General features: G+C 52.0%; 400 protein-coding genes and 3 non-coding genes across 403 annotated transcripts; 201 read left to right on the forward strand and 202 right to left on the reverse strand.

The window, feature by feature from the left end:
- Positions 1–835: 835 nt before the first annotated feature.
- On the forward strand, positions 836–2113 carry PFLUO_LOCUS2516 (uncharacterized protein; the record flags this gene model as incomplete). Its single annotated transcript, XM_073779664.1, has 1 exon — positions 836–2113. One exon carries the CDS (start codon positions 836–838, stop codon positions 2111–2113), a length of 1278 nt encoding a protein of 425 aa, XP_073636597.1.
- Positions 2114–2978: 865 nt separating this feature from the next.
- PFLUO_LOCUS2517 (uncharacterized protein) lies at positions 2979–4092 on the reverse strand (the record flags this gene model as incomplete). The annotated part of the gene is made up of 5 exons (XM_073779665.1): positions 2979–3128; positions 3179–3441; positions 3501–3521; positions 3570–4020; positions 4090–4092. The coding sequence occupies 5 exons, from the start codon at positions 4090–4092 to the stop codon at positions 2979–2981; spliced, it is 888 nt and encodes a 295-aa protein (XP_073636598.1).
- Positions 4093–4871: 779 nt separating this feature from the next.
- Positions 4872–8105, reverse strand: PFLUO_LOCUS2518 (mannose-ethanolamine phosphotransferase gpi13; the record flags this gene model as incomplete). Its single annotated transcript, XM_073779668.1, has 2 exons — positions 4872–7851; positions 7921–8105. 2 exons carry the CDS (start codon positions 8103–8105, stop codon positions 4872–4874), a joined length of 3165 nt encoding a protein of 1054 aa, XP_073636599.1.
- Positions 8106–9287: 1182 nt separating this feature from the next.
- Positions 9288–9824, reverse strand: PFLUO_LOCUS2519 (uncharacterized protein; the record flags this gene model as incomplete). Its single annotated transcript, XM_073779669.1, has 1 exon — positions 9288–9824. One exon carries the CDS (start codon positions 9822–9824, stop codon positions 9288–9290), a length of 537 nt encoding a protein of 178 aa, XP_073636600.1.
- A 4102-nt stretch (positions 9825–13926) lies between these two features.
- Positions 13927–16768, forward strand: PFLUO_LOCUS2520 (mRNA binding protein puf3; the record flags this gene model as incomplete). Its single annotated transcript, XM_073779670.1, has 4 exons — positions 13927–14065; positions 14117–15693; positions 15745–16300; positions 16350–16768. The coding sequence occupies 4 exons, from the start codon at positions 13927–13929 to the stop codon at positions 16766–16768; spliced, it is 2691 nt and encodes an 896-aa protein (XP_073636601.1).
- Positions 16769–17989: 1221 nt separating this feature from the next.
- PFLUO_LOCUS2521 (RNA-splicing factor) lies at positions 17990–18628 on the forward strand (the record flags this gene model as incomplete). The annotated part of the gene is made up of 1 exon (XM_073779671.1): positions 17990–18628. The coding sequence occupies one exon, from the start codon at positions 17990–17992 to the stop codon at positions 18626–18628; it is 639 nt and encodes a 212-aa protein (XP_073636602.1).
- A 181-nt stretch (positions 18629–18809) lies between these two features.
- Positions 18810–22436, reverse strand: PFLUO_LOCUS2522 (putative ATP-dependent RNA helicase DHR1; the record flags this gene model as incomplete). The annotated part of the gene is made up of 2 exons (XM_073779672.1): positions 18810–22181; positions 22236–22436. The coding sequence occupies 2 exons, from the start codon at positions 22434–22436 to the stop codon at positions 18810–18812; spliced, it is 3573 nt and encodes a 1190-aa protein (XP_073636603.1).
- A 247-nt stretch (positions 22437–22683) lies between these two features.
- PFLUO_LOCUS2523 (uncharacterized protein) lies at positions 22684–23204 on the forward strand (the record flags this gene model as incomplete). Its single annotated transcript, XM_073779673.1, has 2 exons — positions 22684–22857; positions 22908–23204. 2 exons carry the CDS (start codon positions 22684–22686, stop codon positions 23202–23204), a joined length of 471 nt encoding a protein of 156 aa, XP_073636604.1.
- Positions 23205–24232: 1028 nt separating this feature from the next.
- PFLUO_LOCUS2524 (uncharacterized protein) lies at positions 24233–25862 on the forward strand (the record flags this gene model as incomplete). Its single annotated transcript, XM_073779674.1, has 5 exons — positions 24233–25087; positions 25150–25338; positions 25390–25571; positions 25631–25742; positions 25794–25862. 5 exons carry the CDS (start codon positions 24233–24235, stop codon positions 25860–25862), a joined length of 1407 nt encoding a protein of 468 aa, XP_073636605.1.
- A 1731-nt stretch (positions 25863–27593) lies between these two features.
- Positions 27594–29505, forward strand: PFLUO_LOCUS2525 (uncharacterized protein; the record flags this gene model as incomplete). The annotated part of the gene is made up of 9 exons (XM_073779675.1): positions 27594–27692; positions 27743–28018; positions 28082–28188; positions 28257–28388; positions 28452–28783; positions 28844–28971; positions 29021–29130; positions 29184–29290; positions 29372–29505. 9 exons carry the CDS (start codon positions 27594–27596, stop codon positions 29503–29505), a joined length of 1425 nt encoding a protein of 474 aa, XP_073636606.1.
- Positions 29506–29949: 444 nt separating this feature from the next.
- PFLUO_LOCUS2526 (Ubiquitin-like protein) lies at positions 29950–30597 on the reverse strand (the record flags this gene model as incomplete). Its single annotated transcript, XM_073779676.1, has 3 exons — positions 29950–30009; positions 30059–30258; positions 30324–30597. 3 exons carry the CDS (start codon positions 30595–30597, stop codon positions 29950–29952), a joined length of 534 nt encoding a protein of 177 aa, XP_073636607.1.
- Positions 30598–31136: 539 nt separating this feature from the next.
- On the forward strand, positions 31137–32102 carry PFLUO_LOCUS2527 (ubiquitin-conjugating enzyme E2 H; the record flags this gene model as incomplete). The annotated part of the gene is made up of 5 exons (XM_073779677.1): positions 31137–31141; positions 31467–31504; positions 31554–31668; positions 31729–31910; positions 31966–32102. 5 exons carry the CDS (start codon positions 31137–31139, stop codon positions 32100–32102), a joined length of 477 nt encoding a protein of 158 aa, XP_073636608.1.
- Positions 32103–32853: 751 nt separating this feature from the next.
- PFLUO_LOCUS2528 (uncharacterized protein) lies at positions 32854–33465 on the reverse strand (the record flags this gene model as incomplete). Its single annotated transcript, XM_073779679.1, has 2 exons — positions 32854–33160; positions 33218–33465. 2 exons carry the CDS (start codon positions 33463–33465, stop codon positions 32854–32856), a joined length of 555 nt encoding a protein of 184 aa, XP_073636609.1.
- Positions 33466–33862: 397 nt separating this feature from the next.
- PFLUO_LOCUS2529 (uncharacterized protein) lies at positions 33863–34891 on the forward strand (the record flags this gene model as incomplete). Its single annotated transcript, XM_073779680.1, has 3 exons — positions 33863–33888; positions 33946–34483; positions 34550–34891. 3 exons carry the CDS (start codon positions 33863–33865, stop codon positions 34889–34891), a joined length of 906 nt encoding a protein of 301 aa, XP_073636610.1.
- Positions 34892–35204: 313 nt separating this feature from the next.
- PFLUO_LOCUS2530 (uncharacterized protein) lies at positions 35205–35669 on the reverse strand (the record flags this gene model as incomplete). The annotated part of the gene is made up of 3 exons (XM_073779681.1): positions 35205–35221; positions 35274–35348; positions 35438–35669. 3 exons carry the CDS (start codon positions 35667–35669, stop codon positions 35205–35207), a joined length of 324 nt encoding a protein of 107 aa, XP_073636611.1.
- Positions 35670–36270: 601 nt separating this feature from the next.
- PFLUO_LOCUS2531 (uncharacterized protein) lies at positions 36271–38041 on the forward strand (the record flags this gene model as incomplete). Its single annotated transcript, XM_073779682.1, has 2 exons — positions 36271–36454; positions 36603–38041. The coding sequence occupies 2 exons, from the start codon at positions 36271–36273 to the stop codon at positions 38039–38041; spliced, it is 1623 nt and encodes a 540-aa protein (XP_073636612.1).
- A 503-nt stretch (positions 38042–38544) lies between these two features.
- Positions 38545–40467, forward strand: PFLUO_LOCUS2532 (uncharacterized protein; the record flags this gene model as incomplete). The annotated part of the gene is made up of 1 exon (XM_073779683.1): positions 38545–40467. The coding sequence occupies one exon, from the start codon at positions 38545–38547 to the stop codon at positions 40465–40467; it is 1923 nt and encodes a 640-aa protein (XP_073636613.1).
- A 263-nt stretch (positions 40468–40730) lies between these two features.
- On the reverse strand, positions 40731–42083 carry PFLUO_LOCUS2533 (uncharacterized protein; the record flags this gene model as incomplete). The annotated part of the gene is made up of 1 exon (XM_073779684.1): positions 40731–42083. One exon carries the CDS (start codon positions 42081–42083, stop codon positions 40731–40733), a length of 1353 nt encoding a protein of 450 aa, XP_073636614.1.
- Positions 42084–42689: 606 nt separating this feature from the next.
- On the reverse strand, positions 42690–44870 carry PFLUO_LOCUS2534 (uncharacterized protein; the record flags this gene model as incomplete). The annotated part of the gene is made up of 4 exons (XM_073779685.1): positions 42690–42702; positions 42753–43769; positions 43834–43985; positions 44754–44870. The coding sequence occupies 4 exons, from the start codon at positions 44868–44870 to the stop codon at positions 42690–42692; spliced, it is 1299 nt and encodes a 432-aa protein (XP_073636615.1).
- A 24-nt stretch (positions 44871–44894) lies between these two features.
- PFLUO_LOCUS2535 lies at positions 44895–45953 on the forward strand (the record flags this gene model as incomplete). Its single annotated transcript, XM_073779686.1, has 1 exon — positions 44895–45953. The coding sequence occupies one exon, from the start codon at positions 44895–44897 to the stop codon at positions 45951–45953; it is 1059 nt and encodes a 352-aa protein (XP_073636616.1).
- Positions 45954–46216: 263 nt separating this feature from the next.
- Positions 46217–47118, reverse strand: PFLUO_LOCUS2536 (54S ribosomal protein L6 mitochondrial; the record flags this gene model as incomplete). The annotated part of the gene is made up of 3 exons (XM_073779687.1): positions 46217–46590; positions 46674–46787; positions 46851–47118. 3 exons carry the CDS (start codon positions 47116–47118, stop codon positions 46217–46219), a joined length of 756 nt encoding a protein of 251 aa, XP_073636617.1.
- Positions 47119–47670: 552 nt separating this feature from the next.
- On the forward strand, positions 47671–49436 carry PFLUO_LOCUS2537 (uncharacterized protein; the record flags this gene model as incomplete). Its single annotated transcript, XM_073779688.1, has 5 exons — positions 47671–47779; positions 47829–48640; positions 48697–48918; positions 48979–49035; positions 49086–49436. The coding sequence occupies 5 exons, from the start codon at positions 47671–47673 to the stop codon at positions 49434–49436; spliced, it is 1551 nt and encodes a 516-aa protein (XP_073636618.1).
- Positions 49437–50277: 841 nt separating this feature from the next.
- Positions 50278–51908, forward strand: PFLUO_LOCUS2538 (Probable feruloyl esterase B-2; the record flags this gene model as incomplete). Its single annotated transcript, XM_073779690.1, has 2 exons — positions 50278–50614; positions 50662–51908. 2 exons carry the CDS (start codon positions 50278–50280, stop codon positions 51906–51908), a joined length of 1584 nt encoding a protein of 527 aa, XP_073636619.1.
- Positions 51909–52411: 503 nt separating this feature from the next.
- Positions 52412–52900, forward strand: PFLUO_LOCUS2539 (uncharacterized protein; the record flags this gene model as incomplete). Its single annotated transcript, XM_073779691.1, has 1 exon — positions 52412–52900. The coding sequence occupies one exon, from the start codon at positions 52412–52414 to the stop codon at positions 52898–52900; it is 489 nt and encodes a 162-aa protein (XP_073636620.1).
- A 382-nt stretch (positions 52901–53282) lies between these two features.
- PFLUO_LOCUS2540 (uncharacterized protein) lies at positions 53283–54505 on the reverse strand (the record flags this gene model as incomplete). Its single annotated transcript, XM_073779692.1, has 2 exons — positions 53283–53918; positions 53972–54505. The coding sequence occupies 2 exons, from the start codon at positions 54503–54505 to the stop codon at positions 53283–53285; spliced, it is 1170 nt and encodes a 389-aa protein (XP_073636621.1).
- Positions 54506–56082: 1577 nt separating this feature from the next.
- PFLUO_LOCUS2541 (uncharacterized protein) lies at positions 56083–57168 on the forward strand (the record flags this gene model as incomplete). Its single annotated transcript, XM_073779693.1, has 1 exon — positions 56083–57168. One exon carries the CDS (start codon positions 56083–56085, stop codon positions 57166–57168), a length of 1086 nt encoding a protein of 361 aa, XP_073636622.1.
- A 494-nt stretch (positions 57169–57662) lies between these two features.
- PFLUO_LOCUS2542 (uncharacterized protein) lies at positions 57663–58266 on the forward strand (the record flags this gene model as incomplete). Its single annotated transcript, XM_073779694.1, has 3 exons — positions 57663–57866; positions 57957–58187; positions 58249–58266. 3 exons carry the CDS (start codon positions 57663–57665, stop codon positions 58264–58266), a joined length of 453 nt encoding a protein of 150 aa, XP_073636623.1.
- A 159-nt stretch (positions 58267–58425) lies between these two features.
- PFLUO_LOCUS2543 (Subunit of the glycosylphosphatidylinositol transamidase complex-like protein) lies at positions 58426–60328 on the reverse strand (the record flags this gene model as incomplete). The annotated part of the gene is made up of 3 exons (XM_073779695.1): positions 58426–59474; positions 59525–59919; positions 59970–60328. The coding sequence occupies 3 exons, from the start codon at positions 60326–60328 to the stop codon at positions 58426–58428; spliced, it is 1803 nt and encodes a 600-aa protein (XP_073636624.1).
- Positions 60329–60661: 333 nt separating this feature from the next.
- Positions 60662–61670, forward strand: PFLUO_LOCUS2544 (splicing factor; the record flags this gene model as incomplete). The annotated part of the gene is made up of 3 exons (XM_073779696.1): positions 60662–60704; positions 60796–61127; positions 61191–61670. 3 exons carry the CDS (start codon positions 60662–60664, stop codon positions 61668–61670), a joined length of 855 nt encoding a protein of 284 aa, XP_073636625.1.
- Positions 61671–61922: 252 nt separating this feature from the next.
- On the reverse strand, positions 61923–63811 carry PFLUO_LOCUS2545 (ribosome-binding protein; the record flags this gene model as incomplete). Its single annotated transcript, XM_073779697.1, has 6 exons — positions 61923–62746; positions 62803–62891; positions 62957–63170; positions 63244–63533; positions 63594–63692; positions 63747–63811. 6 exons carry the CDS (start codon positions 63809–63811, stop codon positions 61923–61925), a joined length of 1581 nt encoding a protein of 526 aa, XP_073636626.1.
- A 660-nt stretch (positions 63812–64471) lies between these two features.
- Positions 64472–67030, reverse strand: PFLUO_LOCUS2546 (Transcription factor bye1; the record flags this gene model as incomplete). The annotated part of the gene is made up of 3 exons (XM_073779698.1): positions 64472–66214; positions 66272–66903; positions 66955–67030. 3 exons carry the CDS (start codon positions 67028–67030, stop codon positions 64472–64474), a joined length of 2451 nt encoding a protein of 816 aa, XP_073636627.1.
- A 686-nt stretch (positions 67031–67716) lies between these two features.
- On the forward strand, positions 67717–68493 carry PFLUO_LOCUS2547 (uncharacterized protein; the record flags this gene model as incomplete). Its single annotated transcript, XM_073779699.1, has 1 exon — positions 67717–68493. The coding sequence occupies one exon, from the start codon at positions 67717–67719 to the stop codon at positions 68491–68493; it is 777 nt and encodes a 258-aa protein (XP_073636628.1).
- Positions 68494–68614: 121 nt separating this feature from the next.
- PFLUO_LOCUS2548 (uncharacterized protein) lies at positions 68615–70374 on the reverse strand (the record flags this gene model as incomplete). The annotated part of the gene is made up of 2 exons (XM_073779701.1): positions 68615–70248; positions 70305–70374. The coding sequence occupies 2 exons, from the start codon at positions 70372–70374 to the stop codon at positions 68615–68617; spliced, it is 1704 nt and encodes a 567-aa protein (XP_073636629.1).
- Positions 70375–70608: 234 nt separating this feature from the next.
- On the forward strand, positions 70609–71554 carry PFLUO_LOCUS2549 (Proteasome subunit alpha type-3; the record flags this gene model as incomplete). The annotated part of the gene is made up of 4 exons (XM_073779702.1): positions 70609–70632; positions 70691–70875; positions 70939–71357; positions 71415–71554. The coding sequence occupies 4 exons, from the start codon at positions 70609–70611 to the stop codon at positions 71552–71554; spliced, it is 768 nt and encodes a 255-aa protein (XP_073636630.1).
- Positions 71555–72448: 894 nt separating this feature from the next.
- On the reverse strand, positions 72449–72670 carry PFLUO_LOCUS2550 (uncharacterized protein; the record flags this gene model as incomplete). The annotated part of the gene is made up of 1 exon (XM_073779703.1): positions 72449–72670. One exon carries the CDS (start codon positions 72668–72670, stop codon positions 72449–72451), a length of 222 nt encoding a protein of 73 aa, XP_073636631.1.
- Positions 72671–76253: 3583 nt separating this feature from the next.
- Positions 76254–77474, reverse strand: PFLUO_LOCUS2551 (uncharacterized protein; the record flags this gene model as incomplete). The annotated part of the gene is made up of 1 exon (XM_073779704.1): positions 76254–77474. One exon carries the CDS (start codon positions 77472–77474, stop codon positions 76254–76256), a length of 1221 nt encoding a protein of 406 aa, XP_073636632.1.
- Positions 77475–78951: 1477 nt separating this feature from the next.
- On the reverse strand, positions 78952–80154 carry PFLUO_LOCUS2552 (uncharacterized protein; the record flags this gene model as incomplete). Its single annotated transcript, XM_073779705.1, has 1 exon — positions 78952–80154. One exon carries the CDS (start codon positions 80152–80154, stop codon positions 78952–78954), a length of 1203 nt encoding a protein of 400 aa, XP_073636633.1.
- A 763-nt stretch (positions 80155–80917) lies between these two features.
- On the forward strand, positions 80918–81689 carry PFLUO_LOCUS2553 (plasma membrane heat shock protein; the record flags this gene model as incomplete). The annotated part of the gene is made up of 2 exons (XM_073779706.1): positions 80918–81509; positions 81565–81689. The coding sequence occupies 2 exons, from the start codon at positions 80918–80920 to the stop codon at positions 81687–81689; spliced, it is 717 nt and encodes a 238-aa protein (XP_073636634.1).
- Positions 81690–83180: 1491 nt separating this feature from the next.
- Positions 83181–84260, forward strand: PFLUO_LOCUS2554 (uncharacterized protein; the record flags this gene model as incomplete). Its single annotated transcript, XM_073779707.1, has 2 exons — positions 83181–83681; positions 83730–84260. The coding sequence occupies 2 exons, from the start codon at positions 83181–83183 to the stop codon at positions 84258–84260; spliced, it is 1032 nt and encodes a 343-aa protein (XP_073636635.1).
- A 468-nt stretch (positions 84261–84728) lies between these two features.
- Positions 84729–84824, forward strand: PFLUO_LOCUS2555. Its single transcript has one exon. It is a non-coding gene; the product is annotated as a tRNA-Gly (tRNA).
- Positions 84825–85266: 442 nt separating this feature from the next.
- PFLUO_LOCUS2556 (rRNA accumulation- protein) lies at positions 85267–85863 on the forward strand (the record flags this gene model as incomplete). Its single annotated transcript, XM_073779708.1, has 1 exon — positions 85267–85863. One exon carries the CDS (start codon positions 85267–85269, stop codon positions 85861–85863), a length of 597 nt encoding a protein of 198 aa, XP_073636636.1.
- Positions 85864–86229: 366 nt separating this feature from the next.
- PFLUO_LOCUS2557 (translation termination factor GTPase eRF3) lies at positions 86230–88424 on the reverse strand (the record flags this gene model as incomplete). The annotated part of the gene is made up of 2 exons (XM_073779709.1): positions 86230–86292; positions 86349–88424. 2 exons carry the CDS (start codon positions 88422–88424, stop codon positions 86230–86232), a joined length of 2139 nt encoding a protein of 712 aa, XP_073636637.1.
- Positions 88425–88945: 521 nt separating this feature from the next.
- Positions 88946–91114, forward strand: PFLUO_LOCUS2558 (Ran-specific GTPase-activating protein 30; the record flags this gene model as incomplete). The annotated part of the gene is made up of 4 exons (XM_073779710.1): positions 88946–88962; positions 89014–89071; positions 89138–89238; positions 89290–91114. The coding sequence occupies 4 exons, from the start codon at positions 88946–88948 to the stop codon at positions 91112–91114; spliced, it is 2001 nt and encodes a 666-aa protein (XP_073636638.1).
- Positions 91115–91479: 365 nt separating this feature from the next.
- Positions 91480–92704, reverse strand: PFLUO_LOCUS2559 (uncharacterized protein; the record flags this gene model as incomplete). The annotated part of the gene is made up of 2 exons (XM_073779712.1): positions 91480–91742; positions 91813–92704. 2 exons carry the CDS (start codon positions 92702–92704, stop codon positions 91480–91482), a joined length of 1155 nt encoding a protein of 384 aa, XP_073636639.1.
- Positions 92705–92873: 169 nt separating this feature from the next.
- On the reverse strand, positions 92874–94769 carry PFLUO_LOCUS2560 (uncharacterized protein; the record flags this gene model as incomplete). Its single annotated transcript, XM_073779713.1, has 1 exon — positions 92874–94769. One exon carries the CDS (start codon positions 94767–94769, stop codon positions 92874–92876), a length of 1896 nt encoding a protein of 631 aa, XP_073636640.1.
- Positions 94770–95044: 275 nt separating this feature from the next.
- On the reverse strand, positions 95045–98064 carry PFLUO_LOCUS2561 (uncharacterized protein; the record flags this gene model as incomplete). Its single annotated transcript, XM_073779714.1, has 4 exons — positions 95045–96798; positions 96855–97212; positions 97262–97465; positions 97516–98064. 4 exons carry the CDS (start codon positions 98062–98064, stop codon positions 95045–95047), a joined length of 2865 nt encoding a protein of 954 aa, XP_073636641.1.
- A 1426-nt stretch (positions 98065–99490) lies between these two features.
- PFLUO_LOCUS2562 (alpha subunit of pyruvate dehydrogenase) lies at positions 99491–100343 on the forward strand (the record flags this gene model as incomplete). The annotated part of the gene is made up of 2 exons (XM_073779715.1): positions 99491–99785; positions 99844–100343. The coding sequence occupies 2 exons, from the start codon at positions 99491–99493 to the stop codon at positions 100341–100343; spliced, it is 795 nt and encodes a 264-aa protein (XP_073636642.1).
- A 4738-nt stretch (positions 100344–105081) lies between these two features.
- PFLUO_LOCUS2563 (uncharacterized protein) lies at positions 105082–106233 on the forward strand (the record flags this gene model as incomplete). Its single annotated transcript, XM_073779716.1, has 4 exons — positions 105082–105104; positions 105160–105239; positions 105294–105455; positions 105518–106233. 4 exons carry the CDS (start codon positions 105082–105084, stop codon positions 106231–106233), a joined length of 981 nt encoding a protein of 326 aa, XP_073636643.1.
- Positions 106234–106576: 343 nt separating this feature from the next.
- On the forward strand, positions 106577–108987 carry PFLUO_LOCUS2564 (uncharacterized protein; the record flags this gene model as incomplete). The annotated part of the gene is made up of 2 exons (XM_073779717.1): positions 106577–106889; positions 106937–108987. 2 exons carry the CDS (start codon positions 106577–106579, stop codon positions 108985–108987), a joined length of 2364 nt encoding a protein of 787 aa, XP_073636644.1.
- A 211-nt stretch (positions 108988–109198) lies between these two features.
- On the reverse strand, positions 109199–110167 carry PFLUO_LOCUS2565 (proteasome core particle subunit beta 2; the record flags this gene model as incomplete). The annotated part of the gene is made up of 3 exons (XM_073779718.1): positions 109199–109858; positions 109928–109975; positions 110042–110167. The coding sequence occupies 3 exons, from the start codon at positions 110165–110167 to the stop codon at positions 109199–109201; spliced, it is 834 nt and encodes a 277-aa protein (XP_073636645.1).
- A 549-nt stretch (positions 110168–110716) lies between these two features.
- Positions 110717–115330, forward strand: PFLUO_LOCUS2566 (uncharacterized protein; the record flags this gene model as incomplete). Its single annotated transcript, XM_073779719.1, has 3 exons — positions 110717–110803; positions 110863–111544; positions 111603–115330. 3 exons carry the CDS (start codon positions 110717–110719, stop codon positions 115328–115330), a joined length of 4497 nt encoding a protein of 1498 aa, XP_073636646.1.
- A 284-nt stretch (positions 115331–115614) lies between these two features.
- On the forward strand, positions 115615–116473 carry PFLUO_LOCUS2567 (uncharacterized protein; the record flags this gene model as incomplete). The annotated part of the gene is made up of 2 exons (XM_073779720.1): positions 115615–115801; positions 115977–116473. 2 exons carry the CDS (start codon positions 115615–115617, stop codon positions 116471–116473), a joined length of 684 nt encoding a protein of 227 aa, XP_073636647.1.
- A 299-nt stretch (positions 116474–116772) lies between these two features.
- On the reverse strand, positions 116773–118289 carry PFLUO_LOCUS2568 (PAB1 binding protein; the record flags this gene model as incomplete). Its single annotated transcript, XM_073779721.1, has 3 exons — positions 116773–116795; positions 116849–117746; positions 117789–118289. 3 exons carry the CDS (start codon positions 118287–118289, stop codon positions 116773–116775), a joined length of 1422 nt encoding a protein of 473 aa, XP_073636648.1.
- A 669-nt stretch (positions 118290–118958) lies between these two features.
- On the forward strand, positions 118959–120068 carry PFLUO_LOCUS2569 (uncharacterized protein; the record flags this gene model as incomplete). Its single annotated transcript, XM_073779723.1, has 2 exons — positions 118959–119144; positions 119202–120068. The coding sequence occupies 2 exons, from the start codon at positions 118959–118961 to the stop codon at positions 120066–120068; spliced, it is 1053 nt and encodes a 350-aa protein (XP_073636649.1).
- Positions 120069–125416: 5348 nt separating this feature from the next.
- Positions 125417–127503, forward strand: PFLUO_LOCUS2570 (Kelch repeat-containing protein 3; the record flags this gene model as incomplete). The annotated part of the gene is made up of 2 exons (XM_073779724.1): positions 125417–125861; positions 125918–127503. 2 exons carry the CDS (start codon positions 125417–125419, stop codon positions 127501–127503), a joined length of 2031 nt encoding a protein of 676 aa, XP_073636650.1.
- A 106-nt stretch (positions 127504–127609) lies between these two features.
- On the reverse strand, positions 127610–129118 carry PFLUO_LOCUS2571 (uncharacterized protein; the record flags this gene model as incomplete). Its single annotated transcript, XM_073779725.1, has 1 exon — positions 127610–129118. The coding sequence occupies one exon, from the start codon at positions 129116–129118 to the stop codon at positions 127610–127612; it is 1509 nt and encodes a 502-aa protein (XP_073636651.1).
- A 336-nt stretch (positions 129119–129454) lies between these two features.
- Positions 129455–131265, forward strand: PFLUO_LOCUS2572 (uncharacterized protein; the record flags this gene model as incomplete). Its single annotated transcript, XM_073779726.1, has 8 exons — positions 129455–129497; positions 129550–129785; positions 129866–130110; positions 130175–130260; positions 130317–130481; positions 130608–130746; positions 130800–130896; positions 130954–131265. The coding sequence occupies 8 exons, from the start codon at positions 129455–129457 to the stop codon at positions 131263–131265; spliced, it is 1323 nt and encodes a 440-aa protein (XP_073636652.1).
- Positions 131266–131473: 208 nt separating this feature from the next.
- Positions 131474–133537, reverse strand: PFLUO_LOCUS2573 (Vacuolar fusion protein mon1; the record flags this gene model as incomplete). Its single annotated transcript, XM_073779727.1, has 5 exons — positions 131474–131482; positions 131535–131769; positions 131833–132014; positions 132076–132938; positions 132991–133537. 5 exons carry the CDS (start codon positions 133535–133537, stop codon positions 131474–131476), a joined length of 1836 nt encoding a protein of 611 aa, XP_073636653.1.
- Positions 133538–133846: 309 nt separating this feature from the next.
- Positions 133847–139710, forward strand: PFLUO_LOCUS2574 (Endosome to Golgi transport protein; the record flags this gene model as incomplete). Its single annotated transcript, XM_073779728.1, has 6 exons — positions 133847–133925; positions 133980–134104; positions 134168–134317; positions 134381–136614; positions 136694–138386; positions 138439–139710. 6 exons carry the CDS (start codon positions 133847–133849, stop codon positions 139708–139710), a joined length of 5553 nt encoding a protein of 1850 aa, XP_073636654.1.
- A 290-nt stretch (positions 139711–140000) lies between these two features.
- PFLUO_LOCUS2575 (uncharacterized protein) lies at positions 140001–140540 on the forward strand (the record flags this gene model as incomplete). Its single annotated transcript, XM_073779729.1, has 3 exons — positions 140001–140128; positions 140249–140354; positions 140460–140540. 3 exons carry the CDS (start codon positions 140001–140003, stop codon positions 140538–140540), a joined length of 315 nt encoding a protein of 104 aa, XP_073636655.1.
- A 336-nt stretch (positions 140541–140876) lies between these two features.
- Positions 140877–141763, forward strand: PFLUO_LOCUS2576 (uncharacterized protein; the record flags this gene model as incomplete). Its single annotated transcript, XM_073779730.1, has 2 exons — positions 140877–141699; positions 141756–141763. 2 exons carry the CDS (start codon positions 140877–140879, stop codon positions 141761–141763), a joined length of 831 nt encoding a protein of 276 aa, XP_073636656.1.
- Positions 141764–142052: 289 nt separating this feature from the next.
- On the reverse strand, positions 142053–144147 carry PFLUO_LOCUS2577 (glycerol transporter; the record flags this gene model as incomplete). Its single annotated transcript, XM_073779731.1, has 4 exons — positions 142053–143069; positions 143122–143694; positions 143764–143831; positions 143892–144147. 4 exons carry the CDS (start codon positions 144145–144147, stop codon positions 142053–142055), a joined length of 1914 nt encoding a protein of 637 aa, XP_073636657.1.
- A 693-nt stretch (positions 144148–144840) lies between these two features.
- On the forward strand, positions 144841–145474 carry PFLUO_LOCUS2578 (uncharacterized protein; the record flags this gene model as incomplete). The annotated part of the gene is made up of 5 exons (XM_073779732.1): positions 144841–144855; positions 144953–144983; positions 145086–145098; positions 145160–145205; positions 145295–145474. The coding sequence occupies 5 exons, from the start codon at positions 144841–144843 to the stop codon at positions 145472–145474; spliced, it is 285 nt and encodes a 94-aa protein (XP_073636658.1).
- A 737-nt stretch (positions 145475–146211) lies between these two features.
- On the forward strand, positions 146212–147326 carry PFLUO_LOCUS2579 (uncharacterized protein; the record flags this gene model as incomplete). The annotated part of the gene is made up of 2 exons (XM_073779734.1): positions 146212–146568; positions 146619–147326. The coding sequence occupies 2 exons, from the start codon at positions 146212–146214 to the stop codon at positions 147324–147326; spliced, it is 1065 nt and encodes a 354-aa protein (XP_073636659.1).
- Positions 147327–148025: 699 nt separating this feature from the next.
- Positions 148026–149643, reverse strand: PFLUO_LOCUS2580 (uncharacterized protein; the record flags this gene model as incomplete). The annotated part of the gene is made up of 4 exons (XM_073779735.1): positions 148026–148109; positions 148169–148880; positions 149101–149267; positions 149332–149643. 4 exons carry the CDS (start codon positions 149641–149643, stop codon positions 148026–148028), a joined length of 1275 nt encoding a protein of 424 aa, XP_073636660.1.
- Positions 149644–151248: 1605 nt separating this feature from the next.
- Positions 151249–152079, reverse strand: PFLUO_LOCUS2581 (uncharacterized protein; the record flags this gene model as incomplete). Its single annotated transcript, XM_073779736.1, has 1 exon — positions 151249–152079. The coding sequence occupies one exon, from the start codon at positions 152077–152079 to the stop codon at positions 151249–151251; it is 831 nt and encodes a 276-aa protein (XP_073636661.1).
- A 925-nt stretch (positions 152080–153004) lies between these two features.
- PFLUO_LOCUS2582 (uncharacterized protein) lies at positions 153005–153436 on the reverse strand (the record flags this gene model as incomplete). Its single annotated transcript, XM_073779737.1, has 1 exon — positions 153005–153436. One exon carries the CDS (start codon positions 153434–153436, stop codon positions 153005–153007), a length of 432 nt encoding a protein of 143 aa, XP_073636662.1.
- A 684-nt stretch (positions 153437–154120) lies between these two features.
- On the reverse strand, positions 154121–156009 carry PFLUO_LOCUS2583 (uncharacterized protein; the record flags this gene model as incomplete). Its single annotated transcript, XM_073779738.1, has 3 exons — positions 154121–155151; positions 155216–155640; positions 155690–156009. 3 exons carry the CDS (start codon positions 156007–156009, stop codon positions 154121–154123), a joined length of 1776 nt encoding a protein of 591 aa, XP_073636663.1.
- A 967-nt stretch (positions 156010–156976) lies between these two features.
- Positions 156977–158167, forward strand: PFLUO_LOCUS2584 (uncharacterized protein; the record flags this gene model as incomplete). The annotated part of the gene is made up of 3 exons (XM_073779739.1): positions 156977–157054; positions 157114–157622; positions 157693–158167. The coding sequence occupies 3 exons, from the start codon at positions 156977–156979 to the stop codon at positions 158165–158167; spliced, it is 1062 nt and encodes a 353-aa protein (XP_073636664.1).
- A 458-nt stretch (positions 158168–158625) lies between these two features.
- On the forward strand, positions 158626–159661 carry PFLUO_LOCUS2585 (uncharacterized protein; the record flags this gene model as incomplete). Its single annotated transcript, XM_073779740.1, has 3 exons — positions 158626–158934; positions 158997–159091; positions 159139–159661. 3 exons carry the CDS (start codon positions 158626–158628, stop codon positions 159659–159661), a joined length of 927 nt encoding a protein of 308 aa, XP_073636665.1.
- A 600-nt stretch (positions 159662–160261) lies between these two features.
- On the forward strand, positions 160262–161222 carry PFLUO_LOCUS2586 (subunit B; the record flags this gene model as incomplete). Its single annotated transcript, XM_073779741.1, has 3 exons — positions 160262–160622; positions 160691–160842; positions 160899–161222. The coding sequence occupies 3 exons, from the start codon at positions 160262–160264 to the stop codon at positions 161220–161222; spliced, it is 837 nt and encodes a 278-aa protein (XP_073636666.1).
- A 735-nt stretch (positions 161223–161957) lies between these two features.
- Positions 161958–163781, forward strand: PFLUO_LOCUS2587 (uncharacterized protein; the record flags this gene model as incomplete). Its single annotated transcript, XM_073779742.1, has 5 exons — positions 161958–162168; positions 162221–163095; positions 163155–163265; positions 163331–163497; positions 163607–163781. The coding sequence occupies 5 exons, from the start codon at positions 161958–161960 to the stop codon at positions 163779–163781; spliced, it is 1539 nt and encodes a 512-aa protein (XP_073636667.1).
- Positions 163782–165409: 1628 nt separating this feature from the next.
- PFLUO_LOCUS2588 (uncharacterized protein) lies at positions 165410–166198 on the forward strand (the record flags this gene model as incomplete). Its single annotated transcript, XM_073779743.1, has 1 exon — positions 165410–166198. The coding sequence occupies one exon, from the start codon at positions 165410–165412 to the stop codon at positions 166196–166198; it is 789 nt and encodes a 262-aa protein (XP_073636668.1).
- A 265-nt stretch (positions 166199–166463) lies between these two features.
- PFLUO_LOCUS2589 (uncharacterized protein) lies at positions 166464–167324 on the reverse strand (the record flags this gene model as incomplete). The annotated part of the gene is made up of 1 exon (XM_073779745.1): positions 166464–167324. The coding sequence occupies one exon, from the start codon at positions 167322–167324 to the stop codon at positions 166464–166466; it is 861 nt and encodes a 286-aa protein (XP_073636669.1).
- A 196-nt stretch (positions 167325–167520) lies between these two features.
- PFLUO_LOCUS2590 (uncharacterized protein) lies at positions 167521–168936 on the reverse strand (the record flags this gene model as incomplete). Its single annotated transcript, XM_073779746.1, has 3 exons — positions 167521–168072; positions 168126–168619; positions 168681–168936. The coding sequence occupies 3 exons, from the start codon at positions 168934–168936 to the stop codon at positions 167521–167523; spliced, it is 1302 nt and encodes a 433-aa protein (XP_073636670.1).
- A 2736-nt stretch (positions 168937–171672) lies between these two features.
- On the reverse strand, positions 171673–172875 carry PFLUO_LOCUS2591 (uncharacterized protein; the record flags this gene model as incomplete). The annotated part of the gene is made up of 1 exon (XM_073779747.1): positions 171673–172875. The coding sequence occupies one exon, from the start codon at positions 172873–172875 to the stop codon at positions 171673–171675; it is 1203 nt and encodes a 400-aa protein (XP_073636671.1).
- A 453-nt stretch (positions 172876–173328) lies between these two features.
- Positions 173329–174012, reverse strand: PFLUO_LOCUS2592 (uncharacterized protein; the record flags this gene model as incomplete). The annotated part of the gene is made up of 1 exon (XM_073779748.1): positions 173329–174012. One exon carries the CDS (start codon positions 174010–174012, stop codon positions 173329–173331), a length of 684 nt encoding a protein of 227 aa, XP_073636672.1.
- A 468-nt stretch (positions 174013–174480) lies between these two features.
- PFLUO_LOCUS2593 (uncharacterized protein) lies at positions 174481–176906 on the forward strand (the record flags this gene model as incomplete). Its single annotated transcript, XM_073779749.1, has 4 exons — positions 174481–175165; positions 175230–175254; positions 175303–175866; positions 175916–176906. The coding sequence occupies 4 exons, from the start codon at positions 174481–174483 to the stop codon at positions 176904–176906; spliced, it is 2265 nt and encodes a 754-aa protein (XP_073636673.1).
- Positions 176907–177920: 1014 nt separating this feature from the next.
- Positions 177921–178127, forward strand: PFLUO_LOCUS2594 (uncharacterized protein; the record flags this gene model as incomplete). The annotated part of the gene is made up of 1 exon (XM_073779750.1): positions 177921–178127. The coding sequence occupies one exon, from the start codon at positions 177921–177923 to the stop codon at positions 178125–178127; it is 207 nt and encodes a 68-aa protein (XP_073636674.1).
- A 3683-nt stretch (positions 178128–181810) lies between these two features.
- PFLUO_LOCUS2595 (uncharacterized protein) lies at positions 181811–183352 on the reverse strand (the record flags this gene model as incomplete). Its single annotated transcript, XM_073779751.1, has 2 exons — positions 181811–182217; positions 182279–183352. Coding segments are annotated over 2 exons (1481 nt in total), but the record flags the coding sequence as incomplete, so codon positions are not given.
- Positions 183353–183928: 576 nt separating this feature from the next.
- On the reverse strand, positions 183929–184540 carry PFLUO_LOCUS2596 (uncharacterized protein; the record flags this gene model as incomplete). The annotated part of the gene is made up of 1 exon (XM_073779752.1): positions 183929–184540. The coding sequence occupies one exon, from the start codon at positions 184538–184540 to the stop codon at positions 183929–183931; it is 612 nt and encodes a 203-aa protein (XP_073636676.1).
- Positions 184541–186405: 1865 nt separating this feature from the next.
- Positions 186406–188121, forward strand: PFLUO_LOCUS2597 (uncharacterized protein; the record flags this gene model as incomplete). Its single annotated transcript, XM_073779753.1, has 5 exons — positions 186406–186603; positions 186656–186703; positions 186757–187057; positions 187122–187432; positions 187486–188121. The coding sequence occupies 5 exons, from the start codon at positions 186406–186408 to the stop codon at positions 188119–188121; spliced, it is 1494 nt and encodes a 497-aa protein (XP_073636677.1).
- Positions 188122–190168: 2047 nt separating this feature from the next.
- PFLUO_LOCUS2598 (uncharacterized protein) lies at positions 190169–190801 on the forward strand (the record flags this gene model as incomplete). The annotated part of the gene is made up of 1 exon (XM_073779754.1): positions 190169–190801. One exon carries the CDS (start codon positions 190169–190171, stop codon positions 190799–190801), a length of 633 nt encoding a protein of 210 aa, XP_073636678.1.
- Positions 190802–190856: 55 nt separating this feature from the next.
- On the forward strand, positions 190857–193287 carry PFLUO_LOCUS2599 (uncharacterized protein; the record flags this gene model as incomplete). Its single annotated transcript, XM_073779756.1, has 5 exons — positions 190857–190865; positions 190916–190989; positions 191044–191152; positions 191209–193009; positions 193070–193287. The coding sequence occupies 5 exons, from the start codon at positions 190857–190859 to the stop codon at positions 193285–193287; spliced, it is 2211 nt and encodes a 736-aa protein (XP_073636679.1).
- A 162-nt stretch (positions 193288–193449) lies between these two features.
- PFLUO_LOCUS2600 (uncharacterized protein) lies at positions 193450–194727 on the reverse strand (the record flags this gene model as incomplete). Its single annotated transcript, XM_073779757.1, has 3 exons — positions 193450–193852; positions 193910–194166; positions 194245–194727. The coding sequence occupies 3 exons, from the start codon at positions 194725–194727 to the stop codon at positions 193450–193452; spliced, it is 1143 nt and encodes a 380-aa protein (XP_073636680.1).
- Positions 194728–196729: 2002 nt separating this feature from the next.
- On the forward strand, positions 196730–197377 carry PFLUO_LOCUS2601 (uncharacterized protein; the record flags this gene model as incomplete). Its single annotated transcript, XM_073779758.1, has 1 exon — positions 196730–197377. One exon carries the CDS (start codon positions 196730–196732, stop codon positions 197375–197377), a length of 648 nt encoding a protein of 215 aa, XP_073636681.1.
- A 394-nt stretch (positions 197378–197771) lies between these two features.
- PFLUO_LOCUS2602 (uncharacterized protein) lies at positions 197772–199297 on the reverse strand (the record flags this gene model as incomplete). Its single annotated transcript, XM_073779759.1, has 3 exons — positions 197772–198647; positions 198700–199139; positions 199285–199297. The coding sequence occupies 3 exons, from the start codon at positions 199295–199297 to the stop codon at positions 197772–197774; spliced, it is 1329 nt and encodes a 442-aa protein (XP_073636682.1).
- A 647-nt stretch (positions 199298–199944) lies between these two features.
- Positions 199945–201183, reverse strand: PFLUO_LOCUS2603 (uncharacterized protein; the record flags this gene model as incomplete). The annotated part of the gene is made up of 1 exon (XM_073779760.1): positions 199945–201183. One exon carries the CDS (start codon positions 201181–201183, stop codon positions 199945–199947), a length of 1239 nt encoding a protein of 412 aa, XP_073636683.1.
- A 2289-nt stretch (positions 201184–203472) lies between these two features.
- On the reverse strand, positions 203473–204905 carry PFLUO_LOCUS2604 (uncharacterized protein; the record flags this gene model as incomplete). Its single annotated transcript, XM_073779761.1, has 2 exons — positions 203473–204153; positions 204222–204905. The coding sequence occupies 2 exons, from the start codon at positions 204903–204905 to the stop codon at positions 203473–203475; spliced, it is 1365 nt and encodes a 454-aa protein (XP_073636684.1).
- A 643-nt stretch (positions 204906–205548) lies between these two features.
- PFLUO_LOCUS2605 (uncharacterized protein) lies at positions 205549–207930 on the reverse strand (the record flags this gene model as incomplete). Its single annotated transcript, XM_073779762.1, has 1 exon — positions 205549–207930. One exon carries the CDS (start codon positions 207928–207930, stop codon positions 205549–205551), a length of 2382 nt encoding a protein of 793 aa, XP_073636685.1.
- Positions 207931–208733: 803 nt separating this feature from the next.
- Positions 208734–209786, reverse strand: PFLUO_LOCUS2606 (uncharacterized protein; the record flags this gene model as incomplete). Its single annotated transcript, XM_073779763.1, has 1 exon — positions 208734–209786. One exon carries the CDS (start codon positions 209784–209786, stop codon positions 208734–208736), a length of 1053 nt encoding a protein of 350 aa, XP_073636686.1.
- Positions 209787–209899: 113 nt separating this feature from the next.
- PFLUO_LOCUS2607 (uncharacterized protein) lies at positions 209900–211696 on the reverse strand (the record flags this gene model as incomplete). The annotated part of the gene is made up of 1 exon (XM_073779764.1): positions 209900–211696. The coding sequence occupies one exon, from the start codon at positions 211694–211696 to the stop codon at positions 209900–209902; it is 1797 nt and encodes a 598-aa protein (XP_073636687.1).
- A 2200-nt stretch (positions 211697–213896) lies between these two features.
- On the reverse strand, positions 213897–215878 carry PFLUO_LOCUS2608 (uncharacterized protein; the record flags this gene model as incomplete). Its single annotated transcript, XM_073779765.1, has 8 exons — positions 213897–214302; positions 214373–214499; positions 214558–214701; positions 214763–215026; positions 215077–215241; positions 215291–215371; positions 215426–215771; positions 215819–215878. 8 exons carry the CDS (start codon positions 215876–215878, stop codon positions 213897–213899), a joined length of 1593 nt encoding a protein of 530 aa, XP_073636688.1.
- Positions 215879–217126: 1248 nt separating this feature from the next.
- On the reverse strand, positions 217127–218490 carry PFLUO_LOCUS2609 (uncharacterized protein; the record flags this gene model as incomplete). Its single annotated transcript, XM_073779767.1, has 7 exons — positions 217127–217167; positions 217227–217299; positions 217363–217489; positions 217551–217878; positions 217949–218157; positions 218218–218303; positions 218371–218490. The coding sequence occupies 7 exons, from the start codon at positions 218488–218490 to the stop codon at positions 217127–217129; spliced, it is 984 nt and encodes a 327-aa protein (XP_073636689.1).
- A 1055-nt stretch (positions 218491–219545) lies between these two features.
- On the reverse strand, positions 219546–220103 carry PFLUO_LOCUS2610 (uncharacterized protein; the record flags this gene model as incomplete). The annotated part of the gene is made up of 2 exons (XM_073779768.1): positions 219546–219857; positions 219924–220103. 2 exons carry the CDS (start codon positions 220101–220103, stop codon positions 219546–219548), a joined length of 492 nt encoding a protein of 163 aa, XP_073636690.1.
- A 445-nt stretch (positions 220104–220548) lies between these two features.
- Positions 220549–221192, forward strand: PFLUO_LOCUS2611 (putative secondary metabolism biosynthetic enzyme; the record flags this gene model as incomplete). Its single annotated transcript, XM_073779769.1, has 2 exons — positions 220549–220902; positions 220956–221192. The coding sequence occupies 2 exons, from the start codon at positions 220549–220551 to the stop codon at positions 221190–221192; spliced, it is 591 nt and encodes a 196-aa protein (XP_073636691.1).
- A 756-nt stretch (positions 221193–221948) lies between these two features.
- On the reverse strand, positions 221949–222959 carry PFLUO_LOCUS2612 (uncharacterized protein; the record flags this gene model as incomplete). The annotated part of the gene is made up of 3 exons (XM_073779770.1): positions 221949–222557; positions 222617–222764; positions 222838–222959. 3 exons carry the CDS (start codon positions 222957–222959, stop codon positions 221949–221951), a joined length of 879 nt encoding a protein of 292 aa, XP_073636692.1.
- Positions 222960–224817: 1858 nt separating this feature from the next.
- On the forward strand, positions 224818–225609 carry PFLUO_LOCUS2613 (uncharacterized protein; the record flags this gene model as incomplete). Its single annotated transcript, XM_073779771.1, has 1 exon — positions 224818–225609. One exon carries the CDS (start codon positions 224818–224820, stop codon positions 225607–225609), a length of 792 nt encoding a protein of 263 aa, XP_073636693.1.
- Positions 225610–227730: 2121 nt separating this feature from the next.
- On the forward strand, positions 227731–229182 carry PFLUO_LOCUS2614 (uncharacterized protein; the record flags this gene model as incomplete). The annotated part of the gene is made up of 3 exons (XM_073779772.1): positions 227731–228069; positions 228134–229078; positions 229132–229182. The coding sequence occupies 3 exons, from the start codon at positions 227731–227733 to the stop codon at positions 229180–229182; spliced, it is 1335 nt and encodes a 444-aa protein (XP_073636694.1).
- Positions 229183–229374: 192 nt separating this feature from the next.
- PFLUO_LOCUS2615 (uncharacterized protein) lies at positions 229375–231464 on the reverse strand (the record flags this gene model as incomplete). The annotated part of the gene is made up of 7 exons (XM_073779773.1): positions 229375–229823; positions 229877–230010; positions 230071–230231; positions 230286–230868; positions 230921–231080; positions 231139–231172; positions 231228–231464. 7 exons carry the CDS (start codon positions 231462–231464, stop codon positions 229375–229377), a joined length of 1758 nt encoding a protein of 585 aa, XP_073636695.1.
- Positions 231465–234179: 2715 nt separating this feature from the next.
- Positions 234180–236271, forward strand: PFLUO_LOCUS2616 (uncharacterized protein; the record flags this gene model as incomplete). The annotated part of the gene is made up of 4 exons (XM_073779774.1): positions 234180–234353; positions 234880–235226; positions 235303–235631; positions 235682–236271. 4 exons carry the CDS (start codon positions 234180–234182, stop codon positions 236269–236271), a joined length of 1440 nt encoding a protein of 479 aa, XP_073636696.1.
- Positions 236272–238109: 1838 nt separating this feature from the next.
- PFLUO_LOCUS2617 (uncharacterized protein) lies at positions 238110–239576 on the forward strand (the record flags this gene model as incomplete). The annotated part of the gene is made up of 1 exon (XM_073779775.1): positions 238110–239576. The coding sequence occupies one exon, from the start codon at positions 238110–238112 to the stop codon at positions 239574–239576; it is 1467 nt and encodes a 488-aa protein (XP_073636697.1).
- A 293-nt stretch (positions 239577–239869) lies between these two features.
- Positions 239870–241788, reverse strand: PFLUO_LOCUS2618 (uncharacterized protein; the record flags this gene model as incomplete). The annotated part of the gene is made up of 6 exons (XM_073779776.1): positions 239870–240124; positions 240179–240754; positions 240813–240874; positions 240960–241354; positions 241410–241686; positions 241773–241788. 6 exons carry the CDS (start codon positions 241786–241788, stop codon positions 239870–239872), a joined length of 1581 nt encoding a protein of 526 aa, XP_073636698.1.
- A 975-nt stretch (positions 241789–242763) lies between these two features.
- Positions 242764–244005, reverse strand: PFLUO_LOCUS2619 (uncharacterized protein; the record flags this gene model as incomplete). Its single annotated transcript, XM_073779779.1, has 1 exon — positions 242764–244005. One exon carries the CDS (start codon positions 244003–244005, stop codon positions 242764–242766), a length of 1242 nt encoding a protein of 413 aa, XP_073636699.1.
- Positions 244006–244310: 305 nt separating this feature from the next.
- Positions 244311–247270, forward strand: PFLUO_LOCUS2620 (uncharacterized protein; the record flags this gene model as incomplete). The annotated part of the gene is made up of 11 exons (XM_073779780.1): positions 244311–244381; positions 245243–245378; positions 245435–245552; positions 245603–245757; positions 245826–245948; positions 246013–246185; positions 246247–246334; positions 246394–246490; positions 246549–246708; positions 246765–246962; positions 247033–247270. 11 exons carry the CDS (start codon positions 244311–244313, stop codon positions 247268–247270), a joined length of 1557 nt encoding a protein of 518 aa, XP_073636700.1.
- A 3023-nt stretch (positions 247271–250293) lies between these two features.
- Positions 250294–252245, forward strand: PFLUO_LOCUS2621 (uncharacterized protein; the record flags this gene model as incomplete). The annotated part of the gene is made up of 3 exons (XM_073779781.1): positions 250294–250583; positions 250643–251256; positions 251371–252245. The coding sequence occupies 3 exons, from the start codon at positions 250294–250296 to the stop codon at positions 252243–252245; spliced, it is 1779 nt and encodes a 592-aa protein (XP_073636701.1).
- A 443-nt stretch (positions 252246–252688) lies between these two features.
- On the forward strand, positions 252689–255120 carry PFLUO_LOCUS2622 (uncharacterized protein; the record flags this gene model as incomplete). Its single annotated transcript, XM_073779782.1, has 2 exons — positions 252689–254463; positions 254517–255120. 2 exons carry the CDS (start codon positions 252689–252691, stop codon positions 255118–255120), a joined length of 2379 nt encoding a protein of 792 aa, XP_073636702.1.
- A 579-nt stretch (positions 255121–255699) lies between these two features.
- PFLUO_LOCUS2623 (uncharacterized protein) lies at positions 255700–256572 on the forward strand (the record flags this gene model as incomplete). The annotated part of the gene is made up of 3 exons (XM_073779783.1): positions 255700–255914; positions 255992–256120; positions 256284–256572. The coding sequence occupies 3 exons, from the start codon at positions 255700–255702 to the stop codon at positions 256570–256572; spliced, it is 633 nt and encodes a 210-aa protein (XP_073636703.1).
- A 1003-nt stretch (positions 256573–257575) lies between these two features.
- PFLUO_LOCUS2624 (uncharacterized protein) lies at positions 257576–259361 on the forward strand (the record flags this gene model as incomplete). The annotated part of the gene is made up of 3 exons (XM_073779784.1): positions 257576–257596; positions 257652–257774; positions 257841–259361. The coding sequence occupies 3 exons, from the start codon at positions 257576–257578 to the stop codon at positions 259359–259361; spliced, it is 1665 nt and encodes a 554-aa protein (XP_073636704.1).
- A 2958-nt stretch (positions 259362–262319) lies between these two features.
- PFLUO_LOCUS2625 (FKBP12-associated protein) lies at positions 262320–263387 on the forward strand (the record flags this gene model as incomplete). The annotated part of the gene is made up of 1 exon (XM_073779785.1): positions 262320–263387. The coding sequence occupies one exon, from the start codon at positions 262320–262322 to the stop codon at positions 263385–263387; it is 1068 nt and encodes a 355-aa protein (XP_073636705.1).
- A 679-nt stretch (positions 263388–264066) lies between these two features.
- On the reverse strand, positions 264067–265072 carry PFLUO_LOCUS2626 (uncharacterized protein; the record flags this gene model as incomplete). The annotated part of the gene is made up of 2 exons (XM_073779786.1): positions 264067–264975; positions 265040–265072. The coding sequence occupies 2 exons, from the start codon at positions 265070–265072 to the stop codon at positions 264067–264069; spliced, it is 942 nt and encodes a 313-aa protein (XP_073636706.1).
- Positions 265073–265581: 509 nt separating this feature from the next.
- Positions 265582–266997, reverse strand: PFLUO_LOCUS2627 (uncharacterized protein; the record flags this gene model as incomplete). Its single annotated transcript, XM_073779787.1, has 6 exons — positions 265582–265948; positions 266003–266033; positions 266085–266152; positions 266203–266320; positions 266373–266769; positions 266827–266997. The coding sequence occupies 6 exons, from the start codon at positions 266995–266997 to the stop codon at positions 265582–265584; spliced, it is 1152 nt and encodes a 383-aa protein (XP_073636707.1).
- A 1349-nt stretch (positions 266998–268346) lies between these two features.
- Positions 268347–269830, forward strand: PFLUO_LOCUS2628 (uncharacterized protein; the record flags this gene model as incomplete). The annotated part of the gene is made up of 5 exons (XM_073779788.1): positions 268347–268580; positions 268638–268764; positions 268821–268944; positions 269002–269459; positions 269520–269830. 5 exons carry the CDS (start codon positions 268347–268349, stop codon positions 269828–269830), a joined length of 1254 nt encoding a protein of 417 aa, XP_073636708.1.
- Positions 269831–270505: 675 nt separating this feature from the next.
- Positions 270506–272506, reverse strand: PFLUO_LOCUS2629 (uncharacterized protein; the record flags this gene model as incomplete). The annotated part of the gene is made up of 8 exons (XM_073779790.1): positions 270506–271177; positions 271234–271353; positions 271406–271443; positions 271500–271785; positions 271839–271994; positions 272050–272146; positions 272208–272310; positions 272365–272506. 8 exons carry the CDS (start codon positions 272504–272506, stop codon positions 270506–270508), a joined length of 1614 nt encoding a protein of 537 aa, XP_073636709.1.
- Positions 272507–273076: 570 nt separating this feature from the next.
- PFLUO_LOCUS2630 (uncharacterized protein) lies at positions 273077–274669 on the forward strand (the record flags this gene model as incomplete). Its single annotated transcript, XM_073779791.1, has 1 exon — positions 273077–274669. The coding sequence occupies one exon, from the start codon at positions 273077–273079 to the stop codon at positions 274667–274669; it is 1593 nt and encodes a 530-aa protein (XP_073636710.1).
- Positions 274670–275395: 726 nt separating this feature from the next.
- Positions 275396–276349, forward strand: PFLUO_LOCUS2631 (uncharacterized protein; the record flags this gene model as incomplete). The annotated part of the gene is made up of 1 exon (XM_073779792.1): positions 275396–276349. The coding sequence occupies one exon, from the start codon at positions 275396–275398 to the stop codon at positions 276347–276349; it is 954 nt and encodes a 317-aa protein (XP_073636711.1).
- A 225-nt stretch (positions 276350–276574) lies between these two features.
- On the reverse strand, positions 276575–277522 carry PFLUO_LOCUS2632 (uncharacterized protein; the record flags this gene model as incomplete). Its single annotated transcript, XM_073779793.1, has 1 exon — positions 276575–277522. One exon carries the CDS (start codon positions 277520–277522, stop codon positions 276575–276577), a length of 948 nt encoding a protein of 315 aa, XP_073636712.1.
- A 1538-nt stretch (positions 277523–279060) lies between these two features.
- On the forward strand, positions 279061–280179 carry PFLUO_LOCUS2633 (uncharacterized protein; the record flags this gene model as incomplete). Its single annotated transcript, XM_073779794.1, has 2 exons — positions 279061–279236; positions 279306–280179. 2 exons carry the CDS (start codon positions 279061–279063, stop codon positions 280177–280179), a joined length of 1050 nt encoding a protein of 349 aa, XP_073636713.1.
- Positions 280180–280662: 483 nt separating this feature from the next.
- Positions 280663–281769, reverse strand: PFLUO_LOCUS2634 (variant; the record flags this gene model as incomplete). Its single annotated transcript, XM_073779795.1, has 4 exons — positions 280663–280822; positions 280879–281004; positions 281061–281573; positions 281630–281769. 4 exons carry the CDS (start codon positions 281767–281769, stop codon positions 280663–280665), a joined length of 939 nt encoding a protein of 312 aa, XP_073636714.1.
- Positions 281770–282109: 340 nt separating this feature from the next.
- PFLUO_LOCUS2635 (Proteasome subunit beta type-1) lies at positions 282110–283048 on the forward strand (the record flags this gene model as incomplete). The annotated part of the gene is made up of 4 exons (XM_073779796.1): positions 282110–282146; positions 282198–282243; positions 282310–282657; positions 282724–283048. 4 exons carry the CDS (start codon positions 282110–282112, stop codon positions 283046–283048), a joined length of 756 nt encoding a protein of 251 aa, XP_073636715.1.
- Positions 283049–283995: 947 nt separating this feature from the next.
- PFLUO_LOCUS2636 (cyclin-like protein interacting with PHO85) lies at positions 283996–285598 on the forward strand (the record flags this gene model as incomplete). Its single annotated transcript, XM_073779797.1, has 2 exons — positions 283996–285255; positions 285308–285598. The coding sequence occupies 2 exons, from the start codon at positions 283996–283998 to the stop codon at positions 285596–285598; spliced, it is 1551 nt and encodes a 516-aa protein (XP_073636716.1).
- Positions 285599–287623: 2025 nt separating this feature from the next.
- PFLUO_LOCUS2637 (uncharacterized protein) lies at positions 287624–288723 on the forward strand (the record flags this gene model as incomplete). The annotated part of the gene is made up of 2 exons (XM_073779798.1): positions 287624–287910; positions 287967–288723. The coding sequence occupies 2 exons, from the start codon at positions 287624–287626 to the stop codon at positions 288721–288723; spliced, it is 1044 nt and encodes a 347-aa protein (XP_073636717.1).
- Positions 288724–291526: 2803 nt separating this feature from the next.
- PFLUO_LOCUS2638 (uncharacterized protein) lies at positions 291527–292129 on the reverse strand (the record flags this gene model as incomplete). Its single annotated transcript, XM_073779799.1, has 2 exons — positions 291527–291581; positions 291642–292129. The coding sequence occupies 2 exons, from the start codon at positions 292127–292129 to the stop codon at positions 291527–291529; spliced, it is 543 nt and encodes a 180-aa protein (XP_073636718.1).
- A 1592-nt stretch (positions 292130–293721) lies between these two features.
- PFLUO_LOCUS2639 (uncharacterized protein) lies at positions 293722–299397 on the reverse strand (the record flags this gene model as incomplete). The annotated part of the gene is made up of 2 exons (XM_073779801.1): positions 293722–294891; positions 294943–299397. The coding sequence occupies 2 exons, from the start codon at positions 299395–299397 to the stop codon at positions 293722–293724; spliced, it is 5625 nt and encodes a 1874-aa protein (XP_073636719.1).
- A 939-nt stretch (positions 299398–300336) lies between these two features.
- Positions 300337–304096, forward strand: PFLUO_LOCUS2640 (Telomerase reverse transcriptase; the record flags this gene model as incomplete). The annotated part of the gene is made up of 5 exons (XM_073779802.1): positions 300337–300997; positions 301051–301290; positions 301348–301691; positions 301738–302139; positions 302192–304096. 5 exons carry the CDS (start codon positions 300337–300339, stop codon positions 304094–304096), a joined length of 3552 nt encoding a protein of 1183 aa, XP_073636720.1.
- A 910-nt stretch (positions 304097–305006) lies between these two features.
- On the forward strand, positions 305007–307331 carry PFLUO_LOCUS2641 (uncharacterized protein; the record flags this gene model as incomplete). The annotated part of the gene is made up of 2 exons (XM_073779803.1): positions 305007–306210; positions 306265–307331. 2 exons carry the CDS (start codon positions 305007–305009, stop codon positions 307329–307331), a joined length of 2271 nt encoding a protein of 756 aa, XP_073636721.1.
- Positions 307332–308008: 677 nt separating this feature from the next.
- PFLUO_LOCUS2642 (uncharacterized protein) lies at positions 308009–308708 on the reverse strand (the record flags this gene model as incomplete). Its single annotated transcript, XM_073779804.1, has 2 exons — positions 308009–308331; positions 308429–308708. 2 exons carry the CDS (start codon positions 308706–308708, stop codon positions 308009–308011), a joined length of 603 nt encoding a protein of 200 aa, XP_073636722.1.
- A 1732-nt stretch (positions 308709–310440) lies between these two features.
- Positions 310441–311124, forward strand: PFLUO_LOCUS2643 (uncharacterized protein; the record flags this gene model as incomplete). Its single annotated transcript, XM_073779805.1, has 1 exon — positions 310441–311124. The coding sequence occupies one exon, from the start codon at positions 310441–310443 to the stop codon at positions 311122–311124; it is 684 nt and encodes a 227-aa protein (XP_073636723.1).
- A 314-nt stretch (positions 311125–311438) lies between these two features.
- PFLUO_LOCUS2644 (uncharacterized protein) lies at positions 311439–312529 on the reverse strand (the record flags this gene model as incomplete). Its single annotated transcript, XM_073779806.1, has 3 exons — positions 311439–311924; positions 312027–312311; positions 312365–312529. The coding sequence occupies 3 exons, from the start codon at positions 312527–312529 to the stop codon at positions 311439–311441; spliced, it is 936 nt and encodes a 311-aa protein (XP_073636724.1).
- Positions 312530–316466: 3937 nt separating this feature from the next.
- On the forward strand, positions 316467–318049 carry PFLUO_LOCUS2645 (uncharacterized protein; the record flags this gene model as incomplete). The annotated part of the gene is made up of 3 exons (XM_073779807.1): positions 316467–316649; positions 316712–316856; positions 316938–318049. 3 exons carry the CDS (start codon positions 316467–316469, stop codon positions 318047–318049), a joined length of 1440 nt encoding a protein of 479 aa, XP_073636725.1.
- Positions 318050–320414: 2365 nt separating this feature from the next.
- Positions 320415–321620, forward strand: PFLUO_LOCUS2646 (uncharacterized protein; the record flags this gene model as incomplete). Its single annotated transcript, XM_073779808.1, has 1 exon — positions 320415–321620. The coding sequence occupies one exon, from the start codon at positions 320415–320417 to the stop codon at positions 321618–321620; it is 1206 nt and encodes a 401-aa protein (XP_073636726.1).
- An 8268-nt stretch (positions 321621–329888) lies between these two features.
- Positions 329889–332553, forward strand: PFLUO_LOCUS2647 (uncharacterized protein; the record flags this gene model as incomplete). The annotated part of the gene is made up of 2 exons (XM_073779809.1): positions 329889–329895; positions 330548–332553. 2 exons carry the CDS (start codon positions 329889–329891, stop codon positions 332551–332553), a joined length of 2013 nt encoding a protein of 670 aa, XP_073636727.1.
- A 536-nt stretch (positions 332554–333089) lies between these two features.
- On the reverse strand, positions 333090–334555 carry PFLUO_LOCUS2648 (uncharacterized protein; the record flags this gene model as incomplete). Its single annotated transcript, XM_073779810.1, has 2 exons — positions 333090–333218; positions 333290–334555. The coding sequence occupies 2 exons, from the start codon at positions 334553–334555 to the stop codon at positions 333090–333092; spliced, it is 1395 nt and encodes a 464-aa protein (XP_073636728.1).
- Positions 334556–335740: 1185 nt separating this feature from the next.
- On the forward strand, positions 335741–339088 carry PFLUO_LOCUS2649 (uncharacterized protein; the record flags this gene model as incomplete). Its single annotated transcript, XM_073779812.1, has 1 exon — positions 335741–339088. The coding sequence occupies one exon, from the start codon at positions 335741–335743 to the stop codon at positions 339086–339088; it is 3348 nt and encodes a 1115-aa protein (XP_073636729.1).
- A 1322-nt stretch (positions 339089–340410) lies between these two features.
- Positions 340411–340809, forward strand: PFLUO_LOCUS2650 (uncharacterized protein; the record flags this gene model as incomplete). Its single annotated transcript, XM_073779813.1, has 1 exon — positions 340411–340809. One exon carries the CDS (start codon positions 340411–340413, stop codon positions 340807–340809), a length of 399 nt encoding a protein of 132 aa, XP_073636730.1.
- Positions 340810–346989: 6180 nt separating this feature from the next.
- On the forward strand, positions 346990–347553 carry PFLUO_LOCUS2651 (uncharacterized protein; the record flags this gene model as incomplete). Its single annotated transcript, XM_073779814.1, has 1 exon — positions 346990–347553. One exon carries the CDS (start codon positions 346990–346992, stop codon positions 347551–347553), a length of 564 nt encoding a protein of 187 aa, XP_073636731.1.
- A 252-nt stretch (positions 347554–347805) lies between these two features.
- On the reverse strand, positions 347806–348251 carry PFLUO_LOCUS2652 (uncharacterized protein; the record flags this gene model as incomplete). Its single annotated transcript, XM_073779815.1, has 4 exons — positions 347806–347845; positions 347911–348126; positions 348175–348211; positions 348245–348251. The coding sequence occupies 4 exons, from the start codon at positions 348249–348251 to the stop codon at positions 347806–347808; spliced, it is 300 nt and encodes a 99-aa protein (XP_073636732.1).
- A 3115-nt stretch (positions 348252–351366) lies between these two features.
- PFLUO_LOCUS2653 (uncharacterized protein) lies at positions 351367–352269 on the reverse strand (the record flags this gene model as incomplete). The annotated part of the gene is made up of 1 exon (XM_073779816.1): positions 351367–352269. The coding sequence occupies one exon, from the start codon at positions 352267–352269 to the stop codon at positions 351367–351369; it is 903 nt and encodes a 300-aa protein (XP_073636733.1).
- A 3147-nt stretch (positions 352270–355416) lies between these two features.
- On the reverse strand, positions 355417–356532 carry PFLUO_LOCUS2654 (uncharacterized protein; the record flags this gene model as incomplete). The annotated part of the gene is made up of 2 exons (XM_073779817.1): positions 355417–355656; positions 355714–356532. The coding sequence occupies 2 exons, from the start codon at positions 356530–356532 to the stop codon at positions 355417–355419; spliced, it is 1059 nt and encodes a 352-aa protein (XP_073636734.1).
- Positions 356533–356873: 341 nt separating this feature from the next.
- Positions 356874–357510, forward strand: PFLUO_LOCUS2655 (uncharacterized protein; the record flags this gene model as incomplete). The annotated part of the gene is made up of 2 exons (XM_073779818.1): positions 356874–357284; positions 357343–357510. 2 exons carry the CDS (start codon positions 356874–356876, stop codon positions 357508–357510), a joined length of 579 nt encoding a protein of 192 aa, XP_073636735.1.
- A 672-nt stretch (positions 357511–358182) lies between these two features.
- On the forward strand, positions 358183–360909 carry PFLUO_LOCUS2656 (uncharacterized protein; the record flags this gene model as incomplete). Its single annotated transcript, XM_073779819.1, has 1 exon — positions 358183–360909. The coding sequence occupies one exon, from the start codon at positions 358183–358185 to the stop codon at positions 360907–360909; it is 2727 nt and encodes a 908-aa protein (XP_073636736.1).
- Positions 360910–361213: 304 nt separating this feature from the next.
- Positions 361214–362349, reverse strand: PFLUO_LOCUS2657 (uncharacterized protein; the record flags this gene model as incomplete). Its single annotated transcript, XM_073779820.1, has 4 exons — positions 361214–361282; positions 361333–361451; positions 361508–362179; positions 362244–362349. 4 exons carry the CDS (start codon positions 362347–362349, stop codon positions 361214–361216), a joined length of 966 nt encoding a protein of 321 aa, XP_073636737.1.
- Positions 362350–363802: 1453 nt separating this feature from the next.
- On the reverse strand, positions 363803–365096 carry PFLUO_LOCUS2658 (uncharacterized protein; the record flags this gene model as incomplete). Its single annotated transcript, XM_073779821.1, is given in 5 exon segments — positions 363803–363875; positions 363894–364044; positions 364098–364237; positions 364293–364634; positions 364681–365096. The coding sequence occupies 5 exon segments, from the start codon at positions 365094–365096 to the stop codon at positions 363803–363805; spliced, it is 1122 nt and encodes a 373-aa protein (XP_073636738.1).
- A 339-nt stretch (positions 365097–365435) lies between these two features.
- PFLUO_LOCUS2659 (uncharacterized protein) lies at positions 365436–367160 on the reverse strand (the record flags this gene model as incomplete). The annotated part of the gene is made up of 1 exon (XM_073779823.1): positions 365436–367160. One exon carries the CDS (start codon positions 367158–367160, stop codon positions 365436–365438), a length of 1725 nt encoding a protein of 574 aa, XP_073636739.1.
- Positions 367161–367658: 498 nt separating this feature from the next.
- On the forward strand, positions 367659–369315 carry PFLUO_LOCUS2660 (uncharacterized protein; the record flags this gene model as incomplete). The annotated part of the gene is made up of 5 exons (XM_073779824.1): positions 367659–368001; positions 368051–368208; positions 368260–368586; positions 368645–369143; positions 369200–369315. The coding sequence occupies 5 exons, from the start codon at positions 367659–367661 to the stop codon at positions 369313–369315; spliced, it is 1443 nt and encodes a 480-aa protein (XP_073636740.1).
- Positions 369316–369934: 619 nt separating this feature from the next.
- PFLUO_LOCUS2661 (uncharacterized protein) lies at positions 369935–371458 on the reverse strand (the record flags this gene model as incomplete). Its single annotated transcript, XM_073779825.1, has 1 exon — positions 369935–371458. The coding sequence occupies one exon, from the start codon at positions 371456–371458 to the stop codon at positions 369935–369937; it is 1524 nt and encodes a 507-aa protein (XP_073636741.1).
- A 402-nt stretch (positions 371459–371860) lies between these two features.
- On the reverse strand, positions 371861–372998 carry PFLUO_LOCUS2662 (ATP phosphoribosyltransferase (ATP-PRTase) (ATP-PRT); the record flags this gene model as incomplete). Its single annotated transcript, XM_073779826.1, has 4 exons — positions 371861–372234; positions 372288–372779; positions 372859–372911; positions 372982–372998. The coding sequence occupies 4 exons, from the start codon at positions 372996–372998 to the stop codon at positions 371861–371863; spliced, it is 936 nt and encodes a 311-aa protein (XP_073636742.1).
- A 671-nt stretch (positions 372999–373669) lies between these two features.
- On the forward strand, positions 373670–374201 carry PFLUO_LOCUS2663 (40S ribosomal protein S28; the record flags this gene model as incomplete). The annotated part of the gene is made up of 3 exons (XM_073779827.1): positions 373670–373730; positions 373892–373975; positions 374140–374201. 3 exons carry the CDS (start codon positions 373670–373672, stop codon positions 374199–374201), a joined length of 207 nt encoding a protein of 68 aa, XP_073636743.1.
- Positions 374202–375163: 962 nt separating this feature from the next.
- PFLUO_LOCUS2664 (Mismatch repair protein msh3) lies at positions 375164–378591 on the reverse strand (the record flags this gene model as incomplete). Its single annotated transcript, XM_073779828.1, has 2 exons — positions 375164–376660; positions 376711–378591. 2 exons carry the CDS (start codon positions 378589–378591, stop codon positions 375164–375166), a joined length of 3378 nt encoding a protein of 1125 aa, XP_073636744.1.
- A 467-nt stretch (positions 378592–379058) lies between these two features.
- Positions 379059–380744, reverse strand: PFLUO_LOCUS2665 (uncharacterized protein; the record flags this gene model as incomplete). Its single annotated transcript, XM_073779829.1, has 1 exon — positions 379059–380744. The coding sequence occupies one exon, from the start codon at positions 380742–380744 to the stop codon at positions 379059–379061; it is 1686 nt and encodes a 561-aa protein (XP_073636745.1).
- A 598-nt stretch (positions 380745–381342) lies between these two features.
- PFLUO_LOCUS2666 (Rab geranylgeranyltransferase) lies at positions 381343–382468 on the reverse strand (the record flags this gene model as incomplete). The annotated part of the gene is made up of 4 exons (XM_073779830.1): positions 381343–381468; positions 381516–381967; positions 382018–382303; positions 382370–382468. The coding sequence occupies 4 exons, from the start codon at positions 382466–382468 to the stop codon at positions 381343–381345; spliced, it is 963 nt and encodes a 320-aa protein (XP_073636746.1).
- A 2163-nt stretch (positions 382469–384631) lies between these two features.
- Positions 384632–386569, forward strand: PFLUO_LOCUS2667 (uncharacterized protein; the record flags this gene model as incomplete). Its single annotated transcript, XM_073779831.1, has 1 exon — positions 384632–386569. The coding sequence occupies one exon, from the start codon at positions 384632–384634 to the stop codon at positions 386567–386569; it is 1938 nt and encodes a 645-aa protein (XP_073636747.1).
- A 709-nt stretch (positions 386570–387278) lies between these two features.
- Positions 387279–388009, reverse strand: PFLUO_LOCUS2668 (Rhodanese- sulfurtransferase; the record flags this gene model as incomplete). The annotated part of the gene is made up of 2 exons (XM_073779832.1): positions 387279–387876; positions 387951–388009. 2 exons carry the CDS (start codon positions 388007–388009, stop codon positions 387279–387281), a joined length of 657 nt encoding a protein of 218 aa, XP_073636748.1.
- Positions 388010–388248: 239 nt separating this feature from the next.
- Positions 388249–389824, forward strand: PFLUO_LOCUS2669 (uncharacterized protein; the record flags this gene model as incomplete). Its single annotated transcript, XM_073779834.1, has 2 exons — positions 388249–388897; positions 388950–389824. The coding sequence occupies 2 exons, from the start codon at positions 388249–388251 to the stop codon at positions 389822–389824; spliced, it is 1524 nt and encodes a 507-aa protein (XP_073636749.1).
- A 1940-nt stretch (positions 389825–391764) lies between these two features.
- On the reverse strand, positions 391765–393121 carry PFLUO_LOCUS2670 (uncharacterized protein; the record flags this gene model as incomplete). The annotated part of the gene is made up of 5 exons (XM_073779835.1): positions 391765–392345; positions 392400–392538; positions 392589–392811; positions 392859–392945; positions 393003–393121. The coding sequence occupies 5 exons, from the start codon at positions 393119–393121 to the stop codon at positions 391765–391767; spliced, it is 1149 nt and encodes a 382-aa protein (XP_073636750.1).
- A 672-nt stretch (positions 393122–393793) lies between these two features.
- PFLUO_LOCUS2671 (uncharacterized protein) lies at positions 393794–395308 on the reverse strand (the record flags this gene model as incomplete). The annotated part of the gene is made up of 1 exon (XM_073779836.1): positions 393794–395308. The coding sequence occupies one exon, from the start codon at positions 395306–395308 to the stop codon at positions 393794–393796; it is 1515 nt and encodes a 504-aa protein (XP_073636751.1).
- A 567-nt stretch (positions 395309–395875) lies between these two features.
- PFLUO_LOCUS2672 (uncharacterized protein) lies at positions 395876–398479 on the reverse strand (the record flags this gene model as incomplete). The annotated part of the gene is made up of 1 exon (XM_073779837.1): positions 395876–398479. One exon carries the CDS (start codon positions 398477–398479, stop codon positions 395876–395878), a length of 2604 nt encoding a protein of 867 aa, XP_073636752.1.
- A 1088-nt stretch (positions 398480–399567) lies between these two features.
- On the forward strand, positions 399568–402883 carry PFLUO_LOCUS2673 (uncharacterized protein; the record flags this gene model as incomplete). The annotated part of the gene is made up of 2 exons (XM_073779838.1): positions 399568–399714; positions 399764–402883. The coding sequence occupies 2 exons, from the start codon at positions 399568–399570 to the stop codon at positions 402881–402883; spliced, it is 3267 nt and encodes a 1088-aa protein (XP_073636753.1).
- A 2789-nt stretch (positions 402884–405672) lies between these two features.
- On the forward strand, positions 405673–407198 carry PFLUO_LOCUS2674 (uncharacterized protein; the record flags this gene model as incomplete). Its single annotated transcript, XM_073779839.1, has 2 exons — positions 405673–406125; positions 406182–407198. 2 exons carry the CDS (start codon positions 405673–405675, stop codon positions 407196–407198), a joined length of 1470 nt encoding a protein of 489 aa, XP_073636754.1.
- A 1373-nt stretch (positions 407199–408571) lies between these two features.
- On the forward strand, positions 408572–408643 carry PFLUO_LOCUS2675. The gene has a single exon. It is a non-coding gene; the product is annotated as a tRNA-Arg (tRNA).
- A 336-nt stretch (positions 408644–408979) lies between these two features.
- Positions 408980–410304, reverse strand: PFLUO_LOCUS2676 (uncharacterized protein; the record flags this gene model as incomplete). The annotated part of the gene is made up of 5 exons (XM_073779840.1): positions 408980–409224; positions 409274–409707; positions 409759–409844; positions 409904–410057; positions 410108–410304. The coding sequence occupies 5 exons, from the start codon at positions 410302–410304 to the stop codon at positions 408980–408982; spliced, it is 1116 nt and encodes a 371-aa protein (XP_073636755.1).
- A 990-nt stretch (positions 410305–411294) lies between these two features.
- Positions 411295–412559, forward strand: PFLUO_LOCUS2677 (uncharacterized protein; the record flags this gene model as incomplete). Its single annotated transcript, XM_073779841.1, has 4 exons — positions 411295–411518; positions 411569–411785; positions 411834–412127; positions 412182–412559. 4 exons carry the CDS (start codon positions 411295–411297, stop codon positions 412557–412559), a joined length of 1113 nt encoding a protein of 370 aa, XP_073636756.1.
- Positions 412560–412833: 274 nt separating this feature from the next.
- PFLUO_LOCUS2678 (uncharacterized protein) lies at positions 412834–413937 on the reverse strand (the record flags this gene model as incomplete). The annotated part of the gene is made up of 1 exon (XM_073779842.1): positions 412834–413937. The coding sequence occupies one exon, from the start codon at positions 413935–413937 to the stop codon at positions 412834–412836; it is 1104 nt and encodes a 367-aa protein (XP_073636757.1).
- A 539-nt stretch (positions 413938–414476) lies between these two features.
- PFLUO_LOCUS2679 (L-rhamnono-gamma-lactonase) lies at positions 414477–415612 on the forward strand (the record flags this gene model as incomplete). Its single annotated transcript, XM_073779843.1, has 2 exons — positions 414477–415143; positions 415194–415612. The coding sequence occupies 2 exons, from the start codon at positions 414477–414479 to the stop codon at positions 415610–415612; spliced, it is 1086 nt and encodes a 361-aa protein (XP_073636758.1).
- Positions 415613–415667: 55 nt separating this feature from the next.
- On the reverse strand, positions 415668–416654 carry PFLUO_LOCUS2680 (L-rhamnose-1-dehydrogenase; the record flags this gene model as incomplete). Its single annotated transcript, XM_073779845.1, has 4 exons — positions 415668–415718; positions 415781–416198; positions 416261–416529; positions 416586–416654. The coding sequence occupies 4 exons, from the start codon at positions 416652–416654 to the stop codon at positions 415668–415670; spliced, it is 807 nt and encodes a 268-aa protein (XP_073636759.1).
- Positions 416655–416974: 320 nt separating this feature from the next.
- Positions 416975–418360, reverse strand: PFLUO_LOCUS2681 (uncharacterized protein; the record flags this gene model as incomplete). The annotated part of the gene is made up of 3 exons (XM_073779846.1): positions 416975–417939; positions 418002–418224; positions 418274–418360. The coding sequence occupies 3 exons, from the start codon at positions 418358–418360 to the stop codon at positions 416975–416977; spliced, it is 1275 nt and encodes a 424-aa protein (XP_073636760.1).
- Positions 418361–418892: 532 nt separating this feature from the next.
- Positions 418893–421569, forward strand: PFLUO_LOCUS2682 (uncharacterized protein; the record flags this gene model as incomplete). Its single annotated transcript, XM_073779847.1, has 4 exons — positions 418893–419062; positions 419118–419269; positions 419320–420697; positions 420753–421569. 4 exons carry the CDS (start codon positions 418893–418895, stop codon positions 421567–421569), a joined length of 2517 nt encoding a protein of 838 aa, XP_073636761.1.
- Positions 421570–422244: 675 nt separating this feature from the next.
- PFLUO_LOCUS2683 (Serine/threonine-protein kinase PAK 6) lies at positions 422245–424206 on the reverse strand (the record flags this gene model as incomplete). Its single annotated transcript, XM_073779848.1, has 4 exons — positions 422245–423644; positions 423697–424013; positions 424067–424097; positions 424155–424206. The coding sequence occupies 4 exons, from the start codon at positions 424204–424206 to the stop codon at positions 422245–422247; spliced, it is 1800 nt and encodes a 599-aa protein (XP_073636762.1).
- Positions 424207–425130: 924 nt separating this feature from the next.
- PFLUO_LOCUS2684 (UBX domain protein Ubx2) lies at positions 425131–426766 on the reverse strand (the record flags this gene model as incomplete). The annotated part of the gene is made up of 2 exons (XM_073779849.1): positions 425131–426212; positions 426271–426766. The coding sequence occupies 2 exons, from the start codon at positions 426764–426766 to the stop codon at positions 425131–425133; spliced, it is 1578 nt and encodes a 525-aa protein (XP_073636763.1).
- Positions 426767–427253: 487 nt separating this feature from the next.
- Positions 427254–429304, forward strand: PFLUO_LOCUS2685 (AAA ATPase; the record flags this gene model as incomplete). Its single annotated transcript, XM_073779850.1, has 3 exons — positions 427254–427299; positions 427350–427595; positions 427656–429304. The coding sequence occupies 3 exons, from the start codon at positions 427254–427256 to the stop codon at positions 429302–429304; spliced, it is 1941 nt and encodes a 646-aa protein (XP_073636764.1).
- An 820-nt stretch (positions 429305–430124) lies between these two features.
- Positions 430125–433022, reverse strand: PFLUO_LOCUS2686 (Rho-GTPase-activating protein 8; the record flags this gene model as incomplete). Its single annotated transcript, XM_073779851.1, has 5 exons — positions 430125–431143; positions 431195–431380; positions 431431–431526; positions 431577–432723; positions 432792–433022. The coding sequence occupies 5 exons, from the start codon at positions 433020–433022 to the stop codon at positions 430125–430127; spliced, it is 2679 nt and encodes an 892-aa protein (XP_073636765.1).
- A 1287-nt stretch (positions 433023–434309) lies between these two features.
- Positions 434310–436190, reverse strand: PFLUO_LOCUS2687 (histidine permease; the record flags this gene model as incomplete). The annotated part of the gene is made up of 3 exons (XM_073779852.1): positions 434310–435372; positions 435434–435851; positions 435908–436190. 3 exons carry the CDS (start codon positions 436188–436190, stop codon positions 434310–434312), a joined length of 1764 nt encoding a protein of 587 aa, XP_073636766.1.
- Positions 436191–438772: 2582 nt separating this feature from the next.
- PFLUO_LOCUS2688 (uncharacterized protein) lies at positions 438773–439399 on the forward strand (the record flags this gene model as incomplete). The annotated part of the gene is made up of 1 exon (XM_073779853.1): positions 438773–439399. The coding sequence occupies one exon, from the start codon at positions 438773–438775 to the stop codon at positions 439397–439399; it is 627 nt and encodes a 208-aa protein (XP_073636767.1).
- Positions 439400–439961: 562 nt separating this feature from the next.
- On the reverse strand, positions 439962–440331 carry PFLUO_LOCUS2689 (uncharacterized protein; the record flags this gene model as incomplete). Its single annotated transcript, XM_073779854.1, has 2 exons — positions 439962–440047; positions 440103–440331. 2 exons carry the CDS (start codon positions 440329–440331, stop codon positions 439962–439964), a joined length of 315 nt encoding a protein of 104 aa, XP_073636768.1.
- Positions 440332–442687: 2356 nt separating this feature from the next.
- PFLUO_LOCUS2690 (uncharacterized protein) lies at positions 442688–444306 on the forward strand (the record flags this gene model as incomplete). The annotated part of the gene is made up of 2 exons (XM_073779856.1): positions 442688–444032; positions 444104–444306. The coding sequence occupies 2 exons, from the start codon at positions 442688–442690 to the stop codon at positions 444304–444306; spliced, it is 1548 nt and encodes a 515-aa protein (XP_073636769.1).
- A 320-nt stretch (positions 444307–444626) lies between these two features.
- PFLUO_LOCUS2691 (uncharacterized protein) lies at positions 444627–445883 on the reverse strand (the record flags this gene model as incomplete). Its single annotated transcript, XM_073779857.1, has 1 exon — positions 444627–445883. The coding sequence occupies one exon, from the start codon at positions 445881–445883 to the stop codon at positions 444627–444629; it is 1257 nt and encodes a 418-aa protein (XP_073636770.1).
- An 8342-nt stretch (positions 445884–454225) lies between these two features.
- Positions 454226–455227, forward strand: PFLUO_LOCUS2692 (uncharacterized protein; the record flags this gene model as incomplete). The annotated part of the gene is made up of 3 exons (XM_073779858.1): positions 454226–454247; positions 454316–454893; positions 454949–455227. 3 exons carry the CDS (start codon positions 454226–454228, stop codon positions 455225–455227), a joined length of 879 nt encoding a protein of 292 aa, XP_073636771.1.
- A 653-nt stretch (positions 455228–455880) lies between these two features.
- PFLUO_LOCUS2693 (peroxisome bioproteinsis factor 10) lies at positions 455881–456978 on the reverse strand (the record flags this gene model as incomplete). Its single annotated transcript, XM_073779859.1, has 1 exon — positions 455881–456978. The coding sequence occupies one exon, from the start codon at positions 456976–456978 to the stop codon at positions 455881–455883; it is 1098 nt and encodes a 365-aa protein (XP_073636772.1).
- Positions 456979–457533: 555 nt separating this feature from the next.
- Positions 457534–458985, forward strand: PFLUO_LOCUS2694 (protein-ER retention protein; the record flags this gene model as incomplete). The annotated part of the gene is made up of 5 exons (XM_073779860.1): positions 457534–457618; positions 457681–457730; positions 457789–458474; positions 458535–458848; positions 458912–458985. 5 exons carry the CDS (start codon positions 457534–457536, stop codon positions 458983–458985), a joined length of 1209 nt encoding a protein of 402 aa, XP_073636773.1.
- Positions 458986–460127: 1142 nt separating this feature from the next.
- On the reverse strand, positions 460128–461294 carry PFLUO_LOCUS2695 (uncharacterized protein; the record flags this gene model as incomplete). The annotated part of the gene is made up of 1 exon (XM_073779861.1): positions 460128–461294. One exon carries the CDS (start codon positions 461292–461294, stop codon positions 460128–460130), a length of 1167 nt encoding a protein of 388 aa, XP_073636774.1.
- A 605-nt stretch (positions 461295–461899) lies between these two features.
- On the reverse strand, positions 461900–463022 carry PFLUO_LOCUS2696 (uncharacterized protein; the record flags this gene model as incomplete). The annotated part of the gene is made up of 5 exons (XM_073779862.1): positions 461900–462039; positions 462100–462345; positions 462400–462504; positions 462562–462860; positions 462928–463022. The coding sequence occupies 5 exons, from the start codon at positions 463020–463022 to the stop codon at positions 461900–461902; spliced, it is 885 nt and encodes a 294-aa protein (XP_073636775.1).
- A 164-nt stretch (positions 463023–463186) lies between these two features.
- PFLUO_LOCUS2697 (uncharacterized protein) lies at positions 463187–463898 on the forward strand (the record flags this gene model as incomplete). Its single annotated transcript, XM_073779863.1, has 2 exons — positions 463187–463366; positions 463422–463898. 2 exons carry the CDS (start codon positions 463187–463189, stop codon positions 463896–463898), a joined length of 657 nt encoding a protein of 218 aa, XP_073636776.1.
- A 168-nt stretch (positions 463899–464066) lies between these two features.
- PFLUO_LOCUS2698 (tropomyosin-2) lies at positions 464067–464772 on the reverse strand (the record flags this gene model as incomplete). The annotated part of the gene is made up of 3 exons (XM_073779864.1): positions 464067–464229; positions 464301–464605; positions 464755–464772. 3 exons carry the CDS (start codon positions 464770–464772, stop codon positions 464067–464069), a joined length of 486 nt encoding a protein of 161 aa, XP_073636777.1.
- Positions 464773–465137: 365 nt separating this feature from the next.
- PFLUO_LOCUS2699 (uncharacterized protein) lies at positions 465138–466404 on the forward strand (the record flags this gene model as incomplete). The annotated part of the gene is made up of 2 exons (XM_073779865.1): positions 465138–465369; positions 465422–466404. 2 exons carry the CDS (start codon positions 465138–465140, stop codon positions 466402–466404), a joined length of 1215 nt encoding a protein of 404 aa, XP_073636778.1.
- Positions 466405–466854: 450 nt separating this feature from the next.
- PFLUO_LOCUS2700 (Sphingolipid C9-methyltransferase 2) lies at positions 466855–468529 on the forward strand (the record flags this gene model as incomplete). Its single annotated transcript, XM_073779867.1, has 3 exons — positions 466855–466962; positions 467031–467517; positions 467571–468529. The coding sequence occupies 3 exons, from the start codon at positions 466855–466857 to the stop codon at positions 468527–468529; spliced, it is 1554 nt and encodes a 517-aa protein (XP_073636779.1).
- Positions 468530–469029: 500 nt separating this feature from the next.
- Positions 469030–471528, forward strand: PFLUO_LOCUS2701 (uncharacterized protein; the record flags this gene model as incomplete). The annotated part of the gene is made up of 2 exons (XM_073779868.1): positions 469030–470675; positions 470730–471528. The coding sequence occupies 2 exons, from the start codon at positions 469030–469032 to the stop codon at positions 471526–471528; spliced, it is 2445 nt and encodes an 814-aa protein (XP_073636780.1).
- A 52-nt stretch (positions 471529–471580) lies between these two features.
- On the forward strand, positions 471581–472519 carry PFLUO_LOCUS2702 (uncharacterized protein; the record flags this gene model as incomplete). The annotated part of the gene is made up of 1 exon (XM_073779869.1): positions 471581–472519. One exon carries the CDS (start codon positions 471581–471583, stop codon positions 472517–472519), a length of 939 nt encoding a protein of 312 aa, XP_073636781.1.
- Positions 472520–472865: 346 nt separating this feature from the next.
- On the reverse strand, positions 472866–473858 carry PFLUO_LOCUS2703 (uncharacterized protein; the record flags this gene model as incomplete). Its single annotated transcript, XM_073779870.1, has 2 exons — positions 472866–473556; positions 473608–473858. 2 exons carry the CDS (start codon positions 473856–473858, stop codon positions 472866–472868), a joined length of 942 nt encoding a protein of 313 aa, XP_073636782.1.
- Positions 473859–474423: 565 nt separating this feature from the next.
- On the reverse strand, positions 474424–475625 carry PFLUO_LOCUS2704 (uncharacterized protein; the record flags this gene model as incomplete). Its single annotated transcript, XM_073779871.1, has 2 exons — positions 474424–475535; positions 475589–475625. 2 exons carry the CDS (start codon positions 475623–475625, stop codon positions 474424–474426), a joined length of 1149 nt encoding a protein of 382 aa, XP_073636783.1.
- Positions 475626–476753: 1128 nt separating this feature from the next.
- Positions 476754–478427, reverse strand: PFLUO_LOCUS2705 (uncharacterized protein; the record flags this gene model as incomplete). Its single annotated transcript, XM_073779872.1, has 1 exon — positions 476754–478427. The coding sequence occupies one exon, from the start codon at positions 478425–478427 to the stop codon at positions 476754–476756; it is 1674 nt and encodes a 557-aa protein (XP_073636784.1).
- A 1542-nt stretch (positions 478428–479969) lies between these two features.
- Positions 479970–481274, forward strand: PFLUO_LOCUS2706 (uncharacterized protein; the record flags this gene model as incomplete). Its single annotated transcript, XM_073779873.1, has 2 exons — positions 479970–480793; positions 480860–481274. 2 exons carry the CDS (start codon positions 479970–479972, stop codon positions 481272–481274), a joined length of 1239 nt encoding a protein of 412 aa, XP_073636785.1.
- A 1569-nt stretch (positions 481275–482843) lies between these two features.
- On the forward strand, positions 482844–484082 carry PFLUO_LOCUS2707 (proline dehydrogenase; the record flags this gene model as incomplete). Its single annotated transcript, XM_073779874.1, has 2 exons — positions 482844–483214; positions 483266–484082. 2 exons carry the CDS (start codon positions 482844–482846, stop codon positions 484080–484082), a joined length of 1188 nt encoding a protein of 395 aa, XP_073636786.1.
- Positions 484083–485712: 1630 nt separating this feature from the next.
- PFLUO_LOCUS2708 (uncharacterized protein) lies at positions 485713–487559 on the forward strand (the record flags this gene model as incomplete). Its single annotated transcript, XM_073779875.1, has 4 exons — positions 485713–485793; positions 485850–486322; positions 486380–487329; positions 487387–487559. The coding sequence occupies 4 exons, from the start codon at positions 485713–485715 to the stop codon at positions 487557–487559; spliced, it is 1677 nt and encodes a 558-aa protein (XP_073636787.1).
- A 735-nt stretch (positions 487560–488294) lies between these two features.
- PFLUO_LOCUS2709 (uncharacterized protein) lies at positions 488295–489687 on the forward strand (the record flags this gene model as incomplete). The annotated part of the gene is made up of 2 exons (XM_073779876.1): positions 488295–488504; positions 488590–489687. 2 exons carry the CDS (start codon positions 488295–488297, stop codon positions 489685–489687), a joined length of 1308 nt encoding a protein of 435 aa, XP_073636788.1.
- Positions 489688–489863: 176 nt separating this feature from the next.
- PFLUO_LOCUS2710 (uncharacterized protein) lies at positions 489864–491161 on the reverse strand (the record flags this gene model as incomplete). The annotated part of the gene is made up of 4 exons (XM_073779878.1): positions 489864–490351; positions 490415–490502; positions 490674–490849; positions 490900–491161. The coding sequence occupies 4 exons, from the start codon at positions 491159–491161 to the stop codon at positions 489864–489866; spliced, it is 1014 nt and encodes a 337-aa protein (XP_073636789.1).
- A 1693-nt stretch (positions 491162–492854) lies between these two features.
- On the reverse strand, positions 492855–493577 carry PFLUO_LOCUS2711 (uncharacterized protein; the record flags this gene model as incomplete). Its single annotated transcript, XM_073779879.1, has 1 exon — positions 492855–493577. One exon carries the CDS (start codon positions 493575–493577, stop codon positions 492855–492857), a length of 723 nt encoding a protein of 240 aa, XP_073636790.1.
- A 528-nt stretch (positions 493578–494105) lies between these two features.
- Positions 494106–495094, reverse strand: PFLUO_LOCUS2712 (uncharacterized protein; the record flags this gene model as incomplete). Its single annotated transcript, XM_073779880.1, has 2 exons — positions 494106–494168; positions 494222–495094. 2 exons carry the CDS (start codon positions 495092–495094, stop codon positions 494106–494108), a joined length of 936 nt encoding a protein of 311 aa, XP_073636791.1.
- Positions 495095–495703: 609 nt separating this feature from the next.
- PFLUO_LOCUS2713 (Cytochrome c oxidase subunit 1) lies at positions 495704–497899 on the reverse strand (the record flags this gene model as incomplete). Its single annotated transcript, XM_073779881.1, has 4 exons — positions 495704–495936; positions 495989–496897; positions 496952–497531; positions 497591–497899. 4 exons carry the CDS (start codon positions 497897–497899, stop codon positions 495704–495706), a joined length of 2031 nt encoding a protein of 676 aa, XP_073636792.1.
- A 484-nt stretch (positions 497900–498383) lies between these two features.
- PFLUO_LOCUS2714 (lysine requiring protein) lies at positions 498384–500259 on the forward strand (the record flags this gene model as incomplete). The annotated part of the gene is made up of 4 exons (XM_073779882.1): positions 498384–498556; positions 498607–499380; positions 499430–499639; positions 499689–500259. The coding sequence occupies 4 exons, from the start codon at positions 498384–498386 to the stop codon at positions 500257–500259; spliced, it is 1728 nt and encodes a 575-aa protein (XP_073636793.1).
- Positions 500260–500433: 174 nt separating this feature from the next.
- On the reverse strand, positions 500434–501591 carry PFLUO_LOCUS2715 (uncharacterized protein; the record flags this gene model as incomplete). The annotated part of the gene is made up of 1 exon (XM_073779883.1): positions 500434–501591. One exon carries the CDS (start codon positions 501589–501591, stop codon positions 500434–500436), a length of 1158 nt encoding a protein of 385 aa, XP_073636794.1.
- Positions 501592–501992: 401 nt separating this feature from the next.
- PFLUO_LOCUS2716 (uncharacterized protein) lies at positions 501993–503812 on the reverse strand (the record flags this gene model as incomplete). Its single annotated transcript, XM_073779884.1, has 2 exons — positions 501993–502589; positions 502637–503812. The coding sequence occupies 2 exons, from the start codon at positions 503810–503812 to the stop codon at positions 501993–501995; spliced, it is 1773 nt and encodes a 590-aa protein (XP_073636795.1).
- Positions 503813–504823: 1011 nt separating this feature from the next.
- Positions 504824–505381, reverse strand: PFLUO_LOCUS2717 (uncharacterized protein; the record flags this gene model as incomplete). Its single annotated transcript, XM_073779885.1, has 2 exons — positions 504824–504968; positions 505032–505381. 2 exons carry the CDS (start codon positions 505379–505381, stop codon positions 504824–504826), a joined length of 495 nt encoding a protein of 164 aa, XP_073636796.1.
- Positions 505382–507324: 1943 nt separating this feature from the next.
- On the forward strand, positions 507325–508497 carry PFLUO_LOCUS2718 (uncharacterized protein; the record flags this gene model as incomplete). The annotated part of the gene is made up of 1 exon (XM_073779886.1): positions 507325–508497. One exon carries the CDS (start codon positions 507325–507327, stop codon positions 508495–508497), a length of 1173 nt encoding a protein of 390 aa, XP_073636797.1.
- A 1715-nt stretch (positions 508498–510212) lies between these two features.
- Positions 510213–510686, forward strand: PFLUO_LOCUS2719 (mitochondrial import inner membrane translocase subunit TIM16; the record flags this gene model as incomplete). The annotated part of the gene is made up of 2 exons (XM_073779887.1): positions 510213–510215; positions 510273–510686. The coding sequence occupies 2 exons, from the start codon at positions 510213–510215 to the stop codon at positions 510684–510686; spliced, it is 417 nt and encodes a 138-aa protein (XP_073636798.1).
- Positions 510687–511545: 859 nt separating this feature from the next.
- Positions 511546–512973, forward strand: PFLUO_LOCUS2720 (uncharacterized protein; the record flags this gene model as incomplete). The annotated part of the gene is made up of 1 exon (XM_073779890.1): positions 511546–512973. One exon carries the CDS (start codon positions 511546–511548, stop codon positions 512971–512973), a length of 1428 nt encoding a protein of 475 aa, XP_073636799.1.
- An 828-nt stretch (positions 512974–513801) lies between these two features.
- Positions 513802–516301, reverse strand: PFLUO_LOCUS2721 (uncharacterized protein; the record flags this gene model as incomplete). Its single annotated transcript, XM_073779891.1, has 2 exons — positions 513802–515491; positions 515541–516301. The coding sequence occupies 2 exons, from the start codon at positions 516299–516301 to the stop codon at positions 513802–513804; spliced, it is 2451 nt and encodes an 816-aa protein (XP_073636800.1).
- A 452-nt stretch (positions 516302–516753) lies between these two features.
- On the reverse strand, positions 516754–517770 carry PFLUO_LOCUS2722 (uncharacterized protein; the record flags this gene model as incomplete). Its single annotated transcript, XM_073779892.1, has 1 exon — positions 516754–517770. The coding sequence occupies one exon, from the start codon at positions 517768–517770 to the stop codon at positions 516754–516756; it is 1017 nt and encodes a 338-aa protein (XP_073636801.1).
- Positions 517771–520789: 3019 nt separating this feature from the next.
- Positions 520790–522612, reverse strand: PFLUO_LOCUS2723 (uncharacterized protein; the record flags this gene model as incomplete). Its single annotated transcript, XM_073779893.1, has 3 exons — positions 520790–521442; positions 521497–522456; positions 522519–522612. 3 exons carry the CDS (start codon positions 522610–522612, stop codon positions 520790–520792), a joined length of 1707 nt encoding a protein of 568 aa, XP_073636802.1.
- Positions 522613–522764: 152 nt separating this feature from the next.
- Positions 522765–523861, forward strand: PFLUO_LOCUS2724 (Replication termination factor 2; the record flags this gene model as incomplete). Its single annotated transcript, XM_073779894.1, has 3 exons — positions 522765–522784; positions 522835–523324; positions 523382–523861. The coding sequence occupies 3 exons, from the start codon at positions 522765–522767 to the stop codon at positions 523859–523861; spliced, it is 990 nt and encodes a 329-aa protein (XP_073636803.1).
- A 321-nt stretch (positions 523862–524182) lies between these two features.
- PFLUO_LOCUS2725 (uncharacterized protein) lies at positions 524183–525467 on the reverse strand (the record flags this gene model as incomplete). Its single annotated transcript, XM_073779895.1, has 3 exons — positions 524183–524500; positions 524560–524941; positions 525007–525467. 3 exons carry the CDS (start codon positions 525465–525467, stop codon positions 524183–524185), a joined length of 1161 nt encoding a protein of 386 aa, XP_073636804.1.
- A 410-nt stretch (positions 525468–525877) lies between these two features.
- On the reverse strand, positions 525878–526969 carry PFLUO_LOCUS2726 (uncharacterized protein; the record flags this gene model as incomplete). The annotated part of the gene is made up of 1 exon (XM_073779896.1): positions 525878–526969. One exon carries the CDS (start codon positions 526967–526969, stop codon positions 525878–525880), a length of 1092 nt encoding a protein of 363 aa, XP_073636805.1.
- Positions 526970–527446: 477 nt separating this feature from the next.
- Positions 527447–530060, forward strand: PFLUO_LOCUS2727 (uncharacterized protein; the record flags this gene model as incomplete). Its single annotated transcript, XM_073779897.1, has 2 exons — positions 527447–529324; positions 529374–530060. The coding sequence occupies 2 exons, from the start codon at positions 527447–527449 to the stop codon at positions 530058–530060; spliced, it is 2565 nt and encodes an 854-aa protein (XP_073636806.1).
- Positions 530061–530498: 438 nt separating this feature from the next.
- Positions 530499–532060, forward strand: PFLUO_LOCUS2728 (uncharacterized protein; the record flags this gene model as incomplete). Its single annotated transcript, XM_073779898.1, has 2 exons — positions 530499–531125; positions 531176–532060. 2 exons carry the CDS (start codon positions 530499–530501, stop codon positions 532058–532060), a joined length of 1512 nt encoding a protein of 503 aa, XP_073636807.1.
- A 77-nt stretch (positions 532061–532137) lies between these two features.
- PFLUO_LOCUS2729 (uncharacterized protein) lies at positions 532138–533166 on the reverse strand (the record flags this gene model as incomplete). The annotated part of the gene is made up of 1 exon (XM_073779899.1): positions 532138–533166. One exon carries the CDS (start codon positions 533164–533166, stop codon positions 532138–532140), a length of 1029 nt encoding a protein of 342 aa, XP_073636808.1.
- Positions 533167–533557: 391 nt separating this feature from the next.
- On the forward strand, positions 533558–535239 carry PFLUO_LOCUS2730 (uncharacterized protein; the record flags this gene model as incomplete). Its single annotated transcript, XM_073779901.1, has 2 exons — positions 533558–534897; positions 534957–535239. The coding sequence occupies 2 exons, from the start codon at positions 533558–533560 to the stop codon at positions 535237–535239; spliced, it is 1623 nt and encodes a 540-aa protein (XP_073636809.1).
- Positions 535240–538837: 3598 nt separating this feature from the next.
- Positions 538838–540475, reverse strand: PFLUO_LOCUS2731 (uncharacterized protein; the record flags this gene model as incomplete). Its single annotated transcript, XM_073779902.1, has 3 exons — positions 538838–539470; positions 539523–540075; positions 540126–540475. 3 exons carry the CDS (start codon positions 540473–540475, stop codon positions 538838–538840), a joined length of 1536 nt encoding a protein of 511 aa, XP_073636810.1.
- Positions 540476–541792: 1317 nt separating this feature from the next.
- Positions 541793–542732, forward strand: PFLUO_LOCUS2732 (uncharacterized protein; the record flags this gene model as incomplete). Its single annotated transcript, XM_073779903.1, has 2 exons — positions 541793–542267; positions 542353–542732. 2 exons carry the CDS (start codon positions 541793–541795, stop codon positions 542730–542732), a joined length of 855 nt encoding a protein of 284 aa, XP_073636811.1.
- Positions 542733–543528: 796 nt separating this feature from the next.
- PFLUO_LOCUS2733 (uncharacterized protein) lies at positions 543529–544710 on the forward strand (the record flags this gene model as incomplete). The annotated part of the gene is made up of 4 exons (XM_073779904.1): positions 543529–544071; positions 544156–544342; positions 544394–544507; positions 544568–544710. The coding sequence occupies 4 exons, from the start codon at positions 543529–543531 to the stop codon at positions 544708–544710; spliced, it is 987 nt and encodes a 328-aa protein (XP_073636812.1).
- Positions 544711–544962: 252 nt separating this feature from the next.
- PFLUO_LOCUS2734 (uncharacterized protein) lies at positions 544963–546204 on the reverse strand (the record flags this gene model as incomplete). Its single annotated transcript, XM_073779905.1, has 1 exon — positions 544963–546204. One exon carries the CDS (start codon positions 546202–546204, stop codon positions 544963–544965), a length of 1242 nt encoding a protein of 413 aa, XP_073636813.1.
- A 628-nt stretch (positions 546205–546832) lies between these two features.
- Positions 546833–547691, reverse strand: PFLUO_LOCUS2735 (uncharacterized protein; the record flags this gene model as incomplete). Its single annotated transcript, XM_073779906.1, has 2 exons — positions 546833–547588; positions 547635–547691. 2 exons carry the CDS (start codon positions 547689–547691, stop codon positions 546833–546835), a joined length of 813 nt encoding a protein of 270 aa, XP_073636814.1.
- A 487-nt stretch (positions 547692–548178) lies between these two features.
- Positions 548179–549428, forward strand: PFLUO_LOCUS2736 (3-deoxy-7-phosphoheptulonate synthase; the record flags this gene model as incomplete). Its single annotated transcript, XM_073779907.1, has 3 exons — positions 548179–548221; positions 548281–548336; positions 548415–549428. The coding sequence occupies 3 exons, from the start codon at positions 548179–548181 to the stop codon at positions 549426–549428; spliced, it is 1113 nt and encodes a 370-aa protein (XP_073636815.1).
- Positions 549429–550100: 672 nt separating this feature from the next.
- On the reverse strand, positions 550101–551038 carry PFLUO_LOCUS2737 (uncharacterized protein; the record flags this gene model as incomplete). Its single annotated transcript, XM_073779908.1, has 2 exons — positions 550101–550615; positions 550702–551038. 2 exons carry the CDS (start codon positions 551036–551038, stop codon positions 550101–550103), a joined length of 852 nt encoding a protein of 283 aa, XP_073636816.1.
- A 246-nt stretch (positions 551039–551284) lies between these two features.
- Positions 551285–551985, forward strand: PFLUO_LOCUS2738 (uncharacterized protein; the record flags this gene model as incomplete). The annotated part of the gene is made up of 2 exons (XM_073779909.1): positions 551285–551643; positions 551715–551985. The coding sequence occupies 2 exons, from the start codon at positions 551285–551287 to the stop codon at positions 551983–551985; spliced, it is 630 nt and encodes a 209-aa protein (XP_073636817.1).
- A 1392-nt stretch (positions 551986–553377) lies between these two features.
- Positions 553378–555009, reverse strand: PFLUO_LOCUS2739 (N-acetylglucosamine kinase 1; the record flags this gene model as incomplete). The annotated part of the gene is made up of 1 exon (XM_073779910.1): positions 553378–555009. One exon carries the CDS (start codon positions 555007–555009, stop codon positions 553378–553380), a length of 1632 nt encoding a protein of 543 aa, XP_073636818.1.
- Positions 555010–557326: 2317 nt separating this feature from the next.
- PFLUO_LOCUS2740 (uncharacterized protein) lies at positions 557327–558759 on the forward strand (the record flags this gene model as incomplete). The annotated part of the gene is made up of 2 exons (XM_073779912.1): positions 557327–558590; positions 558665–558759. The coding sequence occupies 2 exons, from the start codon at positions 557327–557329 to the stop codon at positions 558757–558759; spliced, it is 1359 nt and encodes a 452-aa protein (XP_073636819.1).
- A 1699-nt stretch (positions 558760–560458) lies between these two features.
- Positions 560459–562554, forward strand: PFLUO_LOCUS2741 (uncharacterized protein; the record flags this gene model as incomplete). The annotated part of the gene is made up of 3 exons (XM_073779913.1): positions 560459–560548; positions 560608–560772; positions 560851–562554. The coding sequence occupies 3 exons, from the start codon at positions 560459–560461 to the stop codon at positions 562552–562554; spliced, it is 1959 nt and encodes a 652-aa protein (XP_073636820.1).
- A 2079-nt stretch (positions 562555–564633) lies between these two features.
- Positions 564634–565356, forward strand: PFLUO_LOCUS2742 (uncharacterized protein; the record flags this gene model as incomplete). Its single annotated transcript, XM_073779914.1, has 1 exon — positions 564634–565356. The coding sequence occupies one exon, from the start codon at positions 564634–564636 to the stop codon at positions 565354–565356; it is 723 nt and encodes a 240-aa protein (XP_073636821.1).
- Positions 565357–565596: 240 nt separating this feature from the next.
- On the reverse strand, positions 565597–566445 carry PFLUO_LOCUS2743 (uncharacterized protein; the record flags this gene model as incomplete). The annotated part of the gene is made up of 1 exon (XM_073779915.1): positions 565597–566445. One exon carries the CDS (start codon positions 566443–566445, stop codon positions 565597–565599), a length of 849 nt encoding a protein of 282 aa, XP_073636822.1.
- A 2474-nt stretch (positions 566446–568919) lies between these two features.
- PFLUO_LOCUS2744 (uncharacterized protein) lies at positions 568920–570104 on the reverse strand (the record flags this gene model as incomplete). The annotated part of the gene is made up of 1 exon (XM_073779916.1): positions 568920–570104. One exon carries the CDS (start codon positions 570102–570104, stop codon positions 568920–568922), a length of 1185 nt encoding a protein of 394 aa, XP_073636823.1.
- Positions 570105–570933: 829 nt separating this feature from the next.
- On the forward strand, positions 570934–571644 carry PFLUO_LOCUS2745 (bifunctional uridylate/adenylate kinase; the record flags this gene model as incomplete). Its single annotated transcript, XM_073779917.1, has 1 exon — positions 570934–571644. One exon carries the CDS (start codon positions 570934–570936, stop codon positions 571642–571644), a length of 711 nt encoding a protein of 236 aa, XP_073636824.1.
- Positions 571645–572054: 410 nt separating this feature from the next.
- PFLUO_LOCUS2746 (uncharacterized protein) lies at positions 572055–573546 on the reverse strand (the record flags this gene model as incomplete). Its single annotated transcript, XM_073779918.1, has 2 exons — positions 572055–573217; positions 573300–573546. The coding sequence occupies 2 exons, from the start codon at positions 573544–573546 to the stop codon at positions 572055–572057; spliced, it is 1410 nt and encodes a 469-aa protein (XP_073636825.1).
- Positions 573547–573999: 453 nt separating this feature from the next.
- PFLUO_LOCUS2747 (uncharacterized protein) lies at positions 574000–574705 on the reverse strand (the record flags this gene model as incomplete). The annotated part of the gene is made up of 3 exons (XM_073779919.1): positions 574000–574404; positions 574456–574532; positions 574588–574705. 3 exons carry the CDS (start codon positions 574703–574705, stop codon positions 574000–574002), a joined length of 600 nt encoding a protein of 199 aa, XP_073636826.1.
- A 753-nt stretch (positions 574706–575458) lies between these two features.
- Positions 575459–576187, forward strand: PFLUO_LOCUS2748 (uncharacterized protein; the record flags this gene model as incomplete). The annotated part of the gene is made up of 1 exon (XM_073779920.1): positions 575459–576187. The coding sequence occupies one exon, from the start codon at positions 575459–575461 to the stop codon at positions 576185–576187; it is 729 nt and encodes a 242-aa protein (XP_073636827.1).
- Positions 576188–576344: 157 nt separating this feature from the next.
- Positions 576345–577437, reverse strand: PFLUO_LOCUS2749 (uncharacterized protein; the record flags this gene model as incomplete). The annotated part of the gene is made up of 2 exons (XM_073779921.1): positions 576345–577264; positions 577332–577437. The coding sequence occupies 2 exons, from the start codon at positions 577435–577437 to the stop codon at positions 576345–576347; spliced, it is 1026 nt and encodes a 341-aa protein (XP_073636828.1).
- A 364-nt stretch (positions 577438–577801) lies between these two features.
- PFLUO_LOCUS2750 (Trehalose-6-P synthase/phosphatase complex subunit) lies at positions 577802–580740 on the reverse strand (the record flags this gene model as incomplete). Its single annotated transcript, XM_073779923.1, has 3 exons — positions 577802–577869; positions 577922–580647; positions 580718–580740. The coding sequence occupies 3 exons, from the start codon at positions 580738–580740 to the stop codon at positions 577802–577804; spliced, it is 2817 nt and encodes a 938-aa protein (XP_073636829.1).
- Positions 580741–581140: 400 nt separating this feature from the next.
- PFLUO_LOCUS2751 (uncharacterized protein) lies at positions 581141–582326 on the forward strand (the record flags this gene model as incomplete). The annotated part of the gene is made up of 2 exons (XM_073779924.1): positions 581141–581684; positions 581737–582326. 2 exons carry the CDS (start codon positions 581141–581143, stop codon positions 582324–582326), a joined length of 1134 nt encoding a protein of 377 aa, XP_073636830.1.
- Positions 582327–582494: 168 nt separating this feature from the next.
- Positions 582495–583543, forward strand: PFLUO_LOCUS2752 (uncharacterized protein; the record flags this gene model as incomplete). The annotated part of the gene is made up of 2 exons (XM_073779925.1): positions 582495–582993; positions 583050–583543. The coding sequence occupies 2 exons, from the start codon at positions 582495–582497 to the stop codon at positions 583541–583543; spliced, it is 993 nt and encodes a 330-aa protein (XP_073636831.1).
- A 182-nt stretch (positions 583544–583725) lies between these two features.
- PFLUO_LOCUS2753 (uncharacterized protein) lies at positions 583726–584180 on the reverse strand (the record flags this gene model as incomplete). Its single annotated transcript, XM_073779926.1, has 2 exons — positions 583726–584037; positions 584112–584180. 2 exons carry the CDS (start codon positions 584178–584180, stop codon positions 583726–583728), a joined length of 381 nt encoding a protein of 126 aa, XP_073636832.1.
- A 1306-nt stretch (positions 584181–585486) lies between these two features.
- PFLUO_LOCUS2754 (Cdc7p-Dbf4p kinase complex regulatory subunit) lies at positions 585487–587594 on the reverse strand (the record flags this gene model as incomplete). The annotated part of the gene is made up of 3 exons (XM_073779927.1): positions 585487–585606; positions 585656–586987; positions 587082–587594. The coding sequence occupies 3 exons, from the start codon at positions 587592–587594 to the stop codon at positions 585487–585489; spliced, it is 1965 nt and encodes a 654-aa protein (XP_073636833.1).
- Positions 587595–588118: 524 nt separating this feature from the next.
- Positions 588119–589921, reverse strand: PFLUO_LOCUS2755 (aminopeptidase; the record flags this gene model as incomplete). The annotated part of the gene is made up of 7 exons (XM_073779928.1): positions 588119–588148; positions 588197–588323; positions 588378–588496; positions 588545–589237; positions 589291–589451; positions 589511–589675; positions 589735–589921. 7 exons carry the CDS (start codon positions 589919–589921, stop codon positions 588119–588121), a joined length of 1482 nt encoding a protein of 493 aa, XP_073636834.1.
- Positions 589922–590304: 383 nt separating this feature from the next.
- On the forward strand, positions 590305–591158 carry PFLUO_LOCUS2756 (uncharacterized protein; the record flags this gene model as incomplete). The annotated part of the gene is made up of 2 exons (XM_073779929.1): positions 590305–590368; positions 590422–591158. The coding sequence occupies 2 exons, from the start codon at positions 590305–590307 to the stop codon at positions 591156–591158; spliced, it is 801 nt and encodes a 266-aa protein (XP_073636835.1).
- A 372-nt stretch (positions 591159–591530) lies between these two features.
- Positions 591531–593369, reverse strand: PFLUO_LOCUS2757 (uncharacterized protein; the record flags this gene model as incomplete). The annotated part of the gene is made up of 1 exon (XM_073779930.1): positions 591531–593369. One exon carries the CDS (start codon positions 593367–593369, stop codon positions 591531–591533), a length of 1839 nt encoding a protein of 612 aa, XP_073636836.1.
- A 713-nt stretch (positions 593370–594082) lies between these two features.
- Positions 594083–594883, forward strand: PFLUO_LOCUS2758 (uncharacterized protein; the record flags this gene model as incomplete). Its single annotated transcript, XM_073779931.1, has 1 exon — positions 594083–594883. One exon carries the CDS (start codon positions 594083–594085, stop codon positions 594881–594883), a length of 801 nt encoding a protein of 266 aa, XP_073636837.1.
- A 1058-nt stretch (positions 594884–595941) lies between these two features.
- Positions 595942–596843, forward strand: PFLUO_LOCUS2759 (uncharacterized protein; the record flags this gene model as incomplete). Its single annotated transcript, XM_073779932.1, has 2 exons — positions 595942–596008; positions 596299–596843. The coding sequence occupies 2 exons, from the start codon at positions 595942–595944 to the stop codon at positions 596841–596843; spliced, it is 612 nt and encodes a 203-aa protein (XP_073636838.1).
- Positions 596844–597521: 678 nt separating this feature from the next.
- Positions 597522–598566, forward strand: PFLUO_LOCUS2760 (uncharacterized protein; the record flags this gene model as incomplete). Its single annotated transcript, XM_073779934.1, has 2 exons — positions 597522–597852; positions 597932–598566. The coding sequence occupies 2 exons, from the start codon at positions 597522–597524 to the stop codon at positions 598564–598566; spliced, it is 966 nt and encodes a 321-aa protein (XP_073636839.1).
- Positions 598567–599214: 648 nt separating this feature from the next.
- Positions 599215–602628, forward strand: PFLUO_LOCUS2761 (uncharacterized protein; the record flags this gene model as incomplete). The annotated part of the gene is made up of 2 exons (XM_073779935.1): positions 599215–602154; positions 602212–602628. 2 exons carry the CDS (start codon positions 599215–599217, stop codon positions 602626–602628), a joined length of 3357 nt encoding a protein of 1118 aa, XP_073636840.1.
- A 2614-nt stretch (positions 602629–605242) lies between these two features.
- Positions 605243–607786, forward strand: PFLUO_LOCUS2762 (uncharacterized protein; the record flags this gene model as incomplete). The annotated part of the gene is made up of 2 exons (XM_073779936.1): positions 605243–605408; positions 605499–607786. 2 exons carry the CDS (start codon positions 605243–605245, stop codon positions 607784–607786), a joined length of 2454 nt encoding a protein of 817 aa, XP_073636841.1.
- Positions 607787–608347: 561 nt separating this feature from the next.
- PFLUO_LOCUS2763 (uncharacterized protein) lies at positions 608348–611139 on the reverse strand (the record flags this gene model as incomplete). Its single annotated transcript, XM_073779937.1, has 3 exons — positions 608348–608768; positions 608834–609846; positions 609901–611139. The coding sequence occupies 3 exons, from the start codon at positions 611137–611139 to the stop codon at positions 608348–608350; spliced, it is 2673 nt and encodes an 890-aa protein (XP_073636842.1).
- A 1410-nt stretch (positions 611140–612549) lies between these two features.
- Positions 612550–614542, reverse strand: PFLUO_LOCUS2764 (Serine/threonine kinase; the record flags this gene model as incomplete). The annotated part of the gene is made up of 7 exons (XM_073779938.1): positions 612550–613105; positions 613161–613615; positions 613668–613823; positions 613877–614081; positions 614131–614242; positions 614295–614417; positions 614500–614542. 7 exons carry the CDS (start codon positions 614540–614542, stop codon positions 612550–612552), a joined length of 1650 nt encoding a protein of 549 aa, XP_073636843.1.
- Positions 614543–617541: 2999 nt separating this feature from the next.
- PFLUO_LOCUS2765 (uncharacterized protein) lies at positions 617542–621152 on the forward strand (the record flags this gene model as incomplete). The annotated part of the gene is made up of 6 exons (XM_073779939.1): positions 617542–617550; positions 617583–617747; positions 617795–618801; positions 618852–619572; positions 619621–619671; positions 619725–621152. The coding sequence occupies 6 exons, from the start codon at positions 617542–617544 to the stop codon at positions 621150–621152; spliced, it is 3381 nt and encodes a 1126-aa protein (XP_073636844.1).
- A 663-nt stretch (positions 621153–621815) lies between these two features.
- Positions 621816–622182, reverse strand: PFLUO_LOCUS2766 (uncharacterized protein; the record flags this gene model as incomplete). Its single annotated transcript, XM_073779940.1, has 2 exons — positions 621816–621985; positions 622170–622182. 2 exons carry the CDS (start codon positions 622180–622182, stop codon positions 621816–621818), a joined length of 183 nt encoding a protein of 60 aa, XP_073636845.1.
- A 418-nt stretch (positions 622183–622600) lies between these two features.
- Positions 622601–623135, forward strand: PFLUO_LOCUS2767 (uncharacterized protein; the record flags this gene model as incomplete). The annotated part of the gene is made up of 2 exons (XM_073779941.1): positions 622601–622630; positions 622695–623135. The coding sequence occupies 2 exons, from the start codon at positions 622601–622603 to the stop codon at positions 623133–623135; spliced, it is 471 nt and encodes a 156-aa protein (XP_073636846.1).
- Positions 623136–623255: 120 nt separating this feature from the next.
- On the forward strand, positions 623256–623600 carry PFLUO_LOCUS2768 (uncharacterized protein; the record flags this gene model as incomplete). Its single annotated transcript, XM_073779942.1, has 1 exon — positions 623256–623600. One exon carries the CDS (start codon positions 623256–623258, stop codon positions 623598–623600), a length of 345 nt encoding a protein of 114 aa, XP_073636847.1.
- Positions 623601–626861: 3261 nt separating this feature from the next.
- On the reverse strand, positions 626862–627476 carry PFLUO_LOCUS2769 (uncharacterized protein; the record flags this gene model as incomplete). Its single annotated transcript, XM_073779943.1, has 1 exon — positions 626862–627476. The coding sequence occupies one exon, from the start codon at positions 627474–627476 to the stop codon at positions 626862–626864; it is 615 nt and encodes a 204-aa protein (XP_073636848.1).
- A 1320-nt stretch (positions 627477–628796) lies between these two features.
- PFLUO_LOCUS2770 lies at positions 628797–628869 on the forward strand. Its single transcript has one exon. It is a non-coding gene; the product is annotated as a tRNA-Lys (tRNA).
- Positions 628870–629619: 750 nt separating this feature from the next.
- Positions 629620–630943, forward strand: PFLUO_LOCUS2771 (uncharacterized protein; the record flags this gene model as incomplete). Its single annotated transcript, XM_073779945.1, has 2 exons — positions 629620–629629; positions 629682–630943. 2 exons carry the CDS (start codon positions 629620–629622, stop codon positions 630941–630943), a joined length of 1272 nt encoding a protein of 423 aa, XP_073636849.1.
- A 90-nt stretch (positions 630944–631033) lies between these two features.
- On the reverse strand, positions 631034–632059 carry PFLUO_LOCUS2772 (uncharacterized protein; the record flags this gene model as incomplete). The annotated part of the gene is made up of 1 exon (XM_073779946.1): positions 631034–632059. The coding sequence occupies one exon, from the start codon at positions 632057–632059 to the stop codon at positions 631034–631036; it is 1026 nt and encodes a 341-aa protein (XP_073636850.1).
- A 1033-nt stretch (positions 632060–633092) lies between these two features.
- Positions 633093–634139, forward strand: PFLUO_LOCUS2773 (uncharacterized protein; the record flags this gene model as incomplete). The annotated part of the gene is made up of 1 exon (XM_073779947.1): positions 633093–634139. The coding sequence occupies one exon, from the start codon at positions 633093–633095 to the stop codon at positions 634137–634139; it is 1047 nt and encodes a 348-aa protein (XP_073636851.1).
- A 395-nt stretch (positions 634140–634534) lies between these two features.
- Positions 634535–635755, reverse strand: PFLUO_LOCUS2774 (biotin synthase; the record flags this gene model as incomplete). Its single annotated transcript, XM_073779948.1, has 2 exons — positions 634535–635497; positions 635546–635755. The coding sequence occupies 2 exons, from the start codon at positions 635753–635755 to the stop codon at positions 634535–634537; spliced, it is 1173 nt and encodes a 390-aa protein (XP_073636852.1).
- A 1263-nt stretch (positions 635756–637018) lies between these two features.
- On the forward strand, positions 637019–637711 carry PFLUO_LOCUS2775 (uncharacterized protein; the record flags this gene model as incomplete). Its single annotated transcript, XM_073779949.1, has 1 exon — positions 637019–637711. The coding sequence occupies one exon, from the start codon at positions 637019–637021 to the stop codon at positions 637709–637711; it is 693 nt and encodes a 230-aa protein (XP_073636853.1).
- A 1019-nt stretch (positions 637712–638730) lies between these two features.
- On the forward strand, positions 638731–639830 carry PFLUO_LOCUS2776 (uncharacterized protein; the record flags this gene model as incomplete). Its single annotated transcript, XM_073779950.1, has 2 exons — positions 638731–639357; positions 639432–639830. The coding sequence occupies 2 exons, from the start codon at positions 638731–638733 to the stop codon at positions 639828–639830; spliced, it is 1026 nt and encodes a 341-aa protein (XP_073636854.1).
- A 588-nt stretch (positions 639831–640418) lies between these two features.
- Positions 640419–640908, reverse strand: PFLUO_LOCUS2777 (uncharacterized protein; the record flags this gene model as incomplete). Its single annotated transcript, XM_073779951.1, has 2 exons — positions 640419–640464; positions 640538–640908. 2 exons carry the CDS (start codon positions 640906–640908, stop codon positions 640419–640421), a joined length of 417 nt encoding a protein of 138 aa, XP_073636855.1.
- A 2073-nt stretch (positions 640909–642981) lies between these two features.
- PFLUO_LOCUS2778 (uncharacterized protein) lies at positions 642982–645030 on the forward strand (the record flags this gene model as incomplete). The annotated part of the gene is made up of 4 exons (XM_073779952.1): positions 642982–642991; positions 643041–643169; positions 643219–644560; positions 644613–645030. The coding sequence occupies 4 exons, from the start codon at positions 642982–642984 to the stop codon at positions 645028–645030; spliced, it is 1899 nt and encodes a 632-aa protein (XP_073636856.1).
- A 149-nt stretch (positions 645031–645179) lies between these two features.
- Positions 645180–648441, reverse strand: PFLUO_LOCUS2779 (uncharacterized protein; the record flags this gene model as incomplete). Its single annotated transcript, XM_073779953.1, has 5 exons — positions 645180–645683; positions 645735–645938; positions 645999–646075; positions 646131–648066; positions 648121–648441. 5 exons carry the CDS (start codon positions 648439–648441, stop codon positions 645180–645182), a joined length of 3042 nt encoding a protein of 1013 aa, XP_073636857.1.
- Positions 648442–649466: 1025 nt separating this feature from the next.
- Positions 649467–651403, forward strand: PFLUO_LOCUS2780 (uncharacterized protein; the record flags this gene model as incomplete). The annotated part of the gene is made up of 6 exons (XM_073779954.1): positions 649467–649599; positions 649785–649826; positions 649885–649968; positions 650032–650700; positions 650765–651054; positions 651104–651403. The coding sequence occupies 6 exons, from the start codon at positions 649467–649469 to the stop codon at positions 651401–651403; spliced, it is 1518 nt and encodes a 505-aa protein (XP_073636858.1).
- A 200-nt stretch (positions 651404–651603) lies between these two features.
- PFLUO_LOCUS2781 (citrate synthase) lies at positions 651604–653120 on the reverse strand (the record flags this gene model as incomplete). Its single annotated transcript, XM_073779956.1, has 3 exons — positions 651604–651807; positions 651860–653008; positions 653073–653120. 3 exons carry the CDS (start codon positions 653118–653120, stop codon positions 651604–651606), a joined length of 1401 nt encoding a protein of 466 aa, XP_073636859.1.
- Positions 653121–654358: 1238 nt separating this feature from the next.
- On the forward strand, positions 654359–657820 carry PFLUO_LOCUS2782 ([NU+] prion formation protein 1; the record flags this gene model as incomplete). Its single annotated transcript, XM_073779957.1, has 3 exons — positions 654359–656412; positions 656469–657035; positions 657088–657820. 3 exons carry the CDS (start codon positions 654359–654361, stop codon positions 657818–657820), a joined length of 3354 nt encoding a protein of 1117 aa, XP_073636860.1.
- A 470-nt stretch (positions 657821–658290) lies between these two features.
- Positions 658291–661695, forward strand: PFLUO_LOCUS2783 (uncharacterized protein; the record flags this gene model as incomplete). Its single annotated transcript, XM_073779958.1, has 3 exons — positions 658291–659013; positions 659070–659232; positions 659288–661695. 3 exons carry the CDS (start codon positions 658291–658293, stop codon positions 661693–661695), a joined length of 3294 nt encoding a protein of 1097 aa, XP_073636861.1.
- Positions 661696–662008: 313 nt separating this feature from the next.
- PFLUO_LOCUS2784 (uncharacterized protein) lies at positions 662009–662785 on the forward strand (the record flags this gene model as incomplete). The annotated part of the gene is made up of 1 exon (XM_073779959.1): positions 662009–662785. The coding sequence occupies one exon, from the start codon at positions 662009–662011 to the stop codon at positions 662783–662785; it is 777 nt and encodes a 258-aa protein (XP_073636862.1).
- Positions 662786–665120: 2335 nt separating this feature from the next.
- On the reverse strand, positions 665121–667546 carry PFLUO_LOCUS2785 (catalase 1; the record flags this gene model as incomplete). The annotated part of the gene is made up of 3 exons (XM_073779960.1): positions 665121–666838; positions 666894–667206; positions 667313–667546. The coding sequence occupies 3 exons, from the start codon at positions 667544–667546 to the stop codon at positions 665121–665123; spliced, it is 2265 nt and encodes a 754-aa protein (XP_073636863.1).
- Positions 667547–668157: 611 nt separating this feature from the next.
- Positions 668158–672199, reverse strand: PFLUO_LOCUS2786 (uncharacterized protein; the record flags this gene model as incomplete). The annotated part of the gene is made up of 2 exons (XM_073779961.1): positions 668158–669062; positions 669115–672199. The coding sequence occupies 2 exons, from the start codon at positions 672197–672199 to the stop codon at positions 668158–668160; spliced, it is 3990 nt and encodes a 1329-aa protein (XP_073636864.1).
- A 3588-nt stretch (positions 672200–675787) lies between these two features.
- Positions 675788–677380, reverse strand: PFLUO_LOCUS2787 (uncharacterized protein; the record flags this gene model as incomplete). The annotated part of the gene is made up of 6 exons (XM_073779962.1): positions 675788–675861; positions 675922–676047; positions 676100–676143; positions 676207–676552; positions 676614–677091; positions 677150–677380. 6 exons carry the CDS (start codon positions 677378–677380, stop codon positions 675788–675790), a joined length of 1299 nt encoding a protein of 432 aa, XP_073636865.1.
- A 303-nt stretch (positions 677381–677683) lies between these two features.
- Positions 677684–678870, reverse strand: PFLUO_LOCUS2788 (uncharacterized protein; the record flags this gene model as incomplete). Its single annotated transcript, XM_073779963.1, has 5 exons — positions 677684–677802; positions 677860–678275; positions 678329–678510; positions 678584–678736; positions 678784–678870. 5 exons carry the CDS (start codon positions 678868–678870, stop codon positions 677684–677686), a joined length of 957 nt encoding a protein of 318 aa, XP_073636866.1.
- Positions 678871–682263: 3393 nt separating this feature from the next.
- PFLUO_LOCUS2789 (GTPase activating protein) lies at positions 682264–684948 on the forward strand (the record flags this gene model as incomplete). The annotated part of the gene is made up of 5 exons (XM_073779964.1): positions 682264–682416; positions 682478–683819; positions 683871–684133; positions 684191–684509; positions 684563–684948. The coding sequence occupies 5 exons, from the start codon at positions 682264–682266 to the stop codon at positions 684946–684948; spliced, it is 2463 nt and encodes an 820-aa protein (XP_073636867.1).
- Positions 684949–685570: 622 nt separating this feature from the next.
- PFLUO_LOCUS2790 (uncharacterized protein) lies at positions 685571–689539 on the reverse strand (the record flags this gene model as incomplete). Its single annotated transcript, XM_073779965.1, has 1 exon — positions 685571–689539. The coding sequence occupies one exon, from the start codon at positions 689537–689539 to the stop codon at positions 685571–685573; it is 3969 nt and encodes a 1322-aa protein (XP_073636868.1).
- A 645-nt stretch (positions 689540–690184) lies between these two features.
- Positions 690185–691728, forward strand: PFLUO_LOCUS2791 (Hexokinase isoenzyme 2; the record flags this gene model as incomplete). The annotated part of the gene is made up of 3 exons (XM_073779967.1): positions 690185–690358; positions 690411–690821; positions 690868–691728. 3 exons carry the CDS (start codon positions 690185–690187, stop codon positions 691726–691728), a joined length of 1446 nt encoding a protein of 481 aa, XP_073636869.1.
- Positions 691729–691849: 121 nt separating this feature from the next.
- On the forward strand, positions 691850–693184 carry PFLUO_LOCUS2792 (Checkpoint protein hus1; the record flags this gene model as incomplete). The annotated part of the gene is made up of 5 exons (XM_073779968.1): positions 691850–691892; positions 691940–692058; positions 692110–692968; positions 693029–693105; positions 693158–693184. 5 exons carry the CDS (start codon positions 691850–691852, stop codon positions 693182–693184), a joined length of 1125 nt encoding a protein of 374 aa, XP_073636870.1.
- Positions 693185–693742: 558 nt separating this feature from the next.
- Positions 693743–700086, reverse strand: PFLUO_LOCUS2793 (vesicle coat component; the record flags this gene model as incomplete). Its single annotated transcript, XM_073779969.1, has 2 exons — positions 693743–694335; positions 694389–700086. 2 exons carry the CDS (start codon positions 700084–700086, stop codon positions 693743–693745), a joined length of 6291 nt encoding a protein of 2096 aa, XP_073636871.1.
- Positions 700087–700663: 577 nt separating this feature from the next.
- PFLUO_LOCUS2794 (Putative aminophospholipid-translocase) lies at positions 700664–704490 on the forward strand (the record flags this gene model as incomplete). Its single annotated transcript, XM_073779970.1, has 2 exons — positions 700664–702467; positions 702518–704490. The coding sequence occupies 2 exons, from the start codon at positions 700664–700666 to the stop codon at positions 704488–704490; spliced, it is 3777 nt and encodes a 1258-aa protein (XP_073636872.1).
- A 1398-nt stretch (positions 704491–705888) lies between these two features.
- On the reverse strand, positions 705889–707650 carry PFLUO_LOCUS2795 (uncharacterized protein; the record flags this gene model as incomplete). Its single annotated transcript, XM_073779971.1, has 2 exons — positions 705889–707003; positions 707068–707650. The coding sequence occupies 2 exons, from the start codon at positions 707648–707650 to the stop codon at positions 705889–705891; spliced, it is 1698 nt and encodes a 565-aa protein (XP_073636873.1).
- Positions 707651–708488: 838 nt separating this feature from the next.
- PFLUO_LOCUS2796 (uncharacterized protein) lies at positions 708489–709202 on the reverse strand (the record flags this gene model as incomplete). Its single annotated transcript, XM_073779972.1, has 1 exon — positions 708489–709202. The coding sequence occupies one exon, from the start codon at positions 709200–709202 to the stop codon at positions 708489–708491; it is 714 nt and encodes a 237-aa protein (XP_073636874.1).
- Positions 709203–709599: 397 nt separating this feature from the next.
- On the reverse strand, positions 709600–710652 carry PFLUO_LOCUS2797 (Protein MAK16; the record flags this gene model as incomplete). The annotated part of the gene is made up of 2 exons (XM_073779973.1): positions 709600–710518; positions 710594–710652. The coding sequence occupies 2 exons, from the start codon at positions 710650–710652 to the stop codon at positions 709600–709602; spliced, it is 978 nt and encodes a 325-aa protein (XP_073636875.1).
- A 202-nt stretch (positions 710653–710854) lies between these two features.
- PFLUO_LOCUS2798 (Factor arrest protein 11) lies at positions 710855–714233 on the reverse strand (the record flags this gene model as incomplete). The annotated part of the gene is made up of 5 exons (XM_073779974.1): positions 710855–711683; positions 711735–711864; positions 711914–712056; positions 712110–712222; positions 712272–714233. The coding sequence occupies 5 exons, from the start codon at positions 714231–714233 to the stop codon at positions 710855–710857; spliced, it is 3177 nt and encodes a 1058-aa protein (XP_073636876.1).
- Positions 714234–714547: 314 nt separating this feature from the next.
- On the reverse strand, positions 714548–715369 carry PFLUO_LOCUS2799 (uncharacterized protein; the record flags this gene model as incomplete). The annotated part of the gene is made up of 3 exons (XM_073779975.1): positions 714548–715005; positions 715073–715262; positions 715322–715369. 3 exons carry the CDS (start codon positions 715367–715369, stop codon positions 714548–714550), a joined length of 696 nt encoding a protein of 231 aa, XP_073636877.1.
- Positions 715370–716059: 690 nt separating this feature from the next.
- PFLUO_LOCUS2800 (uncharacterized protein) lies at positions 716060–717973 on the forward strand (the record flags this gene model as incomplete). The annotated part of the gene is made up of 1 exon (XM_073779976.1): positions 716060–717973. One exon carries the CDS (start codon positions 716060–716062, stop codon positions 717971–717973), a length of 1914 nt encoding a protein of 637 aa, XP_073636878.1.
- A 5941-nt stretch (positions 717974–723914) lies between these two features.
- On the forward strand, positions 723915–725024 carry PFLUO_LOCUS2801 (uncharacterized protein; the record flags this gene model as incomplete). Its single annotated transcript, XM_073779978.1, has 5 exons — positions 723915–724076; positions 724136–724318; positions 724369–724585; positions 724674–724835; positions 724897–725024. 5 exons carry the CDS (start codon positions 723915–723917, stop codon positions 725022–725024), a joined length of 852 nt encoding a protein of 283 aa, XP_073636879.1.
- A 447-nt stretch (positions 725025–725471) lies between these two features.
- On the reverse strand, positions 725472–727304 carry PFLUO_LOCUS2802 (uncharacterized protein; the record flags this gene model as incomplete). The annotated part of the gene is made up of 6 exons (XM_073779979.1): positions 725472–725537; positions 725596–725715; positions 725770–726422; positions 726479–726895; positions 726947–727099; positions 727157–727304. 6 exons carry the CDS (start codon positions 727302–727304, stop codon positions 725472–725474), a joined length of 1557 nt encoding a protein of 518 aa, XP_073636880.1.
- A 457-nt stretch (positions 727305–727761) lies between these two features.
- On the forward strand, positions 727762–729473 carry PFLUO_LOCUS2803 (uncharacterized protein; the record flags this gene model as incomplete). The annotated part of the gene is made up of 6 exons (XM_073779980.1): positions 727762–727907; positions 728184–728515; positions 728596–728739; positions 728805–729019; positions 729092–729289; positions 729441–729473. 6 exons carry the CDS (start codon positions 727762–727764, stop codon positions 729471–729473), a joined length of 1068 nt encoding a protein of 355 aa, XP_073636881.1.
- An 8501-nt stretch (positions 729474–737974) lies between these two features.
- Positions 737975–739774, reverse strand: PFLUO_LOCUS2804 (uncharacterized protein; the record flags this gene model as incomplete). Its single annotated transcript, XM_073779981.1, has 3 exons — positions 737975–738574; positions 738639–739053; positions 739110–739774. 3 exons carry the CDS (start codon positions 739772–739774, stop codon positions 737975–737977), a joined length of 1680 nt encoding a protein of 559 aa, XP_073636882.1.
- Positions 739775–740148: 374 nt separating this feature from the next.
- Positions 740149–742733, reverse strand: PFLUO_LOCUS2805 (uncharacterized protein; the record flags this gene model as incomplete). Its single annotated transcript, XM_073779982.1, has 5 exons — positions 740149–741017; positions 741081–742392; positions 742459–742507; positions 742561–742568; positions 742629–742733. 5 exons carry the CDS (start codon positions 742731–742733, stop codon positions 740149–740151), a joined length of 2343 nt encoding a protein of 780 aa, XP_073636883.1.
- Positions 742734–743050: 317 nt separating this feature from the next.
- Positions 743051–743674, forward strand: PFLUO_LOCUS2806 (uncharacterized protein; the record flags this gene model as incomplete). Its single annotated transcript, XM_073779983.1, has 3 exons — positions 743051–743088; positions 743138–743408; positions 743591–743674. The coding sequence occupies 3 exons, from the start codon at positions 743051–743053 to the stop codon at positions 743672–743674; spliced, it is 393 nt and encodes a 130-aa protein (XP_073636884.1).
- Positions 743675–743935: 261 nt separating this feature from the next.
- PFLUO_LOCUS2807 (Processing alpha glucosidase I) lies at positions 743936–746635 on the reverse strand (the record flags this gene model as incomplete). Its single annotated transcript, XM_073779984.1, has 5 exons — positions 743936–744184; positions 744236–745145; positions 745201–745789; positions 745842–746321; positions 746392–746635. The coding sequence occupies 5 exons, from the start codon at positions 746633–746635 to the stop codon at positions 743936–743938; spliced, it is 2472 nt and encodes an 823-aa protein (XP_073636885.1).
- Positions 746636–746870: 235 nt separating this feature from the next.
- On the reverse strand, positions 746871–748166 carry PFLUO_LOCUS2808 (uncharacterized protein; the record flags this gene model as incomplete). The annotated part of the gene is made up of 2 exons (XM_073779985.1): positions 746871–748048; positions 748127–748166. 2 exons carry the CDS (start codon positions 748164–748166, stop codon positions 746871–746873), a joined length of 1218 nt encoding a protein of 405 aa, XP_073636886.1.
- Positions 748167–748567: 401 nt separating this feature from the next.
- On the reverse strand, positions 748568–749377 carry PFLUO_LOCUS2809 (uncharacterized protein; the record flags this gene model as incomplete). Its single annotated transcript, XM_073779986.1, has 2 exons — positions 748568–748986; positions 749047–749377. 2 exons carry the CDS (start codon positions 749375–749377, stop codon positions 748568–748570), a joined length of 750 nt encoding a protein of 249 aa, XP_073636887.1.
- A 970-nt stretch (positions 749378–750347) lies between these two features.
- PFLUO_LOCUS2810 (phenylacrylic acid decarboxylase) lies at positions 750348–750962 on the reverse strand (the record flags this gene model as incomplete). Its single annotated transcript, XM_073779987.1, has 1 exon — positions 750348–750962. One exon carries the CDS (start codon positions 750960–750962, stop codon positions 750348–750350), a length of 615 nt encoding a protein of 204 aa, XP_073636888.1.
- A 488-nt stretch (positions 750963–751450) lies between these two features.
- On the reverse strand, positions 751451–751868 carry PFLUO_LOCUS2811 (uncharacterized protein; the record flags this gene model as incomplete). Its single annotated transcript, XM_073779989.1, has 3 exons — positions 751451–751491; positions 751541–751614; positions 751666–751868. The coding sequence occupies 3 exons, from the start codon at positions 751866–751868 to the stop codon at positions 751451–751453; spliced, it is 318 nt and encodes a 105-aa protein (XP_073636889.1).
- A 2392-nt stretch (positions 751869–754260) lies between these two features.
- On the reverse strand, positions 754261–755811 carry PFLUO_LOCUS2812 (Ferulic acid decarboxylase 1; the record flags this gene model as incomplete). Its single annotated transcript, XM_073779990.1, has 2 exons — positions 754261–754797; positions 754846–755811. 2 exons carry the CDS (start codon positions 755809–755811, stop codon positions 754261–754263), a joined length of 1503 nt encoding a protein of 500 aa, XP_073636890.1.
- Positions 755812–757531: 1720 nt separating this feature from the next.
- Positions 757532–758674, forward strand: PFLUO_LOCUS2813 (uncharacterized protein; the record flags this gene model as incomplete). Its single annotated transcript, XM_073779991.1, has 3 exons — positions 757532–757690; positions 757744–757897; positions 757956–758674. 3 exons carry the CDS (start codon positions 757532–757534, stop codon positions 758672–758674), a joined length of 1032 nt encoding a protein of 343 aa, XP_073636891.1.
- A 182-nt stretch (positions 758675–758856) lies between these two features.
- On the reverse strand, positions 758857–759747 carry PFLUO_LOCUS2814 (SNAP receptor; the record flags this gene model as incomplete). The annotated part of the gene is made up of 5 exons (XM_073779992.1): positions 758857–758919; positions 758974–759379; positions 759441–759550; positions 759615–759649; positions 759714–759747. The coding sequence occupies 5 exons, from the start codon at positions 759745–759747 to the stop codon at positions 758857–758859; spliced, it is 648 nt and encodes a 215-aa protein (XP_073636892.1).
- Positions 759748–759808: 61 nt separating this feature from the next.
- On the forward strand, positions 759809–761654 carry PFLUO_LOCUS2815 (uncharacterized protein; the record flags this gene model as incomplete). The annotated part of the gene is made up of 4 exons (XM_073779993.1): positions 759809–759852; positions 759916–760231; positions 760289–760774; positions 760833–761654. 4 exons carry the CDS (start codon positions 759809–759811, stop codon positions 761652–761654), a joined length of 1668 nt encoding a protein of 555 aa, XP_073636893.1.
- Positions 761655–763098: 1444 nt separating this feature from the next.
- Positions 763099–764362, reverse strand: PFLUO_LOCUS2816 (uncharacterized protein; the record flags this gene model as incomplete). The annotated part of the gene is made up of 3 exons (XM_073779994.1): positions 763099–763653; positions 763726–764219; positions 764356–764362. 3 exons carry the CDS (start codon positions 764360–764362, stop codon positions 763099–763101), a joined length of 1056 nt encoding a protein of 351 aa, XP_073636894.1.
- Positions 764363–765153: 791 nt separating this feature from the next.
- PFLUO_LOCUS2817 (uncharacterized protein) lies at positions 765154–766181 on the reverse strand (the record flags this gene model as incomplete). Its single annotated transcript, XM_073779995.1, has 4 exons — positions 765154–765569; positions 765621–765722; positions 765769–766081; positions 766131–766181. The coding sequence occupies 4 exons, from the start codon at positions 766179–766181 to the stop codon at positions 765154–765156; spliced, it is 882 nt and encodes a 293-aa protein (XP_073636895.1).
- Positions 766182–766588: 407 nt separating this feature from the next.
- PFLUO_LOCUS2818 (uncharacterized protein) lies at positions 766589–767821 on the reverse strand (the record flags this gene model as incomplete). The annotated part of the gene is made up of 1 exon (XM_073779996.1): positions 766589–767821. The coding sequence occupies one exon, from the start codon at positions 767819–767821 to the stop codon at positions 766589–766591; it is 1233 nt and encodes a 410-aa protein (XP_073636896.1).
- A 1979-nt stretch (positions 767822–769800) lies between these two features.
- PFLUO_LOCUS2819 (uncharacterized protein) lies at positions 769801–770243 on the forward strand (the record flags this gene model as incomplete). Its single annotated transcript, XM_073779997.1, has 2 exons — positions 769801–769859; positions 769934–770243. The coding sequence occupies 2 exons, from the start codon at positions 769801–769803 to the stop codon at positions 770241–770243; spliced, it is 369 nt and encodes a 122-aa protein (XP_073636897.1).
- A 118-nt stretch (positions 770244–770361) lies between these two features.
- PFLUO_LOCUS2820 (uncharacterized protein) lies at positions 770362–771759 on the reverse strand (the record flags this gene model as incomplete). The annotated part of the gene is made up of 5 exons (XM_073779998.1): positions 770362–770949; positions 771004–771074; positions 771125–771289; positions 771340–771425; positions 771482–771759. The coding sequence occupies 5 exons, from the start codon at positions 771757–771759 to the stop codon at positions 770362–770364; spliced, it is 1188 nt and encodes a 395-aa protein (XP_073636898.1).
- Positions 771760–772024: 265 nt separating this feature from the next.
- Positions 772025–774094, forward strand: PFLUO_LOCUS2821 (uncharacterized protein; the record flags this gene model as incomplete). The annotated part of the gene is made up of 4 exons (XM_073780001.1): positions 772025–772066; positions 772128–773198; positions 773228–773713; positions 773765–774094. The coding sequence occupies 4 exons, from the start codon at positions 772025–772027 to the stop codon at positions 774092–774094; spliced, it is 1929 nt and encodes a 642-aa protein (XP_073636899.1).
- A 403-nt stretch (positions 774095–774497) lies between these two features.
- On the forward strand, positions 774498–776832 carry PFLUO_LOCUS2822 (uncharacterized protein; the record flags this gene model as incomplete). The annotated part of the gene is made up of 4 exons (XM_073780002.1): positions 774498–774510; positions 774562–774615; positions 774669–775699; positions 775747–776832. The coding sequence occupies 4 exons, from the start codon at positions 774498–774500 to the stop codon at positions 776830–776832; spliced, it is 2184 nt and encodes a 727-aa protein (XP_073636900.1).
- Positions 776833–776958: 126 nt separating this feature from the next.
- PFLUO_LOCUS2823 (uncharacterized protein) lies at positions 776959–777837 on the reverse strand (the record flags this gene model as incomplete). Its single annotated transcript, XM_073780003.1, has 2 exons — positions 776959–777584; positions 777645–777837. The coding sequence occupies 2 exons, from the start codon at positions 777835–777837 to the stop codon at positions 776959–776961; spliced, it is 819 nt and encodes a 272-aa protein (XP_073636901.1).
- Positions 777838–778022: 185 nt separating this feature from the next.
- Positions 778023–784593, forward strand: PFLUO_LOCUS2824 (uncharacterized protein; the record flags this gene model as incomplete). The annotated part of the gene is made up of 4 exons (XM_073780004.1): positions 778023–780506; positions 780560–780916; positions 780977–782468; positions 782525–784593. 4 exons carry the CDS (start codon positions 778023–778025, stop codon positions 784591–784593), a joined length of 6402 nt encoding a protein of 2133 aa, XP_073636902.1.
- Positions 784594–784992: 399 nt separating this feature from the next.
- PFLUO_LOCUS2825 (uncharacterized protein) lies at positions 784993–786815 on the forward strand (the record flags this gene model as incomplete). Its single annotated transcript, XM_073780005.1, has 3 exons — positions 784993–785462; positions 785526–786193; positions 786244–786815. The coding sequence occupies 3 exons, from the start codon at positions 784993–784995 to the stop codon at positions 786813–786815; spliced, it is 1710 nt and encodes a 569-aa protein (XP_073636903.1).
- A 256-nt stretch (positions 786816–787071) lies between these two features.
- On the forward strand, positions 787072–788316 carry PFLUO_LOCUS2826 (uncharacterized protein; the record flags this gene model as incomplete). Its single annotated transcript, XM_073780006.1, has 2 exons — positions 787072–787600; positions 787640–788316. 2 exons carry the CDS (start codon positions 787072–787074, stop codon positions 788314–788316), a joined length of 1206 nt encoding a protein of 401 aa, XP_073636904.1.
- A 223-nt stretch (positions 788317–788539) lies between these two features.
- PFLUO_LOCUS2827 (uncharacterized protein) lies at positions 788540–789933 on the reverse strand (the record flags this gene model as incomplete). The annotated part of the gene is made up of 2 exons (XM_073780007.1): positions 788540–788718; positions 788775–789933. The coding sequence occupies 2 exons, from the start codon at positions 789931–789933 to the stop codon at positions 788540–788542; spliced, it is 1338 nt and encodes a 445-aa protein (XP_073636905.1).
- An 819-nt stretch (positions 789934–790752) lies between these two features.
- On the forward strand, positions 790753–795871 carry PFLUO_LOCUS2828 (uncharacterized protein; the record flags this gene model as incomplete). Its single annotated transcript, XM_073780008.1, has 16 exons — positions 790753–791827; positions 791877–792121; positions 792170–792374; positions 792430–792530; positions 792711–792913; positions 792966–793414; positions 793471–793545; positions 793604–793813; positions 793870–793941; positions 793994–794295; positions 794356–794376; positions 794428–794571; positions 794623–794724; positions 794776–794992; positions 795044–795212; positions 795268–795871. The coding sequence occupies 16 exons, from the start codon at positions 790753–790755 to the stop codon at positions 795869–795871; spliced, it is 4194 nt and encodes a 1397-aa protein (XP_073636906.1).
- A 1247-nt stretch (positions 795872–797118) lies between these two features.
- On the forward strand, positions 797119–798482 carry PFLUO_LOCUS2829 (uncharacterized protein; the record flags this gene model as incomplete). The annotated part of the gene is made up of 3 exons (XM_073780009.1): positions 797119–797196; positions 797247–797597; positions 797649–798482. 3 exons carry the CDS (start codon positions 797119–797121, stop codon positions 798480–798482), a joined length of 1263 nt encoding a protein of 420 aa, XP_073636907.1.
- Positions 798483–798845: 363 nt separating this feature from the next.
- On the reverse strand, positions 798846–801324 carry PFLUO_LOCUS2830 (uncharacterized protein; the record flags this gene model as incomplete). The annotated part of the gene is made up of 3 exons (XM_073780010.1): positions 798846–800905; positions 800958–801127; positions 801182–801324. 3 exons carry the CDS (start codon positions 801322–801324, stop codon positions 798846–798848), a joined length of 2373 nt encoding a protein of 790 aa, XP_073636908.1.
- Positions 801325–801503: 179 nt separating this feature from the next.
- PFLUO_LOCUS2831 (uncharacterized protein) lies at positions 801504–802811 on the forward strand (the record flags this gene model as incomplete). The annotated part of the gene is made up of 2 exons (XM_073780012.1): positions 801504–801622; positions 801680–802811. 2 exons carry the CDS (start codon positions 801504–801506, stop codon positions 802809–802811), a joined length of 1251 nt encoding a protein of 416 aa, XP_073636909.1.
- Positions 802812–803074: 263 nt separating this feature from the next.
- On the reverse strand, positions 803075–803963 carry PFLUO_LOCUS2832 (dodecenoyl-CoA isomerase; the record flags this gene model as incomplete). Its single annotated transcript, XM_073780013.1, has 2 exons — positions 803075–803711; positions 803773–803963. The coding sequence occupies 2 exons, from the start codon at positions 803961–803963 to the stop codon at positions 803075–803077; spliced, it is 828 nt and encodes a 275-aa protein (XP_073636910.1).
- Positions 803964–804196: 233 nt separating this feature from the next.
- PFLUO_LOCUS2833 (uncharacterized protein) lies at positions 804197–804569 on the forward strand (the record flags this gene model as incomplete). Its single annotated transcript, XM_073780014.1, has 2 exons — positions 804197–804247; positions 804300–804569. The coding sequence occupies 2 exons, from the start codon at positions 804197–804199 to the stop codon at positions 804567–804569; spliced, it is 321 nt and encodes a 106-aa protein (XP_073636911.1).
- Positions 804570–805092: 523 nt separating this feature from the next.
- On the reverse strand, positions 805093–805544 carry PFLUO_LOCUS2834 (uncharacterized protein; the record flags this gene model as incomplete). The annotated part of the gene is made up of 2 exons (XM_073780015.1): positions 805093–805361; positions 805427–805544. 2 exons carry the CDS (start codon positions 805542–805544, stop codon positions 805093–805095), a joined length of 387 nt encoding a protein of 128 aa, XP_073636912.1.
- Positions 805545–805892: 348 nt separating this feature from the next.
- On the reverse strand, positions 805893–807576 carry PFLUO_LOCUS2835 (uncharacterized protein; the record flags this gene model as incomplete). Its single annotated transcript, XM_073780016.1, has 6 exons — positions 805893–806494; positions 806546–806619; positions 806670–806885; positions 806934–807111; positions 807170–807482; positions 807544–807576. The coding sequence occupies 6 exons, from the start codon at positions 807574–807576 to the stop codon at positions 805893–805895; spliced, it is 1416 nt and encodes a 471-aa protein (XP_073636913.1).
- Positions 807577–808250: 674 nt separating this feature from the next.
- PFLUO_LOCUS2836 (uncharacterized protein) lies at positions 808251–808781 on the forward strand (the record flags this gene model as incomplete). The annotated part of the gene is made up of 2 exons (XM_073780017.1): positions 808251–808361; positions 808452–808781. The coding sequence occupies 2 exons, from the start codon at positions 808251–808253 to the stop codon at positions 808779–808781; spliced, it is 441 nt and encodes a 146-aa protein (XP_073636914.1).
- A 405-nt stretch (positions 808782–809186) lies between these two features.
- PFLUO_LOCUS2837 (importin-alpha export receptor) lies at positions 809187–812346 on the reverse strand (the record flags this gene model as incomplete). Its single annotated transcript, XM_073780018.1, has 6 exons — positions 809187–809631; positions 809685–809864; positions 809924–811632; positions 811685–811855; positions 811911–812221; positions 812286–812346. 6 exons carry the CDS (start codon positions 812344–812346, stop codon positions 809187–809189), a joined length of 2877 nt encoding a protein of 958 aa, XP_073636915.1.
- A 1227-nt stretch (positions 812347–813573) lies between these two features.
- On the forward strand, positions 813574–818253 carry PFLUO_LOCUS2838 (ATP-binding cassette transporter snq2; the record flags this gene model as incomplete). Its single annotated transcript, XM_073780019.1, has 1 exon — positions 813574–818253. The coding sequence occupies one exon, from the start codon at positions 813574–813576 to the stop codon at positions 818251–818253; it is 4680 nt and encodes a 1559-aa protein (XP_073636916.1).
- A 3779-nt stretch (positions 818254–822032) lies between these two features.
- PFLUO_LOCUS2839 (uncharacterized protein) lies at positions 822033–823811 on the reverse strand (the record flags this gene model as incomplete). The annotated part of the gene is made up of 1 exon (XM_073780020.1): positions 822033–823811. The coding sequence occupies one exon, from the start codon at positions 823809–823811 to the stop codon at positions 822033–822035; it is 1779 nt and encodes a 592-aa protein (XP_073636917.1).
- Positions 823812–825887: 2076 nt separating this feature from the next.
- PFLUO_LOCUS2840 (uncharacterized protein) lies at positions 825888–827343 on the forward strand (the record flags this gene model as incomplete). The annotated part of the gene is made up of 2 exons (XM_073780021.1): positions 825888–826256; positions 826315–827343. 2 exons carry the CDS (start codon positions 825888–825890, stop codon positions 827341–827343), a joined length of 1398 nt encoding a protein of 465 aa, XP_073636918.1.
- A 691-nt stretch (positions 827344–828034) lies between these two features.
- Positions 828035–830756, reverse strand: PFLUO_LOCUS2841 (uncharacterized protein; the record flags this gene model as incomplete). Its single annotated transcript, XM_073780023.1, has 3 exons — positions 828035–829996; positions 830055–830631; positions 830683–830756. 3 exons carry the CDS (start codon positions 830754–830756, stop codon positions 828035–828037), a joined length of 2613 nt encoding a protein of 870 aa, XP_073636919.1.
- Positions 830757–831299: 543 nt separating this feature from the next.
- On the forward strand, positions 831300–834474 carry PFLUO_LOCUS2842 (uncharacterized protein; the record flags this gene model as incomplete). The annotated part of the gene is made up of 2 exons (XM_073780024.1): positions 831300–831521; positions 831607–834474. The coding sequence occupies 2 exons, from the start codon at positions 831300–831302 to the stop codon at positions 834472–834474; spliced, it is 3090 nt and encodes a 1029-aa protein (XP_073636920.1).
- Positions 834475–834907: 433 nt separating this feature from the next.
- Positions 834908–835787, forward strand: PFLUO_LOCUS2843 (uncharacterized protein; the record flags this gene model as incomplete). Its single annotated transcript, XM_073780025.1, has 2 exons — positions 834908–835277; positions 835330–835787. The coding sequence occupies 2 exons, from the start codon at positions 834908–834910 to the stop codon at positions 835785–835787; spliced, it is 828 nt and encodes a 275-aa protein (XP_073636921.1).
- Positions 835788–838557: 2770 nt separating this feature from the next.
- Positions 838558–842997, reverse strand: PFLUO_LOCUS2844 (actin organization and endocytosis protein; the record flags this gene model as incomplete). Its single annotated transcript, XM_073780026.1, has 3 exons — positions 838558–839668; positions 839726–840232; positions 840281–842997. The coding sequence occupies 3 exons, from the start codon at positions 842995–842997 to the stop codon at positions 838558–838560; spliced, it is 4335 nt and encodes a 1444-aa protein (XP_073636922.1).
- Positions 842998–843528: 531 nt separating this feature from the next.
- PFLUO_LOCUS2845 (DNA-directed RNA polymerase II core subunit) lies at positions 843529–844227 on the reverse strand (the record flags this gene model as incomplete). The annotated part of the gene is made up of 4 exons (XM_073780027.1): positions 843529–843723; positions 843776–843885; positions 843938–843996; positions 844088–844227. The coding sequence occupies 4 exons, from the start codon at positions 844225–844227 to the stop codon at positions 843529–843531; spliced, it is 504 nt and encodes a 167-aa protein (XP_073636923.1).
- Positions 844228–845406: 1179 nt separating this feature from the next.
- On the forward strand, positions 845407–846510 carry PFLUO_LOCUS2846 (uncharacterized protein; the record flags this gene model as incomplete). The annotated part of the gene is made up of 1 exon (XM_073780028.1): positions 845407–846510. One exon carries the CDS (start codon positions 845407–845409, stop codon positions 846508–846510), a length of 1104 nt encoding a protein of 367 aa, XP_073636924.1.
- A 409-nt stretch (positions 846511–846919) lies between these two features.
- Positions 846920–849751, reverse strand: PFLUO_LOCUS2847 (uncharacterized protein; the record flags this gene model as incomplete). The annotated part of the gene is made up of 1 exon (XM_073780029.1): positions 846920–849751. One exon carries the CDS (start codon positions 849749–849751, stop codon positions 846920–846922), a length of 2832 nt encoding a protein of 943 aa, XP_073636925.1.
- Positions 849752–851114: 1363 nt separating this feature from the next.
- Positions 851115–853568, reverse strand: PFLUO_LOCUS2848 (Dolichyl-phosphate-mannose--protein mannosyltransferase 4; the record flags this gene model as incomplete). Its single annotated transcript, XM_073780030.1, has 3 exons — positions 851115–851572; positions 851638–853276; positions 853341–853568. The coding sequence occupies 3 exons, from the start codon at positions 853566–853568 to the stop codon at positions 851115–851117; spliced, it is 2325 nt and encodes a 774-aa protein (XP_073636926.1).
- Positions 853569–854230: 662 nt separating this feature from the next.
- On the reverse strand, positions 854231–855382 carry PFLUO_LOCUS2849 (uncharacterized protein; the record flags this gene model as incomplete). The annotated part of the gene is made up of 1 exon (XM_073780031.1): positions 854231–855382. The coding sequence occupies one exon, from the start codon at positions 855380–855382 to the stop codon at positions 854231–854233; it is 1152 nt and encodes a 383-aa protein (XP_073636927.1).
- Positions 855383–855789: 407 nt separating this feature from the next.
- Positions 855790–857424, forward strand: PFLUO_LOCUS2850 (uncharacterized protein; the record flags this gene model as incomplete). Its single annotated transcript, XM_073780032.1, has 4 exons — positions 855790–856779; positions 856833–857197; positions 857247–857346; positions 857401–857424. 4 exons carry the CDS (start codon positions 855790–855792, stop codon positions 857422–857424), a joined length of 1479 nt encoding a protein of 492 aa, XP_073636928.1.
- A 124-nt stretch (positions 857425–857548) lies between these two features.
- Positions 857549–858908, reverse strand: PFLUO_LOCUS2851 (uncharacterized protein; the record flags this gene model as incomplete). Its single annotated transcript, XM_073780034.1, has 5 exons — positions 857549–858011; positions 858084–858463; positions 858524–858603; positions 858661–858697; positions 858756–858908. 5 exons carry the CDS (start codon positions 858906–858908, stop codon positions 857549–857551), a joined length of 1113 nt encoding a protein of 370 aa, XP_073636929.1.
- Positions 858909–859983: 1075 nt separating this feature from the next.
- Positions 859984–862176, reverse strand: PFLUO_LOCUS2852 (uncharacterized protein; the record flags this gene model as incomplete). The annotated part of the gene is made up of 3 exons (XM_073780035.1): positions 859984–861108; positions 861159–861989; positions 862045–862176. The coding sequence occupies 3 exons, from the start codon at positions 862174–862176 to the stop codon at positions 859984–859986; spliced, it is 2088 nt and encodes a 695-aa protein (XP_073636930.1).
- Positions 862177–862405: 229 nt separating this feature from the next.
- Positions 862406–862835, forward strand: PFLUO_LOCUS2853 (mitochondrial; the record flags this gene model as incomplete). Its single annotated transcript, XM_073780036.1, has 3 exons — positions 862406–862426; positions 862505–862694; positions 862765–862835. 3 exons carry the CDS (start codon positions 862406–862408, stop codon positions 862833–862835), a joined length of 282 nt encoding a protein of 93 aa, XP_073636931.1.
- A 454-nt stretch (positions 862836–863289) lies between these two features.
- PFLUO_LOCUS2854 (uncharacterized protein) lies at positions 863290–864063 on the reverse strand (the record flags this gene model as incomplete). Its single annotated transcript, XM_073780037.1, has 3 exons — positions 863290–863558; positions 863624–863805; positions 863864–864063. The coding sequence occupies 3 exons, from the start codon at positions 864061–864063 to the stop codon at positions 863290–863292; spliced, it is 651 nt and encodes a 216-aa protein (XP_073636932.1).
- Positions 864064–864333: 270 nt separating this feature from the next.
- On the forward strand, positions 864334–866775 carry PFLUO_LOCUS2855 (oligosaccharyl transferase stt3 subunit; the record flags this gene model as incomplete). The annotated part of the gene is made up of 5 exons (XM_073780038.1): positions 864334–864463; positions 864519–864542; positions 864605–864685; positions 864749–866453; positions 866505–866775. 5 exons carry the CDS (start codon positions 864334–864336, stop codon positions 866773–866775), a joined length of 2211 nt encoding a protein of 736 aa, XP_073636933.1.
- A 2559-nt stretch (positions 866776–869334) lies between these two features.
- PFLUO_LOCUS2856 (uncharacterized protein) lies at positions 869335–869826 on the reverse strand (the record flags this gene model as incomplete). Its single annotated transcript, XM_073780039.1, has 1 exon — positions 869335–869826. One exon carries the CDS (start codon positions 869824–869826, stop codon positions 869335–869337), a length of 492 nt encoding a protein of 163 aa, XP_073636934.1.
- A 416-nt stretch (positions 869827–870242) lies between these two features.
- On the reverse strand, positions 870243–872162 carry PFLUO_LOCUS2857 (uncharacterized protein; the record flags this gene model as incomplete). The annotated part of the gene is made up of 3 exons (XM_073780040.1): positions 870243–870529; positions 870595–872022; positions 872084–872162. The coding sequence occupies 3 exons, from the start codon at positions 872160–872162 to the stop codon at positions 870243–870245; spliced, it is 1794 nt and encodes a 597-aa protein (XP_073636935.1).
- A 1109-nt stretch (positions 872163–873271) lies between these two features.
- On the reverse strand, positions 873272–873747 carry PFLUO_LOCUS2858 (uncharacterized protein; the record flags this gene model as incomplete). The annotated part of the gene is made up of 3 exons (XM_073780041.1): positions 873272–873363; positions 873544–873668; positions 873734–873747. 3 exons carry the CDS (start codon positions 873745–873747, stop codon positions 873272–873274), a joined length of 231 nt encoding a protein of 76 aa, XP_073636936.1.
- A 483-nt stretch (positions 873748–874230) lies between these two features.
- Positions 874231–876894, forward strand: PFLUO_LOCUS2859 (uncharacterized protein; the record flags this gene model as incomplete). The annotated part of the gene is made up of 8 exons (XM_073780042.1): positions 874231–874568; positions 874643–874808; positions 874862–874992; positions 875044–875247; positions 875297–875645; positions 875696–876555; positions 876624–876694; positions 876758–876894. 8 exons carry the CDS (start codon positions 874231–874233, stop codon positions 876892–876894), a joined length of 2256 nt encoding a protein of 751 aa, XP_073636937.1.
- A 3580-nt stretch (positions 876895–880474) lies between these two features.
- On the reverse strand, positions 880475–882121 carry PFLUO_LOCUS2860 (uncharacterized protein; the record flags this gene model as incomplete). Its single annotated transcript, XM_073780043.1, has 1 exon — positions 880475–882121. The coding sequence occupies one exon, from the start codon at positions 882119–882121 to the stop codon at positions 880475–880477; it is 1647 nt and encodes a 548-aa protein (XP_073636938.1).
- A 1587-nt stretch (positions 882122–883708) lies between these two features.
- PFLUO_LOCUS2861 (uncharacterized protein) lies at positions 883709–885975 on the reverse strand (the record flags this gene model as incomplete). Its single annotated transcript, XM_073780045.1, has 4 exons — positions 883709–884374; positions 884429–884915; positions 884969–885038; positions 885087–885975. The coding sequence occupies 4 exons, from the start codon at positions 885973–885975 to the stop codon at positions 883709–883711; spliced, it is 2112 nt and encodes a 703-aa protein (XP_073636939.1).
- A 1367-nt stretch (positions 885976–887342) lies between these two features.
- Positions 887343–888988, forward strand: PFLUO_LOCUS2862 (Nucleolar protein 12; the record flags this gene model as incomplete). The annotated part of the gene is made up of 2 exons (XM_073780046.1): positions 887343–887465; positions 887522–888988. 2 exons carry the CDS (start codon positions 887343–887345, stop codon positions 888986–888988), a joined length of 1590 nt encoding a protein of 529 aa, XP_073636940.1.
- A 776-nt stretch (positions 888989–889764) lies between these two features.
- PFLUO_LOCUS2863 (uncharacterized protein) lies at positions 889765–890217 on the forward strand (the record flags this gene model as incomplete). The annotated part of the gene is made up of 1 exon (XM_073780047.1): positions 889765–890217. The coding sequence occupies one exon, from the start codon at positions 889765–889767 to the stop codon at positions 890215–890217; it is 453 nt and encodes a 150-aa protein (XP_073636941.1).
- An 849-nt stretch (positions 890218–891066) lies between these two features.
- On the forward strand, positions 891067–891924 carry PFLUO_LOCUS2864 (uncharacterized protein; the record flags this gene model as incomplete). Its single annotated transcript, XM_073780048.1, has 1 exon — positions 891067–891924. One exon carries the CDS (start codon positions 891067–891069, stop codon positions 891922–891924), a length of 858 nt encoding a protein of 285 aa, XP_073636942.1.
- Positions 891925–892695: 771 nt separating this feature from the next.
- Positions 892696–893965, forward strand: PFLUO_LOCUS2865 (Monooxygenase AgnR1; the record flags this gene model as incomplete). Its single annotated transcript, XM_073780049.1, has 2 exons — positions 892696–892853; positions 892921–893965. The coding sequence occupies 2 exons, from the start codon at positions 892696–892698 to the stop codon at positions 893963–893965; spliced, it is 1203 nt and encodes a 400-aa protein (XP_073636943.1).
- A 331-nt stretch (positions 893966–894296) lies between these two features.
- Positions 894297–895432, reverse strand: PFLUO_LOCUS2866 (coenzyme A transporter; the record flags this gene model as incomplete). The annotated part of the gene is made up of 2 exons (XM_073780050.1): positions 894297–895232; positions 895283–895432. The coding sequence occupies 2 exons, from the start codon at positions 895430–895432 to the stop codon at positions 894297–894299; spliced, it is 1086 nt and encodes a 361-aa protein (XP_073636944.1).
- A 967-nt stretch (positions 895433–896399) lies between these two features.
- Positions 896400–897761, forward strand: PFLUO_LOCUS2867 (uncharacterized protein; the record flags this gene model as incomplete). Its single annotated transcript, XM_073780051.1, has 4 exons — positions 896400–896658; positions 896706–897192; positions 897243–897548; positions 897605–897761. 4 exons carry the CDS (start codon positions 896400–896402, stop codon positions 897759–897761), a joined length of 1209 nt encoding a protein of 402 aa, XP_073636945.1.
- Positions 897762–899944: 2183 nt separating this feature from the next.
- On the forward strand, positions 899945–900958 carry PFLUO_LOCUS2868 (uncharacterized protein; the record flags this gene model as incomplete). Its single annotated transcript, XM_073780052.1, has 1 exon — positions 899945–900958. One exon carries the CDS (start codon positions 899945–899947, stop codon positions 900956–900958), a length of 1014 nt encoding a protein of 337 aa, XP_073636946.1.
- A 5591-nt stretch (positions 900959–906549) lies between these two features.
- On the reverse strand, positions 906550–907080 carry PFLUO_LOCUS2869 (uncharacterized protein; the record flags this gene model as incomplete). The annotated part of the gene is made up of 1 exon (XM_073780053.1): positions 906550–907080. The coding sequence occupies one exon, from the start codon at positions 907078–907080 to the stop codon at positions 906550–906552; it is 531 nt and encodes a 176-aa protein (XP_073636947.1).
- Positions 907081–908785: 1705 nt separating this feature from the next.
- On the forward strand, positions 908786–909288 carry PFLUO_LOCUS2870 (uncharacterized protein; the record flags this gene model as incomplete). The annotated part of the gene is made up of 2 exons (XM_073780054.1): positions 908786–908990; positions 909038–909288. 2 exons carry the CDS (start codon positions 908786–908788, stop codon positions 909286–909288), a joined length of 456 nt encoding a protein of 151 aa, XP_073636948.1.
- Positions 909289–914206: 4918 nt separating this feature from the next.
- Positions 914207–915264, reverse strand: PFLUO_LOCUS2871 (uncharacterized protein; the record flags this gene model as incomplete). The annotated part of the gene is made up of 2 exons (XM_073780056.1): positions 914207–915014; positions 915068–915264. The coding sequence occupies 2 exons, from the start codon at positions 915262–915264 to the stop codon at positions 914207–914209; spliced, it is 1005 nt and encodes a 334-aa protein (XP_073636949.1).
- A 5827-nt stretch (positions 915265–921091) lies between these two features.
- On the reverse strand, positions 921092–923062 carry PFLUO_LOCUS2872 (uncharacterized protein; the record flags this gene model as incomplete). The annotated part of the gene is made up of 9 exons (XM_073780057.1): positions 921092–921811; positions 921862–922027; positions 922078–922144; positions 922195–922445; positions 922501–922580; positions 922629–922735; positions 922787–922820; positions 922868–922904; positions 922965–923062. 9 exons carry the CDS (start codon positions 923060–923062, stop codon positions 921092–921094), a joined length of 1560 nt encoding a protein of 519 aa, XP_073636950.1.
- Positions 923063–924275: 1213 nt separating this feature from the next.
- Positions 924276–925619, forward strand: PFLUO_LOCUS2873 (uncharacterized protein; the record flags this gene model as incomplete). Its single annotated transcript, XM_073780058.1, has 3 exons — positions 924276–924640; positions 924800–925043; positions 925101–925619. 3 exons carry the CDS (start codon positions 924276–924278, stop codon positions 925617–925619), a joined length of 1128 nt encoding a protein of 375 aa, XP_073636951.1.
- Positions 925620–933454: 7835 nt separating this feature from the next.
- On the reverse strand, positions 933455–933964 carry PFLUO_LOCUS2874 (uncharacterized protein; the record flags this gene model as incomplete). The annotated part of the gene is made up of 1 exon (XM_073780059.1): positions 933455–933964. The coding sequence occupies one exon, from the start codon at positions 933962–933964 to the stop codon at positions 933455–933457; it is 510 nt and encodes a 169-aa protein (XP_073636952.1).
- A 1175-nt stretch (positions 933965–935139) lies between these two features.
- Positions 935140–936807, forward strand: PFLUO_LOCUS2875 (uncharacterized protein; the record flags this gene model as incomplete). The annotated part of the gene is made up of 6 exons (XM_073780060.1): positions 935140–935524; positions 935584–935750; positions 935827–936204; positions 936283–936425; positions 936499–936667; positions 936733–936807. The coding sequence occupies 6 exons, from the start codon at positions 935140–935142 to the stop codon at positions 936805–936807; spliced, it is 1317 nt and encodes a 438-aa protein (XP_073636953.1).
- Positions 936808–937066: 259 nt separating this feature from the next.
- PFLUO_LOCUS2876 (uncharacterized protein) lies at positions 937067–938246 on the reverse strand (the record flags this gene model as incomplete). The annotated part of the gene is made up of 3 exons (XM_073780061.1): positions 937067–937553; positions 937619–937917; positions 937998–938246. 3 exons carry the CDS (start codon positions 938244–938246, stop codon positions 937067–937069), a joined length of 1035 nt encoding a protein of 344 aa, XP_073636954.1.
- A 1069-nt stretch (positions 938247–939315) lies between these two features.
- Positions 939316–940075, reverse strand: PFLUO_LOCUS2877 (uncharacterized protein; the record flags this gene model as incomplete). The annotated part of the gene is made up of 2 exons (XM_073780062.1): positions 939316–939800; positions 939859–940075. The coding sequence occupies 2 exons, from the start codon at positions 940073–940075 to the stop codon at positions 939316–939318; spliced, it is 702 nt and encodes a 233-aa protein (XP_073636955.1).
- Positions 940076–940609: 534 nt separating this feature from the next.
- On the reverse strand, positions 940610–942380 carry PFLUO_LOCUS2878 (uncharacterized protein; the record flags this gene model as incomplete). Its single annotated transcript, XM_073780063.1, has 2 exons — positions 940610–940720; positions 940782–942380. The coding sequence occupies 2 exons, from the start codon at positions 942378–942380 to the stop codon at positions 940610–940612; spliced, it is 1710 nt and encodes a 569-aa protein (XP_073636956.1).
- Positions 942381–942579: 199 nt separating this feature from the next.
- Positions 942580–943437, forward strand: PFLUO_LOCUS2879 (DNA-directed RNA polymerase III complex subunit Rpc25; the record flags this gene model as incomplete). Its single annotated transcript, XM_073780064.1, has 6 exons — positions 942580–942591; positions 942651–942846; positions 942904–942990; positions 943042–943105; positions 943156–943333; positions 943393–943437. 6 exons carry the CDS (start codon positions 942580–942582, stop codon positions 943435–943437), a joined length of 582 nt encoding a protein of 193 aa, XP_073636957.1.
- A 666-nt stretch (positions 943438–944103) lies between these two features.
- PFLUO_LOCUS2880 (cystathionine gamma-lyase cys3) lies at positions 944104–945507 on the forward strand (the record flags this gene model as incomplete). The annotated part of the gene is made up of 4 exons (XM_073780065.1): positions 944104–944214; positions 944275–944360; positions 944416–944863; positions 944926–945507. The coding sequence occupies 4 exons, from the start codon at positions 944104–944106 to the stop codon at positions 945505–945507; spliced, it is 1227 nt and encodes a 408-aa protein (XP_073636958.1).
- Positions 945508–945978: 471 nt separating this feature from the next.
- PFLUO_LOCUS2881 (uncharacterized protein) lies at positions 945979–947280 on the forward strand (the record flags this gene model as incomplete). The annotated part of the gene is made up of 3 exons (XM_073780067.1): positions 945979–946128; positions 946234–946524; positions 946612–947280. The coding sequence occupies 3 exons, from the start codon at positions 945979–945981 to the stop codon at positions 947278–947280; spliced, it is 1110 nt and encodes a 369-aa protein (XP_073636959.1).
- A 164-nt stretch (positions 947281–947444) lies between these two features.
- On the reverse strand, positions 947445–948163 carry PFLUO_LOCUS2882 (uncharacterized protein; the record flags this gene model as incomplete). Its single annotated transcript, XM_073780068.1, has 3 exons — positions 947445–947634; positions 947697–947941; positions 948056–948163. The coding sequence occupies 3 exons, from the start codon at positions 948161–948163 to the stop codon at positions 947445–947447; spliced, it is 543 nt and encodes a 180-aa protein (XP_073636960.1).
- Positions 948164–949087: 924 nt separating this feature from the next.
- On the forward strand, positions 949088–952149 carry PFLUO_LOCUS2883 (uncharacterized protein; the record flags this gene model as incomplete). The annotated part of the gene is made up of 2 exons (XM_073780069.1): positions 949088–951093; positions 951153–952149. 2 exons carry the CDS (start codon positions 949088–949090, stop codon positions 952147–952149), a joined length of 3003 nt encoding a protein of 1000 aa, XP_073636961.1.
- Positions 952150–953163: 1014 nt separating this feature from the next.
- Positions 953164–956631, forward strand: PFLUO_LOCUS2884 (uncharacterized protein; the record flags this gene model as incomplete). The annotated part of the gene is made up of 1 exon (XM_073780070.1): positions 953164–956631. The coding sequence occupies one exon, from the start codon at positions 953164–953166 to the stop codon at positions 956629–956631; it is 3468 nt and encodes a 1155-aa protein (XP_073636962.1).
- Positions 956632–957880: 1249 nt separating this feature from the next.
- PFLUO_LOCUS2885 (uncharacterized protein) lies at positions 957881–959116 on the forward strand (the record flags this gene model as incomplete). The annotated part of the gene is made up of 4 exons (XM_073780071.1): positions 957881–957886; positions 957943–958610; positions 958685–958948; positions 959014–959116. The coding sequence occupies 4 exons, from the start codon at positions 957881–957883 to the stop codon at positions 959114–959116; spliced, it is 1041 nt and encodes a 346-aa protein (XP_073636963.1).
- Positions 959117–959281: 165 nt separating this feature from the next.
- Positions 959282–959719, reverse strand: PFLUO_LOCUS2886 (uncharacterized protein; the record flags this gene model as incomplete). The annotated part of the gene is made up of 3 exons (XM_073780072.1): positions 959282–959337; positions 959395–959521; positions 959597–959719. 3 exons carry the CDS (start codon positions 959717–959719, stop codon positions 959282–959284), a joined length of 306 nt encoding a protein of 101 aa, XP_073636964.1.
- Positions 959720–960791: 1072 nt separating this feature from the next.
- On the forward strand, positions 960792–965788 carry PFLUO_LOCUS2887 (AAA ATPase; the record flags this gene model as incomplete). Its single annotated transcript, XM_073780073.1, has 2 exons — positions 960792–962799; positions 962856–965788. The coding sequence occupies 2 exons, from the start codon at positions 960792–960794 to the stop codon at positions 965786–965788; spliced, it is 4941 nt and encodes a 1646-aa protein (XP_073636965.1).
- A 502-nt stretch (positions 965789–966290) lies between these two features.
- PFLUO_LOCUS2888 (Translocation protein S66) lies at positions 966291–967351 on the forward strand (the record flags this gene model as incomplete). Its single annotated transcript, XM_073780074.1, has 3 exons — positions 966291–966390; positions 966553–966863; positions 966980–967351. The coding sequence occupies 3 exons, from the start codon at positions 966291–966293 to the stop codon at positions 967349–967351; spliced, it is 783 nt and encodes a 260-aa protein (XP_073636966.1).
- A 1964-nt stretch (positions 967352–969315) lies between these two features.
- On the reverse strand, positions 969316–971880 carry PFLUO_LOCUS2889 (uncharacterized protein; the record flags this gene model as incomplete). The annotated part of the gene is made up of 1 exon (XM_073780075.1): positions 969316–971880. The coding sequence occupies one exon, from the start codon at positions 971878–971880 to the stop codon at positions 969316–969318; it is 2565 nt and encodes an 854-aa protein (XP_073636967.1).
- Positions 971881–972049: 169 nt separating this feature from the next.
- On the forward strand, positions 972050–974437 carry PFLUO_LOCUS2890 (Origin recognition complex subunit 3; the record flags this gene model as incomplete). The annotated part of the gene is made up of 8 exons (XM_073780076.1): positions 972050–972085; positions 972135–972317; positions 972371–972444; positions 972500–972734; positions 972784–972923; positions 972976–973249; positions 973300–973421; positions 973471–974437. 8 exons carry the CDS (start codon positions 972050–972052, stop codon positions 974435–974437), a joined length of 2031 nt encoding a protein of 676 aa, XP_073636968.1.
- A 783-nt stretch (positions 974438–975220) lies between these two features.
- Positions 975221–975735, reverse strand: PFLUO_LOCUS2891 (uncharacterized protein; the record flags this gene model as incomplete). Its single annotated transcript, XM_073780078.1, has 3 exons — positions 975221–975398; positions 975455–975515; positions 975573–975735. 3 exons carry the CDS (start codon positions 975733–975735, stop codon positions 975221–975223), a joined length of 402 nt encoding a protein of 133 aa, XP_073636969.1.
- A 136-nt stretch (positions 975736–975871) lies between these two features.
- PFLUO_LOCUS2892 (nucleolar complex protein 14) lies at positions 975872–978654 on the forward strand (the record flags this gene model as incomplete). Its single annotated transcript, XM_073780079.1, has 2 exons — positions 975872–976159; positions 976216–978654. The coding sequence occupies 2 exons, from the start codon at positions 975872–975874 to the stop codon at positions 978652–978654; spliced, it is 2727 nt and encodes a 908-aa protein (XP_073636970.1).
- A 199-nt stretch (positions 978655–978853) lies between these two features.
- Positions 978854–979959, reverse strand: PFLUO_LOCUS2893 (uncharacterized protein; the record flags this gene model as incomplete). The annotated part of the gene is made up of 3 exons (XM_073780080.1): positions 978854–979480; positions 979509–979851; positions 979952–979959. 3 exons carry the CDS (start codon positions 979957–979959, stop codon positions 978854–978856), a joined length of 978 nt encoding a protein of 325 aa, XP_073636971.1.
- Positions 979960–980988: 1029 nt separating this feature from the next.
- PFLUO_LOCUS2894 (uncharacterized protein) lies at positions 980989–981744 on the forward strand (the record flags this gene model as incomplete). The annotated part of the gene is made up of 1 exon (XM_073780081.1): positions 980989–981744. One exon carries the CDS (start codon positions 980989–980991, stop codon positions 981742–981744), a length of 756 nt encoding a protein of 251 aa, XP_073636972.1.
- Positions 981745–982064: 320 nt separating this feature from the next.
- PFLUO_LOCUS2895 (uncharacterized protein) lies at positions 982065–983801 on the reverse strand (the record flags this gene model as incomplete). The annotated part of the gene is made up of 3 exons (XM_073780082.1): positions 982065–983105; positions 983171–983521; positions 983580–983801. The coding sequence occupies 3 exons, from the start codon at positions 983799–983801 to the stop codon at positions 982065–982067; spliced, it is 1614 nt and encodes a 537-aa protein (XP_073636973.1).
- A 472-nt stretch (positions 983802–984273) lies between these two features.
- PFLUO_LOCUS2896 (uncharacterized protein) lies at positions 984274–985517 on the forward strand (the record flags this gene model as incomplete). Its single annotated transcript, XM_073780083.1, has 2 exons — positions 984274–984381; positions 984471–985517. 2 exons carry the CDS (start codon positions 984274–984276, stop codon positions 985515–985517), a joined length of 1155 nt encoding a protein of 384 aa, XP_073636974.1.
- A 266-nt stretch (positions 985518–985783) lies between these two features.
- Positions 985784–987064, reverse strand: PFLUO_LOCUS2897 (uncharacterized protein; the record flags this gene model as incomplete). The annotated part of the gene is made up of 1 exon (XM_073780084.1): positions 985784–987064. One exon carries the CDS (start codon positions 987062–987064, stop codon positions 985784–985786), a length of 1281 nt encoding a protein of 426 aa, XP_073636975.1.
- A 609-nt stretch (positions 987065–987673) lies between these two features.
- Positions 987674–988482, reverse strand: PFLUO_LOCUS2898 (uncharacterized protein; the record flags this gene model as incomplete). The annotated part of the gene is made up of 4 exons (XM_073780085.1): positions 987674–987727; positions 987800–987906; positions 987970–988266; positions 988392–988482. 4 exons carry the CDS (start codon positions 988480–988482, stop codon positions 987674–987676), a joined length of 549 nt encoding a protein of 182 aa, XP_073636976.1.
- Positions 988483–988683: 201 nt separating this feature from the next.
- On the reverse strand, positions 988684–990243 carry PFLUO_LOCUS2899 (uncharacterized protein; the record flags this gene model as incomplete). The annotated part of the gene is made up of 1 exon (XM_073780086.1): positions 988684–990243. The coding sequence occupies one exon, from the start codon at positions 990241–990243 to the stop codon at positions 988684–988686; it is 1560 nt and encodes a 519-aa protein (XP_073636977.1).
- A 763-nt stretch (positions 990244–991006) lies between these two features.
- On the forward strand, positions 991007–993509 carry PFLUO_LOCUS2900 (SNF1-interacting protein; the record flags this gene model as incomplete). The annotated part of the gene is made up of 2 exons (XM_073780087.1): positions 991007–991390; positions 991446–993509. 2 exons carry the CDS (start codon positions 991007–991009, stop codon positions 993507–993509), a joined length of 2448 nt encoding a protein of 815 aa, XP_073636978.1.
- Positions 993510–994534: 1025 nt separating this feature from the next.
- PFLUO_LOCUS2901 (uncharacterized protein) lies at positions 994535–996364 on the forward strand (the record flags this gene model as incomplete). Its single annotated transcript, XM_073780089.1, has 4 exons — positions 994535–994610; positions 994666–995031; positions 995086–995142; positions 995199–996364. 4 exons carry the CDS (start codon positions 994535–994537, stop codon positions 996362–996364), a joined length of 1665 nt encoding a protein of 554 aa, XP_073636979.1.
- A 3890-nt stretch (positions 996365–1000254) lies between these two features.
- Positions 1000255–1000984, reverse strand: PFLUO_LOCUS2902 (uncharacterized protein; the record flags this gene model as incomplete). Its single annotated transcript, XM_073780090.1, has 3 exons — positions 1000255–1000285; positions 1000342–1000515; positions 1000566–1000984. The coding sequence occupies 3 exons, from the start codon at positions 1000982–1000984 to the stop codon at positions 1000255–1000257; spliced, it is 624 nt and encodes a 207-aa protein (XP_073636980.1).
- A 590-nt stretch (positions 1000985–1001574) lies between these two features.
- PFLUO_LOCUS2903 (sulfite reductase [NADPH] flavoprotein component) lies at positions 1001575–1004724 on the reverse strand (the record flags this gene model as incomplete). Its single annotated transcript, XM_073780091.1, has 1 exon — positions 1001575–1004724. One exon carries the CDS (start codon positions 1004722–1004724, stop codon positions 1001575–1001577), a length of 3150 nt encoding a protein of 1049 aa, XP_073636981.1.
- Positions 1004725–1005122: 398 nt separating this feature from the next.
- PFLUO_LOCUS2904 (uncharacterized protein) lies at positions 1005123–1006599 on the forward strand (the record flags this gene model as incomplete). The annotated part of the gene is made up of 4 exons (XM_073780092.1): positions 1005123–1005455; positions 1005508–1005758; positions 1005806–1006413; positions 1006466–1006599. 4 exons carry the CDS (start codon positions 1005123–1005125, stop codon positions 1006597–1006599), a joined length of 1326 nt encoding a protein of 441 aa, XP_073636982.1.
- Positions 1006600–1007267: 668 nt separating this feature from the next.
- On the forward strand, positions 1007268–1008106 carry PFLUO_LOCUS2905 (mitochondrial; the record flags this gene model as incomplete). Its single annotated transcript, XM_073780093.1, has 2 exons — positions 1007268–1007291; positions 1007438–1008106. The coding sequence occupies 2 exons, from the start codon at positions 1007268–1007270 to the stop codon at positions 1008104–1008106; spliced, it is 693 nt and encodes a 230-aa protein (XP_073636983.1).
- Positions 1008107–1009636: 1530 nt separating this feature from the next.
- On the reverse strand, positions 1009637–1010491 carry PFLUO_LOCUS2906 (uncharacterized protein; the record flags this gene model as incomplete). Its single annotated transcript, XM_073780094.1, has 2 exons — positions 1009637–1010345; positions 1010400–1010491. 2 exons carry the CDS (start codon positions 1010489–1010491, stop codon positions 1009637–1009639), a joined length of 801 nt encoding a protein of 266 aa, XP_073636984.1.
- A 1327-nt stretch (positions 1010492–1011818) lies between these two features.
- On the forward strand, positions 1011819–1017040 carry PFLUO_LOCUS2907 (ATP-binding cassette transporter snq2; the record flags this gene model as incomplete). The annotated part of the gene is made up of 15 exons (XM_073780095.1): positions 1011819–1012355; positions 1012410–1012581; positions 1012629–1013532; positions 1013588–1013710; positions 1013759–1013857; positions 1013908–1014032; positions 1014082–1014129; positions 1014180–1014831; positions 1014882–1014959; positions 1015009–1015570; positions 1015622–1015870; positions 1015932–1016221; positions 1016282–1016735; positions 1016807–1016851; positions 1016906–1017040. The coding sequence occupies 15 exons, from the start codon at positions 1011819–1011821 to the stop codon at positions 1017038–1017040; spliced, it is 4473 nt and encodes a 1490-aa protein (XP_073636985.1).
- A 192-nt stretch (positions 1017041–1017232) lies between these two features.
- Positions 1017233–1019058, reverse strand: PFLUO_LOCUS2908 (uncharacterized protein; the record flags this gene model as incomplete). Its single annotated transcript, XM_073780096.1, has 2 exons — positions 1017233–1018427; positions 1018475–1019058. The coding sequence occupies 2 exons, from the start codon at positions 1019056–1019058 to the stop codon at positions 1017233–1017235; spliced, it is 1779 nt and encodes a 592-aa protein (XP_073636986.1).
- Positions 1019059–1019282: 224 nt separating this feature from the next.
- On the reverse strand, positions 1019283–1021114 carry PFLUO_LOCUS2909 (uncharacterized protein; the record flags this gene model as incomplete). Its single annotated transcript, XM_073780097.1, has 4 exons — positions 1019283–1019401; positions 1019452–1019854; positions 1019902–1019949; positions 1020005–1021114. 4 exons carry the CDS (start codon positions 1021112–1021114, stop codon positions 1019283–1019285), a joined length of 1680 nt encoding a protein of 559 aa, XP_073636987.1.
- Positions 1021115–1021494: 380 nt separating this feature from the next.
- PFLUO_LOCUS2910 (uncharacterized protein) lies at positions 1021495–1022726 on the reverse strand (the record flags this gene model as incomplete). The annotated part of the gene is made up of 2 exons (XM_073780098.1): positions 1021495–1022369; positions 1022432–1022726. 2 exons carry the CDS (start codon positions 1022724–1022726, stop codon positions 1021495–1021497), a joined length of 1170 nt encoding a protein of 389 aa, XP_073636988.1.
- A 332-nt stretch (positions 1022727–1023058) lies between these two features.
- On the forward strand, positions 1023059–1024206 carry PFLUO_LOCUS2911 (Cyclin-dependent kinase catalytic subunit; the record flags this gene model as incomplete). The annotated part of the gene is made up of 4 exons (XM_073780100.1): positions 1023059–1023095; positions 1023167–1023675; positions 1023726–1023889; positions 1023942–1024206. The coding sequence occupies 4 exons, from the start codon at positions 1023059–1023061 to the stop codon at positions 1024204–1024206; spliced, it is 975 nt and encodes a 324-aa protein (XP_073636989.1).
- Positions 1024207–1025232: 1026 nt separating this feature from the next.
- PFLUO_LOCUS2912 (uncharacterized protein) lies at positions 1025233–1029925 on the forward strand (the record flags this gene model as incomplete). The annotated part of the gene is made up of 7 exons (XM_073780101.1): positions 1025233–1025670; positions 1025730–1025916; positions 1025973–1026498; positions 1026551–1026656; positions 1026708–1026899; positions 1026949–1027988; positions 1028503–1029925. The coding sequence occupies 7 exons, from the start codon at positions 1025233–1025235 to the stop codon at positions 1029923–1029925; spliced, it is 3912 nt and encodes a 1303-aa protein (XP_073636990.1).
- A 910-nt stretch (positions 1029926–1030835) lies between these two features.
- PFLUO_LOCUS2913 (uncharacterized protein) lies at positions 1030836–1031456 on the reverse strand (the record flags this gene model as incomplete). Its single annotated transcript, XM_073780102.1, has 2 exons — positions 1030836–1030857; positions 1030927–1031456. The coding sequence occupies 2 exons, from the start codon at positions 1031454–1031456 to the stop codon at positions 1030836–1030838; spliced, it is 552 nt and encodes a 183-aa protein (XP_073636991.1).
- A 3308-nt stretch (positions 1031457–1034764) lies between these two features.
- Positions 1034765–1035430, forward strand: PFLUO_LOCUS2914 (uncharacterized protein; the record flags this gene model as incomplete). The annotated part of the gene is made up of 1 exon (XM_073780103.1): positions 1034765–1035430. The coding sequence occupies one exon, from the start codon at positions 1034765–1034767 to the stop codon at positions 1035428–1035430; it is 666 nt and encodes a 221-aa protein (XP_073636992.1).
- Positions 1035431–1035629: 199 nt separating this feature from the next.
- PFLUO_LOCUS2915 (uncharacterized protein) lies at positions 1035630–1036123 on the forward strand (the record flags this gene model as incomplete). The annotated part of the gene is made up of 3 exons (XM_073780104.1): positions 1035630–1035655; positions 1035748–1035856; positions 1035965–1036123. The coding sequence occupies 3 exons, from the start codon at positions 1035630–1035632 to the stop codon at positions 1036121–1036123; spliced, it is 294 nt and encodes a 97-aa protein (XP_073636993.1).
- Positions 1036124–1037185: 1062 nt separating this feature from the next.
- On the forward strand, positions 1037186–1038814 carry PFLUO_LOCUS2916 (uncharacterized protein; the record flags this gene model as incomplete). The annotated part of the gene is made up of 1 exon (XM_073780105.1): positions 1037186–1038814. The coding sequence occupies one exon, from the start codon at positions 1037186–1037188 to the stop codon at positions 1038812–1038814; it is 1629 nt and encodes a 542-aa protein (XP_073636994.1).
- Positions 1038815–1039235: 421 nt separating this feature from the next.
- On the reverse strand, positions 1039236–1040207 carry PFLUO_LOCUS2917 (uncharacterized protein; the record flags this gene model as incomplete). Its single annotated transcript, XM_073780106.1, has 1 exon — positions 1039236–1040207. The coding sequence occupies one exon, from the start codon at positions 1040205–1040207 to the stop codon at positions 1039236–1039238; it is 972 nt and encodes a 323-aa protein (XP_073636995.1).
- A 4342-nt stretch (positions 1040208–1044549) lies between these two features.
- On the forward strand, positions 1044550–1045950 carry PFLUO_LOCUS2918 (uncharacterized protein; the record flags this gene model as incomplete). Its single annotated transcript, XM_073780107.1, has 3 exons — positions 1044550–1045229; positions 1045291–1045877; positions 1045934–1045950. 3 exons carry the CDS (start codon positions 1044550–1044552, stop codon positions 1045948–1045950), a joined length of 1284 nt encoding a protein of 427 aa, XP_073636996.1.
- Between the last annotated feature and the right edge of the window lie 2054 nt (positions 1045951–1048004).

The following is a 1048004-nucleotide window of genomic DNA, read 5'->3' on the forward strand; positions in this document are numbered from 1 at the left end:
CAGAGCCGGTCTCAAGCATCCAATCAAGGGGTCGGGCCCCCAGAGTGGATAGAAACGGTACCCGCTTCAAGTTTGGGGCCGACTAGTTTGATGATGACAGAACGTGTCATGGTACATGTAGATAAATAAGGAAGGAATTATGCCCCCACAGCTGGTCCTAAGTCTCCAATCAAGGTTCTGGTCCCCAGAGCTAATATGAAGGATTCAAATGACTAGCCCCGTGGGAAAGAGTGGACAAAGTATCAACGTAGATAATTACTGTAAAAAGGGGGTTGGCCCCCAAAGCAGCTGAAACGAAGGATTCAATGACCAATCCCCGTGGGGAAAGACTGGGTAATATCTGCAGCTGCTTTAAGATCGAGGCTGACTGATTTGATGATCACACAAAGTATCATAGTTAATAATTACTGAAAACCGGGGGTTGGCCCCCAGAGCAGCTGAAACGAAGGATTCAATGACTAAACCCCGGCAGAAAGACTCTGGGTGCTGTTTCAAGTTTGGAGCCGGTGATTTGATGACGACACAAATCGCTCTGGTAGACGACCAGACACGAAAGGGTCTGAAGTCTTCTCTTTCATTCATTTATCGTCTTTGATTGATAGCTAATAACACGTTGTGTTCGAGTGCCATCTCAGAACAAAGGTCTGTAGCTCTAGTGCTATAATAGACACCCTGTTAGTCTCCTTTACTAAATGCAGAAGAATCTCAGCTCACCAAAAATTCGTTTCGCGTTAGATCACAGACTGAAAAGAGGCAAGGAATACTACATTCAAATCATTTTCACTACTCTACCAATTGTCGGGCTCTCATTTAGAGCTCGTGACTCAAATCCAACATGCCTCAAGCTACCTTGCAAAGAAGCCCAGAGCTCACGATAGTTCTGGATAAAGGAACTACCTTCAGAGGCGGCGAGACAATCCGTGGCCATGTTATCCGAAAGTCCCCCTTTGTGGACCCGGATGCCTCTATTCTCATTCGTCTCTACGGGAGGACTAAGGTCAAGATTCGTTTTAACAGTGGTATGACACATAGGGAATATCGCAGTTGCTTCAACTTTTTCGGGGGCTCTAGCGAATTTCACAAGATCCACCAGGGCCCTATCCACATTCCGCCTAATAGCTCTGAGAATGACAGGTGGCCCTTTGCTATTGCACTCCCTAAGCATCCTGACCTAGCGTCTCTAAAGAGGAATAACGAGGATGAAAGAAGTTATTTGACTCTTAGTGACGCCTCGTCGCAAGGGCTTCCTCCGACCTTTTACGTGAGAGCCCACTCTGTCGGCAGAGTTGTCGAAGGGTATGTCGAGTATCACCTAGAGGCGACGTTACTTGGCAGCGGCAAGAAAAATAGCGGCAAGCAAGGGAACCAAGCCACTCAACCACTGTGTGTACGGCCGATCTCGTCGCCAAATCCAATCACCGACTTCGACACAAAGCATCATTCTGAGTTTCGGCAGAGAATAGTCTCACAACGCTTAGTCCTAGGCGTGGACTCTAAAATTCCCGTCGGCCAAAGAATAAAGAAGATGCTCGGTTCATCCCAAATTCCGGGCTACTCGTTTTCTCTCCAGTTGGATTTTGCCACTATACTGCAGATTGGAAACCCTAGTACTATTCCTCTGCGGCTGCAAGTGAAAACAATGTGGGAGGATACAAGTGAGATCCTACGGAAAAAGCCGCAAATGATTGTAGTCAAGCAGTTTACCTTGACCCTATTATCGACAACGCACTATACTTCCAAGCGGTTGAGACCGGACGAATTGAAGGATACGTCTTCGCTCATCTTGGCCGATTATACTCGGAAGCAGGTTCATAAAGAAGCATATAACGCTAGTCCGACGCCATCAGGAGTTAAAGCAGATGTACCCCCGAGCGTGGATACACTCTTTGTGCCTCAGGATAACGCATCTCCGCCCATCGATCTAGGCATTGCCCTAGGAATACAGACACCTATGAGCTGTAAAGGGGCGGAGATATACCCAACATTCACGACATATAATATTAAGAATGAGCATCATCTCGAGTGGAAGTTGGACCTTTCAATCGCGGGAGAGATTGCTAAGTATGAAGGGAAGCAACCAGTTACGGTGATAGGGCCAAGCTCCAGCGTGTGACGGCACTGCGGGCGTCAGAGCATGTGACCGGTGTTTATGTCTGAGGCATAGTAGCACTGGGCTTATCACCCATCACATAAAATGCCGGTAATATATACATCATTCTACTATGTTGTCATGACTGGCTCTGAAATAGTTCTCGCTGCTATTGCCACATTGTCGATCCGCTTGTTTTAGATTTTGGTGCAGTTTGTTTATCCTATTAACATATATTCTCCATTTTCGTCCTTTAAGATTGGCAAGCGATAAGTGAATGTGTTATGTTTTTACGTTGTTTGCTTTGTTGAATTATGAAGGAAAATGAAGACTGAACCAAACAATTTGTCGGCGCTTGAACCATAACATGAATAAGTGACAGAATAATCTCACACCGAATTTCCAGTCAGACACAATTCTTTAGGCACATATGCACGTGTGGAAGCGAGATGAACCCATAATTAGTACAAGCATTGGGTCTGAGGGCTCAATGGGCATACGGTGTCGATGCTAGTGGTTGCTTCTTAGGCCAAATAGGAAGGCCTGTCGCCTTAGGAAAGATAAACGTTCAATGTCTCGGTCCGCGGCTGTGGAGTTGAGGCGACGGACTAGCCACGCTTTGGACAGCGTGAGTCGGGCATTCATAGTCGTCATCCAATGGTTTGGGATATTCAGGTCAAATTTGCACAAAACTAAACCCTCAAGACGGTTCGCTAACTTCGATAAAAATATTATAGGGAGATGAAGGAGCGCTAGGAACTACTTTTAAAGCGCTAGAATTGCGTTATATATTGTGACATTTGTGCCAGATAATGAATTGACCAATCATCGGGCAAATGAACTATTGATTAATTGATTGAGATAGTTGCTTTTTGTTGACAATGACTATTTAGTTGCTAATTTGTGGCAGTTGATACCAGCCCATGCTTGTCATAAATTGGAACGCCTTGCGCATGAAATCAACCATGTCCTGTCCCAGCCACTGGCTCATAATGTCTGTTCTTGTAAATTCCAGTTCTCTCAAAAATCTTCCTGCAATCTGCGTTCTATTAGTCAGAGAATAATAAGCCCAATGAAGGAGTGACGTACTAAGATACAGCTTCCACTCTTTGTGTCATCTATGGCAGACTGAGCGATCACATTCCCTACCATCTCCGGTGTGTTCCCTTCAAGACCAGCTTCGTGCCACCTTTCTGCAAAGCCAGCTGTCATTCGTGTCGGTGTGAAAAATGGAGCAATTCCTTTGACAGAAATGCCGTATCTTTGTGCAGCTTGCTGGGAACCGCGTAACAGCCCAATAACTCCATGTTTCGAGGAAAAATATGCTGAAACGCCAGTTCCTCCCATATAACCTGAAGTTGTAGTATTATAGACGGTGGTATACCATCGACTCTGGAAGACGATTTCATACAGGGCATGGCAAGCCGCAGAGCTAGGATTACAGTCAGCATCCAGTATGAGTATGATTATATAGACATACTATTAAGTGTTCCTTTCAAATTCACATCAATAACTTTGAAGGCTTCGTTAGACTCCCGTAGATCTCCATCACTATCCACGTCTTCTAAGTTCAGAACCTCCGATGATTCCATAGTGCCAGCATTAGCCACGACAATATGGACCATCCCAAAGGTCTGAACGGTGCGTTTGAACAGAGTCTTCATTTGATCCCAGTTCAAGATATCCACAGGGACAAAAAGAGCCTGTGAGGGGTAAGGAAGGGACGCGATGATTTCGTTGGCCTTGTCCTCGAAGATAGGGATGTCTGCTAGGACAACATTGGCACCCAGTTGATTAAAGATCTTTGCGGTGGCTGCGCCGATTCCGCCTGCACCTCCTGTGATAATCGCTGTTCGGGAAGCAAGGCCACGAAGAATGTTAGGATCAAAGACCCCAGCTGATGGCAAGATGGTCACGCCAGTAGCCGTCCTCTAAGATCAGGAAGGAAATCGCTTGATGGTCTCGTTTGATGTTCGAAACCACAGGTCAAATGAACAGACCATGATCTATAAGCGTGGACTTTAAATACACTAGGTCGGAATAGATGTCAAACAGCCAAAGTTCATCACCACTTTGATCACGGGCAACAAAAAAACAAAGTCCTCGGCATGAACCCGGAAGCATATTCTACGTTTTTCGGAGTTGCTCTGGAGCCCCCGACGCGGAATGACCCCCCGCAAGTTTATCGACTGATCCGTCGGGGTAAGCCTGGCTGGCGTCTTTCTTTGGCATACATTCCCCATAATCAGCTCTAAGCCAGAGCGGAGAATCGGCAATGTTCTGCAAATTATACACCTGTCGCGAGAAATGAGGACTCTCTATGCTTCCCAGGTCCTTCGACTCGGGGAAGCTACGTCAACTCCGTGAGCTTAGATTGGAGAGCCACGGATGATAATAACAATTCTACACCGTAGAAATTCATCATTCCTACAATACTTTTCGGCGGGATCATGTAGTGGGCAAGATTCTAAGCATTCGTAGAACTGGCGCCACTCGATTGTGAAAGTCGCACCCATGGCCTAAAATCCAGTACATACAGGTGCATAGCTACATACACCAAGAAAAAGAATTACCAAATGCCATCCATCTTCATGACCCGAGATCCTCTCATGCGACGTTTTTAAATCATGAATTCGAAACACGTTCTCGTAGTCCTAATATATAAAAAGTTGCTCAAGGATTATCTAGATTCAATTTATCTAGCCAGGAAATAACACCAAACAACGAAGACACATTGTACAGAGATGTGGTCTTTGGTAGAGCGACTGAGAGTCCAGACCTCTCACCACCCAAAAATCTCGCCGACGCTCAGAGTGCTCCACCGCACACCAGCGATAGCGAACAAGATGATAACGACATCCACAACGGCCAAAACACCCGCACCCATCATGAAACGGGGGCAGAAGATGCGGTAGAGCATGAGATGGCGGCGGAGGTGGCCCGCCCACATGGTGGTAGCGAGATTGATAGTTGCTAGGTAGAGGATGTGGGAAGTAGCAGCCTGCACAACGTCCGAGAGCATCTTTGTCGCTGGGTTGATTAATTTGGCTGATGGGGATGATGGCTGTGAGACGCGATCGTGCGTCTGGAGGGGCCGTTTCCAAAGCACGGTCAGTGGAACAGCGATGGCGACCAGGATCTGGGCGCCGAAGGTGTTGAGGATAACCACAAGTGGCGACCAGGGATACTTGATAGTGGAGAGAGGGATGAATGCTGTTTCCCACTGTATGCTGGAGAGGACGGCCTGATGGCCGGTTTTAAAGAAGTAGAAGGATCCCAGCAGGCCTAGGACGACGGGGCCGATGGCTGAGTTGGTCAGGGTAAGGGCGTTGGTGTCGAGAATTTCCAGCAGGGACAGAATCTGCCAGACGAGGAGGGCAATGGCACCCTGGCCCATTGGCTTTTGCATAAGAATGATGGCGAGTGCAAAGTTGATCACCAGGAAGAAAAAGCGTGTGCCGTATACATTGCCGAAGCCAAGGATTGTGAGGGTTGTTCGGGGTTGTTGTTGCTGGCCGGCGATGATAGGCGCAGGAGGAGCATTGGGGTCATCTTGGGGTTTGCTCACGCTGATGCTGACACAGGGCTTGGTGTAAAGGTACGCGCCTGTGCCGGCTCCAAAGGCCAGAGCAAGCACGAGCTGTGCTAGGAATACCCGAACGGTTTTCAAGGTATCTTTGCGCAGGGGGAGCCACTCGCCGTCGTCGGCAGCTTCGAGTATCCAAAACATTGAGGTGACCAGGAGACCCAGACGGAACGCAAAGCCAATCCACAGTGTAGCAGCACCTTCGTACGACTTGGATCCGGCATAGAAGGACCGCACGACCCCGGGGAGGAACAGAGTCACCGTAAATGGAATTGCAAGTTGCCAGGGTGCGGAGATGGAGGACGTTGCGGACGAGTAGTAGGTCGAGACACAGAATGGCATCTGCTCCTCACGACAGAGGCGAGAGAACGAAGCTAGCCGGCCCAGAATGATGAACAGGATCGAGTGATACACGCCCAGGACCCGGCCTGTAGTCGCCTTCTGCCGCATGGATGAAATGCCGGCACATACGCCAAAGGTGGTGAGGAAGAACAGCAGGATATCATCTTCCCAGATCGTGTACGAGTTGGAAGCGAACCCTATCGATTGAGAAACAGTGAAGAAGACGGCGAGCCATCCCCACATGCCATTCGGAAGAGGCAAGGACAGGTTCGAGGATTCCTTGAAGATTGCGAGTGAGGCACCTAGAAGACTTCCAATCGTTCCCAGCAGGGCAGATGCTTCAACAGTGGGCATCTCCGTGAGCGCCAACAAAGCCGAAGCAGCGCCAGCCACAGCACCCACGCCAGATCCCACGCCTACAAATGCAAGAAGGCGAGGGGTGAGTTCCGTTCGGTCTCCTTTCAAGCCTCGGGCATAGAACACAAGGAGAGCGATCCCAACAAACGAAATCGCAATGCCTTGGATCATGCTAGGCACATCAAATCGGGCCCACAATCCACGACAAATTTCCAGCGTATGCCGCTGATACCTCCGGTATAAATCATAGCTGGAACGCACGGCCGCAGTTTTAGACTTCGAGGCTATCTTCCACTCGGCTTCCGCGGCAGCCCACAAAGCCATGGACTCGGCATCCTCACCCGCACCCCGAGCAATCACATACTGGTGCTGATACCTCTTAATTTGAGCCGCGGTCAACCGGTTAACTGCCAACAAGTTCGCAAAGTCATTCCCTTTGGATCCTGCGAATGCTTCCTCAATGGGAGACCCGATGTTGTTGAACGGGATCGGCATTCCAAGAAGCAGCGACAGCGTCGGAACGAGGTCAATCTGCGGCACGAAACGTTCGCGAGCATGCTTGGGCGGTAGCAAAGTGTCCTTTGTCGTACGTCCAAATATGCCCTTCTTGGAGTACATCCATAAAGCGGCCTCGACTTCATCATCTGACTCGCCTCCGTGGTCGCCCTTGATATCCATGCCGTGGTCGCCCATAACCACCAGAAGAGTCTTATCGTCCAGTGCAGCAATGATATCGCGAATAACGCGGTCCATTTCCTGCAGCTTTGCAGCCATTGCGGCGTGGTTTGGACCGTAACGGTGGCCCGCATGATCGACGCCGAGGTAATGGCCAAAGATAACATCCCATTTTGTCCTGTTTTCTGGACGAAGAAGCGGGAAGAGATGCTCTGTGACTCCATTGTCGACAGTGTGCAAATCCCAGACATTGAACGAGTCGTAGGCATGGGTGAGGTTTGCATCGAAGTAACCAGGGAACAAAGAGTGCCAGGTATCGTCACCAAGCTGGACCAGGTTCTTTCCAGCGTTGCGTAGCTGGGCAACCAAGTTGTCTTCGTCAATGGCACTTCCAGCAAAGTTGGAGCCGGCATCGAGGAATGTGGGCAAAGTGCCCGTGGTCAATCCCTTGAGTCGTTGCAGGGTCGTAGTCGGCGGGTCTGCAATGAAAGGCAAGAGAAACGCATTCGCAGGATTGTTCACTGAAGTTTCATAGAGAACGGGGATGTTATTATGAAACAGATGGACGGATTCACTTTCGTCCTTCGGGGCGAAAGGCACGGTAAAGTCATAGCGCAGGGCATCTATGATGATGACAACAGCCTTGTCGAAGGACTTGTCGTGCCAACAACCATCACGGGTCTGGCTCAGCGAGGCCGAATCGTCCAGGGGGAGCACATCGCATGATGATTTGTCTTCCAAGACCATGCGAGTAAGGAGAAACCCCTTCTTGAAGAACCAGATGCCTGCAAGATGCACAACCCTGTTTGCCAAATACCTTTGATCAGCATTTCAATTCGGACCAGACCAAAAGATAGATAATAAAACCCACAGTATCCACACCAGCACACCTAGCACACCGAGGTGCTTTCTCTTGAAGTCCTGCTCCAGCTGCCGTGTCGTCTCGGCCGGCACTTTGCCCTGGGGTCCTTTTGATCCAGAGGGAGGGCTAGAGATGCTCGAACTATTGGGATTCAAGTCCTCCCTCACCGACCTTGGGGTTTGTGATTGAACCATTTTCTCTTGTATTATATATGTGGTCCCCGGAATGCGTGGTCGTTCTCCAGGGCAGGTGTCGGGGCCCCTACTCCGATGCTGAAAAGGGTTTGGGACACGGTGGATGTTGGACTGAGGTGCGAGGGGTTACCCGACGGTAAGCACGCGGTGAACGTGTTCAATTGGCCAGACTCAACCGAGAGGGAACGCGAAAGGAGTGAATGAGCTTTAAGTGAAAGCTGGCCGCGCCGGACACGGGTCACGCAGCTGCCCCCTTCTGAGCTCTTTCTGTTGACCAGCTTTCGTACACGTAGGGCACTAGAAAAGGTACATAGCGGTAGGTACTGCTGGAGGTGAAAGGAAGAGTGGGAGCAATCAAAAAAAAGAAGAAAAAGAGCTGTTGAAGGTCAAGAAAGAAAAAAGTGGGTGACGTCGCGGAACGGGCGGGTTTGAGGAAATGGGCGGTGATTGGCCGAGGCGAAGAGCACACAACAACATTTCAACTACGGTCAACAGTCCTTCTTACTTCACTACAACTGATGGAAGAAATTTGGTAGAACGCGCAATAGATTGCAGATCTGCCTCAGAGGGCGGACTCAAAATAGGAGGACTAAGTACATACATTATCCAGCTGCCAGTACCAAGGGGCACACAAGAAGGGTAAGAAGAAGAAGTAGAGGGGCACCAGAAAGTAAGGGAAAGATTTGAAAAGGTGCACCCCATTAAGAGGCTGGTCGAAGAGAAGATAAAAAGAAAAGGAGAGGAAAGCCCATGTGCATATACTTCCAGACCCTAGGAACATGACAGGGTTGGAGATGAGCACCGAGGAAAGAATTCAAAAACGCCATGATAAAATGACACGCTCGGACAAAAAGATAATCAATTGGCAGGCCCTCGCTATTCACAATCCAGCTTCAGCTGGTATCCAGTAGTGGGAGAAGAAGCGCCATGAGTTGCACGAGACCCGTCGTCTCAAGGACTTCCAGGGATGAGGGCGACTCCAAGGGGTTACTCTGCCTATGTGCAGGCCGCGCAGGTAGGTGGGTTTGGGGACAATAAGTATAGTGAAGGAAAGAACCAGTGACATTCGCCTGGATGCTGGTCATGCTTTTGGGTTGTCGTTGAAAAAGGGTGCGAAAAAGATAGATCGGGGCTTGTCGAGGACCACTGAGGTTGCAAATGGTTTCGCTGGTAGTAGGCCCTCTAGGCATATCGCACATCCTCTTTCTCTTTCAACCCACCCATCCGTTCAATATCCAAGGAGTGGAAGCGGCCCGTATCGGTGGTTTGATATGGCGGTAGCTCCTCGTGGCACGGTTCCAGGCCCACACTGCCGGCGTCGCTGATGCGAACGACGACCATGCGGCCGGACTTGCGCTTGCCGGACTCATCTTCCTCTTCTGGGAAGGTGATGCGGATTTCAGGCACGGGGCTAGGTGGCGGGCTGTCCGAGTTCTCCATCAGGTTACGCTTCTCGTCGTACACCAGGACAGAGTCGGTCCGGGAGGCCGTTATCGTTAACCGACGCGAGTGGTGGGATTGGGTACACTGTCCGTTGTGGATGGGGAGGACCGATTGGTCCTTGCGGGCATTGCGCTTGCGGCGCAGCACGAGAAGGCCGCCGACCAGGGCGAGGGCAATCAGGATGAGAACCAGTAGGGCGATCAGGAGGTCGACTGTGGGCGTAGAGAGTCCGCCATTGCCACTGTCGGCACGACGCGTGAGCTGAGAAAAGAACATATTTGTTGTCGATTGCGGGTCGAAGAGTGAGCGTGTGTTGTGTCGAACTCCGGGTTGGGAGGTCGGTCGTTTGTCGATGTTGGCGACACGAGGTTGTTGATCGTCGAAAACAGATTCCACGAAGAGTTGCTTAGATCATTTGAGATAACCCAAAATAAAGATAGATCGATCGAAGACGCGACTGGAATGAATAGGCCAGATCTGGACGCAGATGGAGAAAGAATGGAATCGAGGAAGAATGAGCGACTCGACGAAGAGAAAGAGTGGATTGCAGAGCAGCTGAAAGAGTGAAGCTGACTCGTGCGTTGAAGGGAGGGATAGAGGGGGGGAGAGGGGTGGAGGTGTGAAGGGAAAGAAAGAATGGAGGAGTGAGATGGAGAATGAGAGAGGAAGGGGAGAAAGGGGAGAGCGAGGGCGAGGCAGGGCTAGACTAGTGAACTAGGCTGGAGTGGGCTTAGGGGTTTGTTGACGGTGCTGTTGGTGGGCGCGTTGGGGGCCAATCGGACGTCGGAGGTGCCTGGATTTTTGGCCTGGCAACGCTGTGAGTGGGTGATGGTCTGGCCCGCCCCACGGAACCGTTTTTGGCTTCCCCTGAGTGTGATGCCTCGGATACACCGGCTTGGCGGATCTTTTGTAGGCAGTGGCCATTGGGGAGAATCATATGAGACCTCTCTAGGATGAGATAGCCCTCTATCGACGAGATGAGCAGGTTGACACCCACTCCCGTCGAACCGAGCCCACGGCCGGGCTCAAAGGATTCGCGTCTGTGTGTTCGGGCTTGCTGACAGGTCCAGGAGGATGCAACGGAGAGGTTCAAGTGACTGATACCTGGAAGCGCTTAGGATTCCACATCCTGTCAGCCCTGCCAATCGTGTCGCGTAGTGTAACCAGCGCATAGTCAACTACTGCAGTTCGTTCGTCTCTCTCCCTCTGACGAACTGCTGCCACGAACCACATGTTCCCGGTGAGGACATGTTGGGCGCATGCTCGTACCCGTCTGGTCCAAAATGGTGGTCATTGGATGAGTATCATCTGCTAAAGGCATAGCAAACGGGACATAGTGGATGTTCAGTTTCCTCCCGCTTAAATTCTCTTGGACATAGCAGATTCTGATGTGGGTGGGAAGAACTGAGCAGTGGGTCCAGATATATATACAAACCCGGATCTGAGCTATCAACTTGTTGAACCCATAACAAAACCGACACTGACCACTATAGGCCTTATAATCACACTCGATTCAATAACCTTAACACCCTTAATATTCTACCGTGAGTGTCCACATCGACTCGACTCTCAAGGCCATTGTAAACCCTGCCCCACCAACCAAGGAATCCCGAATCGGCCCAAGAACAAGCCTCAATTACAATTGGTCACCGCCAACTGCTCAGTGAAAATATACACACATCACGATTACCTAGTGGAGGCAAGTACTCGTCACACGTCCGCCTGTTTCAGCCAGCCCAACACTAAAGCAGATCCGGGGAAGACGGCAGAATTTTCTGCGAGTGATGGCAACTGACACCTACCCTGTGCAACCCCGGTGCAAGGATCGCGGACGCCTAGATCCCTGTTCGCCTGCGCCTTGTATGACTTTTTTTTTGGACCTTGGTGTCTCGGTTTCTTTTGGAATAATCACGGACAACGGTACAAATGGTCCCTGATTCATGGTCCGGATTTGCGGACTCTCTCGCCAGAGGGACCCAAGGGTCAGTAGTATTAGTGAGAGAAATGCAAGGGGGCTGGCCGGGTCGATTATTTACATCTGGCAGGTTCTATTGTGGTTCTATCGGCGTGGCCGTTGGGACCATCTGCAGCTACTTGAGACAAGCACCCCCTTGTGTGTCTGCGACAATCTCGATAGTATCATGTACGAATGCACATAATCCCATGAAGTTGCCCAAGAAACCATGATTGATTGAGGTCTTGCCTGGGCGGCGCTTTTCAGTCTGCGGCCCCCGTACGTTACAAAAGTGGCGGGCGCTTGGCTGGAGAAGAAGAATGTTCCGTCCTCAACCGGGCAGGACAACCCTCGCAGCCGCCGCCTCCCGGGCGACCCGCTTTCCCTGGGATCGTTCTGGTAAAGTTCCCGCAGTTTGCTGCCCTGGGGGCTTATTTATCGCTAGTTGCGTCCCTTCCCTGGGGAGCCTTACTCGGAGGAGTAGGGCGAAGTGGGCCCTGATCGATCGGGCAATCGGTCTCCCCCATATGTATATACACACAGGACAGGCAATCAATAATGCTTCTCTGTAGATGGTGTCCTGCTGCCAGTATGTTTAGTGCTCGGTGAGCCCAGCACTGCCCATGGTATGCGCTGACCCTGCGTCGGGTCTTCCCGTGGTTGCTGTCGAACATGCCAGGAGGCCCCCAGAGTGGATCGCTAGGAACTTTTGGCCGAAGGTGGTTTGGTGTGAATGACTTCAGCTTTGCACCTCGATCCCGCAGGATGGCCCGCCTGGGTATGGCTGCCCACGGAACATTGAGGGGGAGTTACTGCATTTGTCCATGATGCCCCTACCGTACTAGGACCACCGGTGGTTCTTTTTCGGTCAGGTAGTTTGCTGTCCGGTCCTGTCCGTCAATTGAAGCTTGAACAAAGAAAGAGATGGGGCCAGGCTAAAAAGAAGCGCCGGGAGCCACTGGCTGGGGAGAGATCGTAAGATCGACGGTGACCGTATGTGACCGTGGGGGTACTTCGTAGCTGGTCAGGAAACGCGTAATGGGGGAAGTACCCGCCCAATGATCGCTGGCGGATTACCGTACCAAACCGTAACGGCAGATCTCCAAACTTCTTTGGGACTCGCCGCATCATTTTTCTTCTCGCCTTATCTATCATCTCGACGACCTTCAGCTTTTCTTTTTCCGCTCTTTCGTGCGACTCCTCTTCCCTTTCTTCTTCCCCCTCTCGTTTTTCTTCTTCCGCTTTCCTCTTCTTCCCCCGACTCCCTTCGACCAACCTAGCTACCCAAACTCCCAACTCCCTGTCGTCGGGCGTGTCATGCTCCTGTGTGACAGCTGGGCTACATTAATGCCGTGCTTTGTCTCTCGCCCACATTCCCATCCATCGACCCACTGAACCTTGCCCTTTCTTCCCCCCCTCCGTTCGCTCGCCCTCGGATTCTCCTCGGTGTGCGGCATTCCTCCTCCATCGAATCTCCGCTCACGCTATTCGACTCGACTATCCCCATCGTCCCCGCCGACACACTCACTCGCACCACCCCCTTGCCTACCGCCAATCACCCAGGGACCTGTCCTGATTTCCATTCTCGGCGATCGCCTCTCCCACATAAGGCACATGAGGACGATCGGCAGCTTGGGAGATTCCTGGAGCATGCCCGGCGCAGAGTAACGTCGCGACAAGCCTTCTCAATTCTGACTTCCCGGCTATCAACCGCCACACTTGCTGCACTGGCAAACGAAGGGCAGTTTAGATCGTGTCAATTCCGGTCGCCTTGCATCTTCCACTGCTGTGCTCTTCTTCCCCCAGCCATCTCGCTGCCCATCAGCATTTCTCAACCCGTCTGAGCTTGCGAGGCTCCCTCCCTTTCGGCTCCCTTCTTTGCGTTCCTGTCAACTCTGTACATGTTTCGGGCTTGTGGCTGCTGAGCAAAAAGGAAAAGAACAAAACAACCTCTTCTTTCTCCGTCTCTGCTTCCACCGTCCCCCTTCTCGCTCCTCCTTTGGTGAGTTACTCCCCTCGATGCCCTGGATACCCTGTATGCCTGTCGCTGCGCCTGGATGGACGACATTGCTAACAAGGATCGCTGCGACCTCTAGTCTTATATTTCTTCTTGTACGCCGTTTCTGGTGCCTGGTGCCCGTTGCAAATACAGGCCGACAAATCTTCGGTCGGTCGTATCGGCGTCGAGATTTAGTACAAACAGATTGCCATCCCATCCTACTCGCACTCCTCCTTGCAAATATTCGCTCGCCGCTCGAGTACATACCTGCTTCTTCATTTGTTGATCGGCTGTTTTTTCCTGGGATGGCTTCTACCATGGCCGCTAATGCAACCAGCGTACATAACGTGAGTTTGGATTGGGAAGAAACAGGGAAGACAAGGTTAACCGTCGGTTCACAGGTACGATCGAGCCGGGGTTCCAACATGGGTTCATCCGGGATGAACAGTGACCGCATGCGTGGATCTCAGAACAACAGTGTAGGAAAGGGTTTCGGGACTGGCAAGTCCAACTGGAACAGCAACATTTGGGGCGACGGCAACCTCGGAGGTGGGTTCGGGGATGGTATGTCGCTATCGGGATTACAGACTTGGAGGAATGCTGACCGTTTGGTAGATCAACACATCGGCGAGGCTGCTTTCGAGGGCAAGTCCGGTTCGGGTTCGTTGCTATCCTCATCTGAATCAGATGGCTGGACAGGACGTCCGAACATGCCCTGGAGTACCGTCAACTCGTCATTGTCGATGGGCCAGAACAGAGGCGGCATGGCCACTTCGCCCATTCAGACTCGCGGCAATGACCGGAGCGCAGCCGTCCTCAATGAGGCGGGTGACCCCTCATACTTTACAATGCCTCGCACGTCGGGAATCAGCAGCGGTGCTGGTACTGCGAGCCACCGGCCATATCTCAACACGGCATCAGAGGGAATCTCCCCTTCGGCAGATAACATGTCATTTGGTGGGTTCCCTAGTCTTCGCAACGGCGAGGGTCGACGGCAGATGAACTCGAGTGGTCTGGGCAACAGTCCGGTGGGGGCTACCTTCCCGGTGAAGTCTGGATTTACTCTGGATAGTGCACGCGCGGATGATATGGCCTCTCCGATGGGAATGTCATCCATGGCCCCTGGCATGTCGGACACGGTTTCCCCGCCCCAAGGTCGCAGTGGACTTTCCCACATGCCTCACAACTCTGCCTCATATGCGCCACAACGCCCTACCCACTCTGCTCACCCCTCATTCTACTCCGATAACCACAGTCTGGACAACCGTTACGGCAGTGTCGACCTGAGCGCTGGTTTCAATAAGCTGCAACTGAACGAGGCCGGGTATGGCTCGCAGCAATCAGTTCAGCGACCTCCATACGTCCCTCACGCATCCTTTGATGGGTCTTACCCTCGGGTCAAGTACCAGGCCGACGATGTCGGCTACCAGACACTCGCTGGGTATGGCGCAGAAGGCACATCAGACCTGCATCTTGCCTATCAGGCTCGGTCCCGTGCCGCAGACACTGGCTCCATCTCCCCGTCGGACTATACTCGCATGGATAGTCCCCTGTACGCCGGCGCTGATGCATCATCGGTGCAGTATCGAAACAATGGCGGCCGTCTCTCCGACACCCAGGCCGCCGCTTTCGAGCGGAGACTCCGGAATTTCCAGGAACAGGATCTAGTGCAAGGCCCTTCCGGCTCCCTCCAGCGGGGACAATTTTCTCCTTCCTACGACTATTCTGGCTACCAGTCCGCTCGTCTGAATGCTCTTTCCGGATTCTACCCCGTCACCCATCTCGGTCAACTTGGAGCCACTGCCCTAGTCTCTCGAGGCCATCGCGACCATGATCCCAACCAAGTTGTTCGCAGCCCGCTCCTGGAAGAGTTCCGGGCGAACAGCAAAGGAAACAAGCGATATGAGTTGAAGGACATCTACAACCATGTGGTCGAGTTCAGTGGTGATCAACATGGCTCGCGGTTTATCCAGCAAAAGCTGGAGACTGCTAACAGTGATGAGAAGGAGCAAGTCTTCCGTGAAATTCAGCCCAACTGCTTGCAACTGATGACGGATGTCTTCGGCAATTACGTTGTGCAAAAACTGTTTGAACATGGCAACCAGACCCAGAAGAAGATTCTGGCGAACCAGATGCGAGGCCATGTTCTTGCTCTGTCGACACAGATGTACGGGTGCCGTGTGGTTCAAAAGGTATGTGTTGCTTAGGTTTTTGTGGGAAGAAAGTTACTGACTTGACATCAGGCACTGGAGCACATTCTCACTGACCAGCAAGCTGGCATGGTCAAGGAGCTGGAGAACCACGTCCTCAAATGTGTTCGGGACCAGAATGGCAACCATGTCATTCAGAAAGCTATTGAACGAGTTCCCTCGCAATACGTGCAGTTTATCATCAATGCCTTCCGAGGTCAGGTAAACAGACTTGCTGCGCACCCGTACGGATGCCGAGTCATCCAACGCATGCTCGAACACTGCGAGGAAGTTGACCGGGAGTCTATTCTCGCCGAGCTTCACGCTTGCACGGCCAACCTGATCCCCGACCAGTTCGGCAACTACGTGATTCAACATGTGATTGAAAACGGTGACGAAAAAGATCGCGATCGCATGATCCAAATCGTCATGTCACAGCTTCTGGCTTATTCCAAGCACAAATTTGCCAGCAATGTGGTCGAGAAGAGTATCGAGTTTGGCACCGCAGAACAGCGCCACAACATCATCTCCACCCTGACTTCTCCCAACGAGCGGGGTGAGAGCCCCCTGCTCGGTCTGATGCGAGATCAGTATGGCAACTATGTCATCCGTAAGTCGACCTCCTACTGAACCTTGTTTAATTCTGACATTATCTACAGAGAAAGTTCTGGGTCAGCTCAAGGACACCGAGCGCGAGGCTCTGATTGACCAAATCAAGCCAATGCTGAGCCAGTTGAAGAAATTCAGCTATGGAAAACAGATTGTTGCAATTGAGAAGCTCATTTTCGACCCGAACTCTCCTGTGACAGGCCCTCTGGCTCACACCACCTCCACCACTCCTCCCAACTCGCACAAGTCCTCACCTCAGCCCTCTAAGCGCTTGATTCCGACCATGGAGCAGCCTCGCGCCTTTGTTGGGGCTGCGCCGCCCACACCTCCCCCGACCGACAACCAGAGCACCGTTGACGGCTCTCTTGAGTCGAAGGGGCTTGCTAAGAGCACTGTGACCCCGGTCTCGGGCCCGGAGACGGACAACACCGGTGTTTCCGTCCCCGTGGACATCACCAGTGCCCACTAATTCGTTGCACACTTTACTTGCTTGCCCACATAATCCTTCTAATCATTATTTGAGTTGAGCCATTCTTGTTCTCTCTTATCTAATCTGGGCGTATACATACAGGGGATCCCGGGGGGATATATGATTACCAACAACGTCTATGTGTTTCCTCTTTCTTTCCCCCACTTACCATGGCTTGATGGCGCAAGAATAGGGCTTCGATATTTGATTTTTCACTCTCTTCTCGGATTCGTTGACCTTGTTTACCCCTTCTGTGTTTCGACTGTTTATTTTCTACGATTGTGGTATCTTTTCCCCCTTGTGTCCTCGGGCCAAATATTCGATTGTCAATGCTTGTCGCTGCCCCCGGTTTGAGAGTTTTACCTGTGTGTCTATGAATTCGGCGTCTTCTGTGTGTCTTTTTGTGTGTTTTGCAGGAGCTGGGTATGTGGGAAATGGGAGTGTGAAATCAAAAAGGAAACATGGCTCTATTTTTATGACTTGAGAGGAAATTCGGATTCGGAAATATGGGAGACGCTACTTTGTTTCTTATTCTTGTTCTTGTTCTTTCTTTTTTCTTTGCGCCGGCCACTTGTTCAAAAGAGAAACGTTGCTGAGCATTGTTATATGGGAATTGCATCATGGGTTTTGTTTTGCTGCCTCTTTTTTCTTGTTTTTTGTTATACAGTGACCTACTTCAATTGAAATCTGTTGCTTATACCTACTACCTCACTGGGCTGCTGCTCCTGTGTCAAGCAGTGCCTCCCTGTCAGTCGTTTGTTCCATGTACTTGCTGGGGTCCTGATGTATTAATATATGCAATTTGAGCTGCTTGCAATTTCGACACACATCCTGAATTGACCATAAAATCAACCGCCCTGAGTCAATAGCATCATTAAAACAGCGGGTGAAGCAGTATAGGGCCCATATCACGTGATTTATATCATGTGACCAGATAAGATCTCTGGAGCTTTGCGACGATGAACTTCTCGCAACTACATCGCCGGAGACAGGACTCACTTGGTCAACGAATCTGAAAGCATCTCTTCATTCCTTGATTGTATTATCGAAGCCACGAAAACCCCACGTCTCTTTGATATCACCACTTCATTTCCGCCGTACACAGCTCTCTGAAATCGAACGAGAAACCATAGCACCGACACAGCAGAGGCAAACCTTTCCACCCCACCTCAGTTACACACTCATAACCATCTTTATAACATCTACCTTTTGCCTTCAAAAATGGCCGAGAACGTCGGTCTCTCTACCCCGCGCGGCAGCGGTACATCCGGCTACGTGCAACGCAATTTCGCGCTCATGAAGCCACGCAACCGCGGTTACGGCGCGCCCTACCCACCCGTGTCAGGCGCGAACAACGCCGTCGAGAAACCATTCAAGCAACGTATGCCGGATAAGCAGATCCTCGAGCATGACCGGCGGCGCGCGATCGAGGTGAAGGTGATGGAGGAGCGAGAGAGATTGGAAGAGGAGAATGAGCGGATTGAGGAGAAGCAGGCGAAATTGAAGTCTACGTCTAAGGGGAAAGGGAAGGGGGCGGAGGAGGAGGGTGAAGATGATGCTGACGAGGGAGAGAAGGTGTTATCCGACGAAGAGATTGATGAGCGGTGCGAGGCGCTACGGCAGCGCCTGATTAAGGAGCTCGCGGACGAAGAGGCCGGAGGTGCTCGACGAGACAAAAGGTCACTTCTGCCTAAGGATCGACGACAGCTTAAGTCGTATCAGGTGCATGAGCTGGCGGAGGCGAAGATCGAGGAGAGTGAGCGGTTGCGCAAGGCGTTGGGCATTCGGGAGGATCGGGAGACTGGGGAGCTTAGTGGTGGGCGTCGGCCGTATGAGGATAGGGGTCGGAGGAGGGATTAGATGGGGTATGCTCTTGTTTGGTTTGGTTGAAGGAGTTTGGGATGATTACTACCTAGGCGCATTGGTGCATGTCTTGCATACTCATCGAAAATTATTTGCCTTGACTTAAAATATCCATCACTAGGACACTAGGTAATGAATGATGCAAATGAACAACTTCATGATCTCATTAGACGGAAATCTATGCTATAAACTTCTCAATGACCCACCCCTCCTTCGGGTCTTTCTTCTGAACCACCTTCTTCGCAGGCAAGGGCCAGCCTGTACTACCCGCGTCACCCACCAAAGCCGGAACAACCCAACACGAGCGGCGCGGCGGAATGCCATCTATGAGTTCGGTCTTGCCGATGGGCTTGCCGTACTCGATAAGCGGAGTATCGTGCGCAATAGCAGAGAGCTGGAGGCCGCTCGGCGCGACTAGGGGGAACATTCTAATCTTGGGTTGCTGCTCACTACCGATATTGTGGGCAGATGATTGTTGGAGATGCGAGTAGACGAGGTACTGGGGCATTTCCTTGGGAGACAGCTTGGCCAGCAAGGAAGAAGGATGTACGAAGACAGCGCGCGAGAGGACATCATCTTGTGCTGAGCCGTCGCTACGAGAGCGGAAGAGTGTCAGGTAGGGCACATCAATGGCGCGTCGCGGAGTGCGCGGTATCTCCGGCGGAATGGGAGCCAGGTCTGCGCGAATGGCGACTTGGTCGATAAAGCCTGCTGTGATGATTTGTTTGAGGGCCTTGAGCTGTTTCAACGATGGCTCTGGCAGTCGGGCCGTGTAGTCGCCCACCAGGCCTGGGCTGTTTGAGCGCACGATATCTGTCAGCTGTCGGCGCAGCTGGGTTGCTTCTTTGAAGGCTTTGGCGCGCAGGAACATCTTTTCGCTAAAGGCGTCTCCATCGGCTGCGTAGGCGTAGGCGCAGATTGCAGAGAGATATCTCAGTGCGTCGGAGGTGTCGTCGTGTTTGCTGAAAAGACGTTGGACCCGTGCGAAGTCTTTGGTGCGCTGCTCGCGCTCTGTGTCTTCGAGACGGTCTGCGTTGGTGTAGACCTTTTTTCTCTCGTCATCCGAATCATCATCGTCATTCTTCTTCTTGGCCGGTGAGGCAGTCGGATTGAACTGGTTCTCTGTGACAAAAAGATCACCCACAGCAAGGGCAGACACCAAAGCGATGACATAGGGCATGCAGCCATGCTGGTGGCCGATATAGAGCATCTTGCCGAACCGCGGGGAGAGCGGATACGTCGATAGACGGCGACCGATCTGCGTCACTCGGCCATCGCCAGAAAGAGCGCCGAGGTTCTGTAGTAGTTTCTCTGCCTTGGCGAGACCGTGCCGACTCGGGGGCGTGGGGAACGGGAAGTTGATCACGCTGTGGAGACCCATGCTCTTCATCTGGAGGACGACACCTTCAATGGGCGTGCGCAAGATCTCTGGGTCTGTGTATTCGGCGAAGTCACCCTCGTAGACCGCTGAGGAGTACATCCGATAGCAGTGGCCAGGCCCAGTTCGTCCGGCTCGTCCAGCTCGCTGACTTGCACTGGCTTTGCTGATCCAGCCGATCTGAAAGCTTTGGACACCAGTGAACAAATCGAATTGTTTTTCCTTGGCTCGGCCGCAATCAAAGACGTACTTGATACCAGGGATCGTGAGAGAGGTCTCAGCAACGTTGGTGGCGAGGATAATCAGCCGTGAGTTCTCTGGCGGGGGCTCGAAGACTTTCATCTGCTCTTTGGTGGGTAGTTGGGAGTATAGAGGTAGGACGTGGACCTTTGTTGAGGAATCCATGGCATCTTCACCCAGATCAAAACCGTCATCCTCTTCCTCGGGGTCATCGAGGCCGGTGATCTCCATGTCACTATCATCATCTTCGTGATCCGCTGGAGACATCTCCGTGCCTCCCAGCTCCAAATCCTCCGCTTCCAAAGGCGCATCATTGGCTGAAAGCTGTACTTTTGCCTGAGTGGTGTCTCCCCGCTGTGTCGGCTTGAATGCTTGCTTCAGCCGCTTCGAGAGTTGCCGGATCTCGTTCTGCCCAGTCAAGAACACAAGCATCCCACCCGGTGGCAGTTTACGATGTCCTCTCGAAACCTTGTTGAAGGCTTCCTCGACGTAATCGCGATGCGTGCGTCGGGCGAAATGAACCGTAACTGGATACTGCCGCCCTTCTGCTTGGACCAAAGGAGGCGGGCCTTGCCGGAAGAGGCTCGTATTGTGTGTGAAGTCGGAGATGCGCAGTGTGGCAGACATGATGACGACTTTGAGCGGTTTGACTGACGGATTCTCTTCACTCATCGATTTGCGCAGGTCCACAATGCGACTGACCATTCCGATGAGAATGTCTGTGTTCACACTCCGCTCATGTGCCTCATCAATGATGATGACAGAGTACTTGCGCAGAGAAAAGTCATCCGCAATCTCTCGTAGCAGAATACCGTCCGTCATAAATTTGATGGCTGTTTTATTCGACACAGTCGTCTCGAACCTAATCTGATACGAGACTTTGTCGGAGTACTGTCCCAATTCCTGAGACACACGGTTCGCCATACTCACAGCCGCAACTCGGCGAGGCTGCGTCACACCAATCAGACCTGGGTTAGGGCTGTCGGGGTTACCGTAGCCGGCCTCGAATAGGAACTGCGGTAGTTGGGTCGTCTTTCCGCTACCTGTGGCTCCCCAGATGACCACAGTGGAGTTGTTGTGGATTGCTTCCATAATTTTCTGTTCTTCACCCACGACTGGCAGTCCAAGGCGAGCAGTTTGGATCTCTTCCGAGCGGTTGACCGGAACACTAAACGCTTTGCGGTTGGGATCTCCTTTGGTCACCTGTAGTTCTTGGGGTAGGGGTTCTTCCTCGTAGACTGTGTTTCTGGCTTCCTTCTCGGGAGCTGCAAATGCTTGATTTTGTTCAATCACCACAGGTCCGGTCGTTGGCTGGAAGCCGATTGCGTCGTTGATTTGCTGAACGGCCCAGGACTTGAAGGCCGATTGACGAACCTTGAGCTTTGAAGCCGGTTCGTCCTCTTCATCATTGTCTTCAGAGTCCTCGTCTTCATCGGATTCGGCGTCTGATGTTTGCTCCGAGAAACCCTCGGAATCTTCGTCCTCCGAATCCTTTTCAGCATCATTTTCACCGCCGCTTACTTCCTCATCATCTGACTCAAATCCTTCCCATGCAACCTCCTCTGCTACCGGCGCAGGAGTCGGCTTTGCGGCACGTTTTCGCTTCTTGATGACCGGAAAGCCATCGGGCCCAACCTCAAGCGGACGTTTCAAACCACTTCCCATAGATGCTTGTGGTACCGGTAACGGCTCGGGGTCGGTCACAGGATTGGAGATCTTGAGCCTCCGGTCTCCCTCGTCGGACTCATCTCCGGACAAATCGAAGGCGGAGGGTTCGGTGGGAGTGGTAATGGGTGCCATGGATGAGTATTCCCCTGCTGGTGTCTTGCGCGTTCCCAACTCCCTTGAGCTTTTCAAAGACGAGGTGTCGACTTGCGCCTGGGCTAGCTTCTTCAGAAGCTCGAGGTTCTCTTCTTTCTTGAGTTTGTTGTCCTGCACCGGGTGTTAGAGATCTTCTCTTGATGCAAAAGCAGCTGTCTCACATACGATATACTTGTCCAGACGCTTCTTCTTTTTTGAAGACACATTGGAATGTTGCTGCCCCAGCTCTTCTCGAAGTTTTTGCCTTTTCGCTTCTTTTTCATCTTTGGAAATGGGCTGGATCTCGGCGACATTGGTATCCACGGGTGCCGTTTGCTCCCTTTGACGGTGCTTCTGTTTCCGCTGACGCGGAGTAAATTTGGGCATCTTGTCGACCCCCAGATATTCAGTCTGAAATATCAACTGAAGGTTGTGAGTCTCGCTGCTTCTTTCGCGAGACCAAAAAATTGATTGTGCCGAAGGCGGGCTTGAGAGCGGTGAACATTGAAATCTTGACTACGGGCTTAGTCATTTTGACCCCAAGGCCGCTATCGCCTGCCGTACCGCCGTGGGGAGCTTCAAACAAACAAGGCCCGCGACACACGCAACTTATTTTAACAACCATCAATTGACCATGGCCGAGGCATTCGACATCAACCAGCTGCAAGAGTCTCTACAGCTCCCTTTTCCTGTATCCACCAAGCAGGTGGCGGGGATTGTCAATGGGATCCAGACCGATGTCATGCTCATGGGCTTCAGCGATAAGATCATGATTACCATCTCGCAAAAAGGCCGGTTGGCGCACTGGGTGAGTCCCGGATATACCATGGCATACGACTTCCACTAATGACGATTCAGCTGCATGTGCCCCTTGAGAATCGAAACCCGGGGACTGATGGCATGCACACCATATCCGAGGTTGACGGTGACGGCCTTTTGCCTCTGAGTAATTTGACGGCAACTTCATTATTGGGTGGCCATGCTCCCGGGCATGACACCGTTGGCCAATTGTACGCTCGCCAAATTGCAAGTGCCATTGCCACCAAGACACCTGATGAAAAACGCTTGCTTGTTCTTGGCCTCGGACTTGTCACAGCGGATGCAGACCGAGATGTCTTCTTTGCTATTATCGACCTGGTTTTGCAGTGTATCTGATGAAGCAATCTTTTATTCTCAACCAGAGCAAATGAGGGAGACTGTCTCTGCCCACGTCTGCAAGGCTGCGTGACCGGTCATTGGTTGACTTCCCCTCCAGTGCTCGACAACCTCATGTGACGGGTTGTATTGGGAGACCCAGACCGGGTATCTTCCTCTTGCGATATGGAGGATACTTGACACCTTTAGGAGATCTTTCCCTAAACTTCGCAGTGCAGAAAGACCTAGCAAGTTTCAGATGTGTCATGGTCCCAGTCCTCAATCCTGTTATTCTGGGCCATTCCGAGGTCTAAAGCCTCGCTGAACTCCGAAAAACGCATTATGTATGACGGATATCCCTTGTTCGCAATATTTCTCTGGCCTCTGCCATCGCCTGCTGCCGCTGTGAACTAAGCAAGCTGCCCGGCTACTCTATCGCTTCCCCTGGGTGGTTTCTTAGTGGGATGTGAACTTGAAGAACTGTTTAGCCTTTGTCATCACCTCACCATACCACTTCATCTTGATGTTCTGAACTAGATAGACCAGTCGAATGTTCTCAAGCCGGGATTCGTTTTTGCAATGTCCTGATATTCGTCGATGTCTGTATATAGGACTGTTGAGTTGGGTCATTTATCCCTCGAATCAAGGCAGAAAATGGTCTACAGAATATCGTATAAATCAATTTAAGAGCGTACCTACTTGTAGAGTGCAGTCGATAAAGCTGTTCTCTCTCACTGTCGAGTCGGTCATGGTCACGTGCACGTCCGTAAAAGGCAACGACACCATCAACAGGGGCTGTCCTCTTCACACTCCTCGAAATCACCGGTGCGGGCGAGCAGTATCGTCCTTTTTGTTCAATATCATTGTCTTCTCTTTTCTCTTTATGTCTTTCACGCTCTGCCATCGCCTTGGCGCATGATCGGACGTGGTCAACTATCGTGCTGATCCAACTTTTCTTCCACACTGGACAACTCTAGCTTTCGGGATTTGCTTGATCGACTTGTTCCAAACCATTTTACGGAGCATTTAAAATTTAGAGTTCATTCAATATGGACCAAGATGATCTTGATGATCTGAATGACCCGGAACTCAAAGCCGCCATTGAAGCCTCACTTCGAGACACCCAAAGATCTGATCCCAGTGGCGAGTCATCGTCTCGACTGACCCGTCACACTTTGGTGGATCTGACTGCTGATTCAGATGACGAGCCTGATGTGAAAGAAGTCTACCCAAAGTCCAAGTCGCTCGTTGGCTCTGAGACTGAGGATGAGGCTGAAGAAGATGAAGACGACGAAGAACTCAAGCGAGCCCTCGCAATGTCCTTAGAGGAAAACACAAAGGAAGATGTTTCTCAAGCTCCGTTGCCCTCTCCAGTAGAGAAAATATCCACCATGTCATCGAACGCATCTGCTCCTAATGTCCCAGTGGCCTCCAAGCCCCCGGGTATCCTTGGCCTGAACCGAAAGCAGATGGAGCAAGAGCGTCTCGCACGATTTAACAAACGCAAAGCCGACGATGGATCTTCTCCGTTGCCAGAATTGGAATCAAAGGTTCCCAAAACCGAGCCTGTACTGAGAAACGCGGCTATCCCATACTCAGGCCCCTCGTTGGCCTCGACACCTTCGAATATCTGCGAAAGCACAGCAGCAAATTCGCCGAAATTCGGTGTGCAGCCAACCGCTCGTCCCGTACCTCAGTGGCCCCTGGGAGCTGTCAAGAAGACACATGTGTCCGGTATCCCGCGAAAGGGGAATGATATAACAATCGAAGAGGTGTTTCAACGAGCTGACTTGGAGCTTGCCGTTCTCAGCTCATTTATGTGGGATATGGAATGGCTGTTTTCAAAGCTAGACACCCAGCGAACGAGGTTTATCTTCGTAATGCAGGCCAAGGAAGAAGAAACGGTAAGAAGGGGTTCTCCCTGTGATCCATGGTATCGTATCTGATAGAAAACCTATGCAAACAGAAAGTTCAATATCAGCAAGAAACATCAGATATGCCGAACCTCAGACTATGCTTTCCACCGATGGATGGGCAGATCAACTGCATGCACTCCAAGCTGATGCTTCTGTTTCACCGGGATTACCTTCGCATTGTAGTTCCAACAGCCAACCTCACTACTTTTGACTGGGGTGAGAACGGCCTGATGGAAAATGTATGTAAATAACCCTGAGCTATCTGCTACAGAACTGACCACAGATTACAGAGTGCCTTTTTGATTGACCTCCCCAAGAAGTCCAATGACAATTCCTCCCAAGGCCCGAAAACCGCATTTTACGAAGAGTTGATCTACTTCCTCAAGGCTATGACTCTACACGAGAACGTTATTTCCAAGCTTGACGGCTTTGATTTCAGCAAGACTGCCCGTTATGCATTTGTACATACAGTGTATGTTTCCAATTTCTTTCGTTCTGGTGCAAGTAAATGCTGATATGACTACTTCTTAGTGGGGGATCCCACACAGGCGACTCGTGGAAGCGAACTGGGCACTGCGGACTAGGGCGTGCGGTGGCCAGCTTGGGACTCCAGTCACCCAAGCCAATCAACATTGAATTTGTGGTCAGTTCTCCAGAATCAGTTAAAATTTTACCAATCTGACAAAAGCCACAGACGTCTTCCGTCGGCTCTCTGACCGATGAATTCCTTCGAGCTATTTATCTCGTCTGCCAAGGCTCGTAACCAGTCGATGTGCCCGGACTCCGCTAACCCATAACAGGCGACGATGGCCTGACTGAGTACACAATCCGCAACACAAAAGCCTCAGCTGTATCATCGCACCCCAGCGATCCTGAGAAAAAAATCACAAAAGAGACAGGCAACGAATGGCGTGATCGGTTTCGCGTCTATTTTCCATCTGACCAGACCGTGAGAAACGCGCATTCTAATCCTGCCATGACGGCAGGCACTATCTGCTTCCAGTCAAGGTGGTGGCAGGGCGCAAAGTTCCCACAGCATGTGATGAGAGATTGCGAGAGCGAGAGAGGGCGTGTGTTGATGCACAACAAGGTACGTCAACAGAATATACAACGGCTCTTTACTTAATCCTCCGTGTCTAGAAATGTCTTATGCTCTTTTGCTGACTATTATTTCAAACAGATCATCTATGCCTCGCCGATAGAGGCAATTATCCTGCCAGATGGGACACAGTCTTACGGATGGGCTTATGTTGGGAGTGCCAATTTGTCTGAAAGTGCTTGGTGAGATTTCCCCATATTCACCTGCTTCTGAATATATAATACCTTTCCATTAATTGAAGGACTCATATCTTGGGTGCAATTGACTGACCATAACAAAATAATAGGGGACGGCTAGTCAAGGACCGAGCGACAGGTCAACCAAAGCTGAATTGCCGTAACTGGGAATGCGGCGTGGTTGTGCCTATCACTAAGGCTGAGCTTACTACCCAAGAGAAGCAGGGAATGATGAACGACAAAGCAGAAACCTCCGGGTATTTCCCAGCTGGGATATTCCGTGATACCGTTCCGGTTGTGATGAAGACCCCGGCGCGGCGGTTGAAAGAGGGACTGGAACCTTGGTTTTTCATGGGTTGATCTTTACCAATGGGGCGTAGCAGGCGGGGTCGATACTTTGAAGAACATAAGATGGGGCTGGAGCTCGGGGGGTTGATTCCTTTCCTAATCCCATGTATCACCTCCTTGACATAGCTTTCTCGACAGCTGTGGCCGCGGTGTTTCGGATATTGAACTCCCTGAGCAAGTATACATACGCACCAAACATGCGATAATGCATCAAATAAACGAACCAATGGCCCCCGGTAATAATAGAGGCTGCCGAGAGTATAATCAAGGTGGTTCGGCGCTCAGTACATCCACAAAAGCAGGGCGGAAGCTATTCGCCCGAGCATTAAGCCTTGAGAAGCATTTATAAGAAACAATTGGGTTTCATTTGTGGGAGAACTTAGGTTACTTTGTGCTCGGCCTATACCCCCGCCTTTCGGGAGCAGCTACCCCATTGGCACATTCTCCTCTCAAACTTGCGGATTCCGGATTATTTGGATTAAGCCGACTAGCGATATACTTTGTAGCTCCTTATGATGTAACTCCGTTGATTGACGTGATTTATTTGCGGGATCACCCCGCACTATGCCTCCTTTGCTGACCTTGTGTAGATTTTTCGAGCTAAAGATGTCTGGTGGCCCTATAAGAAAGAGGAGTCGAAGGCCTGCTGTGAATTCTTTCAACTTTATTTATTTCAAAGCTTTTCCTGCGGTGCAAGAGGCCCATTGAAAGCCAGAATGCCTGGTCTTCCCACCACTTTGCTAGCCCTCGCCGGCACCATCACTGTAGCCCATGGGACCACCATATCTACAGTCCAGTATTCTTCAAATCGCCCACCAGTTGCTGTGCCACTCCCCCAAGACCTTTGCGGGCTCTCCATTGAACCAGATAGATGGCCAGATTGGGCGGGCAACGGCACCCACAGGAACGAGTTTACTTATACGTTGCTAAGCAATCTCAAGGAGAAGACGGGCATTGCACCAAGGATCAGGTCAGTCATAGTGACTTCTTATTGATGCTTTTGTACTCTTTCACTCACAGTCGGATAGAGTGGGTGGTGACACCCAAGACGCAATCCACTATGACCCTAGCCTAACTGGCAGCCCTGGGTACTACGACGTTTTCGCACCAATTCCAACGCCGCTACCTATCACCACGGATCTCTTTCCAGAAGCATCCTTTGTTGGTGCGGGACCTGACTTTTGGTTATCCTCTTGCAACTTGCCTGCGGGAACGGTGTTTACCTGGGGCGTCAACTTTTTAACCAATGCTAGCGAGGGAGTGGCTCAGGTGCGAGAGATTGAGAGTGCCTTTGCGGTAAGTTCTAGACTATCTCTTGCAAAAGGCTCGGAATGGAAATAACTCATTCTGTTTATCTAGAATTCTCGATGCAAAGATGTCACGCTGTACAATATCGAGCTTGGCAATGAGATGGATGTGCAAGATCTAGGCGACCACTGGGGCATTTGGGCTTACAAGGCACGACAGTATGAACCCAATTTGCCTATGATAATGATAGGATACCCTGAAAACTGCGAAACTAACTCACTTGAAGAATTGAATTTTTCAATATGATCAACAAGGAGCTTAAGAACAACGGACGACAGTATAGGATTGGAGATTTCGCCGGGGACTGGACAAGCGAGCAGCTGCTGGCAACTAATATCATGGAGTCACCGATGGGAAAGTAAGCCAAAATCCATTTCGCCTCATTTCGAATCATGACTCTCTTCTAACTGGCATTTCCCAGTTTTATCAACTCCATTTCCGAGCACCACTACCAGACCGGAAGCCAATATAACTTGACTTCCATTTCCGTGTATGCCGAAAACGCCGAGGATCTTGTCAACAAGGCCAACATCCGCAGCAACCTCGCACAATACTCCGCATCAGCCCACTATGCGCAAAGTGCCGGTATTCCTTTCGTCCTTGGCGAGACTAATAGTTTCTCCGGGCATGGCTCTCCAGGAGTCAGCAATGCCGCTTCTGAGGCTCTCTGGATGATTGACTATAGCCTTCAGGCAGCTAGCATTGGAGTCACAGGGCTCTATTTCCATCAGGGAGTTGGCTATAACTACAGCGGTATGTCTGTCTGCAATGAGGAAAGGAGAGCAGAGCTGTGAAATGCTAATTAATTCGCAGCATGGGAGCCGATTAACCATATCGGAGGTAATGTCTATGACTATGAGCCCTCGGCCAAGCGACACGTCCTGCCTCTTTACTATGGATATCTTGTTGTGGCGGATGCCGTTGGGAACGCGGGAAATACTGTGAGTTAAATAAGCTCTCAACCCTATAATTTTTGCTAATGTTATTAAGTATATCAATGAACTCTATACTGGTAATGACAACCTTACTGCGTACCAAATTTGGGAAGGAAAGGACCTCAAACGCATCATGCTACTCAATGAGCAAACATGGACTGAGCTGTAAGTGCGATCAGTACTGCATTCACTGGATTGCAGTTGACAGCCATTTTTAGGTCGGAGGGGACTCGCCCGGTTATGAGCGTCAATCTCCCTAACCTCGCTGCCTCGAATACAAAGGCAACCTACAAGCGATTGGAGTTTGAGTCACTGAGTGCACTGTGTGAGTTTCCCTTGTTCACTCCTTGTTGTGCCCCTTAGACTGTTCTGTATTCTTGAGAAAAGTCACTAATAGCCAAGCCAGCCGGACTTACATGGGGAGGCCAGAGCTGGGAAAACTACGAGGGCAAGCCTACTGGGAAAGTGAATATGGAAAAAGTTGGCTCGGATGGAACCATTCCGATGAATGCTAGCTCGGCAGTTCTGATCTACCTATAGCTAGCAAGTACATGAGTCAAAGGCTGCAAGGGCTGCAAGTCGAGATTAATGACTAAAAATTGTGTCCATTCGCCACTTTCACGATTGGCACCGGTTCATAGTCGATTCAGAATGGCCAGCAGTGAATTTCAACATGCTACCTGTCGGCACGATAGGCCACTTTTAGTCCGGTGTGCTTGTCAAGTAGTTCGCCGATGTTTGAAGCGAGGCATCACGGGGCTCCGCTCAGTACCGCGAGGTCATGAGTCGGGCGCTCCCTTCGCATGAACAAAGGCATGCTGAAGCCTGAATTCGTGCCAGCTTGTAGTTCTGATGAAGAACCATCAATTCGGAGTGATGAGTCGTGGAGGACTTTCCAATCTCCAATCATCTGTGGCAAAATGCTTGCACATATCTGTTCCTGAAGCATAGTCTGTACACAAGTTCATTCAGCGGGGAGCCCACTCAGCCGAACGCAGGAGTCATCGAGTAAGCGACAATCAGCTGGTCATCCGTTTTGAAACACTTGATGCATCATTAGCACATCTCTCGGAAAATGCATGAACTGACGTACTCTCCATAAACCACCCATACCCTCATCTAGACCCGGCGCAAAAACGCTGTTCACGTAACAAAAGACCGAGTCCGTATCCTTGCAGTCCAGCTTCTTGCGCAGGAACTTGACTACCGTCTCAAATTTCTGAGAGGCGCTGACTTTGAAGACCCGATTTTTAAGGATCGGGGCTGATGGGAGTGGCTGGAAGCGGACGGTAACTGGCGGAGTATCATATTATTAGTTTGTGTTGTGAGAGGAACAAACCACTTTGGCTGGTGCTTACTCTTCCCCCGGTCGATGGCTTCCACGTCGGCTAGAGCCTGATGCGCATCGCGTGGAAGACCCGTAAGCATCACCGACGCGGTCATGTTCATCGGCAGATCGGCGCCATGCTCGTCGTCGGGGATCGGGGCGCTGCCAGGCTGCGGCGATGGGGATTCAGAGCTCTGGCTGTGGCCCGGTGCGGGGCGATGACTGAGAGTGCTGGATGCTGTGGCGAGTGGGTTGGAAGTGGGAGAGCCTCTGGCAGAGCGCTCCGAGGGTGACGAGGGATTCATGATGGCGATGTCGACGTAGAAGTTGAGTCTGGGTGTCGAGGCATGATAGCTTCGCGGGCCCACCAGAGCTAGATAAGTTCCCGGCAGTAAACAATCCCCGGCCGACAGTTCAACTGCATAATCCGGTGGAAGCACGTGACCTGGCTTACATCACTCACATCACCACTTGGTCTTGTGCTTCTCTTCCTCCCTACCCTCCCCGTGCTTGTATTTCGACTCTCTCCCTCTCCGTCTTGCTCTTCCAATATCCAACCTATTCCAGCATAATCAACGGCCGCATCCTTCCTGCCCTCATTCCACCCATTGCTTCCCCCGCTCCGGCGAACCAAGCTTGCCCGTGCAACAACACCTCGGCCTGTGCTCGTCTGAATAGACCGATTCCTTGGAGGACTGCTCTGGACCGGACTCGACTATCTATTCCAACCGCCATCATGAGCAGCCCAAAACGGAGAATCGAGACGGATGTAAGTCACGGCTCCTCGGATAACGCCACCAGGGTACCCGGAAGCGCTGATGCTGACCTCTTGCTCATATAGGTCATGAAGTATGCCACATTAGCTGTTTGACTGTTTTGGGAATGTGATTACTGACTTCTGACCAGGATGTACGCGCACTGGACCCCCCATCCGTTCCGATTTGGCCATTTGAGTCATGCTGGACTTGTCCTGGTAGCTTTTGATACGGGGAATATGTTCTGACGAAAGATGATAGGCTGATGAGCGACTACGAGGTGACTTTGGTGAATGACAATAGTAAGGAACAACGAGTGAATCCGAGTACGCTGCGCATACTAACCAGGAGTCTAGTGTACGCGCTCATACACCCCCCAAGAACATACTCTGAATGATGGATGCGAATAATGGTTATAGGCAAGAATTCTACGTCCGCTTTAAAGGACCGGAAGAGAGTATGTGCATGTTATCACAAGAAAGTGGACCGTGCTAATTCCGACATAGCACCCTTCACCGGAGGCCACTGGAAAATCCACGTGGAACTGCCCGATCAGTACCCATACAAAAGCCCTAGTATTGGCTTCGTCAACCGGATCTTCCATCCGAACATCGATGAGCTGTATGTGACAATCAACTAGTCAATGCTGTCGGGTTCCTGGTTCTCACATTACTGAAACAGGTCCGGATCTGTCTGCCTTGATGTCATCAACCAGACATGGTCACCGATGTACGACATGATCAACATTTTCGAGGTCTTCCTTCCGCAACTTCTTCGATACCCCAACCCGTCGGACCCACTGAACGGCGAGGCCGCGGCATTGCTGATGCGGGAGCCAAAGGCCTACGAGGCAAAGGTGAAGGGTATGTATTATGTCTAAACCTTGAGTTATCCAGATATTAACGAGTCACCTTACAGAATACGTCTCCAAGTACGCCAGCAAAGAGGCTGTTGACGAAGCGGGCGAGGACACCGAGTCCGAGGACGAACTCAGTTCAGCCGGCAGCTTTGATTCTGGCGGCGAAGAACCCGCGGGAGCAATGGACGACGTCTGATCCAACCCACCCTTCTATTTCCCTTCCCTTCTCGGCTCGGACCTACACGGACATATTGCATAACCATCACAACACCCGAGTCTCTCTCCCTCTCTACTCCTATAATTTGCACCCCAGCATCAGAACGAGATCAGCGGGCGTTTCGTGCACGGTGGAGTTTTCATCATTTTCCATTTTTTCCCTCTTTCTTTTCCTATTTTCGGTGCACTTGAGCATTTGGTATGGTCGCGACAGGAGTCAAGAATAGGATCACAGCTCGTGCGCTAGTTTATTTCCTGCAGCTTCGGACACTTTGCAGCTGTTAGTTCTTTAGTCATGAATTCAGTTCTTTACTTAGACTTGATCTGTTCCTCTTTTGTTTATATGCGTATATGTACGTTCGAAGATGGACGCCTGCGTACTAGTAGAAAGAAACATTAGGATGCTTTAGGTCTACTCCATAAGCGGCAACCAATAGGTGGATAAACAGTTCATTGCAAAGGAAACTAACTAATCTAGGTATCGACTGCCGTGAGGAGTTTGGTATTGTATGTGCGAGCTGTCGACCGGCGATCCATGCGAAAAGAAACGACCAAAAGAATGCTCAGGAAAGATATTACAGGGCTCCGCTAGGCCCGTTCCCACTTATGACACCATCCATCCCATACATAAGAACCTCATGAGACCAAGCAACCGGTAAACCCATCATACTCTTCGTCGTGTGTACATCACCATCGATCATGCCATGTGCAAGGAGGAACATCACATCAATTCAATTGACCTGCAGGACCCCGAAGACATCCCGCTTCGCGGTCCCGTCCCCGTCGACTTTCATGTCCGGACGAGACTGCTTCTTGGTCGGGTTGACCACGACTTCGCCCCAGTGTTTTGGGACCGCGCCGCCCGTGCCAGTGCCAGAGGTGGGCCGGCTGGTTTGCGATGTGCGGTCCGCAGAGACGGTCAGGGTGGCATTGTCGTCGTCGGGCGTGGGAGACGCGGATGCTGACGTAGGGCCGTGGAGGGTTGCCCGGGGTTGGAGGTGCGGTTGGGGTTGGAGGGACCAGATGTCGATGACAGAACTGATCTGGGTCAGCACGGCTGGATAGCATTTACGTAGAAAGAACCGAAAGACTCACTCTGATGTTCGCTGGCAGATAGCCTCCAGAGCCTCCCGCTCACGCCTCACAGATTCCGGATCCGGCTGATTCGCATGCTGAGTTGTATTAAACGCTCCATACCCATATCCCGCGTGGTAGGGATCCTCATCTAATAGGCGAGAGGACTCAGGCTTCGTAGAAGAAGGGAGATTAGAACGTTGCTGTTGCTCCGTCTGGGCCGATTCCCAGACACGACGCATGCGCCTGAGGATATGCGGCTCGAACATGGCTGAATCTGCAGAAACTCACCTCGGAAGATTCCTGGCGGCTACCGCCCAGGCACGAGGAACAGACCCCCATTTATCGTGATGGAGAGCGGGCCCTGGTGCACGAGGTGACGGGCATGAGGCATTAATCGCCCCCCCAATGGTTGGTGCTGTGGTGGGGACCCCCTGGTGTCTGTTTCTCTCAGAGAAATGAAGACCGAGGGACATGCAAAGGAATGTGCAGGAGGGGGGAATGAATGCAAACGAGGCTGTGAAGCAAGCGTAGTTCATGCGAGAGCGTGCAGAGCTGGAACGAGAAGGAGACGGGGAGAGGCCCGTGCGCAACAGGCCGATAAGGCTCGCACCGGCTGTTTTTCTCTTGCCTGCCTACATCATCCTCCTTCACGCCCTCCGTGCCATGTTTGACCCGCCGAGTGCGAAACGGTATGTCTAGAGTACTAGGGGAAGCCTCTCGGTATACGATAAGTCTAACGATCCCAGCATCGGTCGGGATGAGATTGTCTCGCCCGGTTCCTCACGCTCGCCCTCACCAGTGCCCAATGAAACCGACCTGCAAGATGCTCATGCGCGACTAGGCAAGCTACTAGATCTGGATGGGCTCATCGGTGCAGCTGCGTCCCAGAGCAATAATGAACTGGCTCAACCCGCAGAAGTGAACAACGACTCGGACGAAGAGCAAGAATTCGAGTTCCGGCTGTTCAGTGCTCCAGTCGCCCCGAACGGTGTGGAAACAGGGAAAGGCCCAGATACAGCCACAAATGTGAAGGAGACAAAGCCATCGGCCGCTGAGGGTCAGCCCCAGAAGCTGCGGATCAGATTGCGGTCGCCGACTCCAGAGCCCACCGAAGGGCGATTTGTGAAGGCCTTTCGCGGGTGGCAGTATTACGTCTCAACGCCGTCTTTATTGGACCCAAAATCCACCGAAGACGCAGACATTACCGCAGAAAAACAGCGACAGTTTGAGGATGTCGCTGTGAGTGGACAGCATATGTTGACTTGGGCCAAGTCTCAAGCCTGGGTGGGTTGATCTCTTTTGCTGGCAATGGCAACATATATTCTGGTATATACTAACCTGTTGTGGCAGCCGGGCTGTGATTTGCCATGGCGAGTGGTTCGTCTTAAAAGACATCAAACGAAACTGCCACCAGCTTCTAAAGATGTTCCAATCTATGTGGTTGAGGGTGCACCGTCTTCCAAAAGCCCCTTGTCTCGCAAGAAGCCTGGGAAGAAGCGCCGGGTACAGCTTCGCAAGCGTGCTGCTGCTACAAAGGCGGCCCGGGAGACGGATGCGGAGAAGCGAAATCGCAAGAACCGCGAGCGCAAGATCAAGCGTCGACAGAAAGCGCGCGAGCAAAAGGCTGCTGGCGCCGCAGCTACAGGAACACAAGCCGACGAAGATGTCTCCTCCCAGGATGGCGACAGTTGATCTGCTTGCTTGTGGTATCCCTACGGAGACGAAGCAGACTTTCAATAATGACGGGCCTATGATATTGGTGCTACATAAGCGACTAAAAGGACCCCGTCGGGAATAACCATGATCACTCGAAAAAATTGGGGTATTGTGAAACGCCGATAACAAGCACAAGAATCAATCCGACGCGAGGAACATCACTGCCGGGGATATGCGCGGCAAGACTGGAATGGACGGGTCCAAACACGGCGGCCGAGCGAGTCCCATCGAAAAAACAAGTGACAAGCATGTCAGTTGCCAGCGACAGTTGGACCAAGGCCTGAATGGACTACTTGGACGACTCCTCTGCGCATGATCAGCAACCTTGACCTGGCTGCTCAAGGGAATCCAAACTTACCAGTGACCTGAGCAGCGCCAGTGTTCTCGTGGAAAGAAACGGTAGGCCGAGCAGACTGGCGCGCCGCGGCCGACTCTATCCGTCTGATTAGTTTTACATGTCCAAGAGTCAAGGGCCCTATGCGACTGGATCACACAAGAGGGGGATGAGAGAGGGAGTCATACCAGTCTGAGTCTCAAGCGCAGAAGTGGGCTCGGCAGAGCCGGCATCGGTGGCCGAAGGAGCAGTCCCCTCACCCGAATCAGCCGTGGCCGAGGGCTCGTCCGTCTCCTGATTGTTCTTGGCAGCCTTCTTCTTACGGCGGAAGAGGTTCTTCACGCTCTTCTTCAGCTGCTCGAACGAGTCGAGAGCTCGGTGGTTGTTAGCCGTGGGACCCATGGCACCCTCGCCGCGCATAACGATGCATGAGGACAGAAAAAAAACTTACAAGCGCCAGACATGATGGCGGTTTGATTGTTTTTGGGTAGATAGAAGATGTTTTCGGAAACGGGGAAGAGAATGGAGTGGTGGTGGTGGATGTGTGTGGGATAAGGAGATCGAGAGAGGTGGGAACGAGAAAGGAAGGAAGCAGCAGACGATGTTTATGGCCTGCGCCAAACACCCAATGCCTCCACGTGACGGTCCTACTCTCTTCGTTACGCTTTCCCTTCGGTTCTTCGAGTCTCAGGGAATTGACCAGCATTCAAATTCCTCGAGCTGGTCCGTTCCTCTTGGCCGGGTCAATCCCGTGGCTGTATTAGGAGCCTGTCGCATTTCCACATGAAACGGGCCATGAATTTCTCGACGGCAGAACAACGCCAGTCATGCATCATCATAGTCGCTCTTCGTACCAAGTTGATTTTGGATCGGTGCCAACACGGATCCATACAACCAACTGATAAGCCGATTCCCCACAATGGCGTGCGGAGCGGAGACACCGCTTCCGTCTTACTCCCCTGACTACTTCCCCCCCCCCCTCGTCTGACTCAACAACATTCCTTCACTGCCCACCACCATCATGTCAGACGACGAGACTCCCGCTCATGCTACAGAGCAGACACCGCTCCTTCGTGATGACCAGGTCGCCGATCAGGACCAGCCGCAGAATAATGCGCAGGTCCCTCCGCGCAAAGAGGCCACCACGAAAGAGATGGTCGTGATTCTCGGAATCATCTGGATAGGCGTGTTCCTAGCTGCCCTAGGTATGAGATGAGCCTTTATCCGCCCTTCCCTTTCCCTTCACTAAACGACCATGGCCAAAAGCTTTCTTTCTCGTCCATCGAGCACACCGAACGGATGAATGTCCCGCATTTTTCAACTAGCGCTGACGATTGATTGATTGATCGGTAGACACGACCATTGTCGCGACTCTATCAGGGCCCATCTCGTCGTCGTTCAACTCCCTCTCACTCTTTTCCTGGCTGGCGAGCTCCTACCTCATCGCCAACGCCGCTTTTCAGCCGATCAGTGGTCGGCTGACGGATATCTTCTCGCGCCGCTGGGGTCTGGTTTTCTCGAATATTTTCTTCGCAATTGGCAATTTGATTTGTGGTCTGGCGCAGTCGGAATGGGTGCTTATCTTTGGTCGTGTCGTGGCAGGTATGGGCGGCGGCGGTCTGCTGGTGATTTCCACCTTTGTCACCTCGGATTTGGTGCCTCTGCGCAAGCGGGGCGTCTGGCAGGGCGTCGGTAATATCTGCTATGGAGCTGGAAGTGGGCTCGGAGGTCTGTTTGGTGGTTGGATCAATGATACGATCGGATGGCGGTGGGCCTTTCTGATCCAGGTTCCGTTCCTGGTGGTCTCGTGCATCCTTGTCGCTTGGAAACTGGACGTCCCCGTCACGGAGTCGGAGACGGCTCGGATCAAGCGCGTTGACTTCCTCGGCGCCGTCTCGCTGGTGGCTACGCTGGTCACGCTGCTGCTCGGTCTCAATACGGGCGGCAATCAGCTGCCGTGGACGCACCCGCTCGTACTGACCGCGCTGCCTCTATCGGCGGTGTTTTTGGGGATTTTCATTTACATCGAACTCAAGGTTGCCTCGGAACCTATCATCCCCGTGCGGCTTCTGCTGGACCGGACCGTCTTGGCGGCCTGTCTGATCAATTGGTTCCTCACGATGACGGTCTTTGGCCTTCTCTTCTATCTGCCGCTGTTCTTCCAGGTCCAGGGACTGTCCGCGACTGCCGCGGGAGTGCGCCTGGCCCCCCAGGCGGTCGGTACTTCGATCGGATCCCTGGGGTCTGGGTTTCTCATGCGCGCCAGCGGCCGCTACAAGACCCTCAACTACTTCGCTCTCTCCCTGCAAGTCGCGTCCACCGCTTTGATCTGCACACTCAACCTCTCCACGCCAGCCTGGCTGCCATTCATCTATTTCTTCCTACTGGGCACCGCCTACGGGAGCATGCTGACCATCACCCTGGTGGCCCTGATCTCGGCCGTCGACCATCAGCACCACGCCGTGGTCACGTCTGCCTCATACGCATTCCGCAGCACCGGCAGCACCATCGGGATCACCATCGCTTCGGCGGTGTTTCAAAACACCCTCAAGCTGGGGCTGTGGTCCCGCTTCGCTGGGCGCGAGCATGCCGCCGAGCTGATCGCGCGGCTTCGAGACAACCTGGATGAAATCTGGAAGCTGCCGGCTGACTGGCGGCCTGGGGTGCTGGATGCTTACATGGACTCGTTGCGGGCGGTCTTCCTCACTCTGCTGGGGGTTAGTGTGCTGGGGTCGATCAGTAGCATAGCCCTCCGCGAGCATACCCTGCACAATAACCTGGCGCGGCGATAATCCCGCAGGACCTCCATAGCACCTTTCAATACTAGACTAGACTACCTATCAATAAGTACCGGTTTATGTACATGCTCGCCAGGTCTCCTTTTGTCTTATCTGAAGATTCCCCGAACCGGTTTAGTGCCGGCGTGTCCGCTGGTAGCCGCGTTGATTGGCGGGGCGCAGGCCTTCGCTCGGCGGTGTTTCTTGGTCGTGGCGAGGGTCTTTTTCTTTGCTGTCACCTCTCTTCCCTCACCGCTCACAGACAGAGTGACCATTGTACATTACATGATTCATGGCTTGACCCTGGACTGTCCTCTCTGCGACGCTCGAGGAAGAGGGAAAAAAAAGACCTTGTTCGAACCAACTCTCGGTCGTGGGGGCCCAATTTATTCGACTGGGATTACGATTCATTGCAAGTTGACCTCAAGCATTGGACCCCAAGTACTCGACTTGCCACACACGTTCCTCAAGTCTTATGAGTGACTGACCACTCCCGACATTCTCATCTTTCCTGTGACATGGCCGTTGGCGTCCGACCCGAACTGACGACACCGACCAGTCAAAGAACCGCCGCAAAGGGGACGTGGGCCCACGAGATGGAGGTGGACGACGACTGCGAAGAGACGGCGGTGATGGGGAACCGCGAAGGGGACCGGGTTCGCTCCGATAAACTGCCCCAGCTGGCTCCTCCCACGCTGTCGTCTCAACCTCGTCGCCAGCGACTGCTCCTGTCGACCGATAGCGTCTTCGCCGAGACCGTGCTTCCCAGCCTCGTCCGGAACCCATACCTCGAACTGCGTCTGATCACGGATGAGCCCTCGGCGCTGCTGGCGGGGACAAATAAGATCCCGCATTATATGGATACGGTGGATAGCCAGACGTTCGATAAGAAGACGGGCGCGAGGAAGTGGCTCAAGGCGAAGACGGCCGAGCTGTGCGAATGGGCTGATATGTTGCTCGTGGCGCCGATCGACGCTGGGGCTCTTGGGTCGATGTTGGCTGGCCTGACCAATACGTTGACATTAGCGCTGCTGCGCGGCTGGGTCTCGACCAAACCGGTGGTTCTGATTCCGGGGATGACCGTGTCTGAATGGGACCACCCGTTAAGTGCGCGGCAGCTCGAGGAGATCAAACGGTTCTACCCGTGGATTCGCATCGTGAAGCCCGTACTCTGGAGGTCGAACGGGCCAGAAGACCTGACACCGTTGCCCTGGGGTGGCCTTCAGGAGCTGCATGACACCCTCCAGACCGCACTGCAATTACCTCATTGGGGGGATATTTTGGCCGCTGGTGCTCCACTAGGTGGCCCTGCTGCGCCAGCCAACACCAGCCTCTCCACGAGGAGATCATCCAGCGGCGCCAACGCCCCGACACTTCGAGAGCTGCAAGCACAGTGGCCAAAACCGCAAGGGAACGCCCATTTTTTACCTCTGGAGCTCTGGTTGAGTATTTTTGAGGACCAGCTGGGGGATTGGGAGATTGCCAAAGCCGTGGGCATCCCATCCAATCTACCCGTCCCACAGGAATGGCAGAGCCACCTGCTCAAGATGTCCACACCAGCCTCCCTTGAATATACAATCCTACGGGGCTCCTTCGCTTCAATCAAAAAGCGGATTGAAGCTCTCCCGCGGTGGAAACCCTTGTCCGACCTCGCGTGCCACCTCATCGTCAAATTCTCCCGCACCGATATTCTTACCTATCTCACCGAAAATCACCTCGACCTTCTTTGGACGACTTCTCGTCTCACCAACATCCCCTACCGCGCATCGGCCATCTACGGCAACCCCAAAGTCCTGACCTGGTGGCGCGACGCCCCGGCTCTCCCGAACAAGGAGTACAAAGCGGACGCAATGGACGGCGCATCCCGAGCAGGGTTCCTGCATGTTCTAGACTGGTGGCTCCACTCAGGCCTCCCACTACGGTACAGCGAACGGGCCCTCGAGGCCGCCAGCGCAGAGGGCCGAGTCGAGGTACTGAGCTGGTGGAAATCCGCGTCGGCCAATACATCCGTGCAGCAGGCTCCCCTCCCTCTCAAAGTTGGCAAGTCCGTCTTGCTCGCCGCGCAGTCCGGCCGCACCCAGTCCCTCGCCTGGTGGGATGCCTCGGGCATTCCATACAGCCACGCCGAGAACGTCGCCCGCATCGCCAGCACGCACGGCCATGTCCACGTGCTGCAGTTCTGGTACTTTCTCAAAGGACCCAAAATGATCTTCGATAATCAGGTGCTTGTAGGCCCGACGAAAAACGGCCACGACCACGTCCTGCAGTGGTGGAAGACCTGCGGGCTGCGCGTCGAGTTCAAGACCTGTGATATCGAGGAGGCCCTCGAGGACGCGGACCCGGCCTCCGGCGCTGAGGGCCGTGTGCGTCGCTGGTGGGAACGGAATGGGCTGAACCTTGGTGTTGGTACCAGCGAATGGATGAAGTCAAAGGTCCTTTGAATGGTTAGGGCGTCAGGTTCTCCTTTTTCATTTCCATTTTGGTTTTGATTTGCGCTTTCTCTCACTAATGATCATGATGATGACCCACAATACCCCCATTTGGCTCTTTCGCCTCGCTGTCAATATACAGTACCGTGCGTGCTCCCCTGTTTGATATAATAGAGGAGCACGAATATATGCATTCAAAATTGTACCTAGTATACCTCGTGATATTCCAATACATCCCCGGTTACTTTCTTACCTGTTAGCTCAATCCTATGCAGCTACGCGGCCTTGCTAAAGAACCGATTCTCCGGCCTCGGCAGACCAAAGTGCTCCCGCAGCGTCGAGCCCGCATACTCCTTGCGAAACAGACCTCGTCGCTGCAGCTCCGGGACCAGTCTATCGGTCACCCCTTCCAGCCCCTGCGGCAAGAAGGGAAACGTGCACGTAAAGCCATCCGAGGCCTCCTCGCGCAACCACGTCTCCATCTCCTCCGCGATATCGCCAGGCGAGCCGAGGAACGCCAGCCCCGAGTATCCGCCAAGCCGCTGCGCAAGTTGGCGAACCGTCAAGCCCTCCTGCTGAGCCAGCCGCTCCACACTCTCCCGGCCCGTCTTGCTGGCATTCGTCTCCGGCAGGTCCGCCGGCAATGGCCCATCCGGATCAAAGCCCGCCGCATCCACCCCGAGCATGATGGACAGCGACGCAATGCCGCTGTCGTAGTGCACCAGGCTATCCAGCTGCAGCCGCTTCTCCTGCGCATCCTCCCTGCTCGCCCCGACGATGATCATCGCCGCAGGCAAGATCTTCACGTGCTCCCGGCTGCGACCAGCCCGCTCAACCCGGCTCTTGAGATCCGCATACAGCGCCTTCGCCGCCTCGATATCCTTCGGACTACAGAACACCACCTCGGCCGTCTCCGCCGCAAGCTGCCGCCCGGGCTCGCTCTGCCCCGCCTGCACAATCACCGGCCAGCCCTGCGGCGGCCGCGCAATATTCAGCGGGCCGCGCACCTTCAACTCCTCGCCGACATGGTTGAGGACGTGCATCTTCGCCGGATCGAAGAATTGGCCCGTCTCGACGTTGCGCGTAAACGCATCGTCGGCGAAACTGTCCCATAGCCCCGTGACGACGTCGTAGAACTCGCGCGCTCGCTTGTATCGATCGCCGTGGGCCATATGCTCGTCGACTCCGAAGTTGTGGCTCGACTCGGGGTTTCCCGTCGTCACTATATTCCACGCGGCGCGGCCGTTGCTCAGATGGTCGAGGCTGGCGAATCGGCGCGCGACGTGGTACGGCATGTCGTATGTCGTGCTTGCGGTGGCGGCGAGCCCGATCTTCTCGGTCACGGACGAGAGCGCGGAGAGGAGCGTGAACGGCTCGAAGGAGGTCACGGTGTGGCTGCGCTTCAGCGCTTCGACGGGCATGTTCAGCACGGCGAGGTGGTCGGCCATGAAGAAGGCGTCGAACTTGGCGGCTTCCAGCTTCTGGGCAAAGGATGTGATGTGTTTGAGGTTGAAGTTAGCGTCGGGGTAGGAGCCGGGAAAGCGCCAGGCTCCTGTGTGCAACGACACGGGCCTCATGAAGGCTGTGAGGTGCAGTTGGCGCTTCGGTTGAGTAGTAGTGTCGGCCATCTTGTTATTGGAGTTGTGTCTACCGGGTCGATGTGATGCTGGGAACGGGATTGTTTAGGCTGTTCTCTCGCCTCGCCTTCTAGATAAGAAGGGTAGTGATTATATACTTGTGTGTGTATGGATATATGCCTGGCTGGGTGTAGTTCCATCGTGATGGTGTTGCTAAGCCGATTTATAATCTTCGGCAGTTGAGGATATGGCGTGCTTGATGATGGTGCTCGCGCAAGTAGTAGCGATATCCCTGCTCACTGGATCATGGGAACTATATAGAGGAACTAGTTGTACGATAAGACGGTGATCAATCACGCAAAACCGCAACTAAAGATGGGGCTGACCCGATTGAAGAGCTAACTATGCGACACTATCAAGCCGGCCTTCAGCGCGCTTCTTCCTAAACATGAATTGAATGGTCGTTTGTTCAGATCAATTCCCGAGATTCATATTCCAGGCAATGACCGGCACATTGGGCATGCTGTCGAACCTGTGGGGGGAGCATCGAGTGAATTTTCCTCAGATGCATTTCTGGATTAATATGTACACCTCGCCCATAAAGTGAAAAAAAGCCATGGTAATTCCTCATTGTCCGCTCACAACCCGAGTCCTTCGTCAAACCTCTTTCCTGTGTAGTTGTCAGTGTGATAGTTCAACCAATCAAGATGTGTACAGTACCAGCTATAACCCGACTTCTCTATCGCCGGAGTTTTGATTGCATTCCGATCTCCGAACGGGTTATTCTCGTCGTCCTCCTCCACCTCCGATTCACTCTCGCTCTCCAGTTCTTGTGATGGATGCTGAGACGAGCTCGCCGCCGGCTGATCGGGTCGCGGTGGCTTGGGAGGATTGACGCTCAGTCCAGACAAGCTTTGGTTTACTGATTCATCCTCGTGCCCCCACTGGTGCTTCAAATAGGCGTTCATCGACTCGTCATCACTATCGCTATCGTAATCCACGCTCTTGTCCAGCACCTCGTATGCCATCAGAGCATTCACCAATTCGTCGTTGGCATGGATCAACCCGCCGAGGAACTCTTCGCTCTCGATATGTTGGATGTACCGCAAGATCTGCCGCCGGAGATGCTTGCACTTGTCGAACCGGCTGACACATTCTGCATCCTCGCTAACCCGCGTCGTCTCCCGATTCACCAGTTTGAGCGAATTCAACAGATTTGTGCTCGCGACGGCGACCGACGCCAGAGTCTGCACGATCTCGGGTCTCTCTTTGTCCAGATTGAACGTCCCGGTCTGGGTGAGTTTCCTCTCTTTCTTGTCCTTCTTGGGCTTGCTGCTGGACTTTTGCTTCGGAGTGGCTAATTCCTTGGCCGGGCCACTTCCGGTGGACACCGACACCCTGTGTCCCATAGACTGATCATTGTTCGTGTTTGCTCCTTCGCGAAGCACTTTCGCCTTGGCTTGATTGGCTGGCTGTTTCCGCTTCGGAAGCTGCTGGTACAGCGCCCCGATCTTCTCCATGCCCCTTTTATCCTTGTAGGACACAGCCCATTGTCCAAAGAGCTGCTGGCATTTCTGCTTGACGAGCGTATCGGAGACAGAATCGGTGGCTGCAATACGCAGGCGTTCGAGCAAGGGCTCATCGGCAAACTCGCGAAGGAACCGGTCTCCCGCATTCTGGATCAGAAAGTCGAGGATTGTGAGCGCGCGGAGTTGGCGGTGCAGGTTGCCGTATTTCCTGTGCGTGTGTCAGGACCGAAGGGGTGGGGTGGGGGGTTGTTTGCTTGGACAGCGACACTCACAGCTTCTTGCGCAGGGCTCGACTGGCTTCGGTAGGGCCGCTGGCTTGGATGCGAATGACTTCGATCAGATCAACGATACCGGCTGGGTCGTCTTCCTCATACTGCTCGCTCGTGAGCACCTCGACCTGCACGGTCACTGCCGAGTAGGGTTTCTAGAGCAAGGGTGGTTAGTACAAGCTCGAGAGGGAGATGGAGGTAGCTCTCAGTGTACATGTGATTGAAACATGGCGATAGAGTCGTCTGCGCAGATAGCCTTTTAGGTGTAGGTGCTTGAATGTCGGCGCGTCTCTCTCCCATCAATGTGTTCGCCGGCAGTTGGATAGTCCGGGGTTGCAGAAGAGAACCCCGCACACGCTGGGCGACACAAAGCACTGCAGGAATTGTACACACGAGAGAGGGTGAGGTTTTATCTCAGCTGGTCAGTGCGACAGAAGAGTCTGCTCCCTCACTTGGACGAAACGCTCAAGGTACAGCTAGGAGAAGAGGGTGACGTCGGAGGCCGCAGAGCGCAGGAAGCTTGGCGCTAGTGCGGGCAGATCCGTTCTTCACTCGGCAATATGAGCGGGTTAATAAAGGGGTAATATCCGGTGGACCAGTGGGTATTTCCAAACAATGTAGTTCGCAAGAGAAGAAGTACTAAGAAAGCAACGATAGAGATAGACACAGAAAGAGAGAAAAAAAAGAGAGAAAAAAAGAGAGAGAGAGTCTTATCAGGTGCCTGCACAGCCCAATCCAGTTTAGGGCGGGGTGTGTCTGCCTGAGGCGCAACATTGAAGTCCCGGCTGAACGCTGCTCATCTGCCCCGACGTTGCAACAACCCGGTTGAAAAAGGAAAAGGAGAGCCAGAATCCCCCAGCCAAGCCAATTGAAACCATTGACTGCCAACAGGCCCCCCGTGGATGACTCTGGCTGCCACATACCCCCACTGGATCCGTGTTCTGTCCCGCCTGGCTATCTGCTCCACACTCATCCTGGCCCTCAGTGTCGCTTTTAAATCCCGCGCTCGCCTGGGTCTTCTTTCCCACCACCTCGCCCATTCCTTCTCCACCACCACCACAATCATGTCTTACGAGAAAGAACGCTACATTGCCGAGCTGGCCGTCCAGCGCGCCTCCATCCTCACCCAAAAGGTCTTCTTCGAGAAGGCCAAAGGCACCGTCTCCAAGGATGACAAGTCGCCCGTCACCATCGGCGACTTCGGCGCCCAGGCCCTCATCATCCAGGCCATCCGCAAGAATTTCCCCAATGATGAGATCGTCGCTGAAGAGGAGGCGAGCTCTCTGCGCGAGGACAAGGCCCTCAGCGCCGAGATCTGGGGTCTGGTCAAAGACATCAAGCTGGACGACGCCGAGAGTGACAAGGTTCTGGGCGGCCCCCTGCCCAGCGAGGAGGAGATGCTGAAAATCATCGACGAGGGCAACAGCGCCGGTGGTGCCACCGGCCGCATCTGGGCTTTGGACCCTATCGACGGCACCAAGGGTTTCCTGCGTGGTGGCCAGTACGCCGTCTGTCTCGGCCTGATTGTCGACGGCGACGTCAAGGTCGGTGCCATTGGCACCCCCAACCTGCCAGTGGATGATTCCGCCACCATTGATGCCAGCACGGGCGCCCAGCAGACCGGCAGTGCCGTCAACGGAGTGCTCTTCTCCGCCGTGCAGGGCCAGGGCTCGACTTCGCGCCCTCTAGCGAACGGCGCCCTCGCCCCCAGCAAGGCGATCTCCATGCGTGCCGTTCCCGACATCGCCAAGGCTGTCTTCTGCGAGGGCGTCGAGGCCGGTCACTCGGCCCAGGGCGACAACGCCGCTGTCGCCGAGCGTCTGGGAATCACCGCTCCGAGCGTGCGACTGGACTCGCAGGCCAAGTACTGCTCCATTGCTCGGGGCGCCGGTGATATCTACCTCCGCCTGCCGGTCAAGAAGGACTACCAGGAGAAGATCTGGGATCACGCCGCCGGTGATATCATTGTCCGTGAGGCTGGTGGCCAGGTGACGGATATCTATGGCACCCGGTTGGATTTCAGCAAGGGCCGGACCTTGGCTGCCAACAAGGGTGTGGTTGCTGCGCCGAGAGATCTGCAGGACCAGGTGATTGATGCGGTCAAGACGGTGTTGAAGTTGTAAAGAGTCGCGCTTGAGGCGTGAGAGACGTACATAGCTAGATGTCTACCAGCGGTTGGTGCTTCGATCAATCAAAGATTTTGGCCAATCCTCTGCGACTGCTGTTTGCGTAGTATAAAATTGTAGATGGCTAGAAACTGAGTGGCCTCGAGGAGAATCCGAATTGCCAGGGAGAAGTGTGTAAGAAAGAAATATATGTCGATGATAGAGTATAGAAATACATAGAAAACAAGCCATTTCCCAAGCCCCACAAATGCGCCACAGATCTATTTGATCTTCTTCGCCTTCAACTTGATCGTCTCCCCATTCACAAAGATACCCTTGCCCTTGTACGGCTCCGGTCGCCTCCACTCGCGAATCTTAGCCGCAAATTGCGTTACAGTCCTCTTGTCCACGCTCTCCAGCAGAATCCGCGTCGGCTGGGGCGTGCTAGCCTCGACACCTTGCGGAATACCCAGCTCAATCGGGTGCGAGTATCCAACCTTGAGGGACACAAACTTTTGTCCTTCGTACTCCGGCTTGACCGTCGTGGCCGTGGTCTCGATGGTCGCCCTGTATCCGACACCCACCAGACTCAGGATGCAGATGTGGCCCTCTGATACGCCGAGGATGTGGTTTTGGAGGAGTGCGCGGGTTGTTCCTGGAATGGGGGGAATGGGGTTAGAAATGATGTACGAATTGAATTGGGTGCAAGGAAAACAAAGAAAGAAGAAAAACACATACCCCACATAGCACGCTGGTGAGCAACCGAAGAATCTAACACGGAGAGGGTGGCTTTGCGACCGGCTTCGTCGTGGTTGACGTTAAGGAAGGAAGGGACGCTCAGGGTCATGTTCCCTGGAGACCAAACGTTAGCAGGGCATTCATTCAATGTCTCCCTCCGCGAACAGGGACACTCACCCCGAGGACCCTGAATCTCCACAGCGACCTTGGGAATGTCTTTTCCTCTCGAGCGGAACAGGGACTTGGGGAGATCAACGAGGGACATGGACACTTCGGGCGGGATTGAGATGGCCGCGCCGCCGACTCGGGACTGCGCCGGGGAGGTCGTGGAGAAGCATTGTGTCCGGAGCGACGAGAATGCTGGCGTGAGGAAGAGAGGCAAGGAGCCGTGGCGACTGGGCTCGCGAAGGAGCCGGGCACTGCGTTGGGGGAGGAGAGTCGCCATGGCTGCGCGTGTTTTGCAAGTGAGGACGGTGAGAGTCCGATACTCTCGATTTTGTCCGCAGGTTGCCTGATTGGGCTAGCGCGTCACGTGATGACTATTGTATAGAGACAGGTCGATCTGATTTTATTTTTGCTTGTCGGATCTGCTTTTGGGCTCGTCTGATTGCTTACTCGATGTTTTATGGAACAATATTGAGATGGGTGATACTATGAGTTGAGCGCAACCCGGATCTCACTTGCTCCTGTTTCACGTCCTGTCCGTTAACTCTTCGACGCCAAAATTCAATCTGAATAGCCTTTCACCTGCAGCGAGTTTTCAAGAGAGAACAGATAAAAGCGAGGAGTGAGTCAAAGGTGTGTCTGAACTGGAGCTCGACTGACCTCAACCATCCTCGACCCCCAAGTCTCTTTTGACATCTTACCTCAACCCATCTCTCGTCGGATATTCTCTTCGTTGTTCTCTCCATTCAATTGAACAGTCGAAAACCAGGATTGGCCTATATTATACTTCTTTCCTGCGCAACTGACGTCTCCCACCGCGTCTTCCAGCACCATGATCCTTTCTCGGTTGACTCGCATCCTTCTCATGCTCCTTCACTTGTCGTGCCCCGTGATCGCGTCTTCACTGTTTAGCTTTGGCGCTGTGAGGAGAGTCTCAAGTGGTAAGCTGGATAATATGAAACTCATCTCCATTTACTGACACTCAGAAAGAGAACCAGACTCCTCCTGATGATCTGCGTCCTGGCATGCTTTCATACTTCGGCTCCGGCGTGCACGAGCAGGACGCGATTTTTACCGAAGCAGCGCAAATCCTGGACTCAATGGCATCTTCTCCTTCCTGTAACCGTATTGCAGCAATGCGATTACTCACATCCTGCCAAACCGTGGGCAATGACAAGGGCAGTGACGCTGACACACACGAGGTGCTAGATCTGATACGATCCGTCTACGCGGCACGACTTGCAATCTGCGAGCTCCAAGGCACGGGTACCACGATTCCCTCTGCGTGTATTCCAGTGACGGTCTCGCCTCCGACCTCTGGAAAAGGTGGGTTCGGATTCACAACCAAATCCGCACCCCCAGACACGGGCAGAGACTCAATTCCAATCGAGCTGCTGGAACCATGTCTCCAGGCATTGGAGTCGCGGCCTCAGTGGTGGACTTCCTACAGCAACAGTCGACAGAACGCCATGGTTATCTGCCAAGCTACGCGAATGGAACGAGAAAAGGAAGAACTGCTGGATTTGCACCGCTCAATAGTGAAGAGCAGCGCCATGCTCAATACTGGATTGCAGGAAGCTCTGTTGAATGCGACTGCGCAGGCTGTCCGTAACCAAGTTTTTATGGAATCTGTCGATGCCTTACAGACGCAATTTGTTTCGGAACTTGAAGAAGCGCAATTGAGCTTCAAAGGGAGCTTTGCAGATTTGCTGCAGTTAATCAAATCAGGTATCAACACTGCGGCCGGTACCGTATCAACGGCTTTGGACCATTTGCAAAGCGAATCTGCTACTCTTGAGAAGGTGGAAATAATCTTTTTGGCTGTTTGTCAAAGTTGCAACTTCTAACATTCTTATAGAGCATTCGAAGCACGTCGGATCAAGCTTATTTGCTGCAAAAGACTCTTCAAACGGTGAATGATGAGGCCCTGGTCAGGGCCAACGATGTACGCATGGCTCACGAACAAAATGCCTTGATCCACAAGGATCTTGCAAGTTCGTTGAGCCTCTCCCTGGAATCCCTTACGGAAACAGACGTGGGCAACCTCTACCGACGCATTGAAAATGTTGACGCCGCTCTGGTGAATATCCATCTCTGAAGTTTCTTGAAAAAAGGCTGCCCGAACTAATCACAAGAACAGGAATGGCTGATCACCCGGATGCACTTAATTCTTTCACAGGAGAACAAGATGCTTGAGGTATGAGCTCCAGTTTTATCTTGGCCTAGTCCCCTTTTAATATTCTAAAGCGGCTCCAAAATATGGAAACATCCATGCAGCAATCCGAGACGACAGCCAGAGAGTTGCAAAAAGCTCAACTCTTGCAATCTGAAGCCATACTTGCCCAGTCGCAGGCTCAAGATACCATCCTGTTCAACGCCAATTTATCCAAGGCTCTAATCGACCAAACTGCCATTACTGCCGCCGATTTACAATCCAAAATTCAAGAGGCAAGCCTCACATTTCGCCAAACCTCCGGTTTCTTCGGCTTTTTATGGGGAATCGGCGACTGGATCTCAGGTGTTCTTTGCATCTTTCTTATGCTGCTTCTCATCTCAGGTATGAACAATAATTTCTTCGAATTTCTATTCCAGATATGAACTGTCGCTAATTCCTGTTCCTCGGTGGGCTTAGTTATCAAGATATTCTTGCACTTTCCGTGGCCAATCTCCCGTGGACGGGCCGCTAAATAACGACACATACCTCATCTCGCGTTCTACGTGCATCCTCGCTTGCAATTTGCTTTATACCCAATCGCTATTTCGTCATATATTTCTAACCCCTCCGGAAGAGGGCAGGACAGCTTTGCACTTTGATATTTTGCTGCTTTAGCTCTACGCTATTATTCTTATACGATCTCCAATTTATTTTTATCGTCGCTTCTACTTCCTCCAATTTCCAAAACATCCCAAAACATCCCTTGTGGACGTTGAAGATCATGCTGAATAGAACCCGCTTCTAGTATGGTTATATCTTGGCACACTATGCTGGTGAACTTTCGCCGAGGTATGTTTTATGATGATCCCGCTCTATTCCAGCCAAGTGCCGTGTTTAACAGCCAGCAACCCTGCATTGTGGAGATCTTATTCCCCAGGCTAAATGCGTCTGAGCACTCGACCTGCCTACAATATCGGTTCATGATCGGCATTGTCTCCACTATTGTCTCAAAGTCCAGACCTCTGGCTGGTCAATTTGTCTTCCAGATCACCTTGGGTCCCGCGTTTCGTTGGTTGTCCCCCGTATTTTGCCCCACACAGGCACCGGGTCATCCTCGGAGTTTCCGGGTTGCTTTGTGTCTGCATCATTTGCAATGCCCATCGGGAGTTACTAGAGGCACGCTTGCCGAACTCCGGAATAGAGCTATATAGCGTTGCCTGAAGTTGCAAAGTTGACTTGCATGCAAATTGACTCAGACGCTTTACTTGGACATAAGTGCTGAAGATGACTCGTCTTTACGAGTTGCCCCTTCTGGCTCTGGGCTCTATCGCTCTCGCCAACCAGGAGGCTTTCGAATCCAAATGTACGCAATTCGCGAATGAAATCGATATACCCAATGTGAAGGTCAACTTTGCGGAATTTGTCCCTGGAGGCAAGAATTTGTCGCTGGTCGACAATCCGCCCAGCTGCGATGCAAGCTACCAATCAGTTTCCGTTGATCTGTGTCGCGTTGCTATGGCCGTGTCTACGTCCGAGAGCAGTGAAATCACGCTCGAGGCCTGGTTCCCGCGTGAATACACGGGCCGCTTCCTGAGTACCGGAAATGGTGGTCTTTCTGGATGTATGTACAATTTAGTCGCATGGTAGTTGTTGCTAAATTTGCTCCAGGCATCCAGTACTACGACCTTGCCTACACGGCGCAGTTGGGCTTTGCTACCGTCGGTGCTAACAATGGTCACAACGGAACGTCGGGGGAGCCTTTTTACCATCACCCAGAGGTGATTAAGGATTTCGCATATCGCTCCATCCACACTGGCGTCGTGGTAGGCAAGGAACTTACCAAGAAGTTCTACGACGAAGGGTTCAAGAAGAGCTACTATCTCGGCTGTTCAACTGGAGGCCGCCAGGGATGGAAGTCAGTCCAGAAATATCCAAATGACTTCGACGGCGTGGTGGCTGGATCACCGGCAATCAACTTCATCAACTTACTCTCGTGGAGCGCGCACTTCTACCCCATTACCGGGCCGCCATCTTCTGACACGTATCTCTCCCCTGCAAAGTGGAAGGTCGTTCATGAAGAGGTCCTCCGACAATGCGACACAATCGACGGCGCCAAGGATGGCATTATAGAAGATCCAACTCTCTGCCGCCCAATCCTACAAACACTGACTTGTCCAACCCACACCTCCAACAAGACCACCTGCCTCTCCAGTGCCCAGGTGCAGACCGCTCAGCAAATACTGTCTCCACTGTATGGTGTAAATGGCACCCTTCTATACCCCCAGATGCAGCCCGGCTCCGAGGTCTTGGCCGCCCCGATCATGTACAACGGCCAGCCCTTCTCCTACAGCGATGACTGGTATCGGTATGTGGTATACAACGACCCCTCCTGGAGCGGCACCACCTGGACCATCCAAGACGCCGCAGTCGCACTAGCCCAAAACCCGTACAACATCCAAACCTGGGACGGCGACCTGTCTTCCTTCCGCAGCACCGGCGGCAAAGTGCTCCATTACCACGGCATGCAAGACCAGCTGATCAGCTCCGAAGACTCCAAGCTGTACTATGCCCACGTCTCCGACACCATGAAGCTGCCTCCCCCGGACCTGGACGAGTTCTATCGCTTTTTCACCATCAGCGGCATGGGCCACTGTGGACCCGGTGATGGCGCCTACGGTATTGGCCAGGGAGTCGGGACCTATGATGGCACTGATCCTGAAGATAATGTGCTCATGGCCATGGTCAAATGGGTTGAGGAAGGCATTCCGCCTGAAACGGTGCGTGGAGCTAAGTTCGTCGATGGTCCTGGGTCTGCGGTGGAGTATAAGCGCAAGCACTGCAGGTATCCGCGTCGGAATGTTTACAAGGGACCTGGGAACTGGACGGATGAGAACGCATGGCAGTGCATTATTTAGGTCTTGAAAGAAGGCATGTCCGTGGAAGTTTCGATTCTTCATTTCAGTACCGACTTCGTTGGTCAAAATATATATCATTCTCTTGGCTGTCAGACAGGCCTGTTGTTTCTAGCCTATGTTGGTGATATAGTTCAGCACGGGCGTGGGGGCTGGTCTTGACACTTGACTTCGTCCTTTTCAGAAAGCTATTCTGCAATATTGAGTGACATGGTTAAAGGGATGCGCAAAAATCAAGTTGCATCTCCCACTTTCTGGTATTTGGTAAGCCGGTTGCCAACCGTAATCGAGTGGAATAGTGTAGCATTACTATTTACAGCAATATCCGAGATCAGATACATAACCGCCCCCAAATCGGCCCTCACCGCTCACGCTGGTGAGAGTCTGACTTGAGGTCGGGTAGCTTACGGCGTATATATTCTGCAGATTGGCCTTGTTCTTGCACTTCGTACTACCACGAACCCGTCTGACTCTCTCGCTTTACAAAATCGATCGAATAGCTTATTATGGCCAACAATCGGCTCCCAAATCCAAATCGGTATATCACCGATAGCGATGTAGATGGCAACTCCTTCTTTTCGACGGACTTGCCTGCATCCGTGGAAGCAGGTAGTGAGCTTGGTGGCGGAGTCCAGAGGCTCGTTTACCAGACCGAGCCACCACCCGTCTCGCTCAGCGGCAAGAACGATCTCGAGCGCTACAAAACCGCGTTACAGTCGAAGGCCCCACTCGTCTCGCCAGTCCCGCCAGGCGGCGGTACTAACGTGTGGTATAACGACATTCCTCCCGGCGGAGAAAGCCCGATGCACCGCACCGTGAGCCTCGACTTTATTATCGTGCTCATAGGTGAAGTCGAGCTCACCTTGTCGAACGAGACCCGCATGATCAAGTCGGGCGATATGGTGGTCCAACGATCCTCGTTGCATAAGTGGCGTAACCCGAGCGAGACACAATGGGCACGGGTGGTAGGAATCGTGTCGGAATGTCAGCCTTAAGCGACTATGAACCACCACTTGTGCTGGTGAGCTTAAGGTCTATATTGGTATATTAAATATATGGGGGTTCGTGAGGAACCACAAATTGAGTATCATTGGCGTCGACAGTAGAACTATCGTTTCCCCGACCCCCGTTACTCCCGTAATCTCACTACGGCCGAGCTTCTGGCAGACAGATTCAGGATAATATGATTATTGTATATATGCCAGTACCCATTAGTGGCACCGACGTATTATCTGAGTATTTTTGCGCCTGATCTAAGGCAGAGGATATCAAACTGGGGCGAGGACGCTTTTCGTGTCTCAATGATGCAGGGAAAGAAGAAAAAAAGACACAAAACATTATTGAACCAACCAAAAGGAAAATAATCACCGTTTCTTGTTACTCTTCGACTTGATCGGCCCAACTGCCGCGCACAGGTGACAAGGAGTCAAGCTTGTCAAGCTTGTCAAGTTTAGCCAACTCAGGTGCTGTTGTCGAAGTAGTGTCTAGCTTTTTGGGTTCCGCGGGAAGAGCAGGGAATTCAGCTTCGTTGTTCGCACCAGGCACAGCGGGCAATGGACCCTTCTTGGGAGGCCCCGTGGAAGGCGAGCGTCCTCGGCCACGACCACCTCGACCACCACCACGTCCACGCCCGCGACGACCTGGCGAGTCGCCTATCAAATCGTCTGGTGAACGAGTGTCGAAGTCCCGTCGCGCATATCCAGACACACCGCCGTGCATGCCCCGTCTGAACTGGCTCCCGCCACCGCGCGGGTTATAGTCTTCCTCTTGTTTCTGCGAATCCCACTCCCGGCCACCAACGGCCTTCAACTTGCGCTGGCGATTTTGTTCACGCTCGTTGTCCATGACTCGACGATTTGCTTGTTCCTGACGTCGCTTCTCGGCTGCGACCTGCTCCCGTTCCAGGAACGATGCCTCATCTGCTTCAGCGCGAGCATGAGCGGCTGCCTTTTTGACTGCGTTTTCCTTGGCAGCTGCAATGCGCTTTGACAATTCTTCCTCGGTGAGTTTTGGCTGGCCATTGAATTAGTTGTGACCATGGAAACGAGGGGGAGACTTCTCCATACCTTCCTTACTCCCCCAGTGGCACTGCGATCTCCCCGAACAGCCGGTACACGCTGCGCTTCAGCTCCATTAGCCGTAGCATCGGCAGTAGCTTCTTCGCTCTGGCTAGGCTGCTCCTTCAATCCCTTCTGAGGTTTTTCGGGCGTGGCCGTCTCCTCTCGCGCGCCTTCACCCTCAGATACAGCCACAGAAGCCCGCTCACTTTTGGGCTCACCCGCAGTTGTAGAGGCCTTGTGCTGTGTAGCATTCTCGACACGTCCACCGCGCCCTCCGCGTCCCCGACCTCCTCGCCCCCGACCACGGCCTCGCCCTCGTTCTGTGCCACGACTTCGTTGCGAAGCGTCTTCTCGTGCAGGCGGCTTCTCGACCGGGGCTCTTTCGACCACGGGCTCCTCTGGTGGCACAGGCTCTGCCTCCTGGACAACTACCTCCGTCTGCGCTTGCTGCTCCGCTGAGACCGGTATGATCTCATCGTCGAATAGATCGTCGGCGCCTCGGGTCTGCGCAAATTCATCCATGTCGGTTATATCCGCCATTGCTTCTTTTTCGGCGAGACGCTTATGATCCTAGACGAATTGGATACGCGGCGCGACACCACGCGCTCTTCTGGGCGAGGAAACGTGGATTGGGGACGTTCGGCGGGCAGGCAGGGCTATCTGTACAAGCGCCAGAGGAGAGTTTGAGGGAGGGGTATCAACAATAGAATATCATCAGTATAGATGAATCAATCGAGAGAGCAATAATGAGGGAGATTCATAATGGAGAGTGCCGATCACACTTCAACGCCTGTGGGGATAGTTCACGTGACCAATCAAGTCCACTAGATGCCCAGTAGGCACAACTCAACTTCTGAAAGACAACCTTAGTATTTGGGCGTCAGTGACAAAAGTTTCAAATTCTTACATACCATCTCCGAAGCACAAGTGATGACTGAGCTTGATTCAGAGTACGTGAGGGATGCAATGAGGACCACAAGCCATCATGCTCTGAGTGTTCGACTACTACCGAGAGCATCAGTTGATTCCAAAATGGCACGAACTATCTGCATGCTAAACTATCTAAATCACCTGTGATAGCAATTATCCCTTGTATTATGAATTGTTCAATATTGGCTCAGGATATCCGAAGCCTATCACGGAATTATCGCTTCTGGCATAAGCAGATTAATGACAGAGGAGCATAAGTACTGATCAGATCCACCGAGGCAGCATTAACCGGATCTAGATGTTCCTTGATCAAATTCTCCGTGTTCATTTCAGCTACGAGATTGAGCTTACTGGTTCCATGCCATTTGTTTTGAATTGGGCTATACATAAATTGTCTTGCACGCTCTCCGATCTCACTAGGTTGTGAATCCAGGTTCTGATGAGCATCGATTGGATGTTTCCTGCCTGTCAGGCTAATGTTTATCGACTTCTTTATCTCTAGTCCGGCAAGTCAAGGGCATCTCGGAATGACGATCACTGGAAAAGACCGGGCGTCACAGTATCCACCTATGGCACGTGGGGGTTAAAGGAAAGCCAAAAATGGCATAGTTATCTGATCACAGCTTCGTCGTTTTCCCACAGCGTCACATTATCCAAGATGCATAATAGTAGTCACCTTCAAGCATCGTTTCCGGCAGAGCTCGGTTAACAGTGCCGGTGGTTAACCGGATGCGACCCATGTCCGTTACTAATGGAAACCCCATGGAGAAGCAGTGTCTCCACCTCGGAGAATCGGGGTAAGTGGGATTATGATGATTATCAGACAACATAAATTGCGGTCCGCCCCGATATCCGTGCCGTGGTCGTCGCACATGCGAGCATATGGGCATGCCGGCGACAGAAAAGGATCTTGTCCCGCGTGAGGATGACTGCGCTCCCCAGCAGCTGCAATTGACCACCACTAAATCCCCTGAAAATGGAGAAGCAGCTCCTAAGAGGCTCAACGGCGGGCTCGAGGCGTGGTTGAGTGTACTCGCGTGTTTCTGTGTCTTTGTCAACTCTTGGTGTGTATACTTCCCCCCGCCCCAAATGCCGACTGGGATCCAAGTTAACACACCACCCGCAGGGGTCTGTTGACGACATATGGCGCCTTTCAGGAATACTATCAAACTGAGCTGTTGTCCAATATGTCGCCGTCTACTATTTCCTGGGTGGGCAGTATCCAGGCCACCATGATCCCCATGGTCGGACTGGTGACCGGCCCGTTAGTGGATTCAGGGAATTTGCGCCCGTTGATCCTCTCTGGCAGCTTTTTGATCGTTTTCGGAATGATGATGACCAGCCTGGCAACACAGTATTACCAAGTGCTTCTGGCCCAAGGCTTCTGTGTGGGAATCGGCGGCGGCATCTCGTACATTCCCTCGCTTGTCGTGGTTTCCTCGCATTTCACCACCAAACGCCCCTTCGCCATCGGCTGCGCCTCAATCGGGTCGAGTGTCGGCGCCGTTATCTTCCCCATCATGTTCCGCAAGCTGCAGCCCAGCATAGGGTTTCCGTGGGCCGTCCGTTGTATTGGTTTCATCAGCTTGTTCCTGGCCATCGTCACCTGTGTGATTCTCTGCCGGAAACCCGGCGAGAGAACGCGCGCCAGAAGTCTGATTGACTTTACGGCGTTCCGCGAGCCTCCATTCATGCTGCTCTCGGTCTCTCTCACCTGTGTCATGCTTGCATACTACGTGCCCATCTTCTATGTCGCCTCGTATGCGCGGACAGAACTGCACACGACCACCAACCTGTCGTTCTACATGGTCGCCATCGTCAATGGATCATCCGTCGTCGGCCGTGTCGGGCCGTACTTCCTAATCACCTGGGTAAAACCAATGTACATGTTGATTTTCGCCGCAGCTGCCTCGGCCATCGCGATGTTCACCTGGATTGCGGCCACCAACATCCCCGGGTTTATTGTCTGGGCGTGCTACTGGGGTATTTTGAGCGGTGTCCACGTCACCGCTCCAAGTTCTATCATTGCACATCCCGTGCTCACGCCAGATCCCAATTCCTTGGGGACTCGCCTAGGAATGATGTGGGGAATTTCGTCTTTCGGTGCTCTGGCGGGCACGCCTATCGCAGGAGCACTGGTGAATCTTGATCAGGCCTACTTCTTGCGCGCACAAATATTTGCAGGATGCATGATGATCGGAGCTACGCTTTTGCAGTCATGGCCGGCTCTGAAGATCACTTGGTATGACAGGGATCGCCCTCGTCCATCGTGAGCTACTTTCATGTACATGATTTCGGCGGTTCATTTCCAAGCCCTAAGATGGGTCGACCGCAACTCCTAAAGGATTGACGATCAAATGTAAATAGAATAGACATACAGGTATTATATTCAATCACACTCTCTAGTAGACCTTGATCTGACGGGGTGAACCTTGCAAGTGTGTCTGTCCTGACTCAGCTCCTCCTTCAAGCCAATAGCGCCGAAGGCCCGTCTTCATGATGACTTCATCCTGCGGTGGCGCATGTTCCCTGCTGGAGGGCAACAATGAGGTCAAGGAGGAGAACCAGTTTAAATCCCCGGCGACTTTGGGGTCCTGTCTACTTTGTATAAACCAGCACTTGTTCCATCCGGAATTCCACTTTCAGCGATTTTACCCACGCCGTAAGTACACCCGCCTCAAGTACAATATTCTCAAGTATCTTATCCTTTCTAACCATCACACTCGAGTCATAGCATCAAATACGCCCTCTGCTAAAATAAACAACCATGGGCGACGAACCCGGCCAAGACGGCTCCAACAGCAGCTCCAACCACCCCACGTCCGCCCTCTCAGGCGGTACCAGTGCTAAGCCTACACCAGCGAACAATGTCGGTGGCGGGGCCGGCATAGGAGACAAGGGATTCCTCAAGGGCGGCTCAGACAAGGGCGGCTCAGACGGCGCTCCGCACGAGGGACTGGGGCACGTAGCCGTATGTATCCACCATCCCCTACCCCACATAAAAAGGATCATGTATAGATCGGCTCACTAACACCTGCCCATTTCTTGCCGCTGGCTTTAGGCGGACAATCCTCGTTCCAGTTTCGGAAACTTCCTCGGTCTCCAGGAGCAGAAGTCCCGCGCTGAAAACAAGTTCATGAACAGGGCGGACCTGGCGGCTGACGACCTTCCGCCGACAACGGAATCCGGGCAACCTACTTGTGCCGGCGAGGATCATAGTTTCATGCAGCGTAAACCGGGATGCCCGGATACGTATCCTGGTTGGGAGAAGGCGAAGCATATATTTGGAGGCGTAAGTTTGTTTCTGATGATAGATTTGCCTGGATGATGTCGCTAATGAGGATTGCACGCAGGGTACACGGTCAGGGTAGATGAGATGGGATGCTGATCTCGATGACCTTTGAATTAGTCTTGTCTGTTTGTTTATGAAGTTTGAATGATTTACGAAGCTGCGCCGACACCAGTTGAACGAGGCAAAAGAGATATATTAGGATAACGGACATTAGCTACATACTGTACGATGCCAATCCTTACTCTACCTTGGTACCTTTGCCACCAAGTTTATCACGTATGGCCACCAGCCTCCCTAGAATCCGTGCCTTAAGGGTCTGGGCACCCAAAGCAGCGGCTTCGTCGGCAGAGACGACACGGCGAACCAAGATGTTGAAAATGGTGCCGAAGCCAAGCGCAATAACAGTGCTAGTCAGAATAATCACGTTGTACGGCATGCTGAAATCCGGGGTTGGTAGCGGCAGGAGAAGACTGGTGGAGCGAATGAAGACCGGAGCATTTTGCGCTGTATCGCGAGTATGCGGCGAATCCAGAATCCGAATGACCGCAGGCGCAACGTTGAATCCGCGGTTGGCATCAGGAGGGTACTCGGTATATCGAAGAATGGCTTTCTCGAAGTCGTAGGTGAGGGTGACGATCGAGGCGGCGGGAACGGACATCACCAGCTCAAGCTGCGTTCCGCGCTCGCGGTCAATGGCCGGACGATAAAAAGTCTCCTTGACAATTTCGGACACGGGAATCTCTCGCCGCACCCCATCACGGCCGGTAATCGTGGCCCGGAGGGTGTGGATATAAGGCCGCAGAAACCAGGGGAGGGTTTCAAAGAAAATGAAGTCCACGTCGCTGGTGTCAGACGGATTGCCGAATATGATGCGCATGCCTCCTCGCTCCGCGCCGTGCCCGACAATTGTCCGTTCGGCATTCAGAATGGGTTCCTCAAGCGGGACCTCACTGGTGACAGGCTGCTCGGGTATAACCAGGTCAAACGGTTCTGATGCTTTCAGCGTGAAGCAGCGGGTAAAGCCATCTGCCTGTTTGGTTTCCAAGGTCCCTTCTGAGGTAAACACACCCCGGTCGTGCGGGACTCGAAGGCAAACAGTTGATTCGTTGGGATCTTTCGAGTCTGTGAGGGGACAGACACCGTTCAGCTTCCGCCCAAAGACCTCACTAAGACTCCATCCCTTTTCTGTCGTCGTTTCGAGGGGGTAGCAGGTATCATCTGAGTTGTACGGCTTGGAAGTATCACAGACCAACTGGTCATTAGGAACAGGGCGAGGGATTGGGTTGTCTAAAAACGATTAGTAAAAGTGCTTCGGGATAGGATTAAATAATACGTACCACGGGGTCGCTTGGATCGTTCAATGTCCAAGACCATGTCGACCGTCTGCTCGATTTGTACCACGCACTCTCCCTCTGGAGGGCAGAGCGGTCGAACATCCACCGACATACTTTGCCACGCGGCATCAAACAGCTTGTGCCCGTCAAAGAGGGTGGATACTCCAGCTTTTCCTTTGCAGGGAAGGAGTTTCAAAAAGGGCGTCAGATTCTCAGTACAAACCACCTCGCCTGGCAAGGTTCCATGTAGGAGATGCAGGCCATCAGTAGGCGGATGATCACCGGCCGGCTCGAAAGACACAACTGGCCGAGTAGTACGGGTCGAGTCAATGAAATTGAGCGAGGCACAAAAGAGACCAGACAGGGATTGCGTCAAAGTAATCCATTTGGCAAACGCCCTGAAAAAGGTCAGTCCTGTAACCGGTATCTACGAAGAAAGCTGGCATACTCTTCATCACCCGACGCATCAATCCATGCCCACAGTTCCACTCCAGTGCCGCCTTCTTTGCTGCCGTTCCACGGCCGAGGACCCCAGCTTTCTGCATCCCATCGCCCCGTCGTGAAGCGGAGATGAAGCTCTTTTGTGTGAGCATGTTGCAAAATCTGGCCTAATGCTCGGGGGAAGTATCTGAAATGTTGATTGTCGAAGGACTGCTGAGAGGTGTTGCTGCGGAAGTTGAACGACGCTAACAGCGACGATTGGGGAAGCGGGTGGAGGAAGAGGCGTTCATGGTAGTCAGAGGACGCTGCAGCGAGCGCGCTCCATAGCGCGAGGAGCGTCAGGGAGAAGCGTGAGAAGAACGTCATCACTTCATGCTTGCCGGAGGTCGGTCTAGGTGGCTCGATTCATGCGACGCAGACCCAATTGACAGGGGAAAGTCGGGACCAGTTGCAGTTGGAACTGGAGCAGCCAAGGGCTCGGAGGCTGTGAACACCGTAAGCCCAGACAGTCGAAAGCAGCAGAGCAATTAACAACGAGACGACCACACGAATCGGCACAAGAAACATCCCCGAATCTCTGGCCTGTCAACAGTCGCGCTCACCGCCTTCCGCGGCAAAAGCTCCGGCGAAAGACTTCAACTTCTCCCACCACGCCCTTCTTTGCGCTCATTCTCTTTACGGACGCAATCCATCTTAACCATGGCGGCGGAACAGAGAAAGCTGCTGGAGCAGCTCATGGGAGGTATGTCCGCTGCGCCGCGCTCCAGATCCGAAGCGCCTCTCTATCCCAATGTGCTCGCCGAACAGAACTAACAACATTTTTTCTCCAACAGCTGAGCAGCTCATTGGCACTGGCGCTCAAGGTCGCAATTCGCAGCTGACCATCACAGACCCTAAAGTCTGCCGCTCGTACCTCGTGGGCACTTGCCCGCACGACCTCTTTACCAACACCAAGCAGGATCTCGGACCTTGCCCCAAGGTGCACAGCGAGGGCCTGAAAACGGAGTATGAGACGGCCTCGCCAGCAGAAAAAGCAAAATGGGGATTCGACTTCGACTATATGCGCGATATGCAAAAGTACATCGACGACTGTGACCGGAGGATCGAGACGGCGCAACGCCGGCTAGAGAAGACACCCGATGAGATCCGGCAGACGAACGATCTTGTACGTGTCCCCCAATTGCTCGAAGCGAGATGTCTCTACTAACTAACTTTTTTTTGCCAATAGCTCAAACAAATCGCCGATCTCACCAACACCATCAACACGGGTCTTCTCGAAGTCTCGGTTCTGGGCGAGACGGGCTCTGTCGCAATGGCCATGAATGAACTGCACAAGATCCAAACGGCGAAATTCCAGAAGGAGCAGATTGAACGCGACCTCAAGAATCTCCAGGATACCTCCGGTCCTTCAGGACACCAGAAACTGCAGGTCTGCGACGTGTGCGGCGCCTACCTCTCCCGACTTGATAATGACCGACGGCTGGCGGATCACTTCTTCGGGAAGATGCATATGGGCTATTCGGATATGCGCAAGACTTTCAAGAAGCTGAGTGCCGAGCTGAAGGGTCGGGCTCCGCCTGTGCGGCAGCATGTCGAGGAAGACGATAACCCGTACACCAATGGTGGTCGGTCTGGCGGCCGGGGTCCGCGATATGGGGGTGGTGGCGGCGGCGGCGGTGGTTTTAGGAGGCGCGGAGGCAGATGGTGATTTCTTTTATCTTGTCTCCGGTCCGGATCTTTAGCATAGCGCAGGCGTCTTTTACCCATCAAGTAGGAATCACTCGAATTTATGTTCTACACTGAAATACTAGTTGCTGGTGGATTGTGTACCAAAAGTGGCTACCTTTTGACGCCGTTTTGAAGTCTATTTCAGGACTTTTGTTGTATTGAGAACACATTGAGAACAAAAGAGTCAAAAACACGCCAGCCATGATCGTCAAGGATATCACTCGCAGAAAGTTCATTCGCCATCCTCCATGTTCAGCTCGTCGAAGTTATCAAGCAACTCATCCATGTTGATCTTGGGCACCTCGTCATCACTACCCTCGTCCTCATCCATCTCGTCGGCCTCGCCCATCGCTTGCGGCTTGTTCCGGGTCTTATATAGATCCAGGGCCTGCCTCATCTCGTGATCCTCTTCGATATCACGCAAGAACATCTCATAGTCGGCTTCGAGGCGATTCTGCTCCTGCTCCTGGCGGCGAGATGTCTGGACAGCACCGGCCGCAGCCTCTTCCTCGTACTCGCGGGCCATGCGCCTGAGGCGCCAGGCGCGGTTCTTGGGCTTCTTCTTGCGGGCATAGTGCTTCTTGACGAGGACAACGTCTGGGATGGTCGAGCTGTACTGGCCACTTGCTTCGATCGCTTCGAAGTTATCGTTGTTGAAGACAGTGCCGCTGATGAAATATCCTAGCGCGGAATCACCAACATGAAGGATGCCGCCAAGATGAGTCCGTACGAAGTACTGATTTTGGTTTGATCCGAGATCCGAGGCACGAGCCACAGTCGCTTCGGCTAGGAAGTATCGACCGTTTGACTGGCCGACGGGCTCGATGTCTAGAACAATAAACTCCTTCAACTCGGTGATATCCGCTAAATTCTTGAAGGGCGAGCGCCAGTAGATATTGGCAGGAATTTCAGCAGTTTGGAGGGAAGTTGGATCGATAAGGCTGACGGAGCTTCCTATACGGTGGCAGAGGGTCAAGGGTGAGATATTGCCTAGCTGGCGGGCCAGCTTAATCGGTAGGGCAACTAGGTCGTCTTTGCAGATCGGGATCAGCTCGACTGCGAGGGGGTTAGGAAAAGTTCTAAAGCAGAAATCCAAATAGCGGTTTCCTGACCTGAAAATGTAAACTTATAGCTTTTGACTGAAGTGTGCGTATCCATAGAAATAAGCTCCTGCGACTTCTTCATTTTGCAGGGAACCACGCTGTAAAGATAGCAAAATTAGATCCGACCGGTTTTAGAGAGAGAGAGGAGGAACAGTGCACTCACGATGCAAGAAACTCGTGCATCTTCTCCGCGTGGGATCTTGACGCAAAGTAAAAGTCTAGACCGTCCTTTGCTTCTTTGATATTAACCGTATCCTTGTGTGCACCATTCTTGAGGATGAGCTGCTCTAGGTATAGGAAAGTACGCTTGTGAGGCACTTTCTGTCGAACCTGAACGGAAGCTCTCCACGTATTATGGGTAAAGGACTTCTGGCAATCTAAACAGGAGGAGAAGGGGTTAGCCAATCTTATCATCTTAAAGCATACTCTTCGGCGGATCCGATAACATACCAGGACACTGCTGTGATGCAACCACAAATTCCACCTCGAATGTCTGTTGAATGATTGTGCCCTGGAAAGCCTCTTGCTGGATAGTGATCTTGACCTTGATCCGACGGGAGTGAGGTTCGGTCCAGATGAAACTAGCGTCAATGATTCGGACTTTCGACAAGCCACGAAGCCGACGCAGACAAACAGCGAGCAGTTCCTTCGATTCGAGCGCGGCAACGACCCAGCTAGTTGGGGGCTGCAGCCACCGCTCGCAGTCCCTACACGCATGCAGGACTCCGTCTCGTTGAATCCTAAAAAGTTGTCAACCACCAGATTTCGATTTTTTCAGCACAGAGAATAGAGATATATACCCTTGGGACACGTCGATGGTGAGTCTCACACAATCCTGACACAAGGCTCCGGCCGAGGTGGTTCCATCGATCGCAGCACCGCAGTTGCAGCAAAGAATTCTACATCCCACCAGTTAGCATGAAAAAAAAAGGATTTGGATGATAAGAACTCACGTCGCACTGACGGGCTGCTCCTGCAGTCCCGACATGGGGACGGGGGCATCCAGATCCATCGACATCTTGCGCAGGACCCAAACGGCAGAAATGAGCAAAATGAAAGAGTTGAAGACTCAAGCGACTGCTATCGGAACTTTTTGCCCCCGCTTCAATATTTTTGTGGCTGACTCAGCGTTTGTCTGGTTTGCACCCGCGATAGTTGGACTATCGATAACAGAGATAATCAGTACTACAGTACCGAAGGAACTATATTTCTCTTTCTCTCTTCTATGTTATGATACGAAGGTGTTGAAAAAAAGTATTCAACCTAACAAAGGCGGGATTTTAATTGCAAATAACTACTGCAGTGTGGAATAATACCTCTGCATGGCCCAGATTCCTCAAAACGAGGCCATCAGACACGAAAAACAAGGCATGAAAAGATCAAGGACAATAACTAATAATGTAAAAAACCTAACAGTTCCCTTTTAGAGAGAAAGAACAACAGGCCGAACAAGCAGATATGACAGCAAGATATTCGACCGCTCATGTGTGTCCGAATCCATACAAAATCCCTCCCAGGTACAAAAAAAAGCACAACATCCATAACACCAGACCGCAGTTGACGCGGCTCACAAACAACCCGCGTGGTAAAAATGAGTGAATCAAATCGTGAAAATTAATCTCAGACACAAAACAAAATGCTGTACAGTACAGGTCATGGATTTTCTTTCTTCTTCCTATCAGTTCTGAGGAACGTGGCCGTTCGCCTGGGTCTCGAACAGAGCTTGCATCAGGGCCTCGTAGTTGGCTGCAGCGGCGGGCTGCCGGGCGAGGATATCACGGACAACATTCAACTGCGCCATATCCACGTTCGGGGCGGTTTGGAGAAGTTTCTGAATAGCTGGGGCATTCACTTGCGCGCCGAGCACCTGCATTGCGGCGGCCATGCCGGTGACGCCAGACTGCTGCTGGTACGCCGGGAACTGGGCCGCGGGTTGGGCGGGGGAGCCACCAAAAGCAGAGGGGGGGGTCGGCGCGACCTGAGCAGCGGGTCCATGGCCGGGGGTCATGTAGGATTGCTGGGGCGTGGTTCCTGTTGCAGTGACGGGACTGGCGGTGGCCGGAGGCTCCTGGCTGGGGTGGTGGGAGGAAGGCTGCACGGATGGAGGGTTTGATTCGCCGGTCTTGACGACAAAGACGACGAGAAGCATGCGTTCGGCGGCAGGGCCTTCGAGCGAGTTGTTCTCCAGGAGTTCAATGAACTCGGGCTTCTTCGTAGCGCCGGCTTCGATGGGGACAATGTACGTGTCCTTCACCATTGTCACCGGGTGCTTGCCGATCACGCCGTACCGGTTACGGCCCTGGAAGTAATCGAACAGTTTGTTAAACCCGGCTTGCTCTCCAGGTAGCTCGGGGGTGCCGACGGCAAGTACCGACACATCTGTTGAGGTGCTGAAGCGCAATCCACAGAGGTAGTTGCTTGCCAGCTGGACATCGATGCGTCCGTCAATCAGCAAGGTCGGTGGAGCAAGTTGGCCCCATGAGACTCGTCCGCTCAGGTCTGCACCACCGACATGTTTCGCGGAAGACATAAATTCCGCAACAGGGGTCATCGCCATCTTGCCGCGCCAAACAATGCCTTCCTCCTGGAAGTCCTTGGGTGAATAAGGCGGAGACTCCGGCTCCTCATCGCGCAGAAGCTGATCGATCTCTGCATCCGCTTGGACCTTGCCACGGAATTCAGGCTCGCGGATGTTGGTGGCGACCTCAGGAAAGACGTGATCGTGGTGCGCGCTATCTGGCGACTGGCCACGGGCATGCTGCCCGGGCGCGCGAGACTTGGCCGACTGTTGTAGCTTCGGACTGACTGGGCTCTGCACTGAGGGGCTGCCCTCAGTCTCGGCCATGCTTCGACGCGGAGCAGCAGAGAAGACGGAGTCGGTGGCGGCACTGTGCGTCTCATCTTCCACCAACTCTTCGCCCTTGTGTGTGCGTCTGATTCGGGGCCCCTGCTCTTGAACAATGATGTGTTGGCGCTCAGATTCGCGCTTTATCTCGGCGTCCTTTTGCTGCAATTCCTCGCTGGCCATATCCTCCGGCTTCATCTTAGACAGAGCGTCCGGGGAGAGACCACCTACGAGCAAACGATCCCGTAGAGAAGGGTTCTTCTTTACGTTGAACAGGATCGTCCGTAATTGCAGTTTATATGGTTCGTTGGGCTCCCCTGTCTTCCCGCAGATATTGTCATACAAGGCATTCTCGATCAGAAGACCGAGTTGCCGTGCCGCCTCCTCTGGTGACTGCCCCTTGGGCAGGGTAAATGTCCCCTTCTTCTGAGCCCCAGCAATCTGTTCTACAAATAGCTTGACTAGGGCAGTAGCAGCGCTTCTCCGAGCAGGAATTGTAAGCTCCTCGAGGGAACCGACAATGGGAGACTCCGGAGCTGCGGAAGAAGACATTCGTTGCTGCTTGTTCTGGGGTCCCTGTTGAAAAGATACATCAGCAAGCTGGATTTCGCCACTCGTCCAGAGACCACTCACCGTTTCCGTGTCTGTGTTGTCTTCAAGCTTGCGCTTCTGCGTGCTGGAACGACGGGAGTCGCCAGCATGGCCGTTCTTCTCCGGCTCGGCTGAAGCTGACCCTGCTGCAGCAGGAGAGGCAGCCGGAACAGGTGTTGCAGAGGCAGCCGTTCGGGCTGGCGTACTCTCGCTTGCCCGACTCTTCCGGGCGCCTTTCTTGCCCTTCTTGCCCTTTTTCTTCTTCTCTTCGGCTTCCTGGCGCCGCTTTTCCTCAAGCTGTTCCCATGGTTTTTCGCCTCGCGCAATTTTGGCGAGAAGGGCCTTGTGATTCTCCGGCCGGCATTGCTCACAATAGTATTCCTCTGGCTCCTGGCCCTTGGGAAAGACCAGGCCCATGCAGTCGTTGTGTTGCCATGCAGAACATGAATCACAGCAGATCATATCCCGCTCTGTTTCCTCCTCTTCTTCGTATTGACCACAGATGCATCGAATGATCTCTTCGTCTTCTCCGTCGGCGGATTCGGGTGTAGGTTCGGCGGACGTTTTCTTGTCTTTTGGGCCTTTCCCTTTGCCTTTCTTCGGGGCATCGGCGGCCACGATATCGAGGTTCTTGTGTTGGCCCTTGGTGGCCCGGCCGGAGCGTCGTGGTTCATCTGATCTTGCAGTTAGCGTGTGCCTTCCAGCAAATAACCCCAGTCCAGCACAATGGCCAGCGGCCACCTCTGGGTGGGCTGAAGACGAATGGCCTGTGGGGTCGGTGTACAAGAGCTTACCAGCCATGGTGAAGGTCACTGGTGGATTTCTACGGCGCGTTGTAGAAAAGGACGACTCTTCCTTGGGTTCAAACTATGCACCGGCGCTGCCCAGCAGCGATCGCAACAAAGACTCTCTACGGTTGCTCAAAGGGGCTAAAGTAATACACAAGAGAAGGCGCTGCACAAGCGCGGGAGCCTGGTCCACAGTATTACTTGGTGTCGGCTCAAGCTATCCAGACGCGCGGTGGCGAGGAATGCGCCAGGCCGTGGTGTTGGCAGAGTCTGTCCCCTTGCCGCGCGTGCGCAAGCTTGAGCGGGGTCGCGTGGAGAGTATGAGACACCGGAGACGCGCCCTGCAAGAAAAAAAAGAGTGAGGAGCGACCGATGAAAACGAAAACACGACCGCTCAAGCAGATTGGTGAAGGTTGATGGTGTTGGCGAGAGTGGGTGAAGGATGAATGAAGATGGAGAGTTGAGCAGGAACGGACGGACGGGACTCGTGCGTTAGTTATGGCAGCATCACGTGATAACATGCTGTTTTGCCACCGCCTTGCCATGCCACACCAGCCACTCGCGGCTGAAACGGACCTGTGCCATCATCGAGCTTGTTATTCATATCTCCCCCACTGGCAACCGACCTGTACAGCCCACTTTCTAATCGACTATCTGCTTCTAATCAACAATACAACGTTTCCTACGATCGTGCTCACCATGGCGGACGTCCGCTCGCTCCTCCGCAATGAACTAGCTACCCGCAAAGGCACATCGCAGCCCAACACCGCAGGCAACCGAATCAGCAAGAAGCGCAAAGTCGACAGCGGCGATGGGCACATGCGCAAGAAGATGCGCAGCACAGCCCTCGATGCTGTTCATTCTACATCAAACACTCCAAATCCGCAGCCGCCCAGTGCCCAAGAAGGAGACTCAGAAGAAGAAGAGGCGGATGTTGCTGGCCGCGAGACTCCCATAGACGAAGACGAAGAAATGACCGGTCCTCTGTCGGTGGCAGAACCGCAACAAATGACTCCGATGGCGACTGCCGAGCCCGCGCAACAGCAGATTTCATCAGCGGCAGTCGACGAAGACGAATGGGCGGCCTTTGAGCGCGAGGTCGCCGCCCCGACGCGAACGGTGCCGGCTGCAATCTCAGCAGAAGCCACTATCTCAGCAGCACCGGTGATGGCGGAGGAGCTGGCTGCGCAGGAAGATCGGCAGAAAGAGATGAGTGCGACGAGAGCACGTGAAGCCGAGCTGGAGGGCGAGCGCGAGGATGCGGCGCGGATGTTGGAAGAGGAGTTTGACCAGATGGAGGAGTTGGAAGTGCGCGTGCAGAGTATGAAGCATAAGCGGGAGGAACTGCGGCAGAAGCTTGTTGAGGGCCGGAATCGCATACCCCCGCAGCAGGACCAGGATATGGCCTCTGCTGAGAGTGATAGTGACAGTGACGAGGATGTGGATGAGGACTGGGATGATTGGCGCTTCAAATGATGATGAGATGAACATTTTTCTCTCTCTTGGTCTACTGTGATACCCTCAGGAAATTGAATGAACTGTTTCCTCTCCAGATTATTTGTCCGTCTAATAAAGTAGTGTACATGTTTGGTGTTCATCACGGCTTTTCATCTCCGGCCCCCTCGTCGATCTCCATGTAGCTCCGGAGTCCGTCTTTGCCGACTCGCATCGCCTCTTCGATTTCGGCCTCGCCTTCTCGTAAGAGGTGCTTGCCCCGAAGCAGATCACCACGCTGACGCCGTTTCTCTTCGTCCACCCGCCTCTCTCGGTCCACCAGAGCCTTCTCACGCTTCTCGCGTTCGACTCGTCTCCGATCAAGCTCGGCTTGCTGCTCCGCAGTCAATTTCTCCTCGGGTGCGGGAGGGAGAGTGGATATGAAGGCCTCGATTAATGGGTTGCGCACTTTCGGCGCAAGGGCGATGTAACGAATGTCCGTGATGATTGAGGTCGGTAGGGCCTCCAGATTGGACGAGCGATTCAAGGCATGAAGCGGGACGGATTTGAGGAGAGCTGAAAGGTCCGACTTGCGGTTACTTTCGGGTTGCTTGAGCCGTGAAATGTAGTCGCGGTAGAATTTCTCGCGGTCCTTGTCGGAGAGCTGGGTGTCCTTCATCTCCGACTCCTTTCTGTACTTGCGCTTGAACTCGGGCCAGTACAGCTTGGGCGTGGCGTATTCCTGCAAGAAAGCCAGGTACTTGACGCGCGGGTCTTGTTTCTCCTGCTTCTCTTTGCGTTCTTTGACTTCTTGGATTCGGTCCCGGCTCCAATTGGAGAAAATCTCGCGCCGTGCCTTCATGTTCTGAGGCGCGGTGTATCTGCTATCATCAAATATGCGGCCTTCTTCAATGATGCTTTCCCATGGCGTGAATGGATTAATGTTATAGTCGTCGAGTAGATCCCGGAAGAGCGCCTCCGCATCAGCATCGGTCAATGCAAGACCCTCTGCGCCTTCTTCCCAATCTTCCCCGGGCTCGCCATATTCTTCTGGATCCAACCCATATTCTTCACCCATGGCAGCCAATTGGTATTCCAGGTCCGCCTCGGTGAACTCTACCGGCTGGTCTTGGGCACCTTCGCTCTCGGTCCGGGCACGTTTTGACGGTTGGTCGCCTTCCCCTTCACTGTCCGTCACCTCAACCTCCTCGTATTCGTCGCTGTCGTAAATACCCTCAGCGCCCTCAACAGCGGCATCAGGTTCCGCAGATGCAATTTCCTCCTTTTGCGGAGCAGTTGTCATCTGTTCTGTAGCTGGGATTTGTTCCTCAGGTTTCTCGCCTCGTTCGTTTCTTTCTTGCTTCTCACGCTCCAGACGGTCATATTCAACCACCCCCTTCAGCACCTCTTGGGGAATCTTCCAAAAGCTCTCGTTGGTTTCCGGGTTATGAACAAACCGCCGGCCAAGCTTGGTTTTCACCAGTAGCCATGGCGCACAGTCCGGAATGGAATGCTTCGACTTTGGCCTGTCTTCAGGGCCCCGTCGCCCCCGGTCCTGATAGCCCTTTCCGCCACGAAACCCTCCTCGACCACGGCCATGCTGCGGCACTCCAAATTGTGTGGGATCGGAGCCTGCGGGCCCGTACGGCGTTGAGGAAAAAGGTGGCAGGGTCTCGGGCGCAAAGGATGGTGCGGGCTGAGAAACATCTGGAGCGGTCACAGGAGGTTGAGGAGCCTGCACTTGTGGGCGGGTATATGTCGACTGCTTTGTGGTGGAATTATAATAGTACAAGTGCCCTGCGGCGGGGAGTTAGAGAATGCCATGTGGAGGGAAACAATGGACGTAAACTCACCTGAAGGAGCGCGATGCTCCGACCAGCCTGGGGGTAAAGGGGGAGGAGGAGTATAGGTCGACTTGAGCATGGTCAATGGGTGGTGGGAGAGTAAGTCAAGTGTCTACAATGTGAATTCGACACCAATCGACATCGTGAGAGATCACGTGACAAAGGACGCGCGAGGGCGAGCTGCCTGGTCTTGCTGCCGGAGCTTCTAGTCTTCCCAACCATCATCCCTCAACCTTCCCTCAACCTTCCCTCGACCCTCGTGTTCTAGCTATTATAATCCTTCTCTCTATCCCCTTCTTCTGTTTCATGCACCATGTCTCGGAGATATGATTCACGGGTGTGCCATTCCGTCATCCCGTCGCTCCCCAACAGCTCCAGCTAACTGATGCCACCAGACTACCATCTTCTCTCCAGAGGGGCGATTGTACCAAGTCGAATATGCGCTCGAAGCCATCTCCCACGCCGGTACAGCCCTGGGGATTCTTGCCAAGGACGGAATTGTGCTCGCGGCCGAGAGGAAGGTGACCAGCAAGCTCTTGGAGCAGGACACCTCCGCCGAGAAGCTCTACACCATCAATGAGTACGCCTGCCTCCCTTCCCCTCCCCTTTCTAATGTGTGGTATGGTTCACTAATATCTAACAGTAACATGATCTGCGCCGTCGCGGGCATGAATGCTGACGCCAATATCCTGATCAACTACGCCCGCCAAAACGCCCAGCGCTACCTCATCACTTACAACGAAGACATCCCCTGCGAGCAGCTCGTCCGGCGGCTGTGCGACCTGAAGCAAGGCTACACCCAGCACGGTGGTCTCCGTCCGTTCGGTGTGTCATTCATCTATGCCGGGTACGACCACCTCCGCCAGTTCCAGCTGTACCAGAGCAACCCGAGCGGGAATTACGGTGGATGGAAGGCGACGAGTGTGGGCGCCAACAATGCCAGTGCGCAGAGTCTCCTCAAGCAGGATTACAAGGAGGATTGCGATTTGAAGGAGGCGTGTGCCATGGCGGTCAAGGTTCTGAGCAAGACGATGGACTCGACAAAGCTGAGCAGCGAAAAGAGTGAGTGTATCTCCTTTCCCGTCTATGTTCATATACTTACTGACCATCCCCTCCCAGTCGAGTTTGCAACAGTGGGAAGGACCAAGGATGGGAAGATCTACCACCACCTATGGACCGCCGATGAGATTGACGCCCTGCTGCGGGACCAAGGACTTGCCAAGGTCGATGATGAGCCGGAGGCGGGCGACATAAAATAGACCGGGTCTTTTCTGCGCTCTTTCTTCTGTTTCAGATACTTGAAATCGAACTGGTTTTCTCCCACCATCCGTCTCCTGCACCCTCCGTGACGTGGCATGTGCCCACTTGTCCTGGTCTTCAATTCAATTGTTGTCTTGGGTAGCCCATTCGACGAGTTTAATTTCCACCGCTGCACACAGGCATGTCCACGTATCTATGGGGACCTGAATGGCTTGTGACCCCGGTCAGCCCTCGGGTGGAATCCGTAGTTTGTTGGCGATGATCGACGCAGCGACTGATATTTAATTCTCCGATTCCTAGACTTGCAATTAGGACAGACCATAGACGCTAATGTCATTGTTTGATTCTCATACACCGCTGTCTGGTCACGTGTCGGCTCCCATTATGGAGGGGCATCGTCCGTCCTCTGGTGCTCTCCCCCTTTGCCCTAACGAATATTGGGATTGCTCCCCACGAAAAATCGAATGGTTGGTAGCCCAACTCTTCTGTGTTTCAGATCTTCTCCGTTCTCTTCAATTGCGGAGACTGTGCCCCTCTACCATGCGATTGAGACCGTCTCAGCGAACCGCTCACCCAAGACCCCGGGGCGCTTAGCATAGGCGTGTTCCATCCCGCAGCCTCTCCTGTCAGCGGAATCTTACCAGTAAGGACAATTACAGCCTATCAATCAGGGAATTTCAGGAACTCGACCAATGAGACTTTTCGTCATTTCCCCTCGAAGGGGTGCTATCCTGCCCTAGTGTTGCAAAGACCCGACTCGAATAAGAAGTCACAAATCGTGGAACGGTGAAACATGGAAATCCTTGGAAATATCTCCAGAAGGAGAAACAGCAAGAAAAAGAAAAAAAGCAAACATCATAATTCCGAAAACCAAAGCAAATCCAGAGGCCGTCCTATCTCGTGAGAGTGCTCCTCCGATCCTCGCGCTCCCTCTGCAGTGAGCGGATCTCGGTATCCAGGTCTTTGATGAGCTTCAGAGATCGATCCATCGAGGCTATCAGCGTGGCCCCCTCGCGTTTCCACCGATCCAGCCGGTCAAGCTCGGCGCTACGACGGCGAAATTTGGTCTCGATCTTCTCACAGAGCCGACACTTGCTGTTGTCGTTCTCAGTCATATTGACTAGCCTCATGCCGCATGTTTCGCCCGTACGATATTCGTAATTGCACCGGTGAGCAAAGCTCGTCCAGCTCCAGTCTCCACAGGCATATCGTTTCTGGTTGTAAAAACACATGCCTATCAGATCTGTTAACGCTACTCCATCTGATACCGCCGATCCAAAAAAAAAAAACTAAAAAAACTTACTGGCTCACAGGTACGGTCGTTGTTTCAGCCTGTATCACGAGCGCTATTGGTGGTACCTGACTGTCAAACTCGAGTTGGCAATGTCGACTACCCCTCTGATCAAGATGGCCAACGAATTGGGCGTGTTCACCCAAGTTGAAACAGCTTTTGATTTCAACTTTTTTTTGGAAGAATATCTATTGACCTCAATTGATCGTCTGATGCTTGCAGTTTGAAACTGGGGTTGATTGAGAAAACGCCTTCAGCCGTTGAGGGACTCAACTCCTCTATTTATGTTTCGGACATGATTGTCATGCCACGGTCTGGCTCCCCGATTTTCGTGTCATCGGATTGTTGATCGACGCTCGCCACTGTGTGATGGCTTATCATCCATGGGTCCTCGGTCACTAGAATCCACATCTTATTTCCTTGATAGTCGATCCGGTTGGCTGTCAGCAGTTCTCCGGGTGGTGGAGACCGTGCGATGCCCAGGACATCTGGAATGGGACTATCAGGATCAAACGATTGCTTCATCAATGCATGCAGCTTCTTGCTGTGGCAATGCCTTACCTCCGCGGGATGCACCAGCAAGAGAAAATCCCGCAATGCATGGCTACCGTTCTCTCCGTCTCTGCAATCCGACCACTGCAGTCATGTCGCCGTCAATCCCCTTCCCCGCCTTGATGTGGATGCCGTTCGCATGAAGCCGGACCCTCATGGAGGGCTGTTGGCGTTTGCCAGCTGTCACTCTGATGCAATCCTCGGTGCTATCCAGCCAAGGGTTACCTGGTTTCCATGCAGAGCAGAAGGCACTATTGTTGCGAGTGCGTGGGGACTGCCTGCACGTTCCCCCTGTCTACCCGAAATGAATGTTCGATAATCCCATGTTTTCTCCAAGGCAATGGCCACTGATTGGTTCAACCACATGACCTGGCCATAGACTTCGACTCGGATTGAAGCCACACCCCTCGGTGACGGAAATTGCTATCCAATATTTTCGTATGTGTGACCGCATCTGCACACTCCTGGATACTTTGCGGCTTTTCTCACCGGGCCTACTGCCCTGACCTCCGCGTACGGTGCTGCGACCATACCTTGTTGATCCCCTCTCACCCACTTTCTCCTGTCGAGCTTTGAATTCGCAGGGGTATCAGAATTCAGCTATGATCCCCGTTCCACACCTACGGCACCCTTCCGCGTCGTGCCTGAGAGCCAATGGATTGGCACGCGAGTGGCAATAGTCGCGTCACCGAGGCCCGCATCACCGACACTTACCCTATTCGTCAACATGAGCCACCGAATTGACTCTTGTCTCGCCCGGCCGAAAAATAATCTGAGCGAGATAGATCCATTTTCATTCAGCTGATCACTTGCACCTGCAGAGGAGGAATCCTGCATCTGTTTTCGCTCATGTGTATGGTTCATCACCATCGCCTACAGAAATGATAGGGTATCGTCGCTGCGCGGCGTTCCTCGCCGGGCAAGAATCGTGACTCCTTCCACATCTTGCTGAACCGCATGCAGCTGCACCCAGAGCTCAGGACTCTGACGTGGCGCGTTGCTTTTGGTCCTCCATGTCGAGTCCTGGCACTCGGGGCTTGACTGGGGTGGATCCGAGAACGAGAGGACACCAAGCGCGAATATCAGACTGGCTCCTCCCAGAGGCCTAGATGCTATTTTCATCCCCAAGAATCAACGGACATCGATCTTTGTCCGGGATGGGTTGACAGTGCATCCATGTTTCCGATTCTCCTAGGGAGAGACTCGTCAATCGGGCACCAGATCGTCGGGTTTGCTGCCCCATTACGTCCGCGGCTTGGAATGAGACAGACGATCCATGACATGGCCAACTCAACATCCCTGGACAAGGATGGCCAGCAGCCTCAATGGGACGCAATTGCTGGGGGGATCGGTTCTTTCATGCGGCGAGCTGGTCGCATCAGCACTGGAGCCCTCGAATGAATTCTCCAAGCCCCCCTGCGTTTTTGCCTCTCGGCCCCCAGTCATTCGGCCGGAATTCCCTAGTCTGCCCTTGGTGTACCAGACTTTGACCCAGGTACCCAGGATCTGTCCGAAAACAAGAGGAGATCTCAGGCGTGGTTCGTACCCAACGGCGCAGCTGCCAAACGTGTTGTTTTGAGTCATTCCAGACAATTTGGTCCCATTTTTGGGTCATTTTGTTGCCCCATGTCCTTCGGAACCGCGTGCTTCAACGTTGAAATTGAATTTCAGACCCGCATGCACTTTCCCACAGCGCCGGGCTCACAAGGTCCCGTGATCTCCAAGTCAACGGACACTCCCGCACCGATTTACGCACATGCTGGTGCTAGGTGACAAATGGTGGGCGACACATTCGCCTTGGGGGATTCGAAAGTTGGGGGGGTCTGCGGCCCCGTATCCGGTCAGCCGCCACGGATTGGCCGGCTAGAGGAAACGTCTGAGGATGCAGCAGAGCGCGTCGTCCAATGGAACCCCGTGGCCGGGGTGCATACCATCTGCAGCTAATGCGACATCCACTTCCCTGTCCCTTCGGCCCTAGAGAGATCCGTGCATATTAGGGCTTGCTCCCCGGGACACCAAAGGCTGCACTGCATGCGCATCGGTGGGCCGTGTCCGCATCGATGCGGGCCCTCGCATCGTGCTGCTTGCTCCACTGGACATGTGCATGCCCGAATGTGGTGTTCCACCCGGGTACACGCCATGTCAACAATCCCTGAAGTATCTCGGAGTTGCCTTCTTGGTTGTATTACCTTCCATCTTATCTTTTTGGCGAACGCTCGGGGCCATCATAAGAGGCCTACTATACGTGTGTTGGTCTTACCGGCACATGGCTCCGCATGCTAATGAATTAACCTCAATGCTCGTATCTGTCCAACTCAGTACGGTTTTCTCATTTCACGAAGCAACGGAGAATTTGGCGCCGTGATCACCCAATATAGGCCATGACAACACGGACATGAACGCAACCAAATGTTGCATTTGTTCATGTGGTAGAAACGCCATGCCCTTGCTGCTGAAAACCAGAACACTCTGGCGGTCAAGATAATAACAGGTACTCTCAATTGACCAACTGGCATGCACGATGATTCCAGGCGATTCTTCCATTCCATATCAAACCCATATATCTAGGGCCGACTAACTAAACCGCATGTCTAGAGTCTATGAGTCGAGACACAATAGCATAAATATCAATGATACATCAAGATCTTTAATCATTACTTTATCAGGACAAAGAGAGGTACTCCACGGCCAACATTCGAACAATCGGTTTGATAGATAGAGGCTAGTAGGTCATCCATCATACTCGCGCACCAACCATACCATACTTAGGTAGCTATCATGCCTTGATCGGTCCTGCGTAGGCAGAAAGAAAAGCATGGAAAGCCCCTTGCGCATTCTCTCCATCAGTAATTCCATCAGCTCCCTAAACCCTGCAAGCTCCACAGATCACCTTCCATATTTGGGAATAGGTTATCCAAGGCACTCCACTGCTCGATCGAATGAGCCATCTGAAACATGTCTTGCATCGGCATCATGAAAGAAGCATCAAATCCAGGAGCCCCAGCCATGATAGCATCAAGCCATTCTGTACTAGCTGCCGACTTTGTTAAACCATCGGTGACATTTCCCTGTTCAATCTGATGATCGTGTACTGCTGTGTGCGTGTCCGAATGATACTGCAGCAGAAAGTTGATCTTGGGGCCGAGGCTCCGTAAGATACTGGCAGCGCTGGTCGCAACGGAGAAGCGCTCTCCAAATATTTCGCAGACGGTTATAGACAGGTCTACCGCTTTGATGGCTTCGGGTGTCAGCGCACCACGCGGATAAGCCAGTACAAAACCAACAATGGTCATGGATGCATTCCACTGCCATTGGAAAGCCTCATGCCAACCAGTCAGGAGAGTTGTTGTTGACAGCGTTTGATGCAGTATGTTGATGAGTGCCATGGCATGGAGAGCGCATTTTGTGGCCAACTGCTCTGCCAAACTTGAAGCTGGTCCCGGGACAAAGGAGATGAAGGGTCGATAGATGATAGTACACAGAGTGTGATACATAAGCTCCAGGTTCAGGAGTTGACGCTGGAGCCATACCGGCGCAAATGGCTCGATATCTACTTTGGTTCCATCTGTGGAGAAGGGGATGCCATTCTCTTGTCGGCTTGTTTTGAGAGCACGGGGTAGTTCATCTACCCATTGGTCTAGACTTCTGGCATGTAGCTGCAAGAACTCGGCATGAGACTCTAGAGCCTGGGGGTCATCCCAAATGGACTGTCCTTGGGGAATGTTCACTTCTCGTGCGTAGAATGCCTCGTAAATCTCCCGCGCAACAATGAACAACTTCGAGTTATAGAGGTGAAAGCTGAGCCAGGTTTTGTTTTCGCCCAAATGAGGCAAATGAGAACCGGACTGCTTTGCAGCTTCAGGTTGGTCGTCTGGGAGCCCGGGTTCGGCAGGAGAGCGGTGGAGGAGAAATGGTCGACCTAATTTTATGCCAACTTTGGCGTCAAGCCCATAAAGAGCCCACCACACACGCTTCCTCAACTCGCGTTCCGGTTCCGATACCGCGTCCGAGGGTGCAACATGAAGCCCGGCGGCATAAGCTGCTCTAGCGGCCGTGCCACACCAGGTGGCTGACATGTTTTGGAAAGATCCGTTGCATAAGTATATGGAGCACAAGATGAGAGATTGTACCGTCGAGATTGTGGGGCTTTCCAGCTGATAGGTAACTAGCTGCTGACAACGTTGGAAGTATCGATGGCCGGCGACACTGGCGTCTCCATCGATGATGGGCTTTTGTCGCTGAGGGGCTAAGTGTGAGATACCATGCTGCATGCACAAGGCAATGACGATGTCAACGAGCGCAGAAGGCCTTCTTGTGTCTCCAGATGCTGTCCACAGTGATCGGTAGTGGTCCATAAATTCGGATTCATTAATGATAGGAAATAGACATGTATGGTAAGATTTCCAAAACAAATCGAGGAAGTACTCTTCTTGAGTTGGGCTCAGGAGTTCCCCTGCCGCAAAGGGATCCCCAGCGGAAAGGGCGACTTGTTGATCTGAGTCGTCTTGCGGATTTTTATCGGTTGTGCCGTTTAGTAGAGTGGTTGCGGATCCATGAAGAACCATTTGATCAGATTTCTGGGTCTGCTGGAGGATTGTACCCAAGTAACTATTCATGCGCCCAATGAAATAAAAGAGCGATGATGGCCCGTACCATGACGCGTTTGGAGAGCGAGCAGTGCCGATCTCGATGCCCTCCCAAGGGCTATGTCGATTGTGGACCCTTTCTGTCGGCCTTTGCGACATGTGCATGTCTGGGGGCGAATGGCTGGTGCAACTAGACGACCATGCTAGGCCAGCCGAAGAGGTCTGTCCAGGCGAACTGGACGCCCTCGGCGGGCTGGTCATGGAGCTCGGCGGGTACTGGGTTCTGTACCAGAGCAATTCATCTTCGATTTGGTTAATGTGCCCCTTTAGCCTTTCTACCTCTCTATAATGATACCATTAGATGAAGGAATCACACACTGCTTCGAGCGAAATTCCATACCTCATCGCCTGTGGTAGTGTTCTGGGCTCATCCGGCCCACTCCGCAGGCACGGCTCGTTCCTTCGAATACAGGCTCTACACGGGCGTTCATTGTCACACTTGGCCCTTCTCGCGCGACACCAGTCGCAGGCGCGTGGGACTTGCTTCCGCAGGGGTTTGGTAGAAGTGCCTGCCTTCGCCTTGTCTATCCTGTTTTGCGCAAATGAATGCATGGCAGATCAATAAATGTCGATTGCGGTAGCCCACAATTCGAGGTCAATAGGCCACCCGCCAGTGAACCATGCTCAGACGAGTGGTGGTGGTGAGATGTGTAAGCCGGATGGATTCCACTCGGGCTAGAACCCGACCGATGGGCCAATGGCCAATGCTGACCGAGCAATGACAATCACGTGTTTGCTTATAGTAAATCTGGGGTTCATCAACTTACACAGTAGATCAAAAAGTAGAGCCAAAAATAATTAATTCCAAAGGCCTAAGGCGCTTATCAAGCTCTATGGAAGTCTATAAATATAACCATCAAGCCAAGGGACTCCGGGACCATCGTGACTAAACGACAGATCCTAACTCCTATGCGACAACTGCCTCTTCCTTCTGCTCAATCATTGGATGCACAGCATGTGAGTGTGCCTCCACAAATTCCTGGCTGAATGGATAGTCATTGTAGCCCAACCATTGCTTGTGGTTGTAGAAAGTTGGTCTGTTGTACTGAGCTAGAGGGATACCATTCTTAATCCTGAAGATCAAATCTGGATTGGCAATGAAATGGCGACCAAAGGCGACCATGACGTCCCACTTTTGGTAATGTTCCTCGACTGCGCGGGCTGCGGTATCTGGCTGGTAGCCACCTGCAACAATAACCGGTGAGAGGTTGTCCCATTCCTCGAGAATGAAATCCAGTGTCTTGTCCTGATGAATCTTCTTGTCGTTCCAAATCAAGGCTCCAGGGTCCCCAGTTGCCTCGACGAGAGACAGGTAGGCAAACCTCACATTCATCTTCTTGAGCTCCGTGATGAGGTACGTGTACAGCTCACGAAAGTCGGTCTTCTCAGACCCTTGGAAACCAGCGTATGGAGAAAACCGAATAGCCACCCTTTCACCACCGATAGCTCCGACGACAGCCTTGACAACTTCTAGAGTTAACCGAGCTCTGTTTTCGATAGAGCCACCCCATTTATCAGTGCGCTGATTGACACTGGCCGTGAGGAACTGGTCGAGTAGATAACCGTGAGCAGAGTGTATCTCAACGCCATCAGCACCGGCTGAAACCGCACGCTTGGCTGTGTTGACAAAATCTTGGATAGTCTCCAAGATCTCGTTTTCCGTCATAGCCTTGGGTACAATTGCGGATCCCTTCATGGCCACAGCACTGCTGGATCTGTAGGGGAACCCTCGTGCTGCCAGTAGGTCCGGATTAGACGCCCGTCCCATAGCCCAGATCTGCTGGAAAAAGAAGGACCCGTTGGCGTGGACAGCATCGATAATTTTGCGCCAGGCTTCGGTTTGCATATCGCTGACCAATCCGGGGTTATTCCAATTGCCCTCTTCGAGGTGTGAAATTGCTGTGGCTTCTGAGATAACTAGTGTCCCGGGTGAGGAGCCACGGTCGGCATAGTACTTCTGCATAAGCGGCAGAGGAACATGGCCGTCGTCGCTGCGCAGACGAGTCAAAGGAGGGAAGACGATGCGATTTTGTAGCGTGAAGGAGCCAACTCTCAACGGCTTGAAGAGTCTAGACTCTGAGGGGATGTATCTGTCTGCGTTGGAATTCATATTGACTTGACTTGTGTGTGAAATGTTTCTCGAACATGAGAAAGGACCACGACTTCTGACCAGATATATATATCGCGAAGTAGTGTTAATCCAAGGACCTCGTTCACTTGATGTCTTAAATTCCTAATGTGCTGAAAGAGCCGCAATTATATATCCAAATATGTCTCCGGTTAGTCACAAATTCTGATGGTCAATAATGTGTTTTTCAAGGAATGATGCCATTCATTTGCTTACGGAGTTCCGGAGTCAGTCCCTAGGAGGAGTGTGATAGGCTACCCGCGAGGCCTTCTGCCCTATCTCAGCCCCACCGATCCACGACTCCGAAACTCCGTCACGCTAAACCTGAACGCAATTAATTGACATGTGCCCACGGAGTCTCGGAGAGGCGGAGTACTGGGAGTTTAGGAGTGTAGGCGACGGACTCTAGGAGCTAGATCCGGACTAGCTGCCACGGGCTACGTGTCGGATCCAGTCTAGATGTCTGCAGTCCATGTTTCGGAGTCTAGGAGTCGGAGTCTAGGTGCTTATGAGCAGCCACCATGTAACTAGCATTCAGCTGGAATATCACGGTCTAGGAAGGAATGTCCTCATTATAAATTGATTACGGGTTGGGTTATAAAAAGGTGCTCCTGCCCCAGATAAAAACCCAGAACAACAACAGCAGCAAAGCAACAGCAACAGCAACAGCAAAAACAGAGACTCATCTCAACTCAACAAGCCTAAATATCATCTTCACTTTACTTTTCCAATCAACACCAGCAAAATGCCTGCCCGCCGTGCTCTCATCTCCATCACCTCAGCCAGCGCCGCGCTATTCAATGGCAAGGAAACAACCGGTCTCTTCATCAGCGAAGCCCTGCACCCCTACAAAGTCCTGGTGGCTGCCGGTTTCGAAGTAGACCTGTCATCCGAGACAGGCAGCTACACGCCGGACTGGCTGTCTCAGCAGCCAGACTTTCTTAACGGCGAAGACCTGGAGATCTGGAATGACACGAACAGCGACTTCCGGAAGAAGCTCGACAACATGACCAAAGCAGCTGACCTGGACGGATCGGAGTACGGCCTGTTCTATGCCTCCGCTGGCCACGCCGCGCTCATTGACTATCCCACTGCCAGCGCGCTGCAGAAGATCGCCGAGCAGGTTTGGGCTAATGGCGGCATTGTGGCTTCGGTTTGCCATGGTCCTGCTATCTTTGCCAATTTGCTTGACACTGCTACTGGAGAGCCTCTTATCAAGGGCAAGAAGCTCACTGGATTTACCACGGAGGCGGAGAACACCATGGGTATTATGAGTGAATTGAGGGCTCTGGGCACTGAGATGGTGGAGGAACTCGCTCAGCGCTTGGGTGCTACTTGTAAGTTGATCTATCGCTCTTCAGTCCTGGTCTATCTTTACTGATATTTGCTTAGATGAACGTTCTGCTGGCATCTGGGATGATTTTCATGTTGTTGATGGTCGCCTGGTGACTGGTCAAAATCCTGCTAGCGCAGCTTCCACCGCAAAGGCGGCCGTTGAAGTTTTTGAAAAGCTCTAGACGAATTGTTCATATTTAATAGTAGCTTAGATCTGATATTCCTTTCCTTAATTGAATGCTGTCCTGATTGAACAGAATTAATAATGCGGGTTATGGTCAGAATTTACTCTAGTACAAAAAAAGCTAGTGGCAGTGACCCATTGTACTCTTTCCTTTTGGAATCCTAGATAGTTTGGTTCATACTCTCGGTTTTCCGACTCTGGCTCAGTTCCACGCCCAAAAGGGGCCCATTCCTTTTCGGGCGCGGGACGAATGAGGGCTGACATCATATCTATTGGTTGACCTTAGGACCTCTACTCACTCCCCTCAATCACACCTCGAACACCTCCATCAGAATCGCATTTCGTTAGCCAAGATACCCTCCTTTGCAGCGAGAAGCAACTTTTGGCAACAGAATATTCAAGATGAAGGATGATTCGCGCCTACACATAGCCAAAACGTCTACCGAGATTGATCTAGAAAAGTCTGGCAATATCAATGCTCTTCAGAACTATCGGCGTGGTCAGAGCTGGAAATACCTAACTAAAGTTAATTTTCCCGCGCTGCTAGATACTGAAGATGAGCTTCGTGAATGTGCTCAACGCGAGATGGCCCTTAGAGAAAAGCTCAGTAGGCTTGTTAAGGAAAATATTAAGGAAGATAGCCGCAACCTGACTCTTATTCAAAGCTTGCAAAGCATTACTGGATGTTGGAACGGCTTTGGTGGGGGATTCGAAGTTCATTTATGGACTGCCCGACGACTCGAGGGTTCGACTTGTGGCGCTCACACCCGAAATGGTATATGCATGAAGTGCTTAGTGAGGACTGCGTTGGAAGAGGAGGATGCTGTGGAAGAGACTGTGGATGCTGTTCAAATCGCCAAACCATAATAGACCGAAAACTCGCTGCTGGCCATTGCACGGTGGAGTGTTCCTGTTGCGAGCAAGCCCGGGGCTTTAAACTCGACTCAGAACAAAAGTCAAATCTCCGAGAGGCATTCAAACATTTTCATTATCCGGAGGGTCCACGTTCTTCGTATTCCTCCCGAATTGTTCTCGCCGATACGCTGGGGTTGAAGCCCGGTAACACCGATAACCCATTTGACCTGATTAATGAACCACCGCCACCAACTTACACTTATTCCTCGATGCCTTGAGGAACGAGAACGTGGACGGAAAAATGCTTGCTTAACGGGAATGGCTGGGAACCCATGTATTTTATTGATTCTCCTATGTTGCTTTTTATAGGTCTTGTTCAGTGCCAGAGAACCCTAAAAGCATTGCACCAATGGCGTGCCCGATCGACAACACTGAACCGACCACCGTTAGTATCCGCCAATAGTCAACCGAAAACCCCAACTCCCATCCTACAGGAATGCCTTCAAAAGAAAGCCTCAATTAAGATCCATCACACAGCCGCCAAAAGCGAGAACTTTCCGAGACTCAGCCACATGAAATAGAAAGGAAAACATTCACCCCCACCCCGCCCAACAAGGGCTCCAAATCAACCAAGATGGACCCAACAATGCCTCCCTTGGACATGTCTGCGTACCAGCCCGAATCCATGAAAGCCTGGCTCTACTCCAGCACGGCGAATGGCCTCGAAAAGAACCTGCACTTGGACATGTGCGCCCGCGCGCCCCCCGCCCCACAAGGCAACGAGGTCCTGGTGCGAGTACTCTCCGCAGCCCTGAACCCCGTGGACTACAAGTTTCCCGAAGTAGGCCTGCCGGCACGAATGGTTATCGGCATGCCTGCGACGCCAGGCATGGACTTTTGTGGGCGGATCGTGGCGACGGGTCCCCACGCGAAACATTTCAAAGAGGGCCAACTGGTCTTCGGATGTCCGGCGCGGCCGACGCAGTTCGGCTCGCTGGCGGAGTATATCCGTATTCCGGCGGATAAGATTGCGCTTGTACCGGATGGCGTTGCGGTGGACCATGCAGCTGGTGTCGCTGTTGCGGGACAGACGGCATATCAGAGCCTGGAGGGGCGTGTGAAGGCTGGAGAGAAGGTATTTATTAACGGGGGTTCTGGGGGTTGTGGGGTTTTTGCAATTCAGATCGCGAAGCAGATGGGGTGCCATGTTACGACGACGTGCTCGACGCGGAATATGGAGCTGTGTTTCCGTTTGGGTGCAGACGAGGTGATTGATTACACGGCGGAGCCAGATCTGGTGGCGAAACTGGTGCAGCGGAAGGTGGTTTTTGACTGTATCCTTGATCATGTTGGCTTGCCTTCGGCGCTGTACTACCAGGGCCATCATTTTCTCAAGGAAGATGGGGCGTTTGTGCAGATTGGGATGTCGGGTTTGATGACCTTGACCGGACGAATCGGGTGGCCTTCCTTTCTTGGTGGTGGGCGGAGGAAGTATGTGGTTGTGATGGCAAAGTATAATCAGAGGCAACTTGTGCAGCTTGGGGAGTGGCTGGCGAAGGGCGCGATTCAGGTGCAGCTGGATAGCGTGTATGAGTTCCGGGATGCAGGGAAAGCCTTTGAGAAGCTTCGATCGGGTCGTGCGAGGGGGAAGATTGTGGTACATGTTAGCGATCCGGATGAGCAGAGCATGGAATCATTGGGAATTGGGCTTTGAAGATACTGGATTAAGGGGTTGTTATTTGAAGGCGACCATATAATGAAATATATTAAAATGAAGATATTCAAGCGTCACGACATCGAAAGTAAGATAAACATTGAGCACAGCTACTGACGCTGCAGGAGTTGTGATCCATATTCTTCCTCCATAGTATTTTAGTTGGCAGCTAGATGGCAGCTAGATCTTGGGTTGGTACGAGACCCTAACACACTTCAGGAAATGTCTACATCCCGCTGGTGGTGTAGGGATAATATTTGTGAGAAACCCAAGCATTAGCAATGACACCAGAACTCTTCAGTCAAATCCAAATTATCCACTCGTTCATTCTTAAATTCTTTTCCTTTCAACCTACAACAGCGAACCCCAGTTCTGTCTCTATCGTGGATTTTCTTTGGTTCAGGAGCTTTTTTAAGGACACATTCAGTTGTTCAAGAGGATGTTTTGGTTGTGAATTCATAATCACCAGCATTAGTAGTGTAGCGGTTATCATTCTTCGCTTCCATAACTACCTGTCCAAGGTGTTGAAACGATGAGACCGGGGTTCGACTCCCCGCTGATGCAGATTTCTTTTTTTTTTCTCCAACGTCACACACAGCATCTGTCCACGTTCTGTCCACGTTCTGCCTGGGTTCTTTTGATTTTCTTTTGGGTGCCCATGATAACTAACTACGACCAATGACATGAACCTGCTCTGTCGAAAGAAAGCATTGCCCGGGGTGGAGATCACCTGACCTTATCGTATCTAATCGCCAAATTTTGAGTAGGTCCATTGACCGCACTCATCGACAAGAACGTTCGCACTCTATACTCCCCCCCAAGAGACTCGCGTACCATTGATCCCGCTCCTCATACACCAACCACGCTCAACTATCCTCTCCGTCGAGTATCGCGAGGCATCTGTAATCGCAGACACCACAACCCTCCCACCTCGCCTTTCAAACAGGCCAATCGATTGGAAGAAACTTTTTTTTTTACCCAGTCTCCATACTCGCATATCCTCACAATGGCCACATCCTCCGCCCAAGCCCCTGTGGCCACAAACGCCTCCTCTTACCTCGACCTCGGAATCACACTAGCCCTGAACAGCTGGCCGGCGCTTTCGCTAGCAGTGCAATCAAACTGGGGCGGGCCAACATCAAGCGACAAGCGCGACTGGCTCTGCGGTGCGCTCTCCGATATGCTCAGCGAGCGGCCGGAGACTGATGCCGAGGACCTGGAGGATGTGCTGATCCAGGTGATGAACGACGAGTTCGACGTGGTGGTGGACGACGAGAGCGCAGGCAACGTTGCGGCGGAGATCATGGAGATGAAGATGCAGACGGCGCGCGGCGAGTTTGGGCCTATTCGGCAGATGTGGGAGAATTATCAACAGAAGAGTCAGCAGAAGGCTGGTGGTGGTGGTGGTGCGGAGATGTTTAAGAAGGTGGAGGCTAGGGACGAGGATCAGGAGACGGATGATGAGGAGGATAGTGATGATGCTGAGGGGATGGATGTTGACATGAACGATGCGCCTGCTTTGGTGAGAGCGCCGAGGGAGAAGGTCGAGCCGGAGATTGATGAAGATGGGTTTACTAAGGTCGTGGGGAAAACGAGGCGTTGAAGATGTTACCTTCGAGCTCATCTTGTCGAGGTTAGAATAGATATCCCTTCTGTGCATTACCCAATGAACTACGTGCATATAAAGAATGGAGAAGATACAGTGTCCCGGGTATTGGCCACTGCTTTCATTTGAGCGGTAGAGCAAAGATCTATGTGGGAGAAAAAAAAGAAGAATTCATCATCATCGCTTCAGACGGGCCGTGGTATATGTCCACCGACTTTGCGTGACCAGAAGCCCTTGTCTCATGGCAAAATTGACCGCACGAACGATATGACAGGAAATCAAACGCTGATATCATTGGACTTTTTTTCAGAGATTCTTTTGTTGGAAAAGTGAATGCTGGGCTATGTATGCTCCACAGGTTCCTCAAGCGGTGTCGGTTTCGCTGCTGATGAGCTTGGTGATCATGCCAATACCAATGGTTTGTCCCTGGAAAGTAAAGTTGTCAGTAGAAACACGGAAGAGATAGACAAATAGACCCATACCTGATCACGCAGAGTGAATCGTCCAAGCTGCTGGTAATCCTCGAACTTCTCAACGCAAACCGCACCGGCAGTGCTGGTGACCTCGAGGCGGGCAATGATCGTCTGGCCCCTGCTGGCGAAGGGGGGTGGGCGCTTGCTCTTGCGGCCGGTGCCAGGCTCAAGCTTATGAAGGAGGGCAGCAAATGTGACTTCTTCGATAGCAGAGTGGACGTGGAGCACGCAGTTGAAACCAGCGGAGAGAATGCTCTTCAACTCTAGGATACGAATCTTGGCCTCAAAAGCAGAGACGCAGTGAACAGGGCGCTTCGGCGAGCAAAGAACGAAGCCAGGGAAGAAATCGTCTTCTTCCACACCACGCAGCCGCAGGCGGATTTGGTCACCGCAGGTCGCGTTCGGAATCTCGTCTTCAGTTTCACCATACAGAGCGGAGACCTGGATCTCCGTGCGGTTGGGCATCATCAGATAAGTGCCGTTTTTCTTGATCACACCCGATTCGATGCGACCCTCTGCCATGGTACCCATGTCTCGGTATTTTGCGCTAATCGGCATCATGAAAGGAGCGTTGACCTTACGCTCGGGAAGTTTGAACTCCGTAAGGAATTCAAGCAGCGAGGGTCCATCATACCATGGCGCCAGATCCTTGGGCACTCGATCTTTAATTCCGATAGTGCGTTGAGCTGAGATAGGCATGCAGAAGATGTCCGCCTTCTTGTAGCCAAGAGCCTCCAGGAACTTCAGGACCTTGACCGTGCACTCGTCGTACCGAGCCTTGCTCCAATCCACGGTGGGGTCGTCCATCTTGTTCACAACCAGAACGAGCTTCTCAACACCAGTGTTCCGCGCAAGAAGTGCGTGCTCACGAGTCTGGCCACCCTTCTCAAAGCCAGTCTCATACTCACCCTTTCGGGCCGAGATAACCAGCACACCAAGATCTGCTTGAGAGGCACCACCAATCATGTGGGGCACATAGGACTTATGACCGGGAGCGTCCAGAATGGAGAACTGACGTTCAATGGGACCATCTGGTGACGGAATTTGGACTTTGAAAAAGGCACGGCCGACCTCAACGGTCTTACCCTTGGCGCGCTCCTCGTTGGTCAAATCCAATGCCCACGAGAGGTACCAGGTCTCTCGACCGGCCTCCTTGGCCTCCTTCTTGTACTTCTCCATTGTCCGGTCATCCACCATGCCAGTGCAGTAGAGCAGAGAGCCACCCAGGGTGGACTTGCCAGCGTCGACGTGGCCGATGAACACGACATTGACGTGCTCTCTCTTTTCGCCATAAATTTCCTTTAGCGTTGCCTCGTCGACATCCGCCTGTTGCGACTTGGCAACAGCATCAACATCACGAGCAGCCTTGGCCACTTCGGCTCGAGAGGGGCTGGCGCGCCCTGGGCTCGAACGGCCCGAAGATGGAGCAGGCGAGGAGTTACCAGCGGCAGCAGCCTTCGCGTCCGCCTTGTTTTCCGTCTTGTCAATGGCCTTGCTAGCAGTCACTTTGGCACCAGCCTCGGCAGCCGCTGCACCCTTGGTATCCTTTGTTGTGTTGGCTCCCGAAGCGCTGGCGGCAGGGGCGGGGGAGGGAGTGCCGATAGAGAGGACCTTCGTCTTGGGAGCCGCGCTTGATGAAGTAGCGCCAATCGACAGGACCTTGGCCTTGGGAGGGGCGGCGTTCGAAGCAGGTGGGGGAGCAGACTGAGCTGGGGCAGATTGCTGCGGTGCGGCTACAGGAAAGTTCTGAGGAGGCTGTTGATTATAGCCACCGTATTGCTGCTGCTGTTGGTTGTAGTATTGGTTGTAGCCACCGGGCTGTTGGTTGTATGCGGCTCCGTACTGGCCGTACGCTTGTTGCTGAGGATATCCACCGTACTGTTGACCATATTGAGCGTACGGGTGGCCACCGTACTGCTGGTACTGCTGGCCGGGGACAAACGAAGAGGCACCGGGCGTGAAAGAAGCGGAACCGGGCTGAAAGCTGGGCGCCTGGGCTTGAGGGCGGCCCTGTGCGTTCAGGTTGACACCCTGGGTCTGCTGGGAGAGATCATCCTCCCAGTTATCGGGAGTCTGGTTCGACATGGTGGCACACAAAAGGAATGATAAGGACGAAGAGTGAAGGAGGGGCCCAACATTCGCTTGGTTTTTGCAGCTGACTCAGCGCCCCGCGACACGGTCACGTGGGCCTTGCTTTTCTTTCAATATTGCTTTCTTTTTTTTTCTTTCTGTCTGTCTTTTTATAACCGCAGAAAGACTCTCGCTCCATATTTGAACCCAATTACTTTGGGAGCTAGTCTCACCCCTCCTCGGAGCCCGAGGCGCACAGTCTCATCAAAGGCGTCCTCACTATCAATACTTGGGCTGCCACACGCCAACCCTGACGGTTATCGATAAGCTCAGTCTCGCCCCTCCTAACGCCGGCCATTGCTCAGGGGCCGGTTGGGCAGCAGAAAAAATCCCTCTGGAAGTCTCGAAGTGCACATATTCCAGTAGCCTGTCTTCACAATGGACATCTTTCTCACTCGAGTCGGTTTCTCCCCTCAACTGGCCGTTCTAAATCGAAAAACTGACTTGTATCCGACGAGTAGCTCACACAGCAGGCAATGAACTATGCCATTCGGTAAGTACTCAACCGGCGAACCAAACGCCTATCTAATGCAATACTTTACAGCTCGGGCATTACGATTACGGCGACTTATGCCATGAGCCAGTCGTCGCGTCTGCTGAAAGTATGATCTATCCTGTGACGCAGTATGGAGGGATGATATGCTGATATATGCCCTTCGTTCGCCCAGAGTGTAGATGGCAAAGAGCGGGAAGAGCTGCTATTATTGCAGCAACGCCTGGAAAGCAAGATTCAAGTCATTTCACCTGCAATTGACATGATTGAACTGATGTGAGTTCGTCCCATTCTGATATATGCCATGAAAACTTAACCGGCCATTAGTGCTGCTCGGGGGAACACGTCACTAGAGTCTGCTGTCGCTCTCACAAAATCTCTTCGCTGGGATATCCAAGCTCTTGGACAGCGGATAGGCAAAGCAGCCGCATCCGAAGAAAAACTGAAGAAAGGATCGAAATCTCCACAAGATCGTTCCCAAATCCATGCAGAGATCAAGCACATCGTCGATGATATCAAGGCCTTGCTAGTCCGCATCGAGGATGCAGTACCGCTCATGAACCTAGCCATCACTACATCCGGCGCAAAACTGTCGACCAATTTACCAGCAACTGTGTCTCCTTCGCGACTTCTCCAGGCCAGCACATTTCTTACTTCCGGAGATACTCAATATTCGATGTCACAGTCGCAGTCCCAGGCAGTCCAAATAGGACCGACGTTCACGCTGTCCATGTACATGTTGTTTGCGGGCCACTTGCGGCCCCACGACGAAGAGTCCATGCGCGAGGCGACGTGGAAGGAAGTCATGCACAAAGCAAAATTGAAAGTGCGACGTGTGCCAATGAACTTGTATTATGATCTTGGAGGCCAAGGACAACGGTCCCAGTTCCTCGGACAAGCCGGGGTCGACGAATACGCCTATCAGGTTCTAATCATTGAGGACCTAGACGATGGCCGAGTCCATACTTTTGAAGACAATGAACCTCAGCCACAGAGTTACGAGGGGTTGATGATGGCAGGAATACGAGAGATTCTGCCAATCCATCAGATTTCTAAGATCTTTTACGCCGACACGGGTAAGATCTTGAATATCAGTACTGATGGAGAAACGAATAACCCCGTGCTCCTCTTGAAAAGAGATTTGAACGCCCTTCCACCACGGCGAATGATGGAACGCGATGGCGTGGAAGAGGAAGAGGAGCCAACAGAGCATGAGGAGCCGGAAGATGAGGAGCAGGCTCAGCTTGACGCACAACTCAATGGTGCCGGTGGTCCGACCAGCGCCAGCTTTAATTCTTTGCACGAAGACTTCATCCCTGAAGAATGGCGATTGCCGCCAGGATTAGATCCAGAATGGATTGCATTTGAAGTATACAACGAAGACTCCTCGTCTGACTCAGAATCCGAAGCCGAAATAACCCAGGCACCCACTACCGACAGTCCAGTGGAAAGGATGGCCAAGCTATCCATAAAAGACGACCGACACAACTCGTCACTGTCACCGTCCCCATCCCCATCCACCCGAAAAAATCTCTCCCGCCGACCACCCGCCGCCCCAGAAACAACAACAGTTTCCAACCCCCTCTTCGAAAACATCCGCACCTCGCTCTCCCTCCTGGAAACCCTCCTCCGGCTAACCTCCCTCCAACAATTCCAGCAACAATCCCATCTCTCCATCAGCGACGAGCTGCTGAATTTCTTCTTGGAGGAATCCTCCTCCACCGGCGCCGGCGGTGACGAGCAGCACCGCCAGCGCCTTCGCTCCGAAGCCCGCCGCCGCGTGGGCTGGGATCCGTACGATGAAAGCCCCGTCAAGCGCCGCGGTGAGGATTACCAGTATGGCTGGATGCCTGGTAGTCCCTCCGGGTACCCGGGAGAAGGAGGCGATGAGCTCTATTCGCCTGGCGGAGGATCTCCGGGCCTGAGGCTGCGCTCGCGGGAGAATACGCCCGAGACGGTGGCGCAACAGCAGCAGCGCGCTTCGACGGGTGTGAAGTCGGAGCGGAGACAGCCCAGTGGGTTGCGTGGTGTTACACCTGCGTATAATGATGACTATGATTCGGGGTTTAGAGAGGCGTCGTCGCCGTTAGCGAGGAAGTCGGGATCTGTGTCCAAGGATAAGAAGGGCGCTGGATCGGGAACGGCGGAGTAATGACAATGTGTGCCAATGAGCTAAGACTTTGTACGTGTATGTCTAATGGGAGCGCAGCGATCTAAGAACCTGGAGCGTTGCAGCGGATAATAATAGTTTTGATAAACCTGGAATTGATCTGATAAAGGGTGTGCTACACACATGTTGACGGAGGGGGAATATGTAAGAAGAGTGAGTGCTGCGCAGAAAGCAAGATAGAGGATTTGCATGTTGAAAAAAAAAAAAAAAACAAACAGAAGGGGGATATACTCCTGAGCAACGCCGACAAAACCGTGTCGAAACTTAAACTCCGGCAAATCCAGGACCGCAAAGTGCACGCAAGAAGTGAGTAGGGCTTCTCCCTTGTCGAAGGCAGCTATGTTTATTTACTCCCAATCCTCATCACTGTCGTCTCCCTTGGCATCTGGGCTCTTTTCCTTGGGGCTGCCCGGGTTGCGGCTCACGGTGCCGCTCACGACATCATAGCTAGATTCGCTATCGGGTTGGGACTGCTGGTCGTTCGACTCGGGGTTCTGGGCATCCTTGGGGGCGAGATGCTGGGATCTGGCGCGGACTTGGGGGGTAGAGGGGGAGTCCGAGTCGGAATCATCATCCCAGCCGACCTCTTCTTCTTCGTCGACGTTGGCATCTAGAGAATACACGGTGCGGTTAGCATAATTGATATGAAAGCGGACTACAGGGGAAGGGGGAAAATATACCTTTCAAAAGCTCCTTTCGCTTCTTCTCCTCGGTCTCAACGATGAGGCGGAAGAAGTAGTACCGGGTCCAGAAATCGGCGTACTCCACTTGCTCGGGGACGAGCTTCTCCATGGCGGACCGAAGCTCGGGGTATTTCTCCAGGTCGGAGGCGATCTCATCCGTCTTGCTCTCGGCATTGAACTCCTTCTTGAACTCGGGCCACTGCTCGCTGCTGGGGTCCTTGGTGAAGCTCTCCAAGTTGGAATGGATGACGTGCAGTTGGGCCTCGAACCGCGTCGCGTGAATAACTCTCTTGCCATCGGCATCCTTGCTCTCGAAAAGAATCCTGCCGGACTCGTCCGTCTCGGGCGGGACGATACTGACAGCGTCGCGGAATTTCTGGCTGATGCTCATACCAAAGCGCAAGATAGCCTCATCCGCCGCGTCTTCGGCCTTCTCGATCTCCTTGAGTCGCCGCGCAGCCTCAGCCTTGAACCGCGAGATGAAACCCTCGCTGTTGACGCTCTCCTTCCCCTTGCCGGTATTTTCAGACGATTCCGTCGGTGTAGCCGCGTCATCCTTCTGTCCTTCGCCCGCGGCCCCCGTAAGCGTCGCCGTGCTCAGGGAGAGCCCTCGTGTCCGATCAACGAGGGTATCCCGCAGACCCGAGAAGCCCTTGGCAGCTTCTTCGCTGGCGGCGGCATATTCCTGGCGGGCGCCTTCGTAGTAGCTTTCGCCCTGCTTGCGCACGTTGTCCCACAGGCCGCCGATGCGGGTGCCCCATGGGCTGGAGGAAAAGGCGCGGAATGTCTCTTGGAGCTCGGCGTTAAGGTCTGTCTTGGACTCGCCGCCCTCGCTGTGCTCCTTGGCGGAGAGAATCTCCTCCTGGATGTGGTCGTAGGCGATGTCCATGGCGGTCGGGGGGAGTTGACGGGGCCAAGTTCCGCATGGCCGCGTTCGGACAGTTTGGCCCCGCTTGTGGGCGGTGGACGAACTCATCCGCGGTTACTAACTATACAAGTGGACAAGTGCTAGTTAAGGGAGTCTATTCGTTATTCGTGAAGTTCCTAATAATCATACACTATCCCTCCGGCAGACTGTACGGTTCGCCCACGCTGTCCTGACTGCCCATCCAGAAATTCGGCAACGGAACACTCTCCATCACGCTGGACGTCAGCAGCTGGCTCCGTGACAACACCCCCGGCCGCGAGCTACCTCGATCAACAGCCTGCGAAGATTCCACCTGCACCACGGGGTCGGGCGCAGGAGGCCGCCGGAAGAGGTGTTCGGGCAAGTCCATGTTGATCTCTTGGCCCCGAATGGGAGACGATTCCGGCACGACTTCAGTTGATGTTTTCCCTGCATCCTGACTTTGCGTTTGGGTCTGGGTCTGTGGCAGTGGTCCCGGGAGGCGTTGAGGAGATGGTCGCCGCGGGCTAGCTTTCGGGTAGCGAGCACTGCCCTCGTGGGAAAATAGCTCGGAGAGCTTTTGCGTATTCAGCGCCGGAATAGGTTCGTGAGGGAACTGAGTAGCTGGATGTAGCCTCTGATAACAGACTGAGGCATCTGATGAGGGTTCGACCGTCGAACCGAAGTCCCGCTCCGTATTCGGCGGCATGGTCGGCAAAGGATACTCCTGGGAGTCGTCCTGTTGAGATGTTGAGCTGGTTTGCGTTGTAGCATCGTCCTTTGACGGCTCATTTGGCTGAGAAAGCATCCCAGCTTCATTTTTCAAGGAGCCTTCATCATCTTCGGAGTCGCCATAGTCGGTCTCGGCATCCGTTTCATAGACCACAGTCCTCTCGCTCTTCGGATGTTCAACTCGGCGTTCATCGTCTCTGGGTGTGGATGAAGCAGCCGAACTGACCCTAGTAGATGTAGGGAGTTGTGGTGGAAGAGAGCTCGACACTTTGGGAAAGTCAAACGTCAAATTTTTGGCAACTGATTCATTCCCGTCGTCCTGCAAGAGCTGGGGTGCTGGAGATTCCTCCTTGATGGGCTCGGGAGGGTGCTGTATAAGGTTCGAAGTCTTTTGTTTTAGAGGAGACCGTGTAGCGCTGCGAAATTGAGATGAGGTAATAAATGCGAGTCCAGGACTTTCTGGTGACTGTGAGGATGGAATCTCGAGTCTCCGAGGCTTCTGCGGTGTAACCGGATTCACAGATGCCGGCTCGTCATTGTGCACCTCGCTGTCATGGGTACCGCCTGATTCTGATATAGGCTCTCCTGTGGACAGATCCACTTCCACGTCATGAACCCTGCGATTGCGTTCTGGAGAAGCCTGACCAGGCCCACGGCGTTCAGTTTCTGCTTTGACAGGTGGGAGAGGTTGTGCCTCCTGACCAACATTCCTCCGGGGAAAAGGCTCGATGTATCCCATATTCACATCGTCCTCGTCATCATCGATTGTGATGTACCGCCGTACAAAGTCCATCTGCGTGAGGGTCTTGTCTCGTTTCGTACCCGGCTTCTCGATGGATTTTCGACCACCTCTGAACTTTACACTTGCTCTCGGGGTTGCACTTTTTTGTACACTGTTCCGACCGGCATCTCGGCTGTTGATCCCAAAGCTTGTTCTGCGTTTGACACTTTGTTCTTTGGCACTGCGGGCTGGTCGAGCCGGCGGCGGGCGATAGTCAAGATCATCGTCTGAGCCATCTCCTGCCGTAGAGGCCGCGATGTTTTGGATATCATCTCGAGAGACGGGTTCGTTGATGTATGCGAGTTGATCGTCATCTGGCCCAGGCTGCGTTACAAAGTCGATCTGGGTGAGCGTGGGCTGTGCCCGGGGAGTTGATAACGAGCTCCGCTTGTGGGCTCTCGAGAGCAATGATGATGCCGGAGACCGGGCTCGCTTCGAGGTATTGCTTTTCGAGGTCGTAGATATGTCGCCAGTGTGTGAGGCGGGTCTGCTGGGTGTGCGAAATTGATGGCGAGCGTTCTCTGGTGGGCGTTCGGAACTCTGTTGTGGTATCATTGCAACTGCCGTGTGCAATCCGGCGTCAACACAGGCATTTGGCGACAGGCTGGAAGTGTTGACGGATGTTGCTCCGAATCAAATGACGCTTAAGTGCTGATTGGATGCCTGAGGCTGACCGCGTCGACGCGCATCGGCAGTATCAGACCGCCCTAAGAGAGATCTATGTACTGTAGATCAATTAGGGCAGATCTATTATTGACAAGCACTACCAGGTATTCATTTGAATGGACATTCAAGACTACATTGTCTACTCGACATGGTGTAGATACGAATTACACAAGCCACTCAGGTATGGCATCTTCATCCTCGGGATCCTCTGACATCAACGATCCCTTCTCGATCTCGCTGTCGGAATCCTGTTCCATTGACACGGGGGATTGGCGTTGCGGCACTGGAGAAGCTGGTTTGGACGTAACTTCAACACTGGCAGACTTTGAATTTTCGTTTGACGAATTCACGGTGATGGGAGCCTTTTCAGACGACCCTTCGGGGTATCTAGGTTCTGTTGCTGCTGGAGTTGTGGGCAAATTGTCAAATATGATGCCGGGATTCGAATTGCTACTGTGGTTGACACTATCATTTGGAACAACGACCAATTGATAGCGTGGCGGGGGCGGGCGTCGCATTCCCTTGTTCCGTTGAAGACCAGCCGGTAGGCTTGTCGTTGAGGTAGCAGGCGCCGTAGTCGAGTCTTGGTCAACAGGTCCACCAGGGATAAACCCTGCTCCTGGAAACTCGTTGTCTTTATTCGAAGCGAAAGCCGGACCGTTTTCGGTCTCAGGAATGGGCGAAACGGCACGCTGGGCCATATTATTTCCTCCCAAGAGCACCAAAGGGCGACGGTCGATCTGCTGACCAGGTTCGGCAATAAATCCCCCACCTGATTCCTCTGCTTCAATATCAATGCTCATCTCTGACCGTGCATCATCATCTGCGTAGGATTTTACACGTTCTGCAATTCTGAGCTTTGCCAGAAATAGTCGCCAGAGACGAAGTGATTCCGCGGATCTGGCTTCGAACGCGGCATGCAGTCGTTCATCTTCCATGCTTCTCAGAACTTCGTTCAAAGCCTCCTGGTATTCAGTCGCAATGATCACACCTTGCAAAACAGCTGTCCCACGACGTCCTCTGAAATCAAACCCCGTCACCGCATCTGCATAGTCAACTCCAAGAATCCGGGCTGCCCGGGCCGCCTCCGGTCGCCTGATATGAACTGCACCGGGCGGAACCATACTTGGAACATAAATGTCGAGGTTTCCGTAGGCATTCCTGGGGATTTTTCCTTGGACAACTGGCGGCGGTTTGTAGATCTCGGTCTGGAACCCGGCATACAAAGCCGTCTCTTCGGGCTCGGTATCATCCTCATCACTGAGAATCCCCACCCTGCTTCGATTGGCAGGGACACGCTTGAGAGGCTGTTCGCCCACTTTGATATCCCGTCCGAGGCGATACCACTTGTCGGCACTGCGCACGACATGCACATCAGATCGGCGATACACGGTGTCCAAATGGTCACTGTTCGACGTTGTTTTGCTTAAACCGACATGCCCAATAACACGTTTTGGGTGAATGACTTCGTTTCGACGAAGATGTCTCTCGAGCGCATAGATTGGGTGATCTTTGAAGTCTTGAATGTTACGTGGCATAGGCTCGGCAGCTGATTTGGAAGTGAGTTCACTAATCTCGGCTTCGTCTCGATCCAGCAAAAACGGCTTCTCGTAGGCAATCAGCGCTTTCTGCCACCATCTGTCTCCGTGCCGGGTAGATTCAACCCGAAATTTGCGGGTCTTCGCATTGTAAGCCTTAGTATATCGTTGAGTGACATCTACGACAGAAGCGTCGTCATCAAAGGCAACCACGTAGCTCAAGAAGTTGTACGGATCACTGGCAGGAGGTTCGAATTTGACAGCCTTTGCAAGTGACTTGGTTACGATAGGATCGATCGGGAACCACTTTTGCACGGCTTCATTGAACGCTTCCACCCAGAACACAGGGAACGAAGACTCTCGAAGATTCGGGCGAGGACCTATCAATATTAGCTTTGCCAAAACTACAGAGTAATCGGTGACAAACGCCACAAACCGGAGCGTGCAAATGACTGAGATGGTCGTGACGGAGTGAACTGGGGCTGTCCAATTCGGCGAGCTCGAGAAGGAGTTGGAGGATTGCCTGGGCGGTTAAGCTCATCCGTGGACGTTTCGTGGTCGTCGGAAGATATCACGATGTACTTTCGGTCTGTCTTGACAGGCGTCATATCCTTGACAGTGCCGGAGAACGGCAGCGGTTGGAGGGAGCAGACAAGTCTCGACTCAACGCCTGCCGAACGTAGGAGCGCACAGAACAACTGAGCCCCGAAATCTCGAGAGCCCTCCAATGTCTTGGCCTGACTTATGAAGTCTGTTTTTGACAGAAATACCTCAGCGTCGGACATGATCGATTCCTGTTTATTGTCAGGGCAGGTTTCTGAAAAGAATGCCGGAAAGAGATACCAATTTCTGCTTTAGCTGATCTTGACTCTCGGCCCAATGAGCACGCTTCAAACCCGGCTTTGTGACTCGAAACCTTCGACTAAAGATATCGCCAGCTTGATTCAGCCCATCCATGAATGTGGTAGACCTGAGGTACTGCGCTTTGTCTTCGCTTGGGTGCAGCAAAATCTTCACATTCCTGGGAAGCATCTTGAAAAGAAATCCCTATAAATGGGTTACAGACTGAAAATGAGGTCTGAGGCGTTATGGCGTACCTGTAGTTCTCGGTCGTTACACCAGAGATTGCGCAAATGGACATGGCCTAGCAGGCAAAGAATATGAACTTTATGAATATCCAATCGAATTTTCCTTTCGGCTGCAGAGACTGGCTTTCGCCGCTGGATGGTCCTCTTTGGCTTATCAGAACCTTGATCGAAAGTAATTTGCAGCGTATCCTCGCCGTCTTGAGCTGCTGGTACTGTACTGGGCAAGCTGGCCGTATGTTGCGAGATGTCAACATCTTCCCATTCGACATCTGATTCATTCGCGGTAGAAGAGTCATAGATGGTCTGGATTGGTTGATCGTCGTCTTCTGCGCGGGTATGCTCTTGATCAACAGGTATGGCGTTTATCTCTTCAGCCCTGCGTCTTTTGACCGGCCTGTCAGAAGAAAACTGGGCAGGATCTCGCATTTCTGCCTCCTGCAGCATCTCCTGGTAGACATCGGGGAGCTCTTCATCGTCATCTCTGTCACGCTTTCGAGAAGAGCCACGGCCACGCGTTGCCCTACTCCGACCGGGGCCGGCTGGGGTATGACGCGCCATGGCAGGCTGAATTTTTGAAGAGCATGAGGCAGTCGCACCCTGTTTGCTTTCAGGCCAGTGCAGGTGTTACGCGTGGGGTGCGACGCGCTGGAAGCAGTTCTGCTGATGGAGATTGTGCTGCAATATCCTTCAAGGTTACACCATATCAAATGAAAGTGAGTAGGTCAACAAAATCAAAAGATGCAAAACTTGATCCATGAACAATAAGAAGAGACGTTGTGTAGAACAATCTGTTGATCTTGTCTCTTGGTGGGATGCGTCATCGGAGTCGGATAATCAGTTGATCCGGCCATGTCAGCCCATATAACCCGATTAGGCAGTGACTGAACAATTCATGATCGTAGATGATAGCGTGCATTATGATTGGCATTGGCATGTCTAGGATATTGGAACATAAGAGGATGAATAGTCTTCAGCTTATACTAGCTAGTATCTGCACTCCTTGCTAGTTATAAATATAAAATATTGCGTACATTCTTCGCAACATATTTGTATGCGTGACCGAATGGCCAGACCAAGAGCGAGAAGACGACGAAAGACTAAGTGATCGGTTTGAATGCTATAGACGAAAGGAGTTCCAAGTTGGAAAAGGAAAGAGAATGAATGAGAACAGAAACGATCTATATTCAACATCACGTGCCCATGCTAGTCACAATATGTAACCAGTGAGCCAAAGTTAATGCGCCTCTTTATACCAGTAGAGCAATACGGTACCACTGATTAGTACCGTGTTTCAAGGAAGTGTTCCTTAATAGCTTTGCACTTTACCATCTCAGCTAGAAAGTCCTCTTCATGAGTTCATGATTGCGTCACAAGAGATCACGAGAAACAGAGTTGCAAATCCCTCACCGTCGGAAATCGACTTAGAAGATACATCATCCCTTTGACATTAACCTGGTGCTAACATGGCCTTTAATCGAGGGAGACTGTTTCTTTCTCGGGTAGGAGAACCCATCCTCCAAGCTCTTTCACCGCACCGGCCACGTAGCTTTCGAGGACTTGCTCAAATAGCCAGCCTAGAAGACGTTCCAACGGTTAGTCAACTTTTTCTGAAGCAAATTTGACTCATATTGATCTCTCTCCAGGACAATGACAAGCCTTTCACTGTCCCTATATCAGAAAAGAGCTTCGAGACATACAATTTCGATCCGCCCCCATACTTCGTCGAAACTACCAAGAATCAATTGAAGCAGCTGTATTACGACATGGCAAAAGTCAGGTAGGTAGTAAGAAATGATATAATGAAATACAACTAAAGGGGTACAGACGCCTAGAATTGGCCGCCGACCAGTTGTATAAGGAAAAAAAGATCCGTGGATTTTGTCACCTGTCAACCGGACAAGAAGCTGTTTCAGTAGGTATAGAACATGCCATCAGCAAAGAAGACCCAGTTATTACAGCATATCGTTCCCACGGCTTTACTTTGATGCGCGGGGGAACGATCAAATCCATCATCGGAGAGCTGCTGGGTCGGCGCGATGGCATCGCACATGGCAAAGGCGGGTCGATGCACATGTACGCCAAAAGCTTCTACGGAGGAAATGGCATTGTGGGTGCCAATGTGCCCCTGGGAGCTGGCATTGCATTTGCTCAGCAATACAACGACACGACCAATATCACCATGAACTTATATGGCGACGGAGCGGCAAATCAGGGTCAAGTACATGAGGCGTTCAATATGGCGAAGCTGTGGAACTTGCCTGTGATATTCTGCTGTGAAAGTAAATTCATCCTGCCTATGTCCTTGTACCCTGTGACAGGCTAATAAGACACGAACAGACAACCAATATGGAATGGGAACTTCCGCCGAAAGAGCCTCCGCCATGACTGAGTACTACAAGCGCGGCCAATACATACCTGGTCTTCGGGTAGACGGAATGGACGTACTGGCTGTCTTGTCGGCAGTCAGACACGGTCGTGACTATGTGAAGGCGGGCAATGGGCCCATTCTATACGAATATGTCACATATCGGTACGCTGGCCACTCTATGTCTGATCCGGGCGTGGCTTATCGGGGTCGCGAAGAGCTGAAGAGGGAACGGGGCAACGACCCAATTATCAACCTGAAGACGAAATTGGTTCATTGGGGTATCTTCACGGACGACGAGGCGAAGACTATTGATAGAGATGTACGAAAAATGGTCAAACACGAGGTCGAAAAAGCGGAGCAGATGCCTGTCCCGGAGCCTAGGCTTGATGCTTTGTTTAAGGATATCTATGTACCGGGCAGTGAGCCTCTGCAGAGGCGTGGAAGGACGCTCGAAGAGAGTTGGCAGTAGTATCATAGACACCGACTGTGCTTCTTATTGCAGTACCCACCAGCAAATAAACAAAATGAACTCGTTGGGCTAAATGTATTCGGCCTCCATCGGATAGGTTTCCATCATACGAAGGTCACAATGGAGTCATCTCCACGTCAAATCTGAAAGTAGCAAACCTCGAGATAATCTCCACATCTTTGCTCAAACTTTACAATTGAACATTTGCCAACCAGTTCTACCTCTGGAGAAACATTAGTAGCATGGACATGACCTATGCGACCCCGGCTCTGGCAACACCTTCCAGATGTACAGCCGATTTCTCACTGATCCCGGTCGGTCTATCCTGTAAAACATGGAGGAATTGACCAAGAATGCTGAGAGTTCCGGCAGATTGGCTCCCAGAATGCATCGTTTTCCCAACAAATCGCCGATATCCAGCGCTTGGTCCAGCAGTCCGGCCTGAAGTTTCAGATGCATGCCACGGGGACGACGATTGGTACATTTACCCATGAGACTTGCTACATCTCAATCCCGAGATCTGACGACTCACGCACAGATGGACCTTGGGACCAGGTAGTTCAGTTAATTGGATTCGCCCACACCTTCATCCATCAGCAAGGGATCGCCAGAGTCCAGACAGACATTAGGATTCAAACCAGGTATGAGGGCCGGATCTACATCTTACCACCCCCTGACCCATGTCTTTCTCCCTGGTTTCTGATCGCTTTGACAGGACCGATAAAGTCCAACCGCTGGAGGGCAATGTCGCCTCGGTCGAGAGGATTCTGTCTGCCGCTTGAGCCTGCTGGTTTGTCCGGACTCGAGTGCTTCGGGTACACCCGTCCGGGCGCCTCATGAAGGGGAATATTAACCACACCGGGGCTTGCTGAGCTGGTGTTTTGCGCTGGTATTGATTGATGTTAGCCATGCCTGAAAAGAGAAAAAGATCATTTGAAAAGCAAGAATGACAAATAGCCGGGGATTTAACAGCATCGCCATTTCTTAGCCCCGAATATATCCGTCTGAGAAAAAAGGTTGGCTCCCAGCCCCCTCCTAGCTGCTCTCGTATCATTGGTAGTTAGAAATTAGCGATGTTCGAGATGCAGCAGTCCGATCTACAGGGCTTGCAGTTGACAGTCTGCGCCCACACAACTCTGCTTCCGATTGGTGCTGGTCACCTGCCAGCGAGGGGTTCGTATCTTACTCGGGCGAAATTCCAAATACAATCCTTTTCTGTCTTTGCGCACACACGTGTTGTTTGACTTCTACTCACCGGTTCAGCGGGTGGGCCTCCGGAGACAACCATGATGATCAAACAGCACCCCGCATTCTCTGGATTAGTTACCCGGATCGCAATGACAAATGATTCGAACCCCTTCCTCAAGCCAGATTGGGCTGCTGGTGATGTAGTTTGAATTCTTTATTGCGCTTTCAGACACGAATTCTGTTTGGTGGATGGACCAAACAGACCCCGGTCACTGGCGGCACAGAATGCCCTCAGTGGAGAATCAGAATTTGTCAATGCCTGCAAAATCGAACTTTCATCTGCAGGAGACGTTGCCTGGGCGCTTCCCAAGAGATCTTCGGTGAATGGATGTAGACCAGTTTGGGATTAGTTAAGCAGTGGAAATGCGTAGATCCGAAATTGGCAGAGCCGAACACGATGATCCCGGAAGGGCGCTGATCTGAGTTGTTGCGAATAGCGCTGGGCTAGCCAAGTGGCTTCTTGATGAGGTCCGAAACAGAACAAGTAAAAATAGAAGAGTAGCTAACTAACTAATTCATATCATGAGGTTACTAAACATGTATTGTATCGTCTATATATTTCCGTCCGATGCCTATTCAACAGGATGATACATGCGACTGTCGCACCGACCATTTCGCTGTACATCATCACGCAGTCTCTCAGCCTCCTCAGCATGCGTCCTGCAGGGCATATCAGATCGTCGAGACCCTGACGGCCGGTGTAACATGCCTCGGCATTTTTAAATCCATTCGGAGTCGGGAGGAGCCCGACGGCGGGGATTCCCCGTACGCAATTCTAAAACCACTTGCTTTTCAACTGCAGCCTGCAGATGAGTCAATTTCGGTTTGGTCCGGTTTCACTATCCCAAATCTTTCCGGGTCTACGGTCGGAGACGATACAGTAGTGCCTGGAATCCATGCCGTTCTAGGACACGCTACGCTAGCTTGGGTGGCCAGCGGTCTTTGTTCCGTGTCATGCAATTTCGAAGCGACTTGCCTATGCACGGGTTCACTCTTCATACAATTCTGGGAGCACCTCAAGTGTACGGATTTTGGCTCTCGCGCCGGCGTTCCCGACGCTTTGGGACCCGATACTTTCCCAGCAGCCGGGTCGACCCAAAGATTCTGACCCGTCCAATTGTCAATAAAACCACAGGGGAGGTTATTTTTGGCGTCATTGCCTACCAGGTTGTCTGCCAACTTCATTACTATTATTACTGTTATGTATTTATTCGATTTCGACTTTTCTGCCACGTCCTCGAGTATCCTAATTTCGGGGTACACCGAGTGTATGCGTAGGAAAAAGCCGCGGAGATGCAACGCGACATGTGGGACATGCTCCTGGCCACTACCAATCGTGGAGCGCCCCGTCAATCCGTTCGGGACAGTGCTTTGCTAGCCCGTATTGACGGTTGCAATAAATTGCGTGCACGAGACAGAGGACATACAGACGATTGTTCAAGGACGACTCAAGTGGAGTCCCGAGAGTTTTGCGAGCGCGAAGGGAATTATCAATCATTATTGTTATTTCTCTAAATCGCAGACTTTGGTGCGGATATCCGCAGTACAGACAGGAAGGGTACAACCTAGTTCCATGAATGTTCTACGATCTTGGCTCCTGATTGCACCGATTTCTATCCGGCGGTCGATTAGGCAGGTTTTGACTTTAGGGGGATTGCACAGTATCATACTACCCTAAACCGCAAACTGTTCGCAGGGCGAGGCGATTGCAGGGTCGTCGCGCCACAAGTCGGATTCCGGTGCCACGCTATTTCTGACCGATCACTCCTTTGGCGCTGGCTAGGCCTGGAAATGGCAGGAGTCTTTCCCCTTCCGTTTTCCGGAACCTAGACATTCGAAGTGCTGCCTGTTTCACCGTTGGCGACCCTTGGATGAGATAGATGCCTTGGGAACCCTGTACTGTTTACTTACCAAAATTTCCCTGGCGCCGGAGACTAACAGTCCGAGGGTGTTTTGTATTACTGTGTACGCATCTCCTCTTGCGTGAGAGTGGATTCCTGACAGCTCCGCCCACGACCTTAGCCATCTCTGCGGGGCCGATGGCTCAAACTCAGTGGTCGATCAGCCAGCACTTGTTAACTATCGCTTCGCTTGTATTCCGCTAAATATAGTACTATTACAGCCCGAAGTGGCGCCGAATACCCCAGAGCAACTGGAAGGTTAGAGTTGCTTCTCTCCCTGGGATGACCCTGCAGCTCTCTTTCTCATCGGACCAGTCTGGTCAAGAATAAATAAAAACAAGCAAGTCCCAGCAGAAAGGTTGAAGCGGCCCGCCGCCCGGTCGGGATTTCCCAACGGGATGGGTCAGACAGTCCATTGTAGATCATTATTGTGGGCGAGCGCTCTCTGAAAGGGGGCGCGGGTAAATGACGGCATGGCCCGTTGGGAGGCAGTTTCAACAGGATTCGATCCAGGTTCATTATTCCAGGGCGTAAAGGAGTCCACTGAACTGCACAAGGTTCGCCCAGCGGTTCGGCCGTTCCGCTACAATACTCCAGGCGCCCCGCCCCTGGAACGCCCGCGTCGGATTTATGGATGAAATAAATGCCAATTACGAACGTCGTTGGACGAATTGATCGACCATCAAATAAAAAAAAAACAAGGCAGGGTTTGTTCACTCAATACCTTTTTTTTTGTACAGTAATTCTGTAAAGAATTACTCCGGCTCCGCTCTGAAGACACCAAGACCCCGTGCGGATCATACTACACCTTGCCCCTCCTTCCAAGCCAAGCCTGGAAGATTAATAACTAATGCTCGCCCAGCAAGATCAGACCCCCCTTTAATCGACCCGCACATTGAAATTTGGATTATTGCGTGTCCGCCCGAACCGCTCTCATAGACTGACTTCAACCTTGTACCCCCATCCATGCACGCACATAGGGGGACTCCACCCCGACCACCACCACAGACGCCCTCCCGGCGATAGGTGTATGAAAAAGGCCACCCGGTCAGATCTCTCTTCTTGGGTAGTTTTCCGGATCGCCTTCCCGTCCTGCCAAAATCATAACTTAATCCAAGCTGTCGGGACGAACTGCAGCAAAAGGTTTCATTTCGCCACCACCTCATCCCTGTGATCTTTAACAACGACTCGATTTGAGTAAGGCATGATCGTTCGGAGTGGGCCGTGAAATGGAGTATTATTGCCAGACGCTCTGGTCCTCTCTATCAGCTAAGTAATCTTTTCTGGGCTTCCCCCATGGGCCACACCCCGTTGTTAGGATGCAGGTGCTAAACCTATCTCACAGTTCACATCTATCGCGATAGCCATCATTTGCTACAATATCCGCATCCGTTGTCTGTCTCATTGTGCTTAAAGTTGGCCCGCTGGGTGCAACTCGAGACCGTCAGGATGGTTTCAAGACCTCCGGTAAGCATTTTCTGATACTGTTGTTCCGCATGCCTTATGTGGTGAATCTGGTGTTTCATCTTCATATCCTGTGTTTCGATATTCCACATAACCTTGCCAATCAGATGTGCTAATGCCGCGATATGCAGGACTCGGGCCGTGACTGGTAATGCTGCCCCAACGGGGATCAAGTACAGCCATGACTAACTGGATGCCAATAGTGACACGCAGTCACTGACTGATAGTGTGACGGACTACCCTATTGAGAACGGAAGACGGTATCATAAGTACCATGAAGGAGGTACGTTTTGCTTTCTTTTGGTCTGCTGACTAGTGTGTCTGACTCGACATGTAGCCTATATCTACCCCAATGACGAGCAAGAGCTGGATCGTCTAGATATGCAGCACCACATGTTTAAAATGATACAAAATGGCAACTTATTTCATGCCCCGCTTGACAATCCAAAGCGCATTCTCGACGTTGGCACTGGTTCTGGAATATGGCCAATCGAGATGGGTATGTTACCATTTTCCACTCACAGTAGTACACATATATTCACACTTTTTTGTCTTTGGCAGCGGCTTTGTTCCCCGAAGCCGAAATTACAGGAACAGACCTCTCGCCGGTGCAGCCAACAGAGGTGCCCGAGAACGTCGATTTCCTCATTGACGATGCCACCGAGGAAGAGTGGCTCTGGGACAAAAACCATTTCGACTTCATCCATACTGCTCACATGATTGGTGCAATGCCCTCATTTAAGAAACTCCTCCGACAAACCTACAAATACCTCAAGCCCGGGGCTTACATCGAATGCCAGGAGGTGGACCCCAAGCCAAAATGCGACGATAACACCATGCCTCCCGAAAACCCTGACGGCTACAGCGCCTTTGCTCTACATGACTGGTTCGATCTCAACATGCGCTCATGCCAGGATGCCGATCCGCCCCGGCAATTTCGAATAGCACACCGCATCGAGAAGTGGATGAAAGAAACGGGATTTGTGGATGTCCAGCAGCATGTCTACAAAGTGCCCACCAACCCTTGGCCCACCGACGATGGCATGAAACGGATCGGGTCCTGGAGTGAAAGTAACTGGCTCGAGGCTCTTTCGGGGTGGTCATACAAGCCATTTACTGCACTGGGCTGGTCGAAACCGGAAATCGAAGTCTTCCTTGTGGATGTGAGGAAGAGTATCCAGAACCGCAATGTGCACGCCTATATGGACTACTATGTGGTCACCGGACGAAAGCCTCTTTCAAACGAAACGCCCTCTCCAGCGTCCTCATCACGCTGATCTTACCCATCGTTCAATATCGCTGAAATGATTCGCACGAGAGATACCATTGACGAACGACCATGACTTTGCATGCATTGCATAGGCGCGGGGGAATTGCATTTTCATTTCCCTTTCTTTTATGTACCTTGACCAACATAGCTTACTCTTATTTACTACCATTGTTTTCTCATTGATTATTGCCGTTGTTTACTTCCGTATAGTTCGTCCCAATGGTCATTGGGCTTATATAAGCCCGATTAGTCACCGCCAAGGCCGGCTGACCCTGAAGCTTCGGCTTTCTCCAACCACCGCTGCGACATTTCCAACCCTCAATTGGCTCGCGCATGCCAGCATTGTCCTCATGTCGTTTGGTAGACATGCCTACCGGCATGCTCTAAAGCCACCACCTGCGCAGATTCTTGACCACCTGTGGATCAGTGATGATTTGCTCGCTGCGACCTTCCGTCGCTTCGTCAATGGTCAGCGACGACATGGCAGTTATGTTCCCGGGCCCCTCGAGGCACGAAGGCGCCTTGCGAAGCGGCGGAATACTGTTCTCGCGAGCATGGGCGGAGGATCAGCGGACGATCTTGCGTGTTTGTTTGGTCGCAACGGGAGGGAACATATGAAGTGGACGGACCATCCGTGGCAGAGAGCGCAATTGGGACCTCAAGGTACGTGCGGCCCAGGAGATGGGCTTTCCTTGATCTAACAGGCCCAGAAAACCTTGCCGAATATTCACTGGGTACCCCCGAGGTTCCTTTCCCTTTTTACGGCCAAAATCCCGACACCCGCGAATCCCATGCGCCAGACCCTCAATCGTCGAATTCCGTTGGTGATGGCACAGCAACGCGCAGTGAGCTTCTGGATCAATTTTTGGGAAAAGAGAAGTGGGGGATTGAGGAAGCCAGAGATTTTGTACGTCGAATGCAAATTGATCTCCAGCGAGAGCCACGGTATAGCCGACAGATATTCGAGAAATTGCGCCAGCGTTCCGACATAACAGAGGCCATTACATTTCTGCAGGACCCATTCTTGAACACTTTTGGCTCTGGGAATTTCCTTGCGGCCATGGAGCCCTTCACTCAAACGAAAACGAAACGCTCTAAGCAAACTGCGTTTTTCGGCACGATTAACTGGGCTCTGGAGCTGGGGTTAATCCCAGCTGATGAACTCTGTCTCATCGTCAAGACTCTACCGAAAACTATCATCGAGGGGAACAACAGGCTGGGGGACTGGTATCCCAAGACGCTTCGAAAACACTACCGCGCAATGTGGACAGCAATCGGCCGATGCAATGTTCTTGGGTATCATGACCTGGACCCGAAAGTTGTGGATGCTTGGCTAGGACAACTCCTCAAGACGCGCACTTTTTACTTCGCCGAGGAAATAATCATTGCTACGCATAACCCCGCTTCAGATAGTCGCTGGGCTTCAACCTTGATCAAAAGCTGGCTGGAAGCCATGGGGCCGCTCGGTACAGATACAGGTCTACGGTATCCCAGCAACCTGCTCACCCAACTGGACTCAGACTCCGCGGCCAAGTGTCTCATTCAAGTGACCGAGTCCTTGGTGTCAACTAAGGACAAGACTCACAGGAATCAACTGCTCGAGCGGTGGAGGGATTGCTTGTTGAATGTGCCAAACGTTTCGAACATTGCGAGCTCACATGTCTGGCTGGATCTCCCCGATGCCTACACCGAAGGGCTTGGAGAGAAGCTGGCTTCCAGCACATCCGATCTACCGGCACAGCATCAAATCATCCTGCGCCTTTGGATTTTACGGACCTTATGTCAATCTATTGGGGCCATGTATAACCAAAGCACCCGAATCACAGACATGCCAATCATGTTGCTGTTCAACCTCTACGAGACCGCGACAACCCAAAGTGATGGATCTTTCCTCTCGGACTTGATGCGTGGAATTATCGATCTGGAGCTTCCTTACAATAGCCTCCTATTGCTGGCTGTCGATCTCAAGCTTGGAAAGCTGGTTAACAAAGCCAATCGCAAAACCCTCGAGCTGCTGGAAACCTCACAGATCTCTTTGAATGATGTCTGGAATAACCAGATAGCGTACAACGGGGTCCGAAACATTTTCTACGGCGCCTTTGAACAAATGGTCCGCCACATAGATCTCACCAGTTCTGCGTCCGTGGAAGAGTGCCTGCATCTGGCGAGAGCAGGAGACTCGGAGAGTGTCTGGATCCTCACCCGGCTCCTCGACATACACACCCCGTTGAAAATGTCCCTCCACAAGGCTTGGCTGCCCATCGTCGATCCGGGAGAAAAAGCTCTCGTGCGCTACCATCCAGTGCCCCGCTCCAGCCATTACCCCGATCCGCGCGCTGCAGTGGACTTCATACATCAACTGGCTATTGCGTTTTCCTGCTCGGAGCAGCTGAATCCATCGCGCTCGTTCCACCTCATCCGCTGGCTGTACGCTTATCTGCGCAAGTGTGGTGCACCAGTGTATCCGTCGTTTGTGCGGGCTATGTATCATGCTGGCGTGGTGCGATATCGTCGAGAGGGACGGTCCGTTGTGCCCACACAGTATGAGTACATCATGAAAGCCATCACGAAGTTTGAATGGCCTGAGTTCCTTGAACATCCGGATGCGCCTTCTCAAATCGGACTTGACTGTCCGGCTTCTATCAATGCGATTCTCACTGACAAGAGCAAGAAGGCTGCTCGCAAGGCCGCGAAGCCAGATACTATGTCCGACCGGCAATGGTGGCGCGCGCTTAATAAATGGGAAAGGCAGCGTAGTTAGTATATAGAGATACCCAAATTACAGTTTTTCTTGATCAAATCAATATTGTCTTGATTTCGTGTGTTTCTAGGTGTGCCCTCAATGATACTTGAAGCTCCAGCACAAACTCCACGAACAAAGCCAACCACAGCCGCCCTGGTTACCATCGTACAATATAGCAGTGAAACAGATCAACCCAGAAGCGCATTAAGACAACCCAACCCGACGCAGTCTAAGAATCCACCTCCATCTTCTCCCCAGTCGCCAGCTCGTCACTGCCCGACAAGTTTTCGATGGTGACATAATTCTTCATATCCTCCTTGCTGATGATCTTCTGGTTCAGCCACGCGGTGGTGCCCTTGGGGAAGCGGTAGTTGCGCTCCTTGTGACCGCGCTCATTGGGCCTCATGTAGTTGCGCAGCAGCTCGGTGGGCTTATCCTTCGAGATAACGCACACGTCGACATTGCTGCCGGACCCCAAGTCGTTGAAGATACCCGCCTTGATGGCCTCGGAGCAGAGCGCGACGGCCCCCTCGCGGTCCAGGTTGGGCCGCCACATCGTCTCGAACACCGACATTGCCGCCAATGAGCCCGAGCCCATGGTCACGTACGGCAGCTTGTCTGTCGAGCCGTGCGCGTGCACAGTGAATAGACTGACGCCAGTCGGGTCCGCGCCAGCAACCACCAGGTAAGCGCCGATGTGACCCTGGTACCGGAACAGGTGCTGCTTGAGCATGGTCATGCAGGTGATGACGCGCGGATCGCGGCCCGTCGATAGGGAGTGCAATTCGACGTTGGAGCTGATGAGGGCGGTGGTGAATTCGGTGTCGGCAGCTGTACCGGCGCCAGCACACCAGATCTTCGGCGAGATGTAGTGTAGTTTCTCACAGTTCTACCATCGGATCCATGTCAGCTTCAGTTCAGAAACAAGCCTCTCCAAAAAAAAGCGTGCTGTTCATACCTTGTCTGCTACTATAGGACCGCTGGTAGCTCTGGTATCTGCGGCAATCTGTCCATCCCCCCGTCCTAGTCAGCGCTGGACAGCAACACAGCTTGGAAATCATCGGAACCATACCACAACGCCATTATCGTAAATACAGCCAACAATAGTTGTACCGGTGCTGGTAGCTTTGGGGAGGGGGACGCCCCTGGCGTGAAGGGCCGCGTTGCGGTTGTAATTGGAGAAGTCGAAACCCGGCATCCTGACGGCGCAGGTGTGCACGATCTGTGTTGGGATGAAACAAGAATGCAGATGGTGCTGAAGCAAGTGGCGGATCAGCACGGAGTAGGAGCGAAGGTGGAGGTGGAAGGGGTGAGGAAGGCAGTTGGTGATGGGAGTGAGAAAGAGGAAGTCGAGCTGTTTGGAGTGACGAAGCTCCCGCAGCCTAACTCAGTTGCGGCCTCAGCCGTCAGGCGCTAAGGCAGCCAAAGCTCTCTTCGGGTGTTTTTGCTGTCCGTTAGTTATTTTCCAGTCCAACAACCTCCATCCCTCTTCGCGGTGGTGCTCTTTCTTCCACCGGGATTTCAGTCCACCATCGATCTCGACCGCTTCCTTTTCACTTTGTCACGCTCTTTCTTTTCTTCAAAAGTCGTCGCACCAGGGTCTTTGCGCGTACTTTGCACCTCGTTAGGCGGAGTCCGTAGGCAGCCCGACTATCCTTCTCTCCTACGCCGTCAAGCTCCTCGTCGCTCAATGCTTCCAAGACCAGCGCATCATTAGGCGACTCATCCCGAACTCGACCAACTCATAATGTCTTTCGGCTTTGGGGCATCCGCCCCCGCTGCTGGGAGCGCGTCAGCGGAGCTTGGGCCGGAGCTTTCAGATGTTTTCACAGATGTATGCCACCGCGCCAGTTCCACTGATCTTTGATAGTTCTTATCTGACATTTAGCACAGGAGGTTGGTTTCAAAGGTGTCTCCGGCGACGCAAACATTCGATTCCTCCCCACCCCCTGGCCCGACAACGCACTCCCATCCCCAACATCCTCCCTATTAGCTGTCGCGCAGACAAAGGGAGTGGTGGTCGGCGCTGGCCCCGACACCCTTGTTGTCGCGAGCACAAAAGCTGTGAGGGAATCTATCGTGGCACCAACTGGGGCGGAGAAGATCAAAACCAAGCCCTTCCAACCACAGGCGACGATTCCCCTTCCTGCCCGGCCGACACATGTGGCCTTCACATCAGGCGACGACGCGTTGATACTCGCAACAGAGAATGGCTCTCAGATCTCTGTTTTCCAGACAACTAGCCTTATGCAAGGAAATGGGCAACCGGCTTTTTCGATCCAGACAAATGGCGTGTCTCTGCGCACCGTTGCGCCGAATCCTGATCCCAACTCCACCTTTGTTGGACTGGTTACTGCCAACGGCGAGCTACTCATGGCTGATCTGAAGTCTGGAAATCTCGTTTCGGGACCAAATGGACCTGTTCTCAAGACTGGTGTCAGCAGCATTTCCTGGAGCAACAAGGGGAAGCAGCTTGTGGCCGGGTTGGGGGATGGAACCGGATACCAGATGACCCCAGATGGAACGAAGAAGGATGAGATCCCACGGCCATCGGATTTGGAAGGTGAATGTCATGGTAAGTCCCTTCTGCCCTTGCTTAGCTGCTCAAAAGACGTGCTCACACCTCCACGCAGTCTCATCCATCGCCTGGCTTGAAAATGATATCTTCTTCGTGGTGTATACCCCAAATGCTCTCGAGGATGATATGGGACAGAATCCACCATCTTCCTATTACATTATCACGAGGCGCAAACAGGCGCCATTCCTAATCCAAAGATTGCCCGAAATCTGCTCGACCCTTGGTTTCGCCATGAAGCGCACTCCCGCCTACCAGTTCATTGTGCGGTTGAGAGATTACAAGCCTCACTTAAAGGATGCATTGATTGTTTCATCAACTGCGTCTGCTGATGTTGGTCTCGTCACTCGGTCTGACCAGCCTCTGGCACATGATGACGCCGCCAAAAATGCCATCGGTCAATTTACTACCACTGACTTCAATGATGACACTAAACGAGCATCTATACCGCTGAAAGACTCCAGCGACGACACATCGGTCATTGGTTTCTCAGCTGATCTGTCGAGCACTGAGAGTGTGATTGAACCCGTTGCCGGTGAAGAGATACAGGAGAGTTCGACACCTCTGCCCAATTTGCTGCTTCTCAATAATGACGGCATTCTTTCCTCTTGGTGGTTTATCTACAATGAGGCTGTTCGTCAGAAAATTCCATATTCCGGCGCGGCCCCAGCGAACCCAGCACAGTCACAACCCCAGCAACCCGCCGCAACACCGACACCGGCGCAGCAGCCTTCCTTTGGCCAGTCGTCATTCGGCACCCCATCACCATTTGGCGGATCGACATTTGGAAAGCCATCCGGTCGAGCCGCTTTCGGTAATCCATCTGCCATGGGCGCATCCACTATGGGCGCCACAGCATTCGGAAAGCCATCTGCTGCTGCTTCATTCGGAAGCCCTTCGCAATTAGGCGGAGGCGCAGCCCCGGCTTTTGGAAAGCCGTCTGCCCCTGGTCCCTCGTTCGGGGCTCCCTCTCAACCTGGGCCTGCCTTTGGTGCTCCTAGTACTCCCGGACAAACTGGGGCGCAGTTTGGAAAGTCTGGGTTTGGAGCAATGGGCTCAAGCTCAACATTCGGGCAGTCGAGCACCCCCGGGAAGAGCCTTTTGGGAACCGGTGGTGCTGCTAGTGGAGGCGGCTTCAGTTCATTCTCGAGTGGAGGCGGATTTGGAGGATTTGCTGCGGCCAAGCCCGGAGACTCGCCGTTCGCGAAAACCGGCGAAAGTGCTTTCGCCAAAGGTTCGGAGTCACCATTTGGTGCTTCCGCTCAGAACAACACCGCTTTTGCTGCTCCCTCAAAACCCACGGAAGTGAAAAATCCTTTTGGCCCTACACCCGGTGGCTTTGCCCTGGGATCTACCTTTAAGGGCGATGGGACGGCTGCCAATGATGGCCCCAAACCCGACAAGCCTTCGGGAGGTGCATTCTCCTTTGGTGGTTCGTTCGATGAAATGGTCTCGTCGCCGAGCAAGGCCAGTCCTGCTGAAGCTATGGACGATATGGAAGATGCGGGTGAATCCCAGCTGGCGCAGCCTGCGAAGACCGAGACACCTTCCATCTTCGGCGCAGCGAGTAAACCTGCTTCCCAGACTACTCCGTCCATCTTCGGCGCACAGACGCAATCCAACAAAACAACGACCGAGGTCGAGACCGGCAAATCAAGCTTCTCAATGTTTGGCAATAATGCCACTCCGATCCAAGTGACTAGTCCTCTATCGGAACCCTCAGACAAGACTGCCACGCCCATGAAAGAACAGCTTCCAACTACACCTCCATTCTCAGCTCTCGAGGCACCCCTACCACCCGATCCTACAAGCAGAGCCTCCTATGCCGCCGGAGACACGTCGGCCTCATCGAATGTATCGAAGAGTTCAGTAGAAGATGCACCTCTCCCTCCAGATTTCATTGGCCGAAAGACGTCGGAGCCCAAGGTGGAGGATGATGCACCGCTTCCCCCGGATTTTATGACCAAGAAAAAGCCTACTTCGCAACCTGAGAATGCTCCTCTTCCTCCAGATTTCTTGACCAAACCCAAGAAAACAGATACCGAAGCTGTTCCTGAGGATGCACCATTGCCCCCGGACTCCTTCGCTTCAAAGGCCAGACCCAAATCTCCGGAGAAGGCAATTCCCATTCCCGATGGTTCTGATGCGGATTCGGAGCAGGAGCCGGACGAGTCTGATTTCTCCGATAGCGGCGAAGAAATTGAGAATGAGGAGAGCTCTACGGAGGAAACCGAGTCGAAGGCGCTGTCGGGCCAAAGCTCCTTCGGTGCCCCGTCCGTGCAGAGCGGTACGAGTGGTCTCTTTAGCGGCGTTTCGAAGCTCGCACAGGACGCGAAAGAGCCTCAAAAACCACGGCAGCTCTTTGGCGAAATCCCCAAGCAGCCCCTTCTTCCGCCCCCTGGACCTGTCGCTCAAGCGGGGCGTGAACCTGATCGGTCGCCCAGTCCTACCCGAGTCAGTTCGCAGAAGAGTGTCTTGTTCTCGAAGCCAGAGACACGCAAAGACATAGGAAGTGCTTTGTCTGCTCGCAAGGCGTCGTTGACTCAACTCGCGGGTCGCGATAGGCAGCTCCAACTGCCCAGCGACATTGCTCGTGAGGAACAGGACCGTGCAAGTGCTGCTGCCCGGCGGAGAGAGGAAGAAGAAGAACTTGTCCTTTCGGATGATGACGAAGATGAGCGTCTACGTGCTGACCTGGCCCGTCCTGTGGAGCCCGTTTCGACGCTTGACCCATTCCTGCCTCACCAGAACTACATGGGCGAGACGGCCAAACCCGGCATCGCAGGCCAAATCGAACGACTGTACCGAGACATCAATTCCATGGTCGATACTTTGGGAATCAACGCTCGTTCCATGGAGTCATACCTCCTGTTCCAGCAACCTGCACAAACAACCGATGCTGCCAAATTAGTGGGCATCCTGCAAGGCGACCAGCCCACTGATGTTTTGGACCAGAAGCTGTTCCTGAATAACATTGCCAGTCTTGATGAAGTAGTGGTTGCTCTAGCTCGTTCCCTCAGCGAACAGCGCGTGCAGGGTGTCGAAGACAAGTTGGAACAATGCCGAGACCTTCTGGCCAAGGAGATCGTGATGTTGCGCGGGCAGTATGCTAGCATCCGCAAGACTCTCGACGCTCACACCGACACTGGGGCTATTCTCGCGGCGCCTCTTTCCGCAGAACAAGCTACTCTTCAGCACGACCTGCGGACCGCATTTACGGGGATCCAGGCCCGGATGGCCGATCTGGAGCAGGGCGTGTCGCTTCTGCGTGCTAGGATCGCCGACATTCCACGCCCAGAAGGCGCCGATGGTGACTCTAAGAAGATGAAGCGGCCCACCGTCGAAGCCGTCACGTCTACGATTGCGACAATGATGAGCATGGCTGAAAACAAGAGCAGTGACATTGACGTTTTGGAGGCCCAGATGCGCAAGCTCGGTGTAGACATTACCACCGTCCCCGGGAGCCGCGAGGAGTCTCCCTTCACCACTCCTCGCAAGAATGCCGGCCGATTCCCTACAACGCCAGGCTCCCGCGGGTCTTTGGACGGCAGTGCCTACCACACTCCCGAGTCTGCGTCGCGTGGGGCCAACTTCCGCGCCAGCATCAACGGGTCTGCGAAGGCGAGTCGCCTGCGCAGTATGGAGGGGGCCATCGTGCCCGTTCTTGCACAGGAGGAGAGCGCCCGATGGAAGGGCAGGAGTCAGCGCCGCCACCAGCTGGTTGACAATCTGAAGAAGGCAATTGATAGCAAGAAGACGAAAGTGCGAGGTGTGGACGATCTATAGCGGTGGTGTCTTTACAGGCGTGTGTGCTCATGCATTTGGTTTCTTGGCGTGTTTTGTTCTTCCTAATCAGGCGTGTTGTGTTGTATGAACCGGAAGGCCGGGCGAAACCAGTCTGGGGAGTATGTACATAAAATTACTTTCTGCTAATTGACGCTTGACTCTCCACCAACGAAAACAATCGACTAGAGGAACCGCTGTAGACACTGACATCATCAGCGTGACATCAGTACTGTCTCACTCGCTTTCATTCCTCCCTCTCGACTATTGCCGATCCATAAGCCATCATGTCGGCGACCATCAGCGAGTTCTTGTTCTTCAAGGTCAAGCCCACCGTCAAACCGGAAGATCCTTCCAACGCGGAAGGCGAGGCCCTGCTCAATGCTCTCCGCACTGTGAATCAGCACAGCGGCTACAAGAGCTCGGTCTGGGGACGCAGCGTCGAAGACGAGAATACTTTGGTTTGGGTTGTCGGTATGTCTTACCTTGCCTATACATTCATTCTTCCTATACAAAGCCTCAAAACCCCCCATATGGCACATACTCAGATATGTATATTGCCCATCCACCTCGCAAAAACTACTCGCCCCGGGGATTACATGTATACAATTAGCACAATTGACAAACAAATCCCCCAAAAATAACACAGACTGGACCGACGCTCGCGGCTCCACAATCTCCAACAGCCTAACCCCCTTCCTGGACCCCAGCAACTCGCAACCCCCGATAGCGCTGTACGCAACGCTAACGCCGCCAATCTCCAACACGGACACCCTGACCCAGAACCCCGTGACGGAGCTGTGCATCCTGCCGTTCGCGAGCTCACTGACCACCGAAGAGACAAAGCAGTTGCACAGCGACCTGATCAGCTTCCGCACGACGCTGGTTGAGCAGCTGCCGCAAACCGTGGGCCCACGGTCCTGGGCAATGGGCCACGTTGATCGGCCGAGTACGATCAAGCATGGCAAGAGTCCCTCCGGGATGGCGGTGCTGCATTTGCTGGCGGTTGGGTGGGAGAGCGTCGAGGCGCATATGAATGCTAAGCAGACGGAGCAGTTTGGGAGGAGTATTGCGCCTATTCGGGAGAAGATGCTCGGGCCTGTTCCTGGGCTGGAGTTGAAGCATGTTAGATTTCAGAAGGTTTGATTTGATGACGGTAGTGGTGGATCGGTGGGTTTGAGAGCGTTGGTTAATGGAGAAGAGGAAAAGATGATGGATAATAAGATATGGGTAGAAGAAAGACAAAACTACTGCTTCGGGTTGAAAAGATCAGATCTCACTATTAGGACGCAAAGGGTCGGATCGCTGGCCTCAGATAAGATACAACAAGAAGGTGAAAAAAAAAGAAGACACACTCCGTGAGGAAACAATCAGAAAAGAAAAACATGGACCACCGTAAGCTTTTATGGAGGAAACGACGGCAAACCTAGACTCCCACGATCTCATCAGACTCGGTGCTTCTCGCTCTCTGGATGGAAGTTAGTATAGACTCATATCATAGGCGGGGAAGCAAAAACGAACCAAGTCGCGAGTACAGCATGTACAGAGCCATCTGGTTGCACTCCTGGGTACCGGTGATAGTGACCAGACGCTCATTGCTGCTCTCCTGGGGCTCATTGATTTTGATGACGCTGCCACTCAGATGACGGATCTCGTTGATCTTGGCGCCGCCCTTGCCAATGATGGCTCCGACCATGTCGTTGGGGATGTAGATCTGCTGGGTCAGTGGCTGGCCGGGCATGGCGCCGCCCACCGGAGCCTGGGGAGCTTGCTGTGGAGCACCGCGGCCGGGACTCGGCTGCGGTCCACCAGCGTAGGGCGCGGGCTGGTGAGGACCGGCTCCAGCATAAGGAGTGTGCGGGGCACCGCCATAGGGCATTGCCGGCTGGCCCACGGGAGTGGGAGCAGGCTGGCCATGCATGTAGGGAACACCGTAGGCGCCGGCTTGGGCGCGGTTGGGGTGGGGGTGGTGTCGCTTGAAGGTGTCCGGATGGCCGTACTGGCCGCCGGCTGGCTGAGGAACGTATGGAACCACTTGCATGCCGCCGGGAACGGCGCCCGCAGGACCGCCGCTGCGGGTGGCGTAGGCTGAAGCCGCGGGACCGCCGAAACGCTCTGTCAGCTGCTCAACCAGGGTGACTGCGACGTAGTAGGTAGCAATGTGCACAGCATCGGCCACGCCGAGAATGACGAGGGAACGCTCGGTGGAGAGTGGAAGGCAGGCGTCGGAGGCGTTGAGCCGCGCACCGGATGCCTCCTGGATCTCACGGATGCGACTACCACCTTTGCCGATGATGGAGCCGATGAGAATGTGCGGCATTAGCAAACGCAGGGGGTACGTCTTGGACTGGGCAGTGGAAGGGGCATCGAGGGGTTCAGTGTTCAGGGTACGGATGATCAGACCAAACGCCTGGGCGTCCTGTTAGATGTAATCCAGACAAAGAAGAGAAGACAGACTTACCTTGGCAACGGCATCCTGGGGGCCGCTCACGGTCAAGATACGCTCCACGGCACCCCGAGAATAATCGCTGACGGTGCACTTGGCACCCGACAGACGACGGATCTGGGACACATTCTCACCTCCCTTTCCAATGACGGTAGCTGCCTCCGGGCTGGAGATTACGGCACGAATATGCACCCAATTCGTCTCATCCTGGGGCGGACCCTGCTGATCGGACTGGGAGCCGGCGCGTTCGCCATGCGAGGCAGTCGACTGAATAGGCTGGGTCTCGGTGCTGGGTACCTTGCCATTGGGTGCATCAGGGACGACGGTGTCTTCCTGGGTATCCTTCGAACCATCGATGGTGGGGATCTTCTCGGTCTCGGCGTCACCGTCGTCCCGGACTACTTTGTCCAATGCGGGACGCTTGGCCTCGGGCTGGTCGTTGGGGCCTGAGGGCGAAGACGGGTCCTCAAGAGGACGCTTCGTCGACTGCAGGTTGTTGGTTGGGGAAGCTGACATGGTCGTTCACTGGGCTGTTTGATTCTTTACGTGAAAGGTCGAAGGTGTGTCAAAAATGACAATCTGCTTTCTTCTTGAATGATGATCGTTTTATGTACACCAGAGGTTCTGAAGAAAACTTGCTGGTGCTGGCGGTGGACGGGAGAGGGAGAATTTGGTGCTTTTGAGGTGCTGGAAGGGAGTGCCGTGACGGGACGGGGAGTGCAGGTCAGGATAAGCAGATGGAAAGCGTGTGATAGGTGACCGGTAGAGATGTGCGGAAAGGGTATGAGGCTGGGTGAGGGTGATGAAGGTCGTGATGAAAGCGACGGTAAGAGAAGAAAAAACGAGATGACCGGAATGTAGGAAATCGGGTAGGGAAGATGTTCAAGCTGTACTGAGCCTTGGGTACCACTGAAGCCTCGGGCCGGGAGGGGGAGGGGAGTGCTGGAGAAGAGGGCTGAGAAGGTCGAGAAGGGACGGGGATGGGAAAAGGAGAAGATTTAACAGGCCACGAAAACCAAAGTGAATGCCTGGACAGTCGCCGGAGAAGAAAAGAAGATGAGCGACGGATGTGACGAGAACTCAGGAGAGTCACGTGTGCCACTAGGAGGCAGTCACGTGCGGTGTACCACTCAATGCCGTGTTTGTGTTTCGTCTGTGATTGTACTGAGCAGCACCAGCAGGACAATGGATGTGGCCGAAGAGACCGTGAAGAAGGTGCAGCAGTTTGTCAATAACCGCCAGGATGCAGAGGCTGAGTATGCCAAAGAGCCACTCAGCACAACGACTCTGCAAGCCTATACTCGAAGGCTAGATGCGACGCTGCAATCATTGCAAGAGCAAGTTCGACGCCAGGAAGAAGAACTGAGAAAGGTACTTCCAACCCATCTGTCATTCCTGTAGAGCTGCGATAGCTAACACTGCGTCTAGCTGCGAGAGTCCAACTCCCTGGAAGTCTCCAATGCAGACACAGATCCCTGGGAACGCGTCTCACAAGCGCGCAGAGCCAAGGAGGCGTATGATTCACTGCTGCAGTCCGAGGACGAGCTTCCCGACGCGCAGTCACCGCTTCCCTCGCTACTGGCCATTGGAGAGACCACCCAGCTCATCAAGGACAGCAAGGTCTCGGTCCGAGTGACAGCCGAGAAACTGTCTGTTGACCGTGAGCGCCTGCGCATCGAGGACGCGAATTTGCGCGACTCTCGCTCGATAGCTAGCGGGCTGCGCGAGCGGATCGAGCGAATCCGCAACGACAATGCGCGGAAGGAAGCACAGACGCCGTCGCAGGTGGCTCGGGAGCAAGTCGCACAGCAGAAAAAGAAAAATAAGCAGTTCGACCGCGCGTCGAGCGATCTCAAGATCTCGCTGGATAAGTTCGTGGACGAAACGCTTGCGCCCATGCTCGCCGCTGAGGACCTTGGCGGACCGACAGTCGGCGATGCCCTGGAGGTATCGGATGCTACTCTGCGGGCGGGATATACGGCACACGGGAAACCAAAGAAACCAAAGCAGTCGGCCGAGGAAGAGGATGGCGGGCAGCAGCGGATCGATCAATTTGTGCGCCGCAGCACAACCAATGGAGACAATGATGCTTCTCCCATGAACAAACGGCAAGCTGCGGCCACAGAAATGCATTCTCTACTGGACGCGCTGCTGGAGAGCGGCATCTCCTATGTCGATGTCCCGCGCGACTCAGCCACCTGCAGGTTTTTGGTGAGGGCTAAAGTGGCGCAATTCCATCCACGGGACGCACGACGCCTGCGGTTGATCGATTTTGGGCGCTCCCTTGGAGATTGAATGGGCGAATTAGGCACTAATTGAGATAAATTCAACTCTGGTGGTATGGATATCTATTGTCTGCATTTCATAGCATCGAGGAAATGAACCAAATAATGAACCTCACACTAAAAGACCATGTGTACTAGTACGCAAATGAAATCGGTTCACCGGGGGAAACGCCTACAAAATGCTTCATGCTGAAAACGCCAATCAAAACATCATCCTCGACAAGAAACAGGCTCAGATAGGCATCATGCCAATGGTGGATTTTGGTGTCTTGGCTTTGGCTGTCGTCTTTCGGGACGCAGAGCCACCTCTCGGGGCACGATCACCAGTCTTGGCTCTGGATTTCGGAGCCTTTCCCTTCCAGCCACCCGACGAGCCATTCTTCCGTCGTGCCGGCCGCTTGCTGGGCTGACGTTTGCGAGACCGAGCACCACCAGAAGCCGCGGAACCAGGATTAACATCATCACCCGAATCGTAGCCTGGAGACGGCGGAGGGGCAAAATAGCGACTGGTGATGTCGCCGATGGCATCGTTCTCCACAGGATTATCCAGATCGAAAGCTGAGGCGTCATCCCCAAAAAGACCATCGTCACTGTACTCGTCGCTGCTGCTGAGATTGATGACATTGTGATGGTTCGGATCCGGAACGATGCCATTGGTCTCCTCTTCTTGCTTCAATTCGTGGTAGCGCCGTTTGGCATTCTCCACCAATCTGAGTATCTTGTGTCCATAGCGCTTCACCTTGTCTTGGTCGATACCTGGGAGGGCAGATAGCTCTGAGAGATCTATAGAATGATCAGTTTCGACCCAACGCCTATAGTGGCAGAACGCAATTTACCTGTGGGGAATGAAATGGCCATCTCGCGCAGCAAATGGTCAGGGAACGGCTGGCAGCGTAGACCCTTTTCAATAACGATCTATGAGTATGTTAGCATTTCCACAGAGCTGTTAGAACAATCGCAAAAGCCTCTTACATCTTGCAGGTACCGCTTGGCAGTCACCTCGAAGTCCTCAGCGACAGCCCGGTGAAGGTGGTCCAGCTGATCCATCTTTTGGTCTCTGGTAATGGGAGGCCCTAATTCGCGGGATTTCTGTGCACTCGGTTTCCCAGCAACTCGAAGCGGCTCGAATCCATCACTCTCGTCATCCTCTGAGTAATGATCCGCTTGGCCAGTGGGTTTCTTGAAGCGGGCGGCGCGGCGATCATTCGCCGACTGAATGGGCGAAGAAACCATTGTCGACTGCGGATAGCCTTGGGTACTTTTGGCAGTCGCCGGCTTTTGCGCTGGCCGAGCCGCTTTGGCCTTGCCATTCGGAGAGACGCGAACCTGCAATTTCATCTGACGCCGACCAGACTCGAAGTCTGCGGCCCGTCGTCCGAGCCTGACGTATTGAGTGGCAAAGCCTTTTCCGTTCATGACATTCTCTTCAGCGAGCGCGTCTTCACCGAGCAACCGGTAAAACAGCCGTTCTGTTTCACCCCGGTCCAGATCAGACCCATTCCCATACCATGGGATCTGTTTATGCGAGGCGTTTTTGGCCCTCTTCAGCTCTCCTCGAAGTAGATCGACACAGTAAAGCATTGTAACCCTCTCGGCCAATTCGTCCTGGAAGTGCCGCACAATTTTAATGGCCGAGGATGCGTGCTGGGAAAAATCTTGAACCTCAAACACCAAGTCAGACTTGCAGTTGTCACAAGAGGAGCCACAGTCTTCTCGACGGAAGTATTCGTTGAAGTAAGCCAGGACCTGGATTCGTCGACAGTCGCTGCGATTCTCACAAAACTGTACAACATTCCGAAGCATGTGTTTCTGGCGTGCCTTCTGCTCGAAACTGCCGTCTCCATCATCGATCATACGCTTGAGCGTGGCTGTGTCTCCGTAGCTATAGTAGAGGTAGCAGCCTGAGCGCTTCCCGTCTCTGCCCGCACGACCGGTCTCCTGGTAGTACCCTTCTAAACTCTTCGGAATGCTGTGGTGGACGACGAATCGAACATCCGGTTTGTCAATTCCCATCCCAAAAGCAATGGTTGCGACGATAACATGACACCTGCCCATCTGCCATTCATTCTGCACCCTTGCCTTTTCGTCGGGTTTCATCGCTGCGTGGTAATGCTTGGCCTTGATCTTGTATTTCTCATTCAGTTCTTTGGCAACCTTTTCGCAAGTCATCCGTGAGAGACAGTAAATGATGCCGCACTGATTTCGATAAGAACTCGTAATGGTTTCTGCAATGCTGGCGAGCGTCGCGTCGTTCTTCCCCTTTGGTCGCACCTCGTAGGTCAAATTCGGGCGGTTGAAGCTCTGCAAAAACACCTCGCACCCAGTCATCTGGAGGTTGTGTATAACATCCACTTTCACATTCTCCGTGGCGGTTGCCGTCAAGGCCATAACTGGAACACCTGGGAATTTGGCACGAATTTCTCCAAGCTCTTTGTAATCGGGTCGGAAGTCATGGCCCCATTGGCTGACACAGTGGGCTTCGTCGATGACAATGCGTGCGAGTTTCTGCATCCGATGAAGCTTCTCTAATGCCCTCACCAAAACCGTGCTCTTGTTGATCATCTCCGGCGTGATGTAGAGTAACTCCATACCGTCGCCCCCTTCATTGGAAAGCTGATTGATGATCCACTGGCGTTCATTCTTATCCGACTCTCCATTGATCAAGAAAGCGCTGATGTTCAATTTGTGCAAGTGGGACACTTGGTCCTGCATCAAACTGAGAAGTGGAGAGATGACAATGGTTACTCCCGTCGTGCGGCCGCTGGTAACAACAGCAGGCAATTGATAGCACAGGGACTTTCCGCCACCCGTGGGCATCAAGACGAATGTGTCTTTGCCAGCAAGAGTTGCATCTACCGCTTCGAGCTGATTTGGACGGAAACCTCGGAGGTGAAATCGGTCCTTGAGGACCGTCCGAACTTCGTGAGACCATGTGTGGTTAGACCAAAAGGCGCTGCGGCCGGGGGACTTCTTGATCGTTGGCGCCCGCGGGGTATTGCCAGACGTTTCTGCAAAGACCTTGCGGGGTTGGGATTCTCGTTCGCGGACGGGTGCGGAGTGGTCCTCGAAGCTGGCTGCTGCTTCAAGTATGTCGTCGTCACCAGCATCCCAATCGAATTCGTCGAGATCCATGTTATCGAGCGGTGGGGATCCCATATTTCGAGATATGCAGCCATTGTCATAGTCGAAAAGGCTGGTCTCCACTCTTGCCTCGTTGGCTTGCGTGAAGGATGACTGGTTCTTCCGGGGTGTTGACTGTTTGAAGGTGGGTCGTGATGAAGAGGCCGGTTGCGAGGGTCGACTGAAACTTGTGTCTGGAACACAACTCACTGGTCGTGTAGGTTCCTTGTGAGAACTTTGCAACGGCGAGTCAGAGTAGGTAACCCGCGAACTCGTTGTGGACTCGAACACATTGGCCTGGGGCAGAAGACTACAGATCCTTGTCTCGATCTGCTCGCGTTCTGTCTCAACCGCTCGACTTGATGCAAGCTGCTCCGGCATGGTTGTTGGGTCAAGGCCTTGAGAGATGGCTGTCATCAGCGTTTGCTTGAGGCCCTCCCTGCGAGCTATGCAGTCATTGAGAGCATCTCGTTCTGTTTGTAAAGATTCAATGGCCTGAATCCTGGAAATCAGCGTTTTGTTCTCGGCAATGAGTTCCGGCGCGGGTCGGCCTTCCATTGCCTGCTGGTAAACGACCTCAGCATTCTTTTGCAGAGTATTCTTCCCCTGCGCGAGGGATTGCACGAGGGAGTCTGGCGGAAGAGCCAAGAATCGCACAAGATCCTCAGGTTTCTCTTGGGAGCTTGCCTGTTTCGGCCATGGGGTTGGTTGCGGAGCGCTATAGTCTTTGGCGACCACATTTGTCTTTGCCTGGTCTGACGGCTGCGGGCGTGGTAGTGGTTTGCTGGATGTATCTCCAGGCAATGCACTTGCCGAAGGCCCGTTCGTTTTCCCATTGCCTGTTGGGCTAACCTCTGGGAGTTTTGGGTATGATATGGCATCCACCATCATCTCATCGACTTCGTCGATGCCACCAATCCAACTGTCAAATGGATCATCCTCATCGTCAGAATCCGCAATCTCCCGCTTTTTGTGTATTCGTGGAGGGGCAGGAGAGCCAGCCTGAGGCGGTTTCACTGTACTGGAAGAACCGGTTTTGCCAGCCGTACGTGAGACTGACCCGTTGGAGTGTGGCGGTCTGTCCGCTTTCGAGGGTGTCCGCACTTTCGACGCGTGCTTGGATGGTGACAAGAGATCTGACTTGTACTCGTCGCTCTTCCGTTTCTTTCCTCGTTTCTCGACGGGCGTCGCGCGTGATGCGGCCTCCTCGGTCCATAGTCGTCGCCGTTCCCCAAGCTCGATTTTGGCCGAAGACCGATCAACATCTCCCGTCAAGTCAATTGACTCGACGGGACCAAATGGCGAGTCTCCACCAAATTCAGGGTCTGACCGAAGCGGTGTGGCTTTAGAACGGCCTTGCTTGTAGGACGAGGATGGTGGGTCATGTTTGGTTCCTGTTCATCACACGCTTTTATTAGTCCGTTCATGTCTACTCGAGCTTGTCGTCGTTTGCAACTCACCTTGAACGGCACTGGTCTGTTTCGGAGACTTTTTTCTGGATGTTGATGGTGTCTTCTGGGGGAGAGAGTCGGGGCGGCTGAGCATCCGAGGTTTGCTCGCGGACTCGGGAGCAAAGAGCAGTCGCGCCATTGTTTCGTCCGTAGTTACATCGTCGACGTCGTCCAGAAAATCGTCATCAAGAAGGTCCGCCTCGTCGGCGGGCGGCGTGGGTTGCTGGGACACGCGATCTTCAACACGCGGGTGGGCGTCCGGAGCCAACGACGGGTAAAAGGACGGACCTCGATTCAGTAGCCATTTAAGATGAGTGGCCAAGTTATTCTTCGTCATAGAGGCGGGTGTCGTGCATGGCTAGTTCTTCCCCCAGGTACTCGGTCGGTGTGCTCAAGCAAGCAAGCAAGATTGCGAACAAACACACTCGGTCTCGCGACAAACACGGGTCGCGTCGAGGCACGTGGGCGGTGTGATAAGTACTATTTAGATGGGTTTGGACTCGAAACGAAACGCCTTGGACGAAAGCATTTCATATTTATTTTTCTTTCTTGTTTTTCTCTCTAGACTCCTTCGACTGGAACGTTTATGTCCCCAGGTACGTATCCATATTTCAACTGGTGCCATTTGTCGCATACAGCACCTGGACTAGCCGATATGCGATAAGAAGCGACTGTGGGGAACCAACTTTTTTTTTGCCCCGCGATAACCAGCGACTCTGAAAGACTCGGCGCACCTCCAATTCGTCTCGGACAACCCTGTAGAGCTGGACCAGCTCAGACAGCCAACATGGGCAAGAAGAACAAGAAGTCTGCCGAGCACAAGGACCGGGTTGCGGCGAAGCAATCCAAGAAGACCGCGCAGAAGGAAAAGAAGTCGAAAGCCAAGGGCCGCGATGCAGACAGCGACGCCGAGGACGCAGACCTGGACGCGATCCTCGCCCAGTACGCCGAAGAGCAGGCCAAGTTTCTGAAAGTCACCGAGGTTGTGTCAGAGCCTCCGGTGCCGCGGTCCTCTGCCACGGTGCTTGCGTCTCCGTCCAACCGGAACGAGCTGCTGCTTTTTGGAGGCGAGTACTATGACGGGACACATGCAAAGTTTTTCAACAACCTGTTCATATACAACCTTGATCGTGACGAGTGGAAGGAGGTGACGAGCCCCAACACTCCGCTTCCGCGCAGTGGACATGCGTGGTGTCGAGGAGGGAATACCGGAGGTGTATATCTGTTCGGAGGTATGAAAATAGGGTTCTGGACAGTTGAGATATACATTGATCTGACTATGAAACAGGGGAGTTTTCGTCACCCAAGCAAGGCACCTTTTACCACTACAATGACTTTTGGCATCTGGATCCGGCAACCAGAGAATGGTCTCGTCTCGAGACTAAGGGCAAGGGTCCTCCGGCTAGAAGCGGCCACCGGATGACCTACTACAAGAACTACATTATCTTGTTCGGCGGATTCCAAGATACGTCTCAGCAGACCAAGTATCTGCAGGACTTGTGGATATACGATTGCCAGAAATACTCCTGGTTCAATCCCACATTATCCCTCGCCTCGCAAAAGCCCGACCCCCGATCCTCCTTTTCTCTCTTGCCCCACGAAACTGGTGCTGTTCTGTACGGGGGGTATTCTCGCGTCAAAGCAGCAGCCGGAGGTGGTGGCGGGAAACAAGCCAAGGGACAACCTCAGCGCATGGCTCTGCGGCCCATGGTCCACCAAGACACCTGGTTTCTTCGCATCACACCCGCCGCCGCGGATGCACCTATGTCAGTCGGGCCAACTGTGCGCTGGGAGCGGAGGAAGAAGCCCGCCAATACCCCGAATCCCGCACGTGCAGGCTCTACCATGGCTTACCACAAGGGGCGTGGGATCATGTTTGGCGGTGTCCATGACGTGGAGCTTACAGAGGAAGGTATTGACAGCGAGTTCTTTGACACGCTGTTTGCCTGGAACACCGACCGGAACCGGTTCTTCCCGTTGAGTTTGCGCCGGCCGCGCGCGCCAGGCAAGAAACAGCAAGCGAACCAGGCCATGAAATCTCGTAACCGCGGCAAGGCCGATGAGGAGGAGCTCTTGAAGAATTTGAAAGCTCTAGAGGCCAAGGGGGTGTTCGCGGATAACGACGACGACGTGGATGAGGCAATGCAGCTGAATACGCCCAAGGTTGATGAATCTGTTGAGCCTGCGAAGCCTGCTGTGGTTCGTTTTGAGATGCCGCATAGGCGGTTCAATGCCCAGCTAGCTGTGCAAGAAGACACGCTCTTTATCTTCGGTGGAACCTTTGAAAAAGGTGATCGTGAATTCACATTTGATGACATGTACTCGATCGATCTGGTCAAGATGGACGGTGTCAAAGAGATTTTCTTCCGTGAGCCCGAGAACTGGGGTCTCATGGATGAAGAAGATAGCGATGAGGACATGGACGAAGACGACGAAGAAGAAGAAGACGGCATGGATGAGGACGAGGAAGACGATACTATGTCTCTTGATACATCGTCGCCCGCCCCAACAGAGGTGACGGTTCCTTCTGTTACTCAGGAAATGGAACAACTCGAGGTGGAAGAGCAAGACGCAGGCTCGGATGACAGCAGACCACTTCCTCGTCCCTTCGAAAGTCTGCGAGAGTTCTTCAATCGCACTTCGGAAGAGTGGCAGAAGTATTTGATTGAGACGATGAAGCATAAGGCAGATTCTGCTGAAAAGACAGTCAAGGAGCTCCGCAAGGCTGCGTTTGATATGGCGGAAGAGAAATGGTGGGATAGTCGTGAAGAGATCACCGCCCTCGAAGATGAGCAGGAAGCTGCGGGTATTGGTGAAGTGGTCAGCATGGCAGACCGAGCAGAGAATATGGGAGGCGCCGGTCGTCGTCGCTGATCCAGTTACATGGAGAGAAAATAGTATTGGAGTACCTGTTGGGTGCATTATATATATTAAGGGGAATATGTTCCGTCATGTTGATCTATAGATTTCACGAGTTGCATTATATGGCCACTTTATCGAGGACCGAAGTCACCAACGCAAAGTCCCGCTGCTCAGAGACTCTCCAATTCGAAATTGCAATCCGACAAGCCGGCGATCCCTGCCAGCTGGTGCCCGAGACAAATATCTGGGATGTGGCATTGATCCTCGCCGCAAGCTCACCGTTCAAAGCATCGTCTTTAGCACGGAACAAAACATTCATATATGTCTGATCCAGCAACTCAGCCTTGGACCCGGATCCCGGCAAAGCCGTGTACTGCGGATGCTCGTAAATCCAGCCATAGATCATCCTCGCGAGTCGAATCTGACGCTCTAGCATCTTGCGATATCCCTCTTTTCCGTACGCAAGCAGAGACGCATAGACAGGCAATGCCCTGAACCGGCGCGAGTTCTCGATCCCGATATTGAGCGGCGAAGGGATAGTAGGCCCGCTTGCGCTCCCAGCCGTCAAGTAGGCTGCATTTGCATTCTGGAAGATCTGGGCTCCGAGGTCGGGGTGCTTGCAGAAGAAAAACCCGCAATCGTAGGGGACATTCAGCAGCTTGTGCCCATCGCCGGTTATCGAGTCTACCAGCTCCATGCCCTCGCCTCCCTTTTTAATAGTTGCAAACTCGGGCGTGTCGTCCAACGCTCGGGAGAAGATGCCGAAGGCTCCATCTACATGCAACCAGGAGCCGTACTTATCACACAGCTGACGGATTCGACTCAGGTCCTCTAGACCAGTTGTGGCAAAACGGCCGGTGTTTATTTCTCCACAGGAGACAGCCACGATACTAGCCTTGTCGGTTCTTGCTAGTTCCGCCTCGAGTCGCTCCGTGTCAAAGCGGAGGGGATCATCTGCGCGACAGATATTGTGCACATTCGCGCGACCAATGCCTAGCACGCCCGCTGCCTTGACCAGAGACGAGTGCGGCAGTGTTGAGAGGACTTGAACCCCAGAGAGACCCAGTGCCTGCAAGACTTCGAACAAGCCGTCTTCTGCAACACTTTTCACTAGGCTCCCTTTCTTCTCTGCGGCCCTTCTAAGAACATGCTCACGGCCACAAGCTAGACCGAGGATATTGCTCGCCGTGGCACCCGTAGTAAAGGTGCCATTGTGCCATACTGGACGATCGAGCTGCAAGAGATCCAGAAGCAGACCAAGAGCATTGAACTCGACATCGGTCACGATGGAGTGATTTGCGAGATGCACCTGGACATTCTGGTCGTAGGCCGAGACGACATTATCCGCGAAGAGCGCTGCGGGCGTAACGCCGCCGATGACGAAGCCGTAGTAATTGGGGCTGATGCTGGCGGCGTTAAACGCAGGCACAATATCTTCCATGACGTGTTCTTGGATGGACTCAAACCCGACGCCGGTGTCTGGTAGCGTAGTCGGAAGAGAAGCCCTGGCGCGAGCTAATCTGTCCGCGCTGGGCAACACGCCGGACTGCCAGGGCGCCTGTGCGGTTTCCCATAAATCCCGGAGGATTCCGTCTTGGGGTGAAATGAGCTCGTTTGTGGGATTCATGGCCTGTATGATTTTTTTGTGAAAAGGGAGAAGGAAATCAAGGTCAATTTATAGGTCTTGACTCATTCGGTTGACAATGTGTAGATGGAGTTGGATCGCACACAGTCCGGCTGGACTTGCCACAAGCAGCAATTGCGGAGCGTCAGCAGCCTTGCCTCGAGCTTATCTCTGCGGGAGATTGACGGTGAAGTGGATTTGGGGAAAAGTGCAAGTGCGACTCCAGCAAAGCACCAACACGGAACGTGGACACGTACCTCTCCCGCAGTGGAGAATTGAATTTCCAACTTCTCCGACAATTCCTCCCCGGATCAACAACAGCGTCTCCCAAAAGACACTATGGCCGCGAAACTGATCGATAGACGATTCCACAATGTGCCAGGTGTGTGTATACCGGCGACAGCCCTAGACTCCTAGTCTGACCGGAACCGCAGGCAAACTTCGGGTGGCCGAGCTGCTCTTCGACGTTCCCCTAGACTACAGCAAACCCAACGAGAACGTGCTGAGGCTCTTTGCCCGTAGTGTCAGTCGGCTGAACAAGCCCGTCGAGGCGGAGAAGGAGGAAACTAAACTTCCCTGGCTGCTTTACCTGCAAGGGGGACCGGGACATGGATGCGGTGCCCCGCAGAATTACGGTTGGATTGAACCGGTGCTGAACAAGGGGTACCAAGTAAGTGAAACTGATAAACTTCCTTTCCAATAAATGCAATTCTTTGGTTACTTGAGCTATGACTGACCACGAATCACCAGATTCTCTTCCTGGACCAACGTGGAACCGGTCTTAGCTCAACCGTCACGGCGGGCACTCTCGCTCTCCAGGGCGACGCTATTAAACAGGCGGAGTATCTGAAGAACTTCCGCGCAGACAACATTGTTCGTGACTGCGAGGCGGTTCGTCACTGTCTGACGAAAGACTACCCCGCGGACCAGCGCAAATGGAGTGTCCTCGGCCAAAGCTTTGGTGGCTTCTGCATCGTGACTTATCTATCGAAATTGTATGGCGTGACTCGTGCTCTTTTTCTGCTGCTGCCAGAAACTAACATTCTTGCTCTACCGCAGCCCGGAAGGTCTGAAGGAAGCGTTTATCACTGGCGGACTCGCTCCACTGGTTCACGGGCCAGACCCAGTCTACCAGAGAACCTACGGTTTGTGTACCCCCACGACATTTAGATTATCAATATGTTTATTAACCCGATATCAGAAAAGGTGGAAGAGAGAAACGCGGCGTACTACGCCAAGTTTCCTGAAGACGTTGACCGAGTGAAGAAGATTATACAATATCTGAAGGAGAACACACCGGCTTTGCCCTCCGGAACACTCACCCCTGCTCGCTTCCAGCAGTTAGGCATCGTGTTTGGAGTGCATGGTAAGTAGAGACATCATCCTTTTGAGTTCTGGGGTATAGCTAACACAGAGTAGGTGGGATTGGTGCTTTGCATGGTAAAGAAACGCTCTTCACTCGGGGGAAACGTCGGAAAGCTGATCATCTTAGATATTGTCGTGCGCGCCACCAATGACCTAGAGATGTTTGGCTTCCTCACTTACCCGACTCTATGTGCAATTGACGGCTGTGGTGGCTATGACAAGACGATCCTCTATGCTGTCCTGCATGAAGCGATCTATTGTCAAGGGTAAGAAATATCTCTCGACGACTCTTATCGTACTACGCTAATAACCAAAATAGACAACCATCTCTTTGGTCCGCGGACAGACAACGGGCCGGCAATGCACGCTTCCAACTAGACTCGGAGCCGTCTGAGATCTTCTTTACTGGCGAGATGGTAACGGCTTTCCCCCATGCTTCTGTATTTGTCTCTGACTTCTCTTTGTTCCGCTAGATCTACAAGGACATGTTCGAGTCGTACACGGAACTCAAGCAAGTGCGGGAGGCTGCGGATATCATCGCCAAAGTTGACGACTGGCCTGCTCTCTATGACGAGGCTCAGCTTGCCAGGAACGAGGTACCGGTCTATGCTGCAACTTATTTCGATGACATGTTTGTCCACTTTGATCTGGCGACGAACACTGCTGCCCGGATCAACGGGATCAAGCAGTTTATCACCAATACCATGTACCATGATGCCCTGCGCAGCAAGTCTGGCGAGGTGATGCAGCAGCTCTTCAATCTGCGGGATGACTCGATGGACTAGTTCAAGCCTGTTGACTCCGTTGAAATCTGTCTTGAGGGTTTCACAGATCAATGAGGAACGATAAATTACTATATATGGTACATAGGAATGCTGCAGAGCAATACATCGATATATATTGGTGATCTCATAATAGGTATAATAATATGTAGAAATATATGTACATAATGATATGTGGAGAGCAACGTGTTTCTTTGAAAAAGGCACATTCCTAGAAAACCTGTTGAAAACTATCAGTTCCGAAGGCAACAAGTTATGAATGAAATACATACCGCGCCACCGATGATAAATAGCCGCTCTTCTTCCTTCTGCACCCATTGGACAATCTTGCTAGCGCTCTGTGCAAGCGCATTGCGATTTGTATTTGACTCAGCAACGCAGTAGAGCTCGAATTCCGAGGTTACCCAGCCGAAAGAGCTTGCTGACCGTGAGACACAGTGATGGACCTTGACATGGGTGTTCTTGGCGTGAATGCTTGAATGGAGGTTATTGTAGATGGACATCAATCTGGAGACAGAGTGAGCTTCGTGATCCACAAAATATAAATTGACTGAGCTGAAGAGTACCAACCTTCGCCAGCGAGAAATTGAAGAAAATTCCGGAGCGTATGATGACATAGTGAATTGCACGTTCCGACGTGATTTATATAGAAAGTGGTGCAGCACTGTTCCTGGTACAATATCGGTGGTTGCAGGTCGACCGGTGTCAATCGCGGCCTTGATGACCTCGAGGCTGCCGTTTTTCTCCATTTGCTTTATATCAGGTCAGTAACAGACAAATGCGAAAATGAATGAATGAATGCAAGAAATTTACCTCTACAAGAGAATTGCGCATTCCTTGCATTTCAAAGAAGCTTTCTTTATCGGGACTGATCAAAACAATGGCGACGGATTCGCCTTTCACAGTGGGATCTTCTTCTTTGTTGTCGGCATCGCCTCGTAGATCGAGAAAGCTGACGTACATGTAGAGATAACCACTGCTGTTAAAGCCAGGGAGACAAACGGGGATCCAGCTCTCGCCACCACCGGCTTTGACGCCCTCGGCTTCGAATATCATGTTGAAGAGCAGCTGCAGATCGCCCGGATGGAGCGAGTGTTTTCTTGGTCGAACAACGCTGACCAGTCGTCCGCCGGCCACAACCAAGCCATATAACAGGTTGGTAACCTTGTTCTTCATAAGAGCATTATTGATAGTTTGACGGTGGGTTTTGCGAATTTTTAGGCATTCCAAGGCTGATAGTAGCGTGGAAGGCGATCCCCGCGTAAAACTGTCCGCTAGCGTAGAAAGAAGGGTCTCGGTGCCTTGGAGTGGTCGTTTCAGATCCGTTGACGGGCGAACCGAGAACAGATGTTCAAGCGAAGGGAGGGTCAAGGTAGATAAGATCTGCATATACAGAGCCTCAAGCTGCAGCCGGAGCTGGTTCTCGCTCTCCATCATGCGGCTAATTGCAACTAGATGCAGGGGGCCCTTAGTCACGACGGCGAATCGAGTATCACCGGCTGTAAAGCTTCGTAGACCATCTTTAGAGTCCTCGTAAAATGAAATGATGGTTTGGACCACCCCGACATACGACGAAATTAATCCGCTGTCGCCATGGCGTGTCCAGATCGGTTTGCCCGCAGCAGAGAGAATGAGAAAGTGCTTCTGCTTAGCTTTCCAGCACCCGAGAAGTAATTCTGAAGACGTCAGCATCGCATCCGCCGAGTGATTTGTCCTTGCAGCCCATACCTTCGTTGTCGCCTGTTTCGTCTAGCTCGCCCACTGGTTCAAACTCGGCCAGGAACGTATCATCGTCCACATTATCTGCCGGACATTCAGGGAAATGTAGCAAGCTGGTCGTATCTTGCAGGTGGCCCCCAGGTGTTGTAGCGACAAAGTCCTTGAACAATGCATCCGTGTCCGCGACATCCCCGTTCTGGACCGAGCTTCGAATACTAGCTGAGTCGCCTGCCTCACTGCCGCGAGGGCTTGCCAAGTGACCTAAGCTTGCTCTCGCCTTCACAACCTGAGGAAGCCCGCGCCCGGCCAGGGTCCAGTAGGCGTTCGTTCGGCCATCTGGAGCCTGAGTCCCAACTTCCGTGTGTGACATCGCGGTTGTGGCCTCCGCCTGCAAGGTCGCTCGTGATGGCGCCTCATCATTTAACAAGCTCAGCGTGTTCGGTCTCGGAGGCAAAGGAGGGCGCTCGTTCTCTGGACTGCCGCTGCGGACATGGTGATGGGCATATTCATCATCCCGGTGGTCGCTCTGGGGGGGCGACGGTTCTTGCGCGCTCATATCGGGTGCGCGCTGGGGGCATGCGCTTCTCGCAGTCGGGATCCCATCAGTTTGTTGGCATGGTTCGAGTTTCGTTGGGTGTTTGTTGGTGTGAAGATGTGGGGGAGAAGGAGGAGGGCAGGTTGGCTGACGTCGATCGATCGGCAACTCCCAAACAACAATTCGTGGCCTTCCTTCCCCTTCACACTTCGCCCAACTTGACACCTTTTCCCAACTACCACGCCCTGACCCACTGCCCTTCTCGATGCGCTAGAGTTCTAGGCATGACGGAGGTAGTCTGTCATCTATCCTACCTCCAATATTGGCAGCATGAGCGTCGATCCTAGTGCCTTTCCGAGGTCGGACTCTCCTGCAAGCTCCGACAGCTTGACGCGCAGAAAGGAACAAGGTCGGTCCCGGGGATTTTACATCGCTAGGGGCTATCTCTGACTGTTCGGTATAGGATCCTTGAAGAAAGACAAGAACTACCGTCGATATGCGTCCAGTGTCGAGCGAGCGCTGTCCCTGTTCGACAACGCTTTGCAAGAATGGGCTGACTACATTTCCTTTCTCAGTCGCCTGCTGAAGGTGAGTGTCCAATCAATGCAGACTCGTTACAGGCATCTTTCTCACTGATTGTTACAATACTAGGCTCTCCAAGCACACCCTCCGGATCAACCAATCGTGCCCCATAAGGTGGTCGTCGCGAAACGCCTGGCCCAATGCATGAACCCATCGCTGCCTGCGGGCGTCCACCAGAAAGCTCTAGAAGTCTACACGTACATTTTCGGTCTCATTAAGGTGCGCATGACTGTTGCTGTTGAACACAAGAAGCCGAACTGATCCAGATCAACTCGCAATCAGCTCGAAGGACTCTCGCGTGACCTGCCATTGTATTTCCCCGGCCTTGCACCCACACTGACCTTTGCGTCACTCACCGTTCGTCCGCTGTTTCTGTCATTAGTGGAGGGATACGTCGTTGACCTGGAGTTATGGGCTATACGCCCGGCGCTGAAGTCTATCCTCCTAGCGCTGCTGCCTGGTCTTGAGGAGGAGACGAGCGATGAGTTCGAACCGACACTACGCATTATCAACAAGCTTCGGGATGTCGGTGGTCGCATGGAAACACAGCGAACAGCAGACGCAGGGGCATCTGGGCAGTATTTTTGGCAATGTTTGTTCCTCGCGTCGATCACGAACCCCAGTCGACGCCTCGGCACACTAGCCTATCTGAACCGCTATCTGCCGAGATTGGGTATTGCGGGCCGTCGCAAAAGTGCAACTGAGACTACCGATGAGCAAAAACTCCCGTCCGAAATGCTTGCCGCTGCGGACGCCGTCATTCTCCCAGAGCCCGGCCTGCTCGTTCGGTGCTTTGCGTCTGGCCTATCCGACGAACAGATCTTGGTCCAGCGCAACTTTCTTGATTTACTTGTCACTCATCTGCCATTAAACTCTCCAATCTTGCAATCCAAAATCCCCGGGAGCGATCTTCAAACCTTGATCATCGCCGGAGTGGGCGTGGTCGCCCGGCGAGACATGAGCCTCAACCGTCGGCTCTGGGCCTGGTTCTTGGGACCTGACCCTGTGAATGACCGCCCATCGATTGACGGCCGAAAGCCATCATCGGACGCTGTTCAGAATTCCTCTGATGGGAAGGAGCTCTCGCAATCTGAATACTTCAGTCGGGTAGGCCGAGAGCCACTGGTTACCGGCCTCTTGAATATGATCAAACAGGCATCACCCGTCCCATCAGAGCGTACCAAGCCCTTCCGAATTGCTTTGTCGCTGATGGACCGCTGGGAAATCGGTGGATACATCGTCCCTGCGGTTTTCCTGCCGACAATGCGGAACGTTCAAGCCTTTGAGAAGGAAGCACCCAGGGGCCAGTTTGAAGATGTTTTCCGAAGTGCCAGTGCCTTTTTCGATGGCGTTGAAAGCGGTGTCATATTCTCCGAGCTGCTAGACCTGATTGACTACCAGTCCAGTGATGTGGATGGTGACAACGAAAAAGTCGTGAACGACTTGAATCTGGCCCAATTTATACTGGGGAATTTCAACGTGCGAGAAGAAGACATGCTTCAAGTCCATGTTCCTATGCTGACCTTGGCTGTCCTGGTCAAGATGACCCAACTCTCATCTATGCAGTCCGCGAGTCATGCCAACAAAAAGGCTGTGTCCGGGGTATTGGCTAGTGTGTTAAACTCCCTGACTGGGCTGCTCACAGATAGAGCATTCTCAAGGAAAACCAACTCGGAGAAGAACGTTGCCACCAATGGTACCTCGAAGAACCGGAACGCCGACATTTTGCACAAGATCCATCGCTTTTACGACCTCAGCAAGAACAGCCTAGATCTCCCCCCTTTGCCGTTTGCTTCCAAGCACACTGGAGAGATGATCCTCCGCGAAGCACATGAACTGGCAGTTTCGGCGCTGGAACGTCATGACGATGTCTCCTCCCTTCACGAGAAAATTAATATCTTGGTAACTTTGCTCAAAAAAATTCCAAAATCTCGCGTGCTTCGAGACCGGCGCTTCTATGAGGCGCTATCCGGGCGAATGGATATTGGAAAGAGCAAACCATCCACCGCTTCCTTCGCCACTATATCCACAATCGCTTCGGCGATAGCCAGTTTGTACTTCATCCACACTCCCGGCTTCTATATCAGCTACGAAGACGCTTCGGATCTTATCCCCACCCTTGTCGGCTATCTGTGGCAGTATTTGTCGCCAATGAGCCCGAAGTTCCATGTTGAAGCTGTTCGATGTCTGTGGCTCTTGCATTCGCTATCCTGGGTTGATCATCTTGTTGAGGCGTCTCTCACATCTCTGATGGTCAGCATGTCACCGGCAGGATCGTATCATCTCTCTTTGGAGGAACAAGCTGAAAGGTTCTATGTGCTTTGGAACCATAGTCACAACAGCTCGCATGACCAACCACCGAAACAAGTGCTAGAAGTCGGGGGCACCTTGTTCTCTTACCAGTGTTCCATGCTTGAACGCCCTCTTTTCATTGTTCTTGATCTCCTGTCTCAAGAACCAAGTGACGTCTCCCAGAGTGTTCAGCGGTGGCTCGAGGACTTGTCATCCATCTATCGGTCAGTCCACCCCCCCCCCCCCCCCCCCCCCTCTTTTGTACCCCAGGCGTCTCAGCGTATTAAATTGACTTGACTTTAGGGTACTTCTTCTTGTTATTTCGAAACTCGAGGAGCTTTTTGAGCGCGATGGCCCTGAGAACGAAGACGAAAACCAAACCATCTCTCCTGACGATTACAAGGAATGCAACTACTTTCTTCGAACGTCATCGAATATACTTTCTGCCCTCTCGCATAACGGGTGGGCTACTATTCTTACTAAAATGTTAGCTCAGGCGGAAAAGCGTTCGGAGACCTCGAAATCAGAAGATGGCAGCGAAAGGAAAACGCTCCACAGCGCTATCTTTGAGATCTCTCTCCGAATAGTCAGCCGGCAGGCGCCCGATCCAACCGATCTGAGCCCAGAAGGAGAGAAATTGCAAAGGGAGGCTCTCCGCCTTATGCGACAGCTACTCCTTGGCCCCGGATCTGAGGAGTTGGCTGATTCTGGCATCGATGAGCTTCTTGTTGATCGTCTGCTGGTTGCCGCGGACGAGGGTGGCAGCGTTACTGTGCAGGCGGCCATTATTGATGCTCTCCTCGCTGCGTTGAAGGTGCGATTTGCGCAGGCCTACTTGCCACCACCCCCACCTCGGCCCAAACACCACAGAGCTGCTTCTCGGGATCACTTGACGAGTCCCTCTATGCTATCATTTACAAGCGATAAAGGAGACAAAAGCTCATCGCTGCCCCAGATGCCTCAGCCTCCTGAACGCCTGCTGGATTGCCTTTTGAAAGGTATCAGTTCGTTGAAGTCCCGAGAAATCGTGGACAAATGGATTGAGCTACTTTGCGAAGTGCTGCCTTTGTACTCGGGCTCGATATTCCAGGTCATGTTAATGCTGGTAGCATGCTTCTGTAGAGAAATCCGCACATCGCATGGGAGACTCCAGCTTGCCTTTCAGCAGACAGAAGACTGGCCGCAGGACCATTCAGAACATGTTACTATCGCTTTGCTCACTGGTCTTGAGACTTGCATTGCGAACGCCCACGAGCGTCTGCTATACCAAGAGGCCAATGCTGCGGCCGTGAAGAGTCCTGATCAACCGCCGGGCTTCTTCGGTAACATGGTATCTGGGGTATTCAACTCGGATGGCACTCATAATCGCTCTAATGCTGCCAACGACCGACTGACCGTCCTGCTCTGCTTCCAAGATGCCGTTCGCCTTTGCTTCGCCATCTGGGAGTGGGGAGTAGGTGATCGAAGTGGCTCCCCGGATACTGAGTCTATTGCGTCTTACCAGTATACTTCATTGCGGATGAGAAATCGGGCACGGCGAATCCTGGAGCATTTCTTTGCTGCAGAGGCTCTTGAGTGTCTTGAGACGGTCGTTGAGATGTGGACCAAGTCCGATACCGAGACTGCGACGCTGATTTTTAATCTTCTTCATACACTTGACGGATCCCAACCGAAGATCACCATTCCTGCCGTCTTCAACGCGATCTACACCCGCACCAACCCGGCCGCGCTGGATGCGAGCCGCAAATCTTCCCTGACTTCCAATCTGTCCGAATCTGAGCTCGCTAGCTTTTTGGTTGCGTACGCTCGCTCATTGGACGACGATGTTCTCGATGAGATCTGGAGCGACTGCACAACCTTCCTGCGGGATGTCCTCAGCAACCCCTTCCCGCATCGCCAGATTCTTCCTCGCTTGATCGAATTCGCTGCGATTCTGGGAGCGAAGTTGGAGAATACAACGTTTGGTGAAGATCGCCGGATGCGTAGGGAGCTCGGAGTAAGTTTTGATTTCACTGATCTTAGTTCGTGTACTGACCACTTGGCTGTAGGACGTACTGGTGCGACTACTCACAGCAGTCTTCACAAGCAAGCCCCTGGGTCTCAACCAAGATGGCGGTCTTCTGGCCAGATCGTCTTTGGACTATGATCGGACTTCGGTCTCACATACTGGGCCCGATGATATGCTGAGCATCCTGGCATTTTCCATGCCGGCTTTCATCACCACGTTGGTCGATTCGGATCGTATTAGCACTGCTATCTCGAACGTCTCGGCTAATGTGATCGGCCCCCTAATTCGGTCACGTCTGTTTCCCAACAACCTCAACCGGAATGTCATGGTCCTGTTGCAGCACATGGCCAAAGCACCATCTGCCACCAAGACATGGAAGAAGGATATTGCCGACGCATTTAATGACCCTCGCTTTTTCGGATTTTCTGTCAATCTGGCCAAGGACAGCTGGATGGACCTTCTGCGACAATGGGTTCTCGTGGACAAAGACCGCATGTCTGAAATTCTAGGCCGCCTTCCACCACCCAGCGCCGCGGGCATTATGTTTGGCGTGGGGGCCTCTGCAGCCCGGCTAGAAGCCGATCGTAAGGCGCAACTCAACCTCCGGCGAATTGCGTTGCTGATCCTCTCCGCCAACAACGACTATTTCGTCGGCGAGCTGGCGAGCCTGCTCCAGAAGTTGGAAGATCTTTTGGGTGCCAGCAGTTCCTCGTCGCCATCATCTGCTACGCGAGCAGAGGTGTTCATGGTTCTTCGTGCCCTCGCGTTAAAGACCTCATCAACGACGATGGCGCCTTTCTGGCCATTGATCAATGCCGAGCTTCAGGAAGCCATCGCGTCCGTACCTCATGGATCCCAATCAGATCGTTATAACCCATACTCCCTTTTGCAAGCATCGAAACTACTGGACACGCTCCTCGTCCTCGCACCCGATGATTTCCAGCTCCTCGAGTGGCTCTTTGTCACCGACACCATCGACGCCATCTATCCACCCTCTCGTTGGGAACCTGTCGCCCTGGCAGACGAGGTGTCACAAAGTCTCGGTCCCCGCGGCGGCGTCTCACCGACCGTTCCTAACGCTGGCGAGTCCACTGAGACCGGGTCGCGCGGCCTCAAGCGGCCATGGCTGGTTTCGGACCAGATCCGCGACACCGCCAAAGATGAGATCGTAGAACGGATTCTGCGGCCATTCTTTGACCGGCTGAGCATCTACTTCTTCGAGAGTACGTATGGACTGGAAGCACCGGACCTGGGCGTATGCCGCGACGACCTCCTGGCGGACCTATTCAACGAGAGCACGATGGCCAACTAAGGAAAATTGTCGCCCGGCTGCTGTATAGATAGACTTTTGTGTCGTCGGCGTCTAGGATATCTTTCAGCATCATGTAGTTTTATTTTGCCATCAAATATATCCTCTTGTTTCTTATATCGAATGTGCCTTCTTCTTGTGGTTGTTTGTATAGATCCCAAGTCGAGCTCCGCCGACGCCCGGACCACCCCTTCGTCATCAACCTCCCAACCGCACGCCTCGCCACCATCCAAACACATACATTGTCTTCAAATCGCAACTCAACCTCGGATGTGAGTTTGTGTGTCGTCGCCATGATCAAACCGCCGTTCTCTCCCCTGCGAAGAGGCCACATCGCCGCGCGCGCGTTCTCCATCTCCCACGCCCGACGCAACGCGGCGGCTCTACCGGCGCGGAAACCTGTTGGCGCGTTTCGGGGCGGGTAAGTAGATCTTCGTCTCCCTTTGTGTTTTACCTTTGTCTATTTGTTCAAATGATCAAATCGCGCATTTGTATCGTGCGTTTGAGGTTCTCTTAAAGCAACGCTCACAGAATCCGATAGTCTCTTCGGCTTCCTCACTGGATCCGTCGTCGCCGGCGGCTCGGTGTACTGGTATATCCTGGGCGACTACCGGATTGCAAACGAGATGCTCTCAGATGATATTACGGTATCTCCCTACTTTCCCATATCAGCTCTTCTTCTTTCTTGTGTGCGCAGCCGGCTGATCAGGATATCTCCCTCATGTTTTGGGGGAGGCTGTATGGACATATAGGCGCTTCAGTCGGCTACACTTAGTCTGCAGTCGTATATCAGAGAACTTGAGGATAAGGTGGATCGGCTGCACAAGAAGTAATGAGAAGCTGTCTTTTCCTACCTTTTGTTGGTTATATGAGTGTTGGATGTGTCTTGCATTGAGTCGGGAAGACCGGAACAAGCTGCGTTGGACACGAAACTGCGGTCTCTGACCTCGGGGTTGTGAATTTGTTCCAGTGTGCATTTAGGGATGATGTGAAAATACAAACTCATTACTAAATCCTCCGTTCCAAGCCTCGCAAAAGCAGCTCACTCAGAAACGCGGTGTACAAAAGGCGGTGCAAACAAGACAAACTGCACATTATCAGCTCCCTCCAACTCTCCGAACTTCCTCCGCTCAACCCCCGAACACAGTCAACCCGACAACCCAGCAACAATGTTCCGCGTCGAACTCCTCACAGATACAAAATCGACCGCCCAACCGGGCTGGGCCTACGTGCCAGACCGAGGCTTCGACCCCGCCAAAGCAGCGATGGCGCCGACGCTGGGCCGAAAACGCGGCATCCGCGACGCGGGCAAGGGCGGCGACATGACGTCGCGCCAAAACACAGCGATCGTGCGACACCTCGCAGAGCTGGATCGCGAGAACCAGCGCGACGTGCAGATTCCCGTTCCCGTCAAGCAGGCTAAGGAGGCTGGTGCGCGCGGGACGCGCGCGAAGACAACCTCGAATGTGCGCCGCATCTTGCAGTCGCAGAAGACGTTTCGGAATCACCTTGATGATGAGGAGGCTGCTATTTCTTTGGGTGCGGCGGGTGTATCGGGAGGAGGGGGAGGAGGAGGTGCAGCGCAGAGTACAGGCGTGGGTGGAATGAGTGGCGGAGCGGTGCAAGCGAAGAGCGGGATCGCCTCCAAGGGGAGCAAAAGCAGCAGTGTTGCACAACGGAAACGTCCTTTAGCGGCCGGAGCGACAACCTCAGCATCTGCGACACCCGCACCCTCAGTACCCGAGACAGCAGAGACAGGTACAGGCGCAGACGACGAAGCCGACGACGGCGAATCCGCGCCCAAACCCAAGCTCCTCAAAACCGAATACGACAATGACCCCCTCCTCCGTTCATATGCGCCCACCGCGCCCTCAGAACGGCTCATGCAGCGCCTCCTCGCCGAACCGCCTCTGTCATACAATGCGTCGCGGGCAGGGCCGCCTGCGTTGACAGCGCCGCCGAGGCATTTCTGTTGCATGTGTGGGTATTGGGGTAAGATCCGGTGCAAGAGTTGCTATTTGCGGACTTGTGGGCTGGATTGTTATAAGTTGCATGAGGATTCAAGGTGTGGGGCGTTTTTCTGAGCTTCATGAAAGGGAGAAGTGGTTTGGGGAGCGGAGGGAGTCAGTGCGGGACAGGACTCTGGCGGCAGGGCTCTTTGTCTGATATGGGAGAGCCTGTTTTAATGACTTATGAACATCATGTACTATACACCTTACTCGGTACTGCCCTCGATTGGCATCTATGACAAAAGAAGAACTTGCCATTTATACTATATTCATTGCAGAGTAGATAGGGCGCAGCTGAGAGCAGTTCAGTTTCTAAGAACGACAATACACAGCTGATCAGCACTTCAAGTTGATGCCCGCGCGCAACTCGCCCTCCCGGATCTCGAACATCACCTGCACTCCGACAAAGAGCACCACACAACACGAGATCAAGTATGCAAGCCCCAAGTACGAGCCAGTCAGACTGGCAAGCAAGTCGTTCAGCCCATCCAGACCGAGCGCAAAGCCGACCAGATTCGCAACCATCATCATGAGGATATTGCCTACACTTCCAACACCACAGAGCACCCGATACGCCGTCGGCCGGGAGCTCCAGCGCTTAGCCGGGAACGCCATGGTAGCCAGCACTTCCGGCAAGACGAACAGCGTAACCAGCCAACCCCACATGAGCAGGCGGAGATCGATGTCGTGCCAGAGCGCAACAAAAGTGAAAACGAGGAGGAAATTACAGATTTTCTGCAGCTTGGCGCCGAGTCCGGACGACGGAGGAGGAGAGCCGGTGGGTTTGCCGTTGGCAGGACGATGGCCACCACCGCCACCACCCAGTGGGACGTAGATGTATCGCACGATCCAGCGGTTGAAGGAACGGTGCCAGCCGCGCCAAAAGGCGAAGGCGGAGTAATTGTTGGACATGCACCGGACCATGTTTTCTGGGGGATCGATGCCGTCGACAAGGGCCCAGAGACGGAAGAATCGCCAGGGGATGAGGAGCTTCAGCCAGATGATGTGGAGGTTGAAGAAGGCGAGCATGCTGAGTTGGCCTGGGGTGAAGATCGACCAGTCCGGGGAAGATTTGGAGATTGCTACTGCGTAGATGTAGTGGAGGATCAGTTCCATGCAGAGCAGGGTGAGGAAGAATCGGATGCCGTAAAGGATGGTGCGGGTGCGAGTGATTGATAGTGGTGTATATCGTTGCTGCGAGACGTAGTCGTTGAATGTGACAATAGGGCCGGCAAGATATAAGGGGGAGTAGAGTAGGTAGGCAACGTAATTGCGCATGTTAAAAGCAGCCGGTTCTGCGGGGATCTTGACGCGATCTCTTTCAGAGAGGGCCGCCGGGTCGAGTTGTTTCTTCTTGGAGAGCCCGGTCAGTTGGGTGGACAACCAGAGAGGGTGGACGACTTACTTTAATTGGACTTGCCGATGGGTAATCGAGACTCCAGTAGTAGTCCATGTTGAAACTGATCAGGCGCAGGAGGGTAACTTTGAAGAGGACCTCCCATCGCGGCATTAACCCTCCAAATCCATCCAGTGTCCGCGCCCACTGCACCAACAGCGTGCCTTGATCTCCCGGTGTTCCGCTACCAGGAGATAGTGCCATTGCAATCGGCTCCAGAGGGTATCCGTGGCATAGCTCGTTGGCGAACAAGGTGCAGATGTTGAAGACCCAAGTGGCAATGGGGACGTAGGACCGCGGGAGATTTTTGGCAATTCGGTAATTAATGTTGAAGATGAAAAGAATCTTCAAAGCAGATAGCCCATGGATGGCCGTCAGAAACACCAACCCAAATCCAAAATCGAATTGCATGCGCTGTTCGAGTTGAGCGTCAAAGGCAGCAGCCGCGGAAGAAGTGGAGGATTGCGCTGAACGATTCGAAAACAGATTATAAACCCGGCGGAGTAGCGGGTGTGCAACGAGGAGCGCTACAAGGTAGGGAATGTTGTCATGAAAGCTCGCATATTGGGCGTCGGAGTTGTCCTAGTCGTGGACGCAGCGCAGGTCAGTCGAGGTTCAGTTGGCAGACTTCGAGGTCATGCCACCACTCACCATCAAACGGCCAGGAACCCAGCCTGGGGACAACAGATGCGAGTACTTGGCATAGACCGGATTGTTCTCTGTAGAGGCAGAGGATCAGCATCCCCATTGCAACCATCTCCGTTCCGATAAACACCCACCGTTCGAAGCATCCACGACCGTCTTGAACATCAATGGAACCATTGTGATGAAGAAGAGGTAGTAGACGAAGAACTCGGGCGTGCGCCAAAGAGGCGCACGCGCGCCCTGAGCGATGGAGTTGGCGCGGGCATCTTTGGCGGCGGGAGGTCGCGTGTCGGCGGCGGTCTGGGCAGACGCAGAGGCGGAGGAAGTGAAGCGAGTGTCAAGGGTGTCGAGCGAGTAGAGCCGCCGCAGCCAGGAAAAGAGGGAGGGCATCTTCTATTATAGACGCAGTGGCATGGCTGGCGCGGCAGGAAGGGGGTTGAAAGTGAAAAGGAAAGAAGCTGGGAGAACCGCGGTTGTTTGTCAGGGGGCTGTCAACTGACGAATCTCACCGTGCAACTAGTAAAATTGTATAGGGTCATAGATTTTTCGACCTGGCTATTTTCTGTCTTCGACCTTTTTTTATCTTTTGTTTTTCGTGTATTACATCTATTTTTTGCATCACTTTGGTTCAGGCAATCAATTGATTCATCCAGCCAGCAGCCCTCATTTTCTCATCAAGCAACCATCCTTCACAAAACAATGGTCAGATGTCATCCTGATTTCTCTCTTCCTACATCCTATTTCATACTTGCGACCCTCCAATATATTCATCTCAACCTGCTTAGAACACTGGAAGGCCACACCGGTTGGGTTTGACGCAAAACTCTCCCCCCGTTGGAGACTGGCGGTGTCTGGGACGCGAATTACCAACCGCCGTGCTGATTTAGTCACAAATAAACAGCGTTCCCAGAGATGTGGTAAATTTGACGAACATTCAATGCTATAGCCACCTTTGGGTAGGCGAGGTTGAGTGTCGTCCTGATTCAAACTTTTGTAAACAACTCCCGGTATAAATCTCTCCGACGCGGTGAAGCGCCACTCGTCATCCACTCCCTCACCTTCTCTCCTTCACTCCCATCCATCATGTCAACCAAACGAGTCAGTAGCTTCCCTCTTTTACTCTTGATACCTGTTCCACCCCCAGTGGTCTTTTAAGGCCATCCGAGATCCCTGCAAGGCTGACACTCGACCGCAGACTGCGTTCAAGGTCCACGGCACCGTGCAAGGTACTGTCCCTCCCCCCTCACAACCAACTAGCTTGATCCATACTATACACTATGCCGGTCTGTAACTGGAAATAATTTCTCTCTTACTGACATTTCCCATAGGTGTCGGATTCCGGTAGGGAACAATCCCCAGACCACCAAGCGATGACATCATCAGTCGATATTGACCATCACAGCGACTTCGTTCAGAAATCTGCCATCAATCTGGGGTTGCATGGCTATGTGAGAAACACGACATGCGGAAGAGTGCGTCGCCCTCTCTTCCCGAGCGTCGGACTGCCTTCGTGATCTGACTGACTAACCGGTTGCAGGTCGAGGGCGAGGCCCAGGGCAGCGGTGAGACCGTGCAGACGTTCCTCCAGCAGATCAACAAGGGCCCCCGGATGGCCCACGTGGACAAGCTGGAGAAGATGGAGATGGAGCCTCGCGAGGACGAGGATCGCTTCCAGGTGCTGAACACCTCCAAGTCTCTGTTTGGCTCGGAGTGTTAGCAATATCCTAAGACAGATAATGGGCCTGAATGGGTGGCCTTGTCGTCTATGGTCATGCGTGTGCGAGCACCAACGCTTTGCAGCACTCTCTCTCTCTCTCCCTCTTTTCACTGGTTCAACGAATACCAGACCCATGTATTTGGTAGCGCACGACATGTTAAAGTTTGGCGAGGCGAACCCCGGAACGATCACGATTCTTGCCCCGGAGCCTTAGCATTTGCTTAATTGAGTCGGTGGTGATGTGTCACGACCGTGGGATAGCTGAGGGTCAGCAATGATGAATGGGGCGGCCGGTCCCCAAAAATAAATGGGTCGAATCAACGATCACCAGGATAGTGTGGGGGTCAGACAGTACGCTATATTTAAATATCCCGAGGCTGAGGATAAGGCTGAGTATACAACAAGGCTAGATTAAAAAACCTTGACCGTGCGCTATACCTATGTAGGTTTCTATACACTCCAGATAGTTTCTACGTACTTCGTATCACAGTCCGGTAAGCTGACCGGCAAGGCATCCCTGCTAGTTCGCCTGTACGATTGAAGTGCCGGGACATGCTGGGAAGCTATTTAAGTCGCGCCTGCCCGTTGAGACACTGCCAGCGGTCTCTTTGTTGTCTCCTTCTTTAAATATTCCCTCTTCCCTGCTCCATCTCTTCCCATCAACATCAATACCGCTCCCCACCACTCGTTCCATCCGTTCTATTACCCCACAGCAATTACCCTTCCCCAATATCAACATGCGTTTCCACGGAGCCGCTATTCCTCTGTTGGGAATGATCTCGTTTGTCTGTGCAGCACCCACTGGAGCCACAGGAGGCCAGACTCAACTGCCGGATGGAATGCCCAGCCCTAGCCTAAAGCAGCTGGCGAAAATCGAGCAGAATGCGCGTGGGACCCTGCCAAACGCCCCTCCTCCGCCTTCTATCAGCCACAAGGGCATCACCAATCTGAAACTGATCGCGTTCAACGAGCTGTTCGAGGTCGCCTACTTCAACGAGCTGCTCCGGAACATCACCAACAACGTCCCTGGCTATACCTTCTCCGACGAACACGACCGCGACTTTGTGATCGAGGCTTTCACGGCTATCCTGGCGGTCAGTGACTATTCCTCACAGACCCTGTTCTATACTGACAAGGCCCACAGCAAGAGGAGCTTCATGCGCTCGACGCAAACGGCGCCTTGAGCCACTTTGGCGTCGACGAGATTCAGCCCTGCCGGTACCAATTCCCCGTCACGGACTTTGAGTCCGCCGTTATTCTGGCTTCCACCTTCACGGACCTGGTTCTGGGCACGCTGCAGGACGTCGTGGAGAGATTCGCCATTGGTAAAGACGTCGGTCTCGCGCGGCAGATTGCCTCGGTCATCGGGCAGGAGGGCGAGCAGCAGGGCTGGTATCGCGTTCTCCAGGGCAAGATCCCAAGCGAGCTTCCCTTCCTGACAACCAGTGATCTGAACTTCGCGTTCACTGCCATCCAAAACTTTGTCGTCCCGGGCAGCTGTCCCAACATCCAGGACATCCCACTGAAGACATTCGAGCCCTTGACCATTGCCACACCTCCTCGTGCCGAGACGCAGAAGATCACCGTTGTTTTCAAAGACCCTGGCTTCAACGACCGAAATGAGCTGTGGATCACCTACATCAACCAGCAGAACCTCCCAATCGTCGAACCCCTGGACATCCTCTCTCAGGCCAATGGCAGCGTAGCTGCCAAGGCACTTTTCCCTTATAATGAGTACGAGATGAACGGCTTTACTATTGCGGCTATCACTAAATGCGTTGGACCCTTCGCCAACGCAGACGAGGTGGCCGAGCACACGATCGCTGGACCGGGTCTCATAATCGTCAACTGATTGACTGCCATGACAGAACCCCTTGTCATTACTAAACATTAGTACGGAGTTGACGGAGCCCTTATCATTACTAAACCGTAGTATGGAGTTGACAGAGACCTGAATACACTATCCTTTTTCGATTCTATATTGCTCCTTACCTGACAGGTACCCATTCCAGTAATTATAGATTCCTCTACGGCTCTGTGAAACAAGTCATCCCAGTTTCCCCAGCCCTGAGCTGCTCATGGAGCATGACATAATCGCAATGGTCTGCGCACTGAGCCGCACCCTGCCCTTGGAGTTTTTCCGGAGTATATCAAGGCAAAAGCCCATTTAGTTCACTCGCGCTATAGGTGGCTATTTCCGTACGGCGACGACTTAGCACTGAAACTGCCTCCGGAGGGCGGCTGCCCGCCCTATCTTATAGAAGGATGCAGAAGATTGGCTATCGTTCATGTACAAAGACACCATCGTCAAAGACCTGATCCGCCATCTGCCCTATATCCAGCCGAACGAGGATCATGGCCACCAGATCTATCCCTATAGCAAAGCCATTGACTTTATGGGTGAGGTGTTAAGGGACTTTCGGTTCTACGGTGTCACTGAGCCACAGGTTGACTACGGGAATACGGCTGGGAAGAATATAACCAGTATATAACAATTTCATTCGTTACAATTCTGCAGCCGCATAATCAAATAAAATTGGGCATGGGGCGCTCAATTATTAAGATTATAAGGAATAGAGTATGGCCAGTTATCAACATTCGGAAGCTGGGACGCGACCTCGATCAGGAAGAGAGCCTGTTCATCAGGTGGTTAGTGCATGGCCCGAGTTAAAATATCGGAAGTGCAGTACTAACCTCTTCCACATAGTCATCGCCATAGGTTTCTGGAGGACTCAGTCCATCTGCATCCAGGATAGGGAGATTGATAAAGTAACCATTCGGCAAAGGATCATACTGCGACGTGAACGCCTTGACCATATCGGTAGGTGAAATATTAGGGAAGTATCCCACGGAGTCGAAGTAGTTGTCCTGAATCCACTCTGCTGCCGTAGCCATAGTGTATAGATCGAGCCCGTAATTCCCAACATCGGATACTCCTGGAACCCCATCATAGCAGCCCCAGGAATAGAAGGGTGAAAACTGTTGGCTGACCATGAAAAAGTAGGCAGTGCTCCCATCGGGTGAACATGCACGAGCACCATTGAGCTTGTCCAGGTCTATATCGCAGGGAGCAATGCCGTTGATATCGTCGGTCCGCTTTGCAATAAAGACGTCTTGCTGAACCCAGGCCGCAGTTACAGCACTCGAGTTAACATACTGTGTGAGTTGGCCGCTGAGGATATTATATTCGTAATTCCCTAACTCCTCGGCGAAGGTGCCATTTCGCATGAGGTATGGGGCACTCGTTGTATAATCATACCAATAATACCCTGAGTCCTGTCCGCTATTATCGGGAACAGCGTTGATTGCATTCTCGACGACCATGAGAGTGGCATTTTGCATTAGCGTAATGGATCGTCCAACCAAGTCTTCCACTGAGCTATAGGTGTCAAGCTCGTTTTGCAAACTATCAAATAGTTAGGATAGATTAAGAGAGGAAAGAAATAAGAGAGGAAAGAAATAAGAGAGGAAAGAAATAAGAGAGGAAAGAAATAAGAGAGGAAAGAAATAAGAGAGGAAAGAAATAAGAGAGGAAAGAAATAAGAGAGGAAAGAAATAAGAGAGGAAAGACGATAAGAGAGGAGAGAAGATAAGAGAGGAGAGAAGATAGAAAAAACCAAACTTACAGCTGGGCGTAGTTTGCTTGCATTGAGCTTTGTGCACCATTTGCAAAAGCAAGAACACCACTTGCGACTCCAGCACCAGCCGAAGCCCCTGCACTTAAAGGCCCTAGAAGACCACTAATTGCGCCTAGGAGACCACCAACCATTGTTAATGTTGCAGATGCGGAGTTCTAGTTAAATAGAAAAGTTAATATAAAATCAATACAATATTGGGTAGGTTAGGGAAGGTCGTACGCCAGACACATCATGAGGTGTAAAAGTTGTGACGATACCCATGACTTGGGTTTGAAAATCATTTGCTTGTTTCTGAAGCGCACCTTGGACGCCTGAATACCAGTCGAAGAGGTTCTCGCAAGCAGAGAGAGCAAAGAAAAGCATCGGCGTCCATTCGGGATTCTGTTTACACGCGTCTGCGTCGCTAAGCGCGCCAAGATGGCACTGCTCACTCCCTACTTCGCAATGTATGTTTGTAAGACTTCCAGTCATGTCCGCTAGGTAGTTCACCCAGTCGGTTCCAGATGAAACATTTGCGCCATCGACCGACATAGGGTAAAAAGAAGACCTAGAGACAGGTTAGGAAAACGAACACGGCGCAAATGACTCTTCACTTTCTTACCAGTATTCCAACCAGTAATCCATTTCATATTTTCGCCAGTTGTCGCGAGTGAATCCATTGTCGCACAGCGCATCCTTGTTTTTTTGTTGCGCCGGGTCGGTAGTCGTTGTCGTCGTCGTCGTCGTCGTCGTCGTCGATAGCATGGATGTTGCGGATGAAAGTGTAGAGCTAAGACAGGGTGTCTTGGTCGAGGCTAGCTTACCAACTTGCTTACCAACTTGCAGAGCGGACGCCTCAAGGGCTAGGTCTACATGTTAGGTGATGTGGTCCTATCCGTGGAGGGCAGAGAAAGTACTAACCGAAAAGGCCCAGCAACGCTGTGTATCTCATTGTAGGAGGAAAGCAGGAAAGAGACTTCTTGAGTAGCGAAATTGACTTGTAGAGTCTTGATATGGGTTCAATTGAAGGAAAATCCCACGCTTTTATATCTATTGATACCATATTAACTGTCCCTCCCGCCGCGGGTTCCAAACCCTTGGCAATCCTTGGCAAGAAAAATGTCGTTCTGCGGAGTATCTCGGTTGATGAGGCGCAGGGTTGGCCTGAATTTGCGTGGACCCTGAAGTCTAATGCAGGTAATAATAGAACTGCGAGTTTCACGTTAACCATCTCTCTACCTGCGCTGTTGGCCTTGATTCCAAGATAGTACACTTTACTTCTGCCTGGTTAGTTACAAGTTCTACTCCTCTCTAAGAGCCTTCTATGTCTTGATGCCTTGCTATAAATGCTTTGCTTAACCATTCACCCTGCAAATTTGTAGAACCTTTTCTTGGAGGCGAATGTCTGACTCGGATCTATCACACAATGCAGGGGTGCAGATGACTATATGCAGGCAGTAGTGTAAGGCGTGCAGACTAATTTCAGATCAAACTCACTGCACACGAATTTTTTTGAACGGCGAGGGTGCAAGACTGTGTTGATAGGCCGTCTATTATGCTGGCCTAGCCGGTGATCTAGCATTCAGATCCTGAGATCCGACACTAGTGATGTAACGCTGGGGCTATTTTCTCGATGAATATTGCTTCATCCAATAGTCAATAGCTCTTGAGACTAACAAGTCGACATGAGGGACGCCTAAGGGACGCCTAAGGGACGAACGTGTAAGGGAACTCAACTATGTGCGTCACTATAAGTATCGTTTCTAGGCATGATCTGTCATCTAGTGAAAATGGGGTAGCTATTGATTCGCCAGATTCGCTAGCAAGTATTAGAGGGGCGAATTGTGGGGTGTAGGCTGGTGGGTCCAGCCCCCGCGAAAACTAGTTATTTTGGAATTGGGCATGTAGCGAGTACGGCCCCAGGTGGTTACGATGTCGTGTGAGCTCGCTATTCTCTTCAGCCAACGGAAAGTGCCACATTCTGCGCCCCCGCTCAACCCGCTGCCCAACTCTAGAATATTCACCACCTAGAACGACTACTGAATCTATAGGTCGCCTAAGTGTGTTTAGAACCGAGTACTTGATGCACTCGGCTTACATTTATGTGTTTTCTTTGTCCAAAATAACAAACTTGAATTGCCTGAATAGAGACTGGATTTACGACTTGATAAAGTCAAGCAAATCTTTGTTGACTTCATCAACATTGATATTGTGAATCGCGTGCGATCCGTCCTTGTAAACTTTTAGCTTGCCTTGAGGCAGAAGCTTTGCTGATTTCAGTCCAGCTGCCTCAATGGGAACAACTTGATCATCATCCCCATGCAGGACCAGTACCGGAATATTGATCTTCTTCAGATCTTCCGTGAAATCGGTCTCCGAGAAGTCCTTGATTGAGTCGTACGCTGATTTGAAACTGGTATTCATCCCCTGCCGCCACCAGCTCCGGATCTGCCCTTCACTTTTCTGAACACCGGGTCGGTTGAAACCAAAGAATGGTCCGCTCGGGACATCCAAGAAGAACTGCGCACGGTCTTTCCGCATCGCTTCTCGGAAAGAATCAAAAACCGACTTATCAGTTCCCTCGGGGTTGGCAGTGGACTTTAACATCTGCGGCGGCACGGCGCCGACAAGGACTGCTTTCTTGAAACGGCCTGTACCGTGCTTTCCAAGGTAATGGGTGACCTCTCCACCTCCATGGGAATGGCCAACCATGACTGCGTCTTTGACTTTCAGGTGTGCAAAAAGCTCCTCGAGGTCGTCGACAAAGGTGTCCATATTGTTTCCGTGCCACGTCTGAGTAGATCGTCCATGTCCACGCCGGTCGTGCGCGATGACCCGGTAGCCGTGATCGGCTAGGTACATCATTTGGTTTTCCCAATTGTCACTGCTCAGGGGCCAACCGTGAGAGAAGGTGACTATAGCGCCTTCGGGGTTGCCCCAGTCCTTGTAGAAGAGCTCGGCTCCATCTCGAAGTTTCAGATGCGGCATGGTTGATAAATAGGTGTGCCTTGCTTGATAATCGGTACTCGATGGGGTTTCAAATTTCAAGAAAATTATTCTTAGGAAGCTGTCTAAAACTTATACTATGTAGAATGGAAAAAAATATATAATATATAAATTAGCGATGTCTTGCTTCCGCTGGCAGCCAAAGCTTCATAGATAGTCCTTTCGTCACCATCACGTCATCCATGCCGCTACGCGATTGAGACATGATCGGCCAGTTATAGTCTCGGCTCCTTCGAGAAGATCATTCGTCTGTCTCGTGAGTAGTGAAATATGTGATGTATGAACAGTAGTCTATCTGAGACGATACAGAGGTACAATGTATGTGCGACTATATACATAGGATAATGTCTGACGGTCCGGGCTGCGGTCGCTTTTGTGAGGGCGCTCAGGCTCTGGCTCACTAAGTAGATGTCAGTACGGGCTCCAGCGAATAGAGACCCTTTTAAATTTTTTTTTTTTTTTCGTTTTATATTTTCTTATCTCTTATAATTTTAATAGCTTATACGATAGGCTAACTTATTAAGTAACCCATTAGGGTATTTAGGTATACTACAACATAATCTAATAAATTTTTATATAACGTATTTCGTATAAGACTAGCATAGAGTACTATCGCCGGCGCGCCGTTAGCGATTAGAGAAATGCATTATTCAGAAACGGCATGCTATATCGACTAAAAACAACATCAGCTACATCAAGAAAAAATAGACCAGGTAGATAATTATCGCACATTGTTTTTTAACCTTGCATTAACAAAAAGCCAGGCATTGCTTTTAAAAGCTTACAAAGCTTCTAGGGATACTCCGTCAATAGGGTTGTATGCCGTGGAATATTATCTTGTCCCTAGTGAGCATAGTTGGGATAATAGATGTTCTCTCCATAGGTCTGAATTCGCGGCGGGAATTTGCTAAAATCCAGCCTTCGGCTGTTGACTATCATCACCGGCGTCCACGTCGACATCAGGGTCTATAACACATACACCACCCTTAATCGCGTCACTTGCGTCTCTCTTAAGCCGATCCGCGTCAATCCCAGCTTTCCGTAAGTCCTCCAATGATTCCTCAGCCTCTTCGTGTAGACCTTGCCTCTCGAGATTAAAATAGAGCACCATGTAGGAATCGTCCATAATAGAACAGAGACGATCAGAAGCAATAGCTACGACCTTGCCCTCCGGATACTTGAGATAGTACCCGCCATTTTCAGGGCCGACGAGTGTTCCTAAGTTGGCATTCTGGATCCGGGCGAATGCAGGCTTTGTTTTGGCGATCTCGGCGTTTGGAGGAATAGGCGATCTGTATCTTGTGGTGGTGGTTGCGGCCAAGTTATTCAGGCTCGACATTGTTCATAGGGAGGACAAAGATTGCTGGGGTATTGAGAGATGACTTGGAGGACCACGTCGATTGATTGAAGGACTCTAGTACTGTAAGACGGGGTTGAACGAAGACTGCTTGCGGCGGGAGGGAGAGAGTCGTTGAGCGATCGGGATCAAGAGTTCTGTGCCCGAGCAGTTTGCCCGTTCGGATAGAAAAGTGACCTTGGTGCCACGGACCCTTACTGTATTATAACAATGAGTCATGTGCTGTTGTCTTGCTGGTGCGACCTGTAGGGAAGGAGAGGTCATCAAGAGAGTAACCAGAATAGGGTTAGTGGATTTTAAATCAAAGCTTGGGAAACAAGCCGTGAGTAATGTAGTAAACTGATTGGAAATAATAATCTAGCGTCAGAAAATAACCCGACAGCATTACCTGAATTTCGAGGACAAATAGCAACACAGATGCCATCTAATGTGTTTCATTTTGGAACGCCTAGATTGCGCACGCTCCTCATCCATGGTCAAGCAGATACTGGAACCCAATCAGAAGTCCAACATTGTGCAGGGCCGATACAGGTGCTCAGTTTTACTGAGGGAGCGAGCAGTGAGCACTACATAGAAAGAGCAAGTCACGGGGCACCAGATATTATTCTGTGTATATGCAAGAAATGATCACGCCCTCTATACCAATGACCCACTCAACTGGCCCTCTTACATGATAACGGGGAGGTTGCGCTCCAGGTAGCCACGCCATTCCGGAAGGGTGCGCTGCCACTTCGTACCCGACGTTTTCTGAAGATCTTCAATGGCACTAGCATACTTGATCAATGTCGGTTCTGAGAAGGCCGTGTTCATGATCCCGAGACCGTACGGCATACCGGACACCTTTTCAGTACCGGCAGGCACCGTAATAACAGGATACCCAGCCTGGGCGGCGATTTGAATACTCTGGGCAACATCCGGGGGCACCAACAGGCCCTCCAGAGTGCCGTTCTTGTACTTCAACGCGGCGTCAATGCCCTCCTCGCGGGTTGTGCGTTGGCAGAACTCCAGCGCCTGGAAGTAAGTCTCGTTCATGATCCCCTTGCTATTCAGGGATGCGATTAGGCCGTCCTGGCCGGAGCCAAAAGCAGGGTGGATGCCGGGGTAGCCGCCCTCCGAGCCGTAGTTGTCGATGTTGTACTGGACCAGATCCTCGACGGATTTGATGTTGGTGTTGTTCACGTCGGCTAGGTAGTCGCGCAGATTATTGTAGAAGTCGACTTTGATGTACGAGTACTCGGACTCATTGGCGTATCCGCGAGTGGAGCCGTAGTCCCAGTTCCAGCCGTCAGGGGAGACGATTTCCTTGTAGTGCGGGAGCTCGGTGCCGTTGATGACTGTCGCTCCAGCTTCCTTGATCAGATCCACCAGTTCAATGAGTTGTGCGATCTGGTCTGCGTCACCAAGAGCCCAGAAAGATTTCCATGGCAGACCGAAGACGGCGCCCTTTAGAGCATCTTTGTTCGCGAGGAACTGCGTGTAGCCGCCTTGCGGCGTCTGGCCCTGTTGTGCAAGGGTGTAGTTATCACGAGCATCGACACCGTAGATGGCATCAAGTGCGTAGACGGCGTCACGAACAGTCTTTCCGAATGTACCAATGGTATCCTGGTGCAAGGACTCTGGGATGACGCCTGCACGGGAGGTCAAGCCGACGGTGGGCTTGATGCCCACAACAGCGTTTCGCTGGGCGGGGTTGATGACTAGAACGTTGTTAATAAGGATGGTATATCAGACAGAGTCATTATTACGGGTCAGACATGCCACTTCCGTCGGTTTCAGTTCCCAGGGCAAATGGAACCAGGTTAGCACCAACAGCAACACCGGGACCCGTGCTGCTGCCGCCAGGATTGACGTTGAAGTTGTACGCGCTACGGCACTGGCCGCCACGGCCCGAGAAGCCCTCGGAGTAGTTATTGGAGCGCATATCGGCCCACTCGCTTAACGCGCCCTTCCCAAGAAGCAGCGCGCCGGCCTTGCGGAGACTGTGGACAACGTGAGAATCCCGGGGCACGACGTTGCCCAGAAGTGCCCAGCTGCCGGCGGTAGTCTCCATGCGGTCCTTTGTGGCGATATTGTCTTTCACAATGAAGGGAATTCCATGGAGGGGACCACGAATCTTCCCCTGGACGCGCTCATCATCAAGCTTTTGAGCGATGGAGAATGCATCCGGGTTGAACTGCAGGATTGCGCTGGATGCTGTTAGGGTTGCGAACTGAAGCATCCAAGAATCCAACGTACTTGAGATAAGGCTGAGTCTGCGAAATACGGTCTAGGTAGCACGCCAGGAGATCCACGCTGGTGAAAGTCCTCTTGCCAAGCTGCTCCTGGATATCATCGATGCTGGCTTCCTCAAGCGTGAACCCATGGCAACGTGGCACGGGGAATAGCGAGGAGCCTGGGGAGCCCAGACGAGGAAAGTCAAAGGCATAGGGGTCTGTCAGAATCTGCGAGGCAACGAGACTGTCCACTTCGCCCTCGCTGTGATTTTGCGGGACCCCAACCGCAGCACCTGGCAATGCCAGGCCCACGACCAGCGCCCGAAGCAAGCAAGGGATCATGATGCAATGAACTGATGTTCAAGACGGAAACCCCCCACCCAACCACGTGGATGATGTTATTCGTCGAGGACGATCGCAGGGCAGGGAGTGTTGAGTCAGATACTCTGCCAAGAAGTTCGCGGTCGAGGCTAATGATCCATCATTCCAAGATGAGAGAGGCCCACATGATGATCTCGGGACGATCCTCCAGTTCTTTGTATCTCCAGCGACCGCGATCAATTGCGCCCACGAATCCGCAAAACAGTCGGAGAAGATTCCCTCCTGCCTAAAGACTTCGCACGTAGCTGTAAAAATGTAGTTCGTCCTGCAGAGCCAGTTACCACGGTTGAAACCGCGGAGTCTATCCGATCTACTCGCTCGATCTCAGCCGAATCTCAGATCCACCGACCCGGGATAACCGCACGGGCTCATCCGAAAAGGTTTCGCCATGAAATGACATCCGGCATACCTACCCGTTCCGTATGGTCATGACATCTGCCGCGACCTGGAGCGCCGAGATTTTCTGGCTTACTGAGCCACGAACTACGGTTCGCTAAGATCCAGGTTCAACATTGGATCATAGATTGTCTTCACCGGTACCTCCTCGGTCACCCTCCGGGGGTTCTTCGAAGTGCTATGCTGTGATATTGTTGATAACGGTGGGTCATTTCCATGAGGTTGGGGGGAAAAAAAGCCCCACTTCGACCTTTTGCTCTTTCGGCGCTTCTACTCTTGGCTTTGATCATGGATGGTTATAGATAGATGAGAGAAAGAAACGTAGAAGAAAGGTAAAGAATAGATTTTGCTGCTGGTCACTTTTTGTTATGTTGAGCATGAGTATCCTGTAATGTCCATCCCCGCCGATATTCTCGCCGCAAAAGCAGCGGGGAGGATTCCTGATAATATCTCGCTCGAGTATCTGGCACAGTCCCGCGATGGGCCAGCGATTGCGGGAATTATCTTCATGGCCTGCCTCACGGGTGTTCTAATGAGTGTGCGGCTTTATGCTCGGATATTTCTTGTTAAGAGACTGGGCCTGGACGACGCATTGGCTACGTTTACTCTGGTCTGTCGATCTAAAATTAACGCCCTAAGAAAGAGCGACGCTAATAGTGCTCCTAACAGACAATCTACCTCGCTTTCGTGGCCCTCTCCATCGTCCTCATCAACCTTGGAAGCGGCCGACATACGATGTACATCCGGCATGTCCTAACAATGGCCATAGTCCGCAAAAGTGAACTCCTCGATTACGTCGCACATATCCTGTACACGACTACACTCTTTACATGCCGACTCTCCGGTCTAGCCTTCTACCATCGGCTCAGCCCGCCATCCAGCAGACTGCGACAGGCCGTCATCGTCGCAGTACCGTTGCTTTTCGCCGCATACCTGCCCCAGTTCTTTCTTCTGCTGTTCCACTGCCTTCCCGTGACGGGTCTGTGGCCTTATGCATGGCAGCATGAGGTCACGGGCTATAAATGTCTCTCGTGGGGATTGGTATACTCGGTGAACTCGGGTGTCTCGCTAGCCAGCGATATTCTGATGTTTATCATCCCCGTTATCCTCATCAAGCAGCTTCATATGTCCAGGGAGAAAAAGATCAAACTTTCCTTTGTCATGTTCCCGGGTGTTCTGTTCGTCCACCCCCTTCCTGTTACTCCATTCCATTCCTTCGCGACGGAAACTAATCCGATCCCACCCCAGTGTCATCGCCATCTCCGCCATCCGCATCTTGCTCGTGGTTATAGGCCAATGGACCTCCGACGGTAGCTGGGTTTACTGTCCTATGCTATGCATCGAAAATGCCGAGATCGCAGGCACGCTGATTGCGCTATCAGTGCCGGCTCTCAAACCCATGTTCACGAATGTGTCCTCCCGATTAACAGAGTACACTTCTGGCAATACGCGCTCGCGGTCTACGCGGTTGAAAGACCGCTCCATACCTATGAGCGCCGTCGGGTTTAATACCCGTGACAGCAAGCAACTGCTGTACTGGTCGATGCATGGTCGTGACGATTATGAGATGATGGCCCCTGAAATCTCGGCTGCGCCCGATCAGAGGTCGTCGTCAACGTTGGATACAGAGAAGGATCCTGGCATTAGGGTTACTAATGAGGTTGATATCTCGATGGTAGAGAGGGCTTTATCCAGATCACCACGGGAGTCTGTGCTTCATTAGGTTGATTCTGATGAGTTCAACATCAGGGTACAAGTGATAGAACTTGGTTTATTTATTTGCAAAGAATATTTCCGCACAAGATCTGTGGGTTGTGTAGACGTTGATGATATCCTAGGTTCGGTACATGCAGCCTTGTCTGAAGCCCACGGCCAATTCGCCCGTTGTTGTCGGGTTTCGGGGCTCGATAAAAACCGAGGCGAGTCACAGCCATGTTAATTACCAAATAGGTAGATGAAAAGGAAGCTAATGGACTGATGACGGTTCATTTCGCTGCATTTGGACCCACTGCTGACCAACACCGTGCTTACCAACGTGGCTTTTGGATCTATTGCGTGCGACCAGTATAAACCTGGTAGGAGGAATTAAAAGAAATGGCCGCTCCGTGCTATTGGTGGAATTACCTATTGGTCGTGGTTTACTTCGCAGCGTTCCCTAAACCTAATTATATACTCGCAACCATGACACTCAAGTACCTCATCACTGGCGCCACCGGCGGACTGGGCGCAGGAGTACTCTCGTACTTGGTAGCCAATGTCCCATCCTCAGAATACGCCGCAGCATCCTCTCAGGAAACAAATCGCAAGCAATTCGAAGACCGCGGTATTGCCTTCCGGGTAGTCAACTACGATCACCCACAGAGCATGGAGACGTCCTTCCAGGACGTGGAGAACCTCTTTTTCGTCAGCACAAATACCTTTGATGTCGAGAAACGGCGCAAGCAGCACCAGAGCTTCGTCAATGCGGCGAAGAAGGCTGGTGTGAAACACGTAGGTTCTTCTTGAACCGGTGATCGATCAAGCGTCATGGTTAGCTGACATATGTTCGCTAGGTGTGGTATACATCTCTCGCGTTTGGCGGCCTCCGCTCAGACTCCAAAGCCGACGTGCAGCAGGCGCATCTGATGACGGAGCAGATGCTGAGAGAGTAAGTTGTCCTCGGCCCATCGCGCAGCAGACATTGACACCAGGCAGTTCCGGCGTTACCTTCACCTCCATCCGGGAGGGTGTATACACCGAAGCCTTCCCCGTCTTCCTGGGCTGGTATCCCAGCACATCAACCGTGTACCTCCCCTCGGACGGGCCCGTCGCATTCACCCTGCGGTCGGAACTTGGCGAAGCCAGCGCTCGCCTGATGATCCAGGGCGGTCATGAAAAGGAGATTGTGCTTCTGACGGCGCAAGAAACCATCACCTTCACCCAGATCGTGGACGTGATCAATGAGACCACGGGCCGACAGGTTCAAGTGAAGATTGTTCCACCGCAGGAGTTTGTCCGGCTGACGGCGGTCAAAGATGAGGGTGGAAAACCAGCGGCGTTCTTTGAGAAATTGGTATCGTGGTACGAGGCCATTTCCCAGGGTGATACAGGCACCATCCATCCGCTCATAGCGGATGTGCTGGGCCGGCAGCCAGTGCCGCCGAGCGAGGCTATTCGGGCACTATTGAAGGACAACCGGGATTATGAGTGGCATCAGAACTATATCAACCGGGGGTGAGTGTGTGTCAGAGAGAGTGTCGGGACTGTGGCTGGAGTGTATAGAGGTACCGTCATACTATGTGGAAGAGGTACAGGATCACAGGCAACGATTCGGCAGATCGGCTGGGTTCTGTTGGTGCCTGAGGCATAAACCGCAATTGGGACCGAGTAGGTCAACACAACCTAAATCCTCCTATTGAGAAAATCAAGATTGGGCCAATGAAGACCATCATTGAATTTTATCAATGATTTCAGCATGATAATCGAATATAACTATACGGCGTGGCTCTCCCGATCCTGCCGGCTTTTCGCACAGCCGTGTTGGCCCGAATCCGGTTGTTCGTTGTGACAATTGGATCCCCCGTGATTGGCTGGGACGGCTGAGTCAGCCCTTTTCGCCGCCAGACCCGAGGTTGTTACTGACAGCACAACGCAACTCCTTGACTTCATTATTTTCGTTGGTCGTGAGGCTCTTGTTCCCCCTGCGAACTGCACCTGCGTGCCTTCTTCCTTGGTCCATCTCCTCTCCCAGTCCCACCCTCTGCTGTCGTCCCGTGCGATCAGTTGTCCCTAACCCGGTCGCGGCCCGTGATTTGCACACCCTCCGTCCCGAATCGCCATGGCCTCCCTTCGCACCACCTCCCGCCTCTTCGCGGCTTCGCGGCCGATGTTCCGCCCCGCGGCCCTGGCTCGTACCTATGCCACCGTCGATGCCAGCACCGTGGACCCCAATGCCTCCAAGCAACCCGCGATGAAGACCTTTAAGATCTACCGCTGGAACCCCGACAAGCCGTCCGAGAAGCCGCAGATGCAGAGCTACGATCTGGACCTGAACAAGACCGGCCCCATGATGCTCGATGCGCTCATCCGGATAAAGAACGAGCTCGATCCTACCCTCACCTTCCGGAGGAGTTGCCGTGAAGGCATTTGCGGCAGCTGCGCCATGAACATCGACGGCGTCAACACTCTGGCCTGCTTGTGTATGTGTTTTTTTTTTCCGCAGTGGTCGTGCTCATCAATAGTAGCCATTACTGACAGTCATATCCAGGCCGCATCCCCACCGAGACCACACAGGAGTCGCGCATCTACCCGTTGCCTCACACCTACGTGGTCAAGGACCTGGTCCCCGATCTTACCCACTTCTACAAGCAATACAAGTCGATCAAACCATATCTGCAGAATGATACCCCCACCCCGGATGTGAGTATTAACCCCTGTGTGTATCTAAATGACACCGATGATTGACTTCGGTGCAGGGTCTGGAGAACCGCCAAAGTCCCGAGGAGCGCCGCAAGCTCGACGGTCTGTACGAGTGCATCCTGTGCGCCTGCTGCTCGACATCCTGCCCGTCCTACTGGTGGAACAGCGAGGAGTACCTGGGCCCCGCCATCCTGCTCCAGTCGTACCGCTGGCTGGCCGATTCGCGTGACGAGAAGACCGCCGAGCGCAAGCAGGCCCTCGACAACAGCATGAGCGTGTACCGCTGCCACACCATCCTGAACTGCACACGGACCTGCCCCAAGGGCCTGAACCCCGGTCACGCCATTGCTGAGGTCAAGAAGATGCTGGCCTCGCACTAGACATAACCTCAAAAAGATGGAGTGGCATGGGTTCCTCTTTCTCTCCCACCCGCTATTATGTCTTCGCCAGTCGCTATTTCGTCTGTTCTTTTTGTGTCTCTACTTTTCCCGAAGATTTGTTTTCACGGATGTTTCAATAGGTGTAAATTGAGGACCTTTCCTTTGTTCCACATGATTCCAGTATAACTTTTTCTTATCGTCTGATCCGGATTTTCGATTTTCGATTCACCTAGTATCTTTTTCCACGCCAGGAGTTCATCTGTTGGCATTTCCTTTTTCATTATGTTTAGTTTTCCTCCAGTAATTGTTGGGTGGCTGTTCCATCTGCTGTACGTGATGCCGCAGCTGTTGGCATCTCGACCACCGTCCGAGCACCTGATTGGGGCTCGTGGCCGCCACCATTCGATCGAGTGACCTGTGCCCGAGCTGATGCTTTTTCTGAATCGTCCAGTTCTCCCAGTAGTATGGTTCGCTCACTCCATTGGCGCTTAGGATGCAGTTGCGTCCGTCGTCGGTGGAGGGACACGGCTTAGGTGGCATAGTATAGGGAGGGATCGGGTGTGATATCGAGTACAGCAGAAACGAGCACACCCAGCAACAACAGGCGTTCTTGTCCTCACGCCATGGCCCTCTTCCTTTTCACTTTCTTCCTCTTCCCACCTTGAAGCTGCCTCTTTCGCCTCAAGCTGCGTCTATCTTTTCCTCTTGCTCTCCCCTCCCCTCGATATCGCCAAAATGAACTCCGCCGTGCTGTGCATAGTTCTGGTGATAGCCCTGCTGCTGTACCTGCTCGTACGCTCCATTGCCTATCGCCTGATTGCACACCCGCTGGCCAACTTCCCCGGTCCCAAACTTGCTGCAGCAACCTTTCTGTATGAATTCTACTACGACGTCCTGAAGGGGGGAATGTATCTTTGGGAAATCGAGCGTATGCATGAGACCTACGGTGAGAATGACAGTCCTCGCTCAACAAACTATTTTGAACTAATGTTCCCCAGGTCCCATTGTACGCATCAATCCCCGAGAACTGCACATCAAAGACCCATACTTCTACGAGGACATCCACGCCGGCGGTTCTCATAAACGAGCCAAAGACCCCAAGTACGCCATGGCCTACGGCTCCCCGAACTCGCTCGTTCAGACTATCCACCACGACCACCATCGGCTGCGCCGCAGCTTCCTGAACAACTACTTCTCGCGCCGCTCGGTTGCAAGTCTGACGCCGTACATCCACGACAAAGTCGACCAGCTTATCCACCGCTTTGAAAAGGCTTTTAACAACGACACCGTGCTGCACCTCCAGCTGGATTTCGCGGCTCTGACTGCCGACGTGATCACGCACTACTCCTACGGCTGGAGCTACGGATACCTGGAGAATGAGAGTAGTGCCCGCAGCAACGATCTCGTTGATGCGGTCAACGGCGTCATGTTGATGTTTCATGTTAATCGCTTCATGCCGTTCCTGATCACGGTTTTCCGTGCGGCGCCGCCGGCCCTGCTGCGCTGGTTGCAGCCGAACATGGCTGATTTGTTTGATTTGAAAGCGAGACTGCGTCAGCAGGCAATGGATACAATCCAGAAAAAGATGGTGGAGAAGCTGGATGTTGATGCTGGAGGTGGCAGTACCATATTTGACTCGCTGATTAGTTCGGATGTCCCCGCGCAGGAGAGAACGCTGGACCGGTTGGAGGATGAATCTGCTTTGCTTTTGGCTGCTGGTACGGAGACCACGGCTAGAGCTATCACGGTTGCCATGTTTCATCTGATGAGTCGTCCGGAGCTCATGCGTACGCTGCGCGAGGAGCTGAAGACAGTGCTGTCGACGCCTACCTCCAAGGCCTCGTGGGCTGATCTGGAGAAACTGCCGTACCTGGTAAGTTTTGGAACTGATCCCACGGTCACGGAGAATGCCGAACTCACTGTTTCGCATAGACTGGAGTTGTGAACGAAGGCCTGCGTCTGGCACACGGCATGACCGCTCGTCTGGCGCGCATTTCGCCGACCGACCCTCTCTTCTACAAGGACTGGGTCATACCTGCAGGTGTAAGTACCAGCCATAGCGGTGTATGCAGTGTAGGTCAAGTAGGCTGACTTGTTTATTGCCTTAGACACCCGTCAGCCAGTCCAATTACTTCGTACACATGGACTCGACCCTATTCCCTGAGCCGGACACATTTGATCCCAAGCGCTGGGTTCGCGCAGCAGAGAAAGGTGAGTATCTGAGTCGATTTATTGTCGCGTTCACCAAAGGCAGTCGGCAGTGTCTCGGAATCAAGTAAGTCCTTCCATCGCATCCCTCACTCAGATCCCCTGCTTCGGAAGAAAGACCCCCTTCCAAACCTGGAATGTTCTCGTTTCTGCATAGAGCATTAACAGAGAGAAAGTCTCGCCTACGCGGAAATCTACCTCGCTCTAGCGCACATCGTGCGCAGATTCGACTTTGCGCCGTATGACACGACCGTTGCGAATATTAGTGTTTGGCGTGAACTGGGGATTGGATACCCGAAGGAGGGTCGCTTTGGGGTTCGGGCGACTGTGTCGGCGATTGTAGAGGAGTGAGCGTCCTAGATGATTGGGTCATGTTGTTCCGGTACGGCGATTTGGACGAAATTTCGACTATTTGGATGGGTTTTTGTAGTGATCTAGTATGATGAGATTATCTATTTCGCAGTCTGTGATGTGGTGTTGGTTTATTATCTTGGGGATATGTCGAGTGAGTTGATACAGGCACGCTACATAGTAAATGCTGGTTAATTGCATCGTTTGAATATTTTTTAAAAGTACAGTCTCAAATTTGTATTGTCGGTTTGGTCATGGTTGGTGGCGATATATATGGAGTCTGTGAGGTTGAGTTAGGGTTACTGCCCAAGATATATATCGGCCTATCCTACGGTTCACAACTTCCTAATAAATAACAATCCATACAATGATGTTAAAAGAGAATCAAAAGCTAAATACGAACAATTACGTTAAAAGATTCTCTCCATAATTTCTACATGATCTGGTGTCTGGAGTGCTTGATAAAATCCTGTCTACCTCTGTAATCTGACACTGTTCAAAAGTTGGTGGGAGCAAGCGCATTTCTTGAAAATCTACTTGAACACTGATATAAGACAAAACAAGATATAATATGCATTAACCTACTTCTAATACACGATTAACTTATCAAACCCGATTTTAGAGGCTTACGGGGATGGTAGAAAGCAAACTCGACCGCAAAATGTTCAGAATGAATGGCATCATCACCACCACACAAGACGAGATCTCCATTCACCCGCAAGGCCGAATGGTAAAAGTAGAAAGTAAGCTGTAGGACTAACAGGGAGAGATTGACTGCAAGGGGCAGCGAGGCTGGCGCGGGAATGAGCGCTGCAGCCTCGAGTATGTACATATTCTCCGAGTATCCCTACATACTGAAACAGTCCTGGGGTTGAACTCCTTCAGGAAGGTTTCAACACGTCGGTGTCTCCTGAGGATTAGAGAGCAATTAGCCCCTTAATTGAGCAAAAGTCAGATCGACGGTATTTTAGTTCTGCTTTTAACGTCGAGTTAGTAGTCCTTAATAGCACCTGCAGAAAGCCGTGTTATCTGTGGATCTCGTGTCTCAATGGAAGAACTAGTACATATCAAAGTCAAAGCAAAGTGCCATGGTGAAGTACGTCCATAGCCAGCTTTCAACCGGCCGTCCCCAGGAGCCTTCAGGGTTGCACTGGCTTTAAGTCGGCATCGAGGGAGCGCGATCGTCATCATCGGACAGTTGATTTCCCGCATGTTACTGAAGTAGACAAGGCAATTTGCACGGTGATCATTCCACACAACCAAATAGGGCTTGGTCCTACTTTCCCCTGCCGCTTAATACTGCATACAGCACAATGTACGAGCACGGAGCCCCCTTCGACTATGCAACAGATGATGCTGATCCTATCCGCGCGTGTATCCGGCGGCATGGACGACGCGGTGGTTAGGAATCACAACACAGAGCGCATCAAGAATTCTTTGCCATGTTAGCCATAAAAGGTCCACACCTCTTTTTTCCGAGTGTAGCTCGGAATTTTTTCTCGTTGTATTCTTTTCAGTCCTTCCTTAAAAATTTTTTTATTTTGCCCTCGCTCAGAATCCCTCCACACCTGCCAACCCCAAACACCCACCTGACAAAGTATAGTTATCGACATAACAACAAAGCCAAGATGCACGTCTATCTCTCCCTGGCGCTCTTTGCCATCTCCGCTATTGCGGCCCCTTCAGCCCCTCACCCGCAGGGCGATCCCTTCAGCACCTTCCCTTTCAACCCGTCCGGCAGCGTTGGCAGCATGGAGATGGAAGATTCTCCCATGAACGACAAGGGGAATGACATGCCCTATGGTCTCGGCAAAGGTGCCACGGGGGCCCAGGTTGCTTCGTCGGCTCTGCACCTTAATTCTGCCCAGTCCACTCCCGCGCCTTCGGCGATGGATGTTCCTGACCAGAACTTTGACGCCCCCATGGAGATGCCCTTGCCTCCGATGCCGGATGGCACTGAGATGCCCATGTCCTCGGCTGTGATTGAGTCGCCGTCTATCCCTCAGTCATTTATGATGTCGGAATCGTCTTCCATGACCACCATGGCGAAGCCGGCGCCTAAAGCTACTCACAAGCACGAGCACGAGCCCATGACTTCCCAGGAGCATGAGATGAAGCCAACTACCACTCACGCCGCCCCAATGCATGAGACTACCGCCGCCGAGACCCAACATATGCAAGTGCCAGCGACTCATGCCACACACGCTGTAAAGACCATGGTCACACATCCTGCCAAGGCTGCCAACATCCACCATGAGCACATGAAGGTTGCGTCTTCGTCTTCGAACTCCGACAGGGCTTCGAGCTCTAGCTCGTCGGCTACCCCCGCACCATCCCCGTCTGCTGGACTCTCTGACCTTCTGAACGGTATCCCAGTCGTCGGTTCCATGCTTGGTGGTCTTCTCGGTGGCGCATAGAGTAGCCAGTAGCGTCCTCCTGTCGTATAGTGAGATTTTGTTTTGGAGCCTTACACGATGTGCAAGTGATCAATGCGCTCGTTCTTGTACTTCGATTCTTCTTGTGGGGATGCTTATATTCTGAATGGTGTTTGTTTTGCTGTTATGGTGTTCCGATATCCAAGAAATATAATTGAGAAGCATGCTTCTCTCGTCTCATTGCGTTGAACATGGGAAATATGGTAAACAAGATGCAATTGCATGCAGCACTTTCTATTTTCACACTTCAAGGATATCGTCCTCCCGACCCTAGCATGTCAACACACCGCTCAACCGCCTTCTGCATGGCATTGGTCGCTTCCTCAAGGAGAGTCGTGAGAGGCACCTTGCCGGCTTTTTCCTGCTGCACCTTCACATACTCATTATTCAAGACCTTGTTGATATTGATCTTGGACACACCACACTCGATACACTGCTGGAAGATTTCCTTGGTGAAGGGATCCGCGCCGTGCAGGACAAGCCGGACTTTATCCCCAACAGCCTTATTGATAGATTGCAGGCGGTCATACTCGAGTCGGATCCCGCGCGGCCCGTACTCGCCATGCACATTCCCAAAAGCCGGCGCTAGCCAGTCAATCCCCGTATCAACAAACTCCTGGCTCTCCTCGGGCGTTGTAAGCAGTCCCTCCAGATCCGCCGTGTCGGCAACGCCATCTTCCCCACCCTCAATGCGGCCGGGCTCCGCCTCCGTCGCGATTCCGCGCGCATGGCAGTACTCAACCAGCTCCCGCGTCAGGGCTAGGTTCTCCGCCTTCTCGTAGTGCGACATGTCGACCATGATGCTGTCGAACCCGCCGAGGTCAGCTGCGTAGCGGATGATCTCGGGCGTTTGCGCGTGGTCCATATGTACGGTAACCGGTACGGAGGCCTTGGAGGCTGCCTCCGCGGCGGCGTGCACGAGGATCCCGTCGGCGTAGTGCACCGCCCATGGGAAGAGTAGGATCATTGCCGGTGACCGCTTGGCTTCTGCGGCGCGCACCGTTGCGAGAATGCCCTCCACATTGTAGCAGCACATCGCTGGCACGCCGTACCGGTTGGTAGCGGCATGGTCAAGGATGCTGAGGGCGCGGTTGTTGGAGAGTGACATGATTGGGAGTGGGAGAGGGGGAATAGTATAGCGAAATGGGGGGATTGACCGGTCTTCATTAGGAATACGCAGTTTTATAGTTAATCCGTTGCGGTTCAGGCGTCGCCTCCCACCCGAGTGTGGGGTCGGAGACGCTCCGAGAGAGTGGAGTTACGTCAATAATAATGAGATCGGAGGGATAGCATACGACTAGATCCTATTTACCATACACTTTGATCACGCTCGTGCTCCCCTCAGCTCCAAGCCCAGCCTTCTTAGCCATAATCAGAACATTCATGGCCGCATTGCCCAGATTCAGCGGACAATGCAAATCCCGAGCCCGTTGCACCGCCTTTCCTAGACGCCGGATCGCATCGCTGACCGTCTCGGTATTCTGTCCGATCCGACCCTCAATCATTTCTAGGCCCTTGGTCATGAAAGCCCGACTGGACCCCGCCGCATCGTTGACAAGCGTGAAAAACTGCTTGAGATCGACACCCAAGTAGCGGGCAAACGCGATAGCCTCGGCTGCAGCGACGGTGTTTGTCACCTCCATCATATCAAGAACCAGCTGCAGGCTCTCGGCTGTTTCCTCGGCAGACTTGGTGCAGGCCACTTTCATGATGGGTTCGGAGAAATACTGGCGGACCATGGAGGAGTCATCAACTGGTCCGTAGCCTTGTAGGAGGGCAGAGAGATAAACCTGCTCGGCTGTTGAGCAGAGCGGAGTGGGGAATTGGTTTTCACGAGCGGAGGTGGTGATAATGCCCTAACTGCATATCAGCAAATGAATAATGAAACGAAGCAAACGTGTATACATACCACGTCTTTCAGGATGATAGTCAGCGCACTAGCACCAGGATGCCAATCCTCCTCCAACATGCGCTGTAGGCGGTTCTCATGCATCCACGACCACGCATCGGACGACTTGATCGCCTCCGCTGTCTTCGTTGCGTCCAGTCCCAATTGGGCCGCGAAACCCATCACCTCGCTACTACCGAGGATCTGAATGCCCGCCAGAACCTGATGTACCATTTTCATGTTGCTTCCGGCGCCAATCCCTCCTGGGACTAGGTACAGCTTGTTCGCATCCGACATAGCCTCGAGAAGGAACCGGCCGCTCTCGAGAGATGCACTAGGCGCGCCCGCCATGATTGACAGCGTCCCGTCGGCGGCGCGCTTGGCGCCGCCTGATACAGGGGAGTCGATGAAGTGGATGTCTCCCCGACCGCGCGACTGCAGCTCGGCGGCGACAGACTGGGCATATGATGCTGGAACGGTAGAGCAGAGAAGGAGAGTCGCATTTTGAGGAAGAGCTGTGCATAGCATCGAAATAGTTAGCAAGCGGACCCTGCGAGTGAATGGTCCAGGACTTACCAGACACTATTCCTCCGGCTCCAAAGAGCACTGTTTGTACCTGGGGCGCCGATGCCACCATGCAGACATAGTATTGCTTCCCGCTAGCAGAATCCTGCAGCGATTCTCCGGGTATCCCACCCGAAGTCTTGAAGCGCTCGACTGAGGCGGGGAACACATCAAAGCCGTGAACGGGATATCCTTCCTTGACGAGGTGGGTGGCCATGCCGAAGCCCATGGCTCCTAGACCGACAAAGCCCACAGTTGGCTTGGACATAATTGTCGCAAAACGCAGATGATTATGTACAACGGGATGCGGCGGAAAGATGATGAGAATGCGACGAACGAAGGCGTTGGTTCCAGTACCGAAGCCGCGTGGGGGTGCAGATTTTATGGTGGGGAAGAAGGGAAAGCCAGTCGGTGCAAGTCCGAGTCCCGATCTATGCAGTCAAGGCGCCGACTTTAGCCAGAATTGGGCCATACGGGTAGGTTAGCCTCGTTTCCGAATAGGTCGGATAATGTGAACGGCCCCCAGTTTCTACCGCATCGGATGGCAGAGGGCTTGGCCCAAAGGCGGGGCTGAACACTCATCGCTACCACCACACCTCGAAATCTCATCTCCAAGTTCCATCGACGACAAAACTACAGCATCAACATGTCGATCGAAGCTCTTCCAGCAGAGATCCTCGAGCCGGTGACAGCACACCTCGCGACGTACGATCCGCCGGGCCTCGTAAGCCTCGCCCTCGTCAACAAAGCATTTTTTCGTTGGTGCAAGCCCTTGGTGAACAGTCTCCTCTTTCATGACGCACATATTAGCGTCCTCCCGGGGGGTTCGGTCCAGGAATTCACTCAAAAGGTCAACAGCTACATTCGAAAGCTCGAACGGAAAGGAACTATGGCGCACGTTCGTCGACTCGTGATCGACGATTATTGCTGCGATCAATGCGAAGGTCATACTTCCTCGCATTTGCATACTATAGAGGGTTTGAGATGCGACATGCCTGGCCAGCCGTACATGCCATTCTACGAAAACTTGTCTTATCAACACGATCGCCGATACCGGCCTGTGTGGCGTGACGGAGAGCCTCTACGTCGCTATTCTAATAGGCCACGAACGGTGACCTTATCTGATTCATCGATCTGGGAGCCGGTTGTTACATTGATCCAGAAATTAACCCAGCTGAAGGATTTGGTATGGTTATGCACTGAATCGTTTCCCTGCTGCCTCCTTCAGGCGTTAGAGGAATACCAGCCCAGGTGTAGGCTCCGGCTTCATTCACTCCGAATGGACACTCTCTACTATTACCGTGTTATTCAGATGTTAACGTCTCCTTTGTTGTACAGTGTCGTGCTCATGTGGGAGGTCACTGAGTGGGTTCACCCATCGAGCCCTGATGACTTTGACATCGAAGCTCCAAGCGTCGAGTATTGTAACCTACAATTGTTACAATTGTCCCCAAATCTAAAAGAGGTATACAATGCTGGCAATACCCAACCCTGGATCACAGGAACAAGTGCGGGTCAACCCATCAGCCTTCCGTGGCCACCAAGGCCTGCATGGGACAGACATCCTACCTCAGGGTGCGAATTGACGCACATTCAAATTATCGATTTATGGTCAACACTTGGAGAGTGGAAATACTATACAGATTTTTCTGTCCTCGAAAGTCTGGCGGTAGAAGCAGGGGTAAACAAAAGAGCACTTAGCCTCTGGTCTCGAGAATATTCATTTCCATCGCTCCGCAGGCTAGTAATTTGCATGAAACAATGTGAACAACCGGTTGATTTTTACGATATTGCGAGACATTTTCTTTGTACTCTGCCACCATTGGAAGAGCTCTATATTGAAGGATGGCATTCGCTTCTTCCCGTGGAATCTATTGTGGAGCATCACGGACCACGATTGCGAAAACTAGCTCTCCTCTACGAGCATCGCCATCACCGACGCTGTCTCACAGAGCCTGAGATAAAAACCATCGCCAGAGAGTGCCCTCTCCTGGAAGAACTAGCTTGCAAAATCCAGAGATCCGAAGGAAATGCTTCGGAGGTCGCTTCTTACCGAGCGTTGGGTACTCTCAATCGAATGAAATACCTGACCTTGTACCTTGCCGCATACGATTCCTCGTTAAACGGGGGTGAAGAGACAAATATTATGAGCCGTTCCCCTTACTGGGGAGGATGGGAAGAATACACCCAGCCTCTTTCCTCGACACACAATTCTTGGGATAGATCAGACAATCAGGTCTCCTTCCAAGACCTGGGCGGATACTTTCGCAACCGCAATGGGCACATTCGTCGGTTCATGATCAACAGTGCTGTGGATGAAAGTCTCGCCTGTGCAATTTTCAGAGTCGTTTCTTCAAGCAAGAACCAAGGTCCAGATACTATACCTCTGGAAGGAATGAATATTCGCATAGACGAGCCAGAGAAAAATCGCATTTTTGCTCATTGCTGGCAAGTTGGGCGCACGCTTGGGCGCACGCGAGACGGTTGCAATGAGCTTGTCGCCCGCGAAGCTGAACTCACAGATGAAATTCGTCAGAGAAGAAGAATGGCCCTGCCGCTATGGCAGGCAGTCATCTTTCGAAAAGTATGGCCTATGAAAGATGAGACGTGGCAGAGCAGCTTGCAGTGGCAAAAAGAAAAGGCTTTATCAAAATGGTTGATTGGGAGTAGGACGGAGAAAAAAGAGAGAGAGACTCAGAACTCTGCAGGGCGAAACTGGTGGAAGGAGTGGTCCAGTTTCCCTCTCGCAACAGCATCTTGAAGTAGTAAGTAGCAACCGGCACATTACTGTGAGGGCCCGACTACCGGGTGCGGGTATACTATTTAACCTCGGAACAAATCTTTAAATATAGAAACATCTATCTCGCGATCAGAGTATCAATTGACATGGGTTTGAAAGAGAATCTCTGTGTTTCTGACATGGAAAGCAATAACGGTAAATCTTTAACGAGACACAAGAGTGGTCAAACAACCAGCCACCGCCATACACCACAACAAATGTCCCTCAACAGAATCGACCCTGAAAGGAACGATCAGAACAGCTGGCCCATTCCGGAGGAAGAAACATACCCAACCCGTCTGCCTTAGTGTCCGAAGGCATTGACTGAAACCGCTGGAAGTGAGGCAGAGGCCGCGTGTAGGGTGTCGCTTTTCGACCACCCACTGGCTTCAGGACGGGCGCTGGAGAAGGGCGCACAGAACTCTGATCCGAAGAGTCAGATTGCTCAATGGAGTCCTCGCCAAGTTCTTCCTGGTATCTTTCGAAATGTTTTGCAATCACTGGAGTTGCGTCTTCGAGAAAGGTGTAGCCAGGACTGAGAGTTGGAATCCAGTCGTAGGGGCTGTAAGACATGAAGATAGGAAGTTCGTCGCTAGGAAAATCTGGACGAAGAGAATATGACCCATTGGTTTTCAAACTGTCAAGAGAGGTAGCGGGTTTGTTGAGGGTGCCCGGTTTGCGCATGTCGTCCAAGCTGGTCCAGCAAGTGCTGCACGTCGGCTTGCAAGTGGCCGAAGCAAAGTCGATCAAGTCTTTAGCTGTATCAGCGGTTTTCCGTGATTCAAAAGTGTCAGTCCTTAGGTCATGCGGACGAGAGTCACGGTCTTTCGCTGGATTCTCACCCGCGCCATATCGGCTGTTCACGGGAGACTGTGTCAAGTAGTCGGCAGCTGATTTCTTTCGGCTTTTCTCGATATCACTCGCATCAGTCTGGGTTGAGCGGCTCACAGTTCTGGAGGAGATAGCATGCCGCCCCTTTCCCTTAGGCGGACGACAAGCCCGACAACCTCTAAGCTCTGGTTCGTGCAACGAGACGTCAGCAAAGAGATCACACTGATTGTTGTCAGTTGTGTGCGCATAGTAATTGCTGTTAGAAGAGGTCTTTCTCACATCAAGGGTCATCCGCGCATCGAATTCGATGATCGGGCTCTTCGCATCCAAGCCCTCGATGATTCGATAGGTGTCCGGTAGGAGTGGGTAGCGGTCATTGTACTGAACAGCTTCACACCACTCCATCTCGCATTGGACACAGAGACTGGGTTGTGCGGCGGGAAGGAGATCGTGCAGTATTTCGACTTGTTTGCAGGAGACTGTCTGGCCGGTGCCTGCCACTTTGCGAACACAGTTGGTGAATTCGAGACAGCTGGTCACGCTCCAGTTGGAGATGTGCCCACATACTGGATAGTGGTGATATGTGTACAGACACATGTTGAACAGAGTGTTTGGAGGGTGCCACAGTAGTTGTGAATACTGTCGTTTTGGGCTTCATCCTGAGAACTTATATAGAACCTGTGCCTGGGTGCTGTTGGATCTGACGGAGAGTCGCTTCAAAACGAGTACAAAGCCGAGTTCTGAGTAAAAGGATAACAATGGATTGTAAAAGGGAATTAATTAAAGACATCCTGGGTGGTCCGTTGAAATGTCTCGTGTTTCTCCCTTTGTTGTGAAATATCCCCAACGCCGGGCCAATCATCCTTGTTACACAGGCCTCGACATAGGTCCTGTTTTACGTTCAAAGCAGTGGGAGTTGAACTTTCCTTTCAACACATACGACAACCCAGATCCGGGCCAAAGCCTTGACAACGGGAACTTTCCATCTGATTTAATCCAATACCCAAGATTTTGATTGAAAAGAGAAGAACACGAAGAAAGATATCACCACTATGACTCCAGCTGCATCAAATATTGCACCCCTGAATCCACTAGCCACCATGAACCCAGCTCATGCATCCAGCGAGCAACAGGCTTTTCCATGGGCATGTCCCTCTTCTCATCCGCCCGCTTCCACATCATCACCTCTGTAGAAAACACGACTTCCCCATCCTCCTCACGGCAACTAACGCTCAATCGACCATCCACAAAATCCATCATTTGCATTTTCATCTCAAACTCCACTTTATTCTCTCGGCGTACCTTGACCCGATAAGCACCACAGATAAGATCCCCCTCCTGGAAGTTCAGGGAAGCAATGTGCGATGTCTTGAAGCTCTGCTTTTGTTCTGAGGTTTTACTGACAGTTCGCAGAATTAATGCAGCCGGTAGACGAGAGAATGCCGTCATATTACGACGGACGTACTTCGTGAAAAGACTCTCAAGGGACTCAGCTAGCGGCAGCGAGTCCCGTGGGACTGGCTTTGAGGCACGATCGTAGAATGCATAGTACTGGCCTGTGAACACCTTATCGGGAACTGACTCGATCGCTGTAGGCCGTGGAGATGACGCTGAGAGTGTCTCGAAGCGGGATTCGTGTTGCACGCGGGATGACAGTCTGAGGTGGAGAATGTAGAAATAGACGGCGGAGGAGCCGGTGATCAAAGCTGTAGCTGTTATAGCAAGGCGGAGCATGATTATTATCTGGCTTGACTAGGGCAGCTGTTACAAGCAACCTATATTCTTGTCTGGAGGGTTCGGATGAGTGGTGATGCTGGGTCACCCGATCCGAGCCGTTTTTTTTTTGCCTGGTCCGTGCATTGTTTCCATCCACGAATTTAGATGTGTAGGAGACGGAATTTATTCTGATTTCAATAACAATAAGCAGCGAGAGCACATCATGTAGAACGATTTGATTGGTGCCAGATAGGTAGCATGAGACGCCCACGGGAACGGAATAATCTGTTGTACATAAAACACATGCACTATGCACTAGACCAGCTTAGGACAGCCTTAAACATGACACACAAGTGACCCCGCCTCCTAAAAACTAACTCTGTCAGCCTTGCACATCGTTCTCCGGTTCTTGGAGGGTGGAAGTAGTGGCTGCTTGGACCCCCAATCCATACATAGCAGCCGGTTCGAGTGCATATCTTTCCAACAATGGCCGATCCAATATCAATTGTTGGGCTGATCGTGCAGGTCGGTTCGATCATCCGAACCACGATAGCCTACGCAAAAGCAGTGCGAGAGGCAAGGTCCGACACTCAAAAATTGAGTGAGGAGCTTTTTGCGCTCAAAGGGATACTAGAACATATTTCAGTACACATCGAGCCTGAAGATTCGGAAAAATTGCCGTCCTACTCAGAAGCTGTAGCTTTTGACCCCGAACTACTAAGAAGCACCCTGGAAACAACCCATGAGTTTCTCAAATCCCTCCTTCACGACCTCGAAGAACCAGCCAACAAATTCAGGCGACTCAAAAAAAAGCTGGAATGGCCATTCACTCAAGATCAATTCAACGCCCACCTGACCCGCTTAGAAAGAGTCAAATCATGGCTGATTCTCGTTCTCACGAGTGACAGTGCTGCCCTTCAACGGGACTTGCACAAGGAAATAACAAACCTTGCAAGTTCTCTCGAGGATGACTTGGAAATTCGAAAGCATGAACGAATCCAGACAGCCCACAAAGATCTTTTCCAGTGGTTGGCTCCCGTCAGCTCAAGCCAAATTCACATGCGAGCGTCAAAGGGACACGGAAATCAAACAGGGAAATGGTTCATTGATCGAACTTTCAGAGATTGGCTATGGAATCATGGCACGTACCGGAAGATTCTCTTCCTCCTGGGTAAATGTACATATTGGCCAGTCGAACATAGGAAGTCACTTACTGACAAACTGATTGAACAAAGCTGGAACCGGAAAGACAACGCTTTTGTAAGTGTGATCATTCTCGTTTACTATGACTCTAATAATGGCTCATAGTGCCCACGCTGTTGATGAGCTGGCTTCCATGGCTTCAAAGGGTGAAGAGTTCAACTTTGCCTACTTTTACTGCACTTTCGGCGATACTGCCTCTCAGGATCCACTGAATATTTTAGGATCATTTGTGGCCCAGCTTTCCGAGTCGATGCCCTCAATATTGGATACTATTTGGCCACTCTATGAAGAAAATGCCAAAAATAAAGCACACAGGCACCCCGTCGATATTTCTGCCCTCGAAGATGCCATCATCAAGGCCACGTTCGGCGAGAAACCAATTGTACTTCTCATTGATGCAATTAACGAAAGCTCTTATCTGGAAGACATCAATCGTTCTCTATTAAAGCTCTCGAGCCAGTCTTCAAATATTCGTATTCTGGTGACTGGTACGGCCGAAGTGATCCCCGACGGCCATGCCACTACAATCAACATGAATACCAGCATTATACGAGACGACATCTACACGTTTGTAAATTACAGGCTGGAAATTGACGACAAGTTGAGAAACCTAAGCGCTAAGCTCAAAAATGAAATTTGGCAGACCTTGGTGAAGGGCGCCGACGGATCGTTAGTACCAGATGTTTACCACGATGTGAGCAGTCTGACTTCCTCACAGGTTCCGCTGGACCCAGCTATCTCTAGAAAGCCTCAGTACGAAGCGAACTCCCAAGGCAATTCGAGAAGCATTGCAGACATTGCCAGGCACACTGCTTGAAACATACGTCAACATCCTGGAAAGAATTGAGCCCAGTGACTGGGAGCTCGCCCGAGCGGCGCTTTTCTGGCTCAGTTTCTCCAAGCGAACGCTCACCCTACGCGAACTCAACGAGGCAGTGATGCTGGAGGAGACATGCACTGTCTTTGATGACGATATGGAACTAGTGTCTCCACAGATCCTCCTCCAGATCTGCCAGGGACTTATCACGCAAGACAAGTTTGGAGCCGTGATCTTGGCTCACGCGTCTATCAAGGACTTCCTCACATCCGAGTGGATTCGTTCATCCAATGTCAAATACTTCAGTCTGGACCCTAGGACAGCCGACCGAATCATTATACGCCAGTGTCTCGCTTATCTCTGTCTGGAGAACTTTCGGTCTGGAGCTTCACCGTATCTTCATATTATCCAGGAACGGGAAGAGAATCGCCCTTTCTTGAAATATGCGGCGCAGTTTTGGGCTACACATGGCTTGTCGTGCGAATTCGAAGACCAGGAACGTGAGCTCATCAATCGTCTATTTGATTCTAAACATCTCCCTAATCGAGGCAACTTCGGGGTATGGGTGCAAACACTCGTCCGAGATGGAAGATTTGAGAGTATTCAGTCCACAGAGCCATTGTACTACGCGGCGTCATTCGGATTGGTGCCAGTTGTCAAAGCCATCCTTGCCTCTGACCCGGAAATCGATATCGATGCTCGGGGTGGACGCTTCAGATCAACACCTTTGTTCGTTGCATGCTGGCGGTCAAATTATGAAGTAGCGCAGCTTCTTCTGAAGGCAGGGGCAGATCCAAATCTTATAGACAACAGCACCGGGCTGACGGTATTTTCGCTGGCATGGTCAAACCAGTTCCACGATCTTCGAAAAGTCCTTCCCAAGGAGAGTTGAACGCAAAGCAATTCAGGGAGCTGCTTTGCGATTATCGACAAGATATAGAGGAGCCCTGTGGTTGATCACGTGATATTTTCTTCAAGCCAGTAATTGGAGCACAAATTGTACGAGAGTTGAGAAGAAGCGAAATTATTATCAGCAGCTGGAGAGGAATAGTCTCTTTCAAGTTTCCCGCCCGATATCCTTGATGTATCTTGTACCTTGCTCGGGTGCTGTCCCACATTCATACATCTGTAGATGACGTCAAGAAAGTCAATTGTCTGTCTCCCGGCTCCGTCGGCAAATTCTCATCTCGAGAAATGCAGGAACGACTTTAGCTCCTACTATAGACATATATAGTATAGCCCAAGTGACGGACGTGCAGAGTATGTGTCGATCACGCTGATCATGTGGAGCGAGCTTTGCCTACATGAATCTACTTCGAACAGACTGACGTCCATGACTACAGTGTTCCTTAGCGGTTAAGCGTGACGGAAGGTGTAACCATGGCTCGAGTTTGGCTGGATACCAATCACAGGCCGTATAGACAAGGGAAGTGTAGACACCGACCGGGGGAGTCAGGTAGCATCATCGACTAGCTTGATCTCCGCTGGCTGCCGAAGGAAGGAAACAGCTTGGATTTCACTCACTTTTCTATTTCCTTCAGCTGTGCAATACTGAGACGGTAGATGTTGTTTGGAGCAGCTGGAGCTTAGCTTTCTTTGTGTTTCTGGACCCGGTGTCACCGTATGTCCGTCCCTCTTTCTCTTTCTTCTACGACACTTCCCCTCCACACTTCCTTCCGTCTTTTATCCACCGATCATCTACCCGATCACCTGAAAGATCGTGTTAATCCGCTCTCTGTGCAGTCCAAAGCCTGCCGATCATCTTCTCTGTCGCTTCCACTGAGAAACCCCCTCCAGCTTGTGTACGCTCTCTTGCCTTCCTGACAGTAGATCTTGATCTCTAACCAAGGGCCCGACGCGTTACTTGCAGTTTATCCCCAAATTCCACGTGCATCTTTACTTCACCATGGCTGCGATCAGTCTGGCTGAACGCTCTCCATCCCCCAGTATCCATTCGTTGATCAAGCGAAAGAACTGGGCTGCGAAGAACCCCGGTGTGGTGCTGGTGTTCTGCATCGTGTTCCTGGTCGGCTGTGGCATCGTTTCGCTCTTCGCCTACCGGCGCTGGCTGAAAAGGAAAGCCGAGAAGCAATCGTATGAAACCACCGGCTAGACCCGCCATCTGCCACTATTTCGGGGCTGCCACCGACCATGGTGCAAACCATGTACAGCCCACGATCTTGCTTACTGCGGCGACCTTTGCGCTTTAATCCAGCAATGCAGGCTAGCTATCGTTGGATGTCTTGCTCAGATCTTGTGCGACGCGAGTCTTGTTTTTATGAATACCCATGTATGTGACGTTATTATGAGGGATGGATATGGTGGCTAAACGGGAAACGGGGCTCGAAATTGACCGAGCGCGGCGTTGATGGCAAGGTTATCTTTCTTACTCTTTTCTATGGCAATTCTATGGCGGACGAGATAGTAGTAATGATAATATTTCTTGCGCATGCAACATGCGCTGGCTCTTTCATGACTTTGTTTAAAAGTGGCCCACTCAATAAAGAGTCCCCGGCTGTTATTTCCATCTTTTATAGACTGGGTTTACTGCTGGAGATCCACTGTTGCCCCGTGACCGGAGAAAGGGTCCTGGCGCTGGCAATAATAATGGCTTCACACTGGTGTCAACTTCCCGTTTCCCCCTCTCCCTTTCATTCTTCTCCCTCTGACACCAACAGCCACAGCAGCAGTGGGCTGCTTGGACATATTCCTTCCCTGTTTTTGAACTGGCTCGGAAGGAACAAAATATCAATGTATGTCTCCTCGGTGGGGTTGCCCTTTCTACGCTCCTGGCGTTGCTAGACTTACCCTCAGACTCACTGGAAGATGTTTTTCAACTAGCAGCGATATCAGATCTTCGAATTTGTCCAGAGACGCAGCCATATCGATATCCGTCGTCTCGCCCCGTTTCATCCAATTAAATGGACGCAGGTCTTGCTTGCCGCGGACTCGGAGACATTTGGTCGAGTGATAGAAAAGAAATCCCCGGCTCGATGGGCCTCCCGGCACATCGGGCGGTTTGGCATGATTATATTATACCTGATCGAGGTTATTGCATGTCTTGGAGATATTGTATGTGAGGACGGGAACAACTCACGCATCCATCTGCAGGGACCGTGGTCACCGGGAATGGTGGAAAGAAAGGAGCGTCTAGCTCTCCGGACCGTTTGTCTTGGAGGAAGAGATCCTGGTCAATCGAGTTCATATACGGATGCGACCAGGTGAACCTGAAAGAAAGAAGATAGGATACAAAGTCATTGTTTTTCGTGACCTCATGGCTCTGGGCCTTTTTATCGGATTCCTGAACTCGCTGAACGTCGTTGCAAACCTCCATCACCTCTTCGGGTTTTTCAATTGCTCCACGCTCTAGCAGATCATCGACATGCGTCGTGACCTCACTCAACGGCGCTTGACTCTGTGTAAGGTTCATGATCTGGGTGGCGGAAGACGGGTCCAGTTCTCGGACAGCGGTAAATAGCCGATCTAACAGCTCTCCTTGCTCTTCAAGGGTCTCCATTTTGCTTTTGAGGTCTATGCTTCGCCGCTGGTCCTTGCTCTCGTCGATCACGCAGTCAAGTCCGATCCTATCGCAGTGTTTGCATGGCGCCTCACCGGAACACTACCAACAAATCCCTCTCTCAATGACTATTCATGTTGATGTATTTTCTTTTTGTGGGACGGACGAATAATCACCTGCAACTTTCGCCGCTGGCACGATATGCAGGCCACGCCGGCATTTTTCCTTTGAGACCATGATTCCTGAGCGGGCATGCCTACTAAATCATATGGAGAGCCCTCCGAGGTCTTGGCCTGATGACTTACCCATGGTGCATTCGCCAACGGAGAGCGTGAATGGATGCTTTTGAACCTTCTGGCCTGGACTAGTGTTTGAATCGGCTGTACTGTACAGTCTCCCCCTCTCCATTAAATTTGGTAAGTTCTACTAGTTGCGCTCACAAATGCATTAACTCTCGGATGCAGAAAGCCTATTGGTCATCCTCCCCAAAGGCAGTGTGGCTGACTGACAACCCCTGCCCTGCGCCTGTCAATCCCAGCGCCTTCACATCGCTGGGGACCAACTAACAGCCATCATAAAGGCGCTTTGCGCAGATCTGGGCCCATCTGACTCACTTGTTGACTGGTCCCCGGAAATCATTACCATCCTCAAATGGGCTGCATTCCTGACAGCCTGGCCCCCGATCGATCAGTGGATCCCGGGGGGTTTTTTTTCCAACGCTACGCAATTCAGCTTTCGAAAAATTATGTTGGTCTCGATTGGCGCCACATGCAATGAGCTTGACGTCCATTCAAACGCGGGAGGATCTCAGTGGGCGATTGCGCCAATCGCACCACTGAGACGATATTTGTTGAGCAGTGGTGGGTCTCGTCCGCGCAATTAACCAGCTCTACTCCTTCCCGACTGTCACTAGTGGCTTCCAAAACCGTTAAAGCCTCCCGCGGAATCTGCTAGCACTTCCGGCAGAAGACTTGCGTGCACAAGTTGTAACGATTTGACGAAATATGGGCAGTTTGTCTCTTGGGGGATGATGGATCCCGCGACCTTGATAGAATGCTAGGCTTTCAAGAGCCTTGGCGGCTCGCTGCGAGAGGAATGATTTAACTCCATCTCTGGTATGTTTGAACGAGACGTGGTCAGCTATCTTGGCTGGGACTCAACTAGATCACTCCACTTGAGACATCGGATATTAATTCCGGTTAGGGAGCAGGAGATAGTTGCGTGGCTAATCAATGCTCTTTGCTTCTAACTGCTGCCATACATATAAACCCATTTTACGGGACTGCGTCGCAGCTCCTCTTCTGTTGTTACACCCGTTCGCTTTCTCTTTTCATTTCTTGTGAAGCTGCGTCGAACTAATCATCACTTCAAAAATTTGAGAGGCTCCCCGCATACATTTTCTCGTACACTGCACGACCCCCGATCTGCATTCTGCCGGGTGCGCTGTTGTATGCACCCTGACATCTACCGACATTATGACTTCATTTGTGGCTGATAGTCTCTCATCTCTGTTGTGTACTACAGAAAGACTACCGAGGTCTGTGACCGTCGTTATTGTCGGGCATTAGTATTAAACGGAGTCTTCCTAGAGCTTTAGATCACCTGGGGCGCACTTCAGCCTCATGGGATACCTGATTGGACCCTAAGTATACCCAAAGTGTTGATCTTAAGCGACACCCTACGCAGGTCAAGAAAGAAAATTGTGATCCACAACTTTCTTTCGCAACCATTCAGTGTTACTGACAGACTTGAAGTGCCTTCAATAAAAATGCAACTAAGTATAGATAGCTAAATAAACATTCGCTATTGACAGAAGGCACGGTAAGCTCCTCGGCTGCAATCAGTAAGAATGCCCGTGATAATGAGCAGAAATTTACCGAATAATGTATGTAGAAGCTCTGACAAGTTTCATTTGACTGAGTGAGACAAATCCAGCAACGGGTACCTTGCATTATGTTGTAATGCTATACGGAGGCCCGCGGTTCTTTTTCCGGCTGCCTCTCTGCTGTCGATTCAAATGTAGGCGCAAACTTGGACATCTTCCTCAATGCAGGCCCCCATTTTATAAATGCTAATGGGATAGGCACCATAATAAGGGCTAAACAGCCTAAAAGAGTTCCTGCCCATTGGACTCCTAGATTTTGGAACATCTGCTTCGAAAAGAGAGGAAAGGCTGCTGCAACAGAAGACCGCATGATTGTGTTGGCGGCGAAAACAGATGCAGCACTGATTCCGAAGTTAGAATTGAGTCAACGCCAGCGTAAGGTACATTGACTTACAATGTCAAATATGAGTCGATCAAGTAGTTGAAACACTGCAGGAAGATAACATAGATCCCAAAGCCGGTTAAGACACCACTGGCCGTCGGAGCCATCCAATGGATCGATCTTGTCCATCCGGTCCATCCAAACCAGAACAATCCGATGGTAAAACAGATTCCACCAATAATGGAAGGCGGCAGTCGCCACTCGGGAATCGGAATATTGTTATTGGCGGCAAGCTTTTTGGCATATGCTCTCTGGTCGTAAAGGATGAAGGCTCCTCCTAAAAGCTCTCCGATAATCAGTCCAATAAATGGAAGACTGCCGACTCCTAGGTTCATGCCATGTACACCTTCAAACACGACGGGGTAAGCTCCTAAAAGTGCGTAAATGAGACCATAGACAAAGCTCATCCAGAGGGATACCTAGAATGAAATTAGCCTGTCTTCAACAAGACAAGGGCAAATTGAACTTGATTGTACCCACCAGAAACACGATAGGCTCAGTAAAAAGCATGCGGAATGGTCGGCTGAAGTTATTCGTGATCAACTCCTCCCAATCAAGCTCGATTTCCTCCTGTCGGGCGCGGATACCCCAATTATGTGTTTGTCTTCGCAAAACCGTAGCCTTTCCCACGAGAACTGCAGGAGCATAGGTTTCTCTGTGGAAGAGAAGAAGAAGGACAGTGGCCAGAAATCCCATGATCGACGCAATATACATGGTCCATCTCCAGCCCAGATAGGACATGGTAATAAAGCCACCAGTAAAAGGCGATGCAAATGGACCGACAAACACCGCCATGGCAAAAATGGCAACCGCAATCCCACGAGTCTCGTTATTATAAATGTCGGCAAATACCGCTGGCACAATAGAGAGGGGGCTGGCTCCGAAGAAACCGGCGAAGAATCGAGTCAACATCAGAGTCTGGACGTCTTTACTGGTCGCTGTGCCGATGGTAAATATCGAAAAACCGAATAGGCCGACGAATATTGGCCATCGCCGACCAATCAATTCGCTTGCCGGGGCCCAAAAGGTAGGGCCCGAAGCAAAACCCAAAACGTACAGGGTCACTCCAAGAATGGCCACTTCAGTACTGACGTGAAAGGCAGGCCCGATCTCTGTCACAGCAGAGGAAAAAATAGCACTGGAAAATGAGGATACAAAAGTGGAATATGCCAGCACAACCGAAATGATAATTTTTCGTCGCAACGGCCAATTCTGGGGATGTAGAGGGTCGTTGGCATCCGTGAACTCTACTATATATTGCTCAGGGTCCGGAAGGTCGGGGGGATACGGCTTGCCAGCCCCAAAGGGGAGCCATTTTTCGCGTGGCGCAGGACCTGGACCAGATCCGACAGTAGAGCGATGTTGGAGTCGGTAGGTGTTGATACGTTCTAGCTCGACTTGGTTGAGGTTGGTCGCGAGACGACTGAGAGTATCGGAGCGAACGGCCTCGTTATGGGATCCTGGCCGTGTGTAGGTGGCGGTTGTACTCAGCGCATCGCTTCCACTGGTGCTAGTCTCACGCTGACCTGGCTGAGAGGAGCTGCTTGGCTCCATGGTGCTGGATCAGAGGCGTGAACTGGGTGCGAAAGCAGGTAGTGGATATTGAAAATATTTTGACTGGAGTGTATCCAAGTCCTGGTTCCCCGGTACCTGCACCTGGAGGTCCCATTTTGTTCACCCGAGTCGGTCGTTGACAGCGTCATCAAGTTGCCCCCCGGTTGATCTGTCTTCGTGGTCGAACCATGACATTGACATGGGGTTTAAATCTCACTGAATCATTATTGCTAGCTCTACGAGACGGTTGAACGGTTGCAAAGGATACTTTCTGGAAAAGCAAAGCCTCTTGCAGAGACAATCCGTCGCAAAATAAATGATGATGTCACGGCTTGGTTGTCAGGCAATCGATAAACCGCGATAAGGAGGGTGGAAGCAGCTCCGGGGTCATTCGCAATTTCTTTAGAAGAATAAATCTTGAGTACGAGATTTGCCATGGGATACTCTTTCTTTCTATTGGTCTCGGAGACTGCAATCGCCCGATACCATGAAAAGGGTATAGATCATCGAGTGTTCATGATCAACCCAGGGTTTGTTTACCCACTTTCCAATATCTCTGTACGGCCAGTTCTTCATCTAGGAAGATTTTTTGGCCTTTGTGACTTGCTGTCTAGTGCCTCCAGTCTCGCCAAACACTAGTTCATCTCTCTCCCACATCAGTTCAACGGCTGCTCCGGCAGGACCAGCAAATACTGTCAGCAACCCGACCTTGAAGAGCAGACCTGACCAGCAGACGGTGCTCAAAATCTGCTTATGAGCGACAGTATACAGCTTCAACGCCCAGAGCAGGATGCCGGCTGATCCGATCATATAATCCCAGCGCAAGAAGAAATGGACTCCTTCTGCCACCGTATCGACCGTCTGGCCAGACCACGGGAGCGGAACTGCAAAGACGTTCGCCGGGTGCAGAGCCTCAAGGAATCGGTCATTGTACATGGCGGGGATAAGGACCGAGGATAGAGACAAAGTCCACGAAACCAGGTGCGGAACGGCCGCATTGAAAAATGCAAACGCGTACACCCATCGCAGACTGGACATAGAGGCACGGTGGTTATTGGGGAAGAGCGGAGATAAGATGAAGTAGGAAAGAGTGGCCAGGATGGAGACATAGGCCGGCCAAGGCTGCCAGATTGCGATCGCAATCTGCTTCAAATCCACCGAGATCAAGGCTGGAGCGGGCAGCACCATCGCGTGGGTTGGCACCATGAATCCAATTACAAAAATTAGAGGCAGAGAAGCCAGCACAGCACGCGGGACGCGGATGTTGTCAGCATGGGGCCGTTTTGCTGTGACGGAGCAGCCCAGCTGAAGTCCGCAAAGCAGGGGAGTTGCAAAAGCGAACGTGAAAACCTGCGCCATCAGGCCAAAAACGGCGGGACTACATAGACCGTCAGTAACTGAGCTTGCAAAGCCACTCTGAGTGTTATCATACTAAGCAGCAATTGTTCCCGCGTTCCCCTTTCTCCAGGACTCCAAGACAACAAGAGTCCAAGCAGCTCCGAAAGTTCCGGAAAATCCAACACTATGCAGCAATAGTGTGGCGTTCTGGCCGTCCAGAGCGGGATAGAAAAAGGTCGTCAATATGGTCAGCAGATGATCTATCGGCTCGACGCCAGTATACACTGTGCGCAGAGGTTGATTGACGCCCGGAAGTTTCCCGGAGGCGACAGACTTCTCGGCGAGGCCATTGAGTCCATTGACGAACGAGAAGTAGAAGATCGCGTAGAACACGAGCGCGCTAAGGGAGAACAGAACGTATCTCATGATGACGGGCGTAAGAATGTGTTCGTCAGCTCACTCAACGTCGATTATGGGGAGTCAAAGCGTTTAAATGTCCGCCGCAGGGATCATATGGCTTGTGCGACCGACCGAGGCTTGGATCGAGCCGCAGCTCCCGGGCGGTTTAATGTAACCGATCCCGCCGTCGATCCCTGACGGTTTCACATGGCAAATGTGGAGTCTTGACATACTGCATACCGAGATAGTATTAGCGGGCCATTTGGAGATTGGGAGGATAACTGATTGCGCATTTACATATGCCATGCCTTGGTCCATTCCGCAATTCCTATCGAGAAATAAATCCATATTGCAAGTCGAACCCCGGCTATTATGACGGCAGACTCCGAAGCTCGGACCACTTTAGTGGAACTGAAGATCGTATGTATAAGAATGCCGAGTGGTGTTGTAGCCAGCATGTTGCAAGTATCGCAAGAAACATTTAGACACGGGTTTACTTTTTGGCCGCCTGGATTGACGATCGGAGGAGAGATCAGAAATCAAGTGCTAATGATGTCGCCTTGCAGGCGGGATTAACGAAAAATATTTTCGACATGAAAACCTACTGAAAAAGTATATAACCAAGCTTCGCCCATTATGCCACAACAAATCCAGTCCACATCAATGTCCCATGGTCTTCCAGTATTCCCTAACGACACTAAAGGCTTAAGCTCAATTGTCACGGGTAGCAATGGCATCGCAGGCCCATATCAGCTCAAAGTCCTGTGCGAATCTCCTCGTCGGTGAAAAAGATCTATGCATTGTCTCAACGGCCTCCATATGGCTCATGGCCAGCCTAGGCCTAACATGTATCGGTTGATCTACTACAGCCAACAGAACAGGTTGCAGCGCAGTTAGAGGAAAGAAACATTCGCGCTGATTATATCTTTTTCTTTGCCTACATCCATGCTCCGCGTAATGGAGGGATTTTATGAGTTGAGAATGCTTCCGCAGCTTTCTCAGCCAGCTCTGGAACAGCATCCGGGACAGATTTTCTTTGTAGTTTCAGTGGTTCATATTACAAAGTGAATAATAACCATAGATATTTGCTATAGTTTCGGTGCACGTGATGTGGGACCATCGCTGACCGCCTTCCCTCCCTTTTCAAACACTTTATTTTTGTTTTCCCCTTCGAATGACTGCGCAAAGGGCAGGCGCTAGATCTCTTGCTTCTTTCTCCCTGCTAACCTGTTAGGTCCACTATTGATGTTCGCCGGCTCCGTTGTACCCTTCTTTGGATTCTGGGACAAGCCCGTGCCTTCCCATCCTCTGTCAACATGCTGCGGGACGCGGATATAGATTCCCTGAACAACCACGTCTCATCCCTATCTCGAGAAAACGAGCAGCACCATGCCAGCCTCCAAGGCTTGCTCACCCAGTTTCGGAGCTTGCTGGATGACTACAGTGCTTTGAAGAGCGACTACGAGGAAGTGAAGGATGGCAGGGAGAAGTACAAGAAGCAGGCCCGCGGTCAGGTAGGAGCTACCAAGCTTCTAAACAGGGTATGGAGTGCTAATGGGGCTACAGGAGCGCAATCCGTTCGTGCTAGTTCTTGTTGATGGCGATGGTTACCACGTACGCTCAGAATGGGCCTGTTTAATGCCAGGGGTACTGACAATGCCACTTAGTTCAAGGAACACTTCGTCAAGGCCGGGAGCGAGGGCGGAATTAATGCGGCTCGTGAGCTGAGTGACTCAATCAAGGAACTCATGCATTCGACAATGGGAGCTCAGGCAGATCAGTGCCGGATTATGGTTCGTGTCTATGCCAATCTGCTCGGATTGTCCAAAGCCTTCGCTCGCGCTGGGCTGTCGGGGCATGAGGCTCGATCCCTGTCTCCATTCTGCGCTGCGTTCACCCGAGCCCAAGATCTATTTGATTTTGTAGATGCTGCGGAAGAAAAGGAAGGAAGTGACTTCAAGATCCGGGGTGAGTTCCAGTGGTTTGTCCAAAGTGTTGGTCTTAAACCTTGCTAAACCCTGCCTTTCAACAGAAATGTTTCGACTCTTTGCAGATCTCAACCAATGCCGGCATATTTATTTTGCGGGATGTCACGACACTGGATACGGCTCCCTATTGACTCCCCATAGGGGCAGCGACCGTATCACTCTTATCAAAGCTGCCTCGTTCCACCGTGACTTTGAATCTCTGGGTCTTCCCATCAGGGAGTTGCCCTCTGTATTCACCTCCGCTCCTCTAGCCAATACCAACGGTAGCATCAAACCAGCTGCCTCGATTAATGGCAAGCCCAAGCCTATCCCGACTGCTCCGATGGTTAAGCCGGTCTGCAAGCACTTTCAGAAGGTAGTATTTTGGCTCCTCGTTGTGTGTAAACATTCTGACTGACACGGAATCAGGGGATCTGCAAGTTTGGCAATGGTTGCAACAAACAGCACATCATGCCTGACCAACAGTTGTCTCATCCTCACGAAGAGGAGAAAAGTGTCTCTAAGCAACTATGGTCCGCCCCATCGGTTGTCGGTCGCTCTGAAGAGTTTTTTCAAACCACACTACCTCTCCCAAGCCTCAAATCGGCGGAGTTTATTCCAGTGAATAAAGACGGAGACCGCATCGACATTTATTGTCCTCCTCCAACCCAGGAAGCGTTTGACGAATACAACCGCCGGGCCAAGCTCCACAAGGTCTGCAATAGCTATCATCTTTCAGGGGAATGCGGTGACATGAGCTGCCCTTTCGACCACAACGATGTCTCCGACGCGATCATAGAAGTCCTTAGACACATGCTCCTTCAACATCCTTGCTCTCGTGGTCGTGCTTGTCGATCGATAAAGTGCTACTTGGGCCACATGTGCCAGAAACCTGGCTGTAAGGCTGTGAAGAGCTGGCAATGCCGCTTCAACCAACGTGGCCACACTCTTGATCTGCAAGCCGCTCAGTGGGTTACGCCCATCGAACATCCTGACGTGGAGCCATTCTCCCCCAGCGACAGCTCTGCCGGAGATACCTCTCCGAGCACTATCTACTTTGGTTAATACCAACAAAGCCTAGGTGACTCTGCTGTATTGGCTATTCAAGTCCAGTCACAACTACTATTTTACTTGTATCGTTTAACAAGCAGCATTTTTGAGCATTGAAAACGGAAGTTGTTTGATTCGAAAAGAGGTAAACGCGAAAAACTTCTGAAATGGTTAGGAAGAAGCTAGGAAGCACAATTGACAGGTTCTGTTTGGGTGGCTGATACAACTGATTTTTGTGCCAGTTTCCTTACAATACTATGAGTCGTCAGATTTTATGTACGGCAAACAGCGGAAACAAATGCAGAATTTTAGATGATCTATTCTCAGTCTTTTCTTGAAGGTAGTTTGATTCTTTTCGGCATTTCCCAGATAATCGAGCGATGATCATAAATACGTAATGTCACCCAGCAGCGGCGAATGGAAGGAGGCAACATGCGAGATACATTTTGCTCATTAGTCGGGAAGGAAAGTGAAGTATATCTCACTCAAATACAACTATGAAACGTTGTCTACAAAGCAGCGGGCAATGTCCTCTGTAGTTTTCATTTGGGAACTAATCATCTTGAAAAGCACTTAGTCCTGACCATTCTTCTTCCCAGACAAAAAAGCACTGAAATAAATGCCTTAAATTGTCGTCAAATCATCACCGCTTTTCTCTCATTTAGCATTCTTGATTTTAAGATAAGCCTCCTGGACCTCCTCCCGAGTTCCCATCAAGTCCAACCATCCTTGGATCATAGGATACTTCTCCAGAGAAAGTCCCGCAAATGAATGCTGCCTCACCCATGGTTCAAAGTGGTAATCGACAGCCGTGACTCGGCCGGGGATGATGCTCTGACCCCTAGACTTTTCCAGCTGTTTTTCCAGAACATCATAACATCGATAAGTCTGAGAAGTATAGCGCTGGAGGGCGTCATCGTTCTTCTGCGGGTGATAGTGTCTAAAGTAATCAGTCTACCTGGCAAAACACGCCGCAAACAAGGAAGAGTATGCCAACCGGAACCAATTTGTCTGACCCGTCATTGGACCTAAGGTCGATAACAAGAAATACTCCCATTTCTCGAAATCAACCAGCTCCTGTGCCGAATCACCAGGAGGACCAATCGTGTTGCCCTTGTCGTACACTCGGCGTATATAATTCATACAAGCCCCAGATTCCCACGAGACAACTCCCGTATTTGGATCTTCCAGAGCGGGCACTCGGCCATTTTCGTTGATTTTTAGAAATGCAGTGCCCTTGACGCCGGTGCTTGGATCATCGCTGAAATCCCACATCTTAATTGTGTAAGGAACTTTCAGTGACTCCAAGGCCATTGCCACCTTGATAGGATTCGGACCCGTCGCATGGGCGTGTAGAATGACAAGCTTCATATGGGCGGCCATTTTTTGCAGATTGATGCTTCAAATTGCTCGTGTGTAAGGTCTAGGTTTACTGAAACGATTGGCGTGGGGGGTTATGATTACGCGATGATGCAATGGGGGACAATCGATTGCATTCCGCATAATCCGCGGAAATAAGCGTTTAGGCTAATCTTTTAGCAATGGTTGCGGCTGCCTTCCTTTCTTGCTTAGCGGCTACATACCGAGAAGGTTTTAACCGTAAAACCGGGTAGTCAAATTTGCACTAAATATATTCCTTCAATCATGTGCTTGCATTTCGAACCCGAGACCTGCTAGACAAGCCTCTTATGCGGGGTTGAATTGGAAGATTAAAAAGCTGTAAAAGAACCTCCTCGTAGTGCTTGATTATTCAATTCATATTTGTTTTAATGATACGTTAGTCCAGAATCAATTGGTGGCATTGAAATTTCAATATGCTGCTTCTGAAAATGTTATTGTTAATCCCTATATGGCTGGGGATATTCTCATTGCCTACAGCATTGGTTTGGGGTTCCATCGAGACAAGTTCTTCAAGTCAACTCGCCACAGAAGGAAATGGCCTACAAAATCTGGTCTGAAATATCTCTCCTGGTTACTGGGCCTTACAGTTTACCTAACAACTAGCCATTCCTGATAGATAACATGGGACAAGCACTCCTTGTTCATTCGTGGGGAACGAATTATGATCTACTCTGGCGAATTTCATCCATTCCGACTCCCAGTGCCAGGCCTCTGGCTCGATGTCTTTCAGAAGATTAAGAGCATGGGATTTACGGGCGTCTCATTTTATGTGGACTGGGGCCTGATTGAGGCTAATCCAGGCCACGTCGTGACCGATGGAATCTGGAGTCTCGAAGAGTTCTTTCGCGCCGCTACACAAGCAGGAATCTACCTGATTGCACGCCCGGGTCCATACATCAACGCGGAAACCTCGGGAGGAGGAATCCCGGGATGGGTTTTGCGAACTGAAGCAACGATCCGATCTTACAGTCCAGAGTATTTAAAGAAAACTGCGAGATACATGTCAACAATTGGTCATATAATCGAAAAAGCTCAAATCACGCATGGCGGACCAGTGATAATGGTACAACCGGAAAACGAGTATTCGACTTGGCCTGGAGTCACGGACTTTCCAACTGAAAAAAATCGAGAGTATATGGCCTTCGTGGAGAATCAGCTCCTCGATGCCGGAATAACAGTTCCCTTGATAGTAAATGACAACGAAGTCAAGGGGTACTGGGCTCCTGGATCAGGATTGGGGGCTGTGGATATTTATGGAATTGATGCATATCCATTGCGATACGATTGTGAGTGAATTATCTCACCTCCAATCTTCGGAGCCCTTTTGAGGTTGCCAAAGACTGAACTCAATGAATAAGGTGCAAATCCCAGTGTCTGGCCGACGTACGAGTTTCCCCATACTTGGCAGATAATCCACCAGGAAGAGAGCCCAAGCACCCCATTCACGATTGCCGAGTTTCAGGGCGGATCAGGAGAGGGATGGTATGCAAACCAGTAGGTCACGTCTTAGAAACTTCCTCGCTGATGATGTTGCAGGGGTGGAGTGGCCGAGGAAATGTGTGGTGAGTTGATCAACGAAGAGGCTGTCCGGGTCGTGTACAAAAACAATTACGGGTTTGGTGTGAAGATCTTCAACATATATATGGTAAGCTAAAACAATCCAATGATTGAGAGACTGATGAATCTCACGCGGGGAACTAGACTTATGGTGGCACCAACTGGGGCAATCTTGGATACATGAACGGCTACACATCCTACGATTACGGTGCAGCTTTGACTGAAGAAAGAGCCGTTTGGCGCGAGAAATACAGCGAGGAAAAGTTGGAAGCCAATTTTCTCAAAGTTTCTTCGGCCTATTTGACGGCAACACCTGCCCTTGGAGTCAACGGATCCTACGGCGTTCCAGACACGATCGCGGTAACTCCACTCAACGGAAATAATACGGAGACGAACTTCTATGTGATCCGACATGCTGATTTCAGCTCTGCCAACAATACCCAGTATAATATCACAGTCCCGATCAGCATCGGAAACGTGACGATTCCTCAGCTCGGAGGGAGCCTATCGCTTAACGGCCGGGATTCGAAGTTCCACGTCACCGATTACGATTTGGACGGCATCAATTTGATCTATTCCTCTGCAGAAATATTCACGTGGGCTCGCGGTTTTGGACCCGCACGTGTCCTGATTCTCTACGGTGGTGCAGATGAACTACATGAGTTTGCTCTCTCAGGTCACCTTGAGAAACCGATATTGGTCGAAGGAGACGACGTCACAATCGATAAAAGGGGGCCTGCATGGATAGTACAATGGCAGGTCACATCAGAGCGTCGTGTCATCCGACTAGCTGATCTTGAGATACTGCTCCTGTGGCGGAATGACGCCTACAACTACTGGGTTCTGGAGTTGCCAGGTCCAGCACCGATCGGGAATTTCTCATCCCCATCCAAGGGTCTAGCTGTTTTGAAGGCTGGTTATCTTCTTCGCACTGCAGAGCTGGTAGATGAGCATCTCAAGCTTTCAGGTGATGTCAATGCAACCACGGAGGTCGAAGTTATCTCAACTCCGGCAAAGAGTTTGAACGGAATTATTTTCAACGGTGAAAGGCTTGTAGTCTCAAAAACCGACATTGGAAAACTGTCAGGGAATATTCCCTTTCAACCCCCCATTATTGAAGTTCCCAAGCTCTCAAGCCTGAACTGGAAGTATATTAACTCCTTGCCTGAGATTCAGGCGTCGTACGACGATTCAGCCTGGACAGCCTGCACCAAAAATTGGACCCACAATCCACGAGAGCTGAGTACACCCATGAATTTATATGCTATGGATTATGGATATCACACAGGTTCTATGATCTACCGTGGCCATTTTATTGCCAATGGACATGAATCTGGCCTCTGGTTGAATGTGTCTGGCGGTACGGGGTTTGGGCATTCCGTTTGGCTGGACAATACGTTTCTGGGTTCATGGACTGGGTCTGCATCTTATCAAACCATTGTGCACAATTTATCCATCCCGGAGACCCTATCTGTCGATAATTCATATGTTCTGTCAATCCTGATCGACAACATGGGCCAGGACGAAGAAGCTCCGGGAACTGATGTGATAAAATTTCCCAAGGGTATCTTGAATTATGGCTTGTCTGGCCATAATCAATCTGATCTCTCTTGGAGGCTGGCGGGTAATCTTGGGGGCGAGCAATATAAAGACCTAGTCCGTGGTCCACTCAATGAAGGTGCCATGTATGCGGAAAGGCAAGGCTACCACTATCCAAAGCCCCCGGATGAAGATTGGAAATCTTCGAATCCCATAACGGCCGGCGTTTCACAGGCTGGAGTCGGATTTTACACGACAAGATTTCGCCTTGACATTCCAAACGGATGGGATGTACCTATGAGCTTCACTTTTAATGGCTCTTCCGTCGACAATGTCGACGCTTATGATATTGGTCGCAACTATCGATGTCAGCTCTTTGTCAATGGCTACCAATTTGGGAAATACAGTAGGTTCTTGGAGAAGAGATTTGCAATTCTACTATGGAAATTTACTGACTCGTACGTAGTCAATAATATTGGCCCTCAGACGTCCTTCCCTGTTCCAGAAGGGATTCTCAACTATCAGGACGACAATTATATTGCACTCACCATCTGGGCGCAAGACAAACAAGGCGCAAGGTTGGGAGGATTAGATCTGGTGCCGACTTCCATTATTCGATCTGGCTACATTCGGCCAGACCCAGCACCGCAACCAACTTGGACACCAAGAAGCGGGGCTTATTAGAGAAGTCAGGTTTTAGATAGTCATATCCATAAGGCTTTGGCTCCCGTCATGTCATAATGTAAAAAAGTATGTACATCAAGACAAATACATGTGCATGCAGATCGGAACGAGAAAACTTTGAAAATTTCAGCAAAGCAAGTAGTCATTGGCGAAATGAAAGGATTAGAAAGAGATCGCGGCAACCAGTGCATCCATGGCTGAACTGTGGGTAGACGCGTCAACCGACGTGACCGGGCCAGACCAGTCGACACCAAATTGGTTTTGCGAGTTCTGGTCGTTCTCAAAAATGCTGTTAGCACAGCTATCGATCACCTTTTTGTACAGACTGTTTGGCGACACGCTCTGTAGCATCTGCAGGTTTCGGATAAATATTCCCTTGAACTGAGTGCCGTTAGGTTCACAGTCGCTTGGCTCACATGACTCATGGATGACCATGTTGGAATCAGCGAGTGTTTTGATAGCAGCCGTCGCAATTCTGTTGGCTGAGTTGAGATAGGAGCTATTCGGGGCAGCCTTGTTCAGCTCCACGAGACCGCCGAGTACAACTCCTTGGTTATATGACCATCTGGGCAGCAATATCAGACTCCATAGAGCTGCAATGACATTCTTCAGCTAGACTTACATGGTCTGGCCATTGTTCTGGCAGCTGGTTGTAAGTCCATCGTTGATCGTTCCATTTCCGTTGATGAAGCCTTGAGCAGCAAACCAGTTCCATTGCTTTTGCGCCCAGACAACATATTGGTCTTTGTTTGCAGGCACGCGGTTGGCCAAGTGTGCTGCAATTGACAAGAAGAGCTCGTTTGTAATGGAGTTGACGTAGGTGCTGGTGGTACTCCAATAAATTCCGCCGTTGCCGCAGTTAGTGCCCCAGCTTGAGCTCTGCAATCGTTTTAGTATATTCCTTCAAGTGTGTTATATAGGAGTTGAGAGTTCCATGTAGGGAAATATCATGCGTACCAGGCTCGAGAATATTCCCTCTGCTAGCTCCAGATAGCTCGGCTCGTTTGTGACATCGTATGCGGCAATCCATGCAAGGGCCCACCACCCGTCGTCATCGTTCGCCCCGTCCAGCCATTGTGAAACATTGCTGCTAGTAGCATGGGATACGGGACGCCTCGTACGCCTGGAGATGCGTGTGTTCTGAGAACCAGGATTGGGATTTGATATCGGGGCGACTTGAAAGGTGTTTTTGAAGACGTCGGTCGCCGTGTTCATCACGGACGAATCCACAACAGCTAGGTCTGCGATGACCGTCATACAATTGGCACCGTTCCACCATCCGCAGGTATTCCAGAGGCCACTCGTGGAATTGTACCAGTTTTGGAGGGTGGTGAGAGCAGCCTCGGCTCTTTGCGTTGGATCATCAGCCAAGGTGCCGCGGGCGGCTAGTAGCAATGATCCAAGTACTGGTGCCACGAGGGCATGGGGCGAAAAGAACATGGTGAGATGAGAATTATACCGACGAAACTACCAATTCCCCGAATTCGACGAGTGCGCGGCTGCTGTTCCTTTATATGTTACATCTCTGTCCATACCGTAGCCCATCTAGTTCCTAGTCGCATAATTCACGCGCCAAAATAAATATACATTATTGCTGCATCAACCCCTTGATTGGCCACGAAGCTCAGCTCCCGCCGACAGATCCACATGCAAAGATCAGGCGAAACATGGGCGTGCGGGATCGACAACACGTATGCAGGAATCAGATCTGCAATTGGCCCATTCCGAAGAAAAGTGGTTGTCGGTCACTTCAGGAACCAGCCTTGCAGGGGCGGAACTTCTCCAATTACGGTCGGGCCACTTGCAAACTGGCTTGATTTATCAAGGGATGGCTCGTGCCGCAGTAGTATCCACGATATTCCCACAACTCCAGGTGAGAGTGAAACCCGAGCTAAGCCCCTTGCGAGGCGGACCTGCCCCATCGATCGTGAGGGGTCGGTCGTGTGCCTGGCGCTATGAGATGGATACCAAAATGGGATGCAACCTAGGCTTATTTATCCGGCCATCTTGAACCTTACCAGCTACATAGTCTGATCGCATTTTAGTGTGATATTGCTTGGAGTTACAGTGGGGCTATATAAGACGTTGGATTGCCAATTGGCCGATATTCATCAATAGTAACTTGTCTCTCTCCTCCCCGCAACTGAGACGATGCAGCATAGTAACAATGCATAGTTGCAATCGTGCATAGCATGGGGACGGTGGTGTCTGAGTCCAGTGCAGTTGAGCTCCCGCCTCAGATTAAACATGCAGCAGCCCGGGACATACAAGACACACATTGTCTCTGGTCAATACATAATATGATCCACATTTCGCTGCTTCTTGCGTTTGCTAGTAGTGGTTCGCACCAAGTCTTCCTCGTGGTACTGCGTGTCTCATTAACAGAACAAGCACATGGCTCCGATCTCATTCTTGCTGTTGCCGAAGCTCCGATCCCCGCAACAGATCCGCTCGAATGCGGCTAGGCCCACAGGTTCGTTGGAGCTTTGCTGTTGGACACCGAGCGGTCAAGAATCCTGCGACTGCAACTGTGGCTTAATATTCGGCTATTACCAGCCCGAGGCAAGTTCGGCCATGATGCAGCAGCAAGCGGATGAAACATAGGAATACCTCAGCTTCAGATCTTCCGCAATAATTCCCTGACAGGAACGGACTTTGTTCTCACTATGTACCGGCGGACATTCAATGCATTTCAGGGGGTGAGACTAGTCACATGGACACACCAAGGATAGATGCTATAATTCGAGGAACAATCTATCAATTTTGGGAGAAATTGCAAATGCAATCCACTATACACATCAATGGTTCGGGGATAACGTTTTCGCTTCACGGAACGATCCTGGATGAATTGCAGATCGAAAGCTTGGCATGCATGTGTGCCGTGCACCATCAATATGCTAATATGAGGATATAAAGCCCCCTTTGAAGGAAAATGAATGAAAAGGACATTGTGATTGGCGAGCCTGGCACATCTACCGTCGCCTTGGCGCTCTTCAACACGGAGATCACGGCGGTGATAAGATTATTTATCTCCGTTGCAAGGCAGGATTTGCCACTCATCTGAGTATCCCCGCTGTACTCCAATTTTCGTTCACTCTCGGACATAGGAAATAGTGCCAAATTTTATACTGTCTGCGATGGCTATAAAGCGCTATAAACGCTATTTCTAACTCGTCGAAATCTCGATCCTTCTATATCTGATTGCGGCACCACTCGATCATAGCAGATTGTATTAACTGTTCTCATCATTGCTAAAACGACAAATTGGCACAAACTTTGCACGATTGACGAACATGTCTAAATCGATCGTTCTCATTACAGGTCAGTCTTCATAGTGAATCGAGAGAAGTTGGTCTCATACTGAATATTTGCAGGTGCCAACTCTGGGATAGGTTATGCCACAACCCAAGTCATTGCTTCCCACGCAGACTATCATATAGTTATGGGTTGTCGGGACCTCGACAAGGGAAAGAAAGCTCTATCTGAAATCCAAGCCAGCGGCATTAAGGGAACACTTTCTCTGCTCCAACTCGATGTTACATCCGAGTCCTCAATTTCTGCAGCAGTGGACGAAGTCGACAGGAACTTTGGGCATGTTGATATCTTCATCAGCAATGCGGGAACTACATCGCCAAGTGAAAGCGGTCGCGATAAGCTGAAAACTATTTTTGATATCAATGTCTTCGGCGCTATGCTCGTATCCGAAGCATTTGTGCCCCTTCTACTGAAATCAGGCCAACCATATCTGATCCAAATTTCTAGCGGTCTGGGCTCACTGGGGATGGCAGCGGATCCAACCAATCCTTTTTACAACTCTCTTTGGGATGAGTACCGAATGAGCAAGGCTGCCCTGAATATGATGACACTTCAGATGCATAAAAGGCTGTCGACGCAGAATATTCGAGTTTTTGCTGTCTGTCCCGGGTTGGTGAGGTCGCGATTGAGAGGAGAAAGTGAAACGGCAGTCAGCGCTGGCGGTGCTGCTGGCGATCCGGTGGTCTCTGGGAATTTGATTATGGACATCATCCTGGGAAAGAGAGATGACAGTGTCGGGAAATTTGTTCACAAGGACGGCACTTATCCTTGGTAAACCCACAAACAATGCAGTGGGTCTAATAATAAATCTCAATATCTTGTTCTTCCGATTGGCAACTGGCATTTCCTGCTAGTAAATTACATCTCTAACTCACCAGCAACACCGCATAGCTGGCCAAGAAGCTGGAATCGATTTGACTCGACAAAGGTTCAAGAGCAGATTACTGGCATCTCGGAATAGATGTGGAATCTGGGGACATGGAAGCCTGAGCGTCTTGCTCTTCCTCCAGTTCTAAGAAGACAGCTTTAATGGGCTGCTTGGTAGCCTCTCATTGGATTTCCTGAAAGCTACAATGGGAATTAAAATTGCAAACCAAATGGGTTGACTGGTTTTATGGAAGTTGTGCTTCATCTCTAAATTCAAAGTCTGAATCACCTAGGCCCACATCCTATACATCCATGACCACTTCACATTTATGGGCAGAAGGTGCAATGAGAAAGTAGTGAACGGGTTTCATATAGTCTTTGTTCACACCTGGTGCGAGCCGAACGTTACCACACCGACGGAAAAATTCAGTTGCAGCAAGCCTCAGCTCTATCCAGGAGAGGTGTTTACCAAGACAGCCACGAGAACCAGTACCAAAAGGCGAGAAAGCAGTTTTGACCTCATCAGAGACTTCGTGATCCGGTTGCAGCCAGCGTGTAGCGTCAAATTCCTCAGGGTTAGGAAAGATATTTGGGTCACGGTGCATAGTATAGCTCTGCGTGGTTACAGTTGTCCCGTATGGTAGATAATATTTGGAAAAAGTAACACCTCCCTCTGGGACAGTTCGGGGAAGAGATCCGGGGGCGGCGCCATATAATCTCAGAGTCTCCATAATGATGGCATTGAGTAACGGAAGTGTCTCGAGATCCGTATCCATGTAGTCGTCACTCAAGTTGGCTAACTCGCTTTCAAGTTTTGAGCGTAGCGTTGGTTGCGATAGAACCGCCCATATTAGGTATGTGAGCGTGACTGCCGTGGTATCAGAGCCGGCCATGATCAAGTTCCCGGCTTCCAAGGCCACGTCTGCATCAGTCAAAGTTGCCTCGTTCTTTTCACTCTCACTAATCATACCCGAAAAGATGTTATTAGTAGAATCACGCTTCTGACGGCCGTTGATAACTGCTAATTTTCCATATTCGGACAGGTAATGCCCTGCCCTGAACAGCCTCTGAAATGACTTCGATGGGATAAATCGGCCAATAGTTCTCAACAGTGGAAGTTCCACGCCGAGCCCGCTCCCCTTCATAGCAGACTCCAGGGTCCGAATGTACTCATTTTTCTGTCGCTTTATTAGCCCTTAACAACTTTTGTCCACTTCATACGCCCCATACCTTTCCCACGCGCAGCATTTCAAAAGACTCGCCAAACATCAAATGTGTGCTGACATCTGTTGCCATGAGAGTAGCCCATTTCAGGATGTCGCTCACGCCGTGATCTTGGAGTTCATTTTGGATCTGAGAAACTGCCAACTCAGCCTTATCCCTCACAATAGGCTCCCAGTTGCGTCGGAGATCCGATTTGGAGAAGGGCTTGGCGAAAAGTCTCCTACGCTGGGCATGCATTTTTGCGTCTCGCATGGAGAAGATGCCCAGCCGACCATTCACGAGCTGTGCATACCATTCGCCTTTGATAAACCCCGAACCCACACTGTGAATCTCCTTAAAATCGGCCAAAGAGGACACCGCTACTTCGTCTGGACCAATGCGCACAATATGGCCATATTCTTGGTGAAGTCGATGGATGTAGTAAAGCTGCTGGCCGCTTATGGTCGCTAATTTCAAGGGTAGTCGCGTGAAGGTAGTGAAAAATGGACCAGGGATTCGACGCAGGGGTGAGGTTATGGCCCTATATAGACACTGTTTTTATTGTGGTTCGTGGTCATTTCACTTTCATTAGTTTTAGGCAGGAAGAATTACCTGCAATAGCCATATTAACGCCAGGCAGGATGCATACGTTCCAAATCCCATGTTGGTTTCCATTTTGGTAAAAACAACCGCAGTGATGAACAAGGTGTTCCGCACAGGCGATGTTTATGATAGACCTTGTATTCGGGGCCACGATGGGTGCGACTGGGGGAGATCTGGTCTGTGAATTCCACGCAATACTGGCGATCCTTGTTCAATTTTGTGGAGCAAACGATGGGATTTGACGTGTGTTCAAGAACGTTGACTCACCTAGTGTGTAGACTTCTTTCTCCCCTGTAATCTTTTGTGATGGCGATAGTTCTGAGTTCCTGTTACGGGCGCTTTTCTCGAATCTCCTCGGCTCACGGTGCCCAGGTCGGTTAATTATGTTGCACGGACCCGGGCCGCCTTAATAGCCAATAATCACTGGGCAAGAACAGCCGGTCTGCTCCCCAGCCCCCAAAGCCCCCAAAATAGAAACCTGTGCGGTAATCGCCCACAACGGGAGGTCCGACTTGGGGCGAGTATATAGCTTCAAAAAAGGACACTCGCTATCATTATTTGCAAGGAAGTCTAAAGAAATATTATGAAAGTCTACCGATTGATCGTAGCTTAGACTTTTCTCGGCATAATAAAGTCAACCGACTATGCAACTCAAACATCGTTGAGCTATTATCTCCTCCATCCGATACGCGATGGTGGATTAGGAAAGACCTTGCTCGAGTGCCCACCGTCTTCTGACGAGGATGCGACTTCGCGCGTGATCTCAATGGTGGTCTCTTGGTAAACCTTGCCGAGTTCATCCATCTCGATGGGTTGCACAATGTTGTCCGTTGAGCCATCGCGATCAAGGACGTCGTCGCCGATTCCAAACTTCCGATTCATCCTCTGGTCGGCGGTGATAGTTGTCTTGTATGTATCACCTTTGCGGCCCTTGCTGTTGTCAAATTTGTTGTAAGATCGATCATCGCTCGGCTCAGATTCGCCGATAAGATTGCGACGTGTAAGCGTGTAGAGAGTGACATCTGCCAGTCCGGAGCTGGTGATGATGGCACCAGCACAGCAAAAAAATGTCACGTTCGGAGTTTGGCCATTCTGGGTGGCCATTCGTCCAGCGGCCAAGGGCAAAGAAAGGACAATATAGACCACTGGATAGATAGTCATGTAACCAACTACTCGTCGCAGACGCTTCAGGCTCTCAAGTTGACTGTTTCCGAGAATGGATGACTGTGCGATTTGCTTCCGTAGCTGGAAGTACATCACTGCGTAGAGAAAAACAGTCCCAAACTCGGCAAGGAAGATCCAAAAGTAGTGAGTCCACAGGCGAACTGTCTCATAATCTTCATTTATCCAGCACCAGGCACCCGATGGGACGAAGACATCGACTCCATATATTGCCAACGGGATTGTGACAATAATTGCCACAAAGACCCAGACACCGATAACAAAGCAAACAAACACCTTGTAAGACATCTTTTTGCCCAAGACGACGAGCAGAAATGTGTGAAAAGCGATAGCCAGGACAAAAGCGCCACTACCGGGATCACCGATTTGAAGCCACAGCCCCTGAAGAAAGCATGCAGCGGTGCCGGATTTGATTTTGTCGGTGAGAATCCATCTCAAACAGAGCAAAAATCCCAATGCTTGCTGAAAATCTGCAAGAACCAGATTATAGATGAGGATAATGTATTGGTTGTACCCAATGTATCTGGTGTATTTTCTTCGCCAGAAGATCAGACGGTAGGTAATGAAGACGAGGAGAGTTGCCGTGGCAATAAGGGAAAGAAATGCCATGACTGAAACAGCAATGAGTCCTTGTCGTTGAGCGAGTGGTAGAGGATCGATGTCCAGCTCAACCTCGCCAGTGAGCCGCGGGACCAATGTATTCCCCTCCTCTGCGACTCCGCGCATCATGTTCAATAATAGAAATCCACGCATGGTCTGCTTCGTGCTTGCTGCTTATTAGACTATTAAACCAACTATCACCATTGCTTCAGTGAAAGAAGGAAAGAATCGAATTCCTTTTAAGAAGTGAATCTGGCTTTGGGAAAAATAATAGAGAAGACAATTTCGAGAATCAAGGCCGGTAATGTGATGGAAACAGAGTATTTCGAAATGAGTGACAACTCTCTCCTTAGAAATATCCCAGCAGAGGAAAGCAAAGAGGCGGAGATCCCAGATAAATGGCACAGCAGGCTTATTAGGCTTGTGGTCCAACTTTACAGGGTGGGAAGAATCCACTAGTGCCGGCGTGTATTGTGTGGGCCGAAAGAACTCTAAGCTCCATCTACTCAAAAGCAGACAATGCTCATTTTCATAAGAGAGCTTTATGGTATGACTCGGGCCTCCACGAGTGAAATTTTCACTTAAGCTAGCTATCCCGGGCCTATCTCTGTTAGGCTGAACACACTGCCGCCATCGAGCCATGGACTCCATAGTCCTTCATACCTTCAAATTCACTCCACCCTAAACGGCCAGGGACCCTCTCAGCTATGGGACTCATTTGAATAATGTTCGAACTTTCTGGCTAGAGTGTCGAATCAATACACAAAAGGTCCGGATGTGACCTTGACTGCCATTATCTGTCCATGGGACCAAAGAAAGAGAAACATCGGCCAGGAACCGAACAAACCCCTCCATCTTTTGGCCAGAAACTATGAACTTCTAGGGTTCGCATTTTGCTTGTGTATTGTCAAGGTAATCAATCGCATCTGTATGCGTGCTCTCCGCTTACTTCTCGTCATGGCCAGGGTGCTCGGACAAATGGAGACTGCTTTCAGCCGCAGGGGCAGACTTCTAGAACACTAGTGGAGAAAAACGGTCAATTCGTGCCGGTCAGCATGGCATGCAATTCGCGGAGTAAACCGGTATGTTTGTCTGACTTGCATCCAGAGGCAGGGAAATCTTCGTGTTTGCCACCTCAAGAATTCGTTTATCCATATTGTTTTAGTCTAGTGGTCAGCCGTAATTCCGTAGTGCGGCTTAAAGAACCAGGGACCCTGATTGACCTGGCCAATCCAAACAAGTCGTTCGTAATTAACCGGTAGCCGACATTTAACTACTTGTGTTTACGAGAAGACCAATTATTGAGAGCAAATTCTTTTCTCCAATTTAGCCAAGCCGATGGGGAGAAACAATGTCGATCTTGCCGGTTTTATGGGTCTTAACAGGATGATTTAGCAATAGCCCGGCTCGATCCCTTGAGCCGTTCCGGTGGTCCAGAATAAGATTCGCTCCACCGTAAAAAGTTCAACTTCCTCGATTACGGGAAGGTTCTGGGCGGCTATGTGTTGTGAAACCCGTGCAGGGGCCATCCGCTCCGCTGTTTTGTCGGAGTTCCTGCAGTTTGCGGCAAAAGATCGTTTTTGAGCGTATTGATTAGCCCGATGAAGAAAGAACTTGCATCATGATCCCTGGTCATCATCTATCAACAGGAGAACGCACTCCTTTCGCCCGGGCCGGCCAGGACCCCTTTTCTGCCGAACCGATGCTGGAGAAGCGGTAACCTGCACACCGTCCCGGGCATGTGCCAGCGATCTGGTACACCTTGGACACTTTACAGGCCAATAGAGCAACTCTCGATGAAAATCAGAAACAGGCAGGACCCACAAGATAACTTAAATAACCCCTTGATGACTATGCACCACGTTCTTTTTGACTAGGGGCGATCTTATGGGTTTCTGTCCGTGGAACGGATTTTGCACAACCGGGAAACAAAGCAAATGACAGCTACGAAACTCGAATTAAGCATTATTCGTTGGTTGGGTCGGGTGTATCCAAGGATCCGAAAAACCATTGTTTATCTATTCCAGGCGAACATCCGCCATGAATTTGACTTTTTGATAAACCTGATTACTGACTATCCAATTCGCTTTTCTGCCGGTGACTCCGTCTAGCGCCGCCGATCATAACTTGGCCATCGCTCGACAGAATAATCTAGATTTAACATTCAGTAGCAAAATGTATCCCACCCATCAGGTCCTGCTAAGCGCCATTATTATTATGGTCGAGGTGAATCTGGTTGCTGTCATTTAGCCATCTCTTTAAAATGGCGAGAAATACCCAAAGCACACGATTCTAAACGGTCAGTAGTCCCATTGGACTATCGTTGTCTGCCAGAATTTTTACGAGCAATTTGACCTGATCAAAAGTGGCAGCTCATAAATTTGCCATAAAAGTATACTCTGCCGAGAATGATATTCATTTCTCAATCCATATCTCAACCCCATCGAGCTCCAATTCAACGTGCCGGTTCCCTCTCCAAGCAGTAGGAGCATAGATCGGCTCATCTTCCCCGTCAAGTTTTTGAACAAGCGTTGCCTGCCGAGAGTTATTCTTCAACAACAGGGCCACTCCACTATTTGGATCTCCAAATGCAAGATCATTCCCCTCCATAGTCCACGCAGGTGAGCCAACAGTCCCGTAATATATATCGTGCACAGGACTAAGCTCAAATAGCAGACACCCCATTGCACCCTCCCACTCTGCATGCTGAATGCGCGAGCCATCTTTTGATGGACAGGGAATAAATGCTCCCAAGGTATATCGTTCTCCCGTCTTCATCTCCCTCCCGGAAAAAAGAATCAACACGCGATCGGAGTCCTCATTGGACGATATTGCAGTCGCAAATGCGGATGCATCAATTAAAGTAGCCTGAAGATTGTAGTCGTCGAACCCTACGTAGAGCAAGTGCTCAAAATCTTTGTACCAAATTTGATCTTGATCTTGGAGCAGGATGCTGAGCTGCAGAAGTGTATGGGTTTTGGTAAGATTTCCGAGTTTGGGAAGCTGTACAGCAGCTTCTTGGTTCAACAGAGGGTTTGATAATTGGCCGGCACAAAAGTAATCGGCAAGAGACCCTAGGGGCTTGAAAAGGGTTGGCTGAGATACACAATCAGCACCGTTCAGACAGCCAAATAATGGATATAGGAGGTTATGTATAAACATACTGCTTTCTTACTCGCCTCGTCAAACATCGTCCAATTAACGCCGACATCTGAATTTTGCACAAAAGCCCGGACTATACAATCAGCGACGGCATCCAGATAATGATCGCGAATCAATCTGACAGTAAGGTCAGTCCCAAGCTGCTGAATCAGAAGGTACTTGACCATTATCCGCATTGTATCTGGCGGTACAGTGAGCTGATGAAGATGCAGATCATGACCATGAAACTGCCTAGCCAGCCCGCGAAACACATCCCTGGGCACTCCCTCAATCCAGACGGGGACCTCAACCTGTGCGGTGAAAACAACGTCCAGCACATCATGATACATTTCATCGCCGTCTTCGTCACAGTTGGGATTAGCCGATTCGCGATACTGCGAATCCGACTCGGGAAATTCGAAGGCCCTTCTCAGAGCCTGTCTGCTCCAATCATCAGATTTATATGGGAGGTTCTCGCCCTCACGACCTGTCGCTATGCTCTGGAAGATTGCACGTCTTGCATCGGCGGGCGTGCGCCAGTGCGCACCCGGCCCTTGTTCGTACCAGATCCCATCTCTCCATGGGATCAACCACCCGAAGGCGCGAAGCCAGCCGTCTAATGACAGAGCTGGAGAGGGACAGAAATGTAGCGGGAAGCCGGACAGATAGTGGAAGATTTGGTAGAGAATGGGTCCGGTTTCTGGCATGGACGGCGGGATAGCTCCAAGTTGGGTGAGCAATGAAATGAAGGCCGTTTCGGTGACATGCTCTATGCCGGTGTTGTCGGACACAGCGAGAGATTGAAAAGAGTTCTCTAGCCCCTTTTGGTTTCTTATTGAATAGCATAAGATCTTCGTGATCCTTTTGAAGACCAGCTCGCGAGTCATTTGTCCCTCGGCGATCCATTCGTTCAGCCGCTCGGCCGACCTGAGGTCGTTCGACCTGGCTCGCTGTGGCATACTTGGGATTTATATGGAGGAGGCAGTTAAAAGGGGTTCGAAAATCGTCTATACTAATTATTGGAGAGGAAGACAGGAGGAAGTCACCACTTGACTGTTGGTATGAGGTGGGTTCGGGGCCGAAAAACGTCATTGCCCATTTAGTCGGGGTTGAGCCTCTCAACCCTGTTACGTGCACTGTGCAGTCCCTTAAATATAATGGATGTTTGAGGGAATGGAATAAGATCGCTTATTATGGTATCCAGTCTGTGCATGAAGAGTACAATCCCCGGAAATAACAACATAAGAGCAGATGAAGGAGGGTATCAATGCATCATCGGTGAGGAAATCAGTTCGGTACAATGCCATAACCATATTTCCATGCTATTCGCTGTTCAAATAAATCCCGAAACTACCTTCGCCGTGTATTTCGTCCATCGCGACGATTCACATACGACCGCTCTTCCTCTTCCTCCTCTTCCTCTACGGGGGCTGGGGTGCGTCGTTCAGTGCGTCTCTTAGGTCGGCGCCGACGGCTCGAGCTGATGTTACTAGCCGAGTCATCTGGGGCAAGGGAGCGGTCATCATCGAGAAAGTCATCCTCCGTTCCACTTTCCCATGTATTGCCCATCGCAGAGAAGGGGGTGCCCATACGCGCCTCGACGTATGAGCCGCGGCGGCTCTGGTTGGCCACTGACAAGCCGGCGCCACGCTCGCGAAGAGCCCGACGCACGACTTCGGCTTTGCAATGCAGAGCTTCAAATGCGTCCTCCAGTGCCTCCATTCCCAAGAAAATGTCTCGTTCGACTTCGGCTAACGCGGCGATCTCGGTTTCCTCGTCTAGGGCGATGGGGCCGCCAAAAGAAGCCGGGGAGGATGGACCGCCGTTCGGCTGGCTCGCCGGCCGGAAACTGCCATCCATGTGGTTGGGAGTTGTACCACGGGAGATTCCACCTGTACTGAAGGGGGTGTTGGAACGGTTGCTGTTCCAGCGAGAGCCGGAAGTTGTGGCAGAAGGATTGCTATCTTCAGCTCCGCTACGGAGGAATCCATCGAATCGGCCAGAGATGAGAATTTCCCACTCGTCATCGCTGATGGCGGCAAGTGTGGCCAAAACGTGGTGCAGTTTCCGATTGTTTAGCATATACATGGCTATCTCAGGGTCTCGAGGGAGGGATGAAAGTCGGTAGAGCCGTTGGATGGCTAGTCCCGAGGATACAAGTGCAGAGGACTTTAGTCGGGGCTTGTCATCTGACCGTGGAACCGGAGTAGAGGAGTTGATACCAAGCAAGGCGCAAAAAAGAGAACGCTCCTGATGCTCCAGATGCGTCAACATGGCGAATGTCAAAGTTTCATCGTCGACCTCGTTGGGCGCACTGCTGACTTGGTCCGTTTGCTCCGAAAGCCATTTATCGACAGCCACCTTGGTCTTTTGGGACTGTCGTCTGTAGTGTTCGCGATATTCCTCCGGAACGTCAATGTCCAATTTCTGCATCGGGATATGCTCGTCACCTTGCATCGCCGTCTCGACAGTCGAAGGTGCCATAACGAAAGGTGGCCATGTCGGTAGTTCTCGGCGCCCAGATACCAGTTCGAGCACCTCGCCCCAACTTACACCCTCTGGTCGTTCTTCTGTCTCTGGGTTGTCGCACATTCGGCACTGGCAGGGCTCGGAAGAGATATCGCGTGCAAAGACAGCCTCGAGACGATCGAGTAGACGCCGAGCCACTGATCGGTACCCTGTAGCCACCGCCAGCGAGCCATTCTTGCTCATAACCTTTTGGTAATCATCCAGCAGACGATTGAATGGGTTAAAGAGCTCCTGAGCTGCGACTTGAGTGTGCGGCTGCTGCTGGGAGAAAGGATCTGCCACACCAGGGTTCAAAAGCAGTGTTTTCTGTACTTTGTGGTCCAGACCACCGTGCTGGAGAAGATAATCAACCCGCGGAATAGAAACTGGCACTTCGGGCGGAGGGGGAGGTGGCGGAGGAGCTCCATATACAGGGCCTGTCATGATGGGTCGTCCATAATCAAACGAGTCATCACTCGGTGTGTGGCGATGGGACATGGAAGACCGCATCTGGGTGCGAGATGGGGGCTTTACAGGCGGGGTCATAGGTTTGCGTGGGGCTGTATACTGCTGATTGGGAGCAATGGAGGTTGCATCAGACCCTCCGTCGATAGACTCTGCGCTCGTCTCGCGGACCGTAACGTTGGATCGCGAAGGGGACATCGTGGACTGACTGGTGGACTTTCTGGGTATTTTGTTCTCGTCGGAAATTTTGGATCTGGACGTCTTGCGGGTCGTTGTCCGAGGCGACGCTCGAGGCGATGCTTCTTTCTCATCCTTGGGTGTTTTGGGTTTCGGGGGAGTCTCCGATCGCACGGTCTTGCTGGACTTGATCGCGTCCTCTTTCTTGGCCCAGAGATTTGACGACGATCTGTTGCTACCGGTCTTGATCCGGATGCTTGCTTTTTTTGTCTTTGGCTTCTCTTTCTCCGTCCCTTTCTCATACCGCTCATCAACCGGGGTGCCTTTCCGCGATGATGACTGATCGACGCCGGTCAACGGCGGGCTGGGAGGTGCATGGTTCTCGGTACGGTCATGGCTGTTGCCGTTTGTCTTTCGATTTTCTTTGCGGTCGGTCAGATCGGTCGGGTCCGGTGTTGGAATATCCGGCTGGCGGACGGCCTCCTTGCTGTGGGCCTTGGAGAATGTCGGGTATGGCAGGCTGGTCCTCGAGTCATTCAGAAATGAGGTGGTCCCAGACCGCTCGGTTTCGACGCTCGGCATCGAGGACCTGCGTTGGTGGGGAGGATCCGGATCGGAGGACGAAGTGGATGTGACAGATGAAGAGGGAGAGGAAGAAGTGGAGGAGGGAGCCGTGGGGGGTTCGCGGGCGCGATCCTTGGTTGAAGGACGGGAAGACCGACCCAGTGACGAACGCTGTTTGTTTTTGTTTTTCGAGGTTGAGGACGATTTGCGGGTGTAGCCGTTCCTGTCGCGATCTCGGTTAATTCTCAACGGCAGCATGGCTGGCGGGCTCGAGGGCGGCGAGAGCAAAGCACGGGGACCGACTCCCGTGGGTTCATCGGTCGCGATCGATTTACCTCAGAGGAGTAGCAGGTTGCACCGCCACGGAGGGATGCTATTTTGGCCCCCCAATTCCCCGAGATGCTCGTCTGCCTGGCGCTTAGGTTGGGCAGGAAGCGGGCTGTCACTGGTGGACCAGCGGGCAGCTTATCGAATCCCTGGAAGCTGGGGCAGAGATTCCGGCATTCCGCGAGAGCACGAGGACGAGCTCTTGCGATGGGATGACTCCAAATAATGGATGAAACAAAGGAATAAGCTCGTGTGCTCAGGGACCGTGTGCATGCGGCAAGTGGGCGGTGACGAAGCAAGAAAGACGATCCAGCAAGATGTGCTACTTGTCAGTAGGTTCCCCGCCCCGTGACGTGGTTGGCCCTGCTTCATCAACGACTGCTTGCGCTCTCGCCACAACACTTGATTTTAAACAGGATTCAAACGAGAATTGAAATACAATATGATCAGGGTATCATTCGACTTATTCTACTACTGTACAGCTCGTACTTCATTCACTCCATGGCATGTAGCCCATTCGCCGGCTTGGTAGGCGAGGTCTCCAACACCCAGTTCCCATGTTCTTCATGGGCCACGCCGCCTCGTTGCGCCGCCCGTAGGACCTTGTCATTGGCCGGGGTCAAGTCGCCGGAATGGCGATCCCAAAGCCAGCCTTCCTTGAGCCACATCCAAGTCAGGTAGGCGCGTAGCTCCTTGTCCTGTGGCAGCACAGTTTTCCATTCGGGGACAAAATCAGCCGCTGTAGCACCAGTCCCCTTCCAGTCCGTGGCCAGGTCGCGCAATTTGTCACGACAGAAGATTCGCCAACTATCCAGGGAATATGCGCCGACGCCGGGCAGGTGTGCAATCTCCCACGCAACGCGTGGGTCGTCATTGTCGACGCATTCATCGCGGCCAATATCGCGGCCATCCAATTTCCGCGGGTAGTGGAGCTTGCGATACCGCTTGTCGTTGACCGGAGGAGCAGAAAGCCAGGTTTGTGCCAGCATAACGCATTTCTTCGCCCGCTGGTTTTGAAATCCCAGACAGTGTATCATCGACACCAAGTCAGAAAGCTCAGCGTCAGCCATCGCCTGGATGGTTGGATAACGTTCAAAAACTTGGAAAAGAACCGGCAAGGCGACTCCGCCTCGAGTCCTATTGAGAAAGATGGTCGCAATTAGCAGTCGGAAAGGGTCGTGTGCCAGCTGTTCTTGGATAAGGCCAAAAGATGGTGCATCGGTCGGGGGAAAAGGAAGACATGATTCGGGATCACCCAACAACGAGGGGAAGTAAGGTGAGATTTTGGGCGGTTTGGCTCGCGATGGAGTTGCATTTGCGGATTGGAGAAAATATGCACTTTTGGTGGGGGATTTAATAGGTGATCTGGGCGGGGGAGTTGAATACCGAGGTGGGAATTGGTCAGGGAAGAGCATTGGAGGCGGAGGCAAGGGAGAATCGGGCTCGAAATCGCTCGGGACATCGCTCAAAGATGAATCAGACGACAGAAAATCCGACGACAGATCCAACTCTTGCAAGATCTTGCGGGTCCCTTCAGGAATAGACATATTGTACAGTGGGGGTGAGGGTGGTGGGTAGTTGTTGTTGGGAGAACAGTCGACAGAGAAATACTTTGATATCACCTCATCGCTGGAGGCCACACCTTGCGAGTCCTCGGTTATCAAAAATCCACATCCCAGAGCCCTGGGTCGGCTGGGAGTTCATCATGACTGCTTCTGCGACTGCTTCCCGGACTTTTGGGGGGCGTTTTCTTGGGAGTCGACACCTTCACTTCTTTTGCGGGGGGAGTGCTTTGGCGAAGTGCTGCTTTCGAGAGGCTTTCGCGATGTTTTTCGACCTTCTTCTTTTTCTGGCGCTCTCTCTTGCGCTTGTTTCGTTTGGCTTTGGTGGAAGAATGGTGATCGGGGGCCTCGACCTCGGGCAGACTGTCGTGGCGATCGTTCATGTCGTAATCAACGTGATCGTCTTCGGCATCTACGCCGTTCCCGTCCACGGGCATTTGGGACACAACCAATTCTGCAGCGTCATCGTTGTCACGCATTCGCTTCTTTCTCTTTGACTTCTTCCCGCCCTTATCAGGATTCCTCTTCCGCTTCTTCCGTCGCTCATCGCCAAATTCAAACCCCTCCAAAGCATCCGCAGCGGCCTTAGACAGCGAGCTATTCATACCCAAGTACAATCGGCGCACGTATTTGATCAGGAGATAGACTCCCATCTTGTCCATTCCAGCCCGCATGGCTTCCGTGCTGATGTGGTCAACAAATTCACACCTCTCGGAGCGTACCACGGGGTAACCGCCTTTTTGCATGAATGGGTGAGACACAATGAACTGCATCAGCTCGTCTCGCTTGGAAGGCTCCAGTGAACCAAAGATTGCATCCTCCTCGATTGCCTCGTCCTTGAGATTGCCATTCAAAGCATCGTCGGTATGTCCATTCGAAGATCCAGCGTTGTCCAATGTTGATGTTTCAAAGCCCACAGAATTCCTGTTGGAGCTCGCGGCCTCCTCTGCGTCGGCCACATCGATATTTTGGCATGAAGCATCGCTATCTCGCTCGTCCGGTCCGTCTGGCTGCTGATTTTCCTCGTCCTCGCTCTTAATCAGGTCATCTTGATTGAAAACCTCCGATGGAGCAGCCAACACGCTTGTCTTCTTCTGCCAAAATAACGCAGTCGCGGAAGGCTGCGCCTGAGGAACCGCTGCAGCCATGGATGCGAACGGGGAAGGAGAGGCCGGTCCGGCCAACATGGCTTCTTCCTCTACCGCGTCCTCGTCGTTGATATCGCCATTCAGGGCATCGTCGGTAGATCCATCCAAAAATCGAGCAGTTTCCATGTGGAATTCTTCGGGTTCCGCAGAATCTCTCACAGAGCTCTCACTGGGGTCGTCTTTGCCCTGCGTGAGCTCATCTGGGTTGGACGGTTCCAACGAGGCAACGCTACCATCTTTTTCTGCGTCCACCACATCGAGATCGCTACTTATATTATCGCTGGCATGATCACCTGATAATGAAGAGTTGTGAATGTCCACTAGTGGAGCTTCGGCCCTTGCAAAATTGTCGACATTACTCTCACTCGGTTTTTGAGGATTTCGAGTAACCTCATCATCGTCGTCACTCAAAGAATCGATCATTGTGATCGTCCGCTTCGCCACCCCTTTCTTTCCGTACGTATGCTTGATCTTCCCGGGTGGAGGCACATAAACATATCGCGACTTTTTGGACGCCGAGACAGCAGTGTCTGGTTCATCCGCTACGCCATCAGAGGACGTAAATGAGATGCACTCGGCCGCATCTTCCGATGTCGATGCGTCCAGGTTTGCTTGGTCTGACAGGATATCGTCACAGGCGCGGTCGAACAACTGCTCAAATGACTGGTTGAAGTTGAGTAGTTTGTAGGAATCGAGGTCGAAGTTTGGAGGCGAGATGACTACGGAAACCCCGTTTGTGGAAGCCATCTCGTGTATCTGTCGTTGGTTTGGATTGGGCTAGGTTGGGTTCGGCGAACGAGGAACGCTATGGCGCGGGACGCATATGCAGGGCAGGCAGATGGCTTGGTCGGGTGGAGGATTCAGCTGTAAACGAAAAGGGACCTTGTTAGATCGTGCGACAGACAACATCAGGGCTAGCTCACGGATGTTCAAGGTTGCTCAGACGTCTGGGGTTCCGCGAAAGCCATGGGCAACCAGCTTCCGCATGGCCCAGACGCGAGTCTCGACGTTGACGCGTGGTGTAGTTACGGGGTTGACGGATGGATGGCGCGTGAATGATACGCCGAAAGGTGGGCGCCTGGTCAGGTACCGGAAGGAAGCGCGTTGACCTGGTAAAGAGTGGTAGAGAGCAAGAAGGAAAGAGGAGATCACATAATGGGCCGGAGAAAGTCCAATGAAGAATTATGCGCACGGACCATCGCGTGGAGTATACGGAGCAATGACGATGGAAGACCAGGGGAAAGCATTGAGGGCAACGGTGCACTCTTGTAAAACTTCGTTTAGAGAATTGATCCGGGAAAACCCAACGGTTAAAATATCCCAGATGAGTTCTAAGCAGAAAAAAAAAGACTTGAATATCTCCTAAATTGAACTAATTCAATGACCTTCCACCATCCACCGGTAGTTCAACTCCGGTTATGAAAGCTGCCTCTTCACTGGCGAGGAAGCATGCTGCATTTGCAACGTCGGCAGGAGACGCAAGCCTCCCCAGCGGGATGCCAGATAGTATCTTCGAGCGATTTTCGGGTGTATCGGGTTTTCCAAGGACCAAGGGCATCCTATAAAATTAAAGATTACTCGCGTGAGTCCATATTGACTGAACAGGTCGCAAATGGAGGCTTACATTGCGGTCTCCCCTGCAACTGGACAGATGGCATTGCATCGAATGTTATCTGTCGCTAATTCCGCCGCCAGTCCTTTGGTAGCCTTAAAAAGCGTTGAGGATTAGCCAGAAAAAAAGGCAAATTTAGCGTTTGTTTTGACATACCGCACTGACAGCGCCCTTGCTGGCGGCGTACCAAACAAGATTCGGGCGAGGACGAAGTGCACTAATGCTGGAGATATTGATAAAGACACCGCCATCTCCTTGCTTTTGAATACATGGAGCAATGGCCTTTGCACTGAAATAAAGGCTTTTGATGTTCACTCTACAAAGACGATCAAATTCTTTTTCGGGGAGATCGAGAGACGACTGCTCGTAGATTAGTCTCATACTGCTTTGGGTCGCTGGGATATACGTACAATAGCATTGTTAACAATACCTGCATTGTTCACCACGACGTCGATTCTTCCAAACTGCGACAGTGTGGTATCGCGCACCTGTTGCCAATCTTCTTCTGAAGACACATCTCCCATCACGAATGTGGCTGATCCTTCAGGCTGAGATGCAGTAACCCTCTGGCCGTTTTCTTGGTTCAGGTCAACAATCACCACTCGTGCGCCTTCTTCGACAAATTTAGTCGCGATGCCTTCTCCAAATCCCATCCCTCCTCCAGTGACAATAGCCACCTTGCCGTTCAGCCTTCCCGACATTTTACTTAATGGGTGTCAACGAACAAAAGATAAAGTAAGTATTCCAAATAATTTGGGCGACAGGTCTTTCCTCGGACTCCATATTCTCTTAAATTATAGTATCTCAATAAAACGAAGCTCGCTCTCGGGTGCGGAGTATTACTTGGTAAGTCGCCGACTTCTTTAGCCGAGCCGATGTGCCAGCAACTTGGTTCGATCCACCAGGGTTGATCTACATTTGCTAGCCAAACTATCCATAACTAGGCCTGGCTATCAAATAAAAGTTTCGAAGTCCAGAGACAACTTACAGTTCCAGATTATCGGCTCTTTAACATGATTGATTGATTGATTGTAGCATCTTCCATATAGATCACCTTTTATTGCATGGCGCCATAGCCATCAAAGAAGGCCCTAAGCATACCATGCCATCGGCTATTGTTTTTTTTTTCTTTTCAATTCCGCAAATAAACAAATCAAACTCAAGTATTCCACAAAAATTCCAAGCCTACCAATACCTCATTACACGACAAAGACAAGGAGATTAAAGTTGCTATCATTTCAAAACATATTCGAAAAGCATCGGTTAATGTTGCTTCCTCTTACCAAAAGGGCTTTTCAATAGTTGAACCAGTAGTATAGACTTGTACGAGTACCCTTAGGTCTCTTCAGATCTCTCCAACCTATTCTCAAGGTGAACCGCATCCCTGTCCGTCTTCTCAGAAAGAATCTTTTGATCCAAAAGCTCTCTCTCCTCCATGGTCAACTGTGTCAACTGAACGGCAACATGGTCACCAAAGACTTCGCCGATTTCTTCAAGACTGAGTCCCTTGGTCTCAGGAAAAAACCGCCACACGACGAAAATGTTGATCGCAGTAACGATAAGGAAGACCAGATAGTACTTCCATCCAACTTGGGCAAATGCGGTTGGGGCAGCCTCCAGATACACCATGGCGGTCAGGAAAAGAACCGCAAGGGAAAAAGCAACCCCACGCGCGCGAATATGGCTCGGGAAGATTTCGCTGCAGTAGACGTAGGTTATCGCATCGACACAACAACCGTAGCTATCCACCAAGAGCAATTTGTTAGTAACCAGGTCGGAACCTAAGAAAGAGGAAGCATAGGAAGCCTTACAAAGTAATATAGAGGAAAAGAAAAAATACACCTGCTCTCAGGCCTGCTTCGTTTGTCGACCCTGTATATCTCGCAACCATGACTGTCTCAAAGATCAAACTGACTAGGCAGCCAGAAAAGCCAATGACTAAGGTCAGTTGTATTAGCTGCGCGATCTGGGAGCATATTCATGCAATCGCACTTACGGAAGAGCTTGACACGCCCCAAACGGTCAACAAGGACCGAAGAAACGTAATTGCCTGCGCAAGCCACGGACACGTAGAGAGCAGCTAAGAGAAGTGAAATCTTGTTGCTGAATCCAAGACCCTGGTATAGGAGGACAGAATAATCTGAAAGTTTTGTTAAATTAGCCAGGTGGTCAGAGCCAGAGGATTTGTCAGGAGTGCTCACTATACACAACAAGGATTCCAGTGGACTCTGAAGCAAACATTGTGAAGAATGCGCAAATCATCCTTTTTCTATACGATGGCTTGGTGAAAAGAGTGCCAAAAGTTTCGCCATCTGCTACAGACTTGTCGGCTATTGCTTGTTGCTTCATCTGATAGAATTCCTCACGAGCAAAGGATGCAGCAGCGGAGGCGACTTCGGTCTGACCAATACCGTGTAGCTTTGAGACCACTTTCCAGGCTTCATCCATGCGATCATTCATAACAACTGCAAGCTGGTCAGGGTTGCGTGGACTGGCCCTGTCTGAAGGAACTTACGCCAACGAGGAGACTCAGGAATCCATGGGATCAAAATAAGCATCAAAGCAGGCCAAAGGCATTGCTCTGCAAGAGGAAATCTCCATTGGAACTCAGGTTGTGTAGAAAAGTAGCAGGCAAATCCGGTCCAGGCTGCTAGCGAGTAGCCTAGTACAAGTACAACACCTGGAAGAAGTAAGAATGATGCTCTGTAGCATTCCCTAAAATCACTCACCATGTTGAGAAACCAGGAACCCCCGGGCTGCTGGAGGTGCAATTTCTGCCTGAAACAAGGGGACCAGCACAATAAGGATCCCTGGTTGTATTCTATTAGTACAAATGTTCGACTGACAGGACCTGTGAGACTTACCAACAGCAAAGCCTCCTACAAATCGTCCAACAAGGAACATGGCAATGTGGACGGCTCCTGCCTGAAGCGCACCGCCAACAATCGCAAGGGGAGATGCGATCCACAGGGAGTTCTTTCGTCCGACCGCATCACAAGACCAACCAATAAATATCGCGCCAAGAAAGCCGCCAGCACAGAACAAGCCATTCATGGTGCCCTCAATACGTTGAGTGTACGCATATTTAGAACTAGTCTTCTCTGATGAGAGGTCGAAGTATTGATACCATCCCGGCTGTCCAAGGGTCGTCGATGTGATACTGAAGGTGTATCCGTATGTCAAGCTTCCTAACGTAAGGGCAAGAACAACCTAACACTATCAGTATATGAGGTGAACAATACAATTGAAATACTGACAGCAAGATTAAAGAGCGAAATTTTCCGCTCAGGAGCTTCCGTGATTTCAGTATTTGCCATTGTCAATAACTGATATCTATATGCTCATGTCATCAAAGGTATAGAAGATCAGTAATAGGAGGAAATTATTTGCAGAAGATAATCCGAACAAAGAAAGATTATACTCAGATGCAGGGGTCCTTCTTAGGAGCTTTATGGCTTTATAGAACACAAGTACTCTATAATGTATTGCTGGGACTAGTCAGCTCCTAGCTTAACTTTTCCAGTGGTGGGTCGATCGAATCTGGAGTTGCGGAGAGGAGCCCTGGGGTAAGTCGGCTATTTGGAAATACAAATAGATTTTTGCAGATCATGCAGATCATGCGCATAGGATACAGCTCCTACAATATTTTCTGGCGAATAATTAGCTCCGTAAATGGTTGCATTCAACCTCGGCCTCTCATATCTGTTAAGTAACCTCGTTTATATGTGTAAGATCCCGAAGGGCGAACGCCGCTACGTCGTGGCCCCTAGTTTTGATGTTTTCCACTCACCAAGCAGGTTCGTAATGGCCACTAGGTCGAATAGTAATTTCAAAGGAGGTGGATAGCTCACATATCTGAGGCTGTGGCTAGAAATGCATGGATAGACACCGATCGGGAATATCTCATGCCCTGCTAAATGGTCTGCGTTAAGTGGACCTGAAGTACGGTAATACTCGACTGCTGAATTGTCCAGTGGACTACATGTATTACATACATACCAAATTCCTGGCCCTCGGCCTTTAAACCAATAACAAGGCCTATATAATTATCGGACAAGGTGCAGACAGTTACACCGAGTAGGCCAGTATCGAAGTCACGCTCCTACTTATTTTGTTGTCCAGTTGCCTCAAATAATTCTCATATATGTTCAATACAATTAAATACCTGCTCTTCAGGTTTCAAAGCTCCATTCCTGATTATACTGGTGAGAAATGACTACCAGGAGATACCAATGGCTCAATTAGAAAGGCAGATGTTATTAGCACGTTCATTAATGCCATTCGCGCACTTAAGGAACAGATGACCTAAGCTATAAGAGCATAATAAGAGGAAAATAGAAAGAACGTATTCGTCTGGGATACATAGAACCACTATTTTGTTTGGAGTTAGCCCTGGGACGAACCTTTTGCCAAATTTTACTGTTAGCCTCTTTGCAACAAGTTAAATAAATGTTGCTCAATGGATGTGTGCAACGATGGTTGCATTTGAGTCAATGTGAGAGAACCATAAATATCAGAAGCAAATCATCACCAGACGGAAAAAATGGCTCATAGAATAAGAGGACTCAAAAAATTGCAAGAGAATTCGCCAAGCTCGCAATGCCACCTATCAACCAAGTTAATTGACGACTCAACTCTTGTGGCTACTCCCAGTTATATTCTTACCTGGAGTATTAAAAGGCGCACTGGTGAAGAAAAAAGTCCACCGATGTCGTTCTTCGCATGCCTGGGACAAGAGCTGGGGCAGTTCAGCAGTCAGTGGATAATGGCCTAACAAGAAAAGTGAGACGGAAGTACAAACCTCGAGATCAAACATTTCGCCTATCAGACATCCCCACAGACTCAGTAAATACTCATGCAGATACCATTCTGTCTTGCGCGGCCAAACCTCAAAGGCAGGAGCATCCCCTCCGACAGCCGCAAAGTAGCTTCGTAATCCCGACGTTAAGATCCTAGAACAATGTATAGAGGGTAGGAGAGGCGGCTCACTTGTCGTGAAGAAACTTCTTCATCTCTTCACTTTGTTCGACTCCAGCATAAGCCGGATTATGCGCGAGGTCTTCCAGCTTGGCCGGATTCTCCTTTTGCATCTCGTAGTATCTAGACACATAGCCACTGCGCACCAGAAGGACATCACCCGGTTTGAATTTTACATTCTGTTCTTTTGCAACTTGCTCCAGCTCAGATAATGGGATTGCATAGCCACTGAATGGGTCATACGGATGCCCATGCTTCTTAGCCCAGGAGTAGTGATCCAGCAAAACTCCACGAGTGGCAATTCCATGCTGAGCAATGGCCTGAATACCACAGCGTGTGCCTGTGAGAAAATAACCCTCATTTAGACACAAGAACCTCACTGTCGTGATTGATGGGACAGGAAGACTGACTGGATACAACCTCTTTCGGATCCAGGTTGTTGTATAACTTTTGGATTCCCAAATGTCCAAAATGCCTGAACCCGTCCCATTGACTGCCAGATTGTGTGTTCATATCGTAGAAATCATCAAAAATGCAAGGGTTGATCGGATGAGGGGCAATTTTGTGTTTGAAAGCCGTGCGGTGGAATGATGGGTGTTCGGGGTAGCGGAGAGACCAGCTAAAGATATATCTCTAAGCTTCTCATTCAAAAATAGGATTGGGTTCGTATCTGTCTTACTTGAGAGGTACAACTTGGCCATCCTTAATTTCACTTTCTTTCGCAGCTGCAGTAACCTCCGCAGTCAAGAGATTGATGCGGCCCAGCTAGCAACAACGGGTTTGATTAGCATCTTCCAGAATTGGTGAATGATAACATATCGTAGATTGATACCTCGTCATCAATGCCCCAAATCCAAGCCGTCTCAGGAGGTACATCCTTGCCAGCGTTGAAGTTCTTCAATTCAGCCAACGTGGGAAGGCCACGAGGAAAGGTCTTCTGAGCATGCTCCATATTGGGGATGTTAAAAAAGTTGAGAATTAAGGTCTGGGTAGTTGGGTACAAGGCACCTATTATTCGAAGTAAAAGGATATGTGTTGAATTCTACCATAGATCTTAAATACCTCCGTTGAAGCTATGCACGGGCCTTGTCGCAATAGCCGGAGAAAATGGGCGGCATCTGGGTTTTGAGCTAACATGACCCTGAAATCAAAAGAGATTGAGCTACATTCTCACTAATTTTCCTTCGTTTCTGTGGTGTTTCGGCTCTTGATTTTGGGTTGGCACCGAGAAACGCAGTTCGACCGCGGAGTGGCAAGTCGGCGTTTTCAAATCGTTCCAGTCTAGTTGCCGATGCCAATTGTATTGAGATCTTCACTTCTTGAAGAGATTCTATTTGGCCAAAGTATCTATATTTTTTATTTCGTTCTTCGGACTTCGTCAAATTATCACGAACATGGAAATTGGCAGCAAATGAAACACATCAAGTTGCCTTGATCGGTCGGCCAGACTGAGCGAAGTGTTGCGTATTCAGTCATCCACACCTTACGAGCATTGATACAGAAACTTAGACTGTAGAGCGGCTAAAAACCCAGGAATCTATGGTTTTAAATGTTGTTAACCATGTAAGGAGTCTGATCGGGCGTGCTTTCACGAACGTGTGGCATGCACATATGGGATACTTGAAGCCGAATATGTGCAACGTGTCTTCTGCCTGCGTTCGTTTTCTTGTGGAGATCTTTCGTTTACTGTCGGCTCTCTTATCTTCTGTCCTCTTCTTCCTGCGTATCAATTTCAAGTCCATTACCAAGTTTCCGTGCTATCTCGGTCAGGACCTGGATGGCAAAGCTCTTGATTGATCGAGAATTCATTTATATCTGAAGTTAACCTTTAATGAAAGTAAAGTCTCTACTGATATGAATGAAGAAACTAGCCAAGGGCCTACAGTACGCTCGCTATCTGCTCAAACAAATAAATACCCGCCCCCTAGTAGTCGGGCCCTCACCAACGGAGTGCGGTGAGGGCCCGACTAATTAGGTGGCGGGTACCGGGATTCCAGCTACACGGACTCAGTTGACAACCTTGTAGATCTGATATTCCACGGCCTCGTCTTTCCCCTCAACCACAAAATGACCTTGCCCGACAAACAATGAAATCTCCATCCACTTAAGCTTTGGGTCATTTGTCTCAAATATGGGACCAGAAAACCACTCGTGGTCTCCATAATTGGTTGTCTTGGCGTCAGGTGCCCATGACAAAACCTTGCCGGCTGCTTCGTCCACTTTCAGGACTCCATTGTAGTGGACATACAAACTGTGGCCGTCGGCCGTTCGTGCTTGAATTCGGACGTTAAGGTGTGAGACATTCGTCGACGGATCAAGCTTCGCAGGGGGAGTTAATAAGAACGATTCCGGGAGAGGAGATATCGCTGAACTCTGGCAACATACCAAAATCCAGTCACCGCTCCCTGGTAAAACTTCAGCTTCCACTCCTGGCCCCGTGATGAAGCCGTGGGTAATGGGGACGATAACCCGAGAAGGGCCACTCTTGATGCCATCGAGGGTCACACTGTTCTCTTTCGACATGTAACCCCTGACGGTACAGCATGGCTCAAGCTTTGGGCTCATTGTGATATCTTAAGATTTAATATCGAAAAGTAATGGGGGATGTATGAGTAACGGGTGAATTTAAAATGATTCAAGATGTGCTTGATTACATTGAATTGAATTCAGCTTCTGCATGGCCTATATACTAGACACAAGCTTGCATCAACCACACATGAGACATATTTGCTCGGCTTTTCCTTTCGGTAATATGCTAGCTGCGCCTTGACGGCTCTTGGATTCGCGGACGCGAAGACCCCAGAAAGCTAGGTATCTCCGTTGCGGGGTAAGACTGCCCAAACGGCGAGGTTTCTCACACGAAAGCTACCAAATATTGAAGGAATCAAACAACTTACATTTTGGCGTTCCCAATTTTACGTACTTTACAGTTATCGTGCGCTCATAGTCGTGGGCAAATCTAGATCTCCCTTCGCTCATGTCACCATCTTGGCTATCAAATTAGATCACCATGGCTCCTAACTACATCGAAGAAATGTTCTCCCTGAATGGCAAGACAGTCATTACGACTGGCGCCACAGGCGGCCTGGGATCTGCGATGACGATGGCCCTGGCAAAGGCGGGAGCTTCGATTGTCTCAATTGAACTGCCGAACGATCCGAACTCCGCCAGTCTTGCCCAGGCCATTGCCGACGTCGGTAGCAAGTTCCAAGCTTTTCATTGTGACATTGGGAACATTGAGGCGCTGCGCAGATGTTTTGCGGAGATATGGGCCGCCGAAATTGTGCCAGATATCTTGGTTAATAGCGCCGGGGTCATGCGGCGCAACCAGTGCGAAAACGCAACCGATGCCGAACTCAACCTGGTAGGATCTTGTTCATTTTTTTTTCAGTGCTACTAAATACTTACAGGGCACAGCTGCTCGATGTCAATGTGAAATCTTTCTACATTTCATGCCAGGAGTTTGGTCGTAAACTCTTGTCTCAGAACCGACCCGGGAAAATCATCAACATCGCATCGGTAACCGCATTCCAGGCGAACAAGAACACTAGCATCTACTCCACAACGAAAGGAGCAGTGGTGCAAATGACCAAAGCTTTCAGCAATGAATGGGCAAGCAAGGGCATTCAGGTCAACTGCATTTCTCCGGGGTAAGAGACCCTGCCACACGGATCCCTCCCAGATGAATTGCATGATTGACCAAACCGAATTAGTTTTATGAGAACGCCAATGACAGATGCGTATGCAAATGACACTGCTGTCACATCTTATTTGATGGAAAGGGTCCCCATGGCTCGATGGGGAATTCCAATCGAATTGAACCCCGCTCTTCTTTTCCTGGCATCCCCAGCAAATACATTCACTACTGGAATATCTGTTGCAGTTGACGGTGGATTCTGTGGAAAGTGAACGGGATCCATGTCATATACTGTAGCTTTCTATGATAAAAGACATGTACAGGCTTATGCGAACAGATGTTTTAATCTTCAAAACATCGATTGGCTTTGGTTTTAGTTAGGCCAGTGTGGAGCTCCAAACAGATACGTCTTATGTTCCTTGGTGACTATTGGAAATCTTTACTTTGAGGTCGGTTATAACCAGGTGAGATAATATTAGTTTTGGCTCCTATCACGGTAGATAAATTTCTCCCCTTAAATATCTCTGGACAGAACTATTATTCCATTCGAAGCTGCCCTTCTTTACTTGACCATGCATTCAAATTGGGCTATTATACTCGCTCCTGGGGTCCAGGCGGTCTGAGGGAGAGTATGAGCTTTCCAGTCGCTTTCTAGAGGATGTAAGATACGCGCGATATGCAATTAGTACGAGGAAGTAGGCCTCTTAGATAGGAAGAAGACGGCCAATATATACAGAAATGCGAGTGCAAAAAAGGATCCTTATCAAGTAATGTTACTCCCAGAATGCCTTTTCCTGAATGAACTTCATCGCAACCCCCTTATCGTGCCCAAAGATTAGCTTTGCGTTAAACAATCTTTGGAGTCTGCGGACCAGGTGGAGACTCCGATACCATGCAGTATGGTCTCTCGCGAGACCACCTTGCGGATGACCCAGTTCGTAATTTTCCACAACGTGGAATTGGTCACTGGTCCAAATGAAGGTACCATCGTTCTCGAGATTGACCTGTAGCATACACAAGCCAGGGCTATGTCCAGGAGCGTGATGAAGAGTCAGCCCTTGAAAGATCTCGAAAGTTGAATCTGGAAATGTCGTCCAATTCAACTTCTCAAGTAACATATAGTGGCCAAGATAGACACCTAGGTCGGCACCTGTTGCGACAGACCAGCATGCATGCTTAAACTCATCTTCATGAACATAGATGGGCACATCAGTTCCCATAAAATGCTCAAGCCCGCCAGCATGATCCAGATGCAGATGGCCCATGATGACCGCTGCCACGTCCTTAATATCGTTCCCAGTCGCTTTGATTGCCGCTGGTAACTTCTGGGCCTCAGTGTACCCGGTGCGGGCAAATATATCGGTAAGAGGGGCACCCCATTTCTATTGTGAAGTAAGCAATTTGACCATGAAAGTCAGGCTGAGTACATATAGGTACTAACCACTTCAAGATCTTCCGCACATCCCGTCTCGAACAGAATAAGTCCAACTCCAGGGTAATCGATGAGAGCAGAAAGAACAATCAGATCACGGCGTTTGTTCTCTGGGTTTTTGGTACTCAGTGAGCTAGTGTTGCCACCACGAAGAATCCTGGATTAAAATATTAGTAAACGCTAGATTCCAGCTGTAACTAACAGTAATGTCAGACGGCAGTTCAACGAACCACGACTCATCAAGTTGCAATGTTCCCAAATCTAAGATGTACATCTTCGTTCCAGGCGGGCACTTGAATGCTGGAACTGCAGCTGAGATCAGCATACTCGCGGGGTCAGCAGACAGTGACATGTTGAGCTACTGGGAAAGATAGATTTGAAAGAAGATCAATTGTAGAATGAGATATAGGAAGGTGTGTGTGACAATATGTGCGAAGTGAGCAGTAGAAGTAAAACAATCATATGAATGCTTCTTTTCAATTGTTGTCTTTCTTCATGCCGAGTTTGGAACCTCGGTGACTTCTTCGTACACGGCCATGTTATTCCAGCCATTCTCCAGGGATTGGTGGGTAGTAGCCATCGCCAGCAGAGTCGGCGTATTGGTCAATTTGAAGGAAAGATGCCTAGGTGAGTTAGCAGCCAGGTGATTAAGTTCGATGGTTTTTAAGCTTTACTTGGGACCCCGCACGAACGAAATCTTTACTGAGAATGTAGCCTAGGCAAGACCAACTTCCCTTGACCCGAGGGCGTCTCGTAACTTCAGTGGGTAATTTGATTCGGCCGATGAAAGAGGTTCAACTCCACGGACTCTATCAATATTCATCACTGCCCTATGTATTTCGCAAAATCATCCGCCTGTACTTCACCTGCTCAAATAACGCAAAAGTTTTAAAGCTTGGCTACACCAAGGTGGGTTTTCCAACCCCAGAAAGGTGAGATGGATCCACTAGTTTCATCACTCTCGGTCCATTCTGCACTCATCACACTATGATTCAGCCTGACAAACTTATAGAGGGCGTGCTTCTGAGCAATATCTTTGAAGTATTCCAGGATGTGTGGTGCCTGCGAGTAGCTATTACTTGAAATTGGCCGGAGGCGTTATGAGAAAGCTTCGGTGCGGGATGTCATAGCTCACAAGGTACTCCAATTTGGATTCGGCTCCCAGGTGAATTGATATGTGGGAACGTATGTCACAGGCGTAGCTCGGATATATGTTCTCATACTAAGTCCTCGCAGTTTCGGAATTATCCTCGTAGACAATCTGGTCGATGTTGCGAATGTGCTGGCTGATTTGGTGCGCCAGGTTTAATCCAGACGCTCCTGCACAGCCGGCTATCACCCGCAGATGACGGGCTACCTTAGGATTTTCTCTGAGACGGTGTATAATTCTGAGGCAGCATGAACAGCAGCCCGGTTGGCATCAGAGGGATGAGTAAATTCTAGCATTGTGATAGATCAGGGTGATTCAAGTGCAATCACAATGGAACCACGCCCTCGAGCGCATCTAACTACTTTATTGCATGCCCAGCCGGCCAATCGGAAGATGTCCATCGGCTACTTGCAATTTGCCTCGGGACTTCTGCTATTCGTCCTCCACGTATCACTCCGGCGCAGATTCCCGCCCCAAGATAAAGCCTACTCACCGGATATGCAAGATGTCAATCTTAAGACGATCGATCTTTGGTTTCCCCAGTTCCGCCGTCCCTTTCCCCACACCCGACTCTTTGAAAATTAGATGCGGGGATTATGGATGGTTTTTTTCCCTCTGTTGCCTGATGTATCTCGACAAGCAGCCTCGCGTGTAAATATTCTATCACAAACGATAGATAACACTTCACACCAAAGGAACGGAAACCTCGCAACGAGCGATGGAATATGCCAAACGTGCCAAAGTCGCATGCAGGTCTTGCCACGCGCGACGAGTGAAGTGTGATGCCGCGGCGATGCAGCCATGCTGGCATTGCCGGGTGCGCGGAACCCCCTGCGAGCTCATAGAATCCAGACGTGGAAAGTAAGCCAACCCCTTCGTGAAAGCGTTACTTCCAGCCTAATCCTACTGTGATGGTCAATCTGTTGTACAACGCAAAGATCGCTAAGTTTAACCCAGATACGCACGAAAGAGAAGGTCGGGCGCAAGAGCCCAAGACCAGATTGCGTACTCTGAGAAGGTTTCTGTTCCCCTCCCACGACACCTGCCTACACTGCAGACAATGACGGAGAACGCCTCGGAGCATATGTCCTCCCTGGGGCAACCGTTGACTCCACATACGACGAGCAGTCAACTGGAGGGCGGGCACCCGGAAGGCGACCAGTTGCACGAAGGCCCTGAGATGCTCTATGCGCGGATGGTCGATCATCAGCCGAGCGAGCACGAGCCAAATTTCCAAGCTGGCAACGCCAGATCCTTTTATATGGGCGAATCATTCAGCCTTTCTTTTGTGATCAATTCAATGTACAACAATCCTGGCCAGGAGGCCAACGTGAAACGGCACTATCCTATTCCCGCCAACGTGGCCGAGCACGCGCACGATGCTGCCGAAGGACTGAAGGATTACGACCCGGCTACAGTTTCATATCTCGAAATGCGTGGTGCGTTCTCGTTACCGCCCCAGGATGTCAGCAACGAGCTCATTCGTGAGTTTTTCGAGTCGTTTCATCTGGCATACCCTGTCTTTGACCGACAAGCATTTTGTGCCCAGTACAGACAGGGGAGTGTGTCGTTGTTAGCTATGCAAGCGATATTCTTCCTTTCCTTCACAAGCTGCAGTGACGGTTTACTGCAAAAGGCTGGCTATCAGGACCGGCTCACCGCCAGGAGAACGTGCTATCTTAGGGCCAAGGCACTGTACGACATGGATTATGAGAAAGACAAGGTACAGCTCGCGGCAGTTCTTTTTCTACTGGGGTTCTGGTGGGAAGGGCCTGAGGATCAGAAAGATACTTGGCATTGGCTTGGGTCAGCGATCGGTCTTGCGCAGACTTTGGGAATGCACCGGTCGTAAGTGTTTCTGTCTTCCATGTGTTTCCCTTCTTCTCCGTATTTTATTTTTCGGTATTTTTATTCTTACAAATTCAGGACTGCGAATTCCGGTATGTCGCGGCGCCACCAGTCGATGTGGAAAAGAATTTGGTGGTCCATCTATGTTCGTAAATCCAATCCCAATCATCTTTTATGGTATTTACTAGATCCAGACTCGTGACCGACATGCTGCCGCCTCTCTTGGTCGACCGATGCGCATAAATGACAGCGATTGCGATATCGAGATGCTCAACGAAGGGGACTTTTTGGTAGATCAAGACTTCGATAATGATCTGCTAGGTGATCAACAGGACTTTCACATCATGTATGCAATCGAGATGTCAAAGCTTGCCGTGATATGTGAGTACTATTGTTATGATCTGCCGGAACTCAATAGCACGGACCATTTTGCTGAGACATGAGATAGTGGGCAAAGTGCTCACTATGCAATTTGCTCCTCGACAGCAGGAGGACGCCGATAACAGAGAATCTCTAGTGCAAGAGCTCGCTCAGTTAGAATTTTGGTTACCGCTTCAGCTGCGGCGACAGCCCGTTGACGAGTCCTTGGATGCTCCCTTCTGGTCATGCATGCTACATGCATGCATCCAGTGAGTGAAACAAAAGGACGTTTTAGATTTGAATTCACGCTGACAATACTTTAGTAACTGTCAAATTCTTCTATATAGACCTAACTGTGCCGATTCTACTTTTTTGAACGAGGCGCAAATGGAGAAAAGAGCGATGTTAGCGGCAGATCTGACGACTCGCATTGCGGAAGATCTATTAAGTGCTGGAACACTGTCTTTTGGCCAGCTTCACCTGTACGGAACCCCCATCAATTCTTTGACCGCTATGCGCTAACAATAACGTAAGTGTTCCTTCAATTTTTGCGGCTCTTTCTATTCATTCCGTTGTTATTCGTCGCAAAGACCCAATTCGGCGGCAACTTGCGGAAAACCGGGCTCGGCAGTGCATGCTAGCTATGAGCGAGCTTGCCAAATCCTGGCCAGTAGCCGGGTGGATCCTTCGTCTTTTTATTAATTTGATGAAAAAGCTGACAGGTCACAGCGTGGGGCGTGATAATCCGTCGAGTCGGAACAAGGCACACCAGAGTGGATATCGTGGAGACTCGGGCTTCGAGTTGCCGTCAGCAACAGTCAGTTCGGTCGAGAATAACGCCATGCAAATGGGCTCTGGCTTGAATAGTCTGATCAATCGGTCTCTAGAGAATGACCAATCGTGTACAAGGGTAGAGGAATGGAACGAGGTTCGGCTAACAGACCAGCTGTTATCCGATGTAATATGGGCACCGGATCAGACTAACTTCGATTTTGATCTCCTATTTCAAGAGCGGTCGAACGGTTGTTTGCCTTTCAGTTTCGGGTCCTTTGCAGAAACAGTCATCCCTGAATATCCTCGGCCGGCGATTTGACGCCTCAAACAGGATGCCTATTGTTAGCCTTAGCATCATAATGAAGAAAGGTGTATCAGCAGCTAAGTGCAATACTGGGCTTTTAAATGTCCGCGGACTACTGCGATCCCAAACGCGACCACTGCGGGTTCTAGTATAGCCCGGTTCTAGTATAGCCCATGAGGCTGATCGAGGAGATTGTTCACAAACCATAAAGGCAAGTTCTGTTCCTCGCGTTCCTTCGGGACGATCCGGGGATCTCCACACAATAATTAAGACCAAAACTCAGCACTCAGCTAATACGGCAGTTTTGGGATTTTACAACCCAATATGTGGATTCTCTCAAAAACTACTTCCTTGCGAACCATGCTCTCCCAGCCGGTGTACCAGTGACCTCGGCTTCTTGCTCTGTCGACTTCTCGGTCTTTACCCCAACAAAGGTGGGGGAACATACTTCGGTTCATATAGCCTAGTAGGCATAGAGTTCGCAAGATAGCTCTTTCTCACAATGATATTACAAAAAACCCCGCTCAAATCTCGCATATGCGCGGGGAGCTATTAACCGGCATTATGGCAACCAAAGAGGTATAAAGGTTGCCATCATTCGATCTGATTTCATTCAATCTCTTCGGGTCAAAAAGTTGTTCTCTTTCTCCAAGCAACCTCCCTTTCAATTCTACCTCAACCATCACAATGCCAATCTTGGAAAGCAATAAATCTGCCCATGCCTGGCGATCCTTGCCAGACGCAGTCAGTTCATCCTTGGGAAACTTGAATCACAATCTGAACCACGACGCTCAATGGCAAGCCTTCATCAACACTGAGGCTATTCATCAGTCGGTCACATTTGGTGTACAGTCAACCGGCTCTAGCAATGCAATTCTGGTTTCTGTCGAGCCTGGTGCGAAGACTAGCGTGTCCACCGGCCTATCTTCAGACGCCGATTTCGTTCTAATGGCCCAGCCTGAGCACTGGGAGAACTTTTTTTCGGCTAGTCCCAAGGCCCCCTACACCAGCTTTGTCGGCATCCAAGTATGTTTCTCTTTGAAGCTAGAGATCTTAGATTAGTGGGGTACAGGGCTAATTTACATCGCAGGGAATGAACATTGTTCAAGATGGCGCTGGCGTCCACGGCGACCACGACAAGTACAGCCAGTTCGCCCATCTCACAACTCGACTATTGGAATTGATCCGTGAGGGTCTTCACGGACCTCTTGCCCAGGACAAACAGACCGAGTCCGATGAGGACCACCTTACTGGCAAGTACGTCTACATCGAGCCTCCAGTTTGGGGCAAGTCCAAGGTCTTCTATGAAACCAGTGGTACTGGGCCCCAGGAGATCGTATTTTTACACACCGCGGGAAGTGATAGCCGTCAATATCACGTTGTTATGAACGATTCAACCATGCGGTCAAAGTGCACGATGTTCGCCTTCGATCTGCCGGCCCACGGCCGCAGTTTTCCCGGCAATAATCATATTCCCGGAAACCACACCACCAATGAGGAGGCGTATGTTGGCGCTATCCGTGAGTTTGTCAAAGTCCTGAAGCTCAACAAGCCTATCATCTGTGGTGCCTCCATGGCTGGCCAAGTTTGTATCGCAGTGGCTATTCGCGCCGAAGAAGTCGGTGCCGGTGGTACTATCCCCCTCCAGGGCTGTGATTACATGACTATGAAGCGTCAATTCGGTGACAAGTCGCCTCTCGTTAACCAGTCTCTCTTTAATCCGGATTGGATTTATGGCATGATGGCTCCAAGCGCCCCGCTTGTCAATAAGCAGCTTATCTGGCATCTTTACAGTGCTCAAGCGTACGGTATTTTCCACGGCGACCTTGATTTCTACTTCGGAGGCTTTGACGCCCGGGACCGTGTTTCTCAGATTGACGTCAAGAAGTGCCCAATATACTTCCTTACTGGCGAGTTTGATTGGAGCACTACGCCCCAGATGAGTCAGGCAACTGCTTCTAAGATCAAGGGCGCAAACTTCAAGGAGATGGCCGGATTGGGTCACTTCCCAGCTACCGAAAGCCCTTCTCGATTTGTGAGGACCATGAAACTCCGTTTTCTCTCTGAAACTTGCTAATGATGAAAAAGATCCCGTACCTACTCGACGCCATTGAATGGATCCAGAAGACTCGTGGTTAAGGGCTGCAATCAGCGAGTTGCTCTTTCATGTTCAGTATTTCTATTTGTTAGAGAAGCTTGATTTTCTTTAACGCTTAGGTTTTTTTATCATCACTTAGCGTTGGGGTGTAGATGTGTTACCGGGCTTTTGTGCCATTAGCAAAATTATTTATGCCAATATACGCTCTCTATATATATTCTCGCCCGATCTCTCTATACACAATACCCTGCCGAGCTTGATTGTCTCGGCTCTCCCGCAGCATCAAAAGTCCCATTCGGCAGGACACGAATCGCCTGCGCCGTACTCTGCCCGGGAGCAACCCAAGTGATGTTGTGACCACGAGACTCCATGAATGCAACAGTAGAGTTGTCATAGGCATACTCAAAAGTGACCTGGTTGGGGACAAGCTGATCATGCAGCCGTGGTTTGGCCAGAGCTTCTGCAGCAGTCAATCCTTCGTCGACGATGTGAATAATATTCTGCACTGTGGCGGTAATAATGCGGCTGCCTCCGGCGGCGCCGGTAATCAGGTAGAGTGTCCCATCAGGCCGGGTCACCATTGCGGGTGTACAGGACGAGAGAGGGCGCTTTCCGGGTCGGATGTAGTTCGCAGGGGAAGGTATGAAGCCAAAGGAGTTGGAGGATCCGGGGATTGAGAAGTCTGCAGCAATCCAGTGAGACAAACCGACTATTTTCGGCAGGGGGGATACATACCATTCATTTCGTCATTCATGATGATTCCCGTCTCAGGGACCATGACTTGACTGCCGAACAGGAGGTTGATAGTCGTGATGACCGAGATCGCGAGACCGGAGTGGTCCGCTGCTGCGATGTGGGAAGTCCCCGGGCTAGAGCACAGGGTTAATTATACATAGCAAAGCATAATCAGGCAGGCGGGTGAGACATACGTGTCCAAACTCTCCAAGCCCGCGGGGTCATAAGCGGATACATTCAGTGTGTGAAAGTCGGAGATCTTGGAATGAATCTCGTCGATGGTGGACTGGTTCAGCATGCTGCGCTCATATTCATACATTCCCTTGACAAATAGAGGATCGCCGAGTTCGGTTCTCTGTGCACATGGTTATTAGAGAGTTGCATTGAGTACCAGAAAGAACAATCTTACCTCGCCGTAACCAAAGCGTATGGCCTCGTCCATCCGATGAGTACTCAGATCCACAGATTTTTCAGACGAGAAGAAGTCCTTGTAAGTGTTGAGGATTTTCAAGATACTCATAGCGACAATACCACTGGAAGGCGCACTGGTACTAGTAATCGTGTAGCCACGATAATCAATCTGAGAGATATTGCGGATGGCAACATCGTAGTCGCGCAGATCTTCCAGTGTCATTGTGCCATTTGCGCGCTGCAGAGCATTGATCATGGTCTCAGCAATGGGGCCTGAGTAGAATGCACCAGGGCCCTGCTGTGCAATAACATCGAGCGTATCCGCATAGCGCCGCCGGGTGATAATGTCTCCCACACCCAAGCGCGTACCATTTGGGGCAAAGTCAAGGGCCCATGTGGGGTCATTGACGAGGAAGTCAGGCCCATCGCCGACTGCCGAGTTCATGTAATTGACTAGGTCCGCTGTGACGGGAAATCCTTCACGAGCGGTCCGGATCGCTGGCTCCAAAAGTGTAGCCCACGGCAAAGACCCATAGTTCTTATGAAGATGCTCCAGACCACGGACTTCGCCAGGCACACCGCTGATGTTGGCATTAGCGTGACTGTTTTTGAATTACAGAACGTCATACCTACCTAGCCAATCCGCCGAAGATCGAGGCGTCGGTGTTGTTTCTGTACATTTCCTGGAAGGCAGCTGCCGGTGCTGTCTCGCGGAAATCAATAAACTCGTAAGAGCCATTGGGTGCGTGTACGAGCATGAAGCCTCCTCCACCGATACCACTATGGTACATCCCTAAACGGCGTTAGCGAGCTGTACCTTTTTTGAAAGTCATAATTTATCAGAAACTCACCGATAACTCCAACACAGAATTGGGTCGCAACCAACTGTTAAAATCCGTGTGAGAAAAGAATCCAGACAGTGTGGCAGAAGAAGACTGACAGCATCAGCGGCATTGCCGCCTTTTTCCAGAATGTCTGTTCCATGACGTGAACAAATCGAGTTCTCACTAGCAACAGCGCCCAGCTTGCCAGGTCCAATACCCCGATGGGAAGCATCGCGGTCATCGAGACCCCGGTCAAAGAATTCCAGCGGCGAAGTGTAAACATTAGGCAATTGCACCAGCACCAAGACCAAGGACAGTACCGCGAAGAGGCGGATTCTCATCGGTCGAGCCATATTCACAAGCCGTTCCCACTTTCCAATACGTGATGTCGAACGAGATTCAACAGCTATTCCCGACTCTAGGGAAGATGGTGCGGATGAAGGTGACAAAGGCTATCACAATGGTTATCCTCTGAAAGTCTCCGCCAGCAGTAATGGGGTAACATAGGACAAGAAGCAGGGTACTTATTTACCAATTTCTCCGCATCTTGTGTGCCGATCTCTGAAGGGCGTGGCATGGGCATTCCACTTGGCAGGGATCCTGGCGGCCAAGACCCGCTAGGAAGATTTGATTTGAGGTGGGTGATTCTAGACAAGTCCACAACTGCGTTTCTTCAACCGTGGCGTGAGAAAGAGTGCAGAAACATCCCTCTTGTTCCGTTATTACTAGCGTTGCTGGTGATTATAAATGTAAGAAGATAAGTAAATGACTCCGTCAATACTAGGAAAGGGGCACGAGACCCCGCCGATAAGCCAATTATTAATTGCCAAGCCTCGGAGTACCCTCGGAGTTACTACAGGTACTGTAGATAACTAACCAATAGCGACACTATGTCCTCGATATACTCTACTGCGCGCCTACCAAGCGGGTGAATAGCATTGATTGTTTACTCTCTAGATTAGCTATCAGCATCTACCGCTTGTCTAATCCACGCAACACTCTCGGCCCACTCGGACGGGATCTCTTCTAGTGGTTCCAGCGTCGCAACAACAAGCTGGCAGCCCCAGTCACGGACATACCATCGGTGGGACAGAAGGTGCATGCATACCCCGTAATATAGGAAGAAAATCCGAGCTACCCAGTTCCCCTTTTGGAGAAGCATTAGATATTCTTCGGTAATGAACAGCGGCCATGCAATAGGGCCTCCATACGGGCCAGTTTTCGGCCATGGCTCAACGGCCCGGTAAAGAAGCTGCCAAGCCGTTTGATATATGGCTTTTCCTGGACCCTGGATTTCGTTGATGGTAGTGCGCAACCGGCCGAGCGATTCCAAGATTTTTCTATAATCATCAGTACCGTGTGGAATACTCCATTCGCAAGGGACATACGGGTGTAAATCCAAAAGTTTTACTATTCTTGCGTCTAACAAGCCATCGCTTCAAAGAAGTCAGTGCCTACCACTTGATGCAGACTTCGGAAGGGAATTGGATACCTATTGGGGTCTCTCGTTTTGAAGTCTTCCTGTCGGTCACTAAAGCACTGCCAGCCCTTCAGCTCGCCCTCGCTGTCAAACGCGTTGATCTGATCGAACAACATAGCACAGCCAGTGATCAACCTGCGAACCTCGAGAACCGCAGAAAGAGGATCCGCGGGGCGGTTTTCAGGGGATATGCTCGGAAGACCGGTCGCAAACAACATGATGAATACGGACGACATAAAGGCTGGTTCTTGATGCTGCGTTGAGATGTTGGATAGAACGGTCCCGAGCCCAGAACACGCTTGGCTCTGGTAGCGCAAGGCAGTATTGATCCACGATTGACGGTTATCGGCCTCAATCGAGGCCAGGTGTAGTGCAGAAAATGCGAACATGCCGTCAAGCAAGTATGGGAAGAGAGTTGCCATGCGAGGTATACTGATAGAAAAATGATGGGCTGATATATCATCTTCGGACAAAGTGCGGTACGTCGAGGTTAAGTATTGATGTAGCAGTCTTGTCTCCAGCATGCGGGTCGACCACGGATCTCCCGTAGTCGGGCTGAGAGACCCATTATCAGACCCATCATGCGCCGTTGATGCCTCACGGGGGCTGTCTTCTTCGTTTGGGGGCGGATAGTTACACTCGAGCTTTCGCCTTTTGCATAGCGAGCATTTCGGGATCCCCTCATCGCACTGACAATATGTTAGATTGAGCTTTTTTACATTGCAGAGAGCAACATAATGGAGGAAGAAATGTAGGAGAATAAGCAGTATATGCTATTCAAAACTATAAATTTTCAATCGCGGTCGTACACACGGCGAGCTGAGTGACCAATTTGCAAATGAACGAACCTACCTTGACATGTCTCCGTTTACAAGCCAGACAGCCCTTTCGGGACTTGGTATGGCTGCGACGCGACGGCATCGACAGCCGGTACGTTCCATCAACTCAGGATATGTTGCTCCCGCTGCATCGAAGATGGTGGTGATGCCGCTCCTTTGAACTGAGAAGTGAGACAGAAACCGTTCACATTCCGAGGCCGGGGGGATCGACAGCACATGATACACTCTGATTGGGTCATTCTGCTGAGGTAATCATTTGGGGCTTTCGATTTTGGGAAGGGTTTTTGAGAAGGATTTTGACAGTGATGGGAGTGGTTGGAGGGACGGCCTCGGTTAAGAATGAATGAGAGAAGAAGAGCCCGGCATCATATAAAAAACCGAACAATACTAATGTTTATTTACGAGGGATCTCGATCCTCCCGTTACTCGTACTATAAATATATCTGACTGCTCAGCGTTCCGAATAACTTAAGTTCACGGCTAACAGATAGTAATAGGCACCTCTAACCGCCCCACATTATGCCAACTTCTGTTCTGACAGAAGATAGATATAGTTGAGATCTTTGCTGTACAAATTTGCCCATCCCCGCAGTCCCCCTCCCCCGATGTGGAGTCGTGGGGCCAGTTCCCAGCAGTTATAATTGCTGGGGTGGCGAGCCGTGGGGGATGCGGACGCTGCGGCTCGCAGGGTGGCGGCTCGCAGGGTGGCGGCTGCGTCTTTTGGGACGATCACATCCAAGCTGGCGGCCATGGAGCCAGCAGGCGCGTTGCAGAGGCTTACGAACACTGCCGGCATTCTTCTGGACTGGATCGGAGAATTAAAGGTCCGGCAGGTGGACGAGCGCCATGGCCTGCTGCTCAGCTTTGCCGCTGTCTCGCACATCTTCCCGGATTACGCTCGTCGCTCTCTAGCTGCTGAGGATGTGAGACAAATAGTCCTAAAGGCGCTCAAATTGAATTGAGATCGACGCCCCTCAAGAGAATGACGATCCAGGTGCGGAGTAATAATGGGCCCACTCCGGACCGAATTCGAAATGTCCGATGGTAGCTTCTGATCGACAGCATTCTCTCTGGCCTCCTGGCAAGGCATAAATACAGACCAAAATCCTATGCAAAATAGATGTGAATCACTGCAATCAGTTCAATTGACCTTGTCGTCGCTTCAACCTCGCTCTGGCCTCACTTTTCTTTCATCTGATCTTGCTTGACTTGGGCAACCTGGTTGATCTCAATTGCACAATTGCGTCTAGGTCCTTCGCGCTCATTGCGATCACTTGACATGGGCCCATTAAGCGCGCTCGCTCTCGCTCTGTCAGCCATCCCGGCCGTACTAGGCCTTGCTCACAATGACGGCACAGGTCGGCTCCCGGCTATGGGATGGAACAGCTGGGTGTGTTGCCTCTCTGTCACATCCCTAGCTATCAGATCCGCGAAGCTTACAGACCATAGAATGCGTATCATTGCGATGTCAATGAAACCAAGATGTTGCAGGCAGCCAACGACATCGCCAACAAAGGCTTTCAGAAGGCCGGCTACAATTACGTTGTGCTTGATGACTGTTGGTCAATAAAGAGTGGGCGAGACAATGTCACCAACCGAATTCGACCAGATCTGTCAAAGTTCCCGCATGGTATCAACGGGCTCGTAGACAAGATTCACGCGTTGGGTTTGAAGGCTGGAATCTACTCTAGCGCAGGCTATACTACCTGTGGTGGGTATCCGGCAAGTCTTGATTATGAAATGATCGATGCGACTACGTTTGCCGAATGGGGCATCGACTACCTCAAATATGACAAGTACGCGTAGTGCAATGGCACAATTTGAGGAGCCAATAAATGCGAGCTTGAGACATTGGCTAACCGAATTGTGCAGCTGCGGGGTTCCCGAGTTTTATGACGATACGTGCTATTCTTGCAACGCTGATCCCACTTTCGCCACGAACTTGGTGAATGGGACTTGCACCAACGACACCGAACAGAACGGTGCTGCCACAATGATGCCGATCTGCGACTCTGCGTGGCCCACAGACGGGCGAAATTACAGCCAGTCCTACACTGCACTACGTTATCGTGTCATGGGCAACGCGCTCTTGAGCCAGAATCGGTCGATACTATTCAGCTTGTGTGACTGGGGTACTGATGAGCCTTGGACATGGGCAAATGAGACCGGCAACTCATGGAGAATGTCCAACGATATCGAGCGTATGCGCCTGTTTATATCTAATTGTTCGCACATAGCTAATTGTCAGCAGCAACCTGGGGAGATGTTACTCGCATCCTCAACATGAATTCTTTCCTTGGCGATTACACCGATTTCACGGGGCATAACGACCCGGACATGCTCGAGGTCGGCAACGGCGATCTGACAGTCGAGGAAACTCGAACTCACTTTGCCCTATGGGCACTGATGAAGGCACCGCTCTTGATAGGAACTGATATCACCCAACTCAGCCAGGCCAACATCGACATCCTGCAGAATAAGCATTTGATCGCGTTCAATCAAGATCCGATTTACGGGAAGCCAGCGACTCCGTATAAATGGGGCGTCAACCCCAACTGGACCTATAATTCCACCAATCCGGCTGAATTCTGGTCCGGGCAATCGTCTAAGGGTATTATGGTGGCCATGTTCAACACACTCAATACGACGCGAACTATGACGGCCGACTTTTCCGAGATTCCAGGACTGACGGAGAACTCATACCGCGTCATCGACGCGTGGACAGGGAGGAACATGGGCTGCAAAAAGGGCAGTTTCAAGAAGACGCTGAACGCCCACGACACCGCGGTTCTGCTCTTGAAGGACACGTGCGCTGGCGTGTCGGATGTGGCTGAAGAATAATGGAACTGTGTAGTGGGCTCGAGCGCCCTCGTGCAAAAAAAAAAAAAAAAAGGCAGCGAGGCGCCGCGCTAGCTCTCAGCGCTTAAGTAGAGGGTAGCCGCATTGTCTGCTGATCCCCCTGTACTTCTTGAATACCCTCTTTATGCCTATGGCCAGTAGTCGTCCATGGTATAGTGAGAAAATTATGTTTTACCGAGTGACGGCACAAGTTGCCATAGTTACGTTCCCTGTCCATTCTAGTACGTACATTCACATTAGTAACTTAACGTGATTGTACTCAGATTGAATGTGTTCCCGACACAAAGCGCCGCAAGTCATGGATCGTCAACATGTGCCATTCCCCCTCGATTCAAACGCAAACTCATCGCGAAGCGCCAGGAGATGTATTCGAACTTCATGCCGATGTTCCAACATAGTAAGTGGAGATGGAGCCCCTTTCTAAGGCACCGGTGCAGTGCTGCTCGCTTTTGCGTTCACTGCTGTAGCCACACTCATGAGTATATATGTATTCGCTACTAGCTGCTAGCTCGCTAATAATGAGGGACATGTTGTGAACGAACTGGTTCGAGATAGTGCCTTTTTTGAAGATGTAGAATAATGAAACTGTTCTAACTGCGAGAACATTTATTATCCGTAACGTCGACATGAACAGTGTTGGCCTGGGAATTAGCAAGATTCTATCCGTGGTAGAGAAAGCATTCGTCAATGTCGAATTGCAGTCCGAAAACGTGATGCAAATCACGTTTCACATGCGAGCCTACGGAGGATTCGTATGGATGCCCGCCAATTGACAAGCTTCCACAGGTTCTCACCGAACGCTGGATTATCCGTGTCGAGAGTTGCGTTATCTCAGGACATGGAGGCAATAGCGTTTTAGAAATCTATAGGCCTAATTCTTCCTAACGCGTTGTATAGAACCACTCCGCTCTAGCATCTGATTTGCTATACCCTCAACCTCTCCTAGAGTTAGTAGAAGGTTTACACGATATAGTAGATCTACCTAGTGAATAATTGCCTGCTCTTGAGGTTTATTAAGGCATTTGTTAGGGCCCTAGCGCTCTAAACGAGATGTACGACCGTAAACGCGTCGTAGAAGTCGCCAGTAGTCAACGCGAAATTCCCGCGCAATCGCTGCGATGCTAGGATTCCCACGATCATGGTAGGTTTGCAAAGCTTCCTAGAGGCGATCCTCGCTTTCGTCGAATTTTTTAGGCATTGTGGTGGTAGATAATAATAGGAAGAAGTTGGTAGGTGGAAGAAAATATTCATTAGACTAGGAATTCATTAGACTGGGGAGGACCCACAACCGCGCAGCGTTGGAGGTCCGACTTTAGGGGGGCGATTAGTTGAGATCTTTGCTGTACAAATTTGCCCATCCCCGCAGTTCCCCTCCCCCGATGTGGAGTCGTGGGGCCAGTTCCCTGTAGTTATAACACTGAATGCACGGCCATCTACTCGTGTTGTGAGATATTAATTCTGGAAATTGACGCAAAGCTACGATATGCCGTGAAAAATTATGTACAAGAATTATATTTTCCGTCATGATTGAGGCGAAGATCACTCAAAAATATAACTGCCCCTTCACAAACATGACTCCAACATCGCCTACAGATAGCTTTGCAATATCCTCCCTCCCTCAGCTCTTGCTTTCAAGACCATACACCCTAGTCTTTGCAATCATCGCACTTCCAATACTATCACTGCTTGTCCATGACATCTTGTTATTCCTTCGCCTTCCCCCTGGACCAATACCTCTTCCCTTCCTCGGCAACCAACTAATAATTCCAACATCATCACCATGGATCCAATTTGAGAAATGGTCTCGACAATACGGTCCAATGTTTACTCTGTGGATTGGTCGCCGTCCCACAATTGTGATATCTGATCCGAATGTGGCGGTAGACCTCCTTGAAAAACGAAGCACCAAGTTCAGCTCCCGCCCCCGCTTCGTGGTAATGGGAGAATTATACTGGGACAATGCGGGTATTTTGGTGCAGCCTTATGGAAAGGAATGGCAAATAAGGCGACGCATGCTTCACCAGGCGCTGAACCCCTCCGCACTCCGCCTGTACAAGCCCGTGCAAGAGGCCGAGGCGACGAGGTTGTGTGCTGCCCTGGTTGATGGGCCGGAATCATACGAGATGCTGATCGACCGGTTCACCGCAAGTGTAGTGTTTAGCATTGCCTACGGTCATCGGATAGATTCTATGAGTTCAAAGGTCATTCGCGAAAGACTTGAGTTTATGCAATACTCGGCATCCCTCAATGTGCCAGGCCGATTTCTCGCCGAGACAATTCCCTGGCTCAAGCATGTGCCAAATATTCTTGCGCCATGGAAAGCAGAGATTCAACGCCGAGGTCGTGAAGAAGCTGCTACAAACATAAGTCTTGTTCGTCGTGTCCAGGATGAAATCAAGAATTCTGACCAGGTCCCTGACTCCCTGACAAAACTACTTCTTGAAGCACGGGAGTCCGACCCTGCTGCTTTTGGCGTCCTCAGTGAACGGGACTTCTCGTTTGTACCTGCATCACTCTTTGGGGCTGGTAGTGACACAACGGCTAGTACGCTCTGCAGCGCGATACTCATGTTGGTGACAAATCCAGGCGTTCAAGCCATTGCACACGCAGAACTCGACCACATTATTGGAACTTCCCGATTACCTCGGTTCAGTGATGAGGCGAGTCTGCCGTATATCAAGGCACTGTGCAATGAGACGCTTCGAATACGCCCCGTCGCCGTACTAGGGGGCACACCACATGCCAACTCTGTTGCCGACACATATAAGGGCTACACAATCCCGCAAGGCACGACAATTCTCTCCAACTCATGGGCTATCAACCTCAACCCAATATATTACCCGAACCCACACCACTTCAACCCACTCCGTTTCCTGTCCGTCGATCCTGCCAAACTGCCGTATCTCCCTCCCCTTTCAGAAGAGGACATCGCCGAGGCATCGCCACAAAGGTCTCATCCTGCCAAAGAAGGCCATAGCTCCTTTGGGTGGGGCCGACGCATTTGTCCTGGCGCCGGACTGGCGCAGAACTCCCTGTTCATTGCACTGGTGCGCCTGTTGTGGGCATTCGAGATTCGGCCGGCGAAAACTCTCTATGGACCTGAGAGAAGCTATGATACTTTTGCCTATACGCAGGGATTTAATATACGACCCTTTCCATTTGAATGTGAGATTAGTGTAAGGAGCGAGGCGCATCGGCGTGTTTTGAGGAAAGAGTTGGAGGACGCTGAGGCGGTCATGAGTCGATTCGCTCCGTTTGAAGAGTATAACAACACCGGGCTTTCTTGATTGTTAGAACAGATCGCGGATAGTTGATAGTAGACTGGACTAATGCAAATTTAAGGCCAGGAAGATTATATGTGCTTTATGCATAACAGACAGCTTGATCTCAGAACCTATCAACATTCTTTTCCTAGCGGGGGACTCGTAAGTCTAACAATATCATGCAACAGTAAGCACCCGATCCATGCATCCGTAATGATTTGAAAAGGACCAACATTTTGCTTTGGGGAAAATGCCAAAGAAACAAGAACTGCAGAGATGAGAGATTTTGAACCGAAGAAGAACGGTATATAGCTCGCCTAAAACTCAACATGGAACATCTTGCTGTTCCGTATACGTTCTCCGTACACGTAGAAAACAATGGGTAGCGGGGCAAGTGCCAGCGCAATGAACCCGAGCAGTGAGTTGCCCCAACCAAGACCAAGCGCGGCATACATTGACTGACCGGCCATTGGAAGAATCGCGCCAACTAGAGACCGGAATACTGTGTTTGCAGCCATGGCGGAAGCGGAGTAGATGGTATAAGCGTCGACCAGATATGTGCTAGTATTCATCTAAGGCGAAGTTAGAACGACGTGTAAGGGTATTGAGCTTAGATTCGCACTTACAAAGGCTATCAACATGCCGACACCAAGGAATGAAGTTCCAATAATAGGCACGATCCAGGGATCGTGGTTCTGAGCAGTCCAACCATACATGAAGAGCGCCAGTGGAATGAACAGCGCGCCGGGGATCATGGGAGGGAGACGGTACTCCGGTTTCGAGATGCCGCCATTTCTGGCCGTCATGTATTTCAGCAGCCGGTCGGATGTCAGGCCCAGAATGACAAGGCCGATTATGGACCCGATTCCAATGCCGAGGTATGCGAGTCCGACTGATCCCTCTGAGAAATGGTAGTTTTTCTCAAAGACCTCGGTTATGGTAGTGAACAACAGGTACAAATACCCGTAAATCACAGCGACATAGAGCGAGAGCATGAAGACAATTGGGGAAAGGAAGAGCATCTTTGTTGGGCGCACAATAGAGAACCAAAAGCGGTCTTTCGGAGTGCGGCCGTCGTCGAGGGCGGAGCGTAAATTAGTGTTTCCGGTCTCCTTTTGCAGCTTCTTCGTCTTGCGGGCCAGAAGCGTCGGTGGGTAGGATTCGCGGATGGAGAAAAACGAGCTGATAGCTACGGCACCGCTCTGGAATAGCGTTAGCTGTTACGTTCCTTTTTCTCTCTGTGCCGCACTTCGCACTTACTGCCATAGCAAGGACCCAGAAAGTCCACCTCCAACCCTTTGCTTGTGCGAGATATCCGCCAGCTATGTCAAAGGTCAGCTATTGCGTTCAGTGTCCTTACCACGATCGGAAAAGAAAAAGAGAGAAAGCAAATAAAGAACAACTCACCGATCGGGCCAACAACAGGTCCGATCAAAGGACCAATAGCCCAAGAAGCCATGGCACCACCTCTCCTCTCCTGTGGAAACATATCTGCAATCGAACCGGCTCCAATAGTCAAAGGACAGCTGCCCGCGCAGCCCGCAAGAAAGCGGAAAACAATCAAGCTGCCGATCTCAGGGGCGAGCGCACAGGCAACGGTGAAAATCACATAGAGCAGGTTGCAGGCAGTGTAAATAATTCGGCGCCCGTGCATTTCCGACAGAGGCGCAATCAGCAGCGGGCCGAAAACATAACCGAGCAAGTAAACCGATACAACAAAGGAAGAGAGTTCGGTGTTGGTGAAATGGAAGGATTTCATCACCTCAGGCACACCGGGCGCAAACATTGAGGAACCCAGGGGTCTAATGGAGATTCATGGTTAGTCCTGAAAGAGTTAAAAGCTTCCAGAGGACATACGTGAGGAACGTGATCAAGGATATGGAGAGTGTCGCATAGGTTTTTCGCTTCGTCGTCCAATTCAACGGATTCTCCGGGTCATCTGGGCCATCCCAATCGACGACATTAGGATCGCGCGGCGCTTCCTCTTCCTGTCGGTTCTCGCCATCCTGTGTCTCAACAGGTCCTTTCTCGACATCTCTATATTGCACATCGTGTTGTGAAAGCTTCTCCTCGTTGATATGGGAAATATCCGTATTGCTGTTCTCCGGTGTAGGTCCATCGACGGACGAACTCTCTATAGTGGTTTGAGCAAGGTTTATTTCCGCAGTGGGGGAAAATGCTCCCCACACAAAAAGAAGAAAGAATAAAAAGGAAGCTTACTCTCGCCGTCTGCCATTTTAGAGGCCCAAGGCCCAGGGGACAGCTCTCGATGAAACACGCTCTGACACAATTGGGGGCTGGTTTTCGGGTTGAAGAGGGGCGACCTTAGGCTATTGGCGCAACTTGCGCAATTAGAGTATGCAGGTAAGCCGGACCAAGCCTGTGAAGAGCAGACAGCCTCCAGTTGAACGGCTGTATAAAAGGAATCGTGCTGGTTGCCTGGGGAGGTCGACAAGAGAGGAGGTGAAAAGAGGAGGTATTAGCGACAGAGCGGGAAAAGAGCTTTATGGAATATCCCGAATAATTTCAAGGCAGGGAAGCCGGGCTTTAATGGTGGAGACGGACTTTACCACCGATTAATTACGGCCTGCGTCTGCGACCCGTGTAGGGTTTCGGAGCTACCCACCATAAGGGTTCTGGTTAGATCGACGGCAGGTTCTTCATCCGGCTTCCGGGACATACCGTGTGCATAAAAGACGCTCGGGGCTCGGTTCGCTGATTAGGAATGCGCTACCGGTTTAGAGGCCAATTTTTGACAGGGATCCATGAATTGCAACTCGAAATGACCAGATGAGCATCTTCGTGGGTCCAAGGCGGGGAAACGGAGACCTAGCGAGTCCGGGGCACAAATATCCACAGCCTTTGGCGGGGTGTGTCTCTGCTCTCATCGCCGGCCCGTGGGTAAGCGTAAAAAACCCTTATGCAATGCCCGCGTGCATTCCTCGTGGAAACTGCATAAGCGCCACCACCTGCTTGGTTCCATGCGCGCGATCGGAAGGGAAATGCCGAATGCAGGATATGGTCATCACATCGGAGAACAAGTTATATTTTCAGCACGATATTCTTCTGAGGTCGATATCGATCTCGGCAGTCTCTATGAATGAATATTCTTGAAATTTCTGCATTCGCAACGAAGTTGATATTTTAGACAGACACACAGCAGTGTTCAGTGACAATCGCTCCTCTGTCGGAGAAGCCCTCTAAAGGCTCGTTAGTAATGTAGATACTTGGCCCGAAGCTGCATGAAGGATCGCAACTCCTCCTGCCATCCAGTAACGATCTCGTTTGTATTCTTGCCCGCTTCGATTGCAGTGCGAATATACGATGAGCCGCTCAGAACGTCAAAGTCGTCAGGGATGAATTCGAGCTTGCTCGGGTACAATTTTCGAACGTTGACCAGGAGCGCAATTGTTGTACGGAGTGGATTAAAGATGCTTCGGTTCGTGATGTATAATTCCACACCGGTCGCGGTCTGGTTCGCGTATTTGTCGAACTCTGGCATGAATGCCGCCTCGCGCCAGGCAGTGCCAGGCAGGTTCTCAGATTGCATTGCCTGGGCTAGATGCCAGTCGATCCATGCAGCACCCAGAAGTTGAAACGGCTTCGTTGTCCCGCGGCCCTCTGAAATATTGGTTCCCTCGATTAGGCCTGTTCCAGGGTAGACAATAACACTGTCGAGAGTCGGTAGATTGGCTGACGGCAAAATAAATGGCAATCCTGTGTCATCGTAGTACATGTCACGGGTCCAGCCCTCCATCCAGACAACTTCCACCTTCGCCTTGCGCCCGCGAGTGTGGTTCGGGATAAACTTATCATTGAACATGAGCGCCAGCTCGCCGATTGTCATGCCGTGTTGCAGCGGAATCGGAAACAGTCCAACGCCGCTGGTGTAATTCATGTTCAGCAGTGGCCCCTCGACATCAATGCCGTTGATCGGGTTCGGCCTGTCCAACACGATCAACGTGATGTTGGTTCCCGCGATGCCCTCCATAATCCAAGCCATGGTCCAAACATATGTATAGAAGCGAGCTCCGACATCCTGGAGGTCAAACAAAATGGTGTCCACGCTCTGGTTGCGAAAGCTAGCCAGCATTTGTTGTGGCGTCAGGGCGTACAGTGTCTGAACAGGAACGCCGCTCTGGGGATCTATATAACCGCCGCTCGAGCTCCCCGCTTGCTGGGCGCCATTGAGCCCCTGCTCCGGCGAGAATATTGAATTGATAGTTACATTCTCCGATTGGAGCACATAAACATCATTGATCAGGTTCGGCAGTGAACCAGTCGGGTTTGTCACAATTCCCACGCCGTGGTTTTTTTGCAGCGATCTTAGCTCTTTCGCGTTCTCCAGAAGACCCTGGATGCCGAGTTTCACAGGGACGACATCTGTTCTGCTTGTCGCCGCGGCCAAGGCCAATTCGGCACCAAGAATAGCTAGCACGCCGGTCAATTGCATGATAAAGTGAGAAAAGAAAAGCTATCCGTGACGGAAAAAAAAGCACGTTGGAGTTCAACTATTTAAGTCTGCGGTGCTCATTATCTTTTGCTAGCAGCATACAGCGGACACACTTCGCTCATAATCCCGATGCATTTCCCCACGCTCCCCGCATTTTCAGGCAACGTCACATCAACTAAACGCTCTCGATATCTCCCGTAATGCCTATCGGAAGTGAGATACTGGCCAGCATGGCCGGAATGAGATAGCCCGCAGTTTTCGCGTGGCCAGCTGGGATCAGACAGACCTCCAATGAAAGGGCCTTCATGGCCCTGCCACCCGGCAAGTCCATCACGCTCGCCGATATCGAAAAACCTGGCGCCATCACCCATCAATGGTTCGTACAAACCTCACATTAGATCTTGGGCCCAGATTTGATCCCCTGCATTCTTCAAATCCGATGTCGCGATGATGGAGATCCACCTCGGAGATTCCGACTGGTCAATATGCGACTTCTGCGATAAGTGTGGAGGCAATCTTCAGACATAGGCTTTTGACCCTTGTGTGGAAATGAATTTTGCTTCGCCTCAGGGTCTGTTCCTTAAAAGGAAGGCCACTAACACGAATTGGTGCTTATCAACAGCCACTTAGAAGCGGGGAACCCAGTGCATTCGCTTTCCTACCATGCAAGGTCGGACTTCCGGCGGCAAATTCCTACTAGGGCGCTGTGCTCATTGCAACGCTAGCTCGGGCCCCTGAATCCCATCACCCGATGATCAACAATGAAGCGGAAGCATCGATATCCATTCAACAATTAGCTGCAGGTACCCGATTTAAAGACTTCCTAAGTTGCTGCAGTTCTTGAATTTTGTTCAAGGCTCTTGAGAATGATGGCAAACTCTCGAGGAAGTTTAACCTCGGGGATGCAAGCTTCGGCGCTAAGGACTACAGAGCGGGGATGGTTACTATCGCAACTCTCCACTTGGCTGAAAATTGATCTTCCGATCACTTCATTAAGCCGCGTCTGCTGTGATTCGATCACATTCAAAATTGCAATCAGCCTCCGAAGTAGTAGCGCAACGGCCTTCCCGGAGACCGTAGGAATGCCTATAAGGAGGCCGCGTAGTCCCTGAAATCTGTCAATCTTTAGTCTCTTAGGTGTCGTAAACATGCATCTATCTTCAGTGACCTTATCTCTACTTTGCGTCTCCGTTGCCCAAGCTGTAGGCTTTCGGAGACCCCTTGCACCCCCTTTCAGGGCCGCATTCAAGAGACACGCCGCAGCTGGCAATTCAACGTTCGAGCAGCTGCTTGATCACAAGAATCCACACCTCGGAACATTTTCTCAACGCTTCTGGTGGAATGCGGAATGGTGGAACGGCGAGGGGTCACCGGTACCTGCCTTTTCCATCCGTTTTATGGCAGTGGATATTAACCTGCCAAACTCTAGGTGGTCCTCTTCACCCCTGGTGAGGAAGCAGCTGATGGATATGTCGGCTACTTGACCAACCAGACCATCACTGGGCTTTATGCCCAGGAAATCGATGGAGCTGTTGTTATGCTTGAACGTATGTTCTCTTCAGCTATATGAGTTGCAATTAAACTAAGACCTCGGTAGACCGCTACTGGGGAGAATCATCTCCATATAGCGAGTTGACAACGGAAAACCTGCAGTACCTGACTTTGGAAAATTCCATTGCCGACCTCACATACTTTGCCGAGAATGTGAAGCTTCCCTTTGACAAGAGACGCAGCAGCAATGCTCAAAATGCGGTATGGTCTGATGGTTCACTTCTTACGGTCTTCTGTAGATGACTGACTTTTCATATCACCATTTGTAGCCCTGGGTCCTTAGTGGAGGATCTTACAGCGGTGCTCTGACGGCCTGGACCGAGTCGACCTCCCCAGGCACGTTCTGGGCTTACCATGCATCCAGTGCTCCTGTTGAGGCCATTTTCAACTACGTATGCCTTTCTCCAATCTTTGCTATCTTTCCGAGGAGTTTTTTTGCGTTCTAACATTTGGCAGTGGCAATACTTCAAGCCTATCCAGGAGGGAATGCCGCAGAACTGCAGTCTCGATGTCTCTCGGGTCGTTGATTTCATTGATCAAATCAATAACAACGGGACCGACAAACAGCGACAGAATCTGAAAGATATGTTTGGGCTCGGGGATCTGGAGTATTTTGACGATTTTGCAAAGTATTTATACCCCCTTCTGATTCAGCTTGGAATTGGTAGAGATGCTTACTCGAATTATTAGTGCGCTGGAGAACGGACCATGGCTGTGGCAGGAGAATAGTTTCTACACAGGCTATTCGGAGTTTTACGAATTCTGTGACTATGTTGAGGTATGCAGCAAATTACTCTCGATCTAACTCAGCGAGGACGAATATTGAAATCATTTTAGAATGCCAACAGCACTGTTGCTGGGCCCGACGGTGTTGGCCTCCAAAAGGCGCTTCACGGTTATGCGGAGTGGTTCAAGAATGTTTACTTTCCTGGGTGTAAGCTAACACCTTCTGGATTCAAGAGATTGGCCATGCTGATGAAAATGAACCTTAGCCTGCGCGTCGTTCGGCTACTGGAGCGGTAACTACTCAACTGCATGTTACAACACTCATGATCCCAACAGCCCTCTATATACGGATCTGTCCGTGGACAACACCGCTCAGAGGCAATGGGAGTGGTTAGTGTGCAACGAGCCGTTCTTCTACTGGCAAGAGTATGTTTTCTTCTACTAGAGCTGCATTGTTACTCTGACCTGACTTATATTTCCAGTGGTGCGCCGTCCGATGTCCCAAGTATAGTCTCTCGCAGTGTCACCGGCGATTTCTACCAGAGGCAATGCCCCCTGTATTTCCCCGAGGTGAACGGCCACACCTACGGGAGCGGCAAGGGCAAAACGGCAGCCCAGCTCAACGCGTGGACCAAAGGCTGGGATCTTACTGAGACAACTCGACTTACTTGGACCAATGGGTATGATCAAGATCTCTTTTTTTTCTCAGCCCAAATCAATATTTGCACCGGATCTAACAAACTTCGATAGGCAATATGATCCCTGGAGAGAGGCCGGTGTTTCCTCGGGCTTCCGCCCTGGTGGAGCACTTCAGTCCCGGCGTTCGGCCCCCGTTCATGTTATTCCAGACGGCATTCACTGCTCGGATCTCATTCTTAAAAATGGCGCAGTGAATGCGGGTGCGCAGGCAGTGATTGACGCTGAAGTCGCGCAGATCAAGGAATGGGTGGCGGAATACTATCAAAAATATAGTCGAGCGAAGGTTTGAAATAGTGGGGCTTAGGTTGATGTTGTCAAGCCAAGCTCCAGAAAGTTTTTTAAACTATCCAGGCACAATGAAATAAACTGCCGATCCATAAGGGGTTGTTATTCGAGTGAGATATAACCGATGGGTTAATCATTACACGGAGTAAATATTGAGCCGAGAATACGCTTGACCAATGATATACGGCCAATGCCGCGGCTGTAGGTGTACCGCCAATCATCCGCAGTCGCTCGGAATAACCTCACCTCGGGCTCCCGGATGGCGCCGGTATTGGCTCATTATGGCGACAAAAACGACCCACAGTCCACCCTAACCAAACAGAATGCTCTTCAGAGCGGATTCTCAGATAAGCACAAAATCCAGAGCAAATTTTTTCGCCGGGCCATGGCCGCTTAAAATCAACTTTCGTAACGAAAAAAATAAAAGCACAACCCTAAAAGTTCACCCCGGGAAAACCCCCTGTGCACCAACCACCACGCCATGTCTGAAGTCGTATATATCACCGTTGAACAACCGCAACAAACTCCAGTAGACGGGATCACCCAGACGCAGCCTGATTGGATCTACCCACATTTAATCGAGAGCGCCGACCCGGTCAAGGGCCGCCAGCTACGCGTGTCACATCTCGTCCCCGAAGGAGTCTGTCTCCTCGTTGATCGCCCATACGCAGTCATACCCGTCGTTGATGAACCAGCAGTGAACGACAATCTCATTTGCAGCAGCCCCGCTTGTAATCGTCGAGCACCTCGCCATAACACAGGACGATGTCCATGCCCGAATGCCTGCATTCCGGATGTGGTTTGGTGCAGCAGCACCTGCAGAGACGCCGATAGAACTCGACATGCCTTTGAATGCACATGGCTGAAGAGGTACGCGAAAACGATCCGGACCAAATGGGGCGAATACGACTTCGGCATGTTGTGGGTGATTGTTCGGCTGCTTGCTACGCGGCATGTCGAATTTCAAGATCCCTCCATCGGTGCTGAGGCTGTCCAATTGAAGTCCCGGCAATGGAAACATGGCTGGGATGGCGTCGACTCATTATGCGGATCTGCCGACACCTGGTCTCACGACAAGGTTCGGTCCTGGAGTACCCTTGTGAAGAAGTACCTCCAGAGCAGCGCAGCACTGCCACATGGGATGAGCACAGATCGGATCCTTCATCTCATCTGCCAAGAAGAGGCAAATTCCTTCGGTCTTTACCCACGAGAGACGGGCATTTTCCCTCTACCGAACCCTCCAATTGACCGAGGGGAGCAGTTTGCTGCAGCCGTGTATCCCACGGCAGCAATGGCCAACCATTCATGTTCGCCGAATGTAGATGGCTATTTTCCATACTATGAAATGAGTGCATGCTAATGCAAGTTCAGATCATTCATAAACCGGATGATGAAGGACGTATGGTTTTTACCACATCTCGCGATATTCTTCCGGGAGAAGAGTGCTGCATCTCGTACTTCGACCTGACACAACATTCGGATGTTTCCTCCCGCCGCGAACATCTTCGAAAATCATTCCGGTTTGTGTGTCGGTGTGACCGATGTAGCTTCGAAGAGCCAGCAAACGAAATAATCGAGTGGGCTGCGATGCCACAGATAGACATATTATGAGGAATGCTGGTTGCTTTTGACAACCACTGTTGCTTTTGAAGACACCAATACACGCTTGTTGTCTTGACAAAAGAGAATTTGGACGATCTTGAAGAAATCCTGTGACAATAACGAATTGAATGACTGAATGAAATTTACTCGCTTCAATAGGCCCCATATATTCAAAGATTCAGCTGAGTGACTGACCCCTCGTACTAACTTTAGTAATTGTAACGGCTTCTGCCGGCAAGCATTTTGTCTCACACGATCCGTGGGTCGAAATTCCGACACCGCCCGAAGGCATCTAGAACGAGGTCGCCGAGCTTCAATTTCATCGGTGAGAAATCGAGACATTGGTTATTTCTGAGCCACGCGACACACAGAGTGACTCGGTGGCATGACCAACAAAAACGGCCACGGAGGGGCATATTCGGCGAGGATCGTCCTGTCGCAAGGCTGAAACCAACCATCAGATTAGATTGATATGAGCAAATTTAGTCAAAGAACGGAACCACCCGTGGTTTAAATCAGCCCGAGAGAAAACTAGGGAGTGGCCTGCAAGATCCTGATTCGTGCTCCGTTGCCACACAAGCGCATCCCGAATCCCGCGGGGCAAACACAGCGTGAGATCGCATGCCATTGGGGGCTAATTGCGAGGTGGGCCACTGGACATGATCAAACAGAGATGGGGGCTGGGCGAAACCGCCGGAGCCGAATATTTTCCTTTCTTGCTGTAGATGAGGCGCATCCTTGGCAGCAATCATTTCTGTAAGAGCCACGCCGCTAGAGGGTCATTCCGTTGGCCAGAGAGTGTGAGGAAATCATGCATCATCGTGAGATCCCGGCCTTCCATCTTCGAGGACTGAAATTGGACCAGTTTCCGAAGAAGAGAGACTCGGGCGAGGTGAATGGATATTATTATTAGCTCCATCTGTTAGAGTTTACCCTCGTGGAATTTACCTTTTTCTCTTTCCATGCGGCCCGAGCGCCGCGCTCGGCGTCGCGTGGAAAACCGCAGAGAGACCAGTGACCAGTAGACTCAATCGAGTGCTGCGACGGCCAATAAGAATATACTATCGAAGGGTTTCATTCCCACCCGCACTTGCCGCAAGCAGTGGATAATGCGACTCGGGCAGGGGCAACCCGTGGGCGAATCCGCGCTAATCCGGAAATGGCCAGGGCGCAGGTCCACTTGCCACCAATCAGCGGCCTCAGCCTCAGGCGGAACCGCCATGATTGGGCGAACATTTATCAGATGGTTGGCGCACAGATTTTATCTGATCTTACATAATGGGCTTGGGTTGAACCGAATGTAGAAAAGGTCGAACTCGCCGATCTCCTTCCGTTACGTGCCTCTTTCTCAATCGCTTCCTCCTCCTCTTTCACCCTCCTCCGGCTTTCTCGACTACCGACAGCGGCCACGGCCATTCCGGAGTCATGGGCGTTCTCGATATCGTTCGGGGTCGAGACGACCGAGATAAAGCTGTCCAGCCGGAAACGGACGTTTACGAGAAGCAGAGCACAGCGGCCACTTCCGGGGTCCATAATGGCGATCCGCAGTATGCCCTGAACGACGAACCCGAAACTCGCAGCTTGGAAGCTCGTGAGGATAAGGAGGTCACCGCACACCCCGACTCCATTACGGAGGGCACCTACGCCGGTTTGCAAAAAGCCGAAGCGGTGGCCCTCGTCTGGAGCCGCAAGGCTGTGTTCGGGACGTATGCCTGGTGAGTTGGACTCAAACTGGTCAGTCGTCGGAAACCTAATTGCGATCGAATGAACTTAGGATTTGGGTCTGCTTTTTCATGCTGGCTTTTCACCAAACAATGACCAATCTGCTCAATCCATATGTCTTCTCCGACTTTGAGGCGGCTCCGCAGATTACGACCGCGTATATGCTGGCGAACATCATCGGTGGAGTGATGAAATTGCCTCTGGGCAAGACTCTGAACCTGTGGGGTCGTGCGGAGGGCCTGATGTTCTCGCTGGCGATCTACCTATTGGGAATGGTCATTCTGGCCGCTTGCACGGGCCCAAACTCCTTTGCGGCTGGCTATACGCTCTACTGGATTGGATACTATTGTCTGTACCTGCTCATGGATGTGTTTGTTGCCGATACATCCGGGCTGCGGAACCGTGCCTTCGCCTTTGCCTTCATTCAGACTCCTTTCATCTGTACCGCCTTCACCGCGTCCTTGGCTGCATCTTCCGTGCTGAATACGGCTGGCTGGCGCTGGGGATATGGTATTTTTGCCATTGTCCAGTTTTTCGCCTTTGTCCCCTTAGCGCTCATCTTCAAGTTTTACGAGAGGAAGGCCGAAAAGATGGGCATTTACCACCGACAGCCGAGCGGTCGCACCACGTTGCAGTCCATTGTTCACTACATCCACGAATTCGACGGTAAGAATGTTATCCAGCCACAACCTTTAAACCCCAATTCTAATTCGAGTCTAGTGATCGGTGCTCTGCTCATCATGGTTGCTTTTGTTTTATTCCTGCTCCCTTTCAGCCTAGTGTCGTACGGTCGCTCGGCGTACGATACCCCCACATTCATCGTGATGCTTGTGATCGGATTCTGCTTGTTCTTCGTCTTCGCAGCGTGGGAGAAGTGGTTTGCTCGCACTCATTTCATCCGGTGGGAACTGTTCAAGAAGCGCACCATCCTCGGCGCGTGCGCGCTATCTCTCGTTCTGTTCTTCAGCTTTGAGCTCTGGGATTTCTACTTCCAGAACTTCTTCCGGGTCGTCTACAACGTGAACTTGACCGACGCTGGATACATGCTCCAGATCTACAACGTCGGATCCACCTTCTGGGCCATTCCCGTGGGTATCTTCATTCGCCAAACCAGACATTTCAAACCTATCTGTTTGTACTTTGGCGTACCTCTGATCCTCCTCGGTTCGGGATTGATGATCTACTTCCGTGGACAGGAGCACGGAATCGGCTACGTGGTGATGTGCGCCATCTTCATCGCCTTTGGCGGCGGCACGCTGGTCATCGGCGAGGATATGGCAGTGATGTCTGGCGGAGATCGAGAGGGTATTCCGATGATGCTGGCTATGATTGGGTTGTTCTCCAACATCGGCGGCGCAATCGGTCTTGCAGTCACGGCCGCCATCTACAATAATGTGTGGGTGGGCGCGCTGCAGCGCCACCTACCCGATGACATGAAGAGCCAAGCTATGAAAATTTCCTTTGACGGCCTGGCAGCGCAGATGAATTATGCTCCCGGCACCCCCGTCCGCGAGGCTCTGGTTTATGCCTGGGGCTGGACACAGCGGGCCAACTGCATTGCGTCGACTTGTGTTCTCGTGCTGGCAATCCCCGCGGTGGCCGTGTGGAAGAACTATAACGTCGACCGCAAGCAAAACAAGGGCACCGTGCTTTAAATGTGACCCTACTCTTATTGATGGTGTTTTCTTGCTCCCAGTGGGGAAAGCAAGAATGAAACATTATGTACATTCAATTATTGTATTTATCCGACAGCGCACATATTCTCAGCTGCGAGCATTCGCATCATGAATGACAATGGCTAACTATTTCTCGCTCGACGACGTCTGACCACGTCTACATCTTCAATCCATCCAAGGCATTGTCCTTAATTATAGTGTCTGACAGCCGGCACGGAACAGAGTCGCATTCCGATCATCTCCAAACCCCGCACGGTTTCCCCCTTGCATCTCCTCTCCATCCAGCCTTGGCCGATAATGTTCACCGGACTGTCGATCCCATGCGACCTCCCACCAGCCCAAGTGTGCTCTTATCATCCTCCTCCCCCATCTAGACAAAACACGTCATTTTGCATGGCGTGAACAATCACAGCAAGAACGAAATGGCTACACTGTATCGAGCCATAGTCTGTTCGTTGGTTTTCCAACACCTACCCTGGACGGCAAGTGCAGCCAAAGAAGATCTCCGCTATGTCAACCCCCTCATCGGTACGGACAACGGCGGCAATGTCTTCGCAGGAGCAAGTCTGCCCTACGGCCTCGCCAAGCCCGTCGCCGACGTAGCTGGCCAAAACACAGGCGGTTTCTCGACGGACGGCAGCAAAGTCACAGGCTTTTCGCATATGCATGACAGTGGCACGGGCGGCAACCCCTCGCTGGGCAATTTCCCATTGTTCCCACAGTACTGCGCCGATAACATCGTGGATAATTGCAAGTTCCCCATCACCGCGCGCGCAGTGTACCACAATAACCATACTGTGGTTTCGCGGCCGGGGTATTTTGCATTGACCCTTGAGAATGGAATCCACGCCGAGATGACCGCGGCGCATCGCTCGGCGTTGTATCGGTTTACATTTCCCGCTAAGTCGGCGGTGAATGGCGATGCCCTCGACCCGCTGATACTGTTGGACTTGACGGATCTGTGGGAGAGTCGGCAGAATGCGTCTATTGCCATCGACCCGCACACGGGCCGGATCAAGGGGAACGGCACGTTTCTGCCCAGTTTCGGAGCTGGTTATTACATGTCGTACTTTTGCGCCGACTTCGCTGGCGCGAGGGTTCGTGATAGTGGTATCTGGGTGAATGACCGTGCGGGTTCGGAGCCAAAGGAGCTGTTTGTTACGCGGGGATTCAACAATTTCTATCTCCAAGCCGGGGGGTGGGTTACTTTTGATTCGCCCGACAGCGGAGAAGTGACTGCGCGAGTTGGCATCAGCTATATCAGCTCCGACCAAGCATGTGCGAATGCCGAGTCCGAAATCCCCAGCCCGCTTGATGACTTTGAGCGGCTGCGCACAGAGGCCGAAGAGGCATGGGCGGACAAGCTGAGCCCGATCAAGATCACCCCTGGAGGTGTTAGTAGTTCCATGCTCACCAGTTTCTGGAGCGGAATCTATCGAGCCATGCTGTCTCCGCAAGACATGACGGGCGAGAACCCCCTGTGGCAGAGCAACGAGCCATACTATGACTCTTTCTACTGCATGTGGGACCAGTTCAGAGCCCAGATGCCCTTCCTGGCGATTTTGGACCCTTCTGCGCTGTCGCGGATGGTGCGCAGCTTGCTTGATACTTACAAGCATGAAGGATGGCTTCCTGACTGCCGCATGAGTCTCTGCAAGGGCTGGACGCAGGGCGGGTCCAACGCGGACGTGGTTCTCGCGGATGCATTTGTCAAGAATATTACGGGTATTGACTGGGACCTCGCCTACAAGGCAATGGTAAATGATGCCGAGAACGAGCCACTAGAATGGGAATACGAAGGGCGAGGAGGGCTCCAGAGCTGGAAGCGGCTCAATTACATCCCCTACCTCGACTTCGACTATCTCGGCTTTGGCACCAACTCGCGCAGTATCTCGCGCACTCTGGAGTACTCGTACAATGACTACAGCCTGTCTGTGGTGGGTCGGGGAATCGGGAAAAAGGACTATACCAAGTATCTGTCGCGGGCGAATAACTGGCAGAATCTTTTCAAGAAGGACCAGACGTCGTACCTGGAAAACGGCACGGATACGGGCTTTGTGGGATTCCTTCAGCCCAAGTATCTTAATGGTACTTGGGGCTATCAGGATCCAATTGCGTGCAGTGCGCTGGCATCCTTTTGCTCGCTGACCTCTAACCCGTCTGAGACATTCGAGTCCAGTGTATGGGAGTATCTTTTGTACGACGCCCACATGTTTTTCTATTGTTTGATGCTAACATAACACCGTCTAGCTACGTCCCCCATGACATGGCAACATTGATCAAGCTCCTCGGTGGCCCAGAATCGTTCGTCTCCCGACTAGACTACTTCCACACCTCCGGGCTCGCCGACATCGGGAACGAACCGGTCTTCCTCACAGTCTACGATTACCACTATGCAGGCCGACCGGGTCTTTCCGCAGCCCGCGCGCACACCTACATCCCAGCATCCTTCAATGCGTCCGAAACCGGCCTGCCCGGCAACGACGACTCCGGCGCAATGGGTTCCTTCCTGGCCTGGAGCATGATGGGTCTCTTCCCAAACCCAGGCCAGAATGTTTACCTGATCATTCCGCCCTTTTTTGAGGCTGCTGAGATCACACACCCGGAGACCAATAACACCGCTACGATTCGGAATGTCAATTTCGATAGCTCCTACCGCAATATCTATATTCAGAATGCTACGCTGAACGGCAGACCGTATACGAAGAGCTGGATCGGACATGAGTTTTTCACTCAGGGTATGACCCTCGAGCTCACCCTCGGCGAGACGGAGAGTGATTGGGGTTCACGCAAGGAGGATCTGCCGCCGAGCTTGAGTGATGCAGTGGCAGGGATGGATGTGCATCGGGTATAAGGTGTACCGTACATACGCAGTGGGTAGCTTGAGTGCTATCTATGGAATTGTTGTATTTCATTTCTAGCGGTCTGATATTATCCTGGTGTGCAGACTTTGTATGAAGAGAGTATACATCACCACGAGAGACGGAGCATATCGGACGTGGGGGTCTCTTGGAGCGCTGATGGTCTTGGACACGGGCAAGAAATGAAAAATTGCATATGAGAGCCCAACAAAATTAGTATTATTTCACATAGATAGTAGTAGTATACAACATTTACCTCTTGGAGGAAGGAGCCGACCACAAGTAGTGCACGCCTGACTAAGCTGTATAGGGCAATGCGCCACCCATTCTTTGAACTGTTCCAACTGTCTTCCTTCAGGATGACTAGACCAGACACTCTGTCTCCACGCAGAACTGGCTTTTCACCTTGTCCCGGCCTCTCATTCGAACCTTCCTTCTTATCCTTGTTACCGTTAATACTCGACCATTCCCTCCAAACCCTCCCCCTACGAATGCCAACCGACAGCTAAACAGCTCCCTTCCCTTAATCCACCCAACCCAACCCTCCACCATCACTCCCTCCCTTCACCAACATGGCCTCCCGCCAAATAACCCGGCGCATCGCCATCAGCGCCGCCATCTCCCTCTTCCTAATCTTTTTCCTCTTCATCCGGCCGCACGGCCCGCCGAGTCCCGCCGTTCGCGCCCCAGGACACATCGACCACTCCGCCGCGCCGGGAATCACCATCCACGACGATATGCTGAAGGGGGACGTGGTGATGCCCAAGCTGGGCAATGCGACCGCCAAGTATGTCCTACAATCTCATCGAGAGCACAAGGAAAAGGAAACAATGACTGATGGCGTGGCCCCAACTATCACTCTAGAGCCGAACTCGGTCGTGCAACTTGGAAATACTTCCACACCGTCATGGCGCGCTTTCCTGAAAAACCAACCGTGGACCAACAGGATACATTGCGCTCGTATATCCACTTGTTTGCCAGACTTTATCCTTGGTAAGTAAGAAACAAAAAAAGAAAGGAGGAACGGATACCGCAATCACTTCGTTTCTTTTCGCCCCCATCTACGCCCTTGCGATATGCCCTCATCACGGCCCCTACCCCTACCCCTAGGCATGTGCTGTGCAGAAGATGAAGAAGGGGGCTGACGATGAAACAGCGGCGAATGCGCTGCGCATTTCCAACAGCATCTCGCCAAGTACCCGCCGCAGGTATCGTCGCGGAACGCCGCGGCTGGCTGGGCGTGCTTTATCCACAATGAGATCAACATCATGCTCGACAAACCCGAGTTCGACTGCACGAACCTGGGCGATTTCTATGATTGCGGGTGTGAGGATGAAGGAGAGAAGAAGAAGGAGGAGGAGGAGGGCAGTGCTGCGTCGCAAAAGGAGAGTAGTGGCGGTCAACAGCATGAGGGCCTGGCCGTGGAGATCTCACGAGAAGCGTAAGTCCAGTCCGTCCCTTATCTGTGCCTGTCAACCCTTCTCACACACTGTGATATACATAGGACTACGCGCGGTTGATTGATCCGGTCGATCCCTTTTCTGCATACACCGGAGCTGGTTGGTGTCTTGTTTCATTATTACTATTGTTATTGTATACTAGTACATAGTCCTTTCTCGATATTATACCCTGTGTCAAGCCTATCATCTGCATTATACATGTAGTAGTCACCCCTCCACTGGCATATCGGGTGATCCCCGGGTTAGGGTTGCGCATGACCCGGGAGGGATGGAGGCTAAGCGCACGCCGTCGCACACTAACTGGTCGTGTGGCACGGCATGCTGGGCTATAGATTCTGGCATACAGAGGATAATCATCATCATCGTACATACTGTAGTGCTCGTACCATAGCCCGTAGTACCGAATGGGGCCGTCTCTGGGACCGCGCCGATCGCATCAGAGCGCCTGACCGAAACACACCTGTGACGCGCCCCCTTTCTGTCTTATTATCAGTCGGCCCCCTTTCCATCTTCTCCAGTTTACACTTCCCCTTCACGATTCATGATGATTCTTATACTCTAATACTGATTCACTCCGATCTTCTTGTTCCCGACCGATACTTCCTGCGTGAATCCCGCGGCCCAACACAGTTAGCGCCACCCCCCAATCCGGCTAGCGCCTTTCTTTTTTCGCGACACGCGCAGAACCAAGAAAAGAACGACCGAAGCGCCGCACTTTGCATTGCTGCTGCTGCACCTCGTCCGGGTTGCTCCCTGTTCTTTGCTTTCAAGGGATAACCTTCTTCTCTACTCCCCCCTCGTCTCATTACACACACCCATTTTATTTATACTTCTCTCTGCCACCGGCGCAGTCCATTGTCGCATCGCATCCCACGAGCAGACTCGACCCTGCCCATTTGTCGATCTCTTTTTAATTACCTGCCAGTTCTTGGGACAGGCACTGACCCTGATCTGATTTCTGGGAAACGTGGTGGTCCTCACTGACAACATGGTGTCGTTTTCCTGCGAGGTGGGTGGAAAGAATTTCTCATCCTCAACTCAACCCGTTCTAAATCTCTTTCTAGAATTGTGGCGATGTCCTCACCAAGAAGAAACTCGACCCCCATCGTGGCCAATGCCGCGGCGCGTCCTTCACCTGCATCGACTGTATGGTGCACTTCCACGGCACCGATTATCGCTCACACACGGTATGAATGGAGAGAGAATGTAGTCGTTGGCGGAGATCCAGGCTGACACTCAGTGATTGTTCGCAGTCCTGCATGAGCGAGGCGCAAAAGTATCAAGGCGCCCTCTATAAAGAGAAGCCGGCAAAGAACAATAAAAAGGGCCAGCAGAACAACAAGTCCAACCCCAATGCCCGCCAGCTGCAGGCCCGGGTCGAGGACGCGTCCGAATCGGACAATGTCAGGAGCAACGCTCCCCCTCCCCCCGCTCCTACGCCCCCTCCGACTGGCGCGGTCAAGGCCCCTGGCATCGCCAATGACGGACCGCCCGTCAACGTGTTCGACTACTTGGTTACCGACGAGACCCCGAACGCGTCGAGGGTGACTCTCCCCGGGTCCAAGGAGCAGATGACGATGGTGGCACGCGCGCCGTCCCTGTTCCAGTCGAGCAAAGCGCTTGCCCAGCTGGAGGCCAACAAGACGGATGACGAAGCCAATAACTACGATGTCGCATACGAAGAAAACGGCTTTTCATACGGCGACGGTCCCATCCCCCCGTCCATGTACCCGGATCAAATCCCCAATGTCTCCACGGAATTCGTGACCCCGGCGCCCAAGAAGAAGAAGCTCAAGGATCGTCGACGCGAGAGTCTTCAGCCGCCGGGTACTGTTAGTGAGAAGAAGCGCAAGCGCGGCCAGGGCGAGGAGCTCAGCAGCCCCCGCCTCGAACTTGATACGCCTATGTTGGATGCGCCGTCGAGTGTGCTCAACAATGCGGGCACGCCCATCGAACTCAACCACTCCGGACTGACCGGCGGGCTGAACCGCATGATGCGCTCCCCGTCGCTGGATGCACACGAGGCTCACGAGAGCGGGCGACGAGCGTACCAGGACGTCTCGTCGCCAATCAAGCGCACCCGTCGCAACGGCAAGGAGAGCAAGGAACCCAAAGGGACCAAGGACACCAACGGCGACGGTCTCGGCATTTCAATCAAGAACCGCGCGGAACGATTCGTATCGTCCATGTTCGGCGGGTCTGCCGTCTCGGGCAGCAACAACGGCAGCACCGAAGTGACCTCCAAAGCGCTAGTACGTACCCGACGCGGCAGCTCCTCCAGCGTCGACGACCGAGCGCTAGAGGTCCGCAAACCCAAAAAGTCGTCCCACCGCGACGCCGCCGAAAACCGCAAGTCGAAGCGCAAGAGCAGCAACCCCACCGACGACGGCGACCGCCCGTCTCGCCGTCAGAAGCAGATGGACGAACGCCGCGGCTCGGACCGCTCACACTCGCACTCGCCCCGTCGCAACCACGACCACCAGGTCACCGTCTATAAACACTCCAAGGACGCAGTAGGTGATGTCGCCCTGCAGCGCGAAATGGCCCACCACTTCCTGTCTCTTGTTAGCCGGGACTCGGAGCGGGGTTGCTCCGTTCACAAAGCTCTCAAACGCTTCCATCGCGACCTGTCCGATGAGCATGATGCAGACCGTGGGCGCGACCAGGGCCGCAGTCGCGCGGACCGCGAACGGCGGGTTGAGGATGAGAAGGACTTGTGGCGTGCATTGAGGCTGCGGCGCAATGACCGTGGGGAAATTGTTGTCTCAGTATGAATAATGAATGAAGAATTCATGAGAAGCTTTCCGGGTTGGTTGGGGGTTTCAAAATGAGATCGTTTGGAAGGGGTTCTTTTTGGGCTCTTTTTATGGTTTTTGGCTTTGGATGTTTTTTGCATAGCGCGACATGTCTTGACGGAAGGGTTGCATTGTCCATAATCTGTTCATAATGACTGAAGACATTGATGTATACACGCATTGAGTCAAAGTGACTCACGAACATAAGTGCTGACACATCCACCCGATAAGACATTTTTTATCTTCTTTATCTGCCCGCTTCCACCGCCTGCGCAACATTTCGTTTCTCAAACACAACACCGACTACCACAACCTCGGTGCTTGATTGGCACATCTTTTGCATTCAGCGGACGCACGCTTTGTTTCAGTTGCTGCTTTCTGCCATCTATAATTGAACCTCGTTTCCCAGCCACCTTTCTACGAAGTTGTACCCCTCAGATGATCGCCGCACCGGCTATTGCACCTTCTCATAGCATGATGAGCTCGGAAGTGGCCACGCCCACGCTGTCGAGTACCCCGCGCCCCAGAAACAGACGCAGAGGGAGGGGTCAGGCGAATCGTGAAGCACGACCGAACGGACTCGCCAGTTCGGCAGAGGGACCGTCTTCTGCACCTACACAGTTGCCACCGGCGCAATCTGCTTCTGCCCCGTCTTCAAATACTCAGAATGATGCCTCGCGCTCGCGCAGAGGGCATAGGGATGGGAGGGGCGCTGCGGGCCGTGGACGAGGTCGCAACAATGGAGGACCGAGGCGGGGCCAGGCACATGCGGCTGGGCAGGACGGGCAGACACCCGGAAACCAGTCGCGTGGGATGAGGGCAAGGGGGTTTGAAGCCAGGTTGACGAGGCCGGATCAGGTCTCTGCTGGTGGTAGTGCCGTTGAGGGTGTTGCGGAAGAGGGCGATCAAAACCTCAGGGCTGATGCGCCGGATTTTGTACCGGGACAACCACAGCCACCAGCTGCATCATCTGCCCCAGCTGCGAAAGCGAAAGGGAAGGCAAAAGCAAAACCACAACCGCCGCAGCATCTACCAAAAGTAATGATGAAATCCATCGCCAGCGATATCGCCACTCGCATCCACGAAGATATCACCCACAACCTCTACGAATGCCCCATCTGCACCAGCGAGTTGGGTCGCAGATCCCGCATCTGGTCGTGCGGGCTATGCTGGACGGTGTTCCATCTCAGTTGCGTGAAAAAATGGTCCACGAACCAAGTGCACAATGCCTCCCGAGAACAGCAAAACGGTCAAGATCCGCTTGCACCGCGCGCATGGCGCTGTCCTGGTTGCAATCTTTCCCATGATATCTTTCCCTCCGTGTACAGCTGCTGGTGTGAGAAAGAGGTCGACCCGAGGCCGCTCCCCGGACTTCCTCCACACTCCTGTGGTCAGACGTGTTCGCGGCCTCGCAAAGGATGTCCGCACCCCTGTGATGCCACCTGTCACGCTGGGCCATGTACACCTTGTACTTCGATGGGGCCGACGCAGGACTGTTTTTGTGGCAGGAATTCATCCACGAAGCGATGCCAGGACACGGATTATGAGAACGGATGGAGCTGTGGTGAGATCTGTGGTGATCTCTTGCCGTGTGGTGAACATACCTGTCCTCTTCCTTGTCACGAAGGCTTGTGTGGAGCATGCGAAATCAAGATCGATGCTCGCTGCTATTGTGGGAAAGCACAGACTGAGATGCTGTGTAGTTCCAAGGATGAAGAGAAGGACAGTACTCTCGTCCACGATGATGGGACCGAGGAAGAATGGACAGGCTGCTTCAGCTGCGTCGATATATGCAACCGCTCTTACGATTGTGGTGTGCATTCGTGTCAGAAGGGCTGCCATCCACAAGAGTCGCACCCCACTCATTGCCCCAGGTCACCGGACGTGGTGAAACATTGCCCCTGTGGCAAGAGTGTATTATCTGGTATCCCTGGGTTTACCCCTCGGTCTTCCTGCAAAGACCCCATTCCCAATTGCAGCGAGCCATGCGGCAAGATGCTGCCCTGCGGCCATTCCTGCGATCAAATCTGTCACACCGGTCCTTGCGGGTCATGCTTGCGGCGCATCCCGATTCAATGCCAGTGTGGCCGTACGACATCTACGACTATATGCCATCAAGGCAATATGCAGCCTCCTCAGTGTTTCCGCGTATGCAAAACGACTCTGCATTGCGGTCGCCACGCTTGCTCTGAAAGATGCTGTCCCGGAGAACAGAGGGCCATTGAACGCCAAGCTGCTCGCCGCAAGCTCAAACCACACCTTCGTCCCATTGACGAAGACATCGAGGCAGAGCATATCTGCACCAGGGTTTGTGGTCGAACGCTGAAATGCGGGAGACACACCTGCCCGGAGCTCTGTCACAAGGGTGCCTGCAACACCTGCAGGGAAGCGATCTTCGAGGAGATCGCGTGTAATTGCGGACGCTCGATCTTGTTTCCTCTCCAGCCTTGTGGCACGCAGCCACCGCGATGCTCGTTCCAGTGTGAACGCCCTAAGCCATGCGGTCACCCCCAGACCACGCACAACTGCCATGCCGACGACGAAAGCTGTCCGAAGTGCCCATTCCTGACGGAGAAGGAGTGCCAATGCGGCAAGAAGGTGCTGAAAAATGTGCCCTGCTGGCTGGCAGATGCGCGCTGCGGTCAGGTATGCGGGCAGCCACTCAAATGCGGCTCTCACTCCTGTCGGAAAGACTGTCATCGTCCTGGTGAATGCGAAGACTCCACCAAGCCCTGCCAACAGGCGTGTGGCAAGACCAAGACGCTCTGTGGCCATCCCTGCGCCGAACCCTGCCACGCGCCTTACCCGTGTCCAGAAAAGGCCCCCTGCTCGTCCATCATCACAGTAACATGTAGCTGTGGACGACTTCGACAGGACAAACGCTGCAATGCTGCCAAGGCAGTCACGTCCAAGGGCCAAGTGCAACAACCGCAGCGCATGCCCGAGCTCTCCCCACTGACCTGCGACGACGAATGTTCGCGTCTCGAGCGGAACCGCTCCCTAGCCTCCGCCCTCGGCGTCGACATCAACCAATCGACCACAATCCAAACCATCACCGCCACGAACCTCCCCTACTCCAGCGAAACACTAGATCAATACATCCAACTCGCCTCCTCGGCACCACTGTCGACTCTCCAGACCTACGAATCAAGCCTACACTCCCTGGCAGCCTCAACATCGCAGCGCTCATTCCGCTTCCAGCCCGCAAAATCCACCCTGCGCGCCTTCGCCCACTCCCTCGCAACTGATTGGGGGTTCGTAACAGAAAGCCACGACCCAGACCCGCACCGCCATGTTTTCGTGCTGAAACCCCTCTCCTGGACACCCCCAGTCTTCGGCCTAGGCAGCAGCAGTTCTGCAATCGGAATCGGCGGCATGAGCGTCCGCGAGTGCGTCAAGCTGCGCGAGCGCGAGCGTACCAAGGAATCGGAGGCCCGCCGCGTCGCTGCTCTTGAAGCAAAAGCCGCGCGTGATGCACTGAGAACGCAGTCTGCTTCTGGGGAAGGCGGCTGGGCGCAAGTTGCCTCGCGCGGCAAGAAGGATGGGACCAGTTCGGCGAGCACAAGGAGCACGACTCCCGTTCCGGCGCATCAGGGCCTGTTTAATGGCGGGTCTATGTTTGCGGCGCTGGCGGGTGATAATGCGGGGGGAGGGATGAAGAAGAAGGAAAGACTTGTTCTGCGCTCGGGGATTGGGGCGGGGAAGTCTTTGCGTGCGCTGCAGCAGCAGCAGGCTAATGTGGAGGTTGTGGATAGTTGGGAGGAGGCGGAGGAGAAGGAGGAGCAGGTTGAGCGGGAACAAGAGGAGATTGAGCCTGGCCTTGAGCTTAAGTATGGGCAGGAGAAGATAGATGGGGATGGAGTTGCTCAGGTGCAGGATCAAGATGAGGCGGTTGAAGATTCGGAGTCTTCTATGAAACCGGGTGATGATAGTGGCTCCCCTGTTCTGGAAGAGAGCCAAGTTTCCGTGGCTGATGCTGATGATGCTGATTACTTGATTGTCTGATCATTCGAATATTTGCATTGGGTTGTGCTGAGCTATTTTTTTTTTTTTTTTCGTGTCTGCATTTTCTGAGTGCCATGCTTCGCATAAAGTGAGTTTGTAAAAACGGAGCGATAAAACTGAAATAGCTGCGATCGATATTTCATCTTATGATACACAAATAATGTACAACAACGCACACAAAGCACATCTATCAAGTCTATAAACTATACCGTGTCATCTCACGAAAAACCTCGGTACTCGTGCTTGATACTCTGCATCTCGATGGCCTTGAATTTCTCTCTTGGGTTGTTCCTTCTGCGCCCAGACATACCACGATCCCAGGGTAAGCAATGTGCGCGGAATAGCTACGACCCTAAAGGGCCAGGGCCGGAAACGTTCGGAGATAGTGAATCCAGAGCTTCCATCACCGGAAGAGAACAGGTTCATGCCCACAAATGTCTGTCGCTATTCTCATCAGTATGGTTACCAGGTTGATGTATTCGTCCCTGGTGGCACTCACAGAAACAAAACTAGCAGGCAGATACGCCTGGCGCGGTTTGACCTCCACACTGCCCGTTTCTCGTTTAAGTATCTCGCGGAAGAGGCGGCGAGAGATACACTCTCGCAGGGGTAAGATTCGCACCCGTTGCCTTCAGAGCGGCAAGATGATAGCTAAAAAGGGCCAAGTCCCTCTTTTTGTTCAATGCAACGCGTCGAAATATAGCTTGATGGCCTCGTAAGACCCCAGATAGATTGCACTTCCCGCACCCGCCGCGACGCAGGTCAGAATGGAGCCTCTGAACAAAACCGAAATGCCCTCTTGGCGAACTATCTGTGCTGCGAAGGCAAAGACCTTTGGCGCAGCACGGGATGGTTTGTGTGCGGTCGATGCGGCCTCGGTGATGGCAGAAGGACTAAAGTGAGTGTTCGCCGGTCTACGACCGGCGGCAAGTCTCATTCTGGTCTTGATCACGTCCGCGGGGACAAAAGCCCAGGATGAGAAGCACCCTGCAATAGCGGCACAGAGAGCGCTCGTCTGGACTTGCTGCAGGATATCATTCGGCTGCCTGTTGGGATTGGCGAGCCAATTCGATTTGAGGGATTCATAGATCCAGAAAGTGAGAGAGACGCATGGCAGCTGACCGGCGGCCAGCATGGTGTAGCCGGTCCACAGTGTCGATGGACGGTTGGCGAATTGCCTGAGGACCTGCGCTGTAGGAGACTTGGCCCGACCATGGGAACTCTGGACAACCTGTGCGTTCTGCTTGAGGACTTGTGCAGGATTCATAATAGCACACGAGACCAGCTCAGCAACCGCACTGCTGGCGGCATAGCTCACCGACTGCGGGATTCCTTGGAGGTGTCCGGCCTTCTGGGCCTTGTCGAAGGCAGACTTGCAGGATTCGTACGTGGTGAAGAAAGCAATAGACGCCGGGATACTCGCTATCACGGTAGGGCCGAACCCTTGATAGAGGCCCATGTACAGTTTGCGGGTGACTGATCCCTGTGCCTTTTTGTACTGCAATGCGTCCGCTGACTGGATTCGAGTGATGACCGTGTCGAGCGGATGGATGACCGTTTCCACGAGACCCGCCGCTACCCCGGCAGCCTGTGCGATGTCAGCTTGCTGTCCATGTGGTAATTAATCGGTATCTTTCCAAGGTTGGGCATACCACAGCTACCACAGCACCGTTGCCGACCGACATGGCAACTTCCTGGCGCTGGCATTGAGAGAGACACGACGGGACAAATGCCTGTAGCGCGCCGCTTACTTAAGTCTGCTCCGCAAACGCGGGAATTGATAGGGACAGGACCGGCACACCTTACGTAATATAATGAAGCGGCTCAAACCAACTTGCCGCTTGGAGAGACCTACTAACCACAATAGATCCCATCCAAGGCCGACGGCCGGAATTTTAGTTACTCAACGTGAATTTGTCTTGATAAATCCCATAACCAACCGACGCTAGCTTAAACCACAGAAAGTGATTTCCTCCAACCCCAAGTAAATGCGATATTTCACAATCTTGTATCTCAACGACAGCTTCTTGTTTCTATTTCATTTGTGAAAGAAGAATAATTTAAATCATAAATAGTATCATGCACCAATTTGAAAGCCAATTCAAATTATGCTATAACAGTGACACACCACAATACGGTGTAATTTTGTTTATAATACATTCAGATGCAAACCGCGAATCACCATTGACTGTTTTCACGGATACCACGACGCAGGCGGCGGTTGCGGAGACTGGGACTGCTTATATTCAACAGTAATATTATCGGTGCGGCGAATCTGCGCCAGCGGATGCGCGCCATTCTGAAACTCATCCGACCGCAGGATACTCTCCTGGCTGCCATTCTTCGTCTCGCCGACGGTGGTGGTCAAAAGGTCATCATGATGCTTGCGCACAGCATAATTGGGCTTGCTCGCGCTGTGGCCCATTGATGAGGAGTGCAACTGATGGCTGCTTTTGTAGTAGCGTTCGTGTGAGCTCCAGGACCGCTTGCCGCGTATCATCTCGTAAATCGGGCCTAAGGTTGGGATGCAGGAGGCGATGATAATTACATTGGATTCAATTCTGTTTGAGATGTGAGCTTATAGTCTGATAGGAAAGTATTTTACAGGGACTTACGCGGTCCAGATGACGAGGTCGGCGGTAGCATCTGTTGTAGTGTTAGGTGGCTTCCAGACTTGTAGATTGGACAGGTGCTTACATGTCGGGTCTGATTTGTCGGCGAGGCCTGGCAGCTGCAGACACTTGACGATGGCCATTGCACAAGCACTGAAAAAATTAAGTTAGTTAATGGGTTGAGAACTGTTGTTCAAACTCACACGGCACCCAATCCCAAAGCCGCACATAGCGCCATCTTCTTTTTCAGCGACATTTGAAGCTTCATCAGTGTTACCGTCGGGTAGAAGGCAAGAAAAAGGTCGACGAAGGCAGATATAGCTAGGTACAAGTTAGTCTTGGCTATTGATAAATCGATACGTATTCAGCATACCCCCAGTGAAGATGGCATAGTCAACAAGGACCGAAATTGGGCGACATGTTGCGGCCCCAGTGGTTTGTAGGCTGATCAACCACAGAGATTTGGGAGGGTTGCACATTGTGAAGAGAACGATGATGCAGATACTCGAAGCCACAAAGACGAGTCCCGTCAAGGACCACAGCATCACGCGTTGCCATTTGCTCGGATTCAAGATGCGGTTCAGCAAAGCAGCAATGGCGAGTTTTGGTGTGGTAAAGGACATGATTCCCAGGAGGAAGTCGATGTAATTGATGAGCAGAATGTCCTCGAGCAGTGCCTCGCCGCCTTTTGCCTCAATTACTGAGGCGTGGGTCCCGTATCCTAGGTGGACGTTGACTGTTGTTACTATCGTGTATCCTGCTAGCAAGAGCTGAATTTGCACACAAGAGTTAGCAATAAAATGTGTAACAAGCAGAGAGTCTCTCACCATGGACGCTATGATAATGTAGTCATCCGACCCGATACTCCGCAGCATTCGAGCTCGAACATATAGCCGGGCGGAAACAATGAGGATGCTCAGGGAAAAGAATGCCCAGAAAGTGCCCAGAATCCGTGGCCCTTTGGTCTGGCTCACATATTCCGGAGTAAGCCCAGGCATGGTGACATGGAGGTGGAAGATGCACCAGGTCTAATGGGCGATGGTCTTAGAGAACCCCTTTCATTCAGCTATGCGACAGTTAGCCCACTAGTAGTCGCCACTGTCATTCAAAGGATGCTCTAGCTCCGTAAACTGGGGCTTACAGCCTGGCGAACAGTCACAGTGCATATTCTGTCAGGGCAGATCTCCATCGGTCGGTCGCTGGGTGGAGTCTGTCAAGAATTATACAACACAACACTGGGTTCAAACGCTTATTGATACTGTAGGTTCGGTAATACTCGTTCGTTATGTATTGATTGTACCACTCACTACGGAGTAGTTAGTTCCTAAAGAATAGATCACACAATAATCATGCCCGATCAACTGTTCATTTCGATACTGGCCCCGTGTGTAAGACTTTGTATGTACTGCTAATGGACCAATGTACAAATTCGGTTTGTGCCGCTCGGCAAATTGACTTTAGCCGCTTTGACACTTTCACTGCTATGTATCACGGTCTGCCTCGACGTGTCAGCTAGGGCTATGTGGAGTCTTCCCGAGATGATCAGTTCCCCAAAAAGTATAGTTCATCGCTGACGGGCGTGGAAAATCTGGACCGACAATGAAACGAAGGATTTAATCCATGTAAGAAGGCTCCATCGCTTGTCAGAACTTGTCAGAATGAAATGGGTACTCAAGTGAACACACCTCCGCGTACCATATCTGTCTGAAAACAGTCAGGCCCAACAATCGGGCCTCCAACTGAGTCAGTCAAATTGGTTGTGTCGGCAGGAGTTCGTACTTCACACCCACTCCCATCTTTTGCTAGCGGAAATGGGAGAACTAAAACTGTTCGATCTGACGACCCGCACCAGCCGATCAGTGCGTGGCGGGAAGTTCGCGTCATCGAACTTTGCCGATGTCAATCCTTTCTTTTCACTGTTAGACAACGGTGGATCTCGACAATGGTAGGGTGGGTCTCGGCAACACAGTGCCTTTCATTCTCAGGGGCCAACTTCAGGGAATTGTGACGGACCGTTGCCCCGGAACCAGCCACTTTCCTAACGACGCAGTGATGTATAACAATGTGCTTGGGAGGGCTCAATCACGATTCGGCTGTCTGGAAAGATTTGCCCCCTCCCTGCTCGTTCTATGAGGCACTACTATATAGTAATAAAACTGCAGGGGTGACTTATAACGATAGTGAAAGGCCATATTTTGTGCCCCGACGAGGCTCCAGCAGTCCGTCCCCCTCCTTAAGCCGGTAGGGTTGGGATCTCCGGCCCCGCGTGGATCATCCTTCAAACTGGACAACCCTCTACTCCGTACAATCACACAGAGCAGCGGCCCTATAGTTCACTTCAGCCACCATGACACACTCTAACGGCACAACAATCAACGGCCAGACAATTGACGTGGAGAAACTGGCCACCTCCGCGAATTCGCCTCAGAAGATTCCGAATCTGCTCCAGGAGATTGCCTCTTACGGCAATGGCTGGGAGGAGGACCCTCAAGCTCGATTCAAGTTGCTAGAAGCCTCCCGATCTCTGACTTATGCGCTGGAGACCCCGCGCGAGGCGGTTCTGAGACACTGCTGGTCAGAGGTATGCTTTTCAGAAATTCGCAAAGAGAAGACTCATGTTGACACCCTCTCCAACTAGTCCACGAGCTACGCAGCGATACACGTTGGCGTTGACCTAGGTCTCTTTGATGCTCTGTCCAAGGATCATGACCCAAAGTCAGTTGAGGCACTCGCAAAGGCCACGAACGCCGACCCGGTACTTCTGGGTGAGTTGCTTTGGGTTTCCAATTTGGCCACTGACAATTTCTGACTTGACACCCAGCACGTATCTTGAAGCATCTTGCGGCCATGGGAGCAATCGAGGAGGCCGGCGCCGGTGAATATAGCCCGAATGGTTTCTCAAGCGTCCTGACCGTCGAGCGATACAGCGATGCTTTACCACTCATGTAAGACGCTTCCCCGCAACACTTTCCGAGCGCGAAGTTATTAACAATTACTACTAGGACTCGTCGTTTCACCAAGGGCATCCTCGCACTTCCGGAATTCCTCAAGAACAATAACTATCGCAATCCCACCAGTACGACCGAAACTGCTTTCCAGTTGGGCCACGGTCTAAAACTGAACTTCTTTGGACAACTGCAGCAGGAGCCGGACACGGCCAAGGAGTTTGGCAACCACATGTCGGTTTATGCTCAGGGCCGAATGCGATGGATGGACCCCGGATTTTACCCTGTCCAGGAGCAGATGGTCGATGGAGCCTCAATCAGTGATCAAGACGTGCTGCTGGTCGATATGGGCGGCAGCATCGGCCATGATCTGTCTGAGTTTCGCCGCAAGTGGCCCAACGTACCCGGTCGACTCGTTCTGCAGGACCTGTCCGAGGTCGTGTGTTCGGCCAAGGACCTGGATCCGTCCATCGAAGTAACGGCTCATGACTTCTTCACTGAGCAGCCCGTCAAAGGTATTGACATGACAATACCTGCTTGAGAAATCGTGAAACTGATGTTCCTTTTTTGCGCAGGTGCGCGTGCTTATTACATGCATTCCGTTCTCCACGACTGGCCGGATGACGTCTGCCACAAAATCCTGGCCAATATCACTGCAGCTATGAAACCAGGACACAGCAAATTGCTGATCAACGAGAATGTCATTCCCGACACGGGGCCGTATTGGGAGGCGACGAGCCTAGATTTGATCATGATGATTGTTGGGTCTTGTGAGCGCAGTCAGTACCAGTGGCATGCGCTGCTGGAGTCTGCGGGGCTGCGGATTGTGAATATCTGGACGGCGCAAAAGGGCGTCGAGAGTCTGATCGAGTGCGAATTGGCGTAGACGATAAGACTGCTAGTGGTATGTGTGTCCAATGGAAGGGGGGCCCTAGGGGGCAGCCAGATCAGAAGAGAAAATGATGAAGGTATTCAGTTTTAGTGCTATAAACGGCGGGACTTTCAAGTTAGAGAAGGGAAAGAAGAAGAAGAAGGAAAGGAGAAAAAGAGAGCAGACGGCGATGCTAAAGACTCACTTTTTGTGGGACTTCAACACCGACTTTTAAGTTTAAACACTATTATAGCCTACCACGCCATTGATTTATTTAGTTATATATTTGTCCCCCGAGCTTTCACGGCCTCAGGTCGTATGCAGCGTTGAATATGTACATTTTATTTACCACCACCCAGCCTGTGATTCCGCTATTATTCCACATCACTCTCCAATGACTTGATGGAGTTCTATTGTATATTATATAGTCTGATGTAACTTCCCGCAGCTCTTGTTAGGCGCTATGCAGATTTTCTTCGACGTAGATGCAGGCGATACGTCCTCGTAAATGAGACCAGTCTATATCACAATTCCGTGTCCCTCCACCGGGGACAACGCGACTCTTAGAGGAAAGCTGCAAAATACTAAAAGATTCCCACCACACTCGATATAGAAACCACGAAAGAGAGGGATACGAATGATAACTATAATCCCCCTACTTGGGCTCAACAAATTGCGTCCTGCGTACACTCAGTGCTTTCCAAATGCTGTCAACGCATCCTGTCCACTCCTCACTACTTCTCCATCAACGATGACATTGTCCTCCAGGACTGAGTTGCCAAAAAATAGATACTCTTTTCTGCCCTTGAGAAACCAGTAGATGGCTCCAAACACGACAACTCCAGTGAGAATCACTATTGACCAGTTCATATTGGCAATGTTGCCCACTACGGGTTCAGCTTGCGGGAACACATAGAACAGGGTGACGACGATGCTCCAGAGGAGACTGATGATGTTGATAGTATAGCCCCAACGTCCAAGGTCGAAATGTGGCCGCGGTGGTAGCTTTTCTCGGCCTCTCAAGACAACACAGAGCACCGGGACACAGTACGAGACCTGCAAGGCAATGCCGCCACCGGAGATGATGGCATAGAAGGCGAGCTCGCTGCCCAGGACAAGAGTGCCCGTCAGAATATTGAGCACAATGAACGCCGCCAGCGCACGCAAAGGGATATTCCATTGCTTGTCGACGACTGAGAAGTACCTCGAGAAGGGCAGCGCGCGATCTCGAGCCATTGACCATGTGACTCTCGATCCGGCTGTATAGATGTTGACAATGAGCATCGAGTTCAACCCTATCAAAATCAGAGCACACCATATGCCGCCGCCATAGATCGAATCCAGTACGTCGACGAACCAAGACTGGACCACTGTTAGGAAAGCCGTGAACGCAGAGGAAGGGTAGATGTCGGACATACAACGTAAGATGCGGTCGCTTCGAGGTAGGACGGCCAGTTCTGCCCAACTGTGGTGACGAGGACAATTCCGGACAACCATGCAGTGACACCGGCCCAGATCATGGACCAAACCATGACTCTCTGCTTCGATCAGCAATCGTGAGGTTGGAGGAACCTCGGGGGAAAACTTTACCGGAGCATCACGAGATGGGTTCTTCATTTCCTCGACCACTGAAGAATAGTCAGTAAGACCTCGAGGTATCCAAGAAAGGGAGTCCAGAGCTTACAGTGCATCACACCATCAGATCCATACAGGCCGTAAATTGGCACATACATGCTTAGGATAAACACCCAGCCTTTTGATGTCCAGCCGGACGAATTAAGGAATTGGGTAAATGTGAAGCTGGCGCTGTTTCTGTCGGCCTTGATCAGGAATACAATGGCCCACACTAGGCAATTGGCAATATTGAAGAATGCACCAAATACTTGCATCTTCGGAAGATGCCTTGGCATCAAATTGGCGAGCGCAGGCGCCATGAGGAATCCACAGTAGACTAAGAACGTCTTGTATGGCTAGTCGCTGTCAGCAAGGTTCAGATAGTCGTGCTTTCGGTATGGTTTCATACACTCCATTGCACATCGGGATATGTGATCTTGATCAACTCGGCCACAATTTGGGCGCTGTTGAGAGCACAATTGGAGCTCGCCGAAATCTCTCCCACCAAGACGCACCAGCCGACCAGGTAGGACAGAAATCGGCGATAACGCTCGGGAGCAACGACCTTCACTGTTGTCAGCACCTGCATGACGAGCATGATTAGGAGATGACGCTCAGACCTGGGTGTAAAACTGCTGGCCACCAGCGGTCGGCCACAGTGAGCAGTACTCTGCCAAAGAGGCCATTAGGAGCACTTGTCCGATGGTGACCACCGCTCTGACAACACCTTCCGCGTCAGTATGCCAATTGCGTATAAGTTGGTGTACTCGGCACTCACGTTCCCCATATGAAGCACACCGGCCCGCCCAGGGTGAAAATGTAATAAAACATGACAATGTTGCCCGACCACGAGCTCAAGATGGTGGTTTGATAGGCCATCACTGAGATACTGTGTTAGCCTCATTATCGGATAGAAAGATACGCTTGGTGTTTACAGCTCCAGAAAGTGTAGTTCCGCTTGAGCTCCTGCTTGTGGCCGAGCCTCATGAGTCGGCCCTCATCGTCATCTCCTGTCTTCTCCACCACAGGTTCGTCTAGTACGGGCCCCGCGGCGTAAGTCAGGTCTGTTGAAGTCATGGCTGTGTAACTACAACGTTAATGGGTTCCTATGCTCGAGCAGTCTTAGACGAGGTGTCTTGTGTTGTCAAAAGCAGACCTCGCGGGGGTTTAATTGTGCGGGGGTGGAGACCGTTTGTACCTTCTGGAGGAGGGACGGAGCATCTTTCGGAACCACGGATGTCTGCTTATCTCGAATCTCCGGGGTTAATATACTTCGGGATTGCTCGGTTCGATAAGCGAGCGCAAGGGCGAGACCGATCGCCATCCAAGTCAAGGTTCCGGGTAGCTCGACGAGTGGACTATCTTAGCCACTGACAAGGCACGGACGCAGGGTAACTTCGGGCACTTTTTCCTAGGAGAGGAATGCCCATGCGAGCCACCCACTACGGCAAGGATTGTTCTTCTGCTCTCGGCTGCACATTCCTTAATAGATATACTCTTCTTTCAGAAGCTTCCTGAATACCTCGCTCTTTTAATATCTTGTCAGATACCGCATCTCGCTCGACAGTCAAAGCAGATAACCCTATCTGACCCAATCTCTTCACCCGACTTCCTCCATCGTGAATCCCTCGGGTTAAATCCGCCTCGATGCGTGCTCTAGAGATCGCAGGCGCTCTTTTTGCGCTTTGCTTGACCCGCGCAACTGCAAGCTACGCGTTCTATGTTGGTTCTGCGCTCACCGAGTCTGGTAACATACTCATTGGCGGCACTGGCGAAGAGGTGTCCAGTCACTGGCTGCAGATCTTCCCGGCAGCAGATCATCCCAAGGACGCGACGATCACTGTGGGCGTGACCGATGAAGCCGTCCTTCCAGGGCACCTCATCACCATTCCCCAAGTAAACCATACGTACAGATATGTGAGTATGGAATATACTGACTACTGGGGGCTGCCAGCGCCCTTGACCAATGGCGGTCTGAATGAAAAGGGCGTTGCTGTGCGCGATGTTTGGGCGCCAAATCGGCAGGAGCTGATAGACATGACCCCGAATCCACAAACTGGAATCAATTACGCCAACCTTGCTAGGATTGTCATGGAACGGGCCTCCTCAGCTCGCCATGGAGTGCAAATCATTGGTGATTTGATTCAGAGGTACGGGTACGCGACATATGGAGGGAATACCCACCTGATCGCTGATAAGGACGAGGGATGGGTAGTATGGGAGTTTGCGGGTGGAAAGCGGCTTTGGGCGGCGGAGCGATTGCGCCCTGACGAGGTCCGGGTCTTGTACCCTGGGTACATCGAAGATTTCCCCATCGATTTTCAGCAAAGATCCGATTATATGGGGTCAGAAAATCTGGTGACATTTGCTGAAGAGCAGGGCTGGTGGAGTGGTGCGTCCGGCGAGCCTTTCAATATCCTCAATGTTTACGGCCTTGCCAGAGATCGGAAATCTCCAGTCGGAGGAGCTGCAGGGCGTGTATCCCAGGCTGCAATGGAGAAAGCCACCATGGACATGTTCCCAGTGACTGAGCAGGATCTCATGGAACGCGTCAGGGACCCTCGGATGTCAACCGATGAGGCTGGCTATGGACAAGTGGTCAAGCTTGAGAAAGATACAGATCCTGATTTGTTAAGACTATGGATCGCGCCCACTGGTTCTGTCGCGGCACCCTTCATTCCCTGGTGGCTAGGCGTGCAGTCTGTCCCACCTGAATTTGGAGAACACCGGTATCTTTCTGAAGGCGCATCGTCGACTTTCCTGAATCCAGATTTCCAGCTTCAAGAAGCATCGCAATTCGCCGGACGACTGTTCAAGCGTGTGCTGTACTACATGTGCTCAGCACCTCGCTTGTTCCACCCTGTCGTCCACGACATGCTTGTGGGCTTCGAGGACCAATCGAAGCGTGATATCGAGTGGATTGAGAACGCCGGCAAGATACTGCTGTCACACGGAGGAAGAGAGTCGCTGCACAGTTTACTCACCCATTATTCTCACTCTCGAGCGAACCAGGCGCTGGAGCTGGGCGCATCAATTGTGAACGCATTGGACGGATACATTAAAACAACCGGTCGGTGGCGAAATCCCATTGACAAACAGATCAACGTTGCTGCCGATGGTGAAACTGTTAGTTGCTTGCTTCCGGGCGACTTGGATGAACCAGTCATTCAGGCGTCGGAAAGCCAGCATCCTCTGATGCGAGCCTTTCAAGGAGGTGTGAGGCTCTTCCGTGGCAACTGAGACTTCGTTGCACACCTGTGCTCGAGTTTCTCGACTCACTCAAGACCCCATTATCTCGCTATTTATCAACAGCGCCCTGTGTCGCCTTTCAGCGACATGCTAGCCAAGAGCCAAGTTGCGACCCCGGGCATAGTCCCCCGCAGATCCATGCTGAAAGCAACCCGGCAATGGTTGTGCATCCATGTTACAAATTCGCTTGCTATACTATATAGTCATTTGCAAGAGCAGCCTTCGCTTGCAAAGTGGATTTATGTTCATAAGGATACATCTAGAACCCCAAGTTTTTTAGCCTCCAACCTTTTTGTAAACACGTCTTATTTTTCGCTATCACAGTTTGGCATACGCTTCTGGGCTAATGATATTTTTTCTGCTATCTAATTCAGACCAAGGCAGTCGCTGAATAGTTGTCAATGCGAGACATTCTATCTATTAAAATTTACAAAAATGCTTCATAGCCAAAATTTGTTTCCCGCCCTCTTCCTTAGCTTCATGGAACGCGAGCTGCATTCTCACACGCTCTGAGTGTTACATCCTGTTGGGAATTCAGTATTTGGGGCATATTCTTCCCTTTTTGGTGGATTGGTCAAGTACAGCACCGCCTCCTGTGAGTCATACCCCGCTCATTTGGTAATGCCCCAGAGGCCTTCGGCTCTGCTGCGAGGTTTTACAACTCGACGTCAAGTAATTGCTCACTCAACTCGAATACACATACACATCCAATTCACAATGCCACCAGTTTCTGAAATCGATTGGGACAAAGGTGACAAGGATGGGCTTATCTCTATTGGCTCCCATAAGCTTTATCTGTCCGTTTCGGGGCCCGATCGCAAGCCTGGAGAGCCTATCGTCGTTCTCATGCAGGGCGTTGGCAGCACGATCGATGAATGGGTTGCAGTGCGGAAGCTTGTGCTTCCGTTTGCCCGATGGTTGAACTACGATCGGTCAGGGATGGGTAGGAGTGAAGGTCCCGACCAGACACCAGCAGGCATATCTGCAGCATCAGTCGCAGCAGAGCTCGATATTCTCCTAAGGAACGCCGGTATTGAACCTCCGTTTGTCATTGTTGCTCACTCGTGGGGAGGCTACACTTCTCGCGAGTTTCTAGAACTCAGACCGAATGATATCGTGGGCATGGTGTTTGTGGATTGCAATACGGAACGTTTCTTTGATAGTGGTGCGTGGGGTTTGGACGTTTTCAATCCAGTCCTCGGTGACCAGGATTTTATGGAAACCACCGGTCTTGCGACGTCTCATGTCCTATCCGAGGAAGAGTGGAACGCCGTCAAAGACGAGCAGGCTGATCCCCGACATCAAGCCACCGAGGCTGCTGAGGTGCCGTCGGGACCGAGCGACAGACTGGCATTGGTCCCCAAGAAGCAACTAGAGAAGCTACCTTTAAAGGATTATCCGGTCAGTGTAATCATTGCGGACACACCTGGAGATTTTCAGAAAATGTATGAGTTTGGAGTGGCTGCAGGCAACGGAACAGAAGAAGAGCGAACTCTATTTCGAAAATGCCTCGATAGATGGCGCGAGATGGATGAGGACTGGCAAAGAGAGCTTTTGAAACTTTCTCGTCTCAGCAGGTCTGTTCGTCTGCATTGCAGTCACAACGTGCAGCTGCTACAGCCACAGAGCATAGTTCAAGAAATACAGTGGGCCATGGATAGCTGCAGATAGAAATCTCAATCTGATATGAAGCCTCAAGATCGGTGAGTATGTCGCTCGGGAATTACATTAACGGAGAGTTGGATGATTGATAGAATTACCCAGTGGATAATCATTCCGACAACCTATATCAACGGAGCTCATGCTTGTTTTTCCTCTTACAGTCAGCTAGTTACAACCGACACCTTTTTATAATTTTTATGGAATCAAGAAAGCCGATTTCCAGAATCACTGTAGCTACATTTCTCCTGCTAGTTTTGTAACTTCTATACAAATGCCCTCGCGTGAGCCCAGATCCACTAAAGCCTTTCTCATCGCGGGGCCCCAATCCTCATAGTCTATTTCTTTCAATAACAAATGAAATCCCTGAAGGCGAGGTGTCGAGCTCGCCCGATCATGGAACCATTGTCTCAGACACTCCAATAGTTCCGTGTCTTTCCACCTATATTGCTCCTGGAGGAACATATCGTCTGTGATAGTAACCCATTCAACATTTTTCGGCAGTGCTGCCTCGAGCCGTGTCCCAGCCAGATCGGACAAGGAGAATCCAGCCAGAAACGGAAGCGGAACTTCCAACCTTTCCAGCTTGTCGAGATCGCGGAAAGCTTTGAATGGACCTGCGAGGTTGAGCTGTGGGAGTTCGGGCGCCCGAACAATATCCGCGGCAGCCGACACTGTGAGATCGGTTAGGGTCTCATGGACGGGCGATAAAGCCTTGAAGATTTTATCGAAGTCGATCGTGTTTGTGACAAATTGGTCCCTACGATCTTCGCGGTAAAACCAGAACCACTCAAGCCGTTGCAGGTTTGTAGTCACCGATGATATTCGTCTAAGAGGTTCTTCCCTCGCCATCTCCAGGTTGAGAGATGTGAGGCTGGAAGGGTTGGGGGGATTCTCTCCAGGCCACGCAAACACGATTGGATTATCCATTGTGGCCGTGATGCTTTTGATTGACGGCAGGTAGAATAAGGAGAGGACGTCGTCTGTGTTCCTAGCATCCACATGGCGGGGGATGAGAATCTCTGGATCGTGATACAACATGGAGACTTCCTCTAGATGGTCAAAGGCAAGTAGCTCGATTTCGAAGCGTCGAACAAGGCCGACCGAAGGATCGATCCGATCAAGTAGGACCGTCTGGTGTAATTGCGATCCAGGTAAAGTGATCTCAAGCGAGGAGCCCGACATAGGAGCAGCGCAACGAACGCATCCATCGTGCCTGCGCGTAGATCGTGGATCCACTGGTCGCAGTATGGAGCGCCAACCGCCGCAATCCATTCGACCATCCCCTCCAAGTCAGTGTCACTGACGGCAAGTTTTGGGTTCTCCCAGTCGAGATATTCAAGCGTAGTCCATCCAAAGCGATCCTCGCCAGCCAAGTGGATCGTTCGGACAAACTCGGCCAGATCGGGCCTACGTATCAACGTTCGCAAAAACCGGGCGATGGAGGGCTTCTGCAATCGTGTCCATGTCCAGTGAATGTGGGAATACAGCAATGGCTCGGCCCCGAGTTGCAACCTCCTGTCGGTAAGGCAGACTGCCTGAAGATCAGCAGAGCACAGAGGCATCAAAATTATGCGCAAAATCTCCTCCGGGCAGGCGAGAAAGGCCGCGCGCGCCATCGAGTCAAGGCCTGCGCGGCTAGGATCGAAGAGAAATTCTAGTATATAGAACCTCTGACCAATCCTCAATCGTCCAGTGTTTATGCTCGGGCAACGTGCGGGGTGAATCCACGGCTGCCTCAGGCACTAAGCCCTAGGGCCGATTGCTGGCATTGCACAGCCACTTGCAAAGTCCGCCGAACTGGGTTCCTATTTTCTGACCGCACGCTCTTTGCCCTGACCGTGGAGAGCTAGTGTTTTGTTCAAGTGTACAGCATCTACGGTAAGGACTTAGTACTCCAGTTGAATATCTCGCTTCGCGACTGGAAAGGAATCCCGATACTGATGAGCTGACTTAGTCCGTATTATCTGCCTCCTCCGGCCCAAAGTCCACCCAGAGCTATGTCAAATATTGGCTATCTGTCGTGACGCAATCAGAACACTTCAAGCAAAGACACATTTCACGATGATGGCCTGGCTGAGAAGGCTATTTGCCAGAGATCCGGAAACGACCAAGGCGAGAATGGAGAAGAAAGCGCGAAGGCGCCGGAGCAGGCACCACAGCCGAAGGGTTCGCCAACGCGAACGAGAATTATTTTATGGGAAGTCTGAGAGGCCGAAATTCTTCATGGGTCCCCTGGGCCAGACGTCCCAGTCTCAATGGCGTGGACCTTCTGGAACATAATTTGGGAATTAGCAGCGGTCTCATTGTCCATGAAGATAGGCGGCCATAGTGGCGGGACCGTTCATTCTCTTGTATGCCATATCTTAATTCAGATACCCTGCATCTTATGCTGAAATAGGATGAAGCTTCTTGAGTAGTCTGCGGGCGTCTTTGATCGATACGGCACCGTATCCTTGCACCTGACGTTCATGCCCAACAATGTGGGCATACAAGTCCCTAGTACTGAGTAGTCACGACAAACCCCCCGGGAGAATGCCACTCCAAAAGACACTACGCCCGCCGAGCCCGTCCAGATCTGGAAATTAGAGTATGGCATCAACTTTCGGCCTCAGGCAGGATAGCTTTATGCCTGAGGTACCCAACTTACTTAATGTCTTTGATCTTCAACATGTCCCCAAATTCCTCCATCGTTCTCTGCACAGTTCACTCAACTTCTGAGAATGGCCTCCGTCCGGCTCCAAGGGTTCCAATCACTCCTCCGAGGCCAATCGCGCCTGCTGCGCAACCCGCAACGTCGATGGGCGCAAGTCCACGATGTGCGCTTCCTCGCCTCACACCACGACCCCAAGCATGTGCTGGACAAGTATCGGTCCAAGCTAGACCAAAAGGCCAAGCAGTAAGTGCCTCGAGAGTTGCATCGTCCGTCATGGGAGTATGCTGCTTACAGTAATTGTCTTCCTTGCAGAGAGGGTCACCAATCAATCGAATCCCTGAAAGATGCCTACAGCGAGAAGATCCAAGACCTCCGCCACAAAGCCGCAACCGTCGTGACCCCAGAGACTGGCGCTCCGTCACTAAACAAAGCCGTCCCAGAAACTCCTCCTCCCTCACGCAACCAATCCTCCACTGCGCAAGCCGCCCGCGCAGCAACCTCCGATAGCTCTAGCGGAGTCAAGCCGCTCGACTCATTCGTAAACGTGGAGAAGGTCCGCGACCTGCCGCCAAAGGAGATCGAGGCGCTCTGGCGTCTGCGACACGCGAACAACCCGACCTCCATCTGCGCCGTGATTCCACTGGAGACGTACCAACGCATCGCCGAGGCAGCGCGCCAGAACCCGCAATTCATCCTCCCGCTGCCGCGCCAGCAAACCGACCCCGAATGCCCAGACCAGCCGCAGCAAACCCCGGACGGCGCAGCTGCCACCACCAACGCCGACATTCACTTTCTGCAGTGGGCCTTCCACCCGCCAGCGGAGGGCTCCTCCTCCGCGGCTCAGGCAGGAACCGGCACGGCCAACACTCACACCTCAACCGTGATCTTCACCGGCCTCGGCGCATACAAGATCCACGGCTCCTTCGCGCAGCCGCACACGACGATCACGCACCACCTCGATCTCGCCGATGACAAGGGTCTCGTCCTCATGCACGGCCAGGTCATGCCGGACTCCGGCGTCTCCACGACGGAGGCGACCTGGCTGGTTAGCTGCGTGCAGCGATTCTATGATTTTGAGGGCCAGGCCAGTGGCCGGAAGGGCGAGCTAGTGCGCATGTTCACGCGCGGCGATGTCGAGAACTTCAAGGTTGAGGAGTTGATGGAGGAGACGGAGAAAGTCGACTAAAATATGTCGTCACCTGTACTATATATATAAATGGAAGCTAGAACATTAACTACCTACTGAATAAAGGCGATCTTGAACAGTTCAATTTTCATACTCTGTCTTTGATGTGAATTGGCAACAATGATGCCTCGGCATCAACCGTTTACAGCAACGTGGAACCTAAACGCGGCCGAAAATATCTCCAGGAACAGAACGAGCAGGACAACAGAGGCCGAAGCGAATCAGGCACGGGCTTTAAGTGTATCAAAAATGGTACAAGAAGACAAGAAAAGAAAAGAAAAAGAAGAATACAGGCAAGCGAATATCAATACCCAAGAATCGAATAGCACCAGACTCCATTCATAAACAAAGATTCCAGAAATAGCACAACTCAGTGCTCCTCCTCAAGCGTGAGTCAAATGGGGTATCATAGTCGAATATTCAGCCGGGGGATATTCGTCCAACGACTGAACCAACTGTCAAGTAAATAGAGCATGTTTCAGTTCATTTGCTATCGGCCAGAACCTCTTCCGTGACGAAGGAGTGGATGTGGTCGAAATAGCCCGGCTCGGCAACGGTGTCGTTATGGCTGCCGTTGGGCAAAGTGCGGAAGACCTTGCTCGGGGATTTGCAGAGGGAAAAGAGCCCGGTCATGTGCGGTGGTCTGAGACTTGCGTTAGAATAGACATGAATCCGCACCCGGAGGTAAATTGCACTTACGGGACGATCTCGTCTTTCAGTCCACTTAGAAACAGAATCGGCACCTTGGTGATCTTCGGCAGGACATCTTCACTTGCCCAAGTTTGATGGCATAAACGCGCAACATAACGTGCCGGAGGTAACACCCTGCTTTGAATCAGCACACAGACAAGAGAAGAAACCCCCAGAAAGAAAAGACTCACGTCGCGATTAACTTCCGAATACACATGAAAGTATTCTCCAGAATCAGCCCCCCAATATCGCCCGAATCCTGATTCGTAGCAACTAGATTAATAGCCACCGCGCCACCTAAACTTTGTCCATGCACAATAATCGTAGTGTCCTTGAACTCGGGGCGTTGCCGAATATAGTCAAGAGCCGTCTGCGCATCGATCTTCAAGCCCACCTCATCAGGGGTACCCGTAGACATCCCATAGCCGCGGTACTCGAGCAAGATGACATTGCAATGAAGCGTCTCCTGGAGAGCCTTGCCAATGGGCACGCGATGACCGATATTACCCGCATTTCCGTGGAACATCAACACGGTGAGATTGCGGCTCTGGCGCGTCTTTGACTGTCGCAAGAATATAGCGTTGAGCGATTCTCCGTCCGGTGTGGGGATCTGCAGGTCTTCAAAGTCGGTGATGCCGAACATGCGAGGGCTTGGGACGTTCGTGCGCGCATCGGCGGGGACGTTCCGGGGATAGATCAGCTCGCTGGATAATCGGTTAATCAACTTATTTTTGGGGGGAGGCTGAACGAGAAGACGTACTTCTGTTTGAAGTAGAGCAGGCCACTGGCGACCACGGCGAGACCCGATGATGCCAGGACAGGCAGGCGAAGGAACTGCACTGCGCCGTTGGCCATGTTGCTGATGCTCCAAGCCGGAGGAGGTGGCGGGGACTCGGACATGATGGCCAGGAGGTGGTGAAAACCTGAGATGAATGTGGACGGGCTAGTGGCTCGCGGCCAAGGCCACGCGGGAGGGCAGATGGGAATGAAAGGCGACAAACCGTGTCAAGAAAGAGGAAGAGAGAGCAGCCTGAACGAGTGGTTCAGGAGGAGGGGATCATTTGCCAATCACAGCTCCCAGCCATTCTCACCGCCTCTCCGGGTACGCGTTGGTGAGCTTCTGCCTTCGACACAGCTCCCGATAGCATCACACCTCTCCCCCCTCGTTCTCTTCCTTCTCGTCCCTCTCCCATAACCTCCATCCGCTGGTTCTCTTCTTGTTTTTTGCTTGTGTCTCAAAATGATCGGCCACGGCACCACAGGAATGCTCGGCGAAGGTGAGCCAAGCTATCGTCATCGTTGGAGCAGGAGCTAATGCATCATCCTAGATGGCATCCACGTCGACATGAACCACCTCAAGTCCGGAGAGGTCAAGTAAGCTTGCTCCGACGCTCTCTTTGCTCTGGTCATTGCTAACTCGTGCCTTCTCCAACAGCCTAGGAACCTCGATGTGAGTGAACGGCGACTCTTCGGTCTGCTATCTCACTCCCAACAGCCACTAACCTCCACTAGCATGGCAATCAACTTCAAAGACGGCGTGATCTTGGGCGCAGACAGCCGAACAACCACCGGTGCTTACATTGCCAATCGAGTCACCGACAAGCTGACACAGGTGCACGACACCATCTGGTGCTGCCGGTCGGGCTCGGCAGCCGACACCCAAGCCGTGGCAGACATTGTCTCCTACCATCTAAACATGTACGGCGTCACCAACAACGAATCCCCGACCACCCAGGTGGCGGCGTCGCTGTTCCAGGAGCTGTGCTATGAGAACAAGAACCAGCTGAGGTCGGTTTTCCTGCCCAACCAACCCCGACAGATCCCTGCTGGCACCGAATGCTGACGGACACACAGTGCGGGCATCATCATTGCCGGATATGACCCGCGGCACGGAGGCCAGGTGTACTCGATCCCGCTGGGCGGCTCCCTTCACAAGCAGTCGTTCGCCATTGGCGGCTCTGGGTCCACCTATATCTACGGTTACACGGACGCGCACTGGCGAGAGAATATGACGGAGCAAGAGGGCATTGACTTTGTGCGCAGCGCGCTGCAGGAAGCAATCAAGTGGGATGGCAGCTCTGGCGGTGTTATTCGGCTGGTGGTGCTCACCAAACGCGGCGCCGTCCGGCATCTGTACCTACCGGATAACGGCTACACGGGGCCCGGAGCGACGAATTAATCTGTGTACGAATATCCGGCGGTCGATTAGGAATGAACGGGTTTCATGATCGGTTTCATGGTCGGTTTCATGATCGAGCGAGCTTGTTGCGAAGCAGTGTAGATTCTCCGTAGGGAAAACCGGGGCCATTCATCCACGACCCACGTCGGTTACATCATGGCTGTCCAGGGTGAGATGGCTGTACCAAAGTCGTGTCTGCCGTGAGGACACTGGGAATACCTAAGTGATGTCCTTCCGGAAGTACCACGCGGTATAGTTGACAGTTGGCGAAAAGACCTGATCTATACGGCCCAGTAATGCGGGCTGGAACCATCGGGGTTGTGCGCTCATATCGCGCTGTCATTCGTCGGAGCCTTGTATACACCGTCTTTTACTCGTTGGGATTGGACTCGTATAAATTATCTAGCTAGAGTTGCAATAATCTAATAGGGGCAACAGTCCTCTTACAGATAACTTTCTTGCGCAGTTGAAACCCGAATGCCCGACGTTCCCGCTCCACTGCCTGACCTCACTCCCCGTGGCACCGATTCCTGTTCCTTCTCTCCTTCTCCCTCTCTCACGGTCTCTCTCTTTTTTTCTCTTCATCCTCTCATCGCTTCCCTCTTTCTCCCTTTCCATTTACTTTCCTGTTTTCTGTCTCTCTTCCCTGTCCTTCTTCCTGCAATGGACCCGATCGGCGCTCTCTGATCGCCTCTCCCTGGTTCTGGTCTGGCCACTGCCACCGGATTGCTGGCTCTTCGTCATCGAGTGTATCGTTCCCCTCCCTCCTTTCCCTCCCCTCTTCCACCCTCCCTTCATCATCGCATTCTCTCTCTATCTCTCTTCCTCTTTCTTCTCTCCAATCCCTGCGCTCTCCATCTTCCAATGCCGAGTTGCGCCCGGCTGACCCACTCCAGCCCTGGCTGCGCCGCAGCTAGAACAGCTACCTAGCGCTCGATCGGCTTGACATGGGCTCCGTTATCGTCAACCACGTGCCGTCGGAGTATATCGACAGCCATTACAAGATGGTGGGAGGCACAGCCAACCCCTCGGATTCCGTCTATCGCCATTCGCCGCACTCGTCGCAGACGCCGCTGCAGACTGCCCGCTCCACGTCGGCCTCCTCTAACACTACCCCCACCTCGACCACCGCCCCGCCGTCAACGTCCACTGTGGGCTCTGCTCGAATTTCTGCGCAGTCGCAGCATGATTTGCCGGCCTACATTAGTCAACAGACCCCTCCCGACGCTCTCGCTCAACCTACATCAAACATCCCGACCTCGTCCCATCCACCGGCCTCATCCATGACCTCATCCCAGCCCCTCCATGCCTACCCTCCACATCCTTCCTCCTCCTCGACGTACAACCACGCGACCAGCATGGCAGATCCTATGGATACCGAGCCTGATGGCGGGGTGCAGCCGTCCCCTGCGTCACCGCGTTTACGACCGATGCGGTCACTCGCGGGCTCCGCGGCCAATTCTCCGTCAAGTCGCATCAGAGTGCGCAGTCTGTCACATATCCAAAGCCTTGCCAGCGAGGAGTTCCTGGCACAACCGCCTCGATCTCAGGTCTCGGGAGAAGCGTCGCAGGACCGGCAGTTCGAGATCAGCTCCATGCCGGTTACGGACATCATCGAAATGGTCGCAGGCCTTCTCACCAAGATCACCACGGCCAACGATGTGCACCATGAACGTGTCCATCGCCATATTCCTCTTCCAGACGGGACCAGCAGCCTCAGCCCGCAGGCCACGAGCGTGCTCGCGTTCCACGGCAAGAATGTCCCCAGCATCACCATCCTCAGTTACCTCACCCGCATCCACAAATATTGCCCGACCACATACGAAGTGTTCCTGAGCTTGCTGGTCTACTTCGACCGCATGACCGAGCTTGTCAATCGTGGAAAGCTCAAGTTGGTCCAACGTGACTTTGAACCTACCACCCACGCCGATTCTCCTTCCGCTACCGTTCAGGCGTTGGAGACGGCGGCTGCCCGCCAGACACAGCCATCTGCGATGGTGACACCACCGTTGTCGACGAGAATGGCGGCCTCAGACCCCAACAGTCCGTCTGTATCGCCTGCCCTCTATCCGCAAGGCGAGGACGAGAATTTTTCCCATTTTTTTGTGGTCGATAGTTTTAATATTCATCGGCTAGTCATCGCGGGCGTGACTTGTGCCAGTAAATTCTTCTCCGATGTGTTTTATACCAATTCTCGATATGCAAAGGTTCGTGTTTTCCACACCCGGTCTGCAGATGACAAAACTGACTTCTTGACAGGTTGGCGGCCTTCCGCTGGTGGAACTCAACCACCTTGAACTCCAGTTCCTCCTGTTGAACGACTTTCGCCTCGCGATCCCCGTCGAGGAGCTTGAAGCCTATGGCACGATGCTCGTGGAGTTTTACGCGCGTGAGGTTCTTACACAACAACAGCAGCAGCAACGACCTATGGACTCCTCGACAACCTCGACCTCCACGACGACCGATTCCTCAGATGCAATGTACATGCGATCCTCCGACAAGCCACCACGCAGCCATCCGGGCGTCGGCCAGACCCCGACTCCGCCCTAGCTCTGCATCCCTCCTAGCATTCGGTGCTGTCATGCGGAGTTCTCTAGTTTCAGTGATTCATTCGCGCATAGTCTCTTGTTGTTTCGATGTGATGCGATGATGAGCGCCTCTTCTCTCTGCTGTGTATTCTTTTGGTTTGGTCCGTCTGTCTGTCTGTCTCTATCTGTTGTCGGCGTCAACATACCCTCTCTGCAGCTGCACTTCAACTGTTTCTGTCTGTTTGGAAGCCCCCGTCCGATTCCCGCATTTTCACGTTCATGGCCTTGTATAGACTTTTTTTTCTTTCTTTTCGGTTGCCAGTCGATCCCGTGCCGAGTAATTTTTCCTGCTGCTACCTCCGGGTTGCACCTTTATACATCAAGAATAATTGTGTTTATTAGTTGCTGTCCGAGGAGGTTCTTACACGGACAGGCAAGGTCTGGCGTTCCGTGGTGGTGCCATCATTTTTATAACAACGTTCATTAGTTGTGGTCACTCCGAACTTCGTAGTTGGCCTTTGCCGCATTCTGCGTACTTGTACTTTGTGCTCTGTCGGAGAATCAAGCTTGATTTGCGCGACGTGTGCATTTAGCGTGGCGTGTGGCCTCTTGGCCCGAGAATAAGCAGACAACCACGACAAACGCGCCTTCCTTGAGCATCGACTGCTCACGATATATTGTCTCGTAAGCATTTGAATGTAGTAGGTCTGTTAAAACTAGGAACAAGGGGACCCCGCATGTTTTTAAATGATCGATGTTTACAGTTGGGCTTTGACGAGATATATATTTCCAATGCATCAACACCGGCAGCAGGGTTACCGTATATATATCTCTGAGCCTGTGTAGATTACTTAGCGAACGGCTCACCCTGTGATCTCAGAGTCAATTCGCTTCCCGAGGCGACAGTTTAAGCGTCACCAGTATTAGATCTATAATCTCTGAAGAAGGGTTTAAATTGCCTACCCCAATAACAAATGGGATTCTACTAGCAGAGACGTCCCGATGCAATCGATCCCTCTTCAACTCTTTCCCCCAAGAAAACGCAAGATTGACCAAAGCAATAATAAACAATGGCGCAATTGAAAAGATTAAATAACATGTGCTTGCTTGCGTAAAGGTAGCACACAGTAAATCTTGAAGTTCTCGGCGGCAGCACGTTGATCCTTGGAATCTAGAGATCTACATTACAAGCCATGCTCCTTCCTCACTGGATAGAGATCGTCACTGCATTCCTGAAAGTTCGTTTGTTTACTTCTTTAATTTTGCTTGCAATTGACCAGACTACAAAGTAGAACAGGAGTAATGAAGACTACAGTTCGGAAATCTTTTAATAAGATTAAGAGGGATCCTACTTACTTGTTAGTGCATCAGTCCTGGTGAGAACCATGATTGTCCGATTGTCCGAATACCAACGAGAGAGGTTGACGAGTTCATGACTAGTGTAATGGAGAGAATACACCAACGATCCGAAGAATGCATTTCCCGCTCTGTTGGGTAGTTTGCCAAAAGCTCATCCTGTAGCAAGGGATAGCGAGGAGAGAATTTCTGCCTTTAGTATAAACATACATATCAATATCCAATGCCGAGTTAACCCCGGTCCCCCGGAATGCTGGCAGTTGGACGGGCGGATGCATTGCGAGCAACATCCAACCAATCTCGTGATGCGTACAGGAAGGGTTATCCGGGATGATAGATGACAGTCAACCTGGTGTGGGCCGGAGAATATGTAGTCCAGACTGGATGTTTCTCACACTATTTATCGTCATTCCTGTGCATTCATGGACTTGGATTCATGCATTCTTGAAGAATCCTCTGACTTTTGAACATCTTAACATGGCAAGTCAAAGTGGGCTGCAGTTGATGCATTCATCAAAGAGGGCATATTTAAACCAGACTCTTCCTGCAAGCCACGAAGGAGCGAGGCCATCCCCAGAAACCATTCTAGCCAGACTTGACTGTTTAGCATCAGACCAGGCTCTACCCGGTTGTTCGATTTCTTCTCTAGATCTCCGCCCTTCTCAAGCCTTCCCCCTCAAACGAAATCAACATGCCTGTCCGTTCGGATTTGATTGCTCTTTCGGCCCTGCTGTTGCAGTTGCTACCTATCGCTGTGGCTCACCCTGCCCCCGGGGCTCGTCCCAGCTCCTTCACCTGGCCGACTAACTGGGCCGGCAGCGATAATGGAGCTGTCAGCCACGGCGCCAACGGCGGTGGCGGCGACGGCTGGAATGGCAAGGGCTGGAAAGGCAATGGCTGGGGTGGACAGGGTGGTGATAATGGAGGTTGTGGCCAATGGACAGGTCCTTCCACAACAGTGACCGTGACTTCCGACTGGTGAGTCTACTTGATCTTTATAGAATCGATCTGACAAATTGACGCAAACCATTTAGCCCTCCGCAGCCCACCGTAACGATTACCATCACCACTGATGATAACAACGGGGGATTTGGCACCATCACCAAGACGGTTACCTCCACCGTGACTAGTGAAAATGGCGCAACTACAACAGAGACAATCACGGATACGAATACTGTCGTCTCCACGATTACCGACTGCACAGCCACAACTACGGACATAACCACGATCACGGCCGACGCATCGACATATACCATCACCGAGCCCGGGCCGACAGTAACGACCACCGAGACCACGACGACTGGCGGCGCGACCATAACCGAGCCCGGGGTCACTGAAACGGAGACCATCACCGACACGGTGACCGACACTATTACGTGGACCGACTATGAAACGATCACAGACACCGTCACCAGCACCACGACGGAGAGTCTGATCATAACCACCACTACCACCACAACAGTCACGGACTCCACCTGCACAAACACACCCAGCCCAATTGACTACGGCAGCTGCTCCGACCCGACGATCCGATGGGAGTATGGGCTGGACGGAAGCGCAGACTACTCCTATACGACGAACAACCAAGCGGACTTCCCCTTCGACAGCACCAAGTCCATCGGGACACTCACGAGCATGATCTGCAGTCGCCTGCAAAACCCATGCAATGCTCCGCAGTCGACTCTTAATCTGTGCTACCAGGCCGAAAGTGCCGCGGTCTCGAACGGTCGTCAGGGGGAGGAGGCAGCGCGCGTCTGGAATGATATCATGACTGGTGTCACGACCCCTTGAGCGGGCTGTATGTTTTGTCGAGATGAGGTGTCCATTATTTCAAGTCGTTTCTCCTCTTTAGCCTTGGTGTTCTCAGGTCAGGTGCTTTCATAGATATGGCATTTCGTTCTTCGACACTTTGAGTGGATACGATACCTATTTTTCTTATTGAATTAATATACCTTCTTTCCTCATATTGCCGTCTCGAATATTGATCCGAATGCTTAGTACCCCTGCCCGGCCACTCCCGTGACATTCTCCACCCTCGCACAGACCACACTTTATTTAATCCTGCCTTAACGTCCGAAGACTTCTTTGTTCTTGTACACATACTCAATTCCATTACAACGATGAGAAAAGCAAGAGATAAAGTTTTAATTGTTTTCTAGAATACATTGCCAGCCCGGTCACTTCTCCATACCCCTCGCAAGGCGAGAGCCACGATGAAATGAAAAAAAAGCCCCTTCTCCCACCAACAACTGTCAAGGAAGACGATCAGCTTGAACCAAGCCAAGAGTGATTGGACGGGATGTACTTACATGGTGGGAAAATGGATCACGCCACCACCGTCCTGGCTGGCCTCCGCTGACCATGAGACCAGGACGTTGTCGTTACACAGCACTATTCAACACCGCGATCAGCACGATCAGCACGGCCACACTTGGAATGGATTGAACTTACGGGGTGGTCAAATGTACCACGCCACCATACGTCCTGGCGGGATTCCGGGTCCCTCGAGACACAGGACGTTCTTCTTCACGGATCGTGTTCGGCGGCTCGAAGGAAAATACCTGTGACCAAATCAGCAGAGACAGAGCACCGGCCTCTCAGGACCGGTACTAGACAACAAAATGTGAAAAAAAAAAAAAAACAAAAGGAGTGGCTGAACACCGACCTCACCCTCACCGGTAAGGTCGGTAGTGCACGAATGGGAAAAAGACATCCAGAATGATCAGAAAGGTCCAAAGAAGGCCAAGAAAAACCCATACAATCGGGCGTTCCATCCAACTCGGAGGATGGGTCTGGAGACGGTGCACACGCACCGCACCGACGTCATCATACCGGGAGGGAGAGGGACCACCGGTCTCGTGACGGGGAACAAGGGAAGGAGCGACAGGGGTCGGGTCGGGGGCAGGGCAACGGGGAAACGAGTGGACGTGCTCCTCACGCACAATCCAGCGCGAAACCACGGCGACAGTAACGTCACCAAAGGTAACCCGCTTTCGCGGACGGAGAGGAGGACAGGTCTTGGGCGGTCCGATATTGGCCCAGCGGGCCGCAATCTTCTCACCTCGCGCGATTGCAGCAATGCGCGCATCGACCGTGGGGCGGGAAGGGGCAACAGAACGCGAGACAGAGCGAGAGACAGGCAGGGGCAGTGGAGTCAAAGCAAAAAGAAGCGCCGGGATGGGGAAAAGCGAAGGAGTAGGCGCAGGGGAGGGCGGAACAAAAGGGAAGAAACAAATGCTGGGTGAGGGAGGAGACCCAGGGAGGGGGCAAGAAACAGAGGGCTCGGGAGAGGAAACAGGAGAGGGCAGAGGGCTCACCTCGCGGACTGGAAGGCTGAAACCTTTCCGAGCATCCGCGCAACGCGCACGAACTCGAACATAGCGAGTGGTGCGAGGCGACCGGGCGTGACGCAGCCGGGGCCGGACGGGAGGCCCCACCTCCTCGTGTGGCGTGGCCGGGCATGCGGGCGAGTGGTCGGGGAGGGGACCAGAGAAAGAAAGAAGAGCCTCTGTAACGGCGAGGGGGAGCGGAGAGAAGAAAAGGCAGCAGGGGCAAAAAAGGGAAGAAGCGGAAAACACCATGATGATGATGAGAAAACGCCAGAAGCAAAAAAAGCTAGAGACTCATGTCAAGATCATACACGGTGTGGGAGAGGGAAGAGGAAGAAGGGAAGAGGGAAAAGAGGGAAACGGAGAAATATAAACAACAGAACACCAGGTTCCATGGAAACAGGAGCGGACAGCAGTGTTCAGAGGGAAGGAGCGACTGCCTGGCAAACAACAAGCTCGAGTGAGGAAAGAGCGCCAGAGCCAGAACACAATGCCCAGTCCGTGTGAATATCTATTGGAAGAGCCCATCCAACTGTTACAAGTCAGAAAGGATATGTGATGTATTTTATGTAGACTGAATATCTCTACTTGACCCCGAGTACGCGATATGGATGTCAATATCAGATCAGATTAGATCCGGCTGGGTGGACCGAGTTAGGGCTAGCTGCACTGGGTCTGAAATTGGACCTCCACATGTCGCCAACCATCTTGAAAGTATATTTGGCAAGTTATAAGTTCCATACGTCAGATCCATAACTGCCCGTATCTACTCCGTCGAACACGACGTTCTTATTTCTTGGCATTTGGGGTGGGTGGGTGGGTGGGTAATTGGATTGGAGGTGGGGAGTCGGGGGTTGTCAAGTTGGTGCACTTGTCGACGGGGACTTTAAGGGAATTACGTAGTTGAGAAAATGTGATTTTGGGCATTCAATTGAATTGATTCTCCGTGTCAGAGATGTTGATGCGCTCATTACTTTCTTTCTACACACTCCAACAAAAATGCGAATTGTTCATTGCTATGCTTAAGGACATCATGCATCCACCCACCCATCACCGCCACGAATTACAGGATTAGCACCCCGTAACACAGGACTCGCCAGTAGTATACCCACAAGAAGGAAATGAATAAACAAGGCCGTGAAGTCATCGTCAGTCAGTATCAGTAACAAGCCATCGAGCCCCAACTCGGACTCCAGAACAGAATAGAACCAAAGGAAAAAACCAAAATGCCAGAGAAAAAATCAGGTCAGTAATCAATCATAAAATCAATCCACCCGCGGCGGACTGCGGGATTTCTTCCCCATGGGGCTGAGGCTTGTGCTGTGGATGGATATGCGTTAGCTTGAATAGAACAGGAAGAAGCATGACGGGGGCACTTACGATCGTCGTCGCTCGCCTTCTTTCCGGAAACCCTCGATAATCTTGGCCATCTCTTTACGGCCAGCGTGGGCATCGACCTTCCGCCCTCCAAGGCTCATGCTAACCTTCTCGTGCGCGCTGGCCATGAGTAACCGCCTCATGAGCAGATGGCGCATGTTCAAGCACACGAACACACCGCAGTCACTGCCTCCATCTTGCTGGGGGGAATCGTTCAGATGCATAAACCGAATCGGCTGGTTTAGCATGACCCCGAACTTGCGGGTGACTGTGTCAGCCTCCCAGACATTTCCTTGGTACAGCGAGTCGTAGTGGAACGCGATTCGGTCCACAATGGAAATCAAAAGTAATGACCAATGCGTGCCGCCTTCGGCTTGCGTGACGTTGCGGCAGTCGTTGATGGGGAGGAAGACGTGGGTGGCTCGGCTGAAATCGGGGAGTGCTTCGCGGAGAGTGCGAGGATCGGGAGTTTGGAGGATCATGAAGGACATGCTGGGCCGGAGGAGAACGATATTTGAGGACTTGAATTTAGTGAGGAACTCGTGTTCGAGATATCTGAGGCAGACGGGTATCAGTGTCAGTGTCAGTGTCAGGGTTTGGTGTGGCGTGGCGTGTCGTCCATATCGAGGAAATTTGACTTACTCCTCCCAAAACGAGATGATCTAGCAACAGATTAGCCCAGGTGCCTTATCCAAAGGAATTGTTTTTCACGATCAGAACCCACGTTGTCTGTGAGCCAGTCGTTCTTAAGGGTTTGCATGTCCTCCCGTGTCACTGAATTTCTTGTCAGCGGTGGAGTCGCATGGTACTCGGGAGATCATCAAGCCCTACATCGCACGTCGTAGTCTAACTCAAAAGGCGGCTGATCAGTATAACGCTTGAGATAATGAGATCATATAATCAAGCGCGGGTAACTCACAGCTCAAGAAGGCATCATCTGGATTCAACTGCGCCCAAGGTCAATAATTCCTCTGCGTATGATCACCACTATGCAAACTTACGGTATCACCAAACCGCCCCCGCATGCGCTTGTGCAGTTTGTTCAACCCGCCGTCCAACATGTCGACAATATGCCAATGCGGTGCGTATATATGGAGAAGAGCCGAAGAAAAAACCTAATGTATGAATGTCCACTGCGCCACCGCCGAGGTGTTTCACGCGCAACCCGTTGTGGTCCGTCAGCAAGTACCTTGCTTCCGACGCCAAGAACTCGTGCCGCGATAATCGTCTAGGCCGAGCGATCGAGTCAAATTAGTTGCAAACTCTCAAGAAAGACAGCAGCAGCAGATAGCTGTTTGAGTCTCTCTCCCACTGCCTTCGGGTGCAAAAACGTCCCGTAGAACGAACGGCCCGGATACAACTCCCGGGAGGCCGTCGGGAGTGGAATGTGGCGGCCTGAACGAGGAACGCCGCGAATATTCACAATTATACAATCGAGGGCCCGTGTCGGAAGAAGACCATGGGGGTAGGGCAGGCAGGTTCAACAGGTAAGAAGAACGGGGCGCGGGACACTAGATCGAGGGTATGGAGATCACCCGCCGCAATGGTCAATGCGACCGACCGAGGCTGGAGAGTCGCGGTGGAAAGGAGGGGCAAGATGAAGGATGCAAGATCGCCACCACGAGCGCGGGATATGGAAAGAATGACCAGGATCTGGGGAACAGGCAGGACAATGCGAGAGAAAAGGAAAATTGCAAAGAGGACCGAGTCATGGAAGTAGTGAAGGGAATCCCTGCGATCGGAACAAGGCGCTGGGCCACTGCGTCACATGTGGCGCTCACACGTGATCAGCCACCGAATGCCGTTTAGGGCTACGACTACAAGGGAAGACATGAAAGAACAAACATCCATCCATAAAACGGGGTATCTAAGCGTACATTCCAATGCTCCGGCAGCAAATCCATCAGACGCGCGACGTAAACAAAATAAAATGACCGATAGCAAGAGGCAGATAAGAAGGCTCCTCATTGTCAAGGCAAAAAAAAAAAGAAAAAAAAAAAAGAAAACATGGAATGGAAGTCCGGGCACGAAGCTAGTGAAAAAGGGTCATGGAAGAAGGGTCATGGTATTCCACGACAGTTGTCTATGCCGACAACTTGGCGAAATGTTTATTCCAGATCCATCCCACTTGCCCGGTGGAATCGTCCTGGTTGCGAGCGAGCCAGAGCTCACCCTTCTCGCCGATAACGTCGAAGATCTCTCCGGCAACGTAGGTGAGGTAGGGGTACCCAGCCTCGCGGCGGGCGCGGTCGATATTGAACTCGTAGATGCTAGCCGCCAGGAACAACACCTTCGGTGCTGCGGCAGCGCTGCTTTGCTCGGCAGGCTGCGAGTCAGTAGCGTCCATGGGCATGGCGGAGGAGAAAAAGCCCGAGTAGCGGCCGGCAGGAGAGGTTGCCGGATTATTTTCATCGGGCGTGCTGCCGAGGATATCGGCAAGGAAAGGTGTGTCCAGACTCAGCATTGGCAGACTGGGGAAAGACTCGGTCTGTCCAACAGTCGCTCTGGTGCCCTGGGAGGGGCTTGGAATAGAGGGATTATTGGTGACCTGCTGCAGCACTTGACTCCGGCGCAGGTCTTGACTATTGGAAGCAGGCCGACCAGACATGGAAGAATTGGTCCGATGACGGCTCCTGGTCGACTGACCGCTGTCCATTTGAGGGGACTGGAAGAACGTGCTTGGGATACTGTAATCATGCGAAACCTTGGGGGAGGACTCATCCATAAAAGATTCCGGACGAGCAGAGCTGTTGGAAGGTCGACTTGGCGTATTCAGACCTGACCCGGGCGCGTTGAAATTGAGCAGATTGACTGTGTCGGCTGCCGAAGACCCGTTGCAGATGCCAAGCGAGAGGACTTGGGCCTCTGCGAAAGAATAGTCATTGGACCAGTCACTAATAATCTTTTGGAGATCATCAGGGAACGTCTCGACATGAGGTTCGATTTTCTTCTGCACCAAATTCCACCACGTGCTCTGAATCTGGACGAAGTTCTTCAAGCAGGTTTCTGCCAACTTGGCCGTCAGATCGTAGAGCCTGGGGAGCTCGTCCTTGAGGGTGTCATTCAAGGCCATAAACTGCTCCCCTTGTTCCGTCATCTTCTTATCGGGTTTATCGCCGCGGTCCTTGACGGCCTTGAATTTTGCGTAGTCAACGAGACGCTTGTTCCGTTTCTTCATGACCTTTTGGGGCCCATCGTGCAGCTTGATGAGTGTCACCATCGGAGAGATAACACTCTTTCGGATAACGTCGAGCTGAGAAAGGCGTTAGAACTTCAAACAACAGACAGGACGAGGCACACTTACATGTTCTGGCAGGGCGGTGGTGATGATATCCCACACCGTCTTCTTGAAACGACGCCATTTGCCTTCCAGCTCCGCGTAATTGGACTGGGACGCATCGACAACCGCTTCCATCGAGGCAGCGATTTCGTTGAAACGAGCCATGAAATTTTGGATCTCATTAATGTACTCCTCCACGTCGCGCATGACCAATTGCAGCTGGAAATACCCGTCGCCGAACCTCATCGCCAAAGAATCATATTCTTTGTCTTCAAACAGATCCGTAAGACCGACGTTTTGCTTGAACTTCTCGGTACGACGACCAAAGGCCTTCGACAAGCCTGCACGGACATCGGACTCCTTGCGCTTCCGGCCAACGACTTGCCCGACAAGGTCTGCTCGCTTCTTCATTTCATTAATGCGCACAGAAATGTTCGTGACTTCCTCCAGAGCACTGGCAAGAGCAGCCCGGTCCGGATGGTCGGTGGGTGTTGATTCGAGAAGCTCGTTCAACAGAAGAGGATACTTCAAGATTCGCTGAACAGGTTTCACTAGCAGCGAGTCCAAATCCCAGGCGGTCGTGAGATCGGCTGCCCAGTCTCGGCACTCCTTCAACCAGATGGCTACCTTCGGGTTACGCTGCAGAGCCTGTAACTTCTTGTTGGCAGCATCATGATTCCTGAGATAGTCAGAATAGACTTTCTCCATCGCGGTCACATGGGCTACGAAAGCCTGGCCGACGAAGGTTGAGCGGTCCTTCTCGAGATCCGATTTGGCGGCGTGTATGGGTGACGGTTCTTCATGGCCTTCGGCAGTTGACGAGCTGTTGTGGGCGCTGCGTTTGCTGCCCCACCGCTGCGACTTTGGCATCACGTATACGCTTCGCGCAGCCGTCTTGAGAGCATCCTGGAAGCTGATAGAAAATTGCACAATCTGTTCGGAGTTCGCGAAAAGAATCTTCACATCATCTGCAGAGAGATCCAAACAAGAATTCGAGGTCCCTTTGTAGATGTCATCCACGACTTTCATGTCTCGACCGAAGGTGTACTCTGTATCGACAAGCTCTTTAATAACATGACGTCGTTTTCGAAGGCGCCGCTGTTCGGGAGAAGGAGACTTGTTGGCCGCAACTCGCGGAGGTTGTTCAGTGGACGGTACCAGGGAGGTGACAGAAGAGTCAGCTGCCCGTGGGGATGGAGTAGGTTCCACATGTCGAAGTGAAGAATCCTCGCTGCTTCCAGTGCTGTGATGCTTCATAGCGGCAGGAACAGGAGTAGCTTCATTTCCGGTCGAAATGCCACCAGCAGGCGCTGGTTGGAACTCAGGAGGCATTGAGGTAGGAGCTTGGACATTGATAGATAAGCCGAGGCCTGCTCCCTGGTTGTGAGAAGCATCTGGATCGGTTACATTCGCAATATCCGGCATGAATGCAGGCCGGTCATTAGAAGGGGTGACAGTTTCATCTTCGGCGGCGACCTGCATCCAATCCATAATAGAAGGCGAGGCATGCAGCCAATCCTCTCGCCCGACGAGACTTGCACTATGCGTGAGCCGTTCTGATATCGGGATGTCTTCCATTCGTGGAACGAGAACTGGATCGTCCGTAAGACTGTCGGTTCGCCCATCGTTGCGTGGGTTAGTAGAATCAGCCGAGCGAGGAGGCTCTGGGGATGCTCGGACTGGTGGAACGGGGATATTGGGGCTTCTTCCTCGAGTCAACTCCTTCAGATAGAGTGCAGTCACCCGCGTCGAGTCCCATCTTCCCTTCTTGGCCAAGCTCGGAGGAGTTGACAAGAAGGGCGACCATGGCTGATCTGACGACCCCAAGAGAGTCTGAGGGCCCAGCACGCCATGGTCCTGGACTGGAGAAGTAGAGGACTCGTCAACTATGGCGGATGTCGGGCGCGTCGACGCGGCTGAACACGACTGAGTGGTCGCCTCATTCGTGTGCCCAGATGAAGGCCTTTGCAAGGGAAGATCATCGCTGCTCTCGTCACACGTCTCATCAAAGGCTGTATGGTTGGGTCCCGATGAAGACCATGAGCTCAGGCTCCATCGGTTGAGCACGGTGTCACCAGCCTGCGCCTGTTGCATCAGCAATGCTTGAGGCTCCTGAGTGTCAGTGCTACTTGAGGAATCAAAGTATGTCGATTTCTGAAGCATGACCTGGATCGACTCCTTGTCATCTGCTTCTGAAAGGCTGCACTCCGCTTCGTCACAGGACGAATCGCTTGAGCTAGACTCGCGAATCTGCATAATATGATTAAACAAAGTCCGGTGAGATGCATTGCCGGCCCGCTGGGCCAGTCCGGATTGCGGCTCGGGGTCAAAAGTAGTAACGTGAGTGTCTTCCGATCCCGCAGCGGAGCCGGGGGTGGCGGTACCCTCAGGATGTGATTCTTGTTGCGCAGGTGGCCGTTCATGCGGCTGTCCCAGCGTGGGGGAATCCATTGCCGTTTCGCGCGCATTCTTTTCCGGCGCTAGAGGAGATGTATCGAAGCTAACGTGGGGCGGGACGCGATTCTCTTTCTCGCCGTCGCCGACGGCGCCAGCCGGCTCTTCCACAGTAGTAGTGGTCATCTCGCTTTGCGGCTGGCGTTCGGGTTGCTTTGTAGTAGTAGGCGTCGCCGTGTGGTCCGTCGTCGGAGACTGGGCGGCCTCGTGTTTCTGAATTTTTGCTCGCGCTTGACGTCGAAGCTCCGCTGCCGCCTCTTCCTTTCTCTCATTCTCCTGGACAGTCCGATTAAAGGCCTGCTGGATGCGCTGCCGGCGAGTCTCAAAATCTACGTTACCCAATTCGGGTATTTGTCGTCGAGGACGTGAGCGCGGGTCGGATTCGTGGACAGTGTTGTATCGTTGGAAGGTTGATAACGTATCACCAACTCTCGATCGTGGCGACGTCGGGCTACCATTGGAAAAAAACTGTCGCCGGGAACTGCGCAATGGGGGGGACTTTTGGGGCGGCGGCGCAGCAATGTAAGCTTGGAGACGCTGGCTTCGTTCGGGTACCTGAGTTCGGCTTCGGCCAATGGTCTGGTCCCGCCTGCCACGCGACGTTATCGCAAACGATGTGGGAGATGTGGGAACATCTTCCGTCATGCGGGGTGGACTATCCTTCGAGGACGGTTTAGGAAGGCGACTCGTCCCTTTTGGCGGCACAGGAATGGAGGCAGATCGGCTGCTAAAGGGTGGATTAGAGGTTGGAGAGGGGCTCTCGAGGCCGAAAGCAGAGTTGGCACGGTTGGCGGAGACAGGAATGCGGGACCTCGAATTTGGACTCTCCGAGGAGCCATCGCCCGGCTTTACCTGCTGCAAGGGTGCTGGAACCGCCATGTGAGGATTCCAAGGGTCCGCAAGGGGTGCTGTGGTCGTGTTGACCGCCAAATCACTCTTCGCCCGTCGATGGCTCTTGAAACCTGGCTGAACTGCTTCCAAGGAGGTTGTGTGTCCGAGATACCACGCAGTCGGGGTCAGCGGCGACCGACCTGGGATTGCTGACTCGGGGTTGTCTACAAATGCCGGGTTCGGGCTGGCGATGCTCCCGTCTGAACCGCGACGCTTGAGGCGTGACGGGATTCCGGACAGTGAGTTCTGGACTTGCGTGTTGATTGACAACAGCTCACCATACAGCGCTCGACGAGGATGTGACTCTGGGATGCGGTTAAAGAGAGGTGGCGGAATGGCGGCGCCTGAATGAAGAGGTGCTGGGAACTGTTTCCCTCGTGGTTCCAGAGGTGAATGAGGGGTGCTCGTTATAGACTGCGTGGATGTCGAGTGTGTGGAATCACGCACGTTCTGCCTCCGAGGCGGAGCACGAGGCCGTTCCGGGCTGTCAAAGCTGGTTGTTGGGCTCGCTGCTCGCGATGTCTCGCGCGACTGAGTGGCGGAGGGTAGTGGAAGGACTTCGTCCGAGGCGTTATTAAACCTGTTGATCAGGTCCTTGAACGAAGTCTGGCGGCGAGCCCTAGCGATCGAGGCGGCGGGCAGACGGGCACGAGTGGACGAGCTTCCCAACGTGGGCGAATCAGATGCAGACGCGGTACGGTACGCCGAAGGCCTCGTGCGCGATGGCCCCAGCACGCTTGCTGGCGACGGGGACACTTTGTCGCCCACACCTGGATATCCGGTCGGATCCATGTTCACACCGCTTGTGGCATCGCTGGCATCAGGCACCGCCGCAGAGGACCCACGTTGGCGATAGTATTCATCGGGTTCGGGGTAGTCTCGCTGCTGCTTCGTCACCGAGGGCTGATTCGCAGACGCGGAACGAGTCTGGTAATTGAAGGTGCCCGATGGTGGCGGAGAATACGTGGAGGTCGGGGGAGGAGCGGAGGGGGAGGAGGCGGCGGCGGCGGTCGGTGAGGCATGAAAGGACGAACTGGGATTGTGGATGTTGGCGTGAGTTGGCGCGGGAGACTGCCCAAACAGCGGATCGCGGTTCCGGTCACCAGAAGCCTGCTCGATGTCGGTGCCAGACATCCTGCATGCTTCATGCGGCGGTCGTTCGGGTGATCGTGGTGGGTTGGTCTGATGAGTTGTCCCGAGCAGGTCGCCCAACGAGAACGGCGCAGGTGAAACGGCTCAGGCTACAAAGCAATCGAGCTGGGTGGCGCGCCCCCAATCAAACTCATGTTCGACACAGCGATGACCAGGGCTAAAGGGGGGAGCATTCCCCCACGACCGAGCAGCGAAAGAAGAATGGGGTCGATAGATTGAGCAGGATGGGGGATCGGCGGACAGAGGTGAATTGGAGACGGAGAGGCGGACAGAGTGGGCGAATGAGGACGGGTAGCGTCTCGGCTGACGTTTGGCCGGCGTTTAGTTTAGTGATGATCGGGAGAGGGGCCAGGATCCTGCTGGACGGGCCGGATCGTTAGCTCGGCGAGGGTAGAGGTCGTTGTCAGAGAGGGCGAGAGGTGAGATGCAGAGGAGAGCCAGAGTCGAAGAGGAGAAAAGGATGGGTGGGATCTTGGGGGCCAGTGGAGGGAAGAGGGGAGAGGGAACGAGGGCCAAGTCGAGGTGGAGGATCTCACAGTCCTCGGTCGAGTAGTCTCGGAGTCTCAGTTGGATCGTCTTCTCTACGACTCTCTACCTGATTCTATTCTCCGACTGGACTCCTGCGACCCTGACGACGTCTACGGCTTTGTTCCTGAGTACCTGACGCAGTGGAGACGCAATGCCAGCGGCCTTTCTAGACCGCGGCCGTTCCGTGGGTCGACGACCGTGACAAAGGACGGTGCCGAGCAGTAAATATGAGATATAGTTAGACAATGTAGGTATCGCGCGTATAGTAGGAGTAGTCAATAAGATCATCGCGGTAGGGCTATAGTAGCCCACTGTACTACCTGGAGGATGCTCCCGCGTCCGATCTCCCCGATCGGCAACAGCTCTCCCTCATCCTCTTCCACCCATCCCACTATGGGTAAAAAACGCAAGAGGCCCGGCGCCTCAACCAAAACCGCTCAACCCATATCGCCAGTCAAAGACCCTCACCATCCCGTCATCTCACTGTACTACCCGGAGGTCGTGACACTGCGCCAGTACCTGCTTCGGCGCCTTCCCGTCTCGTCCAAGTCGCGTCGTCGCCGGATCGCGTCGCTCGCGTCGCAGGATGTGACGGGCCTGGCATATCTGCTCGACTCCACGCTGGTCGGAGTGCATCAGGAATCGTCTCCCACTCTCAATTCGGCTCGGGTGCAGGACTATCTGGCGTTCTCCCAGTCGCAATCGCGGTCCATTCTCGTGAGCACCGACACGGGGCCCACCTGTCCCCAATCAGAGGTCGTCGATTTTGTGGTCTGGAGAATCTTTCAACGAAATGTGACCGAGAAGCCGCAACATTTGCTCGCGCAGGGGTTCCAACGGTCGGGCCCTGGCGCACATGCCCTGCAGACCGACATCCCCGGCCTGTCGGTTCAGTTCCCGAATCAAAATGTTCAGACCCTCAAGCAAGCACCGTGGACGGATGCCCTGGGCCTGCTGGGCGAAAATGGAGAAGAGATCATGATGCGGTTGTTGTTCGACTGTGGCGTTTTCACGTGCGTAGACGACCGCAAAGGCATCTTCTACCAGCTCAGTGGTACGCACCTGGAGTCCGATACTATGTTCCATGCTTATTGCTGAACCCCACAGGAATGCCACTGTCAAAGCTAGAGCCTGTAGCCGGTTCTCGACCCGGAGAATCCGTGCCTATTGGAAAGGAACCGGTCCATGGCAATAAGCAGAAGCCCAGCACGGAAAAGAGACCCCAAAAACACGAAGCTCGTCAAGCCCGTGGTCTGAACCGCATTGCGCTCCTTCGGCGGCGCATACTGTACGCCCGGCTTACCGGCAAGTCCAACGGGAAGTCTCATCTAGGACTCGGGAGCGCTCGTATGTACCAGCCCTCCCCCCAAATCAAGTCATCGGTGCTAGGCTTATTGCTACTAGACATTCTCAATCGCTGCACGTCTTTGGACTCAGCAGAACAATCAGCACATGTCATGAAGTACATTTTCCCCAGACAATTCGGCCTGCAGAACATCTTCACGTGCGACAACATCGAGTACTCTAAAACTTACATGGACCGTGAAGATGAAATATCACAACTCGAGGCACGAAAACAAGCGCGAAAGCCCCAGCTCGAGTCTTCTTTCATGGTTAACGAAGGCCACGGTTCGCCAAAGCTACCCAAGAGGCTTCGTGGGACAGCTGGCGAACTGGTTCAAAGACTGCGAAATCGCCACGCAAGATGCTCCTATGGAGAGTTGCTCAAGCACTATTGCCCCTCTGATGTGAGTATCTGTCGATTGGTATTCACACCTTCGCTGACCATACCAGGCAATTGGGCCCGGGCGACTCGGCCCAGCTTCGCCGACACAGTCTACGAGTGCCGCCGATGATCCTAGTTTCTCTATTGGCGAAAAGCTGGTAACCCAGGTGAAGATGAACCAGCCGCATCAGGACAACAACGAATACCCTGCTGCCTCTCAAGAGCCTGCGAGCAGATATCAAAAAATGATCCAAAAGCCCAAAACCAGAATGATGGACTATGCCACCCCCGTCTCATCCGTCTCGGCTTTTTGTCGAGCTGTTATCCAGACGCTCTTTCCCCCTACATTCTACGGGGTTGGTGCAGACGGTCTCGTAAATCGGAGAATTGTGCTCAAACATATCGACCGGTTTATCAAGATGCGTCGATTCGAGAGCATCAGCCTGCATGAAGTATGCAAAGGCTTGAAGGTTGGTTTTCCACGACCACTGTTCATCAGAGACACTGACGCCAGTCGTTCAGATTACCAGCATACCCTGGCTGGAACCACCTCGTCTTCACGATACCAAGCACAAAATTGCCCTGTCAGACTTCCAGAAACGCATGGAAATTTTCCATGAATTCGTGTATTACATCTTTGATTCCATTCTCATCCCCCTCATCCGCACCAACTTCTATGTCACCGAGTCACAGAGTCACCGCAATCGTCTCTTCTACTTCCGCCAAGACGTGTGGCAGCAGCTAACGAAGCAGCCCTTTGCCGACCTGAAGACGTCTATGTTTGAAGAATTGCCTCAAGATCGAGCGAGGGCCGTGGTGGCGCAGAGCTCTCTGGGCTTTGGCGCTCTGCGTTTGTTGCCCAAGGCCACAGGCCTGCGGCCCATTTTGAATCTGCGCAAACGGTGCCTGAAGCCATCGGTCTGGGGTGGAAAACAGTCTTACTATGCTCCCAGCATTAATTCGAGCATCGGTCCCATCTACAACATGCTGAATTACGAGAGGCAGCGAGCTCCGTCAAAGATGGGCTCGTCGTTGCACTCCATGGGCGATATGTACCGTCGCCTGTGGAATTTCAAGAGACAGATTGCACAACGCCAATCAGGTCAAGGCAAAGGGACACGGCCAAAACTTCCACCTCTCTTCTTTGTCAAACTTGACATCCAGGCTTGCTTCGATACCATCCCCCAGAAAGAGCTGGTTCATCTGATCGAGACCCTGGTCTCTGAAAAATCCTACCACATCACAAGACACGTCGAGATTCGGCCATCTGATATTCCTACAAACAAATGGAAGACCTCACGGAAATATGCAGGCCGCGCTGCGCCTGCGATGCGACCGCAGAGCCTGCCGGACCTGATCACCAGTGGTGTCCAGGCACGGTCGGAAAACGCCGTGTTTGTCGACACGGTGAACCAAAAGGCACATGGTACGGAAGACTTGCTGGATCTTCTGGACGAGCATGTTCGGAATAACCTGGTGAGGATGGGCAACAAGTACTTTCGTCAGCGCAACGGTATCCCACAGGGCTCGGTACTGTCCAGTCTGCTGTGCAATTTCTTCTACGCCGAATTCGAACGAGCGGTGCTGGGCTTCCTGGGACGCGAGGATGCCCTGCTCCTCCGCCTCATAGACGATTTTCTTCTCATCACCCCAGATCCGAGCTTGGCCATGCGGTTTGCGCAAGTCATGATCCCGGGTCAGCCCTCCTACGGCATCTCCGTCAACGCAGCCAAAAGCTTGGTCAACTTCACCGCCGCAGTCAACGGCATCCACATTCCCCGGCTGGAAGGGTCGTCACTTTTCCCGTACTGCGGGTGCCTCATTGACACACACACGCTGGAGATCCATCGCGACCACGATCGTATGCTAGAGCCCGACGATTCAGCCGCCGCCACGATTTCCAACACCCTCACCGTTGAAGCGGCGCGGCTCCCCGGTCACGCCTTTCGCCGCAAAGTGCTATCTGCATATCGCTTCCAGATGCACCCAATGTACCTCGATGACGTCCACAACTCGCGGACCGTCGTGCTCGTCAATCTCCACACCAGCCTCGTCGCCTCAGCCATGAAGACCTACAGCCACATGAAATCACTCCGCGGGCGAGCACACCCCAGTCCCGCCGTCATAATCCGCACCATCCGCGACCTCATCTCGCAAACCGCGGGTATGATCCAAGCGCGCAGCGCCGTCACCAACCCCTCTTCTTCGGCTTCGTTCTCGTGCTTCGTGACGCGTCGGCACATTCAATATCTCACGGCTGCCGCCTTCCGGTTTGTGCTGGTCCGCAAGCAAACGCGATATACGACGGTGCTACGGTGGCTGGATCAGCTGGCGAAACATGCACGCCCGGCCTCGAATGCAGAGGCTCTGCGGATAGCGCAGGTGGTGCGAAAGGGGAATGCGGTTTTTGAAGAATGGCGGTTTTAGGAAGATCGTATGTACAGTTACAAACCTATGTAAACTATATCCTCCCGACCTAGCCGTTATTTCTCGAGGGTTTAAGGTTTGTATCTCCATAACCCTAAAAATCCCCCTAGATCCCCTGTATACTCCAGCTGAGTCATCCGCGTGAGGCCAGACCGCGGATCTGCTGCGACTGGATGCCGATCCGACTGGAGGAAGCAGATCGAGAGCGGTTGTGGTTCAGATCGACCAGTATGGTAAGATGTATACCTGAATCCAATCAAGAGTGATCGATCCGTGTGGTTTGTAGTGTGACCATCCCGATCCTTCTCGCGATAAGCGTACCTAGTGTCGCCCCCTGTTCTCGGCCAGACCGGGAACGGCCGATGCCTGAGGCTTGCCGGATGCGTGACCTGGGCCTTGTTTGCTTTCAACCTTCTTTTTCTCTCCTCGAGTGTCCTCCCCCACAGTCTTTCTCTTTTCTCTTCTCTTTCTTTTCCATTTGAGTTTGTGCGTTTACTTCTTTCCTCCTCTCCTTCATTATTTTCCGAATCGCCTTCATTCCCCCACCTCTTTGGCCCCCAGTGCTCTCGCCTGCGGTGCGGCCTCCTGATTCTGCGACAAAAACTAGACCTGATCTGGCTACCTTCAGGCTGCAGCTGGGTCTGCACTCTACTTCTTTACTCGAGCACTCTTCCAGCGAGGGGTCTGCAGGCCTAATAACCCCCGTGCCTTTTCACCGAACGCCCCCCAATTTCTCCCACGCTCGGTCGACCCTTGCGTGTGATCTCCCACCCTTTCCGGTACCGCCCCGTGGTTTGCTCTTTTTTGCCCGCCCCCCTCGATCTCCGTGCCTTGTGTATGGAACACCGATCAGAAGGGAGTCTCTGAGGAGGAATACTGTGTCTGGAAAAAACCGAAACCTCATGAGATCATGACCACCGTTGCCCCGTCGCCCAACTCCCCGCCCGATCTGTCGGGGTCCAAGTCTTCGAAATCGTCCTCCTTCCACTCCTCCCAAATAGACGAGCCCGACAGTATCTTCACGGATGCTTCCAACTTCGAGGAGATCGGCTTGGGGGATGATGCTGAGCTTCCCGATGTGGACCAAGCGACCCCTTATGGCCGGGCGGGCGTGATCGCGCGCTCGTCCACCACCAGGATGGTCAACAAAAGTCCGTCCGCGACAACTCGCGATTTGACTGCTACGCCAAAGCCCCGGAGGCCCTACCCGTCTATGCACAACCAAATCAACGGAGCAATCAAGACGCCTCAGTCCTCAGGCTCCCTGAACGCGAAGACCCGGAACAGAGGGGACTCAACTAGCACCGTCAATTCGCCCAACCTCACCCCAAACCAGCCCCGCCGGTCACGATCCACATCGCCATTGCGGCCATTGTCCAGCCGCTCAGCATCGACGACCAGCCTGGCGCTGTCTCCTCTGTCTGCTCGGGTCCCTGTTTCGAAACAACCCTGGCAACCGAATCGCAAGTCGCTTCGTGACTTAGAGGAGGAATATCATGATTCCGATGATGACCTTCCGGATGATGCAAGTCTGTGGAACGTGCCAATCTCTCCCCGGCCGGTCCAGGAGCGCCCTCCGTCCCGCAATCCCAGCCCGAATAGTCGCAGTCCAGGCCGGCGCCCGCTGCCCTTTGGGCATACGGTGGAAAATAAAGGATCGCAATCATCGCAAAATGCTTCAAAGGCTGCCCGCATGAAGCGCACAACGCAACGGTCGAGCTCTGCCGGGCCGGAGCGTGGGCAAATCTCACCGCGCAACCCCCGTGCCTACTCGTACAACAGTTACTTGTCAGACTTGTCGGAAGAAGCTAAGATCATTACCGAGGCTTTGGAATACCACGCAGACGAGAATAGCCGCAAGCGCGAGGAGTCCGTGCAGAGCGGCCTGTCCTCGCGGAAGTCGAGCTCCGATTCGCAGCAGAATTCAAACGGCCTCATTGAACTTCCGCCGGTGCAAAAGTCCAACATCATGGTTGATCCGTTGCCGATTAGCAAGGAGAAGGAGAAGGTGTTGACGCGGACGCGCCCTAGCTGGTTGCCGCCCAAGGACCAGAACGAAGAGAAGAAACATTTGAAGGAGTACAAGCAGATGATGGCGCAGTCGCGCGAAGCTGGTGAGTTTCCTGTCAGAAATCTTGTGCTATCTTTTGGCTGACTTTCTCCTGCAGAAAAACGCAGAGCTTCCCGGGCCGCATCCGCCCAGTGTGAGAAGGACAGCACGCGAAATGCGCTCCAGAACATCTGGGATGAGCATGTGTTTCCCAATTGGGACCGAATCTTGCGTGAGCCTCGCACTCGAGAGCTGTGGTGGCGTGGGATTCCTCCCCGAAACCGTGGAGCCATATGGAGCCGCGCCCTTGGCAATGAGCTGGAATTGACCGAAGAAACGTTCATCAAAGCACTACAGCGTGCCAAGGGCTTGCAAGCCAAGACCGATGCAGAGCCCAGTAAGGACTGCAAACGAATGCTCGAATCCTTTGATGCGATCCAGGCAGACGTCTCCAAGGCGTTTCCGGACCTGAATCTCTTCCAAGAAGGCGGACCACTCCGCGAAACCCTGGTTGATGTACTGCAGGCGTATTCCATGTACCGCAGCGACGTGGGATACGTACACGGCCTTCACACAATCGCCGCTCTGCTCGTTCTCCAATTCCCCACCCCATCCTCAGCGTTCCTTGCCATGGCCAACGCTCTCAACCGCCCGCTCCCCCTAGCCTTTCTAACATGGGACCGCGGCGCAATGGCGCGCACATACAAATTGGCCTCGGACACAATGCGATACAAATTCAACCGACTGTCCGTCCACCTCCACGAGACATTGCAGCTATCCGATGAGGAAATCTGGGAACCCATGTTCCGCTCTCTCTTAACCAACGGCCTAGACCTCGAGCGCATCTCCCGCGTCTGGGACTGCTGGGTCTTCGAAGGCGACCGCATCATGATCCGCTCCGCTGTTGCTCTCATGGGCTGTCTCCAGGCCCAGCTGTTCTCGTTCCAACAGCCGGATGACCAATCTCGTGCCGCTGTCCGCGATATCCTGGGCTGGGGGCCCCGTCAGCTCGGCACTAATGCCCAAAAGCCGAAGGAGCGCCACAGTGCTCCCGCCGCGGCAGGTTTTGGTGGTGGCCAGGTTGTTAATCCCGGCGTCGGTGATTACTGGGTTCTTACTGCTGCGGGCAATGAGGATGGATTTATGCTTGAGGTGCGGGAAGCGGGCAAGGTCCGGCAAAAATAGCCTAAACCCATCATCTTACTTTGCTCCACCCCTCGGCACTAGTTACTCGGCTTTCTCTCGCTTTCTCGTCTCAACCCTTTTTTTTTTGTCGAATCCGCACCGGGCTACCCTCACTCGCTCGCTTTATGCACCCCTCGTTACTCAAGCCACTTTTTGTTAACTAGCTGATCGTTCAGCGTGATACATCGCATCAAATAGATCCCCCAATACTCATGTCTTGTCATTGACCTGCATGTTCTCTTTCCCCTCTTTTGTCCTTGCTGTCCCTATGAACCTCGAAAACGTGTATTCTTACCACTTACTATCCTGATGTGTCTCTTCCTTTGCAAAGCCCGATCCTCTTACTCATTAGTAGGCCGCAATCAACGCCTTCTTATTTCCATTTGGCAGTGCACACTGGTCATTTGTTATTGTAGGAGTTTACTTCCCCACAGCTTCTGAATATTGTAGTTCATCAGGCAGGGAAACATGAGTTGGTTTTTTAATAGGAACCTAAGCATCATATTGCACACTTCGTTTATTGTACTCGTGTATCGACACCAGATGAAAATTACATAGTATTCCAGTCTTCACTGTACATTCACACAGTTCCAGCCCGAGCCGTAACGCTTCCTACATTAGTGGCTCCCTCACCCGCTCCCTCTCCCAAACCCCATTCCTCGACACCCCTAGATGATCTAGACAAACTTGCGGTGCACCTGGACCTTGACGCAGCTAGGGTTCTGGGGCTTGGCGGTGGCATCACCCAAGACGAAGTTCAAGGTGTGGTACACATATCCAGAATAGTTGTACTCGCAGGCATACCAGTTCTTCAGGACCTTGACCTTGGTATCCGTAGGAGGGGTCACGGTGTCATCGAGGTAGCTGAAAATGACCATTGCACCGGTCCCTTCCTCGAATGCCACGTACTGGGATTCGTAGCTGGGCTCGAACAGAGGCAGAGCAACATTGGTGCCTGGGTCGACGTAGAAGCTCATGGGCTCAGAATCGGCTTGGGGCTCTGCAAACCAAACAGATGTTAGTGATGCCCTCCATCGCAGATGCACGAAGCACTCAAAAAAAGGGGGGGGGGGGGGGGGGGGGGGGGCGCCATGTACCGTTTCCAACAGGCAAGTTCCAGACCAGGAGGCCAGAGGTGGTATAGCCCTTGACGGGCGAAGATCCCTTGGTGGTGTTGAGGAAGTAGCGGGAGCTGTCGCCACCGGTAACGCAGAGCGATTCAATAGCGGCGCCTTCGTGGCACGACGCGAGCAGCTTCTTGCCGTGGATCGCCTTGTTGGAAGACTGAATCATCAGCTCAAAAGGCTTCGACTGGATGGTCTGGGCGACGGCGGCGTGAACAAGCGCCAGGGCAGACAGAGCGGCGGCGAACTTCATTTTTGCGGGGATGGCGAAAAATAATGGATGGAATGGTCAAAAGGGGGGTTTGTTATGGGTGAGTTGATCACTGTCAAATAAATGGATTGTCTGGGTTGGAGCAAAAAAGAGTGACTGGGGGAGGTGAGGTTGTCCCTTTATATGACTTTTTTGGCAAGGTTGAAGCTATCGTCTGTTTGCGCCCGGTTACCAGGATGTGAGACATCAGGCTGACAAACTCTTGGGGATTTCCTGTTTAAGGAAACTGGCTCCGTATACCCCGCCTTGAGATCGTGCCGAGCGGGCCCCTTAACTGGTAGGCAATTGGTGCTCTTATGGCTGTGTCTCACTCCAGTTCAACCCGTGCCCACTACGATGACGTTGCGGGCCCAATAAGTCCGTGAAGAACCCATAGGTTCTCGAGAGCTGCCGATGCCAGAAAGGGTAATAGGTATTCAGCAATTGTCGTACTCTACAGATGTCTTACACCGGGTAATTCAACGCGATCTTTTTCCGCCCCTCCGCTAGATGGTTGGCTTGAAAGACGCTGAGACCTGCAGATCGTAAGCAGAGACACTATTCTTAGGCGGGCGCTCCGTCTTCCACTCTCGCCGATCGGTCGTTCCGCAAAGTGCCTTTTCGCGTAATTTCATCGACACTCGATGCCGCTAGCATCGGATATTTCCTACTCCCTGCATATCCCTCATACGTGCCCTCGCACTTCTAGTACAGTTATTCTTCTGATTTCTAGCGGGCGCTCCATGACAAATAATGTCCTGCTCTTTCGTCGAGTCTTGCCCATACTTAAGATGAATCAGCCAGCCTTACGCCACAAGCTTGTTGGTGGCCTTAGCTACGGATTGATCCGCTGTGATCCGCGCTGACATTCACTTCAACTCAGCACGTCCTCCTGGTCCATTTCATTTCGCCCATTTCATTCCTGAAAGTATCTCGATAGAAGCCAACAAAGATGAGCGACCTCCCACAGCTGCAAGGCGATGTCATCCTTTCGGACCCCTCTACACCACTATACCGCTCAGTCTCGAGATGGTCTGACTCGGGCATTCTTGAACGTCCTGCTCTTACCATTGTTCCGGAATCCGAAGAAGATATTCTGGTCGCCATAGACTACTGCAGGAAGAATGCACTGCAATTGTTGCCTGCTGGCGGTGGGCATGGCTCATTTGTCCCAGTAACCTCGAAGACACTATATCTCGACTTGAAAAAGTTCGATAAGGTTGAAGTAGACAGCAACGCTCAGACAGTCACCGTGGGAGGTGGAGCTGTGACTAGTCAGCTGGTTAAGGCATGTACTGACCAAGGATTTTACACCACATGGGTCAACAGCAATGCGGTTGGTGTTGTCGGGAGTATACTAGGTGGAGGTAACGTAAGTCGCTTACCGAGGACTGCCCTCGTTGTGAAGTACTAATACAGGCTCACGTAGCCGACCATGGGTGGATTACATGGGATGATGGTTGACCATGTTCTTTCCGTCCGTCTGATCACTTCTGAGGGGCGACCAGAGGAAGTCAGCCCCTCGTCGACTGGCGAGAGTCTCGCACTGTTCAATGCCCTGTGCGGAGCGGGCAACGGACTTGGAGTGATCACCTCACTAACAATGAGGATATTTCCCCTAAATGATCTTCAACTGTCGGGAGATGGGGTTTGGACCCGCAGGCTCATCTTTCCAGGGTCGGCGATTGATCTTGCGGCCAGAGTGTTTGATAAACTTCAACCTCCTCCCCCACCGATGGTTGTAGCTCTGGTTTGCGCAAGAGCGCCACCAACTGCACCCAAGCCAGGTGCACCAATGATTATTCTCACAGTGACCTATTATGGCCCGCCGGATCATGCAGAAGCGACCGTCCCGGTCTTATTCGATGATGAAACCGTCGCCAAAGCTATCACCGCACAAACAGTATTGACACCCTTGCCCAAAATAAACGATGGCCTTGCACATTTTGACGTGCACGGCGGATTCAAAGACATCCAATCCGCTTTAGTTAAGGAGACCAGCTCGGCGAGCATCGTGACTGCATTCGCCAAGTGGCTTGATTTCACCACGCAATACGAGGATGCAAGACGTACCACCGTAGTTTTGAGTAGCTTCAACACTCAAAAGCAAATTGAGATCAGCAACACGGCGGAAGGGCGGGCGAGATACTGCAGTCACCGTGACAGAGGAATTCAAGCATTGATCATCAGTTGGTTCACGGAAGAGAGGACCAAGTCGGCCGCAGCAGATTTTGCCAAAGAAGTCAAAGCCTTGTACAGGCAGAGCCGATCCGCTTCAGAACCACCGCGAACCATTCTGAACAACCTTGGTCCTGACGCCGAACTGAGTGAGCTGCATACGGAGGACAGAGTCGGAGAGTTGAGGAGATTGGCCAGTGTCTGGGATCCTACTGGCCTTTTCTGGAACCCATGGAACTAGGAATAATTCGATTTATACATGTCCTTATCAGGCTTCCATTGACTGAAATAAGATTGTGCAGTCTCGAAGGCAAATCAAGAAGAAATACACATCAGGAGACGATATCTACGGAGCGCAGCTCGACCTTTCAAAGTGCCGAGGCTGGGGGCTGCAGAAGCAATAGCTACACTTGTCTTGAAGAATCTGTCAGCCAATGATCATCTTCGTGCTCAGCTTCTGCTGAGTGATAGGATCTGCGCCCCGTTTTTAAGTTAAAGAAATTCATTACTGGCCAAGGAGTAATTGTGCAGCAAGTCTATATTTAGAGTGCGGCACTATTTTGTGGGACCGTCCACGACCACATTCGGCCCCCCGAAATCCCCTTTCAAGAACGGTGTCAGGAGATTGCCGTCTAGAATCTCCGTCTTTCTTTTTTCAAGCTCATCTACGTCCCAGTTTGCAGAAACGTACTTGCCCGACAGGAATTTCTTGTCGCCACTTGACAGCCATACCGAAGCTCCTCCACATAGTTCGGGAGTGTCTCTCATAAACGGCGCAAGGAATGACACACTGCATCCCATATCGGTGGGGACGATACCTGGATCCAGGGAGACCGAGGTAATAGCCGGGTATTCAGCATTCAGGTACGCTGTGAACTTAGTCACAGCTAGCTTGGACATAGAATAAGAGCTCATGCCGTCTGGGGTACCCAGAGATGCCAGCGAAACCAGACTGATGATCGTTGTGGGCGCTGATGGATTGGAGCCAGTCTTTTCTAAGAAAGCTTTTGTGGCAACAAATACTCCCTTGACGTTGGTTTCCTTTTGTTGCGAGTTCTTAGCTTAAGTGCACCATCTCAATCTGCGGGGGTTCATTTCTCGAAGGTGAAGGAGTTGCGGTTTCCAACGACTAAGAAAACTCACCTGAGTCTTCCACCAAGAATCTAGGTCCGAATCCATAATACCTTTCAGGGGAGCAAGTGTGCCTGCATTGTTGATGAGGACATGCGGTACACCGAACCGGGTCACGATTTCTTGCAAAGCGTTCTTCACGCCCGCCTCATCAAGGACATCAACTGTAATCGAGAGCACTTGTGTCGCTGGATTGCATTCTTTGACGAGTTTCTCTGTCACAGCAAGGTCGGTAGCAGACCGTCCAAGGAGGATGATGGCTGCGGCATTGGCTCGAGCGAAGGAAGCTGCAAAAGCCTACCTGCTTATCAGAAATCTGCGGCAGATGTCACGACAAGTCATTTCCTTACCAATCGTCCTAATCCGCGGCTTCCACCGGTAATAACGACCACCTTGCCAGCTTGGGAGAGCTCAGGGCGAGTGGGGTCTATCGCTGGATATATATCTCGATGAGTCTGGGTCGTGAAGGCACCCTCTTTCACGAACAGGTCGGGATCAATGCCGGTGGTAGTCATAGTTTGTTCGGCCTCTTTTGGTGGTTGATAGATCTGTCAAAATCGACGGTGCGAATAACTATAATTGAAGTGCAATTCACGAAGGAACAAATCTCTGATTAAATCAGTCCAGGAATGCCCAACAATTATGGGGGCCAAACCAACTGATAGAAACTAGTTCAAAATAGGAAATAAAGAGGGGTGGAGCGTCCAATTCTTGACAAGATCCTCTGGGTGATTGTGGGTGTGCGGCTGCAATATATAGATCAAATGAAAGAAGAAGGGATATATGAAGTACTGTGTAGAAGGGGCATAAGCGGAGGGGCATAAGCCGGGGGGTCTGAGGCCAAGCCGTTGGAACACCTGGTGTCTGGGGCTCGAGACCCATGACGTGCTTTGTCCGACCCAATCGACTTTGATTGAATATTGTGTACTTGCATTCTTCCTACACCCATCGACACTATGTCCTCGACGGCGAGTCGTGTATTATCGCACCTAGGCGTCCTCCATGGATATGTATGGCGCTCGCTTTACCCACCGATTGTCTGTAAGGCGTCCCGCCTCGTGGGCTTCGAGTCCATCTCACCCCCCCAAAACAGGTAATAAATAAAATAGTCTCATCTTCATTGGTGGCCTAGCCAGCGGTCTCTGCCCGTACCCTCCGTATCCAAAAAAGCCGAAGCTCTGGATCGTCGACTGGAGTAGCTCCTAAGCGAACCGGGATGTCGAGGTTCATGGGGCCTGGGCGGGACAGGGCTGATGCGCGCGAGTCCCTACGGCCGCGAGATTGGAGCACGGCCATTGTCAGAGGGCGTTGCTGGCAATGGGTGATATGGCCTGAGCGCTGGTGATGTCTTATCAAAAAGGAAGGTCACTGGCTCACTCGGTATGCCCACTAGGTCCGAGATAGCACAGGATGGGTTAGATACAGGTATCCCTGTCAAATATACTCCGTAGCACGTACGACGTCCCAAAATGGAAGTGCACATTGTGAAATTAATAATCATCAGATTAGGATAAATCTGGGAAAGCCCAACAACTGAACTAAATCATAATTGTCTAGTACAAATAGGAAATGCGGTGAGGGTCCAATCCTTGACAATCCCTATTAGCGTAGATCGACGCGCAGTCGGCTGCTCTTTACATCTTCAGCAATTGGTCAACTTCTATGATCCTTCCGGAACTTTCGTCCAGAAGTTCCTTGATCATAGCCCTTGCGAGATGGTCATCTTCAATCGCGGAGAATGCCGAGCAAAACAGCTTCATCAGTACATTAGAGTTAGAGGATATGATCAAGCTTGGCCGGACGCAAGAGACCGCAAATACGTCCCTTTCCTTGTCTGCAATGTCCGACAAGTGCTTCTCGGTGTAACCCTGAATTGCTATCAGCCCTAAACTTTAACGTACGATTGGAAATCGGATGTCACCAACCTTAATTCTTCTAGTGTCCTTCATGAGCCACAAGGGTTTCTTCTGATCCCATTCTGCCCAAATTCCGCTACAAAAGACAAATTTGAACTTCTTCCCATTGAGTGCCGGGGCTAAGGTCTCCATAAAGGCATTTGCAGCAGTAAGTGCGTAGTCGTGAACTTTTTGGCACGTTTCTAGGTCAGGGAACCGGAAAGCGGGCCCTCCGATCGTCCTGCTCACCTCTATTAGTACTCGGAGACTAGTGACTATTGGTGTTAACGCACCATATGCAGCCTTCCGCACCGCTAAGCTTTTTTAAGAGCTCTGCTGGATAGCTTCCGAAATCTTCGTGAATGATCACAGTGGCTTTGGGATTCTCAGAGATGTCTGTGGCTAGAGGCTTCCGCGTTAGAATCAACGCGCTTGTGATGGCGGGGTTGTTAAGGCATTGGCGCACTACCGCGCTACCCACAAAGCCAGTAGCGCCAGTGATGATGACTCTCATTTTGAAGCTGCGATGAGAGGTTCGACGAGAGTTTCGAGGACAGAAATTTGTAGGTTAACAAATGGTACAGGTATATAAGGCAGAACGCAAGCACTCCGGCGTAACCAAACCCCGATCGGTGACGTAGTGCATTTTGTCAAATTCCGGGGTTGCTATCCTCCCGCCATCGGGATGGTTCAGAGCCGGATCCGCTGTCATTGTTAAGTAGAGAAATTTGGGAAACTGGTGTCTTAACACGCTGAAACCCGGCTTTCCAGCCATGAGAAAGCCTTATAGGTCGCTCTAAGTTTTCTTAGAAGCTTTTAATCTATTGATTACTATGACTGTACGATATCCCGAGATTCGATACGCCCTTTTAGACTGGGGCAAGAGACAGACAGCGCCGCAGTGGGGCGCTGCACGTGGCGGATCGGCGGCCGCTTCCCAATATTTGACCGCGGCATTATCGAGTTCTTTCAATATCTGCTAGCATGATTTGATCATGGACCTCAAGTATTGATTCACAATCCCGCCGTAGTTCCCTTTCCAACAATAGTATAACCATATTCGGCATATGTAAGTTTGAACGAAGCACTATACGCCCGGCAACTTCTAAAATGTCGTATATTTTCGGTCGATAATTTCCTCTAATTGTCCTTTTAGTTGACGCACTAAGTCCTCCGTTAATAGGATACCTAGAAGAATCATCACGACCAGGTTAATGGAGCATCACATTTAGGTAGTAGTCCTTAAACAAGCAGTCGTTCTATAGCCCAAGCAGATACAGCTGAGTGCAGGATTGTACATCGTAGCACATATCGGAGTGCGAAGGGATTTGTTACAACCCCCCCCCCCCCCCCTTGGGAATCTAAGAACAAATGTGGTCGAAACTGGTTATCCAAAGAGGAAGGTCCGACCGTACTGCGTGCCTGCATTCCTAATCACGCAAAGATGAATGGAATACCCATCAAGCACAGACATAGTACTCAGGCAATGGAGGTCTTCGGCTCTTAGAGATCCCAGAAGGGGTATTGAACTGACGCTGCGACACTTTTTGGGCACAGACGCTAGCGCCCCGGCTCTGGCTGGACACTAATCATCCATGCTATTCCCAACGCTTCATTCCGTCCGTAGAGACTGGCACGATAAGATGACTAACAAGAATGGCAAACTCGGATTCAATATGAAGATAAAAAAGGGAAGCAAACTACATCGGGCAAATGAACAACTGATTGGTTGATTGCGAACATGAATACACAATCTGGTTTTCACGTCCGTGCCCAGGGCTGATAGATTGTGGGTGCCTAGAAAAGGAACCGTTTAGAATGGCACCGCTCAACTAGCGTGTCGCTTAACCATTTGTCTAGTTTCTAGAGATGGTTGAGTGTCGATGACTTGCTTACATTTGGATCGAGCAGAACCCAACGTATCTTGGTCTGGTGAGGTTATTGACAGACGATGCACACGGAGGGCCAGGTCCAACTAGGTAGTAATAATACCGCCCCCGATACTCAAGTCAGCATTACTGGTCTCCGAGGACCACTCCTGCAATCTGGTCTGCCTACTTTTTCGTAATTAATTAATTATAAATCACGCGGTGTAATAATAATCGCCCCCCCTCCTATGGCCAACTTTTCCCCTCTGTTTTCCCCACTCCCTCTCCCCAATTCGATCATTTCTGACCTCTTCCACGCCCTATTATCGGCTCGCTTGGCAATATCTTGTCGCGTGGAGCAGCACGTTAGTCAAAGGCTTGGTGTGGATAAGCCTCTACCGGTGCGCCACGCACCAATCGCGGTGGGCAATTGACCAACGCCCCGCCCTGGACCAACTTCCTCTTGGGACCATGCAGGAACGTGTTATCGATCGTCCGCGGTGATTGGCCCCGTCCCTCGCCGGTAACTCGGCACCGTCGCGTGAGACCAATCTCCGCGGTCGCATCGACGAAACCACGCGAGATGCCCAAGTGAGTTATAAAAGGAGGAAGGATCGGGTTTTTGATTTCCAGGCCAGGACTGCTTCCATTCCGATTTCGCTCAACCTACCTTTGCGATCTTGTTCGAGATGGTGTTTGTTGCCGCTCTTCTTGTCGTGGCCGGTCTGGCGAACGGGGCGACCATCACCACGTCAGAGCCCGCCGTGGCCGCAATTGACCAAGCCCAGGCCACTACCGTGCCCCAAACCTGGACCTCAAATGTGAAAGGCAAGGCGTTTGACCGTTTCTACCAGATCTGGTTGGAGAATGTCGTATGTTTTCCTCGTGTGCTATGCTTTGTTGATCCGTGCCAACCGTACTAACCTGGTCGCAGGACTACAGCAGCGCCGCGGGCAATGCTGACCAGCAGTGGTTGGCGAGCAAGGGTATTAAATTGACCAACTATTATGGTGTCGGCCACACCTCTCAGCCCAACTACTGTGCCGCTGCTAGTGGTGACAACTACGGCATGGACAATGGTGAGTGAACCGACTTGGAGAAAGAGGGACTAGGATCTCCTCGTTTTCTGGCGCCGTTCAAAAGCTAATGCCGAATTCCAGATCTCTTCCACGACATCCCGTCCAACGTGTCGACGATCGCTGATTTGCTGAATACCAAGGGTATCTCATGGGGCGAGTACCAAGAGGCTATGCCCTATGCAGGCTTCCAGGGCTACAACTATTCCAACCAGAAGACCTATGCCGATGACTACATGCGCAAGCACAACCCTCTGGTGATCTTTGACCAGATCTCCAGCAACGACACTGCTCTGGGCTTGATCAAGAACTTCACTTCGTTTTACGATGATCTGAACAACAAGCAGCTGCCGCAGTGGGCCTTCATCACCCCCAACATGACCGATGATGCCCATGACACCAACATCACCTTCGGTTCGCACTGGCTCCGAGGCTTCGTGTCGAACCTCATGGATAACACCTACTTCTGGAACAACACTCTGCTGCTGTTGACTTTCGATGAGACCGAGACCTACAACGTCCCTGAATCCGAAATTTACAATGACCGCAATCGTGTGTTCAGTATCCTCCTCGGCGGTGCTGTCCCTAAGAACATGGTTGGCACCACGGACGAGACCGTCTACACCCACTACTCGAGCATCGCATCCGTCGAGGCTAACTGGGGCTTGCCGTCGCTGGGTCGCTGGGACTGTGGTGCGAACCTGTTCAAGCTGGTCGCCGACAAGGTCAACTACACTAACTGGGACGTCGACGCCAACAGCCTGTGGCTGAACCAGTCTCTTCCCGGCCCGCTGGAGCGCTGGGGCTATTCGCAATACCGTGCCAGCTGGCCTGTGCCCGCCACAAGTGGCTCGTGCTCGGCTGGCCATGGTATTCTCCAGTCAGTGGTCGACGCCTACAAGGGCCGCGCCCCGACTTACAACTACACCTCGCCCTTCCCCTACGACGCTGGGTTTGGCCTGGATACCGGTGTTTCTTACTCCCGAAATGGTAAGACCTATGTGTCTGGCGTCAATTCTACCGGTACCGTCGGCTATGATACGAATTCCACCACCAGCGCTGGCTCGAATTCGACCACCGGCTCTAGCTCTGCCGCTTCCGCTACAGTCTCGAGCACCAGTGCTGCTGGCAATCTAGCCATTCCTGCCATCAGCTCTTTGGCTGTTATTTTGAGTGTCTTTCTTGGTCTTTTGTAAACACAGCCAGTTGACATGACGGGAACTTTCATCGTTGGCATAAATTGACTATATCTTTGGTTTATCTCCAGTCATGAAGAAGCAAAAATGGTTTATGTTTTAATGCACATGTTCAAGTTATCTTATTCTTCCATTGACTCGCAATTGACGTCAAATATCAAGTCTCGTAAGAAGCGATTAGAGGTTCCAACTCTATCTAGTGCAGGAGTAGGTCATATATGGTGGACCCAAGAGGTCGCCGTTATCATAGCTCACCGGCAAGCCAAGAGTGACAGGCTAAGATATAGAAAATCCAGGATTGCGCGTAATGTTCAATCGCCCCTCCAGGGGGTCTGATGCACGGAGCTGGGAGATTGGATAGGTGATGCTGCCTCGAGATCTAGCGAAAGGTCGCCTTTTACGCTATTATTTGTCTCTTCGTAAGGGTTGAGGTCCACACGGCTATCAGGAAGTGGTCAGCAAGATTCTTGTCGTATGAGTATTGTCAAAGCTGAAGAGAAACATACCACACGGGACAAGTACCCGACACTCTGAGCAACCAATAATCGACACACTCCTTGTGAAACTGGTGACGACAAGGCAAAACGCGCAAGTATTGTTTCTTCTCAAAATCATCTGTGCAAATGGGACAAGTCGAATGGCATGTCTCGATCGTCACAGACGGTTTCGTGTCGAATGGCGTAGCAATTGGCTGAGAGAATTCGTATCCAGCCTCTGCAGACTTTGTAAACCCCTCAGAGCTTGTCCTTTGGCTGCTTGAAGGAGTATCATTGGCGTCGTCGTATTGGATGATGGGAAGCGTGTCCAACATTGATCGAGGAATACCCCGTACTCGACTTTGTTTGGCCAACAGAGGACTGCGAAGCAGCGATCGCTGATACCGTACACGGAAAACTGCTATTATGACGCCTGCCACGGCCGCGACTGCGGCTAATGCCGCGACAACATAGAGTGTGATCTTTTCTGGTTGGGAAAGACCAGAATTGGAAGTTGAGCCTGTTGATCTCGTAGAGAGAATGGAGCTCTCTTGCATGAGACTGTCAGGATTGGCGATGTACATGGCCTAGGCATTGCTCGTTAGTTTCTGGATTTGTGCCAAGCAACAAGATATTTCTGGAATATACTGACTTTGATATTTGTGTCTCAATTAATTATTAATTAGGTGAGGATGTGAGACTTGTCCCGAGGAGGTGATTCTGAGAAAAGACCGTGTTGGGAGGATTTTACATATGACAGATCATTCTTAGAAGTGATATGAAGGGTCAGAATCGTAGCAGTAGCAGAAAAGAAAAAACGATTGAATAACAGCCATCCGTATTCCTTTTATATTCTGAAGTCGGCAGCGGCCGAGTTCGCAAAGTCGCCCGCATGAATTCCGGAAATTCGGGGCTCCGCAATTAAGCTTCGCGTGGCATTAGGTAATCAACTAGAATTGATCGCGCAACGACTTAAAACGTTAATCCACCTGCTCATCTCGCGCGGTCGCCGTCAAGATGCGGGTCTCACAGCGTCAACCACTTGCCTGTCAAGGTAAGGCCGATGATCACATGATGAGGAAACCCCTGCTGACAGTTTCGCAGAGTGTTCAAAGCAAAAAAGAAAATGCGACAAAAAAATTCCCTGCTCAAGGTGCCGACAGCGGAACCTTCATTGTTCAAGGGAGGTAGTGCAAATTCGCAAGAAGGGCTCGCAAAATGAAGCAGAGATTGAGTTTCTAAGCTCCGTCGTGGCGGAGCTAGAAGAGTCGTCGCCCGAATCATCACATTCGACCATTCAAAGGTTGAAAGACCGAATCTCTCAACTGCATTCTAGTAATGATCTTTTGCAGCCAGAGAGCCTCGAGACATCACCAGAAAGAAGCTCGTCCGCATTACGTGGGAGAAAGCCAATACGATTTGATTCGAGCAATGCCGCTTCAAATGAACCAAATCTGTCCCTGCCAACCGCTATTGAGCATCTTGCGTGGGGTCGAAATTCCGCCGACTGCTTTCCACATAGGAAATGTGCATGCCCTTATCAGCGGTATGGTGAACCATTTTTATCCTTGAACAGCCAGTCGTTTCAGTTTTGGGGGTCTGCCTTGATGTCAATTGTCCAAGTCCCAGATACCGCCGTTGCGGAGAAATTAGTCCGGTTCCATATCTTCCATCTCGGATGGCACCACAACTGCCTCCATGGTCCAACCTTCTTAGAGCAGTGCCAAGTATTCTGGGCCAGCGGGAGGTGCGATCATCCCTTGTGGATGGCACTTTATCTCTCGGTCTTGTCGTCCACGATTTGCTCGATTCAGAACAGCGACCAAGTGAAAGATTCCCTTGGTCTCAATTCTCAGTCTTTGCAGTCTTCTAAAACACTCTTTTTCAACATGGTTCAAGTTCTGTACAGCTCTGACTTTCTTCAAAATATCTCGTTCCACGCCCTGCAAGCCATTGTCATCTCCACCGAGGCGGCTCATATCCTCGGTTTGAGTCAGCTAAACGCAACTTTGTTCAACGCCGCCGTTCGCATCGCCGAATGTCTCGGCGTCCACAAGATTAAGGACCATTCAACTTCATCAGCACAAACAGAAGAACAGTGGGCGGAGCGAGTGGAGCGCGAAGTCGGCAAGAGGGTCTGGTGTCAAATGGTGATCCAAGACCATTTTGCCATCCCTTTCACTGATACATACAGCATCTCTCCAGCGCATTTCTCAACAGGCGTTCCGCTGAATGCAGATGATCATGATCTACTTGGAATGCCAACAAATGTTCCAACAGTCAGTTCATTTGCCCGCGTTTTAGCAAAGCTAGCGGCTTTGATGCCAGAGCTAGACGATGGACTGGGTCCGATGCGACAGCGAAAGCCCCTCCACGAACAGTACCTTCATGTCATGAGAACTGATCAGAAGATGAAGGCTCTTGTGAAAGATATACCATCATTTCTACTCCGCCCAGATAGGGAGAAAGACGCGCAAGTGCCGTGGTTACCAATTGCTCGCAGGAGCTTTGCGATTACAACGGCCGAGAAGATCATCATGGTCCATCGGCCTTTCCTCTTCCACGCTTTTGTTTCGCGGTTGTACAGCTATACAAGACGTACCTGCGTGGCAGCCGCAACAACAATACTGCGTGAACACGCAAAGCTAACACAAGACGACAATCCTTCAATATGGACCCACACGGCCTTTTGCATCACCGCAGCAGTTATTCTCTGCTTTGAGTTGAATGCAACCTCAGATACCCCGACCACCACCACCGAAACCTACAAGGCAGCCATCACCGCGGCACGGTCTCGACTTGCAATGCGGGAAGGCGATGTGCTTGCTCACCGAGGCGTCGCGCTAATTGACACCATTTTCTATTCTGAAGACTCAACCCCAAATACCGACAACTTGATCGATTTCAATCGCGCCTGTGCGCAGTTCTCGACGTTGACGCTCAAGTCGACATCTGACGAATTGCCCCTTTATGGGGTATTGGGAGATTCGGTTGAAAATAAAATTGAAACCTATGATCATTTGAATCTGGGAACCGATGTCGATTTTGAATTTGATACCTGGTTCAATGGTATTTTTTATGGTGTAGGGGGGTGATCTATAGCCATATATCGAAATCAACAAATTCAGTGTTGTCTCTATCTGGCCTTCTCATAGTAGCAGCAAAACAAAATCAAATCTGATCAACCCTCAGAGAGTAATTTATATAGTCGCCTGAGTCGTTGATTGAGCTATCCACAGAGTCCATGCCTCTCAAGTCGGATAAGTCATATTTTTAGTTGGCTGACCTTCCCCGACGCCAATACCGGGGTGACTATTAGCGGGCTTTAAAGAATCTTATTGGGTTATTATCGTGGTTGGTGCCTTGGGCACCGAACAGAATCACGAGAATAGGTCGGATTGAGGCAAACTCGTGGGTTCTCAGGGTTGGGTACTAGAGTGGATCCGATAAGGGTTCTTGGCACCCATTGATTCGTACAACTCCGTCTGACCGAATAGAAACAACCAATAAAAGTTTGTTTCCAACGAGTCTAACTAAATAAAGATGGCGTCCCGCGTGTTGCGGCTGGAATATGTTAGGTTCGTTTGATGCCCTACAAGAGCTAATGCCGACTGCTCGGGCCGTCCTATCCGCCCGCACCCAGGCAAACTTGGATCATCGTCCTTGGCGTAACTAGACCTACTAGACTCATGCGCACTGCCACCAGACAATAATACCGGTAGACTGAATATTTCTAATAATAGCATTAGAAGCCATGGCAAAATACCCCCTATTCCCTAAAGAATCAGGAAGTTTTGGGACCCCCGAATTTAGCGGCGAATAGGTTGGCCCTGATTAACTTTCACATTGGGCACTGATTGCGCCTTTCTCCAGGCGCTCCTGGCTGCAGGATGCTTGGCTGCAGGATACTTGCTTCCTACGGAGTGGGCGCCAATGGGTCTAAAATGTGACTGGCTACTGAAGGCTGTGCATTGCCATTATGACTCTCAAGAGCGTCTTTAATCTTTCATAAAGCGCGATCGTCGGGAGCTAATCCTGCTATCTCCCACGCACATATTTCGCTCCAGAGACATTTAAACGTACGAGCTAGACCATCATATCACCCTGTTCCGCCTCTTTTTTTTTTCTCGTCCCTTCTCGCCTGTTCTACTAGCACCTGCTTATATTCCCTATTTTCCCTCTGCAAACAGCGACACGAGAAATGACAGTATGTTTCTGAATCTGCGAACTCTTTTTACAGGCTGACTCGAGAGCTAACTTGATTGTGAATCAGAAAGATCGTCACCGTATCCACGACAGCACATTTTTAAAGCCCTCGCCCCCACGAACGGCACAGACTGATTCTTTGTTGGAACATGATCCAAAGGAGTTGAAAATCTCAGATTATATTCTGGACTTCTTAAAGTCTAATCGTCTCCTTGTTCTCCTCGGCCCACTATCCAGCCTACTCGGTCACGAGTTGAAAGAGGAGAAGAAGACCGTCATAGACCGCGACAGATGGGCCACAGCGCTCAGATCCGTCATCTACGTCGTCCCGCTTGCCGCAGCCCTGTGTATTCTCGTCCTCAATGCAACCGGTTACTATATTGGCGGCGAGCTGTCGGGCATTTCGGGCCAAGACTTTGAAAAATTAGCAGCACTCCAATTTGCTGCTAAGGTTCATGAGCTCTTGATGTTGGCATCCCTAACGTCACTGTTGATCAGCCACGTCCGACGAGAACTTGCGTTTGGGTCAGGGATTCCATTTGGAACCCTTTTCTCGCCCCTGGAATTCAAAGACATCAGCTTCCTATGGTCTGCAGAATTGTGGGGCTCGATCAATGAAGACTGGAATAGCAGGAAGAGGAGAAAATGGGGAACTTTAGGGTTGATTTTTATTTGTTCCGTCCTGGGTTTCTCTGTTGGACCGTCTACAGCGAACCTGATGAAACCACGGCTTGCCGACTGGCCCGCTGGAGGAACATTGGTCTGGGTCAACTCGACCTCTCTTTTTCCCACGACAATCGACGACTCGCCAGAACTGTCCCACTGCAGCGTTGATTATGGAGATTTGGCCTGTCCAGCGGGTGCTTGGCAAGATTTGAATGACAACTATTATTCATACTGGCCAAGACTTGCCAATATGGGGAGTATGCCTGAAAGCTGGACCACACCAAGTCCATATTCACTTCGCCAGTTTTTAACACTATCACGCAATGTGAATGGTCAAACCGAACAGATCATTTGGGGCAATGCCTATACGGTCGCATCGTCGCCAATATCTGCGATTGCAGATGGCGTTGCCGAAGTTAGCAGGTTGTGGGCATATGCTGCTCAGTTCACTAAAAGCTCATTCAGATATCGAAACGATGCGGACTTTGTTGTCCATACATCACAGCCAATGGCCCTAGCATTTTGTGGACAAAACCACGACATTACCATTTCCTGATCTTAATGCTCTCAGTTTAATGGCAGGTCCAAATACAGCTGCTGCGAGCTGGGCTAATACTGAGGATTGGTTTAATATGTACGGAGACCAGACTGTTTTGAGCAAAGTATACTCTCAATTACAGCCTGGACTACCTCCTTCGATTGTCTGGGTGGATGATCCCGCGCTTCTAGAGAGCATTTCGGGTTCTCTGGGAGCGATTTTTGTTCTTCCAAGCACGAATGCCTCCTCCAATGGGACATTTTTCCCGTGCAGCATCGATGCAAGGTTCGCCCCTAGTGCGTTGCAAGCATCCCGTGACTACATCAAGTATGTCACGGGAATGCCATCTGAATTTGACTCGAACGGCACGTTCCACAGCGATTGGCCTCGAATCATGTTGAAAGCAAACTGGGCGAATTATCTTACGCCGCAAATTCCGGATACAAATCACACTATTCTGTCTCCGATTTCCCAGACAGCAGGGATCTGGAACACTACTTTAACTTCCGACAGCGCCTGGCTCGAACAAATTGTCGAAAGTATTATCACAACATTGGTTGCCAACGGCATGAGCCGTCTCAGCTACAACACCAGCTTACTTTGGAATCTCAAAGGTCCTATTGATCCCAACGACGAGTGGTCAGGTGGAGAATGGGCTTCGGAAATTCTTCCTAAAAACCACAAAATAGGACCTGGTGGCGATGCGTTTGACATTTCCGCTGCCGCTAAGAAGCACGCAACACAATTCAACGTGCAAGCAACCGTGAACGGCTATGCATATAGTTCTTCAGGTACGGTCCAGGTTGCGATGATGATAGTTCTCGGTGTTTACGTCTTTGTCTTCATATCACACCTGATTTTCATAAACTTGAAAGGAGTGTCATCTGGCAGCTGGGGCTCTGCTGCTGAGATGACAGCTTTGGCGATGAATTCTCACTATGCTGCCGAATTGGAAAATACAGGCGCTGGGATCACAACGACGAAGGTGTTCGGGGCGAATGTCACTGTTCGGGAGAGAGAAGATCGTTTACAATTTGTTTTCCATAGCAGTGCCCTTAAAGCTAGAGGTTATCATATAAAAGAAAATGTAACGTACGCATAACCCGTGCAGTTGTGCTACGTCCGATTTGTCACGATTCTAAGTATCTGAATCACAGTCTCGGAATTCAAATATCTAAATGAGCGGGAATCGAAATAAACAATTCCATGTAAACTGAACATCCGTATTTCCTCTGCCAAGTATATCATTGAGCTTGTGTCTTCTTCCTCGCTCCAATGCTAAGAATTCAATATGTGTATACAGAAAGCAAGGTTAGGATCGTAGTGGTGGCTAGTCTATACTGTTGAACAGGAATCTTACAAAACGATAGGCAGCCCGACTATACCTGAATTATGTTTGTTTGCTTCAACCCCGTTTTATCATACATGAGCCCAACCATTCCAGACCAAAACCTGCATTTCGTTAATTAAGCAAAACTCGCCTGGCTCCTCATGTCTCTTGTCTTGCGACTTCCAATTTGAGACAATTCGTTGTATTGCCCAGTCTTCGAATATAAGCGTTGTAAACAGGCGCCGGAAACGGTTCTCCCATCCAGACAGAAAGATTTCCCGAGGAGAGAGCCATCCTTGTGCTGGGTTGACGGAGGAATACGCGGGACCACTATAGCCAACACGCACTTTAGGATTGAGATAGACACCTTTCTTCCTCGAGAGTGGGTTATCCGCATGTACCAGGCAGCATTCAGAGCCTTCCACGTGGAAAGCGGCAAGGCTATCTGGGACACCTCGAAATTCCAGAGGGGGATCGGAAACAAATGGATCCACGGGCATGGCAACTAGACACATGACCAATATTAGTTTTTTTAATCAATTTAACCGATGCGAGATGGACACAGCCCCCAGGCAAGCATATCTGTTTGGGTCTTGAAGAATACAGAAGATCACTCACCCATGCCATTCCAGCAGCTCTTCACGGGGACAGGCGACATGCTCTTCATCGCGGCACGAGATTTAGATGATCGAAAAAATGGCCATGTTTGCATCAAGTGCTTGTGACCATCGGAGTCTCGCAATGCAAAGGTATCATAATAGCGTGGCGGCTTGGAAAAGTCCAGTGAGCATGCCGCCGCATAATCACCGTGGTTGGTGTTTAAAAGCGTCATCACATCGTTAGTCTAGATGAATTGCGCCAAATTAGATTCATGAACTGTACATATACTACCATGCTTTGGGGGGATCGAGTCGCATACTGTGAATACCACATCATTCAAGAACAATATACGATCGAACGTCACCCCTTCACGTAGGAGGTCATACATCGGTTGCAGCGATATATTCCGCAAACGAGAAAGATACGGGATGCGTCGCAATTCTTTCCGGCCACGCGGCGTGTCAATCCAGCCATGCTCTGCTGGGGGCGCGGCTATTTCGTCTGCATGTGTTACATCTGAAACTGTGATGTTCCGGCGTACACCAATGCGATCTAGCGCACTGTCTAGCTCAAGAAGAGCGGCCTTGGAGTCATCCCAGCTTCCGCTCTCAAAGACACTAACAAAGATATTCTCCGGGCCTATTGTCTCCGCTAGCTTGACCACAGCATCGTTCCAATGATCTCGAAGGACCGGTCCATTATTCCAGTGGATACTGGCGATATAGATGCGTTCATATCTCCTTGAAAGGTCGGGCTGAGCGTTATCGGCGTTATACAATCGATGGCGAACCAGCAGGACTTCGGCTATATTCCATGTTGCGATTGTCAGAGCGAGAAACCGGGCGATGCGCGAACGGAGCAGTCGGCGAAGTGTCCGTTTGAGGCGAGTGAGCATAGCGGAAAGGCTCCAAATCAGTCGAAGAAAAAGGTGGACCGAGCACAGCAAGACGTGACAAGTGGCCGCGCGAGGCTGTGTTTACTCAAGGGACGAGGCTCGGCGGGATCCATATGACTAAGTGAAGACACGTGATCCGTCGTGTGAGTGAGCTATCTTGGGAGCGTTGTACTAGCTTCTGATTTGTTTGCGATAGTTATTGCTGTTTAGTTACGAACTTACGTCCTATTGGCCTAAAAACACGTGGGTAGTAAACACTGCTCGCGCTGGTACAAAGTGGCTACGCAATATACTCGCATGTGCTACCGCATTGGGTTAGCCTCCTACCGTTCTCTTACAATGATAGTGGAAATCAAGGCAGTTCCGGGTAGCCAGCTGAGAATAAGGGACGAAAGGGCTGAGGCGTGCTTCGCATTGGTTTCCGAGTTTGTTCAATTGCACTTATCGACTAGTCAGATGATTCTGGGCTTAGAATATATATCCAGGCCAAATTCCATTTTTCTGCACGAATCTTCGAATCATTTCGTCTTTCAGGCACTCAGAGCTTTTGAGTACTCTGATATTTTTACGTATTCTTCTCCGTTTCTACTACATCCCCTCCAGCCGAACTGGTCCTTAACTACAACTCCTTCAACAGCACATTAAAAGGGAAGCAGCAACATGTGTCTTACTACTTTCCTCGTCAAAAAGTACAAGGGGAAGCAGCATAAAGGACAGAACGCCGAACGAGCCCCGCACCCAGTCGAAATTGAAACAAACAACCAGACATCGGCGCCATACCAACAGGGTGTAGGCCAAACTAGTTCAGTACCGAAGCCTTCATATTGAGAAAGACAACTATGTAAGTGTCAGTCTGTGTACTCTACGTGAAGAATGATACTTACAGCTGCTTGTAGGGTGCGTATATGTGGCATGGAAGCATGTACTGGATATGGCAATAGTTGTGGACTTTTCATGGATAAGGGTGAAGGTTAGTTGGGGATACGTGATTGGGTCATACCATTTTCAAAATATCTGTCTTGAAGTTGTAGCTTTATGAAATGTTCATTGATAAGCTTGATTTTTTCCGCTAAATAAAGCCTTAGCTGGTTCTCCACTCAATGGCTCTAACCCCCGCAAAACCCATCAAGTCGCGGGGTTATCTGGAAACATGACTACGGGAGTCTCGTACTCTGACAAAAGATATACGTGACGTGCACTTTTGTCGGGCGGGCCGACAGAGATATGCCTTCCTAGGCTAATTATTATTGAAAAGTTGAAACTTATTATATCGCGCCTACAGCAGGCTATATAAAATAATAAATCTCCCCGGGTACACACTCTATGCAATACGGAAGATAATTCTGTGATTTTTTTCGAATATTGACTGGTTGTCGAAAAAGTTCCATTTGCGTTAATCTACGCCAGTCGCGCTGTTCAACAACAATGGACGCCAATCGCTTTTTGGAAAAACATATTGACCTCGAAGGGGTAGACCAGAGCGTTCAAGATGTCCTTGATCTTGCTGCAACGGGTCATGACCAAACCTTATCCCGGAAGTTCAGCGTGTGGAGCATGCTAGCTATGTCATTTTGTGCTCTGGGAACATGGTCGGCCTTTGCACAGGATCTCTCCAGTGGCCTAGTCAATGGCGGTCCTATTGATATCATCTGGGGAGTCTGCCTAGTCAGTATCTGCAATCTTTGCGTTGGCCTTTCATTGGGAGAAATGTGCAGCAGTATGCCGACTACTCTCGGCCAAGCATATTGGACCTATCGATTGTGGGAGGGTCCTTGGGGGAGGTTTTGCTCCTACATGTGTGCGTGGATTACTACATTTGGGTGGTGGACGATAACCGCCTCCCAAGTTGCCTTCATGGGGCAATTCTTGTTGCAAATGAAGGTTATTGTCGATCAGGACTGGACGCCTGCAAATACCGGATATGTCCAGTTTCTCATGTATGTTGGTGTGACGTTGTTTTTCACCGCTGTCAATGTGGTGTCGTGTCGTCGAGACTGGTGGCTTCCTTGGCTGAATAACTTCGTGGGCGGCTGTTTCGTCATCCTGTTTTTTGTCTTCAGCCTTGCCTTGCTCATCGCTGTTGGGGTCCGTTCGGACCTCGAATTTCAACCACCGTCCTTCGCTTTTGGCAAGTGGATTAATCTCACCGGCTGGGCTGACGGATTGGTCTTTTTTCTCGGACTTCTCCAGGGTGCCTATGGGTTGACCGCATATGATTCGACTCTACACATGATTGAAGAGCTCCCGAGGCCGCGGAAGAACGGTCCCCTAGTCATTAATCTGTCGATTATTATTGGTGGTACATCTGGCATATGCTTCATGGTCATCTGCCTATTTTGCATTCAAAATATAGACAAAGTCATCAACCCACCAACTGGGCTACCTTTTGTTGAACTGATGTTACAGACTGTTGGGATGAAGGCCACCTTGTCTCTGATTTCCTTGTTCATATTCAATGGGCTCGGTCAAGGCACAGTGATGTTGACGGCTGCTTCTCGACTCACCTGGGGCTTTGCTCGAGATGGGGGATTGCCATGGAGCGACTACCTCGCTCACGTTGATGAGACCTGGAAAGCTCCCGTGCGAGCGCTCTGGGCCCAAGGAGTGATCATTTCGCTGGTCGGAGTTCTCTATATGTTTTCGACGACCGTTTTGCAGGCTATCTTGAGCGTCAGTACGATCGCGCTAACCATATCTTATACTATCCCGATCCTCACTCTTGTGGTTGTGGGTCGTGACAAGTTGCCACCAGCAAGCATTCAGCTTGGCCGTTGGGGACCGCTTATCAATTGGGTCAGTTTGATCTATTGCTCTGTGACGACGGTACTTTTCTTCTTTCCATACTCCCCACAACCTACCGCCTCGGATATGAATTATGCCATTGCTGTTTTCGCCGTTATGATAGTAGTCGCAATATTCTTCTGGTTTGTCCGAGGAAAGCAGACATACCTACAGACCAATGCTGCAATACTGGAAATGGAACACGCGCGGCAATTAGAGTCTGTACCGGAAATGCAGATTGGGCCGGAGCCAGAAAATGTGACTCGTGACAAGAAATCCGAATGAGCCCAGCTTCATCCTGATAGCTTAAGGGTTTTATAACATATCTTATAAAACTAAAAATATACATGATCCGTTTAAATCCGCGTATGGGCTCTCACAGTAAGAAACTCAGGCCTGGAAACATACTTAGCTCCAACACCAAGCCCTCGGGCTACGTAAAGAGCCACGCGAAGGAGGACGGACGGATGAAACTAACAATGCCAAATAGTTGCTTCTTCTTTGTAATAATTATCAACCTATATTATTTACTAGGTTTCATGACTTTTTGATCCTTATTGGCTGGGGTGATATAAGAGGAAAGTTAGTGTATTCTTGAAACTGTCGGGGGCCCCGACACAATTGCATAAATAGCACAAAACATTTTTAATTCGGACATGCCGAACCGAGAAACTCTAATTACTGCCTTTAAATGGAAATACAGTTGGCTGGGTTTGCTATCTGGTAATATTGTCCTCTCCAGCTGGCGTATCGGTCGTTTCCGTCTTTGAAGATCGAAGGTATAAAAGAGGTCCTATCCATATGTTTCATATTTGAATGCCCCAAAAGCGACTGGATATTGGTTTTGTTAATAAGAAAAAAGAAATGACCAACTCGCAAGCCAACCAAATCACCTGCGGTTGCAGCACCAGGGCGCTGCCACCCGGAGTTGACTCAACGCACCCTTTAGGTAACCTACACCGATCTTGCACAGATTAATCAGTCAAAGGTCTCATTGTTGGCACAGATCCATTGTCAGCTGCCGAAATCTCAGCCACGGCAGCCCTCATCCGCGCCTCCGCCCAGACAGTTCTGAAGTTCAACAGCATCACGCTCCTCGAACCACCAAAAGCCGAATATGTCGCTTTCCGCGACTTTGAGGGACAGCGTCCGACTCGGCGTTCTCTGTCAATTACCATTTCCCGTGGCACACAGCAAGTATCAGAAGTTATTGTCAATCTAAATACGCAAAAAATCGATTCTTGGAAGAACCTTAAGAACGTCATGCCTATACTAACCCTCGAAGATCTGGATGTCATCGAACGAATCGCCAGAGTTCATCCTCAAGTCACAGAGGCTTGCAAAGGGCTTGGAATTACGGATATGTCGAAAGTCTTCTTTGACGGATGGGCGATTGGAGTAGACGAACGCTGGGGTTTCGAGAGGAGATTGCAGCAGGCGCTTCCGTACTATCGCGCATCACCGTCGGACAATCAATACGCCCACCCGCTGGATTTTATCGTTATTGCAGATACGGAGCGCGAAGAGGTTCTTTCGGTGGATATCCGGACCGTCAATGGCGAGCGCACGCCTATTCCCATGGAAGGACACAACTATCTCCCAGAGTTAGTGGACCGGAGTATCTATCAGCACAACCTCCTCAAGCCGATTCATATTACCCAGCCTGAAGGAGTTTCTTTTACCATGCGCGGAAGGGAAATCCAGTGGGCCAACTTGAAGATGCATATTGGCTTCAACTACCGGGAGGGCCTGGTCCTGTCGGATATCCGTATGCGGGATCCACATGATGTGCATGGAAACGGCGACAACTACCGCAGTATATTCAACAGGCTGAGTGTCGTCGAAATGTTCGTCCCATATGGGTCCCCCAAGACACCACATCACAAGAAACATGCATTCGACATCGGAGAATACGGCGCCGGCTTCATGACCAATTCCCTCAAACTCGGCTGTGACTGCAAAGGCGCTATTCACTACTTGGACGCCGTTCTGAATTCGGGCAGCGGTGCACCGCTCCTCATCGAAAACGCAGTGTGTATCCACGAGGAGGACAACGGGATTCTGTACAAACATACCGATTTCCGTGATGGGCGAGTCATCTCAGCGCGCGATCGAAAGCTGGTCATTTCGCAGATCCTGACGGCGGCAAACTACGAGTATGCCTTCTATCACACATTTAATCTTGATGGCACGTACAAGCTCGAAGTCAAGTTGACCGGCATGTTGAATACCTACTGCCTCCACTCAAGCGAAGAATCGGCTCCCTATGGCACGGAGGTGGCGAATCGGCTTGATGCACAAAATCATCAACATATTTTCTCCCTGCGTGTCGACCCAGAGATTGATGGTCAAACTAATAGTGTCATACAAAATGATGCAGTCGCTGCCGGGGTCTCCACTGATCAAAATCCATATGGCAACGGATTTATCGCCAAGAAGACCCTCTTCAAAACAGCTACCGATGGCGCGGCCAGCTATTGCCACGAGACCTCTCGAACCTGGGACATCATCAATTCTAGCAAGCTCAACCCGATTTCCAAGAAACCAGTCGGGTATAAAATCGTGAACACGCAGTGCCCAGCTCTCCTAGCGAGACCAGATAGTATCTTTGCGAAGAGAGGCGCATTCGCCCAAAAGGCGCTCTGGGTGCTTCCCTATCGAGACTATGAACTCTTTCCCGCTGGCAACTACGTGTGTCAGTCTAGTGGAGAGCATCACCCCGACAACCTCACAATCACCGACTGGGTTGCGCGAAACGAGTCCATTGACAATACCGATATCGTCTGCTATGTCCAATTTGGGCTTACGCATTTCCCCCGCACAGAGGACTTTCCCATTATGCCGGCGGAGCCGGTCAGCGTGATGCTACGGGCATCGAATTTCTTTGAAAGAAATCCTGCGCTCTGGGTGCCGCCTTCCGAGCTGGCAGGGGATGCATCCTCAACCGAGGCTTTTGATGGTAGAACGGGGCACGCTGGTCTGACTACGAGCTCCTCGTCGTCAAAGTTGTAAATACAAGCGCGAGATTATTGATAGGGTTTTTGGTTGTGTTCTGGGCTTTGACATGCGCCCGAGCCTATCATACCCTTTCTACCTTTCTCCAGATTAGATGACAAGTAACAATAAACAATTTACCTTCCTAGAGTATCTAGTAATCTGGAACACCAGGACAGTAGATGAGAGATAAAAGAGAGCAAAGAATAAGCACCCACAAAGACTCTGTTCGATCCAACGACTGCATCGCAAGCCTATACTTTAAACTAGGTCACGTCATACGTACACTATAAAATTATGAATTGATTCATAAGCTCGATACAAAAGCATATTATTACCATGGCGTGAACCTGTGTTCTTCGGCGGATCCGATCTCCGAGCTTACATAGTGAATCGGACTATCCGAAAGGTACAAACTCACTGAACTACAACTACTCACGCCTAACTCACTATAGTCTTTCTAGAGATGCAAGTGGCCAGTCATGGAAGCGTTAGTTTTTTGTTATCATTGAAAATATGTACAGACTAACTAGCATCACCACAAGCACAACGAATCAATACCCCCTCTCCCCAGCCTCACAAACCGCCACACCATCTATCCACTGAGATTGCAGCATGACCTGCGCCGTGATGCGTCTGCGCGGGTTCGGATTCAGCATTGCATACATAGCATTTCGTCGTCTCTGTTAAAAACAGCCCCAAAGTTAGCAAGTCTGCTGCTTTTACTTGATTTCTTCTTTTGTTCGAAACATACCCTTCCCAACGCCTCAATCGGCGGATACCCGTCCTCATCACCGCGGCAGCGAATATACTCCAAATATCGACCGTCCTCGCCGCGAGGACGCGCGCTGTGCCACGGCAGACGGCCTGTGATGAGGGCCATGTAAATCATGGCGGTGGCCCATACATCACCCGGGCGGGGGTCTGGTGGCGATTGTTCATCTTCTTCTTCGGAGGTAGATGGGGTAGCGCTGTTTCTGTGGAAAGGGTTATGGTGGGGTTTATGATTGCGGTTGTTGAATGCTTCAGGAGGGATATAAGGGAGACTCAGGCCGGGGATGGAGGCTGTTGATGTGTTTGAGATCCAGGCCGGGATTTTGGAGGAGGAATTGGGATAGGATGTTGTGCGGTAAAATGGAGAGAAAAGCCAGGTGAGAGAAAAGGACCAGGGTGCTGGGGCTGAGGCGGGGGGGTGTGGATGATGGTCTTTTGGCTCTGCTGTTGGTACAGCGCACTCCGCCCAGAGTCGTCGAATATGGCCATCGCCAAATCCAGCGAGTTTCACTGCACCGCGTGTCGTGAGGAGGACGGTCTCTAGGCGAAGATCACGATGGGCGACGTCGTGCTCATGCAGGAATGCCAGCCCGCGCAGGACCTGTGCAATGATACAGTCTGTCTCAGCGGTTGGGAGTGGGTTGTTGTGAGACAGAAGAGTGCGTAGGTCGCCACCGGCACAGTAGGGCATGACTAGACAGAGTTCGCCGCGTTCATTCTGGAGGAGGTCGAGGATTGGGAGGATATTTGGATGATGCGGGTGTGCATCATTGAGTGAGGAAGGTGATGTTATTGCGCGTGTGTTTTTGTGGCTGTTGCTCGAGCTCACGATCGAGTGGCGATATACCTTGATGGCGAGCAGCTGTCTGAATTGGGAGTCTGAGGTGGCTTTGCGTTCGTGTAAACGCACTGTGCTGTTTGTGCCGTAGTGGATGATCTCCAAACAGCGGGCATATCGGTCTGTGAACGATGCGAGAGGCTGATCATTATCGACTGTGGTAGATGATGTCGACACCAAGGACTTGCAGTCTATTGAGATCGAGGATAGGGAAGGTTGGTCGTGCTTGAAGACCGGCCAGGCGTGACGAGCCAAGTTGTTGTAGGCATCATTCATCGCCTCGGTATAGTTGACATCGCGAACACCATGAGATAGCTTGCCTCGGTCGAGATGATGGCGATGGCCATCTCCCCGAAGCGCCACGCCTGCCCGATCGTCGGGGTGACTGTGACGACGTCCGTATGTCATGGACCGCTACAGAGTGAGGAGAAAGGGAGAATTTTCGAGTCGAGAGGTGTCGAGAGTTCTACACTGCGGGAGGCGTAACTATCCTTTTTATTTATAGCGGGAGTTTTCCTCCCCCTCGTATAGTTACCATTATTATTAGGATAGTAATTACTGTTATGTCCTGCATCCTCCTCGTTACTCCTCTCTTGCGGTATAAATTCAACAAAAGAAAAGACAGATAGAGACAGCTCGACGAGTGTACTGGGCTTTGCCATGGGAGCCACCGCCTCCTCGCCTCGGATGGGGTGCAGGTCAACGCACTGTGATTGGGCTGAGCAAACCGCTCACGATGATCGCTGCTCGCCAATTTGCATCGGTGGGAACTGAGGGATTAAAAGAGAAAAATTCTGTCATAGACGCCAATACGGCAGAGGAAGGTGGAAGAAGCGCGAAATTGGGGAGTCTGCCTGGCTGTGTCACTGGCACCCGTTTTGTCTGGCGAGGAAAAATCGCGCACGCTTTTGGACCCGAACTTTGGCTGCTCGGCCGGTTGCTGTTTCCGGGCTCTTTTTGGCCTGCCGGGAGAGAAATTTCCCTGCGCCATTTTGTTGTTCCTATTAGCAGACAGAAACTATTTTTTTTTTCTCTCTCGACCGCAGAAATTTTCCCAGGGAACTGGGAATTTTCGGGCTGGACGATTCGATCACGAACGTCACGTACTGTTTTCAGAAAATCATAATTGGTCCGAGCACACTTTAAGGCTGACCTTAATTGTGGGTGGGAAGCTTAGCAGCGGTAATATGACAATACCACCAATACCCAACTATAGAGGATTGCCTCACGATGATTGTATCAGGTACCTGCAAGCACGATGTACCTGACAGAGGTGACCACATCTTGATCCACCGGTGCATCCTGCTTAATTCGTTTTCGCCCCCCTGTCGTGGCTCCGCCTGTTTTTACTTCTGTTGTTTGGAGTTTCCTAAATCATCTTGGTCGGTGGATTAGTTCAGTCTGAGCCACCTGGGTCAGCTCTAGCTTGTAGGGCCCTCCAGCTCCTACATAAGACCCAGAGGTCGCACTGTCTCATTCACTTCCTTCTTCTGCTTTTCATTCCGATCTTCCTTCTTGCTCCCTCGTGCTCTTTCCAGGTGTCTTGCTGTCTGCACTTCGTGCCATTCCTGTACTCCTCTGACAGCCGTCACCATGGACCCCAAGAGTATGGAAAGCAAGTTGGAGCACGAGGTGGACGAGGCCGAGAGCGAGCAGCTCAATGATGATAACGACCGCACCGGGCGCATCATGCGCATCACCTGGGAGGGGGAGGCCGCCACGGCCGATGGCATGCGCTCCATCTACTCGCCGCCGACCTTTGAGCGTACTCGTTCGTTTGGACGCACGCGTTCGATGAGCCGCGATAGCAACCGCAGCAGCAGACAGAACCCTGCGGCCGCCAACGTCGGTATCCCGATCGAGTTTCGCACCCTCTCCATCCAGGTCACCGAGTCCCAGACCATTCCCAAGGAGGTGGCCACCGCCGAAGAACCGAAGAAAGAGAAGCAGCCAAACGCCGACTACTTTGAGAGCCTCGACTTCCATAACTTGACATCCGAGAAGCTTCTGCAGGAGTTCAACGTCGACCAGCGCACGGGACTGAGTGACTCTGCTGCTGCTCTGCGCCTTCAACGCGATGGCAGAAACGTCATCAGCCACCACCGCGAGAACTACCTGAAGAAGATTTTCTGGTATGTCTTTGGTGGCTTCTGCTCCGTCCTGTGGGTGGGCGTCGTCATTTTCTTCATCTGTTGGAAGCCTCTCAGCAACCCGCCCTCGCCCACCAACCTCGCCATGGCCATTCTGGTCATCATCGTCATCACATTGCAGGCGAGCTTCTCGGCCTTTCAGGATTGGTCGACCAAGCGCGTTATGAATTCCATCTTAGACCTGCTCCCCTCGGAGGCTCTGGTCTGGCGGGAAGGAAAGCAGATCCGCCTTCCTGCGACGGAGCTTGTCGCCGGTGATATTGTACAGATTGCAGTTGGAAACAAGGTCCCAGCAGACATGCGTCTGCTCCAGACGTCGGGCGATGTCCGCTTTGATCGCGCCATTCTGACCGGTGAGGCGGAAGAGGTCGAGGGTGCTACCGAAAGCACCGATCTCAACTTCCTCGAGACCCGCAACATTGCCCTGATGGGGACGCTCGTGACAAACGGCAACGCCATTGGCGTCGTCGTTCTCACCGGAAGTAGCTCTGTCATGGGCCGTATTGCCAAGATCACATCCGGAGTCAAACCGAAAACGACTCTGATCCAGAGGGAGATCAATCGGTTTGTGGCCATCATTATCGCTCTCACTATTGTTTTGGCCCTGACCATCCTCTTCACCTGGGTGGGCTGGCTCCGCGTGGACCATCCAACTTACATGAGTGTGGTCGCCATGCTGAACAATGTCATGGGCTGCGTTGTCGCCTTCATTCCTGAGGGTATGCCTGTCGGTGTCGCGTTGACCCTCATGATGGTTGCCCGGCGCATGAAGCAGTGCAACATTCTGCCCAAGGGACTGGCTACTGTCGAGACACTCGGTTGCGTGAACGTCATCTGCTCCGACAAGACCGGAACCCTGACCCAAAACCGCATGCATGTCAAGTCGCTCGGCACCGTGGACCAGGAGTACAATCTGGAGGATCTATACCCCGGCGAATCCGGCCCGGCCAACGTCCCCGAGGGACTCTGGAATCTGTTGCGCGCCTCGGTTCTCTGCAACGATGCTTTCTTCGACCCAACCACTTTGAACCTGCCAGTCAATGACCGCACCGTCAACGGCAATGCCACCGACGCTGCCGTGCTGCGCCTAGCTGACGGCGTAGACGCCGCCTCAGCCAAGGATCTCGAACCCTACGAGCGAATCCACCAGATTCCGTTCAACTCGAAAAACAAATGGATGCTCACCATGCACCATGACCCCAATTTGTCCAAGGGGTACCAGCTCTACGTCAAGGGTGCACCCGATGTGCTCCTGGACAGCTGTTCAGGCTACTGGTCTGCCGTCCACAACGAGATCCGTCCGCTGGACGAACCGGCCCGCCAGAAGTTCTCCGACTTCCAGGCCAAGCTCTCCCGTCGCGCAGAGCGTGTCATCGTGCTTTGCCAGCGCCACTACGAGCCCAAGGCCGAGCCGGGCTCCAACGACTTCAGTGACGAAATCATGGCCTCTGGAGTGCAGGACTTGACGGTTCTGGGTATCTTCGGTATCATCGACCCGCCTCGTGCGGAGACTGCTGATACGGTGGCTGCATGTCGACGTGCGGGTATCCGGTTCTTCATGGTTACTGGCGATTTCGGTCTTACTGCGTCAGCGATTGCTCGTGATATCGGCATCTATGACGGAGCGGCCGAGCCGGACACCATCGACGATATCCGCGCAGCCTCTCTGGATGCAGGGGAAGAAAAGCTGCTGGACGAGAAGACTCTTCGCTCGCGGCACAGCCTGCTGCTTGAAGGATCTACTCTCTCCTCGCTGACATCGGAGGCGTGGCAGACTGTCTGTGGATATGACGAGATTGTCTTCGCACGTACTAGTCCCGAGCAGAAACTGCGGATCGTGACTGAGCTCCAAAGTCGTGGCAACTTTGTCGCTGTGACGGGTGATGGCGTGAACGATGCCCCTGCGCTGCGGGCAGCGGATGTGGGCATTGCCATCGGTGGCGGCAGCGACGTCGCCATCGAGGCCGCCGATCTGGTGTTACTGGACCGGTTCGATTCGATCGTCGAGGCCATTCGCCTCGGCAGGCTGGTCTTCCAAAACCTACAGAAGGTCATCGCCTATCTGCTGCCAGCCGGTAGTTGGTCCGAGATCTGGCCTGTGATCCTGAACGTCTTCTTCGGGGTTCCGCTACCACTCAGCTCATTCCTCATGATCATCATCTGCGTGTTCACGGATCTCTTCCTGTCCCTATCCCTAATCATGGAAAAGGAAGAATACGATCTCCTCAGCCTGCCACCCCGCCGCCCTCGCAAAGACCACCTAATCAACCTCCGCATCTACGCCCAGGCCTACGGCTTCATCGGCGTCATGGAAACAATCTGCGCCCACTCCATGTTCTTCCTCTACATGTACCGCAAAGCCGGCATCCCGATCTCCTCCCTCTTCTTCGCCTTCCAGAACTACTCGGACGGTTTTTATGGCTACACCGAGGACCAGCTCACGCACTTCAACAGCACCGGCCAGTGCGTCTACTTCGTGACGCTTGTTATCCTGCAATGGGGCAACATCCTCTCCGTCCGCAGCAAGCGCATGTCCCTCCTACAAGCCGACCCTATCCGCCCCGCACGCCGCAATCCATGGCTTCCCCTCGCCATGCTTATCTCCCTCTGCATCGCTATCTTCGTCACCGAAGTCCCCGGTCTGCAGAAGCTCTTCGGCACCGCCTCTGTCCCTATTGAGTTCTGGCTCATCCCGCTCGGTCTGGCACTGGGTATTCTCTGCATGGATGAGCTGCGCAAGGCGGTCGTTCGTCTTTTTCCTAAGGGTCCTATCGCTTACATCTCGTGGTAATGGTAATCCTACCTCCATAAAAAACGGTACCTGGCGAGGTAGAAGGTGCAATGGAGGTGGCTTGCTGCTGGGCTGCTTTTCTCTTCCGCTGTTTTGATGAGTGGAGTTTAATTCTTTACTTGCTGGGGTGGCTATCTGGCATGAGTACTTCCTGTTTAATCCTTATGATTCTTTCCTAGCGGGTATCTTGTACGGTTTGGGGTGATTTCCTCGCGAGCGAGGCTTAGATGGTCGGTTGATATGGATGAAAAAAACTCATAGACTTATGATAATGATGACTTTATTTCATGCATATAATATGTCCCGAAGTTTGTGTCACCACCTAAATAAATTCTTTGATTGTTTCGCGAACCCTAAATCCAAGAAACACTAATCTGTATCAGGCACTTCTATTCTAGAAGGCTTTGATTGCAAGGTGGATTTTACCCTCTTGATTGACAGAATTTTGGGGATTTTGATTGCGAACAGGGGGCATGGTGAATAGTTGAAATGAGGAAATTGGACGCTTTGGGGTGCCATCGCGTTTCCTGACCCACTCGCTTACGGGTTACGTTAGGTGACTACAGTCATACAAATGCCCTGATCTGTCAACTTTGGTAGCCGTTGATGCCTAAGCATGACTACGAAATTTACCTTTCCCTGTGATGGTCATACAACAACGGATTTTGGCCATGAATGCAAATATATTCACACACCTTCATTTAGTAGATTTTCTGATGTTTCATCACCAGGGCATGGGCGGTAGAAGTACAAATGCGCAGCGAATATCTGCTTTCTCCACCTTGGAGTAGCATTATCGGTTGGAAGTATCGTGGTACCATTTAAGCGCTTGCAAAATTAGTGCGTTTCAGACACCCATGAGACTCATATATGCGCCGCAGATATATATTTAGCTACCAATTAATCCTCTCATAACCGGTTCCATAGGCTGAGATATATTTATGAGTTGGATCTGCACCTTTTAGGTGATCATCCTGTTAGCCGCGCGCTGTATGAAACTCTGTATGCTGCATCCATATCATGGATCGAGAAGCAGCGACCTATTAATCCCTAGAAATGAGACGCTCTGATGATCCGCTCATGCGTCCAAGAATTCCTCTTCTTTACAATCCTAATGTTACTAGGTTATAAATGCTGAAGAGTATAAATAGAGCTCGTTCACTCACCTGTAATAAATTTTGATAAGTTTCTGGCAGTCGGTCCTTCAAGTACCTGGAAAGCTCCTTACCTTTTATATATCGTTTTTTGGCTAAGGTGAGTCTCATTGCCGGAGAGGTTCTTTCCATTTAGTTAAGGGGGCTGACCAAGTTAGTCCGTCAGTCATGTCCGGGCTAAAGAACTCTGGAAAGAAGGCGGTCGATGCCATTTTGAATCCACAAAAAGTTGATGTTGCTTTCCAAAAATTCACTAGACCTACCGTTGGGGCTGGCAAGACGATATTCCCGACTTCTCAACGGGACTTGAAAAATATTGGGTTCCATTTCGACCTTGGAGACCACACCCGTCAGGTGCCCGACGATAGACCCAATGCGAAACCAGGCGCTACCCGAACTACCAATGTTATCAAGTGGCAAGCTGCTGCGCAGGCCGAGTCAAAGTCAATCAAGGACTGGATTAAGAAGAATGGGTTGCATGGAGTGATTCAGACACTTGAGGTCCCAGAAGATGCCACCAAAGAGGAGTTCGAGGATATCCTGAGAACGGCAGCAAAAAAGCTTTAAGGTATCTAGTGTACTCGTGTTTCAATAGTAGACTGCTGTGGCCTGATCATGATATACTATCCGACCACGTGATTGAAATATACATGATATTGTGGTACCGTTTACTCAGCATCTCTAGGATTTGTTGATTTTCTTACTCTTTCCTTCCTGCTTTGATCATTTCTTCCTATGTCGTGTTGCCTAGATTGAAGTGTCGCCTGAAAGCTAGAATAACTTATGTAGAAGAACACATGTATTCACTTCAGTCTAGCCAAAGTACGTGGCCGTACTGATTATATTCCCTCTAGAGCATATGTAACAATTGAATAGAATAAACCCTTATGATAATAGATCGCTGCGACGGGTAGCGAGTTTGATTTTATTTATTTCTCGGGCTTCTCCCGATCTTGGATCGTATACAGCCCCCAAATCGATGTATCCTAGACCGCACAACGGAAATGCAGAGCATACAAGGTCTCAAATAGGGTAACCCAAAAAGCGAAAGTATTCCCGGGTGATGGTTTTCCGATCGATGATTTTTTCACCGAGGGCTGCTTTGGCAACTTTTGCGTCAGACCGGGCGAATTATTTCCGATGGTACGGCTTTGTTCCTGACCTGCACCAGCCTCATATCACAACAGCGCTGAAAGTTAAGACATCGCCAAAATCGTGGGTCGGGTCTCGATCCTATCAAAAAAAAACAGTATTAAGATATAATCGCCCCCTAAAGTCGGACCCCCAACGCTGCGCGGTTGTGGGTCCTCCTCAGTCTAATGAAAATTCAGTCTAATGATAATTTTTCTTCCACCCACCAACTTCTTCCTACTATTACCCACCACCATAATGCCCAAAAAATCTGACGAAAGCGAGGAGCTCATCTAGGAAGCCGTATAGGCCTACCATGATCGTGGAAAGCCTAAAATGGCAGCGATCGCGCGGGAATTTGGCGTTGATTACTAGCGACTCGTACGACGCGTTCACGGTCGCACATCTCGTTCGACACGCTAGGGCCCCAACAAATTCTTTGATAAACCTCAAGAGCAGGCATTGATATACTAGATAGATCTGGTTTATCGTGCAAATCTTCAACCGACACTAGTAGAGGTTGAGGGTATAGCAAATGAAATGCTAGAGCGAAGTAGTTCTACGAGACGCGTGGGCAACTGTTAGGCCTATAGGTTTCTAAAACGCCACCCTAACGATTATATTCCTACTACCCAAAAAATCATGGAAGCAGAGCGAATTGATATAGAGCGATTGCCCTATATTAAGGATTTTTTCCATCGCCTAGATGTAGTGCTATAGCATTACAAAATTAGGCTAAAGAATATCTACAATTTCGACGAAACTAGCTTCTAAATCGGCCAGGGAAAATCTTAGCGCGTTACAACTCGGCATAGAGATCGTACAAAGCCTTTATCAATAGGTAGGATAGCAGAAACAGTGACTATAGTCGAATGTATTATAGTAGATGGATGGTTAATGCCCCTAATAATCCTATTCGTAGGCTTAGTCCATCTTAAGAATTAGTTCTAGAATCAGCCTAATTTACTAGATGATTATATCATTAGTACGTCGGAGATAGGGTAGAATAATGAAGTAAGTACTCTATTAATTATTAAGGGGGAAATCAATTATTTAGGGGGGAGGGAGCTAATGATTTTTAATTCTTAATATAGGTTCGCGCCTACTAATAGCTTTAATATTTTAACGAATTTACTAAACCACTCCTTCTATATCGTATAGATTATAGGCTTCTAATTTTTGATGGCTATGCATCTCATAAGGCGTGTGATTTCATCAATTTTTATAAGTAGAATAGAATTATTCCACTCTGCTTCCTATCAAAGCTCACACATCAACTTTAACCACTTAATTTGCACCTATTCCTCGCATACAAGTATTACTATCACAAGCATAATAATTAGGCAAAGAAATAGGGTGCTTTAGTTTTAGAGAAAGCAGATTTTCTCTACTCTATCCATAAAATCTAGGTATAGACCTTTACAATGTCAGCTATACGATATTCATTCAAAGATTGTGGGATTTAGCCATTCAATCTAGAAGTTATTTATGAAGAGCTTCGTAGGGACGATAGACGGCTAGATCTAGTAGTCTATGATAGGGGGAAAGAGTATAAGCTTAGAGACTACGATAGAAGGGATACAATTGCTTCACTATAGACTCTACTACTCGCATCAAGTTCTACTATCAATTCTCCACTAACAATAGTCATAAAACTACGAAAAAATATCTCTAAAGTAAGGAAGAGCTTCCTAGCTAATCCTACTCCTGATTTAGCGAAAGTTTAGCGCCGTTTAGAAGCAATTTACGAGGGGAGCATTGCCTAAGCGGAATTAGCTACCTAGACCTCCGCAGACCTATCACGCGTCCTCACTAACCAGGAAGCTGCTAATGCCCCCAAATCTAGGCGTTAGGTAGGCAAAGGGGGTATTCTATAGGTTAGGGATTCAAATACCCTTATATAGTCAAGGGATATTGTTGAGGCAGAGAAACAAAGAAGGAAGTAGGAAAGGGAGGCTAAACAGAAGCGGGCTAAAATCAACCACTAAGCAGCAATTACGGATGAAGAAAATCAGCGAAGAGCGGGAGAGCTTAATTAGGTCAATGGAGATGACGGCCAGCTACTTTATTGTATAGACAGAAAGGGGGGAGTATTGTAAATAGCTTCAAAAGTTGGTGGGTGGAAGAAAAATTATCATTAGACTGAATTTTCATTAGACTGAGGAGGACCCACAACCGCGCAGCGTTGGGGGTCCGACTTTAGGGGGCGATTACAATGTTACACAATTTTATATGTGTTAACGTAATTCCCGGGCGAGTGGGCCACCCAAGCGAGTGGGCCACCTACCCAATTACAATTATTTCAAATCGAATTTATTAGACCACCAACGCCATTAATTTCAAATTTCTACCTATCAGACCTATTAGGGCAGTGCGTTCTTTTATGCCTAACTTGATTACAGTCGCTGCATCGCGGGGGGGCGCGCCTGATTGGTTAGGAAGCTAATGCATCTGCTTCCGCGGGGGGGGCATTTTGGCATTCATTAGCCTGGTTTGGACTATTAAATGCCTCCCTACCCTCATAACTTCTAAATCCGCCTGATTAGGCAATGCGCTTTTTAGATTTCTAGCGCTTTTTGATTTTTTTCTCATTTGTTACGCTTAAATCATGGACTTGCTCGCGAAGCATTACTACACTATGTATTGAAAATTGGGTCGCTTTAATGATCTAATCGATTTGCCTCTATATAGGGCTTAATCCGCTTTGTAATTAACGACTAATCAGGCTTTTGATTAATAAAGCTTAGCGATCTAATTGCTTAGGATTCGCTAGCGTTTTTAGGCTCTATACGCTTAATTAACTACCTAGTCGACTACCTAGGGGGGTAGGTGTCCGAAGTTGAATATCAAGCTTTAAAATGACCCTATCTAGATCATATGGTACTAAACTAGCTACTTTAAAAGCGCTTTGAATTATTGATAGTTTGAATGCTTCTACGTGAGCCTATGGGAATGCTTTAAGGAAGTCAAGCTTGTCGATATAGTTGATATTACATTGCACTTTAGCCTTAATCAGCCCCCCGTATACGCGCTTTAGGGGGGCAAAATAGCCTATATCTAAGGGCTATAATAGATGCGACGAATGTAGAGGCATACAAATTGCAATAATATCGTTTTTAGCGTATGATTTATCAAAATCAGCTACTAAATGACTACTATAGCCATCTATAATGAGTAGTCGATATTTACCCTTTATACGACTAGTAGTCATAGGGATAAATTGTTTTTATAGCCATTAAAGCCTAATTTAGTCTATAGTCCAACTATTATCGCTGATTTCGATTCTCTAATCGCTAGGTAGGTCATTATACTAAGCCTTATAGTAGTAGGTTTTAGCTTTAAAGATGATAGTTGTGGGGAGTGTAAATCCTATCGCATTCATATATTCAATCAATGTAACCTATTCGCGATTCCCTAGTTGTTTTATAGACCTCCGACTATAGTAATCAGCTCTTGTAATAACCCTAGTAGTCGTAATTAGGCCTATTGCGAAGCCTATTTCGTCGAAATTGTAGATATCCTTAGGTTAAATACCATTTTCGTCGATTGTACGTCGTACAAGCTTAAACCAAGGCATAATAATGCGCGGATCTTCGTATAAAGCTCTTTTGTAATCATATCGACGAGAAAAGCGCGATTTCAGCTCTAGATAGCGCTTCACATAGTTGGTAGCCTAATTCTTACTAATAGTCTGATTATAGCGCTCCCGTAATAGAATATTAGCCATTTCCCCTACCATTGATGGTCTAGGGGCAGATCCGCGCGAATCCATAGATAGAATCCATTGTAGGAGCGATTACTCTTCTTCAGGAGTCAATTTATGACTATTTACGCGCGTATCTTTGCGAAATTGTTGGCCATCGATCCGACGTTGGAGGGTAGAGCGCGGGATTTCAAATAGGCGCGTAGCTTCGCGAATAGTTGGAATTTCGCGTTTCTGGAAGGCTTTGGTGGCAAGCTGGATTCTCCCCTCTTGATTGACAGAATTTAGGGAATTTTGGTTGCGAATAGGGGGCATGGTGGATGGTTGAAATGAAGAAGTTGACGCGTTAGGGCGCGATTCGCGTTCCCTGGCCCACTCGCTTGGGTGGCCCACTCGCCCGGGAATTACGTTAGTTAGTTATTGAGTAAATTGCTGAGTAAACCCATCGGGGAGGCCCCGGACCAGGATCAGACATCACGTGAAGACAGTTAGGGGGCTTGGCAGTCTACGGAGCTGACCTCATTTATTCCCGTCTGACCCTAGCTAACTCCCACAGCTTCGATCGTCAGTTGATGGTGAACCCACGCCGGGCAACATCTTCGTGACCCGTCGTTTTTTTTTCTCTTATCGTTTTTGAACAATGGTGGATTTATTTCAGAGACCCGCCATTGCTAGAAGTATATCATCCGTATCCTGTTTGCGAACACCGTTGGTTTGTTCCAGTCAGCCTGCCATGTCTATTTCCTCCCGCCATCACTTATCCACCAGTCCACCAGCATTCCGTGAGGAATTCTTTCGAAATACATCACGACGATGGATGTAGGTGAAACTTTTTATGGCTTTAATCGTAAATACTGAATTTCAGCTAGATTCAACGAGACCGACCGTTTGAACGAGCGATACGTCAAGTTTCGACCAACGGAGCTCCAACGGATTGCCGGCGAATCAGTACAACAAGAATATTGCCCTGGCATTACTAAGTTTGTAGAGGGAGGCTTCAACAAAGTGTTTCTTCTGCGAGCGAAGAATGGCCGTGAAGTGATAGCGCGAATTCCGACTCCCATTGCCGGGCCTTCTCATTACACAACCGCCAGTGAGGTGGCTACGATGAACTTCTTGCGAACTGTCCTCAAACTTCCGGTACCTGAGGTCTTGGCATATTCAACATCATCGGATAATCCTATCGGAGCAGAGTATATCCTGATGGAGCGAGTGAAAGGGGAGAGTCTTTCTTCACGGTGGTTATCTCTCACTACCGACGAGATGAAGGACATCATGACACAAATCGCAGATATGGAGAGGAAGATTTTTGATTTCCATTTTCCTGCGTATGGAAGCTTATATCACAAGAAGGATCTTGACAGGGAAACCCAGATACCAGTCGTGGATGATTTCTGTATCGGCCCTGTGTCTGCTCGGCAGTTTTGGTATGGCGAACGAAGCAAAACACAAATTGACCGTGGACCCTGTACGTTCCTACCTTTCCCCCTTTCCCCTCTGCTCTTGGGTTTCAAAACCATAATCCCTATGACCGGGACTGATCATTGTCAGGGCTTTCACCCGTGGACTGTGTTACTTCCGCGGCTCGCCGAGAGATGGCTGTCATTCAGCATCACGCCAAAGCTCAGCCTCGCCAGACATTCCTTTTACCGACTAACCGTGACATTCATCCCTCTGAGCACACCTCGCTACTTTCGCGATTCCTACAATTGGCGCCTCATCTACTCCGACCGGGTTCTTACAGCGTTCCGACGCTAAGACACCCCGATTTGAGTCTGAGCAACATTTTGTTGGCACCTGGATCAACCAAAATCCTCAGTATCATCGATTGGCAGGATGCTGTGATATTCCCTCGCTTCATGCAAGTGGGTTACCCCGCGTTCTGTGAACACGATTCCTCCCAGCCTCAAAGTATGCATATTCCATCTCTTCCTGATGATTTCGATGAGATGGAAATCGAACAACAGAGACAAGTTAAGGCCGCCTTTCGCTTAGAAGAGGCCAATCTCTACTACACAGCCGCGACAGGCGTACACAATGATGAACACATGGATTTGTTGAGACTTCCTCATCTCGGAATGCGGCAGTATCTCCTTCGCCAGACAGGGTATCCCTGGGACGCAGACGTAATTAACTTACGTGCTGCGTTAGTAGGTATCACGACTCCATCGGTATGGAGCAGCATCTCCTCGGCCGTTTGTCCAGTTGTGTTCAGCGATGAAGAACGAGAGGCTGCCATGGCGGAGTCGCAGGAATGGAATGAGTCTGAAGAGCTACTGGCCCGGGTTAGAGAACACCTCGATATCGATATTGAAGGCGGGACCGAGCCAGATAACTATGAGAGGGCGGTGGAGGGCAATAGACAGTTCCGTATGGAAATGGTTCGGCAAGCAGAAATGGGCCAGCGGGAGATATGTTGGCGAAACTGGCCGTATAAAGATGACGAAGATAACAGCATGCCTCCCGGAGATATCTAACTTTTGATGCGAATAAACCGCGCTTATTGGGGGGGCAGTCCGATTGGCTACGAAGCTAATGCATCTGCTTCCGTAAAGGGCTCCATTTTGGGCTTCATTAGCCTGATTCCTTGACTCTATCGCCTCCTATCCAAAAAGACCACCCCTCCGGGGCGCCGGGCGGGCCCGCGAACGCATCCTAACATGAAGGATATCGTGTGTGTACTAGAGCCGGATAAGGAACTTGCGCGAGCAGTGGCCTGAACGACCCTACTATAGGTGCTTTTCGAAAAATTGGGCCACCTGCGTATACCTAAATAAAAAGAATATCAGCCAACTGTGGAATCTTGAGTTAGTGATTCACTAGTTATTACTTACCCCCGAGTGTACTCAGCGCAGCTATCCTCCTTCTGCAAGTTCGCCCGGGCCCCCATCCAGCCGTGCCACATGGTGCTATAAGTTTCGACATGTCCGCCCGTGGCATTCGACCCAATGACCTCAGCATAGCCAGCGATAGCCTCCGCTGGTTCGTCCTTTGACGCTAGTACAATGTGCGGGACTGTCAATTTTTCTGCGTCGGCTTTATCCGCACGTCTGTAAAAGTCAACGTTGTTCGCAAGAAGTAAACTAAGTCACACTTACCCTGGATGGACTTGACCAGAGGCTGTGAATGGGGTCCCTACACCAGATGCAAGACCGACGATCTGATGACTCGCCATACTCGGTCAGCCAATGCTTTTCTTTCTCAACATGCGCATTATTCTTTTTCCTGTTGATCCCCCTCCCCATTTCCGTCCTTTAAAGAAAGTGGCTTACCTTTCCTCCCCAGCAAAGTCCTAGGGCTCCCCAATTTTTCACGGAGGGAAACTTTGTTCGGTACTCCTTGCTCACATTTATGAGAACTTCTACATTTTTGTGAAATTCTGCATGTTCAGCCATGAAGCGAGTGAAATTCTCTTTCTTCTCCTCAGTATCAGGAGGGTACCACTCTGCTTGAGCCTTTTTGCCGTGGAAGAAGTCAGGTATCAAAACCAGGGCGTTTAAGCGGGTAGCCAAAAGATCAGCGCCTTGAAGCGTCTGGATGGAGAAACCAAATATATCATAGATATCGACGATACCAATGGATGAGCTCTTCGTGCCAGTCACGTCTAAACCGAGTCAATTTAATCTCTAGCATTCACGTTTCTTGTCAAGGTGGGTTCCTCACAAGTGTTGAGTCCAGCAATGCTTTCATAGCTACCCTTGGGCAAGTATCCTTCCCCAACGACCGGCGGTAGAGTCCGACAAGCCTCGCAGGTCATTCTGGGTGATTTGTTTCTGTTGTGAATGAAGCACGGTACCTGGAAGTTCAGTCGGCTTTTAAAATCAAATCTCTTGCTAGGGCGGGGGTCGAAGCGGACTTAAGCAAGATAGTCAGGGCCGTTCCCGGCAAATTAATCATGCGTCTTTCCAGCAAGTGATACCAGTTAATTGCTTATCACATAAGCAAACGCTAAGAAAGGAATCAGAAATGAGTTCCGCCCGTCAGAACGGAAGCGGAACCGGCCCTAAACCGGCCCTAAACCGGCCCGAACCGGTACATAATCCAAGAGAACATCCATCACTCCGCGCTTAAAGGCCAGGCTCTGAGATGGGATGAAAATGATGACAAGCTACCGAAGCTGAAAAAACAGATTAAACTGTGGATATACACCTACCACTTATTTTTTCAGAAAGGATTATGGCTCTAGAATCATCGCATCTCTCATCCCCTCCGACTTGGTCGACAGGTGAGAATATCGAGTTAGATCGTTCACGGTCACAGACTGTGGCATGTGGGGGTATGAGCACTTCTACGGCACACCGGTACGAAGCAGAGACAATGCATCAACCATCAACTCCCATCTCAATGGAGAAAATGTCGCAATTAGCGCACGAGGGTCCGCAGACAGAGAACCAAAAAGATACACCAGAAGAATCACAAGCCCCATATTGTGTGCTACCCGAGTGGGAAAAAATATTCATTATGCTTTGTGCATCTTTCGCTGCCATTATATCGCCTATTTCTAGCAGTATTTACTTTCCCGCCGTTAACACGCTTTCCAACGATATGCACGTATCTGTCGGCTTGATTAATCTAACAGTGACCACTTACCTGGTAAAGTGCACCAAATCCTTTCCCTAATACAGTCGCTAATTGTATGGGAGAACAGATCTTTCAAGGCCTTGCTCCCTCTTTCATTGGCTCATTCTCCGATGTTTATGGGCGACGCCCTGCCTACTTGATTTGCTTTGTCATATATATGGGTGCCAATATAGGCCTTGCATTGCAAAATAACTACGCTGCATTAATGGTGTTACGCTGTTTACAAAGCTCGGGCAGCAGTGGCACCATTGCACTAGGTAGTGCAGTAGTCGCTGATTTGTCTACTCGGGCAGAGCGTGGCAAGTACATTGGCTATGCCACAATGGGCGTTACTTTGGGTCCAGCATTTGGCCCAGTGGTCGGTGGTCTCCTAGATCACTTCTTAGGATGGCGCGCCATCTTTTGGTTCCTTGTTATCTTCTCAGGGGTTTTCTTTGCCATCGTATTCATGGTATTTTCTGAAACCTGTCGCGCAGTGGTTGGAAACAGCTCTATACCCCCAGCTACGTGGAATAGATCAGGCTGGACAATGATTCAGGAGAGATTCGGTCCGCAAAAAGAGATCTGCATCAGTTACGAAACACTACAGGAAGGCCGAAAGCGTCCTAACCCGTTCTCTTCCGTGCAAATTGCCTTGGAGAAGGAAGGGGGTCTCATTCTGGTCTATGGCTCACTGCTCTATGCAGGTTATATGTCTGTATTGATTACCTTGACATCTCAGCTCGAGGCACAGTTCGGCTTCAATTCAATTCAGGTCGGACTTTGTTACCTCCCTTTAGGGTTTGGCAGCCTCACTTCTCGCTGGACGGTTGGACGCATGTTGGACTGGAACTTCAAACGAGAAGCAGCGATCCAGGGTCTGCCAATTGTAAAGAATCGGCAGCAGGATATCGAGAAATTTAACATTGAGAAAGCACGCCTGTCTATTACTATTCCGCTGATCTACGCTGCATGTCTGTTCATCATTGGATATGGATGGGTCATGGAGGAAAAGACGGCACTGGCAGGACCGTTGGTTTTGCTGTTCTTCACTGGACATCTCACAACAGGTGCATTTAGTTCGCTTAATACCTTGATTGTCGATACCCATCGACAGAGTCCTGCCACGGCGGTTGCGGCGAATAACTTATTTCGTTGTTTAGTCGGAGCCGGTGCTGTCGCTATTGCAGAGCCCCTTATTGGTCGCATTGGAATTGGCTGGACTGCCACTTTTATTGCTATTCTGTGGCTATTTTTTAGCCTATCAATGTGGGCAGTGTTCTTTAGGGGCCATATTTGGAGAGAACAATTGCGAGTCAAGAGGGAGGAGAAGAAGAAAGCCCAATCTGCAATAGACCCAGAATCTTCTACTGCGGCAAAATGATGTTAAGCCGGGCAACAAATCTGAGGCCAAAAAAACATAAGTGACGTGAGATTGTCCTTTATCTGCTAGGTTAATGTATTCGTTGGCCTCTTCTTGAGTGGCTACCAAAAGAATACCAGAGGCTCTGGGATATGAACTATTCCACGTGATTGCGTTGTTGCTTTTTCAATGATCCCTGGCAAAGGAAGGGAAATACACGAAAAAAGAGCAATGACAATGATGTACATAATGACTAGCCTACCCTGTAGAACACATGTATATTTATTTCCTGTCTATTCTTAGTTCTTTGGTAATTACTAAACGTAACCACGCCACAGCCTGGGATTATATTGACAGAAAATAGACTTTAAGAAAGAATTGGAGAGAACGAAGTGGTGAAACTGATTTCGAGCGCATCTGTACCTTTGCACATCGAAATCAGAAAGTACGTGAACTCATCGATCACGCCTAGCTCACCAACTTCCCAGTCTCGGACGAACCGATCATATGAAACGATATCCTGCCATTGTGCAGACGTAGTATCCCCAGTACCATATTTGTTCCCAGGTAGGAATGTGAGCTTCTTTGAAACCGGCAGCGCAACTATCTGTCGAAGAAGAGAGCAAGTCTTGAACAAGAGGACATGGCGGATCTCCCGCGCGAGATAAGAGACCATCACGACCTTACGGGCACTTTCACATAAATTCCACAGGTTTAGCCCCTCTTCATTAGATAATAGTTCAGCTTCAATGAGGGTTGCCGTTGATTGCCGAGTCGCAAGTTCCAGGCTCTCGACACGGGCTGTGTGTTGTGCTAGAATTATTTCCGACTTGTCTGCCAGCTTTCCTCGCTGGCGTGTTCCACCAAAGTGGACAAGGATATAGTATAAGAGCATCGCGCAGAGTTCTGCTACTTGCTCTTGGAATGTGTCTGGAGATCTCAGTATGGCTAGATTCTCTATCTCTTTCTCGAGAAGCTGCTGGAAAAACGGGAATTCGGACTCCTTCCGTACCCGGTAAGCCGAGCAGACACCATAAGCAACTCGCAAGGGAGGTAGAAGTTTATTTTCCGTCTGTGCTCGGGGGTGAATGAAGAAGGCGGACCCAGTGCGAAGGAAAATATTGACTTGATTGAGCAGTGTCCTCACGCCGAACGCCCACGTTTTCTTATCGTCGACGCGGGGATAGAACTCTAGGATCCTTCGGTCAAACGAAACGGGCCACTGGCCGTTGCAGCTGTGATTATATCCAGACCCGCTGGGCGTTTCCATCGTGGACGGAATAAAAAGGTCATCGGCAGCGCTCTCATCCGAGCTGATTAGGTTATCAGAAAGGATCGAATTATCTTGGCCCTCAAACAAGCTCTTTTCGGTGTAACAGAATCCTGTTACGGGACTCCCATTCGTAGATTCAGTTTGAAGGTCGCGCAGTGCCACTAAGCTCGGCCTCGGCATATTTTCTTGCCCTATGTCATTTTGCTGATCATCTTGGAAGATTCTTGGAAGTGAATACGGATAGTGACAAGTCAGCGAACGCTGAGCACAGCGGTGGCAAGCTGGGAAGGCGGAATCGCATTTTCGCTTCGCCGCCACGCACGAGGAACACGCCTTTTTGCGGAGAGACATGTGTTAAATTATCGGCAACGCGATATATCGACGAGATGGAAGCGGAAGGGGAGGGGCAAATTCAAGATTGAGTGTAGTGAGCGTTAGCTGCGTCTCATCTTACTGTGTTTCTGGCGGGGACCCACCTTTCTCCGCCGCGGACATGCGGATTTAAGTGGATACCGCCGGGCAACGATGATGACCTGCTCGAGTCAAAGGATATATGAAGTCCAGAGATGTCACAAGGATGCGGCGATTTGTGGGCCAATTCAAAGACCATGGCAGTATATTTATTGCGAGAATGGATATGTGTAATGGAGATGGTACCAGCACATATATAAACTTCTGGTTCTCGCTCGAATTTCCATCGAAAACAAAAAATCGCAGTATTACATTCCAAAAGATCAGAAAATGGCCCAATTTCAAAAGGCAGTCATCATTCGTAGCCTGGGACAGGCCGAATTTGTCTCTAACAGGCCCGTCCCCACGCTCCGCGACGACTACCTCCTCGTCCGAACCGTTGCAGTGGCCTTGAACCCCATCGATTGGAAACGTCTGGAGAACACGCCGGCAGCCGGCGCGGTAATGGGCCACGACTACGCTGGTGTTGTTGTTGCGGTTGGCACATCAGTAAACCGAGAGTTCAAATTAGGAGACAGGGTATGCGGATTGGTCAACGGGGGTGATGGCACACAGATCGATAATGGTTCTTTTGCGGAGTATATCGTCGTCAAAGGCGATATCCAGGTAAAAATTCCAGAAAGTGTCAGCTTTGTTGATGCAGCGACCGCAGGAGTTGGCATCATGTCAGTTGGGCAATGTCTTTATGGCCCGTCTGGATTAGGACTACAACTACCTGAGATCGGAAAGGAGAAGTCTAAGGAAGGAACGGTGCTGATCTATGGTGGAAGCACTGCCTCCGGACTCTGGGGGATTCAATTTGCCAAATTGTTTGTCAATGATCAAATTCCACAAAACGAGGGAGTTCTTTGCTGACCTAGATCTGAGAAAAGGTCCGGCTACAGGGTAGTTACAACATGCTCTCCTCGCAATTACGGTCTTGTCAAATTGCACGGAGCAGACGTTATCATTGATTACCACGATCCGGAGTGCAGCGCACGAATTCGTGAAGCCACAGATAACGCACTCAAGATAGTTTGGGACACTGTCGCCACAACTGAGTCTGCCAAAATCTGTGCAGATGCGATCAATTCCGCTGGTGGAAGATATCACGGACTTCTTCCTGTGCAGTTTCCACGAGCTGATGTGGTATCTGCGTTTACTGATGCTGGGACAATCACTGGGGAGCCGTTCGAATATGGCCCAGAGAGCATGGTCGTCCCGGCCATGCCAGCCGAATTTAATTTTGCAGTTCAGTGGGCTGGATTGGCGGAGGACTTGTGGGCAGAAGGCAAACTGAGGACTATCCCTGTTCAACGTGGGCAGGGTGGCTTAGAGGGGATTCTGGAAGGACTACAGGAGTTAAAGGACAACAAGATCAGCGGCCGGAAGTTGGTGTATGTTATTGCAGATACTGTACAGTAACAAGTAGCAATTAGTTGCTACTGTTGTCGTTAATTGAGAAAATCAAGACTATATACTTACACACCGGGGGTGGTTTGCCGCTGTACTGCTGCCCTTTTCCGCTGTTTTGATGAGCGGAGTTTAGTTTTCTTTACATGCTGACGCGGCTTTCTGGCAAGACTATGCCTTTTTGTTTTATTATGATTCTTTTCTAGCGGATACCTTGTACGGTTTGTGGTGATTCTCGAGCTAGCGAGGCTTAGATAGCCGGTTGATATGGATGACAACTCATAGATTTATGATGATGATTGGCATTTTTATACATACAGTATGTCTCGAAAGTTATGTCACCACCTGCACTCTTTGATTATTTCTCGAACCATAATGCCAAAGCCTATTAGACTATATCTAGAATAGCCCCGGTATCAGTCCACAAGCAAGCCGATTGGTAATGCAATGAGGGGCTTGATTCTAATCACATGATGCCTAAATGTCTCGTCCTCCCACGACCACACCACCTCCTCGTTAGACAAACCCTATTCACTTATTTATAGAAGGAAAATGGAACCGAAAAAGCTTATCCCTGAACCGCCTTCATTGGAAGTTCAAGAGTACTTTATAACTTCCTATCCTTGGACCAGTCGACTATTCAGCGACTCATCCTTGCTTCCTGTCCAGTCCACCCACCAGCACCCTTGGCCTGGAGTGACCTCCAACTTTATGGCAGATACCCTCCGCTCAACAGATTCAATTCGCCACCTCCAGTCATTTTTCAAGTCTAATTCTACTACTACTGCGGCAAATGTGCACGAATTTGATCCTCTAAGAGGCGAATTCTGGACCCTTTATTCCCTTGGTCGTGGCATTGAAGGCCACGAGCATATCTCCCATGGCGGATTTGTTGCGACACTACTTGACCAGCAAGCTGGGTCAATCGTGATTATAATTCCTGGGTTTGGTAGCCCGAAAACCGCGGAAATTACTGTCAAATATCATCGGCCGCTGAGAACTCCGTCAGCAGTGCTTTGCAGAGGCTGGATTGATAGGGTTGATGGGAGGAAGATTTGGGTAAAAGCTACTCTTCAAGGAGAAGACTCGGAGCCGATTGCTCAGCTAGAGGCGCTATTCATCAATTCTCATCATGAGACGAGGTTGTAGTTAACATGCGTTTCAGAGGCTCTGCAATGAAGTCCTCAAAGGCGAACATCACGACGAAATTTAGGCAGCATCTCTAGACTTCTTCCAGTGATCCAAGACTTAGATTAAAATATTCATATATATGCCGCGAATCTACAACTTGGCCTTCAGGGCCTCGCTTACGGGCGCCACCTCCACCATCATCTTGCCCGTATTTGCACCTTTATAGAGATCCACGAGAGCCTGCGGTGCCGACTCGAGCCCACCGGGCACGATATGCTCCTTTCGTCGGAGCTTCCCTTGAGCCAACCAGGAGGCCAGCTCCTTCAGTGCCTCCGGATATTTTTTGGCAAAATCGAAAACAATAAAGCCTTTCATCGTGACGCGTTGTGACTGCGACCTTGTTAGCGGCCAATAATATCCACGTATGGACTCGGCGACGAAACTTACAATGACATTCATGAAGCTAGCCGGGCCCTGCGGTTTCGCAGCGTTGTACTGACTGATAGCGCCGCAGATGACGAATCGCGAATCCCGATTCGCGCGAGCCAAGCAAGCATCGAGGATATCACCCCCGGTATTATCGAAAAACACATCGATGTACTCGGGCGTAGCCTCCTTGAGCTGCTTGCGCCAATCGGCATCCTTGTAGTTGACTGCGGTATCGAAGCCCAGCTCGCGAACTAGGAACTCGCACTTGTCCTTACTACCCGCTAACCCGACAACGCGCTTGGCGCCCTTGATGCGCGCAATCTGGCCGGCAACCATACCCGTTGCCCCCGCCGCGCCGGAGACAACGACGGTATCGCCGGCGCGGGGCTGGCCAACCTCCAACATACCGAAATACGCCGTCAGTCCCGTCATCCCCAGCACCGACATTGCGTCCGTCGGACGCCCGCCCGGTGGGACGATGACCTTCTCTGCTTCTTTCGCGCCTAGCACCGCGAACTCCTGCCACCCGGAGTATGCGACCACCCAGTCACCAACCTGGTACTCGGAGGACAGCTTGCTGCCCACGGCCACGACCTGCGCGATGCTCTGTCCGCGCATGACCGCGCCGCGCTCCACGGGCGCAATGTAGGATCGTTTGGCGGTTAGCCATTGGCGCATGGCCGGGTCGAGAGAGAGGTAGTGCGCGCGCACGAGCACCTTGTCGGCGGGGACATAGTCGGGTTGGGGGACGGTGTGCACACGGAAGGTCCCTGAGCTGAGCGAGGGGTCGATGGCCGGGGCCGGCGGGGTGTTGTAGATGATTTGTTTGTAGGACATGATGATGTGAGAGAGTGAGAAGATGGGAGAGGGAAAGAAGGATCAGAGAACCTCACTGTTGCAGGCCGAGGAGGATCGGAGCGGGCCCAATTAGGGAAAAGGTCCTTGGATGGACCTCGGCTCAGAGCAATGATTAGTTATTCCTATGGACATGATTAACTATTAAGATAGTTTACAGTACATGCGTAGTGATCAGAAATAGAGAAAACAATACAGAAATCCAATCCATTCGACAATATTTATGTTCTGCGCTCATCCTGACGTCATTTGTAGACCGATCTATATAGCCACCGGCAAGGGCCCGGAACTTGTTTTGCATCTCAACATCTACAAACTTCACTATGAGCGACCCTAGAGCAACCGACACTTTCAGCACAGGCATCGCTCCCGGTTCCTCAACCGGCGCTCCCGGCGACCCATATGGTGTACGGGATTCCCGATCGCAGTACGACCCGTCGAACACGGGGTATAATTCAGCGACTGGCGCTGGGTACTCGACGGCGTCGGCAGGCGGGCCACACCACCACCACCATCAGCCGGCATCGCCGCCAGACAACTATAACCAGGCCGCCAGCCAGGACAGTCGCATCGAGCACGCACCCAGTACGGCGCAGCGAGTGAAGATGGAGGAGGAGGCTGCTCAATCCAAGGGCTCGAATTCCGGCAAGTTCGGCTCAAAGACGCAGCGACAGGCGAATTCCGCCAGCGAGGAATTAGGGCATGGGATTATCGGTGTAGCCGCGGGACTCCATGTAAGTACATGTATCTGCGTTGGGATTCTTCATGCCCAGGCTGATCCGGTGTACCCAGGGCGTGGGTGAATCGCTGCGCGGCACGGTCAATGCGGCCGTCGACACGGCTTTTGGACACCAGGAGGGTACCGGTCGTAACCAGAACATTGCGCGAAAAGGCGAACAAGAGATCCAGTCGGGCCAATTTACGGGCGGGAGCAGTGAAGCTCGACGAAAGTTAGCTTGATTCGCGCAGCAATAATCTTGGCGAATTGTTTTTCCTTTTTCGAGAGAAACGGCTTCTCAGTCTGAATTTTAACTCTTCGGCTGTCTTTCCCCGTAAGCTTCGTGGCTTGGCGGTGCGTTGATTGGATACAGCGTCATTTCGTAGATCAAGATCAATCGGGGCGATCTAGGGCTTCGATCTCCCGTGCCTGTCCACGGTGCCTCGTCGATCATGTTAGCGCAGATAGAAACTTGTTCGGTGTGTCTGGAAATCATGAATCAATCATGAATCAAGAAATAGCCTTTACTTTCATGTGCAAATCGAACGAATAACGGACCCGACAGCCCGCTCGGCCCCCAGACTAAACCATCAGCCTCAGTAGTCATCCGCGGCGAAAGGCTCAGTTTCTTCCCGGGTGTCCCGGAGGCTGTGCGGTGGAACCCGCCCACTGTTTCCGGCGTTGCAACGGTTTATAATCGACAATGTCCTCATTCTTTTCACACATAGACAAAACATTGCACGAAACCAGCAGTTCGTCTTCCATCTGCCAAATTTGCATTCGCATCGCCCGCTCAGGCCGCTTTCGCATCATACATGCGGTATTCCGTTTTTTTGGGGCCCAACCCGTCTCACTTGTACTACCTGATGCCCTGATCGGTTCCTGACTGCTACTGCCACTCTGGCGCATCTACGATGAGCTCAATTTGCGCCGACCGCTCGCCGAGCGGTCTCCCGGAGCAGACACCTACGACCAAAATGGCCCTACGACAGCTGCCGGAGCAACAGGCCTCTTATTCCTCGGTCTCGTCCTCCAACCTGGTCGCCTCCGATGACTCCCCAAACTACTCGTCCTCCTCTAGCTCCGATAGCGATGAGCTGCCACCGCACCCGGCTGACCCTGCCGATGAGGATGCCGCCAGCAACATCGTGGGCGTGAGCATCGGCCGTGCCCAGAGCCGCATAAAGGCCTGTGCAACCCCGGCTGTGGAAAAGGACAGAGTACTGGAGAGCAATGGCGGGTACTTTGCTGAAGTACCAGATACCGTGAGCCACGACGGTCTGTTTATATCAGGTCTTACAGCCGAGCCGGACTCGCTGCAGCCCGCTCCGGGCAAGGCTACATCGGCAGCGGCAGCAGTGCACAGCAAAGCTCCAACATATCCGTCTGCAGAAATTCCCGGGGAGCGCCAGTCTCCTCCACCCGATGCCAAAGATGCTGCAGCTCTCAACCAACGGTCGAGTTTCACCCGATCCCTACTCACGCTGCCGCGACGACCGCGTGCATGGTCTGGCGAGCTGAAAAGATTTCTGCCGGACTTGGGCTCTCTCACGAAACGGCCCTCTCTGTCATTCCGGACGGGCAATCAAATCCGATCTCGCAGTCGAACGCTTGGGAATCCGAGCAAACTGAGCCCCGGGTTGCAGGAGAGGACCTGGTCCTTGGATCGACGGCCCGCACAAAATTCCTCGTTTGTGGACGCCGAAGATCAATATGAAGGAGATGATTCGCGGCCCATCTCGGAGCTGCGACCATTGGATGGGTCCTCCGCCGCAAAACATTCGTTCCACCGACGGCCCAGCGCAGCGATTCCCGGACGCCCACCGAGTCTGCGCCGGTCATCGTCTGATCAGTCGCTATATCTCCGTGCGTCATCGACGGCATCATCACTGGAGCAGCGGCCACTGTATGAAAATATCCACTCGCAAGTCAACAGTCGGTTCAAGGCAATCAAGGACAGTCTGCAAGATTCGAGCAGTCGCCTGCTAAGTATGCCGACTTTGCATCTGCAGGACATGCGCACTGACTGGAGCACTCGACCATTCATGCCGGACCTGGGAGGCCCGAAGCCGACGGCCGCATTTGATGATAACCATCGATCACGCGGCATTGAAACGCCCACTCCTCCTCTGAAGAATACCGCGTCCTCAATAAATTCAGCTCTGGAAGAGGCAATGGCGGAGCTGACTGGCGATGTGGTCATTCTGGGTGGCTATCGAGGGTCGGTTCTGCGCTCGGCCAAGCCACCGCACCGGCAGCTTTGGGTACCGATGAAAGTCGGCTTGAACCTGCGTCGGGTTGATTTGGCGGTCGGCCTAACGCCTGAAGCCGAGGAGCGCATGGAGGAAACGATCATCCCGTCCGGTGTGCTGTCGCATGTTGGGCCGGTCGACGTGTGTCGGCGACTGATGAAACGGTTGCGCAAGTGCGATAATGCTCTGCGCGGCGACCTGCGCGTCTGGGATTATGGATATGATTGGCGACTCAGCCCGGAGTTGCTGTCGCGCAAACTCATTGCATTCCTGGAGAACCTACCGTCGAACCAGCCACCACCCGAAGGGGTTCCTCCCTCGCAACATCCACGCGGTGCCACGGTCATCGCCCACAGCCTGGGTGGCCTCATCACCCGGCATGCCGTGAACCAGCGGCCAGAATTGTTCGCGGGTGTGGTGTATGCTGGCGTGCCACAGCACTGTGTCAACATTCTGGGTCCGATGCGCAACGGTGACGACGTCCTGCTCAGCTCGCGTGTCCTGACAGCTCAGGTCAATTTCACCTTCCGCACGAGCTATGCTCTTCTGCCCGAGGATGGACACTGCTTCATTGACCAGAACACCAAGGAGGAATACCGCATCGACTTTTTCGATGCCCGTACCTGGGACGAGTACCGGCTCTCTCCTTGCCTCGCCCCGGCTCTGCCTCCCACCACCACCGGCAAGGGCTTCCCTCTAATCGGGAAGCGGTTCTCTCTCAGCGTTCGTGACGAACCAGAAAATTTGCCGGACATTCGGCACTCGCATGCCATAACCACGACGGACGAAGATATCACTACCCGCAACCCTCCGCGCAAACTCGCATCCGAACGCCCAGTCTCGGCCTCGTTCACACCCAACGGTGTCGTAGCATCCACCTCTCAAAAAGCACACGCCGTGCTCGCTCCGCCTGTAGAGGGCCTCGTCGGCCCCACCACAAGCCCTCGTGGCAGTGCCGCGGCCTCCAAACCCGCTGCAACGAGCACTATCCCCCGCGTCGTGGCTATCGACTACCTACAACGTACCCTTACCGAAACCAAACGCTTCAAGTCGAATCTAGCCTTCCGGCCCGGCCACCAGTCCGAAAACAGATATCCCCCTGCCGCAGTGCTGTACGGTAAGAGCGTACCCACTGTGTACGGGGCTCGCGTCGCTTCGCGTGACGGCATAAAGCATCAGGATTCGTACGATGATCTAGCATTCGCTGCTGGTGACGGTGTGTGTCTTGCTTCGGCGGCGATGCTCCCGCCTGGATATCTCCTTATCCGCGGTGGACTGGTGAAGACTGATCGGGGTCATGTTGGACTACTGGGCGATCTGGAGGGCGTGGGGCAGTGCTTAAAGGCGATTATTAGGGGGAGAAAAGAAGGCGTCGGGTTGGGGAAGTAAATGAATCCCGCATATCCTTCCTTTTTTGTCATATTTGGTTTCTCCGTTGGCGGTCTGCTCCTTGATGATTTCATGATGATACCACCACCATGTTCTATGATTTTTCTATGTTTGTTTTATATGGGTCGGTTATCTGTTGGCTTCTGATCTGTGTTATATACCAGTGGACAGTGGTCGTCCTGTGATGGGTGCATACCTAGAGAAGAAAAAGAAGATAGAGTATATATTGAATCTGCATTATATGTGACGAAGATTTGTTGCTGATTTTTGGTTCCTCTAGTACGTAAAAAGGTTCGAATTGCCCTCATTGAGTGACTTCGAGGTTTGCGTACTCATCGCACGCCTCGATCAGCCTTGCGTGAGTGCCCGGCTCCTATGAACAAGGTTAGAGAAATGATAAAAAGGATAAATTTTCTATCTTACCTGTGCAATGTGACCCCCATCGGGTGTCCAAAACAAGCGCGAATGAGGCAACCCCTTGTGCAAGTCCCAAGCCGTCTGGGGAGCGCAGACTAAATCGTAGCGGCCCTGCACGATAGTAGCTATTTCCTCGAGTCAGTTCAAAGTCACAGTAACTGGTGGCGCTCTAGATACTTACTAGGAATATGCCGGATTTTGTCCAGATTCTCTTTCTTCAAGATCTGACCCTCCTCCAACCAAGCACCATGCTTGAAATAATGCGCCTCCAGCCTAGCATGCGACAGGATCGAATCTTCATCCTCCAAGAGCTTCATTTCCTTTGGATCCGGCCTCAACTCCTCGATGCTCAGAATCCAGCGATTCCACTCTCTCGCAGCGCCAACTCTGATCGCGCGATCATCAGAGGTCAGCAGCTTGTAGTAGGCTTCGTAAGGCTTGTCCCGATCTTCTTCGGAGAGATAATTCACATAAGTCTCATAAGCCTCTGGAAAAATCTGCGCAGCACCATAGAGCCCACGCGACCATTCCAGCTCTGACCGTCGAACCGTAAAGATCCCCCGCACGACCAGCGAACCCACGGATTCGGGATGAGTTTGCGCATACACCAGTGCGAGCGTGGAACCCCACGAGCCGCCGAAAACAATATGCCATTTGGGGATGGCGAGGTGTTTTCTCAAGACCTCAATGTCAGACACTAGATGATGTGTCGTGTTCTCGCGGAGCTCGGCTACGGGGGTGGATTTGCCAGCGCCCCGCTGGTCGAGCAGGACCACTCGGTAGACGGATGGGTCAAAGTAGACTGTACTGGCCTTGGACGTGTTTCCTCCTGGACCGCCATGGAGGAAAATGACTGCAATTGGGATAGTTAGTGCCAAGGTATTCCCTGATCGGTGGATTATTATGTTGATACGCACCTGGTTTGCCGTCGGGCTTGCCATACTGCTCGTAGTGCAGCGTGTGGAGATCGCTGACTTTGAGCCTACCTTGATCGAAGGCGTCGGAATGGGTGTAGCTGGTCATTTTCGAATGCGTTTGATCGCTGATAGGTTGGGATATTGCTACGCTTTATGTGTATTTCTTTAGAGATCGCCGCAGTACTGAGTCACACCCACCAGTCAGGTCTATGTAGATCTAGACCCTCGATATGGCTCCCCACAGGGATGCGGTTGATTACAACGATCTGCAATCCATTAACTATTATTAGCACTGGTTAATCATTTTCTGTTTACGGTTCTATGTGTTGGTATAACTACTCGTTTAATGATAGACACATAATCCTTAGCTGAACGCAAGTCCTGCTCCATCTCCGCTAGATTCGATTCACTTCGCATAGAAAACGCTTCTGCGCATCTCGAGTCCCTTCGATCATGGTCTCGACCAATTCTTCAAGCTCTGCACACGTCTTCATGTCATCACTAGTATGCATCCGGACCTGCCCAGCCCGGAAATTATCAGGTGTTTCCGTACCACCATTCCTCAAATCCCAGAACCCAGCGTAAAACGTAGGTACAGTGAAGAATGTTGGATTCGCCTGTCTGAAACGCTTCTTATAAGAGAGAACGGAAGAAAGCACCACTAGAAGTGTATTAGTATGAATCCCGGTACAGATGAACATCTCCGCTTACCATAGCAAGATGCTAACTTCTCAGAGGTCTTGTCATCAATAATTTCTATCTTCAAGCGCTTGTAGAATCGGTCGGATTTCGCGACGGCGCGAACCATGCAAAATGGCCTGACTGGGCTTTTGGAGCTTTCCAGGAATTCGAGGCTTCCGAGTTCCCTGTTAATTAACTAGTCAGTTTACATATTTGGGGATGTACTGGGCCGCCTATCGTACCATTCCCTCTTTTGCTCGTAGTCATCCAATCCTTTGGTATTGAGCAATCTCCACTCCTGGACGACATCTCGTAAGCGATAGAAGGTCTGAACTAATTCTACAGATTGTTAGAGCTGTTTGCGAGCGATATCATATGTGCCCCTCACCATTCAGAGACCCGAATGTAACTGAGATAGTCTTTCCCTCGGGGGTTGTGCAGACGATGGTTTCCGTTGAGACTATCTCCATACACAAGGTCGATACTGTAACTATTAGTGAATTTCACAGGCCCACGTAAGATTTCTCACTCACGGTTCTCTCTGAATACTACGGTCTTGTCATTTGGCTTCGTTCGACACGCGAGCTGAGGTGGCTCATTGCAAAGGCTATAGTCGACATCGAGGTATGGATAAATGTAGGATTTTTCGGTACCGTCTACGAAGCCTAGCTGGATATGTTGAATCCTGTAGTGGTCTTGTTGAGCTCTTCTTATATCAAGCATAATTATCTGCGCAGACTGACCTCTTTGTATAAGGAGAATGGTGATAGAATTGCTTGGTCAAAGCAAATGCGAATTCCATTCGCTGAAGGTATCGAAGACCGTATAAGTGTGCAACAAATTTATCACGGTCTAGTGGAGTAAGCACTCAACCCATGTCAGAGGGTTTTGGCAGGTGATTGCATACCTTGTATACTCTCAAAGTTCACCAGGATCTGTTGGGTTCCTAGGCTAGATTGGAGTGCATACTTATCCACCGAAAGCTGAAACTCCTCGCGGTTGTCACGAGTAGCTAGGTCATCGAGGAGACACGTCGAGCTTTTCCCGTCACAGCGGGCGATGATGAGACTCGATTTTCCGGCTGGAATGACGAACCGCTCGATGGGTTTCTTGTTTATGGCTGAGGATGTCGACGTCAGTCGCTAGTGTCATGAGTTGTTGATGCTGACTCACATTCTTCCAGCTGCACAAAGTAAAGGTCACCCTGCGATGGTCCTTTGAAGAGGATATGGGCCCAGATGGGCCTGAGAGCAACGTTTGTCGATGGCTCTTCCCAGCCGCAGATGAGGCTGATCTTTTGGCGACCGATTTTTCTGACACATTTGAGTTAGCTGCAATTAGTACTTTCTGCTTCCTTCACATACTCACATCTCACACATGCTCGTTAAGTCTGGGCTGTTAAGATCTGGTGCATCTGTACCCTCATCTTGATTAATACCGTATGCCCCCGGTTCGTTCCAGTCCGTTGTCTTTGGTCCAGGAATAATGAAGAACGTATTAGCATCCGAGTCATTGGGTGCAAGCGTACTTTTTGTATCACTGAATGCTGTTGAATCGTGTTGGCTCTGCGTCTGCGTAGGCTTTGCGACAAATTCTGCTAGGTTCTTTCTCCACGAAAGTGGTGTCCGGACGGCAGGAGACTCAACAGATTTCAGTAACAGCTTCTTCTGCACCTGGAGAAGTGTGTCTTCAATATTCGACGTTGTCGTGCTGTCCACTATAAGCTTCCATATCGCAGAATATCAGCAAAGCCTACCTAGTCTGAACCGAAAGCAATAAGTCCAGGGATAGCTTGCAGCTCTCCAATCTTCTCAGTGTCTCGAGAATTTCCTTCTCTTTGAGCGTCCATTTGACCTTTTTCTTGAGCGCATCAAACTTGGAATGATAAGATAATCCCTGCAGCTCCTTCTGCAAGCCGAGGTACAGATCACCACAGTCATCAAGCGTATCATTGAGCGTGTCAAGCCATTCAGAGCTTTTGATCGGTTTCGTAGACTGGAACTGGATGATGCGCTGAATCTGACAGAGAATACCCCGGACGGCAGTCACTTCTCGGGACAGGGAGTCTAGCTCTTTGTTGTTCTTGGATTTGACGGTAATGATGATGCCGAGGATCTGGGTTGATATAGTGATGAGGCCGGCGACCGAGGCGGCTATGGAAAGAGGGTCCATTGGAGACCTGTTCGGGCCTGGCCTTGAGTAGGGCTTGGAGGTGCACGAGGAGTGATTTGGCCTTTTTTTTTGGAACTCACCCACTGAGGGGTAGTTTGGCTTTGTCTGACATTTCTGCTTGGCGACCTCGTATTCACAGTCTATTTCCAGTAGCGCTTTTTGGCGCTGGGTACGGCAGGCAATAGCAGCCTCAGGGTCAAAATATACATCCCAATTTGTCAGGCACCCGACATCTGGGGCGAGTAAATATCATCAAGCTAAATATATTATGAGGAGATCCTCATCTTATATGTTTTCGAGTATTGAGGAAAGAACATTATCTATTGATCCTAGCAACGATCATGATCGAAGGGTATCGTCGGTCTGGACAACAGCCCCGGTCTTCTCTTCCTTGTCCACTGCCACATCCGCCACAGCCGATGCATGGCTGCCATTAACTGCGAAAGGGTCAACCACCGTGGTCTTGAACTTTCTGGCACTGATTCCGTTCTCAAACAGCACATCAAGCTCCCCATAAGTACGTCCTTTCGGTTCTGGCAGCCGAAAGTACGTCCAAATCAAACACAAGAAACTCGTGCCTGCCCAGAAGAATCCGGCCTTTGCTTTCCAATCCCAAGCAGTTTGATTGAGCATATATGGTGTAATAACTCCATTAATGATGCCCTGGACATTGTAGAGATTCCGTGCGAGGACGATTGTTTTCGTGCGCAGTCGAGTCGACGGGGTTTCGGCGACCATGGAGTACGCGACAGTGCCGACGCCGATATCATAGATCAGGGTGTAAACAAGAAGAAGACTCCCAATGGCATAAGAAGGACCTGTGTTTGTGGCACTTGACGCGAGACTCGCGAAGCCGATGCCCATCAGCATGGCAAATTGGCCAATGAGACCCGTTAGATAAATCGTGCGACGGCCGAGGTATGTCATGGCGAACCAGGAAAGAAGAACACCAATCATGGAGAGGGCATATAGGGAGATGGAAAAGTCAAATGAAATGTCGGTGGACAGGCCAGCTTGCTCAAAGAAGTAGGCAGCGTAACCCATGAGACTGGCGCCACTTGCAGACTGGATCAGCCAGGCGAGACATGTAATCTCTGTGCGGCGCAAGTTGACCCCCCGGAAGCAATCGAGGTAAGTAGTTCCGACAGAAACCTGCTTCTCCATCTCGTTGGTGTGGATCATCATCGAGACGGTATGATCGAGTTCGGATTCGGTAGTTGCGGACGACAATCGTGCCAACGCCTTCCGGGCATCTTCCTTTCGATTTTGGCGAATCAACCACCATGGCGACTCTGGCGCAAAGGAGATACCAATAATAAGGGGGACCGGCCACACCCACTGCAGTGCGAAGGGAATACGATACGCCCACTCGTCGGTGCGGTTGAGGAATCCACGTAGCACACCGGAGGCAATGAGCTGTCCCAGTCCCCACATCATGTTCACGTAACTGGTGAGATAGGCTCGGAGAGCTACCGGACAGACCTCAGCAGCATAAGCGGTGGTCAAGGTCTGGAAGACTCCCCATGGAATGCCCAGTAGGACTTGAGCGGCTTGCAGGGCCTCGATATTTGGCGCGAAGAAAGGAATGAAAATGAGGAAGGTCAGCAGGACGAGAGTACCTAGCATCGTCCTTTTGAACCCAAAGAGCTCCGCAATCCACCCATTGAGAGCCAGACCCAGGATTTCTCCCACGCGGGCTCCGTTTGACAGACCTGCTTGCCAGGCTGCTGAAATGGCCGGCTTTCCGTCCGCCCCAATCGTACCATAGCGCTCAACAAAGGATGGGAACGCGAGGAACTGGTTCACCAAGACACTGTCATATCCTTCCATTGCAATGGCGGTCGAAAGCAGAACAGACCATGCCATGGCCTTGGGAAACTTATTTACGGCCTCTCCAAGGCTCAGGGCATGCTCGGCATCCGTGGCCGCTTTTGCCTCAACGCTGAGCATTTGCGGTTTGAGATCAGTTATTTGTTCATTGTCGTCTTCGATACTAGCCACACGACCGTCTATCGCCATCGAAGTCGGAGCCTGCTGCTGCCCGAAAGCCTCAGAAATCGCCATAATTGAAGATTTTAGGACTGAGTTTGTGCGGGGAAGAGATTCCTGGAAGGCCGGGGTTAAGTGCTCGCGCTACTGTGCTCTTGTACCTGGGTCTGTCCGATTTCCGGCGGCGAGTCGACCAGTAAGGAGTGGCTACCGTGGTTTGCGCCATGCCTATACCGCGTTACGCTATGGAAAACCAATTCCGAAGGAAATAAGAAGGATTGCGTTTTGGCCACTAGTAGGAGACCGCGTATGTTTACCCCGCTCTAATTGGCGGTTATATCCGCCGGGGGCTTGGGGAATGCTTGCGCCATCGCTTTAGTTAGCCGGGAGTCGCTCCGAAATTCGACTAAATTTGAATATTTCGGCACATGGCAGTTTCTGCCAAATTTTTATAAGCCGAGCTCTCGTCATTCATCTTGGAAAAGACGCCATCACGCTTGCACGCTCAAAGATAGCATCACAGCTATCCATTGGCCGCAATCCCGAAGAGAGAGATTTCAACAAAAAGTCGCCATGCGAATTTCCCGCATCGCCAGTCTGATTTTGGGGTTCGGCGGCAGTGTAGGGGTGCACGCCTTTTTTGCTCCGGATCAAGAAGTTCTCAGCTCCTTGCGCCCAGGACCCGACACGGTCAATGGGCGTCGTCCGAATATTATTTTCATTTTGACAGACGATCAAGATGTACATCTCGACTCACTGGAATGGATGCCACACGTCAAAAAGCATCTCCTGGATCAAGGCACATCCTTTACCAAGCACTATTGCACCACGGCAGTCTGTTGCCCGTCGAGAGTGACTCTCTGGACCGGCAAGGCAGCACATAACACAAACATCACCGATGTGAATCCTCCATATGGTACAGATCTCGCTCTCATTACAAGAATCATTAACTGAATGTAACTTAGGTGGTTACCCCAAATTTGTCACGCAGGGGTTCAACGAAAACTATTTACCAGTCTGGCTGCAGCAAGCTGGGTATAACACATACTACACGGGCAAGCTCTTCAATGTCCACACCGTGGACAACTATAACTCGCCCTATGCTGCTGGCTTTACCACTTCAGTAAGATTTGGTCATCTTCCATGAGAGTAGGTTATTAATTTGGCATTCTAGGATTTTCTCTTAGACCCCTTCACGTACAATTACCTCAACAGTACTTTTCGACGCACAGGCGAAGAGCCTCAAAGCTACGAAGGAGAGTACGTCACCGACGTGCTAACACAAAAGGCATACAGCCTTCTCGACGAGGCAGTTAGTGCCGAGGAGCCCTTTTTTTTGACCATCGCGCCGAGCGCTCCGCACGCAGACATCCAGATGAGCGGGAGCATCTTAGATCCAGATCCAGTTTTCCTCTACGGTGCCCCCGTCTCTGCCATGAGACACGAACATCTTTTTGAGGACGTGAAAGTACCCCGGACCAAGAACTTCAATCCTGACGAAGTACGTAAACAGGCCATACCCACATATTCTGCTCTAGTTAGTTGACCACAGCCCATAGCCATCTGGTGCCAATTGGCTCCTGCATCTCGAGCAGCAAAACCAGACGAACGTCGACTGGAACGATCACTTCTACCGCCAGCGACTCCGAGCTCTGCAGGCGGTAGACGAAATGGTGGATGGCCTTATTGAGCGCGTTAATCAGCACGGCATCATGGAAGATACCTACATTATATACAGCAGCGACAACGGATTCCATATCGGCCAGCATCGCCTCCAGCCGGGGAAATCTTGCGGCTACGAGGAAGACATCAACATTCCGTTTATTATTCGTGGCCCCGGAGTGGCAGCAAACCACACTACGGACATTGTAACCAGCCACACAGACCTTGCGCCGACATTCTTTGACCTACTGGGAATCCCCCAGCGCGAGGACTTTGATGGAACTGCTATCCCGGTGACGAGGTCTGGTCTTGACATTGAGAGTGCCAGTGAGCGCAGGCGTGAGCATGTGAATGTGGAGTATTGGGGCTTCGCTGGTGGTGAAGGAATATATGGACGTATGGACGGACTTCCCCTTCCCTTTGGAGGTTTATATTTGCTGATATGAAAATAGGCGAACTCCACGAACACAACACGTATAAAGCTATCAGGATAGTGGGTTCTGGCTACAATTTGTACTATTCGATATGGTGCAACAACGAGCGTGAGCTTTACGATATGGATGTATGAATTCGTCAATTGATTTTGCGCACGCGACAGAAGAAGCATATGCTGACCATGAGTTTCAAGGTCGATCCGTGGCAGCTCGAAAACCTCTTGTCGTCATCATCCAACACCAGTTCGTCAACAGTCGCCCATCTTCCCATTGGAAAGGTTGTCGCCCGCTTAGACTCCCTGCTACTTGTCCTCAAGTCCTGTAAGGGAAGCACCTGCAGGCGGCCCTGGCAGACCCTACATCCCGAGGGGGACGTCCTAACTCTAGAAGACGCATTGGACGTTCAGTTTGATCATTTCTATGAGGTGGAGCAGCAGCGCGTCGAGTACAACTTTTGTTGGAATGGGTATCTGGTGGAGGCAGAAGGGCCCATGTGGGACACGCACGGGTTGGTGTATAGAGGGGGACTGAGGTGGGATCATTGGGTATGAGAATGGATCCTAAAAGACATGGATGACACAACGGTATATATACATAGACACAAAAAGAGGGAGAAGACAAGATAGACAAAAAAATCCATGTCGGGTATGCAAGCTTGGTAGTATGAATCTCGCGAACGTGGCTAAACAGCACAACCCAATTGGCGCCATTTATGATGACAAGGACAGTATAACACAGATTCGCCAAACGCATTCATGGCTCTTCGATCACCGTCCACACAACCTCCCACACTCGGCGCGGAAGTTCCTCCAGCGACGGGTCATGGACGTAGATCTGCCGTACGATGTTTCCGTCCACGGTGGCCGACTTCAACCGATAAGAAACCTTACCAGAGTCCGCTTCCCGTAGTGGCCCCAAACTGTGTCCGTAATTAAAATCCTCGACCATGGGCCCCAGCGCCCAAGTCTGCTCCATAGACAACAGATCGGTCAGGGGTTTTGAGTACTGAACGATCGAGTACCCGTTGATCAACCACCAGTGATCGTTGATCCGCCAGCGCCGGAGCTGGCAGTCGTCTCCACAAACCTCAGCGACCATGGCCTGCCGAACCACATCCACGTTGGTCCAGGACTTCCAGTGGTGCAAGGATAACGGCAACGGTCGACCGGCTTCGTAGAAGCCGTCGGCATTGTTTTTGATGTCCAGTTGGAAGAGTCCACGGTCCCAGGTGAGCTTGGTGGTGGTGTATTTGTATATACACTCCGCGACTCGCCGGTCGCCGTAGCTCATGCTAAAAGAGCAGTCCTCGTAATGCTCGTTTATCTGTTCGAGCAGCGGCATAGACAAAAAGACTCCCGCCCCGCCGTATCCCATAAACCACATAGTCCGCATCTGGTCAAAGTCCTCCGTCGGCGCGCCAATATAGTGCGGTTCCGAGTCATCGTACGTCGCAATTCGCTTGATGAGGTTTCGCATGGACGGGAAGAACGTGTCGTCGTCGATGATGACTGCCCACTTGGTGTTTTCGTCGCGATTATCCCAGAGGATTTTAATGAGCGAGAAGTACATGTCCTGCACGTCGAAGACCCATTTAGTGGAATGAATGATCGTGAGCTGGATGTCCCTGTCGCGGCCCATTTGCTCGATTTGCTCTCTCTCGGGTTCCGTGATGCCGTCAATGCAACCGAACATCCGCGCCCCGTTACCACCCGCCCAATACTGGAATGCCTCTAGTGAGGCTATGACCCGTTCCTTTGATGTCGCAAACCCAAATATCATGTGCGATGCGTCGGCGCGAGGTTGCCGTGGGGGCGCGTAGATTGTGGCATCTGGGCTGCAGTGTTCAAAGGCAACCTCGGCTGCGATATCGAGGTTAACCGGTTCAAACGTCGGCAAGGTCAGGTTCAGATCTAGCGAGAAATCCTGGAAATCCGGTGTTCGCACGACCGCGATGTCCCACCGCCCGTATTCGATCGATCGATTGTACCCAAGCTCACGCAACTGTTCAACATTGACATTGCAGTGGTCGTCCAAATTCGGGGGAGGCGCAGGAGGGATGTTGACATCTGGTTTTTGGTCCGGCAGAAGTGGGGTTGAGGACGGTTCAGGGGTTGAGGATGCTGATGGTGCTGGTGATGGTGGTTCTGACGGTTCGGAGATCGGTCGTTCGGCCACAACGATGGGGTCGCCAGTGTTCAGGAGGAAAAAGAAGACACAAGCGGACAGAAACACAGACCCGACCAGCAGGTATCTCATAGACGGCCGCACGGCGAGCATTCTGATCGACCGTGGGAATGGCAATATAGTTTGACGAGGAAGAAACAAGCCGAAGCCAAGCCGCCTAAGAATGTCCGGAACCGCCCCCACGCCGGGGGCATGGGAAGCCTTGAGCCACGTCATTTGACGATCCCTGGGGTCCTTGAAGAAGTCAGCACAAGGGGCCAATATCTATTCTTGCCAGTAAACAATACGGAGGTAAGAATCTAAATCCCAGAGTCCATTGGCTTTTGTGTCTTCCCAATCTATCGAACCTTTAAAGGCAAAAAAACTATCGAGACAAGAAGAGTATCGAGGTATATACGAGTGTGAATCCAAATCCCGCCTCAAATATGTGCGGGACAAAAAATAAAATGAAATAAAGGAAACCCCCGACGGGCTCCCTCAAGTAGGTTGGTTAGTCTAATCCGCCCGCGAGTTGGCAATGGTTAGAACCAAAATATCCGTCGCCCCGACCTTGCTGAGCTCATCCATCACCGTGGCAATGCGCTTCTTCTCGACCATTGAGCTGACGGCCACCCAGTTCTCCTCCTCGAGTGCCGTGATGGTAGGGGCACGCTTACCGGGGGTGATCTTGGACGCGGTCGACAGCTCGGTGCGCGCGATGTTGTACTGACACAAAACATACTTCTGCGCGGTGATCACACCGCGAATGCGCGAGGTGATCAGGTTCAGGACATCATTGGTGGAACCACGCGACTTCACCAGGACGGCGGTACTTGTGACGACGGTGTCGATGGCCTTCAAGCCGGCCGCTTTCATAGTCTCGCCGGATTCTGTGGGCGTTCAGCACATGTTATGAATAGAATATATAAAAGTTTGTACGTACCGACAAGGTCAACGATTCCATCGGCAACGCCTAGCGCACACGCGGCCTCCACGCTGCCACCAACATACTTGATCTTTGTGTTGAGCGACTGGCTTGACTCGGCGCCCTCAAGCTTGGCAAAAAAGGTCGACGCCAGCGCCGTGAAGCTGGTCACGACATTTCGACCGATCAGCTCCTTGGCCTCGGAGATGCCGCCCTTCTCGGGAACTTGCACCTGCAGCTTGCAGCCGCCGAACCCGAGATCGAGGATCTCCTCCACACCTGATTTCTCGCCGGCTGCCAGGTTGGCATCGTGCTCGGCGACCTGGTCGCGACCTGTGATGCCTAGGTCGACTCGGCCTTCCCCAACAAAGGTTGGAATGTCTGCTGCGGGCAGGAAGATGAGCGCGATCGGCAGATTCTTAACCAGGGCGATGTCGAGGCGGTTTTCCCGGCGGAACTGGATGTCGCAGCCGGAGAGCAGGTCAAGAGTTGATTGTTGCAGCCGTCCTTCTATAGTAAACTGTTAGTCTGTGTTGGTCCTTGGTGATGTCGCAATGGGTATGGTAGGTGGCAGCGGAAAAAGTATGACTCAAGATGGTCGCGGGGGGAACTTGCTCTTTGGCACGGCGAAGAGAAGTCTTCCTTCGAGGCTGGTGGGAAATTAGACCGTTAGAGACTCGTCTTGAGAGCTTTGAAATAGGAATTGACTCACTGGTTGACGAGATCCATGGCTATCGAGTGTTGCGCCGCGGGGCACGATAGATGGATGCGATATCGGAAGCGATTAACAAGACCAACCGGAAGTGAAATTGAAGAGACGATCAATTGGAAGGCAGTTCAGAGAATGGCAACTCTGTCTTGGGGAATTCGAGATGAGAGCGGGCACACGTAGGTCTGAAGGAAGTGGGAGACGGTCAATCGGGCTCACCGGAGCTGTCGAGGAAGAATTTGGTGGGGTCGTTCGGGCGGTACTTGCGGAGTTACTTGCGACATCGGCAGGAATCAGTGCCAGAGACAAGTACCACGGTGTACTCCCGAGGGGGACAAAGGAGAGGACCGGTCTGGCCCACGTGATGGACAGCGAGTATAAGAGTCACGGATGAATTTATTGAATCGAGTTAGTTAAGTACCCAGGCAGTATTATCAACTACAATTTCTAGTTAGTACGTAAATTAGAATAGTTAACTACGGCCCAAAAGTTTATGCCTCATGAATCAGGCACCATATCTCTGCTGACTCATCCTCTGCCTGACGGCTCAGGTATCCCAACCCTCGCGTAATTTGCCCGACCCAAAAATCGCACAAAATCGTCCATCGCCATCAACTCTTCCTCACCCCCGTCTACCCACCACCAACTCCCGCACTCCCTCCGAGCTCAACGCCCTCGCCTCCTCTTCAAGATGGATTCCGCTAAGCAGCCCGTCAAGCTCGTCAAGGTGACCCGTGTCCTCGGCCGTACCGGTACGTGCACTTCCTGAGTTCCCGTTTCGTTGAATTCCCCGATCCGACACCCGTGAGCCATTGCGGCGCAGCTCTGGCACATATATGGCAGCCGCACAAAGAATTGGGGATCAAACATTACGTTCTTGATCTGGAAATACTGACATTTTTTTGCTGTCTAGGCTCCCGTGGTGGTGTCACCCAGGTCCGCGTCGAGTTCATGGACGACACCTCGCGCAGCATTATCCGCAACGTCAAGGGCCCAGGTATGCGATCTCTTTATTTCCTGTCTGGAGAACTATCGAACCCGAAGAAAGAGGAGGAAATCTGTGGTTGAACAAAAAATATGGGATTCGGGGAACATACACAAAAACTCGAAGACAAAGAGGAAAACCCACATCGCTAACCCACTCTCTTCCCTATTCACCAGTCAAGGTCGACGACATCCTGTGCCTGCTCGAGTCCGAGCGCGAGGCCCGCCGTCTCCGCTAAACCGCTCCCCCAGCGACGTTTCGCTCGCGCCATGTCTTCTTTCCTATCTCTCCTCGTCTCTCCATATCCCTCTCGCCCGGCATTTAATCTCTATCGTTCTTCGGCTGAACCGCTTTTTCCCTTTTCCACCACCCACTTGATCACCTCCTCATGAAATCTCTTATGCCACCGGCCCGCCTAGCTCGCATCTCTCGATTACAATGCGATGTTGCTGATCTGGGTTGGGACGTGGTTTCGGCAGCCCCGAATTTCTGAGAAGCTACGACTGGAGGCACAAATTCCGAGCGGGAGAGAGCAGATGAATGAGAGCAAGGAGAGAAGACATGTTTTTTTGTTCCCTTTTGTTTGTTACCCTTTCTAAAAAAGCATGAGAAACGAAAATCGAGGTGCGTGGAGGAGATGGAAGGGGAATCTTGCTCTGTGTGTGTCTGTCTGGTCTGGTCTGGTTTTTTTCGATTCCGGTGTTTTACTACATACAACATACACACGTCGATCGACGTGCTTGCATGGGGCTCAATGCGACATATGAGGTTGTGATGTGCTATCTTTTGTTTTCTTTATTTTTTTTGGCCGTCAAACCCGAGTTTCGAGCCAGGTCCGGATCGACGACAAGAGCAGTGGAAATGCAAAGCAAAAAAATTTGAAAAAAAACCCCCTCCTGGCTCCTGCTGTGTTGACGGCTGGGACAGTTGTAGGTGTAACCTGTAGTCTGTCTGTTACAGTCAATCTGGATCGACAATGGATCTAAACATGCTGCATGGTTCTGGTATCAAAAATGGCACTTGACCCACCAAGCCCTGGACTCATTCAATTGGAAGATCATTCGACTATGCCTACGAGTAGTTCCTGAAAAGGTACAGTATCTCATAGATGGATATTCCCCTACCTCCTTTATACAAATACATGCATACTTCAGCTATGCTCTTCGACGGGATCGTCAACCTGTCCGACCTGAGATACAACTACAACTGCTCAGCACCAGCAACAAGCCGATCAAGCAATCCCTCCGCGGCATCACCAGCACCATCCCCCTGGAGAACACCTCCAACAGCACCAACAAGAGCAGCCAACCGTTTCCTGCGAATGGAAACCTCCAACTCTTTACTCTTCTCGCGAGCCAAATCCAACACCGTGCCCGGCAAATTCGCCAGACGCGCCACATTCAACCCGTAACTCCGGTGCGCAACGCCCTCGGCAACCTCATACAAAAAGGTGATTTCCTCGTCCGCGCCAGGCTCCTTGGCAGGAGACTCGGTGAAGCGCATGTGGACGTTGCGGAGGGAATAGTCAGGGTACGAGCGGGCCATGCGGGAGAGATGCTGGTAGTGCGTGATGAAGAGGGTGAGGGAGCGGAGGGAGCGGACCATGTAATCCAGGACGGCTTGGGCGATGGCGACGCCGTCATGAGTGGACGTGCCGCGGCCCAGTTCGTCGAGGAGCACGAGCGAGCGCGGAGTCGCTTGTTTGAGGATGTCTGCTGTTTCGGAGAGCTCGACCATGAAGGTGGACTCGCCGGCGAGCATGTTGTCAAAGGCGCCCATGCGCGTGAAGACGGCGTCTAGGAGGCCGAGCTGGGCGGATGCGGCGGGCACGTAGGATCCGATCTGGCCCATGATCGCGATCAGGGCGACTTGCCGCACGTAGCTCGATTTGCCTCCCATGTTTGGGCCTGTTACGAGGAGCGCGCGGGTTTTGTCGTGGTCGAGGTGTGTGTCGTTCGGCACGTAGGTGTCTGTGAGTAGGCGCTCGACCATCGGGTGGCGGCCCTGCGAGATATTGAGACATGGGTGTTCCGTGAATTCGGGTTTGATGTAGCCCGGTTGCTGAGCGATGACTGCGAGAGACAGGAGGCAGTCGATGATTGCGAGGGATTGTACGCAGTCGCGGAAGGGCTGGTATTGCGTTGCGATCTCTGCCAGGAGCGCGCTGAAAGCTTTGTCGCAGGCAGCTTCGAGCGCTTCCTTGTGCTGGTCGCGCTGCCGTAGCAGCCTGATCACGTCCGGGGTGTGGAATCGAGAAACTTGCTTCGTCCCACTGACCTTTACCCACGATGCTGGGACACGCTTGATGTAATTGGACTTGTTGTCGACTTCGATCAAGTACTCAATCCCAGATTTGGAGACGTAATCCACTTTCTTCTTCCCTATCCGCTCACCCGCGACGGTGCGGTGCTCTTCTAGTTCGTGCTCGACGCTCGCGATGCCGAGTCTCTGTTCGCTCATGTCATCGGTCTCCTGGTCCTCTCGGAAGAAGCCGTATTTGTCGTCCTTCCGGGCGGCGTGCAGGTTGATCATGTCCAAAAATCGAATGACGTCTTCTCGGATGCTTGGAAGGGAGGCGATTGCTTCGCCTACCAGGGAAGATTTGAATTTGGAGTCGGACGGAGACTTGATATGTGCAAACTCCGTAGAAAACGTTTGCAGGGTTTGAAGCACATTGAGAAGTTCAGGCCGTGTGCACTGAGAGCAACCGTCAGTAAGAATGTTGAAAAAGCCTCAAATCCACATACCTTGCCATAGTAGATCCGGATCAAGCTTTTCTCCAAGTCACTCTTGACCTTTGCCAAGAGCGCCTTCAGCCTCTCCACGGGACCAGACAGAGCAGGGCTCGTAAGCTCCTCCACAGCGTCGGTCCGCGCTTGCAACCGCTCTTTGTCCAGCAAAGGCTGTCCGACCCACCGCCGCAGCAGACGCTGGCCAAAGCGTGTCTGCGTCCGATCCAATGTCCAGAACAAACTTCCCTTTGCAGAATGATCCGTTTGGTTCTGGAAGATTTCAAGACTTACCAATGTGTTTCCGTTGAGAAGCATATGCGAACGGGCCGAGAAAGACTGGAAGTATTTCGTCAGGTCAAAGACATGTTGCAGACCATACTCTGTCAAATGCTCGATCATGGCGGACAAGCAGATGGTGACATGTTCGGGTAAATCCAAAACCTTCTGGAGAAGATTGGCCGCCTGCACATCCTCTTCGGTGCTCGTGGCTTTCATTTTTTCAGCATAAAAGGTTGAGACGTGGCTGTGTGCTTCGGCGGCGGCAGTCTTCTTTTTTGAGGCTCGTTCCAGCCGCACCGCTTCACCGAAAACATTCATCTTGCTGCCAGACAGATGCTGCACAAGCTTCTCACTCGCCCGAGACATCTCCCCAACAATCAAGATCTCGCACGGTGCAATGTGAAGGAGTCTCGTCTCGATCTCGCTCCGCATGAATCCATCTTCGAAGTCATCGTAGATCACATCCCCAGTTGCCGGTTGAACAGCAACGATCCCTACATGGACCCGTTCGTCATTGCCCCAGCCTTTGGCGTTGGACTCGGTGATGCAGAGCATGTAGCCCGTTGTTGGTGAGGCAGCTCCAACAGCTGGCGCGGGGCCCTCGAGGCCCTCCACATCGTCCACATAGGTGCCCTTCGTGTACAGATTGGTCAATTTACGCACAAAAGGCGCATTGCGGTTCTCCCCCGCTGCCTTGAGAGCCGCAGTCTCAATCTGGCGCACCACACCAACCTTGTGACCCGCAGTGATGAGTCGTTTCACATGCACATGCAATCGATGGACGGGGATACTGGCAGACGCAAATCGGTCCATATGAGCCTCAGAGGGGTGTTCATCGAACCTCATCTTCCCAGGTATACAAACAATGCCCAACTCCTTCGCCGCTGTGCGCGCATCTTCTCCGAAAAAGCGAAACTTGTACCCAACCTGGATAACAAGCACGGTGTCTGCGTGGTTACGCTTAATATCAATAACCTGCCTATCGAGAGGCGTGAGTTTGCCGGCGCCCCTCTTGGCCGCGCCTTTGCCCTTGGCAGGCGGCGGAGGAGCGGGCTCGTCGTCTTCGTCCGCCTCGGCGCCCTCCTCGCCATCACCGGGGATGGTGTCGGTCGTCACACGACTTCCAATCCCGACCATACAGTCAACTCCGCCCAGTTTTCGGACGAACTTCTGGTGCAGTTTCTCTTTTTCTTTCTTTCGCTGATCATCCTCTTCGTGTTCTTCGGGGGCCGCTGTAGTGCCGGCGGGGGAGCTCTGGAACTTAAAGAGATCTGCTCGCCGACTGCTGCTCAGTTGGGAGTTTATGGGCAGGTTTGTCTCTCGGCTGGGTTCATCGGCGGTGCCGTTGGTCTTGGCTCGTTTCGGGGCCGGGGCGACGACATCGTCCTCATCTTCCTCTTCTTCAGGTATGGCCTTCTCTCTTTTGGTTCCGTTGGTTTCCTTCTCGGCTGGCGAGGCTGGCCGTTTCGGAGGTCGCTTGTCTTGAGTACCGGCGGGAGCGGAGGATGGAGGTGGTTGTGTGGAGGATGGCTTTGGGGTGAAGAAGCTCGAGATGCTTGGTTGCTTGCGCTTCAGAGATGGCGATGGTGCGGATGATGGGGAGGAACGCGGAGCCATGATATCGTAATGGCTATTTAGTTCATTGCTCAGCAGCCTGGGAGCCTTCTGGGCGAAAACGAAACAATTCCAGATGTGAAGTGTCGCTCCGCATTTCATTTGCCTCGACGCGCCGAAGACGCGTTAATGGGGCTGACTCAGCGGCCTACAGTTCGCTGCGAATCGAGGCCAACGACAAATAGAGAAGACCGGGTTATATAAAAGGTATTCATACAGGCAATAATCATGCTAATTAGACAATGTCTGTCATCCACCGCCACAAGAAAGGATACCAACTCCCAGGCAGTGAAGAGCCCACCCACAGCACTAACTTAAATAGTGACTCGTTCACCGAATCCACAGAAGAAAATAGGTCAAGCAATCATTATCAAGACATAACGTCGTTGTCGTTGTATCCATACTTCATCGTCAATTGTTTTGTCGTTTCTCGGCGTATTATTATGAATCGACACGAGCAGTTGCTTTGTTTAGTTGGCACTGCCATCCAGGTATAGCGGGTCAAAGTCGCCTTCGTTACCGGAAATGGTTCCATCCGGTGAAACGGCGCGCGCAATCGCAGACCAGTGATCGTGACGAGTCGGGGCATTGCCACCATACAGACTGCTCTCGGCCAAAGCCCGCTTCGACGTCGGAGCCAGGAGGGGGTTGGGTTGATAACCATACTTGTCATGCTCGTCGAGATGGCCGAACGCATATCCATTGGGGTCACGGCGCTTGGCAAACGGAGACGGCCATCGGCGAGTGTCGACACGGCCCTGCGAGTTCAGAATGGGTTCAATGTTTTCCTTGCCAACAGAAGCACGATCAACCACAGAGCCGTGGCGTCCAAGCATATCCGGTTTGTGGCCCAGAACAAGACGAGTTGGGGTCAGAGTGTCAAGCTGCATACTAGGCTCGGGAAGCCGGTCCTTGACGTCCTTTGTGTAGGGGTTTTCCTCGTCGTTGAAGATCACAAAGCCCGTGCGAGGACGATTCTCGAACGCTCGCATAGTCAAGCCGAGCTCGCCGTCATTACCAAAAGGTGATTCAAGATCCTTTCGGCGACGAATGAGACTCGGCGATTCCGCACTCTCCTCAGCGGACTCCTCAGGATCAGAGCTAGAGTCACGCAAAGGTGCCTTCCTGGCTCGCTTTCGGTCCCGGAGTTTCACATTGAGGTCGGTTTGACGAAGGACACGACGCTTGGAACGTGCAAAACGCAGCTTGGGCTTGGGCATCGGGCTCTCTCCTTTCAGCGGGCTGTAGTCTTCAATGTTCCCGGTGATCTCACGCTCCTTTCGCAGAGTGCCCTTGGGCGAAAAGACGAGCTCCGTAGGCTCCACACATAGAGACTTCATCTCCATCATCTTCAGCACATCTTCGCCCTTCTTCTGATTTCGCATGCGCCGCATTTGCTTCGTCGCAGAGTCAAAAAGGTCCATGCCGGGCCACAGAACCCCCTTGAGCCGCGTCATTTCGTCGGATCGTTCTTTGTCGGAGTCAATGTCATCGACTGGCTCAGGATGGTCGACAAAGAAGTCGAAGGAGTCCTCATTTTTCAACAACGAACGTTTGGCCACTTTCTTGTTTCGTGAGCGCTTTGGCGTAACCGGCACGGCTGGGGTGCTTTCGACTGCAGATTCTCTTCCGTCATCCTGGGTCAACGGGTTGTGCTTCGGTGCCTTGGACCGCGTCGGGTACCGCACAGCATCTGTTCTAGGGGTAGCGTCTGGAAGAGACGCATCGATGGCTGGGACGAAAATCGATTGCTCTGTGTCTGGCTCTTCTTTGCACGGAGCAACAAGACGAGGGTCCATGAAATCAGGCAGAGGGGCAGTCTTTGGCAGACTGGCAGCCACCTGTGTAGCTCTGAGGAGCTGTTTCTTGGTGGATCGTACCTGAGAAGTGGGAGTCTCGGTTCCCAGCGACTTTCTCTTGCGAGCCTCTTTGAAAGTCATGCGATCGGACAGAAGCTTGGCGAGGCTGTTTTCCCTGAACCACTCATCGTACCGATTGAGAATCTCCACCGCTTCAGGCTCATTCTGGCTGCGGACCTGGAGCTTGAAATAGTGGGACAGATGGGCCTTGGAAGCAGCGTGCGTCAACAGGTGGGACTTGTCGCTGAAGTTGGGCTGCGTCGGACAGATGATGCATTGAAGTGCTGCAGTCTCCATTGTGTCCAAGCAGGACCCCGATGGTCCAATTGCGATATTGGGTGGTGAGGGAGGTTGACCAAATCAAATGTGAAGACACCACCAAAGTAAAACTCTCCCTCGAGCCGGTAGATACGGGAGTGGAGGAAGGGTGAAGGAGCGATGAACACAGAGAGTGAGTGGGACAAGAAAGAAGATGGGATGAACCAGGAAGATAGGAAGGCGCGGGTGCAGGTGAGGGTGCCTGCCTCGCATTCACAGCTACAAGCAAGAGGAGTATGTCACGGGATCAAGGATATTGTATGTGAATTGATAATTGATAATGGATTCAAGTATGTGCCACAATGTCTTAACGGCCGATTGTCAGGCCATGGTGGGATGATATGAAGCGGAAATAAGTCAAGGTGGACATCGCTCTCCTCCTGCCTTGTATCCCATGAGCCATGGAGGAAAAAAGGCATTCACGGGTTATTAGATGGCAGGAGGGTGGGAGGAAATAAGCCAAAGACAAGCAAACAGTTCTTTTACTGCGCTAAGTATCGAGATATAATTGTTTTAGGCATACAACTGAAGGGCAGTTAGCAAACAAAGTCAATAAGAAAGCGACCATGGAAACTTACTAAATAGGATCTACTTCCTGGAGGCCCGCATACTTCAACAGACTCAGTCCGGCAATGGCAAAATGAGTGTGGTAAACATCCACCATGTTGCCTGGTCGGTCAGCAAACCCGCCTGCCTCTGGGTCCTGCACGATGTTAGCTTGGACCCGACACCTCAATCGAGACGACTGACCTGGCATTTCAGGATAAAGGCCGCCAGCTTGTTGCCATCGATCCAGTGGAGTCGATCAATCATCGCAAGGCTGGACCCAACCCACCAGCTGTAGCAAGCATCCTCGACCTTTTCGGGACGGCCATTGAGACCACCTTGGTCGACCTGGCGTTCACATAGCCACGCCCCCAGCCGGTCCTTGTTCACCAGATCCAAGCGCCCTGCAATAGCCAATGCGGCCACGCAGGTGAACACTTGGCCCGAGTGAGACTCGGCGCCGGGACGGACTCCGTAGGCCCCGTCCAAATTCTCGCAACTTTGGACATAGGCCACAGCCTTGGGCACATCGACCAGATCCAAGAGACCCAGGAGCGACAGGGCATTGAGCGCGCCGTAGAGAAAGCGAGTATCGGTCTCGCCCCACTCGTCGCCCATGAAAGCGCCGGTTTCCCGATCCTGCAGATTTGCAATGACTGGAATTTTACTTAGCAGAGGCATTGCAGGCCAGAAGAGAGCACCGTACACGATCCGACCTTCTCCTTGCCCCCTCGGCTTCCCTTCTCGAGCTCGTGCGCCGCGTCAATCATCACCAGAACCTGCACCGCGGAGACGGTGTAGAGCATGTGTGGATCATGGCCCGGCGCCGCGCCGAAGCCGCCATTGTCATGCTGACAGGACAGCACAAAGTCAATGGTCTCCTGTCGAGGTAGCGCATCGGGGTGGCCCAGGAGATGCAGAGCCGTCAGGCCCCAGTACACGCCATTAAGTCGCAGGTGCTCCGTCAGCCAATATTCCAGTTCGTCCTTCCTCTAATGGTTCACCGTCAATCATTGGTTCGGGATTTTTGTTTTTCTGCCTAGCAAAGGAGCACGCACAGTGTCCAGTTTCTGGATGTAAGCCACATGTTTCAAGGTACACAGGTCTGGGCGGGACAGGCTGCCACCGGCCCTGCCGGGACCAGACACCAAGGACATTTTTGGGGGGGGTTAGATGGTCAGTTGGAGTCAGTAGGAATCCGGGGAGTGCGGAACAGGCGACGAGCCACAGGATGTGTCCATGGGTTGTTACAAGATCATGCGGTCATCCTGGACCAGGGTGGTTGGTTGTGGCTGAAGCTCTCGATCGGCCCGGAAGGAAAGAATCAGAGCTGTGTGGTCACGTGACTCGCCAAGGCCCCCCGCCCATTGTATTGCATCAGCCTGAGACATGGATGGAACGTGGATAAACTCGAAGGATGCGGTGCAGAAATACTATTGTTCCTGGCCAGTTCGTGGTTACATACACCGACATTCAGCTCGCTCATCCCTCGGCATCCTTCCATTCTTTGCTCCCCCTGCATTCTGCATCTTGATCTACGATGCAACTATGTCCAGTCACGAGCGGAGAGGGCCGGGGGGACACCAGTGGACAGTGATAATTTTAGCGTGGCCGCTAGAGGTACACCGTGCCATGCCAATGCAGTAAACGAACAATGATATCCACTCGTGACTGGGGGGAGCCATGGTCACCATTGCCGTGTGGGTTGGGATGCGACCGGGTCAATCAAACGGACAAAGGTACGGGGATGGGTCAGTTTCAGATGGGCGTTGCTATTTCGGTATACGGTTGAGATCTCTCTCGCCTGTCTCACATCCACTATGGGCCGTCGTAGTCGAAGTGAGAGAAGTGAGAGAAAGAGCATACAAATCAACAGACAGCAACAATCCGTACAGCTAATTCCTTCAGAATCAATGGAATCCGTCCAATTGGACTGTACTGCAGACGCCAGGCACAGGACCTCTCTCATCCCACCCGTGGCTCCAACTGCCAGACCCAGTGGTTCCGAGTCGGTGGGGACACTGGCGTATCCAGTACCCGCCCAGGTACACGAGGACCCAGCGTCAGAAAGGTACTCAGTACCTGGGCTCATAGTACCCGTACCATTGAACGGACCCCAAACATGCAATCGCTGGACGATCATGATGGCAAAATGGGCAATATGGAGCCCATGATGCCGACCCATCGTCACAATCATTCATTCTGATTTGGCCCATGGGTGACGTGCTATCAACGCTGTACTCACTCCTGTATTATGTTTTCTGTTCTTTCTCTCTTCTTCCCCCTTTTTTTCACTTTTCTGGTCCGATAAGATACAGCGGAGACCGACTAGCGCTCGACAAACACAGCTAGTCGCTCTCTCACCTGCACTAGGAGGGTGTGGCAGTCCGTGTTGCCTGCTTTCCTTTTTTTTCTTTGGCACTGCCTCAACACTCAACCCTCGATTCCTCGACGGCACTCACTTTCTTTTCCTCTCCTCTTCTGTCTCTTTCTCTCTCTCCGTGGTCCTTCCTCCCTCTCCATCTGCCTCCGGTTGGTCTGTCGGTGCGAACCCAACTCTGCCGATCACCGGAACCCCAGTCCAAAAAGAGGGGGAAGCGACACCTTGCTCTCCTTCTCACACCTACAATTACTCCCTTCCTCCTCGACCGCGAGTTTTTGCATCTGATCATGAAGGGAACCAGTCCGGTGAGTCCTCTCCGCTGCTTGCCCTTGAATCCACCCTACATTGTTGCTCTTGTCGAACGGTCGGAGGTTGGCGCGTCCACGTCAAGAGACAAATGCCTCACTCCGGTAGCACGACCCGTGTGGCTTCGCTCTTGGAGCACTCCGTGGCGCATCCCCCCTGCATATGTCATTGCGGTTTCACCGGGCCCCTCCTGTCTTTTTTTTGGTCCCTCCTTTGAGCCTGTGTCCTGAGCAACCTCGCTGACCTTCAAATCTGTCAGATCTCATTCCCTCGATAATTTATACTCGTCTGAACGCCCAGACCGCTCATCCCGAACCCTTCGGTCGCTCGTGGGCCCAAATTGGCGAGGCTGGTTTTTGTCACGCGATATCGCACGGAGTTTGAATATTAGAGGTGAGTCCCTGTGCAAATCCCAAGGAACAAGGACCACTTGGTCCAGAATGTTCCAGGTGCATTCCTCCCTATCGGCACCCCCCTGGATACCTTGTTGGAGTGTCACGCTGACCGAATATCGTTCAGACAGGATCGCATTTGGCTAAAGCATTTACAATTTGACGCCCACGAAAAAGAGTTCATTTCAGATCATATATCAACTTTTTCGGAGGCTCTCCACGCTCGACCGACCTTCAAGATGCCGGCCCGGAACTCGCCCGTACCCAACTTGGACCTCAGCTCGTCCAAGTCGGCGACGAGCAATGCAAAAGTCTCGTCTCCGTTGACCCCAGGGGACCACAGCTCCGATGGCCCGAGTCCACAGACACCTCGCTCACCCAAGTCCTCATCGAGCTCACCATTCCTCAAGGGTGCTACGATCCGTCCCGTCACCCAAGACGCGAGCAGCAAACCGAACAGCCCCTCTTTGCCCCATTCTCCCGATTCGGCCGCTGAGGCAACCGAGCCTCCCCCCACACCAGGATTCACGGCCATCCCGCAGCATTTCCCTACCGCGCCGAAGCACGGCCGAGATGCGTCACGGTCATTCTTCGGCAATCTCAAAGCACCCAAGTCGTCTCACAGGGCCCACCGGTCTGACAGCTCCGAGAATTCGACGACCGACCCTCCAAAGAGCCGGGGTAGTTCTCGAGATCGCAAGGCGCATATGTCGCCCAAGTCATACGAGTCGACCCCCGATCTACCCGGCGCCATTGCTCGGGCAGCTGATAATGAAAAGGCTATTCAAAGCGAGTATAGAAAAGCCGGTACGGATACGGAGTCAGCGGCCCCGAGGAAAAGCAAGCCGCGCTTTGCAAGTCTTCTGACGCGCTCTCGCTCTATCCGTGTGGATGATTCTTCAGTCAACAAATCAGCTGGTCGACGTCCGTCAACCGGACTGGTGAAATTGGAGGAGCTTCGGACGCAAAGCAACATGCAGAACCCCCCACAGTCTGCACTTCCACGGCTGGATCATCGTCCTGTCCAAGAAACATTGGGAACGCCCACGATCGAGTCCAGCGGTGCTACTCTCCGAAAAGAGAAGAGCTACGGCGGATCTATGGTCACATCAGGCTCTTTGAGCCAAGTCTCTGGGGCATCTGCTGCCCTGTTCAACAACCTGAAACAATCCTCGACCGGTGCCGCTGGTCGCCTGGGCAAGGCAGGCAAGGGATTCTTCGGCAAGATGACACGCAGTGGGAGCACCAATGAGCGCGAGCTATACACCGATGACACTTATGTCTGTTCCGTGATCAACCTGCCGTTGATTGAGCAGGCACGCAAGACCCGCATTGCGAAGAAACTCGAAGATTGCCGAGACAAGACCGAGTTCTGGATGCCTGCCTTGCCGTACCGCTGCATTGATTACCTCAATTTCAAGGGCTGCGAGGAAGAAGGTCTGTATCGGGTTCCTGGCAGTGGCCGAGAAGTGAAGCATTGGCAGAGACGGTTCGATTCCGAACTGGATATTGATCTTTTTGACGTCCCCGATCTTTACGATATCAACATAATCGGGTCGATGTTCAAGGCCTGGCTCCGTGAACTGCCCGACGAGCTCTTCCCCAAGGCCACACAGGATTTGATCGCGGAAAAGTGCGAGGGCGCTACCACCGCCCCGCAGCTGCTCAAGGATGAGCTGTCCAAGCTGCCACCGTACAACTACTACCTCCTCTTCGCCATCACCTGCCACCTTAACCTCCTCCACTCATACGTGGACCAGAACAAGATGGACTATCGCAACCTGTGCATCTGCTTCCAGCCATGTATGAAGATCGATGCCTTCTGCTTCAACTTCCTGGTCTGTGACTGGAAAAATTGTTGGCAGGGCTGCTGGACCGAGAAGGACTTCGTCCAGAAAGAAAAAGAGATGGACGAGAAGGAGCAACAGGCCGCAGAGGAGAAGTTTGCTGCTTCTGCTGCTACGGAGAAGGCACAGGGCAGCGCGCAAAACACCACCGGTGATGAGCGCGCTGTCGTGTCTTCCAGCAGCAGCCAACACACCGAGGAGGAACCGTCTTCTCGTCCGAACACTTCACGAAGTCGCAAGCAGAGGCCCAAGGATATTGACACCTCGCACGGTCGCCATCCCTCTCAGCTCCCAGAACTTGGCCCACCGCTTTCTCCTATCAAAATATAAGACACTTCTTGGTGATGGGGGTTGGTCCCTGTCAACTTGAGTTCTTGGCTGAGATGCTTCTTGTTCGGCTGGTCCGATCATGAGGTATACACTGGATCCGAACAGACCACTGGCTGGAATGTTCTGATTCGGCTGGTCTCCCTCGTCTCTGGGTCTTCAACCAGCATTTGCAAAAATGAATACTGGCGTCCCCGGCCTCATCGATTTTTGTCCACGGTCCCACATTTTGGCCTTTTTCGCTTCAATTTGTATATTTTTGATCTTTTCTTCTCCAACGTACTTATTGTTTTGGTGGACAATGTTTCATTTTCAGCTGTTTGTTCATGCCTTTTTCTTTTATTGTTCAGCGCGACAAGTCCATTTCGTGAAATTGTGCTTTGATGTTTCGGCATCTTCAGATATCCCCGCGTGCACTTTGCATGTTCATTCTTGTCTCTATGCTTTGCTCTTATTGTATCTCTTTGACGTTTTGCGAGATATGCATGTACGATATATTGGGAACATTGGGAGGGCATTCTTTCGGTTTGATCAATCAAGACCACATTTGGTATATACATCGAGGACTCGTATAAAATAAGTTGTAGTGATAGTAATGTAAGTAAGCAGTGCTTTTGGTAGTGTAAATGTCATAAAAAATGAACCCAAAACCGCTGGACTCCAACCCAACGCCATGACAGACATCGATCGATACACAGAGAAAAAGACCCAATCAAGCCTTCTTCGCCCGCGACTCATTCGAGCGCATCTTCCGCTCATTCCGCTTAATGCGCTGCTTTCGCTCCGTCCTGGACATCCCACGGATCGACCCGCCCTTCGCAGCAGCATCCTCCTCCTTCTTCCAATCTTTCTCATCAACTTCAACAAGCCACTGATCCTCATCGGCCTTGTTCTTCCCCTTATACCCCCAGCGTGGCACCCACTCGCCCGACGCCTCGTCGTACACAAGCTTCTTGCGCCGCTCCTTATCCTCCAGCGCACCGCCGGCCTTCCTGCTGAACTTGCCAATCCCCTTCTTGCGCGCGAACAGCTCCCATTTCGTAGGTGGTTTGGGCGTGGGCAGTGGCTTTTGCCGTGGGAGCGCTGTAGCAGGCGCCGGCAGGCTGAGGAGCACGCCGTCTGCGGCGGTCGAGGTGATTTCGCACGTTGTTAGCAGCTGGTTTAGCAGGCTTTGGGCGCCATCGCGGGCAACGGCTTTGAGTGAGGCGTTGATGGGTTCGTTGCTGGAGAGCTCGAGGGGGTTGGGGTCGTTGGCGACTAGGTGGCCAAGGTCGAATGTGTAGGGTGTGGGTTTGGAGACTGTGATGGGACTGGGTTCGGGTTATGTTAGTTTTTTGGGGGTTTGGTTGTTGATCGTGCGGAATAATTGGAGGATAGAACATACAGTCTCTCAGGCTTCGAGGCTGAAGCACCGTCAGAGTTTGTCATGCCGACGTCTGTCATGGCGAGTATGCTCTGCTGTTGTTGAACTGATAATCTTTAAAAAAATGATAGCGAAGATCAATGAGAAGAAAAAAAATTGCTTATCTAAACCGCGCTAGTCCCGAACAGGCACCGCTCAGAAATGTGTCTCTCCGTTGCTCTTCCAGTCCACAATCACTTACCCATTCCACCCTCCAGTGCCACCACCCCATTGCATTGTCTCGTCTCTGGCCGCCGTGCCAGTATTCCTGACAACCACAATGGTCCCCTCGGCCTGCTGGAACTGTGTCCTGCGGCCTCGCGCTGCAGCCACGCGAGCCCTTCTCCCTCCGTCCTCCTCCGCGCCTCGAGTCGCAAGCGCCCCCTTCCACTCCTCCGCCGCCCAATATGCCCAGCCGGCGAAGAAAAAGGCCAATACCCAAACGATGATGAAGCATCGTCAGTCAATGAGCATCCGGAGGAAGAAGAAGAAGCCCGTTGATCGTGTGCGTCCGCCTCCCGTCGGCGAGCGCAAGGCTCTGAAGAAGCGCATCGTGCTCAGCAACCCCAACGCGCTGGAAATCGAGGGCATGGCTGATCTGTCGGCGGAAACAATGTCGAATCCCAGTCTTCGCGGTACTATTATGGGTCTGCCTGTGGACAAGCTGGATCAATTGAGAGCCGTTGAGGCGTTCAAGCCCAAGCAGAGCTGGTCATTGTTCCGCCGGCCGAGCACAGTCTTTCGTCGCAGCACATATGAGATGGGCCGATTGATTGATCAGATCACAGGTGATGTTGAGGGTGCTCAGCAGGGCAAGGTTGTCAAGAAGATTGTAACGGGCCCGAAGGGCTCGGGGAAGACGGTGCATCTGCTGCAGGCCATGACTATGGCTTTCATCAAGAAATGGGTCGTGATTACGGTACCCGACGGTAATTCTAACACTATCGTCTCTCGTTTCATGCGGTTGCTGATCATTCATAGCTCGAGAACTCGTCTCCGGTGACACCGCGTACTCCCCAATTGAAGGCACCAATCCGACGCAGTATGTCCAGCCCAACGCTACATCTACGCTGCTCTCTCGCGTTGTCAAAGCCAACCAGGATGTTCTTGCTGGTCTCCGTATCTCTCAGCAACACCCGGCTTTGAAAGGACTCAAGCCCGGCTCGACGCTGGCAGACCTCGCCAAACTGGGATTGCAAGATGCCGCCGTCGCCTGGCCCGTCTTCCAAGCTCTGTGGACCGAACTTAATGCTACCAAGGCGGCCCCAGGCGTGAAAGATGAATTCCAGCCTCGTCCCCCAATGCTCGTGACTCTGGACGGTCTCGCTCACTGGATGGGCGAGAGCGTCTACCGCGCTGCCGACTACACCACAATCCACTCGCACGACCTCGTTTTCGTGAATCACTTCCTTTCGCTACTGACGCAGGGTCAGACTCTGGGCAACGGCGGCCTCGTCCTGTACGCTACCTCCACCTCCAACAGCCCTTCCAACTACAGCCTCGAAGTCGGCCTTGACCAGCTAGCCGCCCGTCAGGAGGGCGTCAAGCCTTCCTCTCCAGAATACCCGCAGCCGGAATCTTACAGCGATGCTGATCCCCGTGTGATGGACCTCTTCCAGGCCTCCATGTCCAAGGATGGTCTCCTCGAGCTGCAGACCCTCAGCGGTCTCACCCGCGACGAGACCCGAAGCTACGTGACCTATTTCGCTCGCAGTGGACTACTGCGCGAGGTGGTCAATGACCAGCTAGTCGGCGAGAAATGGAGTCTCTCTGGGGGCGGCGTTATTGGTGAGCTGGAGAAGGTTCTGCGCAGGCCTCAGCTGTCTCGGCCCCAGGTGGCTACCGCTACCGCATAGAGATCTAGTGTCTGCTGTCCGTCCTCGATGCTTTTCTGTATGTATTTGGGCTTGGGGCCTTTTCTCTCTTCACTGTGTTTTACAACTACTTGTGTCGTTTCCTTTGCGTATCTGTGTGCATACCATGAATGATCTTGGGGCCTGGTTCTATATTTTAAAAATTCAAATCTGCATACTAGAGAAAATAGCCAGCCGGATTATTGTATTTTGATATCAAGTTGCAAGCAAGTGAACCTAGTATACCCCCTATTAATGGAGATCAACGAGATGATCAGTGGCAGAACCCGAGTTGACTGCCATCGTGCTGTTCAGAATCGTGATACTTGTGGTGAGAACCATGCTGCTGGAGATGATGGCCATGGTGGTATGGGTCAATATTTAAGACTGCAGGTCGAGCAGGCGACCGCGATGGTACAACCGGAGCTAATGGGAGATCGGTTTTAGTTTTGGGAATAACATGCATCGGGTAACCGTCTTGCTGTGGTTGAGTAGCTCGACTAGGCAAGTTGTTCTGATTCGCATTCTTTCGTCTGGGTGAGGAAAAAAAAGAGGCTACTGTTAGCTAACTAGGATTGAGCGAGTTTGAAACGGAGGACTTGCCGATAGATCATTATAATGAATATTATCAGTGGTATGAGAATAGTAGCGCCTACAAGTCCGACAACGAGACCAGCGATGAGTCCACTGTTGTCCCTATGTGGTGGTTGTGGTGGTGGAACTGGGTGATTTACCGGAGCGGCGTGGTTTTCTAGATGAGACATCTTTAGACAGTTGACCGTGGTTTTCTAGGGAAAGAAATGATTCCAAGTTAGAAAGTATTTCTTTGTTCAAATTTTGGTCTTCAAGATTTTAGAAATATTCTTTCTTGGTGTCAACATGACGATGGTACCTCGAGTAGGTTTGGTTTGGTGCTTCCACTTCGAATTGGTTGTGAGCTAAGTCGTTACAGAACATAACTTCCAGTCTGCCTTTGGGTAGTCTATGTTTTTAACCCAGTGTGTTTTTCTTCCACAGGCTCTGACAAGAGTAGAAGACGTCTCTTTGGCTTTTCTCTGCGGGCTTCTCTAGCAAATATACAGGGTATCGAAAACAAGAAATAAACAAAAATCCCATGACAGCAAATTTGGGTATAACATATGCATCAAAGCCACCAGAAATCGAGCAAGCAAAGATGGAATCCCATATTAAAGTAATGCAGATATAATTGTGATATAAAGCTCGCTCTCAGTGCAGGATATTCAACAGTGACAGGAAGTGGTGCAATGTACTGGCGCTGGAATGATAACTGGTGGTGGTGGGATGAATGGTACTGAAACTGAAGTTTGTACAACCGGGATTGCTCGGTAAGGTGGTTTGCTTTGGTCTTTGCTGCCCCTATTTGCCTCCTTCTTGCAGTAGATGAGCCTGTGAACCAAGAGCCACAGTTAGATTCAAATTCAATGATATGATCTTGATGATTCGCCGACAGGAAACTTACTTGAAAGCAATAAAAACGAACACTAGGATAAGAGGGCCTAGCGTTCCGACGAGAACCGCTACCAGGACGCCTGCATTGATGCCGTTGGACTTTGTCGCGGGCGGAACTTTTGCAGGGTTTGTAGGCGGCATATTGAATATGTGGTCTCGAACACAGTAAGTTTGAAGTCTTTGAAAGTGAGCGACTGATGGTGTTTAAGAGATTGAGTCGCTGTGATGGTCTTTCCTGGATGTCAAGATGACGGTGACATCCCAGTTAAGGTTAGTACGCTCCTAGTTCAGGAAACATGGAAAATGTTAGATTTTCAAATTAGTTTAGATAGTCTATAGGTTTACACAAGGTACCAGTCAAAAGAATGTGTTTGGATTCGATTCTATTAAGTACTCAACAATGACAAAATCTTCAGTAGTGGCATACTCTTTTTATCAGAAACCAACATCAGTCAACCTTGACCACCAAATTCTCAGATTTCCTCCACAGGCTTCGACCTGATAGCAACGGGCAAATCTGTATAATCAAACCTGGCAGCCGCATTCATAAATAGTGAGTTTCCGGGGTGTGCCTGCTTGCGCTCGCCACGGAAAAGGAAGTTCATGGGGAAGCCAATTTCAAAGTTATACGCCGACTCGATCTCCTCGACGTCCTTATCCGACAGTTCCAGTGCCAGAGCATCGATATTACCCTGCAGATGCTCCACCTTACGACCACCCACAATGGGCGCGACATGAGGCGTCTTACGCATCACATAAGCCAAGGCCACACTGGTGATGATGGTGTTATGGCGGGCTGCAACCGTCTCCAGCACCTTCGACACTGCCAGATCAGTCTCGCTCGCCTCGACGGCGCGGCCTGGGTTGCCAGATTTGGCGATCTCCTCGCGTTGCGCGGCAGTCTTGAAGGCGCCTCCGCCGATGGCTCCCCATGGGCAGAGACCCATTCCCTCAGAGGCACACATCGGGATGATCTCACGCTCGAAATCACGCTTGGCTGCGTTCCATTGGCCCTGATAAACAGAAAAGGGGCGCATTCCGTGGTCGCGGGCGTCTAATTCCTGTTAGTAATTTGGCATCAGACGTAATGAGGCCGGCATATACTCACATTGGTTGGCTCGGCTTACGACCCAAGCAGGTGTATCGCTAACACCCAGGTACAGCACCTTTCCCGAAGTCACCAGCAAGTTAAGCGACGTCATTACCTCCTCGATGGAGGTGCTGAAGTCCCACCAATGCACGTACAGCTATTCTTTGGTCAGCGTTATTGCAAGTTGAGAAGAACTTAGATCCTTACAAGGTCGATATAATCCGTCTTCAGCTTCCGCAAACTCGCGTTAACGGATAGCTTGAGGGACTTGGCATTGTTTCCGACGTAATTTGCCTGGATCTCGTCCTTCTTGTACAGGCGGTACGGGGAGGTGTACTTGGTCGCCAGAACGATCTCATCGCGCACACCTCGCTTCTCCATCCATTCGCCAACCCACTCTTCGGATTCTTCATTTTGGTAGTTGTTGGCGCTTGAAATGGGTTAGAGGCTTCATTTTCAGCTGGACTGTCTACTTACGTGTCAATGAAGTTGCCACCATTCTCATAGAATGTATCCATAATTTGGAAGGACGTTTCCTTGTTGCATTCACCAAGTCTGCCCTCCCTGTTCCCATGTTAGCAAATATTAGGCCACGCGTTCATTGACGAATTCGCCACATACCATCCAGTCCCGAAGTTCATTGCCCCCAAGCACAGAGGGCTAACCTTGACACCAGCCGTGGGAGCAAGCAGGCGGTAACGGCCCAGGCGAGATTTCGGGGGAGCAGCAGCGGCGAACATTTTGGTCGATTTTATTTGATAGGTTTAGAATTGCAGTTAATATTTAGTTTTGTGTTGAATTCTATTATTCGATTACAGTGACGAGGGGTCTTTTATATAGCTCTTGACATCCCTGCGGGGAAATGATGTAACTTTATGTTGCAGGACGATCATATTATTAATCGTGGATTTAGCCAAACTCCAACTAAACTCCGCTGGCATTTCAGCTTCGCTAGCTTCGCTGACCAAACCGACGAGCCAGAGCTTGGAACGGGATCAAAGTTTAGTGGAAGCTTTAGGACAACTGTTGAGATTTGTAATCGGCGACAGTGGGCGTTTATGAAATAGGAAGGAAGGTATTTATGCAATCAACACGGATATAACGGGATTTATCTTGCATCCGGACTATCACCGATAGTCTCTGCTTTCAAGATACTCGGAGATTTTTCCGAGCCCTTCAGCGGAAAAACAGGCTTTTTTAGGCAGGTCGTGATAAAGTCTAGCTGTTGATTGGCCAGTTTACCCTGGCTCTTCGCTAATTCAATCAAGACTTTATTTAGAGATCATCCCCTATTTAGACTTTAGAAAATCAAAATCGCAATCTGCCCCACACTTTCAATCATCTACAATGAAAAGCTACAAGAGTGAATGGAGATGTATTGTCTATGTATTTGATGTACAGTAATGCTATCCTCAGCCTTCCAGTCCAGGAAGACTTAGCCAGCGTGACAATGCCGTCTTCAGAGCGTCGATATCCACCTCGTCTTCCCCCACCCACGCAACAGTGCCATCGGGCCGCACCAGCAATGTTTTGAGGCCAAAAGTCTCTTTTGCATTAGACGCAGAGTAGCCGACGAAGGGCTCTAAGCCCTGGGCCAGGTGTGCCACAGATGAGTTACTCGAGAAGTCAATGATCAGGAAACGCCCTTTCTCCAACTTGGACCCCAGGCGCAGTCCGTCCTCGAATTCAAAATCTGGGGCACTGCAACCAATAAGCGGGTGGGTATCACCCAGGTCGTAGCGCTGCGAAAGTCCCCAGATGCGGTCCGCAAAATAAGTCGTTCCTTCGTCCGTATTGATCAAGTCCTGTATGACTTTGGCAGCGGCTCGGCTATATGGGTCCGGACGTAGAGTGACCACCTGAGCACGCGTCCATTCAAGGACATGCGCGCCAACCGGATACCGTTCTTGATGATAAGTGTCGAGAAGTCCAGGCGGTGCATAGCCCTTAATGGTAGCCGCCAGCTTCCAGCCCAGGTTAATCGCATCGCCTATACCAGCAGTCAATCCCTGCGCCCCCAGTGGAGAGTGGATGTGAGCGCTGTCACCGGCCAGAAAAACGCGGCCTCTGCGATACTCCGTAGCTTGTTTTGAGCGATCGGTGAATGTGGTGGTCAGATGCAGAGCTTTGACAGTGACATCCAGTCCGGAGACCCGTTGAAGTACAGTTTGGAAGTGTTCTCGAGTGACGGTTTGCGAGCGATCGAAGCTCAGATCGAAATCAATGGCGTAAATTTGTCCAGGCCCATTATCAATATACATCCCGAAGCCTGTACGGTTAAACCCCGGCTTCAGAAGCTCTTGATTGTCCAGGTCGCAGCTAGCGATATAGCCGATGAACTCAGAGCCCGTCCCTTCAAATTGGAACCCAGCGACCTTGCGAACAGTGCTGCGTCCACCATCGCATCCAATGAGCCATTGTGATTCGAAGCACTCGTCTCCGGCCCATACCTTCACCGTATCATCTTCGTCACTGACTTTAGTGACTCCCATTCCCCGGATGATCTGTACACCGAGTGTCTGCGCACGCTCCGATAACACACTCTCAATACGACCAAGTGAAGACTGTCCAGGGAGAAACGCAGGCCCTGGAAGGTGATATTTCCACTGTGAGAAATCGATTTTGTTTGCATTGAGCATCATGCCGGCAAAGTGACCCCCAAACATGAAGCCGGGACCTTTGTCGAGTTGCGTCGGACGCTGGGTGCCGCCCTGGATGATCTCGTCCAGCATCCCACGGCGGTAAAAGGCCTCGATCGCACGAAGAAAGAGACCGCGGCGACCGAAAAAGTCTTCCTTCCATGGCGTATTGGGTGTCGTATCTCGTTCCAGAACAAGTACCGAGACGCCGGCCACGGCCAGCTCGCATGCGAGAAATAGCCCTACCGGACCAGCGCCGGCGATGATGACGTCTGTGGGTTTGCTCATGATTTTGCATACAAAGTTATTTCCGAAAATATAGAAAAGTAATCACGATCGGTTGGAGCATCTTCGCATTAAATATTGTTCTCTAGCGGACTGCATACTGTCCGAACGGCTCCCGCTCGGGTGGTTCCAATCCCCGAGCGCTGGATCTTTGCAAAGGCCGTCGTCACTCCAATCCACCTCGCAAGACTGATCAATCAGTGCCTGTGAAGGATCGCAATGAAATGTTCCAGGGATTTTGATAGCACTCCGGTGTAATTCATTTTTCTATCTATCTTTTCTTTCGTTTTTTTTTTTTTTTTTTTTTTTGCTACTAACCCACCCGCAAGATTTGGATAGCTAAAGAGAATGGGCAGAGCAGCTAGAAAGCGAGAGGAGAGATATTTTCTAGGGCTTGATTTGCGCTGACATTTGAAGGCGTAGAATCGAAATCTATATTCGTGCGTGTCTTTCGTTGAAACACACCAAGCTAAGCAATCTTCTAGCAGTAATCTTAAGGCAGGAAAAGAAACGAAAAGAAATGTACGCCCCAAGACAATAAATTCATCTTTAATAAGGCACACGCATTCCTCAAAAAGGGGAGTCAGAAAACACAATCTCTCCAGCGCATCTGCGTACTTTGCCCTCCCTCAAAGTCCTCGTTGCTTCGTTTTCCTCCGCATGCTCAATCATAAGGAAGGCCTTGGTCATTTTCCGCTTTAGAGACTTCAGCCTTTTCTCCTCTTGCACAATGGGTCCGGGATTTCCTGTGTTTCCTGAACTGTCAGCATGTCTGTCACCTTCGCGGTTTCCTTTTCGGAACATGCCTTGTCCTTCTGTTACTTGTTGCGTCGCTCGTTCTTCCGTCACCTGCTTTTCTTTTGTCGGTGCTGGGTCTTTTCCTGCAGCGACAGCTCCTCTTAAATCTCCAGCATCTTGAGCGCCTCCAGCAGCTGTGCACTGTTCACACTTGCAAGGCCCTCCAAACAGCTGTATCGCGCCGGGGCCGTCTGGTCGGATCGCGGAATGCCTGTACCGGAGACGAATCTCTTCGCCTGGCTTGATAGTATTCTGTGCCCATATAACCACGCGGTTGGAGACCACATTATCATATGCCCAATCAGCATTATACTTTGCGGAATCGCCAAGCTTCTTAATGGCACAGCAGTGGTTGAACATGCTGAATCCTGGGAAGAGGTAGAGGTTGGAGAAGGACCGATCCCATCGAGTTAACGATTCCTCGTTTTGATTCATCTTTTGATGTTCGCTGGATTCTTCCGGAGGCTTAGTCTGGTCTACTGGTCGCATGCTTTTGGCCCTGCCTCTCCATTGTCCATCCAAGGATACTACCGCGTTGGTGAGTAGTTTCCGCAGCACAATTTGGATGGCCCATGTGTCAAAGCTGAAGTCACGGAAGATGTCCACTCCTAGCTGGGAGAGAATGTCGAATGGCACCTGGATGTTGGCGGCAAAGTTGAACGGGAAATTGCTGCCAGTCCAGTAGTCGTTATGTTCGGACCAACCGTCCAGAACAAGGAGTTCATCGATCTCGTGGGGAAGTAAGTGCCGGTCTGTCCCTTGCTGACGTCGGTGCAGTGTGATCTCGAAGACCTTTTTGAGAAGTAGACTCAGAATAGTCCCATGGGCGTCGTTCAATTGAAATATATATTCAATATCTTCGTCTTTAATTGTTACCGGTTCGTTGGACCCTGGCGGGAATCGTTGCATCTTATCGCCTCTTATTTCTCGCATATCCAGATGACCCCGAATAGTCGGCTCCTCGCAGAAGATAATCCCACCTTGGTTGATAATTTCTGTGGCGAAAACTCCTAGGCCTTGACTGTCGGGCACTTGTTTGACTTCGCAGTTCCACGTTGGGGGGTTCGGGGTTCCTGGGGGCGCTTCGAAAAGACAGCGACTGAGCACATCGCGGAAATTCGGGTCAACACGATCGACTTCCTCCTCGTATGGATATCTGCGGGTACCCTTGATTGCTCCGTATCGGCTTTCGAAGAGGAAGAGGTTCTGTTTACCCTTCTCTTTTTGCCAACGTTCTGCAGAGGGTTTGGTTAGTCGTCTCCGCTCCTCAACTACTCTCTGGTCACGATCAGACTCGGAGGAAGATAAAGTTGAACGGAACAGCCGGTATTGTACCTCGACATCATCCCAGCAATTCAGCGATGCGAGGCTGAGACTCGTAATGTGGAAGGCCGCTTTCTGAACTGTTGGAATGAAGTTGGTGATGCCATTCTTGCGCATGTAGACCATAATTTCTGGTTTCCAGTCAAAGCCATATTGAGGAATTGCTATAAAGTGTTGTTCAACTGCGTGCCAGATGCGCGGGTAGAGTCCCGGTTGTTTATTTCTCGCAAGATCGTCCGTAACCACCTCGCAGAGAAGTTGGGCGCGATAGGCATCGCCGATGGCCAGATCAAAAAATTCTTGTTGGTAATGGCAGTATGCCCTGCTGAGCCAGTAGGTTGGGTTGTATGGACTCAAGTGAATGGCGAAGGTGTACATATCGAGCGGCGTCATATTCGGGTCCGTGGCGGGATGTACCCTGTACTTCTCCAGTCGATTGATTCCCCAGTGCGACAGATCACTTTGCGACTGAAAGGAGTAGCATTTGGCAAGCTCGTCATTGATGAGGCGGTCCTGGTTTTCTCGCCTCGCATCCTTTGCTGACAGCTTTTCCTTCATCGGTTTGGCTACTTGTAACCCTCTCTTCCTCAACTCGGCGTTCAAAACAGAATTGGTCCAGTACTTCGAATCGCGAACATTCTCGTCACGAATCGCGACTTTATCTCTGATCTCGTCAAACAATTCCGATAAACCTCCGGTCTGGGCAACCAGGTTATCTTCCTCCCATCGCACAACGTAAAACAATGGATCGCCCATCAGATGCTCATAGACATTGGTCGCCAATCCATTGATCACGCGCGGATCATGATCTTGGGGTATTACATCAGGTAACTGAATTGGAAAGCCACGGTTTTTGTGATCCTTCCATGCCTTTCCAAGGCATCGGTCCTGCTCGAACCACGCGCGACATGCAAGTCTTGCATCATCGGCACTGATGTACGGGCCGAACGCTACCTTGTCAAGGAGGTCAGGCCGTGGCGGGTAGTCAGGGGCTTGTCGCTCCGTTTCAGACACCGGTGGGACATTGATGAAATAGTCTGGGTCGGAGGTCATGGTGGATTGCTGGAGAAGGTAGGTACTCGGATTCAATACTTAATTTGGAGTCATGTCATTTTCATTGCTGGTCGGACTACGGCTATAAATATTAACGCTCCTCGTGAATTGGGCCTTTCTTTGAGGGGCATGAGGGCATTGGTCCCAAAGAAAAGATGGCGGTATTCATGGTCGGGTCTCTTTCGAGGTAGGTTAGGAAAGCCGGCACGAGACCAAGAAACAAAGAAGAACGAGGGCTCCGTCTGTTTGTTAGTAAGTTGGTTAATTCTTTGAGCTTTAAATAGATTCCCGAATCCACGGATCTTTTGATGCGGACATCACAAAAAAGACAGAGTTGGCGTATAACAACCAGCGCCTTTGTTGGAAAGGTGTTGGGATGTCCGCGACCGGAGATTCGATTCCAAAAAAAGTGGCGTTTGCCAACAGATCCCAAGCCAATTTGCGCGGCCTGTTAGCGCGGAAGGATCTATGCTTTCTAACATGACAAAGCCGAATTATTTATCTGTTATTCGCCCTCGGGCAGAGTGCAAGTTAGGTGGATCATCACTACTGACTCGTCCATAGCAGAGATTTAACGTGAACTAGACGGGCAACTCTCGCCTAAGAGAGGAGGGCGGCCCGAGCTATGGACGAGTGGGAGGGATTAGTCTGTGAGTGAGCGGGCATTTCGTGGTCAGACAATGGGCGTACCTACCAGGATTTATTCAGAAGCGGGACAACACATCTATCTTTCCGGTTTGGGCAAGTATGAGGCTTCTGGAGTTCTATTACTATGTCAGGGGTAATGATGTAAGGTAGTACCTTGCACGTAGTGAGCCTTTGGATTAGTCGTTATATCTCTGGGAATTTAAATTAAAAATATTATTATTAGTACATACGGCAGCCCCGGACGCCCAGGGGTTGATCGATAATGGGGCCGGGAATTGTAGTCGATGGATCTCTCCTTCGCCCCAACGCCAGAAATAGTAAGGTCGCCGGTATGCCTTGCCCGCTCCATGTCACCCTCTTAGGCCCGCCACACGTGCTGTTTCCTCCTACATCTTCTTCTTTTTCCTCTCGCTCTCTTCTTGACATGGACAGCGCCAGCGATGTTCGGACACGCAGACCGTCCCGTTCTTCCAGCCTCACGGTCAGAACCCAGATTCCCACCCCGTCACCCGTTGTCCTACCCCAAGGACCACACATCATGGGGAGTGCGGTTTAACAAGAAGCACCAACGCGGCCGGGATGTACTGGTAAGTGAGGGAGACAGTGTTGCACGAACCAGACTGACTGTTCCCACAGCGTCGCCAGCCCCACACAACAGAGAGGCCCTATGTACCTCCGTATGCACACTTATCCTCGTCACTATCTTCCCCGGCGACAGCTCCATTGGATCACAAGCCTCTGCCCGCTGCCCCAAATCAGCGACTGCTCTCACCTCCCACGGCTGAAGATCCGGCATTTTCTACCCCGGTTGCACCGCCATACACACCACTGCCGGCCATCAGCCCGGTCCCAGCACCTCTGCCAAGTTCCCCTCATGAATCAGGAGAGAAGAGCGACGGCTATGGATTTCCACCTTGCGCTAACAATGATCCAAATGCAGACCATCCGACTTCTTCGGCCCTGGGCCATGGCACGCCGTCGGACTGGGAGCACTTGGGTAGTCCGGCACAAGAAGAATTCGATGACCGGCCGTGGTTTCCTCCCAGGAGCGGAATTGAAACGCCCACAGGATCTCAAGACACGGTCCTGACGCCTCCGGGGTACTCCACGGGTCTGCCAGGCAAAGTTCGTTATTCCGTGATTCCTGTGCCACATGAGATCCGCAAAGAGTCTTTCAAAAGCCCTATCTCCGAGATGGATTCCATTTCGCAACACAACTTTTCTTATTCTCCCGTCTCTCCAGCTACTGTGGCTAGCAAGAAGGAGTCTTCGTTTCCACCGATTGCATCGATGCGAATAGACACTAGTGCTTCCTCATCACACAGCCCTGCGCCATCCATTTCCCTGGACGGAGGAAGGTCAAAAAGAATCGACGGGATCATCGACGCATGGATTCAGCCAATTACGGCAATAACTGAATTCCCAAACCCGGATTCGGCCAGCTTGCGACAGCAGGATGATCAGCTGACTCCGGTGAATGAGATTGACCCCGTTGAGTTGCCAGCAGAGACGCTGGAGTCGGAAGAAATCCTGGAGTCTGAAGAAGTTCCCCGGTTTTCCGAGAAGAGTGTGCAAGTGGATCTCGGTATCTCGAAAATGATAGAAGAACAAAGCAACACAGCCGTGGTCAAGGACATAGACCCTCACAAGGATCTCGATCCTTGGCTCAGGTCTTCCCTCACACGCTATGTGTCCATGCTGCACAAAGAGGCGACCGCCGACTCGGATCACGAGAGATTCGAGATTTTTGCGGCTTTCACGGCAAAGGAGACAAAGCTTCGAGAGGTTCTTTACAGTATCGACAACGTCCAACAAGCTGGATTGATGGCTCCGCAACTCACTGTGCGAGGCCAAACTTCACAACCTATAACTGATTCCCCATTCGGTTCCGTCCAATGGCGACATCCTGTCTCCCCTACAGCGGCGGAAGACGAAGAAGATGACCCAGATGGTGAAGAAAGTGGATTTAGCTCAGGAGGACGACCAATCCTCGCCAAGAGAGCCCGTCACACTTCAAAATCTGTCCTGAGAATTTCTTCCTTTGCGGCCGATAGGGAGCACGGGAACACCTCTCGTCGGTCTAGCTCTGTTCCACCCTCACTGGATGCGTTGCGAGTTGAAGTAGGCTTCAGCCCTCTAGTCACGAGCCCTCCACTGCCCATTTATACGCCATACCAGTACGTCGAGGGACCTCAGCGAGGCTCAGACAGCTTGATCTTTGATCGGCCGGCGTACCAAGGGTATAATGATCTGCGGCGACAATCCGCCATGGGTGGTCGAGTCATGTCGGTTTCAGGGCTTTCCCGTGGGAGGTCCCAATCTTTGGCTTCTCCTGAGCAACTCAGAAGACAAGAGGAAGAGTTCCTCGGGGTTATCCGCCAGAGAAGCAGCGCTTACCACACAATGTCACCGAAAACCCCTGCATCTCCTACACACCTACCCGAAACTTTGCATAGTGGCCGACCTCAGAATCCCATTGAAGATCTACGGAACATGGTCTGGGCGCCTATGGATGGACAAGCCGAAATTTCATGGTACGCAACAACAAGAGAGGAACTGAACGCAATTTCGGATGACTTCACATACATTCAGAAGATCATCCTGACCTCCGAATCAGCCTCGTTAGCTCGTCGAAAGAGGCTGGACCGAAAACGCATGAAGCGCCAGGATCGTGCGCAGAAGCACATCGATAGTCTCTTCAATAAAAATGTAATCGGACATGCGGATATCAATCTGATGGAAGAAGATTTCCGACAAGGCGAAGCGCGCGTTCAACTGGATGAGGAACGGCGCGAAGTGGACAGCTTCATTGAAGAGGTCTTTAACCCTTTGGATAAACGTTTGCAAACCGAGATCTCCGTCCTACGCAGGTCCTACGATGCGGCTCTTGATCAGCTCGACCGCGAACAAAAAGGCAAAGCTGCGGCTAACGAGCGGCGTAGCCCGTCCAGCGCTATCAAGATGGTCAACGAAATCCACAACAAGCTTGAGATTCGATTCCAGAGGCGCCTAGAGCTTGCCCTGGACTGTGAGCGGCGCCGGAAGAAGGCTGAGCGGCGTCCACTGGTGGTTATCGGTGATACGTTTGGTCTACGACAACTCGACGGAGACTTTGACCAGATGGAGAAACGAAATATTCTGGAGGCGGCACGGGACCGCGACGACCGAGCCAACCGGCTTATGGATACTTTTGACGGAGCAGTCCTTCACGGCCTAGGTACGAATCGAAGCCTCCTAGATGCGCTTGCCGCAAAGACAGTCCAACTGGACTCCACAACCCTCCTCTCCTCTTCTGGACTCCCAGATTCTGAAGTTGAACAGATTCTCAAGTCCGTGGCGAAATTTGCCGCGCGGCTTCGCGCCGACTCCGAAGAGATTCTACTCAAATTCGGAGATGCAGACATGGCTCTCAACGATGCGGACTACTACGTCTCCGTCGCCGAAGCGTGGTATGCAAAGTCGGACCCCGATGTATTTCAACGATTAGATGCTGAAAAACAAAAAGAGGACCTCAAAATTCAGAACGACCTCCGCGACAGACTGGAAAGTATTCAGAAAAGCCCCGCCGAGATTGAGACGACAGTTGTGCATCTTCTGCAGTCTTTGGGGCAAACCTCCGCCGCCGCCGCCGAAGACGTGAATGTGAACAAGCAAGGCAGCTCGTCACCACTCCAGCTCAGCCTGGATCACCAAGACAGATTGCGGAAGGCGCTGGCCAATGCGAAGCGGCGCAATGCAGCTCGACACAACAATTGAAAAAAAGAACGGATGGATGCAATTGATACTATTGGTACAGTACGGACACGAATGGACGAATTTCTTTCTTGCATCCGCGATCAAATTCTTCTTTCTCGCCTGTCGTTTAACAACCCGCCCCTTTAAATCAGAGGCCATTTATTGTTTTCGACTCTGCATGAATTTGCATTTCTCGGTGGATACCCCATTCGTTAACAGCGGGCAGCCTGCGTTGCTTTTTTTATTCTTAGATTATGTCTTCGATAGATTCATTCTCCGGTAATATATTCACTCGAGGACGCTTTTGTCCTATTTCTCTCATTTCACGCTTTTACATAATCCAGCTCCTCATTCCCAAGTATGCCAAGTATGTTGTCGATTGAGTCGATGAGCGCGCAGACCAGTAAGCCAGAAAGGGACAGGTCGGAGTCTTTTTCCCCTCAGACATGTTTCACAAAGAATTCATCGGGCAAAAACCAAAAGCGGAGTGATTCGAGCCGTTTTAACTTTTGCTTTTTTCCTTTATCCGGTTGAAAAAAAAAAGAAAGAGAGAAACACAGACCATTGGAAAGCAAGTCTCCTCGTCTAACATCGCTTCCCGAGCACAGATCAATGAAAGAAGGCCCCAACACGGGAGGGGTGACAACAACTTTTTTGATCCTGCTGCGCCAGCACCCTCGACCGGCCAATAGTCACTACTCCTGTGCTGGCGTAAGAATGGCCACCCAGCTCGCGTTAGCACCAGATGTGGCTGCGCCATGAACAGGGGGGAAACGTGGTCAAGTGATTGAGTTCGCCTACACGGCGGCCATTCAGCGGTCAGGCACCCCGAGACAAGGGGTGAGCCAAAACCAAAAAAATTCTCCTGCGCCGCAAAGATATGAAGTCAGGCCTCGGTGGCGCAGAGCCTAACGTTTAGGCGCCCAGGGATGTCGATTGGCGGGCGATGAACAGCGTGGAGAAATAGACGCCAATATGCGTGCCGATCTATCTGCGGCGCAAGCACGTCTACCACCGCGGTCTTGCTGGATAACTTCCGTGCTTGGACCCCAATTCTTTTGCAAGGGTCCGGGTGATCATCACTTTTCCCACCAAGGCTAGGCCGATGGGCCTTGCTGTGCCGCGCAGCCTCTTTAGTCAGAAGCGCGCTCGGATTCGCTGTGGTCGATGCGCAGGACGCTAATGCTGACTATCAACAATGACGAAAAGACCGACCTATCGATCGTGCACAGCATAGCGTGTGCTCCTGCGCCGTGGGCGTGGATCGGAGCCTTATGCACGAGGTGGTGCTGGAATCACCAACACAGCAACCTCAGAGGGTGCCTAGGCTCCTTCCGGGCCTCCGGCCAGGCACATGTCGCTCGCTTGCGCAGATCGAAACCCGCTTCAAATTATGCCTAGCGGTCGAGTAGTCGCGAGGCACCTCCGCAATTTCACCCCTGGTTACCCCCTTCGGGCCCTAATCAGCCTCGGATTTGCGCGACTGTTCAAGTATCGATCAGCCGGGAGCCGCCCTCCCCCCTCCCCAATTCATTATTTTGGGCATCATTTTATTTCCCCACGATGGAATAGTGTCTCGTGGGCTTGTGACGCACAGTAGCGTCATGACAGAGCACACCCTAGTTTGATTCATGGGTATCCTCGTGTGTTCCGCTAGTTAGTTCCATTGTCAGGGACCATCCATGGCCAACCAAACTCAAAGCGGATCCTACTAGCGGGTCACCGCATGGTTCACGGGTCATGCGCCGTGAAGCTCTGTACATACAGTACTCCATTTCTTTATGGGACGAGTTCCTTTGCGCACGGTCTGCGGCGAGCGCGAAATGCCTTGACTGCGGAATGTGTGAGATTGACCATCCAAGAAGAAGCAAGTAACCTCTTTGTTTTTCTCCTCCAAGTCAACTCCGTTTTCCTCTTGGTGGGCGGGTGGCTCCACCGCTGCGGCGCCTGTGCTCGCTCGACACTTTACTCAAGCTCTGGTCGGTGCTGTTCGGGGCCCCCGATCTGGCACAGCGCCGTCTAGACCTGCCGAAATACGGGGTGCAGCCCCAACCCTACCCTTCTGGCTCACATAACTGTAGAGCAGATCACTCCCTCTTCACCGAGTCTCCGCTTATCTACCAATGGGGGGCCCCCTGTGCCGACACAGATAGGCCGCTCCTACACTGACTTGCCTTGTCCACCGGAGGGCCGTTCTCGGGTGCCAATGCATCCACCAACCCCAGATATAGGATTCCACCCTCTCGCACGGATGGTGTGTCTGTGCGCTCTGCGCCGTGGATCGATGTCATCATCCTAGGCCTAATTCAACGGTCTGGCGGCGTTTTAGAGGCATCAACTTCTTTTGTTCGTCTCTTGCCTGCGGTCATGGGAGATCCGACCATTCCCTTTGCCACCTTGGTGAGCCCCTCTTTATTCGTCTTTAAGCGCCGTTGGGGCGTTGTTGTCCCTTTCATCTTGCCGCAGTCACTCGCAGATTTTTGGCTCGGACAGGGGAATGAATGAACCTCTCGGCCAACCTTTCACCGCAGAGCCGACGGCACAGTTTCTGTGGCCTAGATGGCGCAGTAAACATGAGGCTGTTGAGTCTTTGCGTTCCGCGAATATTTAAAGCGGGCGCCAGGGAGGCCGTTCCATGGTTCGGTGTACCCGCTTTCCCCTTGGGTCGGTAAAGGAACTCTCATCGGCGACACCATTATTATTTGCCATATCTGTTCTCTCCGTCGGGTGGAAAGCTTCTCCCTTTTTCCCCTTCCCCCAAGCTTCCCTCCCTGACTGTCTCCCCTCCCCCCGTCCGCTTTTGATCGGCCATGTCGGCCCCGACCAGGCAGTTCCACAGACTCTCTATCGGTCGAGATATGGCTGGGACGCGCGCCCAGGCCAGGAGGGCACGCACGGCGGGGCCGGACCCTCCCGACGACGACAGTGACCACGACGACGAGGGGGACGACGAGGGGGCCGACAGCTCGCTAGACGAGAGCTCGAGCGAGGCAGAGGAGAGCGAAGACGAGTCTACCAGCGCTTCGGCCGTGCTAGCCGGGTCGGGAATCACCTATGACTTGGCGCAATTGGACTCCGAGTCCGAGGCCAGGGCACTCGTGGGGTTGACGGGCCAATTCGACGTCGTTAATTGCCGTGCCACTCGCGTGGGATATGAGTTCCAGCTCTCGGATCGACCGCAGGTGCATCTTGGCCCAGACTCATACGTTTGCACCTGTCCGACCTTCCAGAGCCGGCCGGATGTGGCGTGCCAGCATATATTCGTGGGTAGTCCTCCAGCAACCATGGGGGAGATAGGGCTGACACCTCCTTCGTACAGTGGATCCTCGACCAGCTCCATGGCTACTTCATCCCGGAACCCCCATCAGAGGAAGTAGAACTATCTCGTGATGGTCATCCACGCGTCCTCCCGCGCATCGAAGAGCTGCTGGAAGGCCAGTTAGAAGCGGTGGCCGGCCGGCTCAATTGGCATCTGCTACGAGCTGAAAATAATGGCAGCGGTGCGGGGATGACCCGTGCAGAAAAAGTGCGCGATATCCTGTCTGCGTTCAGGCCCGTGACAGTAGCAGAGGATTTCCGGCAGGATCTGGTAGAAACCACGGCGCAGGCGCGCACTCCAGAGCAATGCGTGGTCCAGGGAGACTTTGAGGCGACGATCTTCCGGCTGGCCGTGCACGACAACGGGGTCTTCAGCAGTCTGTGCAAGGCGATGCCCGCCGGCGCATGCGCGGCCATCTATTTCGACAAGGCGCAGGAACAGTCACGCCGGCTACTGGCTGACTTTGACCGGTACTGCGCGACAGGCGAGCGTTCCGACAGCTCCAGTCCCGGTGGAGGCATTTACAACGTCGACGAGGTCATCGCGCAACTACGCCGGTGTGTCAATCGCATCCGCGTCAACATCGTCGCCCGCGCACCGCACGGCTCCGAGGGCGCCGCCAAAGCTCTCATCTCCATTCTTGAAGCTGTGACTGCCCGCAACAAAGACCCGCTCGACGGTAACCGCTGGGGCCGGGTCTCCTTCCACGGGGAGGATGAAGACCAGCGCAATCTGTACCATCAGTTAATCGGGTCGCCGGACCTGGACAACGACCCTGACGCGGAATTCTTCGTTCTTGACGCTCTGGACATCTTGCGCCCGTCAGACCTGAGCCAGTTCAAAACCAACCTGCGGGATATCCTGCACAAGATCGAGGTTGATCGCGCTCCGAAACCATATCTCCTGCGGTTGACGGCATTGGTCCGTGCCGCTGAGACAGGGGCTGCACCTCCGGGGTCGGGGCAGAAGAGACCAGCTGCTGGGAACTCGGGAGGCAATACGAAACGAAGTCGATGATCGATTGCTTTTACGGTTCTCTTTCTTTTACTATTTTTTGGGAGGTATTCTTGACTTTTATACTCATCATGTCGGGCGGCTGTTCGTGTGTCCCATTCATTCCAATACCCCCCCGATCCCTGCATTTTGTTACATTTCGGTTCTTTTCATCATACCATCATCATCAGCGAGATTCAAGTCGGTGCTCGTGCCATTCTTTAATGCAGTGCTCGGTGTGGCTTTGTCTCTGGTCTACATAGTATAATCCATGAAGACGACTCGGGTAACTTCATCCACATTCAAAATACTAGCACTGTCGTCATACCTAAACACTAGATATCCCAACCCAGCGCCCCGACATGTGTCAGCCAGCCACTAGCTGCAAGAAACCGTGGAACTGCACCAAAGCTATTGTCTTGGCTTGACCCACCCGCGCCTCACGCCTGTCCACAAAGAGTAAGAGGAGCAGGTGAAAGAAAAGTATATTCCCTATTGTGGACTAGGGTCGGCATGTGTGAGGCAGCAAGTTTGTTGTGGAGAATTCAATTCGGGACTTTTTCGAGATTATTCTGGCTTCATAGATGCCTCTTCCTGTTGTATGAGAGGTTTGGCGGGGTAGATAACTGTGGCAGGTTTGGGAATGGTTTATTATGGTCTTGCCCTAATTGTCTATTGTCGTAGGCGTTATTCACACTCGCCCCTTGTGTGACTAGTCTGTAATTGGGTCGGCAGATTTGGTAGGTACAGTGGGAAATTCCCACTTAAAGGGACTGCAATGCAGCCGACTCTCGGCTTTGTGAAAGTCTTTGTGGGCTCGAGGGGGCGAGGGGGCGAGGGGGCCAATACTGGTAAACAACGGCGTGCTTAATCGGATTTTTATGACCTTAGAAAGAACTGGGACCTCCTGATATATTCGATGTTAAAAGGCCATTGCCCGCCTTTAAGTAGTCTACTGACGTTGGCACGCGATGGAGGCTTAGCATGTGTGCTCAACATGAAGGCAGACATTCGGATTGTGGGCAGTTGTGCGATAAGTCAAGTTATGGAATTTGAATATATCTAGCCTCAATTTCAGGTAGAAAGCTTTTTCATGGTGGTTCAATCTTATTGTCTGTCAATTGGTAATTTCTGTTGATCTGAAGTTCACATAATGAAATAACACCCATCAGTTGAATAGCGTCAAATATATATCTCGCGACTTTAGTCATTTTCAACATCGTCATACCCATTGTTGCACGGACCTTTAGCTCTTTTCCTGATTTCAATACATTTAAAACCATTTCTGCCTTTATTTCCTGACTACTTGCAGTAAAATTGAGGCACTATAATGCACCAAGAGACGGAAGTGGGCTTCGTTAGTCATAGAGATCCACAGCGATAATCTTTCATCAATTGGCCGGCTGGCCCAATGGCAAGGCGCTTGACTACGAATCAAGAGATTGCAGGTTCGACCCCTGCGTCGGTCATTTTTTGGCTCTTTTTAGAGTAGCTATCGATTTTTAGCCCATTGTGCCCAAGTCGCGGCCCCAAATTCATTTTTAGGTATTTTTTTGGAGTTGGTGCAAGTAAATTTTACAACATGATGGGCCAATGCACTCTACTGGCCGCTGATTATGCATAGGAGAAGCGTTGGCTATTAACTCTTTTTTTAGGAATGAAACGACGGAAGGAAGACATGGTAGACTCGATATCTACTAACATGTGATAAAAGTGGTATGTGAAAGAAGCGAAGGTAAAACTATTATACTACTATCCAGGCAAGAAGAAAACCCATGTCCATAGTCGAAACCCTAAACGCGAAATCAATGCTCCACGTTCGCGTAGCCGTAGCACAGGATATCGCCCTGGGGGTTGAGCAGTTGCTCCAGCGTCACATTTGGCGCGAGCGTGCCAATGTTCACCTCGAAGTCGAGGGTGACGTTCTTCCCGCCGTAGTCAAATGGGACGATGGGGCCGCCAACCTGGTGGAACCGTGTGGGAAGGTCTTTCAACTGCCAACCCCAGAGGATGCGGTCGAGATTGGTGTGATGCATGAAGAAGAGAGGATCTAACATATCAGTAAATACTCTTGAGTAAAAAGTTGGATCTCTACTCACCACCGGGACTTTGGGCTGAATTGCCGAGAGTTCCTAAAACACCTCCAGCTCCGAAATGACCGCTTCCGTGGATATTGGGCTCAGAGAAACTTGGGATATTCTCAATTGCTCGTGCAAACGACGTGTAGTCATCCTGGGCTTGGACATGGTCCACGAGGCTTTGCTGGGCAAAACTGTTCATGATCCACGGGATGAAGTCGCGACGGACACAATCTGGAGTCGGATAATTCCGAGTGAAGAGACCTGGAGCGAAAGCACCACCCTCAACACAGCCACCACCAGTGCGTCCGGTGAGGTTAAAGGGGTTCTGTTCAGCTGTTGCCTCTTCATACTTGCCGTTACCGCCGAATCCAAGAGTCTTGGAGAAGATTTCGGTCTCGAAGATGGCAGTGGAGTTCTCATCCTTAGATGCGTCCAGGGCCCAGTTCCAGTATCTGCTCAAGGAATTAAAAAATTACCCAAAAGATTGACAGGCTCATACTCACGGCTGAGCGCCTTGATACTGGCACTCCTCCCTGAGAGCTTTCTCATAAGTAGCGACGAAGTACCGATGCCACAGGATAAAGAAGCCCTAAGAGGTTGATAATTATTAGCTTGAGCAATATACCATCAAGAGAGATTCAAACCTACCACCCAGTGAATATAAGGGGTTTGGTCAGCATGCGTGGCTTGGAAGTCATCATAGTGGTTGACAACACCCTTGAACGGAGAGATAGGCTTCAGGCTTGTCAAACAATGAACCGCGCCCAAATACTCGGCCTTCTCAAAATCGTTCAATTGCCTCCTAGAAGGAGATCAGCCTCCTTTCACTAGATCAAATAAAGGGATATATACCATTCCTTGCGCAGGGGAGGGTCCTGACATTTGATAGGATCTGGATTCCCTCCATCCGAGCCATGAGGGCTCCCGTCACCAGAAGACCCATGACCATGAGACGAGCCAATACCGGAACCAGAGCCACGGGAGTCAGGAGAGGCAAGGGCACCGAGCCCCAAAGCGCCGAACGACAGCAATACTTTGCCAAGATGCATCTTGGGCTTTTTTGAAACAAGAAGACTTAAAGAGTGGATGCTTGATGGGCGTGAGAGAGTAGTAGTACTCCATTTAAGAGGAAATGCATTTTGCCCTTGTCCCGGAGAACTGACTAGTTCGGTTGGGCAAACGAAGCCCTAACGCCCCTGGGCGCTGCAGGGGCCAACGGTACATGCAATGGGCTTGTCACTGCAGCCCCAAAGATCGACAGGCCGGTTGGTTGCCAAGACTGGGAATCCCTACACAGAATGATCTCGGTCATGTTCCCGCTAGGCGTGCTAATTGGACCCATGATCGTCGTTATGAACATCATAACTTTTGTCCACGGAGTATTCGATCCAATTATCTGTTAATATATGGCATAAACAAAAGCAATTGACATAAATGCCACCTTTTCCTAATGTGTCTGATTTATTCGCGTTTGGTAGTCGATCATTACTGATCGGACGGTTCGCCTGCTATGGTTAGTGCTCCATCAGGATCAAAGGAACTGCCGAGTGTGTTGCATCCCCAGAGAATCGCCAAGGCACTAACGGTCAGGGCACGCATCCAAACCAATTGCAATCGACCGACCACCATCATTAGCTGTTCTGGGAATAGCTCTTCCTGAACCTGTTCTATCTATATCAATGATGTGCTTCGTCGCGAGGTCCAATCAGTGGTTTATTGGGGGCCAGCGTTGCAATTGCACCCTTGTAGTTCTCGGCCTTGCGTGATCCAAGTATCAATCCTTGTAAGACAATGCTCGTTGGGCGCACCCGCCCCTGAACATCACATCCCCGAAGCCTGTAGCTTCGCACTAGAAAGAGGTCCAAGGCTAGTTCACAGGATTCGTCACTATGAAGCTTTGAGGGCCAAGTCTTATATGTGCATTTTTTATATAATACCAGGGCCTTCATGAATCCTGGAGGGGCGTGACCAGCGAAACTCTCGCCGGGATATCCTCACGCTCCTTTATCTATAATCGACCTGATTCTTGCTGGTCAAGCATGGCCACTTACATCTCGGCGAGCGATGGCTCGCTGCAGCCTGCATTCCTTACCGTTATGGGGATTTTGTTATTGCTCTCGATTACGAGTGTCGCGCTGAGACTATACTGCCGCGTTTTCCTTGTCCATAAAGTCGGCGCCGATGATTATCTGATTATGAGCGGGTTGATGGTGACGATTGGAATGGCGGTCATGAATGTGTTTCATATCAGCTACGGTACCGGGTTGGTGACTCCCTTTTCCTCTATTCTCTCACTCTTGCTAATAGGCTCAGTCGCCACATCGCGGACCTTCCACTCATGAAAATCCTCATCCCCACTCTGAAGTACTGGTATGTGTACCAGCTCGTCTATCCCGTCGCCATTGGGCTGGTCAAATTTAGCATCTTGGCTCAGTACTACCGCATCTTCGCCGTCAAGAGGTTCCAAGGGATGGTGATTGGTGTCGGGGTTTTTGTGATGGTGTATACTATCGTTGTGATCTTTGTGAATGTAAGTTTCGTGTCTTCTCTCTCTTTCTGCCTTATATTGAACATTTAGGCTTTCGAATGCCACACCAAGCCCTGGCGCGCATGGTCGCCGTCGTTCCCTAAGGGCTGTAACAATCTCCCCGCCGCATACTTCTCAACTGCTGGCATCAACATCCTGACTGATGTGACGATTCTTATAATGCCGCTTCCACAACTGATGAAACTCAATCTTCATAAACGGCGGAAGTGGGCTCTCATTGCTATCTTCTTCACCGGAGCCTTTGCCACGGCCGCATCCATTGTCCGGCTCAACGCTCTATATAAGTACACTGTCACTACAGATGTATCATACGACGCCATCTACGTGAGTTCAAAATTTACCACCCTAGCCATAAGCATCTACTGAATCAAGGAAAAGATTCTCCTCTGGTCCCAGATAGAAGTAAACGTGGCGATCATCTCCGCCTCAGCACCATCCCTCCGCCCGATGTTCAGCAACATCTTCAAGGGCACATCCTACGGCCGATCCTACGGCCAATACCGCAGCGGATCCCGCCCCTTCTACGGGGGCGGATATGGACGAGACCGTTCAGCTTCTCGGCCCAGAATAACCACCAATATCCGTGGTGGCATCGAGATGACATCGCGAGACGAGGAAAATATGCCGCCTGGCATTGTCAGTGCCCAGACACCTCGTGCTGATAGTAATAGCAGCCAAGATTATATCTTGAGGCCCAACGATCGTGCTATGAAAACGGTTATGGTTGAGATGAGAAGTGAGCATGGCGATGACTGAAGATGCTGGTCTGGGATATCTGTTTACTTTGTTTTCTTGCGATGGGATGGGAGTCTGGGTTTAATTGGGATGGATGGGACAAAGGATTGGTATCTCATGATAATAGGAATACCCCTCGCAACACATTCTCTTTGGGAATTTTCTTATCGGAAGAAATACTGAGGATGTACCTGCCTACAGGTTATTTGTACATAGACGTGCATTTATTCATCAAAATATTTCAAGCAATAGAAGAGAAAAAGATATCCACAGGATATACACACCAGTAACACGCTCAACCCGACAAATCCAGCACCACACGGCCCTGGAGTTTACCCTCGGCCATCTCCTGGAAGACACCGGTCAAGGCATCCATCTTCTCAGTGCGGAAATGAGCCGAGATAATGCCTCTCGCCGCAAAGTCCAGGGTCTTAATAGCATCCGTCCGGTTCCCAACCGCGGATCCCGTGATAGTGTAGTGCTTACTGATAAAGCTAGATGGGAACGCCGTCGCAATAGCCTTTGGATCACCCTCCGGAATACCCACACAGACCAGCGTTCCATTAAAGCGCAGCAGCGGCAGCGCCTGTGCATACGCGGCATTCGCAGCCGTGCACACCACTGCGGCGTGGGCACCAAGCCCATCGGTCAGCGACTGGACGTGCTTCTGCAGCGCGGTGCCATTATCATCGGCGGGGAACTTGGTGATGTCGACAAAGTGCTCCGCGCCGGAGGACTTGACGAGTTCTTCCTTGCTGCCGTGATCAATCCCAATTACGCGCAGGCCCATGCCCTTGCTCGCGAGTTGGACGGCAATGTGGCCCAGTCCACCGCCGGCGCCGGAGATGACCACCCACTGGCCCGGGCGTGCTTGGCTGCGGTTCAACGCAGAGTACACGGTCACACCAGCGCAGAGCATTGGCGCCGCAGCTGCTGAGTCCAGCCCGTCCGGGATCGGAGTCACATAGCTGGCGGGCCCCACAGCGTACTGCTGGAACGTGCCGGGGTAATAGTAACCGGAAATCTTTTGGTTGAAGCACAGTCCATCGGCGCCGGCCTGACAGGGCTGGCAGTGCCCGCACGCGCTGGCAATCCACTTGATACCAACGCGATCGCCGACTTTCAAGCCCGACGACTCACAGCCTGGGCCGAGCTTGGCGATTTTGCCCACGCCCTCGTGGCCGCCGACTTGGCCTGGCTGGGTTGGGAAAGGGAACATCTTCCATGTGTTAGTCATAACGCCATAGTCCGAGTGGCACACGCCGGAGTGTGTCAGGTTAATCAGGACCTCGCCGGCGGCAGGCTCCGGGACGTCGATTTCGACGACCTTGGTCGAGACTGTACCGGGCTGGTCGTAGACGGCGGCCTTTTGCTTCTTAGGAACGTCAGGGGCAGCCATGGCGGTATGTCAAGGTTGGAAATTATATAAAAATGAGGAGGATGACTGCTTTCAGTGAGTCTTACCCCAGAACCGGGGAATGGGCTATTAATACGATTTAACTAGGACTAATCACGGGCGTGGGGAGAGAGAGAATCGCGGGGAAAAGGCGCCAACGACTGGTAGCCTCGGATACCGGGATCGAGCACTACCATTGACTACCGGTAAGTGTTGTCCAGAGCATCATAATCGACATTCATAGGCTTGGCGAGGGGCGATGTGGAGTATCGGCGACCAATCTCGGCAGATCCTCGTTGGTTGATGCCTGGATGCCTTGCACGTAGCGCGATTCAAATAATTAATACAAGAGAAGAATGCGATCGAGTGGAATGCTTTTATAGTTGATAACATAGTTCGATCCAAGGACCCTCCGGGTAATTAGCGGCAGATTGGTACTGTCATCCTTCGGGAAAATGCCCTCCGATTCCCAAAAGATGGAGATCCACTGACTACAGTACTTAAACCTCGACAAGGCTCAACTCTCCATAATTACGTTAACCATGTCCACCCCCATAGTTGACTCCCACGTCCACCTCTTCCCGGCATCACACCTCCCAACCCTCGCCTGGTACCGTCCCGGCAACCCCATTGGTGCACAGCACAGCGTCGATGAATACCGGAACGCGAGCTCGTCAGTGTCCACTGATGCATCAGCCAATGATCCAAAATACCTGCGCGGGTTTATTTTCGTTGAAGTAGATCGCATCTCGTCTGTAGCGGAGCACGACCCACCCGGATGGACTCATGCACTGGACGAGGTCTCGCTCCTCGCGCGGATTGCGCGGGGTGAGCCGATCCCCGGAGAAGGCCATCAGCCAGCACACCAGAGTCTCTGTCTGGGGATTGTGACGTGGGCGCCTGTTCCCGGCGGACCGGAGGTGTTGAGCGCGTATATGGATAAGGTGAAGCAGAGGACGAAGACGGAGGCTGTGTGGCGCAGAGTGTGTGGAGTGCGGTATCTGACGCAAAACAGACCGGCTGGCACTATGCTCGCTCCCGCATTTGTGGATGGTCTACGTTGGCTGGGCACGAAGGGCCTGGTCTTTGAGCTTGGCGTGAATGCGCGACTGGGCGGGCTGGGACAGCTGCGAGAGGCAGTTGAGATGATGCAAAGGGCGTACAGTGGGGTTGCAAAGGACTCGAAAGAGGCAGTGACCATTATTATCAGTCAGGTTCTGGTTCTCGCAATCGATTTCTCTTTCGCTAACTGTCTCTAGACCACCTCAGCAAACCCAATCTCCGTCTCCCGCCGCAGTCAGTTCCTAACCACCCTGATTACCTCGAGTGGAAGGATCTCACGGAGCAAATGGCGCACGCCCATCCGCGAACATACATGAAGCTCTCCGGGGCATTGACGGAGCTACCGCCGCTAGATGCTGAGTCCGAAATCGACATCCCTGCTCTGGTGGAGCGGCTCAGGCCCTGGACAGATGCGGTGTTTGATGCATTCGGCGCAGAGCGAGTGATGTTTGGTTCGGACTGGCCGGTTTGCAATACAGGTGGCAGCGGTGATGTCGCCTGGAATCGGTGGCGACATATAGTCGAGGGGATTTTGGAGAGAAGGGGGTTGCCCGAAGAGCAGAAGAAGGGTATTTGGGGAGGAGTGGCCGTGGAGGCCTACGGTATTCAATTATAATTCTTTTATTTTTGGCTTGCTTGTTGAAAACAGTCTACGCCGATATGTGCAAGTGTTACTGGAGATTAACAAACAGCCCACCATCCACCAGGATCTGGGCCCCCGTCTGTCCCCGAAGAATGGAAAGATTAGCATAGATTCACCAGAATGAAACAAAAAGAAACTCACCACATAGCTGCTCAACTCCTCACAAGCCAAAAACACCGCCGGTCCCGCCAAATCCGGCGGCTGACCGAGTCTCCCTAGCGGAATCCGGCCCTCCATATACTCCCTCTTAGTGGGATCCGCCATGTCGGCATCATTCAACTGCGTGCGGATAGTCCCCGGCAACAGCGCATTACAGCGAATGCCATGTTTGCCCAGCGCGACGGCGCACGACTGCATGAGACTCAGGATGCCGGCCTTGGTGGGTGTGTAGTGCGTCTGCTGGCCGCCGCCGACAAGCGCGGAGATGGAGCTGACACCGATGATGGAGCCCCCGGGCGGGGACTGGGACTGGGCCATTTGGCGTGCGGCGGCTTGGGTGGCATAGAAGGCGCCGGAGAGGTTCGTTGAGATGGTGTGTTCGAGGAGGGAGGGTTCGAGGCTGGATAGACAAAGGTAATCAGTTAGACATGGTACGTTCTTAAGATCTGGGTAGCTGCGTACTCGAGAAACTCGGCGAATTGACACACGCCGGCATTGCTCACAAAGACGTCGAGCCGGCCGAATTTCTCGACCGTTTGGGCGACAAATTCCCGGCCGGTCTCGGGCTTGGAAATATCGCCGGCGACGGTAAGAAAGCGCGCTTGGTCTGCGCCGGCTTCGACCTCATTCACGTCCTTGTGCATGGCGGCTAGCAGGTCATCCTCTTTGGCACCACCTAGGTGGCTGACGGAGACTTTCGCTCCATGGCGGAGGTATTCAAGGGCAATTGCCTAACCAATGTCAGTCAGTCACTTTTTGTCCAGGTATTCGAGGATTAGGCACGTACACGACCAATTCCTGTGAGACCGCCGGTAATGGCGGCAACCTTTCCGACCAGTAGCTGTGGGATAGGCATTTTTGGCGTATAGTATTGAGGTTGAGGAGGGCTGGGCTGTTCTCATTCACTCATTTATTCCCCCGCCAGATAAGATAACCCACCGGCTCGGGGATCTCGTGGTGATGTTAGGCCGAGGGGTGGATCAGGCCCACGCCGCTATTAACCGGACGGAAAAATGATTATGATTCAAGCGGGGAAAGGACGCAACATTTATCCGTCACCATTCATTTCAGTCTATTGGAGTTATTTGGTTCGTGGAATATGTACATGACTGAGACATAACAGGAAAAATAAAAGACACGTTTCATGCGCACCCGCTATATGGTCATTCTGGAAATCTATGCCGCGGCTCCGTTCGCCTGCTCGTTGTCCGGTGCACGAAGGCTTTTCTGCGGCGCCGGGTTCAGGATGTTGGCAGCAGGGATCAGCGGCGCGGCTGGGTTGAGTTCCAGGCCGAAGCCGGGCTTGTCCAGGATGGAGACGTCGAGGTAGCCCTTGGTGGGGATGGGCTCGTTGAGGAAGAGGTTGCCAAACACGGGCTCCACGGACTTGCCGTCGGGGGAGTTGGCCAGGTATTCCTGGAACGGACAGTTGGTCTGCGACACAACAAAGTGATAGGAGTAGGGGCCGGAGGCGTGAGGCACCACGGGGATGTCATAGGCGGCCGCCATCGCCGAGACCTTGAGCAACTCGGTCATCCCGCCCACCCACATGACGTCGGGCTGGAGGATGTCAAGGTTGCGGCCCTCGACTAGCTTGCGGAAGCCATAGCGAGAGAACTCGTGCTCGCCGGTGGTGAACTTGACCGTGGGATGAGCGCGCTTGAGCAGCGCATGGCCGTCAAAGTCATCGGGCGACAGACACTCCTCCCACCAGTCAATGTCCAGACCCTGGGCCTCGCAGCGCTTGACCAGCTGGATAGTGTAGGGTACCGTCAGAGACATGTAACAGTCGACACGCAGCGGGAAATCCGGTCCCACGCTCTCGCGCTGCATACGCAGGTACTCGACGTTCTTGAGCAGGCCCTCGGTCCCCTCGTCGGGACCGTGCGGCAACGCCACCTTGGCTCCGATGAAACCCGCTGCCTTGGCCGAGGCTGGTTGGGGTCCTGTGCAGTAGAAATTCAGGCGCTCCCGTGTAGCACCGCCGATGAGCTTGTACACGGGCTCGTTGCGGATCTTACCCAACAGATCCCACAGGGCCAGGTCGATGACCGAGATCACCGCCACAGGCAGACCCTTGCGGCCGTAGAACATGGAGCCGCGGTACATCTTCTCGAACAGGTCATTGGTGTCGCGGGGATCTATTTGCCACAAGAACAGTTAGTAGACGCGCATGAGTACTATTTCTTGGGGTGATGCGTACCGGCACCGACCAGGAACCGATCAAAGTGATGTTGCACCAGCCAGCACGCGGGTGGACCTCCGAACCCAGTCGCGAAGCCCTTGGTACCGTCGGTGGCTTCGATCTCGACACAGAACGAGCCCAGCACGTTGATCCCCCATGATGTCCGCGAGCCGCGATACTGCGCCCACTTGGTCATGGGAGTAGAGATGCTGCTGTCGACCAGCCAGTGGCCGCCTTTGACCTAGGAGAGGGTCAGTACTGATTGATCCCTCGTTATTGGCATCACGTACATTGTGGTAGTCGCCACCGGAGCCGACACCGTCAATGATGAAGGTGCGGACCTCCTTAATGCGAGGGAAGTTGGATGTTGCGCTCATTGTGGATTTGTAGGAATGATTCTTGGACCGAGAAAATAGGAAAGAAGGAGAGGGAAGAAAGGCCGAGTTGGTGTTTAACTATTTCCCGCCGTGGGCTGCTCGGTACGCAATCGCCCGAGGCGAGCCGGCCGGAGAAAAGGCATGCGACCAGCACGCGGAACGTCAGCACGATGATGCGTACTGCACCGTCGGTACTTTTTCGAACTGACTACTGCCGTAGAGTAATCACGATTCATTCTCTTCCTAGTAACTTAGTTTCACCTATTGGGGGTATTCAGGGTCTTGGTCCCCCTAGGCACCCTACGTAGCGTTTGCGGGGCCCCGCTCCTGCCTCAGGCACCTACTCGGCCCCAACGACTCCGGGTCCTCGACTGAATTTCCTCTCTCGTTCCTTCCTTCCTGACCCTCCACTCCACCATTACAATCCCCTCCATCGGACTATCCCCGTGATTATTGTCCCTCCGCGGCGATCACTCCGTGCTTCGGCTCGAGGCTCGGATGATGGGAGATTGCCCTCCCGGCTAAAACCACCATGCCGAATCATGCAGGGTCTCCCGTCCAACAGCCCCCTTCCTCCAATCAGTTCGACAGAGACCATAGCCCGGCAGAGTCATGGTCCGGCGCAGACTCGGATAATGATCCCCCTGACTCCAATGGTTCCTCTGCCCGCGCGTTGAAACGCAAGCGTCCCCTCACCGTGTCGTACGTTGCCCCGGCCATTCAAAGTAGATGTCCCTCGATCTAATGATCACTCTAGCTGTGAGCTCTGCAAGCAGAGGAAAGTGAAATGCGATCGCACGCAGCCGAGTTGTGGTTGGTGTATGCGCAATGGTCAGATATGTGAGTACAAGGAGCGGAAAAAGCCTGGCCTCCGGGCTGGGTATGGCAAGGAATTGGAGCAACGACTGGGTAAGCCGCAATGAGCTCTTCGAGGGATTCAAGTCTAACAGCCTCTCTAGATCGCCTGGAAGATGTCATCCAAGCCCAAGCTCGGCTCATCGAGATGCACATCCTCCAGAACCAGCCGGGAGTCGGCCACGATCTGCCCCAGGCTGGTCCTCTGTCCTATAGTTCTCCATCAGAACCGTCGGCTATGCATGGCCCGAGTCCCCAGACGGCCTTTTACTTCAATGACCCAACACCTGCGACATTGCCCTCACGTCGGCCAGATACCACCATGCCCAGTCCTTCGGAGGCCTCCGTCAAGACGGCAGCACCGGCTCACTTACAGAATGGGCCTCCGGCAACTCCGTCACTGGGCCAATTGCCGCAAGCGCAAGCCTCCAATGGCGGTGATTACACAGCGAATGACTCTTTGTTGAAAATTCCTTTCACTCTATCCTCTAACCAGGAACAATCGCTAGCAGATCCAGATCTCGATCTTCCGCCGTATGATCTGCTTTACGCCTTGGTTGACCTCTATTTTGAGCATATCAACCCCTGGTGCCCGATTCTCCATCGTCGAACCACTCTGGATACCTTCTTTGGGCCGTCCCCGCTGGAAGAAGCGGACCGCATTGTCCTGTACTCGATTGTGGTGACCACACTTCGCTTTTCGTCAGACGCCCGGCTGAACGAGCCAAACCGCAAACGATTCCACGACTCCTCAAAACAAAAGGTTCTTCTCTATGGACTCGAAAATTCGTCTGTCAAAGCGCTCCAGGCGCTTGTGATTCTTGCCTTGGACCTCGTCGGTTCATCTAATGGTCCACCGGGCTGGAAGCTACTGGCTCTCATTACACGATCCGTCGTCCAACTAGGGCTGGCCGTGGAGTCCAAGTCGACCCTCATTGCTCCCGCCTACCCTTCCATTTATACTCTCAGGGCTGTCACCTTGTCCGAGCCAGACTCGTGGATCGAGGATGAGAGTAGGCGTCGGTTATTCTGGATGGTATACTTGCTGGACCGATACTCGACCCTCGCGACCGCATTCAACTTCGCTTTGGACGACAAAGATATTGACCGCAAGCTGCCATGCAAAGACGAGTTTTTCATGAAGAATCACCCCGTGGAAACGCGGTGGTTCCACTACTCCGGTGACCGCGCCGACTACCTCAGTCACGCCGACAACGTGGGCTCTTTCGGGCTTTATGTCGAGATCCTCGGGATCCTGTCTCGTGTTCACACCTTCCTGAAACGACCCGTCGATATCGGAGCCCTTTCGGATGTGGAAGAGTGGCAGGCTACATATAGAAAACTCGATAACGAGTTGACGACGTGGGAATTCAATCTGCCTGCGGAATATGCCTATGAAAACTCATCCCGGCTCCTCAACGGGTCGAAGCACAGTCGCGGTCTTCACAGTGACTGGGTGCAACTCCATACCACCTATCAAACGTGAGTCTTCTCCATTTCCGATCCAGGGAAAATACAACTACTCACACCCATCTAGAGCTGTGATTCGCCTTCACTCATCAGCCGCCTACCCAACCACGCGGTCCCCAATCTTCACTCCATCCTACAGCGCCAGCCAACGGTGCCTCCTTGCCGTGGACAACATCCTCTCTGTAACCCGCTTCGTCGTAGAACACAACATGCTCGACAAGCTCGGTCCCCCCTTCGCCTTCACCCTCTGGGTCTCTGCCCGCCTCCTACTCGTCCACGGCTCCACCATAGCCCACACCGTCAGCCCAGATATCCTCTTCTTCGTCGACGCCCTCGCCCGCATGGGCAAGTTCTGGAAAGTTGCAGAGCGCTACAGCACCATACTGCAGCGCGTCCTGGACGAGTACGGCGAATACCAGCAATCTGCCGCGATGATGGACGGCGAGCGCTCCACTCCATCTACCGTCAAAATCCTGGCCGATATGCGCCGCTGCGCATTCGACCTCGATTTCCTCATTTCGCGCCAGCCCCGCGAGTCCCCGATGGCCGCAGGCGGCGGCGAACCCCACCCCGGCTTCGCGGGCCCTGCCATGCCGGCGCGTAACCTCGCTCCGAACGAACTCGAGTACCTCGACGTCTTCGGCTTCTTCAATGTCCCTCGCGTCCCGCCCCCACGGGCCGCGGGCCCAACCCCGGCGGCTGCGGCCCAGCTCGAGATGGGCGAGTCTGTGCCCGACCCCATGTCCATCCATGGCCTCACTGGCGCCGGGCAACCGACACCTGGTGTTGAGGGGGGCCATCCGGCGAATGCGAATGAGTTCAATATCACGAATTATCTGATTCCGACGCCTGAAACGGATTGGCTGTTCCGGCCTGGTGGATGATATATGTATTTAACTCATACCCCTCTCATGCCCTGTCTACCTGCGCTTCTGACGTTTTACGCAATAAAAGTCGTGTCCATTTAGTATATAGTGTTATCCCCACCTGCTGTCATGTATTTATACCCCTTTTTTGCCATTTATTCTACCTGCTGTCGTGTATTTGTACCCCTTTCTTTCCATTCATTTGGACAACAATAGGAAGCAATGGTGTTGGAGTTGGGAGGAGGCGGAACAGGAATCAACTCAATTGACTCGAAACTAAACTCTAAAATGTAATCAACAATGAACAGAAGAAGGTAAGTGCATGCATGCCCCAGCGCAAATAATCAGTGAACGTCTTCCCGGTTCCAGACCGGTTGTGTTGTCCCGTACAGAAAATACTGGTTGTGAACCGACTATTTGCCGCTGAGGGAGGTATGCCGAGAGAGCGTGGAGATTCGGTCGAACATCAAACATCAATAATGACAGGAACGCAGACATGGTCATGTACGTGTAGAACATCAACAGGAGCAGCAATGAGGAGAAGAAGGAGAAGAAACATGTACGCGTCGAAAGCAATGCCCACAACGTAACTCCCATCATCAATCACAGCGCAACTTCCATAAACAATACAAGTCAAGAAGCAGACAGCGAGAGCAACGAAAAGAGAAATTTCTACCACAAAAGAACCGAGTCTCATGCAGAGTGAGACGGAGGGGAAGCAGGTTGAAGCCTCACCAGCACCTCTTCCAAGAATGCATCAAGAACAGCATCGACCCCACCGCCCATATCAACGGGATCCTCGGAGTCCCAGCGATGAAGATTTGAAAAAGACCTCGCAATCTCATCGGCCACTTGCTCCATTCCGCGGTGGACACGGACACTGCGCTCCCACTGCTTCTTCTCGTCCTCGGTGGTGGGCTTGCCGCTGCTAGCAGGATTTCGGCCGGGATCGTGACGTGCCAGGCTGCGGCTGCGACGGTTCATGGCTGCGCGGAGAGCGGGAAGAATCACGGTTCCGCAGGCCGTTGCGCGGTCTGTTTCAGAGGAAGACTTTCCCGCCGCGTTGGATGTGTACGTCTCCTCGAGGGCTGGGGCGGCGGCGCGCTTGGATTTGAGACCTGTTGCTGGTTTGGGGGATGAAGGTGTCTCAGGTTGTTTTGAGAATGCAGTGTGAGAGACGGGCTGAGAGAGAGGTGCTGGTTTTCTAGTGATTTGACCACTTGGTGTGCGGATTTGCTCGGAGACAGCACTGGTGGTTGTGGGTGAAGAATTGCAGAGAGGGTTTAGCAGGGCCTGTGTAGAAGGCTTCTTCGTAGGCGAGGATGGAATTGAGGGAGGCAGAGGGGTTTTGGATGGTGAGAGGTTGAGCCCAGAGTTGTCCATGTTTGTTGGCTGAGGTGGCTGGTTGCTGATTGTTGGAGCTTTCTTGGGCGTGTCGTCACCACACAGATCCCACTCGTCTGCTTCATTACTTCGTGAATTCGTATCAGAGTCTTTCAATGGTCGTAGAGGCGGGGCTGGAACTCGACCACCAGCCGCGCGAACGGTGCCAAAGTCCCACAGGTCTTCTTCTTCAGGCTTTATGTTTGCTTCCTGGTTGACTTCCCACTCGTCGTAGTCCTGGTCGTCCCCCTGCCCTTGATGAGTTGCCTGCCAACGCTCCGAGCGTTCAATCAACTCTGTCAGATATGTTGTCCTCTTGGCACGTTTGATGAACGGGTGTTCCAGCAGCTCCCTAGCTGTCGGACGTTCCTTTGGGTCTCGACGCAAGCACAGCTCCACAAGTTGTTTGAATGGCTTGCTGAAGTTACCGACCAGCTGAGGAGGCGGATTCTTCGGGATCAAAAACAACACTTTCATCGGGTGTATGTCGGCATATGGAGGGTCTCCACAAGCTAGCTCGATTGCCGTGATTCCCAGGGACCAGATGTCTGCCTTGTAATCATAGCCTGACTGCTTGATAACTTCGGGAGCCATCCAGAATGGAGTGCCGACAAAGGTGTTCTTCTTGGTCATTGTCGCCGATAGCTGTCCAGATACTCCGAAATCCGCCAATTTGACCTGACCGCTGGCGCTCAAGAGGATGTTCGCCGCTGCGAAATCGTTAGTCCTTCAATTCATCCGTTCCAGGGAGAAAATGCCCACCTTTGATATCACGATGCAGCTTCTGATCCCCATGAAGGTATTCCAGGCCGCGCAGAAGTTCCCGCAAGATGATGGCGATGTACTCTTCGTGAATCACCCCGGGACGCAGCAAACCATGGCAGCTCCCACCCGAGCAAAATTCCATAATGATCCACAGATGCGATCCCTTCAAGTACGAGCCATGGTACTTGGTGACATAGGGGGACTTCAGTTCCGACAAGATCGCAATCTCCTTGATGATGTCGTCGACCTCATCCTCGGCATTTTCGACGTCGATAATTTTGATGGCGACTGATTCTCCAGTCCGTCTATCTACACTGTGATAGAGCGTCAGCAATTGAGTCTGACACACACCAAGCACTCCACTTACCCTTTGTAGACCCTGCCGAAACTTCCCCCGCCTGTAAATTTAGAATCACAGTCAGCAGCTGCAGTTGTCATCAAGGTTGGATACCTACCAATGCAGGTCTGCTTGGTGTAGATTGTCTCTGGGTCGATTGGTGCTGGCATTTTGGCAGACTAATGAAGTCGCTTGTGGGGATCGAGGTTCATGTAGTAGTGTGGAACTTGGACATAGTATTAGCTTCGAGGATTTCCAGGGATGGTAACTATGCAAGGAGAAAAAAAAGTCTGGAGTCCGAGTCCAGAAGCCTATGAATCTGACCCGGTATTGTGGTACTGTCAGATTCACTGGGTAGCACATACCGTGTGAATGGACCGATCGGAAGGGGTGAGACACAAGAGATGTAATCCACACCGAGCAAAATGGGGCAAAATAGAGAATGTGCCTGGTGAATAGGGTGGTCAGTCATTGTTCACCGATTGTGGCCTGTCAACATACAAGTGACACGCCTGTCAACAAAAGAATGTGGGCGGGGTAGTTCTCTACGCAATGGGCGAGATTGGTCAGGGCATGTCAAAGAATCATCAGTCGTGATGCATCATCAATTCGCACCGAAACCCTCAACAACTCAGACAATAGTGGTGTGTGGAATGGGAGGTGAGGAAGAGGGCACAATCCATTCCCTTGCGTTTTGTTTATCTACGAGGGGGGATTCTGCCAGGCGGTAAAGCTTATCGAGGGCGGTGAGCGCGTTGATCTGGCGACGCAGGTCCGCGTACGATCTAGATCTGTAGGAAATAAATAGTAACTTAGCTCGAAGATGTTTAGGAATTCTATGGATCTGTTCAAAGATAAAATCTAGGAATATCACAGCCCCGCCCCCAGGAGATGCAAAGAAGATCCTTGTCTCTGAGACCCGTAGGCCCTGCCATGAAAATACTCTGCAGGAGAGCAAAACAAAGTAAGCCGGGAAGTCCCAGAAAAACCTTCGTGAAGCAGTGAAATGCCTGGAACATGATCGCACCCATCCATCATTAACACCCAGTGAAACTGAGAATAGATGACCGCCGAAAACACAAGACAAGTCGGGTTTAGTCTTCCAGATATCCGATCATCACAGTTCCATTCTTCAGTCCCGCGTCCGCAATGCTGGTGCTCAGCTGGTCAATGAGATTGCGGCCCGTGGCGTTTAGCTCAAATTCCACACCCGATTTATCTTCTAGTGGAGGGCTGGCTTTAAGCCATTCGTAGATTCGCTGGACTGGGTCCGAAAGTGCAAAGCGTCGGATGACCCTGCCGGATGGATGGCGGAATTGAATGCGCGTGGTTGTGGCCGGGTCGGCATCGGGTTCGGTGTGCGGACGATCGCTTGGAATTGAGCCAAATGGAGAGTCTTCTTCTTCCGCGACTGGCTCTGTCCCGGTCATGCTCACGTCCTCCTCAGTGGCTCGGCCCTTGCCCTTGACATCCTCCGTGCTCCGGGTCAGGTCATCCGGGTCCTCCAGCGTTGGAGCCGCAGCACCACCTTCGCCGAGGCTGTTCCGCATCGCCATCTCCAGCATCTCCTCTTCAGTCATCGCATCGATGCTCTTTTCTTTCTTCTCTATTTTCCGCTTCGCCACCGGGTTGCGCACATTATGATTCAGGCTGTATCGGTCGAGGAATTCGTGAATCTGCATGAGAAATTCGGCAGGCTTGACCACTGGGGGCCCAGACCAGACCTTCATTTGTTCACCGGTACGAGGGTCGATGATGGCAATGTGAGGGTAATTGTCGGAGACGTTGCTCGCTTGGAAGTAGTATTGCAAGTATGACGAAGCACGAGGGTCGTCCTTGGAGAATTGCAGGAAGATAAAATGCTCCTTCACAGATTCCTGAACACTCTTGTCTTTCCACAGGTCCCGGTTTAAAACTTGGCAATCGAAGACGGACGAGTCTTGAATGTTGACCAGCAACCATTTTTCGTTATCGCGCCCCTCCTGGCGAGCCACATCCCACGGCAGTCTTGACATGATCTCGAACGGGGGACGATACATCTCCGCAAGCATGTTCGATTTTGACGAAGCCTCCGAGGCCCCTCCTGTGGCTGTAGCTAGATGTTCCCGATGTGTCTCCTCGGAGTCGCCCGTCCAAATCGATGGGTCTTCTCGCTGATTGAAGATGCCCGGTCGCCCTAGGAGCCACAATGTTAGACAGACGGTATTGACGAAGAAAACTAGCCATAAACGAACCTCCTCGCTGGCGAGTACGTAGTTGACTGAGAATATTGGCATGCATATCATCCTCGTCGAAGTCCATTCCCGGTCCCACAAGAGTTTCCGTCGTCCGTGCCATCGGTGCGCGCACACCATCGTCAACCTCACCATCCGGTGCAGTACCATACATTTCCTCTTGTAGGCGGCGAGCCATGGCGGCATCATTGTCGAATGTTGGTCCGGCACTGGGTACAGCAGAGGGTTGAGTTCGAGTCGCAGCGGCAAGCTCATCTTCCGAGTCCGAATCGACATGCACTACCCCCGACTCGTCTTCGAATCCGGAGCGGCGGGGTGCTGGTTGAGGAGCAGGAGGTTGTGTGGTCGGTTCCTCTGTCAAAGGGGCGCCTCCATTTTCAAAGTAGAGCTGCATTGCCTGCTCAATGTTGGAGTCCGCCAGCTGCAGGTACTGGGTTGCCAGCTCCGGCGACGAGCCGGTGATTTCGGTGAACTGAGCCACCACGTCGTCCGCCATGGTTGTGTATTAGGCGAGCTTTCGGGGAGGATCGGGTAGGTGGAAAAAATCGAGAGATATGCTGCGCTCAGGGCAGCGAGAGAAGCGATCTAGATGGAGTCGAGGTGGGGAGCAAGCGAATCCGGAGTAGACTGCTGCAAACTGCTGCAAACTAAAGAGGAACCAACACGGCTAGGAGTCCACGAAGTCGGCAGAAGAAGAAAGAGGAGGAGGAAGAGGGGAGAGGTGGAAGTTGAATACTGAGAGAGAAATCATCCGGAGTGCGCTCGCAGGCTACAAAACACCGCGCGGATCTGCCTCTGACCTCACCGCGGGTGACCAAGCTCCGGGTGTTCAGGAAGACCAACAATGCAGTGCTTGACCGCCGGCGGCAGAAATCCGCACGCGCGACGCGAAAACACGACCAAAGGCGCGTGCTTGGCAGGAACAACTCAAATGGAGCCCGTCGCTCTTCCGCTCTGTCACTCTCAACCCACACCCCCCAAATATGGCAGCCACGGTTTTGGGAAAGCGCTCTCGGGCAGTCGACGAAGGTGACTGCAACTGCCTTTTCTTCCTTGTACTCAGCTAACCCAACCTCCAGAGCTACCGCAGCGCACCGCCAGTAAGCGCCGCACTCGCACCCCTCGAGTCCACCAGGAGGAGGGCGAGCAACGGCCAAAACGCCAACTGCGATCGAGGGCAAAGGATGCTCAGCCAGATCAGGAGAATGGGGACGAGAACAAGGGTGCTGCGGACACCGTGCCGTCCAAGCACACCCTTCGCGATGGCCAGGGTGGGTCTCCGACCAAGATCAATTCGCATTTCCGCAGCTCAAAGCCGGTGGAGGGTAAGCTGAGAGCCTCGGAGAGATGTGTTGGACCATCAAGGCTAACACATGGATATGCAGAGGAGAACGCCAAACCGAGAGGAGAAATCGAGTTCAAAACACCACAGAAGTCGAGGTTCCGGGATGCACTGCAGCACTCGCCCGTCACGCCCCGGCACCGAGTGCAGGTAGGCGCAAAGGCCATGACTCCACGCACCCCTCGCCATAGCGATGTTCTTCCTACGCCTCGGAAAAGTGCCACCCCCAGTGCGGCTCATGTGTCGCAGTCGGTTTATTCGCAGGCACGGCAGCTGTTTGCACGTGGTGCCACTTCAACCACATTGGTTGGGCGAGACACGGAGCGACAAAAACTTGTCTCCTTTATTGAGGAGGGAATCCGGTCCAGAAAAGGAGGATGTCTCTACGTGAGCGGTCCTCCCGGAACCGGGAAAAGCGCCATGGTCCAAGAGGTGTGCCGAGATCTTGATCTCTCCACCGTCCGGGTATCCCACGTCAACTGTGTCAGCATGCGAGCTGCGCGCGATGTCTACAGCAAGTTGATCCAGGATTTCGGCGAGGAGTCTGAAGTGTTCAAGAAGAGCGAGGCGGATCGATTGAAGGCAATGTTCCTTCCCTCCAAGAAAAAAGAGGAATTGTTCTTGGTCAGTCTGGACGAAATCGATCACTTGCTCATGGGTGGAGATTCGGGCGTTCTACAGTCGTTGTTTGAATGGTCGCTACATAACAAGTCGAGCCTTCTGCTGATTGGCATCGCCAACGCCCTGGATCTAACCGACCGGTCTCTCCCACAGCTGAAAGCAAAGAACCTGAAGCCGACTCTCCTGGCATTTTTGCCGTACAACGCTGCCTCAATCGCGAATGTGATCACCAGCCGCCTCCGGTCATTACTTCCCGCTGGAACGGAGACCGACGCCAAATTTGTCCCCTTCCTCCATCCTGCCGCCATCCAGCTGTGTTCCAAAAAGGTGGCCTCCCAAACTGGTGATCTTCGGAAGGCCTTTGAGCTGATCAAGCGTGCCATCGATGTCATTGAGCTGGAGACCCAGCAAAAGCTGGAGAAGAAGAAAGCCGAGAAGTCTGAGAACACCGCGATCTTAGCAGAGAACAAGAACTTGGCATCCCCTGTCAAAGGAGGCTCAGCCCCTCAGGCTGCTGCAACGATGTCGTCTTACACTGCAGTCACGGCACCGCGCGCCAGCATCGCGCACATTGCCAAGGTGACCTCCTCGGCCTTTGGACAAGGCACCGTCCAAAGACTGCAGGGTTTGAACCTTCAACAGAAAGCAGCAATCTGCGCTCTGATCGCCCTCGAACGCAAGCGTCGCGAAGGCGACATCCCCAGCACGCCGTCCAAGTCTCGCATGGCAGCTCCAAGCATTAAACAAGCCTTCGACACGTACTGTGCCCTCTGTCGAAACGACAACATCCTCCATCCTCTAACAGCTACCGAGTTCAAGGATGTCTTGGGCAATCTAGAGACAATGGGACTGGTCGGCGAGTACCAAGGCCGCGGCCGCGGCGGGACCCTCGCCGCCGGCTCTGACATTCGCCGCACGCCCTCGAAATCGGGCAACACGCCCGCGACGCCTCACAGGGGTCTCGACGAACAAGGCCTGGTCTGCTTCGTTACCCAAAAGGAAATTGAGAGCCAGATCGCCGGTCCCGGCGAAGGGATCCTGCGTCGGCTGCTCCGAGGCGAGGGTCTTTGATTTTGACTATTTCTCTGTATTGCACTCTCTCATTGCATGTGTCCTTCCTTCTGCATCTACGGAGTCCTTTCCAAGGCGGTGTTTATCTCCACCTTTTTCTGTACAACACTGCTTGTTCTGTGTTGCTTCCGCATTCTTGGAGTTGATCTTATCATTACCTCTACCATCTCTAGCGTCTGTCTATGTGTTATGCTTTTTCTCATTATGGCTATCTCCATTGTTAGTTTGTTGTTGGTGTTTGTGGTCTGCTCTGCTTTCCTTTGCATGTCTGGAGTATGATTATGCTTCTAGATGAATTCCTCAATGAAATCATTCATCATAGAAGAGAAGAGTGTCCATGCGTGTAGTGTACCAACCTTAGATAAGAACACAGCAGATGGATGGATTCCAAGTCCCTGAGAAAAAGAAAGACGAGGAAAGGCATGGACGCATATATTGGATGATGAACATACAAGACGCACTAGTAAACCAGAAATACAGAATGAATAATGAAGAACAGGGTATGAATGCAAACATGCCTTGGAGGAAACCAGGGCTCTCCAGTAGATACCGAAAGGCGCAAGGGAAAACCCGAGTAAACAAGATAAGAAAAGAACACACAAGAAAAGAAAAAAGGGAGAAGAAGAAACATCTCGTTTTTGCCATGTTCAGAGCAGAACGATACATATCCAAAGGCTAGGCAGGACAGGAGAGGACAAGACGTATACTTCCGGCTTTGTGCTTTGCTTTGCTTGCCTTGGTCGCCTTGCTCTTCAACACAGAATGCAAAAACTCGCTCGACGCTCGACGCATAAGCGGTAATAACGATATCCCTCCCTGTCTAATCATCCATGGGCTTGTCTTCCAGAGTCACGCCCTTGGGCTCACTCTCCGCAAGACTATTCCGCTTACTGTCCATATCGGGGGAATTGACACCCGCGCCAGACGGGAGGCTAGACAGGCTGCCGAGACCGGGCTTACGGCTGTAGTGGGCACCGACCGAGCGGGGGATGGAAGTGCGCCTGTCAAACTCGCCAGTGGTGGGTGCTGGCGTTGGGGTCGGGGTGGGAGAGCCGTCGGAGGCGGTCTCTGGTGGAGGAGGGGGGCTGGAGGAGGCCTCCGACAAGATGCTGGCGGGGGCTCCGGTTGTTGAAGCTGGGGAGTCGACAGACGTGCCGTTGGTGGTAGCTGCTTCAGCGGCAGCCTGGACGTTCACGGTTGGAGGGCTGGAGTCATCTGCTTCAGAAGCAGTGGCGCTGTTGGGCACGTCCAGACTGCCACCGCGCACATTTTGTCTGCCTGGAGGGCTGGAGACGTTGATGGGGAAGCGGGTGGATTCAGATGCGCCGCTGGAGCGGTCACGGCGGTGTCGTTGGCGAGTAGCGGGGCTGGTGGCTCGGCTGCGGTTGACGATAGCGCGCTGGCGGGCCTCCATAGCGGCGCGGCGGTTGCTCTCGTCTTGGCTGATCGCGCGAGGCCGCGGGGAAGAGATGGAGGTCCCCATTGCACTGGACTGGCGTTTCAGCTCACCGAAGATGGCTTCCTTGTGGGCGAACAGATCCCGGATCAACCGGAAACTGTGTCGCTCGTCCATGGTCAAGCTGTTCTCTATGCGCGGTCGCAAGATACAGGGGGACAGGGTGTGGGCCAGAGTGGAGATGTACTTGTCGTCGGCCGATGTCAGGTCGACCAGCCGCGTGAAATGGGTCATGATGGCATCGAGCGTGGCAATGTTGACGAGGCGGAGCTGTCCCAGAGTGCTCTGGAGGACCTTGATGCGCCCTTCTTCCGTGGTCTCGTGAGCGGTCGTAGAATAGATTGTTTTCACGATTTCGTAGACTTGCGAAGAGACGAGAGAGTCTATCGAGAAGTTAGCAGGGAATGGGGAAGTGCATCGGAGTCAAGGCTGACCTGGCAATTCAAGCAAATAAAGTTTCAAAACGCTCGCAACAACGGGTATATCATATCTGGGCAGCTCCTCCCGGTAGTCCACTTTGCTGTTGTTTAAGATACTCCGCAGGCGGTGCGCTTGTCCCAGCGGGACATCATGGAGCCAAATGCCCCGTCGTGCTTCATCACCCTCGAGTTCGGGATAGCCTGGGGTTGATTAGGATTCGGACAAAGTTGTAATGGGGTTAGAATCTTACGGTTATCGAGGTAGGTAAGTAAGGTCGTCACCAGGATTGGGACACGCTTGCGGTCAGAGCGGGCTCTGGCTTCAAGGTCGACACCAAAGTTTTGATCTGCCACGGAATTAGCGTCCTTTCATTTAACCGAGTCAGTCATAACATACCTTCAACGGAGCCATAGTAATTCTCGTACGCCTGAACACGAGGGACAAAGCCACCTGTTCGGTAGTTCTCCAGTAGATATCGCAGATCGGCCAGGGGCTGGATCGTCTCCTGGTACAGCAGCATGTGGTCGACGGTGCTCTGGAGATTAGGAATGACGTTGCTGATCGCCCCAGAAAAGTCAAGGACCACGGCTTTGATTGCCTTGAGGCGGTCCAGCTCGCACTGCTCCATGAAGCGGAGGTTTTCGACGACCTCCTCTTCCAGGCGGCACCGGATCTGGTCGAGTCTCCGCACAGCGGCTCTGTACCGCTCATCGGCTTCCAGAGATTCTCTCCGCAACTTCTCGGAGGGCGTTTCATTCGGGTATGGGTTGTTAAGCGGGTTCCAGGTATTCAGAATATCCGAAACGGACTGGATTGGCGATTCGCTACCATCCTCGCTTGCTGCCATGGACGTCACACGCATCATAGGCCGCTTCTTCTCCGGAATGCCGGTGAGCTGGAAGACCTTGGACCGCCACTGATAGTTCATCTTGGAACTATTGGCAAAGACGTTGCCCATGTTGCCGACCAAGCGGAGAAAGCCATTGTCCACCAGATCCTGGCCAATTCTCTCCGCCTGCGCAAGACCATGCGCATTCATGTTCGCCTGAATGTACTCCACAATATCCGCGCCGGTTGAGGTGTTCTGATAAGTCCCGATGATGGGCACCTTCGCATCGCCGAGCTTGATATTATCCAGCATGTGCAGCAGAAGCTGCTTGACCTCCTCCGGAGGATAAACCCGATCGCCAAGTTCCACGGGTTCCTCCTCGGGTTCCTCCTCAGCAGTAGGCAGGACAAGCTTCGGCGTCTTGATCGGGGGGCTCGCTTCCGGCGCTTGGAAGGCGAGCTTATTCTCCTCCTCGAGGTCCTCAACGACACGGCACTTGTTGAAATATTGGCTGCGCAGTTTCTGGACTAGCTCAACTTGTTTCGTGTGTTCCTTGATGCGGCCCTGAAGACTGTCTTGCGACTGCTGGACACGCATATCATGCCCATCGCTCCAGCGTCGGAAGGGCGAAACGACCAATTCGCGGATATTGTTCGCAATCTTCTGATGATTGCGCGAGGCCTCGATCATTTCAGTGCGGACACCTTCATATGCCTAGAGCGAGAAAAAAAAAAGATCAGCACTGGTGCGGTCAACGAGCAAGTCCATCCAATTCAATGTACCTTGCGAACACTGGCCCCATCATCCTTGCCAAACCCAGCTCCCGTCAACCGATCGACACTCGGAGCAATGTCGCCCATGCGAAGACCATACTGCTCCTCCGCATCTGCGCGCATCGAGGCGATGGTCAAAATCTGCCTGTTTTCCACCACACCCTGCTGCAGCTTGCCATACAGCACCCCCAGCCCGGTGGCATAGTCGGGCGTCCAGAATGAATCCGAAAAACCAGGCATTGTGACGGTGATCGGCGAAACTCAGACGCTTGAACGCAATGGCCACTGGACACGTAATCGTAGTCACGCAATTGATTCCCTCAGACCGTGTGTATGGAAATCGGGAACGAGGCTGTGGTATCGCGCAGGCTCCAGGGAAGAGACTCGTAGTGTCGGAGCTTGTGTTGGGGGGTCTTGAGACTTCGTGGCTGTTCGTTCACCAAGAGCAGACCAGCTGGCTTCGTGGGCAATTGGGGTCCAACCCAGATCCGCGCACAGGGATTGTACTGGGTAGAGGACGATGAAAAGGATGGCCGAGCTGCTGGGCCACACCTCCAGGAGAGAAGTTTAATGCGCGAGGGTAGCGTGGGAGGTTCAGGTCGAGGGTAAGCGCTGTGGCGTGGCTGCGGCCGCGGCAAGACCACGAGACGGGGGCAAGGAAGAGAACGAGCGGAAGCAGGCCGAGTCCAGGGGAACTGGCGATGCAATGCAAACAGATATGTAAAAGCAAAACGAAAGCAAAAACAGCAACTTGTGGCTTGCTTAGGGACAAAGGCAGTGTTGGGAGAGAAGATGGAGATCGATCCGGGTGACTGCCTGGAACCCGGCGTCATGCCCTGGGTCCAGGTAATATTACGTTTGTGGCTGACGTAGCTCGGTGGTGCAGATCGCCTCTCATTACAGTATGGATACGAGTGGCTCCACGGCCTAACGCCCTTTCAAGTAAAACTCCTATTTCGTGCTATTTTTGGCGGCCGTTTTTCTCATCTTGCCATTGGGGATCCGAGAGACCCGGAGAGCATCTGGTGTCGAGCTGGACAACTACGTAGGTATTTGAAGAAAAAAAAAGGGGGAAATCTAATGGATCGATCATGAGGTACTTTTGTGGTACTTGCTTTGTGCCTGGATGTTTCAGCGTTCATGGTGTACTTCCATGGTACCAACTGAGGATTGCTGGCCAGTGCTGTAATAGTGCAAACATGCCAAGTCTGGAGAAGACGCGCATTTTTTCATGAGATGAAGGGTGAGATCGGCAGCGCATCGAAGAGGGCTGGCATCTGAGCCTCGGCAGACTACAGTAATGTATACGGGCAAACAGAGACAACCGGAGTGAGTATGGCATGCCACATCCATTCATCAGCAAAGGCGAGTGAGATTTCATCAAAACATCAATCGTCAAGCTAAGCTGAGAGATAGCAAAACAGTAGAGATAAGTAAGTTATGGATATAGAACACATTGTCCACCCCCCTTCCGAACCCCCCACAAGTAAACGAAGCATTACCATTAAAACAACGCCCATGAAATGTCTAGCAGAAGAATTTGTAGACCTTCTTCCAGGCAGGCCATTGAGCCTGCTCGGCCTTCTCCTGCTCAATCAGATACTGGACATCCAGATCCCGGCGACCGGTGACCAGATCGATGTGGGCGGCGCGCTGGAACTTGGTCTTGTAGTAGATTCTGTAGGGGATGTAGCAGGCGATCACGACGGGTGCAGCCAGATAGGCCTCGAAGAACACCTTCACTCGGCTCGACGCACTCAAAGTCACGTAGCCGGTCGGCCAGACGCCAATCCAGAACTGGGCGATGAGCACGAGGCAGTTGAAGATGAATCCGACCCAGGAGCCAATCAGACCAGCCTGCGTCCGGAAGGCCAGTTCGTTCAAGCTGTGGCCCTGCAGCTTCCACGCGCGGCGGAAGCGAATGTGGCACATGCAAATGGAGCCCCAGGTGAAAATCGAGGACAGACCCGACAGAGCCATCATCCACTCAAAGGCTATCACTTCCTTGGGGGTCGCGGCCAGGAAGCACAGCAGACCCAGAACAGAGGCGAATATGATGGCAAAGATGGGACGGCCCTTGCGGTCAATGTAGGCCAGGAATCGAGGAGCCTGACCCTGTTCGGCGAGAGCAGCGAGGGTTCGGGAGGAGCCATAAATCGAGGAGTTGCCGACGGACAAGACTGCAATCATGATCACAACGTTCATGATCGACGGCAGAACATCGATGCCAGCGGATTCGATGGCAATGACAAACGGCGAAGCGTGGGCATCCTCCGAAGAGCTGCCAGAGAGAAGAAGCTTGTTGGTGTATGGAACCAGGAGGCCGACGAGAGTCAGAGAGACCACGTAGAAGAGGGTGATCCGCCAGAACACCTGCTTAACCGCAGTCGGGAGAGTCTTGCGGGGGTTGGCCGTCTCGGCCGCAGCCAGACCGACCAGCTCAGTACCAGCGAAGGCAAAGGCAGCGTTGACAAAGACACTGCAAAGACCCTTGAAACCGTTGTGGAAGGCGCCTGGATTGATCCAGGTCTTTCCGCCCCGGTAGCCTCCCTGGGGGCCACCGCCACAGTCGATGATGATTCCGAGGAGACTAGAGACAAGCGTGTCAGTGAATACCGCCCATCATCAAGGCAATCAAGCAATTTACTCACATGAAACCAACGACAGCGGTAACTTTGATAATGGCAAACAGGAACTCGGCTTCACCGTAGCCTCGCACACCAAACATGTTAATGCCGACAATCAACACCCAAAAGATGGCCACCCAGGCGGCATTGTTGATCGAGGAGTTCCAGTAGCCGATGGTGATGGACGCAGCGACGATTTCCAGAGGCAAGACCACCAACCACTGTAGCGCGTAGTTCCAGCCCATGGCAAAGCCCCAGGCGGGATCAATGAACCGAGTCGAGTAGTGGGCAAACGAACCCGCGACGGGGAAGAGGACGGCCATCTCACCCAGCGCGTGGACGGTGCAGTAAAGCATGATTCCGATCAGACAGTAGGCGATGAGCACCGAGGCGGGACCGCCCGAGGCCAGCACCGTTCCCGAACCCACGAACAGACCCGTACCTGTCGGCGGCACGTTAGCAGATGACCTCTTCAATCAATCAGCAGAATTTCCATACCGATCGAACCACCGATGGCAATCATCTGCAGGTGACGAGCCTTCAGCTTGCGCTGCAGCGGAGAGTTGGCAGTGTTCTGTGCGGCACCCTCGATATCGAAGCCCTGTCCATCGGCGCCTGCTGCGGCCCCGTGGGTGACATGCGCGTTGGGGTCGCGCTTGAAGCTATCGAGGATGCGCTGGCCCAGCGAGCCGCGAGTAGGTTCGGAGTCGCCGTAGGCATAGGCTGGGGGCGACTCCCCGACGGCCGCCTTGGACTCTGTGATGACCTTTTTCTCCTCCATGATTGCCAGGGGGAGGGAGAAGTGTAGAGGAAGGATGGGAAGGAAGTAAGTGAGCGATGAAGAACAGAAGACGGGAAGACCAAGAAGAGAGGGGGGGGCGGGACCCTTCGTATATAGTCGCACCAGGCAGATCAGAAAGAATTAATACCTCAGTGAATGTGCATTTTGCCTCGCAGCGATAACGTGCGCTGGTTGGATCGAGCGCGCATGGGCCGTATGCTGATACATGGTGAATACTGGAGTAACCGAAGGCCGATGGTGGACACGGCGATGGGGCACTCTTATCTCTACTCCGTGGGTCTATGTGGCTATGAGAGGGACTACTTCGTCCACTCTACTCGACCTGGTGCTCGATGGTTTCTTTAGAGGGATCCCTCACGAACTCACGTCCTATGGACCCCTGAAGCTCTTCTCACCACCGTGTTGCCCCCGATCATACCGACCGGTACAACTGACAGCCAAGCTTTCGCTCCCAAGACGGCAGGGATCACTGACGCTAACCCTAACCCAGCGGCTCTCCGCAATGCCCAAGCAGGGGCCCGTTAGCCAATCATCTGATCCGGCCAACCCTAGATAAGAGAAAGGGGCCGGGATGATCGTGGGAATTTGCTGTGGATGGCCGGTGGATTGCGTTTCTCGAGTTGGTTAATATCTAGTCAACTATCTACATGTTCTGCGGTTGCCCGGTGTATCCGCAATTCTCGACCAGCTGAGAGCCCCCCTGCCCGACGGCGTCCGAGACGTACCAGGATTCGCTGCGCGCAATGGCTGATGGCGGGAACGGATGGCCCCATGAGAGGCTGGAAAGAGTTCAGCCCTCGCACGCAATGGGCCTAGTTCCGGGGCATGCTTTTTTCTCGAATGCGACTGTTTCGGAGCGCCACTCTATTGACTCGGGCCCACCGACCTGTCCTGCATGGAACCCCGGGAGAACCAGCCATCACGCGGTGTTGCCAGGCCTGGGCTGGGCCCGTGTGTCCAGTCTCCTTCGTATAAATCCTCCGTGAAACTCCTAGGACATCTCATCTCCCCAATCATCGGCCCAGGAACCACATACTCGACTGGCGCTCCTTCCACTGGCCACGCCGTGGCTTGCATTTTGGTTGCCCCGGCCCCCCACCATTGTCTGTATACCGGTCACGTAGAAATAATACGCGATGTCTCTGGGGTATTCCGCCACCGAAGCCACTCGGGCGGATGGCGCACAGACGCCCCTGCGACTGGCTGCGTCTACACAACAAGCAGCCACGGTAACATCGAGCTGACCCCGGTAATAATAATGGCCCTGGAAGCAGAGTCCAAGAGGGCAGGTTTTCTTCTGCGCCGGATTGAGTTTCCCCTCAACCATGGCGGCGTCTGTCTCCCCACAAAAAGGCACAAAGAGAGTTGAGTGACAACAGCGCCGATCCGGATAAAATAATTACGGCAATTTAGTCACCAGTCGCGATCATGATGATTGTTGCTCGCGTCGGGACTTTTTCCATGGACTTTTCCATACCAATCGTCTCTATAGACGAATGAGTCTGGTCGCATTAGAGTTGTCGCTGGTCTGACCCATCATGATCAGAATGCGGGGGGATTGACCATTCTGTTACTTAATAGTTTCCACTCGGCTTTGCGAACGAGAGTCTGGGGTAAGCGATCGGGGTCGGCATTACTCGTGTTGGTGTTTCGATGGTGCCCGAGTTTCAAAACATACAGATCCTTCGGGTAACGTGTACCAACCAGAGTAGAAGTCTTTTTTTCCACTCGATCTCGCTGTGAGCTTTCCGAATTCAGATCGGCCCCCCCGGGACCAATCATTGTCCGCCGGAATGTCATTTATGTTTCGGGTCTTACTTGTCTGCTGTCTGTCAATAGTCTATTACTATTCGCTTGTTTCATCTAACGTTAACTATGCATCAGGATCGATGTCTTTGCTGAAGTCTTGCACGTCTAACCAATCCACTACACCTTCAGGGGGCGCATTTACCCGACTAACAGGTCGAACACCTGCATCTCCAGTACTAGGCCTCGGCTCCGTCTGCTCCACACTCACCGGCCCGGTGCAAAGAAATAGACTCTGTGCCTCTACCCACAGTAAATAATCTTCACCGACTAATGCTAGCACCGAGCGGCATTTTCCACCTCCCTTCCGGCCTTGATCCACTAGGTTAGAGAATAGCCGCAAGCGCGGTTCCACCAATGACTTCATGGTGTTGGTTGTACTGAGGGAATTCAGTAGATGATTCCTGCGGGGGAAGAGGTTGCGCTGACGAACCGAATGAAGTTTTGGCTTCGCGGTTAACCTTGTTCTTCCCGTGTATGTATTGCAGGGCTCTACGCCACGCCGGCTGTAGCCGGTAATAAGCTGCGTGGTGTATTGTCATCCTGGAGGCAAGCAAGGACTAAGCAGGGGGTTAAATTGGTGTTGTTCGACTTCATTGTTCCCACCAAATCTAGAACTGCGTACCTCGTACTTCGTGATTGAGCCAAGAATCCGTTATCGATGGCAGCCCTGTAAGCACTAGTGACTAATGGAAATGATCTCTCAAAGCCGCAAACCAACTTTTAACATCCTTGGACCTGCAGCCATGACAACCATGACAGCCACGTCTCAAAAGTGCGATCTAGAGCCCATCAATCTCCATGACACAGATCAATTCGCCGAGATTCAAAGACAGCGTGTCATCTGCGGCTGGCACTACAGCGAACAAACCCTACAGGAATGGAAAGCAAAACAACAAGACGGCCTGAAAAGCCTCTTCTGGATAATCTTGCCTAACTCCACCAACAGCAACAACCCCATCCGCGCCGGCCACATCTCCCTCGACGCATACTGCGATCCACCCGAACTAGACCTCGCGCGCGCAGACAAGTCCGTGCTGGCTATCAGTGCCTTTTTCATTCTGCCCGAATATCGCGCGTATGGATTGGGACGGCGTGCCATGAGCTTAGTCGAGGAATTGGCCATCCGAGAGCCGTACGGCAGCATAAACTGTCGGTCTATTGCACTGACTGCCTTGAGTAAACGACATATATATGAAGAGGGCCCGGAATGGAGGGGCATGTGGGAGCGAATTGGCTTGTCGGTGCCGTCGTTTAGTATCCAGGAGTGGTATGAGAAGATTGGGTATGTCAGCTGGAAGGAGGAGCCGCTGTATGAGGAGAAGACTTTAGATGGGGGTGTTGTCACGCTGTGGGAGGCATTTATGAAGAAGATGCTTTAAAAGTAGACCTTGTATCTGGGGGCGTAGCCACGGAATAGAGTATGTCAAAACAGATATTCGTGCATGCTAGAAGGGAAATCTCATGTCATTTGATTCGGTACTATGAAATACAAAGTTCTTTTCGTGATGGACATTGCATGACTCCATCTCACGAGCTGGCCACGGGCCCTTCCCCACCGGGAATCAACTAGAGAGCACAAGATTAGCCTGCGAGCAGTAAGAAGAACCGAGGACGTGCGTACCATGCAAACGTTGTTTCCGTTCAGCAGAAGCTTAGGAAGTTTGATCTGAGCACCGGTGTAGTCGCTAGAAGGCCGGTTAGAGATGAAACAGATAAACAATGGGAACTGGCGCATCAAAAATCGGACGATGCGCGAATCCCATTGATTTGGAACGAGATACACGTACAATTCCGTCACGTCCTCCATGACCATGTCTAGAGTCATGGTTAACACCCTGCTGGACTCCCACAGCGCCAAAGAAAGGGCTACTTACTGACGTAGTCGTCAAACCCGAGCAATGTGCCCGAAAACTCTTCGCTAGTATCAGCATCGATGCGCCGTTACTCAAATAGGTGTATGCAGCACGCACCTTTGTCGCCCTTCATGATCACCCATATCCGGGAGCCGACACACTTGTCAATGAGCTCTACCGAAGCGGTTAGTCATAGTGCACTCAGCTTATCACCCTGTCTGAAACCAACCCAAAGGAAGAAGCTGCGACGCCATTGTTGCGGATGGGTCTTGACGAGGATCGCAGATGAGTTGCAGGACGACAATTCCCAAGTCGCCGATCATGTCGGGTCCCGGATTATAGGTTCTGCCGTGGTTCCCCATCGGGTCTAGTGCGGACCCCAGACTGGCTGTTGCTTCTTGTTCTTGATAACTCACAACTCTCTCACGAGTGTCTCGTTTCTTCTGTGGCCCGTCCATGATGATTGCAGAGCATGCCGACCCGGGCGAACATTTCAGCATGCCTGAGGTACCCATCCTCAGCTACAAGGCATGGCGGCTGGAACTCCGGTAGCCTGGCGACTGCTCCGCGGGCAACGACATGGAGGTATGATTCCTTAAAACCTTTCGCAATGATACAGCTTCAGATCCCTAACAAACTCGATCCAGTTCCTGCTCACTTTCTCATAGCTGCCCGAAGCCTCGAGCTGTCTCCGCCCTACAACCGCACGTTCGACCGGTCGCTGCCCCACCCCCGAAGCGAATGTTTTCCAGTACCTCTCGCGCCAATGTACTGCTCGAGGACGAAGATGAAGCTGAAGAGATATTCAACCAGCGGCGGGGGAGGAGAAAACCGCCTGGGAGATCGGGCGATATCCACATCGCTCCGGACAGAGATCTTAGCAGCATTCTTCGAGCAAGAAAGACCCTCGCGCAACGAAATACAAGTGCCAAAACCCTACACCTCGAGAGGGTGCGGATGAATCAAGAGTACAATGAGAAATTCAAGCATTTCTGGGAAGTTCAGGTGCCTCACATCTTCGATTGCTGTGACTCTGTTCACGTTCGTCTGAAGTATCTGCCCTTCGAGCAAGCTGTCCTGCATTGCCAAATTGAGTGCGAGAGGATCGAACTGGCAATACAATTGTTTTATCAGCGCTCTTTTCAGGAATTCAACGACAATCTCAAACAATGCGCGAAGATCCATCGGGACCTCAGCGCCGAATACCTCGCGGTGAGATCTGCCGTGCTTGCTCGTGTGGAGGCTGGCTTCTTGCACGGACAAGCAGCGATCCAACTGGTGGAACATGAATTTTGCGAAATCGTCTTTGCGCAAACCCCAACCTGGACGGCAAGCGTATCGGAAGCTGTCAGGAACATTTCCCAAATACGCGAACAAACACTCCTGCTCCTATCACAAATCTTTTCGCGCCAGCTCTCTCAATTACGGGCTTCGTCTCTGAAGCTGCATGAGCTAATCGAGCGGGATTATCTCGAACCGCGAAAAGCTGCGAGAGTAAATGTGGACCGCCAGCTTGCACTAGCGCAAAAGCTCGAGGATGAGTACCTACAGCTGCGGTCGAAATTTGCACCTGTTTCTGAGACACTTTCGATCATCGCACTTCAAGGAGAGGCTCTTGCAGACCTTCATTGGAATGGCAGTAAGCAACGAGAATCGGAATATTCAGATCTCCTTCGAAAAACAAGATCCCACCGACAACGGTTCGACTTCTGCGCGCACAGTTATCGTTTGTGGTGGCGCAGATGGAGAAAAGCAAAACATTCTCTAGCAGACAGTGAATTCAGGGCCATGTCCTTTACCACAAAAGGAGCAATCAACACGCGGAAATACCCAATAAGCAAAATAATGGACAGTCTTCTACTCCACCACTCCGCGAGCAAGACAATAACCAAATTGAGGGAATTGCTGGAACGACAATTCGACCGGATACCGCGGAGGCTCTGGATCTTTTACACGCACAAATCTACCATCCTTAAGGAGGCACACGGTCCCGATCGGGACCTACACCGGCAACGGGACATACACTGGCGGCATTTGGATGTAATGGCCCCGTTGTTACTTCTCCAAATGTCAACAACCCGAATAATACGTGAAGTGTGGTTCCTAAGGCAGAGCCTGAACATTGATTGTGGCTTGTGGTCCTCCCTCGATTGGGAAACCAGAACAAAATTCAAAGTTGATATCTCCAAGGTGGGGCTAGAACTCAAGCCACATTACCACCAATTCAACAGGAGTGTGGACGAACTCATGCACATCAATTGGATGCGGCTCAAGTGCGCAGACAGATTACGCGATCTCGGCCTGCCTGGCGACACTGGTGCGCCGGGACTTTTCATTGCCCACAACCCTCTGAGTGAAGATATGTTGCGTTTTCGTCAATGGACCTACAAGATACAGGCAATGTGGCGGCATATGTGGGCTTTGACACTCGTCTTTCAAATCCCTCCGTCATACTGGAGAAGTCTGCACGAGCGCTTGGATCCGGCGCCGATCCAGTCTCCTTATAGCTCCCTGGTCATGAACCTGGGCTCCCAGAAAAATGGCCGTTTTCGAACCCAAGATAAACGATCCCCCTTCCGAATGTCCCGTCAACAACCTGGTCCTCTCCGGGTATCTCGACCTTGGCAGCGACGTACAAACTCCAGATACCTGGCCTTCTTTCGTCTGTCGCGCAGTGCGAGAAAAGAGTCAATTGCCAGGATGCTTGTCCGAAGCGCAATTGGTAGATATGCGACGCCCCGCAAGTTGTCTATCTCTGCGAAGAGGATCATATCGAGTGTCTACTCGCGGGCCCAGCTACGCAGGTTTGGGTTGATGAAAAGACCAACCAGGAGGTCCAAGAGCAAGAAACAGGAAACCAAGGAGATGAAAAAGAAGAAGAAAAAGCAGTCTTGGAAGGCCAAACGATTGGGGATCAAAAGAGCTCGGAAACAGTCTAGAGTATCGGCTCGAAGCTCTCAACATGGAAGCCGTGCGTCAGACAAAGCATCAGACATATCACCCAAGGCCAAGGGTGCTCGTAGCGGCGCGGATAGTCAACCAACTTCAGGGAGCAAGAAAGCCGCGAAGAAAGAGCCTATCAAGGTTTCACCAGACTCTCAGCAGAGTTCACCCAAGAAGAAAGCTAAGGCTCCATGGGGGTCGAAAAAATTCAGATCCGAACCTGCCCAACCACCGCCCGCTCAAACACTGCGAGAGCAGGTTTCTAAGAAGGCCGATGCTCCTCAACATTCTCCCTTGAAATGGAACTCCGTGAGAATAAAGTCGGCAGGACCCAATCCCAAGGTCAAGCCGGCGAAGTCTTCCAAACCCAAGCTTCCCCGCTCACCCGTCCGTGTGACTCCGAAATGGCAGCCTACGTATTCTTTTGGAAAGACCGGGGCGAGGCCTTATTGCACTGACACGACGACTGCCCCTCGCGACAAAGCCAAGGAACTCGGCGATAGCACGCGCAGGTTATTGTCTAAACCAGATGGACTTGGAATGCCAGCGGTGGCATTGAATCCGTCTGCAAAATGCAGCACCGGTAATGAAGCCCTAGCCGAGTCACCAGACGCATTAGAGCAGGATTCCATCGAAAAGGACGAGGAAGCGCTGCAGTTCTGGAGTCACAACTCGCATCCCGGCCCGAATGGCCAAAGTATCATTGTGCACTACTGCCGGACCCTCCAGAGCACCGAGGAAGTAGCCCAACTATTCCTAAACAGCCAAGTGATCGGCTTCGACATGGAATGGAAAGCGCAGACATTCGGCTTCGACAGCATCCGCAACAACCTCTCACTGATCCAGGTTGCCAACGAGGAGCGTATCGCGCTCTTCCAGCTCGCGTCGTTCAAGCCAGGACGCGATCGACAGGACTTCATCTCCCCTTCCCTGAAGCACATCCTCGAGTGTCAAGACATTACCAAGGTCGGCGTCTCCATCAAGGCAGACTGCACGCGGCTGCGCAAGTATCTTGGCATTGAGGCCCGCTCTATCTTTGAGCTCAGCTACCTGTACAAACTTGTCAAGTATGCCCAGACGAACCCGAAGCTGGTTAACAAGCGGAGCGTCAATCTCAGCGATCAAGTGGAAGAGCATTTTGGTCTGCCGCTGGAGAAAACTGACGATATTCGCTGTGGCGATTGGACTCGCGCTTTGAACTATCGCCAAGTCCAGTGTGAGTTTAATCCTCCCTGGTGTCTTGCATTCCATGCACGCCTGGCTAATTACTCTTCACCTACCTTTTAGATGCCGCCGCTGATCCATACGCTTGCATTTGTCTCTTCAACGCCATGGAAACCAAGAGATTGGCTATGGACCCTGTACCGCCGCGCCCTGCTCACGCTGAACTCAATCTCCCCATCATCCTTCCTCTTGGTCAGGCTGTGAATACCGAGGAAAACGAAGCTCCAGATTTGCCTTCGGACACGAATACCGTCGGACAACCCTAGAGGCACCTGATCATTGCATCAAGCATCATAGATTCCGAGGACAGCGTATATAAATTTCCCCCGCTCTCATTTAGCCTGTTGTTTTGCGTTTTATTTCGTTAAAGATTCCACTCAGCACTAGTCCAAGTCTTTTTCACTATGATCGACGATACCAAACACTACCTATATATGCCTAAGATCTTATTCTGTAAAGGACTATACTGACAGACAATTTAAATACATTAATCGATTACATGAGCCAAAAACAGGCTAGTAGATAAGGGGGCGAAATTGATATGGTAACCTCATTATATGACAGGATAGACAAAACCCCTATCTGTTTACGCGAGGAACTGCAGTATTTCATCCAAAGTTGCGTTTTCTGGGTCGGGAAGATAATCCGACATATCGATATCCGTCCCTAGGGTGCCAATGGAGGGCCCGACAAACTCAAAATCTTCTGTATCTCCCGATTCCGAAGGTGCGGCAGCGGCATCGACTTTTTGGTCGTAGCCGAAGCCTCTCGTGCCAGCAAGTTGTGAGTGAGACACACCGGGCCTGCTTTGATGTTGCTGATAGGTCTGATCGGTGGATCCGTCCAGATGGGCCGCTTCGGAAGCATCGTTCATGGAAGCATCGTTCATGGAAGCATCGTTCGCAGAGCCAAGACTGTCTTGACCGAGGCGTCTCGACTCTATACGACGAATGCAGCTGCTGCAGAGTTCAAAAGCCCGGCGTGCGGAATCGTCGGTCTCCCCCAAGAGACAAAACCACAGTAACGCTTTTTCGGCCGCGGTGAGAAGAGCTTCGGGATTGACAAGTTCGGCAGAGTTCCGAATTCGGCCGTTATTCGAATCACTGTTAACCCTTTGACTTCTTTGCCTTTGTAACGAGCTGTCAAATGAAAGATTTATGAGCAAAATAGTGGTAGCTTGAACCAGGAAATGAAGAACATTCCACCAGGGGACACAGCGAAGCCAGACTACACTCGGGTCATCTGGGAAAATAGAAAGTATTTCCAGAGCGGAGTGTAAGCAGGTCATCTCGATATCTGCCCTTGCGCGGGAAATGTGGTTTTTGACGTCGCTCTTCCCTTCCTTCTTTCGCGTGAGACACGGTCTGTTGAGGATGATTCGAGAACTGTGATAATGCATTGCCAGAGAGATTCTGTACGCGTCCTCGGTCGAAAGGTTAAGTCCAGAGTTTAGCACCTCAAATCTCAGGCTGTCCGGTAAACTAGAACGCCAATCGACCGTGATACTGTTGTAAAAATCAATGCGGCTCTCTATTTCATTCGATCCTTGCTTCAAGGCATCACTGCTATACACTCGGGTGGATGCAGTGTGTGAGATATTAATCAGATCGGCGAGACAAAAAAAGTATAGCTCGTTGGTCGCATCCATTGTGCTCGTTAAAGTCCGTTGAGCTTTGAGCCGCCCATGTTGCTGGTCCATTGTCCACTTCATAGACGGATTCTCGGATAGTCGGTCTAGGCGGAATTTCGGTGCGCTATTGGTGAAAGGATCCATATCTTCCGAGGCGAGAGGTGGGGGTGCCGAAAAGAAGCTGTTCCCTAAGCCGGAAGCCCGCCCGGTCATGACTGAAAGAAGGTTATCTAAGATGAAAATCGACCACCAAAGTTTATGCCGAGCTTCGAGAGATTGCGCGTCCAATTTGTCATGCGTGGCTCGCAAGTGCAGACCCAAAGAGATACTGGAGCGAGCGGCTGTGCCAATCATCTTCCACGCCCTGTGGAAAGCCAGATGGTCAGGCTGTATGGTTTGGCATGTAGGTCAATGGGTGGCTCACCTGTTGATATGTGATGAAGTCAACAGATAGAAAGCAGCGAGTGTTTCAATCTGCACCTGCTGCAAGTCTTCATGGTCCTCCACCAGGCTTTCATTTATATTCAAGGTCTGTGCTCGAGAGAAAAATTGGTGACCCTTGTATGGAACATCTTGAGCCGTAATCTGACACAACTTGGTGCTAATGGCGAAGACCAGGTTCAGCACGGCCAACCATTTTCTTCCAGGATGTCTTGGCTTTCCCGAATAGAATGAATTGAACTGGTCTATGAAAAGGTCCTGGCGGATAATGGGTAGAGACGGTTGGACACTGTCAATGTATAACTTCAGTAGTTGTTCCGCCAATGGTTTCGCTGGTAAGGCATAACCGTTGTCAACCTCTAAACCCGGGTAATCGGCGGATTCGAGACGATAATTCATTGATGCTATAGAAGCAGTCTGTGGGGGCGAGAAACTCCCGCTGTTTTCGAGGTCCTTTTCGTTATCGGACGGACCACTTGTAATTTCCATTTCCAAATCGCGCATCCACGCAACCTCTGAGCTCTTGCCGAGGTACCCTGTCGCTCTGCTGTCTTTGCTCCGGTTAAGATCCTCGTCGAGGACATCAAGGTGGTCTAGAGAGCCAACAGACGACGGCGAGGATGCATTAGTGGAACAGGTTGCGTCTTCCAGGGATGCTGGCCCTTGTGGCGAAAGTCGCTATACGACCAGTCAGCGTGAACGGAGTGCGCGAAGTTTACTTGAGACAAACCAATGCTCTCTCGATTTTTTTTGCCACGGTCAGCTCAACTTCGTGAGATATCTCTCGAAGTAGTCTCTCATAACGGTCGGCTTTCTGCTTTGCGTACTCCAATTCGCTTCGTTCCCGATTTCTCTTCGACTCAGAATAAATGCATGATACCAGGTCTGCGCTAGCACACTGACCACATATCGGTCTGTCGCCATCGCATCTTGCTTTGCGCGATCGACACTCGTCACAGGCACGAGCGACGCGACCTGGCTTACGGTCTGCGTGTCGATTTGGCAAGCGAGAGATAGGGACCCGATTTAGCATCATGTGACTGACCAAAACAGCAGTGGGCTTCGTTTGCGTTGTATTGGTTGGAAAAACGAATAATTTTATCGATGCGTAGATTTCACCAGGCGCTCTTATCACTTGCTTCGATTTTGGATGTTCGAAATCGTACCTTGAAATCTATGTGGAGGTTATGTTAGGATTCGCCACTTTTTCAGTATGATGGCTAGTTGACTTATAGACAGCGGCCTGTCCTTACATAATCGCAGGTACGGTAACGGGGTCAGGACAGGTCCCTCAGACAGTAGGCCCTCACAGCTCACCGCTCTCGCCGGGGGCCTGCCGTCTAGAGGGAAAATGTGGCATGAATCAACACACTGGTTCGATGACGCCATGCCAATCTACCCGCCTCGCCTCCAGAGTACCTTTGGTTATCGCCTCTTTATACTGGTAAGGGACATACCGCCCATTAATCGTAGTTTCTGAGTGGCGTGAACGCTGATTGCCGGCAAAATATTAGCGCGATACTTTGGGTGGGCACAGACATTTGCGACCACTGTAAGTCACTGTATTGATACTGATATAGGGATATTGGTATTCCGGGTCTGATTCTAATAGGCTAGTGGGTCTTCGCATTAAAGTTTGAGATATGTCGAATTTAGGACGTACGATGTCCCAAAGTGGAAGTGCAATTCACGAAGGAATAGATCTCAGATTAAATCAACAGTGGGCGAATTTCTGTCGTTTCCGACACGCATGATAATACCGGGCTTTTGGGAATTAATCGAGGATATATCCACGTAACACGAGTGTCTGTCATCATTGGAGGTTACATCGTAGTGCTGACTGGACAGGTGCGGTAGATATGATACTGGTGAACCTTTGGAAGTATGAATTCCTGATCAGGGCGTTGGAAAGACGTCGTCGTTAAGATTATACGACAATATACCAATTTGACATTGGCTCATGCTGCACCGGGAATCACGTGATGAGATAACCAGAAAAAGGTCTTGACAATTTCTCCAAGGCATGAGTTGGATAATGCTCGTAATTATAAATTTTAGATAAAAGACCTGATGGCAGACGTAATAGTACAGACAGCGATACGAACTGACTAGGTGGATGATTCATGGTTGGATCAGAAATGAGGAGTAAAGTTTAACATTTGGAACCAAATACGATACTCACCGCATCCGGAAAAAGATGAAGATCTAGAACCTTTCAATTCCATTGGGTAGACAATGGAGAACTGCCCCAAATCCCAAAGTAAGATGCTGTCATCCGAGGTGGGGGTTTTTTTCTGGTGTCAGCATTAACGAACGATCTCCTTCGGTGCAACAGACACGAGCAACATGTGAAACGAATGCTAGATACGTGCATAGGCACTTAAAGACATGGCAACAACAAGATTTCATCAAAACGACGGGTTAGACCCGCAAACCCTCTCTTGCTCTGAAATTCCCCCGCTGATGGGCGAAAGACCTGATGGTGGTGTCCCTATCATCGGTAGGTTAGCTCTTCACTTTCCAGACTGCATACAGCATTGACTGACTCTTTTCAGATAATAAGCGACTAGACGTGGAATTGAAAGAACCCAGGCCTTTTCTCAGAAAGATGATGACACTCCTTGAGAAACTTTCAAGGACCGCCAACGAAAATCGGGAGCCTTTGGATATCCGAAATGACGTGCAAGAGCCGTACCCCGTCCAGTTGAACATTGTGATCCAGATTGTTGGTTCCCAAGGCGACATTCAACCGTTTATTGCACTTGGAAAGGGGCTTCAGGCAAGTGGGCATAGAGTTCGTCTCGCAACGCACCTCAAATTTCGAAACGAGATTATACAAAACGGGCTGGAATTCTTTGATATTGGAGGAGACCCAGAACAATTAATGGCCTTCATGGTCCAAAACCCTGGCTTAATACCTGATCTACGTACGATCAAGAGCGGTGCCATTCAACAGCGCCGCCAGGAAATGAAGACTATCTTTTCCGGTTGTTGGCGGTCATGCTTCGAAAAAGGGGAAGAGTCAGATTCACCTCAGATACCTGGCAACATAAGGAGCAATGGAACGAGTGACCGTGCGCGGCCATTTGTGGCTGATGTCATTATCGCAAATCCTCCAAGCTTCGCGCACTTTAGCTGCGCTGAGAAGCTGGGTATTCCTCTTCATATGATGTTTACGTGAGTTTTACTCAATAAGAACCGACCTGGTTTTCTTTCACAGCACTAAATGACTGCAGAATGCCATGGTCACCTACACGCTCTTTCCCCCATCCATTAGCGAACGTTCGGAGCACTAGAGCATCTGTAGCAAATTTTGCTTCGTATGCACTGTTTGAGGTCATGATGTGGGAGGGGCTAGGAGATTTGATCAACCAATTTCGCAAGAAAGAGCTTGGCCTCGATCCACTAGATGTCATTCGGGCCCCGACTGTCATCCACAGACTGAAGATTCCATACACCTACCTTTGGTACGTGACTAAAGACTTACACAATCTATTATCTATTTTCTGATTGTCGTAGGTCCCCTGCTCTCCTACCAAAGCCAGATGACTGGCCTGATAATATCGACGTTTGTGGTTTCCAGTTCTTGACCCCAGAAAGGAATTACCACCCCCCTCTGGAGCTGCAAGAGTTTCTCGATGCTGGCGAGCGTCCAATATATATTGGATTCGGGTCGGTAGTCGTCTCTGACCCCAGCAGATTAAGCAAAATTATCTTTGAAGCTATCCAGCAGACGGGTCAAAGAGCGGTCGTCTCTCAAGGTTGGTCTAATATTGGCGCGAATGTAGTCGAGAACACTTCCAATATTTTCCTTTTGGATAAATGCCCCCATGAATGGCTGTTCCCACATGTTTCATGTGTTATACATCATGGAGGTGCCGGAACCACAGCCGCTGGTTTACTTGCGGGCTGCCCCACGGTGATTGTGCCCTTTTTTGGCGACCAACTATTCTGGGGATCAATCATTGCACACGTTGGTGCTGGTCCTCAAGCGATTCCATATAAACAGCTCACTACTGCAAATTTGGTCGCCGCCATAGAAACGGCCTTGCAGTCCTCGACCAAGGATCATGCCGAGGCTATAAGCAACGCTATGCGGAAAGAAGAGGGTGTACAGAACGCGGTCAGAAGCTTTCATCGCCATACAAACATTGAGAAGATCCGTTGCTCTCTCTGTCCACATAAACCGGCGGTGTGGTGGGTCCGACATTCTCATATCAAATTGAGTGCTTTTGCAGCGTCCGTTTTGATGCAGTCTGGACATATTGGTCAACATCAATTGGCTATGTAAGCATACCTTTTTAGTTACGTTATCTCGAGCTGACTGCTACAGGTATCGGCCGCGAGAGTATGAAAGCAGTCGCGAATATCGGGGACCTGTTTCTGCTACTGCAGACGTTTGTTACCGCTTTCTAACCACCATGGTTGGAGGAATGGCACGTCTCCCTGGAGAATTACGCTCCGCTTTCCCTGGAAAGCGGCCAATGAAAATTCAAGGCCGTACACAAGTACGGGATTCAGCCGTAGCATATTTTGCAGAAACAGTGCTACGGGAAAAGAAGAAGGAACACCCAAATACTCCAGAAAATCCAGGAAGTGTACAAATACCCATTGTCCCTTTCTCCTCTCATGAGCCAGAAGAAGATTGTTCGAGAGGTCCGAGAAGCCGCGCTTATGGCTCTGTTGGTGGTAATGATTCAGCTTCGGCCCGGCAAGACTTGATCAACAACACAAGACCGCCAACTCAAACAGCTTTGAACAATACAAGTTCCTATAAGGCTGGCAGGGCTGCAATCAAGCTGATTGACCTTGTGCTCATTCTACCGGCTGATTTTGCGCTTAGTGTGACCAAGGGATTTCATAATGCGCCAAAGCTATATCATGATTCCATGGTGCGAGAATTCCCCACTGTCAGAAGCATCAGAAGCGGGATTCGCACCGCTAGCATTGTAATTATTCAGATCCAGGTTTACCTGGAGAGTTTTCTTTGCTAATTTCTTTTTCAAGCAATTTCCCCGAGAGATTTACGATGCTATTACTGGGATTTTTGTGCAGCCTGTCCATGCTGTTCGACAATCTGGCTACAAAGGCCTGGTACCAGGAGTTGGAAAAGCTTTGGGCGGTATATACTGCAAACCATTAAGTGGTAAGTGTGCAAGATCAGATTTTAGGAGACACTAAATGACAAACAAATTTTGATTGATTAGGTTTATTTGGTCTCGCTGGCTTCCCTCTCCATGGACTACATAAAAGTCTTCGTCATTACTTATCAAAGGACAAACTGCGGATGATCGAAGAATCACGGATAGAACAAGGCATAGAAGAGATGTGTGCTGCGCCAGACGAGGAAAAGCAAACAATCATTCGTGGATGGCAAGAAATACGTCAATTGGCTAATGAGCAAGAGCGGTAACACATTCTCATCAAAGAACTATTATGCAGACCTGCTGCATTGCTGTGGGACCAATTTGTATTGTGACCTTTGCTAGGCTTTACTGAAAATGCACACGTTCCCGTTGGCGTGGTAGTTGTCGCAACACGCGTGTAATACTCTGCTGCGTGGTGCTGGTGATTATTATCTCGAGTGTGTTATAGCACGGTGCTTGACTGCTGGTTAATGCAAAGGCGAATAACCATTCACACTGGCATTATAGACCCACTATTCCTCATCAAAGTCGATTATAATATTTATTTTTACTAGATATAAAAAAATAATATACTTGGCATTGAAGATAACTCAATCTTGGCCGATGTCGAAGAAAGCAAGAATACGGTCCTAGCCTATGGAAGATTGATGGGTACAGAGTGACATGTTTTCCTCATAAACGGTGAAAAATTAAGCAACAGGAGCTTTCGGTGTTAAGTGACTTTGATCATGCTCGATTTCGTTACTAATCGTAAAAATTGGGTAATAAAAGGGCTTCTCAATTCCGAGTCCGTGTGTCCATGTATTTTTATGAAGCCCTATTATTTGACAAGATCCTTTGTGATTTTGTTAACTTTTCAAAAATACTCGTTAATATGCGGAGAGGCACTTACTCATGTTCGCGTAAAATGAGATAGTCTTTGCCTTCAAGTTTTATCTCAGTGCCAGTGCCCTATGTATAAGACATTATTTAGTTGGCTAATATAAATAATTGAGAAGTCAGCAATTTCTCATACGCACCTTTGCAACCGTAACAGAATCTCCGGGTTTTAATAGAGGTTTTTGAACAGATCCATCTTCGAGAACTTTTCCAGCTCCGACTGCTGTCACGTCCCCTGTGAGCTGGTTCTCTTTGGCTGGTGCTTGCTCGCTAGATGAGGTTGCGTCTCGTAGTTTGACAATGATTTCATCTGGACGACATTGGGGGTCCTACACATCATGACTGTAAGCTAGGGGCATCATTGCGGGCTGTTCGAAGTGTCATCTCTCTTTCAGTGGAACTTACGGCCATTTTGACTGTTTGTTCAACGCACGTTGAGTACCAAATAATAATATCGCTATGGCAAGTATGTGAGAATGGGTTTTGGTGTGCAGTATTGAGACGGCGTTATATACGTCTGCTGGTGCCAGTAAACAAGTCTGTGGATGATGGAAAGAGATATTGCGTAAAGATGGCGTAATGACAGTGGAAAACGCTCATCGCTAAAATGTGTAGGATGTATGATGTCAGAAGCCCTGTGAGTCGATAGGGTTAATAATATACTTCTTGATTATGTTGGAACATGATCTCCGATTTAACCGGAAACGGAACCATTGAGTACTGTCAGATCTTGTTTGAACTTTCTTTGGTTTCGATTCTTTCCGTCCGTGGATCGTCTCTTCTACCTTTGTTCTAGTTGCCTAATTCCCCACCACGAACGGTGGGGTAAACACCCCGTGTTCCCACACTTGGTCAGAATCATTGTTTTATCCTATGGGCATTTATGGCTTTTAGCCTGGATTTAGGTTGGCTGCACGAGCGTTTATAACTAGTTTGTCCAATTTCCTCCCAAATGTCCCAATAATTATCTCCATGTTCGACCTGTACAAGGAGCCTATTCTAGTGGCCTTGACAGCTTCATTTGGGCAAAATCTCCTCTAATTATGGGAAAAGAATGTGTGAGGCCGCAGACAGCCGCTCATGATACCTCTGCCACGTGAAGCATGACGTCCCGAGAATTACAGTATCTTGTTGAAAACTAGTCAGCAATATATGGTCTGAATGCGGGGGGATCCAAAACCAGATACTATCCTACGTTCAGATCTGATCTGTCTATTCATCTCTTACCAAGGCACAAACGTATAGTCGTGCATGTGGCGTGTTGGAATTCCTTGCGTTAAGAACACCGTGCAAACAACCCTCCGGTCGGATAGCTTCATTATGATGTCAGCGATGAACAAACAGGATTCAAGAACTTAAGAAAACCGGAAATTAGTTCAAATTTAGGAGGCTTGAAAAAAGAAGTCTCTGGGTGATTTATTTAGTGTAAATACGTCGAGAAGTTGATTGTTCACGAAAATACTCATCAGTTCTTTTCCCACAGAACCCCATAAGCTTAACAACTAACACACGATGGCCCTCTCACAAGCTGCAAATCTGGTGGAGAAAGCAGTTGGACATGGTGATAACGCATCGATCACTACTGATGTCAGCAATTACCAGAATGAACACGGCAAGGACACTGGAGAAAAGATCCTAGCCACTACTTGGCAAGGGAAAAACAGCATAAAACTCGGTGTGTTAACCACAATATGCTCGAAGGTGTCATAAATATGCTCATGGATGTGATCAGTGGAAATGCCGAAACCGAAAGTGATTGACCCAGGAGACGTGATCGTCAGGGTCACTGGGAGTACAATTTGTGGAAGTGACCTGCATTTATATCATGGTATGCAAGAATTGGTGCTATTGGGAATGATAGACAGCTAATGACCATTGACAGGAGTCATTCCCCAGCTCGAAAAAGGCGATGTTCTCGGACACGAATGCTGCGGAATAGTAGAAACAACTGGACCTGAAGCAAACAAAATCAAAGCTGGCGATCGTGTAGTTGTTTCCTTTCCAATCGCATGTGGGAGCTGCCGGAACTGTCGACATGAGAGATACTCCCAATGTGAAAGAACCAACGAAAATACGATTGAAAATGCCATGTACGGGAAACGAACCGCTGGTACGTCGATGGGAATCAGCATCCTGGCCCTCATTGATTATGCAGAACTAGTTTTGACTCCAGTATAGGAATGTTTGGATACTCACATTTCACGGGAGGCTTTGCCGGTGGCCAGGCAGAATACCTCCGGGTGCCATATGGCAATGTCAATTTGCTTCCCATACCCGCTGATGTACCTGACGAGAAAGCTCTCTACCTTTCTGATGTTATTGCTACCTCTTGGCATTGTGTGGTAGATACTGGTGTCCAAAAAGGCGACATCGTTGGCATTTGGGGTGCTGGCCCAATTGGGCAGATGTGTGCTCAGTTCAGCTTCTATCATGGAGCCAGTCGAGTTATTTTGATTGATGGCGGTGATGCTGCATGGCGTTTGGACTTCGTCAAACAGAAACTACCCAAGCTAGAGACAATCGACTTCACCCAATTATCCCGGGGCGAATCCGTGACGTCGCGACTGAAAGAGTTGGCTCCCGGCGGTCTTGATGTCGCTCTTGAGTGCGCTGCGGGTGAGTATGCAAAGGGGTGGGCCCATTACTTCGAACAAGCGTTGGGAATGGAAACGGATACATCTGAGCTACTGAATGAGATGATCACTTCTGTTCGCTCGTTCGGACGGGTTGGTGTAACAGGCATCTATGCAGGATACGTGAGTGATTCTTTCGAGGCGAAGTCAACGTAAAATGCTAACAAATTTTTGGTAGACCAACCATTTCAACATTGGGGCCCTGATGCAGACCGGTGTGCGACTTATTGGCAATGGCCAAGCTCCAGTGCATAAGTACTGGCAGCAACTCATGGAGCTCATCCAAAAGAATGAAATCAATCCCCTCGATATGGTCACTCACCGACTCCGCCTCGAAGATATTGAAAAGGTCTATGAAGTCTTCGAGAAGCGTGAGCAAGGAATGCAGAAGATCTATTTGCAAACCAAGCACTCCAATATCCCTTCAACGGAGGCTCCTGCGTTGACTTCAGTATGATCTATTTCATAGCCCGGAAACAAGCAATCATATCGACGAAAATATATCAGAATGATTTGGAGTGGCTATTCTTGACTTACAGCATAATTTCATATTTTTGTAAGATACTGAAATGAATTGATGCTGTTCTCAGGCGCCATTTTCAGCTTAGTTTTGGATTGAATAATGAACTCGTTCGGGTGTTGGGGCTCCGAATTTTTGAACGAAAATATACTGTAATTTGAGGATTTTCAGGAAGCGGAGGCGTTTCTACTTCTAGAAAATCGAAGGATTCTCTTCATTACATCGGAAGTTCCTACGAAAGGGTAGCTCACGCCAGCCTGAAGTGTCGTCCAGAAAATACGGCCAGAATTTAAGGGAGCATATTCTCCATCACCAGTCCCACTAATGACAGTTTACGTAGTTAACTAGATTTAACCAAACACTTGATAATAATATCAGAAGGTATTATGGGAGTAATCACTTACCCGCTCTATTAACCGGGGAATACATAGCATAAATGGAGACGGAGGTACATTTTGCACATTTCGTAGGGGTATTTCTAATACATCTCTTCCTATAAAAGTAGCCAGTTTCGGCGCCACGGTTTACCGTCACCTAGTGTTGTCCTGTAATATTCAAATAGGTCGTCACGCTCAAAATTATCTCGAATGCTACCCTCTCAGCGGCAGAACCTTTGACAAAAGCAACTCCTGCCTGCAGAGCGGACACTCAGGCTTCTCTCGCACCCAATCCCGCACACAGACCCAGCAAAATACATGCCCGCATGTAGTGACGCTAGGATCCTTGAAAGCCTCCAAACACAGCGTGCACTTGCGCTGCTGGCCATCAGGAATCCACGAGACGGCGCCGGGGTCCTCAGCAAGATCGTAATTCGGCGTCGACGCCGGCAAAAGAGGCATGGAGACCGGATTCTGGATGGACTTCGCCAACGTGCCCGCTTCGGAGCGGGACTCGGCGGCGTCCGCTGTGGTGCTCTCCTCGCCGACACTTGACGCCAGCTTGCGGACGTGTAGGAAGCCCTGCACGGCGATTTGGAGCACGAGAAGCACGCCGAGCACTTCATAGCCGACGCGCTGCTCTTCATCTTCGATTTTCTTGGTGAAGACGTACCGGAGATTCCAGAGCCGCTTGGATAGGTGGTAGTAGGAGCCTGTGAAGTAGAAGGTCGCGATGCTGAGGGCGTAGATCGGGGACAGAGATGTAATTGAGTCTAGATGTTCGAGGATATATTGCTGTACGCGCAGCTTGGAGAAGAAGGGTTGCGGAGTTATCGGCGATGATTTTTGCTGCGCGGCGCGGACCTGCTGGCGCGCGATGCTGCGCTCGAGCTTGGCGCGCAGACGCTGGCGTAGCTTCGGCAGGAACCGTTGTAATGTCCACGGCACTAGGATGCTGCTAAGAATATAACCAACTCGCCGCGTGATCGAGGGCAGTCGTAGCGTCTCGTCTTCCAACTGGACCAGGTCGCAGTACTCCTCGCCGAGCGTGCGGTTGCCAATAGCCGTCGTGAGTGAGAAGTAGAGAATCTCGGTAAGATGCTTGATGGAATCGGCGTGGGTGTGTGCAAAACGGGCGCCGCGCAAAGAGCGAATGATGCCTTGGGCCTGCTGGACCAAGCTGCCGGTCATGAAAACATCCTTTTCGTGAGAGCGGATGACGTCCGGGGAGGTGGCGAAGGGGTAGAAGTGTGAGGTGGGCGCACCGAGGGCTCTCCCTGGAGAGACTGATGGTGGTGACTCGTCTGCCATGGCGGAATGTGGTGGGAGGGAGAGAGTGCAGCAAAGCGACGGCGAGCTGCTTTACTCCGGGATCGATCCCAGCAGTACCTCGGCATCGGATCTCATCACGTGATTTGGATCACCTGACCCAGTCGAGATCACCTGATGGCCCCGTTGGCCGCGCACACGTTTGCGGTCTGGACCCAACCAACCAACCCACTTGGTGGAGGATCAGGAGTGCGTCTGTGCAGTCCATGGAAAGAAGAATAGGAGGTCAACACAGGATCAATCATAGAGATATTATAGATGTTTTGTCAACATTATCCGACACATTGACCCTACTCACCTTGATCCATGGCACGCGACCTGTCACATAGTCATCGGCGCGCAATTCGTCGACCATCATCACTGCTGGAAGCGGACGCTTATTAACTGCAGAACCTCCCTGAAGCGGTGATCTGCGTCCTCCCATCTTCCACACTATTACTGCTACCTTCTTCCCTCCTCATCCTCCTCCGTCCCTCGCCCCTAGTCTCTCTTTTATCTCTCGCCCGGGGTTTCCCTCTAGCCCAAACACATGGAATCATGAGTCCCGATCAACATCCTCAATTGGACAGCTTTGGCCTTGTCCTCCCCTTCCCCTTACGTCTGGCCATTATTCTAGTCGCCGGTATGTGTGACAAGCCCTCCTTCTCCACGGACTGAGAGCTGATCGTGTTGTGTGTGGCACAGGTTTCTGGGGATGGGCGATTAACCTCCACTATCTTGCCGCGGCCAACATTGTAAGTGGCTCAAACCTTGTTGACTCGCTCTCGGGCACTCATACTTTTTTTCTATCAGGACGTTCCGGCCCTCATTCGATATCCTGCCCGTTCCTCCTCCTCACAACCCCCCCACCATACCTCTGCCTACCGTCTGGCAACCGCTCTGTCCATCCCGGTGGGCATCTGGATCGTGGTATTCTGGTTCGCCACGCGACGCTCCGTTGAACTAGTCGAGCGACTAGACTTCATCCCGCAATCGTGCTACATTGTCCTCCTTCTGATTCTCATATGGCCCTTCAATCGCCTCGCCCGATCCGGTCGAATTCACTTCCTCCGGACTCTGAAGCGGGTCAGCATCGGCGGCCTGGCCGAGAGCAAGGATGGCAAGTTCGGCGATATTCTGCTGGCGGATGCCCTGACCAGCTACGCCCGCGTCCTCGGTGATCTGTACGCGAGTTTCTGCATGTTCTTCGCACCGGACATCAGCTCCACCGAAAAACCCGTTCGCTCCTGCGGCAAGTACTTCATCGTGCCGGTTATCGTGGCCATTCCCAGTCTCATCCGACTCCGCCAATGTCTGACCGAGTATGTGCGTGCACGTCGCACGAACCTGCGGAGAGATGAGAACCGTGCCAACGGACACCTCCTCAACGCCTTGAAGTACTCGACCGCGTTCCCCGTCATCTGGCTGTCCACCAAAGTGCGGAACTACAGCCCGTTGGATTTCTTCGGTTTCAGTGAAATGAGTTTGATGCGGTTCCTGTACGTATATTGCCAATGGTCTGTTGCCCCGCCTTGAGACAGTTTCTGACACTGGCCCAGGTTCATCTTCTGCTTTATCAACTCCGCCTACTCCTTCTACTGGGATGTCGTCCGTGATTGGGATCTGACCCTACTCACTCCGGATCGCCTCAACAAAGAGCATCCGTACGGTCTCCGCCGCCACCGCTACTTCTCGGACCGGTTATACCACTACGTCATCCTCGCGGATCTTGCGCTCCGTTTCTCATGGCTATGGCGCGCCCTCCCCGGGCTGGCGTGGCTCTCTGAAACCGAGAGCGGCTACTTTACGCTCATGTTCCTGGAAGTTGGCCGGCGGTGGATGTGGGTTTTCTTCCGGACAGAGGCTGAGTGGAGTATGTCAACAATTCCCCCAGTTCCATTGATCACAATTCACTGACGATCCTGCGTTTTAAAAGTCCGGAATTCCCACGGACCTGGACCCGACGATGTTCTCCTCGGCGAATATAGCCGCAAATTTGATGCGGACTGAACATATCCCGCTATGCCGTCGATCCTCCGGAACGAGAACAAGAACAAGAAGAAAATTGCGAAAAATAACCCTACAATCCTCCCTGACTGATTTGAATATTCCCTACCCGCTGTTTGTTCTAGACTCACCATAGATCCTATGGGGCCCCGGACTCTTCCCTTGGAAGAAGAAGGGAACCACCCATTCACGCTGTATGCCCTACCTATTTCCATTTGCTCTCGCCCTTCCCCGCATCTCTAGCGGGCTTTGTTAGTATTACTTTGCTCTCCTTTTGAAACTTGCTTTTCTTTTTGGATTTCATGGTGCCTGTCTGTCTATCCTTGGCTTTTTTTCTTTGCTTTTCCCCGCCTCTGTTTTTTCCGGATGTGGCTGTTTGTTGTGCGGGTATGTGACGTGTACGTATAGGTGGGACTGGACTGGAATGGAATCGTCGAATTTGGGCGATGGTGTTTGCGAATTTGTCTCTCTGTGTCGATCGATCGATGCGTGGATTGATTATTTGCCTTGTCTCAACAAAGGCTAGCATTGCATTTGTGTGCCCTTCCCTTTCTTGTTCTTTACTTGCTTTCTTTACTTCTCTGTATCAGATACTGGCTACCGCTCTGTCGGCTTTGATTGATTTGACTGGTGCATCTTACTTGGACTTGTTTTTGATTTATACATCCTTTCTTCATGCATATTGTATCAACTACCATTTCTCTTTTTCGGTCTCCTTTGCTCTATATTTTATACTACTCTTAATTTGTCTCTATCGCATGGATGTGTGACTGCGTCTCGATCATTCCAGGAATCTGTCTCCAATATGACTGACTGCCTTCTCGTTACTTCATATATTACAGTATATGGAGGCAGGCACCCGAAGATAGAAAATGGATAGCTCGTTGGATTGAATTGGCACTACTAGATAAACTCCATCGAATAGTACTAATGCTTTGGATGCGAGGACAGATATTAACGCCAGGTCCAAGATGAGAACAAGACAGAAAGGAAGACAGGTGATATCAGAGATATGACACAGAAATGGCAAGCATATGGCTTGTAGGTGCAAGAAAGAATCCAATTAACAAAAAAATTAAGAGGCCAAATGTCGAATTTTCAACCCATCAAATCGTAATTCCCACGCACGCCTCGAGACACAAAGATCACCTCCGGCCCGAGTCCGGATAATGTGGCGGCACATGGCTCTCGAATAGATCCTCGAGATACGCACTCGGAGCCCGACCCTGCGGCGCCTGGCTCAGATTCAACGAACTGGTCGAGGCCCCTGCATACGACTGGCGCTGGTTATGCGGCGGGTCATGGAACGTGTTTGTCGGCGGGAGAGTGGGAGAAATATTGGGCGGATACCCCGGCGGAGACGACAGGCCCGCATGGAGGTCTGGTCCTCCTCTGGTGGCGGGTGTAGAACTGCCAGCGGCAGTATAGTATCCCGCAGGCAGATAGCTGGAGGCGCGGTTCCCGGCTGGGCTGGCGGTAGCGTTGAGACTGGTATGCGAGCCGACACCAACACCACCTCCAGCCGTAGGCGAGAAGAACAGGCCGCTGTGCGTGCTCGGGACGCGGGCTTTGCTGGCGCGCTTGGAGCTGGAGCGGAGGCGGTCCAGGGACATGCTGGCTGTTGGGGCGGCGGAGTACATGGCTGAGCGTTTCTTGTTTGTGCGGAGGACGCGCTTGTTTTCGGAGTGCATCATTGCTGCGCGGCGGACGGAGCGGTTGACTGACCATGCGACCATTGCGCGCCAGGCTAGTAGGGCGAGGCCGATCAGGCCGAGTGCTGCGCCGACGGCGATAAACACGGTCCCTTCGGGCGTGTTGGTTGTTTGCATGTACGGTGCATCTGCGGTGGGAGGGACGGTCACGATTGGGTATCCGCCTGAGGAGGCAGCTCCGGACGATGTGGACGATGTGGATGATGTGGTAGCTGACGAAGTTGTTGTTGTGCTGTCCGTTGAGGAGGAAGTGGACGAGGTAGTTGTGGAGGTAGTCGTGGAGGTAGTCGTGGTCGGGTCCATGGTTGATGAGGTGGTTGTCGACTCAGTCGTCGAGGACGAGGTGGTGGTGGTGTCAGGTGTCGATGTCGAAGTGTCGGTGGAGGTGGTGGAGTCGGTGGTAGTCGAAGAAGTTTCGGGTGTGGTGGAAGTCTCAGGTGCCTGGGTTGCTGCGGGATCGGCGGCGGTCTGGGCGTCAGCAGCCTGGGTGGCATCGCCCGCTGCCTCGGACACACGAGCAGCGACCAGAAGAACCAGCAGCACCAGAAGGAGACATGACGGTCGCTGGCCTGATGCCAGCCCCCGTGGAAGGAGTCGCATGGCAACGAAGCGTACGGTAAACAACCAATCTCAACTAAGCCCCCACAGACTTGCGGGTCAGTCGGGTAGGGCCGTAGATCGCAGCGACAGCGAGGAATGCAGCCAAGAAAAAGGACTCTGATTGAATAATCTACTTAGAACATTGACCTGGGTGACTGGAGACCCTGCGCGCAGGGGTTTGGTCTGGTTGGGCACTGGACCCTGGATTCAGGTGTAGCTGACGGGGAAGCCTTGCTGACGCTGGACTAGCACAAATAATCGCGGAGGGATCCACCGTCAATGGATTTCCGTATAAGGAAGTCTGGGTAATAATGATCGCAAGAACGGTGGGAAACAAACGAATGATCGATTTTCGAATGACAACGAGAGAAAGTCCAAGGGGTTTAAGCGAAGGCGAGAACAGCAAGGAGGCAAAAAGGTGCCGGTGCCAGAATGCCTAAGAATAGGGGTCAGTGCCTCAGGCTAGTCACCATCACCTGACGATACAATAGTATACAGTATGAAGTGACAAGGTCAAACAGAAAAATAATTGTAGCATGCAAGCAAGGAAATGATAAATATCCTATATTCAATGACCACCCTCCCCGAAACACATCCTCGTCCCATCACTGCTGCTTCTTCTGCACCGAACCGGATGTGTCCTTTTCAAACGCAGCATACGGAACCTGCAGGCCGCTGAGGGCACTGACACCGATGTAGAGAATCATAAGACACAAGAAGGACGCCATGAAGCCCATGAAAATGCCTAGGCAAGACGTCAGATCGGAGAAGAAGATAAGAAACCGAAGGGTTGGGGAGCACGAACCGGGCGTGAAGAACTGGTATTCTTCAAAGAGGCTCTGGGAGCCAGAGTCATCAGATGAGTCGGCGTTGGAGGACCAGGACGAGTAGTCGCGCTTCAGATCCACGTGGAGGGCGTCCTGATAGGAACCCTCGCTGGAGTCATACTCGATGGAATCGGAGTCGGGGAACTCGCGGGGAGAGGTGACGTAGAGGATGGTGTACTTGGAGGATGCGGGAATGCGGTCAACAATGTCGGCGAGAAGGCCATCTAGTTATTTACTGTCAGCAATCGCGAAATGTAGTTGGTGGACGGTCCACGAACCGTTGTCGGAGAGCTGCTGGGCGCGGTCCGAGCCCAGCGAGAGCATCGGGAAGTCGACGGAGAGGATGCGAGGACCCGGTTCAAATGACGAAGGGTACGATCCAGCTACACGGTGGTGTCAGTTGGTGCGAGCATCCCTCACGGGCCAGCATCGTAACTCACAGGAACCATCGATGGCGGTCGTCTTTGCCTTGCACTTCTTCTCCAAGAATCCGCTCACATCCTTAGCTTCCAGCAGACCCGCTACCTCGTTGACCGTCATCTTCGACCGAATCGCCTTATCCTTGCCCAGCATCTTCGCGCCGAGGCGGGGCGCCGACTTGCGAGTCGAGAAATCGGAGCTGTGCACGCCGGGCTGATTGATGACGACATAGTAGTCGGAGGGACAGGAGCTGAGAGAGGTAGAAAGGGTATCTAGGAGCGATGCACCGGACTTGATGTACGCCGAGTTCGCTAGGACTCTGTGCAGAAGAAGTGATTAGCTGGCCGCAGCTTCCAACACGGGGGGGCCAATCAATCCCGACATACTCGGAGGTGGAGGCTAGAAAAAAGGGCGATGTGTCTCGGAAGGCATCGACTGTCGCTGCGCCCAGGGCGAGCAGTCCGAACCTGCTGAGATGCATGGTGGGTTAGGTTGGGGGAGAGGTGTAGGTTGTTAGGTGGTGTTCGGGAGTTGGTTGTTTCGGAGGCGGTCGACCAAGATCCCGCCTTGGCCGACCATCGACTTTTTTTCTTCTTTCTTCTTTGGACTGCACTTGACAACCAACACCATTATTTATTCTCGAAAATGGCGCCGCAGTTTAAACGACGCAAACCGAACCCCAAAGTCGAAGAGGTCAATTTCGACAACGACGCCCGCCATGAGTTCCTGACCGGGTTCAGCAAGAGAAAGAAGCAGCGCGCAAAGCATGCCCAGGAAACCGCAGAGAAGCGAGCCCGCGAAGAACGGATACAAGACCGCAAGAAGGTATGCTACTGTGTCTAGTTTCCTGGTCTGCCAACATACTAATTGCCTGGAAAAGATTCGTGAAGAGCGGACCGCAGAGTTCAAGCGCGCGATGGAGGAGCACCAGCGACAGCTCAAACGCTTGAAGGAAGAAGATGCCACTGATGGCAGCGACTCGGATTCTGGAAATGATGGCGATCAAGATGATGCATGGGAAGGCTTTGAGGAGCCACCCGCGGTGGACTACGAGGCTGAATATATCGACGAAGACAAATACACCACGGTCACGGTTGAGGAGATGGATACATCCCGCGAAGGACTTCTCAAGTCGGTCCGGGGAGAGGATTCAGATGACGAGAACGAGGGTGAACAGAAGACGGCTGCACGCGCAACAGCCGAGACCAAACCCGTCAAACCACGCAAGGCGGCTACAGAAAAGCCCAAGAAGAAGAAAAAGAAGTTCCGATACGAGAGCAAGGAGGACCGGAAACAGGCGCGGAATAAGCAGAGACTATCGAAAGCGAAAAAGGCCCAGGCACGGCGGGAGCAGTGATGATGATGATAGATATATCTACCACGAACATAATAATTGCATGGTTATCGGAGTTGCTATTGAGAACGCTATCTCGGACCAACAACATAAAAAATAGAGGGACGTAACACAAGGTAGTTACATTATGACAATAGGAAAACAGAAAGAACCCCCAACGTCTTCCGACATCTACACGTTGCTGATGGAGACCTCGAGGTCGTGCAGGTCCTTCTGCAGCTCCTGGTGCTTCTTCGCCATCTCCTCGTACTTGGATTCCCACTGATCGCGTTCTGTCTCGAGTGCCTGCACCTTGCGCTCGTAGTGGCCGGCCTTGACGTCGGTTTGGCGGAGCCTAGACCGCGGGGGAAGGTCAGCACAAATTCAAGGCAGGTAAAAAACAACCCCACGAAAAGAACAGCATACTTCTCATTCGTCTCCCGCAGCGTCTTATCGTTCTCCTCCGCCTCCTCCTCCAGCAGCTGCACCCGTCGCTGGAGGGCCTCGTTCTGGGTGTCGTGCTGGGCGCTCTGGCTGGCAGCGTCCTTGGCCTCCTTGAGAGAAGTCTCCAGCTTCTCGACCTCCTCCTCCAGCAGCTGGTTGCGGTGGTTGAGGGATGTGATATCCTGCTCCTTGGACAGGTTCTCCTGCTCGAGCGTCTTGATCTTGGTCTTGAGTTCCTCCACCTGCTCGTGGGCCTCGTCCGCCTCGACACGGAGGGTGTTCATGCGCTAGAGTTTCATTGCTCGCATTAGTTGTGGATATGAGACGTAAGGTGGTGCGTGTGGTATGGTGTGGGTATGGTGTAGTGTGCATTGTTCATGGTGGGATGGGTCGAGCTACCCCGCCAGACAGGCAGGGGTATTTACAGGAGACTCACCTCCTTGATCTTGTCCATTTTGGAAGTCTTGGTGAAAGGAGAAGGGATAATCCGAAAGAAGGTGGAAGGTGGAAGGTGGACAGTCGGGGGTAGTGATTGGAGGAGATGTGGAGGAGTCAGGGTTGAGAAGGAGAGAGAGGAAGAAAGCGGGCTGACCGACAAGAGGGAGTAAGAAGTGTGGTGTGGCAGTCAGGTACCGGGTACTTATCCACCAGGCACACAATGCAGCCAGTGCCAGGTACCGAGTACGGGCACCTTCTAGCCCCTCCTACTGGCAGCCAATCACGTGCTGCGGATCACCCGCTCGTCTCCACGGGCAACAACAAAACAATAGTTACTTCCTGGCTTGAGACAACCATCTGCAGGAGACCACCATCGCCATCATGCTGGCCCTCAGAGACCAAGAGAACCTGGTAAACACCCACCACACGGCTGCGGCTGCCAAACCATTGAATCAGGGCGTCAACAAACTGCCTCCCAAGACACCTGGCAAGACCCCCTTCAAGGTGCCGCTGAACGATGAGAACAACCCCGTGGCCTTTGGAAAACGTACGATCAAGGGAAATCGCCAGGAGAATGGCAAACCGGGCAAAGATGCATTCATGACTCCGATGGGTAGGGACCCTCTGATATCATATACAACAGTACTAGACTGACGCGTGGACAGACACCAGAACCCGCGCGCCTCTGGGCATGAAAACCACCAATGCCAAAGCGAAGGGCCTCCAGACACCCGCTCCCTTTGGAGGAACGCTCAAGCCGGAGAAGACAAACCGCAGGGCGTCAACCGCCCAGAGAATCAAGAAACCGGCTCCCGTCCCGCAGCAGGCGCAGCCAAAGGTTCAAACCGAAGCTGCCCAGGATGATGTGCCCGACATTGAATACATGCCCCCCAAGCCTACGGAGCTTCCCGATATCCCGGATGATGTGACCTACGACACGACTTTCCCGCAATTCCGCCCGAGGAACCGTGCCCTAGGCTTGGAGAGCGTGTACGGAAGACAGGAGGTTGGCAACGATGGCCTCACCAGCAAACAGCGCAAGTTTCAGGCAGACTCGGCGGCGTGTGACAAGATGGCGGACGAGATGATCATGAAGCAGCTGGATGGGGTCACATTCGACGAGGAAAACGAGCCGCCGAAGCCACCGCAGGCCGAGAATCGCCGCGTCAAGGGACCTACGACGACCACCAGACAAGCTCGCAACATCTCTACCATTCGATCTCGCGACGCGGCGGCTGCCCTTGCTGCGCCCAAACCCAGTGCAGCCCCGGCTCGGTCTGCCTCGGCGCCCAAAGCGAAAATGCCACTGATGCCGAAGAAGACCCGCACTCCAAGCAACCCGTCATCGATGCGCAACGCGGCCGCTGCAGTTACATCCAAATCGACCCTTGGGTACTCCAAGGGAAGAAGTGTTTCGTCCACGCTGCAGGAGAAGACCGCCGAACAGAAGCCGGCCAGTGCTCTGGATACGCTGTCTCCGCAGGCATACCTGCAGCTGTACGGACCGCCTCCGCTGGGGTCGGATATGTGGATGCGCTGCAAGACTGCTGGCTGCTTTGATGAGAATGTCACTCGGACCGAACCGGAGGAGGTGCTGCCGACCTTTGACGAGGACGAGGAGGACCAGAATTTCCAGCTGACGCTGTAGACGCTGGCATTATTGCGTGTTTACATATTTGTATTGGTATTGGAGGGATATCGGCAGGAATGGGTTAGTTATTAACTGTGTCGGCAAGCCGATAGGGGCCTGGCGTTTGATTATTGATTCCTTTTTTGAAGAATGACGATACTCCTGCCATTATCTCATGCAACCGCGGATCGTGCTGTTTCAGGAATCTCCACTCGCCAGACGATCACTCAGCCAAGCCCACAGGCGAGACGCACATGAAGAAGAGGACCCAAAGACTGCAAATTATTATTCTGGATCGTGAATTCCGTGAACCCCCTCGGCCAACCCACGGACCAGGGTCTGGTCCCGCCACGTACTATCTTTCGGCATCAAGTCCTCACCGCCTAGTTATTTACTCTTGTTGTTCCTCCTTTTCCTTCTTCCACTCCCACCACCTCTCCCTCCCTCCCCCAATTCCTCTCGCCCGCCATGTCCTCCGTCCACCCGGAGTCCATCGAGGACTTCGAGTTCATCGAAACCCCGGCTGCCCCTCCGCAGTCCAAGCCCGCCGTGGACTGCGGTGTGCCGACCACCCTAGTAAGTGGCTTGCTTGCTCCCAGCTCTCTGCACGGGAACTAGCTCTGACTAGCTTCTGTTCTCTCCAGTACCCGGCCATTAAGAATGCCCCCGTCCCCGCCGACTCGCCGGGCAGCGACAGCTTCTCCAATGGCTTGATGATCTTCCTGCTCATCGTGGTGCCCTGGTTCCTGGCCCGCCAGGTCCGCGGAGGCTTGTACACCACCATCTTCTTTGCTATCTTCACCACGGTCCCAGTCCTGATGGCCTTCTGGACCGTCTCCTCCACCATCTCCCCGCGGAAGACCGAGAAGGCCAAGTACGCCGGCCGTCCGGTCGAGCACTACCTGCAATTCCACAGCGAACATGACCGTGCCACCTACCGTGGCAAGAGCAAGATCCCCATGGAGACCTTCTACGAGAAGTACTTCAACGGCGAGGTCGACTTCAAGGGCGATGCCCTTGAGTGCCTCGAGTATCGTCATGACTGGGCCAACTTCCGCTTCACCATGGGTCTTTTCAAGCACTTCCTGTTCGGCTTCATTCCCGAGATGCTGCTGCACACTCGTTCCCAGGGTACGTTACGTCTCTCACATACCTTCTTTTTTTCATTCTCTAAACTTTTCCAGATGAGGAGCAGGTCCGTGACCATTACGACCGCGGCGATGATTTCTACGCCTGGTTCCTTGGCCCGCGCATGATCTACACCTCCGGTATCATTAGCGATATCAACAAGGAAGAGACTCTCGAAGAGCTGCAGGATAACAAACTGGCCATTGTCTGCGAGAAGATCGGCATCCAGCCCGGCGACACCATCCTCGACCTAGGCTGCGGCTGGGGTACGCTGGCCAAGTACGCCTCGGTCCACTACGGTGCCCACGTCACTGGTATCACTCTCGGCCGCAACCAGACCGCATGGGGTAACAACGGACTTCGCCGCGCCGGCATCGAGGACGCGCAGAGCCGCATTCTGTGCTCGGACTACCGCGACTCGCCCCGCGTCGACGGCGGCTACAAGAAGATCACCTGTCTGGAGATGGCGGAGCACGTCGGTGTGCGCCACTTCTCCTCGTTCCTGTCCCAGGTTTATGACATGCTCGACGACGACGGTGTTTTCTTCCTGCAGATCGCCGGTCTGCGCAAGTCATGGCAGTACGAGGATCTGATCTGGGGTCTATTCATGAACAAGTACGTCTTCCCCGGCGCCGACGCATCCACCCCTCTTGGCTTTGTCGTCGACCGCCTCGAGGGCGCCGGCTTCGAGATCAAGGCCGTCGACACCATTGGCGTCCACTACTCTGCCACGCTCTGGCGCTGGTACCGCAACTGGCTCGGCAACCGTGACAAGGTCGAGGCCAAGTACGGCAAGCGCTGGTTCCGCATCTGGGAGTACTTCCTGGCCGCCTCCACCATCACCTCCCGCCAGGGTGGTGCCACTTGCTGGCAGCTTACTCTCGTCAAGAACATCAACTCGACGCACCGTATTGAGGGTATCAAGTCCCAGTTCGCTCTCACTGGTGCTCGCCAGGCTGCTATTGACCGTGCCGGTACTCTCCCCAGCGCCCACGTCGTCAAGAAGGACCTGTAAGGGATTTTGGAGGTGACATGTCAATGTCCAAGGCGTCGAGTCCGTCGTCTTGGATACATGATATTTGCAAGAAGGGGTGGTTAGGAGGAAGAAAAAAGAATGGTGCTGGTGCTGGTGCTGGTGCTGGTACCGGTGCCTACTGGAGAGGGAGGTCGTCCAGTACAGTCACGATGGATGACGGAGTGAACACTCGAAGAAAAACGCATCAACACGTTTGTGATGTGTGATTAGAATGCAGGGATACTGCAACTTTCTGTCGCAGGTACCTATTAGATATCTGTATGCTGGGCAGGGTTTCCTGTTGTCTGTTTTTATCTACCAATGAACGAAGCATTGTATGTAAAAGCAAACGCCAACCTTAGAATTTATAGATACGCCCATCGCCCATGTAAAAAAGCAAGATACATCATCTAATCAATAATCAGTGTCCCCGAAAATAGTAACGTGGGGTCCAAGTCCAAGCTCATTCAACTTCTTGTTCTCGACACTCACTAGGTACTATGGCCAATCCCGACGCCGAGGCCCTATGCCAAACCATTTCACTCGCCGATATCCAGGCTGTCGAAGAATGTCTGCAACGGGGAGATATAGACCCCAATCATCGTGACTGCGCAGGAAGAACGCCACTGCACCTAGCTTGCATCGCTTCCTCCCCTGCAATCGTGCAGAGCCTCATCGAAGCCGGTGCCAACATCACCCCGCGGACAAAAGATGGACAAACCGCATTACACCTTGCTGCCAAGCGGGGAAATGCTCAAGTAATTCGAATTCTCCTGTCTAAGAGTGCTGAAAACAAACACAAGGCGAACCCAACGGGTGGTCATGACACGGGCCTAAAAGAGCAGTTGGACAACGAGCTGGACACAGATGAGCATGGAGACTCTGTCCGTTTGCTGCGAATAGATCCCACCGACCGTGCACCCGCTCGCAGGTTATTTGAAGACATAGACGAAGTCGGCGCAGATGTTTACGAGCATCCCGACGTCAGATCCTGGAAAGACTTCACCACGCCGCTGCATCTTGCAATCTTGCACGGGCACACCGAAGCCGTCGTCGAACTACTTTCCATTGGAGCCAATCCCCTTCAGTCGCTCAGGACGTATCCTCCCGCCAACGACCTGCTCATCACCCAGTTCAGACCACAGACCGGTATACTACCAACCCTCTATCTGCCCTTGCTCCTCGACCGCCAAAAGGCCAGGGATATATCGCGGATTCTACTTGAAGTAAGCGGCGTCTCCATTGCCCAGGTAGACCCGGATCGGAGGACGCCGTTGCAGTACGTCGTTGCATCTGGATACGACGAGCTTCTCGATATATACTCACAGACCGACGAAAAAGGATTCACACTCGCATTGGACTATTTATACGTGAAACCAGCTCTTTTTCCGCGTGTGTATTCGGCCTTGAATACGGCTCTCGATTTGAAGAGCGCATCCGCGGCAATGAAACTGCTCGAGGCTGGCGCGAAGCCTTTCATTGAGTATGACGATTTTGTCGAGAATGTCGATTTCGCGAGTCTTCGTTCTCCTCAGCGAAAGGATCTGTCCAGGTATTATCGGCTGGCTAGACAGCCTATTATCTCTGCTGTTGAGAATGAGTTGCCGCAAGTTGCAATGGAGATTCTTCGGAGAGGGGCAGATTCATGTACCTGGAGGTATTTGTCGACTTGTCTTAGTCGTGGATATTCAGTTCTGGACGCGGTGCGCCGGAAACTTAAAAGTTTGAACGGCTTTTTGAGTCTGACTTCACTCCAGCAGGGGGCTCTAAGGCCTTTCGATGAACATACAGAGTATTTTTCGGGCCTCACGGAGGGTACATATCAAATGTGGGCTGGGAAGGTAATTCTGGGCAGAGCACGTAGTTGCTATGAAGATATGCAGAGGGCACACGAAGAAAAGAAGAAAGAGACCGACAAGCCTCAAGAATTCGATGCGAAGAGACAAAGAATCCAGAGTCTGGTTCAGGACTACCAGATACTGAAAGCAGAACTGCTAGCTCGAGGCGCAAAACCATTCGAGGAACTCCATCCCGAAACACCTGCATCCGATAAGGAGTCACAACTAGGAGGAGAGTTCACTAGCGATATATACAATAGGCCGTCATTATTTCCGTTTGAAGCTGGCCAGGAAGCATATTTGGAATTGTACGGCATTTCCCTGTTGTCGAAAAGAAAGGATATTATACTGACTTCTCACAGATTTGAAGCAGCATGGCAAGGCGACTCGGAGACTATAAAGCGTCTAACTCTGGAAAAAGAGGACGGCAACGAACTCCAAGTCTCCAAGTGCGACAGACTAGATTTCTCTCCTCTTTCGCTCACCACCCTGAAACGCCACTGGGATGTCGCAAGACTAATCATCCAAATACATCAGGCCCAGCCTCGAAAGCTTTCACGGTCTGGATATTTTTTCGGGGATCAATCGCTCGACAGAGACGCTTTCAAGGCTGTTAATCACAGCGAAGTTTCGCTGCGTCTGTCGACCACTGATCCGAATTCAGCTCCACATATGAATCTGATGGAACATGCAGTCATTGAAAATGATCCGCGCTTGTTGGCATCTCTTTTGGAAACTGGAGAACTTACCAGCCCTTATCACCATGGTCGACGCCTGGGAGCTTTATGCAAGCGCTATTTCCTTCTTGCTATGAAATTGGGCCGTGTCGAGTGTCTTGCTGAGATTATCACCAAAACGGGATTTGGGATTCCATTGAGAGGATACAAGATCGGAAAAAATGAAGGGGCACAGAAGGTATTGCCTTCGGCAGTGAATCAGCCCAAGAGAAGTGAGCGGCCACCCCTTCTGGCAGCGGCAACACAAGGAAATCTCGCTACTACAAAATGGTTCCTTGGTGCAGACGCGACTGAATGCTATCTTCAATATGCTTCTTCGATCCAGGAAGAGGATAGAATGCAACAGTTTTCCCAGTCCGGAACCGACACGAAGGAAGCACTGCAGAGATGGCTGAGTTGGAGAGGCAAGTCCCGAGGCCTTTAATTTCAACAGTGGTTAACATTTTGCAGATGATTTGATTCTTCATTGTGCAGTAATGCCCGAGCCGTGCGAAGAATCAGAGTGCCTAGTCCGATACCTCGTCGAAAACTTTCCCTCGTATCTGAACACCAGGTCTACAGAAGGCCACACGCCTCTCGCGTTAGCATTCTCACTCCATCGAGCCACCTTCGCCCGCATTCTCATCGATGCAGGCGCGGACCAAACAACTCATGATCGGTTTGGGAATAACATCCTGCATTTGACTTTAGTGTCTCTCGAATGGGAACCCTGCAAGAATCTTCATGCCCTGACCGAGATGGTCGGTCTTCTAGATCGACAGATTATCCCATCCCTGCTCAACGAGCGGTGCCAAAGGCATCTCACTCCTCTTGCGCGATGGATGTCCTATTGCGACGGATCTTATCGACCACTTCGCTACCCATCCTGGGATACTGATCCCGATCGCGACAACCGGCCCGCCATTGCAGGATTTTTACTCGACCTGGGCGAACACAGCAGCCAAAATCAGTTAGAGCAGCGCGATGCGAGAGGTAATACCCCTGCCCATATCGCAGTCACGAAACAATTTCCGGGTATCTTGAAGGTAATCCTGGACCGGCGTCCAGACATGTTATCTTGGGAGAATTCTTCTGGAAAGACAGTACTTGAAATGGCGCAAGATGCGTGGACGGACTTGGTTCTGAGCGATCAAAATCTCCTACTTGATATGCAATGGCCTGCGCTGAGTAGGGAGCCTGGAATTGAAGATGATCTGATCGATCGTGATCCACGTTACTTCGTCGGCAGCCCTCCAGATGCGAGAAAGGTGCCTCAGATCACGTACGAGCTCTGTCTTGAGCGGGACAGACTGCATCCTGGGCAACGGAGACTATTCACTCGGGAGATGGCTGATGACCTCCTTCGTGGGAAACATGCTAGATGGGGGCATTGTTTGGAGGATTGGCTGTTTCGTGTTGATAGAGATGTGGTGTGAAGATGAGGTCTGGATTTTGCAGTAGATCCATCGAAACCATTTTTCAAAGTTGAACTTTTCGATTACGGAGATCAAGACCAAATAAGGTTGTGAGGAGCTGATATTCCGACCAAACGCATTTAGTCCGGTTTGAAATGCCATGTGGCTTACCCCTGCACATGCAGGCCCGGATGCACACTTGACAGTCTCCACTATCGAGAGCCTCCTACGCAACACTGGAAATGGAATATCATAGATATGAATATGCAATGGGAATTTCGCAAATAAAGCAAGAAAATGCTAACTGTACATGGAGATCGTCACAACGCCGCTAATTCTGCACCAAAAGCATCATCATCATCACCACTCAAAGCTTCTGCTCCTTCTGACCCTTGCTGAAGCGCTCAAATGACGAGACCGGCGGGGCCGTGCTCGGGTTGGGGTGATGCTTCTTGAGGGCCATCTTGACGGGGTAGTCGAGGTCGAGGTCGGCCTTGGGGTCCGACGAGGGCTTGAACTCCACGACGAGATCGTCCTTGACGGCGAAGACGGAGTCGATGTCCAGATGGGGGTCATCGCTGGGGTAGATCTGGTTGATGATGGTCGCGTAGTTGGGGTGAGTGATCATGAGGTGGATGTGGGCGGGACGCATGGGCGAGCGGTCCATGAGATTGAGGAGGACACCGGCGGGGCCGTCGGTGGGCAGGGAATAAGGAGTTGGGTGGTAACAGTACCACCAGAACTCGCCCTTCTCGTTGGACGTGAACTTGCCGCGCAGGTTGTTCTCGGACTGCTTGGGGTCTTGGAAATCGTACTGTCCGTTGGCTGAGGCCTGCCAGATGTCCAGCACTGCGCCGGAGATGGGCGCGCCGGTCTCCATGTCTTTGAGCACGCCGTGCATGTAGGTGATCTTGCCATCGGGGTTGGCGTCTTGGATAATGCTGTCGCCCAGAGAGCGGAAGGGCGCGTTGGGGGACCAGAAGGGGCCCAGGATGACGTTGGAGGTCGGGGAGACGCCCTCATCGGTGACGATCTTGTTGGCGATCTCGTCGACGAGACTAATTTCCTGTTAATATACATTTTCTTATTCTCTCTTCGCGTATACTTACGACTCCAGACCGATCACATCACAGATACGGTGGCACTCGTTGCGAACGGGAGTGCTGATCTTGCCGATGGAGTTGATGAACTCCACGCCCATCATCCACTCGGCGGAGGTCAGTTCAACCTCGCGCGCAAAGTCGTGGATGTGGCGGATCAGCGAGCCCAGGATCACACGAGCGCGCTCGGGAGTCTGGGGGCCCATGGCATTCACCACGTAGGGCGTAAAGTTCGGATCAAACTCGCGGTGGGCAGACATGATTCAAGGTGAATGTGTCAGTGTGTCAGAGAGAGAAATTATGGAGAGGAATGGAGGATCCCCAGAGGAAACATCGCAAGTCTATATATACGGCTCATCATGATGGCGACGGCAAAGCGTTCGGCTACGCATTGTATTGGGAGAGGGTGGGGGAGACAGTGCGGGCAACGGTAGATCGACTGGCCAGATGCCGAGCGGTGTGGTTGGTCGATTCACATTTAATGTTCAAGGTGCCGAGTGGCGGCATGTTGGGGTTTAAAGCTGCCGTGCAACCGACAGCCTTGGATTACGCAGAAAGGGGAAATGTCTTTTCCCGTGACTCTCGGCTGCCGGCCGGGAGACCAATGCCGGCTGAGTCAGCGTGGAATTGGACGCCTAAGCAGTCAGGCGTCCACCTTTGGGCAGGACTGGACCAGTTGATCTTTTGAGGAAGGCAATGTGAATAGATAGTATAACCATACGTCAGGCCCTACTGGAAGAGAGCCGTCATTCTTTCGTGATAACATAAACAATTCGGAAAGGAGAAACCGCATATATCACAGCCTCCTCCCGAGACAGGTCAATTTCACTTCCGGCGCTTCGACAAGAAAGCTTGGGAAGCCAAGACAGCAATGTATACGAATACAACCCCTGCCGCGATAACCGAATAGGCAATCACTGCACCCCGAGGAACACCTGAACTTCCAATGCCAGCGAGCATAAACCCCAGTCCTCCATTAATGATACCCAGGAGGATCATGGAACGACCAAACCATCGATGGACGTACGCAAACCAAGCTTTCTGCCCTGTCTTGCGGAAGTGCAAATGCTGAATTATGCCCATGAGAGGCTGGATGAGCAAAATTCCTCCGACTGTGATAAGGCCGATGATGGGGTGATAACTGGTTATGAAATCACCCGTGACAGCCAGGTACACCCCGATGCCCAGGCCGGCCAGCGCGACGCAGAGTGTGAACAATTGCAAAGGTGCATGGATGCGAGGAACGGTCTTCGAGTAAGGGATGATGCGTATGAAGAGAGAGAAACTTGGAAACAGCACCACAAAGGCGAAAGCCATAAGAAAGCCGTGAGTGACTAGAATCATAGTCCCCGAAGAAGCAGACCCGCCGCCCGAAGAAGCACCCGCGGCGGCGACGAATGTCCCATTGAATCCACTGAAAGGGTTGCTATTGGCCATATTTGCAGACGAGACAGTTGCTTGAGTCAAATCAATGGTCTGGTGGCCTTCAGTGTCGTGCTTGACTATAGATGCAGATTGATCGGTTGTGTCGAGCGGGCTGCCTTCTCTAACGGCCCAGATCCAGCTGCTCGAGGGACTGGTGGTGTCGAGAGATCCACCGGACCAGTGAAGGCAGCTATCGCATCGGATACTCGCTGTCATATAGCCGTCTTGGATGCCGCTCCCTTCAAGCAGAGAGACCTGAGCGCTTGGGTTGAACAATGGTTCGATGTGGCCCAGACCCAGTCGGGGCGACACAGTGATGTTATCATTGCCAGATGCGTAAACGACGAAGATATTGGCGCCGGCCATCTGCGATCCCTCACCGAGAGCGACCCATTGATACGAAGTAGAGGCGACGATTTGGAAGAATGGGACCCCCGAGTCTAGGGTGACGCTGTAGGCCACATGCGGGGCGGCGGCAGGAAATGTATATATACCGGCACTAACAGCCGATACTTCAAAAAAAGTTAGATGTTTTGCAAAAGATAGAAGGGAATATTGTACTCACTAAGACCGAGAGCCGTCAGAAATGTTAATTCTTTCATAGTTTAGGGATGTTGATCAAAAAATGTCAAAAAAAAAAAAGGCCTACGAAGACATCGAGGGTTATATCTAGACTTTACGAGCATAGCCACAGATGAGGAATGATTTGGCATTATTGTACGCGTCAGTTCAACCTTGATACTAGGGCAAGTGATGACAATTAATCGCTCATCAGGCAGATCTCGAATCGTGTGCTGTGCCTTATTTTAGACAGGGGCCCCACTGCGCGACCAATTTCCGGGGGTTTGAGAGGCTGTCGTTTTCGTACCCAGGAAACTTATCTGATTCTCGAAGATCCCCAGCCTTTATCTACACCAGGACTAGCGCCCGACTTACTTTTCCCGCTCATGCCACACATAGTAAATACAGCCCTTGGAAGTCGGTGTTCTTGCCCTGCCTGTGTTTCGGCTCACGCGATCTTCTGGGCCGTGGTGGGATTTTCTCGCCGTGCTGACTGGCACCTTCCAGATTGGGACCTGCATAATGCAGACCAGAAGATCATTTATCGCGAAACCCTTGCTGACTGCGATTGGGATTGTGATTACCAACCGCTTCTTTTATTGTGGTAACTAAACTTCACCGCGTCCCCCGTGAGGATGCGTGGTATTGCCGATCTTAGGCAGAGAGAGTAAATGCGAGCTTGACATGAGACAAGATTAGCTTTGGGGGGAGCACACAGCCCCCTTAAATGTGATATGTAAGACGTTAGTAATAGCCAGGGGAGAAGTGAGTGGAGCAGGAAGTGGCTGACAGCTGGGAGTTGCACACTGCCTAAATGTAGTAATTGCATGCTACCACACGCGCCATTGAGGTGTCTTGATTTATCATAATAGCCTTCAGGTAGATTCACCATTGTTGATGCAGTATGCCGAGCACGGCTGGAGCTGATCGGCCTAATGACACGGGACCGCAAAGAGGGTTGAAAATATTGCACACTTTCTGTCGAATGTCCCTTCTTCACCGATCCTCCACCCTTCTTTCAAACGGACAGTGAGTCTTCCCCTGTCAAATTCAATAAGCTCAGTGCAACATTGTATTGTGTATAAGGACAGAAAACTAATCTAATAAGCTGCTGCTACTCTCACCTCAATTGGCAAGGCACGTGAACAGCCAACCGAGAAATACGAGAATCAAGCAGCAGCACTAATAGGCAGCACAAGTCGTGACACTCCACCCGCAATAGTTACAGTATGCCTTTGAGGAGCCGTCTTTTCACTCCGCACACGATTTTCAGCAGTCCCAAGACTTCTCGCATACATCGGAAAAGACCCGCCCGCGACAATAAGTCTCACTCGTGTACCCACCCGGAATCGATGAGCACAGTCTTGCAGATTCAGCTGTAGAGGCTGGGACGTGTCGCGCGACGGATCGAGCGCCTGGTACACCTCAGTGATGTTGTGGGACACGCCCTGGGCGTCGACCTCGCTGAGCCGCACGAACAGGTCTGCAAAGGGCGGGTCGCTAGCGTGTGTCAGATGAACGGATGGAATGCCCAGAACCTCAAGATCCTCTGAAAAGGGCTCGCTCGTGAACGCTAGGACATCTGATCTCTCTGCGTAGGCACCGTCGTCTACTCGTCCGCCGGAAGCCATTTGGTTGCCACCGATGCTTGGGGTAGGGTACAAGGGGTCGAAGACAAAGGAGGCCGGTTTTGCATCCTGCACAGGCTGCTTCGATCCGATACCGCTATCCTCTTGCAGATATAGGGCCTTGGGCTGAGTAGCTGGAGGCCAGGTAGGCATTGAGCGCCATTCCTGGGAGCCAGTGATAAATATGCGAACTGGAGGATAATTGTATTTTCCGGTTTTGGTCAGGTGCTCAGCGAGGAAGTCCATTATCTCCGGCGTAGAATGTAGACCAGATCCTTGGACATGTGTCCAGGGACCGACGATGAGGCTCACATTGACACCTCTATTGTGCAGGTGCTTGAACTGGTGCATTGTCTGTGTTGTGAAGGTGTCGTACCAACCACTGACCAACAATATAGGAATCTTCACACGATCAAGAGATACGTGGTGTCGTCGTGATTCCCAGTAGGCATCATCAACATTGGGATGTTTCAAATAGTCAAAAATCCACGGGGCCTTGTCGCCGAAGTACTTCTGCAGACTCGCTTCCAGCGGCAGACCAGCTACAGCTTTTTCGAGCCGCCCGGACGGCCGCAAAAAGCTCAAACCGGGTATATTTGACAGACGGGAGAGAAAGCTCCCTCGCTCGTCTTCACGCCTCGACATCAGATCGCTCCAGGATGCGCGATCAAGCCGAAAGGACCCGGTACCCCATGTGTGCCAGGCCTGATCATGAGGCCCAACGGGAATGACAGCAGCAATGCAGTCGGCGGGTGGGTTATGCAGGAGGGCCCACTGGCTGTAACCGAGATACGAGGGCCCCAGGGTAGCAAAGGAGCCAGGATACCAGGGCTGCTGACGCATCCAGGCGACGATATCCTGACTGTCGGACTGCTCATTGCTGTGGGGGTCGAAAGTGCCACCGGAGCCATCAGTGCCGCGTGTGCTAACAAAGAGGGCCTGGAAGCCTCGAGCAGCGAAGAGGCGGGCATTGAGGAAGGTGATGCCTGCGCCTCGACCGTAGCAGCACTGGACCATGATTAGACCCGCGGATGCTTGGTTATCAAGCAATTCTGGTGCGTAAAAGTCGGCAGCCAGCTCGACGCCGTCCCGCAGAGGGATCTGGACCGGTTGCGTTGTGTAGCTGCATGTTTCGGAGCGTACGCCAAGGTAGCGTGCTCCGAGATTGTCCAAGGTTGCTCCTGCAAAGCTGCGCTTTACAGGCTGCCCTGCCATTGTGCTAGCAGTAGAGGGGTTTGAGCGATGTAGTGACTCAGGACAAGCCAAGTTGATCAATACTATCTCAGGTGTTATTATTCCCGAGTTCAATTGTAGTCGCGAGGTGAAGAATACCAAGCAACACTCGTGGAGTTATTGCCCATGCCCATGACGTTGCCGGGTGAGGCGCAGTGGAGCGGGATTCGGCCCTCCCTTCCCGATCGGGGTTCGGAGACGATCACTTCCCGAAGCGGTAACTGCATCGTGGTGCTCCTTCTATTTAGTTACCTGAAGTGTCGTTGGTTTTGCAAAGAGTAGCATTCGTCGATGGCCTCGTGGAAAAGGGTTGATTTACCTCTATCGGAAGATTCTATCTACGGAGAAGACTCAGCAACATACCCGTCAAAAGCCCGTACATGAGCCACAGTTGATCTCTGTCCAACCACAACAAACCGCCCGATAGCCTGACGAAAGACATCAACAAATACGGAAGCATGGTGAACCCGGACGCAGCATCTCCATAAACATTCATCTGGTGTCCAGGGGATTCGTGAAGTGCAAGGCATGAATTATGGCAATGAAACCAGATGCCACGTCATAGCATGACTGAATGACACGATGAAGTTTCTCAACTGGCATATTAGGTTGCAGAAGGGCGATTGATGGTATGTAAGATAACTCGATAACTCGAAATGTTCGGGAAATTCCGCAAGTTCCGGAGATCTCGTAGTCATACACACTCGAGATTGTACGGTGACGGTAGTACAAACCACCACTGCTGACCGACTCTCTTATCGCTCCTTACTGGTCAAATGCTCGGTATCTACTGCCAATGTGACAACCGTTCATATTTTGTGATAAGATAGGACCACAAAAGTTAAATCACTTTCTGGTGATCCAAACCCTGCAGACAATCGTTTCGTAGTCAAGAGACACGGACCGGACAGAGGACCGAGCCAGACAACGCATACATGATGGCAACAACTGTAATAGAAAAGGCGGTCAATTAGCTTAGCTTGTGTGACCATTTACTTCAATAGTTCGGGAATGCCGGTTCCTTCGCCCCCACCGGTACCCAAGCCGAAAAATGGGGCTCTTGACATGGCGGGGAAGGTGGGTCTAGAGGTCATGCAGTCGTTGCTTAATCCAGGATGCGAAGGGTTATTGGCGGGAAACTAGATCGCCAAGTACCTAGCCCCAATCTGAGTGGCGGAAACATAGGGAACGGGATGCTGCCCGAGCATCGTTCGGGTCAGCAGATAACTTTGACCCCTGTCGATTACGGCGCTAAATCCTGTCGGCTTCTAGTACCGTGCCGTATGATTAAGATAACGGATCTGGTTTCTGATCTTGGCGAATCAACCCGCTGGTTTTGGATTGCATTGCCAAATTGGAACAATGAGCTGCTCACCTGATCGGAATAGAAACCTAACTACCGTGTTATTATTAGAAGTGTGACGAAGAATATAAAGGGTGTTCATTATGACTTTCACTGTACAAAGGGCTTTAAAACTATATTCTCTTGGACTTTCTTGTGACATCATCTTCATGGCGACTTCAATGCTGCACTATTTTGGCTTTGGCAACACCGCTCCTTCTTCCAAGGAAGAAGTAAAGCGCACCCCCGTGCGCGCTTTGCCCGCATCATGGTACACTTCACCAGAGATGTATGAGTTGGAGCGTCGTGCCATATTTTCCAAGAGATGGCTCTTTATAACCCACAGCCTGCGGATAAAGGAGACTGGTGACTGGCTGCGCTATGAGATGGCAGGCTTCGATTTCATCATTACTCGTGATCGACAGGGCAACGTCAACGCATTTCACAACGTATGCCGGCATCGTGCGTACCCGGTTATTGAAAAGCAAGGCTCGGGAAATTCCAAAATCTTGGCCTGCCGATATCACGGCTGGTCTTATGGGTTGAATGGAAAGCTCGCAAAAGCTACCGGATATCAAGACCTGGATGGATTTGATAAGGAGCAAAATGGCCTTTTTCAGATCCATGTCAAGGTCGATGTCAATGGATTCATCTGGGTTAATCTAGATGCGAAGGAAGTCCCCGAAGTGTCCTGGGAGGAGCACTTCCGAGATGTTGACAAACAAGAACGGTACAATGTCTACAACTTCGACGACTATGACTTTGATCATGCCTATGAACTAGAGGGCCACTACAACTGGAAGATTTTGGCCGATAATTTCAATGAATGCTACCACTGCCCTACGACACACCCCGACATTCCTGAGTTTCTCAACCTTGAATCTTTCGACAGCGATCTGAAAGATGGACATATCCAGCACCATTGCGTTTCTACACCAGAGCAAATCGCAAAGGGTCTTTATACTGCCAGTACTTACTACTTTCCAATGTCTGCCATGGTTGCTTCGTAAGTGCCCCCAGATCTGTCTCTTCAATCTCTGTTTGAAAATGGAAGGTTTTCTGACATACGCAGGCCTCATTTTATAATGGTCCAGAAATTCCTCCCCAAGAGTCCCAACAGCTCCCAGATGGCCTACGAAATTTACCGAAACAGAAATTCCTCCGAGGCTGATTTCAGGCTCATCAGCGACATGTACGCGCGCGTTATGGGAGAAGACAAGGTTCTTTGCAACAATACACAAAAGAACCTTGATCGCAATGTTTTTACCAACGGTCAACTTCACCCCAAATATGAGAAGGCGCCGCTATTTTTCCAAACCACAGTTCGTGAGGTAATCACAGAGCATTTTGAGCGCGAGAAATCCGAAGGGCGCGAGGTTTGGCCGGCGAAACCGAAGATGACATGCAACGTGCAAGTGAGTGAGAAGGATGAGGAGATCTGCGCAGCTCTCAGCTGCGGAATCCAGAAAGGGATTTTGGCTTGGTGATGAAATTAAGTAACAATGTGGCTCTAATACGACCATTTGCTTTTGGGCTATTATGTGAAATTACGACAGCTTTTCAAATTGAAATTAGCGTTAGCATCAGATTGAATAGATTGGAAATTTCAAATCAAGAGGATATAGATTATGGTAATCTCTACTACAGATGACAGAAACCAGTAGTAGAAGATATTGGCAAACTGAGTTTCTTACGATAAGCATGTATTTATGGACGCTGGCTTCTGTTTAGGGGGTAAAATAAACTTGAAATCTCCACTATGGCAGTATCCGATATACATAATCAGCTAAGAGTTTAAGGGGGCTAAGCTAGCAAACCGGACGAGAAACACGTAGCAAAGCAAAAGACCAGTGAATATAATGCCAATAAAATGGGAGGCAAAATCACAAGATCACGTTGGCTTCGCTTAAAATACCATGGAGTACAGACTAGCTTATCTTTTCATCCTCTAAAGGATGGACGCACGCCAAAAATCGGTGACGGCATCATGTCCGACCCGAATGACACGAATGTGGCTTGCCCTGCTTTCGGAGGCCGTGCCGACCCAATATCTTTCGCCACATCAACACGCATCAGGGATTATATCCCAGTGAATTAATATTGAAAAAATTACCGATTGATTTGCTGGCTTTCCTGGCTAGTTGGATATCCTAATGCTGTGCGACGGATGCACAGTGTCACCATCAAGCACAGGTCCGATACTGCAATCTATTGGCTAAAACCAGCGAGATGTATATATGCAGGCCGATGCAGTAGTGTCTTGGAGACTTATCTTAGTGTAAGAGTTTCAAGAAACCGGTAGGAATTCATTCTTCCTTCTCTTAGACCCTTGATCTCAATACGACTGACCGCATCATGACACTTCCATACATCGCTTGGACAAAATGACTGAACGACATCACAAGATAGTAAAGCTCCACCTTGTCATGAGGTTTCGCGATTATTTTCCAAATTTAGTTATACGTCCCAGAAGTAATATTCAAGGCAGTGGCAAACTTCCGGCGGCGTGTTGGCCTACCAAATCTGCTCTGGGGTGGTGCACGGAAGGGTCCCCGATCCGCCGTCTGTGTTATCATGAACATCCACGGATAAGCATGCCTAGAACTTTATTTTAACGCTAACAATTTACTCTGGCTAGCATCCCTGCATGAACGAGTCATTTGAATTGTTGATTGTAAAGATGCCGGGTAGACCCCCGAGATGTTACTTCCACCATGGAGAGAGAAATATAAGGCTTGATAATAAATAGGCTCCCCTTATTTGATAGTGACACAAGCAATATCCAGCGTTGAGTGAAGGTTGAATCGAAAAAAATGGGTGTCATGTTCGCCGGAAAGCCTCTAACTGTACTTGCACGATCCAGCCTGCAAAACAGGAACTTATCGAGAGAGTTACAGTTGCTGCGCTTCATTTCGACTTCAGCGATTTCGGTGAAAGCTGCACCCTGCATCTCGCTTCCACCTCTTTCGTCTCTACCAGCTCACGTCCTCATCAGATCACTGCTGGTCGCTACGATCTCGTCGAAAAAGTATCTGCTCATTCCCGCTCTTTCGCTCATGTCCATCCTCTCCAAGCCCAACAGACCGTGGCTATTCAATGTGGACCGGAATCCGATTCTTCATGGAATTTTGAAGAAGACATTCTATGAACAATTTTGTGCCGGAGAAAATAGCATTGAGACTAAGGCTACGATCCGAGAATTGAAGGATATGGGATTTCGCGGTGTGATCATGACATACGCCAAAGAAACTGTGTTTGATCATAAAAGTCAAGAACAACATGGAATGGGCGTTTCTGCTTTGGAGAGTGAACAAAAAGGAGAGCGTCTCGATTCTCGGGTCCTGCATTGTGCTAGCATTGAGGCCTGGCGGGATGGAACGCTCAAGACTGTCGACATGATGGAGGAAGATGATTACTTGGCAGTTAAGTGAGTAATGACCGACCACTATCAGGCGAACGATATCTGACTAGTATCGAGGTTGACCGGAGCTGGGGTTAAAGTCACTGAGGCATTCGCCGCCGGTGAATTGCCTCCTCAACAAATGCTAGACGCTTTGGACGAAATATGCGAGAGATGTAAAGAGCGGAAGGTTCGAATGCTTGTCGATGCCGAATCCCAGCATTTCCAACGGGGCATCTCGCGCGTGACCTTGGAGCTAATGCGGAAGTATAACCGTGACGGTTATGCCTCTGTCTACAATACCTATCAAGCCTACTTGAAGAGCACTCCCTCCACATTAGCGAGTCACCTCTCTGCCGCTCAACAAGAAGGTTTTACAATTGGTCTAAAGCTAGTGAGAGGTGCTTATATGGCCTCGGACGAACGGTCTTTGATTCACGATACAAAAGAAGACACGGACAACGCATATAATTCATTCGCCCAGGGTGCATTGAAACAAAGTATTGGAGACTTTGGAGCCAATGGTAGCCGCCCTTTCCCTTCGGTGAATTTATTCCTAGCTGGCCATAACAAGGAGAGTATGGTGGCAGCTTATGAGCTTCACCAGAAGCGCACGGCATCGGGCTTGCCTACAGTCCCCATTCGATTCGCCCAGCTTCATGGTATGTCCGATGAAGTTAGCTTTTCACTTCTTCACATGAAGGAAGGTGATGAAATTCCTGAAGTCTATAAGTGCTCGACATGGGGCCGCATGGGCGAGTGTCTGGCTTATCTCCTGCGGCGAGCAATTGAGAATCGTGATGCTGTCCTACGAACGGATAATGAGTATCGTGCGTTAAAGAACGAGATGTTCCGCCGACTGACGAAGCCTTTTTCCTTTCCACCGCCATCATAGAGCATGGCTTCTGAATCAAATTCGCGTATTTCACACAGAAATGGACTTGTTTTGTTCATGCCTTTGCATTTTATTCGCACAATTACGTCTGCCGTATGTCCCAAATATATTTTTATCAACCCATATATGATCATGCTATTTTTTCTAGTAATTAATCAAGACCAAGCTTTTGGCACAACTTGACTGGTTGAAGAGCCCAGACGGTTTTATCAGACCGACTGACTCTTCGGCCAGATTTTCAGTTATTAACAAGACCGTCCAAAAACAGATATCGCCATTCACATAACAATGTTATCCAATTATGCTCGAAATTTCTCATGAAAAAACGACCGCAACTCTAAGTTCGTCAAACAACCAACTCCAAAAGCAGGAATAATGCGAACGCAGCGCAACACCGTGGACGAGGGCAGATGCTGTTGTGAATGCTTAATTCTATTCACAAATGGCACAGTATATTGCCGCATGTACATGTCAAGAGCAAGTAAATGTAGCGGGGTAGCTACTAGCTGGGTGAACACAGGCACCGTCAGCTGCGTGATGATCGGCTTGGCGTTGGGGTGCGCAATGAAGCTGTCGGGAATGGCATCCGATAAACACGGCGCCAGGGTAAAAGATCCAAAAATGGTCACTCCATCCCGTATGAGAAAAATCGCCGCTGCGGCTCGTGCAATTGTCCGGTTTTGCTGGAAGGGAACGGATCCCTGCTGTGTTTTGCTAATCATTGCATTGGCTTTATCGTGACGTATCTTATCATCGGAACCTCTGCCGGTGCCATATACCTGCGCAAATCGGATGTCCTTCCACAATGCCAGCGGGACGTTAACCATCACAGTGGTGGCAAATGTAATAGTTCTGGCTGTGGCATCTTGGAATTTGTGACTGAGGGTGTCCGTTACATTCGCGACAGAGTAGGTAGCAGCGTAGAGAGCGAAGACGATGCCAAATGGTCGTTGAAAGACAAAACCGGCTCGCTGTCGGAGCGCTGCAACTGCATGCCGTCGCAGGCCGTGAACAATTGGCTGGCTGAATGAGGATTTCTCGACGATTGCTCTAGGTGTCATCAGCCCCCGCGGTCAGCCTCGCACTCAATAGTGTTATTGTGACCTACCTGTCGATGATTGCCACTGCTGGAGTTACTAAGGTCGCTGAGGCTATTGCCGCAGCCAGATCGCCTGCGAGCCGTGGAATATGTGAATGACTCCAATAAGCATTGCGTATCTGAGATTCGTGGTGCATGATAAAGAGCTTGTTTGCATAATGTAGAATTTTGAGCTGTTTATCTACAATACTGAATAGAAGGCCTCATTCTCTGTTGACACGAGAATCGGCTATCATCCCGATAATGCATATTCCTAGCTCCCATGACTTTATCACAATCTTCTCACTTTCTATTGATAGCAAATCAGAACTTGTGAGGGGATGAATGGTGGAGTCTCGGTGGGCCCACCGATGCGGAGCTATTCCTGCGGAGATATTTATGATTAGTACTTTAAAACCAACTTTTCGTCTTCTGACTTCTTGTCAAAGACAAAACTGTTGTTAACCAGATATATTTTCACTATTTGCCATGGCAGCATCTACCCTGTTGAGATCGCCACTGGCACGCCGCGCGAGGACGCACCTACGCTCAATGCCGGACGGTTTGTCAATCCAGATTCGTGCCAAAGCTACGATGCCATTCCGCCTCCCTGATCCTAGAAACGAAGCAAATGTGGGTATTATCCAGGCAATATAAAAGGTAGTCAAGCTAATCATGCCTACATCCAGCCTACGTACACGAAAGGCTCTCCGGAAAGGGCCAAACTAGAAGAAGAGTTAGCCAAACTTCGCTCTCAGCTTCCTGTGCGGAGTGAAATCATCTACGATGGCAAGACCCAAGATAGCTCCAAGTCATGGGGTCAACCAATGCCCGCGGAACATGCAACTACGTTCACAAACTATCCACTAGCCACGGCAGAGCAAACCAAGCTAGCCATTGACTTGGCTCTAAGCGCAAAAAGGGACTGGGAAGAAACTCCGTTTGTTGATAAAGCTTCGATATTTCTCAAAGCTGCCGAGCTATTAACTACCAAATATCGGTTTGAGATAATTGCGGCGACAATGCTGGGACAAGGGAAGAATATGTGGCAGGCCGAGATTGATGCTGCAGCTGAATTAGCCGATTTCTTCCGACTCAATTGCAATATGGCAGCAGAAGTTCTTGAAAGGCAGCCCACACGTGGTAGTGATGGCATGTGGAGGTCAGAATAAGTCTTTTGCGCATGATAGTTGAAGATACGAACTGATATATTTTGCAGTCGTATTGATTACCGTCCGCTAGAGGGATTTGTTTATTCGGTCTCACCTTTCAACTTCACAGCAATCGGTGGTAACTTGATATCAGGCCCAGCGCTGATGGGCAATGTCGTGCTGTGGAAACCATCACCATCCAATGTGTATGCCAGCTACTTGGTTTACAAGATCTTACTGGAAGCAGGTCTGCCTCCGAACGTGATCCAATTCGTGACTGGTGACCCGGAAACTATTACTGATGCTGCACTTTCGCACCACGATTTTGCTGGCCTAAATTTCATCGGCTCTTCTGATGTATTCCGCTCTCTTTACGGCCGGATTGGTCAGGGAATTGCGAACAAGTCGTACCGCGAGTTCCCACGCGTGGTCGCTGAAACCAGCGGGAAGAATTTCCACCTTGTTCATCCCTCCGCTGATATCAGCAGCGCCGTCAACCATACTATCCGTGGAGCATTCGAATATCAGGGCCAGAAGTGTTCTGCTACGTCTCGTGTTTACTTGCCTGAGTCTCGAGCGGAAGAATTCCTTACTGCATTGAAGGAAGGCGTCAAGGACATCACACTTGGAAGCCCCGATAGAGATCTGGGCGCTTTCATGGGCCCTGTGATTCACCGCAAGTCATTCGACAAGATCAAGTCTATTATAGATTCCAGCAATAAAGATTCGACATTGAAACTGCTTGTTGGTGGCTCTTATGATGACTCGGTTGGCTACTATGTGCACCCGACCGTCTACCAGGTCCAATCACCAGACCACCGCCTCTTGAACGAGGAGATCTTTGGTCCTGTACTTGCCGTTTACGTGTACAAGGACGCCGAATGGTCCCCGACACTGAAGAAGATTGATCAATCTGGAGGTGGCTTTGCCCTAACGGGTGCTGTCTTCGCCCAGGATCGTGCTGCCATACGCCAAGCTGAGGATGCGCTCCGATACTCGGCGGGCAACTTCTACATCAGTAAGTTTTCTGACCCCTCTATTCCTTCTTATTCAATGTAATAATGTATTTTTTCAGATTGTAAGACGACCGCCGCGCTGATTGGCCAGCAAAGCTTTGGTGGTGCGCGCTCAAGTGGAACAAATGACAAGGCAGGTAGCTCTGATGCTCTTCGACGGTTCACTAGCCCTAGAATGATCAAGGAAGAATTTTTCCCTCAGACTGGTTACAAATACCCCAGCAACCATTGAGAGTGCGCAAGAATTACGAGAATGTGATGAGATATTGGTGACACTACGAGATATTGCATTGTATAGATATACTTCCAAGTTCTTCATTCATGCCGTTTCGACGAGCAATTTCTCATACCTTCCGAGTCTGAATCTATTCTAATTCCTTATCAAAATTTGCAAGAATAGTTGAGTCAATGGCTCCATACATATGTCCTCTACATCTATCGTAACTCATATTTACACGCACTGATAGCAATAGCGACAATAGCGTGAGGATAAGAAGAGTAGACCAATGCCTGCTAGAAATCTTTACCTCGTTACATGTGGTCTATCATAGCTTTCGGGCTTGTTTTGATAGTAATAAAATTGGCCCAAGGCCAGGTAGAAAGAAGTCACCGGATCGACAACCAAGTTCATCAAACTCAGATGCCCTTTCTTATCTACTACTCTTTCTTCATATTTTTGGCTCTTGCCTATTTTCTATCACCAAAACAATAATTTCAAGGTCAGTTGCGTTGTTTGACCGCCTATCTAAGACATAGATCCGCACCGGCAATCCTCCCGATGGTTCATAGCAACCCCGCGCCACGGATCGGCAACGCAGCCGTATCCTGAGTCATACAGAGCTATCCTAATCGGGTTACATTACGCTGCTTGTAAAATGGCTACTTGCATTTATCTTTATAATAATCAAATGATCTGGTCAATATAGTGTTGTTTAACGTACTCGCAGGCTGACTGCGCCAAGTGAAAATGTGCCTCCAAAAGTCCGACCCGATCATCATTGTTGGCGCTGGAGCCTTTGGCCTCTCGACCGCCCTTCACCTAATTCGCAATGGGTTTACGTCCGTCTCTGTGTTTGATAAAGACGACCAAATTCCTCCTCGGTACTCCGCTGCCAATGACCTGAACAAAATTGTGCGCGCGGAATATGAAGATCCATTTTATACGAACTTGACAATTGTACGTGTTTAAATCGACGACGACGCTCTTTTTTGGCAGCGTTTAGCTTAAGTTGATGCTAACCAGGATCATTCAACTAAATTAGAAAGCTATCGCGGCCTGGAAAACCCCGCTCTTTGCGCCACATTTTCACCAGACAGGATTCCTTCACTGCGTATCGGGGAATGCACCGCAGAAAGCAATCGATACCCTGAAGAGATTCCAGGCTTCAGCGGAAGAACACGCTGAGATCCGCTCACATGTTACTCCACTCAAAGGCCAAACCGATATTCGTCAAGCATGCTGGCAGCTCGAGGGTCCATTACCTGGGTGGTATGGGTACCTGAACCGTTATGACGGTTATGCTCACTCTGCCAATGCTCTTGCGGCTGTGTATCGGGCAGTGCAAGCTTCCGGTGTACGGTTTCATCTAGGGGAACACGGAGCTGTGGACGAAGTAGTGTATGTCAATACACGGGAAGGAAAGAAAAGCTCGGGAATCCGGACGAAAGACGGGGAGTTTCATCCTGCATCGCTCGTAATCATCGCAGCGGGTGGCTCAGCTGGACAGCTGGTCCCAGAAGTTGGCAAAAACGTCGTGGCTAAGTCTTGGTCCGTCGCCCATGTCCATCTCACGGACGAAGAGACCTCAGCATTGCGCGGAATTCCCGTAACGTACGCCCGGGACCTGGGGTTCTTCTTCGAGCCAGACCCGAAGACCAACTTGCTCAAGCTTTGCCCCATGGGAGGAGGGTATATCAACACTGATCCAGCGACGGGCGTATCGCTTGCGCCAACATCTCTAGAAGAAAGCGCATTCATACCTGAGCAGGACGAGAAGCAAATGAGGCGGCTGCTAGAACAGACCCTTCCGACTCTTAGCGACCGGCCTCTCGTGCGAAAGAGCCTTTGCTGGTTTGCCGATACCAATGATTCGGACTTCATTATCGATTACGTTCCCGGCACGACATCATCGGTTGTATTGCTGTCTGGTGATTCGGGGCATGGGTTTAAGATGTTTCCGATATTTGGGACTTGGGTTTTGGATCTTCTTAAAGCTGAGAAACAGCCTGTTACGCGGTGGCAGTGGAAGAAATCCCCGTCAAGCGATGGGAAGGCTAACTGGGGTGGTGACGTGAGCTGGCGGGTTGGGGAGTCGAAGGAGATCTCCGAGATTCTACCTAAGAGGTCGTCTAGACTGTGAATGAATCCACGCCTAGGCAGACTATTGAAGAATATAGGGATGTCTCGCAGAGGTAAAGAGAATATTGAACAATCCTAGTTTCTAGCCTTCTTCCGGCTTCCTTGTTATGGATTAGAACATTTGATGCAGTCCAAAATGAGACATCTTTACATTGAATTTACCTTCCATGGGCACATCTACCAGATACTATGCTCGCTCATAGCGTTAGATACCCATTCAGTTTCATAACTCTCAATCGAATCTGCCATGGCCATGATCCCCGCAGAAGTCAAGGATACCCCAAAATCACACTCCCCATCCAACAAAGAATCCGGTCTAAGTGGGGAATTGCAATGAAGAGGTTCCGTCATGGATGCCTCCAGGGAAGCAGCCTCAGGCGAATGTTCAGGTTGGAAAACGCCGGTCTGCTGAATGAAGGCTGGCGCCGGCAAGGGTTGAGATTGGACCTGTGAGATACAGCGCAGAGTCTCGTCCAGCTGCTGGAGCTCTGAGCGCCGTAGATTGGCGACTTGGTTTCCGTCTCTGACCATTTCGTCGAAGATTGCGTAGGCTCGCTCGAGCCAGATAGAATTGCTTTCTGGGAAGCGGGGATCGACTGCTAGTCCCATGAGAAGGATCACGGTCGATACAGATATTGACTCTAGATCAAATGGAATGAATGTTTCTAAGACGCATTCAGTGGTTAGCAGGCTCGGGATCTAATGCAGACTGTTTGGATTTGATTTACCGAGAAGACCTTCCGCCTGGAGACTGTTGAGGATGTTGAGGATATGCTGAGCAGATTCTAAGCACATTTGCATCAGATTCCGAACATTCTGGGATGCATTAAGTGACTCTATACAGGTTTCTGGAGACTCAAATCTGATCTTCAGAAAACAAAATAAAAGAGGTCTGGTGGCAAGAATAATACACTGGATATGGTTGAGGTATACAGTCAGCACGGAGTTCTGTTTCCAAGGCATTGAATTATTAAAGTTGAGACATACCTGATGATACAACAGATTCAGGTAGGCCGATGTTCGAGACACGCCGCTTATCGTCCGATCTAGATGTAGAGGAAATGATTCGCGGAGCTCATCGGCAAGGCCGGCAATATGTGCTAATGCAGTTTTGGTGCTGAGAAGGAAAGTTCGATTGATCCGCCCGTCAACAGCGTATACCGCTGGTATTATCAGAAAGTATTCACAATGAACGGTGGGGGTCGACTCGTACTTGTATTGATATCGGCAATAATCTGGGACAATTTAATGTGCATGCCGAATGATGTCGGTTTTCCAGCGGAGTCCGAAGACGTGGGCAGCGGGGCTTGCACATAGCGGTCACAAAAGGATTGCGGTAAACCCATTAAAGACGTCATTTCTCGGTCTAGAATATAGACGGTCCACCAGATCTTTCGGCACCTTTCGACTACATGCTCGCCTAGATATTCGGCTGGCATGCGAGTGTGCATTCCCTGTGCCATGGCCAACCGCATTGCCTGACCAATCTGTGGCTATTAATCAGCTTATTTCACCAAATCGGGATATAGTTGAAAGTCATACGTAATTATGTGCCGATGATCGACAGTCGAGACACTGATAATATAAGGCAATGCAGCATAGGACTTCCGTTGACACCATCGGATCCCGGCAAAGAGCATTCGGCTCTGGCAAAAGCTGCAGGGCTTTCACAAAATAGCCTATGCCTGGTGGCTTTTTCCCCTGTATCTTGGGTTGAACAAATCCTTTTCCGAAAGCGAGAATGAGGAGGAAATGGATGTACCACAAACCATTTGTCATTGTCTGCCCATCCCCGAAATAGAATTGCCGCAGGGAGTCCATAAAGTCACTTTCATTGTAGAGATGATACAATTGTCCGCAGCGAAATTTGACCGCGTTGATCAAATACAATGTGTGATCATGAGTCGGGATAACGGGAACATCCTGGTTTGTGGTGGTTCGCAGTCCATCCCAACCAATTTCATAGGTCGTGCCGTCAAACAGCAATGTTTCTGTAGGCAGCGCCTCCTGGTATATATGTTCATGCGCCATGCTAAGAACACGCCGAGTGAATGACCAGTTCGAGGATGTTCCTAGGTAAACTATAGGGTCTGTCAGATCTGCGCGTTTCTTGGTTGAAGCCCTACGCACCCAGTCTTCCATTTGCTGTAGACATAAATGCAGGCGGCCCGTCTGACAGCGGATTGATCAGACACGCCTCTGTCAGCTCCTGCGAATCATCATGGTCATCGGGTAGATTAGCCCTGCTCAGCGCAGGTGCATCTTCGCAGTCCTTAGGATCTACGATCCATCAGCACCGATCATTATCTTGGACATGGACAGAAACCAACCAAGGGCTTGGATATTATGGTTTCTATTCTGTTCGCTGAGCGCAATCTTGTGCTGCAGCTCCAAAATATATCTGGGCTGATCGTTAGCCTGGCCCAGCGGAAGATGTTTGTGCGCCTTGATCAAACTCACCCCCTTCTCACCAAGATCTTTTGATCAGGATCATCAAAGATACAGGATAGATTGCGTTTGTTGCACCCATTGCACGGCTGCGATCCGGAGCACTTGATCTTTTGCCTCCGACATCGCACGCAACTAATCGAGAGATATTATTAGGGATAGCTAGATGATTCCTTGTAGAATGCTCTACTCACGCATTCGGGGATCGTTTCGTGACCCGTTCAATCCCTGCCATAGGTCTGCACAATATTGGTGATGATGATAACAAAGAACGAAGATTGTGGCGAAAAAGGCGGGGGATGTACACGTGAGTGACGACCTGACGCCCAAAACGGAATTGGAATCCCGACACATTGATTTATCTTATCTATCATTAACTAGCACTCGGCTGTTGCAAGTCGAGCCCGAATCCGACCCTTGCGACCATCTTTTTAAGAAGGTCAATTCCTACATTTGTGCTTTGGAGTCGCTTCATACTCACTTAGTACCTTATCCACATTTAAGCTCTGCTGTGGACCTCCCAAGCACAGACCCCATAATCGAGGTCGCGCCGCCGGCTGATAACCAATGGGGTCAGATGGAATCGCGTCTAGTTAAATTAATTACAGGTCCTTCATGCAACCAGTTCAGAAACGTGGTAGCTCTATGATTATGGCGCGCTCTCTGCCTTTCCCTCCCTTTTCTTTCTCTTTCCCCCTGATTAAATAACATTCCCGGAATCTATTTCTGAAGCGCCATCTTAAGATGTGTGAACATCTGAGAAACCTGAACGGCAGCCTTAGCGACGCCTTTCGAAACAAGCATATCAACCATCTCGTCCCATGCTTTGGTGATGCACTTCCTCTCCGAGCTCCAAATTCCACCCTCTTTACTCGCATCAAGCCCTAAATGATGGCCCTGTGCCGCAGCGTAAAGCGAATCTCTGCTCGGGAAACTTAGGTTGACGATCATTTTATCGCCGCTTTGCATTCCAATACCGCCCACCAGACACATCTTCAGCGCCGCGGCTGCTTTGTCGCCCCCGTGGCCACCGTAACTGATAATGATAGCTGGTTTCCCCTTCCATTCGTGGTAGAGGAAGTCGATCGCATTTTTGAGACCCGCCGGTATTCCCCAGTTATATTGCGGGGTCACGAAGATGAACGCATCGAGCGATGCTACTCTTCGTGACCATTTGCGTGTGTGCTCGTGAACATAGCCCTCGGATGGTGTTGTCTTGGACGGGATGCCCGGCTCATCGTAGAATGGCATATCTAGAGCACTGATATCGATATAGTCAAAGTCGAACGAAATGTTGTGTTTCTCGGAAGTACTAGCAGAGCTTGAGTGAAGTTGGACTGTTTCGAGCACGAAATTCGTGATTTGGTCTCCAACGCGTGGTTTACGTTGGCTGCCGCAGATGATGCCGACCCGAAAAGCTTTTCGGGGGAAAGAGGTAGTCATTTCGAAAAAGAACCCGTGGATGGTAGAATATCGGCAGGCTTTTCTTTTGAAATCAATTGTAACCTGCAAAGCACCGCCAGACTAGAGAAATCCACGACTTTATTGTATGTGGGTGAATTACAATAGGAAGGAAAAGCCGCGGAACTCCGCGGGGTGATTACTTGATTAGGCGAAGCTCAAGTCCAGAATCGAGTGTAGCTAGGAATTACCATCGAAAGCAGATCAGATCTCTTCCGTGGATACGCACAACTCGCTCGGCTCTGACGACTGGACTGTTTTTACTGCTCTTCTCATTTTAGACCGGTGGGGACCTGAGTCACTGGGCTTAGGAGATTGGTGTTTGGGAAGACAGCAACTGATTAGACCCGCTCTCAAATTGTACAAAAATTGAATCTTCGACTACATGAACTCAACATTACTTTTAACCTGGAAGAAACTTGGTTTGCCCTACAACTTATCGTAGTTCCGTCGACCAGGATGTCCCCCTCTTTTCGATCCTTCCCATTACAGCTCTATGAATCTCCTCGATCATATGGGAAGCGTTGCAAACTCATCGCAAATGTCGACAAGCTTGTTTAGTGTGCCCGGCTCCTGTATCGACGGTCAGTATGCAAAAATAAGTACAACACTGAACGGAATCTTACAGCGGCTGAGTGGCCGGCATCAGGGATGATGAAGAGCTTGCTGTTGGGCAATGCCTTGTGCAGGCTCCAGGCCGCGAACGGCGGACAGATCAAGTCATACCGCCCATTGACGATGGCGAACGGAATGTTCTTGATCTTCTCTAGCTTCTCGGGCTCCAGGTACTGCAGTTCCTTAAGCCACAGGTTGTGCGCATGATAATGCCACTCGATCCGAATGCCAGCAACCATCTGCTTCTCCTCAGCTTCAGTCATCGTATCATCGCCGTTATCCTCTTTGGGAATAAGTTTGCTCATCCCTCCCGCCCACCTGTCATACACTTTCATTGCCGCAACCTCCACTGCATAGTCGCCGCACGTGAATCGCTTGGCATAGCTGCCCGCAATATCTTTGCGCTCTTCCTCGGTGAGATGCCCAGTAAGCTCCGCATACAACTCTGGACGGAAGAGCCATGTGCGGTGGAAGGCGGCATTGAAGTCGATTTTTTCCAGAGCCTCGAAGAAAGAGACGCCTCGAAGAGTCACACTCACAACCGCCTCCGGATATGTTTGAGCGTAGAGGACAGACAGAGTAGTGCCCCATGAGGCACCGAATACGTGCCATCGCTGAATTTCGAGGTGCTTACGGAGGGCATCGATGTCTGTAACCAGGTGTTGCACTGTGTTTTCACGGATCTCGCCTAAAGGAAGGGATTGGCCACAACCTCGCTGGTCGAAGAGGATCACGCGATAGACGGACGGATTGAAGAAGACGGTGTTCTTTATGGAAGTAGAACCTCCGGGGCCACCATGCAGGAACACAACTGCCAGGATCAGCTCAGATCCAGCGTAACGAAATGTCTGGTGGCTTGCCTGGTTTGCCGTCTTTATTGCCATATTGCTCGTAATGTATTTTGTGAATTGAACCCATGCCCAGAAAGCCGGAATCGAAAGGTGCACTATGCGTGTAGCTCCTTTTGATTGTTTGCGACATGGTGATATATCACTTGAAGGCCTATTGCGGACAAAGAGTAGAGTTTGGCGATATTAGGGTCTCGGTGACGGAGATCGCAGTAATGTACTTTGGCGGAAGAAGCTGAGCGACCTTGCACTTGCCCAGTTAGCCTAAGGTTAGAATCCGCGCCCCGTTTCGCTTAAGGCGTGCAATCCTTTACCCCGCTTCGCTGGAGGCCTACAAGCCTTTACTATAAGCGCTAGTGTGTTTTAGAAGGGGTGTGGGGTGCGCCCGTTCAAGTAAGTCATTCGATTGATAACGTATTTCCCAAGCGACCTGCCCACCCAAAAAAATATAGTAAATGCGATAAATTATAACTCAATACCTCAGCAACAATAGCTTATAAGAGTATCACGCTAACAATCAAGCGAGTAACGTTATATATAGATGCGTATAGGTAGGTAGGTTCATGAATGCAATGTGAATTGTATGTACACTGTATGATGCTAAGACTCGAATATATATTATCAAAAACCAAGGGTATTCAGCTTTCAGTCAATGCGCTTGTACAGGCGCGCCTTGCTCGCCCCCGCCGACGGAGCGCAGCAACCACCACGAGCTAGCTCCGGGTGCAGCGTCGACTTATTGAATGCCTGGGAGGACTGTGGCACATCCAGCGCCGGGTTCTTGGTGAAGAACCCATCCGGCCGGAGCATGACACTGATGCGTTCCATGGGCATGACGGGGAAATCCTCCACGCGAGGGTTGTGTGTAAGTCCAAAGGCTATTACTGTCAGTCAGCATTCATACCGTAAGGCAAAGATGGGGGATCTTACTATGCCACAACACTACGTCCTCGTTCTCCGTATTGTCCTTGCGTTGGATCCAAGTCTCGACGCCCTCCGCTTTGGTGCTCTGGTTGGTGAACTCGCCGGCCGCGTATAGCTCATCGTCCTGGTACTTGGTCACCCAAATAGGCTTGGTGGCGAACTCGGCGCGCTTGTAGCCGAGGGCGTTCTTATTGACCAGGAGCATCTGGCTAGGCGCTGCGTGCAGCTTGTATGCCACGGGCCTGTAAGTGACGGGGTTGGTGATCGAGTCGTTGCGGATCTTGAAGACGCGGTGGCGGTCCACACTAGTATTGGCCCAGCCAGACTTGTTCAGGACGGTTTCTTCGGCTGTGTACCCTACCAGGTAAGGGTTGTTCTCGTCTTCTGGCATGGGGACGCTATCTTCGTAGTACACGGTGTTCTTGAACCCGTCAATTGCGGGGTCAATTCGGAATGAAAACATGTGCTGGTGAAACGGTGCCATGACCCCCGGTCCGACGTTGGTGCCCCAGGGAACGGTCTGTCCCTTTTCATTATCGAATGGGACCGTAGACAGGATGCCAGTGGCACGTACTTCCAGCTCGATGTTGCCCGCTTGGTCGAAAATGTAGGCAAAGATATATTCATAGTTGGCAACGGTGCAGATCATCTGCAGAACCAGCTGCCGGTTGCGCACCACAGTCGCGGCACCAGACCGGTAATTGGTGTGCTTATACTGCAGGCCATTGTCTTGTTCATGCATGCATACCACATTCTTTAAGCAAACAGCGTTGCCCTTGGAATCATTGCGATAACCGTCAAAGTATTTGATATGGCCCAGGCAGTCACAGCCCAACGAGAGTTGGTTCGCATTGACACCGAATCCGGTATCACCCACATCGAAGGCCTGCTTACGATGGTAGGGGGCACGAGGATCTAGCCAAGGATGGTCAGTAAAAAGTTCTTGAGTGCAACATAGCTATCACTCACCCCCATACGGGACCGTCATCTCCGAAACAGCAAGACGGTAGAAAACATTGCGATTGTCGTATGTAACGTTGTAAAGAATCAGACCCTCACGAATGTTGAACCCAACTCTGAAGCGCCATTTTTGCCAGTAGACAGACCTATCATCAACCGTGTATGATGGGCCTTCAGGCTGCTGTACAATGTAGGGCTTGAGGTCGGTGCGGAGAGGCTCCTCCAACAAGTCATGGGCATACTGGATCGCCTTGACGGGCTTCCAAGGTTGGGTGGTAGTCGTCTCGAAATCAGCGCCGCCGGGAAGATAGTCCATGCGGATCAATTCGTGGGTGAGACAGTCGAAAACAGGTGAGAACTTGCATGGCAAGGAATAGTGGTTATTCTGCGGGTGGTCGACCTCGACCATATACATGAAGCATTGGTAAAGGCGCCGGGTCTCGTGCTCGCTGTCGGTGCCGTACATCCAGGGGTCATTACAGACGGTCATGCCGGGGGGTAGCTGCAACTTCTCGATCTCGGCCAGTACAGCGGGGTGCTTCATGCAGAGTTGTTCGATTTCCATAACTTCGTCGGTATCCACGGGCCCCTACAGACACACAACCATCAGCATTGCTTTTTGGAGGTTATTTTCGGCGGTATACGTACCTGCACTTCCCGGGGAAGTTCCTTGGCGTAGACAATGGTCCGCCTATCGGCATTGAGGATAGCCTTGTAGAATGCGCCAGTGTCGAGACGGTGGAAAAGAACGTACAGGAGGCGGGCAGGTGGAGGAGGCAGAGGCCGTCGCAGGCGCTCGGCTTCAATGTACGGCAGGACATCCTTCTTGATCGGCTCGTTCACGTCGATGCGTTTGTAGCGCAGTGGGACTCCGGGGAAAGTGGCCTCGAGAATACGACAGGCAAGCTTGATCTCGTCCGGGGTGATGGGGTCGAAGGGATGGTGTGGTGAAGACATGGTGAATAAAAGACAGATAAAAAGAAGGAATGAATGAACCGCACCACACCACCTATAGTAAAGAACCTGGGGGAGGAAAGGGAGCCAAGCGTGGGGTTTTTCAATATCGGCGCATCTTCTTATCGCGCGCGTTACATAAGGCGGGACTGGGATGGACTTGCCTGTTTGGGCCGTGGAGCGGACCTGGTCTTGAGATGTTGAAGCGAAGGATCTGTGGGGGGGCAAGATATGGTCAGCGGGTATTTGCTTTGGGATTTGATTAAGAATATCCTTACTCTAACTACGGACTCTACGCTCTTTCTCTCGGTAAAGATGTAATCACGTGACCAGTGGCCGCGCAAGAATTGCCCATTCGGGGATAGCGCCACCATCTCGTCTATACTCGCGTGGGATGACTTGTCTCGTTCTATGCTATGCGGATCCCTGCGAGTCTGTTCTGATTCTCCAATATGCAGCGGAGGTGAGCGCTCCTCGGCCTCATACCATGGATGCGCTTTCCGATCCGGGACTGGTGCGCACACCATCGCCCGTCGTGTCTGCAGCTCAGCCCGCCCCAGCCCAGAAGAGCAGGGGTCGACAAACGAGCACAGGCTGGTCTCGATCGGGCTGTTTGACATGCAAGCGACGTCGAAAAGGCTGCGATAAAGCGAAACCGAGGTATGTAGATGCAGCTTTTGGATAGAAGACAAACCCTGACGATAACCCAGCTGCAATAATTGCCTCAAGCAAGGCCGAAAATGTGAGGGATATGGCTCTATTTGGGTAGAGCCACTTGGCCCGTCTGCGCAAGTCTTCAAAGTGGAAGGCCCCAAGCGGCGGAGACTCAGTGCATCGTCACCGTCAACCTCTTATTACGACCCATGGCTAGAGCCGCAGCGCTCACCAGGATCGCCAACGCCGCCAGGCTGGTCTGTGCCGACACCACCACAGGATCTAAATGAAGATGCCGAGATTGAAATCGTCAGTCCGACCCTGGAGATGGGTGATCACCGCTTCGATGCATTGGCCATGACTCCTCGACCTCATGGAAATATCAGCCATCTCTCTGGGCATGAATCACACTACCTGCAGTATCACATGGAGGAGGGCTCACGGCTTCTAGCCAATCTCGAGAGCGATGGAAATCCGTTGCGGTCAATTTTGATCCCACGCGCCCTTTCGTCTCCATTGCTGATGAAAGCTGTATGCGCTGTATCAGCACTCCATCTTGCAAACCGCTCTCACGGCCTTGGTGCGCAAACAGCTGCCGCCGATTTCTATGGTGGAACGCTCAGAGGCATTCGGACAGCCCTCGTGGAACGGTCCACAGATTTGCTTCCTGACGATGCCATGCTGGCAGTGGGACTACTGTGCAAGTACGAAATTGTCCGCGGGAGTGTGACACAGTGGTCCGTCCACCTCGATGCTCTGCAGCGCTTGCTTGTTTCCCGTGGAGGATTTGCCTCGATGGATCGAGATGCAGCTGGATTTTTGCGGGGATTGTAAGTTCGAGACGCCCTTAAACACAGTCATGGTACTAATTGGTTCCAGATTCGTCTATGCCCACAGCATGGCTCAGATAACCAGTCGAAAACGCATCACTTCAGCAGATGTCTCGCCCGTTGACGATGATATTGGTATCTCCCAATTGGATATTTATATCGGATACACCGAGGAGCTTCTCAAGACCTGTGGTCGGATCTCTCGGCTCCAATTTTTAAAAGATGACATCTCGGCCTTGCGACTGGCCGTTGCATCCATGTGAGTGAGCCCCGATATTTTACGAGAATCTATAATGACAGTTTCACAGTAATGAAACCCTCACAAACTGGTCCTACGCTTCAGCCCGTTGCATCACTCCCCCGGGTCTAACAGCGGCCAACCTAACCCGCCTCCAAGTCGTCGCAGAATGCTTCCGCGACGCAGCCTTCATCCATCTGCACTCGATCCTCGAGCGTATAATCACGCAACAAGATGATTTTCATGACGTGGCGTCCATCAACAATAGCAATAATACCACACCCTCCCATCTTCTCAACCAATTAGGCACCCTCATATCCACCCCCAAAACCACTGCCGTGCACCGCTGCCTTTCCCGCGTGGAATCGCTGCACCTCGATCACCACTGCGAGTACTCGGCTTTGACATTTCCGCTATTTATTGCAGGCTGCGAAAGCACCACAGCGGTACAGCGCGAAGTTGTCACGCAGTCGCTTAATAAATTGCAAGACAACTTTGGCATTGGTAATGTGCGCCGTGCGCAGGACTTACTTGCTTCCTTGTGGAAGAGAAGGGACGAAGGGAGCCCGGATGGGACAAGCAATCATGTGCATTGGTTGGATGTTCTTGAAGAACTCGGGTGGGAGTTGATTCTTGCATGATGTATGCGCATCTATCTGTATATTTGTAACTTTATGTCGTGTTATGTATACCTGCATTATCACCATCTACGAAGCGCCCAGGTCTATGAATTCAATTCATTTCTCATAAGGTGATATGGCCGTATTTGCTGAAACTACTTTCCAACCACAGTATCTATATTCCAGTCACCATAATCACAACTTGCTAGTACAAGTCGCACTCTTAGGAATCCCAAAAGTAGAAACATCCTCCTTCGTCTCCCCATCAACCGCCAGCTCAGCAAGCGCTCTCCCAAAAGCCGGCGCGAATTTAAACGCATGCGCCGCACCCAGCCCCAAAATCACATCTTTGCAATTCTCCAACGGACTAATGATGAACTGCCGATCCGGGGTGATAGTATACTGACACGTCACCGTCCTGAGCGCCTCGCGTCCACTATCAGGCATAGTGCTATCCATAAATGAGGACAACTCTCCCAGCAATCGCGGCGAATGCACAAACGTGCGCTCAGCGGGCGTCATAAAGTTGTTTGCGACATCGCGCCCTGCTTTAATGGTCGTTTCGCCGTAGCAGGGGAAGCCGTAGTAGCATTCTCGTCCGCCCCAGATCCAGACGGGAAACTTGGAGGACTCGAAGGCGGAGACGTCCGTCGGCTTGAAATATGTGATCTGTTCCTGCATAACGGAGAGCGGGATGTGCACGCCCAGCGGTGCGAGGAGCTTGTTCGTCCACGCGTCTGTCGTGAGGATTACTTTTCCGGCGTGAAACTCCTGGCCCGTGGCTGTTGAGATGATCACTCCCTTCCCGGAGGGATGGGGCGTAACGCGCTCGACGGGGGTCCGGTCTTTAATAACTGCGCCGTGCGCACGAGCAACATACTGCATCGCAGCGACAACCTTGGATGCATGCACAATCCCCGTGTCGGCCGTGTACACCGTCTTCACCGAGTCGGCGATATCAAACTGCGGCCAGCGGCTCTTAACCTGCGCCGCGTCGAGCAGCTCATAGGGCACATCATTTGCGTCGAGACTACTGGTGAATTCGGTAGCGTTCATGCTAGCCCCTTCTTCGTCAGGGAAGAATACAACACCGCCCGTGATGCTGAGCAGGTGCTGGTCGACGGCTTTCTCGAGCGCGGCCCAGTCTTTGTAGGCCGATTTGGCGAGAGACACGTATTCCGGTAGGAAGTTGGATGTCCGCACAATTCGCGACGTGTCGTGTGAGGCGCCGCGCGTATGTCCCAGCTCGAACTGCTCGAGGCCGAGTACTTTGGCGCCTTTTTGGGCGGCGTGGTAGGCGGCGGCGCTGCCTAGGACGCCGAGGCCGATTACTGCGACATCGTATTGTTCCATTTTGGAGGGTTGTTTTCTTCTGTGAGCTTAATTTTTTTCTAATTCTTCACTTTCTTGTTGTGAGAGTTATGTGCTGCTGTTTGCTATATACTTGAGCGTGCTCCGCTCATGTGACTGGCTGTCTGGATCCAAGCCCTAATTTAAGTAAGTCGGCCCGGGACGACCGCCGTGAAAATCCACGCACGGCCCTGGATTGCGGTCAGATGACCGGAGTTGACGGGCTTTCTATTGGACTGGTTGAGATACAGAATAATCAGAAAGGACTGAGTTGTGGACGAGTCTCCTCAGAGGCTGTAGTAAATATAAATGGCCCTTAATAGTCAATCCATCCCGTACCATGATAGAGAGAATAAGCCCGAGCTATTCTATGCACATCCAGCTATGAGGGGAAACGGAAAGCCTCAGCTCAACCCCATATTCAAATCATCGCTCAACCCCCACTCCCTCTCCGCTCTCTCCGTGCCACCCGCCGCGCGCGACCCCCACTGATCATGGTGGTCCCGCACCTTCGCCAATTCCTTTTCTCGTATGCTAGCACTATCACTTGTTACCACACTGCTGTTTTTGCCGCTTCCAGAGCTCGTTCCGCCGACACCAAGCTGGGACGACCTGCGAGAATTCGGAATACTAACTGGTCGTGAAGGGGTGTGCTCGGAAGCAGCAACATTTGATCCCGTGGCGCGAGCCGTGTCAGATGAAGACCCGCCGCCGCTGCTGCCCTTATCTTGCTTGGTACTCCCGAACCAGCGCCGCCGGCGAGATTTGGTGGAGGCGGTCGAAGGGGCGATGCTCTTCGCATCGGCATCGGGGTCAGCGTCTGTGCTCTGAGAGTCCTTTTTCTGTTCGCGGTCCAACGCCTGTGTGAGGCGGGATACTGTTTCCCCGGAGCTGTTGGTGTTTTCCTCGTCTCCGATTTCGACGAGTTCGGCGTCGCGGTACCACTTGCGCCGCCGAGTGTACCGGTCCCATCCGTCTTGACCGCGGCGGCCGTCGTTCCACTGAATAGCGGGTCAGCATTATCTTGAAAAGAAAGAGGGGGGTTTACCTTGTTATCAGAATAGATCCATCCCTCACTGAGGGACTTGGAGTCTGATTTCCTGTTCGGTGAACCATCCTTCCCTTCGACGCGCCACTCGCTGCCCTCTACCCATCGCCATTTCGAGTCTCCGGTTGGAACATCCGGTAACTCAAACTTATCTTTGGGAGAGACCGTGTTCAGATGCTCGTCGGTCCAGGCTGCGCGTTCCGCCGGGAACAGCGAATACGTCCACCCGATCCCCAACCAGCGCCGCTGGTTCTCGTACACAATAAAAGTAAATCGCACACCATCTGCGCCTCCACGTCGACGGGTCGCGACGTTCAGGCCGAGACCCTGCGCCTGAGCTTTTTGGGAATTGTCCGGGCTGTCTGCGACGGAAAGTCCTGTCAGCATAGCGACGATGCGCCGCACAGTGCGCGAGCGCCAGAGGATAACGCGCGATACGCGCGCAGGCCGGGAATGATAGGTGAGGATGAGGGTACCGACGGTCATGAAGACGCGACGGGTGGTGATTATGTAGAATGGCGGGAGGGTCAGTATAACCCAGATTGGGGTAATAAGAAGAATTCGTAGGAAGAGAGCTGTGAGCGCCGGCTTTGTAGTTGCTGACGTCGCCGTGCGTTGGGTGGAGAGGAAGTCGGTGAGGTCGAGTAGAGGCTCTAACAGGATATTGCACCTGATGGTGAATGTGCGCAACGTCTCGACAATCTCGTCTAGGCTTTTCTGGTGGCGAGTGCCATTGTCCGAGGAGTTCGTCCGTTTGTGGTGTTTTTCACCCGTTGCCGCGGTCGAGGACAAGGGCGAGTAGCGGCGCGTGTACATGCCTAGGATCAGCCCGAGGACGACCAAGATCGGCCCCGCCCAGAGAATGATGGCATCGCAATACAGCACTATCGTCCAAAAGCAAGCAACGAGCAAAAAGCCCTGCCATGGATCCCCGCTCGTCCATGTGAGGAGACCGAGAAATTTGTTCAAAGGTAGGAGGAATGGATGGGAGTAGGCGAGGGCGCGAGTGATGGGCGGTGGCGTGGCCACCAGCAGCGGGGATTTGCGATGCACGATAACACTGGAACGCTGGCGCGAGGTCAAGGCCGAGCCTGAGATGGTGGATGGTGAGAAGGCAGCGACAGTCGGCGGCTGGGAGTCCGACTGGCCATCCTGAGTGAGGTTTGGGGCGGCCATGGAATCTATCCACGGGAGATCTTCTGGCAGGAAGGCCTTCAGTTAGCGATGAAAATGAAGCCCAGAACCAATACACACCGAGCGCTGCCATCCAACAACTATCATGACCGGGGCATCAGTCGCAGTGGCTCCCTCTAGCAGTAATGGAGAGAGTCGAGTGTTCTTATGCCGAGAAAAGGGTGTTCGGCAGATTTGCGGGGGGACATGTGACTGTTGGGCTGCTCGGCATGTGTACACAGTGACTATGTCATCGCCTAGACATTACATAACTAGTCACCTACCAATAGGATAACTACTTTCCGAAGACTCTCACTGAGACTTAGTGGTGACCAGACGTTTGTATTCGCGAATAATATATCCATAGGGCCATTGCATGTAACTATGCCTGTTGGCTGAATGCTTCTTCGAAATCTCCCAGAAAGGCCCAAAACATCTTTTCCCGGCAACCTCGATTCTGCCAATCATTGGCCGTCTTAGGAAACAACTCCATAATCCCTCGCACTGTGGTGTCATGTGCGTAAATAAAAAGAACGTTCTCTTCCGCGTCTGCTTTCTGGGCTTTCCGAATTGATTGAATGGCCTCAGGAATGTCAAAACCCATGGCTGGCTTGCAGAAAGACTCTGTTAAACTCATTCCTCTTGTGCTTTGAATTTTTTCAAAAGCTGCTCCAGGGCAAGGTGGCTGTAATGCTCGCGTAAAAGGATTCGGCGTCAGATCTTTGGGTATCTGGACATACTCCGATGGTCGTATCTCGGCACCGTGATGGCAAAGATCTCCTCCCATGAATATAAATGTATCTGGGTTCGACGTGGTCCTAGCCAAACCACATAGATGACCGATAGCGTGACCTGGCGTATCCAAGAGGTAGAAAGAACCGTCTCCCCAGAAATCGATCGCCCTGAAGTCGCCAATTTGCAAGCCTTCGTCGTTTTCGAAATCAATTTCCCTCACTTCTCGATCGCTATCGAAATTATGAATCTCTGCAAACCAACAAATGTTTCTCATGGAACTCACTGAAAATCGCTATCCCGCAGCTTTGCATCTGATTTTGTAGGGTAACCGGGCATGAAGTTGTTCTTGAATCCTGGTCCTACCACCAGTTCGGTGGATGCGGGAAAAGTCGATGGGTCACCTACATGATCCCAATGCCAATGGCTATTGAGGTTAGAAATTCCGAATTCATTACTCCTGAAAAAGAGCGAAGTCTAAAATGCTCACCTCCAAACAATGCTATCAATCGAATCGAGTTTGTAATCATTTTGCTGCAGAATTTCGGAAACATCGTGGTCAACCTCCACGCGCCACCCTAGCTGATCAACATGTCCAATGCTGGCGGGAGCCAGTTTCCGCCATTCTTTGGGAATTCCGAGATCAAAGAGGGCTTTGCGACCAGTGCCACTCTCAACCAGAAAGGACCAAGATGGCAACTCTGGGAAATGACTGAACCCTGGGATTGGAGGTTCCATAAGAAATCTAGCTTCCAAGTTGTTGATCTTTGATGTTGTGTCGATAATGTTGACATCGGCAATGGCGCCAGGCGGCACTTGGAACAGACTCGGCCTTTCCATTGCTTAAGGATTTTGAATCGAAGACTAACTGGTTACTGAAGGTATCGACTGAACAATGGAAATGCGGGGTACTGGGAATGGGGAGGTCCTCAAGATTAAACAGGCTGTTCTCCTCCGCACTAGCATTACGTAGCACCAGCATCGGCAGAACGGTTATTTTGATGAAGAACCACACCCTGGCCCGGGAAAGAATGTATTCAGAACTTAATTCCACTAGCTAGCAGATATCCTCTTGAGATTATTGCATTTCCACACTCTCATTCACCCTCTCCATCAACAATTTCGTCAACCCCCATTCCAAGCTCCAAGGTGTCGCATCACGATTTCTCTATTAAAGAACGAGACCAACTCCTAAATCAGCACAAATCAACTATTGTTCCGAGCACGGAGTCTGCCCGAAAGGCGGACCATGGTCAACCAATGGGAACCTTTACTGGCGACGCCTGGCTAGCCCCCATTGTCAGAGGTAATAACTTCGCTGTCGAGCTTAAACAAATTGCCAATATGGTTCGCAACTCATTGAGAGTGTGCACTCCATTTGTGTTAATGCAAGGGAAGGAGAGCGTACTGCTTCGCTTGAAGGATACTCGATCCCACTCCATTTTCTCCCTATCGTTTCCCATTCTTGTTATCAACCTTGCTTCCTGGCCTAATTTGGATGAGGCCTTTATGAGGTAGGAGAAGAAAGGCCAGGCGAGAGGCCGGAGAGAAAAGAGAATCGAGAAATGTTCCCGACGGCTGGATCATGAGTGGGACCAGGAACGTCGAAGCGAGTCAGCCGCGGTGATACGCGCCATGGAAACGGCGAAGGAGGCAGTGTTACACACCAGCCGTGGCCCGATGAGTACTTTTTACCTCAGTCTCATCAAAGCTACCCCTGTCTTTTCACCAATTGGAGGTATTTACCACCGAACATAATTATACGCTCGGGGGTCCTGACCTTTTTGAGCGCTAGTCCTGCGCGTTGGTCACCAACTAATGCATCAGAAAATGCAGTAGTAGGGGGCGAGATTGATTCGTGCTCGTTGTGATCCAGATAAAGATGCGGTTATTTCTGTTTTTGGAGACAATGCATGAGGCTCTGGATATACTGAGCGGGCACTTATGGTTGGAAATATGCGTGACTCTTCCTATGCGAAGAATTATAGGAGGAATTGGCGACAAGAGAGGAGAAAACGGCCCCTGGGGCCGTAATTTCTCAAACATGAAGAGAAACAGGGGTTCTTACTGGAGACCCCGGCAAAAAGAATCGACGATCGTGGCTGAGAGAGGTGTAGATTGCATTGAGGAGGTACCTAATAGGCCATAGGATTGGACCTCGCTGGGAGTAATTTTAGCAAATTAACAAGGTCACGAACCCATTAATGCAAACTACTAGGCACAGTCTCTTGACTTTCTCACACCTTTTAGCAGGGCACAGGTTTGCAGACCTCAAACCCTCCTCGAGGTCTGGTTCTCAGCAGGCGAAGTTGTTCTAGAACGGGGAACCGCCAATATGTTGCGTTGGGCTGCGATAAAAAGGGGCTTTCAAGCTTTAAGAGGCTTTCCCTCTCTCAGGGATAAAGAGCAGAAAACAGACACGGAAAATCATGACCTGGACAGCAGAAACTTGGACGGTGAAAATGACCGACTGAAAGTGAAACTGTTCTCGGAAATCCCGCGCTGCTCTGTACGTCGCTTCTGTTTGATCATGGCTAGCCAAGGCCGACATTTGAGAATGAATACTGACGTTGCAATTTGAAAATTGCGAAAACAACAGTTTCGATGCTTGTATCCACCAGCTTTGAATCGCGGCTGCTATTACTCCGACTTTAATTGCATATGCAGATCGATCCCAGATATCGCAGCGGAGGAAGCCGTCGAAGCTTGCATTAACTCATGCCCGGTGAACCCGGATCAATTCTGTTTGTAGCTCCCTATCTTCTCTCCCTTCGTATCTCACCATGTCTAATTTCTATTTCTTTGAAGGGACTCCATCGCGTATTCTTGACTTTTGTGAGCTGGTCGGCGAAGAGATTCAACTGCCAGAGTATATGGCACAGTTTGCGGGGCTGCATCGACGACAAGATCATCAATTCACTTATAGTGATGGAGGTTACTACTCCGACGACGGTTACAGTGATGGAGGTTACTACTCCACCGGCAGTGACAATGAAGCAGGTTACTATTCCACCAGCATTTCTCATATTGGAATTCCCACTTTCGCCCCCTATGTTTCGAGCTCCTCGCCGCAGCCTGCACCAGTAGCAACGAATACACCGGCTTCGGCGACAGCGGCCCCTTCAACTAGCAGTGAAACAATAGCGTCATCACACACGTCAGCTACTCCGGGAAGGGCGTCTACAGATACCGCATTGTCTTCATCCTCGTCGGGTCTCTCGACTGGAGCAAAGGCTGGCATTGGAGTGGCAATTCCACTAGTTGTCATAATATTAGGGTTATCTCTATTATGTTACTTCCGCAAGCGAAGAGTGAACAGGAGAAATGGTGCAGGCAATAATATTCCTGAAATCAGTCAACAATCGTGGCTAGAGAAACCCTTGCCAGAGTCAAAATACCTCCCTGCCGAAGCGGATAGCACCGCCCTTCACGAACCGGACAGCAGATTTATATTTGAATCGCCATCCCTGGATGCCGGTACGCGGAATTCTGGTGTTTATGAGATGAGTGACAATTCTGCCATCGAACATTCTCCCGCAGCAGCTTTCGCTACGCAGAAGCACAAGACCTCGCTAGGCCATCACTTTTCTAAGACCTACTCATCCGTGAGTAACGACGTACCTCGCAAGGCGGTCGCATCGTCCGCTTCTACGCCTGCTCCTGGAATGATCCCAAGTGGAGGTTTAGATGCTTCAATGAGTGCCTTGACCGACTCTGGTGCACCGTCGCAGAACCCACATGCGAAAACTTGGGAGGGTACTGAGGCCCCATCTTCAGGTGTGGAAAACACCGATGCACAATTGGCGCAGCTTGAGGCGGAAATGGCGCGTATCGCGGAAGAAAGAGAACGCTTGCAACAAATGCAGGTTTTGGCAGACAGAGAGGCAGAGCTGAAAAGACAAATTGCCGCACGAAAAGATGCAATCTCGGGGCAAAACCCAGATAGCCCACTTTGAAATGGTTCAAACTAATTAACAAACAACTCTTTCTCGGCAAAATCGTTTTCTTGAAATATCTAGCCAATCAGAGGTCCTAAGGCCTCGTGGATTAGTTCATCGTAGTTGTAACTTCAAGCGCTACCGTCTGATGGGGAGGAGGCAGCGATAGTTGCGACTGGTGCGAACGCACAGAGATTGCCCCCTGACAAGAGAGGAACACCAAAACTCACGGCACCAGGCGACTCGCCCTAGTCGATAGACGACATCGTAGAGGGAGGCTGCTGAGCATCAAGTAGAGCTTTTTTGTTCAAGCCACCCTATCAAACAATCGTCGCCCTATCAAAAGACGTCTGTGTGAAGCCCGGTGCGAAAAACAACTCTGTATAAGACAATCTTAATACAATACCCGATTTTCCACTGATAGGTCAAATTCAGGCTGCCATGGAGTTCGCGCCGCACAACATCAATGTACGAGAACCTTTTCTGATAATGTACACCGCTAATTCTGGTTAGGTCAATGGTCAGTTTACTGTGATACATACAATAGGCTTTGTCTCACCAGTTCACAATTTAGCCTACGCACCGGGCCCAGTGGACACAGATGTAAGGACAAGCATACCTTGCGCCTGATAACTATGGTCATGCTCACAATTATAATATAGATGTGGAAGGAGATCGATGCCAGCATCGCAGAGCGAAGTAATCTGCAGGCATCCGAAGACATAGCGGACCTAGTGAGCTTTTTAGCTAGTTCCAAAGCTAGAAACATCACAGGACAGAGCATCCTATGTGACGCAGGTTAGTAAACCCTGGAGACTATCTAACTTGCACCCTTGACTTATTTTCTAGGAATTTGTTTTTCTTGAAAACTTAAACAATATTGGGCTTACCAAAAGTCAAGCCAGTAGTATTCATTATTGTCAAACCTGTTTTTTCCAATGGCTAGTGAAACTATCTACCCTGGTTTAATGCTTACTGGACGTCAGATGCTTTACTGTCTCGTAGTCAACCGCATTCTTCAATAACCTGGTGATCTAGTAAATACGAGGATTTGTATACGTTACTAGAGCGGACTAAATCGCCGGCGTCAGTTACCTGATCAAGGAACTCCCACTTCCCCGCTACCTTTGGCGTTTCTGGACTCCGCTCATAATAATAAGAACTGACCGATAAAATGTTCTGACTGATACCTATAGGACAGAGATATCGGTTGGGATAAGTTCGCTTGGAAGGCATTGCTCGCTTTAATTGGGCTAAATTTGACATTCTGCTTCCCGCAAGTATGGGACACTGCATGTGGCAAACCCGTCGAAGCCGGATATCTGCAGTACTGCTGGATGCTTCTGATTCGGTGTGATATGATGGTGAAGGCTCTTGGTTTTCAGATTCCATGGAAAGTCTTGGTCACACAGTGCATGATTGACTTCTGGGAGTCCCCGGAATGCGAGTTGGGCGAATGGTCCTGCCCGGATTGCGAGAACCTCGATTTTTCCTATACATTTGTTTAACAGAGCGGAGGAAAGAGATGATGACACCAATAGTCCAAGTCAGAATAAATTAGAATACTAGAACTACTACCAATAACATAAGTGCTTTGTATAGATCCCATCGGCGGGTGAACAGCACCGCTGATCAACGACGGCCCGAGCGCAGACCGCCGCCGAATTTTTCCCCTTCGCCTCAACCTCAACCTGCGCTTCTCCCTGTGCTCGTCCGCCCGTCCACTCCGCGTCATGGTATGTACCTCTCTTGCTCTTATTTAATGCTCACATCTAATCATCCACGATAACCAGGCCCACCGCATCGTCACCCAAGTCGTCGTCACCGGCGCTCGCGTCTTCGGCCGCGCCTTCGCCGAAGCCTACAAACAAGCCCAGGCCTCGGGCAAATACGCCGCCCAGAACAAGGGCAAGAGCGGCGGCGGCTTCACCTCCTCGAGCCTAACCCTTGATGAGGCCTGCAAGATCCTGAACGTCAAGCCACCCAACGGCGGCGCCGGCGAGGCCAGCCTGGAACCGGTCATGGAGCGCTTCAAGAAGCTCTTCGATATCAATGATCCGCAAAAGGGGGGCAGCTTCTATCTGCAGAGTAAGATCTTGCGCGCCAGAGAGCGATTGGAGATGGAGGTACGCGAGGCAGAGAGGAAGTTTGCAGCGGAGAAGGAGTTGAAGGAGGGTTGGAAGCCGAAGGTGTACAAGGATCGGTGAGATGGGTGAATCCCGTCGTGATGCGCCCTCGCTCTCGCTCTCGCCCTCTTTCCATCTTCTCTATCCATCTCTCTCTCTCTCGATCGCTGATCCAACGACCCGACGATCGACTCGACCATCGACTCGATCACCGACCCCCGTGTCCCCTCCGATCAACCCGCCCTTTTTCTCTCTCGATTTCCGCGGCATAGCATGGCGTTTTTTGTTGTTGATGGGCCATACCGGGGAGGCTCTCTAGACCAGGGGTGATTCATCTGGCCCCTTCAGACCAGAAGGTCTTCTCGTCCTTCTCGTCTTTCTTTCTGTTACTGTACACCACCCGACCATCAGCCCTCTTGTCTCTCCACTCCATCCCGTATCCTGTGCCAGAAGGATTGAACCCATGTACCATGTACTATATAGCTGTATACTTTGCATCAAGATGTATCATGTCTTCTTTGTTTTTCCCCCTGTAGTGATCGATCAACCTTTTTTGGGTTCCTTTTTTGCCACCGCTCGATCGCATCCAGGAACAGCGCCACCGAGCCCATCAACTCCGGGATTATTCTCAGTCGACAATTGACTATGCACTGTCTGACAAAGACAACCATGCCCACATCCCGATCGTCCCGTCGCATCCCCATCTTGTCCCTCATCGGTCCCCGCCATGGCGCCATCCGGAGCGGAACCGGAGGAATTCGTTGAGAAAAAATTTGCCCCGTTGATTGATAAGAAATCTTGCTTTCCCTACTCTATCAACCGAGCTGGTAACCGAGGTGCCTTGTCACTCTTTCGACAATTCTCCAATTCCTCTTCGACATCAAAATAACACCCCTCCCTTCCTCCCCCGACATCATACACTCCACTCGAACCACCTCCAATGCGGCCCTCCACCTCCCCGCTATCGGCGGACCTCCCGCCACTGGTAATGGGCACCGCAACCTTCAACTCCCAATACAATGCCGACCCATACACCCTCCCAACGACAGAGCTAGTGCAGCGCGCGCTAGCTTGTGGTATCCGCGCCTTCGACACATCCCCTTACTACGGCCCCGCCGAAGAGCTGCTCGGCCGCGCGCTCGCTTCAGAACATGTCCAGAGCCACTACCCGCGGGACACATACCGACTCCTCACAAAAGTAGGTCGCGTTGCTGCGTCGACGTTTGATTACTCGCCGGACTGGATCCGACATTCCGTGCGGCGCAGTTTGAAGCGGCTGCATACGACTTATCTGGATGTGGTGTATTGTCACGATGTGGAGTTTGTCCCTCCCGCCGACGTGCTGGGCGCGGTGCGGGAGTTAAGAAGGCTGCGAGATGAGGAAGGTGGCATTGTGCGCTATATCGGGATCTCCGGGTACCCGGTTGAGACGCTGAGTGAGCTTGCGGAGATGGTGCTGCGGGAGACGGGCGAGCCGCTGGATGCGGTGATGAGTTATGCGAATTTCACACTGCAGAATACCCGGCTGCAATCTGTTGCGCTGCCGCGACTCCTCGCTGCGGGCGTGGATGTAGTCCCGAATGCCTCGCCGCTGGGCATGGGCCTGCTGCGCCGCGACGGCGTGCCGATCGGGTCGATGGGCGACTTCCACCCCGCGCCGGATGCGCTGCGACGCGCGATCCATTGTGCGTCGGACTGCGCGGCAGACCACGGCGAGAAACTGGAGGTCGTTGCGATCCGCTTCGCGCTTGAGACCTGGCTCCGCGCTGGAGCCAAAGTGGGCGCGCTGGGTGCACCGCTCGCTCGCTCGGCCGACGCAGACCCGGGATTCTTGTCCGTCGCCAACATCGGCACGGGCCGCAGGCTTGGCGTCAGCGTGATGGGGGTGAGCAATGTCGCCGAGCTGGACGAGACGCTGCGAGTCTGGCACAGTATCCTCCACGGCCTGGAAAACTGGGATGATGATGACGAGCCGATGGACCTCGACACGCAGGCGCTTGCTGCCAACCGCAGCACTCCCAATAACGAACTGAATAACAAGGGGCCCGTTCCCTCATCTGCCGAACACTCCGCCAGTATTCTTACTCCCTCCGAAGGCCTCGTCACCGATCGTGCTTGGTCTTCCACGCGCTGCGCTCAGATCCTGCGGTTGGCTCGTGAGATCCGCGGTGTGCTTGGTGAGGAGTGGATTGATTATGTATGGGCGAGTCCACCGGCGGACTTTGTGAATTTGTTGCCCGAGGAGCACATTGCTGCTTTGCAGCAACTGGCAATAGAAACGGGGAAGACGGAGGAAGCTGCGTATGTCCCTAGTGGGCCGGATCGCATGCTCACGCCGCCTTTGGATATGGAAAAGCAGTTAGGATAGACGATAGACCCTATCTTTATGAAAGTTTGTTGGTGGGGACTGTAAATAGGGCGCCTCATATACAGATTGCCCATGCCCATGTTACGCGCAGAAGTATATAGATCTAATACGATGAGCAGATCAATACATACCTTACCTGTTTAGCGATTGAACGACTGATCTCATTCCAGCCAGCACGGACCCCAACCCATTGCTTCACGATCCTCTCCAAGAACGCGCATATAGCGCATTGCTTGGTGAGAAAGGAGGAATGGAAGTGGAAGGGGAAGCACGGGGAAGGTAGAGCAGCAGTAAAAACCGCCAGCCCGGCGGTAAAACCGGCCGTTAGGCCTGTTGCATTGAAGAACTAGCTCAGGTCCCTAGAAGAGGGGACATCAATCTGACGAACTGAGGGGATATCACCGACTGTCATCTTCACAAGACTCAGCGCGTGTCGGGTTCGCCGTTTCAGCTTCTCGTGTAGATCTTCCGCTCACGGTCGTGTTCGGAAGTGTCGACCAAGAAGGCGTTGAGATGCTGGAAGATGTCAAGTCAAATTTGCGTCCGCAGCGACAGGAAACGATTCTAGAAAGTGAGTATCACAACACCACAGCATCTATCAAAACACTTCCCCCGTACCAGCTCCACCTAGCTTCCCCTCCTCCTGATGAGGTGGAAGCCCACGCATGAGAGAAAACAGACCGAACAATCAAATCCATGGAGAAGTCGTTTTGTCCATGGGGGGGTAAAAAAGGGTATCATCGGACACAAGTGACCAAATACTAATACACGATCAAGAAAGAAAGGAAACTCGTGACAGGGCATAAAAATCGACCAGCAGACTGGGGCTCATGCAGAGCTCTGCGCAGCAGCCATCTGCTTCTCCCGTTGGTCTAGGTCCATCTCCATCTCCTCGTTGTCTTTGTACCCGGCAAGAAGACGGGCCTGTCTGAGACTGACACTGGCCCTGACCTTCAGATCTGGTCGCAGACGTCGCAGCCGATCAGCACGCTCCTGACATTTCACGTTTCTACGATGAGTCGCTTTCGCTTTCGCTGTCATCGAAGAGCCAGAGGGATCCTGCTCAGAACCACTGTCCGCTTCCGCTGAAGATGTTTCTTTTGAGGCGGGGGCTGTTGTCGGAGCCGAGGAGGAAACCTGGGCTGGAGCCTGATCAGGAGCACCATTCGTCAGGATGGCTTGCTTTTGCTGGTTGGATGGCTTGGAAGGCTTCGTTTTTGGCACTGGTGCAGGCGCTGCGGGAGTGACCTTGACAGAAGACGGTTTGTCGGCACCATTCTGAGCACCCTGTTTCTGTTGACTGCTTTGTTTCCCCCCCTTCGGTGATGTCTTCGTCTTCGGCGCTGGTGTAGGCGCTGCGGGAGTGGCCTTGACAGAAGCCTGTTTACCAGCACCATTTTGAACACTTTGTTTCTGTTGACTGGCTTGTTTCCCCTTCGGCCCACTCGGGACACTTTTATCAGCAGGCGGTTTTTGAGAAGGCTCTGGTGGAGGTGGAGGAGCCTCCCTATCACTAGGAGGAAGGCCCGGAGGTGGCGGAGGCGGAGACCGATGATGGTGAAATCGATCACATGTTTCAAAGACTTGACGCAGCTGGAATCGCTGTTCCGTGTACTCGTCATAGTTTGCCCCGATAATGTATTGCAAGATACTTGTGTGGGATGCACCAGTCATGGACATGTCAATCATCGCATTTTTCATGACGTCGTGCGCTTTCGAGAAGGCTCGCAAGATCAAGGCAATCTCTTTGGTCCCACCTGAGATGTCATTGTCCCGGTTGTTGGGGTCCTCGATTGTCAGGCGATCGTTTTTGTCTTGAAAGACACGCTTGTTGAAATAGCCAGGCGGGTTCATGCTGATACCCATCCGCTCATGATTGAAAATATTACCGTAGAAATTGAAAAAGTCCATCAGGATATTGCCAAGGTTTTGCTGGACATGGCCGTGTGGCATATGCTGAAGGAGACTGACAACCAGACAGGTGATGGAGAATCCTCCCAACCCGCCCGTCGGCACTTCATTGAGGCCGCGAAGCAGCAAGAACTGCTTGACAATCGAGATCACCACGGGCATCACCGGATACTCGGCTTTCCACAACTGGAAAGTTTCGTTGGCAATCAGACCGCTATCATTGTCAAAGGACAAATCGACCCGCAGTCCAGTCAGCTTATCCACGAACTTGAGAATCGGCACTCGAGCATGCGCAATGACCTCAATCGAATTGGGAACCACGATGTTCAGGTTTTTCAGGAAGCCTGAGAACGCGTAGATCTGCCCCTTTCTCTCGCCGAAAGTCTTTCGTCCACTGCTCATGAAGGAGGTTGACAAAAGGACAAGATCAACATCTGCCGTGGGCAAGTACAATCCCGACGCAAACGAGCCGAATGCTCGGATTTGCACACCGCGGTATCTGTTCTGGAACGCACTTTGAAGCCGCGCGATCAGATCTGCGCGAACAATCTGCTCAAATTTTTGCGGTTTGGCCCAATGGTAGAAGCTGATGATTTCGTTGTGCAATCTGATGAGGAATATTAGACTTGTCCAGCTAGTGTGTGGGTCAAACTCACCTTGTGCCCATATTCATCGCAGGAGCCGTGTGGTCCATCCAGGGCACTGGGACCTGGTCAGACAGTGCCCTCCACTGGTCCAGAATGGAGGCGTCATAGTAGAATTTGCTCGCGGGTTTCCCAGTCTTCTTAGAGTAGCCCTTGACCTCGTCGTCACGGGTGCGTTTCCGACCCGTCAACGCGGACTCTCTCATGTCCATCCCCTTGGGCCCCCTTGGTGCGTTTTCTGGAGCATTGTTTGGAGGCTCGTCATCAATGCCCATGGCACCGAAAGAGATGAAGTCTTGGTTCGAGGTCACCTCGTTGGTCGCATTGGATTTGGTCGCGCTGGCAGCGATTTTCGCCTTGCGAATCAACTTGACCACATCCACCCTCTTCTCCCGGCTCTCGTCAGGAGGCGGCAAGGCCGTGTACGGGTCCGGATTCGACCATTTGGGTGCAGGTGGTGCAGGCGCAGGGGATTCAGCGCCGTCGAGACCGAGAGCAAGCTTCTTGCGAGGGCGCGACGTTTCATCCGCGTCTTCGTCGGTGGACAGGTCCATTTCTGCCTCTTCACTGTCACTCAGGTCTTCCCATGATGTGAACTTGGGTGCTTGCTTCTCCTCCTCCCCGACAAATTGTTCGCCGACGGGCCCTGATTTGGACGATAACAACGGGCGTTCGGAAATGTGAGGGCGTGGGTAGCGGAAGGTGAAATTCTGTCTGGGATGTGACCGGCGGTCGGGGCCTTTGCCGTTGCCTCGAAACTCGAATGGCGGCATCGTCGAGGGCGACAAACAAAAGCTGCAAACAGAAAGAAAAGAAAAGAAAGATGCAGGAGATGGGCAGGAAATTTTAGGGAAAGAAAGACCCGATCGAGAAGGCGGTGTCTCCACTGTGGTGTTTAGCCCGGCTTGCCTGTGGTCAACTAGTTCCACTTCCTTCACACTCTAGCCCTTCGCTCCTCAGATATAGATCTACTGCTTTTGATATATGATTTAATCGAAAATCGGACAAGACTTTACACCCAGACTAGTGCATTTGAGATGCCTTGGGAAAGAAAGAGAGACAGACTGGAAGTAAAACTGATCTCGAATAACACTGGACGTGATGCACTCCAGCCAGTCCCGACGGCGCTCATATTACAATTGACTCGAGGCGTGAGGGAAAAGCTGAACAGAATGACAATGAGGAGGGAGACGCATCCTGTATATAAATCCTACGAACTAGCTTACTACTGCTTTGACTCTCCATATACCTTCAGTCCATCTTCCAACAACCGCACCAGGTCCTGCTGTACTCCCATCTCAGCAAAGCTGACTCGCCCCGTAGCCCAATCCAACAACTCCTCGGCGCGGACATTCCGCGAACGGAGCAAGCCCACACTTACATCGATCAGCGACGGCCGCTCATCGCAATGCCAGAAGACATTGGCGCCGCAGCGACTGCAGAATTCCCTGTATACACCCGGTGAGCTGTTATACCGCTGCATGGATCCATGGGTGAAAGTGAGGGGCGAGCGGTCTGCATTCCACAGATTGGACTTGGGGATAAAAGCCCATGTCTGGATGGGAAACCCGCTGCCCAGGCGACAAGAGGTGCAGGCGCAGGTGCCGGCGAGATACTTGGTGTTTCCGTCGCGCAGCCACCACTTGACGTCGTCCGGATTGGCGGATGATGCCGAGTGGAATGGCACGAGCAGGTCAGCCCAGGGGGATGATGCTTCGACGGAGGATGTATCCGGTGGAGTGATGTAGAAATCAATGCCGCCGCAGTCGCAACGCGCCTGCACTTCGTCAGCGTTATTAGAGGTGTCGGTGCTTAGGCTTGGGGGGTCGCTTTGCCCGGCGCTCAACAGACAGCCTGGGGTAGGAGATATTGTGCCTGCCAGAAACGTGCTGAGTCCACCGTCGCCAGTGTCAGTGACCTGCCAGTGCTGCACTGTTGAGACGGGCGGCGTATTCTCAGCTGCGAGAACCCCCGCGGCGACTAGAAACTCCCCCACCGCCGAACGGGCAAAGACGTGAGCACCACATCTCCTACAGAAGAATCGCGAGGCATGATCGGACTGTCGGTACTCGCGCAGACCCGTTAGAGCAGGTGGTTTCTGCTGGACGAAGTAATAAGCCGAGCACAGCAGGCCCGAAACGGCGCGACAGCGGTGGCAATGACATAGATGCAGTTTCGATGATGCCTTCAGTGCGATGGGCAGCACCACTTGTCCACACAGACAGGCGACCGAGGAAGGCATTTGGCTGCAGTAGTAGATTTTGGGGTCTGTGCCAGACCGAATATGCGCTCAATCTAGCTCGTAGAATCATAGGTCAGATTGTACAGACATCTTCCTCCGTTACGTGCAGTAGTGTGGTAGTCAGCATCCCGGGTATATAAGGATCCCTCCTCTCGCTTTCCCCACTTTTGGCTTCGCTTCATCCCACTTTGCCTCTGCAACACTCATCATCCTCAACAACAACAAACCCCTTCACCAAATACCAATATGCGTGAGCAGCCTACCATGTCTCGTATGCTGTATTCCCTGCTGACCACCCACCAGCTGACCACGGTTGCACCTGCGGCGCTTCGTGCCAATGCCCTGCCGGCCAATGCAACTGCCCCGTACGTGTGATCCCTGCCGTCGCATCGTGTCATATACCTAATGCTGACTCCGAGTTTCCGTTTGTGCAGAAGAAATAAGCTATCCAGTTATGGTGTGTCTGTCTCCTCGGAGCCGGATGCAGTGAGACGGGGGTGTGTGTCTAGGCCGTGGCTTGGCTAGACGAGGGACATCAGACTGCTGCGATGGAGGAACTTTCTTTTTTTCTTTTCGTTGCCAAATAGCTTCCTGCTGTAACTGGTCAATGATATTTGCAGTTCAGATGCGGAATCCTTCGTGCTTTTATGTCCTCCCGATCAAGTAGGGACCTTGCGGACACCGGGCCGCTGCTCGGGTCATGTAGACGGGAGAATCCCCTGGCTGAGATTTAAAGTCTCTTCTTGTTGCTGTGTATTTGCAATTATCCAGAAAATCGCCCACCGAGTACCGAGCAGCCCTACTTCTTCTCTAGGGAGCCACGCCTAGTCAGGCCCACCACCCAACCAACAGCCGCATTTCCCGAATCCGGCACTTTTCGCCCTCCATCTCTCTAACATTCTATGTAAAGAGTCGAAGCGGCTATCCCTACCACTTGCCGGGGCCACTCTTCTTCCTCCCAATGTAGTGCCGGCAAGCACGCTCTAGCATTCACCACCCAGCTCATCCCGGGATTCCCACATCCTCACATCGTCCATAAGCACGCACGCCCGGCCAATCATAGGAATGGTAAAGACGGGACCAATGCGAGACGAGCATCTGCATGCACATCGGAGGGTCTGTGTGTACACTGATGATACGCGCTCGGTACCTCGTTCTCTCCACCCGCGATCTGCTGGAGATGACTTCAGCCGGGGCCGAGGGTGACTCCTAATACAGGGTTGGGTTGTTATCTGATCTTAGCGAGCCAAGGCCATCATTCTTTGATCTTTTCTGTTTGACATGCTTTTCAACGGTTTGCGGTGAGTACAGGGAAAAGATATATAGAGAAGCCCTATCCATCCGCTGGTGATAACAATACAAGAATATCCGTCCGTGGCAGAAAACTGCTCAGAGCACATGAAAACAGAACATTGCTGAAACGCAAGTGGATACAGTCCATACACTATCCTCACTTATCGGCCGCGCCAATGAAACAGACTTGGGGCCCTAACTATCCCCCAAGGTCCTCACCTCTTGGTTCCGCTGCTGGCGCTGGAAATTTGCTTGTTGTCCCCTCAGTGGATGGTATGACATGTTTCTATTACACACTTTTGGAAAACAGCCGAGATTGAGTGGATTGTGGAGAGGTCCTGGTACTCTGCTAGTTAAATATTTTTATGAGACCATCCGTAGTCTTGAAATGTGCACCACTATCTCCCATAGAGACATGAATAGAACCAACTGTAGGTTGGGCACCTAGTTTTCCCAAGATAGAGCACTCTGCCCAACACCCACCACACTATATCATAGAGCTCCATAATATAACACCCACAATCCAGTCCCACGACTTCAAGAGAAACCCTTACGTAGTCTTTTTCTTTCCTTTTTTTATAGATGACGCTATATGGATCCTGAGTTCCTTCTCGGTAGCCCCATAGCTGCAGCTACAGCTGCACGAGAACCAAGCCATGCACGTCCATCGAGTCAAGAAAACAGACCGGAGCAAATCCACCGCCACCGGAGCGGTCCACCGGCAATCCTACACTGCATGATTCGGTGGAGATCCTGCATCTACTCCAAAAAAGACAGAGTTAGCTGTAGGGGTTGTCGAGAACAAGGGGTCCCGATTGGCGTCCCGTCAGGTAGATTTGCCTACTACGTGTCAGCGGGGTCATGTCCACCCACATCTTGATGGAGGAGCGGCAGGTGGATGGATGACTATTCGGTGCCCTGCGCTGGAGCTGATTTTCTGCGCGTTTGGCTCGGCCACGATGCGCGAGAGGAGGATATGGGATTTGGTTTCTGATGGTGGTGGCGCTTGGGAAGGTGGTGTTAGGGCTGGTGTGAGTGGTGGTGAAGGACTATAAGAATGGGTTGATTTCCCTCCTCCTTCTCTTCTTGCTTTCTTCTTTTAGTTCATATCATCAAGCACAAGCAATATCTTCGGATACTCTCAAGTACTCTTTAAGTTTTTATCTTATTTCAACTCAACCTCACAACAATGGGTCCCTGCTCGTGCAGCTGCTGCTCCAGCACATGCAACGGCTCGTGCAGCTCGTGCACTAGCTGCACTGTATGTCCATCTACCCCTCGGAGAAGGATGGACTATTGTGATAACATGTCTGAACATCGCGCTGACTACTACCTGGACAGCACTAAGCCGGCCTCCTCGTCGCCTCCTCCACGGCCATCCACTCCCAAGTCTGCAGGTTCAACTCATCCGCGGCCGGGTATCCCGCTTCTTTCGCATTAGTGGGCGCTCTACGGTCTACAGCAGTCTGCTTTCTTTTTAAGGGCCGGAAATCTCTTGGATGGGGTGGTATTGTGAATTTCCGTTGTGTTTATCTCATGTCACATACGGCCGTTCGCTTTGCGTCTATGAATATCGTTGATCTATACTCTTGTTTCCGAGCTAGAGCGTTTGTCGTAGAAAACCATCAACCAGGTGAAAATAACCAACAACAACATGTATTGAAGAATCTAGAGGCTCAAAAAACATTCAGTCGACTCTGTACGTGACATAAGACCCCAGAAAAGATCACAGCTCATCCTTGCGACGAGGGGCAGTATCGCCCTCCTCCTCACCACCAGCACAGGCAGCCGGTGTCGTCACAATCATCGAGTAGACGCACTTCTCATCCTCCATAGTCTTCAGAATTGCGTTCTCCTCGCCGCACTCCAAGATGACGTTGGTCGATCGATTCGGCCCGTTCCAGCAGTGCTGGCCATTCGCGTACTCGAGCGAGACCTTCTCAACAGAGACCATCTCGCCCGCCTCGTTGACCTCCTCGACGATCGTAGTTCCAATCTTCACAAACTTGCCCATGTTCATGCCAGACCCGCCCTTCCGCTGGTTCTGCTTGGTGCTTTCCAGGAAGCAGTGCTCGTACGTGTACTCGCCTGCGTCTTGCTGGATGCACACGCCCTTGAGAGCGCGGAAGATGGATGCCGTGCCGTAGTCCTTTTCAAGGTCGGCTCGATGGTCACGCAGCGTGTTTTTGAGATCCTGGAGCGAGTCCTCGCCGGATTTAAGGGCATTCTTTGCCTCGGTCACGGCCTTGGACTCGGAAGACGAGTCTGCTTCGGTCTGTGCTAGGATTCCCTGATCCTCGAGGAAAGTCCTGAACGAGGTGACTTTACCTTCGATGAAGCCGACAAGAGATGGCGGAAGGTAGGCTGCGAGTTTGTAGACTGTAGTGATATTGTCAGCATTGAGATATGTAGATTATGAGCTGTTGTGCTTACCCAGATCGGAATTACTGCTGCCGTCGTTCTCGTTCTCCCAGTGCTCCCAGTGAATACCCGAGTTTTCACTATCAGCTTTGGCAATCTCATCCAGATCACGCTCCTCTGCACTGTTTGCATCATCGCCTTCCACGTTCTCCCGGGCGGCGTAATCTTCCCAGCCGCGCACCGCACGCTTCACGCCCTCGTCGTTGAAGTTGGGGTTGTATTCGACCTTAAACGTGGACAGGATGCCCTCGAGCTCCTTGAGGCGCGACCGAGTCTCATCCCGCTGGCGACGGACATCGATGAGAGCATCACGCAACTCATTCACACGACCCTTAGCCAAGCCCGCCAGGGCGCTGACCTTGCCCGAGCCCTTCTGCTTTCCAGTGCGGACGATTTTGCGGTCCCGCTCCTCGGCAGTCTTCAAGTCGGCCTCAAGGTTCTGCACCTTCACTTCCGCGCCCTGGATCTCCGCCTCCAGACGGACGATATGGTCCTCGACCTCCTTCTGCTGACGCCCAGCGTCAACCAGGAGTTCGTTCTTCTTTTTCAAAGCGGCCGTCATGGACTTCTGGCGCTGCTCTTCTTCCTTCCGCCACTTCTTGCCAATCTCCTTGCAGCGGTCCGGGCATTTGGTGCCTCCGACCTGCGCCCACTCATCGCTACCATCACAGCACTGGTCATAGTCGCAGATCCCGTCATTGACCCGTTGGAAGGGGATGTACGATGGCCGATGACCCTTGTTCTTGCAGTAGAACCCCGGAAGCGCGGGTGTAAGCTCTAATTCACTGTTTCCCGGCCGGTCTGCCACGGTCAAGGGCGAGTTGCGGGACAGATGAGAACAGGCCGCGGTGCCGGGCTCGTCACTGCCGTCCGGACAGTCACAGAAATCATCATTGACGGCAGAGAAGGGGATCTTAATCGAGGGGTGCGAGATGCAGGTGAATGTTGTCGTGTCCTGGTAGAATTTGGCAACTTGGGGAGTCAATTAGTATGGATTGGACCAGCATTCAGGCCGTTGTGGTTCAACAACTCACACTCTGGAGCGACACCCCGGGGCCGAGCTACTTTGTCACTGGCAGCGGCAGACCCGGCCACGGCCAGCAGTAAAACCGGGTGGTTCAATCTCATGATTTGCACAAGTGTGGAGGTGCGGAGAGAGCTTCCTCCATTCAGGCCAGCTGGTTCTCTTGTTATCGTGGCTGAGTCAGCTATCTCCCTTTTGGTCGTCAGTGGCAAGTCTGCACTTCTTCTTACACCTCTGCAACTGTCGACCGACCAGCATGGGTAACGATGGTGGCAGGTGAGTCTCCTCTTCATAAAATGCGTCCGATCTCTTGCTGACGTCCGCAGTATTCCCACCCGCCGCGAACTCGTGCGCGAGGCGGCTCGAAACCCGAGCACGGCGCAATTGAAAGAAACCCAGCGCGAACAGCAAGAGCACCACTGGACGACTTGCCCGCTCTCCCATAAAGCGCTCGTCCGACCGATTGTCTCGGACAGTGTCGGCAATCTCTACAACAAGGATGCAGTGCTCCGGTTCCTGCTCCCCGGCGACGACGGCGAGGGCATAAGCTCCAAGTCCGACTGCGAGGAGATCCTGTGCGGCCGTGTGAAATCGCTGAGGGATGTGGTGGAACTGCACTTTGAGATTGATACCGAACTTTCTGAGCACCCCTCGGACCGTGCCCAGGTGCACCGGCACGAGCGCCGCGAGGGCTGGATCTGTCCGATCACTGCGAAGCCACTGGGTCCGAATGTCAAGTCCGTGTACTTGGTGCCTTGCGGGCATGTTTTTGCCGAGGAGGCGGTTCGGCAGTTGAAGGGTGACAAATGCTTGCAGGTGAGTTTATTTCAAGAACCAATTTTCCCTTTCTGTGATTAACACATGTCTGTCTAGTGCAACGAATCGTACACCGAAGACAACATCATCCCGATTCTGCCCACCAAGGAAACAGACAAGCAGTATCTGATTGCCCGCGGCCAGAAACTCGCCGAACAGGGCCTCACCCATTCCCTCAAGAAAGCCCCCGGCTCGAAAAAGCGCAAGAAGCACGCTGCCACAGAGGCATCGGCTGAGCCAGCCGCAGAGACTATCGGGTCAACAGCACCTAAAGCGACCCCGGCGTCAAACAGCCGAAGCAACACAAGCACCCCAGTCCCCGCCAACGCCTCCAGCAATGGAATCAAGAATGCAGCCACGGCAACGCTCACCGCACGTGTGCTGGGAGAAGAGAGTGATAAGAAAAAGCGTCGCAAGATGATGGGCGGGAATGAGAATATTGACAGTCTCTTCACGAAGAAGGACAAGGACGGCGGTGCCAAGAGTGCCGATTTTATGACCAGGGGATTTACCATTCCTGCTTCGGCGCGAAGGTAGATGTTTTGTTTCGCTTTGAATCCAATTGTCTTGCATTGCTGGGTCTGAAGGAGTTTGGTTTTGAAGGTATTGGAACCGGCGTCTCGGGGATGACCGGTCATTAGTCCTGGTATATGATCTTTAAGAAAAAATGTACATTCTTGAAATTAAAGAAACAGTTCAATCAGGGTTCCTAGTATACACAAACAAGGTGTTTTATCACAAATGACACATGCGTCGCAGACGAAATAAATTGGTAAAGCGACACTCCTCTGTCCACCTCCCAAGCAACATCACTCAGCATCTTCACGCTAATTCAGAATGCAGCATTCACCCCAACGTCTACTGGGACGTCGGCCGCTTCCATGGGGGAACGATGGTGTCGGGAACCTGGTACAGGCCAGTCTTGTAGAGCTCCGCCATGTAGAGCTTCTTGCGGCCGAAATCCTCATCCCGGTCCGACCTCTTCTCCTTGCGAGGCTTGAACCTGATATTTGACGGGAGGGCAACGTCGTCGAACCATTGCTTCTTCTTAGCTTTGGGGGAGCGGGACTCAGCCCACTTTTGGAGGTGTTCGATGGTGTGCCCGACGGTAGTCAGGGTGTTGATGTTCTTGTCCGAGAAGCGATAGCCAGTCAGTTGAGCCAATCTCTTGAAGAACTGTTGGATGGACGTTTGTTAGCATGAATGGAGAAAAAAAGGGAATGGAGAAGACCAACGATAAACTTCACGCTCGGGTCACTCAAGGACAAATTGGAGAGCACCGACGACTCCTTTGGCAGTCCAACGTGGTCAGTGGAAGAATCGGTCTCCACATTTGGCTCCTGTTCGCCGCCGATCTGCTTGAAAACAAAGAAGAGCACGTCCTGGATATGCTTGCTGCGGAATTTCAAGGCCGTCTCCCAGTTTCCATCCGCAGATGGCTGAAGAACACACGAATTGAGATAGGCTTGGATCTTGCGGTCGTGCACATCAACATTGCAGATGTTGGCGATTTGTCCCTTCTTCTTGAGCATGTGCATAATGCAGATCTCCGTAGCGACCTGACGGACTTGTTGCGCGATTGTATCGGGGGTGACGTTCACGGGTCTCGCTGCGAATCTGTAGGAATTCGCAAACATGATGTTAGCAAAGCACATAGGACCTAAAGGAGAAATCAAACGTACGGCTGCACCTCATCCGCCTCCGTGGGATTCTGCTGCCTCCAGGCGTTTTTCTCCAGATAGCCCAGGCGCTTCAGACCCTGCCAAGTGTCCGCCTGTTCATACTCGTCGCTAGGAAGAAGATCTTTCTCTTCAACCTCGTCGGGAACTTCAAGTTTTGTCTCGCCTTCCTTGATGTCGGTCTGGCTGGCCGGCGCGTCCGCTATCTGCTCCCCCCTCTCGCGCCACGCTTTCGCAATTTGGCCCTCGCCACCGTAAGGATCCTTGGCGCCTGGAGGGTTCTCAGTACCCCAGATCTTTTTCCGAGCTTTCTCGGCGAAAGAGTTATCCGAGGCGTAGCGTCGGAATGGACGGGTGAGCGGCGCAATGCCTCGCGGTGAAACCTCCTGTCTGCAGGTGGAGCAGACATAGAGCGATTTGGAGGTCAGAGCCTCCCGGCTGAGGAGCCGCATTGAAGACTGCATGGTTGGGCGGAGGGCAGCGTTGGGAAGATTCGCGATGGATCAATTTGGCAGAAGAAACAAATCTTAGGAGATGGTCACGTGCTTGCTGACTAAACTCCTTCGGTTGGCATTGGATTCGGGGGAGGAAGAAAGTCGGCTACTTCTCTTCTCAGGCTGTAAGAGATGTCGACTGCATTAACTTTGGTTCAATACGCTGGAGTGGTAGTTTAATATGGCCCGAAGCGGAAGGTAAAGCATGCGTCAACACATAATCAGTTGAACAAAACAAAAATCAACTGCTTCGATATATTTACACACAGAGAGATCAAAATGATTGGTTCCCACATTCAACATCAGGGATAATTTAAGCCAGTAATATATGCCTGATGCTGCCTTCGATTTCGTGGGATTGTCAAACTAAATCCACACACTTAGGGCTGCACAGGAGTCTGCGCAACCGACAGGAATGCATCACCCGCTCCGAAGTAAAGCAGCCACTTGCCCTTGAACTGCACTAGTCCCTCGCTGAACACAACATTATCCACCTGTCCAGTGATTTCTGTGGCTGTCGTCGGCTGCAAGATTGGGGTCTCCAGGCGCGCAACGGGAGGTCCCAGAGGGGAGTTGGCCGGATCAATGAGCATTTGTCCGGTGCTGTACTGGCCACTAGCATAACCGCCAACACCACCAGTGGCCACACCGTTGTAGACCTTCAGCCACATGCCATCTCTAGTCTTGATCGGAGGTGGCCCACTCTCAGTCAGGGCCTGCTCCCACACATTCAACAGTGGAGCAAAAGGCTGGCCGGAGCCCGAGACCTCCCAATGGATCAAGTCCGTCGAGTTCGCAGTGTATAGATAAGTGTCTCCGAATTGCATATAGTAGTATCCATCAGGCTGGCGCTCATCGATGATAGCACCGCTCTTGGTCCAGCCGGTGGGGTTGGGAGCGAAGTAGGTGACGGGACTGCGCCAATTGTAGACGGTCTCCGTGAAGTTGGGCAAGATGGGGCCGAATTTCTTCCAGTGGACCAGATCGGTCGAGGTCGCAAGACAGAGACGGGCGGTTGTGCCGTCGTAGGCCGTGTAGGTTAGATAGAACGTTCCGTCGATACGCACGACGCGCGGATCCTCACATCCGCCTGTTTTTTCGTATGACTCCGTAGGGTAAACGATTGGCTGATCGTACCGGGTGAAGTTGTATCCATCACTTGACCAGGCGAGGCCAATGCTCGAAGTCTTCTGTTTATCCTGAGCCCGATAGAGCAGGAAGACCATGTCATCGAGAACTATGGCGCTCGGGTTGTAGAGGTATGAAGACTCCCATGAGTGGTCGGGATCAGGTCTCATGATGGGGTTGTTCGCATATTGCTTGAAACCGAGCAATGGGAAGTACGGGGCCGTGTAATTGGCCTCATTCTGTTGCGACTTGGGCGTGATTTTGGGAGGCGTGTTGGCTGAGGCCGCAAGGGCGCTGCCAGCCCCGAGCCCTAACATGAGGAGACACTGCAGTGAAGCCTTCATTATGATCAGAAAGCCAGACAATCAAAGAGCAAAATATATGGTAAGTGATGATGGTGTAAAAGTTGCTTCTCTCCCAGGATCCCCGACAATGAGGCAACGGCTCCTTTATAGAAATGCGGAGATTAGCCATAGCTGATTTTTTTTTTTCGGAGCAACTCCAGAGCCTGGGGAATCATCCGACATAGTGCCGAAAAAGCATCAAGCGCGGGGTCGGAGATTAACCTAAGCTCCTCATGAAGCCCTGATACTGTTGATCCTTGCTGGCTTTATCTTTAGCGTGCTCGGCCCTCGCAATTTAGTGTCGGAAAAAACGTCGGCGATGAGTGGAGTATCTGATAGCAATAAAGGCAAGAAATGATATTTAATCAGTAACCTAATGCAACCTCTACAAAAGACGAGGATGTCCGACTCTTTAGATTTTACGGTGAGTGAGAATAGATTACTACAAACGCCTTTACACCTTCACTTCCATTGACCATGTCTGTTGCGACCACTGTGACCCTCTCCGGATGGAGATGGCGACAACACGGCAAAGTCGACGAAAAATGGCACCAGTGTGTACATGACAAGCCGACCACGGAGATTTTCACCGACCTCATTGATGCCAAAGTCATCCCAGACCCGTTCATCGATGAGAATGAACGCCTTGTGCAGTGGGTCGGCGAGGCCGACTGGGAGTATGCCTGCGACTTCCAGTATGAGCCCGACTCAGGTCACTCTCGCCAGGATCTGCTTTTTGCGGGGCTGGATACGGTGGCAACTGTCTATCTGAATGACCAGGACAAGATTCTGGAGTCGACCAACATGTTCCATCGGCACCGCATCGACGTTACAGGCAAACTACGTCGCGGCCTAAATACCCTTCGCATCGTGTTCAAGAGCGCCCTCCATTACGGTCGTGAGTTGGAAAAGAAACATGGGAGCTATCGAGCCTTCAGTGGAGAGAATTCTAGAGTGCATGTTCGCAAGGCACAGTACCATTATGGCTGGGACTGGGGCCCTCTGTTAATGACTTGCGGACCATGTGGGGAGATCAGCCTTGAAACTTATGCTTCTACGGTGGAAAACGTGTTTGCCGATGCACAGGTGTCCGAGGATCTCCAGACTGCGTCTATGAAAATCTCTTTTGACGCCATTCTGGACAGAGATGTCACTGCGGATGTCACCGTCACTACTCCCAGCGGCCATATATTTCGCTTAAGCACAGCCCTCAGCCTCAGTGCGAAAGATCCTCGAGGTTCTGTTTCACTGGAGATTCATCAACCAGAACTCTGGTACCCCATTGGTCATGGCCCTCAGATCTTCTACCTAGTGGATGTGGCAATCGTGGGTCCTGACCAGGTTCCTCTTCACTATGTCAGGAAACCTGTTGGCATACGACGTCTCCGTCTGGTACAGCAACCCTTGATTGACGAGCCAGGCACTTCCTTTTTCATCGAAATCAACAACAAACCTGTGTACTCGTCTGGAAGCAACTGGATTCCCGGTCATTCGTTTCTCACTTCCATGACAGCCAAAGACTATGTTTCAGCCGTTGACTTGTGCGTGAAAGGGAATCAAAACATGTTACGGGTCTGGGGCGGGGGCATCTATGAACATGATGCACTATATGAGGAGTGTGATCGACGTGGAATTCTTGTCTGGCAGGATTTCGCTTTTGCCTGTGCGCAGTACCCTTGCTATCCTGAGTTCGCGGCGACTGTGAAACGGGAAGCTGTGGACCAAGTCAAACGGCTGCGACAGTACTGTTCTATCGTCCTCTATGCCGGTAACAACGAGGACTATCAAATCGCCGAGATGCTCAACCTGACATGGGACCCTGAGGACCATTCAGGCGACTGGACCAACACAGACTTCCCAGCGCGGACGCTCTATGAAACTCACTTGCCCGCCGTGGTTACCGAATATTCACCCGGTGTTCCCTATCATCCGAGCTCACCTTGGGGCGGCGAGGGGACGACAGACAGAACTGTTGGAGATATTCATCAATGGAATGTCTGGCACGGCTCACAGGAGAAATACCAACTCTGGGACAAGCTCGTCGGCCGGTTCGTCTCTGAATTCGGTATGCTTGGCTTCCCGGCTGCCAAGTCCATCCGCCGTTTTGTGACCGACCCAGCGCAGCGCTATCCCCAGAGCTCTGTGCTGGATCTGCACAACAAAGCAGATGGTGCAGAGCGTCGATTGGCCTTGTACGTTCTGGAAAATATTAGAGTGAACTCCTTGGACCTCGACAGCTGGATCTATGCCACCCAGCTCATTCAAGCCGAATGTCTCGGTTTTGCTGTTCGGAGCTGCCGACGTCAGTGGAAGGGTCCGGGCCGAGAATACTGTGCTGGACAGCTCGTATGGCAGGTTCGTGGAGTCTCCATTTATCTTTTATCTCATTACTCATACTTTCTAGATCAATGATTGCTGGCCAGTCTCCAGCTGGGCCATGGTCGATTTCTACGGAGAGAAGAAGATGGCTTACTTCATGACAATGCGTGACAGTGCTCCTCTCGCTCTTGGAATGAGTCGTTCGACACCTGAGCTCAAGAAACTCAAGTCGCCGCCTCCTCAGATTCTTGCTCCTCCCCATGACCTTGCTCCAAAGAAAAACTTCATTGATGTCTGGGCTGTGAATGGGACATTGAAGGACTTTCCAGTCCAAATCGAGGTCCGGCTATATGACATTGCAACCGGTGCTCTGCGCGAAGAAAGGTCAATGGACATTCAAACCCTTTTGTCCAACCGCACTACGGAGTTACTGGAAGACTTGAGCGTCGACGACAAGACCGCCGTTCAGGCGATCATGAAGGATCCTCAGGGTGGTCATGTCATTGCCCGCGCATCGGACTGGCCTCAGCCGCTGAAGTATGTCACTTTGTCTGCATCTCCAGATGTCACTTTATCTGTGCTGGACGGTAAACTCGAGATTCGGACAAAGGTACCTGTTAAGGGCGTTGTGGTTTCTGTTGCCGATGACCGTGACGTCGATTTTGGGGACAATGGGGTTGATGTCTTCCCGGATGATGTGTATACTATCTGTGCACAGGGCTTGGCCAAGGACGACAAGGTGGAAATGCGGTATTACGGACTGGATTTCTAGATTAGAGCTGGCTCAAAACAGTCTACAGGCCATGTAATTCTTTATAGAATTCACAATCTCGGTTTTGAAGAAATATTAGCAGTACGGAACGCTTTCATATCAATAATTGTAACAGTTAGTATTACCTCGAACAGTAAGTAAACTGGTAGAACAGTCACCTGGTCAGAGTTGGCTCTTCAAACCATTGGGAGCAATCTGGATGGTTCTAGGAAAAATTGGGCCAATGAACGTCAATCGGGCAATTGACGAGCCGGGGTAATCTGGGGGGCGGAGCAAGCGTCGGTATCGCGGCATTTTCACTAGCTTAATTGATGCGGGGGCACTTAGCGTGTTAATCCACCTACTACCCCGAACATTCCTCCGCACATTGCAATTATTTCTTGGCCAGACATTGTCCAAGGAGAGATTTTCCGACGTTTCTCCCGTTTTGATGGTCCCATGTTCAAATCTTGCAACTACTGCAGACACAGGAAGAAGAAATGTGCCTTAGACGGCCCGTGGGCTAGCCGCTGCACCGAATGCGAGCATCTGGACCTGGTCTGCAATTTTAGCCGGCGGCAGCCCAGCCTGAAGCGTCGAAAAACCTCCCAGCGCATTGCTTCACGAGTCTCGGCTGTCGCCGCCGTAGCGTCTGCCTCAAATCCTGCAGAAGAGCACCGATGGGCCAGCACAGGCAGCATTGTCTCTGTCGTCAAGGACGGGGATAGTCAGTTGAATTCTACGGGCTTTACTCACCCCGATGGCCAGAAAATTATCCTCAAAGATGAAAATTCAGATATCCCAGATTCGACGGCGAGAAAGTATTGGGATTATGTTCACCCGCTCACTCCGTTTGTGCCATCGGAAATGATCCAGGGCGGCAACGAGAGCTTGGATCCGGTGCTACACGAATGTGTCGAGCTATCTGCCGGTATCTGGCTTCACCATAACCCCGATGCGGATCTGCCGCAACGAGCCAGTGATTACCTGGCATTGGTGACTTGGGGCGAGATGTCACTGCAATGCCTCGCCGGTGCCTTGTTGATGATGCTTCGTTTCCCTGTCGAGAACGATTCTGTACAACGGGTAAGCAGCCAATCTAACTCTTTTCTTGGATTTTTATTGAATAAAGTCAGGTATTCGGCACCATCCGCGCAGCTTTACTCAATGGAGATGAACTACCAGCTCCCATTCTTGCGGGTGCTATCGTCACCAACACCTGGCTTCGACTAGTTGGCTCCCCGCTGACACCGCTTGACACTCCAGATGATTTTCTGATGAGCTATGCTCAATCGGTAAATCCCTCTACCTTTGCGCATCATTATCTGCGAATCTCCAACCTAGGTCTGAGCCTCGACCGCTTAAGACTTGCGGAGGAGCACGATGGTCTCGGACCAGATGCGAACCTCTCGTGGTGTCGGCTTGAGTATGAGTGTCTATTCTGGGCGGTTCAACTTCCTTCATCGCTACTTGACCTTCGCGATGAAATGCCAGCTCGACCAGAAGCGATCACGATCCATTCGCTCCATAATTTGGTAGTGCTGTCGTTTTACGCCACAGTACTTAGTCGACAAGATACCCTTGGCAAGTTGCTGGCCTTGCGCCCTGTTCCAGGCGTGCTGCACTATATCTGTTCACTCGTTCGATCAGTGTTTATTTGCCCACGCGAAATGCTCATTCATTGGGCTATCCTCTCGGACATCCAGGCCACAACAGCTCGCATTATTCTACAACTCTGGCGCCAAACGCAGTTTGAAAATTTTCGCGGTCTACTGAATTTGTGGGACGACGCGCTCGACCGCTATCCAGAGCTAGCCCAAGAAGTGCGCGAGGAGATTGGTTCTGGACCCTGGACTATCGATCAGACTGACGGCTATTCCGTCTTTTGGACATTTCGCGACCTTCGCAGCTTACATCTTGAAGATGCAGTTCCGCAGCTGGCCGCTGGAACCATGTCTTCGCCAATTCCTTTCGTAGATTACAGTTACTCTGCTGGGCAACAGTCTGATTCACGCGCGTGAATGATGATAAATGAACATTCTATTTCTACTCTTGCAGTCTAGTTTGTACTGGACCCAGCAATTCGTTGCCTTAATTTTCACGGCTGAACGTCAGCTGTGGCAACTCCCAGCTCGCTATCCCCCTGGCCATAATACATAAACCATTTGCCGTGGAACTGAACCATGCCCTCACAGAAAACAACCTCGTTGACTTGCCCAAGGTGCTCGTTCTTCGCCGATACAACAACCGACGGGCGGTCGAGACGCGCCAGTGGGCCATCGCTGAGGTGCTCGAGATCGACCAGCATCTGACTGATGGAGTATTGGTTGTTGTGGAAACCTGGCGCGCCGCGTGTGGCAACATTGTACACCAGAATCCATCGGCCGTCTCGAGTCTTGACCGGGGTCGGCCCAGGTTCCAGCAGTCGGTTTTCCCAGACATGGACTCCGGTTGCGAAGTACTTATTGAAGGGCCACGCACGCCAGTGAATCAGATCTTCACTTTCCGCTACACAGAGATATGCCTCGCCAAATATCATCATAAACTTTCCGTCTGCAGTTTTCTCCGGGAAGATCGCGCCGGACTTGGAGTGACCGAACCGCACCTCAGTCCGTCCATCCAGAGCGTTTTCAACATCTATAAAATCCGGGAACAGTGGTCCACCCTGCTTCTTCCAATGTACCAGGTCTGTGGATGTTGCCAGACAGAGCTTCGGCACTTTGAGATCCCACGCGGTGTAGGTCATGTAGAAGACGCCATCGATGCGCACAACACGCGGATCCTCGACACCACCGCCCATCTCCCATGGCTCGCTAGGTTCCAGTATCGGACGATCCAGGCGCGTGAATTCATAGCCATCCGACGACCATGCTAGTCCAATAGTGGATACCTTGGCAGCGTTCTGGGCACGATAAAGCAGAAACACTCTATCATCAAGGACAATGGCCGCGGCATTGTAAATGTATGACGATTCAAACTCGTTTTCCGGGTTGGGAACCAGTAATGGGTTGCCAGAATACTTCGTAAAGGGACCCAGTGGAAATATAGGTAGCTTGTAGTTGGTATCGCCCTCGCGCGAGGCGGGTGTGATGGGGGGCGGCGTGGAGGAGTATGTGATGGAGGGCATGATCTTGAAACAGAGCAAAGACAAGTAAAAGTAAAAGTGCTATAACTCCATAGGAAGACGAGGATAATTGCGGGTTATGTATCAAAGATCATTGTAATTTAATTTTAAAGCGGAAATAACGTCGGCGAGATTTCACGAGTCCTACCCCGCGAACCGGTGACAAGGTTTAAGGCTAAGATGGGCTGGGCCTAGTTGAGCATTTCCCCCGGACTCTCGTCGGAAAAATCGTCGGCATTTTGTCAGTAACATATTTGCGCTTAAATATGGAGAAGATACATGAATGACAGCAAATCCTACCCCAGATCTCCATTGTCTCCTTTGGAATCTGCAACCCAAGAAAACTCCAACATTTTAGCTCCCAGCTTCTGTCGATCAGTCAGTCCTCACATACATGGTCTCTCTTCAGGACGAAAAGGCCTCTGAGGCTGACGCAGAGCATGTCGAGGCGCCAGTCGACGTCTTCCGCGATGTGCGCGGTACCGCTGCTCTGGAAGTTTGCACGCGGTTGGAGCCCGTCCAGAAACTGAGCAAGCGCATGATTCAGCTCTATGCCATCTGCAGCCTGGCTTTTCTGGGATCAACAATGGGCGGCTACGATGGCTCCCTGATGGGCAATCTAATTGCTATGAAGCCCTTTCAAGATCAATTCGGGGCAAAGATTCTGGGAGTGCAGACCGGCATTATCATGAGCATGTACTCGATTGGCTCTGTGTGTGGTCTGCCTTTTATCGGTCCTCTCACCGATACATGGGGTCGTCGCGTAGGCATTGCCATTGGATGCGCCTTCATTATGATGGGCACCATCATTGAAGGCGTCTCCCATCACTTGCCTCAATTTCTCGCAGGTCGGTTCTTCCTCGGGTTTGGTGGCATTATCTGCAACGTCGCCTGTCCGTCCTACGTCGTGGAATTTGCCCACCCAGCCTATCGTGGCGTAATTACTGGTCTTTATAACTGCTGCTATTACCTTGGTGCAATTTTGGCCGCCGCCGTTCTGCGTGGCTGTGTTCACTACACCACCAATATGGCCTGGCTGATTCCCACCTGGTTGCAGATGCTTTTCCCGGGCATCTTGCTAATTGGTTGTGTCATATTCCCCGAATCACCACGTTGGTTATACGTCCATGGGCAGGCTGAGAAGTGCCGGGAAATACTGGTCAAATATCACGGTAACGACAACCCGGAATCCCTCTACGTGAGGTTGGAAATGCATGAGTTTGCCGAGGAACTGGAACTTGATGGTGCAGATAAGCGCTGGTGGGACTACCGCTCGCTGTTCAACTCACGCGCCGCCATTTACCGTGCCATCCTATGTGCTGTCGCTGTGTCTGCTTTTAGTCAGATAAGTGGCCAGTCCGGTGTGTCTTATTTTCTACCCGCCATGCTCAAAACTTCTGGTATCACAAACACTGCCACCGTCCTTGATATCAACCTGGGAATTACCCTGGCGTCAGGCGCAGCCGCTTGCCTTGGTGCCAGCCAGATGGATCGATTTGGGCGGCGCAAGATGATGATCACCTGCTGTGCAGTTCTGTGTCTCCTATGGGCTGGTATGGTTGGTGGTACGGGCGGTTACCATATCTATAAAAGCGCCCCGGCTGCCGACGTGTCCATTACCTTCATTTTTCTGGTTGGCATTGTTTTCTCTGCCGCCTACACTCCGCTGCAAGCACTGTACCCTGTCGAGGTTCTGGCATTCGACCAACGCGCCAAAGGCATGGCCCTACAAAAGTCAGTTTACTCGATATCTTTACATGCATGTTTCTCGCCTGGCGCTAATAACCTTCTAGCTTTGCTGGGAACGCAACCGCTCTCATCAATCAGTTTGCGCTTCCTATCGCTCTCGAGGTGATTAGTTGGAAAACTTACTTTATCTACATGGCCGTTTGCCTTTGCCAGGCTATTTACTATTACATCTTCATGGTGGAAACAAAAGGGCACACACTCGAGGAGCTGAATTTGATATTCCAGGCCCGGAATCCTCGTAAGGCTGCTTCCTTACAGAAAGAGGAGGTGGATGAGGAAATTGCAAAGGTACAACAGGCCAAGCAGATTGCCATTCATGATACGTGAAAGCCGGTATTCCAGGGACAGAACGAAAGCCATTTCGGATCGCTGGTTGTGTACGTAAGAGTCATTGGCAATAGACTCAGCTTCTGTATGGTTCTAGTCCTGGATGTATACGTCTGCCATACCCTCCACTCCGGATAGAATACATCACAGGAATACCACGTCATCCAGGTGGCAAAGCCCTCGTTGAGCCACAGTCCTACAATGTCATCAGCACCAAACACGGAGAAAGAAAGAATGCTTAATTCTGATGTACCATCCCAGAAATCCATGGTCACAAGGTTACCAAACCACTGGTGAGCCAGTTCGTGCTGAAACTTCAGCAACTCTTTGTTTCGTGGAAGCACTACTCGATTCTGGATCAAGCAGGAGATCTCCTTCGCGATAAATGGTCAGACCCCAGTTCTCCATCGCACCAATGAAATTAGGTACGGCAATCATGTCCATTTTTGGCAAAGGGTAAGAGATTTCAAACTTCCTTTCGTAAAAATCAAGCGTCCGGGCAGCAAGTTCAAGAGAGAAGTGTCCATGCGAAATGTCTTTACCAGGAGTAGCAAAGCATCTGATTGGCACACGGAATTTGCGCGTCACGATACTCGTCAACTCACCCACGACGAACGCCACGAGTTACGTTGACATCAATGGAGACTTGTTGAATTTCACTGCTTTTCTGTGAGATCCAATCTCATTCACAGACTCCTTATCCATGTTGCTGAGGCAGGTCATTTTTTTATCAGCAATGAGGGTGATGGTGAAGGTAGCTTTTAGAGCTGGTTCATCGAAACAGGGAAACGCTCGTCTTGCATCCGTGGGTTGCATTTTTGACACTGCCATGAACTGTTCGATTCCATCTTCTCCCTTGAAGCTTGACCTGTAGAAGCCAGCCATATTCTCATTGAGAGTTCCAGTAAAAGTATAAGTTAGAGTTGCCATGCCTCTAGCGTAGATGGTATCTTGCAAATGTACGGTCACCGTTTGCCTGTCCTTATCATACGACAGCTCAGATGCAAAAGGGACGAGCCTCGAGTTGAAATGAACTTGCGTGCTACATATCTCGAGGTCGACGATATTGAGGGTTATTGAGTTGGTTTTCTTCAGTACCTCAAGACTTTTGCGGTGTCAGCAATGATTTTGGAATGAGTTCAATCCATTAAAAGGTATTAGAGAATCAAGCTCTACTTGCTTGCCCACTTGGAGAAGAGCTTATCCGTACTCAATAGACACTGTGCCTTTATATGTGAAAGCCTCAAGATTGGGCTCCAATTTTAGGTCATAATGAACAGGCTTAACGCTTTTCGGGAGAATCTCTCGTCGATCCGCGGAATTCGTATTAGGCAAGGACATATCTTTATTTGGTGTCAGTCCACCTACTTTGTACCTTATGCACTGGTTCTAGGTGACAACTCCAAAAGATAACAGGAACAGAGACGTACTATTATGGCTGTGACAAGATGCTCTTGTATGTTGCGAGGACATATGTGGCTTTGACAGAATCCAAAATATTCTTTGAGGAAAAGGCGATAGCGGAAAGGGTTGACAAGAAAGAGATGACCTCAGCCCCTCTCCTGATCCCTCTTACAGGGATGCGCTTTTACCCCGCTCAATATAGAAATTGATGATAACGTTAGATCATGGTGTTGATAATTGGCATGGCGGGTGAGGTGAGATACGGTACAAAACTGGCATCTGTGCTACGTTTTACTCCTCCTTTCTGCGATTACTACTGTACGCAGGCTACATTACAGAGCAGAAGTTAGGTCCTGATGAATTAAGTCGGGCCATTTATCACTGCATTATGCACCTTGCTAATTTTCCATAATATCAGGCGTCTAGCTTGCCTTGCTTTTGTACGAGAGGGCCCGCGGGACGATTATATTGTTCTATCAGCTGGAGCTCATTGAGCTTGGAGAATCTGATGCCATCATGACTAGGATCTAGCTTGGAAACTGCCCCTTTTTCTTGCTCCAGCAGGCAGCCAACCCGCTTGCGACTAGCGCTAGCCCCCAATGGCCGTGCCTAGCTGAGCCTCCCGCGATGGGCTATCTTGGGGCCAAAAGGAACCTCGACAGCCTCTGCAATCTGAGGATTCACCATCCGCCACTACCGTGACTGCTGCCATTATGACTATGCATGGAGCATTTTTTCTGATAGTTCTTTTGTTCTCTGCGCAGGCGACTGCCGCATCCCAGGACCATGACCATGAGCTCTTTCGCAGGGACGTATGTGACGGGATTGACGATATGCCGGTCCTCTACCACAGCTATATGAGTGATGTTTGTCGGCCCAAGTACGCGATTAACTCGGAAGGCATCTGCGACTATGCGGATTGCCATTCAAATTCGTGCGTGGCATTCTGTCAGCTCGCAACTCGTTTTGTCTATGGGAGGGAGTTTCCGTTGGGCGTTTGGTGCGATGGGCCTCCTTGCAGAATTGCTGATTTCACACAAAACATGACCTGGTCTGTTGATATGAGGCCTCGATTCGAGAAGGGCTTGGATGATGGGATCAGTGGAGGCTGGCAGTCTGAATTTACAGCTGAGGTCGGACCTTGGGGCATGGCTCACAAAAAGCCCCTGAATGCTGGGCAGTGTGGGTACTGGAGCTGGGTGTCTATCAAGAGAACTGTATGGTGAGTTGATCACTTTTGTTACTCATCCATTAGACGAAACTGAGATGAACACAACAGTGGAACAATGTCCTACCAGCAACCTGAAGCGGACAACTGCGTGGGTGATATGCAAACCATTGAGAATTACTGCGTAGATGACCTCCGACGCTATCCCGATGGCACTGTCGACGGTGTTACGATCTTTGTCTACACTGACTGCATAACTCGACTTCCGTTGCCTATGGCTGAACAGACTAGCCGTATATTTAGGCTACCGGGCGTCGCTCTGGATCGGAGTGAGCATTTTTTATCCCAGGATTTTGGGGATGATTTTGTGATCTCAGACTCGAAGCAGCAAATACTGTGAGCATATGTAGCGAATACTTCGCGGGAATGGATTTTGTTTATCGATATCAATGTTTATTATCTCTACAAATCTGTTTAATCTTCGTTTGAGAGTAACAGTGTATTTAGCGGAGCGATCTATTTGTGCAATTGCAGTTATTTTCTGTCTCTCATTTGTTTTGAATTGCTCTAGTATTGACGAAGTGCCAACCAACAGGTTCGCTGGATTGACTTGGAGGTATTCCAAGACCGCTACGTAAGTAGTCATTCACTCCAGGGCATTTTAAAATGTAGAAAAATATACAAGGGAGAATTTTACGGAGTGATAATACAGAGAACGAAGACGTGATCAAGTGAAAAGGGTCCGAGGAAGGACAAAAAAAGAAGTGGTTCCAGAGGACCCTCGACTTTGGCTTTATTAGCACTACACTCTAACCAACTGAGTTATGGAACCTATTAGTTATTTTGTCGCTCGCGACTTTGACATTATCATCCTCGTTAAGCAATCTGGAGTTCCGTCACACTGAACATGGTATTTGGCAGATTCAAACTATAGTTTCACATGCTGAAGACATCCTAGACCCACTAAGAACACGTTCAGGTATATTTACCGAGTACATGTCGACGGAAGTACGCATTCGCTCTCTTCTAGGCAGTCGTGGCCTTCTCGTACACACTCAAAGCCGCGCTACCACCGCAGATCTGAGAGGCATCGCCCTCGCACTTCATGTTGCATTTGCCTGCCCCGATCTTGGAGCTGCTCTCCATCTTGTTACCGCAAAAGCATTGTCCCGCGTACTCAGTTCCCGCTAAGCTGAAGCCTGCGTTACTGCAGTACTTCATGCAGCCAGTGGATGTCACTTTTCCAATGCCTAGGTTGGCGAATTGTACTCCAGTCAATGCACGGTTTGACACGTTGTCGGAGTAGCATCCAAGATAGGACCAACTGGCATTGCTGGTCTTGGTCGCAGAGGCTTGAGCGGTTGTAGTGGTAGCAGTTTCGGTCTCAGTCTTGGAGGCAGATGGCACGCTGGTTGTTGTCTCGGCGCTTGCTGGCTCCGACGAGCTAGACGAAGCAGCCACCCCCCAACCAGTCGGAGGGTTGTTACCAGGCAGCTTCTCCAAATCACCATGGATCTTCTCGGGAATCAGGTTCGGGATATTGCAGCTGTCGGCGGAGTTGTTGATCGTGCCAGCGTCAGCACACTTGTCCATTCCCGAGTCACCGGCATTGCAATTATTGATAATCTTCTGCAAGACATCCTCATCCCAGCCAGCAATCTACACAATACAGTTAGCCAAAGCGACAACGACCAATAGGAGCAGAACTCACAAAGTCACCGTGGAGAGAATATCCAGTACGATCTCCATTCGCCAGAATAAACGGCTGTGACCCTTGTCCCTGCTCCCACATATCCACAAAGAGAGGAGTATTCCAATAAACCTCATAGAAAAGATGAGGAAGATGAATCCACCCCTTCGGACAGTTCGCCTTTCCCGCAGTAGTCCCCTTGCTGCTGGGGAATACCATATTATCCTCATAGGCATCGAGACCAGCCTCGGGGTTATAACAGGAAGGGAAGTGAATATCGGCTCGCAGAGGGGACGCATAACCATCGCAGTTCATATCCGGGAAGCCAGCTCCAGCGCCCAGATTGTTCGGGTCCTGGATGCCGACGCCGTGGAGGCCATCAGAGTTTGGAGGGTACGAGGGTGTATCATATGAAGTACGGGGACAGGTCCATTGCACGGGCTGGATTGTGCCTTCGCTCGTGTCCAGGACGTTGGCAGCGCCACCAGGTGGTGGTGTGCGGACACTGTTATTCCCACTGACCATGCGAAGACCGACTGGGAATGCTTTGATTTCATCATCGGTTGGTTCGAAGCTATTTTCGAATCAGAAAGTGATAGAAAACGTGAGGATCGAAGGACATACAAATAATAGACGTTCATATAGAACATAGGGACCGAGATAAAGCTACCGTTTGTGTGGTCTTGAAAGTATAGAGTCGGAGTCCAGTAGTTGCTCTTATCTGCCTCAACCAGGGAAGAGGTGCAAGACGAGTCGAGCAAGGTGTTGGTCTCCATAGTCAAGTTGAAATTACTTCCACCCTGGATAGCGTGCACATGGCTCGATGCGGCGCCAGGGCTGATGATGGGATCCATCCGGCCCTCAGTTAGTGGACCCTTGCCATAGAAGTGATTCACGGCGAAAGTTCGAGAGTCCTTGGCGGATGCTACCGTGAGGAGGCCAGCCAAATGGGCGGCTATAACATATAAATGCATCTCAATCGCTTAGTCAAAATGAAATATCAATTCAAAAAATGAATATAGGTGAAGACCCAGCACCTAGAGAAAGAAAAGTGAATGAATGTGGCTCTTGAGTATCCAGACCCGAGAGAATAACGAATGAAAACTTGGGTGACGATTGAACAAGACAAAAAGAACAGAAAGGAGCGAAGAAGGAACGTATTATATCTACGAACGCACGGTCGGGGTCGCCAGGGGCAATTGATGACGGGAGTCGCTCGACAGTTTCCTTTGACGAGAATTCGCAGTTCAAAAAAGGTACTGTTTCATGCTTTATTCTCCGCGCGCGTTGTGAGTGGGTCAATGTACTGTACTAAATTAGTCTGATAGCGCCAGGGGTACGCCATCGAGGTATGTAGCCAGCTTGCTTATTGCCGGGCGCTATAGTCTAGACTCGTCGAAATCAGTACGCCGTACGGAGTAGGAAACCTTAGAAAATAGTGGAAGTTTGTGGAGAGAGGTTGGTGTTTCAGGATCGACTTATTCGAAACAAGGATCCTCCCTAACTTGGTAGTCTGATAGATAACATGGAAGGCATGAAATAGAGAGAGAACTGCATACAACGGTCTTTTTTGGGGGTTGAAACGCAATATAAAACAATTCATGCGTCAGTATTAATTGATCGATGGACTATCAATGCTTGGCGGGTGCAGAATAGTGGTGCTGTTCGGGTGGTGGGCGGTCGAGCGCCGGCTTACCGCGAGAAGTTACAAACAAATTTATTTTTTTGGAAGATGTTTTTAATCATTGTTTTCGTATTAACTTTGAGTCCACGTAGCGGTCAAGCTCTGACTCCTCTACCATCCTCTGTGGGACTAGGTGTTGGTCTCTCTGATCTAGTAAATGGATGACCGCACTACGAGCGTGGACGAAATCTCTCTTCGTGGTGGATTATGTAACAAAACTACTGCAAAGCTGGACCGTCTCGAAATAGACGGAATATCAAAGTAAGGTAGACTGACGACGTACATTACAGATAGCGCGGACTTCTAGATACCCACGTGTTTTCTGGCTGCTTCTTTGTTGGAATCCTACCGGCCGTAGCGGCATTAGTAGCCAAACTCCGCTCCACTCCACCTTCAAAATGGCAGCGATACGCTCCTAGGTTTCCTAAGTTTTCCACTTCATAAGATAGTAGCCTGTCTGATTAGCCTCTCAATTTCCAAGGTCATATATTCAAAAAAAACTCGAGCAACACCCTCTTTACATCTCACCAAAAACGTTCGGTGACTCATTGAATTACCCCACACTACATTTAAGCAACGTCATTTTGAAGTCTTTTGCAGTCTCAAGATGGCATTCAAAACCTGGCTTGTCACTGGTGCGTCTTCTGGCCTCGGAGCCACAATCGCAGAAGCAGCCCTCAAAGCCGGTCACACTGTAATCGCCACGGCGCGCAATCCCACTAAAGCAGCCGAAGCCAACCCGCAGATCTCAAACCTCGGCGGCATCTGGATCGAGCTTGATGTGACGAGCTCCGACACCATTAAAGCAGTGGAGTATGCGATTAACGAGGCTGGTGGTATCATTGATGTTGTTGTCAACAATGCCGGCTATTCTTTGCTGGGCAGTATCGAGGATATGAGCGAGGCCGAAATCGAGACCCAATTTAATACAAATGTCTACGGTCCCGTTCGTGTATTGAAGGGTGTTCTTCCCTTCATGCGGGCGAGGAAGTCTGGCACTGTTGTCAACATTAGCAGCAGTGCCGGGATCGATGGACTGCCTACATGCGCGATGTACGCAGGGACAAAGTTTGCTCTTGAAGGTGAGTCTACTTTGCTCTAGAAAAGCATATCGTATCAAGATAGGTATATATTTGAAGGAATAGCTTGCTAATACAAAAGGAACAGGCATGTCTGAAAGCCTCGCGCGAGAGTTAGCACCATTCAATATTCGAGTGCTCGTCGTCGAGCCGGGATCGCTTCGGACCAACTTTTGGACAGCCTATGTCGAGCCTGCGGCTGGCATGAACAAGGACTATGCTGGGACCCCCCTGGAACATGTTCTCCAGGCATTCAAGTCAAACAAAGGCGCCCAGCCAGGCGATGCCGTCAAATGTGCCCAGAGAATCCTGGAAGTCGTAGACGACACCGGCATGGGTGCTGGGAAGGGAGACCTATTTCGCTTGCCACTTGGCTCGGATTGCTATGCACGCTTCCAGACCAAAATTGAGAACCTACAGGAGAACTTGCTGCAAGTGAAGGAGATTGCCCACTCTACTAGCTACTGATGCTCCTCCTGTCAACTGATTGGAATCTGCCCACATTCGAATAAACCAATTTGGAATAGATAATCGTGCCTTATTGAATAACCTGCTACATAGAATGATGTATTTGCAGAAAAGTGAACGAATGTCAAGAGAGTCATTTATTCATTTCTCGTGAGAGAACACTCCTGTCTAGTTACCAATCTTCAAATGAATTGCGTTTTCGACAAGATTCCGGAGTGATGGGGTCTTGCCCAGTTGTGTAGCTATGGTACTAACACATAGTTAAGCGTGGCCAGTATTTCCATCACCCCTGTTGAAAAAAAAGTCCTTCATCCAATATTATTCTATATTGAGATAGATATCCCTAGCCACAGTTCGCGCAATGGTAAGTTTTCTGAGACCATCTGGTCCCGCTCAGCTAGAAAATGTGCTTGTCGTCATACAACACTCCTTGCTATCCTACCATTTTTTTTGGTTCTTTTAACTTCTTTTCAACTTCAAATATGTTTTTAATCATGGTTTTCGTAAACTAAAAGCAAAAACACACCTAGACAACTAGCGAGTACGACTGGTCATGGCAACAAAGAGTAAATTCGGTGTTAGGCGATAAGCCCCAGCTGGATTGATAAGCGTTCGGTCAACGCTAGGTCCGCAGCAACTATTTCTCAAGCTTTACCTATCAGCGAATGCGGTAGAAACGTTGACGTCAAGGATAAAAGGTCACAGTACATAAACTCGACTAAATATCCCGGTTTCTATGCCTTTCTCTCATCATACAAATTCCACACTTCTCATCAAGACAACTTCTTCCACCACCATGTCATCACCAAACACCACGACCATGAAATCCGCCAGCGAGCTAGTCACGTCCTACGCAGCTCTAATAAAAAACAAAACCATTTTAACAACGGGTGTATCTCCCGGGACACTAGGCGGCTATTTTGTACAGAGCATAGCAAAAGCGCAGCCAGCCTGTCTGATTCTAGCGGGCCGTAACGACACCAAACTCGAAGAGTGCAAGGGAGACATTCAAGCCATCAGCCCAGAGACCAAAGTGCGCACGCTGAAAATGGACCTTGATTCCCTGCAGAGCGTGCGCGCGGCTGCAGACCAGGTCAACAGCTGGGCAGATATTCCCGCTATTGATGTGTTGGTTAACAATGCCGGCATCATGGCGGTGGAATACGGGCTCTCGGTCGACGGGTTTGAGAAGCAACTGGCTACAAACCATCTTGCTCCATTCATGTTCACGAATATGATCATGGACAAGATCCTAAAGTCCGAAAGTCCTCGTGTCGTGAATGTCAGCAGTGACGGGCACCGTCTGAGTCCTATCCGCTTCGCTGACCCTAATTTCGAGGTAATTGACGCACAACCAGTCTATGCAAATTAGAGCATTTCCCCCATTCACAAACGTAATTGGCTGATTACAGTTATTTATCAGGACGGCAAAACATACAATAAATGGGTCGCATATGGCCAATCCAAGACAGCCAACATGCTGCTGGCACTCTCGCTCGCCTCGAAACTAGGTGTCAAGCACGAACTCCTCGCATTCAGCCTACACCCAGGCGTCATCGCAACAAATCTAGGCAACCATCTAGACTGGAGCGTTGATCTTGGGGGACTTCGTTAGTGATTTTTACTGTTTCCTATTTCCCGTACTAATTGACAGTTCATAGAATCTACGGATAAGTCATTGGGCAATGCAGAAGGCTGGAGAGAGTTTAGTTTCAAAACACCAGACCAGGGCATTGCCACTCATGTTTTTGCTTCGTTTGACCCAAGTCTCAAAGGTTTGTGTTTGTTGATCTAGAAACCAACCACCACATAGGCTAACTTGCTTTTGCTGCTAGTAAATAATGGCGCCTATCTCATTGATGCCCGGGTGGCAGATCCCTTGTCCGACACCGTGAAGCCGTGGGCCACGAGCCTCCTCGAGGCTGAAAGAATGTGGCGGTTGAGCGAGGAATTAGTAGGTGAGGAGTTTAAGTATTAGTTTTGTTTGGTTGTTTGTGGGAAGGAGGAAGGATTCAAGAGTCGTGGATACGTATATTCCGCCTGTTGCCTGGGATAATGGCAAACATTCGCAGGGAGGTGGCCTGCTAAAAGAAAATTGCTCAAGGATTTATCATCTGCTATATAGAGAGGCGCCAAGTGGTTGAAAATAACGCAGTGAATGCCATTTATGTACTCAGGTATATACATGCACCGCTATATTAATTGCACTAAAGAACCCAAAACGAACATTTTACTCCCGAACAAACATACTCGCCATACCCATGCCCGTACCAATGCACATACTAACAACACCAACCTGCTGACCACTGCGCTCCAACTCCGGCAGCAGAGTAGCCAGCTGGCGAGCACCAGTCGCGCCAAGAGGATGTCCGATAGCGATAGCGCCACCGTTCGGGTTAACCTTAGCCTGGTCAATGCCTAGCTTGCGGATACTATACAGCGCCTGCGAGGCAAAGGCCTCGTTGATTTCCCACACACCCACTTCGGGAACCGTGACACCGACACTCTCAAGGAGCTTGGGAATGGCCACGGCAGGCCCCACGCCCATCTCGTCGGGCGCACACCCGGCCACGGCGGTGGCGACCCAGCGGGCCTTGATGTTGCCCGAGAGGCCTAGCGCGTCGGCGGTAGACCGGCGCATCAGCAGCGCGGCTGCGGCGCCGTCGCTCACCTGCGAGCTGTTGCCTGCTGTGCTGGTACCGTTTTCCTTGAACGCGGGCTTGAGCGAGGCCATCTTCTCGACTGAGATGCTGTGCCGGATGCCATCGTCCGCGCTGACAGTCACATCCTCGGCCGGGGCCTCGGGTTGCTCGGGGACAACGGACTTGGTGGTGACGGGGACGATCTCGGAATCAAACTTTCCGGCGGCCTGCGCGGCGGAAGCCTTGTGGTGCGAGTCCGCCGCGAAGGCATCCTGGTCAGCGCGCGAGACGCCATACCGCTCGGCCACGTTCTCAGACGTGATCCCCATGGACATGATGCAGTCGCGGGCGTCCTGGGAGTGCGACTCCTTCAGAGCGGGCCAGAGGACGGTGGGAATAGCGCGCGAGCCGTAGTTGCGTGTCATAGACTCCATGCCGCCGCCAACGCCGACGTTGATAGCACCGGCGCGGATGCCATTCGCCACTTGCGTGATGGCCGCCAGGCCGGACGAGCATTGGCGGTTGACAGTGTTGAAGGGGACGGAATGCGGGAAGCCGGCGTGGATCTGGGCCATGCGGCCGGCCTTTGCGCCGCCCAGCTCTTGTAGGACGGAGCCGATGGTCACGTCGTCGATCAGGGCTGGGTCGAGGTTCGGGTTGGCTTTGAGTGTGGCGCGCAAGACGTTAGACAGCAGCTCCTCTGGGTAGGAGTCCTTGAAGCCGCCTTTCTTGGCGCGGGTTACGGGTGTGCGCAGCGAGGAGAGGATCACGATGTCGTTGGGCGTCTTTTGGAGGACCTGCTTGAGGCCGCGCGGGATTGGAGATGCCATGGTCGGCGGTTTATGTGTGTATATGTCTGGAGGAATGAATTGCACGCGCCAGGCCAAAAAATGAGAAATAGGAACCCCGGAATGGGTCTTATAGGAAAATGCCGGGGTCGGAAGCGCCTTGGATGGCGACTTACCGTCGGCCGGCAATGATGATCGGCTAAGCGATACTCCCCCCCTCCCGCCTGCCGCGGTGTTTTGTAGGTTTGGTTTTCGATGTCAATTGCACCAGACACCACCGTTCGGTCTACATCTAGCTACTGCTCCTGACAATACCCAATAATTAATTCAGAACTTACTACTCTTTTGAAGTTTCCGCCTTGACAGGTCGTCGGATCTAGCTGCTTATGTCATCTATTTCGGATGCGCATCGGAACAGCGCCGCGGCGGAAGGAGTTGACAGTTGGATTAATGCTAATATTATTGACGCTCTCGAAACTCCTTTAGAACTCCATCCTTGAACCCGATCCTCTTGTTCCCAACGCCCAAATAACGAAATGCGGAAAGAGAAAACGCCTGCCACAGGGGGGATATCATAAAATCAGGCCAAATGTCTAGCCGCAAAGCAAACCCCAGCGCAAGCCAGATACGCAAAAAAAGGATGCAGAGTCATTGTTGTAGTGTACACACCTCAGTTATCGGTTTTGATGTGGCTGTAATGCCCCGGAACCCTCCGGCGACACTTGTCGCAGTCCGCTCGGTATCCCATCACCAGCATGGGCTTCTTCCGAGGAAGCTCTGAGGGCGTGGGCGAGATCGAGGCAGACAACCGGCCGGCCTGCGGCATCACGAGTGAATCCGTCCACGGCCGCCCGCCTGATTCAGCAAAGGGCAGCGGCGTCGAAGTCGAGTCGTAGGTCATTTCCACGTCGCTGGGGGTCCGGCGGCCCGCCATGCTGCTAGCGTCCTCGTCTTCACTGATTGGGCTGGGGAGACGGAGTGCAATTTTGAGGGGTTGGTCAAAGGCCACCCCCTCCATCGAGTTCTCGGGGTCGGGGTCATCAGGGTAGGATTTTGGCGTCGGGAAGTAGCCATGGCTCGGAGCGGTGGCGGACTCGCTGAGGTTGAGCGACTGGTGGACGAGATTGTGCGAGATGGGAGAAGGTAGGACACTGCTGTTGCTGGTGTTCGCGCTCAACAGCCAGGGGGAGAGGTCGTCGCCGTTGGGCAAGGGAGGCTTCCCGCCGTTGCGGTGGGCGGGATTCAGCTGTAGCGTCGGTAGGCGACCGGGCCCTAGGTTTTTCTGAAGAGCAACTCCTTCCTCCCCATCTTCATCTACCTCCTCGTCTGACGAGTCGACCGGAGTGAGGGTGGGGGCACGGAAGCGAAGGGACTGGTCGAGCTCGGGGGGAAGTGCGGACTGTGGACGCTGCCCCAGCCGGTGTTTCTGGGAGGGGTGAGTACAGAGATGAGCGACAGAGGGATAGACACACCTTGGAATCATGGCCCTCGGGCTCCGAGGGGTCTCTCGGTCGCTTGACGCCGAACATGGAGGAAGGTGCAGGAAGGAAGAAAAGCATGGGGAAGCAAGGGCGGAGACCAACGTCACTATAGGTACGCACTACAGATGTCCAAACCGCCTCTGGTGTAGCCAACACTAGACCGAGTGGGCTTGATTGTCTTGCACAGCATCCGAGGAAAGTCCGGTCGCACAGCCGAGTCGATATTGATTGCTGCAAGTCTTCAGCTCCGTCTTACTAGCTATTATTCTCCCAACTGCAAGAGCCAATTATTGCTGCCCCTGCATACATCCTCCCTCTAGTTACTTAAAGTCGGAGTCACCCGGCGCTTGACCCACTCCGCCTTTTGGCTCTGGTTTCTCTCCGACTTTCTCAACTGGTGTTCCTGTGAGTCAATCTGCCACTGTCCATTCTCCTTCTTCTCTTGTGGTGATATTTCTCTTTCTTCTGTACGGGACTTCCACTCCTTGTTGCGTCCTCATTGTGCTCACTGTGCCAGATTCATCCCACCGGCGCCATGCCCCTCGTCAACACCACCGAAGTCAGTGAGGACACTCGCGGTAAGTCACCCACCAGACAAGTCAATTGCACACTCAACTAACGTCTCCATCCGATGTAGTCCTCGGATACGATCCACTGCTGTCGCCGCAGTTCCTCCAGACCGAGATTCCTGCCGTGAGTCATGCTGAATTTTCAACCCCGCTAGAGGGGAAGAGATAGAAAAAAAAAACTGACAGGCACATTCCACAACAGCCCAACCGTGCCACGGAAGCTGTGCGCTCCGGCCGGAATCAGGCCATTGAGATCATCGAACAACGCGATGACCGATTACTCGTAGTCGTCGGGCCCTGCTCGATCCACGACCCCGACACGGCGCTCGAGTACGCCCGGCGGCTGAAGGAGGTGTCGGACAAACTGTCCAAGGACCTGTGCATCATCATGCGCGCCTACCTCGAGAAGCCCCGGACCACGGTCGGCTGGAAGGGCCTCATCAACGACCCGGACATCGACGAGTCGTACAACATCAACAAGGGCCTGCGCGTGTCCCGCAAGCTGTACACCGACCTGACCAGCACGGGCCTGCCCATCGCCTCGGAGATGCTCGACACCATCTCACCGCAGTTCCTCGCCGACCTGATCTCACTGGGCGCCATCGGCGCCCGCACCACCGAGTCCCAGCTGCACCGCGAGCTGGCCTCGGGCCTGAGCTTCCCCATCGGCTACAAGAACGGCACGGACGGCAACCTGGGCGTCGCCATCGACGCCATCGGGGCCGCCGCGCACCCGCACCGCTTCCTCGGCGTGACGAAGCAGGGCCTGGCAGCGATCACCAAGACCGCCGGCAACGAGCACGGATTCGTGATCCTGCGCGGCGGGAACAGGGGCACGAACTATGACCGCGAGAGCATCCGAGGCGCGCGCGAGGCCCTGCGCGCCAAGAAGCAGCGCGAGGTGCTGATGGTCGACTGCTCGCACGGCAACTCGCGCAAGAACCACCTCAACCAGCCCGTCGTCGCCAAAGAGGTCTCCGACCAGCTGCGCGAGGGCGAGTCCGCCATTGTCGGCGTCATGATCGAATCCAATATCTACGAGGGTAACCAGAAGGTCCCTCCCGAGGGCGCGTCCGGCCTGCTCCGGGGCGTCAGCATCACCGACGCCTGCATCAACTGGGAAATGACCGTCGATGTGCTGGAGAATCTGGCGGACGGCGTGCGCGCGCGTCGTACGGCGCGGAAATCAAAGGCCAATGGCACGAATGGCCACTAAAAAAGTCTTTTTATGTTCTTGAATTGAGTTGGTGGCGGTGGTGAAGAGGGAAGGGGTGAAGTAGATACCTAAAATTAGTTTATTTGCGAGTCTGTGCCCGTGGGCATGGCATTGGGGCTTGTTTTCAGCCATTTCTCTTCTGTTAGTAATTCTGCCGAACATGTTTTTGCAATGTGAAAAGTAAAATAGACCCACTGATAGGATTGTCGAGCGAAGATCGAGTCTTAAGTAGGATTCTTGTTCTGCTGCTCCACCGGCGCGGCGCCAATGGTCTCGGGCAAAGCGCATACCCGGAAGATCCTTTTTTCTTCTTATAGGTCAGGCCAGGCCCTTTTGGCAATATTTAATGATGGATTTACTATTGATAGAAATTTAGTATTGGCGAGTGAGACCACGGTGCTTCGTTGGGCTAGATCTATGTACTGTACATAATATGATATACAGGAGGCCCTGCTCGGACTCACTGGATAAGAGAGAAAGAAAAATGGAGAATACAGCCCAGAAGAAGACAGAAGAAAGGACAGAAAAACGCCGTAGAACTCCTGGTGCGATGGAAGCAAGCCGCACAATAGATCGGTGAGATCCGCAGGATGCCATGCAAAGAAAAGGGAAGTTGTTCATGACCAGCCAGTCAGTCGAGATGAATGTGAGATAGACCAACCATCACAAGGTCTACCGCCCCGTCAACCAGCTAGCCCATCCCTTTGTCGAGTCTTTGGCTGCGCGCTCCACGTTCTCAGCCATGACATCCAATTGACCCGGCGCGAAAGGTTTCGTCTTCGACGTTGCAGCGTCGATAGCCCTCTTCGCATTGACAGCATCCATCACACCCGCACCAGTCTGTTTGGCATTCTCCCCGGCAGCAGTGGCTGCAGAAGTAGTCGCACCCACAGCAGCAGCAACCACACCAGAATCCTGCTCCTCCCCACCCAATTTCTCGGCAAGAAACCGCTTCGCCTTATTCCACGGGCGCTGCGCCTTCTCCTCTTCCTTCTTCTGCTTATAGATTGCGCCAATGTCCTCGTTCTTGACCATATCGATCTGTTCCGGTGTCGCCGTGCCGGCCGCGTAGGCGATGCGCGCTTGCTTGAGAGATTCGATTTCGCGTTCGATCCACAGTTTCTTTTGGCGGCGGTTGTACAGCGTGAGTGAGACCATTGAGTAGACTGTTAGGACGCCGCAGACGCCTTTTCGGAAGCCGGTTAGCAAGGTAGTTCTCTCTCTGTCCTTACACATGGACCGAGAAAAGAAAGACAGGAGGAACGATACACACCTGTTGCAGCAATTAACGTATACACCATCCCCTTGTGTGCTTTATTCGCCACTCTCTGCCCCGAAGCAACCAAGCGGTCCACGAGCGACTCCTTCCCCACGCGGCTCGCACGCGCCTGGGCCCGCAGCCGTTCGACCTTCTCCCGGGGGTTCTCGGGTTTCCCGCCCGGGCCTGTAGGTTGGTTTGGTGCACTTGCATTTGCATTGTGTGGCGCAGGTTTGGCGGTGTTCTTCGATTGAAGGGAGTCGGGCAGACTGTACGGCTTGCCGCTGGCTTTGGAGCTGGCGTAGGGGCCCGTCGCTGTGAACCGCGTTGCGTCGGCCGCGGATCGGGACATGGCGAGAAGGATGGGTGGGAGGCGGAGGAGAACTCAAGGCTAGGCTTTGGGAGCCTGAATGGGAGGGTTGTGGTTCTTGGATTGGAGTGTGGGGGTAGAACAACGGAGGAAGGGAAATGGTTGACGAGGTAAATTTTCCAGGGAAGCACGGGACACGCCAAGACGGATGGAGCCCAGTACTAGTTGCACTCACTACTTACTTACTCACTCACCCACATACTTCCTACAACACAAACCGAGAATTTCATGGCCACTTACAACGTTGTAGACTTGTCCTCGGTCCTCCGTACTCTTTGCGACTTGAATGCGCAGGGTCAGCCCTGGCCGGGACCTTCTGCTGCCCGAGAACAGCACCACCATGACCAGGCCAAGCCGCCATCTCACACCCGCACACCACCCACCGATCTAGCCACAATAACCACCTGGCCCGCAGCCCTCCGCCATGTGATGCGCACCGTAGGCCAAAGCGAAGAGACCCAGCTGCGCATCCGCGGCCTAATCCGAAGCCAACATACCCACGAGCGGCAATGGTGGAAAGGGCGCGAAGCACTCCTCGCGAAACAAGCCGCGCGGGGGGACAAGAAGAAGGAGCTAGACGCTGTCCTGTACGTCCTCTTTTTTATTTTCTTTTCTCTGTGTCAACATGAATCCGAAACATCACTGACAGTTCCTCTAGTCGATCCATCGGCGCACCGGTTGACCCGAAAGAGATATCTACCGTGGCCGAAGACCGTGCGGAGCTCACAAACTATGACGAGAAGGTGTACAAGGCCTCTGCGCAGATGGCAGAGGCCATGGCGGCTGAGTTGCGAGGGATGGGGATTCCGTTCTTTGGGACGGTGAGGAATGAAGCGGTGAACGACGATGAGGCGAAGCTGACAGCTTCTGAGCTGCACCATTTGCAGAGTCGCATGCTGGAGCTGCTGCAGGATCTGTGTAAGGAATGAGAACTTTGAATAGGCGCATCAAGCGCCTACCTATCATTGCAGATTGTGCTTGGGAATGCAAGAAAAGAAGAGGGCATGATCTCGAGATGGATGTCATTTGGATTGAGGTGCAGTGCACATTCCCATACAATGAGGAAGGCCTTGAGATGTGTTTCTCCTGCCACGCAGATCTCGCGCTTGCAATTGGAGTGCTCCTGGAGTGCTACACCGTGGTTCAAGGTGACATCGAAATCAGTACCCAATTCACATCCTCGGACACCTTGAGAGGCAGCGGAGCCCGTGGGAAGCTATAATCATTAGCCTCCACGGCCACTCCGAGTGGACACGCCACATCTTAACCGAACAACCAATCTCCAAGGCACGTGTCCCGTTTATGGGAGTATACGTTAGATGAATGGAAACAACGATCAGTGTCTGGCAAACCTGTCTACTGTTTTCTACCGAGTCACATTCGGAGCTAGGCCCCCAGCAGGATTGAAGCGAGCCGACCATACCGTCCCTGCGTCCGACAGTGCTACCCTACACAAGACCATCCAGCTTGCCGGACGCTAACCAGATCAAGGCGTCCCAAGAAATGAGAGTTGGATATAGATGTGGATACAGTCAGGGAGAAGATGTGTTCTCTATTCCTTCTACCTCTTATCAACCGAATGAATATTCAAGCTAGGTCAATTCCTGTTGAGATGGAGACAGAAAGTAGAAACTGCAAAAGCTTTTTTTCTTAGCATGGCTGCCATGTCGACGATGAGGCTCTACACCCTCAGACAAAAAAAATTACTGATAATCAGGCCCATTCATTCATACAGTGCCCGTAGAGAGCAATGAACCCATAGTAAAAAAGGAAAAACGTCCACTGACAGCACACAACTGTCCAGACTGAAAACACGCCAGAAACTCCCTTCATGGCCGTCCAGCATGTAGGACGGAATGGTAAACCAGGCTCACATTAGAGTTGTGAGCCTCGATGGATGAAAATGATATCAATAAAGGAAAGAAAGAAAAGAACATGATTGAGCTCTCATGGGAGAGAAATAGGTCGATCGTTAAAGCGATCATAAAGACATTTGGTGGTAACTCCGTTGCAATGCTGATGGGAGAAAATGACGGGATTAACAAGAAAAGGTAAGAGAAAAGTAGAGAAATCCTCCCATTTTGTGGTTGAACCCCCCTTTCGGGGATTTCAGTCACCAAATTAGCCATCCAGATATCCTTCCATCGGAACGATGCGAAAGATGCACGTGCAAAATGAGACCAGAGGAGAATCAGAGACCATGCGCCGAAAGCGGGAGATAGTGAAGATACGAGATGGAGTAAAATGGATAATAAGAAGGTCTATGCGCAAGGTGGTCATGCGTCACTTCATGTCGGATCAAAGTCGTGCACCAATTGCTGCTACTGCTGCTCAGCCACGGCGACCGCAACGGCCACCGCTGCGCCTAGGATGGCACTTTCGGGCGCCGGGTTCAGCTGGATGGATGCGTTACAGCCAGGGTATGTTTCCTCGGTCAACTGATCCAGGTAGCTCTGGCAGGTGGCACGGAAGCCCGGGTACTTGTTGATGACGGTACCGTCGCAGGCAATGGAGAGCTTATTGGAGGCGTCTTCGTTTTCAACCACGGTGACTTCTGGGGACTCCTTGATGGGCGATTCGCAGGTGGGGGAGGAGGTGGGGGAGGACTCGGCCTGGTTGCGCAGACACCACATGCTGTGGATGCCTGTAGCCAGGTATGCCGCCGCGCGACGCGAGACAAGCTGGCAGACCCGGCGCAGGAACCGAAGGTCTTCCACGGGGGGGTAGGATGGGAAGGTGTGTTCTTTCTGGAGGAGAGCGGCCGAAGCGGCGAGCGAGGTGGATGAGTCCTCTTCCAGGAAGGCGACAATGCTCGTATCCAAGGAATACGCCTCGCGCAAGGAATGTGGCAGCTCGCCACCGAATAGACCGGCGGTTTCGACGGCCTCGACCATGATCAAGCGGACGATCTCGCCCAGATACCGGCCGGTGATCATGTACTCGAGCGGCTGGTAGTCGGGACGCAAGTGGGTGCGGTTCAGGATGTCGTCCCATCGTGTCATGGGCAACACGCCGCCACCGAACATGCTCAATTCGCTGTTGATAATAACGTGCTTGGCGTGGTCGAACCAGCCGTCTGGGCGCACTCCGAACTTGGACCGGCCAATTTCATGCACGGGGAAGTGGATCGCCATGTTGGTCCCGGTTCCCAAGATCAGTGACATGCGGGTCTTGGGGTCGACGTAGGCGCGCGAGAGGAGCGCCGCGGAGCTGTCGTTGACCAGCGCCGCCATCGACACATTGAGACTGCGCTTGCGACAGGATCGGATGATCAGATCGCCCAGCTCTTGTCCCAGAGTTCCGTTCGAGCACATGAACCCTTTGCCCATGTGGATCACCAGCCCACTGTTGACCGAGGTCTGCTCGATCGGGAAGGACCAGGACAGGCCCATGGCCAGCGGCGCATCACCACGGCCGTAGTCGGTGCCCACATCCCTCAGCATCTCATCAATGCGCTGGGCCATCCAGTCAAAGAACTGTGTTCCTTCCAGCAACTTGACCTGGTTGTCGATGTACGATGATGCCACCTTCACAATGCGCATCGCATCGTCCCGGCCATTCAGTTCAATCAACGCCACACGGAACGTCGAGCCGCCAACATCCAGCGCTAAGAAAGTTCCCTTTTCCGTGCCGGCTGGCAGGGCGTGGTTGTAGGAAGGCAGCATGCAGTAGGGACTGGACTGCAGGCAGTGGCGAAACTGTGCGCGGATCTTCTCCGACATGTCGGCCATATTGCGGGTGGAGGACAAGGGAGTGGTGAAGAGCGTATCGACTTCATCGGCGAAATCATCGAGAGACCGGCGGCGCCAGTGTGCGCCCAGGAAGGGCTTTCGTCGCCGGTGTGAGAAGCCCCGGAAAAGCGAGGGAAAGAGAATCATGGTTTCTAGTGCGGTCACGACATTGTGGAAGAGCTCCTGCAGTCGGTGCAAGATCTTGACCAGCGGGGCCGACATGGTCTCGATCAGGGGGGGGAAGGAAGGGTGATGTTGAGAGCCGCAAGTTATTCGGGGGGGTGGGGGAGGAAGATCAATCAGTCAGACGGCATGTGTAATGTGAACGAAAGAGGCAATCAGGGGGGGATCGGGTGAAGATAATAAGTAGTTGAGTGAGGTGACAGTCACCAGGGTGGATCGGTGGGATAGAGTCACTTTCCCAGATTATCTTGTCTCTCTTGCCTCTCCCCACTTGCGATGGTGTGTTGTAGGGGTCAGGAGTTTCAGCAGCGGCACAAACGAGAGTCGCGTCCAAGCATGGATCAGCATTGGTCCATTCCGAGCGTGTCACCGCAGGCTGTGGCAGAAAGTGCAACTCTGAAGCCCGTCGTCGCAGCGGCGGTGGGTAAGAACGAGAGTGACCTTTTGCCGGTGGGGCGGTCGCACTACTTAATCCCAAGACCGAACACTGATGTATGCCGGGGATCTGGGTTGGCTACTGTTTGCTCTTCTTTGGCTCTTCCGATGTTCTTTTCCCTCTGCCCGTCAAGAACATTATCCCTCACTCATTCCACGCGCGGTATGGTGCTTCACTCGCATACTCAATACGACTTTCCCCCTTGAGTGCAACGTTAGCGTTGCCCGGGACGGTTACATGTGGAGTTTTCTGCCAAACTGCCCCAGGAACTGTGCCATCCCGTCGCCCAACATAAAAGCGGTGGCCCGTCCGGCCGATCAACTTGCAGTCCTTATAATGACTGGCCATAGCTTCTTCGGATCGCCATGAACCCCGGATCTGGCGCCATCACAGGATCAGAATCATCTGAAACATGTTTGGCCTCAAGGGCAGGTGAGGCCCGGGGATCGGGGTCCCTATGCAACCACTGCGCGGGGCCTCCGGCTTGGCCCTCGGGCGTTGCTTACGTGGTATTGGTAGTCTATTACGGCACTACATAGTCCGTATGTAGTAGTGAGAGTCTCTTCCGGCAGAAGATTGGGCCGAAGAAACATTCATCCCCAGATCGGGTTCCGGGGGCGAATTTCTGGAACTTCGATGCGCCGGAGGAGTTTGCAATCGCGCTGGGTGACATCACCTGCGTGCAAGATTCACATCATGGGTGATACCCCTAGCATCCGTAGATTCTAGTAACCTGCCCACTACGTTTATCTGCAAATGTCGGTCGAACGAGTCCAGGATAAAAACGGCGAACCCATCCGGGAGGGCGACCACGTCTACACTAGGTTTCGCGGCGGAAGACACGAGGGAGAGGTACTGCCCCTTTCTGTGGGAATGTAGCCATCATGGTTGACCCGAGTAGGTCGAAAAGATCGTCATGGATCAAGCCGGGGCGCGGGAAGAAGGGGTCGCCAATCCTCCCAAGGCGAGTCTCAGTTGGTCTGGACGATGGAATGCAAGCAGCTGACGGGGGGAAGTAGGTCATTTATATAGATCAGCACGGGCATAGGGTCGCGCATAATCCTAGCACGCTGGAAAAGCAGTAATGGAAATCATTCCGATCAAATGTGCCGGTCGGAACGAGAATATATATCCTGGCTCGATCTATGAAATGATTTACCATTGCATCCTACCTGTACCTTTCGAGTCAGTAAACACATCCACACAGTATCAGCGGCGATAATGATTCATCTCTAACACCACCGCTCTGTTGACCTTGTGCACGTCTCTACTCTGCCGTTCCCGGCACTTGAACCCCGCGTGCCGATCTGTGGGGAGAACGAGTGGAGGCGGAGCGACGAGGCGGCCACGTTTTTTTGTTGATTTTCCAGTTACACAGTTCAGGTATGCTCGGTCTCGGTTTATATTTTACGCTCGATCAGTACTCGATTCAAACATCAAGACCAATTTTTGAGCCTCTGTACCTGCGTGATCACATCTTTCCCCGCACGCAGGTTCGCATCTTCCTAGCGCCCGCAGCAGGAAGGCCTGTGATTTGAGGTGATGACCTGGTTAGAGTTCGGGAACGCTTCAATGATATTGAAGGAAATCCATGCACAGTCCGGTTTTCGGGCACATTTCCTCGGTTGGGGTGGTCCTCGGCCATGACTAGTTCCGCCGATCCTCCGGAGTCACCGGAGATAGACAAACGCCCAAGGCATATGAGACCGAGGTGGGAGCCCGGCAATGTACAACGGAGGAAATGAGGTGGTTCAAAATATTTTCTTCACCAAGCAGGAGGTATTGCTAGAACTATTCAGTACCTAGTCGCCAACGAAGGCCGGTGGTAAGTGTGCTCCGTGACTCGGAGGATAGGGCAGCCACATCCCGACGCAAAACGCTAAGATGTAGCTAGGATATTTACCTACTGGGTCGTTCATTATGAAGGCTGGTGTCATTGTTAGTCTGGGGCTCGCGTGCGGCGCCATCGCCGACCAGCTTGCTCGTCGCGCCGATCCCGACCTCATCCAGGTGTTGTCGACCCTCGCGAACGAACCCCAGGAGATCGGAGAAGACACAGCGGCCTCGATTTCAGACGTGGTTTCGCGGCTCCAGCATGGCACAAATTCCACAACTCCGGGATCCGTCCAGTCGGCTTTGTCGAACATCGCACTGGCCGTGTCGGGAGCGGACAACATCGTGGACGCAGCCACCGCCATCACGGCAGCCGGACTCATTCCGAGCGAGATTGCGTCGTTCCTCAATGGATACCTGGACAGTGAGCTGAATTCACAGGACAATTCAAACCCTATCGCCAAGCACATCTACCCCTACAAGGCCGCCGCCGATGCGCCGTATTCGCTTCCCGAAAGTACTCTCCGCGCGGCCATCCACATCCCGGACTCGTTCTCCTTCGGTCGCAATGGCAACACACCGGTCATCCTCATCCCCGGGACGGCGATTCCGGCGGGAACAACCTACTACTATAGTTTCAGCAAGCTGGCCAACAGCTCCGCCGGCATCGATGTGGTGTGGGTGAACATGCCGCGCGCATCGCTGTCAGACTCCCAGGTAACCGCCGAGTACGTGGCGTACGCGATCAATTACATTTCCGCACTCAGCGCCGGAAAGTCGGTGGGGGTGATCTCCTGGTCGCAGGGTGGGCTAAACACGCAATGGGCGCTGAAATACTGGCCCTCCACGCGGCTCGCAGTCGCCGACTTCATAGCCATGAGCCCGGACTTCCACGGGACCGTGGACGCGAATGTCCTCTGCCCAGTACTGGATGATGTAGCCTGCACGCCCTCGATCTTCCAGCAGGAATATACCGCGGAGTTCATCCAGGTCTTGCGCGCTGACGACGGCGACTCCGCCTATGTCCCCACCACGACGGTCTACTCCACCTTCGACGAGATCGTCGAGCCCCAGTCCGGCAGCAACGCATCGGCTTTCCTCCACGACGCGCGTGGCGTCGGAGTCACCAATGCTCACCTCCAGACGGTCTGCGCGGGCAAACCTGCGGGCGGGGTTTATACCCACGAGGGAGTCCTGTACAACTCTCTTGCATGGGCGCTGGCGATTGACGCAATCTCGCACCCAGGGCCCGGCAGTTTGGACCGCGTGGATCTCGCCCGCGTGTGTGAGCAATTAGTACCACCGGCCCTGGGGCTGGATGATGTGCTGGGGACCGAGGGGCTGCTCTTGCGTAAGTGTTTATTCATTGTGCTCGTTTTCTTTGCCTCGAGTAGCAAAATGCTGACAAACATATCTCTCTCACAGTGGCCGTTGCAGAGATCCTGGCGTATCAGCCGCGGGCTACGAGGGAACCGGCAATCCGGGCGTACGCGAAGCTGAACCACACGCTAGTTAGGTAGTTAGCAGTATGCCTGGTTGAGATAGACGGATGGAGCGGACGAGCAGAAGGAGTTCGGTCAGCACTGATTGATTGACTGTATTAGTGGATTCCATTATACTCTGCCTCCTCACTTCCTAGTGATCGTTTTGATGGAGCCAATACTGGCAGAACGATCTAGCTAAAATATACCCGGAAGACTTGCGCGTTGGTAGGCCATATTTCTGTTCCTATCCCGTAGGTAGCATCGCAGTTCCGTTCTCAGTCTGTCAGGGGCTACGTTGTAGCTGCGTGTGGTGGACGGCTATAGAAGCCAGCCAGAAGATGCAGCGTGCTGAGATTCCTACTTCGATGGCTGGGCGACGCGGAAAATTCCTCAATAGCTCCCATTTGGCAGCTAGTATAACACCTCACTATTGCCAAACTCACACCATGTAGCTCCACCGTGGGTACCGTCTTCTACTCCCTTTGCAAGACAAGGACATCTCCTGGATTGTCGTTTTCTTTGGCTCGAACAATGCGTTTGTAATATGTCCGCGGATCAGGAGCTAAACGGCTGTCAAGGCGTCTACGAAGCGGAATTGGTTAGTTAGTCCATAGCTTAATCTGGATTGATTCAATCAGAATGCCCAGAAACGATGGCCTCGGCCGAATGCTTAATGGGTGGGCCGATGGCGACATCAACTAAGGACTCTTAGGGGAAAGAAAGGAAGACAAGTTGACATATCACCCGATTAGGGTATGTATTCTGACACTGGTCTTATTCTCCCCTTTCCACCGTCCATTTTGGTTTGCTCGCCTCCCGACGGTCCGTCTTTCTCCCCCCCTGCACATCCTCATTTACGTTGCCCCTTTTCACTGAAAAGCTGGCGTGGACTACCGACTCTAATCCCAACGCGGAAAAAGTGCCAAGGTTTTTCCCCCCCTGGATGCTCCACTGACCCGCGGTGGCGAACCCGATTCTTTCCAGAATTTCCATTCTGTGTGGCCAGTCCCAGGGGACCGCGTGTGCTGGTGCGACGGTCCTCGCCCCCAGCGCTCGTTCTTATTCGCCAACGCCACTCCCCCCTTATTGAGTGCGCTAACCCGACTGAGTGGTCAACACGAAACGCGACGGATGGGTCCCGGTCGGCTCGCAGGATCGGAGCGGCCCAACCACGCGCAGCGGTTGTGGAACCCGCGTTGGGGGTGATTCGCTCGACCGATACGAGAGGAACTCTCGCTCCTCAGCCTCTCCGCCCGCGCAAAGTTCTCATACTAACTAGTGGGCGTCGCCTCTTCTCCACTGCCCGAAACATTGCCAAGCCACTCTCTAAAATACTTATCACCCCCAATTACGTGGGCCGACCGGGGGGCCTCGCATCGTCGCCCGTCTGCCCCCAATTTTTTTTTGGCTCTCATCTGGCTGCGGCGGCGGAGTGATTATCTTTCGGTCCAAGCCTTTCTCTCCCTAGTTCAGCCGCGAGGCCACCCCCCCTCCCTCTCGTTTTCTCTCTCTCTTTTCCCTCTCTTCCCCCATATCCTTCCTTCCCCCCCCCCCAAATCCCTCCTGACGACAAATACGCCTTGTCGACTACCGGCCCCCGGCACCCCCGAGTAGGGCTCTTTCTTCCTCTTACTTGAATCCACCCACTCTTGGCCCCCCCTGCCTCGCCTCTTAATCTCCCTTTCTTCACGTTTTGGAAGACTTTCCTTCCTAGCCACTCATTCAAACCGCCATCATGATGTTTCTCAGCGTATTGTTAGCATTGCCCTTGGTGCATAATGCCGTTGCACAACGCCATGATGGAGACATGTTGTCCTTCGTGACGGTGAGTGGCCACGCCCAACATTCTTGATGACCTGGCAGGAATCTGATTTGATTATCCAGCTTCCCGACATGCGGGCAATGAAATTCGAAACTGAAATCAAAGACCGGGAACGCTTGACCGATGGGTACTGGTTCGTGGCGCCGTATGGCCAGATCGACCCCGAACACCCGACCAAGCGATACGAACAATATCAGATTGGGCCGTACATCTACGACAATGATGGTGTATGTTTCCCTCCTTTTTCTTATCATTTTTTTCTTTCTGCTACGTCGGATCGACTGACTGACACTTTCGTGCCACAGATCCTCATCTGGGGTGGATCACCCATGACCGATAACCTCAATGTGTTCGATTTCAAGGCCGTCTGGCACATGGACGGCGACCCGCGCCTGTCGTTCATCTGGCAGCGTGACTTCGACGCCTCGACAAAGGGGAGCGGCATGGTGTTGAACCATCATTATGAAATCGAGCATGAGGTCGGTGTGACGAATAATTTGCCTGCCTTCAATATGCACGAGTTCAACATCTTGCCAGGTGGTAAGACGGCGTTGGCCTGCACGTACCAGTCGCAGCAGAAGGATTTGTCTGATTTCGACCGGCCCAACGAGAAGACTTGGTTGCAGATCGGCGGGTTTGTCGAACTTGATATCGCGACCGCTGAGGTGCTTCATGAGTGGGATTCCCACGACCATGTTCACCTGCACGAGTCTAATGCGTTCCACGCTTGGGACGCTCCCGCCGGCAAGCCGGGATCAGACTATGTGCACATTAACGCCGTCGATAAGAACAACGCTGGCAACTACATCATCTCGATGCGTTATACCAACACTCTCTACTATATCGACGGAAAGGATGGCCATGTCATCTGGCGCCTAGGTGGATCGGACAGCGACTTTGAATTCCCCTTCCGATTCTCTCACCAGCACGATGTCAAATTCGTCTCTTCCAACGGCACACACCATGTCATCTCGTTTATGAACAACGCATCTACCGAGGGCGGCAACGATGAGGATCTTTCCTCTGCGTTAGTCGTAGAGGTCGACGAGACTGACATGTCAGCCAAGCTTATTCGTCGCATCAATCGCCCGGACGGCGGTCTGACCCGTCTGCGTGGTAACGTTCAGATGCTCCCTAACGACAATGTCTTTATCGGCTGGAGTGAGCGAGGCTACCACACCGAGCATGCTCCTAACGGCGACCTCCTACTAACTGCCCGATTTGCGTCGACTCGCTACTCGACGTACCGTGCCTACAAGTTCCCCTTTGTCGGTCGGCCCCTGGACCCGCCGGATGTGGTGTCTTCTGTTTTTGGCACTAACGACGAGGATCTGACGACGATCGTGCACGTTAGCTGGAACGGCGCAACGGATGTCGCCGGGTGGAACTTTTACGCTCAAGCATACGACAAGGGTGACAAGGTGTTTATCGGTTATACCGACAAGGTTGATTTCGAGACAATGTACATTGTGGATGGTTTCATGGACTGGGTCTCCGCGGAGGCGGTCGATTTCAACGGCACGGTGATGGGCACTTCCAAGAAGCACCGCACCGAGACCCCTAGTCACTGGAAGAACTCCGGGTGGCAGGGCCACTCGGAGCACCCCGCGCCCGACGACCCCGAGCTCCTCAACGCCAACATGGATAATTCGCCTGCTGCGGACACTGACGGGGACATGGATGACATGGATGGCATGGATGACAGCCCGAAATCTGGCAGCTCGTACGCCGATGCTAAGCAGGTCACAAAGGCCGTGTACAAGGCCTACGATGTGATCAAGGGCATTGGTGGCTTCTTGATCTTTATCCTGGTGACCTGCTCTGTGGGCGGTGCGCTCTACGGTGCCTGGCGCATGATTCGCTACCGCCGTCAACGTGCATACCACCATCTCCCTACCGATGAGGGCTTGCCCATGGACGAAGCCAGAGCTGTGAATGATGCTCGGTCTTTTTCTCTCGATGAGGCTCGCTCTCTGGATAACGAAGCCAGATCGCCTCGCCCCGAGTGATTCTTTTTTTCCCTCTCTCTCTGCGTGACTTAGCATCCCTTGCATCATCTGCTCTCTTGCATCCACATCGTGTTGTCATTGTCCTCTTGTTATCATCCATCGCCACGCCCCTCACCCTCACCACTGCCGACATTGGGTCCAAGTGCCTTGGGGTCCAGATTTGGCACTAACACCAACACCGCCCCAAGAATTATGACACAAAACACCTCCACAAAATAAAGAAAAACACAGAGGAGCTGAGGGTATGGGTATATACTTGTCAGGTCGGTCATGATTGTTCATGCATATCATACATACCCCATTTGGCGTTGTCTTTGCTACTGTTTCCTTTTCCGCTTCTTATTTGGGGGGGTTTTCTTGATTGTTTGGGCCACAGGAACCACAAAGAATCCAGTCCCTGTATAATACTATCCTTCTATCTATCACTCACTCTCTTGTCGTTACTTTTTCTTGTTTCGTTGTGACTACTCCATGTATATACTGCATAATCGAACTGGACTCGTTGCACATCTTACCTAGCTGAACTGCCTGGTCGCCTTCCTACTGTAGCTTAGCCCTGTCGATAATCCACCCGCAGGATTTTCTTCAGCGTATCCCTCATCTCTGGGGGCCGCTAACAAAAAAAGATGTAACCTTGAATTACTTGTCTTAGATATGCATACAACCGTTTCAGCTTGGTATCCAGCCTATCTAAATCCTCTGATCTGCGCCCAGGAACCTCCCTGAACAACATTATTAATGAATCCCGGCTGACTGTTATTGATGCACTATGTTACGGCGTGATGAGAGGGGCCCGGCCCGGTGGGTTATTATTCGCTGTGCAGCTCGACGATCATTATCATTATCCGGAGAAGATCGTTGGTTGCTTGGTTTACTCGTTACCACTTTGTTTGGGCCCCCAGTCTTTTCCTGCGGTGGGGTTTTCCCCATGTAACCTCCTTTCTTGATCAGACTAAAAAAAAACCAAGAACAAGTAGCCTGGTTAGGAAGGCATAAAAAAAGTAATAATAAGATTTAAGCCACGTTCTCGTATTATCGGACCTCCCCCCTGATTTGATTTGTCTGTGCGGGGGGCCGAAAGTGGCAGGCGGCAAGGCTAGATACGAGCGGGAACAAGGCTGCAGGTCCTAGAGTTTATTGTGCGATGGTCTTTTTTTAGCAGGCGGCCGGCTATGCCATGTATGGACGCCCGGGTGTCCGCTAGGTTCTACAACATACATTTGTGTGTTTATTAAGGTTTGTTGCTTCGATAAATATTTATGTACTGTAGTATGTATGCCTGTCACTGTTTGTCTCTGATTGGCTAGTGCTAGGTGACATATTTGTAGATCATATTTCCGGCAACAACCGTGGAATTCTGCAATGTAGGAGGGAAGATGTGACAAAGTTTATCATATATCTTGATTCATTCGGAACGATTCAAATAACGAGGACCAGTGTTTGCTCCATATGCTCTCTCTATGGATCCACACGGAGTGGAGAGAAGAAATTGAGTTGTGTCAACTATCCCCACAGTGTATCTATCTACAACCTAACTTAACGGAAACAAATGTGGTACGGGGGACAGATAGAACACTACTATAACGCCTAGTAGCGGTGACTGTCTACTTTACGATTTTGATAAGTCATAAACCTACAAAGTGGTGAGCTGAGTGCTGCCCTCAAAAGCTGAAAATGCCGGGCCGCCCCACTGGAAAGCACCGACTTCGCTTATAGCGAGGCGCCGCAGGTGTCGGTCCTGTATCACCGAACAGCATTTGAAGACCACCTAGCGCGGATCCCATCTTCATCTTCTCCGCTTCACATAGAGCTTTATGACCCAAAGTACTCCTGCACTGTTTCTGCATGATATCAGTTTGCAGAGAAAGAGAAGTGGGCCCAGGCCATCGGGGTTTCGGGAAACGAGCCTATCAAGGGACTTTAAACAGCAGATTCGCGGAGTTGACACCGAATCATAAGGCCACGATTTGGCTGACTGGCGAAGAGTCGCGCCGATAACACCGAACTATGATCATATTAGATAGCCCTCAAACCCTTTGGTTCCCCATTGCCTCATTCGAAAACGATTCAATATCAATGATGGCAGCGGCACGACCTCGGGGTCCAATTGTCAACCTTCCACAGGCATCATTGCCAAGCCAAACGGTCCTGACTGGCCGGACCGTTGACCTTGAAACACTCGGCTTAAAACATGCCAAAGACCTGTTCAATTTAGTCGGAGCAACTGATGCCATGAAGACCTCGTTTTGGGACTATATGCCTGACGGACCCTACACTGAACTGGAGGCCTTCGAGAAAAAAATCACAGCGGCATTAGCATCCTCTATGTTCTTTTTCGCGATCATCGATAAACGCAGCTCCATGCCGACTTTCGGAAAGCCAATTGGATACCTGACCCTGATGCGCATCACTCCGGAGCATTTTACCGTGGAAGTTGGCCATGTGATGTTCTCGTCGGCACTTCAACGCACCACTGGTGCCACTGAGGCTATCTATCTGTTGGCGCGCCATGCTTTTGAAGATTTGAAATTTCGGCGGTTCGAGTGGAAGTGTGACTCGCTCAATGCGCCGTCTCGAAAAGCGGCGTCGCGGCTGGGATTCACGTTCGAAGGCATTTTTAGACAGCATATGGTTATCAAGGGGCGGAGTAGAGATACCGCTTGGTTCGCTATGCTGCGGGATGAGTGGGATGGCTTTTTGAAAAACGCGATGGAGCAGTGGCTTGATAAGGGTAACTTCCATGAGGATGGCACCCAAAAGAAGAATCTTCAGGATTTGAAGGCTGAGTGCAGTCATAAGTAGGGCCTAATACTTTGTCTAGCATTTCGTGATTGCGCATTTTGCCACTACCGAGGATCAGTGTTATTATCTTAAGACGCAGAGCTCTAGATGAGAAAAGATTCTCGAATAAGAGTTCTCATACACGAAGACTCAATCGAAGAGTGTAGGTGGTGGCACCAGTTTCGGGACGTACTGTACTGAAAGTGATACACTGCTAACAAAATGAGGCTCTGAATCTCTCTGACATGATGTCGGAATATTTCAAAACTGAGAACCCCAGACCTTCTTTGCAATCTTGACCAAGTCATCCTCTGAGAGAATGATATCTTTCTCCGGCGAGACAGGGCGTCGCAGGAAGAGATCCTCGAATGGGATCCTGAGATGCCCGTTGGCCACGGCTTGGCCATCCTTGTTGGTCTTGACGGTTGCTGTTTGTTTCAATTCCGCAATCACCTTGTCAGGGTCCCCTCGAGTGGGGCGGCTGCTGGGCTGAAGAATTTCGAATGCGATGTCCTTCTTTTTCTTGTTAGTCGACATGAGGAGGGCGATTTTCACAGCGCCATTGGACTCGGTCAACCACAAACTGGCATCGCTTCGCAGCTTGCTCCGGGACTCTGAAAACCCTGTTTCGACAATGAATGAAGGGAAGTGGTCGGTGCGGCCTGCTGGGAGTGTTTCCGGCAGATAAGACTTGTCGGGCTCTTTCCGCCGCGATGGTAAGTCGACTCGGGCGCGCCCGAGTGGGAGCAATCCGTCTTGAGCATCGCTCATGCCCTCAAGGATGAATCTTGACGTTAGCTGCACGGAAAACGCCTCGCTCAGGACTTCATGCGCTCTGGTAATCATTTTGAGCAAGAGATATTCGGATTCTGGATCATAGGAATCGAAAAGGTTGAATTCCTCAGAGTCAATCTCTTTCAGGAAGTTTTGCTCGGGCAGATGTGAAAAGATTACATATTCGCTCCTGTTTCCCGTTTTATCATTCTCAAGTAGATTCACTTCCGCGTCAATGGCTTCCCAGAAGTGCTTTGCTCCTCGATACTCATATTCACTGGTTGAATAGGGGAGACTATCCAGGATGCCATTGTCCCGAACGTTCAATGTATTCATTGGCATTTCAATGGGATCAACAATAGATTGTTGTGAAGAAATACTTGAAAGGACCATCATCAGGTGGTCAATGGTTTTATTGTGTAAAGTAAAGCTTCCATTAACTCATTATGATATAATGGCGACCCGATAGCAAAAATGAGTTATCAATTGCCCGAGCGAAATTTGGATATGCGACACAAGGGAACAGATAACATTATCATGGCGGATCGAGGCCGCAGATGGGTGGCGGATGTACTGGCTGCTTGTCGTTTTGCATAATAGCAAGAACAATTCTATCAATTCATGCTTATTATATACCATGCGTAGTAGTAAACATGTAAGATGTACTGTACTCCAAAGAACCATTCATACAAGCGTCATTATGAACCAACCCATATCTCATCTCTCTTCTTTACACTCAAAGAAGCATGAGTGTAGTAGAAAGCCACCCGACCACAACAGCAATACCCAATGCTGATGGATAACGACGAGCGAGTGTTGCGCCATCGTTAGATACATCATAGTTTACTGTCCGTTTCCAGGATGGCTTTGCACCGTCGTCGATCTGCATGTCCGAGTGCCACGAATCAATCACTCCGCTCATGGTAATTTTCAGTTGGCCGGGGAGCTCATAGTTGGCATCGATATATCCATCTCCCTCGGAATTTATGGACGCAGGGGCGGACAAAGTAACATCCATGCTCGTGCTGTTGAATTGAAAATTAAATCTGGGGTTTCGTGGGTCACTGCTGTTGGCTGCGTCCACGACAGTCGTTATAGCCACTGGAACATGTTCGGTCCCATTACACACTGTCACATTCATTTCCAAGGTAGAAGGTATCCCATAACCGCCGACGGTACCTGAGACATTGTACGGCGCTTTATCGGTCTTGGTCAAGTTCAGTGGGAAGTATTGGGGAGTTGTGTCGTCAGAAGCAGTGCTAAGAATCCAGGTTAGAATATAACAGTGCGAGCCTGTGCGGTTGCAAGAAAAAGCCTTACCGGATAGAACTTAATTCCCAAGGTACTGCTTCTCCCCAGACAATATAGTCGCTGGATAGCGAGGAGAAATCAAAGCCCGTGGGCCAGAGACCCCATGCCACATTGAAAGGGTTTGACCGACTGTTATTGGCTGCAATAATGGCAAATATGCTTTCAAACTGATTGGAGACTGGTTTGAACGGCAGAGGCTGGTTGAGGCATGATTTTCCCTCTGCATTGGGCGTGAATTCGACAAGTGTTGTCCCGTTGTAGTACCTGGTCTATTAGCGCGTTGTTTGTACATCAGATTTGAGGAAGACATACGACCCAACCCATTTATAGAGATCGCCAAGGCCAGTATCCCTGTCGGTCACGTTGTTTGGGCGAAAAAAAGAGTTGCCCTGGGCATACGCTAGCCGAGGGATGAGGCTCACAAGAAGGGCGGCAGCACACCAAGAGTGGTACATTTTGCTGAGTTATTTTTGGTCACTCGACAGCAACCCTAGAGAGAAGTTTCTATCAATGGGGCACATGTTCTTTTTATCCCCGGCGCCAAGTATGGGGCCCCGGAAAGGCACCCCCAGAAATGCTCGCCCCCAAAGTCCTACACCGCTGACCATTGGCCAAATGAAGACTGAAGTGTACTATGAACGCCCCAAATCCCTTGGCAGACTTAGCGTGGGCGGTGCCATAGCTAATTCAACGTGAAGTCAGCCTCACTGTGATGTCATGCTGCGAAGTATGCCTCATCCTTGGCGCTTGGCGCTGCCTCACGGCTGCGCACTGATCGCAAGTACGTGGACAGGCTGGAGTAAGGGGGCTTGTAGAATAGATAGTTCGCTGGCACCTGGGGCCAGCGATCCGTTTTCGAATTTTACTGAGCCGCACCCAGAGTTTACCCACGAGTATCTGTTGCCCGAATCCGTAGGACCACCAACCTAGGCGTATCGGGAGACTACCCGGACAGGTAGTTAGTTAACTAGACTAGGTTAATATTTTTAAACCCACGAGGATTGGGGGCCATTTGAGCTATGGCCCCTCAGGGACAATTCCACTACATAAAAGTTGAACGATTTGGGAGAAACGAAGGTTGTGTCCATCTAGCAATTAACCAAGCGTGAACTATGGACACGGTTCTACGGTAGATCAAGGGAGTATATGATGTGCTCCTAAAGCTTGCAATGGCTTTTGCGATAGGATGACCAGTTATTGGGAGAGGTAGAACTGTTTGTGGATGAATCTAGTGGTATGTTAGTTACTTGATCTATGGGAGCAAGCGATGATCCCTGGGAACGGACGACGATGTCCTAAGTATGTGTGTATGATCGCATTGTTCAGAAATAGATACAAGTTACTAAGCAGTAAGCACGATCAAGTCTCTCTTGAACATTGGGAAAATTGTAAACATAAGCCATAGATGACAAGGCATTTCCTCGCCACGAAGCGCCACAGCAACAGCATTTGTAACTTCCCCCCTTCTCCAATGGGCCTTCAGTCAGACAGAACGGCGTTCAGTTGAGTGTCGAATGGTTCGGCGGAATCACAAGGCGAAGGATTCTCGTCGCCTTGAGCGGATGCTCTTCCTTTTGCAGCTTTTCCGCAAGGAGAGCATCCTGGCGAATCTGAAAAGCTTCCTTGGTCATCAGCCGACTCTCCAGCTCAGTTGCGATTTCCTGAAGTAAGGTGGGATGTAACTCATATGAGGGCACTGGGTCCAACGTTGTCGCATTTGTCAGCTTCAGGTTCACGTTCACCCAGGTCAGGCGTCCAGTCTCGCGGAATCCACAGAAGTGCATGTACGGACGAGACCACGTTCCATCAACATGCAGAGGCAGCGGCCAGCCAAAGATGGTCGAGTCGAGATCAAGGGTTTCTAGCGCGGTCAAGTCCCTGGCGAAGCGCTCGCAGACAGACGACCAGGCGATATCGCTCTTTCTCTTGAAAGTGCGGTGCTCATTTAGGAGGGGCTCGTTGTACGTCGTGTTTCGCAGCTCAAGGTGCTTGATAGCCGCCTTCGCGTCGGGGATGACGGTGTCGAGGAATCGACGTGCGCTATGTGTGGTACAGAACAGAAAATGCGTGTTGGAGTAAAGGAGTTGCAGCGTTTCACGGTAGATACCTTTGCAGGTGAAAATGAGTCCGGTCGAAAACAGTCCCCGGCAGGAGGTTTCATGATAGAGCTGGTGTGTATTCGGATCACGTTGGCCGATTTCGTTGTAGGTTAGCTTGTAGCGAGGCCTTACGGAAGCGTTGCGGTCGATGGACACACGATAAGAGTCCCACAGATAGCCGTAAATCTTCATGCGGACCTCTCCGGGCAGCTGCAGCAGGGACGGCAGAGTTTCGGAGGTAAGGTCCATTCGAGTCAGGACACCATCCTGGGTCGCTGGCTTCTGCAGGACTGGGGGGAGAGGGGCTCTTTCGGAAGCGGCGAAGCGAGCAATCTCGTTTTGCTTGGTGTGCTCGAGGTCCGAATTCTTGAACCACTCCCACTCATCAGGGCTGGGGAGATTGGTGACACCGCAGATGTACTCATCCAGGCAGTGGGGGGAGCATGGCCGACTGGAAGCAGCAGTACGAGCCTTGAGGTTCACCAGGTATTCGAAGTCTCCCTCGGTGTGTTCCTCATGGTGGTGGTGCTTTGGATCGAAGGGACTGGCCCCATCAGGACCAACAGGGATATCTTGATCAGCCATGTTGATAAAAGATAGGTTAAGAAAGATGATGATAAGAGAGACAAGAAAACAAGAGAGATGTGTGTGTGCCCAGATGGAAAGAGCAGCCGCCGACTAAGCGGCGACGACTAAGCTCCCCGTCATTTTCGCGGGACGGCATCATTAATGCAGCTCTCTGTGTACCTTAGGTCAATATCCAGGTAGGTTATGTAGCGAGGCATGATAGGAATCATGCTCTCGACGGTGGTGCAATCTACCAGAGAGAAGGCCGAAGATGTCCGACGTTGCTGCTATCGGTGAGCACATAAGGAACACACGCACGAAATCGCACGTTAACAGAAGGAATCTGCCCGGCTGTAGTATGTAGTTGCCCGCTGTGAAGTGATGGCAGTGAAGAGTAGAGGGAGAACACGTGATGTCAATCAACAAAGAGAACTACATAATCCACGCTAACCGGATTCGTCCCGATCTTCCCGCTTTCTTCTGTCCTGAACACCAAAAACGGTGTCTTCCTTTTCCTCCTTTCTCTCGTCATGTTCCTCTCTACTGCCCGCCAGATTGCCCCTGCATCTCACTTCCTGTCCGGTCGAATCCCATTGACCACACTCTCCCGTCGTGCCTACAGCACTCCATCTCGCCCGCCACCACCACCGTCACCACCCTCATCCTCCCCCCATACCAACCGCTCGCATTTCAAGGTCCTCCCAATCCTCGCCATCATCGCCCTCGGCTCCGGGTCCTACATCCTCCTAGTCAAATCACGCACAGGAACCAACCAGAACCCCCGATCGTCATCGAACTAGCCTCACCACCATCCCCCACACAAAGTTACAACACCAAATAAGCAAAAATGGCCAACGTCACCCTCGACACCAACACCGCCCTGCCGGCCTCGCAGCCTGCCCCGCCAACAACCTCCACCAACACGACCCCGCGCTTCTCCACCACAGACGTGACAGTGGTCTTCTTCCTCGGCGGACCAGGCAGCGGCAAGGGCACGCAGTCCGCCAACCTAGTGAAGGACTACGGCTTCGTGCACCTCTCCGCAGGCGACCTGCTGCGGGCCGAGCAGGTGCGCGAGGGCAGCCAGTACGGCGAGCTGATCAAGTCCTACATCCGGGAAGGCCAGATCGTGCCGATGGAAGTGACGGTGAAGCTGCTGTCCAACGCAATGGCCGAGTCCCTCGCCGCGGGCAGTGCTGCCGGCGCGGAGAAGGGCCACAAGGCCCGCTTCCTGATCGATGGGTTCCCGCGCAAGCTGGACCAGGCTGTCTTCTTTGAGGACACTGTTTGTCCGTCGGAGTTGGTGCTTTTCCTTGATTGCCCCGAGGAGGTTATGGAGGCACGCTTGCTGAAGCGCGGGGAGACGAGTGGGCGCGATGATGATAATGCCGAGTCTATTCGGAAGCGGTTCCGCACTTTCGTGGAGACCTCCATGCCTGTTGTGCATGCTTTCGAGAAGCAGGATAAGGTTGTTTCGGTCAAGGCGACTGGCTCGGTTGATGAGGTGTATGCTGTTGTTAAGGCAGGCATTGAGGCCCGCGGTTTGCATCCTCTGTGAGGTGGGTATGGTATATATGTCAATTTATGTTGCGTGGACATCTGCTATAGAATGTAGACTTTCTTTTGCTCCCTCCCAACTTCGCCCATCTTTAGATAATAGAAACTCTGTCCAAGTCTAAGAATTGATATTCTGCTATAGAAATAAAAAAAAAAAAAAAGAAAAGAAAAGAACAGCGAGGAAAGATGACAAAAGAAAAGGGTTGTTCCTCTTGGACGCATAAACAAGATAAACATGACATGAACTCGTGGGGATCCCAAAATAACCAACTTCCCAACCGCGCACGTCCTAGGACATCCACCATTTTCTACAAAAAAATAAAATTCTTCCGAGCGGCCTTGCTTTTGGTTTTTTTCCGTCTCTCTTCTCGTTAAAAAACACCATCCATGCACATAGCAGAAACCACCTTCTTACTCAGCACCAGCCTCAACCTCGCGCGGTTGTGCCTGTGCCGGTGGCTGCGGCTGCGACTGTGGCTGCTGGGGATTCCGCCGGCGGTCACCACCAGCACGAGCCTTATCCCCGAATTTGCCCTGAGCCGCCGCCTCCTGGTCAGCAGCAGCTTGGATACCTTCGCGGACGAAACGCTCCTTCTCGGAGCGGACAACGTCCAGCACGCTCTCTAGCGAGCGGCGCCAGACCATCAGACGGCCCTGCACCTCGGCCCACTGCTTCTCGCCGAAGACGCGGTAGGTGGCGCGGTGGACGAGGAACTCCGACTTCAGCTGCGAGAGCTTGCCCTCGACCAGGCCGGCGCGGATGGTGTCGATGACCCACATCTCGACGTCAGAGTCGGGAATGCGCAACGCCGAGACGATGGAGGAGTAGGGGAGGGAGCGCGACGGGGTGGACGCGGCCAGCGAGGTCAGAGTGAGGAGCCGCATCTTGGTCTGCAGGGCGGTGCCGGCGTCGGCGAGCACGCCGTTGGAGATCGAGGCGAGCGGGTTGGCGGAGACAAAGGCCTCGTAGGCATCGAGGGTGTCGGAGGTGAAGATCTCGAGGAGCTCGAAGAGCGTGCTGTCGCTGGAGCGCAGGGCCTGCACGGCATCCGAGGCCGTCAGGGGGGTGAAGTCGAAGACGGTGGAACGGCGCAGGGCCGAGGCGAGAGCGCGCACAGCCAATTCGCGGGCCGCGGGCTGGCTGGCGTCCGCGGCGGGGATGGTCTCCAGCGCTTTGACGACGTGCGACTGAGCCAGCTCGTCATCGCCTGCGGCCGTCGAGGCGTCCGCGATTGCCAAGTGCAACTTCTGCGCCTCCTCGTTGTCCAGCTCCCAGGCCGTCAGCCATGTCTCCAGCTGGCTCGTCAGCTGCGGCTTCAGTGCTTCAAAAGCGTACCCGGACCCGGACTGCCGGATCACGGCGACGATTGCCAGCAGGACGTGGTACCGGCTCGAGTCATTGGTGGACAGGGTGTTGAAGATGGTGGTGAGGATGGAAATGGCGAGGGTGGGACCAAACTGCGGCGAGGTGGTGATGGGCTTGGCGAGGTAAGTGCAGATGCGAGGGAGGAACACGTCCGGGTCGGAGGACTGGTGGACGAGGTGCACGAGGAGGTTGTAAGAGGATGTGATTTCTGCATTGAGGTGGTCAGTCTTCGTTTTTTTTTTTTCTTTTTCCCTTTGTTCGGCGGGGGGGACCCAGCATCCAACACTCACCCTTCTCGGGGGCGCCGTTCAAAGCCGTCGCGGACGACACAAGCTTCTTCAGGACTTCATCGCGCTGCTTGAGATCGGGCTCGCCTTCGGACTGTTCCTGCTCGCGGAGAGGTTGGAGGAGCGGGGCGATCTCGGACTGGAGGGTAGCGCCCTCGGCCTTGCGAAGAGCGTCGATGTACTGGGCAAACTCCTCGGCGAGCTCGGAGAAGGAGCCCTCGATGAGGAGGGTGTTGGTCGGAGCGGGCATGATGGGGTGGATGGTGGGTGAGAGTAGAAGGGAGAGAGAAAGAAAGAAGGAGGGAGTGTTTCTTTGACGGTGGAGCCCGAGTATCGATCAGTGGGAAATTTCAGTGTGTGCCAAAGTCTTGGCGAGAGACTCAACCACAACCAACTACAACGACCCTTGGCGGGTAGCAACTACGACTTTTTACCACGCATTTCAAAGGAATTATGATTAAGAGAATAGTTCAGTCCACGTCCTCTGACGTAGGCAAATACCTCCGCAAAAACAACAAGACAGGGAAAGACAAGCGTCCACGCTCATAGATATGTGGGCAACATCTTCAGTGACGAGCACTCGAAGAAGGGATGAGGGGGAATCGATTCAAAAAGCCAGCACAAAACCGTCATCGCGTGGAGATAAGTGGATAGAACAAGGAAGAAACACGAGATGACCCAGACCGAAGACACCCCCGAAGGCTTACAGAACCAGACGCATGGCAAAGAACATCGCACCGGCGAACAGGCCGGTCGTGTAGCCCTGCAGACCGTCCATCATGGCTGCGTTGCTGGTGGTGCTAGCAGCAGCCACGGAAGAGACGGATCCGCTATTGGCGCTGTTGCTGCTGGAGCCGGTGGCGGTGGTCATGGACAGAGTGCTCGAGGGATGCATCGAGGACGAAGAGGTGGTGTCGGTCGCACTGGCGTTCTTGCTACCGCACTTGGCACTCTTCTTGCAGGCGCGCTGACCGGTGGAGTCGTTGGGGTGCGAGTCGATGCACTGGCCGTAAGTGGCCTGGCAGACGTAGAAGGGGACAGTCTCTACGTAGGAAGAAGAGTCGGGAACAGTGCCGTCACTGCACATGCACTGGTACTTCAGAGTGGACTGGAGGGCAGAGTCAGTAACAGACGGAATATTCTCGTTGGATTGGCATACAGGATCGCAAGTGTTCTGCTTGACATCACCTTTGCAGATTTCAGGGCACGTATTCCGCTGGCCCAGGCACCAGGAGTCTGTGAATCGGTGGTCAGTGATGCCCATTCCGAGGAGGGAAAGGTTCGGACATACTCAGATCATCGGTCTTGACCAGGCCAATGTTGAAGCCAGCCGGCATGTTGTAGGCAGTGGAGTTCTGGCCCACGGCCGAGGCGACCAGGGCAGAGAGAGCAACGATAGTAGAACGCATGGTGATGGATATGGAAGAGGAGGAGTGGATGCAGATGTGGATGGTAGATGGATGCAGAGTGTGGTGTGACGGGAAAGGGAGATGATGGGAAGAAGAAGGAAGAAGAAAGAAAGAAAGAAAAGAAAGAGGAAGAAGAGAAGAAGAAGAAGGAGCAAACACACAGGACAATAACAAGGAGGCAGGAATGGGAGTGTCGCACCTTCCCTGTGCGGACTACATATCTGCCAGGGAAACGCCGCCCTGTGTTGCATACTTCATCTACCCTCGTACCAACTATACTACAGTATCACATATTCCTCGGTCAGAAACACTATGCATTCTCGAGATTAATCCTGAATTGCTCGCACGATCGCAGGGATCATGTACGATTTTCTGTCTCACTGGATAAACAACTCGAACTCCTCGACATTCCTCACCCATTCCTCATCGCCAGAATAAACACCTCCTTGCGGCTGTCATCTCCGAGCGCAGACATACTCGCGCCAGGAACATGCCTATGCCCTCAAGTATACCGCTCCAGGCAGAAATAATCGATTGTATCAAACATCGACCAAGTGACTTCCAATCCATCCGATCTATACTGATCTGTAGCTCAGGGCACACCCCATCATGTGATCTACCATACACGTGACCACTCTGATCTATGGACCGAGGTAAACGCAGCGAGTGGCCGAACGAACGACAAGACGTAAAAGAAGCTTCAAACACAATTGATCCCCTCCCCAATCCTGCCCTTCTTCGCAAAACCCCAAAATGGCCGACCCAGACCGCGAAATCGCTCAACTCCGTACTAATACCTGGGCCAACAACCTCATCGCCTCACCGGACTACACCGCCATCCCAACAGACTCACGGCGCTTCAAGCCTAGCACCGGCGAAGACGGCTTCTTCGCTGGAACGCTCGCGACAGCACAGACAATCCCACACTTGGTCACACTGCAACGAACGAAACTCGCCCCCGTATTAAACGAGGTCCCTACATGGCTGCCCACGACGAAAGACGATGCCGCGAGTGCCGCAAAGCCCACCCCGGGCGTCAACCCGGCGGATATCATTATGATTTTTGATCTCGGGTCACCGGGTCTATCGGGCCATCCGGCTACCCTGCATGGAGGGCTTGTTGCGACGCTGATTGATGAGGCGATGTCCTTGGCTGTTGCGGCTCATACTTCTAGCCCTATAGCTGCAGCTCCATCGGCGCCGACGACCGCCGAGAGCGAGAGTGATGTGGATAAGAACCCGCGCGGTAGGACCTTTACGGTGCAGTTGGATGTGCGGTATCGCAAGCAGGTGGTTACACCGGCGCTGCTGGTTGTGCGGAGTAGAGTTGTTGGGCGCGTGGGGAGGAAATTCTGGGTTCGGGCTCAGGCGGTGCAGGAGGATGAGCAGAGTGCGGGCGGTCATCTGGAGTGGGCGACGAGGAAGGTGGTCAAGGCGGATGCGATGGCTTTTTGGATTGTTACGTCGGAGACGAAGCTTTGAGTGGGGGATGAGCATTAGAGATGGGGGTTCCCCTTCATGTATATAAGATTGAGGGTTTGCACATACTACACTACATACAGTACACAGTATAGAAACTACTATAAACAGGTCTGTTTCTATTCCGCAATCCTATATACAAGTGTAAATAAACCCCAGATTACAGCTTCTGCTGCACCTTCCTGCTTCCCAAATTCCGACTAGCACTAACAACTAGTCCAACCTGTGTACTCAACGCAACAACCTCCCCATTGCGATCCAACACCGTCACATCCAGATCGGTGCGTCCATCGCGCACCACCTTCGTCACAATACGACTATACAGCCACTCAACCCCCTCCGCAGGGAGACGCTTCTTCATATCGATATTGAGCGTAACAGTTGGATACCAGAACTTGGCCATGTTGTCAGGCAAATCCGTGCCCTTCTCCTTAGCCACCGCCGTCGCAGAGACTTTATCAAACCCGTCCAGCGCCATGGGGAACATGTCGAGCAGATACACGACCGCCGCGTCGGTCCAGCGCGCATTGACGTCCTTGCCGGGCCGGAAGCGCGCCCACTGGTCTATAGCCAGCGATCCCGTGCGCCGCTGCTGCGCTTCTCCTTTGCCGGGGCCATATAGCTCCAGCTGCGCGGCTGCGCGCCGGAATTCGCCAAAGGGTGGGTCGAGGAGCGACCAGGCGCCGTCGGAGCCGCGTTGCGCCAGGGCCGCGAAGTCAATTTCCCCATTCGGCCCGGATCCAGGCGGCGGAGATGGGTGTGGCATCCACCCCGTCGCAGCGCTGATCCCTTCCTCCGCCTCCGGCGGGCTGACCGTGATGTAGCCCGCGACTTTGACCTCGAAGGTGTCCTTGTGCTTCTCGGATTCCTGGAGCAGTCTCACGTGAATGGTGCTAGTGCGCAGGCCCAGCTTGACGTCTTCGACTTCGCAGATTGCGGTCCCGGAGGCCGTGCGGCGGAGGAAGGAGAGTTGCAGCGAGATAGGAGTGGCGGGGCTGGAGTATTGTTTAGGATGGGCGTAGGAGAAATGCGTCATTGCAAGGCGGTATAGGACTGCTGTTGTGTAGCCGCCATGGGGGACTGACGGGTGTTTGTTAGCTTGGTTAACTGAATTGGGGAGAGCGTGTAGTGATTGGTAAAATGGTACCTGTTCCGATACACCACTCCGGGTGCAGGTAGGCTCCGTACTTGTTGGAGCCCTGGGGAGTGACGCGAATGGCGTCCTCGAAGACGGAGTTGAGAGGGGGCGACATGATGGGTAGAGAGTGAGAAGTGAAGTGTTGAGAGAAGAGAATTATTATGATTCGAAGCTCTTAACTTGTTTCTCCGCGAATGATCACGATCACCTCGGTGCGTACTCGGAGAACCTCGGCAGTCAGCCTTATCTTATCGGAGATAGTATCACAGTGGAAACCGAAATCTTTGTATGAGAAAAGACTACAAAAGACCTATGTATCTACTGTATGTCCGTGTATAAACTTTCCATCTCAATGAACACCAGTGGAAAGAACTCGAAATCAAATCGTCGCAAAAGACCAATTTATGAAAGAACTCCGGGTCTCGTTTTTAACATCATTCGTCTTCACATAGTCGCATCGATCTCGCTGTCTGCAGCGGTCACTGAACAGGTAACGTCGCCGCAGTCACCTCTGGATTGGCCAGTTGTTGCAGGCAAGAGAGGACACCTGGAGTTGCAATTAGCATTCCTGATCAACTGTGAATCATCCAAACACCTACCAGTCACTCCCTGCGTCAGGGTCGCCTTTGCATCCGTATTCCGCGACCCCAGAGTCACCGTCATGACATAGTCAACTGCCTTGGCCATCTCGAGCTTATTGGCCCACCGGAAGACAGGCTCATCTTCACGGCCATCGCCTACAACGAGCAGAAAGTCTGGCTTGGTGGTATCTCCGCCGTGATTTTCTAGACAGCGGCGCCACACCAGTGCAGCGGCAGAGGCCTTGCTAGTGTCGACGTTCTCGACGACTAAGGCGCCTTCAACGGGGATGGCGTGTACGCCCTGACTGGCGCAAGCGTCGTTGATATTGCCCGCACACTCGGCGGCAAGTCGCGCCCCGACAGTCCGGTCCTCGACGGATCCGTAGTGGAATACCAGTGAGCAGTGCCGCTCTTCAATCCAGCTACCCTCGGACCGTTCCTGGAAGTAGGAAAGGATGTGTGAAACGCTGTCCTTCCAAGCCACCATATGCGCCTTGTCGGCGAGATTGGTCCATTTGTCGGCATTGGGCTCGCGCACGAAACACCCGTTCTCGGCAATGAGTCCCAGGTTGGGGACCACGCGGAAGAGGCGTTCCATCTCCTCCGGCATGCGTGCGCTCATCACATAAACAACATTCGCAGGGTCGTCGGTTAGCTCGGTCAGGGTGGTGATCGCCCGCTGAGGCGTGGTGAGAATGATGCTGCGCGGTGACCCCCACGATGCGAGCGTGTCTTCGTAGTCGACGATCATAAGTCGACGTCTTGAACGTCGGTACCGCTCCTCGAGCCGGGGAATGGACAGCCGGGGGACGGCCATGCTCTCGCGCGAGGATTGTTCGTTCCACACCCGACTCAGGGTCTCACTAAACGACTTGACCCAGTTGGAGGTCGAATTCTGTAGAACGGCAGCACGCATCCTCTCCCACACCTCTTTGCGTTTCTTCTGGTCCCGGGTCAGCGCGGTGTGGATAGCCGCTGAGCACTGTCGATAGTCCCATGGGTTGACCAGAAGCGCAGCATTTCCAAAGACCGATGCGCTTCCCGTGAATTCACTGAGGATCAAGGATCCGTATGCTTTGTCGCCGTAGCGGCCGTCTTGGCAGTAAACAAACTCATGACTGGTCAAATTCATTCCCTCGCGGAGACTGGTGATCATGAGGGCGTCCGCAACGGTGATAAGAGCGAGATACTGCGGAAAAGCTAGATCTTGCTTGAGGAAAACCAAGGGCTGATGGGCGAGAGTGGAATGAGTGGAATTAATCCGCATGGCAATGTCGGAGATGGTCGCTTCTAGCTCAGGCTGTTCTGTGGTGCTGGTGGCGACCTGGATGAGAACAACTTGATCTGCCCATTTCGGGTAGGTGTTGAGAAACAATTCGTAGCTCAGAAGCTTCTGCCGGATACCCCGAACCGAGTCGATCTTGTCACGAGCGACAATCAGTCTCTTCCCGTGGTATCGTTTGGAGATTGTCGCGACCCAGCGCTCCACGTCTGTAGCCTGGCGGCGCTTGTCCCAGGAAGTTGGATCGATGCCAATCGGAAACGTGCCCACATTGATAAATCGGTCCTCCATCTGAATTCCCTCGTTGGTAGCTTCCACACACAGGATGCGACTGCATGTTTGCAAGAAGTGGCGACAGTACTCGTCAGTCTGGAACCCGAGGAGGTTGGCTCCCAACATGCCCTCCAGGAGTTCTTTGCGTGGAGCCAGACACTTGAAGACTTCGGATGACGGGAAGGCAATATGCAAGAAGAAGCCGATCTGAGCATCGGGCAGCATCTTCCGGAGCATGGCTGGAACTAGCAGGAGATGATAATCCTGCACCCAGATGGAGTCGCCCCGCTTCCACTGTTTGGCAATGCGATCTGCAAATGCCTGGTTGAGCTTGACATAGTAGATCCACGAATGATCCTCGTATGCCTTGCTCTTTGGGTTGTCTGGAATCTGGTAGTGAAAGACGGGCCAGAGGATAGTCTTACAGAAATGGGTGTAGTGGCCGTCAAAGTCGCCGTCATTGACAAACACCGTCACAGACCCATACTGATTCTGAAGCTTCTCTGCAATGGCAGTCTTCGTGTATGGTGAGAGTGCGTTTGTCGGCATTCCCAACGTGCCCACCCACATCATATCATCTATGCATCCATTGTCCGTTGCCGAGCGGACCGCATTGCGCAGACCACCATTGCCTTGCTCTGCAGTTTCCACGGTCCATTCCACTTTGGAGAATGATTCTTTGCGACCACGGTTGTCGGAGTTTTTCAAGGCTTGGTATGGTGCAGGCTCCGCCCCGGGCGTTCTGAGTGACACAGGTTCTCTCAGCGGGACGATTTGGTCCTGGTGCTTCAAGATGGAGGGAGACGGAGACACCATTGTCTGCGGCTTTGGCTGGGTCAGTGAAGTTGTCGCACCCCATGCTGGCGAATGGCCCTCGCTTTCTGTGAGCTGTGGGGTTTCCTCGGCGATCACTTCGGGAAATGGATACCCTGAGCTCTCCTTCTCTGCTTGGTGCAGGCTAGCTGTGAAGATGCGCTCATGATCGGTGGTTGCACCGGGTGTAAGACCTGGCGGTGCTGATGGATTGATCTTCCCAAACAAACTGGCGCCTGCAGTGGGTTGTGAAGTGACGGGTTCAGGGGGGAGTTTGATGGCCGTCGGCGGAGCTGTAGCAGCCACGGATGGAGTTACCGATGGGCGATGATTGCGAGAGTTGGCGACATGGAAGTTGACGGTGTATGGCAGGAACCTGGGTGTAGTTACGTGGGGTCAATCAATGGCCCTCGGCGGTTCAATTGGAAACTCTGGAGGCAACTTACAGCGATGCAATGAAGACGGTCATGGCGAATATGGCCCCAGCCGTGGAGGAGGAGGACCAGAGTCGGAATGGACTGAACGAAGGGAAATAGGAGCGAATGATGATGCTTACTCACTCCAGAGGTTCAACGTTGCCATGTCTTCACAACTACGTCATGTGCCGATCGGAAGCAAGGAAGATGGTAGGACAATACCTAGACAAACAATGATGGGAAAGAGAGGGAGGAGAGTGATGGAGATGAGAGGGAGATCAGACCAGAAAGAAATCGAGGCGAGAAGAAGAATCACCACCGAACCAACTAGTAAGTAGTAGTAATCCCGACCATAATAAAGAAGTGCTGTGACGGTAATTTCCGCCTTTATCCGCATCCGATGCAACTTTACTTCTACACTCATCCGTTCGTTTCACCACCACCCACCAGGCCATGACCCTGCGTCTGACTTCTGCCCCGGTCTCTGGTATTAAGAAACGGTCCTCTACTGCTCGCACTCACCCCTCGCCCTTTGCTGCCCATGCGCGCCGCAAGCCCACCTCCAGCGGGGCCGGTGTGAAGGGTGCCGCCTCGGACTGGGGAGTCGATGACCCCCTGCCGGACCAAGGCAGCTCACAGTATATCTCCGAGACAGCGCCTGTCCAAAATGTGGTGCAGGCGATCCAGTATATCCGGACCGGCATGTTCGACGAGCTGCCCGCCCGAGCAGGCATGAACAGCACCCGTATCGCCGAAGTCCTCAACCTGCGCCGCTCGCTGCCACCTCTCGCCTCCGTGGCCCACGTACATACCCTCCTCGATGCGCCGACTCAGGTCGAACGGGAGATTGTGGAGTTGGTTCAGTCGGGTCGGGTTCGGCGCTTGATTGTTCCTGGCCGTGGCGGTGACGCTGCGGGACTGGGCGACTGCTTGGTTCTGGCCGAGGAGTGGGAGGAGCTGGTACGAGGGAACCCTGCGTTGGGTGCCTCGGTCAAGGGTGAGTATGTTTGGTTGTCTTTAGATGGGCATCGGATCTGACACATACGCAGAGAAATTCCTTGATATCCTCAGTCGCATTGGCACTAGCTCCGCTATCTCGCAGAGCGTCTTTACGCCAGACGAGTATAGGGCGCTGATACGCGCCGGGTTCCTGGTGTCCTCGTCGGCATTCACACAGGGCTCGTTGAGCATCGCATCTCTACCCAATTTGCCCCAAACCACTTCGACACCATCTGCCAGCCGAAGCGAGTCAACCCCCATCAGAGGCAAACCCATACAGTCCGACGCCCAGGCTCGCTCCGCAACTCTGTTCTTGTCTCTTCCCAACACGGGCACCTATCTGCGCCTGCTAGGAGCGGGTCGCGCACACCTGCTGACACTTCTACGGCGGTCCAGCTCAGCCGAAGCACCACTAAGTCTATTGAAAGACCGGTGGGATGGCGCCGTGGAGACTGAGAAAAGTTTCCACATGGCGAAGAGAGCGCGAGGAGAATTTGCGGGAGTCTTGCCTGGCAAGACGAAGAAGTGGAAGGATCTGTACGGGATGCAGTTTCGCTGGGTGCTGGAAGAAGCCCTGGGCGCGGGCCTGGTCGAGCTATTCGAGACTGGCAGTGTGGGACCGGGGGTGCGCTGCTTATAGATCATAGATTGTATAATAGAGGTAAAAAAAAAATAGCCCTGGAGGTATTTCACGATAACAGTTATTGTTCCACGATAAGCTGATAGACTAACATTTGCCCCTTTGTTGATACCCCCCGAACCTAGCTACGTCAACTCTGGTTCTCATTCATCCCAACACCCATTCGCAATGCCTCTCATCCAACTCAGTCCGCACGCCTTCATCTCCCTCCCGGCGCACCCATCTCTCCCCCCCAACTCAGCCCGTCCAGAACTATCCCAGTTCATCACCACCGCCCTCCGCGAAGCCATCTCCCTTCTCGACACGACCATCCCCTCCACCCTAACCGCAGACTCGAAGCTCCGTCCGGCGCCGCCATCGCACGCGAAAGTAAAGCTACTGCGCGGGTGGAGAAAACCCGCACAGTCAGACTCTAGTCAAGCTCAAAACGGGCCAGGGAAGGGCGAGTTTTGGGTCTGTCGCCTAAGCGAACATGTTGACTCAGCTGTGTCTGGCACGGCGTCTTGGGAGGAGTTCGAGGATGGATTGCGGCACGATCATGCGAAGCACGAGATGGAGTATACGCCCAGCGTGACGGCTCTGGAGAACTTGTTACAGTGGGAGGGCCCGGAGTTGGAGATGGAGCTGGAGGTCGAGGGAGTGGTGTATACGGATTTCGAAGTGGAGGGTCAGTCGAAGCTCTTACTTTCTCTCTTTCTCCTGCTAACACTGTGATCCAACTAGTCAATCTGATCACACACACCTTCCGTCCAGGCGCGCTGATCGCGCCGCGCTCGTTTGTCTCTCTGACCATATCCGCCAAAATCAGCAACAAGCTAGACCCCGAGCAGGTGCAGCAGCAACAGCAGAGCCCACCAGGATTCGTCACTATCCAAATACCATTACACCCAGACCCATCCTCTACGCCGGCAGAGCTGCACCAAAGAATCCACTCCACCGTGCCGCGGAGAACAATATTCGCCAGCTACGCCAGCGTAGAGCGCGTCGTGTCGCGCCGCTCTTCCACCCAGGGCAGCGCTAATTCAGAGACTACGGGTTCCGGCCATGTACTGTGGACTATGGCGACAACTTCCGACGCCGGTGGGTCGATCCCGCAGTGGGTTCAGAGGAACTGGACGTTGGGGGGTGTTCCGCGCGCGGTCGTTGCGGATGTGGGATTGTTTATTGGGTGGACTGACGAGCGGAGGAAGAGTCGAGTGATGACTGGTAGCTCTTGATTATCTCTGTCCTAAACAGATGGGGAAGTGTTTCTCGAAGGTAGGGCAGATGCCGACGAATACGAATATACATGACTGTATCCTAGTTCATTGACTACATAGTTAAACCGATGTAGGCACTCTTATGCCAAACACAGCAAAAAGCCCAGCACAACACTAACTATATTCCTCCCCTCCCTAACCTAAAAAGCATTGCTCACAACACTATAGGCATGCAACGCAGCAGACAACCCAACAGCCCAGCCATTATCACTAATCCCATTCTTGAAGTACCAACCAGAGCTAGCCCACAGCAGCGCATTAACAACACCAGCAACGGCTCTGTTCAGCGGATCCTGGAGGGCCAGCGGGTTCCGGGACCATTGGTAGTGAATGATACTGGTCATCAAGAAAAGGGCGCTCCCCTGGTACCAGCCGACTTTGGCGCAGGACCATGCCTTGGTGCGCGCGAGGGACTTAAAGCGTGGATCGGCTTGCCATTCTCTGCCGCTGACCTAGAGGATTGGAGCATTTGTTAGTCGACGGAATGGCGCGGATAGATACGGAGGGCGTATGGAGGTAGTTTTACCGTGTGTGCGAGGGAGAGGACGGCGAAGGTTACGGCGGATGCCTGCAGGGAGCGCGATGGGGTGGCCATTGTGATTGTGGAAGGAGATGATCGATATGATGTGGGAGTGATGATAGGAGGTTAGGTAGTGGGTGTGAGGTGGAGGAGGTCTGCATCAAAAGCCGTGGAGCCGTGCCTCGGTTCACCTGGTGTGGGGAACTCCACAATAACGTGCAGGTCCACTATAGACAGCAGGTGATGGTATGTATAAGGACTCGAAAATACTATGATGGGACTGTTCGATATGGGGTTCATATTGACGATTTGAGGCGAAGGGGATTTGGGAGTTGAGGATGATTTAGATGTGGTGTTCTGGAGAAACCAGCTTCTACAGAGCAAAAAGTTCTACAGCAGCCATGAAGCACAGCACAAACAGTTGGCTATGTTGATCTAATCCTACAGCACACAGGAGACCACATACACAATAGAACAAATGTCAATTAATACCACCGTACACAAGACAGATCGCCACCGGGCCGAATAAATGCGTAGTCGTCCTAGGTATGTAATGTTACGAGAAGGGAGAAAGAAGAAAGCCACTAGCTCCGGGCAGACATAAGGATGCCCAGATAGACACCGACCTTGCAAAGTGAGAAAGAGAAAGACCACCAGAACAAATTTGACAAATATTGGTGTCCTGCAGGATCGCAATGGGAGGGGGAATTTGTTTGAAGGAAGACAGTGCTTCCGACCTCGAATCAATCATGCTCGACCAGCGCTGGAAATGCATCAGGGTGAACACACGAGTGCGAGAATGAATAGTTGATTGTCAATTATAGCCGTTGATATACTGCAACGGATCTCGCATCACTGTCTGGTTCGTCCCCATGGTCGATGGGCAGATAGACGGGCAGATCCGGTAGATTCGACCCCCGAAGGAGATACGAGAAAAGAGAATGCTGGTAATTAATCCAAAAGGCCTCCTAGCTGACGATGTAGTGTTTTCTGTCGAGCAGTTTTGTGCTGATGCGAAGTCGAATACCAAAACGAACAACGGAGAGAGATATGAGAGAGTCGGGTAATGAACGAACGATCTCGGTAGAGAGTCGGTGGTTAAACGAAACGAAGCGCGATCACACTTCCGTATGTGGGAATCGCAAGGTGTTGATGCAGGAAAGAAAAGTAAAAACTCCAGAAGATGCATGGACGTTGAAGCCGAGGGTGGTGGTGTGGCTGAACAACTCCGAATGTTTTCCAAGAAAGCGCACGACAAAGGGAATTCAGTAATTTAATTCGGCAGATGACAGATGAATGGCTGGATAATATCCAGGTTGTCGCTATAATGCACGCAAAGTCGACGGCATTGCAACTTCGTTGGTCGGACAACAGTGTGCAGCTAATCATGGAATTGGTATTCCTCCTTCAGAGGCCGTTGGATATCAAAGAGCAGTGCATCAAGCTCGGCCCAGTTGGTCGAGTTGGCCGCAAACCGACGGTGCTTCCTCGTGAGGGTGTGCTGAGAAATATTAGTAGAGGGACATTGCGAATAATGACAGTGAACATACCTCTTCGAAGTCATCAAATTTGTCCCTGCAGTTCTCGCAATACCCGGGTTTCGGGTCTCTCTTCCGCTCAGGCTTCTTCTGCTGGGTTTGCTGGCTGTTCCTGCGCTCTTCCCGTGGCCGCTTCACTCCATTGCCTTCAGTCCTGGTTGCTTCTTTCTCATTGCTGTGGCCATTCTTGCCCTGTTGGATGCTCTTGCCTTTGGAAACATGCTGCGTCGCAGATCCATCAACATGGCGCTGAGGAGCTGCCATGGAGCCCGTTGGAGGAGGACCACCGGCACCTTTTTCAAGAACCTTTCGCTGCAAGCCATGAACTTCCTTACTCAAGCCCGCCTTGGCCCCAGGTCCTGCAGCAGTCGAGGAGATCATCTGAGAGCGAATGGCCGACGTGATGTTGGACGGTTGCACACCAGATGCGGCAGGTTCACGGCCAGCGTAGAAGGGACCGGTTCGGGGGAAATGGGGTGGGATGAAGCTTTCAGAGCTCTTTCGCTCGTGGCCGTCTAGCGAGAGCTTTGCCGGCATCTCTGCCTGAATTGGAGGCGATATACGTCGTCCCTGGCTTCCGCTGGTGTCAGCCTTTGGGCCTGCTGCTCGCTCCGGAGCCGCAGCTTTGGTTTCCCGGGTGCCTCGAGATTCCTGGGCTTTGCGCATGGCGGCTTTGCTCTCCTGGTGTTCACGGATTCGGTGACTGTCATAGTCCTTCCTGCTTGGAGGCTCGTCAATGAAAGGGCATTTACCCAGAGGCGCACTTCTGAACTGCGGCCAAATCCCATCCTGCCGTCTGGGAACCCGCGGATACTCCTTGACCATAACTGGCTTGGTTTTCTCGTTCATATCGTGAATGTAGATGAACGAGCCCTTGAACATGATCATCTCCATCGACGACAAGGGATCACGGTCCGAAGGTCCATTCAAGAGCTCTTGGCGCAGGACTCGAGAGAGGTCATTATCGCCCTTTCCATGCGCGGTATTCCCGCCAGCAGCCTTACTGCGAGCGGCACTATCATGCTGGCCGCCAATCTCGCTGTCATTGATCGTGGTAATCATACGCTGCAACTTTTCCAGCGCCCAGATCTTCATGCCCATCTGCCGGGCTCTCTGGAGGATATCCATATTTCCCTGCTCACGCCGTGTGTCATTTTTCAGAGATGCATGCAAATGCGAGTCACCATTCTTTTCCAGCAACGATGGGTTGACCGTTTGCATGTGGCCATCTCCATTCGCCAGCTCTCCCTCCGCCTCGATCGGGCTTGTGTTCGCGGCTTCGGGGGGGATGGAACGCGATGTGATCACATGGGTGACTAGACGCGAGAAGAACTTCTCCTCTTGCTGGAATGTTGTTAGTACAACTCATAAACAATGCCATCGCATCCACACAAAGGGCCACCCATGGCAACACATTAGATCAAAGGGCAAAACTCACAGCTCCAAGGGCAGTGACCTGGCGAGAACATTTCCGTCGAACATCCTCGGGGATGCTATCAAAGTAAAAGACAAACTGAGGAAAAGCCTTGCGGTAATGTCTCTGCCATTGACGAATAGTATCGAGCGTCTCCGCCGAGGGCTTCTCCGTCTTAGCAGCTTTCGTCTGAAGCGGCCGATCCTTATCCCGGGCCGCGACGAGCTTCTTTTCAAAGGCACTAGGCGTCGCGTTGTTGGACCGCCGCGCAGCGAAGAGCTGCCTCGAGTCTGCACCCTGATAGGCGGCGGATATGGACTTGGTCTGCGCAGGAGACCGGGCATCCGTCTCCGTCACCTGCTTCTTTGGCGGGGGCTGGCCATAGGGAATCTCGATTTGAGTTGGTCGAGCTCGTTTGGCGGGCACGAGGCCGGACCTGTGGGGAGAATTGGTGGCATTCGGCACATTGGCGAGCGGTCGGCGAGTCGACATGTTCAGGGTGGGCTGTGGCGAGGGTGGAATGAACACAGCGGCCATGTGAGTGGTTGGTTGGGGGGAATAATACGCGTCGAGAGAGTGGTGGATTGAGATTCGAAGAGGGGGATGTGTCGAGGTCGAGCACGCGACGTGTTAAGGCACACGTCTAGCAGAGCTCGGGGGTGAGGTTAGAGAGGGGGCATTATTGAGCCAGTATTGCGGAAAAGGTGAGGTGTGGGTGGTGTTGAAGGGAAGAAGAGGAAGTGAGGGCGGAAGGTCGTGTGGTGGAGCCCGAGCTTTGTTTTGCTCGTGCGCCGGACAACCACGCGCGAAGCATGAACATCACCTCTGCGAGTGCATTCTTGCCACCGCGACGGGCTGTTGTGGTGTTCTTGATTGATTGAATAGTTTTTGTTATTGATTCATTTGGAGTAAATATTTTAGACATAGCTTTATCATGACTTGGGACGCCGGACACTCCCCAGCCACCTGCGTTACATGACCCATGACCATTTCACCTCAATTACAAAAATCGCTTCTTTATAGTACAATGCAGGACATCGGATAACTACTGTACAAACCATCTATGACCGCAGGGCTTCGATATCATCGACCTGTCTCGAGTTAGTATATGCTACACAACCCCAGTCTGCCAAACATACCTCTTTAACGGCCTCCGTAGTCAACACAATCGGATGGTCATTCCCAACACACACGCTATCCTCGATGCGGATGCCAATGCCGCGGAAATGTGACGGCCACCGGTCGTCGTCGGGAACATAGATACCGCTGCGATAGATCAGTCAATTATTGTAGTACAGCAGCGGCACGAGGGAGACAAACGGTTCGATCGTGATACATTGGCCCGCCTTCAGTTCATACCCCCGGGAATAGCCAGCGCAGTCATGAACATCCAGACCAATATAGTGTCCTAAGTGATGCGGGAAAAGAGTCGTCATGGCCTGGCAGCAGTTAGCAAGTAAACAGTTGGGCGAGCGAATGGTGCATACAGTCCCTGAGACATCAAAGCCAAGCTGCTGTAGTTGGTCCTTGAGCCCATTCTCGGCGATTCCGTGTAGCTTGTCCAGAGTAAGATTCGAACTTTCCCGACATAGAGCAAGACAAGTCCGGTGGACATTGAGCACGGCATTGTAGAGATCCCGTTGCGGCCCGGTGAATTTCCCATTGACGGGCCATGTCCTGGTGATATCGGAAATATAGCCACCTAGTTCGCCGCCACCATCAACCAGAACCAAATCTCCATCTCGTAGGAGATCGTCGTTCCTCGTGTAATGAATGCTCAGGGCATTAGAGCCACCAGCGACTACGGGGACAAACGCGCTCGTATCGCAGCCATTCACTTTGAACTGGTACTCCAGAAACGAGCACAGATCTTTTTCTCCGTCGAAATCATGCCGCATGGACTCGGTGAAGGCGCGGCCGGACGCTTGCCCAAGTCGACGCATATGCACCACTTCATTCTCGCTCTTGAACGCCCTCATCTCATTCAACATTCCCTTCAGCGGCTTCACCTTGCGGTGGTCGACGAATTTCTTCAGCTTCTCCGATGCAACCGTCGGTCCGTATAGAAAGCGATGCAGAGTCGACTTCGAGCCGTCAAACGTGGGGATGTCGGAGAAAACTTCGGTAGCTTCGCTGAGGATCTTTGGAAGAATCTCACTAATTTGTTCAATGTCTCCGGTCTGCAGTCTCTGGGTCAGTTATTGCGGTGCGGTCTGGGTTTGGTATCTCTCACTTCGTCCGCATTGAAGACGTCCACGGCTGCCCGAGTGCCGGACCGGGCTCCGTCCCAGAGCTCCGCCTTGGGGTTCTTCTCGCGCACATAGAGGTGAAAGATGTGATTGTTGCCGGATCCGTCGTTCGCGATAACCGCCAGCGCATTCGGTTCGTTGAATCCTGCCGACACCAAAACATCAGTTTTTATCTCTATCCGTCCTGTGCACGCGAACCCTTACCTGTCAGGTAATAGAAATTGGACTCTTGGCGGTACTCATGAAAGATGCCCGAAGCACGGTACTTGACCTCGGACGCGGCCAACACCGCAACTGCGCCCTTGGGTAGTTTATTGGCGAGTCGGGAGCGGCGATGGGCATATTCCAGGGCGGTTATCCCGGGAGTGACTGGGCAAGCGAGTCAGTCGAGTGAGCGCAGTGTTGCTGGGGGATCGCAAAGCACGAACGTTCTCCAGGGTTCAGAATATGGGGATGTGTCTCGTGCAATGGTTGGCCGAACTTGAGATCCGCGGCGGCAACCGACGTCGCATACGACCGAAGAGGAGCTCGGTGAGCAACACTCCGACATATCGGGCGAGAGGGCGCAGGTAAACGACCTCGAAGGGCGCATCGCAGCAGCAACCTGCACGTCATGATGTCGGTTGTGTTGGTCCGAACAACAACAATCGTTTATCGTCGACGGAGGAAGTCGTTCTGGGCCGCTCGGCGGTGTGGGCCAATCACCATCCCAAGCCCTAACTCACTCCAAACTGTAGATTGAACAACCCCTGTTCTCGGGCGAATGATCGTAGGCGGATTACTACATGAAATCATATCGACGATTTGACTCATGGAGATTATTCTTCTATCTGTACCACCGCGGGGAAGGCATCCTTGCGACTCGGTTGGACCTACTGAAAAGGGCAGCATTTTACGCGGCGGACGGACCTATCGTGATCCGGCCGTTCGTTAAATAAGCGTCTGTTCCAGATTATTGATTGCCATTCACGATCAAAAACATCACTGCATCGGTAATTATGGGACGAACACTGACATATCCAAAGCGGACCTCCAACACGGTCAACCGCTATAACCACCGTGGTAAGCTTTCCGGTTGTCTCAAACTGCTTCACCCGTTAAGAGCGGACTGCTAGCAACATACGACTTGGGCGCCATCCACTCCATTGTCAACGCCTCCCAGGTACTCCATGTCTCCTTCAACCCGGGGCCGGAGGATCCGTTTCCGACCATCTTGCCCATGATCGGGCAGATGGGATCGTTCGACTATCCCTCGGCCACCATTGAAGAGCCGCTCGAGTGTTATCTGCACGGCTACGTTAGCTCGCGCATCATGAATCTGGCGCGTAAATCCGAGGGCGACGGACTGCCCATCTGCGTGGCCACCAGCAAAGTCGACGGCCTGGTCCTATCCCTCACGCCCAACTCACACAGCTACAACTACCGCTCGGCCGTGCTGCACGGGTACGCCACGCTCGTCACCGACGAACAGGAGAAGCTCTGGGCCATGAAGCTGGTCACCAACTCCGTGCTTGAAGACCGCTGGGACCACTCGCGCGTGCCGCCCGACAAGGCGGAGATGTCCTCCACCGTCATCCTCAAGGTTAAGATTGTTGATGGGAGCGGCAAGATCCGTGATGGGAGCGTGTCGGATGAGCGCAAGGATAAGGATAATCGCGAGGTCACCGGCCGTGTCTGGACTGGCGTGGTTCCGGTTTGGGAGACCTTTGGAAAGCCGATCCCTAGCGCAGAGAACGAGGTGCAAGAGGTGCCGGAGTATATCAACTCCTTCATCGCCAGCAAGAACACGCAGAACCAAGCTCTTGCGGAGGGTGCGGTGAAAGTGCAATTGCCCCCGGAGGAACAGTCCTAACAGAGATGACGATCGTTTTTGTTTTCGCATATGTATATATTTTGAGAGTATATAGTTCCCAGTCACTTTTCTGGTTCTCCCCCTTTTCCTCTTTTCCTCTTCACTTCATCGCCCTCAACTAATCGCAACTTGAGATTAAATCCAGGGAGCCAAATAATGGTAAATGGATACTGCGGAGGTAATCTTCGAGTCTTGCCACATCGATCATTTATTATTATTAACATTCATGAACCTGTACAGTGGAACATGGAGATGCACTCAATAAGAAACCTAAAGAATCAGAGTGGCCACATCTCATGAGCTCTTGAGTGACCAACCCCAGTCTCCAACGGCCTCTAGACCCGCTAAATTCTGCTGGTGCATTAACTAAGCTCAATTCTTCCTCTCCAGCTCGACATCGTACGCACTCGGCGTCACAGAATATGCCTTTCCTGTCTTCTTATCGACGTGGAACACGAACTCGTTGACAGGTATACCTTGGTACGTGAGTTGATCGATTGTGCTAGCCCAGTCTCCCACATCGTACATCTTGGAGAACAAATGGCCTGCCACGGGCCCGGTGGGGTTGACGGTATCCATTTGGAATGCAATCTGACCCGAAGCTGCGACATCTTGAATTGTGGGAACAAGCCTGACCAGGTCGGGGTTCGCTGGTGGCACCGGAATTTGGGGAACCAGGTCTAACAAACTTTTGGCTAGAATGTTCTTGATGTCTGTGCCGTTGCTGATCCACTCCGAGATGACAAGGCCCGGGGCCGGATTGGATGACGGGGGAGCGGACAGGGTCAGAGTGGTGTTCAGGCTCTTGTCTTTAGGAGTGTAGGTTCCCGCCAGGTTGGCGACGGCTTCGCGACGGGCTTGGGTCATTAGAGCGGGCATAATGGAGTCGGTGAGGAGGTCGGCGACAAGCTGCACGGCTTGCGTATGAACGCCCAAGGAACTGGCGCCGAGAATGGTGAAACCGAGCTCAAAATCCGGCAACAGCACGAGCAGGCCGCAATAGTCTCCTGAATCACCCAGCTTGGTATAGATGTCTGTGACCACACCCGAGTCTTGGTGCACATATCGATAAATTTCCCACGGGCGGCCGAGGGCATAGTGCAGCTCTCCGGTGAAGGAGACCGGCTTCATCCAGCGGTTGGTCTTATCGGTAGGCAAGAGTGTTGAGTTAAGAATACTAACGCCGATCTTAGACAGGTCATCGATGGTCGAAAACAAGCCACCAGAGGGAGTGGTAATGGGGATATTGAGTAATTCAGCAGCTAGTGTTGTGGGGATAACAGTGCGAGCGATGACTGCAGGATCGGTGGGCGGGTTGGACATGGTGTTCTTGAGACCGAGGGGCTCGAAAACGGCTTTGCTGTACAAATCATCCATGGACATCCCAGTCAGGTTAGACAGCGCCCCGCCGAGGAGGAAGAAGCCACTGTCGGAATAGAGTGGACTGGCGGCGGGTGGGTACCTAGGTGGGTTGGAAGCGATACCTTCGCTGTATTCCTGGATACTGCACTTGTCAAATGAGCCAGATGTTAGGTACTTGGCGCAGGGATACTGGGCCTCCTGCTTGGCCAGGTCAGGTGGCGGCAGGCCCCAGGTATCTAGGACGGAGGGATCCGACAGAGCTGACAACAAGAAGTCCGAGCTGACCGGTATGCCTAGGCGCGGGATGCCGCCAATCTGGGCCGCGATGTCGCCAATAGTAATCTTGTCCCACTGTATATCCTGCACGGCATCGTAATCTTCGGCCTTCTTTTCCACGAAATCCTTGAAGCCTGGGAAAATGCGCGACAAAGGAATGTTCCAGTCATTTTCATCCAGCTCGATCATGCCCGCATAGGTGGTGATGAGCTTGGAGATACTGGCAATACGGTAGATGGTGCTGCCATCGACCTTTTTCGCGCCCACGGTGCCATTGAGGGTGGCTAAAGATGTGTGATGGTACTGCATGCAATGGGTGTCCTGGTCGTGCAGCGAGAACATGCCCATCGAGAAGGTGGTGTTCTTTAGTAGGGCCGAGCCCAATGTACCCAGTCCACCGCCATTGAGGGTCTGGTCCAAAATCGCCGTGACATTTTTCCAGCTAGCGGCCACCGAGCTGGACTTGCCGCTGATTTCCCTCGGAGCAGGGTAAGACGGGCCCGGGAGGATGCCAAGGACTGCAGGGATGCAGTAGAGCGGAAGAAGCGTGAGAGCGGTTTTGAGGACTCGCATGGTCTCAAAGAGGAGGGTGGTATTTGAGGGATACTCAATCTCTCCACTCCCTGCCGGCAAGATTAGCGCTACTTATAGTTGCGGTGAAAGTGTTCCTGAGATGTCGAACCGGGCCAGAGGCTTGCATGACGTAGGGCAGTCCATTGTACCCAATTGGGCGGTATATGCCGCTGTTCCTTAAATTAGAGCTGGAAAGGAAGCCACTTAGAATGGCATTAGACACCACAATCAAGATTAATAGAGTTCATGAAAGCGCGATCTACTACCTATCGTGGCTAGCTAACTCGGGTAAGGCATACAGCACCTCTCCGATGGAGATGACTCCCGCATTTGATACCTGCCAAGAAGGTGGCGTTCGTAAGTGGGAAAACAATGCCTTCTTCAAACCTATTACCGTACGTAGCAATATCGAGCCTTGGAAGATTTCACTCTGTTCTGAAGGATAGCACAACGACTGAAAAACGGACCTCTTTTCTTGCTACATGCTGAAAAAGAAAACCACGTTCTAGAGGTGTTTTCAGAGCAAGGCTGCATAGTTCGCGCTCTAATTTGGGGGCCGGCGGCACATTCAGCCTAAATGGGTTTAGCGTACCACCCAGGGCTCTAAGCCTCTTGCCCAATTCTACATGACGTGGGGGCTATGCTCGCTTCGCCTAACTACCAGCCAGAGGGCCATATACCTGGCGACATTGGATCCTGCCCCCAGAGTCATCATGGATCCCTTACCACCACCATATTCAGAGAACGATCAGGGCGGCTCTGGGCCGATTCTGCGGGATGATCTGCCCTCCTATCACCAGCCAGCGAGCGGCTCAAAGACGATGCAAAGTGCAACAGTCAAATTCCCGCCCTCCGTGTACGGCTACCTCCAGTGGAAACTGACCAGCACTTTCCACCTGGGCCCGACCGCCGAGGAGAAGCTCTTCGCAGCGTCAACTCATTCCAATATGTTCCAAAACAAGCCGACGGTCACTCTACATGATGGGCCAACTGATAAAGACCCGATCATGGCAACAGTTCACGCCGACAAATGGGGTCGGGCCAGACCCATAATTCTTACTCTCCCTCCCCGGCCGGGAGGTTCACACGAAGATGCCATCGTGGAAAAGATGAGTACGGAGAAGCACGTATCGCCGACTTTCACTTTTGAAACGAATGCAGCTGGTAAGGGCGCTAGGCGAGAGCGTTTCGAGTGGCGCCAAAGTCGTGGCAATGAAATCTCGGAACTTTCCAGTGGTCACTCTTATGGCTGGAAACTGGTGTGGCTGTCCGGGCCTGTGGTTAACGTTGGTGGGAACCGAAAAGAAAGACACCCCGGGATTTCAAGCGATGGCAAGGAAATCGTAGCGATCCTCGCCCATAATATGTCGTGGAGCATGACCAAAGGGTTTCGATTTGCTTTCCTTGGCACTGGACTCACCGGTACATTTGGCGAGAACTGGGAGATTCTGACTGTTGTTTCGGCTCTGCAACTTTGGTACAAGGACGTAATAAATGCTACTGCAACGGCGTAGGGAGTGACCCTGAGGCTCGGAACCAACCGCCTGAATATAGATATTTCGAGATTACATAGTCCAAGCCACCTTTGTGGCTCTTGCTTTTTTCCTTGTTTATTCCTTTTCTTGTATATCAGTGACGTTAAACCTGCCGCCTCCTGTAGTGCTCGGCGATCACGGGGTGAGGAATTTCAGGAGGGAGCGGTGCACGAATCAAGGGAGAATTTACGAGAGCTCTCTAGATGATCCCACCTCAGCGGAATTTAGCTTTCGACTCTATTACCGAGGAAAATAAATCACTAATCTAAGTCAAGAATTGAATTGAATTGAATTGAATTGGTTGAATACGGGAACTGAGCGTTGCAAGATAAACAAATGTAGAAGAAGAGTTGCTAGCCTTCTAAGCGACTCTATAAAACCATTCTAGCGAATGCGCCCCAAGATTCCTCAGCAAATGCCTTAGCTTCTTTAGGAATTTGGTACTTACAGTCACATACCTTGATCAACAAACGTTTCATCTGAGAGTATGAACCACCAGACCGAGGTGTTATATAGATATGCTGTCTCCTTACCAGTCCATCCAATTGACTTTTTTTTTCCGATTTGTTTCTTCGTTTCTCAGAGACTCGATTTTGCTTGTGGAGTCAACATGAAACCCTCCGCTTTACAAAGCTTGGTTGCCCTAGGCGGCTTCTCGACCCTTGTTGAATCTCGCATCTCTAGCTATGTACCAAAGGCAAAGCACCAGTCAATGGACACTGTAGGACACGCGCCTCCTCCGGGGTGGGGCACGGATTCTTGGTCCGGATCTTGGTCTGGTTACTGGTCTAGCTCATCCTGGTGTTCCACGATCCCTCCTTGTACCGATGTTACTACAACTGTTACAACTTCAGGATCACCCCCCGGCACTACCACTATTCCACCAGCTACGACGTGTGGAACGGAGACAATCATCGTGACAACCTGTGATGATGCCACTACAACTATCACAACTTCAGGATCACCCCCTGGCACCACCACTATTCCACCAGCTACGACGTGTGGAACGGAGACAATCATCGTGACAACCTGTACTGATGCTACTACAACTATCACAACCTCAGGATCACCCCCCGGCACTACCACTATTCCACCAGCTACGACGTGCGGAACGGAGACAGTCATCGTGTCAACCTGTACTGATGTTATTACAACCATCACGACTCCAGGATCGACCTCTGGCACCGTCACTATTCTACCAGCTACGACATGTGGAACGGAGACAATCATCGTGACAACTCCAACTCCAACTTCATGTCCTATCCAGCCTGACTGTCCGCCCTCCGGATTGAATATCGACTACTATGAAAATCAATTTGGGTACAACGGCTATACAAGCCCTACGGCCGGACAAAGCGAAGAAGAAGTGCTTCCGCCTTCATACTATCTTACAGATGGGCTTGAGCCTCTCGCTTCTTCTATCACCAATGTCACCTACATCCCACAGGATTACACGAATGATATCGTCGCTGCGGGATACCCCGTTATCTACCCAGACCCAAATAACCCCGGAGTCCAATACTTTGTTGGCTACACTCGCGAAGTCAATGGCGGTATCGTGGTCAATGCAAACAATTATACGCTCGTCTACGAAGGCTTCTACAGAGCCCCCACAACTGGCGAATACACGTTCTGTTCTTCTGCCGATAACGTGAATTACTTCTACCTTGGAGATGGTCTCGCCTTTGACTGTGGCAGCGGCACACCGGACCCAGATGCCCCGGCATTGACTGTTTCTTCCGCCGGAGGCAACTACAATAACCCGATTTCTTGTGGTACCGTTCAACTGACTGCAGATGAATTCTATCCTATACGGGATGTGTTCGGCAACGGCGATGCTGTGTCTGCATTCAACCTCACGATCCAAGCACCTGGCGAATCCCCTACGAATGATAACTCGGGCCGTCTGTACCCCGTTGATTGCCGCCTGGATGGGTAAAAGCATCCAGTCTTAGTCATTTGGGTTCCAATTGAGGTCTCGCGGAAAACAATGTGGAATTCTTACTTGTGTTTGAACAGCAATATATTGCTACGTAATACTTAATATCAATTCATTTACTTGCTCAAAAGAAGAATTTAAGTAAAGCATCCCTCTCCGGCTACAAGCTTAGAACGGATCACTGTGGCAGGTAAAGTACATCGGAGCACGCTGTGCTATCAGCATACAAACTAGCGCATCAAGACCAGAATTTAAGGACTGCAATACCGACATCAGCCACGATTTTGTGCGACAGCTTGTCCGCGCTGTAAGCTATCCAGAGCCCAAGCCACATATTAGGGCAACGAATCATCTATGCCATCCTATAATCAAGCTGATCTAGCTATAATAAATGAGGTTTGAGATCCTCGAGCCTAAGACCCGAATTTCTTCGTCGTGAGCTTCCTCACTATCGTCGACATTATTTAAGAGGTTTCGGACATTAGTTTCCTTATTTTTTTTTCCGACTTAAGGACTGGTAATGTGTTTCATATCTTTCTAACGATTGTCTACTATTTCTCTGATAAATCCGAGTGGCCATTACACCCCACGTCATCCCCCACCAAACAAACAAAGCAACTCACTCACTTTCTCATCACGCCCTGGTTTCAACAACCACCCATCCTAGTATATTCGACAATGTCTTCAGCAGCTATCTCCGCCGCCGATCTTCAGTCCTTCTCCGAGTACTTGAAAGGCTGCAAACGCATTCTCGCCCTTCTCGGAGCTGGATTGTCCGCGTCGTCCGGCCTGCCCACCTTCCGAGGCGCAGGCGGCCTCTGGCGCTCCTACGATGCCACCTCGCTTGCGACACCGGGCGCTTTTAATGCCAACCCGGGTCTGGTGTGGCAATTTTACAGCTATCGGCGACACATGGCGCTGAAGGCGGAACCCAACCGAGCACACTACGCGCTGGCGGAGCTGTCGCGACGGAATAAAGATTTTATCACCTTGAGCCAGAATGTCGATGGTGCTGACCAGATTATTTATTCTTGTCTACCCCGTTCCGTGACAAGCTGATTAACCTGTGTTCTCGGTGTTTTCTACAGGTCTCTCGCAGCGAGCGCACCATCCACCAGAACAGCTACATCTGCTCCACGGCTCGCTCTTCGATATCAAATGCACCTCCTTCTACTGCAACTACTCCCGGGATAACGACTTCACCGACCCCATCGTCCCGGCCCTGGCCATCCCATCCCAGACCGCGCACCCCGACCCCTCTACTATCGATAAGACCGGCGCAGAAGCATCCCAGTCGCTGCAGAATGCACTCTCCCAAAGCAGAGCAGGACACGAAGTCGATATCTCCGACCAGCGTAACCCCATCCCCGATTTAGCCCCGGCTGATCTCCCCCAGTGCCCGAAATGCAAGAACGGTCTGCTCCGGCCGGGAGTCGTTTGGTTTGGGGAGAGCTTACCCGCTGACACGCTGAGAGCGGTGGATAATTGGATGGAAGCTGGGCCCCCGGTCGATTTGATGCTGGTTATCGGCACGAGCTCGCGGGTCTGGCCTGCTGCTGGGTATGTGGATGAGGCGCGGGACAAGGGTGCCCGTGTCGCGGTGATCAACATGGATCCCGACGATCTCCCTGGTAGGGGGTTGGATCATGGGGACTGGTTTTTCCAGGGAGATGCGGGTGTTATCGTGCCGGAGATTCTCAAAAGCGTGATTGGCGAGATTTGATGGGCCGTACAGGTAGCAAGTGTATAGTTCGCGGGATAGTGCACACTATTTACTATTGTTTCGACCTAGTCTTCCATCATAAGCCACATTCTCAACGTTGGGGCTGTCACAAAAGCATCTACTATGGGTATAATATCCTTGCAAACCGACAAGCATGATCAACAGGTAAGCGAAGCAATCATCAATGATAGCACCGGTATACTTGTTCAGGCACCCAGGCATCAACCCGTTGCTGGGGCATCCGACCCGCCCCGCCCCAAACAAATCGGTCGTTATCGATAACGTCCTCTCTCTCTCTTTCATTCTTCTTTGCTTTCACAACTCTTTCACACTCCACTCCTTTACCGCAGTACTCGATGTGGAATGCTTCGATCTGAAGTGAGTATTCACAGTTGAGGTTTTTTTGGGAGCAGCCGCGGGCCTCCGGAGGCGCACTCTTTGCGCTCAGCAAAATGCGCAAGGGCTGACAAGACAGTTCCCTTAGAGCATTCTTCCTATCATCACATCTCAGATCCATCTGTCGCTACTGCCTGGTCGATTGGTACTTTTCAGAAACTTCGCAAACTCATCGCCAACCCATCGCCAGCCCATCGCCATCTAACGCTCCTCGCCACACCGACATCCAGGTTTCTAGACTAGACGGCAACCATGGCGAGAGAAAGCGATGCGCCAAAACACCCTCTCACCCCGCGACACTCAAACGACCAGCCCTCGGCTCCCCGCGTACAGCAACCGGAGTTTGGAAAGCCATCTCCGCTCGGCCAGCCGCAGCCTCGGTCAAACCACCTCTTCAATGTCCCCAAATCAACCCAATCGCGCCCGGAACACCATCGGCCCGTGTCTACCTCACAGCCGCAATATCACAATTCTCAGAATGCCGCGCCTCAAGGCTATCGGCCAGTTGCCCCGCCCGGCGCCAATCCCATCCCGCCCGTGAAGCGCAGCGAACCTTGGGATCCGTTCAAGCCCGTCCGGCCAGCAGAATACACCAGCCAGAGACCAGGAATCCCTCCAGGTGCGACTGAAATCAAGCGTCCCCAGAACGTCACCTGGACTACCCCCCACGCCGCCAGAACTATCTACACGTCGCAGCCGATACACCCGATGATGTCCAACGCGTCGAAGAATCTCCAGAAGTTCATAGACTTGACCAAGGATGACAGCTTCCCGACCGAGAGACCGACCAATAATGCGTCTACTTTCGGTGCTATGGATGTGCATGGATACGTTGATTCGGCCAAGGCTAATGAGAACATCAAGGCTTTGCTTGAGGGTGCTTTTGAGGATGAGGAGGAGAAGGAGAAGGCTCGTTCGAGCTCTAAGGGCAAGAAAAAGAACAACAAGAAAAAGACCCAGAAGAAGAAAAAAAAGAGTTCAAGCGAGAAGAAGGATGAGTCCTCCGATCTTGATGATTTAGCCGATCAGCTCCAGGGAGTCACTGTCAAGGACCCAAAGGAACTGAACGAAAAGAAGGCTGATGATGCCCCAACCGCCAAGAAAACACTCGAAGACGATATCGAGGACAAAGAAGCCGCGGAACACGAGGAGCTCGATGCCGAAGCCGAGGAAGATGATGATGAGGAGGAAGAAGAGGACGATGATGAGGATGATGCTACTGTCGAAGGGCTGAAAGTCCAGCTTCTACCTCACCAGGTTGAGGGCGTGAGATGGATGTGCGACAAAGAGACCGGCCGCAGAACAACCAAAGGCATTTTCCCCAAGGGTGGAATTCTCGCAGATGATATGGGACTGGGTAAGACTGTGCAAGCTATCGCCCTCATGCTCAGGAACCGCCGACCGAATCACGAACACAGCGATAAATCCAACGACGATGAAGACCAGCCGAAGCTATCTGCCAAAGTCAACAAAAGCACCTTGGTGGTGGCCCCGTTAGCCCTCATCAAGCAATGGGAATCTGAAATTGATGCCAAAGTGGAAAAGACCCACAAGCTCCGCGTCTGCGTCTATCATGGAACCAATCGCGCAAAGACTTCCGGATCTTTGGACGATTACGACGTGGTGATCACTACGTATGGCACTTTGACCTCGGAATCGGCCACATCAGCCTCGGACAAGGCAAAAAAATCCGGTCTCTTTTCCGTCACCTGGTACCGCATCATTCTCGACGAAGCGCATACGATCAAGAATCGCAATGCCAAGGCTACGCAATCGGCTTGCGCCTTGGACGCCGAGTACCGCTGGTGCTTGACTGGAACACCGTTACAGAACAACCTGGACGAGCTACAAAGTCTGATCAAATTCCTTCGCATCAAGCCCTTCGATGACTTGGCGGCCTGGCGGGATCAGATCAGCAGACCCCTAGCTAATGGACGCGGGGGTCTAGCCATCCAGCGCCTGCAGGTGTACCTGAAAGCCTTCATGAAGCGACGTACCAAGGACGTCCTAAAGCTCAACGCCAATTTCAAGTCTGAAAAATCGGAGTCTGGTGAAGAACAGAAGAAGTCCTCGAGTGGGTTTCAGATCACCGAACGTGAGGTCATTAAGGTCGAGGCTGAATTCATGCCCGGTGAATTGAACTTCTATCAGCGCCTGGAACAACGCACCGAGAACAGCCTCGACAAGATGATGGGCGGTTCCAAGCTCGACTATGCCGGTGCCTTGGTCTTGCTACTGCGTCTTCGCCAATCTTGCAATCATCCTGATTTGGTCAAGAGTGATCTGGCCAAGGATAAGGATGTTCTCCTCCAAAACGGAACCCAACAGAGTCAAGGAAAGCAAGACGATCTAGACTCTGTGGCCGATCTTTTTGGGGCTCTCAGTGTTGTCACCAAGAAGTGTGATGTGTGTCAGATGGAGCTCAGCCCGGCGGAAACCCAAAACGGCACTAGTCGGTGCAGCGAGTGCGAGGCTGATCTGAAGACAGACTTTATTGGCAAGGCCAAAAAGAAGCACAGGTCGAAGAAGAAGAAGGTGCACAAGCATGGCAAAGCAGATTCTGAAGCCCAGCCTGCCCGCTCGCGGAAGAACCGCAGGGTCATTCTTGACAGTGATGACGAAGATGAGGCTGAATGGATCGTTCCAGAGGACCAACGTAAGGCACCAAACCTCGGCAAGGCTGGGGGATCGGACGACGAGAACGCCGAAGGCGGCGGCGAATGGCTGAACTCTGAAGATTCAGAGACAGAGGATGAAGTTGATTCTACGACTGGCAAGAAGATCCAACCGATCCTTCTGGACAGCTCCGAGGATGAATCTGACTCCAAGGACGAGACCGACTCCGAGGAAGATATTTATCAAGACCCCGGAGATGGCAGCAACATACATCCGTCGACCAAGATCCGCCATCTGATGCGGATCCTCAACCGCGAGTCCGCCGACCACAAATCTATTGTCTTCTCCGTGTTCACCTCGATGCTCGACAAGATCGAGCCCTTCTTGAAACGAGCCAATATTGGATTCGCGCGGTACGACGGATCAATGCGAAATGACCACCGCGAGACCAGCCTGAACAAGCTGCGAAACCACAGCGGGACCCGCGTACTGCTCTGCAGCTTGCGTGCGGGCGCCCTCGGCCTTAACTTGACTGCAGCCAGTCGTGTTGTGATTCTGGAGCCCTTCTGGAACCCCGTAAGTACCCTGCTACACTTACAACCAGTGACGCGCTAACTAACACATTTTCTTCAGTTCGTGGAAGAGCAAGCCATTGACCGCGTTCATCGCCTGAACCAAACACTAGACGTGAAAATCTACAAGATGATCATCAAGGGCACAGTCGAAGAGCGCATCGTCGATCTACAGGAGCGTAAGCGCGAGCTCGCCAATGCGACGCTCGAAGGCAAATCGGCCGCCGGCAAGCTGACCATGCGCGACATGATGGCACTCTTTGGCCGCGACGCCGAGCACAGCTATAATAGCAGACAGGACACGCTTGACTTCAAGCAACCGACTCGCTTGCTGAGCTCGGCGGACGAGCCCCCCGCTGCTGCACCATCATCGTCATCGCTGTCTGATCCATCCCGCGATCAACGCAATCGTCCGTATCAGCAGCCGCACCGGCCTCCTGCAAGACCTGAGGATCTGGTTTATGGCCGGCGTTGGTGAATAATAATAATGAGTTAAGCCTGGATTCTATGGTCTGATGTATGTACCTTGCCGGTTCCAGTGACGTGATACGACTAGCACGTTGCGGGACCCAGTCTGCCTTCCTGCAGGATTTAATGATTTTGTTACATAGTACAACCTTTTTTTGTGAGGAGTTTTTGGTTGTAGATTTTTCTGTTTGGCCTCTTTGGCGTACCTACACAATTGAGCTTTCATGATTTGCTATAATAGATATCCGTGGGAACCTTGTTCGGGTAAATATTCTTTTTCCACTTGTAAGGTCAGATTTGGCAAAATGCTTCCAGCTCTAATGCAAAGCTTCTTCAAATAAACTGAAAAAACATTTTGACCTTTAGTATTGCACGTTCGAACCGAGCTTTGTGGTGTCACGGTTGCATGGTCAGCGACCCACCAAATCGGAGAAGAGGCCCACGAGTCAGATATAAGTAGGGCCACTGTGTGGCACAGGATGGCGACCCCCAGGGTTGAGTGTGAGATCGCTCGGAATAGTGGTCCGAGAGGAGAGTCAGCAGTTCAATCAGTGGTGTTGCTCTATATATGAGGAATGACGGTTCCGGCTAATAGTTACACGTCGTGGATGGCTTCGGTTTTCCGCAGAACTCCTTTTAAGACACATAGTAGTGTATAACAGCAAGCCTGATAGAAATAAACTGCATATAAACACTAAGCCTAAGCAAATCAAGCATACCTCAAGCTCCGGCTGTTCCGCGTCTAGACCCATCGATAGTCCTTATGATCCATGTATGTCGAATGCGCCTAGCGCAACCTAGTCTCTACCTTAATCCCATCAAGCTCAGGGGTGGACAATACTCCACATCTAAAAGATTTGGATGAATCCACAGTCCTGCAAAGACTGACATGGGAAACCCCATTCACGCAACGATCTCGCCCATCATACCCCATGGTCCTGGACTCCAGGCTCAAGGATTGCGCTCCCACTCCCGGTGGTAGTCCCTGGCGAACCGGATGAAGGAACCGAGAATGTGCGCCTCGTGGGAAGCCTTCTCCCCGTTTGGGTTGGGTGCTGATAGGCTGTGGGTTAAGGTGAGGAAAAGTGCTAAACCTAGGTTTGGTGGTACTCGGAGGCGAGAGATTATACTCCCCCCGGGGAAGTTCTTAACATCTCTTTCGATCTTTGTGGTTGATACTTTTTTCTTCTTTATATCAGCCTGTGATGTGAATCCTTGTCGTTTGGAGACATTATTTGGGCAGGTTATTTGCAAAGCCTCTCGCTATTGTTATCAAGCGTAAGTTCCATTTGCTCAACTTTGTCCTCTTGAATAGTCGGAATCCGAGGAAGACTTCGGCGCGGCAAACAGCTAACATCTACTTTGACCAGGCTGTTTTCTACTTTTCTGCATCGACAAGAAACATGAACCCATCCAAATTCAGCACAAGCGGCAACTGGTCGGTCGTTTATAACGAACAAAATGACAAGGACGACAAATCGGTCGAGGACAGACGAACCCTTGCTCGGACGTGGTCCGTACCAAAATCGATGTGCATTCTATCCGACACAAAGACAGAGATACCATCTGTATCTGAACTCGTCCCTTCGAAGCTGAGGCTGCCCCGGCTGGGAAGCGAGACAGCCGAACGAGTTTTCCCCATTCGCTCAGTGGTTTCGTTCGACTCAAATCCCTCGTCTGCATTACAGACACCGTCGCTAGATAAGTTGGAAAGCCCCATCTCGCCATTTTCCGACGCCTTCTGGAGCAGCGCAGCCAACGATGAAAAAGGGACTGCCCAGACAGACAGCTCTCCGGAAAGAGACACCGGCCATGGCCCAGTTGTCTCCAAAAGACCGGACTATTTGTCTCGTATGCATCAGAAAAAGACTTGTCTGGAGAGTACTCTCTCGCCACTTGCCAAAGGCTCAACGCCCAGCTCTCGTTCCTTTTCCCATGTCGAGACCCTCGCGTCTCCCTGCGAGGAACGACCATCTTGCAATCGCAGCTCTAGTGACAATATCAGCCTATCGGCACAAATCAAGGAGACCATTCGCGAAGGCGGAAATGTCTTGGCTGCTCATGAGCACACGAGTGGAGTTCTTCACTCGCGAGAAGATGAGCGTACCCTTACCGTACATCCCTCTGGAGCTCTACTAGTGCTATCAGAATCTGGTGGTAATCTAATTGTCCAAATTGTGAGCAATAACTCCGGAGATATCATGGGTCATTCTGCGGATGAGCTATTCAAACTCGAATCATTTTGCGATATTCTGTTTTCCTCACAGAAGAACGCTTTCTTGGATCATGTCAGATTTGTTCTCAGCGACGACTACGATATTGAAAGGCTTGGTGCTGAGGTCTTTTGTCTATCCATCACCACCTCAGAAGGCGGTACTCGGAATCTGTGGTGTACCATGCACACGAGCAAAGCATTTCGAGGCTATGTCATCTGTGAGCTGGAGCCAGATATTCCAGTAGACAGGGAGAGGACCCCAGAAACGAAGGACGCAAAACCAATGTCCGGGACTTCAGAAAAGATGTACAGCAAGAACGAATCGCTTACGACCTTCCCAAAATTAGGTGACGGAGAAGTTGTACAATCTACAGAACTTCTAAACACCATTCCCAGAATTTTTCAACTGATGGCGAGTGCTCAGACATTGGAAATGCTGGTCCATCACACCATCTCTGCCCTCCAGCAACTGACGAAATTCCACCGGGTGACCATGTACCATTTTGACGCGGATCGAAATGGCATCGTTGTGGCCGAAGCAGTCGACCCATCCTTCGACTTGGACTCTTACGAAGGTATTCATTTCCCTGAGTCGACTTTTCCAGATAACGTGAAAAAATCATATCTACGAAACACCGTATGCTTCTCATATTGCAATCCAACAGATCCGGCGGAGTTGGTATTCCGAGCATCAACGAACAAATCCGCTTTGGACATGAAGCACACCTATCTCTCTGCCGCCTCCGCATCCTCCAAGCACCTTTCAGGCCCTCCTACCTATGCCTGCTTATCCATTAACATTAATGTTTTCGGCAAGCTGTGGGGCTTGATATCCTGCCAGTCCTACGACGCGAGCCTAAGACTCCACCCGCTCGTCCAAAAGACGTGCTGGTTCATTGCTGAAGCTGTTTCGAGCAACATTGAGCGTCTCTCATACACACTTCCGTTTCAAAAGCGAGATCAAGAGGTTGTCTCTCCAGACGGTGATTCCTCACACATCAGTACCCCATCTGGCGATCTACTCGGCCTTTTTGGCGCAGACTACGCCGCTGCGTCTATAATGGCTGAAACCAAGATTCTTGGCAAACCGGCGGACTCTCAAGAGGTTCTTGCTCTGGTTGAATACTTGAGGGCCAAGCAGCTGGGCACGGTTTTGTGGTCCACTGACATCACAGCGGACTTTCAAGACCTGAGTTACTATCCAGGCTTCCATCAGCTTGCTGGCTTGCTCTATATACCCCTGTCTGCCGAAGGGACCGACTTCATTATATTCTTCCGAGCCAACCCAGCTAGCTGTCGAGATGCGAGTGAGCATGATGGGCAAACACCAGTAACCTTATCAGGTTCAGAGAAAGCAATTGAATGGTCCGCCACAGATTTCGGGAAAGCTTCCGTCTTGTCCCTGCTTTACAGGACATTCACGGAGATATGGCAAGAAAAGGAGGCAGCGATGCAGAACAACCAGCTCATGAGACTCCTCCTGGCAAATTCGGCACACGAATTTCGAACGCCCCTCAATGCCATAATCAACTACCTAGAAATTGTACTTGATGGATCCCTCAATCAAGAAACAAGGGAAAATCTCTCGCGCTCCCACTCCGCGTCCAAGTCCCTCGTGTACATCATCAACGACCTACTGGATCTGACCAATGCCGAAAACGGCCGGAAGCTCATCAAAGACGAGGTCTTCGACCTCACTGAGACCCTGTCTGAGGCAACAGATATCTTCTGGGAAGAAGCAAGGCAGAAACATGTGGATCTTCAGGTGGTCCAACACTCTGCCCTACCTCCAGTGCTGGGCGACCAACGGCGTGTCCGCCAGGTAATCACCAACCTGATCAGCAACGCCATCCAACATACGTCTACGGGAGCTGTCACAATTGAGTCTTGTGTGCTCTCGGATTGTGGCGAGCCGGGACATATTGCCGTCGAGGTGGCTATCCACGATACGGGGTCTGGCATGTCTCAGGAGACCGTGGAGGCACTCTTCTGTGAGCTTGAGCAGGTCTCAAACAAGGGCTATATGCAGAACCCTAACATCGTCGGTAAAAGCTCCGTTGAACTGTCTTCGGAGACGGAAAACGTTCTCGGACTGGGACTGGCGCTGGTTGCTCGGATTGTTCGGAACATGGATGGACAGCTCAGTTTGAAGTCGGAAGAAGGAAAAGGAAGCTGCTTCAAAATTAGGCTGAAGTTCCCGCTACCTTCTGTGGACGACGTCCCGGTTGCTCCAAATGCTTCTTCCAGTGCGGGTACACCATCTCGTTCACACACCGAGCACGCAACCAAGCCAGGAACAGAGGAATTATTCCCCAAAAACGATATTCAGACAACCTACAAGCCCGACCCGGAACCGGACGATATCCCATGCTTCTGTGGTGACAGCAATGAGCAATTCAGCTGTCCCCACGGCCAAAACAAGCCCTTCCTGAACGTTGATATCTCCTTGAAGTCAGGCGCATCCACACAAAAGTCCGTGTCAACTTCGGAAACGACCAAGCTGCCAACCCCAGAACCAACCGAGACAACACCAGAAACATGGCTGAAATTATCCTCATCTCCTAAGCAAGATAACCCCTCCGAGCTCGATATCAAAGAGGCTCAATCTCCAGCCAAAGAGGTTCCAGCTGGGCAAGCCAAGCCCGCGACACCACCACCACCACCAACAACAGACTCACCTAAACCCGCTACAGAGCCCGAACCAAGCACTGCACAATGCAAGCTGCACGTCCTAGTCGCGGAAGACGACCCGATCAACAGTACGATTCTGCGGAAGAGGCTTGAGAAATTCGGACATTCAGTACACATGACAGGAAATGGCAAGGAATGCGCCTCTGTTTACGGAGAGAGTCCTGATTCGTTTGATGCAGTGTTGATGGATCTGCAAGTGAGGAAACCCCAGTCCACTTCTATGATCCATCCAACGATTATCTACTGTTTCGCTAACATCTAATTGTACTCTCGCAGATGCCCATCGTCGACGGCGTAGGCTCCACGAGAATGATCCGGCAGAACGAGGAACAATTACAAGCAAACACAAGTCACGCTCGAATACCCGTGTTTGCTGTCTCCGCATCTTTGGTGGAGAAGGACCGGGGGAGCTATGTTGATTCCGGGTTCGATGGTTGGATCATGAAACCGATCGATTTCCACCGCGTCAATGTGCTGCTTGGTGGAGTTAGGTGTGATGCCGCTCGCGATTCGTGTATCTATCAAGCTGGGATGTGGGAGGAGGGGGGCTGGTTTCATCGATCCCCTTCATGAGCTGTAGAGGAGATGGTTGACGAACTTCTAAACTGGTGAAGGACGCTCAAAGAGACGTGTGTTGAGGTAGAAATGGAATACCAGTACTGATCAAACTGCTACAGAAATCAACATCGGAGATCATGGTAAATGTAAATGACTTTATGCTATAAACAATGCAAGTATAGAACCAAAGATAAACCACATGGTATGGGTATGTACATCCAACACAAAACTCAAAGCACAAAAGAAGTATATGCATATCAATGTATCAGTAGTAACCCGGCAATCCCTCCGATTCGAAATCCGGCACTGTGTCACCGCACTTGAACGACGGCTGATACGCCAGCTTCGGCATGAACCCATTCTTCCAGGCGGTACGGTAGCTCCACTGCGCAGCAGTCTCCGTATGCCACGTCCAGTAGAACCAGCCCATCGCAGACTCGAAGGCAGACATTTGTGCCTCGGCGTATGTCTGCAGCCATGACTTGTACACATCTGAGTACTGGGAGATGTCCGCGTTGGCGTCTGTGCAGCTGCAACCCGCACTCGTGTCGGCGGTGGGACAGTAGGCTGTTGACGAGGTAGTTGACATCGTTCCTTCCCAGCGTGTGCCGCGACCCACGTTGTTGAGGTACTTGGCGCAGTCTGTGTCTGCTTGGGACCATTCGCCGCACATGGTTGGACCCCATCTGTCAAGAAGGTTAGTTAGACTCAAGGGCAAAGCGGGGGATCGTTGGGTGCGTGAAATACATACCCTTCTGTTGTGCTGTTGACCTGCTGGAGCATAGGTAACCAGCTATTGCAAATAAGCTCCACCTTAGCTGTGTGGTTCAGCACAATCTCGCCGGTGTTGAAGATGGTATACTGGTGAGTGTCGAGGTACATGTTATCCGGATGAGTCTTGAACATGGACTTCCACTTGTCCAGGTTCAAGAACCCGTCATGGAAGACCAAAGTGGCAGTGACACCGTTTTTGCGGATGAGCTGAGAGACTTGCTCATTCCAATTGAGCACACTCTCGACAGACAGGTCGAGCATGAGTGGCTCGTTGACAAGCCCATAGATCGTCACAACGTTCTTGTATCGGTCCTGCGCGAAGAACTGAGATAGCTGGTCATGAATCTCCAAAGAGCGCTGGACGTTCAACTCGCCATCTGTGCCGTTTATCCACCCAATCGAGCCTTGGTGGCCACTGTGGTTCCATCCATTCTGACTGCCGGGGATCCCATGGATATCAAGCTTGACACGAAGTCCGTATTTGCGCGCGTACTCAATGGCTCGGAGAAGATAGCGCCATGCAATCTTCGGGACGTAGGGGTCGCCATCGTATGTCTTGACCGACCAGTATGAGTACTGGATGCGGATATGGTCAAGGCCTGCCTCAGCGATTTCCGCAAAATCTTGCTCGGTAATGAAGGTGGCATAGTGCTTCTCGATTGTTGTTGATGCAGCGCCTCCTAACGCTTGGCTCAGAGTCCACTCGTCAATGACAGCGTCCAAAGCCGAATAGGATTCGAAGAGTGACGGCACGATAAAAGGCTCGATGGATAGCCACCCGCCCAGGTTCACTCCGCGGATCGGCCGCGAGCCGTAAGGAAACTTTTCGTTGAGAGGAGGTACTTGGTCGTTTGGTCGGGCTGAGTCGTCCCATGTTGAGTTGATGCCCATCGTCGAAAGCCCCCCCACGGTCTCATTGGTGAAGGTGACATTGAAGCCATCGGTTTCGAACCAGGTGAAAGGGTCCAAGTAAGTACCTTGTGCGTAAGACTGAGCAGAACCTGTCAGCACAAAAGTCATGGTAGATCTTGGATAATGACTTACCGGAATACTGTCCTCACTGATGCCGTCCAAATTGGAATTAGATGGACCACTCGAAGGGGAGGGATCGGACGTGCTCGAGGAGTCTGACTTGGAACTGTGGTTCTTCGCCGCAACTACCGCAGCAGGAATGATAATAACAAGCAGCAAAACCACAGCCGCAATGCCACCCATCCATAGCCGCTTCTTCTTGGACCAATCAGCCCAGAATCTCCAGGCCGGTGGGCCTCCGTCGCCTGCATCCGAGCCAGTCTCCCATGGTCCTTCTTTATTCCACCGGGAATCCGTAACAGGCGTGGCTCCACGACGACGGACCTTCATCTCAGGACTCCGGCCCTCCTCCAGGTACGCCCCGGAAACAACCCGGGCTCCGGACTTATGTCTCGACTTCCCCTGCGCAAGCTCAGCACCAAGGCCAGCCCCAGCGGCGCCTTCTAGAACAGCGCGCTTGCGCTGTCTTCGCTCTCTGCGGGTATCATCTGGCGGACGAGATCGCTCTCGCCGGTCCACCTCGTTGTGCTCAGACGTCAAGCGAGCCAGCGCGTCCGCGCTCAACAGATGCGACGCACTGCTTGTCGACTCGCTGCTTTGATGTTTCTGTCTCCGAGCCACATCAGCCGCTGCCGCTGCCTCAATGCTCCGTTCGCGGTCTCGGTCTCGTTCTCGTCGTCTCCGCCGTCTGTCTTCAGCATCCGCGTCTCGCGACCTCTCGCGCATCTCTTCACGAGGCCGAGATCTCCTATCCCGCACATCTTTGGTCGGACTGCCTTCCCCGTCCTCATACCCGCGTTGCCTGCGATGCCCATCGCGATCCCGCTCGCGATCTCTCTTCTTGATTGGCGACGTAGCAGGTGACTCTTTCGCCTTAGATCTCTCCCTTCGTCTCTCCTCCACGGCCTCATTGTACGCTTTCTCCTCATCGCGTTGCCTTCGGCGCTCCCGTCGCTGCTCCCGTTCGCGTCGCCGCTCCGCCTCGTACCCATCATCTGTATTGTAGTCGTAGGAATCGCGCTCCGGCTCGCTGGGAAAATTATACCGTCCCCCACGTGCATTGGCATTCCTGGGACTCGACGTCGCGCCGCCTCCTCCCTCGTCGGCCTCCTCATATCGGCCACGAATGTATTCCCGGTCTCGCTCGCGTTCCCGTCTGCGTTCGCGTTCCTTTTCCCGCTCACGATCCCGCTCCCGGTTTCGTTCGCGCCCGCCGCCGTGCCGGTCCCGACTGCGCGACTGATTCGGCATGCTAGGTGCGCTGCTGTCTGTCGATCAACCCAAATGGTCGCTGGAATGTGACTGACAGCGCGACGGGCCACGGGCCGATCCTCGCGGCGCTTGCCCTCGTGGCGCGTCTGGAATGAAACGTAATCTGAACGGGCGGCAGGGGTAGTGGTGGTCTTGTAACTAGGCTAGGTACCTAATGCTGCCGGTTGCGCGACCGAAACGTGTCTGTGTCCCGGGTGGATTGGGTTTGCGCTGGGTCAGCCCGGCGGGATTGCAATCGGTGCAATTGCGCTGTCTGTTGTGCTGCGTCGAGCAGACTGGAGAGGTGATCGTATCGTATGTATCGTTCAGTTGTTGGAGTCGTGGACGTTACTGTGATTATTGCTGCGCCGATAACAATAACACCAAACCCCCTGTTTGTTTGCTCCCCGACACCAACGCGCGTCGCCCCGTTTCGGGCTCGATGTAAACACGCCGCAAGGAGAACGCCAGCGCGATGGGAGCCGAGTCGGTTTCGCGATCAATTAATGCCAGGTGTTAATGTCGATGCATCGAGCTCGTGCTGGAGAGCGTTATCGTGCTTGGCGGTCTTCCCTAGTGGTTGGTTGCCCCTGTGGGGTGGAAGCGGGTTGGTTGCGGCGCAACCAGCGGGAGCTGGGGGGGCTCATTCACACTCTTACATGGCTATCCACAATGAATTCGTGTATATATGATATACTATTGGGAGAGAGTCCGAACTATGTTTAGAAAAATGGCGGGAAGATGGCCACGATTAAATACAAAATGCCACACCCGACGGAGGATGCAAAAAGCGGACAAAGCTCCCGGCCCTTCTAGTTACAACGAAACGAACTTCATGTCCATCATTCAACAACGTCGGTACAATAATCCAAATAAAAGAAAGGAAACCGATATTGGGTGCGCCCGAGAAAAGATTGCCCTGTGAGGTGGGATGAGGGTAACCCAGGAGAAATGTAGTAGTTGAGTACTTTGGCACCACTCCACTAGGATAGAGAAAAAGGAGAACATCATATTCTGGCTCGGTAAGGGGAATCTAGAAAGAAAAAGGATATAGAACGTTGGCAGTCGGCCTGCTTGCAGAGCATGGCCAACAGGTGGGTGAGTGAACTGGAGATGAAGATGGCAGACCAGACCAGGACCAAGTGTTTTTGTCACAGGCCTCTTGGCCAAGTGATACGCATCTCCGGAACCCAGGAAGATGGAGAAAGGCGGCAGGCCAAATTGAATTCACACGGCAAGTGATTGAATGGTAGAAGCCAGCCTTCGGCAGAATCTGCATTCGCAGACTCGAAGCCATGAGTGAGGGCTTGGGGCCAGGGTCCGGTGGAGCGCAAACCAATGCGCAAGTGAAGAAAACATGCGTGACCGTCGGCATGTTTTCCCGCTGGTAAACTGCAACGGCGCACAGCTTCAGCTGATGATTTGTCGGGTACCTTCCTTGCCCAGAACACCCGGCTCGGTCGGCTTGGGGCTGCGATCGCGGCCCTTCTTCCGACTCAAGAACGAGAGCATACCACTGTTGCCGGGTTTGCCCTTGCTTCCAGCACCGTCCAGCCCTTCCGCAGGAAGAGTGGAGCTGTGGTCCGCCAGCTCGCTCCAGCTTCCGGATTCTTCAAGAACCATTTGCACTCCGCCGCCCTTGCTTGGTTTCCGGAGGGTGCCACGTTGTTGTCGAGGACCATTGTTACTGTTGGGAGGTGGGAAGGGCCGATGGAAGGACGGAGCAGGCGTGGGAGAACCGGATGTTTGGCTCGAGGGTGAGGGCGGTTGCGCTGTAGCCTCCTTGGCTCGGAGATTCTCAGCGTTGGTGTTGATCGGAGGGGCTTGCTTCGGAGGCACCTGTGGAGGTGGAGTATTTCTGGATCCGGATTCCGGCTGTGACGATTGGCGAGTGTGAGAGGTCGTCTGGGTGATTGGAAGGATGTCTTCGGGATTCGACGTGGCGGCGATCGCTTCGGCGGCGTTTCTGTACGACAGGAGTCAGTATTGTACCATGGTGCTTGTCTCCACTCCATACATACCCTTGGTAGTTGACAAGGGTGTAGTCAAATGGCTCAAACATGGTCTCAATTAAGCGATGGAGCTCATCATCCCGAATCTCTTTGGCCGTAGCATCCTCTCGCAGCTCAGCACGCGGCTTCTGTCGACGAGCTCTGGCCTCCAATGGCGCTTCCTCCAGAAGTAGCTCTTCCAGATCGTAGGTGGCATCGAAATTGGTTTTGTCACTGGATGGAATGAACACGGGAGGAATCTCCTTCCGCTGGAGGGCGTCGAAATTGATTTCGGCGAAGAATTCGTGGTTGGTGAAAGTTTCGAAGCCAGTGGCGCCAATTCGCCTGCTTCGATCCCTCTCCATTAATGAGCCCAGGGCGCGAAGGCATGCGACTGACACTGCCGGGTTGGTCACATAATACTTCGGTTGAGCTTTCTTGATGTTCTCGCTCAGAGTGTCCTGGCTGCGTCCTTCGAATGGTCGCTAAACACAGATGTCAGAAACCGCACAAAGTGATGCAAACAAAGCAACATACCTTGCTGTAGATACATTCGTAAAACGTGACACCCAGTGACCACCAATCGACCTCGTTATAATAACCGACTCCTTCGTACACCTCTGGGGCGAGATAAGCTAGAGTCCCGGACTTGCTGGTAAGCGGCTTGCCCGGTCGGAAGTCTGACGCCACGTTCTAGACAGACATGTTAGTTCCCGCAAGGTAAGACAGGGGCGGACGCCACATACGAAGTCTGCCAGATGGACATGGCCCTCAGAGTCCAACAGTACGTTGTCCGGTTTCAAGTCTCGATGGATGATTCCCTGAGAATGGATGTACTTCAACGCACAACCCAGCTCGGCCATCCAGAACCGCACCGCCTCTTCCGTGAAACATTTTCGCGAAATATGAAACCTTAGATCACCCCCGTTCATCAGGTCGACAACAATGTAGCTACATCGCTGTCAGAGACGCACGTTTCTCCCCATGTCGTGGAACTTACATGTACTCCATATCCTGAAAACTATAGCGCAAATTGCACAAGAATGGGTGATTCAGATGCTCGAGCATCCGCCGTTCACGAATGATATTCCGTACACTTTCCGATCGTACCACTAGAGGAGATGTTAGAAGCGGCCACCCGGATCCATGGCAAGCCACACCCACCTTCTTCCTTGCGGATATATTTGAGGGCGAATGTTAGGCCTGTATCTTTCCTCTCGACGATGCGGACTTTTCCGAACGCGCCTTTTCCGACCACGCGGAGGAGGCGGAAATGGTTGAGGTTGACTAGAGGGCCGAGAATACCGATTAGCAACGCAATCTAAAGACCACGGGCGTGCGCTCTTCTGCGCCTCCTACAACAACATACCCGCATCGGTGTAGGACACCGGCTTCCCTTGAGAATTGCCCATGTTGTGGAATAGAGGCTGGACCAAAAGTTCTGTGTCTCGACTAGTAGCTTCCGAGCGACATCACACTTGTTGCAGGGACTTGGGAGAAATCACGAGCGAATAGCAATTGCGAAAGGAGTGGCAAATGATGATCTTAGATCGTGGTGTCCATCGGAGTTCTTTTGCGAGGGGGCGGTTTCGTGAGCGGGGGTAGGCGCGTGGAGGCACTGGGGCCTTCGTCGACGGGCCTGAGAATCAGGCAAGGAGATGATTGCACAACACACCGAGAAGGGGTCAACTTCGAGGTGGGCAGATGGGCAGAACAACAAAATTGACGGAGGATATCTAGATTTCGGAAAGAATGGTGGAAAGGTGCGGGAACTAGTGTAGAGGAGTCCACGCGTAGGCGGTTGGGGTCCGGCAAAAGAATATGTATCTGCGTGGAACAGAAGAAAGAACAAATGTTCGAGAAGGTACCGAAGGCGGGAGGCAGTTCCTTCAGGCAGGATTAGAATGTCTCTCAGGTGTTTCGAAGGAAGTCGTGGAAAGGGGAAGAGACGGGCTGGCGGTCAGACCGGGCAGTATATTTCAATCAGGTGATCAGGGAAAGGGCTCCCAAAGGGATTTAGAATGGAGTACGTAGTCGCGGTCATCCGTATGCCGTGCATCGACGCTTTGAGATTAGTCCGCTTTTACTCTTTTCTTTGAAGGGGCCTTTTTTTGTCGAGCATTGCCTACCACAGACTACTGCCGCATGGACCCACGTGCAAGGAGGGGAGCGAGCAATGAGAATGGAGTGGACCATTGGCCCATGTGGAATCACTTGCTCATTCGCACACCCGCCTTAAGGCGAGGATCCTGCGGCGCATCCCGATGATCGAAATGCGCCATGGGACGGAGCCAGGATGTCAATGCCGTTAACAGTTACGAGATTCGGTGTTGTGGCCGGGCGATCGCTATTTGCAGAGACCAGAAAGAGCCTAGTGGTCGTCATAAGCCGGATTCTGGCAGACAGGGGCAGAGCAGTAAATAGCCTCGCCACGCGACTACTGCGGTACGGACATCCGTGCACTCATGGCCGCCACGTTGCGGACCGCCCCTCGCTTGTGTAGGGACGGGAGACGTTTGACAACCAACATGTCTAACTACGCGCCGGCAGTACTAGCTAGCGAACTAACTAACTACGGAGGAACTAACGAGCGGTCTCAAACTGTGGATAAGCAGAATTTGCCCGCTGGTGGTGTTTCACACTTGCAACAAAGAAACTGATAATCCCGGCCGGCCTGTTTCAGCCCTGATTTAACTTTGGCCTGACCCCTGTCGAATACATCTGCGCTCTTCGGCCTCTCTTCTACACCGCCTGCATCACTCACCGTCATTGTTTTTGTTTTATTGGTGAGGTCCGGCATTTCCCTGCAGCGCGTGCCGAATAGGTTCTACATTGTCCCATGATTCATGTTGCGGATGTGATATGTCCGGAAAAGCACCTTGCGTACTCCTTTCGCAGAAAAACAAACAGATATATATAATGGAATTAATCAATGATCTACAGTATCCCTCTTCGGTGCATTTCTTTAAATCATACAACAGGCTGTAGAACGAGATGCCAGCGTTCAAGCCTCATACGTTCGAATCGGACAAACCACGGATACCCAAAAGTACAGGGCGTGAAAAATCCAGGAACATCTCCCGGCTCTGGTGAGAGCATCAGACAATAGGCGTTCTGCCTCGGCTCGATGGAGTGAGTCGTTGACATCGGTGACTTCCTACTTGACCCGGTTTTCCTCGCCTGATGCATCACATCGAACCCCTGTTCGCCAGTCCTGGTGGGACCTGTTGTCCTGTCTATCCGCACATCTGAGGCTGCCCAACATGCCATGCCAATTCTGGCTGAGGCGAATGAAGACCACCCGGGACAGCGTCAATGGCTCGCGCAAACCGGAGAGACAGCCGACAGATTTCTTGAAAACTGACTTCGTTCACATGGTCTGAGGGTTAGTCGTGAGGAGTACAACCGGTACAAATTCCTCTCTCCAACACTGCGATCGGCCAGGCCAGTGAGCGCGGAGACCCTGGCGCTATATTGTGAGCAGTGGAGGAAAATTGGATTTCTTGCATGATTTATGATTCGATGCATTTTTGTTTTATAGTGATCTCTCACCGTGGCCTACTGTTTGTTCCCCCCTGAGACAAATGTGTTGAGAGAGGGAAGGTGAACAAGGCTGATGAAGATTTTACGAATCTCCTGTTTATATATCGAATTTGTCTTTGCTCTACTCTTGTGTGTCTGTTGCCAATTGAAGCCATTCTGTTCTGCTGCTGAATGTAGATATGCCAGTCACGAGGAGCTACCCTGGACGTTCCTTCCTAGTCTGCCTGTCTGCCTGTCTGCCTGCCTGTCTTCTTCTTCTTCTTCCACCCTCATCCCATTCCATCTTCCCTGATCCTTAATCGACTGCCAATCACTCTTTCATCGCACACGTCTACTTACTCAGGCCCACCCACCATCCCGAAGCCAAATCCACCATGACAGCCGAGCCACCGGACACCGAGCCCAGCAACATCTTCACTCAAATGGATTCTCGATCTGCCATGGAAGCAAACGCAGCACTGCTTCTGCAAACCATCGGTGATGAGGACCCCCTTCCTCCAGGACTCGAGGCCACTGTGAATACGAATACAAACAAGGAAGCCGCCTTGGCGGGAAACATATTTCCTCCGTTGCTTTTTCAGCGCCCTCAGAGTTCTGGCATTGATGTCTCGGCATTTTCATTTGCGAAGCCTGCTCAGAAACAAAAAGGCATTCTCCTCCAGAACTCGGCCAGGCGTTTATCCCTCAACATAGAGAGAGCTCCCAGCTCCCATCCGACGGCAGAGCGAGAAGGGATCTGTGCGGACAATGAGCCTCTTGTCGCATCAGGATATCGGTAAGTTTGTCCCAAGCTCTATAGTCCGGTATACTCACATCCTTTTTATATGAAGTCAAAGCCCATTCAATCCCTCAATTGGCTTGGAGCACTATGGAACTGGTAACTACCTTGTTGATGACCGCTCTTTGGAGTTGCAATCTCGCCGCTCCACGGGAGCATGTGATCCTGAAAGCAACACGCGTTCCAACCCACCGGCTGGCACTGTCGGTAAAGGAGCAAAGTTGGTCCCTTCTTTGCGGTCAGATTTCATGGACCACTCCGTTACCCCCGGAGATCAACCAGGCAATGCAACAGAGGTGAGTGTGGATACGTCACATTGAAAGCGTATCGTTAACAATTGAAGCCTGGTGATACTCGTCCGAGCTCGTCCAGGTCTATGCAGGTCGAGCAGCAAGGTCTGCCCAACCGTCGAGTTCGAGGCCGCTCTTCATCCCGAGTATCCAATATCTCATCAAATGATACCCGAGTCTTAAAGCGCCGACATGACAGCCACAAGGACGTACCGATCAAACGTCGGACGACCAAAAGCATCGTAAAAAGCAGTGCTCAAATGACAGAAAATGACCTCTTCGAGCAGCTAATCAACAAAATCCGACAGCGAGAGGAAAAGGAGATTGCTTCCGCTTGCCTTCAACGGCAGATCGAGTCCGAAAATACAGAGCTCAAAGGCGAAAACCAATCGCTCAAGGAAGACCTCGAGGCGTGTCAGGTCCAGCTGCGAAAGAAGATGTCCGAGTCAAAATGTTACAAGGCCCAGATGGATTCTTGGAAATTGAAACTCGGCAAATTCAAGGAGGTCGTCAACGGATTGGGTGGAGACTATGGAATGTTACAAGAGCAGTCCAACAGATTCATGACAACTGCGAAGTCTCTTGAAAAGGAGAAGGATGGAATCATGGAAGAAATCAACGAGATCAGGACCGATATATCTCAAGCCACAAATACCATCGACGGACAGCGAGACAAGCTCGCTGATTCGAAAAGACGTATTGTCATCCTGGAGCAAGATCTACAGCACTCGCATGAAAGTGGACTGGAAACAAAATTGCAACTGACAGAGGAGAGGAAAAGAGTGTTGACTCTCGAGGCCTTTATTCAGAACCACACTCGAAGCCAAACAAGACAACTTGGGGTTGTCCGAGATGACCAGGGGAAGATCCTTGGCAAACTAAGTTCAGTTCTCGAGTTGATTACTGAGACCGCATCAGCCTCTGAAAACCTGATCATGGAGAGCGTTCTTACAACCCTCGACGAGTGTGTATCTTCAGCCAGGGAATTGCGCGATGCTTGCTCTGCAGAAAGAATGGATGTTCAGCAATTCACGAGCACCGTGCAGGAAGTAGCTTCTCGGTAAGTGATGAATCCGAAGTGGGCATTTGCAATAGCTGATAGCAGCACAGAATCGACTCCATTGCAAGTCAGTTTTCCAACGATGTTGACAAAAGTACTGTTGTCAACTCTGTCACGATGCAAAGCCTTATGCAAGAGTTGCAATCTGTCAAACGCAATTTGGGTAGTGATTCATCACTGTTCAAACAGCTAATTGACAGCGAGAGTGCGCAGAAAAGCGTTGAACGGAAGCTGGATGCAATTGAACCAGCCATCAGCAAACTCGATGCTTCAGTCAAATCGCTGGAAACCACCGAGCACAATCTTTCCCGTGGGCTGGAAGACTTTGGAGAAAAATTGGATAAGGGCCAGCTTGTGGCGGCTAACCCGGCTTTCGAGATGGAACTTTCCAACAAAACTGTAGAGATTTCGAGGCTGCAATCTCAACTACAGGAGACATCTGCAGAGTTGAAAACTTTGGTGACACGATCCACGGGCAAGGAAGTGATGAATGAAAAACTTCTACAGTCTTTGAACGATGCCAACTCAAAGAAACAAGCTTTTGAAGACCGTGTAATCAGTCTCGAGTCTGAAAAAATTGCTTTGCAAGACGAAATTCAAGTGGCTGAGCAAAGGGCCCGCGAAAAGTTGACAAAAGCAAATACGATTTCTCAGCACAACCTGGAAGCGACATACAAGCAACAACTTCAAGGTCTTGAGAATGACAAGAAAGCTCTTGAAAAGGAATCTGCCATGCTCCAAAAGCAGGTGGAGAAGGCTGAGGGGCCTTTGGTAGGATATTTCTTAGGCATATTGAACATGTGCTTACTCGCTATGCAGGTCCAAGCCACCGAGGAAGCCAAGAAGGAACGAAGACAGCAGGGCGCCATGGTACGTGTCATCTCTATCAAAGATATCAAGGAGACCCATATTAATTTTACCAGCTTGGAGAAATGCAACAGCAAATCAAGGAGCTCAAAGGAGTCTGCTCAGGCTCTGCAACCAAACTGGACTTGCAGGTTGACGAAATGTTTTCCATGCATGGGCAGCGTGATCAACTTCAGAGGGATTTTGAAGAGTTACAGACCACTGTTCATGACCTTGAAATAATCTTAAAATTGCAGGCAGAAAATGAGAAACTCGAGGCAGTGCAAGCGGCGCAACAGATCGAGAGACTCCAAGCCGTGATTCGCCAGAAGGATGAAGAGCTGCAGATCGCGAACCAGAATTTGGATGCAGCAAATTCAGCCAAGTCAAGCCTCGAGATGGGAAAAGAAAAGGCCAAGGCCGAGATACATTCCCTCCTCCGCCGAGTTCAGGAAGGGGAGAGTTGGTTGATGACCATCAGAGAAGCCGCTGCAAAGTTTACGGCAACGAACCCCAGAGAGCCTTTTGCACACACATGGAGCAAGTTGGAGACCATACTACAGTCCAAAGCTGCCGAGGCTCAGAAACAGGCCTCCACTTCCTCTACCCGCAAAGAGGCTGCAACTGGCAGTGGCATCGAAGTCTCAACAAAGGGGATTGCTACTTCCACCCCGTCTGCGGCTGCAAACAGTGACACGGAATCGACTTCGAATACCCGCAATCTTACGAGCAAAATTACTCCATTTGGGAGTTTCGGAGATCGACATTCAATGGACGATGATTTAAATTCACCATTTGATGACTCGGCCGAGCTTGAGAGGCTTTTCATGTCAACTCCAGACATCCAGAATCAAGCAGCAGCGTTGCGGGCCTCGGCACCAGCTCCGATCGCGAACAACGAAGAGAGTATTTCGAAAGGTGAACCACTCATGCGACGCGGAAAGCCTGACAGGAGGTCTAGTGGTAGTGGTCTTGACAAGGCCATCGAAAGCCCTGCAAACCCTTCTGTTGCTAGAGCGGCTGGTGAAGTTGCAAAAACAGAGCATTCCACGGTCAAACGCAAAGCAGTCAGCTTTGGACCCCAAGACTCTACTACTGAGCCGACTGGAGGCTCGCGGCAAGGATCAACCCAGGTCGACGAAGACTTGGAAGAGGACCAGTCGAGCAAGAAGACAAAGCGTGTACATGTGCACACTTACAGCCGCAAAAGAAGCGACCAAGATTCTCAGAAGGTCAATGCAAGCCAGACTGTTACCAGCGAGAACATCTGCGAGGAGACGATGCAGCACACATCGGCCAAGACGACAAAGGCCAGCGCCAGTCAACACCCCAAGACATCTCGAAAATCGGCGGATGCATCCGATGCACTGGAACGAAGAGTGAGCCCGCGCAATCTGGTCTCTGTAAGCAGCCAGAACTACACTGCTGGCCAGACTACCACCGGTCGTGGCCGACGTCGGTCCCGTAGTATGATGGCCGAACCCCGAAAGGAGTCACTATGCTAATGGTTAGTAGATGAACGCTACAGTGCCCGCTTTTATAAGGGAGAATGAGTCTTTGGTGGAATCAGAATCGCGAAAACACAAGGCGAAAACGAGAGGGCATATTGTTACAATGCAACCTTCAATTGACCCTTCGGTATCTTCATCATCACCGAGGACGGCAAACGGACATATAACGTAAAGAACACATCTGCTATGATGGAAGTGACTGGAAAATGGAAAGTACGATTTAGCAAAGCGAGGGAAAGTGGTGAAGTGAGAAATGTATTTTATCTTCAACAATATACCCCAAAATTGTGTATCTCTAAAACGCCAAACATGATGCTCCATGGGAGAGACAAACTGGGGGCGTATCCCCAGCATTCAAAACTCCCGAGTTGATAATGTACACATAACAGTCGAGGCGCACGTAGTCCCTCGAGGAACCGCAGCCTCAAGCAACGTTCCTCCCCAAAAGGCCTCCAGTTGGAATTTTCGCCGTGTCGTACAATTCAACAGAACGAAAATGGAAGTGCAGACGTATGCAGAACCAACGGACGACAGACACCATCTCCATGCGACCAACAGTCGCCCTTTGAACGACCCAGCCCCACACAAAGTCGACTAGAGTGGACTGCCCTGATCGAGAAACCGAAAAGGAAGTTGAATCGATGCGTGACGCTGGATTTATTTCGCCTTGCCGCCCTTGGTCGCTTCAAGGAACAACACCTTCTTCTTAACGACGGGATCGTACTTGAGCATGCTGAGCGGCCGGTGCACGCGCGGACGAATCATTGTGCGGTAGTAGCCTGTCATGGCCATGGAGATGAGCCGGACGGCGATGGTTCGTGACTTTGCTGGAGGGGGGAGAACGTGTTAGTCTAGCAATTGAATGGACGGGTGGATTGGCTGTGGTGTTGATTGATTGCTGGGAGGTTTGCGATTCATGGCACTGCGGGCTGGACAATGGGAAGGGATGGGGGAAATGGGAGAATGCAGTGGATTTGTCTGGTGCTGAGGGGTGAATTGGGAATAACGCACATTTCTTGGCCATCTTGCAGGCGGATGTTGGGATTCAACGGGGATGCTCGACTGGAGGAGACACAAATTCGAGATTCCGCGACGGAGCAAAACGGGGGTCCTCTGTCACGTGATTTGATTTCTGGTCAGGTGACTGGGCGATATTCATTGGTTGGTGGGGATGTATACAGGCTGCCCATCCATCGAAGCCATTAACATTCTCGACTCAACTGCCATCTGCGCACGAGCATGTTTTGCTAATTGAATGGCTCGAATATAATATCTGCGATATCAGTGCATAGTGCGGGAGAGCCTGCAAATAGCATCAAACGTATAACCGCTTCGTCTCGTCATTCGTACCATCCAAGACTCCTGGGTTTACCCTAACAGCATCATAACAAACTTCGTCTTGCTTTGTACCTACCCTGACTCGTTCAATCCAGCAAAAACACATGGACACCATCAATGTAGCCTTAGCAGGGGTAGGTACATCACCCTCTCGCGCCCTCCTCTCATCCAACCAAAAACAATGATCCACTCCAACAGGCAACGGGCAATCTCGGCCCCGCGATCCTGAACGCCCTCCTCGCCGACCCCCGAATCAAAGTAACCCAGCTCCAACGCGCAGGCAGCAAAAAAGGCACCGACGCACGCGCCCCAACCCGCGAAGTAGACTTCACATCGCTCGACTCCCTCACAAGCGCACTCCAAGGCGAAGACGTGCTCGTGAACACGCTAGGCTTCGGACCCGCAGGGCTAGACGTACACCTCCGACTCATCGACGCCAGCCTTGCAGCGGGCGTGCAACGGGTGATCCCGTCGGAGTTCGGTGTCGACACGAGCCACCCGCGCACGGGCGTGCTGCTGATTTTCAAAGAGAAGATCGATGTGCAGAAACACCTGCGGGCGCTCTGCGGCGCTGAGCTATACGCTTTTGTTCAACGGGCCGTTCCTGGACTATGGACAGCGGGAGGGGTTTCTGCTTAATCTGGCGTCTTGTTTACAGGGTGGATCGGGTGTGAGTTCCGGGTCTGGGGCTGCGGTGGAGATCTTCGATGGCGGAGATCGGAAGTTTAGTACAATACGACTACGCAGGCGGACGCGGGGATGGCTGTGATGGGGATCGTGGCGCACCTGGAGATGACGAGGAATCAAATTGTGTATGTGCGCGAGGCGGACGTTTCGCAGAAACAGCTGTTGCGGCTGGCGGGTGACCAGAAGGTTGAGATGAAGGAGGTGCGCACGGATGATTTGGAGAGACAAGGCTACGCGGAGGTGCAGAAGGAGAAACCGGATTGGAGGGTGGCGACGCAGTGTTTTCTGCGGAGGGCGATCTTTGGGGAGGACTTTGGGAGTCACTTTGAGGAGGGGCGGCTGGCTAATCGGTTGGTTGGGGTGAGGCAGATGACGGAGGCGGAATTGAGGGGTTTGGCGGGGAAGTATAGCAAGTGATCTAGGTGTCCAGATCGATGAGTCAAGGTGTGGTGGGACAATGACGACCGGTGGTGTTGGCTTAGGGTGACTGCTTTCGTGGACGCGAATTACAGTTTGAGAAGGACTCGGTTTGATCTTCGTACTCCCGACTGGTGCAACCATCTACACTCGTCGATTGATTCTCCAGCCCCACCGCCAAGGCACACTGTTCTATATTGGAAGTTTTTCCGGAGCACCCCTGTCAGTTGGACGTGTATTGCTTCTTACGTAGATTACATAGTACTTTCAAGTATGTATCCATTTGTAAATTCAATACATCCGACACCTCTAGAACAGCCTCCCGAGAGAGGGTTTTCAAAAATTGAGGATGGAAGGTGAGGTGAAGGCAAGGCAATGCCAGTAGGAATGTCGAAGTGCGTGAGAGTGAAACTGAGAAGAGAAGGGAAAGAAGCTGAAGCTGCTTCAGGCCATAGCTTGGTGCCGCGGACTCACCGCCCACGGATGCCCAATGATTTCGTCGCGGTGCTCAGCGGATCGGGTAGCCGATACTTGCCGAAGTATAGGAATATGGTCCGGTTTGTGGGTAATCGATAAAGCACTTGGATATCGTAATACGACTAGGGATAGTTATACTACCGACCTCTTGATCACCTGTTACTTAAAATAACACACGCTCTTTAACGATCAACGACCCGACATTGGGAGGGCGGGAACTTCTGGCCCTCGTTTACGATAATGAGGAACGATGCACCAAAGGATCAAAAGGAACCTCGCGTGTTTCATTTCCAAAGGAGTCCTGGGCTGTAGAACCAGAAGTATCTCTACTACGGCTATAGGGTCATTGAGTAGAGTCGTGTCGCTTAGGTTCTACCCTTCTAAGGGTTGCAAGCAAAAAGAAAAGTATACATGCAACAGTCAGGATTCGCTGGTGGTCACCCACCCAACTACTAACTGACCGGCGTGTGGCTTAAGTACGGCTGAGCGGACGGGAAGCCCTGTTCTCCACACCCTGTGGTCGCATGTATCAGATTTGCATTTAGTGAAACCCTTATGCTAATTGTCGCCAGCCCTTGCTCATATTCTACAGCAGGCACATTGCGGACCGTCTTGGCATTGCCTTCAGATCCTGTAGGATTACAAGAAGAAATTTATGGGGGGCTGAAATCTTTGCCTTTTTTCATTTAAGAGTTGACGCGTTTGCCCTTTTGATACTATTCCCTTAAATTTTTTTGTCGATTTCGCATCCTCACCCGCAACATGGCTCCTTTATCAGCCCTGGCAGCTCCGGTGATTCTACTCATTCTCCTGCAAGTCGTGTGGCTGCAGTCCGCGCAGGCGCTGAACATTCCCCAACGTCGTGATCGATATACTATGAATCCAAATGTCGCTACCTGGCATAGAAGCTGTGATGAGCCCAATCCGAGTAACCCCCACGAAACCAAACAAAAGGCAGTTGAGCGGGCCTGGTCTGGTGCTCTCGAGCTTATTGATTCTGCCTGGCATCGCTTCGACCGACAAACCTATCCAAAGGTTAGCAGAGTATTCTTGAGTGAGGGAACAGAGAGGGAAATCAGTGATCACAGCGATCCAGGGTATGTATTAGGAGTCTCTGCTCCCCTAATTCCCTTTTCTCGCCTATGGTACGGATCAGTGACTGACGGGAGTGATGAGTTGGTAGATACGCTCTACTGTTTGCGCTTGATTCATCTCCAGATGGCGTGGACCAAGTCCGCTATGTGTTGAAGAGCCTGTACAGGAGAGCCAATGCTAGCCCTGGGCAAGATGGCCGCCCTTCCGATAGCCCCCTTGAAATCAGGTGCAATGATAGGGTTGAGACTCCGGATGGAGATAAGTGCAGAAATTCGGCGGCCTTTACGTCTATGACACGTTCTGGCCGCAGTAGATTGAATTTCTGCCCCGCGTTCTGGGACAAGACGAGTTTCGCAGCGCTGAAATCGGGGGATTTGAACATTGTTAAGGATTTATACCGGCACGGTTTGGGTCTCCCCAGAGAAACTAGATACGAAGGCACCGATGGTACGTGGAGGCCCTTTGGCGAAGCTTCTCTTCAGGATGATTCTAATCCACCGTCTTAGCGAAAACTGTCGTCCACGAGTTGACCCATCTTGATTGGTTGGGGCAGACCAATCACCGCGGGGGAATCAAAGAAGTATATGGACTCGTGGGCTGCGCCAATCTAGCATGGAACTGTGGCGACCCACTTCCCAACGACGCATATGTCAATGAAAATGCCGATACCTATGCCTGGTATGCGGAACAAGGATACTGGCTCGAAGAAGGGTTACGCGATCTCTGGCCTAGATCAAGAGCAAGCCCGGTCACATTGCCCGTGAATAATCATGGACAGAGAACTGAGGCTGAGTGATGCCGGACGTTGAATCATAGCCTACGCCAAAGAATGTATGATCCCCCGCAAGGAGCCTATATAGTGTTCGTGAATGTACTTAGAACCGGTAGAGAAAAGAGAGACAACAAAACAGGGACTGGTGTATGCTTCTCTCTTTTCTCGAAAGGTCTAGATTGCTTGGATCGCCAGTTCAGTTACAAGACAGAGCAACGTATTATGATCCGAGTAAGTCACTGTATTGATACTGATGCAGGAATATTGACATTCCGCATCTAGTCCTGAAATAGACTAGTCATTCTTGGCAGCGGGGCTCGAGAAACAATGAAAGAGTATAGGCGGTGGCGCCAGTTTCGAGACGCACTGTACAATAGACAATCATTTAGGGCATGGCTAGACAAGAACACAGATTGTAGATATAGACTACTACAGGACCAGTACATAGTAAATCGTGGGAACTGCATCACGAATTATGCTTCTCAGACAGAGCAGTTTATGCAAATGAGTCACCAGCAGCAACCACTCAGATCCATTCCCAATCCATGCACAACCCCTGCTGCAGGTCTGATTCGCCGCATCGCAGCAGGGGGCCAATCACCGACTGTGCTCCAGGCAGCACCGCCGCAGCTATTCCCGATTGGGAGACCGCCATCTTCAATTCAATTCCAAGTCGATGAAATGACTGAATGAAAGCATCCAGGCGGGGTTTGCTCTCTTGGCCAGCGCCAGAGAGACGGGTATCCAGGCATACCCGGTGTGGAACTCGGGCGATCCGTCAGGAAGTTTTTTTTTTTTTTCACCCTGGTTCGAGGGGTCCAGTAACCGGAGCGTAGAGTCCAATGTTGTAGGTAGTTTGACAGCTCAACAATCGCCATTTTCGATACATCGAAATGACAATGCGTGCAGGAAGCCCTTCAGCGGTGGTACTCCGCCGGCCGATAGATGCGCGAGGACTCATACAGACGCTCCACGCGGTCCACGCGGTCCGCATTGTACAAGGAGCCTCGAGCGGGCGAGCCACGCGGCGAGTGGTAGACGATAACACGGCGCTTGGGCGAGCGAGGCTCGCGCTCAATGATAGCGCGCGAAGGCGACTCGGGCGTGCTAGATCTGGGCTGGATGTGCTCGACAGCCGGGCGACGAGGGCCGACGGGATAGGTGCGGTCGTAGCTGACTTCCGGGGCGCGCACAGCCGGCGCACGGAGACGGAGACCCTCTGCCAGAGCGGCGAGCAAGCTGCGGACAGCGAGGGCGTCGCGCGGGAGCTTGACCCGCATGGGTTTGCCGCTCTCGCGGTCGACGACGGAATAGTATTTGCCGTTTTGGCTGTAGAGGTATTCGGCGACGTCGTGGGCGTACTGGCGGCCGCGCTCGCAGAGATCGCCGCCCTCACGGTAAGTTTGGAGGGGATGGGCACAGTGGGGGCAGTGTTGGGCGTGGGACTCAAAGGCGTCCATCACGTAGTGCTCGTCGTCGCCGAGGTCGCGCACGACGACGACGAAATCGGTGGGTTCGATGGGCGCAGGCATGGTGTTTGAGCGGCCGAAAGAGAAGATTCGGCGGACCACGCTGCGGCGAGTGGTTGTTTCTTGCTGTTGTTGTTGGAAGAACGAGGAGGGGCGGCGGAGGGAATAGGTGGTGATGCGTGAGGGCGACACCGTGACTATATGGGAGGGTCACGCGATGTATGGATCTGGTGTGGATGGATCACAGTCACTCTGGACCAGATGGATGATTGACTGATGTGATAATGTGAAGGGACGATGTGTGTATGTTTTGGAAGTGGGGAGGAGGGAGCTATTTAAGCAGACAAGGCATCCACCAAGTATAGTTCGTTCGTTCTGGCGTGACGATCGCGGCCTAGAGGCTCAGGCTTGCGGCTGTGCATTGGCGGATTGGCTAGCTCGGGCTAGAATAGAAACGCCGCCGGTTTGGCCCCTTAGCACATCCGTGATTGGTGCCCATGCGGACACTACACGGTGAGCCCCCCCTGGAGGCCTATTCGCCAAACTCCCCTTTGTCCTCGGGGAATGAGTGCATCGTGGCTGGTGTGTTTGATCCGGGCCCGGTCTGGTTGCGGGCACCCTCCGTCATTTGTGCTGCAACCGCTGGCCCAGCGTCTCCCGATACACACCACCACAATTAGCATCACTAAGCGCGAGGAACCATTCCCCTTCAAACGCGTCCATATTTGGTGATACGATCCATGTTTCAAACTATCGCGAGTGTTTGGTGATAATCTCGACCACTGTGAGCCTACCGGTGGTCAACGGCCCCCAAGCAGTCCCGCCCGCACCAGCCTCGAGGCCAGTCAGCCTCAAGCCACATTTCGTATTGCTCTCTCGTCAAAGCCTCTGCCATCATCCTCGTATCCCCAATCATCGTCCGCGTGGCCTGTCTCAAGCCACAACTCTGTCTCTGCACTAGTCGTGTGATTCGGTGCTCAAGCCACACGCTGACAGGGGGAGACATCGAGATATCGAACTGACAGAATGTGAAGCTCCCGAATCTCCGCGCACTCTAGCGTGATGGAGCCCGGCTTCGGTCTTAAGCACTCGACTGAACTATCCATGTTCTGTCCCACCTGCCTGATCAGGCATCTGCGCAATGATCGATTTGTTTTGGGATAATGGTCCATGATGCCACCTGTCAGATGGCCCGGGTGCGTGCGATATCGTCAACACCACGGGCGGGGTGAAATGACCATGATTACTGATCTCGTGTTTATCCGTCTTCTGCCCCGGAGAAAACTACTAATCAGTCCCGAATCATCAGTTTATCCAAACCCCGAGGGACTACACTCACTCCCGCCCTGTAGAACATCACGACCTCACATCTCCTCAAGCCCTGCCGGGCTAGCTCAATCGGTAGAGCGTGAGACTCTTAATCTCAAGGCTGCGGGTTCGACCCCCGCGTTCGGCTATTCCTAAGAACATCTTGAGACCTTTTTTTTTTGTGTTCGGATCAAATTTTTTTTGGGATGTGTGGTATGAGTGGCTGATGCGCGCGACGGGGACTCCACCGGGTGGACCGGCCGGGCCGCAGCGCGTCGGTTGAACATGAACGCCAGAGCTAAAGCACAGATAGTTTGATCGGACATGCCAGCTGAAATCACGTCAGGGGCTTGACTGAGGCAGCAATATTGCAAGTGCAAACTAAAATTAAATGGTAGGCCTGAAAACGGTCCGTGAGAATGATGGCTGTGGCTGGTGCCCGTAGGGTCTAAGCGCAAGGCGGATCCTGCCTCGGGAGTGGACTGTTCGGGACTGCTGGTCAGAATTGTAAAATAGACTGATTATAAATGGTTGCTGGATGGTGCCATCGTGCAGCCTTGTTCCTGCAGGCAACAATGACTAGGCTGCATCATGACTGGGGTTGGTTAGTCAGTTACTCCAGGTGGAGATGATGCCAGTGACTGTGTAGTTGCGAGAAAGTGTAGATGTCCTCATTCCGCGTCGGACCCGCCCGGCACGATTGTTATGACCTGATCAGAATGGACGAGTCGGCAGTTATGTCAGCTACCGCTCCGTTCCAGACTTCTCTCTGGGTCACTATCAATTGCCGAGTAATGCGGGGACGACTGGAGCGGTTTGCCGATGCGGCGGGGACAAACCCATATATATCTTGATCACCGGGTGTAACATTATTACTTTTGCATCCCCCATCACCACAATGCAGATAAGTGCGTATAACCACGAAATCAAACCACGACATCTGGACTAACTGCTCGACAGCCTCCAACCATAACGACCTACGAGACCTGCTGGATCGCTTCCGGCCCGACCTCAAGCCCTACGAGGCCATCTACCGGACTCTACACAGCGAACCCGAACTGTCCGGGCAGGAGGAGGTCACCGCCCAGAAAGCCGCCGAGCACCTGCGCAGCGTCGGATATGAAGTACATGCGAAAATCGGCGGGCACGGTGTCGCCGGGATTCTACGCAATGGCGACGGCCCGACCATCCTCCTGCGGGCGGACATGGACGCTCTTCCGATGGAAGAGAAGACGGGACTGGACTACGCGAGCCAACGGACCGTCAAGGATACCGACGGCGTGCGCAAGCCGGTGATGCACGCGTGCGGGCACGACACGCACGTTACGACGATGATGGCGGCATCGACGCTATTGCACGCCGCGCGCGAGCACTGGTCCGGCACGTTGATCTGTCTGTTCCAACCGTCGGAAGAACACTTGGATGGCGCGAAGGCGATGCTGGAGGATGGGCTGTACGAGCGTATTCCCAAGCCCGACCTCGTCCTCGCCCAGCATGTCGGGCCCATGCGCGCGGGTTCGGTCAGTCTCCGCGCGGGGCCGCTGCTCACGGCCGCGGACTCCTTTGACGTGCGCATCTACGGGCGCGGAGGCCACGGCTCGGCGCCGCAGACGACTATCGATCCCATCGTGATCGGCGCGGCGATCATTACGCGCTTGCAGTCGATTGTCTCGCGCGAGGTGACGCCGGGGAAGCTGGCGGTCGTTTCGTGCGGCAGTATTCAAGCCGGACATACCTCTAACATCATCCCGGACGAGCTGGACATGAAGCTCAACGTGCGCACTTATGATTCCGCTGTGCGGGAGAAGGTCTGCGCGGCTATCCACCGGATCATTGAGGCGGAGTGCCAGGCTGCTGGCACGACGCAGAAGCCTCTGATCACAAAGACGTCCTCGACGCCCGCGACGATCAACGACGGAAAGACCATCGATACGCTTCGCGAGACCTTCCAGCCGTACTTCGAGAAGAATCTCGTCGAGATGGAGCCCCCGACTGCGAGCGAGGATTTCTCGCTGCTAGCCACCGCGGTGGGCGCACCTTACGTTATGTGGATGTTTGGCGGCACGGATGAAAAGACCTGGGACGACGCCGTCGCCAAGGGAACTGAGCATGAGCTGCCGAGCAATCACTCGCCCTTCTTTGCGCCTGTTATCGAGCCGACGCTGCGCACTGGCATAGACGCCATCGCGCTGGGTGCGCTGACCTTCCTCAAGCGGAAGTAATGAGATAGAAGGAAGAAGAAAATTGAATGGTAATTCTGTCCAAATGACCCGTAAACATATAACAACCTGAACACCGTGAAGCAAAGCAAATCAAGACGAGCCCACATGGACAATAATCTTCCCCCTAGCCCTCCCAGACCTCAACTTCTGAAACGCCTGCACCGCATCCTCAAACTCATGGACACTATCTAGCTCAACCGTGACTTTGCCCTGTGCAACCCAATCACCCAGGATCCGAACATGCTCCTGCGTATTCTTATAGAAGAAAATGACATACTTCCTCTTCCCCCCGCCCAAAAACCCAGGACGTACCAGCCTCTCCGCAAAAGTCGTAAAAGCCGACGCACCCACCTGGACAAACGCCCCGCCCTCGCGCAGGAAATGATTCGACTCGCGGTACAGAGAGGTGGGAATGCCGATGTGGTCGATGATATGATCAAAGATCACCCCTCGCGTGCGTAGCTCGGCTGGCAAATCCTCGACAGCGGTGTAGTCGATGACCTCGTCTGCGCCGAGGCCGCGGCAGAACTCGACGTTGCGCGTCGAACACGTTGTCGTAACGTGGCAGCCCATCTGCTTCGCGATCTGGATAGCGAAGACGCCGCACCCGCCGGATCCGGCATTGATGAAGACTTTCGCGCCGGAATGCACGTGCTCGTACCCATTCAGGGCCTGGTAGGCTGATTGGCCCGCGATGCCCAAGCCCGCCGCGTGGTCGGGGTTCACTCCCTCTGGGAGGTGGGCGAGTATGCTCGCCCGACTAACCGTGTACTCACCGAGTGCTCCGAACTTGATAGGCTGGTTGTGGCTGCCGAAGACCATGTCGCCCGGTTTGAAGTCTGTGACATCGGGCCCCGTTGCCGCGACGCGGCCGCAGAAGTCTAGCCCTGGGCTGGCGGGCATCCCAATGACCAGACGCGCTGGAAATCCCATCTCGGGGACTTTGTAGTCGGCGGGGTTGAGCCCGGCTGATGTCACTTGGATTAGGACTTCGTCGCCGCGGAGAGTGGGTGGTGCGCGGGCGGCTTTGTCTAGTGATAGATTCTGCTCGAGACCGCCGGCGGTGCTGCTGTAGAGCCAGGCTTTCATGGTGGAGGGCTGCGTTGGCGCGGCCATGGCGAGTAAGTAGATGGGTGGCGGTGTTTAAAGTTAGTTGTAGTCGCGATGAAAGAATGTGGTTGTTGATGTTAAGTGGGGCAAGCAGAGCTCATCTTGCTTGTTGCTCATTTTCAACCTTCAGAGAGTATGAGCAAAATCTCGAGCGTCAAAAATCATCCGGCCTGTCACGATCAACACTGTCTTTCTGTATTGTGAGCTGAGATGCGACCGTTTGGCTCTTGGCCTATTGTGGATAATTAGGCGAATTTTGCACAAGATGTGCCGTATGCAATATTCATAATTGTCATAAGCATTTCACGGTAATCGCTGGGGTCGATCCCATGCGAACTGTTGTTGCCACCGGGAAAATCACTGGTCAAGATCCGTTGGGGGGAAGTCGATCCCGGTAGTGGCTCCATCGCACCTCGGAGGTTCTGGACTGCCCTCTTGACAACAGACAATTCGATTTTCACCAGGCATAATTGAAGATCATCGGAACAGCCATTGTCACGAAGCAGAAGAATGGTGATCAAAATAAAATATACATGTATTGACAGGCATTCAAGTACAATCTGAGAAAATACTAGACATCCTTGGCATTCACAAGGAAAATGTCCGAGAAGCAGGAGTGTGGCAGGAACAGAAGCAACCCTACCTGCTAATGAACTACTATTATGAGGCTCCAAAATCCCCAACTGTTATTCGCTCGCAACATGTTGTGAAAGCAGTTAGCTCGTTTCTCTCTTCTGGCCAGAGTAATGACTTTATCCGAGAAGTCCGAGGCTCAACTTGCGGGGTTGTTCCGCGTCTACTTCACATGTTCCTCACTAATCGGCCCCGTTTTGGCCACGATGGATCCGCTCCATGTTCGCTTCAACTGATCTACGCCATTTTGTTGGGGGAAGGCAGATCCACACAGAGTGTTTTTCGGCCTCATTGCCTACCCTTCACATGCTGCGGCGGGTCCCGATGGCCCATCCCAGCGTGCTATATAACAAAGCCAGATGTGCCACCAATTAATGAGACAAAAATACCCTAACCAACCCCAGCCATGGATACCAAGTCTTTATCGAAGGACTCGATGCGGTCCACGTGGGCGACTGCGGACCGCAAAGAATGGACTCACCACCACTGGGCTCTTCACCTGTTGAACGCCTATCCGGTCGATCTGGACAAGGAAGTGCCGGTGCACACGAAAGACGAGCCGATAACATATATGACTCAATGGTCACTTCAGCGGTGGTGTCTGTTCTACGCAGCCCTACCATTGCTTCTCCACCAGACATATATGGCCTGCACAGGCCGCACAATAGGTCCGATCGCCGCGTTTAACTTCTACTTCGTGGCATTCAACGCCATAGTCATTTACCAAGTGCAAGTCCTGCGGCGACTCGGCCACATCTTCGGGTTTCTCGATGGCGACAAACACGAGCGCGACGGCGTCCCCGATGTAGGGATTGCAAAAGTCGTGGGCTCGCTCTACAAGACGACCGGGTCTCGGCTGATCCTATCAATCTACCTCTCCTACAACAAAACCCAGCTGCCCTCGCAGATGAACTGGGTCTGGCTCCCCCTCGAGATAGGCCTGTACGGCATCGTCCTCGACTTCTGGTTCTACTGGTACCACCGCCTGATGCACGATGTGAGCTTCCTGTGGAAGTACCACCGCACGCACCATCTCACGAAGCACCCGAATCCGCTTCTCGCCGCGTATGCCGACCACGAGCAAGAATTCTTCGATATGGTCGGCGTGCCCATGATGACCTATTTCAGTCTCCGGCTTATGGGTCTGCCAATGGGCTTCTACGAGTGGTGGGTCTGCCACCAGTACGTTGCGTTCGCGGAAGTGTTTGGACACTCCGGGCTGCGGCTGCACCTGACTGTTCCGTCGACCCTGAGCTGGTTGCTTGAGATGTTTGATGCGGAGATTGTGATCGAGGACCATGATCTGCATCACCGGAAGGGGTGGCGCAAGAGTCATAACTACGGTAAACAGACCCGTCTGTGGGATCGACTCTTTGGGACGTGCCATGACCGCATTGAGTCGGCGCGTGCTAATGTTGATTATGTGAATACGGCCAACATGCCTCTGTGGTAAATTGGCGCTGGGTGCAGAGGTAGTCCTCATGGTTTAGCGTTGTTGTGATATTATTCGATGCCTGATGATACGATGAGCCTGATATGGCCTGTGATGAATTTTTTATTTGCCAATACATACGAGCGGAAGCTAGATCAACAGTCCTAGAATAGAAGTGACAAATACAAAGAAGGTTAGATGAACGTCTCACATATGCCAAAACGAATTAGAAAATACGTGGCAGTTCCGGCCCGAGGCTAGCACTCATGCGCAGGCCGATGACTCCCAACATGTGCTACTACGCATCAACCATGAAATTCTTTGTCCGTCTCAACACCCTCGCGCAAAATTGGAAACGAAATAGGCATTGAAACTTTCTATTTTGTTAGGGAGCTAGCAATGAACACGCTGTTGTTCTATGAGCTGGCTGCGGCCGGCGCAGCAGGGGCATCAGGCTGGGCAGAAGGTGTCGGAGCAGACGTAGCCAATGGAGTTTTAGCCTTCTCGAAGCTCTTCATAGGGTAGTACCCCCAGCGGTCAAACATAACACGGTCCTCATCCCATCCATTGCAATCTGTGGTCAGCATCTTTTCACCGGTGAACACCGCATTGGCGCCGGCTTGAAAGCAGGCAACCTGCTGCTCCTCTGAGAGCGCAATACGGCCAGCAGCGAGACGAACGATGGTCGCAGGAAGAACAACGCGGGCCGTGGCGACGGTCCGAAGCAGGCGGTCGAACGGAATCATTTTGCGGTCGCCCAGAGGCGTACCGGGAATCGGGACAAGGGCATTCACGGGGAACGACTCCGGGTGAGCGGGTAGGCTGGAGACGGTGTGCAGTAGGCCCACCCGGTCCGAGTCCGTCTCGCCCAGTCCCAGAATCCCACCGGAGCAGACATTGATGCCCGCATCACGGACATGGTCCAGCGTCCGCAGACGCTCGTCATACGACCGGGTCGAGATGATGGACGGGTAGAACTCGCGCGAGGTATCGAGGTTGTGGTTGTACGCCGTCAGACCGGCGTCCTTCAGCTCCTTGGCCTGGTTCTGGTCGATCATGCCCAGCGTCACACACACCTCCATGTCCATCTCGCGGATCCCCGACACCATCTGCTTGACGTTCTTCAGGCTGGTCTTGCGCCCGCGCATGTCCCGCCAGGCGGCGCCCATGCAGAACCGCGTGCTGCCATTGGCCTTGGCTATTCTCGCCTTCTCCAACACCTCGTCCACGGGGCTCATCTTGGTCGCTTTCAGGCCGGTGTCGTAGCGTGATGACTGGGCGCAGTAGGAGCAGTCCTCGCTGCAGCCACCCGTCTTGATGTTCATCAGTGTGCACATCTGGATCGCGGAGGGGTCGTGGAATCGTCGGTGAACGGCTCCCTGGGGTTAATTAGAGATGGCATCCATCGTGGTGAATGTGATACGTACCGCCGCGTAGGTGAGCTGGTTCAATGGGGTCTCGTAGATCTGCTGCACCTCTTCTCGCGTCCAGTTGGTGCGCGGGACAGTGGTCGCGGTGGCCTCAGCCAGAGCGGCGGGAATACGGCTCGCCAGTGCCGCAGTGCTGGGGGGAGTCTGGACAGTCCCGTAGGACCGCAGTATGGTCCGGGGCAGAGACCGGCGAAGGGGGAGCGACATTGTGATGATGGAGGGGTGAAGGGAAGGACCAATGCCGGGGAGTGGCGGGAGAAGTACAAAAGAATGACTCTAGAGGGGCAGCGACGCTGGTGTTCACCGACGACCACCCGGTGGGGATCTTTCAAGCCCAACCAATGGCTGAGTTTAACTAACCAAGCCGGAAAAAGTTGAGCCCAACAGACTAGCCCTGGTTTCCCTCGGCGATCATTCCGGAATCATTTAACTCTATCTGCCCGTCTTCAACCGACGATCGGCGGGATTCGTCTCCGGATTTCGCCAGGAACAGGCGCATTTCGCCGGCCCTGACACCACGATTCAGATTTCAATTGCTAGGAGGCTGAAACGGAGTCAATTCGTCTTCGTTGGTCAATTGCATCATCAACCGCCCGGGCTCCACTGGGGTTCCTCAGGCCAATTGCACTCGCTCCATTGATAAACTGGTCCGTGCTGCGGGTCTGTTGATCCCCCATCCGTTGGGCCGTTGTAGTAGTTGGTGAAGGATTGAGAGTCACTTATATATGAGACTATAGACAATGTAGGCCATAGCCCGCGTTCGTGTCGGCATAAGATTTGGATTCCGCTTACGATAAAGTAGAGGACAGCGCGATAACTAATAGAAAGAGTTCAACGCCTGCGAACTAAGAAGGAAATCTCAATTGCTACGGAAACTCACTGTCCTATTAGATCAACTCTCCATATCAAGCCGCGAAAGATAATGGAGACGCCGGAAATCTATAACTGCCAACTTAGAGTGGCTAGCGAGAAAGCACTCGAACTAGATCTTTGACTCCCACACGTCGTACGTCCGTTGGCACGCTCAGAGCGTGCTAAATAGCCAAGATGAAGTTGTTTGCACCCACTTGTACTTTTATTCCGGGGTTGAACCCACTGGTCGATATGCAGGCTACAACTACAGTGTAGATACATGATTTTGAGATCCACTGCGAATGCTCCACGGTGAACTTTGAGCCTCACCTTGTGAGGCCCACTATGGAACTGCAATACACGGATAAATCAATCTCTGATTAGATTCAATCTGGGCGTGGCCCACCAATTTAGGGGGCCAACTAAACAAAACGGAAGAGCGTCTGACATTTGACACCTACATTAGGACAGACCCGCGAGCCCTGACGTAAGCTGTGGCGATTCCCTTGTTTACTCTCGGTCTCTGCCTGCCTGGGTAGCTACTTTCAGGTATAAACTATTGTAAAGACTACAGTAACCCTGTTTCCCCTATAGTCCAACCTCCGGGGCTTTTTCGCCATGGCCACCGAAGAAGCACAACGCATCACCGACCCTGGTCAGATACTGGAGTCCGACCTCTCCGTCGGACTCTTTAACCAGGCCATCGAGACACCCGAGCCGGGGTCATCGTCGCAGCCACATATGAGGCAAGCGAGACTGCACCTCCTGCAGCCGCTCGCCACACCCGCCATGCTCGCAGCCTGCCGCAACCAGGGATCGCATGTGTTGCTCTCCCTGAGCGGCCCCTCCAACGAGCCTGTCGGCCACGACTATCTCGACATCTCAGCCCTCAGCAAAGCGTGGCGTCAGGCCTTATCCAAAGTACCGCCCATATCGCGGCTCACGTTTAATTTGAGCCTGCCCAAGCCAGACAGCGGCGAGGGCGAGGGCGAGCGCGAGGTTGCGTTCGAGAAGGTTTACTGGGAGACAACCGCGCCAGAGAGCGGAAAGCACCTGGCTGTCCTGGCACGCGACGTTATGACCATGGTCATTACCATGGCCACCGCGACGCGAATGCGGGTGCAGGGTGACGTGCGCTTCGAGGTCTTGTACGACGAGGTTGAGGGCGCTTCACCGAGGGGTATGAAATTGTTGAAGAAGCAGCTTCTAGCCATTTCCGGAGCGAGGGGGCGCACTGCTGCGCTTGAGAATTCTGGGGGCGTCGATGACTTCGAGTCTGCCGAGGCAGTCACCCAGGTCGAGCGTGCCTAGTTGAGGGGTGTGCAGCAGGCGGAGAAGATGTAATATCTTCAAATGTTGTTCTGGGATGTAACTATGTTGTTACATGTGTAGTGGCGTCGATACCAAATTTTCTGTTTTATACTGCTATATATTGTTTTATTCAATGTATGGATGAATGAGTAAATGTTTCCGAGTTTCTCCTTTTGATCGACAGGATTGAATGCATGAATGCTGGTGAAATCACTAGAAAAGAGACGATTATAGCTAGCTCTCATCTATTCCATATACGAGCTTAGAAAGTTAGCAAGTATGGGAGGAAAAGATCAGCGACCAGTGAGCCCTTTTACCTTCTACTATGCTCGTCCCCATCTCAGCCGAGAGCATGTAAAATACTCGAGTATATGCTAGAACACTTGACAGCAAAAGGAAAGAACTGCCCGGGAGGATGGACCATCTCCTGGACCGGCTACGGCAACAGTTTAAGCCCCCAAAAAGGCAGGGGAAAAAACACGAACAGTGCGTTTCCTGCTGACCGTCGATCAACCCAATTCGCCATAAAGATATTGTCGATTGACTAAATTCTTCATGGCCAGGATGAATACGAAACACTGGAGGGTTTCTAGTTGGGGCCAAAGGTTATTTCATGCTTAGACTTAAACGGGGTGGCGCGTGACAACACTGGAGGCGGAAAAGATAACCGCAACAACAGGATTGAGGTTGACGGCGCCTGTGCGCAGTAGACATTGGGGCCCAATGTTTGACACACCCGTTTTTGTGTCTTGATCCGCGGTCAAGGGGTCTTTGCGATTCCTTCACGATCCTGAATCTGTTTTCCCTCTTATCCACTTCCTAGATAGCGTTAGCTCAGTCGATTTGACTTCACAATCCGGTATTCTATATTGTACCATAGTGGCCGAACTTGAGGTCTGGAAATAATGGTGAAAGATAAGAGGAATATAAAAGGGAGTTGGACGTCGTGCAAAATGAGACAGACTGAGCATCCAATTCATATTACTGTTGAGAAATCCATTCAGAAATTGTTAGCCAATATGAGATTTTTGATGCTTATTACCGCGGGGGCAGGGCTTGTGTCCATTGCCCTGGCCGTTCCTCATGATAAGCAGAAGACCCAGGAGGTCGATGTCATGATCCAGCAGATCAAGGCTACTTCTGAGATGGATATTACGGTCTTGAGCCAGGAATCTTCCAAGATTCTGGGTTATGCTTGCTCTAATATCCTCAACTCGGGTGCCTTCGCTGAAAAGCCCATCAAAGCCGATTTGGACGAGAATGGTGCCGGTACACTCGCCGTTGGCAACCATATGTATATCGTCAACGAAGATCCTGAGACCTCTGGTGGTATCACTTGCGGCCGAACATATAACGATGTTGAGAGTTTCATACTCTGTGCGGTTCCACTGCCTACTTCTCTTCCGTTGACCCCAATCAGTAACGGGGAGAAGGCAAGCTGCTTCAACAGTGGGAATACTCCTAGCTTGGAGGCAGCCTTCCGCTCCATCCTTGCTCAAAACAAGGCACCAGAGACCGGAATGACGGACATAGATGATCTGCCTATGCTGCACAAGCGACAGACTGCGTGCGGTCAATGGAGCTCCGACACCCAGGTTGTCGGGGATGGAGACCCGCACCAGAACTATCTCCACACACAGCTTAGTGTGAGTATCTTACAAAATCTGGTTTCAACGGAGGCTGTGAAAGAAGTCGGCCAGCTGACGAATCTCCTGCGTAGGAAAATGTAAATTGCGGCGAGGCAACAAGCTGTACCGTCGGTCAGTCGGAGAGCATCTCTTATACCATCGGCTGGAGCGCTACTGCCACTGCGTTCCAATGGCTTACGGGCGGCTTTGCCGTGAGCGTGACCTGGACGACCGGGGACACGTACTCCTGCACCGGCAGCAGCAACGACACCGTGTGCGTCTGGTACAACACAGCTCATACCGCGTATACCGTCCAGAACGGAGCGTATAATGACTGCACTGGATTTAGTCCCTCCGGCGGAACCTTCATCATGCGCTCTCCCAATTCCAACAACGAGGGGGGTGGGTACAATTGTATCATTGGCTCCTCCTGTACCAATCAGGGCGCTGACTACTGGGACTACAATGGTCCTGCTGGGGGCCCGCAATAAATCGAGGTTGACTTTGTTAGGTATCCTCGCTTGCTCCTCTTAATGACTGGCTTTCTGTACATAGTTTAGCGGCTTTCTTGCTAGCTTCTTTCCTTTACAGATATCAGTCCATGAACTATCTATCTCTCATTAGGCTCAGTGTGCCTTTCCGATCAAAGTTCCATACAGAGAAGGCTCATAGAAAAGACGCGCAGATTAAAAAAGCGAGCTTTTTACCTAAAAGGGAAGAAGAAAAACTATATTTGAGGTATCTGGAATTGTATTCTCTAGGACTATAGAAAAGAACTACGATGATAATAATAATATGGATTGCTTTACAAGATATTCAATCCAGGCAATTCATTGCAAAGAAAGCACATTGTTGATAATATCCATCGCCAATCTCCCAGGGGTATCGTATCTGAAATCACCAGACCAAAGAAAAGCTCATAAAACCAGACAATAAAACACTAATCAAAATGTGAAACAAGACAACTAAATAAAAAGCGCCACCCCCCACTGCCAACCAAGGCGACATAATTGCAAACCAGTCTCGAAGGGTATCCCGTACATCCATCTGGAGCTTGCATTCAACGACAGTTTGTTTCCTTACACGGCCTGCATCATCATGGACTTGAGTATTGTCCACTTTAACCTGTAGAAGACTAAATATACAGACAAGAATACTAGAAGATCCCGATAAGCAGCTGTTAGTTGTGTGTTCGGACACTGCTTCGAACTCGAATTCCGCGCGCTCATGAAGATCAAGAAGACTGCGGTGCTCAATATTGTGAGCTTCTGAAACTGCGACTTGCATGGGTTCTTCAACGGCTTCTTCATCAGTGAGCGTGTCATATTCGACATAAAGACCACGATCATCTGGGTTGATATTGGAAGCCTCCTCATGTACCCTTGACATGGATGAAATCTCAGTCGGCGTGCGAGACGAGGCTTGGAATTCGACTTCCTCATAAATATCATGGCTCCTGTAAGCTTCGCTGCGAGAATTGTCTTGCGGTGATCTATTGCAGATGTATTCACTGGGAGCTCTCAGCTGAGATTGATGCCGTTCCACTTTGGCACTCCATTCGAGAGTCATGGCCCTTTTGGCATCATATACATGGCCGTTTTGAATAAGCAGTTTTGCCAATTCCTCGATATAACTATCGATAGTCCGACCATTTTGTTCCAGACAGGTCAAAGATTGCTCAAGGATTTCCCGAGCTCTGACTATCTTGGCTTCTGCAAGATGTCGTTTACAAGGTCGGAGAGTCCCAGCACCTGCTTGTGATTTTCCAAAGCAGCGTATAGATTCCGTCTCTGGGAGATGAACCCCAATAATGTCAGAAAGGATGCGGGAAGTAGGGGACTCCATTGATAGTAAGAGCCGTATAACGTGCAGTAAGGTAAAATTGAATACCCCAAAGGACAATAGCCAAGTCGTAGTCGGTTGTGAACTTGAACCGTGAATAGAATTGAAAAGCCATATCTAGAGACATTGCGCTGCTTTTATGCCTGAATGGCCTGACACCCAGAGCAGATCGATGGTCAGCCGAGCCATAGTGGTTCGTTCGGCTTCTTTGAGAAAATGAGGTCTGGAATGGGCTATGCCACACCGCAGGAACCTCAGCCACAGGCAGCAACTTTTAGGTGTGGCATCATGACGTGAATAAGACGCGCTTAGAGCGGGTTGTTGAGCAGAGTACACTGAGGCAACTGTTTCAAGTGGTGAAATTCAGACGGGTGTTGGTACGGGAGTTTGTCTGATTGGAGGAGGGTCAATACCCCTGATAAAATAGTGGCATTCCTGTCAGAGAGAAATTCCCACTACGTAGTAATTTACTAGGATGCATCCTGATCACCTGATCTCTTCCATGGAGTTGATCTCTTCCATGGAATCTAGACATCCAGTGCGCATTCCGGCAGTTTTTTCCGCTTTCTGCCTTCTATAATTTCAGGCATGATAGCTAGACTGAATACCATCGGTTTCATCATTGTCAATTCTGACTACCTGGTAGATTTACTAGTGATGCGTTTCTTTTGAATTTCCATAATTGGACCATGGCTGCGCCAGATGTAACTGTACGGCGAAGGCCTCTGCGTCGGACAGACCGCAGTCTGACCTCCATTCAGATCCCTTCTAAAGATGGACGCGCTGCAGGGCGTAACTGAAACTAGTCACTAGTGCTAGTTCGTGCTCAGCTGCTCGTGGGGGCTGTGTAACTGCTGATCCCATCTAGACTGAGGAGTAGTGGATGATACTAATCAGCCTTCTGGCTTTACTTGAGCTTGTTTTGCATCGCGTTCTCCATAAATATTCAACGATAATTCTGAAAATTCTTGATCAGTCCTAAAGACTCAGAGATGTAGCTCTCACATTATTTGTGGTATTCATATCTATTCTTAGGTATGTATGCAGCTAGCACAGCCCCTCCTACGACCCCTGTCTAGTCGGGTTTGACCTCAAGAGTAGTGCGCAGCCACTCATCACGGCCAGGGATGGTAGCAAAGATACCAAAGCCACGATAGAAACGATGAAGTAAGTGGTTCTGAGAAAAATTCCAACAACAGGCTGCAGTTCCTGAGAACGTCTGGTCAGTATATCGTCAAAGAAACGATACTGACCGCAATACGTGGAAGCATGCCTCTGACGGCGATTAAGTTGAGTTGTAGGCAAGAAGCCAAACCGGAAGACCATTCCGTCTCCACAGTGAATAAAGCACTCAAACCTACGTGACGGATTTCACAATGTCGCGACTTGCACTATAGGCTGTGTCGTTCGTAGAAAACAGTACAGGGCGTGAAGCTGCAAAAGCTCGAAATGATCGGGAATATGAGACGGGTCTCGACAGTGGGGACTGAGAACATGGACCACGCTGGTTTGGAGAGACACATGTGCCGACCAGGTAATAAATCAGGAAGCGAGCATCCAGATGAGATCGCCAGCCTCTTTGACTCGGCGATCAAAAGCGAGGCGAGTTTCTGCCAGGCGGTGAGAATTATGCTTACATACCTGCATTGGGAATTATGTTGGTTCCCCGCATTATGGGGACCGAGGCTGTTTCTGCGGTCGGCAAACGGCAACTTGATCTTTTCTTTCATGCGACCCTTGACTTTGCTCATTCCTTAGATATTGTATAGAACACATTGGACTGCGTTAGACGACAGAGAAATGGATCTAGGTGCGTGGACATGCTCCCGATGTGACTATGACTACTGACGTCAATCAAGGTACCGCCGCCGCTGCACTGACTGGAGGAGCCACCGTAGCAGCTTACTTGAACGCCAAATTCCACATCGCGAAGGATGTATCGAACGTGGTGAGACTCAAGAAGAGTGAGCGTGATCATGCTCGTGCTTGTATGCTTCCCATCTGTTTTGGGATTGCATTGATGCTGACTGCCAGCAGTCGGCCGAGGCCGCGGAAATGTGTGGTTTGTCTTCCTCGAGACCGCGAAGAAATACCCCGACATGATCTGTATATGGACGCGCAACCGCTCTTACACCTATCGAGATATCTTGGAGCAGGCATGCCAATATGCCCAGTTCTACTTGTCTCAGGGGGTGCAGAAAGGCGACTTGGTGGCGTTCTACCTCCAGAACCGAGAGGAGTTTATCATTGCATGGCTTGCGTTGTGGAGTATTGGATGCGCCCCGGCTGCAGTCAACTACAATCTGAACGGCGATGCCCTGCTGCACTGCTTGAAGATCAGCGGCGCCAAGCTGATGCTGGTGGACGAGGACCCGGCCTGCCAGGCCCGGGTGGAGGAATGCAGGGACGCCATTACAGGTCAGCTGGGGATGAAGCCAGTGGTCCTGGATGATTCTCTCAGGTCGCACATTCGCGCTTTTCCCACCGCGACGCCGCCCAAGGAGTATGCGGTGGATATGGCGGGTGAATTCCCATCGATCTTGATCTATACCTCGGGCACAACCGGCATGCCCAAGGGCTGCGCGTTCACCATGTCCCGTCTGTATACTACGCTGGGTATCCGCCGTGGTTCAATGCAAGACAAAGAAGGGCCAGATGGTGACCGTTGGTATAGCTGCATGCCCTTATACCACGGCACGGCAGCTATGTCTCTGATCGCTTGTTTGACCACCGGGGTGAGCATTGCAATCGGCCCGAAGTTCAGCGTCCGAAACTTTTGGAACGACGTGCGAGACTCAGAGTCGACCATCTTCGTCTACGTGGGCGAAACAGCTCGTTACCTCCTTGCACCGCCCCCATCCCCCCAGGATAAGAACCACAAGGTGCGCTGCATGTACGGCAATGGTCTCCGTCCGGATGTCTGGGAACAGTTCCGCGAGCGGTTCGGCGTGCCCGAGGTGGGCGAGTTTTTCAATAGTACTGAGGGTATTTTCGGTCTGTTTAATTACAACCGGGGTCCCTTTACGGCTGGCTGTGTTGGCCACCATGGCCTGATATTGCGTGGCCTGCTGCACAATGTTTTTGTGCCGGTGGCCATTGATCCGGAGACCGGCGACATCCTCCGGGACCCCAAGACTGGCTTCGCTGTCCGGTCTCCCTATGAACAGGGTGGCGAGATTCTCGTCAGTATCCCCGGCGAAGAAGCATTCCAGGGATACTGGCGTAACGACCAAGCCACGAGCAAAAAGTTCCTCCGTGACGTCTTCAAGAAGGGTGACCTGTACTATCGCTCGGGTGACGCGCTCCGCCGCCAGAGCGATGGCCGCTGGTTCTTCATGGATCGGCTTGGGGATACGTTCCGCTGGAAGAGCGAGAATGTGTAAGTGCAATAACTCCCTGGCTTGATGGACAGCAAACTGATCATTCGTTAGTGCCACTGCGGAGGTTTCCGAGGTGATGGGCAGATTCCCCGGTGTCCTCGAAGCCAACGTCTATGGAGTAACGGTGCCAAACCATGAAGGACGAGCCGGTTGCGCCGCTCTCCAAATCAGCCCGGAGGCTCGTCAGACATTTGACTACGGGGCTCTTGCACGTTTTGCTCGTTCCAAATTGCCCCGATACGCTGTCCCGATCTTTTTGCGGGTCGTCGATAACCCAACGCACATCCACAACCACAAGCAGAACAAGGTGCCTCTTCGCGACGAGGGAATTGACCCCGCCTTGATTGGAACCAAGGTTCCACACGGACAAGCGGATGAATTCCACTGGATGGCAGCCGGTCAGGATAGCTACTCGGCTTTTGGAAAGGAGCAGTGGGAAAAGCTCTCGAACGGGACGGCACGACTGTGATGGGTGAGCTTTGTACTGTGTACGTTTGGATACGAGGGGCTTTCGAAGAAATCTTCGTCAATAGTAACCATGTTAAGTAAATATCTTATATCGCAGAGCTAAAGAGATAAAACGTAGTTGAATTCTTGTACCTTAAAATTTACAAACATCTATGCCGCCCCCCTGTCAAACTCCTCAATCACACTCCTCGGCTCCTGATACGGACCCAGACTCTTCCATTTCATATCCAGCCCAAACCCTTCCGGCCCGCCAACCTTCAGGCCCCGGGCATCGCCCGTCCATAACGGATGCGCCGACATTCCAATGACGCTGACTCGCAATCCATACCGCAGCTCCTGCGATCCAATCGCCTCTCCGTCCTGTCCCAGAATAGAAATAAGATCTGGTACTGTGCAGATAATCTCGTGGCGAGACGCATCGTCGGGTTCAGCAGCGTCTGCGTACGCCGCGTAGAGGTACTCGTTCTGGAAAGGGATGATTATGCAACGTTCATCCGGTGTAGATTGCGTGCCGGTATCAGTGGTACCCAGGTCTCGCTCATCGCTATTCAGAGGGGCGATGGTGCACTGGCCCATTGTATACCCGCGGCTGACGTCGCGCTTTACGTCGATGATTTTGCCGCTGTACAAGAGTCGACCGGGCGATGTATCAAACTGTAGAACTGTGTTAAACGGCGAAGAGAAATAAAGATTAGATATACTTACAATGGCTTTGATAAGGTTGGTCTTCGAACGTCTCGCTTTGTGCACTGCACGTCCAATATACCATGATTGAGACACGGTGTTAGGGATGGCATAACGTTTGATAGCCTCGCCTGTCAGGGGAGTGCACGCCACGGCCATCTTCAGGCCCAAATCCACGCACTGCGCACGAATCATGGTTTCCACTCTCTTATTTGATTCGGCTTTCTAATGTCAAGTCAGATGGTGGCCATACCGGGACGGGGCTTTTGTATATCTGTCACATACTAGGACAACGGAAACATTGCCTTTCCCATCTGCAATAGCGCACGGAGTAATGGGCTCGCCATATACGTATGGAGTACCTGTATTCGCATTAGTCTCATCAGGATCACAAAAGAAAGCAGGATCAAAACTCACCATGCTCCAATGTCGGATACGCACGGCCCATCAGATCACCGTCGATGACAGGAATATCATAGTGCACGCTCGTAGGAAACGTGGACATGCCATTGCCGCCACCGATCTCATCGGCAATAACAGCCTCGAAGTGATCATGACCAGAATATTTGACCGAATACTCTATTGCATCCATGATCTCCGGTCCAGCAGGCATGCGCTCGCCCGACACACTCGGCGCTCCGTACCAAGACCCGAAAACGCAGATATCGGAGTCCTTCATGCTCTTGGAAGACATCACTCTCATCTTATCTTTTGCGTCAGGGTTTTGGAGAGCCTCGAGGCATTGCAGATATTGAAGTCGAGATGGGCCTCCGCCGCCGGTGCCCAGGACTCCCGTACCCGTTGCGATGAATTCGAGGTCGACGGGAGAAAGATACCAAACCCCATTTCGTACATCAGGCTTATAGGCGTCAAGGTCCATGTAGATTGAGAATTTTACGGAGGATTCAAGAGCATCCGATGTTGCTTTTTGGGACACTCCGTTGCTGAAGTCTTCCGCATCCTGGTCAGCCACGCCATTCGTGCCATTAACGGCAACCTCATTGGGCTGGGTGCTGTTGACGGTTGGCGCAGTAGCATCGGGCAAAGCTAGTCGACCAACAGCCTTGATCACTAGCCGGGTCGCCTTGTTCGTGACATACTGCAGAGGAATCTTATCAATCTCCACGATCTTGACATCTGCCCTGTCCGCTCCACGCGCCACTGCAGCCTCAATGGCTTGCTTCTTGGCCAATTCTAGCACAGTCTTCTCATCACGATCGGCCAAAATCTCAATAATGTCAACCTCCCCAGCAACCTTGGCAATAGCAGCACCCACTGCATTTGCTGAGTCGTGATGGGGAGGGATGATGCACTCGGCCACACCTTCCAGCTGATCCATCTGGACGATCGAGCCTCCACCGACCAATAGCAACGTAACTGGCAGATCGGAGACCTTCATATCTTCAACTGCTCTTTCAAGGATCTTCTTGATCTGCAGCCGCGCCTTGGAGACCACGTCCGAAGGAATGCTTTGCGCCTTTGCATAATCCCCAATCTTGGCCTTGCCTGAGGCGACTACAATGTCCGTGGTTGTCATCACATCTCCGCCGAACACCAGGGCTTGGCTGGTGAGATAATGGCCCACAGAATCCGGACCAACACGTACACGATCCAATTCAGCATCGTATACCACGCGGCTACCTCCACCCAGGCCGACAGACAAAACCTCCGGCATAGAGAATGCAGTACGTACTCCACCAACCTCGACAAAGTTCGGTGCCTGCCGCGGGAAACCGGATGGAAGCAACGCGCAGACATCACTTGTTGTGCCACCCACATCAATGACCAGCACTTGTGTGTTGGACTTCGCATTTGTGCCGCGGTCCAAGGATGCCAGGTAGGCAGCACCGGTCATACTGTTTGTAGGACCCGACGCGAACGTCTTGATTGGAAGCTCTGCTGCCGTGGCTGCATCTGTCAATGTGCCGTCATTCTGGGTGAGGAATAGCGGGCAGCTCAGTTGTAATTTGGTCATTGCTTGACAGAATGCGCGCACGGTACGCCGGGCAAGCGTCAAGATCGAGGCGTTGAGAATTGTTGCGTTCTCGCGCTCTAAGAGACCGACGCCGCCAATTTGGTGAGAACACACCACCGACAATGAAGGATCTTGCTCGAGCATCAGCTGCTTGCAGGTCTCCTCGTGGATTCCTTGATGGTCGAGGGGCGAGAATACGCCAACGACGGCAACCATCTTAATCCCTGCGGCTTGGATGCTTTTTACGGTCTGCTTGACTTGATCTGGGTTGAGCGGAGTGATCTCACGACCGTCGATTTCGAGTCCACCGTCCAAGTAGAAGACAGGACCCCCCATGATCTGTTTCAGGGCAGGCGGAAAATCCGAAAAAGGAGGCACCTAATAAGATACACTAGGGTTAGCAAAGGCTCTCAATTCCTGTTCAGCACATACCAGCCTGGTGAATGGACCGCATAAACGAACAACGGCAACTTTGCTCAATCGTCGAGCATCGGCCTCAACCACCGCATTGACAAAGTGCGTGGTTCCGATTGCAACGCTGAGCACGTCCTGTCGGTTGACCGCGGTCTTGGATAGGACATCTTCAATCACCGCGTGAATTCCAGAGGTGACATCAGTAGTAGTCGGAGTCTTGCTTGAAGCGCATACTCCGCGCGACGCCGAATCAGTCGCAGCGATATCGATGATGGCTGCGTCGGTGTTGGTGCCGCCCACGTCGACGCCGATGCGGTACGGGCCCGAACCTTGTGTCATGGCGAGGGTCTTCAGGGCGCGTGAGGTACTGGGTTCAACAATGAATCACGAAAATATTTCCCTTTGGGATCCACACGATTCCGAGGTCTTTTGGTCATATATACGCGCCCGGAGATTTAGCGCCCCGTCCTGAACAGTCCTGAGGGTCCTTTTAACATGAATCCATCAGCGGCGACTTGTAGCGAATGGATATGCCTACTGGGGCTCCAGCGATACTACATGGACCCGCTTACTCTCTTTTTTTTTGCTCTCCCATAAGTCGGATCTCATGCGGGGAGGAAGCATGCTCCTATCGCGGTAGCCCCTCCCACCAACGCTAGGCGCAACTCCACCAACCACAGGCGGGATACCCCGAACGTCTTAGGCCGAGGGAAGTCGTGATTATGGCACTTGACAGGTGGATCCAGCCAAAGTCCGACATACCTGAGAGATAGCGAGGGGCTTTCCAAATACAAAATACTCACATCTGAAAACTACAGAAGGGCTAGGTTCACGGTCCGAACTTATGAATCTGATAGGAGACGTTCATCTTTCCGCCCGAAAGAAACAAACTCTCTAAGCAACGGCATTCGAAGGGATTCTTCTCGGGTCAAGTCCGGCCCCTCTAAATGGCCAAGCCGCCAACCGACGACCAATCTTCTCAACCTGCCTACTTGGGACGTGTCCTATCGCAACCAAATGAGGAGATATTCCAACTCCACCAATCAGGCCCCAAACACCCCGACAAGCTGCACACTCGCCTCAGATGCATGAAAATTGTCGGCAACAATGTGAGCCGGGCTTCTCCGTGCTAGAGATAAGCCCGGAAAAGCTAACTGAAGCTAGCAATCCTTGCGTGTGCATGTTATCGCAATCCCTTTACCACCATTTGCCGATCGGAGGTCCTCTCCCAGGATGCGGAGTAAATAACCGGGGTATTCTAGCGCGTGCACCATGGCTCGCAAGTCCTAATCTTTTCATTCTTCTTCTTCTTCTTTCTTGAACCCACTATTCTGCTTCTTTTCTCCTTCTATGTAACCATTTCAATGAAGGCGTACCTCAGAAAACTCCAGGTCGGCACCGAGGGCGGCCCCGTGCCGGACCGATGGATCAACAACGACATCAAGCCTATTGAGGCTGGCCGTAGGACTTGGGAGTTCTGGACATTCCATAACTACTGTACGCAAGTTGAGAATTCCATTTCCTGTCGCAACTATACTGACGTCTGCGTGTTCGGCGGTGTTTAGGGGTTCTCTGCAACTCGAATATTTCTTCGTACATGACTGGAAGCTCGCTTATCGCACTCGGCTTGACGTGGTGGCAGGCAATCATTGCAATTGTTATTGGGCAGCTCATCGCTACAGCTCTGGTTGTGCTGAATTCTTTGCCTGGTGCATATTATCATTGTGAGTTGCATAGAGCCATGCTCGTGTGTGTATGACCGGATTGCTAAGTATGCCGCAGTGGGATTTCCGGTTGTTAATCGGTATGTCTGGGGAATGTACGGCAGTGCATTTGTGATCTGGAATCGAATTCTTCTCTCCGTCGGTACGTACCTCGGTTGAATTCTAAAATCAGACATTTCTTCTGCTAACGATATGTGTCTGCTAGTATGGTACGGATTCCAGGCCTGGATAGGAGGTGAATGCGTCTACGTCTGCCTCCAAGCCATCTGGCCCTCCCTCGAGCAGCGCATCCCAAACCACCTCTCCGCCTCAACGGGGACAACAACAGCCAGTTTCATGGCCTATATATTATTCATGGTCATATCTCTACCAGTGATCTACATCCGTCCACACAAACTCAAATACTATTTCTACGGTTCCGCAGCCACAATCCTAGTCTTCGAGATCGTTCTCCTCATCTGGTCTCTGGCAACCATGGGCAAAGCAGGCTTTGGCACGACCATGGCAGCATCAAATAACAGCCAAGACTATGGCTGGAACATCGCGTTCGGAATCATTAGTACCATCGGGTCCATCGCAGCAGGCATTCTGAACCAGAACGACTATGCCCGCTTTGCGCGCAAGCCCAGAGACGCCGTGTATGGGCAGGTATTCAGTTTTCCCATTTATGCGATTCTGTGTTCTGTCATTGGCATTCTGGTCACGGCGGCAACGCAGGAACGGTACGGTAGTGCGAAGTGGAATTTGCCAACGTTGCTCAGTGCGGTGATTGAACATGGTGGCTCGAGATCGAGGGCTGCGGCTTTCTTTGGTGGTGCTGCTTTGATTGTGTCGCAGATCGGAGTTAATGTTCCGGGCAATGCCTTGTCTGGTGGTATGTCTCCATTCTGTGTTGGAAACGGCCTTGATAGCCTGGTTTGCTGACAGGATATTTGCAGGATTTGACTTAGCGGCAACTTTCCCGACGTATATCAATATTCGCCGCGGTGCGTATCTGACGGCTTTGGTCTCCGTCGCCTGCAATCCATGGAAACTAGTGAATACCGCGACGACATTCTTGGCTGTGTTGAGCAGTTACTCCGTCTTCCTGGGCCCAATGACTGGCCTAATGATCTCGTCCTATTTCGTGATCAATCGGCGCAAGATCAAGGTCGATGATCTGTTTGTCGGAAATAGCCAGAGCATCTACTGGTATTCGTGGGGAGTGGACTGGCGAGCTGTGATAGCGGTAGGTTCTCTATATATTTTGACGTGGATTTTGACTGACGATGTATCAGTGGGTATGCGGCACAGTCCCCTCTCTACCTGGCTTCGTGGGATATGTCAATCCCACCGTCAAGGTGCCTCTGGGCCTCACTCACCTCTACTACATCTGCTTTTTAACTGGCCTTTCCATCAGTGCTACCGTATACTGTACTCTCCATTGGATTTTCCCTGTCGAAGCCATCCGGAATTTCCTGGAATGCGCTCCTCCCGCCGGGACCTTGATGCGTGAATATCGGGAGCGCTGGGATCGAGGCGATAACGTTGTCACAGATGTTATAGAGACGACAAAGCTTGACTCTGTTAGTGTTTAGTCAGGTAATTCTTGAGATATCTGGAATCAATTCATTTTGCAATGGTAGAAGAAAAAGTATATTGCAACATCATGGTCTACTAATCGAATGGACCCCGAGTCCGACAAGAGCCTCGGTATAGAATATGAGTCTAGGGGAAATAACATAAAAGATCATCTCGCTTTGCATCGCTTTTTTCGTCGCTCACAAGAGGTCGGCATTTATTTCTTGACCAGGCCGAGGAGGTTGATGCTCTTGGGCCGCTCGATGGGCATGCCCAAAGCACGATCCCAGACGAGCTGGACGAGAGGACCTAGAGCACGGCTGACACCGAAAGCGACGGTGTAATAGAGGGGCTGCTGGAAGCCATAGTGGTGGAAAAGGACACCAGAGGCGGCGTCGACGTTGGGGTGAGGGTTCTTAGTCTGAAGCACGGGTTAGTCAATTGAGAAGGACATCGAGATGTCTTGTACATACCTTGCCATGTTCGGTCAGCACACCAGGCGCAATCTCAGCGTTCTTCTTGACCAGCTGGAAGACCGGGTTGGCCAGCACATCCGGCCGGGTAGCCGCAAAGTCCATCAGGGCTTCGAAGCGCGGGTCTGGCTTGCGCAGGACACCGTGGCCGTACCCTGGCACCACGCGACCGGACTTGAGAGTTGTCCACAGGTAATTGCGGACATCCTCATCGGTGAACTTGGTACCGATCTTATCCTGCATGGCCATGATCCAGCGCAGAACCTCTTGGGCAGCCAGTCCGTGCAACGGGCCAGCCAGACCCAGCAGGCCGGCGCTGTAGCTCAGGAAAGGGTCACTGAGGGCGCTGCCCACAAGGTGGGTGGCGTGAGCCGACACATTGCCACCTTCGTGATCGCCGTGCAGGGCGAGATACAGACGCAGCAGGTCGTGGAAATCCTCGTTCTTCGAGCCACCCTTGCCAAGCAGCTCGGCAAAGTTGTACGACCAATCCTGGGCGACATCCAGCTTCTGTGTGCCGACGGCATCAATCTCATTCGGGCGGAAGACAAGGGCCGCGACACGGGGGATTTTAGCAAGCAGCGAAATGCAGTCGTCAAAGGTAGGCTCCCAGTACTCGGCCTTGTTCAGGCCCTTCTCGTAAGCCTGAGCGAACTTGGACTCGGTGTTGAGAGCCGCCACGGCAACCGACAACTGGGTCATCGGATGCATAGACTTGGGGAATGTCTTGACCAGATCCAGGATATGCTGCGGCAGCTCCGACTTCTCGGCCAGTTCGCGCGAGAAGGCGCGCACCTGCGCAGTCGAGGGCACCTGGCCCGTCAGGAGCAGCCAAAACATGGCCTCGGGGAGCATCTCGGTCCCCGAGGTTCCCTTGGGAAGTTCATTTTGGCAGTCCTTGATAGTCTTGCCGTGGAACCGGATGCCCTCGTCGGCATCCAGGACGGAGCCCTCCCACAGCATGGCCTTGAGGCCGCGCATGCCACCGATCACATTGCCCACCTTGACTTCACCAATAACCTCGTCGCTCTGGGCCTTGACCTTCTGCAGGAGCTCCCGCTTGGCGGGGATGACCTCCTTCAGAGTGGATTTGAGATCGAGCTCGGCCGTTGCGTAGTGGCGGGTGGCCGCGAAGAAAGGGCGAGAAGCCTGTGGTGAGAGAATTGATTAATTGACATCCCAAGCCATATAGAGCAACTGAGGTCGGACTCACCTTGGCCAGCTTGGTGGCATGGCGGGTGGACCGCAGGCTGAGGGCCATTGTGAGTGTGCTGATGGGTCCGGGGTTGAATTGCGGGGGGCGGGAGACTCGGTGTGGGGAGAAGAAGAGACCGACAGAGTGAGGGAGAAGTGGTTTGGATGTTTAGGAAGTGGAATGGAAGTCAACAGGAGAGGACAAAGCCAGAGAGAAAGAGGGAGAAAGAAAGGAAGAACGAAACAGAGGATGATCAACTGTGCAGCCAACGTCTCGGTTGAGCGCGGGGGTCTGATCCCTACCGAGGCCCGGTTGCAGGCGGTACCAGACTCTCTGCGCACCACAGCCCGAAAGTCGGGGTTGAGCCCGAGATCGCAGGGATAAATATAGCGATCGTGATGGTTATTTCTTTTTTGACAGGATGAGCTAACAGTTTATCCCCTCGTATAGGCATCTAGGGGTACATTCGACCTCGAGTAGTCTATCCGCAATGGCATTCCAGCTCACCTAAGCATTCTGAACCCTCACGAGGATAGAATAGTACCGCCTTATCTCGATCTGTGCATCGGGTGAGCGGAAGGAGACTGGGATGAACGCCCGTTAGCACGTGTAACTCTGGTGACGGTGGACGGTGCCTTGCTGCCTGAAGGAGCCACAACAGTCAGCCGCAGTCCATCCTCTGTTGACGTTGTCTGTCGGCGTCGAGGTTTATTGCTTGCTCATGAGAAAGACCTTGCAAGCCATGCTTCGTGTTCCACGTTTCCTTTCAAATGCATTGATCTTCAACTTGTGATTTCCTTTCCATCCACTCTGGTCCTTGTTTTGGAGCCTATACTTTCGATAATTTCTTGTCTATACTGCGCCGGAGATAGGAGAGGAATGGTGCATATATTATTCGGTGGCTTCTTTTTGACCCGTAGCAAAGAGTGCAAAGTTGGTCGTTCGAAACGCAGTCGCCATCAGTAGAGCAGCGTTGATGCCTGAGTGCCTGGCTGCCTGAGTGCCTGAGCAGGCCCGGCCGATAAGCATGCTTGTCAGCAAGGCCCCTGATTGGCTGCAAAAATGTCTGCGCCCCCAAAACAAAAAAAAAAGTCTCTGGGTTTTGCCATCAGCCGTTGTTCACCCTGTACATATTCCCTGTTGTCCATACTTCTATCGCGTCGGGGTCAGCTGGCAAGTATCGGGCTCGTGTGTACTGTCATCTTTGAGATCCCTGAGATCCAGACACACACATTTCTTTCATCTGGGAGTCTTCCAGCCCTCTCCCAGCGCAGCACCCGAATCCATCCCACCCCCGCCAGACGATGCCGCACACCGTGGAGTCTCCTGCCATGCCCACCGTCGTCGACAAAACCCCGTCTGCCGTTCCCCCGACTGTGGACGAGATCGGCTCTCTCATCAACACCATCTTTTCTGCCGATACCTCGCAGCAGTCCCTCGATGGCTCCTATGCCTTGACCAACCTTCTTATCCAGAGCGTCGGCTGCGCCGGTCTGCTCAACTACAATGTTGTCGCCGAAGCGAAAAAGGCTGCGGCCGATAAGAAGAATGGAGCCAAGCGGGAAAGTGCCATGTTGATCATTGGCGCTTTGTTCGAGCGATTCCCGCGCGAGCACCCCTTGAGCGAGGTCGTCTTTCTGCTGCACGATGGTGGTATGCTCAATGTCGCCCTGGATGCTCTGGCAGACAAGGGCACTGTGGTGCGCGATTCGGCCCAGTACGCCATCGATGCTCTGTTCGCTTCGCTCAGCCCCGAGGCGATGATCAACGCGCTCTTGCCGGCTCTGCAGCAGTACATTGGCAAGGGATCTGGCAAGTGGCAGGGCTTTGTTGGCGCCTATAAACTGCTTGAAAAGATGGCCGTCAAGGCGCAAATTGGTAATGGATCCAAGGAGGAGGAACTGCAGAAGGATCTGCTGCGCGAGGCTATGGGCAAGACTCTTAAGGAGCTCATTCCCATCGTCGAGTCCGGCATGCATGACCTGAAGCCCGAAGTCGCCAAACAGTCCACCAAGACGATGACTGCCTTGACCACTCTTCTCTCAAACGACGACGTTGCTCCTCGCATCCCGCTGCTCATCAAGACTATGGAGCAGCCTTCGGAGAAGACCCTGCAGAATGCGATCCACGCTCTCTCCCAGACCACCTTCGTCGCTATTGTTACCTCTCCCGTTCTGGCGCTTCTGACTCCGCTGCTTGAACGGTCCCTGAACTCCCCCCGGACCCCGCAGGAAACCCTTCGGCAAACCGTTGTTGTGGTGGAGAACTTGACCAAGCTGGTTCATGACCCGGCGGAGGCGCGGACTTTCCTCCCCAAGCTTCAGCCCGGTGTAAAGTCTGTCAAGGACCGTGCCTCGCTGCCCGAGGTCCGGGAACTGGCCACGCGCGCTCTCGATGTCATCGAGAAGGCCATGGCCGACAACGAGGTTGCCTCGGGCTCTATCGTCAAGACCACTCCTGAAGACGTTCTTGCCGTGTTGAGCCCAAAGATCCAGGAGCACGGCGGTCTGCGCGGCTTCGGCGATGCCAAGTTCCACGATTTGGTCAAGTCTTTCATCGCTGGTATGGTTCGGGAAGATGTCAACTGCCGCATGCACAATCGCATCCCCGCTTGCATCGGTCCATACCTTCGCGGCCTGGTTGCCGATAACCAGTCAGACGCGATTGCCGAGGCTGTACAGGCGCACTTTATTGAAGAAGACCACCGCAAGTTCGGCAAGCCTGTTCAGGAGGATCCGAATGCGGTCGAAATCGTCAACGCCGACTTCTCCCTTGCCTACGGAGGCATGCTGCTGCTTTCTCACACCAACCTACGCTTGCTGAAAGGCCATCGCTACGGTCTCTGTGGCCGCAACGGTTGCGGAAAGTCGACGCTGATGCGCAGTATCGCCAACGAAAAGCTGGAAGGTTTCCCGCCACAAGACGAAGTTCGCACATGCTTTGTCGAGCACAATCAGGGCGAGGACGCCGATCTCAGCATCCTCGAATACGTTTCTAAAGATCCTAAGATCTCCGACCAGGGCAAGGAACACATCAGCGAAGTCCTGCTGGAGTTCGGTTTCACCGATGGACCCGAAGGACGTCAATCTCAGCCGGTTGGCTCGCTATCCGGTGGTTGGAAGATGAAGCTGGCTCTGGCCCGCGCGATGCTCATGAAAGCGGACGTGCTGCTGCTGGACGAGCCGACTAACCATCTCGACGTGGCCAATGTGAAATGGCTGCAGGACTACCTCAAGCAACACACCGACATCACCAGTCTGATCGTCAGTCACGATTCTGGTTTCTTGGATGAGGTCTGCACCGATATCTACCACTACGAGGGCAAGAAGCTCGTCAACTACGTGGGCAACCTTGCCGAGTAAGTGACATTGATTCGTTAACTACTGTCCAAATTGTGTGCTAACTGTACGATAGCTTCGTCAAGGTCAAACCTGAGGCCAGTAGTTACTACACTCTGTCCTCATCCAACGTGCAGTTCAAGTTCCCTCCTCCGGGCATCTTGGCCGGTATCAAGTCTCAGACTCGCTCCATTCTCCGGATGACCAACTGCTCGTACACTTATCCCGGTGCCCCGCGTCCGTCTCTCAGTGAGGCCTCGCTGTCGCTGTCGCTGTCCTCCCGTGTCGCCATTATCGGCGGTAACGGTGCTGGCAAATCGACCTTCATCAAAATGCTGACCGGTGAAACGATCCCCCAGACTGGTAAGGTTGAGAAACATCCCAATCTCCGTATGGGATACATCAAGCAGCACGCTCTGGAGCACGTGGAGATGCACTTGGAGAAGACCCCAAGCCAGTATCTTCAGTGGCGATATGCCAACGGGGATGACCGCGAGGTGTTCCTGAAGCAAACGCGTATCCTAACTGATGCCGACAAGGCTCAATTGGAGACGCCTATTGATCTGGGTGATGGTCGTGGAGGCCGTCGCATCGAGGCGTTGATCGGTCGCCAAAAATGGAAGAAGTCATTCCAGTACGAAGTGTGAGTCGACGCATCTTCCCTTTTCACTCTGTCCATCACTGACAATGTCCAGGAAATGGATTGGGCTGCTTCCCAAATACAACACCATGATTTCCCGCGAGACGCTCTTGGATCGGGGATTCTTCAAGATGGTCCAAGAGTTTGATGACCACGAGGCGTCCCGCGAAGGCTTGGGTTTCCGCATCCTTGACCCCAAGACCATCTCCAAGCACTTTGAGGATGTTGGTCTGGACCCCGAGATCGCCAATCACAATGAGATCTCCGGTCTGTCCGGTGGACAGAAGGTGAAGGTTGTGCTGGCCGGCGCGATGTGGAACAACCCGCATCTGCTGGTTCTTGACGAGCCGACTAATTTCTTGGACCGTGACTCGCTAGGTGGCCTAGCTGTGGCCATCCGTGACTTCAAGGGCGGTGTGGTCATGATCTCTCACAACGAGGAGTTCGTGGGCGCCCTCTGCCCGGAGCAGCTGCACATCGCCGAGGGACGTATTGTCAGCCGTACCAACACGGCGGTTTCTCTCGATCGCTTCGAGGACAGCGCCACTAACTCGCCGTCTGCCCCCGGCACTCCTGCGGGCGCCTCTGCCAACACCAGCGCTGCTGCGTCGGCCGTCAACTCCGGCGCCGAGGATACCGGCGACCTCAAGTTCCGTGCCAAGAAGAAGAAGAAGATGACCCGCGCCCAGCTGAAGGACCGTGAGGTCCGCCGCCGCCTGCGGTACATTGAATGGTTGAACTCGCCCAAGGGTACCCCGAAGCCCATCGATACGGACGATGAGGCGTAAATCTTTTTGTCCGTCACACGATAATAATTCTTTTGGTTCACTTTCGTTTCGTGATATCCTTGCATGATGACGAGTCCATACGATGTGATTCTTCGGTCCTTGTTCGTGGGAACTGCGTGGAAATTGATAGACGGCGTTTAGGTCTGTTGTTTTATGATTTGGTATATATAGCTTCTTCTCTTGGATACTGCATCATCATTCCGATAGTAGAGTCATCGGTTGAATCGCAAAAGTTGTGTTTATTTCTTCCCTATTGCTCTGCTCGTAGCTCGTATACTTCCTTCGTGGACACGCAATGATCGCCGCAAGCAGGGTGAGGTCCGTGCACGCCCGTCGGCTCCCCTGGGCCTGGCCGGATCGGCACTCCCATCTTTCTTCATCATCTGTTCTTCGCAACGTGCCCACCACTGTTCTCGCGTGGCCCATTTGCAACTGCTGATAGAATGCGTGCGGCGCATTTGCGATGAGCTATGGCTTCCCCACCTGCCAATGCGGCCGGGTCCTGGTCCTCGAGCGGCGGATCATTGTCCCCGCGAAATAAGTCCCGATGGCCCAAGTCGCGCAGCAAGGGTTACACCTCGCTACAAGATACTCCTTCAGATGAGGATCCTGAAGCAATAGCAGACGACCGCTCCCATCCTCAACCTCATGCCGAAGACGGTGCAATACGTGGCGATAACGCCGGTACAACACCGGCCAGCGGAGACGAATCCTCGAGCGATGACGACGCCAATGTGAAGTTATTGCCGAACAAAAAACAACTTTCTTCCAATGCGCGATCGTCAAGCCAACAGACACCCGCGACAGCAGACGAAGAAGGCCAATTTATTGACGTACCTCGCGAACAACGCAATGTGGGCGATCGCATCGAACGACTTCTCAAGGCGGAACGGAACGCGTTGTCGGATTCATTCAATACAGACCTTGAAGACGCAGACTCATTGGATAATTCGCTCATCCTCAGCGACGATGAAGATGACGGGTCTAGTGTGCCATTGGATAAGGGTGACCGAGACAAATGGGAAAGGCAGAAGCGCATCAACCGGGGTTACTGTGGCTCTGTCTGGAAGAGATGTTTCCGGGTGCAATCGTGGTGGCAGATTTTTGTCTTGATCTCGATTGGTCTGGTCGTGATGTGGCTCGCAGTGAAGGGTCTAGGAAGGTTCCGCCGTGGAAAGGCGGCAGCGGAATATGTAAGCTCTCTTTGGGTCTTTTGTGGCCAATAATCCAGATACTGACAGTCTCCCAGCGGCCTCTGCCCTGGTATCCAGCTCCGCTTGGTGGAACAAGTGAAAGCTGGCATAAAAGTTATTCGAAAGCCGAGGATCTTGTGGGGAAAATGTCCCTTCTTGAGAAGGTCAATATCACGACGGGGACGGGCTGGCAGATGGGGCTTTGCGTTGGAAATACAGGTATGCACTTGCCGGTACTGGCTGCTGGACCAGATACTAACTACATTGCCAACAGGCCCCGCAGAACGGGTGAAATTCCCTTCCCTTTGTCTCCAGGATGGCCCACTGGGTCTGCGATATGCCGAGAACATTACCGCATTTCCCGCAGGTATCACTACCGGAGCGACATGGAACCGTGAGCTCATCCGGGCCCGAGGCTTTGCAATGGGGCTAGAAGCCAAGTCGAAAGGCGTGAATGTTCTTCTCGGCCCGTCGATGGGGGCCTTGGGAATGATGCCGGCAGGCGGTCGAAACTGGGAGGGGTTCGGGTCTGATCCGATCCTGCAGGGGGTTGCAGCAGCGGAGACAATCCGAGGCATTCAGCGTAGCGGGGTGATGGCGACTGCGAAGCATTTCGTGCTGAATGAACAAGAACACTTCCGTCAGCCAAATGCATGGGGCACTCCGTCTGCCCTGTCATCCAACATTGATGACCGCGCGTTGCACGAAGTCTTTATCTGGCCATTTGCTGAAAGCGTGCGCGCAGATGTGGCGAGTGTTATGTGCTCCTATCAGATGGTCAACAACAGCTATGCCTGTGAAAACAGCAAGCTTCTCAACGGTATTCTCAAGGACGAGCTAGGTTTCCAAGGGTTCGTGCAGTCTGACTGGCTCGCTCAGCGGTCCGGCGTCCAGAGTGCCTTGGGTGGCTTGGACATGAGTATGCCCGGTGATGGCCTCTTTTGGGCCGATGGCACCTCGCTCTGGGGCAGTCAGTTGACTCGTGCAGTGCTAAACACGTCAGTTCCCATTGACCGATTGAACGACATGGTCAGTCGCATTGTGGCGTCCTGGTATCACTTCCGCCAAGACTCATGGGAACAGCCTCCGCCGGACGGTGAAGGCGGTCCGAACTTTTCATCATGGACCCATGATCGTATTGGTCATCTCTATGAAGGCAGTCCTGGGGATGAAACGACCGGCGTGGTCAATCACTTTGTTAACGCGCAGGGACATGGAAAGCATGCTCACTCTCACATTGCCCGGAAGGTGGCCGCTGAAGGCACTGTCCTTCTCAAGAACACCAATGCCACGTTACCGCTCTCACGTGAGATTTCTAAACCCAGTGGTAAATACCGAGTCGGCATCTATGGGGAGGATGCAGGTCCTGGTAAAGGACCCAATGCCTGTCCAGACCGCGGCTGCAACCAAGGCACTCTCGCCGAGGGTTGGGGTAGTGGAGCAGTCAACTTCCCCTACCTGGTTAGTCCATGGGAAGCTCTCGAGTCAGCATGGCCCGCGAATACAGTGGATACTCAAGGTTATCTGACAAATAACGTTGCAATCGAACATCTGATGCACCAGGATCTGTGTTTGGTTTTCGCCAACTCTGATGGCGGAGAGGGGTTCATCGAGTACGACGGCATTGCTGGAGACCGAAATGATCTTCTCCTGCAGAAAAACGGGGCCCATCTCGTGGAAACCGTAGCCAAGAACTGCGGCCGGGGCAAGGGAAGAACAGTGGTCATTGTTCATGCCGTTGGCCCTGTCGTGATGGAGTCCTGGGCTGATCTACCCGGTGTGCACGCCATCGTCTACGCAAATCTACCCGGCCAAGAAAGCGGCAATGCCTTGAAAGATGTGCTGTTTGGTGATGTCGATGCCAGCGGTCGACTGCCGTACACCATCGGTCGCAGTCTGGAAGACTATGGTCCTGGCGCTCAAGTGCTTTACGAGACGCACGATTCTGTCCCGCAAGTCAATTTCGGCCAAGCTCTGTACATCGACTACCGATACTTCGATCAATATAACATCACGCCACGGTTCGAATTTGGCTTTGGCCTTTCCTACACGACTTTCAACTTCTCTTCTCTGCACATTGAACCCCTCATGCCAAAATCACGTCTTCCTCCTTCACGTCCCAAAGATGAATACAAACCGCCCGTCTACGACAATCCACCCGAATCTCCAGCCATGACCATGATGCCACCCTGGCTCCACGTTATCCCCAAATACATATATCCCTATCTCACTTCCCTCTCGGGAACCGACCCGGGTCCTTATCCCTATCCGGAGGGCTACAACGACAAACAAACCCCATCCCCCGCAGGCGGCGGACCGGGCGGCAATCCATTCCTGTACGAACCAATTCTCAGGCTCTCCGTGAACGTCACCAACACCGGTGCCCGAGCAGGCCAAGAGGTCGTTCAGGTCTATGTTTCCTTCCCGGAGAAGGTGGTCGAACATCGCAGTTTGCAGCACTGGACTCGCGAAACGATTGATTTTCCTGTTCGTGTCCTGCGCAACTTTGAGAAGGTCTCTCTTCAGCCTGGTGAGACTACCACCGTCAGTATGACCCTGTCCCGGAAGGATCTCAGTTACTGGAGCGTTCGCTCCCAGAATTGGGTCATGCCTACCGAGGGTAACTTCCGTATTTGGGCTGGGCGGAGCTCGAGGGATTTACCTCTTGTCGCTGAGTTTTAGTCTGGGACTTTACCTTGATGATGTTCTTGTATGATACTATTTGCGATTTACTTTACCATTGTTATTCGGTGTTGGTTTGGCGTGATTCATGGCTGGTGTGTAAGTTTTAGTTTACTCCAGGATTGAGATACAAAGCAGGGTCTCGGGAGAGAATAGACATCGAATGATGAATTCACTCGGAAGCGTTTTTACCTCAACAACAACGTATTTGTTTTTCTCTACAAGCTTCTTTGCTATTGTATTCACCCTTGCCCAAGTGAGACTTGCAACGCAAAGATACACTTCGAAGTATATGCAGCCAATCAAATCACTCATGGTGGGCCCAAGGACGACGTCAATTTTGCACCGCTCGCCAAATGTCTCTTTTTTCCTAGCAGCACCATCTGTGACCGCGTTCAAAGCCAGGGGCATGGGAACGGAGGCGCAGGCCAAATTTAAGGAGCTGCCTATCGAGCCTCGCGGCATTCTCTGGCAGAATGACTTCATCCAACCCGAACATGAGCAGCGCCTGATCTCCATCTTCCTCCATGAACTGGAATGGCCTAATCGTTCCGGTCGCCTGTCACTCCACTACGGCTACACCTTCGACTATAAGACGTTCGACATAGACCCAGAAATTCCATACAGGGAGTTTCCAGACTGGCTCCAGTCGCTCATTCCGACAACCGAGGCTCGTCCACCAGATCAGGTCTGTCTGCAGTACTATCCACCGGGTGCTGGCATCCCCCCACATGTGGATGCACACGGCCCCTATGACCAGCTTTATGCGCTGTCTCTCGGAGCGCCGACTATCATGCAGTTCCGCAAGGGAGACACGTCGGTTGATGTCGATTTAAACCCCCGGAGTATGATGCAGTTCACGGGCGACGCGAGGCTGCATTGGACTCATGGTATTCGAAAACGCAAGACAGATACTCTTGCCGATGGAACTGTGAGACCACGGGCTGGCCGGTGGAGTATCACGTACCGGTGGCTGAGAGAAGGGGAATGTGAATGTGGGAACATTGAGCTGTGTGACGTAGCTCAGAGAAGGAATGGAATTGAGAAGGGAAAGAGGTCAGTGAAGGAGTTAGCAGCGAATGCTAACTAGACAGCTCGGCCTGTTTAAATCCTTGTCACTATCTGTGAGGAGTCACTCCGGCCAGGTAGCTCACTTGCAAGTGTGGTGATAGATTCTGCTATTTGATGTCAGTCGTCTAATGTACTCTTAATGGACTCAGAGCTCACATGAACAGTCAGACTCGTTCTTGACTTTGGAGGTAATAGTCTGATTTTAGATAGTCTCAATACTAGCAAAATGGAGAAGAGAGAGCTTTATATACTTGATGAGAGTTATCCAACATTCATAAAACCTGGGTTTGATGTCGCATTGGTCAACCTCTTTCACTCCGTAGTGAAGAGATCCCTGGCTGGTGAGCTCCTCTCAAAGGTACCACGCGGCTACTTCATGGCAGGGAACGGAACATATTTTTCCAAAGAAATTTTTTCTAATGCTTGGGTAGGTAGTTCTAGCTGTGATATGGAGCTCTCTTCAGTTCCTTCTAGTCTCAAGAATGCTTAGTGCACCGCTCACTAAATGCAAGCTTCCTGTTATCAAAACATGTGCCGACTCAGAAGTTTGAGCAATTGTACGAGTCCGCTCTAGAGCATCTTCAATTGTCCATTCACGCCATACCACAGTCCTAGGTTCGTATGCCCCCCAAGCATGTGCGTACGCTTCTACCTTTTCCACTGAAGATCGGGCCTTTAAATTTCTGTCTGGGACAAGATCAGTGCCCTATACAAACTTTTCTTATGAGGATTTGGACATATATACCGATCCTTGTCTGCCCGTTCCGTCTTTCATTGTATGTAGTCAATATCATATGCTTTATTTCGAGTCTTTCCCTTTCGAGGGACTCCTTGATAATATGTAAAAGTTCTACACCGTGACGATCTGAGAAGTTGCTGAAGATTACTACCCTTATAGGGTAGATGTTGACACTATCAGAATGAGCACGATGCTACCACGGGGGTACCCATAGGTGATTATCCCTACCTTTGTAATTTGCTCATCTCAGCAAACCATGATACCGCAGTGGCCAGCCCTAATTCATTGTGAGCACCGTCAAGGAACCATCTGTGATTTCCTTCTTCTATCTGCTGGTAACGACCAGGCCAGTCAAATCTCTGAATGCCACAGTTGATGCATTCAGTCAGGTTCGTCAATCTGTCAGGAAACCTAAGTGATATCCATTTCTGGGCCACTGCTTTGGCAAGTGAGCAGTTTTCCTTCTGAAATGCTGTCACTGGCAGTGATAAATCAGGCTCAACAAATGATAGGGTCACATTTTTCTCGTTTGCACGTTGCTCGAGAGCCTTAGCAATGATTCGCTCTTGGGGCGATGAGATAGCCGGGCAACCAGGCTTAAAGATGCCTGCCTTGTGCCAAGCGATGTCTCTAATACTGGGTCCAAGGAATTTGACATGGTCTTTCGCTATTCGAGTCACCGCTGTCACTACGGGTGATAATATGACATTCGTTGCATCGTACTCGCCACCCATGTGTGGTTCATAGACTGCAACATCAACCTTTTCTTTGAGAAAGACATGGAAAGAGAGAAGGGTCAAAAGCTGGAGGTATCGGGGGATGTCCATGTCGGCATTAGGCTCACGTGGCAGTTTATCCCATATTTCGAAAAAAGCACTCGCAAAGGCGTCTTCCTCTATCGGCTTGCCATTGATACGTATCCTTTCACGTATGCTAAGAAGATGTGGTGAAGTATAGAGTCCGACCCTGCACCCGAAGCTCTGGAGTATGGACGAGATATATGCGCAGGTGCTACCTTTCCCATTGGTGCCGGCTACATGTATGACGTTTAGCGTTCCTAGATCGGGTTGCTGTTACGGTGTTAGCAGCTGTACTTCTTTCTGATATCTGGCCTTGCCATACAGAATAACCGAGTAATTCCAACCATTTTGTCATATCATCCGAACCTCTCATTTGCTTCAAACTCGTCTGCGCACTGGCACGTCTGCCATTGAGAAGTTGGATAGCGGCCTGTAACAGTTAGAAGTGGACACTAAGAACCGACAGAGATACTCACTTCGTACTGCCCGTTCATCATAGCAATCATCACTGGGGGACATTGGTACCTTGACGATGTTCGTGCGATGCGGGATTGCTGCTTACTTGAGCGGGGTCAAATGTCACCTCATCTACATCCCCTGCGGTGGCCGATGGCGACCAGCTAGAAAATGCGCTAAATTAGCGTGTAATTTGGACAGCAGAACCAATCCTGTATATCGTTGAAAGCCATCAATTATACCCAGCTTATCGAAAACAAGGGCAGCCACTATCTACATTTGCCATCTTTTTTAAGTGTTCAGCTTTATCTGTCTACCACATTCACGGATCCCATTCAGTTCTATAGTGGCGCTATACCCTAAAAAGCGACCGATGAAGCCAGCCCATCCAGCTCCCGCTGATAGTTTCGATGTTGTGCAATCTGATAAAAAAACAATCCCGCAAAATCTTTAGCCCCACGAACGATATTGACCGTCTCTTTGAAACTCTCGGGCTTCTGAGGACCGCCCGCAGTGACAATTCCGTACCACTCGACTGGCTGCTCAGCGGACCCGACTTTCAGACCAGACACGGCTCCCAGACTCTCCTTCACCAGATTGACTGCCTCTGCTGTCGCACCGAGGGCCTTCAAATGCCCGAATGTTTCAGCAATCCAGTGCTTCACCTGTCCATTCTGCGAAAGAGACTTGATGTGCGAACCGCCAGGGATGAAGGTTGCGTCAAATAGCGTTGAGCGCACGCCGTCTAGTTGATGGTCTGGGCTGACCCCGGCGCGGACTGCAGATGGAGAGGGCGATTCGCCCTCGGCGCAGATACGGGACCGTTTAGTCCCGATGATAACTGGCAAGGCACCAGACGCCTTGATAGCAGCCCGCATACCGTTGAGCGAAACAGGGTCGAATCCATCGCCGATCAAGATAGCGATGTGCCGGCTAGCGATCGTCGGCTTGGGAGGCATGAACTCCGTCTGCGAGAGATGTGGTGCACGCCGGCCTGGATTTGCCCGCACGGCTCTATCCGGGACCGTGGCGCCGACTATCTCTGCGACGGCTTGTGCCAGGGCCAGGTCGATCTCGGCAAGCCGGTGGCCAGCGATCCGCTCATAGACCGTGGGGTCATCGCAATGGTCTAGCTCAAACCCCAGAGCCTTTCGCACATGTAGCTTCTCATGCTCAGACAACGAGTTGTAGAACAGCTGAGCTTGGTTCAAATGCTCCCCGAACTTGGCGCTCACAGCCCGTCTCTTCGGCCCGGCCACTCGCGCCGGCGCCGTGTGGAACCCTCCGCCGCCTTCTCTTTGGGAAACGTTCGGTCCGGCCGCTGGCGGGGCTGCATCGAATCGATTAGGCCAGTAATTCACCGTTCCCTGTGTGATTCGGTGTCGCATTTGACCATCCCGGTTGTGGTTCAGCACCGGACACACGGGTCTGTTGATAGGCAACTCCTCCCAATTGACCCCCAGCCGACTAATCTGGGTATCAAAGTAGGAGAAGTTTCGACCTTGAAGCAACGGATCATCCGAGAAGTCAATGCCCGGCACGATATGGCTCGTACAAAAGGCGACTTGCTCCGTCTGCGGGAAGAATTCGTCCACATTACGATTCAACTCCATCTCTCCGATAACTCGCAGCGGAATAATATCCTCTGGCCAGACTTTCGTAGCATCCAGCGGGTCAAATTCGAACTCATCCTGCTTTTCCTCTGGGATCACCTGAATAGCAAAGTCCCATGTCGGGTACATTTTGTTGCTGATTGCTTCCATCAGGTCTTTGCGATGGAAATCCGGGTCCTGCCCACCGAGTTTGAGAGCTTCATCCCACACCAACGAGTGTACGCCCAGATGCGGAATCCAGTGAAACTTGACAAGATGGCGTTTGCCTGCTTTGTTGACTAGTATGAATGTGTTGACGCCGAATCCCTGCATCATTCGGAACGATCGCGGGATTGCGCGATCGGACATGGCCCACATGAACATGTGTGTTGCTTCGGGGTGCATATACACAAAGTCCCAGAAGTTGTTGTGTGCTGTCTGGGCTTGGGGCACTTCATTGTGAGGCTCGGGCTTGACAGCATGGACTATTACATAGAAGTAAGTAGGGGTTCCCCGGCTAACAGAGAAATGAATACTAACCAAAATCTGGGAACTTGATCGCATCCTGAATGAAAAACACAGGAATGTTATTCCCCACCAGATCCCAAATCCCTTCATCGGTATAGAATTTCGTCGCAAACCCGCGCACATCGCGCACCGTGTCCGCGCTACCACGACTACCCTGCACGGTAGAGAAGCGCACGAACATGGGGGTGTTCCTCGACGTGTCAGTCAAAACATTGGCATACGTGAGATCCTCTATGCTCTGTGTTAACTTGAAATTGCCGAATGCGCCTGTGCCGCGGGCGTGCACGACTCGTTCGGGAATGCGTTCGTGGTCGAATCGGGTGATCTGTAAAGAGATTAACGTTGAGATTATCGAAGAAGAAAGGAGAAATATAGCTGTAGAACGAATAAAAGATACATAAAGGGGGAAGGAAAGATGAAGGTTGACTCACCTTCTCGCGAGCAATCTGATCCTCCAACAACGACGGTCCCGTATGTTGATCATCCACCACACGCAACCACTGATCAGTATTCTCAACGCGGACTCCATGGTCTGTAGTCAAGGGCTGCTTAATGTGGATATTTGCCGTATCTCGCTCGAGATCAACGACTTTTTTCTCTTTCGAAGTGGCTTGTCGAACGGCTTCTTGGGCCTTGTGCAGGCCGCCCACGATGACGGAGGCCATGTTGGGACTTCTCCGGTATGCGTACGAGATTGGGTTGAAAAATAACTCGAGAGAATTGGCAATGATAGCATGGGAATGGACTGCCATTTATCAATGCTTGGCCCGGGATGTAAACCCGACGCAAAGGACGTCACCCTGACATGAAACGAGGTTTGAGCTACAACTACGTAGCCGCAAGGCATGTACGAAGCCAAAGAACAGAAATTTGGAGAAGGGAATATCGTATTTGTTTTCCGTCATATCACACCACCGCAATAACGGCAAGCTTGATCAATAAATATTCAAAATACAATCAAGTCCAGCTCGACACTTTTTGCCTAGGAAAATAACATCAAGTCGCCAAAAGAATGCAAACATGACGCATCAGAAGGAGAGTGGGAACAAAAGTCAAAAAAATCTCTATCGCAGAGCAGGGCGTATAGACATTTGCAACGACTGTACAAGCAGACAACAAGAATGGAGTAGGGGTATATGGAAGCTCAGTGAACGAAACGAGCAAGCGCTGTGAGCGGGAGTAGTGAATCGGACAAAACAATTCCGCATGCAAAAGAAAGTAGAGATAAACAAAAAAAAGACGCTAGGAGTAATGGCAAAGTATGGAAATGACCTGCTCACGCCCAACGCCAGCCCGAGTCTGTAGACCCTTGTCGCTTCATGACATCGGTGAGCAGCAGGCTGCTGCGCTTGCGGTTGGAGAAAATATTGTTGCGGTCACTTTTCTTCTTTTGACGCTGGAGCATATGCACGGCGGCCGGGACATCGATACCCTCGCCAGTGTCCGTAATCTTCAGAGCCCACTTGGCGTCTTCTTGCGCGAAGCCGAGTTCGTTGACGATCATGTTGATCGCGCGGTCGACCGGATCCATCACCTGAGGCCGCAGAGGCGCGGGTGCCAATGAAGCAGTAGGGGTAGGACAGCGGATTGACCGAGGGCTTTGCATCGGCGGAGTTTGGATCTGTGGAGGAGTTTGGGTGTTGGGGGTTTGGGGGCCAGGGGTAGAGCTCGTGGCATGCGAGGTGTTGGAGAAGCGATCAACCACCAGAGCAGGCACGGGCGGAACTGGAGGGGCGTCTCGGTCCGCGGTTCCATTAAGATCGTTGAGGACGGTACTGTACACGGACATGGGCCGTTCGTCGGAGAAGGATCGATTGTGATCGGGCCGGATATCTTGTCCACGCATGCGGCGAATACGAAGCTCAAGAGCAAACGCCGCCTGACGCTCGCGGTTCTCCCGGTTCGTGTTGGAGTGCTGGCTCGAGAGCGATGACGTCCTCTTCGCGGCGAGGTCGGTAGGGGACTGAACAGAAGCACCTCGGTCCCTGCTTTCGTAGGCGCGTGAGACCGCTTCTTTCAGGAACGACGAGCGGCTGGTGTTGGTATCGGTCGCTTCCCACTTGTTCAGACCGATTGACTCGGCCTTTTTGAAGGTGGCAGCGTTGGTGTCAGCGGGACACAATGATCCAAGAGTTAGGACGGCAGACAGGCCGAGAGTAGTCAGGTATGCAGTCCATTCCTCTGTAAATCCGGATTAGCAACGATTTTCAAAAGATAGAGAAATTCTCCTTACCGAGTACCGTCTCCTCCTTGACAGTGTCCCCCTCCGGGACATCCATGTTTTCAAAAATGCCGAACTTCCTCGCCTCGATGCACTTGCCATGGAGAGGCTGCAACAGAACGCCGAGACACGTCCAAATCTCGGTCATATCATACATTTGTCTCTGAGATAGTCCGCCAATGTTTCCGCGACCGAAGCCCTGAGGCGGCTCGAAGAGAACGTTGTTCATCCCGAACGGCTCTGCCATCGATGAGGCGGAGTCGAGGCGCTTGGCGGTTTGCCCACCCTTCAACCAGTCCATCTGTCCAATGATGTCTGTTTCGCGGTTCTTGCCGCTGCCAAAAATGCGGCAGAATGTCCAGATGCGCCAGAAGGCATCGTCCACCTCCTCGGCGCGAATGACGTCCACGCCCGCCAGCCCGCGCACGGTATCATGACGCAGGAATGGGGAGCAGCGTTCCAGGACGAGGGACTTGAGCTGGGCAAGAGTGTAGATATCTTGGGCGTATTTGCGGAGATACAGGCTCGGGGTGTACTCGGGGACCTGCGAGTCCAAGTCCAGCAGGAGCTGCCATTCCGTGTCCCAAGGAGGGCTCATCTCGCGGAGCTCCCAGGCGGGAGGAGACATTTTGAAAAGAGTGTTTTTGATCATTTCCAGCTCGCGTTGCTTGAACACATTGTAGAACCGTTTGTTCACGATCGCAAAATTGAACAAATCGTCGAGCGAGTCGATGCTTTGCATGATGGCCACGAGGGCAGTCTCTGGCATCTTCACTGGAAAGACTAGGTGGATCGGAGCTTGTTCCTCTGGTAGCTCATACACCTCCACCGTGGGCGATGGTGGGCAGGCAGCGAGCTCATAAACCTGTTCCGGGAAATGCACACTGCTGGCCTGGAAGGTTGAAACTAGGGCATGGCTTTGGCGCATCTTGTCGCATGAGACGGGGATCTTCTCATCCTCGGAGGGGGTCTCGAGGTACAAGACGCGTTCAGACATGGGGGTCTCGAGGTGCAGGGCGTGGTCTGAGTCAATGGGGTCCACAGCCTGGTCCGAGTCGGTCCGCTTGTGATGCGACCCGGGGATCACCTTGGGCTGCTGGCTGAAGTCGTCGAAGGGATTTTTGAAGCCGAGATCGTTGATTTGCAGACGGGGCAGTTGTGTGCGCAGGTCAGTCTGGTTCGCGGTTTCGTTCAGGTTGGGATCGGAGTGCGACGCCGACAATTGGCGGCCTCGGAGGGCGATCATAGCGTCAGCGGCCGCTTCCTCCGGTGGGGCGAGCGAGGTCTCCGAGCGCGAGCTGAAGCTGGCCCGGCTTAGGTCTGCCGCCTGCAACTGGCTGGGTTTTCGACTGAACGACGGCAGCTTCAGCGTGAACGACTTCTGTATCTTGGCCTTTTCTTTCGCCTTCTCCTCGGCCTTGTCCTTGGAGTCGCGTTTTTTGGCTTTCCGACCGTCTTTAGGTTCGGCCTTCTTGGATCGATCGTCCTGGCGTGGGTCCTTTCGGAGTTTCTCTTTCTCAATGCTCGACCGGCTGGCCTCGCTAGTGCCCAACTCGTCCGAGCCCCGCTTGGTCGGCTTGCAGGGCTTCTCCTTCTTGGGCGTTCGGGACGCTTCATAGGAGAAACTGCGGTCGACCTTGGGCCTCTTCGACGAAGAGTGTGCCTTGGCCGACTGCGGAGGCAGGGGCGCCGGTCGCGTCGCAATCAGGTCGCCACCGTTGTTGCGGCTGATCTGGAGCGGCCCATCTAGGACCAGGAGGGTCCGCTGGGACGTGTTCTTGTCTCGCGACATACCGACCAAGGCATCCTCCAATTCCTCGGTCGCCCGAGATAAAGTCGGGACATGGCGATTGCGCTGTTGGCCGCTGCCTTTGCGACTGGACTCACTGTTGCCCTTGCGAGTGGAATGACTGCTGCTCGGCCGATATTCACGCTGACTGCGAGACGTCCGAGGGGTAGTGGGGGCGGAATTCTGTTGGGAATGCTGACGGTGGCTTGTGTGTCGAGTGCTGGTTGCATGGCGAGACACCGGCGACAGATAGGTATTTTTTTGGTAGACGGATGGCGAACGGGTCGACGGTGAGTGGTGCGACCCGGAGTATTGCGATGGCGATAGGGAATTGAAAGCCGGGCTGGTCTCCATCAGGGGCTCCAGGGGCAGTGGCTTATTCTTTAGTTGGTCCAGGGTCATCTTGGTCGTCGTGACCGAGTGGTGACGCGGAGGACAGGCCATGTTGATGGGGACGTGAGACGGATACATGGCAGTGGCCGAGTTGGCGCGCGGATGAAGTGAAGCAGCATCGTCGAACACCCCCGCAGCCACAGGGGAGATGATTGAGTAAGCATCGGCGGATTTTAGGGGGCGGAGTTGGTCTCGATCGTCATGGTGCTCATACTCCGTGTCGACACTGGTCGCTGAGCTGCTGTCCCGGCTGTAGCATGATGAGCCATCGTCGTGGACCTCTTCTGACCCGGATGATGAGTGGTTGGCTTTGTGCTCCAATGCCCCTTGCACGTCCAGAGTCAGATTCCGGGCGGCCTCGCGCCTTCTTTCGGCCCGGCTGGCGTCCATTGACTGCTTGAAGAAATTCTGTGCTCGCTCTTCCAGGTTCCTCCCGGTCAGCGTAGGGGTGGCGGGCTTCTTCATGCTCCCGTCTCGATCCAAGGGTGCGACGACCTGGAAATGCGAAGTGAGCTCCGGGAAAAACCGAGCCAGTCTCGTTTCTGAAGACACCGAGGGTCGAGGTTGTGCTGTGATGGGGGAGATGTCGATGTCATCCGAATCAGAGCCCGAGTCCAGTTGGCTATAATTGCGCAGCGGCTTGGGCGGCGACAAGGTCAGACTCGGAGCGAGGGTGATTGGAATCTCGCCGGTATCAGATTCGCTCTCATCTGTGTCGGGCTGTGAAGAGTGCGAGCGAGGCATAGGTGTCACCTCGAGGCTTCTGATATCAGGTTCGTCCAGATGGACGGGCACCCTCATGTTCTTCAGGTTGCTGTCTTGCAGCCGGAGCGGCGGTGGACGGCGCATGGCCTTGCGCTCTGCAGCCGAATCCTTCCGCGCGCGAATCTGCGGAATAGGAAGAGGAGAAACCATGATGATGGAAATATGTAACCGTACTCCTCTCTTAGAGTAGCATTCTACGCTGCTTGGAGTTGGGTGTCAGTCTCCATTCGCAGACGCACTGGGGAGATCACTGGGATCTTCCCCGAAAGCCAGCAGGAATCGGCAGGCACACTTACGTGTCAATCGGGGAGCCCGAGTAGTGGACCTTTCTTTGTTTCCTTCCTTCTGGACAAAGAGAGGGGGAGGTAGTAGTCGCCGTTGCACTTAGGGCACAGGACGCTCTTGAATTGACGGTTGCAACGAACAAAGAAAGAACAGTTGAGTGGATGGGAAAGGGAAAGAAAAGGAAGATCCAGGACACGAGAATAATATTTAGGGCAGCTGGGCTCCTGGGGGCCAGTGACTGCGGCGATACATACACATGGCTATCTGTCAGTGCTGGATCGGACGCGAACTGCTCGACCTCGTGTACTATACAGAGTCTGGTTCGGCACGCTTAGTGGCTCCACCCATCCCCGTCAAGGCTGCAGGGGAGTGGCCAGGGGAACCAACGATCCGATTCACAGGGGCCAAAAGTTACTGTTTTTTTTTTATTGCTGCAACAGGATTAGCCCCAAGAGTCCACTTCAGGCAAACCACACGCTCCTCTCGCCATTCGCAGGGATATAAGCCGCCGCCACATTAACTCGTGGAGGTTACTGGCACGCTTTTGTGCTGTCCAGACTGGCACAGCCAGAATGCAGTGCTATAATTATTTAGAGAGCCCGCCTTAACTAACTGTCAGCGGGAAAGATCCGCGCGTGGAAGTGGGCCCGACAGCACCAAAATAAATACGGGAAGAGCACCCACTGCGCCACGAGGCTGCCTTACCGTCTTCCTGAGTGTGCCCCGTACAGGGGTCCGTACAGGGGTAGCAGCGCCCCACGGAATCCTCAGGCCTGCTTAGTGCTTAGGGGATCCGATTATGGTTATTTCGTTGCAGTCCTGCCGGGTAATACGCTCTCAGTTGATCTGCGCAGATCATCCTGATCGCATCTCCTGCTACACTGGTTGCTTATCTTTTGCCACGACGGTCTGCCGTGTAACCCAATCCTCCTAGACTATGAAACACTCCTCCAGAGAGATGGGCATACTTATATCCTCAGTGGGAACCCCCGCAAACCATGGCCGGACAGCTAGTCAAGTACGTCTCGTAACTGCTCACCTCTGCAATAACGGGCGACCGTGTCGGCGTAACGCCGAAACGCCCTCTTCCTCCCAGAAGCAGCGACGCAGAATCCTTCGGTTGATGGGGCAAACCAATGGCGGCGAGCCTTGTCCACAACACGACCTCCCGACCCCCTGTATTATTGGATTACTTAACGAGTCATTCCTTCAGCCTTCTGAATAAGCAAGTCCGAAAAGCAGCGTGTTTTAGATTATTGTTTTGCCTCGTGGCCGAAACACCGAGTTCGCCGCGTAGCTTTCGCATCCCAGCACAAAGTAGGATTTCTGTGCTACCCACACGAATTATCCACAAACCCACTCTCCCAATCTGGCATCCCCATTTTTTCAGGGGCCAGAAAATGGTTCGACTATTGCCACAAAGAGGTAATGCGTTAAAAGTTATTTGAAACTCATACAGAGCGCCTCTGTCGAGATACGATGGGAAGACGAAATGGAAATTTACGACCGAGCGAATAAGAAAGAAGACAGAAAGCCGTGAGTGGCCTGACGAATGATTCCCGAAACGGAAGCGACCAGGCTGGTCAAATGAAGACCAGTGCAAGGCTTGGTAAGCTTGCGACGTGGGGTGGAATTATGAACTATCCAAACTCGTGGCCCCTGCTTGGTACAGTATGTATGATATTTGGAGGCAACCGCGCTGAAACGCGCCAAACCATAAACCAGGCATTCTGGCTTCCTGCTGCGCCCGACTGCAGACGCCTACGTTTTTCGGCAACACTTAAGCTTGTTGGTGGGCTACATTAGTGTGGAAGGGGGGCCAAAGTGCGGATCATGAGTAGGTATTGGCCACCACATACGCGTGAATGATCAGACACGAGGGGGCCGAAAACATAAATCCTGGGGGCGGAAACACTCGCACTTGTACAGTGTTTTTCAGCGATGGTGCACCCACTGGGGACAATAGCGTTAAATGCTCCAGTCTGATCCACGGCGCTGGAATCATACATAAATAAACTCTCAAATACTGGCATCCTTGGCTTGGGATATTATTGCGGCGGGTTTAGTTTTGTAACTCATCTCACTATCTTTCCACTCGGATGAGCAAGCAGTCAGATACAGGAGGATCCGGCTCCTTCGGGAGAGTCATGCGATGTGACCCTTCCGAATCATTCTGAGGTGATAGCGAAGATTGTAATATGGAGAAAGCTCGTTGCTTACTAGCTAGGAGCACACTTGCTCGAATTGGTTGGTCTGATGCATGGCTTTCCCTTTCTAGTCAATTTCAGGGCCAAACCCCCCACTGAGAATCACCTTCCACAGCGTTCCACACTTGATTTCCAAAGAACGCAATAAAAACTACAAGAATTGATGATCGAAAGTAATAATCTGGCCCTCGGCAAAGACGGGCGAAATGTTTCCTCCTCTCGAAGGCGTGGCGATGACATCAACCCGCCACCATTAAATGGAGATGTCTGGCGGAGTAGGATCTTGTTGGTCAACGGGCGTCGATCCAACCCAGTACACCAGAATCCAAATGATTTAAGGTCGCTCCGGAAATGTACCGGCTCGCCCCTCACCATGGATGTCCTCCCATCCAATGCGATCATAGTTGACAGGTGCGCCCCAACGGTACTGCGCTGGGGCACGGCCATCTCGATTCCGAAACAAATTTGACATCATTTATCCTGAGCATGCGATTGTATTGGATTTGAGTCTAAAAAACATTTGAAACATGGTATAAACCTTGATGCTCTGATTAAGTAACTAGTATCACCCACCTTCTGGTGATCGGTCGCTGCTAGCCTATATAGGAGTATGTAGATGGCTCGGCCGCATCACTAGATGATAACCACGGAAGTGCCGAGCAGGACTCTGAGTTCTCCGAGTGAATTCCTTCCTTATCTTCCCACAGAGTGATGCACTGTAACCGTGATTTTCAGCAACCCCGCAAGCGCAGGTGCTACCGTAGATCACTTCGTAAGAGGACCGGGACGGAGAGACCGGCGCGGGGAGACCAGCGCAGGGACAAGCATATTGACTTTCACTCTCTTGCGACTATGGATGCTAGTAGCTGTTGCTTCCTGCTCTGGGTCTTCCGCTGAACCACCAAAGGTGATAATTTAATTTGAAAGGTTGTCAAAGCCTTGCGCAGCAATAATCAGCCTATCAGATCGCGGCGCTTATTAAGAGCTGAGAGCTACGTTCGCTACGGTGCGGCTGAGGGATAGGAGGCCTAGCGATGGGAAATTAGATTGTTTGCTAAATTTGAATTATTCAAGGCCACCCTTTTGTCTACGAGGCTGTGTACAAAGCTTATACAATTTGCCGTCTATCCGTCTAAATTTGTAGGGGGAATAGCATTGCCGGGATATATATATCGCCGAAGTGCAGTAGCGATGTACCCACAATTAAAGCATAGTATTCTCAACTTTCTCCCTTTCAAGACTCAATCTACCACGCCAGGCTACCCGAAGGAAGCGTTGCGTTCTGCGAAGCACCGCCAATACAGTCCAGCTCCTTGCACACTGGGCCATCCGTCAGCAAATATATGTAACAAATGATTTTCAAGAACGTAGATGACTTACCCTGTTCAGCTTTCTGGAAAAGCGAGCTCGCCCTAGGCTGACGCATTGCAGGGGATATTTGGAATCCTCGCTTCTTCTCCAACTTTGCGTGTTCTTGGATCCGATCAAGAACAAGGCGTGAAGTACCTGGTCGGCAGTTAGTAAAGAATGCCGACACCTAAGGATTCCTCAGGCATACCTGTAGTGTTCCAGTCGATCTCTCCTGAAAGTTGATTTGTAGATCTAGGCCAAGATCCGTAATGTCAGAACATAGCAGAAGGAGCTAGGCTATAATCATGAACATACCCTGGTTTCTCAGCGAGGGACTGAAATTCAGATTCGATCTGCTGTATGAGATTCCGCACTGTATCTTCTAGAGCTTTCGAGAATCCTGCTGCATTGCAGTCTGAGGACTTGAACAAGTCATAGCGGACCTGTGTGGTTGTGGCGGATGACGGAAGGAATGTCAAGGCAAGCCATATCCCTCCGTTCTCAAAGGAATAAATCAGAGTACCGGGGGAGAGTGAGCGCTCTTGCGAGCCGCGCTTTTGTGAGATATATCTGGCAGCCCTGGCGACCATAGAAGGCGCTAATAACTCAGATGCTCGTTCCTCCAATTTAGATTTCAGAGCCTCATTGTGACGAAGACTCACTTTGAGGGAGATTTGTTAGCTGGATATATTAGAAGGTGTAGTGTACTGTGTATAACTCACGACCTAGTTTCCAATTAAAGGTCCCCGGCAAGGTCAGTCCAGTAACCCACGTGTCTCGGGAGGACAATCCAGCAGCGTTTGCAAACTTGCTCAATGACAACGACGTAGAACTGTTGAATGGACTCGGCTCTCCGGCATCGAGGTTAACAAAGACCCAGCCGTGCTCGGTGGTATGCGCATGGATCTCAAAGAGTCCATTCTGCGACTTGTCAAAGCCAGGCACGTCATCAAACTGCGGTGCTTTGACCAAGTTCCCGCGAGTATCGTAGCTCCAGCCATGATATCGACATCCAAGTACGGTTGTTGCCCCGGATTCCTTGCGGGTGATTGTGTATGCACGATGGCGGCAAACATTGTGGAACGCCCGGATCTTGTCATCTTTGCCGCGGATTAAGAAGACGGGGAAGCCCCCGATGTTGAAGGACTGATAAGCTCCAGTTTTGGTGAGCTGGGAGCGATGGACGAGGTAGATCCAAGTCTGAATGATGTGAGTCAGTATATCATGAAAAATATAGTTACGGCCCATAGTTGATTACCTTGCTGAAGATGGCGCGTCGTTCCAGCTCGAAGGCGTCGCGGCCGGACCACCATCCTTCTGGGACCTCGGGCTCCTTAGAAACGGATAGCTGGGAGCTATGCTCAGAGTTTGCAGGCGTCAAAGCACTGGATTCTTGGGCCTGGATTTGGCGCGATAAACGGGGCCATGCTTGGGTGAACAAGAAGAGAATCGCGATGAAGCCCACCAGGAGGGTGCCTGGCGAGAGCATGGAAAATGCTTCATTTAATTCCCCAGATACCATTCTAGCAAAACTGAAGAACAAATAGATTATTGGTTTTCTTCGTATCTTTCGGCTTACATGGCTGTTATATAGTTCTCCCCACATGCGATGCCCCTCCATTACCCGTTTCAGTTGGAATTTCCAGCTCCCATGGCGTTGCACATCGCGTGCCCACTTGGTCACGACAGATTGCCCATCGGCTAAACCTGATTGACAGATTCTCCACATAGAATGAAGGCTTTACAATTCCAGACTCTTCGGATGAACTTTCATTACCTAACTGAAAATCTTCTACGCCGCCATCTCCACCAGTGATGGCGCCACCACAGTCTCCCGTGCAGCCTCAGTGTCCTTTCTCCGGTCGGCTTCGTGCTGCTCGCAGACCATGTCGAACACCCGGCCCTGGTAATCTGGTAGAGCTTGTTAATATCGGAAACGTCGGAAACAATTCCGAATCAAGAACCTACAGGAAACGCCATTCTCTTTCTCCGGATTTAGGATCCCCTCGTGATAGACTCCTTTGGCGAGGTTATCCTGGGCCTTCTCGCACAGCTCGTAGTCTTCCATGGCCACCTGGCGCACAAACTTGAAGTAGTCCTCGAACTTGTCCCCGGACTCGAGGTGGTAGTAGTCAAATTCCATGCGTGTGACATGGGGGTCTGCAGTGGGACAAACCCGGAACGAGGACATGCCTCCACCGTAGACGTTCAGCGTACAGATGGGGAAGAAATACAGGAATAGACCGTCATCTGGCTTATCGGGGTCGGCGATATGCTGCGAGAAGTTGTGTTTGTTGCGCACAGTGTAGAATGTGGGCGGATAGTAGATAGAGAAGGATGGATGAGTGTATTGGCAGTGCAGACACTCCTGGTATCCATCCACCCTGGTAGAGCAGATGTTAGTATTTGCAGATGCAGCAGCTGGCATGACGCTTACATGGTCTTCCAGTTGAATCGCCCTTCATAGCTGATACTGCGCCGATGGGGCAGTCGAGTGAAGTCGACTTTGCCTAGTAGCTCCTCAAGTTCAGGAAAGAACTCATGGAAGGTGGGAGCATTATCAGAAATTGTGGAGAAAAGAAGACCTGTTGGAGTGACATGGCAGCGCAGCTCCTTCTCCTGTATATGGTTCCACATGAGTTAAATATTCTCAAAGTGCCATCTGAAGGCGCGCGGTCCGGATTGTACCCACCGTCTTCGCAGAGAACACTTTGAGCTCCTCTGCAACTGGAATCTTGCTTTCGCCAGATACGCGGACTGCATAAATGGGCTGTTGACCAACCTCATAGTCGACCTTTTCTCCCACATTTAGGAATCTCGTCACGGGGCCGAGCAGATACCAGGACTGCAAAGTTTTAGTCAACGCAGTATTGATTTGGCAGTAGAAAGTACCTTCATAAACACTGCTCGTCGTTCCATCTGGTACAGCGGTTCGCTGCAGTACCAGGATGCGGGCAAGGTACGGGTGAGCTCAGACATTATGTTGTTGTTATGGTTCTCAGATCGATGATAGATGATTTGCGATGGTAATGACAGAGACACGTTGTTTTATAATTAGCCCAAGATCGATAAAATTCATAGAGATCTCGTAATGCAATGGCCACCTTCCTCGTGGCCATCATGGTGTGATCTAGCCGGGCCGCGGTATATCGTTTCCCAAAGCAGTTATTAAATCCCGCCGAACAACAACAGGTCAAGTGGACACCCGACTAAGGAAGCTGACTCAATAAGCACCGTCAGGCTTCTGGGCTTGCAGTATCGGCGATACATTCTGCCTTATCATGCCCGATGAAGGCATGCGAAATGTGCGACGTTGGAGAGTGCGCGCACGCCTCGACGGGCAGGAAATGACTACATCTTGGTGCCTTTTGAGTTTAGGCATCTCACATTCAACATGTCTTGGCTGAACGCAAGTCCAGCTCCTTCGCGAAATGGGGTCATTGTTGAAGCAACGTAATTCACTGCAGGAGCTTAAGGAATCTTTCATGCAATCAGATCAAACAATGGCAAGATCCTTATACACCTCTTATATTTCTGTTTTGATTTTCATTTATTACCAACGCAGGAAATGAAAGAAGTTTCATCAGGAAGCAGTAGAAAGGAATAAAAAGCTAGATAATCGGCTTGACTTGACCATGAGAGAAGATGGAATACTATTGTTTTCTTATATAGTTCAGCAGGCGTCTCGGCCATTTCGCTTGAAGTGGGCGGTCTATCTCGTCGGTCAGACGGAGTGACACGCCTTACTTTGGCACGACTTGCATTCTCCCTTTTCCGTTTAATGTTCACCTCTCTCTCCTTCTTGATTTCTAGTATAATGGGGTTGGAAACACCCCTGATCATTGTTTCATAAGATTAAAGAGTAGTGGGGACGTATTCATGGACTGTCCGCCAAGTATCGGTAGTCGAATCCCGTTTATTCCATGTCAATCGCAAAAAAAGTTGATCACGGCTTGGTCTCCACTTCGCAAGGTCTTCCTCTGTCGTCCCTTCGGGAAGCCCATCTTGTGGTCGAAAAATCTTAATGGGTCCCATGCGTGCCTCTTCCGGAATGAACATCGATGTCGACATTGAATTCTCAAAGCCTGCAGGCATAGAACATATGCTTGCGACTTTCTCATCGTTCGGAGCGGTGACAAGAGAGCCCAGATCGAATTTCGAACCCTCGCTACCCGTGCCTTTATTATCGGATTGACGTTCACTATGTGGGCTGGTTGATGCTAGTACTGCACGACTGGCTCTGGCTTGACCTGCGTTCATTGCCATTCCGTATCTTTCTTCTAACACCATGACCTGCTCTCCAAAAGTGGCCGCAGATCGGGTCGGGTAGAACCCGAGCACCCGGGGCGAGAGTCGTAATAAGGCGAATGCCGTGCGCCTAATCCTAGGTTCGCGGCATCTGAAACAGGTGAGCCAGAGTGGAAGACCGATGCTGAGCTCAAATGTGTACGGTGGTTGTGTTCCGTCTAGTCGCGCTGTAGCATCAAGAGCGATCTCGGACTGTTCCACTATGTTTCGGAAGTTGGGTATATATGCGTCTGTGTCGGTTTGTGTTGAGGACAAGCAGATTTGGAGTGTTATAAACAGCGCCTCGTAAGTAGCGAAGAACAGGGCGCTCATGCCGATCTGCTGTGGTGACAAGAGCTCTCTCCTGCGTAGGGAGTCCACTAGGTGGATAAAGGCAGAGTGCCACCTCTTCAGTCTGGCTGATAGGGCTGATTGTTGTTGCGTCAATCTTTGGAGTTTGTTAAAGGTATCCGGTTCTCGTAAATACTCAACGCATTCAGCTTGAAAGACTTGGGTCTCTGCGGCTATGAGAACGATGGCTTCTCGAGCGGACTTGAGGGAGTCAAATTCTTGCGTCGGCGTATCCTCAATTTCTCCTAGTAAAGAGCCGACTTGAAGTGTCGAAAGAGGGAGTGCGATCGATCCTAGGCGAAGGAAGATTGGGACGATTACATCCTCTAACGAGGCGGCGTTGGCTGCTGGCACGATCCCGGCAGCTATCTGGGCGCGGAAAGCGAGGATAAGACGCACCCCCTGGCTATAAAGCTGCGAGGCCTCATCCACACCTCCTTGAAGGGACTCGATGCAGATAAAAAGTAAACAACTGATCAGCCCGACAAAGATGTCTAGACGACCTCGCTCAATTTTCTGACGAATGGTAGACACCGAGCGCGAGTACCAGACTAACGCGTCCTGGTGATTTTGATTGAGAGTGCGAGAATGACTCCGACGTTTGGAGACAATATCTAGACGTGGACCGGGGCTTTCAAACAGTGCACTAATGGCGATGATAGCATCCCATATGGCAGGTTCACTCCGACAGACTTGCGGCACAATGGCGGCCCAGAAAGTGACATCTAGCCCACCACCAACAGACGCTGCGGCCTGCTGAAAATAGTAGGCAAAGGACCGGCGTTCTCGCCACACGGCATTTGGTAATAATGAAAGAGGGTTGTCGATGATGGAGCTTGTGCGCTCGTATTCGCACTGGCGACCTGTGGTAGTGCATCGGGTACAGTGTGGCTTTTCTTCTCCGCACTTGACTCTTCGTATTCTAGCAGACGGTTAATATCATAGTCTCGCCGTGAAAAAGAATCGATAAAGCGTAGAGCATAAACACGTACTTGCATGTTTTGCACCCTCGTCTTGATTTCATCGCGCAATGTTGTCTGGACCCCATCTCACGGTGGCCCAGCCAGCAGCAAATCCCGAGCCTTGGCACTGGGGTCCTGCGGAATCGGAGCACCGCGTAACTGAATAGACTTGAACACAACTCTGAGCTGTCCATTGCCTGACTGGGGCCTAGGGCGGTGTTAGAGTTGAATTTAAGATCTAATTATATTTTCCTGAGTTTCCTTCCAGTGAATGTTCCAAACTCAGAAACCTAGATGTATATGTTGCTGTCATTGCTCCACAAGGACCAATATATATAAAAAAAAATGGGCGAGAGAAAAGAGCTCAACACTTTGGCCACATATTCTCTCGCTATCACTGACATGAGCCCAGACCGGTATATACTGCTATCCATCCCACGGAGCGAGAGCGAAACGAAGGAGGTTCGCGTTAGTTGCTGCCTAGACCAGGGAGAAACGCAGTCTTGAACAAACAAAGAGCCCCAAACCGGGAAAAAGGACCAAAGAGAAATAGATGTGTATATAGAGAAGGAATGAAGATGATAATAATCAGAATAATAAAGGGAGCCACCATCTACTGTCCTAAGCATGGCCAAGAAACAGCCCGGGAAAAAGTCAGGCGATCGCCTTATCTTATCGCCATTACGTCGCCATCTCTCTCCATCTCACAACTCACTCACTCTCTTCTCTCTTCTCTCCTCCACATGCTCCCTGCCTAAAAGCCATAAAAGCCATGGCGGACTCCGTCAAATTTACTCCTCCTCCATCTCCCCCGTCACCATCCGCTTCCTTCTACGATGTAAGCGACGATGACGAGGGAGAGTACAACACGATCGCCCACGCCGCCTCGGGCCGCGGGGTCAAGCTGCTGCATTCCAAGAGCAAAGTGCGATTTTCCATCTATGAATCTGTGTTCCCTGCGCTAATATCACTTTCAACACTTCCAGGTCTATGTGCATCCCACTCCCTCCGCCAAGGACAACATTCCGGGCTTCATAGCCCTCATCCAGCAAAAGCCTCCCCCTTCCGCCCAGTCCAGCACTGCCTCGTATCACCTCTCATGGGTGCCGGAATCTTCGTTAGGAGATGCCTATAGCACCTATGTCAAGGTCGATCTCGCCGAGGGCGGTTCGCCCCCGCGACAGAAGTACCTCGTTCCGCCACTTCCGATTACCACCTCTCACAAAGATCCAATCGGCCTCTATTCCTTTGCGATTCCCTTGTCAGATATCTACTCCCTCTTGGTACGGCCACCCAGCTTGGGTTGGTGGTTTGGTAGCCTGGTGATCAACACTCGGGCCGGCGACAGCTTTCCCGCCTTGTTTTTCCACGACAGCGAATGCGAGTCGACGATCCTTCAGAAGAAGAAACGAGTCCAAGAAAGCTTTGATCCCTTCGATAGTGAGGGGGGTCTTTTCTGGGGAGGAGATGAGGTGCTACGGTGGCTGCGGAGACACGTCCAAGTGCAGCGTTCGGCCGTAGATCGGAATATCTATCTGATCAATCCGTCCGAGGAGGACCAGCTGTCGTTTGGACGACCGGCGGCGAAAGGGGATGGATCCCTGCTAACTGCGGCGCAATCGCAGGCTGCTGCTGGCCCCAGCGGGCAGCACGACGCCGGCATGGACCCCTTAGTGAAAACCCTCAAAGAAACCCGGTGGAAAGTACTCGAGCAGCTCAGCAAAATCACCACGTTTACCCGCCGAACTGCCAACGAAATCGCAGATCATCCCCGATTGCCCCCTCAAATGCGCCGCTTGATGAGGAATCCGGAGATTCAGACTCTCCAGGATGAGTTCGACAGCGCTAGGCTCTACCTGGCTCGGTGGGCTATGAGTGTTGCCGAGCAGAGCGAGAAAGAACGAAACCAGCGCATATGGACAGCTCAGGATGTTCTGGAAATGGAGAACAGCTCGGTTGGAGATTTTGAGATCTTGGAACTGGAGACCGGTAACTTGGCGCTCCAGGAACGACGCCGAGTCGTCACACTCACAGAGTGGGAGGGCTTCTTTGACCCGATAACGGGGAGACTGCAAGTCACGGCGGAAGAGGTCAAAGAACGGGTCTTCCATGGAAGTCTGGATCCCAACGACGGCGCTCGGAAGGAGGCCTGGCTCTTCCTTCTCGGCGTCTACCCATGGGACAGCAGCCATGAAGATCGACAAGCAATCATGAACTCGAAACGTGACGAATACATCCGCTTGAAGGCCGGCTGGTGGGAACGGATGGTTGAAGGCAACTCGACCACAGAAGAGTATGACCATTGGAAAGAGCAGCGGAATCGAATAGGTAAACAGGACCACCTTCAAATCTAAGACCGATGCTGACTATTTGATACAGAAAAGGATGTCCATCGAACCGATCGCACCATTCCACTATTTGCCGGAGAAGACACCCCTCATCCGGACCCAGATTCTCCATTCGCCGATGTGGGCACCAACGTCCATCTGGAGCAAATGAAAGACATGCTCCTAACGTACAACGAGTACAACCCTGACCTGGGCTATGTGCAAGGAATGAGCGATCTGCTTGCCCCAATCTACGCCGTTATGCAAGACGACGCGGTGGCTTTCTGGGGATTTGTGGGTTTCATGAACCGCATGGTTAGTCGTCACGAAGAGATCCAGCTATATTTCTCAGGCTAATTAAGAGACACTTAGGAACAAAACTTCCTCCGAGACCAGTCTGGGATGCGTTCCCAGCTTCTGGCACTGGATCACCTTGTCCAACTCCTGGATCCCCAGCTCTACTTGCATCTGCAGTCAGCCGACAGCACAAACTTTTTCTTCTTTTTCCGCATGCTGCTCGTTTGGTACAAGCGCGAGTTCGAATGGGGAGACATCCTCCGCCTGTGGGAAACGCTTTGGACAGACTATTTGTCCAGCAACTTCCATCTTTTCATCGCTCTCGCCATTCTCGAAAAACACCGCGATGTCATCATGGACCATCTGAAGCATTTTGATGAAGTTCTCAAGTACAGTATGTGTTCTGACTATCGTTTCAAATGGAACTTTGCTAATCAAATTCCCTAGTCAACGAGCTGTCCAACACCATGGAGCTGCTCCCCATTCTTACGCGTGCAGAATCGCTCTTCCACCGCTTTGAACGCGCTGTTCAAGCGATCGACAAAAAGGACAATTTTCCATCTGCTCCAACAGCTCACCAGCGCCGACCGGGGGGCGGGAGCAATGATCGAGACTCTGTCTCTGATTCCGATAAAAGCAAATCGCCTCGGCGACCCTTAGCAGTTGGCACAAGCACAGGTGTCAATCCTAGCGCTTCTGGGCAATCAGCTTTGCAGAAGGCTATGGAGGCAGACAAGCCAAAGGTCATTTCACCAGAGCTGCGGGAACTACTGCGCAAGGACACGAATAGCCAGAGCAAAGATCGTCATAACCAGGGCAACGAAGCCACCTGACATGGATGACACTCATTACTTTATATTCTCTATCCGTTCTGCTTCTTTCCCAGCAGCCTTTATGAGATATGCCTGGAGGTAGGGAATTAGGTTTGGCGGTTTGGCTATTTTGGTTTCGTTTGTTTTGCAAATCGCAGCTGTTTCCTATAACACAACTTCAAAAGGAAACTCAATACACGGCTTATCACATGTAATATGGACGATGCAAGCATATGCTTTTTATTTCCAAATAGATCCCGCAAAAGGGTCTAGCCATTAGTTAAAGTATGCATGTACAAAGCGCCAGGAGAATCCACCTAGTGAAGATCTCAACCAAAACCCAAATATCAAAACAGATTCGCCTCGCTGATGCAAATGAGGAATAAAGAGAACAGAATAAAAAGCAAAGGTGGGAATGTAGAAGCGAAACAGGCCATTCAATCGAATAACAAGGAGCAAAGCAGATGATGGTGGGTATAGTATGCAAGGTTCGTTGGGATGGGGGGAATCGGACAAGTATGCAAATGAGGCAAGAATATTAGAGGGTAAACAATTTCCGATCAAGGAAGAGGGAACAAAGAACCAAAGATGGTCGATGGACAGCCATGAGAGTCATAGCTTGCGGGTAAGTGGTACTCTGGTTTTATGACCTGCGACTCTCGAGTCCTCGAAGGGCGACCCGTCTGCTAGATCCCGTGGTTCCAATATCACTGACGCTGCGGCGACCCTTCTTAGGCACGGAAATATCAGGAAGGCTACCATCTACAGACTCGGGCGGCTCAGCATAGTCCGGCGCATTGTTCAGCGGGAAAGGTGGTGGATTGGACGATCCTGAACGCCGAGTCTGCTGGAGCACATCTTGGATCCAGGCTTCACCCTCCGGGCTCATGGACAGCTGTCGCGAGCGGGGTTTGGGTCCAGCCAGTCCTAATGGAGTGGACATCGACGCAGCCGCGGTGGTTGCGGGGGAATATGTGTCATTGGAGTAATTAGATGAGACGGAGAGACGCCGTCGACCGGAAGAAGCCGTTTGTGGCGTCGCGAAGGAGCTCAAATTTCCTGTGGTGACAGCCCTAGGGGCCACGACATCAGATGCATTGGACCCGCGTCTTGTTTTGCGGACTGTAAGGGAAGAAGGGGGGCGGGCACTGAGCACAGAGGGTGGGCGGGAAGGAGTTGCTCGGCCAGAAGTGAGGTAGGATGAAGTGGGTGCGGTGGAAGAGAGCAAAGTGCTTGGTGAGGGCGAATACGCTGGCGATTCACGAGATGCCAGGCCCTGAACCTCAACCCGAGGGGTAGTCTCTGATACTTTCCGACGGCCGTGATGGATGATGTATTCACGGAGGTATTCGCCTAGATCGGCCCATCCGCCGCCGACCCGGACCATTACACGCTGGCCTTCCTCTCCGACGGTTCGCACAAACAATTTGGTTGGTGCGGTCTGGCCACCGTGGTGGAGGTGATACAGCTTGACATAGCTGTCTTCCGACTTGTGGGCAGATTGCCGTCGACGACCAGCGGGCATCAAAGTCAGAGACGGAGCGGGGGTGATGCTTCGAGATGCTAAACCGGTAGGCGACTCGGAGCCGAACCTCCCTCGCAAACGCCTGTCCAAGGAAGACGAGGATGAAGATGTATCCGGTTCGTTGTTAGGATCCACGAGATGAATCCGGCCGGGAAGAGTGTTCAAAATGGAGCTGACCTTCCGGTCAAGTTGATCTCTGGGCTTCCTGAGTTGTCGGACTGGCGTAGAAGCACGAATTTCCACGGACGGCAACTCCGCTTCATCTTCCTCTACAAATGCAAGTTCTTGTCGCTTTATCCCGAGGCTCTCTAGGCTTGGATGTGCTGTCAGTCGCTTGCGTAGGGGCAGATGGGATTTGTGATGACTCTGAGTGTTGAGTGCACGAGGGAATAGATTCGTTGAGAATAAATCCCTGGAAGGGTCAGTAAATCTGGATCTTTGAAGCTGTGTAGCCAACTCGGACGCAGATTTCCCTCGAGTGAGTGTTGGACGACGAGGAGCAGCACGAGGCACTTGTGATGTTGGCGTTGAAGAGTTGCCGTCAGGCAGCGCCGTATCCGGCACGTCTCCCATTCTTATATCCATCCTCTCGTTGATAAAGCGCTCCATGGGCAAGCTAACAGTTCTGCTTTGTTGGAATGCCGCCCGAAGAGATGAGCCTTTGGGACTTTCCAGACGGCGAAGACGGTCTTCTCGCAAAGTATGGCCACTGTACGGTGGCATAGCACCAGAGTCTTCGTGCTTGGGATGTTTTGATTTCCGAAGGAGCGGCGTTTCGTTCGATGAGCCAGTACGGGGCTCTGGAGGATCGACACTGGATATGAGTGATGAGGTATCAGAAAGCAGGGAATCCACGGAGCCCGACGAAGTTCGGCGACGATGTGGTTTAGGCGTGTTCTTATCAAGATCCAGCTTCCCTGGCCGTCTCGCTTTGGATAGCTTGATGGGGCTTTGTAACGGCAAGCGAGAATTTGGTCGTGCTTCTGGAATTTGTTCCGTCGACGGCCGAGGTTTAACGCTTTGAGATCTAGTTGCAGAGTTATCCGATTTCGTAGGCACGGTTTGCAGAATTGGAATTTTCGACGGGGAAGGCACTGGCCCATGGATTTCTGCCAAAGTCGGAGTGCCAGGGACCTTGGGTGTATCTGACAATTGCTGCAGTTGGGAATCTCGAATGGCAGAATGTTCCGGAGATTTGGGAGTCATAACCGGCTCGGCTTCTTTAGGCAATGAACGGTTTGATGAAAGCGGAGTCTGGGGGGCCTTCTTCTCGGTGGTCGTCTCTTGGTGAGCATCAATCTCAATTGCATCTTTCGCCTCATTGCTGGATCCCAGGTCCGTTTGACTATCATCAGGTTTATCAACGAACGGTACCTCCTCGTGGCCAACTTCACACCCAGAGGCTTGTGACTTAATGAAGGGATCTTCAGCCAATCCCCTGTGCTCAGTTAGAGCAACCGATTTCACTGGAGATGATTGATCCAAGGGCGGCGTCGCTGGTTCGTGTTGTTTGAAATTGAGCGGAGGAACATTTTCCTTGTTTTCATGGACGGGAATAGGTCGCTGGGTTGTTGAAGGAGTTGGGGTTTGTTGTTCTCCAGAGAGTTCTGTGAGAAACTCTATCTGTGTTGGAGTACGCAGGTTCTCTGCAACTGCAATAGAAGGATGTTTCTCGGGAGTGTCTTCCCTGTCCGCGATGATGCCAGGTACCTCCGCAGCCGGTGGGCTACCAGAAGGTGATTGGTTCTCAAATGTCGAAATATCCGGACCATCAGAATAGGACACCATTGACTCCTGCTCTGTTTGAGCAACCGATTGCTCAACGGGTTGCTGGGCAGAGTCCTCAGAAGATGTTTCAGAATCCCGTTGGGGCTCTTCTCCGAAGGAATCCTTTTCAATAGACGCGTTCTCAATGGAATCCTCCTCAGCAGGCTCCTCCTCAATAGGTTCCATCTCATGAACACTATTTTCCTGTTCTTCAGGCTCGGGCTCAGATGATGCAAGCGTTTCATCCACCGGAGGCTGGTTCTGCAACCATTCAGCGCGAATCTTATATCTCTCCGCCTCCACCACCCACGCAGCAAAGTCCGACTCGATGCCTTCAAGATCGTCAATCCAACGCTCCGGCAACGAATCCTGACGACCTTCCAACGCATCTAAAACGCGATCCATGCGTCTGCCGACAGTGACAACGGCCGACTCGAGCTGGACATGTTGAGACTGCAGGTAGGAGCTCGAGAACGGAGCATGGGTGGTATCAGACAGATCAGAGGTCCGTAATTCATTTAGCGAGGAATCCAAAGCAGTCCTGGTAAGGTGCAGCTCCCTTAGAAGACCCGGGATCTGCCGCAGGACCAGTAGGCGGACATCCCATGTTGACAGGAGGCTATTCAACTTGGACAAGAACGGCAGGGCACGCAGGATGATAGTTGTAATGACAGCGGTGAAATCACTCAGCTGGACATAGCTAAGCGGCGCGGGTATAGACACGCTGCTGTTGTTGGAGGAGGGTCTCGACCGGGCTGGAATGTGGGCACTGAGCACATGCTCCTTCAATTCCTCCACGTTGAGATCGTCCATTCCATCCCGAATTTCTTCAATTCGCGTTTCATATCTCTCCACCACCGCCGCCGGTAAACTCCCATAATACTCGTGCTCGGTGCTGCTAACAAGGGATAAAGATGAGGACTCCGTGCGCCCAGGGCCTAGACGAGGCTCCGCAGAGGGAGGAGGAACAAAGCTCTTTCCCGCCTTTGCCTCGTTCGGAGTTGGCCATCCCCACGACTGTACCTCGCTGAGCCAGAGACTCAAGTTCCGGGCGGCTACCGCGGCGCGAATCCCCAGAGCCCGTTCCGCCGGGGACACCTGCGAGATACTTTGTGACAGGATATCATGGGCGCGCTTCTCGTTCGACGGCACGGCTTCCGTGGAGGTGAGTGCGTGGAGGGTGGATTCGGGGGAGAGGTTGCTCAAGAGGGGGTCAAGTTTCTGGTAGAGCGCCCCCGGGTTTCTCTCGGGTGAGGTAGAACGCGAGTTTGTTCGAGAATGGACGGGAGAGAGGCGGATGGCTGGGGGAAGATACGGCATTTGACTGGCTGCCATGCCGATTCATGAGCTTCTGGTCAAATTCGGGTTCCGGACCGTCAGTGACTACGAGGCTGATGATGGCAGGAGAGGCACGGGGGGCGAAAAGGGGCTGCAAGCGGTAAACGGGGAGAGCACTGTCGAGCCCGCATGCTGAGACGCGTTTGGTGTTGCAGCGGATTTCAGGGTTGGGGTGAAGAGGCAGGGTCGGGTTCTGGACTGGACTGGACGACGGGGGTTGAAGAACGCGAGGGAAACGCGTGGTTGGACGTGGATGGAGAGATGGGCCAAAACGACGGCGATTACATAGGCCAAGTAGGGAAGCAGAAACAATGAGAAAATCCAGCAGATCAATCAACGAGGAATCAATTGTCGAGTCAGTCAGTCAGTCAGAGGGTGCTCGGAAAAATAATCAGTGTTGATCGAGTTCGGGGTTGGAAGTGGAGCCAAAAGGGGGAGTGGAGCCCTAACTACGATAGGTCCGACTAACACCTACGAAGGTAACTATCGAGGTAGAGGAATGAATGCCTCGAGGTATCAGGAGAATCATCATGACCGCATAATGGCGTGACACGCCACTGGATATAGGTCTCCGCGATGTGTACTCTTGCCGTGCATTCAATTCACCGATTCACCAAATCGCCCAAGATGGATCACTTTCGCTACCGGCCCGAGTTGCTGGAAGGCATGCCCGATGACATCCTGCGATGTATGAAGCAGTTCGAGGACTGGTTCACCATCGACGCCGACCAACTTAAGAAGATCACCAACCATTTCGTCCAGGAACTGGAAAAGGGCCTCACAGTGGAAGGTGGCAGCATTGTCAGTGATTCACCACGCACGAAACCCCGAAACGTTACTGACTCCCAAATAGCCCATGATTGTCAGCTGGATCATGGGCTACCCGACCGGCCACGAGAGAGGGCGGATCCTCACCATCGACATGGGTGGCACCAACCTCCGCGTGTGCGATGTGTGTCTGGCTAAAGGAAAAGGAGACTTTGAACAGGCCCAGCGCAAGTTCAAGTTGCCGGCCGAGGTCAAGTCCGGCACGGCTGAGCAGCTTTGGGACTTTGTGGCCGATCGCCTGGATGCTTTTATCAACGAACACTATAGCAAAGATCAGATCAAGGGCCCGTTGCCGTTGGCCTTCACGTTCTCGTTCCCGGTGGATCAAAAGTCTATCCGGAGTGGGATTCTGAAGAGATGGACCAAGAACTTCGATGTCTCCGGCGTGGAGGGCCATGATGTAGTGCCTCAGCTCGACGCAGCATTACAAAGAAAGGTAATGTGCTCATCCAGGACGGAAATACCATGGCTCATTCGCCCAGCAAGTTCCGGCGAGGGTAGTAGCGCTGATCAACGACACGACCGGCACGCTCATCGCGTCGCACTACAAGGACAAGCACGTCAAAATCGGCAGCATCTTCAGCACGGGATGCAATGCGGCATATATGGAAGAATGCAGCGCGATCCCCAAACTGCGCGGGCTGGACTTGCCCCAGGACGCGACGGTGATCATCAACACGGAATACGGGGCGTTCGACAACGAACGCCACTTTCTGCCGCGGACGCCATTCGACGAGCAAATCGACGCGAAGTCGATCCAGCCCGGCGCGCAGATCTATGAAAAGATGGTCGCCGGACTGTACATCGGAGAAATGCTCCGCTTGATAATGGTCACGCTGCACGAGCAAGAAAGGTTCTTTGAGGGCCAGGACACGACGCGCCTGCGCACGGCAAACACCCTGGAGGCGCCGTTCTTGTCCATCGCCGAACTGGACATTTCAGAGTACCTGGACGACATGAGGGCGGAGTTCAAAGAAACCCTCAGCCTAGACCCGTCGCTCGAGGAGCTCAAGGCGTGTCGGTATCTTATCGGGCTGATCGCGACGCGAGCTGCGCGTCTCTATGCCTGCGGTGTGGCGGCCATCTGCAAGAAAAAGAATCTGCGCCGGTGCCACGTTGGCGTCGATGGATCCGTGTTTAATAAGTACAGCGGCTTCAAAAGCCGCGCAGCGCAGGCCCTGCGCGAGATCATGGACTGGCCGCCATATGAACTGGACCTGATCGCGCTCAACGCAGCCGAGGATGGCTCGGGCGTGGGCGCCGCACTGGCAGCCGCATTGGCGATGAATGGGAAAAATATCCCAGATGGGTGTGGGGAACAAGACGGAACTGAGGTTGATTAGTTAGTCACTACTTGGTAGTTAACATTAGTAGTATGGTGGTGGTGGGTTGTAGTGATAAAAGATAGATCAACACCGATAAGAACCATTTCTCTCTCTCTCCTGCACACCTCACCGACTCACCATGCGCTTTCGAACGCAACTGGTCAACCCACTGACCTTCTCCAGTACGTTTATCTGAGGTAGTGACAAGTAATTGACTGACTCTGTTCAGAATTGACCGCGTCCCTCGCATCCTTGGGCAAGGTGTGTTGGATGCGCCTAGAATATGATGTGATCCGCTTCACCATCATCCCGGACCAAGGTACCCAAGTATGGGCCCAGATCCCGATCGTACGTGTTCCTTCTCTTACTTATAGAGTCTATGCTGATAAAACTACCCAGGATGCCATCTTCGATGAAACGACCTACGAGCTCGAGTCCAACTCGGACGCCATTAACATCGAAATTAACGTCAGCGTGCTGCACCGCGCCCTCCGATCCGCAGTCGGCTCAACCTCGGCGCAGTTCCGCTTAACCAAAAAGGGCAAAACACCGCTCCTGGCACTTACGGTGCTAAGCGCGCAGTTCACGCCGGGAAACATGACGCTCAGCACAACGGACGGCGGCCCCGTCGCCGAAGACGCCCAACAACTCCCACCGACAGCAAATCGAGATGTCGTCGGAGACATGGGCGCGCGCGAGCGCGAGGTCTGGATCACGCAGGAGGTTCCGATCAAGATCCTCCACGAGGCCGTTGTAGACGGTCTCCATGAACCGCACTGCCCCGATCCAGACGTGCACATCATCCTGCCGAGTCTGCAGCAACTCAAGAGTGTCTCGGATCGGTTTACCAAGCTGGCTGCCTCGGACAGTAAGAATACGCGCCCGAGCGTGCTGGCACCGGAGGCGCCGGGGTTGAGCGCGGCATCATTCAGCGAGAATGGGGGTAGTGGTGGCTCAGGCGGCACGGCGCTGTCGACAAACAGCTCCCCCAAGCTGGAACTGTCTGCCAACATGCACGGCAAATTAAAGCTGTCCATTGTAACGGATGAGCTGCGTCTTTCGAGCGTCTGGTCCGGACTCGTAAACCCAGAGCTGGATCCCGCGCAGATGTCGCAGACGGCGTACTCGCAGCTGCCCAGTGAACGGAATCGCGCGGCGAAAGATGATGGCGAGTCTGGGTGGGCGACTGTCCGGATTGATGGCCGCGACTGGGGACGTGTGCTGAGTGTCGGAAGGCTCAGTCCCAAAGTGGTGGCTTGTGAGTTTCTTCATGATGTACTCGGTGGTTTGATATCAACCTGACATTCTACCGCGGCAGGCTTTATTAATGAAATGGCGCTGGTTCTATATGTTTACTTACCCGGGAGGCGCAACCGCGAGGATTCTTGCCTGACCGTAAGTCGATCTCCTCGCGTTCAATAGAGCCGCTGTTGACCTGTCCCTGCAGTATTATATCAACTCATTTGCACTGTGACGATCATGAACTATCAAATGAACAGTTCTACCTATTGCCCGTGCTGATACGACCCGTCTACATGATATCTTGACCAGTCATTCAGAAAGCGTGCCAAGGGGGTGGTGCATTATTAAAATTCGTTATTAAGACAGATGCATGGCCAAAGCCACATGGGAAGAAACCTCCAGATCTCACGAGAAAGCAAACACAGGTAAACCACCAACAAGGGGGGGAATGTGATATACATGATTCACGGCGGACAGTCTGCCACCGGCCAGAAGAGGAAAGCAAGCAAGGCTATGTGCAAGCGCAAGACTTCGCAACAATGGGGTCAGTGTGCAAGAACGCCGAGGGATGGGGGTGCGTCTGCCCCGGCCCATGAGCCCGAGGCATAGCATGCAAAATGTAGGGGGGACAAGAGGGGGTCTATGATTAAAACAAAGGGGGTGGGTGAGGGTGAAAAAAAAAACATCGTGGTGGAAGAATACAGCACATCTCAAAAGGAATCAGCGTAATGGAACAAAAGAAATGTAGACTGCATTCTTGTCAAGGATGGCCCTGCCAGGAATCCAATGATCACAGCGCCATGACATCGACGTAGCGGCCCTTCTTTTTGCCTCGGACAGTGTTTCCCTTCCGCGCGGCAGGAGCGCCCAGCAGATCATCAATGGATTGTGCATGGGTCAGAGACCCGGTAGGTCGAGGCGGTCCAGCGGAGGAAGTCCCAGGGGGTACTGGAACAGCTGCATTGGAGGAGACGGATCGTGGCATTTGGCCCAGGCCCGGCGGAGGCATATTCAGACCAGAAAGCGCAGGGCTGGCAGAAGGAGGCAAGCCTGCACCGGAGGAGGACGGAGGCCGAGTGTTAGGGCCTGAGGGCATCATTGGAGGCGGCCCGTTGATCGAGGGCATGCTGCCAGAACTTGCAGTTCGGCTGGGAGGAGCAGAAGCTTTGGGAGGAGGCGGGGTGGCGCGGACAGCAGCGCTGCTGCTGGGATCTTTCTTGTTCACCCATTTCTTCAGCTCCGTATCATAGTAGAACGAGTTGTCTTCGCCGAGCTTCGCTCTGATAGGACCGCCGCCAACATTGTCCGCTTCCTTCTTGCCACCTGCACCAAACCAGCCGCCGAACCATCCCTTCTTCGCAGACTGTTGCTGGGCTTTCTTGGCTATTGAGGGGATTAGTAACAGAGAGTAGACATTGAAATAAGTGAGCTCTTACCATCTTCTTCAGCCGCCTTTCTAAATGCCTCGTCTGCTTTGCGATCATTTTCTGACTTTTTGAGGGTAGAGGCTTGCGCTAGAAGCTCGTCATCTCCGTCGTCGTCCATGAATGACTTCTTCTTCGAAATAGCTTCTGGAGAAGGCTCTTCGGCATCCTCCTGGGGTGCGGAGGTCGGGTCCGAACCAAGTCCAGGGGGCTCATATGCGTTGGTCGCCGAGGGAGGCAGATAAGCAGCGCTCTCGGCTTGCGGCATGTCAGACGGTCCCTGATAGTAGGGAGACACCTCAGCTGGAGCTGCGTCCTGGCCAGGCGGCTGGTAGAACAAGCCGTTTACAGTAGGTTGCGTTGAAGAAGTCGCAACTGTCGGTGATTGGGCACTTAAATCCTCTTCGACTGGAGCGAGAGGCATGTAGGACGTTTGAGGCGGTGTTGACTGATAACCAGGAATTGACGGGGAGGAACCGTACATGGGCGCTCCCTGGTACATGTGGGAATCGACCGGAGGCGACGGTTCCTGGGAGCTTCGGCGTGGTGGGAACTGCATTCCTTGCGGGGCAGATCTCTGAGAGTCGAAGGATCCCCGACCCCGGAATTGCTCGGGGGAGGCATTCGGCGCGTACTGGTTCGAAGGGTGATATTTCGATGGACCAGCGGCCGGGATCGGCTGTGCTCCAGATCCAGGATAAGAGCCATAGAGGTCAGTCACAGAGGGTGAGCGGCTGATGGTCGGAGTTCCGGCGACGTTGGCAAAGGGTCCGAAATCTGCTGCCTCGCCGCCCTTGCCAGAGCCTGTCGACGCCGCATCGCTGTCATCTCCTACAACAAAACTATTAAAGCGAGCCCACATGGACCCAGAGACCTTCTCCATGCTAGGCTTCGAGATCCACGAAGAACCACCATCGCCTGGGTTTTGCCGGAGCTGTGCGGAGAGCTCATCCACCTCCATGAACAAGTACTGGTGGTAGTACGGCGAGGGACGAGTGGTTGCCTTCAATGACGCGGCCACCGCGTCGCAGTAGTTCTGCGCCTCTGACTTGCAACCCCTATCGGCAAGACACTTCGCGTACACAAGCTTGAATGCCAGGAAATGCGGCAAGTTGGCTGTCGGTGAGTTGGCAAGGACAGACGTAGCGAACTCGTACGCCTCGGTCAGAAGAATGGAGTCTTCATCTAACAAAGACGACGGGAAACGCTTGTGGTCAGCGCCAAGAAGCACAATTTGGCCCTGTGGATCATCCATGCCGCCAAATACAGCAGCACGAGAGAAGATGAAACAAACATGGGCAGCCTCCGTGCGTCCGTACGATGCGAGCAGATTGCCAAGGGCCAACAAAGCCTGATGGTCTTCAGAGCTGCGGTTGCCCAAAATCAACCCCAGGGTATCTCTCCAGCTATCAAGGCCGTCAAGAGCATTCCGGGCAGCACCTTGACCGTCCGTTTTACTGATCAAATGGAAACCAGCGCGGGCAGACGGAGGCACAAGTTCATCAACACTCTCCTCAACATTTCCAGCGAAGATGTCGTAAAGGGCAGCAATGGACTCGGTGTTGCCAGTCGCAGATCTCACTTCGCGGCGAACAAATTCTTGGGCGACCTGCTTCCAGATCGATCGATCCAAGGTGGATGCGATGATCAATGCATGTCCCCAAAGGCGGCGGTCGACTGCACTCCACACGGCATTCTCTCGATCACCCATGACCAATTTTTGGCGAAGTTCCTCGCCCCACTGGGGGCCAGAAGCGTCGGATTGAGACGGCATCGCAATGGGCTTGAACCCGCCCGACGGAGCAACCGAATTTCCATATGATCCCTCAGCTTCCGAGGCCTGGAGGTGTGGGAAGATAGCCTGGCGCAGACCCTGCTGTACAGTGGGAGAGCCTTCCAAAACGCCATCATTCTCCACCAAGATCTTGGTGACCTTCCAAAGCAAGATCTTTTCCTCATGGCGCTTCTGGTCATCAGGGTGTGGTTGACTAAACCCAGGAATCCCTTCATTCTCAAAGGCTGCAATCTTGCTCGAAAGCCAGGTAACAAGATCTTTCTTCTTTGACTTGGCTTTGAGGGGGCCAGGGTGCTGGACAATGGTATCAGCCGCCGAGACCAGTTGATTCACTCGAGATACCTTTGGATCTCCAAGAGAGGGCATGATCATTGGCGTTGATTGACCGGCAGAGTACCGAGGAATATGCCTGGGGAAGCAGGAGACCACGGCACCTCCAAACCCAAATTTGAAGATCGGGGCACCCTTCCATCGTTCAAGTGGATCCTGTTCTTGTCCATCGCTGGGGGCAATAAACTCCAGATGCTGAGAGAGGCCGCGGTTACGGGCTTGCGAGGGTGCGTATGGATTCACAGTTTTGGTTGGCGATCCTGAGCCATGCACGGAAGCCGGCCGTTGTTGAGGGTCAAAAGTAGTGGGAACAGACAACCGAGGCCCAGCCGCCATTTGGTGACCCGGAGATTGAGTTTGAGACCGACGCATAGGAGACAACGGCTCGTCACCAGCTGGCGGAGGGGAGGTTTGAGTTGCTGGGGCGGGAGCAACGGGAGCATAACTGGTTGGCGGTGCGACGAGCTTGGCAAATTCGTTGATGTACTCCTGCGGCGCATATCGATTCCGAGGTGGAGTGCCCTGCTGTTGGTCCATGGGTGGGGCTGCATTTTCTTGGCCGGGGACGTTAGAGTAGTCAGCCGGCGGTGGCGTTGCTTGGGTTTGTCCTTGCTGTGTCCTGGGTGGAGAAAGGGTGGCTGATGGCTCAAGAGATGGAGGCTGTTGAGCCCCTTGCGGCTGGTACGAGGCCTTCTCGTGATGGGCAAGTGGGCTCGAAGTGCGTGGCTGAAATGGCAGGGAAGTGGTGTGGCCAGGAACATTCAAGGGCTGAGAGACATAACGATTGCGGCCAGCTGCACCAGGTGTTGGGGGCGCTGGGGAATATCTCGGCAAGGAAGGGGCCTTTTTCGGTGGCTGTAAGCCAGGCGGCTGAGGCGAATATCTCGAAGCAAGACTGGGCCCCGCAGGAGCACTTGAAGCCAATGTGTTCGTGTACGGATCCAATTGTTCGGGCGGCTGCAACGAAGATTGTGCCGGGGGTTCACTTGCTTGCGGAGCAGGTGGCGCGGCAGGCGCGTACGAGCTTTTGGGCGGGGACATGACTGGCGGCCCAGTCATCGCAGCTTGATTGGGGTTCGGCGTGTAGCGTCCAGCGCTGGATTGCCTTGGCTTTGGTGGTGGCAGATCCTCGTAAAAGTTCTTCGGAGCAGGTGGTGGCACACTGGAAGGCACACCGGCCGCTGTCGTAGGAGGTGTAAACATAGGAGGGGGAGCTGGCACCGACATGGCAGAAACAGCTGGGGGACGCTGAGGCACGCTTTTGTCCACGGGCGGTGGTGGAGCCATGACAGGCATGCTAGGGGCCTTCGCTAATGGCCTAGAGACGGCCCTTCTGGGCCGAGAAAGATCGTCTGGGAGGTCATAAGGTGACTTGTAGCCCTCCTTCGACCGTTCAGCAAAACTCTCCCCCCTGTTGGTGATCAGATTCGGGGGCTGCTGTTGTTGAAAATATGACGACACAGCGGCGACAGGAGGTGCAGTGATTGGCATCGCGGGTCCTTGAAGCAGACTCGCAGTGGACGGCTGGTGTGGCGTGTACATACTGGGAGCTGGTCTGGGCTGAGCGTAGCTTTGGGGGCTTTCGAACGGACTATTCAGGCCTGTTAGACCTGAAGACATACCCAAGTCCTGAATGGCAGGTTCTTGTCCGGCGGCAGAAGTTTCAGCAACCTCGTCCTCCAACAGCATGTCATCATCGTCATCCAACGCAGCCTCCCATCGCGCAGCAATATCGTCCTCAGGGGTTTCATCCAATTCTTCATCATCCAGCTCCGCTTTCCACCGCGCAGCCAAGTCCTCCTCAGTCGGTTCATTTGCTGTCTCGGGCCCCAGTGCATGAGGTTCGGATACCGCGCCGTTGAGGATGGCATCAAGCTGAGCAGCAGCCGAAGCCTCGCTAGCTGGAGAGCCTAGGTCAACGCCAATGGAGTTCACTACCTGGCCGGTGGATTTGCGAGTGAGGTGAGGGGCGGGCTCCTCTTTTGTTCCCGTATTTTGAACAGAGCTGAAAAACCCATCTGCCTCCTCTTCGTCATTGGCAAAGAAGTTATCCACGGATTTTTCGGGTTGCGTGGTGCGAACTGGCGAACGAGGGTCGGCATCGTCTAGCAGTGGAATCCCTTCCTCGAACCTGGATTCGGATTCCTCGGGTGCAAAAATAGGTTTTGTTTGAGTATTGAGTTGGTTGAAGAACTCGCCCTCCTCCGAATCCACTTCATCATCCGGTTCGCTTCGCCATGGGCCCCGCCCACCGGGAGCTACCTCCGCGCTCGGAAACTCGACGTGGGTGTCTTTCTGATTTGTCTCGTGAGTAGCCACTTCAGAAGCCGGCTCGTCAACTCTATCGCCATGTTGGACTTCGGTTGTGGAGGGCTCGTGGGTCCTTTCAGATTGAGGCTGAACGTCGGAAATTGGGTCAGGCTGGACTTGCGTCACAGGAATTGGTGCAGCCTGATATTGATATTGGGCCTGCGGGATCGCTTCTGGTTGAGCTTCAGGCTCGGATGCCAGATGAGACTGAGGCTGGATGTCGGAAATTGGGTCAGGCTGGACATGCGTCACAGGAATTGGTGCGGCCTGATATTGATATTGGGCCTGCGGGATCGCTTCTGGTTGAGCTTCAGGCTCGGATGCCAGATGAGACTGAGGCTGAGTCTCGCGAATCGGCTCTGGCTGAGCTTGAATCTCAGGAACCGGTTCAGGGATCGGCTGGCCTTGGGTCTCGTGGATCACTTCTGGTTGAGTTTCGGGCTCGGAGACTAGATGAGACCGAGGCTGAGTCTCGGGAATCGGCTCTGGCTGAGCTTGAATCTCAGGGATCGGTTCTGGGATTGGCTGGTCTTGTGTCTCATGGATCACTTCTGATTGAGCTTCAGTCTCGAGGATGAAATCAGAGTGGGGCTGGGTCTCGGGGGTCGGCTCTGGCTGAAATTGGAGCTCAGTACTCTGATCTTGCTGAGGCTGTGCGGGGCGAGTCTCTTGTTCAGGCACAGGTTGCTGATGTTCTTCTAAGCCCCAAGGGTCGTTGCCAGCCTCGGCGTCCGGCTGGGGTTGTTCAGGTTGGGTCTCCCGCTCAGCCAAGCCAGAAACAGGTTCCGCGGTTCCTTCGAAGCCCCAAGGATCTTTACCATGCTCCGGGTCCGGCTGAGGCTGCTCGCGTTGAGTTTCCTGCTTAGCTATGTCTGTGGCGGGTTCGGCGGGTTCCTCGAAGCCCCAGGGATCATTCTGAGGTCCTGTATCCGTCTGATTCGGGGCTTCTGTATTGATTCCAGAGGTATCCTGCGCCTGAGTTGTGTCCACCGGAGCCGATGCGCCATCCTCCCGCAAATCCTCCTTTGTCTCGAGTGGTTGGTTCACATTCGCCGCGTGTAGTAAGCCACTTGCAGGGGCATCGGTAGCTCCCTCCATGGCAGACGGCGCGGAGGGAGCAGGGGCAGCATGCTGGTTCGCATCGTCGGCCGCGATCAAATCCGCCAAGCCTCCCTGACCCTCGGTCTCGGTTAAGGTCGTCGCAATATTATCCCCCGGTCTCGACGCTGGATTCCACGAGCCCGCATCGTCGGTCGCTGCTAACAGATCCTCCATGGTAGTTGGCGTGTATCTCCTCGGATTACCAGTGAGCTGGCGATGAAGAGCGCAGTCCAGAGGGATCAACCTGACACGTCGCCCGTGACGCTCAGGAGATCAACAATAGGAGAACCAGAAAAACCAAGGGCGTCGACTCAGGGATCCATTAAACCGCGTGGTAATCAAAAGAACCGTGGCAGAAAGGCCGACTCGGCAAGAAGACAAAAAAAAAATAAACTATGAAAGAATAAGACGATCCAACAGGGAAGATTCTCGACGCGGCGACACTCCAGGGCGATTCGATGACCGGACGGAGAGATGGTTAATCCGGAGAGGACACTCTTCACCAAGGATGACATAACCCAGTTGGAAGGTAACGGTCCATCATGTGATCATGCAGTCCAGGCAGGCACGATCAGCCACTTCTCGGTTTCCCATACGCCAGTTGTTGCTTGTCCATTCCTTTTGCACCTGTCTACTGATGTGATACCTGGGATCTTCCTCCTTCGTTGCATGCGAGGGCTGACAGCGCCGAGTGACGCCCAGCTCGACTTCGAGTGATTGTGAGAGGCCACCCTTCGGGGCATTCGTCACCATGCCCTCCTCTAGCGACTACCTACACCCTCTGGACGGACCGTCCGGCCCTGGAGAGTTCTCAGGCTCGGATGACGACGATGACCTGGATTTGGAAGAACTCGACCCCAACACAACGACAGCTGGTCTACCCTCCCGGCCATCCCGAGACTATCACGGACGCAAACGAAGCTATGGACCCGGGATTGCACTTCGCAACCTGCGGGTGGGGATGGGCAGCCGGAATTGGAGACGCAGTCTGTCCGGCCGGAGGGAATCAGGAGAAGACACAAGCGCGTTGCTGGATGACGCGGAAGACGACGAGCTACGGCAATCACACGGCAGCTCGCGCAACTTGAACGATGACGATACACCTCTCCTCGACCGCAGAAGCTCGGTGCGTTTCTTCAATGATGATGAGTCGACCAAGGTCAGCCGGTTACGTTTTCCTAGCGGTTTCTTGTCCGGTGCAACAAACCGGTTACGACGAAACGTTCGCGACACCTCAGACAAGCCTCCGCGTGAGGTCCTTGTCGGTCAATACCAATCCGCAAAATACCCCCCAAACGTTGTGTCGAATGCAAAATACACCCCCTGGAGTTTCTTGCCACGAACGCTCTACAACGAGTTCTCCTTTTTTTTCAACATCTACTTCCTTCTCGTCGCCTTGTCGCAGATTCTCCCCATGCTGCGCATTGGCTACATGTCTACATACATTGCACCTTTGGCGTTTGTGGTTTCGATATCGTTGGGTAAGGAGGCTATGGATGACATTGCGCGGCGGCGGCGTGACGCAGAGGCGAATGCGGAGGAGTTCTGCGTTTTGTCCCTTGATAGATCCAACGTGATGGAGATCGTCAAGCGATCTCGAGATCTGAAAGTGGGTGATATCCTGAAGATCCGGAAAAATCAACGCCTCCCGGCCGACGTGGTGATTTTGAAGAGTATATCCAATGACTCGGGCATCAGTCGGGAAGACTCCACAGCGGATGAAGCCGCTCCCGGAACCTCAGCCGATCTGCTCGAGTCGAATCAAGGACCATCCGAACCAGCTTCGGAGGAAGGTTCGGGTACTGATGATTCGTCTGCCAGCGACACTTTCATTCGAACCGACCAGCTGGACGGTGAAACCGATTGGAAGCTCCGTTTCCCTTCCGTGTTGTCTCAAAGCCTTTCTCTGGGTGATTTTACCCAACTGAAGGTCACCGCGAGTACTCCCGACCAGAGGGTCAACGAATTCGCAGGCGCCATTGAGTTGAGACCACCGGCGGGTCTCTATGATGCTCACATCAACAAGTCGCCCGGTCTGCAAGCAGAGGATGGAAGGAATCAGGACAGTGAAAATGCAACCAGCAACTCTGCTCCCCTGACAATCGATAACACCGCCTGGGCCAATACGGTTCTGGCGTCAAACACCACTACTTACGCCGCCATCATCTACACTGGATCCCAAACACGAGCTGCCTTATCTACCTCACCTTCACGGTCAAAAGTTGGCCTACTGGAATACGAAATCAACAACCTGACGAAAATACTTTGTGTCTTGACGCTCACGTTGTCGATTGTGCTGGTTGCACTGGAAGGGTTCCAGCCGACGAATGACAAAGAGTGGTACGTTGCGATCATGATTTACCTTATTCTCTTCTCGACCATCATTCCCATGAGTCTACGCGTCAATCTCGACATGGCCAAAACTGTATACGGCCGATTCATTGAGCGAGACCAAGACATTCCAGGCACGGTGGTCCGGACAAGTACGATCCCCGAAGATTTGGGGAGAATTGAGTATCTTCTGTCGGACAAGACTGGGACCCTGACCCAGAACGGTATTTTCTTCTAAACCTCTTGTGTGGACGGTTGCTAATAAGATATCCAGAAATGGAACTAAAGAAGATCCACGTGGGCACGGTCTCGTACGCCAACGAAGCTATGGACGAAGTAGGATCGTTTATCCGTCAAGGGTTTGCAGGCAACACCTTGACTACTCCTTCCACTGTATTCGGAACCCAAGCTGGACTTGGGGCAGCACCGCGGACTAGGAGAGAAATTGGTTCTCGGGTCCGAGACATCGTCTTGGCACTTGCTCTTTGCCATAACGTCACCCCAACCACCGAGGAGGAGGATGGGCAGAAAGTGACGACTTATCAAGCGTCATCTCCGGATGAGATTGCGATTGTCCGGTATGCCGAAGAAGTTGGGTTAAAGCTGTCATACCGAGACCGGCATAGCGTGGTTCTCGAGTCCACCGACTCCAAGCAAGTTGTTGTGCGCGTTCGTATCCTTGACATCTTCCCATTCACTTCCGACAGCAAGCGCATGGGTATTATCGTCCAGTTCCAGCATGATGAAAACGTCCTTGATTCCCCCGACCAAGCCGAGAGCGAAATCTGGTTCTACCAAAAGGGTGCTGATACTGTTATGTCAACGATCGTTGCGACCAATGACTGGCTCGATGAAGAGACGGCAAACATGGCACGCGAAGGTTTGCGAACTCTAGTGGTTGGCCGGAAACGGCTTTCCTTGCAACAATATCAAGATTTCTCGGCCAAATACAAGCAGGCGTCTATGTCTCTACAAGGGCGGGATGCCGGCATGGCCAAGGTCGTGATTGAATACCTGGAGCGGGACCTCGAGCTTCTCGGTGTCACTGGTGTGGAGGATCGGCTGCAGCGGGACGTCAAATCATCACTGGAACTGATGCGCAATGCTGGGGTAAAGATTTGGATGTTGACAGGAGACAAGGTCGAGACCGCGCGGTGTGTTGCTATCTCCGCCAAACTGGTATCTCGGGGGCAATACATCCACACCGTCTCCAAAGCGACGGACAAGCCAACCGCCCAGGAAGCACTGGACTTCTTGCGCAATAAGACCGACTGCTGTCTCCTGATCGATGGCGAGTCTCTGGCGCTCATGCTGAGCCAGTTCCGGACAGCATTCATCTCAGTTGCGGTGCTCCTACCAGCTGTGATTGCCTGCCGATGCTCGCCGACGCAAAAGGCTGAGGTTGCCGAACTAATCCGCCAGCACACGAAAAAGCGAGTGTGCTGTATTGGAGATGGCGGCAACGACGTCTCCATGATCCAGGCGGCAGATGTGGGAATCGGTATTGTGGGCAAAGAAGGCCGACAGGCTTCGCTGGCAGCCGACTTCAGCATCACACAATTCCACCATCTCACCAAGCTCTTGGTCTGGCACGGACGGAACTCTTACAAGCGTTCCGCGAAGCTAGCACAGTTCATCATGCACCGCGGCCTGATCATCAGTGCCTGCCAGACTATGTACAGCATTGCCAGCCATTTCGATCCCAAGGGCCTTTTCATCAACTGGCTCATGGTCGGCTACGCCACTGTCTACACCAATGCTCCAGTCTTCTCTCTTGTCTGGGACCGTGACGTAGATGAGCGACTCGCGAATCTCTACCCGGAACTGTACAGAGAACTAAAGACGGGACGCAGCCTCAGTTACCGGTCATTCTTCACCTGGGTGCTGATTTCGGTGTACCAGGGCGCAGTCATCCAAGGCCTGTCTCAGATCTTGCTCGACAAGATCACCGGCCCGCGCCTGATTAGCATCTCATTCACGGTGCTCGTGCTCAATGAACTGGGTATGGTGGCTATCGCGATCACAACCTGGCACCCGATCATGATCATCTGCCTGATCGGTACACTATTGGTATTCGCAGGCAGTGTACCCTTCCTGGGCGAGTATTTCGACCTCCGCTACGTGATCACGGTCGACTGGGTCTGGCGCGTCGCGGCCGTGTTGGCCGTAGCGCTCATCCCCGTGTGGGCTGGGAAGCTGATCAAGCAATCTTGGAAACCGCCCAGCTACCGAAAGGTTCGGGGCTGATTTTTTTTTCTCTATCTTTCACTTCAGTTTCATTTCCCTTTTTACTTCATCGGAGGCATACGGCCGCCCTGTTGCCTGTAACCCTTTGTACATGCATCTTGGACATCATCTTGTCCTGGCAAGCCCGGCAGGCGTTAGAGCGTGACCATTTGAGATATTTACAATGCATTATCCTTTTATACATAGCATGATTTATCAAGCCATATTCCACCGGGGTTCAGTGTAGTGCGTTTCGTGCCGTTAGTGGGAACACCTTCTTTCGTACTCGTTGATCTCGGAGAATACATATGTTGACTGCCGAACAGCAACCACGTCAAAATGTCTGAGGGTATATATAGTGTGTCTCGAAACTGACGCCACCACATACACCTTTCATAGTACTTTCAAGTATGCATTCGCTTGTAAATTTATGTGGAATTCCGGAATTTGCGTATTCACTAGTAAGTCAACCAGGTAGTCAGACCTGATAATGATGAAATCGATGGTATTCTGTCCAACTATCATACCGGTATTTCTTCGACTAGAAAATTGACGATAAATGATATGCCGACAATGATCAAGACCAACCCTCCAAGCACCGCCAAGGCCAGAGAGGATTCTCGCACTGAGAGCTCCCGAATCCCACAGATCATCAGCGGCAGCCCACATGCTAAAGATGCGCATCCCGTATTCTTCTTTGCTTGCGCGTTCCACTCAAAGTAACACACTTGGCGTAAGAAAATCACGGAAGCCCCGCAGGCAAGGACAATAGCCCAGTAGTTGATAATCCCCGAGCGGGAGGCCCGCCAGTCGGCGTATTTATCTTCGCCGACGCTCGTGTAAAGGAACGGCCCGACATCCTTCCCAAAGATCTGAGCGAAGTCCTGCTTCGAACAATTATAGAGGTCGCTTCCACGGCCCAGCTTCCATAGATCGGCGGTGGAGTGGGCGTCTTCGGGAGCAACATCATGCTTTTCAATGAGAACCTCAGCCAAATAGGCCCTGACCTGTTTCGGCCGCCCGTCTTGAGGAAACTTAGGCATAAGGCGATTGGATATGGCCCGTGTGGGATCGCGTGTCCCGGCGGTACGTGAGCTTAGCTTTGGATTTTCTGCCTGTGAGAACGATTTAAGTGTGCTCAGGGCGATCGCGATCCACACTTTGCGCCGTGAGGGGGAGATTGATGTTGCGGGCAGGGGGCTAAGTACTATGCGTCGACCAAAAGGGTCTAATCCTAGTATAGACTAGTCGATCTTGGCATTTGGGGTGGTGGCACCAGTTTCCAGGCGCACTGGATACTGCAAGCATCATACAAGTACTTCATTGGAACCTTATATAAACACTTCCTTCCAAGCCATCCCCAAGCCAGTGCAGGACCGGTGCTCTCCGACAATCCCATAAGCGCTCCCCACGGATGACTCAATGATCCAAAACCGAGGTAGACGGCGCCGGTGAAAACACCTTCTTGATCCGAAAGTGGGCCAGATCGCCAATAATCTCACGCGTACTCTTGAGGTTCTGCTTGACGATGACCGAGGTAGGGCGTGAGAAGAGATCATCGATCTCCTCCAGCGACTTATTCTTTGTCTCGGGCATGAAGATGATCTGGTAGAACCATCCGATCACGGCAATGCCGCCGTAGAAACCCAGCGTCAGCCCTATGCGCGTCATGGAGTCCATCATGCGCGTGAAGTTGTAGGTCACGATGAATGAGCACAGGAACAGATTGGCGTCTGCGGTCGTCATCCCGTACGAGCGGAGATAGGTCGGGAATACCTCTGAGGGAATCACCCATGTCAGACATGCGTAGGACCCGAAGAAGCCCATGTAGAGGATAATCCCCGTCAGGTAGAGACCCTCTGCGGCGGCAGGGTGCGTGTGGTAGTCGATCGTGTAGCCCGCGCCGACGAAGATGAGGCCGACGAAGAAGCCCGGGAGCATGGCGTTCGCCCAGTAGCGGCGGCCGAAGCGCTCCATGTACATCACGGCGGGGATGGTGCCGAGCAGCAGCGAGCCACCGCCGACGAGGGACATGAAGACTGATGTTTTGGCGTCGAAGCCGATGGCCTCCATCAGCGTCGACATGTAGTACATGATCGCATTGACACCGGTGAACTGGCCCAGGAAGACCATGATGTTGGCATAGACAATGGCCCGACGGGCACGGGGCTCGGTGAAGAAATCCATCCAGGCGAACTTTTTGGTAATGGCCTGCTCGGCGTGCTCGGCGCTGACGGCCTGGCGCATGCCCAGGAACTCGTCTTTGGCTTCGAGGTCGTTGAACCCGCGGATCCGCTTCCACACTCCGTAGGCTTCCACTTCGCGGCCCTTGTGCATCAAATATCGCGGGCTCTCGGGGAGGAAGAGCATGCCCACTAGCAGGATGGTGGAGAAGACGAGCGACGAGCCGAGGATGAAGCGCCAGTTGCCTTCGACGCCGACGAAAATGGCAGCCACGGCGTAGCCGAGGACTTCACCGAGAGCGATGTTGAGCTGGTAGAGGGAGACAAGGTTACCGCGGATCTTGCGGGGGACTATACAATCAGCCGTTCGTTAGCGGGTCTCCAGAATCGAAGGACGCCAACAACAGGAACCTACCACTCTCAGCCACATAGACCGGCACCGTGCCGCCCTCCAAACCAACACCCATGCCAAGAACAAAGCGACCCGCGAACATCATGCCAAAATCAATTGCGCCAGCCTCGAGCGCCGCACCAATAGTATAGAGGATACACGAAACAATGATCGCATTCTTGCGGCCCAGATACTCATTGGCAGGCGAGAGGATCAACGCACCACCAACGGCACCAAGCGGCATACCGGCATTGACCAAACTATCTTGGCCATCCGAGAGAGTCAAGGACTTCTGCAGGAACAGATTCGCGCCTGAAATGAGCGACTGGTCCAGGCCTGACAGCAAGCCACCCATGGATGCGAAGGCAACCAGAATGTAGGTGAAGTACGCCGGGTTGGCCATTGTCACCTCGAAGCGGCGCTTGGGGAGACTCTGGAGCTGTTCCTCGAGCTGGGCCAGCTCGGCGTCCATGGCGGCTTCAGTGAGGGCATTGGCGACCTTGGTGTCGTTGGCATCATCACTTTCTTCGTGGACGACTTCTTCCTTTTGGGTGTCTTGGGGCGCTTCGACGTCCTTGGGTTCTGGGTGGTGGTTGTTGTCCGCCATGATGATGGGGGTAGGTCAGGGGTAGGGGGAGAGAGGAGAAAAAAGGAAGTATACAGATGCGCACGAGGAACAGAGGGAGAGGCAGTGGGTATTTAGGTGATTCCACTGACGCGATGAACGATGATGTGAGGGGCGCCAGCGATCCCAGCAGGCCGAAGGGTATCGGGGGGAAAACTTGGCTCACCGGGAGGTACACTAAACGCCCAAAGGAGTATTCATCGGCATGGCGGCCAGGGATGCAGAATGCGGGGGTTGGACATTGTTTGGTAGTGGCGCATTTAGTCTTTGCCAAGGAAGCTTGGAGAGCTATACTTCGGAGAATATACAGACGGCATTGGATCGACGACAGACTGCGATTTGACTCAGGATCTATAGAGGAAAGCAGTTCGAGATCGGAAGGCAATGCATACCGGACGATATTTGCTTCTCCGCCAACTTTTTCCCCGTGGAGAAAAGCCGCCGAACCCACCGCACCAGTTCGGGGACACCTCGGAGAATCTACGCAACCCGGCCACTCAGCATCTCCCGACTGCAGGAGACCGGGATCCGTCACGGCATCACATCGGAGGCATGCGGGATTTATTCTGGGCCGGACCGAGTGTGCCATTCGCTGCGACGGCCAAGAGGTGGAGGAAACAGAGAAAAGACTTTGTGTGTGTGGAGTCTAGGTTATTCCTAACTACAGTAACTCCGGGTTCTGACCGAGAGGAACAATCATATCATTCCAGAAGGACACTGCCTATTGACTACTCTTAAAACAACCAACGCCATGCTGACGACAAATGCGATAATTCCCGATCTAATCCGACTCGCTCCCCACTCTCCCCTGAGACAAAGTTTATCGTCGGCCCGACATGCCAACGGGCTTGCGCACACTCGGATCCTCCCTGGGGCTCGGGGACCGCTGACCCCCATGCAGTCTAGCCCGAAGTCTCTCCTGCGCCGACGAAGCTGTCCGATCCAATCGCGCCGACTGGCCCTGATACGAGCCCACACGCTGACTAGGCAGCGGGCGAGCCCCAGATGGGTGCAGCGAGCCCGGCGGCGGAGACGGGGATGGGTGAGGTGACGGCATGGGTCCCGCAGGCGCGCTGAAAGCAGGCGAGAGCGGAGGGTGCACGTTCAACCCGGGAGGAACACCACTACCACCGCCCTCTCCTCCACGTCCCCTTGGCCGTCGCAGACTCGCCGTTTGGGTCGGCAGCGGGGCGTTCCCGGTGTCACCCCACAGATCCCCTAGTCCGCCGCCGCCGCGGGCGTAAGGGACTGAGACGGCGGCCGCCGGTTGGTTGTAGGGGCCCGAGGCGGGGATCTGGGTGGTTGCGATGATGCGCGAGGGTGATGGTGCTGGCGCCTTGGGGTCTGGGGGTAGCCAGGGTGGGAAGGGGCGGCCCTTTTCAGTGTAGTATGCGCGTAGGGCGTTGGAGATGTGCGAGCAGTCCTCGTTCTCGGGGTCGTCGCCCTCGTCGCCGAGAGTGATGGCACGACGGAGGTTGGTGAGGCGGGAGCCGAGATTGGAGATGGCAGATGAGGAGGTGAAGGAGGAAAACATCGTGGTCGTTGTTATTATGTTGGGACAGCTTGGAGGCGGGGTGGTGTGGAACTGCCGGCTGCTTCAGAGTGAGGATGAAAGGGACGCTTCAAAGGGGAAAAACAATATGGACAGGGAAGTAAAGCAATGCCAGGATTATGTAGATGTGGCATCCACAGAAGAGCCGGCTTCTGCAAGGAACGTGGTGGTTGCTTGTTGATGGAAGAGAGAGGACGGGAGAGGTCGTCTATGGGTCACGTGATGGCCTATACACCCAGCGGCATGAATGTCGACAAAAGACAGGACTGGACATGAATTATGAAACAATTGAAGAATATCTGCAATTAAAAGATGCTCTAGGTATGATGCCTGATCACACAGATACAAAGCCCGACAACGCCATGCACACTTTTTGGTCTCACGCCATGAGCTGCTCCTTGCCAGCGCCCTCCGTCTCGTACTCGATCTCCACGCGCGGGCCCTTCTTGCGCGGCTTCACTTGGGGCGCAGGACGCTTCCGCTTGCTCGCAGACGCAGGCTTCTTTTTGTCGTCAACGCTGGCAGCGTCATCATCACTGTCCTCATCCTCGTCGTCCTCGCTCTCATCATCAAACTCATCGCTCGAATCCGCAGACTCAGCACCCAGCCAGTCCTCGATATCCTCGAGATCCTCCTCGTCCTCATCCAAATCACTGACATACTCGACTTGACCGACACCCTCCTCCTCTTCTTCCTCCTCCTCCTCGATCATCTCCCCATCATCCATGTCTTCGTCCCTCTCCCCATCACCAGCCCTCTCAAGGCCTCTGAGAACCTTCTTCCAAATTCCCTCCTCGACATTAAGCGGCCGATCACCATAGGCACCAGACCGCAACCTCTCAATGAGCTCCCGCTCAATAGCGCGCTCCACCTTGGCCGCGCTCTCCGCCTTGCGCTCACGAGTCTCCTCTCTCCGCCGAACCTTCGGCGCCAACTTAGGAACCACCTTTTCGCCCAACCGTTCCTCCTCCTTGGCAATGTTCTTCATCCGGATATTCACCTGCGTCAGCCGCGTGAGGCGCTGCTTGCACTTGTGCACCAGGAACTTTGGCCAGTAGATCAGCTTCTCGTCGAGCTGTTCCAGCGCCTTGCCGTAGTTGTTGGGCAGCCGCACGCGCTCCCACCATTTGCTCGGCATGTGCGACCGTTCGATGGTCTTCATGTACAGGTACATTGCCCCCGTCTCGGGGTCTGAACGCACGGTCGCGTAGCGGCTGTTGGCGAGCGGGCAGGATTGTCGGTTGCACAGGCCTGTGACATTGTATTCGTTGCGACAGAAGTTTTGGCCTTTGGTAGTTCTGGTGAAAACTGTTAGCAAGCCATCGGAGAAGTCTCTTCCGCGAGAGCTGGGAAGAAAAACAAGGGAAACATACTTCAGCTTATAGGAGCAGAATTGCTGATTGATCACCTGCCAGACAATTTCGTCCGACATGGTGGGCAAGAGGAATGTGGTGGTTGGAGTCTGGAGTGTTGATCGTCGGACGCAGAAAAAAAAAAGTTGGGTTTGTCGGTGGTCACGTGGACCGTCCTTATCGATAACGACTGTCGACCAGGACACACACGGAACACATTAGGTATGATAGAATGAAGAACATTTTTATGTCATGGGTGTATGAATTCATCTCGGTCGATTACTAGGAAGTCCACCCCTCCATCTGTAAAGGCCCCCCATCCCACTCGCCATTCATCATGGGCGGCCCAGCCCCCATCTCCGACTCATCAACACCACTGAGCATCTCATCCGCAAAGCCCCAGCCCATGGACTCAAGCTCTCGGACAAAGAAGTCCCTTTCTTCCTCCATCATTGTTGTGCCCTCAGGGCCACCCATAACATCCTGGTACTGGCGCAGATGCCACCAGTGAGTCAACCCCCGCAGCGCCTGTTCCAGCGGGAGGGCTTCTTCGACTTCAGCGTCAACATCAGACCCGGCCAGCCAGTCATCCCGCAGTTCGGGGCGGCAGTACAGGTAAATCGCAGTAATGACGCGCATGTTACTCTGGCGCCACTTGCGGCCGCAGTAGGGGACCTGCGATTTGAAGAGTTTGAGCGTGTAAAACCGGAGGTGAGGGTCGGGGATCTTCAGGCCCTTGCGAAGGATGGTGCTGGATTTGTATTGCACCAGCAGTAGACAGCGGTGCGCCTTGTCGCGTGTGATCTTCTGCATGATGTGCAGGTAGTTGATTGCAGAGAAGAAATTGCGGAAGGAAAACAGGGTGATCGGTTCCTTGGGTGGTGGTGCGGTCGGATACCCTAGTTCGTCCACTTCGGGCCGGGCAGGGCCATCGAGAAAATCATGAACGCTGTCCTCGGGAGACAAACCCTTCACAGAGCTGCTGCTGGCTGTTGGATCGGGGCGGTGGCGAGCAATGGGTGGTGGAGCGGCATCGTCTTCACTCTCCGTATCTTCGCCTGAATGTGCCTCGGCGGCGTGATCTGAATGGGCACGGCAGAAATGGAAGAAGCTAACAACAATCAGGGTGATACGATTAACAAGTCGATAAGAAAGAACTTACGCCAGGTCTTCCCGGTCATTCTTCTGCGTCACCGCCTGGTCCACATCCTGATGGGCAAACATTTTCAGGATGAGAGGCAGGTAGTTCGAGTCGAGAAGAAGCTGAGTCATGTATTCAAACTTCAAGACATCTGCGATACAGTTAGGAAAGCACTTGGACCGGAGGAATGCCAGACGTACGAGATCTCTTGAACCACTTCAGTAGAAGCAACAAGGTCCCAGACACAGCTTTGCCGGTGATTTCACGCAGCCGGATATTGTCCAATTCGTCAATCGAGGCATCAGAGAAGAGATCTGGGATCCCATTTGCGCTGTGGCCGTTGCTGCGGACATTAGATAGGCCCGTGCCAATGCACAGAGAAAGAAAAGAGCATACCTCATGACCTGAGAGCTTTGAGCGTTGACCTGGTTCACTACCGAGCTGACATTCGTCAAGATGATTTTGAGGAAGACAATGGTGATGGACTGAAGGTGTGCCAAGGTTTTCGTCTAATCCCAAGTAAGTAATGTCCCGGTTTGATCTTGATGCTGTACTCACATAGAACGTCTCCACCGCATCCAAGCGCCGTTGCACATCTGAATCGTCCGTCTCTTTCTCAGGTGGTGCTTCAGACTCAGTAGTTGGTTGATTCTCCGATAATTTTAACTCGTCCATTTCATGGGCCAATTTCTCCGAGTTGGAGTCTGGCGGGCATGCAGAATCGTCGAAATTCCACCCCCGGTCGTATTTCATAAAGTGCTCGCGCTCGTCCCACAACTGCCGCATTGCACGGGTCATTTTGACATGAGTAGAGAAGAGCTTTCCAGCCTCAATAATCGACGCAGGGACATCACTACCTTCCCATCGTTTCCCTACCAACGTATCCTGGCGTTCAGTCGTGCCTTTGCCACCAATGTGGTTGCTAGTGTCATCAAGCGGCGGATACATGAACGGAAAGTTTTGGTTTGTCTGATAATTCTGCTTCTTTCCGGTTTTTCCTCCTGGACCAATGGGTGATGGAGGGGGAGATGGGGCAGGCGTTGCAATGTGAACAGATTGCTGTAAAATGGAACCGTTCCCGCCGGCAATCGAGGGCCCAACTCCAGAGAAAAGACCGGTTGAGGTATTGATCCGGCTAGGATGCTGCGGAAGAGGTGGCAAAATCGAATTGTTTTCCAACTCTAGAGGAACGATTGGTGGCGGAGGGTTATAAGCAGGATACTTGGACGTGATTTCTTGGCGGAAGAGGTGATAATCCAGCGGAGAAGCCGTGAGGAAGGGTGTCCTGCGATTCGAGGACCTGTCTGGGGTGAAGGAAGGCTCCAACGCTCCCTTTGCCCGCTTGAGACTTTCAGTGCCGCCAAACACTAGAAGCAAAGACTTCCACAAGAGAAGAATAATTCTAGTCAGGGGGATGTTGGCAGACTCATCCCATCGCAACCGTGCAATGATCTCAACGATGGAGACCAGTAGATTAGGGTCGGACTCGCGGAATGCATCGCGAACTGGTGTTTGGTCGGGAGTTTGAGCCTCCTGTCGACGGCCGACTTCGACAGCAAAATAGAGACACGTGAGCACGAGGTTCGCCTCGCGCTCTGGGGCAGCAATATCCCCCGTATTGAGTCGTTCAAACTCCATTCCATCCGTATCGGGGCGCATGGAAGGCCTGGTTTTGTCAAACAAATGACAAAGACTTTCAACCAGGACCTGGATTCCCGAGCATTGCTGGAGAAGCGAAACATTTTTCTCCATCCACTCGATCTGCAGGGACTTTGATCGAGGGGTTTCTTCTGCTGTTTTCGAATCCGGCTCTGGGGGATAATCGGACGCAACTCGCCCTGCCGTAAGCGCCCAAGCCCCGGTGACTTGGTAGGAAATGCACTCTAGAGCTTCCAGTCGCACAGCGATGTCGGCATGCTGCAATCCCGTTAGAATTTGGGTGATGAATGCCCGACACAGTGTTTCGGGTGCTTCGATCCACGAGATCTCATTTGCATCCGAGGTTTTCTGTTGAATGAAGCTGCTCCACTTGCGGTCAAAGGTTGTCTTCGAGGTCATCAACATCACACGATCGAAATCGTTGTACTGGAACCACTCCTCAAGCTCTTCCGGAAAGGGCTGCGCATCGGCGTAGTCGAACGCATAGGCTGGCTGTTCAACCTTGGGCATTTCATGTACCAGCCGCCTGAGCTGCGCTAGGCTCAGTGAGTCCGGAGGTCGATCCATGTTTTGCTGAACCGGAGCTGGGGGTGGCGGTTGCAGTGGCGGAGGTGGTGCAGTGCCACCGCGACGAAGGTCTGGACGCTTCGCCATTTTTACAGGCTGTGGTGGTGCTCCCACTGGCGCAGGCGCGGGCGCCGCTTGGGAGGCCTGCTCTTGACGCAGACCTTCGGCCACCTCCTCCATCAGCTGGTCGTCCGAGACGGGGGAAATGTCCGTCCCCATTTGGTCAACCTCGTCGGCCTTGACGATGTGATGTTCCTGGAGGGGCACGCCGGAGGCACCTGGAGGGACATCCATCATGACAGAAAGGCGCAGGGTGAATGCGCAGCACGGGGGGTATCACTGCAGCGGAAAGAGCGACATCGGGAGAAACAAAAAGAAAGCAAAGAAAAGGACAAGGAGAAGGGAATTCAGTCAAATCATCTGGGGGAAGAATCGTTCATGTCGCCTGTTGTGTCGATGCTAAAAAGATGCCGGCGGGAGATTCGGTGGGGAGTCCTGTCACGTGCTCCTGTCAACAGACAATGTATACAACTACGAACTACGAACAAGCATGGATGAAAATATACACTGTGCTGGGTGCTGCAGTTTTATTGCGTCACATGCTCTGCTCATTCTGACTTGCGCGCTTGACTACGGCCGAGCCGCTTCAACCGCTGCACTTCCCATCGTTGCCACCCGGCCTCGGCCAGGTCTTCACTGACCACCAGATCTTGAATCCGCACTAGTCGGGCAAGCGTCAAGTTCAGGGCCCAATCCATCCACCCAGAGCTGCGCAGAAACCCTGTCACCACGAACCAGGCGCAGGCGCAGACCACCCCGGCACCACAGCCAGCCAGGACCTGCTTGGGCGTGTGGTAACTCAAATAAACTCGGCTCACAGCCACCACAGAAGCACCGGCACACAGTCCTACCGTCAGAGCAATGCGCAGCAGGAAATCGCGGACTGGATAGGCGCTAGCAGGGATCGGGGTCTGTCGGACCAAGAGGAATAGGGTCAGGTAGACGGAGAAAAAGGCCATGAACTGGGCGTGAGAGGAGGGCATGCCATAGCCCTTGCCGAACATTTCTGGTGCAAAAGTTTCGTATCAGTGTGCCGCTGGGGATAGATTCAAGAGGTCCACAAAAGCTCTCACCTTTCGGCCGCTCCTCCTTGATGATGCGCTTGAGCACAAAATTCAATGCCTCACAGCCCATCTGGCCCACAAACATCAAGATCACCTCGGCCTCCCTCGAGGCCCACATCAGGGTCGCGTAGGAAACACATAATGCCTGCGGGACCAGGGCGAGCCAGGCGGACACGAAGGACAGGGGGTCTTCGGGGTTCTGGCAGGGTCGAAAAGTCAGTTAATCATAATGATTGCGAGCGCCAAGCAATAACGCACATAGTGGACGTGGGTCAGGGACAGCGAGGCCAAGGGAGTGTCGCCCATGGTGGTGGTGGTGATGAGATGGTGGTCATGGAGAACAAACAAAGAAGTGCCTGAGGACGGCGATAAGATAGAGGGAACCCACCACGCCACACGGACTGCTGCTGGGCACCAAAGGTGGCTACTTTCTTCGTGTTTCTTTTTTCTCTCTCTCTCTCTCTCGCTCTCCTCCTTTCTCTCTCCTTTCTCTTCATTTACTACTGACTTATTCCTCACCCTTCTGTTCCATACCTCGTCTCGTCGGTCAAACCATGACGCAGTCCCCATCTCCCTCATCGCCATCCCACCTGTTACATCACCGACATCCCTCACTCCTCGCCAAACGAGAACCAGCTCGAACAGTGCGCGGCCCATAACTATTCTTCATTGGTACTGTTTGGTCAAGGCCCGTGGTTGCGCTCCCTCACTAATCCCGGACGCTTCCTGCAGGCCCTTTCTGCAGGCCCTTTCTGCCCGATCGCTTCTTCGGTAAACGGCCTTACCTCGCCTCGCCCTCGAGAATTTTTTCCCCACAACTATACACGGCTCTTGGGTGGCAACAGAACCATGACCATCCGGTGCTAACAATTATTGATCGATCACTGGACTGCTTGCCGCCGAAAGCGCCCTCGAGATCTCGACTTCCCCGGGCCTATACACCCCCCCACTATATAAAATTATATACCCTCTGTCGAGTCAGTTCAAACCCAAACGATGACGGATTCCGACCTTGTCCAGGAGGATGATCGCTCCGTGGAGCTATCCTCCATCGCTGCCATATATCCGGAAATCAAGATCGATCCATCGTCCCCATTCAGCGCGGCGCTGGACCTCCCGGTGGCGCCGTCGACCGCTTCCTACGTCTGCTTCCAGGCATTTGATGCGAAAATCCCCACCATTTTGACGCCGCCAACTTCGTTAGATATCAGCGAAGCCGATCTAGACCGACCTGCACGCAAGGATGTTCACCTCTTGTCACACTTGCCACCCCTTCGCCTCAAGATCGAACTACCAGACGGATATCCATCGAACAAGCCGCCAATTGTCCAGCTCAGTTCAGACCCGCCATGGGTACCATCTCCGGTGTCCACACAACTGTCAGATGATTGCAGAAGGTTATGGGAAGAGTGTGGAAAGGACATGGTGGTTTATACCTATATCGACCATCTCCAACAGCTCGCTGACACCGCCTTTGGCTTGCAAGGCACGCCGGATAATGAACTGTGTCTGTCTCGGGATTTGAAAATTGCACTGCTGGATTTCAACAACAAGGCTGAACGCGAGAAGTTTGAGCAAGAAACTTTCCAGTGTGGGGTGTGTCTCGAGCCGAAGAAAGGCTCGAATTGTTACCGGCTGCTGCGCTGCTCTCACGTCTTTTGTGTAGCGTGCTTGCAAAGCTTTTACAACGCCTGTATCACCGAGGGAGATGTCGATGGCGTGAAGTGCTTAGCACCGGATTGCGAGCAGAATCAACGCCCTGCACCTGTCCGCAGTGGGGAAGCCCCGGCCTCGAAACCCAACAAGCGTGATCGGACTCTTGGGCCCAGTGAGCTGCTCCAAATCCCATTGTCACCAGAGACCGTGCAGCGGTATGTATTCCTCAAACGGAAAAAGAAAATCGAAGCAGACAAGACGACGGTGTACTGCCCGCGCCAATGGTGCCAGGGAGCCGCACGGTCCAAGCGACACCCCAAACCAACTGATCCCATGGCGGATGACCCCGAAGCTTCGGACGAAGAAGACGGCGGATTTGAATTTGATCCCCAGGGCGATGAAGCGCAGCTACCTCCGATGGCCGAGCGAGTGGCCATCTGTGAAGACTGCAACTACGCCTTCTGCTCCGTCTGCAAGAAAGGCTGGCACGGCGAGCTGGTGCGGTGTTTCCCGCGGCGCCAGGCCGAGCAGACCGCCGAAGAAAAAGCGACAGAAGAGTACCTTCGTCTATACACATCGCCATGCCCGACATGTAGCGTTCCATGCCAAAAGCGCATGGGCTGCAACCACATGCGCTGCTTCCAATGCGACACGCATTTCTGCTACCTCTGCTCGAGCTGGCTCTCCGCAGACAATCCCTACCGCCACTTTAACGACCTCGATAGCGGCTGCTATAACCGACTGTGGGATCTCGAGGGCGGCGATGGCCTCAACCCAGACGGCGCAGAAGCCTTGCACCAAATCCCCGACGAACTCCTCGTCTTCGACGACGATCCCCCAGACGCCGACAGCAGTGGTGATGAGGACGACGATGACCGTCCAGCCTGGGAATTCGACGACAGCGGCGACGAACACGACCGTCAGCACCGTCGTCGCCCTCCTCCTCCCGCCCCAATTCCACCTCGCGCTCCCGGCGGCGTCCGCGGATTGGGAAACAATGACCTCGGTCGCAATGATGCCGCCGCCCGCGCCGCTGCGGCTGAACGCCAGGCTCAAGCAAGAGCAATGGCCGAGGTCCGTAATCGCCCAGAAGCGGGTCGTCCATTGCGCCGAGCTGATCTGCCCCGTGCAGGCGTCGCGCAGCAGCCAGACGGGGAGCGGGATTGGAGAGCAGGATTGCAGCGCTTTCTGGATCTGGTACAAAATGATCGTGAAGACGAATGGGATAGCGATGAACTAGACGAGGATTTCTAGTTTCGCACGGGCGTGTACTTTCTCTTTTCTTCCTTGATGATTGACAGAGATGTCATCAATGACACAAAAACTGCATGGCGAACATCTGCACGAGATATGACATGACTCATGATGATAAATTTGCACTCTCACTGCCATGGGTGGCTGGTAGGAATCTTCTTCCATAAGTTCTTGCCCGTTTATCCCCTTCATTTTTGTTATTTTGCGTGTGGCCCCCTGTTTCTCTTACTTGGCTTTCTATCCATCCCACTATCATCTTGTGATGATGGACACTTCAGTCACTTGGATTGCATGATGAGGTGGCTCTTAGAGAGACGATTTCCGGATTCTTTTCTAACATTATTACCCTGTTTTCATCATGAGCGACTTCTGCCTGATTTCTGTATATCCCCCAAAAGCCTTGGACAAATCTCGCCTATCTTCTAGAATGAAATCCATTCTTCCTCGCTCTGTGTATTTACACCCAACTGATTTAAAATGAAAATCAGCTGCTTCAAGCTGTCTATATGTATCATAAGTAGCTAGTGCTACACAATTGCCTTCCAAATATGTGTTGATAAGTATGCTCCTAAGAGACCTGGCTAAGGTGACGTTTTCCTATACTGTTAGTAACTTTCGCCCTCCCTTTCGAACGCTCTAGCAAAGAACTCGATTTTCTTAAATTTACCTCCGAAATTAAACAACCTCTCATTGGTACGTGCTACCTAGTTGTTGGAAGTTGGGTAGTGGAAGAAAAAATAATCCTTAGGGCGGGAAGGACCCTTGACCGCGACTTGGGGGCGAGAGCCCCTATTTATGGAAACCCATTACATAGCGTGAACTCCTGCGGGGTTCAGCCGCCTAAGGATTTAAACCTGTCCGTAAATAGGCTTGTCTCGCTCATCCCAAACTCCAAATTCTACCAAGGAGCCACTTCAAAAGTTTGAGCCCCCGTAGTATCTATGATCAACTATCGCAAGATGTCAAGACCTACACTACGGATGGTTCTGGCTTTATCAGGAATTTTGGGGTTATTCAGTCTATACTGTCTGTTTTGCCCTCTTTGAACCTATGCCTCCCAGCATTTGTATAATAGGGTTCGCTGATTGAAATCATAGTTTTGCTAAGTGCTTCTCCACCTACACCCCTCGCACCGACTACGCCACCCCAGCCAACGATCGGCAAAGTTTCAATGATCTTGGGCGGTCGCACGGTTAACGACAGAGCCGCGATTTACGACGTGGCGCTAGCATCACACGAAGAGCATAGCCGCCGACACAATTACCCAATGTTCATCCTTTACGATCCAATCATTGAGGGGTTATGGAACAAACCTCTTATCATTCTATCCACCATACTTCGGGAATTGGAGAAACCGCTAGATCAGCGACTACAATGGCTTTTGTGAGTTCGCGAGATTAGGTATTATGCCAATGTTGACCCTGAATTAATGAATTTAAATACCAATCCAGTTGGTTTGATAGTGACACAGTACTTATGAACCCGAACCTGCCACTAGAGACCTTCATCCCTCCTTCGAGTCTCTCGAATGTCCATATCTTACTCTCCAAGGATATGAATGGATTAAATAATGGCAACTTTTTCATCCGCGTGCACCCATGGTCCGTCGAGTTGCTCAATACCGTGATTGCATACCCCTTCCTGAACCCAGGCGTCGAAATTCTTGAAAGCGACCAAACCGCCTTGTGGAATGTTCTCGACAAAAATGCCTATTTTGCCCGATCTACTGTGTATTGTCCGTTGCGGTGGTTCAATCCCTATAGGAGGTCTGAGAATGGGGAGTTACCAACAACCGAACCCTTACCTGATAATATGCTAGTACATCCAGGAGATCTCCTTGTTCATTTCCCGGGGACTGGTGAGAGACTGGGTGCACATATGTATCCATATATTGCTATATCGAGAGATGAACGATCGGATTGGAGCATGCCTTTGAAGGAGACAGGATATATAGAAGAGACGGCATTGTTTTGGGATAAATTCAGCTCAGCGCCCATTGAAGATGCATAAATACGACAAGATAACCTGAATATTTAATAAAATTCATAGTAAAGCAATACGTCTTACTTATAACAGTTATCGCCAAAGCTCTGTCTTCGCGATTAGGGGTGAAGATTACTAGCTATATGGTCATATGCCTGCGTGCCCCGACCGGGACGGGCCGTCCGCCGAACCGAAACCATCGAGGGGGGTCTACGAACCGTGGAGGAGGGTGCCCATACGAAGGGAGGAGGGTCGTGAGAGCTATCGACCGCTTTTTCTGTGATCGATAATAATCTAGACGATGGAACGCGGCGCGACGCGTGGTATTGATCCGTTAGCGAGCTACAGAGAGAGAGAGAGAGAGAGAGAGAGAGAGAGAGAGAGAGAGAGAGAGTACGGCCCTCAGACAATATTGCACCAAGATTTGTGATAACCACCTGTTTACTTTCTTACTTTTGTGGCCCATCAAATTACTATCGAGTTTGCTGGTCCATAATCAAATAGCTGAGACAGCTCCGGTTTGAAGCAACGGAATGTAGTGCCTTGCAGCAAACCACAGATGGTTGACGTCACGATGTCGCAAACAATCCATTTCCACGAACCCTGTACTTTAATAGATACTTTAATAATGAAAGACGGGGGTTTTCGTGTTGCTGAACCCTGGTTTTTTTTTTGCACAAGCCGGATATCTTAACTAAGGAGATCAACACTGCGCTAAGCCTGTGAGACATATTTGAGCAGGAGAACGATGACGTCTGATACTGCTTCAAAAGCCGTCGTCTTATACTGGCACCGTACAGACTTAAGACTGCATGATTCCCCAGCGTTGCACGCGGCTCTATCCTTGAAGTCAGATGTATTCATCCCAATATGGACCTGGGATCCTCACTATGTTTACCGCGCTAGGGTTGGTCCTAATCGCTGGAAGTTTCTTCTTGACTGCCAAAATGATCTTAGCAGGTCATATACCAAGTTGAATCCGAACCAGAAACTTTGGATTGTGCGCGAGGCACCTCAGACTGTTTTCCCTAAGCTCTGGAAAGAGTGGAAAGTGACACATCTAGTCTTTGAGAAAGACACAGATGCATATGCCCGAGATAGAGACGAGGAAATAATGTGTATGGCAAAGGAAGCCGGGGTGCACGTCATCGCGAAGATGGGTCGCAATTTGTTTGATCCGGACGAACTGGTCCAGAAGAACAATGGGAAACCTACGATGAGCATGGCTCAAGTTGAAAAGGCTGCCAAGCAGATCAATCAAGGAGAGCCTGCAAAACCACTTGCGCCTCCTGACAGCCTTGCAAACCCTTGGGATCAGAAGAAAATGAATATCAGCAGTCTGGAACAAAACATTGCGGATGTTAAACCGGACTTCAACGAAGCTCACCGTACTGCAAGGGACACGCAGTACACGCATATTATGGGCCCAGAGAACTCTTTTGGTGTTCCAACATTTGAGGAAATAGGTATTGAGCGTTCTCTAGCCACAACCTCTCAGAATGGTGGGGAGACAGAGGCCCTGAATCTCCTAGATCGGTATATTCAAGATGAAGAGTATATTGGCCGATTTGAGAAGCCAAAGACATCTCCAGCAGATTTCGAACCTCAGTCGACAACTCTTCTCTCGCCCCATCTCCATTTTGGGTCTCTTTCTGTCCGGAAATTTTGGTGGGATGTGCAATTGATCTTGGAAAAGCGCAGACAAAACAAAAAATCAGTTTCATCGGTCCCAACCAACCTGCCTGGCCAGTTGCTCTTTCGTGACATGTTCTTTGGAGCCCAAGCCGCCATCGGTGACAAATTCGCACAGACATATAAGAACAACATTGCTCGATTTATTGATTGGCACCTGCCTTCGAATATTTCTACAACTGGCTTTCTTGATGGAACCTATACTGTGGACTCTCCAGAGGCGGAGGGGTGGTTTCAGCGATGGAGGCAGGGTCAGACTGGGTTTCCATGGATCGACGCCTTGATGCGACAGCTGAAGCAAGAAGGCTGGATTCATCACTTAGGACGGCACAGTGTTGCCTGCTTCTTGACAAGGGGAGGCTGCTATGTGAACTGGGAGAGGGGCGCCGAGGTATTTGAGGAGTTGTTGATTGATCGTGAGTCGCCCTCGTGTGAGAAAGATATCTTATCCTCTGATGAACACCACAGATGAAACAGCTTGTAACGTTGGGAACTGGATGTGGCTCTCATGTACGGCCTTTTTCTACCAGTTTTATCGCTGCTATTCGCCAATTACATTTGGGAAGAAATGGGACCCAAACGGCAATCTCATCAGACGCTACTGCCCTGAGCTGGCAGAATTTGACAAGAAATATATATATGAGCCCTGGAAAGCATCTCTATCAGACCAGAAAAAATGGGGATGCCGGATTACAGGCGATGGGGGCGATATGTCTGCTGAAGGAGGATCGATCTATCCTAAGCCAATGTTCAATTTTGACGAACGACGAAAAGTGTGCATGGAAAATATGAAAAGAGCATACGACGTGGGAATGCATGGTGATGATGAGCAGATTAGGGATGGGTCATGGCAGAAGGTTTTCGGACATTCTGGTAAGGCGAGTGAGCCAGAGCCCAAGAGAAAGCGGCAAAAGGTTGAAGACTATTATCAAAAGAAATAAGAGTCAGACAGCTTTCAAATTCAGAAATTGCTCGTATGTAACCGAACTAAAGCAAGGGTATTAGAGTAGTGGATTTATATGCAGATCTAAGGAGACCTATAAGGATAAGACTTAGCACGAGAGATCAGTGTCAGGGTAGTCTCACGATACATCTGATAGGCGGGTTTACGGACAAGGGCAATAGAGACTCGTGGGTATAAGTTGTGGTGTGACTTAGTATCATTCTAAGAGCAATCGCTAGTCCCTGAAACCTAGGTGCTAGCGAGGTATTTATATATAGGCTTTTTATGCTACTCGTCTACCTAAGAGGCGAAGCTGCTTTATCGCTTCTATTATTGCGGCTGTTTCCATGAACACCATTGTTCGATATGTTATGCTTTGTTTCATGGCTGCTGGAATTTGGACTGAAGGAAATGTGATCGTTTTTTTTACGGCTTTTCTAGAGCGGGACACCGAAAACGAAATCAGAACAGCTGTAGTTGAGGATTATGTTGAATTTCCGCTATTACTCAAGCTCGACACGAAGCCGGGGCACCAGAGTGACTGCGGACTATGAATCATTCTTTCGCTCGTGCTCCGAATGGACGGCAATTACGAGTACTGCTAGCATATGACTAACATGTCCTTTTCAGTAATCTAAGGATTCGAAACCACTATCTCCATGCCGTAGATAAGGGCCTTGCAGTCTCGAATGTAAATATGGCCTGTACGGCATACTTGTTATACTCGCTCTCCGCGGCAAAGTAGGCCTTCCCATAGGCCTACTAGGACGCCTTGCTGCTTCTGAAAGCTCTTTAGATATATAACGGACAACTCGCGGTTGAGTGAATGGATAAGAAGAAAAGATTGCCGTGTTGCGAGCTGTCTTATCTGGGCCACAGCGGCGCCCTAGTAGCCGACGCTCTGGTTTCTCTTTGCGCTAGGGCCAAGCGTAATGTTCGAGTTCCCCGCAGATTAGAACCCTCCAATGCTCAGTGGCACGGCTTCATCCGAGGTTATTTGCGAATAAATCCGACCCGTCGCCAGAAAGTAACGAGGCGGGTCCAGCTCAGGGCTAGTCTGTTTGTGGTACCGCGTGGCGACGCTGTTGAACTCCGAGAGGGGCTGCGGACCAAAACCCCCTTTTGGCCCCCAGATTTAGTATTTTGAACGCTGTACTTGTCGGCTCAACCCGCTGTCGGATATAGCACCTCGGGGTGTTATCCGCAGACTAGTACTAGGCGCATGGTAAATGCTTCCCCGGACGTCCCACCCAACGGTACAAGGCAACGGTGTAAAAGTGAGCTATAGTTATTCTTCTGCGTCTTCTACCAGAGCTACAGAAAATGGCCACTACCTCTACGGCCGCGGAGATGACCTCAACCGAGAAAACCAGACTGCGGGTGTCGTTGGAAGGCGCTGCGGCGCGGAAAGGTCCATCTATTGGGCAATGGCTTGAGTTTCCCGGCTACTCGCTGGCAAGGACTGTTTCGCAGCTGGGAGAAGATGTAAGCCACCCTAGCGCAAATTGGTGGGAAACACCCTCTTACAGCGCAAGCATATGCAGTGGGTATTAATCGACTGCGAACACGGGAATATCGACGACAACGAGATGTACCTCCAAGTGGGCGCAGTATCTTCCTCAGGGGTATCGCCGATTGTCCGTATTCCTGCAGCAGAGCCGTGGATGATGAAGAGAGCTCTTGACTGCGGCGCTCATGCAATCATGGTTCCAATGTGCGAAACCAAGGTAAATAAACAAACAGAGGGTCGTCTTGCCTTTTCTCTGACATTGCTCAGGACCAAGCGGAGGCGATCGTACGAGGCTGCAAATACCCCTCAGCGCAATGGCCGCAAGGTGCTCGTGGGACAGGCGCCATGTTTGCTCCGGCAGCATTTAATCAAAATGGGCGACAATACTTGGCCCGTGCCAATGAGTCCGTCATGGTTATAGTTCAGATCGAGACCCGGCAGGCCGTTGAGAACTGCGAGGAGATTGCGCGCGTCGACGGTGTTGGTACGTGAAACCACGAGGTTCTGCAGCGTGACGGCTAATTCCTCGCCTTCCCTTTTTTGGGGGTGGTTTTTTTCTAACGCTTCTCCAGATATGCTTTTCGTCGGCCCAAATGATCTGGCGTCTTCAATGGGATATTTTGCTTTTGACCATGGCCAGATTGCCGAGGTTCAGCATGCCTCGCAGCGTGTTCTCGATGCCGCGAAAAGCGCCGGGAAGTATGCGGGCCACTTCGCTTTATCGGCAAAGATCGGTACAGTGTCCTTCTCTGGAGATGTGCTTTACTCTTCTAGTGTGACTGATCATCTGTATAGCGTCCGAGAAATATAAGCAAGGGTTTGATTTTGTGAATTGTGGCGCCGATATCGTCGCCGTTACGGCGTGGATGTCGGAGGAAATGACAAAATTGAAGCGGCTGGTTGATGAAACAGCCAATATATAACCGCGCAAGTGCCTTTGAGGCCACAATTGCGGAGGGATGGTGTTCGCTAAAAGATATACATCGTAACCATGCAGCCACAGTTCCTTTGAGAAAAGCCGCGGGTCACAGCTGGCTGCGAAATCAGGAACAAGAAAACCAATGAAATTACTATTATGTTTTGCTTCATCGCCATTGTGATAAAGTGTTCGAGGGAATCGACGAGCTCTACGTGCAATGGTCTGCTAGAGAGTCGTTATTGCACTTGCGCCATCATCCTCAATACTTACATATCAGCCAGTAAACAGTACCGTCGTGTCCGAAGGCCCAAGTGCAAAAGCCAAAATGACCGAAAATCATATTATCTTGGTTTGAGCTCCTATTGAAAGAACATTTCTACTCGCCAGTTCAATCTACACACGAATTGAAAGTCGATCGCGGCACGGTTCCGTGTGTCATAGAAAAGCATATTCACAAGTTCCACGATGACTTCACAACTTCTGCCATCCTAGTGACGCCTAACTCTATGTCATCTCTCTATTATAATCCCGTTAGTACGTTGCCCGCTTGAGTAAAGGGCAGACACGAGACTTACCGTCACCATGGCGAAGGAGAACCTGAAATGTGACGTCTCGGGTTCCACGCCGCGGGCTTGGGTGCTGACCTTGTCCGCGCCCTGCCATGGATGATAGTAAGATCCTGGAGTCAGGAGAACCTTAGGGGTTCAGTCAGCCGCATCCATGGAAAGTTGTAAAAATGGGTACCATACCAAGTTCTCCGCAAACCGCATCCAGAGCTCATTCGCAAAGCTCTGTTCGGGGTCTTCGATTTTGCTATCGTGCCGGAGCTCTTTGAATCGTGGGTTCGCAGAGAAATGAAACATCGCCCAGATGAACATACCTCCTATCGGAGGCACAAAACTGAAGATTGGGATCGAGCCGGACCCCGTTTTCATTGCCGCCACGAGTCCGTCTGCGTTGAGATTAGGAAATGCGGAGGCGGGCACGAGTTCGAAATTCTTTGCGAAGGCGCTTATCATCCAATCGCATCGCATTTGATACTGATTGCTCAGATTCTGCAGCCAGGTAAGGTAACCGTCCACCGTCCACTGGCGCAGGATTGATAGGACGACTGCTTGTGAGAGGCCTGCGGGGTCTTGCGTTTCGACCTCAGTCGCTCGCAGTAGGCGTTCGGTGAAAGAAGAATTCGCTACGAAATATCCCAGGCGCAAACCCGGTGCGAGGCTTTTGCTGAATGACTCGAGACGGATCACTCGGCCCTGATAGTCGTAGCGCAGGAATGATGGCGCGAGAAATGCCTTAAAGGCATCATTTGGTTGCAGTTCGTATGTCGTGCCGCTGTCGGTCCCATACTTAGAGTATTGTATAAAATAGTATGGGTCATCCTCAACAATGATGATATCTGCACGCGATGAGAGTGAGCGTCGCCAATCCTAGGGTAGACAAACTTCAACCTACCGTACTTCGAACAGATCGAATAGATCGTCCGTTTCCTGTCCTCACGCATTGTGGTACCGGAAGGATTGGAGCCCACACCTACGAGGTAAAGCACATGCGGGCGCCGTACTCCTGGATGCGTCTCATTCCAACTGGCGAGCATTTGCTCAAGCGCATCGGGGTGGATGCCTTGATCGTCCATTGGAATCGGCGCAGCGAAATTCCCCAAAGGAATCCACAGAGCTTGAGCGGACGGGTACGTGAAGCTCTCGCAGAGGATGTGATCCCCTTCTTCACATAGCAGGCCAACCACTTTGCTCCATGCATTTGTGTTTCCCTGGTGCAGGAGAACCTCAACATCTTTATATGGCGGCTGGTGGATCTGCAGGGTGAAATCTAGACACCATTGGCGCAACTGCGGATTCCCTGCACCATTACCTGGGATTCTATCAGTCCTGAATGTTGTAGAACAGGCCTGGTTCTGCTCACCGTATTGAAGGAAGTTGGCTAGAGTCGGCGAGCCTGCCGTACTCGACAGTTCAAGAACGCTTTCGTCGTTGTATTCTAGAGCACGCGGAGAAGACACATTTGAAACCACAAAATTTGCTCTGTGGATTGGGAACAACGACGGATGCGGGAGGCCTGCGTGCGAGGGTCTGAGCATTGAGGGGCCATTAAGATAGCTATATTTGCGCTTACCTCCAGCGAAGCTGATCATTCCCTCCTGAGACATGAAGTGAATGATATCTTTCAGAGGGCTCGGCCGTCGAGCTTTCGACCTCGCATTGACATGATGCGAAAGGCATATAGCGTTTTGCAGGCTATCGCGTTGATCCGTGCTTGCCATTGTTCGAGCAAGCGATGGCAAAACAATATGTTGCTGGCTAAAGTTTTTTGTCTCGTGTAAAGCCCCTTCAGATAGGACATCGGTTCAGGAGCGCTAGACATTCGGCTCGCTAGAAGAGATAACACGTTCAGCCACATACTAGCTGATTTTGGAGCGGGAGCCGTGCGGGGATGCGGGTAGTGCACTGATATACTGCGGATATGGCCCTTCCCCTCCCTCGTTGGGTCAATTGCCGACGCTAATCCAGGAGTCAATTGATTGCGTTCGTTGTTTATATTGTGGCGAAGGGCTGATAGAAATTCTATCGCCCTAACATTTAAGTTACAAACTCGATTCTAGTGGTTCTCTGCTGTGTTTTCCCCCTCCGATTCCTACTAGCAGTGGACAGAAGCGAGATCAAAGCTCGCCCTGTATAGCTATACTATCCCAGAAAACCAGCCGTCCCATGCAAACAATTATGCCAGAAGTTCCCGGCGAAACAGCGTCGGTACGGGATCTAGAGGGCAGTGGCGAGAAGCATGAGATCTCGACCTCCCACCAACATGACGATCCTTTTGGTGACGAGGAGTTCGCGGCCGTAAGATACAGGACTATGGCTTGGTGGTAAGCCACTGTCTCGATGCTAATCGCGAGCTTCACTGACGCAAAGTTGGTGATCAGGCAATGCGGACTTAGTGAGGCCATCCACACTCCTTATTCAATCTCCTCGTGAGGCTAATGCAGACTACGCCTGTGATAGTCATGGTGGCAATGACAGTCGGTTTAGGCATCTTGTCTCTCCCGTCAGTGGCTGCAACTGTCGGTCTCGTGCCGTAAGTAACAAGTGTCTGTTCCTCTTGAGAGATAGTAGGTCATGGAATGCTGACCCTTCGACTTTAGCGCCGTGATTCTTATTGTAGGCCTCGGCCTGATCGCCACGTACACTGGCTATGTGCTCGGCCAGTTTAGACTGCAATATCCCCATGTGCACAATATGGCAGACGCGGGCGAAGTCCTCATGGGCCGTTTCGGCAGGGAGCTCTTCGGCAGTGCCCAGCTGATCGTCCTGATTTTCGTGATGGGCAGCCATATCCTCACGTTTTCCATTATGATGAACACGCTTACAAACCACGGCACTTGCACGATTGTCTTTAACATTATAGGAATGGCTCTGATGTTTCTTGGCAATCTCCCGCGCACCCTTAAGAATGTCTCGTGGCTATCAATCGGATGTAAGTATCAGCAGCTCCACCCCAACAAGGGAAGAGTTGGTTTGAATCGGCCGTTATCGCTAACAGCAACCCAATACAAGCATTTATTGGTATCTTCAGCGCTGTATTGGTCACGATGATTACCATTGCGATTGAGCACCCATGGAGAGGCGATATTGAGCCGACGAACAACACGAGCTTTTATGAGGGATTTGTCGCTGTCACTGATATTGTCTTTGCTTACGGTAGGTTCTGCCAGTCCCTGCATTGAGTCTCAGAGCGAATAATCGTATTAACGCTCTTCGCACAGCGGGACATGTGAACTTCTTCAGCTTCATTTCGGAGATGAAGGAACCCAAAGAATACCCGAAGACTTTGTATCTGTTACAGTCTGTAGACGTTGCCTACTATGTGGTGGCTACGGTGGTGATTTATTACTATGGTGGTCAGAATGTTGCATCACCCGCATTAGGCTCACTGAGTCCGCTGATGAGCAAGGTTGCCTATGGCATTGCCATCCCAGAGGTGAGGCCCCGTTCCTGGAGCGGCTTCGAAACTGCTCTGTGCGTCTTAGTCCCATGAGCTCACGCTCGACAGATCGTGATCGGTGGCGTTATCAACGGACACGTTGCCAGTAAATATGTATATGTGCGCCTGTTTCGCGGCACCAACCACATGCACCAGCGTAACTTACTGTCATTGGGCTCTTGGGTGCTGATTACCTTTGGCCTCTGGGTGATTGCCTGGATCATCGCGGAGGGCATCCCTGTCTTCAACCCCCTCCTCGGCTTGGTGGTACGGACGATTTCCCATCCTCACGCTGACCCTATTAAGAGATTGTTAACCTAAGCCCTTGGTAGACTTCGTTATTTGCGAGCTGGTTTACTTGTAAGAGTCCCTCTCTTTGTCGGCATAAATCGTGGGCCCTTGACTAACTTCCCTGCAGACGGCCTATGCGGCGTCTTCTGGTTCTTCCTAAACAAGGGCCATTGGTTCTCGTCGCCGAAAAATATATTCTTATCGGTCGTTAATATATTGATCTTCTGCCTTGGTGCATGTCTAGTATGTTAATCAGGTCATTCCGCCACTTATCTAGTGCTAACCCCGGTATAGTGCGGCCTCGGTCTGTACTCCTCCGGGAAGGCAATTCACGATAATAAGCGATTAGTCAGCTTCTCGTGTGCAAATAACGCCTAACGCGTTTTACTGGCACCTGTGGTTACCGGGACAGTTGTAGTGGCTCCGTCAAGTTGTTTCTGAAAGCCCTGATATTGTTGCCCCTAGTATATCCTACTTGTCGTTCTCCTCCTAGTATCTATGCGTATTACTTTAGCTTTAATGGCGTAGATATGTGTTATTTTTTTCGCATCGATGATTTCATCTTAATAGTCGTAGCTAGAGCTCCTATTCTCTAGATCTTGGTATAGTACGCGACCCTCGTAGGTGCCGTTGATTCCCCTTCTCCTTTGATCGCCAACAGTTGTTGATCACCATGACCGCCATTACAATCTAACAGACATCCTGATAATTGGATTCTTCAACTGCTCTCACGTCAAGCCACTTAGTAGTAGCTTCCAGTTCAAGGACATGACTCGATTTACAATTTTCTTTAGGACTGGATCAACCCCTGAAGTTACATTTTCTACTCCAGTGGCGGATCTTCAACTCAAGATCTGCTGGGGCTAGCTTATAATTTAAGTCCCATGGTTTCACTAAACCCCTGAAACATTGTCATGATTCCTACTCAAGGCTGATTCCTCGCAGATTTCTAGTAATTTTGGGGGCAAAAAGTGAAAGGTATTAATCGCCCCCAAGTGAAACGCCTAGCCCTTAGGTACAGGATTGTGCAGATCCTCCCTGGCATTTAATCTTTTATTTTCATCTTCATGACAGTACAGTAATAATGTGGCCATTCATATCAATATTTGTGTCAGTATATATGCTGAAGTAGTTAGCTCTCTGCTATCTTTAGTCACCTAATTACGCTCTGTATTTTACGCCGGATTCTTTTACTTTCTTAATTCGTCTTCGCAGCGTGTCATCACTATTCTTCTTAGCACTTTAGAACTACTTCTGCCTTTTTTGTTAGCATCTGTGATAACCGCTGTCGTTGAAATTTATTATAATATGTAATAATGAGAATACATCCTCTAGATATCTAGCTCTTAGTCAGAGCTAATAACTGCAGGGTCCACTTGTTAGACCTCCGGTGAGACCCACTCAAACAAACGCCCCTTTAAGTCCACCCATGTGCTTACAATTCGCCCGCCAGGCGAACTACGTATATTTGTATTTCAAAACGACTTGTTAATAAGGAACTCTAGATATCCGCGCCACCTTTGCGATATTGGGATTACCGCAATCGTGGTATGAGCAACGCCTCCTAGATAACATCCTCCATTTCGTCAAAGGTTTTAGGCATCGTAGTGGTCGGGAATTGACTATAGAAGAGGAGGGGATTGATGAAAATAGATTCGTTGCTTTGTACAAGGGAAAGCATTACGAGGAAGATCCAGAACGTGTAAACTATTAGGGTCCAACTTTACAGCCATTAAAGATTAAATTTAAACAATTGTCATAAGAACCTTCGCATAGACGAAGCTAACTACGTGACGAGGCTTACCTACCTAATCCTTTCTTCCAGAAGTGTATTGCGAGCCTTACCAGCGAGAGCCTTACCAGTGAGAGCCTTACCAGTGAGAGCCTTGCCAGTACGAGCCTTGTTACCAGCTCTGTTCCTAATTATAGCGAGGTCGATGATCCCCTGTCTTGTTATAAATATGAATGAGCTATACATCTCCGAGCTTCCTCTTCAGCTTTTTCACTTGACTATCTTTTCGATTTGTGCAAGGACTCATGCCTGCTAAATCATCCATACTTACCGGCTTCTTGCTGGTAGCCCTGACATCAGGGCTTCCTCAAAACGGCGGTGGGGTTTTCCCTCGCTCTGTACCTCCAAGCGAGAGTACTACTACATCTTCGACGCTTAATGTCTGGACTACGCCCCACATTCCTACTTCTGTCTCTACTTCCTATATTCCTTTTGCTTCGTGGAGACCATCAATCTCGGGAACACCTTTTCCCATTCTCGGCTCTGAATCTGAGCGCAAGACATGCAAGCGTAACCCTCCGCAGAAGCGTCTCGAGAAACGCGACGTCGATGGACGTGATGTCGCAGATCTTGTTGAGCAGGGTATCGTTAGTCCGGTAAGTCAAAAGAGTTGCGGGCGTCATGGGCGTCGTAGTGACTTGTATGTGGAAATAACTGACTTTGGACGTCTGTTGGCTTAGCCGGTGTCTGTCTCCGTTACGCCTTCTTTCGTGGCCAATGTCCCAGAGAACACTCACACCTACACGGTCGGACAAAACGGTGAGACGACACCAGTTCCCATAGTAGGTGGTCCTGAATGCTGGGTAAGTACCTATGGATCCTTCTCCAACTATTAAGCCCTGACTAAATTACTCTAGTTCTGCCCCAAAGAGAATGAAAACAATCATGCCGAAGGTGGATGGGCGCTGCTAGGCCTCGATGGTCCAGGAACATATCAACCATTCTCGGATTCTGAATCCACCGGGCCTTTCCCCGTCATCTTTGTTTCATCCAACGGGAATCCAGTCTACGCACCTTCCCAGACGACAGACGAGCTATCTACAAAGGTCAAAAGACGAGGACCCCTTCCGACTTACACACATGTGGTGAAAGAACCGAGATATAAGGTCTTCGAGAGATACGTACCGACGAGCCTAGGACATTATAACGGCGAGGGTTTTGCCATAAAACAAAGTACGTGAATGTCGCCTCTTTGTCCCTTCACCTTCTCTACGAGAAATGCTTCTGAGACTGACAACACATCTACTTTTTAGAGAGTACCAGAAGAATCTATCGTGGTATTGAAATTCCCACTCATTACGTTTTGATCGCAGGCTTCCTCAGACACACGGTTGAGTTAGTTGAAGTTTACGACGAATGCGGTGACGCGCCAAAAGCGATTCAAAAAATAATGACCTATGATTGGGATTCCCGGGTTTACGACCTCAATTTTAACGACGATACACAGGAGGTCTTTATGACGCAACGTGGCGACGGAAGAGACTGGGTTTATCGGCAGGATAATTACAAGTGGTTGGGGCGTATCAAGCCGCATGCCGATCATGAGTACATTGTCTTTAAGGCAGATCAGATTTTTTACAAGTGGAACGAGAGTGGAGGATACCAATTGTTCCTCAGAGACTGCAGGAAGTTTGCGAAGAAGTTGTACGAGAAGATTAAGGCGTAAAGAGAGGAGATACTTGTCTGTGAATACATTGAATGAAGTCAATACACGAAGTCACTTCGTGCATTCATCTGTGTGTGCTATGCTATTTCGTTGATCAAGCTCTTAATTACAGCTCCGACAGAACATGGCAAAAAGATTGAGATTCCGCCTCTGTCGTACAGCTCTAGCCAATAATGTAGCTCAGCAAAAGACAGAATAGATCGGCAATTCAAGGGGAAAAGTTGTTAAGCCACCAAGGTTTCAAGGGCAATTATATTCATCAATTTCCATCTCTATGGCTAGGTATGTTGTTATCATTGTCTTGATGGTCATGAGAGCTATGCAATCAAGATATCTGTAAGAACTTGACTAATTATACCTCTCTATACCGAAAAGACTACTCTCCAAAAGTCATGTCTTCGCTCTATGCCTTACCCTAACGACGAAAGATAATGAAATAAATGTAATCTACTGAATCCGCTATTCAACTGGTAAAAGAGATATATGCTTTTTCAAGAAGCTGAAGTGAATAGCATCAAGAGATGCGCAGAGGCGTCGAGTTAATCCAAAGCTAGAGGTCTCCAAATCCCGATCACTCCCCTCTCTCTATTACTATATAGACCTTCTTCCGTGATGGAGACCATCTATGACACGCTTATCTGGAGGCGATAGCTTCGCCACCTTCCACTCCATAGACAGCGATCTGAGTCACCGCAAAGCTCGTTCCAATACCTTTATCCTGCGTCTCGCCAGAAGTACCACTCTTCTCATTATTCCCAAAGATCTCCTCGTACAAACTTTGGCTCTCATCGGTAGTGGCCTTACTATGCACGTATGCAATATGTCCCGTGTCTGTATCAACCTTCAAGCCAACCTTTGACTCTTGGTCGCCTATCCAGTATAGTGTGTCTGGATTTTCAACATGCTCTATTGCAGATTCATGTGATGGAGGTTGAGTATTTCCTGCTTTGTTCAATTGCATAAGCCTGAAACTTGGCTGAAGCTGGAAGAGAAGCCGGGGAAGGCCGAGCTTAGATTCTCCGGGTTTCTCAGATATTTCTTGGTCTTTAGCGCTCACGTTATCCGAAGTGCGAGAGAAAAATGCGCCAATGACTTCTGGGATTCGGCTCTGGCCTTGGTCTCCGATAAAAAGAAGAAGGCGAGGTCCGTAATCGGGATCTTTCTGGGCAACACTCTGGATGATATGATTGCGAGACAAGCTGTCATTCAGTTCCCTCGTTGACGACTGACTTATTATTTCAAACGAGAATGGCCTGAATTTCCGGGAAAGCTCGAACTGTTTGTGAGCTTCATATGGAGGAACGAACAACGACACTGCGCGGCAGATGTCGCTCGTAGTGGAATTTGGTGGTGACTCTACTTCAGATGCTAAACTAGCATCTGGCATAGGAGGTTGGAAAATGGTTGCCCATAGTTGATGGAAATGTTGTTCGAGATTTGGCTAGTGCCAGAGATGAGTTAGCTTTCATATTAGACTTAAAGAAGCAACAAGTCCCAGCTTACCAAAATATTTAAGCCTTGAGTTATCGAATCGGGTGTTAAGAAACCTTCGTGGTCAAGCTGGAATGGCTGGAGTAGTATCTTCACTAGCTCCTCTTTCTGGGGGCTCGATTCTTCGAGAGAGCCGTAGCGAAAACCTCGACCCCATGTCGAATTATGTACCTTCATCCTGCTAAACAGGCCAAGCAAAGAGGCAAGGCTGTTGATGTGTAACTGGCATGAAGGACTGGCGCCTTTTAAAAGACGCTGAGCCACCGGCCTCAGCTGTCTGCTAGATGGAAGTCCTTTTTCAACCTGGGGTTTCGTCATAGCCACAACATCCATGACATCGTCGTATATGAATGAAGTGGTGTCGATAGGATTTTGATTCGGCTGATGATTGACCCAACTATGACTGATACTTCGGAAGATCCGGTTATTATTGGATCCGCATTGGCAGGGCTGGTTATACCGCCAGTAGCCAATACCATTCCCTAGAGTTCCTAGGATCTCCGTGCCGTGAAAAGCGAGCAAGGTAATGGCACGCTCAAATGCGGGTCGTTCCAGTTTTGCGTGATCTGCATCATAACATGGAAATGGGTGATAGGCATAAAAATGGAAACATGACCATAGAAGGTCGACAGAAGCGTCCGGGATGGTAGCGCCCTGGTGTGTTTTTATAATGTGATTTTGAAGGCTTTCTTTTGTCCAGTCTAAGCGAGCATATTATTAGCCAAGGCCTTTCATGGCAGTTGTGGTCCCTAGTCCCTTCTGTAGGAATAGATGAATATTCAACTTACAGGGCTGTCCTTGGGGCGAGTCCTGGACGCTGCACGCGTCAAATATCGCCTGTGTGTTGGCTTCGGCTCGACGCTGTGCCAGGCGACTATGCAGGTCATGGAGAATGTTGTCTAGGTGAAAGCCATCAGTCACTTTGCAACGAGCGGAATCTTGACTCATGGGAACATACCTGGAGTAGCCGTGCGAAGATACTCATCGATTTCCTTCCGTGTATCTCCAAACATAGCACGGTGACCGATCTTGTTTATTAGATCCCCCAGCGGCATGGTTGATTCGATCTTCTCTCAACTATTGAGGTGGTGGAAGATCAAGAGGGGAATTGGCCGAAAGATATTTGGTACGTTAGTTGGGGGTGAGGTGTCGTCACGATACACTAGAGGACAGGCAACCCGCCCCTTTTGTAATGGATCGCCGGTATCCTTGGGGCATTATTCCCCACCGCGCTTTAGGCCCCCACGGTCGGGTTGGTAAGGCTAACCGCTCGAGATGATCATCTCGTGGCGGTTCCGGCCTGCAGAAAGACAGAAAACTTAAATCTAAAACAAGGCTGTGCATCCGTCCGAGCCTCGTTCTAACAGATGCTAATTATCGACGCCACTTTGGATGCGTCAAAGAAATTTTCAAAGTTTTAGAAAATGCTGTCAATTCCCGGGAAATAATTCGTACGGAGTACGTGGCACCGATCTTCAAAAAAAAAAAAAAAAAAGGCTTTTCTTTCTTGCAGTATATACTGACCAGGACTTGAGTTCCTATTCCAGAAAAGCATCGCTAAAGACTCGGAAAATGCCTTTACTCTTGAAGTTGCCACCGCCCGCTCTCAATATAATCTTTGATCTTAGCATTCTCCCTAATACTCCTCCAAAGTGCCCACATTCGTGGATATTTTTCTTCAGTGATAGAGCCGGTGGGGCACGGAATCCACTTGGTTATGAAACGATTCAACCAGGTGAAAGCGTAAATGTCAGGCAATGAGGGCTAAAAATAGATCAGTATCCAATGAACTTTACATGGCGAATCGCAACTAACCTCTTGCCCTCCGTAGAACAAACCCTTACTTGCTAGTATATTCTCGTGTGCCTCGAGGAACTTAGGAAACAAATCCCAGAACTCTGCAGCGCCGCGCTTCTTTGAATCTTCATTGCTTTCACGCCACACTTTCCACATGAACATGGCTGTCATGTCACTCCAAGCTGCATGATACATGTCTAGCACGGCTGCTTCTACCGGGTTCGAGCCGAGGAGCCCGAGGTCTGCAGCGAGGAAACGCTCCATGGTGTGACTTTCGGCAATGGATTCCTATATTGTTGTAGTCAGCACATGCTTGCTCACTATCATGAGCCAAATCCATGTACCCATTCGCCGGTATTCTTTTGCACATGGAGAACCGGTAATTGGCCAAACGGGGTTGATCCCTTTTCCTTGTCCCAGTCCTACCGCACCATGTTAGATGCATGATCGCCGTAATCCTATAGAACTACAATACTCGCCTTGGGGAACACGTTCTCGTACTCCACGCCACTGATCTCAAGGATCAACCGGGTTGTCTCGGCGAGACCCTGTTGGCGGCGGTTGTAAACGCGATACTTGGCCATTTTTGGTAAGATGGATAAGAGAATGTCTAGCTCAGAAGAGGAAGAATATGCTTGCGCTGAATGATATGATTGCATTGAATGTGCTGTCGTACTTATAGTCAGAAAGAGCGTATAGCCCATGAAATTGTCTCAGGAATTCCCTGCTAAGGTCGTATTCAAAACGGGGCTAAGCTTCGTGTTCATCCCAGTAGCTTGGACGGTCCGAAGAGTGAACCAATCCAAACGCTTCTCGGTCGATATTGTTGACCCGATCAATTAATTAGGTCTCTTCCCCTTTGCTATCGGGATCTATTTAGATAAGGAGAGCCCTTTGAGGGCGTCTCAGGGATAATCAATTATAGTAATATAGTTTTTAAAGAAGAACGACACCATAATTCGAAACTAAATGACACACTGAGTAAATCCAGAGCCGACTTCTGCCATACTCTTCATCCGCGAGCAGAAATGTAATTCTCATCTTTTCTGCCGCCCGTCAATAGGTGGAAGCACAATAGACAATAGTCCTACGAAATTTCAGCATTGCCAGACGAGAATGAACGGAGAAATCAGGTCAGAAACGCATTGGAGTTATAGTGGCTTTCGTACTATATGATTAGCGCTTACTAGTCAGCAAACAACAATAACAAACTTTCATTCATTGGACAATCACCAATAAAACTGACGCAGGTCGGCTGTTCGAGGGGTGGGCCAATTTTGGGGCACCCCGTTATCTGGTCTGCACGGTTCTGCGGACTTTTACTGTATTATAAAATGACTCATCGATTGTTGCAAGAGAATACGGCATACTTCAGCAGGGATTATGGGGTGGTGATCTAAAATTAGACTAATACATTTGAGGTTCGGGTTCGAAATTAAATCCGTGGGAGTATGTTGGGAAAACAGATTTCAAAATCGTCGACAGGGTTAGAATATGTCCCCTGGAAAAGTCAATCGGTCTCAGGAGCCACTTTCTTTATACTAGAATCAGTGCAGCTCCCGGCGGAGCTCTCGGACACGACAGTGGTTGCTTCTTGGAGCTATAGCCAGAGTTCCCTCGTAGCGCCTGGGTATTAAGAGGGTGATCCAGGAGACGGAGCACGCATTGCAATGATCTGATCCAACCTGGCGTCGTCTTTACACGACCTTACATTCTACTTGTAAACATCTGCAAGAGACTCATGGAGGGAGACTGGGGATCGAGCTATGTTCACCATCAAGAGCAGTTCCGCAACTACTATGAGCGTGTACGACTGTTCAAGATCTAGGACTAATGTGATGTTTTCAACGATAAAAGCAAGGCCATCCACAACCTTTACTATCTAAACACTCTTTTCGTGCCGCCAGGCCATACTTCACGACTGCTTCTGTTTTACCGAGCGCCATTCGACCAAAAGACTTCCCACAATTGTCGTGCAAGCCAACGCGACAGTAAGGTACCAAGTATGAGTCAAGCTCCGCTCAATACCACCCAGAACCTCACCCCACCGCTGCATGGGAACCCCGTTCTTAATATCACCAAGTCCGTGCTCTTCAATATACGCAGGTGTCAACCCTGGTATAACATCTCCCAGACTTGACGACAACTGATTCGTGAATATAACCTGTGCAATAGCGATAAACACCGCGGGACCCAGACTCTGCCCGAACAAGATGACTCCGATCCCAAGATTGACATCCGCGGCACTCAACGTTGTCTGAACAGCCGCTTGGGAGCCTTGGAAACCAATGCCTCCACTGAAGCCTGCGAAGCCGGAATAGAGGATGATCTGGGCTAGGGATGTGTGGACATCGTATGTTGTCATCAAGCCCGCTGCAATCGGCATGCATATGGAGGCGAAGATCATAAAGGGAGCGTAGTAGCCAAGCGTGGTCGTACCGATGCCCTGAAGAAAAAGACCGAGCATCATCCCAACGAGGATGGGGATCATCAGGTAGCCGCTCTCGCTTGGGGTCTGGCAGGTCATAGTATTGTCAGTAAATTTTTCTTTTGTAGTCGCGAACTGGCCACAGTCTTACCCGGGATCGAACGACTTGATAGTATGTGGGTAAGTACCACTCCAAGACGTTCGTCATTGAATTAGTGCATGTCGTGAAGATGAATCCCGCGATGACACTTCGGCTTTTGATGATGCGGAAAGGGAGTGCGGCTGAGTCTCCGCGTCGGTATTGATTGAAGACGAAGGCGACGAGTAGCACGGCAAATAAGACGAACAATCCAATGACTTTTCCATCTGACCAGGGATACTTCGTTCCCGCCCAAGAAAGCGCGACAAAAAGCGCTGTTAGTGATGGGATGAACAAGAAGTTGCTGACGAGGTCGAGCTCTCTGATCTTCTGAGCCACTGTGAGGTCGTCCTCTTGGCGGGTTCTTGGGTCTGAGAAGAGGAAGAACATGGTCGCCAGCGATACTGCGCCAATAGGAAGGTTGATCCTACGAAGAAAGTCAGTGTCAAGCTGCCTTGGCTACCAGTAACGAGACAAGCATACCAGAAACACCACCTCCACCCCAAAGACTGAGTCAATATACCACCGACTATCGGCGCCGCAATGATCGCAAGCGATTCCACACACGCCATCAAACCCGCAAACACTGGCCGCTTGTTGAGCGGCAGAATATGCACCACGACCGCAAAACACCCAGCCAACTCCCCCGCAAAGCCCATACCCGTTACTGCTCTCCCGACAATAAACATGGTTGACGAAGAAGCCGTGGCGCAGAGTAAAGAGCCGACGAGGAATATAACATTGCTCATCAAAAAGACGCCCTTGAGTGAGAAGAGTGTGTACAGCTTCGCGAACCCGAATTGGAACGCGCAGGTGCAGAGCCGAAATGCAGACGAATACCAGCCTACGTCGGCGACGGTATGGAAATGGTTCGTGATGCTCGGCACGGCCGTGGCGACGATGTTGGCATCTAGGCCTCCGAGGATCAGGACCACGCACAGTGCGATGATGGTGAACCAGAATTTGGTGCCAGTTGGGTAGTTGGGCTCTGTGTCTGGGGCGGATTCGAGGTTGAGAGACTCAATCGTTCGTGCCGAGGCTGCCGTAGATAGTGATTGATTTTGCTGTTGCTGTTGCTGCAGATCGGGCAAGACCGGTTTAGATTGGTGCTCGAGAGAAAGGACCTCGGTTGTAGTTGTAGTCGCCATTGTACGAGACTCCCGAAAATGGGAATGTGGTATGAGTCGTAGAAGAGGCACCAATATCGTACACGATGTGCGGGGGTCAACTCCGAGCGTCTACTCCGCCCCTCAAGCAGTAAGACATTCTTTGATCAAAACTCCTAGTCCATCCAGCCTACTCGCCGAGCAAACCATTAGATTTGAAAGCAGTAGATTTGCCCTTTAGCGGTGTTAATCAATAATAATACGACCAAGCGTCCAAGGTAGCCATTTTGGCGCCCGATTGACCGTCTGGCGTTGTGGTGTAGTGCCAAAGCTAAAAGCTAATGAGGATACTATCTGGGCTAAGCTCGATGTGATCCAAACCATGGACCCTCCCCAACACAAACCAAGCCCCGTACCTAACTATTCCAATCATGCCAGAATTCATAGCTCATGACGGTATGGTCACAGAAAAGCAAAAGGAGTCTATAGTGCCGGGAAGGGTGCCAGCCATGCCAGCGTTCGTGCGGGTGATAGGCCTGCGAGGCTTTGGCGTGGAGTTCCGGGAGAGTTGGCTTGATATTCATTTGGCTGTGGTCTAGATCGGGTGGAGGAGAATCGGAGTCTGAGGTTGAGTTTGCCGATGGAGAAGAGACTGCGTCTGAGCTGGTGCCCTCGTCAAGAGGAGATGAAGTAGATCGGCGTATGGTGGATTCAGAGGGTTGCTGGGGGTGAGGAGCAGGAGAAGGGTTTGGAGAGGTGAATGAGGAGGGCGGTTCAGGTGAGGAGGAAGGAGATGGTTCTCCGGGTTCGGCTTCGGCTTCTGCTTCTACGTCGTCTCCGGGATTGAGAATGCGATAATTAAATCTCAACCCGTCGGTAGGATCGACATCCCTCGGGATAATGGGCACATCAGGCGGGACCTCAAATCCCGGCATGGGACTAGCCGCCATACCAAGTAGGGGCAGCATCGGACGCTCATCGTCGCGTTCCTGGGTAGCGAAGGGAACAATCCAGTCCACGCGAAAGGCATATCCAATTTTCTCCTGCCAGGTGAGCGAGATGATGGCGACCCGCCCTTTCTGGGAGGTGGCCAGGATGAGCCCAAGATCGGGGATATACTTGATCATATTGAAGCGGTCGCATGCATGGCTGATGCCCATGTTGAAGGTGCGTTGGGAGAGCGGCGCTTGACAGACCATTTGGAAGTCTGCGCTGAGGGGGTAGGGTGCTAGGCTGATGTGGTGTTGGGAAAAGTGCATGACGGGGAAGAAATCTGGGTCGTGGGCTGGATTGGATCTGGTTAGTAACTATGTCCTCGGTAGTCCAGTGTGGGTGGGTGTGTTCTTACGATGGATGGGATGGAGTCCTAGCAGGTCCATCTCGTGCATGATGTTAGTATCCTGATCGGACGATGGATCAACGTTGAGAAACGACGGCACTCTCAAATGCTCGTTATCTTCCGGGAAAACGTCGGCAAAGGACTGCTCTACGCGGACCACGCGGCGAAAATCGCTCTGGTCATCTTCGGGCCAATTCCTGGGCTCATGAAACGACCCTTTGTCTTCGACTTGGCTCGAAGACGGCGAAGATGGAAGGCCATCGTCTGACAAGCTCGGTCGACGCTTGTCATCCACGCAGCAATCACCAGACAACAGATCGTCAGGCAGGAACTCCGGCGGGACGGGTTTCTCCTTGGAGACGCCGAACAGAAACATCTGCGAGGAATCCGGGATCCCGCGAAGCGCTTTGTGCACATCCAGCACGATACGGCCTTCCATCCCCAACTGCTCTGGCTCACAGCCACAAGCTTCTTCTGCAGAATGATGCCATCGAAACGTTCGTGGGTCGAGAGGTAGCACCGACCAGCCCATTTGCCGGGGCTCGTTCAAGGGATCTCCGGGATAATACCATTGGATCGGTCCGATCTCATCCCAGATCCTCCACACAAGGACCCGGTTGCTGATATCGGTGCTGACCATCCACATGCCATTAGGGTCCAGGTCGAAATTCGCAAAGGATATGCAGGGGATGTTATCATGGTGACCGCCATAGGTGAGTCGGAGATTGCGAGACCGGTGGTTGGGCATGAGCTTCTGCAGTTGTCGCAGCTGCTTATCTGTCTGGATGAGCACCCAGGTCTGCTCCTGCTCATCCAATTCCAAGTCCTGGTGTGGGCGGCGCTCGTCGTCACCGGAAGTGGGATCCACCAGTGCGAATGCAAAGACGGTGATTAGACCCGTGTTGGAGCTCACGGCAATCAGCCGCGCAAATTTGTGAGTAGCCAAGCCCCAAGCACTTCTGCCAACGTGCTCGACGAAAAACGGGGTGGCTTCGGCACCGTTGTAGGGACGCGTGTAGTTGTTCTTCGCGCAGCGATTGATTGCCGAGAAGATCGCTTCTACCTGGTAACCGCACACATTGCCCGAGTCCGTCGCCAGCAGCAGGATTTCATCGAGACCCAAATCGTCCACGAGAATGTTGTTGATTGTATGGGGATTCGAAGGATCGATGTACCCGCTGGCATGAGGCTCTTTCATCACGGGAGTGATGACCATCTCGGCTTGCGCTCCCAATAGCTGATCCGGGCCAGTCGGCACCCAGACGTAGATGTCACAGCCATATGCCACGAAAAGCAGATTCCGGCGCTGCGAAAGAGCCGCCTTGCAGGAAAGTCAGCTCCTCTGCCTCGTATCAATTGCCGTTGGTATTCACCAGGTTCTACCTACCAGGTTGCTTCTCCAAGTGGCTATGGTTGGACCATGGGTGTCATCTCGCCTTCCAAAACCATCAGTTCAGCTGTCTTCGTGTTTCGATGATGTCGCACCTACCGTGGAAACTATAGTCACGTCAGCTCATACTCCAAGTTAACTACTTCAACATTCCCGTAGCAACATACCCGCTGTTCCTTCTTCTCCACATTCAAAGCCTGAAGCTGCGGCCGTGTCAGCCTTCTCACCTCTGGAACGACCTTCATGGCAGCGCCGAGAGTGACGGACTCCATGATCTCCCGCTCTCACTGAGCTCAGCACGTAGGAAGACAGTCAGACGTGAAGCAGGGGACGGGGAGCAGCAGGACAGGGAAGAGGATGGCATTGCCAACCACCTTAGTATTACTACTGTCCAGAAGTCCCCATGGAAACATGCCATGTCAGGCCATGAAGTGAATGAGTGCCCATGGGTGTCGGCGGGGCCGTACTTATGCTGCTTTCACCGCCTTGTCCGTTCCCCACGCGCGCCGGACTCTTGACGTGTGCCAGCCTCACTTTATTTTATTTGACTTTCGTCATCATCGTCACCAGCCGCAGCATCAGCATCAACATGGATCTGGTCGCGGGTGTTCGCAAGGAAGGCAGCCGGTAGGTCACCTATTTATGAATATGGCTACCAGCCAACTAACTGTATCAGTGGCGGCCGCAACGAGTTCAAATGGTCCGATGTCAAGGACTCCACCCACCGCGAGAACTACCTGGGCCACTCGGTGATGGCTCCCGTCGGGCGGTGGCAGCAGGGTCGCGATCTACAGTGGTACGCCAAGGGCGATGTAGACGACGAAGAGGAACGCCTCCGAAAGGAGCGCGAGGAACGCCAGCAGGTCAAGAACGCCGAGGAGGAGGCGATGGCGCGCGCGCTGGGGCTTCCGCTGCCTCCGACGGCCGAGGGGGGTAATGCGAATATGGTGCCGCTTGGCGGACCGCCCAAAGAGGGAGGAGGAGAAACGTCGGAAGAGAGAAAAAGACATCGCAGTCGGAGTCCTCGGCGGGAGAGACGGAGAGAGCGCAGTCGCGATGGGAGAGGTCGAGATAAAGAGCGGAGGCATCGGAGGCATCGCGATGATAATGAGGACCGGCATCACCGTAGCCGGAGACATCGATCGACCTCGAGATCGAGGTCTCGTGGCAGAGATACAGCTCCACACCGGCGGCGCTCTCGCTCCCGGTCTAGGAGTCCCCATGCCAGGAAAGAAGATCACAGAAACCGTCGGATGGACCGCTCTTACTCGCCTGGTGAACGCCGTCGGCGCCATGAACGGAGGGGGAACCGAGAGGATGCCGACCGCCGACGTTAATTCGCGTCCATTATTACGATTATTGCAACGAACTTTTCGGAAAAGCGCCATGTCACGGTTTAATCGGAGATCATCAATTCTACGCTATGTGACGACAGATTGGACTGTACACCGAGAACACTCACTCCCTCACAGCGCTACAGCTCGTCGTGGCCAGTCCCAGCACCACCAGAAAGATCCGGCATGGCCATCATGTTCACCACCATACTGGTCCAGCCGGTAAAGTGCTGCGTTCGCTGTCCGAGGCCCGTGTCGGGGTTGTACTGCTCCCAAGCGAACCCGGTCTTCTTCCACTCCCGGAAGACATTCTCGACCAGGTTCTTGCGCAATTGCGAGTACATCTCCCGGGCCTGGTCCTGGTAAGGACCGGAGACAGTTGCAGTGTTCTATGACTTGATTAGTTTTATCATTAAAACAAAAGGAAGGAGGGTACTCACATGGAGACCCTTCAGCACCAAATAGTTAATGTTCATCCAGATCGGACTCCTCCAGTAGTTCTCCTCTGTCCCGTAGAACTTATCCTTCTTGCTCAGACTGCGGATGCCGTAGTCGCTCCAGAGTTCCTCAGGGTCCTGGATGAGGTCCAGGACGTGCTTGAGTCGGAAGTTGTCTGGCGCCAACATGCCGGTCAGGAAAGGGAAGAGGGAAATATAGCCCTTGTGGCAGAAATGCGCGTCCTCCTCAAAGTCATCAATCGTGGCATCGCAGTAAGTCTTGTGCGTGTCGTCCCAGTGCAGGTCGTCGATGTTGCGCGTGATGGCCGTTTCGTAGTACTCGAATTCCTTGGCGTCTTCTTCTTCACCCAGGGTCTCGGCCACGCGGCGCATTGTGCGGGTCATCATGCCCATCCAACTGATCAGGTCTACATGCAGCTCACCAGGGTGCGGTGGTTGGGCCCGTGGGTAATCGTCCAGACCGGAGGTTAGGACGTGCTGCTTGGATCGGCCGCGCCAACGGTAGGCTTCCTTGGTCGAGAAGGCTTCACGGTCATACGCGGTGACATCTCCACGCTGGGTCTTTCGGTACCAGAAGTAGTGCTTCTTCAGCAGCGGATAGAATGAACGGAGATACGCATGAGCCAGCTCCGTGTTGCGGACAGTAGCCGAGCGCAGGCTCTCAGCTATGTCGGTATGATCCAATGACCCAGATTGAGTGCTCTGGTTGCTCTTCACCTTGTCCAGGAATGCCTCCAGGGTCATGAAGAGCGTGGGAGGGTTCGCGTAGTGAGGGTACTGGATGGTGAACTCGGGAGGGACCTTGCTGCGAGCCTCTGCGCCGAGAATCTGCTCGCGAGCGATCCAGCCATCCTCGTCCATCAGCTGGAACCAACTCTTAATGATTTCAAGTCTGGGAAAGTGTCAGCATCTCAGTGATAAAATGCAGGGGCTTGTGAAGAACATACGCGAGATCAGGGTCGTATTCCATGACAGGCATCAAGTGGAATCCCTCATCCCATAAAAATCCTCGCGGGAAGAACGGTCGAGAAGGAACGCAAGTGAACAGGTCCTTAGGCCCCTCCAAATCTGGCTTTGAAGCACCTGTGATCCGAGCCTCTTCGGTTTCCTCCCAAAAGCCCTCGTTCTCCTCGTCGTAGGCAGGGTGCGCGGTACGGTCGACGATGTCTGGGCCGTGAAAATATCCAATGCCGCCAACCAAATTGGACAGCATCGCCTTGGAAAATCGCGAGTACTCTGCCGAGACGAACGGCGTCTGGGGTGCTAGAACCTCGTCGAAGCGCTTGGTGAACGACAGCGCAGTCTTCTCGATATTCTTGTCAATACTCTCCGAGGTCATCGGCTCAGGAGCAGAGGCAGACGAGAACAGGACGTCAAACTCAAAGGGACCAGTGAAGAACTTCTGGACAATATGGAAATTGCTCTGTCCAGGGTTGTTCGGGACAGAGAACAGTTGCTCGATAGGAGGCGGGTTGTCGGTGGTATATTCCTCGATATAGCGGTCGAGCTCCGACTTGATCTGAATGAACAAAGACCCTAGTGGGTAATTAGCACTCGAGAAGATCGGCACACACATCGGACCACCTACTCTTCGCCGCCCAAATAACCTCCAGCGGCATATCCGTACTAGCCACGATGCTGCGATCCAGCGGCTTTTCGTCATAGCTGGGGTGGTCATGACGGGGGTGTTTGTTCGTCTCCGGACCCTTGGTGACATCAATTGAGAAGTCCCCGAGCTCGGGAGAGTGGCCGTCGAACTTGACATCGCCCGCGAAGCCCAACTCATCCTCGGGCTGCGACTGCGCACTCAGATGCCCCCGTCCTTCCATGCTGGTATAGAAGACCATTGTGATAGGTGTATCCGGATCCGCATCCTCGCGCGGTGTGCCCTTCACACGGAACCCCCAGTTCCCTCCATGCTGGCCGCCAGGCACCTTGATGAAATCGATAGTCAGGTCGACAGCATTGCCAGCATCGTGGATCGTTTCGCGGCCGCCCTTTCGGATATCGTATTTATCCCAGCCATAGCCGGCCATATTCTCATTTTGTTCGCAGGTATGCCGAAAGTCTACGCCGGGGGACTAGTGTTAGCTGGTCTGTCCGTTTGTCAATGCTTGGAGAAACCATAGAATACGTACTGTTTTGCACGCCCTCGAGATTGTCGAGTCTCGCCCACATCAGGCCCGCCGAGAGACTATTGCCGATGCGCGGGCGCACGCCGAAGTAGAGGTTGGGCTTGTAGGGGCCCCAGAGCAGGGACTCATTGTTGGCGCGAGCGGCCTCTTTGATCAGGACGGAGACATCGTTGGGGTCGTGGGCTGCCAGGGCACCAATTGCCACTAGGAGCGAAGTGAGGATAAGGGAGAAGCGTAGATGATGCATGGTTTGGGCATCACCTTCAGCATTGAGGACATGTGTCGGAGTCGAGTTGGGGCTGCACCAGACGTAATGTCAATGCTCCACTCCGTGGCCCGAGCTCAACCGCACCTAGGGAGGAAGTATAGAGGGTCAACTATTATTCACACTACACTACAGGAGGAAGGAAAGAAGAATTCAGAAGGAAGAGGCTGCATCTTTCCTATATATATATATAAAACATTTTACCACAAATCATTATCTACAGATAGGTTCGTGGATCCAGCGACCCGATCTTCGCACTCGTGGCCTGGCCATCGAACACAAACTCACTCATCACCTTCCCAGTACCAGGAGCATTCTGGATACCCCAGCAAGTATGCCCCGCAGCCAGATACAGACCCTTCACCTCCGTCAAGCCAACCAATGGCCCGCCACCACTGTCCACATTGGGTAGATAGCAGGCCTGGCGCGTGCGGACCTCGCCATCGCGCAACGCGTCCGAGATACTGCTCACCTGGTCCACGATCTCTTGGCACTTCTCTGCATCCACCTCCACCTCCGCAGAGGTGTCGGGCAACGGAACGAGCCGGTCGCCTTCGCCGCAGGCATAGACGGTCTCATCGGGGCGCGCATAGATCTCCGGTGCTGCCACCGTGGGCCGCGACTTCTTGGAAGGGTTGAAGTTGGCGGGGATCTCAATGTTTGTAAACAAGGTATATGCGCTAATGGGTTTTGTAGGCCGAATAACGACGCTGTGGGCGCGCATCGCAGAAATCGGCGCTTCGGGGAGAATCGACCGAGTCCAAGGACCGGCGGCGATGACTACATCCGTGGCAGCGATCGTGCGTGCTTCGCCTGATGCTTTGTCGGTGTAAGTGACCGATTCCACGGCATCCTTCGAACGAGCGATATCTGTGACCTGTCCCAGGATAACCTGCGCGCCCTTCTCCTCGGCCAGTTTCGCAATGGAAGTGGTGAAGAGGTACGGATGGACCTGGGCCGTCTCGCCCGGTCCACTCATACTCTCGTACGCGCGCAAGAGCTCTGGCTCAACCCAGTCGAGGTCCTGTGGGATCTTGGCCGATTTCAGCTTCGACAGAGCCGCTGCGCTGCGTTTCTGCAAGGATTCGGTGTTTGCACCGTCGGTTTTCTTGTTGTTGAGCGCGCGGCCGCGAACCACAAGCTGCCCGCAATTCACCTCCCGGTATCCCCATCGATCTTTGCCGCCGTGTTCCTTGGCAAGTTCGGCATGCAACCTGTAGCTCAGTGGCACGATGCTACTTGGGTAGGCCCATTGGGCGAGAAGTCCGCCCGCTTTCCCTGAGGCGCCGCCTGCGATCTCGGAGGCTTCGAGGAGAGTCACTTTGTGGCGGCTAGGGTCGTAAGATGGATGTCGCGTCAGGTAATATGCAGTGCAGCATCCAATGATGCCACCGCCTATATGGGGAGATCATCAGTCTTGGTTCGCAAGAGCAAGACCGCGGGGCAGCCGGAGTCGCGCAGTGCCGAACTTACCAATGACGACGATCTCGCGTCGGTCTCCAGAGGCCGACATTTTGACGCTGAGCGCGAACTTTGAAGTAAGGGATCGTAGAGAGGCCACGTTGGTGGGGGAGGAAGGAGTTGAAGAATAATCACCGAGTGTTGTCTTCCAGTCTCCAGGCAACTACGTCACCGCGAGTTGGGGTTCGCCCGGTCATGTGCCGAGCTCTCCCACTTTTTCGTTGTACTTGTAACATAGATAGATTCTACAATGGATGCGAAATCTGGTCAAAACATGTTGGTATCGCTAAAAAATGTTAAAAAGGTTGGTAATAATATCACAAAGGGTGAGAAGAAATGGACAGGAACAAGCCAGGAAACCCGTGCTCCGCAAATGCAAAATCATGTCGAAACAGAAAAAGGTCCCAATCAGTCTGAGCAATTGATAGAAGGGATCGACGTGACCAAAGAATTTTATTGTCGCGAGGGACTGAGCGGCCGGTTGAAACCGCCCTGGCGGTTCATGTACTGGCGGTACTCGATCTTCTTCTCCTTCCGCACGCCGTAGATGTCGTTTCCAGGGATCTTGGTGTTCTTGGTACTGCGGAACCGGGTGAACCCCATACTCTTCCGCATGAGAGCTTCCATCTCGTCTTCGTCTGCGTCCTCCTTGAAGTCCAGCTCCATCTCCTCCTTATACCGACCGGATCCCGCCGGGGCACCATTGGCCTGCCGTCCATCTTCACGCGTCCGCAGCTCTCTGCGCTCGCCACGGCGATCGCCCTTGTGTCCCCGAGGAGGAGGAGTACGGGTCGTCGACCGAGCCCGGGCACCGTTCCGAGCGGGTGAGCGTGAGCGTGAGCGGTCACGCACCTTGTCGCCTCTGCCAGGGCCTTTTTGAGGTAATAGAGTCAGTACAATATTCGGGTGGGTATCAATGGCAATCTGCTTACCTCGTCTGTCGTATGCACGCTCGCGGCTGGTGCTCCTCTTGCGGTCTCTTCCTCCTCCGCGTCCATCACGATCTCTTCGGTCTCGGTCATTGTCGCGGCGATCGCGAGACCAGCTTCTTTCTCGTCTTTGGTTCTTCCGATCTCGTGAGCGCGAGCGGTATCGACGGTCCTCACGGGGACCGTCGCGTCGGGCCTCCCTGGGGTGTGGCGAGCGTCGAGGTTGGCGGTCCTGTTCAGGGTTTGTTTCCGTCGAGCGTGTTTGAATGTCGTTCTTCTCCCACATTGCCGAGCTGTCGACCCGTCGAGGCCGTTTTGCTGGTGGCTCCGCCATGGTGGGTGGAAGCCCGAGACGCAGGCGATGGCCGCGTGTGGTAGGACGTAGCTCAGGGCAGGAAGAAGAAATCTAGGGCGCAAATCTGCTCGAGTGAAATGTTGGCAGACGACTGTTAAACGATAGTGCAGGAAGAGGTCATGGTTGGGTATAGAGATTTGGTTTTCAACTTGAAGACGGTGTCACTCGCGGCAAGAGAAGTTTATTCCGGGGGCCGGGACGGACCACTTGCGCAGTGTATGCGATTGGCGACATAGTTTGGTACACTGGAGCACCCCGTTGCTCACTCTCTTCTGTTCTCGTCGTGCCTCTAGTCCTTCTCCTGCTCCGATGCTAACGGCTCTACTGCCTATTGATGTTCCTAGGAGGTATGTTATAATTGCCCCACATTTTCAGCCGTCTCGAGGATTTATGATACCTGTCAATGAACTTCGTCCCGCTCAGTCGACCGGCAAAAATCACAGGAGAGCATTTTAGCGCGTAGCTTGGAATGCACAATGACAGAGCTCGACAAACCCTGCACAGCTCAGAGGCGCATCCCTGCATTTCTGGGAAAAGCCGGTGGAGATGCCGACCGCACGGCTGGGCAACAAAATGGATGCGATCTGATCATTCGCGTCTCGTCTTGTCGATTCTAGGCTTTCTATGCGAAAGAGTGTTGCGAACCCAATTGTTGGATTCTCCTTGTGCCTGCATAATTCGGGAAATAAATCCAGGGGCTATTGGCTTGTTATCTACTCGTGGATTTGACTATTCCCGGTACTAGCTACCACTACTATATTTCTTGACTATCACTCTTATATTCTAATCACTGTCTACGTTCCTTCGAGAGACTCAATCCGAGACTGAAACTATAAAGGACTCAAATCTATATTCTTTCATATTTCAATATGAAGCCGTAGTCTATGTGATGCACCCGGTTCCATCCAAGCAAATAACAACGCCTGCAAAATGCTAGATGATCTGTTCTCTATTTCTCAGTTTGCCAACCTTCCCATCTCTCAAAGTCGCCCGTGTCCAAATCGAACAAGTCCAACATGCGCCCCACACTCTGGTCGACCAAGTCATCCACCGACGCAGCTCGAATATAGTAAGCCGGTACGGGTGGAAAGATAATCGCACCAGCTCTCGAAACCTCCAACATATTGCGCAAATGAATATCACTAAGTGGCGTCTCCCTCGCCACCAGCACAAGCTTCCGTCTCTCCTTCAACATAACATCCGCAGTGCGAGAAATCAAATCATCACAAAAACCACTGTGAATGGCAGCAAGCGTCTTCATACTGCAAGGCACAACAATCATCCCATCAGTCTTGAAAGAACCGCTCGAGATCGGCGCGGCCATATCGCTGATGTTGTGGGAATAATCTGCCAACGCCTTGACGTTCGACGGGTGGTAATCGGTTTCGTATTTGATGGTTGCTTCGGCCCATTTGCTCATGATGAGGTGGGTTTCCACGTTCAACCGGCGGAGAGCGATGATGAGTTTGATTCCTAGGATTGCGCCGGTTGCGCCGGTCATTGCGACCACGATCCTGCGCCGGGGGGCTTGCGGCGCAGGGGCATGGTCGGGGTGAGATGGCATTGTTGTTTCGGTTGGGCTGTCTGCGGGAGAGTGATGGCCGGATGATGGGGTGACTTTTCCAGAGAGGACTGACAGCATTGCTTGGGGTTGTAATGGTTTATATCCAGCGAAGTTGTGAGAACTGGTGTGATGGATGAGCTGAACTCGACAGTCTCACTCGTTTTATATTACTATGTGGTAATATGCCGAATACCCATATCTCACGCAGATTTTCTAACTTAAGTATTATCGCATGGTCCGATAAACCGGAAATATTGAATCGGCCCGATTTTCGAATTCCTTCTCCGAGGTCCCGAAGCCGAGATCCGAGGACCGTGCCGGATGGCCGAGTAGTCCGGTGGCGTCATGGTGGAGCTTATTCTAGGGCGAATTTATCGGAGGTTTTAATTAAACACTAGGATGCATTGATTTGTACTCTTTTTGTGAATTGTACAAACAATCAAGTCTATAGCCGAGGCCAATTGGACCAGCATCCGGGGTGTCATCTTTCACAAGAACGCATTCTCCTGTGTATAATCAAACATCGGAGCTGTGACAGGTTAGCTTTTAGTTGCTGATATTTTTTCTTCAGTGCGTACCGTTCATGATTGAGTCGAGATAAGTAACGGGTGATATGTCGAGTGGGCTTGGCATATCCATGAACCCGTCGGGACTATTCGAATGTGAGCAATTGTCCTCATTCCAAGGTTGGACTGGAACTTACCCAAGGCCAAACTGAGGTACCATATTCGGGGCCATTCCTGCCCAGTTCGTACTCTCGGTAGCTCCCGACTCTTCCTCGCGTTCCAGTGCACTTCGTAAAGTGCCCAATGCTCGAATGTGACCAGCCGACAACCACTGACCATCGTTTTCAGAAGAAACACCGTTATCGGTAGATTTTGGTTCTACCGTTGAGAAGGCATCCATGACTTTTTGCTGAAGATCGCGACACTCGGGGTCGTTCCGTGTTTCTTCCCAAATGCAGAGAAGCAATGTCGAGCTCAACACAGTATGCACCATTGACCAAGTTCGCTGTGGAACAGTGCTAAGAGCCTGGAAATCAAGAAATGCCTTGGAAGCGTCGATTAAACTCTCTTTGGCGCGATCTCGAAGAATGTCCGCGTGGGGTAGAAGGGGTTGTGGTGTGGATTGCTTTATTGCTGGTCGGCAAAGGACCGACACACAGAAAGAGGTATGCATTCTGAGGGCTAAATGCTCGAGATTTTGCTGCAATGTTGCACAGCTCTCCCGTGATCGAAGATGGGGTTGGCCACGTTGTTGAGCATCATCCAGTCGCTGCAGACCAACAAATGCTCGATCACTCTCGGCGGCCGCGAGGTTTTCCGCTTGCATAATATCTAGACCGAGACGACACAGAAAGTGCATGATTTCCGCGTACGATAAGTCTTGTCTCTCGAGAAAGGAGTTACTGAGAGACCATCCAGTCACGGAGACAATAGGAGGTCGATCATAGCAAAGACATAATAAACTATCCTGCCAGACAACCGTAAACCTGTAGACTCGTCAGCTGTGATATGGAAAAGACAGAAATGTGATAAATTGTACCAAAGAGTCCTCGCCTTCGTTCTCACGTTCTCGGGCCAGTGAGCGGTACTTTTCTCGGTGTGCAGGCCTATCGTCTGAGCTAATCGGATTGTCGTGCCCAGAAGGGCCCAAGCAGCATCAGACTGTCCCATATTTTGCAAGCTATTTCCCAAGATAAGCAGCGACTGGATTATATCTAGTGATGGCCGAAATAGAAAGTTGGCCAAGCGGAGAGCATGAAATGATCGACGAGCTGCATAGCTTCAGCTAAGCATGACACATTATGAATCCAAACATACCGAAGTCAATTGACAGTTCAAGCCTCTGGGTACGACCAATATCAGAGTAGTGAGCACCTGCTGCCAATGTCGCCAGTATAAGGCTAACATGACCAATGGACTTTTCCTTCGTCCACCGATCGGTTATTTTCTCCGAATCGCGAAATTCACCAGCGGCGTGAGCATTGAGATAGGTACACAAGTCGGATTCAAAGCGATCTATGTCAGAAAGGATTGGGTTGAATGGATAGGCCGTGACACGATAATAGTGGAAGAACCTAGCCTTGTCAGCCATATTCCTCAATTGGTGGTTCACAACGTACTTCAAGATCTCGGATCTTTGAGGCAACACAGTAAGCAGCGACTTCCACCTTCCAAGTGGTGTCTTCGGGTCCATAAATGGATAATTGTTAAATGTATTCTGCAGACCAAGAACAGATCCAACTTCACGAGCCATGGATTCATCAGCATCAGATGCTCGCGAACGCAGGATCGAGACGACTGAGTTGTCGCCCGAATAGACATAATTCTTCGAACTGCCATCAGACCGTGCTGGTTCGTTGCTTGCATTCGCCGGCGAACTAGGCGAAACCGAGGGCACAACACTATGGTGAGAAGCCGACCTGCGCCTCGATTGAGAAAGGGCGTAGGTGCAAATCTCGGGATGTTTTCGCTTCTGACAAGAGCGGCATGGCCGGGTCCCGTCGCACTTGACCTTGCGCTTTCTGCATGGGTAGCATGCATGGGGCTCTCGCTCGCGGCTTTTAAGGCCCAGCACCCGGTCTGCTTCGTCTTGACTGATGCCGCTCATCACGCCGAGGATTCGAGGGTCCGGGATTTTCCGGAGTAGCTCCCTTGGCCAAATGATAATTTCGGTTGAAATGACGGGACTTAATCAATGTGAAATATCCATCCGATGGTAGTATTTGATGGTGCGAGCAATGTTGGCCGATAGAGAATCGACCTTCTCTTGCCGTGTCGGCACGAATACGGCTGTGGAGATCGGATACCCACCAGCCCCGTAGTAGTCGGGCCCTCACCGCTCCGGAGACTAATCTTTCCGTCTAGCTGCCGAGTTGAACCTCCCTCTGCTTCAACGGCATGTCCTATTGCGTGCTAAAAATGACTACTAAGGAATCCGTTACTTTCAACATTTTATCCTCTCGCTTTTCTTTCACTTTTCTCTCTTTCTCCTATAATTTTCCTTCCATCTTTCGAAACAATGCGACTGCTGGTGATATCAGAATGAAATGACTTCATAGAAGAAGTAGAGGACTTTGTAAGAGAGATCTTTGTAACCAAAGTGTCGCATGATGAGTGGAAAAGATGAAATATGGTAGCGGAGGATGTTGACATGCATGGTCCACTTCTATCAAATATATCAAAGCGCCAACCCGGACAGTATCTTTGAACACATCAAAATTCTCATTGATTTCTATTTAAGATAAACAAATTACAGTACGATCTTCAAACGTATGCAGAAGTGAGCCTGAGATTTATTCCTCCCGGAATCCCATCTTAGTCCAATTGTCCAGCACCTTCTTCTTGAGATCCTCGGGATACGAGTTCTCAAAATCGGCTGCCACCCAATCCCTCCCGGTGGTATACTCAGTAGGCATAAGAGCATCAGACACGACTTTTCCACCCCGAGCGGGCGTTCCATTTCCATGTGACATGTACGGAATAAGCGGGAAGCCACGCACATCCTCGAAAAAGGTCTCGTCGAGGCTAGGACGGCAGCGGGTGGAGAATGCCCACATGACGTCCTTCCCGTTGTAGACATCAATGTCGTCACCGCACAGTACCAGACGGTGGATGGTGTATCCTGCCTTGCAGTTAAAGATCAGATCGCCGACCTTCTTCGAGAATTCTTTCGAGGTAGTCTTCATTTCTCGCAATTTGGCGGTGTCAATTCGAAGAGCCACCCAGGTCACCTGGGACTCGAATGGCGCGAAGGAGTCGGTTACGGGGATGCCGGCGTTTTGGCAGATCTTGCGAATCTCAGCCGCTGCCAAAGCTCCGATCATGGTGTGCTAATAAAATGTCAGTGAGAAACTAGAAATGGGGACTAGTCGATTTACAGTTTCATCGGTCAGTCGTCCACAGGACGACATGGGCATAATGGGGTTGTTGCGGTAGGTGATGCGGTTGACCTTGTATTTAGGCCACAGGTGGGTATCTCCAGGGAAGACATAGCCGTGCATCTCACCGAAGGGACCCTCGGGGCCCTTGTCACTGATAGATAGGGTACCTTCAAAGACGATCTCGGATGTAGCAGGCACCTGGAGGTTGTTGGTATCACACTTGATCAGATCCAAGGCGGTACCGGTCATAGCACCGACGTATCCAGCCTCCGTCACGCCGTCGGGAATAGGCATGCTTGAGGCCATGATAGCGGCAGGGGGCACGCCGAAGGCCAAGGCCCAGGGGACATCCTTGCCTTCTTTCTTCCACATCTGGTGGATCTGCCAGATGTGCTGAGGCTCGATGACGAGACCGGTCAGGTGCTTCTCGTCAGAGACCATGGCACGGGCAATGGACCAGTTAGTCCAAGATCCATCGGGTGACTGAACAATGTGCATTCCATAGGTCTGGATGTACTTTCCACCGTCAGCCTGGTGAATCATGGGTGCAGGAAGCTTGGTCAAGTCGATCTGGCTTTCTTCAAGGATGTTTTCCTTGCAAGGGCCGGTAGACACGATGTTGGGTGGAATGGGGGTCAAATTGCTGGCCGAGAGCATCTTGTCGAGGATGTCGCGCATGGATGCAGTTGGTGGCAAGGCCAAGTGTCGTGCGAGTCGGCCGTAACGATCCTTCGAAGATTTCCTGAGCGATGCAGGAGCACCCAGAATACGGAAAAGACCATTATGAGTGCCGATGACATTGTTGAAGAGCGGGGCCTTGTCATCCGTTTCACAGACACGACGAGTAATGGCAGCCGCTTCAAGGTTGGAGTCGATCGGGGTATCGATCTCGACCAGATCATTGTCAGCCTTTAAGGCCTCGACGAAGGAGCGGAAGGAGAGGTGAGGCTCGGTGTTCGACATTGTGAATCTCTTTTCGTAGGTTGTATGTGATTGAATGAAGTAGATTTGTAGGCCAGGCAGCCCGTTGGCAATCCACGCAGCTTAAATATCCCTACTAGGACCTTCGGCACGGCAGCCGCAGATCAGCACAGATCAAATCTGAGTGCTCGGGCCGATTCATCCATGACGGAGTTCTTTGGGATTCGGCACATTTCGGATGGTTCCGAGGGCAGCGATTCCGAGGTCCGAGTCCCGAGACCGAACGTTAGATCTTAGATCGGTCCGCATCAGTCCCAAGGTTCATGCTGTATCCAGGGGAACTCGAAACTCGGCCTCCGATGTCGCACTCGTCTGTGTCTAATACAGACGGCATCGTACTGCCGACCGTCTGGGTCTGCTGTTAAGCGCTGTTGAATGCGATCTTCCCCTAGATAGACGCAATGCCTAGCTTTTCATCTAATACAAGGTTAAAAATGAACGCGTGATAATTATCTATCTAGTTCATTTTCCCTTGACGTAGCCAATGTTGCTTTTAGTCGAGACAGCATACCATTTTTGAATAATGCCTTGCTCTAATCGCTAGTGGCGCCAACGATAATACTCTAGGCTAGGCGCCTACTTCTTCTCCTTTGTGGAAACACAATGATGTAAGGGAGTCATAACCTTGAGAAGCAGTTGGGTGCAGAAGTCAAGAAGAAAAGAAGGACGGATCAATGAAACGGAATTGGATGGGATAGAACACGGCAATGATAGTCACTAAGAAAGATTCTGCGGAAGTAATTCGGAAATGACGGTTGCGGGCGAGTTATTCTGCGCAAAGTCTACGGTGAGAGGCCCTGAAATTCCAGGATTTAACGTTACTTAGTGTTGTGGTGTAACACTTGGACTGTGTCTACTGCATCTATATATTTTGGCCTACGGGTGAAAGCTTATCGTTAGGCGATAAGTACGGAAAAAGATTGATATTGAAATATACACTTCTCTTGATGAGTGCGGGTTTCCTTTGACTTGAATAGCTGGATAAATACACTTGCTCCACAATTTATTTACGACCAGAAAGTACTTGGATCCTACATTTGTAGGCCCCCTTCCCGGTTGCCCTTGCATCCAGCTGGGTGCGTGCGAGTTAACGTCCACCGCATCTGCCCCCCCTCCTCCTGAGCCATAGCACCTTGCCCAGCTGAAAAGGAAGCGTTGACACTGGTATATGAGGGAGGAATGAATATGTCATTGACGCACAGAAAAGATTCGGCAGAAGCCTGTGCTTTGCAAAAATACGTACTATTATGTTTCTACCGTCACATATCTAGACGGAGAATGAACCTGCAGCTCTCACGCTATTACTTATTACTACTCGACCTTGATATTATCCTTGTTTATGCGACCTGAGACTGAGTCACTAGTTAGAGGACATTGAGATAATTCAAATCCGAGCAGCAGTGAAATTGACCACCGTAGAGGACATGCAATCCACCACGCGGAAGAGGAAAGCTGAACGCGCTGTCCAGAAGCAGATATACACACTGCTTCTCGCTCAATATTAAGATAAATATGTATTAACTGTCATTCAATCCCATGTTTCAACAGAAACAATCCATGAATGCAAGCAGATGCAGCGCGGTCCGTCCCGTCGAGCCTCAACTTTAACCACAACTCGAATTTTTTGCTCCCGCCTCATCCCACCCCACCCCACCTCAGCTTCTTCTCCCCCATAATCCCTACCACCCGACCAGGTCCAACCATGGCCCAGATCAATCTTGCGCATCGCCGCACGCATAACCTACTCCTGATCTCGAAATTATTGAGTCTGAGAGACACGGCGTCGCCGCTCACCCTGCTGCTGGACTCCCTGCAGCAACCAGCCACCCCGCTCATCCGCGAATATATTCGACGTGCTAAGGTAGGTCAAGTCGCAATCCCTACATAGGAATAAATGCTGAAAGTCTCGAACAGCTCTCCAAGGTTCATGTCACGCTCGTTGCATTCGAGACGCTGAAACAGCCCGATGGTGTCGATGCTTTTGTATCGGCGCGCCGGAAGAGCCCGGCTGACCTTGTCAGAGAAGTGGGTGCGGCGCAGCAGCTAGCTGGATCCAATTCCTCGCGACGTGAGTTTCCTGCGTTTCGCATTGCATTGCATTGGCGCCATACTGACGCCATTGCCAGGCCGTCTGATTCTCATCGACTCTATCAACCCACTACTGAACTCAAAGCGACTTGAGCCGGGATTCCATCTACCCTCTTTCTTGAGCTTGTTCCTAGCATCGCCATCTGCGTCAGCAACGGCACAGCTTGACACATCTCTAGTGGTAACATACCACCAAGATAGCCGTGGACCCTTTCCACAGCACCCCTACTCTCCCTCTCCCTTGTCCCTTCTCACATACATGGCCACAAGCATAATCACCCTCCACTCATTCTCGCACATTCTCGCACAAAAAGCTGCCCGAGACCGCAGCGTTGCCGAACCCGTCTTCGGATTGGATGAAGAACAAGACGGCGTTCTGCTCGGCCGACCCGACAACACTGTCGAGGGAATCGTGCTCGAGCTGGAACACCGGCGGAAGAGCGGACGTGGTGTTTTGGAGTGGTATCTCCTCCCGCCTACGTCCCGGTACTCGCCACAGCAGGTGAAAGAGGTTGTGACTTTGCTTGACGATAACGTCTTGTATAATCCGCCGGTGCAGCAAGATTCTGCCGCTGGAGACGAGGAGCCCGAGTCGACGTTTGAACTGCGGCTTACGGAGCGACAGAGGCGCGACAGGGAAGGTGTTGTGCTGCCTTACTTTGATGCGCAGCAGGGGAATGGGCCTGGTGAAGGTGGTCGCATTCTTTATGACATGGGCGAGGAAGATGATTTCGACGAAGAAGAGGATGAGATCTAGAAGAGGATGAGATCTAGAAGCACGACAGCCACCCGCCAATGCCTACGAACATCTCTTCCGAAATGTCTACAGTGTGTGTGAATGCTTTCTGAACAGGGGTGGATTGTTGTCCTGCAACCACCAGGGGATATTAACTATGCGTACATTCATACAAGAGAGTGGTCACGGGGCGGCAGAGGAAATCAGAAGAATCGCCACCACAGCAGAATGATCACGAGAAACCCGACGCCGGCGAAAGGTCCGTACTGCAAAATAGATATCAGCATGGCAAGATCAACATGACCAGACCCGCAACTTACCTGCTTCAGCATCAACTCCCAATTGATGCGCACGGCAGCCCGCCGGTATTTCTTGCTATCCTCGCGCAGCCGACCTGACAGCTCACCCATCCGCTCCAGACTATCACCGCGGTACAAAAGATCCTCGATGTTCTTGGTCATGACCTTGGTGACATCGCGCAGCTCGTCGTTCAACTTGTCCAAGTTCTGCGACGCGCGACTGTCCTGGTACAGTTTCTTGGTGCGTTGGATAAAGGTATCGAACTCGACGAAGGCATACGGACGGAGGTTTGGAGAGAGGTACTGCGAGGGGGTGTAGGTGGTGGTGAATTCCGAGGCCAGATCGGCCAGATAGGTAAAGGCCAGTTTGCGCGGGTAGGAGCTATCACAGATACACAGGAAGCAGACGTCATCCTTGATCAGGTAACTATGTAGCAATCGTGGTGAGAAATAGAGACAAGACATTCAAAAAGGCGAGTCCGACTTACTGGAGGTTGTATTGCTTGGACTCGATGCTGGCCTGGGGTGCGGAGTTGCGATTCAATCGTCGAAAGATCATCTTGGCTTGCGATTTGATTTCCGATAGCTCTGACTCGGCCTTCGAGGAAGTCAGTTTCAAAAAGGACCTAGAGTGAGTGTTTGCCTGGCAAAGCCTCTCTCACCTGCTCATCATCCACGGACGCCGCCAGCATCAGGCCTGTTCCCATACTCTCTTGTCAGCAACGACTCACTCCTTCTACATTCCAGAAAGCCGCACTTACCATCAAGCCTTGCAATCTGCGTTGATCTCACCATCGTGGGCAGCCGTGAGAAGAATCAAGTTAGGGAAGTGCCAGATACGCTGTAAACAGCACAAATGGGCCGAAAGGCGGTGGCGGTCGGCAGTACGCGGCGGTCCTGGTGAGCTTCGGAGCTACTTACCCTCGGTAAGGTGTAGGGATTCTAACAATAATAATGATTTAGTCGTGTCGCTGCTCGTTCTGCTCAGATGGCAGAACTGCAGCAGCAGGAGGTCCCTGCAATGTCGTCGGCCATGGAGATATCTCCGGCTAAATCACAGCCTTCGCCCCAACAAGATATCGCTGAGCAGCCGCAGCAACCGGACCCTGCAATGGGGCCAGTCGGATGTGATTCCTCCCCGGCCAAATCACAGCCGACGCCTAAACGGACTCCTAAACGAGCGTCGAAACGTGCGCCGCGCAAGGCGGCCCGCGGCCGCTGGGACGAGCAACAGCTGTTGACCAGCAACAAGTCCCAACTAATTGACGTCGATCTAGTGGTACGTACTGTAGCGGAACTGGTGACTACCGAAACTAACATGTGATAAATGTCTCAGAAACTCCTAGCAAACCCCAAGGCATGGAATTGCCTTGAAGAAGACGAGAAACGAGAGATCCTGGCTCTGCTGCCGGAAGGCACGCACCCAAACCCCGAACCTGAGGCCACACCTGAAGATCCAGACCCGAAGATCGCACCTCTACCGCAGTCCTTCATCCGATATTCCAATAACTGGCGGGACGGGATTCGGCAGTTCCAGCTCGACCTGCAGAATGGCCGGTATAGTGATGCCTGGCTACGCCAGGCTGAGAAGGCACGGCAGCAGCGCACAGAGGGGGACTTTGACACCTTCAAGGAACGCGAATTTGAGCAGTTCTGGGGCCAGAAACAAAAAGTCGACTACAAAGTGCTAACAGGGGAAAGCTCGCGCGTGAGGCTGAGGACTCTTGTGACAGAAGGGGTCTTTCTACCGGGTGATATTTGGAGATACTCAAACGTTTTCGGCCGAAATTTGGAAAGAGTGCATGTGGAGAAGGAGGCCAAGGTATGGATAGAGATTGTTTGCTTCTATTTTCTCAACTTTGCTAACTAAACGTTCCCAGGTCCTTGAAATCACTGGCTCCGAGTTGACCTTTGTGATACCCGATGGCCAACATGTCTTCCTGTCCAGCGTGCAGCATGAGCCGCACTCTCCCGAGACAAAGACCACAAATTTTTCCGAATCGTCTATGACGAAGGAGACAAAGACAGCTTTGAATGGACAAGACCAGCCTGAACCTGCATCGGTTGTCGTTCTCAGCCCGAACACACACAAACAGCCCTCGAATGGTGAAGGACAACAGAAACGTACAGCTTCTCCCCCAGAGCCTCAACCTCCCGCCAAAAAGAAACGAGGCAGACCACCCAAGCATCCGAAAAACCCGGAGGAGAAATCCGAGGACGACCCTTCTATCTGGGATATTCCATCCTCTTCTCCAGCATTGGCTCCAGAGAAAGAGTTCGAACAGCAGCCTGTACTTGATACACCATCATCCAACGAGAAGATAGCGATGATAGAAGATCCCACTGAACAGCAGAGCCGCGCCGAACCGGACGCACTGAAGCAAGAGGACGAAGGAGAAGAAGACACGACATCCCTTACCAAGCTGCCCCAGCCCCACGAAACAACTGCCCATCAACGAGGCGAGATCCTCGTCTGCAACATCTCCAACCCGAATACTCTAGTGACCAAGATCTTGGAGGTCGACGGACGCAGGTCCGGTGTTAGAACCGGGAATTCTTGGAGAGAATTTCGCTGCTACCGCAATAATCAGGATATGGGCAGTCTCTGGGATGTGAGGCAGGCTTGGTTTCTTAGTCGGGAGAAAAAGGAAAAGGATGAAGGGGAAGAGGAGGATGATGGAGATGAGGAATGGGAGGAATAATTGGTTTGGGGCAGGACAGTAACGATTTTACGATACGAGAAGAGAAAAGAATAGAGAAATCTTGCTCTTGGTTCGTTCTGGGTGTACGTTGATGCCCTAAAAAAGCTATGTCTGTCCTCTTATAGCGGGCATAAGTAGTGTGTATGCGGATTTCTCTTTTCTCTCAATCACTTGATCTCTCTATACTTGGCATTTTATGAGTCGTTATGCTGCAACGAGTGTGCCTGATGCTATTAGATCTGTGACAGGATGCTCTCTTTAGTGGGATGGGCTTTGTTTTACTTTGGTCAATGTTGTGTCAATATCCAGAAGACCGAAAGTTACCTACTAAGCTCCTCAACCATCCATTTCCATTGATCTAGGGCTAAAAACTCCCTCTATGCACTCGCGTATCTCTATTGAAATACCAAGACAAGGTAGCTGTTTCGATATCATGCTATACAGCAGAGCTTAGACATGAGTCTCCGTAGCCTATATCAAGAAATGCCGCGCTGGCAATCGAGTGTTTAACCCATGCATTCTTTTGCACCATATCTCTTCAATGGTAACAATTGCGTGCCGGAAGTGTCCCTCGGCGCTTTGTCGCCTTGCTCCCACCACGTCAACGCACCATCCAAGGAAGTGATCGAATCCTTGATTAGGGTTCTCTTCGTAAGACTGCTAGTGCCGCCGAATAAAGGCTTTTAGCTCTGCAAAGAACTCCTTGAATAGGCCGGAGACGGACCGTAACACCCCTGATGATCAAGGCGTCCTGCAACCACTTGTCTGACAAGCCCAGCCTGTACCTCGATGAGATGGCTGTCTCTATTTTTTCGTATACCCAAGTGTTTCAAAAAGGTAAGTAAGAATGCCCAACGAAGGAAGCTACCTGAGTAGCTCATTTCTATCTTTTCACATCAGTCCCGAAGTGTAAAACTTCATTAGACCTTGCAGCTTTTGGGTGTACATTGCTCCCCAGCTCGGCAACTGCTGTGGTTCCAGGAAGCTCAGCAGTGCCTTCTCCACTCATTTCCGATCTCGCACCATATGTAGGTGCTTCATATAAACGTTCCACGCCCAATTCTTGCATCTGTGACGGGTTCTTTTTGACTTGCATAGAACCTTCTCCTTTGCTTCCACGGCCACGGCGGCGCCTGAACAGGAGCCATGCTGCTCCTAGAATGAGTGCCAGCCCTACGACGCCGCCAACCACACCGCCAGCAATAGCACCAGTATTTGAGTGGGAAGACTTCTTGTTTTGTTCCGGTGTTGAGGAAGGACCGGACTCAGACTGGTCAACCGTGTTTGTGGGAGAAGAAACGGTAGAAACGGTAGAAACGCGCTCTTTAATAAGGGAGGCCAACATAGAATCTGCGAACCCCGCACTAGGAATCGTAGCTGTAGCGCCACCTTTTGCACTATTCGCAGAAGTTAGTCTTGAACCAAAGCAAAGCAATTGGAATCCTTACTCTCCCCCAATCGTATCATAGATGACTGCTGGCACTTCGTAAGTAGAACTGGTATTCAGCTCTGTTTGCCATTTGTACGTTGAGAGATCAAGCACGCGAACAGGCTCGAAGACGTTGCTACAAGCCCCATTGGTGAGCGAGTCTGCCCCGGCACGTATCTCGCCTCCGAGGACGATCATCTGCGAACCTCGGTATGCCTGGCAAGCGCCAGACAGGGCGTCGCGTCCGATGTTCGAGTTGACTTGCTGTTCCTTATTGGTCTGGTCGGACAGCTCTGTAGCATCAATCCACGTAAACGACGGAATTGAAAGAATATTCACGTCCTCGTATGAGCGCTGATCAGCCAAGCTCCATCCGCCGTATGTCGTGATGTGGAATGCCCCGTTGTCAGGCGAGGTTGTAACAACAGCACAGAAGGCACCCCGGTTCGAGGGCGGACTGCCAGAAGCCTCTTGCGCCCACCATGTATGGGAGGCAATATCGTATACATAAATAGTAAGCCAGTCCGCATCGTACGGCCAGCCGGAGAAAGGACTTATGCCTTGAGTGACCTGTTCATGACAGCGTAAGCGAGAGAAAAGGACTTGGTCGTCACATGAGTCAATGGAAGACAGCAAACATACATTTGCACCCCCGAAGCTAATAAGCATACCCTCCTTTCCAGCCGGAATATAGACCAAAGCACCAGAAACTAGATTCGGCACTTGAACCCCTTTGGATCCATGTGAGAGTGTCTCGTTGGTCCACACGAGGTTATCGGGATTAGACGCATCAAAACGGATCATGCCGCTCATATAGGGGGTGTTGCCGCCGAAGATGAAACCTAGACCGGACTCAGGAGCAGTGGCAACTTGAGCAGCGGTGCGCTGTGCGAAGTTGAAGTCACCACCAGCCACAGTCACGTCTTTCCATGTGCCAGTCGAAACATTGTAGGCCGATAGCGTGTTGGTTGGGGTTTCGAAGCCACCACCAAAGACATAGAGGGTGTCGTTTATTGGCCAGACTGCTCCATTGGTGGTATCGACACCGACTGCACGCACCGCATTTCTATAGGCTACCGTCGTTTTGGAATCGATGGTCTCATTGTTGAGGGCTGCCTGGGGGATCGCCCGCTCGACTGGAAATTGACTGTTCAGGTCGATAGAGTAGAGAGACGCGGCTAACTGTCGTTAGCATGCTAAGAGAAGTGGCTTCTCCAGAAAACTAACTGGGTTCAATCGCCTGGCCGTCATATGTCACGATGCTATAGTTACCGCCCATGAAATACAACTGATCGTCCACCAGGCAAGCTGCAAGCTGATTAGAAGCAATCCTCTTGGTTTGAGAGGGGTTCCGACGAACTTTGTGCTCCAAGCACATAGCAAACGTCGCCCACCGAACCAAATGTTCGGTGCGACAAAGCCAGCACTAAACAAACAAGCGATATCCACATTGTCATGGCCGATGCTATACGGTGATTCTGAGACTTCTTCAGGAGAAAAGAAAGCCGAGAAACAAAACGGAATTGATGACAACCAGCTCACGTTAATTTCAATAATTAAATACAAGCTAACTAGGTTAAGTTAAAGTACTCGTATTAATGAGTTGCTTTTGGTCGTTTTAAGAAAATCCTTTCCGTTTTTGCGGGGGCTGAGCTGCCACACAGAACAGTAATAAAGGGCCCGAGAGCTCACCCTGCTCGCGGATATACATATCTAAGGTACTCGCCCCCAAGTCCGTTTAGGGGTCCAACTTGGGGGCGAGTACTGTGAAACCGACAAGCGATTTGCCCCCCCAGCTTCACCATCAAATGACAGTCCTTAGAAGGCCTATGTCAGCTTCTCGCGAGTAGTTAACTAAGTTAATTAACTAACTTTAAACGTTAGATAAGGCCAATAACACAAAATCTGTACGCCAGTAGGCCTTCCTTTTCAATGATTATGTCCTTTAGAGCCCGACAGGGCATTGCATCAGATGTCGTGAACGACCACTTTGTCCGACAGCGTGGAACAAAGCCAGTTCACTGTGCGATTGCAACCCTATATACCAGTTGAAAATCCCTTTGAGAATGTTTAGACAGTGACGTTCTCCTGCTTCTCAATCTCCTCCTTGCTCCAACACCACTTGTCCTGCAACTTCTCATCTAGCGCTTTCGTATAAATGTCCTTGTCCCACCACTCACCCCAGCTTGTTAAGAATATCTGCTCCGGGTCCTTGGGGAAATCGTCCCTGAATAGCGCGGCATTCAAACTCGCCGCTCCCTCGGGAATAGACTTGGCGTCCGGATGGTTTGCCGGTAGTTGTTCTTTGGAATGCCGACCCAGTCCTGTACCTGGAATTAAGCCCGGCGACACGGCGACGACGCGACATTGGTTGGCGAGTTCGCGGCGCCACCATTGTGCGCCGAGGAAATGTATGAATTTGCTCTCGCTGTAGATGGTGAATGGTTGTGTGTTGGAGGGAGTCGCGAGGTCTTTTTCTAAGACACCTGATAATATGAGCTTCCAACGATGTCTGATAAGAGAGAGAGAAGACCTACTAGGGTCTGCCACGGAGCGGATTGCGCCGGACGAGACGAATACCAGGCGTGACTTGGAAAATATGAGCTTCTCTCTAAGAAGATGCACTAAATAATGCTGCGCTACATACTATTAGCATCACCTATTGTCATGCAGGGGCGTACTCACAGGTATGGTTCACAACCAGTGCCTCGCACCATTTGGATCCATTGGGCGCAGGTAGCGTCGCATCCTTGGCCAATCCTGCGTTCATATACAGGAAGTCAATCTTGTCCTGGCCCAAAATCTCAAGCACCTTGTTCGAGAATGTCTTGACAGTGTTAAGGTCTGACAACTCGAGGGGCAGCACGGTCACGGCGCTGGCGGAGCGATTGAAGTCGAGGGCGTCGATGGCGGCGCTAGTGGACTGCGTGTTTCTTGCACCGAGGATGACTCTAAAGGGCTGGGATTGCTGGAGGAGCTGCTTGAGGGATTCTAAGCCCTGGATAGACATTAATCTCTAATCAATGAAAAGGCGGAGATGGGCGTACGAGGCCTGAGGATAGGCCTGTGGCCACGATAGTCCTTCCGACAGTAGTCATGGTTGTGATGGATGAGATAAGCGGCTGTGGTGTTGAACAGCGCAAAAAAAACACTCTTTGTGACTGAAATAGCACGTTCTTATATATCTGCGAGGGAGTAGTAGCGCGAAGTGAGAATGACGATTTATAATCCTCAGAATGTAACACGAGGACATAGGCGGACGGCGTTAACGGATTTAAAGCGGGCACCAAGAGCCACGACGCCGAACTTAGTCTCTAGCAAACTCAACTAGGTAGAAGTGTCGCGATGCCAGCATGGGAGCCCAAGGCCTCAAGCATATCCACGAACGTGCATGATAGAAATAGCATCTTTATTCAGGTTGTAGAGAATACTATCACACATCTATAGGGTATTGTAACCTGAGCCTCGTGCAGCTCTGGGCCAACGGAATGTAGACAGGCGGCACTTAGGAGTCCTCATCATCATCCTCATCACAATCCTCCTCATCACCATCCTCGTCATCACCATCCTCGTCATCACCATCCTTGTCATCACCATCCTCGTCATCACCATCTTCATCATCACCAGGACCGGTAATCATCTTCTGTTGTTTCCAAATATCTTCCACCACGGTCTGCGTCACGGCAGTTTCATCCGTCCTTTTACTTAGATTCCCCAGAAGAGACATATAGACCTTCAACCAGTGAAGTCGCTGGGTACTCAGCTGCGAGAAAACTTGAGCCGTAATCCTGCTTTCTTCTGGGAGCTCACTCTGCACTTCTACCGTAGCCACATTTTCCTGTGCACCGGTATAGGAAACGACGAGGGACTGAATGTTTTTGGCTGCTTTGTTGATAGAGGTCCAATCGGCATTCGCTGCGTCCTTGGCGTTTTGGACGGCACCGACAAATTTTCCAAGGGTATCACAGAATGCGTTGACTTTCGTGATGTAGTCATCGGCCTTATCCGTCAAAATCTGGAGATCTTTCTCTGACACATTCTTGAGGAATGAAGTGATAGCATTTGCTGGCGCCTTGAATAGTCCGTTTATGCTCTCTGTGATATGGCTTTTAACCGCGTCGAGCTTGGCGATAAACTTGTTATCCGCATCCTCTAATTTGTTTAGAGCTGTTCCCTTCAAGTGTATAAGAGCGCTCGATACGACGGTATCTAATCCGCCGATGGTTGGAAGCTTGCTTGATACCTTTTCGGTTAGGCTTCCAAGCGTCTCTTCGAGTTGCTTTTTGGTCTCGTCTTTGAGATCCACGATGAGTGCTGTCGGCAGCTTGACGATGTTTGTGATGGCTTCCTGTGCCATACCCTTGATTTCATCTGTTGCGGATCTGGCGTCTGAAGCTAGACCTGTGAAGTCGGCAAGAAGCTCTTTACCAGTCTGAGCGGTGTCCGCGACCTGGGTCATTCCACTTATAAGGCCGTTCCCGATTTGTTTGGCAGTTGTCGCGATCTCGTTAAAGGAGCTTATCCACCCCCTCCGCTTAAGCCCACTGCTCCTCATAGGCACGACACTTCGGGTGTGCTTAGACATCTCATCACTCCCCTCCAACCGAGATAGCTGTTCATGAGGGGCGTCATAGATTTCGATACCGGGAGCTTCGATAGGTGCACATTGGACTAGTGAAGGGCCCAACAATCCTATGGCGCAGAAGACCAGAATAAGCAGAGACTGAAATCGAATCATGGCGGCGTGTAGAATCGTCGATTGATACTTTAAAGTCGTGTACAAATCAGACGAATCCCAACGTGGCCGATAGAAAACAGATTTCCTCGTAGCCGTAGTCTCGAAGTTGAAATAACCCAAGAAAAAGCTTCTGGCAGGAGGCGGAGATTTTAAATAATAAATCTAGAGGACTCACCCGTTTCAGGGAGCTTGGCTGTACCTCAATATCTAGCCCCAAATAACAAGTGAATCCACAATAAGTGAATCCTCTTGCCTAGGAAAAATATCATTGGTAGCAACTTACGACCACTTCTACAGAACGGCTTGCCCCAAGAATCCCTAGAAAGGATGAAGGATCCGTTGGTGCTAAAAAATATTTTTATATACTCTATAGAGTTAAGGTTAGCGCCAAATTGGATGCAGGAATGATGGGACCGAATTTAAAATACCCGATTCAAGCTTGAGAAGGATTACATAGCGTGCTAGCGGTGCCCCGATCACTATGCCCGAAAAGTTAGTCGAGCTGGAAGGAGAAAAAAAAATCCTGATCGCATAAAGGCTCGGCTTGGCCAAAACATTTTACACAAACGATAAATCAAAGTTAGCTGAGGCAGATGATGTCTGGAGGTGGTAATTCGTTTAAATTACGCCGAAAGAACAGAAAGGGGCCGTGGAATAAGGATTGCATGAAGGCCCCTTTTTATCTTGTATCCTAAAATAGGGCCAGACTACTAGGGGGCGGCTATACTTATTTCGGACTGAGGGATGCGAGGTCAAACACAATATATTCCACTCTACTCTATAGATAGGGGCGACTTAGGTAGTCGCTTAGAATGTAACAGTGAAACCTGTATCTTTCTAACGGAAAAATAGGGATTTTACAGATTCGGGCCTCTACTTACTCCCCAACCATTCTAACGAACATACTCCGTACGCGATCCATAATTAACAGAACTTAATGTCGGGATGCTAGCATGGCTGGATCCGTAGATAAAAAGTTTTGTACAGCACTATACTGCTTTTGATTTTTGACATTCTTAGCATCGTGCATTCATTTCGCTTACTGCCCGTGGAGGAGCCTCATGGCAAGGACCCGAGAGTGGAGATCACCCTACAGAGGAAGAAGCGAGAGAAGATAAATGTATCCCTAAGTGATTTCCCAAACAGGAAGGTCTATCTATCGGGGCGGTAGGCGTTGACGCCTCAGACAGGTACTTAACAAAGACAACAAGCCACGACTGCTGCGCAACGCCACTTTCTTCGTACCAGGCACGAGCTACAAACCAGACGATTTCGATGATGGTCTTTATCAGCCGGTGTACCGAGCAACCACAGGTGATGGATTTGCTCATTTAATGTTATGTGACTCGCGACCAATTCCTCGGGTCTTCGATAAAACATCTATGTGGAAGAATGTTGAATGGAAGCGGTACGTGGTGCTTAGTCCCGACTGGTTTGTCTTCGCAATATGGAACAAAGAAGCCGAATTGGCGAGCACTGCTGACGGTTGGTCCGGTTGTTTGAGAGGTCGTGCCGCTCTTTGAATTTGGGATACTGTACTTGCATAATATCATAAATCTACTTGTTTACCATCCTGCTGAGCTCGAAGGGACGTGCATCGAAATAAGTAAGCATGAGGTGGGGGTCTAGGACATTTATCAGCGAGAACCGTTCGAGTTCTCTGGGTTTGTGGCCATTTAGCGAAATATGGAACCTTTTCAAGTCTGCAAATAAGGTCCTTGTGCTCAACCTTTCATCCGCGACAATTTTTAGTATGGAATTTTGTGGGTCTAGATCTTGCGGGACGTATGTCCCGCCCTTCAAGGTGAATGCTATTGTCAATATCATTGGAGTTACCCGTCTTTTGGCTTTTCAAACTTTGTGAAATGTGGTCACTAAACAATTATTCCGAGAGTCAATCCTCGAAAGTTCCTTTTATTGTGGGACAATGAGTAGTAAGCCCCGCCATGGTTGTTTTATGATGAATTCTCGGTACAAGCATGGGGGATAAGATCGGTGCCACCATAGTTTCCGATGGCTACGCATTGATCGCAGCGGAGTAGGTTTGCTTGACTTGCAGTTCACTGTGCACGTTGATTTTTCTAGTGAGACTGACTAGTTCTACAACTAAAGCATCGAGAAAGGCAAAGACATTGCCCTGCTGCCGGAGACCTTGAAAAAAGAAGAAGCAAAGACGATTTCGATGCTCAACGAACTGGGCGCCATTCGTGACCGCGCGCTTCCACAGGGTAACCGGTGGATTTTTGGCACGGAGATGGCGACAGCTTTGGACTCGCATTTGATGATTTTCCTCGCGCGCCTCATGGATGTGGGGAGGGAATCTCTCATGCCTGAGACAATTCGTTATTATGCGGAGGCCATCATGGCTCAGGATGTATGGAAAGACTTTATGCAGGGAAGGACCACAATGTACCAATATTAGAGATGAGGCAGAATGGATTGTGTAAATCCCGAGGTTCGTTTTTTCGCAGAAGAAATCATAGCCGTCTTTCGATAAAACGTCTTTACATTGCTTAATCTTCACTAGAGACCTACGCCCATTAAAGTATATGACCTTCATTCATCCCACCCATCGCATCGTCTCTCGTCGGCACAGGTTCCGCATCGGCAGCAACATCAACCGCAAAGCTCGCCTGAATAAAATCCTCCAGTTCCTCGCTGACGGTCTTGAGTTTCTCCTTGACACTCGCAACACCTTCTTGCCCGACAATATGGCGGGAGGGTGGATTCTCATGTCCCCCGATCGCCGTGATGGCATAAACGGTTTCAGAAACAAGGACTTCGAGATGCGCGCCGCTGAGCGGGGGGTGCATGGATACGATCTCGGGAACGGAGAAGGGGCCTGTCTCTGCGGCGTGGACCCGTGTATTTTCTTGCGAGTCATGACTTCCCCGACTCGACCCGGTGGAGGGCTTGGTGGTGGTTGTTTGAGTGGCGCGGTTATCTGGGAGACGTGGGACCAGATGGTTGAGGATCCCGCGGAACAGCGGCGCGCTGTTGCCTGCGGGTGAATAGGCTGGAAAGATTGGGGGCACGCTGGTGACGAGGTTGGTGAGGATGCCGATTTCGATGCTGCATTGGAAGATGGTGAGTTTGACGTCGAACGGAGCGATTTCGTATGCCAGACTCTGTGATTATATCATTAGATATGCTTACAGGCAGAGAGAAAAAAAAAGACTTACGTCGCAGAACCCTTCGAGAGCCCAACCTGCTGCGCAGTACATGCCCAGTCCTGGGGTGCCGATGTGCGCCGCTGATATTGGTTAGAAGGACCCTCCCAATAGAGTGTAGAGGAGATCATACTGATTCCGGATATGATCATAATATGGCCTGATTGTTCTCGGCGCATATGAGGCAGTGCGGCCTTAATGATGTTCAGAGGACCGAAGTAATTGATCTCGAATTGATCGCGGACGAGGTTGAGGGTCTGCTGCGACGCGGCAAGTTCTTCCACCGTTCCGATGAGGGCTATAGAGAAGGTGAGTATTTTCTTACAAGGCATACGGGTCTCACCATACCCTGACTCGTGCAGCACAGGAGGATATCGACTCTTCCAAATGTCGCTACAGCTTGCGCGAAGACAGCTTGGCATTCGCCCATCATCCTGCCGTACGAGGGTTCTGTTAGAGAACTCTGATAAAGGCCAGGAGGAATGCGCACCTGATATCCAGAGGAACGGTCTTCATGCGCTGCCCCCATCCCTCATGCTGGTGCCCCTCCACCTCGGCGAGAAATGCTTCGAACCCATCGCGACGGCGCTCGTCGCGGTCTAGAATGGAGTGCGCGAGTCCCAAAAGCACTGAATCCCCATGCGCAAGCACCTGCCGCGCAACGGAGATGCCAATGGGCGAGTCGCCGGCCGTGATCAGCCAGACTCGCGGCCCGGTATGCGACGGGAAGTGCGCGCGGGAGGCGTCGGAGGGATGCGTGTCCGTCATGTCGGGGGTATGGGCGCGCCCATCGCGCGGTTCCGACGATAGATGGAATATGGAGAGGGAGTATGCGAAAGAAGAAAGAAAGGACTCGAAAGTGTTTAGTTCGTTACTTAGAACTGTTAGCTAAGAAAGTTGGGGAAAGCAAAGTTGGAGAACAAATGTGCCAAGGCGGATGAAAGTGACATCTTGTCCCCTCCTTTCTTTTCTTTTCCTTTCTTCTTTTCTTCTCTGCTCTACTCCCCCCTTTCCCCCAAATCTATCATCCATCATGCCCGAGCAGCGCCAACGCAGGGATGAGCCGGAGTCTAATGTACGTGTGGAAATCAATCGCGTCTGACTGTCGCGGGGTTGGCTGACAGCGTCAACTATAGTCCGGCTTCAAGACTGCCCTCCAAGGCCTGGGAATCTTCCTGCTGGTGCAATTCGTCATCGGCCGATTTTGGGGCAACAAGCAGGATGCTGCTTCCGATGTCAAGCCGGGCAACATGCCTGCCTTTGTCGACCGTCCCGACCCCAGCCAGGTCTCTGACTACAGCGCCATCCCCAACCTCATCGCCCCGATCTGGCCGTCCAACAGCGCCCTCGATATCAGTGTCTATGTGGCGCCGTCTCCCGTGATCCCGAACCTGAAGTCGGCCGAGCTGGTCCTGAGCGAGAAGAACTTCACAATTGGCAACTACAGCGACAGTCGGGAGATCGACACGACCATCAAGATTCCGAAGCAGGTCCAGCAGAACGGAACCCTCTGGGCGCATTTCTTTGTCGCCCAGACGGGTTATCAACTAGACCCCGCCGCCAAGGGTTACAGCTCCGAGAACGCCGTCCACTTCCTGCGCCCACTGAACCAGTACCTCCCCAAGAAGAAGGTCAAGAAGCTGAAGAACCTCCTGTCGAGTGACGGAACGGAGGTGGAAGAGGAGGAAGATAACACCCCGGATGTGCAGACCGTGTCGTACTATCACCCCAACTTCACCGTCTCTATCATCCCCGACACCGGATCCCAGAAATTCGCCCAGATGCAGCCCGCAGTTCGCCAGTATGTGCAGCTCGAACGAAGTGGTGCCCGGGATCTGAGTGGCCAAAACGGCTGGTACTACCCGATTGTGTTTCTGAACACCTTCTGGCAGCTGAAAACCCACATGACGGAATTGAACTCGACGGTCGACACGGTCCCGCTGCGCATCACTCTCAACAACATGGCAAACTGGAAGTTCAGCATCATCACTAGTATCGATGAAGGTGCCAAGCAAAGTGCTCAGCAGGCCGCGTATGGCGGCACTGCGCCCGGTGGTGGCGATGGAACGGAGTGGGAGATGGTCAAGGAGATTCTTCTGGACACGAACATTTACCTCCTGGGCACCACCGGTGTGGTCACTATCCTGCATATGTTGTTCGAGACTCTGGCTTTCAAGAACGATATCGTCAGTCCTACTCCTTGGGATGTGAGCGGCAATTACTGACCCGATTATAGGCTCACTGGCGCAAGAAGAAGGACATTGTCGGCACTTCGGTCCGAACGATTCTGGCCAATGTCTTCATGCAGGCCGTCATCTTCCTCTACCTGATGGATAACAGCGAGAACACCTCATGGATGATTCTTGCCAGTCAGGGATTCGGGATTCTGCTGGAAGCCTGGAAGATCACCAAGACAGTCGACGTTCGTATTCGTCCACCGCCCGCCGGCTCCTTCTTTTCGTTCTTGCCGTATGTTATTGTCTTCGAGGACAAGCATAAACTCTCGGAGACCGAGGAGAAGACCAAGGAGTATGACGAGATTGCTTTCCGCTATCTATACATCATCGCCGTGCCCCTGCTGGCCGCCTATGCTGCGTACAACCTGATCTACAACACCCACAAGTCGTGGTACTCGTACATCATTCAGACGCTTGTCGGCAGCGTCTACGCCTACGGATTTCTCATGATGGTTCCCAGTTTGTATATCAACTATCGCTTGAAGGTCAGTCCCCTTTTTCCGACAGCCGCGAATGTTCCCTAATTTATGTTCCAGTCCGTTGCCCACTTGCCCGGCAAGGCCCTGACGTACAAGTTCCTCAACACCTTCATCGACGACCTCTTCGCCTTCACGGTCAAGATGCCCTGGCTGCACCGCCTGGCCACCCTGCGTGACGACGTCATTTTCTTTGTCTGGGTGTACCAGAGCTGGAAGTACAAGGTGGACTATTCGCGCGTCAACGAGTTCGGACAGGGTGGCGAGAGCGACGAGGAAGACGAGGCTTCCCCCACGGCTGCTAAGATCGACAAGTCTCCCGAGGTGACTGCTCAGACGTCGGCTGCCCAGCCCAGCTCGTCCAAGGCGTCGACCCGGAAGAGGAAATGAATGAGGCTTGAAGTAGTTTAGACCGAGCTAGGGTATTGCTTGTAGTGCCATTCACGATTTGGGGGATTGGCGATGTGGAGAGAAGCATAGTTGAATCTAGACATGATTATTTTGGTTGAAAATAAGAACCCGGTCGTGTAGATAAATTGTACATTGTTGTTGATTTCCTGATTGGGTTTAAGGCCATTTCTTCCCCGTTGCGCGCACGTTCCGCGACTTGCACTGACTTTCCTCCGAGCTCGAATGTCGATGATTTTGCCGTGAGATAATAATAAAGACCGAGTTGTTGACGAATTCCATGTGGGCGCGGCTGTTTGTTTTTGGACGGGAACACCAACGCGAATTCCCGAGGCCTAATCACCAGCCCCGATCCCCCACTGCCTAGACTGGGAAAGACATCGCGATGGATAATTCGGGTATGTTCCAGTTGATGGTGTAAGTCCCTGGATAGTCGCTGATGGCCGCAGGGAACAACCGCCAGTCAGTCCGGCTGCTGGACGCGGTCGAACATCTGGAAGCCGGTAAGACCAGACCCCGGACAAACCGTGGTTTGCGCCAACTGACCTTTCTACAGTTGCATTTGTGCCCGTCAAGCAAAGATACACGGATGCCAGCGACCTAGCCAAAACAATTGCCTCGGACGCGTACGAGAATGGCATTCCGCCGACCACGCTGGCCCGACTGTTGAAGATCCTCACGACGAAAAACAGTCTGGACCAAGGCACGGTCACCACCCTGGTCAAGAACCTCTATCCGCAAGAAAAGATCTCGTCCAAGCTGATCACGCAGGTGGTTTGTTGTCTGGGGCCGAGCAAGAACAAGCCCAGCGCGGTGACGCAGGCGCTACTGCTGCGCTGGCTGATTCTGGCGTATGATCTGCTCGAAGACAGGGCGCATCTTGCCAAGCTATATGCAGTGCTCTTCAATCAGCTCGATATGATCAGTCTACGGAAGCCGCTGTGTCATCTGCTATCGTTGATCACGCGGCGGAGACACGTCAAGCCGTTTCGCATCCAGGCTTTGATGGAGCTGCTTCGGGCGGCAGGGAGCGAGGAAAAAGAGCTCGTCAGTCTGCTCAGGATCTTCAAGAACTATTACCCCGAGATCATAATCGGGGATCTGGGATTGACCAGAAGAATGGGCTTGATTTTCAAGCACCCGGACCCGGAGTGGTCCAGCCACGCGAAGACCCTTCATGATCAGAATGCAGAACGGGCGGCACAGGCTGGTGATGACCGGCTGTTTCAGGTGGTTCATCGAGGCACGGTGAAAAGGAGCAAGATCGAAGTGGTGATCCCGAGCTTGCAGACGTCTCGCGTGCCGCCGAAGCATACTTCGCTGGAAGAGATTCGTGATATCGATCACTTCGTCGAGAAGATTGACCGGATCGAGCTTCCGAATCAGATAATTTCGACGCTTGGCGATGCCATTGCTCAGAAGTATTTGTTCCTAGTTCAGCCGGAAGCAGCACATCGCCGCCTGGATGAGTGGTTGAGGAGCTTTTTGGAGGATAAGCTGGAACAACTCCAGGAAGGTGTGGATGACGAGCCGGAGACATTATCCTATGTTCTGGATTTTGTCGTGGGATATGCTTCGTACACGAAGGTAAGATCGTTGATGGCGTTATGGATTCAAGATACTGAATATCACAGGAACTCCCGGTCTCGGTCCGTTCGTTTTTAAAGTCATATTTTACGATCTGGAACGGCAAAGATAATCGTGAACACATCCTTCGACTCCTTGAGTATCTCCCCGTGGAGTCCTTCGAGCCCTTGCAAGAGGAACTACTGTTACCTACGGAGACCGCCGTGCTGGATGGCACACTTGCATCCAGAACGGCCTTGCTGGACTTTTATTCCGCGCTGATCAGTCAATGGGGTGTCAAGCTGCGGCGGCAGCCTTCTGTCTCCGAAGAATCAGCCCCCCTGAGTCGTGTGATTGTGCACGCAGGACTATTGGCCTCATCCATGCTCGAGTTTCTACCTGCCGTGGCCGACGAAAACCAGACCAAGCCCGGGACACTCTCTGTGCTTCAATTCTACAAAGTTTTAGCAGACCTGTTCTCGTACGCCTCGCAGAATGCGTATATTCGACTTACGATCCCCCTCGCATCGACTGTCTACACCCTCGCTTTCACCTCATCCGCCTCTCTTCTCTCCATGCTCAATTCCATCCTAGCAGGCTACAAATCTGCCTTTGAGACTTCCTTGAGCTCCAAAGTGCTCCAACCTCCAAACCCCCCAGACCCACTGTACCCCAATGAGCTGGTCGGCCAGTTCAACGGCTACGTGATGGACATGTGCAACCTGGTCTGGCGCAACCGCGCCCTGAACAAAGACGACCCCAATGCGCTGGGTTGTCTGATACCCGCAAAAACAATAACTGCACTCACTGAGTACCTCCAAGTGTCCAACGAAGCATCCAGGCGATACGACCGAGAAAGCGCGTTTCAGTCCACCGTCACATCCATCTTCTCAATCAGCTACCACGTCGCGCTGTGCAATTTCTCCGCGGCCTGTTTTGCGGATATCGAGAATGACCAAAATATCGGGGACGATCGCCCCCGACTCCGAAAACCGGTTACCCAGAAGTTCTTGCAGGCGCTTGAGAAGGACGGCGGGGCAAAGATCACTTGGCAGGAATATCGGGTGCAGATGCTTGACTGGCTGGAGGCCGTTGGCTGTCGGGGCACAAGTGAGTTGATGAGGAGCACGATGAAGGCGTTACGGAAGGAGTGAACGAATGAATGAATGGAGGACGCTTGATATTTATTTTAATTCCATTTCCACGATTCTTCCTTTTGCCATGAACGCCGTGGGTATATGTATCCAATGCTGTATATCTGCCCCTCCAGTCAATCCTGATTAGAGGATATCCGGAGGGTTCAAGTAAATCTCCTGCACACTAGGTTCCTCGCGCAAAGCAGCCAAGAGATTTTCCAGAATCTTTGCATGCTCCTCATCCACCTTCTTGACCAATCCATCCTGATTCGGATCCCAGATAATCTCAATCTCCTCAATCTCCAACCCAGAAAGCTTGGAAAACTTCTCGCCCACACTCTTCGTCCCCGATGGATCCGTGAAGACCACCAAACGACCCCGTTCATCGGCCGTCAGATCGGCCGCGCCGGCCTCAATCGCCTGGTCCAGATAATTGTCCAGATCAACACCGTCTTTCTTCTCCATAACCACCCTCCCCTTCTTTTCAAACAAGTATGTCGTCGGCGAGATACTGCCGCCGTTATCCTTGATCAGAAACCGGATATCCTGCAGCACGCGCGCTTTCTGGTCTGTCTGGCACTCGATCACTGCTGCCACGGATCCGGGGAGAATGGCTTCAATGGTGATGGATTCCAATGCTTGTCCTGTCAAGCTCAGGCCCTGGCCGCGGGCAATGGCGGCCTCGATCACGGTTTTGGGGATGGATGCGCGTTTGGCGTTGGAGAGGGCGAGGGTGAGACGGGGGTTGAATTTGGGGTTGGGGCCCCATACTAATAAGTGATTAGCCATGATGAACAGAAATACTGTCCGTGGGAGAGGAGTGTGCATACACTGGGTGGCATTGCGGATCTCTTTGCTCACCAGCTGGCGCTCTTTGCTCTTGGCCTTGTCGTTCTTGGCCTTGTCATGCCGGATGGTGGCCCATTTGCTGTGTCCGGACAAGAGCCCAGCCGAAGTGCTGAAGCTGCTACCAGGACAACTGTGGTATGGCTGTCGCAGCAGCCTGTTCAGCCGGATGGCCATTGTTTGAGGAAAAGGTCGGGGCCCAGCCAGTCCTCATACATTCCCCGGGCCGGGAGTTTCTCCGACCTCCGCGGGCCAGTCCCCACACGATAAGGAGTTGGCCTGTTGTTGATGATGCTTTCACCTACGCACACACTCACCCGGAGGGCCAACGAATTGGCTTGCCCTCCCTTCTTTATCTCGCCATGGCTGACCCAAGCTCGACCCCAGCGTCTCCTGCGCCTGCAACGCCCACGGCACCCCCCGAACAACCCCAACACCCCGAAAATGCGGCCCCGGAGCTGGACGTGGCCAAGCTGCATGCGCTCCCCTCCGAACAGCAGGATCTTTACATGCTCACCTTCACCTCGGACCTGGTACAATACATCTCCGGCCTAGACACAGCGCAGGTCTCATCACAGCAGAAAGACCTGAAAAAGGAATTGTTCAAGATCCTGACCCTACCCTCCCCCACCCTCACGCGCGTGCTCCGCAACAACCTCGGACGATGCTTTGGCGCGATTCTGGGGAAAGGGGACCGTGGGATCCTCTTTGAGACCGTAACCGACCTTCTCGGGCTCGTCAATGCTAGCAAAAGTGAGGCGGAGCTCAAGACCAAGTTCGCGGCCGCGCATTGCCTCGGCGAGATCTTTGCCGTCGCAGGCGGGAGTGCCTTCATGCAGTCGAGCGTGGCTAGCTCGAGCATTATCAAACTGCTCAAGTCGGCCAGTAACAATACCGGTCTTCGCGGGGTCGTTTTTGCAGTGTTGCGCAAGATCGTGGTGGGCGTTGGCGTTCCGCTCGACGAGTCAACCGCGCGGGACATTTGGAAACAGGTGCGCAATGCTGCGACCAGTGACAAGTCGACTTTCGTCCAGGTCCATGCCTGTCGCTGCCTGGAGCAATTACTCAACACGAACCCCTACTTCGATAATGCGAATGACTTCGACAACCTAAAAGCCCTGGTCTGGAAAGTCATTGACAGCTCCGCGGCTCCGGTCCGACACGCCACGGCTGCCTGTCTTGGTCGGGCATTGGTGAAATTGCATGCGACGGATGCGCATATGTCGGCGGCCCCGAAGCCCAAATTGAAGAAGTCGAAAAAAGGCTCCAAGAAGCCTCCATCGCGCCCCGGTGATGAGGAGGAAGCTGAGGCATCCGAGTCCTCCTCTGCCCCGAAGAAATCCGAGTCGCGACTTTACTTTTTGCTGCCGGACTTGTTGCGCCAGCTTTCATCGCAATATCTGCGGAGTACGACCTCTAACCGTGCACGTGCGGGTATCTGCGTCTGCTACAAATATATCGTGCGGAATTTGGGCGACAAGGTTGTTGAAGAACACTATGGACAGATTGCGACGAACCTGCTTGTCGAACTGCTGAATCACCCGACTGTGACATACAACCGGTTCCGCCTTTTGACGACCCGCAAGTTCGTCAAGAGCATTCTCGAAGACACCATTGGTCGAGAACTGCTGCGCGAGAACAGCCAGCTTAACGCTGCCAAGTGGCTAATTAATGATATTCTCAAGGACTACCCACAGGTCATGCAGGAGCGCCGCGAGCCGAGCAAGTATACATTGACCAGCGCCGTCAGCGCCTTGTCGTCTTTGATCTCATCGCTCGGCTCGGCTTTCGGGGAGCATGCTGATGGTTGCCGAGATGCTTTGATTCAAATCCTCTCTCATCCCAGTTATACGGTACAAGTGCATACCGCGCACTGCCTGCGTAGTTTTGTTCTTGCATGCCCCCACCAGTTTCTGTCATGCGTGACTATCAGCATGAACAGCTTGACGAGGGAGCTCGGCCAGCTTGCGTCACCTCGGCAATCACCTCGACGCTGTGTTGGTTTCGCCAATGGTCTATCAGCCATGCTCAGCACCTCTCGCCTGCAACCGCTCTATGGCTCCGTGGATGTCTTCGCGCGCATTTTCTCCCAAGCAACTGATCTCCTGAAAACCAGCAGCACATCTGAGCTGCGAGTTGCAAGCACACAAATCCAGGTGGCGTGGATCCTGATCGGCGGACTGATGCCCCTAGGACCCAGTTTCGTCAAAATCCATCTGTCTCAGCTGATGCTGCTTTGGAAGAATGCTCTCCCAATACATCTCAGCAAAGAAAATGCCGCTAAACGCGGAACCCTCGAGACAAGCTTCCTCGCGCATGTCCGGGAATGTGCCATGAGTTCACTGCTGGTCTTCATGGAATTCAACAGCAAATTGATCACCGCAGATGGTGCCAAGAGAATAGCAACCATGCTCCAGAACACCGCTGACTTTCTGGACGATCTCCCGCGGCCCAAGTCAATGGAAGATATCTCACAGCGACTGCATCCTTCCTTGCAGCTGCACGATTTCACGACCATGGTGCGCCGCCGAGTGCTACAGTGTTTCTCAAAGCTGGTACATGTGCACCACCTCAGTCACGGAGACATAGTCTCTCAGTCCAGGCTTCTCAGCCTTGCTGTTTCGTCCTTCGCCGACCCCGATGCCCAGTACCGGCCACTGGAAAGCTCTATTGCCGGCTCGGCGGGCCAATTCGATGGACTATGGGACCTCTGCGATAATTACGGCTTTGGCGTCACCGGGCTGGCCAGGGAGTATATTCGTATTACCTTGTCTGGTACAAACGGTAATGATCACGGACCGGCATGGTCTGCTGTTGACTCTGCAGATGACGGTGTGGATGATGCTGTGGGTACCCCTTCTATTCCATTGAAGCGATTAGAAACCTAACATCATTTCAGTTGACATTCCCCGTCTGCCAAGCCAGCGAACACGACGCCGTCCTTCTGTACAGTCTGCGAACGCAGGATACCATCTCTGTCGATCCGCCCACGACAGGGGTTGTCAATTCAGCCATCGAGCTGTTCTCCGTCGCAATCGCGCTCCACTCCCCCAAGATCCAGGAAAGCAGCGTCGAACAAATCGCGACCTTTCTCACCTCTCCGGCCCTGCAGCGAAACCCTGGTAGAAAGGCAGCGTTGGCTGTCAATATTTCCGTGGCTCTTTTGCTTGCCCTGAAAGTTGCGGTTAAAGAGACGGATTTTGCGGCGGGCAAGTTGAGTACTTCTACGGATAAGATTTTGCAGGAGCTTTTACAGGTTAGTTGTTCTAGTGGTGGTGATGCTTTCAAACAGAGTTGGGAACTGATTCTTCTATAGAAATTTGTCACTGATGTCGATCCTATTGTCCGCACGATTGGCGTTGAGGCATTGGGACGGCTTTGCGACAGTGCTGGAAATGCCTGCACCAATACCCAGGTCAAGTGGCTTGTGGACACGATTGTAGACAATCGAGAACCAAACGCCCGTGCAGGCTGTGCCTCCGCTTTGGGGTGTATCCATTCTCAAGTCGGCGGTATGGCAGCTGGTCTGCACCTCAAGACCATTGTCGGCGTGTTGATGTCACTCTGCAATGATCCTCATCCCGTCGTTCACTTTTGGGCACTGGGCGGGTTGGAAAGGGTTGCCAATTCTGCCGGCTTGACCTTTTCACCGTTTGTTTCCAGCTCTCTGGGAATGCTTGCACAACTTTACAACGCTGATACCCACAACGAAGAAGCGGCTGCGTTGGCGACCTCCAACGTCGAAATGTCTTTCCTGACGCCCGTGGTGATCAGTCGATGTGTGGACTCCTTGATCAATGTTCTTGGACCGGACCTGCAAGATATTGCAAAGACACGGAACCTTATCCTTACCCTTCTCCGCCAGTTTCAATTGGAGGACAACCCTGCTTTGGTCACCGAGAGCTCCAAGTGTCTGGACCACTTTTCTCTGTACGCATCCAGCTTCGTGGACTTCTCTGGGTATGTCCACCGACTCCAAAGCGAGCTGTGCGCCAGCGACCCCTTGATGCGAGCCGTGGCAGTTCGCGGACTGAACAACCTCATGAAACGAGATGCGGCGTCTGTTATACAGACAGCTACCGAAACTCTCGAGGATGATATCTGGCTCGTGTTCGATGATGCCCCGGATAACTTGTCGCTCAAGACAATGATTCAAGACTGGCTACAGCAGACTGCCCTCACCGAAACCGAGCTGTGGATCCAACGGTGCCAGCATATCATGACCAAAACGCGCAACAAGGCGGAGGCCACCGCAACTACGGCTGCCCCGGCTGCCGATATCCCCGATGACGAGATTGCGGGATTCGCCGTTGCAGACGGACAGGGTGATTCGACCGGTGATGGTGCCTCGAGCCAAGAATTGCTCAAGTGGCAGACCCGCAACTTTGCCATGAGCTGTCTCTCTGGGCTACTGGCAACAGTGCAAGAGGCCATTCTCCCAGACCAGACCATTCCTGCTGAGCTTGCATTGCAGTCGAAAGTAGGAGACATCATCCGCATGGCATTCTCGGCGTCTACTGCCAGTGTCATCGAGCTGCGAGTTTGGGGGTTGAAGATTATCGACCAGGTTCTTACAATGTTTGGCAAAACCCCCGATCCGGATTTCTCGGAGGCATCCCTCCTGGAGCAGTACCAAGCGCAGATTGGATCGGCTCTTACTCCTGCCTTTGCGGCTGACTCTTCAGCGGAGCTCGCTTCTGAAGCGATCAATGTCTCTGCCACGTTCATTGCTACCGGGATAGTCACAAACGTTGACCGCATGGGGAGGATTCTCAAACTCCTGGTTCTTGGCCTGGAGAATTTTGCCAGTAAGCTTTTTCTATTTTCCATGCGAGCGAACTATACCTAACTTCATTCTGCACAGAAAACCCCGAGACTACCGAGATTGGTGATCTCAAAGGCCTGAACTCAAATGCCCGGGTGATGGTCAAACTGGCCTTGTTCTCTGCGTGGGCTCGGCTCCAAATTGCAAGCATCGAGCAAGAGTATTTGAACCGAGTGGTCCAGCCTTATCTTGCCAAACTCACCCCTTTGTGGCTCTCTTCTTTGCAGGAATATGCCAGGCTACGCTTTGAGCCGGATATCTCTGGAAGTTCGGGCACCAGCCCACAGAGCGACAATTTGGATGAGGTTTACGCTGCGCTGAACCGGGAGACTCTGTTGAATTTCTACCAGGATTCATGGTTATACCTCGTTGATGCAATCGCGGGCTTGGTTGAGAAAGACATTGATTTCGTCTTTGATGCTTTGGATGGCAAGCTGCAGCTGGCTGTAGAGCATAGTGAAATGGAAGAGGAGAAGGAGATGGAGATGGAAAAGAAGGAGATGAAGGAAAAGGAAATGAAGAAGGTGGAGGTGGAGGAGGAAGAGGAAGAGGAGACAGAGAATGAAGAGATGGAGAAAACGGAGGAGGGGACGGAGAAAGAAGAGACCCAGAAGGAGGAGACGGTGGAGGAGAAAATGGAGAAAGAGGAGATGGAGGGGAAAGAAAAGGAAGAGGAGCAAAAGAAAGACATCCCCAACGGCAAGCCAGAAGGAAAGGGGCACGATATCAATTACCGCGAAGAGCCGGTTGCCTTCTTTTTCGTTTTGTTCGGCCTGGCATTTGAGTCTCTGGTTGATCAAGCAACTCTCCCCCCTCAGCGAATGGCTATTCTCCTGGCTCTCAAGAGAATCCTCCGACCTGTCATCTCTGGCAATGCTATCTACCAAGATGCCATCTTCTCGGAAACCATGGACACTTTCGACCGGCTTGTTCTGACCGAAGGCACTCCTATCCAGACCGTCATTGTCGATATCGCGCAGAACCTCTCGCTAGATCATCCCGCGGCCAAGGGCGACCAGGAACGAGGCGACCATCTTTCCGATGACATTGAACAACTCTTCGAGCTCACCAGAAGCATCATCCTTGTCCTTGCCGGGATGCTGCCCAATCTTCGCGAGTCAAACCCTCTTGCGCGGTTCCATGTCACGTCAGACGACTCTTTGGCCCTCATTCGCCTGGCGCTTGGTTCCCTCGTCGAGGTGGCATCGGTCTTCCCGTCCATCATCCGCAACGACCTCCACGCTTGCATCTTGCATATATTCACTACCATTCTTGCCACGGGCATGTGTCAGTCTGCAGTCGTGCCTCAAGCGCTCCCGATCTTGCGGCAATTCATCCACGGTATCACCCACGCACAGGACCAGCCCGAGGACTTCGACGTGGTGTCTTTCCAGATCCGTGGATGCCTCACCCGCTTCTTGACCATCCTCACCATCGCCCAGCGCCGGGAGTCCGAAACATCTCTCCCCTGCGCCAAGAACACTCTCCTGGCCATCACCTTCCTCCTCACGGCGGGCGGGCATGTCATCCCACCCAACGACCCAGTCATCGTCCGCGTTCTGGACGAGCTCCTCGACTGTCTCCAAGATATCGGCCTGGCCACCGTGGCCGCCGGCTGTATCCGTTCCATTTTGCTCAAGCCCCACCCACGCTCCACGACCGATGAGGTGATCGCCCGATACCTCACTCCTCGCCTTGTCGCCTTCTTCATCGGCTGCCGGCTCGACAACGGCGAAATCCCCAACGACCCTGAGAATTCCCGTACCGTCGTTGCGCGCACACTCGTATCCTGCGTGACCAACGCCACTTTCTCCAGCACTGAGTTGCCCACAGCTGTTTCGCTAGTGGTCTCTGCCTTGCTGGCACGCGCCACCCGCGAGGGACCCTCCGTGCACAAGGAGTCTGCGGGCCATCTTCTCGAGCTTGCCAAGGCTGACCAGCTGGTATTCCGAACGCTGGTGGCCGGTATGATTCCCGAGCAAAAGTCACTTTTGGAGGAAATCCTGCGCAGTGTCGGGGTGGGTGCTACCGCGGCGAGGACGGATCCTGATTCGGTCGAAAGCGCTCAGCAGGCGGCGCCGAGTATTGCTTTGCGGATGGATTTTTAAATCAAAATCCATGATCCCCGGATGCGATCGGGTTGCATCCACTTGTCGATCGGAGTCCGCCCGTCTAGATACCTAGCAGATATAGTTACAATCCAATCCTTATACATAGGCTCAGCCAATCGCACGAAGGTGAATAATCCCAGGGTGGGATGACCCTTATCTTCTTATCGCCATCAGGTGACGCTATGGGCATGCCCTTTTGCCGTAGCGCCGGCTTTTGTACTTGTTCCGATTTTAATTTTTGGACACATTTGAAGGGGGCTCATAAGAATTGCAATTCCTGGAGAGAGACCCTCCTCTCCACCTCCTAATTCCTGGTCCTCGCCGTCGACATGCCAGCGGACCGAGGCCGCGCTTCCCGAGCGTGCGCCTCTTGCAGAAAGCAAAAGACACGATGTTATGAACCTGGAACCCCGGGAAGACCATGTCTTCGATGCGACCGGTTGCGCCAGCACTGCTCCCTTGTGGAGATCGAGTCCCCCGCAGAGGAAGGTGGTGCTGTCTCCGCACCTGCGACGGATGCGCGGTATGGCGGAGCTCCCCTACTGGATTTCCGGACTGACTGATCAATTACCCATATATAGACTGGAACGCCTGGAGCAAACGGTGGCCATTCTCCTCGATCGGCTAGGAGAGGACCCTGAGAGGATCCCTGACCGGCAATTGCACAAGTCTGTGGCGGCTTTCACGACCCCGGAGTCGGGCGATGTGGCGTACAAAGATACGACGGAGTCGGCCGACGCTCCGGTGATCATGATCCGCGATCTGGCTACGGAGACCTCGGTGCGCCCAACGGCCAATACAAAATCAGTTGATGCGCTATTGGATGATCTGATCTCGCCGGATCTTGCATTGACTCTTATCTCGATGTATGTTCTCGCTGTTCCTTTTTTCTTTTTTGATTGGATCAACGTCACTGACTGTCGAACCAGCTTTTTGGAATATTATGGCCGATGGATCCTCTACGAGCTGCAAGATGACCCGAATATCATCCTCAAGCGAGTAAACAAGTCGTCTCTCCTCTTCTGCGCTTGCTGCTTGATCGCCGTGCGACATACCTCCGAGGACCTGGCCGCCAGTCTGGCGCCTAGACTCTATGAATGCGCACGATCTCTGGTGTCGACCAACATTCTCGTGTCGCCACAACCTATCGAATTTTTCCAGGGCACTCTTATCCTGTGCATGTGGTCCACAACTGTGGGACAGGTGCCGTTGAGTATTGATAGCTGGCTGCTCAGCGGATTTGCTTTGCAGCACTGCCAATCTAGTCCCCTGTTCACCGTGGCCACTACCCAGTCCAACCCTCCTGCCAAGCTGGACGACGCCACCACGGACCGTTGTTATTTGTGGAACCACCTGTGCCTTGCCCACCTGCACTACTGCGTCGGAACGAGCCGCAGATCTACGCTGCAGGCCTGGCAGATTGAGAGGTGCCAGACTATCCTCGATTTGGATCACGCGCATAATTTTGAAGTGCGCATGGTTGCGGAGATCCATCTCTATTGGACCGTTTATGAAAATCTGGTTGGGGAATCTGTTGACCTTCTCAAGTCTGTTGCGGCTCTGCAGGCCTGGAAACGAAAGTGGGAATTCGTGCTAGGTATGGCATCCCCTCGAAAATACTGGGCTTGGTATCTAACAGGCATTTAGAACAACCCCGGTCGCAATTCCTCATGATGGGATTTCATTTTTCCAACCTGCTTTTATACGAACACGCGTTGAAATCCAAATCAGCTCGAGCGCGCGACTCGGTTGTTTCAGAAATGATCCGCCATTCCACTACTATCATCCAGCTTGCCATGGACACAGTCGATGATCAGACTCGTCATCTCAGTGATCATATCTACCACATGATTACCTTTGCAGCTATTGTGATTTGCCGCTTACTAAATGTCTATGAAGGCCAGCTCACATTTACACATAACATCGCAGAGCTGGACTCTCTGATTCACAGTCTTGTGGAGTGGCTTCCCTGCATCGGGTTACCCTGCCATGCTGCGCATACCCTTGGCAATATCATCGCCAAGGTGCATCAGAAATTGCGTCCTCGAGTCGAGAAAACGCCGCTCACTGCGCTTGCGGATGAGTTTCCAGATGAAAACTTCAACAATTATTATTTCCCTGAATTTTTGGGGCTAGGGACCACGGTGGATGGCGGATGGGATCTGCTGTCGAACTTGACATTTTTCCCACAGAGCCCCTCAGGCATGACGCCTGGTTGAGGATATCAGTTTCAAATTTCGGTCAAAAATATCGGAATTACTTCCACCCAAATCACTTGCAATCTCCTATCCGAGCTTTGGCGCCCATATCCATGCCTATATTGGCAGTGATGATCTTCCCCGCGGAACCAGCCGAGGGAAGCCGGTCCGCTGTGCCCTAAGCTCATGCAACCAACTTAAAATATAACAAGGCCTGTCGTCATTGTTTGTGAGTGGATTTTATCGACTACACTTGGTTTCAACAAATTACTTATAAATGGAGCAGCACACCTTCCGTCGCCGAGGCCTCGGTCTTCGCGGAGTCGACCCACAACAGGTATCTCCAGGCTACCTGCTTTACTCGCCTCTTACCTCCAACACGGCCCATCTAGTCTCAACGCCCGGGCATGAGGTGCATCGATGGATTTTGCCTCACAGATCTGGCCGCCATGCCCGAATTTTGCGCGACGGAACACTAGCCTATAATGGTGCACATCCTGATGCCCCGATCCTGTTCCCCATGTTGTCCAAGTACCGCGGCGGTGTCATGATGCAGGTGAATGAGAAGGGCAAGATTCTGCGACAGTACTCCGATCCACTTGCACATCACGACCAGAACCATCTTGACGGCGGCATTCTCCTATACACGACTTTAGAACCTTTGTCGCCTGAAAAGGCGGCCCGGGTAAACGGCGGGATCCCTGGCAGTGAGGCACCAGGAGGCGTGGTATACGGTGACTGCATCAAATTAGTAGACCCATGGTCAAAGAACACCAAGTCCTCATCTGCCGACTTCGACGACACCGGTGGCGCCGGCTGAGCCAAGCTCCTCTGGTCATGGCGAGCCATCGACCACCTCGACCCAACCCAATTCGCGGCGCATCCACACTACTCACGCGAACACTGGCCGCTGATCAACAGCATCTCCATTAACTCCCAGGGCAACATCATCGCATCGAGCCGCAATGACTCCAGCGTCTTCATCATCTCCCGCCAGACCGGCTCTGTGACATGGGACATATCCGCACCAACGGTGTGCCAACAGCATTGCGCCCACGAAATCAACGCTGCAGGCGACATTCTCATTCTCGATAACGGTGTGTTTCGACCCGAGGTCTCCGTCCCCTTTTCCCGCGCCATCATCGTCAACCGCGCCAAGGAGGTGATCTGGGAATACAAGGACCGCACCACGGGCGGAATAGGCTTCTTCACTCCGTTCATGGGCTCGGCGCAGAAACTGCAGAATGACAACGTGTTGATCTGCGAAGCTGCCTCGGGACGGATTACCGAGGTTACTGAGCATGGGCAGATGGTGTGGGAGTTTGTGGTGCCGCAGCTGGATGATTACAGACGGGTCATGGATCCAGAGGAACTGGGTCAGATGGAGATGATGGGGTTTTCGTATCAGAGTAATGCGGTCTTTCGTGCGTACAAGTATCTGCCGCACGAAGTGCCGTGGCTGAAAGAGGTTAAGCCTAGGGGAGGATATCTTTGTGGGGGAAGTGTTGCATTGTATTCTTGACTGTTGGTAGATTTTCAGGTCATGAATCAATATGTTTGAATGTGCCTAGGCAGATAATATATATTGGGGGTATCAGGGTTGGTCTATTTGATGGTGATACAACTCGCCTGGGAAGAGACAGGTGGAAGAGGATTGGAATCCAAAGACAAAAGGAAGTTACAGATGTAGTGAAAGAAAAATGTGAGGGATGATGATAAGGACAGAAAGGGCTTGTAGATGAGGTTCAACCCAGTGACTCGCCGAGTTCAGTGACAGATGCGCCCTCTGTCTGGACTCCGGCATCGTGGACAGGGTGAGTTTCCGATCCTTCTTTGGGGATTGGCTTCTCTACTTCCTTGACCACCTTGGGAGACTCCTGTACCTTTCGAGTGGACGAGTATTTGAGGAAGACGATAATCATGACTAGATAGACGGTCAGCAATCAGTTAATGAAATCCACAGAGTGCAAAAAAACTTACAGGCACAAATGCCCACCGTCAAAGCAGCACGCCTCGTGAGGACCCAGCGCAGACCTTCAATCTCGCTCTTCCCATCACTATTGAGCGACACGGTGATCTTATAATTGAGCTCCTGGACCGAGGTATCGATACTCCGCTGCTGCTCTCGCGTGAGCATGCTATGGTCATTGAACATGCCCTTGATGTCATCTTTCATGCCAGCGAGTTCCTGGTTGAGGCGCTGAGAGAGGATATCGATCTCGTGCTGCATCTGGGTGCGCGAAGCACGCTGTCTCTGCATTTCCGAGTTGCGAGCCGTCTGCAGAGAGGACTGGAGCTCCGAACATGCTGCCTTGAACAGATACTCCTCGTTCTCGAAGTCTGATTTCGAGGTCAGGCTCTCCCGGGCCAGATCGAGGTTCTTTTGGAGGATGTTCCGCACAGCTTTCATGATCGTGACGGAGTGGTCGTTTGTGAAGCCGCCGTGCGAGAGATCGCGTACGAGCGAGTATGTATCGAAATGGTGTACGTATGGCCCTGGGGTTAGGTGGGGCGGCGCCTGCTGGTCTGATGGGGACGGTCCTGTTGGGAAGAGAGAAGTGGACGGGCCGGGCATGTGGTAGACATCATCGAATGCGCTGTGGTATGGAGTTGGGATGGGCGCCGGCTCGGGCTTTTCTTCGCTCGCTGCTGCTTCAGGGGGCGGCGTGGGTGCAGCCGCCGAGGTATCTTCGCCGATGTCAACCGGCGCAGGACTCTCATCGAGCTGATCGGGTTGCGGGGTGGAGGCGCTCTGGGTTGCGGTTGCAGCAGCCTGCTCTTGATCAGACTGCGCATCGGCAGGATCCGTGGAGGCGCTTTGAGACTGCGCGGGCTGCGACTGTTCCGGCAGAGTATCCTTGCGCTCAGTTGCATTGGCAGCGTCCTCATTTTCTGATGCCGCAGCACCCTCCACAGATTTCGCAGACTTCTGGCCGTTCGGCTTCGAAGGAGGAGGCAGATTTGGGTCGACCGCTGGGCCATAGCGCCGCTGGTACGCCTCTTGGTTGTGATGCCGAGTGGTGTGGAAGCTATAGGGGCGGGGCTGAGGGAGGCGAGCTGAGCGGTAGGGGGTAGGCTCGCATGCCCTCACCGCGCGCATCAGATTCGGGTAGAGGAACGGTAGCCGTGGGGCAGCCATGGCTAGAGTCGGTAGGAGAGTGAGTGAGTGAGTGTTGGTGAAGAGGCGAGTTTTCCGATGGTGCGGAAACATCACGTTGATCCCCCGCGGGTAAGTAGGATTAGGTAAGCGATAAGTGTGACGAGTTGGAGCTGGCAGACCGCACTCTAGGAGTATATACTTATTCTACAGAACGTAGATCAATTTGAGTGAACTAAACTCTTAAAAGCATATTCTGAGGGGCTTTAGAGCCGGGGATGCATGCGCCGAGGTATTATATTCTGGCGTAGAGCCAGCGGTAGTCAATCATCTGTTGTCTTTTTGAGAACAACGAGTGTATACTTAGACTAAGTCTCGTTCTATCCCTACATAAGCAATCAATCAAGGCAAAATAAAGGCAAACAGGTACATGTACTTTTTAGATGGCTATCTTTGGTCTTTGTTTGTGAGTTGTATAGTGAATGTGTAGATTAGGCAGGCACGAGGATGCCAAAAACCGCTCCTTCTGTTTTGGGCGATATCACTCTTCTTCTTGTTTGTTTCCCTCTGTTCACCTTCCTCCGTCCACCCCTCCATATTCACCTTCCACTTCCTCTTTTTTTTTTACCCTCGTCTTCCTGTTTCACCCTTCCAACCCATCTTCTACTTGCATGCCACCCTTCTTCACGACTTCCCTCTTTTTGTCACATCTCGACCTCTCCGTTTCTGCAAAAACCACATCTATGTACCTGACCCCTTCAACTGGCTTCGGCGTTTTGCGCGTAACAAAAACGCCTCTTCACCCCCTCTGTTTTATCTAACACTATCAGACGGTCAAGTTGACTACGAGAAGCCCTAATCATGGGCTCTCCGTTGACGCCATTGACTGCACTCCTAGTGCAAGAGGCCGACCTTGGACTTCATGAGTACAATCATGCGCTTTCTAGCATTGACAAGTACTACCGCCGCCTCCATGATGAGATGCAGAGCGAATCAGTCCATGACCAGATCGTGCTCAATCCCAACCGGGCCCTGCAGCGCCTACAGAAATGCTTCGAAATTTTGAGAACCAAGAACCTACCTACTCCAGTATCAGGGGAGCTATTCACGTCTCTTGTGCTACCGCTAATTCCTCCACGAGATAACATCCTCACAACCATGCAATGTGCCGACCTGGTCGGCTCAGCACTGCCTCTTGTTACCCGTCACCCTTCTTCGCCGTACCTCCGCCAACTTGCGAGCACTCTGCTGCCTATTACACATCTTCTCGACATACTCATTGCCCATGAGAAGTACAGTATGCTGTTGAATGTGTGGCTGCTTTCCAAGCGGCACAACCTGGATCTGGACGTCATGACTCAGATCGCAAAGCGCCTGATCGATCTTTGTGAATCTTGCACGGCGGATCATGGCACAGTCGCCACCTCAGAAACCTTGAAAAAAGCGGAAACATTGATGGAATCTCTGAGGTCTCTGATCCGTGCTGCCCAAGAGAAGAAACAGAAGTCTCAAAAGATCGAGAACCTTCCTCCCCTGGAACAAATGAAGGCCCTCGGCGTTGACGACAAGAAATCTCATCATGCTCGTCAAGATTCCGCTCCGAATATCAAGATTCCCGCTACCGTTCTCGAAGACCTACATCTTTTTGGGATCCAAGCGCTGGCGTCGATACGCGGTCTGACTGATTCACTCGATCAACTTGAAACCAACACCATACCATCCATGATGCGCGCTGCTCTAAAGAGCTTCCCTTGCAGGCCCTGCATGGAACGCTTGACTGGTGAAACAGTCGCATTCTCAAAGCTAGCAGATGTGCAGCCGTTTCCAACCAAAGGCTCAGGGCATTCATATGACATCTTTGGGAAGCGTGTCGGGCTGTGGAAAGTTCTGTTATCTGATACAGCTTTGACAGATGCAAGGAAGCTGGCTCGTGCAGGTAACTATCGTCATCCATTTATTCTAGATTCTCGGCTGATACAGAGTAGGCAAATTTGCTCCCGTTGCGAAGAAGCTCAGGGAGCTGGCCAGTGGTGAGTGGAAAAAGAAAAATTTGTCCCAGCGCGCAGGCTTCAAGAAACAAAGGGAGATGATGCGCGTTCCTGTGCTGCAGGTGACTGTTTCTCAATCCCTGTCAATTTTATGGCAGCTGGATGTTGGTTTCTATGATGAGCTTCCATGGATACAGCAACAGATCGTGAAAGTCTGGAAAATTGTTACTGCAAACGATGAGGTTTGTTTTTTTTTCAAATTTGAGTGCCCTACTGACTGGAAACTGTAGCTGGATCCCGCTATCAGCAACATCGTTGCTTTTCAGAACTCTTACACGCCTGAGTTCACGAAATTCTGCCTGTCACGCCCCGTTAAGCACACAGATGGAACATTCCTTCCACAAAAATTTGGCAACGTGAAAGGTTCCACTTCCACTCAAATGGCATGTATCATCAAGACATCTGAGACTGACAAAGCCATTGTTGAGATGTCAAGTAAGAGTCCACGTTTGCTTTGCATGAAGGATCAGAGTTAACGCTTCCAAACCAGACAAGTTTTACAATCTCACGGAGCCATTTCTCAAGTCCATTGCGGCGGCAACAGGCAGAGAAGAATTTCCTTTTGACTTGTCTCCAGAGGAGCTTGATGTTGTCAGCCATTTTGACACATCCTCTTTAATTCTTGCAAGAAGCGGGACCGGAAAGACCACCTGCCTACTCTTCAAAATCCTTGCCAGATACAGAGCGAGAAAATCAGCTTCGGCTGAGCAACCAATTCGCCAGGTAAAGTCTGACCGAGGGCATTGAATTTCAAGACTGACAGTGTGCTAGCTCCTCCTGACTCGCTCTGCATACCTGGCATCTAAGCTGCAGGCATACGCAAAGAGTCTGATTGCAACCTACTCTGTCGATGCATCAACTGACGATGAGTTGAGTGATTCGAAGCCGACATCGTTCTTTGCCCTTAAGGATGTAGACTTCCCCTTTGTCTGCACTTACGACGACTTCTTAGGCCTGCTTGAAAATTCAATTAGGTGTGAATAATTCTTTCTTTGGATTATTTGAAGATTTTCTAATCCTTTCTAGGAGGGCGGATCGCAAAGATTTCCTCGAAAGCACGGACAAGCCGAAGACTGTTGACCTGATTGTGAACAAGCCCAGGGTCATTGACTTTCACATTTTCAAGACGGAGTACTGGGGTTGCCTATCTGGCATTGCCCCTACCTCCTGTTCTCCCGAGCTTCTTTTTGCGGAAATCATGGGTGTCATCAAGGGCTCCGCTACCTCCGCCAAAACCCTCAAACCGCTCACTCGGCAAGAGTATGTCCGACGAAAGGCCAAAGCATCTCCTGCTTTTGCGGCTGAGACGGACCGTGAAAAGGTTTATGTGGCTTTTGAGCGATACGAGAGACAAAAGAAGCAACTGAAAGAGATCGATGAGCTCGATCGGGTCAGTGATTTGTTGAAGTTGCTGAAAAACAACTCCACCCTGGAGCGACTCATTCGCCGCTGTTTTGAGGAGATTTATGTCGATGGTATGCAAACTGAGCTACATTGTTTTTTCTTCAAGAATAACTAACTATGGATACAGAGATCCAGGATTTGCGGTGCCTGGACATCGTGCTGCTTCTGAGCTGTCTCAGCGATGTCAGAGGCATTCATCTGGGTGAGTGGTCTCCAATTGGAGTCAAGGATCTCTCAACTGACACCAAAAACCATTGAAGCTGGCGATACTGCTCAATGTATTTCCAAGGACTCAGCTTTTCGTTTTCCGGAGATTAAGTCTTTGTTTTATGAGTACTACGAAGTAATTGCCAATGAGCTGAAGCAGCCTTCTTTCGCAAAGCCCGTCCAGTTCTCCCTGGCCAAGAATTACCGTCCTCATCAAGGCATATTGAGCTTTGCGTCCTGGGTGATGCAACTACTCTGGAATGGTAAGCTCTATCACCAAAAATAAGGCTTGCGAAAAACTGATCCTTTTTTCTTTTAGGGTTTCCAGACACCATCGACAAATTGGAGCCAGAAGTTGGCCAGACATGGGGACCGCGGCCCATTATCTTCGGTATGCGCCTTTTGTAAACTGACGATCTTGCACTGACTTTGGCCTTGTCTAGCCGGGTTTGATTCATCAATCTTGTCGGCAAAGATGATCGGATTGGTCAAGCTCAATGATCAAGTGGCCGATTTCGGTGCTGAACAAGTCATTCTTGTCCGAGACGAAATGTCTAAAGACAAACTTCAGGGTCAAATTGGCGAGATCGCTCTGGTTTTGACCATCCTGGAGAGTAAAGGTATGGAGTTTGACGACGTCCTCGTGTATGACTTCTTCGGTTCCAGTGGGCTGGGGAGCAGCTATCGATGCCTGAACCTTCTGGCTCGAGGTGCACGAGCTCAATTTGATTCTCAGAAGCATGCGGTATGTGTTGGCTCCTGACTCAGATAGCCACAAGTAGCTACTAACACGTCACGAAATTAGGCATTATGCTCGGAACTCAAGGTATGCCCTAGGGACAGCCAAAATACGCAAATTCTAACAAATGGCAAATAGCATCTGTATGTTGCAGTTACTAGAGCGCGGAAGCAACTTTGGTTCATAGAAACCAACGAGAACAGCGTGGACCCCGTTCTTCAGGCGCTCTCGGAAAGCGACAATCCCCAACTCGCGGATTTTGTGAAACAGAAGGACCCGGATGTGAGTTCTACAGCAGAAGATTATTACGACAGTATACTGACCCCAACTCAGGTTGCGGAAAAGGTCATGGTCTTGCGGGCCGGTGGCTCTGTAGACCCCACGAGATGGATTAAAAGGGCAGCGCACCTTCTGCACCAGAAGAATTTTGCGGATGCAAGTCACCTGGCTCATATCTGGAAAGATGTTTACTGATACATTCAAAAGGCTCTATTCTGTTACAAAAAGGCCAATGATCCCCGTGGTATATCTCACGCGCAGGCTTGCTTGTTTGAGCAAGAAGGACGAACTTGCCGGGCGGGCAATGACCACGAAGGATTATCTGTCTGCTATGAGAAAGCAATCGTGTTGTTTTTGAAGCTTGAGCTTATCCCGGAAGCAGCTAGCTGCCTTGAAGGGCTGGGACAGTATGGCAAGGTGGCAGGTTTGTGTTTGTTCATCTCACCGACGAAACAAGTGCTAAAAGACAATATAGAGCTTTGGAAAGAGCGTGGCGAGTACCACAAAGCTGCAATGTATTACGAGCAAGCATGCCTCTTTGGAGACGCCTCGGAATGCTATCATTCAAAGGGTGAATATGAACAGGCAGTGGAAGTCCTGCGCCGAGGTGATCAATTCGATCAGCTTATCACCTACCTCACTTGGTATTTACCTCTTGAAACATGTCATTGGGGAGGGGAAAGCTGACATTATCTAAAGCAACAAGAAGCTTCTCAACTCCAGCACTCTCCATCGCTATTCGAGACTCTGCAACATTCTGGTCAAGCAAAACCGCATATCGGCTGACTTGAGGGCGGCGGCCATCAACCTCCTCGGGTCGGATGTGGACAAAGAGGCCTTCTTCAAAGAGTTTGAGATGTTCGACCAACTCCGTATTTTCTACGAAAAGAAAGGCAGATGGCTTGAATTCTACGAAATGTCAATCTCAGCGGGCGATCTCACCTCCGCGATGGACGCACTGTTTTTCCACAAGCTGATCTTGACGGCTAACAAGAAAACCGCCGAGATGGTCTTTCATTATGCTGTCGTTGAATTTCTCTTCACTCTCAAGGGGCTCGCCAATGACCAGCCTGAGGGAGATGTCAATTTACTGAAAAGTGCCAAGGAAACGTGGCTGGAAAGTTTTGCTGTGCAATGGCAGGTGGTTTTTGAGATGATTCGGTGGGCTGCAGATGAGAATCGTCCCGTCGATTGGAAGCGATTGGAAGATGGTATCCCAAGAGACTTCTTCTGTCTTTACGTTTGTCTACACCCCTATCTCCCTGTTGATATTGAACTGACATTAGCAGGTGATTGCATTTGAGGTGAATGTTGTCAACAAAACAAAGATCATGTTTCTTCCTGGGGATGTCATACTTCGCGCGAAAAGTCTGATCCACGGCCTTGAGCTTGAAAGCAAAATCGCGTTGAAATGTCTGAATCTTATCTGTGGCCTGTTCAACAACCCTGACACAACGCAATCTTGCACTCTGCTTCACTGGTCGCCTCTCAAAAGACCAGAGGAAGACGCATGTTTTAAAACTGCTTCCCCGAGAGAGTTGCTCAATGGTGCCAAAACCTGGATTCGAAAGAAATTTGCGGCGGCGGTTGCCCTGTTCCATGAAAGGGCTGTTGTTCTTGTGCGAAGAGGGTTTCCCAAAGCATGCGGGCATTTTCTCTCGAGAGGTATGTGGAGTCACACACGATTGACGTCGAGCTTTTTCTGTTGACGCGATTTTAGGGTTCTGTCATCGGATAGACTGTACTTTTCTTCATGAAAAGCCGACTATTGATTTGTGCAATTCAAAAGTCACCGTATGTTATCTCAGCCACGCCCCAACAAGGAAGTTTACTAACGCGGAGTGATTAAAGTGTCTCTTGCGTGTTTGTGAGGTTTTCTCCAGACTCACCCCCCTTTACATCCAAAGAGTTATGAGCAGTGAGTTCCAAGAGACGTTCTTGAAACGGAGTAAGTTTTGGAACCCAAGATAATTCAGACGTGGCCGATTTGACTCGGGTTCTATTATAGGGCGACAGTGGCTAGAGCTAGTGCTCGAAGAACTTACGTTCGTATCATCTCACGAACAATCTGCAACTGTGATAATGTCGACGCTTTCTATCCTTCACGGCCCCAAACATCGCCAGGCGACTGTCAGCTGCCTTGAAGAGTTGCTTTTCCACCGTTTGGATAGGGAGTGGCAACAGCGCCAAAGCTTCACCGCGATCCTGGAGCAAATGCAGCAAGCCCATCAACTCGGTATGCTTTCATATCCTCCATAAAGTGGGAAACGAAAACAGCCCCTCATGCTTCCTCTAATTATAGGCCCCCAAGTTGCCCACGGGCTTCACCGAGCACTACTGTGCAATATTAGGTACAACCTGTCTCATCCTCGAAAAGGGGTCTCTATCGATCCTTTGAAGATAGCATATCAAGGATTCCATGGTGCCGAGATGATTTACTCGGGTGTGGCGAGACGGGATACTTGGGAATTCGTATGTAAACCTCCATCTTTGAGCCTGGTAAAAGCTAATGCAAAGCAGTATGAGAGAATGCGAGAATTTCTTGCCAGCATGGAAAGAGTCGAAACGAATTCGCTTGTCTGGTTTCCTGCGTTGCTGTCCGTCGTCGAACTAGCAACCACATATGTCGTATGTCAACCTGGTAATCGTGGTATAAACATCGACTAATTCAATTACAGCTTTGCTTGATCAACCCGGGAAACGCCGTTGTCATCCCATGGTCGTGGGCTCTATTCCATTTGCCCATTGTCATGCAATCTTCCTCTGCCGGTAGTGTTTCGCCATCGGATAGTGTCAAAATGGCGCACCTGAGCTGCCTCACCATCATGGTTTCGAGCTTCTGCCGTCTGCTGGACAAGATGGAGTTTGCAATCAACAATCATGAGCTGGGATTCATGGGACGTCGCAGGGCTCCAGCAGGGATGATTAAGAGACGAAACACTGATTATCTGACAACGGTGGCTCTGAATTTCAGCCACTGGCCCGTCATCCCAAAGGGGTTCCTGGGCATCTGGGGTCAGATGCAGAAGGTATTACGCGTCCCTTCGTGATCTTGTATCGAGGCTAACAAACGTGAATAGACGCTTGCTTTCACAGCTCCACCAAGCGTGACAACAGCCCGCGGTTTCCAAAAGTTTCGAGAGGAGTCCATACGTCTTTACACAACCTACAACGGCAAGGATGAGCTGTACGTCATCTCGCTTGACAACAAGAGCCAGCCTCCTCTTCACTTCCGAGATTTCGTTGAAAATCACGGCCGGTTTGAGAGGTTAATTACGGTCCTGAAGTCCTCGCGGCTTGCAGTCAATCCGCTGGCTATGCTCACAGGTGAAGATTCGACGGCTGTGGAGGAATATTCCAGACATGAACTCGAGATGATCACCAATCTCCAGCGACGTTGGCGGCGTGTGATGAAGTTGATCGAAGAGAAACGGCGCATGCGAGAAACCCCAGAGGGAAAGATCATCACTTCCTTGCAGAGGGTCTGTTCTTTGAAGTTCAGCTCCGTCCCTGGTCACTCGCACCTGTCTATCAAGAACAAAGTCCGCCTGCGGAAGCTGCTTTTCACCGACGGTCTCAACATTCTGGTTGAGCTGGAAACAGCGGCCGCCAATATCCAGCGTCTAAAGGATACCTGCAAATTTTTGTTTTTGAACACCTTTGCCCTCGCAGAAATTGAAGAGCTGGATACGATCCGCGCCAGGATCAACCACGTTGATGCTGGGCTGGACGCTCTCACGGCGAAGTGGACTCTCAAGTGGATCGGGTCGGTGATCTTGATCATGTCTCCACGGACCCTGGAGCAGCATGCACGCGAGGCAATCCACGACCTACGGGCCGTCAAGCAGGAGACTGAAGTGGTTGAGTATCAGCTCGACGCATTTGCTAGCCCTTCCAAGCCTAAGAGGCTTTAAAATTCCTACACAATAAAAACAAAACCCAATCCCCCCAAAAAGCAAAGAAAAAAAAAATGAAAATGCGCGAAAAACCATGCCCAGCACTTTGTCTTGTTGATTCTTCTTTTTTTCTTCGATGTTATCTTTGATTCTGTTTTCCTTTATGCTTTCACCATTTTACGAATGCCGATGTATGAGCTATGCTTGATGTCCTGATTCATGATCTATGATCTTTGTATGACTATCACAAGAATGTGACTTGTTTTATGTATTGAAAATTGTATTAACTCCAAGTATTGCTCTATGTAGATAATTGATAGGCTGATAGAGATATCGTCTATTCTTTCAAAGGAATCTATCAGGGGGAAAGAGGGCTCAAGCTCAACGCTGAGCAAGAAGACCAAACAACAGCTCCGTCCGTTTCCAATAGTCCTGAGCAAGATTTCTGGTGGTCTTCACAACAGGGGCACTCAGTTCTGCGCCCTTCTGAGCCTTCTCAATAGCCCCAGCCAGCTTCTCCGAATCGCCTAGCATCTCTGCCAGATAGAGAGAATCGAAAAACAGCTGCAATTTCCAGTCACGCAGGATTTCAGCTTGACTTGGAGCATCGGCAGTGTGGGCCTCCGATTTCGGGGATTCGCCTTCATTCCTAGACTTTGTTTCTTCCTGTGGATCTTCATGGGCTGGCTGGTCTCCATTCAGCTCGGGTTTGGCTTCAGGTATTCTTGAAGTATCTAAATCCTTCAGTGCAGATGTGATTGCTTCCTCCAGTTGCTCTTGAAGTGTGCTCTTCAAGATTAGGAGGGTAGACGGATCCCAAAGGTCTGGACCGGTCTCATCCATCGTCGCCGTGAGGTGGCGAAGGAATTTAAATGTCAAAGGTGAAGGCTGAACAGGGGTAACCGGTTCGCCTTCCCAGAGTGACCGACCAGGGACAATCCTCAGTAAGCCCGTCTGTGGATCAGTCCTCAAAGTCGGTATGAGGGTCAAGGAGCCAGCCTGGGTAAGAGTTGCTCTTGCAAGCAATTTCTGCAGATCAGGAACAGTGTCACTCGAGAAGATAAAGTCTTCTGCCACGAAGTCTGTGGGGATATCTCTGCGGATGAGACGTGTGATGCGGAGGAGGAAAGTGGCCTTTTCACTTGCGTGCAACGAGCCGAGTGTCTTGAAAGCTTGGCTAAATGAAGTTTGCAGAGCATCGAATGCCTTGCGGACAGCGACATGAAGTGCGTCAGTCAACAGCCGCGGATCGGCCTCGTTCAGACTGGGAATGACTTCAACATCGTCGTCTTCCTCTTCAGCTCCCACAAGAAGATCGGGCCATCTGATACGACGCAATGAATTGATGGATGAGTTGACTTCTTGGATAGATCCAAGCCAGGATTGGTACTGTTTTACTGCTTGGGAGACGGCGTCATCGCAGCCGAGCAGTCGGTCTATGACGGTTTGTTTGAAGGGGCTAGCGCCGTTGATATAATCTGCACTGATGAGGTCCATGTCCCATAGGGATCCCAGGTCGTTATCGTCAGTGTGTTTCCAGTTAGAGATGATCGACACAACTTGGGAACCAAATTCGTCGAGTTTGTGGGCCTGTGCCGTCAGGACCCGCGAGAGCTGGTCGTTGAAGATGGTGCGAAGGCGTTCAAGGACATCAACAGATGGGTGTGTGAGCGTTAAGCCCCAGGAGGAGAGCCATAGTTCGACAGTGTCAGCGCGTAGTGACAATAATTCAGAGAAGTCGTCACTATCTGCGAGACTTTTTTGGCAGCCTGTGCAGAATTTCTCAAAGGCCTGCAGTGACCATTCTTTGATCATCTCCACGCCTTCTGTCCGGGACAAGTCACTCATTTTAATCCATGGTGTGAAATTTTCAACATCTGGGGCCACCCAGCGACCCAGAACTTCGATTTCCAGCCCGTCCAGGTTGCGAATCTCCGGGTCAGAGAGAATAGGCCGTGCCTTGAGCTTAGAGAGCACATCTGAAAACTGGCGTGACCGCAGAGACTTTGAAGTCTGCAACGTCCGAATAAACAGCCTCAAAATCTTGGGAATATTCTCGCGTGATGATTCTAACTGGCTGGTGATAACCTCTAAGCGCACCTGGTGGAAATGATGAATGGCGTCGTCGGACGAAGAGCTCGTTACGAGACAGTAAGTGGCCAAGGCTTCGACGATCTGGTCCTCCGTGACATTGGCAGAAGCTAAGCGCTTGTCGATTCGTTTCAAAAGAGTTTGTCGGAGGGACGCTAGTTGGTTGCGCAAGTCGTCGAGGAAAGGCGGCAGGGATTTGGGCTTTGAAAGGGTATTGTGAAGCCGTCTGGAAACTACCAGGATCTTTGCGATTAGTAGCAAAGAAGCGCGTCGTCTCAGCAGCCGCGCAACGGAGGTAGTGCATCGGTGGAGGAGAGCGAGCTGGGCACCGAAAGTATGTTTCTCGACATCTGCCGGGAGCCATTAGCAAGTCACCCTGTGCATTTTTCGTAAATAGAATACCTTTCTCCGCAGCATCGCTTCTGATCTGCCGCGCATGCAAGTGCTTCCTTTCCACCAGTCGAGGGTTACATCGCCGACCAACCTCTGTCAAGACCGATTCCACATCTTGGATCTCCGAATTCATAGACACAATCGTCTCCGCTGTGCCGACTAGCTCTCGGTATCTCGTGCTAGACGCAATATGTCAGCCTTGTACGCCGCAATGGCTTGCTTGAGATACCTACCCCACGAGAGCGCGAAGCTTCTCCTTATTGCTGGCAATGTCCCGGCGCAGTTCCTGCTCCACACGGCGGACCGTGGGAATCGGGTATTGGAAAGCATCTTTCCAGGTCTTGAGGCTCTGGGGATCTGGAGCCTCGGGGGCCATGCTGGACGTGAGCGAGTACAGAGGTCTGGCCGAACGGAACAAGTTGTCAATCAATCAACATCCGCAGCCTCAGGCAGGCCTTATTATGTCAGCACATTCTTATCTTATCGTCAGGTGACTGGTTCAAAAAGTCCCCTCCATCTTTACTTTCACACCCACTCTGCGAGACAGTTACAACCATGCCACTAATCGAATCAGATGTCCCGGAGGACTTGGATGGTCTGCCGGCCCGTCTCCCCTTTCCTCCGGTTACCTACTCCCATATCATGCACTGTTCCTACCATGACTGGCATCCTCGGTTTGTTCTTCCTCAAGTGACTCAATTGCAGGCATATCTAACAGCAGTCCTTTACAGCTACCGCACTCTGGCCCCAAAATCACGAATAATTCCTATTCCAGAATCCTTTGTATCCTACCTTCGCGCCGACGGCATCGTTCTACCCCCCGAACAAGCCCCACCAACAGACGACGACGATGATGAAGACACCTTCTCCGACTCCGGCGACGAGGCGGCGCCCGACCCGTCCGCAGAGTGGCAGGATGTTCACACACAGATTAAGGAAACCATCGCCGAGTTCGGCGGCTGGGTCACGCCAAAGCTTAACTGGAGTTCACCCAAAGACGCAACCTTCATGAACGCCACCAACGACACGCAGTGCCGCACGCCGAACGATATCTACCTCCTCCTGAAAAGCAGCGACTTCATCACGCATGATCTAGAGCATCCGTTTGATGACTGTGTTCCCGACACAACAATGGCAAACGCCACTCCACCCCAAGTACCCTACCACCTCATCCTCCGCAAATACGTCAACTTCAACCCATCTCTCGAATTCCGGTGCTTTGTCCGCAATCGGACCTTGCTCTGCATGACCCAGCGGGACATGAACCATTTCGACTTCCTGTTCCCGATGCGCGATGCGTTGCGGTCTCGCATCCAGTCCTTCTTCGACGAGAAGCTGCGGGATACCTTTCCCGATCCCAATTTTGTATTTGATGTGTACCTCCCGCCGCCGCATCAGCGGGCGTGGTTGATCGATATTAATCCCTGGGCCCAACGCACGGATCCGTTACTATTCGGCTGGTTAGAGATTCTGCAGATGAAGGACCCCGTGGGTATTGTTGAAGAGGACGATGAGACAGAAGGCTTTGTTCGGCTCTCGCTTCATGATGGGAGTATTATTACCTCGGGCCCGAATGGACTCGACGAAGGCACCGAGTCAGAGGACGAGGAAGAAGAAAGTGGTGACGATAGTGGAGATGAAGATCTTGCACCCTCTTTGCCGGAGCTCCGCCTGGTGAAGAAAGATGACCCGGAGGCATATGCGTTCAACTCGGCGCAGTACTCGGCGCATAAGGTGCCTAAAGATGTGGTTGATGCGTCGCTGGCTGGACCTGGTGGGATGAGCGAGTTTATGGGGCAGTGGCACGAGATTCTGCAGAAACAGATGCAGGAAGAGCGCGAGGGTGGTAGTGAGTCGGACTAATTGAAAACAAGCTTGGCGTTGGAGATTTGGTTGGTGTTCTGGTATCGGATCTAGTGACTCGTTCTGGCTTCGATCCAAACGCTCAGTGCTGCACATTACTTTGTCTTGATATGTTCTGCATATAGTTACAATTTCATTTGGTATAGATCCATGGTCATGACGAATATAGTTATAATCTTGCGTGAACTGCTGCTATATGCATTTCAAGACTGACAGGTCTATACCCATCCCAGTGCATATGTATAGAATGTACGCCAGCACACTCACAGCTTATGCTTCTTCTCACCGGAAGCCACCCGCCTAAACTCCTCCTGCGGCACACCACTCAAGAAACGCTCCAGCCCCATAAACGCCTCAAGGCCACTCTGACGATCCAAGAGCTCCCGCTCCGGCCTCCTAACCAGCTCCTTAATCTTGAGCAAGCTCGACTGATTCAAATGCGTACCCAGCCTATCCTCCACCTCCTCGAGAACCTTCTTCAAAAAGCCATCCGAGTCCTCCGGCCGACCCGACGGCGCCTGGATAACCTTATTCACAAAGTTCGCAGCCACCATCTCGTCACAGGTAATCCGCTTGCTCATGATAAGCGCCTCATTGGCCTTGGTGATGCCGAGACGCTCCACGAAGGCGCGGCTGGCGCCGCCTTCGGCGACGAGGCCCAGCGATGAGAACGGGGTGAGTATGAAGGCATGCGGGGCGGCATAGATGAAATCCGCGTGCGCGATCAGGGCGGCGGATAAGCCGACGGCGGGGCCATTGAGCGCTACTACGAGGATCTTGGAGTGGTTGTAGAAGGTGCGTGTGACGTCGACGTTGTTGGAGACGAAGCCTTTGACTAGCTCGCGGCGCACGTTTGAGTTGAGGTCCCCGCTAGGGCGGGTGCTAGTTACATCTGCGCCGCTGTGGTAGGTATAGATGTTAGTTCGTTCAACGGATGCTTAATGCGGCCATTGGTGCGTACGCAGAGAAGAACCGGCCAGTGCCCGTCAAGACGGTGATGTAGATATCATCCCGTTGGTCAATCTCACGCAACCGTTCGCCGAGCAGGTAGTACAGGTCCTGATTGAGGGCGTTGAGCTTATCGGGCCGGTTGAGGGTCACGATAGCGACGCGGTCCCGGTAGGAGACGGTGATGAGCTGGTCGTTGGACATGATGAGCAGAAAGACTTTGGTAAAAGGGCAATGGTTCAGTCTCCAGAGACACAGAAATATTAAGCGTTCATTATTGTTCTTGCGGGGATCTTAAAGAGCCCAGCGCAACAGCTGAACAACCGAGGGCCGCGGCTGGATCAGGTGATCATTGACTGCTGCTGAGTCATGGTCGTGGTCGAATTTGGCTTCGACCAAGCGATTGATTGACGCATTCCATGACAGCAGCACCCACCATGTCGTCCCTTCTCAGCAAACTGCGAGGTGGCAACCTCGAAGTATTCAAAGTCCGCTATCCCCTTCCGTCCTATCCGGGCCATTCGTACTGACCTCCTCCAGTTCGGCGTGTACATCATGTTCCCCATCGGCTGGATGTACTACTTCGGCACCAACCTCGACGACCGCTTCAATGTCAAGGGCTTCTGGCCCACCGCCGAACAATCGCATAAGATCCCGCTCGACAAGGAAGAGATCGACCAAGAGTTGTCACGGATGCGTGGGGTGGATGCCATGCGGAGTGAGCTACGCAAGCAGCGCGAAGTCGCGGAGGAGCAAGCCAGGGCTCGGGCTGAGGCTCAGGCTCAGGCTGCGTCGCAGAGTGGGCAATAAGCAGATATCTATGGGTATTGTCCGAGGTCAACACGTTTGGTTTGTCTTCTCGAGGAGATGATCGTGGGCGGGAAAAGCTTCGGCTTTTTTTTGGGGGGCCTTGGTCTGACAACCAACAATCAAAAAAGATCGGCATCTCGATGGGAGTTACACAGGGGTTACTTGTACCATACGACTCTACTCAGGGCATGATGGAGTTTGGGTGTGTTTTATTATTCTCATTTCTGTACAAACTAGCATAACTATGTCTCGATTATTGTTATATATGCCCCCGAGTATCAAGGGAACGACGTCCCAGACGTGTATCAATTAAAGATGAAACTCTGCGCTGCTCTCACTTTATCAGCAGAGTATGTATGTACGATCTTCCAGTAAACGGCTCCGCACTGCAATGATGCAAGCCAAGAAGAACAAACCCTCCGCCTCCCAAAAACGCCACGAATGCACTGAACAGGTCATAACAAATGACGGAATTAATAATAGTCGCGCCTCCCGATCCCAATTTATAGACACATGGACATAATCACAGCTCGCCGACAACAGAATGCTCCGCGGGGGCCGTATTAGCCGCGACGGCGGCGGCAACGTTCTTCGTCGTCTCGTACACAACCTTCAGATTCTGCGTCGCCGTCTCCCCGAACACGGAATTGATGGATGCGAAGCGGGCGACCATGAGCGGGCGCTCGCCGGCCCAGTAGTAGTACAGGTGGCCGTAGATGGAGCGGAGGTGATCGGGCAGGTAGATATAGATGCCGGTAGCAATCATGGTGACGAGGGTGAGAAGGAGGGAGTCTTTTTTTTTTTTTGATCGTTAGCATTGTCGAAGAGGTCGGAGGGTGGAGAAAAGGAGCACGCACTGAAGATGATTTTTTCCGTCGGAGTGAGCATGTAGATCGCGAAGGTCACCTCGTACTGGTAGATCTTCAACCGGATCCAGCGGACCAACGCCGTTAGGAAGTAGAGGATGATGGTCATGGCGGATGTGTAGTGAAGGAATTTCTTAGGAGGTCAGGAGAGATGTCGAAGGGGAGGGAGGCCGGTTTTAATCAGGAAATTCGAGGCGTGATGTCGCCGTCCCGGAGATCCAGAGGAGGGAAAGGAAGGCCGGGCGCACGGGATGATTGCCACCAGAGAGAGAAGGGTAACTTAGGGTCTGTGAGGAATTGATGAGTGTTCTAGGTGGTCATGGCACAGGTGGTGAGAGGAGAGAAAGGAACGAAGGGAGTCTAGCCGTTCACCGCCGACCATTTCCATTCCCCCTTTCCAACCGACCTTGGAACTCTTGGCACTAACGAACTATGGAATCTGCCGTGTACCAACTAACTACTGCTTCGCGAAGTGAAATGTCCGCGCGCTGCAATAATTCAACAGTCCTAATGGTCCCCATTCTCCCCCGAGACCACTCTGCTTGACACCCCCAAAAAGCGCCGTGGGCATCGGCATCGCGCCCCGATTCACCCACACGCTCCCAGCCTCCAGGCGCATAGCGATACGCTCCGCGCGCTCGGGGTCACGGCACCATAGCGTCGCCCCGAGTCCCTGATCGGTGTCATTAGCACGCCGAATCACATCCTCCTCGTCCTTCCACACGAGCACAGGGACGATCGGCCCAAACGGCTCTTCTTGCACTAGTCGCGACTGCTCCGGCGGCCGGGACACAATGGCTGGTGACATGAAATAACCACGCTTCTTAGTCTCCGGTTCCGCATTGCCAAGTACAAACTCATGCTGCTGGCTCCGGGAGTTCTCGAATATGGCCTTAATCTTATCGTACTGCATCTTGTTCTGAATTGGACTGAGGTATCGTTGTCCGGGGGTCAGGTTCTTGCATGCTGCAGCGAATTTCTCTATGAATTCGTTGTAGATTGATTCGTGCACGTAGATGCGCTTTGCGGCGACGCAGACTTGGCCCGCGTGGCTGAATGCTGCATTGTTGGATCAGGATTGATTCCACTTTGCGAGGCTAGTGCACTTACCATCGTCAACCACTGTTGGGATAATAGCATCAATGTCGACGTCAGGGCAGACGATCGCCGCATCGTTGCCGCCACTTGCCGCTGTTAGTGACTTGTAGAGAAAAGATAGAGGGGGATTCCGAACAGTTCCAAGGTGACATGCTTCAGCGTCGGCGCAGCAGCGGCCACAATCTTTTTCCCCGTGGCAGACGATCCGGTAAAGGAAATCTTCGCAATCCCCGGGTGTTTCGTGATCCACGGACCCAAGTTGTCATGGCCTCCCAGGGCTTGAATAACTCCCGGAGGGAAGAAATGCTGCGCCAGCTCTGCCAGTTTGAGCGCCGTGTACGGGGTATATGGTCTGAGCAAGATCAGAGGCAGCCGCTTGATTGGGGCCCGTGCAACTTACGACGGCTTGATGATAATCGTGTTGCCCGTCGACACGGCGCTGGCAATCTTGGCCGCGGCGAGAAAGACGGGGAAGTTCCAGGGACAGATCCCGGCGACGACACCTAGCGGGAAGTATTTGGTGACCACCTTGACCTCTTCGTCGTCGTGTGTGATATATTCAGGCAAATCAATATTCGCTGGCGCAATTCTTAGTACCATACAGGATCGCCAGTTCAAGGAATGGGGCTTTCATACAGATGGTCGTTAGCCACTCGTGGGCGGCGTCAACCTCTCCTTCGGCCAACTCTTTTGGTTGTCCGGTTTCCTTCGAAATCGCCTCAACCCAGTCATTCTTCTGCGCAAGAAGGGAATCAGCAAACTCATTGCATCGTCTCCGCCGCTCCTCCACGGAGGAATGCTGCCATTTGCCAAAGGCGGCATTGCCAGCGTTCACAGCCTCATCTAGATCTTCCGCAGTTGCCACCGGGACTGGCCAGAGCTTCTCCTCATTGAAAGGGTTGATGCTGAAATACTGCTCGTCGGATCCCTTCAATTGGCCATTAATCACCTGTAGCGGGAGGGGTTTAGTCTGACGAGCTCCCCAGGGTCACGCAAAGTGCATAGCTCACGTTGTAATAGGTGTCAAAATTCAATTTGGACATGATTGAGATTGGGAAGAGGTAGCTAGTATCAGTGTTGGTAAATGGGAAGAGACAAAGAGAAAGAGACCATTTTTATACACAACTTCATTGCTTCTATCTAATTCCAGTGGTCTGCCAGCACAGCCTCAAAGGGAATGGCAATTAGTAAGATGGAAAATAACTTCCCAAGAAATGTCGAATTATTAATACGAGGTGTTAACTAGTAGAAAGGTTAAGGTAAGACATGGTTACATGAGTCACTAGTTGTGACTACTCAGACCTTTTTTCCTCTGCAGCCAGAATCCGCCTCGCTGGGCATGGTCACGGAGAAATCCACATCTGGACCATCTTGAGAGGAATCTTTTCCTTTCCTCTCTCCGTCTCATCCACCTCGAGTATAGATATTCCTACGATTAGCTATAGAGGATAATATCGGAACTATACTATAAGTCGATACGGCTAAACAAGAGCTGCTGGTAGAGTAACCACGGACAGATTAGCGCGGTTTATATAGAACGGAAAAGCTCATCTCCATTTCTTATCTTATCGGACCTTCCCTTTATCCTCACCTCCGAATCCATCTCTCTCTCTCTCTTCTCTCGAATGGCAGCTTTAACATGCTGCGCCCGCACCGCAGCTGGCTCCAAGCCACCATTGCAGCAAGATGGCTGTCCACCAGCCCGCGCCTCTCCCTAATGTCCTCGCCCGCGCACCACGCGAAACCGCTCCCTCCGCGCATGACCATCAACGACGCCGACGTGACAGTGTCGTACCTAAAAGGTACCGGACCGGGGGGCCAGAAGATTGTATGTGCATTGTTCTCGTTTTCGACATTCGAGAAATCCAACTATATTCCCACTCGCTGATCAGCAATACTAATACGGCATCGCATGCAGAACAAAACCAATTCTGCCGTGCAGATCATCCACAAACCCAGCGGCGTGGTGGTCAAATGTCAAGCGACGCGGTCGCAGTCACAGAACGAGAAGATCGCGCGTCAGTTGCTGGCGGATAAAGTGGAGGCGCGGGAGAAGGGGGAGGACAGTCGGGCGGCGATGAAGGCCGAGGCGGCGCGGAAGAAGAAGGCGAGTAAGATGAAGAAGAGCAAGAGGAAGTATCGGGATTCCTCGGAGGGGAATAATACGGATGAGAACGAGGATGGGATATCCGGTCAAGAGGGAGAGGACGGTATTGAGGGAGAGAAGAGGCAGAGTCCGGAATCGTAGCGTCCTCCTCACCACTGTAACTATATCATCGGGTTGGGTGTTTGGTTGTCTCTATATGTTTACCATAGTTTATTGATCTTGAGACTTCATCGATCTTGTAAAGCGAGAACTGTTGAATATTCCGTAGGCGGTTGGTTCTGCCTTTCTTTCTAATTTGATGACCCCCATAGGCTATCGCATAACTAACATTTGTACGTAAATATGACCAATTCGTTGGCTGCCGAGTGCAGATAGTTAATGAACTCTGATCCAGGTTACGGATATGAAGGCAACTGTTTCTGGCCGCAGGAGCGGTCTTTTTGGGCGTCAATTTCATAGATTCTCACATTCTAACCAGCCGTTCAAAATCAAGTCTTTTTTTCTGGCCAACAGCGTCTTTCCTAAGCTCAACCCCCTCCCCCGTACTTAAGCAATGTAGCTGCTCAGCATAGCCTTGGACTCCTCATCCAGACGCTCCTGAGCAAACTGCGCCACACGGCCATTCTGCTTCTTATCCGCTTCCTTCAGGTATGCGCCCACCCAAGCTTTGAGATCGACACCCGTTTCGGGCCACGGATCCTTTGGCACGGCGCGCAACGTGTTCAGAGGAGTGAATCCGACGCCGAACGACATGTCTTCAATGTCTGCCTCGGCAATGAGGTCATCCTTGCCGGCTGGCAGCGGGGGGAGTTCGAGGAGCTTGAGCAGCGCCGTGCACGTAAAGCCCCAGCCCTTTGCGTATCGAGTTGCGAAGGCTTCGGAGTTGGCTAGAGTCTTAGTGAAGGAGAGCACTGCGGTCTTGCGGTCCAGGGGCCGGGCCAGTTTCTGGGTGTCGGGGAGGATGATGGTGAGGTAGATAGGAGTAAAAAGGCTGGAGTGGGTGAGTGAGTATATGCTCGATTAAACACACGAGGGAAAACTTACTCTCCCTGCACCTTGTCCGTGACTTGGATGACAAAATCGGCGCTGTAACCCTTGTCGTCATGGGCGGAGATGAAGTGATAGAAGCGAACGAAGCGAAGCGTCAGAGTCTCGGTCTTGGAGTTTTGCAAGCGAGTGAGAATGATCTGCATGATTGAGACAAAGTATGGCTCCAATGCAGTCCTAAAACCAAGGTTAGCAATGTTTTTTTTTTCCAATCCGATGGCAATGGCAAAACTTACGATGGGAAGTTTGCGACAACGCTTTCCAACAGGTCAAATCCATAGGCCTCGTTAGCCTTGGTCGAAACCAGTTTCTGGAAGATGCCCAGGATAGGCTCGATCTGGTTGTGCTCGAGGATGTACTGCGATCCACGAGGAATGACAGAAGACAGAAGCCGTACGAGGGCGGGAATATTTCCTTTCGAATCCCACATCACAGGCATCAGAATTGGGCCAATCAGCTCCTGGTAGTAGGTCGGCAGAGTGGCGGACGGGTTGGCCTCGAGAAGGGCGGCGAAGAGCTGGAAAATGTACGGCATGAACTCTTGCACGTCTCCCTGAAGAATCTTGGCAAAAGGCTGGTACAGAGCCTGCTCAAGTTTGTCCGGATTAGCCGGGGCCGCGAACCGAATGAAAGCACCCATGGCTTCGAAATGGAAGTAGTAGAATCTGGGGTTGCTTGGATTTGTGCTGATAATCTCAGTGATGGTGATGAATCGTTGCAGCACGGTATCCGTAAACGGCACGACGCCATCCTTGATAACAATCAACACCCTCATGACACACCGCATGAGGAACTCATTCTCTTGCACCTTCGGGGGTTCCGGATCCTTTTGGATTAGCTGGAAGATATGCTCGAGGAGATCCTTTGCGAGCGGGGTGATTTCAGAGGGCGAGATAATGGGTTGTCCTTGGGCGTCACTTAAAAAGAGGGCCCGCTCCACTGCAATTGCGGCATAAGTGTAGACAACGTAGTTGGAAGAAGCCAGATGCTTCACCAGTACAGGTAAAACCTGTTGCCACTGCTCCTTTGTGATGATGCTGCGGAAAGTGTACAGGTACTTGATTGCATCGACCTTGAGGATTGGGTGCACACCATCCTCTGCGATTAGGTCTGAAGCAAGGTGCTGCTGAAAGAAGTCCGTGATGCTGACCAGACTGTTGGTGGCGGTAACACCGTGGGTGGAGGTTGCAACACCCTTGGCCGCGATGGCAGAGTAAAGGTAGGTTGCCGTATCCTTGGACTTCCAGTTGGACGCCGGGTCCTTGGCATATTCACCCAGGTAGTGTTCCGTGTATTGGAGAACGACCTTCGTCACGGACTGCTCAAACTTCTCTGCCAGACGTCGGAGGAAATCTGTTGCGGCCCGGCGTCTGGTCTCACTGTCGGAGCCTTCCAAGTCACGCCGAATAAATTCGATAGGTTCATCCTCGAACAACTCCTCGTCCGCTTCCCGCAGACTCACATTCGGCAGGATGACCTTCTCTACAATCTGACCCAACGTGCCCTCTGCCTGGAAGGCAGTGGCATGCTCGGGCATGCTGGCCACCGAACTCAGGAAGTGCAATGCTCGGCTGACAAGAATGTCGTATTTGGTGTCCGGGCCGATGGTGGTCAAGAAATTCCACGAGCTGTCGATGAACTGTCCAACGTGCGGCTGGAACGCATCCATGAACTTCTGCACGTACAGAGTCAGAGCCTCGAAGATCCCGGCGCGAACATACTCCAGAGGGCCGGCTTCTTCATCGTCCGTGTGTAGTAGTTGGTTGTCGTACGTCAGATACTTGAGCAGAATCGAAGAGATTGCCGAAAGATGGTCTTCAAACATGGGCGGGAGGTCGTGGCAGGAGAGATCATAGAACAGCTTGACCATCAGGTTGAGCTGAGTGAAGCCCTGGGTGAGGTTTTCCTTATTGGTTTTGTTTTGTTCAAGATAGGTATCCAATCCCTGCAGCATTGTTAGCATGCAATCAACACAAATGAAAGCGAAGGGGTGGTACCTCGAAGAGGGCCAGAAACGGATTCCCGAATTTGTTCAGGACGTGGTTGATCTCCGTGTACAGCTCATTGGATTGGAACAAGGGCCTCCATCGCTTGAAAATAGAGTGTGCGACCTGAAGCACGCCAATGTTGACGGCAGGGTTGTCGGGCGACATTTTCGACACGAGATCCTATGAAAGACACCCGTTAGCCTTGGCCATCTGGGTGCTACCCGGAAAGACTTACATCCACCAGAGTATCCCATCGCTCCCAGAAGTCACTGTCCGCGATCGCGCTGACGGCTTCGCCCAGCTGACTCTGGATGCCAGAGGGGACCGAGATCATCAAGCTGATCAACTCCCGCTTGATGGTCGCAACCTCCTCGAGCGGCAGCTTGTAGTTCCCATCCTCGTCGGTCCAGTTGCGCCTGATGAAGTTCTTGAAGAAAAGGGCGCTGGCCAGCCGGATGTTGTAGGGATAGGAGTCGGTGGCGGTGATCTGGAGAAGCTGCAGTGAAAAGCCGGGCTTCTGTTCTTCTTGACGCAGGGCAAGCTCGGCTAGACAAGAAAAGTAAAGAGGTTAGCACGGTCCTTTGCGATGGAAGGTGGCTTGGTCACTCACCCTCCTTGTTGCGCCGGGGATCCAAGCTAGCCTCCAACAAAGCTCCAAGACCCTCCGCCATTTTGTAGGAGAACGTGGGGTAGCAACACGAGCGAGGGCAAGTGGGAAGAAAGGGTATGCAGCAGAAAACAGCAGGTTATATGGGGCAGGTGGGTTTGAAAGGAGAGCGTCAGAGGTGCGAGACCGTCTCAATGGGAGCAAGAGAGAAAAGAGTGAGCTCTATGGCAACGACCATAATAATAAACGGGAGGGACGAGAGTCAATACACTATCCCCTATCCGGTTAGCGCATCACATGTTGTGTAATGCCTGAGGCATGACATTCATGCCTTAATTGTATGCCTTGTTGCCTGAGGCGTCACTCTCGGGGGGTCAAGTTTATGCAGCTCCATCTGATCCGTTTTGACATGCAGAATCCACGACCTTCTAGTTGTCAATTGTATTTCTATGGCAATGCATCCTGGGCGCTGAATGGTACAATCCAATGTAACATAGCATCATGTAAGAAAATGGCCTTCATAATGGGTGAGACCGATATATCAAAATGTATGGATGAATGTGATGGGACACTGCAGATGGAGCTCTGGCCTAGATCTCCACCGGCCCAATGACTGCCAATTCTGCCGCCACGATGCCCGTGCAGAACTAAGTTGGCGAAACCATTAACCGTAGTCTCGGCGGTGAATAATCATAACCCCGTACGCCGGACTTGGAACCCCGCGATCTATGGGATAAAATCAAAAAAAGTCGCCGAGTCGGTGAGATCGATGGCGAATGGCGGATTGCATCAGATCCTCATGCTTACTCACAACAACCAATGTGCGGGCCAGCTTCGTGATAAGGGGACGATAGAAATGGATATTCCGCTATCTCCGTGGAAAATCTCTGTCGGATGACTGATGGTACTCGGCGCCACTTCGGCAGGACCCGCCATGATTCAACTTGATTCATGCCGGGTTCCACAATAGCTCGTTGCGTCGGTTCGTGGGTGGCCTGGTCCAATGCCGTTGCTCACCATTAATCATGCATCTTTTTTCTTGGGATCTGACAAATCCATCGGACTTAATAACTATTGCCTGAAAATCGAGATGCCGTTCGGGTTATTTAGTTAACGGTTCCCGATCCAACTCCGTTGTCCTACTCTTTCGACCCTCTCCACTCTCTTTTCGTTTTCTCTTTAGAAGGCCCGTTGGCCTGGGCGCTGTTGTCCATACTCTTTCATCTAGCCCAATTCACTCTCTCTATCGTCATTGGATCAGAGTAGAGCTTCCCCTGCTTGCGCCGGCGACATGGATGCCGATCATCGCGCCATGGAGGCACCGTCTGAGCAGCACACGCCTCAGGAAGTGCATTCCGAAACAGTTCATCAGGAAACACCCCATGACGTCCTCCATCACCAGGAGACTCGCCATGACGAAACCCAGTACGAAACGGAAGCGCCGGTAGAGCCCATCGTCACCACCTCTACCGAGAGCTTGTCCGGAGACAGTGTTGAAGGCCGCTGGGGAGAGCGGGAGGCCGGTGAGCCCGTCTCCCGCAGCGGCGCCATGGAGGAACTCGAAGAGATGCGGCGCGAATTGACACAGTTGAGCTTGCACCGCACCAAGTCAACTACGGCGCGAAGCGTTCGTCGCTTTAAGTCCCGTGCCAGTCAGCGTCATGATGAAGAAAAAGCGATCCAAGAGGCCGCATCCGATGCCGAAGATGACGGGAGTTTCGATCTGGGGGAGTTCCTGGTCGGCGGCCACCTGGAGCGGCGCACCACCGCCGGCGAGCCGGCCAAACGGATTGGCGTCGTCTTCAAGAACCTCACCGTCCAGGGCGTGGAAACGGGTGCCTCGTTTGTGCGGACGTTGCCACATGCCGTCATTGGCACATTTGGTCCGGATCTGTACAAGCTTGTCTGTCGATTCGTTCCGGCACTACACTTTGGCAAGAAGCCGCCTGTCCGAGATTTGATTTCCGATTTCAATGGCGCCGTGCGCGAGGGAGAGATGATGCTGGTGCTGGGCCGCCCCGGTGCCGGATGTACCACTTTCCTCAAGGCAATTGCCAACGACCGCGGCGCATTTGCGGCCGTCAACGGCGATGTCAATTACGGCAGTCTCTCAGCAGAAGAGCAACACCGTCATTTCCGCGGCGAAGTCAACTATAACCCGGAAGATGACCAGCACTTCCCGTCGCTCACCGTGTGGCAGACTCTCAAGTTTTCACTCATCAACAAGACCCGCAAACACGACCATGCCAGTATCCCCATCATCATTGATGCACTGCTGAAGATTTTCGGTATCAGCCACACCAAGAACACCCTGGTGGGCAACGAATACGTTCGTGGTGTGTCTGGTGGCGAGCGAAAGCGAGTCAGCATTGCCGAGACACTGGCCACCAAGTCCAGCGTCGTCTGCTGGGACAACTCCACGCGTGGTCTGGACGCCAGCACTGCCTTGGACTACGCCAAGTCTCTGCGCATCATGACCGACGTCAGCAAGCGGACCACCTTTGTCACTCTCTACCAGGCCGGTGAGAGCATCTACGAGCTTATGGACAAGGTCATGGTCATCGATCAAGGCCGCATGCTGTACCAGGGCCCAGCATATGAAGCACGTCAGTACTTCTTCGACCTGGGATTCGATTGCTCCGAGCAAACGACCACGGCCGATTTCTTGACTTCACTCTGTGACCCCAATGCACGCCAGTTCCAGCCCGGCCGGGAAGCATCCACCCCCAAGTCCGCCAAGGAGCTCGAGGAGGTATTCAAAACCAGTGACATGTACAAGCACATCTTGGACGACGTCACCAGCTACGAGAAACGTCTCCAGGACACCGAGCAGGAGGATACGCGTCAGTTCCAGAAGGTGGTCGCCCAGTCCAAGAGCAAGACTGTCTCCAAAAAGTCCCCGTACACCGTTTCCTTCGTACGCCAGGTAATGGCCTGTGTGCAGCGCGAGTTCTGGCTGCTCTGGGGTGACAGGACCTCTCTCTACACGAAGTACTTTATCATCGTCTCCAACGGCCTCATTGTCTCGTCCCTGTTCTACGGTGAATCTATGGATACTAGCGGAGCCTTCGCGCGTGGCGGTGCTCTCTTCTTCTCGATCCTGTTCCTTGGTTGGCTTCAGTTGACCGAATTGATGCCCGCTGTCACTGGCCGAGGCATCGTCGCCCGGCACAAGAGCTACGCTTTCTACCGGCCATCTGCTGTCTCGATCGCCCGCGTAGTCGTGGACTTCCCAGCTATCTTCTGTATGGTTGTACCTTTCACCATCATTGTCTACTTCATGGCAGGTCTGGATGTGACCGCTTCAAAGTTCTTCATCTACTTCCTGTTCGTCTACACCACCACGTTCTGTGTCACCTCGTTATACCGGATGTTCGCGGCTCTCTCGCCGACAATCGACGACGCAGTCCGCTTTGCGGGAATCGCCCTGAACCTGCTGATTCTGTACGTCGGCTATGTCATCCCGAAGCAGACCCTGATCCACAGTTCCATTTGGTTTGGATGGCTGTTCTATGTCAACCCGATCTCGTACAGTTACGAGTCTGTCTTGACGAATGAGTTCTCCGGTCGCCTGATGCAATGTAACCCATCACAATTGGTTCCCCAGGGCCCTGGTGTGGACCCGCGATACCAAGGCTGCTCTCTTACCGGATCGCAACTGGGCCACACATCGGTCTCTGGCGACCAGTATCTGATGACCAACTTTGAGTTCACGCGCAGCCACCTGTGGCGGAACTTTGGTGTTGTCATTGCGTTTACTGTGCTCTACATTCTGGTAACCGTCATCGCTGCTGAAACGCTCTCGTTTGTTGGCGGCGGCGGTGGCGCACTTGTTTTCAAGAAGTCCAACCGCACCAAGAAGGTCGCCGGCCCGGCCAAGTCGAATGATGAAGAGCAGGCGTCCAAGGTGGATGATGATGCAGCCCTGTCTCGCGGCGAGCTGCCGTCTTCCGCTGACAACGATGCCACCTTCAACCGGCTGTCCTCGAGTGACCGCTGCTTCACCTGGTCGAACGTCGAGTACACAGTTCCCTACGGTAATGGCACCCGGAAACTCCTGAATGAAGTGAACGGATACGCCAAGCCGGGTGTTATGATTGCTCTGATGGGTGCATCGGGTGCCGGTAAGACGACGCTGCTCAACACACTGGCTCAGCGCCAGAAGATGGGCGTGGTCTCCGGCGACATGCTCGTTGATGGCCATCCTCTGGGAGCCGACTTCCAGCGTGGCACAGGCTTCTGCGAGCAGATGGATCTGCACGACAATACTTCGACTATCCGTGAGGCCTTTGAATTCTCGGCTATCCTCCGCCAGGATCGAAGCGTCCCGCGCCACGAGAAGATCGAGTATGTCGACCGCATTATTGATCTTTTGGAGCTTGAGGATATTCAGGATGCCATTATTGGCTCTCTCAACGTGGAGCAGAAGAAACGGGTTACTATCGGCGTCGAACTGGCTGCAAAGCCAAGTCTTCTCCTGTTTTTGGACGAGCCCACCTCCGGACTTGACAGCCAGGCTGCGTTCTCGATTGTTCGCTTCCTGAAAAAGTTATCGCAGGCTGGCCAGGCTATCGTTTGCACGATTCACCAGCCGTCCGGCGTGCTGATCTCGCAGTTCGACATGATTCTGGCGCTCAACCCCGGTGGCAACACGTTCTATTTCGGTCCTGTAGGCAAGGACGGCTCGGACGTGAGGAATTACTTTGCACACCGCGGTTTCGTCTGCCCCCCATCCAAGAACGTTGCTGAATTCATCCTGGAAACAGCAGCCAAGGCGACACACCGCGATGGCAAGCAGGTCGACTGGAACGATGAGTGGCGGCAATCGGACGAGAACAAGCGAGTGTTGGCCGAGATCGAGCGCATTAAGACGGAGCGCAGCAAGATTCCCCAGGCAGAGAGCGGCGAGTCGACTTACGAATTTGCCGCTCCCACTTCGGTGCAAATCTTCGAGCTGACCCGGCGTCTTTTCCTGCAATACTGGCGCGATCCATCATACTACTACGGCAAGCTATTCGTCAGCGTGATTATTGGTATCTTCAACGGATTCACCTTCTGGATGCTGCCAAATACCGTGGCTAGCATGCAGGACCGCATGTTCTCAGCGTTCCTGATCATTCTCATCCCGCCCATCGTCCTGAACTCGGTCGTGCCCAAGTTTTACATCAACCGCGCCCTCTGGGAAGCGCGCGAGTATCCCTCGCGCATCTACGGCTGGGTGGCCTTCTGCACAGCCAGTGTCGTCTGCGAAATTCCCGCCGCCATCGTATCAGGCCTGGTCTACTGGGTGCTCTGGTACTACCCCGTGGGACTGCCCACGGACTCCAGCACGGCCGGCTACGTCTTCCTCATGTCGATGCTATTCTTCCTCTTCCAAGCCTCCTGGGGCCAGTGGATCTGCGCCTTCGCGCCCTCCTTCACCGTCATCTCCAACGTGCTGCCCTTCTTCTTCGTCATGGTCAACCTGTTCAACGGTATCGTCCGCCCTTACGCCGAATACCCAGTCTTCTGGAAATACTGGATGTACTACGTCAACCCGGTGACCTGGTGGCTGCGCGGCGTTCTCTCTGCCGTGCTGCCCGCCGTCCAGGTCCAATGCGCCCCGCAGGAATCAACCCACTTCACCCCGCCCCCAGGCCAAACCTGCGAGCAGTACGCTGGTAATTTCGTGCATGAAATCGCCAAGGCTGGCTACCTGACCGAAAGCGATGGGGTTTGCCAATACTGCCCTTATAAGAACGGCGCCGAGTATATGGCCCAGCTGAACGTCCATGTCAATGATAAGTGGCGCTGCTTCGGCATCTTCCTGGCGTTCGTCATCATCAACTGGCTCCTTGTCTATTTCTTCATCTACACTGTCCGTGTCCGTCGCTGGAGCTTTGGCTTCGGGTATGTCTTTGCTGCGGCTGGTGCTCTCGTCAGTGCTATTAAGAAGCCGTTCTCACGCAAGTCGAGCGATGCTCAAAAGTGATTCTTTTCCCTTCTCCTTCGCTCGGTTTTACTAGTTTCCTACGCACGACATATTATGCATTGCAGGGGTCTGTGTTCTTGGCGTCTGTTGAGAAAGTTCATACTAGATTTTATGTCATAAAAGAGCGTTTCACAGAAATTTAATACAGTTCATGAATCAATTATACGTCATAGATAATCCTGACCTTCAATTATAATTAGTTAGGCGGCCCTTTTTAACCAAGGTGCACCAATCCTATATCATGTAACTGCTGAAGCAAGCAGAACAAGCAAAAAGGTACAGGAATTCTCTGTACAGGTAAGGCATTACCATCTTCATGGCGAAAATTACACCAAGATCAAAAGCGCCCCCAGCATACTCATCCCTCCGAGTACTCCTCCCATTACCAATGTCGACTGGAAAGGGAACGAAACGTGGGCAGCCGACGAGGATTCAATCGCAGACGAAATGACAGCCATTACGGTGGGCCATTCATTGAGCACGGTGGTAGCTTCCACTGCGGATGTTGTATCAGCAGGAGCACTCACGCTAGCGTGACGTGAGGAATAAACTTACTGATAAACGGTTCGCACATCTCCCACAGGCCTTTCTCTTTGTCGAAAACTGCGATTTCCTGGCTCTTACTTAGACTCCCACATGAGCTCTTCGTGCACGCGGACCCTGTCGTCTGACCGCTCAAAGAATCCTGCGGCTTCGTACGCCCAATGGCTTTACAGATGCACCTTAGATCCTGAGTGGCGGAGCTGCTGTAGGAATCTGCGCCACAGGAGCTCCCATATTCTTGGTCGAAGTACTGTTTTTGGCAGGGCTGGTAACATTTTAGGAGTGTTTGCACCCAGGCTTCATAGGACTTGGGGGCGTTAGGGTTAGGTGTGGCGATAGCGCTTGCAGAAGAAGACGTAGAAAATCCCCCGTAAGAGTATTGGGCGACGACACTCGTGGCGGCGAGGCTGAGGACAGCCAGACGGAGAAAGGCGTACATGGTGTATATAGAGAGAAGATGTGAACTGTTCGAGGCTTCTTTTCTAGCAGTCGGACTGCGCCCATATTTATCTTATGACTCGGGGCGCCAAAACGGATCAAGCTATCTTGCCAAGTCCATTCCGCCCTTGTGTTTGCGGGACTACGCGTCTATCTTTAGATCAAATTGCATGCGCCGTAAAAAGCCGGTGCTCAGGGCGCGCCGAACCACAGAGCCGCTAACGTTTAGTGGTGTTATGGCAAGTTTTAGGGCGATTTAAGTGTATATCTTACACTAAATGCGGGCTCGGGTAACAATTAGTCTCAGTTCTCGCCCCCAAGTCGAACCCTTTTGCAGGGGTCGCGTGTTGTTGGGTACAGCCAGCTTCTTGGCATGGCCCCTTTTTGATGCATGGTCAGGAACAGCGGCAAACGGAATTAGTAACTAAAACAACAGGACCCTGATGAGAACAGTTCCAAACCCCTTGTGAACCAAGTCAAACGTTGGAGATTCTGGATATTGTCGACTGCGATCAATGGGACACGGCGGACGCGGCGAATAAGGGTCCTCGATTGTCCAATGGAAGAATAGTATTAAACGCAGTTTATTTTTAACCACTGTGGGCGGGAACCCTAGCGCCATCTACGGACGATAATAGAGATCGGCGGTTTGCCGGGACTGTGCATTTTTTTTGGACGCGGATGTCCATACCAGCCTGGGTCGACCGGCTGCCACTTGGGCAAGATAGATTTAGTTAACGAGTGATTGCTATAGAAAGGATATCCGCTGGCTTGAGCAAAAGGGTCGTACAATAATACATAGCAGGTCTTCAGCCAGCGGTGTCGCCGAAAGCGTTAGGTAGTAGTGCGAACAAAATGATAGCCCGGAATCCCATCAGTACCACCGCTGCACCCCATGATAGTCCTCTAGATAGCGCGCAGACTGAAGGCTGCGGTGGCAGCTGTTCTGCTCACGTTGAGTCTTTTAGATCCAATAGCGAAGTGGTCGGCATTCATGCACCACTTGTGCCTACAGAGATGCAGGACGGTCATAAGATCATCTCCCCGGGGCTTCGACTGTGAGACCGTTCTCAGCAGGTCCGGGTTGAGCTGGGGAAAGGGAGTGGTGTAGGCACGGTGAGCTCAGCGATGATGTAGTAGATGCACACTTTGCTGGACGCTCCTTGGAGTCGACTCGTTCGAGGCGCGTTATTGTTCGACCCACCCTCTGTTAGCTTCACCTGGGTGTTGACTGTCCCACCGGCCTGCCGGAAGAGTAGGTGGCGGTCTACAAGATGGCGGGTAAAGGGGGCCAGTGACTGGTTTTTTCGAGTCGCTGCTGGCCGAAGCCGAAGTACCCGGGTTCTTCAGGCCATGGCAGAACTTCGCGATATCCTGAGGCCGAACTCGCATCACTAGGAGCCGATCCTCCAACTGGAGGGGTGTGGCTGCCACCGACATCACTGACGGCTTGATAGTGGACGTGAAGCGGATGGTGACGAGGTGAGGGAACAATAATCAAGGTTGCAGACTCCAGCAGTCTGGTCAATCAGGCGAGACACAGCTATCTCCTCGACTGTGTGCACGTCTGGCAAGAGGGCATTGCCATGGATGTCCAACGTCTTGATCTTCCGGAGCGCGTCTGTACGGATATTAGCAACAAGTCAAGGAATATCGTGGAGAAAATTACTTCTCGCACGAACTGTGTTCTGTGCCGGAGTCTCAAAGTCGTGGTCAGAGACATCCTACTCTTGCGAGCTATCATCCGCTGCTGCCGATGATCATTGCTCGCGCAGGGCTTGTGTTTGGCCCCAGGAGCGACGTTGTGAGCGAAGCCGGCTCTCAAAATCTGGGACCACAGCACGCAGACAATACAGGGGTTGCAAACGCGCATCAGGATCGGAACATGCGACGTATAACTAATACCAAGCCCAGGATCCATTTTCTTGTTTGGGGTGTTGATAGATCGAGTGTAGTATATATATTGGACAGGTGTGGTGCTTTAATTCACAGTTGACGCCATGAACTATGGGAGAGGGTTTGCGTAGTTGGAGTGGAGGGAGTTGGAGAAGGAGAAGGAAAGGTAGTAGGAGAAGAGAGAAGGGAGGGAGGTGCCTTGTTTATATAGCAAGAAAGACACGGCAAAGAAAGACAGAGAACAAACAATTTTGGAATTTCTAACATCAGTAATGCCTATTGATCTTGTCCATATCAAAGGGTATATTATTCACTACATAGCTCAGGGGTAGCACAAACAAAAAAGAAAAAGAGAGAGAAAGAGAAAGACCTCACGGCATATTCGCTACATGCATCACGAGTCATGAAAGATGGTTGGGTGATGAAGGTGAATTACACTCAAAACAGAAGATAAGAGAAAGAGAAAAGAAAAGAAACCAAACCCCCTAGACCGGAGAGTCCATATCATATCACCTATATAACATCAAGTCCAGTCCAGACTGGTTTTGGTACGCCGAACACCTTCCAACCCGATTCACCATCGTCCTAGTCCAAGGAGAAGAGAAAAAACCGTAATAGAAAAGAGAAAGAAAAAGACTAGTCCGCTAAAGAGATCTAGACATAACACAAGAATCAGAGAATGCAAGAGGGGATATAAGCCACCAGAAAATAAAAACGCCCACAGTTGTCGTTTCGGTATTATGGGTGGTCGTAGGGCATCAAGAAGTTCGACCAACCCCAATACCGGCTAATAAAAAAAAAAAAGAAAAATCAAATAATTCGTATGAACAGGGGAGGAACCGTGAACGGCAAATGAGGGATGCGGCAAGGACATCCTGTCGTATCGTACACATTTTCAGTAATCACCGCGAGGACGTATTCACTGCGTTGGCGTCGGCCGGCGCTGTGGTTGAAATATTCGAGGTCGATGCAAGTTGGGCGCGCAGAGACGCCACTTCGGCCCGCAAACCTTTCACTTCATCGTTCATGGACCGCACATATGACCAGAGCTTGTCCACTTGGGTGGCATCTGCCTCGGGTGCTATCAAGCCGAGAGAGCTGGAGTGGCTGTGCGTCGAGGTGCGTTTTGTCGCGGCCTGCAGACCAAATCGAGAATCGGGCGAGCTCATGCCCGGTGGTGGGGGGAGCTGGGGTGCTCCCGGTTGAGGAGGGGGTAGCCCTAATCCCGAAGGAACCTGGTTGGGCTGGCCTGACCGTCCAAATGACGGCTGCGGGTGTGGCAATGGCCCTGCCATACTCGGAGAGTGTGCGCGATGGCCTTGTGCGCCAATCTCATGTTGGGATGATAACGCGTTCGGAGACAGTGGTTTGGAGTTGTCGCTGGTCGAACTTGATGGGAAAATTGAGGCCCCCGAATGGTGCCCGGCCGGGGGGAATGTCATATTATTGGCAGTTTGAGAAGTAGGCGACGTCGATGAACCGGATCCGCCATGGTTGTTGGAGGGAGGGAGGAGGCCGCCAGCGCCAAGACGACTAGCCGCGATAGGTGGATAGGTGCTGCGCTGGGGAGCGTGAAGTGAATCGGACCGAGGCAGCGGCTGCGCATCGTGTTCCCGAATGCTCGGCATGTTGAGTCGTCTCTCGTCTTCCTCGTCCATGCGCTCCGGTTCAGCATACACCAGCCCGTCCATCGAATCGTCCGGACCACCATCTCCGTACTCGTCATCGGGGCCAAAGCTCCCCATGCTCGCCCGTCGGCCAGCACATCCGCCCTGGCCCTTGTTATGCCGTGCAAGCGCATCACCGCGCGCAAAGCGACGCCCGCATTTGGGGCAAATGTGTGGTCGCTCACCAGTGTGGAGTTTGGTGTGTCGTTTCAGGTCGTGTAACCTGCGGAAGCGAGACTGGCAGGTCTGGCAAACAAAAGGTTTCTCTTGACTGTGTGTAAGAAGATGACTCTTCAGGTTATGTTGGCGAGTGAATTCTGTAGAGCAGTAAGGACATCGATGTCTCTTCGCCCCCGGGGACCGCGGGCTGCCCCTGTTGTAGCCGGAGTTCGGCAGGCTTAACCCGCGTCGCGGATCGTTGATGCCACCTGTGGGCATGGGATATGAAAACGATTTATTACTGTCTTGGTCGATCGCCGAGGGGTTTCGCGGACGATCCCCATCCTGAGAGCCCGAATCCTCGATGGGGCCGGGGCTGGCAATGGTGGAGGCGTGCATAAGAGAGTCTTGATGGTGGTCTGTTGAGCCGTAGGGGTCGGATGGCTCGGTGTTGGTTCTGGAGTCTACCTGCATCTGTTCCGGTGACGTATGGGCCGGGGGCCCTGGCGACTTTTCACTTGCACCCAACGCTTCCCGAGCCACTTGCGAGCTGTTGCGTTCAGCCTCTCGGTCCTGTTCCGCCGGTCGATCTGCGGCTGAACCGGCCATCTGGGGCTGATCTCCGGGCCGTGAGACGTGCAACCCGGCGCTCGCGATCGAACTCAGGTTGTCAGGTTTGGATTGTTTGAGGAAGGAAATGGAGTCGGGACTGGCGATGACGGAGGGAGCGGATAGCGGATTGGACACGGCGACGGACTCGGAGGTGGATTGCATCAATGCCGCCATGGAGGCAGAAAAGTTTAGGCCAGCCTCGTGGGGAGGATGAACCAAGGCGACGGCTAGTTCCGAGGGCATGTTAGACACACGTGGGGATCAGATTGGGCAAATGTAGACAAGGAAGGACTCGACCGACTTCATCCAGGGAAGAAGAGCAGGGGGTGTGTTTTTGTAGCAGGATAGAAGAGAGGAGGGAGAGAATCGTCGAGCGATTGTCGTCCCGTCCAGTTCAGGGCGTGTGGGGCGGCGCGTTCTCAACTCACCTGGAACCGAGTGTGGCGCAAGCTGACGGAGGACGGTTTCAGCTTCTGCCTGTCAGACTAAGCGATCCACCAGGAATGCCTCGGAGGCTGGTGGAGGTGGAGGGGGGGAAAGAGGCTTAGGCCTCGCGTTTAAACTAGAAGAGAACGGAAGAGCGATGACGGGAGGGGGAGTATTGAAGGTTGAAACCGGGAATGGAAAGTGAGGAACACGGGCGGACAGGGGAGGAGTAATCCTAGCAGGTAGCAAAGGCGACCAGTGCAGAAGGATAATTGGCGCAGTCCGGACGCGAGGAGAACAAAGAGAGAGAAAGATAATTGGGAGGCTGGAACGAGAGGAAGAGAGAGAGACAAGAGCGAGGTCCAGAAACCGGGCAGGGGCGTATGGTACGAGTGTATGGGGACGAACACGTCGAGGCTCTGGGAACCGGGACTCGCTGTGTAGATATACTTGTGGTCCCCTACATCTTTGTATGTGGAGACATGTACCAGTACCTGGATAAGATTGAGGCTGTGTCGGGACTAACGCAAAGGGGTTGGCTTCGTAATCAGATGACCGTACCACCGCGAGTGTCAACACTAGATCGGACACGAGGGACCGAGTACAGAGAGCATGAGAGTCATGCTAAGAGGGTCTCGGATACCAATGATTCTTGTTTTGTTCTGTTTTCTGTTTCATTATTTTGCCGAGCTTGGTCTTGCCACCACCATTCCGCCACAATGGCGACGCCAGTGATGTCACGCCACACAACTGAGCTGAAGCGCGCGCGGCGGATCGCCACGATCGGGACGGCAGATCTGCTGGCGGAACCAGCCCTGTCTTGGTCGGCACGAACAGGTCCAAGGGTGCCCACCACTGGAGCGCCAGGAATAGATGGGCCGAGTTTCAGGTAGCGCCAGGGCGGGCTCATTTAAGTCGGTGGAGTGCCGGAGACCCTCCGCCAAGGATATTTATTTCCAGTAGCTGGTCCTGCACTTTTAGGGCAAGTGGTTTGGACGGTGGATGTCAAGAATTGGTAATTTGTCGTGGTTGGTTCTCCGTCCAGCAGAAAAGAATAGTATTTCCTATAGTTAGTGACACGAGTAGAGACGTAACTAACAATTCTTCGGACATGGGACGCCCTTCTCCCCATGCCCTAATTCTAGATTACATACTATACGGGAACAAGTTGTTCCTCCTCCATCCCCGTTCCCCCCAGGCCTAGCCCTAGTGTCACCACTTGGCAGTCCATCCGGGGATATTCTTATCATCACCTAATCCTCTCTGCGACATCCCAGCGGTTCTGCAGTCCGTGTGGTTGGCCAGTCGATCGGCGGATTAGCGCCGGTTGAGGTGACGGACGTGCATCCTCACAGCGAACCGTCGGCCAGGACTGGCTCCTCCACTGTGACAAGCTTGCCCTATCACCCAGTCACCGGCATCTCCCCCAGGGTTACTTCCAATCAGCGTGCCTGCCGATGCTGCACCGTGTTTCCCTCGCGGGCGCTTACTTTGGCACGAGTGACGGGCATCCCAGCGGTTGCACATTCCCCCGCCTACAAAATGGCTACTATTCAAGGGCGGCCCACGCCGTCTCCTGTCGAGTCTCGTCTCCTCATCTCTCTCGTTCTACTCTCTGCTCTGTTCTCTCTGGCATCATTCCTCGTGGACGCAGGCTTCGTACACGGGAACTTTTGAGGTTACCTGCCTGAAGAACGCTGATCTGGTTCAGCCAGTGTCACTTTTTTTTTCTCTCTTTTTTCTCAGCTGTCGAGAGCCGGTTCTCTTGACCTAATTTTTTTCTATTCCATACTTCTCCTTGTTTCGATGTCAGATTCCAGTCGGAACAGCTCTCCCCAGACGTATAAACCCGTCGTCCCTATCGATCTCAACCTTGGTTCCTATCACAGCGCAATGGGTCAGCCTCCGCAACCCACTGTCGAAGAAGCTCACAGCTCTTCAGAGTCCCTGAAGAGCCCGCGGTCGGCTCGCTTTGCCGAAGCCACCGCCGTTCATTCTCCCGTGGATGAGCAGTCCAGACGCTCTCCCTTCGCCGACCCTCAACCCCAAGGTAATGTGGGAGACGTCGGGTTCGGCTACGTGGCTGCCAGTGACCCTGCCCAGCATGCGACCGACTCGCGGCCTCCAGCCTCGCCGCTGAAGAGCGCGCTGAGAGTACCCGGGACAGCTCGCACTTTGGACATAAGGAGCCCAACCTTCCGTGAGGAGTACATGCTGGAGAAGCAGGAGAAGGTCACGGAGAAGGCGAATGAGAAAGATCTGGTAAGGATACGCTTTCCAAGACAAACACCCTTCCCTCTTTCTGACAAGTCTTCTGCAGAAAATCAAACTCCGTGTACGGATCGCCAAGATCTTCCTGCGCTTCGTCAACTTCGGCTGCAGTCTCATCGTGCTGTCCCTGCTGGCAGTCACGCTGTCCATCTTCAACACAACCAAGACGATAGAAGCGAGAAACAGTCTCCCCGCCTGGGCCGAGGGCACGAACCCCTGGGCACAGTACATGCTCCTGGGCATGTCATGTATATCGCTCTTTGCTTGTATCATTGTATTCTGGGGCTACTACAAGGGCGGACACCGACGCGCCCAGAAGACAGCCGTCTACTACACGACCTTCACCATCTGCTTCTTCGTCTTCAGTCTGGTCATGTGGATTGTCGGCGCCGCGGTCTACGCTCACTCCAAGACGTCAACCAACGGCCAGGATATGTGGTCATGGTCCTGTGCGCACAACAACCGCGAGCAGGACTTCTCCAACGTCGTCAACTACGCTTTGCTTTGCCGTCTGCAGGACTGGGGTCTCATGTGCGCCATCATTGAAATTGTCATCGAAGTTCTGGTCATCTTGATCTACGCCGTCGTCGCCTACCGCGTGTGGAGCAAACGCAAGCTCATGAAGACCATGGACCAGCGCGACCGAGCCCGCTCGGATCTGTATCTCGCTCAGCTGCGTCTGCAGTCCGCCCCCAATACACCGGGCTTCCCAGGCTTCGCGCCGTACCCGCCCAAGTCCCCATTTATCTACTCCGCGCAACTGGATCCCTACTCCGTCGCCGAGAAGGGCGAGTACCACCACCCATCGACCCAGTACGCTTCGCCCCGCTCGCCGACCCGCCCAGCACCGACCTTCCAGCTGCAGGCCCCGCCGATCAAGATCCAAGGAGCGACGCCCCAGATGGGACAGGGGGAGTTCGCGCCGCCGAACGCATCTCGAACGCCGTCTCCGCCGTCTTCCCAGCACTCTTCCCAGCACTCCGGTCCTGTCTCGCAGCCTCCTGTTTCTCATCACTCAGCTGCTGCCGCCGGTGAGCCGAGCTACGGTTCTGTGCCCATCCCAGGCGCTTATAGTTAGTCCCGCGGGGCCGGCACATCACTCATGAGATACTACGCACTCTCTTTTTCTCCTTGAATTACACAGAAAAGGAAAAGCAGAGAGAAAAAGAAAACCTTGAAAACCTTGCAAAAAAAAAGAACAAAAATCAGAAAAAGAAACGGAGGGCCAAGGACGTTGGTTTTCCTACAAACCACTTTCGAGAAAACTTACACATCCTCTCCACTTGCAGCCTTTGTTTTTTTCTCGCTCCCTTTAATTTATTGTATGTTGGGTGCGCAGGGAGTTTGGGTGATTACATTATGGATAGTCTACAGATACCTATTTCCTATTGGGGACCTATTTTTGTGTGTGGTTCCAAGCACATTGTTATTTATAAGTTACTTCATTCGATGCTTCCATGCCATCGCGGTCCATCTCATATTGAGCTGATCGTATAAAGATTTAATTCTAATAGATAGCCAGTAGCAACTACGCCAGAAATATTGTCCGAAGCGAATTCTTGCATTTAACCGAAACAGGATAGATTAGGAAAGAAACGACAGCGCCACTTTGCACATAAGAAGAAAAATAAGAGCCACCAACTCCGCGAGGAATGAGCCCATCATTCCTCCCCGACCCCATCATTCATATCTAATATGTGTTGATTGTGTAAGGAAGAATAGCCCGGCGGGATCGACCCGAACTGAACTGTACAGAATGAAACAAAATCTTACATGCCACCCTCTTCCAAGACAGCGTGGATGTCTTTCGAAACAAAGATTTCTTCAAGACTGCCAACATCCATGCCGACCTTGGAGAGCTCGTTTTGTAAAACTAGTCCCTGTTCGTTGGCGAGGTGGAGAAGGCAGATGAACCCGAACGAGGTACTGATGTCCCGCAGGGTCTCGGTGGGATAGACCTTCTTGAGCGAGTTCATAATATGGGTGAAGCGTAACCGGCTGTCGTCCTTGACATCGACGGGCTTTTCTGGGCTCTCAGGTTGAGGAGTGGGCGGAACTTCTGCCTCGCTGCTTTCCGCTTCAGGGGGCACTTCGTTGGACACGGAACCCGGTTGGGAAGCAGAGCTGAAGTCTGTTGCTGCGATCAACTGCTCGCCCATACCCCTCCACATCTCGGTCTTGAGTCGTCGCACGTCTACCTTCTTGGCCACACGCGCGTAGTTCACGTAGTCTGGACGTGCACGTCGACCACCCTGGGTCACGAGTTGGGAGCCATATCCACCCGCACCGGCTCCAGGCCGGCCGGGCGTGGCACCCACCATGTTCAGCAGCGCGGTAAGTCCAGAAGTGTTGGTGCTTTCACCAGCTGACGTGGTTGGACGTCCATCAGTCGGAGGAGAAAGCATCTCACGGGCATCTGCAAACGGCATGTTATCATCGTCATCGTCGAGATCCATGCCGTTCGGGAACGCGAGACCGTCATCGTCAGCAAAGAAGTTGGCATCGTAGGCACCAGGGGCGCCATCTTCGCCAGCGGCGTCGTTTTCTTGTTTGTGGTTTGCCCAGAATGCCTCGTCCATCTCGCCGCTGCCGGATGTCTGGTCTTGTCGCCGATTGGTCGTCCGCTTGCCGATGAGTTTCCTTGAGCCCATCCGCGCCTTGGGCTTCAGGAAGAGGCGGAGGAGCTGGCGGGAGTTGAAATGTTTGTCATCGGGAAGAAGATTACGGCCTTTGGTCTTCCACTGGGTCTTTGGTAATGAGACGGCGGAGTTGGAGCTGGCGGGGGTATAGATCAACTCGGCCAGAGCGGGATCCAGAGGCGCCTCGAAGTTGATCTCGAAAGGCTCCTTCTCCTTCTTTGGCTTGGGTGCCGCACTCTTGTCTGTCGCCGCTGCGTGTTCTTTGATTCGTCGAATCTTCCAGTGTTCTGGGCCTGCCCAGTTCTTTTGAAGTGCATTATCGAAATAACTCAGGATGTTCTCGTGCTCCCGGCTATCCGGTTGATGCGATAGGGAGATGGCGTATGCATCTTCGTTGTCAAGCTCGCCGTCCTCGTCATCGTTTTCGCCATCATGATCAAGTCGGTGAACTTTGAGCATTGGTTCCAATGCGGCTTCGCGAGCCCAGGCCTCACCGCCGTCGCCGAAGCCGGTGTCACCACTGAGGTCAAAACCACCCAAAGTGGCATCGTCGTCGTCAAAACCAACGGCGTTGTCATCATCAAGCATGATACCGGACGGGTCTTCGCCGCCATGTTCTTCTTCGCCGTTCTTATCCTGCCTCCACTCCTCAGGTGCTTTGAGGAGAGCAATATCCAATGATCCACTGGGATCACCAAGGTCGAAGTTCTTGAGCGACGGGCAGATGTCTTGTTCCCCCAGACGATCCAGATCGGGGAAGAACTGGCTCGCCAAGGAGCCAAGGTCGATTTCCGTATCATCTTCAAAGGTATCGGTTGTGGTCTGAGGAGCTGGCGTCTCGGACTCTGCAGAGTCCTGTGGTTCACCGTCGGCCGTCTTGGCACTGTCATCCACGGCATCATCGCTGCTGTCAAAAACGATCTTCCCTTGCCCATCGATCGCCAGGTGGTTCAAAAGCAAACCCTTGGCACCTCCTTCGTCAAAATCCGCAGACGCCTTCTTGAAGAGCGGGTCCACCGCGAACTCCAGCTCAAACTTCTTGAGTTGCAATGTTGCAAATGACGGGGCAAGTGTGGCCTCATGGGATCGTGTCTAAGAAAGCGTTGGGGTTAGTAAAGTTGTAATAGCCAGCCTGACACATATACTATACCTTCTTGCGCGACTTGCGAGGCGCTCCATCCTCGCCTTCTTCATCATCTTCGCCATCTTCCCCCTCTCCATCGGCTTCGCGCCCTCTCTTATCGCGACTGTCAGCCAACCCACTCAGGAGCTTTCCGGTCTCGGTTGCCACACTGTCGACTCGGCTGGTGTAGATCTTGACACATCCATCAAGCGTGCAACTGGCCTTCTGGAAATTCACGCCGTCGCCCTCCTTGAGCAGCGACATGTCATGAAAGTAATCGATGAGGGCGAAGTTCCAGGAGTTGTTCGCGTTGATCTTGTTGTCGGTCGCCATCTTCATCCACTCCTCGAAATTGGCCAGGATAGGCACGCGCTTCGCCGGGGTCGAGGCCCTACCGCCCGCATCGCTATCGCGCTTACGATGTCCAGAGCCTCGCGGGGTGGTGGAGGGGCTATCGCTTCCTTCGCGGTTGTAAGAGGTGTATCGACGGGCCGGCATAGGCGTCTTGACTGCGGCTTTGATCTGGTTCATTTGACGGTCGTGGAGTGCCTGTCGGGCCTCCTTGCGAGCGGCTTTCTCTCCCATATCATCATTGAGCGGGATCCTAGATCAGAGTCAGTTGGGGTTGTTGCTGGATGATGGGCGTCAGACGTACTTGACGGGCGTGTTGCGATGGGCGTCCTCCCTACCACCGGAGCGGCGGTGGACTTTATTGGCGACACGCGGCATGGTTGCGGTTGCCCCCAGTAGGGGATGAGGGGGAGGGATGTTGGAGTTGTGGCAGGTGCGAGTCCCACGATGATGGTCTTTGTCGTGGCAGGCGTAGTCAGGGCGAGGGGCGTGCCAAAACAAAAGACGTCAACAAAACATACGGCGACCCGGAGCGACCCGGAGCGCAGTCACGTGGCCCGCGTTTCGGCAGAGGGCTAGACTGGCCATCGTGGCTATGCCAGGCAACACACACCGCCACACTACCTATCTAAGCTCGGGACTCAAAACTGGGATAAAGACCGGTTTTGAGATCTGCGTCCATGTCGTGTCGCCGGCAAGATAACATCGCGCGTGCACTGACCCACCCCGCCCACGAGCCACATCTCCGTCTAGGCTGACATCACCGCGCTCACCGCATCCAAGCTTTTCATGGTCACTTTCATGGATACTGTCTGAACCCTTCCGCGATATATATTATTAGCGTTTTAGCCTCGTGCTCCAACAGTGTGACCGTGGTCCTCCTAGCAATCGTTTCCCCTCGTCCACGATGCCGCCGCCACGATGGCCATGAATTACCTACCGTCTTTCCTGCGGCCTGCCGCCCGCAGGGGCCCTCGATACTCTGTACGGCCGTTCTGTGCGACTCTGCTCGTCTTTACCGTCCTAGCGACGGTCAGCTGGCTGTTGAGTGAACGTGGACATCCCTCGGTTCAGATCGCTTACTCCGCACAGCGGCGGACACCAGTGGCCGGATCCCTGTTCAAGCGGGAGGAGGAATCAGAGGTACCATAACCCCCCTTTGTCTCTGAGCAGATTACGAGTATCACATAGGCCCACCCCGGCTAACTTCCGTGTTACTTCAATGTAGTGTCGTCTGGTTCGAACCGTCAAGGACCAATGTGCTTTTGTCCGTTCCAACTGCCCGGATCATGAGGACGGCTTGTTTTCCTATCTCCAGCTATACTACTGTTCCTTGGCCGATACGAAACCGCTAGCGTTTATAATCCTGATTCTCTGGTTGTCCATTCTGTTCACTACCATTGGGATTGCGGCCAGCGACTTTCTATGTATCGACCTGAGCACGCTGGCCAGCATTCTGGGCATGAGCGAGAGTTTGACGGGAGTTACGTTCCTGGCCTTTGGAAATGGCAGTCCCGACGTCTTCTCCACGTTCGCCGCCATGCGGTCGAACAGCGGGAGCCTGGCAATTGGTGAATTGATTGGCGCCGCCAGTTTTATCTCGTCTGTCGTGGCTGGCTCCATGGCTTTGATTCGTCCCTTCAAGGTCGCACGGAGGAGTTTTGTTCGAGATGTCGGGTTTTTTGTCATCGCTGTCAGTTTCACCATGATACTACTCGCCGATGGGAAGCTTCATGTGTGGGAATCAGCGGCCATGGTAGGTCTGTACGCTTTCTACGTCGTGATGGTCGTGACCTGGCACTGGTACCTGGTTCGGAAACGACGGAGATATGAAAGGGACGTTGCCGCACGAACACATTTTCACATCCCGGCAAATCAAGAACTAGAGATTGAGGAGGCCATAGAGGACGATGACCCCGGCGTGGCGACAGAATCACGGAGTCTCCTTCATGGAGCGTCAACCGAGGACTTCGACCTTCTTGAATATGCAGAAGGCATTCCCAATTGGAAGGAAGAAGATGACGAAGATGACGAAACTCGCAACCGATTCTTAGCAGAGATCCGGGACAACATGCATGTCTACCGACCGTCCGGACCTTCGCGCCGGAACACTGTGAACCCCATCCGACCGAGTTTGGTCGGTGCATTGGAGTTTCAGTCAGTGCTTCAATCGCTCAAGAAGTCGAAGAATATCTATCACAATCCGGCTGTCAGTATTAGCAGCTACTCCGATGACGACGAAACATCATCTCAACCTTTTGATACCCGGTCTATTGCATCGCATCCTCGCGCCAGCAGACCGTCTGCCCCGGACCGTTTGTCGCCTCTCAGTGCTGCCGGTTCTTCTCGAGCTCGGGCTGTATCCGCCAACGCTGCGGACGAGCTTAAACTGGATACCAGTTTGCTAGATCGTCGATCGGAACACACGCCTCGCCTTACTGTGAGGAGACCATCCAACGAACACACTCGGGATCAAGAAATCCCGCGACCACCGCAGCCCCCTCGGATTGATACGGATGTGTTGTTGACGGCTTCTCCATCGTCCTTTGAACCATCACCGGGCCCTAGCCCCTTGGCTTCCCAAACGCCCGAATTGCTCGCTCCTCCAAATACTTTGAATAGTTTCCATTCACCAAACTATGACAACTCAACGGGCCATGGCCACTCCCCGCTGCCAGTATCTCCCCGAGGCAGTGGCAACCGTGAGACGTTCTCGGATAGCCCCTCTACCCCATTTCCTACTTACACCGACATACCCTCTTCTCCTTCCGCACGCGCACCCAGCATCCGCCTACCAAACCCAGCGGTCAGCCCAGCTGAGCGGCTACAATTTCACGACAGCCTTGATGGCTCTGTTCATGAGCATGGTTACATCCGCAAATCTTTGAGCAAGCTCTGGCCCGACTCAGTCCTCCCGTCTCCCCAGCAGCTTGGCTGCACACTTTTCCCCACTCTGGCTGGTTGGAAGTCCAAGAACATATGGGAGTGGATGCTGGGCTTGGTAGCAGCACCAAGCGTGCTTCTCCTCACCCTCACCGTCCCGGTAGTTGAGCCCGAGGCCCCTGAATCTGCCGAGCCGGATCCAATTCCATCTGTTGTCATTGAGCAGGTCTCCGATGGAGACAACCCAGCCCCAAGGGTGAGACTGCCTGCCGACAGTCCTATCATCCACTCTCTGGACCGTGACTCTGCGTCCGGGCTACCGCCTTCACACCCTCATCGCAAGTCTTCGCAGCAGGAGTCCCGTCCCCGTCCACGCTGGGACTCGGAGCTTCCAGCTGCGCCGCCAGCGTGTGAACCTCCGGTTGGGGTACCAGCTAAGGATTATAATCGCTGGCTCGTCATTATCCAACTTTTTACGGGTCCCTTCTTCGTCGTACTGATCGGCTGGACCACCGCGGACGAGACACGCAACCCGCACAATCTCCTCCTCCCTTCACTCATCGCCCTCCTTTTCTCCTTCGTGTGTCTCACAGTGCTCATCATCGGCACCCGCCGGCCCTGGCATCACCGCCACATCAGCGAGCCTCAGGTCCTTCCGCCTCGTAAACTCCCGACGGCATGGCGGCCCTTCCTCTCGCTCCTCGGCTTTCTGGTCGCCATATCCTGGATCGCCACAATTGCTACGGAGGTCGTTGCTCTCCTCAAGACCCTGGGGGTCATCCTCAACATCTCCGATTCGCTTTTAGGCCTGACTATCTTTGCCGTCGGTAATTCACTGGGCGACCTCGTCGCTGACATCACCGTTGCCCGTCTCGGATACCCGGTCATGGCCTTGAGCGCCTGTTTTGGAGGCCCAATGCTAAACATCCTGCTCGGCATCGGCCTGGGCGGTCTCTATATGACCCTGAACGGAGGAAAGAAGCATCAAAAATCTAGCGCGATGGGGCATATCTCTCCTGCCAAAGTGACGTACGAGATTGCCATATCGAAAGTCTTGGTTATCAGTGGTGCGACGCTCCTTGTCGTCCTGGTGGGACTTCTCATCGTCGTACCTATGAACAACTGGCGCATGGACCGCAAGATTGGATGGGGACTGATTGTGGTTTGGTGTGTGAGCACCTTTGGCAATGTGATTGCCGAGGTCGTCACATAGTTAGTATATTGTATTTGCCTTGGGCCATTTTTTGCATTTTGCATTTTGCATTTGCACTTATTTTGCATTCGGGATAATGCACATCCCCGTGTCCATTTATTTACATACCTTACATATGAAGCGGACGTCATCAGAAATATATAAATGGAGAAGGCGGTCTTTGATTCATAAATTCGATAGCTAGTCATGCGGATATATATGTCAGTATTATTTTCGTAATAGAAGCTTCAGACCTTCCGCTCCTGTAAGACGAAACGAGTAACAACATTATGTGGATTCAGAATGAGTGACCCGGATCAACTGTCCGTCCGAATCCGCTATCTATATGAGCCGCTCAGTTGTAACACGCTCCTTCCCTACACAAGTTCTTCAACAGCGCACTCCCTCCTCTTCTCTTCTTTCCTTATCTCACTTCTGTCCCCTTGCCATCGCCATGTCTACTCTTTCCTTAATTCCCTCGAACGTCTCATCGAGGACTGTGGTCTCCGCAGATCGGTTCGAAATACAGCCACAGTTTGAGGAGGCTATTCATAATAATCTTCGCGAGGCCAAGGGCTTTCATGAGCTCGTGATTACCAACGTGCCGCCAGGGTGGGAAGATTTCCTCTGGGAAGTCGAGGAGGATCTCCCTACTATTCGAAAAACCTATAACCCAGAGAGCCGTTGTTTACGACTCAAAATCATGCCAACTTACATCCACAACTGCATTTTCGAATGGATTTCAACCTCAATTTCCAGAGCCAGCGGGACAGGCTTCCTGAATGCAGCAGAGATAGGCCTTATCCTTCCACAACCAGACACAAGTGAGTTCAACTGACGACTTTGATCGTACCCTTACTAATAATAAGTCTAAAGCACTGTCATTCACAAATGGTCTATATCGCAGTTTCCGAAAGGAGCCAGATGCTCTTCTCCACACCCCATCGCAGCCCTTTCCAAATCTTGTCGCAGAGGTTGGATGGAGCGAGTCGTATAATGACCAACTTGATGACATGAATCGGTTGCTCATTGGTAGTAACGGGGCGATCAAAATCGGCATTCTTGTGAAGTGGACGAAGCATGCAAATAATTCAGTCAGTGGAGTCCTCGAACTTCACAGGAATGACCGACAAGGGACCCCAAGATGCACACAGACTGAGATTATTTTCCCCATGCCTGCTGGCGACCCGCCTCAGCCACTTGACATTCGACGTTGCGACCTCTACCCCGTCCAGTCTCCTCGCAATCCAAACGAGAATTTTCCTCTGGTGATTAGCCGCTTACGCTATCACTCTCGGATCAGTCTTGCGAAGGAGGGGTACGAGCCTGCCTAGCCGCTAGGTTTGTCTCTATATCATTCTGGCTTTGTTGCATTCTGGCTTCGATTGCGGGAGACTGGACAGGGTACACGTCGTAACGTCGAATGTCAAGTGGCTGAGACGGGTCACTAGTAGGCATGGGGAAAATAATCTCAGTCTGTGTGTGTCTTGGGATCCCTTGTCGGTCATTTCTGTAAAGTTCGAGGCTGAATTATTTGCATATGTATCGTTAACTCTGGTGTAAGGGTAGCTATCATCAACGACACTGATTATGATATACATGGAGCAAGCACGTACCCACGCTGAGTACATGGACAAGAAGGAAAGTAAAACAAGGATGAGAAAAGGAATGCACCTCGTCCATATGTACAGCTGATCCTGTCCATGCGGAACCAATGTCATACTCATAGTCATCTGCGTGGGGATGTCGGGAATCAAAAAAGTCGAAGAAGAAGAGGGCCAAGATCAAGATGTCGTCTCTTCCTACAACTTCCGAGGAAGTGAAATAGAGAGAGCCCTATGCTACGAGATTGGAGACACCATTCCTATAGGTCCATTTTGATAAATATAAGTTCCAGGGCCCATACTGAGAATCCATGTTCTTCTTTGAATACTGCATAATGGTGTGGACCGAGAACGCACGGGATGCAATCTTGGACGATGTGGCTTTTGACGCGCGTCACCAGAGAAAGTGGCCGGGGTCTCATTTTATAGAAAAATTGACTGAGCTCCAACCTGAGGAGGACACAATTTTCGGGGGTCACCCGACGATAGAGGCGATCATGAACGCCCTGGCAGAGATTCTGTTACTGTTAAACTCGAAATCGGATCCCCGTCGGAAACACTCGCGCTTTCTCTACCGGAGCGCCACTCAAACCGCGCGAATCTCATTTGGGCTAGGCAAAGTCCCGCTATATTCTCCCGATGTACTTTTTTATAGATCACTGTCATTACGGGAATCATACGAACTGCGTAGAATACATCAGCCCCTGCAATGTTGTCGGGTATGAGGAAACCCGTACGAACTATTACTGAGGGAACCAATTGACATGATTTATTGATTAATTACCAACCTGCCTGAGAATGCTGTTGGGAGCGTCCCCTCGACTAGTAGCAATCCGTTTTCAATACGGATTCGGCGGACGCTGAGCCCGTCTCCTCGGGTCCAGAGACAAATCTCACCTGACGAGCATTGGCCGCCTGCAAAGAGTGTCGGCGTCGCCGGGTCCAGCACGTAGAAAACCACCCTAATCCATATTTCGACACGTTAATAATAGCTTCTTAAGCCCTACTTGCCTTTTATTTTTAGAATGACTGCGTGGCAGCAGGTACTGTCTATTAAGTAATAGTAGAAGTTCAGACACCCGTTTCTTCGCCGGCCCCCTATCACCATCGACTTCCATCATCTAACATCAATCAAGCTCCTAACCAGCAAAAATGGCAACTTGTGTGGAAGAACATCTAAATCATAGAATGGCAGCCCAAAAAGGCCTTGCTACTCCAGAAATCTTGGAGATGATCCTGATCCAGGTGGATATAAGCACGCTTCTCACGTCTGCTCAGCGAGTTTGCCGCAGCTGGTTCGACGTGATCAGCAAGTCGCCGTTGATTCAAAAGGGACTTTTCTTCACTCCAGTCAATGACTCCGAGTGGGTAATAGGAGAAAAGAGACTCAACCCGCTATTAATTGAGGCTTTTCCTTCTATCTTTCCTACCGAGGACAGACCGTATAGCGGCTGCCTCGATGTTTGTGACTTACCTATGACTCAAGATGCCTTGACTATGGCTCGATTCATACGAAAGGATGCAAGCTGGCGTAAGATGCTAGTCCAACAGCCTCCACTCTTAGATATTGGACTTTTCCAAGTTTCTAGCTCTAGGGGCGGCGATAGGGCTGAAAGTTCCATTGTCATGGTCAGTTTCTAATTCAAACTAGAGTCTGAACACAAAGTCTCAAGTGGCTAATACATAGAATATAGGAAGATCGGAAGATTCAAGAGTCTTCCGGGCACCATGGACTTCGAATGGAAAGGCTCTTCGAAGTCTTGCTCTTAACTCGCTGGGCACGCGCCCAGGTGTATTGGTCGACTGAAGAACCGATCGTGGTTCACAGCAGTCACCAGGAGATCAACGATGAGTTCTGTCGGAATCTAAGCAAGCTGGGTTTAGTCCTCTATACAAAATCAGTGCTACAGTGCACTGGGCGGTCGCTCAGCAGTCTGAGAGGAGATCCTCTAAGTGCTGATGCAACTGCCAGGAATGAGATTTTCGCAGCATATGGGAAACATGGTTTAGACGTTGCTCTGAAGAGACAGGATATTGAAAAGTCGACGATGCAGGTGGGCGAACTAGTTTTGTACCGCTATGGGCGGCGATAGTCCGGTAGCTTCTTCTCTTTTTATCGTCTCCGATCATCAGCATTTATCTCTGGATCGGTCATATTACTATGCTTCGTATCTCTTTTCCTGTTTCTAGACAGATTACCGCCGAGACGCGTTATGGCTAAGCAGGGGTGCTTGTCAGGAGCGAGAATTCTGAATCTGTGGGTGGAGAATATCCGACGCCCTATGTAGATTTCCAGTGTCCATTGACTACAGCTACCCCGTTGATGTAGAAATTTTACTATCAGACACAGCGAGCCGAAACAACGCAACGAGACTTTCAAAAGCAACTGACTCAACCAAAACAAACTGGAGCAAACCCAGGGAAATGCTTTCCTTGGAAATCACACCCAGTGCAATGTACATACTCATCCCCTGTCATGTCCTCACCGGCATCCTCATCTTTACAGAACGCGCCCAGCGGAGTTGCTCTGACTCCGATCGTTTGTCTGGACCTTTTTGAGGCCCCTGCCCGCCTGGATAGACGCAAGGAGCGCAGAGCGATTGTCACCCCCACCGCCGCCCATGGCTGGCGGCGCAGGTGGTGGGGGTGCAGCGCCCGGAGGAGGCGGCGGCGGTGCAGTCGGGGCTCCGCCAGCTGGAGGCGGAGGCGGAGGGGGAGGAGCAGCGGCACCTGGGGGAGGGGGTGGCGGCGGCGGAGGCGCACCGGTTGGTGGGGGAGAAGAGAAGCCGTTAGTCTCTGTCTCCGCGGGAGCAGAAGGCACAGGTGGCGGAGGAGCAACAGGGCTGTCTTGCACCGGAGTGGCGGACTTGTTCTCCTCGTCCATGGCGCTCAGAGGGCGCGGCGGGGCCATCGTGCCGAACAGAATGCTGGCCAGCTGCTTGGCGCTACCGCCGCCAGGACGGTCCTCCTCTTCGTCGGAGGAGTCGTCGAAATCAGAGCCGGCTTGAGACCAGTCGTCGTCGTCTTCGGGACGCGCGCGGGACTTGCGCTCCAACGGTCCAGCGCCCGTGAACGTTGGCTTAACAGCCTCCTGCTGCTGGAGCCGGTGGAATGGGTTCGTGGACGCCGGAGGTGATGTCGCCGGTGTGGCCTCGGCCGGTTGACCCGCCATCCTGCTGAAGTAAGGGTTCTTGGACTCAGTGTCCGCGGAGACGGCAGAGATAGCTGGGGATTCGGGCTCCGGTTCGGGGACCGACACAGTAGGCACCGGCGGCGGAGCCGGAGGCAGGACCTGGCTCTGCGTGGGAGTGCCGTCCTCTGGGGTAACATAGCCAGTTCCCTCTTCGTCTGACGAGCTCTCTTCTTCGTCCAATCCTTCCAGTTGACGCTGCAGCTCGCGCTCGCGTTCCTTGGCCATCTCGAGCTCAGCGCGTTGGGCCGCAAGTTTGTCTTCTTGCTCTTTGGCCTGACGAGCCGCTTCTTCCCTGCGGCGTTTCTCCTCTTGCTTCTTGACCTTGCCCTGCTTGACCTGCTCCTCCAGAGCACGCAGTCGAGCTGCTTGAGCCTCCTTCTCTTTATTGAATTCAGCTTCGCGTTGCTTTGCCTCATCTCTGTTATCAAGTTAGCAAAAGATCTCTGATATCTCCACATGTCTAAGGGATGCTTACTCAAGATGCTTGGTCTCCGCCTCTTGCACCTCTTGCTCATCCCTGATTGCCTGCTCACGCGCGACATCATCCGCCTTCTTTGCATCAGCCTGACCAGCACTGTCGGTACGGCCTCTTCGCGTGGGAGGGGCTGGCGGAGGTTTCTTGCCCACTGTCTTCGAAGCAGCAGCACTGGGGCCACCCTTCTCTTCAGCTAGGCGGCGCTGTCTCTCCTGTTCCCGCTTGGCATCATCTTCCTCGGCACGCTTCAGCCGCTCCTCACGCTCCTTCTTCTCCCGTTCCTGGCGTTGAAGAAGGGTTTCATTCGCGTCAGTGGGCTTCAGACCAGCAGCAGCCATGCGCTCGGCAATACGCTGTTGTGCGCGCTGCCGGGCAGCTGCCACGCGGTCTTCGTGTGTGTTACCAGGAGCAGGGGAGCTAGCAGACGGCGACACAGAAGGGCGGGAAGCCGGGGTTTCGGCAGCCGGGGATTCATAACGACGCTGTTCCTGCGCAGGCCTCTCTCGCCTTGTAAACCGTCAGCTTTAGCTTTGATAGCCATCTAGGATAACTTACTCTTCCTTGCGAACATTGGCTGTCCGGCTGTTTCGGCTCAGATCGTAGATAAAGTCGCGAATGGTATCTTCGACACCCAGAGCATCCTCCCAGCGACGCTTCTCATGCTCACGGGTTGAGTTCTGCCCTTCGTCACGGAGACTCTCCTCCAAACTGCGAGCAAAGTCCCGAACGCTTTCTTCAACATCACGCGTCATGGTATCATTGCGCTCGCGTTCAGACCCCACCTTCGAACTTTCGCTCTCCAGGCGGCGAGCGGCCTGACCGTCATCATCTTCCGCAGCGGGAGCTGGGCGCCCAGAAAGCTCGGCAGCCCGTGCCTGCATGCGCGCACGGGCACGAGCCTTAATCCGATCGGCTTCGGTAACCGCGCCACCGGGACCAGTGCCCACGATGTTAGCGGCGCTGCTGGGGTTAGCCTTGGCGTCCTGCAGGCGGAAGAGCTCAAGTTTCGCATCCGCAATCTCCCGTTCAAGGCGACGGACATCAGAGGCAACCTGCGGAACCTGGTCCTCAAAGGACTGCAATTGACGTCGAAGGGACCGACGCTCAGCCCCGCTATCCAATTGGCGGAATGAGGCATTGGGGTGGGTGTCGATGTCATCTTGCACGCGGCGAATCCGGTCCATCAGGCTCTCAGCCTCGCGGCGATCTCGGCGATCCAGAGCCTCATCATCTTCTGCCCGGTTCTCGTCTTGGAAATCCACAGCGTCGAGCATGACCTTGGTCTCACGAATCTTCTTGCGCAACTGGTCCGGAGACAGGTCTTCATCTGAAGCCTGTGAGGAAGCGGTAGGCGAGGGGGAGCGAGGATCACCACCAACACGACGACGCGCGCTGGACCGATAGCCACTAGCTGAATCGTTATTCTTGAACATGGTCGCATCCTTGCGGCTAGATCCGGGTGAACCTCCGCCGCGGAACGAATGGTCCTTGAGATAGCTGACACCGGTCTTCTGCGGCTGCAGGAACGCTCCGCTGGCTTTCCGAGATTCAGCATCCTGAGAAAGCAGTGACTTGACAGTGCCAATGGAGTCGTTCAAGTGCCTGGTCGACGGCGGGATAAGCTCTGCAGGTAAACGACTGGGAACCGGATACCCGTTCAGCGCTCGGTAGATCAGATGCATGCCAACAGCGAACTCATCCATGTTAAGTCGACCCCGGTTGTGAGGATCTGCCAGAGTCCAAATTCGCTCTAGGTCCTTCCGATTCAACCCACTCTGGCCCATGATCTCAATAGCAGTCTCGCCGCTAACAAAGCCCTTGCGCAAACCATCCCACGCACGGAAGAGGTCGTCATAAATTTTCTTCTCTTCCTTTGTAATGGCCCAGGCAACTGTGGCGTTTCCAGAAAGTCCAGTAGTGGTAAAGCCACCTTCACGACCAGGTTGGGGCATCAGTTGCTGCTTCATGGCCTCAATATTCGGCAATCCCTGTGCAGGGGTGTTGATAAAGCCCCACTGACCGGGTATACCAGTGGGTTGAGCAGTGAGTCCTTGCATGCCTCCAGTCTGCGCCGGGCTGAGATTGGAGCCAAAGCCGGTTGGCATGGGCGGCATCGGGGGCCGAGGACCGCTGTATCCCGTGGCCTGCGGGTTGGTCATAAAGCCGGTTTGCTGGGGCTGCATAAACTGGGATTGAGTGTTCTGGCCAGGAAAACCAGTTTGCTGAGGCTGCTGCATGCCAGTCTGCTGAGGGAAGAACCCGGTGGGCTGCGCCGTCAATTGTGACAGAAGCTGTGAGTTGTTGGGCTGCTGGGGCTGGGGTTGCTGGACAACCGGTGGCGTAGATTTGTTCTCCATAAGAGGTGCATCAAAGTTGGGGGCGTTCGTCCGTGGCGCAGGACCTGGTTGTTCATCGGGAACGTCAAACGAGATGATATCAACCATACTGGACACCTCATTCTTGATTGTTTCCGGCAGGGCGGGGGGGAGCTCGCGACCGGTGAGGCGCAGATTGCACAGGTACATCGCCAGGGCGAACTCGGGGAAGAACAGCTGTCCAGATTTGGTAGAATCCGACAAGACCCAGATCTTGGACAGGTCGGCACCAGCGAGCTTCGAGCGCATCAGAAGGTCCCTTGCTTTGTCGCCATCCATTGTCTTGCTGTCGCCCACCGCAGACTTGAAGAGCTGCTCGAACTTGGCCTGATCCTGGGCGGTAATAAACGAAAGGCGAATGCTGGGGATCCTCGACCCAGTCTTGGGGGGCACCTGAGGCCGCACCTCGGTGGCGCCAGCACCTTGGAAGGAACTTGCGATCTCAGCGGATGTCTTGGGAGCCGGGCGAGAGGGCAACCCCGTGGGCTGCGAGGCCTGGAACTGCGGAGGCTGCTGCTGTTGTTGCTGCTGGGGTTGGGGAGGATATCCCGTATATTGCTGCTGCTGAAAGCCTTGTGGTGGCTGCTGTTGCTGCTGCTGCGACGGTGGTGGCTGCTGGGGAGCGCCAGGGTAACCGGTGAACTGTGGCTGGAGCTGTCCGGCGGGGAATCCGGTAGCCTGGGGCTGTAGTTGCGAGCCGCCGAATGGCGAGGGTTGGCCAGCGAAACCGGTGGGTTGAGGAGCGAAGCCAGTGGGCTGGGGTTGCTGCATTGGCGATTGTTGCTGCTGGCCCTGGGGGAATTGCGTGTACTGTTGCTGCTGCTGCGGCATGAATGGTGCCTGGCCAGGTCGGCCACCAGCACCACCGCCGAGGAAGGAATTCGACGAGGAATACATAATTTATGAAAACGACGCACGCATGAGGCAAAGAAGAACGAAGGGATTGATGAACGAGAAGAGGCCGAGTGGAGGAAGTGAGGGAGTGTCAGGAGGAGGAGCATGACGCCGGTAGCAGGGACGGGCTAGCCCGGACCGGGTGCTTACTCAGCGCGGTTGACAGTTGAGTTCCCGGAGTGGATTGAATAATGGTAATATTGCTTCATTGAGAGGTATCGAGCTAGATAGATGCGTACTAATGGGTCATGACCATCCTGTGCAAAGTCCTCGCCGGGACGGAAAATGCCTAAACACCCAAAACATAACGTAAACACATGAGAACAGATCCGGATGTCGAATATCAACAGACAAAATCAAGCCCAAGAAAAGCCCGGAGGAAAGAAACAACCAGACGAAGAAGAATCTATGGAGTCTGCCAAGTGTTCTCACTGAAGAAAGAACCTCTCTCGCTAGGCTTTTTGTTGTTTGGTCGGTGAGCAAGAAGCAAAACCACGGTCAAAGGCGCATCCGAACAAAGAAGAGACAGGCCATTTACTCGGCGTTCTGTTGCTGCAGGTTGGCAGCATTGGCCGCCTTGCGGAGCTCGTACTCCTTGGTGAACTCGCGCGACAGAATGCCCAGGTCCTTGATCAGTGCGTGGCAAGCGTTGATGACAACCTCGCGCGGGGTGACTTCACCATCAGTCTGAACGCGCAGGAGGAAGTTGGGGGTCAACGGGTGGGGGACCTGAACAGGGTCAGGAAGTCATTCATATCATGGAAATATCCCGGGGACGTACCTTGTAGGCAGCGAAAATGACGTGGGGGGTCTTGATCAGACGGGAGCGAAGCAGGTTGGCGAGGGTGTGGTCCTCTTTGTGGAAGGTGAAGATGGCGGCATTGGGCATTCCTGGGTCGAGTTAAAACACCGAAATTTTGCCATTAAAAGAACCAAAACTTACGAGTATCGATCTCGACATCGATCTTGTTCTCACCCGGAGCGAGCAAGATAGCTTCATACCTAGAGTTGATGTCAGTCGACTTCTTACAGCAGAATTGGGTTATCGAATGAATGAAGCAGAACGGTATCAAGTGCATATATAAGGACTGACACATCGGGACGATCATCATCAAGCGGCACCCGCCAGTGGCGCGGAGCCCGGCGCTCGGACGTGTGCCGACCGGCCAGCTCATTTGCGATCGCCTGGGTGGTAGTCACGAGAGGTGCGGCCCTGAGATGATGGTCCGACATGGTTGGGAGGATAGGAAAGTAGGCAGGGATGTTTGGCTCGGTAAATGGAAGGAAGGCAGTTGGGAAGAGAGAGGTGAAGGAGTGCGGAAGAAGTGGAAGGCAGGCAAGCAGGATATCAGAACGAGGAAGGAACGAGTCCTACTATATCGCCCATTCTTGGTCTCCCATACCCAGTGTCTAGCCATAGAGCAGCTTTATTTAGGCATCTAGACCACAATTTGAAGGGCCAGGAGGACACCAGTCAATTGTTCCCCAATCCAAATGCCTCCAAAGCCAGAGCACTGCATGCATCACACAGCTAGTGTTTCGGCGCTTTCCCCACGGGCAGCAGAAAGCAGTAGACGAGAGAGGTACAAGGCAAGAAAACAAATTCATGCTAAATTGAGGCATAGGGCAAGAAAAGAAAGCAGAAAACCTACCGGTCTGGCGCGTTCATGATGACAGCGAGCGATTATCACCACGGGAACTGCGTTGATGAAACAGGAGTCTGTTGAGGGCTATCGTTGACCAGAATATCGACAGACAAGGATTATATAATCAGTATAGCGTTGATTCCCGGCCAGTGTCGTGAACTGGAGACCGCAGAGATGGCCTCCGAGGCAATGCTTCGGGGTGGTCAAGGAAAGGAACAACCACAGCGCTTCCAAAAGTGGCTGTGAACCGCGGAGGGGCTGCAATCCGGGTCAAGCTGATATAACCGCAAAATATATGTCTCGTATATGATATTCAATGCAATGCCGGGTCCGGGGCGGCAGAGGATCCGGATTGATGGGCGGGATGAAAAGTAGAGGTGTCGATGCGCGGGAAGCAGATCGTGATAAGCAGTGGTCACATGACTGATAACTGACTCATGGTCACGTGATATTGTTAGACCTACTTCGGTTGGTCTTGGTGGGAAGCAGCAGTTGAGGGAAAATGTTTGGCTGGTTGAAATAAGAAGTGCGTAGTTATCTTAGAAATTAGCGTGGGGGTTTGTCCATCGGTATAACAGTCTCAATCTCAGGTGGTGTTGATCGTCAACCGATGATATATATATCCCTCCAACCCTACTCCGCACTATATACTCCGATCCGCAGACTTACACACAAACTTGAATAAACCGACTCCCAGCCTGAACGACATTTCTTCCTTCAAACACTCAGTAAACCCTATCAGCTACTACTTATGCCCAAAACCAACATGCCACCAAACACTCTCCACAAAACCTACCCATGGATATCACCTTCCAACCCCTCACTAGCCAGCGCGCCAATGCTAAACATCGCGACCGCGAACCTGGCCATCTCAGTCTCAAAAGCCGGCGGAATTGGGTTTATCGCAGGCGGATATAACCTCTCAGGCCTATCAGCCGAGCTCATCAGCGCAAGCAAGCAAACCACATCCCTGCACCCGACAAATCCCCTTCCCGCTTTCTATACCGACACAGGACTCCTACCGCTGGGAGTGGGCTTTCTGAACTGGGGCGCCGACAGAGCGGAAGCAATAAGCATTCTGAAACAACACCCCCCCGCCGCAGTGTGGCTATTCGCACCTACAAACATGCCGGACGATCTACTGGAGTGGGCGAATGAGATCCGCTCCATAACTCCCAGAAGCAAGACTGCATCTAAACCCCAACAGCGAATCCAAATCTGGGTCCAAGTGGGAACAGTGCACGAAGCCCTCTCCGCACAGCAGACACTGCATCCGGATGTAATCGTCGCGCAGGGCAGCGACGCAGGCGGACACGGACTCGCGCGCTCGGCCTCGCTCATGACCCTTCTTCCGGAAATATGCAGCACATTACCTGAACTAACACAGACGCCAATTCTCGCAGCAGGCGGGATAAGCACAGGTCGCTCGCTCGCCGCAGCACTCTCACTCGGCGCCGTAGGCGCAGTAATGGGGACGCGGTTCCTTGCCTGCGCAGAAGCGAATATCGCCACGGGTTACCAGCGGGAAATACTGCGGGCGACCGATGGTGGGGCGAGTACGGTGCGGTCGACGGTTTATGATTCTGTACGAGGGATACATGGATGGCCCGAGCGGTATGATGGGCGAGGGGTTGTGAATCACAGTTATATTGATTCTGTGGAGAGCGGTATGGATGACGAGGAGAATCGGAGGTTGTACCGATTGGAAATGGCGAAGGGGGATGATGGTTGGGGTCCTCAGGGTAGGATGACGACGTATGCTGGGACCGGAGTGGGACTTGTGAATAGAGTGCTTTCTGCGGAGGAGATACTGGACGAGGTTTGGGAGGATATGAAGCGTGCTATTGGAGGGCTGACGGCGTGGCAGTGAAAGGGGGATTGAGAATATAGTAATCAGTTACCGAGGGAGTTGTTGACTCGAATGGACTCATGGCCCGAAATGAATTATGTGACCATGTCAAGAGAGAAGTGTCTAAGAACAGAGAGAGAATCAAAATAAACGCCATGCCTCGCCAGCGCCGATGCCAGAAATCACACACAAAAAGACAGAAAAAACCTCCCCCAAAAAGAGCAATGGATGTTTATGAGTGCGTGTCAATGCCAGGGCCCATAATGAATACAACCCGAACAATCAACCGGACATATGGAGGCGAGATGTATCGACCAAGGATTCGATGACATATGCATGCACCGTTCATGCCAGCAGGGAGGAGGGGAAACGAGAGCGGAAAAAAAGACATTATGAAGAATGCATGGAAAAATGCATGTTATACAAAACTCTAGTGCACGGCACTTAACAGATCCCCAATAGACGAGGTAGCCCGCTTCATCTTCCAGGAGCTCTTCTTCTTATCACGCTTTTTCATCATCTCCGCCCAGGCCTCATCGTCGTCCTCGTCATCCGATCCGGCACGCGCCTTTTTGCCGCCAGACGCAGAACGACGATCTGTCGAGACGGGGCGAATGGTGATTGTAGCAACCGATGTGGATTTGGGAAGTTGGGATTGAGGCATGGTCGTGGCCTTATTTTCGTCATTCCAGCCTGTAGTCATGTGTCCTGGGTCGCCATGCATGACGGATACCGGTCTGTACCGCGAGGCCATTCCTGCATTGCTGCGCTCTGACGGAGCAATCGACGGGGCGTAGCCGCCGGCAGCGGTGTTGGGGCGAAGCATCGGCGCTACGGTGTGACGACTCGAGAGATTGGAGTCCAGCATGCTGAGGGTGCGCTGGTCATACTGAGACGAGACCCCGGGAGCGGCTGACGTTGGTCTCATGTTCGGGTTGGCTCCGCTCATTGAAGGAGGTGGTGGCATCCCTGCCATCATCGAGGGAGGGCTCATGGGTGCTCCAGGCATGGCGCCGGCCCCCCACGCTGGAGGGGTGGGCATGCCGCCTTTCATCATCATCGGCGGCAGAGGCGGTGGCGGGCCCTGGTAGCCCTGCATCTGCATCATCTGCTGCATCCACTGCATTTGCATTTGCATCATCTGTTGCATCTGTTGCGATAACTGGACTTGGGCTTGCTGTTCAATGGTAGACATGTTCTGTGGTTGTGGCATCAACGAGTACGGCCGAGGAACGTCCCCCATATTGTACATGGCTTGTGTATTCGGACTTCCACGCCTCGTGGCGCGGGCACGCTCCTCATTAGCGATAACGCCCACAAGACCTCCTGACGGCGGCATTGGAGACTGCGAGCCCCCGTAGACCGAGCCCCCACCCATGGCCAGAGACTCGCGCTGAGACGGATTGACCAGGCCAGCACCAAAGTAGGGATCCCGTGGCAGGTTTCGGGCGAAGACAGGCAAGCTGCTGTTCCGTTTACCCATATCCTGTTCAGCACCCGTCACTGAGTTAGCAGATGATATATACGACGGCTGCATGGATGCGCGGAGATTCGGATTGGAGCCGGTGCTGGTCAAGCGGGTGGGTGGACGATTGCGGTTTGGGAACCCGTGCGCGGCCAAGATACCCAACGGCACCTCCTCGTCATCCTCCTCGCTGCTCTTTCCACTGGCGGACTTGTCACCCGGGCTGAACAGACGAGACACGAAGTTGGGAGTGCTGCTGCGGGCGCCGCTCATCTCCGGATGCAGTGTTGGCTCAGCGGCCATCTGACCAGTCACCTTCATCATCTGCTGGCGATAAACAGATAGATGAGCCTCTTGCTTTCGGCGCTGGCGTTCCGCCTCTCGCTGCTTCTCTGCCTCATCTTCTTCGTCATATTCGTCATTGACCGATTCATCATCGCTCTTGGATGCGTCACTCCTGGACCGCCGGAGTTCCTGCTGTTTACGATAATGCTCAAACTGAGACGGCGTCATCACCTTGTTGCCCGGGGAGCTCCGTTGGGGCATACTCTCCGCGAACTGCACGGCCAGTCGGGCTTGATCCTCGATCGACGAGTCAAAGGACTTGGTTGGTGCTGGCGACCGACGATCCGCGAGCATGGTATCGCCCTCCGGACTCAAGTGATCAGAGGGTCTTATCCCCTTGCCGTTGTCAACCGGAGCTTCATCATTATCTGGAGAGAAAGCGTTCTCTCTAGTCCACAGCAGAGACTGCCGAACCAACTTGGCATCTTCATCATCAACGTGCTCGTCTGATTCACGTCGTTCAGGATATGCTCCACTCCGGCGCAATCCTTGATCGGACTGTCGAGACAGACGGTCGAGAGACCGATGGGAAGTCGTGGCAAGCATTTGAGCAGGAGACGGCGATGCTCGTCGCAATTCAGTCGGACTCTCAGAGATAGGAGCTGGTAAAGGCTTGCCACCAAACAACAGGCTCTCATTCTGCCCAGCCTCCGGGCCATCCTCAGTGTACTGACTGGCCCACGAGTAAGGCGCAGGCTCAACAGCAGCTGATCGATCTGTATTAATTGGTTGAGGAGACAGCTTCCGCATCACGGTACTAGTCCGTCTGCCCAAACTGTCAAACATATTGTGAAAATCATTATCATCCCTGCCGAATTCGAAGTTCTCGTCAGGTAGCTTCGGTGGCGTAGCAGTGTTATCTGTGCGGCTAGTCATAGGACGGTGCCTGGCCGACGTATCCGGCATTTCTTGCGGTTGCAATGGCGGTTGCGGTTGCAGTTGTGCCGATGATGGAGAGCTCTTGCTGAAACGTCCACCAAACGAGAATGTCCGACCGGCTGCCCTCAGCGCACCGGACAACTGCGGTGGAACGGGGATATCATGGACTCGCGAGTGCGGGGAGAAGACATCGTCCGGTGGATGGATCTCCGCCGAGGAAGGGAGGGTGGACGAGGAGCTGAGCCGAGTCGACGTGGAGCTCTCGTACGTTCGGGCACTGTCAGGGCGACGGGTCAGTCGTTTCCGCAGGAAATCCATGGGCCGGGAGCGGTCATACCGATGTTTGTCCAGGGCCCGATCGGCGAAGATGTTGTCCGAGTCGTCCAGGTTGACGGTGACCAAGTTCCCCTCGCTCATGCGCTTGGTCAGCGGGACACCGTCGGTCATGGACCGGACGGGACCCCCAGGACGCTCGAAGACGCGGAAAGAGGATTGGGGTGCCGATTCCACCTCATCCAGAATGTTCCCGGACGACTTCCGCCGCGCAGACAGCTTGGGGAGTTTGATGGGCATTATTGCGGGGTGATCTCCTGCAGATTTGCCTTGTCTCACTCAAGCCTTGCAACTGACACGCAGGGTTGTACTGGAGGAAGCCCGGCTCTTAGCGAGGAAGCCAGCGCGCACCAAGGGACTGGTGTGGAAGGACGCGTTCGTGCTGTCGTGGATATCCCTCGGTTGCTTGACGTGTCAAATGCAGGAGGCAGCCGATCGACCCTTGAAAGCGATGAGTCTGACCGGAGGATTCAGTCGGGCCGGGTCCCAACAACAAGGGGAAAGAAGGCAGTTTCCCAGCAGCAAGGTCGATCAGGGGCGGAATGCTGAAAAATAAAGAGGAGCGTCAGCCCAGTGAAAAAAGAAGCAGCTGGACACGGAGACAACAGCCGCCCAACACAATCTGCCCTTGGCGGATGATCAGGCCCGGCAGGAATCCACCCCGGGCTGTTTTGGGGTAGAAGGGAGGGGTCTACGGTCCAACTGATGTCAAAGAGAAGAAATTGAACCCACCGTGTTATGATGGTGATGATGATGACGACCGTCGCCGGAGACAAGTGAAACCCAGGCTCTCAAGACACCAACACGCTGGTCTTCGACTCACAGCTCAGATGACTAGGCAAGTGGGGGCAGTGGGTGGAGCTGATGCGAAGGGCCGATCGATTGGGGGCCTGGATAAATTCACACCTCGCACCGGATAGGGGAAGGAGAGGAAGGGAGGGAGGGAGGGAGAGTCGGTAGAGGTGAAGGTGTAAAGATTGAAGAAGGCTGAGGGAGAAAACTTTCGAGCTAGAAAGAATGAAACAGAAAAACATGCCGAGACCCGCCAGCCACTGTCTCGCCTTAGCGTTGTCCTCAGTATGAACTACCTAGTCTGGATCTCACGGGATAGACGTGGCCAGTGCTACATACTGGTGGACGCGAACCTAGAAGCCCGAGCCAGGATGGTCGCTGATCGTTGTTGGCGATCGGCGTCTAGGTGCAACAGTCGGTAGGTACAGATCTTCCAGAGGTATGGCCAGACCGGAAACGGGCTAAAAATAAACAAAGGGCAGCCTGCGCCACCACGACTTGGCGGAGGATCTTGAATGCATTACATACTCCATCATTGTTCTTCGCAACCATCGATCGCATATCTGGCAGCCTTTCAGCTCCCGACGAGTATTCTGTGATACAGGACTCGATGCGGCCGCGACATGGGGGTTTCTCTCAGGTGCACGACATGCTCACCACATTCAATTCCTCCACCCGTTCGCCAGTCTATCAGACATTACATATCATACAGCCAACCAGCTTCGTCCTCTTCTCCCACGCGCCGGACTTTTCGGATTCTCTCTCTCCCTCTCCATACCCCCCGATCCTCTAAGCTACTAAATGGTGAGGCTTATTTCGCAAAGTGCAGGTCGTAGCCGAGCCACTGGCGTGCCTGGACGCCAGCAACATCCAGACCAGGAGTGCCGTAGGTCAGCGGCGCATAGAAGCAGAATCCCCAAGCGGTGACAGCGAGGATGGCCAGGGTGGCCACCCATCCCGTGACGATGGACTTGGATCCCATGCGCTCCTTGGCCGTGATAAATCGGCGGGGGGACGACCGGAGGCCCTTGGACTTGCCCGTCGGGTCATCCGCGGCGACGGGCGCAGCAGGCGGAGTGCGCGGGTCGATATTGCAGACAAACTCGATCAGTGCACCGGCCACGAGCGTCGACGCCAGATGGGCGGGCAGGTAGTGGTGCAGGAAACGCTGGCGACCCATGAGCCAGAAGGGGAAGTAGTGGGCGGCCCAACACAGGAACAGGAATCCGGTGCTGTTATACAGACGCGATCGGGCGCCGGGACCCCAGACTGAGTCCGACTGGTTAGCAAGATACCCATGAAAAACCAAAAAGGACAGGAAAAATGTAACTTACGTTCCTCCACCGCGTCGACGCCACGGCGTAGCGAGAGCTGATCGGCACCAATGATGCCGACGAACACGGCCAGCAGACTGCTGGCAATCCACCATCCCACCGGGTTACCCAGGAAGTAGATCTGCTCACGGGGCTCGTTCTTGGTCCAGAAACTCACGCCACGCAGCAAGAACGGCCACTGGTAGGGCTCGGTTGCGTAGGGGTGGCTACTGGTCAGGGCATTGTTGTGGTAGAACATGGCTCCCTGCAACTCCAGCCACTTGCGCATAAAGGGCAGCGGCTTGACCTTTCGCTCTTCCTTCTTGGTCAGGCGGGGGCTGTCGGGCTCGATGCCCTCGATGGTCTCCACGAACCATAGATTGCTTGCTTGCGCGGCGTTCTTGTTGCCGTTGATCTCGGCCTGCTTGAACCCCCATTCTGGCAGAGGTGTCGTGTGAGTCCACATGGCCACGCGACTCGGCTGGTGGATCAGTTTGAAAAGGCTGGCGAGTGTGCGGAACTCGGCACCTGCCTTGCCGTTCTCGATCTTGATCTCGAATAGGGTGTCGTTGTGCCGTTCTCCGCTCGCCTCCTCTTGTGGGACGGTGGTGAACTCCTGGTTCGTCGGGTAGTAAGGAGAGGCGACATCGTGAGAAAGGAGATATGTCTCCGTGCCGACATGAAGGAGTTGAACGACATCTCCGTTGTGCACGCTGTTCGCACCATCCACCAGGGGCTTCGTCGGAACGATCTGCCAGTGGTTGTTGGTATCATTGTGCGGATATCCAGTGACCTGCTGGCCCTGGCTGGAGATGCGTCCGTCGTCGTAGCGCAGAGGATACCGTTCAAGGTGGCTGTGAAGGAAGACGCCGGTTTCCTTGTGGCGCATCGAGATAGTATCGTAATACTCGATACCGACGGAATTCGCGGTCATCACATTGTCGCTGAGGGTTTGCTGGAACTCGGGACTCATGAAATCATCTCCAGGACCAGATTTGGTGAGGATGGCAAAGTGAACCTGGAACCAGAAAAGGTAGAAGAAGAATGGGATGAGAATGAGGCCAACCAGCCGAGCCGCGAAGTGCTTGCCAAAGCTGATCATGCTGAGCGCCCCCTGCTGTCGGTTGATATCCAGGAGACCCCACAGGTCACACAGAACCGCCGCGCCGATGGTCACGAAAGTGAACATGCCGACGTATTTGGTGGAAATGACACAGCTCATGCAGAATCCGGTCAGGAGGAGCCACTTCCACCATTTGCGGCCAAAGGGCTCGTGCCGCAGCTTGTAGAAACGGACATAGCATAACACACTGAGGGCCATCGACAGCACCAGTGGGGCATCCAGGAGAATCAGCCGGTCCTCGGCCACATGGGCATTGTCGAACACCATAAGTCCGGCAGACAGCACACAGGCGGGAAGCGAGTAGCCCGACTCCCACATGATCAGGAACACCGTCGGGATCGTCAATGCTCCGAGGGTGGCCGGCATCGCTCGGTAAGCCAGGTAGGGGACCTTGTGCTCAATGTAGGAGTCACCGATGTTGTCAAAATGGAAACTGCCATCATAGCCGACCAGCCAACCGGTGAACGCGAACAACAACTTAGCAAAGGGCGGGTGGACATCGAAGAAATAGGTGCGTTGCAGGTAGTACGAGGCGAACTGATAAAGAATTAGCCCCCTTTCCAACAGCAATTGCTCCGCCCAGAATCAGTCAATGCCATACCTTGCCGAAGTGGACCTCATCAAAGACCACCTCATTCGGATAATCCAGTCTGTAAAACCGAGTTATAAAAGCCAGCAGGGTGACGACAACTAGGGCGACCCAGTAGTCCCATTCGGAAGGTGCTTTGCTGGCGGCGGGCACCGAGACAGAGGAGGCTTTGCCCGACGGCGCCGCAGAAGTCTCCCGCTTTCCACCTCTCTTGCGCAGAGAGGGTGCAGGGGAAGACATGATGAAAGGGGGGGGAAATGAAAATCCAGAGAGCGTCTGAGATACCACCTAAACAAATAGACTGGCGCAGCGTTAGCGTCAACAAACAAGCTGCGGGAGGATAGGCAAGGGTTGTTGAGGGGCCCGGGGAGGCAATCAACCACAGAAAGGGACAGCCGGCGCAACTTACTAGAATCACCAAAAGAGCATGGCCCTAAAAGAATTGAAGCCAGGGAAAAGAAGGAGATGGGAATGACGACGGGGGGCCGAAGGTTGCGTGTCTTCTTGGCCGGCTGACATAATAATCATTCAGCCCTAACAACATTGAACCTTGCACATGATATTGTCAATCAACGGGTTTGGGTTATTTAGCCTCACATGGATTGACATTTAGGGTTCTCAACCCCTTCACGGGCGGAGTTTGATGGAGTATGATGGAAATTTGTAGTGGTGACATCGTGGTTCGGAAGAAAACGTGAACACCCAAAATTCCCAAAGGGTACGGGCAAAGACACGTCAAGATAGAACTTTGTAGATAGATAATAATGAATTGGCCTGAATAAATTCGTCGCTACTATATGCATGAAACAAGCAAAACACCACGCGTCCAAGCAATGCATCACAGAATGCAAGACATGCAAACAAACTCTGTATATCCAGGGTATCAAAAGCAAATCAATCAATCAATCATCATCATCCGATAGGCTCAACATCTCCAATTCGGTCTGCACAATCTGCTGGAAATCTGCACGGGACAAGCCCGTGGCCTTGGCCAGGCGGAACAAGCTCTTGATGCTGGTGCTGATGTGCTGCTTGACGCCCACCTCGCCGCTGGACTGGCTCTGTGCCTCTTGCTCCAATCTGGCAACGGCACCAGAGCTTTTGGACGAGCTCGATGCTGGTCGTGGGTGGCTCAGTGCCTGAGCTGCCGCATCGCTGGGCATGTTACCCGAAGCATAGCCATTAGTGCGTGGCAGATCCGTCGAGTTGGCCCCGTCCACCTTCCGCCGCAAGAGATTGGCGAGTATGTCCCCATTCAAAGAGGTTGGTCCGACCTCTGGCTGCTCCTCAGTTGAATCGTGATTGTCCATAGCCGGTTGGACGTCTGCATACTGCGAAAAGTACGATGACTCCGACAGACCGGACGGCCGTTGCGTTGATGATCCTGCCGGGGGGTTTGGACCGGGCGTCGGCCCCGGCGTCGCATCATACTGGGCCCAGTAATTGTCATCGTCGTCCTCGTCCTCGTCCTCGCCCTTCTTTCCCTCCTGCTGCGGTTGGATTTCCTCGCGCTCAGCGGCGCTGATCGCATCTTCCATAAGCTGCTCTCTAGCCTGGATATTTGCCTCTCCGATTGACGAGGCCCATGTGCTCTCGTCTGCGGCAGGTCCTTCGCGCGGAAGCAGTTCCGCAACCCGCCAGCCAGGGCCGCCGCCTTGCTCGTCGGTTGAACACCAGAGATAAATCACCGCTAGGCTGTATTCCGGGAGCACGAGCAGCGCCCGGAGCGTCTCGTCGTCGACGCGTTTGTAGCTCACGGGGGGGTCATCGGGGAGCTCGATCTCACCCGAGACCGGGTGGGGCTCGAAGACAGTGCCGTCGACGATGCGCTGAAGGCGTTCGGCCTTGTCTGCATCCCAGCATAAGAGCTGAAGCCAGGATTCTGTGGGGGAGGTCGCGACAGAGGTGAGGATCTGAACACGTTGGCGCAGGATCGGAGACAGCAGTGGGAGCAGTGCCGGTGGTGGGAGTGGCGAGACAAAGGCCGTGGGAAGACAGGCGAGCAGGGGCGGGAGTAACGCCCGGGAATCAGGAGGACTGATGAGCTCAACCATAGTAGGTGTGCGAATTGTTTAACTATGGGAGCAGAGGAAGGGGTGGAACAAGAAGAGATTGAAGCAGGGCAGCGCGAGAAGCCATTATTATTTCAGCGGGGACCGATCCCTTCGCCCGGACAATGGCGACGTGGGGCAGAAAGAAAAAAAAGCTGGGGCGGTGGTTCCATGGGTATTAAGTAAACAATGGTTGGGGCTAGGCCAGTTTCAGGGCAGGAGGAACCACTGTAGAGAATTATCATCACAATACTAAACAGTTGGACTCCAATAGTACTGACCAAAACCTGAGTTATAGAGATGATCACGGAATCATGTAGGCTGGTTCTGCCGGTATCGGTCGGATTCCATCTCCGGGCTGGTCTCGTTCGCACCGTGCAACCTCCCATTTCCACCCAAACACCGCAGGCATGGCTGATCTCGACAAGGCCACATCCATTGTTATTGCCCCTGCAGTGATGGTGGTCAAAGAAGCGGAGGTTCCAGCCAACTCGGATGTAGTTCCCCTCGCGACCGGGGCTGAGTGGGCTGCTCTAGAGAGGCAGGTCCGGTGGAAGGTCGACATTCGTCTCTGCACCATTGCAGGACTTCTATGCAGTCTCAATCTGCTAGACTCGGGGATATTGTCCTCTGCCGCGGTGACAAGCATGCTCGAAGATCTCGACCTGAATCAAGGAAACCGGTACTCCGTGTCCATCTTCATCTTCACAATCGCCAGCGTCATCTTCCAGCTGCCGTGTACCCTGGCAGTCCGCTTCGCTGGACCGCGGGCCTGGTTCGCGATAATTACATTTACGTTTGGGCTGATCACCCTGTGCACGGCGTTCATCCACACCTGGCGCCAGATGATCGCCCTGCGCGTCCTTTTGGGCATCGCCATGTCCGGTATTTACCCGGGCCTGACCTATCTTATCAGCGCGTGGTACCCGCGGCGGGAGCAGCAGCTTCGGTTTGCTTTTGTGCAGTCCGGAGAGGTGCTCGTCATGGCTACAGGGAATCTGGTCAACTTCGGCCTCAACCACTTGGACGGCAAGGCGGGTTTGGCAGGGTGGAGATGGATGTACATCGTCCAAGGATCAATCAGCTGCTTCCTGGGCATTCTGACCTACTGGTGGATGGTGGACTTTCCGGAAAATGCACAGCGCGGTTTCTGCTTTCTCTCGGATCGTGAAGTGCGTGTGGCGGCGCGCCGAATCCAGGATGATCGAGCCGACCTCGTTCCCGAGCCGTTCGCATGGCGCACGGTCCTGGCCAATTTCAAAGATCCCAAGATCTATGGGTTCTCGGTCATGTTCTTCTTGCTCAACATGATCTCGACGTGTCTGTCGTACTTTCTTCCCATCATTCTTGAGTCGGGAATGGGATTTTCGTCCAATAAATCCATCCTTCTCTCGACGCCAGTGAGTCGGAACCCCCTCCCCAGTACTTTCAAGCCAGGTTAACCACCCGCTAGCCCTACTATTACGCGGTGATCCCGGTGATCCTGACATCCTTGGTCGGGGATATCTACCGCATTCGCGGCCCGCTAATCACATTCAATGCGATTGTGCTCATCGCCGGATTTCTGATGTTCGGTCTCCCCGCCTCAACCCAAGTGACGGTACGGTACATTGGGACCTTTCTGGCTACCGGCGCCTACGTCTCTAACTGGGCGGCGCTGAATGCCTTTCAAGCCAACAACATCGTTGGCCAATGGAAGCGTGCAGCCACCGCCGCAGCGGTGACTGCATGCAATGGGCTAGGCGGCGTAGCAGGCAGCTTTATCGTGCGTCAAAACGAGGCTCCGGAGTATCTGACGGCGGTGTGGGTGTCGATCGGGTGAGTCCTGCGTCTGTTGAGAGTTTGTGCATCTGCTAACTCCAGTTAGCTCCCATATCCTCATGATCTTCCTCGTGGGTGCCTTTTCATTGTACTTTTACATTGCCAATCAACAGCAAAAACGAGGGCTCAAAACACTAGAGGGCGTGGTATGTTTGATTTCTGTTTTCTTTCTGACGACACCGGACTGACGATGAGAACAGCCTGGGTTCAGATACACTTACTAGCGAGCTTGTCTGGTCAGTGACTCTGACGAACCGACGATTTACGCAGCGACATACAATATAACGAAGATATCCACTCTTCCTTTTAAATATAATCTTTATTTCTATTAAGTTTATATCTATTAGTTTATGTAGTTATGCTCTCTACCCCTCGTCCCTTTTCTGCATCCCTTGCGCCGTCGGCAAAAATCGACCACCTCTGATCCTCAAGATCTGCCAACGACGCTGGCACACTACACGAACTCTGCGGCCACCGGCCCATATCCTGGCTGTGACGAGTAAGCTCATCCTGGCTCTCGCTGGTGGTGGTGCTCATAATAGTAGTATGAATGTGGTACGTTTGCGCAGAGTGCATATACCAGTTTCGATGCTGCCGCTCTCGGTCTGCGCCAAAAAAGACCCGTCTAACCAGATTCAGTAGCTTGGTGATGAGTGGCCAGATCGTGATTAGACATGCGGCGATGACAAGAACGCCGCTCTCAACCAGGCTGAGCATCCCCAGTTCGACGGAGTACCAGGTTATATCCCCCCTTGCTTCGTCGGTGCACATGAAGTAGATTATCGTGCGCAGGATACTCGCCACGGTGCCCCTATCATAGTCAGTCAGTATAACCATCGCAATCAATAATAGATGATGACCACAATGGAACGAGAGAACTCACAGTCCACCCAGCAAAAACACCCCCGTGAGCGCCATCTTCTGCGCCCTGGGTGCATGCAGCCTCCACACAAATGGCATGGGCATGGCCAGAATCAAAAGGCCCGTCACGACATTCAACGGCGACACGGCACGGAACAGCACGCCTTGGATAGGACACGTTCCATTGGGAATGCTCTTGTCCCAGTAATAAGAGATGGGGTTGCACTGGAAGATGGCAGCAAAAAGAACGCCGGTTCCATGCGCCAGGACCAAAGACGCGACTACGTAGGCGAAGATCTGGAAGCGGCGCACGGTGAAGATCCGTGCGTAGAAAACGAGGATAGAGATTTTGGCGGGCGTTACCGAGACGGGGAAGTCGAGGATTCGGATGGCGTAGAGGCCCTTTTGTAGTGTGTTAGTTAGCGGTGCTCACAGTGCCTGTCTCCGGAGAGTTGTACGTACCTTTTCTAGAAGGACGAGATCCTGTGGTGCTGTTGACTTGATATAATCGATATGGTAACCAACCCCGGCGAGTTTGGCCACTACACGGGACAGATTAGTATGGTGTTCTCTCCATTTGAAGAAGACAGCGTGCGTACAAACGATGTAGATGATAGCCTTGGCCAGACTCCCAGCCTATACATCCCAAAATTAGCACCCACCCGCTGCTCAGCCATCCGAGATCAACACTCACCAGTGCGACCAAGATAAGGTAGTCATCAAGCCCACAGCGCATCTTCTGCATATATCGCGTATAGAAGCGCGCGGCGACAATGAGAATCTGCAAGGCAACAAGGGCCGCACACAGGCCTATCAGGTCATCTCCGTCGTAGAGACGCTCTCCCATAGCGGATTGAGGCGATGGCCTGTTCCCACATGGGCGGAATATGTGATAAGATGCCTAAGTAGATAAGGTGGGTCCTCTCGGCATTGTAAAGGCGTTGGTCTTTCGAGAATTATTCTCTGCAGGACAAGCTCCCGGTTCATATATGCAGCGACATGTCCAAGAGCCCTCGGGGACCAATCGTCCGGGCCAGTACCGACTTATAAAATTCCAAATGGTTTGGATAGTCATTGAACCGCAAAAATCGGAATATGCCAGCCACCTATCGGAGGTTCCCGAAGAACAACTTTTCCCCCCATAACATAGTAAATGCGAACCAAGAAACAAAACCACTCTCGGGAAATCTCATTGATCAGCGCAGGAATTAAGGTTGACCCCACACGGCCAGAGGTGCGCATCCGCCGCGGCGCACCAACCCAAAATTGAAATAGTCTTGACATCATGTCTAATTAAGCGAGGAATTTGCCATTTTGTACGCGGCGGATCTATCCCACGCGGTACCTTCATAACCTCGTTTGGGGAGATACCGCAGCCTCGGGTACACCGGGGTCCTAATGCATAATATTCGCATGGACTCGCGTATCTCGCCTGCCTGCTCTTGTCGCGTATCTCGCTTGATTGCCTTTTACGTTCGCCATCGTCACGGACCGCCGCCGTTCACCAAAGGATCCATCGGGGGGGGGGGAGACTCGGGAGGTACCGAGAAAGGCCTCTTCCCCCAAAAACTTATTTTTGCGGCGAACGTTACCGCCAAGCTTCGCGGAAAGTTCGTCCGGTGAACTGTTTTTGCTATTCTAGACAATCGGTCAATCGCCATGAACAAGCTCCCCCGATTGATCAGGGATTGCCATCCTTCCTCTGATGTGGGGCCGAAAGGTTGTTCTTGGGTACTTGCGTCGAGTGAATCGGGAGATTAGGTACATGCACCAAAATAAATTATGTAGCTGAAGAAGAATAGGGTATTTGCAAGTGAAAACGCTGGACACGGCAGGCGGAACGTGGGCAGCCGGGGAGATAAGTCGGGGGGGGGGGGGGGGGGGGTAAAAAGGGTAAACGCCTTGAAGAATCCCCCAACGGCCTAGGCGACCCGATCTTTCTGCTCCAGCTTCCCCACCAGCCGCTTCATACCTGCCCATTCTTCGGCGGATACCTCGTCTGGAAGCCCGCCAAGGCCTTTACCCACTTCGAAAACGGTCACAACGCCGTCCAGACCGCCAGTAGCCAAGCGACGACCTTCCCGCTCCTCCCAGGCAATCTTGTTCAAGCTGCGGGACAAGATGCCGCCGCGGCCGCGGGTCGGAGTCGTCCGCACGACGGGCACTTCTGTATCGGTGTATAGATCCCAGACTTCGACGTTGCCGCCCCCGTCAACGAGAGAGAATACGCCTGGTTTATGCGGGGACCAGCGCGCATCGTAGACAACGTCTTCACGCGTGATATCCAGAATAGGAGAGACGACTTGTGGATCTGCCGTGCCGGATGTGGCAGACGCGGTGGTCGTCGGGGGACGGACCCGCCAGAGCTTCACGCTCCAGTCTAGACTGGAGCTTAGCATCAAATCGCCGAGGTCCACCGGTCCGCGGGCGGGATGGAATGCGGTGGACATAACGGGTGCCGCATGCCCGCGATAGGCCAGGCGGTGATCAGTGCCAGCCTTGGCCCCTGCGCGGTCGTACCGATGGCATGGATAGATCCCCCCTTCTTCAGTACCCACAATGAAAAACGTTGGATCAGACTGTGGGAACGACATGGTCGTCGGAGCAAGATCCTCCGTCTTGGATGGTGGAGGCGTGGTCAATTCCAAATATTCCTGGGGTTGAGAGAGCATGTCCACCGTCCAACCACAGACCACGCCATCGGTGGAGGCCGTAATGATATTATGCGCGTTTTGCGTGCCAACAATCGAGATACTGTAGACGGGATGCGTATGGCCAGACCCCGTCAGCGGAGTCTTCTGGACGGGTGCGCCTCCGCCTGCGCGGGATGACCGAGTGTCCCATAGAAGCACCTGGCCCGAGTACGAGCCGCCCACAATGAGGTTGGGATGGAAAGGAGAGAATTTAGCTGAGAGAATATCGGACGTGGAGTGGAACACGTATTCCGGCCGAGAGTGCAGGTGTTGATTCCAGACCTGGACAAGGCCATCGGGTTCATGGGGTGCAGACGGGTTCTTGGTATACGCAGCCAGCACGAGCTCAGGGAACTAGAACAGAATGAGTATTTGGGAAGGACGGATATCACGGAGGTACTCACCTTGGGAGAGAAGCTGAGATCGCTGACCATGCGTTTCTTGCTCCATCGCTCGTCCCAGAACTGGCAAACTTCTTTGATGCCCCTCCTCTTCCTCCCAGTCTCTTCATCTTCTTCCAACCCCCCATCCACACCACCTAGCTCATAGTCCGCCAGAACATCGTATTCCTCATCCAGAGCCCGCTCAATGACCTTGGCGGACCGCTCCACAAAGTCCAGGAAATCATCCGAGGAAGTCACCGCCTTCAGCTCGTCTTCCTCGAGTGTGCGTAGAGGGTATCGTAGTTGTGTGGATTGAACAGCTGCAGAATCATTCCCAGTCTCGTTGGTGGCTTGCAATTCCTCCTCAATCTCCGTTCGCAGCTTCTGCCGGATCTCTTCGTCCCGCTCTCGCTCTCGGCGGCTGAGCCGTTTGCTCAACCGCTTAGTCCCAGCAGCCTCTTCGTCATCCGAGGCCATGGAGCCATCTTGAGATTCAGCTGAAGGGTCTGACAGGTCTGTTTGTACAGCCTTGCTGTATGTGACGACCTCCGGTTTGGGCTCAGGGGGTTGCGGGGCTGAGGCTTCAGGCACGGATGAGGTGTACGGCTCCTCTCCAACGGTCTGCACGGCAATAGATTGGGATTGCGGTCGCGACGAAGGCACGTAGGAGGAGTCGGCGTTCTCGCCGCTCAGCTGGCTGGCGCTGAGTATGGAGTTTGGCCGGCTTCCTTTGCGGGACTGGGTTTCGGCGCCGTGGCTGATGGATGCCGAGGCCGGGCGGTCCACGAGACGGGAGATCAGATCGTCGAGCTCGGCTCTATTGTCCGACCGGCCGGGTATTGGCGACACAATCTATATCAAGCGGATATTAGAACCCGACGGAGCTGGGCATGGTGGATGATCATACCTCTGAGGCATCGCCGACGCTGTTGCGGGTGTTGGTGAACTCCTTCTGGCGCAGCTCGCGCTGCTTTTTCAGCTCCGCCAGCTTGGCCCGCTTGGCGAGGATCTCATTCTTGCGCTGCTGCATGGACGACATCGTTGGGGCGGGGACCGTGTGCCGGGGTCGTGTTGATGCTGTCTTTATTTACAGGCGATGACATAAGCAACGGGCCGACCGGAAAAACTCGCGCAGAACAGGGACTGAACGGCACCTTCTTCTCGCCCGGAACTCGCTGCCATTGACGCTCGACACTTGCGGACTCCCCCTTTCTGTCTTGTTTGACGTATCCTTTCATTTGTGTCTTTTCTCAGAGTCTCGCAGCAACATGGCCAGCCAGGGTGTTAACGTGGGTTTTACCCGGCCGAGGACGAACGGCCCTTTTACTCAGGAACGGTGGTGAACTAACATTCAATCATGTCCGCAGGTCCTCCGCTACTCGGCTCTCGTGGCCGGTCTCGTCTACGGAGTCTACCGCCAGTCGTCCCTCAACTCGACGGCAAAGCGCGCAGAGATCGAGCACGAATACGCACGCAAGGAGCGCCTGATCGAGCAGGCCAAGGCCGAGTGGAAGAAGAAGACCATGCCCCAGGAGTCCAAGCCACAAGCCAGCGGATGTACGTACTCTCGCATTGAACTTTTCGTTCTATCGTGAGATGGACAAGAACCCGGACTAATGCAGCACAGTGATCACGAACTTCGAGGACCCCAAATTCGACCTGGAGGCATTCTTGAAGGCCAAGGCCGAGTCGTCTTAAGAGTGGAACGAGAGAGGAATGTTTACGCAATGATCTCTTTGCGGAAATCGCACCTCGCCCCAGGGTATTAGAAATCGGATCGGCTCCATTTTGTGTACGATTGTTTGGGTCTGTCTAATGTGGCCTCCCGAGTCGTGTGGCATTGCAAGCGAAAGACGGGATGATTTGTCTTTTTATTTTTATGTTTTGTTCTCATTTGTCTTAGACGTTTTGTTCTCTTTCTCTTCGAGTTCTGTACATACCCTGGGCTGTCGTGCGTCTGTACACTACAGTTGGACCACAAGAAAGAGCAAAAGATCGCGTTTGTGCATTGCGGCATTTCTCTCGGCCTCAGAGCCAGTGGTAGTGGTGGCTTTGATCGGGTCTGCCCTTGAGTGGCGGACCGGGGACTGGTCATTCTCGTAATCTCGTAACAGGGACTTGAATCGCTTGAGCGGATAGTTCTCTCTTCTTTTCAGCTTCCGCGGCCCCCCAGCATGCCCATAGCCTCGTGGATGCGATTGGATGACTGGCTATCGGTGGCAGCTGTAGGGATTGGTTTGGGAAGCAACAACTCAGCCTCGGCGTCCCAGGTCCATCCAACCGCCGTGAACTTTTGTATGATACTCGGATCGCCCTTCTCAGCGGCTTGCTCGTCCAGACCCAGGTACATTGCGGCGACCGCGGGCCGGATTGCCTCGTAGGAACTGCTCACTGCAATCAAAGTCTTGTCCTGGAAGAAGCCTGGCCGGAGCTGGTGAGCAGATTGCCAAAAACCAAACAAAAAAAAGTCAACCGAGAAGACGCACTTTCATATCGCCGCACTAACGGCTGTAGTGTCTCCGGCCACGGTGAATCTCGAAGAATGCGGTAGACCTGGGCATGCTGGGTTTGCCAGAGAGCTCGCAGGAGGGTCATGCAGTTCTGGAGAGAAGGATCCTGACTCCGCAGGGTCTCTGGCATCCGTTGTGTCAAGGCGCGCGCTTCTGGTCTAGAGGCCGAACACTTTCAGTGATTCGGTCTACAACGAGCTTGAAGTGAGGACTAACACTTGATCTGTGAGCAGGTGGACGATGAAAAAGCTCGAGTAGAACGAGCTCAGCATGTGCGGATCTGTACTGCCGGGGCCCGCGGTCGCGAGACAGGCCTCGGATTCATAGTGCGACAGGGTCTCGAAGAGCTGGGAGGGAGAGAGATTGGAGGTAGTCAGGTTGTCGAGTTGGGCTGTGGACAGGGGAGGGAGGCCCATGTTGTTTGTTGTGGTGATACTCAAGCGATCCGGATGGGAGAAGAAGGAACAAGTCAGTGACGATGCGGGGAGATCTGGTCGCGCCAAGACCCAAAGAGACCACCTTCACACCTTCACCTTCTTCCTTTCGACTCACTCATCCACCCACCACCACACCCATCTCTCTCTTCCCCCTCCATCAATTGGTTCGTGTGAGAGTGTCGACATTCTGTTGGATGTTGTGTCCATTGCATTGATTGTGTTTTTGGCTCCTTTTTTCTCTCGGCCATTATGGCCCATCCTGCACTCGATGTACTGCTGAAGGGCAGCTCCGGCCGGAGCACCCGCGGTCTCCTGCGCATCATCATTCTATGTACAATTGCTGCCGCTGCCGTGTCCAGCCGACTGTTCAGTGTTATCCGTATGTTTTGGTCGGTCGTCGTTCATTGCTCCATTGGCTCTAACTTGACTTCCAGGCTTCGAAAGTATCATTCACGAATGTATGCTGTTCCCTCCCCCTGACCAACGCTGCCCAAGAACAACCCAATTAATGTTTTCCCAGTCGATCCGTGGTTTAACTTCCGTGCAACAAAATATTTGGTCCAAAATGGCTTCTACAGCTTCTGGGATTGGTTTGATGACCGTGTGTCCCCTCCGCCCCAATTGAGCTTGCGCGTAATCACCACAGGTGGGCTGACTTGACTAGGAACCTGGCACCCTCTGGGCCGTGTCACCGGTGGCACGCTGTACCCCGGACTGATGGTGACCAGCGGCGTGATCTACCATGTCATGCGGTTCCTGACCTTTCCCGTCGACATTCGCAACATTTGCGTGCTCCTCGCTCCCGCTTTCTCCGGTCTGACGGCCTTGGCAATGTATCTCCTGACTTCTGAGATGACCACGTCGCCGTCTGCCGGTTTGCTGGCTGCGGCGTTTATGGGCATCACCCCCGGCTACATCTCTCGCTCTGTGGCGGGCAGCTACGATAACGAAGCCATTGCCATCTTCCTGCTGGTGTTTACCTTCTTCCTGTGGATCAAGGCTGTCAAGAATGGCTCGATCATGTGGGGAGCACTGACAGCTCTGTTCTACGGATACATGGTGTCGGCCTGGGGTGGATACGTGTTCATCACCAACCTCATCCCGCTGCACATCTTCGTCCTGCTCTGCATGGGTCGCTACAGCTCCCGTCTCTACATCAGCTACACCACGTGGTACGCGCTGGGAACTTTGGCCAGCATGCAGATTCCGTTTGTTGGCTTCCTGCCCATTCGCAACAGTGACCACATGTCGGCGCTGGGTGTCTTTGGGCTGATCCAACTCGTGGCCTTTGCGGAATTCGTCCGAGGTTTCCTACCTGGCAAGCAATTCCAGAGGCTACTCACTTCTATGGTTCTGATCACCTTTGGCCTTGGGTTTGGCATGCTTGTTCTGCTCAGCGTCTCCGGTGTAATTGCCCCGTGGAGTGGTCGTTTCTACTCGTTGTGGGATACCGCCTACGCCAAGGTCCACATCCCCATTATCGCATCCGTCTCCGAGCACCAACCGACCGCCTGGCCCGCCTTCTTTTTCGACCTGAACTTCCTGATTTGGCTCTTCCCCGCGGGTGTGTACCTGTGCTTCCAGAAGCTAAAGGACGAGCATGTGTTTGTGGTCATTTACGCAGTGCTTTCCAGCTACTTTGCGGGTGTCATGGTCCGTCTGATGCTGACTCTGACCCCGATTGTGTGCGTTGCGGCGGCATTGGCTCTCTCGGCCATCCTCGACAACTTCCTGGTCATTTCCGCCCCGACTCCTCCCGCTAAAACGGACACCAACAAGTCGGACAAGGTCAAGAAACCTATCGGCATCTACTCGTACTTCTCCAAGACCTTTGTGACCTGCTCCGCCGTCCTCTACCTGCTCATCTTTGTCGCGCACTGCACCTGGGTCACTTCCAACGCGTACTCGTCTCCGTCGGTTGTTCTCGCCAGCAAGCTTCCCGATGGCAGCCAGTACATCATCGACGACTACCGCGAGGCCTACTACTGGCTCCGACAGAACACCCCGGACAACGCCAAGATCATGTCCTGGTGGGATTACGGTTACCAAATCGGTGGCATGGCTGATCGTCCCACGCTGGTCGACAACAACACCTGGAACAACACTCACATTGCCACCGTCGGCAAGGCCATGAGCTCACGCGAGGAGGTCAGTTACCCGATCCTGCGGCAACATGACGTCGACTACGTCCTGGTCGTGTTTGGCGGTCTGCTCGGCTACTCGGGCGACGACCTGAACAAGTTCCTGTGGATGGTCCGCATCGCCGAAGGTATCTGGCCGGACGAGGTGAGCGAGCGTGAGTTCTTTACCGCTCGCGGCGAGTACCGCGTCGACGACGAGGCCACTCCGGCCATGAAGAACAGTCTGATGTACGTCCTTCCTTTCTTTTTTTGATAATCATCGGCTAACCCAATTGATAGGTACAAAATGTCCTACCACAACTACCAAAACCTCTTCCCACCCGGCCAAGCCGCTGACCGCGTCCGTGGCACGAAGCTGCCCGCCGACACTCCGCAGCTCAACACTCTCGACGAGGCCTTCACCAGCGAGAACTGGATTATCCGAATCTACAAGGTCAAGGACCTGGACAACTTCGGCCGTGACCACAGCAGCGCTGTTGCCTTTGACAAGGGACACAAGAAGAAGCGCGCTGCCAAGAAGAAGGGCCCTCGTGTTCTGCGAACCGAGTAACGGTGCTCTTGATATGTTGTATTATCCGTATTGCTTTTACATTTTGTGTTGTGTTCGTTTCTGCATGATGTCTTTTCAGGTCCGTTGGGTTTTCTAGGTGGATATACTTCGGATAAGCCTATACAATCAATGCCTTGAAAGATACTACTACGTATTCTATATTCCCTTGAAGAAAGAGAGCTTGCGTGCCCTGAGAGCTTCGGGTGCTAGACGAGCATTAGTCATCATGCCTCGACCTCGCGCATTGTTTGGACGCGGTATTCAGTGGCACACCTACTCCGTACTGTATCCTAAAATCACTCCGCAACACTCTCGCGTGTCAGGATCAGCAATCATGGGCGACCATCCACCACCTGCAGTGCTTTCCCTCTCAAACTCTGACGCAGCACAATGGAACACAGATCTTATGCTGAAGTTTCGAGCCGAATTGGATAGGAATCCAGAGGCCGATCTGATGTCAATGTTCTCCGAGTCATATCATCATGAACATCGAAATTCTCAGTATTGCCAGCTATCTTATGCTGCACAGATCAATCTCCGAACCCTGCATGAGCTCCGTGATAGACTCAGGAATGAGCCGGAGATGAATTTGCTATCTAGGTTTCCAAAAAATTATAATCGCAGGATTACAATGGCGACCGGACCGAAGGTTTTGCCAAATGCGCAGAAAGATGCGTCTATATTGCAAGGGCCTGAGTTCCGCACACGTCTTGACCTTGCTAAGACTGCTACGATTGTCTTCCCACTGTCTGAGCAAGTGGCTACTCTACTAGGACAACATTCGGGAAGATCTTCTAGCGACCAGGCGAGTGATACAGAGAAATCATTGAATACGTCTTTGAAGCAACTCATTTGGAACTCGCCGAAGCTGTGGGAGAACCCCGTTCGAGGCGTTGTTGTTAAGTGCAACAATGACATTGTTGCCAAAGTCGTTTTGAGCAATAGGGACTACACGGAGTACACAAGCATGCAATTTCTTGCTAAACAGGCGCCAGATGTTCCTGCTCCAAGACCCCATGGCTTAATCGCGTTCGGCCCTTTTCGCGTTATATTCATGTCGTTTATTCCTGACGTCCCGTTATCTACAGCCTGGCCTAAGCTGTCACACGAGGGAAAATTATCTATCCAGCAACAGCTAGAAGTCATATTCTGCCGATTAAGGTCTCTTCGACAAGAAGATGGCGAGGCGATTGGAGGAGTTCGCGGAGAAGGTGCGAAAGAGCTTCGCGTAGACGAATGCGCTCTATTTAAAGGCATCACTACAACTGCAGAGTTTAGCGATTTGCAATTTTCCGCCCGACATCATGGTAGCAACACATACGTCAACCTACTTCGCTCCCTTTTGAAAGGCGATGTTTCTAATTTGGCTCCTGGTTCAATTTTCACTCATGGTGATGTTAGGACTGACAATATCATGGTGAAACAAGATCCTAATATCAATGGCCACTATCTTGTTACCGGGATCATTGATTGGGAGGACAGCGGCTTTTATCCCGCGTACTATGAATGCACTACCCTGACACGCACCTTGAGCCTGGTGGATGAGGATGACTGGTATCTCTATTTGCCAAAGAATATCTCACCATCAGTTTTTCCTGTACGTTGGCTAGTTGATCGACTTTGGGGGATCCATCTCAGGACCACATAGTTCAAAGGTCACAGAGATTGAAGAACAGAGAAAACTATTACTATTCGGATCTTCTTGGAGCATTGCCGAATGGCGTCGGATCGATTGGAACTCTGTCATCCAGCCATCCCCTAGAACAGTTTAACCTTGACGTAGCAGGTTGAGTTATTGCTACCGACAACCCACAATAGAAAAATATCGGTAGGCAATACCTCTCACAGTAAGAAGAGATTGATAAACGGAAGAATTTTGTCAAATCTTAGGGGCTAGAATAGATGTGATTCGAGAATAGTTACTACCGTAAATATCCTCGAGAGCAGGTTTGCTTCTCCGGCAAATATTGCACTGCCGAGACGAAAAGACCCGGCTTTCCTTCTCGCCACCCTCAATTATCTGTCGATAGCCTACTATACGGAGTTTTGACGCTACCAGGATCGATGGCATTAGGCCCAGCAAAGGCCTTGACATTATCTCAGATGGCTGTCTCAAATAATTCGAACACATTCCCAAACTACCCTCTAGCAATTTGCTTGTACGCTCGCGCCCCTCAAAAATCGTCAGACTTTGTCTCATCCTTGGAAAATCCTCTGCAAACTGTCGCCCAGGAAACTTCTCGCGCAGGTACCGCAGTAGGAGATGAGAAGAGAACTAGGGAGATATAAGGACATTGAAAGAAGAGGGAGAAGGAGCATCTTATAAACGCCCAGCCAGGCAGGGCGAGGGAGGGATCCTAGATGTGACTGCAGAGGGGAGCCATTTTCGGCGTTGATTTCACAGGTCACCCTATTCTAGTTGTACTTGATTGATAACTACTAATATATCAATTATTAAAAGGTTAATGAAAGGACAAAGTAGGTGAAAATGACTCAAGAACACGATAAACAGAACACAAAGCGCAGCTAATCAAGCAATTGAACCTCCGAGATAGTAAATTAGAACATGGCAAGTGGATTTGTCGTATTCGCTGGCCTTCTCTGTTGGACATCCCAATGCTCCACAATGCAAGTACCATCCATTCGATAGATATCCGCAATGGCCATCGGCTCTGGGTCACCTTCAACCTTCAGATAGGCCAGGCCAGTATCATCGCCAAAGGTTGCAAACATAACCGTGAAGGTCGAATGAGGGATGATGTGATTCAGCCTTTCGATAATAGCGCCGCGGTCTTGCGGGTCGTCAGGATCATGTTCAACGATGTTGAGGTCGGCGTAAGTCTCGAAAGCTTTGGACACGTTTTTCTCGCCATACAACATTTCAATGAAGTCCGCGAATATCTGGCCCTGGAGATTCTTGTCGGCCTCACGACCTGGACAATATGGGAGGTTCTTGCTGTCGGCAGCGTCGAGTGCGGAGTTGACCACGTCGCGGGGAATGCCAGGCGATCCTTCTAATGCTAAGGCTAATGGAAGCAGAGAGGATAGCATATAATGAATGAAATGCATCTCGAATGAAGGTGATTCGACGGAAAAAGATTAAGTTTGTGGATAGTTCTGTTGTAGTGAGCATCAGAATGGAAGGGGCTGGTTAAGTTATATAATATTCTAACGAGACCTCGGTCCGAAACTAGGGTTGACTTAAGACGTAGGAAGTGTCTTCATGATTATTATGGGAGACTTGGAATGTACGGTTGTTTTTGCCAAGTGTTCACGTAGCCCCTGGCGCCAACATATTTGTGGTAACGTCGCATCAACGAAATACCAATGGTCTGCATTTTTATCATTATCAGTGGCATAGGCCAAGGCCCAGGGAACAAATTCGACGTCATGGGACTTCTAATAGTGTCAATTCTCGGAAGAAATGAAAATGTCATGATTATCAAGCAGCAGCCCTACTTGTCTACCTACACGAAGTGGGGAGCGTTGAGGAACAGTCCGGCAAGACAACCAGCAACAGTGCCGGCAATGGGAATGGTCAAGATCCAGCCCAGAAGCAGGAGGCCAACGCGCTGGAAGTTGACGGCCTTGTGGGTACCGTTGCAGAGACCAACACCGACGGTGGCACCTGTGATACACATTGAGGTGGAAACAGGCAAGGCGTACTGCGAGAAGATAAGCACTGTAATGGCGGCGCCCATTTCCATACTGGATCCACGGCTAGGCGAGTGATAGGTGATCTTGTTGCCCATGACTACATTATGGAAAGTTAGCACCCGAGTATTAGAGTAAGGGTGAAGTAAAGGTGTTGTGGCTTACCTTTCATAATATTGTAACCATAAGTGATGAGACCGATGGAAATGCACAAAGCCAAGACAGCAAGCTGCCAGACCGGGACAGAGGCCTCGGCAGCGGTAGCATTACCGGTCGACCAGGCAGCGTAGATTGCGGCCCAGGGACCGACCGAGTTACCGATGTCGTTGGCACCGTGGGCAAAGGAGGCAGTGCAAGCGGTAAGAATCTGGACGAACGAGTAGGTGTGCTCGACTTCGTTAGGATACTTTTTGGCATTGGCGTACACACGCCTCATCCGCTTGCCTTCGGGGGTGCCAGCGACACCGCTCTGAGCAGTGTGGATGTCATAGTGGGCACCATAGAGGAGACCGACGGTGACAATAGCAGGGATGCGCTTGACCAGGGTCAAAATGTTGTGCAGTTCGTAGATCTCACCGGCCCCCACGGGGTTATCGCGGAGGAAGCGCATTGCCCAAGCCAGAGGACCACGGCCCTTCATGAGCTTCGCATGGTGCTTTGCTTCCGACTGAGCCATGAGCTCCTTGTAGGTGAGCTGAGGCTCCTCTGACACGACAATTCCCTTCTCCTTGTCGTCGGACGGGGCGGAGGTCAAGGCGTCTTTATTAATGGACTCCTGCGAGATATTTGGAACTTCGCCCTCCTCGTCGTCTTGCATAACAGCGTAGTTCGGAATATTGGCCGTCTCAGCGCCGACAGTGGCAGGCCGGGTAAGGAGCAATGGACCCATGATGAACATCCACCACTTGACGGAGTGATCCTTCTTGATCACTCGGGCGTGGACAAAAGGAACGAAGAAAATGGCGGACAAGATGGCAACGCCTCCACCACAGCTCACGGTCACTGCGGCAATATACCACGCAGGTTTATCCTTGAGGTCGAGCTGAGGAGAGCCCTTGTAAACAACGGATAGAGTGCAAATGCTGGCGGCGACGAGAAACCAAAAGGGAGAACTGTAGACGGCCCATGGGACAGGGTTCTTACGAATGTGCACAACGACCGTGATGAGCGTAAAGATGATGGCCGCAAAGCCGGCGGCGATGACCGGGGCCATTCCCAGACCTGCAAAGATAGCACCCAGACCTTTGCCATCGTTCCAGCCCCACTGAACCTGAGCGGCACCAGCAGTAGCGACACCGACACCAGCAACGGCCGAGATGAGGGAGTAGCTCGATGAGACGTGAACTGAGTGCCTACTACACCACATCACCCAGGACGATGCACCAGCCAAGGCACAGGTGAAGGCGAGCATCTGTACACCAGCATTGCCCTTGAACGCTTCGAGGGGAATGATACCGTCCTTGATCGTGGCGGCCGTTCGAGAGCCGACAGTGACCGCACCGAGAAATTCAAAGATGGTACCAAGGACCATTGCCTGTCGGTATGAAATGGATCTCGACGACACACTGGTCGCCCAGGAATTTGCCACATCGTCTTGGTCCAAATCAGTACACGGGGATGCTATGAAGAAGGATCAACTGGTCTTATAACTCACTTGCGCCGTTGTTGAAGGCATCGAGCATGGCAAACAAGGTGCCAATGGCAAAGATATAGTCATACTGATGGAGGTACATGTTGGCGGCGAGCAAGGGCTCCGGTTTTCGACCACAATAATCAACACTGGACAGTATAACTCCCAGCGGTAGGAACGAGAACCAAGCCGCCTTTATATACGATACCGGTCATGATCTCAGGACAATGTGCTCGCGCCAGAGACGCCCCTTCTCCAGGGCAATTTCACCCAGTCCACCCAGCTTCAAGACCATTGCCGTTCGAGATAGGCCACACGTGCTGTCGTGCCTAGCAATACAGACCATGCCACTATCGTTCGTAGAGAGCTTGGCAGACATCTAGCCCCAAAATCGGCCAGTGGGTGTGAATGGATCTGTCGGTTCCGGGCAACAACACGCCATGAATGGCAAATCAAGAAGACAAGATCTCGTTACCATGGCTGACACAAATTCAAGTTGGCGACCTTGGCAAAGCTGGGCATGGCCTGGTTATATACTGTAGCGGAGAGGCCCGAGGGGCTCGGCGGCTCGGCGGAGCTGTGGCTGTAAGCACCACCATCTCTTAGGATTACATCGATTGTGCCCACGTGCGTCTCAGATAGGCTCGCGAGAACGCAGGTTCGGATGGCCGTTCTAGACTGGGTTTCTTGGCGGATTGGCAGGGCGGCGGGAAATGTTGCGAAGTCCGCCACCCCGAGTGGCATGACTGGTCGTACATTTCCATCGTGCCTGTGTTTCCTGAACATTGTTAGGCGTGTATGCTCGCGTGCTTATTTGCCACAACTTCAAATGCTATGAGAGGCACTAAATAATATTGTCAATGTAGAAACCATAGCAGATGTAATGGATAGGAATCCTATAGTGAGAACACCAGTATTGCGATACGCCCTCGATTGTACCATAGCACCCATTTAGGCACCAGAACCAGCAAGAGAGCCAAGTGATGATCCTTTCTGTACCCTTACGCATTGTTTTCAAGCCTGTTATTAAGGAATGGAGATATATTCCTAATTCCCTAAAGACTCCCAAACTCCAATTTGCACCGTCGCTTTCATTGCGCTGGCGATGACAGTCCACCACCACATTCCTTCTGTCCCGAATACCCCACAGATAGATGATATACATAAAATTGTAAAAATGCCATTTCCAAGCCAGACCAGAACGAGACCGGTTTATTTCTTCTGCGACTGGCTCTGCGCGGGAGCGTCGGGGACCTTGACGTCGGAGAAATCTTCTTGGCCAACGGCGCGGAGGGTGTAGGTATCTGTTTGCGTAGAATGCGAGTCAGCGGGATGGTTCTGGAAAGGCAGACGGTGATGCGGGTGTGATGGATAGGGTCATTCTGTCTGTCTGTCTGTCTGTCTCTCGGCATCACCGGGTAGACAAGAAAAATGCCCTGAATTCAAGGGAAAAGGGTCCAAGGCGCATGGTTCAGCTCACGTACAGATACCTGCCACACAGACAACCAGCCCAAGACCCGTCACGGCGTTCTTGAAGAGATATGGCCGCCGCGCCCGCAGCAGCGCTGCTCCGGCGCGGTAGTCCTTGCCGTAGTAGGTGGAGTTAAAGCTGGATGGAAAGAGTTGTCAGCAATTGGCTATTATATGTAGTCAATAGTAGAGTTGTCCACATACATTCCAGAAGCCATGGCGGGCGAAGTGGTGCGTGGTGGTCGGGAAGAAGAAACGCGGAAGGAAGAGAGAGAAAATGTCTTGGCGCCGGAGCTCGACTTGCGCCGAACTTCCTTTCATCACAGACCGACACGACACTCGTTGGAGAATAGAATTCCCTTCCCCTTCGTAGTCCGCTCTGTTCTCGGTCGTTTTGTACGACGTCTACGCGGTGACTGCCCAGGTTTTATCCTCGTCTCGAGTGTGTCGCGCGACACGATTATTCCAGGGTCAAGCAAGCCATCTCGTGTCGACGTGACGAGGGTCTTCAATTGTGCTCGAATCTTCTTCGGTTGTTTTAAGGGCCATCTTTGCTGCCATCGGGCTCTCATCTATCTCCTCGTCTGGTTCTTTCTCTCATAATTCCCCGATCCAATCCGATTCGCCTCGAATCGACATTCTCCGAACACCCTCAACCGCCGTTCCCTTTCCTTCCCTTTTCCTCCCGGAGCCAGCCAACGATGGTCGAGGCAACAGACCATGTCGCCGATCAGGTCGCCCAGCTCAACGCCGCGCGCACCCTCGTCCTCGGCGACGCTGCCCTATACCCGCAGATCGTGAACGGCGTCCTCCCCATCGTCGGGGCCCACGCGCGGGTTGAGCTGCGACGATGGGGCGCCGAGTTCCTGGCTGAAGCCTTCGCCAGCCCCTTGCTGTCGGCTGCGCAGAAGGAGCCGATGGCGACGGCTGTGTTGCAGACTATTCGGGAGCTGAGCGAGGTCCCGGACCAGGATGCTGCCGTTATGAAGGGATTGGTGCAGGCGGTGGCTAGTTTGTATCCGCCTCTCTTTAGACACATGTGAGTTTATCACCCGACGATTGAGCGTGGTAGATTATTTGGTGGTGGCCATATACTGATGCATATGGTGATAGTGTCAAGCATCCGCAAGACAGCACGTCGTGGGAGAACATGAACGCAATTAAGCTGGATATCCTCCGCCGAATGGACTCGTTTCCGTATTCGGTCAGGATTTCCTGCGTCAAGTTCTTGCAACGCGTCGTGCAGGTTCAGACGGCCGGTCCAATTGCGGACCCAAGAGTAGGTGCCCGCGGAAAATATTGTTGTGGACGATTCTCTGACCTTTGTAACAGCGGCCGGAACAAAACGAGACATCGCTGGCAATTGTTCCTCGCAGTCATCCTCTGCTATCAATTCCGAACCTAGAGGCCGAGTCATCGGGTCTGCTCGATCGACTGCTAGGCGTTTTCCAAGAAGAAACGAGGTATGTGGATATGGAAAGGTGTAGCGCGGCAGCTACTGATTCTCTTATAAGTGACACGCTTCTTGTCAACGCGACCTTGAACTGTCTTGCTTCCCTTGTCCGCTCGCGCCAGTCGATCTCAAATAAGATCGTCAATGCAGTCCTGGATTTCTATCCGACACAGCACGTCCGTCCGCCATTTACAGCAACCGTGCGTGTCAACGTCAAGTCAATGGAGCGAACGGCACGAGCATTCATCACGAACGTTATGAAGAAGTACGCAGGCCCAAACTCCTAGCTGAGAACCACTACTAACAAATACCAGGAACCCAAATCACCCTCTAGCGGGTAAGATGCATATGTACTTTGAGCGTCTCATGCAGTCTCGACTTGAGACGACAGAGGATGCTTCCCGGAAGCGTGGATTCCCCAGTGAACCGACGGACGGTCTTGATAACGCCAAGCGGGTCCGTCTTGATGCGATGACTCCTCCCTTGCTCAGGATTCCGCCGCTGCCCCCGGGCCCGCTCACTTATGCTCAGCTATTCACTCTGACCGAGGATATTGGGCTGTCATCTTTCGACGTGAAGCAGATCCCAGCCGACCTGGTGGTCAAGATTGCAATTCCTCTCCTTGCGCAAGTCAATCCGTCTACACTCACACAAGCAGTGGATGTATGTGTTTTCCTTCCCTATGCTTTGCCATCGCTAAGAAAGAATATCAGGCCATCCGAGCACGCCTTCAACAAGTAACCAAGCAACAAAACCTGCTACGACAACAACAACAACAAGCAGCCATCGGAGCCGATGAAGATGACGACTACGAGCCCGAATACCAACCCATGGATGTAAGCGACAACGTCTCCCAAGAAGCCAGCGCCGTCGCCGCAGAGGTAGCAGACCTCCAGCCAGACCTCGTCTCTCTCGGTCCCTTCGTCCTGCCCCAACCACCCCCTCTAACGGAAGAAGAAGCCGGCGAAATCGGCCGCAGCGCCGTCGCCCGCGTCTTTGGCATGTTGAACATGTCCGAGACATCATCGGCGAGCGCCAAAGGCAAGAAACAACAACAGCTCGGTTTCTCTCGGCTAGCGGGTAGCACGTTCGACCGCGATGCATGGGTTGTGCTTCTCACGCGCCTCGCCACGCGCGCCCCCGCCGGCTTAGAGGGAGATGACAGCAAAACCAAGGGGGGCAGCTCCTCACGGCGCCAGACGGCCATCTCAGACTCAATTCGTGAAACACTATACAGGTATATCCTCGAGGACTTTCGCGCGCGGCTGAATATTGGAATCGCGTGGTTGAACGAGGAGTGGTACAATGACCGCATTCAAATGAAGGCTGCTGCAGAGAGCCGGAACGATGAGCAAGGAAAGGATGATGAATCTCCACCTATTGTGGCATTGCACTATGATACATGGGTCATCCGCCTCCTCGACGGTATTCTGCCCTATCTCGATTCAAGGGATATCAAGGTCCTCGTCCGTTTCCTCAGCGAGATTCCCGATGTTACGATCGCCGTCACGCAGCGCGTGGCTAGTCTAGCCCGGGACCCGGAGCGAGTTAATCTTTGCGTTCAGGCATTGATGTAAGTCTGCCCGCACCTTTTTTGGTGTCAGGTTTCTGTTCTAAGCAAACATTTGCTAATGTCGACAGGTACCTGGTGATGTTCCGTCCCCCCGCACGAGAAATCTGTCTGAATACGCTCGAGGATGTCTACCAAACTTGTAAGCTCCCTCACTTCCCCCTCTTTTTAATTGTTACTGTCCATCTGACAAATTTGGTAACAGATGAGGAATCCCGTCCTGCTGCTGGGAAGGTTTTGACGAGGTGGCGACCAGAGAAGATGCAGTCTTTGTCTGCCCAGTCGTCGGCGGAGACTAATGGCGATGGTGGTGCTGCTCCTGCTGCTGTGGCTCCCGCATAGTGTTGAGATGCAATGTGGTCTGGCACCACGTGCACTCTGGAAAGATGGGCAGCTGGCATCTTTTGTACGTGTATATGAGGAAGCATTTATTTGTATACGAATATATCATACTTTCTGGGTCTCGTCTTTTTTAATTAAAGGTTTTGTGAATGCATGGATCTATCCCTTCAATCAAGCCCTCAACCTCCGTGGCCCTATTTACTAGGATTTTAGTGATTACTACTTAGTTTAGTCAATAACTAAATATTTACTTTCTAGCTTAGTTCTCCCTTGATAACCGGATAGTAGTAGTAAAAAAGACCAAAATTCAAATGGATCCAGATTCCTTCCAGAAGATCTTGAATCGACTTTCAAAACCACGAGGCAATACAACCGCCTGGAGGAACTCTTCTTCCGATTTCACCGAATCTGAGGACACATCTAATGACGTTTCCTTTCGCTCAGCTACCGGGTAGCCTTGGTCTGCCTTGGGACTTGTATTCTCTACTCGGTGAAGGACCAGCATAATCCTTACAGTACTCGTCCAACATTTCAGACGTTTGAGGGTGTTGAACTGTACTTTTCGTTGGCTGATTAGAAAATGGTGGGACAGCCTTCGGTGGGAAGGAAAGGGGAAATCCCGAATTCGCGAAGTATGAGTACCCCTGCGTTGTGTGAGTGCTGAGAAGATGCCATTGGCACGTAGCAATCATCGCTTATGTTGTTACTGCAAATCCATACCGCGCATCCGCCGTCTCGGGATGTTCAACAGAAGAAGACCCCCCCCCCCCCCCTTCCCTCCCTTTCCCTTCTTGATTGCTAAAAGTATGGATTGTGCAGGATGTTAACAGCGCGGTCTAGACGAGCTGCAAAGAAACCACACACCTCGATATCCATAAAAGATTGCTTTCGAGAACATACATAATGAGCTAGGGAAGTGACAAGAATCAGCATAACTAATTGAATGCTAGTCTCCCTTGTGGTACCTAGAGAGCCAATTCGCGACCATACTTCCTACCAAGGGCCATATAATTGGCAAACACGTAAAAACACGTTTAGGTCGGTGATATCGACGTGCTGACAATCGTAGCAATGGCTCTTTCCCATTATGGGGCTTCGGTTCGCGACCCCATTGGTTAGAGAGGTTGCTCTTTAGCTTTCAAGTAGTGTAGATTGTTGCAAACCAAGGGACAAATGGGGTGTGGTGAGTGGATGTGATGACTAACGCAAGTGGATCACGCGGCAGATAACGTCACGAAATCTAGCTCGCCAGTCTAGCGTATCCTTATTCAGATGCAGTTCCCATCGCAAGCTTGAACAAATCATCTGGAAAACTCAACGCTAATCTCTCAGAATGCAGCCAGGAGACAAGGGACCAGATCCCAAAGTAGGACCTCATCACACCCTACCTGGAAGCAAAGTCGCTAACAATCTTCCCTCAGCTGTTGTCTAGAAGTGAGAAACCTCTCTTCAGCAAGTACGGAACGCTGGCGCGTGGAGGCTTATTCGGTCAAAAATCCAAGGTACTTGGAAAGCAGTCTATAACGACGCGTGCTAACCAACAACCGAAAGGAACGGACGTACTTTGACTCCGGCGATTTCGCTCTTTCCGCTGCTGATCGCGTGACCGACAACGGTGCTATTCAAACAGGCAGAATGCATCCCCGTCGGGACAGCATCTCGCACCCTTATGCCCCTATCCCAGCAGCTTGTAACGTTGACAAGGATGCCAACGAGGATTCAAATAGGAAGAGCGCGAGTCCCGAAAAGAGTCCCCTCCTTCAACGAACAGATATTGAAGATGAATCCACAGACAAGGAAGAACAGGACAATCCTACCTTTCACCAAGGATGAGACTAAATTGTCGCACTGAAATTGAAAAACTCAAAATGTCATTCAGCAGGGTAGCACGAGCAGCATAACAGTCAAACAGGGACCATACGATAGTTCTAGTAGTATGAGGTGGAAGCTGGTTATGGAATGCCTCTGGATTTTAGGATACAAGTCCTTGAAATGGTGGGGCTTATATACTTTAGTTAGAGAATTTTAGCGTTCATTGACATTAGATTTGAGAGAAACGAGCAAAGAGTGTAGGTGGTGACACCGATTTTCAAAAGTTCTGTAACGTGCGCAGGTCGGCCGGGAAATACGTTACAAACGAACCTTGCTGGGCTCTGTTGTCTATGACCAGTTAGGCATCCCCAATCGGAATCCCTATGATAATGGAACACATCTATAAAAGACCTTGTAGCCCGTGCTGTTGCTTTGAAAGAGGAGGGGAAGAGAACAAGATTATACGAAGAAGCAGGGGAATGGCATGTGAATTTGTTATTGTAGGTTGGAGATCTAAAGACGTTGTAGTAGAAAAGTACTTTATACTGTGCTCCTCTAACGAAACTGTGCAATACAAAAACATCAGACAGATATCACATTTTAACAACAGTCAGTGGTAGCAACATCCAGCGTTGATCAAAATGAGATATCTCCGCCTTAGTGCAGGCTAGTGAATCAATGTAAGGTTAACCAGACACTTTCAACGCTTATCATGATGATCAGCAACGGATTTGTTATGGCTTTTGACTTCCTCCGACCCGGAGTTAGGGTACAATTCACCACTCTCGGTATTAGGACCTTCACGATAGACTTTGAGACTGTCATGTTTATGATTTCCTTCTTTTGTTTCGGATGCTGTAGAAGTCATCTTGGACAGTTCTGGTAAAGATATAGTTATTCGTCAGCCTTTGGCATTTAGCTTCGTCTGCAGGGTGAACATTCACCTTCGTTATAGTTTGCATCCTTTCTGCTCACATCAGCTTGAGACGATTCTCCGCGGCCTTTCGTCTGTGGCACGCGATGCGTCGACTCGGCTTCAAATGGCAAGACCTTGCTTTGAGAGACGGTCATCCTGCGTCGAAGGTAAGGAGTTATAAAGAAGGGCGTTTGTGCATGCCGTTTACAAATCACTCTGTGAAAGTTTTGCATCATGAAATTGAAAGAAGTGTGGGAAATTACGATTCGCGGGGGAAAATGGCACTTTTGCCATCAAAAGGGTTTGTTTAATATATGGCAACCTCAAAGTAGCTCAGTAACCCCTACGTCGCTAGCCACGGTTTTGAGCTCCCTGACAACATAGGTAGCAACTTATATTCCAAGAAATTCTTTAGAGCCATGGGTCACGCTTCCTTAACTTTCTATTACCAAAACTAAACCATAATTGGCAGACCTTATCTATTGGATAGCAAGTCTCCAACACCACTTAATGACGTAACATTTGTGGCCGTCTTTCCAACAGCTCTCCCCATGTTGCAAGGGGTCTCTCGTACTGGCTATTGAGTTGCGATGTAACTAATGGGTGACCAAATTTAGCCACATTCAGCAAAAAATAAAAGTCATCGATTTTGATCTTCCATTAAATGCATCTCGACAATTTTCATCTATATAGATAATAGATAGAACGAGAATATTTCAGATACAATTACATGACTTATTTTATTATCTAGTCACTAGTATTACATATATTGTTGTGCCCTTAGCAATAGCTGTATAGTGGAAAGCTATTCAGCATGAGGCACGGGGCAAGCTGTGCGTTGGGCGGAAAGCTTTACAACTGGCCCCTAGGATCTAAGCTCCACAGGTCCATCAAGCGGGATGCCGCCAGCCTGGTCCGATCGGTCTCAATGTAAAACCGGATCTGGTCAGAACGGAGCTGTTCGTTTGCAGGTAGTAGATTCTCTGATCGAATAATTTCCTGCATCGCTCTGTCCTCTTTCAAGTAGACTGTTCTGCCCTGTATGAACCAGAGTATCACTGAAACCACCAACATGATGCCGAAAGCGGCAATCGCGTAGTTCATTTCATTGGACGGCGGATTTGGCGTTTCGGGAAAGAAGAAAAATACTGTGATAATGCAACAGTAAATGATGCTGATCCAATTGAGCAAATAGCCCCAGCGGCCAAGGTCAAATCTCCGCGATGGTAGTTTGTCACGACCAACAAAAACCAAGGTGATAATTGGTAGCCCATATGAGATAGTCAGGGCGATCGTGCTGGCACTTACCACAGCCTCGAGCGCGGTTCGGCTAAAGAGGTAGAGCACTCCGACCAATGAAATAATGAGGCCGTCGGCACACAGCATTCGCAGCGGCACATTCCAATAGGAGTGAATATGCGACAAATAATTGCCCCAGGGAAAGCCGCCGTCACGACACAAGCCCCATGTGAGACGCGATGTGGCCGTCATGACGCTGACACCCTGCCCCATACCATTGATTTCAAACAGAATCATTAGCGCAACTGCCCCATTCAGTCCCACCGTGGTAGTCGCTAGCTCCGTAAAGGCGAGACCCGTTGGAGGATGTAGGATTAAATATAAATCCTGGATGGAAAACAAGCAGACGACCATGAAGAGGAACCCCGTGATCGCGCCCATGATCACGACGAGATAAAGTACCCGTGGTATATTAACCCGTGGGGCTGGGATCTCCTCTGACATATGGATAACACAGTCAAATGCGCAGAGGCCATAACCGGCCTGGCGAAGCCCAATAAACCACACAACGCCATCAGACCAGCCGGTGTTGTTAAGCCATTGGCCAAAGACAAATGATGCCAGTTGGTATCGTAGGTTCGGGTGAGTACCGGCCGATACTAGTATTGCTAGGGCGAATGCGATAAAAAGGGCACCGAATTGGATGGCGACGACGTTATTGAACCATGGCAGAATATTGTCCTTGCGACACACTATCGCGTTAACGATGGTAAATAGCAGTGTGATGCCAATGTAGACGACAAATAGTAACCACCCACTGGCGCCTTGCCACGCAGGATTGACAATTGAATTGATTGAGAACAAGAAGTCGGTCATAAAGGCAGCTTGTGACGCTGTGGCAGTCCACCAGCCAAATGTGTTTATCCAGGCACAGAGGTACGAGAGGAAACGCCCCGCAGGGTGGTTCCAGAGGCGAAATACCCAGTAAGCCTGCCCCAGGGTCGTGGGCATACTGCTGCATAGCTCGCCAAGTGATATGGCGACGCAAAGATTGCACAAGGTAACGAGGCACAAACCCCAGAGAATATTGACAGGCCCGCCGTTAGCCAAGCCACTAGCCAAGTCGTACGCTAATGTTGACCAAGTGCCCAAGATATTGAAGGCTAAAGCGAGCATACTCCACATATTGAACTTGCGTGAGAATGCTTGCTTGTAGCCCATGGTCGCCAGATCCAGGTGATCGTGGATCGTCTGATCCATAGCGGGTGGTGATTCCAATGGAACAATCGCATGTAGACCGTTGCACAACTCATCATCGTATCACGTATTCGACTAATCCAAGGCACATCTCGTTCCACGCCTTGTATCAACGCGACATCGCCCTAGCTTTCGAAGTATTTGCGGGTAGGCTGCATTCGCTGATCAGGGCTGACTGGTGCGCCATGAAATTTGTTGGTTCATATAGTTTAGAAGTCGAGTCGATGACGTGAAGGGGAAACCCCGACCACGTGATTGTTGTTCCTGGGGCGTATTCGGCCATCGAACCATGTTATCCCAGCAGACCGTGGGCGAACTTCCCCTCCTTTTCCGAATTGTGACAGCCTGAAAAGTACCAAAAATAGACGGATTACTATTCAGAAAGCGGTTACCCTGTTCATCAAAATGACATCCGGTAGTTGCGCTTGCAGCTATATTCGTTATACTGCCTCCGCTCCACCTAGCAGCTTGGTCAACTGTCACTGTACCACTTGTCGCAAACAAGCCGGCGCGCCCTACCAGACTTGGGCGATGTTTCCGATCGATAGTGTTCAATGGCATGTCAAACCCACAGTGTGGCAGTCAAGCAACTCTGCTTCACGAAGCTTCTGTCCACGCTGCGGTTCGACCCTCAGCATGATCCTTGATCACAGCCCGGAGGATGTGAGTGTAGCTGCGGGGACAATCGATGAAGGCGAAATCCCACTGCCAAGCGATCATATTTTTCTACAGGATAAAGCGTCTTGGTTTGAGGTGCCAGAGGCTGATAGGGCCAACAAGTGGGAAGAGTGGGATTGCAATGACAACATGTAGACACTCATATTCTTTAGTCTTGTAAATGCATCCATTTATACATTGTTAAAACGTGGGCGGGTTTTTCGTGTGATCATAAGCTGATTCCTCAAGTATACTCAATTACTTGACAGATGTTATGCATCGCTGATAAGGCCAGGTAAAGAAAAGAAAAGAAAAAGTCAAGAAGTGAAAAGTCCACCCATAGTCTATGATATTATGTTGATTAACAGTCGACAAAAAGAAAAACACACTCCAAGGCCACCAAGGATGATAACTACATGGCCTATAAATGCGTGTATGTACACCGACACGCAAAATCCGATCCAATCGGATCTTACCCAAGACACAAGACACACACAGAAAAAAAGAAAGAACGAGCGCAACCCTACCAAAAAATGTACCCGGGTCTCATCATACCATAATACCCACACAGACAGAGTAGAAAACAGCAAGCTCCAAATGCAGGGAATGGAAAAGAACAAGAAAGATTGCGCTGTAGAGCAGCACATGGACTCCAGACCCACGTACATATCCATAGCCATACCCCGTACACCAACACTAACACCAACACCAAAGCCATCACTTGACGAGAATTGCGATGACTTCTAGCCAAAGGCTCTGCCAGTCAGAGGCTAGAGACATGATAGGATCACAGCCCATCGGATCTCCCAATCAACGGCAGAAATAAACAGATTTATGATGAGAGACAGAAACACGCAGAAAATGCAATTCCAGGAGATCATGATCGGAGGAGAGAAGAGAAGTAAGCAAGATATGAGCTTGAGGAGGAGGAAATCACCGGGCTGGCATGTGGTTCGAGCCAGACCCCGTGGAGATTCCCGTCGATTGATGAGGGCGGTAATGAACTGAATCGACGGGTTTGGGCGGAAGCGATGGTGAGGTATCCCGCTTCATGCTGCTAGGCGGTTGAAAGAGGCCAGGACGAGCGGGAGGTGGAGAGAAGATGGGGTTGCGCGTGGAGGCTTCGGCAGCAGGAGAGGCGTGACTCGGATGTGGTTGGGATTTTCGCACGTCCAGTGGGGAAGAGCTTGGATCTCGATACCCGGGTTTGCGCTCGGCTTCATAGTCTGGGTTACGGAATGGTCCCTGCGGATGTTGCCGAGACTCCTGTTCCGTGCTGTATGGCGTATTGTTTGCCGAGGAGTTCGCAGCGGAGGGGTTTTCGGGAATGGTCGATGCCGATCCGTTCGGCGCATTGACGTCCACCACTCGCTTTTGAGCCGCGGGAGTCGTATACGATGATGCCTGTGGTCGTTGTGCCTGCTGCTGCTGCTGCATCTGTTGTTGATGGATTGGGTGCAGTGGGTTGGCCCAAGGTGTTTGTTCCAGGAATGCTTCCTCAGCAGCGGTGCGAAACACATTAGACGACATGGATGACATGGCCACCCGTGGCTGTACTGTTGAAGGCCGCGGCGCTGAGACCCGAGACTCAACAGATATCTAATGCGCTGGTTAGACAGTTGCGGGTGCCCCCACCGACTCGATGTGACTTACCCCCATCTTCTCTAGATCATCATCCAACTCCGAAGGACGCGCCCCTAGCAATTTCGGTGCAGCCGGGAAGCCGACATACTTTGCGACACCAGCCATGACAGATACCTCATGGTTGTATGCGGTTTGATGTGAGATCTGCTGCGATCGGCGGGTCGGGAAGGGAATAATGTGGTGCGGGCTGAGCTCGTCAGTCTTGAAGCGATCGTGTTGGATCGCATAGAATTGCTTGCTCATCGCACTCGAGTGCCGTTCCCGCACGTCTCGGATGCGCTGGAAATATGTGCTGTGCGCCTGGGATCGCTCGGCTAGCCCCTTGTTCAACAGTGACTTCAATCGGTATTGGTACAAGGTGTGCTCATATTTGATCTTGGCATCCCGGTGACGTTGCACACACTCGACCTGACGCAGGTACTCGGGATGGGTGGGTTTTGGTCCAGTCAGCATCTCCAATTCGTAATTCAGCTTGGATATCTGTTCGTCGTAGATCCTGCAGGCGCGGGTGAGTAACCTCCCCCCAAAAAAAAGAGGCAAGGTACATACTTGTCACGCAATGTTGCAAACTCCTTCTCTAGTGTCGCCAAGGACTCCATGGCAGACATCTTCTTCGCAGCTGTACAATGGGTCAGCTTTGATCATCAAACGGTGCAAAATTACTGACACTCTTCTTCCGCTTTGGCCGCGGTCTCTGTATCGTCGGCCTCATCGACACGTTCCGCAGCCTCCACGTCATCTCCAAGATTCTCCTCAACTAGGTCGTCTGCAGCCGTCTCAGCACCACCTGTTTCAGTCTCATCATCCACATCACGAGCTTTTCGTCCTCCTTTCCGCTTGACCTTTTTACCCTTCTTGATGTTGGACAGTGCGATGGGAAGGTCTGACTCGGGGACATCGTCGGCGGGGGTGTCATCCTCGTTCGCGACGATGGGGTCTTCGATCGGCTCCGGGGATAGCGGGGTATCATCATCGATCGGGTCACTCAGATCGCTCTTGATCGAGCTACGGCGTTTTTTGAGAGGCTCTTCTTCTTCACCGACTTCGGTTCCGGTGTCGTCACCCACGTCGACCCGTTTTCGTTTCTTGCTGACGCTATCAGGAAGCTCGGAGTCGTCTAGGTCGGTGCCATCGTCGGCGATACCGTTATTTTTGAAAGAGCGAGCTTTGGAGGGCGAATCGTCCGCCACAGGCGTTTCGTCGTCGACATCATCGAGCGTGGTGGACTGGTGAAGCTTGCTGGGACTAGGCCCGGCGCTCCCCACGCTCACCACAATGTCTCGTTTTCGAAAATGTTGTGGGGAGTCTTCGATGCGCTCGGTTTCGGCTTCCGAGTCATTCTCCAGCACCGAAGACTTCTCCGGTTCGACGGGGTCATCGTCAAGGTCCGACGGCTCGTCGTCGGAAACGTCATCAATCTCACTCAAGCTACTTGAGCGTCCATCGTCCATGAGAGGGTCATCCAGGTACGGATTCCGCTCGCCATTGGCAATGCTGGAGTCTGCCCCCGTGGTCGGGCCAACGGAGGCTTGTTCTCTGCTCTCGGCGACCTCCATCTGCAGCTGTGCAAGGGAGAAGTTTGACGCGAGAGTGGTATGGAGGAGAGGGATAGAGGGGGGCCTTCGGAGGAGAGGTCGTTTTCGGCAGGGTTGGCGTTCGTTATGGGTGTGTGAGGAGAAAGGGTGTGGAAGGTTTGCCGGTCCACCAGACGGGGAGTTTGAAACCTGGAGGAACCGCAAAATCGATTAGCTCAATGGCCGTGCCATTTTGGTCTGATCAGACGGGAGACAGCAGCAGTGTGGGAGAAAAGTGACCCGGCGGGTGCGCAGAGGTCGGCCAACGCCTTCAGAAGGCGGTGCGGAGATTTGATCATCGCCCCCAGTGCCGACAGCCCAGGCGAAAACCACGGTGCCTGCGCTGCCCCTCTCGCGGCAGAGGGTTCGAAAAGCAAATTTTGTCCACGTAGCCGACGACGGGTGAAGCACCGAGATCGATGTAATACTGCAAGCGACGTACCTTTTCAGCAATGCGCCAGCAGCGCCAGTGGTGAGCACAGCTGCTCGCGACCGAGCACGAGTGTCCAAACCACCGCGTTCCTGGATTGTAAGAGATCAACCAGGTTCAGAACCGCGTGTACCACCTCGAGAAAGTTGTATCCCGCCAGGAACCTTTGGGGTGCGAGTGACCACCGATCCTGCGCAGACCGACTGACTGGAGGGCGAGGGGAGGCTAGGAAGCGGGCGAGACGAGAGGAGGACGCGGCACGGCACGAACAGGCATGAGATATGCAGAGGAGCGAGACAGTGTAATGAAGACACGGACAGAGGGGAATGGGAAGGACGCGCGCGAGAGGACGCAGGAGAGGGAGGAGAAGATCACGAAGCGCTATGATGGGGTGCTGGATGCACCGGTGACGGGGTTCTGCCGCGAGATCAGTCACCGCCTTAACCAGAACCGCCAGTCCCGTGCTGGGTCATGTGATTGTGTTAAAAATCCTTGGTTTTGGTTTAGATGAAGAGATTGACGGGGCGATTATTGGTTTAGTTGCATTATTGTTGCTGTGAAAGCTCTTTGCCCAGCTACTACTACGCACCGGCCGTCGTGTTTACTTTTGCGGGAGACCAAACCCCCGGCTGACCGTCTTTACCGCATCCGACCATCCAGCCAAGACTAACAGCAACTTACTTGATCAACAGCTACATTGGACTTTTCACATGTAGTTTTCCGTATCCTATTCATTACCACCTACAGTACTCTCTAATACACTCACCCCGAAGAACAGCAGGTCTGATCACATGACCGATAGCACCCGCGCCAAGCCCGATAAGCAAAAGACAAGAAAAAAAAGTGCAACGGGGAACGCAATTAGTTGTACGACCACAACCTAACTCCCTCCACCGCCCAACCGACCCCAATTGACACAATGGGCAAGTCCAAGTCCAAGTCCAAGTCGCAGTCCTCCAAGACCGATGCGTCTAGCACTCTGCCCTTCCTCGGGGCCAGCGCAGCTCTGGACCCAACGCTGTCCTCGTTGTTCGAGAAGAGTGTGCGTCCACTTATCTGTCTGATTGAATTGACATTCTGATAGCTAACCTTTTTCAGGCTGGACCTGTGAAGGCACCCGTCATCCCCGAATCATTCACGGTTTTCAAAGCCAAGCAGCGCGAGGATGCAGATCTAGACCAGGACGAGGAGCAGCAGCAATCGGCTGACTCTGACGACGAAGTGATGGAGGATGCCTCCGACGCCAGCGAATCTGGAAGTGCGGACGAGGAACAATCCGCAGAGCCACAGGGCCGGAAACGAAAGAGGGCTGGCGCTGAGGAGGACCTGGAGGAATCATATATGCGTCGCATCGCCAAGGAGGAGCAGAAAGCCGATGATAAGAGGAAGGAGGAGCAGGCTAAGCGGCTGAAGAAAGTTGACCAAGACGATGGCGAGAAGGCTGGCGAGGATGTCGAAGGGAGCGAACAGTCCGACGAAGAAGCAGCATCAGGGACCGGCGAGGACGACGAAGACCTGTCCCCCGCCCCGGTGCACGAAAGCGTGGCGAAGAGCACCAGCGAAGTGGAAAAGTCCAACCGCACGGTATTCCTAGGCAATGTCTCGACGGAAGCGATCAAATCCAAGTCGGGCAAGAAGACCCTGCTGCGGCACCTGGCATCCTTCTGTGCATCTCTACCGGAATCTAGCGGCCCGCACAAAGTCGAGTCGATCCGATTCCGCTCCGTCCCCTTCTCCAGCGGCGGCGGCCTGCCCAAGCGCGCGTCGTACGCCAAGATGGAAATTCTCGACGAGACCACCCCCAGCACGAACGCCTACGCCGTCTACACTACCACCCAGGCCGCGCGCAAGGCCCCCGCTGCATTGAACGGGACCGTCGTTCTGGACCGCCATCTCCGCGTCGATAGTATCGCGCACCCCGCGGAAATCGACAACAAGCGGTGTGTCTTTGTCGGTAATCTGGACTTTGTGGACAAGGAAGTTGAGGATGCCGAGCCCGGCAAGAAGAGGAAGACCCGGGCTGCTGCCGATGTCGAGGAGGGCCTGTGGCGGACCTTCAACGGGCACACGGGTGGGAAAGACAAGAAGAAGACCGGGAAGGGCGCCGTCGAGTTTGTGCGCGTGATCCGCGACCGGTCGACGCGCGTGGGCAAGGGATTCGCCTACGTGCAGTTCTACGATGGAAACGGGGTGGAGCAAGCGCTACTGCTGAACGAGAAGAAATTCCCGCCGATGCTGCCGCGCAAATTGCGGGTGACGCGCGCCAGAAAAATGGCGAAGAAGCGGGATGGCAACAATAATGACGGCGGCGAGAGGAAGATGGGCAAGGCGCAGAAGACGATGCAGGGTCGGGCGGGCAAGTTGCTGGGGCGGTCGGCCGCGCATCAGATCAAGACGGATGGGAAGAGCTCCATTGCGGCGAATGGCTTTGTGTTTGAGGGTCATCGTGCGACGGAGGGCTCGGCCCGTGTGAAGGTCAAGACGAAGAGCCGCGGGTCCAAGGGGAAGCCGAAGACTCGCAGCAGTAGGCGGGCGGCGGCGTATCGAGCTTCTGGGGGGCAGTAGCCGTTGATTGTGTATTTAGTATGGCGTTTATCGATCCACAAGGGCATGATTGCGTTGTGGTTATTGAAGTTGCATATCTCCAGATGTTGGTAGTTGATCGTGCCTCCCTACACACTTGATTTCCTCTACCACTTCTTTGCGTTCTCTTTCCGTATTAGTGCTCGGCCCTTGCCGCCTTTTGCCCACTGTGTAGAACTGAGCCTAGGGGTGAGCGGCCTCAGTAGCAACTTCAATCCCATCACGTGCAATCCTCCTCGTTTAGATGGCCCCCGTCGTCCATCATAAAAATGTGTCGAATCTAGGCGTGTATGTGATTCACCACGAATTACACTAGCAATTCCCAGATGTGGTCGAAAATCGAAAGATGGAAGAAGTCTGGCATTCTGATTACAATCTAGCTATTCCTTTTTATATAACAGAACGCATAGTAAGCGAAATGAGAGCACAATGCCAAGCATATCAAAAAATCAAAAGCATTTTAGTGCTGTATAAAACTTTTATCCATCGATCCACCATGCTGGCATCCCGACAGAAATTATCGACAACAAGGGGGCGGATCTGTTTTCGGAACTTTACTGTATCGTAGATAACTCCGACGAGTATTCGGAGTTAAAAGTGCCTAACAACTAAAGTCCGGAATATCTAACCATCTAACCTTCCATAAGTACTTAACTGACCCGTGGACGTGTTGTATGGTATCTCCAGGGCCCTATTGACAAGTTTAGAGTCCCCGCTTGTGAAAAGCATTCGAGATAAGAGGGTTGAAGGATAACAAAATGCAAGCCGCTCTTCCTTCCCTATCCCCTCGGGAGGCCATTGCCGACGCCCTCTATCGTGCCGTGCTCGCCCTTGATACAGCCGACCTGGCTCTTCTCAACAGTTCCCTCACGCCGGATGTGCTCTTCGACATGGACGGACATACTACGGAAGGCCTCGACGCATTCCAGAGCCAACTCTACGACAAGATCTCCAAGTTGGACACCACCCACTTCGTCAACAATTTGCGAATCAACTTTGTCGAAGGTGCATCGAGCGCGACCATGACAGCTTCGGTCCTTTCGCAGCACTATCGTCCTAACACCGGTAAGGTTCCGGGAGCGACCTATTTTATGGGAGGATCATTGTACTTCATTGATGTGGTCAAGGACGACACGGAAGGGCTGTGGAAGATTAAAAGCTGGAGGATGAAGGTCACCTGGACGACGGGGGACCCTGACGTGATGGCTTAATCGCCCTCAGCCCGAACGACAGGGACGGTTTGTGAAAGCTTGCAGGTGCCCTGGCATCAGCCTGTCTCTTCCAAAACCAGTTTAATGCATGGATTTACCATAGGATCACTTGAAATTATCCTTTCACCAAGGAGCTCCTAAGCCTTCTAGACTGTAGGCGATGGCCTCAGTCCTAGTTTAGGCTCTGAAAGAGTGGTTTGAAACTCATGGTATTCACGTTATTGAATGGTCTCCACATTCGCCTGGTTTGAACCCAATTGAGGTCGTATGGGCACTACTAAAGCGCCAATTATTTGAGTGATACCCAAGACTAGCTAATGGTAGACGTCGTCAAATTGATTGGGAGGATTATCGGAATGCGCTAGTGGATTCATGGGACCATATAGATCAGGACTCTATAGACCGTCTTATACGATCTATGCCTCGCAGAATTGCAGCTGTAGGAGCTGCGCAGGGTTACTATACGCAATATTAAAATTCGACAATTATTTCATTACGATAATCATTTTTGTTGGTATACTATTAATGGTAGAAGAGATATATGTTTTTGAAATGTGTTGGTGAGTTATGTCAATCGGGAGTGTGTCAATACTTTTGACCCCTAACTGTATGGTACACAGTGTCTATCTAGGGATTGACGTCATGTCAATCAGTTCCTCGCTCCTCTCGCTATCCTCCCTCTCATCCTCGCCTTCTCTATACCACGATAGATCATGACTGGGCATTTCCCCCAAACAACGTGTCCGACTACAAACACCGCCTATTGTCGCTGCCTGTCCCAGATTTGCTGACTCTTCCCCTCCACAACCACCACCCCTCACTACTACCACCACCATCATCACCATCACCATGCTGCCCTTCCGCCGCTTTTGGAACCAGCTCCAACAAATCTTAGTAGCAGAACCCACCACCCCGGCCGACTCCAGCGATACTCCCGCTCCAAAAGCCGATGCCACCGTGTGGGACGTACTCAAAGTCCGCTATATCCTACGAAACAAGATCAGCCGCCCACTCCCGGAGGAACTAGTCGATATAATCCTCGACTCGGCGGAGTACTGGGCCAGCGCAGAAGTGGAGATGTCACAAGGCGAGCGCATCGTCCACAAAGACCGCGACCAAGTAATCCTGAAAACCGTCCCCCTCTGCTACGACCGCGCAAGTCTAGCGTCCAGCTCCGTACCAACCCCCTTACCTCACCGGGGCAAGTACCCCTGCCGAAAAATCATCTTCCACATTTCATCGCACGACCAAGGCGGCAGCGGCAACCGCCCACGCGAGAATATGTACGAGGGGTCCTGGACCTGGTTCGACACAGAGGTGATCCGCGCCGCGCATCTGAAAAATATGTATAAAGACGACAAGGAGCAAGAGGTCCTGGAGAATGAGGGCGGGCAGGTAGCGAGGCATTTTGGGCCTGAGAATCCGAAGCTCTTGCCACGAGGTGATAAGTTGCAGTCGAATAAGGCTCATGTGTCGAAGCTGCAGGAGCATCATATCGTTTGGCATTATCTAGATAATGTGTCGCCGGACTCGCCTGAGGCGGAGGAGGTGGAACGGATGCAGGGCCGGGGGAGTCTGACGCTGGATGGACGGGGGGTGCGAGAGTTGGAGGTGGGTGATTCCATTGCGGTGTGGGCACGGGCGAGGTTTCCCTGGTGGTTGAATCGGGTGGCACGGGCACGGGTGCAAATCTACTGGGCAATATAGTTAAGAGAGAAAGAATGGAGCATCGCGAGATGAAATGATCAACACTCCAGTGCAAAACGAGAGAATACTTGTATACTTGAAGGCTGCCTCAGGCACCCAGCGAATCGCCCAGCGAATCACCGCCAAAGTGAAGCACGCAATTGTGCCAAGGCCTCAGAGGGACGCTAGCTATGCCCCATATAAGAAGTACAACTCCCTCGACCACCAGCAACTTTTGTTTTCTCCCATTCCAGTGCCCAGTTCGACTAAATCGACAATGTGAACCCTCCAGAACATCCCCCCGTGATTCCACGACCGTGATGGGTGAGGGCAGCGCAACACCTACCCCTACACCACCCCCAGACACACCCGACGCAGCCGACAAGCCGATGGAAAGCGCCAGGACCCGGCGGTGGGGCAGGGCATGCCCATCCCCCTCTCGTCTCTCTCGGCCGGGTTGCGACGGTTTGCCTGAACGGGACGATGGGGGTGGACTGCACCGCGACTATTACTGATTGATCGGGCGAGAAAGAGGATCTGCCCCCAGGCTAACCAACCGACTCCCCGCTGCGACTGGCTCTCGGTTGCGTTATCTGCACCGCCAATGATGCCGCGGGTCCTCGTTTCAGTGACGCAGTAACACATTCCCCTGGTTCTCGTGTTCCCCCCTCTCTTTATTTATTACTTAACTAAAACCCCAATGAATGGCTTTCTCTCTATTTCTCTCATTTCCACGTTTTCTCCCATTTTCCACACCCCCAACAACCCGATACTAACACACAACCCCCAAAAATGACATCTCGCACCTGCGCCGCTGTGGTCGTGGGCGCCGGTCCCGCCGGTGTGGCCGCCGTGGGCAACCTGCTCGAGCGCCAACTCGGCACCATCGCCTGGATCGATCCCACCTTCGAGGCCGGCCGCGTGAACCGCAAATACCGCGAGGTCCCATCGTGAGTTGCCTTCCAAAGGGATCGATGATCACCTTTGCACTGTCATTTCTGACTGGCCCTCCTCCAGCAACACCAGGGTCGCCCTGTTCTCGGCCTTTGCCACGGCCACCAAGCCCTTCCAGACAGTCGTCGACAACACCCCCAAACCAAACCCGTTCTCCACCCTCGCCAAGCTCGACCAGGAGAAGCCCTGCCATCTGCATCATGCCGCGGACATGGTGCGCTCCCTGACAGACGGCCTAGTCAAGATGGAGCAAGTCCAAGCGTGTCGCGGATTCGTGACGGCTGCCAACCTGTCCAAATCACCCTCATCTGCCTCTTCTGCGTCGCAGTGGACAGTCCGTGTCAAGCAGCACGGCTCTTCCGACGAACTGGAGATCAACACCTCCCGCCTCGTCCTCTGCACAGGCAGCCACCCGACCCACCTCCCAGTCCCGGTGCCAGGGCTAGACATCGACTATCTCGATCTCGACACAGTCCTCAAACCGTCTGAGCTGCGCACCATCCTCCCCACCGACTCCCCCTCCACCGTCGCCGTCATCGGCGCCAGCCACAGCGCCATTCTCGCCCTCCTGAACCTACTCAGCCTAGCCCAGTCCTCGCACCCGCATCTGCGCGTACGATGGTTCACGCGCCATCCCCTGCGGTACGCAGAGTACAAGGACGGCTGGATCCTGCGCGACAACACAGGCCTCAAGGGTCTAGCCGCGGACTTTGCGCGCTCCCAGCTGGAAGACGATAAGCTGGCTACCTCGGAGGCTGGCACGGTTATCCGCAAGATCGACTGCGGCGGCGGCCCGGACAGGGAGCACGCGCAGTATGAGCAGAATCTGCCTGCTTGTTCGCATATCGTGCACGCGGTGGGATTCACTCGCGATCCATTGCCGAAACTGTCTCTTAACGAGCAGGTGCCTATTAAGCTGGAGTACGACCATGAGTCTGGCCGGTTTCACCAGCCCGGTTCGGGCGACGTCGTGCCGGGGTTATATGGAGCCGGTATCGCTTTCCCCGAGCGTGTGGTTGATCCCCTTGGGAATGTCGAGTATGCGGTTGGGTTCTTTAAGTTTATGAAGTACTTGAAGCGGGTTGTTCCTACGTGGACCGCGGCATGATTGGTTATTGATTCAAAAGGCTTCTTCTGGCCTGGCGTTACTGGATACTGGGCTGTGCTTTGCTTTTATACACTTTATACTTGGCGGGCTTATGTCCCAAGGTAGCTTTATATCATATACCCTGCCCTACCTATTCTTCGTCTTGCTTTCTTTCGTACGAGCCTACAGTATCACCCTGGTAATCCTTATCAGGCTTTTGTACTTCCCATGAGCGGCCTGTGGCCATGGCGGGCGCAAGAGAGTAAAAAAAGGCTCTTGGAATGGAGGTTACGGTAAAGTAAACAGTCAACCCAATCAAGGAATCAATGTATAGTAAGTAGCATATGTGCAATTAAATCCCAAACGCCCACTTCAGCCTCTCATAAACCAAGAAACTCGTGGCAACAAGCGGCACCACCTTAACATACCCAATGGTCAATCCGACCCAAAACCCCCGGAACCCATTCTCCGCCCACATCTTGCGGCACGTCCCGCCAACCCCCAGCCGATGACCACCCACCTGCATCCGCCGCCGCAGGACCTCGAAGGGATACGAGGTCGTCTGCGCAACCACGCCGGCGAGTGCGCCGGCGGATAACTCTGCCGGGGCAATCAGCTGCGGGCGGCCTGCGTGCCTGGACCCGGGTTTCGTGACCGAGTTTGGGATCGTGGTGTACGGTGCCAATGCTGGACTGCGCAGCCAGTCGCCGACTTGGTCGTGGGTGAAGAAGGACATGCCCGCGTACGGGATCATACCGAGCAGCGTGGGGCTGAAGCCGCGGTAGAAGTTTGCTAGTTTGACTCGTTGGCTGAGTTTGTTGAACAGTGAGTCGTGTGGGTCGGTTGCGGCTGCGGCACTGGGAGGATGAGGATGTGAATGCTCGTGGTAGATCTGCCGGCAAACAGCCCTCATCGAAGACCGGTGCTGATGGCTGATCTCAATTGCCATTCGCACGCGGATGAGATCGAACGGATAAGTAAACAAGACCGAGACCACGCCCGCAAGGCTGCCGGACAGAAGTCTGCGGAATGGCGTCTCTTTATCCTTGGACGGGATGAGCGTTGCGCGGATCTGTTCGTATCCAAGGAAGTTGATCGCCGCGTACGGGAATTTTTGAAGCAGAGTCGCGGAGTGGCCCTTGAATAGACCGCGCGTGCCTTCATTGCGTCTGATCACCGAGATGGCGGACAGGAAGCCGTGCCAGCTGCCTCTGTAGCGGGTGTATTCTGGGGTTGATGTTTGAAAGAGAATTTTGACGCGGTCGAGCGGTGCGACCACGGATTTCGCCTGATAATTAAATGTTATTTTATGTATTTTCATGGAGATGTTGGACTCACGGCGCATCCTGCCAGCCCGCCGGCCAGCCCGCTCTTGATGATATAGTCGAGACTCCGCTTCGGTTTGGCTCCATAGTTGTTTTGTTTTGGTTGCTGCTCGGCTATTGCGACGCCTGGCAATTGTGGCCTGCTCACACTATCTGGGACCATGGCCCGATGACTCCTATGTTTGCGGCGACGTCTCTCATCTGGAAATGGGGAAAGTAGATTGTCGTCGGAGTCCACCGATGCATCCTTGACAAGGTGACATCAGCTTACGCCCCACCGACCGCCTACCAAAGACGGCAAAATATATAGATCTGCAGTACTTTTCACATTATCGCTCGATAGAATTTGTAGAATACGTGCTTTTTAATCTAGATACCGGAGCTTAAGGCATTGTCGATGTTTGAGCCATCCTCGGGATTGAGCGATGCTTTCAAGGAGGGTGTTCTGGCTTATCAGCAATTTGGGCTCGGGAAGATATAGATAGAAGCATATTATACTGTATGCTTCTTGCTACACTTTCGAGATCTTCGAGATTTTTTGCTTGATTTTTTCTTTCATAGCACTATTTTGAAAACTAGCACGGAAAAACTTTTAGATTCTGGCATGTCATTCAACACATCGTTGGAGTTCGCACGATGGCGTGGAATGTTGTCATCGTTTAGCTCGGCACTGTGCATACAAGACTACACTGGAACACGAACTTTTGGCCCACCTCGGCTGTATGTCGGCAAGTGCGGGTACGTATTCTAGACTGAACATAAGCCTTTGATCTGCGTCAGCGATGAGTCGGGGTAAATGAACTTCCACGCGAGCTATATAGACAAATTTCCCGCTCCAGCTATGGAATCCATTCCATGTCAATTACTCCACCTCGTTGAGACTTATTCTGTCGGATCTATGTACCTCGGCCGAGCTCGTCGTGGGTGACACTGATGTCGCAAATGTGGGCGAATAGTTGCACGCCGATTGATCAGGCGTTGATGCGGGGAATATGACGCGATAACACGCGATCGGCTATATTGGTAGCGGACGTCAGCAGTATTGCGCAACGGCGAACATTCATAGGCAGCGTTTTGATCCGAGTTTTTTTGAACCCCTCTTGGACTTCCAATAGTAGAGACCATTCATCATGTCTGCCGTTCAAACCATCACCAAGCCTGTTCAGCCGGAGATCCAGTATCATCCGAACTTCGAGCAATATCAAGCACGTACCCGTCTTCGCAAGGAGACAGAGTCGCTGCCGACTAGCTTGCCGGCAGGATTTCCTCAGAAACTGGTTTCGCCGCTCGTTTGGGAGGGAAAAGACGTTGAGAACCGGAGTGACTGGATTTATCAGCTGAGTGATGCTCAACTGGATGAGATCGATGCTGCCCTGAAAAGTTTCAAAGGTACGAATTCTTGACATAAGTTGGACTTGATCTAACAGTATAGCCAGCCCTGAACAAGCCATTGGGACACGTTAACGAGTCAACTTTCCCTCTTCCGAATCTTCGTCCGGTCCTGAGGAATCTCTCCAGAGAAATCCACAGCGGTCGAGGATTCGTTGTTATCCGTGGCCTCCGCATCGATGACTATTCTCGAGAGGACAATATCATAATCTACACCGGAGTTTCCTCCCATATCGGAAGCATTCGTGGCCGTCAGCAGGACACACGACTACAAAATGGAACCTCTCCGATGCTGTCCCATATCAAGGATCTTACCAACACTGTGGACAAAGGGAAGATTGGTGCGCCTTCCAACACCGCTGACAAGCAGGTCTTCCACACCGATGCAGGAGATATTGTTTCCCTGCTCTGCTTGAGTCCTGCCGCGGAAGCGGGCGAGAGCTATCTGTCCAGCAGCTGGAATGTGTACAACATTCTTGCAAAGGAGCGACCTGACTTAATCCACACTTTGTCGCAGGATTGGCCGGTGGACGGGTATGAACATTTTAAATCAACATTCTACCTTCTAAGCTAATCGGTCCAAGGTTTAACAACCCTGAGAAGCCGTACACGCTTCGTCCGCTCCTGTATCACCAACCAGCCACCGCAACGACTCCCGAGCGAGTCCTCATTCAGTATGCCCGGAGATACTTTACGGGATTCCTCTCCCAGCCTAGGTCTACCGAAATTCCTCCGATAACCGAAGCGCAGGCAGAAGCATTGGACGCTCTGCACTTTCTGGCAGAGGAACATCGGGCCTCGCTGGGCTTCCAGAAAGGCGATGTGCAATATGTCAACAATCTCAGTATTTTCCATGCACGGAACGGATTTAGGGATGAGCCTGGAAAAGAGTCAGTACTTCTTTATATCTTGATCATTAGTTCGAATTTCTCTAACGAAAAAGTAGACGGCATCTTCTGCGACTCTGGCTTCGGGACCCTGAGAATGCTTGGGCGACTCCTGAACCGCTGCAACACCGCTGGGATACAGTCTACAAAGATGTTACAGAGGATGAACAGACGTTTCCTCTAGAGCCTGCTCTGCGAAAGAATTTAGGTTCGTAAGTCTTCGGAAATGGCAACTCTCTGGCGATTATTTAATTTCACCCGGGGCAATCAGTCATTCATCGAACTATGGTATCCACAATATCCTCCATTGACAACGCATTCCTTAGTTTTGGATCCAATTTGATAGTCCGAAATGATCAGTAAACTTGCTTCCCAAGAACCACCAATTGTTTTAGTTTGTAATTAGTGTGTGACTTTTTGGCCTAGAGACTCTACCGGAAGTACGGCGCATAAACAAGCCTCAAGGAATCAAGAAGGATTATCAAGGTTTGGAGTAGGCAAAGGTGAAACCACCATTTTTTAAGCCTCCGTATCTTGAAACCACTCGGGGCGGGGAGCTTGGCAAGATGACGCCTAACGGTTTTACAGTTAGTGCTGCTGATTATTGGCAGCCTTACGGTCCCACGTGTCTACTCAAGATCAAGAAACTCGTTGTTTTGCCAGTCTTGGAGCAATCGCCTGCGATTAAGTTTAAGCAATCGACACTGACAGCAGAGCACTCAAGGTTGGTCGATAGGGTGTGTGGACAATAGTGTGCCGCATGACTGAGGTTGTCGAGGCAGTGTACACGTCGTGCATCGATGCGGGTTACCTGACTGGTCCACCCGGTCCGGCAGGCTAAAGTGCGGACTTAGCAAAGGTGTCCGAGTATGGTGCAATTGCTATGAAGGTAGCTGAGGAACTGGATACTGCGGCTGAATTGAGTACTGTGGTTCCAGAATCTTCAAGACGGCACAATGTTTGAGACGGCAGAATGTTTCAAGCCGATTTTTGTATGGAGAAGAGCGGCATGGAGCCTGAGGCAGGCTGGTCGACAGATTCCGAGCGTCCGAACGTATTATTCTTAGTCTTCTGCCTGTTCACAGCCACTAACTAACTAATTAATCACTCACGACTTCTGGATGATGGGAGGTTCGGTATAATGGCCGCCGAAAATGACGTCCAAGGTAGCTATTTCCAGCGCCCAATTTACTGTCGCCTAGCGTTAGGGTGTAATAATAAACTGGTAACAGTATATCATACATATTATGATTTTTTGGTCAGATTCATGGCTCTGGAGAATATTTGATCTAGGCCTAATTAAGAAATACGTCTCACCGAATATCTACTGTGGGGACCCCATCCATACTCCTAGCGGGACTTCATCATTGGAGGCTCATGGACCCAAATTTTCGGAATGAACGAAGCAGGAGGTTCCGGGAGTCATTTTGTCAATCGGAAGAATTATCGTAGAAGAATTCCTTTCCAGACCTATGATGGTGTTGATGTCTAGGCAGCCACTGCTTGTTAGGCAGCACGGATTCTTTGCAGGGTATTGACTCCTACCACCATGGTTGTGGAGCCATAGGTTCGGGTAATTCCCGGACCCTTAATTAATAGAAAGTACTATCGTATCGTTATCCTTGCATAGTAAGCGCACGGCTACTCTTCCCTATACAGCTTGTATCTTGTAACAGATGTCTCAATTACTCTAGTTGATATAAATCAAAAGAAGTGGGCATTGGCTTTTGACACGTACCAACTTCACTCTGGTTTCTAGTCAAGTTCTTGCTTGGTCAATGATTTTAGGTTATCTAAGTGGATACAGCGGTTCGGAAAATGAAAATGAAACGAGAGCTCAAGGCTATAGTGCCAGGTTTTATTTAGAGATGGAAAGACTACTGCAGGAAGTTTTCACCCTCGGACGCCTTGAAATAATCTGGCAACATGGGCATCAAGGCAGCACCGTTATCAGAAAGCTAAGACGATAGAACGCCCCAAGCAGGGATTAGTCTGCCTTAGTTTTTCAATCTAACCCTGTACATGTGTTGCATTACAAATGATGATATTTGTAGATTTCCCATTCTACACGGTGGTTGGTTCTCATTCAGCCCTGCACAGATCCCCTCTGGTATCCAGAAAAAAGGTCCAAAGATCCGATCTTCGTTCCGTGTATCATAATATGGCCCAGTTAAGCTGACATTGATCTCAGCGGGCGTAGAGTATGTCTTACCCTACAACCCAAAGTAATCACCCGGTAAATTTACTAGAAATTCCGTATCTCCAGATTACTTATAATGTACCTTTCTGACTATATTTATGTTGTTCGCGCTGCCGCTGGCGGCCTATCTCTTCTTGCATGGTGACAACGGAGAGCCTTATTCAAAATTACGGTGTCTCATCTTATGAAATAATCTATCATGGTTATTTGGTTCGGAAGCAGACTGAGCAAGTTTGCTGTGCTTATTCTTTGTCTCGTCATTGCTTTCGTTATCCATCAGTCCAGCTTTGCAATTGAGTCTGCCTTCACCAGTCCGATATCCGAGTCACTTGATATAATCGAAAGATGCATCCCCGATGACACCGAGCCCTTGAAGAATCCCGAGTCAGTTGCAGAATCGAAAATACCGAACACCATTCACCAAATATGGAAAACCACCGATGTCCGAACATTTTCTAAGGAAATGGAAGCGTCCTACAAAGTGTGGAAGGACAAGACTAGGCCGTTCAACTACACAGTCAAGCTCTGGACCGATGACGACGTCCTCAAACTCGTTAAGTCCAAGTACCCTTGGCTTCTCTCCACATACGAAGCGTACTCTCACAACATCCAACGCGCCGACATCGCTAGGCTAGTCGTCCTCCACGCAGAAGGTGGTCTCTACGCAGACCTAGACGTTTTCCCGCGCGACGTCACAAAGATTCAATGCCTCCAACGCCTCGGGCTGCCGACCATCTTTGCGCCTACGTCGGGGACCTCCGGTCTTAGCAACCACTTCATTATGGCCGAGCGCGGGTCCTCGTTCCTGAAGTGGGCGCTCTACAAGGCTAAGCGGCGAGCTGCGACATCGCAACACATTCTTCTGCCGTATCTACAAGTGTTTTGGTCCACAGGTCCGACGATGGTGACGGCGGCGTTTCAAGAGTACGCATGGCTATATAGCGGACAGCATCACTACCTGGGGCTTCTGGACGATGGATACGTCCGCGCGGTGGTAGGGCACGCGGCTGGGAGGTCGTGGCAGGGGCCGGATGGGCAGGCTTTGAACTACTTGGCGGATCACAATGGCTCGTTGATGGTTGTCATTTTTGTTCTTATGATGATATTCGGGCTTGTTTGTGTTGTCAAGAGAGGATTCTTGATTATAGTCGGAGGCTTTTTGCATAGGATAATTTCCGGGGGCACTAGAGGTTCTTCCTGGTCATCATCTTGATTGTAGTATGGCCTTTAGGAGTATGTTTTGGACATAACCCTTTTATAAATACTCAGTTTCACAGACTCCCATGACGCCTTCTTCAATCACCCAACTCAGAGGCTGTGTCTATACCAATCGAAAGTGAATCCAATTTGCTCAGGTGAGCCTGAGCAAAGTAGATGGAGAAGTCCACGTTTCTGCAGGTCCTGACAGAATCCTTTTTTTGAAAGAAAATCTTCTTCCAAGAGATTTTGGTCCAAGTCATCACAGCTGTCACCATTGGCTCGCTCAGCGATTGTTACCTCGCTGTTGGTGCTCTGTGATACCAACGTCCACCAGTCTCCGAGACCACACCATAACCCATGAATTATGCGACCCATAACCATACGCCATCGGATGATGGAGATTGTTTCGATGGGGGTTCTCACTTCATTGCTTCCCTCCTCTCCGCTTCCCTCCTCTCCGCTTCCCTCCTCTCCGCTTCCCTCCTCTCCGCTTCCCTCCTCTCCGCTTCCCTCCTCTCCGCTTCCCTCCTCTCCGCTTCCCTCCTCTCCGCTTCCCTCCTCTCCGCTGCCTGCTCTCTTACTTCCTGCCGCATCAGTTCTTTCACTCTAAAGCGTTTTTGTGTGCGCAGCCAATTCTGAAATCGTGACATATTTATTATGCCAGCACTTGTCGATGACATTATCAATCATCAGATTGCCATTCAATTCCGGAAACTCTATGTTCTGTAGTAATTCCACGACCTTGGGACCATGCTCGTAAGGATCCTCAGTAAGACATCGATCTCCATAAACCTCAAAGCCGTAGTTTATAAAGTAGTATAAGGAACCGAGGGCGAACTGCTCTGTCCGAGGGCCTAGGAAGCCGAAAGTTCCACATTCTCCTTAGTCCGTTTCGTTGCTATTGAGTATTCTGCCATATGGAGCCATGCACGCTTCGTAATTTGTTCCGATTTCCGCCGTGCAATCAAAGTCGGATAGTTTAAGTCGGTTGCGATCAAGTAGGATATTTTCAGGTCGTAGGTCACCATGAGCGAGGTTGAGTGATTCTAGGAAAGTAACAGCTTGAGCGAGATCGTTCATCCATTCCTTTCGTAGGGGCAGAGGTTCCAGCTTTTCTACTTTTGTAACTACCAGAGTGTGCTGGTCCTGAATGTGGTTTTTTTGTATTCTAGAAGAAAGCGACTTGTCTATTAGGGTAATTAGAAGACAAACCTGTTAGCTGTTAATAGGGATCGTACCTCTCATGTACTCGAGGAAGATGCCATTGTCTGAAAAGAGAAAACACTGCACGATAGACGGGCAAGGCCGACTTTGTGAGAATATTCGATATATCTCGAGCTCTTTATGGAATTGCTCCCTCTCAAATTCTCCAGAATTCGGAACCTTAACCACAATGCGAGGGTGGACCTCGTAAACGAAGGAGATACCTCCTCCCCAGATCCAGTGCACACTAGGGAATTGGCGTTGAATATCCATCCTGAGAATATTATGAGAGAGTTGACAAGCGATGTTTTGAGGAGCAAGGACACCAAGTTTTCTGTGTTTCAAGAGGGAGGCGAGCAAGGAGGAAAAAACAAGAGCCAGGGGAAGCAGGGGCCTCAGTCACTTGATTAATTCTAATTGGGTGTTAACGTATTCCGTAAGTCGGTCACCCCTAACGCGAATCGCGTTACCCACGCGCACCTATCATCTGCAACCGCCCATTATGCCACCAAAACGCATACAATCAAGCAGAAGCTCCCTTGAACAGGAGGGCAGGGTCTTATTAGCTATCGAAGCTATCAAAAAACAGGAAATATCCTCTATTACTGATGCAGCGCGTCGTTTTCAAGTACGTCGCACTACCCTCCGCCGCGGCCCCGCAGGCTACACAAGTCGCAGTGACACCCGCGCGAATGGCTCTAAATTAACACAATTCGAGGAGGAGTTGCTTCTATGGGATATTCCCCATAGATCGACGTGGAGCAGCGCCTAGGCCGTCTCACGTACGAGAAATGGCGGATCTCCTACTTGCGAAGCGGGGCGAGTCACCAATTCAGACAGTCGGCGGAAAATGGGTCTATGACTTTACTCAACGGCAACCGGAGCTCACGACATGTTTCTCGAGGCGAAGCGCACCGTCTACTTCCTATGAATGAGAAGCAGAAACAAAAACGTAAACGATCGACTAGAAGAATACCAGGTGAAAGTGGAATGATCGTTCCGGAGAGCCAGGAGATCACACAGGCTGCTATTGAAGCCGTTGAAGCTCCAATAACGATCCCAGCGCGGCCGGCTATACCAGCTTCTATTCCACCTCGGCCGGCCAGATGGAAGCTACCAACGTGTGGAAAGTGTGGTAATGAAGGGCACAGAGCAAATCATTGTTCTAGTAGATGCCTTTTTTGATAGATTGGCGTTATATTTTTTAGAAAATACATTTAAAAACAGGATAGCGGTTGGACGACTGCGATATGCAAATCAAATACTGATCCTTTAGGGCCGCTCGCTCACGAAATACGTTAACATTGCTTGTTGTTGCCTTGTTTTTTCAGGCGAGAAGAACAATCTGACCGCAAGAAAAATTAGTTTTATCAGGAGACTTCCTCCCAACTATTTGAGATTGATATTGGATGAATAGATACACTATGTAGCGCTGCAATTGGATTCAACTTGCAAGGGTTCAAAATTATTGCAAGATAAAATTCATGGCAAGCATAAGGAAATATTGATAAGATTCATGAAAATATGGGGAACACTTCTTATCAACATTGCAAATCCCATACATCCACTAGGCCTTTTTCCAAATTCCATTTCTCTTCACATAAGCCAGGTCAACTTTCTACTGGAAATTGAATACCATCAAATAGGCCCTCCCATCCACGCCACTGATGGCACATGCGATGAATACTTCTCCCGCTCTCTGGAAAGAAAGCTGCTCTTTCCCAATCAATCACCCCTGCAACTGCATCCAGATTTGGATGCAGTACAATGTTTGAGAGATCCCAATCCATATGTGACAATACCGGTAGGCTAAAAGGATTGATTTGATGGATGAGAGGTACATTGTCTTGTTCGTATGACCGGAGAAAATCCTTTGTGGACACGAAAGGTCCACGGTGAGGAAGCTGACTATGAATAATTTCTCCTGAGCCGCTTAAGGATCGTACGCCTCTAGCATCATTAGGGACATTAGCAAGCTCCTTAATATAATTCTGTACTTGGAGCCGGATCCCTTCTTGTTGGCGAGGGGAAATTTTATCCCACATAGGACCTTCAAATATTGTTATACCTGGGATTCGCTCAAAAACATTGAACCTACACTTATTAGTTATTATTTGCAAACGTATTTAGATGGCTACTCACCCGTTCCCTTGGTATATGAGCTTCGGTACTGGAATGTTCGTGTACTGACGAACAATTTCCATAGTGCGTAATTCATTTTCATCACGCTGTGAGATTGTAGATGTATCAGGCTGGTAACCATCAAAGCCAAGCTCACCAGGCTTGAGCCTTTTTTTCACGACATATCCCTCAAACATATAAACATATCGATCAAAGGGTGGAATAGGCAGAGCTTCAGGTTGGCATTTCTCAAGCCATTCTTTATCAGTGGAAGATATCATTTCGGTCTGGTCAGGCGGCAAGGAAATGCATCTTGGTATGGAAAGAAGCGGGGGAAAGAAAGTCTGAAAAGAGTGTCTATCAGTAGTCATATGCCGCGTATGTGCGCACGAGCCATGTAAGCTGTCGTCTGCATTTGGTGCGGGCTTAGTGCCTAGCTGGGGCTCTTGCGTATCCCCTCGTCCGTCCGCACTAGTCCAATTAGCGTGGTTTTTTAGAGTCATACAGCTAGTGTAGTAATGACGCGCTTTTATTAGTTAATTACTTCAAAATCTAGTAATCAGACGTATTAGTATAATTATTAGTAATTAATTCGAACTATGAAATTCATCCTAATATCGACCTTTCAAATATAGCGCTATATTACTACATTAGGCGTACCTAGATCTAGATTATGCTACTTATAAACCCTTTATTTCACCCTTATTCCTCTTATACTAATACTATAAATAAGCTTATTGCCTATTTAGCTGAATTCGCTAGTGATTTAGCCCTAAACATAGCCTTACTAGGTTAATATCTTCTACTTCTACAAAGGCAAAGAGGTCCTTATAGAGCTTCTTACGAAAGCCTAGCTGACTAGGTAATCTAGCGCTTCCCTACTACTACTTATAGATATACTGAATTCCAAAAGCATTAATAATTATAGCGTTAAGAAAGAAGCAAAGAAGGGGAAACTAATTGCGATCGCTCTACGATAGATTTTATAGGGAGACCTATATTAATTAATAATATTAATGCTACCTATATAATGGTTATAGTCATTAATAGTAATAGGGATTTCTAATTTCTTCCTAGCTTTAATCCTAAAAGGCGTATAAGATATTATAGTATTTATAGAGGTTACTACTAGCCGCCTCCGCTTAGTAGAGATAAAGACATCTAGCGAATAGATAGTAGATAGTAGAAGTACTATATTACTATCCTACTAAGCTAGACAAAGGACCCCTTAAGCTTTAGAAGCATACTAATAAGAGCTCATAAATTTTAGTAATGCCTACTTTTAGTTAGAAAAATACACTAATTGAAATCACGCTAAAGGGACTGGTGTGGACGGACGAGGGGATAGCTACGATTTTGGCATCAAATAATAGCATAGGGCGTAATACGAAATATGCCGTTGAGTACACGTTCTCAACTGGCTTGGTTCATGAGATATTTAAAAATTCGATTTGGCGCTTAAGTTGTTATCATCCGGTCTCAGATCGCCTTTTCTAACAGAAATTCTGCCACTCGAAGAAAAAGTCCCAGGGCCTCCGAAGTAGGGTTACGTTAAAAAAGGCTGCAAAGCAACACCCAAAGTATTGGCGGAGGCTGGGATGCGTGCAGTATATCACTATGCAAAATCCATCTCAGACCATGGGTCTCATTCGCTCTGATTAATAACGGCAGAATGAAGGTTCCTGCAGCACCATGAACAAGGTCGATCGCATGCTTCACAAGAGCGTCGTCACCCAGCCGAAGGACGTTTTCGAACACAGTTTCCAGACGACCTCCCTTGCTATCGATCAGGATAACAAACCTCTTCATCCTTTTTTTTTTGGATATTTCCCACATTACTCTTTGACTTTTGGGGGGTCTGTAGTATTATCTCCATATGTACTTGGAACTCGAAGGCGATTGAAAGATGTCCAAGTTTAAAAAAAAGACTTCAAACCCGGCTTGCAGGTAGGGAAGGGATAAAAGACAACCAGGGAGATAAGCGTAACAACAGTTATTCAAGGTTATTATGCTATCTGGAAATCAATTTATATCTACAGGTAAGTCCTGTAAACTCCACACCTGAGCGGTCGCTGCCCCAGTAGGCAAGGTCTACCTGCTATTACTTTGCCTCAAGTTACATGTTTAAGTTTACAGCAAGGCTTTTCTTGGTTAAAATGAATGGCATTCCCTTCAGCGACATGGCTTGTATCTATTTCCACAATTTCACAGGCAAGCAATCACGGGACAACATACAAAACACTCGACTTGCCGTTGTCAGATCATCAGAAAATTTCCAGCTCAGTGCTTGGGAAACTCTGCAGCCAATGTGCCGTTATCTTTGGTAACCACTGGCCGTGATTCGGTCATCACTCCCACCATGCGTGACCACTTTGTCTTACTTGGGTTTCGCCACTGGTGCAGGGTCGAGCGTTGGATAGTCAGGTCGCCTTCTTTGATGATCCGCTGCTCGCCGTTGGACAGCGTAAGCTCTATCTCACCGTATACCTGGATGACGAAGTCCAGACTGACGGTACGGTGCATGGGGCTCGCGGAGTCTGGGGGTGTATCGATATACCAGACATTGGCACCACCACCGGGTTTCACCAAAGAAGGGACATCAGTCAGGGCGGTTTCGTAAAGGTCGAGATCGTTGTCGGCTGTAAGGCTTACCGGCGGACGGTCAGTGGTGTAGCCTATTCTCATCAAAGCACCGCCAAGATCGTTCACGACGGGCAGGGACTCGTTGACGGCCTTAGAGAAAAAAGAGTTGCCACTATCATCGTTGTCGGTGATGTAGCGCTGGGGATTGGGAAGCGGATAGGCAGACATGTTGGAATTTTCTCTGATCGACAAATGATCAATATTTTCAAGATTGTGGCGGGGGGGGTGAACTGCGTAAGGCCGTGGGTGACTCCGAGGCATGCAAGGGCGACATAAAGGCAAATAAAAAGCATTCTGTCAAACTTTCCAACGGCTCTCGGTTTTCACATGCACCGTGACTTGATGCAGCTTTCCGAGCTCAGAATGGCCTCATCTTTTATTCTGCTCTTTGAATGGTCCCCAATTCAACAAATGAGTTCACGCCCCACGCACTATCAAGATGCATCCTGCAGTGAGCCAATCACGGGTGATCCCGAGGCTCTAACCCCGGATCCCGAGCTCTAACGTCTCAGCTCCCAGGCTCAATCAAAACCACCTGACCCTGCGAGGGACTTTTTGTAGCAGATAGACAACATTCGCCTCAGGTTCTTAATAGAAATTGCGTGCTCGGGCACTTTCTAGATTTTGTTGATCACGATAGCAGTGAGTTTCTTACGCGTCTTATAAGCACTAATGAACCCTTGTCACAAGCAACATTGACACAGGCCATACGGGAAATATGCGCCGATCTCTAGATGGCTACGCAGAAAATTGCAGGCTCCAATCTCAACGATCTCATACTCCGCTGCCTGTCGCTTTTCTGTCAGTGAAGAAGTACTCTAGATAGACACCCTGTGGGAATGGAAAATGCTACAGGAGGATGAAATGTACTTTCTTTTACTTTGTCAACTTAGACTGAGGGTGCTTTCCATTACTGCTGAATGCTCGCTATATACTTTCGGCTTTCACCATGCAGTTTTCAGAATTCAACTTAATCTTTTGGCCATCTTCTCAAGGTCGACTTTCCAAAGAAAGGTTTAGCTAGCGGTCCGCTGGGTACTGGGACTTTTTGTAAAGAAGGAAGAAATCGATAGGAAAGTATTATTACCGGAAAACGGAAAATCACGTATCCAGGGGAGAAAAAACATCAAAATACTACCCAGCGAAAGGGCCCCGGAACTACCGAATGAATGTTTTCACATCATTCTCCGATTGGCTGTTGCAGCTCGGCCTCGGGATTGAAGCTCGGAATGAGACTTGATTGGCAGATACAACAAAGAGCTGCGCATGGTCTTAGGCGGTGTGCGTGGAAAGACATCGCGCTGATGCCTAGGGACACTTGCCACCTACAACCTCCATCTGAGTAACCAGACGAAGCCGCCACCACTGAAGCGATGGGAAAGTCCTCCAGGCGTGCATTTGCAACACCTCATGTCTTCTGCACCGACTAGAACTGCAGGGTCGCGGCCTAGGAGATACAAAGCGACCCTTGCCTGCGTCACGTGTCGCCGACGCAAGCTTAAGTGTGACGGAGCTCGTCCAGGTAAGGAAAAGACGATGAGATTTAACCTGGCACGAATAACAGCAGCTATTGGCAGTGTGTGAACGGTGTCAAAAGACAAAGGGCCCTCGAGAGGAGTGCAAATACGTCACCCCGAGCTCTCAGAGTCGTGTGCAGCCTCCGTTAACACCGAACCTACCGACTCCTTCGGCGTCGACATTTTCCCTGCCAGAAGCATCGGACGTGCATGAGGATGCCATCGATGAGAATTTTAATCAAACCGTCGGTGACAATGTCAATGAATTCCCCTTTGTGGTCAAGTCCACTATCAACACTAGACTCGGGCTTCCGTCCTGCAAAAAGCGATGCCCAATACCCCTCGCCGATGCGCCGATGTTTGGATCTTTATCAATTCTGCAAGGTCTAGGTGATGAGTTCAATCAGGCAGATGATGTATTACCACCGCGTAAACAGGCCGACCGGCTGGTCTACCTGTATTGGCACTATCTGGAACCCCTAGAGCCTCTTCTTGACGAGAAGCAATTTCACCGCTCCTACCAAATGCTCTTCACCGGTGGAGAGCTCGACGGGGATATGCGTATCTTTCTTGCCACCCTGAATACAATATTTGCTCTTGCCATCCAGCTGCAAGAGTCAACGCCATCACAGCCGAGGGAAAATTCAAGTACGACGTTCTTTCTCCGTGCTTGGCGCTTACTACGTCCGAAGGCGATACTCTGGGATGCTGGGTCATTGGAACTTGTTCAATGCTTGCTTCTAATCAGTCGCTATCTGCAGTGTACCAGAAATCTACATCAAACGTGGATGGCGCTGGGTTCAGCGGTGCGTCTAGCTCAAAGTCTTGGTCTTCACGCTTCCGGCGACGCTTTATCTAGATCTGATCAAGGGGGTTTTGGTAGAGATGGACCTTCACGACACAGGGCTTGGAGGTCTTGTGTGTTCTTGGACAGGTGAGAAATCCTCCGATATTAGTTCTGTGCTGCATGTCTCATTTGATTCAGGAGCCTCTCATGGTCACTCGGACTGCCTCCGACCACCTTCACAGCCCCATTTTCCAATCCTTCCCAACATACTGAAGCAAGCCGACATGATACTCAATCTCCCGGTTTTATTTCTTACAAAATGGGGGAAGTCGACGAATTGACCAGCTACATACTCTCCTCGCAGCGAAACAACAGCTTGACAGATAGCTTAGGATTGCCGCCATTGACTCCATATTCCGACTCAAAGGTTGTATCACGGCTTAATGCCTGTTTGACTGAAATGAAGAAAGAGCTTCCGCTTCCCATACTACTCACTTCCAGTCAAAATGATGCCGCCTCTGGGCCATTGACCTTACTTCACCTTCGGTAAGCACACTACCTCCGTCAAGCTAGTGATCAATCTTTTAAATTCTCTAAATAGGCTCTCCCATGCCCGTATTCTTCTCTTTCGACCAATGCTCGCTCGTCTCTGTCTATCACGTTCCCAAACAAGCGACCTTGTCAATGAAAGCCTAGAAAATCATATGTTACAACACTGCGCCACTCTCTGCATAGAAAGTGCTCGAAACATGATCACTCTTGTACAAGACAGCGCTATGCTAGACCAACATGGCATTGGCGTCCTACCTTGGTGGGTTCGGGTTTTCTACTTCTACATCGCAATTCAACACCTGATCGCTTCAATGCTGCGCCCGGATATTTTTGCCTCTACAGTTCCAGAGGCTTGGGGCACCGCTATGGCTGCCCTCGGAGCACATGAGCCTCTGAGCCAATCGGTCACTCGATGTATGGCAAGTTTTCGGTCTATGTGGCAAAAGGTCTAGATATCAACTGTCAAGAGACTCTAGGGCAATACCCTCCGCCTAAGGTTGAAAGCGAGGTTTTCCAGGATATTTTTGAACACTTGGGCTTCGATATCGATCTACCTACCTTTGACTTAGATAATGCGGCGTGGCTGGGAAACATGGATTGGAATTTATGAAATTATTGACCAATGTCAGCGATGGCTGATGTTTCAAAGGGGAACAAGCATAGGAGATAAGAATATTGATATCTTTAATAAGGCCGTTTCGGTGACGGGAGTACAGGATACCCCAAAATGGCGATCTGTCTCGCTCCGTCTGTGTGATTACCTGGTCGGAAATGACATTTCAACAGGGCGGCCTGGTGATTGGTCAAGTCCATAGAATTGTTACAAAGTCTCAAATGGAAGCGATATCGATACTCATACTCTAGCTCTCAAACACCAGGCCAAAAGATCTCCAAGTGTTAAGGCAATCAGTATAAAAATGATCAAGTGTACAATTCAACACCCACAAACGCTGTCTGCGCACATCGCGGCTGCCGATACCATTTCCTCCAGGGAATGGGTCACGATGGATCTCGTTACGGAATTGCTACAAATCAGGCATGAAGATATCAACGCTGAGGAGGACCTGGAAATGCTCAAATTGTTGGAAATTGGAATGAAACCGGAAACGGGAGTCGTGCATGTGGCTGGAAAATCGGAGGCCGACTTCGTGGGACCATTGAGTTCATAGAGAATCTTCGAAACGGCTAGAGATCTTGAGGTTCTAGAACTGGACTTTTTGCTTAAGATCTGACGCTATTAGGCTTTCCAATACCTTGTAAATTTATTTTCACGAAAACTGATAATGTCTTGTTTCGTAGCACGAGCCATAAGGCCAACATGGAAGCCGACGTGGGAGAAATAGGTGGATCGATGTTTACAGAATCCATATCTTGCTTCAGTTTATTGTTATGAATCACCGCTCATGATCCACTTTGCCCATATGAACACACCTGGAAGGGCCTGTGAACTGTTCCATCTGCTTGGAAGATGTACTGTAGATGCCCCTCGCCTTTCTCCCTGAAGTGGTACTCAGCGGCAGTGTCCAATGGCAAAAATGCCTCACTGTAAGCATTGTCCATCGTTTTGCTAAGGGCTCACTGACTTGCCTAGATATCCGCCGGTGAGCTTGTTGCCGACGGAGGTGATTCTAGTGCGCTTGAGCAGCAACTTGAGCACATATTGCAAAGCTTCAAGGTTGCATTTCGACAAGCGTGCGACATAACGCTGTCAGATGGCTTTGGTCTTGAGCATATCCACAAGGGTCAAAACCCGGAATTGTTCGGACTTTGTTGAGAAATTTCGTGAAGGGTTGAAAGCTTGAAGAAAGCTACACCCGTACTTGAGGTGATATAGAATCTATTGTGTCGGCGTTAGGATTGGCGAAATAGATGGATGCGTTTGTCGATGCAGCTCTAACGTGCGCGGAGCTATTAAAGATTCAATTATTCTCGGGTGCTAAAGCAAGCTAAGTGCCTCATCTGCGGTGATACGGCTCGATGGTAAGAATCGCATCAATCCTCGAGTCACTCGTAGCAGAGGTTTGAGTTTTGGGTCGCGCACGGTCTCCGTAAATTTCCGTTCGAGCTTCGACATAGCGCAATCTTTGAGCGTAATTAGCAACCGATTCCAAAGTTTATCTATTTGCTTACCTTCTACTTCCAGATCGTGACTAGACATCGTCTGCATTGATTTCCACTTAGACTCCCATTCAGTTGGCAGTCTCTCTACGAAGCCAATCATTTGGAAAACCAAAACTTCATCCTCACCAAGATACCAGAATGGGTATGTTGTGAATAGAAAGGAATAGATCTAGAATTTATGTATCAGTAAGCCCGTTTGCTATAAAAGATACATGGCAGCTCACCATGCAACCTGTGCGCCATAAGTCGACGCGATAATCAAAGAAGTTCGTGAAAATCGTCTCAGGTACCCGCAATGTACCTGGCTGAGCCAACCTTTTAGGCTCTTTGCCTTGAAAAAAGCTCTCGCCAAAATCAAGTAGTCGAAAATCTTCGTCATCCTCATCGATCCACTCGACCCATTCTGCTGCCTTGACTAGCTGTTTTGGCAATCCATTTTCTAGAGGCGTGCCATCCACGCGGGTCAACGCCTCGATCTCCGGTAATCCAAGAAATTCAAAAAGTTGCTCCTCTATTGTATTTAATAGATTCGTACAACTAAATGCGATATTCCGACCGCTGATATCTAACACAAAGTAAGTACGATTGTACTAGTACGCCGAAGAAGAAAAAAAGCTTAGACAATGCACTTACCACCATGACATATGCCGGTACTATGGATGAACTTCACAGCATTCAAAAGCTATGTGGATATTCGCATTATGGTTTCCGCGCAGAGCTTATCGTGGCTCTCATGGTAGTCTGCAAGGACTTGATCAACCGAAGGGCCAAGCAATTCAAATACTAGGCATTGATGAATTCCGTTGGGACCTTCGTGAGTAAAGGAATCAAGCAGTTGCACAATATAGTTTGAAGATAGGGTTCTTCGAGAATGCCTCTCAAGATGCTTCAAATTTTGCAACTCTCGAGACACCCCCGAATCTGAGGTCATGATCTTCAACGAGACCCATTGATTTCGGCTAGCCCAAGATTAGCAACGGCTAATCAAAAGCTATTACTCTGTCGATAAACTGACACTCTATCCTTCGCAAGCCATACAGTTGAAAAGCCACCCCACCCTAGCTTATGAAGTACGGTGTAGCAACCATTTTTGAACGTGTCTCCAAGACTGACCGGATGGTAACCCCCAGAATGGTATCTTGATAAGGACTCCTCTGTGTAGAGGAGATTGCTTTGGTTGAATAGAGATATATCCATACTAGTTCAAGGCGGAAGGGAGCTCTCGGGGGCGGTTTCAGATGTCTCGCGAAGCCATGATGACTAATAAGACGTCACGTCTTGGCACATAGAATGATTGGCTTATTGATTGTATACACCACTATCAAGAGCCGCACTCCAACGTCACAAGCGAGCTCGACCAAGCGCGGTCAAGATTGCCCAGCGCATCGCATAGATTCATTTGTGACTGGCAGCAAGTGTGAAACCGACCTCTTCAAAGATAACCTTCCCACCGACGGTCGAGCTCTTTGGCCAGAGAGGAAGTCACTACCAAGTATACAGGGTATCTGGCTTGGTTGGGTCATCGAAGGCTGCTGGGACGGAGAATTTCGCAGCGTCCACAGTCTGCTACGAGCATTGAATTCTGTCATTATACGCTTCTCGTCTCCGGTCGCTCAGTCACGCACCTCTCGCTTCCTAGCCTCTATCAGTAACATTGTGAGAGATCGGCCGATTACGACTATTATTGGTGTCTTGGGCCTGGCAGTGTTCACTCTGATCGTCGGAAGGAAAATATTTCAGATGTCACGGGGCTTTTGTCTTTCTTTACGGTTTCTTCCTGTATTTTTATCTTGAATTAAGCCATATTTCCACTGAGATCTACACAATCGCCTGAGGTTTGAATATGCTGACCTCGGGATACTCTTTGCCAAGCCTTGATATAAGCATCATCCATACGTGACCAGTGGACGTTCTTTGCATTTGGCCACCAAGCTAATAGGAACAATGCCGAGGACTTTCTCGATATCAGATAAGACTTTCGGCGACCCTCACACCAACGTTGATATCTGAGCGAAAAATTTGGGGTTATCACGTGATTTACGGCCCAATGGCGCTGGAACCTCCTCTACCTCGCTACCTCTCGTGCCAATGATTCCAAAATAGAGGTCACAAAATGTCTTGGTTCCCAGCTATCTGAATTATTCCTATCTATTGCGATGATTTTTAGCATTCTGATTATTTAGTCGTTCCGACCAGGCAGCACTTGGTCAATTAAAAAATAAGCAAATAAAAGGAAAATTAATGGTTAACAAGATAAAGAAATAATGTTTGAAAATTAAAGTGCGTGCAATTGGAACAGAGTACAATAACAGTGACTTTACTTCCTCTCCAGAGACATTTCCAGAGCCGGAATCTCGACGTTGAGAGCTTTGCCCTTAGAGTCTAGCGAGAAGACGAATTCATCCAGTCCATGCCCATCATGCTGAAACTTGTCCAGGTCCATCCAGGAGACACACGTCGCAGTGCCGGCATCCGCGAGTTCTGTCTTGTCTTGGAGAACTGCCCTAAAAGCCTGTTTGGATCCCGAGTCATTCTTCTCAATCAGCTGAGTTGGGTATAATCGAATACTCAGGTTTGATGCCTTGGTAATACCCATGATCTCCGCCAGCATCTGCCGGGAATTCGTGCCGTTACTTGTAAATCGCTCAATGTACAGCCCTGGCAGCGAATCATACATGACAGTGATGGATGAATTGAGATTGCCAGATGCCGTATACGCACCGGCAAAGTTTTTTGCGGCCTGATTCAGGGCCGTCTTTATGACTCCGGTCAGTATGCCTTGCATTTTGTCTGCCTGTGCATTCAAGTCAGCAGGCGCTTGGGTGTCGGCAGATAGGATCGCGTAGCCAATCCCGTAGTCTGGTACCAGGCCGAGATACGAGCTGTAGAGGCCCTCGTTGTATCCTTCGTTACTCAGGACGGTATACACGTCCACCATCGAAGTATTCGGGTAATTGCCACCGCTGTAGATGACCCATGGGCTACCGATAGAGTTGGCTGGGTTTGAAGTGTGTGAGACAGGCTTCAACCAGCGGCGTGTTTGGGCTGAGGAGAGCAGGGTTGAGTTTAGAATGGCCTTTCCGGCAATGGCGAGGTCCCTTAGACTACTGAACATGGACGTCGATCTGTAGTAGGATGATTAGTTTTATTTATTGCGCTTGAAGGGTTCAAAACCAACGCTTCAGTCCCTGATCGACGGGTTGACCAGCCACTGGCTTCCTTGCTAACTGGGACGACCCCATTCAATGAGTTCTCCGGTGCAAACACAGTAGTCTCATTCATTCCCAGAGGGTTTAAGATCTGCTTCTGGATAATCGTGTCGAAAGGCTCCCCCGCGTGCTTTTCCAATATATAGCCCAGGAGTTGGAAGGCCATGTTTGAATAACTAGGAGTAGTGCCAGCAGGGGCAACGGGGGTTCGCTTTGCTAGATGCTGAAGGATCTCTGAGACTTGTGTCAGCCGAGATATTGAGAGTGTCTGCTGCACTCCAGGGTATCGTACCATCCGTGTTGCACTGAGAGCTGTCTTTGCAACAAGGCAATCGACTAGGAAAGTGAGGGGGCAATCCAGAATTAGAGGCGCTTTCTTGAATTGCTAAGTCGGCAGAGCAATCTGCACAAGTGAAATTAGCAAGCTTCTTTCTGTCGGCCCTTTCACTTGACATTGAAAACTCACAGTCCCGAGCAATACCACCCATGTGGCTTGTGAGCTGTCCGACAGTAACATCATCCCATTGTACATTGTTGACCGAATCTTGGTTTTTAATAACAAAATTGGAAAGCTCCGGAAGATGTTTAGTCACAGGATCATTCAAGATTTGCTCCCCACCAGCAAGGAGAAGGCTCCATACGGTGAAAATTTCAGTCAGTCCACCGATGCGATAGACACTATTCTGTGTAACATTTTGAGAGACACCTGATGTCTCTCTGAGCACAGGGGAGGTATAATGGTATTGCCAGAAGGTATGTTCGCTCTCCGCGTTCCCCACATTCGACGTGAACAACGCGATGCTGAAGGTGGTGTTAGGCGATATCGGTCCGTTTGTGCTAGTGTCCTTTTTCACTAGGTGGTCAAAGTTTTGAGTAAGATCTTGTAGGACGCCTGCAATCATTGGATCACTCGTATCCAGAGTGTAGGGGGGGTATGGGGACCCAAGCAGTGGACAAGGTGTGAATGCCAAAGTTGACGAGACCAGGAAGAAGAGAGAGGCAAAACCAACAGTTGACGGGATCATAGTGATAGAAGTATCGGAAGAAAAATAATTATTTGAAAATTATACGAAAACTATATCTGGCGCCATTTCTAGGACCTGTTTTATAGAGCACTCGGCTCGGCGATCTGGCTCTTGGCAGCACAAGCGGCTCGGCGATACACGAGACTTGTGGGGGCCAAACTCCAAAATTGCTGGGTATAATTAGACACAGCCCCATTTGTCCTCTATCCTCTGTCCGCTTTTGCTATAGTAAATGAAGAGTCTGATTTAGCAAGATTTTGTTGGTTAAATTCGTGTGGGTTCGGGATTTCCTGGTGACACTCTTTGCGAAAAGTGGTCCATCATCCTGGGTTTAATTCTAGTTATATCCAATTTTCCATCATCTGCTCTATGCAAGGATCGAAAAGACTATCATACGGAAGCTGCGCGTCCTCAAACATAGGCATGAGCGAGTCCACTTGGGGCCAACTAGTCAACTCTGCAGATCCATATTCCGGTGCATGCGAGAAATTATCCACCTCGTCTGTGCCCACGTTACTCGCCACTGCATATTCCTTGCTGTCACTACCGTCGAGTCTGCTCTGAATATATACGATGCGTTTTCTAAAGCCAAAGAAAACATCTCGATCGCCGTTGAAATCTGTGCAGGGAGTCGACAGTGCCCCAACACGGTATCGCAACTGAGCCAATGTCTCAACGAAGGCGGCAGTTTGCTCGCGGTCTAGAGACTGCAATAGTAAGGCGGTAGGCTGTAAGCATCGCAAATGCCATTTGTATCCACTGTGTGTTGACAAACCCTAGCTCCAGATCAGCAGGGAGCGAAAGGTATTGCTGAAGTGTGGATTCAGCGGCGTGGAGTGCCGCATAGGACATCTCATCCCGCCAAGACTGTGAGATCGTAAAGTTGTGTTTTGGTTGCTGTCCTGCTGTAGTGAGAGCAAGCTGATATAAAGACAGGCCAGTCGTGTGGAAATGAATGGCGAGTAACGCTACAAGGAGTTAATAAGCAACATGTCCAAAAGACTATAGCAACCATTGTGTTAAGAAATGTCTCAGATTCACTCACGAGAATCATCAATATTAAAAGGTAATCGACTTTGGAATGCCTCGAGGTCGGATCTCATATTAATAACATATAGCTCGGTTCCCGATCCCGGTCTCATCAGCTCTTGTCCGTGACTTGCCGACAGGCGGTCTATTTTCTCTGCAATGCGCTGTAGTTGAACAATGTAGATGAGGTTTTTGTCGTATAAGTGTTCTGGCATGTCATGGAGAGACTGGCAGCATTCCTCGATGTATGACGTGCAAGGAAAATTAGATTGCTTCAGTACATGTATTGCAATACTGATATCAAAGCCAAGAATTAGCTACTATAGGACCGATACACCCTGACGAAGATCACTTACGACGACGATAGATAATAGCAACCAATGAGCGCCCTCTTCTCGTCATTTTCCCAAGATTCTCGACTATGCGTCTCGTCGTTCAAGTTCAAATGCGGTGCAAAGAGTAGTTTGGTCTTCCAAGTTTTTGTCTCTGGCGGTCTATCCAGTCGCAGATCGATGATAAGGCTAATGGCCAGTTGAAGAAATTGAGTGTAGCCACGCGGCTTCACATGGTAATGTGACCTGTCCAACTTATTAGACCATTGTAGTATCAAATTTCCAGGCACGTTTATTACCAGGCCGAGAATATCAATAGCCCTTGCAGCAAGTCGAAAGAAACATCCCCGTTGAGGACAATACGAGAGGCAACAACCTTCTTAAGTTCAACTCCTAGTAGTCGTTGCAACGGCATGTCTTCGTATGACGCAGAGGCAAGAATGGCTAGAAATAAGAAAGGTCTGTCCTGCCGTAGCTGCAGGGCAGATATTTGTGGAGAAACAATCACAAACGGAAACTGTGGAGTCATAGTCGTCCGGAAAGTCTCTAAATACCTTTCAGCCGCCACCATACTCAGAAAGCCACGGTCAACAACATCGTGCAGGTCACTTGCAATATCAAAAGCAGGGTTATTCCCTACGCTGCTCGCTGAACCCGAAGGGGCATCCGACGGTTTCTCTGAGGTTGCAGCTCGACTGGTCAGAAGTTCCTTAATCGTCGATTCGAGGGCCTCGATCTTCCTTTACAGGGTTCAGTCACCCAATTATATCGGTAAGTCGGCAAAGACCACTCACCGATCTTTGTGGAAGCCCTTGAAACGCCGACCGGTCTCGCGAGCAATGCATTCTCTTCCCAGACGGAAGCATCTATTCACAAGACAGTCTTAGACATGCTCCAATGTGTTTCAGTTCCGAAGTCGATTTTACCGATTACACGTGCGAGGGTTATCCGAATTTCGAATGCAGCGGACCTTGGAGTTTGCACAACTCTGGCATGTTTCGGAAACAGTAGGCATGGTTTAGGGGTGAAGCAGAGCCATCCAGGTATGTACTTCAACGTACTTCAAATTTGAGTGAGCTGAGATTAGTATCGTTGCTTCTCGTCTTGTCTTCAGACAACGAAGATCAGGCTGTGTAACTCGATTCTTTGCACCACGGCCCCCTGAAGCAAGGGTCGGAATCCATGGCCCGGAGCTGGATTATCTACATTGCCGATTGTTTTGTGTTAGTCAGCTTGCCCCTATAAATTGCCAGACAGGACCTTCTTCATAGTAATTTAGACCTTTTGATCGATTTCATTGGTTGTGTTGATATCTACCGCTCCTGCTGTTCCGACACAATGCAATGAGCAGATGCTAAGGCCAACTGGAGAACGCACGTGCTGGGTGCCACAGAAGAGGGCCGGGAGGATAGGCGCACCCGTCGCTGCCCGAGATGAAGTTAAAATGTTCGGAACTTCTGTCATGCTATTTAAATCCAAGGCATGCCTTGTATTTTGCAACAACTAAGTCTTACCGAGGCTTCCACTTTGTATCACTCTAGTGGATCGGTTTCAAAGCCTGAGGTTTACCAGACCAAGCCTCGGTCAAAAAGTCCTCAGCCGGGGTATATTCATAGTCATGCAGTAGCAGATTCCATACCTCTGAGACCTTAAAGCATATAGCAGAGATTCTTAGCAAGATACCTAAAACTACCGTTTATAGAGCGTATTGCTCACTCGTTCAGGAGATATCTTAAGGGCGACTGAATCTCGGCACACACGAGACTGACCACCGTACGATTGTTTAAGCGGGCCGAAACGTTCCACATCAAGAGGCTGAAGAAAATGAGATGAATGAGGAGGCATACAAAGCGTGATAATATTATTCACCTTGCAAAACATCTCGAAATCGGTAGAGTAAAGTACAATATCATGGCACATCAACGATGTAGAAACATTTGAAGACGGCGGGATGTTTGAAGATCGAGCATGGAAAGAGAGCAGAGATTACAATATTTTTTAAGAAAGGAATATGTTCTATCTTAGCCTTTGGTTCTATTTTACTAGTTAATCCTAGCTACTAACCCTAGGAAGAGGCCGAAATACTGTTCTCGCAAGAAGCCTAGGAAGAAGATACCCTATAATTCATTATCCTTCATCGGCTTTTTCTTCATCTAATTAAGCATCTAGCATTTTAGCGTCTTATTTCTCAGGCCCGCTACGCCCCGTCACCTCTGATTATTCCCTCTACTAATATACTCCGTCGCCGACTAGGGAGTATTGTCAAAGATTAGTAAGAGTATATCCTTCGTATCACGTAATTCCCAAGCGAGCGCCGCACCCCAAAATACACACATTAAATTTACTTCCTAGTGATTACCGCCCTCGTATCTCTCAATATGGCAAGCATGATTCCCCTTGATCATCGGTCATGATAAACAGAATGTTGGGCGTCTGAGTTCCCGAGTCTCCCACTACAGAGTGACTGAGGAACAATGCAGCAATAAGCCCATTGAGGACGAGCTTAATGGCCCAAGAGGTACTATGCATGATGGATTTACCCAAGAAGGCTCTCTGTGTTACCTGGCTTGTAGTTGCTTATGCCCAATGAACAATTATAAGGACGCAAATCAGGAATAGATACAAGAAAGCTTCAATATATCCCATCAACACGAGCACATATTATTTATGAACGACCTTAAGCTGTAGACCATCTCCGCAAAAGCTTGTTCGGATATCGGCAAAAGGTTGACGAGATCCGTGGTAAACTCTCAACAGAGAGCGATTAGTGTGAGCGCATAAACAGGGCCCCGCCTGGTGAGGCCGCACAGGGTCGCACAGGGTCGTAGGCCTACAATGGGGACGAATTGGGTCTGGGGAAAGATACAGTGGGTGGGGCATGAAGTGTGGAGTGAGATTCAAACGTGATGGATGATGTTTATTGCGGGATGTTGAAAGGTTACACGTTGCCCTCTCTCGGTCCCCTAGAGCTTTGATTCCTTTAGTCAAAAGTTATCTTCTCTAAAAAGCTGGTACTTTGTACTTTCAGATGGCTTAGCTTCCGAGAACCGTTCGTTCTTATACAAATATAGCGTCAAACAGAGGATCCAACCGAGTTCCTGCATGAGAAGTTTCTGTCGCTCAAAATTGGGGCAAAATAACCGCTAGACCAAAAATGCACTATAGGCAATATTCCTAGTTTATGCCGTCATTTCCCATCTTGACAGTTTCTACTTCGGCCTACTGAGTACCCGACTTCCTAACTCCTAAACTCCTGCCGACAGCCGATTATGCTTCTTCAGTACTCGAACTGCGGGGAGACAGTGCATCAATATTAGAAGAAACTACAAGCCTGGAAGTTGATGAATGCGGGGATTTCAGACCAACGTAGTCAGTACTCACCATACCAACCTATTTTGAGTTTCATTAAATTTTGCAGCAGTGAGAATACTACTATCTAAGCCTTTAACTATGTGGTCAGCTATTGGCCTCTTACTTTGGGCGTAGAGGGTTCTGGGTGCAGCTATTAGCAACGACACCACTACATACAACTATGAAGCTTCTTAAAAAGTAAGAGGAATCTTTTAAAAGACTAGTTATCACACTTAATCAGGACTCCTGTCAATACTCACACAGCGTGATCCACAGCTACAGCAGGTGTCTTCTCCCCAACCTTCAGAGCCGCAACCTCCGTAAACGTAACCTCGGCTTTTGAAAACTTGTGAGTCGCAACTCCGTCCCTGAACAGGGCATCAAGCTCCTCCAAGCTGCGTCCCTTCATCTCGGGCACATACCACCAGGTCAAAGCAGTAAATAACACGGTCAGCGAACCATAAATATACCCAACCTTACCACCGAGATTAGCGTATTCGGCACCAATGAGATACGGCGCCGTAAAAGATACAAGGAACGCCGCGACAACAGACAGCGACACGGCGAAGTTACTCGTCTTCTCGACAACACGGCGTGTGGACGCCTCGCCCAGGACAATGTATGGCACTGAAGCCCACGAGAGCAGATAGAAGTAGAACCAGATCAATACGCTGGCTACCATAAGGCGTTTCTCACTAAGTGAGGGTTTCTCAATGCTGCCCATGGCACCCATGATGAAGAGGAAGATTGCGTTCATTACGCCGCCGATGATCAGGATCTGTCGTCGGCCAAACGTGTCAACTACCACTGTGGTGAGCATCACAGCGGCGACACCGAGGGCCTGTTGGATCATTCCTAGCTCGAAGGAGTTGTTATATCCCTGCTGTTTGTAGAAGACCACGGAGTATTGGGAGACGAAGGCTTGACCGGTGATTTGTTGGCCGACCATGACAATAACTGCAATGGCTGTCCGTCTCTGCCAAACTTGTTAGCTCTGTATGGAGACAGGGTGGAAAGTGGGCTTACTCTGTTGGTACCGGTGAACACTTCTTTCCATGAACCCTTGCCATCATTGCCGTGGGTCTGTGTCAGAAGGCTGATCTCTTCTTGGATGAGCTCCTCCGAGCTACCCTTCTTGCGTAACCGGCGAAGCGAGTGCGTCGCATCCTCCATGCGATCACGAGACAGTAGCCTAGATATCTAGTAAGCTCGGCGTTTTTACTTAAATGGTTTTCAACTTACCAGCGAGGCGACTCGACTATAAATGGATAAAACACGAGGAGAAATCCCGGCATGATAAATTGCACACCTGTTGACGTTACGTTAGTTACGCATCTGCCTAAGATACTGTAAACTTACCCACAGAGATCCTCCAACCAGCATTCGAATCAACGGTCGAAGTACCAAAGTTGATTGCCGATGCAACGAGTTGCGCAACGACAATCTGAAGCTGGAGCTGAGACGTTACCATTCCACGGAGGATAGCAGGAGCACACTCGGCCATGAACGCGGGCATGACACTAACACAGATTCCTGTCATAGCGTAGCAGAGCATGCGGCCGATGGTAAACTGAGGCACCGTCGTAGCGGTAATCTGCAACAGTACGCCACTGTATAGGTCTTAGCAAACGACGTCCCTTGGAGGGATGGAATGAGATTGCGTACATGAATGAAGTACCGATGACTGTCAAGATCGACTTCTTACGCCCGATCCGCTCTGCCATGGGGGCTGCGGCCCAGCAGCCCTGTCATGGTCAGCCGTAGTCCACATATTGACACTCATGAGTGCATACCAGTAGCTTTCCAAGATACGGGAACGAGTTCATAATGGATGTGACGTATGAGGCGATTGCGTATTTCTTCGTAGACGCATTATAGGAGCCGAATCTCTGGATAAACGCTTTTCATTTGTATCAGCAGAATTTCTTTTTCTTGTAGCAGGATAGCCTACGCTCCATAGCTTGCACACCGGAGAAAACCGAGACCTGCGTGCGTCAGTACAGTGGTTTGCCGGGCAAAAAGCCAGACGCACGTCGTATCCGTAGTTCCAAGCAGTGACAGCTAAATAACTGTTTTCCGCTGGTCAGCCACTGATATTGTTATAGTGGAGTGCTATAGCTGGCACTTACAAAGTCATGAACAGCACCATCGGAGTGAACTCCTTCAAACGCTGCGTAAACGTCAGCTTCTGGCCATCGGCAAGGCCTCCACCCTGCGTATACGGCATAGTGCTCAGTACAACGATGTAAGAGAGCTCTTCGCGAGGAGAATGGAGTGGGTGGCTGCAAGCTAATCCCCGGCGGAAGTAGAGCTATTAAAACAAAGAAAGATCACCGTTAGGGCCCCCATGGTGGAGCTACATCAGTGGGTCGCTGAGTGAGGGTGGAGTGTTCTAGGGCGGATCTCGGTTAAAATTAAACGACAGCCTGCGCTACCAGTGCGGGGAGCATGTGCTGTCGGATAGACCTCGCCACGGACTGCGGGTCACCCATACGACCCGGACCACGGTCCGGATCGTCGAGGCTACGACTCTTTAATAGAAAACAAACATCTAGAATAGAATACTTAGCACAAAATGTAATCAAACTAGCTCTTTACGGAGGTTTCAGCTTAGAAGAAACAGTATCGAACTTCTGGAGATTATGGAGTACTAACCTGTCACACAAAAATATTTCTGCAACGAAACTTGCTAATCTCACGAAGGTTTCTAAAAACACCGTAAGAAGACACCTCGTTTCCGGATGTCGGGTCTGCGCAAACGATATCCGGACCTTCAGGCGAAGACTACCAGGATACAGTTCGTCCCATAGAAATCACCTTACCAACACACAGTTTTGGTGGCATGGCGGAGGAGACGCTAGCTCTTGTGTTTCTTGTGCAGACACGCTTCGCCGACTTCGGCAAAAGGTCCGCAGGTGGAACCGCGCTGATGGCACATATAAAAGAGCAGTGTCTCAATAAAAGTTTAGACAGTCAGGTTCAATTTAATCAGATAAAGATAGTCGAGGAATTGCAAAATGTCTATCTTTGCTGGTCTCGGTCTTGCAGTGTTGGCTGTCGCCACCCCTGATAGGGAGCCTTATACTCTGACACCGAAGGCCCAACCTCCTATCGGTGCATCTCAGCTAGTTGATCCATCCTTTCCTAGCTTCGGCATTCAGGTCAGCTCTTTTCCTTCTTATACGGGTATTATCCCTCTGTCCTAATCTCATGAACTTCGGAAGTACTAAGGATTGCACAGGAAATGCCTCACACCCAAACATATTCTCCGCCAATTTAGTCCGTGCAATTGAGCAACGCACCGGAGGACCTCTTGTGATACGCGTAGGCGGAACTAATGGGCAAGTCTTTCCCAAATTGATCCCAAGATCCTCCTGTAACACCCTTATAGCGACTACTCCAACTTCGATCCGCACCAATCCTCTCCAGTTAACCCACCAATGCAGGGTGCTGGCATCGGCCAGAAATTTGTCCTAGGTCCATCTTTCTACGAAGGCTTCCATAACTTCGCTAGCACTCGCTGGGTCTATGACATCCCATTTGCTAAAGAGAACCACACGGATTCTATTGATGAAGCGCGGGCTGCCATCGACCACATCGGGTACGACCTGGAAGGATTAGAGATCGGCAACGAGGTTGATCTCTACGTCGAGCAGGGCAGTCGCCCCACCGGATGGGGGCCTCAGAACTATACAACTGAGTTCTTGGAGTATGCGGATTTTCTGACTGGCGCCCTTGGCCTGCCCGAGGGCCCCATTTTCCAAGCTCTGACTTTATCATCTGGTGCAAAGGCAGATTGGAGCACGTGGGTTTCTGTCATTTTCTTCTGCCCGATCCAGACTAACAGCACCAGGCAAGCTATATTTGAAGGTGGTATCACCAAGGGTAATCAGGTGAGATCTGTCTCTTTACACTAGTGAGTAACATCCCATGTCTTTTCATCACATATTCTAAATTTAGCTAGCTACCAGTTCACAAACACAACTACAAAATTGCAAGAGACTCTCATGAACCACACCTTCGTCACTAGCGGCGTCGATATTTTACGCCGCGATTTAGACTACATGAAAGCCAGTTTCCCTGAAATTCAGGTCGTGCTTGGTGAATGCGGACGCTATACTGACACCCAGAGCTCCCTCGATCCTTCCGAGGGCATTTTCGGGTCTGCTCTGTGGACAATCGACTATTTGCTATATACGATGTCCCTGGTATATTACCTTCTTTCTGTTCAATTTGGTTACATAATTTAACGCAAAACGGTCTAGAACGTGACACGAGTCAACATGCAACTGAGCAAAGTCTTCGGCTACGTTGCCTGGCATCCAGCCGCCTACGACGGTCTTCAGCCGGAGGTCCGAGCACCATACTATGGCCACCTATTCGTTGGTGATTTCATGAATGGATCGCGCGATTTCCGCATGAGTGAGATTCCGTCGAATGATGATCTTCTCGCCGTGTATGCGGGCTACGAGAAGAACCAGCTTGCGCGTGTGGCCATTATCAACTACGAGGTGTGGAATCCGTCCTATGGTGAGCGTCCCACGCGCGAATTTACGGTCAAGGTGCCTAAGGGGGTTTTGTCTGCTCGCATCTCCACCCTTACGTCTCCTGGTGGTGCTAGCTCCCTTGAGGGTTTCTACTGGGCTGGTCGGACTTGGACGTTTGCGAACAATGGCCTTGGGCAGATTGTTCAGCAGGAGTACATTGAGGTAACTGCCGAGCATGGAGACATTCAAGTGAGTGTCGGTGCAACTGAGGCGGTCTTGGTTACCTTGTACCCTTAGTTGAACGATCTCGCTACGACTAACATTCTACAACCTGAGCCCGCATTTATATTTTGCCTCTCCGCTATTTGATCGTATATCAGAAACTGCTTTATCAATTTACTCTGATAAAACGCTATTCGTAAAAATGGAGAGCTAACCGGGCCTTACGTTTACGAGGGCCTGTTTTTTATGTAATAAATGTAAAGCCTGGTTAGGCCCAGAACAAACTTTGAAGATATGCTCTTTGGCTTTTTCAGGCTATATTCGATTCGCTTCATTTTCAAGGCATTCAAATTTCAGTGAATGATTTTTTATTGGTCTGCTTTCGAAGCCGCCATGAGACCCTTAGGAATAAATTGAACCGAGGCAGCCGACCAGCCCCAAGCTGTCACAGTTGCCAATAAAGATCGCTCAAATGTGGCAATCTCAAGCTGGATATCTCTGTTGTGATATGAGGCTGGCGGTGATCAGGAACAAAGCCGCAACATCGGAAATAATAGCCAGTTTGCCTATACGAAGAATCAACTTGGTCTTCTCGCTGTATAAATAGCCTCGTGTATCCCCTCAGAAATAAGAAAAACAATCATTCCTCTGAACTACAACAATCTTCAGACTTCGTAGCGTTTGAGTCATACTTGTCTAGTTGCCCTATCGTTTTCCTCTGAAGATCGAAATCCCTGGAAAGGCCATATTGACCGGTTTTCCGGCGTAGAATGTCCGTGGGGAAAATTTCTTCCACTTTCAGGCGTCGATTGGTGAGTTCTGGAATGCAGAAATAGCCGAAAATGGAATCAAGTAGGGGAACAGCGCCGTATCTTCAGACACATTATCTAGGGAATCGAATCTAGTCATGAAAACTTACATAAAACCGACTTAATTACCTAGACTGGCATGCTCATCTTCTAGTAGATAGGGAAGTATAAAAGAGACTTGAGGCTAACGCGGCATTCTATGGAGAACCGATGAAGAATCCCCAGAGATACTATGACAATAGTCTGGATAACCTCAGTAACAGGACACCTTGATCTTGTATGGGCTACGATGCGCGCAGTGTTCGACCGCACCATCCAGACTTTATAATTCATTCACTACTGAAGGTGACATATGAGTACCGCTGTGTTTCCAAGCTTCTCAAGACGTATAGAGGCTGTCTTTTCTCCAGTATTGTGCATGATTTCGCCACGTTATGATTTTCGCTCCCAAGTTCCTAGAAATGGCTGGCGTCAAACACCCTGCGCCTATCTTTCAGGACAGAGAGGTTGCTCCAATACGAGGCCGTAGCATGGTTCCCTGGTTAAAAGGCAAGACCAGCTCTATACACAATAACGAATTTGTTGGGAGCTGGGAGATGAACGGACGAGCCGGTATTCGCAAAGGAAACTGGAAGGATGTGCCCCTTTGTACCTCCCATCAACGAAAATGGACACCCAAGTGAAGGAACAAATCGGTGGGAACTATTCGATCTCGACACCGACTACGGCGAAATATACGGTCTTTCAAAAACAAGACCGGAGATACTACGGGATCTGTTGCAATTGTGGGGCCAGTATGTCGTGGAAACAGGTGTGGGTCTTCTCAATCCAGCCCTTGGTGAACTTATCGCAGCTATCGAAGAGCAAGTGCTCGACGATGGGTGGATCGGCTATGAATTCTGGAAAAAGAGTACTGGAGCAACTCCTAACAAATTTTGTATGATATGTAAAGTAAAGTGAGGCCGATGATCCTTCATGACAGACCGAATAGCAGCTTTAAAGTGGAATTAGGGTTGAGGATTGCCCTCTATCGCTTTGCTTTCAAATTGCCGATCTATCAAGAACCTCGACATCAAGCACAATGTTCGCTGGTCGTTTGTTCAGTGGCAAAGGGCAGATAACAGTACTGAGATTTTCCTAACATGCCTTCATGTCTCTTCAATATGGCAAAAAAAAGATTGGTCAATTGACAGCAGTAGAAATCGACAGGCGGAGTCATGCACGTTAGGCACCTGAACGCTTTTATTCGTCACATGATATGATCTAGTTTAACCAACACATGGGACTGTTGGTGCGGGGGCGGTTGAGGCTGAGCAGTAAAGTAGTGGAGTATTTAAAGCTGATCTTTCCCGCATACCTAACCTACAGCTGCCTCAATTATTGGCGCTTATCACCTTATAAATCCAAAGATTCTTCGTTCTTCGCCTGCATGTCCACGAAAATTGGCCCAGGAAGCAACATGTCAGACTTTAGTCCGGATATATGGTATCTCGTGTTCCAAGTAGTAAGGTTTGCCATATCAACTTTCATTTGATCGACTACATTGCTAATAAATCTAACTAGCTGGATACTCGGGAAGACATCAGTAACGTATGTGAAGTGTCAAGACCATTTCACGCGTTAGCGACACCATTACTGTACAGATCGATCGTCTTCGGACCATTGAAAGCCACTCGCAAGGCCCACTGGGACCTGTCTCCAAGTGAAGCTTCAGAACAACTTCAAGAAAAGAAAGGTCACTGTTCCCTTCTCTTTCGATTGCTAGACAATCGCAACGAGAGACTACGAACTTTCGTGCGTAATGTGACATTCGAGGAGAATCGTTATCAGGGTGATAATGACAGAATCTATGAGAAACTTGACCAACCTTACAATATAATTTCAAAACTGGTGCAAGCACTGCCAAATTTGGAGAATGTTTTGTAATATCCATCACTCTCTCCCGGTTCCTGCGACATGTGCTAATGACAATACAACAGCTTTCATACTGAATACCCGTTAACAGACGGTTTTATACATGCAATGTGCAACCATGGCAAATCCCCCAAACTCCATTTGCTCAAAGAGCGTGGCAAAACTCAAGTCACGACCCAGATGACTTGTGTTCACACGCTACATATTAAGGTGCCCCATAGTATCGTTGGCTTTAGCAGGGACATTTATTCATTACCCCCGGTTGAAATTGCCCTCCATAAGCTCTTTGCTGTTTGTCCAAATCTTCAGAGAATTTCTGTCCAGATTTGCAGCATTCAGATAGGATGTTGTCTTCCCACGGCACAACGTTTCACCAAAATCGGGCCCCTCAAGCTAGATGACAATCTAACTTTCCCGCCTTTGCAAAAACTTTCATTAAGTGGATACTTGCCGAAAGAAGTTGAAATATGCTATTGGCAAGACTCTTCTCTTTGGTCTAGGCTCAAGTCACTTAGCCTGGGACCGGAGAAGACCCACGAGTTTCTAAAACCCATCACTGGCTGTGTGCAATTTTTGACAGCTTTCGAGATCATCACCTACAATGACCCAGAACTAGATCAATGCCAAGAACTTGAGGACTTTTTGCTTTCCTTTAACTCTTTGGAACATTTGACCGTCAAGGGGTATTTCCCATCAGTTAATGCGATCTGCCATCATTCAAATTTGAAGAACCTCACACTACATACCATCGAGGAGCCCGGTCGAGAAAGGCCTACGCTTGGGGAAGAGGGTCTCAAACTTCTCAATGACTACTGTCCCCACCTGGAGAGCTTAAAATTGGATTTTCGCCGTAACCTTCAGTGGGTGAGTATCGAATTGAGAGTTACAATGCTTTTCAGTAGGAAAACTAATCATTCTTCTTCTAGCCCGAGGGTCCAATCACTACTCTAGCTAGCAGATTTCACAATCTTCGTCATATAGAGATCCATGTTGGATTGGAAATCAGAAGACTTCATGGACGATTCAAGCCCGGTTTTGGCAATCATGATGGTGATAAGGAAGAATGTGACGAATATGGTGAAGACCTGAACGCCTCTATGCACTACGTGGAGGAGCAAACAAAGGACATTCTGACCCCTTCAACTACAAGGGATTTTGGACAGCTCTTCTTTGATCACAGAGGCCTCCCATCAAGCGTGCAAAAAATTTTCCTCAATACTGGTGAAAATTTACGTCGGTTTCCGCAACGGTGGCCAGGATATTGCAGAACAGAAGAAGTGAACGCGACCTCCTTTGAAATTCGACTGCCACAGAATGAAGGCAGTGAGCTGGTTGTGACTGAGTTGGATGTTAGAAGATACCTCAATGACGATTGGTGAAACCGGATATTTGGCTCTACCTCGAACTTATTGTCATTGTTCAGTCGGTCATGATACACTCGTCGGTTAATTGATTGATGTCGTTTACCCCGACCCCTTATCGAAGTTTATTTTTTGAGCAAGTATGTCAATATATGATGTTTTTCGCGGTCTCTGGGGACGTGTCTCCGGCGTAGGAGTTGAGGTTGTGGTACAGATTGAGTATCATCGGGTGTACTGGCTAGTTTTTTTGTGTTTCTTCGTCATCGTCATTGAGAGTAATAGTTTCAGCGAAGTCGTAAGACAGTTACATGATTAAGGTCGAGTCATCTTGCAACAAGGCCATGTATGGATTCCAGCTAAGAAAAGACGAATAAGAGAAGGCGCGTGGATTACTATCAACATCAGACAGAAAGGGGAAAGGACCAATGAAGGAGATGGAATGGCGCCAATACCAAGCCCAACAAGGAAACCGAGTCAGAAGAGAGCGTGGAGATAGAGACACCCAATGAGAAAAATGGCGTAGGAAGTACATTGAACCTTCCTTTCCATAGATGTTTGAATACACAAATTGAAGTTGGGCGCGTGGCATTTCATCGCCGCCAAGAGCAGGCCAAAACCATTGCAGACATTTTCAGGAAGCTGACTCCCAAACACAAAACCATCTCTTCTGAAGAGAGGTAGCGGAGATAAAATGGCCGCATCTGTCTCAAGCACCGAGGCAAAGCGGTGGCGGGGCATGAGGAGCCAGGACAACTCCAAAGCAAAAATCGGAGACTATGTCTCCGACACGTGCTACCGCGCTTTGCGGTGATCATCCGATTAAAGAGCTGTTTCGGGGAAGTAAATTTTTATTCTCGAAGTTTACAGAGTCAGCATTCTTCAACCACAATCACAATAGGAGAGTATCGACCACCTAACACGTCTTAAATCGGCAGCAATAGACCGGGGCCCTCATCCATCATCGATAGGCCGCCCCGTAGACCATCTAAAATTGCATCAAACAACGCCCTACGGTTACTAGGTGGGATCAAACCTGCTAGGTGAGCTCTGGACTAACGATCAGCCCTTCAAGGTCATTGTGATGGGCGCTAGAGCTGCAGGCATTGATTTCCTCCACCATGCGCCTAAAGCTCTCGCCGGGCTCAACGTCGAGATCAAGTGCTTCGAGAAAATTACCGACGTCGGTGGGACGTGGTATGAGAACCGATATCCCGGCTATGCTTACGACGGACCCTCTCCTAGCTACCAATTTGCAAAGAGACCGAACCCCGACTGTTCTAAGTATTACTGTGGCTCGCCAGAGACTTGGCAGTTTGTACAGGCGATGCTAGATTTTTGACGGGTCTCGAATTTCGAGCGTGTCACCGTGCCTGGGTTCCTCAAGGGCAGGGGCATCAATCGCCGCGCGGCTGGCGTCATAGTTAAATGATCGGAGGGCATTTCAGAAAGCTAGAACTTTTGTTCATATAACAAGTGACTATGCGGATCACACAGGGGAATATATACAAGATGAGCTTAGACTACTACCGCTAAAGTGGTCTTTACCTAAGGGAATGGGTAGCGTATGACCTAAGAAAAGAACGTAGAAGACATTTTTGGTACTGTAGGGTGTCATTAAGTCAACAGCATCTATTTTTGACCAGTTCTAACTTAGTATGTCTCATCTATTAGCTTTTGACTGAGTTTGTGAGCAGCGCTTCTTCTAGCACTCTAGGCAAGGATGGTTTTCTATTATCAATGATGTCTTCTCCAGGGTTTAATATAGAAGAAGCAAAGCACACAATGACTAGCGCGTTTCTCTATATCCCTTCTACAAATCACACCTTCACTTAGCTAAAAAGGCATGCGGTAATGAGTAAAACGTAAATCTGCATCCATATCCATACCATAGCGATCAGCTAGTGCTTTTAGCTGATCCTCTGAGAGAATTCCTGCGAGAACACAGCCTTGAAGTCTTGTTAGACACCAAAAATGAACGGCCTTTCATTCGGCAAGGTGAAGTCTTACCAAATTTATTTTCTCGGTGGCTCCTCCACCTTTTGATTTGATCTTTGGAAAGGTCCCTAGATTCAGGGAGTGGTCGAGCACTTTCAAGGCAAGGGCTCGTTTGAGCATCAATAGAAATTAGCTGTTGTAGCATCTCCGACGTACGGCTATAATGCCCTAGCCAAGCTTCCTGGATGACTTCGTCAATTTTTGGATTCCCCGATCTTATTTCAGGGAGAACTAGTGTCCCATTTTCAGAAGACAGCTCCGGGGCGGCTCCGTGCTCCATTTGAAAAATGAGTGAAGCCATCGCAAACATGTCGGATGCCTCGGACAAAGTCGGTGAAGAACCATTAATGGGAAGCGGAAGATCAGGAAAAACTATGTTGGGTTGACCGAATGGGCAGGCGGCGCTGAAATCGCAAAGAACAGCCGAGCTTCGTTCGTCAAGAAGGACATTATCCATCCGTATATCTGCGTGCACGATGCCGAGGCTGTGGAGATGGCGCAAAGCATCGGTGATATCACAGTACAGTCTTGTTCGGTGGGATTGTTCAGAAATTATATCGGCAGACAGATGTCGATACTTGCGGATATATATCCCCTCAAGTTGATCAGTATCGATGGCTTCTACGATGTGAGGATGTGGCCTAATTTGAAGCAGCCGCAGAACCGTTCGCTCATCTTTCAACAAATTAAAGTGAAAGAGTGTGTCCGAAGCATAATGCCAACATTCACTTTGAGAGGCATCACTACCAGGTGCTGCGAAAATTCGACAAGTTTTCAGGACAACCTGATCATCAACGTCGTATACTTGGCCAGAAGCTCCAACACCCACCATTCGCAGGTCATGCTGAGGCTGTAGTCGCACAGTATAGGTCTCACATATCGAAGCGTCTGAGGGAAGGTCGGAAGGGATATTAGACTCTAGATCCCTAGACTTTTTGTGGTTTAATGAATCGTTCTTTCCGAAGAACGTGGCTAAGTGATCAAAAAAGCTTGATATTGGGTGCAAAAAGCGTGAAAGTGCTTTTTGTAGGCTTGAGAACCGGATCCACAGGTATGACAACATGTTGGAGGTGCCATCGGGCGAGTTGAAATCTTCTGAGTCTCAAGGGGCTCGGACAGATTTATGGTCACATGACTCACCGCCCAACGTTAGCCGCCGGGGAAAAAAGAGTGCTCTTGGTCCTTTAAACCTATAGCGATTCAGGCTTTAGGCAATTTTGGGTAAAGAGTATTTAGGGTCCTAAATTGCCGCTAAAGCCGCCTTAAGAGCGGCGGGATCGCCCATACCCGATTATGCGACCCTAGGTGACCACCCCCATACATGTGCTGTTGCATGTATATTTCTCTTTTTTTTCTATTTTAACTGCTTTGATGTCGAAGGTGTTGTTGTTTTTTTAATTATTTTGTTGTCAAAATTACCATGAGTTCCAAAGCGTCGGTATCAAGCCAGAGATCTTTATTCAAAGCCGCACTATCTTCATCGACGCCCTTCGATCGGCTATGGAAGAAGACGAGCTCAAGGGGGACTTGGATCTGGACTCTGAGCAAGGTGTGCTTGTGCTTTGAAGCAATGCTTCTAGTGTTGGTTCTCTGGCTTTTTCCCTGCGTTCCTCTTCGTGTCAGGATGTGTGCAGCAAGATCAGATTGAAGGCTCTTGCCTTTTGCGAGGATGCCTCCTAAAAACCAGATCCGCGGCACGACGTACTGCGTGTCCTTCCCAGGCAGCAACCGAGGTGTCTGTTCTACCGAACGAGTTTTAAGAGTATGCAGTACTAGAGCCAGGACTTCATGATCATGCAGACGCAATCACAAAGTCTCATCAGATCTAAGATTAGGAAGAAGACGAGCCCTGGCTACGAGGGGCTATCAAAGCCAACTCGCCCATTACCAGAAGGATCCCAACCACACCTAGTGCGACCTCGATAGCAAGAGACTTCAGGATGGTCTTAACGTAGCGAAAGCGAGCAGCCCATTTGAAGGTGGTCCAGGCATCCATCAGGCCGAGCCTGCCGCTGCCACCTGTAGTCTCGGGTTTCACCTTACCACCAAAAAAGCGATCAAAAGGCACGATCGGGCCATCTTCCTCGGGCAACATAGAGGCAGCCACGCGAGTGAAGATCCCCCTAGCGGGGACCGAAATCAACAGGGAACAGATAGCCGGGAGAATGTTCACGACCAGGGAACCGAGAGCCTGTTTATACCCCGAATCGGCACTAACGCTTGTGACAGTCCAGTTCGCGAGATTGACGGCAGCCGTGGGCAGAGAGAAGGTCGCAAGCGTTAGGATATTGTATACAGCAGCCGCCGGAGCAATTTTAGGCCAATTCCCAAAGCCAAGCATTCGCCGGGTGTAGTTCCTAGGCGATTTGTCGGCGATCAGAAGATGGATCCACGCCATCTGCCAGGTGGCCAAGAGCATACTACCGATGAAGTGCCCAAAAGATAAACGGATAAACGAGGTGCCCGAAAGAGGAGTAGTAATAGCAGTGAATAGGAAGCTTATGCCTATATCCCCCCCGGCGAAGACCACGTACATCCGATATCCACGGAAGCAAGACCAGATACCACCACGGGCACGTAGATGCTTAATAGTCGATCGTAACCCGCTAGTGATGGGTTTGATAGTTGATGCAGCTTCGAAATCACGATCATTAGAGACATAGGAATTGTTAGGGCCTTCGTTGCCGAGGCGAATGTAGGTAGTCGGGTTAGAGTCTTCAACCGCGGCCAGAGCAGCAACCACCTGGGTGCAAGTGTAGTCAACCTATGATAGCCTCGATAAGTTTTTATAGTTGTTGATCCTTAATACTAATATCGACTCACACAAAAAATTGCCACGATAAACGCAAGACCTGTGAAGATAACAATTGAGAGGCCCAGCCAGCTAGTTATTGGAGACTGATCACGGCGCTGGAGCCGAGCGGAGATCAGCTCGGTGCCCCGGCGTATAAGAACACTGCCGACGGACGACATGATATTGACGAATGCAAAGAAAGATGGTGAAGAGGAAAGGAACAGGGTCGGGATTCAGAGTCGGAGTCAGGCCCCTCGCCCTTTGAATCGCCGCCCCGACCCCAATTGTTGGCGCTTGGCTCAGCCTCATAGTTCAAAAGGCAGCACGATTCTCGCGTGGAAATTATCCAGAGGGGTTTTCTTGGTTTTTAATAGAATCCTAATCAACGCACCATGACACCATCACATACGCATAACATGTGTGCTCCTTTACAACACAAAGGGTTCGGTTGTAGTACTGTATATAGTAACAGATCGAAGCGGCAAGGGCAGGAAGCATGGACCAGACTAGTATAAATCCTTGGCTGCCTGTTACGCGAGCGATCTACTCTAAACCCCGGGCATCCAACACCCCTTCCCTTGTCTTGGCCCTTTCGGTCTGTTTATCCGTGCGCTAATCAAGTGGGGACCCCGCAGCGCAGTAAGCGCAGGCAACGCTTCCAATTGCATCACTCGGCAAAGCCTCACGGTTTGACCCAATTTCCCCTCCAAACAATCATAACAATGCGAGGCTCTATTCTCGCCTATCTGTGGGGTGCCGCCCACCTAGTCACAGCGGTGCCCGACGACACGCAACACGTCCTCGCGCCAGCCCCCGACATTCCGGACGTGTGGCCCCAGCACGGCGATTACACTGTTCCCGACGATGTCCTGGCTGCGCTGAACGAGTATTCCGACCCGGTCGCGGCCTTCGTCGCTCTCCAGCCTGAGGCCGAAGCGCTCTTCGCCGAGCCTCGTCTCTTGCAGGTTATCGGCGAGTCGAAGCCGCAATGGATGACCGAGGGAGATAAGCTGCGTCTGCGCAGACAGGTGAAGAAGTTCATAGATATTACTGATCATGCGGAGTTCTATGCGGACCTGGTGCATGAGGCATCGGCGGGAAAGCCAAGTAAGCTGGCGCTATCCTGGTGGGCTGTATCAGACACCGTCTGACATTTCACATGGCAGATCTTCCTGGTCTCGTACATGAGTCGCTTGTCCGGCCTCTCTTCTCGAAAGTTGACACCGGACGAATGCTCGGTGTGCTCGAGCACATGACCGGCTACTACAACCGCTACTTCAATGACATCCACGGGGAACGGAGCTCGGAGTGGCTTCATGATCATATTGCCCAGGTAATCAATCATTCCATGCTCGAATTCACCGGCAAGCTACCTATCAAGACGGTGTTAACATTCACACCACTATAAGATCATCGCCACATCCCCCCCTCGCACCCACATCTCACTGGAATATTTCACCCACCCCTTCCGCCAATCATCCATCATCGCCCGCTTCGAGCCCAAGGTCCGCAATTTCTCCGCGCCATTGACCATCCTCGGCGCGCACCAGGACTCCGCCAACTATCTCTTCCCGCTCCTGCCAGCACCTGGCGCGGACGATGACTGCTCCGGCACCGTCAGTATCCTCGAGGCATTCCGGATTCTGGCTGAGACGGGGTATACCCCCCAGAATGGGCCGGTCGAGTTTCACTGGTATGCTGCTGAAGAAGGGGGATTGCTGGGCAGTCAGCATATTGCCCGGTACAAGAAAGAGGAGGGGGCGCGGATTGGGGCGATGATGGAATTTGTGAGTAGGCTCCGTGGTCCCGCACAATCCGGGTTTGATACACTGCTGCAATAATACTAATGAGGGATATCGATGCAGGACATGACAGCCTTCATTGCTCGGAACGCAACGGAGACTATTGGCTTTATAGGAACTCAGGCGGATGACGCGCTCACAAACTGGACAGTGGACCTGAGCAAGAAGTACATCTCGATTCCTGCCAAAGTCTACGAGCTCCCCGGGTAAGTCGAATTGAACTTGTTCTTTCTTGCGTGCGTGCTTGCTTGTTTGGACACCTTTAGCTGACAGAAGCAGGGGCGCTGGCTCGGACTACATGTCCTTCACGCAACTCGGTTACCCGGCTGCTTTTGCTTCGGAGGGAAATCCCAAGGCTGGTGGTGGCATGGGCGAATTCGATCCGTATGTTCACGGAGTGTGCGACACTATGTGGGTTGACAATGAGATGGGCAATTTCTCGGTTGATGTGAGTCTGATCCTTCCTTTCTATATTCTTTTCAATGTGATTTTTTTGCTGAGACGGACGGATAGCATATGGCACGATTCACAGAGTTGGCGATTGCCTTCGTGGTGGAGCAGTCTGGGTGGGACAACAAATGGAGGTAACCACTTCCTCGGACTAAGTTAGGGTTTAAAGAAGTACCTACGCGCAGAATCATATTTAAATAACATACCAGACACTTCAATATTATAGACTCGAAATCAACTAAAGACATGGAAAGTAGAAGAAATAACAGAAACAAAGTCATCTCAGCATGCCCATCGGAAAGGGGACACAACACCATCAACACCATCTCACCCAGCGGCAGGCCGATCTATACCACAGAACGTATAGCAAAACGGCATGGTATGCGCAATGACCTACCTACAAGGCTAAAACAACAACCCCCAAAACACCCCCCAGCGCAGCCACCACATCCGTAGGCATCACCCCGGCCGCAGCATTCGTCCCCGTCTGCGTGACGAACGCATCCGTCCCCGTCGCAGTAGCACGGAACTGGCTCTGTTGCGCAACCGCCTTCTCATTATACCCGGACGCAGTAACAGTCCACGTAGTAGACGACTGGGACCAGGTGATGATAGTCCCGGAAGGTGGCGCGGAGACGGTGCCCGCGACGTTGGACAGCGTGGCGGTGCCGTTCTTGGGCAGGTTGTTGGGCTGGTAGAATTTGTTTGAGGGGTCCGCGAAGCCGACGTTCGGGCAGCTGATGTTGCCTAGCGTGGCGTCGCAGGAGTCCCAGGCCCAGTCTGGGGCTGCGCGGTATAGATTGGGCAGGTCGGTTGGGAAGAACGAGCCCCAGAGGTCTGCGCCCGCGAGGACGGGGTCGGTGTTCGGACAGACTTCCCATGCTCTATTTTTTTTTCTTTTTGTTAAAAAATTACAGTTACAAGGTAGATCGCGGGTGGGAAGACTTACGCAGAAATACTGGCACTGGCGCCGCAGCAGGCACATTCGGTCGCCTGTCTGGCGATATCAAGTCCGTCGCCCAGGGCACTCAAGTTCGACAAATCATTCGCCACATCGCTGTTGACTTTGCTGATGCAATTTGCAATTGAATTGCGAGCCGACAGGGTCGACTGAAGCACCTTGCCCAAACTGCAGGAGCAGCGGCCTGGCGCATCATCCGGTGCCGGCCAGAAGGGGATCGGCTCCACTGCATTGGGGCAGATGGAGAAGTACTGCTGCACGAAGAGCTGGTATCCGCAGGAGTAGACCTAGATAGGGAAGTCGGGTCAGAATTTGAGGAACTAGCAATATATAGGAATAGACGAGACAGAAAGAAAAAGGAAAATACCTGGTTCCAGCACGACTCGGCCATGCAATTGATATACCGCTGGTGCGCGGTACAGCCACAGTCTACCGAGCAATCGCCGTCGCCATTGCACCCATTCACACACGACGTCCACTGATCCGCGACATTGGCGTTGCAGGAACTATATCCATCGGACGCGGCGCAGTCGTTGGCGGTGATATTGCTCTGGGCCGCCGACAAGCCGGTCAATGCGGCAGCAACCGAGAGAGAGAGATAAATGCGGGCGAGCATGGTGATATGCGATGAGGGCTATCCTATATTTCCAGAAATGGAAAGTCAAGAATGGAAGAACTGATCCGGCCTGGCGCTGGTGATTTCTTTTTTAGGGTTTTTCTAACACGGGACTGTCCTCTGCATTATATAGTCCCCGTGGCTGCGAGACGGACAGGACAGGCAGCATCAGCCGCCGCAGCAACAACAACAACCATTGCGAACGGAACTGTCATCGCTGGCACTGGGTGCATGATGGGACAGATTCACTCGGTCGGATGAGGGACCCGATCCTGGTGCGCGCATATCTCACATGTACATCAGGCGATCAGTTTGCCGTTTGGCGAATGGCTAAAGCTCCGGATGGTTTGGAGCGACCAGGGCCCGGCAGTCCCCTTGCCGACACGAGGCGCGGCGCCGAGGATATAGAAATGAAATGGAATGGTGACATGAACCTTGCATTTCCACATCGAGATATTAGGTCATGTCAGGAGCTGAACAGCAAGAAAAAACACATGGGCTGAGCCGGCCCGAATGGCAATGCCATCGACGAAAATACAAGATGACGATGAAACAAGATGCAAACAGGGTCCATCCAGATTGCAATTGGCATTCTGTCGTGGCAGGGCAGATCTTCTAAGTATAGTTCGGTTGGTGTGGTTGGGTAGTTCCTCACGCACAGACACCCAGTCAGCCCCACGACGATGTCGATCGCTGATCCTTCCCTGGTGTTAGCGTGCTCGAGGGACTCCACTACGCAGATCGTTATTAGTTGAACTCCTTACCGGGCCCTGACTATCTATGCATTGGTTTGTTTACTTTGGACCAAGGGATATACTCCGAGAAAGAGAGCCCAAGAAAAACACGCCCGGAATCGCTCAGTGATCGAGTATCTGAAGGAATACAATACACAATCGCGCAATGCAGAAAGAGTCTCTCGTAGTAGAAATACAGGGGCCAGTCCGTAGACACAGCCAAGGAATAATGAACATGCAAAGCTATCAAAACGAAGTCGCCAATGGATCCATCCTAAGTCCAGGTCGGGACATCGCAACACACCAACACTGGAGGAACGACATAAAATTCATCCTTACATCACAGCCAGCGCACCGATAGCAGCAGCCAGCATCCCGCCCGAGACGCGGTTCGCCACGCCGGCGTTGGTGTTCGGCATGGAGGACTGCGAGGGCGTCATAGAGGCTGTCTTGGAGGTCGACGACTTGGTGGAGACGTGAGACGAGCTGGTGGTAGCCGTGCTCATGGTAGTCTGGCTGGTCTGGCTCATCTGGCTCATCTGAGTGGTCTGAGTGGTCTGGGTGGTCTGAGTTGTGGCGCTAGTGGACGCAGCCGAGGACGACGAGGTCGAAGTCATGCTGGCGCTGGTGCTGGTAGGCGTGGACGAGCTCGAGGCAGGCGTGCTAGAAGCCGCGCCCGTCGCACCGGCGACGGTGAACTGGGGCAGGAAGTTGTAGTCGTTCTCATCGGCGTCATCGACGATCTCGATGGTGTACGCCTGCCCGGCGACCAGGTCCGCGGGCACGCTCCAGCTGTAGGTTCCCGAGTTGGGGATCTTGGCTGGAGGTCACAGATACAGTTAGTTTTTGGCGTTCTGATTCCACATGGTGGTGCTTACAGGCAATGGCCATGCCGGCCTCTGCGGTCGTCACCCCACCGGCCTGCTGCAGAAGCAGCGACACGGTGCCGGGAGTGTCGGCTTTCCAGGTCAGGGTGGTGGTCTGGCCCGCTGTGAAGGTGTAGCCACCGGCCGGGTTGTTGAAGGAGTTCTCGGAGCTCTGGGCCGTCGCGAGGACAGCGAAGAGGGCCGTGGCGAAAGAGATAACAGCGCGCATGGTGGTATCGATGCGGATGTATGGGGAGTATGGGTATGGGAGGTATATAGAAAATGAGAGCGGGAACGATGATGGAAAAGTTTGTCGAGATAAAGTAAGTCTGCGGATGATGAAGGTAAAAGAGAGAAAGGCAGACGGCGCAAAAGAAAGAGCGAAGACTAAAGAAGTAGAACAAAAACGGAAGGGGCGAAGAAGCACAGCCGGGGTGGCTTTCCCTCTAATCAAAATACCCGAGCTAGTTAGGTCAATCCCTAACTAGCGCATTGGTCCATGGCTCGTGGGCCGCGTGGGATCCCCACGAGAATGATGGCTATTGGTGGACTTGGAGGTTGCCTGAGTCGGCAGCAATTGCCAGGAACTAACTACCGGAGGCTTAACTGCGAGACATGATCTACGGGAAGGATCAATATTGCAAACCGATCCAGGGACGACTGCGACAAAATGCGGGGAGATCGGAGGACGAGCGCAGTAGAGAGAATCATAATAATGTACAAATCATGGATTGGAGGAGGCCGAACTCGAGAGGTACTTCTTCTAGGTCTTGCTCGGAGTCTCCGGGTCAGCCTCCAACAATCCACCTTGGCCCAGCTGCATGATCACCTCCATGACCCGCCGGTTCTCGTCTTCTTTCTGCCGCTCCAACAGCTACAAACAAAGAGTCAGCATCATGTGAGGGCGCGGATTAAACATTCAATAATAAACTCACAGCCTGAAATAGCCCCTTGCGCCCCTTGGTCTCGGCCGTCGCCTTGGTCTTGCCGCCGCGCTCTGCCACCTCATGCGAGAACTTGCACTGGTCTCCTCGGTTACAGCGCCCATGTCGAGCAAAATACCGACACACCGTGGGTTTCTTGTTGGCGTCCCGCGATGGCGGGGGCACGCGCTCGGGTCCCTGGCGCCGTGCGCTTACCTCCTCTGGCGCGGAATCTGACTCCGAGTCGGATGAATTACTAGAGCCGCTGGAGGACGTCCAGTCATCGCCGTCATCATCGGACAGTCCGGACAGGTCATGGGGCTCTGGAGCAGCGTCGTGGGCATCGGCCGGCGATCCCACATGATGCTCCTCCGGCACGGCCGCCTCTGGGTTCGTGCCCGTCTCCGTCGCCTTCGTTAGAGCTTCCACCCGACGACGCGCCGCTTCGGCCTCCGCCTCAGCCTTGGCGAACCGTTTCTGCTCCCGATCGAGGTTGCGCCGCAACTTCTCCGCCTTCTGCTGCGCCCGCATCGCCTCATCGACCGGGTCTGTCCCAGGCTTGTTTTTCTGTCGAGCAGCTTCCCGCGCCGCCTCCCGGGCAGCCTCCCGGGTCGATTTGGCCTCGTCGGCGGCCTTTTTCTTTTCCTCGACTCGCGCCTGAGTGGGGAACTTCTTCCTGCGCTCCGTGATCCAGGCCGCAATGTCCGTCGCCGACTGCAATGTAGACTTGCGCCCTTTGTAGGTAAATTGCAGCGGGGCCGCATCGGGGGCAGCCAGCTTCGATTCTTCGTCCACGTCGTCCTCCTCGCTGGATTCGTGCTCGTCGGTCTTCGGAGTCAGCCCTAGCTGGTTGTGTTTGCGCTTTCGCTTCTTCGGTGGTTTGCGTGAAGCGTCGACCGCTGCGGGCGGCTTCGAGGGTAGGGGATTGCCAAAGCTGGGCACAGGAGGCGGCGCTGGAATTCGCGATGCGGTCCATTGGGGTTTGGCAAATGCTGCCGAGTGGTCGCGCTTGTGGTGATGGTGAGGCTGATGCTTTCTGTCACTGGCGCCATGTGGGTGTGCCGGCCACCCTTGTTGTGTATGCATAGAACCATTCTGCATGTCAACCCCCCACTGCATAGGGTTAGTTGATGTCAGGCCACCATTTGAATACCCAGGTGCTGGCTGGTGTGGATATGATGCCGTCTGTTGTGAATGAGCGGGGGTGTTGTAAACATGGTAAGGATGTTGCGAGGAAGACTGGGGAGGTGCGCCGGGTGCGTACGCAGACGGGTTCTGAGGAAGTTGGTAGCTCGGGGACTGCGACTGAGGATATGGCATGTAGAGCGTCGGCTGCGGTTGGGGAGGATACCCGTAGTTCACCGGCGAATGATTGTTGAATCCTGCTGTATTCGCAGGATAGGCTGGAGGCCGACTCCCATCGTGCCCACCACGGCCTCTTCTGTTTCCCTGTCCTCTGCCACGGCCTCCTCGAGCCCCGCCGCCGCGAGGCGCCCAGTGACCCAGCTGTTGCCCATGAGACGCCGAGTTGTATGGTGGGCGCTGAGCTGCGACCGTCGTCGGAGGCGGCGGGGGTGGCGGAGGAGGGAACGAGAAGCCCTGGGAGCTCATCGTGGTGCTTTGAGATCCAGAAATTATTGAGCCGATCGACGAGTTGATCCGATCCGCGGGGTCACGTGCACTGGAGCTGTCAGTCCATGGCCGGGCAGGGTTTTTGGTTCGGCACGAATCAAGCAGCAACAATACAATAATGCGCTTCCAGCCGTGAGATATGGAGATGACAGTTCCATTCGCTACCTAACCCTACACCATGTTCATTCTTGTAGGTTTGGTCCCCCGCTCCTCAGCCTGGAATATCCGAACTGACGGACCGCGACCAAGACGACTCTTGCCGATCTGATCCAGATCGCGCCCGAAGACTTCTCCAAGTTCAGTGCCGTGGCAATTGAAGATAATATCAACGAGAAGTACGCCAACAAGGTCATTCAAAAGGTTGGCCTGTGTATTAGTTTCTACGACCTGTTGGAGTCTTCGGATGGCTTGATCGGCCATGGCACCGGTCTGGTCAATGTGAATGGTAAGTTCTTTTTTGTGTTCATGATGATTTAAGCAAGATCGTCCTAACGCTTGCCAGTGAAATTCCGAATGATTGTCTTCCGGCCTTTCAGAGGCGAGATCATGCTGGGGAAGATCGCCGGTGCGACAGATCGTGGCATCAAAAGTGCGAACCCTCGCAGACATGTGGCTGAGATTGACACTAACCACCAGACAGTTGGCGTGGAATTCTTCAACGACATCATCGTTCCCCCGGAGCTTTTGTTAGACGGTACTCGATTGTGTGTGGTCCTTTCTTTTCTTGTATGGTCAACCTACTCACCCGTGGCAGCGACTATGCGGACCAGGTCTGGATCTGGCGAAACGACGACGGCACCGATTTCTACTTTGATGTGGGTGAGGTGGTCCGGTTCCGCGTCGAGAGCGAGGAGTGGAATGACCAGATCCCCAATGCGCCTGATCTGGATGGCAGCGCGCCCATGGAGAGGAAGCCCGCGTATTCCATTCGGGTGAGTCTTTTTTTTTCGCTGGTGATGATCCGTAGTTCAAGCTGACTGTTCATTTCCAGGGCTCGATGCAGATGGCTGGGTTGGGACCTACCTCGTGGTGGTGATTGTAGAAGCCTTAAAATTCATAGTCCGATCAGATACCCCTGCAATCAAATCAACATGAACGAATATTTCTATACAGCAGGAGTCGAAAGCAGATTCCCCCATGAACCATCAAGAATTGCTTCCTGAATCATATATTGACACACCTTACTCTATTATCCGACATTCAATACGATACAACTCAACAGGGATGGTCGATAGAGTACCCAAACCACATTTCAAGATAGAGCGACCAAAACAATTCCCGAGTTTAGAAGTAGTGAAAGATGTAGTTCATTGGTAGATAGTCTTCCTCTCCGGGCCCATCGCATCCATCACCCCATTACTCCGAATACGCCGGTCGCTCGGAGTATCCAGCATCTCTCCGACACTAACTCGGCTGGCGCCGGTATCTTTTCCCTAGTGGGGCTTAGGACGATCCGACCACCGAGTATAGTGAAACGTTGCGACAAAGTTTTTGCCTGATTGATAATAAGAACTGGCTTGTTCTAGGAGATTTTTTCCTCGCCAGGGATTCTTACTCGGTAATTGTGTGACATCCATCGCTTACCAATCCCACGCCATCGCAAGGGCGGCTGATCTCATCGCGGTTCTTTATCGATAAATACTCCGTCATCCTCTTCAACTTCCCCCCCCCGCCATTCTTTTCCTTCAACAACAGAAACACAATGACTGGATCTATGGAGAATGGGAACGGCGTGACACAGCCTCGGTTTGGCACGCTGGCTGTTCATGCTGGTGCGCCTCACGACCCGGTCACTGGAGCTGTCATTGCGCCTGTGAGCTTTCGCCGCAAACTAGCTTCGTCAGGACAGAGCTAATTACCTTCACCCTGCTAGATCTCCCTCTCGACCACCTACGAACAGACTAGTGTCGGCAATCCTGTCGGTCTGTACGAGTACACTCGCAGCTCCAACCCCAACCGGTTAGTGATCCGAGTCCCAAAAAAAAAATAACCAGACATTGACATTATGACCTAGTGACAACTTCGAGCAGGCAGTGGCCGCTCTCGAACACGCCAAATATGCCCTGGCCTTCTCCTCTGGCTCCGCCACCACAGCTACCATCCTCCAATCTCTAGCCGCAGGCTCCCACGTCGTCTCCGTGTCTGATGTGTATGGTGGCACACACCGATATTTCACCAAGGTTGCCGCCGCACACGGCGTCCACGTTACTTTCTCACCATGCATCGAGCTGCACGTCGAGGATCTGATCCGGCCGAATGACACCAAGCTCATCTGGATTGAGACCCCCTCGAACCCGACGCTGGGCCTGGTGGATATCAAGGCCGTGGCGGAGATGGCGCATCGTCATGGAATTCTGGTGGTCGTGGACAACACATTCATGAGCCCATATGTGCAGAACCCGCTCGATCACGGTGCGGATATTGTGATCCATTCCGTGACCAAGTATATCAATGGCCACTCGGTGAGTGATTGGTCCCTTGCATGAGTGAATAAGAAATCATAGTAGCTGACTATTCGTTGCAGGATGTCTTGATGGGCGTGGCAGCCTTCAGCTCCGAGACCCTCAAGGAGCGCCTCACCTTCCTCCAAAACGCCATCGGCGCCGTCCCTTCGCCCTTCGACTGCTGGCTCGCCCACCGCGGTCTGAAGACGCTCCACCTGCGCGCGCGCGAGGCCACCACAAACGCCACAATCGTAGCCCAAGCCCTCGAGGCTTCTCCGCACGTCCTCTCCGTCAACTACCCGGGCCTCGCCTCGCATCCGCACCGCGCCATTGCGATCAAGCAGCACCGCAACGGCATGGGCGGCGGGATGCTCAGTTTCCGGATCAAGGGCGGCCAGCGCGCTGCGCACCTCTTCTGTCAGAATACGAAGATCTTTACGCTGGCGGAGAGCTTGGGTGGTGTGGAGAGTCTCTGTGAGGTTCCCTCGAGCATGACCCATGCGGGTATTCCGAAGGATCAGCGCGAGGCGGCGGGGGTGTTTGATGATCTTGTGCGTGTGAGTTGTGGTGTGGAGGATGGAGAGGATTTGAAGTTGGATGTGTTGCAGGCTCTAGAGGGGGCTGTGGCGGGTGCGGAGAAGATGGTTAATGGCAGCTCTTGAGCGGGCAAGTAGATAAAGATCATGAGATAGATGTGCTGTGTCTGGGATCTTCGACAGCTTCCTTGTTTTGTTTTGTTTTTTACCTGTTATGGTGGCACAGAGATAGACTTGCTTTTACTACTGCTTCCGGTGGATATATATATCGCGCATGTGACTCGGTGATGCTTGCATATCTTAATGTTCTTGGGATAGGAGCTGTCTCAATGAGAAAGAAACACCTACCATTTCCGGATCATCAGTAAATGCTTGAATTATCGCCTAGGTCTTATAGATCTGGCTGCTTGTCTCTGGCGGGGCATATGATCTGCTTAGTCAGCACTCTCCATCCACTGCAATTTTTATATGCAACATGGAGTTACCCTATCGGACAAATTGGGGCACAGCAGGAGCTCGGCTATTGTTTGAATCTACTTGTCTCATCTCCAGTACCAGGCCTCGGTGATCAACTACCTAGATTGGCCCGCCTCGACAATGGCCTTCAGCTTCGGCTTCTCTGGAGATGATATCGATATCGATGAGTTCGAAGGCAATAATGAGATTCCGGGCGTGTCATCTCTACGCGAGAAGGACCATTCACTTCCTGAACTGGTGAAGGCGAGTCAACATGACATGGACAACTGGGTACGTATTCCGCCGATCTCGCACTTGCGTTCGTCCTTTCCAACAGGATCTCGAGTATAAGAAAGGGTTTCGTCATCTCAACTCCTATTCTAACAAGCACACTAGCTCTCTACTCTCCCATCTCAAATATCATACAACACCCTCGCAATCAAGGGGGCCCACCAGATTGCCCGGCGAGAAATCTTCGATATCCGCACCCAGCTGATGGCCGAGGACAGCGCGGGTTACGATAACGAAGCGCTCATTGCCGGGCTGGAAAAGGGCGATATCAAGCCCCAGTTCTATGAGGGTGGGTTCAAGACGTGGGAGTGTGCGTCGGATCTTGCCAGATTGGTGGCTGGGGAGACTGGGGAGGGATATAGAGGAGGGCAAGAAGAGGATACTCATTTTATCGAGGTTTGTTTGTCTGGTTTTTTTCTTTTTCACCGAATATGATTTGGTATAAACGGATAGAAGCTGACCATATACGCAATGTGTGACTAGTTGGGTGCGGGCACTGCTGTGCCGTCTCTGGCTCTTTTCGCAAGACTTTTATCTCACACGTCGGGATCTGAGCAGCGGGAAAAAACACATTTTACATTTGCAGACTACAATGCTTCGGTGCTACGGCTGGTCACACTGCCAAATCTGCTCTTGACATGGCACAACAGCCGCGCGCAGCCTGGCCCAGACCTAGAAAGCCAACCACAACAGACGCAAGAGGAATTAGAGCTGGACATCACGCCCGAACTCATCACCGAATTCCAAAACGACCTGACCCAACGCAATGTCACCGTCTCCTTCATTTCAGGCGCCTGGTCACCAGAATTCGTGGACCTGGTTTTCTCCGAAACGCACCTAAACAGCGACCGAAAAAGACACACACTCGTTCTTGCCAGCGAGACCATCTACTCCCCTTCTTCGCTGGGGGCTTTCTCGGAGACTCTTTTGGACTTGATGCGTCGTGCATCCAGTGCGTCAACATCAACCGCTCAGACTCGCGCCCTGGTGGCTGCGAAGAAGGTCTATTTCGGTGTCGGCGGTGGCGTGGATGAGTTCCTTGCTGTGTTGGCGAATGTCTGTCCCGATGGGTTGGATGTGCAGCAGAAGTTGGATGTCCAGTCTGAGGGCGTTGGTCGGGTAGTTCTGGAGATTGGACTGGCGAATCACTAGCTAGGGTTTCCCTAGAATCGTGAATAATGCATAATCTTAACGGGGAAAAAAGGGCTATCAATCAACCCTCGTAGGAACAGGTAACGAACAAATGAAATCGAATTATCCGGGTGTCGGATTGAGAAACACTTCAAGCCCCAACTTGGTTATATGTACATGTTGATTTATTTCCTCGGATCGTCGAGAGGGGTTGTCCGCTCGACATCATACACCGACACAACCTTGCCGTCCTTCATCCGCGCCACCCGCGCTTCCTCCATCTCCTCATTTTGGCGCTTGTAGTGAGCCACGACGGCGCTCAGGTCGGCCTGCGAACCGGGAGAAACGTTGTATGGCGAGCCAGCATTCATCAAACTAGAGATACACACAAATTAATTCTTTGAAACCATCAAGATCCTCCACGGGAGACAACATACTCAGGCTGCATCAGCTCATACGCCTGGCGGGGCCCTTGGCTCTGCAGCAGGTGGCGATCATGGGCGGCCTTCTCCATAACAGCGGTGCGGATGGCATTGCGCTGCTCGAAAACTTCTTGCGAGGGCGTCCACTTGCTGATCAGGCCAGAGATGAAGGACTCCGAGCCGGAATTCTCGTTCGACTGGCTGATGCGGTACAGCAGGTACGCGGAGGCGAAGCTGCCAATGGTGATGTAGAAGCTGGGCTGTTGGTGCAATTGGAGATTAGTGAATTGTCTTCAAGGAATTGCGATTGAGAGACGAAGCAATTGGCCGGTCTCGGTGCGCTAGACTGGCGGGGGAGGATGGGAGGAGCTTACGCCGAAGCCTTCGTTCACCGGTTCGGCGTGGTGACTCGCGAACCGGCGGGGCTGCTGGTTGCGCAGCAGCTGCCGCGTCGAGGCAGCGGTGCGTCGGGCGGCGAACATGGTGTGTTGAGGGAGTAGGGGTGCAATGGAAGTGAACGATGACCTTTCGAGCGGTTTAGGTGGAAGCGAAGGAGTCATGTGATATGAGATTAGTCACCGGTCACGGGACTCTCTTTATTTACATTGGGAGATTGTGATTATTGATTTCTTTTTTTTCTCTTGTGCTTTTTTTTCTTTTTCAACTTTTCAATTGGCCACGGTGTCGCTGTCAGGATCCGGGCACTGTATCGTGGCAGACTATGGCAGCCCGAGTTGCATGTCGACGAGGTTGCGGCCTCATCTCATCCCGGCGATGCTGTCTGCACGGCCTCGGCTCAATTGGATGAATCGCATCCTACCATTGATGCAAGGCATTGATTGCCACTAGCCATTGATCGAACATGTCGCCTCCTTTTACTTACCTACCCCACCCACCATTATCCCTTCGTCCCAAAATCGATGCCCAATGCTACCTTGTCGCCTGCCAATTGGTCTCTCGCTTCAGTTAGGAATTCAATGCTGAGCCGTGCGACCACGTCTGCCCCCCTATAAGGGGCTCCCACGCCATAATGACGGTTCGGTCCGCTGCGACCTTGCTTAGCTCTGGAAGGGCTGAAAGGCGCTTATCTGCATTTATATCTTTGCATCACGCCTTGGAATGTGGACTTGCTTGACTTGTCGGCCTGCTGCCACTCTCATCGTGTATCTCCATCATTTGCGCATCTTGCCCCCTCCCAAAAATGAATATGTACCCGATCTTCTTTCGCAGTTGACTCATCATACCCTACCCATCGTTTGGGGCTAACTATATCTTGCGGCCTCGCCGGCGCGAAACGTGAAAACATACCCAACCCATCTTTAGTCCACTATCTATACTCTTATCACTGCTGGCTCGGCTGGAGACACGTCCTGCATTTCAACTTGGGCACGCAACACTCTATCACGATGGTTGTGGCGGGTAAGAAGGTCAAGCTCAGAGATAAGAATGGCAGAGTCGGAGGGAAGCCGAAGGTGAAAAAGAGCAAGAGTCCAGAAGGGATGGACGATCAGACGACTGTCTCCGAATCAACCGCTCCTGGTAGTCCTGCTCTATCGGTAAAGCAAAACCAGGAGTCGGGCACTGATCAGGTCTTATCATACCTCGACTACCTATCCACATCCGACAACGAAGACGGCGATATTTCGCGACTTGCCAGTCCTGTTCCCGTGGCGAGAAACCAACCCACAGTGGAAGACGAGAAAGAAGACGAGAAAACTGACGCTGAAGGACTCATACTGCCAGCAGTGGAAGAATCAAATTCGTCAACACCGCTTGAGGATCGTGTCGACGAAAAACCTGTATCAGAGCACCAGAAACAGAGCGCAGAACACTTTTCGTCATCACCGGCTGCTCCGTTCTCTCCAATCCCGGCTTTGGTGCCATTGCCGTCACCATCCTTGACGGAGGCACGGTTCATGCACAGCCCTTCTCCAGAGAACCATGTCTTCCACCCACCGCATGCTGGCTTTGTGGGCTATCCAGCACCAAGATTTAGCAGCCCGCTTGCATATTCCCATATTCCTCGAATGTCTCCCATTATGTCTCCATACGGAACACCGCCGCCACCAGAACCGTCAATGGCGGGGACAGTGGTCCCTACAGCACCACCCTCGATTGCACCTGTTCCGCATTCTCCTGCGATGAGTTCCACTGGCGTCGTGCCTCCATATGCCCCTTATGCTCGTCCCCCGCCACCACCCGAATCCCACTTCCCGTCTCGTGCCTACAGCTATCCCGACCCGCCTTACACCTCGGCGTTCCAAGCGGCGCGGGACTTGTCGCTTAGCCAAGTATACGATAATAGGGCCCTCTCACCCCCAGAGAATGACAGTGAGCACATTGAACTTCTCCAGCGGATCCAATCTGCAATCCCCGATATCAACCGTCTGCTGCATGGGTTCAAAAACACACACAGCAGACTGTCTAGTCGCGAAGCCGAGATCAAGCATATTGAACACCAACACGAGCAGGCATTGATGCACAAGGATTTCTATATTAAAGCCTTGCAGGCGCAGATGCGAAAGACGGCCAACGAGAGCGCTGCAGAATGCGCTAGTTTGAAAAGCACAGTCAATGAACTGCGGCTGGAACTGGAGGACATCTATGAGATACAGAAGAGTCTTGAGGATGATTTGGCCACTCGTCAAAAGTCCAACGAGGAGCTCTCACAGTCTAAACTCGACCTCGAAGCGCTGATAACCAAGCTCAATACCGGTATCCAGGAAACACGGCATGTTCATGAGAAGGAGAAAGAGAAGCAGAAAAAGGAACGCGACGAAGCTCTTGCGGCACAGAAACAGGAGTTGACCGAGTTATTTGAGGAGATCAAGAACGAGGACGAGAAATCCGCTGCAGAGGCCCTCGAGACTCGTGAGAAAGAGTTACTCGATCAACATGCAACCAACAGGGGTGAATGGGACAAGGAGAAAGCACAAATAGAATCACTACTGGAATTCGAGCGCAAGAATACGGAGAGTACCAACGCAGAACTCGCTGCAAAGACTACAGAGTGCGAGTCTTGGAAGACTGAGCTGGAGAAAACTTCGGCAGAACTCAAGACGACCCGTAACGAGTTAACGGCTGAGCTGGCAGGGAAACAGAAGGAATTGGAGGAAACCAATATGACCAGCACAAGAGATCTGGAGGTCCTCCACCAAGACCATGCTGGGGAACTGGAATCCTTGCGACAGTCCCATGAAGAGTCTCTTGCTGCCGCAGGCAAGCAAACGGAAGACCGTATCACGTCCCTTGAAAGTAGTTTCCGGGAGCATGAACAGCAGCTCCAGCGCGCGATGGACGAGATGCGGTCGACCATCGACCATCTCGACAAGGACCGTGACAGACTGAGAAAGACGCTTCACAGTCTGGGGGAAGTCACTGATATCAAAAACTCCAAGGGCGATCAGTTCTTGTGAGTTTGTTCGATATAACGAAATCATACAAAGTCTAACAAGAGGTTTGAGGTTCTAGTTTCGACTGCTTCACTCAGCTCGCGCGCCTGATCTCCGATCTGTCCTACGACCATTTCTCCGATCTCCCCATCGATCCTCCCAAGGACATTGTTTCCAAGATCCCACCCGAGATCCCCCCGTTTCTCGACAACACCCCGGCCTCTCGCGAGCTTCGCTGTGCCTACGTGCAGCACATCATATCCAAAATGCTTACCTACCGCATCTTCCAGCCGTTCTTATTTACTCTGGGCCGGCGGTACGACAAGGCCGACGCATTCTTCCAAATGCTGTCCACGGACATCCGCCGCAAGTCCGCTTGTTGCGAAGCACTCTGGAGACAGCAAACCCTCAAAGCCGCCTACACCACCTCGGACGCGAAACAATCCATCAACGTCGCTGCTGCCGTTCTCGTGGACGAGATTATCGACCAGGTCAAGCACTTCGCTGACCCCAGGCACCATGACTCGTTACTCACCGGCGTGCGGAAGATAGTGAAACTCGCGGCCGAGACGTGGCGCCATGCACGGGTTGAGCGCGAACTCGTGCTAGCTGAGCTTTCCGACCTGGGTACAGAGAGCGTCTCGGGTGAGGACTGGCTGGAGTACGGGTTAGCAGCACCAGCGCCAGCAGCAGCAGGAGAAGAACAGGGCAAAGGGCGGATATCACGCTCTGGGAAGAATAAACTTTCTGATCCTATTCGCCACGTGGTGCTGCGGACTTTCCCTCGCATCCTTCGCCAAGCGACCCACGAAGACTTTGCCCGTGGCGAGGAGCGTGCTTACTCCTGTATTTACTCGCCCGGCATCGCTATCTACTCTGACTCGCCGGTCATCCTGGCCCGCCTGAAGGAATTGGCGACCTTATCTGCCGAAAGTGCTCACATCGAGATGTCTGAGCTCGATCCCGCGAGGGAAATAGACGATTATTGCGACAAAAGATTCATGCTGGGAGATATCTCGTTGCGTGTTCCGTCGCCGCCTGCGACCCCGGGCGCGAAGGGACTGGTGAGGGCATAGATAGGCAGTTGGGCTGGGTGCTGGGACTATCTGCTTGTTTCGGTCTAGGTGATTTTCGCGTCTATGATTTCCCTTAGTTAATTGTTGTGTTAGTGAGTTTCCAGCAGCGCAGGGCCTGAATTACGTGATTTTTTAATTTCGAGAAACATATCTGATCTACCGCACCTAGTTCAGGGGTACACACTGTACATAATTCCTCCCAAGGATCAACAACCCTCCCCGATCTTCTTCTTCGGACGGGCACACTGAAACATCCGCCCGGGGACTGCTGCGCCACGTTTGTCCCGGGGTTTAGGGGTTCCACGGGCCTGAAATCGGCAAGGGCAGATAAGCCAAGCTCGTGGAGCCGCCGGGCATTAAGAATTGGACCCCACGGGATAAGAATAGAAGGAGGAGATCTGAAACGGGCCATGTGGCACGCACTGACGGTCTGGGAGTTTGGCACAGCCTCTTCCTTATTAGTTAATTAACTCGGGCTGAGGCCGACGGGGAGCTATGTCATCACCTGTTTGTGTGGGGACTGAACCCTGACGGTGTATGAGAAGCGCTCCGAGGTCCTCGTGAGCGTTGGTCCTCGTCGAGTTGGTTGTGGAGAGTCCCTGCAGAATTGAATCGATCTCCGCTCGAAACCCGACAACTGCAGGCGGACATAGGTACTGCGGTCAGTTAGTCCGGAAGTTAGGGCTGTACTGCAATCGCGAGTCAGCCGCGAAGATCGGCCACAAGGCGTTCTGCTTCTTCTCAGTCTTGCTCTCCCGCCCCCAATTGTTTCGTCCGATCTACCGAGCCTTGTCTGCTTTGGTTTCTGAATAATACATACCCCCTCCAATTTTCTTCTCTTTACTCACCTCACTGCCTCACTCACTTCCCCCCCCCTTTCAACCTTTCGGCTTTTTCATACCACTTCCTGCGCTTAATGATTCTTCTACTTCTTCCTTCTTGATAGATCAATGGTTTCCCAATAATCCTCCCCTCCGATCCTACTCGCGTTTCTCCCCCGCGGCTCTTCCGACGATGTCGACCGCCTCGCCGCAGTTCGCCCACCGCTCGCCCTCAGACAATACTACCCCCAGTGCGCAGGATCCATATCTCTCGGCCCCGTCCGACCAAGATGAACTCGACTTCCAGGCAAGCGCGATCCGTCTAACACCAGCGGGGGGCAGTCCCAGCCAGAGTGCGGGCCCCGGGTCGTCGCCAAATGACCGACACAATACCTCCTCCATGGACTATCGCGCAAACACCTCGCCCCCCTCCAACCCGGGCTTTCTGGATCCGCAGGGTTACAGCATCGGGGGTGGTGCGGCCGGCGCTTGGCAGAATCAACGGACTTCGTCGCGAACCGCCCGTGGTGGTGCCACGGCGCCAACGACCCAAACTTGGTCCTCGTCTATGGCTGTGAGCCCTTCCCAGTTGCTGACCCCGGAACCCAACAACAACAGCCCTACGCCAAAAGAGGCGCAAGTGGGTCTGGGTGTTTCGCAAAATGCGCGCTTTGCGCCGTCGCGTCCCCAGATCACCACGAATAATCTGGACGCGAATAATAATGGGAGCCCCATCGTGATGGTGGAAGAGGTGTCGCGGGGGGACTCCCCGACAGATGTCCATGGCCCCAAAAAGCATTTTAGTAGATCACTTCTTCATCTCTCCCCTCAGGGCCCTGGTGAAATCTCCAGTGAATCGGAAGATAATGACACCGATGACCATCGGTCGATTTCTTCGCTGTCTGTGGTGCGGTCTCACGATGGCGTTTGGTTGGCAGACCCCTCTACCGGTCAGGGAGGCTTGGCCCCGCGATCCCGCGGGGACGAGTATGTTCCGAGTCCAAACCAGGTCAAGAACCAGCACGACCGTCAAAATAGAAATGCCGACATCACCATTTGGTCGGCGACGGTGAGTGCAGCCACCGACGGAGTCGGCGGTGCGCTCGGCATTCCGTCGCATCGCAGAAATCAGAAAGGCTCTCGCTTGAGAGCCAGGAGTACGGGAGACCGACCCCTGCAGCAGCAGGACTACCTGGACTTGAAGGGCGGTAAACGGACTCCGGGACCTGGAGTGTTGGTTCACGAGAGCAGCGATGAGGATCCCAGCGAAAATGAGTCTGAAGGCGGTAGCGACGAGGAGGGGTCGGCTCCCGTCAATGTCAATGACACCGGCTACGACAATTCCAAACAGGAACAGTTCCCGTCCATTGATCTGACCACCACCGGCGACGATCAACTCCTTCTTTATCCATGGCAAGATCCGCCACGCTACCCGTCCGCTCGAACAGAACAGTACCAGCCCTCGAGTTCCCATGCCGCCATGGTTGCCTTTGAATCGCGCGTGCTCGATTTGGAGACCGCATCACTTGCAGCGACCGTCGACAACAACAGCATCAGGAACGTGAGAGCTTCAATGGGAAATGTTTCACTTGAGGATCAGCCCAAGAAAGCGGAGAGACGACCAAGCCTTCTGAAGCGACCGTTTTCACGATTAAAGCGCCAGGCGTCGGACCTGACCCTCGGTCAATCACCGTCCCCTTCCAAGTCCAAGGAGGACATCCCGGAACCTCAACGGAAAGATAGCGGCCACTCGCCCCGCCATCGTCTGAGCTTGCACAAGCACGCGCGAGGATCGAGCATTAACAGTGCGGTCATGGCAATGTCAAGCCAAATAGCGGCGATTGGCAGCAATCACTCCGCTCGCGCCGCCTCACCCAACCCGGAGGCTTCCCCCAGGTCTCTTTCGCTCAAGGGCCGTCCTCGAGCCCGTAGTGAAGTCCCGCGGCCGGCGAGCCCAGGACTCATGGATCTCATGACCAACCACGGTGGTCCACCTGTTGCCAATCTCGCACACTCTGCCAAACCTGGGACCGACACGGAACAAAGCCCGGGGAGCACAGCTCGCGGAGCTGAAGGCGCTGAAGGTGCTGAAGGTGCCGATGACGATGACGAAATGGGCATGGGTGATGACACGGAGCTTGTAATGGACTTCCCCGCGGTATCACGTCTCCCTGTTCCGACCATTGAAGGATTTAAAGCGCAGATCATGCAGTTGAATCCACTTCTTGAGCCGGCTTTGATCCATCGCTTTGCCAACGAACAGCTTCGGCGGTATGAGAATCTCGTCAAGCTTCAACAAAAGCATGTGCAAGCTCTCGCAAATCGGTCGTGCCGCTCGGGCAAGTTCTGCTTTGCCTTGGGAGGAGATGCGACGTTGTTGCAACTTCGCAAGCAACCTGCAAAGTCCGACGCGGGCAATACCCAGTTCCGGGTGACGGGTTTCAACCAGGGTCGCGATCAGCCCTATACTATGGTTGAAGGAGCCATCGCAGCGGCTCAGTTCCCTCCCGGGGTTCCCCTTCCGCCGGTTTCGCGGCTCCCGGCCCAGTTCGAGTGTCCCATCTGTTTCGAGGTGAAGAAGTTCCAGAAACCATCTGACTGGTCCAAACATGTCCACGAGGACGTGCAGCCGTTTACGTGCACCTTCCCCCAATGCAACGAGCCCAAGTCATTCAAACGAAAAGCGGACTGGGTGCGCCACGAGAACGAGCGGCACCGGCAATTAGAGTGGTGGACCTGCACATACACCGATTGCAACCACACGTGCTACCGGAAGGACAATTTTGTGCAACACCTGGTTCGCGAGCACAAGATGCCCGAACCGAAGATGAAGAAGGGCAAGGCTTCTGCTTCGGAAACGCATTCGGATACGCAACGAGAACGCGACATCGAGCGACTGTGGGAGATGGTCGAGCAATGCCGGCAAGAAACCAGGCAGCGCTCCGAGCAGGAGCGGTGCCGGTTCTGCGGAAATATCTGCGGTAACTGGAAAAAGCTCACGGTCCACCTGGGCAAGCACTTGGAGCAATTGGCCATGCCAGTTCTGGAGCTGTCTAAGCAAAGCGTTGCCTCCTCCAGCACCGCTCTCCACCCGTCCACCACAACAACAACAACCAGTTCAGCAAACGTCACCCCCTCCGCGGTGCCGGAACAACACCAAGCTCCGCTTGTTGCAGCATACCAGGCTAGCCCGCAACCGCATTTCCAGCAGGGGCAGTACCCGATCAGCAATTCCAGTCCGTCCGTCACTGGCGTGAACCCCACAATACCGTTTGAGGTTCCACTTCTCAACTACACATCCATATCTGGCGAGCAATTCTCAATGGAGCCAGAAACGATGGCCGAATCTGGTAATCAATATCCGGGGTATGCGGTGGACCAGTTCGGGCAATCAGCTGCGCTTCTCCCGGCCCAGGCCCAGACCAACCCCCTGCATCCCAACTCGGTTTCCTACCCGCCGCCCTACAACGCGGTGCCCCGGCAGCGAACCCCGGACCCGAATTCAGGCGTGCTGCAGGATTCGTATTCCAGCATGGAATCCCAGTACCCGCCTCAACCGATTCCCATGTACCCCGCCCAAGCGAACTATCCCGAATACAACCCGTCCATGGCATATACATCCTCTTCTTACTCTTCTGGGTATCCCGCCACACAGATGTGATTGACGATTTCTTTCTTTGACGACTGGTGTTTGTTTCACCCTTTCTTTTTTTTTTTTTGGAGAATGTATATACCATATACCCCCTTGGCTCGTGTCTTGTCTTTCTCTGTTGTTTACTTTTTTATTATTCCCTCAGCGTTATACCTATGATAGACAGGCAGCCATGCTAGCGAATTGAGGCGAAGCATAATTGCATATTTGGATGAACAGCAAAGCCGCGCAAACTTCTTTATTTAGGCTTTGGCCCGTACATAAACTGCATGCCTTCTCGCTTCCCTCGGGAATTCTGTCTCAGACCGGCCTCCCGAACATCCGGCGCCGCCGTGCATGTGAGGCATCATGTTGTTCCTCCTGCCCTACCGGAGCAAGCCCGGTCTTAGCGATTGCCCCGAGCAATGGGGATGATAGACGCATGGGTGTCAGCCACCTTGGAAGGGGGGGATCGCCCGGTGTCAAGTTTCAGGATCGCCTGTTTCAGGGCGATGGGGGGGGGGGAGTACATGAACATGACAGCGGCGTCATGTTCATCCCTTGATAGGAAGAGGCATGGCGTGGCCGTGGCGTGGCCATCCGGCCTAGCTCCAACCCGCCGCCGATCGTATCCTTCCCGATTCGTCCTTGCTTCGAACCGAACCGTGTTTATTTTGGTTTTCTTTTCGCTCGGGTGTGTCGGGGAGCGAGCGGGTCTTCGCGAGCCGAGTTGGGCTCCTCGCATGCCTCTTGCAGGGAAGGATTCTGTCTGCCTCAGGCTCAGAGGGACTGGCAGGCTATCCATCGATCGTGGAGCAGATTGGTTGATTATTTGGTTGGACATACAGATCCCGTACAACATCCGTTCTAGCGTTTATTACTGCTGCTTATTTCATGGTTCTTCGTCGCACTTAGGGCACATTTTTGCCCGGGTAAAGCCGCGGCGGGGGAGGGAGGGGGGGCTGTGCACCCACAGGGATGTGCGACATCAAGGGATGAACGGCATGCATGTCTTTTCTTTCTCTCATTCCAACCCTTGATCGGCATCGCGTGGGAAAGTCAAGTTCGTCGCTCGCGTGCAGCTTTAGTTTCGCATGTGCGTTGGAAAAGGGCCCGTGTCCATGCAATCCACATGGAGTGCAGCAGCCATGATTTCATACCCTATCGTAATATAAAATAAACTACCTCCCCTCCTGCGAGGTGGGCTCTGGCAGTTTCATCCTCGCTTGGTTTTGGCTTGAAACACTGCCCATTACACCACTCCTCTCCACCACACACCATGGAGGTGAGTCTTGCATGCCTGGTTCTCCGGGGCCACATCTGACTTGGATATACTTGTAGGACCCCACCTGGCAAGACCACGACGCCGATGTGCTCCACGGCCTGATGCCCGGCTGTGAGACCATGACTTCCTTGCCCTCAGATCTGTTTGATCCATTCAAGAACTCCGGACTGCCCTTTGGAGACTCGCTGCTGGACGGCTATGACGGTCTCACCCCGCTGCACTCAGATCTGCCATACAAACACTCCGACCTAGATTTCGGAGACTCTCTGCTAGATCTCCACCTCCAACAACCTGAATTCTGGTCATCGGCTGGATCCTACGACCTTTACTCCTCGCAATACACCACCACCTCCCAAGATGCCTGGAACCCGCTACAGATCACCGGTGTCCCCGCCAATAACCCGTGCTCTTCACTATCGCATATGAATGCCGATTTCTACTTTTCCAACAACCACAACCACTACGGCCCGCCCTCGGAGTGCGAAAGCCAGTATATGAGCAGTCTGCACTCGGATTCGGGGTACGGTACCGCGAGCTGTGCCACGCCGTCCCTCGTGCCGTCCTCGTACGGCGTGGAGATGACTTCCAGTCCGTCACAGATGGATACCCAAGACCAAACGACATGTTTATTCAACCAGTCCTCACCCTCACACATGTATACCGGCTCGGTGAAATGCGAGTATCCGCGCTGTTCGTGGGTAGGCAAGTGTCTCTCCGACAAGAGGTACGGATCATTCTGCATCGTTTTTGATCAACTACATAAAATAAAATAAAAAGACTAACTCATAGCGCGAGCAGGAAACACAACGCCCGACACCAGAAGCGGTTCAAGTGCGACGAGCCGAACTGTTCCCGCAAAGAGGGCTTCGGGACGATCAACGACCTGGCCCGCCATAAGAAATGTGTGCACAACAAGGAGCCCGAGCGCGGGCCGAAGATGGTGTACGTGTGTCTGGGGACGAACTGCCCGCGTCCGAATAAGAAGTGGCCGCGCTTGGACAATTTCCGCCAACATCTGGCCCGGATGCATGGGGATGAGGATGCCGATGTACTATTGAAGAGGTATGTGTGGATCTATTCAACTGGGTTTCGGTTGAAGATGGTTGGCTAACTGATGTTTATTTTAGATCTATGGATTGGTATGAGGCTTCCATCGCTTGCTCGGATACCCAGTCCGTCTCTCATAATGACGAGGACGGGAGGAAACGCAAGTTCGGGGCCCTGCGGTGACGGTGTGGAGCAGATATATATATATATAGAGTAGTGTATTTGTGTATCGTTGTACTGTACGAGCAATGAGATTCGGCTATGTCGCCCTGGTATCTTTCTTGTCTTCCTTAAAGCAAATCAAATATATAGTTACAGGGAGGGGTGGTAGTTCTTAGAAAGAGCGGCTCATTTTTTGACGCCGGCCATCTCGCGAGCCTTTTTCTCCAGCACGGCCACCTCTTCTGCGGCGGAGTTAGCATTTTCTCTACGGGAAAAAACCCGATTCGAGTAGAACATACCGTTCTTCTCGAGCTTCGACTCGTCCATCTCAAGCTTCATCCAGGTCTGGTAGATGACCTGGTAGGTGAAGACGGCGCCTAAGAACACCTTGGCGAAGGGGCCGGCGAATGTTCGGTATGCGGCCATCTAGAGCTATGTTAGAATATCAAATACGATGTTCGGAGTGCTAAACAACACAAAGATAAGAGGGGCAAGACATACACCTTGCTTGTAAGAGCTTGGTTGGGATGTGTTGCGCGCCGCGGTTGTGGAGGTGAAGGGCCGGGATTGCCTGAGAAGAGCACGGGGTCCTGACAACCGAAAGGCTGACCGCCAAAGAGACATGACCATTGATATCTGAACAGAGCCTCTTCGGCTCTCCGTGGCGTACGTTTTCCGGCGTTGTTGCTGTAGACGTTTTCCCTTATTCATGTCTGAGAAAGGGAGATGAGTCAGCCGTCACATGATATCAGTCCCATTGATTCTGGCAGGCCGCAGGAATGGAGCACCAGAACCGCCGGACCAGAACGCTTTCTCTGTCGTCTCCTCAGCACTCTCTCTGACACCTCCTGCCCTCATTTCGCCCGGCCATCCCCCCTCTCTCCCCCGCATCAACTGGCCTTGATCTCCATCAAGAAGATGTTCCCAGCAGACAAAATGCCCTATTCACCCCCAAACCAGTCTAACTGGGCGCCCTCAATGGCCTCTTCAGGGCGGAATTGGGGTTGCCCATTATTGTCGCCCTTGACTCCGGAAAACGACAGTTGAGGTGGCCCGTGCACGACTCTAAAGATGCGGCCCCAAACGGGAAGGCGGTGGACACCGGCAATCCTGATGCCTATGGTGGCTCGTGCGCAGGACAAATCGCGCGAGTCACTTCCGCCCTTGGCCCATCACGCTACTACTGTCTTAACTACGTCCCGACTCCCCCCACGCTCTCTCTACCTGCTGCCAGCTGGATCATCGATTCAATCGGACATGCAGTCGTCTCTCGTGTCTGTCGTCCCCAGTGTCTAGCATTGTTTATCGTTGCGGGCGGTTCACGGTTCGAGACTTTGTTTTCTCACGCGTCGGCCCCCCCGTCCCTCTATTCGTCGGCCTCGACCCTCTCGCATCCTCAATCCATTTGAGCTCACCATCCTGACTTCGATTCATTGATCGGTGACTTGTCGCTCGGGGTACCGCGGGTGGATTGTTATCGCGGTGCACGGAGACCCGGGGCTCGGCGCAACCGGTCCCTTTTATCGCTGGGCGAGATCGGATCATCAATCAGTGCATGTATGTTCCCCATGCGCTTTTTGCTTGGTATTGTCGGACCTTGCAGACATATGATTGCCCTGAGATTGGGCATCCGGTCTGGTTCTTGATTTGCTGATATCCTTTTTGCCGACAGTGACCCCATTAAAAGATCGCCATTATGCCCTCTTATTCCAAGAAACGGGGCATCGAGGAGCTCGAGGAACTCGTAAACAAATCCGACTCAAATGACGAAGACTACGACGATCACCAACCTCGCTCCACGGGGCGCGCAAAGTCTCGGTCGACACCGAAGAAGGCTAAGCGCTCGAAGAAACGGCAACGTCGGGGCTCGAGCGATGATGATCTCCTTTCCGAGGACGACGATTTAGGAGGGGATAGCTCCTTCGACGAAGTGGAAGAAGATTCAGATGACCCGACTATCGAACGGAATGCCAGAGGCAGCAAGCGTCGTCAAACAACCCAGAAGCAGCTCTTGTACGCGGAACCATCTTCTGATGAAGAGGATGAGGCGAAGGACGACGAGGACGAGGATGAGGATGAGGATGAGGATGAGGACGAGGAGGATGCTGTTGCCTCTTCCCCACAGAAAAAGAGCAAAGTGGTTTCTCTGAAAGTCCCACCGGAGGCCTTTGACAATAAACGGGTCACCCGTCAGCGTCGAGGAACCTCGGAAGATATGTATGCGCTGACCAATTCTGGCCACCACATGGAGACTGTTCGGCGTGGTACGCGCAGCCCTGAGACTGCACTTCTGCCACGGCACGGATCCAGGAGTAATCGAGCAGTCAAGCAACTTCCCGCCGATGAAGTGGACGAAGAAGTAAAAGTCGATCAAGAAGAGGAAGTTGTGGAGGAAATCGTTCTTGAGGGTTCTCAGCCAGAGATCATGGAGAGTGACCCCGAGGCTGAAGGCGAAAAGGCGGATGCTGCGATGGCCGACGATGAGGGTGTCGTTCCTGAATCCGATACAGTGGAAGCCAAGCCCGATGAAGCCGAAGAGGAGGATGAGGACGAGGACGAAGGTCCGGTAGTGCGACGGCGGTTGCGGCGGGCGTCAAAACAATTAGCGGAAGAAGAAGATAGCGCACAGGTGCGCCGGTCCGGCCGAAAGAAGCCCGCATCGCAGCGCAAGTCGAAGACCGAAGAGAGCGACTTCGAACCTGATGAAGAAGAAGAGGACGAAGATGTGGTGTCAGAACCGGGTCCATCCCAAGGCTCGCCTCGCAAAAGTCACGCCGAGGAAGAGGAGGACAGCTCCACCAGCCGGCGTCCCGGTCTGCGCAAGCGAGGCTCTCGATCTCGTGGAGGTTCTGAAATCCCAGAAGCACTCGAGTTGGCTGAAGAGCTGGAGGACCTGCGAGGTGGTCGTCGACGTCGTCGCCTGCCGGAAATTATTCACGAGAAGCCTCGTCGCAACCGCAAGGATGTTGACTACCGCCTTATTCGGCCGGATCTGCTATTTCCTATCGAGGAGGCTGAGAACGAGATAAACGAATCTCCCTCTCGACGCGGTCGCGGTGGAGGTGGTTCGAGCTGGCAGCGCACTCTATTCCCGACGTATGGCCCCTTTGGTGGTGCTGGCTCTTCCGCAATCCTTGGCCCTCCTGGTGCGCCTGCGGCCGCAGGAGGTGCTGATAGTGACAGCAGCGATGATGAGCCTGTGTCGCATCCCAAAGGTCCTCCTGGCCTGGCTTCTGGCGGTGGTATTGCTCCTCAAGGCCACTCCGGTGATGCTGGTCAAGGCGCCTCTGGTACCCCGGCCAACTTGGGCAAGATGAAGGACAAGCAGGCTTTGGCCGATGCGGATCCCTTGGGAGTGGACATGAATGTCAACTTTGACAACGTTGGAGGCCTGCAGGGACACATTGACCAACTGAAGGAGATGGTTTCCCTCCCGCTCTTGTATCCGGAAATCTTCCAACGGTTCCACATTGTTCCCCCGCGGGGTGTGTTGTTCCATGGACCCCCTGGTACGGGAAAGACGCTTCTGGCTCGCGCTCTGGCGAACAGCGTCAGCTCCGAAGGCCGCAAGGTGACCTTCTACATGCGAAAGGGAGCGGATGCATTGAGCAAATGGGTCGGTGAAGCTGAGCGACAGCTTCGTCTCCTGTTTGACGAGGCTCGCAAAACGCAACCCAGTATCATTTTCTTCGACGAGATCGATGGTAAGCAAAAAATCATCACTTGATTCATCCTTTTATCACTAACATGTTCGTTCTAGGGTTGGCTCCAGTGCGGTCAAGCAAACAGGAACAGATTCATGCCTCGATCGTTTCGACCCTCCTCGCGCTGATGGACGGCATGGACGGTCGTGGTCAAGTGATTGTCATCGGTGCTACTAATCGGCCGGACTCTGTTGACCCGGCCCTTCGCCGACCCGGCCGCTTTGACCGTGAATTCTACTTCCCGCTACCCAATGTGGAGGGTCGTCGTGCTATTCTTGACATCCATACCAAAGGCTGGGACCCGCCCCTTCCAGGAAACATCAAAGATGAACTTGCAGAAATCAGCAAGGGTTATGGTGGTGCAGATTTGCGCGCCCTTTGTACCGAGGCCGCCCTCAATGCGGTGCAGAGAAGGTACCCTCAAATCTACAAATCCGACAAGAAGCTCGTGATTGATCCGAAGACGATCGACGTGACCCCCAAGGATTTCATGATTGCAATCAAGAAGATGGTGCCCTCCTCGGAACGCTCTACTGCGTCCGGCGCATCCGCGCTGCCGAAGAACGTCGAGCCTCTGCTGCGCCGGCCATTACTCGACATCGAGGCATTGCTGTCAGAGATCCTGCCCCAGAAGAAACGACTCACTGCTCTGGAAGAAGCTCAATTTGAAGAGCCCGAGGATGCACATGGGTTCAGACACGAACAGATCATGTCCGAATTCGAACGATCGCGCGTTTTCCGGCCTCGGATGCTTCTTCGCGGTGTGCAGGGTATGGGCCAGCAGTACCTTGCGGCTGCCCTTCTGCATCATTTCGAGGGTCTCCATGTACAGGCGTTTGACCTTCCCACTCTCCTCAGCGACTCGACCCGCTCGCCTGAAGCAACCGTCATCCAACTCTTTGCGGAGGTCAAGAGACACAAGCCCAGTGTAATCTACATCCCGAACATTCAAATATGGTACGAGACCGTGGGTCCGGCTGTGCTCTCAACATTCATGGGTCTTCTACGATCGGTGCCGCCCACCGATCCCGTCCTACTCCTTGGAGTCCTCGAGGGGACAGGCGACGACTTGTTGATAGATGATGAGAGGCCGGCCGCTGACCAGATGGAACAAAGTCTATTGAAGACCCTGCCTGGTCCATTGAAGAACCTGTTTGGATTCTCGAAGAAGAACGTCTACGATCTCGACGCCCCTGACAATGCTGCGCGTTACGAGTTCTTCAACCCCATCATCGAATACGTCAAGACGCCGCCTGCCGGCTTCCCCGACCCCGAGAAACGCAAAAAGCGAAAACTGGAGGAGCTGGAGGTCGCACCGCCACCACCGCCAAAGGCCGAGACCCCACTTACCAAGGAGCAGATGAAGGCTCAGAAAAAGAAGGACCGCCAGACCTTGAACCTCTTGAAGATCCGCATCCAGCCCATCATGGATCAGATTAAGAAGTACAAGCGCTTCCGAGCTGGCGTCATTGAGGAGTCTCAGATTCGATACCTGTGGGAAGAGGAGGATCCGAATATTGTGACTAGTGACCTCCCTCCCGAAGAGCAAGCACTCCATCGGCCGTATGAGAAAGCGTACGACAAGCATGGTGTACCCGGTCTTCGAGAGGTTGCAACCAACAAGTTCTTCTACAACATGGAAATTGTGACCATGGAGAAACGCCTTTCCAACGGGTACTACAAACGCCCGACGGATTTCCTGGCCGACATCAAGCGGATCGCCAAGGATGCTCGTCAGTTCCACGACCAAGAACGGTTGCTGAGAGCAAATGAGCTTCTTTCCAATGTCGAGGTCGATATTTCTACCATCGAACAGACCGAGCCGGCTCTTGTTGCCGAGTGTGAGAATGTCTACGCTCGGGAATTGGCCCGTGAGAAGGAAGCGGCAGAGCGTGCAAGGCGAGCTGCGGAGGCTGAGGAGCGTGAGGCGACGTCTCATTTCGGAACGGGCAACGTCCCGCACGGAAATACTGAGTCGGCACCGTCAACGGGCCCGGTCCACTTGGGTGAATGGTTCTCCGGGGACGGCGCACGCCCTGTAACTCCTACGCGAAAGCCCAATGTGAGCTTCTCCAACGGGTACCGCCAAGGTGGTGGTTCGGATCTGAATGATACCGCCGCCCATGGCGGCCTCAGCAATGGCTCTCACGAAGATGAAGACGGCGATGTGTTCATGGCCAATCCCGAGGGCAATTCGGGCAGCAAAGAGACACAGACCAGCTCCTTTGGGCCTTCTGCACAGCCAAAACCGCCATATTCGTACACAGCGCCTTCTCAGCAGCTCCGACGCGAATCTGGTCTCTCCAGTCTTCCCCAGGACAGCCCCATCACTCCGATGGCCCCGGGCTCGCAGCCAGCGGACTACACCAACGAAGCGTCAACCACCCAAACGACTTCGGACAAGAAATCGTCGGAGCAGTCATCGAACCAGCACCACCCTCACAGCCCCAATGCTGCACAGGGCATGAGGCACGATGGTCCAGATCTGTCCCTGTACCCCGACCGTGTGTCTCAGGAGGAGCACCTTCCAGATACGCAGCAAGGTGGCAGCCAATTCTCGCCGCCTCGCGCAGATGCCGCACAATCGGAGCACAGCGTGCTGAATGGAAGCCAGTCCCAACCCAAGCCGCAACCCCCACTGTTCGATGCCCCATCCAAGCCGGGAAGCAACGGCCCCTCCGACCTGCAATCATTGCTCAACGACGAGCCGTCGCCCAAGCTGATCATTGACCCTTCGTACGTCGAGAGTCTGCACGAGCAACTCACCCAGCGCACTAGTGGCTGCACCGTGGAGCAGCTGGAGCAGATCAGCACCAACCTGATGGACTATGTCTGGCGCATGCGCGGTGAATGGAACCGCACCGTTGTCGCGACGGGTATCACGGAGACCTTCAATGCTGTCCTGGAGGATATCCAGTCGTTGCAGGAGATCGGGCCCATCAGCCAGAAGACGAAGGAGCAGTTGTGGAACGCTCGTTCCCGGATGTAATCTGTTTTTATCGGTGTTTGTTTTTTTCCCCCTGTCATTGTCTATATGTCTCCATATTCCCCTGGCGAGTTGATAGTTCAAGTGTTGGCAGATGGACGGATATGGGGCAGGATGGATCGGTGCATGATGTTTTTGTTTCGCGTCCCAGCGCTTGTTCTTCTTTCCCTCTTAATGTACTTGCAGCAAAACCATATGATCTGATTGACCGATGTCACTAAATAAGGAGAATCAAGTGTACTCTCTACTACGTTCTCTGATGATGTTCTCTGGTTAGGGCTGGCCTATACTGCGGGAGGACATGTGACGAGACCCACCCGTCCACCTGGCCTTAACTTGTTGTTCCCTTTGATCTTCCGCTCGATCCTCCGCTTCACCTGGACTTGCACCATACCTTCTCGACCATATGGTTGCTCTTTGAATAAATAACAACACCCGCATTTCATTTCGGAGCTCCTTCTCTCCAACTCCTCTCCCTCCCTTGCAATCCACAACACCCGCCACAATGGTCGACTGGCTCAGTCTGGCCGTGCCGTTCGCCTACCTAGGCGTCCTAATCGGCTCCCTCGCGACATTCGCCTCGTTATACCGCAAGCGCAAGGCCAGTACGTATTCCTCCTACCCCCATTTCCCAGTTCCATTGCGCGTGCAACTCCACAACCATGACAAGGAAACCCAAACCTCAACACCAACCCCAAGCCAACCATCCAAGCACCGTCCCCATCCCACCCGCAAGAGCACCAGCTAACCTCCCCTCCCACGAACAGCAAAAGCAGCCTCCCTGGAAGCATGGTTCCCAGCACACCTCCAACGCGACATCTACTTCTCCCTCCTCCACCTCGAGCCACCCTCCACCTCCGCCAAGGAAAAGAAAGCCCCCTCCGTCCCGGAATCTGTCCTCAAGGCCGCGCTCCTCCGCCGCGCAACAGAAGACATCAAGCGCGTCATGACCCTGCGATCCCAGAAACAGGCCCTGTCCATGCTCCTCCAGCGCGGCAGTGTCGGCGATGACCTGTGGCAGCGTTTCCAGCGCGCCGAGAAGGAGATGGAGGAAGAGGTGCGCGATGTTGTTACTGAGGTTAGTACAGTACCTTTTTAGCCTTTTTTTTTACCTTGTGGAAGGGGTTCATGAACCCTTTTCTTTGGGGTGTTGATTTTGAGAGATGGGAGTATGCTAACATTGGACACAAATAGGCGAATGCGTACACTCCCAACTGGGGCCAGACTATCTTCCAATCCGCGAATGAAATGATGAACAACGATGTCTACCGCCGTCGTCTGGATGAGCACCAGGGGAAACTGGCCGAGGAGCGCGAGTGGTGGGATAAGAAGAAGACGAGTATCAAGGAGGGGTTCATGAAGGAGCTTGACGCTGATTTCTCTTCGTCTGGTCCGGCGGCTGCAGTTGCAGCTTCAGCCGTTCCCGTGCAACCAGCTGCCCCTTCGGTACAAACCAGTGATGACGATGCAGTCCTCGTTGAGGCTGATCCGTCCTCGGCGGCGGGTAATACCCCTGGTGGCAGCGGTGGTGGTGGGAAGAAAAAGAAGGGCAAGGGGAAGAAATAGACTACGGGTTTCTTCTTTTTTTCTTGTCTGTTATTACTTAGATTTTTTTTTTATTTCTTTGGGAATGGCGAGATTCTGTTTCCATCCATCGGAGGTGCATCGTTCCTGATTAGGTAGGGGCTGGCATTACGGCTTTTTGTTTTTCACTCTTCTGCTGGGGGATGGGATATCCTCGTTTCTGATGATTCATGGGCTGCGTTGTGCACTTGTATACCTAGTACAGCAATATTCGAAATCACTCACGGATTAATTCTCAAACCCTATTCTGAAACGCGCTCCAACATAGTAATCACGGTCCACGCAAGCGCCTATTTCCACACCCTTCCCTGAAGAAATCCATAGAGTTGTGGACAACGAGATGGAACCGTGTATCTCCCCAATTGACTTTTTGGTCAGGGTCCCATATATACAAATGCACGGAGAAAATCCCGAGTTGTCGAATCTGATGTAAGGGATCGAGCAGCAAGGCGGCGGAATTAGCCTCCAACCCATGTGCAAAATGAAGATGGATAATCAGTTCCTCGAGGTTAGGTAATTTGGCGAGAACATCACAAGCCGATGCGTAGGCATTATAATCGGGACAACTTTGTTGGGGTGACTTGGAGAGGGGCTTGTAAGGAAAGTGATACGTTAGTCGCACCCAGCGCATCTGATCCAGTCTTTGTGGCAAAACCGTCCTCGAGAGTCTGATGATAGTATCTATATCATCAAAGCAGTACACATTTCGTGCATAAAGTAGATCGACTGCTTCTGAATATCTGAGAAATGGTGAGTAGCTTTCCTACGGCAAGATGAGTGTGGCACTCACATCAATCGACATGTCTGGAGCAATCCGACGAAATTTACTTCTTCGGCTGTAGAATCCCTGAACTGGCCCAAGTACCATGGCGGCTCCTTTGCTGAGACCTGACGGCACGGCGACACGCTAATGGGAATTTTCCCCCAGCAGTCATGGTCGCCGCAGGGGAAACTGTCTAGGTTCTTTGAACACTGGATGCCCACCAGTCGTCCTCGCGGAGTCTTCTTATAATGCCGGTTGGCGCAAACCACATGAATTTGATGCCCACAGAGATAATGCTTCCAGATCAACTGCCGAATCTCTGGCGGCAGTCTCGCGAGCGGGGATTGACGCTGCTCATATGTGCGCTGAACGATCGGGGTTGGCTTTCTTGCAACTAGCTTCCGCCAACTAGGGCGTGTACTAGCCGCTTCTTCAGAGATAAATACATCCTCGGGCAAAGGAGGAGTAAGGGGCCGCGGTCTACTTTCGGGCAATGGTTCGGGAGTGTCCTTCCATGAACCTTTGGAGTCTTTGTTTCCCTTGAGACTGAGGGATGGGACAGGGAAGAGGACTGCCATGGTCTAGGGTTGGAAAGCAGACGCTTTACACTACCAGCTAAACGATTGGGTCAGATGTAGGTGGTCAGATGGGTTGACATTTAGTTCAGAGGCAAAAGATACGGGCAAGGCAGACAAAGAATGAGGGGCACGGAGGGTGAGGCGTATTTTTGTAAAATACATCATGAAAGGGTCTACCCAACGTCATGTAAAATACAAGCTCTATTCTTGGAAGTGGTGGTTCTGTAGTAGTCCATATAGTCTGGTGTGCTTCAAGTTAGGGTTCGGGAAACAATTCGTGTGAGAATATGGGGTAAACTGATTTCGAATCCAGCTGTATCTCTTGTTTTTCTCTTCTACGATAATGCAGGTCCCAAAATTATGGGAGGCTTCATGTAGACAAGGAGAATGTTATTGACCTCATCGGAAACTCCTGGTCCTACCTATACACGGAGATACTAATATACACTGCAACCCAATACCGAGGGATACAAAAGATCATAAGAAAAACGCCAGCCAATGCTTCCCGAGGCCAGTTCCGAAATGGCCATTTCCCCAAATGCTCAGACAGAATCCATATCCCAGCGATGCGTGCAAGAATCAAAATAAATAAGAAACGAGCCAGACTACAGTAGTAACTGACTATCGTCAGCACCTGTAGGTGGCCCAAGATCCAGACCCCCAACCTGCATCTCCGCCGCGGTGTTGGCAAGCTTCTCTTCGACGCCCGCCGGGTCTAGCCCGCCGCTGCGGCTGAGCACGATTCGCAGGAGACTGACCATGATTTCGAGCTGGTACTGCTGTCTCTCGTGCGGGTCCAGCTGGTCCAGGCTTAGACCCTGCACTTGCAAGGCCGCGGCTTTGCGGTCGCCCAGGATCTCGAGGAGCTGATTCACCTGCGCGATGTTTTCTTTGTTGCGTGGGGTGCTCGATAGCCGGCGGAGGCGGCGTTTGGGTGTGTCGGCGGGGACACCGGCCAGGCGTGCGACTTGGAGGACGATTAAGCGGGCGGTGGCGTCGTCCGGGGCAAAGCCGAAGAATGCTCGCATGGCGTGGAGTGCGACCAGTGTCCCCGAAACATCCTTCGACAAACAAAAACTGCGGACGATTTGGTCATACAGACCTTTAGAGAACTCGGATTGGGCGGTCTTGCGGCTGCGCGGCGAAAGCTGCGCGTACCAACGTGTCATGTTTGCGAACAGCTGGCGCGCAGACGGGAACGCAGAGTCATAGGCGGTGCGGCCATGGTCGTATTGGATTTTGGCGCAGTCCCAGAGGCAGGCGTATGTTTCCAGATCTGGGCGCACTGTTTGACTCATCGCCTGGAATTTCGTCCAGAGGGATTTGATGTCTTGTTTCCGCAGTTCTGCGTACAGGAGGTGATTCATGAAGTAGGAATTGGGCTGGATCTGTGCGTCTCCTAGGCTCTTGACTAGGTATTTGATCATGCCGTCGTCGCCTCGGCGCGTGTAATGCAGAAGGAGAATGGAAAATGTCTCGATGCTGGCTTGAGGAACATCCCGCTTCATGAACTTCGGTATGCGGGCAGGATCCATCGTGTCCTGGTTGAAGCCCAGTTGAGGAATGGCTTCGGTCGGCTGGAATCTCTTCCACGCTGCGTCGATTCGACGCTGAATCATGGACCAGCCAAGCCGCTCGGCCTTGTCCCGCGCACCAGCGCTGCCGTCGCGGAGCCAGCCAGCGATGACTCCATTAAGATGCTTGCTGTCCGGCTTCACCCCTCGCTCATACATCAGCTCGATGACCAGCGCAGCTGAGTCGACCTCGCCCATTCCGATGAGCTTCTTCATCCAGCTCGCGTAGAAAAACCGATTCTGGAACTGTCGCGGCAACACTGTCAGTGCGGAGAGTGAGACTTTATTCACGGCCTCTTCACTGATGCTCGACGCATGGAGATTGCCTGCCAAGCCGAGAGCGGCCTTGTATAGAGCTGTAGAGTCCTTTGCCGGGTCCTGTCCCGTTACCATCATGTCTTTGAAGACGGCAACTGCTGTATCCAAACGGCCGGCCGTGAGGAGACCAATGCTGATCTGATCGTAATCCTTCATGCCCATGTCCGATCCCAAGAAGGTCTTCAGCTGGAGGTATAAGGCCCATGCTTTGACCTCTGCTTCTTCGCCAGGTAATCTCCCCCACGCGGTGATGACAGGAATGAGGACTCGCGGTTGACGGGATCGATCGTTCGTGAGAAAAGCCAGAGCAATATCCTGAGCTCGTTGGGGGTTGTTCGCAGCTGCAAAGAGTCGCACTCCAAGCATCCAGTATGGTTCCAAGTCCTCCTTGCTTTGGGACAGTTCGGCTTGATATGCCTCCCATTGCTCCAATGCCTTATGAGTCGATCCACTATCATGCAAAGCAGTAATATAAGTGAGAATCTGGGGCGTCGGGAAGGGTTGATTGACAGACTTGGCGTCTTCAATGAGCGTCTGCAAATGTGTTGATCGTGTAGTGCCCGTCAAGTCTGCCGTGTTTTGCGATTGCCACATTATTTGTCGAGTCTCTGGCGGCATTGATTCCAGAAATTCGGGGATAACCTGCTTGCATCGCCGGTACCATCTCCATAGCTCGTGTTTGGTCCGCTCGTCCTCGCTATTCGTCTTGAAATTGATCACGCAGTCGTGAAATCGTTTGGTGTATGGATGAGGCTCGCCTTCGGCCAGTTCTGTTTCTGTTGATTTTCCGGACAGTTGTCGGCCTCGTTTGGCGGCCTTTTGCGGGTTTTCTTGCTCCAGAGCGAGACCCTCAAACTCCTCCTTCAACATCTCATCGAGTTCCTCGTCGAAGACCTCGTCTAAGGATGGCTGCGGCCCCTGCTCGCCCTGTTCCCTTTCATATTTTTCTAAAGCTTCCAGGGCGACTTTGCGATCCGCCTCGGGCAAGCTCCTGATGAAGGGACTGTTGGGACTGAACGGGCCCTCCTCCAACACCTTCAGCTCGTCTCGGAGCTTTGCAAGCTCATCCTCGACTCCCTTGCGCTCTTCATTGTCTTCGGCCTCGGGATCGATCTTTCTTCGCTTCTTGCTCCCCCGCGCATCCTGTTCGTAGAATGTCACTCGGTCGTTTGGTCCGCCATAGTCGAGACGGCGCGGAGTGATGGCGGAAAAGGCTCGAACCGACGGGCGGCTGTGAGCCACATACCACCGAGCGCCATGAAACGCCTGGCGAAGCATGAAGGCAGGGGCGCCGTGGTTGGGTGTAGGTGTGGAAGGGAAAGTTGCGGACCAGCACTTCGGAGGTGAAAAGTATCTGGCTTGTTTGGGTTTAGCGCCCGCGTTGGAGTCGTCCTGCCCTTGGTTTGTTTCCCTTGTTTGTTGCTTGCTCTTGCTTCGACCAGCCATCATGGATGCAGAGACCAGGGACAAGTCGCAGAATCAGGTTCGTGTTACCGTTCTTGGAGGGGCGTGTGAAGACTAACGCAGCCCAGGGCGTGTACATCTACCAGGGAGAGCGACCCTCGAAGCGCCGCAAAGTCGCGCCCACAGACCACCCGCACTCCGACTCGCACTGCTTTGTGCCATTGCTGAATGGGGAGGAGCCCCCGGATTGTGTTCAATTGCGGTACGACACATACAAGAAGCTATGGTCGGAGCAGGAAAGGTCCATCCAGGTTAGTTGGAGGAACTGGCGGGCAAACCGAGGTTCAATGCTTATGTTCACTAGGAAATCCTGGACGAAGTCGACGCCGGAGTTTTGACGGATGTGCTGTCCTTTGTTCAAACGACGTCCCCAGAGACGTATGTTGCTACTCCCTGCAAATATTCCCAAGCTACGATCTGACCGCGTTTCCAGGTACAATGGCTGTATCCCTACCGCACTCGTCACCGTCGGCTCCAATGTTTCTTCCCTCACCAGACTGCTCTCACGGCTCAACGAACAACTGACATCCTCCGGCAACGGCGGTGTGGTGGTGTTGGAATCAGGCGATGCACCGAATCTGAAAACAACGCTGAAAAACATCATTCGCGCCGCGGTCACAAATACCGAAGGCAATGACGGCTACCAGAAATTCCTTACCGATAGAGATGTGCGTGCTCTTTACACATCTGAACAGTCTTCAACTAACTTAGTCACAGGGACCCAGGCTTCTCGGATACGACCTGGATCTACTCTATGACCATGTCCAAAGGAACGGGACCAAGAAATTGGTACTGGCTCTTCGAGATAGCGAAGCTTTTGATCCAAGCTTGTTGACGGATCTATTGTCATTGTTCAGGTAAATTCGACATCCAGAGCGCGGGTTGACCACTTTGCTCATCTCCTATTAGCTCTTGGCTAGATCGCATACCGTTCACCCTAGTGTTCGGGATTTCCACTTCGGTCGAGATATTCCAAAGCCGGCTGCCTCGCTCATGTGTTGCCCTCCTTCAAGGAAAGCACTTTGAAGTCCAAGAGGCCGGCAATTGCGCCGATAAAATCTACGAAATGCTGCAACTCAGGGAGGGCTCCCGGCTCAGACTGGGCCGCAATATTAGCGCCACCCTGTTTGAAAAGTCGAGTGACTATTTTCAGAGCCCGGAGGCTTTCAGTCACATGCTGAAGGTATTTGTGTTCGCTACGGATGGTGATATCCCCTTCTAACCTTTTCCTAGTACGCGTATATGTCTCATTTCTTTGCAAATCCCTTGTCGGTATTGTTGGCAGCACCGGCTCCCACAATCTCATCTCCTGGCCCTTTATGCCAGGCCATCAGAAACCTTCCGTCCTTTCGAGTGTAAGCATACGATCAATTCTTATGGATAACCTGATCTAATGGGATTTAGGCTTTGTGAGGATTTAGCGGAGAATGGCTCTGCCCAACAAGTACGGCGTCTATTAGAAGACGACGATCATCTTCTCCAGCAAGCGACTCAACACATTAACCATGGCCAAGAAACCATGAAGGGGATATTCCAGGCTGTTAGCATCCTGCATACCTGTCTTCAGTGCACACAGACCATGAAAAAGAACAGCAGGTCCGATCTCTCGATCCGTGCTCTCTCCGGAGAACTCAGTGAATCGCAAACAATTGAAGACATGCTCGCCACCCTGAAAATATCCGACTCCGAGAAGCTGCGTACATTGATCGAGCGTTTGGCAGACGACAACCCGGTGCCTGGCATCTCCGAAGATTTCCAGAACTTGGTACAGTCCAATGCCGAAGCTGGGCCACTGCAAAGCGCCTACAACGTCAACAGCTCCGTGGTTAAAACGACCGTTGAACAGCAACGTGTCCACCTCAGCAAGGGTCAAGCCCAATTATCCGCGCAAGACCTCGAATACACTCAACTTATTAACGAGCTCATTGATGGGCTGCGAGGGTATTTCACCGCGAATTTGAACAACCCGCAGGACCTGCCTCTGCACGAGGTATTCTTGTTTGATCTCAGAAACCCACTGAAAGAAACCTTCGCGCCTCGACCACGCTTTGCAATTGAGCGCGCCCTCACCAGTCCATTCGACTACCTGATATCCTCGTCCGATGTCTCCGAAACCAGAATCTCAGCTAAACAGCCCGCTACCGCCATTTTATACCAACTCTATCTGGAATCCGGGGCGTTGATAAACGTTCACGATCTCTGGCAGGCGTTCCGGGCAGTCTTTGAAAGTGAGCAGGGGGATCGGTGCGATGACCGCGTCGTTATGGCATTGTTCTACAGCGCCATGTCGGAATTGAAGACCTTCGGCATGGTCAAGAACACTCGCAAGAAAGCTGACCATCTGGCCAAGTCTGCTTGGATGGGGCTGTAATGTAGTCCTTATCGTCATGATCGTGATATTGAAAAACATTCAATTTTCCAAAATGGGGGTATCATAGACACGCCGTAAACACCAGTAACAAGAAGAAAACCAAACTCGTCTCGTTACAGCCATTGCGAGGGAAAGTGATCATTCCAAAGGGCGCTGAATAATATCATTACCCCGAAGAGGGCGTCCACCGTCACTCAGCACCATGGCCTCCCTTCTCCGCCGTCTTAGCGCCTGCTCCTCGACGCTCCCTTCTTGCAGCCGGCGCCCCAAAGAGACCCGCCTCGTCGAACCCGCGGTATCCTCCCCATTGACCATCCACACATCGTCATCCTCATCATCCTCATCGTCCTGATCATTCTCCTCAATCATACTACCCATCAACCCATGTTTCCGCAGCTGCTTTATCCCATCATTGTGAGAGGTAAGTGTGCTGAATATCGAGCTCATGACCCCGTCGTCTAGAAACCATGTCTTCATGAGAATCACCACATCCTGTCGCCGTGATGGCTCGGATAGAGCGCATGGAAAGGGATATTTGCACAGCCACCGGCTTATAATCCCTGCTTCTAGCGCGGCGGGAATGTTCTCGGGCAGCAAGACGTTGAGGATATTGAGCGCTTTTTTCTCTCCGGTTGGTCTGGTTTTTGGGAGGATGGGCGAGTTTGTTGGGGAGGTTTGGTCGGTGTGTTCGTCTAGAAAGTTGCAGAGGCAGTTTATAAGGGCTGTGTATGTTGGGAGGTCGCCTAGTCGGCTGCATACTGAGGTTCGCGATACTGGACAACGTTAGAATTCGGATTCAATAGTTATGGATGCGGGCGGCTTACATGCTCGGTTGGAAACGAGAAAGTTCAATGCATTCAGTGCGCGCGCCCTCTTGGGTTTGCTCTTGCTTGCCAGGTCCTCTAGGAGCAGGTCTCGCGTTCCCCCTTTGGTGGACCGCTCGGAGATAATACGTAGAGCTCTGTAGATGGATTAGTTGGGGGTGGTTATGCTTGGAGGGGACACGTCGATTCATACGCTGAGCGAAGGTCATGACTTGTGCTTTCGGAGAGCTTGAGGAGGGTGTCTAATTTGAGAGCTGGTACAGAAATAATGTCAGTCATCATTCGGGATGTATCACTTGGGTCTTGCGCACCTTCTTCGGTTCCCTCACTGATGATCTTGTCTTCGGTCTCGACGTGCTTAATCTCGGTGAGATCGACCACCTGGCGAAGATCTGTGGTGATACCACGCACAGCAAAGAAGAGGGAGATGCCCAGACAGAGCCACAGCACCCCGTCGCCCGAGAAGACCGCCATGACGATGCTGTTGGTTGAAGTAAATGCGGAGACTAAGGTGCGGCAGAACGAATGATTTCGGCGAGGCGGTGAAGCCGCTATTTTTTGAGCCTGAAAAAAAAAAGTTACCGCATTCCACTCCGTCCACCACCACGCCATGCCGCCGTCTCAGTTGAAGCAGCTGAAGTCCTCGCTGAAGGAGAATGGTGTGCTCGGTCCTCAGCAATCTAAGAAGCAAAAGCGCCAGAATGCGAAGTCCGGTGCCGCTTCCCAGAATCGCAATCAGCGCCACGCTGCTCTGCAGGCAATTCGAGATCGGTTCAACCCGTTCGAGATCAAGGCCACGGGCCGACAAGGCAAATTCGATGTGACTACCCGAGATGGTGGTTCAACGACAGCCGCCCGTGTGCGGCCTGGTGTCACAAAATCTCTCGGTGAAGAACGGGTAGGTTCGATGGTATAGTCAAGTGCGAATATCCAGCTAACATGCCCCCTCACCAGCGACGCGAAACGCTCTTGCAAGAGATGAACAGCCGCAACAAGGTCGGTGGTCTTGTCGATCGCCGGTTTGGTGAGAACGACCCGACCATGACACCCGAAGAGCGTGCCGCCGAGCGATTTGCCCGAGAGAGCCAAAGGAAGATGCGAAAGGAGTCGATGTTCAATCTTGAAGATGAGGAGGACGAGCTTGAACTTACGCACTTGGGCCAGTCTTTGACGCTTGACGGAGCGAACCTGGACGATTTCGAAGCGGGTGAATTGGACGCTGCGGAGTCCGACGAAGATTCACCACGGAAACGGAAGCGCTTCCTAGAAGATGATGAAGAGATGGAGGATTTTATCCATGATGAGGAAGAGGACCAGCCAGGGCGGAAAAAATCGAAGGCGGAAGTCATGAAGGAAGTCATTGCCAAGTCGAAGTTTTACAAACACGAGCGGCAACAGGCTAAAGAGGATGACGAGGACCTACGGGAGAAGCTTGACCAAGAGCTTCCTGATCTGTTTGAGGCTTTGAGAGGTGTGAAGCCTCCGCCTAAGCCGGAGCCCGTCACGGAAGATTTAGCAGCTATGAACCCGGAGCGCGCAGCTTTGTTGCAAGAACCAGAAAGCAGAAACACCGAGAAGGAATACGACCAACGACTCAAACAGTTGACCTTTGACAAGCGTTCTCAACCTACGGATCGCACGAAGACTGCGGAGGAGATGATCGAAGAAGAAGCAGAACGGCTCAAACGGCTGGAAGAAGACCGAGTTCGAAGAATGCGCGGTGAGCCATTAAGCGACGAGGAAGAGGAAGAAGAAGAAGAACAAGAACGGAAGGAGTCACGCTCCGAGGACGAAGAGTCAGTTTTCGACGATGCGATGGCTTTTGGTCTTCCGACGAATTCCTTCCAACCGCGTTCCGAGCTTGACGTCGAAGACGAGGATGATTTCATCATTGACGATGATCTGGTTGAGACGAGGTCGGATGCCAGCCTTGAGTTTGATGATAGCGACATGGAGCAAGAAGAACTTTCCGAGGAAGACGAATCAGCAGATGAGCAGGAAGATGAGCTTATCAATGGCCTAACACTCCCAACAAATACCATTGCTGGTGCCACATCGACAGCCGTCAAAGTGGACCAGGCCGCTGACGGAAAGCTGGCCTTCACATACCCCTGTCCTAACAGCCATGAGCAGCTTCTGGAGATTATCAAGGATGTGCCCGTCCAGGATCTCCCAACTGTCATCCAGCGTGTTCGAGCCTTGCATCACCCTCGCCTCCACAGCGAGAACAAGGCGAAGCTTGGTCGATTTGCCGAAATCCTGGTTGAGCACGTCTCCTATGTGGGCAACGAAACTGAACAGCCCCAATTCACCATCTTGGAGAACATTCTGCGTCATGTCCACTCGCTGGCCAAGACTCATCCCGTAAACGTGGCCACGGCGTTTCGCGCACGCCTTCGGGATATGTCCCAAAACCGGCCGCTCAATCTCCTCCCGGGCGACCTTCTGATCCTCACAGGCATCTCCACCATCTTCCCAACATCGGATCACTTCCACGCAGTGGTCACACCAGCCCATTTGGTCCTTGCTCGATACCTTGGCCAGTGCTCTACCAACACCCTCGCGGATTTCGCAACCGGTGCTTTCGCCGCTAGCCTGTGTCTTCAGTACCAGACTGTCTCGAAGCGATACATGCCCGAGTTCATCAATTTCACCCTGAACGCTCTCTGCAATCTGGCTCCCATCGAGCCAGCCACCAGCCTTGGCTTCTTTCCCTCCAGGAAACCTCAAGAGCCAGTCCGGCTGTTGACATCATCCAAGAAGACAACCCCGCGCAAGCTGCACTTCCGCGATGTGGTGTCATCACCGGCCGACTCACAGGCAGCAGAAGACCTCAAGATCTCCCTCATCACCACTGTCGCCTCCCTCCTCAGCTCCGCCTCGGACCTATGGTCCTCAAAATCCGCCTTCACGGAGATCTTCACCCCAGCCCGTGCAGTCCTCCAGCACCTCCGTCAGTGCTTCAAGAACAAACCTTTCGCCGCAGCCCGGGAGTCGATTAAGTCCGCGCTGGACACTCTAGACTCCCATCTCACCAGCGCCAAGGAATTGCGCCGGCCTCTTTTCCTCCACAACCACAAACCTCTAGCCATCAAATCCGCCATCCCCAAGTTCGAGGAGAACTTCAACCCGGACAAGCACTACGATCCGGACCGCGAGCGCGCAGAGGCCAACCGCCTCAAGGCAGAGTACAAGCGCGAGCGCAAGGGTGCCCTCCGCGAGCTGCGCAAAGACGCCAGCTTCGTGGCCCGCGAGAAGCTTCGCGAGAAGAAGGAACGCGACGCAGCCTACGAGCACAAGTATAAGCGGCTTGTGGCCGAGATTCAGAACGAGGAGGGTCGTGCGGCGAACGATTACGAGCGCCAGAAGAGGGCGCGTCAGGGCAAGCGCTGATCCTGGGCTGTGCATATACCTCCTGTCTTTCAATGTCTACATATTATTTTCTAGTCTTCTGGTACAGGTGTGGGACTTTAAGAATAGATTCTTTGATCTCAACATTCTTGCTTTGATCTGTTCATGATGGAACGTATAAGATTTGTTGCGCAATATTTCCCGGGTCTTTCCTCCTTCTTCCCCTTCATCCGCATACACTTCAGGAGTGCACCACATTAATCGAGTAGATATCAACCTCACTAGCCACATTCTTCCCCTGATTATAGTCACCAACCTTGAAGTAGGCATCCGGCGTACCCAACGCCTTGACAGAGAACTGGTGGGCCGTCCCTCCATTCAGAGACACCGTGAGCTCATCATTCGAGTAGTTCAACTCATAGGTAAAGACGGTATTCTGCGGAATGGTTCCAATCTGCTTGAATTTCTCATGTCCTCCCGACGTCGTCGTTTCCAGACCGACAGTCACAACTCCCTGGGGGTCGTAGTAGAGCTCGATAAGAGGCTTTGAAAAGCTTGCCGAAAACACCTGCCCGATGACAGTGCCGTAGTCGCCATCATCGGCCTGCGCGACCTTGAGCTTGACGGTCATCGTGTTGGTTCCGGAGGGACTCCAGCTCGACGGGTCTGCCTCGCGGAGCTCGGTGCGGCAATGCTCGCTGCCGGATGTTTTGGCGCAGGGCGTGCTGGTCGGCGGCGCCTTCATCACAAGGTAGGAGCTGGCGGTGTTCCAGTAGAACCAGTCTGGGTTTTGGTAGCCCCTGCAGCCGGCAACAGCTGTTGCGGAGACTTGTTTGGCGGATCCGCTGCTGGATGCCGCGATGGGGAGCTGGAGGTCAAAGTCACCCAACGCGGACATATAGCCGCCAGGTGCGCAGCTTGTCTTTGTCCCGGATGGAGTTGCGGATGGGGTTGCGGATGAGGTCGCGGGTGAAGACATGGATGAAGTCACGGATGAAGACCGGATTGATGAAAAAGGTGCGTGTATGTGCTCCCGCATCGGTGTAGCTAGCACGAGCACCGAAGGAAGCAGCACGATCGAGGAAAAGATATTCGTCTTCATGGTGGATGTTGGTTGGGATCAGTGGGGTAACGAAGTACTTGTTCTCCTGGATCAGGGAGGTCGATTCCTTGATATATATACCCAGACCATATATATCAAAGACAAACAAACTTCGTGTCTGGAGAATTTGAAACGCCCTAGTATAATGATCTTCATGAATAACGGAGTCGTTTCGTGGGAGGATGAGACGGGTTAAACTCAGAATAGCCTACGGAGTTATTGTCCTGCAGATCGTACCGTGGCATTGCATTGCCTACTACCCATTGTGGAAACTGGTACTAGCATCAGTCAGGGGCGATGGGATTAATGATCGGCGGAGACTCATGAAACCACGTTTTGTGAGGAGATCTGCATTGACGAAAGACCGGATTAGGGCTAGCAGGCCAGGTACAGCTCCGGTCAATTCGTGGGGGCGATTCCTTGCCCCGAATTAGAACGAACGACCATGAAGTTTCCTAGTATCAGCTGGTCGCGACTCAATCCGCAGTCAAACTGGAAACAAGTTAACACGAATAAGAACTTGGTACATAAATAGGAAGATAGGACCAACAGCGTGGTCATTCGACCAGATGTAGTGCAGACACAGCGAATACCAGTAGTAGCGAGACCATGCGTATAAATGACGGGGGCCAGGAATAGCATTTTTAAGGCTACGTACTATACCGTAAGCAGGGGTCCTGTTAGGGACATACCCCTGACGATAGTAGCACAGTGCACCTCGTCAGCTGTGACTCGGACAATAGGGCCATGTCAGATCAATCTTAGGAGATGATTTTCCTGCTGATAGCTATGGAGTTTCTTGACTTACCATACTTAGCTTGCATAGCCATGCACTTGATTCATATACTGGCCGCCTTCACCGACGAACAAACCCTGGTAGCATTCCCACCAAACAGTGGATGCTCCAGGTTTATGACCAGGGAAATGAGCCAATGGATGAACGGGGAGACGATAAACAAGCACCCGGGTCTGGTAGAGCATGAAGCTCATTAGCGTCCTATCAACATTGCGCCATGTGGCACCCTGGTCCTTGCGGCGACACTAGTTGCCACGAACTGATTACTCGTTTAGGCCGATCGGCAAGGAACTTTGATCCTGCTGGATATGCTGACGTCAGGGGCGGCGCGCCTAAGTATTCATTCTCCATTCAAAGACTCAACTAGTTACCACTATCTGCCAATGTAAGCTTATTGAATCTCCTGGCACACTTCCAAAGTTGCTCGCTTTCTCATCCCCTCTTTGCGACTTCGAAATACGCATTACGATAGCCCATCATGGCAAGCGTAAAACCCACAGCGATACTCATTGTCCATGGCGGTTACTTCCTGCCACCAGCCTGGGACGCGTTGGCCAATCGGCTTCGCAAAGCGGGGTTTGTGGTCCAATGTCCGCGCCTGCCCTCATGCGGTGATGGACGGCCACCAACTGCGGTGCGAGAACACGATGTGGCGGTGGTCCGAAAAGAAGCCCAGGAGCTTATTGATGCGGGCCACTCTATTCTGGTCTTGGCCCATTCTTACGGCGGCATGGTTGCTTCGGATGCTATCACGCAAGACCTGTACGCCAGCGGTGGCACCGGCGTCGTATCTCTGCTCTACCTCAGCGCATGGTTGCTGCAGCCCGGGGACTCACTGGAAGATGTATTCAAGAGACACGGCTTTCAATCCAAAGTAGATCTCGGCAATAACGGAGATGGGACTGTTTTTGCGAAGAACGCGCCCGAATCCTTCTATAATGATATTGAGTTCGAGACGGCTGAGCAGCTCGCCAGAGATAATGTGACCCACAATTGGGGTGCAGCCTTGGGCCCGATGACAGGAGCCCCGTGGAAAGACCTTCCTACGACATACGTGCACTGTGCTCGGGATATGGCGATTTTGCATCCTTTGCAGCAGAGCATGGTCCAGGACGCTGTGACCGCGGGGGGAAAGCTGGTCATTGAGACGATCGACACTGGCCATTGTCCCTTCTTGAGCCAACCGGAGGAGATAGTTCGCATTGTGGAATCACATGTGGCCAATGTAAAGTAATATCCGCGTTGGTAACGGAAGACCCCAAGTGACCGATAACCCCGGAGTTTGACCAGCTGTGGGATTTGACCAATGCGAACATCTGCAAATTGGGCTTTTGTCACCCGAGACAGCGGAACCAATAGCATTGACTAATAACTACTTTTAGGTTAAGCATACTTATAGAACACGTCTTCATAAGTAGGGCACGCCCGACAAATTCCTGGTGCGCATAGCTGGGATCCCCCCATACCACAAGCTATATACTTATACCCCCTTCGTCACATCAAACCATCCCAACTACCGCCCATTTGCGCGTAAGTAGAGAATACAGAATCCATCTACTGATGCAACTGCCCACCAATGCCCGTCAAAAACCTACACCTCTGGCGCTGATCCATCGGCACAGTCTCCATAGCCGTCTGGTTCGTCCGGAGGAAAATCCGCCGATACGCATCCTGACCGTGTCCCCAAGTCTCCCACTCCGGAGTAGACGGATCACGATGCGTATTGGGGTTCATCGACCGGATAAAGCTGGTCCAGTATCCCTGCATGACGGGGATGATAGGCGCGTTGATGGTATAGTACGACGCAGGCGGCGTGCCGCTGACCATATCTGGTCCCCAGATGGCATTTGTTTCGATCGTGTGCGAGACGCCGTAGCCCTCGCGCTCGGATGTCGGGTCCAGCACGGCGTAGTGGTAGTTCCAGCTCGGCAGGCCGGCGGCGGCGTAGATGGATGACAGGTCGATTCCGGGACAGATGTACCGCATTTCACCGTAGGCCGTCGCTGCGGGACGCCAGTAGATCCCGGCATTGGGGAATGGCTCTGTCTGCCACGGGTTCAGGTAGATTTTGTTGATGGTTGCGAGTTGCGAGTGTGTGATGGCGGGGAACTGGTCCTTGATGAATGCGTCGGCATCGCGCGTGCTGTTTGTGCTCTGCGGGACGAAGATCGTGCCTTCGTTCGTGTCGTCGCCGAAAATCACGGGGACTTTGATGAACTTGCCCTCCGCGAAGAGTTTATATGTATCGTCTTGCACCAAGTCGCCGTCTACTGTGGGCCCGTAGAGATACAGCGGCGAGCCAGGGGCACCGGGGAAGGGCGTGTTGATGTTTTGCTTCTGCAGGGCGGTAACGTTCAGGTTGCGCAGACATGCCAGGCTGTCTTTGCTCGTGTTGCACCCCGTGCGGGCGGCGAGGTTGTTATACGCGAATTGGCTGCCCGTCACGTTGAACATGGTGGCGAAGCTCTGCGACTCCGCGGCGGCGGCGTGGAACAGACCATCGTCTCTACCACCGTAGGCAGAAAGCAGCAGAGTTACAGATGCCCCTCCAGCACTGTCACCGCCGATGACGACGTGGTCGGGATTACCGCCGAACTTGATACAGGAAATCAGTTAGGGCTGGGCATGACGAAACAGAGAACTGCCAAGTAAATAAATACCTTGCTGATATGTTTTTGCACCCATTCCAGCGCCTTGAGTTGATCTTTCAGACCATTATTTAGACTTGCGTGTTCCTGGACCTCTTCGCCAGCCAAGAAGCCATAGGGACCGACACGGTAGTTGAAAGTGACGATGACGATGTTTTTCTCCGAGGCCTCGATCAGGGCAGACCCGTTGTAGTTCGGGTTAGAGTCCGCCGCAAACCCGCCACCTTGGATCCAAAAAAAGACCGGCAGCTTGGCACCGGCACTGGCTGCCCCGGTGGGGGCGTAGACATCTAGGAAGAGACAGTCCTCCGAGGTCCCACTTGGAATCGGGTAGTCCGCAGTGGGAATACAGATGTCCCCATGCTACGAAAGCCGAAATTAGCATCAAGAAGTCTCGATTAACAGTCAAGTGATCTCTTACTTGGTTTGCCAGTTGGACACCGTGCTGTTTGGGAGGATCCTGCGGTGCTGCGAAGCGCAGAGGGCCGACGGGCGCTGCGGCAAAGCGAACCCCGAGCCATTGCGAGACGCCGTTGGATAGCGAGCGGCCCTTGTAGCTGGCATAGCCCAGGTTGACGATTGCGGCCTGCGCAGAGGCCAGAAAGAGGAAGAGGCACAGAGAGATGGAGCGAGCGAGCGTCATGCTGTAGAGGAAACGCGGATCGATGAATGTAGGAAGGAAGGAGACCGAGCGACAGAGCGAGAACGGAGCATTTTAACCAGTCAAGCGCGGAATGTCGCAGCTAACTAGTCGGCCACCGTTACACCCATCCATCAACCTCGGACATAGAAGAAGGCTCCGAGCGGAGATTCGTTTAGCCTTGTTTTGGTAGTCGTTTAGGCCGTCCATGTCGATCATCCACTTGTGGACTTCATCTTTTCGTGTCGTTTGTTTTTCTGTTTTCCTTTTCAATCAATGGGGGTTCAATCCATCTCAGGCATAGAATATACCTCCGAGTCGGTGGTCCTGTATAGTTACCTGGCAGTGTTGTGATGAATTCAAGTGATGCAAAGACCGATCCACTTTACTTCCCCGCAAAACCATCTTTTTTTGCGTCTTGCGTTTTTTGCCCTTCACAACCACCACAGCCACCACCCACACCACCCACACCACAATGCCGTCCCCCGACGATGAAGAGGACGACTACATGTCAATGGTAATCGAGGAGCCCGTACAGCAGAAAGAAACCTTTACTCAGCGGAAGCGGCGCGAACAACGCGAGGTGAGTTTTTGTTCCGCCCAATTGCCCGACAATTAGCCGACAACCATGCCCAAAAGACACTGGCTGATCATTCGCACAACCCTCGATAGTCCGAAGCCCGCGCCAAAGTCCCCTCCAAAGCCGAGCGCGCCGCGCAAGAAGCCGCCCGCCGCGAAGAAGCCCTAGCCACCAGCACGCTCGACCCCTCCAACAAGGGATTCCAGATGATGGCGAAGCTGGGGTTCAAGCCCGGCGAATCACTCGGCAAACGCGAGACAGCAGCTCCTGCATCCGAAGATAGCACACCGCTGGCCGAGGGCCGGCGCCCGGGCCTGGGTTTGGGCGCTGCTCGGTCGGAGCCGCTGAATCTCGTGTTCAAGGAGGATCGCGGCGGCATTGGGTTGGACAGCGAGAAGAAGCGTAAGATCCGGGAAGATGCAGCTGAGGCAGTGAAGAAAATCAAGCACGAGGAAGGTGATTATCGTGATCGTGTTCGGGAGGAGCGTGAGCTGCGCCGGACGGAGGCACAGGTGCGTGCTGCGCAGAAGGTGGCGGAGAGGCTGGATGGTGAGGCGGAAGGGGAGCCATTATCGTCAGCGTCACCAGCGGAGAGGGATAACGAAGACGGGCAAGACGACGTCGACAACGACGAGGACGACGGTGGGAATAAGCATCAAGCCAAGAATGACGCAAAGCCTCCTGATGAGCACGCCACACCGGAAGCATCGCACCGCAAGAATAAGAAACCAAGCGTCAAGCCGACTGCCAAGCTGAATGTACTCTATCGCGGTTTGGTACGAGAGCGAGAAGAGCGAGAACGCGATCTCCACGCCCGCCACGCCCTCCAAACCTCGCTGCCCTCCTCCTTCTTCCCCAACCCGCACCTCCCCACATACGACGACGACACTCTCGAACGAGATGACCGGAAAGCCCTGGGCCTCCGGCTCGATCCGCATACCGCTACATTTGAGCAGGAACTCGAGGAGGAGGACCCGGAGCTGGACGCCTTTAATGCCTTGGACCCTGCGGAGAAGCTGCAGAAACTGGTTGTCTTCCTCCGTGAGACATATCGGTATTGCTTCTGGTGTAAGTATCGCTACGAGACGGACGAGGAGTTGGAGGGCTGTCCTGGCCTTACGGAGGAGGATCATGATTGAATGTAAGGCATATTCTGAAAGACATGCGGATGATGCCCTGCCATGTTTTTGACACCATCCGGGGATAAACATAATGTACACGGTCGTTCCTTGGTATCATCAAAAGAAAACAAATAAAGACATAACTGACACTTTCGCCATAGACCTGGAGTCCCCATCCTATTCCGCTCCCGCACATGAGAACTGGACCACAAAGACGCCGCAAGTCCCATTACGTTCCATCCTACCATTCCCTGGGTTTGTTGGCATGACCGAAACAGGACGAATCAACGCAGGCTACCCATCATCTCCTGCAAGGATCTCCTTGGGCACTTTTGCAACGTCTTGAAACAACCCTCGCAGACGCGTAGATCGCAGAAGACACAGCGATGCCGGATCTCAGTGTCTCGCTTTTGGCACAACATGCAGGGCACGGGATGCCACACGTTCTTGGACACGGGCATGTTGCGGTGCTCCTGGAAGCATAAGAAATGCACTGGTTTCAACGATGCCGGCGGGATCTCCGCTTCTGCGGGCGGCGTGTCAAGCACTGGGCCCAGTTCGTCGCTCGATGTTCTGTCGAATGGGTCGCCCATGCCCACTGCCGCGGGGGAGAGATCGAAGTCTTCTAGTGCTGTAATGGAGCCGCTGCACAGTAGCCCCGAGGAAGTGGATTTCGCGGGCTGCGACTGTGTTGGAGGTTGCGGCTGTGGGAGCGGCTTTGGCTGCGGTTGTGCTTGAGATTGCGGCTGGGGGAGTGGCTTTGGCTGCGGTTGTGCTTGAGATTGCGGCTGGGGAAGTGGCTTTGGCTGCGGTTGTGCTTGAGGTTGTGGTTGCGGGAGTGGCTTTGGCTGCGGTTGTGCTTGAGGTTGCGGCTTCGGCAGTGGACTTGACTTTGGCGACGCGTATGTTGGTAGTTGTGGTTGGGATTGCGATTGCGGTAGTGGTTTTGGCTGAGACGGCGAATCGAGCGCAAGTCGATCTGTAGATCGCCCAGGTCGCAAAGGGGCAGCGCGCGCCGACTGAACCGACTGCTCGCTCGCAGACGGGGAGAGGATCACCGACGGTGGCTGGAGCGGTGAAGAGGTGTCTAGCGTTAAACGATCTGTAGATCGCGCAGGACGTGCAGGCGGCGGACTAGCAGTAGCAGATTGTTCAATTGCGAACGCATTACCCGCCGCTGGCGCTTTGCGAGCGGGCGCATTAGCGGAGCGCAGACCGGTCGTAGGGGTCTTGGAAGGCGGGGCGGGCGGGCTCATGGATTTCTCCGGCAGTACCGGCGGCGACGGCGCGGCAGGCAGTGGCTGATCCCCTGGCGTCGGTGGCAGTTCCTTACTGGGTGGAGGAGGCGGGCGTGGTGGTGGCGGAGAGGGATAGACGGTTGCGGTGGGTGGTGGAGGAATGGCCGGCAAGTCGTTCTCGTAGAGATCGGAAAACTTCTTGCTGTGCATGCTATGCATGCTGTGCAGGGTGAATTGGGACTTGGGAGCCGTGGAGCCGACTTTCATGGCGGACAAGGACGGCATGCGCAGCCCACGAGGCCGTTTGTCCGCGTCGAAGATGGCCATGGTTGTTGATCGGTGGAGTAAAAACGGGTGCGCCGCAGATTTGGAGTGTTATTAGACTGGGCGACCAATGTAGATTAGTAGTTAGGTGGCTATCGTCCCCGATCGGAGTGAACGAGTGAATGGGGGAGAAGGAAGAGAGAAAGAGTGTGTGGGAAGAAGAAGAGGGCCAAGAGGGTCGGTCGGTGTTTAATTGCAGGAATACAGCATCCCCGACAATCTGCGTTCAGCAATGAGATCATCGCGCGTGGAATGCACAGCCATTGCCACACTATTTATATAACACGCATCTTGATCTATTCTTCCCTACTGTCCTTCCTCCTGCCCGGCAGGATGATCGTGGCCATTTTTTTTGTCAGTCCGGTCGGCTCGGTCAATCTAAAACCTGAAACCACAGCCGTTGGGCCTGCTCCACATCGCGGTCGGGCCAGATTCGATTGATTAGTTTTCCAATCGGGAGCCGGCGCATCCGCACACCGTGTGATTGAAGATCACTTACCCAATAGTCGAATTTAGTCGGTGATAGTAGACGCAGAATACACAGTAGATAGAGAAGTAAGTATGTTCATTGGATCATCCGCCTGCTAAGCATATACAGAACTAGCGAATGAACTACCGGGTCTCCGGTTGAGCCACCGGGATATACGATCTCCGCTCGCGCGCAGCCTGACAGTTAGAACCGTTAGAGGTCAATCAATGCAAAAATAGAAAAGAGAGAGAGAGAGAGGAAAGACCAACCTCGAGCCACTTCTCAACCCACGGCCTCAACGCCGCCCACGCAACCAGCGACGCCGTCGCAATTATGAAAATAAACACCACCGCCTCATCCTTATGCGAATCGCGCTCTAGTCAAGTAAATCCCCGTTAACGTCCACACTATCGTTTCCTGCTGTGAAACGTTCACTTACGGAAACACGTGGTAAAGACATCCTCTTCCTTGGCACCCTTGCAGGTTGGCAGTTCGTAGTCCAGACAGAACTTGCGGTTGCAGTCATTGCAGGTCAGAGGCCGGTACTTGGCTGCGGCGCGCTTCTCGTACTCGCTTACGCCGTCGTCCATGTGTTCGGATTCCGTGCCTGCGCTGAGACGCCGGTATTTGAGGAGTACGTTGTCGAGGGGCGAGGAGCTGCTGGTGGATTTGGCGGGATCGAGGGGGATGATGGTGCTGTTGGAGAAGCAGGTGCATTTGCAGAAGGAGGTTGGGGCTATTCAATGTGATGGTTAGTATCTTTTCTTGTAGCGTGATCGCGGTGGATGTGTTTTGTTTCTTCGAGGATCGGGCTCGTGCTGCTCTCTTTCTGTCTCTTTCTCGTGATCGGGTGTTACTCACAGCCGGCAAGACTCAACGATATAAGGCTGAGAAAGAACAGCAGGAGCAGCAGCAGCCGACTGCTGCCCTGTAATGACGTGGCGCGATCCATCTTGCAACAGGGGCTGATGGATGGTTGGTGAAGAGCCTCGCGACCATTGACCTGTTATCGGCGTTATCGGGTCAGGTGACCATCTAATTAGGAGCCCTAGCTGAGAACCAAGAATAAGCACCAGTGATTGATAAAATATAGCCAGGAAGTAGTATAGGTGGTAGAAGCTACAGAATATGTACATGCACAAATCGCTCAGCATCAGGACTTGCCCTTCAGTCCCTTCTTCCGGTTGTCCCTCTGCCGCTGCTCTTTGCCAGCATCGCGCCGACGTTTCTTCCACGCCCGGTTATTCTCACCGCGGTGCTCCCAGAACCATTTCACGAACTCGGTGTCCTCTTGCGGAGCCTCAAAATTCCGGGTCTTGGCGACGGGGGTATTGTTGACATCGTCCTCGTCCTCGTCTTCCATCTCATCAAAATCGTTCCACTTCATCCGTCGACTAAGCATCGCCGTGTCTGGCGTTGGCGCCGCACTCCGTAAGCCGCGTTCTTGGAGATCCATCTTGGTGAATGGAGTCTGGGGCTCGGGGATTCGTGGCTCTTCCTCTTCAGACTCGATATCATCATTCCCAAAGAAGCTAAAGCCGGCGTTGGCATCTGGAGCAGCTGGTACATCAGCTGCAACCGGACCGGGCCGTTTGAATAGAGCTTCGAGTGGATGAACTTCCTTGGCAGAAGTAACCACCTCATGTGTGGGTTCATCGGAGCCTCCCTCCTGGGCTGATTCTTGAGCAGTCTCCGGAGCGCCGGCTACCTCCTGTTGGGAAGACACAGCAGGCTTCGCACTTTTCTCCGCTGCAGATGACGCCGAAGACGCATTGGACGAGCTGGGCGTATCATCTTCGCTTTCCGAGTCAGCGCTCTCATCCGATGAGCCACTGGAGGAGGTCCAGTCTTCAGACGATGATGCGTCAGATGGCTCCGCCGTAGCGCGGGTCTTCTTTTTGCTCTTGGTTGAGCCAGCGTTCCGTTTCTCTTTAGCACCTGCAACCTTCCCCGGGTGATAATTGGCCTTCCTGATCTTTTCGTTGGCGGGCTCTTTCACCTCCCCCAACGCATCCACCCAGCCCTTTCCCTCCTCAAATGTAGCAGTAGGTGCTGCACTCTCCTTTGCATCTCGCAAGAAACTCGGCTGTGTGACAGTCTTGGCAAACTCATGGACAACCGATCCCTGCGACGAATGCTTCTTTTTCTTGGCCTTCTTGTCGTCTGCCGCATCATCGGCAGATCGATTTGGTGGGATGTTCGTGCGGAATAGACATTCTGACTTTTCAGTGTACTTGGACTTGGCCTGCGTCTTGTCCTTCTTGTCTTTACTGCTTTTTTTCTTCTCCTTGTCTTTCTCCGTCTTCCGTCGTTCACTCTTCGCAGTGCTTGATTCCGTCCAGCCTCGCTTCACCTTGCGGTCTGCGGGAAGCTCAAGACCATCCAATACGCCATCCTCGGACTTGCGCTTCTTGGATTTCTTTTTCGTGTCCTTTTCCGCCCCGGCCTCTTCTTCGAGTCGCTGTCTTTTTTGCGGCCGAGCGGTCTCCACCTTGAACTTTTTGCCCTTCAGAATCGAGCCATTGAACTTCTTCTTAATCTTCTCCGCCTCCATAGCTGGCAGTGTGACGTAGCCGTAGCTGTTCTCGAGAAACGTGGGGATGGAATGGAAGGAGATATCTGTCGCCGACTGGCGGATGGAGGCAGGCAGCACCGACGGCAGAATCTCCGGGGTGAGAGGGGTGATATGAAGCCGGGTGATTGCTTCTGTCATCGCCGGGGAAGTGTTGGCATGGTGTGTTTGGTTGGACAGAGACACGAGAGACACCAGACAACTTTTTTTAACCCAAACTGCCCCCTCTGACCGCCTTCCCTTTTCACCATCACCGTCACAGCCTCAGGAAGGACATTCTGAACATTCTTCCTGAAATTATGAAATGATGATTTCACGTATAAAGTATGTATCGGCTGGGTGTTGATCGACACACTAGTCAAGACGGGGATCCCTCAGATCATATGAAAGATGAAGTAAGTAATCCGGCAACTGATGTAATCAGAGCGATCACCTGTTTCTGGCACACGACGCTCTTTCTGTCTTTCTTTCTTCCTTTGCTCTACTTCACTTTTTAGTCTAGGCCCTTGGGGATCTTTGTGTCTATCGCGGCTTCGCGCATCCCTTTATTATCCCGCCCACATCCGTGCTCATCTATCTGACTTGCGCCATCGCATCGCCCGTCTTCTCCGTCTTTGCTCACCGATTCCCACTTCCCCCCCGCTCCCCCCCAGCTTCGCTCTCCACGCCGTCCTCATGTTTCAACCTCCGCGTTAATACACTCGCTTCTCCCTTTCCACCCATCTTGTTTGGTCTTTCCCCTTCTCTCTCCCCCGTTGGTGGTCTCGACTCCACCTTTCACCCTCCCCTTGTGGGGGTTCCCGCCTTCGCTGTCAGCATCGGACCCAACGCCGTGTTGACACGGTGATCCCACTACTCTCCCCACTCTCACTTCTCGGCTACAACTCCCTCATCTCTCCTCATCATGGGTAACTCACAGACCAAGGAGGCGCGTTCCGCCGCTCCGCTGCGTCGCCGCAGCCATCAATGGTCTCCTGCAGGCACTTCCGGTGGCTCCGAGCGCTCGCCATATCAACATGGTGGCCGTTCCAGAGGCAGCGGACCAGACCTCTCCATTCTCGGAATCGGCTCCAGTCACACCCGTGACCGAGATGTCGCAGCCCTGGAGCATCGACGAGAGACAAAACAGGAGCGAGAGGCACGACACCTGGAGAGGGAACGCACGGCCCGTATCAAGGAACGGGAACGCAGCATGAAGGAAGAGCATGTGGACGGAGGCTACTTGGTGACACAAGGAGTGTACGTAGGGACGGAGGACTTCGGCAAAGCGGTCGTGCGGCAATTGATGGTAGGTTGCCGTGATACCTCTCGGTGCAAGTGCATGCTGACAGCGGATGGTTCAGATTGAACGCCGCATGGCCCCATTCTGGAGAGGCTTGAACGATTTTTCCGACTCGTGGGCGGAACATCAGCTCATGGCAGCGGCACGGGGAATGCCCATCCCCCCACCGGATGAGATCCCCCCCGAGCTGGAATACAAGCTGCCCAAGCCCGTTGAAACCAAACAGCCAGCGGACCCAGCCAACATCCAGCACTTGACGGTGCCCATTACGGCACGTTCTCAGTCCTACAACTCTGACGTCTCACAAAGTTCCACCCACGTTCAGACCCCGGTCGCGTCCGGCACATCCACTTCGCCTCTCTTCCGAACGAGGGCAAAGACCCTGGCGGCGCTGACCGGTTCCTCTCGGCACAGCTCGCAGACAGACCTGACTCCGCGAGAGCTGCAGCTGCCAAAGGACCCGTTTGTCAACGGACAGCCGATCGAGGTGTATCTGTACAAAGATGCGAGCGAATGCCCCATCTGCTTCCTTTACTATCCACCATACTTGAACCGTACCCGATGCTGTGATCAGCCCATCTGCTCCGAATGCTTCGTTCAAATCAAGCGTCCAGATCCCCACCCTCCAGAGCACGCAGACCCCAATGCTCCCCCTCCCGCCGCGGGTGAAGAACAGCCCGAGTCCGTCGAAGGTCAACTAGTTTCCGAACCCTCGGCATGTCCCTTCTGCGTTCAACCTGAGTTTGGAGTGACCTATGCGCCCCCTCCGTTCCGCCGCGGCTTGACCTATGCCGCAGATCCCAACATACGCTTTTCTCCCCTCATCACTTCGCCAGTGTCATCAACTTCATCATTATCATCTGCAAATATCGTTGCTCCCATTCCGGGCCGCCGACGCGCTACCTCATTGTCCGTTACTGACCCGTCTGTGGTCACGACCGACAGGGTCCGGCCGGATTGGGCCCAGAAGCTGGCAAGTGCCCGAGCCCATGCGGCCCGTCGGTCTGCAGCTGCAACCGCTCTGCACACCGCGGCGTATCTAATGAACTCGAACGGTTCTGGAGGAGACTCCCGTGGGTTCAGTTTGGCACGCCGAGGAATGCGAAGAGCAACAGCAGACGATTCAATCGGTGGGCGAAACGGCTCACCAGCGCTTAATGCATTGGCTTTTTTAACCGAGCGAGCGGAGCGGACAGCTCCGCGCGCGGGAGCTGGACCTCTTGAATCGGACACTGGCGAAGAAGAATCCGGAAATTTGGCACCGCCGCGGGCCAGCTCCAGACGTACCCGCATCGATGATTTGGAGGAGATGATGATGATGGAAGCTATTCGGCTGAGCTTGGCCAGCGAGGAGGAGCGCCGGAAAAGGGAAGAGAAGGACATAAGGAAAGAGGCCAAGCGGAGGGAGAAGGAAGCCAAAAAGGCGGACAAGGTGGCACGCAAGACTGGTCTGTATAGTCAAAATGCCAGCACTTCGGCATTGGATATCCCGGAGATGGGGTCAGGAAAGGTGGCCAGCAGCACCTCTTCAATTGATCGTGGCGACGCCACCGCAGCGGGTAAGGGCAAGGCAGTCGATCGAGTGCCTCCAGCCGCAGAGGACCCGAATCAGTCTGCTCCCGCGAACGGTGCCAGTCCAGCAGAGCCGAGCTCTACATCCCAGGCCACCGAGCAGTCCGCAGCTCCTGAGGGGCTACGGCCTTCCCATCTTCGACATGTATCGACATCCTCCTCCATCTCTTCTGTAATGGAAACGACCCCAGAGGATCGCACTGGATGCCCTTCCTCTGCTGACGGAAGCGGCAACCCCTCCCTCGAGCCCATGTTCAACTTCCGAAGCCTGGCCGCTATCATTGGCGACGAAGAGAAAAACGACGAATCTGTGGAGCACGTCGAGGACACTTCTCCGAAGCCGCAAGCCGATGGGTCTTCCTCCAGCGCAGCGCCCTCGGTTCACCAACCCCCAGCGGAGCCGGCAGAGACAGTCAAGTCGGAGCCGGCGGCAGCTGTCGTTGAACCTCTAGTCGATGTGCCAGGTGCCCAAGTCATGTTGCCCAAAGAGCTGGAGACTCGTTCCGTTGAAATCACCAACGCTCCGCAGAATCCGGAGGCGCCCTCTTGTTGATATTTCTATTGGCTTGGTTACTTTTTTTTCTTTTTTTCTGTTAGGTACTATTGGATGATCGGGACCGCATGATCATGGATTAGCCGGCGCAGCAGGACATTCTTTGGTCGGCACAGGTTTTACAATGATTTATCTTTCTTTCATTGTCATTTTCTCATGGCGGGCCAGTCTGCCGGGCATGCTCTTTCCTTGTGTTTTGATTTGACCGTGATAGACCCAATTGCATGCTTGTTTTCGCTTCATTCATTGGTGTGTAGACGATCCTCACAACATGCCTCTTTTGGGAGTGATTGGCGGGGCCCTAGCGCACCGTGATTGGGCGATAGCGGATTAAGATCGCGACGGTGTGTAAACGAGTGGATAGGGGACATCTATAGAACTATAAGACACGAAGCCCGACGATATCAACTCAAGGGAGGATTTCTGAAAGATATTTCCAATAGAGACCTTGTCTGGAAAACTGCGCGGCATAGTATAGATGATAGATAGGGTCGCATAGCCAACACTTGGACCGCGCTCAGACCGGTTCGCCACCATCAGATTTTTTTTTCCTCACGGGGAGACGGCCTGCCGCACTCCCCCGCGGTGCAATCCATCTCCAGGTGGTAGGGAATGAAAAATAGCCAAGAATTAGAATCCAGTGAAAATAGCAGTTGGTCATGTGTGTTTTTCTTATCGGCAACGCTGGACACCTTTTCCTGTTTTGCCTAGCGGCCTCCACTTTCCGCCGACAGAACGAGGTGAACTAAATTTCCGTCTGCTTCTCCTCTTTTCTTCCTCCCCTCCTCCCTCCTCTACCACCTTCCCTCGTTCCCACCGCTACTTCCCACTATTAAACACAGCCAACCCTGCTACTTTCAATCGCGTTTCTGGCTTTCGGTCAGATTGATTCTTGATCTCACAGCGCATTGCATAGCAGAGACTTTCGTTCGCCACAAGAACAGGAATATAAGAAAGAATAAACAAACCAATCGACACCGTTGCTGGGAGGGCCTGCCGTAAGAATCTTGGACGGTTTCAAGAAGATGGTATTAACCCAACAGGAAAGATCACTCGCTTTCTCCGACGACAGTTTTCCCACCGGGCAACTTTTCCTCCTGGGTAAGTTTTAGCCTCCCGCTTTCACCTATCGCGCCACTAACTCACGACACGACAGCAATATGCCGCGTTGCAGAGCCCATAGCCTTGACCTCCATCTTCCCCTACTCATGGGTGATGGTCAAGGACTTCCACATGGCCAGCGGCAATGACGCGTCCTTCTACGCTGGCATCTTGATCTCAGCATTCTCCCTCGCAGAGGCCCTCACCGGCATGTTCTGGGGTAGTTTGTCGGACCGTCTTGGCCGTAAGCCTATTCTTCTATCTGGCTGCTTTGGTACTATGCTCTCCCTCCTCCTTGTGGGCTTTGCAAGAAATTTCTGGGTCGCTCTCGCAGGTCGTGCGCTGGGTGGTGCCCTGAATGGGAATATTGGGGTTATTCAGACTATGGTTGCCGAGCTGGTGAAGCGGCCTGAGCATGAGCGTAAGTCTTACTCTTTTTTTACGACATGAATATTGCTGATCCGCCTATGAACAGCCCGAGCATACGCGGTTATGCCTTTCGTCTGGTCGATTGGGACTATCCTCGGACCAGGTGAGTAACACTTGCTCTGCATATCGAGTCTACAACTGCTGACAGCCTACCTAAAGCAATTGGAGGTCTTTTGGCAAAACCCTCTGAAGGTTTTCCCTCTCTTTTTCCTGCCGATGGATTGTTTGGCAAATTTCCTTACCTCTTGCCGAACCTTGTGTGTTCTGTTTTGCTTTTGCTGAGCATTATTGGCAGTTGGTTTTTCCTGCAGGAGACTCATCCAGACATGCAACCTGGTTGTTCCAGTGCACATGTCGACCACCCGTCGGTCGAGCAGCCCCTTCTGGCAATCTCTGGTTCAACCGCTCATGCCGAAGTCGACCTTCGAGCTGAGTCTTACGGCACCTTCAACCAGGTTGACGTCCACCAAGAGGAACATTGGGATGTGAGAACTGATAGCTCCTCGCCCACCGGCAAACCTGAAAAGCCCAAAGCTTTTTCATGGAAAATCGTCATGCTCGTGTTGGCGCTGGCCATTTACTCCTATCATTCCATGACCTATGACCATCTCTTTCCTATCTTCTTGCAGGACAAGAAGTTCGCCCTTACTGGTGGTTTAAATGGTTCTTTATTCGACATTCCCGGCGGTGTGGGCCTTTCAACTCGTACTGTCGGCCTGATCATGTCTGCCAACGGTGTCATTGCGCTTGTCATCCAGGGCGTGGTCTTCCCTGCCATGGCCCATTACCTGGGTATTTGGCGGCTTTTCATTCTAGTAACGGTGCTCCATCCAATCGCATACTTCATGGTCCCGTTCCTAGTATTACTACCCCAGCACCTCGTCTTCGTTGGGATCTACACCTGTCTCATCGTCCGCAACATCCTCTCGATCATCGCTTACCCAGTCCTCCTGATCCTCATCAAGCAGGCCACCCCTGCCGACTCCGTCATGGGCAGGATCAATGGCCTCGCTGCCTCCGCTGGTGCAGCGTCCCGTACTCTCGCGCCCCCCGTTGCGGGATGGCTGTATAGCACTGGCGCGGGGATTGGCTGCACTGCTATCGCTTGGTGGGGCAGTACTATTGTTGCTTTTGCGGGTGTGTTCCAGCTCTGGTTCATTCAGCGCAATAAATACGCCTCCGCCACGGTGAGCCCGGTAGTATCCTGCCATTATGCTCCTATTCCTGATGAGCCGCTGAAAGAAGACGTTCAAATTCTCGTTACTGAGGTGGATGATGTTGACGCTGAAACGACTGCTGAACCGCCTATGTCTGCGTGCCATTAAATTGGTCTACGCTCCTATTCTCAACGTGCAATCATGAACATCTCTGATGAGCCGTTGAAAGAGATCGTTAGTATTGTTGTTGCTGAGGTTGGTGACGATAATGATGATGATGGTGATGGTGAAACGACTGTTGAACCGTCTGTGTCTGCGTGCCATTAAATTGGTCAACGCTCTTATTTCCTGCGTGCGATCATGATTATTCCTGGAACTTTTGTTTTCTTCATCGACTTGCATGCTTTTTGTCTTCCTTTTGCTACACTTGGCGTGTTTTGAGCAATTACATTGCACGGAGTCATGGAGAAGTTGTTTTGGGGTTGCTTTTTGGGATGTGATTACTTTGTTTCTGAATTGTTCATGACCTCAGATAATGTTAATAATGAAAAGCTGTTCTACATTGAAATAACAAGTCTGCATCTAGACGACACGCGATATGAGCAATAAATCTCTCATCCTTTATCCGCTCTCAGTGCTTGAGAGGAAGAAAAAATTTGAAGAATTGTTTACTATTTTGAAAATCGTATCCAGATGACCCGCCCTGAAGCATGCCCCAGAGCTATCGTATCATCTTTCACGGCCAAGCAAGCAGGTCGATAATCAGGAGGTATCCAGAGGACTCTTTGGTCGTGATAAAATAGCCACTGTTTGTCCTTCACAAACATCTTCATGTTGGCCGGAGATGATGCCGATGCTGGATTAACGCCAGAAGACCGGATCTTCAACAAGCCACAATTGGTTCTCAGATATGAACCATCTTCAGAAAAATCTACTGTCCAGATATTCTCTCCAAATTTTTCAGATTGTTGCAGCGTGCCACTCTTGCTATCCCAGACCCGTACTGTCTTGTCGTCAGAACCAGACGCTATCAGTCGGCCATCTGGAGAGAATGCCACATCTCTGACCCAGTCTAGATCGGGGTTTACTTTTCGTAGCTGCATCCCTCTCGCGACATCCCACAATATGATTCCGAGATAAGGTGAACCAGATGCCAAGAGTCGCTCATCAGGAGAGAAGGCAATGCAAGTAACCAGTTCCGAATGACCCTTAAATGTCTGCCGCGGCATCTCCCTGGTGAGATCCCAAATTATGATTTTCTCGTCAGCGGACCCAGATGTCAGTTGTCCTGTTGGTGAGAAAATCACTTTTTCCACTCTATTTGAGTGTCCTTCTAGAGTCTGCTTGAGAATACCCGTGATAGGGTCCCAGAGTCGGACGGTCTTATCTTGCGAACCCGACGCCAGTAATTGACCATCCGAAGAGAATGAAACTGACTGAACACTACCAGAATGGCCTTCGAGAGTCTTCTTTAGCATGCCTGTATTATAGTCCCAAATAATAATCTTCCTATCCCTGGAGCAAGACGCTAGAATGTTGCCCATCGGGGAGAACTCTATCGAAAAGACTACGTCTCGATGGCCATTGTAAGCTGGCTGCGGGAGGCATGTACTAGGATCCCAAATCCGGATCGTACCATCAAAAGCGCCAGAGGCAAGAAGTCGGCTGTTAGGCGAAAAGGCCGCTGACCAAACTCTAAATGTATGGGCTTCGAAAGTCTGCTGTAAGGCGTTCGTGGTGAGGTCCCATACCTGAATTTTCTGGCTTGATGTTCCAATGGCCAGGAACTGACCATCACGGGATAACGTTAGACCAATGATATCATCTGAATTTGATTCAATCGTGTGTATTGGCGCCCATGTGGTAGTGTCCATGATTTCAATTGTATCGGGGCTCGAGAAAAACGCTAGACGTCGGCCATCTGGGGAAATTGCCGCCGAGGAGGCCCAGAAAGTGTCATTCTTGGAAATTGCCTCAAGAGCGCCTGTTTCAGGATCCCAAACAGTTAAACCCCCCCAAGAATTTACTAGTATTTTACCATTGGGGGAGAATGTTACTGGAACGGCCGTACGCGAACTGACTTCAATGGTTTGGATGAGTTTACCGGCAACAACCCCCCATAGTCGGATCTTTGTGTCTGTTGAAGCGGACGCTAGAAGTTGGCCGTCGAGAGAGAAAGCCACGTATCTAACCAATTGTGAGTGCTTAAGAATATGTAGTAGCGTACCTCTGGCAGGATCCCACAGCCTCGCTGTATTATCAAGAGCGCCAGATGCTAATACTCGGCCATTCGTAGAGAATGCCACTGTGTAGATCAGGTCTTGGTGGCCTTCAAGAGTCTGTAGTAATACTCCCGTAGTGAGATTCCAAAGCCGAATTGTCTTGTCTGACGAGGCAGATGCTAACAACTTGTTGTCGGGAGAGAATACTAGAGTCACAACATCACCCGAATGGCCTTCGAGAGTCTGTACACCTGCACCCCAGGTTTCATCGATATCTGGAAAGATGGATACCGCAGGAGGTACGTCTTTTTTGAATGTCTGCCGAATTGTTGACTTTCTTGGAGTGAATAGAAGCCCAGACCAGTAAACTTGCAGCGGCGCGATGTTCAATATACGATTGTTCTTAAGAACGAATTGATTTGCATCGCACAGGAATTCCGATATGTTAGGCTCCTTGCCCGTCTGTATCACTTGTTCAGAGTGTACACACCATTCGATGGCAACAAACATACCTGTATGGTTGACTGCAATAAATTGATGATCTCCACAACTTCTGCCCCAAGGCCTAGGATGTTCATGGCTTCCAACCAATGCAAAAAGTGATTTTTCAGAAATGGAAAAATATTAAGAAGAGCTGGATTTTCACTCTTTGCGAGATGGTACACCCAAAAGCGACAAGCGTATTGTAGTTCTGGGGAAATATAGTCATGGATCTTCTGCCGGTCAATATCCGCGTGTAAGGTTGCATCACTTGGTAGTTCGCAGATGTTTCGTTTCAGGTTCTGGCATACGGAAAGACACCATTTTGCCAAATTTTGATGCACCGCTTTCTCGTCTATCCATAACGGAGTATGCTTGCGTGTTTCCGGGTCCAGCAGGAAATCTCGAAAAGATAGATGGAAAGGCCGCACAGGCATTGTCCTATCTTGAGGAATGCGGATGACTGAGTGAAATGAATCCAGTCTTAGATCGATTGCTCTTTCAGAGGCACCAGTGAGTTTCGCAAGTGAGATGATTGAGAGCGGGGTCTCAAGCATCACTATCGTACCGACGATCTCTTGGAATTGTTGGACTAGTTGCTGTTTCCGCTTTTCACTTTGGTTTTTGAGCAGTCGATTCAGCACGGGAAGGTAGGTCCCATTTAGTTGGGATCCTTCACTTCGATGCTCGAGGATCTCCGTCAGAGTCTCCACAGGGTCCCATTGTCGATCCTGAAGCATACGGCATATGGTAGCGGCGAAGATAAACAGTGGAACTGACATCACAATTAAAGTCTGAAGATCTGTATCTCCAGGCCAGTCGACAGGCAACGACCTGTCGACCCTGATTCGTAAAAGTCGATGGTTCAAGAACAAAGCGATATCATGCTCTGTCACTTCTTCGGGAATCTCATGGAGAGCCAAATCCCGGTAATCATGACTCGTCATCTTTGAAAACCCAAGGTTGATAGGAGGGTCAAGCCTGCTTGTGAGAAATATCCGTAGGCGTATGCCGCTCGCCTCCTGCAAGCGCGGCAGTAATTGAAGTATGACCTGGATATCATCGTCGTGCTCACATTCATCCAAGGCATCAATCAATATCACTACGTTCTGAATATCAGATAAGCTTAGACTTGTGAATGGCTCAAGAAGTAGTTTTCCAAATTGTTCTCTCAATGACCTTGTCGCAATGTTGGGGTCAACCTGGATTGCCTTCTGGATGCTGGGAATCAAATGAGGAAGACGGATCACTAGTTGTCGAGCAAGCGTGGGAAAAAGCTTCGCTGCATTTCCTCGATCTCCTTCGCCTCTCTTAAAGAAGAAGCTTGCTCCAAGAGAGTTGGCTTCCTTGAGGGATTTAGCCACAGTGCGGGATATTGTCGACTTTCCTGTGCCCGCCATGCCTTTCAGCCAAAAGATACATCTGCCGTTCGGAGCCGTTGACGTCGCCCAGTCAGTAATCTGGCAAAGTAATTCAGTCCTGGTCCCCGAGAGGCATTCGTCTTCATGCTGGTCCATGTATGAACCAAACTCAGCCTCAGCTACAAGTGGCAACTGCTTCAAGTCTTCCTTTCGGTCAATACGATCACTCGTTCGTGCGATATCAGTGATGCGAGTGCTGAGACGATGTAAATAAATTGAGTTGTAAACAAAGAGAACAAAACTCACGTCTGATAAATCTGCAAGTCCAGATTCAATGACAATTTGCATCGCTCGAGGTCCTCCTTGGCTCTCTCCGCTTCAGTAGAAGTCAAGGGCCACTTCAAGGCCCGAAAAACCATTCTGCTCATGGCCTTCTTTCCATTTCCAGGATCTATTTTGCCTTTCAAGGCCTCCAAGACTGTGTGGCATTTTAAGAGCTCGTCACGTACCGTCTCGGACGTAGACAGCGTTGTGTCCTGGGTGCTCTGAAGAAGCTCGGACAGTTTCTCCAGCACCTTCAAGAGATCGCCAAGCTCTTGTTGCAAGGAGAGAATCTCTTTCTGGGCATCTTTCACCTGCTTAATGTAGCCCCCACAACTCTTCACAACACTCCCTGCCAGTTGGATGACCGCAATCACACTCGCTGCTGATGACACAATCTCCATCTTCGCAGTGAGAGGAAAGTCTCCAGTTCTTTTGCATGTATACTTAGCAGTATTTACCGTGGAGTAAGAGTGTGAAGGTATTATGGATAGACTGAGAAAGGAGGGGCAGATAGGTAGCTGAAGTTGTGTGTCGCTGGCATTCGCGCTGGCGCTAAGGAGACCAATCATGCACGTCGCGACACCCATAACTAGAGATTTTAGAATGAAACCAAAGCGCTGGGGGTCTAAAGGACGGGGATCTAGTCGAATAACCAAAACGGGCATTCCCGCGGTTATCAACAGCGAAGTGTCAAATTTATCTGAGAGGAAAAATGGAGATACAAATTTCTTTCCGTTCTATGGCTGACCCCTCGCCAGTTATGTGAAGAGTAATCTATAGGCCGGAATCTGAGCACTCTCGTGAAGTAGAGGCAGTATAAATTGAGAGTATCATTCAAAAATGCAATATTCTCCGAGTCTGTCTATAAGGCATCAATTGCGCTAGACCAAACAGGGAGGATCGAGAGGGGGTGCAAATGCGAACGTCGTCAGATCGTGAGAGAAAAGAAAAAAAAAAAAAAAAAAAGGAAACACAACCACATCCCAAACATCTAGTAAACTTCCAGAACATAGCGCTCCGCGTCCTTGAGCTTCTCGATCTCCTTGCGGGTCTCGACCTTCTTGCCATTATTCTTCGCTTCGGTGGCAATAGCCTCCTCCAGCACGGTCGTGACATCAGGAACGGGCCAGGTAGGACCACAGAGGTAGAAAGCGCCCTCCTCGCGCATATAAGCCTGGATAATCTCAGGCAGGGTCTGGCGCATGCGGTCCTGGATATAGATCTTCTCTGGCTGGTCGCGCGAGAAGGCACGACCGAGAAGAGTGATCACGCCGGCCTCCTGATAGGCCTCCCACTCCTCGCCGTAGCAGTACTCCTCGCGCTGGTGGCGCGAACCCATGTACAGCAAAACAGCGCCGATCTCCTTGCCCTGGGCCTTCTCGAGGGCGCGGTGCTGCACGAATGCGCGGAACGGCGCCAGGCCTGTACCCAGACCGGCCATGATCAGCGGCTGCGTCGACTTGGGGGGCAGCTTCATCACGCTCGACTTGACGCTGACTGTGATCGGGGTGCCAACTCGCAGTCGGCTTAGGTAGCGGGTGGCCATGCCGAAGCGATCGCGGCCGTTGGGGTCGACCCAGTTCACGGCGACGATCATCAGCGCCACCGTCGTTGGGGTTACCTTTTGGCAAGAGGCGATGGAGTACTCGCGGCGCTTCAGCGGGCCGATGATGCGGACGATGTCGTGGAATTCTGGGTGCGCAGATGGGTACTCCAGCAGGATGTCGGCAAAAGTCACAGTGTCGACTTCGGCGCGGCGCTTGAACTCCACGGCGCCGTCGGGGCCGCCCAGGGTTCGGAGGGAGGTCTTCTCCTTCTCGTCCGTGGCGAAGTCGGCGAGGGCCTCGTAGAATCGCTTGGGTGGGCGGCCGAAGATATCGACATTTTGGACGAGTGCTTGGTACACCGTCCGGTTCTCCAGCACGGTGGGGTCTTCGCGGCTTGGAACTTCGACGATGGCGTCGGGGTTTAACCCGTAGAAGGCGATGAAGTCGGTGATATCCTTGGGGTCGTTCTCGGGGTGGATACCGAGGGCCTCACCGATGTCATACGTCAGGCCAGAGTCGCCAAGGTCGAATTCGATGTGGAAGATGTTGCGATCATAGGTGGTGGGGGTGAGGCGACGGTTCTCTTTAACGTGCACAGTGAAAGTCTTCGTGGCCAGGTCAGGGCGGAGAGCGGTCTTGGTGCCGAAAGCCTCCTTGAACGCCAGACCACGAGCAGCAGTCTCCCAGTCTTTGAGAAGGGTCGACGGCTCGGTGTCGGCCTTGTCGAAGGGGGCGAAGCTGTTGATCGAGAGATCCTTCTGGAGCTCAAGGGTTTCATTGGCCTCCTCGGGCTCCTTCCAGGATTCAGGAATCTCGATCTGGCGCAGCATCGTGTCAAGATCCTTGATCACCTTCTCCAGGGCTTCGGCATTGCCGGCAATCGATGACAGCTTCTTGGTTCCCACATTCTCTTGGGAAGGCAGAGCAACACGAAAGAACGCAGCCTGCAAAACAAGGGCGTCAAGGGACTGATCTTCAGTAACCGAAGGGTCGACAACAAAGAGAGAGATGCCGCGGTGAGCCACGGTTTGCTTGAAGGCAGCAGGCAGCTTCTTCTCCAGATCTTCATCCTTGATACCCGGGGCACTGACAATGACCTTGGCGTTATCCTTGACAGAAGCGAGCACATCAACGTCCTTCAGCAGCTTGATGTCTCCAACATAAGAAACGTCCGCAGCTGTCACGGCATAAGGAGCATCCAGGATCTTAGCACTCTTCCGGATATCGATGCGGACAGCACCGCCCTGCACCAGGTTATCGTGTGTGTTGCTGGCGGTGACATTGCTCGCCGAGTCGGCGGCAAGAGCCTGGCTGAGGGTGCGAGTGGCATCCACGGAGACAGAGCTATCGACATCCCAGAAAGTGTATTCCTGGACGGTAGCGGGGTCCAACAACCGCAGAGGCGCACTCTGGTTTGTCTCAGTGTTGACCGGCAGGATCGGTTTGTCAAAGATACGCTGGAATGCAGCAGCGGCTGTGATCAGGTCCCAGCGCTGGGAGCGAGCATACTTGATTTCGACGCAGGCCGGAGCATGCTCACGGCCCGTGGCAAAGGTCAAAGCGGCAAGCACATCCTCGTAGAGGGCAGAGTGGGTTCCCTCCTCCTGGACAGCCTCCTCGTTGACCACTTGGCCAAGAATGCCGACGGTCTTGGTGGACTGAGGAAGAACGCGCAGGAACTCCTCCTCGACAAAGGGGCGATAGACACGGACATTGACGACTCCCACACGGACACCGTCCTTGGCCAACGACCGGGCGACCTGAGCAGTGAGAGCAGCCTCGACAGTGCCAAAGGCCACCAGAACGGAGACAGGCTCCGAGTGACCATGGTACTCGAAGGCACCATAGTCGGTTCCCAGTTCTCCATTCAGGGTCTTGAGCAAGTCCAAAACCTTGCCCTGGGCATCCAGGTGGCGATTACGAGAATCGTCCAGAGTCTTGCGGACAGCCTCGTATGTACGGTTCAGCCCATCCTGATCGAGAACATCGATGACCCGGGTAGTCTCACGGCCAACGCGGACACCGTCATAGATATGGATCGAAGGGAGGACAGAGGCAAGGAGCGTCGTGAACAGAGCCATGTGTTGAGACTCATGAGCCGAGCCGCTGGAGACCAGACCCATTCCGAGATCCTCGGCAAGCGAGAGAACAGAAGCATAGTCGGAGACCAAACCCTCCTCGCCGGCATAGTCGACAGCGGCGACGTGGGCAGCGACGGGGCTGGCGACTGAATAGAGCAGCGAGAGTTGCTCCAGCGCCGCGCGCATGTACGGAAGGGTAGCGGAGGAGGCAACGATGCCCTGCGGCACATGACGCTTCTTCAGATCAAAATCCTGCGAGAAGAGGTAGCCGAGAGCGATGTTGCCGGCGCCCTGGCGGGTCTCCATGGTCTTGACGACGGGAGACTCGCCATTTGCATTCGTCTCCCGACCCGAGGACCATTCACGAAGGGCGGCATCCAAGTCGAATGTTTCGGGCGAGTAGGAGAAGATCTTGTCGCTCAACAGGTACGCCACCTGCTGGATCAACGTCTGGGCTGTGGTATATGTCGGGCCAGACAAGGCCGACAGGGCCGGAGTGGTATGAGCGGCCATTGCGACTGTTTCTTGACTCGACACTGGAGTTTTCAGTATCGATCTCAGCAAAAAAAACACACAATCACAGAGAATGTGGAGAGGGAAAGAGGGGAGCCCGCATTCTCTTCGGCCGGTATAGAAGAAAAATGGCGAGGCTTGCCTCATCCGGCTAGCGCGAATCACGCAATCACGCAATTTCTTATCGATAAAGGCATGGGCGCCTGAGGCAGCAATCACGCCTTTTCGTGCCTGACTGTGTCTGCCTCAGGCATCTACCCCGGTCGCATGCTGCACGAGACAACCGACCGAGGCTCGGTCAAGTGAGGCGGGCGGAGAAGTGCAGATGTCAGATGTACATAATAAATATGAGAGCTACACAATCCATACCTCTACATCCACACACTCTCTAGTAAACAATGGCCACCAACTCCCCCAATCCCATTCCCTTCTCCGAGCCGCCCTACCTGCGCGGGCTGCCGTCGCCGTACATCACGCCCGCCCACCGGCAATTCCAGCAAGCATGCCGCAAATTCGCCTGGGAGAACCTAATCCAGCATGCGCTGGAGTGGGAGCGGGAGGGGACGGTTCCCGACCACGTCTTCGGCACATTCTGCAAGCATAACATGCTGCTGCCCAACATGCCTGCGCCCTTGCCCGTCGAGTGGTGCAAAAAGTTGGGGATCAATGATATCCTGGGTGTCAAGGTGGAGGATTGGGATTATATCTACACAGGCATCTATTGCGACGAGGTGGGTGAATTCCTTTGATGCTGGTGACTCCAGCTGAGATATGATTGTATAGATGGCCCGGTCCGGCCTCTCTGGTCCCGGTGGCTCGTTGAATGCTGGCTTTGCCTTTGGTATCCCGCCGATTGTCAAGTTTGGCAGCCCCCAGCTGCAGGATCGCTTCCTTCCCGATCTCCTGACTGGCAAGAAGCGCTCTTGTATTGCTATCACGGAACCGGAGGCTGGCAGTGATGTCGCCAACATCGTCACGACCGCGACTAAGAGTGCGGACGGCAAACACTACATTATCAATGGAACGAAGAAATGGTATGAACCCTCACTATCAAAGCGTGGTCTCGTTTAACTCTCATCAGGATCACCAACGGCATCTGGTCGGACTATGCCACCATGGCCGTCCGTACTGGCGGGAAAGGTCCCACCGGCCTCTCGGTGCTAGTGGTACCTCTGAAGAACCACCCGGGCGTCAACATGCGCCGACTCAAAGTCTCCGGGCAGGTCGCCGGGGGAACGACATACATCGAACTGGACGACGTCAAAGTCCCCGTCGAGAACTTGGTCGGAAAAGAAGGCGACGGCATGCGCATCATCATGACCAACTTCAACCACGAGCGTCTCGTCATCTCCGTCGGTGTCACTCGCTCGGCACGCGTGGCGCTGTCCGCTGCCTTTGCATACTGCCTCAAGCGCGAGGCCTTTGGCAAGACGCTCATGGACCAGCCTGTTGTTCGGCACCGACTGGCCAAGGCTGGTGCAGAGCTGGAGACGATGTGGGCGTGGGTCGAGCAGATTTTGTATCAGCTGTGCCATATGTCCAAGGAGGAGAGTGATCGCCAGCTTGGTGGGCTGACGGCGCTGGCGAAAGCCAAGTCCGCCATGGTGCTGAATGAGTGTGCTCAGTGTGCGGTGCTACTGTTTGGCGGCAATGGTTTCACGAAGACGGGCCAGGGTGAACTTGTTGAAGGTATGTTGTTTTTGATCGTTTGGCTTTCTTCTTTTGCTAATTTTCGCCACAGCTATTCTGCGCGATGTTCCTGGGGCACGGATTCCCGGTGGCTCGGAGGACGTTCTACTGGACCTGTCTGTCCGCCAATTGGTCAAAGTCTACCAGGCTCAGGAGAAGATGCTCTCCCAGAGCTCCAAGATTTGAGCTATTTCATTATAACCCTCTGAAATGTATTGATGAGAGATTTCGGCATAAGTATTGTATATAGCCCTCAAATAAAAGAACAGTAGAAATCCCGCCCTCTCCGCCCATCGAATTTCCTGCTTTAGACGCTGTACGCACATTCCCGAGTCAACCTCGTGGGGTTTACTTTAAAGCTCGGATTTTCGGACCGTATGTCCTTGGCAAGGATCGTGACCGCGGACCGTTCGGTGGGGCCGCGGCGAGATGGACTGTTCTTTTTCCGCCGAGCACGATTAAACCAATGCTTGCCGAGGCTTGACACAGCTGGCAATTGTATGTAAGTGGTCACCAGCAGAGAAATCCAACATCTTATGTCCACCGCACTTTACCTGCAATCATGTATCTTGCCATGTTACTCGATCTTCCCAGTACAGCACTCGTTTGCTTTGTTATTGAGTTAGTACTTAAAATATTTTGAATCTCTTATTTCCTGATCAACTGTTCATCCAACACGATGAGTGGCTTTCTTGGGACGTTATCGTTGTTCCAACACTTAGTTTAGGGTTTGTCTCGTCAGGTGGGTCCGTGGTGCATCATCCTTGTCTCGACCGCAACCTCTGCCAAGCTCACTACTCCCCACCTATATCACAAACAACAAAGTCCTCAACAACATCATGGCTAACGTCGCAATGATCGGCGCCACTGGGATGGTGGTAAGTCCAAACAGTCTCAGCTATCGCACACCCTCATACCCTCCCTCCCCGACCAGCAAGCAACCCCTCGCTTGATGTGCGCAACCACAATAACAAAGAAAAGACCTTCCCCAACACTGCTATCATGATACTCACCGATGCAACAGGGCGCCCACATCCTAAACAGCCTCATCGCCAACCCCGCTATCACCCGCATCGACACCATCTCCCGGCGCACCCCGCAAGCCGCCGCAGAAGCCCCCCAAGCCAAGCTCACCACGATCGTCACGAACGAGACCTCCACTTGGGCCAGCCAGCTCTCAGCGCTAACACCCACACCCAGCATCTTCATCTCAGCCTTCGCGACGACACGCGGCGCCGCCGGCGGCTTCGAGAACCAGTACAAGATTGAGCACGGGCTGAACATCGAAATGGCCAAGGCCGCGCACGAGGCCGGCTCGAAGGTGTTCGTGCTCATCTCCTCCAGCGGCGCGAGCAAGACCTCGTCCATCCCGTACTCCCGGATGAAGGGCGAGATCGAGGAGGATATCAAGGCGCTGGGCTTTGAGCATACCGTTATCCTGCGTCCCGGGTTGATTGCTGGCACTCGGGAGGAGAGTCGGCCGCTCGAGGCCGCGGCAAGGTTTGTTGCTGGTTGGGCGGGCAAGTTGCATTCTACTTTGAAGGATTCGTGGGCCCAGGAGGCCAATGTTATTGGACGTGCCGCTGTTAACGCTGGGCTCAAGGCCCTGGAGGGGGATGTGCCTGCTGGCAGTGAGAAGGTCTGGGTGCTGAGTGGGAGTGATATCATCAAGTTGGGTAATGAGTCGTCTTGAATTGTCCTAATTATTGTTTTTTGTTGCTTGTCTGGTCTGGTCTGGTCTGGTCTATAACTTAACTACGTCGTTTGGATGTTCTCCAGCCTCAACGTACAACACCTTGCACCACCCTCCCCCGGTAACTTGAGAAATTTGGTTTCACCAATTTTTGAGGAAAATGCCTTGCAGTTCGATATTCCCTTCCCCATTTCTAGTATGATAATACACATGCCTCAATGCTTCATCCCTTTTTCTGCTCTATTTACGAGAAACATGCGTCCCGTCCTCCTTCACCTCAATCCTCCGGTTCTTCTTCGGCTGGCCCGGACCACTCGGCGCAGGCTTATCCGCATTCTGCGCCGGTCCACCCTCCGTCGGCCCTCTCCACCCACTGACATCTTTATTGGCTGGACTCATGTCCAGCGGGTTCCCTGACTTGCCTTCGCTCTCGTGTTCCTCCCCCGTGGCCCGGAGCTCTGTCTCTGGCGCGGTTTTTGTTGGATCGTACGCTGCCGGATGCTGGGCGATCTCGCTGTCCGTTCCGGACTTGGTCACTTCCGAGCGCTCGGGATCCAACCTGCCGCGGTCTTCGGTGGAGGACGATGGATGATCGTGACTGTGTTTCTGTTGACGGGGTGTCGTTGTGCTTAGGGCACGTTGTGTCTTCGTTGTGAGGGGCAATGCATGCTGTCTTGTCAAAGCGTAGGTTTGTTGGCTGCTGGGGATGATTCTCTTCCACATGGCGATATGTGCGGTTGATTGGTTGGAGAGAGGAATATAGATGGATTCAAGAGGTGGATGTCTAATCGATGACAAGGATTATGCCGGGATGTGTGAATGTCTTGTTCAATGCGGATATAGCGGTTTGAATGGTATCTTCAAAGAGCGTCTGGTAAAACCAAGCTCCCCTCTTAATAATTACTAGTGACCCTGTTTCTGATGAATAAGATCTTGGACCTCACATCACTTTGACGTCATGATCCACGCTAACCGCATCTAGTAATCTATCTAGTGTGATGAGGTACCAAAGCCAACTGTCGTATATTCCACACGAGTCGGATTGAATAAAGGTGACTGAAGCTGATCATACGTCCGTTGCTTTTTCAGACACCAAGAGCAATCCGGCAATGGCAGAAATAATGCTCTCTTGCGGTGATGAGGTAGCTTTTTTGGGTTGCTCTTGTCTGTTTTTTCCGCTGTTATAGAGACCGACTAACAAATACACGGGAAAACTAGAGTTCGTAGCGGTATCGGAACCCAGGGAGGAAAGGGTGGTCTTGGGGCTTGTCGCATACTACTTGGTTGCAGTTTGGTTATTGAGTTGATAGGCAGAGCTAGCAACACTGAAAAATCTCGGGATAACTTGGACTCTGGCGGGCGGACAGCAAATGCGAGAAAGCGTATTGGCGAGAGGCGATATACTTTAAATGTTCGGCGCGTAGTTGTCAGATGTTTTAAATTTACATTCTGACCGTATCAAAGGGTTTCAGTAAAAGCCAATTGTCTAACTATCAGAACGACGAACTCTAACCTTAATTAAGATCACTCTCACCAGCAGCACGAAAATGCCCTATAGTATACATGCTGTCCCGTATCTCTCGAACCATCCCCCCGCAGCGTCGCCGCCTCCTCATACATGTCGATGGCCAAGACATCCATGCGATTATCATAGTGCGCAAGTCTCCTTCCCATCGGCTCGGCAAGGGCCAAATACTGCTTTTTGAAAAGAGCCTTCCGAGAGTCATCCCTGCCGTTATCATCGAGTCTCTGATGCAGGCTAATCTGCGCCCGACGCAGGATCGAATAGAGCTGCTCGAGATTCGGGATCTCGCTCTCATACGCTTCTAAGATACCAACGACACACCGGAGCGTAGACATCGACATGTTATCAAATAGTTTCAGCGATGCCATGCCGTTGATGGTGCTATACTGCAGGAAATGGCGATTCAGAGATCCCAGCACCCCATACGAGTTGCCAAAACCTGCTCCTCGAGACAGGGCTTGCAGCCAGTCGTAGTGCGAGGGGCCCTCGGTGTCTTTCACTTTGTACAGACCCAGCCAAATAGCCTTCCATAGCTGGATGATACGGATTTCCAGCTCTTCGCGCGAGAGAGGCGGTGCTGACGAAATCGTGTTAGAGCTGTATTCGGGCGGATTGTCCAGATCGTCAGTTGTCCCCAGAAGCAGCCTATTGCCCTGAGAAAGATCTAGCGGACGGATTGAGAGGAAAGCTTTCTCTGTACCACGGGCACTTGCACTAGAAGACCATTGAGTGAGCTGTGTTCTGTTGTTTCAAATGGATGGACCATACTCTCTCCAAGGACTCGACGGCTTCGATGGGGAGGATAGGTGAAAGAACTCGAGGATCTTGCGCACAATCCTGCGTCCTTGTCGGGCCTTCATTACGATATTTGGAGATAAAAGAGCTTCCCAAATAATGATGTTGTATGAATGGATTGGATGGTGTAAATCATGTAATTTAAGAGAACCGTTTTCACGTCCAAGAATTGGTCAATGGCACAGCATTTCTGGTGGAACCTTTGCTATTTTATGTTCCTGATAGCCATATTTCGGCTGATGTACTGACATGATGTTGTAACAATGGCGTCTATCCTTTCTTGAGAGCAGGAACCATGATCCGAGAAACAGCATTATCACAAGGCATGACTTCAGGGCATCATGAGGAATACTGGCGTCAAGGTTTCCAGAATAATAGTTCTCAAATACATGAAGTAAGGTTTGTCGAATGGGCCTTTTCAACTTGAGATGTGCGTATTATGGGACACATTCATCAGTATTTGGACATCTGTGTAGAAGGCACGGCACTGCTGTAATGGTGATGGTACTTATTAGGAGACAGATAAAAGCTTTTGGAGGCGTATCTCTCTGCAATCTTGATTTTCAGGGGTATATCAAAGAAAATGAAACATACACGACGATCAGTGACTTTAAGACTATGATAGCCGCCAGAAAGATGGAAAACACGATAAGTGGTAAACAAGGGATACTTGGCGAAAGATTTCTAGGCAGCTATGCTTGGCGCTTTTGGTTATTGTAGTTTGCCATCAAAATCGACGAGAAAGTAGAAACGCTAATTATCTCTGATGAGACCTCCTATTAAACGAGCAATCTCCGAATCTGTATATGCGTTGCAATGTGGTCTGGCTGTGAGGCTTAGGCGCAAAGCGTTTACGATTAACTAATAGGCCTTGATAATATAATGCCTAGGTACATTCATTCAAGCCCAATGGAAAAAGTACGAGCTAATCCTTTCTTAAAACAAGGTTCATCGGGCTGGGTAGAAGCCGAGTCCGATCGATGACTTCATGATCCTTCCGGGGCCGTCCGCGATCTAGCGGATCATGGATTGTCCCCCAAACCAAAGAATGTGAATTGCATAAAATGCGACCCAGTTATTGGACGTCCTTTTGCAATTGTCCCGATCATTGGCTTATCGGCTGGTCGTTGCATCCGATCACCACGCGACTTGTACTGCATAACAAGGAGGTCGGCCGATTTGAGACCGAGTCCGCATGTGCATCCATGGATACTTGACGTAATTCGTACTCGACATAATCTTGATTGGAAATTATCTCCTGGTATTTCACCTGATCTGTCTCCTGAACAAGCAAGCTGTCATGGTCCTTTGTCTCTAGGGTCTTGTTCATGTAGATACAGAAGCGCTTGTATGGTCTGAGACACACGGCATTCGAAATAACTCTTTGCGCCAATGGCTTCCAAGGAGCAAGGTGATTACCTTGACAATGATGCACGCGCTGCTCTTCGTGAAGATGGATATGTTTCGAGCAGTTCCGACCGGCTTCCCGCAACTTCCAGCAGTTCTTCCGATTCAGACGCGGAAGACAGCTTTGCCCCAATTCGCAGCACACCATCAAACGGGCCTGAAAGAGTCACATCGGGACAACCCCTGACCAATGAAGAACTTGTTCGCACGATATCCCGGCGACGGAGCTATGCATCTGGTCATGAGGATACAGGAGATGACTGGGCGCAGATCCAACGGCTGATATCACGGATGTTTGGCAGCGAGCGGAAAGCAGATTCGGAGGAAGAAAGAACGCGACATGTTGGCGTGGTCTGGAAGAATCTCACTGTTAGAGGATTGGGTCTTGGAGCTGCTCTCCAGCCGACGAACGGAGATATCTTTCTTGGCTTACCACGACTGATCAGGGGGTTGCTCACCCGGCGCGGAAAGGGCAACAGTGGCGGAAAGCCAGATGTGCGAACAATTCTGGATGATTTTACGGTAGGCTTGGTCTTTCTAGCAAGCGAAAAAATTGCCACTGACTATCGTTGATAGGGCTGTGTTCGTCCCGGGGAAATGCTCCTTGTTCTAGGACGCCCAGGCTCAGGCTGTTCAACATTCTTGAAAGTCATTGGCAATCAGCGGTCTGGGTATGAAAGTATTGACGGCGATGTAAGATATGGTGGAACAGACTCACAGAAGATGGCCAAAAATTATCGCTCTGAAGGTAGGCCACCATCTACTAAGTCATTTTTGAGTGACTGATTTCTTTAGTTTTGTACAACCCCGAAGATGACCTTCACTACGCCACACTGTCTGTACGAGATACTCTGCTTTTTGCTCTGAAGACTCGAACCCCAGACAAAGCATCTCGCATCGAGGGTGAGAGTCGGAAAGAATACCAGCAAACATTCCTTTCCGCAATTGCCAAATTGTTCTGGATAGAACATGCGCTGGGAACCAAAGTTGGCAACGAGCTCATCCGTGGAGTGTCCGGTGGAGAGAAGAAACGAGTTTCTATCGGAGAGGCAATGGTCACAAAAGCCAGTACTCAGTGCTGGGACAACTCAACCAAGGGCTTGGACGCAAGCACAGCTCTAGAATACGTTCAGAGCTTGCGAAGCCTGACAAACACTGCGAGCGTTTCAACGCTGGTCGCCCTTTACCAAGCGTCCGAGAACCTGTTCAATTTGTTCGACAAGGTGATCCTTATTGAAGACGGCAAGTGCGCCTTCTTTGGACGCTCTGAGGAAGCAAAAGCCTACTTTGAAGGGCTAGGTTTCGAATGTCCACCACGATGGACAACCCCCGATTTCCTAACCTCCGTCAGTGACCCCCATGCTCGACGCGTCAAGGCAGGGTGGGAGGATCGCATTCCTCGCTCAGCAGAGGAGTTCCAAGCGGCCTACCGTAAAAGTAACATCTGTCAAGCTGCAGTTGCGGATCTCGAAGATTTTGAAAAGGAGCATGAAGCCCAAGAACATGAAAGAGAGGCTGCCAGAAGCAAGAATGTCAAGAAAAACTATACTGTTTCGTTCTATAAACAGGTCATGATCCTCACACAACGCCAGTTTCTCATCATGTTTGGAGACAGGCAGTCATTGATCGGAAAGTGGGCACTCATTGTCTTCCAGGCCTTGATTATTGGCAGCCTGTTTTACAACCTGCCGGATACATCGTTAGTATACTGTCCATTAATTCAAGTATTTTTTACACTAACTGACAGCTTCCAGTGCTGGAGTCTTCACAAGAGGAGGTGTTATGTTTTTCATACTTCTATTCAATGCCCTCCTTGCTCTGGCCGAGCTTACGGCTACATTCGGGAGTCGGCCGATCATGATGAAGCACAAAAGCTTGTATGTACTGTGATCAGAGGCATTGACAAGAAAGCTAATTGTATTTAGTTCATTTTACCGACCATCAGCATTCGCTCTTGCCCAGGTTGTGGTCGATGTGCCTCTGGTGTTCATTCAGGTTGTACTCTTTGACGTGATTGTATACTTGTATGTTGAAATTGTTTAGCATTCATCCTCAAGCTGACAAGCTGTTACAGTATGGCGAACCTCGCTCGAACACCGTCTCAGTTTTTCATCAACTTGCTTTTCATATTCATCCTGACAATGACGATGTATTCTTTCTTCCGCGCAATTGGTGCTTTGTGTGCATCGCTCGATATTGGTGAGTGGCATTGGAGAATCATTCCGACGAAAAGAACTGACAAATCCAGCAACACGTCTTACTGGAGTTTCGATTCAGGCATTGGTTGTGTATACCGGTAAGCAAGATATACATTCTCTACCAGTCACCCTGACTGACCACTCGCAGGCTACCTGATTCCACCGTGGAAGATGCACCCATGGCTAAAATGGCTTATTTGGATAAACCCCGTCCAGTATGCGTTTGAAGCATTGATGGCCAACGAATTTTACGATCTTGACATACTTTGTGAACCGCCATACATAGTCCCTGGCGGACCCAATGCGTCGCCCTCTCATCAGAGTTGCGCTTTACAAGGAAGCACGCCAGACCAGACCACTGTGCGAGGTGCAGACTACATCAAAGCAGCCTTTACATACTCGCGCTCTCATCTGTGGCGGAACTTTGGTATAATAATCGGGTGGCTTATTTTCTTCGTGGTCCTGACGATGCTGGGAATGGAGCTGCAGAAGCCTAATTCAGGTGGGAGCTCTGTCACCGTGTTCAAGAGGGGTGAGGCACCCAAGGCGGTTGAGGAGGCCTTGCACCACGATGAAGAATCCGGAGAAAAAGGTGGGATAGTTCCAAACGGCAAAGATGATGAGTCGAGTGGCTCGGACAAGAATGTGCCGAAAATTGCAAAGAATACTGCAGTTTTCACGTGGCAAAATGTCAACTATACCATCCCCTTCAAAGGTGGGCAGAAGCAGCTGCTGCGAGACGTTCAGGGTTATGTCAAGCCTGGCCGACTCACGGCGTTGATGGGAGCATCTGGAGCTGGGTAAGTCTCCAATATCACAAGGAAGATTGGAATTCCACTAATGAATTTAGAAAAACAACTCTTCTCAATGCACTAGCAGGGAGAATCAATTTTGGGGTTGTCTCTGGCGACTTTTTAGTCGATGGAAAGTGAGTCTACCTCGACTTCGCAAGAGTCAACTCAAGCTAACAGCCGCAGTCCCCTACCGAAAAGCTTCCAGAGAGCCACTGGATTCGCGGAGCAAATGGACATCCACGAGCCAACGGCCACCGTGCGAGAGTCACTCCGATTCTCGGCTCTTTTACGACAGCCAAAGGAAGTCCCGACAAAGGAGAAGTATGACTATTGTGAGAAAGTGATTGATTTGCTAGAAATGAGATCAATTGCAGGTGCAACCGTCGGCTCTGCAGGCTCTGGCCTGAATCAAGAGCAGCGCAAGCGACTCACCATTGCAGTGGAATTGGCCAGCAAGCCAGAACTGCTTCTCTTCCTGGACGAACCGACCTCCGGTCTTGACTCCCTGGCTGCTTTTAACATTGTCCGATTTCTTCGACGACTCGCAGATGCCGGACAGGCAGTTCTTTGCACTGTGCATCAGCCATCGGCTGTTTTATTCGAGCATTTCGACGATTTGGTTTTGTTGCAGAGTGGTGGGAGAATTGTCTACAACGGAGAACTTGGGAATGACTCGAAAACTTTGATCAAGTATTTCGAAGGTAATGGTGGGAAGAAATGTTCGCCGCGTGCGAATCCAGCCGAGGTTTGTTGCTATACAACTCTTTTTTGTCTCAACACTCTAACGTTAAGACAGTACATGCTTGAAGTCATCGGTGCTGGTAATCCAGACTACAAAGGAAAGGATTGGGGAGATGTGTGGGCCAACTCTTCCGAATCAAAGCAGCTCTCCAAAGACCTCGAAGACATAATCAGCTCTCGCCGCAATGTGCAGAACGACTCCATCAAGGATGACCGCGAATACGCAATGCCAGTCCATGTACAGATTGCGGCAGTGACAAAACGTGCCTTCGTTGCCTACTGGAGAACACCCGATTACATCTTGGTATGATTCCTCAAGTCTCGATTGATTTCAGGATCTTTCTAACCGCTGAGATACAAAACAGGGAAAATTCATGCTCCACATCTTCACCGGCCTATTCAACACCTTTACCTTCTGGCATCTCGGCAACAGCTATATCGACATGCAATCGCGGCTCTTCTCCATCTTCATGACGCTGACCATCTCACCACCCTTGATCCAGCAGCTGCAGCCCCAGTACCTGCACTTCCGCAATCTGTACCAATCCCGAGAATCGGATTCAAAGATCTACTCATGGGTTGCATTTGTCGTGAGCGCCATTCTCCCAGAACTGCCCTACTCTATCGTCGCGGGCTCTATCTACTTCAACTGCTGGTATGTCACCGCCTTCTCTGCTCTTGACTATTATCCATCCTAACATTTTGATCAAAAAAGGTACTGGGGAGTCTGGTTCCCACGCGACTCATTCACAAGTGGCTTCGTCTGGATGTTCGTCATGCTTTTCGAAATATTCTACGTCGGCTTCGGGCAATTCATCGCAGCCATGTCACCAAACGAGCTTTTCGCCTCTCTGCTCGTTCCATCCTTTTTCACTTTCGTTGTTGCATTCTGCGGTGTCGTGGTACCATACCAGGCCCTGCCGTACTTCTGGCGGTCGTGGATGTACTGGCTCACGCCATTCCACTACCTACTTGAAGGGCTTCTGGGTGTTGTTGTCCACAACGTTCCTGTTCAGTGCGTCCCGCGTGAGGAGGCGAAGTTTAGTACTCCCTCTGGCATGTCGTGTCAGCAATATGCCGGCGCTTTTGCTAAGGAGGCTGGTGGATATGTGAGGGACATTGGGGGTGGGATGTGTGCTTATTGCCAGTATTCGACCGGGGATCTGTTTGTAAGTCTTGCATTTACCCCCCGCTCTGTATGTGCGAACATGACAATACTAATTCGCTTGGCTACTTGCAGGCTGCCAGCTTCAATGTCTTCTACTCGAACAAATGGCGTGACTATGTGAGTTTCTTCCTACACATGCTTCCGAATTGATCTGACAAGTATGCATATTAGGGGATTTTCTGGGCATATGTGATTTTCAACTTCTCCGTTGTTTTCATTTTGTCCTGGTTTTACCTTCATGGCTTGAGAGATTTGAAGCGGTGGATCAGTACTCGGCAGACGAAGAAGGGTGCAAGCCCAGCTTGAATGGAGGCAGTAAATAGTCAATTGGAGCGGAAGGTAGATGGAGATTGCTTATCGCGGGAAAGAGAAAGTATTCCTGTTGCATTGGGAAGATGATGGAAATATAAAAGGGGTTGGAATAGAGGCTACTAAAATACAATTGCACTCTTGATTTATGCAAAATGATATTAAATACAGTGAGTACCCTGCCAAACTCTATGGGCGTGACGGCGGAGTCGGCGACGGCGCAGCAATATTCGACAAAAGCGGCGTCGAAGAGCCCCACAGACCGGGAGGCCTATCCATCGTCGTTGAAGGAGCCGGTAACCCGCCCCCGCCTTCCACACTCGACTCCGGAGCCTGAGGGCCATCATTCCCATTCATCAGCCGTGGACGCTTAGCATGTGGCGGGCCTCCGCCGGCACTGCCTGCTGGGGGACTGCGGGGATCGGTGTGAGAGTATGGCGAGGCATAGTGTGTTGATGAGGTTGGTGTGGATGCCGTAGCCGGGTCGGGGCTCATGGTTGCGGCGGCGGAGGATTGTATGGGACGAAGGCGATTTGGGTGAGATGAGGTATCCTCGCCAGGGCGTGGGGGACGCACATCGGGCGTTTGATGGGATGTATTGTGGCGGTAAGAAGACTGCTGAGCAGTGGTGGTGTTGTTAATGTTTGGGTCTGTTTCATATGCAGTATTTGCATATCCCACGCCGATCCGACCCATACTCTTGTCGTGCATGACGACGCGCTTCCATTTTGCGACGACGTTGTCATAGTCCCACCGCACTCCGTCCGCACTGGTTTGGCTTTCTTGCACTTCCAGTTCCCGGGTCAGGTCCCGGGGCAAGGGTAAAGTGTCTGGCGGGAAAAGCGCAAACTCTCGGGGCCACTGGCAGGATCCAAGACGCTCCACCTGCGCTCGGAGCTGATTTGCTTCCTGCTGGACGCGTGCGAGCTGCTCGTCGAGAGATTTGCGTTTCTCGGATTCGCGAGCGAACGCGCGTGTCAATTCTAGTTGCCATGCGTCGCGGCGGGTGTCGTGCGATAAAGAGGTCCAGTGGTTGAAGGCTAGATCGAGCTGTCGAAAACTCATTTCTTCATGTTGTTGGGCGTTGCGATAGAGTATGTTTGCCTCGGTGCCGCTATTATTCACGGTCCGTGCATGGGGCGCAGAAGCGGCATCTCCCGCCAGCTGGTCGTTCAGCCATTGAGAGATTTGAGAGCGGAGCGCTTGGCGGACGATTTCGAGGTGTTCGGCGCCCGGTTGTTCAAGAGGGAAAGATGTCGGCGAGGAAAAGGGATGCGACGCGAATAGGCTCGGCGGTGGAGGCAGGAGGTGGAGACAGAGGGAGGGAAACGTCTGGGCTTGGATATCGAAATCAAAAGGAGATGAACGAGGCCGGATGCGAGACCTATGACCGAGTAAGCTTTGCACTAGAAGGGAAAAAAGGGTACACACGTTGCCGCCTTGATGTTGTCCAACACTTCCCGCAGCGCCAGCTCCAGTGCCCTCATTGTGTCAGGATCCTTGGCGCTAGCACCCCGACTGGCATAATCGGGCAACTGCATAGATCCTGTCCGTGACTGCGACGGGGCGAGACGCGGTCCCTCAGGCCCCTGACTCGGGTTCGGGATATCGTTGATAACGCCAGTAGCATGCCACGTCGGCGTGTTGAACATCATGCGCACCGGAGTATCGCGTGCCCTCGATCCGGACTCTCCCGTCGCATTTGGGTCGGAGGAACCCTTCTTCATTGAGTGATCGGGGCTGTCGTGCCTCCCTGAGGAGGTACGGGCTTGCCGACGAGTGATGCCGCTACGGATGCGCCGAATCTCCTCGACATCGTGGATCCCGTCGGGCTTCTTTTTGAAGAGGAACTGGTCGAGGTGTCGACCGAGTGACGAGGACGTGAATGCCTGCGCGCAGTACTGGCATTTGCGGTCCTTGGCGGACGGATTAACGGTCTTGGACGCGGTCTGTGAATTTTCGTCGCCAAGGACCGAGTCGTCGGGCGAGGTGACAGGGGGGTTTTCTTCCTTCATGGCGGGAGGAAAGAGGGGGGTATAATTAGGGAAGAGAAGGTTGGGACAGCCCGAGACGAACCCAGAGGTGGAGGGCGAGTGTACTATGTCAGTGAGTGGGAGAAGAAAGGAAGAAAGAGCGAAGAGGAGGCGCCAAGCTTTGATGTGGAGAGACCCTGAGAAGTGCTGAGTCGAGCAAGGATCGACCCGCCAACTACGTCTCGGACTATGGACTGCTAACGATACTAACTCGGACCTATTTCACTCCCCAGATACTCAGCCAGTGTTAATATCTTCTCCTCCTGCAATCTCCTACCCAATAACTGCACCGCCACGGGAGCTCCGTCGTACGTATCGGCATCGTCTGCACGGACATCAGTCTATAGTTTCGTCGCCAGAGGGGCCCAAACTTACAGTCCCACTCGATGTGCGGCCCTAAAGAAGTTTCTGGCTGTCGCGTATCCACCGCCTGGTCGGCCAAGGTAACTGGTATTACCACGCTAGTATAGTCGAGAACATTCACGAAGCTCGAATATCCTACACTGTGGTACTCGTGCGGGATCACCGCCGCATGAGGTGCTATAGGACTAATGACGCCGTCCACCGGGCGTCCGGTCCCCGTTAGCTCGACGGTACTGTTCCAGTAGTCCATGTATCGTTTCTGGTACTCGCGTTTGGCAATGTTGAGTGCGGCAATTGCAGATATAGTCAGAGCGGTGCCATTTTCCTCCACGATGACCTGCGGCGGTTTGGGTTCGCCAGAAAGACCGAAATGATGGCGCATGTCTGCGCCACCGTCCATATCGAATGTTTTGCCCTGCTTCAGATCAGTTATGTCCCATTTTTATGATCAGTCGAACCTACAGCCAGTTCGTGGACCGTGGCATGGGACGGCGGATCCCAGGTAATCACCTATTTCCAAGAATCGTCAGATGTGCCGAGTTGGTGGTGCAATAAAGAGACATACCTTGTGCCCTAGACGCTTCAATGTCTGTTCGACAATGCGCAACCCTCGTGCAACGGGTGGATGAATCCGATCCATACCATTCCAATGCATAATAGCAAAGGCGAGCGTGGACGACCCAGCTTGAGCCTTCTTGATCAAATCACGCGTTTCATCAACAATAGCATCCCGCCAGGGCATTTCCAAGACAAGAGGATCATGATACCACGGCTCCTGAGTCAGAACCGACTTGAACAGCAAAGTCAAAGACCGCGCAGTAGTTGCCAACGGGCCGATGACCGATAATATCGTATTCTGACCATCGAACGAGTTCGCTGCTCCCTGGTAGGGAATCCTCCCTGCAGAAGGCCGGATACCATACAGCCCATTGAACCCAGCAGGAATGCGAACACTGCCTCCAATATCGGTTCCAAAGCCAGCGGGAGATCCACGGAGGGCAATCAGCGCGCCCTCACCGCCGGAGCTGCCACCGCAGGAGAGCAGCCGATTCTTCGGGTTCGTGGTGTAGCCGATGATGTGGTTGACGGTTTCGCCGCTCATCAGGGTTGCAGGCACACTGGTCTTGCAGTACAGCACTGCCCCGAGATTGCGCAATTCCCGCACCAGCTCGCTCTCCACCGTCCCGCGGCGGGGATCATCACGGTGACCCTCAAAGGTGCCGATCCAGCCCACGTAGCCCATGGTGGTTTCGACGCCTTTGACATGGAACTGGTCCTTCAGACTGACGGGGAGCCCGTGTAGAGGTCCCACGGGAGACTGGTGCTTTGCAAAGTAGGCATCAAGTTCCCTAGCGCTTTCTATCGCTGCGTCGAAGAATATCTCATGCAGACAGCTGACCAGCTGGTGAGCCAGCGCAGCGCGGTGACAAAAAGCCTCGGTGACTTCGACGGCAGACCAGCGGCCCGTGGTAGTCTGCGAAGTGATCTCAAACGCATCGGATTCGGTGATTTCAATCTCACGCGCACTGAGGAACTGCTGGATATAGGGGCCGGTGACATCGCGCAATTCCGCTGCTGGGGGCACGGGGTCTTTCAGTCTCCATTTCTCTGGGATTGCGTTGTAGATGGATTGGCACTTTGCCTCGCCCCGGGAAAGCCAGTTTTCTGTCGTCATGGTGAACTGTGGCGATGAGGAACCCTCGGAGAGAGTCTATAGGGTATTTATGATCTTTCTTATCAGTCGAGGTGGCGCGAGATACGGAGGTGCGGGGCTGTTGGGGTCGTTGGAGATGCCTTTCTTCGGGTACTACCGCGGGCTTGGAAGGTTCAAAGGAATAGCTATCATCTCGTATCTGAGTAGGCTAGCGTGGTGCTATCTAGTCGCCGTGGGCACGGAAACCGAGCGTGGTTCGATCATGTACGCAGTGTGCGGGCATGATTCCCTCTGCGGGCCGGAACTCCCGGTGTGAACTCCTAGACGGTCAAGTCCCGTCTGGTGGACCGGCTAGTCTCATGCTCATGCAGAATTCTAAGCGAGTTTGCGGGAGACCCCATTCATGCTTCGCAGGCTTCGCCGTACGTATTTGCATCCTTGAGATTGTCATGCCGACTTCTTCCATTCTTCAAGACAAGTCCGCCAACAGCCCATGAGATACTGCCTGTTGTCATCTGTCGCACATTCAGATTGATCCGTTTGCCTGCCATCCAGCCCCTCCACATCTGGTAGGGACTAGGAGCAGTACGCGGCACATCCTCTCCGGAGGAAGGCCACTCGGACAGCCATTTCGGACAGGTATTTGGAAGGATCTTCGGCACTCCATGCCAAGCGAACCGCGACGCGCCATTCATGTATACCGCATCGCCCGACCGCAATCGAATGACCTCACAACCATTCCCATCATCATGGCTCACCAAGAACAACCCATCACATCCGAAACTCACACTAATCAATCCACTGTCACATTCCTCACTCACGTCGCGATGTACGCTTAGGGTATCTCCGGCCGAGTAGAGGTTCAGGATGGCTGCCTGGGCCTCGGTTTCAGGGAATACGGCCCCCAATAGCTTCGAGACATCTTCTGGGAACGGAGGAGGCGTTTCCTCGGGGTACACTTTGGCTGTCCAATCGTATTGTCCGCCTAAAGTAACCCAGCGAAGCTTCTTCTCCAACATGTTCTGGACGGTTACTGGCTGGTGGATCGTGGCATCCTTGGGATATAACAGTCGGGCCGGGTCGTCGGCGAAAAATGATTGCGATGAGTGTGACGGAGTGTCGGGCTGAGAGCTTCCCGCATGTCCAGGATAAGTAACGTCGTAGTGAAGGTGCAAATTGGTGCGATGTTCGGGGTTGGACAGGTCTCGGTGGAGTAAGCGCGACAGTAATTCTGTTTGGACAGTGGGTGGGAATAAAGAAGGGATCATCAGTAGGCCTGGGAATTCGTCAGGGTGTGGTTCTTGGGTTCTGTCAACAGTGGAGCGTTGCGATGCTGACCAGCAACTGAACGGTGAGCAAAGACCGGGATGTTTTCAGCAAGTGAAGCATGCTCTTTAGTCAATCCATGGTGTCCTTGTACGTAGTCATCAAATGCCAGTCGGACATCTTGGCTGGACATATACTGCGATAGCGTCAGTTCGTCCGGTAGCTGGTCGGGATCGACTCGCTGCAGGTCGAGGATGCCCGGGTCATGGTCAATCTCGGTCAGCGCAATCCTGGAATAGTGCTTGTATCGCTGGCGAATGACCTCTGGGGGCCGATCGTGGGCGTTGAGGCCTTTGATCTGGGCCATGGGGAGCTGCAGAGAGAAAAGTAGATTGTTGTCGACCAGAATAATAAAACCACTCTCACCGCCCGGGTGGCGCGGGGTGCTTTTGTTTGTTTTTTCCTCCCCACCGCGACAACAACACCAACACCTAACAACACAACCAAATATTGGACCTGGAGTCTGTGATACTCCCGAGTATTACGTGCGTTGGGCCTATTATTTCTCCTCGTGCCCCTTGCGTCCCCAGATTTTCTCGCCTTGGCCTTATCCCTCCATTCCCGTCAATTCGATCCCTGTGTCTGTACCCTAACTAACAGTATTCCGGACCCAGAACGGGTACACAGTGCACCCTCACCATGGAGAACTATCAGAAGATCGAGAAAATCGGCGAAGGTACGTGTTTGCACGCGATAAACAAGTATAACACCCCATTGGCCCCAATCTCACGCGTCTTCGGTCCACAGGAACCTACGGTGTTGTCTACAAGGCCCGCGAACTCAATCATCCGAATCGAATTGTCGCCCTTAAAAAGATCCGACTGGAGGCCGAAGATGAGGGTGTTCCCAGCACGGCGATCCGGGAGATCTCCCTTCTCAAGGAAATGCAGGATCCCAACATCGTCCAGCTGTTCAACATCGTTCACGCCGATGGCCATAAACTATACCTCGTCTTCGAGTACCTGGATCTCGATCTGAAAAAATACATGGAGGCTCTGCCGGTCAGTGAAGGCGGTCGGGGGAAGGCACTCCCGGACGGATCAATGATGGGTGCAAACCTGGGCCTGGGCGATGCCATGGTCAAGAAGTTCATGGCCCAGCTTGTGGAAGGCATTCGCTATTGTCACAGCCACCGCATTCTGCACCGCGACCTGAAACCCCAGAACTTGCTCATCGACCGTGACGGGAACCTGAAACTTGCTGATTTCGGGCTGGCGAGAGCGTTCGGTGTGCCTTTGCGGACTTATACTCACGAGGTAGGGACATACGCCTTATACAATTCAGAGGAAACTAACCCGCTCTACAGGTCGTGACGCTATGGTACCGCTCTCCAGAAATTCTTCTGGGTGGTCGTCAGTACTCCACGGGCGTGGACATGTGGTCGGTCGGGGCCATCTTTGCGGAGATGTGCACCCGCAAGCCGCTGTTTCCCGGTGACTCTGAAATTGACGAGATTTTCAAGATCTTTCGGTATGTTCTGTTCCTTTGATCAAGTCAAATTGTTAACACTTTTACCTCACAGCGTCCTCGGCACCCCTGACGAAGATAATTGGCCCGGTGTGACCTCCTTCCCGGACTTCAAGGCCACCTTCCCCAAGTGGAAGCGCCCCGAGGCAGTCCTGGTCCCAGGTCTCGAAGAAGCCGGCGGCCAACTGCTGGAAGCCCTTCTCGAGTTCGACCCCGCGCACCGGCTATCGGCCAAGCAGGCCTGCATGCATCCTTACTTCCGGAACGGCAGCTCGTACTACTCAGGACGCACCACTACTACACGGAACGGATATCACTGAAGGCTTTTGTTTTTTGTATGTTTCCAGTGATGTTATTCGTGTAATCTTATTCATTCACCCGCCCTCGGGAGACAGACCAGCAGCACCGATATTTCCGGTGGCTCTGGTCCCGCAGGGCCATGTTCTGCGCGTGATGTATCCGGCGTTCAATGGGTTGGGATAGGGAGCGGTCGGGCAGGAGGGCTTCTGGGGTTCCAAGAAAGCGTGCTTTAGTTCAATCCAGGCGTACATACCCCCTTCAGCTGTCGCTGTGTAGACTAGTTTTGCATTGCCCTAAGTAGTGTGCCGGGGATAGATCCCACAGCCTCACCCGGGTCCTGGGTCTCGGGCGTTCCTGATGACTACATTAATCTAGCGCAATGTATGGTGAAAGCATTGCAACGAATGATATCTGGGCGTTATCTGCTCAGACTCCAATGGCAAACCCGGGTGCAAATGCAAGCACCTCGTGTCGGAGTCCGAGCTGAACGGGGCGCCCCACCGGCACAAAAACAAGTTGAAAATATAGATGAACAGACTTTAGGACTCTGTATGACTATTATTGGCAAATCCGGAAATCGCCCTGAAACAGATTAAGGCTGAGTCAATGATTCTGCAGGACTAAAAGCAGCCGTCCCTGGGGGCCAAAATACAGGGACCGTCAAGTCTATGGCTGAGGCCGTGGGGGCTGCGGTGGCGGGGGTTCCGGTTGGAAGTTCATTCGTCGGCCCTAATGCTCTAACTAATGCAGCCTTACGGTGTGCGTCGAGAGCGGCTGATGCTGGCCGTGCATTGTTCAACGTTATTAAGTTAACTACTTAAAGTGCGGACCGCGCGCCGGTGGGTTTGTGTTGTTGTTATTTTCGTCCGATCAACCGAGCTAACTTTAAGGGAGGTTAGTGCGAATATAAGCAAAGGGAATAGCTTCTTGATTTCTACCCCTCTACGCTCCGGTCCCAAGTGCAGGACGTATTCCGGTGAGGAGATCGCTCAAACAACACCAAGGCCAGCAACCACCAGCTGGTCCAGTTTACGAAGACCACCACGATGGACTACAACGACGACTTAGAAGGCGCAGGATACGGCCGACCAGCCTCATCGCGCTCGAACAGCCGACCACCTCAACGGGCACGGTTCCAAGCACCGCAGGAAACCGTCAAGCAGTTCTGGGAACAGTTCAACACCAAGTATCCCGGCCGGGTGTACACGGTGCTGCCGGACAACCCGTACGCGCGGACGCGGGCGCAGAATGTGCCCACGGGGGTGATCAAGGGCCAGGAGGCCGTCAAGTCGTATGAGCAGGCGCGGCGTGAGTGCGTGCGGTCTGTCGAGCGGATTGTCAAGGAGTGCGAGCGGTTGAATCAGAAATATACGGATCCGCATTTTGATATCGAGGTTGATCTCAAGTCGGGCCGGAGGAATTATCTTGGTGGGCTGGGGAAGAAAAATGAGGATATGAGACCGCGGGGTGTTAAGAGGGTGACGGTATGTGGAATCATTGTTCCTGCTCGAACAAATGGCGATGCTGACTGACGGGTGTTCAGGAAATTTTTGAGAAGCCGCGCTTTTATGTCAATGGGCCCACGGCGTCGGATGTGCGACAGGGCCGCGATGGGGACTGCTGGGTGATGGCGGCGCTGTGTACCCTGGGCAACAAGAAGGGTCTGATTGAGAACATTTGCGTCGCGAGCAATGAGAACGTTGGCATCTATGGTTTTGTGTTTTACCGCGGTGAGTATTTGCGGGATCCCTCGATGTGAATGTAAGAGCTGAGTCTGGTATGATAGACGGCGAGTGGCAGCAGTGCATTGTGGACGACAAGCTGTATCTGCGAGCAGCCGACTATGACGAATCGATGGATGAACGACCCATCTGGGATGATATCAACCGCACCGACACGGAAGAGGAGTATCGGCGCGCCTGGCAGACAGGCTCTCGGGCCCTGTACTTTGCACAATGCGTGGATGAGAATGAGACCTGGCTGCCCCTCCTCGAGAAGGCGTTTGCAAAGGCCCACGGGGATTACTCCGCCATTGAGGGCGGATTTGTCGGCGAAGCCATTGAAGACCTGACAGGCGGAGTCACCTCGGAGATTCTGCCGAGCAATATCCTGGATAAGGAGCGTTTCTGGAATGAGGAGCTTATGAAGGTCAATAAGGAGTTTCTGTTCGGCTGTGGCACGGGGTTCTTTTCCAATTGGTTGGATCCTAAGTATCGTGGACCTCCGCGGGACCGGAAAGGCATCGAGACGAATCACTCGTACTCGATCATGGAGGCACGAGAAGTAGGAGGGTATCGTCTTCTTCGACTCAGGTACGTGCTGACACACTCGGGATGCAAGAAGCATAGTACTTACATAGCCCAGGAACCCGTGGGGGAAGAAGGAATGGCATGGTGCCTGGGGTGATGGATCCGAGCAGTGGACGCCCGAATGGATGCAGCTGCTTGGTCACAAGTTTGGCAATGACGGGGTATGAATCTCAGACTCTGGCGATATGGCTCATGTACTGACTCTGAGACAGTTCTTCTGGATCTCCTATAATGATCTCCTCAAAAAATATCAGCACTTGGACCGGACCCGCCTGTTTGGGACAGAATGGACTATCGTGCAGCAGTGGACTACATTGAATGTTCCGTGGTCTGCCGACTACCACAGCACAAAGTTCAGACTCGATGTGATCACAGGTGGACCGGTGGTCATCGTCCTATCGCAGGTTCGTCTCAATTGATTGGAGATTCAAAATCCTTTGCTGATAGCAACAGCTTGACTCGCGATATTTCAGGGGCCTTGCGGGCGAGTATGATTTCATGCTGAAATTCCGTCTCCAGCGAGACGGAGAAAAGGACTACATGGTACGCAGCCACAGCAGCCAATTCATGAGCCGCTCCGTCAACGCCGAGATCGACCTCGAACCAGGCCGGTACCATGTGCTCATGAAAATCACGGCGTTCCGACACGACGACCTTGAATCGACAGAGGAAATCCTCCGCCGCATGGCATCGACCCGGCGCGAGAAACTAGTGCAGATCGGACTCTCGTATGATCTCGCACACGCCAAGGGCCTGGTTGCTGATACAGAGCAAGAAAAGCGAGACAACGCGGCCCGCAAAGCAGCCGAGAGGAAGAGACTAGCTGCTGAGACCAAGAAGCGGCTTCAGAAGGAGTGGATCCGTGAGCAGAAGATGGCTGCGCGCCAGCAACGCATGGCTGCCCGGCGCTCTGGGCTCGTAGCGGCAGCGAACGGATGCCGTCTCGGGCGCAGTCCCGAGCGCATGCCTGAGGAGATCCTGGGCGAAGGCCCGGTTCAATCTCCTACAGATGTCGCGAGCATCTCGAGCGATGGCAGTGGCCGGCAGGTCTCAGGAACAACCGGTGGATCGGTCCCGACTATCCAGCTCAATGGCTCGCATACTCGCCGGTATGGGCGGCGCATGACAGAAACATCTCCGCGGCCTAGTCTCGATACCCGGTTTGCGACGGATGGACTGGATCCCAGTGACCTGGATTTGTTGGAGGGGTTTGAGTTCGACACTGATCTCGATATGCCGCCTGAAGGCACAGTGTATCCGAAGAGCCTGCGTCCATTCCAGGGTGAAGAATTGGACGAGAATGCGACTGATCCGTGGAACGCCGTGTGCGTTGTTGGCCTGCGGGTGTACTCGCAGGACCCGCAACTGTGCCTCGAGGTTATACATCCGTCGCCAGAGGATGATATGGAAGCGCCTCTCGATCGTGATGACCCTGCTGCTGCGTCGGCGACTACGGAGAAACTCTTCTGGAGTGGTCGTGTCACTAGTAGAGTGTGAGATGGGTTTTGGTAAACGGGGTGTATACGATAACAAATTGGCATTGTTTACTTCTCGCATGTATCTATAGCGTGTAGTTATCCTCTCTTGAAAATGAAATTGAGACTTGCATATAGCAGCTGACATCAACCCTGACCTGTTCCCATCCGACTTCTTTGTAGAATATATATTGTTAGGGAACGCCAAGTCTCGTGACTGATACCGGAACATCCTTGCCCTCGCGACATCATCTCTCTAGCAACCAAATTACAATTACATCCCCGAGTGGCGCTATGGGCCTCCTGGCTTCACCTCCCTGCAGAATCGCGTTGTGTTTTCGTCTGCGCAGGGTAGCCGGCTGCCATCGCATCGCCCGTCAGGGGACGCGTCCTTCCTCGACCGCCCCTGTTTCGCCGCATTGCAGCGACGAAACAATCTCAATTCCTGTGGGAAATAATGGATCTTTATCTCTCATGTAGGTATATTCTGGAGGTTTCGATATTCGATACTCAGTCGCTAACCTATCAACAGTGTAACCCGACCACTCGGCGAAAGTCCGCGTCCGCCCAAACAGGGACAGTCTTCTCACGGCTCAAATGTAATTCTTTATCTGCCGCCAGGACCTCTTTTTCAAGATCTTGGCGGCAGATCAACAAGCGGCGATCTTGTTTCAAGGCTTAAGCTCTACCAAGCCCAAGGGAATGGGTCTCCAAATTCTGCCAGCCCACCACCGCAACATGTGCTGGCCTCTCTGACCTCTGCGACGGTTGTCACCGTCAATTACCGCCTCGGTACTATGCAACCTTTGGATGATTCAAGCAAAGTAGCCAAACTGGAGCAAAATGTCGACAGTTTACAAAAATCCATTATCAATGACCAACCGGTCGACAAATCCAACTTTTATCAATACCCAACGCCCGTACACGACACACTCGCCGGGTTTGACTGGATCCGAAACAATCTTGACCCAGAACACATCGGAGTACTTGGGACGCACATTGGTGGCTCATTGGCGCTCATGCTAGCTCTTACAGAGGCACAGTTAGTGCGAGCCGTCACTGCTCTTGAGCCTGTTTGTGACTGGCCTGGATTGGACGAATACTGTATTAGCGAGGATATATCGAAAACAAACCCCGAATCAAGTGCAGAGGAAAGCACTGGCTCCAACTCATCTTCGGCTACGAGCACCACGAAACAAAAGCGATCATCCAAGAGGAAAGGCTTCCGAGGCGCAGTAGCTCCCCCGGATCTAGTGCCACTCCTGAACGCACGCGAGCAGTTCTTCGCAAGGCCAGAGAAGTGTTTTGATGCCTTCGCCTCTCCGATTCTCTTCCTCCGCTCAGCAGGGCGAGATGTCCCCCGCGCATTCCCACAATATCTCACAGGACCAGAATACCCGGTCCCAACGATCAAACGCGCTGCTAAAACTATCGCAGCTGACCATTACTCCGCAGTCGATGAGTCTCTCTGGGATAGAGATGTCTATCCGGATGTAGAAATTGAATCGGAAGATAGCGACATCTCAGAAACGTCCAGCGGCCCTGTCACCCGCCGCCGGAAAGCGCTGTCCCGCTGGCCGCCCTACGGATTGGACTACGGACTCAGCGGATCGACATGGTCTGGCCCTTCGCACGGCATCGGACGCCTGCAGATGACTCTCCCGTGGGTCCGGATCTTCTTGTCAGAGGACAGTCTCTCATCGCTGGTGTCGCTTCATAATAGCCGACGAACGAAGTCTAAAGAGACCGAGGCGGAGACCACGGTTCTTGCACGACAGGCTGAGGAGATGGTCTCTGTTATGCAGCGAGCTTGCTTCTGGGGCCAGGAGAAGGGGGTTGGTGAGCGGCGGGTGACCCTGTCAGCGGTCCATATTCGTGATGCTGATGGTACGGTTGACCTGGATGAGGTGGGAAGGTGGTTGAAAGATGCACTTGATGGGTCGATGGAAGAATAATTATATGTAATATAACAATAATGTTGAAAGTGGCTCTTTCAACTTTCGATGTGGCTCTGGATGTTGAAGCCACATTCTCCCCACACGGAGACATCTCCCCACTTTGAACATTGAACTCACATTCAATTTCAATTATCTCATTAAGAGACGGTATTTATTTATTTGTATGCCATTTATAAGAAAAGAGCTCATTTGGAATTCATTTCCATCTTGAGATCAGCCTGTATTCTATATTTTATGAGCCGTCCTTTGTTTCGCTTTCACCATCAAAGGATCTCTCAAATCACTAATCCCCACACTCATCATGGCCGGAATCTTCCCATGAAAATAACCCTCCTGGGCCTGAGCACGCTCCTTCTCATCTGCTAGCTCAAATTCAAACTCATGAAGTAAAGTACTCATCAACTTGTATATATTCGTCATGGCCACAGTTTTCCCTATGCATTGCCGTCCCCCAAGCCCAAAATGCATCAGTAGCCGGGATTTTGTTGAAAATTCAGCATCATCCCATCTAGAAGGATTGAAAATGTTATGATCAGATCCCCACACGGAAGGATTGTGGTGAAATGCATGGTTGCAAACTGCGATGGAGGTCTAGGAAAGGAGTTAGAAAAATATACAGACGAAAAGTAGGACGCTCTTCAGACGTACATATTGCGGGATATGGTGTCCGACAATCGTCAACCCGCCAGGAATCAACACACGCCTCGCTAGCGGCATCGTAAACACAGGGGTGATTCGGAAATTTTCCTTCAGGCAGTTTCGAAGAAAGGGTAACGATGATTCGACCAATGTGACAGAATAAGCATTTTCCTCTGGTTGAAGAGCAGGTAAGTTGTTATCAATTTCGGCAACACACTTGGCCATAATTTCAGGGCTGTGAAGTAGATGGTAGAAAAGCAATGCTGTACTAGCGCTGGTTGTGTGCGTTCCTGCGATTCTGAAGCGTGGTAAAGTTAGTGCTATATTTATGGAAGCAGGGTTTTTGACAGGAAACATACATGAATCCAAAGGCTTCTGTCTCTAGGTCGACTTGGGTGAGGTTTTTGCCTGTGTCTGGATGCTTCGCCAGAATCAAGTTGGTAAGGATGTCCTTTCTTTCTGAACTGTCCTTGTTTCCATCACCCTTGGTGTTCATAGCGCCCAGCCTGTTTTGTACACATCGAGATGCGAGATCTGCGCAATCCTTGCGGCCCTTGAACAATGCTTGCAGGCCTTTGTGAGGAATCAATGGAAGCCACTTCTTGAGATTTGTGGTCATCAACGGCCAGGCGCCTGTAACTGCCGCAAGCAGGCTATGTTCAATAACAGGAGGCACTCGGGTTTCGTCATCAGTGACTTGGACACCGAATGTTTGACTGAAAGCTAGCTCGCCCAATGTATCAATAACATAGTATTGGAGAGCCTTTTTGAGATCAAACACCTCGTGCTTTGCGGCATATGATGATATTTTCTCTTTGAGAATCTTGACGTTTGCGTCGAGATGCACTTCCATCTCTTTGACATAGCTTATCGAGAAGCTATGGGACATATGTCGCCGTCTGATAGAATGGGCCTGCGGGCGGATGATGTTAGATGTATCTACTTCTGCCTAGAAGTGAAAGAAGAACTAACACTTTCATCGCGTATCCCGAAAAGGTTTGGATGAGCTGCCCCGTACGCATCGTAGAATTCGGTCTTCGGCATCAAATGAGCACCTCTCTGATAGACCGTCTTGATCGCTTCTTCGTCGGTAATACTGAGCTTGTCCGGACCATATCTAACAATAGAGCCGTATTTCTCGTGGAGTGTCGTGAGATTGTAGGGCTGTTGCAAGGTCATGAATTGGTGCATTTGCCAGAGATCGGTGAGCGAGGCAAGGAATGGCCCTGGATATCGGGCCAGTGGATGTAGAAATCGCTGATATATGACATATCCGAGGATGTACAAGATAAGGGTGACTAGAGTAGCCTGGAAGGGGTGGTTCAAAATTGGGTAAAGGATAGTCATGTTTCTCAAAGCGGATGGGGGTATGATCAAGGACCTCTGGCAGTTTTGACTGGCACATGGACACACATTTATAGTCCAAAGGGAACTATTGACCTTGAATTCCCCACATAGGTAGATCAGTGGTATGCTTTTACCTTAAAAATCAAGAAGCCTACATTTATCGGGTGCCGTGAATCACTCACGGTAGCCACCCCCACAATCTTTCTGGCCACTTCATCTGGGGCTCATGTGGGGAAATTTGTCACGCTTCCTCGCTCCTAGTTTGACCCCAGAGATTTTCGAAATCCGATTATCCTATGGAATCTCCTACTTTAAATCGCCTTATTCCTGAAGAAGCGAGTCCTTTTGGCTTTCTTGGTCTCATGACTTGAGCCGGGAGAAGAAATAGCCGGGGGTGCCTTCTATGACTACCGAGTCGGGATCTAGCTAAATTGTGATTTTTATCAAAGTAAAACTACTGTTGATGGTAATTAAGAACGACTTCAATTTCGTCCTATTCCAAGGTTAATAGACGACAATTAGGTTTTTATAAAATTGCAATCCATTACATTGAGCCTCCGACATGCCGCCAAGACACACACCCCGCAAATTCTCCAATTTCCGAACTTCGCCTTTATTTTCTTCTGCGGCGTCCAGCACCTTTTAGCGCTTTCTCGATATTGATGATCCCCGCGCAATAATGAGACCGCGAGGCCGAACACTGGGCAAGAGAATATCCTGCACCCGCTGTGAAAAGACCTTCTCCAAGTTGGAGCATTTGAACCGCCATGAGCTAGCCCGTGCGTAACATCAAAGTGTACCCTAGTCTATCTCCATGTACATGGTTTAAAATCTTCTACTTCAGATACTGGCGAACGGCCATTCAAGTGTTCTATCTGCAGCAAACAATTTGCACGAAGGTGATTAAACAAATGCAACATTCCTTTACCCCATGCTTAACTTGTCAGAGATGTTCTACTACGTCATCGGCGAAATCATGCCTCGGAGAACTTCGCAGACAAGGAGTCAGTAAGTGTTCTCGTCAAGCCGTCTTGGATTGGGTGGTAACGTTCGTTGGCAGGCGCAGGCTATGTCGTCCACTCTGTCCCCTGTGGATCCGTTTGCGGAGAGCCCAACAGTGATACATGATCAAGTCGATGCGAACTATTCTCATGATTTGAACTTGGTTCCGCCAATTATAATAGACAGCTCTGTTTCTAATCAGAGGGCTGTTCAACCGCTGGTACAAGAGCCCCAGGCGGATGCACGGGCGATGGAAGTTTACGAGAACGCCGCCCTTTTTCCAAGAGAAGATCCAAACGCCAACTACCTGAACATACTTTTCAGTCCGCCAATCCTCTCACACCTCTCCCCCAGTGACCTAGTGTATAATGTGAATTCTCTGGGCCGTAATGGCGAGGACATCTTTGATGTCCACACAAAAACCTTTGTCGAGAATGTCTCACGATCTAACCCCAGCAACACCGACTGCGATCCTGAAATAGTCAAGGCGTTCTGGCCAGCAAGACCAGAGTCTCCAGCTCGGCCTCAGCTCTGGCAAGATATTGCCTTTGGTAGCTCGGACAACACCTTTTCAAATCCTGGCTTTGACATGATGGTTGAGCCTGCTGGACAAACGCCAGAAAGCGATAATGGCACAGAAATTGATCTAAATGTTGATATCAAGCGACGCCTGCGAGACTTGAAGCGCAATATTTCGGCTACCAGGTGCAATTGCAGCTGGGACGCTGATTCAACATGCAGCCAGCGCTATCTCTGCATGAATAGCATGGAACTATTTGACCAAGGTCTATATCTCTATACTCATAAGTATCAGCCTGACTACCCTCTTCTACACCTGCCTACGTTCGACCCACAGAATACCTCGACGCCGCTCCTTTTTGTCATGTGTGCGATTGGACTCTCCCTATTGAAAACAGAAGAGGCCATGGACTTCATCAGAAAGACCTATCCGGTATGCGTGCTCTCCCCGATTACCTCCGTGTCTCTAATGCCTTCACAGGGAATTTTGAACGCGGTTTATATTCAGGTCCTCCACTCTGTGGATGGATCTCGATCAATAAATGACGTACTTAGCCCTCTCACATTGGCACATCACATGCTTTTTCTCTTTATATCCACGGGAGTTGGTCTACCTTTTACCATTTTGCAGGTGCTGTCTAACCTTTCTAAGGGAACGCTTTGTCCGGAGAAGTCTCGACTCCTCTACCTTCATAGTTTGACCGTGAGTATCCTTCTAGACAATTATATCAACAGTAGAAAGTAACATGTTCTTCTAGGCTGCACAACAATATGGTTTCTTCTGTTCCCGTCTTGATCAGCCCTTCGAATCATACCCGCCACTGTTGGGTGAAGAAGGCCAATGGAAGGCATGGAGTAGGGTGGAAGCCACAAAATAGTAAGTTTTTCAATCGACACGTGCTCAAGATTCTAACAGTTTGATTTATTAGCTTGATAATTGGTCTTCTACTACACGACACATGGCTCTCGGGACTTTTCTCCTCAAGTCCCATCATTTCCACTAACACAATATATCTCGCCCTCCCCAATGAAGATTTCCTCTACCGAGCTCCCTCTGCCAAAAAATGGACGGAACTGGTAACCCAAGGCTCCAGCGCACTGCCACCGACATTAGAATTGTCATCCTATGAATTTCACCTGCCGGATTTACCACGCACCGTTCATGCATTCTCCATGTACGGACTGTTATGCTCAGTTCTCCTGCGTGTCTCAGCGGACTGCCATCGATTAGTCTCCAGCTCCGATTTGGTTTCACCTGAACAACATAACAACATTCCCTGGAACATTTGCCGCCTAGATAAGCGCGGCAACATCGCCAGTCCTCTTCTCATGCAGACTATCCAGTCCTACGACCAGACATTTCGCAAGTCGAATCCAAATTGCATCGTCATATGGCACAGCGTGTGCATTCTCTTGACCGTTGATATCAATACCCTGGAACGCGGCGCTGGTCGGGACGGTCCAGAGGCAATGCATGAGGGGCGTCAAGCTCTTGCTCGCTGGGCACAAACTCCTAGCGCACGGCGGTCATGCCTGCATGCCGCTCAGACATTTCGCACCTTGTCCCATCGAAAACCGGCCGATGGAACGGCTTTCCAATCCGTTCGCGCTTTGTTTATGTCTGCTCTCGTGCTCGGGCTATACATCTTAATGGGCCCGACATACGAGAGGACTGGTGAAAGTGGTGTTTTTGACTTGGCAGATACGGAGGTTAATTGGATAGAGGTTGGGGATGAAGGGGTTTCCAATTCTGGTTTGCCAGATCCGAGTCACCCACTCATCCAGAATGAAGTGGAGAATCCAGCCGTCTACTTCATCCGCCATGGTGGACCCATCCTCTTCTCCGGCAAAATATACCACCCGGGAGCTCGGCACGCGCAACGCATGATATTGGACTTTGCCGAACTGTTAGATGAAGTGGGTACACACTGGATGGCAGATTATCCGCGTCTGCTATACATGGTGAATGATACCATGGGGAACCCAAGGACATGAATAATTCAATTCCATATTTACTACATACACTTTCACTGTCACGTGACCTGTCGGGTCGGCTCCGCTGCTGGGGGTGGCCAAGCCCTTCCTCGTCTCTCTCCATCCCACCCCAGTTTCACCACTTTCCTGGCCTGCCGAGTCAAAGGCACTTGAAGTTCCCAGCAAGAGCAATAGTAGCCATCCCCAGGCACCCGACAAGATGAGCGACGCCTACGAGCGCGAGCAGTACGTCCCCTTTCTTGAACCCTTGCCCGCGGCAGCCTGTCGCCGCTTCGGATTCTCCTCCGCTGCGACTGTTTCTGACGGTTGTGAACCAGACAAAACAATGCCCTCCTCAACTCTCTTTCATCAAAGGTCTCCGCTCTCCGGTCCGTGACGATCGATATCCATGACAATGCGCGGGACCAAGACACCCTCGATCACTCGGTACGTCTCCTGGAAGCCCATCTCGCAACAGTGATTTTTATTTGGGCTTGGAGAATCATTTGTGTTTACATTTTACCGGACAAATGCTAACATCCTCCTCGTAACCAGAGCGAAGTCTTCTCCTCATTCTCGACGAACCTGAAAGGCAGCGCCACTCGACTGACAATGATGGCAAAGCAAGGTGACACGGTCGCTGTCCTCAAAATTGCCGGGATGTGCATCGCGGCGGGAATATTGGTTTATATGATCCTGGGCTGGATCTTTTGAGAGATGTGTGCGACGATGAGATGGGAGGGAGGGATGGACACGTTGGACACCTTGATTTTGCAATTTGTGTCTTTATACCATCAACCATCATGGGTTGATTACTCGCTGGCCCGAGAATCACATGAACCCATGACACTGGACTCCTCCCTGACAGGAACACTCTCAAGATACCTTGAGACCTACGTGCCACGATGCGGCTCTTGCTCCCAAGAACCACCTTGTCTTGGCCCGATCGATTGACGTTGTGACGACTTTGCAAACTACCAAGCTGTTGTGGAGTTATGTTATTCTTTGCCCTGGATATAAAGTTTTTTGCTTTTTCCTGTTTGCATATGGATGTGAGGGTGTGGTTTTTTTCTCCTTGCTGTGTCATTAATCACGGCCTGTTGTCTATCCTGGACATAATTTGCACTCCGAAGCGCCGGTTTTTTTTTCTCGCCAACCTAATAATATACACTGGAATATATACGAGCCTTAAGGTGCTACGTTTTGCAATTTCCTCATCCCATCCGAACGCCATATCTAGTCTCGGTATACACAACCCCAGGATTAGGGTTGGCATGCACTAACCCAATCCGGAAATCTGGACCACCGCAGGCACCGCGATGGCCAAAGCCCAGAACCCCTAGAAACCCCTAAAATAGACTGTAAAGTCTTAGACAATCAGAGCATCATCCATGACCTGATCCACGAAGCTTATTTCTCTCTGAGGTGGGTCTCCTGCGTAGTCATTGAAGCGGTGGCTGTTTCCGGCGATCCACCCGCCCACCCGCCGTATTCGGACCCGAAGTATGGGCTTGATGCGCTTGCAGGATGGCATTCGGGTTATTTGTAGTAGGCAGACGCAGCGAGAGAAAAATTTGGTTGCATCCTCCACCCTGTTGCTGGTGATACCAGGTGAGGATATCGGATTTTGTTCTTCTCTTTCATCCTTCCTCGTCAATTTTCTGCGTTAGTGCACCACGCCTCTCGTTAACCTCGAAGACAAGCCATCCTCTTCGAGTTTTACACCTCTTACCACCCCTTGTTGCATACCGCTCGCCGCCGACAGAATATGCGATCATGGTGAGAGCCCGACAATACCAGGCCCTGGCGGCCGGCATCGCCCTAGTCCTCGGTCTATGGTTCATGCTGGCGTGGTTTCACGACTTGAACATCCTCAGACCGAATAAGGATGACTACCTCGACGCTTTTGATGGTAAAATGCCACCAGTACCGCACTACCAGCCGGGCGAACCGCCATTCCAATCGCACAAGATAGACGAACAGCAGCCTCAAAGCGGTGGTGCTGTTGACGGCTCTATCCCTGCAGATGACAATTTGAAGGAGGACGTGATGGTGAAGGCGGATATTCCGGAAATGGACCCTGCCGAGAATGCCCAGTCAGCGCCATCGCCGTCTCCTGTCTCTGCCTTGGGAAAGCCGACGCCACTGATGGGAAGCGCAACGCCAACGCCTTCGCACTCTTGGTATGGAGATTGGAACTCCGCGTGGGACGACAGGGGGACTTGGCCGAAGCTCCCGAGGCCTAGCAACTCGACATCTTCAACACACTCGGCAGTACTATCGTTGGCAACAGCTCATATCTCGCACTCCACGATGAAACAGTACATCTACTCGATCATGGATTTCCGAAACAACCCCATCTACAACCGCATCTCATGCCCGTCAAATATCGGATCGCGGTATAAGCTACTACGCGGAGAGGCCGCACACGGGGGTCAGGTGCGATACTTTTTCGCGCTGAACCTGCACCAGTCTCGGCTGGTGCTTCCACGGCTGATGAGCAGCATCGTCGAGGCGATGCGGTTCCTGGGACCGGAGCACTGCGCCATCTCCGTGGTCGAGGGACGGTCCACGGACGGCACGGATGAAATTCTGCGGGCGCTGAAACCGCAAGTCGAGGCTATGGGGGGTCGATTCTTCCTCAAGCACAGCAGCATCCACCCAAAGAAAGACGACATGGACCGCATTAAAGCGCTGGCGGAGCTGCGGAATGCAGCACTGGCACCGTTGAAGGCTGATGATGGGACGAAAAAAATGGGCGGAATGTTCTCGCCCGACGCGGTTGTGATTTTCCTCAACGATATCGCGCTGTGTCCGGAGGATATCCTCGAGCTGGTGTACCAGCACGTGAACCAAGACTCACACATGACATGTGCCTTCGACTGGATCTTCAACGGGACCAAATTCTACGACTCCTGGGTCTCGCGGTCACTGGCGGGCAACTCATTCTTCGAGGTCCCGCACGACGGGTCGTGGGCCTATAGCAAGGATTTATTCTTCGACGACCCGTACAGCCGGAAGCGGTACGAAGCGTTCCGTCCGCTGCAGGTTTACTCCTGCTGGGGAGGGATGGTCGTGCTTGACGCAGCCCCGTTCGTCACGGAGAGAGTCAAGTTCCGCTCTTCCAGGACAGACGAGTGTTACATGGGCGAGCCCATGCTGCTTGCGAAGGATCTTTTTCGGCACGGCCTCGGCAAGATCATGGCTGTGCCGTCTGTTAATGTTGCGTACAACGATGACGAGGCGTTAGGTACCAAGACTAGGCGTGGGTATGTTGCTGACCATGTTAATGTGTCACGCTCTCTCATGACCAACGAGGAGTTTGTCGAGTGGCAGCTCGCGCCACCGCCCATGGTGAAATGTCTCCCGAAATTTAATGAACCGTCCTGGGTGCCGCCGATATGAAGGCTGGATTATAACTAATGTTTGGTGCTCACGGACCGATCTTGTTTTTTTTTTTTTCTTTTCATGTTCTAGATATCCTTGAGGTCAGGCTAGGTGTTCATTTTGGGTGTTGGAGGCGCAAATGTGTGAAGTCTGTACTATAGTTTACGCGGGACGAAATGCTTTTTTCTGTCTCCTTCAAACGTGACAAGAGCTAATGTAGGAGTACACCTGTCGGTTGGACAGGTATTGCTTCTTACGTAGATTATTATATAATATTTCAATAGGAAGTTATGTATTTGTTTGATTTTTTGCCAACTTGTATTCAACGTATCCCGAAATTCATAGTAAACCCGAATCGGCAATACATTGAATACATACTAGACCCTCGCCAAGTCATTCCGCAGTTTGAACAGCTCCTATGTCTTTATCATTGGATGGTTCAAATCACTGGAACGTGGATCTTGAGCCAGTTTTCCATCACGGCCGTGGCAGGATAGGTCGGATCCCCCAATCGAAGCAGCATTTGAATATGGCCTTCGAATCCCTGCCCTTCAAACACATGCAACGTAGTATCGGTACCTGCAGCGTTTAGAGCCGCGGCTAGTTCGACTGCCTGACGGATGTCCCCATGTCGATGAGCGTGGAGAAGCAGGAACGCGCCGGCATTAGGTGCATGGGCATGACAAGTAGGTGACACGGCAGTTAGTCGCTTCAGATCGGTACCGAACCCATAAATCATGTTGTCCGCAATTGGGCCTGGATTGTCGAGAATCTCAGCCGCGGCATTGTAGTTGGAGCCGTCCAGGGCGATGACGGCCTGCACAATGGAAATACTAGTTCCCGCTCGCTCCAGGTAGCTCGTATCAGTTCCTAACAAAGTGACAACATGGGCGCCGGAACTGTGCCCCATCAAAATGAACCGTTTAGGATCAATGTCGAGTCTAGTCTCGTTTTCCACTAGATAGTTGATCGAGTTGGCCACTTCTTGTACTTGCTCTTCCACCGTTACAGAGGGGATAAGTGTATAGTTGACCGTAGCAAAGGCATAACCCTTGTCAACGAAATAGCCAATTTTGGCGGACCCAATAGAGTCCAAATAAGTCCCCGAGCGCCAACTGCCGCCATGGACGAAGAGGACAATCGGAGCTTTGGATGATTTAGAAGATTTGGCTGGATTGGCCTTCCAAAAGCGAAGAATCTGGGAATCTGCCTTTCCGTATGCCATGTCGGAACCTCCGCTAGGCTGATCTGCGTTCATTTCAGACATGAGCTCCTTGACCCTGGGTAGCGTAAAGTCGTCTGTTGTCTTCTGGAAGATCTCGAGACCTTTAACCTCATTTCCTCTAGCCGCCACGGCTATAGGGTCGAGCGTAGCCGAGAAGCTGGCTGCGGAATTAGAATTGACGTCCATGACAACAGTTGATGAAGGTAGAGGAAGAGTACAGCAATATTCGAAATAGGATTCCATGTCTTACGCACAGAAACTACGTCAACCCCTAATGCCTAAAGCCACGGCTAAGCCTATCTAGGACTGGTGCAGATAGCCTGCATATCATCCCTGTCCGTCAGAATGGAAATGTAAAATATCTGACAAGAGCGATACGCACTGAATATCTGATTAATGCAACTTAACACTTTAACACCCACCGCAGACGAACACCTAGGTAACATGGTTGTACCGTCCGTCTACGTCATTTTCTATAACGCCCAGATTTTGCTACCGAACAACCATGCATCAAAGACTAGCGGCAGCCTGACTTCCCTTCCCCGACTTCTCCGCAGTTGGAACTAACATCCACAGCAAAGCAAACTATGGAGGAAAACCTTCAGTCTTTGACAGTAGAGAAATACAGGAGCTGTTAGTAATCAGCGGAATCGGTGACTGCAGCGATGAGCATATATATATTTGAATGCATGTTTACATTGGACGGAAGAGAGCTGGGGCATCAAGAGCCAGAATCTCCTAAAACCGAATTTCACATGGAATAGAGACAAACAATGAATCGCCCACGGTAAGACCAAATGTCCCCAACATTAGCCCAGGAACCCGGGAAACAGTCCGATCAAGAAAGAACCGAAGATTGTCATCGCACTGACGGCCAACGGGCCCGTAGCGCCACCAACCAGAGCAGTTCCGGTGGCAAGAGAAGAGGTCGATGATGATGTGGATGTAGTAGAAGAGCTGGTTGACGGATTAGAGCCTAGCCCTGATGAGATAGCGGCAGATCCCTCGCACTGCTGTCCATTTGGACAGCAAGAATATCCCCCAGAATTGTCGAGCATACAGTACTCCCCGGAAGAACAGCTATCAGAGCCATCAGGACAGCACGTATAGCTTTCAGGGATGCATTGAAAAGCGCCACCACAAAATTTCATGCCTGATTGCTGTGAACAGGGCGTAGGAGTTGGATCGGTAGTGGGTGTGGCTGGTGGGATGCTCGGCTCGCTAAGGGTCCTGACGGTCGGAGTTGGGAGCTCTGTTTGGAACAAGGGTAGAGTGAAAGCGCCGCCAAGTCCAACGCAGGTCTCCCCCTTTGAACAGCAACCATATTCCCCATTGCTCATGAGTTGGCAGTAAGTTGTGGACGGACAGCCCCCTGAGAGATCTGGACAACAAATATAGTCTAGATGAATACAACCGTCGCCGCAAGCCTTATACCCAGGTGGACAATATAGTCCATTAAACGATTGACGAGGGAGGAGTGGAGAGAAGCCGGCCGCGAGAGTGAGTGGCACGATCCCGAAGATGGAAAGGAGTCTTTCAGTGTGCATAGCAAATAAACGCAGGCAGTTTGATATAGACTCAACGGATGGCGATGGCGTGCAGTAGGAATTTCAGAGAGAAGTATTGTGAGAGCTAATCTGCATGTGGAGATATCTCATCTAAATACGAAGAAGCCCTGTTTAAATCTCCCAAAGTCGCTTCTTCCGACGAGCTTTGCGCTAAGACCTTTTCAGCTGGAGAATTAAATGTAAAGCGTAAGAATATGCAATGTAACCAAGAACGACCCTGTCTAACTTAATGCAGGTCTGTTTTCCTTTTGGGCGAAGCAATTGCGCTGCACTAACCAGGCTTAGACGAAGAGCCCCCTCATATGGGGCCCTAGTCCAAGTATGACAGCTAAGCCGCTTGCCAAGGAGGCATCACCCGGGTTGCTCGCCTTGGACCTGTTCGCAAGCATCTTGGCTCCTATCATGAATTACGTTTACTGTACTGCGCCATTTTGGGCTTGTAGATTAGTTGGGTGAACTAGCGAATGAAAAACGCACAGATGGGCTGGATACGAGGTTCACAGGGAATCTCACCCTCCGTCGTGTCGTTGGTAGATTTTCCCCCATGTTGACAGCTCCCCCATGTTGACAGCCAGCTAAGATCCCTTGCGCGGTAGTACCTGAAGCTTCCGCCTATCCACATAGTACTATCTTGCTTGCCAGGACTACTGGGTAGCATTCATTTTCCGCTTCCTCCTTCTGCTTCCTCTCTAGCTGCCAGTCAATGCAGACGCCTGTTCTGGAGCTAAGTTCAACCAGATACCTTGGCAGTCTCCGTAACCCCGATATCGCAGCACGCCTCGTGTCATGTTCCCCTACTTAGAAATGATCTGTGGCGCAGAGGCCCACTCTTAACTGACAGAAAAGTGCCAGAAGCCATAGTCGAGGCCACATTTACTTACAATGTCGTGCAGGGCCAACGATGACCACCTCACATATGCGACAGAGAGGAAAGTTAACAGAGAGGGCATGTTTGTTGAACCAGATATGTAAATCTCGGAGGTTTGACTTGCAAGCTCTGTCCTCGTATTTTTTTGCCCCGTCTTGGCGAAGACTGGGGATGCGACACCATAGGCTGCCGTCTCGTATGCCGTGGGCACGGGGCTCTCTACTAGGTAAAACACATCAAAGACTGAATTAGTTTTACCCTCAGCATTTCGGACTACTCCCCGCGACACCAACATAAGACTATCAGACCTTGCGCCTCATGGAGATTTTCCTGAGCGTGATTCCAGCGCCGCCGGATCTTCCCATTTGGGTCTTTCCTCATTGGGTATTGCCTATTCGTCTTGTTCGTCTTGGCCCCTCTTCCTATAGGAGAGCACACCCTCTGCTTTCCCCTTCTTCTTCTGCTTAGGGCCATTGGTACCCGGTTTTCCAATGTACTCGTCCTTCTTGGTCAGAGAAACCAATTTCTTCGATCCAGTACCGCGGTCAGAGTTAGGCTTACCGATATCTTTTCAATCGCGCTGGAAACCTTTCTAGTGGCCGGTGTTGAAAACATGGGGGTGTCCTTCCTCCTCGTCCTTTTCGCAAGCAGGATTGCCACCTGCAGTGCATATCATGAGCCCCGGCTATATTCGAACGAAAGCCTTGTTCAGCATAATATCAATATTCTGAGCACTCATAATTCACCTGAGGGCCTATTCGGCCGAGCAACCGACAATTTTTACTGCCAGGAAGGCCAGTTTGTGTGTCCGGACGGCCTAAATCGCTGCTGCCCTTCTGGTACCGCTTGCTGCTTGTACAATCCATATTGCGCGTTACTCCCCGCGACCTGCTGCGGAGCAAATGTATGCTCCGGCGCGGAACAGTGCTGTGGTGGAAAGGGCTGCGCTCCTCTTTATAGCAACTGTTGTGATGACGGTCGCTATTGCGACCTCGGATTTTACTGCACCCTTTGGCAAGGTCGGTACATGTGCTGCCCGGCAACTGGATGCGATGAGGAGGCTTTAAGTAGCACGACTACTACCGCAGCAATCCCGTCAGGTAACCGTTTCTCTACACTAGTCAACTGTCAGGCTCCGTACTTTTGAGCGGATTGAAAGCTAAATATTGGACCATTAGAAACTTCTACCAGAATCTCGGCATCCGACATTGCACCCGTTCCGCATGAGGATGAAGCGCCTTCGAAGCTTGCCATTTCAGCGGTTACCATTGGTGCCGTTGGGGTTGTTGTCATAATTTGTATTCTTCTGCTCGGGCTTTGGCGAGGAACGGTCCTCGGTCGAAAAGGTCAGAAGCCAGAGCCTATGAAGGAAACACCGCCGCACAGTCAGGGGCTGCTCATTTCTCGTGACGCCGAAGGACATAACGATGTTGGTCGACGAGAAGAAGAGAGAATAGCTGGCTCAGACTCTGGAGACCAAATGCGGGTGAATGAGAAAACAAAGAACAGTAGCTGGCAGTCTACACTCTACCTCGGAGCCATTTCCAGCTTAATGGTGCTTCTCTTTAATATAGGCTTTGCAGCTTGGGCAGCTACTAAGTACACTGGCAGTGATAGTACTGGTGTTCTTTTTGCAGGCCAGTGCCAGAAAGCGCGAAATATCAACACAGCCCTTCACCTGGTGATCAATATCCTAGCGACGTTAGTCCTTTCGGCCAGCAGTTACGGAATGGTAAGAATTTACCAACCCGTGATCTTTTAACCAACCGGCATAAAAGCTTATATTTTGTTGCCTAGCAATGTCTGAGTGCTCCGACCAGACAGGACTTGGATAGCGCCCATCCAAAAGGAGTGTCGCTAGATATCGGTGTCCTTAGTCTGCGCAACCTGTCCCGCATACCACGAAAAAAGCTTATATTATGGGTTGGCCTGGCTGTCTCTTCTCTTCCATTGCATCTACTGTTGTGTCTCCGACATTATCTCTGTGCGAGAGTATCGCTAATGCTGATCGCGGTTTTGTAGGTACAATTCCACTATATTCCTTACAACAGGAGCCTTCGAGTACGAGATAATTAGTGGGAATCGAACGTTCATGGAGCTCAGCAATACAGACTTGGAACAAGAAGAGAGATACTGGCAAAATGCGAATCTGCTTCCCCCTCTCACCGACCTGCGTAATCAACAGGCAAACGGCGGTTTCCGTCGGATGGACAACTTGGAATGCATCGATGCATACGGAGTCAATCTTCAGTCAGATTACGGGACCCTGTTGCTGGTTACTGACCATGTCCCGCCAATGTATGGCGAAGGCTATTTCCATTATTTCGGTCAAAGCTATGTCGATGTGGTTGAAGAATCATCCTGGCTGTGGATGTTGAACTTTAATCAATTCTTATACTCGGATGATTTAGATCTACTTCGCGCGCACTCCGAGAACTTGACCATACCCTATCTCGATGACTCTATAGATTATGTAGAGTCCAAACTCGAATACTGTCTTGCGCAAAAGGTCCCTGAAAAGTGCCAGGTGAAGTACAGTCTACCCTTGCTCATCGTGGTCATTGTCTTCAATATTATCAAGGCCGGCATCCTCTGGGGCATTACAGTGGCCATCGACTTTGTGCCTCTTTTGACCGTCGGGGACGCGGTGGCTGAGTTCTTAAAGAGGCCGGAATGCTTTACCCTTGCGCGGGATGAACTGCGCTACGACGAGAAGCGCAAGCCATGGTACACAGTGGTGTCGAAGAGGCGATGGACCGGCTGTATTGTTTTGTGAGTTCCATTCCGAAGGATTTCCCTCTGTCCTAACTTTTGCAAGCTAACCTTTCCATAGGTTTCTTGGAAGCCTTATTGTTAGTGTGTTTCTTCTGTTCTACGGCATAAACTCCGATGGAAACCACGGATTCTCATCTGCCTGGTCGCTTGGGATTGGCGCCGCCGACACTCGGTATCTGATCCAGGGACGGCATCGCCCGTCAACAGTCGCTGGCAACACCATGATGGCCAATACACCACAGGTCGTATATTCGTTTCTCTACTTCGTCTTCAATGGCGCCTTGACGGCAATGGCCCAAGCACACGAATGGAGCCAGTACGCCGTGAACCGGAAGGGCTTACGAGTTTCAACCCCTGCAAAGGGCAAGCAGAGGAGCACTTACTTCCTGTCGCTGCCTTACCGCTATTCCATCCCTCAGCTGATATTCTCCATGACATTGCATTGGCTCATCTCTCAGAGCCTGTTTCTCGTCGATGTAGAAGCATACTCTCCGACCCTGGCGCGCATCGAGGCCGACGGTTTTATAACATGCGGGTACTCGCCTCTCGCCATTGTTTGCACTCTGACAGTGGGGTCCCTAATGGGGCTCTTTTTGGCTGGCTTGGCGTGCTTTCGAAAGTTCAAGTCTGGCATGCCGATCGCCGGTAGCTCAAGTCTTGCCATCTCGGCCTCATGCCACCCATATCCGGCTCTTGAAGAGAGCGCCGAGACACATAGGATGTCAGGGATTGAGACGAAGCAACTACAGTGGGGGGTTGTGACTGCTAGCTTCGAGGGAGCGGAGCATTGTTCTTTCTCCGACGAAGAAGTCAGATTGCCAGTCCATTCATGTACCTACAGGTGAAGCGCGCATAGTACAGTGGCATTTTCGAATATTGCTGTATTGGGTGGAAAGATTGCCCTTAAAGAAAGAGAGACAAACCAGGCAACACCCTGGTGTACGCGGCAAACAGTAATATTAATATCCCGAGTCTATTCCTAATATAGCTTCGTTAGTCTTGACATTATTTTCGAGAAACATTGAGAGAGTGTTGTAGGTGGTTGCACCAGTTTCGAGACGCACTGTAAGTTGACAAAACTATGTGATTTTTAGTCTGTATTGGGGGTGCCCGAAGGACACACAGTAATAGAACCAGCTTCGAACGTCAAGCACGTCAACAGCACGTACCCTCCAAACGGTCTCTTTCAGGCCAAGATCTTACTTACAATAAAAGCATGGCCGGGACCTACTTACTCCATTTGGGACTGACACTCTTACCACTTTGTAGGGTTTTATAATCCTGAAAAAGTTACAGATTGTCTCTAAGCCAATGACTTCTTGCGCTTAGATTCCTCTGCATCTATCCTACCTTTAGCTGGCTAATCGTAACGCTTGACGCAGATGTCTATCTGGGCATACATACTAGTAATAGTAAGTCCCCAGGAAACGTGCTAGGTCTAGATCCTATCGGCAAATGCTTTAGGATTTAGACTCTCCTTAGCTCGTATTTAGGATATCGCTAATTTCTTCCTGTAAGAGGAAGTGCTAGGCCTCCAACGCGACGCCATGTCAGGCCCCCTCCGAGGGGACCAAACAAAGAAATTTGCCCTGCTTTTCGTTCGCTGTCCACTGAATCCTGCCGTAGCTATCGCGGTGGGTCCTTAGATCTGTTTTTTTTGCCGTCCCGGGAGGGTGTGCCCTATCTCTAGGCGACCATTGGTGAACTTGCCTGTCAAACATGATCCACATTTGTTTTTTCAGTTAAAAGGGCAATAGGTTTCGGGCTATTCCGTTGATAAGACCTGTTGGATTCCTGTTCCTAGTATGTAGTAGTCGTGCGCTGTAGAGATCTCTTACCCGGCGACATGACACACTTCACCAATTTTTTGCATAGGATCGACAAAAAAACTACCGCGATTTGACGTTGAACTGTACTATCTACAGTATGGCCCTGCATAGCAACAAGCGTGCCTTGTACGATGGGACTCTTTTCCAGACGTGGCGTGCTGAGAACGGCAAGTGTGCCGGGTGATGTCAGATTCTACTGGACAGGGTAGCTCGCATATGCCGCACAGCTATTATGAGCTGCAGCAAGAGAAACACGCTCAAGACCCACAATACTGAGTTCAGTCATTCGGATGATGCGATCGATGATGGCTGTCGACCGTGAACGCGTTCTGGAACACGTCCACACCGGGCGCTGGATGGAGCTGCCACGGAACTTGATCTGCAAAACAGGGACAAAGGCTAAGCCGTGATCTGCCTGGATCCCGGAGTGGGTCCGAACAAAAAAAAAACCTTGACGGACGGAGACCTTTGGGACAGGAGTATTGTAATCCGTAGTGACGAAATCACAATGTAGCCTCATATCTAGACTCTGAGGGACTGTGTTGTTGTGTGATTCAAAACTGACAGTTTCTTTCCATTTCAAGAGTGCTCTAGAGCGGTTTGGTGAGCAGGCTCGCAGTCGACTACTGAGAATCATCGACTGATAGCCAGCAACCAAAGCAACACACCGGAGTGCGCAGAATCGGGATGCCGGTATGCCGTCCCGGTGAACAGCGGTCGAGAGCCGCCCGGGTCATACAAGGGATCCCGATAGGGCCCGTCGTGGAGCCATTGCCATTATTGGACGGCAGCATGCTCTGTTCTGTAGACCGGTGGATCGGTTCTTGCTTCGCAGCAACTCCGAGTGGCCATTCAGGGAATTGATGATGGGCGGAGCTCCGATCAGAACAGATCGAGTGCCCTGGCGGGTCCTTGTACAGTACCAATAATAATGGCGCCATCC

This window comes from Penicillium psychrofluorescens (assembly GCF_964197705.1).
Source record: "Penicillium psychrofluorescens genome assembly, chromosome: 2".
NCBI classification, from domain to species: domain Eukaryota; kingdom Fungi; phylum Ascomycota; class Eurotiomycetes; order Eurotiales; family Aspergillaceae; genus Penicillium; species Penicillium psychrofluorescens.